At 40.5% G+C, this 934,990-nt stretch overlaps 2 protein-coding genes, 3 long non-coding RNA genes and 1 pseudogene across 10 annotated transcripts; 3 read left to right on the top strand and 3 right to left on the bottom strand.

Annotated features, from left to right (window-relative positions):
- Nucleotides 1–118,852: 118,852 nt before the first annotated feature.
- Nucleotides 118,853–204,155, bottom strand: ORC5 (origin recognition complex subunit 5). Of its 3 annotated transcripts, none has more exons than XM_060628465.3 (14): nt 203,972–204,155; nt 200,487–200,579; nt 199,160–199,360; nt 189,938–190,012; nt 186,435–186,546; nt 180,889–181,019; nt 172,420–172,468; nt 172,241–172,331; nt 168,264–168,316; nt 166,797–166,909; nt 159,578–159,625; nt 152,763–152,873; nt 128,985–129,097; nt 118,853–119,648 (listed from the first exon to the last, which is right to left on the bottom strand). In XM_060628465.3, the coding sequence occupies exons 1-14, from the start codon at nt 204,041–204,043 to the stop codon at nt 119,603–119,605; spliced, it is 1,308 nt and encodes a 435-aa protein (XP_060484448.2). In that variant the 5' UTR covers nt 204,044–204,155; the 3' UTR covers nt 118,853–119,602. The 3 variants fall into 3 exon arrangements, with proteins under 3 accessions (XP_060484448.2, XP_078298669.1, XP_078298668.1); XM_078442542.1 differs by lacking the exon at nt 118,853–119,648 and adding an exon at nt 127,097–127,178; XM_078442543.2 differs by lacking the exon at nt 128,985–129,097.
- A 99,796-nt stretch (nt 204,156–303,951) lies between these two features.
- LHFPL3 (LHFPL tetraspan subfamily member 3) lies at nt 303,952–881,283 on the top strand. Of its 3 annotated transcripts, none has more exons than XM_060632277.2 (4): nt 303,952–304,589; nt 703,902–704,138; nt 825,296–825,323; nt 880,926–881,283. In XM_060632277.2, exons 1-3 carry the CDS (start codon nt 304,148–304,150, stop codon nt 825,310–825,312), a joined length of 696 nt encoding a protein of 231 aa, XP_060488260.1. In that variant the 5' UTR covers nt 303,952–304,147; the 3' UTR covers nt 825,313–825,323; nt 880,926–881,283. The 3 variants fall into 3 exon arrangements, with proteins under 3 accessions (XP_060488260.1, XP_060488259.1, XP_060488258.1); XM_060632276.2 differs by having other exon boundaries at nt 825,296–825,343; XM_060632275.2 differs by lacking the exon at nt 825,296–825,323.
- Nucleotides 666,598–678,796, bottom strand: LOC132679092 (uncharacterized). The gene is made up of 4 exons (XR_009609963.1): nt 678,645–678,796; nt 670,576–670,702; nt 668,343–668,447; nt 666,598–666,841 (listed from the first exon to the last, which is right to left on the bottom strand). It is a non-coding gene; the product is annotated as an uncharacterized LOC132679092 (long non-coding RNA).
- Nucleotides 870,555–877,859, bottom strand: LOC132679091 (uncharacterized). Of its 2 annotated transcripts, none has more exons than XR_009609962.1 (2): nt 877,686–877,859; nt 870,555–871,088 (listed from the first exon to the last, which is right to left on the bottom strand). It is a non-coding gene; the product is annotated as an uncharacterized LOC132679091 (long non-coding RNA). The 2 variants fall into 2 exon arrangements; XR_009609961.3 differs by lacking the exon at nt 870,555–871,088 and adding an exon at nt 876,643–877,192.
- Nucleotides 881,284–888,371: 7,088 nt separating the features above from the next.
- On the top strand, nt 888,372–888,805 carry LOC132674481 (mitochondrial import inner membrane translocase subunit TIM14 pseudogene; annotated as a pseudogene).
- A 40,878-nt stretch (nt 888,806–929,683) lies between these two features.
- Nucleotides 929,684–931,341, top strand: LOC144615645 (uncharacterized). Its single transcript, XR_013554019.1, has 3 exons — nt 929,684–929,820; nt 930,589–930,723; nt 930,967–931,341. It is a non-coding gene; the product is annotated as an uncharacterized LOC144615645 (long non-coding RNA).
- The last annotated feature ends 3,649 nt before the right edge of the window (nt 931,342–934,990 follow it).

Below are 934,990 nucleotides of genomic sequence, written 5' to 3'. Positions count from 1 at the left end.
ACCATCTACAACCTTAGCTAGAAGGAAGACTACCACCACCACCTGATCACAGCAGGCAATGTTGCCCTGAATAGAATTACAAGAAATTCACCCCACAGCCGGCATGACTGTTACCATGTCTTCCTGTCCAGTTAGGTGAATATAACCTACCACAAAATGAATCACTTCTAGAACGAATCCAAAACTATTGCACATTTTTAGCTAACTTTAAACATGTTTACCATGTGCCCAAGTGCTGTCCTAAATACTTCAAAGACTAAACTCTTAATCCTCATAACAACTTTATGTGTAAAGCACTATTGATAGCCTCATTTTACATACTATGAAAATGGAGCACAGAGAGGTCAAGTAGCTTGTCCAAGGTCACACAGCTGATAAGTGAGAGAGCTATGACTTGAACAGTCTGATTCTAGAGTCCCAGCACTTAACCACTGTAAACCACTTCTAAGGAATGCATGTTGGTGTTGTTAGAGGGATGAGAAAAAGAACTATTCTTTACTAATGTCAGATTACCTCATTTAATCCTTACATTAGCATGTGAAGTAGGTACAATTGTTCTCACTTTTTAGAAAAGAAAGTTGAGATTCATAGAAGGTTAGTGATTTTTCAGGGGCACTCAGAAAAGGAGCCTGGGATGAAATCTGGCCATGCTTGTTCCCAAGGCCGCCGCTTTAAATAAATTGTCTTTAGTAAAAGCACTGATAATTGGTCCGGGACATAACCGGCACTTCATTCCCAGAAGGTCGCCAATTCCCAGAGGTCCCCCTTTTTCTATTCTATAGGAAGTACTCTCTTGTGCATCTTTTACCATAACTTTCTTAACATTCAATTTATATAACTAAGTTTATTTTCCAATCTTTCCCTTTGTTTGTGCTTTCTTAACTTTTTACAACATTACCTTGCTATGTGCATTTTGGTGACTTTCATACTCTTAACTACTCAGGCTCATATCTCTGACTTCAGGCCCATGGTTGTTCATTAACAGGCATAGAGACTGTTTAAATAATGAGTGGTGTTGAGTTGCTTAAGAGAAAGGTAGATGCTGGTACACCCCACTTAGCAGTCCTTTGCACAAGCATGAGTACTTGTGCCCTTAAAGTAATAGAGGTCCAAGTTCACACATCTCTGATATTTTCATGGTCAAACCCAGTTCAACTAGCTATTATTAATACATTTTAATAATCTTATAAATAAATCAGGAAAATGCACAGGGCCTATATAGAATCATCATGAACATTAGGAATTAGCATCTTTGGGGACACCTGGGTGGCTCAGTCAGTTGAGTGTCAGACTCTTGATTTTGGCTCAGGTCATGATCCCAGGGTAGTGGGATGGAGCCCTGCATCAGGCTCTGTGCGGAGCATGAGCCTGCTTAAGATTCTCTCTCTCACTCTGCCCCTCTTGCCCCCTCATGCATTCTCACTTTCTCTAAAATATATATATATATTTTTTTCTAAATATATAAAAAAATATATATTTTCTAAAATATATATATATTTATATATAATTAAAAAGAAATTAGCATCTTCCTAGTTGAGCAGTTTAAGTCTCACAATCTATTGGAGGAAAAGTAGGTTACAATTCGAAACTTCCAGTTTCCAAGATCCTGTGCTAAGTCTTAGATCTTATTTCTATTTACTGAGTCATAATAAACATCTTCAAGAATATTTGGTCCACAAAATCTACAACCTTCAATTTTCTTGAAATGCTTTTCAAGAAAAATTGGCTTACATCAAAAAAATCTGCAAAAAATAAAAGTGTCAGGGGTGAAAATGAGTAAATTTGTGGATAAGGGAATTTAAAATGGGGTAAGATTCCTTTTTAATTAAAACTGCTCTGAAGTGGCAATTACTCTACCAAAAAAATTACACTTAAGCATTCTTAGCCTATAAATCCTTTCTTGCTAATAAGTAGAAATTATTGCCCAGTACTGAATTTGAATAATCAGAACACAATGGGAAATACATAGATTCTATATTTATGTACATATAATAAATCAGATCCACAACTTTCAAATCATTGGGAGAAGATGAATCCAGATAAAATACAAAACAGACATTGAATTACATTTAAAAGTTGCAAGAGTTCACTCACTGTCTGCCTTTCACTGATCTTTTGAGTCCAAGTAGCAAACATTTTGATATGTATGAGAATGTAAATCTCTACTCTTATTTACTATGTAAAAGTCAAGAAGACAATATACAAAATTATACAAATATATATATATATATATATATATATATATATATATACATATATATAGATAGAGAGAGAGAGGGAGGGGGAGAGGGAAAAGGAGGGGGAAAGGGAGGGAGAAAGAGAACAAACAGGAATCAGCCAACTCTTTAGGCTCCAAATTAGTAATAAAGGACCAAATAAAAGGAAACCCTTCCCTACATAGAAGTAAACTTATAAAAACCTATTACTTGTAAGACATGATAGAATCTGAAGAAGTTGAAACTCTTAAGCAAAAAAAAAAAAAAAAGGGTTAGCTGAGTCTTTAGGGAATGAAACTTTGGTTTGTGAGTTCGAGACCCACACTGGGCCCTCTGCTCTCAGCACAGAGCCAGCTTTGGATCCTCTGTCTCCCTCTGTCTCTGCCCCACACCTGCTCACACACACACACACACACACACACACACACTCTCTCTCTCTCTCTCTCTCTCTCTCTTAAAAATAAGTAAACATTTTTTTAAGTGCTGAGAGAAGGAGGAAAAAAATATTTGGGGCCAAAGCACCTACGTGTAAGAAGTAGCCTATTAGGAAGCAAAGTGGTAAATAGAACTACCCTATGATCCAGAAATTGCACTACTAGGAATTTATCCAAAGGATACAAAAATGCTTATTTGAAGGAGCATATGCACCCCATGTTTGCAGCAGTGCTATCAACAATAGCCAAATTATGGAAAAGAGCCCAAATGTCCAATGACCTATGAATGGATACACACACACACACACACACACACACACACACACACACACAATGGAATACAACTTGGCAATCAAAAAGAATGAAATCTTGCCATTTGCAACAATGTGGATGGAACTGGAGGGTATTATGCTAAGAGAAATAAGTCAATCAGAGAAAGACAGATATCACATGATTTCATTCATATGTGGAATTTAAGAAACCAAACAGATGAACATAAGGGAAGGGAAGCAAAAATAAGAGAAAAACAGAGAAGGAGGCAAACCATAAGAGACTCTTGAATACAGAGAACAAACTGAGGGTTGCTGGAGGGGAGGGGGGTGGGGCAGATGGGCTAAATGGGTGATGGGCATTAAGGAGGGCACTTGTTGGGATGAGCCCAGGGTGTTACATGGAAGCGAGGAATCACTGGATTCTACTCCTGAAGCCAAGACTACACTGTATGTTAACTAATTTGAATTTAAACAAACAAACAAACAAAAGTGGTAGATTGAAGGGCTGAAAGAATGTCAGTGCTGGTGGAGTAAAGAACATCAAGGGAGACTGGCCCTGATGAGCTGTGAGCACAGCAGTGGACAGACCGGGCAAGGCCTTGTCAGCTACAGCAAGGACTGTGGTCTCCTTCCTGAATGTAATGGTGAGGCATGGGAGGGATTATAAGCAGGGACCTATACTGAGGTCATGGTCATAGATTTGGAGGGTCATGTTGGTTACAGTAGATTGGGGAGCAGGAAGGTAGATGCAGGAAGAGGATTCAGATGTGGTACAAGTAGTTCAGGTGAAAGATGATGGTCTGGGAGGAGAAGGCAGAAGGGGGGTGGAACTGAGAATATTTAAAAGACCCACAGCCCTGGGTGATAAACTGAATCACTGGACCCAGAGCTAAGGGGAGAGAGAAGGTGATGCCCAGTTTTCAGGCTTTTGAAGCTTGGTGACTGTTGCGGTTCGATAAACTATTTTTAAAATACCTTTTATTGGGATGCCTGGGTGGCTCAGTCGGTCAGGCGGCTGACTTCGGCTCAGGCCATGATCTCCCAGCTTGTGAGTTCGAGCCCCACAGTTCGAGCTGTGCTGACAGCTCAGAGCCTGGAGCCTGCTTCTGGTTCTGTCTCCCTATCTCTCTGCTCCTCCCCTGTTCACACTCTGTCTCACCCTCTCTCTCAAAACATAAATAAACATTAAAAAAAAATTTTTAATAAATAAAATAAAATACCTTCTATTAAATAAACTTTTTAATGAAGTATAAATATGCATAAAACAGTGAAAAAATCATGCTCAATGCATTTTCACAAACAGAAGACCCCTCTGTGAGCAACATTCAGAGAACATTAGGCAGAAGTGCCTGTGACCCCTGGGAACCATCACTCTTCCCCAAGACATGGAAGAGATTTTAAACAGGAACATAATGTGTCTTCAAGATGGTTAATTTTGCCTGCTTTTAAAGTTCATGAAACATACATGATTTTATATCTGGCTTCTTTGGCCCAACATCATGTTTGTAAGAATCATCCATGTCGTTGCATGTAGCAATAGTTTGTTCATTCTTACTACTATATAGTATATCCTTGGGATCACTATTTATTTATCTATTAGTGTTAATGGAAACTTTGGCTATTTTCATTTTGGGACAACTACGAAAATGTGGTTAAAATTACTCTTGTGCATGTGTTTTGGTGAACATACACATACATTCAGTGAGGAGAGGGAGCACTGGATCACGGAGGAACCTCTTTTAATACATTGCCAAACTAGTGAGATATAAACACAAGTCTATAGGTGTACAAAATGAAGTCAAAGCAGGAATAGAAAGTTAAGCCACTAAGTGCCCAACCCACCCAGGACTCTGACATCTCCCATTTCAACAGACCTTAAACTTCCATTTTGATGGCTCTGTGGGATGTTGAAATAGGAGATAAAGCTTAGGCTCTGCCCAAGGTGGGAAAGATGATAGGATAGTACTACTCAAAGTGGAGTTTGCAGATGGGTCCACAAATTACCTGTTGCCAGTCCATGTTGAGATAAGTACAGAAATTAAGAGTATTTAGAAACTTTTATAGTAAATTTATAGTGCAATAACATCTAAGCAGCATTCCATTTTTCTAGTAACTAATTTTGATCGTATTTTATAAAAAATATCTGTCTGTGATGTATCAGAGATAGTTTCTAAAGCACTGTGAAAGGAAACTCATGCATAAAGCTATGACTGATCCTCAAATAGCTGGACCCTCAACAGAAAGGTGAACTAGAAAAAAATTATTTTCTCATTTGTTTCAATCTTAGCCTAGAGTAATGATGGCAGGGGAATTCTCTCACCAAAATTTGGAACCATAGTCTGGCTCTCAAGAATATGTGGTCCAAATTCATACTTCCGTTTGATTTGAAAAACTTCAAGCCAACAAGTGGTCCTGCATTAAAAGTGCTCCCAGGCACCTAGAAGAAACAAATTCAAATAAATGTTCTCCTGAAGGAAAAAATAAACCTCCTTTAAGTCAGTCTTCAAAGAATTACAACAGATAAAGGCACATTTAACATATGTTTATTATCATAAGTCACTAATACTGTGAGAAAGCAGAACCCAGTGAGTCAACAGAAACAGTAGATAACCAGAATCAGACTCATAGAGACTTCAGATATTGGAATTATCAGCTATAGAATACAAGATGTATATATTTAATAAATGTAGAAAAATAAAATGTTTCAAAAATATAGCTAAGGATAAGGGACCATCAAGATTGACCAGGCATTGTCAAAGTGAAAAACCTGATACCTAAATTTAAAACCCCAAGGACAGACACATATGCTTCTGACTATATGGAATATTAGACATTCTGGGAGGCCCTTTTCCTGTAAAACAGCCAGATCCAGCATAAAACATAATTTTCTTCTGTTATTGGACTTATAGGAAATAAAAGAAATCACTAAGAGACCATGAAATTTAAAAAAAGGAACTAACCCTGAGGGGAAACAGGAACCATATGCAGTGAGCACAAATGAATATGGGTTCCTGATTATATGAAACTCAATATACAGCAGTTGGCACCACAGATCAAAAGAGGGAAAAAAATGGACTTTTCAATAAATGTGCTGAGACCATTGGTTATCTGTGTGAAAATAATAACATTGAAACTCCACTCCTCACCTAGGGCCACAGCCACAAGTATAGGACCTTTCACTTGTATAAGCCTCTTCCAAGGCCCTGTGGGGGAACTAGAAATGGGTTCACCTGGTCACATGTTTTTGTAAAGTTTGAAAAGATACTGTGACCAGATGGTTATGATCTCCATTCCTTTTTATTCTGACTACCTCTCCATATTTCTCGTGTAGATTGTCATTGCAGTGGCTGTGAGCATTTTGGGGGATTTGGCTAAAGGGAAGTCAATTTGGAGACGCAATGCAGTTAAGTTTAGTTGGGTATTTTCATGTAATCTGCAGTCACTCTGTGTTCACTTAAGTTATTGCTAGCTGCTGTCCCAGCAAAGAATGACTTCTAGAAATACTTTTTACTATCTACCATGTGGACCTAATTGGAGTCATGACATGTAGGTACAGTTTAGAAGTTATATTATAGACTGTCCTACGGCCCCTGGCACAAGAAATATGTGAATAGTGGAAGGGTAACATGGTGTGAAATGTGTAAGTTAGTATCTGGAAAATTCTTTCAAATCACAAGATGTTTCAAAATGTCAGAAATGCATGAGTTAATGCAGTATTTACAATTAGAACTATTTCTTTGATAGGAACACTTGAAATGTAATTTAACTTAACCAAAATACCTATATTTGAAGGGCACAAATCTATGGTACCACTACAATAAACAAATACATCTATAGTGAAGTCTTGTGTCTCATGATTCCCCATCTATCAAATCACATATTTAGTGTGTCTGATGTAGCTTGTTCTGGCAGTCTGGTGGTTCCAAACAAAAAGCACACACAATTGTCACTGGTACAGCGAAGCGACCTGAAGGAACAAGTGTTCCAGTGACAAATCTCTTAAACATATTCTTCAGTAGAACTAGGTATGTAGTATTAGTATGAGTGAATGTGGTGATACACTTGATTGCTTTTGGTGTGCCTTAAATTCAGATTAATTTTATGTTTTATGTATTCATAATTGTTGACTATACCAAAATTCAGTTATGATGAGGAGAAAGTATTTTAAGGAATGTCAAAAACATAAAACTAAATAAAGAAAATGGGTTAAGTTTTGAAATGTCAAAAAACTATGAAACCCAACATAGCAATGGGAACTCCAAATTCTGACATCAGTGTCATGAAGACAAAAGAATTGAGATTGCCAAGAAAATACAGGTGATAAAAATGACAACAAAAGAGATGAGGAAAACTGGGAGAATCTGTACCCGCCTGAACAGGAAATGAAGATGAGAAGGAAGATGAATATATTAATTACAAAAATACAATTTGTATGAATACGTGAAGGTCTGAGGCAGCTTCAATTTGATAAATTTGGTAGTTCTATTTTTAATTTTTTTAGGACACTCTACACTGTTTTCCATAGTTGCTGCACCAGCTTACACTCTCGTCAATAGTGTGTAAGTGTTCCTTTTTGTCCACATCCTCGCCAACACTTGATATTTCTTGTCTTTTTGATAACAGCCATTCTGACAGGTGTGAAGTGGTATCTCATTGTGGTTTTGATTTGCATCCCCCTGATGATCAGTGATAGTTGAGCCTCTTTTCATGTACCTGTTGACCTCCTGTTGGTCTTGTTTGGGAAAATGTCTGTTCAGATCCTTGGTCCATTTTTAAATAGATTTTTTTTTTTTTTTTGCTATTGAGTTGTAGGATATATTTTGGATATTCACTCCTTATCAGATAAATGATTTGTGACAATTTCTCCCATTTGGTAGGTTGGCCTTTTCATTTTGTTGAAGTTTTTGCATATTTTGAAAATTAAGCCCTATTACACACTACAGACAAATTAATTACTAAAATGAAGTGTTAAATGTGGAAAGTCAAACTTCAAACGCTTTGGAAGAAAATACCATGCTGGATTTGTTTCATTTGCCCCTCACCAGATCTATTGCCCACTTTTTGTCCACTGTGAACTAGCTCAAGATGCTGACCTATGCAGATGGTGTCCACAAGCTGCCTGTGACCTCTGTTTCTGGGTAAGTTTGGCTAATAGACTGGGAAGCAGATCAAAGGCAAGAGAAAATGAGGTAAGAGTCTTTACAAGGCTGGGATTAAGGTGAGGTTAGTGAGGCATTATTCTTTGAAATTTGCCTCTCTACATTCTTTCTGGTCTTGCCTTCTAGAACTCAGTTCAGATATAAACTATATTTTCTCACTCACTTTTCAGTACCTCTCTGTTATATTTCCTGTTCATTTGTCTCTCTGTGCTGCTTTTGAGAGAATTTTTTAAAGTTTTTTTTAATGTTTATTTATTTTTCAGAGACAGAGTATGAGTGGGGGAGGGGCAGAGAGAGAGGAAGACACAGAATCTGAAGCCCACTCCAGGCTCTGAGCTGTCAGCACAGAGCATGCAGCTGGGCTCAAACTCGCGAAACCCAAGATCACGACCTGAGCCGAAGTTGGACTCTTAATCCACTGAGCCACCCAGGCGCCCCTGAGAGAATTTCAAATGCACCTTCCAGATGTGTCTTCCAACACATTGATTATGTCTTTCCACTTGTGTGTTTAAGCTGCCAATGTCATGCCCATTGGGTTTTCTTTTTGTGTCTGTAATGTAAAATTTGATGTACATTGAAGGAAAGTCTGAAATACAAGAAACAACACTTTATCACATACTTTGAATTTTGCTAAAAAGGTAGATCTTAAGGGGTCCAACTGGCTAAGTGTCTGAATCTTGATTTTGGTTCAGGTCATGATCTCAGGGTTTATGGGACCGGGCCCCTAGTAGGGCTCTGCTCTGATAGTGTGGAGCCTGCTTGGGCTTCTCTCTCTCCTCCTCTCTCTGCCCCTCCCCTGCTTGTGTGTGTGCTTTCTCTCTCTCTCTCTCTCTCTCTCTCAAAATAAATAAATAAACTTTTTTTTAAAGGTGGATCTTATAGTAAGTGTTCTTATCACAAGAAAATAATAATAAACAGAGCATATCAAAAAAATAAATAGTGAGAGCATGAGGAAACTTGTAGAGATACTAAACGTTTATGGCATTGATTATGGTGATGATTTCATGGGTATATACTCATCTCCAAACTCCTCAAGCTTTGTATGTTAAATATGTACAGGTTTTTGTATGTCATTCATACATTAATAAGGTGGTTTTTTTTTAAATTGTGAGCAGAATGGTAATACAAATGAACAATAATAATAATGAATAAATGAACATATCAGAAATTTTAAAGTTAAGTTATGAAATTCATATGTATAATTTGAGACTGTAGAGTGTTCAGGAGGAACATACTAACTACATCATGTTCAAAACATGCGGGTGTGTGGGGCTCACGGTGCAGAAGAGTGACGGCAGAGGTGGAAAATGAAATCAGCCTGTGCAACACTTGCCACACCCACAAAGACAATAGGAGAATGGAACATCATGGACCAGTCTTAATCACTCACGCACAAATCACAAAGACCCATACATTCCAACCAAACTACTAGTAAATAAAAATTAAGCAAAATATACAAAAGATAATACAGGATGATAAAATTGGGTTCACTCTATGACCGAAAGAATAATTTGACATTAGAAAAGTTCTTCGCTATATGAACAGTTAAAGAAGAAAAATTAAAGAATATTTTCAAAAGCTCTAGGCATTTCAATATCTATTTATGATGAACAAAATGAAAATTAAAAGGAACTATGTTAATCTGATGAAGGGCAGTTGCCAAAAATTCTACAAAACATTATCATTTTGGTGAAACATTAAAAGCACTCCATTTAAGATCAAGAATGAGACAGATGCCTTCCACTACCATTTTTAACACAGTATTAAAGGTCTTAGTCAGTGAAAAAAGACCAGGAAAAAAGGAAATGAATATATAAAGATTGGAAATGATCAAACTGAATTCTTGGTTGGCAGTTAATTTCTTTCAGCATATTGAAGATATTACATTGTCCCTTGGCTTTCATTGTTACCACTGAGAAAACTACTGTGACCTTAACTGCTACTTATTTAAAAGTAATCTATTTTTTATTCTTTCTCTTTTAAGACTTTTGCTTTGTCTTTGGTGTTCTTGAATTTAACTATGATACTTCTTCTGCACAAAAATCTGACTTTTGTAATTTACCTATTCATTCTAATAGTTTGTATATTCCACAAATGATTTGACAACCTCCATGGAAACCAGGGAAAAATATACAATGATATTACTCAGGGAAACACAACAACACATGAACAAAATAAGTTCTGTAGGAAAAAGTTAAAGTGAAATGTGAAGTTATATATGGATAAAATTATAAAATAATTTTCCCAAGTTACAATCTCTAGGAAGTTGTAGAACCATAATTCAAACCTAGATAGAAAGTCCCTTAGCATCGAACCAGTACACTATCTTGCCTTGGGCCACAGAGGGGGAAACACCAGTGTTTGAAACCAGATGAAAATGTTGCAGTGAAAATTAAAACAAGATACCATTTCATACTTACTAGATTGCTGAAGTTAAAAGTCTGACAATAGCAAGTCTTGGTGAGGCTATAAATTACAAGAACTCTTACATATTGCTGCTGGAATATAAATTGTTGCAACCATCTGGAAAGCAATATTTCAATATCTAGCAAGGTTGAAGCAATATAGCAATTTTGCCTCTAGCTATACACCATAGAGACATGCCCAGTGGGTACAGAAGGAGATAAGGACAAGAATGCTCATAGCGATATTGCTATTAACAGCAAATACAAAAATGAAAACCACCTTTAACAGAAAAATAAATAAATGATCTGGTCATACAATGGAGCAAAGTTTCTCACTGTTTAAACAGCTTCATTGAGGTTTAATTTCAATACCATAAATGTCACCCAGTTTATCATTTTATTATTTATTAATGATTTTTAGTAAATCCATAGAGTTGTGTAACATCATCACCATCAATTTTAGAACATTTCCATTACCCTAAGAAAGATCCCTCATGCCCATTGCAGTTAATCCCATTAGCCCCAGCCCCAAGCTACCACTAATTTACTATGCGTCTATATTTATACTTGTCTTTTATATAAACAACATTTTAAAATTTAGTCTTATGTATCTGGACTCTTCCATTTAGTATAAGGGTTTTGAAATTCACCCATGTTGTAGCATGTATCAATAGTGAGTTCTTTTTAATTGCTAAAGTATTATTGTAATGTATGGATAGACCCATTCACTTTCGTGGCTATTATTAATAATGCTGCTGTGAACATTCTCATATAAGTCTGTATGGATGTGCATTTTCATTTCTTTTAGGTAGATGCCTAGGTGTGGAAATGCTTGAGAGCAAAGGTTCTCACCTTGTTTGTGCCAAGGACTTCTTTAGCAGTCTGATGAGACCTCTGCGACTCTTCTCAAGGATAATGTTTAAAATTTAATTTGTTTAATGTCTTTAAATAAATATATAGGATTACAAAGAAAAAATGTATTGAAATATGGTTATTATCAGCATACTATAAATGTTATAATGTATGTATCTTCATTAACTCATTAAATAGATAAGGTAGCAAGATAAGCTGCTAATAATGTCAAAATAACTAATGAGCTTAGTCTGTACTTTAAGATCTGTCTCTGGATTAACCATAATATGATATGGAAATATCTATGATTTCTATTGGTGTTAAGTCACATATTACTATATTCAGTTGCATCCTTTATAATTAAAGGAAATGCTTAATTTCAGTTAAAGTTTGTATAAGTTCTGTTTCATAGATTTCCCCCACCCCCTGGCTGTGTTCTCAATCTATTAAGAACTTGAAATATAATATTATAACTATAGTGAAAATGAATGAAGGAAAGCTACTCATTTCAACGTGAATGAATTTCACAAACATAAGGTTTAACATAAAAAACAAGTTGTAGGAGAAAACATACACTATTATGGCACTAATAGAAAGCTTACTTACCTCCTAAATAATGCCATTTGTTGTTTAGGCATTCATACATATATGGTAAAGTATGAAGCAATGCATGAGAATGATAGACAACAAATTTGGAATGGTAATTACCTCTAGGAGGTGGGAAGAGGAATTTGTCCAAGAAGAGGGTAAAGGAACTTCAACTTTATTTGTAGTAATACATTTCTTAGACTAACAGGTACACAGGTATTGGTTATATCATTCTATACGTTATATTATATATTTATATTTTATGTTTCTAATGTATTTCCATTATGTATGAAATATTTCATAATACATTTTTAACCCTTTTGAAATGAATAGACCGTTTTGAAAACACATCATTAAAGAAACAGTATAGCTTCTACTTAAATAACAGCCATAATATTTTAATATTATATGCCCAAAATATGACTAAAATACTTAAAATGCTTATACTCAAAATTGTGAAAGTAATGGGAAGTGAAAATATAATGTCTTTTCTCACCTACCATTACCAGTTGAGAATTCATCCGATTTTGGAAACTAGCTTGGAAATTTTAGAGATGTTTAATATTCATTCTCTTCATATTTTCTTCTACTTTTCCATTGTTTGAACTTTCTGGACTTTCCCCAGACATCTTTTCCAGATAACTTTTAAATTTCATTTCACTCTTATTTGTAGATTGGGGGTGATAGCACCTTTTGGTTGTAGGCAATGGAGACCCCAAGCCAAATTAGTTTAATCAAAAAAACCTATTTATTGTTTAAGGAAGTTCTAGCTTCATGCACAGCTTAAATAACACTGCCAGAACTCCACGCACTCTCTCTCCATCTCCCAGTTCTGTTTTTTCCTGCAGTGGTATCACTCTCAAGCAGGCCTCTCAACATGGTAGCCCTTGGCAAGTCTGGGCATACTTTATCATTACAGGACTGAGTCCCGTTGCATTGGCTTAGAGTTGTGTGCCAATCCCTGAACAGTCACTGTGATGGAAATGCTGATCGGCTCAGTCAAGGGCATGTTTTTTAGAACCTAGAGTGACTGAGTGTAGGCCCACCAAAACCACACGGACTATGAGGGAGCAAGGAGTAAGTTCCTGAAAGAAAATGTACCAAAATAAGGGAAAGTACAAGCTACATGGAACAAACAACAAATGTCCACAACATCACCTGAGGATTGAAATGTCCTCCCATTGTCCAACATTGGGGCTTCATTCTGGTGTCATGTAGTTTTCTAGTAACTGCAGGATATCTGACAAGCCTGAATGGATTCTTCTGCTTAATGAGGAGTGCTGATCAGGGCTGGTTTTCAGAATTAGCATTCATGGTAAGAGAAATTTTAATTTGATCAAGGAAAGTCTGGACCATTATAAAATAGAGGCAAGGACTCCCATGTTCCATAAAATTTAATAATATTAATAGTGTTTCCTATTTGGATCTTCAGTTTGCTACTTCTGTGACAAAGTCCTATATGAATACCATATAATTCTATAAATCTTTCCAGTAAGGTTAAATAAAAAAGAAGGATTTGTTTAATACTGTTGGATTCAATGCTGTGTACTGATGTAATGGGAAAATTATTCAGGAACATTTCATTCTTGAGAAAATACTGCCCACGTTATCAATGCCTCAACATACCTGGGCTTATAAAAAACCATAATCCATACTTCCTGAGCACATGAGCTTGTTGGCAACTTTTTACCACAAAAAAAAAATTTATCTTGGAATTCAAGAGCTGCTAACAGTTCTCAAAAAGTTTTCTGTAACAGACAAGGATACAATTGCAGATAATATTTATCCACTTTCTTCACACAATATTCAAGTTAATTTCCTGAAGGATTCTCTATTTATGAACATCCTTCCTATTGAAATAGGTAGCCAGAATTTTGCTCATAATGGACGAAACTGAGGGAGATTAATAAATAGTGATTCATTAAATATTATTTACCCACTGTATCCCAAACATTCATGCTAAGCCCTGAGGATGTAAGAGTGAAGAGAGGAGTTTATAGTTTAATGGAGGAAACATACAGACAAGTAATTATAATAATGAATGATCAATACTTTCATGAAATGAATAATATGCATTGTGATATGTAGAAGGAAGGTGAGCAAGAAAAAGAATTAAATGGGATGGCAGAGGTGCTGGGAAAGCTTTAATGGGGAATAAATGTCTTGGAGGAGGCTTAGGCTAAGTATTAAGGACAAATAAGAACCATCCCTGTACAAAAAGGGTGGAGCGGGAAATGGAAAGGGCAACTCAAGCAGAGTCAAGAAATGAGCAAATATAGCGGGCTTGGCTAACCAAAAATAGGCAACAGTAAAGGAGGTATGTAACTGAGGAGGTAGGCACTTCTTGGTAAGCCTTGAGAAGAGTACCTACTAAAATATCTGCTGAGTACCCACTGAGATTTTATTCATGTAATTGTAATTAATTTTGTCCTCAAAGCATTTTAGTAGGTTAGCATTCTAGGGGGTGGTTTGGGGAGAAGTAGTCATCCACATTTTAGCGTCAATTATTTAAAAAAGTTTCCTGCTCCCACATTTGGTCTAGATCAGGGATCAACAATTTTTTTTTGTAAAGTACCAGATGGTACATATTTTTTTCACTTTTTCAAAACAGTTTCTGCTGCAACTACTCTTCTCCACAGTTGTATCAAGAAAGCAGCCATAGGCAACACATGAGCAAATGGATGCAGCTGTGTCCCAGCAGAACTTGATTCACACAAACAGGCACTTCTTCAAGGTTCCAACTAAGTAAAAGAGCTGTGAATTAAGCCAAAGGCTTTGGATCCCCCAAAGTTAGCCATGCTAACCCCCCAAAAAACCTTAAACTTTTAATATTTGCCTGGACAGACAGCCCTTCCCTCTCATTTTTCTCTTAAACTGCCACCTGCCAGAGGCTGTGTAAGACCTTGGTGTATTTGGAAAATGGTGCTGAAGAAAGAAGGGAAACCCTGCTCAACTCTCCCTAATTCATCCCCTGCCCCGGGGAGGCAGGAACCACAAATCCTGTGCAAATAAGTGGCTTCTTGCATCCCAGAGCAAGCCTCCCTTTCAAGTTTTCAGACCTCTTTTCCTTTTTATCAGCCTGGCCTGTGCATGGCACTTAAGTGCACATGGAAGTGATTTTGACTCTGTGCAAGTTACAGGGAACACTGCATTCTGATTCTGAATTGATTTCCCTCCCCTCACAGCCTCCCCCAAATATAATAAATCAGAGTTAGGGTTTAAGCCTAAACATAAAGCCTATTTAACATGCTACATAGATGAAATATAGCACTATTCCACTACTGAAAGTTCTGTCATGTTTAGTAAAAGTGTGGGTCGTGGACCATGAAACCCACTCTGAAAGGCATAAAAATATTTAAGAACTAGGAATCCCAAGCTTAGGGAGAAAAAGAATGAAACTGGCTACCTTTAATAATTTATTTCTCTCATTCTTTATCCTCTTTTGCATTTGAGAAAATCCTTAAGGCTCAGAGGGGACTTGGTTCATGCCAAACAATTTATGTCTATGAATTCCTTTTTTGTGTACTTCACATGTCACAGACACACAATAATGCCATCATTACTTGCCAATTGCATGAACTTTGATCTCAAATGGGTCATGGGTCAGCTTCAAACAAAGCACTAAATGTGAAATGATAAGCCACTTCCATGCCTATGATATTACGAGATTTTATTTTGCACATAGTGGGCACAATGGCATATTTCTGTCTTTAGTTTTCAGTTAATGACTATAATGTGGATAATCCTGGAAGTCAGGGACAGGTCTAACAATTTCGTTGAAGACAGAAACTTCTCAGCATTACACAATCCAATATAATATATCTTATTTCCTAATAGTCTAATGGACATTTCACTGTTCATTGGTATTAGAAAATTGTCAAAGAAAGGCCGTTGGCAAAATTTGCCTTATAATTGAAAATTTAACATTTTAAGAGTTAGGAAACTGGTCACTGGGTTTTTTAAAGTTTTTATTTAAATACCATTTAGCTAACATGCAGTGTAATATTGGTTCAGGCATACAGTATAGTGATTCACCATTTCCATACATCACCACGTGCTCATCATGGCAAGTGCAGTCCTTAACCCCCATCACCTATTTAACCCATTCCCCCCTGTCATGTCACCTCTGGCAACCATCAGTTTGTTCTCTATAGTTAAGAGTCTGTTTCTTGGTTTGCCTCCCTCTCTTTCTTTCTAAAATTGGTCACTCTCAAGACCTGGTTTCACAAAGTTGTTACTGAAGCTGCAGGTGTTAATGCAAAAAGTAGTAATCATTTTAAAGCTTTAACTTAGCCAAATTCTCTATCATTTATATAATCCATACAGGAAGTGCTAAATATCACACATTTTACATTAAAATTTTACATTAAAATGTGAGGCAGATGTTTATAACAAGACCAATGCTATAGCTTCAATATTGTAATATGAATTTATGTAATAAATGTAATAAATACATAATATGTAATAAATTATATAATAAATACATAATAAATTTATGTAATAAATTTATGTAATATGAGTATATGTAAATGAATTTTGGACCAGTGACTTTTAGTGCTCAGGTCCAACTGGTTATGTCAAGTAATCGAGTGTTACAAATGGTGACTATAGAATTAAAGTTTCAGATTGTAAGTAACTAACCAAACGCCCAATCCTTTTGCTAGCCCTATATGGTCCTGATTACTCCAGAAGGTTTGTGACTTTTGTCTTATAAGAACCCACAAACCTAAGAATCCAATAATATGGTTCTGACTCAATTTAATAAGTCTACTAACTATAAGATAATATGGTCATTTTTAAGAAATCATGATTATTTTTAAAATATTATTTTATTACTTTATGAAATATATATATGAGAGTTTGGCCAAACTGAAGCCTTTAAAATCATCCATCATCATGATTATTTTTCACTAGCATGCTACACATGAGAGGCCAATGTGGGCAACCACATCTTCATAGTGATAAGTTTCATAACTCTTAAAGTTAGATTTCCCAGTTATTAGATTTTGTTAATCGCTTTCCTCTTAATAAGTTCTTTTTAATAAGACTCACAAAATTATTTATGACATTGTTCCTCCTTGATGGTAAAACTCCTACTTTAGTTCTCCAAACTACTGCCTGCAAGATGGGCTTGCACCTTTTAAAATTCTTACAATTATTCTGAAGTGTTTGAAATATTGATGATCCCCCAAATCTTCCATTTTATACCTGTTTCTACTTAATTTAAGGTACCCCCAACATAAACCACTATCGGCTTCCCTTTTCAGTAAAGGTAGAATTCACGTGAAAGGTATTAAGGAATTTATGTTTTCTCTGTTCAGCAGGATTAATTTTTAGGGCATCATAGGTTGAGAAAGCTGGCAAAAAAAAGACTACATTTTTATGATTTTATAATGCATAGCTCTCAGATATTGCACTGAAATACTTTCAGAGTTAAAATATCCATACGTTTGAGGCCGGCCATCAAATGCATCACACATAGTATGAGGATTGAGTATTAGGATTTTCTTACATTTTTTTAATGTTTTTTGAGAGAGAGAGAGAGAGAGAGAGACAGAGACAGAGAGACAGAGTATGAGTGGGGGAGGGGCAGAGAGAGAAAGGGAGACACAGAATCTGAAGCAGGCTCCAGGCTCTGAGTTGTCCACACAGAGCCCGACACAGGGCTTGAATTCATGAACCGTGAGATTATGACCTGAGCCAAAGTTGGACGCTCAACTGACTGAGCCACCCAGGCACCCTGAGTATAAGGATTTTCCAACTCTACTTTCATGAAAATAAAGTCTAGCATTCTGCTTCATTTTGGAGAGGCCTCTCCAGTGGGTAAGCCACGGTTCTTCTAAGAGTCATATAAAGTGCTCAAGAGAAGGTTTTCTCCAAAAATGGGCAGTTCAGAGGCTCCACATGAGGTAGGTCAGAAATGCTTTCCAGGCAGAAGACCCAGGGACCAGGCACCCCACAGGGAGGACAACACACTCCTCTGTGTAAGGGACTCATGCTCTCTGACCTCAGTGGAAAAGCTGATCCACACACAGGGGGACAGAGGCCAATGAGTTATTGAGAGCAAGCAGCTTTGCTTGCTGATACTAAAGCCTAACTTTGTATGTCAACAAGCAGCACTTTCTGGGCCCTCGGGAAAGGGTTTCTACCACAGTCCTTCTTGCTGCCTCTGTTAATCATTGAGCTCTCTTTTTCTGAATTTAAGAATGAGTCATGGCTTTAACTCTAGGGCAGCCTGATAAAGGTCCGCCATCAATAGCTTGCCCTAGGATTTCCAGGTCAAAGGAAAAGTTAAAAGGGGGAAAATGACAACTGCCAACTTAAGAGAGGCCTGTGACAAGTGTTAGTGTTGAAAAATAATGTTGACCTCAAAATGACCTTCAGTACAACAGTGTTCCCTGCTTGTGGATAACCAAGCCTAGACTAAGCTATAGCATCTAAAAGTAGGGTACAGCTTCTTTTATCCACCATATTTTGAGCTTTGCTAATATTTAGTGTAAATGGCTAACCTTGATTGGGACATCTGTTGTCCTGATATCTATATAAAGCAACTGGTTCACTGAGCTTTAAAGTGAACATGTGTGACTGGTTCTCCAAGGGAGAAAATCATATGTAAATATACAAAGATTTTGAAAGCCCTGTTTTGGTGACTGCATCACCCAATACGTACCATTGATGAAACTGGATATGATTGTGTTGTCTTGCAGGTATTTATTTTACAACAGTCATTTTAGGCAACCAATTGCCAGTGTTCTTTAAGAGCTTGAAGCCAAAATGACATGGAGATTTTTATCCCCCTTGGCCAAATTAGATATAAACAAGGAAATCTGAACTTAAGGAAGAAGAAAATCACATTTCAAAGATTCGATAATCAGAATAATTTTCCTAATTATCCTGCCAGATGAAATTTTACAACCTCAAATGAGAGGAGAATATGTCAAATTAGGTCAATGTGTGGTTTTATGGTCAAATATTTTGGTCAAATATATTGTTTGACCTAATTAGTAAATTTAAAAAATGTATACAAGATGAAGTCTAGGAACTGAGGTCACATCTTCCCATATGCCAGGCAGACCCTACCTGCTGCCCCAAATTGCAATGAGCTGTCCATTGCTGCTGAAATTTATTTATTTTGTAAATTGCTTCTTACTGAATGATAAACTCTTAAACAGGGGTCAGAGAAATAAACACAATCAGTGTTCGGTAGATGACTCAGCAGTCTAGTAGTCTAAGTTTGGTATTTTTCAAGCCACAGATTTCACATTTTCATAATGTTATATAATTGAGAAAACACTTGCATGCACAAGGAATCGTATTGTATCCTCAGAATAAACCCATGAGGTCGGTATCATCCCTCTATTTTATAGATGCAGAGGGCGAGGCTCGGTGACTTTAAGACTATTCAGTGGAGACTCATACAATCCAACAATTATTGGTTGAGTGCCTACAGTGTTCCAGGCACAGCTAGTAAAGAAACTTGGGCCAAAATCTACTAAGTACACCTATTGTCAGAAACATGGTTGCAGTATTTTCCTCAACAGGGAGAAGGAGGGCAGGTTCCAGTCTATTTGAGCTGCCACATCAGTTGAAATCTCTTTGCCGTCCCAGCATTGTGGCAAGCTACCTCTGACAATCTGATGGTTAGAACATGATGGCTTTGTCCAGCCTCTGAAATACTAATTATACTAATGAAATACTATGGTGAGGTGGAGCTGTGAGCCAGATGTCCCCTTCCCACATCAGGGCCTTTCTCTGGACTTTCTCTCTTCTGCCTGTGTCTCACTTTTTTCTACTTCAACTAACTCTTATTTGAAAAGCAATCTTTAAAAAAGTGAGGTAAGGAAAAGAGAAAAAAAAAAAAAAGCCCGATTAAGAAAAAGAGAAAAAAAAAAAAAAAAAGGAAAGCAAATTATACATGGATTTTTTTTTTAAAAGAGATTTAGGGGCTCCCGGGTGGTTCAGTCAGTTGAGTTTCCGACTTTGGCTCAGGTCATGATCTCACAGTTCGTGGGTTCGAACCATGTGTTGGGCTCTTTGCTAACAACTCAGAGCCTGGATCCTGCTTCAGATTCTGTCTCCCTCTCTCTCTGCCTTTCCCTGCCTGGCACTCTGTCTCTGTCTCCCTCAAAAATAAATAAACATTAGAAAAAGAGAGATTTAACCACAGATATGGAAGAGACTATGGAACCTGTGGGGAAAAAAATCTCTGCAACTCAAGGCAATAAAATTGAAAATCTAATTTTACTGATGGAGTAATTTTTCAGCAATAAATAAATTACCAAAATTAGCCTAAGAATGAAAAAATATATAGACCAATAATCATAAAAGATAACTAAAGATGTACCTTTAAAAATCTACAGACACAGGTGGCTTTACAGGTATAGTCTTTTTTTCTAACATGAAATTCATTGTCAAACTGGTTTCCATACAACACCCAGTGCTCATCCCAACAGGTGCCCTCCTCAATGCCCATCACCCACTTAGTCTTAAAAAACTGACAATTCACGTCATTTAACATCCTCTAGCTCATAGAAACATGTATAAATCTCTATTTTATCCAGCTAGCCAACACCTTATTAACAAAACCCAGTAGATAGTACAGGTAAGAAACTTATAAATCAATTTTGTTTATGAACATAGATGCAAAATTCTAAGTAAAATATTATCAACCTAATGCAGCAGTAAATAAAAAGAGAAACTATTTGAATTTATTCTAGATATGCAAGGATACTTCAGTATAAACCATCTTTCAAGATCATTCATTATACCAACAAATTGAGTATGAAAATGAACATTGCTATAATTGTAACAATAGTATACTAAAATAAGATTTATCAAAATTTACCATACATTCCTAATTTTAAAATCCTCCAAATAAAATAGAAGTGAAAGAAAAATATGATAGAGACTGCCACAATCCAAGAGCCAACATCAAATTAAGCAGTAAAACTAGAACCATTTCTATTAAAATCAGGAACAATGCAGAATACCCACATCAACATTATTCAACATCGTTTCAGAGCTAATACAGTGAACAAGAAAAAATTTCATATAAATATTGGAAAATAGAAGACAAAATTATTCTTTTTCTATAGGATGCGATGATAGAAACTAAAAAAAAAACTAGTTTATAAATTAATAGTATAAAAAACTAGCATACTGTACACCAGCTGCCCTTCAACATGTTTTATATTTATTAACTCATTTAATCCTTATCCCATCCTATGAATTAAGTACTATTATCTTCCCCATATTTAATATGATGAATCTGTAGCCCCAGATCACACAACCAATAAATAATAAACCTACAATCTGAACTCAGAGTATCTAGCTCCAGAAACTGGGCACTATACTAAATTGCTTCTTGCATTACTGACTAGGAAAATATATTTTCAACATACATCATCAACAATTATACAACCAATGTATAATGAATTCTAAAAATTAATAATAATAATAATAATAGATAAGCAACTCAATAGATAGAAATATTGCCAAAGGATATGAATAGTTAATTCACAAAACAATAAATTTAACTGGACAATAATCATAAAAAAAGCTCAACCTACCAAATACAGGTAAAAGCCGAAGGCAAATTACAAAGAATGATAAAAATCAAGTGCGGTCAAGGATGTTGGAAAACAGTCACACTCAGATGTTGCTGGTGGGACTTTGAAGACGAATTGCCATAATTTTGAAATCTGGCCATATCACTGAAAATGTAATATACACATATACTTCTATCCACAAGTTTCACTTTTGGGAATCTATCTTATCAAAATAAAAACATGAGAATGTAAGACTACTGCATAAGGATATTTAGTACAACATTGCTGTAGTTGCAATTAATTATGATATAATTAAGCAATATATGTAGTTGTTAGAAAGAAAAAAGTAAGATTTTCTATCTGTTAGTCTTTAGGGATGTCCACATATTGTTAGGTGAGAAAACAATTGCCAAATACTGTATAGAGTATTCTCTCATTCTTAAAAATCAGACATTATAAGATACCTGCATTGAGATAGGCTGTTAATATCAATTTCCCCTGGGAGTAAAATAAAGGAGGCAGCTATAAGGGTAAAGACTATTGTCTTTTAAATAAGTGAATTGTCCCATTTAAAAAAAATTTTAAGCTGAAATTTAATCAGCAGGGGTGCCTGGCTGGCTCAGATGGCGGAGCCTATGACTCTCGATCTTGGTGTCATGAGTTAGAGCCCCACACTGGTAGTAGAAATCACTTTAAAACAAAAACAGAAAACAAAAAACAAAAAAACTAAATACTGTACCTGAAAATGCAGAGAAAAATTCTGGAAAATACCCAAGAGTGGAGTGGAATTTGAATATGGTAACAGAAGAAACTTTTTCTCTTTATGCCCTATTGTACAGTTTGAATCTGTTTTTGAGCAAGAAACATGTAATTATTTTTAAAAATCTGATAAACTAATTCCAATGATTGGAAGTAGCTTAATGTTACTCTCCAAGGGATATTTAAATTTTAATAGGTAATTCAGAACTTTTTATCCAGGAAGAAGAAGTCTATTTCAAATAGAGTATCAGGGCCAATAAGAGAGAGACTCCCCACATCATGCCATATGGACCCTTTGACATGGTCTACCTACTCACAATCCTTTAAGAATCTTTCCTGTCTCACATGTAGAACTTCAGTTCTTGAATTTAAAAGCTTTGAACTGTCAGGATTTCAAGGAAGCTTGGAGGGGCATAGTTAGCCTTGGGGTAATAATAATGTATGAAATGTGGAGGGAAGAGGTTGGTAAATACAGCATACACATCTATTAACACTATTAATACCACCCCACATGTCATTTTTGGTATCAGGCTGATTCACACGTAAGAAAGAACTGGAAACCTCTGCGTGTCAAAATTATTTTTTGTTTATATGTCTCAAGGAAACCTGAGGTTGGTGATTTTATTTCACAAGGACACTGGGAAAAGCCATTTGTAGCTATCTAACTTTATGCTATCAGCAGAAGGTAAACATTGATCACACAAAGAACAGATGGTGATACTGAGAAAGTAAGTATTCTGCTATTATTCCTGGGTAAATCCAGTGGGCAGAGATTACAATAATCAATAAAAAAGAAGTCAATTACTTACAGAAAAGATGATGCAATATCTGAATTGGTTGGATATGGGGAAGCACAAAAAAACACTTAAAAGTCATTATTTGGAAGTCCTCAAGTTCAATTTTTCTCTTTTTATTGTCTTAATAAATCACACATCAAATAAATACTGTTGAAGGGGAAAAAATAAATGAACTGATGATGAATGTCAGGTTGAGTAGGAAATTTTAATTGTAGAATAATGGATATAGATCGATATAGGTGACACTTTTTAAAGTAAATTTATCACTTCCTTTCTTCCATCTCAGCTCCTAACACAAAGTGATAATTGCTTTAAAAGCAACATAGTTCTAGATACACTGATAGGTACTTTTTTCCCAAGGACTATAAGTAGCAAATTTCAACACCTGATGAATCATGTTATTTCTCATCTCACTTAACAAATTCTAATAGGCAGCTAAAAGTCTCTTACAGGGTATTCATTTATCTCAGTACAAAATGTTTGAGGTTGAAATCCAGCCCAGAAAATGGAGCAGAAAGATGAGGAAAAGGAAATTATATAACTGTCATCATAAGTGATACTCTATTCTGCTGGACCTGAACCATACCATTTTCATCATCAATGCCTATATTTCCTTCTCAGGCAAAAAATAAAGAAATAATTAAAAATTTAGAAATCTAAATAAAATATAGACAAACCCTAAGTCTCCTGAATGAACTCATTGTGAGAGTTAAAAGAAATGGAAAAAATATACCCCATAAGGTTTTTTTTTTTTTTACTGAAATGGAGTAAACACTTGCAACATTCACAAAACGGACAGAAGATAATTGTGGTCAGTTATATTATACTCCTACTCCTGAGAAAAGATCTCACAGTCCAGGAAATGAGTTCTGAGATCCTTCCTGAATGTGGTAATATGTCCCAGTGAGCCTTATTGTCTATTAAATGTCCTACTCTCACACAGTCCAAGAGTAGATGTACATTTTTATTGATTTTCATGTACCACACCTTCTGTTCCAAAACAGACTTTTAAAATAGCTTAAAAGGACATATAAAGTGCAACAAGACCTCATAAGTTAAAAGTATGAGCAAAGATGGGGCGCCTGGGTGGTTCAGTTGGTTAAGCATCCGACTTCAGCCTAGGTCATGATCTCGCCATTCTGAGTTTAAGCCTCGCTTCGGGCTCTGTGCTGACAGCTCAGAGCCTGGAGCCTGTTTGAGATTCTGTGTCTCCCTCTCTCTCTGCCCCTCCCCACTCACACTCCTTCTCTCTCAGAAATAGACATTAAAAAAAAAAAAGTAAAAGAAAAGAAAAAAGGAAAACATGGCTGCGAGCATAATGGAGCCAAAAATAAGGCCAAAGAAGACATATTACAATAAGCTCACTCTGGCCACAGATTTGGTGCGAAGCTCTCCAGCAGTGGCTGAGAAGAGGAAGACATCAAACTGGAGTCTATCCTCACAAAGGGGGGAAAAAAAATCCTAATGCAGCTGCAGCATTGGCTTAGTTTATCTGTATACAGTAACAGTAAAAATATAGCAAGGGTAGATCTAACTCATAGAATGCTTACTATAATTTCAGGTAATCCTCTGAATACATTACATCTATCAAATCATTTAATCCTCCCCAAATCTAACGAAGTAGATAATACTATTACTCCTTTTTTATAGATCCGGAAACCAAGGAACAAAGAGGTTATGTATCTTGGCTGGGATCCTGCGCCTAGGAAGGGATAAAGTGAGACGCCACTAAATGTGTACTTAGATAAACAAGGTATCAACTTTCTGTGCTAATGGCTTTTATATACTCACCTATAGGACGCAACTTTGACTAAATATAAACAAAGCTACGAAAATAAGCCAGATAACGTCAGTTTTATATAATAAAGTCTCCTGTTTGGAACTAAATTCTGCTTGCAACATTACCATGGAATTGAGTGTAATGATGAAAGTTCATTTACGTGTGGACTGCTACAACCTGAGGACTCAACTTTCCCTCCATTTTTCTCTAATTAGACTCCTGAGAAACTTCGTTCATAGGGCCTGTTGTGACACCGTTTGGCCTTCCTTTGGTGAGAAGACATTCTCAACCTATCAAGCACACCACTGTTGTTGTTTTTTCTCATGAGCTGACAGCAATTCAACAAATACCACTTGGCATCAACTCTTTTGGAGGCACAAACAGGAACTCGGGCAGTGAAACTGTGGAGCAGTGTTCAATTATAAGAGAAAAAAGGATCCAAAATATGCTTATATTCATTTGTTTTTCTAAAATGTTGTTTAAATGAAAACACAAAATTTAAGCATTCTTGAGAATAATTCTCAAGTCCTTTCTCTTGGGAAACACTTGTTTTGGAGAAACATACTTGATAATATTCTTAATTTAAAAAATTAATTGCTTCAAGTATTACTAATCTTCATCCTAGAAGGCACTTATTTCTCATGGGAGGGGGAGCAATATAAAAAGCACAGTGTGGAATTAAATCAATAATGGTTTGGGCACTTCTACCAAAAAAGACAAGGATCTTGAAAACATAGTGATGACGTCACACCAGCGGGCAACTCAGTAAAAATAACTGTGATGATCTGGTTTGATCTGGGGGCATATTTTTAAGTAGAGGGAGGTCAAGCTTTAGGGAAAGACATTTGTGGCAATGAGCTTAGAGATGTCAAATACCTGGATGCAGCAATCATGTGTTGTTGGTTGAATATGGATCCATGGACTTCTTTTATATCAAGAAGCTCTTGTACAGAAAGTAAAAGAGCCCAGTAAGAAACTGAACCTGAAAGGACACATTCCATTTCTATTCACAGATGGACTGAGAACATTCTTTAGAAGTATACCATCTAAGAATGTATATTTAGAAAATGTCCTTAAGCTTAGAAACCCAGCAAAACTTTAAGGATGCATTATTATTTCACTTGTTTCCATTTCCGTACTCTGAACAGTTAGTTAGCTTTCAAACTGACTTAAACAATAAAATATGCTATGTCATATAATAAAAGTCCAGTGGAGGCAGGGCTTCAGAGTTAGCTGATTTAGCAGCTCAAAGAAGTCCAGTCCCCATGTTTAGTCATTTCACTCCATCTCACTGCTTTGCCTTCCACAGTGTGCACTGCTTCCTACAACAGGTTTTTCCAGTTATCAAAGCATGGTTGTCAGTAGCAATAAGGGTATAGAATTCATTTATATCATCAGAGAGCAAATAAGGGGTTTCCCCCAATTACGCAATAAGATTCCTTCCTTACAGATTCCTGCCCTTACAGCCCAATGTAGGTCCCATTACCAAGAGAATGCATGAGCTGATTGCTTAAGTCAGGTTTCATAACCAACCTAGGTAAGAGACATGAGATCACCAAATCATGGTGAAAGCAATCAGCCTTCAACTGGTTAAAGCTTATCCAGAAGTTGGTGGTGGGGTCACCTTTCCCTAAGTCAAATGGGCTGCATTTTGTGGACGCCTGTATAAAACCAAGGTTCTACTGTGAAGAGGTAAGTGGGGATAGGATGCTGGATAGGCAATTAACAGATCCTCTAGCAACAAAACCTTCTCCTGAAAATGTCCGGGGAAAACATTTTGTATTATGCCTTGGTGTACCTTGGATGGGCTATAGGGGGCAGTAGTGGCTCAGTACTCAGTGAATTTCTGCCATGTAGTGAAGGACACTACTCTGCAGAGATATTTTTCTTTAAGGGTCAAATATCATTTGCTGTTACTAAATCATACTAGAAATAACTGATATTTCATGAATGAAAATCACAGCTGCTTAGAGTCGAAGGCATTGACATATTGACTGGTTCGTTTTATCAGTATCTCATTATAGGGCCTTTCTATACTTTTGACTAAACATGCAGCATGATTTGAGTTAGCAAGAATGGTTTATGCATTTGATTAACATATTTCCCCTACCAACCGTTTACCTACTATGTGCTATAGAATGGGTGAACAAGCAAAAGATACTTCTATGTATTTATTCTATACAAAGCAGCATGGTTAACAATAAACTCAAATGTTACAAAGGTTCGTGAAACAAGCTAATAAACATGCCAAGTTATGATTTAATCAGGAAGACCTCTTAGATGAGTTAGACTCTGAGCTGGAGGTAACTGAAAAGGAAGATAGAGAGGGAAGATATTTCAGATAAACAGGCTCCAGTGGACAAAGAAAGAAGTCTTAAGTAGGTGGTAACAATCGGGAAAGACAGTAGTGAATAGGAGGACAGAAGAAAGGACCATGGGACTAGTTCACTGTTAACTCAGGTTGGATTCTGAATTACTGGGTAATGAGAAACCTTTCCAAGGAGATAGGAAGGAAACTACCATTTGCTGGTTGTCTCAAATGTGTTAGATGCTTAATATATTTATTTTATTCAATCTTCTCAAGAACCTAGCAAAGTGAGTTTTATCATTATCATCCTCTTTTTATGGATGAGAAAACTGAGAATCAAATAAATTCAGTAAATTGCCCAAGATCACAGCTAGTGATTGGCAGAATTTTAAACCAAATATGTTTACACCAAAGCCTGAGCTTTCCCCCATGGTCTAATATCTCCTGTTGGAGGAGAGAATGATATAACAAGAATCTTAGCATTCAGAATTGATTGCAGGCTGTTGGAAGAAGACCTGAGAGAGGGTATTCCAATAATCTAAAAGAAAGGGGGTGGTGACTAGTGGACAGAGCCTGCATGAAATGTTTGATTATGGAGATCTAGAAGAGATAATGTACAGGTTACTCCCACGAGTTAAATATGTGAGGCAAAGGATTCTAAGGTAACTCCAGGCACTATTCTTGGCTCATTGGTCAAAGGATTCTGCTCCAACCAAAATATAAAAGACAAAATGTCAGGAGTTGATTGTCACTGCCATCAAGAATAGTGACTGGGCTGGGGTGCCTGGGTGGCTCAGTCAGTTAAGCATCTGACTTCGGCTCAGGTCATGATCTCACAGCTTGTGGGTTCAAGTCCCATAACGGGCTCTGTGCTGACAGCTCAGAGCCTGGAGCCTGCTTCAGATTCTGTGTCTCCCTCTCTCTCTGCCCCTCCCCGGCTTGCACTCAATCTCTCAAAAATAAGTACACATTAAAAAAAATTAAAAAAAAAAGAATAGTGACTGAGCCAAGTAACATTTGGAAGATATTTTTGTATCTTCTGGGTAATATTCCACAGAGATTCCTCTCACTTGGAACAGAAATAATTTTCAAATTTTCTTAAAATGTACTTAGTACCCAATCCAGTCAGAATTTGTTTTAATATTTATTTATTTTTGAGAGAGAGAGACAGAGTGCAAGCAGGGGAGGGGCAGAGAGAGAGGGAGACACAGAATCTGAAGCAGGCTCCAGGCTCTGAGCTGTCAGCACAGAGCCCAATGTGGGCTCGAGCTCACAAACTGAGATCATGACCTGAGCTGAAGTCAGACGCTTAACCGACTGAGCCACCCAGGTGCCCCAGAATTTGTTTTAATTTGGAAAAGGATTGAGTTAAATTTCCCTTTTTCTTTTATAGATTAATGATTTAAAAATGATATTTTAAAATGTAAATTATCTTAGTCTAAAATTTAGGTCTAAACAAACTGAGTATTGCTTAAGGTTAATTGACAAAGAAAACAAAGTAAAGAGTGAATATTCACATTAGAATATAATTCATGGTAGTACTCCATGAAATAGCAAGTTCTCCCTGCCAATTTTAAATACATATTCAGCTCATAGTCTAAAGTCCTATCTTCTTTTGATTGCATATGTTACAAGTGAGGTTGGTTCACAGACCTGTTTTCCTCAATAGGAAATGTCAGGGCAGAGATCACCTTTTAAGAAAACTTCTTTAGTGATTTAGTTTAAGAGGTACATGGTAAATGCTTGTTGACTGATAGCATGTTTGTTAAATGCAAATTGAACATTTTATATTAGTGCTGTTGGAAAGGAAAGAGCTAGTTTCTCGGCTTCTTTGCTGTGTGACTTCAAACAAGCTCTTTAACATTCTGAACATTATCAGTCATGCCTACTGAATAGCATTCTGTGCAAACACGGCAATGTAAGCAAAAAAAAAAAAAACCAAACATATAATTTATTTTATTAAATAAATTAAGTTACAACTGTGCAAATATTTTAGACAGCATGCTGTTGAGCACCTTAGCCATGTCAACAAGGCAAACCTTAATAATTTACTCTGAGGATTTGACAGCAAGTAAGAGACCTTCTCCCCTAACGTATTCCATACTCCAACTGTCTTATAAATTCAGACTGGCAACCCTCAAAAGATTCCTTGTTTCTACTGAAATGAAGTTTAATAATAATAAAAAATGAAAAAAAAAAGACCCGAGAAACTAATACATGCTTCTAGAATATCAGAGTTGTTTTTTTCCCACTTTTCCTTATCTGTTGACATTCCCTTGAGCAAAGAAGCTGACTATTTCTTTAGATTCTTGCAATATGTCTACTCTGTACATTTCAAGTCAATGATCACATAACTCCCAAATGACTTGAGTAAGTTTTGGACTAAAAACAAATGTCAGTGCTAAGAGTATGAGAAATAAAAAAGGACTCCACTGGGGGAAGACTGGAGGACACAAAGAAAGAGAATGATGGGGATAGCTAAAAACTATGGTTTTCGTCTCTGCTTGGAGGATAGGAGAGTAGGAAGAAACAGGAAAAATCAGAAAGGCCATAACTCTAGAGCATCCAGCAACAGACCCTGTAATGAATTCTAAAAATGTGCTCCCCTCAGACACAGATGCTTCTTCAAACCTCCATTCCTTTCAGGTGTGGTGCTAAAAAGATGTATTTTTTAGACATTGTCTATGAGAGCTACTATGGTGCACAGGAACAAAGAATAGATATAGAATTAACTCAAAGGTCAACGTTGTTTGCATATAGGTCTAGGCCATACAACAAAATCACTACCTGTAACCTTACCCTGAATCCTTACCGATTGACACAGCAAAAAAGAAAAAAGGGAGGAGGAAGAACTTAAAACCTTTGGCTGTCATAGTCATGCTTGAAATTGACAGCTTTTCCACCATTTACAAATGAAACAGGTGACGAGTCATTAAAACAAGCAAATTTAATGCAAGTGATATTTTTAATACATAGTTTTAATAAAAATCTAGAGACTTTATTGACTATTAGAATGGTTCTCTGAAGACTTATTATTGGACATTAAAGGCTTTACTAAAGGGGATCCCTCCCTTCTCCATCCCCACCTCAAGGGTATTTATTCTGCCTCCCAGTTATCTGGGTAAGGAAAATAACAGTGTAGTTTTTCAGAGCTCACGATCTGTAGTCACACTATTGTAGGATTGAATCTGATGCAACTGCTTACTAGCTGGGTGGTTTCAGGGAGTGACCCCACTTCTCCATGCTTCAGTTTCCTCGTGTATAAGTAGACAGAACAACAGTACCTGACTTACAGAATTATCAGGAGTGTCGCTGAGCTTGGTACCTGAGACGTAGATTCCAATAAATGCAGAGTAGTAAATCGAGGGACTGATAGCTTAGGAAAATAGGCTCACCTTGAAAATAGGCACCGGCATGTGGGGCACAAAGACGTATGGTGAGCCCCCACCAGGAGTTACTAGATGGTGTAGGTCTGTTATTGGAAGGGAACATGGGAAGGGACAGCCCCATCATGTCCCAAGAAAGGCAGTGAGGACGCAGTCTGCCCAGAACTGCACTTCCTTGCATGGATATTTGTGTAAGCAATAGATTGTTTTAAAGTTTCACTTCCAACTTTTAAATCTCTTGAAGGACTGCTTGCAAGTGAGCTTTACGAACTCAGGGCCAGCCCTTGCCTTCAGGGGTTTGAGGGAATGGAGCGTTGGACTTTGGGGTTTAGTAGAACATTAAAGGGATTGTACATCTCTTTCCTTATGCAGCCCCCAGGCTGAGAGGATCATCTCTCATTTTAAAAAGCTTTCATTTTTCACGGCCCCTTGGTACCTCAGATTCATTTTATATCTGAATTTTATAGCTATTATTATTTTTTTTTGGTAGCCTACATTTATCTTTTCTATGCTTTCCTTTTGTGCTCTCTTTTGGGGTATTGTTTTTTTGGGGGAATGCACTTCAGGTTAGAACCCAGCTAGTATGCACTAATGACAAGAATGTCCACTGTGAGTTTTTGAAATTGATGGATAATAAATCAGCAGACTACTACTTTTTTATTTAAAGTCTTTTAAAAGACTACTTTAACAACTATTTTTAAAAGTCAAGGATACAGCTTTGCAACATGTACTTTAGTAATTTATTTTAACACATGTAATTTAAGAAATGGCAACAATGTGGGATGTTTTAAAAGCCTTTTATCAGAGCCTCTCTGAATAAGTTTTTATTGTAGTGAGCCCACAGGTCCAACTTACCATGTTGAAGATGGAGGTTCCAAGAAAGTAACAGAATTACCCAAGATCACTTAATAAATTGTAGCCAATCCAAACATGGAGTCCAGGATCCTTGACCAATGCAGGTTCCTTTATGTGCATCAGAATGACTGAAAAGCTCTTCAGACATGGAGTTTTTCCCTTCCCACACTGCAAGAATCCACTTCAGGAATATGGGAAAGAGCCCAGGAATATTCATTTTTATACTTTTTTTTTTTTAAACGTTTATTTATTTTTGAGACAGAGAGAGACACAGCATGAGCAGGGGAGGGGCAGAGAGAGAGGGAGACACAGAATCGGAAGCAGGCTCCAGGCTCTGAGCCATCAGCCCAGAGCCCGCCGCGGGGCTCGAACTCACGGACCGCGAGATCGTGACCTGAGCCGAAGTCGGCCGCTTAACCGACTGAGCCACCCAGGCGCCCCTATACTTATTTTTAATAATACTATTAATACTATTTTTAATAATCCTGAGGCTGGTGGTCCATGGACAATACTTCAAAAACCATACTTTTTTTTATTAAAAATTTTTTTTAATGTTTACTTATTTTTGAGAGAGAGAGGGAGACACTGTATCCGAAGCAGGCTCCAGGCTCTGAGCTGTCAGCACAGAGCCCAATGCAGGGCTGAAACTCACAAACCACGACATCATGACCTGTGCCAAAGTTGGATGCTTAAGCGACTGAGCCACCCAGGCGCCCTTTGAAAACTATACTTTAAATCCAGTTCAGAACTCTGAGACAGTGAGTCTCAAGCATTTTTGAAAATGTTTAAAATATTTAAAATCCCCAGAAACTTTTGTTTTTGTAGGTCATATCTATTATACATATTGTATTAGAAGTGTGAATGAAGATGTTTTTAAAATATTTATTTATAAATTCATTTAAAAATAATAAATATATTACCTGTTAACATACTGGTTTTGAAAAATAACAATATTTTCTAAACAAAAGGAATTTGGTGGGAAGAGTGGCATAGTTTTACATTTTTGCAAATGTCTTTAATGATGGGCTTCATAGAAGACAGCTGTATTCTTATATCTGCTTCTGCATTCACTGTTGCAAATGTTGCTTTGGGTTGAAGTATATGAATAAAATTGGGCCCAATACTTAGTTGGAAAAAGAGGGACTATTTTAATAACCTTTTTATATACTTAGGAATATTCTTTGATACTACAGCAAACACTACACTACAGTGTGGAATCTGAAACCATATTAATGAATGTTTTATATTCTGTCACATTAAAATCTATTGGTCTCGCTTGTATTTTGACTATTCTTTTTACCCATTCCTGATTTAACATCATGTGTTAGTCATTTAGAAAATATTGTTTCACTGAGTTACACAGATCTTCCAAATTCTGACATATTTCACTATGCAATATTTTTAAACAGTCATAATTGTTAATATCACCACAAATATTGTTAGAAAAATCATTAATTTTTGAGACATTGTTAAGCTCATGGTGGCAGATATGATCATTTGGAAGTCCTAATTTTCACCTGAAAGCTCAAATTTACCACTGGAAACAAATATCTAAACTTAGAACAGGGATGCCTGGGTGACTCAGTTAAGCATCTGACTCTTGTTTTGGGCTCAGGTCATGATCTCATGGTTTGTGAGACTGAGCCCCACGTCAGGCTCTATGCTGATAGCGTGGAGCCTGCTTGGGATTCTCTCTCTCTTTCTCTCTCTCAAAAATAAATAAATAACCATTCAAAAAAAGTTAGAACCAAGGCTTGCTTGGTTCATTTTTGCAAAGTCTAAAAAGCCATATATTTTATAAAATATATGAGCCCCACGTCAGGCTCTATGCTGATAGCGTGGAGCCTGCTTGGGATTCTCTCTCTCTTTCTCTCTCTCAAAAATAAATAAATAACCATTCAAAAAAAGTTAGAACCAAGGCTTGCTTGGTTCATTTTTGCAAAGTCTAAAAAGCCATATATTTTATATGTCAGTTGTTCCTCAAATTAAAATAGTGATCCATGAAAAAAAAAAAAAAAAGTGACCAGTTCAGCTCAGAAGTCAAACAACTGCACGATTGCTTTACTTTAGATTTTGGTCTTCTATGAGCACTTCCCATTTTGTCACAGAGATTTAAAAAACATGATTTCATAAAATGAATAATTTATTTTTACCTATTCATTTTTTTTTAGAGAGAGAGCACACATGAACAGGGAGCAGGGCAGAGGGAGAGAGGGAGAATCGTAAGCAGGCTCCACACTTAGCACAGAGCCCAACACAGGGCTCAGTCCCATGCCTCTCAGATCATGGCCTGATCTGAAATCAAAAGTCAGAAGTTCAACTGACTAAGCCACCCAGGCACCCCACAAAATTAATAATTTTGATTGTTTTATCACGGACATTCTTAATTGAAACTACAGCTTGTTTAACTGTAAGAGAAAAACAGTGAAGAATGACGACTAGTACAATTTGGTACCATTGCCTTGATTTGGGTTAAGGTGTCAGCAGCTTGTTTTTGCACTCTCAAGGCAAATGTCAACACTGCCCCAAAAGGCAATAATGTCTTAGTGTTTTTATGAAACTAGTTTTGACCTTGCAGACCTTGTGAAAAAGTCTCCAGGACTCCAAGGGCCTATGGACCACACTTTGAGAAACACTGCTCTAAAAAAAACTGCTTTGCCATTATTCTAATGTAATCCAGCCTGGGAAATAAAAACACAAATTCAGCAGGTTGTACTCATTTTTACAGGCTCATCTTCCCCCAAAGAGGTAACACATGAATACAATTAATTACCCCATGGTTCCCATTAAGTTAACTAAAACCACCATGTGTTTTTGTAGGACTGACAAGTTGGGAATTATGGGAGAAAAATGCATCACCATTTATAGAATGGATGATAACCCAAGTGTCAAATGATTGTTACAATGTATGGAGGGTCCACACACTACTGTTTTACTCTTGGCTCAATACTAAGGGAGGGATGGGGCGCCTGGGTGGCTCAGTTGGTAAAGCTTCAGACTTCAGCTCAGGTCATGATCTCAAGGTTTGTGAGTTCGAGCCCCGGGCCAGGATCTGTGCTGACAGCTCAGAGCCTGGAGCCTGCTTTGGATTCTGTGTCTTCCTCGCTCTCTGCCCTTCCCCCACTCATGCCATGTCTCTCTCTCTCTCTCTCTCTCTCTCAAAAATAAATCAACATTGAAAAAAATATTTAAAAATACTAAGTGAGGGATTAAAAAGAGTTTGGTTGGGGGGGGGGGGCGAGTTTAGGTCACGGTAGCTCTTGAGGCTATTCCCTCACAAAGGAAAATATATTCCTTGGCTAGGCATCAGTGTGTACCATAAGCAATACAGAGCAAAGCCTTCACCCATGGGCATAAGTATTCTGAATGTTGGGGGTTGAGAGAACTGCTATTGAAAAGATAATAATGTGAAGGGGGAGATATAAATCAATTTCTCTTTGCCGCTTAGGCCTTCATCTGCCAGTGACTGGATGTTACCTTGTATGGCTTTCTCCCTTAAGGCACAAGGACAGAAAGGTACTTCAAACTCAGAGTAAAATTTGAATAGGCTAGACATCTGCCTTCTAGCTGTTCGAGACAGCCCCAACTCCTAAGAGTCGTTGAGTCCCTTCCATCTGACACAACTTCTCATAAATGGGAAACTTATTTTTTTTTAAGATTTTAATTTTAAGTAATCTCTACACTCAACATGGGGCTCAAACTTACAACTCTGAGATCAAGAGTTGCGTGTTCTACTGACTGAGCCAGCCGGGCGCCCCATAACCGGGAAACTTTAATATGTATTTTAGAAATTAAGAGATGTTTAATGACTTTGCAATGAGTTTTCAGATATTGCCTTCAGTCCATGGGTCACTGGTTAGGAGAAAAGGTAAGAGCCCTGGACGCTGGTGTTTTCTCACTTTCTCATTAACTTGTTGTATGTCCTTGAACAGGCCGGGCCCCAAGTCTTCCATCTCATAGATATAATTAGGGGGAATAGACTCTTGAATGCACAAAATCCTGGAGTTGTTAAGTCTTTGGACAATATTATCTACTTCAATCCCCTTTTTGTAAGAGCAAACATAGCCATTGCTAATTTACCACTTACTACAGCCAACTGATACCTAAGTGTTTTGCACATATTAACTCATGAAAGAGATGGTTATTGATATTACAGTCAGTTATGCTACAATGTGATATATGCGTTCCTAAAAATCACCACTCTAGGCAAAATCATGCAATAAAACACGGGTCTTATGGCAAAGTGGGGTTAGGGTACAATAGGCAAAAAACTTTTCAGTGTCACATTTTTAAAAAGATAAAAACCCAATGAAAGTGGTATCACAGGGGCACCTCAGTGCCTCAGTCGGTTAAGCATCCTCACCTCAATTGGTTAAGCGTCCATCTTCGGCTCAGGTCATGATCTCACAGTTCGTGGGTTCGAGCCCCACATCAGGCTCTGTGCTGCCAGCTCTGAGCTTGGAGCCTGCTTCAGATTCTGTGTGTCCCCTCTCTCTCTGCCCCTCCCCTGCTCCTGCTCTGTCTCTCTCTCTCTCTCTCAAAAAGAAAATAAACATTAAAAGTGGTATCACAGTTTATAGATGTGAGATCGCTAAGAGCTACGTAATCACTACAATAAATATGGCACTTTACCTTGAAAAAGACGTGAAGCCTGCTTGTGGGGGTGGGTGCCTGCACTCCAGCCACTGCCCACCTGCTCCCAGCTTGCCATCCTGCCTGCAGATAACAAAAGAAATACAAGAAGAGCATCAGAGAAAAGATAAAGAGAGAAACATGACAGAGAATAGAGAGGAAAAATACAAAATAGGCTGAGAAGGAAGAGGGAAAATGAACGAGAGGGAAGGGTGTCCGACTGGATGGACAACAGTGGTGCCTGCGCATCTGTGGAGTGTGAGGAAGGGGTATCAGCAATCCAAGCAGCAGCTGCACCAATGCAGCTCCCTGTCCTGGCCAGCTGTAAGCGTTTGTGTGTTCTGCTGGGGCTCCGCTCAGCTGGATGCATTTTCCTGCACACATCCAGCATTTCCTGCTACCAGGCAGGGCACTGTGCTCAACTTCTTTGAATAAATTCATGTTTTCTTGGGTTTTTTTTAATGTTTATTTATTTTTGAGACACACACACACACACATACGCACAGCACACTCACACAAGCATGCACGAGTCGGGGAGGGGCAGAGAGAGAGGGAGACAGAGGATCTGAAGAAGGTTCTGTGCTGAGATTATGACCTGAGCCGAAATTGGATGCTTAACCAACTGAGCCACCCAGGTGCCCAAATTCATGTTTTCTTGACAGGCATGACAGCAGAATTGACTGTATCTCCAGCTTATGGATGAGTAATGAAAAGAGCAGAAAGACAAATTATGGAAGATTAAACAGTTAAATAGAGGCAAAACCAGCACATGGATTATTAGCACCAAAGGCTACACTCTCACCCACTGTGCCAGTGTCCTCCCTAAACTCAGCAGGGAAGTAACTGAACCTATAGCCTATGCATTTCAGTCCCCCAATCTAGAGATCTCAAAGCAGGAAAGGAAGCAAACATTGAAAGAAGGTGGCAGCCGACACATGGTTCAGAGTGAGAGAGGGAGAGCAACCAAGTGATCATAACTTTGGCCATTGTTCATTCACCATACGGCGAGTATGTTTATTCCCAATATTCTCCTCCAAGACCAGAGCTGAGTTCTCCATGCCTCACAGTCCCAAAAGCATTTTCTAAGACATTCTTATTCTCCTTTAGCTCACAACTAAAAAGTTTGTGTGGGGCCCCCTTAAAATTTTGGAAGAACATAGGAAGGACAAGCATTTTCTTTATCAGTACAGAGTATTTTCTTAGCATGGCTGAGGGAGAGGGTAGGCACTACTCAATGCACCAGGGCAGTGATATACTGAGAAGGGGCGAGGAGAGCCCAGGTTTGTAACATTTGCCAATTTTGTGGAGTAAATACTCCCATCATGGCCAATTTCAAGCTACAAAGATTTACAACCAACTTTCAAAAGTCCTGAATATTTAGCATTCAGTTCTTCCAAGCCAGTAAGAGCAGTCTCTGGCACAAGCCCGTAAGCTCCCTGGCTCCCAATGTTAATGGGAACTAGGAGCCAGGATGGAAGCCAAAACAATCAATAAGCAAACAGCCACAGTTATAGCCAAGCCATAAAAACAAAAGGATGAATCCCAACTCCACAACTTACAGATTAGTACACTGAGGCCCAGAGAGGTTATTGAATTTCTCATGACTGCACAGTATGAAGATTACGCCTCTGGTGTTTGCACTCCTATATCATTTAATAGTCTAAAGCAGTAGTTCTCAAATGTTCACCTGCGTTAGGGTCACCTGGAGGACTGTTAAACCACAGGTCACTATTCCCTACTTCCAGAGTTTCAGATTCAGGAGATCTGGGTTGGAGTTCCAGAAGATTCCCACTCCCTATGTGCACACCCTGCAAAATCATCAACCAACCTTTCAGTTGGGTGAGACTAAGTATGTGATGGGATTTTGCTCCCATGATTAAGCTATGTTACAAGGCAAAAGTGAAGGGGTTTGCAGATGTAATTGAAGGTCCTAATCAGTTGACTTTAAATGAATGAAAAGTGATATTATTTTGTGTGGGCTTTATCTTATCCATGAGCCCATGAAAAGAGAGAGAAATGGAAAGGACGAAAATGCCTTCCTTCAGGGAGAACTGGGAAGGTTTCCTGGAGGAGGGATTTGGTTTGAGCCTCCAAAGTAAGCAGTCTCTCACCAGGGGCTCGCGGGGCAGAGAGAGTATATTGAATGAAGGCCAGGAAGTATGAAGGTAGAGAGGAATTTGGAATAAAAAGCAGGCAACAACAATAGGTATATGCAAGTTGTATTTTGACATCCTAAGTTTGAAGCTTCCTGTAGTGCTTGCTTATAGAAAAAGGTCCCTGAAGGTTGGGAGGGAGGTGAGGGACACAGAGAGGAAGATCAGAGACAGCTATGCAGAAGCCATATTTGAAACAGTGAACACTGGAGACATTACCAGGTAAGAGAAGAAAAGGGCCAAAGAAGAACCACATTTAAAAGCCCAAACAGTGGGGTGCCTGGCTGGCTCAGTCGGTGGAGCTTGCGACTCCTGATCTTGAGGCTGTAAGTTTGAGTCCCATGTTGTGTGCAAAGATTCCTTACAAATAAAATATTAAATTAAAAAAAAAAGCCCAAGCATTGTTTTCTTAGATGTAGACTAAAAACAATCAATGAATCACTACACAGTTAATGTAAGTTCCATACTGAGACCTGAGACCTAAAATCTGGGATATTTCTGACCTATGGTGGGCTTTACTCACTTCCAAATATTCAGTGCATTAAAAATTAAACTAGAAGTTTTTAAAAATTTTTATTATATAGAGAAAATGCATGAGAGAGGGAGAGGGGCAGAGGGACAGAGAGAGAATTTCAAGCAGGCTCCACACTTAGCATGGAGCCTGACACAGGGCTCTATCCCCAAGCCTGGGATCATGACCTGAGCTGAAATCAAGAGTTGGATGTTCAGCTGACTGAGCCACCCAAGTGCCCCTAAACTAGAGTGTTTTGAAGGTTATGTTATAACAGTGGTCCCTGGACAAGGAAATTGAGTATCACCTGGAAAAAGAAATATAAGGTCTTAGCCCCCACTCCAGACTTAAAGTTTGCCAGCAATCTGTTTTAATAAGCCCCCCCCCCAGGAGATTCTGTACCACCCTAAAGTTTGATGAGAAACACTGAATTTGAAAAAGAATGACCATAACAGATAGGCAGAGACTCGGTACTGGTTGCAAAGAGTAAAAGAAGGGTTGTCTGATCTAAGGAATGTTGGCTATCAGGTTATCAGAAAAAATCAATTTAAATATGAGATAAACACAGAATCATATTGATAAAATATTCTCAGAGCAGACATTACTTTCCTGAAAATATATTGGTTATTTGATCATCTATCATCAAAGCCAATGTTTATATAAATATTAGGAAGTGATAATAATTAAAAAAGACCAAGGAGGTGATTGGAAACCATGAGTTGATCATTGCTCTGTAGAGTTCTAGAACTAGACAACCCCAGATTTATCATAAGAAGATGGGAGAGTAGACATAAGTCACACCTCATGGATCATATTTCCTCACCTCATCCTCCAGCACATCAAACTCAAATATAAAGCCCAAGAAATTCTGAAACCAATTTGCCACACATACATCTAGGATAGGACACCTTTAAATGGGTTGTCAGAACTGCATTGTCTCCTTTGTGAGTACTTGGGTTAAATCATTTACTTACAGAACCTCTTTGAAAGTTTGCTATAGAGAAATGTAAAACCTCATCATCTTTCTTGTATGTTGCTATGGCTGATTATTATTATCAACATTTCATGTCAGACAATGCTTTTGGCTGCAAGTGAGAGAAAACCCCACCCAGAACAACATATGCAGTGAGGAATGTAAGTAGGAGCTCGGAGGTAGGGCAGGGGCAGCTCCAAGCCCAGCACCTCAGGTTTCCAGCTCCCCCTGCCCTCCTTTCCGTATTGGCTTCATCCACAGGCTGGCAGCAAGATGGCTCCAGCTGTTCCCATTATCACAGCCAAGCATGACAATGTCCAAAGGAAGAAGAGGGACCAGTTCTTTCTTGTAGCTCTTTTTTAGCACCAAGAAAATCTTTCCCAGAAACCCCCCAGCAGACCTCCGCTCTTGTCTTATTGTCTAGAATTGGGTGACATGCCAGTCTTTCACTGACATGGTTCCCACTAGATGGCTTCAGCAAATCTCTAGGGATTTATTCAATTAAGAGGAGGAGACCATGCCAGATTCGGGGACCCCTAGCTTTCTATGTTTCCTCGGGATGTTTACCAAATGGAGTTGACATTTAGGCACTTTAATAAAATTATTGAATATTTTTTTCCTTTTTCTACTGGTAAAGATACAATCAGGCACAGTAAGGGTAAGTGTACAATAATGACTAGCTGAAATAACCCTTGGGGTGGAATAGATATTGGAAAGATAATCACTAGTATCACTAGTGATACAACCTTCACAAGCATTTACTATGGATACTTCTATTGTGCTAGAAACTATGTAAACCCTCTACAGGTATTATATCATTGGAAAATAAATCTAGAAGATACGTAATTTTATTACTTTCATGTTACATGTGAGAAAACTTAGGCTGAGGTCGGTGAATCACTTCAAATTACACACCCAGGAAATGCTGAGACAAGACATAAGCCTATAGGCCACTCTGCTATATGGAGAATGCACTTATAATTACTTTGTAAATTTGAATGTACTGTTAAAATACCAGGACAATTATCAAGATAAGATGGAATAAACTTCAGCAAAAGAGGAATGGGAAGATAGGAGAGGAGATACCAAGAAAGCATGTTTCTTGTTGCTTTAAATGCATCCAAACTTTTAAGCTCTAAAAATTGTATCCTAAAACATGGAAAGAAGCTGTGTATATGGCTTTCACAATGTCATAAAGGTAAAAAGCACCAGAAAACTGAGGAAAAGCAAGTGCCTGAATTTTCAAGGAGCAAAAAAGAGTAGATTGTGAACTGCATAATAACAGTTAATATTTAGAGTGCTTCCTCTACACCTGGAAGTGTTCCAATGATTTTGTGATGTAGAATTATTATTCTCTGCATGGTATAGATGAAATACTGAACTCATGGGGCTTCCGAAAGGATTAAGTGGTTAGATAAGTAAAGTGTTTGGAATAATTCCTGGCACATAGTAAAACCCTCCATAAATATAGGCTGTTACTGTTATGGAGAAACCAAAGTTCTCTGTTTTGTGCCTGCAGTGTGCCATCTTTATTTAACTTATTCAATTTATATTTATTTGATTTATAGCCGTCACCTGCTTTTCTAATTATTTTCCTTTAGCAATACTTGGTAGCAATAGTGTGTATCAAAGGAGAGTACAATGTTAGTAGATTGCAGGTGAAAAAACAGGCAAACAGATTAAGCAATTGCTGTGAGATTCTGTGATTTGGTTAGTTGAAGCAGGGTTAGCACCACTAACAGTAGGACATGAGAGCTCTTAATGCTTCTCGCTCTGACTCCCTGGAATTAAGTACACCTGAATCCAGCCGCTTCAGCAGTCTGAGGCCAAGGAGCTGAACTCCTCAGCCGAGCTTAAATTGCTGATCTGTTATTTACTAAACTATTCTTTTTTCCTTCCCTTTGTGTCTCTGCCCTTTGTCTGCAAGTAGTCATAAAAGTTTCATATAATGACAGGTAAGGGACTAAGAAAAGATGCAGGCATATGAAATCTGACACTCGAAAGATGTATTTGTCCTGCAATATGCTTCAAACAAAGCATTTTGCTGGGCATTAAAACAATAACACTGAAAGAACCCCGGCCCCTGCCAATGCTGAATTATTTTAGCACAAGAGCCATTTTGCCTCACCTCATAAAAATAGGTGTGTTTGGTTCTTAGACACATTTGAATCTTTGGAGTGTCTGAATAGTTCAAAAATGAAAAATGTTGCAAATTCTCAGGTGTGAGGACACTGGTTTTCTTTGTTTGCTTGGACAGTAATTTAGACCTTTTTAATTGTGGGTCTTATTAGCACACATTTCCCACTAGGTGGCTGCAATAAATCTCTAGAGATTTATTCTATTAGGAAGAGTGGACTGTAAAAAAATAAAAAAGGAAGAGAGGACCATGCCAAATTCATGGGCCCCTAGCTTTTGTAGGTTTTCCTGAGATGTTTACCAAGTAGAGTTAGCATTTAGTCATTTTCATAAAATTATTGAATATTTTTCCTTTTTTTTTTTTTTTTTTAATCAGTTAAGGTATTATGGGGGGTGGCTGAGTGGCTCAGTTGGTTAAATGTCTGACTTTGGCTCAGGTCATGATCTCGCAGTTCATGAGTTCAAGCCCCGCATCAGGCTCTGTGTCGACAGCTCAGAGCCTGGAGCCTGCTTCGGATTCTGTGTTTCCCTCTCCCTCTGCCCCTCCCCTGCTCATGCTCTGTCTCTCTCTCTCTCTCTCTCTCTCTCTCTCTCTCAAAAAAATTTTAATAAAAAAAGATATTAATTGTGAATTCAATTGCTTTATTTTCCCCTAATCTGAAATCACTCTTGTCCTCCTAAATGTATTTCTCTACTAATGTAATCAAAGATCACCTCATAAAGCAACCTGTACAGCTGATCCTCCAACATGTGAAAATTGTAGGCAACAATGATCTGGATAATATAAAATCAAATGGGGAAATTTTAACTTTTATTAATTTATATTATTGAAACCAAGAAGCTAGGCCCTTTATCAGGGGAGAGAATGTTGGTTGGTCCCACTTATGGCTCTCTTCACCTTCCCCACCCCCAGACCAAAAGAACCAAAGAGCTTGCTGGGAGGGATTGTAAGGGTGACCTACCCACTCCCATAGCTAATCAAAAACAGGCACAAAATCCCATCAAATGTTATCTATTGTTATACCAAAGTTAAGTAATAATAGTATTCCAATCCACTTAGGGCCCTCAGGGAGGCAAAGATTTTCAACTAACTTCCTTCATTAATTTGGGTTGTCTCTGATTTCCACTTTTAGATATAAGGCCTTACTCCTAAACTCTCAGGTAGCCTCCATGACCTCACTTATGAGAGAGTATCTCCCTTGTGCCCTCTCCCTGTACCTTCTCTTGTCTCCTTCAGAAGTATGTCAGGCTCCATAACCATTTTTCACCTGCCATAACCCACCACCAAGAGGCAGACCTTGTCTTGTGTCCTGCTTCTGCTGATGGTTGTAGTCAATAGGTACCATCCAGTTCCTCTAACACATTGCAGGAGAAGGGGGAGCTTCAAATCCCATGAATGGATAGAAAGAAGAGGCTATCAAAGAGACCAGGTCTAAGAGTGGAACATCTAGCAATCATTCAGACACTTCATAATGCAAAGGTTTATTGCCTTAGAACATCCAGTATGACACATCAGTGTCTGTCTCCTGTCCCTTAGTTATGTTAGAAACAGCTCCTTTCTATTCCCTCCTATTCCCTCTCCAAGCATTGAAAAGGACCGGGTTCCATGAGTTGACAGATGGGAGGATGGAGATTGGGAAGAGATAATCCTTCCCAGAATATTATATCACCTTGGGAATCCCTACCTTCACATGATCACTGACTACAAAATAAGTTGCTTTATTACAGCATTAAATATATGTTATATCATATTTCTACATATACAAAAGCAAATGGGACAGAATAGAAGTGTTTGTGTGGCAGTACACACAGATTTCCTTCTTGCCCCCACCTACTAAAAATATCCTGAAACTTCCAGGTGATACCCTGTCTTCTTCAGCCTTGTGAAGTGGATGAGTTCTTTCTCACTATAAGAAATGCTAAGTTTAGGGGCACCTGGGTGGTTCAGTCAGTTAAGCATCTGACTCTTCATTTTGGCTCAGGTCACGATCTCACATTTTGTGGGTTAGAGCCCCTCATTGGGCTCCTCACTGACAGCGTGGAGCCTGCTTAGGAGTCTCTCTCTCTCTCTCTCTCTCTCTCTCTCTCTCTCTCTCTCTCTCAAACTTAAAAAAAAACAAAGGCTAAATTTATTTACACAATGAAGGACTTAGAGAGAAGTGAAATAGTAAGAGAAACTCAGAACAAACATTTTTTGCAAAGTTCAAAGAAAAAGGTGGCAGTGCAGATAAAGAGATAGGGCCTTGGATAGAGAACTATATATGTGAATTCCTTTCAGTTTTCTTTGTAAGAGGCAATCATAAGGAATAGAATTCCATACCAACTACTTTTGGCTATTAAGTGTGCCTTCATTCATATTTTTAAAAAACAGCTTTGCTGAAATGTCAGTCATGAGTCATGCATTTTGCCATTTTAAAGCATACAATTCAATGGTTCTTAGGATATTGACAGAGTTCTGCAACATCACCATTATTTAATTTCAGAATATTTTCATTACCCAAAAGGAAACACCATACTCACAGTAACTCCCCATTACCCCCTTCCCCAGCCCTTGCAACCATAATATACTATTTCTATGTATTTGTCTATTCAGTCATATTATGTAATGACATATTATAACATTTGGCTTTTTGTGACAATCTAGTAACATAATAATCTCCCTGAGCATAAGAATTTCAAGGATCGTCCGTGTTGTAGCATAGATCAGTACTCCATTCCTTTATACGACTAAATCATATTTCATTGTGTGGATATACCACACTTTGTTTATCATCCATTAATGGGCATTTGCTTCTACTCTGGGGCTATTACAAATACTGCTGGTGTGAACATTCATGTACAGAACATATGGTTTCAATTCTCTTTGGTATATACCTAGGAGTAGAAATGCTAGGTCATATTTTAACTCTATGTTTAACATTTTGAGAAACTTCCAAACTGCTGCACTATTTTACATTATCATCACCAATATGTGAGAGTACCAATTTTACCACATCTTTGCTAAAACTTGTTATCGTACATCACTTATACTATAGACATCCTAATCATTTTGAAGGGGCGTTTTGATGTGCATTTCCCTAATGTCTACTAATAGTGAGCATCATTTCATGTGGTTGTTGGCCATTTGTGTATTTTCTTAAGATAAATGTCTATTAATATCCTTTGCCCATAATTAAATGGGTTATTTGTCTTTATATATTCTGGATACAAGTCCCTTTTCAGACACATGATTTGCAAACACTTTTTCCCATTCTGTAGTTTGTGGAAAGCTTCCAGTTTTTCACCATTAAGTATGACATTAGATGTGTGGTTTTTGTGGATGCCCTTTATCAGGAGAGAAAATTCCCTTCTGTTCTTAGTTTGTGTGTACATGCCTGCGTGTGTGCATATATGTATATATGTGTCCATCATGAAAGTGTATTGGAATTTGTCAAATGTTTTTTTTGTATCTGTTAAGATGATCATGGGGGTTTTTTGGTCCTTCGTTTTATAATATGGCATATTATATTAGTTATGTTAATTGATTTTTGTATATTGAACCAGTTTGCATTCCCACGATAAATACCACTTGGTCATGTTTATATTATTTTTATGTGGATTCAGTTTGGTAGTATTTTGTTAAGGATTTTTTACATATATATTCATAAAAGATATTGGTGTATAGTTTTCTTGTGATTCTTGTCTGGTTTGGCCATCAAGATACTAGGGCCTCAAAGAACAAGTTACGGAGTATGCCCCATCTTTAATTATTTGAATTTTGTGAAGGACTGGTGTTAACTCTTCTTTAAACATTTAGTAAGACTGACCACTGAAGCCATCTGGCCTGGGATTTTCCAGGTAGGAAACTTTAAAATTACTAATTCAATCTTTTACTTGTTATATGTTTCTTCTGATTCTCTATTCCTTCTTGAGTCAATTTCAATAGTTTCTGTCTTTCTAGGAATTTGTCCATTTCATTTATGTTATCTAATTTGTTGGCATGTCTTCTATATGTCATGCACAGTTTCAGGTTCTAGAGATAAGGGGTGAGCAAGACACAATTCTTTGCCCTTATGGAGCATACATTCCCTCATCAGAGAAGTGGACAAAAAGTAAAAAAATAAGTTATATAATACATAATGCCAAAAAGAGTTTTGATTATTGAGTACATTTCAATATATTATAGCTACCTATACCTGTTAGATATTATATTCCAATTGTATTAAGTTAATAAATGAGTATAACATGATGGTAGGATGTCTATCAGGTTAAACACATTCTCATAATGTATTTCCTTTCATACATCAAACTCATACAATGAATAAATTTGCATATGTATTTTACTTTTTAAATTAAAGTATGCCCACAAAGATACTAACTGATCAATTAAGACAATTCATTGAGATGAGGGACTAGTCAAGTCAAAACAGCTATCTTAAATGGCTAGCTGTTGTGGTGGCACTTAATCCCATTATACGGTTTATATGAAGTAGTTTATCAGTGGTCCCACTTCAGTTTAGTCAAAATGAAATGGATATAGCCTGACTGAACAGAAGGCTGTCAACTTGATAGACTGTACATACTGTGCAGCTCTGGGCAAGCCATTTGCATTATGTCATAATGGTCTATGAGTCAGAGCTCACCTCAGCACCTTGGACAGCACCTGGCTAAGTTCTTATGTTAGCACAAGAAAAAATATTAACTTTTAATTACTAAATTATTTATTAACACAATCTCATTATCCACAATAACACTTTAAGGTAGATAATGTCATTTTCCTGTATTTACAGATGAAGAAACTAAAGCTCTGAGACATAGTCACAGAGCTAATAGGTGGCTGAGGTGGAATTGGAACCTAGAAAATTTTATCTCAAGACTATATGTAAGGGCTTTTTACATATATAATCTGTTACTTATTAGGGAGGCAGGAAAATATAGATTATATATGTAAAAAGCCCTTACTTTGGCAGTTAAATGTGGCTAACCTCACTTCCTCAAGTTACACTAATTAAGAAATTTGCAAATGTAATTTATTTTAAAAATTCAGTTTGTGTCCACCAAGCTATGAATTGGTCAATTAAGACAACTCATGAGGAAGGGAAAGTCAGAATAAGTCAAAACAGCTATCTTCTTTCTAAGCCACTTCTGTCTAAACATCTTTATTTTTGTGCCCATCCTCAGAAGCAGCATTTTCATAGACCTGCTGAGAAGACACATTATGCTAGAGCCATTGGTGGATCCAGAATAACCCTGAAGGTAATGGTCAAAGCTGAAACACATCAGCAATTCCTACTCCCACAGATAATCCATGTGAATGTAATGGCACCCCAACTCTCCTCAACTACTACCACAGTATGACATCATCAGCTTTTCTCCACTAAAACATATAATTAAAAGATTCAAAATACTGTATTTAATTATCTACAACATGTGTAAAATGGAGTAAAAGTCACTCAATCCATGTACTTCTGAATTACATATACCTATTTAAGTGGTTCACTGTGTTTCTGGTCCCTCTGAGTTTCTTAAGAAACAAAGATGGGGGTGGCTAGACTGTTTCTAGAACAATTAAGAATGGTCTTGCTGAAGGCTTGTTCATCTATTGTTGGTCATTACTTATAACAAACTCAAAGTCTTATAACAACACAGAAGACATTCTTTCCTTAAAATATTAGAAAGCAACACTCAGTACAAATCCACCTTCACATACTACTAGTAAACAAATAAATACAACCTCAAACATGAGGACTGAATGAAGTGGAATAATCTGCTGTCAGGCCACTTCTTGGTGTTCTTACACTGAGAGGCTCACTTCTATCTTAAAGCAAAACAAACACTATGTTTTGGTCAAGTGTATTGTGCTTGCACTGCCTGTGTAATTCACAATTAACATAATAAGGGCACTCGGTTCTCTGGCTGCACTATGACAAATACATCTGATGAGCTTGTGGGAGAATGTTTGCAAGCACCATCAGTCATTGTCTGGAGATTTATGATCCACATATAAGATCAACAGTCTGGTGCACACTGATTATTTTACTGCTGAGCTGCACCATCTGTCTCCACCCAGGAATCTTAAAGATTTCTTAGATAATGTTGCAGGATCATCTTTTAAGAGGCATTGTCAATGGCCCTCCAACCCCTTTTGACTAAAGCAAAATTGATATGGGTGTGCTGACCAATGAGTCTCAGAAATTAAAGGACTTAACTACAAATAAATATCCTATCCATAAAAATAAGCTTTTCCTAACAGATTTAGCAAAGGGAAAAAGAAAGTGCACTCCACAGTATCTGAAGACTAAATTAGACATCTGAAGACTAAATTAGACATGCCAATATCTACTCTGGTTATAGATTTAAGGATATAACATGTAAATTTTGATGCAGTAAGTCTGCCTTGCTAAAATAAACCATTACTGATTTAAAAGATGGCATGAGAGCCGTGCTTAGCTACAGTGACAGGGACCATGCTTACCAAATACTCATGTGCTCTTTCTATGGTAGCAACTTTAAAAATTATTTGGCATAACATTCTTAGGGTATGTTTTTCTAAAGATTGGCCGACATCTTAATTATGTATTTTCCCATTCCTCTTGTAGTCAGGTTAGGACCATATGATTAAGTTGACCAATGGACTCTGACTGTATCCCTTCCAGACTGAGGCATGTAGGAGCTGGTATGCCTTCATCACTCCCTTTCCCAGAGGAGTCACCCTTGGAGAGCACACACAGATGTCATAGAATATGGAGGCCAGCCTGGCCAACACTGGGCTGTGATGAGAGCGAGAAATAAACTTTTATTGTGTTAACCCCCTGAGATTCAAAGTTATCTGTTTCAATTAATTGCTCTGAATAATACAGCCACAAATGTCAGGTGGCATTGAGATTTTTCACCACTAAGAACAAATCTTATTTTCACTACCAAACGGAATAAATCAGGAAAGAAGTTTTTGTCTTATCGAAGAAGTTAAAGTTTTATAGCTATTCTATGTATTGCCTTTTAAAACTACACTGATCACAAGGGTCTTTGGGTACTTTGTTTCTAAAGATCAGTTTTTACCTTAAATATGTTGAGAGATATGCAAAATAGATCTCTGTCCAGTTATTGTTATTTCAGTCTTATTAGGTTGGAAGAATAATACCTAATTCAAGTACCCTGAGCTACCTCCAAACCATGGTAAGCTACCTACTTTGCAAGAGCTTTAATGTCAAATACTTCCTTGATCCATATTTTGTGGCTGGGCATATCATATTAATTGCCTGGACTCAAATGCAATAAGGATCGGGTGGCCAGGAGAGAAGGGCAGAGGAACCTAAGCTTTTAACAAGCTGCCACCAGGAGCTATCTCCCCATAAAGAATAAATTTTATGGAGAAATCTCATTGTTATTTCAGAAGGCATCTGTTACATTATCTTAGCCACAATAGGTGAAACACAATGAAGCAATTGTTTGCAAGAAGGCCTTGGCCATAAGCTATGTTTGGTGACCCAGAAATGATTACTGTATTGTCAGGGTTGTAAAAGACTATGGTATATATAAAAATACTGCCTATAACTCATCACAGGAAATCATCTTCCCTGGGATGTAACTAAGGAGTTTTGATCAGGAATATATGTCAACTTCCTATATCTACTCTAGATGGAGAAATCTCCACTTTCAAAGATGTCTCAAAATGTTTTCCCATTATCCACTGAGTTTTTGTGTGTCTTCTTTTTTCCATAATGGCAGCTTTACTGATGCATTAGGGTATACAAAAAGGGATCCTGCCTCAGTATGGAGGATACAACAATGAATGGGGAATCAGCAATTTTACCAAGCTCAAGGGGAACTATATGGAACTAAGCATTTCCCCCTCCATAGGTTTCTGTCCTTGTAGATATCCATTGCATAATACTCCTGGACTCTCTCACTTCTTCTTCTTCCCCCAGTAAAGGATGAATTTCTTATATGCTGAGTAACTTTAGGAGCAGAAACTATGACGCTGTAACTTAGTCCCTCCTTCCCCTTTTTTCTCTTTGGGATTTGTCTGGTTGTAGAGAAGATGTGCCAAAAGGTAAACTTAGTGGTAAAGTTTCTGTCCCTGCAGGAGGAGGTTACAGTTTTCTTGTGCTACCTGTGACAGGTAGATAAATTGCTCAAATTCTGAGATTCGGCATTAGGAAATTCTCTCTTGTCACACACCTAAGTTATATCCTTCAATGCAACATTAATCAGCAATAAACCTATACTTGTATCTTCTTTTGCCTGACTCCTTTATCCTCTGGTTCAGAACTTGTATGGGGGAAGAGGTGTGCCACCCCAGGCCAGAAATCCATATCCCAAACTGGAGGAATATGTGCAGAAGGCAGTTTGAAAAGTCCCAAACAGGCCCTAAACAATTTTGATTCTTGGTATTAGTCAACTGAACCCAACTCAAGCTGGGGGGGGGGGGGGAGGGATAGAGTTTCACATGAAGATACAGTACCGTTTCATTGAACTCAGGGCAAAAAAAGCTGTTGGACCTCAGGCAGGAACTGGAACCAGGAAATGAGAGCCCAAATGGGATCTTTCCACCTCTTGTCTTGACATCCCTGTGTACTTGTTCCATTCTTCTTTCTCTGCTTCTCTAGACCACACAGGTGTGTGTGTGTGTGTGTGTGTGTGTGTGTGTGTGTGTGTGAGAGAGAGAGAGAGAGAGAGAGAGAGAGAAAGAGAGACAGAGACAGAGACAGAGAGACGGTGTCCACAATGATCCAATCAATTGTAACCATGAGGAGAAAAATCACACAGAATATTGTGTCTATTGTATCAATAAATCAATAATGTAGCTTATCAAATAAAGTGTTAGGAATGGAAAACAGCTGTATGAGGTTTAAGGAAGATAGTGTAAAGCAGGTGGATGGGAGATAGAGACTGCAATTTAGGTATTATAGCACTGGTAGTCTGTGCTGAGGGCACCAGTGAGATGTGTGGTCCTTTAGGTGTTATAAGCCCATCAGTATAGTTTCATTAATTATAAACTAACATTATTATTAATTATAGTTTTATGCAGTTATCTTTTAAAACAGTAGGAGAGAAGAATTATAACACAGGCAATTTCTGGGGTGTCTGGATGACTTAATCAGTTCAGCATCTGACTCTTGATTTTGACTCAGGTCATGACCTCATGGTTCATGTGTTCGAGCCCTGCATTAGGCTCTGTGCTGAAAGCTCGGAATCCTGCTTAGGATTCTCTCTCTCTCCCTCTCTCTCTCTCTGCCTCTCCTCTACTTATTCCTCCCCTTGCAAAATAAATAAATAAACTTTTTAAAAATGCAATTTCAACCCAAAAATTCATGTGTCTTTAGCTCTGACAAATTTTCTTCTATTATTTCTTAACAATATCTTCTTGTTTCCCTTATTTTCTTTTCATGAAGTCCATAGTAGTGAGATTTGCTGTCTCTTTGCAGATTTGCTCTGCTATGTGAACTCTTCTGTTATCTCATCAACAATATTTTCACTTTCCCAGAGCTCCTTCTTGTTCTCTGTTCCTTCGTTCTTAATTTATGGGTATGCTATATTTTATTAACTTATTAATTTAAATAGTAATACATGATCCTGGGACAAAACTCCATAGTTTAAAAAAGTGTACAGTGACAACTAAGCTCGCTCTCATCTTGTTCCCAGCCCTAGAGATGACCTAGTTATTAATTTCTTATGAATCCCTCAGAGATATTTCATGAACTTTAAAAATATACATATACTACAAAATACATTATTGAATCTCTCTGAAAATGTAAGTTCAGTTTTGCTTTTCTTTTTTTATTCTCTTCTCTTTCCTAAATTATCTCATATTTATGGGGGATCAGATATTCTCTTTATCTTAGACCCCGATTTCATGATTACAGTTTTCTTCACATGACTTGTTGTCCAGTCACATATAAACATGGATCAGATTACTCTTTCTGTGTAGCAAATATGGATTTTCTCCTCTTGCAAATGTTAGTATATTGTCTTGATCATTCTCACCCTGAGGTGAAAAGCTTCCTGGGAGCTATGTTTATGTATGGCAATGGTGATAGAGAGAGGGTGGCAGGAGCCAATACAAAGGGCTCATTTTAAAATAAGTGGTTGAGAGGTAGCCTGGGTGGCTCAGTTAAGCATCTGGCTCTTGATTTTGGCTCAGGTCATGATATCCCAGTTTATGGGGATTGAGCCCCATGTCAGGAATCCCTGCTTGGGATTCTCTCTCTCTCCTCTCTCTCTGCCCCTCCTCCACTCGTACTCTCTTTCTCTCAAAATAAATAAACAAACATTTAAAAAACAAAATAAATAAATTTTAAAAAATAAAATAAAATAAGTAGTTGAGAGCTGGTCTATGTGCTGGTCAGATGAATGAACAGAGGGGCCAGAATCTGCCCAGCAGTCTTCTGTCAGGCAGTTCTTTCTATGTGTTTCTAACTCTCTAGAACACAGAGTTCTAATTAATGTCTGTTTTCCATCTTCCTCCTCCCTCCCACATTCCACCCCTGCCAACTCCTAGCCCAGAGTCTCTCTGGGTTTTGCTTGGCCGTCCAGCTCTCTCCATAGGATTGTCTTTCTTTGCATTTACACACAGCTTCCACTAACTTGTAGTGGTCATTAGTATCATCACCAGATGAAATCTCCCACCTGCTGGTGGTTCCCTCCAGTACATGGTGCTTGGAAAAAGTTCTGGGCACTAGGACATAACGCAGCGTAAGCACTCCAGACTTGCCTGTTATGAAATGTGTTTAGTAACGTAAAAGCATAGCCCACAGTGGGGGGTGGGTGTTTCTCTACAGAAGGTATTTTTTAATGTGAAGAGATTGTCAGTCTGTTCTTGTGGATTTGGAGACACATTTGGGGCAGGGGGAGCCCCAGAACAGAGGCAGGAGAGGAAAGCTATTTTTATTCATCTGTTCCTATTTTTCCCCCCATGCCCCATCTGGAAGACTGGTATTTTCCTGAGAGACATCTGGCAGTCCTGTCTGTTCTTGGGTTCCTCAGTAGTTTAAATGACATAGAAAAGGCACTGTTGTTATTATTTCTTCCCTGTAAGTACAGCATCCTGAGGGGTGCCTGGGGGCTCAGTCAGTTAAGTGTCCCACTTCAGCTCAGGTCATGACCTCATGGTCCATGAGTTGTAGCCTCACATCAGGCTCTGTGCTGACAGCTCAGAGCCTGGAGCCTGCTTCGGATTCTGTGTCTCCCCCTCTGTCCCTCCCCTCCTTGCACTCTCTCTCTCTCAAAAATAAAAATAAACATTAAAAAACTTTAAAAAAATACAGCATCATGCACTGTTTGCAGCTCTCTGGATATTATCATGGCTCCATCTCCCTGGGAAAAGCTCTCATTTCCTAGTTTGAGGTACATTGTTCTCTTTTCCTGACAGAAGGGCCTTCACTCATCTAGGCTTCTAGCAACACTATAAAATTAGAAGGAAAGAAACTTCAGAAGTTGCAAAACAGATGATTAACAGCAATGCTGTGGCCTTATTAAGTTAAGGATGTCACGCTGTTTTGCCCATTCACACATGCTTATTGATTTAATGTTTTGTAAATTTAGCTCTCTTGAGTCTCAGCTGATGTGTGGGTGCATATACCAACCAGACTGATATCTGCGCCATAAGTGAGAAATAACTTGATAATTTATGAGCGGTGAAAGCCAAAGTCGGACAGGTTTTCCCTCAGGAAAGGAAAAAACACGTGCGGCACACGGTAGACAACTCTCTTCTTCGGCTCTTTCGTTTTAAGAAAGAATGCACTTGCTGGTGCGGTGGTCGGAAGGGAATTATGCGATTTGATCTGTCCACATTCTCTCCTATCAAGTGTCTCTGAGAGGAATGTGTCTGAGCAGCTTTTTCTCTACATCTGTAGGGAGGCTGGGCCTTTGTTAATGAGGACATCCCGGGAGTTCAGTGGCCACATTTGTTTGGTGACAAAGGGGCAAAGGAAGTGGTTTTCTTGGAGAGAAGGGTATATATCAGTTTGGGGAGGAGAGGTTAGGGGAGAGTTGCTTGAAGGTCCTCTTGGAAAAACACTCCCCCATAAACATATACACAGGCATGCACATGTGCTTGCACATATATTTCATGCGTATATACTTGATAATGGGAAGGATGGGGAATAGTGAAGCCAAAATAGGAGGAGCCAGCCAGTCGGGTTCCTTCCCTGGCAACCTTGCTCTCCTTTCATTTGGAGAGGTCCGTGGCAGCCCAAGCGTACCTGAGGTGGAACACTGATCTAAAGTACAAAAGTTTGTGTCAAAAGTTTCTTACCTTCACAGCAGAATACACTCCTCAGGGACCATGGGCTTCAACGCAAGACATAAGCTGGTTTGACTTAGTTCTGTCACTGGCCATCATGCAGGAAAGAGAGGACTGGAAGTCAGGAAGTTGTTTCAAAGGTTGAAGCTAAAAAGGGAGGGAAGCACAGCAGGGCAGCCATCACTGGTCAGTGGTAATTCTGGAAACAGTCAGGCATGTTGTTCATTTTTTGATGAAAGCCCAGTACTGCCCCTTGGTTCATAATTCTTAGTTCAAGGTGACAGTGCTTCCACCACCAAAATTCTCCTGTTTTCTGGGGGGTCTCCATGCATCATATTTAGTTTCAGTCGTTCCAAGATGGTCACAACTCAAATCTCTTTAAGATAAGCTCTCTTCTAGGTAGGTGCGTGGGTGGCTCAGTCAGTTAAACATCTGACTTCGGCTCAGGTAATGATCTCCCAACTGGTGAGTTCAAGCTCCACATCGGGCTCTGGGCTGACAGCCTGCTTCAGATTCTGTGTCTCCCTCTCTCTCTGCCCTTCTCCTGCTTGTGCTCTCTCTCTCTCTCTCAAAAATAAACATTAAAAAAAACGGTTAAAAAAAAGATAAGCTCTCTTCTACCTGCAGTCCTTATGAGGTTGCTGTGTGACAATCCCTTAAGATTAGGAAGCCCCACTGTTTAACAGAGTCTGTGAAGCACATCTTAAGATCTTTAGAAGAACTGTTGTCTATTTGAAAGAGTCTATGAGGGACGCCTGGGTGGCAGTTAAGCATCCGACTTTGGCTCAGGTCATGATCTCACGGTTCATGAGTTCGAGTCCCACATCGGGCTCTCTGCTGTCAGCACAGAGCTGGCTTCAGATCCTCTGTCCCCCTCTTTCTGCCCCTCCCCAGCTTGTTCTCTCTCTTTTTCAAAATAAATAAATAAACTTAAAAAAAAAAAGAAAGAATCTATGAGGTGGCATCTTAGATTATTCTGAACTTTCAAAAAAGGATCTTACAAGTCCATGCTAGACTTGATCTTTGCCTAGAAGTCATTTCTTAATTTGAGAATAGTTTGCCATCTTAAGAGACTGAGAAAAAAACATACTTTTATTTTCAAATCTAAAGAGTCCTGGCTCCTTCACATTTCTTCAAATTTTCCTTGAAACTGAATAGTTGCTATATTCATTTTTTATTTCTGTGTAACAAATTATCACAAACTTAGTAGCTTAAAGCAACACGAATTTATTATCTCACTTTCGGTGGATCAGGAATTCAGCATTTTTTAAAATGTTTTTATTTATTTTTGAGAGAGGGAGAGACAGAACATGAGCGGGGGAGGGGCAGAGAGAGAGAGACACACACAGAATCCAAAGCAGGCTCCAGGCTCTGAGCTGTCAGCATAGAGCCCAACATGGGGCTCAAACTCACGAACTGTGAGATCATGACCTGAGCCAAAACCAAGAGTCGGAAGCCCAACCCATTGAGCCACCCAGGCACCTCAGGAATCCAGCATATTTTAACTGAGTGCCCTGCTCCTGGTCTCACAAGGCTGAAGTCAAGGTGTCAGCCAGCTATTCTCATCTGGAGCCTCAACTGGAAAAAAGCCTGCTTCCAAGCTCCCTCCATTGACGGCAGAATTGATTTCCTCGGGTCGTGTAACCGAAGCCCCATTTCTTGCTTCTCTTAGAGGACACCCTCAGGTCCTTGCCATGTGGCCCTTCCATGGCCCCTCACATTTCAAGTCTCTTCACAAAAAGGACCAGTCCCTTTTAAGGGCTCCTTTGATTAGGTCAAGCCCACCTACTTGGGGACTTTAATTACATCTGTGACATTCCTTCTGCCATATCATTCCTTCCACTCTCCCATCCTAACCATGGGTGCAGCACCAGGGGTAGAGATCCTGGGGGCCATCTGAGAATTCTGGGGGCCACAGATCCTTTTTTGGTTTATTTTTCTTCTCCTGTTTTATTATAGGCAGCTAAAAAACCCTAAGCAGAACCATCAGTGCTCTTCATGGAAACCTCTTTGGCTAGATCATCAAGTTTATTACTATATTATATTTGCTATTTTTCACATTCTGCTACTATGTACCAAGGGCACTGTTTTTCTAGCTTCCAGTAATATTTTCCTGTCTTTCCTTTAGGCCCTTACTGACAAATTCCTTGAGGCCTTTTAGACTTCTACTAACACTCTTCTCGAGGTCCTTTAGGTTTTCACTAACATTCTCCTTGTGACCCTTCCAGCTTCCACCAACCATGTGGTGCCAAAGCCAATGACATGTCTTGAGTTTTTCTTGTGGCAGCAGTACCCAAATCAGTCACAAATACCAAAATCCACATCAGCTATCCACAGTGATATGGCAACTTACTCTAAAACTTAGTGAGCAACGATCATTTTTTAGCTCATGAACCCACCAGGAGAATTCCAGATATAGTTTGTGTTTACTGACCCAATTGACACATAAGATGAGATGAGGTTGCTCTGTTAGCTTAAAATTCTCTGGTCTAGGACTTCTACTTATTTTGCCATTGAAAATTAGTTGTTTGGACAGACTCTGTACTGAGAACTAAAAAAGCAGCAACACACACACACACACACACACACACACACACACACACACATACGCCCCAAGACAGTTAAGATGTGGTGTAGGGAAGGGACCCTGGGGTGGCTCAGTCAGTTAAGCATCTGACTTCAGCTCAGGTCATGATCTCACGATCTGTGAGTTCGAGCCCTGTATTGGGCTCTGTGCAGACAGCTTGGAGCCTGGAGTCTGCTTCTGATTCTGTGTCTCCCTCTCTCTGCCCCTCCCCTGCTCATGCTCTGTCTCTTTCTCTCTCAAAAAAAAAAAAAAATTTTTTTTTTAATTAAAAAAAAAAATGTGGTGTAGGGAAAATATCTTAGGTAGAGGAAGGAAACCCAAAGTGGTGAGTCTGGCATTTGGTGCCAGTATCCTTTCAAGGGAGATGGCATTGTTACAAGCAATAAATGAGAAGCTGAGCAGAACTTTTAACAGACACAGGTCTATGGGGCAAAAACTGAAGTTCAAGGCTTGTCAAAGAAAAGGAATCTATTTCTAAAGAGACCCCAGAGGGTTATATACAAGGACTAAGAGTAAACCAGAAATCGATCAGCCCTCCCAGATACCGACATCCAACTTCAAATCATTGTAATTTTTGATTGTAAGGTGATCTGGAGGCCCTAGCTCAAGGTCCACTTCCAGAAGTAGAAGATAATTCTCTTTGAAGGAAAATAACATTATGCAGAGCTTCAATTTCCTCTCCATTTTTAAAAATATATAGTGTCTGGCACCAAATCAAAAACATTTTAGTAGTTTAGAAGATGGGACTTAATTGAAAGCCCAGATAATAAAACATATGAGAGATGTTTATTATTTTGTCTGATGGAGTTACCAGCCATGAACTTTAAAATCATAGGTTCAAGGAACTGAAAAAACAAAATAGAGAATTTCAGCAGAGAAATAATAAAGAAGTATGACATAGGGACTCTTGCTGGTAAATCCTAGTATTAGTAATAACTGATACTAAGAACTCAGTGATTAACACACTTGACCTAACTGTCATATGTAGAACAGCACACCCAATAGGTGTAGAATCATTTATCAAAACTGAACACATGCTAGTTCATCAGCTTCTCTAATAAATTTTATAAGATTAAAATTAGAGAGTATATTCCTTGACCATAGTGAAAATAAGTCAGATATCAATAACACTACCACACAAAAGACTAGAAAATTTCCATATGTTTGGAACTTAAAATACTTCTTAATAACTCATGTGACCCAGAAGTTGTAATGGAAATCAGAAAATACTTGAACTGAATAATAATAATGAAAATTGGACATAAAAAGTTTATGTAATAAAACCAAAAGAGTGCTTGGAGGTAAGTAAGTAGATGTCATTATATATATTAGAAAACTGGGGTGCCTGGATGGCTCACTTGGTTGAGTATCTGACTCTTGATTTTAGCTTAGGTCATGATCTCAGGGTTGTGGGGTCAAGCCCCACATTGGGGAGATTCTCTCTCTCTCTCTCTCTCTCTCTGTCTCTCTCTCTCTCTCTCTCTCGCTTTCCCTTTTCCCCCCACTCACATTCTCTTTCTCTCTCTCAAAAAATAAGAAAAAGAAAAAAAGAAAAGAAAAGTAAGGCAAAAGGGCTTCAAATCAATGATTTAAGTATCCATCTCAAGAAGTTGTAAAAATAAAAACAAATGAAACCAAAGTAAGTACAAGCAGGAAAATTATAACTAGAAGAGCAGAAATTATTTAAAAAGAAAAACATAAAAGAAAGAAGATTAACAAAGCCACAGAAAAGTATTCTTTGGAAAGACTGTGAAAACTGATACTTGACATGACTGATCAATGAGAAAAAGAGGGAAGGCATGAACAGCCAATAATACAGATGAAAAAGAAATATCACCACTGGCCTTTCTGATAATGAAAAAGATAATATGAGGATATTAGGATTATGATGAGACAATAGAAAGTTTAGGTAAAATGGAAAAATTCCCAGAACACACTTACTACCACTGACACCAAAAGGTAGAAATTGATCCATGGGTTCTAAATTTTATATGGAAATAGAATAATAGCTGAGATAATCTCGAAGAAAAAGAACAGAGTTGGAGGAGCCAGATGAGTGAACATCAAGGTTTGCTATAAAGCTACTACAACTGAAACTATAGGATTGGCGCAGGGATAGACTAACAGAGACATGGAATGGAACAGAATCCAGCAAAAGACCCACCTGGTTTATGTGAAAGGTGGTACAGTAGAGAAGAGGGGAGAAGAGAGTCTGGCCACAAATGATGCTGGGTCCACTGGAGATCCACAAAAGAAAAAACTAAAAAGATTCAGCTGCTGTTAGACTATTCCCATGGTCATGGGAGGAGAAAATTCTAGAAGAAAAAAAAAAACAGGAGAAAATCTTTATAAAGTGAGGTTGGTAAAGATTTCTTAAATGCAACACATAAAGCACTAACCATTAAGGAAAAGATGAATATATTGGAATAAATTAAGTGTAGGAACTCCAGTTCCTAAAGGAAAAGACACCAATAAGAGAGTGAAAGGCAAACCACAGAGTTTTTAGATACTTGAAATTTTGAAAACATATAACAAAAGGCTTGTCACCAGACCATGTAAAAATAATTTCTGCAAATCCATGAGAAAAATATATAAATCCTATAGAAATATATTCAAATGGCCAATCAACATCTGAAAACATGCTCAATATTATTATGAATCAGGGAAATATGCAAACTAAAACCACAATGTGATACTACTACTTCCCAACCAAAATGGCCAAAATGTAAAATATTGGCAATATCAAGTATTGGTGGGAATATGTAACAACTAGAACTTTCATACACTGGTGGTGGGAGTGAAATTGGTGCGATCATTCTGGAAAAATGTATGTTACATGTATGTTACATCTATCTCATGACCCAGCTAGTCCTCTCTTAGATTTATATTGAAGACAAATACCTATGTATATGAGCCAAAACACATAGCACCATTATTTGTAATAGCTAAAAATAAAAAATGATAAAAACCAAAGTTCCACTAACTGCCAAATGATAAACAATCATGTAATAAAAGAGCATAAGGTGCTCAGTCAGTTGAGCATCCAACTCTTGGTTTCCTCCAGGTCATCACCCCAGAATTATGGAATGGAGCTCCACCTTGGGCTCTGTGCTGAGCGTGGGGCCTGCTTGAGCTTGTCTGTCTCTCTCCCTCCACCCCCCTCTCTGTAAAAAAAAAAAAAAAAAAAAAGCATATAGCAACCACAAGCAGATGCTACTGCCACACAGCATGGATCAACCTCACAAACAAAATGTCAAGCGTAATAGGTCAACTCCCCCAGCCCCGGCAATATATGTAGTATGTGATTCCATTGACATAAAGTTCAAAAAAAGGCAGAAATCATCTTGAGTGGTTATCTCTGGGGAGGACTGAGTTAGGAGAGATTGGACGGTGGGTCCCTCCCCAGGCTCAGAGACATGGGAAACCCTTTGCTAATCTCTAGAGTCTTCTCTCTGCAACTTCCTCCTCCTCTTTGATACTCTGTTTCACAAATTCTAGCCACCTTAGCCTCCCATAACCCCACAGCAAGACCCTCAGACTCTGTTTGGGTTCCCTCTTGCTGAGTTCAGGTCTGGAAAGAGCCTCCAGGCAAGATCCTGGAGCAGTTGAAGGGCTCACCTCATTTGTTTGCTTTCTTCCATGAATCACAGCCTTGCACCATCTGTTATCCAATGTCTAAAAACCATACTTTCATACTCTTTCCCTAGTTTTCTAACTAGGCAGTACTAACATATTAAAAATGCAAGTATTTGTATCCTACTCCTGAATATTGATTCACTAAGTCCAGAGTGAGACCCAGGGATCTGCCTTTTGAAAAATATGTGAAAGTGATTCTATATATCAGTTCCCCAGTTGTCTATAATAAAAAGGAGGCCACTGTCATTAATTGACAGGCCTATGGTTCCCTATTTGAAATACTGATGGTCACATTTACATTGAAACACACACACATACACATACAGTGTGCATATGCAGTTAGCATATAATCACTTCAATTAGTATGTATTTATATGCAAGTTATTTTAACTATACTGGACATTGTGAATCTACAAATTTGAATTGTAAACTGAAAATACACTCATCATTTTAAAGTACAAAGTCAAGCTGGCTTAATGTGCATGCCTAATTTTTATTTTATTTATTTATTTATTTATTTATTTATTTATTCATTTATTTATTGTTTATATATTTTTGAGAAAGAGAGAGCATGATCAGGGAAGGGTGAGAGAGAGAGGGAGACACAAAATCCGAAGCAGGTTCCAGGCTGTCAGCACAGCGCCAGACGCGGGGCTGGAACCCACAAACCACGAGATCATCACCTGAGCCACCCAGGTGCCCCTGGATGCCTCATTTTTAAAAACCATGTTGGGGGCGCGCGGGTGGCTTAGTCGGTTGAGCCTGACTTTGACTCAGGTCATGATTACACAGTACCTGGGTTTGAGCCCCACATCGGGCTTGCGGAGCCTGTGTGGGATTCTCTCTCTCTCCCTCTCTTTCTGCCTTTCCCTCACTTGTGCGCGTGCACTCTCTGTGTCAGAATAAATGAATAAACTTCAAAAAATCATGTTGGATAGTCCTATGCAAATGACACCTCTGTTCAAGGATTTTTAAGACTTATTCATCTTAAAAGGAAATTGCTGGGGTGCCTGGGTGGCTCAGTCGGCTGGGCTTCCCACTTCAGCTCAGGTCATGATCTCGCAGCCAGTGAGTTCGAGCCCCGAGTCGGGCTCTGGGCTGACAGCTCAGAGCCTGGAGCCTGTTTCGGATTCTGTGTCTCTCTCTCTCTCTCTGACCCACCCCGTTCATGCTCTGTCTCTCTCTGTCTCAAAAATAAATAAACGTTAAAAAAAAATTTAAAGGAAATTGCTGAGCCCACTCACATCCAGGTTCTGTAATCTATAGTAGTTTTTAGACTATGCAAATGCACATACTATAATTTGTATACATGTTAATTTTTAAATAATATAATAGCATTAATAGCTAATATTTACTGAGCACTTACGTGCCAGGTACTGAACTAAATTCTTTATAATTATTATATCTTTTGAAACTCAAACCACTATAAAATGTAGGTCTTGTCATTATCTCCTTTTATAGAGACTGTTATCTGGTCCAATGTTAGGCAATGAGAAGGTGTTTGTGACTCCATACTTGTGCTTATAATTATGCTGCCAGATCCATGTAGAATCAGAAAAATTCCCTCAAGTGTTTTGAAATAAAATGAAACAGCCAAAGAATTTTGGCCAAACTCTCTTTTCTCAGACTAATAAGATTTTAAAATAAACCTCTTTTATGGAAAGAAGTAGGGTAAAAAAAAAATTGCAAATGGTAAATTTCTAATGATAACCACTTTCCCTCTAGTAAGCAGTGACCCCTCAAGTCAATATTTACTATTATTGATTGCAATCTAAACATACAGTAAGATCAACTGAAAAAGGAAGTTTTGCCATATCAAAGGACTTTGATGCAGATAAAGAAGAAAATGATTAATCCTGGAGGAATCAGAACTTTGATCCCATGTTTACCATCAGGGGAATGGCAGCAGACATTTTACCAAATAAGAGTCATTAAAACAAATCAGTGACTTCGGGAATCGCTTGGATCAATCCGTAGTTTTCTCCACGTTTGTAAAAGTCCATCTGTCTCTGTGCAGACTGGATGAGTTCTGTTCAGACATCTCACAATATCATACATTCTCTGCTCACTAACATCACAAAGGCTGAACTCAAGATAGTTCGGCCATCAGGTTAGGAATTGTCACATCTCCAAAATAAATGTCTTACTAATTTTCAGTAAAAACATTAAGGCAGTTTGTGTATGTGTGCTTCAGAGACTACCATAAAAGGAAACAGAAGGGGATGTTTTTCCATTGCTTCTGTTTTTGTTTTTGTTTTTTTTACATATACTACCTTCCTCTCCTTTGCCCTTCCACACCCAGAAACACTTGCTTGTTTTATAAATCTCAGTTTAAAGAAACTCAGGTTAATGAACTCCAGATGAATAGAAATGACGTCCAGGTTTCCATAGTGAACATTTAAGGTTGTTCATCTTCTCCACCTCTTACAGCAATTGCAAAGTGAGAGTTACACCAGCCCGGAGGCCTAATGAGCACCTGTTTCATTTGCTTGGGACATAACTTGAGCTGCTGCAAAAATTGCTTTTGCAGAAAAGCTGAGAAATGATAAACAAGCTCCTCTTCCCAGAGGCATAGTAGCTTATCCGTAACTATCACTTCCTAAACAGTCGATCCAATTCTCATCTTTGGGTGTCTCCGAGGAAAGCAGTTACCTGCCTTGGAAATAGGTTAGGAAAACATACACCTCTGGCTCAGACTGCCTGGATTTGGATCCCAAGACAACCACCTGCTAACTGTGTGATCTGGGCAATTCACTCAACCGTCATGTGCCTCACTTCCTTATCTGGAAGGTGAGAATAATAATAGTACCTATCTCACAGGGTTTTGCAAGGATGAGTAGGCATTTTTTTTTTATTTTATAAAATTCAGCTTTATTTGACTGCTCCCATGGTCCCCACAGGGATAAACTCTCCCAAGTACGTATCCATCTTATTTGAAATAAGACAGACAATATCTGATACAGTTCAGAAATCTCTAAATCAATCACATGTGCAATATATCCTAGCTAATTTCATCAAGCCTTAAGATCTTTTACAAATCCCTCCTACATACAGAATCTACCCTGACTAGCCTTGACCAAAGGGGCACTATGCCTATTCCTTCAAATTCCCAAGTTACTATAACTGCTGCCTGGCTTACTCCTATGGTTTATCACATATTGTCTTTTATTCTCAATCATACTTCTTTTTATTTATGAATCATCTTCCTAACAAGACTGTGAGCTATCAAAGGTGGGGGCTTTGTTTAATAGTTCTTTGATTCCTCCCTTACACTTAGCATCATTCTCCTCCTCCTCCTCCTCCTCATCATCATCATCATCATACCATCATATCTCTTCAGCTAAGGCAAGCCCCCAAAAGGGCTGACAGCTAAAGACAATTTGCTGGCACCACTCCCAACAGCTGGGGTAATAAGCCCTGCATTCCATAATGCAGAGGTGGCTTAATCCTGAATTTCACCACAAGGGCCTCTTTACCTTGGTGCTCCCCCAAAGTCGCTTGGTATAATGCTCGCTATCTGACTCATCTGGAGAAACATGATACATTGGAACATCCACTTTAATAGTCAAGACAGTGGTAGGTGTAATATCTACAGAAGATAGAGCCAGACCTCCCCACACTCGGGCAGAGATTTCCTAGCTGCCTCTTGTGATGCAGTTTCGTGCAGATTTTCCTAGGGGGATAGATTGGATGACCTCTGAAGGCTGGCCTTGTCTATTATCAGCCTGTGAGTCAATGGCAGTTGAGAGGCTTCCCTGGGCAAACAATTGTTGTCCTTGTGAATCAGAACACCAATGCTAAGAAAACATAGGTATCTGTTTGAACAACCACATTTAATTACAGATCCAAGGAATTCCACTAAGGACTCCTGTCTCCAAACCGAACCCAAGAGAAGCTGAAGAGCTCAGATGGCTCCAAAACTTCAAAACAAAACAAAACAAAAACAATGAGAAACTCTTTGAGAAGTAGAAGGTGGTGGGGTCTGAGGTGGGCAGATGATGATGCCTGTTCTAAAGATCCAAGTGGGGATAGGCTGGCAGAGAATTTCTTAGTTTAAATCTTTTCTCTCCCAGCATTGCCCTGAGCAGATCACTGCCTTTTCTACTAAAGCACAGGGCCAGTAAGAGAATATCTTGGAAGCTCTGAAGCTGTAGAGGGATAGCTTAAGCTGTAGACAGCATAAGCGCAGATGAGTTGGCTACCACCTGAGCAACCTAACCTGTTCCTCTTCAAACCACCACACCAAGCAATTGCAATATCCCTAGATAAAGGCAGTGCCTGGGAAGAGTGGCTGAACTCCCGGGGTAGAAAGAATAATGCAGAGGTGGCTTAATCCTGAATTTCAACACAAGGGCCTCTCTACCATGGGGCGCTCCCCCAAAGTCGCTTGGTATAATGCTCACTATCTAATTCATTTGGAGAAACACTAGCCAGGGCCAGATAAGCCTTTGCTCCTCTCTCCAGGTAAATAACCCTAGGTGAATATGCTAGTCAGGGTCCCAGCACGAAATGGTGGCATGCTCACACTGATCATTTGAGTAATAAGACTATTTAGAGTTTTGCAGGCAGAATATCAGAGTACTCAAGTGCTAGGAACAGGCCTGGGAAGGGGAGAGGAAGTAGGAGGTATGGGATTCATAGGGAAAAAGTCATTTGGCAAGGTCTGTCCTGACAGGAATTCTGATCATCAGTCAAGGACACAGACAACACCATAGGGAGAGAAGTGAGAGAATACATATTATGGGTGGCACATTCTTCCCTCCCAACATTCTCCTGCTGGGCCTCCCCAGTGGCTGAACTCAATGGGAAACCAGAGGACATGGGAGCTTGTTGATGTCGTTTTCACACGTCAGCCTCTGGGACACTGAGCAGAGTGGGGAAGGCAGAAAGTGGGTCTAGAAGGGCAAACAGAAGACCTGCAAAATACCGACTTAGCTGATAACTTCAAGGGACAAATAATGAGATATCTTGTAAACACAAACGCTATAAAATGGAAGGACATAATGAAAAACTTGTACTCAAAAAAATAGAATCAATGTATCAAAAATGTTTTAAATAAATGAGTAAATAATATTCAGTGATATAAGGAAGAATATTGGAAACAGGAAGTAGAGAAAAGCAATTATGAAAAATAGGCAACAGAACATATTGTGATGGAGAATAATACAACACATGGGTTTAATAGCAGAATGATTATAGTCAAAGAGGAAATTAGTGGCATGGAAGATCAGGTCAAGGAACTCATCCAGAAGGTATTAGGATGGGATAAATAGATGAGGAGATAGGGGCGCCTGGGTAGTTCAGTCAATTAAGCGTCAGACTTTGGCTCAGGTCATGATCTCGCAGTTTGTGAGATGAAGCCCCATGTCAGACTCTGTGCTGACAGCTCAGAGCCTGGAGCCTGCTTCGGATTCTGTGTCTCCCTCTCTCTCTGCCCCTTCCCTGCTCACACTCTGTCTCTCTCTCTTGCAAAAATGAGTAAACATTAAAAAAAATGAGGAGATGAAAGAGAAGTTAAAAGACATGAGAGACAGGACAGTTTCCATCTGGTGGGAGTCCCAGATGCAGATAGGGGCTAAATGAAAACCAAGAAATAATGTTCAAGAGTCTCACAGAATTAAAAAAACATCGAAGACTCCAGAATGACAGGATTTTTAATGCTGAATTAAGGCTCAGAAGAAAAAAAGCCTATTCTAAACACAGTTTAGTGAAATTTTAAAACATGGGAGAAAAAGAAACAACAAAACCAGATTTCTCAACAGCCAAACTGTATGGAAGATAGATAAACAATCTCTTTAAAGTACAAAAAGAAAACAAGTTTTAGTCTTGAATTTTATAATCAATTAATCTATCATTTAAATGTAATAATGGGGTGCTCCTGGGTGGTTCACTTGGTTAAATGGCTGACTTTGGCTGAAGTCATGATTTCTCAGTTCGTGGATTTGAGTCTGCGCTGGGCTTTGTGCTGATGGCGCAGAGCCTGCTTCAGATTCTCTGTCTCCTTCTCTCTCTGCCTCTTTCCTGCTCATGATCTCCCCGCCCCCTCTCTCTCTCCCATAAATAAATAAACATTTTTTAAAAAGCTTTAAAAAAATAAAAATCAATGTAATAATGGAATAATCATACTCTCAGGTATACATATATGTCTCAGAAAGTTTACTACACCAACACTCTGAAAGACGTCTTGGAATCTGTACTCCAGCAAGAAGAGAAATTAATATAGGAGGAAGCAACAAGATAAGAAAGAAAGGATGAATAAAGAATAAAATAAGATTTACTTTTGTTAAGCCTTAGCCAAAACAAACAACAAAAAGTATATCCATAATAATCCAGAACTAAAATTTTAGCTGATACCCATAGGATCGGGAAGGAGGTTGTGTGTGTGTTGGGGGAGGGGAGAAGGAGGAACCAATCATTTCTGACAATCTTTAGATGCTGATGTAGGGGCTGCCTGGGTGGTTCAGTTAGTTAAGTGTCCGACTTTGGCTCAGGTCATGATCTCACAGTCATTGAGTTTGAGCCCCACATTGGGCTCTGTGCTGACAGCTCTGAGCCTGGACCCTGCTTTGGATTCTGTTTCTCCCTCTCGCTCTGCCCTTCCCTGCTCACGCTTTGTCTCTCTCTCTCAAAATAAATAAATACATATAAAAAAAATTTTTTTTAAGATACTGATGGAGAAAAAACAAGCATAAACAAGATTTAATAAATTGAGATCCTAGCAACAGATAGATTCATGAATATATAAGAACTTAATACATGATAGAGGTAATATCACAACTAGTGGGGAAAAAATAAATCATTTGGTAGATGGGGTTGGAAAAACAGCTTCACTATATGGAGAAAAAATAAGATTGGCCCTCTATACGATACTAGTGAGCACTAGTGAGCACCAAACCTAGTTGTAATATATATACAACTCCTCCCCACAAAAATAACAGTGGTTAAATAAGGTATAAGCTTATTTCTCTCTCCTGTAAGAGAAGTCCAGAGGGAGGAGGCAGGGCTGATATAGGAATTCTGTGATACCATCAAAGTCTTTCTAGCTTTCTGCTCTGCCATCCTCAGCATATGGTATCCATCCTCAAGATCCCTTCATGGCTCAATACGGTTGCTGATACTCCAGCATCATTTCAGGAGTCTAGGCTGGTGACAGAAAGATTCAAAGGAAGAAAAAGAGGAACTTGTCTCCTCCATCTTAAAGAGTCTTCCCAGGACTATCTCACATACTCTTGGTTAATTCTAATTGCTGAGAACTAAGTCATATGGCCTCACTTAAATGTAAAGAAGTCTGGAAAATGTAGTTTTTATTATGGGTAGCAATATGCCCATCTAAAATCTGAGGCTATATGCCTAAAGAACAAGAGGAGAATGAGTATTGAGAAATAACTATTCAATATTGACTGCAAAAAAAGTAAGCTCCAAGTTGGTTAAAGATATAAATATGAGCGATATAGTCAATTAAATCATATAATAAGATGATAAAATAGAGAAGGATATCTTTGTGATACTGGGGCAGTGGGAAGAAGGTGAATTTCAGAATCTAAACATCAAAAAAACAAACCATAAGAGGAAAATGGGTGGATTATACTACAGCAAAAGTAAAGATACCTCCTTAATGAGGGCACTATCAGTCAAGTTTCCCATGGAGGAGGTGACAGACTGAAAGATCTTTGCAAGAAACTAACAAGGATTAATGGCTAGAATATACAAAGAACTTTTCAAATTATCAAAACAAATAAGACAATAAGCAAAGTATGTATACAGACATTCACGGGTGAGGAAACCGGAATGGCTATTGAATACATGGGAAGATCCTCAACTTTAGTAGTGGTCAAAATATGCTAAAAATAACAGTGACATAATTTTTTGCACATTAAAATGGGAAATATTAAAAGTGGCATTAAGTGCTGCTGATGATGTTGGGAAAGAGGAATCCTCATCCACAGCTGGTCCAATGATTCTGGAAAGCAATCTGGAGGTAGCTATTGATACTTAACATGTGTGCACTCTGCTATATAATCCAAATAATTTCTTTCATAGGCCTACAAGGAGCTATATACAAGCATGTTCTTTGCATCATTGTTTGTGATAGCAAAAGGTTTGGGGAAATTAGGGGGTCCATCTTTTGGGAATGGATAAGTAAAATATGGCATATTCCATATAATGGAACTATCTGTCATAGATCACAAACTAGATTGCATATAATAACATAGAGAGATCTCAGAAACAGCATGTTGAGAGAGAAAGAAGAAATAATGAGATACACAGTATGTTATGGACTGAATTCTGTCCTGCTTGAATTCATATGCTGAAGTCCCAATTTCTAGTTCCTCAGAATATAACTTTATTTGGAGATAACTAAGGTCTTTAAGAGGTGATTAAGTTAAAACAAGGCCATTAGGATGGGACACTAATCCAGTTCAACCGGGGTCCTTTTAAGAAGAGATTAGGATATTCAAAGAGACACAGGCATATACCTGCACAGAGGAAAGGCCATGTGAAGACTACAGCAAGAAGTCAGCCATCTGCAAGCCAAGGAGAGAGGCCTCAAGAAAAAACAAACCTGTTGATACCTTGATCTTTTTTTTTTTAGTTTGTTTTAATGTTTTATTTATTTTTGACAGAGAGAGAGAGACAGAGCATGAGTGGGGGAGGGGCAGAGAGAGAGGGAGACACAGAATCTGAAGCAGGCTCCAGGCTCTGAACTATCAGCACAGAGCCCATTGTGGGGCTCGAACTCACAGACTGCGAGATCATGACCTGAGCTGAAGTCGGACGCTCAACCGACTGAGCCCCAATACCTTGATCTTTTACTTCTAGCCTCCACACTGTGACAAAATACATTTGTGTTGTTTAAGCCACCCAGACCATGGTGTTTTATTATGGCAGTCCTAGGCAGACCAATTACAGAACACATTGCCTTTAAAAACACATGCAGCAAAGCTAAACACACACACACACACACACACACACACACACACACACACACACACTCACATGCACACACACACACATAGTAAGGGTGTTTAAAGGGAAGAGAAAGGAATGAAGTAGAAAAACGATCAAATAAAAGAAAACAAAGATGGCCTTGCACAGACTGATGATGCTGTAGTGCAAGGATTAAAGAGTATAATCAACTCAGTTTGAGTGAGTTACAATGAGGCACAAAGGAGGTGGCATGTCAGGTTGTCAATCAACTTCATTTATAATACAGGTAACCAGAGCTATAGCCTCAGCCAGAAGGAGTCCTCTATAGGTGGTAGAGAGGAGATGCTCCTGGGTCAGGGACAAGGTAATCACTGGAAGGAGACTCTGGGAGCACTGATTGCTTCATTCACAAACATGGAGGGACATTGGTAAATGTCAGTGAGCCAGGGGTCAGTCTCCAAGACTGGTAAGAACTGTATTTTAAGGTTAAGGACTTTGGCTGATGAGAGACAAGGAAGGGGGAAAAAAGCAGCTTGACCAGAGCAATTAGACCTGGACACCAGGATTGTAGGCATCTTCCCCATGCTTTGTTCAGTCCTCCTATCCCAAAACACCATGCCACCCACTCTCTCAGTCCTCACCAACTTTATCCCAAGTATTGGGTATCCCAAAAACCTGCAAGGGGAGGTATTTGAATGACAATACAGGCTGGCAGTAACCAGAACTCAGAAATAACACAGAGAGGCTAAATCAACACCCTGTTGTTTGGCGAAAAAATGAACTGGAATGAAATGTCTAGCCACAGTAAATTTGAAGTCTTAAACTTAGGTCTAATCACTAAAAAAGGTAGAATATCTGAGCTCAAAAGAACATTCCATATTAGCTGCTTTATAAATCTGTTCAATCATCTATTCACTCAACAAGTATTTCCTGAACCTATACAATGTTCTGGTTACAGTGTCAGGTTCTGGTGACTAACTGATGAATCAAAACAGATTGGTCTCTTCCCTTCCCCAAGTTTCAGTCTAGAAGCAGAGATAGTAAGACTCCTTCCTGTCTTTGAGCCTTCACAAATACTGTTTCTTTGGCCTACAAGAAACTTCAAATGCAAGTATCCTTCTGAAACTTTAGGTTGTAGCTGAAATGCTAGAGGCTTGGTCTAACAACTCTTTCAAAAGTGGCCCCTGTCCCTGTACCCTGTAGGTATTCTCCTATCATAGCACCCTCTTCATATCCTTCATAGGACACTTATCACTTCTATTTGTACTTGTATGTTTATTGACTTGTTTTTTTTTCAATACCTAAAGTTTATAGATGGTAAACTGAGGTCCAGGACATACAGCAAGTTATTATCAGAATCAGGATTAAAACCCAAGCTATCTAAGTACACAGAAACCTTAAGAAGCTATGTAACTCCATTGAATCTCAGTTTTCCCATATATAAAATATGGTTCAAAATCTATCCTACCATGGAAAACAGTTAAGAAAAAGATATAAAAAGCATCCAGATTGGAAAGGAAAGAGTAAAACTATCTCTCTCTCTTGGATTATACATATGACACGATCTTGTATATAGAAAATCCTAAGGAATCCATACACATAAAATAAACTGTTAGAGCTAGTAAATGAGCTCAGAAAGGTTGAAGGATACAAGATCAATATACAAAAATCAGTTGTATTACTGTACACCAAAAATCAACAATCTGAAAAAGTACATTAAGAAAATACGTCCACTGTGATAGAATTAGAATAAAATACTTAGGAATAAATTTAACCAAGAAGGGGCAAGACATGTACACTAGAAGCTACAAAATATTGTTGACATAAATTGAAGAAGATCTAAGTAAAGAGAAAGGCATCCCATGTCCCTGCAATGTAACACTTAATATTGTTAAGATGGCAATTCTCCTACAGATTCAATGCAATCCTTATTAAAGTCTTAGGTGTCTTCCAAAACAATTTGGAAAAAGAAGAGCAAAGTTAGAAGATGCATACTTCCCATTTTAAACATTACTACAGAACTATAGTAATGAAGACTGTGGTACTGGCATAAGTATAGACATATAGGTCAATGGAATAGAATTGATAATCTAGAAATAAATCCATACATTTACAGGTTTTGACAAGGGTGCCAAGACAGTTCAATGTAGGAAAGAATAGTTTTCCTACTGTGCTAGACAACTGGGTATTTAACAGTGCTGAGACAAACAGTGCTGAGACAACAGTGCTGAGACAACTGGGTATTTAACAAACAGTGCTGAGATAACTGGGTATTCACATATAAAGAATGAAGTTCGACCCCCTACCTCATGCCATATACAAAAATGAACTCAAAATTTTACCTAAATGTAAAAGTTGAAACTACAAAACTCTTAAAAAAGAAACAGAGGGGTAAATCTGTGTGACCTCGGACTACACAATTGTTTCTTAGATACAGCACTAAAAAAACAAACAAACAAACAAAAAGGAATGCCCTCAAAATTAAAAAGTTATACTTCAAAGGGCACTATCATGGAAAGGAAAAAACAGCCCACAGAATGGGAGAAAATATATGCAAATCATATATTTAATAAAGGCCTAGTATTCAGAGTATATAAAAAAATAACTCAACAATAAAAAGACAACCCAATTTAAAAAATGAGCCCAAGATTTAAATAGATAGTCCTCCAAAGAGTATACACAAATGGCCAATAAGCACATGAAAAGATGGTCAACATCATTACCATGAGATACTACTTTACACATTTTAGAATGGCTATAATAAAAAAAGATTGACAATCAAAAGTGTTGAAGATGTGGAGAAACTGGAACCCCATATATTGCTGGTGAGAATGTAAAAAATGATTCAGTGCTTTGGGAAACGGTTTGGCAGTTCTTCAAAATATTAAACATAGAATTCTCATACGTCCCAATAATTAAGTTCCTAGGTATAGAATGAAGAGGGTTGAAAACGTATGTCCACACAAAAATTTGTACATGAATGTTCATAACAACATTATTTATAATAGCCTAAAAGTGGAATCAACCCTAATGTCCATCAGCTGACAAATGGATTAAAAAAAAATGTGGTATATCCATTCAATGGATAGACTACTAAAAGGAATAAAGTACTGATCCATGCTACAACATGGATGAACCTTAAAAACATTATGCTGAGTGAAAGAAGCCTGACACAAAAGGCTATACATTGTATGGTAATTTATAAGAATTTATATGAATGTCCAGAATAGCACATTCAGAGAGACAGAAAATGGATTAGTGACTGGTAGGGGCTAGGGAGAGAGGAGAATGAGGAGCAACTGCTCATGGGTGAGGGGATTTTTTTGGGCGGTGAGAAAAATGTTCTGGAATTGGACAGCAGTGATGGCTACACAACTCTGTGAATATACTAAAAACCACCAAATTGTACACCTTAAGAGGGTGAATTGATGATAAATGAATTATAATGACAACAAAATTTGAAAAATCTTTCTTGGTATAGTGCATATCAACTTCTCACTCTCCTTGACTCTGGTGGGCTTAAAGTTGCCTCTCTCCACCTCCCATCCCCTGATCCCACCAAAATGGAACTATCTAATAAGATCATCGTATTTTATGAAACACTATTTCCTGGCTTCCATCTACTGGTCCCTATAAACCTCCAGGAATCAGGATCCTTCTCCATGATTTGAAACTTGGGAAGAGGTAAAGAAGCAGTCAACTCTTCATCAGTGTTGGAGGCTGTTAGAGGTAAGCCTAACTTGAAATTGGAAGCTGTTACATCCCACGGGAAAAAAGCCAGTCTGCAATGAGAAGTATATTAAGTTTATCCCAGAGAGGGGCAGGAATAAAAAACAAGAACATGTCCGGGGGCATTCAGGGCCTGATTCCAGAGGTCCTGAACATGAGATACATCTGGGATCTTCCCACAGTTCAGGGTGTCCAATCTCCTTGGGTTCCATAAATCAATAAATTGTCTCTCTTACTAAACTACTTCTATCACTGGCTACCACACCAATATACTTTAATGCTGCAAAGCTTGTTGTGAATGACAAGTGAATGTAAGATATGAAAAAGAAAATAGTATTAAAAGCTAACAGTTATGAAAAGCTTACTCTGTGTTAGACACCATTATAAGCACTTAACTGTTGAACACACTCATCAAACACAACAATCTTAGGAGGTAGATCTTACTCATATTCCCATTTTAGAGATGAAAAAACCAAGGTGCAGAAAGGCTAAGAAATTAATCCAAGGTCACATAGGTAGTAATTACCAATGTCAGTATTCTTAATCACTGCACTATGTTGCCTTACACAGAGTAAAACACTGTATGTATGTAAAGCATTACTATTATTTGGAAGAAATTAGCCTGGGAAGTTTCCATATTATTGTGATTTAATAACCATTCAGAGATGAGGTTTTCTTTTAAATATATTTTTTAATTTTTTTTAATTTTATTTTTGAGACAGAGAGAGACAGAGCATGAACAGGGGAGGGGCAGAGAGAGAGGGAGACACAGAATCAGAAGCAGGCTCCAGGCTCCGAGCCATCAGCCCAGAGCCCGATGCGGGGCTCGAACTCACGGACCGCGAGATCGTGACCTGAGCCAAAGTCGGACGCTCAACCGACTGAGCCACCCAGGCGCCCCTGGTTTTCTTTTAAAAAGCAGTATCTTTCAGACACAGAAACTTCCAGGAACCATTCGTGATATTTGGTACTTCCAACTGATGACTTCAATTCTCTTGCTTTAAATACTTATATTACCTGGATCCAGATTAACTTCTATAGTGGTCCAAGCTATTTTGAACGATTGACAGCAGTATTTCAGCTTTACAGCTGGATACAGTGTCTGTCTCTGTTATGCTCCCCCCAAAAAAGAAATGTCCATATGCTGATGTTTTTATTATCAGGAGAGTCTATAAATGATCTACACAGAGTTCACGCAAGAGCTGTAAAGTTGGATAGGATATGATCACATCATCTGAAATACATGCAGGGTCTGCTATTGCAGCTGTAAATCAAAAAGACAACACTTGTGCAGCCAGGTTCTCCTTGCAAGAGCATCTCTAAATTCATGTTAAAATTATAAGCTGCTTTCTCGAGGTGATTAGAAACTCAGATTCTGGTGAATTCCAATGCTTACCCAACTTATCCCCAGCCCAGGTTGGAAAGTTGCATGTTAAGCTTTTTCTCTCCTTCCCTTCAGCCTTCCCTGCCGAAGAAGGTGTCAACTTTTTGTTAAAGCAAGCAGTCAAGGGAGAGAGGCTCTTTCCTCCAGGCTATTCAGTCCCCTGTGTCTGATATCCTACAGAGTGCTAATTATTGGGAGAAACCTGTTAGATGAAGTTTGTGCATTGGGCAGCTTTGTACAAGGAACAGGAAATGAAATTACCACTTCATTTCAGATAAACATCAAGTTGTCACCAAGCAGGCAACAATAAATGCCAACTTCAGATATGAACTGGTGGCCTCCTGGGAGCATCCTGGCTTTAGATGTAAGTTAAGAAGTGTGCTGAGATTGGTGAAGAAACTAAGCTGGCCAGAAAATGCTTTCTCCTCTTGCAGGATAATATCAGAAATTCCAGGGTTTGAGTTTCACTCCTTACTTTAAGACTTTGCTAGGTTGAGTTGCAATTAATGTAAGGAAAGGAGACATTTTAAATCTCATCAGTTGTTTGTATCCTATTTGCATGAGTTTCAGATCCTGTCGAGTGGAAAGAAAGAATAAGAACACACCCCAAGAAGGAGCGATGAGGGACAGGAGCTTAGAAAGGACCCAATGTTGCCCAAGTCCTGCCTTGCAGAGTCAACTCTGACTGCTCAGTGTCTCACGGGGTCACTTAGTCACTGAACCAAGAGGAAATCTGAGAGGCCTGGCCACCCCACAGGAGAAACTGGACAGAATTCTTTCAGAAAGAGGAAATCACAGCAGGCCTCTAGTCAAGAGAGAGGGGAGGCAGGCCACAGTGACATTGCATTGTCATAAGCCCTCACATTTGATCAACCATAGTGGACTACCTGCTTTCAGCAAAGCTCCAACTTCAAGGTGGTGAAGGAAGAATGAAATGCAGTAGAAATGGAAGAACGAGTTGCCCCTGTCCTTTGAAAATCCAGTGACAACAATTGTATAGGCACACAAAGCAAGTAACAGCAATTCATTTTTTTAATGTTTATTTATTTTTGAGAGACAGAGAGAGAGACAGACAGACAGAGAGACAGACAGAGTGTGAGCAGGGGAGGGGCAGAGAGAGGGAGACACAGAATCCCTCAGACAGAATCCAAAGCAGACTCCAGGCTCCGAGCTGTCAGCACGGAGCCCCATGTGGGGCTCAAAATCACAAATCATGAGATCATGACCTGAGCCAAAGTCAGACGCTTAACCAACTGAGCCACCCAGGCGCCCCCAAGCAACAGCAATTCAAAGCAACATGTCTGTTCACACAAGTTACTAACACAATGGCACAGTAAGTTCTATCCTCACTAGTTCCTGACTCAGTTGGCTGGTCGATCCTACTTACAAGATGTCTAATATTCACTTATGTGCTGTTCCTCTCAAGCATTTCATATGAGTTTCCAGCTGAATCTAATGTTTCTGTTTTCACTCTCTGAAGACTGCCCTGATGAATTTTTTCCCAGCAGCTTGAAAAATAAAGTTAGCCATCAAAGTAATTAGTGCCAACTATTTATCATCTAACCCTAAGTGGCCCTGAAATATTTCTAAGAAGAATTTGAATAGAAAAGTAAAGCATGTCTTAAGTTTATAAAATACAAGAATGAGGGTAGAAAATTGACTTATCAGAAAATAATGGTTTTTTGCATTTGTTACAATTCATTGGTGATGGACACTCCAATCTTTCAAAATGCAGACTTTTAAAACAGAAACCATTAAAATCTGTGTAGCATTTTACAGACTAGCTCTTGATAATCTCACAACCAAGCCATAAAGGAGACAGGACTCGTACTGACGATGTGACTGACAGTTGATGAAATTTGGGGGAGCTTATGTTTTTTCTCTTTTTCTTCAACTTTATTTTATAAAAGTTTTTGAATAAAGTCGAAAGAAGAGTACAGGGCAAACCACCTAGATTGTACCATTGTTAATGTTTTGCTAACTTTGCTTTATTTCTACATGCATAAAAATATTTCTCTTTTGCTGAGCCATTTGAAAATAAGTTGTAGAGGCGCCTGGGTGGCTCAGACGGTTAAGCGTCTGACTTTGGCTCAGGCCATGATCTCATGGTTTGTGGGTATGAGCCCCCTGTAGGGGCTCTATGCTGACACCTCAGAGCTGGGAGCCTGCTTCGGATTCTGTGTCTCCCTCTCTCTCTGTCCCTCCCTCGCTCACACTCTGTCTCTCTCTTCTCTCTCTCTGTCTCTCAAAAATAAGTAAACATTAAAATGTGTGTATATATATATATATATATATATATATATATATATATATATATGAAAATAAGTTGCAAACATCACAAACTTTATCCCTAAATATTTCAGGATTCATTGGTTAAAAATAATGACATTTTTCTTTTACAGCCATAATATCATTCTCACCCTGAGAAAATTAGAAATCATTCCCCAACATTGTCTAATATTTAGACTGTGTCTAAATTTCCACAATTGTCCCCTTAAAGGTCTTTTTTTGCTTTTGTTTTTTACTGATTATAATTCACATTCCATAAAATTCATCATTGTTCATAGCAAACAATTTAGTGATATTAGTATATATCGTCATGAGGATCTAATTCCAGAATATTTTTGCCCCCTCAAGGAAACCCCTTATTCATTAGCAGTCACTCTCCATTCTCTCCTACCCCCAACCCCTGCCACGTACTAATTTACCTTCTGTCTCTGTGGATGTGCCTATTCTGGACATTCCATGTAAATAGAATCATACAACAGGTGGCCTTTATAGCTGGCTTCTTTCAAGGTTGATTCATGTGGGAGAATGTATCAGCACTCCATTTCTTTTCATAGCTGAATGATATGCCATTGTATGGATATACTGTTTGTTTAGCTATGGAATGGACATTTGGGTTGATTCTGGTTTCTGCCTTTCATGAATAATGTTGCTATGAACATAAATTTACAAATTTTTCTGTGGATATATATTTTCACCTCCCTTGAGTCTAGACCTAGGACTATAATTACTGGGACATATGGTAACTCTTGTTTATATTCTGAGGAACTTCCAAACTGTTTTCTAAAGCAGCCGAACCATTTTACATTCCTACCAGAGATATGTGAGTGTTCCAGTTTCTCCACATCTTCACCAATATTTATGATTGTCCATCCTTTTGATCATAACCATCCTAACACATGTAAGGTGGTAACTCACTGTGGCTCTGATGTGCATTTACCTAATGACCATGATGCTGAAAATCTTTTCCTGTGCGTATTGACCATTTATATATCTTCTTTGGAGAACTGTCTCTTCAAATTCTTTGCTTGTTCTAAAATTAGGCTGTTTTCTTTTATTGTTAAGTTGTGAGCAGTCTTTATATATTCTGGACTTCAAACCCTTATCAGATTCGTGATCTGCAAATATTTTCTCCTATTTTGTGAGCTACAGTTTCACTTTCTTTATCTTCTGAAGCACAAAATTTTCAATTTTGATGACGTTCAATAAACTAATTTTTCTTTTGTTATATGTCCTTAAGAAATGACTGCCTAATTCAAGGTCACAAACATTTGCCTCTATGCTTTCTTTTAAAGGCTTCATAGTTTTTGCTCATGTGTTTAGGTCTAGGATAAATTTTGGAACAATTTTTGTATACAGTGTGGAGTACAGATCAGACTTCATTTTTTTGCACGTGGATATCCAGTTGTCCCAGCATTATTGTTGAAAAGACTGTTCTTTCCCCAGTGAATTCTCTTGGCACCCTTGTCAAAAAGCAGTTGACCATTAATGTGTGAGTTTGTTTCTCGACTCTCACTTCTATTCATTGATCTCTGTGTCTAAACATATGCTAATTTTATGCTAGTCTTCATTATTGTAGCTTTGCAGTAAGTTCTAAAATTGTTAAGATTGTGTCCTGTGTCCTCCAACTTTGCTCTTCTTTTTTAAGATTGTTTTGGCTCTTCTGGATCCCCTGCATTTCCAAATGAATTTTAATATCAGCTTGTCAATTGCTAGGGTTGTTGATAGGTTGTGTTTCCTATGTTTAGAACTTACAAAGAGTGACTTTTAGGTGATAGCCAATAAGCTTTTCCTAAGCAAAGAGGTTTTTCAAGGACAATCACTTTTAACTATTTTAATTGTTTCAGAGACTAAATGTGGGGTATTTATTCTCATTTTTAAATAATTTCATTCATTTTGAAGAAAAATACATTAAATATATGCAAAATTGAATTTCAAAGGGTGTTCATGAATAAAGATGTGTGCGGCCAAGTGATCTACAGCACTCTTACCAAGAACTAGTGCTCTTTAATCAGCAACTTTTTTATTTAAAAAAAAAAAAAGATAATTTTGCATGGGATTTCTTTTTCCTTTTGAAGAAATCTGATTGCCAATTATTAAAGAGAGTACTACATAGCTCCAACAGCTAAGTGAGAAATAGACTGAAAGATGAGTTTTCAGCGAATGAAAATTCAAAGTGCAACAAACCTCACTTCAATCTGTTGGTGTAAGCTCTTAAAATGCGACTTTATAGGAGCCTGATTGCCTGGGATTTCAGTTAGCAATACCGCCAAAGAAAAAGATTTAAAAATGCTTCCTTATGAGTTTGGTGCCAAATCCTTGCAACTGAATCCCCCTGCCTCTTTCTCCTCCTCAATGCCTCTTCATCACTTACTCCCATCTCATACTCACTGACTGCTTCCTTTTACTTTTTTTTCTTCAGGGAATTTCAAGTACAGATTTTTTAAAGTATCTTAAAATAAACATAAAATACATGATTACTTAAGTAATTGATTTTCTTACACTGAAGTCACTATGAACTCATTCTACATCAAAATCCCTGGGTTATGTCCTGAGAAAGTGGCAAGAGTTGCGGGCGTGTACAGATCAATTTGGGTGCATATGTGCATGAATACTGAGATACGATGTTCTCCACCCTCTATTCACTGTACAACAAGACACACTTAGGGGTACAATTTCCTAATAATAAAAAATTGTTTGGTATTTCTAAGACAAATTCATCTTCAACAGGACTCAAGCTTGCTTAGACAAATTGTTTCTCTACAGCAAATACTATGCAATAGAAGAAATAATATTCAAATATATATATATACACATATATACGTATATACGTATATACGTATATATGTGTATATATATGTATATATATGCATATATGTATATATATTTATATATGTATATATATGTATATATGTGTATATGTATATATATGTATATATATATTTCATCAATGTTAATTGTGCCAACTGCAGAATCTCTTATAAAATAGCTACTTCATGGATTATATGAGACAAAGTTTAACCTCAATGTAGCAACTTTCAATTACTTGGTTTGTTTCTGAGTCACCTACTTACCTCCACTGTCAGAATCTATGTTCAGAGGAAGAAACTCATTTTATTATGACTACATAGGAAATGGCCGTAGTGAAGTAAATCTAGTAAGAAAACTCAAGTGGCATATTCCAAAACAAATACGAGTGATATTTTTCTTATCTAGTATTTTAAATTCTCTGATCCACCAGCCTCCCATGTATTATCCTAAATCACCACAAGTTGAACATATGTGGATTTAACGTGTTTGGACTTCAAAAGGGAACGTATGTTAAGTCAAATAACCAATCACACACAGATACATTCACCCTTACTCGCTTTACTGAAAGGTTTAACTGGCCAGTTAGGTACAGTTTCTGAGAACATCCTGGTTTAGTCTAGCTTGAAACAACTCAAGCCTGGGCTTTCCTCGCTATAAAATCCTGGTGGAAAATTATTATAATAAAGTACACTTTCTAAAGAATTGGGATTTTCATGCTTCCAAACTTTTAAACTCTATGATAGTAGATTTGAAGCTTTATTTTTTACTCTGACCCACATAAAATACATATTTTATATTGCAAGTGTGTATGTGTGTGTGTGAAATGACAGTTTTTAATGAAAAGGCACTGACCCTTACTACATGCTATGCATTCTGAGACTTTCTATTCTATTTCTTTAATTTTGTAAAAATGCTGAGTAATCCACCCAACTGATTTCACAACTGAATGATGGTTCCCAACTTGCAATTTGATAAACACTGTTCAGAGAAAGACAGTCCTATCACACCAGAGTAATCCAAGAATCGGACTTCAGTTGGTGGCCTGATAACCCCAGCACAGCTGCTACCCCACTGTGAGTGACAGAGAAGGCTTATATTCTTTCCTGTTGTCTTTCTTCCGTAACAGTTTCACATGCCATGTACTGCAGGTAAATACAAACACGCAAAGAGATAACACTGAGCAATCCTGTAGCATCAGACCCAGGCTTTCAAAAAAATCCCTCATCTCCAACATAACAATCTGTAAAATTGGTGATTATGTAATCAGCAATCAAGAGAAGGGCAAATACTGAAGGAGACATAGACCCACAAGAGCAAAATACATATGGTGTTAACATTCTCCAATCTGTCTCTCTCTAGACTCATTTCTTACCCTCTGTCCTCTGTAATGTCAAATTTTTGCTCCGTGGGTAGAATACGGTTGCCTTCTTTGCCCTAATGTCTGCTTTTTTCCCAGAAAGTTGCTTTTCTCTTAGACTCATGGCAGCCTTCCATGCAGTCTCTCCCCATCCTTCCCTAGCGCTCACTGAATAATGGAAGCTCTTTTATTCAATCCAGGGCACTAGCTCTCACTTGACTCCTCACCCGCTAATCAATCACTCATTGCCCAAGGATTCCCAGTAAACTCTGGCTCCCCTTCCTCCCTGGCCAGAACATCTTTCTAGCTTTCATCCAACAAAGGCACATGATTACATAGCCAACCAAGATAAGAATAACATGAAACAAAAGACGGATTTAATTTTTTTTTATTTCATTACAGACAACATCATAGTCTATTGGGTACATATTAGTCACTGTATCTACCCAGTATAAGATAAAGGCTTTATTTTAGTTGCCCAGGGATTAGGTGAAATTAATTGAGCCACGGGGAATTTTCTGCCCCGGCTCTGGCTGTGGGAAAATTCCCTTTGGTGATCTCAGTCTTTCTGTTTAACTGCACACCCTACCTTGCTGGTGAGGCTACCTCACTCCCAGTCTTCACCTCATCACTTGCGGTTTTCGTTAATTACTTTTCCTTTTCCTACAATGACTCTTTCCTTTCCTGTTACTCACATGGCCAAACTAACCGCGAAGTAGACTCATAACCCAGAATGGAGCAGAACTAGACCATCAGCTTGTGTTCAAAAATGTTGTCTCAGCATCAGCCATATCATCTTTCTGGATGTCATATTTTATTATGTCAATACATCTAAAAAAGATGGACTGTGTAACATTTCATATCAGGTGACAAAACTCAACAGAGAAGTCACCCACTTCACCTGTTTCACTTTATTATTTTTTCCCTGATTTTAATTAAAAAATGGCTGCATATAATTTCTCCTAATATGATATAAAAATATAGAAATAAGGGACGCCTGGGTGGCTCAGTTGGTTGTGCGTCCCACTCTTGGTTTCAGCTCAGGTCATCATCTCACCGTTCACGAGTTCCAGCCCCACATCAAGCTCTGTGCTGACAGTGCAGAGCCTGCTTCAGATTTCTGTCTCCCTTTCTCTCTCTTTCTGCCCCTCCCCGGCTTTCTCTCTCTCTCTCTCTCTCAAAAAATAAATACATAAACAAAAAAAATTAAAAACACATAGAAATAAAAGAGAAAATCAACTGCCATTCCACAAGCTAGAAATAATGACTGACAATTTACATATCCACAGAGCCATTTTTCTCATGTACGTGTCACACACACCCACACCCACACACAAACTTGAACACAGTCAGAAAACCTCAAAAACAGCTGCTGCTTTTGGGTGGTTGGACTAGAGAAAAATTTTTTCTACTTCTTAATACCTTTCTCTGCTTTCTACTACTTTAAAATTTTTTTTAAATGTTTTTGTTTATTTTTGAGACAGAGAGAGACAGAGCATGAACGGGGGAGGGTCAGAGAGAGGGAGACAGAGAATCTGAAGCAGGCTCCAGGCTCTGAGCTCAGAGCCCGACGCGGGGCTCGAACTCACAGACTGTGAGATCATGACCTGAGCCGAAGTCGGACGCTTAACCGACTGAACCACCCAGGCGCCCCTCCACTACTTTTTAAATGTCCATCCATGGTTGAAATTACAGTAAAAGAAAGCCAGAAACAAACAAGGGTGGGGAGAGGTCAGGTGTGGGGTGGGGGTGGCCGTGGGCAGAGTTGTGCTGGCCTGGGGGCAGGGAAAGAACTGAGGGTGGGGATGGGGAAGGGGCTGTGGAGGAATGAAGTCCCAATAGTCATTCCTAATTCCCAGCTCCTGCTGTGGTTCTCTTAGAACTTTGACACTCAGGCACCGTCACAGTCCCTTTCACATACGTTTGTATTTTCTAGGACTTAGTTTAGGACTTTCTGATAAAAAGAACATTACCTAGAGCTTTTGCCGATGTCAAGAAGTGAGGAATAATTTATTCATATTTCCTTAACTTCTGTTATTTGGGTCATTATGAAAAATCCCACTCATAGGTAGGATGCAGTTGGCAGGAAAGATGTGATTAGTATCTGCACTCCCTCCATCAGGCTCACGGAGGAGGAAACGCACACATCTCTGCAGGGCTAGGACTCACTCCCCACAGGCCACTATTTCAATCCAACTCTGTTAAATTACACCCCTTCGCCGAACCCAGGAAACTCCCCTCTTTCCCTAATGAAGCATTTATCACCCTTTCCACACTGAATCTATGGCCTGTTCCCTCTCCTGCAACTTCATATCTCAGTCCCATCCATCTCTTCCCTTTGTTTTACTTTAGGAGGAAGTCTTGTTATATATTGCTTGTATAATGCTTTAATCATGGATTATGGGTTGCTTTACAGCTCCCTGAATAACTTGGCAAGGTCTCCATATAAATAAAATTATTATTATTAAAATCAATTAATCAGAGGCACAATTCACTTTTCAGTGTCTGACATCCTGGAAGCCTACTGATGCAGAGAAGTCTTTTTGTTCACCTCCAATGTAACAACATTTTGGGGAATCAATAATATAAAACGTGGTACTGTAAAGGTCCTTAATTAGATTGTAATTTGTACGTACGTATGGATGCATTTCTTTTTGTTGACCTGTTAAGGATCAATGATCGATCAGCAGTGCAATAAGATAGGCTACTAAGTAATTGTGTTTAGGAGGTGCTGGTGAGGCATGTCCTAATTTGCAAGCTATTTCAATTCATACTCAACAAAAGAAAGCTCATTGTATGATTTGAATCTCTCATCCACATCAATTTCTTTTGATAGGGTCTTTCTGGAGTAGCTAATTATTTGATTTTTCTTTTAGTAAACTTTGTATTGAAGCACACATGACAGACATACAGAAAAGTGCGCAAATCATAAGTGTACAATAATTTTCTCAAACACAAGACAGGTACCACCCAGATCAAGCTATAGAACATCATCATTCTTTAGAAGCCCCTTATACCACATTCTACTGTCCTCCAATTAGTTTCGTCCATTTTGGAACTTTCTATACATGCAATAATACAGGGTGTATTCTGTGTCTGCCCAATGATCTGGCTTTTATGGGATTTTGGTTTTCCATTTATTATTTATTAAGTAACAGCCATGAGGCAGGAATCCTATTAAGGGCAAGGGCTTAAAGACCTATTAGAAACAATCCCTGCCCTTGACAGTCTTTCAGATTGTGGGCGGGAGGGGCACACACCTGAGCAGGTGGTGGCAGGTGCCTGTTAGCCGTTCCGTGAAGGAAGGCAGTGGGGCTTCAAGTAAATAGGGTTCAGTCCCACTGGGGTTCAGTAGATAGGTTAAAAAGACTCTCCAGGCATCTGTCTTCATACCTGTTATACATTCTCTAAGGTCTTGAAGAAAGAGTAGGAAGGCAGAATAGCGTTGTTTGGACAAATGCTGGAGGGGCTTCCTGGGTTTCTGCTGGGGTCCTTTCCATTCGGCTTATTCCATCCTCGCTTCTTGTTTAGTTTTTCTACCCCTACCTCCCTCTATTCTCCCTTTCTCTAAACTCTCCCCTCTTCCTTGGTCACCCCCCTTCAGAATCTGCAGGCTCTCCCCCTCCATCGTCCCCCAGGGGACACCTGTTCTGGATCCTTCCCTCCTGACTGACCCTTGCTTCCAGGGTGAGAGGAGACAAAGGACTAAAGTCTGTGCTCTCTGTCCCCATGTTCTGTCCACACACCGCCCTGTGTAGGCTTCCATAAGTTTAGTGGGCTTGCAGCACTCCTGGTGGCTGTGACTGAGCAGGTGGAAAGGATCGATAAAGAGAAGGTTCGATGTGGGTGCAGGATAGACACAAGGGATGAGCAGAACCATTTCAATCAATTCTTTATGGTTTCCCACTCAAGCACTATGGTCAATCGAATTGAGTTTGGCTGACTTAGTATTTATTGTGCTCCTTGTACCACCGCCAAGCACTATTCAATTTCGGGTATTGAGGTGGAGTGGATAGAGCTCTGTTTGGTTTTGGCTCCAGCAAATATATTCTTCTCTCCAAAAACCCAAAAGGTGGTTTGTGGTGATTGCTCATCCACTGAGAGGATGTTGCCCCTGTGTCTCCTGCCAGAGTGATGCTCCCTGTTCGGTGTCAATAGGAGACCATTTAAAACACCAGCAAGGGACCTGGACCTCCTGCTTCATCATTATGCCAAGAATTCCCAGCCTGTATTTTCTTTTTCATCTGATTCCAACAGGGTTGGGTTTTGTATTTTACCCACTGGCTGCTTAAATTGGAGACTTGGCTGAAAATGAACTGGCTGAAGTTCAATCCAGGCAAGATGAATGCCCTGGGTTGGAAAACTATAGAAATTGGAAGACATAGTCCTAGTCTGTCTTACATGAGGTTTTCCACAGGGGAAAGTTGCTGTTCCAGAGGACAGAATGTGACTGTCATTTGGCAAGTGTTAGGTTATGTTAAAAGGCAGAGTACTGAGATGGTGAACATCAAAGGACTTCGGATGAAACCATCTGAGTTTAAATCCTGGCTGCATCAATGAGTTGGGTGACTGTAGGCAAGTTGCTTACACCAAAGCCTGTTCTCCAGTGTGTCACTTGGGATGGTAATGCAGGCCTTGTAGGCTGGAGACAAGCCTGGGACAGGCCTGGGACAGCTCCTCAGGGAAGTTATGTCTATATCTCTTCTGAATGGGATTCTGTTTTTAATTTTTTACATTTTTTATTTTTAAAAATCAAGTTATAATTAACTTACATTATATTAGTTTCAGGTGTACAACATAATGATTTGATACATGTGTATGTTGCAAAATGATCACCATGCTTCTAGTTAACATGCATCACCACAGTTACAGAACTTTTTTTCTTGTGAGGAGAACTTTTAAGATCTACTCTTAGTAACTTTCAAATATGCAATACAGTAGGATTAACTATAGTTGCTAGGCTATACATACCACCATCTGTTCTCTGTATCAATGAGATTTTGGATTTTTTAGATTCCACATGTAAGTGAGATCATATGGTATTTGTCTTTCTCTGTTGGACTTATTTCACTTAGCATAATGTCCTCAAGGTCCATCTGTGTTGTTGGAAATAGCAAGATTCCATTCTTTTTCATGGCCAAATAATACTCCATTGTGTATATGTGCGTGTATTATGTATAAATATATACATATATATCACATTTTCTTTATCCATTCCTCCATTAATAGCCACTTAAGTTGTTTCCATATCTTGGCTCTTGCAAATAATGCTACAATGAACACAGAGGTGAATATATCTTTTCGAGTTAGTGTTTTTGTTGTTTTCGGATAAATACCCAGAAGTGGGATTGTTAGATCCTATGGTAGCTTTAATTTTTGGAGGAACCTCCATACTGTTCTTCATAATGGCTTCATCAGTTTACATTCCCACCACCAGTACACAAGCGTTCTCTTTTCTCCACATCCTCGCCAACATTTTTAATCTCTTGTCTTTTTGAGAACAGCCATTCTAACAGGTGTGAGGTGATATTTAATTATGGTTTTAATTTGCATTTCCCTGGTAATTAGTGATATTGAGACTCTTTTCATGTACCTGTTGGCCATCTGTATGTCTTCTTTGGAAAAATGTCTATTCAGGTCCTCTGCCTATTTTATTCAGACTGTTTTTTTGCTATTGAGTTGTAGAAGTTCTATATTTTTTTTGGATATTAATTCCTTATCAGATATATAATTTGCAAATATTTTCTCCCATTCAGTAGGTTGCCTTTTCATCTTGTTGATTGTTGCCTTTGCTGTCCAGAAGCTTTTTAGTTTGATGTAGTCCCACTTTTTTTACTTTTACCTTTGGTGTCAAATCCAAAAAATCATCACCAAGACCAATGTCAGGGAACTTACCACCTATGTTTTCTTCTAGGATTTCTATGGTTTCAGCGCTTACATTCTAGACTTATTTCATCTTGAGTTACTTTTTTGCATATGGTGTAAGACAGTGGCCCGGTTTCATTCTTTTGTATGTGGCTGTCCAATTTTCCCAGCACCATTTATCGAGGAGACTGTACTTTCCTCATTGTATAGTATTGTTTTAAAACCCCAGGATGCTCTGGTGCTAAAAACAGAAGCTTGCTGATGTCAGGGCCCTCTCGATAAAAGGCAGATTTTTGAAGGGGTCAGATTTCAAGTCCAATTGGAGTTTACATTTCAGAAGGGGTATGGTTGAAACTGAAAAAAAATGTAGCTTCTGGCTGCATGTCTGATGAACAGATCTTTTGGAAAGCCAAAGGCCTACTTGCCCCATCACCTCTACAATAGACAGTATGTGTGTGAGAACCTTCTGTGCTCATTGAGCCATCACCAAGATCCAGACTCTAACTGACAGAGGGGTGCTTCTAAAAAAGAACATCCTTTTGTTTCTTCAAACTGAGAATTCCAATAAAAATCAGAAATCATAACTAATATGGCTCTAAAGTTATAATGAAAGGAAAAAAAAAACAAGTGAGATCAAAACAATTGATTTCTCTTTTCGCTTGGATGCCACTTCCTCATAGGTCAGGAAATCCTGTTAGCTCTACCACAAAAATATAACTAGAATCTACCTACCTCTCATCACATCTCCCACTACCACCATAGACCGAACCATCATCATCTCTCACTTAGACTAGCCTCCAAACTGGTCTTCCATCCTATTCTATTCTAAACACGGCAGCTTGAGTGATCGCCCCTGCACTCAAGGCCCTCTACGTCATGGCTTTCTATTTCACTCAGCAAAAGCCAAAGTACTCCCAGTGGCCCTAAGAAGTCTGGGTTCCCATTACCTCTCTGACATCATCTCTTATCCCCTTCCCTTGACCTCTCTCCTCTACCACACTGGGCTTCTTCCTCTTCCCTGACCCATCCTCCCAGCTACCCTAACCCTGGCTTTTGCACTAGCCCTTCCCTCAGCCTGGACCATTCTTCCTCCTAAAGCCACAGGACTAATCCCTCATGATATTCAAACTTCTATTCAAATGCCACCTTCTCATTGAGGCTTGCCCTTACCACAGTATTTTAAATCATCATCATTACACACAGAGAGACACACACACCCCTACTCTGGTGCTCTGGTACACCCCACTTTTGCCTTTCTTTCATTGATTTACTGCTCTACATTTGGGTAATTCACTTGCTTCTTATGTTCATTGTTCACTCTTCATCTCCTTCCACTAGAATGTAAACTCCATTTTTTTGCTATTTTATTCACTAGTGTATTCTAAGCATCTGGAACATTTAACAATACATATTTGTCAAATGAAATACTCACATAACGAAGGTAGTTAGACACCTTATCAAGAACCTGACCTCCCACGTGCTACCTCAAACTCTCCAGGAAGCATTTAATACACAAACTGAGAACGACCTGTACATCTAACAAAAACAATATAAAAACAGGGAGGAGGACAAAACAGAAGAGACTCATAAATACAGAGAGCAAACAGAGGGTTACTGGAGGGGTTGTGGGAGGGGTGATGGGCTAAATGGGTAAGGGGCATTAAGGAATCTACTCCTGAAATCATTGTTTCACTATATGCTAACTAATTTGGATGTAAATCTTAAAAAATAAAAAATAAAAGTTAAAAAAAACTTAAAAAAAATAGTCACATAAGAATAATAATTGAGGGGCGCCTGGGTGGCTCAGTCAGTTGAGCATCTGACTTCAGCTCAGGTTATGATCTTGTGGCTCGTGTCAGGCTCTGAGCTGACAGCTCAGAGCCCGGAGCCTGCTTCGAATTCTGTGTCTCCCTCTCTGTCTGCCCCTCCCCCACTCACGCTCTGTATCCCTCTCAAAAATAAATAAACATTAAATTTTTTTTTTTAAAAATTGAGTAAATAATAAAATATACTATTATTGGGTTCAATGGAAACATAATTACTTTGTAAAACTGCTATACAAATTCTGAGCACTTAATTCCTACACTTACGTCATGGTGGATGTGCAATGACAGTTGGGAGAGACACGCTTTGAGGAGCGCCAGTCTAGACTCCACTTCAGGGTTCACTCCTCTCTCGCCCTATAGGCTCTCAGCCTGCCCTTGTGCCTTTAGGTTAATGAGGGGTGGCCTATGTGTTCTGCTAACTTTGTCCACAATTTCTTTCTGGAAAAAGCTTCCAGAGGCTTTCTGTGGAATTCTTGCCAATTCTAGTTTAACAGAAGCCCAGTGAGTTGACCTTTGGAATGTGGGGATAAAGACTTATCTTTCCAAAGTCTTTTGTTCTTCTGCTGGGGAACAGCAAGACCACTGGTTTTTAATTTTATTTTATATTCCATTATACTTGTTGTTACTAAAAACATATTTCTTAAAATGAAGCTTGCATAATACAGTTTGTATGCCTGATATCTGGGAACATCTAAAACACATCTAAAGTTTTATCCATATGTATGGATGTAGTGGCCAACATATTTCTCTTATTTTGCAGCAATTAAGAGTCTATTGCCTGGATACGGTAATAATCAGGATGGTATCCATAAAAGGATGTGGCCATTTTTTCAAATGTTTATTCATTTTTGAGAAAGAGAGAGAGAGAGAGAGCAAACAGGGGAGGGGCAGAGAGAGGGAGACACAGAATCCCTAGCAGGTTCCAGGCTCTGAGCTCTCAGCACAGAGCCCAAGGCAGGGCTTGAACTCATTCATGACCTGAGCCGAAGTCAGATGCTTAATGGATTGAGCCACCTAGGCATCCCTGATGTGACCATTTTTTAATCACCAACTATGTTTTGGGGGTCCAGGAAGTAGAAATATAATTTAGAAAAATAAAGACGGTAGTACACTCATACTTCTCTAGGCATTTATAAAATATGATGCAAGCAACAGAGTTCACATTCAGTGTGCTGCAATTTCTCCTCTTAATAATACCCCGATTGAGCTTTTGTAAAGTTATCAGGCATTGGTTTTCACTTTATGTACAGGATTTCTCCATGGAGATGTGTCCATAGCATGAAGGCATCCAATATAGAAAATGGCATGCAATGCCTTTATTCCTGCAGTTTAAAGAATGCTGTGACAACCAGCTGGCACAAGCTATGGTGAAGAGGGAGCCTCTGTAGGGAACTGTGGGTTGAAAGCAGTAAGGAAACTGTCAAACTGCTCCTGGGGTTCAACATATCAAAACCTGAAGCTCTCTTTGCAGCATCACTGGAGATAAATCCCAAGGAGAGTAAGCAACTCCAAAAATTGGGTAGTTTAGTCTAACAAAGAAGAGAAGTTGATAATGATAAAAGTCCTAATTTTTAATGCATTTCAGATTTCTAGAAAATGGTTTTCCCACCTTTGAGAAAATAATCCTCATACCTATCCAAGCTAGATAAGTTCTTGGTGCCCTGAGTTCTTTGAGGAATTTAAGTTTCTTTCCTTCCTTCAGGGGTGATTCACGGAGCCTCAACTTGGTGTCGGGTTCAGTGGTGAATGAGATGAAATCAGGAGACAGTGGGGACAGACAGTAAGCAAACCATGAGACACAGGATGGGTGGGTGAGGGTGAAGCGGGGTGCCACTACAGATGGGGGTGTCAGGGAAGGTTGCTCTGACGTCTGAGCTGACACCTAAGTGAAGGGAGTGATGGAGACCCATGGAAAGAATGTTCCAGGCCAGGTGGAGAGAGAGGGCAAAGATCTGAAGCAAGAGCCTCTTTGCTGGCCTGGAGAGAGTATAAGAGGAGGGTGGTGGGAGCAGAGGGAAGAGGGAGAAAGTGGGTAGAGGTGAGTGAGTGAGTGTTGGCAGGGGGCCCATCCCTGAGGATTCTCCATTCTATCAAACCAAAGTCCCTTGTACATACAAATGTTTTTGTTTTGTTTTTGTTTTTGAGGGAGAGACAGAGAGACAGAGCACGAGCAGGGGAGGGGACAGAGAGAGAGGGAGACACAAAATCCAAAGCAGGCCAAGGGGAGGAGTGGGCCACGCCCTTAAGAAATGGTACCGCGTGTGTGTGTGGGGAACCAAAATGGCGGAACAGCATGGAAGTTTTGTGTGTCTCAAGTCCATGAAATACCGCCAGGCCAACACTAAACCATCCCACACACCTAGAAAACTGATTGGAGGATTAACACAACAAACTGCACAACCTGAACCACAGAATTCAGCAGGTACTCAGAGCAGAGAGGTAAACTTGGGGAGAGAGAAGCCAGGGGCAGGCAGGGAGCCGCTTTTGTGGGCAGAGAGAAGACAGAGACAGGGAGAGAATACGGGAAAAGCACCCCTCCCCAAAAGCAGCTGGAGAGAAAGTGGAAAATTGGAAATAGCCACAAGGACTAAACTAAAAAGGGAGAAAGGAGAAAGGAGAGGGTTTAAATTCCATTAAGACTGTAAACAAGGGGAGTACAGAGTCTGAAACTCCACAGCTTGATACCTGGCAGTGCTCTGGCGGGAAGGGCAAATCCCCAGGAGCAGAGTGGGGTCTGGGAGGTCCTTGGGCCACAAAGGGAGAAGCAGTTCCACTGCTGGAAGGACATTCGGTAGAGAATGTTGAGGCTATTTGGTCCCAGCAGACCCCAGAGAACTGCCACATTGGCTGGTGCTGGAAAAAGGCTGTTAAGGGTGAAACCTGGTGCCAGATGTGTGTTGTGATTTTCCATAATCCCTGAAACGCTGCTGCTACACTATTTCGAAAACCTTTTCTGGTGCAGGCTGGCACCTGGCTGCAGTCTCGGAGCACAGCAGCAGCAGGGTCCAGCAAGCATTCCTGGGTGCAGCTGGCACCCAGCCATTGCTTGGTGAGACCCTCTGCAGAGGGGTGGAACGGGTCAAAGCCACAGTTCCCCAGAAGTAAGGGGCCGGGGAAAAAAGCCACATGTGAGACAAAACTCGGGAGAAAGGTACTACTACCTGGTGCTTGGTCACGGACAGCGTAAAAGCTGGGAGTGACAAAAGATGAAGACAACAGGTATGGGATTGCTGATCGGGTAGAACAGAGTTCCAATACTAGAGACTGGGTAGCTGGGTGACACCATTTTCACCACTTCCACACATGCGCATACACCTACGAGCGCCACAACAATCCACCCCAGTACGCTACCAGCGCCACCTAGTGGAGAACGGAGACCTTACACTAAGCCCCGCCCAAATGGGCCAACCTTGCTCTTCAAGAACAGAAGTCTCACCACCTATTTAGTTTAAGGACTATAAAGTGCTTCATAGTTTGACTTCTAGGGGAAAACAAAGTAATTTCAGTCATATTTCAATGTTAAAATCTATTCAATTTTCTTTCTTTTTTTCTCTTTTTCACTTCTTTCTTCTTGAATACAGAAAGAGAAAAAATTCATTTTTATTTTCAATTTTTATTAAAAATATTTTTCTTTAAATTTTGTACTATATTTTTTACTTTTGTGTAAATTTTTTCAAATTCTATTTTACTTCCATCATTTTAATTTAGTCTACTACAGTGTATTAACTTTTTCAAATTTTCAAACGATTTCCTTTTTTTCTTTTTCTGTCTATTATTTCTCTTTTTCATTTCTTTTCTTTTTCTTGAGTACAGGAAGAGAAAAAATTCATTTATATTTTTAATTTTTATAAAAATATTTTTCTTCAATTATTTTCTAGTATATTCTTTACTTTTGTGTTAATTTTTTCAAATTCTGTTTTATTTCCATCATTTCACTTTAGTCTACTTCAGTGTATTCATTTTTTTCACATTTTTTAACTATTGCCTTTTTTTCTTTTTCTTTTTTCTTTCCCCCTTTATTTCTCTAATCTATCAAGCAAATTTCAACACTCAGACCAAAACACACATAGGATCTAGCATCATTTATTCAATTTTGTCTGTGTGTTTTTAATTTTTTAATTTTAATACTTTTTTAATTTTAATTTTTCTACTTCAGTAATTTCTTTTCTCCCTTCAAAATGACAAAACAAAGGAATTCACCACAAAAGAAAGAGCAGGAAGAAACGACAGCCAGGGATTTAACCAACACAGATACAAGCAAGATGTCTGAACCAGAATTTAGAATCATGATAGTAAGAATACTTGCTGAACTCGAAAATACATTAGAATCCCTTTCTGTGGAGATAAAAGGAGTAAAAACTAGTCAGGATGAAATAAAAAATGTTATAACTGAGCTGCAATCATGGATGGATGCCACAGCAGCAAGGATGGATAAGGCAGAACAGAAAATCAGTGACATAAAGGACAAACTTATGGAGAATAATGAAGCAGAAAAAAAGAGGGAGATTAAGGCAAAAGAGCATGATTTAAGAATTAGAGAAATCAGTGACTCATTAAAAAGGAACAACATCAGACTCATAGGGGTCCCAGAAGAGGAAGAGAAAGAAATAGGGGTAGAAGGGTTATGTGAGCAAATCATAGCAGAAAACTTTCCTAACCTGGGGAAAGACACAGATATCAAAATCCAGGAAGCACAGTGGACCCCCATTAGATTCAACAAAAACCAACCAACAAGGCCTATCATAGTCAAATTCACAAAATACTCAGGCAAGGAAAGAATCATGAAAGCAGCAAGGGAAAAAAAGTCCCTAACCTACAAGAGAAGACAGATCATATTTGCAGCGGACCTAGCCACAGAAACTTGGCAGGCCAGAAAAGAGTGGCAGTATATATTCAATGTGCTGAATCAGAAAAATATGCAGCCAAGAATTCTTTATCCAGAAAGCTGTCATTCAAAATAGAAGGAGAGATAAAAAGTTTCCCAGACAAACAAAAATTAAAGGAGTTTGTGACCACTAGACCAGCCTTGCAAGAAATTTTAAGGGGGACTCTCTGAGGGGAGAAAAGACGAAAATATAAATTAATTAATTAATTAATTAATACCAAAAACAACAAAGATTAGAAAGGACCAGAGAACACCACCAGAAACTCCAAGTCTACAAGCATCATAATGGTAATAAATTCATATCTTTCAGTACTCACTCTAAATGTCAATGGACTCAATGCTCCAATCAAAAGACACTGGATAACAGAATGGATAAGAAAACAAGATCCATCTATATGCTGATTACAAGAGACCCACTTTAGACGTAAAGACACCTTCAGATTGAAAGTAAGGGGATGGAGAACCATCTATCATTCTAATTGTCAACAAAAGAATGTCAGAGTAGACACACTTATATGAGACAATCTAGACTTTAAAATACTGTATCAAGAGATGAAGAAGGGCATTATATCATAATCAAGGGGTCTATCCACCAAGAAGACATAAACATTTATGTGCCAAGTGTGGAAGCACCCAAATATATAAATCAATTAATCACAAAGATAAAGAAACTCATTGATAGTAATACCATGATAGTAGGAGACTTCAACACCCCACTCACAGCAATGGACAGATCATCTAATCAAAAAATCAACAAGGAAACAATGGCTATGAATGACACACTGGACCAGATGGACATAACAGATAGATATATTCAGAACATTTCATCCTAAAGCAGCAGAATACACATTCCTCTCCAGTATACATGGAACGTTCTCCAGAATAGACCAAATACTGAGACAAAAATCATCCCTCAGCAAGTACAAAAAGATCGAGATCATACCATGCATATTTTCAGACCACAATGCTATGAAACTCAAAATCAACCACAAGAAAAAATTTAGAAAGGTAACAAATACTTGGAGACTGAAAAACATCCTACTAAAGAATGAATAGGCTAACCAAGAAGTTACAGAGGAAATTAAAAAGTATATGAAAGCCAATGAAAATGATAACACCACAACCCAAAACTTCTGGGATGCAGCAAAGGTGGTCATAAGGGGAAAGTATATAGCAATCCAGGCATTCCTTAAAAAGAAAGATCTCAGGTACACAACCTAACCTTACGCCTTAAAGAGCTGGAAAAAGAACAGCAAATAAAACCCAAAACCAGCAGAAGATTAGAGCAGAAATTAATGCTATCAAAACGAAAAAAAAACCAAACAAACAGTAGAACAGATCAATGAAACCAGAAGCTGGTTCTTTGAAAGAATTAACAAAATTGATAAACCATTAGCCTGTTTGATCAAAAAGAAAAAGGAAAGGACCCAAATAAATAAAATCAAGAATGAAAGAGGAGAGATCACAACCAACACAACTGAAATAAAAACAATAATAAGAGAATATTATGAGCAATTATATGCCAATAAAATGGGCAATCTGGAAGAAATGGACAAATTTCTAGAAACATATACACTACCAAAACTGAAACAGGAAGAAATAGAAAATTTGAACAGACCCATAACCAGTAAGGAAATTGAACTAGTATCAAAAATCTCCCAAAAAACAAGAGTCCAGGGCCAGATGGCTTCCCAGGGGAATTCTACCAAACATTTAAGGAAGAGTGAACACTTCTTCTCTTGAAGCTGTTCCAAAAAATGGAAATGGAAAGAAAACTTCCAAACTTTTTCTATGAAGCCAGCACTACCTTGATTCCAAAACCAGAGACCCCACTAAAAAGGAGAACTACAGACCAATTTCCCTGATGAACATGGATGCAAAAATCCTCAACAAGATATTAGCCAATCGGATCCAACAATACATTAAAAGAATTATTCACCACGACCAAGTGGGATTTATACCTGGGATGCAGGGTTGGTTCAATATCCACAAAACAATTAATGTGATTCATCACATCAGAAAAAGAAAGGACAAGAACCATATGATCCTCTCAATAGATGCAGAGAAAGCATTTGACAAAATACAGCATCCTTTCTTGATAAAAACCCTCAAGAAAGTAGGGATAGAAGGATCATACCTTGAGATCATAAAAGCCATATATGAACAACCCAATGCCAATATCATCCTCAATGGGGAAACTGAGAGCTTTCCCCTAAGATCAGGAACATGACAGGGATGTCCACTCTCGCCACTGTTATTCGACATAGTATTGGAAGTCTTAGCCTCTGCAATCAGACAACTCAAAGAAACAAAAGGCATCCAAATCATCCAGGAGGAGATCGAACTTTCACTCTTGGCATATGACATGATACTCTATATGGAAAACCCAAAAGATTCCACCAAAAACTGCTAGAACTGATTCATGAATTCAGCAAAGTTGCAGGATATAAAAAATCAATGCACAGAAATCAGTTGCATTCCTATACACCAACAATGAAGCGACAGAAAGAGAAATCAAGGAATCGATCCCATTGACAGTTGCACAAAAAAACATAAAATACCTAGGAATAAATCTAACCAAAGAGGTGAAAATCTATACAGTGAAAACTATAGAAAGCTTATGAAAGAAATTGAAGAAGACACAAAAAAATGGAAAAAGATTCCATGCTCCTGGATAGGAAGAACAAATATTGTTAAAATGTCGATACTACCCAAAGAAATCTACATATTCAATGCAATCCCTATCAAAATAATACCAGCATTCTTCACAAAGCTAGGACACATAATCCTAAAATTTTATGGAACCAGAAAAGATCTCAAATAGCCAAAGCAATCTTGAAAAAGAAAACCAAAGCAGGAGGCATCACAATCCCAGACTTCAAGCTATACTACAAAGCTGTAACCATCAAGATGGTATGGTACTGGCACAAAAACAGACACTCAGATCAATGGAACAGAATAGAGAAGCCAGAAATGGACCCACAAACATATGGCCAACTAATCTTTGACAAAGCAGGAAAGAATATCCAATGGAATAAAGACAGTCTCTTCAGCAAGTGGTGCTGGGAAAACTGGACAGCAACAGGCAGAAAAATGAACGTGGACCACTTTCTTAAACCAGACACAAAAATAAACTCAATATGGATGAAAGACCTAAGTGTAAGACAGGAAGCCATCAAAATGCTCGAGGAGAAAACAGGCAAGAACCTCTTTGATCTTGGCCACAGCAACTTCTTACTCAACACGTCTCCAAACTCAAGGGAAACAAAAGCAAAAATGAACTACCGGGACCTCATGAAAATAAAGGCTTCTGCACAGCGAAGGAAACAATCAGCAAAACTAAAAGGCAACCGACAGAATGGGAGAAGATATTTGCAAACGACATATCAGATAAAGGGTTAGTATCCAAAATGTATAAAGAAGTTATCAAATTTATCAAAGAACTTATCAAAGAACAAATAATCCAGTGAAGAAATGGGGAAAAGACATGAATAGACACTTCTCCAAAGAAGACATCCAGATGGCCAACTGACACATGAAAAAATGCTCAACTTCACTCATCATCAGGGAAATACAAATCAAAACCACAATGAGATACCACCTTACACCTGTCAGAATGGCTAACATCAACAACTCAGGCAACAACAGATGTTGGCGAGGATGTGGAGAAAGAGGAATTCTTTTACATTGTTGGTGGGAATGCAAGCTGGTGCAGCCACTCGGGAAAACAGCATGGAGGTTCCTCAAAAACTAAAAATAGAAACACCCTATGGCCCAGCAATTGCACTATTAGGTATTTATCCAAAGAATACAGGTGTGCTGTTTCGAAGGGACACATGCACACCCATGTTTATAGCTGCACTATCAACAATAGCCAAAGTATGGAAAGAGCCCAAATGTCCCTCGATGGATGAATGGATAAAGAAGATGTGGTATATATATATATACAATGGAGTATTACTTGGCAGTCAAAAACAATGAAATCTTGCCATTTGCAACTACATGAATGGAACTGGAGGGTATTATGCTAAGTGAAATGAGTCAGTCAGAGAAAGACAAAAATCATATGACTTCACTCATATAAGGACTTTAAGAGACAAAACCGATGAACATGAGGGAAGGGAAACAAAAATAATATAAATACAGGGAGGGGGACAAAACAGAAGAGATTCATAAATATGGAGAACAAAATGAAGGTTACTGGAAGGGTTGTGAGAGGGGGAATGGGCTAAATGGGTAAGGGGCACTAAGAAATCTACTCCTGAAATCATTGTTGCAGTATATGCTAACTAATATGGATGTAAATTTTTTTTAAATAAATGAAATTAAAATAAAAGCAAAAAATAAAAAATAAAAGAAATGATATCGTAGGGGTACCTGGATGGCTCACTTGGTTAAGCATTGAACTTCAGCTCAGGTCATGATCTCACAGTTTGTGAGTTCGAGCCCCACATCAGCCTCTGTGCTGACAGCTCAGAGCCTGGAGTCTGCTTCAAATTCTGTGTCCCCCTCTCTGCCCATCCCCCTCTTGTGCTCTGTCTCTCTCTCTCTCTCAAAAAAAAAAAAAAACAAAAAAAAACGAATATTGTGGGAAGCTGGACCCCGGTGCCAGGCTGAGACCGGGTCGAGCAATGGCTCACTGTTGACTCAGCCAACCCGGTGGTTCCCCCTCCCATTCCCCCACTTGCAAACGCATACAAAAGCCTTGTCAAGGCTGAGAAAGCTAATTCCTGAAGCCTGTGGTCTGTGGGTGTTGGCAGTAATGTTACCCCCCCTTTTTCTACCCTGGGTCAAAGAGAAACAAACATGGGAACTGTGTTTTGCTAGCAATCTATCAACAAGGTCTTGTTGTGACCCGTTTAGAAAGTTCACAAGGTACACAGAACTAGATGTTTTGGTTGGCAGCGATCATGGGAAACCTGTTTATTCTTAGAATGACCTGATCCATAAGAGTCTTGATATAAAAGATTGTGTACAGCAACAATAAAGCCGTCACTTGGGCCATCAGCCCAGGGGACCCTCCTGTTCCCAAACTGGTCTCTCTTCTTTTCTTTCTTACATTCCCCTACCCTCAGGACCCTGGTCTCGGTGTTTGTTGCGCCGGTCGCAACAGAATATGACATTAAAGAAAAAAAAAAAAAAGACATGGTACCATATCTTCAAAGCAGCAGTAAAAGCATCTCACAACAGTTACTTATGAACCAAGAATGGTGTCATCCCTGTTAGGTGAGGCTCCCCTGTCAACCAGACCTCTCCCCCAGTCTCTTCGAAGAAGAAAGCATTCCTTGCTTCCAGGCTTGGCTTCCACGTCCTCCCCTTAAAATCTTACCCATTCTTCAGTGCCCAGGCCACATGCTGCTGCCTCCCCCGTGTGCTGTCCCTACACACCGAACGGTCTCTAGTTTGTCCAGCTGGATGAATCGCCTCCCCACTCCTCTGCCCTGTGCACCTCTATCCCCACACTTAACCCAGCCAGGTGGAAGGGGGCCTCCCCTGAGCATCTGAGTAAGTGTTGAACCCTCCCTTCTCCCAAACCCCTCAGCACTTTTGTCGGTCAGGACATGACATGGTGTGTGCATCCTGGTCCTGTCCCCCTTGGTACATGGACCTCTGAGCAGGCAAGGCTGGGGTCTCCCTCCTTGTGTATCCCCTGCTCAGCACCAAGCCCAGGTGGGTATGTGATGAACATCTGTGCATAGGAATCTAGCTCCTTTTCTCCCTTAACGAAGGTGAGAGTCCTTGTGTGAGAGGCATAATAACCCTCCAAAGATGTCCACATCCTGTTTACCAAAACCTGTGTATATGCTGCCTTACATGGCCGACGCGCCTTTGCAGATATCGTTACAAAACTTGAGATAGGGAGACTGTCCTGGATTATCTGGGTGAGCCCAACATGATCACAAAGGTTCTCATGAGGGAGAGGCAGGCAGGAGAGAGAGAAGGAGATGACCGAAGAGGAGGTCAGAGTCAGAGAGGGATTTGAAGATGCCATGCCACCAGCTCTGAAGACGAAGGAAGGTGGCAAAGTAAGGAATGAATGCAGGTGGCTTCTAGATCCTATAAAAGGCAAGGAAACAGATTATCTCCAAGACTTTCCAGGAGGATCTCACGCTGGCCAACACATAAACTGGAGCCCAGTGAGACCCATTTTGGACTTCTTACCTCCAGAACTGTAAGAGGATAGATCTGTGCTGTTTTAAGCTCCTACATTTGTGGTGATTTGTTAGAGCCGCAATGGGAAACTCATACATTCTGTCTGCTCTTCAGCTGTCAGGGGCCTCTCCCTCCAGGGCAGGTGAGCACCTGGGCAGCCTTAAGGAATACTCCTTTGACTAGTATCCAAAATCTATAAAGAGCTCACCAAACTCCACACCCAAAAAACAAATAATCCAGTGAAGAAATGGGCAGAAAACATGAATAGACACTTCTCTAAAGAAGACATCCGGATGGCCAACAGGCACATGAAAAGATGCTCAACGTCACTCCTCATCAGGGAAATACAAATCAAAACCACACTCAGATATCACCTCACGCCAGTCAGAGTGGCCAAAATGAACAAACCAGGAGACTATAGACGCTGGAGAGAATGTGGAGAAATGGGAACCCTCTTGCACTGTTGGTGGGAATGCAAACGGTGCAGCCACTCTGGAAAACAGTGTGGACATCCCTCAAAAAATTAAAAATAGACCTACCCTATGACCCAGCAATAGCACTGCTAGGAATTTAACCAAGGGATACGGGAGTACTGATGCATAGGGGCACTTGTACCCCAATGTTTATAGCAGCACTCTCAACAATAGCCAAATTATGGAAAGAGCCTAAATGTCCATCAACTGATGAATGGATAAAGAAATTGTGGTTTATATACACAATGGAGTACTATGTGGCAATGAGAAAGAATGAAATATGGCCCTTTGTAGCAACGTGGATGGAACTGGAGAGTGTTATGCTAAGTGAAATAAGCCATACAGAGAAAGACAGATACCATATGTTTTCACTCTTAGGTGGATCCTGAGAAACTTAACAGAAACCCATGGGGGAGGGGAAGGAAAAAAAAAAAAGAGGTTAGAGTGGGAGAGAGCCAAAGCATAAGAGACTCTTAAAAACTGAAAACAAACTGAGGGTTGGTGGGGGGTGGGAGGGAGGGAAGGGTGGGTGATGGGTATTGAAGAGGGCATCTTTTGGGATGAGCACTGGGCGTTGTATGGAAACCAATTTGACAATAAATTTCATATATTTTTTTTAAAAAAAGGAATACTCCTTTGAAATCCCTTAATGCCCTTTCAGCAACAAGGTGTGTCTGCTAACATAACCTTCCAGGTCCTTTCAAATGTCTCCACAGCGTCGGAGGCCAGGTCCCACCCTACCACCACTGAGGTCAGGGTTGGCCCAAAGGGAGGAAGACATTGTTTAAGGAAAGTCTACACTTGAGGAGGAAAGTTTGTATTTAATACAGTGACAAACCCAGAATTATTTCCCTATTGCGTGGGCAGAGGCAGTGGTGCTAGGAGCAGGCAGCTTCCCACAGAGGGGCTGGGACCCACCCCCCCCCCTCCCTTGGCACTGCCTGCCGGCTCTCACAGACTTCATGTGGGGTCAACAAGTCCCAGGCCATCCCCGGTCAGTTCACCAGTATTGCCCATCCAGCAGCCCTCCTTCCTGCTGCCGTGCGAGCCTCGTCTGAGTCTGAGTCTGTCTCATTTGCTGCTGCTTCTCCAGACCCAGCACGGTGCCTGACCCACATGCTCTGTACCCCTGTATGGAGTGAGGGAAGCCACCACCAGGCGTGTTGCCTAGGAGGAAAGAGCCATAGAAGCAGCATTCATGGGTGTCTCAGGAAGGCACATCAATGGGGTCCTTTGTCTGGGATGTACCCTTCAAGTCACTGTCATCTGCCCTTCACCACTTTTCAATCTTTACAGAGTTTATACTTCTTCTGGGTGACATTCTCACTGGCATCCATGACCCAAATTTCTCTGGTGTCTACCTTGGTCTTCCTTTCTTTTCACTGTTCCTCTCTGCAGGATTTTATCCATGGTCAGAACTTCAGCTGCCCTCCATAAACTGATGAAAAATCTACCCCAAATCTATTCTAGCTCAGAATTTCTCCAGAGACACTCAGATTCTTAAAAAAGCCTGATTGTTGTAGGGACAAGCCTAACAATAGACAGAATAATCTTGAACAATACAAAGTAATAGATGACAAGGCCCTGGGGCGCCTGGGTGGCTCAGTCGGTTAGGGGTCCCACTTCGGCTCAGGTCATGATTTCGCGATCTGTGCGTTCGAGCCCCGCCTTGGGCTCTGTGCTGACAGCTCAGAGCCTGGAGCCTGCTTCGGATTCTGTGTCTCCCTCTCTGCTCCTTCCCCGCTCATGCTCTGTCTCTCTGTGTCTCAAAAATACATAAAAACATTAACAAAAATAAAAATTAAAAATAGATGACAAGGCCCTAAATCATTTGTTAGAGTCAAATGGTTTTCTGGCCTTGTCACCCAACAAAGAGTCACATATCACCTTGATTTGTCAAACCAGTCCTCACTTGATACTGGTTGCTTTAATTCTGTATCTCATTTAGGCTTCTGTGGATATGAACACCAACTGTAAGCAACCATCCTCACTTCAAAATTCCTTCATCAGAGGCGCCTGGGTGGCTCAGTCAGTTAAGCATCTGACTCTTGGTTTTGGCTCAGGTCATGATCTCATGTCGGGCTCCACATTATCAGTGCAGGGGGATTCTCTCTCTCTCTCTCTCTCTCTCTCTCTGTCTCTCTCTCTGCCCCACCCTCCCCCCACTCTCTCAAAATAAACAAGTAAACTTAAAAAAAAATCCTCCATCTTGTGGTATATATATGCAATGGAGTATTGCTTGGCAATCAAAAAGAATGAAATCTTGCCATTTGCAACTACGTGAATGGAACTGGAGGGTATAATGCTAAGAGAAATTAGTCAGAGAAAGAAAAATATGTGACTTCACTCATATGAGGACTATAAGATACAAAACAGATGAATAAAATGGAAGGGAAGCAAAAATAATATAAAAACAGGGAGGGGGACAAAACATAAGAGACTTTTAAATATAGAGAACAGAGGGTTGCTGGAGGGGTTGTGGGATGGGGATGGCTAAACAGGTAAGGGGCATTAAGGAATCTACTCCTGAAATCATTGTTGCACTATATGCTAACTAACTTGGATGTAAATTAAAATAAATAAATTAAAAATAAAATAAAAAATAAATAAAAATAAATCCTTCATCAAACAATGAGCCAGAAATGTAGTCTCCTCTTCACCTGCTATGAGAACAGGTAGAGGAAAATTCTAAAGGAATAGAATCACCTGGACTAATTACATGTCCTCCATACCAAGCCCTACCTCTGTCCCAAGCATAACATTTTGGACCAGTACTGTGCCACTGTAAGATGGTAAGGATAATTATCGTTCCTCATCATCCAGCATGCATTTTGGCATTTTAGTTTCTTTGGACTTCTTGCACTCAGCAGTAAATATTCAGTAGACTTGATTATAAAGATATTGTCTATAAGCAACATCCTGAATTTATCAAGAACATGGCTGGATGATCCCTAAAGTAAGTGACTGTGTCAGATTAAGAAACCCTCTGTGATGGGGGCACCTGTCTTCTTTTTTTTTTAATGCTCATTTGGGCTATTACTTGCTAATATCAATTATTTTCCACCTATATATATTTTTCTCTCCTGTCCATTGATAATTTAATTTCACTGCTGCTGACACTGATTTGCAACCAGAGTAATTATCAAATGCCACAAATGCTCCATTTACCCCATAGAGCACATTTACAAACAGGAGCCCTAACCTAAGCCCCAGCCTCCAGTGAGCAATCCTCACCTGTCAGGATGCTGCTATTGAATTGTCCTTTTACGAGCTTAATATTTTAATCAATGCACTTTTAGATGTATCAGTTTATAAAAACCAGTTTGCGCAAGGCTTTTTTTCAGATGACTATTTTGATAAAGACATACAATGATTCTTCTCGTTCAATAAGTTTGTGAATTTACAGATACCAGGCTAGAATGTTCAGGACATAATTTTCAAACCCTTGCTGTGTTCTTAATAAGTCCATCATGTTGTCTCAGCGTCACAAATCATAGATTTTTAAAGTAGCACATCATGCTCAATGCATTTTCTTCCTCTCCCTGTCAGCATTTAAAACAGATTCCCATGACAACTGAGCCCCACTGACTGCTCATGACTTGCAAGAAGACTGAAAACCCAGCTGAGATCGATTGCAGGGGGAGACACTCCAGCAGCAGCCCCTCACCATGACCCAAGAGCATTTCCAGTGGGAAGGAGACATGTGTGGCTTGAGCCAGTCAGCAACCCCCACCTCTTCTCCATGTAAGAACTTCTGGATTGTACTTCCACTCTGAATTACTCAACGGCAAAGCTTCTAATGAGGAACGAACCAATCCTTGCCACAAACATGTTTGAGCCCAACGCAGGGCTCAAACTCACAAACCATGAGATCATGACCTGAGCCAAAGTCGGACGCTCAACTGACTGAGCCACCCAGACTCACCATTGTTTTAACATGTATTTTTCTACTGCTTAATAATGTTACATATCTTTCATGTGTTTTCTACCCTCTTTATATATTTTTTGACAAGATGTCTATTGAAATCTTTTGTCAAATTTTTAATGGATTGTTTATTTTATTGAGTTGTGTGAGTTCTTTACATATTCTGGATAACCAGCCTTGTGTGTTTTGCCAATACGATCTGCTAGTCTGCTGCTTGTCTTTTTAATTTCTTAACAGAAAATAGAAGACATAAGACATTCAAAGAACACATTTCTTCTTTGAAGAAGCAAAATTTTAATTTTGATGAAGAATGGCTTATTATTTTTCCTTGTATGTTTTGTGATTTTTGTATCCTAATAACTCTTTGCCTAACCCAAGACTGCAAAGACTTATTCATATGTTTCCTTGGGGGAAAAGTTTAGGTTTTAAATTTAGATTTACAATACATTTTAAGTTAATTTTTACATACTATTCAAGCTATGTGTCAAGGTTCTTTTGTGTGTGTGTATCGATGTCGAATTGTGCCCATATCATTAATTGAAAAGACTATCCTTTCTTCACTGAATTATCTTGGCTCCTCTGTCAAACCTCAGTTAATATCTATTAACTACCTATTACCTACCTAAAGTCAATCTATAATATACTTATAGTATACACAATGTGTATTTCTGGAGTTTCAATTATGTTTCATTGACCTATGTATACATACTTTCAGTAATATTCCACTATCATTCATTCATTCATACATTTTAAAGGTTTTATTTTTAAGTAATCTCTCCACTCAACATGGGCCTGGTACAACCCCAAGAGCAAGAGTTGTACACTCCACCAACTGAGCCAGCCAGGTGCCCCAACCATACCCCACTATCTTTTAAATCGCTATAGATTTAGGGGCGCCTGGGTGGCTCAGTTGGTTAAATGTCCTACTCTTGATTTCAGCTCAGGTCATGATGTCATGGTTCATGAGTTCAAAGCTTCACATCAGGCTCTGTGCTGACAGTGCAGAGCCTATTCAGGAATCTCTGTCTCCCTTTCTCTGCCCTTCCTCTGCTCGCTCGCTCTCTCTCTCTCTCTCAAGATAAATAAATGACCTTGAAAAAATAAATAAAAATAAAAATAAAACACTGTAGCTTTATATTTAGTTTTGATATCTGTTCATGTAGAGTCTCCAATTTTTTCTCCTTTTTGAAAAATTGTTGGGATACCTGGGTGGCTCAGTTGGTTGAGCATCCGACTTTGGCTCAGGTCATGATCTCACAATTTGTGGGTCTGAGCCCCATGTTGGGATCTGTGCTGACAACTCAGAGCCTGGAGCCATCTTCAGATTCTATGTCTCCCTGTCTTTCTACTCCTCCGCCACTTGCACTCTGTCTCCCTCTCTCTCAAAAAATAAACATTAAAATAATTTTTTAAAATAAAAATTCTTCCTTTGTATTTCCATATAAATTTTACAATCAGCTTTGTCAATTTTTACAACAACAAAAAATTCCTGCTGGGATTTTGAATGTTATTGGATTGAATTTATATATTAATTTGGGGAGAAGTGACATCTTACCAAGGTTGAGTCTTTCAGTTTATGAACACAGTATACAGTTGGCCCTTGAACAGCACAGGTTTGAACTGTTTGCACTTATATGTTGATTTTTTTTTCAATAAATATAGCACAGTTCTGTAAATGTATTGTCTCTTCCTTATGATTTTATTAATGACATTTTCCCTAGCTTATTTATTGTAAGAATATAGCATATAATTTTTCAACACACAAATTATTATTTTATTCAACTGTTTACGTTATTGGTAAGGCTTTGAGTCAACAGTAAGCTATTTAGTAGTTAAGTTTTTAGGAGTCAAAAGTTATACATGAATTTTTGACTCTTAAATTCACTTATGAGTTCTAGAAGATTTTTTGTAGATGCTTTGGGATTTCCTGCATAAAAGATCTCTGCAAATACTGACAGTTTTATTTCTTCTTTTTTAATCTGCATGATTTTTATTTCCTTTTCCTCTGTTATTGCATGGGCTAGAACATACAGTGTATTTATTTATTTATCAGGCTTATATTTATAAATACAGTGTATTTATTTATCAGGCTTATATTTAATAGAAATGATGATAGATTATTTTATAGCAGTAGTGAGGGTAGACATCTTTGCCTTATTTGTGATGTTACGGAGAAAGCATTAGATCTTTAAACATTAAGTATGATATTAGCTGCAGGTTTTTCACAAGTCCCCTTTACAAGTAGAGAAATTTGTCTTTAATTTCTCATTTACATGGAGAGTCTTTTTAATCATTAATGGAAGTTGGATTTTGTCAAATAATTTTGTGCAACTATGAAAATAATCATGTCATTTTCTTGAATCTACTAACATGATGAATTATATTGATTGATTTTTGAGGGTTATATCAGTTTTGTATTCCTTGGAAAACTCCACTTGGTCATGATGTATAATTATTTTTATATATTTACTGGTTTTGATTCATGAATATTTTGCTAAGAATTTTTGTGTTTCTCAATAAGGGATATTAGTCTGGAAAATTCTTGTTATGTCTTTGGCTTTAGTATCAGTTATGCTGGCCTTCTAAAATGAGTTGAAAAGTATTCTTATTATGTCTTCTATTTTCTGAAAGAATTTGCACAGAATAGAAATTGTGTACTATTTCTCCCTTAAATAATCATTACAGTTATTAGTGAAGGACCTGGCTATTCATGTTATCTATTTCTTCTTAAGTTGTGGTTGTCTATGTTTTATAAGGAATTGGTCCATTTCACTTAAATAATCAAATTTATGGCCAAAGAATTGTTTATAATATTCTCTTTTATCCTTTTAATGTTTGTGGAATCAGTGGTTATCTCTTCTCTTACAGTAATTTGTGTCTTCTCTTTTTTCTTGGTTAGCTTGACTGGAGGTTTATCAATTATGCTGATCTCCCCCGCCAATGGTAGACAAATTCTTTCTGTTTCTTTCCCCCAGCCACAGAGTGCCCCTAAAGATTACCAGATTTGATGCTTTCTGCCAGTGGCTTATGCCTTTTTTTTCATACAGAGAAAGGAGAGCGACATATGACGGAGGCTTCATGCCTTTCCACAGCAGCTGCTTCTCCCCACCCCAGGCTTGCACAATGAAGGATTTCTTCAGTCTCTCATCTCCCAATCTTTCTCGTGAACACTTGAGAAGAGACTGTGAATGCATGTAAATTGTCCTTGTGTCTACATCTCCCAGGAATTCTATATTCTCATACCAGCCCACATTCAGTCTTTAGTAATTTGTTAGAAGTTTTAGCTGAATTCTATATGACACCCAGCATCTGGCCCAGGTAAGTATATGCTTGTGTCCTGTTTTTCTTTGATTTCAAGTCACCTATCTTTCTTTAAATTTCAAGCTAGTTGGTTGCTCTATTTCAACTATTTGATGGGCTCAAGAGAAGTCATGAATTTGCAGACGTTTTCCTGTTGCAATGTTGGGAAAGCTTTCTGACTTTCTAAATTCTAAACAGAAGCTAAAAGTCCCAATACACAGCTTTTGGTCTAACAGATTTTTTTAATACTCATCAGGGAGAAGCATCACATGCACTTCTCATTCACATATAAGGGGCAACTATATAAATTCATAGTCTTACTCCAGAATTATGCCAATTCTCCTGCTTTCTGTTGCAATACAGCCAAAGGGCTCTGAACCATCTAGATATCACATAAAATGTTGATGTATTGATGATATAGTATTAATTGAGCCAACTGAGCAAGAACCTGCAAGGAATCTGGATGCCTTAGTATGACAACACATGTCCTCCATGTGGTGGCTGGGAAAGCCTCATGAAGACTCAGAAGGCTTCCACATCAGTGAAGTATCAGGGCTCTGGTGGTCTGAAATACGATGGACCATCCTTTCCAGAGTAAAGGTAAAGCTATCACACTTGCATCTCCTATTGCGAACAAAAGAAACACAATGCTTTACAGGCTTCTTCAGGTTCTGGTGGTAACATACACTATATGGAGGGTTGCTATTTTTGAATGGGGAGCAGAGCAAGAAAGAGGACTTTAGAGGATCTAGGCAAGCAGTACAAGCAACCCTGCCTACTGGGCCATACAACCCAGCATCCCATGATTACACAGATCTGTGTGGATGCTGTGTGGAGCCTCTGGATGAAAGAGAAGGGTGCTGGGTGGAGCCTCTGGCAAGCTCCAATAGCAGAGTGCCCTTCAGAGCTCAGGCAAACAACTCTTGGCATGCTACAGTGCCCTGGTAGAAGCTGAGCATCTCACCATGGGACATCATGTGTCACATGACCAAAATCACCCATTATGATGAAGTGTGTTTTCTCAGACCTACCAATTCACCTGCAGCTATCCATTTTAAAATTGAAGTGACACATTGGGGATCAATCTCAAATAGGTCCAGAGAACATCTGCAGGAACAGGTGGTCCAGATCCACTGTGGCACCAATGCCTCTTCCTCAGCTCATACCTATGGCTTCATGGGGTGTTTCCCCCACAATCAACTGATGGAGAAGGAAAAAGGCTGGCTTTGCTTCATGTATGGGTGAACTCTGTATGGAAGTGCTAAGTTGGAAATGGACTGTTGTTGCACTAGAGTCCCACTCAGTGGAACTGAAAGACACTAGTGAGTTAAAATCCTCCCAGTGGACAGTTTTGACTGGTAGCACACTTCATGGGGAGAGAGAAGTAGCCCCAGGTAAGGTTACAGTCAGACTCAGGGGCAATGGTGGATGGCTTGGCTGGTGGGTCATAAACCCACAAGGAACAAGACTGAAAAATCAGGAACAAGGAAGTCCATGGAAAAAGCAGGTAGAGGGACATACGAGAGTGGGCACAGACTGTGAGGATCTTCTGCATCCAGATACAGAGGATGCACTAAATCACGAGTGGAAAGAATGGTGTCAGAAGATACCAGCCAGCTTTTGTACTTAGCTATTCCAGTGCTGCACAATGAGTTCAGGAATATCAGAGATTCAGGCTATGCAAGGGCCTAACAAATATGGATAGAGGGAAAGGAAAGGAATCCTAGGAAGTTGAGTTTAAACTAGAAGGCGCTAAGTTAATCCTGAACTTGCCAGTTAGTTTCTACCACCAACAGAAGTGAAGTCTCAAAAGTTAAGTAGATAGGGAGGGAGGGAAAGAGAGAAAAAGAGTGAAAGGGAGGGAAGAAAGGAAGGAAAAAGGAAGGAAGGCAGAAAGGCAGGATTTAAAGAAGGAAGGAAGGAAGGGTAAGCGTCTGATGCTCTTTGCTTGGGATTGTCACACCCAAGATGCGTGTGAATTCCTTGTCTGGAGGGAAGGGTTTGAATCTTCACTTCTAAACAACTTCTAACTTCAGCTAACTTTGTAGTTTCCACTTGGTATCCTTTAAAAGAAATTTACTCTAATGTCAATCCATTAGTAGGAAACTGCCTCTTTTGGATGATCTTCTCCAAAAAATGGCTGCTGCATGTAGCAGAGTATTACAGGAAATTTATGAGTTCCAAAAAATGGTCACATCTTGAATTGTAAAGCAATAACTTAAAATTTCTCTTTGGCTATATCACTCACACAGTGGCCCAGCTTAAAGACTCCTTTTGTGGGGTGCCTGGGTGGCTCAGTTGGTTGAGCATCCGATTCTTGATTTCAACTCAGGTCATGATCCCAGGGTCATGGGATTGAGCCCTGCATGGGCTCCATGTGAGCATAGCACCTGCTTAAGATTTTGTCTCTCTCCCCACTTCTCTCCCCACCCCCCTGCTCACATGCATGTGTGCACACATACTTTCTCTCTCTCTCAAAAAAAAAAAAAAAAAAAGATTCTTCTTGTGTGTGTTCTTGCCCTGATCCTCAAGAGCAAAAATAAATTATTTTTTTATGCAGAAGAGTTGAGTCATGTTCCTGCTGCCTTACTTCCTCCAAGGAACTATCAGGGTCTCATCCTCTACCCTTTCTGCTTCTTCTTTCCCATCTTCTGCTCCGAGTTGCTCACCAACATATTTTCTTCCCTAAGGGGCATTCCAGTGTCAGCTTTTCAGTGAATACATAATTTTTCACCCAAATACACCCAAATACATAAGCATTAGAGATGATGTATGTGAATTATCTATTACAGTGTCAGGCACATAAATGTTCAGTTGGTAGTTATTACCACAAAGTTTTAACAGTGAAAAGTAAAGAGGAAAAAAATCAATTTCTATCTCAAAGGGCACTATGTGTCTAGTAATCCCTGTAACTTTTGTCTTCATCTTCTTTATTCAGGTAGCTCTTAGTTATTGTGTGATGATGATGGAACCATATTTATAGCCTTATGACTGTCTTGCCAATGAGCGCCATTGGTCATAATTGCAAGTAAGAGGAAGCCAAGGCAAACCAATCCAACAGCCTGAGCCACAACACCACGCATGTCCTCTTCTGAGTGGGATTCAGTGATAGATTTATCAAGATTACAATAAAAAAGTATATAACAAAAGATGGATGGATATTTCCAGAAAAAAAAATAGGTACTAATAACCAAGTAGTCCACACTTAGATCCATTTAAAAGCAACTTTATATATAATGGAGAAATTCTGCATACAATCTTATTTCTATAATGGAGAGAAAGCAAATGTGTAGTAATAGGAACAGCTTTTCAACAATGGGCTTTTGGAATTTAATTAGCATATTTAATCTGTGAACTCAGTATTTTAGAGGCCATTTTGCCCAGGCTGGCATGGCATATGTTGTTATAATTAAATCTATGACCCACTCATGCCTTGCCTGTCAGTTTTCTTTTTAATTTTGCAATGACCGTTTGAAATTTTACAAAATTTCAGTATTTAAATAAAATAAATTGTAATTGAATCATGAATCCTATCTTCCCATAGAAAAGATTGACCAAAATTTCCTTACAGTTTACTAGCAACTCCCCAAGGAGTGGAGTTACCTTCTTGAGGGGTCTGAATGCTCCTGCACAGGAGCTCAGGTGAGTGAATAGGAAGTTTTCTAACCCAGAAGAGGCAACCATATTTCCTTTATATGCACATTTCCCTTATATGCTTTCATTTGGATACTGACAACCCCTATGGTTTCTATCTCTGGCCTGAACTCCACACTTGTCTACCTAAGTGCCTCCATGACCTCTCCTCTTAAGATACCTAACAGAAATTTCCAATTTACCACACCTGAGCCCTTGATCTTTTCTCCCTTCCACTTTTCCAGACGTTCAGGTCAAAAACCCTGGAGTCATCTTTGACTCTTTTATAATCGATACCTAATTAATTAGCAAGTCCTGTATATATCCTGAATCTGACAACTTCTCACCACCTCCACTATTAATATTCTTATGTGAGCCACCGTTATCTCTCACTTGGATCATTTTGACAGCCTTCTAACTGTTCTTTCTGCTTCCATCCTCCTCTCCTCTATGGTCTATTAACAATGTATTATCCAGTGATCCTTTTCAAAATCTAAGCCAGATCATGGGACTCCCTGCTCAAAACTCTTCCACCTCAAAACTTACTTCCACAGAGTAAGAACCAGGTCCTTCAGTGCCCTGCAAGGCCACACATGACGTGGCCATCTCCTCTCTGATCCTACCTCCCACCACAGTTACCTTTGCTCCCTGTGCTCTAAGGACTTTGGCCTCCTTTGCAGCCGAGGTTCCTGTGCTTTGGAAGGGGGGGGGGGGGGATACTTAGTAGGAGCAAGAGAACACCAACAGTCTGCTACACCAATTCAGATTTTGAGATGACATAAGATATATTCCAGCTGCACTCCATAATATTATTATTTTCAGATTATTATGTTCTGTGTTGGGATTTAAAGCATCTTTGCATATTCTTTGCTACCCTTTCTATCAAGAGAGGAGGGCCTAATTCCCTTTCCCTTATTTTTTTAAAATTTTTTTCCATTTTATTTTATTTTTTAATTTTATTTCTTTTTTAAAATTTGCATCCAAATTAGTTAGCATATAGTGCAACAATGATTTCAGGAGTAGATTCCTTAGTGCCCATTACCCATTTAGCCCATCCCCCCTCCCACAACCCCTCCAGTAACCGTCAGTTTGTTCTCCATATTTATGAATCTCTTCTGTTTTGTCCCCCTCCCTGTTTTTATAGTATTTTTGTTTCCCTTCCCTCATGTTCATCTGTTTTTTCTCTTCAAGTCTTCACATGAGTGAAGTCATAGGATATTTGTCTTTCTCTGACTGACTCATTTCACTTAGCATAATACCCTCCAGTTCCAACCACGTAGTTGCAAATGGCAAGATTTCATTCTTTTTGATTGCCAAGTAACACTCCACTGTATATATATACCACATCTTCTTTATCCATTCATCCATCATGGGACATTTGGGCTCTTTCCATACTTTGGCTATCGTAGATAGTGCTGCTATAAACATGGGGGTGCATGCGTCCCTTCGAAACAGCACATCTGTATCCCGTGGATAAATGCCTAGTAGTACAATTGCTGGGCCATAGGGTAGTTCTATTTTTAGTTCCCTTCCCTTTAAATATAAGCAGGCCTTAATCACAATGCTGCAAAAGCGATGCCATCAGGAAGTGGAGACAGTGCACAGAGGGACCTCGTGTGGGTGTTCCAGGTGAAAGCCACCAGCCAGCATCATCTCCAGACATCAGTGAGCCAGCCTTCAGGTGATTGCGACTCCGCTCAAGTTGCCCCAGGAGACACAGTGTGGAGCCGAGCCCTGCCCAAACCGCAGATCCATGAGCAAAACAAATGACTGATGTTTTTAGGCCATGAAGTCTGGGGTGGTTTGTTATCCAGCCATAGGTTAACTGGAACATCCCATTTCTGTGCCATTTGTGGTTCATATTTCTACAAGTTGGTATCTATTTCGCTGCCCTCCTCCTCCCATCCTTCAATTCCTTTTGTCTTCCTTCTCTTTAGAGTTTCTTTTGTTCTTTCTCCCATTTTAATATCATGATAAGCATTTTTATTTTTTTTATTACTTTTTTTTTAACGTTTATTTTTGAGATAGAGACAGAGCATGAACGGGGGAGGGGCAGAGAGAGAGGGAGACACAGAATCTGAAGCAGGCTCCAGGCTCTGAGCCATCAGCCCAGAGCCCGACGCGGGGCTCGAACTCACGGACCACGAGATCGTGACCTGAGCTGAAGTCGGTCGCTTAACCGTCTGAGCCACCCAGGCGCCCCTGATAAGCATTTTTAAATAAGGAGGTCTATAAAAAGAGACATACTGGCCACACACATTTAAGAATTGGTTTTTGATGCAATGTCTTTGAGATACCACTTTTCATGATGTTGATGCAGTTTCAATTTCAACTACTCTGTGTGTATTAAATATATATAATGTTGTCATTCTAAACATTTTTGGAGAAGCTCCAATCTTAACTCCTACCAACCATATTTCACAGGCTGTTGTATGCACCACTGGTCTCCACCTGACCTGTCCTTTCTTTCCTAGGGTAAAAGACACATTGAGGGGTTTTCTTTAAATTATAAGACTATAGCAACCAGAAGTAAAAATGCCACACATTTACTTACAGAGACCATCTCTGAACGTTGCTACCTGGCGATTTTTACTTCTTCATGACTGCCTCCAATTTCTGCAGTAAACTTTTGTTACTTTTATAATAAAGACTGATTCTTTAATAATATAAAGTAGCATTATGAAAAACATGTTCTAGAGCATTTTCTCTCTGGGGTGGAGGTCTTTTCACATCCTCTCCTTCTTAATTTCTTTCTTGTTTAACCCATACCTTTGATCATGAAAGGAATTATGGCAACCAGCCCATGCTGCATGGAGCTGTGGACAGTACTGTCTTCCATTCAACGGTTCCAAAGTTTTATTTGTAACTAAGCTGGGGGCTTCTTTCATGTCCCTCCTATTCTAGTGGTATCATAAAATTTCTTTTTTATTGATACGTTTCGCTTCTCCCATATAACTTTTCATTAATGGGGCGCCTGGGTGGCTCAGTTGGTTGAGCGTCCGACTTCAGCCCAGGTCAAGATCTCGCGGTCCGTGAGTTCGAGCCCCACGTCGGGCTCTGTGCTGACAGCTCAGTGCCCGGAGCCTGTTTCAGATTCTGTGTCTCCCTCTCTCTCTGACCCTCCCCTGTTCATGCTCTGTCTCTCTCTGTCTCAAAAATAAACATTAAAAAAAAAAATTAAAAAAAATATCACAATAAAAACAAACGCAATTACTCATATCTACTTATTCCTTTCTCTGTAGGTCACTTCAGCTTATTGTTTTTACATTCAGAGGTATTTGTAGCAGCTGCCTGTTTTATCTCTTGAGACACGTGGCTCTTTCTCATGTCTTTTCATCCACTCGATGACTGGCTTCAGTTGGTCAATGTTGTTCAACTAACAAAAGACTGAGGTAGAAAGTAGCAGGGGTTTCTCTTTCAGCTTCCTTCCTCCTAGATGTCTATGGGGTTGGTACATCTCAGTTCCTCCGAGGCTCTCTTCATTTCCAGCTGGATGAGTCCCAGGCGCTAGGACGGCTGAACGCTCCAACCCAGAGGAAGTGAACCTAAAAGGGCTCTGAAATTCCAGGGCACACCTGAGCCACAGCGGTGCCCCTATTACTATGGAAGTCGGCCAAAAGTGATGAAATCATGTGTTCTGAACTAACGTTCTCCACAGAAATAAGACTCTAAGTGTGTCTGATTTTTCCTTTTGGGACCAGATACTAAATGGAAATTAGCCCATTTCTCTCTCACTGCTGCTTCATATACTGGAAGGAATGTGGTGTATATTAACAGTGCAGAATTCTCATTTGAAAAATAAAATAAAATTAACTGCAGCTCTGTGGCAAATTGAAGAGCAATAGTTATGGCCACCTTCTACATATTTTCTTTTAACTCATTTCCAGATGGTTTCTTCCTCGCCATGTCAGGGACACGACTTTAAGAACTAAGACCTCTAACTCACTGTATAGCCCTATTCTGACAAAGTCTACATTTATACTTGGCTGTAACTCAGATCCCTAACTTTGATACAACCACCTACGTCACACTTCCAGCTAAGCACTCCAGTGGCAACATGTTCAAAATTGAACTCATGAACTTCCTCATCCCACAGATCTAGTCCTTCTCCCAAGATTTCCTCTCTCATGGAATGGCCCTACCGATGCTGAGAGCACCTGTTGTCCAGGCCAGACATCTGACTCCTTTGAGCACTGCGGTAGCTTGTGCACCCAACACAGTGCCTGGCACACAGCCGGTACTTGATATTTTTTGGATGAATATTGAATATTCGTATGGGAAATGTCATTAGACTCTCAGCCTCTTCAAAGACCAGTGAAACAGTTTGTGGTTCATCCAAAACCCAGGCAAACCTTCACTATCTCTAAAATCCAGACTCTGCTCATGCCAAAGCTACCACTATTTACTCAAACAGTTGAATGCCTTCTAAAATTCCCATCATTATTGTGCATCAACATGCAGTTAAATGAATGAATTGATTATAATTTTCTCTGCTCTACCAAATTTCTACTTCTCATACTGTGCTTCATGAATGTGTCACTGCTGGAAAATGAACACTAACTGTGTATTCAGGCCATTTAATAGCAAATTTGAGTGAAATGTTGGTATCTTGATAGGAAAGATTTCTTTGAGCTCTACTAAGCATTTTTGAAAGCAAAATGTGTCAGCAGACTGAAATTACATACAAAATTATCAAAATGATTTACATATGATAGACAGTCCCACTTTGTAGCAGATGAAGCTTTCAAAATGTAGGGGAGGAAGCCGAATAACATCAACCTCTGGGCTAATTACTTCCAAGTCTCTGTTCATGGCTGAAGGCATAAAATGCAACCAATTATGATACACAACAGTGTGAGTGTTCAGCTAACACTAGAGGACACCATGACAGCCCTAACTGCACACCTGGGGGCAGCTGCTGCATTTCAACTATTTTAGAGACTTAGTACTTGATGAGATAAGGGATGCACTATTCCTGGACTTGATGCATTACTTTTCTTTGCACAGTATACGCAGGAGTGCACGCCTTGGAGAGACTAAAGAGGTTGCTTCTTACACTGGAGCTTTCCAAGCTCCAGACCTTAATTACACTAAACGGTTGTCAGTTAACTAAATCCATTGGAGGTACACCACTAATTGCTCAACCATCACACCTTGAAGGAAAAGTGTATGTCACTTGCTCTGATTCGATCACTGAGCTCATGCTTTCCGCTATTCAACAAAATCTGAAAAATAAGTAATGAAATCTGTGTGTGAACTAGAGCCCAGCTGATAAATCCTTCAATTAAAAAAATAAAAATTCAAGATATTGTGTCCATTTGAATAATTCCAAAATTTCCAACAAGAGTTATTTTCCTTAGGTATGGTTAGGGAAGAGTACCTCTTTCCTTTTTAGTTGGACTGTTTCTACATTCCTTCATTTACTTCTTTTCTAGGCCACAAATATTTTATGATAGCAATAGCCAACATTTACTGAGCACTTACTATGCCAGGTACCTTACTTAGATCAGAGTTTCCCAACCTCAGCACTACTGACATCACGAGCCAGGTAATTCTGTGCGGGACATGCATGTAAGATGTTTAGCAGCACTCCATCCCTCTTCCCTCCATGCATCCCAGAGTATAACAACTAAAAATATTTCCAGAAATTACTAAATATTCCATGGTGGGGAAAAACTGTTCTCAGTTGAGAATTACTGGCTCAGCTGTATCAACTTATTTAATCCTCCAAACTCTCCCAGGAGGTAAATTCTGCCTTCCACTGTACAGGTAAGAAAACAGAGGCACAGGCAAATTCAACAACTTGCCTAAGGTCACACAGCTTGTAGAAACACAGCTGGTATTTGATCCAAAGTGGTCAGACTCCAGAGCCCCAACTCTTAACTGCTATCCTAGAGCCAACCCCCTTCTAACCTTAGGGCTTAATGAGAATAAGCTTGTTGGATCAGAATCCCTTCCAGAGCTATTGAAAAGCAATTTGCTTCTGCAATGAAGACTGGTTCATGGACTGAAACCTAACTTGAAAGCAAGAGGGAAGAGGGCCTAAGATCTCCACCTAACAAGGTATACCTGGGTCACAGCCATTCAAAGAAAACACTTTTCAAATGTATGGTCATCCATGTATTAAAACTCTAAAAACCTACAGCGTGGTAACTTTCTCCTTCTACCACCTAATCATTTTTAGATCTAGGCAGAATAAATGCTGAGCATAATTTAAATACCTCCTCTTTCTACAAATAATGCAACAGAACATTATTTTAGTTACATAACAAAGTGATTTCCTGATAAATTTCAACAGTATATTTTGTATGTTTTATCATATTTGGCGTTAGAAATTAAGATGTTTATAGTGTATATTAAAATTAGGGTTGAAAAAAGTTGTATTTTTTGTGATGAGAACTTTTACGATTTACTCTCTTAGCAAGTATCAAATATGCAACACAAGGTTATTGACTGAAGTTGCCATACTGTACATTTTATCTCCATGACTTATTTAACAACTGGAAGTTTGTACTTCTTGACTCCCTTCACCCATTTCACAACCCCCCGCCCCCACCAATGCCCTTCCCATCTGGCCACCAGTCTGCTCTCTGTATCTAGGAGTTCGGTTTCATTTTAGTGTTTTCATTTCACATATAAAAAAATCATAGAGTATTTGTCTTGCTCTAACTTTTTTCACTTAGCATAACACCCTCAAGGTCCATCTGCATAGCTGCAATAACAAGATTTCATCCTTTTTATGACAAAGTAGTATTCCATCACATGTATGTACCACATCTTCTTCATTCATCCATCGATAGACACTTAGGTTGTTCCATATCCTGGCTATTTTAAACAATGCTGCAGTGAACATTGGGGTGCATAGATCTTTTCAAATTAGTTTTCATTTTCTTCAGATTAATACTCAGAAGTAGAATTGTTGGATCATATGCTGGTTCTATTTTTAATTTGTTGAGGAAACTCCACATTGTTTTCCACAGTGGCTGCACCGATTCCCATTCTCAAAGCACCTCCTTTCTTCATGGAAATATCTGGCCCACCAGCCAGCCTAATTCTCATCATTAGACTCCTTCCTGTAATTGGAGATTCCTATCATCCAATTACACAATTCATTTGCAGATGACCCTTGTTAAAATGCTAATATCCATATTAAGCTCTGTTAGCCTCCATTTAAATAAATTAATCAAATTAGTTAGTGAGTCATTTAGCAAGCCATTAGAAACTCAATTATAAACAGAGAAGGTCTTATGGTCCAGTCAGGAGCAGGGAAACTGGTTACAAGGTCTTCTTCAGGGAAGCCTCCTGTGGGGCCGGTAGAACTGTGTGGGGCAGGTACAGGACAGGCAAGATGCTGCGGGACAGGTGGCCAGCAGTGAGGAGGAGGCAGAGTCACTTACATTCCTCTAAGTGTATTCTGCCTCCTTTCCGTCCTTCACAGCAGTTCCCTATTTGATAATTTCTTCTCCCTCTGACATTCCAGAATTCTTCCCTCGAAATGCAGATTGGGCCCAGCCTATCCAAGAAGACTGTATTGCAGGCCTGCCACTTTACAGTAAACTATGAGGGGCTGAAAACTCCCACCACTGCTCCTCCTTGAATCAGCTACCCAAGCTGATTTCTACTTCAATGATACATGGATTTCTTTGTGCAGGAAACCTAAGCCTGAAGTTGCAATGCACATGGCTCTCCCCTGGTCCTGGTTTCTCCAAACATCTTCCGGAACACAAAATTTCACCACCTTCTGTGGGACATCTCAGGTAAGGTGGATGTTATCCTTTGGGAGGCAAACAGGAAGTCCATTCCTTCTCTCCCTCTTATTACCTCCAAACAAATGCAAGAACAGAACTGCTTGCTTTCTTGGATCCAGAAAGTGGCAGGCAGTAACCACATGAAGAGGTTTCCTATCTGGCAGTGACTATTTTGAGAATTTTTCTTCAAAAAAGGAAGGAAAGAATAAAATGCCCTTGAAATGTAAACTGGACTCTGTAATCAAGCACTTTAAATCTGCTCAGAACAATTTTCAAGTATTCAACTGCTAACAGAAAGCTTCTTCAAAATATGAACCGACAATAAAATCAGACCCAAGGTTCATAACTGATATAACAGGAAAACTTTTATTGTGGAACTCTTAAAGTCCAGTTATTTAAGAAAGAAAACACGGATTAAAAAGCTAGGTTGGGTGGTTAATTGCAAGAGTGACCAGAAAAACCCCACACGAGCAGACTGCAGTTATCAAGCAGGCTTGGGGATGGAAAATTGGCCTATATCTGATCAAACTACCTTGGGCCTTTTAAGAAAATCAGGGTGAAGGCTAAGCATATACAAGCTTGGATTTAAAAAAAAAAACCTTCTATTTATTATATTTTGCAACTATGATCTTTTAAAACGGTGGCCTTAGGAAAATCTGCTTTGGCAAGCAACTGCAGAGGCTCCTGTGGAGAGGAAGTGAAAAGACTGGGCTTATATACAAGGGCTGCTGGCACGTTCAAAGCGCAGGGGATAGTTCACAGAGCAAAATGTAGTCCTAAGTAAATGGGTTTCAGGCAATTTCAGTGTTAAGATAACATCATTAAGAGTAGAACAGATTGTGCTCAAACCCTGCTGTTTATAATTAACACGTTGCTTCCAAATACTCCAGGGTCCCTGGTAAATAGTCTTCTGCTCACATCCACCCAGACCAATCAGAGTATTTTCATCAGATTCCATGCTGGGCCAGCACCTGTCTGGACAAATCCAATAGAGCCAAAGAACTCCTCTCCCTGGCCAGCTAAGTAGTTGGATGAACACAGCTTGGCTTAGTCATTGTCACAGTGTCCATATGGCTTTGAAGCTTGTTTTCACAAGAAATCATACAAGTATTTTATTATGTCAAAGTTCACCGTCCTATAAACAAAAATAGATAATATATGTTAGTATCCTCACCCCCTAGACTGCTCAGCTTTGTTATGTACGATTCTGGGAAGCACATGCAAAATTATTCACAACTAACGCTAACCAATCCTATAGTGCTATGAAAAGCACCCCGATAGGAATGGTATTCATTTTATAAAACGTCACTAGGAACGAGGTTTCTTTAAAAACTTTCCTTTCTGCACCACCCCCCCCCCCCACCACCCCGACCCATGCATAAAGTTTGCTTTTCTGGGAAAAAAAAAAAAAAGGAAACAAAGTTAGAACTATCCAACATTCTTTATTTCAATTATCCTAGAGAAAGTTTAGATTTCACTTGAAAGCTATCTTCTTTTTGTCTAAAAACCAGAATAAAGTAATTAGAGATGCAAAAGTATTTAAATCTTCTCTGCTTCTGAACACTGTTTATCTTCCAAAACACCTGTTTTATCATTACATAATGCATAGCTGATCTGTCCTCATTTGTAGTTTTCATTCTTTTCAGTCTTTCAACACTGGGTGACCTGCGTGCGTATTGTAACTAAATCTGTATGATCCAAGAATATGGTACAACAAACAGACGATGTGAATGTATATTTTTGTACTCTGATGGCAGGCAGAATAAAATAGCAGAGGGACAGAGACATATAATTATTTTCCTTTCTCCAAACTCATTCTTCACCATAAATATTCAGACTTGGAGGTTTATTATTTGAATAAATGGTCAAAATAATTAGATATAATGATCTAGCAGTAAGTATAAAATTAAAGCTTTAAAGTATTCAATTCTGCAAAAATAATCATCCATGTGAGAACAGCCTTTTAAAGATTCAGTAATTACATGCTCTTATTTATTAAACCATCATCAATTAATGTTTTTGTCTATCATTTTGTAATACACTTTCTAAAAAAGTTTCTAAGCAAATGACTGACATATCAAATGTTGTTTGAAATTTGGAATGGGGAACTGCGAATGCTGCTTATGAAAACACATTTAAAAATAGCTCAAATGAGACGCTATGGCTATTGTGGCACCTAACGTAGGACCAAAGAATACCTTAATTGTTTCATTACAATAGTTCCTCTGAAGAATACTAAACCTTTCCAAATGGTATAAAAACAATGCCAGGACAATCCTGTTATCATTAACAGTAATTAAACAACTAAAAGTAGTTACTAAAATTAAAAAAAAAATCTCAGGCATAAAGACACAAATTGTATGGATATTATATCATACTCTATATTATTTTTATGTTTTTCTTCTGCTCAATTCCAGGACTTCCCAAATTTACTGGCAACAGCGTAACGCTAACCTTTTTTTTCCCCCCAAATGACAAAAAGTACAAACTTCCAGTTGGACAAAACTGTCAAAAAATATATATAAATCATGCTGGTCGAAAATCAGATCCTTTTTAGAGGATCTTAGAAGGAAACAGATATAAAAGGCTATTTCAAACCATAGGCAAAAAGGGAAGGGGAATTGTTCGTTTCTCCAGGCATTTATCCCCACAGTAACTTTGAGTCTTAATGTTACAAACCTAAAGTGACAAGGTAAAGTGGATTTAATCTTAAGTTTTATTGTTTTGGGCTTTTGGGTTTTTTGACATTGAGTGGGAAACGAGATTTAGAAGAAGCCAAGATTAAAACATTTAAAATTTAAAACTACAGGATTAGAGGGTATTATGTGATAAAATATGGGACTGTCATACAAAACAACCAATATGAAGACATACCTACAAACACTAAGAGGGAAAAGGAGGACAGAATTGCAACTCAGCACTGACCGCTTAGGACAAGCATCTGTATAATGGACTAGGACCAGAAGAAAACGCAAACAAATGAAATACAGTGATTCATTAGTGGCAGGACTCCTTTATTTTACTCAATCTAGTTGTATAACTTTAGCATAATTTGTGGAAAAGTTTTCTTTGCTAGAACGAATGGACTGACTTAAAAACACTACACTACCTGACTGTATCCATTTATAAAAGCTTCACTACAGCCCATTTCTTTGCTTTGTCACTGGGAAGTACTCAAGCAAACTGAATGACACCCTTAAGATTTTTGGACTTTTTCAAGGCAGTAAATTACTCAGGAATTGAATATATAAGATCATTCCTCTAAGACACATTTACTGAGCCTGGTGGCTCAGTCAGTTAATTCACTTGATTTCGATTTGACTCTTGATTTCGACTCAGGTCATGATCTCACAGTTGATGAGACCGTGTCCCACATAGGGCTCTGCACTGACAGTGCGAGCCTGCTTGGGATTCTCTGTCTCCTCTCTTCCTGCCCCTCCCTTGCTCATGCTCTCTCAAAATAAACATTTAAAAAAATGTTTAGTCTTAGAAGGAAAAAGAAACACTTAATGCCCAAGATGTATAAATGTCTTTCTCCATCATCTCTCCATCCTCCAATGTAAATAGGTGACTTGGTTACTGACCCCACATACCTTATTCTAGTGGCAGAATGTGAAAGAATAACTACAAGGACATCAAAACTTATGTCACACGTTCCAAGTTACAGGACTTGGAGACACAATTTGCTGTAAAGAATGCTTTAACTTACAAAGAGTGTTATGTACTTTATACATACTTTCTCTGGCTTTTCATGGCTTCAGATGCCGTGAAATTTATATAAATCAAATTCATATAAATATGATTTTAAGATTTTGGATAGTTTTGTACAGGTACAAGAGATACTTGCTCTTTTTTATTTTTTAAGTGTTTTTTATTTATTTTTTGAGAGAGAGAGAGAGAGAGAGAGAGAGAGAGAGAGAAAACAGGGGAGGGGCAAAGAGAGGATGACAGGCTGACAGTAGTGAGCCTGACGCGGGGCTCAAACTCACCAACTGTGAGATCATGACCTGAACTGAAGTCAGACGCTCAACCAACTGAGCCACCCAGGCACCCCAGAAATGAATTATTTTCTAAAGTAAGCATACAGAAAAAAACAGGATAAACATAAATAATATGTTTATGACAATATGTTAGTGACAATTTGCCTAGGGGTAATCAATTCCTTTTTTTCCAAGTTTTTATTTAAATTCCAGTTAGTTAACATAGAGTATAATATTAGTTTCCGGTGATTCAACTCTTATACACAACACTCAGTGCTCAACACAAGTGCCCTCCTTTATCCCCATCGCTATTTCTCCCATCTCTTCCACCTTCTCCCCTTTGGTACCCATCAGTTTGTTTTCTATGGTTAAGAGCCTGTTTCTTAGTTGTCCTCTTTTTTTCCTAGGAGTATTAATTCTTAAATCGGAATTCAGAATATTCTAATACAAGTTAGTTACATGGCATATGTCTAAAGATTTAATTTTCCCTTTATCCTTTTATTTCACTTTGTTGATTCTTTTACTACCCTGAAATATGTTTTTTTCTCATGGGATGCTATTTTATTTCCTTTTACTTTTGTGGGCAGTTTGATTTTTTAGTTTGGTTCTTCTGATAACTTGCAACCAGACAACTTTAAGTTTCAATCTTGTTATCTTGTATTGTCTTCCCAAGGACTATGTAAGAAAGAAACTTAAAACTACCATTCACATTAAGAACATCCTAAGGACAATAATTAATAAGCTTCTCATCAGCTGTCTTTGCCCATATACTACCTCCATATTTTGTACTTCTTTAAAGCCTCCAACTGCTTCTCTGTCCAAACTTTCTCACTGTTCCTTGGTCAATAAAGTTCTCTATGTCTTCTGTCTCTCCCATGTATGTTTTTTCTCTTCTGGGTTTAAATGTGGCTCCCCCTGAAGGACCTTGCCTCTTCTTCAGTTCTTTCCAATGTCCTCTTCGGTGGGGTTGGTGTCCTGGTACCAAAAGCTCTGCTCCTCTGAGACTCAGATCATTCCACTCACCACCTTGTATCGCCCTGCCACTATCTCTTAGTCACTGAAAACTATAGCACCCAGTTCAGTCCTCCTCTCCATCCCAAGATCTGTATCAGCCTTAGTGACTTCACTGCACACCTGTCTTACTTACCTTCAATGGCATTTTCTTTTTAAAAAAAATTTTTTTTACTATCTGTTTATTTTTGACAGAGACAGAACACGATCTGGGGAGGGGCAGAGAGAGAGGGAGACACAGAATCCAAAGCAAGGTCCAGGCTCTGAGTGGTCAGCACAGAGTCCAATGCAGAGTTCGAACTCAGGAACTGTGAGATCATGACCTGAGCCGAAGTTGGACACTGAACCAACTGAGCCACCCAGGCACCCCAATGACATTCTTTTCTACTCTTATGATCACACTCAGAAATATTATTCCACCTCTAAAAACATAAATTCAGGCATTCTATCCTCTGGTCCCCAAGCTCTTTCTTTAAGCTATCTGGAACACCTTGAAACAGGTCACAAGCCCCTTCACTTTCTCCTGATCTACAAATACTTCATGAGTCTTACATTCTAGGCACTGAACTACTGGCCCTCTACTGGCTTCACTTCCTTCCTTCCCTTCCTAGCTCAGACTCCATGGTTATTTTACTTTAAGTACTCACTTGCTAGCATCCACCAAATTCACCTGGCAAAACCCCAATCCTCTGTGATTTCAATAATGTCCCTTTGCTGTCTCATTACCAGGGACATATGGAATGCTACTGGAGAGGATCACAAGTTTCACAGACTGGTACCACTGTAAATTCAAGGTCAGGAACCTTAAATAGGCCCTCAATACTCCCAGCAAGTTGCTTTTCCTGGCAGCGCTTTCTTCCATTCCCCACAGCAGTTATTTCAAATACCCATGTTCCTCTCAGACTGCTATTACTTCTGTCCTTGGTCTCAAATTTGCCTCCTTCTTTACAGGCAAAAAAGACGACACAAGAATACCCTCAACTTCTTGCCACCAAATTCCAAACTCAGCTCCATCTGAATCCACTTTTTCTTCATGTTATAACACAAGAAGAGTTCCCTCATCCAGCTCATCCAGAGCTATTTCTTTCAACTCGTTTCTAAATGTCATGTTGATAAACCATTTCAAGGACTTGAGGCTTTAATCTCTGTTTCTCGTATCACTGATTCTCCTCTATCACCCCTTTCCCATAAGCATTTAAATATATTCAAATATTTAAATAATAATACCCCTCTCACAACTTCACAACCCCTTTAGTAGATAAAAATCCTAACAAAAAAACAAAAAACAAACAAAAATAAACTGGAATACAGGCTAATGAGGATAGGTTATATCTGTTATACTTGTTGCTATATCCCCCAAAGCCTAGCACAGTGATTATAATGGGCAACATAATAAATGTTAAATGAACAAATGAATTAAAAGCATTCTATTTGCTGCATCAATTTTCTTCTAAATACTATAATCTCTGACTTCTAACCCACTGTAGTCCTGTAAGTGTTCCCAATAAAGTTACAAATGACTGTTTTATCATTAAAACAGATGTTTGATTTCCTGGCAGCAATTGCCAGTTTTGACCATTACTCTCTTCCTTTAGGTTTTCCTACTTTTCTTGTGTATATAACTCCATATATAATGGCTTTATTCACTTAAGCCTGTATCAAGAGTACTTTTATGTTTTTACCAAACTTCAAAAGTATGATTTTTAGGGGCGCCTGAGTGGCTCAGTCGGTTAGGCGTCCGACTTCAGCTCTGGTCATGATCTCATGGTCCACGAGTTCAGGCCCCGCATCGGGCTCTGTGCTGACAGCTCAGAGCCTGGAGCCTGTTTCAGATTCTGTGTCTCCCTCTCTCTCTCTCTGCCCCTACCCCTGCTCATGCTCTGTCGCTTTCTCTCTCAAAAATAAATGAATGTTAAAAAAAAAATTAAAAAAAAAAAAAAAAAAGTATGATTTTTAATAACTGCACAGTACTTTTCAAAAATGAGAACATACAATAAATTAGCGATCCATTCTCTTGTTTTGAACATTTAGGTTGTGTCCTCTGATCTAATAATTCATTCTCTACCACAGGTGTCGGCAACAGACACACCTACCTCTTCTTTGGTAACTATCCTTGCCATCTCTTTTCTCCACCATACCTCAGTTTGGAATGAAACGGTCTCTTTAGCCCCCTTCTTGTTGCTTCCCCCAAACACAAGCCCACAATGGTTCCTTTTCATCAGAAGTTTTACTGCTAATCATTATAGGAAAATATGTACTATTTATATATTTTGCACATACTAACTTTAAAGCATCGTGTTTAAGTGTGAGGTAAGGCAGCGATTGACATACAGTCTCTGCTTTGAGCTTTGTGGACTTATATGGTAGAAAGAAAGATAAAATCTAATTATTGAATTAATTACTTAATTAAAACTATGATAAGTAACAGAAGAAAAGAATGAGACCAGTTTACCTGTATAGTGTGGGGGGGGTGGGGGGGGAGGGATGATGGTGGTTTAAGAACACTTTTCATTTAAAATGACATTAAAGGTTAAGCTCCAGTTAGCTAGATAAAGGAGTGGAGGAGTTGGAAAGTGCTGCATTTGCAAAGATGGGAAGTAGAATGGTGAATATGAAGAATTAAAAAAAAGCCAGCTGGGTTAAAGTGCAAATACCAAGAGCAGTGTTTGTACTAGATGTGGCCTGGGCAACAAAGTGATGTGGCAGGGGCCAGATCACTTGGGGTCTTGTAGGCTACTTTAAAGATTCCTGTTTTTTTTTTGATCCTAAGAGTCATGGGAAATTATTGAAGACTTTTTTTTTTTTTAAGTATAATTGATGTACAATGTTATATTAGTTTCAGGAGTACGAGACATATTGATTCAACAATTCTATACGTGACTCAGTGCTCACACAAGTGAGGTCACCATCCGTCACCAAACATTACTGCCATCTTATTGACTATATTTCCTGTTATTTTTCATCTCCATGAATTATTTACTTTGTAACTAGAAGCTTTTACTTCTTCATCCCCTTCCCACTTCCCTCTGGCCACCACCTATTTGTTGTCTGTATTTAAGAGTTTGTTTTTTAGGGATGCCTGGGTGGCTCAGTTGGTTAAGCGTCTGACTTGGGCTCAGGTCTTGATCTCGCAGTTTGTAGGTTCAAGCCCCACATCGGGTTCTGTACTGATAGCCTGGAGCCTGCTTTGGATTCTGTATCTCCCTCTCTCTCTGCCCTTCCCCCATTTGCAATCTGTCTCTCTCTCTCTCTCAAAAATAAACATTAAAAAAATTTGTTTAAAGTGTTTCTTTTTTAGATTCCACACATAAGTAAAATTATATGGTATTTGTCTTTCTCTGCCTAACTTATTTCACTTAGCATTATACTCTCTAGATCCATCCATGTTATTGCAAATGGCAAGAACTCGTCTTTTTTTATGACTGAGTAATATCACATTGCATATATGTACCACACCTTTATCCATTCATCTATTGATGGACACTTGGGCTGCCTCCATACCCTGGCTATTGAAAATAATGCTGCAATAAGCATAGTGGTGCATATATCTTTTCTAATTAGATTTTTTCATAAGGAATTAATATCCAAAATATATAAAGAACTTACATCATTCAACACCAAAAAAATATCCAATCCAATTAAAAAGTAGGCAGAGGATTAAAAGATGGATTTTTCTAGAAAGATGAAAAGAGATTTAAAAATGAGCAGAGGATCTGAACACTTTTCCAAAGAAAACATGTAGATGGCCAACAGACACGTGAAAAGATGCTCAACTAATCATCAGAGAAACGCAAATCAAAACCACAATGAGGTATCACCTCACACTGGTCAGAACGGCTAGTATCAAAAATACAAGAAGTAACAAGTGTTGACAAGGATTTGGAGAAAAGGGAATCCTCAAACATTGTTGGTAGGAAGGTAAATTGGTGCGGCCACTATGGAAAACAGTACAGGGATTCCTCAAAAAATTAAAAATAGAAATACTATATGATCCACTAATTGCACTATGCAGTATTTACCCAAAGAAAACAAAAACACTAATTCAAAAAGATACGCTGAAGACTTTTAAGTAGGAGGATGACATATTTTTATAAGATCATTCTGGCTATAGTGTGGACAACAAATTCTAAGGGGATAAGAGTAGACAGAAGACCAATTAGGAGGCTACTAGAGAAAAGATGATAGTGGCTTGGTCTAGAGAGGTAACAAATAGTGTATGTGAATGAATCTGAGATATATAGGAGGGACTTGGTAATCAATAGGACTAATGCTTGGATGCTGGGAGTGTGGGAGAGAGAAAAGTCAAGAATGACTCCCAGGTCTCAGGCCAGCACCATGTGGCAGACTACAGTGCTAACCACTGAAATAGGGAATCCTGGAGGAAAGTGGAACATTCCTTTTTGTTGGTAGGCAGAAGTAGAGGTTAGAATTCCTGAGTTCAGTTTTGGAAATATATTGATAGAGCTGAGAAACATCCAATAAAGGTCAAGAATATCAGAAAAAAAGGTCTGGCCTTTAAAAACTGGGGAGTTATTAATATAGAGATGGTTAAGTCATGGGTATAGCCAAAATTGCTTAAGGAAGAAGTACAATATGAAAAGAGAAAAGAGCCTAGCCTCAAGGACCAGCTAGATTTAAAGGTCAGGTGGAAAGGATAAACTGGCAAAAAAGCCTTAGAAAACACAACCAAAGAATAAAGAGGAAAACCAGAAGACTGGAATCATGGGCTCTAAGAAAACAGAGTTTTAAAAAAGAGAGTGGTCCACAGCGTTAGATGCCACTGAGAAGCTCTCATTTTGACAGACATACTTTCTTCCCTAGAACTTCTAAAATTCTAGAAGTACTCATAATTAGTTTCATCCATTTGTACATGAAAGGCTGTGAAATACTTGAGACGGTTACCAAATCTTTCCTAAGGCTTTTCTCTCATCCCTTAGGGATGAGACATGGTGTCTCACTCCACCACTCTCCTCCTGCCCTCTCCCCGCAACACCGGCACCTCCCACTTGTCAAAGCCCCTCTTAAAACGCCAAGCACAGGACAGCACAACAGATTTGTTCTGCCTATGGCAATGCACAGGAGACCTATTACCTCCCTTGAATGAGACACCAGCTAAAATGCTCAGGACTTAAGCCAGGTCTCTCCCACCCTGTTTTAGTACATTTGAGGTTTTTTTGGAGTCAGTTGTCCATTAAATCCTACATAGCTGCTATGGGACCATTATTCCAGTCTGGTAAGGTCTCTCAGAATCTTCCTTTTTGCCATCTAATATATTAGCTAATTTTCCCAATTTTGTGTCATTTGTAAATTTGATAAGAGGGTTCATCGTACAGTGAAACTTTTTCATTCTTGGCACTTAAATGATCTTCTCTTGCTTAAATGACTAATGACATTACATTAGGAAGAACATTAATTTTTATATTTAGTGTATCATTTACATAATTCAAGACATTTTACATTAATGATGATTCTATGCTTACCTAGCAATAGCTCTGATGAAATCTAGAGATACAGTGCATTTGTATTTTGGTCCATCAAGCTGATCGTCGTGACCAACCAGGGTTAATAGCTGAAGGGTCACTAGAGAGGTAATCTAAAAATAAGAAAACATTTTTATGAGATGTTTTAATGGGATTACATGATGACCTCATTTCTAAAACATTTTACAGCTCCTGTGGTAAAGATATATAACTGAATTCATAAGAAAATCTGCAAAGAATATAACTTTGAATTTGTATACAGATATTTGTACATATACTTAAAGTCCTGGTTAAACTAACAATAAGCTTTAAGGATTCCATTAGAGACAGCTTTGTTTCATTAATGACTCACACAATTGCTAACCTTTAAAATATACTAATAAAGCACATTCTTCCTCTACTCAGAATTTTATGGGGTTTCTATCTTAATATCTCAGAATACCAAATCTGTACTGCCTTGAGAATTGAGCAGTTACAATATGGATGTGGGCCTTTTTTAGAGTGCGGTAGCTGGTTAAATGAGAGATAAATACATCCTTCAGGCCTAGGCTTAGTCTTACTTTAAAACTGATCACCAATTGGGTAGTCAGAAAAATACCAGAAGGATTAGTGCTGGTGGAAACAAAAATGCGTTCTGACAGGTCAAATCAAAATATAAGACAATGTCACATTTGTAAGGCCAACAAAAGTATTAAGTATGATAAAATCCAAGAAAGAAAGCTGATTCAAGAGGTGAAATTCTTTGAGCAGCCCATTCTCTTCTCCCTATTTCTTCTCCTCATCTCCTGGACAATAGGAGAAGAGATCAGCAATGGCAACAAGAAAAGATTTGGAGACTTGCTTCATGGCAACTGAAGGGATAAGAGTTTTTTAAAACCTGTAATACCTAGTGACAAGTCTTAGGAATTAAAAATACTTAATTTGAGACTAAAACTTTACAGATGCTTGGTAAACATTCCATGAGTGATTAAAAACAGTAATAGCAGTAATGATTTGCTTGGTACCAAGTATTCTATACACAGTATCTCATTTATTCCTCATAACCTTAGAAGGTGGACACTGTTACACTCACTTAGTGATGAGCCTTAGAGGTGGTAAGTAACTTGCCCCAGATCCTAGAGCTGGTGGGCAGCTTAGCAAGAATTCAAATCTAGAGTCCCTGCTCATCCTACTACACCATACAGACTGGAGTCTCCTCCCATTACAATTTTTAGGAGAAAAGTGTTAGGAAGTGTTCAGTCAGCTGTCATTGCTTTATTAGCAAATTAAAAAATGAACAGATGGTAGATACCACAGTATTTTATATACAGAAAATTCTATATTTAGCAAATACGAAAAATTTTTGCTAATTAGAAAAACACTTTGTGTTAATATATCCAAATATGAAGCTCTGCACTCAAAAAGTTAAGACTTTAATTTCTAATTCAATATCACAAATTAGGTTAAGTCTTGAAATCTTTTTTATCAATGTTCTCTGTGTTGAAAGAGTTCTATATTCTGCAGCTGTTATACACTGTTTTACAAGTCTATTAGATCAAGCTTATTTACATGGCTGAAATCTTACATACTCCATTTTTTACCTATTTCATCTATCAAAATTTACAAAAGGAATTAAAATTCTCCCATTTTGAGGAGTTTGTCCTTTTTGTAGTTGTTAGTTTTTGCTCTATGTTTTTGAACCTGTTACTAAATGCATACACTTAAAAATCACTGTTTTGTTGGCAAATTAAACCTTTTCATTATTATCTAATGGTCGCTTTCTTCAGTAACGTCTTGACCTACAGTGTATTTTTTTCTAATATTAATATACCTATATCAACATTCTTTTAGGTGATAATGTTTTCCTTTTATACCATCTTCCTTTCAAATTTGTTATTTTCTTTTTCTTTAAAGTTTATTTATTTTGAGAGACAGAACGTGAGCAGAGGAGGGGCAGAGAGAAAGGGAGAGAAGGAGAATCCTTCTGACAGTGCGGAGCCGGATACAGGGCTCAAGCTCACAAACCATGAGATCATGACCTAAGCTGAAATCAAAAACTGTATACTTAACCAACTGAGCCACCCAGGCACCCTGCAAAATTTTAATTTTCTTAGTTTTAGATAGTTCTCATGTAAACAACATGTAGTGCAATTTTTTTTTATAGCCAGTCTGACAGTCTTTACCTTGCTCATTTGCCTTTATTGTAATGATGTTCTAAAATTTTTCTTTCTACCACTGTATGTCAACGTTTCTTTTTTCTTTTCAAAAAATTTTTTAACTTTTTAAATGTTTTATTTATTTTTAAGAGAGCGAGCACAAGCGGGGGAGGGAGAGATGGGGACAGGAGATCCAAAGCAGGGTCTGTGCTGAGAACAGCAAGCGCAGCGCGGGGCTTGAATTCACAAACCGTGAGATCATGACCTGAGCCAAAGTCACGCTTAACCGACAGAGCGTCTACCCTTCTATTTGTTCTTCTGTGTCTTTCTTGTCTTTTATTGCACTAAATTATAATACTCTTCCGTTCTATTGTTTGTTCTACTATCTTGAAAGTAGTTATATACTCCAATTCTAATTTGTTTTGATTTCTTCTTTAGCTCCAAAGCTATTTTAGAATTCTTTTTTTTTTTTAATGCTTATTTTATTTTATTGAGAGAAAGAGAGTGAGAGAGGAGGAGTTGGAGAGAAGAATCCCAAGCAGGCTCGGCACTGTCAGCATTTGTGAGATCATGACCTGAGCCCAAACCAAGAGTCATACGCTTAACCAAATGAGCCACACAGGCACCCCAGAATTCTTCTTTAATTTCCAGCTCATGAAGTTTTTCCAGTATTTTTAAATTTGGGGTTTTTTTTTGGGGGGGGGGTGGTTTCTGGAAATCACAGGATATGGTCTGTATACTAAGCAATCCCTTGACATTTGTTGAGACAACTGGGTTCTCCAGGAGGAAAGAAGAGTGCACAGGGACTTGAATGTCACTGTGACAAAGAATGGAACTGACCACAGTTGTCACCCTGCCTGTCCAGGCTGCCAGGCCTCTTCTCTCTTTGTCCTCAAAATGTCTCCAGTCGATGGCAAGTGAGCACAAAACATACCCACAAAATGTACTGACTTCACGCCAGGCAAACAAGATGGAATGAGATAAAAGTCTTCTCTCATGCATAAGTACCTACATGATATAGCCTCCATTTTGCCTCCTTGCCTGCAAAACCTAAAATATTTACAATGTGGCTCTTTACTGAAAACGTCTGCCAACCCCTGCATCAGAAAACTGTTAGGTTCAGATGATTGATTTAACCAATGTGGAAATAGAGATGCTCACTGACTTGCCCAAAGTGATAATGACTGGATGGTACCAGAAACTCAAATGGCTAGGATTTAGGTTTCCTAACTACAACTCCAAAACCTCTGAAAAGCATGTAAGTGCTTTCTGCCTTGAATCAGTTTTACTTTTCCTTATATCTTCACTGGATGAGGTAACAGTCTAATACAACTCATTAGACGTTAGCTCTCTTAGCTGTGATCACAGTTCAGTTATGATTTTCTTAGTAATATTTTATATGCATATGAATAAAGTTAATGAAAGGTAAAAAAAACAAATCATGTCATTCAACATTTTTACAAAAGATAAGAGTTTCCACTTACCTAGTTTAGGAATTAAGTTCATTGAAACAAAAATGATTAAGTTGGTTGTTAAAAATGCGTGAAATAGTGATATGCCGATCAAATGAGGCCATGTGTAAAGCACTTAGCACAGGGCCTGGGACACAGTATTCGGTAATATGAGGTATTATTTATATTGTTACTACCTATCAGCATTATTTTTCAACTTCAAATTAAATGAGTTTATTTTCTAACAGCCCATTCATTTAGTTAAAACACACTATTATTTAAAAACACTGAATTTCCTATAGCTTACTGAAAAATATACCATGCTTAACTTGTTTAGAAAACATAAAATTTAAAATTACCTGCAGATTAAAAACATAACCAATTAAAAATTATATGGCCAGATGTAGAGGAAAATTAAGGAATGTGAGAACAGTTCTGAAGAAATTACCCAAAATGCAGACTAAAGAGATACAAAGAGGGAAAATATGAAAGAGGTTAAAAAATAGAGAAGACAAAGGCCATACCCCTAATCAAAGATCTAGAAGGAAAACAGAGTTGGACAAAATGGGGCACAAATAATATCTGAAGAGATAATGGATGGAAATTCATTTGAGGAGATGAAAAAACACTAAAGCACAGAATTAAAGAGTTAAATAAATCCAAAGAAGGAGAAATCAAAACAAATCCATACCTAGATACATCATCGTGAAAGCGTAGCACACAGAAGATAAGAGGAGTTCTTAAAAGTAACTAGAAAAGAAGGGGCGCCTGGGTGGCTCAGTAAGTTGAGCATCTGACTCTTGATTTTGGCTCAGGTCGTGATCTCACAGTTTATGAGACTGAGCCCCTCAGGCTTGGGATTCTCTCTGCCTCTCTCTTGCTTTCTTTCTCTCTCTCAAAAGAAATAAAATAAACTTAGAGAAGAAAACACAGTATCTTCCAACAAGTGGCAGTTGGACCTACAGATTTCTTAAGAACGATGAAAACCATACAACAGTGAAAAGGTATCTTCAATACATGGTGGAAAATAACTCAGAACTGTACACCCAGAAAAAAATCTTTTAATATTGAAGATGAATTAAACACAGTTCCAACCAGAACCAAACGTTTACTACCAAAAGATCCCTACTTAAGGAAATTCCTAAAACATACCTCCAGGTGAAGGGAAGTGATCCCATCAAAAGGTCTGAAATGCAAGAGGGAATGAAGAATAAAGAGAATAGAAAATATGATGGTAAATCTAAATGAATTTGCCTGCAGAAATGATAATAATGCATTATGGAGAGAAAAATAAGATCAGGGCTTCTGGGTGGCTCAGTCAGTTGAGTGTCCACTTCTTGATTTTGGCTTAGGTCATGAACTTGCAGTTCATGGGATCAGGACCTGAGCTGGGCTCTGTGCTGACAGTGCGGAACCCGTGTGGGATTCTCTCCCTTCCTCTCTCTCTGCCCCTTCCCTGCTCATGCTCTCTCTCAAAACATATAAACTTGAGAAGTAATTAATTAATAAAAATAAGAGTAAAGTGCACAATACCAGTAATATGTAAATTGGGAGTATCGAAAATGAAGTTAAAATGTTCTAAGGTCCCGTGGTATCTGAGAAAAGTAAAAGTACTTACTAAATTTTGACTTCAATAAGTATGAATGTTATAATTTTTAGAATAACAACTAAGAGAATAAAAACAAGAGTATGTACTTCTACATTAGTAAAGAGGAAAAACTGAATTATAAAAATAATCCAAAAGAAAATAAGAAACAAAAATAGGTAGGTGAAATAGAAAGTATAAAATCATAGATATAAACAAAATTACATTAGTAATCATAAGTAAGCTAACTGCTGCAAATAAAAAACAAAGACTGACTGAAAAAAATAAATCCAACTATCTACTGTTTGGGAGAGATACTTCTAAAACAGAAGAATATGGAAAAGTGAAAAGTCAAAGGACAGAATGAGATACATCAAACACTAAAAAGAAACACAAAGGTATATCAACACAAATAAAACCTGATTTTAAAAGCAGTTTAAAGAAAGGTTCACTTAATAATGAGAACATGCAGGCCCTGCGTGCTCGTATCTCTTATGAGATGAGTTACTTGAGATCTTTACTATGAAGGGATGGGGTAAGTATTACTGAACACCAAGGCAAACTTGTTATCCTTCCTATTTTGGAAGCAGGTAGGAATCATGATGAGAAAGGGCCTGAAATTTTATGGATATATAGAAGAGTTAACATAGTTTCTTGTAGCAAAATATATTCATTAACTTCAATCTTTTCTATTTTTCTGTAAGGGATTCATTTGCTAAAGTAGGTTAGTAATAGCCATTTGAAACTCACACATTAATCTTCCTTATTATTAAACACAGGTTTTTTTTAGTATTTTTAAAATAGAAAAAAACATTAATTACCTTTTTCTTCCAGTGGCATCTCCTTATATTTCTTATAACTTCTACTTTCATATGATTCAAATACCCTCATATACTTAATCCTTGAACTCAAATTGTATGCTAAATTACTCTTATGCATTTTTTCAAAAGAAACACAAAAATCTGTCTTTAATCTATTTAAGTTAGAATTTCAAGAATATTTTCGGATAGCCTACGCTTTTATTACTTTTATCACATTAGTTACAACAAATTTCCAAAGGCAGTAAATTGAACCAGAGAGCCCCTGAAAATCATTACCAGAATTCCATGGATAATCATGTAAATTGTGCAAAGGAAACAGTATCACTTTAAGATGTATCAGTCAAAAGGTATTTCCAAACTGTTAATAAGATGACTGCTCAACTTTGGGAGGAGGGGAAGGTAGGATTCAGGAAAAACTAATACACAAAAAAATCCAAAACCAAAATAAAGCAATTAAATTAGGATGTGATTTTTTTAAATTAAAAATTACTAATTTCAGAGATTTTTTTATTCTGTAACCTTATCATATGAACAAAAAGAACAGACACACAGAGTTTAAGAGAACATTAAATAAAGCAGTGTACAAATGTACCAACAATTTAAAAGTACTCTGCCAGTTTATTAAAATATTACTAGAGTAAAACTGACAAAAATCATGTACAAAGATTAACTTGTGGGGTGAACATTTTGAATCTTAAACATATGAACTTATACCTAAATGAAAACTTGTAGGAAAAAGCATATGAAACTTTGGAAAATTATTTCTATACATAAAGTTCAAGAATATCCACCTTCCTCTCCACTAGCCAATTCTTAAAAATTATCTAATATTTGTTTCTAATTGTATATTCACAAAACTCTTGAGGACTTGCTCTAGGTACTGTGCATTCAAAGATAAACAGGACCACAGAAAAAACTGATTTACTTCCCTGCACAAGTTTAAATGCTCGTGACAACATAGTGAAATCGTACCTCCAGGTTGGCATTAATACCTGTGGTTTGATATGGCTGGTGGGAATATGGCAGAAGTCTAGACAGTGAAGGCACTCGGGACCAGATGCATTACAGTGTCTCAGTTTTGTGTGTATGCACGTGCATGCATAAGGTAGAGATGGGACCAGAGTCTTTCCTATCTGTTGCAGCAACCAATCCTGTTGTTAGAATCATTCCCATTGTTAACGCCCCAAATGCAGGAAGTGATTCTGGGTAAGGCTCTGTTTCTAGCAAAGAATAAACTGAAATATACTGCGGTGAATAAAATTAATGTCTTAAAAGAATTTAATCTTTATTGGAGACAAACTTTCTAAATAATAATGGTAAAATATATTTGAAGATACTGAAAAAAAAACTTAGCACTAATTTACAGTAGGCTTCTCATGCAACTCAACTTTGCAATTACCTTTGAATATATATATATATATACATATATGTATATATATATACATATATGTATATATATATATGTATATATATATACATATATATATATATATATATTTTAAAGTTTATTTATTTTGAGAGAGAGAGTGAGTTAGCACAAGCAGGGGAGGGGCAGAGAAGGGGAGAATCCCAAGCAGGTCCCATGCTGTCAGTGCAGAGACTAACAAGGGGTTTGAACCCATGAACCAAGAGATCATGACCTGAGTCGAAACCAAGAGTCAGATGCTTAACTGACTGAGCCATACAGGTGCCCCTACCATTGAATATACTTTATAAACAAATACTAACAAAGAGCCTAGAAAGTAGGGCTGGAAAGAAAAGATAAAAAAATAAAAATACAGGAGAACTTCTGGTCCAGACAAGATGGCATCGATTCATATTTACTATCTTTCCCTGGACAACTATCCACCCTGGAAACAATAAGAAGCAAGCAAAGGAGGATTCTGAAAGGTGCAAAGGGGAACGCAGACTGCTTATGGGCCCAGAACTAGAGGAACAATATAAAAGCAGGGAGTCCTATGACTCCCCACCCAAAAGCACAAAGTAACCCAGGCCTAGCACCCCGTAATTCCCAATCCAGAACAGAAAGCTACCCAGGCAGGTCTATTCTTCCCTGACTGGAACAGGAATCCTACCACCACAAAACTGGTAATTATGAGTTCTATGTCTCAAAAAACTATCCTTCATGAATAAAGTGGAAATAAAGAGCTTCTCATATGAGGGAAAACTAAAGAATCTGTCACTAGCAGACCTGCCTTTAAATCATGGTTAAAGTAAGTTCTTTAAACAAAAAAAGGAAACGATAAAAGAAGGAACCTTGGGCATCAAGAAATAAGACAAAACAATGGAAAGAGCAGAAATACGATAAATCAAATAGACCATCTCCTTGTGAGTGTTCTATATCATCTCTGATTAAAAATTATTCCACCAACCTGATACTCAAGACAGTAATATTTTAAAAGGGAGAAAGAAAAGGGGTCTAACTGGAAGTAAGGTTACCATGCTTCACTGGAAGTGGTAAAACACTGATATCACTTATAAAACTAAACATGCAATTATTAGATTATCAGCAATTGCACCACTGGGCATTTATCCCAGAGAATTCCATGTTCATACAAAAACCTGTACGTGAATGTTCACAGTAGCTTTATTTGTAATAGCCAAAACCAAAACTATACTATACAAAACAAAACAAAGAATGGAAAAGAGCCCACATGTCCCTCAATGAGTGAATGGTTAAAGTGTGGTACATCCCTATCATGGACTACCTCTCAGCATGAAGAAAAAAAATGAACTATGATACATGCAAAAACTTGGATGAATCTCAAAAGAGTTAATTATGCTGAGTGAAAAAAGCCAATCTCAAAACAGTATACTATATAATTCTGTTTCTAAAAATTCTTGATTAGTGGTTGCCAGGGATTGGTAGAGGGGGGAGGAAGGAGGTAGGTGTGGTTATAAAATAGGGGTCTTTGGAGTGATGTCACTGGTCTGTATCTTGACTGTGGTGGTGGATATACAAACCTACACATGGGATAAAATTTCACATAAGCAAGTATGCACAGATATACACAAAAATAAATATTTGTAAAAGTGGGACATTTGAATAAGATCAGTGGATTGTATCAATGTCAACCTCCTGGTTGTGGTACTATAATTCTGTAAGATGTTACCTTGGGGGGAAACTGAATAAAGGGCACACAGGAGAAGAGATTCCATTTTATTTCTCACAATTACATGCAAATCTACAATAACCCAATTACCTCCAAAAAAATACATATAGAAGATTCAATAAAATAAATACACAAGAAAAAAATTATGACTATGTATGGTGAAAAGTGTTAACTAGACTTACTGTAGTGATTTCACAATATATGCAAATCTCAATTCATTGTGTTCCACACCTGAGACTAAGATAATGTTGTAGTCAATTATACCTCAATAAAAACACATATACATACATAAATACACTGATAAAATACACAATATATAGAGAGCTTTGAGAAAGACTTTATAAATTGCCTGAATAAATCTGTTCTCAAAATGTTTAAGTACCTACGAAGCTAGGTATCTACTTAGAGAAATAAAAACAGTTTTTGACTCATATTTACAGAGATTTAAACCAACTTGATAAAATATTGCTTAAAATGGGCAAGTAAGAGATGTTAATTATTTCAACATTGATATGGTGCTGTGGTGAGTCTGTGTTGATTTTAAAAAGCATATAGATTACAGATTTTCTTATTGAAAGCTAGATGATTAGGTACGACTTGTGGTTCAGCAACAAAGGATTTAAAGCTGCTGGTTTCATGCTCTGGGCCCATAAAGTCCTCACAAAGTTGCTATAAACCTGTGGCTTGTACAACTTATTTCTCTAGAACATAAAATTATAACAGCAAAACTATTATTATGCAAATCCCAGGTTGGGATTTACATTTTCCCAAATTTTACTTTTTATTTCTATATCTTAAAACTGTGAAGGTTTTTCAGTTACGTGGGGGCTATAAAAACCAAATGTTTCAAACTTATTAAAAACTAAAATGTTTCAATATAAAAATGACTATAAAATAAAATTCTGAGCTAATCCATCAGTACTGAAAACTTTGGAGATCAATGCCTCATTTTACGGATGAGAAAACAGACATCATAAAAGGATGAATGACATTATCAGTCCCTGGTCAGTCACCCCAAACAAATATGTTGAAGCACTTTAGCAGATGTTTCGAAATTATTTACTCTAAAAGTCCCAGTGAAAAAGAATACAACACCTATACCATGCTGGAGATTTACAAAAAAACATTTCAGAGTTCCAAAAATAAATTTTAAATTAAGCATCTTTAACATATTAAGAATTTTAACATATTAAGTCTTAAGAATCTTTAACATATTAAAAATGTTTAGCCAAAATAATGCCTCACTTTGGGTGCTGATGAATATTACAAGGTGGTCTGCCAAGAGTATTAACTACTGTACTAAAGACCCCAGTCAATACTTTTATCTTTTCTTCTAGAGTCCTTCCAAATTCCTGAGAATGACACATATGTAACCTGGCATTCCTTTCTTCCTTCAGGATCTAGCAGGGAATATGGACAAAACTTGAGGGTGGGTGGGGGAGAGCCATGGGACTGGTTAATATTAGATACCATGGGTAATTAGTGATATGGGGACTGGAACCTACTACTGAGTCCCAGCTCTACAGATCAGATACAGCATTGATAGATTATAAATACAGACACTGTGGTAGGCACTTTAATTTCTTCAGTCCTCACAACAATCCCACCATGAGTTAGGTACTATACATAAACCTCTTTTTCCAGATGAGGAAACAACTTCAAAGAGGTAAATGTTCAAGGTCACTGAGCTAACAGTTATAAGAGCACCACTGAATTTGAATACCATCTGAATCTAAAGCCCAGATTTCTTACACTACCCCCAAAAGGGAGCTACAGTACCCAGGGAAGAGGTCACTTTGTTGGGATAGACTCAAGAAAGCTTTATGGAAGAGAGGAGTAAAATGATAACTCTAGAAGCATTACACCCTGGAAGGAGGTCCTGTGAATATGCCATAAGTTAGAAACCCAGCGGGAAAACCACTACAGACAAAACAAAGACCTTAATGAAACTGTAGCAGAAAGGATAAAGAAATATGTCCACATAGGCAAGTGTCCTGCCCTAGGGATACAGGTAACAGCCTTGGGAATTACTATTCAACAAACATGTGAACAAATGATCAGATGTGAGGGGTGTGATTCACCAAAGTAAAATATTAAGTGGACTTTATTAACCTAATGAAATGTTAACTTTCCATAAATCAGACTGCACATTATATTAGATATAAAATCATTGCTTTTAAGGTTTAATTTTAATTTTTATTTATTTTTTAATTTGTTTCGGGAGACAGAGTGGGGGAGGGGCAGAGAGACAGAAAGGGAGACACAGAATCTGAAACAGGCTCCAGGCTCTGAGCCATCGGCACAGAGCCCAAAGCGGGGCTGGAACCCATGAAGCGCGGGATCAGGGCCTGGGCCAAAGTCAGACGCTCAACGAACTAAGCCACCCAGGAGCCCCTTAAGGTTTAATTTTTAAAAGATAATTTAAGGTGGGGAAATTGCATGATTTCTTAAAATCTAAAATTAGGTAATGTTAAAAACGGTATCCCAATGCAAAATTTCTTACACATTTGTGGATTAAAGATCATTTACAGAAAAATTTATGACACTAAATCATACAAAACATGTAACAGTTGAAAAAATTAAGTTAGGATAAACATTAAACTTTTAAAAAGCAAAAGTAATGGAAAGGTGTTTCCTGAAACATTGAAATCATTCTCAAGAAGTGTCATTTTAATTATTTAAGTAAGTTTAAATTTTTGTATGGAAATCATTTACCCCCACTTTTTGGTTTCTATTACCTATTAAAGCATATTCTTTTGCCAATAATTTCCAGATTTTAGGAGACTATGTACTGTCTTCCACAGCTGCTTGTCTATTGTGTCAAGCTCAAATCTAGATGAATGAAATTCAAATGAACATGAAAGTAGCCTAGGGAGTTGGTTTTTCCAAGTCAGGATTTGGATTTTGTGCCAGGAATACAGAATAAAGTTAAAAAAAAAAAAAAAGGTGGAGGGGACTATAATATAAGTCAGGATCTAGCTGAAGATACGGACATAACTTGAGAAAAGGGGAAAAAAGAGCTTTGGGAACTAGTTAATATTAGTGTTAAGTTTTAGTCATATGTTGCCACCGATGTTTTTCCTCAAAATAAAATTTCTGGTTTTTAGCCCTTGGTTTAAAAATGAACAAAGGGCATCTGGGTGGCTCAGTCAGTTAAGCATACGACTTCGGCTCAGGTCACGATCTCGCAGTTTGTGAGTTCAAGCCCCACATCGGGCTCTGTGCTGACAGCTCAGAGCCTGGAGCCTCCTTCAGATTCTGTCTCTCTCTCTCTCTCTTTGCTCTTCCCCTGCTCATGCTCTGTCTCTCTCTCTCTCAAAATAAACATTTAAAAAAAAAATTTTTAATGAACAAAACCCCTAAAATTCTGAAGCATCTTACGATCAAAAAAGAATGTTATTTCCCTAGCTTTCATGCATTAGCAACATACTAACCACAAAGAATTTTATTTTACTTTAGCTTAAAATAATCAATCTGCCTAATTCAAGTGCCAAAGTATGTATTTTTCTCCTGTGAATAGCACCTATGTCATGACAGAGGCATTCACAAAGAAAAATTAAAAGTGAACACCTCCTTACACTTGGATATTTTTTAATTAACATCTTAAATGGGGTCGTGCAATATTTACTTAATTAATCTTTGCTCTGTATACTATTATGTTCTTTGTTCTCATCCATGTAGGGGATGAGCTGATTATTTATGTCTTAACAAGAGGAGTTCATGTACCACAGTGAGGTTTTTTTTTCCTTAATCTGAGAGGCAGTCACTAACAAGCTTCAGCTGGAAGTGCTTGATGTTAAAACAGTGTGAACCTGCTCCTGGGCTAATAAACTATGTTCCTTCTGCCAACGAAAGGAAATCAATTTACAACTGTAATTAATTTTTAACATGCTCATTATTTTTATACTTTCATAGGTTGATATCTATGTCAATTGATTTGTGAAATACCCTGTCCTGTTTGTCCTGGAGGAGCTTTATAACTTGAAACATATTAAATTATTTAAATAAAAGAACTTAACATATGATATGTTAATGCATGAGGTTCACACAACCCAACAAGCACATTTGATCTGATTTCAGGTGACGTGATAGTTCATGAGCATGTGGCATACATCAAGAGAGTTCAACTGACAGTTCTCCACACATGAGGTGGAGATGATAAGCGCGGCAATAGAAGCGATAGGTAAATGCTGTCAAAGCTGTTCAACTTAAAATCATCATCTCTGGAAATTCATCTTTGGAATTTTTAGTTAAAAAAAAAAAAGGTGGGGAGTGGACTGTTAGTCTCCAATTATGCTCAGATAAACAAAAACTGGCATGTACGTTTTTACATAGAGGAACTAAAAATAATGCCTATAATCCCTAGAACTTAATCAGCACACAAATGACTGCAAATCTTTAGTCTCTAAGAAGACCATAACTGCAAGCTTAAGAGAATGGGAAACCATTCATTCAATGAGTGAATCTCACATTCAAGGCACTATGTGAGAGACACAAAAATGAAGACAAGGTCTTTGCAACCTCAAAGAGTTCATGATATCAGAGAAGATAAACACATAATAAAATGGTAATAACACAATTATGAGAGGGATGCGAGTGGTTAAGTACAAACACAACTATCTGATTATAGAGAAGAGAATGAATAATAGGGAGGGAGGCAAAATGTGGATTAATTGAGAAATGGCATTTGGGGGGTGTGGATCACAAAGCATAAAAGAGAGCTCAACAGTGGTAGGGGAAAAGCACATATAACAATATAAAGGAAAAACTGGTTGTGCTTTCAGAGAGGAAACAGCTTACTGTGAATGGTGTAGGAAGTGGCAGAAAATGGGGCCAGTTTGTGAAGAAACTTACAGGAAATGCTATGGAATGGAGAAACGATTTTACAGATAATGTAACTCATTTAAAACAGTACAAGCAGAGGGGCACCTGGGTGGCTCAGTCAGTTAAGCGTGTGACTTCAGCTCAGGTCATGATCTCACGGCTCATGAGTTTGAGCCCAGCATTGGGCTCTGTGCTGACAGCTCGGAGCCTGGAGCCTGGAGCCTGGAGCCTGCTTTGGATTCTGTGTCTCCCTCTCCCTCTCTCTTTCTCTGCCCTCTCCCACTTGTGCTCTGTCTCTCCCAAAATAAATAAATAAAAACATTAAAAAAAAAATTTTTTTTTAATGTAAGCAGAAAAACAAGATCAAATTTACTTAAGATTTATGCTGACGACTGTATGGAAGATAAATTCAAAAGTACTTGGTGACAGGGAGACCAGTTAGGACAATGGTGCAATAGTCTAGGAGACAAAGAAAATATAGATTTAAGGTCATGGCAATGGGGAAAGAAAGGAATATATCCAAGAACCATCTGTATTTAGGAGGAAAAATAGATTGGACTTGGTGACCAAGTAAATGGAGACAAAATCATTCAGAGATGATTTCTCCATTGAACTAAAAAATACCTATATTATCTTTGTGTTTCTAGCACCTAACATTGTGCATACCACAAAGTATGTGCTTTGTTAAAGGCTGAATAAATAAATAATTAGTTCTGAAATCTAGGTAACACTGAAAAAACAGAAAGAGGTTTAGGGAATAATTTTTGTTTTGGATACATTCAGTGTGTGATGACCACAGCACATTGATGTATGACTGTTCAGTTGGCAATTAGGGTCCAGAGCTAGGATAAGGGCTAGAAATACAGAACTGAAAAGATGTCAGCAGACACACAGCATTTGAAGTTAAGGGAGGAGACAAGACAGTTCAGGGTAAGTTTATTTCCCTTTCTGATTCCTAACTATCAATAGGGCATGACTACTCTCAATTCTAACTATCACATTCAGAGAGTCCAAGTTGAGGGAACAATTAGGTTCTATGGATGACTTAGCACTGAGAACCCCAATTTCTCACCTAGGGGAAAGGATAAGGACTTTTCTGCAGCATCAGCTACTGAAATATGTCTTTGTATGGGCAGGTGAGGCCAACATCCTCCCAAAGACTCTAATTAGTTGTGAGCTGACAAGGAATCAAGACAATTTCTCATTGGAAAACCCCTTAAGCATCAACGCTTCTTCTAATCATCTTTTTGTAAAAGTATTTTAATATGTAGCACACATTTCCATGATGTAGATTTTTCCAAATCATTTAACTCCTAACCTATTCTTATTGAAACTCCTTTCCTCATTAAGACAAACTAGTCATAAAGCTCTAATTAAGGTATGCATTTGCCTATAATAGTCACTATATTAACAATACAGGTTCTCTTAAATAGGCAAGCGAAGGCACATTTCCATACATTCCTTTGTGTTTTCAGCAAAAAATTCTGCCAAGCCAAATAAAATTTATTGGTGTTGAATGCATTTGCCCCCAAAATGTGAACAAAGGGTATACATTTGGTATACTTATTAGAGGCACTACTAAGCTTTGAGAAAGGTAGTTATAAAATATTGCCTACAAAAATAAGGTACCAATATATTATTTTACTCAAAAGGTGAAAGCATAATTTATGCATTTTTTTTTATCCCTTAGGCAGTATTTTACATGTCACCCTTAAGCAATGGTTCCATTTTTCTAGAGTTCAATAAAAATGCCTACTGCTGGGCTGATATATTCACAAAGGCAAAGGAGCTACACTGAAGAAATTTAATACCAGAGTTAGGGAAGACATGAGAAGAGTAGTGTAGGGGTAAACACTGTTCTTTTACAGATGACAAGAAATTCAACCTGGGCAATAGAGTAAAATATACTGTGCCCTTTTTTTTTTTTAATCTTTGGTAATGATTATATTAGTATTCTTTACCACAAAAGTAACTTGACTCTTTTGAAATATGAAACATCCCTAAATAGTTTTTTAAAAATCTGCAGAAATAAGCACCTACTACAGAGAGGCCTGATGGCAGAATAGTAATACATCCACATTAGGGGTAGTAGTGGATTCGAGAATCTAATTTACTGCACCAGTGGAGACTAAGCATCATGGCAGTCAGGCTCTTCAAGGCTAGAGAAGGGCCTGCCTCAGTCAAACAGCACCCCTGCTGACTTATATTCATCAGTGAAGCAGACATTAAGTAAGCCTCCTAACCGTGTTTGCAATGAAATGTCCCACAATCTCAGTTGTGGTTTAAAAAAACATAATAAGATTATTAGAAAATGTTAGCATTCAAGATATTTTCTGCGATTTATATAATTTACGTTAATACCATCAAGTATTTAAGTTGGATATAACAGAGACACTGGAATGTGATTACAAGCCAAATGAAGCACAGACAAATCACCAAAAAATAGCTTTTCATATCTTCTAATACTCTACTATGCAGAGAATCTATTTTCAGGAAAACTGTCTGTTTTCTTCGCTACCTTTAATATATAGAAATAGAAAATAATGATACTTAAACTCGCTTCATAATATATTATAGCTAGATTTTAGGACATTACTCTTTATGTTTATGAGGTTCAAATTCTTATCTAATCAGTATGTCTATGGGATAGTATTTCATCAACTATGATTTCTGATGCTAGGAGACTAGCTAGTATTTAATAAATGTTATTACTTTTCCTGTAAAAATATGTATCAAACAACTATAATATTATAAAATATGCAAACTAATTTTTTTAAGGTAAAGAAGTTTTCTAATTATAAGTAAAATCTATAAAATCAGTTTATTTGGTTAAAGTAGTTTTCGTTAAAAGTTTACAAAAATAGTTTGAAATATTGTATATAAAAGAGAGATGTAATAGTATAATCTACAATCACCAAGCATTTGATATATACCCATTTGACTTTTTAAGAGCCACCTAGTTTATAATAAGCCGAATATAATACACTGCTTATTTGTCCATAACAAGTTTCAAGTCTTAATTGGGATTGTTTGATACCAATAAACACAACTAATTGAGTCTAATTTACTTACAACTAAATTTAATTTGATATTGGCAAAATTTAATTATGACCAGGTATAAAACAATCATGTTCCACAACACTAAGTTCAAGGCATGTCAAAAGGAAAGATTCAACAAACACGTTTGTTAATTTTTTTTTTAATGTTTAGTTTTGAAAGAGAGAGAGAGAGGGAATGAACAAGCAGGGGAGGAGTAGAAAGAAAGGGAGACAGAGAATCTAAAGCAGGCTCCAGGCTCAACTGTCAGCACAGAGCCGGAAGCTGGGCTTGAACTCACAAGCAGTGAGATCATGACCTGAGCCAAAGTCAGACGCTGAACCAACTGAGCCACCCAGACGCTCCTAAAATTTTTATTTTTAAATGTTTTTGAAATAAATAATATTAACAAAATCCCTTCTATACTTTAAAAAAGCAGGAAATTATACAAATTTACTGTACATCTACCTATATTTGAAGAAAAATGCCAAAAATCTGGCTTTGGTTGAATAAAGGTTAGCAGTCCTAACAAGTACAGCAAAAACATCTTCCAGCTATGATAAATTAGAGGTGAAGCCTCTGCTTCAGAAAACTCGCACAGGTAAAATAACTAAATTATCATTCTGCATTCTGACTGATAATTATCTGGAAATTATCAAAATTATTAAATATATCCTGTAGAGCTTATAAACCACAACTAAATGAGTAGAAAGCATGAAGTTATCTAAATGCTACTGCAATTAATGCAATCTTTGTGGGGAAAGATCAAGTTGATTCATGACCAAAAAATTAAACTGATGTAGAAATATAGTCCAAATATATTCCAGTATGTATAAGGCATCATGACATGAGTTCAAAAAGCAGAGAAAGTAGAAATGGAAATGTGTATTTTTTTAAAAAATATACCTGTATGTTATACTTTGCTCAAGATTTTTCTTTTTTATACTCTTAAAAATGATAATAAATTTATAAGGACATTAAAAAAAATGTTCTTTATTTATTTTTGAGACAGAGAGAGACAGAGCATGAGTAGGGGAGGGGCAGAGAGAGAGGGAGACATAGAATCTGAAGCAGGCTCCAGGCTCTGAGCTGTCAGCACAGAGCCCGATGCGGGGATCGAACTCACAGGCTGTGAGATCCTGACCTGAGCCAAAGTCAGGTGCCCAACCGACTGAGCCATCCAGGTGCCCCAATTTATAAGGACATTTTAATTTAATCTTTTCCTTATCAAATTATGCACACCTAAATAGGAAGCCATTCAGAAATTACATATTAATTACCAAAAAAAAATCAATTTGTCAGTATGGCACATAGAACTATTATTTTTTAATTTTTTAATTTTTATTTTTTTTTAACGTTTATTCATTTTTGAGAGACAGAGCATGAGTAGGGGAAGGGCAAAGAGAAAGGGAGACATAGAATCAGGAGCAGGCTCCAGGCTCTGAGCTGTCAGCACAAAGCCTAATGCAGGGCTCGAACCCACGAACCAGGAGATCATGACCTGAGTAGAAGTCAGACACTTAACCGACTGAGCCACCCAGGTGCCCCTAGAACTATTTTTTAAAGGAACAATGTATGTTCCTTTTCATATCTTTCGGCTATTTCTTGACATTAATTTAGAGTGCACTGTTTCTTATAATATAGCAATATAATAATTATATTATTTTAAAACTCCTGAATTGTGGAATTACAGTGAACTATCTTTAAAAATAATTTTTCAAAATGCTAACTGATCAAATAAGATCAATGATAATATGTAATATATGTATAATTGAATGTCCTTAAATTTTTAAATATAACTTTCCTTTATAAAAGTCACTTTAAAAACCTACACCAATAATTTCAGAAATACACTCTTCAGCAAATTTATCTCTGGGAAAAGAGAAGGCAATATGGCTTAATATTTTAAAATAAGTGATACACATGGCCACAATCTTAAAGAACTGTATTCCCACTATCTTCACCTAACTACAAGACTATGGAGGAGGTGGGCAAGGATGAGTAAGAGAAGACACAGAAATATCAAAAGTTTGAACAAGACGGTGCAAAAAATTTCCAAATTACCATTCTTCATCAAAGAAAAAGAAGATGAAGAAGCATAACTGGTTTTCATATGCTTCTGAAAAAAAGACAATTCAGTAGTATCTATTCTAAAGATAAGTGGTCTTCAATAACATATCTAATCAAATTAAAATTTGAAAGTAATACCTATAACCTTGACCACTTCCTGTATTTAAATGGCATAGTTTATCCATTCTAGCCACACTGACAAAGAATGAAAACATCAGAATTAATGCTTTGCCATTCACAAAGCTCAGATACATATATAAGAGATATATTTGTTTTAGGTCAGTGAAAATTTTTTAAATGATCCACGTCCCTGACTACAAGATTGTATTAAATTGCAAAAGCCTAAACTTATTTGAAAGTCTCAGAAAAATTTAAAAACCATGTTTCGATTTGATCAATCTGAGCATTAATCTATTGTAAAATGTTGAATGTGGTAATATTATTTTACCTAGTTATGAGACTAAAAGATTAATGAATAGAATTTTGTCTAAAATTTGATAAAGAACATATTCAGAAGAATAACAATTACAGTACTACTATTACTAATCCCATTATGAATTTGATTATCATTCTTAACTGGAATTTTAACAACTTTAAAGATTCCTTAACCTACTATTTTTATAGCTTTTTTACAGATTAGATTTAACTGGACTTGAAATCTTGCAATGGAAATAAAATTTCACGTCAAGAAATCATGAACATATATGCCACATTTGATCAATTTTTTTTAACAGGAGTAGAATCAAGCCTCTCCTTTTTTTTAATTAATTTGTATTTATTTTTTTGACAGAGAGACAGAGAGAACAAGCATGGGAGGGGCAGAGAGAGGGAAACAAAGAATCCAAGGCAGGATCTGTGCTGACAGCACAGAGCCTGATATGGGGCTCAAACCCACCAACTGTGAGATCATGACCTGAGCCGAACTTAGACCAACTGAGCCACCCAGGTGCCCCTTGATCAATTTACCATATGTAAAAAGTTATTAAATAATTATGTAACATGTAACAGCACATTACTATAAAATAAATCCTTAAAGGATACAGAACAAGGGAGTAGAAAAATAATACATTATCATCTCATATAGACACATTACAGCCAAAAGAAAATAACTTTCTTCTAAGTGGAAAATACTTATGCAACACAATTCTTTACCAATCTTTACATTTTCATGAACGTGTACACATATGTGCACACACACACATATTTCATTATCCATCTTCAGGCAATTGTATTTTTGTTCAAATAAACCAGTTTTTGAAATTAACAGATTTCTCTAAACATGAAAGACTATATAAAGGAGTCAAAGCGGTTTTCCTAGTGCATCTTAAAGCTAGAATGCAGCAATATTGCCATCTAGTGTCCATATCAAGTAAGCAATGCCAATACAAATGTCCTATTTTTTTCATTTAGAAAATTAAACGTGCATAGGTAAACTGTGATTCCTATGGGCAAGAGCATAGTTGATGAATGAAAAGGAGAAAATACAAAAGGATCTGGGAATCCATGGGAAGGAAAAAAATAAGCATGTAGGAGAAATACCCTTTTTCTGAATGTGATTTCAGCCACATTTTGTTCTTAAACAGGGTTTGTATGTTACTTGACTTTCTTGGCTACTTCACTGACCAAGCAAATAGGGTTAGTTATATCTATCCATCTGTGTTCCCTCACCCTTTGTATCCCAAATGGGAATCACTGAGATCAAGTCCTAAATGAGCTGTCATCCAATGAACACAAATTCATTTAAAACCATGTTTTAAACATACAAAATTGCCAGTTTGATTACTGCTAGTGAGAAAAAATAAAGAACAAGAATTTGTTTAGGTGTTTAAGGTTGAAGATAAATTAACTTCCTTAAAAACATAAAGATACATCTAGGCCTTAATTACATTAGACACTGTTGAAAGCATAAAAACTGGTGACACTGTTTATCTACGATCAAAGCCTCAGAGTAGTAAATCTCTACATCAGCAACCTCTTGGTGCTTTGGACTGTCTATCCCTATAAACCTAGACATACTTCTGGGGACAAGCTGCATCTAAATCTGGATGCTGCCAGTGACTTGCTGTGTGATCTTGGGCAGATCTTTTAGGCATTCTGAGCTTCAGTTCCTTCTCCTTTATAACAATTAACTTAGCATGCGCAAGACTGCTCTACCAACGTAAGGTACGATACATAAGGCAGCAACAGCAAGGCACGATGTGTGGTGGTGGCAGAACTAGACTACTGGCTCCCAATTCCAGTGACTACTACCACTGCTACTATGCAGCACCATCCACTTTCAATGAAAATGATGCCACAGTTCACGAACATGTCTAGCTTTTTCTTAGTCCCACACCTTTGCTCCTATCACCCCCCCCTTAAATCTCTAGTCTAACTGGATGCTACTCACTGGAAGTAAGATGTCCGCTTTCTCTCTTACTTTTTCTTTTTATTTATCTATTTTCTCATTTTTGTACAATAAACACCTATCACTTATGTAAACTAGAAATCCTTACAGAAAAAACAACCCTACTCGTTGCACACAGCCCAGCTCCATTTTGTGCCTTTTCTGTGAAGTGATCTTTCTCTCATCTTGCCCTATCCAAAAGTGATCTCTCTCTGCTCTAAAATTCTCAGTAGCACCATCTAGCATCCATTTAACAGTCTTATAGCATTATTGTTATGTACATGCTTTTTCCCTCCTAGAATAAATTACAAGTTCTCTGAAGGGGGAAAAAACCCCACTTATTATCTTTCTTTCCATTCCCCAACAAGGTAATTTTGGGGCATCTGTGAAATACAATCACATGTGATGCAAATGCCTTCCTTTTCTGTTTAGAACTGTCTGCCTCACTTCTCTAGGCTTTGGTTCTCAAAGATCTATTCATTGTGTCATATTGAGAATATCATTTAACCTCTCTAAGGCTCAATTCCTTATAAAAAGTTCATAATACCTGTTTTCTGTTTCACAGTTATTGCAAGAGCAGAAACAAAACATAAATGTCATGTAGTGTATGTAGAAAGCTATTAACAAAATGCAAAGTCTGATTAAAAAGTAATTTCAGGGGTGCCTGGGTGGCTCAGTCGGTTAGGTGTCCGACTTTGGCTCAGGTCATGATCTCATGTTTCGTGAGTTCGAGCCCCACATCAGGCTCTGTGCTGACAGCTCAGAGCCTTGGGCCTGCTTCAAATTCTGTGTCTCCCTCTGTCTCCCTCTCCACTGCTTGTGCTCTGTCTCTCTCAAGAATAAATAAACATTAAAAAAAAGTTTAAAAAGTAATTTCAGGCAAAGTTTTTTAAAAATATATATGAAAAAAAAATCCCTGTAATACAGATTAAAACTGAATTAGATTTTTAAAATTAACAGCATTAAGGCTACCAATCTAGCTAAGCTATTATTTACATAGCCTAATAACCAACTAGAATACCTTTCTTCAAGGACACAATAAATGTAGATAAGAACTTTCTATAAATTCTGACATACAAAAATTATCTAACTTCAGGGTGCAGAATGTCGAGAACATATCTGTTTTTGGTTCTCAAAGTCTTCTTTAAATGAAAACTTAAAAGTTACCACCATCCGTAACATAAATGTTATTATGTTACATATTTTTCAACCTAAATATACATAAAACAAAATGCTCATTGCAAAATCTGAGGTGAGTGCTTTTCATTAATATTAGTCACATCATTCATTTATCTTCTAGTCATTCATACCATGTGGTAAGAATTGTTTTTATGTGCCAATTAAGAAATCTATTGTGACCATATTTTTAATAGGTTTTTCTTAAAATGTCAACTGAAATAAAAACCTTAATGACTGTTTTGTTTAAAAAAAAAAGTCATATTTCATATTTTTATGCTACTGCTGCCATCTAGTGAAAATTCTGAGAACTTAACCATTCTGGGAAGTTATTTTTTTTAAATCATACTGTGGGAGCACGTGGGTGGCTCAGCTCAGGTCACAATCTCATGGTTCATGAGATCAAGCCCCCACACCATGATCTGTGCTGAAACACCGAGCCTCCTGGGATTCTCTCTCTCCTCTCTCTGCCCACCCCTGCTCATGCTCGCACTCGTTCTCTCTCAAAATAAGCATTTTTTTTTAAATCATTCTGTCAATTTATAAGATATATATATGAGGAATAAGTATATCATAGATTACTTTCTTATAAATAAGTTTTTAAACATTTTGTCTTCATTAGATTATATTTCTACATTATAATTCTTCAATTTAATCATGAAGCCACTTATTTATTTAATCAGCAAGATAATTATAATCATTTAATTTAAAAATTCCTTTACTGAGGGGAGTCTGGGTGGCTCAGTCAGTTAAGCATTCAATTCTTGATTTCGGCTCAGGTTATGGTCTCCCGGTTCGTGAGTTCGAGCCCCACATCAGGGCTGTTAGCACAGAGCCTGCTTGAGATTCTCTTTTCCCAAACTCTCTGCCCCTCCCCCGCTTGCTATTTACTAAAAAATAAACACTAAAAAAATTCCTTTATTGAAAAAAGAAAACATCCAAAAATATCAAGTTGTTTTTGTCATCAAGTTATACCTATAAATAGAAGCATATTCAGGGATATCCTCAAAGATGCTGTATTTGGAATTTTCAAGTACTTACCAAGAACAAAGTTCATTCCACAGTTAAAACGGTAACATATCCTGACTAAAAATCTAAATGCTTGGAACTATACCAACTATACTACCAGAATTATTCCATAAAAATGAAGATGACAGATAATAACCTATCAGTAAGCTTACCTGGGAAAAGATGTTTGCTGTTGGAGCAACCCTGCTATCCACGATACTATACAATATTGCTAATAACCTGTCAAGTGGAAATGGTTTTGGACCGAGAAGATGATTGCTTGTCTGTAACAACAAAAGAACACGGATTTTATTTTTACAGCAGTACACTTTCTGTACTACAAATTCCTTGTAACAAAACATGTATATTGTTCCCCAAAGACCCTAACAATTCTAACTTCCAGTCTCTACCTTAAAACCTTAGCTGATACGATCATGAATTTTTTGAACATTTCCTTCAAGTTTTTCTGACTTAACATAAACAGATATTAAAACAACTGACAATTCATTCATCTCAGTCCTGAACATCCTGAATATCACACCTATTTTGCTGCTGTAATTAGATGTTCAGTGAGTTAGCCAAGTCATTTGTCAAAACAGTGCATATCCAAAACCAGGGTCTAGGTCCTAACTCCTAGATAGAACTTACTCCTTACTGCTCATTATTCACTCTTCTGTGTTCCATCACCAGGAAAATACATTTGTTCCACATTAGTAATTCTAAAAAGATCAGTTATAGTAAATACTAGCTTAGAAAACTTATAAAATATTTTGTAATTTGTGAATACGCTGTCAGCCTGAAACACAAAATTTAAAAACTGAAAAATTATAAAACGTTCATACTTGTGTACAAAGTCACATGATACAATTACTTGTTATTAGAAAACTGAAGTGCTCAGGGCACCTGGGTGGCTCAGTTGGTTGAGAGTCTGACTTTGGCTCAAGGTCATGATCTCCTGGTTCACAAGTTCAAGCTCCACATAGGGTTCTGTGCTAAAAGCTCAGAGCCTGGAACCTACTTCGGATTCTGTGTCTCCCTCTCTCTCTGCCCCTCCCCCGCTCATTCTCTCTCTCTCTCTCTCTCTCTCTCTCTCTCTCTCTCTCCCCCCCCAAATAAACATGAAAAAAAAAGAAAACCGAAGTACTCAAGGTCCACTCGGTAAGATAATTTTAGTAGCACTGCTAGAATTTAAGTACTCTATATTAAGCAATGGCAAATAAATGGAAATCTTCACTTACATGCAAGAGAATAACTATTTCTTTAAAGAAGAAAAAAGAAGAATGTCTAAAGAAAAATGCCTACACAGAATTACAAAACGTTTACCTCAGCTATTTATATCTAAAAAATAGTTCAGAAATCATTTTCCAGGTCTTAAACTTTATATCCTTTCTCATCAAACACTTCAAACCCTTAGAAAAAATACAGAGGCTGATATAACAAATAACAATGTACCCAGTACCCAATTTTATCAAACCCTGACATTATGCAGTATGTGCAAAGAAATAAAACATCAGATCACATTATAGATAAATTGAAGCTCCCTTACACCCCTCTCACATCTCATTTTCTCCCTAGAAGGAGTCACTATCCAGAATTTGTTTTTACCACTTTCATTACAGGTTTTATACCAGTACTACATATGTATTCATAAATAATAATATATAGCATTATCTGCAACATCTAATCTCATATAAATGATACTATTTTGGACTATCACTCTGCCATGTTGCTTTTTTCCTTCAACATGTTTTTGAGATTTATCCATATTGATACATGCATCTCTAATCCCAAAAAAAAATTGTTTTAATGTTTATTTATTTTTGAGAAAGAGAGAGAGAGCGCGAGCAGTCAAGGGGCCAAGAGACAGGGAGACACAGAATATGAAGCAGGCTCTAGGCTCTGAGCTATCAGCAGAGCCCAACGCAGGGCTTGAACTCACGAACTGGGAGATCATGACCTGAGCCAAAGTCAGACGCTCAACCAACTGAGCCACCCAGGCGCCCTACTTTAATCCCATTTACAAACTGCCCTACAGAATGCCATCAGTATCTACTTCTAAAAATTCATCACTATCATTCATCACAAATGATACTGTGATGGACAATCCTGTACATTTTCCCCTTGTGTACATGTGTGAGTTTCGCTAAATGGGATTGCTAAGTTAAAGGAGAGGGCACAGACAATGCTGTGTGCTCACCCACACTTTGTTCTTGGGCACATGGGAAGACTACATTTCTCAGTATCTCCTGCAGTTGGATGAATACATGTGACTGTGATGTAACCTACTTCCAAATCTGGCCTTTCAAACCTTTAATCTTCTTTTAATCCTTTAATCTTCTTACCCTTCAGTGGCAACTTTGGAAATCACCATGTTTCACTTGGCATCACTATAAAACAGGGCCACCCAACTCATACTCAGTTGTGTCATGAACAACATATAAACCTTTGTTATGTGAAGTCAACTGAGGGTTTGGAGATTTGTTTTTGTACAACAGCATACCCTGGTCTATCCTGACAAATATAAAGTACATTCACGTATTAACTTTAATTATCGCCAACCTACAGAATATGCAGGCTCATATTCTTCTACATTACCAGCAACATTTGAAAGCATCACTTTTTTTTTTTTTAGTTTTGCCAATCCGAGAACATGAAACATCAGCTATGGTTTACAGTCTCATCTCTCTCACTAGTGAATGAGACTGATAATCATGTCAGGTTTGTTAGACATTCAAGTTCCTTTTTGTATCATTTACCCACTTATCAATTGGATTTTTGCCTTTTTCTTACGGGTTTGTATAGTAAGTCTTTAAAAAAATCTAGATACTAATCATTTGTCAGTTGTATGACAGTGGTTAACATGGCGGGCTTTGGAGTCAGAAAGTCCTGGAAGCGCATGCTAGTTCTACCACTTAACTACATAACTTTGTGCCAGTTATTGAATTAATTTTTCTTTAATAGTTACTCAGTTTCCTCACCTAGAAAATGAAGACAATCACAGTAACCACATGCAACAAGTCACTCTGAGAACTAAAATAAGATCAAACACAGAGCTTCACAGTATTTGGCTTATAAATGCTCAACAGCTTTTAATATAATCATCATGATATAGATATACTTGTTTCTGTGTTCTTTTTCTTTTCTAGATAACTGCCCTGAAAACAGGAAATGTTTTATTCACCTTTTTATCCCTAGCACTTGGGATCGTTAAATAAATGAACAGATAAATGGACAATGAATAAATAAATGAAATGATGTTCAAGGAAAGAAAGAAAAAAATTAAGGTAAATGCTGAGATATCTAAATGGAATTGGTGTCCCTGTCCTCATTAACACTTAGAAATGATTTGAGGTTAGTTCCTAAATTCCAGAAGTGTTAGAATCACGTGGGAGGCAATTCGGCCTAAGAATCGCATTATGAAAACCTACTTCTCTGATTTTCACTTTTTAAATTTTCTGATTAGAAAACACATATCCAATTTAAAATTAAAGTGTTCTAGTGGCATGCAAGCCATATAATTTATCTTCCTCACTGAACTGGTTTTGTGTGCTATAAATGCAAGGTGGCTTCCTATCTAGAGGGGAAGACGAAGTCTGAGAAATGCCTATAAATTCACTATAGAGCTCAAGAAGGAAGGCCTGTAAGAACAGAAAAATCAAACAAGGAAATCAAATCAATTTTTGAGGCGTTAAATGGCATCAAATTTGGTGTCAAGTTACATAAAGAAAAGTAGAGACAGAAAGTTAGGGTTATGGATATCTATACCAGAAAAATTAAAACTAGAAACAATTCAAAGAGGAGGAATGGGACTATGGATGAGGAGAGCGGAAAAACCGTTGCTTTTCTATGTAAACCAACTGGCAAGTAATCTGGTATCACGTGTATGCATTAGTTGAATTAAAAACTAAAATCTTAAAAAACCAGTGTCAACTGAGTATACACAGAAAGAATTACACAATTGAAGATCTGTAATATTTTCAAAACAACTGTTACAATAATTATTCACGTGGTTTGCTTTTTAAGGTTTGATGCCCTGATTAGATTGAGAGCTTCAGGAGGGCACAGACAATGGCTGTTCTGCTCTCCGCAATATCCATAGCATCCAGCAGAGTGCTCGGCATAAAATAAGCATTCAATCAAGATTTCAGGAGGAGAGGGAACAAAAATATAAACTAAAAACTGTACAGTTTCAGTTAAGCTCAGATTTTTAAAACGACATGAACCAAAGACAAAAGAGGCTATTATAAAATTCAAGTCAGTAAGAAGAACTAGAGTTCAGGGGTGCCTAAGGGGCTCAGTCAGTTGAGCATCTGATTCTTGATTTCGGCTCAGGTCATGATCTCATGGTTCGTGGGTTCAGGCCCTGTGTTGGGCTCTGTGCTGATGGTATGGAGCCTGCTTGGGATTCCTTCTCCCTCCCCACCTCTCTCTGCCCCTCCCCCACTCGTGCTCACTTGCTCACTCTCTCTGAAGAAATAAATGGAGGAGGAGGAGGAGGAGGAGGAGGAAGAGGAAGAGGAAAACAACAACAACAACTACTACTGCTAGAACTAGAGTTCCTTTATAGCTAGAGACATTTTCAGGAGGTCTCTGCTCACACAGTTCCCTCCGTCAAGACTGTCCTTCTCACGGACTTGCACAAATCCACTCATTCCACAGGGGCGGTCTGAGTGCTAGCTCTTCACAGTCCTCACTGATGACCAGCACGCATACATCTTCCACCTCAAAATTTTTAAATGGTTTTCTAAGTCTAAAGAATAGGCCTAAAATTCTCAGTCTTGTATTCATTCTTCAATTTTCTTCATTTGTAAACACCCAGCAAATAACCACCAAGTCCTGAGATACAGAAATGAAGAGATAAGATTCCTTCCCTTAACCTTAAGGAACTGGTGACTGACAAAATTCCTCCATAATCTGGCCTCAAATGACTTGTCTGAAATTCACTGGACATTTCAGCCAATTACATTTCATTATTTCTTTTATACCCTACATTTTTTACCTCTGCTTCTTCGCTCCAGTCATTTCCTCAAGTGGCATGGCCTCCTCTCCCATCTTTGCACATCCAATCCTCACCATTCTTGAGCACCCATTCATATGTAAGGCCTACCACAAATCCTTCCCTGACCACCCCAGCTGTAAGTACTCTCTCCTATCAATCCTTTATGACCTAAAGTAACCACACACATAAGAAAGAGGGTACAAAATCAACAATATGCCTATAGTGGAAAACCCAATCAGAGATGTCTCAGTGAAGAGGCAATACCAGAAGAATTTTTCCGTGCCAAGCAAATGTATTGGGTAAGGAAATTTCCCTGTCAAACTCTGACTCTGTGTGAAGAGAGGAAAAAAGTCTTCTCTGAGATTTCAACTAGAAAGTAGGGCTTAATGCTGATGGGGGGAGTGGGAGTATAATTCACAGTATCTCTGCAGTCTGAAATCCCACCCACAAGGCTAAGAACTGAATTTCAAATGATCACAGGTTACTGGTGCTCTTAAATGCCTGCACAGAAGTAAATGTAACACCTTTCTAAAGAGCACACTTCAGGCTTCAAAAATTCCAAATGACCAAGTTTGGTCAACAATTAAAAATAATAAAATATTCAGGAACAAGGCATTTTGTCAGCAAAAATAGAAAATGGAAAATTAGTAGACCAATAAGGTCTTCTAATACTGGAATATAAGGAGAACATAAAATATATTTATGTTAAAGAAAAATACGACTAGGAAAAATATAAAAGTCATCAGACTTGAAATAAACCAATGAAACATCTAAGAATTATAAATAAAATTACTGGAGTCACAAAGATGATGTAAACAAAATAGACAAAGCCAAAGAGAGAGTCAGAACACAGAACTGAAGAGATCACCCAGAACACAGCACACAGAGACCAAAGGTAATGAAGAATGAGAACGACTGAAGAAACAAAGAGGACACAGTGGGAAGGTCTAACCTACATCTAATCAGTGCCTCAGGAAGACATGTTAGAGAGAAAGACAACAAGGCACTATTTGAAGAGTTAATTCATCAGAACTGAATAAAGGTATCATTATGCAAATTCAGGAAAGAAAACAAATCCCAAGTAAAAACTTCAATCCCAGATTGACCACAGTGAAACAGAAAAAAAAACAAAAGCAAAAAACCAAAAAACACTACAGTTAAAGAAGAGACTTATAAGCAGCCAGAGAAAAACACAGATATCAACAAAGGAATAACAGACTAACAGTGTATTTTTCAGCAGCAACAATAAAGCCAGAAGACAGCAAAATGATGTCCTCAAAGTCCTGAGAAAACACTATCAATTTAGGAGGTTGAGGAAAACTGCTTGTGAGAATGGGAGTGAGAAACAAAACTCACAGCTTCTGTGGTACAAAGTTTACAGGTCGAACTTCATCTTTTGCCAAGAAAAGCAGCAGTGGTTTAAATGTACAGAGAGTGGAACAAGTGATCTGAGCAGGCCCAATGCTCCTTCCGCCAACTTCGATCTGGTCCCACACCCCTCCCTTCAAGGTGCTCAGAGCCTCTAATTCCTAAACTGTTCCAGACTCCTTGGTCAAATCTGCTTGCTTTGGGCTTAGGTGGCAGCCTTGTCTGGAGGCTTAGTCACCTGTGCGTGTACCTGTAACACAGTTCCAAACTGTGCAGGTCTCACATTTACTCTTTATCTGTTCATTCACCTTCTGTATTTCTTTAATGTTGTTCTTGTGGGTGTGTCAAAGGGGAAAAGAGGAAAACCAACCGTGTTTAGTTAAAAATTCCAGGATAATCTTCTCATCTATGAATTCTCTAAAAGAACTTGTCAACACACTTTTGTCTCTAGTATCAGCTCACTGGAATATGCCTTTGTCACTATGTTCAATACAACAAAATATGGAACCTTATCAATAAATAACTTCTTACATCCAAATGACTACTAAAAGCACACATTCACTTCCTATCGTATCCTGAATTCATGAGTTCTTTCTAACAGAGATGTTAAAATGTAAATACCTTTTCATGTTTCTTTAGGAAGTTGGTTTTCTTGATTTTCCCATGATGCTGCAATTAAGGAAAATAACTGTTAAGATAGAAAAAAAGGTAATACTCCATAAAAACAGAAAACGTAATGGAAAACATGGTACTAATTTTGTTATCTTAGACTTTCTTATTTATTACCACCTAAAATAACATATTTTAGGCTGCTCTGACTTAAGTTTAGATTGTATATGAGATTACTTATGCATGTAAAGAAATAAGGTGTTAAAATAAAATAGTGATACTTCCTAAAACTACTTAATATTTTGACTTAGTACAGCATTACTTGTTTCTATAAAAAAAAAAAAAAAAAAAACTTCCAAAGATAAATGGGTTTTTATTCATCCCTTAAGGCAGGCTACTAATTCGCATAAGAAACACTGATTGAGAACATTTAGGCAGGCACTTGGGATTTAGTAGTGGGAAAAAAAGATGTGTTCTTTGCTTTCATGAAACTAAAAACTAGTAGGGAGATAAACAAAACAACAAATAAAAACTTATTACAAACACATTGAATAATAAATCAAATTGCATACATGTTTTCAAAAAGAAAACAGGGGGGTTCCGGAAGATGGCGGCGTAGGAGGACGCGGGGCTCACAGCGCGTCCTGCCGATCACTTAGATTCCACCTACACCTGCCTAAAGAACCCAGAAAACCGCCAGAGGATTAGCAGAAGGGAGTCTCCGGAGTCAAGCGCAGACTAGAGGCCCACGGAAGAGGGTAGGAAGGGCGGCGAGGCGGTGCGCGCTCCACGGACTGGCGGGAGGGAGCCGGGGCGGAGGGGCGGCTCGCCGGCCAAGCAGAGCCCCCGAGTCTGGCTGGCAAAAGCGGAGGGGCCGGACGGACTGTGTTCCGACAGCAAGCGCGACTTAGCGTCTGGGAGGTCATAAGTTAACAGCTCTGCTCGGAAAGCGGGAAGGCTGGAGGACAAAGGGAGGGAGAGCTGCTGAGCCCCCGGAAGGCAGAGCTCAGCTTGGCGGGGAACAAAGGCGCCAGCGCCATCTCCCCCGCCCATCCCCCAGCCAAAATCCCAAAGGGAACCAGTTCCTGCCAGGGAACTTGCTCGCTCCGCGCAAACACCCAACTCTGTGCTTCTGCGGAGCCAAACCTCCGGCAGCGGATCTAACTCCCTCCCGCTGCCACAGGGCTCCTCCTGAAGTGGATCACCTAAGGAGAAGCGAGCTAAGCCTGCCCCTCCAGCCCCCGTGCACCTTGCCTACCCACCCCAGCTAATACGCCAGATCCCCAGCAACACAAGCCTGGCAGTGTGCAAGTAGCCCAGACGGGACATGCCACCCCACAGTGAATCCCGCCCCTAGGAGAGGGGAAGAGAAGGCACACACCAGTCTGACTGTGGCCCCAGCAGTGGGCTGGGGGCAGACATCGGGTCGGACTGCGGCCCCGCCCACTAACTCCAGTTATACACCGCAGCACAGGGGAAGTGCACTGCAGGTCCTCACCACGCCAGGGACTCTCCAAAATGACCAAACGGAAGAATTCCCCTCAGAAGAATCTCCAGGAAATAACAACAGCTAATGAACTGATCAAAAAGGATTTAAATAATATAACAGAAAGTGAATTTAGAATAATAGTCATAAAATTAATCGCTGGGCTTGAAAACAGTATACAGGACAGCAGAGAATCTCTTGCCACAAAGATCGAGGGACTAAGGAACAGTCACGAGGAGATGAAAAACGCTTTAAACGAAATGCAAAACAAGATGGAATCCACGATGGCTCGGCTTGAAGAGGCAGAGGAGAGAATAGGTGAACTAGAAGATAAAGTTATGGAGAAAGAGGAAGCTGAAAGAAAGAGAGATAAAAAAATCCAGGAGTATGAGGGGAAAATTAGAGAACTAAGTGATACACTAAAAAAAAATAATATACGCATAATTGGTATCCCAGAGGAGGAAGAGAGAGGGAAAGGTGCTGAAGGGGTACTTGAACAAATTATAGCTGAGAACTTCCCTGAACTGGGGAAGGAAAAAGGCATTGAAATCCAAGAGGCACAGAGAACTCCCTTCAGACGTAACTTGAATCGATCTTCTGCACGACATATCATAGTGAAACTGGCAAAATACAAGGATAAAGAGAAAATTCTGAAAGCAGCAAGGGATAAACGTGCCCTCACATATAAAGGGAGACCTATAAGACTCGTGACTGATCTCTCCTTTGAAACTTGGCAGGCCAGAAAGGCTTGGCACGATATCTACAGTGTGCTAAACAGAAAAAATATGCAACCGAGAATCCTTTATCCAGCAAGTCTGTCATTTAGAATAGAAGGAGAGATAAAGGTCTTCCCAAACAAACAAAAACTGAAGGAATTTGTCACCACGAAACCAGCCCTACAAGAGATCCTAAGGGGGATCCTGTGAGACAAAGTACCAGAGACATCACTACAAGCATAAAACATACAGACATCACAATGACTCTAAACCCATATCTTTCTATAATAACACTGAATGTAAATGGATTAAATGCACCAACTAAAAGACATAGGGTATCAGAATGGATAAAAAAACAAGACCCATCTATTTGCTGTCTACAAGAGACTCATTTTAGATCTGAGGACACCTTTAGATTGAGAGTGAGGGGATGGAGAACTATCTATCATGCTCCTGGAAGCCAAAAGAAAGCTGGAGTAGCCATACTTATTTCAGACAAACTAGACTTTAAATTAAAGGCTGTAACAAGAGATGAAGAAGGGCATTATATAATAATCACAGGGTCTATCCACCAGGAAGAGCTAACTATTATAAATGTCTATGCGCCAAATACCCGAGCCCCCAGATATATAAAACAATTACTCATAAACATAAGCAACCTTATTGATAAGAATGTGGTCATTGCAGGGGACTTTAACACCCCACTTACAGAAATGGATAGATCATCTAGACACACAGTCAATAAAGAAACAAGGGCCCTGAATGATACATTGGATCAGATGGACTTGACAGATATATTTAGAACTCTGCATCCCAAAGCAACAGAATATACTTTCTTCTCGAGTGCACATGGAACATTCTCCAAGATAGATCATATACTGGGTCACAAAACAGCCCTTCATAAGTTTACAAGAATTGAAATTATACCATGCATACTTTCAGACCACAATGCTATGAAGCTTGAAATCAACCACAGGAAAAAGTCTGGAAAACCTCCAAAAGCATGGAGGTTAAAGAACACCCTACTAACGAATGAGTGGGTCAACCAGGCAATTAGAGAAGAAATTAAAACATATATGGAAACAAACGAAAATGAAAATACAACAATCCAAACGCTTTGGGATGCAGCGAAGGCAGTCCTGAGAGGAAAATACATTGCAATCCAGGCCTATCTCAAGAAACAAGAAAAATCCCAAATACAAAATCTAACAGCACACCTAAAGGAAATAGAAGCAGAACAGCAAAGGCAGCCTAAACCCAGCAGAAGAAGAGAAATCATAAAGATCAGAGCAGAAATAAACAATATAGAATCTAAAAAAACTGTAGAGCAGATCAACGAAACCAAGAGTTGGTTTTTTGAAAAAATAAACAAAATTGACAAACCTCTAGCCAGGCTTCTCAAAAAGAAAAGGGAGATGACCCAAATAGATAAAATCATGAATGAAAATGGAATGATTACAACCAATCCCTCAGAGATACAAACAATTATCAGGGAATACTATGAAAAATTATATGCCAGCAAATTGGACAACCTGGAAGAAATGGACAAATTTCTAAACACCCACACTCTTCCAAAACTCAATCAGGAGGAAATAGAAAGCTTGAACAGACCCATAACCAGCAAAGAAATTGAATCGGTTATCAAAAATCTCCCAACAAATAAGAGTCCAGGACCAGATGGCTTCCCAGGGGAGTTCTACCAGACATTTAAAGCAGAGATAATACCTATCCTTCTCAAGCTATTCCAAGAAATAGAAAGGGAAGGAAAACTTCCAGACTCATTCTATGAAGCCAGTATTACTTTGATTCCTAAACCAGACAGAGACCCAGTAAAAAAAGAGAACTACAGGCCAATATCCCTGATGAATATGGATGCAAAAATTCTTAATAAGATACTAGCAAATCGAATTCAACAGCATATCAAAAGAATTATTCACCATGATCAAGTGGGATTCATTCCTGGGATGCAGGGCTGGTTCAACATTCGCAAATCGATCAACGTGATACATCACATTAACAAAAAAAAAGAGAAGAACCATATGATCCTGTCAATCGATGCAGAAAAGGCCTTTGACAAAATCCAGCACCCTTTCTTAATAAAAACCCTTGAGAAAGTCGGGATAGAAGGAACATACTTAAAGATCATAAAGGCCATTTATGAAAAGCCCACAGCTAACATCATCCTCAACGGGGAAAAACTGAGAGCTTTTTCCCTGAGATCAGGAACACGACAGGGATGCCCACTGTCACCGCTGCTGTTTAATATAGTGCTGGAAGTTCTAGCATCAGCAATCAGACAACAAAAGGAAATCAAAGGCATCAAAATTGGCAAAGATGAAGTCAAGCTTTCGCTTTTTGCAGATGACATGATATTATACATGGAAAATCCGATAGACTCCACCAAAAGTCTGCTAGAACTGATACATGAATTCAGCAAAGTTGCAGGATACAAAATCAATGTGCAGAAATCAGTTGCATTCTTATACACTAACAATGAAGCAACAGAAAGACAAATGAAGAAACTGATCCCATTCACAATTGCACCAAGTAGCATAAAATACCTAGGAATAAATCTAACCAAAGATGTAAAAGATCTGTATGCTGAAAACTATAGAAAGCTTATGCAGGTAATTGAAGAAGATATAAAGAAATGGAAAGACATTCCCTGCTCATGGATTGGAAGAATAAATATTGTCAAAATGTCAATACTACCCAAAGCTATCTACACATTCAATGCAATCCCAATCAAAATTGCACCAGCATTCTTCTCGAAACTAGAACAAGCAATCCTAAAATTCATATGGAACCACAAAAGGCCCCGAATAGCCAAAGTAATTTTGAAGAAGAAGACCAAAGCAGGAGGCATCACAATCCCAGACTTTAGCCTCTACTACAAAGCTGTCATCATCAAGACAGCATGGTATTGGCATAAAAACAGACACATAGACCAATGGAATAGAATAGAAACCCCAGAACTAGACCCACAAACGTATGGCCAACTCCTCTTTGACAAAGCAGGAAAGAACATCCAATGGAAAAAAGACAGTCTCTTTAACAAATGGTGCTGGGAGAACTGGACAGCAACATGCAGAAGGTTGAAACTAGACCACTTTCTCACACCATTCACAAAAATAAACTCAAAATGGATAAAGGACCTGAATGTGAGACAGGAAACCATCAAAACCTTAGAGGAGAAAGCAGGAAAAGACCTCTCTGACCTCAGCCGTAGCAATCTCTTACTCGGCACATCCCCAAAGGCAAGGGAATTAAAAGCAAAAGTGAATTACTGGGACCTTATGAAGATAAAAAGCTTCTGCACAGCAAAGGAAACAACCAACAAAACTAAAAGGCAACCAACGGAATGGGAAAAGATATTTGCAAATGACACATCGGACAAAGGGCTAGTATCCAAAATCTATAAAGAGCTCATCAAACTCCACACCCGAAAAACAAATAACCCAGTGAAGAAATGGGCAGAAAACATGAATAGACACTTCTCTAAAGAAGACATCCGGATGGCCAACAGGCACATGAAAAGATGTTCAACGTCGCTCCTTATCAGGGAAATACAAATCAAAACCACACTCAGATACCACCTCACGCCAGTCAGAGTGGCCAAAATGAAGAAATCAGGAGACTATAGATGCTGGAGAGGATGTGGAGAAACAGGAACCCTCTTGCACTGTTGGTGGGAATGCAAATTGGTGCAGCCGCTCTGGAAAGCAGTGTGGAGGTTCCTCAGAAAATTAAAAATAGACCTACCCTATGACCCAGCAATAGCACTGCTAGGAATTTATCCAAGGGATACAGGAGTACTGATGCATAGGGGCACCTGTACCCCAATGTTTATAGCGGCACTCTCAACAATAGCCAAATTATGGAAAGAGCCTAAATGTCCATCAACTGATGAATGGATAAAGAAATTGTGGTTTATATACACAATGGAATACTACGTGGCAATGAGAAAAAATGAAATATGGCCTTTTGTAGCAACATGGATGGAACTGGAGAGTGTGATGCTAAGTGAAATAAGCCATACAGAGAAAGACAGATACCATATGGTTTCACTCTTATGTGGATCCTGAGAAACATAACAGAAACCCATGGGGGAGGGGAAGGAAAAAAAAAAAAAAAAGAGGTTAGAGTGGGAGAGAGCCAAAGCATTAGAGACTGTTAAAAACTGAGAACAAACTGAGGGTTGATGGGGGGTGGGAGGGAGGGCAGGGTGGGTGATGGGTATTGAGGAGGGCACCTTTTGGGATGAGCACTGGGTGTTGTATGGAAACCAATTTGACAGTAAATTTCATATATTAAAAAAGAAAAAAATATATATATATATATTAAGTCGTAGATGCTTTTATTATTAAAAAAAAAACAGTGGTCACCCTGAATTAAAAAAAAAAAAAAAAAAAAAAAAAAAAACAACAAAAAGAAAACAATTCCAAAATGGAATTTCTCCAACTAATGTACATGCAGAAGGGGCTTCTGAATGTTCTGTATATCAATGTACAGAGTAGATGGCACCCTTAAAACTATTCCCATCTCTCATACTTTAAACAAAACCTTATTTATATATATATTTTTTAAACCTAGAGTTATTACCTAAGGTATACGTGAACTCTTCTGTGAAACTACCTATTTTTCCCATTCAGATTATGACCTTAATTTAAAGCCTTTAAAGAATATGTCCTAAATATATATTTAGCAATCTCTTTTTTTTTCTCTCTTTCTTTTAGAGAGAGAGAGAGAAAGAGAGCACAAGCGGGGGAGAGAGGCAAAGGGAGAGGAGAGAGAGAGAGAATCTCAAGTAGGCTCCACACTTAACCCAGTGTCCAATGTGGGGCTCGATCCCATGACCCTGGGATCATGACCTAAGCCAGAATCAAGACGTGGATGCTCAACTGACTATGCCACCAAGGCGCCCCACGTATTTAGCAATCTCTTATTCTAATCTCTACCCCTGAGAAATTTACAGGTGTTGAGAAATTTCAAAACATTCCTAAAATCTTCAGAAACAAATAATTATTACCTTAAGGAAGAACCTCTTGTCAGTTCTTGCTGGATTGTACGAAGCAAGGTATGCAGCAATGAGAATAAACTTGGAGTAATATGGAAGTTCCACATGAGTATATGCTGAGAGACCTACACAACGAAAAACTTTGATGAAGGCATTGAAGAGGCTACCATTAAGTTTCTCTTATGTTTTCTCACTTACCTTTTGACTTCCATATATGGTATTCTCTTATAAAAATGACCTACTCCCTGTGTCAATATAATGATGATGGCAGCAGTGGTAGTGAATATCACTATTAGTCATATGCTTGCTCATTTCATTATTTTTGCTTAGCTCCTCCTATTCTGAACTCTAAATCCTATCCATGCAGCCCTTCAAAGCCACATTTTCCATTAAGCCTTTCCTGAAGCTCTCTTATCACACCAAAAGTAGAAAATCTGTCCCTACTATGAATTCCTACTTTGAGTATTTAACTCATGGCCCATGTAACTTTATACCTTGTATTAATAGTTAATTATACATAAATTATATCTCTTACCAAGCTATACTCTTTGCTGAAGGAACTATATCTGTTTTTGTGGTATCCTTAAAGTATCCTGTACAAAGGAAAAAAAAACTAAATGAACTGATAAATAAAACAAAGGAGCCAGTCAAATGGCATTCATTTGTACAGAAAAGGAAGGAATCTGCTGTTTACTGAATATCTAGTATGTGTCAGACACTGTGCTAGGTGCCTTACTTAGGTGTCTCTGAATCTTTGCAGTTACTTAAAGCTAGACATTCTTTGGATGAGGACACTGAGGTGGACTCAAGGTCGTAGAGTCAGGGAATAGTGCAGACCAATTACTACAGGTTTTCTAATGCCAGCATCTATTTCTTTCCATCGGAACACACAACTGGAAATCACTTGTATGGCATCTAGAGCATTTAGAAACCAAAACAGATAAAACAGAATTGCAACACCACTTAATTTTACACCGCTTCTCCAACCTTTAGCCAGTGATCTATTTTTTTTAATAAGAATTATTTTTGATACTCGCTTAATTTTTTTTAAGTAAAAGTTGTTCTATGGAGATAAATCCAAATTGATAGTTTCTTTAAAGAAAAGAAAAGCAGAAAGCTTTTTAAACAGAACTGTATCCTCCAAACTGGGTCAACATAAAATTCATGAAGTACATATATACTGAGATAAGACTGTGTCATACAACTGAACAAAAGCATTTAAAGAAACTAAACTGCTTTTTACAGGATGTAATCCAACATTTAGAAAAAAGAAACTGGTATTTGAATTATTTCCTCTCATTAATTGGAGCTTCAATTAAGAAAAAACCATTCATTAAAATATCACTGTAGTTTGTAAAGTCTTTTCTGTCACACTGTTTACTGACTGATGCTAAATTTAGTATTAACATCAGTATCTTAGTTACTAGTAATCAATTAAAGAAATGTCTCTGGTAACTGTCTCAACACTTCCTTGGATACCTTTCAGTTGTGCTGGATCTGTGTCATCTTTCTGTAGCTTTTCCCACTGTGAACTGAAAGAAGACAGAAGAGCAATAATGGTTTGAAAATATATGAAATCAATATACTGGACTTAAGACAGTCCTAGAAAAAACTAAAACTTTGATTTAAGAAAATAATCAATTTCCTTACAAATAACATATATATGCGATATATACCTGTCTCAACAAAATCATTGAGTGTGTATTAGAATATAACCTTACATAACAACACCCAGATGTTAGTTTTAATTTTTTTTTTTATTTTTTAAAGTTTATTTATTCATTTGCGGGGGGAGGGGGAGGGCAGGAGCAGAGAGAGGGAGAAAGAATCCCAAGCAGGCTCCACGCTGTCAGCACAGAACTGAACTCAGGGTTCGAACTCACAAACTGTGAGATCATGACCCGAGCTGAAATCAAGAGTCAGATGCTTAACCAACTGAGCTACCCAGGTGCCCCAATACTCAGATGTTAATTTTTAATCTCTTTTCCTGATCATAATTTTAAAGCTATCAGAAAGCACCAAAAAATAAATAACATCACCTATCCTTCAGTAAAACTCCCCACGTTTCAGTTAGAATATTAGATGCAACTGTTATACACTATTTCTAACTCCATAACAATCTCTTAAAATAAGTACCATTACAGCAGAAAATTGAGGCCCACAGGTTAAGTTGCCCAAGTACACCCAGCCAGTCAGTAATAGAGCTAAGACCTGATTCCTTGTAGAACACGTGCAAAGTTCATGCCATCTCCACTGCCCCCTCTGACCTTACTTGCAATTAAAACTATTAAACAGTCTCAAATATTGTTAAAAATATGAAGTGAGAATATGACAAATCAAATTCATTAGGAAACACATTATGGTGCAGTAAAAAGACTGCCCTGGGAGACAGAAGTTTTAGCTGTATGACCTTGAATACATTATTATACTTCTCACCAAAATATAAGGCAGTTAGATGCAATGATCTGTAAGGACCCTCTCAAACTCTCTAACTCAGCTTTTAAAATGCTAATATAAAAATAAATGCCAGATCAGAACTGAATATCCCACATCTGCAAGCAGAGCTGAAAATTACGGAGATACAGGCATACTTCATTTTATCATGCTTCACTTTACTGTGTTTTGCAGATAGTGCATTTTTTACAAGTTGAAAGCTTGTGGCAACTCTGCATCAAGCAAGTCTATCAGCACCAATTTTCTAACAGCAACCGCTCACTCCATGTCTCTGTGTCATATTTTGATAGTCCTCATACTATTTCAAATTTGTTCGTCACTATTTGTTATGATCTTTGATGCTACTGCTGTAACTGTTTTGGGGGTTCACAAACTGTGCCCATATAAGATGGGAAACTTAAACGCTCCACTGACTGGCCATTCCCTCATCTCTCCCTCTCCTTGGGCCTTCCTATTCCCTAAGACACAATAATACTGAAATTAGGCCAATTAATAACCCTACAATGGCCTCTGAGTGGTCAAGTGAAAGGAAAAGTCACATCTCTCACTTTAAATCAAAAGCCAGAAATGATTAAGCTCAGTGAGGAAGTCTTGTCAAAAGCCAAGGTAGGCTGAAAAAAGCCAGGCCTCTTGCACAAAACAGCCATGTTTTGAACACAAAGGAAAAGTTCTTAAAGGAAACTGAAACTGCTACTCCAGATAAGAAAGGAAAATAGCCTTATTGCTGTTATAGAGAACGTGTTAGCGGTCTGGGCAGAAGATCAAATCAGCCACAACACTCCCTTCAGCCAAAGCCTAATCCAGAGCAAGGCCCAACTCTCTTCAATTCTATGAAGGCTGAGAGAGGCGAGGAAGCTACAGAAGAAAAGTTTGAAGCTCTTGAAGTGGTTCAAAAGGTTTAAGGAAAGAAGCCGTCTCCATAACATAAAAGTGCAGGGTGAAGCAAAAGGTGCTGATGTAGAAGCTGGAGTAACTCTCCGGAAGATCTAGCTGAGATCATTAATGAAGGTGGCTACACTAAACAACAGATTTTCAGTGCAGGTGAAGCATTCCCCTGGAAGAAGATGCCATCTGGGACTTTCATAGCGAGAGAGCTGACTCTCTGGTTAGGGGCTAATGTAGCTGGCAATGCTCACTGACTATTCCAAAAATCCTAAGGCCCTTAAAAATTATGCTCAATCAACTCTGCCTGTGCTCTGTCAATGGAATAACAAAGCCTGGATAACAGCACATTTATTTACAGCATGGTTTACTGAGTATTTTAAGCCTACTGTTGAGATCTGCTCAGAAAAGATTCCTTTCAACATGTGACTGACTGCTCATTGACAAAATATCAACATGAACAGGAGTTTGGAAGAAGTTGATTCCAACCCTCATGGACGACTTTGAGGGGTTCAATACTTCAGTGGAAGAAATAACTGCAGACGGGGTGGAAATGGCACGAGAACTAGGATGTTAGGTGGAGGCTGAAGGCAGGGCTGCATGGTTGCAATCTCATGATGTAACTTTAACAGATGAGGAGTTGCTTCTGATACAAGAGCAGAGAAAGTGGTTTCTTGAGATGGAATTTACTTCTGGTGAAGACACTAGGAAGATTTTTGAAACGACAACAAAGCATTTAGAATTTTACATAAACTTAGTTAAGGCAACAACAGGGTTTAAGAGGACTGGCTCCAATTCTGAAAGTTCTACTGTGGGTAAAATGATACCAAACAACAGTCAACAAAATGCAGCAAATTTCACAGCTGTCTTAAGAAACTGCCACACCTATCCCACAGCAACCACCAATCAGCAGCCATCAACCTCAAGACCCTCTCTCCACCAGCAAAAACTTTATTTGCTCTCCTTATTGATCTTGTGCAGAAAACCGGATTTATGTGGCCATCACTGTCCTATGGGAAACTCTAAGTCCTTCCAGTATCACATAAAAATCATTCCAACAAGCATCCAAATTTTTCTATCTTTAAAAGAGCACATCACAAGCTTTTCTATTCTGGGACTTGTGAAAATCCTCATCAAATGTCATTTTTTTAATGTTTTATTTGAGAGACACAGCATTAGCAGGGGAGGGGCAGAGAGAGAGGGAGACACAGAATCTGAAGAAGGCTCCAGGTCCCAAGCTGTCAGTGGAGAGCCCAATACAGGGCTCAAACTCCAAAGTCAGATGCTTATTAACTGAGCCACCAGGTGCCCCTCAAATGACTTTTTACTGAAAAGAGGAATAACAGTATGTTTGTAATTTTTCTATTTATTCAGAAATGATTACATTTCTACCTGAATTACAGTTTAATCAGCTAATTAAATGAGCAAAGTTAGTAAAGAAAAGGAGTTACAGACCAAGATATTTTTGAGAGAAAAATGATAGCACTACTGACCAGAAAGTGAGAAAAGCACACAGTGCTGTTGATGTTTTTATACTACTATATTGCTTTGCAACTGAGGCTTAACCTATCACCTAATAAGGCACTTTATTATTCACAAATCATTTTCACACACATAATTTAAATCTTGTAAGGATTGTTAGAGGAGGAAACTGAGGCCTAGAGGGTTTTTAGGAGACTAAGACCACACAAGGCAGAAAATGGCTGAGATGGAAATCAAAACCCTGTTCCGCCACCTGCACTAAATGTCACCACATCTCCTGTTTCATTACTATGAAAGCCTAATAATAAATATAGACATGTGATTTAATTTATACATTGCTTTAATAATCAAATTTTCATTATACTATTCAAATATCTAACACAAATAAAAAACAAAGCTGAAGTTGATTTTCTTGTAGCTTTCCAGACTTAAAAAAATTACTAATTGTGAGACATATGCCTTGTTTCAAATTGTGTAACATACTGGTTAAAAATTTTTTTCCCCAAAATAAGAAGAAATGATTCAAAAGTCATGAATTTTTTCCTAATTGTGAAGCAGGTAAAGGAAAACACTGTAGTAGACAAAATATCCGAACTAAAGATATAGAAATATTATATACACATTAAATAGAAAATTACCTTGATATTTCCCGGAGATAAACAGTCTGCATGGCTTTCTTCAAATGAGGTTCAATATTTCTCCAGAGTTTGCGAGTATCACGTTCATTTGCTACCCCAAATGGGAGAAAATTACAAAAATTCAGATCTTACACAAATTCTTTCAAAACAAGTATTAATAAGTAAAATTACATAGTTACCTTCTCCTTTAACCACAGGCTCACAATATTTAGGAAAATTAAGTACTGCCTGTAAATAAAGGGGAAAAAAGAAAAAAGGCACTTATCCACCACAAATAGGAATTATCTTCCAAGTATAATTTTTATTAGAATTTAGGCTATTTTACTTCAATATAAGCACTCAAGTAAAATGTTTTATAGCTTATTATAATAATAAAACAGCAAATATCAAAAATGATAGTAAAACAACATGTAAAATACTCCTTAATTGGCTAAATACTGCCTAATGTATTAACCTCAAGATATAAAGTAATATAGCAAAGCATAATTTGTAATTTTAGCACATTAATTATGCCACAAAGGACCCAATAAAATACCATGAGCCCAAAGAATTAACCTGTTATTTTCCAAGGTTTGAACATTCTGACACATCAAACATCATCTCGTTCAGTACAATTCAAAATTATGTGATTGGCAACACTACCTGAGACTATTATAAATTCAAATTCTTGGCACCATGCCAGGCATACTAGATCACAATCGCTAAGAATGACATCCAGGAATCCACGTTTTAACAATCACTCCAGGAATGCTATGTATTCCGAAGTTTGGAAAGCACTAATTAATCATTATTACTTAACAGTTTTCCATGAATCAACACTGGAATTCTACTGAGAGGTAGTTCAAGCAAACTGCTAAAAAAACATGCTGTTGCCATTTATTAATATTAATTTGATCACAAATATTTCATATTAAAATGATTCAGTAATGAAGCCTGGAGAAAGATATACATAAATGCATTAACTATACAACCTCAAATTCAGAAGATAATAGAGAGCTAAGAACTGATCCTTGAAACAGTTTTTCCTATTTTACTCCACAAAGTGCAAATGTTTAGTGCAGAAAAATCTTCCAAATTCTGTTAATATGAAGCCAATAGAGAGGCCAACTCACTTAACTTAGTTCCAGGTTTTCAGATCTAAACACTGCTTAATAACACTGATAGGTCATAATGTTAGTAGTAACTGGTAAACAATTTGGCTGCTTTTTTTTCTTGGCCAAAACATTAAAATATAGACTTAATCATTTACAAATGGTGGTAAAAAGGTAATAAAGATAATTTTAGGAGACTATTTTCCAGTTTTACATTAGCAAGTCAGTACTTTCCCCATGTCATTCCATAAGAACTTATTGAATATATAAAACTATATGATTATAATGGTACAATTTAACTGTCCAAATACAATCTCTATATTTAAGTAAGTCTACAAATCCTAGTCCACACTAACATGGAGTTTCACAAACAAAATCATCTGTTCAAATACAAAATACTTTTTACAACTTTCACTATTAACATTCAAATGCGCTCTCCAACGTTATACCCATTTCTCCTATATTAATCCTCAAATATAAGTAATTACAGGTCTCAGTATTATTTAGATCAATATCTACCTTCACGTCCACTGGTATTTTAAACTGCCCTCCCAACCACCCAGAGAAACGGAAATAAAAAGGCTGCTAATAAAATCACAGAAATTATTCCAAAGCCCAAACAGAAATAATTTTTAGAGGATTTTTTGATATAATAAATTTTTACTCCCACTGAACATTCCCATTTTTATCTCCCCATTATTCCTTAACTTTTAAGCATATATTTTACTCTTAACTGGTTGCATTAATGAAAAGGGTGGGGGATAATTTTATTAAGAAATGACAGTGTGCTCAGCAAATATTTATGCTCATAATTGTGACAGGAGAAACAAAATTATCAAGAGTTAGTTATGGCCACCTGTTATCTCACTTACTCCTGACAACTGCACATTTATAATATCCACTTGTCAACCCAGAAAGCAAAATATAATCTGCCTACAGGCACACACAGACTCCACTGCCTGAATTTATGATCATGGGTTTGTGAGATGTTCTGGTAACTTACTTCTAAACCAATAAAGGCACAATGTTATCAAAGCCTGATTCAGGTGAAACCGAGAGACTATTTCCCTTATATTGCAGAAAAAAACTTGCATTACTTTAAGAGGCAAAATAATCTATTATGCATAATGACTAGGTTGCCATAAGACAGAGATAGGCAATTTCGAAAACTTCAAACTCTCCCTCAGTGAGATTTTCAGCAAAATTCCATTACTGCATTTGAAATTACTTGTTAGAAAATGATCTGATACATGTATATTGTAGTAAAAAAAATTCTAAGACAGCCCAAGACTGCCAGCCCCTCATATACACACACACATACACACACACCTTCTTTCAGTTATTCAATCAAATGCTATCTTAGGTACTGCTGTGAAAGAATTTTGTAGATGCAATTAAAGTCCCAAAGACTGTACTATTTATGGGAGAGTTAAAATAAAGAGATAATCAGATGAGTCTGACCTAATCACACAAGCTCTTCAAAAACGGAAAGTGTTCTCTAGCCAGTCACAGAAGTCAGAGATTGGGTGTCTAAGAGTCAACACACCCTTGCGAGCTGGTGGATGGAAAGGCATGTGGTAAAGAATACAGGTGCTCTCTAGGAAGTCTGAGACTTGGCTGACAGATAGCAAGACAGTTCTGGACCTCATTCTTAGAGCCCAAAAGAAGTGAATTCTGTCAAGTCTGAATGAACTTAGAAGCTATTTTCCCCAAAACCTCAAACTAAGGATACAGTTAGCCAAAACTTTAATTTCATCTGTGATATCCTGATCAGAGAAGCCAGCAATAATGCCCGGATTCCTGACCTAGAGAACTATGAGCTAATAAATGTCTACTGCTTTAAGCCACTAAATTTGCAATAATTTGTTACGCAGCAATAGAACACTAATACACATGTTGAAGTATAAATGTAAAAAATATTCTAATATCCCAAGGGCAAGTAGAAATAATGTCTGAACTCTTCTGCCTTTTTTATAAATACCCACATTTTATCTCTGAAACATTAAACGGAATGAAAATCAGAACTGAGAAAATTTGTATTAACATTAATTCAATCAGGCAACGAGGTGTTACGGTGTGTCAGGTTTTACTATTTTAAGTGCTCTACATCCTCTATACGATCATTCACTTAATCCTCTGAATGATCCTATGAGGTAGACATTATTTTTATCATCCCCATCTTACAGAGAAGTTAAAGTATGCTTCCAATCTCTGATTTCCCCTTCTTTGATCAACCATGGAAAACTCTCTGCTTTAAAGGGCTCATGTGATTAGGTGATACCTACGTTGGTAATCACACTATCTTAACATATGATAATCTGAAGCCAGACAGATATGAAAAAATGATTAAGTTGAAATTCTGATGAGAAACAAGATATTTACAAGGTTTTATAGTACCTCCCCACAAAGCACATATTACAAAGGAAAAAAAAAAAAACCTCTTAATCAAATCATCAAAGTGAACATTATCAGTGATGAAATAACATGAAATCCTGTAATACCTCATAGGATGTAATGTGAACGAAACATCATTTCTGTGATATTCCTATCAGATGCATAACCTGAATCTGATCATAAGCAAACATTAGACAAATCCAAACTGAAGGTGATTCTACAAAACTGTTCTATAATCTTCAAAGGTCTCAAGGCCATGAAAGTCAAAGACTAAAGAACTGTTCCAGATGAATGTTCAAGAAATTTAACAATTTCTTGTTAATTAAATGCAATATATGATTCTGAACTGGATTCTTTTGCTCTGAAGCACATTATTGTGACAACTGTCAAATCCTCACTAGTGTCTAAGGATTGGGTTGTAGCAACGAGTCCATTTTCTCATTTTGATAGTTGTACTTACGTGGAAGAATGTCTTTCTAGGATATGCACACTAAAGTATTTGAGGTGATGGGCATCAGGTCACAAACTTAATCTCAGATGATTGGGAAAAAGGAGGAAAAGCTCTTTTTACTGTACTTGTAATTTTTCTGTAAATTAGAAATCGCTCTTAAATAAATTTTGAAACTATCCAATATTTTCATTATCTTGTAAATAGTCTAATAAAATAATGAGAGCAAGCTATTAACATGCCAGTGCCACTGAATATGGTTTTGATATAAAAATAATTCTCAATTATTCAAGGCCAAAAATAAAGGTACCCTATAAAGGTCCAACTGGGAAAACTAGCTAAATACCACTTCTTGCAGTCTAGAGACGATTACGGGACTACTCAAAATATTCCAGTTTCATTTAACATAGATGAATATCTCAAAATGTTGAGCAAATGTAGACAGATTAAAAAAGAATGCATACTGTATGTTTCCATTTAGATGAAGTTCCACAACAGGCAAAACTAACCTTTAATGTTAGAAGCAAAGATAGTGATTATCTCTGGGGAAGGAAGAAGAGGTGAGATTGGGAGGAAGCATGAAGTGGGCTCCTTGGATGTTGGTAGTTTTCTACTTTTTGACTTGGTTTTATTTACACATGTGTTTTCATTTTGTGATAATTCACTGAGATACATAGGTATGGTTTCTGTGCTTTTCTATACCTATGTTACACTTTCATCAAAAAGTTGAGAAAATACAAAAGAAAAACAAACCTAACTAGGTTAGTTCTCCTAATTAAAGACTCTGCCTCCCCCTTCAGTATTTTTAACCAAAGAATAGCTCTTCTCTATGTCGAAGACATCCTCATTCATAAATCAATCAGTATAAAAATATAAAAAAATGGTGAAGGGCACCCACTACCCCTGCCATTTGTCAAACCAAATCTTGCAATCAGTGGAATGATAGCTGTTCTGCCAGATCATCCCTCAAACTTCCTATTTCTTCAATATATGACTTTAACATACGACACAAACCTACAGCAGTTATAGCGGTCTCCATTCCCAAGCTATGATATATGTTCTTGGACATAGTTAAGATCACAGCATATTTTTAAGTCCATGAGTCTTTGGTCATCAGAGGAAGGAAGAGAACTAAATTTAACTACTCCCCCTTCAGCTATCAGGCATTGTACATGTGCTTCCCACACTTTTTTTTTTACCTCACAAAATTCCTTTGAGGCAGGTATTGTACCTACTGAACAGAAGAAAAAACTCAAGGTCAAAAAGGTTAAGTAACTTGCCCAAGAACATACAGCTGGTAAATGACAAACTTGTGTCTCTTCATCTGTAAAATGAGGATTCATGATAATGCCTTACTTCACAGGGTTGCTGTTGAGAACTGAGTCAACATTGGAAAAAGGCTTAGAACAGTACCCAACACACAATAACTACTCAATAAAATTGGCTATTATCTAAGAGGTAGTTGTAATATAGTGATTATGAGCATATACTCTGGAGCCAGACCCCATGATTCTTATTTGCAAAATTTTATAATCTAATTCATTTTAGATCTCAGGGATCATTTTTCCCTAGCATACACTCATATCGTAAATAAGCGAAAATAACTAATATATAGGAAAAACACATTCGTGTGTACTGTGTATGAGTCAACTGAGGGCAAGGGGACAGATCTGCAACCATTTCAGAATTGTGACAATGTCTTCCTCATTAAAAAAAAAAAGTGTTTGAAAAATACATGAAAGAATTTGAGATTCGAGAGAGTCGTGACTGAAGCAGAAGTTACGTTAGGCTGGTCAGCTGCATGTGAGACAGTGGAGTTATGCGCAAGGCAGAAGACTGCCTGTACTCGGAGCAGGGTCTCCACACCAGCTCCCTCCACTGGCCTGCTGCCCAGTACCCACCTCTTCCCACTCCCCAAATATCCATGGGACCCCTGCTCAAAACTAAGATCAAACCATCTATTCCCTAGGAATTGCTGGGCCCTGGCTACATGAAAACCAGCTGTGTTAAAATTTCACTAAAATAATTCACAAAAGGTAAATGATCCTCCCAGAAATTATTTGTATTTTATTTTTATAGTTTATTTACTTTGAGAGAGAGAATGAGTTGGGGAGGGACAGAGAGAGAGAGGGAGATAAAATCTCAAGCAGGCCCTGCACTGCCAGCATAGAGCCCAACACGGGGCTCGAACCCACAAACCTTGAGATTATGACTTGAGCTGAAATGAAGAATCAGATGGTCAACCAAAAAAGCCACCTGGGATCCCCCCTATTTGTATTTTAAAAGAAGAATATTTGTTCAAATGGCTTAGTGTTACCAATAATATCATTTAACATTTTTATAAGCACTTTGATAGAAAGTATTTCATTTCATACTCACAAAACTCATCTGAGGCATGTATTCTTGGTCTGTTCCCTCCCCAGCACCCCCGCCCCCACCAACTTTAGAAATGAGGAAACTGAAATACATAAAATTACATACATAACATACTGGTAAGCAGCAGAGCTAAGGTATTTCAATATAACTTCTCTGCTCATTCCATCAAATATACTTCAGTTATCTGGCATCTCTTCTTAGCCACTGTCACTAGTCAACACCACAAGCCACAGGGCCAAACAACACAAAACAACAACAAAAACAGCATCAGAAACTTGGAATTGCACTCTAAAAGATTACTAAGCTCTACCTAAGCAATTAACTTTTCTGAGTCATCTCTAAGAATACTGATATTTAGGAAGAAAAAAGTTTAAAATACAATAAACTTGATGTGTGACAGATTTGTTTTAAAAAGATCATGCAAGAAAATTTTAGAAAATGAACCATTCTGTGTTTGGCATTTATATATAAGTATAATAATACTTATAAGTATAATAATAAGTATAAAAATAACTTCCTCAATTGATCCTTTTAAAAATTTTAATTACTATTTTTAGGAATATCATTAAGGATTGTCAGAGAAGACAAACCTAAATGAATATTCTTGTGCTACCTCCAGACCTAGCCTCCAGAAAAATAATACTTAAAGAAATAATTTCTAAGGCAAATTCAAAAGCATATACATAGAAAAGATGCCTGAAAAGAATTTTTGCAGGTGATTTATTAAACTTTCAATAAATATGCCATTTACAAAGTTTGAAACAAATAGAGTATCCACTTGAAGGAAAATGTATCTTTATTATGCTATGTTCTACATAAGGAGGAAAATAAGAACACTGCTATTTTTTTCTCCAGTGCTTACAGATTATTTCCTGTATTTACTAGTATTACTAGTAGTAGTAAAAGCTTAAACCATACTTCAAGCTTACGAACATGATAGAAGAGTAACAACAACAACAAAAACAACTTTATAATCTCACCCCTAAATATTTCTTAGTGAAACCTAAGGACAATATAAAATACCATATTCAAATATATATATTTTCTGACATTTTATTTTTGCAGAAATAGTTCCTTAACTAATCCTTCTTCTTACACTTCATGATCTACTTTAAATGGCTGCTGGCACAGATTCGCACAGGATTCAAGGACATCTAGGTTGTGGTGACCACAGGTTACCAGGCAAGATGGCAGGCAGAGGAGTATTTCTTCCTAACTACATGTCATGCAAGGACCTTGTACTGACCCTCCCTCCTTTCTGTAAGCTCCTCTGTTGTCATTTCCTTTTGGGCACTAGGAATGCAAGACATTCAATTGCTGGAGAGATGTCAGTGATGAGCTTGAACCTAGAAAAGTTTGCCTTTTGTTTTTTCCCTACTCAGAAGACGCTTGAAATCTACATCTAAATCAGAAGCCTAAAATCTAAAACTCAGAAAAACATACTATATGTGAACACAATTTTACACAGTCACCTTCTTCTACATTGTCTTGAACACACATTCAAACATACACTTAATCCCTCTAAGTGATTCTTTTCAGAGCAAAGAGAAAAAGAAAATATGCTAAAACTTACAGAATCTGTTCCTTTCAAAGTAACTGTGTTTCAGCCTTAGATATAATACTACTTTCTCTAAATGTAGACAAAATCTTAGTATTAATGGAAGGTTTCTAAAAGAGAAACCGGATATTCTTGCCTCTTCCCCTTCCAGACACATCCAGACAATTAAAAAGTAGAAAAATCAAAGAAAAATTAAAGTACATATGATCACTTTCCAACTTGCCTGTAAAATATAAACAGTTTTTCTACTCTTTTAAGTGTCTTAAGTACTCTTTTATGTAAATATTAAAAGTAACCTTTTATATAAATATTACTAACTCAAGGTCAGTGCCTCATGAAAGACCTATAATTAAGGCTCCTATTCTCAAGCTGATCTAGATGCCAGACCACTATCGCTACATACACAAAACCTAAAAGAAATGTGTTACAAAAAAAGTAAAAGATATTACATTTCTTATTCAGCTTTTACACCTCCTTTCTATTTCTCATTTTGATTTTAATGAAGTTCTACATTTTCTGTAATTAGAAAAAGAGAAGGAAGGAAACAAAAAATACTCCTAAGGAAGAATAAGAAGACATAACTAAAGATGAATGAAGGTTTTCTGATCACATTGCAGTTTGTACTAAGGCACAGGCTTCCACCTACTTATGTGAGCCTCAAAAGGCCAAATCCAAATTTCCAGAATAAATTTTCAGCTTCTAGCCTACCTCACACCATTTCTGCATGGAAAAATTATTAAAAGATAGTCTTTTTTTTTTTTTAAGTAACATGTTCACTCACCAGATGTCTGAGCTCCTTCAAATCTCGGCAGACGGTATAGAAAACTCCAAGAAGAATATTAATGTAGGCAGCATAGAAATCAGCTGAATACTCTGGAGGATGATCATGCGACAAGATCTTTTGAAGGTTCCCTGTTCAAAAGACACAAATGAACTTAAGGATTAACCCAGAACTCCAGTTGTATCTTCTAGAATTTTATTACAAAGGTATAAAACAATAAATATACAGGCCGGGCAATTATTAAGGAGTAAGAAAACTTATGAGATTAGGAAAGTAACACAACTTTTCAAACTGAAGTAAAAGAATTAAGAATCTACTGTTCTTTAAAAATTACAAAATGTTGCTTAAAACAAATATTAAACAATGACATCCAAGAAAATCTCAAGAACCTTTGCGAGCAAAATCAATATCAAAGGTGAAAAATAATACATATTATATTTTTCTGCCTATTAAGTAAATCAACTAGAAAAAAACAAGGGGTACTGCATAAATGACCACCAAACTGGAAAATGCTCTTCATTTTTTAAAAAATAAAAAGAATTCCTGTATTTTTATGAAAATTATCTCGTCATTCCTCCTTTTATAAATCGTGTTTTCTCCCTAAAACTTTGGTATCTCTATTTTTCTTCTCTTGTATCTTAAACGCTTTATACAATATCACACGTTTAGAGTCCTAAACTTTATTTTATCCTGCTGGAAATACCATATTGTAGAAGCACAATTAAAATTAAAGAGAAACAGGGGCGCTTGGGTGGCTCAGTCGGTTGAGCATCTGACTTTGGCTCAGGTCATGATCTCGTGGTTCATGAGTTCGAGCGCGGCATCGGGCTCTGTGCTGACAGCTCGGAGCCTGGAGCCTGCTTCAGATTCTGTGTCTCCCTCTCTCTCTGCCCCTTCCCTGCTCATGCTCTGTCTCTATCTCTCAAAAATAAATAAACATTTAAAAAAATTTTTTTAATTAAAGAGAAACAACCACCCACTATTCAAAATTTCCCAGGTATAAGTACCTGGGAATCAATTAGTCATTCATTCCTATTGCAATTCTCTCTGACTCCCTGGTGCAATGGTCTCTTTAGACTCCTCAGTTAGGAGTTCTTTGTGACTAGTACTTTAAATCTAGTTCCACAGGTTCAGGATTTTTGCAATACTTACAAGTAAAGGGAAACATAGATATAGCTATATTAAGGGGGTCCTTTTTAGATAAGGCTGACAAAAAAACAAAAACAAAAACAAGAAAAAAACACAGCAGCACATTTGAAAGCCCAGTTACATACTTGGAATATTACCCTGAAAGGATTCTGTACAGGAGAGTGTTACTACATGCATTTTTATATCACAACCACTGAAAAATACACAAAGTCCAAAGCTTGACTTTGGAGTCTATGTATTTTTACATTCTAATAGGACTTTTTAAATTTAATGTTACTAAGCTTTTTAAAACTATGCATGGGAAAATAGTTGATGATACAAGGACAATCTCTAAAAGGTGCCTTAAGACTCGGAGCTAAAATTATCTGTATGTATAAGATGCCAAATAACTGGACAGATAGAAAAAAGGAGAAGAGAGGGAAAGAGAAAAGGGATGGATGGTAAGACAGATGAATATACACAGGCAAAACGATGGTCTACAGATGCATAGATGAGGAAATCTAGAAAACAGTTCTCCAGCTCAGACTGCATTCCTAAGCTCCTCCGGACCATCTCTATCCAGATCCTCCTTATCGGTGACCCTGAGTACCTCACATGAAAGTTGATTAGATGTTACCACTGGCCCAATCCTGACAAAAGTCTTAATAAGAATGAGAGATCTCACTGTGTTGCTATAAAAGCAGACCAGTTGCTTAGACTACAGGCAAAATTGCAGAGTACAAGTCTATGTTATGGAAGCTCTAATTGCCTGGGAGTATTCAAACTTATGGAAAAATCCCATCTCTAATGGAAAGCTGAAAACAGGGCACAAACAGGTAGTAAATAAAGGGAAGCAGAAACCACTTGATTGGTCTTCTGTTGTCTTAAAATTTCACTATCAAAGTATAATTTAACGCACAAAGAACAACCATGTCTAACTTGAAGAGGGACTTCAGCTTCTAGTCATGAAAAAGAGTCCAGAAATACTCTCCTGCAATAAAGAACTAAAAACTGGACAAAATATAGAAAAACACTATTTTCAGACATCAAACAATATGCAAAAAAGGCTGTGATACCTGAGAAAAAGGAAACAAATGAGCCATCACCAGGCCAGGCTTTCCAACAAGAGGTAACTGTAGAACTATGGTACAGAAAAGTTCCAAAAGGAGCCATTAATCCCAATGAATTGAGAAATCAAATATCAGAGTAGAGGGACCTAAGGTAGCTAGAATTTGCTAAGTAGAGTACGAGAAAGAGTTATGGAGAGAAAGAGCTCCAGAAATCTCCACAGTGGCTCCCTTTCACTCCTGTCTGAATACAAATCTGTACATGTACAGAGTAAAACCCCATAGGCCAAGCAAAAACAACTTCCGGGGTAAAACAATTAGTGGAGAGGTGTCAGTCAATTATCAGAGCTCACAGAGAACTATAAATCATTCATACTGCCACCAGTCAGAATGAAGAAACTATGCTAAATACATGTGGTTTTCAGTAAAAATCCCAGAAGGGCTATGTCATAGAAGTAAAGCTAAAATTACCATTGGAATAAAGGTTACTCTAGAGCATCCCTTCAAAAAAGCTTAAAAATAACCTTAAAACAGTCAGATATATCTTCAAGAAACTTAAGTGCTTCCTAGAAAAGTACCCAACACACAACAACAAAAAACACAATATCTATTGTTCAATCAAAAATTATTGGGGCGCCTGGGTGGCGCAGTCGGTTAAGCGTCCGACTTCAGCCAGGTCACGATCTCGCGGTCCGTGAGTTCGAGCCCCGCGTCAGGCTCCGGGCTGATGGCTCGGAGCCTGGAGCCTGTTTCCGATTCTATGTCTCCCTCTCTCTCTGCCCCTCCCCCGTTCATGCTCTGTCTCTCTCTGTCCCCAAAAAATAAATTAAAAAAAAAAAAAAAAAAAAATTACTATATACACAATTAATACCTAGAATAGGTAAAAATTAGTCAATAGAAACCTAAAATAAAAGAGGTTATGGAATCAGTGAACAAGGATATAAAACAACTATTATAAACATGCTCATCATCTCAAAAATACAAAGGAAAACAAAAGCATGAGATCTGTAATGAAAAATTCCACTGGACGGGATTAACAGCAGATTAGACACTTGTAGAAAAAAAGTTAGTGAACTTAAAGACACAGAGAAAAAAAATCCCAGATAAAACACAAAGAAGATAGATTTAAAATTTAAATAAGTAAAAGGACTCGGTGAGACAATATCAAGGGGTCTAATACACATGTAATGCAGTCTCAGGAAAAGGCCAGGAAAGTGGGTGGGGGGAACAAAGATAAAATATTCGAAGAAATAAGAGCTGAAATTTTTCCAAAGGTGATGAAACTATACACTCATATATCCAAGAAGCTCAACACATCTCAAGCAGGATAAACAAAAGATTTTTTATTTCTTTCAAGTCCAAATAATAATTTAATATGAGGTTTATAATAAATGTATAAGTAAAACATAAGACAACAACTGCACAAAGGTTGTTAAGAATGGGAAACTATAAATCACTGAGATTTTCAGATTGTTTATTGGAGCATAACTTATCCTGAATGAATGATACAGTAACCAAACCAAACATCTGATGAAAGTGAATTATAATCCACCAGAGGGGGAAAAAAAATGCTCTACCAAAAGATGAGTAGTTTGTATGTGGTAGAGATCAGAAAACAAGAATTCCAAACTGGGCCCCTAATCATCACTGCTGAGAGGAGAGGGCATCTTGAACTTCAAACACCATTCTTACAGATGGCATGTGTATCAAGTTATGATTGGATGACATTAGTCACTAAGATTATTCCTTTGTTCCTGCTCCATGCTTACTCTAACTATAATTTGGCTTATCAATTAATGTTTCCTTTTTGAATAACTTTTTGTGTGATTATGGGGTTTTGCTTTTTAAAAAAATCTTGGTATATAGAAGGCTCTCAATTAAATAATCAGATTATACATGGCCCCATTATTATATACTTTTCAAAAACCTATTAGCCTATGCTCTCTGAAATTGGCACACTTTAATTAAGTACGTCCTCAAATTCTCTTCATCAATGAGGCTTCATATCTTTACTTTCTAAAATTTTAAATAAAATTCTACAATTCATTATACCATACTTTAACACTTCACTAAGATGTAGAAAACCAGCTTTTTTAAAAATTACTTTTCTTAAATTCTAAATAATTTTTCAGTACAGGGTGCCTGGGTGGCTCAATCGGTTAAGCATCCGACTTCAGCTCAGGTCATGATCTTGCAGTCCATGAGTTTGAGCCCCACATCGGGCTCTGTGCTGACAGCTCAGCCTGGAGCCTACTTCAGATTCTGTGTCTCCCTCTCTGCCCCTACCCCACTCACTGTCTCTCTCAAAAAATGAATAAATGTTAAAAAAAATTTTTTTTTAATCTGTAATTTTTCAGTACTTAAACCTAACATGGGTCATGAAAAAATTCAACTTTGAACAGTGATGACACAGGTACAAAGAATTTTTTTACTGAAATCCTTTGATTTATTCCTTTTCTTCCTACCCTTTTCTCCCTATTTTGCAATTTTCATGGAAGAGAAACTACTGAAAATAAGGGCTCCATTTATTTTGGGTTCCTTTTTTCTATCTCAGTTAATTAGCTAAGGCAAGGTGTTATTTGATTGCTGTTCTTGTGAAAACAGGCAAAAATGTGTTTATCTTAACAATGAATGTTTACAGCTGATTAGTTCAGAGGCTAGTGTTAATGAGGCCAAGGTCAAGAAATGCTATTTTTTCATAGCCTGCTAATCACTTTATGCTTCACATTTGTAAACTTTGAGTCAGAAGTATCCTGTTTGTATAGTGACAACACAATACTAATCTATAGAACTATTCAGCAATACAAAAAGCCACCGTGTTCTTCCAAAGACAAAAATAATCAAGATCTATGAAATTTAAGATTAAATACAAGCCACAAAGAAATAAACACAAGGCCTAGTAGTTGGTACTGTAAGAGAAACAGTAATGAAAAATGAGATTTACCAAGGCAAAAGATACACTCCACATAATACTTAACCCAAGTACATGGTAAATAAAGATTTCATACAATTTAAATGTGCTTTGCCAACCTAGTCTGATACTTACTTGCAAGGAAGTTACAATCTCAATATATACATCTTACTATACTGACTAAAAAATGTGAAAATACACCATTAACACAAATATGTGAGAAATACTCATTCAAAACATTTCAACAACTATACAAGAATAACCCTTCACAGTTTCAAACTAAAACCTCTGTAAGTACAGTTACATTTTTGAGACTGGCAGCAAATCGGAACAGATTAAGACATCAAAGTATTCCCATTTGAATATGCTAGCTTAATCTTTCAAACAACAAAAAGTATTTTAGTGAATATCATTTGTCAAAACAAAGTTTTAAAATTTACCTATGCTATAATCAGGGAAATACAAGACAAATGGCTCAAAGCACCCAGTATTTGGACGAAACTTTTCCCAAACAATTTCACTGAGAAAGAGAACAGTCACATTTCTGTCAGTCTGTAAAAGAAAGAAAAATAAAAGTAACTTTGCATTTAAAAATCTTAATCAGAGCAGCAATTCCATTTGAATTTTTCTTTCAAATAAATCCAGCAAAGTTACAATATATGACAAATTATTTGCATATTAATAGGTGTTATTTCAAAAACCTAATCAAGGAGTTCATCCACTTGCAAATTTTCAAACATAATCACTTAGAATTTCCATAAAACTTTTAGGTTAACGGACATTTCGGTTACTCATGAACGCTAGGGACAGTCACACAAGGGTTTATTTCATAGAAATGAAGAAACACATTTCCTTAATAATTAAGATCTTTTTATGTGAATTTTCAAAGAAATCATTAGTTTCAATCAATAAATAAAAACAATGTACAACTTAATATCTCTCATTAAAATAGCTACAGCAACCCAGAGAGAAAATAAGAGTTGAAGAAAAACAGATATGCAATCCCATATAACCATAATATTAGGAAATTTTTAAGTATTTTTAAAGGTTATTTTCATAAAAAATTATTGAGCAAAACATGAATAGACATTAAGAACATTAAGTACACACATAAAACACTGATGTTAGGTAAACAGTAATCTTTTGAAGTGTATTTAGAATGTATTACCAGTATACAAAAACAAGCAATAAGAATACAAGCGCAACATGTATGCTGTCCTCCAGAGTGGCCACAAATGCCCTATGGATGCTAGTTAGAATTAATCTGCAGACAGACTTCTGCATTTCAGTACAAATTTTAATTTTTTTCCTTATTCTTTTTGACATTTTCCAAGGTGACAAAGCAGGCATGATAGCTGTTTTGTTCTGTAACTATTCTTAGGATCCAATCACATAAATTATACTATACTCTGATGGTGATTTACTATTTATTGATTCCTAACTTACATGTAATCTTACATTCCAATTTCCATTACTTAGAAAAACATTCTTTTGGCTAATAAAGAAAGCTGAGTTCAATAAATTCATAATTCTACAAAAATCTAGCATCTTTATGAAAAAGAGAAAAAGATTTCTACTTTCAAATGTTGTCTTATAAACTTTTTAATTTTTAAGAATCCTTGAATTTATTTCTATAGGGATAAAAAGGGATGCTCTAAATACAATCTTGAATACAAGGCATTAAGTTGTTGTGCTTTCAAAAATGATTATCAAATCAAATCAAATAATAAAAAATGATTATCTAAAAGCATCTGAGGGGCGCCTGGGTGGCTCAGTCGGTTGGGCATCCGACTTTAGCTCAGGTCATGATCTCACAGCTTGTGGGTTTGAGCCCCACGTTGGGCTCTGTGCTGACAGCTCAGAGCCTGGAGCCTGCTTCAGATGCTGTGTCTCCCTCTCTCTCTGCCCCTCCCCTGCTCGTGCTCTGTCTCTCTCTCTCAAAAATAAATAAACATTAAAAAAAAATTTTTAAATAAATAAGTAAAAATAAAAGCATTTGATAAAATCAGTTCAATAATAGAAAGGCCTAAAAAATAGAAGATATTTATCCATCTGAAAGGATTTTAAGCTGGTAATGTTCTCAAATGTTAAAGTACCTTCATATCATAACTTAATTGTACTCATATATATTAATAGAAAACATGAAATGCCTTTACTATATTTCTCCTAAATTAAATACATTTTTTCAAATCAACCATGTTTCCAGAAATGTCAAAATAATACTTCTGTTTTATGGTAGAATTGAGATTACTTGAATCTTTTAATTTCCTTCAGTTTCCATAATTACAACTAAAAAAAGGCAGGGGGGTTGGGGGGAAGGCCTAACTCCGATGAAGGGACGCACCATGACCATGACTGGGCTTGAGGGGGAAACTGAGATAAGCTACGGTTTAAGAGCAAGAGGACAGCAAGAATATAGTTGGAAACCAGACAGGGAACCCCAGGACAACAGGGACAGTGGATGAGGTCATACAAATAATCCACAAGCAACACAACAAAACAATAAAAAGAAGTGAAGGAGGAGGCATCTACTCAAAGAAGATGAGTTACTGGTCTCAGTAGTAAAATGCCAAGAGTTAATCAAACTAGCAAAAGCTAGACTGTGGCAAGACATTTCCAGGATAGGTTACCAAGAGCTACACTTAACTCTCCTCCTGTCCTCTAACATCTCACCCCTGCTATTACTATTACTAAAAGTGAATTTTAGGGGTGCCTAGGTGGCTCAGTTGGTTAAGCAACCAACTTCAGCTCAGGTCATGATCTCATGGTTTGTGAATTCAAGCCCCACATCAGGCTCTCTGTTGTCAGCACAGAGCCCGCTTGGGATCCTCTGCCTCCCTATTCTGCCTCTCCCCTGCTTACACTCTCTCTCTCTCTCTCTCAAATATAAACACTACAAAAAAATAAATAAAAATAAAAGTGAATTTTAGGAATTGACCTTAGGCACACAATGATTTCAATGGCACTTGGAAAGCCTCTCTGAACTTCTGACAGTTTCTCAAATTTCAGTAATGTGTTCAGTAAATGTTCAACTTTTCAAAGTCAGAAATGGTGTAAACATGGTCTCTCCAAATATTAACTTTCATTATAATGTTACTTAATACTTAAATACAGACATAAAACTGGTAGGTATAAACTATTTATGCTCAAAGCACTTACAGGATTATAAAACAAAAATAAATTTGTAAGTTAAATACAAAACTACAAAATCAATAAAATTTAAATTAACAGTGATTGAATATGATTAATTATAGTATTTTGATCAAACTAAATCTTACCCTCATAATTCTGGTACAAATGGGAAACAGCCACAGTTGAGTTTAGTATTCCTATACCAACTGATGTTGGTGAACAATGAATTCTCTCTCCAATTTTCTTTATTCAAACTACTGTAAAATCCTGGTTTTACCATATTATTATTATGTTTTGACCTGACACATATGCATATTAAGCCCATCCCTATTCTTTTCTTGTTAGCTCATAACAATTACAGTAGTATTAATACTATTCAGTACCAACACAATTATAAATTCAAACACAAAGCTGGTTCTGACACTGGCCAAGAGAGAGAACTCCGAATGACCCAAAACAGACCTACCTCTAGATTACTGATTCTCTAGATTACTGAAAATTTTAAAATTCTTACAGAAAGTTTAAAGTATAGGCTCCCACCATCTACTCCAGCAAACACCTAAAACCTTATAAAAGAGTAGGATTAGTCACTTCACAATTAGAAATGAAAAGCTAAAATAAAGAATAAATGTTACCAAGTCAAAAAGTGCTTTTACTTTGGAAAAATGTTCAACAACACTCACAGTAAAGAAACACAAGTTAAAATTATGTTAAGATTCATTTCTCACCTGTCAGATTGGCAAAAGGAAAATATTTGACAAGACAATCAATTGATTAGGTCATAGGGCGAAAAGACCTATGCATTACTTACCAATTCTTGTAACCTAAGAAACCCAGGCAAAAGATTTGCTTCCATATCTCTTAGATATTCTGCTTTGTCTAGAACCTTATAAAAAAAAATGCAGTGTCAAAATCGATTTACAAAGCCCTCTATAAAACATTTATATAATATACTCCACAATTCACAATTTTCTATGTTAAAAAGAAAAATTATAACCTATGAATTAATTTTCAACTGGTATTTACATTTGTAGAAGACATTTCAAATTAGCAAATTAAAAAAGACTACTTACATCGTATTTTAACCCAAGTTTCTAAATAGAAAATGAATCACAGCCACATTAAAAGTTTCTTTTATAGGTATATTACCAATGCTCTAAGGATATCTCACTAGGTGTACAAGACATAGAACTAGAAGCATTTTTTATTCCATTTGATAAAAGTTAAATTTTTGTTCAGTTATGATAATACTATTGGGATTATATTATTTTAAAAGGTACTTATCTTCCAGAAACACACAGTATACATATTATATGTAGCTCTAGCACATATTCATGGGTGATATATGATATATAGAGATAGAATGTTTATATTCATTTATAGATAACATAATATGATGCAGGAAACAATGATGGGATAAAGACACAAGTGTGACCACATGTTAATAATAACTGAAGCTGGGTGATGGGTTCACTAGAATATATTACACTATTCTCTATATATGTTTGAAATTTTGATAAAACATGTTAAAAAAAAAAAAAAACTTACTTCAAGAAGTCATCCATTAGTCCATAAAAAAAAAATCAAGGTCTTCAAAGCATTGTCTAAAATATTTAATCTATTTAATCTAACCTTTGTTTTTACTTTTTGTTATGTTTTACTTTTTGTTTTTTCTATCCACCTCCACTTTTCTCTTCTACCATCTTGCTGGATTATGTTAAAGCAAACCTCAGACATACTATTCCATCCATAAATATGTCATATGTAGATCTAAGAGGTGAAGACTTTTTTTAAAAAAACATAACCTCAGTATCATTATCATGCCTAAAAAATTAACAATATTCTGTAACGTCATGTAATAACCAGTATTCAAATTTCCCGATTTGTCCCACAAATGCCTCCTTAGAGTTCACTTATTTGATTCAGGATCCAAAAAGGTTCATATATTGAATATTCTCATATTTGGTTTGTCTTCTGGTCAATTTTAAATTATAACATTTCCCCTGACCCTTCCTTTTTTTGCTGTTATATATTCATTGAAGTAAACAGGTCATCTGTTGGGTAGAATTTTCCATATTCTGAATTGGCTGACTGCATCTCCTATATCCCCTATATTTCCTGTACAATAGTCAATAAATCTAGGGGTCTGATAAGATTCAGGTTCAACTTTCGGGCAAGAATACTTCACAAATAGTGCTCTATATTTCTTATTGAATCACATCAGCAGGTACACAACACGTGACTATCTCTCTTGTGATGTTAAGATTGATTGAGTTTCAGGTATTGTCAGCCTGATCCATCCATTATAAAGTTCCCTAGCAGCCTTTCACCAAATGATTTCAATTGATGATCACTGCCTATATCTAGAACTTTGTTAGGGACTATAACACTCTAATTTTCTAGGATTCTTTCTTCATTTATTGGAGGACATTTTTCTAGAAAGAACTTCTCCTCATCTGTTAGTTCCTCAGAAATAAAGTTCACACAGGACATAAGGGATAAATGCTTGATTCTTTCCTTTAATCTACCAACTTTCAAAATAAGTTTGTGCCTCTGTGGTTGCTGTAACACATCATCACACAAATGTGGTGGCTTGAAACAGACTAAAAATTTATTCTCTCACAGTTCTGGAAGCCATGTCTGAAATCAGTTTCGTGGGGCCAAAATCAAGGTGTCTGCAGGGCTACACTCCCTCCAACAGCTCTAAGGTAGAATACATTCTTTGCCCCCTCAGCTTCTGGTGGCTGCCAGTATTCTTTGGCTTGTGGCTGCATCACTACATAATCCAAGGCCAGCACCTTCCAGTTTCTCACTTATTCTGTTTGCCTCTGCTTCCATTACCTGGCCGCCTCTTTTATGTGTGGTTTAGTCAAACCTCTCTTTGCCTCTCTCCTACACAAACATTTGTGATTGCATTTTGGGCTCGCCCAGATAAACCTGGTAAATCTCCCCATCTCTAGATCCTTAAGTTAATCACATTTCCAAAGGCCTTTTTTCCAAGGGGCCATTTACAGGTTCCAGGGATTAGGACCTAATATCCTCAGGGGCCATTATTTAGCCTACTACAGTGCCCTAGTAAATGAAATTCTCATGGTAACCAATGAGCTGAGGTTTTGTGATTTTTATATACTTGTTTAGTGTCATTATGAATTCATGGATTTTAACACATCTATTGTGCTTCCATCTACTGAATTGACTGTTCTTTTTGATGGCCAAACCATACCATGTTTGGCCAGTGGAAGCCTCTTCAAACTAGTTTCTAGGTCCTTTTTGTCCCCCCAGCTTTGAAATATAACTGACATATAACACTGCATAAGTTTAAGGTACACAATGTGTTGATATGATACACTTAATACTGCAAAATGATTCCCATCATAAATTTGGCTGACACCTCCATCACCTCACATAATTATCATTTCTTTTTCATGGCAAGAACATTTAAGGTCCACTCTACTCTCTTAGCAACATTCAAGTATATATAACACAGTATAGCATTAACTATAATCACCATGTTGTACATTAGATTCCCTAGAACTTACTCACCTTATAACTAGAAGCATGTACTCTTTGACCAACATCTCTCCATTTCCCTTATCCCACAGTCCCTAGTAACCAACCATTTTACTTTGTTCCTGAGTTTGGCTTTTTAGATTCCACATAGAATTGTCTCTGCCAAACTTAGTTCACTTAGCATCATGCCCTCAAGGTCCATCCATGTTGTCACAAATGGCAGGATTTCCTTCTTTCTCATGGCTGAACGATATTCCATTGTATGTATGTATATGTATGTGTGTGTGTGTGTATATGTATGCATATACATATACATATATATATGCATGTATACACACATACACACACACAATCTTCTTTATTCATTCATCCACTGATGGACACTTAGGTTGTTTCTATGATTTGGCTATTGTGAATAAAACTGCAATCAACATGGGAGTGCAGATATCTCTTTGACACCCTGATTTCATCTCCTTCATATATACACTCAGAAGTTGGATTGTGGAATCATATGGCAGTTCTATTCTTAATGTTTTAAGGAACCTCCACACTTTTTTCCATAGTGGCTGTACCAATTAACCTTCCCCTAAGAACAGTGCACAAGGATTCCCTTTTCTCCACATCCTCACCAATACTTATCTCTTGTCTTTTGGATAATAGGCATCCAATAGGTGTGAGGTGATATCTCATGGTTTTGATTTGCACTTCCTTGATGATTAGTGATGTTGAGCACCTTTTCATGTGCTTGTTGACCATCTGTATGCCTTCTTTGGAAAAATGTCTATTCAGGTCCTCTGCTCATTTTCTAACCAGATTTGTTTGTTTTTGCTATGGAGTGTACGAGTTCTTTATATATTTTGGATATTAATCCCTTGTTCAGTAGATGATTGCAAGCATTTTCTCCTATTCTGTAGAATGCCTTTTCATTTTAGTGATTATTTCTTTTGCTATGCATAAGCTTTTTTAGTTCAGTGTAGTCCTACTTCTCACTTTTGTTGCTTGCTCTCTTGGTATCATATTTTAAAAGCTGTTGCCAAGACCACTGCCAACGAACATTTCCTCTAGGTTTTTTGGGGTTTTTTTCCCCCTAGGAGTTTTATGGTTTCAGTTTTTACACTTAAGTCTCTAATTCATTTCAAATTAACTTTTGTGAATGGTGTAAGACAGGGGTCTAACTTCACTCTTCTGCATGTGGCTACCCAATTTTCCCACTGCCATTTATTGAAGACACTAGCCTTTCCTCACTGAGCATTCTTGGCTCTCTTGCCAAATATTAGTTGACCGTATGTATATGGGAAGGTTTATTTCTGTGCTCTCAATTCTGTTCTGTTGGTCTGTTTTTATGCTAGTACCATACTGTTTTACTATAGCTTTATGGTATAGTTTGAAATTAGAAGTATAATGCCTCAAGTTTTTTCTTCTTTCTCCGCACAGCTTTGGCTATTCCATCTTTTGTGATTCCACACAAATATTAAGATTGTTTTTTCTATCTCTGAGAAAAATGTCATTTGAATTTTGATAAGGATTGCACTGAATCTATAGATGGCTTTGGGTACTATGAACATTTTAACAATATTAATTCTTTCAATATGTGACCTTCTGTGTCTTTTTGAAATGACCCTAGTTATAATGATAGTTACCTAGCTTTCTATTATGGCAAAATGTTGTAGGTTTATCTCGTGCGTTTTCTTCTCAGAACTGAAGTAAAGAAAGCTGGCGTCTTTTTTTAAAAAACATTTACACTTTATTAACAAATCCTACTAGAAATTATGATAATTTAAAATAGGAATAAAATTAAAATGCAAAGAATATAATATTATTTCCCTAAGTAGTCCAAATTGTTTTGTAACTGTTTTATTAACAGACAGCTTGAAACAATCTATGTGAGTAATCAACTTAAGATATTTCATTTCTAATTAGACAAAATAAAGCTAAAATTATTTACTGCTAAAAAGCTATAAATTAGTTTCTCTACTATGCAATTATGCAATTTCCCCATCAATCTCCATTTAAATAACTCTCTAATCCAGGACACAGATTAATACAAATAACTGGTCTGTTTTTATGCCCATTTTAATGCAAAACACAAAGCTGAAGCAGTAAATTAATAGTTCATTCTTCTAATTTAATTTAGTTAACCCACTATAATGATTTTATGATATTCTAATAAACGATCCTTCTTCAAAAGCAGTTAACAGATAACTAATATTCAGAGAGATAAAAAATTTTAATTCAGATCCAAACATTTATCTTAATAATTTACACAAAAGCATTCTAATAGACGCTTGATTTGCAAGTTGGTTTACTGACTAGAAAATATTCTCCCACCTTTCTTTATTATAAGTATTGAAATGTACCAATTCATATATTAGAAGGCTGAACAGTCTACAGATGTACTCCTAAAAATTTTCCACACTAGGGACGCCTGGGTGGCTCAGTGGGTTGAGCGTCCACTTTGGCTCAAGTCATGGTCTCACAGCTTGTGAGTTCAAGCCCCGTGTCAGGCTCTGTGCTGACAGCTCAGAGCCTGGAGCCTGCTTCGGATTCTGTGTCTCCCTCTCTCTCTGCCCCTAACCCACTCACATTCTGTCACTGTCTCTCTCAAAAATAAATAAACATTAAAAAAAAAAGTTCCACGCTAAACACCTCGAAACTTTTTCACACTTCATGTTTAGTCAATTAACAAGTACTTACTGAATACCTACTTTTATCCACTGCATCTGAAAAAATGAGTGGGGCCCTACTTATTCATCAAGGCTGTTCCTAGAATTTTTTGTTGTTGTTGTTTTACTGAAGTAATCCCTACACCCAACATGGGACTTGAACTCAGAAGCCTGAGATTAACAGTCTGCATGCTCTTCCAACTGAGCCAGCCAGCTGCCCCTGTTTCTGCAGTATTGATTTTTTCCTCCTACCTAACCTCCTACCTAAAGACATTCAGCTTTGCAACTCTCTTTGTTGTCATCCACATATACTGAGGTCATTCCCTTTCATTCTTTAAATATTACAGTTTCTTACTAACACTTCTCTAATATAACTCCTATACTTTTTGGATATTTCAAAACCCACATTAATGACCCCCTTCTGATATGGACTCTTAATTCCTTAAATTCCTCTCCACCAGTGATCTTGTCTCCTACGTTATCTTACTGAAAGACCAACTTATTTCTTAGAACACTGGTTTCTGAGGTATGTATGACCTGTGGCCCCCTGGGGGTGGGAAGGGTGGTTCCTGATACCCTTTCAAAAGGTCGGCAACGTCAAAACTATTTTCATAATAGTACTGAAATATTATTTGCCTTTTTCACCATGTTGATATTTGCACTGATGGTGCAAGTAATGGTGGGTTAAACTAGAGTTGCTTTAGCATCAATCAACTTAATGGTGTGAAACTATGCTAGTAGTAGCTGTATTCTTCACTTATTCACTTGCATTTTAAAAGAAATTATATTTCCGCCTCTGAGAAGATGAAGTATATACTTTTTCCTATTTCTCCTGCTAAGTAAAACTAAGAATCTTGAATACTGTACATAAAACGAACAGGGTTATGAAAGGCAGAGAGAAGGCAGGCCAGCTAGGACAGAGGAACGACAACTCACCTTAGAGAGTATATTGCCTGAGCTGTCTTTTTGCCACACATAGCCCATATGTAGAGCTGAAGAAGCCAGCAACACAGAAAGGCTAATGAAAATATGCCAAAAAAGCCCCACCAAAACCCTGGTTTCCCTAGTCAAAGGACCAGGAAAGAGAGAGGCTAGCAAGACTTCCAGAACACTGCAACTTCCTCAAGTTTTCTTTATACATCACTGATTTCTTCTCTGTCCTCATTTGTTTTTCCTTATCTCCTCATCACATAACCAATGGGTTGCCCCAAGACTCAGGCACTTGACTCGCTTCTTTTCTACTCACTCACCCTCTTGGTGAGCTAATAGCCCCTCAGCTTTAAACACTACTACCTCTAAGGGCGTCTCAGTGATCTCAGTCAGTTAAGCATCCAACTCTTAATTTGGCTCAGGTCATGTTCTCATGGTTCATGGGTTTCAGCCCCACATTGGGCTATATGCTGAAACTGCAGAGCCTGCTTGGGATTTTCCCTCTCTCTCTCTCTCTCTCTGACCCTCCCCTGCTCTCTCTTTCTCTCAAAAAAATAAAAAAAAATTTTTTATTAAAAAAAAAAAAAGGACTACTACCTCTATTCTCATAACTCCAAAATTGTAGTTCCAAAATGGACCTCTCTTGACCCAAGACTCCAGTGTCCAAGTGCCAACTGAACATCTGTACTTGATTTAACATGCCCAAAACCAAACTCCTGATCACTCCTTCCCTGCCAACAAGATCCCACTAAGATAATGACAACTCCATCCTTTCAAGTGCACAAAAACTTCTGAGTCATCCTTAACTTTGTTCTTTCTCTCCTCCTCTGTATTCAATCTATCAGAAAATTCTGTCAAAATATATCCAGACCACTTCTTACCACATCTACTGCTACCAGTCTGGTCTAACCCAACATGATGTTTGGCCTAGATTATCATAAATGCCTCAGAACCAGCTGTATTAGTTTCCTACGGCCGCCATAAGAAAGCACCACCAACAGGGTGACTTTAACAACAGAAATTTATTATCTCATGGTTCCAGAAGCTAGAAGTCCAAGATCAAGGTGCTGGCATGACCATACTTCCTCCAAAGGTACTACTGGAGGAACTGTTCCTGATCTCTCTCCTGGTTTCTGGTAGTCCCTTGGCTTGCGGCAGCATAGCTCCTATCTTTATGTGGCATCCTCCCTATGTGCATGTCTTATCTCCAAATTTCCTCTTTTTATAAAGACACCAGTCATACTAAATTAGGGGCCCAAACTACTTAACTTCATCTTAATTAGAACTGCAATGACCCTATTTCCAAAAGGTCGCATTCTGAGGTACCAGGGGTGAGAACTTCACCATATGAATTTTTGGGGGAAAGAATTCAACCCATAATGCTGGTCTGCATGCTTCTATCCTTGTACTCTTCATTTGGTCTCAACATTACCACTCTCCCCCTTACTTAAACTAGCCTAACCACAATGGCCTCCTCGATATTCTCTGAATACACAAAGCATGTTCCAGGCTTTGTACTCATACATTCATCTCTTTGCCTGGAATACTCTTTTTTCATGTTTCTTCATGGCTTACTCCTCACTTCCTTCAGGTTTCAGCTCAGTTATCATCATCTCAGTGAGATCTTCTCTGTCTTCTCTATTTAGAAAAACAACTACTCTCCCTCACCCAATTGGTTTTCCTTTACTCTATTAGCTTATTATATCTGACACACTACTATTAACCTGCTTTTCATGTATCTTCCTCAACTATACTATAAACTGCAAGAAGGCAGGGGACTCTAATTTGTTCTGTGTTCTATCGCCAGTACCTAAAACAGTGCCTGGCACATAGGAAGTGCTCAGTAATTATTTGCTGAATAAGTAAATGAGCGAAATGAAAATGTGGAAGGAACTATTTTATACATTTCAGGAGATGCGAGATGCAAGAATCTATAGGATTTGGTCCCTTCAGGGAGTTTACAACTTGGCGGTTTTGATAAGGCATTATATTAAAATTTAATTCCAATTCCAGAGGTAATCATTTTTTTAAAAAGGATTAAAGTATTATAAAAATCCACTAAAATAGTACACATTTTCAGTTGTCTGCTAATCATTTTCACATTGATATAACAACTATGATTCAAACTTAACCAACCAAAAATCAATTGATTCATCTTTCCCCACAAACCTACTCTGTACACAGTGGAAGAATTTGACCGTTGCTGTGTCTTCCATTTATTCCTTTCTGCATCTCCCGCCCCAAGTCTAGTCCAGGCCCAAATTTCCTCTAATTTAAACAGCTATAAAAGCCTAAAAATCATTCCTTTAGACTTGAGTCTGTCATCGCTCACCGCCTCCCATCTATTTAATATGACTTGCATGTTAAACATATTTGCTGCTCTAAAATCTCCACTACCTCCTCACTGACTAGTACATGAAATAGAGCACTTTAGTAGTTTTCAAGATACTCTATTTTCTGCCTCCCTTACCTTCCTAGCTTTTTTCTCCCTTCATACATTATTACCCACCAAAACCAGACTACTTTCATTCCCTGGCTTCCACTGCATTTGCATACCTTTCCTTACATAATTCCCAACATCTGCAATTCCCCTTCTTCAGTTTCTTCCTATAATCCTCTAATTATCCTTTCAGGTCTATCTCAAATGCTATCACCTCATGAAGCTGGACCACATATGCCTTCATCAGTACTCTGCGTCTCATGGTTATCACTTACCACACTCACACATGATCAGATGTAGTATATGTCACAACTCCTCCATTACACTGAAGTTCCCTTTGGATAAAAAATACATCTAAAACATTTCTGTATCCCAAAAGCCCCTTGCACAGTGTGCTATACATAATGAGACTCAAAACAAATATACAGAAGTTGACCCAATAAACAAACCAGTTTTCAAATAGATGATATAATGAAATTAAATTACTTACGATATATACAGTCTGATCCTTGAGACTTTCAGCTTTGGTTACTTGTTTAAATAAGCAAACAAAATCATTAAATGTTTCACAGGTTATGTGTGTAGGACATCGATTCTCTGAAGAACTAAGATGATTCAATTTGTTTAAAATTTGTTCTAAGAGCAGCCTCAAGGTAAAGCATTCAACACAATTCACAAAGACATGTGGGAGCTGAAAACAACAACAAAATGTAAACAGAACAGAAAACACACATATCCAGTAACGGCTCTGCTGGATGTTCTCCACTTGTCCTTCTGATCTACATCTCCCCGCCCACCACCATTCCCCAACCTGCTCTGTGTCCCAGGAGGCTAGCCACTACAGACGATATCATTCACACTCTCATATTTTCTGGCTCCAGTTGGATTCAGCCAACGAGAAGAACCAGGGGCCTGAAGGAAGCGGTAATAGAAAATGAATATTCCCTTACCTCACACCCTGTCTCTCAGTGGCCCACAGTTCCACCATGGCTACATTCTTCTACCAAAGGCCACAGCTTCAGCCTGGCAGCCCCTCATCTAAAGCTACAGCTCTTGCTGTGAGCTGGTAACAATACCCTCCTATGGTCCGTTCAGGTCCAGGGAAGGCTAAAGCTCTCCGTGCTTTACCACCCCTTATTGATTCCCTTAACATTTCTTCAGCCTTTGTACAATAGTATCTTCATTAAACTCACTTCAATTATTTGAGTTTGCCATTTGTTTCCTACGAGGATTCAGAGCAAACTTGTACTTCCCTCTAAAAAATTCTTACCAAAAAAACCCCAAGTATGTGTTAAAACTCTTAATAGGAATTTCACACTAATTTTAAGGTATATTCTAATGATGAACAAACCTGGATCAAAAAGAATTTTAAGAGTTTGAAACCACAGTAATCCCCCTATAAGGATTAAGCTAGCTCTTCATTTAAAGATCAAAATGGAGGTAATTCGAGAAGTAACAAGGAAACAAAGACTTGCTTACAAATATAGTCTGTTCTCAAAATGAAATCACAAAAGCAGTACTGATCATTCTGAGGAAGATAATTTTTGGCATCTGGCACAAATAATGGGACCTATAACTATTTTTAGTGACATTCCACAAATTTCAACCAAGAAGGAAGCCTTTCTTTCTCTTTCAGGGTAACAATGTAACTAAGGCTACTTTATACTTCTTATAAGGCCTCTTTTACCCTATTCCCTTGCAAACTAGAGTCCAAAATATCCCAAACAAAATTTAGTCTGAAATGCCCGGGTGGCTCAGTCAGTTGAGCACCCAACTCTTGATTTTGGCTCAGGTCATGATCCCAGGGTTATTCTTACCTCTAAAGTTTTCAACAAAGTTTGTGTTACATAGGTCTTTCCACTGGCAGTATGCCCATAAATAAAAATTGATGGAAAGCTGAAATGATGTCTCTAAGAGAGAAAAGACAAGTATCAGTCCATACATTAAAAAAACAGAAAATAAACAATTATCTACTCATGAGAAAGGTTTTCATGGTAAAGTAAAATATTCGATCCAAATTATTTCAACAATGACCATACACTGGATCTATGTTCACACTGTGAACTTACTTGAGTTCAATCCTAAGCACATTCTCTATTAAGCACTTTATTAAGATTAAAATTTCTGGGGTGCCTCAGTCGGTTAAGTGTCTGACTCTTGATTTCAGCTGTGTTCATGATATCATGGTCATGAGATCAAGCCCTGCATCAAGCTCCATGCTGGGCATGGAGCCTGCTTGGGAATCTCTCTCCCCCTCTGTTCCTCCCCTGCTCATGTTCTCAGGGAAAAAAAAAAAAAAAAAAATTAAAATTTCTGAAAAACTATACTTGGCATATTTAGTATATACTATATATCTACATGCTATATATGCAGTATATATGTATTTATAGTTTTTATTACTGTGCAGGTTCATATATAAGAACTCTTATATTTTCAAATTTACAGGAGATTTCAGAGATATTTCCAGGATAACTTTACCATACTCCATTTTTATCTTAACTCTTTAAAGAATATACTCCCACAGTCTGCAACTTCACTGTACATTTCAAAGCTTCGAAGCTAAGTATATATGATCACAAAGTTGGAAGGAATTTCAAGAGTCTCCTGTTCTTAGGAAAATTTACAGGATACTTTTAAATTATACATACTACATTTAGCCTGGCCTAAATGTACACATTTCATCAAATAAAACAATGATGAAATCTACATAGCATATATTTCAAAATACATATTCCCAAGATCTTCCTGCAATTTGTTAAGAGTCAGGTGCCTAGTGAAAAGTAAAGATTGTCAAACGTCCTTCTATTGGTCTCATTAATACTACAAATATGTTTCATTCATTTATTAGACACCTACCAAATGCTGAAAACTATAATAATGCATTGAAGAGTACAAATACCTGTTAAAAGACAATCTGCTTTGGAAGAGTTCATAGTCCAGTGGGACACAATCATTTTAAAAAATAATCACAAAAAAATTGGATGATGCAATTTCCACAAGAAAGTAGAGTCTCTATGATCATCATCATCACTGCATTAACAGTCACATTTATTACATACTAGCCACTAAGTCACACATTTCCTTTTGCAAGACAAATCAGGGACTCAGATTTACACAGGAAAAAACTTTTTTTTTTGTTTTTATTCTTTTTATTTTTTATTTTAATGTTTATTTATTTTTGAGAGAGAGAGAGGTAGAACATGAGCAGGGGAGGGCAGAGAGGGAGAGAGAGACACAATATCCCAAGCAGGCTCCAGGCTCTGAGCTGTTAACACAGAGCCCAATGCAGGGCATGAACTTACAGACCGTGAGATCATGACCTGAGCCGAAGTCAGAAGCTTAAGGGACTGAGGTACCCAGGCACCCTTTTTTTTTTTAACTTTTTAAAAAAGTTTTAGTATTTATTTTGAGAGAGAAAGAGAGAACAAGCAGGGAAGGGACAGAGAGAGAAGGAGAGAGAGAGAGAGAATCCCCCAAGCAGGCTCCACACTGTCAGCACAGAGCCAGACGCAGGGCTTGATCTTACGAACTGTGAGATCATGACCTGAGCCAAACTCAAGTCAGAAGCCTAACCGACTGAGCCACCCAGGCACCCTTCCCAGAAAAAACTTTCTAACTGCATATCTCCATGGTAAAAGCAGCCCCCAAATAGAATTAAGATGGATGTTTTAGTATACAAACCCTTTAAGTTTATACCTAACAATCTTGTGAATTAACTGGCTCAAAAATGCTATCCCAAGAATTAAATGCATGCTTGCTGAACATCTCTACTATCCAAATACCTATAAAGAGAAGGTCAAGACATCCTTCAGGAAAATTTTTCCAAACTACACTAAAACACTCCTTTTCTAGAATCCTACCACACTGGTCTGCAGCCACTATTTGAGGCTTAGTAATATTCCACCTTTAAACATCCTTCAATTGTTACCTAGAATTATACTGAACTCTTGCACTGTTACTTAACCTTTCATGGTCATGCTTAAATCTTCTTAACCAACTGTAATAGGCCAGGATCTGGCACAGTGCCTCATATAGAGAAGAGGCTCAGTAAATACTTATTTGCTGAGCAAATAAAAAAATCTGCTTAGAAATATGAACCAGGGTTTTTTAGTTTTGTTTTTTTTACAGTTTTTTGGATCTCGCACATGCACAGCACCTTGAAAAAAAGCCATTATTAATATTGTTAAATGTGATTTGTAGTAAGCGCAAAGGTCAAAACCCTTTCTGTGACCAACACCAAACCCATACCAGTCATCTCTGTTGGCCAATATTCTCTTTCTAGAGGACTGCTTCTAGTTGTGGTGATCTGGGCTTACCACTTCCAAGAAAGGAATGCATAAAGCATAACCAAGAAAGTATTTCAGTGACGATATGGATAACTCTAACTGAACGCATGATAACCAGAATACTAACTGAGGATGCAGTCATTGACCTCTTACTTCCCTAACTACTGTGCACCTTTAGAAGAACTTTTCCATACTTCACAGACTCAGACTGTTACCCAACATTCTTAGTTGGATACAAGTACTTAAGAAAGCAAACCAGAAGATGGCTGAGAGGGAGGGATGAGTCTAAGCCTAAACTCTCATTTCCTCCCCTCGCAGATAAGACCCAAGTCTGATGAACTTAACTCCATGCCTAATTAATGAAGCTGAAGCAAAAGGCTCACCAAAAGCCACCAGAAAACAAATAGATGAAATTGTGAACTGGTGAACATTACCTCCTAAAGATGGCACTTACCCTCCTCTCACAAGCATCACCTGAACTGCTGGTCAAAAATTCTAGACAGAGATCTCAAGGCTTTGCAATTCTGGAAAAGCTACTAAAGTCTTAAACCTGAAGACTGCCTTGGCCCTCACGAGTCTTGCAAACCACCACCTATATCCAGGCTTCATTTACCTCAATGAAACGGGCCAACTTACATTCGGAAAAAAAAAAAAAAAAAATACTGCAAACACACCTGTTGTATAAAGTCTTGTTCAGCTGGGGTAAGATACTAAGCAACTTCCAGTAGCTACTTTGGGGTAACCATCTCAAAAGCGTGGCGTGTGTAAACGAACACGTCCTGGGCCAACGTCCTGTGTGTGGTGCTGCCTGTGCCATTTTCTTGTAAAGGTACTAATAAGTTACTTTGGGTGTAGGAGTGGGGTAGACCTACAATAACCCCTGTTCTCAATGCAAAAATATGGAGTATTGCCCCACAATCCAAACACGAAACTAAAAAACAATTAGAACATGTCGCAAGGCCACGGAAACGTTTGCCTCCGGGATTTGGAAGAGAAAAGATAGTTTCACACAATACCTCTCCAAACAGGGACTGCAAGGTGGACACTTGGGACTCGCGACAAAGCACCGTGTTTTCCAAGTGAGGCATTCCGGCGAGTACCACAGGGCAGGGCAGCACCCAGCCAGCTCCCGGTCCAGCTCCAGCACCCAAGCCGCAGCCTCACCTCCGCCCACAGTCCCGGCTCCCGCCGGAAACCAGACTTGCGAGGCTGTGGGCGGGGCCGGCGTGCCCGTGCGTCGACATGACGGCAGCGCGCACGCGAAACGTCACCCCGCCCTCATCTTCCAAGGTCCGAGCGGCGGGTCTTTCTTTTTCCTCTTCGCTGTGAGGTTTTGCTTGCGTACTGTTGGTGTTTGGGCATCTCGTTTGCAGGTGTTCGCCGTCCAAAGGCCAGGAGAGCACGTGGGGATGGATGAACCGAAAAACGCCTGGAAGGAGCTACGGACACTGCGGGTTCCTAAGGACCGCGACCCCGTAGCTTTGATTTTTTTGCCTGCAAAAACCTTGAGTCCCGGGAGCTCTCGTTCCTTAGGCGCCATCGAGGGAAAGAAGGCAGGCATGGAGCTGAGGCCCCTCTCCTTATAGGGGCATGAGGAAGTCGGACTGAGATAATCGCTAGTCTAAAGATGGCCTTTTTTCCCCTATGAGGGTGTCAAAATTAGAGGTCTCCAGTGCAAAGAAAGGGTGAAATGGGGTTGAACATACAACTTGGAATTACTAGTCTTCGTGCAAGCCTGAAACCTACCTGGCAATGCCTTTCCCTCCTGAAGGGAGGAAGTTCCAAGGTGTGTTGGTGAGGACGCCAGGAACAACAGTAATGCTACCTTTAGCATAAGGCTTTCACCTGTATTTATTCCAGGAACACCTACTGGAAACCAGATACAGGATGATTCTGGAAATGAAAGACAGAAGTAAACAAATGTGGAAGAAGAGAACTTAGGGTCCTAAAACCCCTAGGTTGGGCCCACTGACTCTTCTTAACAGAGACCTTGGAAAAGTTGAACCATTGATTTTGAACTTCAACTTTCTTTTCATAAAATGGGGATGATAATAATAGCTGGGGTATTGCTAGGAGTAAAAGATTATATACTTAGGGGTACCTGGGTGGCTCAGTTGGTTAAGCCTCTGACTCTTGGTTTAGGCTTAGGTCATGATGGGGAGGGGGGTGGTTCATGAGTTGGGGCTGGCATAGGGCTCTCTGCTGTCAAGGCGGAAACCGCTTCAGATTCTCTGCCCACCCCTCCGCTGCTCCTACGCTCTCTCTCAAAAATACTAGTGTGTTTTTTTTTTTAAAGGTTATATACTTCGTGTCTGGTATATAGAATTAATTGTGGACATCATGGTCAGAATCTTGTGGTGGCAAAAAGGATCTTTAGTTATTCTCTAGTTTTTAACTAAATGATTTGTTTACCAAACAAATATAGATGCTTTAGTCCCAAAATATTGGCTGATAAAATGTGCTTTCAGGTTATTGTTTTTCAATCCCATTCTGAAGTCTAATATGCATTGTGATATACTGGCATCCCAGGCTAGTAAAATATATATTAATTGTTTAAAAAGTAATCAGGCAGAAAGAAAATCTATATAATGGTTGTGGAATTTAGCCATGGCATCAGATAAACTAGAAGTAAGCCCTAATGTAGATGGAAAACCGCAATATTTTGTTAGAGCGATAATCTAATTTTGTGAAAAATGTCATCCTCCTTTTCTGATAGTCATTTTCCCTTTCACCAGATCTTCACCCTGTGCAAGCCCCTGTAGAACCTGCTCTCCTTCCTACCACTGCTTTGCTCACCTCATCTGCTTCTCTTCTTTGATGTTTATTTTTGAAAAAAAGAGAGAGAGAAAAAGGATGAGCATAGGAAGGGCAGGTCCAGAGAGGGAGACACAGAATCTGAAGCAGGCTGCAGGCTCTGAGCTGTCAGCACAGAGCCAGACATGGGGATTGAACTCATGAGCCATGAGGTCATGACCTGAGCCAAAGTCAGATGCTTAAACGACTGAGCCACCCAGGTACCCCTATCTGCTTTTCTTCTTGAAGCTTGCTTCCCTTCAGCCATATGCACCCGTGCTTTCTCTGGGCATGCTCCAAGTTCTTGTGTCTAGACAATTTGCTCAACCTTATTCCTGTGGCTCACTTCTCAACTTGGGTCTCTGCTCACATGTTACCTTAAGGGGCTTTCCTTGACCACTTAAGTCTCTGCTGTGCCCACTCCCCCCCCCCTTTTTTCTTTTTTTTTTTTTTATTCACAGTACTCATTAAATATGTATTTTACTTGTTTATTGTCCATCTCTCACTAAAATGTAAGGTCACTGAGGAACTGAACCTAAAAAAGTTCCTTGTACAGAGTAGAAACTCAACAAATAAGTATTAAATTAATTAATGACTTATTCCAAATGGCTAGCATGATTCTAGTACAGAGTCGATGTTTAGCCACATTTGCTTAATGAAATTAACTATTGAAAAATTCTTGCTAAAGTAAAACATCATAAAAAGCCCCAAATGTCTTAGTTCCAAAAATGCTTTCTGTGCCTTAAAATATGGCATCCCATCTTTACTCAGCAGTCTAGTATAATAGTTTTTGCTACTTTGAAGACTCAAAGTATAAATGGTTGTCCAAAAAATAAGCATATAAATAAATAAAATTGGGTTAAAATCTAGGCAGTTTACTCTGAAATTAAGCTACTGTTAGGTCCTTTGGCCATTTACTGGTAAGGAAGTTTGAATGTGAAGGACCAGCATGGTCTTTAGAGATTGGATGATGTATGAGTGCTTGACTGGCTCAGTTGGAAGAGTGTGTGACTCTTGATCTCAGAGTTGTGAGTTTGAGCTCCATGTTGGGTATAGAGATAATTAAAAGAAAGAAATTAGGTATTATATCCTCAGTACCACATTACACTTTTGTAAAATCCCTCCAGGTGGGTAAGGACATTGCTTAGGGTATTATCTGAAAGTAAACCAAATATTGAATTTTTTTCCAAAATAAATATATTTTAGTAACATAAATACTGATTAATAATTATCTATGTTCACATTTATATTAGGAGAAAACATAATATGAAGGAGATTTTAAAGCAATGTCATACTAAGGCAGATTGCTGTATTTTATGTACCTTCTCTAACCTTAACTTATTATAAATCTCTCTAGTTCAGTCTAAGCATGATGTCCACCTCTTCTGCACCTTCCATTTACCAGCTGTGATAGGCAGAGTAATGGTCTCCCGAAGATAGCCTTGACCTAACTGCAGAACCTGTGAGTATGTTACATTGATTACATGGCAAAGGAGAATTAAGGTTGCAGGAGGAATGAAGGTTATCAGCTGACCTTGACATGGGGCAATTAGACTGCATTATGCAGATGGGCCCAATCTAATTACAAGAGTCAGGAGAAGAGGTAAGCAGAAGGAGAATGAGAGATGTGGCAATGGGAGAAACACTTGGACTGATGTTGCTGGCTTGGAAATGAGAGGGATGGGGGCATGAGTCAAAGAATGCAGCAGCCTTTAGAAACAGCAAAGGGTGGGGCGCCTGGGTGGCTCAGTCAGTTAAGCATCCAACTTTGGCTCAGGTCACGATCTCAGGGTTCGGGAGTTCAAGCCCCGCATAGGGCCCTCTGCTGTCCTCACAGAGATCCTCTGTCCCCCTCTCTCTCTGCCCTTCCCCTGCTCTCTCTCTCCCTCAAAAATAAAAACTAAAAATAACTTATAAAAAAAATAGAAACAGCAAAGGGAAAGAAAATGAATTCTTCCTGAGAGCCTCCAGAAAGGAATGCAGCCTTGCTGAAACCTTGATGTTAGCCCAGTGAGACCCATTTCAGACTTCTCACTTCCAGAACTATCGGAAAAGTAATTTGGGTGGTAATTTGTTACAGCAGCAGTAGAAAACTAATGTACCACCTGTTACATTACATTAGAGTTCATTCTGGTCTTCTGCTGCATTAAAATTTATAAACACTCTACTCATTAGTACTCATCTTGGTTAGTCTTCATAGTAATCATGTTTGGAAATAATTCAGGGGTGTTAAAGTGGTTAGAAAGGAACCTTGTCTCTACTCACAGACTTTAAGAGTGAGGATAATGAGATACCCTGAAGTATTATAACTTTTTTAATGCATCAAAATTATGAAACAACTCTTAAAATGACATCAAACGTCAAATGCAAAAATGGTAGAAATTCAAGGAATAGTTAACAAATCTATCGCAGGAGATTCCAACTGAACCTCTCTAAACTACTGTTAGATTAAGAAGACAAAAATAATAAGGACATAGGAGGTTTGAAAAACATAATTAACAACCTTGATTTACCAGACATACGTAAAACTATGCAACAAAATAAAGAATTCACCTTTCTAAGCACACACAGCACATTTACTTAAGTTGACCGCCATGTTCCAGGGCATGGCAAATCTAAACAAATTTTAAAGCATTGGAATTATAAAGATCTCATTGCGATTCAATAAAAATAGATGTTAATAATTAAAAGATAAAAAATATCCATAAGTTTGAGAATCTAAAAACATACTTTTCACATAAAGAAATACCAGACTTAAAAATTTTTGCATACTGAGTGATTACAAAAATAATTCATAGCAAAACTTGAGGAATGCAGTGAAAGCAATACTAAGAGGGAAATGGAAACTTAAAAACTGGAAATTAATGCTAGCAGTCCATTTTAAGTAGTAAGACTTAAGAATAAACTCAAAAGGGGTTCCTGATGGCTCAGCTGGTTAAGCATCCAACTCTTGATTGGAGCTCAGGTCATGATTTCATGGTTCATGGGCTCTGTGTCAGGCTCTGTGCTGACAACATGGAGCCTGCTTGGGATTCTCTCTCTCCCTCTCTCTGCTCCTCCCCTGCTCATGCTCTCTCTCTCTCTCTCTCTCAAAACAAATAAATAAAATTTTAAAAAAACAAAATAAAAAATAAAGAAAATTGGGGCACCTGGGTGGCTCATTCAGTTAAGCGGCTGACTTTGGCTTAGGTCATGATCTCACGGTTGGTGAGTTCAAGACCCACGTCAGGCTCTGTGCTGACAGCTCGGAGCCTGGAGCCTGCTTTGGATTCTGTGTCTCCTTGTTTCTCTGCCCATCTCCCACTTGTGCTCTGTCTCTGTCTCTCAAAAATAAATAAATGTAAAAAAAAATTTTTTTAAATAATGTTTTTTTTAAAAAAAGAAGAAACCCAAAAATGTAGAAGGAAAGAGAACTAAAGATAAAAATGAAAACTTATGATATACACAACAAATATCAGTTAGGAAGAAACAGTCAAGCCAAAAGTTTGGTTTTGAAAAAAAAGTAACAAAATAGTCCACAAAGACAAAAATTAATAATAGTGTGAGTGGAAAATTCTACATAAATATACAGCTAAAATTACAGAGAAAACTATAGAAAATACTACCGAAGGAGAATGCTGTTGGAAAACTTGATGCTACTAAATTTGAAACCTTATTCCGATGGTCCCACCCCCCAACACACACACACACAATTCTTTTGCTAAGAAATCCTAATACCCTAATGTGATAGTACTAGAAAGTGGGGCCTTCTGGGGGTGATTAGGTCATGAGGGTGGACCTCTCCAGATGGGATTAGTGCTTTTATTAAAAGAGATCCCAAAGAAATCCTAACCTCTTCCACCCTGTGAGGATATAGTACAAAAAGGTCGAACCAGGAAGAGAGCTCTCACCTGATATGACCATGCTGACTTGGTCTTGGATTTCCCAGCCTTTAAAAATAAATCTCTGTGGTTAATATGTCCCCCAGTCAGTGATATCTGGTTATAGCAGTCTGAATTGACTAAGACTGCTGTTTTGGTTTTTGTTTTTTTCAATATTTTTATTCCACCCTCAAATCTTGGTCTTTCCTGTGGACTTACAATTCAGAGGTGGTCTCCCTCCACATTCTAGCCTCTCCTCCAGAGACAGAATGCTGCTTTTTTGTTACTTGCTGCTTGCCTGTCTGATCAGAGAGTAGGAGGAGTATTCTCTGTTGTCCTGTCCTGTTTCAGTCTTAGGCTGGCCTTGGAACTTAGGAGTGGGTTTTTCCTCAGCAAACCTGTCCTTCTCTCTGCGGCTAAACTCTGCAATGTGTCTCTGGGGGATCTTATTCGGGAGGGCATTTGCTGCTCCACTCCTAGGAGCACAGGGTGTTTTCCATTTACTCTTCTCCCACCTGTGGTTTTACCTTTTCACATGTACTCTGCAGTTAACAGGGTTAGTTGCCTGTTAGGCTTAAGGCTTCTGTTTTCTACAGAAGGAGTCCAAGCAGGGCTTTGTTCATTTCCCAATTTCCAAAATTTCTCAGAGTTCATTTCCCAGAGGACAAGTGACCACTCCTTTTCCTCTATGCTTGTACCTCCAAGGGAAGCTTTCTCCAGCTCTGTCCTCCGTCTTTTTTTGCGAGCATCCAGTGGAGGGCCATGGAGATGAGCCTGTGAGTGTTAAGCTGTCTGTGTGTCTGTGGCTCTATCTTAGCCACAGTTGGCCTTCACCAAATCATTAAAACTTTTAGCTGAATATTTTTACCTGCTTGTATGGCACCTACCTTCTCCCCTACCCCCTGTTTTGCTACAGGTGAGTCAATGCTTACATCCATCTCTCCTTGGAGGAGCCCATGTTTCCTTAGATTTCAGGCTACTTGACTTCCTTGTGACTCAAATGGATTAAAGAAAAATTATTATTTAGTTTATCCAGCTTTTCTGGAGTAATACTCTTTCCAGATTTTTACAATCGAGATTATAGTGGAATTAAACTAGTTATTTTTTAAATCCAAGTTCCTGTATGTTCTCATTTCCCTTTTTACTTTTTCTGCCTTTGATTTGAACCTTCCATCTGAAAACATTTTCATCATTAGCTCAGGCTGTATTTTCTAGGAAACCAAACCTAAGACATCTGCCTATTTTAAGTCCAAGCTCCAGTGCTATGAAACTTGCCCAATTTTCTCAACAAAAATTTTCCAACCTCTCAAGTCTCATAGGATTTATTACTTTATACTTGTATAGCCTCTGAAACTTTCAACTTGTATTATGGATGTTTGTGCTTATGGTTTTGGGGGCACCAAATGGATTGAAATACCAATTCATTTATTCCTTCCTTCATTAATCTAGCATTTGAGTGAAGTGCCATGCTGGAGTGCTAGGGATGCAGTGTGACCAAGAGAGACATTGTCACACTTGTGAAATTTACAATCTAGTGGGAAAGACGATGAAGATGTAATTAGAAGCTTACATGCTACAAATGCCAAGTCTCAGTAAATAATATAATCCTTATAGAATGAGTGAGTGTTTGAATAAATGTGTGACTAATAATCTGCACAGTTTTTCCCTTTCTTCTTTAAAAAAAAACAAACAACTTTAATTTTTTTTTCTTTTAAGTAGGCTTCACACTCAGCACAGAGCCCAACACAGGACTTGAACTGAAAACTCTGAGATCAAAGACCTGGGTTGGGATCAAGAATTGAACACTTAACCAAGTAAGCCACCCAGGTGCCCCATCTCTTTTTTATATTACATTTAGCCTAAAATGTAAAGCTTCTTATGGTCCCAATCACATTATTTGAGAATTTCACTGAATATAGCCCCAGGAAATATTTTTCACGAAACTTCTTGTGATTAAAAAGTGATTAAAAAGTAGCTCTTCCTAAGTGTTGATTACTCATTACAAGACCACAGTTTTAAGTGCTTCTTACTCTGTAAGAGCTACTAATATATATTAGAAGTCTTTTTTAATATTCCATTGAATTGGACAAATATTTTTATTAATTTTTTAATATTTTATTAATTTTTATTAATTCACCTCAACTCAAATTTATTTCAAAGGGGTAATGTTTAAAGTTATACCACAAAAGAAAGTAATAAAAATATATAATGAAATTATATTCAAAGTAATTTATGTAGTGACATATAAGAAAATCCAATATCAGAGTGAAATTAAATCAATATTAAGTAGAAAAAGCAATTCAGTTAACTTTTCCACTGCAATAGCCAGATCCATTATTTTTACATTACTTCTTTTTAAATTTTCAATGTTGCAATTCTAAGGACAGTTTATTGGACAGGCTAATTTAACACTTCTTAAATGACATTATATTCACTTTAACTAGTGAATATTCATGATACATTCTTATTCAAAAGATGAATAGGCTCTAGTGTTAAACAGATGAGTTAGAATCTTTGTTCCAACACTTACTAAATGTGACCTTAGGCATATTAGTTTTCTTATCCTTGTTTCCTCCTCCATAAAATGGGGACAAATAAAAAATCCTATCTCACAACATTGACATCTCTATCTCCAGAAAGAGATGATTCCCATCCACGTTGAACTTCCTCAGCAGCCTGACTGCCCTACATTAGAATGCAGGCACCACAATGGAAAGCAAGAATTTTTCTGGTTTTGCTCAATACTGTATCTACGGATCCAGGGACAGTGACTAGCACCTTTAGGGTGCTCTGTTAATATGGGTCAAGTAAAAGGAGTCACTGGAGTGTCTCATTTAAGTGCCTGACTTCGGCTCAGGTCATGATCTCACAGTTTGTGAGTTGGAGCCCCACATCAGTCTCTGTGCTGACAGCTCATAGGCTGGATGGAGCCTGCTTCAGATTCTGAGTCTCCTTCTCTCTCTGCCCCTCCCCTGCTCACACTCTGTGTTTCTCTCTCTCAAAAATAAACATTAAAAACATTTAAAAAACATATGGGTCAAGTAAATATATATGCTGTGTTTATTACAGTGCCCAGAACTTGACAACTACCCAATAAATATTATTGTGATTATAATTTTTTCATTGATTAATTAGCCTGATCAAAACCAAACTTCTTTTTTTTTTTTTTTTTTTTTGAGGATGGACATAGGATTGCTACCTTCCCCCCCTCCCAAACTTCTAATTCTTGTCCTGCTCCTCCCATAATCATTCTAACTCAGTATGTTGGCACTACATTTTTCCAGTTGCCTAGGCCAACCATTTGAAAATCATATTTATTTCCCTTTTTCTTAATACCTCATAAATCCATCATAAATCTTGGCTCTGTCTTCAAAATATTGTTGTGAAACTCCATGGGTCTCTCACATTTCTGCTTATCTTGTGAGCAAGACACTGCCTGTTCTTTTCTAAAGACTATCTCTTCTAAGAAGTATGTCTAACAAACAGCTTTGGAAAAGAAAGATTGTGTCTTTCTCTGGAGCAAAAGGACAGGCAAGCTTTCTGCCCAGTATAATAAAGATAATATCTCCCTCAGGAGCAAAGAGCAGGCATGTTTACTGCCCATTATAAAAGACTCAGGTTCCCCAAGCTCAGGGTTCCCTCCTATGTAACAAAACCCACTGCATGCATAGTTGTCTGGTCTTTGCTGTGTTGCCTTTTGGGAATTGGAGCTTGGGCAATTCACACAAAAATGCTGATACTGGGGCATAGAATTAAAAGTGCATGTCATAGAAGTCTTTCAAGAGAAAATGATATCTGATGTGAATACTGAAATATAAGTCAGAGTTAGCCAGGTGAATAAGAACAATGAATGAGAACAATGAATAAGAACAACGTAAAAGTTCAATGTACAAATTAGGGGCACCTGGGTAGCTCGGTCAGTTAAGTGTCTGATTTCAGCTCAGGTCATGATCTTGTGGTCTGTGAGTTTGAGTCCTGTGTCAGGCTCTGTGCTCATAGCTCAGAGCCTGGAGCCTGCTTAGGATTCTGTGTTTCCTTCTCTCTCTGCCCCTCCCCTGCTCACACTCTGTCTCCCTCTTTGTCTCTCTCTCTCTCAAAAATAAATAAACATTAACAAAATTTTTTTTTAAAGTTCAATGTTCAAAAGGGATGAAAACATTAGAAAAGTTGCAGATGCTTCAGCCAGAGCCAGAGTGTTGGGTACAAGGTGGAGGGAAGGAAATGGAAGAAGACTAGGGGAGAAAGTAAAAAAAACTTTAGAGAAGTTAGAGCATCCTGGGCACTAAAGGTCTTGTATGCCATAACAGGAGACTTAGACATGATCTTGAAAATTATGGGGAGCCACTGAAGGATTTTAAGCATGGACATTTGCACCTTAGAAAGATGACAGTGGCAGCAGTATTGAGAACATTGAAACAGGCAGGAATGAGAAAACAGAGATCCCCATTTTTTAAAATTTGTTTAATGTTTATTTATTTTTGAGAGAGATAGAGAGAGAGAGTGTGAGCAGGGGAGGGGCAGAGAGAGATGGAGACAGAATCTGAAGCAGGCTCCAGGTTCTGAGCCGTCAGCATAGAGCCAGATGCAGGACTCGAACTCATGAACCATAAAACTTGGACAGCTTTTAAATCTCTGATATAGTAAACTGGCTTAGAATTTTTAAGGAATTCAAACAAGAAATGGCAAAAACAGGGTCAAATTAGGGACTCAAATCTTGCAAAGATTATGACATTTTCAAGCCTCCCCCACGCATATTTCAAGTCAAAATGGTATTAAACCATAAAAATATTTGTAAGGAAATTCAGTTCTGAATCAAGTTGAATATAATCTTTTTTTTTTGATACATCAAACATTAAATTCCTTCCAGTTTTTGTCTTGGTTTTTTGTTTGTTTGTTTTTGATTCCCGGGGTTTTACAGAAATCATTTAACAAATATCAGGGGAGACTGCCTCCTGCTTGTTATGGTATGAATTAATTACATGGTTTGAAAGACTCAGAACATTAAATAGCAAAAATCAGTCAAAGGGTTTTTTTAAGTGTTTTTTCATTTCTCTTTGACATTTTTATTACATAATCAGATATTATCTAGATACTAGTTTCTCAGTTGTCTATTGGTGACATTTCTTTCTTGGAACTGTCCCATTCTAATAATGAATGCCTCACCTATCACAGGGATAGCTGATACAAAGATGTCTATTTACAGTTAAACATGATGGACATGATCTTATCACTGCCTCCCCTGGGGGGGGAGGGTGGAATGCAAATTAAGTGCCTCTTTTTTTTTATATCTGAGATGATTGACAGTTAAAATGTGTAAGAACAATTTTTTCTTTCTTACACTCAGAGGTGGGCTTCCTCTATTGTCTATTAAAAATATTACAAAGTCACATGTATGTAAAAATTTTCGTGACCAAGCAAGATAAGATTCTGAAGAACATCTAATGCTTTCTTGTCTTCCTCTTTTATAACATATCAATTATTTCTTGGGAATAGGACAGGGCAGATATTAGTCTTCCAGTGCCCATTTATCAAGTTCATCTTTTTCTCAGATGAGTGTAGAATTCTTACATGACAAATAGCCAAGAGTTGTGGCCAGCAAGGTGGGAGTTTCTGAGGGTTTCCTGGGACCCCATATTTTGCTAGTGCCCTAATCATGCAGTGAAGCCATTAGATAATCCAACATCAGGAAGAGGAGTGAAGATAAATAAACAGGTTTGAGAGCTATTCAGATGGTAGAATTGACAGACTTGTTTGGTTAAAGAGAGAGAGAAAACAAGAATGCCTGCTAGGATGTTGAATGGAGGTGGTGGCCATGACTAAGATTAAGAATACTGGGCAGAGCAATTTTAGGAGGAGAGGGAAGATGAGTTCTGTTTTGGGCAGGCAGACTTTGAGGATCCTGGAAGACAATCAAATAGTGATGCCCAATTGGCTAAATGGTTCTAGAGTTTGGGGAAACCATTGAAGCTAAACATTCAGATCTGAAATTTCCTAACATTTAAATGGTTGTTAAATTCATATGAAAAGTGAAATCACTCAAGGAGAGTGGACAGAATGAAAAGATAAAAGAAGAGGAATATGGAAATCTGAAAAAAGCCAACTTTCAGAAGTGACAAAATACGTAGATTAACAGATTGAGAAGACAGCCAGAGAGAGTGCAAGAAAATTAGGAGTGAGGAAAGAGGTGTCATGAAACTTAAGTTTCAAGAAAGGGAATGATCAGCAGTGTCAAATACTGCAGAGGACAAATGAAATATATATTGGGATCATATCAAATATGCTGTTCTATAGATTGTCTTTTTCCTCATAGGATATTGCAAATATTTTTTCACATCAGTAACTAAAGATCTGCATTATAATTTTAAATAGCTATAATGTAGTTGCTACATACAATTCAATTATATGGGTGCATTACATTTATTTAAGAAATAACCTCAAAATTATTTCTAATTTTTGCTTTTATAAAAATTCCTATGAATATCTTTGTATATAGTCTATGACATGGGTTCAAATATTTCCTTAGGTTGATATCCTAAAATTGGAATTACTGGGTCAAAATGTCCAGATTTTGAAAATTTTTGATATAATTTACCAAACTTGCTTCTACTACTTTGCTCCATTTAGCTAAATCTGGACTTCTGTATTAAACCAGGGGGATGGAAAGAAAGCAGAGATGGTCAAAAGCCAGTAATGCCACCTGATTCTGGGTGAAAGGAAATGGACTTTCCTTTTGATTCTGGGCAAAAGGAAATAGATGCTTTCTAAGAGAAAAGCATCTATTAGCAGGGTCTCCATAGAATGAGATCTACCAATCCTACTGCTATTGCAGGGTAAGTTGCTGGGCTGACCAAAGAGAAGGAGGCAATCATACCCTCTACATTCTTTACAGTATGGGCAGAAACAGAGGATCATTCTCTGAGCCTGAGGCTGCACCATCTGGAGAGAGCATGCCAAATTAGGAAAATCCCTCAATTGAGAAGGATTGTCAAGCAGAGTGATGTGTTTCTGGCTCTGGGCCGAATTCTCTGGGTTTTGTAGGCAGCTGCAGCTGTAGGGTAGAGAAAGAGAAACCAGAGGACTGATAGAAAAACCCTGGCCAGATCCACAAAACTTCCCCAGGGGCTGGGTAAATGGGAAAGAGAAAAGCTACAGCAGTTTTTAGAGAAAGAAAACTTCTTGGAAGGTCAGGGAGGAGGGAAGAAAGCCATGAGGAAGATAATGGGCGAGGAGGCCCTGGGAATGGGGAAATTCGACTCCCTTTAGAGATCAGGGTCTTTGCCCTTGCTTTCCAAACCCACAGCCTCAAAGTCCCTGAAGGTGAGGGTGACCCACCCACACTTCTCTCCACCCATCCAGGTCTGGTGTAGTCCTGAAAACGTGGCCTTTGGGGAACTAGAGGATTGCTGCTCTGGTTGGGTCTGTTGGAACTGGCGGAGGACAGTGTAGAGCTTGGACATCCATACCCTCCCACGTGGACCCCTGAGTTGTTGATGTTCACAGCAGGGAGAATCCCATTTACCAGGCTTAGTTTTGGGTCTTTTGGCTAAACCATGAAAGCTCATCTCCCTGCTGATAGCTTTTAGAATAGAAGACCAAGTCTAACTGGAATGCGGTCCGAAATAAGCAAGAGGGGGTCAGACATTAAGGGAGCAGTCTAGGCCTTCGGCCACTCTACTCTGGTAGAAGCCCTTGTCACAGGGGAAAGAGGACTCAGCATACCGCTGAAGGACAATTCAGTTACAGATGGGTTCCCGCTCCTCTGCAGCTACCCTTCTCTACCTCTAGATGTCACCCTTAGAGTCAAAATGACAAATCGTGGCTCCCTGAGAGCACATCGCTCAGAGAAAAGAACTCCGAATCTACCTTGTGCCTCAGGCTGGATGACAAACCCTAGTTGGTAGAACTTAGACACATCCGACCCTAAAACTGAAGGATTGTGGAGGTGGAAGTAGGGGCAAATCATTGCTTTCTCTTTTCCTATGTCAGATATGTGGGGAGACAGGGAGATTAGGGGCTTGAATTATGGCACAACAATTGAATTACCTGAAAAAGACGCCTACTCTCTATTGCCTGGGCAATGAACTAGTTTGGGCTGGTAGCTACTTCACCCCCTCCCAACATCTGTATTGTCTTCTTGGCCCCAAGATGTCCCAGGTGCTGGGCAGCTGGGTTCTCAGAAAGCTCCTTGTAAACAGCTGACATCTGAATCAGCATTTCCTGGAAACCAAGGAATCTGCAGTTGCCCCATTGGGAAATTAATTCTCATGCTTGCCTATTAAAAAGGGTGTAGGCAGGAGGCAGATGTCTCTTTGCTGCAATTTGGTTGTGTGGCCCACAGTGGCATAGATTTCTATGGGGTGGAGGAAGAATTAGGACACTCAGGTCCTTGTTTGGTGCCCTTGGCTTGTGAGTGTCCCCCAATAAGGCATATTCCTTACCATGCCATGTGATATTGCAGATTTCACCTTTATCCACCTCACCACACTGCAGAAAAGTGAAAACAAACATCATAAAAACAGCCCAAGAGAAAAGTCAGATACGTAGCAAGAAACCACCTATTGGAATCTACTGATTGTAGATTCCTACTCGGTAACAAAGACCAGAAGAGGAAGAACATATATAAAGAGCTGAGAGAAAGTATCTGTCTCAAATTGGGTGCCCAGATAACCTCCTATCAAGAATGGCAGCCAAATAAATTAATCTACTGTGATAAATAGAAACTTAGAGAGTTTGTCTATAGTTAAGTTACATGTAAAAGTTGTACTTCAAAAAGACAGAAAATTATATCAAAAGGAAGGTCAGAAAATGCAAGAGTCAATATTAAGAAAAGAAAGTGGTAAATGTAGATGAATCTAAAACATCGCAAATAAATGATAATGATGATGATGAACGTGATAATGTCTAATTTGAGGTGTTGAAAAAGGACAGAACTAAAAACATGGGGTAAGAATGGCATGCAAGGTGGTAGGGAGTTGATTGGAATCTAAATATTCCAAAGACCTTTTTCAGAGGTCTTTAAGACACTATCTTTAGACTTTGACATACATTTTCCTTTACATAGATAAATTGTATAAATCATGTCTTAACTTCTTTCAAAAGGGAAAAATAAAATGTACATCCGAAAACTTTGGAGTGTATAAACTAAAAATCTTCCCTGAATTCTGTCATTTATTCTCCCCAGATGGACTTTTTGTTTACTCACATGCACACGCATGTACACAAGTATAATGAATGTTTTAAACAAAAAGTTTACTCTTCAACCTGCTTTTTCACTTAGAAATAAGCATGGATAGTGTTGCAATTCAGTGTTACAATTCACATACACATATACCTCATTCTGTTTAATTGACGCATAATATTTTATTATTTGTAAGTACTACGATTTTTAAACATTTTTTTTGAACATTTACTGATTTTTGAGAGACCAAGTGTGAGCTGGGGAGGGGCAGAGAGAGAGGGAGACACAGAATCCAGAGCAGGCTCCAGGCTCTGAGCCGTCAGCACAGAGCCCAATGCGGGGGCTCAAACTCACGAACCATAAAATCATGACCTGAACCAAAGTCGGATGCTTAGCTGACTGAACCACCCCGGCTGTAGGTCACATAGCCACCCACCTGTAGGTACTATAATTTTTCAAATTCCATTGATTTATAGTTTGGTGACTTTGTTGTTACCACTATTATTTCAGTGTCTCAATAGATATTCTTACACATATTTCTGACAATTTATGTGATTATTTCTATAGGGTAGATTCCTAGAAACAGATCAAAGGCTACATGTAACTTTAATTTTGACAAAATCAAATTACTCTCCAATCCACAGCCCAACAATGTATGAGAATGTCTGTTTCCCTGCATCTTCCTCAACACCGGAAATTATAAATTTTTGGTAAACAAAAATGAGTTTTAAAATTTATTGTTTTAGGGGCACCTGGGTGGCTGTTGTCTAAGCATCTGATTTCTGCTCAGGTGATGTTCTCATGGTTCTTGAGTTTGAGCCCTGCATCAGGCTCTGTGCTGACAGCTCAGAGACTGGAGCCTGCTTTGGATTCTGTGTCTCCCTCTCTCTCTGCCCCTCCCCCGCTTTTACTCTGTCTCTCTCTCTCTCTCTCTCTCTCTCTCAAAAATAAACATTAAAAAAACATTTTTTTAATTTATTGTTTTAAATTGTATTACCTTAAGTGATGAATCACAGGAATCTACCCCCAAAGCCAAGAGCACACTGTCACATTGTATGTTAGCCAATTTGACAATAAATTATATTTTAAAAATAAATAAATTGCATTACCTCAATTGTTAATAAATGTATCTTCTTGGGGTGCATGAATGGCTCAGTCAGTCAAGCATCCGACTCTTGATCTCAGCTTAAGTCTTCATCTCAGCGTCCTGAGTTTAAGCTCCATGTTGGGCTCCACGCTGGGCATGGAGCCTACTTAAGAAAATAAATAAATAAAGGTATCTTCTTTTATTGGCTGTTTACTTTTGTGAATTGGCTCTGCATTTCCTTGTTTTTATTGGCTTTTAGCCTTATTCAAGTTGATTTTTTAAGTTTTTATGGGGGGTATAATAAATATAGCATAAACTACATATTTAAAGTGATTTAAATGTATAATTTGAGAAATTTTGACATAGTATGTACTTGTGAAAACATCAACACAACCAAGCAATGAATATTTCCATCACCCCAAAAAGTTTCTTCATATTTCTTTATAATTCCATCCTCCTGCACTTGCACCCCACACCAGCCCCAGGCAACCATAGATCTGCTTTCTATCACTATCGATTAGTTTGCAATCTGTAGAATTTTATCCAAGTGGGATCAGGCAGTATGTACTGTCTATTTTTGTCTGGCTTTTTTCATTTAGCATAATTATTCTGAGATTCACCCATGGTGGTGCTCATAAGAGCTCTTTGTGTATTCTAAACATGAGTCCTTTGTTACATATAATAAAAAGAAGTTCTTAGAGTTCTGTCCATATTTTATTGTAGATTGTTTTGCTTTATAATCTGATTCTTAGGTTTGAATTCACAATTAAAAGGCCTCCCCAATTCCACAATTACAAAAACACTTAAGAATCTCCTAGTACTTCTTTTTTGGAGCTACATTAAATTTATAGATCAACTTGGGAGAGAATTGATAACTTTAATTGATATCTTATGATCCGGGAACATCTATTTCTCTATTTCCCCATATCTTCCCTTATGTCTTTTAGTAAGCCTTTATAAGAGCCTTTATAAGGGCTTTATAAGAGCTTTATAAGGCTTTATAAGAGCTTTATAGTTTTTAAATATAAGCTTGTTCATTCCTTCTGACCTTACTCATAAGAATTACTATTTGAGATTAGTTATTGTGAATAATATTTTTCCTCATATTTCTCTTACCAATTTCTAATCAGATTAAAACATGTATTCTGGTTGTTGCTCTGGATCTTATAGGTTTAAGTATTTTCTGTCAATTCAATATAGTCCTCACTTTGCACAGTTCTGATATGCACAAATTGTAGTTACCATGATTTGGTTATATAACACCAGTCCCCCAACGACATGATTCAAATCTCAGTTACCAGGGTATATTGGCTATGAGTAATTGCATAAAGAACCCAGTCCACAAATCAGTGCTGAAATAACAGATGAGCATCACGATCAGTGACCAATCACATCACTTGTTTCAAAGTCTGTCCGTGACTGGTTACCATGGATTTGTTGTTAATTTCAAACACAGAATGCAAAGCAGGTACTTTTGCTGCCTCCTTGCCTCCTGGTGATAAACTTATATGACATTTTACAAAAATGAATGCTCAAAATAGGGAATTGGCCGCCCAAGATAAAAGTGCAGCAAAGAAATGAAAAGTGATAGCACTGGAAGAAAAATTTGAATCACTCCTGAATGGAATTATAGAAGTTATAGCTGACTGTGGGTATGTTGTCAGTACCACCATTCAAGAAACCCTAGACATACAGCCAGAGCAACTTTGTGAAGGTGAACTTATTGACATAAACAAGAATAGTAGTTATAATGAAAAGAATGAAAAAGAAGTGACACCAACAAAAATATTTACCTTAAAGGAACACTCAGAAATATTTCACAACAATGGGGTGCCTGGGTGGTTCAGTTGGTTGAGCATCTGACTCTTGATTTCTCCTCAGGTCATGATCTCAAGCAGTGAGATGAAGCCCACCACCCAGCACTGGGCATGGAGCCTGCTTGAGATTCCCTCTCTCTCTCTCTCTCTGTCTCTCTCTCTCTCTCTCACCCCCCTCCTTCTCCCTCTGCCCCTCCCCTGCCTGTGCTTGTCTCTCTCTATATATATATCTATATCTATCTGTATGTTTATTTCACAACATTGAAAGCACAAAGAATGAAAGTCAAAAACATTTTGCACACCAGTAATAAACAGTATAAAAATGTAATTTAAAATTATCTGTCAAGACAACAATAGCAATAAAATAAGCTTTTAGCAGTAAATCTAGGGAAAAAAATCAAGACTCTTAAGAAACCATGAGCTTTTCACTCTAAAAATATATACCTGTATGACAACTTTAAGCTATCTGGTCCCACCTGCACTCACACCAGGGCAACATGGGAAAACTTTCAGGAAGACCCTATGGAGAGGCAAGATGCTGAGAAGGCCTAATATGAAGCTGGATGTTCGTCCAGTCAGGAAGCCCTCCATATGTATTGCTCCTCTTCCACAGTACTTCCCAGCCAGATACCTATGGCCCATGCAAGATGTGGTATGATATCTGGAGTCTACTGGTGGCTTCTCTCTAAGGAACATACTAAAACGTCTTGGGAAACCCTTTCTAGTGCCTAGGAAGCCCTTCCTAGATACTGAGGTTAGTGTGCATTGGTGGTATAGAGGTGAGCACAATTACTGAGGTTAATCCTTCACATTTTTTTGTTGTTGTTCTCAAAGATATAACTCTACCTGAGTGGTGTCAGTTGTGGAGTATTGCTGTACTTAAGGAAGATTGTTCAGGGCACTTGACACACACCTCTGCTGCTGTTTGCAGTCAGCCCAGCAGCAAGGAGCACAGATCTACTCAGTTCTCAAAGCCTTCCCATTCCCACACTTAGTCCCTGCCCCCACATCCTAGCCCAAGCCAGAGGTCACAGATAGATCAAGAGCCTCAGGTATAACAAATGTAATTTAACTATTTGTTTGTTTTGTTTTATACGAAGTCACACTCAGGCTCTTGAATGCCCTACCTCTATTCTTGTCCTACCAGGTCATCCCAAAGTGTTCTGAGAAAAGATTCTTCCTCATTAAGAAAAGAAAGTAAAATAGAAGGCTAAGAAAGAAATGTGAAGATGTGAAAAAGCATAACATATAAAGAATAAAAAATATAAATCAAACTGTAGATATCAGGAGTGGGATGGCAATATATCTAAAAAAGCAGCCAAGAGATAAGAAAGGTGAGAGAGAGAGAGAAAGATATTGGAAAATTAATGGTGGCAAATATGAATCTACACACTCAGGGTGTGCAAAATCATTACCTCACATTATTTTTTTAAATCTGATTTAATAGGACCTTGGTCCCAGTTTCCATGACCAGACTGACAGAAAGTTTAATCTCAAACATGTTGGAAACTTCTGCCCTCACCCAATCCTATGAATTGCTCTAGGGAATTTACAAAATATTGTGGGCTGCACCTCCTATCCTCAGTCCCCCCTGATTACCACTAATATTCCCATTATTCCTTGCTAGACCTTTGTGGGGCTCTTTTAATTCTTTGGGCATGTGAAATTTTGTCAGTGCTAGTTACTGTCTAAGCTCAGGCTACTATAACAAAATAGTATAGGCCAGGTGGCTTTAAGAACAAGTTTCTTTTTCCTCACAATTCTGGAGGCTGGAAAGACCAAGATCAGGCTTGGAAAATTTGGTTCCTGTTAAGGACCCTCCTCCTTGCTTGCAGAGTCCTCACACTGCAGAGAGAGAGAGAGAGAGAGAAGGAGGGAGGAGGGAAGAAAGAGACAGAGAGAACTCTGGTTTCTCTTCTTCTAAGGACACTAATCTCATAATGGGGCTTTACCCTCATGACCTCATCTAAACCTAATTTTATCCCAAAGTCTCTACTTCCAAATACCATCACATTGGGGGTTAGGGTTTCAACATACAGATTTGAAGTGGGGACACAAATGTTCAGTCCATAACAGTGACCATGCAGCCAATCTCCCAGTGAAGTCCTGCCACTGTTCCCAATGCAGCCTCAAGTCCTCACTCCTGTGGAAGCTGCTGACCGCCAACCCCATCCTGGTTCTAGAAAAATCCACTTTCTCTTCTGTCACTCCTCAAAATCATTGACTTCTATTTCTTCCTAATGTAATTCCCTCAAAGATTTCAGTTTTTTGAGAAACAAATGATAGAGAGGGAGGTTGCCTACCCAAAGGCAAAGGAACATAGAGGACCTGGCTACCTTTTAGAAATGGGGGATTGTGGAAAAAGCTGAGAAAAAAAAGACCCAAAATTAATATCCCAACAAATTATCCTTTCCCATTAAAGTTGAAGAAATCTTGGACTTCTGAGACTCAAGAATAGAGCAGTTATGACTGACGATGTCTGATTGAAGATCTCTGATTCACAGTGTTAGCTCACAGTGCAACAGCCTCAGCAGGTGATTGGCCAATTCTGGATAAATAACCACACACTGCAATTGGCACCCAATCCATTATTAGCTAGTGTCTATAAAACATGTCTGAAATCTAGAAAGCTCAGGAAAATAAAAGCCTTTTGGTAACCAGTTGGAAGCAATACCTGGCCTGGTCTGTCTTGAAACAGTTTATAGCCTTTAGTTGCCTTGTTTCATGTGAGTAGTCATGTATTTTGCTAAAGAGATATTACTGTGTTTGATAAAAGGATGCGGTCTCAAATTTGTTGGGGATATTAAGTAATATATGGCCCATGCACCATAGTTTCTTCATAAAATTGGAAAAAAGACCTGAATTCCAAAAGATTAAACCATAAGTGTTGCAGAAAAAATGATTATGGAACTTGTATACTTTGATCTTACTGACTCATGCCCACAACATTCCAAGATAGACTCTTCAAATCACTCATTTCCAACCACGGGGAAATACAACGCCAGAACAGATGTGCAGGGTAATCACTTTCAGGGTTGATGAACTTGAAGGTCTGGTCTCTCCTGAGGACAGACAGAGAACAATGAATGAGGAGAGGTAGCACGTGGCCAGGGCTCCCTGGCTCTCTTTGTGGTGTGTAAGTCCACTGGCCAAAGAAGCAATACACCCAGGATAGTAGTAACTCCCTCCCTGCTGGCTGGACTTTATTCAAACATTAGGAATGAAAGAGGAGGCTGGGGCTATGTTTTATGGCTTTGAGATGGAGGTGAAGGGTAGGAGGAGAGGGGAATGGGTAGTCACTATTACAAAGCATGAAGCTTATTAGCAGAAAGAGATCTATTGGGGAACATAAATCCAGGTCCTACAACCTTACCAAGAGGTTTTGCTGGGTAGAGACCACAAGCTTATTAGATCTCAGCTTTCTATGAAAAGATGTAAGTGGGCAGAAGAAAGCAGTAAAGTAAATGAAATGGCAGGCACTTCAATAGGAAATGGTTTGTTTCTTTACATGAGAAGATGAGAGCTAATACACAAAGAGGAAAGTCTTTTAGAGGTAAAGATGCAGACAAGAACCCCAAAAAAATCAAAAGGAAAGGTACTAACACATGAATCACCTAGCAGCTATTTCACAGTGTGAAAAGACTGGGGATTATTTTCACAGTTTGAGGAAGCATTCATAATGTGAAGACTTCATGGTGTAAGAAACCGTAATAAATACGGGTGGGTTCAAATGCTTTGATGAATGAAAGAGGTGTAAATAAATAAACAAGTATCATTTAAAGTCATCTAGCACAACATATATGAAACATGCTTATCTTAGAGATATTCACTGTGTTTCTTATATCACACCATTACTGTGAGCTTTAAGAAACTCACCAAAGGAGGAGCCTGGGTGGCTCAGTTGGTTAAGCATCCAACTCTTGATCTCAGCTCAGGTCTTGATCTCAGTGTCGTGAGTTTAAGCCCCACATTGGGCTCCACACTGGGCACGAAGACTACTCAAAAAAAATCTTTCATTGGCATCTGAGACTTGGCAATCGGGCTTTCCTGTAGGCATCCTTGTTAACCACACATTCTAATGTTTGCTCCATAAAGAACATTCTCATGAAGAGGTTGAGAAGGGGGTGTAATACTCATAGTCTGATTTCCTCAGGAGGTCAAGTAAGATTTAAGCAAAGGTCCAATTCTCTTATCTAGGTTGTGATGTGGCAGGGTGGTCTACCCCTCTGTGTCACTGGGGTCCACTGGCATAAGCCACAGAAAGGGCCATTGACCTATTTTCAGGAGGTGCTGGTCCTCATCTGACACTACCTCCAGCATTCGTGCTAATTATCTTTCAGCATCTGTTTCTCACTTTTGGGGAGCTACTTCCTGAGATTACCTTTTGTTCACCCTTGGTTTGTGTTTTGCTTCCTGGCTTTAGACTGTCATTCATGTTGCTTACTTGCCTGACTCTCATCCAGCATTATCTCTGGCTAGATTCAGTATACTCCATTCACTCAGGCTCTTCCTGAAAGATGCTGCATCACTTTTCCCTCTGATTAGCCTCCTTCTTCTATGTCACACTCTTAACAAGCTTCTCCTTGATTATTTACACATTCAGAGACTGGAGATGGCCTTATATGTCCTCTAAATTTGGCATAATACCTATCTATATTACTGGACACTCATTGAATATTTGTTGAACATCAATCAAACTAGTTTTCAAACTACTCACAATCAATTGTGGGCACAAAAACACTTTGGTGAGTCAGGAGTAGGTTTTTTGTTTTTTTTTTTTCTTAATGCAATAGAATGTGATAGCATGAAAAATATCAAAGTACATAACTAAACAGTATTGTTTTGTAACACGTGTTTCACAAAGGTTAGGTATTTTAGGATTAAGTTATTTTTCATCACTGTAGGTCATAGTTAAAAAATGCAGAGTGGGTTAGATGAACCAGACGTTTGCTATTTATGTTGCTCTAACATGTCTGGCCATGTTTCTGGCAACAGAACCACTTCCAGGCCTTGCTTCCAGGTCAGCGTTTACCCCACCCATCCAGCCTTGTCATTAGAGAACTCCATCCCCTAGTCATAGTGACTGGCTGAGGAAGAAGCAAGTGGCACAAGCTAGTCTAATCAGAGTTCTCTTTGAGGTTTTTTGTTTCCCTAGACCTATCAGAAACTCTTTCCCCTGGAGTTCTTAAATTGGTACACTATGATTTTAAGGCCACCCATGGATGTAGTGGAGAGACTTGGAGAGGGAGACATTGCCCCTGGTCTTAGTGTTACTCCTGGACTTTCCCATAACATGAGCCGGTGCATTTCCTTAGCTTAAATTGGATTTTTGCCTTTTGCAGCCAGAAGAATCCCAGCTAATTTTAGCCATGTGATAATACATTGACCTCAGCTAGTATGAAAGAGCAGGGATGGAGGAGTGGGGAAAGCTGGATTTAGGCCTAATAGTATCACACACTAGATGTATGACTCTTGGAGAGTCTCAAAAGATAGGTCTCAGTTCTCTCTTCCTCTGAAAAAATAGAAGTGAATTCAGGTGGTAACTCACAATCCTTACTGGTCATCACAGCTTTCCCTGTGAAGCTTTAAAAAAATACAGATGCCTGAGCTCCATGCCAGGTTTAGGCTTTCAGAATCAAAATCCATAGGAGTGTGGGAGAGGCAGGCATTTGTCACTTTAAAATGACTTCCCATGATTCTGATGAGCAGCCATCATGGGTAAGTCACATCATCTCTAAGGTATTTTCTACCCTAATACTCAGTGCCCTGTGATTCTTCAGAGATGACACAGTCTGATCAAATTTTCTGCAGTTGACGTAGTGACGAATGCAGACTCTGGATTCATGCTATTTTTGTTGACTAGCCTGAAATAAATGATGTCATGTGAATGGTAATAATGACTAATAGAGATGTGCTATCGCTATTCCTAATTAGCCTTACAGAGAAGTAACACCCACCAATCCATCAATCACATTTTCTTAGCACAGACACCCACGGTCTGCTATCATAATAAGCTCTCTCTCTCTCTCTCTTTTTTTCCCCCTGAGAAGTAGAGGCGTAAGGGGAGGAGTGTGGAAATAAAAAATATAATCATAATAAGTGCAAGTCAGATATTAAATTTGCTTTGTGTCATTACAAATATTTCTAGGACTAGAAGTGTCACATTTCAGTTCTTTCCTGTGTCAGAGCACACATGTAAATTACAGTTGTTAGCCATGTAATAATACATGTGATTATCAGTGATCTTTCCTGAGTTGTTTCTTGCCTAAAAACTTCATTCTGTATAGAAAATACATATTTCTCTCATTAATTAAAAAAAAACTTACAGAGATAAGTCTCATTACCCCTACATATTTGTGTCTGTTTTCCTCTTTAGTATGCTTCAAGATAATTCATTAGTCTGTTCATTGTTTTTCACAGGAACACTAACAGGATGAGCAGACTTGAAATTCTTTGTCTGGGAGACTGATGTCTTGGTAAATTTTCATTATGTTCCTCTCACTCCCAGTCTTTGGTGGAAAAGGTAGTGAGTTACGGGATGGCTGCAGAGATGTGCTCAAGGCACTCAAATACACAGGTTCAGTTCAGCGTTCTGGGGGCTCTGGGCTAGTGGCCACAGAGGGAAGAAATATGTGCACCCTCTTCTTGATGAAGACCTTCCAGAGGGAAGAGGAGGAGGCATGGAGACACCAAACAGGCAGATGGAGGAGGCAAGATAGGAGACAATTTTGCACCTAAGGAAATAACTATTTTTGAAATGTTAGAGTAGCCTGTCAGCCTTGACAATTTTTTTTTAAGATTCAGAGGAAACCGGGGTGAGTAATTATAGGCAGTGACTGTCATTGTCAAGATAGTTCTGTAATTAGAGAAACACAAAATATGTCTCATTTAGAGGTACCTCAAATAGAGCCATGGGGACAGCCATCAGTTAGAAAAGGTTAATAAAGTCAGAACGGTCAGACAATGGTGCCAAAAGCTGAAGACTACAGCAATGTCCATGACAGGGGCGGACGTTCCGTCATCCTTAAAGCACGGACTTTGCTTTATAGCAAATCTGGACAGAGCAGTCTGGAAGAAGAAATGGCTCCTGGAATCTGCAGTAAAATTGAAGGAAGGGCACAGAGGCAAAGCCTACTAAATGTCTGTGCATCAACCTGTCAGATTTTTTTCTCTTTTTTATTAAGTTTATTTTATTTATTTTGAGAGAGAGAGAGAATGAGAGCAAGCCCAGGAGGGTCAGAGAGAGGGGTGGGGGAGAGAGAGAATCCCAAGCAGGTTTCACACTGCCAGTGCAGAGCTTGACCCAAAGCTCGAACTCATGAACCATGAGATCATGACTGACCTGAGCCAAAACCAAGTTAGACACTTAATTGACTGAGCCACCCAAGCGCTCCAACCAGTTCGATTTTTTAAAAATTCTATTTCCTTTCTTAAATTAATGGAATAAAAAAAAAACCTTGGGAGGAGGAGCAAGATTCTTTTCTTAGACTCATGATACCATTTCAATACATTTCTGCTCATGTGCAAATCTAATGAAGTGGTTTAAGAGAGGTAGCTCACTGCCTAAGCAATCAGTGTTTTAATAAACACTAAGTCGAAATGTTAATTGTCTTACAATTTGGGGGAAAAAAACAAGGCACTTTTACCATGAAAACATGTAAGAAGAAAATATGTATGAATTAAGGTTGAGGAGAAATCATTTTCGCCATGTGTTTCATAAACAAGAGAAGCTGCTAGGTGCAGCCACCTTTGGGCATCTGCTCCAGATTTATGGGTGCCCAAATAGACATCCTGAATTCTAATAAAGGCACATGGTTAGAATAACTGATTGTACACATAATCTTCTTATGTGTGGTTTTTGTTTGGTTTTTTAAATTCAGAATGTCTCTCTTATTCTTACCACACCAGTAAAAGGAGCTTAAGAAAAAAATGTATCGTTAGCTTTTCATGTAATCACGTGCCTAAAATGATTTTCAGTGTTCAAGGACGTTTGTTTCCTATAAGGCCAGGTGATAGAGTATTCCTTCCTCCTTCTCCCCTTATTTTCTCCTGTCTCCTTTCCTTTGCAATTTATATTTAGGATATGAAATCTCTCTAAGCAAAATGTGAGAACTATGTGAAAATTAGGCTAAAATGGAAAGCTTTATTTATTTTGTTTCAGAACACTTTATTCATCAGCCACAAATAGATGTGATCTTTAAATACTAACACCATATCTTAGTCTGGATGGAAGAATAATTGTAAAAGTCGAGTTTAAAAAGGAAATGCAAAGTATGAAGATTTGAAATGATTATACTAGAGTGAAGGTATTTGCCCACATATGGAACTTTTTTCCTTCTCATTTCACATTCTGTTTAACAGAGTCCAGTTTTCATCCCGCACTTGAGCCAGTCACATCATAGCCAGTACTCAATTCTACACAGGAATAGTGTTACCTGTCAGTACGTTCGGAGGAAGGAATTGAACATTATTGATGGTAAAACAATAGTTAGGGTTATGATTTTTAAGAACAAGCTTTTGGGGTGCCTGCCTGGCTCAGTGAGAAGAACATGTGACTCTTGATCTCAGGGTCATGAGTTCAAGCCCCACTCTGGGTGTAGAGATTACTAAAAAAAATAAATTAATTTTAAAAAATAAAGATAAATAAAAAGAAGCAGCTAGAGTTTGAACTGTTATGGACTAACAAGTTGATTAAAAAATTAACATTTCTGGCTCAAATACAAATATTAATTACTCCTAAAGAACATGAATGAAATATGGAAATTGGAATTTTGTAATTCCAATCTTATGTCTGAGAGGCTTATGGAAAAAGTACCCCTGAGTAGTTCCATTTCTGTTGAATTGACATCCAGAAGCTGAGCATTATCTTTTTTTTTAAGTTTATTTATTTATTTTTAGTAATCTCTATACCCGTTGTATAGACCCCAAGATCAAGAGTCACATGCTCTTCTGAGTTTATGTCCCTGGATATTATCTTTATAGATAGCTCAATATAATTGCAAGACTCATCCACCCACAAACATGTTGGAACTACTCTTTGATTCTTCAAATATTCATTAAGACATCGGGGTAGAGATTCTGAGAAAATGAAGATGAAAGAGACATGATTTCAAACAGAAAAGAAAGGAAAGGAAAGAAAGGAAAGGAAAGGAAAGGAAAGGAAAGGAAAAAGAAAAACAAAGAGACTTGATTTCTACCATCAAGAAGCCCTAAGTTTAGCCAAGAAGAAAGACATTTACAAATACATATGTGTTAGGTTCAGACATGGAAACAAGTCTAAATGCTTAGGAGAGTCTAACTCTGCCAGGGAAAGTCAAGAGAAAGTTTCAGAGAGTATTTGAGGTTTTAGTTGAATCATGAGGAATAATTAGAAGCCTCACAGGCCAACAAGAGAGTTCCAGAAGCACCTGTGCAAAAGTATGGAGTGATATATAAATGTTGGAGAGGAGCAATTTGTTTAGTTTGGCTGGAACAGAGATTGAAAACTTGAAGGTTAACTGAAGATAGGGAGACAAGAAAGATAGATAGAGGTCATATGGAGTTTGCATTTTATCCAAATGGTCAGTGATTCTTACCCTGAGGAAGTGGACACCTAACCAACCTGAAAAAAAGTTCCAGCATGATTCCTGGATTTTCTTTCCCCATTTCCCATCCTCTACCAAAGTCTTCAGGTTAAGAACCCCTACTGAAGGTAGTGGGGAACACTCAAATATTTTAAGCCAGAGGATAATACAATAAAATTCTTGGTTTAGAAAAACTACTCTTACTAGGGTGCCTCGGGGCTCAGTCAGGTAAATGTCCAACTCCGTTTTGGCTCAGATCATGATCTCATGGTTCATGAGATCAATCCCTGCGTCAAGCTCTATGCCGACAACATGGAGCCTTCTTGGGATTCTCTCTCTCTCCCTCTCTCTCTCTGCCCCTCCCGTGTTCTCTCTCTCTCCCTCTCTCTCTCTCTCTAAAAATAAATAAAATAGAAAAAAGAAAAACTACTCTTGCAGCAGTGTGCAGAGTGTTACTTGATCACCTCTCATATGCCAGGTTTGAAGGACAGACTGGAGGCAAAGAGATCCATTAACATCTCTCTCAGCTCGGTTTCTATAAAATCTAGCTCTGACTCCCAGAGGTAATTAAAACACACTTAAGCAGAACATCAGGATGCGAGTGGTATGTGTGTATCTCTGGTTTTCAGCCTAGTTTCTCTCAACTGCCATACGAATTGACTTTATTCTTGGCTCATGCCCTTTGAGTGGACTCTGGTTAAGATCTCTCATTTTGTGGGGTGCCTGGGTGGCGCAGTCGGTTAAGCGTCCGACTTCAGCCAGGTCATGATCTCGCGGTCTGTGAGTTCGAGCCCCGCGTCAGGCTCTGGGCTGATGGCTCGGAGCCTGGAGCCTGTTTCCGATTCTGTGTCTCCCTCTCTCTCTGCCCCTCCCCTGTTCATGCTCTGTCTTTCTCTGTCCCAAAAATAAATAAAAAACGTTGAAAAAAAATTAAAAAAAAAAAAGATCTCTCATTTTGTAGGAAATCTCACAGAGTAGTAATTGATTATAAATCCCATTTTATAAGGAAATTTATAAAGGCACAGCCTCAAGACCTCCCACATCAATGTGTGTTTCTCAGAGGCTGCTCAAACCAGATTTTCTCTAGTTCCATGAGCTGGCCCCAGACAGTAAGGAGGCCAATGTCACGTCTAGGTGAGAGGTGACACAAGACTAAACAGAGATAGGGGTTTGAGGAATACAGATTGTCACAAGAAGGATTAAAGGGCCTTCACCACCAGGGCAACTGACTGGCTGAGTCAGCAGAGCATGTGACTCTTGATCTCAGGGTTGTGAGTTCAAGCCCCACATTGGATACAGAGCCTACTTAAAAAGGGGGGGGGGGGCTCTCACCACAAGTTGGATGGATGCAGAGGATGAGAATGAGGGTGTGACATGGATGCCTTTCATGTTTCCAGCTCAGAGAATAGGATGCTTAACAAGAGGATATAAGGGGAAGTTGAGGGGTGCCTCGCTGGCTCAGTCAGTGGAGTATGTGACTCTTGATCTTGGGTTTGTGAGTTGAGTGTAGAAATTACTTAAAAATAAAATCTTAAAAAAAAAAGAGGAAGAAACAAAGACATATGAGGGTCCGGGTGGGGTCGGACCTGCTGATTTTGAGCCTTCTTCAATTCATCCATGTTCCGTAGACTATGTTCTGCTTGTCCGTTAAATGTTAATGAATCCTACGATTTGATTTTTGCTTAACTTGCCTTACCCTTGCACACACATTCTGTGCGATCCCATTCATTCTCATGGCTTCAACCACCACCTGCCTGAATGCTGTTCTCTCTGCTTCCAATCTCTCCCCTTTGTAATTGGATAATAGGAACTCAATGAATATTCATCAAGTAAATGAATGTATGGTTGACTGAACCCATCTTCCATAATGCCCCAACAGTTCTCTTTCTAAAATGTAAATATAAGTCTGGAGTTAAGAATCATGGTCACTCTGAAGCTGAGACCCATTAGTGCAGGATCAATTAATGAAGCCTTGACAATGGATGAGTTCACTCAGGGATTACATGTGATTAGAGAAGAAAAGATAATAGAGGACAGAGCAATATTTAAGAGTTAAGCAGAGGAAAATGAATCAGAGAAAGTTACTGAGAAGAAGAAACTTAAAGGGAGGTGGAAGAAAAACCAGGGGATCCTTGTATCTTAGAAGTTAAATAAGAAAATGTTTTGGAGAGGAGGGCCATGAGTGAAATGGCCATGGTGGCAGAGATGGACGATATGAATGGGTACAGCAGCATGGGTTTTCACTTTCTAAGACTATTCTAGTTATTGCCACTGCCAAATATCCAACCTGCTATCAATAGAAACCAATGCTAAGCTCCCATTATGTTATTATCTCTTGAAGAGTCCACCTGCCACTTGGTGGCAAACTGACTACACTGGACCTCCTCCACTCAGGAAAAGCCAGCAATTCATGTTGACAGGAATGGACACATATTCAGGCATGGGTTTGCTTTTCCTTCCTGCGAGGTCTCAGCTGGCACTGCTACTCAAGGACTTAAAGAATGTTTGATCCATAGATGTAGGATCCCACATAATATCATTTCAGATGAGGGGACTCACTTTATATATGAGGAGGAGTGGAATGTAGAAAAATATGGGATCCACTGTTCCTACCATCCTACATCACCCAGAAGCTAAGGGCCTGACAGAGCACTGGAACATCCTGTTAAAGGCATAGCTGACATGGAATCTGGGAGATGATACTTTACAAGAATGGAAGGATGCAATATACTCTCTGAATCAAAGAACTTCATGAAGTGTTGTGTCTACAGTAGGAAGACTAGATGGGTCCAGGAACAAAGAGGTGAGAGAAAGAGGAGCTCTGCTTGCCATTACTCCCAAGTAACTTCCATTGCTTTCCATGTGAGGCATTGATGTTTCCTGTTCATGCAACTCTGACCTCTGCAGGTTTAGAAGTTCTAATTTCTAACGGGGAAATAGTTCCAACAGGGAATAAAGTAAAAATCCCATTGAATCATAAACTATGACTGCCATAGATCCTTGAGCCAAGGGACCATCAGATAAGAAGGAGAGTTGCCATCCTGGCGATGGCAATTGACCCTACACATCAAGAAGAGGCAGTGCTACATAATAAGAACAGGGAGGAATATGTGTGACACTTAGATGATCCACTGGGGCATCACTTGGTATTTCCATGCCCACTTTTTATGGTGGATGGGAAAGTGCAGCAATGTCATCCTGAGAAAATCATGGTGACCAGGGTCTGACCTTGTGATGTGACATTGAGACCAGCAGAGGTACTAGCTCAGGGTGAAGAGAATCTAGAATGGACACTTGTTGGGGGGATGAGTATCAATTGTAGATTTGAGCCCTGCTGGAATGGCAGGGGCATAACTCACGCCACTACCCTTCTCTGCAAAGTTCCTCCAGGAAAAGCTGCTTCCAGAACATACATAAAGGGATGGATCTGAGTGGCACTGTGGTAGAGGCTGTGATGCACTGCCCAGATCCCTCTTCAATGAAGAACTGGTTGCCCTAGTTGCTGGGAGTGCTAGCTGCAGACAGCCTTCAGCTGTCAGCCCTTTCAGGGATTGCCTCAGCTGCAGAGAGTGGCTTTGCCCAAGGTCATGCCCCTTCCTAGGGCAGCCCACATATGATCATTGATTAGCGTGGAAATATAAAAGCCTGGCTATCCTGGCACAACTTGGGCTAACTTTGAAGGTCCATTCCAGCTTGAGTTCTTGCAGTCAGCCAAGGCTGTCACTGGGCTACGTTGCCGCTTACTTCTCCCTCCTTCCCATTCTTCTACCTTCCTCTACCTTCTATAGGTATTGATCTCAAGGACTCTGTTTGGCAAACATCTGCATGCTTCTGCTGGGATTCTGAATTTAGATTCTGCTCCCCAGGGAACCCAATCTGTGACACTTCCCTACTGACTAATCACATCATTAGTCCTGGATGAGGCTTCTCTTCACACCACTGTTCATAATTTCTTCAGACCTGGAATCATTCCTCCTTAGATTTGAAAGTCCTTGGTTTCAGCTGATAGTGTGTTTTGCTCATGGGGTCCTCTTCTGAGTGGAAGCCCACCTGGCCTGGCATCTTCTCTCAGCCAATTTCAGTCATCCACATTTTCTCTGGCATGACTGCTATTAGGATGTGGAGCCTTGGGATACCCTACTATTTTGACTAAGGGCTACATCTCATTCAGAAGATCACCCAGAAAAGGAAATCCAATTTAACTAGTGTTTATTGAACAGCTACTGCAGCAGAAGTACCAAACTACCATCTGGGAGTTTACAGAGATGAATTAAGTCTTTTCCCAAAGAGCTTACAAAAATGTGCTGGACTAGCACTTTTCTCCTTTGAAGACTAACCCAGGAGCAGCAGAACATTTTGGGTTTTTACACACTACATGCTTCCTTTCCTTTGGAGTGCAGCTATTGCTGTGAGCTTCAAAAGCAATATTCAGAAACAGTGACTGAACTCATCGCAGCTTGCATGCCTTTCTGTCCTCCCTAACCACAGGATCAGACATCCAGCAGTTTCTTTCACAGAAGTGTTTCAAGCCTGAGTTCATTAACAGACTAAACACCACAGTTGATGGCCTCCTGCCTTATCTTCATTGCATGGTAGATGAGAACGATTATTTCATCCAGAGTGTTCATAGACAAGTACCAATCACTGAATCCTATCCCATATGCCAAGTAATTCTTATAGCTGAGTGGCCCTAAGAGTCTATTTCCATTGACCTATATTTAAGCACAGCAATTAAAGAGGTCAGGGCTCAGAATCCCGGCTTTAGACAAGCAAAGTCACATTCAGCATTGCACACTGTTGCACACATACTATTCTGAAAGGCTCCACAGGGAGGCTAGTTGCTATCCTGATAAACATCTTATTTTATTAGAATAATAGGTATAACTTCACCCAGGCAGGTAAGAGGGAGCTATAACATCAGTTTCCTTGTTTGTAAAATAAGCACAATAATGCCTCTCCATTCTGCCTCACAGTTTATTGTGCTAGTCAAATGAAAACATGAGTTCATTTCATAAAAACTGAAGCACTAAACCAATGATCTCAATCACATAGCCCATAGATATGTTTGGTTGTGACAGAACAATATTTTAATGCTTGTAAATTTGGGTGCCTTCAAATGAATGACAGTCCCCAACAGATTTAATACCTGGTAGGCTTTGTTTCTATAATTTATTATAAACTGCCTGGCCCTGAAGCCTTTTGAGCTTGTAGTTCTGCTCATGCAAATCTAAGATCTTATTATTATCAATGATTTAAAAGAAACGATTACTATTATAATGGTGTGTGCCTCCTTGACAATGTCTAATAAATTACAGATAAAGCTCTTTCTCTTTTTTAATGGTTATTTATTTTGGGGGAGAGAGAGAGAGTGAGAAAGAGAGAGAGAGAGAATGTGAGCTGGGGAGGGGGGTGGTACAGAAAGAGGGAGACAGAGACTCCCAAGCAGGCTCTGAGCTGTCAGCACAGAGCCCAATGTAGGGCTCCATCTCACAAACCGTGAGATGACCTGAGCTGAAATCAAGAGTCAGATGCTTAACCAACAGAGCCACCCAGGTGCCCCAATAAATCTCTTTCTATATCAACTATAAATGCATCCCATTTGACTGTGAACTCACTGAGGAGAAATACAATATCTTATTCATTATTATATCTCCAAAGTCTAAGATGGTGTCAGGGCTTTACAAATGCTCAATAAATACTTTTTGAAGGGACACTTGGTGGCTCAGTAGGTTAAGCGTCTGACTTCGGCTCAGGTCACAATCTCATGGATCGTGAGTTCAAGCCCTTCATCAGGCTAGCTGCTGTCAGCACAGCCCGCTTTGGATCCTCTCTCACCCTCTCTCTCTTTCTGCCCCTCTCCTGCAGGCATTCTCTCTCAAAAATACATAACAATTAAAAAAATACTTTTGGGGCCTAACTGAACCAGATGGTGAGGAAAGTGGGTCATTGTGATAGGGTATATGTTAAGGTGAAGCAAGATGTGGAAATGCAAAAAAGAAATTACGGAAGTATGAAAAATGTGGAAATATCTGTAGAGAAAAGAAAAATACTAAAACAACAAATATTGAGCACCAGGTGGACATGGGGACGCATTCAGGACAGTTTTGACTCCAGGGGATGAGGCTCGGGGAAGGAGAAATGGTAGGTCTCTGAAAGACAAAACAGTGAGAACCGTGTCTGTCCTATATTAGGAAAGCAACACTTCTGAATGCTGCGGATTGGCAGGCAATATCTGGGCTTGTTGGACAGACACGGCTGGGGCTGGCTGGAGGTGGTCTGCTGCATATGTGCAGATGCCCGATTTAGGATTATGACATCAGCTGCCTCTGGTGCTTAAATAAGATGCCTGTCTAAAGATTATGGTGCTCAGCTCACGTCTTCTGTATGCAAAGTGCCCGAATCAAGAGTACGTCACCCAGTCCTGTATGTACAGATGGCCAGGTCATGGTTTATTAGCCTTCTATCTTTCTCCTTTCTCTAATTTCACACCTGCAGATCCCCCAAAGCCTTTGCTCTCCCTCAGTAGTAAGCCACAGCCTGGACTAGAGAGTAAACCTCAAGCATTCCACACCACAGCCTGGACTATTGGTCTAGACATCTTTTGGCTTCCAGATTCCAACTTCTTTCTGCCTCCACTCTTATTACATTGGGTTTGTCTCTCTGCCTTACATGGCTCCCACTTATTTTTCAAATCGAAGTAAAAGTCCAGCTCCAAGGACTCATCCTTATCTTCCCACGGAAACCTCTTGCTATGTTCATTCATGCCAAGGCATGCCCTTTGCCCCAGCAGGTCATTCCTCTTGCCCTCATGGTCTCCCTCTCCCAAGTCTGGGCCTAGTCTAGTCCCCATTTACAGTGGTCTCCCCTCATTTCTTCACCAGCCATTTGTAACTTTAATTTTAATTTTGAAATATGGGCATATGTGTGTTTTTTGGTTGTGCTAGCATAGGAATTCATCGACTCATAAAGTCACGGTCCTAAACATGGCTTAAATCTCTCTGGGTAGATGGCCTTGTCACTTCGGGAAGGGCACGCACCCTATGGTGTATGTGAAATAAGAGGATTCCCATATATACCACCACATTGACCATCCACAGGAGGGCAGATACAGCAAAATTGCCTTCACCTGAAGCAGGGGGTCAGCAAAGTAGGGCCTGTTGGTCAAATCCAGCCTGCCACCTGTTTTTGTAAATGAGGCTTTACTGAGCACAGCCACACTCCTGCATTTACATATTGTTTATGCTTGCTTTCATGCTCCAATGGCTGAGTTGAGTAGTTGCGATAGAGACCATATGGCCCACAAAACCGAAAATTGAAATTCAGTATCTAGCCGTCTACAGAATGTTTGCCAACACCTGACCTAAACTTTTCTTATTTTAGCCTGTCTGGTCTCCTCCTTTAGACTGCGGTCTGCTTAAGCACATGCCATATTCCCCTTGTTGTGACTTGTCATATACTCCATACAATGGAAAAGTAGAATTTCTGATTGAATGACAGGCATTCATCCAAGGAACATTTTTAAGTGGACCAGATGAGCAGGAAAATTTAGAAGTGATTTATATTTCATGTGGTGGCAAGGCTATTTCCATGCCTTTTCTTCTCAATACATTGAATTTTTAAAGTTTTACTCCACAGGGGCGCCATAATAAAAACATCTCAAACTTTGTTGAAGAGGTTTCCAGAAGACACAGCCCCTTTGAGGAAAGAGATCCTCTGGTTCACTGCTGTGGCTTCCTACTACTGCAGTGCTTGGCACAGAGGAGATGCTCTATAGATATTAGTTGAATGAATGATAAATTAATGAGCCTCCTCATCTGGTTGCAAATTATTTTATTTAAAATATGGTGTTTGAAGGGAGCCTGGGTGGCTTAGTTGGTTGAGGGTCCAACTCTTGATTTTGGCTCAGGTCATGATCCCAGGGTGGTGGGATCGAGCCCTGAATAGAGCTCTGGGCAAGCATGGAGCCTGTTTAAGATTCTCTCTCTCCCTCTCCCTCTTCCCCTCCCCCACTTGCGTGTATGCACATGCACTCTCTGTCTCTCTCAAAAAAAATGTTGTTTGAAAACATGTAAACTTAAATTTCACAATGTTCATAACTCCACGGTTAATTAAGTAACACCCAGGCATATGTTTGTTTGGAAAATGCCAACATGTTTGCAGGGAAATCTAAAAAACAAGTACTGTTATATGGAGCCCATTAGGCCAATTCTATATATTATGAAGAACCCCTTTCCACCCCAAAGCAAATAATAGCATTATGCTCAAAATGAACATAGGCAGCCTCCCTTTAAAACACAGGTTGCGTGCTCGCTTTGGCAGCACATATGCTAAAACACAGGTTGCATTTCAGAATTCCGTTTATAAGCCAAGACTTTGACATGCATTTCTGCACAGAAACAATCTTATAGGGAATGGCTAGGTTCTAGTCCAAAAACACCACTGTGGCAAGGAGAGCTCTGTTTAGAGGAAAACAAATTTGAGTTCATTCAATCCTGGCTATGTCATTAATCAGCTGACTTGGGCAAATTATTCTTCCTTGCCAAGTATCTGGGGTTTGTTTTTGTTTTGAGGTTTTATTTTGTTTTTAATCTGCAAAGTGATGGGCAGTAACACAAGATTTGTTGGGAGAATTAAGTGTGATCAGATACATGAGTTGACTTTCATAATTCGTGGCACATATTAGATATTCTTAAAATGTAGCTTCCCCTTTCCTAGGAAGTGGTGAAGTTTACATTTGAAGCCTCTCCTTCCTTTCTGCACCTCTAGCACCTTCACTCTGTGGAAATCGGTGATCTACATCTTTTTCCAAATCCATCTCATTTCTGAGAATATTCTGAGCCTCAGAATAACTAAAAATCTTGTTCTTCTCATTCAGCTGATCTTGCCCAGGTGTTTTCTAATGCCCAGGCAGTGTGATTGAATTAGCTTACGCTACAGTGTTAATGGCTCACCAAACATTGTTGATATTTTCAAAAACTACAAAATCACCCAAATGCATCGCTAGCACTCCAACTGAAATGCAGGCAGAGGAAGTGCCATCCCATTTCCCCTCTTGAAAAGATCTCCTCTCTCTTCACCCTGGGAGTGAGGTGTTCCTGTCTGGGAGGCCCTTGCTGGAGTTGGTATTTTTAAGACTGGGTTTCTGTGGATGAAGAGGCCTGGAAATGTCCTGAAGTTGTACGTGAGTTAACAGGTGTGTTTTTCTGGGGAGAAGGCCTTCAGCTTTCATCAGATTCTAAAATTGGTACCCCAAGACTCCAGAGTGGTTAAGAATCTCTGCTCTAAGCTGTACCTGATTTCACAGCTTCTTTCTCTTCCATACCTTTTTTTTCTTAACGTTTATTTATTTTTGATAGAAAAAGCATGAGAGGGGAAGGGGCAGAGAAAGAGGGTGACAAGGATTCCGAAGCATTCTTCACTGTGCTGATAGCAGAGCCCGATGCATGTGGCTCAGACTCACAAACTGTGAGATGATGACCTTAGCCGAAGTCAGACACTTAACCAATTGAGCCACGCAGGCGCCCTTCATCTGAACTCCTAAATACTAGAGCTACCCATAGGTACTCTGAACACTTAAGTTCTGATTGTCTTCCTACAGGCACCTGCGTACTCTAGTAGCTGAGAGGATGGGGAAGGCAGACAGGGTATGAATAGCACTGGCTGTTTTCTCTATAGGAATTTTTTAAAACATAATTTTTCCTTATTAAAGTGAATTCTCACTGAAGGCAATTTAGAAATTAAAGAAAAATAGAAAGAGGGACTTATGTTCTAAGCATGATGCCAAGTTAGTGGCTGCATGATTGTTGTTCCTTAGTCTCTTCACTTTTTGAATTATTTTTTTAAATTTTTAAAAATGTTTTTATTTATTTTTGAGAGAGAGAGAGAGAGAGAGAGAGAGAGAGAGAGACAAAGCACAAGAGGGAGTAGAGGGGCAGAGAGAGAGGGAAACTGCAGAATCCAAAGCAGGGTCCAAGCTTTGAGCTGTCAGCACAGAGCCTGATGTAGGGCTCGAACTCATGAGCCGTGAGATAATGACCTGAACTGAAGGTGGACACTTAACCGACTGAGCCACCCAGGTGCCCTTGAATTATTTTTTAACTTTTATTTAATTTCTTTCCAGAACTCATAAAACCTTTATTTATTGAACTCATAAAAACAGCAGATTAGTAAAACATGGAGTAATGCAGATTTGATATCATAATCAGAATTAAAGTGTATTTTTTCCAGGTTTATTGAGGTATAATTGACAAATGAAAATTGTGTATATTTAAGGTGTACAACATTATTTTGTATACGTGTGCCTCATGAAGTGATTACCACAATCAAGTTAATTACCACATCTGTCACCTTACATAGTACCTACATTGTATGGTGATTGTTTTCAGATTAAATATAGTTTCTGGCATATGGTTGGCACTCAATAAATGTTAGCTATTCTTTTATTCTTATGCCTCAGTTTCTCGGTCTATAAAATGGGAATAATGGTAACTACATTCCAGCTATTGCGGGGTTGTGGGGGTTAGAGATATACCTGTAAAATGCCTGACATATAGGTATTATTATTGTGGTTATTAGGATCATTATAATAGGTTATTATAACTCTTCATAAATATAACTTTAATAGCAGTGTAATACCCCATTGAGTGAAGACACTTACATATTTCCCCATAGTGGGCAAGTAGGTTTGGAAACACCCTTTTGTCCTTTTTTGGGGGGTTGGGGGAACAGCTATATATAGTTTGGTATTTAGGTGTATATTTTTAGTGTGTTATCCCAGAAGTGAAAACTACTGGTCAAAGAACTCCACTTTTTAAAGTATTTTACAACAGATTTTTATGTCAAAGTATATTCATATTTTAATAATTTTATATGTATCACCAAGTTAGTTTTTAAAACTGTTAGACCAATTTGCCACTGCCTACAATGTGTAAAAGGTCCTACTTCACAGTATCTCATCAGCGGGGAATACTGCCATTAAAAGTGATTTCTGAGAGTGCCTCAGTCAGTTAAGCATCCAAATCTTGATTTCAGCTCAAGTCGTGATCTCCCAGTCATGAGACCTAGCCCCACGTCAGGCTCTGTGCTGACAGATCCTGCTCTCTCTCCCTCTCAGAAAGGAAGGGAGGGAGGGAGGACGGATGGAAGGAAAGAAGGAAGAGATTCCTGTTAATTTGATAGGAAGAAATGATATCTTGTGGTTATTTTAATTTATAACTGCCACTTACTATTATTGGTAAGAGAGAATTTTTTACTATGTTTTTGTTGATCACCCATAGTTATTCTTTTGTAAATTGCTCTTTTGTAAAATGTTTTCCTTATCAGCTTCTACATGAATTTCCATTTTTGGGGGGATTCATCATTTTGAAAAATTAACCAAATAAAATAACAATATAATCACACCTCATAGAAACAAAACTGCATTGGCTAACAATTGGTACTCAGTCATAGTTTTGTTTACCATATTTACATTATAAGAATTAAACCTCTTTTTGGTTTGGTTAATATTTTGCCCCTACTTCTTACTTGCCTTTTAAGTCTAGTGGAGTAGATTTTTTCCTGGTCATAATAATCTTTTTTCAGGTAATCAAATAATCGATTTATTGTCATCCATTTTTTAATTTACTATTCCTCCTCCTCTTTCTAGGAATATCCCATTCCAAGTTCTTTAAGACTTTTTTAGTGGTTTGAACTTTGTATATGTAACTCTACATCTACTTTCAAATTATTTGGATGGATAGCTAAAAATTAAGAGTCTAAATTGTGTTTTAAATTCTTAACCAACAGTCTCAACACCATTTATTAAGTAATTCTTTCTTTTCCCAATTGGATGGATCATTTTTAAATGGGTGCTTAAAAATTGGGGAACCCCTGGTAGAGTTTAAAATACGAAGCGTTCTGAAAATAAATTTTTATTTGCAGAGATCTCAAATGCCTGCAGTGTTAGGCAGATAACACAAAATATGAAGTTCTAGGTTACTATAAGGGTCTGTAGCGAAGTGTACTGCCTGCACTTCAAAACTCTGGATTGTCACTTTTCCTTTCAGATAAAAAATATTACCTCCCTATCTCACTTTCGACATTTAAGCTTCTTTTATACTGGAAGGTAAAAGAACCTATATAACGGTGAACTGAAATTAGGTGTTTTCTTGGACTCTCGGTCATAAACATATCCAGAATTCTGCCTCTGACAAAGGTCACAAAAATGTTCTACCTGAGAACTTAAACTAACTGAAGAGTCTTCAGTTAGAATTCAGGCCTCTGGGACATGCTACCTCTCCTCTCAGTCCCCACCATCCAACCAAATTTCAAAAGTCTGTGCTCAGAGAGCCGAGAAGACTGGGAGCATGAAGTTGTTCATCTTCATATGGCCAAACCTGAGCCATATTTCTCACGGACCCATGTCACCTGGTAAGCTGTGCCCAATCACAAAGAGCCATGAAATTTCTACCCTGTCAAAATAGCCTTCAAATTCACCCTTCTGAAATACTGGCCTGTGCATCAGACTTGAGATAAAAGAGAGGGTCCTGCCATGGCTTTACGAGGGACAAAGAAGTAGTCACTCTACATTGGGTAAAATGCAGTGTGCAAAAGGGGAAATGTCCACAGGAAAAACGACTTCAAGTGGAAGGACCAAAAGCTAGAAGGAAGACCACGTGTAACAATAATCCTGTTGTCTTGCTGATGCAGGAGAATTGGCAAAAGGAACATATTTACTATGTTTACTGTGTATCATTTGGAATGCTTAACCAATTTTCTTTATTCATTCATTCATTCATTCATTCATTCACTTATCCAACAAGTATGTCTTGAGCTTCAACAACTTTCCTGGCCTGTGGTATGGAAGATAAGAGGAAAGGGTCTAAATTTTTCTCTTCAGGTAGTGAAAATGTAACTGGAAGACAATTATCACAGTGTATAATTGTTTTATTGGAAGTATCTCAATACAATAGAATAGCAGCATCTTAGTCTGGCTGGGAAATGATGCAAATTTTGATACAAGGTGATGTTCTGTGCTAATACTTGAATAAAGAGGTTGCTGGGGCACTTGGGTGGCTCGGTCAGTTGGACATCCAACTCTTAATTTTGGCTCAGGTCATGACCCCAGGATTGTGAGATCGAACCTCGTGTCAGGCTCTGTGCTGAGTGTGGAACCTGCTTAAGATTCTTTCTCTCTCTCTCTATCTCTCTCTCTCTCTCTCCCTCTGCCCCTTCACTCATTCTCTCTCTCTAAAAAAAAAAGAAAAATTTTAAAAAAGAAAAAAAAGAAGAGGTTGCCATCAGTGACTTCTCAAGGACTTGATTTATTGAAACTATGTGTCAATTGTTAGCAAAGAAAGACTATTTCCTCTCCCAAAACACCAGTAATCAACATTTTAATGAATTTCTTTTTGTTTATGTATTATTTTCTTCTGACTTTTTTTTTAAATCAGAATGTGTATCATTTAGGAATCACTTCAGCTGTATATAACAACTAAACCAAATCAGCAACATATCTAATTTTTAAAAATCCATAAAAGTAGTTTAAACAAGTTAGGAGTATTTATCTTTGTACTTCCTTCTCTCATAAAGGAAGTCTGAAGGTAAGACCAGGATTGGTATGGTAGCTTCTGGGTTGTCAGCCATCTTGGCTTTTTCTGTTTTGCCGCTGTATTACACTTAGTGTGCTACTTCACAGTCCGGGATAGCTGTCGAAGTTCCAGCTATTATAAATGCACTTCAACGAGCAGGAAGAAAGAAGGGAGACAGAAAGAAAGATGCCCCTATCTTTTAAGGATACTTGGTAAAGTTCTGTAGGTAATTCAGCTTTGGTCTCATTGCCAGAACTAAGTCTCAAAACGTGTCAAGGGAGGCTGGGAAATGTAGTCTTTCAGCAAGCTGACAATGTGTCAAACAAAAAATTGATCTTATTAGTAAGAAGAAAGGGTAAGTGGATATTTGGAGGCAAGCAGCAGTATCTGTCACAGATTGCCAACCCACCCGGACTTGAACACAGAGTTCCTGAGGACCACATCTACTACCACATCTCCTACTGCCTCAGAGTGGCAGCCTAACAGAGCAAGGCCAATGGAGTAAAACTTACATGAAAAGTGGGTACTGTGTAAAATAAGTTTGGGAAAATCTGTGTTACAAAGGTAGACAGATTTCCTTATTGTAAGTTTTGTCAGAATCCTTTATTTGCTAATGTCCATTACAAATTTGTAAAAGATCCCAGGAGTCTACGACAAATTTCCCATGTGTATTTAATAAGTAAGTAATTTATTAGAAAGTCTTTTTTTCCCCAAGAGATTTTAATGGGCTTAGAGTTCCACTGAACATATTTTGAGAAATGCTGATCTAGTGAAAAGACAATGGGCTTTGCAACCAAACTAAGATATATTAATCCCTGCTTTTACTTACTAGTAGTGTATCTCTTGCCTTTTCTCTTCCAGGGTCCAACCCAGAATGCAAAATTACATTTAGTTATCATGTCTCCTTAGGCTTCTGTCAGCTATGACAGTTTCTCCTTTCTTTTTTTAAAATGTTTATTTATTTATTTATTTTGAGAGACAGAGAGCAGGGGAAAGGCAGAGAGAGAGGGAGAGAGACAGGGAAAGAGAATCCCAAGCAGGTTCTGCACCCACATCTCAGAGTTCAGCACAGGGCTCAACCCCATGAACTGTGGGATCATGACCTGAGCCAAAACCAAGAGTCAGATGGTTAACCAACTGAGCCACCCAGGTGCCCCAGCTCTGACAGTTTCTAAGATGTCTTTGTAAAAACACTGAGTTTTGAGGAGTTCTAGTCAGGTATATTATAGGATACCCTGCTATTGGATTTGGTCTGATATTTTTCTCATGATTAAACAAGAGTTATGGGGTTTTTTTTCTTAATTTCTTATTATTTATTTTTAAGAGAGAGAGAGAGAGAGAGAGAGAGAGAGAGAGAGAGAGAGAGAGAGCATATGCAGGGGAGGAACAAAGAGAAGGAGACAGAGAATCTGAAGCAGTCTCCATGCTGACAGCAGAGAGCCCAGTGTGGCTTAAACCCACGAATCATGAGATTATGACCTGAGATGAAGTTGGACACCCAACCAACTGAACCACCCAGGCACCCCTAAGCCAGAGTTATGAGTTTTAAGAGGAAGATCACAGAGGTAAAATTCCATTTTCATCATACCATATGAAGGGTACATACTCTCATGATTTGTGAGTATTAATATTGACCCTGACTGTCTGACTGAAGTAGTGTTTGTCAGGTTTCTCCATTGCAGTTACCCTTTCCTTCCACTTTCCATACTTTAGCTTTTAGAAGGAATGTCACTACGTGAGCCCACACTTAAAGAGGGGAATTATGCTCCCCCTCCTTTACCGTGAAGTATCTACAAAACTGATTTGGACTTATTCTGATTCAGAGATTTGTCTTTTCTCACCAATTTGTTAATTTATTCAATCATTTGTCTATATCGGTGGGGACGCATGGATACCTATTTACATTTGGGGTTATAATCCAATACTACTTTATTTTGCTGCTTAGATTGGTCCTGCCTTGGTAATTGGGAGCTCTTTTAGTTGGATCCCATGTCCCTTTGACATAACCCCATTGATGTGGGTTGTTTTGTTTTGCTTTGAGTGTTTCCTTCCTTCCTGGCACTATGAGATGCTCCAGCCTCCTTTTATATATTTCCTTTCCCAGTCCTAGAATCAGCCATTTCTTCTAAGATCCCTGTTCTTTTTTATTGGAAAATGGTTCTAGAAACCTATACTAGATGCTAGGTGTGCATGTTCATTGCTATTGGAGTGCCATTTTGTAAAGGCTCTGTCAGCTTTTGCTCTGACAGAGCAAAGAAATATGCACGTGTCTACTAACCTATGTGTACGCACATATCTGTAAATATTTCTATATGTAAACGTCTTATCTATATGAAGTTAAACATGAGTTCTTACTGATTTTTCCAACTCTAATACTTTACCACAAAGATCCTTCTAGCTTTCTGTCCTTCCTGATCTGTCAATTTCCACTCCAACAGTAAGATATCTGGCTCCCACGATCAACCATCTATTTAACATATAGAGCAAACTCTGAATTGCTAACCACACTCCTGTGACAAACAACTTTATAGAATAGAGTACATTATTTATGTTCCATTCCTTTTGCCTTTCATGTAACATTCATTTCCAGAGTTACTTAGGTCATTGCCTTTTCCCCACCGCCTTCAGTGAGGTTGTTTCATACATGTGTAATACAATTAGATTCTCTTTTAGAGAATTAGATTTTTCCTGGGGTCTACAAACCTCCTAAATGATTTTTTTAAATATGTTTACACCAAGTCACTCTTTGTGCTGTAGAATTCTATGGGTTTTGAGTAATGTATAATATCATGTATCTACCATTACAGGACTATACAGAATAGTTTCACCTATTTGTTCCTTTTGCTCTCCCATGATCTCTGGCAACTACTGATCTTTTTTTTTTTTTTTTTTTTTTTTTTTTTTGAGAGAGAGAGAGAGAGTGCATGAGCAAGGGAGAGGAGCAGAGGGAGAGACAGAGAATCTTAAGCAGGCTCCATGCTCAGTGTGAAGTCTATGCAGGGTATGATCTCACAACTGTGAGATCATGACTTGAGCCACAATCAAGAGTCAGATGATTAACCGCCTGAGTCACCCAGGTGCTCCCAACCATGAATTTTTTTTGTTGTCTCTATACTTTTACCTTTTCCAGTATATTATATAATTAGAATATAATTCCAGAATATCATATAATTGGAATCATACACTGTTTCCAGATTGACTTCTTTCACTTGGCAATATGCATTTAAAGTTCCTCCATATCTTTCTATGACTTGATAGCCCATTCATTTTTATTGTTGAATAATATTATATTGTATGGATATACCACAGTTTGCTTATTCATTGCCTATTGAAAGACATATGAATTGCTTCCAGGCTTTGGCAATTATGAATAAAGCTGCTATAAACATTCTTGAGCAGGTCTTTGTATAGACATATTTTCAACTTAATTGGGTAAATTACCTAGGAGCACAATTGCTGAATCATATGCTAGGTCTGTGTTTAGCTTTGTAAGAAACTGCCAAACTGTCTTCCAGAACTGTTATACCGTTTTGCATTCCTACCGACAATGAATGAATATTCTGTTGCCTCACATCTTGGCCAGGTTAGTGTCTGTTGTTTAATATCATTTATATATTTTTGTTTTTGTTTTTGTTTTTTTGTATTATAGCCACTGTAGTAGAGGTGTAGTGGTATCTCATTATTGTTTTAATTTGCAATTCCCTAATGACAAATGGTGTTGAGCATTTTTTCATATAATTATGTGCCATCTTTATATACTCTTAGGCAAAGTGTCTGTTCACATCTTTTGCCCAATTTTTTCTTGGGTTGTTGGTTTTCTTATTGTTGAGTTTTAAGAGTTCTTAAAACTTTTTGGCTTGAATTTTTTAAGTTTTTATTTAAATTCCAGTTAGTTAACATAGAGTGTAATGTTAATTTTAGGTGTACAATTTAGTGATTCAACGCTTCCATACAACCTGGTGCTCATCACAAGTGCCCTCCTTAATTCCCATCCCCCATTTAACCCATCCTGCCACCCACCTCCCCTCTGGTAACTACCAGTTTTTTTTCTCTATTGTTAAGAGTCTATTTCTTGGTTTGCCTCCCTTACTCTCTCTTTTTTTCCCTATGCTCATTTGTTTCTTAAATTCCACATATAAGTGAAATCATTTGGTATTTGGACAAAAAGAATATAGTAATAGTTGGGATATATTATTTTTATATACAGCAATACTGTAAAGAGTTTTCCCTAAATGTTATCGACTAGGTCTTATTCAAGGAGATAGTACATAGCCATTGATTTTATTTTATTCTGAAACTTACTTGATTTTCCAGACTTTTTCGGATTAATTTATTTTACCCACTCAAGTTGTTTCTTAAAATTTTTCTTGCTTTAGAACTAGAAAATAATCTGTTTTATGGGTACAGATAAGGACTAGCTGAAATTGTATGAGTAGTAGAAGGGTAAAATCAGACTACCAACTCCAAAATAATCTACTTCTACAATATTCATTCAAAAACAGAAAGAATTAGAGTAACCCAAAAGATTTTTAAAAGACATTTTAAAAAATTGCTTTGCACAGATAATAATAAGTAGATTTCATTATAGAGCCTTCACTGTAAAGCCAAAGGAGTAGAAAATAAATGGTAGCAGTCCAGGAACAGTTGATAGTGGCAATTAATATTCATAACAGCCATCATATAGCTATAAAATATTACTGATTGTTATAGCTAGTATATAAAATCCAATTGACTTTCTCAGGATTAGCACAGTAATGTCATTATAGTCTGAAATCATGTTATAAAACTGTAATCATGCTGGCCTAAATAAAATGAGAGTTTGCACCCGAAAAAAATTAATCCATTTACTTACATTTTGTATTTGACTTAACTCAAATGCCTCATATCTAAATTGTACATCACATAGTCCTATTAGAATTGTACAAACTTAGTAGAAAATGAAAGCACTAACCAAGGTACCATCTACAGGGTATCATAGAAAATGCAAAGGTTAGCTACTGCTGGAATATCTAGTTAACAGGAAACAAACCTATAGGCTACTGTCTGGGATGGAAGACATGTAGGAGCAAAGCCTCAAAAGGCAAAGCAAAATATAGAATCAAAGGAGCTAATTAATTACTACATTTGAGTTCAATAAATAGAGTATACTTCAAGTTCCTGCCCTCATTTGTACATGGCTTTATGGTTTTCTATGCACCAAATCAATGAAGAAAAAGCTTGCAAGAAGTTCTTTCTCTATGTCTAAATTGTCTAGGGAGGCAATTGATGAAACCAAAACTCAAAAAAAAAAAAAAAAAAATTAAGAGAACTGGTTCAGTTGCCGCTTACCAGTTGTGAAATCTTGGATTATAATGTTGAAAAGTGTGGGCGCTGGACGCTGGCTTCTGAATTTGAATCTTCACCATTTCCTCCTCCCCCATTTCTCCCTTCCTCACGTTCTCCTACTATCTTTCCAGCTTCTTTCCCCAACATGTTCTTAACTTCTTCCCTCTCCTTCCTATTTCTCTCTTCCATTTCTTCCCTCTGGGTTTCCTCCTTTTCTTTCCCCTAGTCATTGTTCTCCTGTGTCTTTCCCCTTCTATTTCTGAAAGATGCAAAACTTGCTCTTTTTAACCATTCACCTAATGTTCATAAAACAGCCAAGTATACACAGTGTCAGGCCTTTTCATTAATGTTATTTTGTTTTCATTTTTGTGATGGGTCTGTCATGTGTTCTGACTGCCCAAGATATATATATTTTTATAAATGTTTATTCATTTTTGAGAGAGAGGGGGACAGAGGATTTGAAGCAGCCTCTACACTGACAGCAGTGAACTGATATGGGGCTCAAAGTCACGAACCACGAGATCATGACCTGGGCTGAAGTCTGATGCTCGACTGACTGAGCCCCTCAGGTGCTCATGCCTAAGATATCTTTTAACACCCTTGTTGCATTTGAGGAGTTAGCAACTTATGAATTCAGTGCCTCCCTTGCCAGGCTTCTTTGCAGCTAAAGCACAGGCGTGTAACTTAGTTAGATTCCACCTCCAACTATAGGGGGCATCATTGATCATGGGCCCCAGCTGCTGCCCTCTGAAAGCCATTACAACATTTGCATTGAGATCACTCTTTCCACATGGCTGCTCAGTGAGGAACACAGAAACACTCAGGAAGCCCCGTTCCTGTCTTCTGATGACCAACTTCAGTTGGAGGACTCCCTGAAGGACCTTCTAGAAACCTCCGTAGACTGCAGCAGTCTGGCACACACCTCTGTACTCACCTTCCCTCCCTTTTCCCTTCACTCAGGTTCAGACTTGGTTGGAGATGTGATAGCTCTCCCCTTCTATTCTAAAACCCTTCCATTTTCTCTCACATAGGTATTTCCCCTAATAAAACCCTTGCATGTTTAATTCCGTTTTGCTGTCTGTCTCTAGGAGGACCTGGAGTAACAAAAAGGGCTTTTAGCTTGGAGGGAAGGCAGTGGCTGCATGGTTGAGTTCCTGGCACTGAAGTAACAATGGTTGCAGAATAAAGTCCCGGTGTCCGTCCTTGATGAGGGGTAGGATGGATGTTTCCTTAACAGTGCAATTCTAAAGGATGTTTTGAGGCAACTTTCCCTTCAAGATTAGCCTCAAACCTCATTCTCTAGCTATCTCTGCAATTCCATGAGCTTCTTAATATTCTAAGTTTATGCTTAATCAGCCAAAGTGACTTTTTTTCCTTACAATTAAGAACTCACACTACAGAAATCAATTCCAAAAGTGGCTACAGGCAGTAGAACCTCAGAGAAATGGAGAAAATCTGGAATGGGTGATCTGACCTCATTGGGCCTGATGGCTCCTAACATCCAGCTAATGATAAGAGACCGTAGCATTGCATGACACGCACCATGGCAAAAAGAGGTGATGAAGTCAGGTAATACAGATAACACCTACAGCCTCATGGAATGAAATGCCCATTGAAGGCAAGACTTTGAGTGACCAAGTGGCTGCTTCCTGTTTTTGCCATAAAAAACAGGGAAGTTGTGACGAACTTAAGGGCTATAGGATAAAGTGGTCACTTCTACTTGAAATGGATAGCTTAAAGAAAGAGAATAAGGGCACCTGCGTGACTCAGTTAGGTAAGCTTCCAACTCTTGGTTTCGGCTCAGGTCATGATCTCACAGTTTCGTGCGTTCAAGCCTCGTATCAGGCTCCATGCTGGCAGAGCAGAGCCTGCTTGGGATTCTCTCTTTCCCTCTCTCTCAGCCCCTCCCCTACTTGTGCTGTCTCTGTCCGTCTCAAAATAAATAAATAAACTTAAAAAGAGAGAATGAAAGTCTCAACCTATTAAATTCTCACCTCACAGAAAACCATGCAATGTCTATGATTAAGATATAAGAACCTTTTACAAAAAGTGGTTGCAGGAAAACATAACAGAAAATCAAACTCAAAATTTGACTCTCTGGGTTGTTTCATCATATCAGTTGAATTCACAGCCAAGCCTATTCTCTTGTAAGAAAGTTAAGGGAGAAAAAATGAAATAGCTCAGAGCCTGCTCGGGATTCTCTCCCTCTTTCTCTCTCTCTGCCTCTCCCCTGTTCACGGTCTGTCTCTGTCTCTGTCTCTCTCTCTCAAAAATAAATAACCATTAAAAAATTTTTTTGAGAGAAAAAAATAGAATGTTGAATTTAAATGCTACAGAATTCCCTACCATTCACTTTTTAAAATTGCTTGTTCTGATGATTAATGGTTAGAATAGGAGGGCACCGGTCTATCGTGCTTTCTCTCAATTCTTTTTTCTCAGTCAATATGCTTTATTCAGAGTCCACGCAAGCAAACTTGGTATTCATGGCACATCTCTAAATAGAAACCTGTGAAAGATAATGGGTAAACATTAAGACTCCAAAGTTCTGATCCATGGGGTCATCAAGCTATTGATCTTGCTTGTTTATGTTTGTCTTGCCAGTGGAAATCCTAAGATATGTCTCCTTAATGTGCATTATAGACAGTAACAGCAAAATCACAAGCTAGATCATCCACTCCAGTGAAGGAGAGGCAAACAGATAAAAATGATTGAGATTTAGAGAACATTTTTTCCCCTAGACAAATGGAGACTTAACATTGAAATCATATTCTTTTTATTTAATTCAGTCAAGGTTACTTTTTCATGATGTTAGGGTGATAGAGGCCCTACAGATAATATTCTCATAAGAATTTCTCTGCCAAATATATACACTCAAATGAGAGATATGAAAAGAATCAGTGAATTTTTCTGTTGAAAGCAACTTTTTAAATAATAAAATCTGCAGAAAAAGATGAATTAACTTTATGCATTATGATATAATTATTTGACCTCCCTTGAACTGAGAATGTCAAGGACTCTGAGAGCCAGACAAAAAGCTGTTGAGTCTCACTGAAGTCTATATAAGTCTCCCCCTTTAAACCACGTTTGGATTCAAAGTTCAAACTGATGATTACTTAGTGACTCACAGCAGGATTCTTGGCCACTAACAGAAGTGGTACGTTGAACACACTTGTTTCACATCGGGCTTCCCTTGTCAGAACCCACAAGTGCTCTCCAATACCGTCTCTGAACAAGCCTGACTGTTCTCAAAAGTGTCATAGCAGTGCATAAAAAAACTTACCATTCACAGTATAACACTTAAGAAGAATGATGACCAGAGGCGCCTGGGTGGCTCAGTTGAGCGTCAGACTTCGGTTCAGGTCATGAACTCACAGTTCATGAGTTCGAGCCTTGCATTGGGCTCTGTGCTGACAGCTCAGGGTCTATGCTGACAGATTCTGTGTCTCCTCTCTCTCTCTCTGCCCCGCCCTGACTCACGCTCTGTCTCTTTCTCTCAAAACTAAATAAACATTAAAAAAAATAACAATTATTATTTCAAATCATCTTCAACAGTTTAGTGATATAGCTGGGTATGACATGGTAAAATATTTTATGTCTCAGTTCATAAAATGCCTATGCAATTTGTGGCTATTGCAGTAGATGGCAGTGTTTCAAAACTTCCTCCATTTGCAATCAGGACGATTGGATGATTATCTTTAATCAGACTATTTATATTTTATATAGATGAGTCCATACAAAACAATCATGGTTTGATTCTCACATTTATTACCTCCTGGACAAATGCTAAACAGCAATAAAACTTGAATTAACAAACATTATGGGGCACCTGGGTGACTCAGTTGGTTAAGCGTCAGGCTCTTGGCTTCCGCTTAGGTCATGATCTCACAGTACGTGAGTTCAAGGCCCACATTGGGCTCCGCACTGGCAGTGAGGAACCTGCTTAGGATTCTTTCTCTCTCCCTCTCTCTCTGCTTCTCCCCCTTTCACACACACACACTCAACCTTAAAACAAAGGTTTTTCTCAAAATAAATAACCTTAAAAACAAAACAAAATGAAAAAACACATTATCTGTGTACTTGAGAGGTTCCAGGTGTTACTTGGGGAGTACATGGATTTCCTGAGCCCTGGGAGCAGGAAAAGTCAGGGTTAAATTGTGCTAATGATGGTCATCAGCAGAGACTAATAGAGCCCAGACAACATTAAAATGTGTTTTTAAAAGAACCATTACTGAAATAGGGGTTTGCATTTTATATAATGGGCATTTAGTAACCCAGGAGAGGTGAAATTATTTTCTCCATTGAAAAATATTCTGACACTCAGATTTGCATTGGAAATCTTTAGAAAATGCTTTTGGCTGAGTATTGTGCAGCATTAGAAATAGGTTATTTATTTTCACTGGCTATTATAGACCTGTATGTCCGGCTTCACCAACTTCACCTAGAAGTAGTTATTTAAGCTTTGCTTTGTGATGGGTGGGTAGGGGGCAATGCGTGTCACTGTGTCTTTTTACCATATGGCTACAAAGAAAATAATTTTTTTTCATTATCCCTGGAAACAGGTGGTTGTTCCTGTAATTGGAGGAAAATAATTTCTGGAAAGCCAGTAGTCAACCAATATAGCTCCTGATTAATTAAGCATTTTGTGGAATCCACTCTTTTCCACGCTGACACTTTATTTTCTTCCAACACTTTGTGAATGCAGAATATTAAACACTTCAATAACCAATTATGAGTAATGATTCTGGAAACTCTGCTTCATATGCACCCAGCACATGTTCTTCCTATTTTAGATCAATCCCCAGGTCGTACTCTTGGTCCCACTTCCTACTGCTTCCTTTGTAGTTTTGTTCCACTGATTGTCCATCCTGTCTATTGTCTCCCCAGTTTTTCCTGTTTCATTGACTTCTTCCTCTTAGCCCAGAAATGTGCTCAATTTTGTCCATCCTAAAAACTTTAAAACCCATTTCCTTGATCCAGAACTTTATTTTGATTATTGTCTATATTAGTCAGCTCAGGCTACCATGACAAAATACCATGGCTTAAGCAGCTTAAACAATAGAAATTAATTTTCTCCCAGTTAGGAGGCTGGAAGTCTAAGATCAGGGTGCCAGCACAATCATGTTCTGGTGAGAGCTCTTTTCCTGGCTTGCAGATGTGTCTTCACATGGCAGAAAGAGGCATCTCTCTCTCTTCCTCCTCTTATGAGGACACTAATCCCAGCATGACAGGCCTGTCATGATCTTATCTAATCCCAATTACCTCTATCTCCCCATCTCCAAATATTATCACATTATCAGTTAGGGCTTCAACGTGTGAATCTGACGGGGAGGAACACCAACAGGCAATCCATAACTTTCACCCCATTTTCCTTCCTCAGGAGCTTCTCAGATGACTTTTGGGAAAGCGTAAGTCTCACTCCCTGCTCCTCTACCTCACCTCTCCTTTTCCTACAACTTTCCCCACTTTGGCTTCTCTCCTCATGACATGACTGGCATCACTCAGATAACCAGCAACCTTTTGTTTGTGAAGTTCAAAGACTGCTTTTCAGTTCTTGACTAACTTGATCTCTCTTCTTTGATTGTCCAATGCTGTTGGCCATTTTGTTTATTTGTGGCTTCCTCCTCTGCCTTCCAAGAAATGATACTGTTTTCTGCCTCCTCCTGGCTCTGGCGTTTCTCATTCTCAATATCTTTTGCCTTGCCTTCCTCGGAGACCCCAGTATCAGGGTTCCATCCTTGGTGCCCTTCTCTTTGTAATCTATATCCTTTCCTTCTCCTTACTCCCATGTCTACCTGTCCTCTGTGCTGTGGTAGATGTCCTATGGACCTCTCTGTCCACGATGCAAAGGGAGCTTCCTGCCACACCAGGCAATCTGTTTCTCTGTCCTAGTTATTTAAATAAGTATTTTCTCGGGGGTGCCTTTGTGGCTCAGTCAGTTAAGTCTCCCACTTCAGCTCAGGTCATGATCTCACCTCCATGAGTTTGACCCCCGTGTTGGGCTCTGTGCTGACAGCTCAGAGCCTGGAGCCTGCTTCAGATTCTGTGTCTCCTTCTCTCTCTGCCCCTCTCCTACTCATGCTCCATCTCTCTCTGTCTCTCAAAAAATGAATAAACATTAAAAAAAAATAAATAAGTATTTTCTCAGATGGAATCTGCCTCCTCACTGACTATGGTTTTTTTTCCTTTGTGGCAATATAAAACAAATTTATCCCCTCTCTTCTGTAGCAAAGCTCTTAAAGTTTATATTTTAAAATATTTATTATTGACTTTCTTTAAGTAGCTGGTTACCTTCTATTTCTCCTCAGTAGGTATGGTCTCGAGGCTGATCCAATCACCTTTGGATACTTCACTATTTCTCAATGTTTTTCTTAAAATGTGCCATGAAGAAAATCACATACAATACTCCAAAAGTGAAAGAATTATTAGTTTCAAGATGTGAACTCTATTTTTTTAAGATAAAATGATATTATGTTCCCAATCCACACTTCCAAAGCACATTTGGGTTTTTTTGAACTGAAAAACACATGAGTTCTAGTTTATTTTTATTAAATTTCACTCTCCAGATTAAAAAAAAAAATTTTAACGTTTATTTATTATTGAGAGACAGAGGGAGACACAGCATGAGCAGGGGAGGAGCCAAGAGATGGGGAAACACAGAATGTGAAGTAGGCTCCAGGCTCTGAGCTGTCAGCACAGAGCCTGACGTGGGGCTCAGACTCATGGATGGTGAGATCATGACGCGAGCTGAAGTCAGACGCTTAACCGACTGAGCCACCCAGGTGCCCCTCACTCTCCAGATTTTTAATCCAGTATTCTAGCTCATAGAAATAATAAATTCTAATCATGTAATCTATTGTATAGTTTCATTCTACTGAATAAATCATTATTCTTAATTTTATCTTCTGAAATTTGGATAATCTTGTTTTCTGGGATTTTATCCAAGTTACAGATATTATTAAACAGGATGCAATCAAGGAAGAGCCTGTAACACTTTAAAAAAAATTTTTTTTAATGTTTTTATTTATTTTTGAGACAGAGAGAGACAGAGCACGAGCAGGGGAGGGACAGAGGGAGGGGAAGACACAGAATCTGAAGCGGTCTCCAGGCTCTGAGCTGTCAGCACAGACCCCGACACAAGGCTTGAACTCACGGAGTTTGAGATCATGACCTGAGCTGAAGTCGGACGCTCAACCGACTGAGACACCCAGACAGCTCCCCCCCTTTTTTTTTGTAACACTTGTTTGAAGACACCGTTTCACTGACGGTGCTGTGCACTTTACCCAGGATTTGCTCTGGAAGTTGGCTGACCCACACAATATCATTCATTAGTATCAACTCATTAATGATAATGTCATGTCAACAACCTATCCATAAGGCTGTCATGGAAGTCTTCATCAAATAGTTATTAAATATCAGAATGTATAAAATGTCTGTGATGTCCCCCTGTTCCACCAAACCCTAAGTCTTACCCCAAAAGGAAAAGATTAGTTTAATATGCTGTTCTTACTGAATGCACTTTTGGAGACAATGGAGTACTACACTTTCCATTAATTACTCTGTTTTATCACATGTCCAAAACTTTTCAATTTATCTTGATTTTTATTTCAGTTTTCAGACAAATTATAGTTTGCCTTTATCTTTCCTTTCTTATTTGCCTTTCTCAAGGCAAGATATTTAGTCCACGTACTGGCCACAGAGAACTCTTTGTTTAGAATTGCTTCCCTGTTCTAAGACGTTTTGCTGACACATTTCTGCAGTATGATTTGTTACAGTGATGAGAAACTCTATAACCTAAATAATATGAATTCCCCCTTTTGAGTAAGTCTTCCCATTGTGTCACACCCGAGTCCCCAAAAATATAAAAACAATGCTTTTATTGTCCCTTATGGGAGTCAGGGTTCCATCCTTGAAAGTCAGAGACTCCCCCGTATGTCAGGAGATTCAAAGTGGGCTTTTTCTTCAGTATTTTAGAACATAAGTATAATTCAGGAAACTCTGATTGTTCATATCATGGATTCATTTCACACTCTGTTACAAACATTCCAAACATTCCAAACACTTTGATTGGAGTATAAATTCTTAGACTCAAGATTCTTGCGCATTCCAAAATATTGCCTCAAAAATTATGGTTTAGGATCCTTTCTTCCCATTTTCACAACTTTCCAGAAACATCTTGGCCAAGCACATACCCAAGTATAAATGCCACCACCTTTCCGTTTTGCCTCTTCTAGACTTCCCCTGATCTATTTGTCCATTTATCATTAGAGAGGTGCCCAATAGGACATAATAACTATAGCTCTGTCAGCCTCCAGAGCACCTATTGCCAGGCCACATTTCCCTCTGGAACCTTTTACTGTCTCTTTCCCATCACTGACAACCCCCAATCCTCTCAGTTATTGGTCCATCTTTTATCTTTTCAAGCCTCTACAATCAACCCCCATAAGCAGCATTTGCAGTTAGGTGGAATCTCATCTACACTGAAGCTTAATTCTTCCAGGTGTTTGCCCTTGATTTGTAGCTGTGAAATGAGACACTTTGATTCCTGTGAAAAGAATTTCAGGCCACAGTCAGCAGGTAGAATAAAGTTCTGCTTTCGGTGGGGGAGTTATTTTCTTCTTGCTCCTGAACCAGATATACCTAAGGCTGGCTCTGAAAGGAAAGCTCCCTTAGTTGTTTACTTAAGGTGCCTGAGATAACGGGAAACTTGGTCAGAATGGGCAGTGAATAGTCTGGACCAGTCCATTAAGACAAATGTTTCAAGAAAACTATAGGGCAAAAGTTTGGGGAAGAAAAAGAAATATATTATCCCTCCTCCCCAAATTTGGTCATATGTAGCCATTAATTTGACTAAGTATGTAATTCTTAAATCGATAGTTACCCTAATACAGAGAGATGTCCAACACAAGGAATCATAAAAGATCTCTAGGGCAGAGTAAAAACTAAGGTTACCATTTAACCTCTAGAATAACCAAAAGGGAATCAAACAATAGAAAACTCGTTCATAATTTTCAGGCCTGTAATTAAGTCTTTTAAGAATTCAAGAACTACAGTTGAATTGTATTTTTGTTTCCCAAACCCCATGGGCTATAATGAGTTGTTGAATAGCATAGTGAGAAGCTCTTGACTAAAGTTGATTTCATGTGTCTGGTGAAAGAACAAGTCCCACATGAGATCAACTGTAATTTCTGATAAAGGTGATTAAGTCATGGTTCTGAGAACCTCTGACAAGTACCATGTTGGAGAACAAAAGATGGCTTTTCCAACCAAAAATTAGGTTCTACTAATTTAGCAGTCTACAAAATGACAAACCATTGGTGATTCCCCATAAATGACCGATCTTATTGAGAAAAGAGAAAGCCCAGGAAATATGAAAGTAACCTTTCTTTTATAAAAAAAAAAAAAAATTAGTCGGCCCCTCAAGTTGACTCAAGTCATGAAAGAGGCAGTATTTCATCTGGAAAAACCAAATTTGAACTTCTAATATTCGACATATTGAAGAAGTGGTACATCAGTAAGGCTGACATTAGTGGAAGCAGAATTAGTTGGTTGCTCAGATATAAACACTTTATATTTAAATCTATACTAATAAAGTATAAAGTATTAGTATAGATTTTTATAGGCACAGTGAGGATCCACAGTTATTACATATAATGTACGAAGAAGGCTAGCAACTTGAAATACACTACACTCTCATGATACAGAAATAACTTGGAACTTTATATTTGTTTGGTTGATTCATTTTTGGAAAATGAAATAAAACCTAGATTGCTGAAATTTCTGTGAAACCCCCCAAATTTTTCTGCTTAGACATTCTGAGCAAATATTTTTGGAAAAAGCCTTCCCCAGAATGGTACGGAGGAACTGCATACATAGATATATTTATCTTCATTCATTTATATTAGCATATATTCAAGGAAAATGCAATCAGACAAAGGTATGAAATCCATTACGTAAATACATGAGCCCAGTTTCAGTGAAATTGGTATTATTTCAGAAGGTCAGAAATTGTCTACTGACCAAATGTGAGTAAATGAATGACTTGATGGTATATTTAATTCCACTTACACAAAGCAGTCATCTCTGATCCCTCACTATTCCTGTCACCTTCCTCCTCCCTGACTATGATTAACATCCTTCGATTTAAAAAGATGGTGGCCTTAAACAGTTTCTGTTGCTCTACAATGAGCTTTTGCACTTTCTCTCTCTCTCTTTTTTTTTAACATGGCTCATAGAAACCAGTCAGAAATCAATCCAGCTTCAGGAATGGTTTATCTATTCTCATAAGGGTGAATAGGTGTAGCCAAGTAGAGAGTCACAAGTGTCCTATGCAACATTGAAGAACTCTCTACCAACAAAAGCAAGTGGTCTAGGAGTTGGACTCTGGAAGTTCTTTAGTCCTAAACCTCATGAGAACTTCTGGGTAAGTGGCTTCATGTTTGGCATCTCCAGAACAGCACCAAGATCAGATACTGCTGGGGGCACCTGGCTGGCTCAGTCGGAGGTGTGTGCAACTCTAAATCTCAGGGTTGTAAGTTTGAGCCCCACATTGGATATAGGGATTACTTTAAAATAAAATTAAAAAAAAAAAGAAAAAGGCTGATCACAAATAAACATTCCAGCCTTGCACTCTGGAAGTAGCAACAGCAGAAGCAGAAGGGGCAGCAGTAGTATGAAGGTGTAGATTTGGATGGTGGTAGTATGTTACTTAAACTTGCTGAAGGGATATGTCTCCAGTTGTGTGTGAAGTTTGTTCATATAAGAAAGTGACATTACAGGAGTATTGTATCTCTCAATAATCTGTGTTCTCCTCTGATTTAAAAATAACCTGGCATTCTCAGTAAAGACCTGTGTTTGCATGAGAAAAAGCCAAATTTGCATTGGGAGAGTTAAAATATGGAATCGCACAGAAGGTGAATGAGCAAAAGAATAGACTGAGTTGATCCATAATTCCCAAAGGCATGGAAATCAACATTTTCACCTCTTAAAAGGATAAAAGGAAAAGGAAAAAATATATATATTCAGTAATGTCCTGGCATTTGCCATTAATTGTAACATAACCCAATTGCATATTGAAGAGCAGTTACAGTCCTTCAAGATTTATGTAACACTTATAACAGTATGATTTATTTACAAAGAGTTGCTTTGATGTGCTCTTTGAAACAGCCCAGCAAAGTGATATCTCTTCCATCCAAATAATGTTTGATTTGAATTCCAAATTCAGTCCTGGAAAGGAATTCAGGCAGTCAAGTGCATTTGCTTTGGACATGAGCCATGTGAGGATCCCAGGCCTCTCAGAATCCATGCCGGCTACTCTGTTCCCTCTGGGCCCAGTAACGTCTCCTGGGGCTGCCTTCTTTATCAACACAGTACCCTGAAGACAGGGATGCTGGACACTGTGAATTTTCCCCTGAGCAGTGTCCGATCCCTATTTTGTCATTGTGTCCCAGGTTTTCTTGGGAGAATTAGCCCTTCCTCCTTCACTGGATATAGACTTGATGGGTATAACCATCAAAATGTCCTACCATCCCCTGGTCAGGGAGTAAGAATATGACCCAAGGTAGGTCAAGTAGAGGATTTCTTCTGGGAATTTGACTCTTTTTATTTTTAATATTTACTTATTTTGAAAGAAAGAGAGTGTGAGCAGGGGAGAGACAGAGAGAGAGAGGGGAAGAGAAAATCTCAAGCAGGCTCTGTGCTGTCTGCACAAAGCCTGAATGTGGGGTTTGATCTCATGAACCGTGAGATCATAACCTGAGGTGAAATAATAGTTGGACACTCAACCAACTGAGCTGCCCCGTGTCTTGAACTGAGTCTGATACAAGGAGCTGGCCCATTCCAATAATGGCACTATGACATGAGATTGGCCACTGGTTTTTGTTATCCATGTCCCAGGCTGCTCTGGACATTGTCCTTACTGCACACTTGCTGGTTTGAGCTTGTAAGTAACTTCAATGACACTCTTTCTTTCTGCCTCTTTTTTGTTTGTTTGCTTAAATTAGCTATTTTTTCTCTTGCTTGCATAGAATCTTAACCACTGAGTTATGCCTCTCAGCATGTAAAACCTCTCTGTCTGGAATACCTGTCCCCAAGGCCAATCTTCTGCATTCACTCCTCTCTCCTCAAAATCCCTAATTGATTCTTGGTGAGTGGCCTGAGGACTGCTATGTTGAGATTCTTCAAGAGAATATAGTAAGGATAGGAAAAGAAATGAATAAGGATTTTAGTAACAAATATTTAGTGTTTTGGATGTAAGATGTCTTTTTTTCCCTAAGATTGGAGGTACTTCCTTATACATCTGAACCCCTGATCTACCAAAACTGGCTCCTACTTCATCAGCAATTCAAATAAAGATGTTCATCAATCATCAGCAATTCAAATAAGCTCCTGGCACACTGCCAGAGAACTCTGCACATCCTACTCTTGTCAGGAATGCCTCTTGTTCATTTCTCTCTAGTAAAATTGTATACCAGGCAGGCTTAGGTGGGAGATTTCCCTTTAGGGATTTCTTGGAAACCACCTTGGTGAGAGCCAACTGTGTCCCCTCAGAACTTTCTTTTTTCCCACTTTTTCTCCTGTAATTTCTTGTCCTTCAGAGCCTTCCAGCTCCAATTCCATATTCACTTTCCTTAACATCTAGACTTCTGGTATGAAGTACAGAGGGCTGATACAAAGCTCTTTATACAGACACATTATTTTTCATTAATTTCTTTTTTTTTAATTTTTTAATGTTTATTTATTTTTGAGACAGAGAGAGACAGAGCATGAACGGGGGAGGGTCAGAGAGAGGGAGACACAGAATCTGAAGCAGGCTCCAGGCTCCGAGATGTCAGCACAGAGCCTGACGTGGGGCTCGAACTCACAGACTGTGAGATCATGACCTGAGCCGAAGTTGGATGCTTAACCGACTGAGCCACCCAGGCACCCCTTGTTTTTCATTAATTTCTAAATACACTTCTTCTTCTCTGTCTTTCTCATCAGCCTCTGACATTCTAATAGGTTTTCCAATAGTAGTAGAACAAAGTAAGACTTCTCCATCATATTGAAAAAACAGAATGTAGAAGTCCTCATTACAAATCCTAAAGCAATGTTCTTCAAACTATGGATCAAAACTCATTTGTAGATTGTGAAATCAATTTAGCAGATTGTGTCCAGGATTTTTTAAAAAAAAATTGCAATAGAACAGAGAACTGAATAGAAAATATTGGAGTACCTCACTCAGAAACTTAAACATTTTTTGAACAAATTTTTGTCTGTGATATGTAATTCATAGTCTGGACTCTTTGGACTGCTTTAGCACCCGACTGGGATGCCTGATTCATACGGTCTCCTTTTCCACCCTTTAAGAAGGGCAGTGGCTCAGGGCACCTGGGTGGCTCAGTCGGTTGAGCGTTTGACTTTGGCTCAGGTCAGGATCTCACAGTTTGTGAGTTTGAGCCCCACTTCGGGCTCTGTGCTGACAGCTTGGAGCCTGGAGCCTGCTTCGGATTCTGTGTCTCCCTCTCTCTCTGCCCCTCCCCCACTTGTGCTCTGTCTCTCTCTATCAAAAACAAATTTTAAAAAAATGTTAAAAAAGGGCAGTGGCTCTGAACATCCTCTACTTTGCCTTCTGAACTACTTGGAAGATGTAGTATGTCACTTACAAGGTAGTGTGACACTACCAACTTCGTCCTCCAAGCTCAGTAGTACATTTGCCAAAGTGGGGAATGAGGGGATTAGGAAATCCCCTCTTAAGATGAAAATCTGCTTAGCAAAATTATTGTCTTGTTGCCTGATCCCGTTTTGCATGTCAGAAGCTGTATCTCGCAATGTTACCTTGTTTTCACTCTGCATCTCCTCTGTAAAGTTCTTAATTCCTAAGAGAGACTACTCTTTCACTCTTGCTCAGTGGAGTTCCCAGGAAAGCAAAAGAGAAAAACACACTCACTTAAGAACTATTTTTAGACTGTACATATAGATGATTCATGCAGTACCAAGCTCTCTGTAAGTGTCACCATGCTTCTCTGAATGAGAGTTTTGACTTGATGGCCTCTAAATTCTTGTTCAATTCAACATTCCATTATTCTAAAAACATCTGTACCATTTCCTTTTTGAAATCCCTACCTATCACCCTCTCCACTTTCCTAAGGGCCCTTTGGTGTTTCTATTGAGGTTTCTTTCTTTGGCCAATGTCCCACCTACTGTTCTCTGGATTTTTCCTCTTCCCCAAGAAAATTGTTCTAAGTCAATTTCCCCCTGAACATTGATCTCTGCTTACAAAGGTTCCACTACTGAACACACACTGGTGCAGCTGCTCTGGAAAACAGTATGGAGGTTCCTCAAAAAATTAAAAATAGAACTACCCTGTGACTCAGCAATTGCACTACTAGGTATTTATTCAAAGGATACAAAAATGCTGATTCGAAGGGGCCCATGCACCCCAATGTTTATAGCAGCACTATCAACAATAGCCAAAGTATGGAAAGAGCCCAAATGTCCATCAACTGATGAATGGATGAAGATGATGTGACATAAGATAAATAGAGATAGGGATAGAGATAGAGATAGAGATAGAGATAGAGATAGAGAGAGAGAGAGAGAGAGAGAGAGAGATACATACATACAATGGAATACTACTCTGTGATGACAAGGAATGAAATCTTGGTATTTGCAACAAATTGGATAGAACTAGAGTGTATTATGCTAATTGAAATAAGTCAGTGAGAGAAATTGTATGATTTCACTCATATGTGGAATTTGAGAAACACAACAGATAGCATAGGGGAAGGAAAGGAAAAATAAGATAAAAACAGAGAGGGAGGCAAACCATAAGACACTCTTAAATACAAAGAACAAAGTGAAGGCTGATGGAGAAGGGAGGAGGTTGGGGGGATGGGCTAAACAGGTGATGGGCATTGAGGAGGGCACTTGTTGGGATGAGCACTGGGTATTCTATATAAGAGATAAATCACTGGGTTCTACTGCTGAAGCCAAAACTACACTGTATGTTAACTAACTGGAATTTAAATAAAAATAAATAAATAAAAATTAAAATAAAATTTTTAAAAAAGGTACACATTAGAGAAAAAAAAAAGGCCCCACTACCTAATGTGATACACTAATCTATGCTAAAATCACCTTAGTTTTCTTGCTTTGTTGATTCCCCTTAGCTATCTTCTTCACTCTCTTTACCTACCTCTAACTCAACCTCCAATTACCCTAAATTCATCAGACTACCTTTCATCCTACTGCGGCAAGGTCCCTATCTTTCACCTCAAAACAATGAAATAGCCAAGGAATTTCTGGCTCCTTCTGCCTCTCTACCCCCTAAAGGATGAGCCCTCTACCTGCACTCAGCCTCCTGCTCCCATTCTCTTCTGCATGTTCACACTCTTCCTCTCTAATCATGTCTTTCTCTCTCTGCAGACATACTAATAGTGACTCTCCCGGGAAACTCTTCTGCAACTACCCTCTTACTCCACTTCCAAATTTCTTGGCATTCTACATTATATGCTTTCTTCTCCATCAATTCCTCCTAGATTTATCTATCTTTAATTTTAGATAAAAATTGTATATATTTAAGGTGTACAACATGACTATTTGATATACAAATACATAATGAAAGGATTACTACAGTTGAGCTGATTAACATACAATTTCCTCATACAGTTACCATTTTTATGAGAGCACTTGAAATCTACTCTCTTAATAAATTCCCAGTATTCGATATAGTATTATTAACAATAGTCATTATATTATACATCAGATTCCTAGACTTATTCATCCTGTGTAACTGCAACTTTGTACCCTTTGATAAATATCTCCCATTTCCCCCACCAACCACCCTTGGCAACCACTGGTGTACTCTTTGCTTCTATATATTTGATTATGTTTGATTCCACATATTTTTTCTTTCTGTGTTTGGTTTATTTCACTTAGCATAATGTCCCCCAGTTTCATCCATGGTATTGCAAATGGCAGGATCTCCTCTTTTAAGGCTGAATAATATTCCATTCTGTGTGCCACAATTTATCCACTTATCTGTCATTGGATACTTTGGTCATTTCCGTATCTTGACTTTTGTGAATCATGGATTTCTGGATTATAGGGTAGTTTTGTTTTTAGTTGTTGTTTTTTTTAAGTTCTTTCATACTGTTTTCCATTTAGAATATAACCCACTGAAATATGAACCTTGTATTCTGAAAGGTCTCAAATGACTTTTCAATTACTGACCTTTTCAGTTCTCATTCTACCTGGTGGCCTCTTAGAGCATTTGATGCTGTTGACTAATCTTTCTTCAAACCCCCTTGTTCTCTATTATGTTAATTACCATTTATTTACTCAGTGAGTTTATTGAGCACCTACCAATGTGCCAGGTACTGTCCCAGAAGCTGAGACAAATATCAGTGAAACATGGCAACAACAAAAATCTCTGCCCTCCCAGAACCTAATTCTTAGCGGTGGGGGAAATTTTTGTGTTCTCTTGGCTTCTTGCGTAAGTCTCCTCCAAGTTTGATGACAGTTCCTCAGACTTTTTCAGCTTCACACTCTCTGCTCATTCTTTAAGTATTTATGCTCTCCCATGGTTCCTCCGAAGGGCCTCCTCTCTTAGCACTTTATCTGCTCTCCCAGAGTAATTTCGCCCGATCTTGTGACTTCAACTTCCACCTACATAACATTAACACTCGTGTTAGTACCTCTACCCTGAGCATTAGGTCAAACTTCTACTCATCTACTGGAAATGGTTACTCTTATGTCCCACAAGCTAATTAAATTCTAATATGTAAAGTAAGATTAATAATCCTTGCCTCTCAAACATTTTTACTTTCTTAAAGTGATTAGCAGCAGCGCCATTTACATATATACCCATTAATTAAAAATCTCAAGTCACCTTTAATTTATATAAGTCAAAAATTTCTACTGAATTTCATTAATGAGTGTCCCTTTTCCATCTCTACTTTCACTGTCTAGGTTTTGGGTCTTGAAACTTGTCAACTGTCCTATTGCAACATTTTCCTAACTGACCTCCTTGTCACTCTTATATCCAATTTTCCCACTGACACCAGTTATTTTGAGACAGAAATCTGTTCGTGTTGTTCTTCTGCTTACAAATGGCTGATGGCTCCTGACTTCCTATAGGATAAAACACAAACTCCTTGCAGAACACTTAACCCCTTTCAGAATCTGTATAAACCTTGTCTCTAACTGTATTCTTTCTACCCTTTTTCCATCAGAACCAAACCAAATTTCTGTCTCTCACATTAATCAACCTTTGCAAATGTTACTTTCTCTGCCTGAGAAAGGAGAGGGTGACCAGTTATCAGTGAATGTCTACTACATACCAGGCCATTGTGCTATCCATTCCTCCACCAATACTTCTAGAAGTTAGTTCTTTGTACCATTTTGAAAAGGAGGGGGAAAAATCATGCTTAGAAAAATTTAAAAACCTTACTCAAATTCACAGAATGATAAAGGACTAAAGCTAGGATTCCAACTTTAGTCTTCTTGATTCTAAGGCTCAGGTACTTTTCAGAAAATCAGACTGTGCTCTGAAACTCATCCTTTCTTTGTCCTTCAAGACCCAGTCTAACATGCCACGTCCTCCATAAAACTTTTTCTGACTACCAAGGCAGAATTAATTACTCCCTCCCTCCAGTGCTGGTGCCACAGTGCACACCTCTCTGTGGTAGTTCTTGTCACATTGTATTGTAGTTAGTTACGTGTCTGTATTCCCCGCAGCATGTGGGACAAAGGCCACATCTAATTCATCAGCAAGAAGGCCAGATGGGGAGGTGGAAACAGCAACAGCTTGCCAAGAGTTGAATCCCCTTTCTAGTATTAATTAACCACACAACCCTGGCCAATTTACTGAACTTCAGGACATTTCCTCACCTGCCCAATATGGATGATACCATAGGCAAGTTTTCTAGTACCTAGAAGGCTCTCAGTATATGTTGTAAGAAAAACTTGCAAGACTATCCCACAGTTTTGTAGTCCTTTTAAGACATAAATTTGCATTTCAAGGGATCTTACACAGAACTGTAACAGTAGGATTTTTTTTAGGTTTATTTATTTATTTTTGCGAGACAGAGTGTGGGTGAGCAGGGGAGGGGCAGGGAGAGAGAGAGAGAGAGAAGGAGAAGGAGAAGGAGAAGGAGAAGGAGAAGGAGAAGGAGAAGGAGAAGGAGAAGGAGAATCCCAAGCAGGCTCCATTCTCAGGGCAGAGTCCGACTCAGGGCTTAATCCCACAAACCATGAGATCATGATCTGAGCCGAAATCAAGAGTCAGATGCTTAACCGACTAAGCAACCCAGGCACTCCAATAGTGGGATTTTTTATATTTGTGAGAGAATGGAGGGAGGGGTGATTTGAGGCAGGCAGAGAATCCAGTACTCTCTCCACCCACAGTATTTGTGTATTCCCCAATGCTTGGCTTAGTGGGCTAGGCCAGACCTCTAGAAGAAAAAACTTATTCTTAGATCTGTTCAGCACCTCTTTACAAGAGTCAAAGCCCAGCTCTGTGCTAGGCAGGTGTGGGGAACATGCTCACTGATTCACAGATTTGCTACTTGAAAACTCTTAGCTTTGTAAATAAAAATGATACACATTTTATTGTACATTTATGGAAAACACTCAATAATGGACTTTGTTTCGCAAAATATATTTTTAAGAAAATTGTACCCCCAAAATATCTTTTATAAAGCTAATCATTGTGTTTTAATATTTATGTGAATCTTTCCACTTAAATAGACTCAAAAGCATTTTGCAAACAGATTTATTACCTATGTAGTGTGTTCAAGTCAATTAAAGTAAAATTCAATTAAAATGCAACCACCTCCGAAGTGGGGCGCAGCAGATGTTCAACAGCTCACAGTGACACCTCACAGCGGTGCCACTTAAACAGCAGTTGACGAACAAAAATGAAGAATTCCATTTTCTATTTAAGCTACGGGAGCAACAGAGAGAAGCAGAATGTAATTATCCAAATTAGAAATTTTCTGTGACACTGAGGTCACCATCTCTGCTATTCACAGAAGGGCCAAGGGATATTTATTGATCACACGCAGCCAAGAACACTGCTTTATGTCTCTGCGGATGGACAGCCCCTCAGGCACACGGCCTCCAAGCACTCCAGCAATGAAAATTTATGGCAGAATCAGGAATGCTGATCAGCACCTCAGAAAGGCCGGCCCTTCTCCTCATTCTTCTACCCCTGGGCTGAAAACGAGGTTGACCACCAGACTGTCTACTGAGGGACACAAGTAGAATACAATGTGAGACAGCCACATTGTCTCTTTTTGCCCAGTGCAGTAGGGATGTTACTGGTATTCAGCTCGGTGCTGGGTCTGGATAGAGTGGAAAATGTTCTGACAATTTCCTTCTGTGACTTCCACGTTCACTGCTGCTGAAGACTAAGGGATACTGAGGTACTTTGGGGTTTCGTCTCCATGTAGAGATACGATTTGAAGAAAGTCACTGCACAATATCAGAGCAACCTTACACAGAATTTTAAAAATCAACCGCTATATGAAAAATACCTAGATGGAGAACTGGATGTGTGTCCCCTTCTTCTGGATGTGAGCTCTTCTACACCTATAAGCTAGCTTGATCATCCTGTACTTATCAACCATATGCCCATTATGGTATATTTAACTTAAATGCTGGATAGAATGGGCTTCCAGATAGAAAGAGAACAGCCTCTTGTCTTCAGTTTATGTTGAACTGAATGATAATTTGACTCAGTTTTGCTTTCATCTGATAGAATTCTGAAATTAGAAGCAAGCAGAAACATGTTAATGGATTTGTCTCTGGGTCAAATTTCTACATCAACTCACCGTCGTAATGCTATTATTTAATTAACTCATTTTGGTAATGGCCACTTGCAAACAACTTACTGATACATATAGAATTAACAATTATTCTGTCCCTGCATGCTGAGGAAAGGACATCTCCACAGTGTGAAGGAGAGGGAGGCCAGCAGTTTCTGTTAGAGGCACTATTTACTACTAAATCACAGTCAATATAGATGTTGTCACAACAGTTTTACCTAATAAGAGATACAACAAAGGCTGCTTAGACAGCATGATATGACCTCACCTCTAGCTTATGAATTGCAGGGATTAAATACAGAGGTAGATATTTTCCTCTCATGCAAGAAAAATGGAAGTCTTCCTTAAGAGGTTCATACAGTCTTAATTCTCTCAGGATCAAGGCAGATGCAAATAAACATATTTATCACACATACACTGTGTGTATAAAGTTGTGCTGAGTGCTAGGCAGATATAAAGATGAGCACAATGATCTCTTGAATCCTTACAATATTTCAGGGATCTAAGGAGATAAGGAACAAAAACTAAGAAACAAGGACCACACAGAACATTTGTGGTAGAGCCAAAAATCTTATTAGGACTTTTTTTTTTTTTTTTTTTGTACTCTGGGGCTGCCCTTCAGAAAGAGAAGTTTGAATTAGGCCTTAGAGATTTCAAATGGTTTTCAAGAGCATACATAAAAGGTAATGGAACCAAGCAGGTCACCTTCAAGAGAGCAGAGGAAGAATCACTCCTGGTCACACAGAGAGGAGACTAAATTTGGAGACCAAGGTGGAGGTTGTCATTTCTTTCCAGATTGAGATTTCTCCTGTCATCTGAAAAATGTTATCCCATCAGTAATTTTCCTTTCCTGGATCTGCCACACCTCTCTCTGACCACTGTACCTCTCAGAGCAGAATTTGATAAACTCCTGGGACACCTGATTGGCTCATTCAGTTAAGCATCCTACTCTTGGTTTTGGCTCAGGTCATGATCTCACAGTTATCATGAGTTCATGCCCCGCAGCAGCCTTTGGGGTTCTCTCTCTCAATGCCCCTTCTCCACTTTGCTGTCTCTGTGTCTCTCAAAATAAAGAAATAAACTTAAAAAAAAGAATTTGATAAACTCCCTTATGTCTAAACCAATTATATAAACAAGCAAAATCTTACCTAAACCCTGAGTACCCTCTACATGTCTCTTGGTTTTTCTCCTTCCATCCACAGCCAGACTCAGGAAAGGAGGAGTTATCTGCAATTATGGCCCCTGCTAATTTATCTAAATCTCACCCTAGGCACCAGCAATGGGACACCACACTATGGAGATTGCTCTCCTGCAATCACTAGCAGCCACTGTGCTGCTGTTCATCTTAGAGTAGCAATGATCATGCTGAGAGTTTTTCCATATTGAATCTCTCCCTTACTGTTGCCTTTATGATACCACCCCTTCCAATCCCTCCTCCCCATCAGACCACTCATTCAGACTCCTCTTGCCTCAGTCACCTCTTCAATTCTTGGTCCTCTCCCTTTGTCAATCTCCCAGAGCACCATGGAGAGTGGAAGTAACACGGGTTCTTAAAAATGTTGGTTGGAATGTTGATTCTTCTACTTGTTGGCTATGTGATTTTGAGCAAATTATTGACCCTTATGAACCTGTTTCCTTGTTCTCAGTAAGATGGGGCTAATTGTGCATAAGTCACCGGGTACCTGTAAGAAATAAACATGAAACTATAAGGGTCACAGAGATGATCTTGGGTCTGCCACATGGTATGTGCTCATTAAATGTTCGTTCTCTGGGAATGCAAGCTGGTGCAGCCACTCTGGAAAACAGTATGTAGGTTCCTCAAAAAACTAAAAATAGAACTACCCCATGACCCAGCAATTGCACTACTAGGTATTTATCCAAGGGATACAGGTGTGCTGTTTTGAAGGGACATATGCACCCCAATGTTTATAGCAGCACTATCAGCAATAGACAAAGTATGGAAAGAGCCCAAATGTCTATCGATGGGTGAATGGATAAAGAAGATGTGGGGGGATATATATATATATATATATATATATATATATATATACACACACACACACACACACACACACACACACAAACACACACACACACACACACACACTGCAATATACAATATACTATATATATACAATATATATACAATAGATATATTTATATACAATGGAGTATGTCCATCAATGGATGAATGGATAAAGAAGATGTGGTGTGTGTGTGTGTGTGTGTGTGTGTGTGTGTGTGTGTATACACACACACACAATGCAATATACAATATACTATATATATAATATATATACAATATATGTAGACAATATATATGCTATACACACACACACACACACACACACACACACACACACACACACACTGGAGTATTACTCGGCAGTCAAAAAGAATGAAATCTTGCCATTTGCAACTACGTGGATGGAACTGGAGGGTATTATGCTAAGTGAAATTAGTCAGAGAAAGACAAATATCATATGACTTCACTCGTATGAGAACTTTAAAAGACAAAACAGATGAACATAAGGGAAGGGAAGCAAAAATAATATAAAAACAGGGAGGGGGACAAAACATAAGAGACTCATAAATATGGAGAACAAACTGAGGGTTATTGGAGGGGTTGTGGGAGGGGGGATGGGCTAAATGGGTGAGGGGCATTAAGGAATCTACTCCTGAAATCATTGTTGCACTATCTGCTAACTAATTTGGATGTAAATTATTTAAAAAATTAAAATAAAAGAAAAAAATTAAATTTTAAAAAATGTTTGTTCTCCTTCACTGACCATCTCTGTGTTAATAATGCCTTAACTGATTTCTCTAGTTTAGACCTTACCCTCTCTCAGTGAAGGAATAACATCAAATCAGGGCCTATAAGTCACCTTAGATCTTTTCCTCTACCTCATTCTCACAGAATTCCATTGCCTTTAAACCTCTAACTATCCATTATCCTGTCATTTTCCTACTTCGACTCATGTCTCACTTTGGGGTATCTTCATCCTTTACCTGGACTGTTGGAGTAGTCTTAGTTGGTCTCCCTCTAGTCATTCCCACTACCACTCCCATCTCTTCACCCTCCATAACTCCCATGTAAGGCATGTTCTCTACTTGAAAGTCTTCACTGGCTCTCCATCGCCAAGAGAACAAAGTTTACATCCTTTGCATGGCAGGCAAAGCCTCTCCACCTTATTATAACTCTCCACCTTTATCTGCAGCACAGATATCTTTATCCTTTGCACAGTGGTCCTGTCCTCCATTCTGACCAACCTACTGGTAAGCTTCCTAACTGACATGTCCTTACTTTCTCTCTGCCTCTTACATCCTGATTCCTCTGTTAAAAGGGAAATATGAAGTGTCCTAACACTATATGGTGTGATGTGTGTGTTTTTGTAAGTGTAAACTCCTAACACTTTGTTCCCTATGGTGGGATAAAATGACCCGAGATGGAGAATGAGAAAGAAAGAACACCACAAGCCAAGAAGGAAAGGGAAAAATAGACTCTTGGGATCTTGAATAATGTTTTACCAAAGAAATTAATAAAATAAGAAACATTTCCAATGTAGACCATTTAGATAAATTTCTCCAAACTGAACCCACATGTTAGGAATTTAAACTACTAAGTATGTTAGAAGCATTACCGCTAGGTTAAAATACAGGTGGTTTTTTGAGTTGATATCTTAGTATATTAATAGCTCCCAATTTTCAGGGACCACTTCTTTTCTGAAAATCACAAATATGGGAAGCTTATTCACTTTAACCACCAGGCTGCCTAAAAACTACTGGTTTTCTTAAACTGCCATTAATAGCAATTGTAGACAAGAACTGTGACACATTCCGTTCTGCTACCCAACCTGGAATGGCAAAGTGACTTCCGGTTTGCCATGCATTTATTTACTTAGTGCAAGCCACCTTCAATTCAATTGAACTGAAAATCGGGAATCACTTATTTAAAGATAAAAGAATAACTCTCATTATTTATAAAGGACATGATCACAGGCTCATGTTGCTTCTTACACTTTTCTTTCTCTGATTTTATTACTCAAAAAGAGAAAGCATTAGTTAACCAATTTAAATTTGGTGGTGGTGGAATTGGGAATGACATTGAATGAAAGCTAGAAACATGTATTATTTATGACAAAACAAAGTCGATCTCTGAGCACAGACATCGAAGGAAATCAGTTTGGTTATTTTCGTACTTTCCTAGTGGGGTACGTTCCAACTTGGGGTAGAGATTACAGGTTTGCCACTCCTGTAAGGAGCGTCCTTTTCATTTCACCTGGGAAACACTTCCTACAGGACATAAAATTTCTGAATAATAAGGAGGAAAGTAGTCAGCATATTTCCATGCCACGGTGTAAAGCTAGGGCACTGGAACCTGACTGCCTGGCAGCAAATCTAGATGTGCTACTTGCTGATTATCTTCATTGCATCTGTTCCCTTCTCTGTAAAGTGGGGGCAATAATAGTAATAATAATAGAACACGTGTCATAGGATCATGATGGGTTTTAAACTCATTGATTAATATAAAGTACCTAGAGGGTACCTGGGTGGCTCAGTTAAGCATCCAACTCTTGATCTCAGCTCAGGTCTTGATCGCAGGGTTGTGAGTTCAAGCCCCAAGGCAGGCTCCGCACTGGGCATGAAGCCTACTTAAAAATACATACATACATACATACATACATACATACATACATACATACATAAAGTACCTAGAAGAAGTCCTGATCCGCAGTAGGCTTGTAATAAATGTTAGCCCTTATGACGATCTGTGGCTACTCTGGATGATATAGTGATTACTTACAGAACATCTGTATGATTTATTTCATCAAATCATGGAATGTTTGTGGTAGAAAGGAAAATCTTAAAAATCACCTGGTTTTATTTAATTAATTAGTTAATTAATTTTTAAATTTACATCCAAGTTAGTTAGCGTATAGTGCAGCAATGATTCAGGAGTAGATTCCTTAATGCCCCTTACCCTTTTAGCCCATCCCTCCTCCCGCAATCCCTCCAGTAACCCTCTGTTTGTTCTCTATATTTAAGAGTGTCTTATGTTTTGTCCCCCTAAAAAATCACCCGGTTTTAAATTAAGCAGAGACTGCTTCTCCCCTTCAAGGTCCCCTCTCTCCAATCATTTTTTTCACACAGTAGTCAGAGTGATCTCTCTAAAAAGCAGATGCAGGTTAATGGGGGGTGGGAGGGAGGGGAGGGGAGGTGATGGGTATTGAAGAGGACATCTTTTGGGATGAGCACTGGGTGTTGTATGGAAACCAATTTGACAATAAATTTCATATATTAAAAAAATAAATAAATAAATTTTTAATAAAAATAAACATAAAAAGCAGATGCAATCAATGACTCACCATCCTCAACACAAAGACCAAACCATTTCACCTGGTACTAATACTCTAGCTGCTTCCTCCCCCATCACGTATCAAATACAGAAAAACCTTGGTTTGCGAGCATAATTCGTTCTGGAAACATGCTTATATTCCAAAGCACTTGTATATCAAAGCAAATTTCAAGAACCATTGGCTCAGCTGTGATCATGTGACATTTGGCCTCATGTACTACTCTTATCGTAAGACCTCGCTCTTTTAGCAAGTTAAAATTTACTAAAATGTTTGCTCGTCCTGTGGAACACTTGCAGAACAAGTTACTCAATCCACGGTTTCACCGTATTTAATTCTGTTTTGCCGAGATCCTCCCTACATTCTCAGGAGGTGTTGCTCCTGCCTCATACCCCCTTCTACTCATCTTACCATCTAATTCCTATTTACCTTAAGGTAGGACCCCTCCTGTGTGCTTACGGAGAACTCTGGTGCTTTCTCCGTTAGCACTCATCACACTGAATTATAGTTACCTCTTTGTTTGTATCTGGCTACATACCCCCAGCTCTATGAAGGGACAGAGCGTGTCCATCTCCTCCATAGTTTTATGTTCAAGACTAAGTTCAGTGGCTGGAGCATAGTAGGCGCAAAACAAATATTTGTTTTGTGAATGAATCAATACATCAATGATTTTTCCCCCAGGTTATTCAGGGCACAGATTCGCTTAGAATTAAGGTCTTTCCTCCATAGGTATTTGATCAGTTCTTTGGACAGAAAGGAAAGGCTTTGTTCAACAGTCACTGAAGTTGTCAGAAGAAATGTTTTTCCAAATAACAAATGTAAACACTTTTATGGAAGAAAGCACCAGGATTATATTTTGAATTTACTCCTTATTTTTTCCTATGTCTATTCCTCACCTCAGCTTCTTATAAATAGGAACATATTTTCATTTCTTAATGATTTTATTATTTGCGCTTGGCAGATAACCATTTTTTCAATTGTGCATGTATGTTTAATGGAGCTGAGATTAACATGGATATTTTTGCTTTGACAACTTCAATTTTTGAAATTTCTTCTTATAACCAAACATCTTTAATTTGATGCTATATCAGCAATTAGAAAAGTAATAGTTTTTGTGATGAGGAGTAAATATCTCAGTTACTGATTGTTGTAGTTATGAGAAAGAATAAAATCATTCACCTGATCTCATAAATGTGCTGCAAGCTTTAATTTAAGCAAACACTGCTTCTCCCCTGTGCAGAATTGAAGAAAGAGCTTCCAAGTGTCTAATGCTCAATAGAAGCCACTCCATCCCAGCCTTCAGATCAGGTGGGAGGAAATGGGACCCCAATGCTCTGTATTCCTGCCCACGCCCTCACCTTTCCTCCCCACCCACAGGCATACGCTCTCAGACCTGCTCTGCTCTGACAACCCCAGGGCTAATTTCATTCTGTTCTTTACCTCTGCTTACTTTAGTTACAGGAGAAGTCCAGGATGTCAGGTGGTGTTCTCTCCCACCTGCTCCCCAAGAAATTCGGCATATCCTCCTTTTAGATTTCATCTCACTCCTCTTTCCACCGGTTCTCTGAAACTCATGCACCATCATGGGGAAATCTCAATCTCCTCTGAACATTTCTCTCACCAAAAGGTGGTGCTCCCCTTGGGACTCTGCTTCTACTTTAGTGCTTTCCAATGAAGCTGCTTTCTCGCCCACAATCTGCACAGCTAGGCTTTCAGGTGGTTCTTGCTTCCCGTTGCCCCTTGTAGACAATTCTTTCTCTTTCCTCCTTCCCACAAAACATCAGCTCAGAACTTTGAGTTGTCAGTATCTGCTGCCCTGAACCTCTCTGGTGCTATCACCTGCTGACTCTCCCTCCTTATTTAAGGATTTTACCTTAGGCTTTATCTTAGGTGTGGATCCCCATGAAACAGACTCTGGAATGTTTGCACACAGGAGGTTTATTGCAAAGTGCACTATGAAACAACACTTGTGAGGCAGTGAAGGAAGAAGGGTTAGACTGAGGAGAAATTGATCAGAGATGAACCTGCAAGAGAGGCCTCAGCTCACTCCACAGGTTCAGTGGAGTTGAGCTATTTCTTCAGAGTCATCCCCAGTTTAATGGAAGGGAGCCAAAACTTTGTACTTTATCATCAAACTCTTACTCTCTGGAGTATGTTTTTTGTTTTTGTTTTATTTGTTTGTTTTGGAGTGTGTACATCTTACAAGGCCTCCAGTATACTTACCATTTCTTGCTCATCCAGTCTAACATGATCTCACTGCTATAGTGGACCAATGTGATATTCTGCAGAATGTCCAGATGCTCTGTGTCCTTCAGATTATAACAGAGAATAAGAGAGTTAATATAGCCCTGGACATAAATGTGTACCGTGGTCCATGCCACATTAGTGTAAGCTACTCCTGATAGTGATGAAGAAAAATAAATGCACTTACCAGATCAAGGACTGCATACCACATCCTTAGGCTGCATTAATTTGCTCTGGAAAAGACACCACATTTGACCTGCAGCTCTTCCTTGGTTGAGTTTGCAGTGGTCCATATCCATCCATCTGATTTTGTAGGTCCCGAACTGCTAAATGGCATAAAAATACGCTAGGAACCACCAGCCCTGCATCCTTTATGTATTTCAAGGTGGGAGTAATCTTTGCCATTCCCTCTGGGAGGGGATAGTGTTTTTTATTTATTCTCTCGTCTTGAATAGGGGGACTCTTGACAGCACAGTGCTACAGTATTTGATACTTGCACCCCTGGAAAACTCACCCCTGGTCTCTGTGTGGAAGACTAACTGACAAATCTCTGTCTCAGAGAGGCAGGCACCCTGCTGCAGTGTCAGGAGTTGCAGTCCCAGATCAATAACAAACCATCTGCATCATCACCTCCAGAAATGGCCATGGTAGGTATTGGTAATGGTTAGGTCACAGCTTGGCTGATAGCAGATTTATGGCTTTAGAGAGCATAGAGACATGAAAGAGCCAACTTATGGAAGACTTGGAGGCAACACAGAGGAGTTTGGAATTGATCCAACTCAAAGCGGGGAATTTCTTAAGCAGAACAATGAGCTGGCAAAAGTAGGGCTTAATGATTTTAATATCCTGGCCAAAGAATAAATGGAACATGGCAATCAACTCAGCCAAGTATGATAGAAAATATTAGAGTGATGTAGGCACGAGGTGATAGGGTCATGAACTAAGGTGGTAGCTATACGAATTGGAAAAATGGGGTAGGAATAAGTCACATCTTAAAGAACAAGGAGTCTTGGGGCATGTGGGTGGCTTGGTCTGGTAAGCATCTGGCTCAGGTCATGACCTTACAGTTTGTAAGTTCAAGCCCCGCATTGGGCTCTGCACTGGTAGCATGGATCCTGCTTTGGATTTTCTCTCTCCCTTTCTCTCTGCCCCTCCCTTACTCATGCTGTTTCTCTCTCTCTCAAAATAAATAAATAAACTTAAAAAAAAACAATAGATCTGGATAATGCAATAGAATCAGATGAAGGACTGATATTTATCAAAAGTGATTCTAGCTTTTCACCCTAGAGTGATGGCAGATGGCTATTTTCTTTAAGATAATTCAGAAATGAAGGAGGCGGTGGAGAAGAAAAGGAGGACATTGAAAATGGAGGATGATGAATTTTCTTTGGAAATGTGGAGTGTGAATTGATGGCAGAATAGCCTGTAGAAATTGTCCCTTAACAATTGTAAAAGTGAAATTATAGACTTGGATAAACATTTGGCAAAACTGTAAAGTATAAACCTATAACAAACCCTTTTATATATAACTTTTTTTAAGATTTTATTTTTAGCAATCTTTACACTCAACATAGGGCTCGAACTCACAACACTAAGATCAAGTGTCATATGCTGTACCAACTGAGCCAGCCAGTTGCCCTAAAGGAACCCTTTAAAAGAGACCAATTAGAATTCATTCAGGTGCTTCTGTGGAGGATGATGGTGGTTTTTAAGAAATTGTAGAATGTTTATGAAGTATATGCCTGGGTAATATTTGGAAACATTAATTCATATTCTGCACACTTCCCCAGCCTTTTCCATTCATTTTCTTCCATTAATTCAGTAGTAGACTCTATGCTTTATTGACTAAGGGAGAGTAAGGGGAATGCAGAAATTCCAAAAGTAGTCTATAGGACCTAGCGTCTCTAAAAGTATAAATCCATTGGAAAAGGCTTAAGCATGACACGGTGGACTGAACAAAGTAGAAAGGAGAGAAAGTTTTCCTCAGCTTAAAAAATACCTTCTTGGGATGAAGAAGAACCAAGAGGTCTACTGGATCCTGAGACAGTTCAACCATAATTGCACATCAGGTCTTATGGAAAGAATGTTTGCTTTTTGTTTTTTTTTTTTAATTTTTTTTAACGTTTATTTATTTTTGAGACAGAGAGAGACAGAGCATGAACGGGGGAGGGGCAGAGAGAGAGGGAGACACAGAATCGGAAGCAGGCTCCAGGTTCTGGGCCATCAGCCCAGAGCCCGACGCGGGGCTCGAACTCACGGACCGTGAGATCGTGACCTGAGCTGAAGTCGGACACTCAACCGACTGAGCCACCCAGGCGCCCCAAGAATGTTTGTTTTTTTATTTCTTTCTTTTTGGTTTTTTTTTTCTTGTTTGTTTGTTTTTTGTTTTTTAATAACAATATCCAACTTCATCTCCAAAGATTCTGAATATAAATATTCTGGTTTGGGCCCAGGAATAGGGACTTTTGAGAAGTTCTCCAGGTGATTTATATGAGTAGTCAGATTCACTGGTCTAGGGCAGAATGTCTCACTCTCATTACTATTAATATTTTTGGTGGATAATTCTTTGGTGGCTGAGGAGGTTGTGCTATCCTTGCATTATAGGATATTTAGCAGCATCTCTGGCCTTTACTCACTAGATTCCAGTAGCACCCAACCACTCCAAGTTGTGACAATCAAAAATGTTTCCAGATATTGCCAAATGTTCCTAGGGACAAAATTGCCCCTGTTGGGAACCATTGGTCTAGGACATCCATAAAATTTGAGATTCTCAGCCTCATCCATGAGTTACATGACAGCTACTGGGAGCTTGCAAACCTGGAGGAAACACTGAAAAACTCAGAGGAGATATCTGGAGACTATAACCTGCATAAAGCAATGGCTGATGATCAGAGTATCCTCCCCACTCCCCTCCACTTCTCACATCTAGTGCTGTTCACTGTGAAAGTGTTCAAGGTCTTGGCATAACTTGAAGATGAGAGCAAAGGATGGGGAACTGAGAGGAGAGCTCCCAAGTAACTAAGGTGGAATTTCCTGCTGCCCTAGTGGAATGGGGGCTTAGAGTTAAAAATGAAATATTAAAGAGGGGCACCTGGGTGGCTCAGTTGGTTAAGTGTCCAACTCTTGATTTTGGCTCAGGTTATAACCTCACATTTTGTGAGAATGAGCCCTGTGACAGGCTCTGTGCTGACAGTGCAGAACCTGTTTGGGGCTCTCTCTCTCCTCTCTCTGCTCCTCCTCTGCTCATGCTCTCTCTCTCTTCCTCAAAATAAATAAATTTAAAAATGAAATATGAAAGAGAGAGAAATGGAAGAGTGATATTTCTTGAATACCTGGTTTGTGGCCCAATTTCCATGCATTATACAAATTCATGTCATATGAATTTGTCATGTCATATGTCAAATTCATGTCATATGAATTCTGTTAGTTATCAGAAATACATCACACAAAGCTCTGCTATGCATGCATGTCCATGACAATTCTGCAGTAGACTGGAGGGCCAAAAAAGTTGACTAAAATGGAAGCAGAGCTGCTACAGTGATAGGCTAAAAAGTCTTTAAGAGACATCTGAGCTTATCCAGGCAGTAAATGAAATAGCATTGAAAAGTAAGTGCTATAAAGCAGAGACTTTTGGGGGTCTCTTCAGCAGCTAAAGCAACCTACCATGTCTTACCCTCCAAGCTTCCCTGATATCTGGGAGCTCAGATATATCTGGTGGACAGCTGGGAACTCAGGTAGACAACTGAATGAGGAGGGAGGACATCTTTGCCCTAGGGGGATTCATATCTCCAAACTAAAATGCCCACCACAAATGACAAATGTCCATCCATTCACTTCTTGAATTTATAAGTAGGTTTGTCATCCCAAATGCATTGAGAACCAAGACATTCTTAATACCATTCAGTTGAATCCCATCATCCAAGAAATAAGAATCCTGAAGTCCATAAGTACTAAATGCTATTCACCTAAGGTTTTTCACCTACTAAGTAACAGCACCAGGACTAGAGCTTGGGTCTGAGGACAACCAGACTGGTAAGTTTTTCACTCATCAGGATGTCTCAAAATACAGATTTTCAAAAGATGTGTCTAATTACACTAGAGAGTAACAGAAAAGGAAAGGCAATATAATGTAAATGCATAGAGATTCTTAATTGTGGTGTTATTTCAGGCAGTGGCCCAGATTCCAATAAGTCCTCAGCAATAAGGACAAGGAAATAGCTCATATATTTCAGCAAGATGGTAAATACCAGAAGTTTGCCATGGCAGCTTTGGCTTATGATAGATTATGAAGAAGGAAAGTTTGTCTTTGCTCCCAGCATAGTTGTGGTCTATGTGCGAAAGAGTTGGCTCTCGGGTTTATATATATTCCCCACAAAAAGTTACTGTTATCATCTTATATCCCTCTTTGCTCCTCATTACCATTTTCCTCAAAGGCTCATGGGAAGGACCTCCAGAAAGGGTTTGAGACTAATGGTCATGTTCCTCACTTTCAGAGTAAAATACATTCAAAAGGAAGTGGTGATGGGGCTCTAAGGAAATTTCTGAGGGAGGAGGGGACCTCAATAATGCAAGAAATTAATCTGACCCAGATAGCCTGTGCTTTCCTTCAAAATACATAGTGGTTACCAGGATGGTCTACTATACCCATGGCACCAGGTGATGACTCTTCAAGTAGTATTGCCTGAATCCCTTCAAGCACCTACTTCTTTTGTAGTGAATTGTCTTAGGTTCAAAGGCTGGGTGCCCTCCTGGTTTCCAGAGGCTAATGAACCATGCTGCACTAGAGATGGAAGGTGTGCTGCTGGTTGGCAGCGCTGGGACCAGAGAAGACATGGAACCAGAAGTAGGGTCGGCAGGTGGTATCAGAGACTAAAGGTATGTTGCAGTTGAAACTGACATGATGTATGTAGGTCATGGGAAAGCAGCAACACCTACTGCTTCTGCCCATAGAAGTTGGAGCTGGTGCAGCATGTGACTAAGAGTCATTTCCATGGTCTGGCTTCCTTACTAGGGCCACAGCTTTATATCTTTCTTCACCTTTGTCCGATCCGTCCTATCTAGCTCAGTTCTGGAACATAGCAGGGACACAATGAATTCAAATGAATTGATCAGGTATTCAAAGAGTCTACCCCTCCTCCCAAGCACATTTGAATTTAAAGAGGACTCTTTATGGAATTAAACATTTATTCAGATACCTTCCTCAGACTTGAAAACAAATAAAAATGCAGACCTGAAAACAAATAAAACATAAATTAAGAATATTAAAAGTGTACCTTTAAACATTGAAGAACTGGCACAATCATGGGGAACTGTCAGACAAATTCTAATTTGTCTAATCTCAAAGAGGCAAAGGAAGTCATTGAGCCCCAATGCTGACTGAGAGCATCTGCCAATGGTAGGAAACACACCAGGAAACCTAATCTTGCATTTATCAACCTCATGGGTAGGAAGACAGAAATCAAGTCCTTTACCAACAAATTCTACCAAATATTCAACAATGAAGTATCTCAGTGATGAAATCGATCTGGTATAAATTCTTACAGGGAATAGAAAGAAGGAACATTTTCCAACTCCTTTTTTTTGAGGTTAGCATATCCTATATTCCAAAACTCAATAAGAATAGTATGCAAAAAGAAACATAAGCTAATTTCAACATATGAATGGTGAATGTGAGACTCAACAAGAATGTGAGATTGGATTAATGTTAAAAATCAATCAATTAATTCATCACAATAAAAGATTGAACTAGAAAGATCATAGGATCAACTCAAAAGATGAAGAAAATATAGCCCAAATGTTTGTCACCAATAGTGTACAATGGAATACTATACACCTGTGATGAGACAGAGCAGGGACTGGACTTCGGTCCCCTCAATCCTAACCACCAAGTTCAACATTCCTTGATAGCTAAAACTCCATGCCCTTGGGTAGCATATCTTGCAGGAATGGAGGCAGGATGATTACTGAAAGGAGGGACTCAACTATAAAGACTGGCAAGGACCAGACCAAACCATTCTGCACCAAGATGAACCCCAGTGCTGAACTTTCACCGACTTTCTCCCTCATTAAAGTACTAACAATCATGTCCAGGGATAGAGACTGAACATGTTAATTAGACACTCGATGCATGAAGAAGCGTGACTTTTACGTGCATAGATGCTAATAAATCCCTACCTCTACATGCTTAGATGTTATCCTTTTCCCACCTAAGTTTTTTAAGAAACTCTCCCTGACCTCTCCTTGCAAAGTCAGCCTGAGGATTCTTTCTTTTGTGCTGTCTTTCTTATGCTTGAGCATAAACCCCAATAAAGCCCTGCCTGAAACTCCAGTTTGGCCTTTTGTCAATTTCTGTTGCTTAGAGAGCCCAAAGGCCCTGGGAACAATGGTTATGAGTTAACTGTAGCTAAATGCCACAACCCAATGAATCTTATATATGATCTTAGCAAAAGAAACAAGACATTAAAGAATACATATAGCATAATTCCAGTTATATAGTTTTTAGAAATAGGCAAAATGTAATTACACCCTTTAGGAATGCATACATAAAGGGTAAGAGTATAAAGAAAAGAAATTATTCCTGTAAATACAAGAAAAGCATTACCTCTAGGAAAGAACAAAGGGCTATGAATTAATGGGATGCATGGAGGGCTTATGGGAGTGCTGTCAATATTTTATACTTTGATGTAAGTGGTGGTTACTCAGGTGTGTTCGTTTAATAATTACTGTAATCATTAAACTTCATTTATGGTTTATGCACTTCTAAATATGTATCTTATCTTTCACACCAAAAAAATCTTTTTTTTTTAATTAGAGAGAGAGAGAGTTTGTGAGTGAGGGATAAGGGCAGAGGGAGAGAGAAAGAATCTTAAGCAGGCTCCACACTCAGCGCAGAGCTCTACTTGAGGCTTGACCCATGATCCTGGGATCATGACCTGAGCCAAAATTGAGTCGGACACTCAACCGACTGAACCACCCAGGTACCCCCCCAAAAATCTTTTTTAAGCAATCCTTTTGAGACTCACAGAAATAAAGCTCCAATGGTGGCATTTCAGGCACCATGTCTGACAAGTAACAGGAAAGATGTTTTTGGGTAAGGTGGGCCAACCCACAGTCCTTTCGGGCACATTACATACCCCACAGTTTACTCTGCTACTCACATAGACAACCTCCCTGTGTACAGTCCAGCTCACTAGACTGTAAAGACTGGTTCTGTCATTTATGCAATGGTCTATTGATTATGCCATAATCTTTCAGAACCAACCAAACCAACATTATGTTTACTTCAACCATAACACATCTTAAATTTAAATTGAAAGCACAATAATTATTTTATGTTTTTTTTTTTAGAATTTTTGAATTACACAAACTGATGAACGTGATCCCCAAGCAACTAAGATGATTATCCATGGTTTATAGTCTGTCTGGTCATGGGTCATAAGAAATAAGAAATAAAACATACTGAAGAAGTCAATGATACAAAATAAAAATGCAAAACTTAGTATTTTTTTGAATGATAACAACAGCTCATCAGAGAAGAGCCTAGAAGTTGTCATGGCAACAGTAATACAGGGAAAGTAAGCCTCATGCCTCTGAGTCTCCTTTTTCTCTCTTTCCTAGTACTAACACTAAATAGTAAAGAATGGTCCCAGATGATGTGTAAAACCCATAATGTTTATAAATTAGTCTCAGTTAACTCATACAACAACCTTGAGTTTCTAAACAAATAACATGCTGATGAATGTTAAGAGAGTTGAGACATCTTTGATGAATGTACAATGCATCTAGGTCCTATAAAATAAAATAATATGGCATATGGTGGGGTTTACTGATGGTCTGTCCATATCAAACCTGATTAGCATCATGTGTAGTTTGAATTTTGCTCCATCTTTATAAAACTTTACTATAACACACTCATTTCAGCCCTCACATCTAGGCTCTCATCCCTGATCTCCAATCAGTATATGCTTATCTATTGTACAATAAATAGGTAGTAGGGTATAGTGGTTAAGATAGTGAAGTTTGGAGGGACATGGTTATAAATAAGTGGTATTTTAAATATTTATTTTTATTTTATTTTTGAGAGAGAGAGAGACAGAGAGAGCACAAGCAGGAGAGGGACAGAGAGAGAGGGAGACATCGAGTCTGAGGCAGGCTTCCAGGTTCTGAGCTGTCAGTGCAGAACCCAACACAGGGTTCTAACCCACGAACTGTGAGCTCATGACCGAGCTGAAGTCAGATGCTTAACTGACTGAGCCACCCAGGCACCCCAATAAACAGTATTTTAAACCACACACTCTCTCTCTCTCACTCTCTCTCTCTCTCTCTCTCTCTCTCTCTCTCTCTCACACACACACACACACACACACACACACACAAAGATAGTGAGGTTTGAGACCAGAGAGACCTAAGTTCAAATTCAAACACTGCCATGTATTTGCCAGACAATCTTGGGTGAATTACTTAATATTTCCAAATTTCAAATTCCTAATCTGTAAAATGGAAATAAGTATAATTAGGATGGCTATGAATGTTAAAAGAGATCATATATAAAGCACTTAGCACAGCACCAGGCACATACTAAATTTTCCAAATATTAATTTACTATAATTATACATAAAATACTATCCATGACCTATACTTAATATATACTTCAAGCAATATTTGAAAGTCATAGAAATTGTAATTCTCAGCCACTTCATTCTACTTCTGTTTCCATCCCTGATTTGGGTGTTTTTTTTCTCAGTTAATGCTTGGAAGCACTATTCAGAAATCACTCTGCCAGCCTTTCCCTATATCTTTCATTGCCTTGTTATGTTTCTGTTTGAGTCCCAGTCTCAATCACAATTAAGAGTGGCAAGTTCTAGGCTCAGTCACTTGAGTTCCTGACTCTTGATTTTGGCTCAGGTCATGATCCCAAGGTCATTAGATTGAGCCCTGCAGCAGGCTCTGAGCTGAATGTGGAGACTGCTTGAGATTGTCTCTCTCCCTCTGTCCCTCCCCTGCTCATGATGGCATTCTCTAAAAAAAGGGGGGAGTGGGGTATGGTACCTTCTGGGGAGCTCTTGGCTGGTTCCATGGGTGGAACATGCAACTTTTGATCTTGGGGTTGTGAGTTGGGCATAGAGCTTACTTAAAAAATAAATACATAGGGGCATCTGGGTAGCTGAGTTGGTTAAGCCTCAGACAGCCTCTTGATTTCAGCTCAGGTCATGATCTCACAGTTGCTAGTTCGAGCCCCATGTCAGGCTCCACCATGACAGTGCAGAGCCTGCTTGAGATTCTTGATATTCTCTCCTCCCTCTCTCTCTCTCTGCCCTTTCCCTGCTTGTGTGCACACTCTCTCTCTCAAAATAAATAAACATATATATATATATATATATATATATATATATATATATATATGTGTGTGTGTGTGTGTGTGTGTGTGTGTATGTGTGTATATGTGTGTATATATATATATACACACACACACATACATAAATATGAGGATATTAAAAAGAGTGACAAATTCTAAAAGACAAGGCTCAGTTTAATTCCTATTTTGACTATAGTTTGATAAGTGAAATAGAGTATAAATATGTCATGCCTACGAGTATAAAAAAATGGGAGTTTGGACGACTTGTAAATCTATTTTATTTACCGTCAGCTAACAGCTATGAATCAAGAGCATATGAATCAAGTATGAATGAAGTGTGAATCAAGACTTGAGCCAGACTCCTTGCCCTTTTTTTCCCATTGACGTATAACATACATACAGAAGTACAAATATTTTGTGTACAGCTTGATGAATTTCTACACTCGTGTGCCCATTATCCAGATAAAGAAATAGAACATTATCAGCACAATAGAAGCCTTCCTTAGGCCCCTTCCCAGTCATTACTGCCTTCTAAGATAGCCACTTTTCTATCACTGTCAATTAGTTTTGCCTATATTTTAATTCTGTATATAGAATCATACAATATATACTCCTGTGTTTGGTTTCCTTTCATTAACAATATTCTTGTGAGGCTGATACTGTGATTTCTAATAAGAAATATGTATTTGGTCTTTGATGCCATTCCTGGGACAGAACTCCTAAAACCCTTGGAATTTCCTGTGATCAGAGTGGTAAATGTGTTTCTTTTTATGTTAATGAGGCAACTTTTGGAGAGCCTTTAGGTAACCTAACAATGGAGGCTGGTTGTTGGGGACCCAATCACTTGATTATAGGGTCAGAACTTTCGATCCCATCCCCCCAACCTAGGGAAGAAGAAAGAGGGGCTGGAGGTTAAATCAATCACCAAAGGCCAATGCTTTAATCAACTGTGGCTGTAATGAAGCTTCCAAAAAAACTCGAAAAGGACAGGGTTCAGAGAACTTTCTATTGGAGATCATGTGAAGATTCAGGGACAGTGTTGCACCTGGAGAGGGCATGGAACTTCTTTCCATACACATTTCTTCTACCTGGCTGTTCCTGAGCTATATCTGATGAGGAGAACAAAGGCAAAAGAAATGTAGATAAAATTAAATTTCCTTACTATTTGCAGCCCATTGATAAATACCTGATACTGGCAGAGTATGACATTCCTCTAGGAGTTCACAACTGCCTTAATGCTAATGCTTTGCTAGAGGAAAAAAGCAACCTTAGCTTGACGGTAGCCAGACCTCCAGGATCCTGTAAATCCTTTCTTTAACATATGAAAATCCTTTTGAAACTTCCTTTATCTCTACCCTCCCCCGCACCCCAACTTGGAAGTATATACTCAATTGCTCCTCACAGTCCTAGTGCAACTCTTCCTGCCCATGGGCCCATGTGCTTTAATAAAAACACCTTTTTGCACTGAAAACATCTCAAGAATTCTTTCCTGACACATCATATCATGCCCATTTATAATAAGTTGGTGATCTAGTAAGTAAAATGTTTCTCTGATTTCTGTAAGCTGCTTTTGTAAATTAATTGAACCCAAGGAGGGGGTTGTTGGAACTTCCAATTGAAAGGGCGGGCCTACGCAGGCTGACTCCATCTTGTTCTGTGTCCTTCACCTTGACCACACCTCCTCCCCTTGAGTAACCCCCCCCTCACCTGCCTAACAGGACTTGGACCCTTCCCCAGACAATCGGCTGAGGCCATAGCCATTACCTCACCAACTGCCCCTAGGCCCCAATAAAACCTTTGTCCTTTTGAAACTCGCTCTCTCTCCCTGGTATCTCACTGCTGCATCGGTGCAGGTAGGGGATTGAGCTCGAGCTAGCTCAAATAAAGGCTCTTTTGCTTTTACATCGGACTTGGCTCCCTGGTGGTATTTGGGGATCACGAATTCTGGGCATAACACAATCTTTACCTGCTCAGTCAGAGTGCAGGTGACAATCTGGATTTGCAACTGGCAGTCCTGTAGGACTGAACTCATAACCTATGGGAGTTGACACTGTCTCAGGATAGATAGTGTCAGAATTGAATGAAATTATAGGATACCCAGCTGATGTTGAAGAATTTCTTATTAGTATGAGAAACACAATCCTTGCCCCCATCCCCGCACCTTCTTGCCCACACACATAGACGTGCGCATGCATGCACGCGTGCACACTCACACACACACACACACACACACACACACACACACACACACATTGGTATTAGTAATTGATGTGGGAAGCAAAGACAGAAGGAAATGGTAGATAAAATTAAATACCTTTGCAACCTGCAGCCCATTGACAAATACTTGAGGCAAGCAGCATACAGTAAAATCTTGATTGTAACTCGTTCTGCAAGTGTTCTGCAAGACGAGCAAACATTTCTAATAAATTTTAATTTGATAAATGAGAGATATCTTGCATTATGAGTCGTACATGATGCCCAATGTCACATGATCACAACTAAGCCAATGGTTCTCCTTCTCTCTCTCTCTGTTTCTGTCACTGTGGGATTATGGGTGATCATCTCCATGCTCCAATGCTCGGCCTCAGGTCATGGTGTTTGGCAGAAATCAATGATTTTTCAGAACATTGGGAGGTGCCCACAATTGGTACTAGTGTATTTTTTGTCACTTCAAAGCACCTATGGACAGTCCTTTGCTTTTCCGTACAGGAGTAAGCTTAGGAATGCTTTGCTTCATTCTAGGTCAGGCTGCCTGCAGATACAGACCCTGTCCTCTGCTGCCTTATTGCCAGTTACATTAAATAGAGTATATGACAAGAGTTTATTAATACCGTACTGTAGTCAACATCCGTACAAGTGTATACAATGCCCCCATGCAGAAAAAGATTCCATGGAGCAACAGATAGCAGTGATTCCATTAGTGATAGTGAAAATCATCCTACACAGTAACCCTCCTCTCTCTTATTTCCCTCACACCAGCCACGGAGGTTTTCAAAGGTAAGTGCAGGTTACTTTGTTTATTTTTCTTTATATTTTGTATTTTCCTTATTATTCTGTGTTATATTACAGTATTGTAATCATTTTTATATGAATATTTTTAGGTTGTGAACAAATCACCTGAGTTTCCATTACTTCTTGTGGGGAAATTCGCTTTGGTATACAATTGCTTTGGATTACAAGCATGTTTCCAGAACGAATTATGCTCACAAACCAAGGTTTTCCTGTATAACATTTCTCCAGGAAATCCCAACTGTTTTAATGTTAATGCCTTGCTAGAGAGAAAAACAACCTTAGCTTGACATTAGGTAGGCCTGCAAGATCCTATGAGTCTTCTTTAGCATATGAAAGTCCTTTCGGAAACTTCCCCTGTCTTTACCTCCCCAATTACTCTTCACAATCCCAGGGCAGCTCTTTCTGCCCAGGGGTCCTGCCTGTCCCCACACTTTAATATAACCACCTTTTTGCACCTAAGACTTCTGGAGAATTCTTTCTTGGCCATTGGCTCTGAACCCCAACATTTCCCACATCAGTAACCAGAGCCTTTAGATGCTCACACATGTTGAACGGGGTTGTGGTTTGTTTATTCTCATCACTAGATAGTATTCCATTGTATAAATATGACAGAATTTTAAAAATCCACTTACTGTTGATGGATATTTGGATTGTTTACATTTTGGGAGTTTTACAAATGGTGGTACAATAAACTTTCTTGTACCTGTCCTTTGGTATACATTTATACAGAATCCCCTGCACTTCTGTTAGGGACAAGAGTAAAAATGCTGGATCATAGAGTAGGCAAATGTTTAGCTCTACTAGATCCTGGTTTGTCCCTCTACCAAAGTGGTTTTGCCAAAGTGCACTCTCACCAGCAGTATAGGAAACTTCCAGATGCTTCTCATTTTCACTAACACTTGGTATGTCTGTCTTTTTTTTTTTAATGTTTATTTATTTTGGAGGGGAGTAGGGGCAGAGAGAGAGGGAGACAGAGGATCTGAAGCAGCCTCTAGGCTGTCAGCTCAGAGCACAATGCAGGGCTCAGACTCATGAACTGTGAGATCATGCCCTGAGCTGAACTGAAGTCAGAGGCTTAACTGACTGAGCCACCCAGGCATCCCAGTATGTCTGTCTTTTTAACTTTTGCCTTACTGGTGGGTATGAAGAGGTATCTTACTATGGTTTGGATTCTCATTTTCTTCAGGAATACTAAGGTTGAGCATATTTTCATATGTCTACTGACTGGTTACCCTGTCTTATGAAGTGCCTTCGCCAAAGCTTTTGCATATTTTAATTTTTATTTATTTATTTATTTATTTATTTATTTATTTATTTTCAAGTTTTTATTTAAATTCCAGTTAGTTAACATGTAGTGTAATATTAGTTTCAGTAGAACTTAGTGATTTATCACTTACATACAACAGCCAGTTGCACATTTTTCAATTGTATTAGCTCTTTCTTATTGGTTGCTAAGAATTACACACACACACGCACACAAACACACAAATTATTCTGGATATGATTCCTTAGTCAGGTATAAATACTGCAAATCATTTCTCTCAAAAATTTATTTTTCTTTTACTTTCTTACAAATGCCTTTTGAAGAATAGAAATTCTTGAATTTATGCATTCCAGCTTATCCAACACATAGTGGTTAAGAAAAGCTCCGAAGTTGGAGATATATATATTAAAATCCTACTTTTGCAAATCGTTTCACTTCTCTAAGCTTGAGTTTTCTCATCTATAAAATGGGAAGAGTAATCTCATCTCCCACAAGGTAGTTCCATGAAGATTTAACAGGACCATTTGTGTGAAGCATCTAGAATAGAACTATGTATGCAGACTTTATTATACCCTACTCATTATCAATGTAATACGCATTATTTTGTTCCCATGTTAAAATATACACATAGTATAGCAAAACCACAATTTTAATAAGTTCACATCATGGGTAAACATAATTAATTTGTTCATGTGAACTTTAATACACACACACATATATATGCACACATGCATATAAACATATATATACATATGTATACATATACATATACACATATATACATATATATATATATATATATATATATATATATATATATAAACATAATTTTCTGACATTTATATTGTATTGCAAGTCTGGATCAGGCAGTGGAGTTGAAGAGAATTTCCTCCTTGTCTAAAGTCTATTTGATTTGCCAGCATAGTTGATTTTGAGCCTTTAGTTGTCTTAATCTGTTTTTATATTTTAGCATATGAGTTATGCTTTAATATAGTGAAATTCCACAGCACTATGTAGATAAAGCCTTTGAAAAAAGAAACATACTCCATTATCCTCCCTTTAACCTCACTGGGAAAACATTCTTATGATAACATTTAAACACTTATTCATCTAGATTTACTTGGAACTTTATTAAACAATTCCCTGGAAGTAATGTAGGCATTTCTGGGAATTTGTTGAAAACACTATAGTATCATTCAGGGTACTGTGGTCTTAATTTTATAAATGATATTCTGGTTCCCCAAGTTACTAGAGCAACCTGAGAGCCAGGGTTGCTCTTTGCCTGGTGAAGTTGAAATACATTTGCAACAAATGTGAAGATAATGATTTGATATGATGGGAGGTAGTCTTAAAAATTGTAAACTGACTCCTTTCTAAAGGTCATGTAGAGACTGGCCAGCTAGAATGAAACTGGAAGCAATGAGTCATGATAGATACAGTGTAAGAGTTGATATTTCCTGAGCACTTTCTATGGCCAGGCATCTCCTCAGTGCTTCATGCTGATTATTTCTTTTAAACCCTCTTGGCAATCCTCCAGAAGGGGTACCATTTTTTATCCATTGTACAGCTAAAGAAACTGAGCCTTGGAAAGAATAAGTAACATAGTTAACAATTAACAAATGATAAGCCAGGAGTCAAACCCAGGCAGCTAGATTCAAGATCTGGCATTCTTTACTCACAGTTACACCATGCTTTTTTTGCATCCTGTGAGTAGACACTTAACTTTTTGGGGAAGACCGGAGCAGCACTTCTCAAGGTGTACTCCAGAGAGAGATTAGTTATACATCCCCCATCACAACCATGATAACCTTACCAGCTTAATCAGCAGCAATCTTGCAGTGGACCCACAAGATCCAATTTGTACATATCCAGTAAGACACATGCCACAAAAAATACAAAAGTAAAATGAAGAACCTAAACCATTCCAGACACTCTTGTTCAGAAGAGATATCAATGAAAATTCCTTTGATAGAGTATTTCCATTATTCTTATAATAGCCTTTTACACTGCTTTTTTATCAATCCCCAAATTATCATCTGCTTGAACCCTGCATCACAAAGATGAGAATAGGGTGATTTAGTAGTTTTGAATGGTGTAAAAATAAGAAATGAAGATAGGAAATGAGAGACTAAAGAACAATAATGGAGTAGACAGAAACAAAGTGTATGGTTGGGATCTAGACTGGGTGAAAGGCATAAACCTTTTACATTAATGTGATTTCTTTGTGACTCTTTGATATGTTGTTTTGATGGTTGCTTCTGTTCTTTTCAATTAGTAAAATGGTTGATTGAATAGCATTTTGAGAGTGACCAAATACCCAAGATTTATTTCGTGGTCTTGACAACCTAATCTGGGTATTTTGCCAATTACATACATATCTTTTTCTATATATTCCAGTTATCTCTTGCTGTGTAACAAACCATCTCAACTTCGTGGCTTAAAACAGTAGCAATAATCTGTGGACAGGGCTTTGCAGAGGTGGTTTACCACTGCTCTACATTGTGCTAGTGGGGCAGCTCAACCGGGGGCTGGAGGATCCATTTTCAAGATGGCTTACACACATTGCTGCAAGATGGTGCTGGCTGTCAGCTGGGAGTTCAGCCAGGGCTGAGGAATGGGGGGCTCGGTTCTTCATCTTGTGGGCTTTCTCCATAGACTGTTTGCACTTTCTCACGGGTTGGTAGCTGAGTTCCAAGAACAAAAGTCTCAGAAGAACTGGGCACAAGGTATTGCCTTTTATGGCCCAATGTCAGAAGTCATAAAGCATCACTTCTGCTATAATCACAGCCTGCCTAGACTCAAGAAGAGGGAACATAGTTCCCCCTCTCAGCAGGACGTGCCTGAAGCCACCACACATTAGAAAGCTTGTGGGATGGCAGATACTGTGGCCATTTTTGGAAAGTGCAACATGTCACACCATATGTGTTCATTCATTCATTCATTCATTCATCCAATGAATATTTATTGAGCACTGAATTAGGAGCTGTTTTCAGTAGTAAGGAAAAATATGCACTTACTCTGTGGTGAGAGAAATAGGCCTTATTCAAACAGTCACACAAATAGATAGATATATGAATATATAATGGTGATAAGTGGTACAAAGAGATAATGAGGGAGTGTGAGGACATCAAAGACATCAGTAAAGGCTTCTTTACAGAAAAAGAAATGTGAGTTGAACTGAGATTTTAAGGCTGAGGAAGAGTGAATTTCTCAAACTGCATTCCATGCGCAGGGAACACCATGCATGGAATAGCATGGGAAAGGCCATACACCAGAAGGGAAGAACATAGTGAGAACAAGGACACAAAAAAGGCCTGTGTGGCTGGATAAGGGAGTGAGAGAAAAAATAGAAGAAGTTGAGGCTGGAGAGGCTGGTAGAAGAGTCCAGGCCAGGCAGGGACATGCTAAGGCATTTTGCCTTTAGTCTCAAAGCAGTGAGAAGCTATTAAAGTGTTTGAAGCAGAGGCAATGGCATAATCAGATTTGCATTTCAAAAAGTACACTGTCCTCAGTGTGAAGGATAGATAGGAGAGGGTAAAATCAAGGAGAACATTGATGTGGCTATTGTCGTCATAGTTCAGGCAAGAGGTGATTAATAACGTAGACTAGCCTGTTGGTGGAGATGATGAAAATTGAAGAGATTTGAGAAATGGATAGGAGGTCCTGCATTTATTTGGATCTCTCCTCAACCACTGGATTCTGGTTCTCTAGAGCAATAGGGGCTAAATCTTAATAATGTTTGAATCTATACCACTTAGTCCAGCCTCTGGAATGTGAGAGATAATTAATGAGCATTTGTTGGATGGATGGATGGATGGATGGATGGATGGATGGATGGATGGATGGAATTCCAAGCTCCCAAGTTCTCTCTTGCCATCGTACTTTTACTCAGATTGCTCTCTTCTTGCAACATCTGCCCTCTTATTCTCATTTCTCTCCATCCCCTGGTCAACCCATTCTTCATCAAGGGAGCATTCCTGGATCTTGAGCTAGTCTGATGTTTCTCCACTGTCCTTCAGAAGGCATCTCTATCACATATTAGAATAATCACACTGCATCGAGATACTCAATTTATCTCTTACCTGATTGTGTGAGCTCCCTCATGCAAGGACTATGCCTTGTTCACATCTGTAACCCCAGCACCTAGTACAGTGCACAACCTACAGTAGACACTAGTTAGTATTTGCTTATATCAAGGAATGGAGGACATGAATTCTATGTGTGTAAGACCCCAGATACAAAGGTGTCAGAGCTGACATTCTGTGGGGGAAATTGGGAGTCTTCTCAAGGTAGTCTTCTTTCCCAAAGGGTTGCCATTGCCATTACCTGGGAGAAGTCCAGAAAATTGCTGGTGAACTCTCTTTATGGAAGTAAAGGTAATTTCTTATTTTGTGACTATGTTACTATCATTTAAAAATGTACAGTGTGTCAGGGGTGCCTGGGTGGGTGGCCTAGTTGGCTAAGTGTCTGACTCTTGGTTTCCATTTAGGTCATGGGTTGAAGCCCTGCATTAGGCTCTGAGCTGACAGCTCAGATTCTTAGGATTCTCTCTCTTTCCCTCTCTCTCTGACCCTGCCCCGCTTGTGCTCACTTTCTCTCTCTTGCTGTCTCTCTTAAAATAAATAAATAAACTTTAAACATGAATGTTTAAACATGCTTTCCTTTTATTCTCATTTTTATGTATTTATTTACTTTTATTGAAAGAGAGAGTGCAAGTGGGAGAGGGGCAGAGGGAGAGAGAGAGAGAGAGAGAGAGAGAGAGAGAGAATCTCAAGCAGACTCCACACTTAGTGAGGAGCCCAACTCAGGGCTCATCCCACAACCCTGGATTCATGACCTGAGCTGAAATCAAGAGTCACTCAACTGAGTGAGCCACCCGGGCACCCCGCCTCTCATTTTAAACATTCTTTTAAATAGCTGCTTTAAAGTTTTTTTGTCTGCTAAAACCAACATTGGGGGCCACTCAAAGTTGGTTTCCACTGACTAATTTTTTTCCTGTGTAAGGATTAGACTTTCCTATTTCTTTACATGTCTCAATTATTTTGCTTTGAAAACCGAACATTTTAGATAATAAGTAACAGCAACTTTAGATTCTGATTTTTCCCTCCTGAGGAATTTTTTTCAGGAACTTGCATGAACCTTAACTTATAGGATCTATCTCCCTTATAGTCTGCAACTGCTGATATCTCTGCTCAGGTTAAAAAAAATCTGTATTTAGTTTTTAGTCTGATTTCCTAAAGGTTTCCCCTGAGTCTTCATAGCTTAGTGGGCAGGCAATGATTTCAGTAGAGGTTATGCTCAAATTCATCAAACCTGTAAAACTTCTATCTTCTAACAACTGATTCAGGCATTTATTTCTCAAGTCTTCCTTGGCATTTTTTTTAAAGAATTTAAAAATTTTTTTAATGTTTATTTTAATGTTTATTTTTTATTTTTGAGAGAGAGAGTGAACGAACACGCACGAGCTGGGGTGGGGCAGAGAGAGGGAGACAGAGGATCCAAAGTGGGCTCTGTGCTGACAGCAGTGAGCCCAATGTGGGGCTCGAACTCACAAACTGAGAAAGCATGACCTGAGCTGAACTTGGACACTTAACTGACTGAGCTACACAGCTCCCCCCACCTTTTTAAGTAGGCTCCTGGCCCAACAGGAGGTTTGAACTCACTACCCTGAGATTGAGTCACATGCTCTACTGACTGAGCCAGCCAGGCATGCCCCACGTCTTCCTCAAGCTTTTACTTTCACCAAATTCTCTTTTGTCTCCCCTGAATGTGTATGCCATTCTTCAGTTGTCCAGGAATATGTGGAAAGCTTATGTAGTTTGTTCATGGCTCTCTTATTTCCAGACTGTCCGCATTAAGTTTCTGACTGCTTGCCCCAAGAGGGACCTCAGGCTAGTAGAGCCATGAGTTTTCCACACTCATTGCCTACTGAGCTTGCTAAATTTAGTAATAATGTTGTCTGGCATGGACTTTTGTCCTCCTCTCCAAATGAAGTCTTCTCCTTCTGGCAGAAGATGATGGTGTTCATTGCCAGCCCTGTACTGCTAAAATAATATGTTGATTGAATCAGGGGGTAAGTAGGAAGAAAGCTACCTCAGGCAAAAAGACCACAGACTCACAATTTTCTTACTAAATTTCTTACTAGGGGCAGCTGGGTGGCTCAGTTGGTTGGGCATCCAACTTCGGCTCAGGTCATGATCTCACAGTCCGTGAGTTCAAGCCCCGCGTCAGGCTCTGTGCTGACAGCTCAGAGCCTGGAGCCGGTTTCAGATTCTGCGTCTCCCTCTCTCTCTGCCCCTGCCCTGATTGTGTTCTGTCTCTGTCTCAAAAATAAATAAAAACATTAAAAAAAATTTTTTTTTTAATCTTAAAAAAAATAAATTTCTTACTAAATTTTCTTACTAAAATTCATCATGAATAAACACTTCTCAGTTTGCTTTTGCATTTGGTCAACATTCAGAGCCTTAAAATGGCTGTTCTGACACTTTCATTCTGTTTTATATTTGCTTTTGGGGAGAGGATGCACTGCCTTCTTCATGCTGCTATGATTGAAAGTTAATTAAGGTTTATGCTTTTAATATTAACTCTGTACATTTAAGTAACATTATTATAATAATTATAAGTCATTCCTGGGGGTGTACCTTTTTTTTATTGGTGTTGTTTTAATTTTTTAAAGGATTTATGCAGTTTGGAGAACACTGTAGACTTGTGAGAATTCACAATGCACATTTTTTTTTTCCCACTTTGAAACTAAATGCCATTTCTGAGCAAACACACCTCAACAGGCAGAATCACATATTGTATCTGAATGTTGTAAAGTGAAGAAATTCATTATGAATTTAACTTCTATGAGATTTTTTTCAGTTTATTAAGTTTCCATGAAATAAAAAGTAGTGGAGGATTCTTGAAAAAAAAAGAGTTAATGGGATGAAGTGTTTATCTAAAATGAAATACTCTATAACTTTCAAGCAAAAATCATATGTGCATATAGTCTTTCCAGGAAACATTTGAAAAGTAAGTTGGATTAAAGTCCTATCAGAGGTTGAATGTGGTACATTTGATTAAATGCCTTTTCACTCATTTGTTTCCTGCAAGAGCATTTTATATCCCTAGCATATTGACTTTTGGTTTCTGCATATGATATGCTTTGGCCAATGGAATATGTGGTGACATGCTATATGCTATAGTTGAGCAGAAGTTTTAGATACAGTTTTACAATTTGATGTATCCTTTTATACTTCTGTCCTTATGCCAACAACATATCCTAGATAAGGGCTGCTCCTTCAACCTGGATCTCAGAATGAGAATACAAGCAGACCTGCAGTTATGTCCACTGCCTGGAGCAGAACCTTAGCCAACCAGTAACCATCATGTGGTCTGGGTTAGAAGTAAATGTTTGTGGTTACAAGCCTGTGAGTCTGGATTGCTTCTGCAGCAAAAGCTGACTAATGTAGGCATAAAAAAGTGTCTCTTCAACAAAAGCACTGAATTATCAAAAGTAATATTTTTATATTACTGTAGCAGTAAAAGGAAGCATCTGGATGGGTTGCCTTTACAGTTAAAGGGGTATTTGGGGCTATAGACTTTAAATATATGCTGTGTGGGTTGGGGAGATTCTCAGAAAGACCTAAACTGAGGTTTGAGAGACTCAAGTGATTGCCAAATGGGAGAGACAAGCTTTGTAAATAAAGATGTGTTCAGCAGAGAATCCAAGCAGTGGTTCCAAATATGAGCCCTATATTGAAAGTACAAGGGTAGGTATTCCAAATGGAGGTATCGATTTTCAAACAAGGTGCACGTTGGGTGGGAAACTCCGTGAAGCAGTTTCAGAATTACCAGTAGATAGACTTATTTTTTTTAAAAAATTAGGAAGATCCAATGAGTGCTACATTGAAAGAGAATAGAACATACATACTGAACCAAAAACTTTAATATAATAATTGCTCCATTACAAACTTAAAAAAATCATACCTCAAATGACGATTATGCTTCTATGATATTTTATTCAATATAGGTCACTACTTACCCTCAGAAAGAATTGTTCTGAAAACATCAAGGGTTTACAAAGGTTCACAGAGAGATGGTTCTTCTAGCACAGGGTGTAGAGCACAGCCTATGAGAAAACAACTTATATTCTAAGCTGGGTTCTGGCAAAGTGAAAAGAATTTATAAAAGGAGTGATTCTTACACAGAATCCAATTCAAAGTAGCAGAAAAAGGGGGAGGGGTTGGGGTGCGAAAAAGGAAAAAGGGAAAGTAGGAGAATGACTGATGTTCCTGTTTCCCATTGCTTTCCTTATGTGGAGCTCACATCTCTTTACAAGTGTGTGGACTAAGGTGCGATGAAATCAGAGCCTTGTGATCAATGTGATCTTGATTTGCAGGGGGCATTGAAACACTCAATGCATTTGATTGCCACGGCAGACCTAGTGACTGAGAGGTGTTTCCTGACATTTGAAAAGCTCTAAAAGAGAACTAAGGGGGGCAGGGTCAGAGGGAAATCCTTGGTCATTGAAAAGAGATTCATTATTAGAATCTTTATATTCTGGAGTGGGATCTGATACTGACCTTGGTAATAGCCCTAGAAAGTGATTAAATAACAGATTTTAGAAATCATCACTTTCTCCATTTTCCAAAGGTCGTAGCAATGACTTACCTGAAAACACTAAGTACCGATTACCAGAAAAAATTATAACAGTTGGATTTCAGAAGGGATTTTCAGTTTCAAATAAAATATCTCCATCATGAATCTGACATCTCTTGTTAGGTCTTGCCTCATTTTTTTCTGCAAGTACTAGGTTTTATCTTTTTTTGCAAAGTCATCCTAGAATAGTCTTTGTAGAACAGAATAGAATTCTACTGTAGAAAGGGACTTTGGAATTCATCTTATATCCTCTCTCCCTCATCATAATTTTAGAGATGAGAAAATGAGGCCCCAAAAGCCTCAGGCTCTCCCAGGTAGGCAGAGGTGGTACCGCGTCTGGAACCTGTCTTTTGCCCCCCAAGGCGTTTACACTTTCTCAAGTCATCACAGATAAATTTTTTTTTAATTTTTTTTTTAATGTTTATTTATTTTTGAGACAGGGAGAGACAGAGCATGAACGGGGAAGGGTCAGAGAGAGGGAGACACAGAATCTGAAACAGGCTCCAGGTTCTGAGCTGTCAGCACAGAGCCGGACGCGGGGCTCGAACTCACGGACCGCGAGATCATGACCTGAGCCAAAGTCGGCCGCTCAACCGACTGAGCCACCCAGGCGCCCCAAGTCATCACAGATAAATTTGGGATCAAAACAGTTCATCCTTTAACTTACCCAGGATCCTTTTAGTTGTGTTACACAGTCCAACTATTCTTCTTTTGTTGTTTTCTCTTTTCTGGTCCTAACATTCATTAAGACACAATTTGGGAAAAGAGTGGGTCTCACTACTGACTCTTTGTGGCAGTAAGAGAAAAACATTTTTAACAATGAAGTTTGAGATTTGAATGTTCAGTATGTCTAATTTGAAGCTGTCAGTGACACTGACTTCTACTAGTTATTTAGCACAAATGAATCATGTTATAGTTTGAAAATAGTCTTCTATCAATAGTAACTTCTTAGCATGAATCAGGCTAGTTTTATTATTTCCTCTTCCCCCAAACAGCTTTCCTGGTCACATCCTATTTGATGAATGTAATGAGCTGCCCAGGTGCTTAGCTGTCTGAACTCCTAAAGTCTGCATGGTGTCAGACAAAAGTTTAGATTCAGCTTCGGGACAATCTTACATCTGGGGTTTCTGGTTGCAAAGGGCAAGAGCCAGGTTGGGATGAGCAATGGAAGGATTTAGGAAGATGTAGAAGAATAATCTGAATTCACTGATGGCAACTAAGGTGTTTACAGCAGTTCTAGTTCATCCCTAGTTCTGAGAGTCTTGGGAGACCCTGCTCATCCTGGAAATCTGCTGTGGTGCAGGGCAGGATAAAGGTAGGGGAAGGGCCATTGGCAGCATTCGGTTCATCCCTGACTGACCCCTCACCTCAAGGAGCAACAAGTCAGGTTCTCAGGGGAATCCATGGGAGCACTTTAATTCTGCAATACACCAACACCCGTCTCTTCCTAGTTGCTGTTGACAAGGTGGACACCTTGAGTGTGCTTTTTTGGTGTAGTGATTCTGAGCACGAACCTAGAGGCAATTCCAAACCTGGAATAAGAATAGGGCTCTCCTTGGGTATGACTCAAATGGAAAAGCTCTTTGAATCACAACATTTGAATCTGAGTCACTCGCCAGTCTTTTCTCTGTCCTATAAAGGCAATTTAAACACAGGTCTAAACCAGGCTTTTTGATTCTCAGACTTTTCCCTCTCAGCAACCTTCCATCTCAACTACCCCATGGGAGCAGTAAGATCTCTTTTAGGCATTGATTTTAAAGAAAGACCACTTCATACAAGCAGGTTTAGGGGGATTTGAGGGCTTGGGAGAATCACTAGAAATTACTGTCAGTTCATGCTGTAAAGCTATCTCTGCCCCTGGGACACATGGCCTGCCAGATGGCCCCATAAATCTGATTACCCTCACCTTCCCTCTTCTTCTTCCATGCTAAAACTCTTCTGATTTTCTGATTTACCAGCAACTTCAGGGGCGTTAAGACAAATGAAACCTAACAGAAGTTCTGACCCTCCACTGCCACCAATGCACTGATGATGCATCATCATGAATTATATTTTTAGAGGCTTGCAAGTGTTATATTGGGCTGGCTCATATTTAGGTCATCGTCCCCACCTCCCCCAAATGCCTCTGATTTCTTAAAGACCTTCTGAGAATCTACAATCATCCTTGCAAGAAATTCTTAGTCACCTAAACCTACTTGCCTTATGCTCCTGTTTTAATTCTGACCTCTTGATTTCCAAAGACCTGTCTAAAGGACCTGGAACTGTAACACTGGAATTTCATGCTTATAGGACAAACTGAATGTAACATTCCAACACTAACCCTTTAGATTCTTTCCCAGTTTCAACAATAGCCCCTTCATCATCTTGTGGATCTTGTATTCCTATTTCTACTCTCTCCCTCTCTCTCTCCACACAATTTCCAATCTTAGGGTTATCAGATGATGGGAATGGTTGGTCTTCATCACTTAGGGTCTGACGTGAATCCTCTTCCAAGTCATAGGTATTTATGTAGCAGAATGCCTTTTGGAGCTTTTCTTCCTTCCTCCCCAACATCCTCTGGCCCCAGTGAACCATTCTAAGCTTCCCTATACATTCCTGGTAGTTTCGTATTCCACCTGGTATCCCCTGTTTCTCATGTTCTTGTAAGGTGGGCATTTTGAGCATAATGGCAAGATACTATCAAGGAGCCTCTATGTTTTTCATCATGGTAAAGTGTGGAAGTGAGTGTAGACTTAAGGGTCAAATTCTAACAGAATTCTCTTCTTTCTGCTCAGAGAATTCAATGGTCACATGGGCCAAAATGGTTTATTACCAATATTGTCAGCTGCTATTGAGCATTCTGGTTTCGTTGCTTTGAGGGTGGTGGGGTGGTGGTGGTGTTTACATGTTTCTTTACATCAGAATCAGCAGAAACCAAGAGTGGCCAATGGAAAAGAAGGAAATGGAGACTGAAAGGCAGGGACTGTTAAAAGAGCAACGGAACGACTGTAAAGGGAAAAAATTAAACTAAGGAAACAGTACAAAGTACAGGTGTAAAACAGCAATGCTACATGAAAATGTAAGGAATTACACTGTGGATAGTTCACAGGAAAATTACTCTGAAAACAACTCTCTGGCTAGCTGGAGCTTTGGGTTGTGAGAGATACCTGGACAATGAAAACAATCGTCCACTGTCTTCACTGTATCCTTAGCACTCAGCGCAGTACCTAGACAGAATAGTTGCCAATGAATATTTGCCTAAGAAATACAACACTAGCCAAAGAACCCAGTGTTTTCAGACAATCTACACGTTTCTGTGACCCAGTCACTTCCATGCCCCGCAGGCTCCATCGATGGCAGGATTTGTGGGGAAAATGACCTGACTTAAAGGAAAGTACAGGGCATCCACTGGCTACAGTTCCGTTGGCTGCATGCTGGGGGGGGGGGGGGGGGGGGATTAACGAGAAGAGGAAACAAGCTCAGTAGAGCAGCTATGAGACCACCCCTGAATTGTGCCTTTTACATGATTGTCTGCGAGGCTCCTGTCCAACTTCTGTCTCCACCTCGTGGAACACCTGGCAACGGAGGAGTTAGCCAGGGGGCAGTTCTGTGGTTGTAACAGAGAGGCTCTGGGGGGCAGTACGTCTCCTCTTCCTGGCGTCTCTTGCCTGCACCTGCCGCGCGGCCCCTCGCGCCTCCGCAAAGATGCAGAGGTCGAAGCACGTTGCTGTGCGGTGCAGAAATGCTCCCAGAATCAGCCTCCCACGCCCGCTCCCTAACACCAACCGGGATCCTGGGATCGCCTCTAGGATCCCTATGGGTGCTCCTGCTGGCTCCTTAGACTCTCACCCCACGCCCCCCAACTCCAGTCCCGCTTCTCTGGCACACGCCCACCACTCGAGGGGCGTGCTAAAGTGGTGGCAGTCCTCCGCGCTCCGGGGCGGCCGGCGGGGGGAGGGGGCATGGGGCGGAAGGCGGGAAGCGGAGTGGGGGGCGCCCGAGCTCGCGCGCCACACTGCCCCGCGCGGGATTTGCCGCCTTCAGCTGCAGCAGCTGCAGCGGCGGCGGCGGGTAGAGGGGTGGAGGGCGGCGAGGAGGGCTGGAGCCCGGGCCAGGAGGGAGGGAGCGAGGGGGGCCGGGAGGCTGTGCCAGGCGAGCCGGAGGGGTGCTCAGCGCTCCCCCGCCCTCCTTCCGGGAGCGAGGATGCAGACTCTGAAACTGGCGCTGCTGGGCTGAGGCAGAGGCAGGGGAGTTGCAGCGCGCGCGGCTCGGTGAGTGTGTCTCCTGAGCGCGGAGAGGCGGGGGGAGGCGGAGGACGAGGAGGAGGAGGAGGAGGAGGGGGAGAATGCCCGGAGCCGCCGTCGCTGCCGCCGCCGCCGCCGCGATGCTCCCGGCTCAGGAGGCTGCCAAGCTGTACCACACCAACTATGTGCGGAACTCGCGGGCCATCGGCGTGCTGTGGGCCATCTTCACCATCTGCTTTGCCATCGTCAACGTGGTGTGCTTCATCCAGCCCTACTGGATTGGCGACGGCGTGGACACCCCGCAAGCCGGCTATTTCGGGCTCTTCCACTACTGCATCGGCAACGGCTTCTCCCGGGAGCTGACCTGCAGGGGCAGCTTCACGGACTTCTCCACGCTGCCCTCGGGCGCCTTCAAAGCCGCCTCCTTCTTCATCGGCCTCTCCATGATGCTCATCATCGCCTGCATCGTTTGCTTCACCCTCTTCTTCTTCTGCAACACGGCTACGGTGTACAAGATCTGTGCCTGGATGCAGCTCACCTCCGGTGAGTGCGCGCTCACCTCCGCGGAGGCGGGGGGGACCGCGGGGCGCCCGAGCCCGGAGGGGCGGGAGTAGGAGGGGCGGGGGCCGTGCGCGCCGCGGGGTGCCGAGCAACTTAATCCGCCCGGGCGTGGGGGGTGGGGTGGGGGCGGGAGCCCTGGGCGGCCGGAACCCCCGGGGTTCCCCAGCCCGGCACCCGCGCGTTGTCCCGGGCTTTCCAGAACCTCCCCAGCGCGGGGGACGCCGCCCAGGGGGACGCGCTGGAGGAAGGGCGGTTGCTGGGCCGAGTCTGCTCGTAAATGGAGGTGGGGAGAAGGGGCCGGCCGCTTAGGGCGCGAGCTGAGGGACTAAGGAGGGAACTGACCCAGCCTGGCGAAAAGCGGATTTGGAGAGGTTGTAGTGGAAGGAGAGTCAGCCTGCCCTGTCCCTCTGTGGGACTGTTTCTGTCCTTGCTTCAAGAGGGGGTGGTGCTGGAGTGAAACTGTTTCACTCTGTCCCGGGCAGTTACAAAAATTTTATCATCCGTCTGGAAATGAGTAGATGCTAATCCTGTTGTGGTTTTCACCCTTTTAAGAAAAATGTAGCTTAGCATGCTCCTTTTAGCAATTCCCCAAATGTTAATGTCAAGTCTTCAGTTTGCTTCCTTGTTGGCAAAGGTCCTTACGTTAAATCCTTAAGCAGAGATCTTGAGGGAATCAAGATTTCTCGAGATCTCATTTTGGGGAAGTGGCTTTAGGGAGATGGGCTGAGAGGAAAACCTGTTCCATTAGTATTTCTGATCGCTTTTGCCTGTGGTTGATAGAATGTTTCTAGCTAGAGGACATGGAAGTACTTTTTCTGAACATTAAAGTTACTTTTAACCCAGAAAGGATAGGGGTGCGTTTCCCGGTGGCTTTGGAGAATCGTGAAACAAAACTGACTCCTTTCTCTCCTTCCTGTAATGCGGATTCCCACTCTGGTAGCCACCTTGGATGCCCTGCCTTATAAAGGCACCCTCCAACACTTGACACCCTCCTGTTCCAACATGGTTGGGTCCTTTTAATTTTATGGGTGATCTGGTTGTGCAAGCATATAGGATATTTCAGGCAGTCAAATGGTTTCATTTGTGTTTGGTCTTATTGTTTTCATTCTTTAAGGCTTATGTTACCTTTAGGATTTTGTACTTACTCTTATGTTTGGGGAGGTTTTTTGGGGAGTAGGGACTTGATCCCCGAGTTTACCAGGATGATGAAGCCCTTAGAGGTGCTGGACAAGAACATGAAGGTTCATGACCTTGTATTGCTGGTTGGCATAAGAGAAACTTGTGGGAGCCTAAACTTGTGTTATGAAGTATTTGCTATGTATGAAGTGCCTGTCTCAGCTGATTTTGATTTGCCATGTTATGGGAACATGTGCAGGTGAAAGGCAAGAAAAGAGCCTTGGGAGAGAACCACCGCCCCCAAACCATTATCCTCCTGAAATGCTCCAAGCACCCCACAGACGCTCTCTGTTTTTATATATAATGTTAACTTTTGTGGCCATCTCAAGAGCAGACTAACTTTCAGATTTGGAATAAAGTCATGTATTATAGTTGTTCTTGACATTTGGCTCTGGTTTGACTTTGACGACAAGAGGACACTGAGGATGCAGCTGTTTTTTAGAAAAGGAATTGACCCTGCACAGCTAATTTTAATTTTTCTAAGTTAAATGACCTATTTAGACTGGTGATTCAAAGTAGATTGTTTTTCGAAGGTCTCAAAGTAATTTGCGGGTGATTTCTCAGCAACGTATTCTTAAATATTTTATTTTTATGAGTTTCCATACTCTGAACCCAAGCTGTTCTCTTTTTGTCTTATTTTAAAAAGGAAAGAAAACATCTTTGGGAAAGAATTGCCAGCTTTGAAGTTAATACGACTGCAACTATTATGGTGTTTTTTTTTTCTTTCCTTTTCCTGGAATAGAGCAGAGAGTAATCATTCTGGGGTAGTAAAATATGATGTCATGTTTTCAGAAATTTGACATAAATACACGATCCTGTTTCCAATATGTCACCATAAAATGTGATGATGGCCTTTGTGCTAATGAAGATATTTGGGCATTTACTTCATTTTTGAAGGAGTCCAGGACTTTAGGTTGTAGGCATACTTTTTAAAACCTTTCTTCGCAATTTATTTGGTATTTTATTCCTAGATAAACCACAGCAAGACGTAATTTTGTTTATTTATGAAATATATTAATTAAGGGAGAATGGATTATGACGATGGGGTAGTTAAGAATAAAAATCAGTTATGTTCACAGATTTTTAAGGAGTGGGATATAGAAGATATTTTTGAAGAATGTCACATTTAGGAGCCCCTGACTGGCTCAGTCAGTAGAGCATGCAGCTCTTGACCTCTGGGGTGTGAGTTCGAGCCCTACGTTGGGTGTAGAGCCTACTTAATAATTAATTAAAGAAGCATTTAAAAAAAGATGTCACATGTAGTGGTTTTCTTTTTTGAAGTCTCACGACACTAACAAGAAATTTAGCATAACATAAGTTATTCTCAAAGTTTAGGTTCTAACCTTTAGACTGTTCCCCTCTCATGTTCTGCCTTCTCATGCTTATAATTTAACTGTACCTAGGCTAATCCCAAGTGTAATTTGCAAGCTATGACAGATGAGACTTAATGTGCTATTTGCTTAATTAGAGACTGTTTAACCCTCATTGGAAGTCAAGCGACTAACTTGTGTTTTCAGGTATCTAAGCATTTTCACGTAGTAACATCATAAATCAGAGCCAAGTAGAACATAAAATCCCATATGAAATGATAAGAAGGTGAGGAAGCAGGAGACTTTCTTGGGGGCAATACAACATCAAGAGTTATCCTTATTATGATTCTGAGCAAGGAACTAGAAAAAGTACTTAATTTATTGGACCTGAAAATGATGTTGGTCTTCTACCTAGATATGCGAAGCACATATAATTAATGGTGCTATTATGAACTCCTTGCTCTGTCCCTCTTGCTCTCCCCTGTAAATCATTATTAACCTCAGTAGAGTGAAGTTGCCGAATTAGGAGCTAGTTATGTCACACTACTTCTGGATGTAATCCTATACTTATGGACCATGTCTAATATAAAGACTGAAGACATAAAAATAATACATAGAATAAGTAACAGCAATCAGAGATGCAACGTTTTCCTAATTTACAGAGAGACAACTTCTTGGGAAGAAAAGAGACTTTTATTCTTTCTGTATGATTTCTCTCACACTAACTGGTCAAGTAGGTAGTAAAGTCCAGATTTTTTTTTTTTTTTTAATCAGGATGGAAAGAGAATGTTGTTGCTCTGGGAACTTGATTCTCTGCTTCCATGTTCTTGCTCTTTAAAATCAGTGTGTCCGTCTGTTTCCAAGTCTATTAATAGCCAAGTCTCATAAGGGTGTTGTTTTGTTTATTTGTTTTATTGACTGTAAGCCATGTCTGGAATTGTTTCCAGAAGCCCAAGTGTTAACTGTTATAGGCCAAAGAAATCTTTTCTTTTTCTAATAAGCTAAAGCATTAAGGGGTGCCTGGCTGGCTTAGTCAGTTGAGCACATGCCTCTTGATCTTGAGGTTGTAAGTTCAAGTCCCACATTGGATGTAGAGATTACTTAAAAATAAAAAATAAGCTAGGGGTGCCTGGGTGGTTCAGTTGGTTGAGGGTCGGACTTTGGCTCAGGTCATGATCTCACGGTTTGTGAGTTTAAGCCCCACATCAGGCTCTGTGCTGACAATGTGGAGCCTGCTTGGGATTCTCTCCCTCTCCTCTCTCTCTCTCTGCCCCTTCCCGGCTTGTGCTTTCTCTCTGTCTCTCAAAACAAATGAATAAACTTAAAAAAAATATGCTAAAGCATTAAAGTAAAATTTATGGTTTTTTAGACATCCACCATGGACTTCTTGGTGACAAGCAGCAGATGAAGGGAACTGCTTTCATCTATGAAGTAGGGCCCCAGCTCCAGGTTGGATTTCTTTATTCAGGAGAGATCAGTTTGGGAGAAGGGATCGCATTTGCCACATCCTCACCTCTTGTCGTTTGGAGTGTACCAACAAGAAGCGCCACCAAGATGGCGAGGCTGTATGGCAAGGGTTACGGGCTGAATTGCTTAGTCACTTTCCCCTGCTTCCCTGCCTTAGTTTTTCTCAGCTCTTTTTAGCCAACTTCCTTTCTTAAATTTTATAACTTTGTTGTTTAGGTGAGAAGAGAATCATCAGAGGTAATCACTGCATTTCTTAGCCTGTAAGAAGAGCTTTTGCAATATTGTATGATACTGTCTCAGGGCACCTTGCTCTTATCTATCTTATCAACATTTGAGATGATAGAGGTGTTTGTGCATTTGTTTAACGTCTGTCTTCTCCAGTACATGGAAATTTCCATAAAGCCGTGTCTGTTTTTCTTCATGTTGCATAAAGGTCAAGATCTGGACACTGGAGTGAAAAGATGTGGGTTTCAAACCTGGCTCTGACCCTCACTGACTGTATGACCGAGGGAATGAATTTCTCTGTATTTCAGTTGCTCATCTGCAAAGTGGGCATGTACTTGTGCTCACCTCAGGCGATTGGTACAAGGATTGAAGAGCTAATGTGTACCCTGGGAACAGTGCCTGGTGCACAGGACGCAAGTGCTGTCTGAGTGTTAGGTATGGTTACTGTTCTTGTGTTCTTACTGCTGTGCCTTGACACACAGTAGTATGTGCATGTCATGTACTGAATAGTAGATATTCAATCAATTGTTCGTGAATAGAAAAATGAATGATTAATAGGGTAAAGAATGAAAAGGGGAGATTTAAAATTTCCCACATGCCCTGTTGAGAAGCGAATGTCGTATATTCTTTGAAGCCACGATGCTCATCTTTCTCATTGGTTTGTAGCAGTAATTGCACTAAAGGATCTCTTCCGCCATTCTTTGACAGCAGTGATTGTGACTTGCAGCCTAATTCATGATGAACTTACTCCCAAATGGGGGTCTTTTCTGATGCAAGGGTCATGATCTTTATTACAACCATAGGACATCGTCAATTATATCTTAGGGTTCAGCAAGTTTTTCCTTTTCCTCATTTGATTTCTCACGAAAAAAATCATTCAAAAGGAGGTTCTATGGAAGAATCACAAGATCAGGCTTTCATGGGAGCAGGGACCCTGTTCTATATTGAATTTGCTTCCATACCTTCAGGAGCAATCCAGACAGGAGAGGATGTGTCTTGCACACTTTCCCTTTATCTGTCTGGGCGTCATTGCAGATGTGTTCTTGGACCTGCCAGGGATCCTGCCAGATCTGCTCAGACGGGTGGCAGAGCTGTGATGCAGGTCTCGGAAGAGGAGACAAGGCTAGGACTTACAGGCCCTCAGGACCTTCACCAATTCTTACCCTTGGGCTGATGCTGGGCCTATGAGGAAGTGACATCCTGCCTCATAGAGCTGTTAATCCATCCTAAGTTCAGAGTTACGGAATGACCTTAAAGAGGGGTTTTTCTTCTTCCAGGGCATTCCACACACTTGCCCAGATGCAGAAGGAAGGGGGTGTACAACTGGTGACGGCAGTTTTCATTTTCTAACACTATGCTCCACCTATAAGAATTTTCTATTTGCTAAGTCACACTTGTAAGAAAGTGATTTAAAATGAGAATTCAGAAACTGTTTTCTTTCTTTCTTTTTCTTTCTTTCTTTCTTTCTTTTTTTGCTCTTATGCAGCATGACAAGGGATGTGACAGTTGAAGAGATGTTGAAAAATATATTAATGTGAATGTCAAAACAAATGATTTTTATAACAGTGGGATTTTAAGTGAACATCTGTGAAAAATAACAGACCCCATATAGCCCATGCAGTATATCATTAGGTGTTTTTTGTCTTGGTGCAAGGCTGCGCATTTAACAGCTTTTTTTTTTCCATTTTAAAAATGCTAACAAGGTGCTTATATACTTCTATTCAGCAATAGATAAATAAATATATACTTAACCAGAATGTGGTATCAGATGCTTACCCATGAAAACAATTATTTAGTGATAAGTGCTTATGTTTGGTATGATATTGTGATAAGAGAATCCAGATGGCCAGGCCGGTATATTGCATTTTATGTACATACCTTAGGAATCTTTCAAAGTGAATAAAATTTTAAATGAGGAAAAGCAGAGGGGCGCCTGGATCGTTCAGTCGGTTAACCATCCAAGTTCGGCTCTGGTCATGATCTCACTGTTCATGAGTTCGAGCCCCACTTCGGGCTCTGGTGACAGCCTGGAGCCTGCTTCGGATTCTGTGTCTCCCTCTCTCTCTCTGCCCCTCCCCCGCTCACACTCTGTGTCTCTCTTTCTGTCTCAAAAATAAATAAACATTAAAAGAATTAAGAAAAGAAGCGAGCAGAGCACATAACTGTAGGTGGAGTGTGTGGTTCAGTGCACCTCTGTGTATGGTGTGAGACTATAGGGTGAGGAGGAGACAGAACCTCAGGTCACACTGGTGAGAAGCAAAGAGCAGACTCCCTGAGAGAATTCTAATTTGGGGGGCTTAATGACATGACAACTGGGAGAGTTTTAAAGTGTAATTTCCATAATGTAGTTGAACTTTGGGGGTCAGCACCAGCTTTAATTAATGTGATTTTTTCTTATAATGAGTCAACTGGAATTTTTATTTGATATGAGGAAAGACCAAGGAGCTGACCTTTATTCTTAATAATAACAAGAAGATATTAATAATGACAGAAAGTAAGAGGCTGGTTCATATAGCCAGTAGTAGGTAAGTTACTTGATGGCTTAAACGTAAAACTGTTATGAAAAGTCATTGGGGCATTTCAAAAAAGAAATAAAATGACCTCTGCCAGCATTCTTAATGTCCACATAATTAATATTATGCATCTCTCAAATGATGGTTATGATTCTATGATGTGCTTATTGCACAGGGTCAGAGTGTCATTTCTTAGTTTACCCTGTCCTAACTGTAATCTTGAACACATTTCTCATGTCCTCTGCGAAAATGAAATAGACAAATGAGTGGTTTGCAAGAGAAAGATCATTTTTTGACCACCATAGACGTGAACCCTACCTAACTACTACTGCACAGAATGAACGAAGAAAGTAGCCCTTTCTGAAATAGTGTTGCTGACACGAGATCGCCATAATGGGTCTCGCATACCAGGATTCTGACATCTTTCCAACACTCATGCAACCAGATGTGCAGTGCGGTAGGGGCTGTGTCTGCTGAATAGGTGAAAGGATCCTAAGTGATAGGCTGAGTGAAATTAGTCTAATTGCATGAAATTTTGAGATTATGACTCATCAATGGAAGGGCTAGTGGCAGAGTAGTGAAAGTTAGTGAAAGGAGTGGTAAGTGATTGCAGATCAGAAAAGAGGCCTTAGCTCAGAAATGGACAGACAGAACTTAACTAATTGAGAGAGTTCTCCTCATTCTTTGTCCGATTAGAAAACAATGGCACATAGGAGTGTGAAGGGAACTCAGCCCTAGCTTTGGTATGGCATGCATCATAGACCCATTTCCTTAAGTGTCTGGAGACACCTTGTGGAAATAGTCTCGGGGGCAGGGTGCTCTACACCTCCCCTCCATTTTTAATGTTTATTTATTTTGAGAGAGAAGGAGAATGCATGCGTGTGTGGGTGCACACATGCAAGTAGGGGAGGGGCAGAGAGACAGGAGAGAGAATTCCAAGCAGTTTCTGCATGGTTGGTGCAGAGCCTGCCATGGGGTTCAGTCCCCCAAACTGTGAGATCATGACTGGAACTGAAATCAAGAACTGGATGCTTACGTGTCTGAGCCACCCGGGTGCCCCCATTTTTTGGTTTTAATGAAGATCAAGAGTGAGGTTGCAAAAAATCAAAATGAGAAGTATTATCCTTGACAGAAGGCTCAGTATTTTAAAAAATAGGCAAATAGATCCAGCTGTGGAGAATGACAGGGACATTGAAGAGTGACACCGATAAATGAAATATGAATAGAAAAGACAAGAAGAAATTCAAGGTTGCAAAGTCTGTGGAATTTCAGAACATCAAAAGCCTGTTGGAGTTGATATCATCAATGCTTAAAAATATATTGGCATAGGAAGAGCAGAAGGCTGGAATATGCATTACCTTGCAAAGCTGTGTGCCAATCTCAGTTCCCAAGAAGGAAAGATTAAGGCTCTGTTGTACACCCCCCTACTACTCAGGGGTTATAATAGATTCTAATATCCATCTATTCAAAGAGAGAGATGATCAAACTTCCTGTATGGCAGATGAAAATATAGAGGACTAAAATAAGCCAACCAAAGAAAGAAAAAGTCATTGTGAAATTTGATAAATAGAATTCCTGTAGTTTCTCTTTGAAAATCTAGTTACAGATTGTGAAGCTAAATTGATTCCTATAATGTTTTTTTTAATTTTTAATTTTTTTTAATGTTTAATCATTTTTTGATAGAGACAGTGTGAGTGGGGAGGGTCAGAGAGAAAGGGAGACAGAAAATCTGAAGCAGGCTCCAGGCTCTGAACTGACAGCACAAAGCCTGACATGGGGCTCGAACTTGTGGACCGTGAGATGATGACCTGAGCCGAAGTCGGACACTTAACTGACTGAGCCACCCAGGCGCCCCGACTTTTTATTTAAAAAAAATTTTAAAGTATGCTCCACACCCAGCGTGGAGCCATTGTGGGGCTTGAACTCATGTCCCTGATATCAAGACCTGAGCTGAGATCAAAAGTCAGAAGCTTAACTGACTGAGCCACCCAGGTGCCCCTCTATAATGCCTTTCATAGGGAAAGGGAACCTATCCTAACTGTGGAGTATTTAGGATAAATATATTTACAGAACACATTAGGAATGGGTAGTTAGTGCACACTAGATTAATTAAATTTAAGATACAGATGATTAAAAACCATCAATATTGTAGATCTATAATGCCAAATATTAGTTAACTGAATATCTACCTTTTAACCAGTTACCTGGAAAAGATGTAGCACTGAATAGTTGGCATTTCTTAGAAACCTTCATAGAGAAAGGCTGTACTGTAGTGTTTTACAAACTATGGTTGGTGACCCTTTGATGGGTCATGACATCAATTGAGCAGATCATGATCAGCATTAAAGCTTGGATTAAAACCACAGGAAATATGAATATAATGCAGATAGTAAGGGTTTCATGAAACCTTTATTTCTTAAAATATTTATATATGTATATGTGGACTAGATTACAACATATAACGTATTGCTTACTGTGGGGTGTAGTCACTATTCTAGAGAGAAGATGAAAGTGTGAATTTAGAAAAAAGAATTACCTCTTCTTTGGAAAATTGTGAAAGTTTTGTGCCAATTCATAGGTAATTTTGTATTACAGGGTAGATGTAGATTTGATAAAATATACTTAACCTAAGTATATTTGAGACTTTTTTTTCTTTCTTTCTTCCATTAATGACTTTGATCGCTAATGTCTCCTTATTAACTTGTGGGTGGATTGAAAATAAGAATTATTTTTCCAGCTGTGATTTGATTTCATTCATGCGATGCAAAATGACATGGTCCACCTCTGAGCAACAATCTCTCTAAGCAAACATTTAAACAAATGTACTTAACCCAGGGCCAAATGGATATAGACTCAAAGGCTTTTAACAGTTGGAAGGATATTAATAACTATTTAGCAGTCTCTTCATTTTCTAGGTAAAGAAACAGTAATGGAAAACACTAAACTATTGAGCAGCTACCATTTTCAAACATCTTTAGTGTACAGTTCACAGCAATTCTACAAGGTTAGTGGTATTATACCCATTTTGCGGATGAAGAAATTGAGGCTTAAAAAGTTGTTCGAGGTCTCATGCCAGTAAGTGGTTTGAGCCAAAAATCAGACTTTCCCCCTTCCCTGAAGAATGTTGCCTCTGAGTCTGAGAGAAATTAAGAGTCTTCCCAAAATTACACAGTGGTGGAATTGAGAGTAACACATATGATTCCCAGGGCAGTTCTGTTTCTACTTTCTCTTGCCTCCCAACTTGATGTGCATTTGCTTCAGTGTGCATTTTCGCCATGCTGTATCAAGGGAAGGAGCTGGTATTTACAAGGAAAATCATTGCCAAATGTTTACCAGACTTCTCCCTTCAAGCCTGCTTAGGAGTGGGAGGTATTCCTCATTTCGTCCTTTTTGTTTCCCTAACCTAGAGCTGGGGTGGTCCTTTGCCGGTTGTACCTCTGATCTCATTGCTACTATTCTTAGAGTGAATTCCTATAGGCCAAAGGCAAATGCTACCTCTAAAATGTTTCTGTTATATGATGTTACTAAAGATCAAGAATATTCGATGTTGCTTTTGATAACTGTGAAGAGAAAATAATTTGAGTAATGTCTGATAATATTTCCCTATCATCTGAGAAGAACTTAATAAGAATGCCTACTTTGGTCTTGACATAATCCAAAGGTTGTCTGGTCCAAATTACCTTCAAAACATAGCTTCTTCTTCTTCTTTTTCTTTTTTTATAAGTTTGTAAGTGATTGAACAGTTCAAAATTATCTCCAAAATACATTTTTTGTTACTTTGAGTCATTACTCTAGACAAATAAAATGGAAGAGCTACACCCTGTTAACACGAACTTAAACTTTTTTTTAAGAATCTTTTTTAACATTTATTTATTTATTTTGAGACACACACACACACACACACACACACACACACACACTTGTGTGTGCAAGTGAGTTGAGGAGGATCAGAGAGAGAATCCCAGGCAGGCTCCACACTATCAGTGCAGAACCCGATGTGGGGCTTGAACTCAGGAACCACGAGATCATAACCTGAGCCAAAATTGAGTCGGATGCTCAACCAACTGAGCCACCCTGGTGCCCCAGTTACCTTGTATTTCTTTAGCTTTCCTGAAGAAGGTAAGGAAAACAAACTCAACATGGCCTCGTTAATATTTTCATTTCAGGTGTAAAGTCATTAGCTTATTGTAAAAGGAGAATATCGGTTTGTTAAGGCTACGTCTATGACTATGACCCAAACCACTGAACTGATTAATGAACACATGAACATTCTCTGCCTAGATCCCTCTTGGAGTAAATATCCAGAGTTGAGGTGGACTGGAGAACTTGCTAAATAGGGATGCTCGGTCAGACTCCGCTTTTAGACACGCTGGTAAAGAGATGCTTGGTGAGCACTGCCAGGCAGTGTCCCAGCTGTGTCCTGGAGGTCAGAGTGGTTAGCGCTGCTCTTCCTGACCTCTCAGTCTGCTGGAAAGGGCTCCCCAGCAAGATGAACTCAGATGGGGAAATGGGCCAGGATCTCCGTAGCCCCACTTCACTTTACTGAGACCCCTCCATCGAGTGCAGGATGGGCTCTAGAGGGAGCTCCAGCCCTGTCATCTTGTGTTTGTCAGGACTTTCCCTTTTGTAAGGTCAGGCCCACAGTCCTTTTCCCCCTGACACTACTTGCAAGATAACACGTTAGAGGGTAGAGAGTGAAGGGTAAAATACGAAGGGTGAAAAAGAATAAGAAAAGGGATTTGTTCAGAATACGTGCAGTAGAGGGGAAACCTCCTTTATCTACAAGGAAAAAGCCAACTCCTCCTGGACTTCTCTGAAGCCCTTTGTCTTTATACACATTCTTTGAAATGACTCTCTATAACTTATATGACCTTTTAAGAAGCAGATTGTGACTTTTAAGAAGCAGATTGTGACGCTCCAGTGGCCTACTTCTGCAGAGGACTCATTGGGGTGGTCTTTCCCCATCGGAACATTTTGGCTGTTTTTTTCTTAGCCTGCAGAGGCACACTTTGGAGTAACTTGGACATCACTGGAGAATCGGCAGGTCCCTGGAGACCTGGTATAGTAGTTACTAGAGAATTCAAAAGAAGTAGAGGAATTCAGCACTGCGGAATTTGAAATGGCTCTTTGATCTTGGTGGTCATGAACTATGCATTATGGTTGCATCTCTGCAGCAGCCTGAGCAATGAAAAAAAGTAGAATTGGAAATTACCTTCCTTGGGAAACTTTAGGAGCTTTCCAGAATTTAAAAATAATGTTTACAGTAACTCAGAACATGGACCCCAGCCATAGGCAGACAATGCTTCTATGTTCAGAATGAAAAACTGGACACCTGATTTCATAACTAGCTCCACCTACATATCCTAGTCTCTATTTCCTTAAATACAAGATAAAAAGAGAAGGAATGAATGCCTGCTAGACTCACACATAGTTTTCTCCCCTGGAAGCCACTCAAAGAACACACAAGTTCCTTTCTTCTTTTCTTTTACTTTTTATTTTTTCCTAAGTGGGACCTGAACTCAATCTATTTTATTTTATCTCGTTTCTATTTTATCTCTTTGGGAACCTGAAGTGCAGAAAGTTCTTTAGAGGAAAATTCAAAAACCACACTCCCCTTCAACATCAAGCCTTTTTTTTTACCCCCATCTCATACTCAAAAATAATTTTTTAGGGGCGCCTGGGTGATGCAGTCTGTTAAGTGTCCAATGTTGCCTCAGGTCATGATCTCACGGTTCTGAGTTCAACTCCTACATCAGGCTGTCTTATGTCATCATCGTGGAGTCTGCTTCAGATCCTCTGTTCCCCTGGAGCTCTGCCCCTCCCTCGCTCATGCTTGCTTTCTCTCCCTCTCTCAGAAATGAATAAACATTAAAACAAAACTAAACAAAACAAAAAACAATTTAAAAAAAAGAATTTTTAAAAATTCTCTTTGGTATTCTCCCTCATTAGCCCCGATGCTTCCCCTCTGGCCGGCCCTGGTGTCCACTAAGGTGTGTGCCTGAACAGGCCAAGCAGAAAATCTGAATCGGTACCGGTACCACAGTTCAGTAGAGGACACTGGCATTGTTGTGGGACTTCTTTAGAATCGGGGGACTGAGTTTGATGTGCGTAGAGCAAAGAGGAAAAGTTCTGCAATCAATAGGAGTTCATTTGACGAGGGCTGTTCCCCTCCACTGTGTACTATTAAAGAATTGATTTTTTTTTTTTTTTACAAAAGGTTTCTAAAAAAACCCAACCTAATGATTGTGAGAGGTGGTCCCTAAACACTAAAGTTTTAATTGTTATAGATTTATTTAGGACATAGTATGAGTCCAGCATGCAACTCTTCCACATTAAGTCTCCCGGAGACACGAACAATTTATTTGGAATTTATTTCCAAATGTGTTAAAGCACTATCTGAGTTTAGTATAGAAATATGGCTTATATGAAGGCAAGCTTGAACTTGTCCAATGAAAGAGAAGGTGATTTAAATTTCTGTTGTAGTTACGATGTTACTTAGCCTCGCCATCATGCTGGCTTTGCTTAACGTTTGCAGAATGAATCATTGTTTCACTTCGTCTGTGAACACACTATGAATAATGTATTTTACATTTGTGTGTGCAGTGCCTGTGTGTGTTTGTGTGTATAGTTTAAAAAATAATAATAAAATGACCACTTGTGTAGCCACTACCCACTTTGCTGATAGTATCTGCCCACAGGTAGCTACTTCCTTGAGTTTTGCATTATTACCCTATATTTCTTATAGTTTTATCACTAATGTACATATTCTCGAGTAACACATTAGTTTTTTTTTTTTACTGTTTCTGTTTTTAAATGAGATGTTTTCAATATTTTACTGTTTAGTATGACATGCTGTAGATGCAAGTACTATTTATTAGGTTAAGAAAGTTCACTTATATTCCTATATTGGTAAGAAGTTTTTAGATTTTGAATGTATATTGAATTTTATTTTTTTCTTTTGATTTGTTTTTAAAGGCATCTTGGTTTTAAGGATGCCACTTTTTTTTTTTTTCTTTAAAGTTTATTTATTTTGAGAGAGAGAGTGCATGCATGCATGTAGGGGAGAGGCAGAATGAGAGGGGGAGGGAGAGAATACCAAGCAGGCTCTGAGCTGTCGGCCTGGAGCCCATGAGATCAAGACCTGAGCTGAAATCAAGGGTTGGATGCTTAACCAGCTGAGCCACCCAGGTGCCCCATGTTGAATTTTATCAAATGCGTTTTCTGCATCTACTGAAATGATCAAATGACTTTACTGCATTAATCTATATTGATGAAATGAGTTATAAAACTGGATTTTCTACTGTTGATGCATTTTAAAAACAAAGCCAACTTTTATACATATTGTGAGACTCAGTCTCTAATATTTTATTTATTACTTTTTAAAATAATTTCATGAGTAAGTTTGGTCTTTATTTATTTATTTATTTTTTTGCATTGTCATATGTCTTTATCTAGTTTAGGTATCAGGGTTTTGTAAGATCTATAAAAGTAGTTGAGAAGTCTCTTTTTCTATTCTTTGAAAGAATTTGTGTACAATTGGAATTATCTGGTCCTTGGATGTTTAATAGAATTATCTTATAAAACTGTCTGGGCCTGGTATTTCTCTGTAGGAAAGTTTGGAACTATTGATTATATTTCTTTGTGTTAGAATCAGTCAGGTTTTTATTTTATCTTCAGTCAGTTTATAAAGATGTATTTCCTAAGAATTTCATCTACATTGTCAAATATATTGACATAAAGCTGTTGATACTATTATAATTGTATAAGAGCTATTTGTTTGTGTTTCTGTTTTCTTTAGATTGATTTTGCCAAAAGTTTGTTCAATTTATTAGTTTTTTTAAAAAAGAACCAGTTTATCTTTGTTGTTCTTTTGCATTGCATTGTTCTGTTCAATAGCAATAATTTTTGCTTTTATTTTTTACTTTTTTTCCCATTTTTTTTTAATGCTTATTTATTTTTGAGACAGAGACAGAGCATGAATGGGGGAGGGTCAGAAAGAGGGAGACACAGAATCTGAAACAGGCTCCAGGCTCTGAGCTGTCAGCACAGAGCCTGACGCGGGGCTCGAACTCATGGACCGCAAGATCATGACCTGAGCCAAAGTCAGCCACTTAACCGACTGAGCCACCCTGGCACCCCTTCCCTCCTATTTTCTTTGGGTTTATTTTCTTGTTCTTTTTCTAACTTCTTGATTGATTACCAAACTCATTAATTTTTATCTGCTACAAACTTATGGAAAAAACTGCTTATCTATAGTGAGACTTAAAAAAAATTTTTTTTTTTAACATTTATTCATTTTTGAGAGTGAGAGAGACAGAGCATGAGTTGGGGAGAGGCAGAGAGAGAGGGAGACACAGAACCTGAAGCAGGCTTCAGGCTCTGAGCTGTCAGCACAGGGCCCAAAGCAGGGCTTGAACTCATGGACTGCGAGATCATGACCTGAGCTGAAGTTGGACGCTTAACCAACTGAACCACCCAGGCGCCCCTATGGTGAGACTTTTGAAGAGACCATCATTAAACATTTTGATTAGGAGGGGCGTCTGGGTGGCTCAGTCAGTTCAGCGGCCAACCTCTGCTCAGGTCATGATCTCGCCGTTAGTGGGCTTGAACCCCCGCATCAGGCTCTGTGCTGACAGCTCAGAGCCTGGAGACTGCTTCAGATTCTGTGTCTCCCTCTCACTTTCCCCCTCCCCTGCTTGCTCTGTCTCTCTCTCTCAAAATTAAATAAACATTAAAAATTAAAAAAACAAAAACAAACACATTTTGATCAGGAATTGCATGTAGCCATCTTAGGCATGACACAAAATGAAAAATATATATGTTCTTCATGAAAGAAAACTCAAATTATGTAATTGTATTTAATATTGGATATATATTCAATATATTTGATATTTACTACTTTAGTTTCTGTCTTATATGAAATAAACATGAGTGTTTCTGCAAAATCACATATAGATGCTTCCATTTATTCTAGCAATTGCTATTGTAATATCATTTTCCATGTGTATCATGAGATGAAAAAGATGAGGGGGCACCTGGGTGGGTCAGTCGGTTGAGCGTCCGACTTCGGCTCAGGTCATGATCTCACGGTCTGTAAGTTCGAGCCTTGCATCGGGCTCTGTGCTGACAGCTCAGCCTGGAGCCTGCTTTGGGTTCTGTGTCTCCCTCCCTCTCTGCCCCTCCCCCACTCATGCTCTGTCTCTCTCTGTGAAAAATAAATAAACATTAAAAAAAATTAAAACAAAAAAAGAAAAATGAGAAAAAATCAAGATCTATAATGATCAGTTGATGCCACCAAGATCATTATTGGCTTAAAATTATTTTTTTTACATTAATTTATTTTTGAGAGACAGAGTGAGATAGCACACGAGTGGGGGAGGGGCAGAGAGTGAAGGAAACACAGAATCCAAAGCAGGCTCCAGACTCTGAGCTGTCAGTACAGAGCCTGATGCAGGACTGGAACCCACGAACCATGAGATCGTGACCAAAGCCAAGGTCGGACACTCAACCAACTGACAGATCCCCCCAGGCACTCCATGGTCATTATCAGCTTTACTATTCAGTTTTTCCTCTGGATTTCTGCTTTGTCTTTTTTCTTATTCCTAAGGATTTGTCTTACTGTACTGTTGCTCAGCCATGCATGTTAAAAAAAGTTTTGAATTTTTATCCAGCATTTTTAGGTATTCTGTTTGGGAGTGTTGTTTGGGTCATCTAAGTTGCCATGTTGCCCAAAAGGTAGATCTTATGGATAATATTCATTTGGCTTTGCTTAGTTCTATGGCTACATGGACTCTAAACTTAAAAGTACCAATTTATGACATTGCTGAAAAGGGGACAGGATGGGGGAGTGTGGATTGATGCGTAGAAACTAATTATACTTTCTGAATCTATTACTCAAAGCTCTTGAATGTCCCATAGGGAGTTAGTGTCATATTTTTCTAAGATGAACTACGTATTAGGAGCAAAAGAGCAAAGGTTGCCACTTCCAATGACATATGCATTTAATGTAGATTCCCCTTAGTTTTAATATAAAAATACCAAATTAAATGACAAAAATATTGCCATTGGGTTCTCAGTCCTTTTATTCTTTCATTCATTCATTTACCTTTTCCTATTGCATGCCTATTATGTGTATTAGAGAAAGTATCAAGCCTAAAACACTTCTAATATTAAAGATCTCTTCATGATTGGTTTTCTTCTTAAGTTTTGAAAGAATTTTGAATTCCTAAGAAGAAAAATTTGGAGGCAGCTATAACATACCAGAGAAGTACATAAACTCTGAAACCAAAACACCTGGGTTTGTGTGGTGCCTGCTTCATTTCCAAGGTCATTGTATGACCTTGGACCAGTTCCTTAGCCTATGTATGCCTCAGTTTCCTCATCTGTAAGGTGAGGATAAATGTAGAACCTATCTCATGTCTGGAACACAGAAGACACTCATAAATGTGAGGAATGAGTATCATCACCATCATCATCATTGCTAGAAAGACAGTGCTGGAAGGAACAAAAAGAAGTATGAGGTACATTGCTATTCTACAAAAAAAAAAAAATACGACCTCAAATTATTTCTCTTTTTAAAAATTTTTTAATGTTTATTTTTATTTTTTGAGAGACAGAGGGCAAATGGGGGAGGGGGAGACTGAGAGAGTGAGAGAGAGAGAGACACACACACACACACACAAAATCAGAAGTAGGCTTCATGTTCTGAGCTATCAGCACAGAGCCTGACGCGGGGCTCGAACCCATGAACGTGAACTGAGCTGAAGTCAGACACTCAACCAAGTGAACCACCCAGGCACTCCTCAGATTATTTCTCTTTTAATCTAGAAAAGAAATCATGTACATTTTGAAGGTGTAAATTCATTGCAATTCCATTTTGTTGGGTGAGGTTAGCCCTTAACATTCTAGGCCTTCATGGGGATTTTATAACAGTGAGAGAACAAAGGAAGGCTATGGATCTTTGCTGAAGTGGATGCCCTTTCAGCCCTTCTTTTGGGTTGGAGAGTAGGGATCTGAAGAAAGAAAATCACTAGAGCTCAGAGAAATGTAGTAGTTAGTGATTGCTGGTCCTTTTGCCCTGCCTGCTGGAAGCTTCCTGAGGGCAGAGATCATGGCAGTTTATTTACCATTGTATGTTTATTGCTTTGGATGCTTTTGCAATTTGCCTAATCTTCCAATGCCTTAAAGTGATACCACAACTCAAAGCTCTATCCTAGGAACTGATATAAAGACAATTTCTCGAGTCTTTTTCGAGAAGGAGTTAACAGTGATTTTCCCACAGGGTCAGAACAACTGGAGATCTTACCATTTCTTTTTTTAAAAATTTATTTAAATTCAAGTTAGTTAATATGCAGTGTAGTGTTGGTTTCAGGAGTAGAACCCAGTGATTCATCACTGACATATAACACCCAGTGCTCATCCCAACAAGTGCCCTCCTTAAAGCCCATCGCCCATTTAGCCCATCCCCCCACCCCGAACCCCTCCAGCAACCCTCAGTTTGTTCTCTGTATTTAAGAGTCTCCTATGGTTCTCTTTCCTCTCTGTTTTTATCTTAATTTTCCTTTCCTTTTCTTCCCCTGTATTCATCTGTTGTGTTTCTTAAATTCCACATGAGTGAAATCCTATGATATTTGTTTTTCTCTGACTGATTTCATTTAGCATGATATACTCTAGTTCCATCTTTGTTGTTGCAAATGGCAAGATTTCATTTTTTTGATTGCTGAATAATATTCCATCTTCTTTATCCATTCATCAGTCAATGGACATTTGGGCTTTTTCCATAATTTGGCTGTTGTTGATAGCACTGCTATAAACATGGAGGTGCATGTGCCCCTTTGAATCAGAATTTTTGTATCCTTTGGATAAATACCTAGTAGTGCAATTGCTGGGCTGTAGGGAGTTCTATTTTTAATTTTTTGAGGAACCTTCATATGGTTTTCCAGAGTGGCAGCACCAGTTTGCATTCCCACCAACAATGTAAAAGGGTTCCTCTTTGCATCCTTGCCAACATCTGTTGTTTCCTGAGTTGTTAATCTTAGCCATTCTGACAGGTGAGGTGGTATCTCATTGTGATTTTGATTTGTATTTCTCTGATGATGAGTGATGTTGAGCATCTTTTCATGTGTCTGTTAGCCATCTGGATGTCTTGTTTGGAAAAATGTCTATTCATGTCTTCTGCCCATTTATTCACTGGATTATTTGTTTTTTGGGTGTTGAGTTTGATAAGTTCTTTACAGATTTTGGATACTAACCCTTTATCTGATGCCATTTGCAAATGTCTTCTCCGACAGAATGAGATTTTATTCTAACCGACAGAATGAGATTTTATCATTTCTGTATGATTTGAGCTCTACTTAAGAAAACAGGTCCTGGGGCACCTGGGTGGGTCAGTTGGTTAGCATCTGACTCTTGGTTTCTGCTCAGGTCATGATCTTGGGGTACATGGGTTCAAGCTGCACTGACAGAGCCTGCCAACACAGAGCCTGCTTGGGATCCTCTCTCTCCCTTTGTCGCTGCCCCTCCTCCCCCAGCTTGTGCTCTCTCTCTCTCTCTCTCTTAAAATAAGTAAACATTAAAAAAAAAAAAAAGAAAACAGTCCCATATTTTAAATGTTTATTTATTTTTGAAGGAGAGAGAGACAGAGTGTGAACAGGGGAGGGGAACAGAGAGAGGGAGACACAGAATCCGAAGCAGGCTCCATGCTCTGAGCTGTCAGCACAGAACCCAATACAGGGCTCAAACTCATGAGCCATGAGATCACGACCTGAGCTGAAATCAGACACTTAACTGACTGAGCCACCCAGGTGCCCACCCCCCAAAAGAAAACAGTCCTATTTTTATTTCAAATTTCAAAATCCTGAACCACGAACCAAACTTGATTATCCTTTAATATCTTACGTATATGAATATGGAATGATACATTCTAGACGGCTCACCTTGACTAAAGAAATCTGGCATTGAAAAGCAGATGTTTTGTTAAAACCAGATAAGTGGGTCCTATGGTTTATAATTTCCCACCCTAACACAAAGAATAAAAAATATTATAGAACTGAAGAAACACTGAGACATTTGAATATAAACCTTGTTTTTAGACATTATTTTCCAAAATGAGTTCTTTTAGTTCTCTACCTTCAATGGGACTACCTTAAAATCTGAAAGTCGAGCAAGGTGGAAAGATTGAGAGAACAGACGAAAAAGGCAAAAAGACACAGAGCAATGCAGGTCAAGGTGCAAACAGAGGGGACTGGCACGTGACAGAAGTAGCAGTAATCTTGACATTCAAATTGTCTGAGAAGGACTAAACGTATGAACGTTTATAAAAGAAAAAAATCTGTGTAGGTAGGGAGAGAACATTTTATTTGGAGGCTAAGACAAAGACAATACAAAATAATAAAAAATTAATTTAAGTCTGCTTCAAAATACAATGACATCAATTTGCTGCTTCCCAGAGCAATAATCAAGTGGTGTCATAAGATATACCTCATAATCAATTTTTCTTAAAAAATAATTGTTTTACCTTTTTCACTATGGTGACTTTTTTTAAACACATAAATAGATCTTCAGAAATGAGAAGAATGTGTAGAATCTTGGGGGCAGTAAAGCAGATATTGAAAGCTGGAGAAAAGTGCTAGGAATGAATTATTCTCTATGATAAACCCGAGGCAGACAAGGGAGCCCTTTCCTTACATTGCTCAGTTACATTGTTCACCATGATTCTTTTAAGAAGATGCTCCTTGTCTCTGATTTTGAAATGACTTTGTGATGTCTGGCTGCTATGGTAACCGGTCTTTTATTAAAGAGTAACGTTTATAGTCAACGAAAATTGTCAACTGGTTGGCGTGCTATTCTAGATGTCCCTTACATTTACCAGTTTTCTGACTTATCACATATTTGATATAATCTTACTTTTGGAAACGCCTCTATTTTCCTATGTTTATGTTTATATGGTAGATTAATACTGTTATGTCTGAGTAAGGATACGGTGTTATTGCAAAGCCTGCATCTTTTGCCCACAGTAGTACCATTAGTGATTGGGGAGCTCACTGTGTACCAGGTGCTGGTCTGGTTCTCCGTGTATTGCCCGATCTAATCCTCACTAAATCCTATGGGGTGCCGCTGCTCCTGCTGTTATTATTATTATGACGACCACCATTTCACTGATGGAAATGGAAGGATTGGAGGCACAGAGAGATTAGGAAATGTTGCCAAAGATCATACAGGTGCAACTGTGCTTTCCAAAACGGTAACCTCTAGCCACATGCCCTTACTTAAATTTAAAGTGAAACTAAAAATTCAGTTCCTCAGTTACACTAGCCACACTTCAAGTGGCTCCATGTGGGTGGTTGCTACCATGTTGGACAGTGTAGAACAGAATCTATCATTGCAGAAAGTGCTATTGGATGGTGCTTTTGAGGACCAGGCTTGAGACCAGGTGGTGTCATTCCAGGGTCCCTACTCATAACTACTACACTGCACTTTTTAATTTTCTTCTATTAACAATAAAATGAAGGATACAGAGCAAGACTAATGACTAAAGACTGAATGCAAGATTCATTCATTACACAGATATTTATAGAGCCCCTGCGGAGTGATAGACACTATTCTAGAGGTCATTGCCGCAGCAGTGAACCAAACAGCAGATTGATTCTCTGACCTCACAGAGCTTACTTTCTGCTAGGGGCAGACAGGTACAAACGATGAAATACATAATATATTAGGTGGTGAGAAGTGCTGTGGGGAAAGCAACGTGGGATGATGATGATGATAGCAGGTGCTGGTGTAAGGTGTTCTGATAAGACACCATTTAAGAAGGGACCTGCAAGAAGGAAGACATGGAGGTGAGAGAGGAGCAAGCCAGGCAGTGGCAGCAGCACGCTGAGGCCCTGAAGCAGAAGCCAGTGAGTTCCTTTGATTTGTTGAGCGCCACAGATAATGGCGGGCATCCACAGAAATTCCTTCTTTTCAACCTCCCTTACCCTTGGTGTGATATCACCATTCTTGCCAAGTTTCCATCTATCTTCCTTTCAGCTATCAAAGCCCACTGCATTTCTCTTGCAAATATCAGTTTTGGAGGTTGCAGACTTTGGAACATAAAGCAAATCGTAGCACCCTTGTATGATTAACCTTGTCTTAACGGGATCACAGGATCACATTTGTTGGAAATGTCCTTCTGCTTTCCATGGCCCCCTTCACTGTATAAACAGAGACGACCCTATCAGATCAGAAATTACTGTATGTAAAGCCAGGATGATAACATTATTTTTAGAAGAAAATTAAGATGTAAAGAAACTAAACCATGGTCTAAAATTTTACTTCTAGATGCAAAGAACAGGCTTATGAATCTAATTTTTCATTGTTAAGAGTTTGACCAAATATGGAAAATGAACCCCAAGTCTTTGAGTAAATTGAAATCTTTCCAGATTTGGAAGCCCGTAAGGATACATTGAACCTCTCATTTGCCAAGTGTGAGGACAGCTTTGCTACATAAGACGATACCTAGAAACTTGCCTGTACCCTCCTCCCTGACTGTGTCACTGTCCCTCCCTCGTCTGTGTGTCCTGTGAGTGCACGTCCTGCAGAGATCTAGTACAATGAAATCACTACTCCTTTCTTTTATTAATTGTGAGGACAAATGAAATAATTAAAGAATATAAAATATTAATTTCATATTTGTATCCTTGGCATTTTACCCATAAAGTACTTTTACGTGTAAAATTCTTAGAATAGCACCAAGTCCATGGTGAGAGCCCCATAAATGTTAGCTGCTATCATTGTTATTCCCAGTACTCTCCTCTTTTTAGTTAAGCCCATTGTGCCTCAATGCATCCTACCCTTTTTTGCTGCAGCCTGCCTGTGTCTTCCAGTCCCGCCCCTGTATCCCTGGCAGGCCACACACAGTGCCTGTCTCCTTTGGTGAGCACTGCTTCCTTTTCCTCATTCTTCTAATCTATCCTGCAAAGGGGAGCTCATGACAACTTTAAAAAAATCCTGTGCTGGGCACTGTTGAGATTTCACTCGTTCGCAAGCACTTTGTATTCTAAAAGGGGGAGGAGGGGCTCAAGGCAGAAGACAATATAAACCTGTTACTCCAGGGTCAGAGCTTTCTTCCTCCTTCTCTCTACTGTAGGGTGGGTCTTGTGCGTGCACCACCAAGTCTCCAGCCAAGAGTCTAGGTCCAGACTTTGGAGGTTGTGGAGGGTGTGGGAGTGGTCTAGGTAGAACCAGTCACATGCGCCTCACTAGTCTTCCAGTGACAGCTGGGGCTCCCACCCTGTTTAAAAACAGCCCAGGGGTGCCTAGGTGGCTCAGTCGGTTGAGCGTCCAACTTTGGCTCAGGTCATGATCTCAGGATTCATGTGTTCAAGCCCCGTGTTGGGCTCTGTGCTGACAGCTCAGAGCCTGGAATCTGCTTCAGATTCTGTGTCTCCCTCTCTCTCTGCCCTTCCCTGGCTTGTGCACTGTCTCTCTCTGTCTCTCAAAAATAGATAAATGTTAAAGAAAAAAAAAAACAAAACAAAAAAACAGCCCAGAAAAACATGAAGGTTGTCAGCTGAGTGGGAGTGAGTCTTTAACTGCACTGGGTGGGTACCTGATTTCAGTGAGGAGCCCATGGGGGCTACATAGAAAGGCTGTTTTCCCTCTGCATTTCTGGATGCCTCACAAAAGCTCTGAATAGGTTGAAATGTACTGATTTCTGTTGGTGATGTGCTTGTGAGGAAGCACTAAAGGCTCTGACATGTTCTCGAAGCCAGGCTTTTGGTCCATTTTATATAACACAAAAAGAAAGAGACAGAGAGAGAAAAAGATATTGCATGCTATGGGCCAAGTATAAGATATTTAGCAGTTGCCAATGTTGGAGGAATTCACATTTTTTAAATTTTTTTTTATTTTTTAACATTTATATATTTTTGAGACAGAGAGAGACAGAGCATGAATGGGGGAGGGTCAGAGAGAGGGAGACACAGAATCTGAAACAGTCTCCAGGCTCTGAGCTGTCAGCACAGAGCCCGACGCGGGACTCGAACTCACGGACTGCGAGATCACGACCTGAGCCGAAGTTGGACGCTTAACCGACTGAGCCACCCAGGCGCCTCTGGAATTCACATTTTATTTTATTTATTTATTTATTTATTTATTTATTTATTTATTTTTTAATTTTTATATTTTGGAATTCACATTTTAAAATACATGAGCTGGGGCGCCTGGGTGGCTCAGTCGGTTAAGCGTCCAACTCTTGGTTTCGGCTCAGGTCACGATCTCACAGTTTGTGTGATTGAGCCCTGTGTCGGGCTTGGTGCTGACAGCACAGAGCCTGCTTGGGATTCTCTCTCCCTCTCTCTCTGCCCCTCCCCTGCTCTTGCTCTCTTGCTCTCTCTCTCAAAATAAACCTGGAAAAAAAAAAAAAAAGCAAACAAAACAAAACAAAACAAAAAAACCCTGCCTGAGCTTAAAGCAACTGCATCAAGGAGGAGTAAGTTAGGATTCACTGTGCTGCCGTAGTGTGATGCTGCAGGAGAGGGCATGAGTTATGTAATGCATGGGAGGGATCACAGTTTTCTCAGAACTTCTTAATATTCTGTCATTGAATCATGCTAGTTCTTTTTATTTTTGTTTCCTCAGGCCTTAATTTAGGTCTGTGTTCCTGATGGATACAGTGATAAATTATTCATCTGTATATAAATAAAGAGCACATTCTGGATGCAAGAAGTGTTTGCAAAGTGAGAATAATTCCTGTAAGGTTAAAGATAATCCTTCATAACTACCTAAAATCTGAATGATGGCACCGCATTTGTTCCATCGATGCCCAATTAGCCAGAAATTAAATGAGCTGTGAGCATCAGTGCCTAGTAGAGGACGAAGGGTGTGCTTCAAAGGGTGAACAAAACATGCGTGAACTCCAAGTGATAATAGCTGTTTTCATTTGAGGAACCCTGGGATATGCCAGCTCTGGGCTGGGTGCTTTACACGCAGCACGTTTACTTTTCTTAACACGCTTCAGTGGCGATTTTGTAATTTGCTGATGATGTGACTGAAGCTCAGAGAGGTTATGTGACTTGTCCAGGGTCACCAAATGGAAAAACAAGGCTTGGTTCTGTGTCTCTCTCTTCTCTTGTGTATTTTTTTTCTTGTTATCCCTTTTTTCCTCATTTCCCACTTCCATTGCCTTCCCACCGACAAACCATTATAATGAGTCTGATGCGTATCCTTCTGTTTGTGCGGATTTTTGTAAAAATAAAAATAGCTTTCTCTTTTGTTTTCCTATATTTTTAGTTGTAGGCAATGGTACTCTGCTACGGACTTCTTTCTCTTTTTGTTATCCGTTTATTTATATAAAACATTTTTTTGTGTAGTGCTGGGTTTTGAAGATCCATCTGTGTGGAGGTATGTACTTCGGGTCCATTTTTGCTGCTGGCTGCACAGGGCTCCAGAGTAATAACCCCACAGTGAACACTCTGTCCACATCCCTCCATGAACCCGTGCAGGGATTGTTTGGGATTCGCTGGACCCTAGGGAAAACACATACCCTGGCTCTGACCACGTTGGGCCGGGCTGCTGCCCAGTCTGGCTGCTCCAGTCCACGTGACCATCCGTTGTGCAGGAGCACCCCGTAGCCTCTAGTCACCACTAGCTACTTCCCACTTGTCTGGTTTTTCTAATTCTCCACCTCCTGTCAGTTTGCATGTGTCAAGTGTATCTCATTGTTAATAGCTTGCACTTCTCTCAAATTTTAATGTTTTTGAAAAAATCATCTTGGGGTGCCTGGGTGGCTCAATCGGTTAAGTGTTGGACTTTGGCTCAGGTCATGATCTCATAGTTGGTGAGCTGGAGCCCTGCATGGGGCTCTCCCCTGTTAGCACAGAGCCTGCTTCAGATCCTCTGTTCCGTTCTCTGCTCCTCCCCCTCCCCTGCTCATGCGCACACATGTGCACACACTCTGTCTCTGAAAAATAAATATTTTAAGAAATCATCTCTTCATATGTTTGTTAGCTGCACTTTTTCAATTGTTACATTGTGTTCCAGTTGAGGGGATGAAGGTCACAGTCAGGACTCTGCCCATCTCCCTAGACCAGCACTGTTGATTCAAGATATAGTAACAAACCACGTATGTAATTTCAAGTTTTCTAGTAGCTACGTTAAAAAAGATAAAAAGAGACAGGTGAAATTAATTTTAATGACATATGTTATTTAACTCGGTAAATATAAGTTGGTATTTCCATATGCAATTGATTAAACAAGTATTAATATCTTTTATATATTTTTTTCCAAACGAAATCTTCAAATTCTTATACATATTTAATAATGAAAGCACATCTCAGTTCAGATGCTAACTTTTCAGTGGTGGAAGCAAATTGCCACTTTTACAAGTAAAGTTTTGTTTAACAGAGAAATAAATACGTTGTTTATAAAACGTTGGATGTTCCTGACTGTTAGAAAGCCCACTTCCCTCTCATTTTTACTCATTCATCATTATGTTGCTTTCCATGGCCACACACAAAACATTTAACCTGTCTTTGAAAGGACATCCTGATAAGCCTTGGATTATAGCTCTTGAGTTTTTCTTTCCTTACAATATCTTCTCTGCTTGGTTCCCAACATTCCCCAACCCACAGTTATACCTCACATGACATAGTTCCTTCACTTAAGGACACTGGGCTCTTGGGCTGATTGCATCACAGATTGTTGTCCAAAGATGCGACACTGGAAGCAGCATGTTTTGTTAGGTAGTCTATATATAGGGCAGTGTCCGGATGAATTTTAGCTTCCCCTGACCTAGACACTCTGTCACCACCAGAGTAACTTGAAACTAAGTTAGCTTTTTGCAGTCACATTGGGACTTGGTTAACAATTGCTTCTTGTCTGGTAATTCATCTGTTCATGTTCTTCAAGTATCCAATGTATGTTTAATATACCTATAAAAGCACAGATCAGATGTGACATTCTACTTGCAATAATTTCTAAGCAAAGAGAATCAAGCTTATAGAAATAAAATTTCTGTCAATAACATAGTCCCTTTCCACTCTAACTCCCTGCCAAAAGCCTTCTAAAGACCCGTCCTCAGAAATAACTGTAGCTCTATCTTAAGTAAGTACTGGAGAAATGTTTTGCACCTGAAATTGGTGTAAAGCCTCTTCCCCCAGTAGCATCCATTCAGAATGAATTAGTAGAACAACCTTTGAATGTGTTGTTAAATCTACCTAAGGATTAGTTAGTATATTTTACTGCAAAAGCAAAGCCAACACACCACCTCATTTTAATAAGAAAAATATGATATAGTATGATAAATTTTCATCTTGATGTCATTGATATAGTTCATTACACAGATGTACCAAATTAAAAGATAATGATATGCAATATGGTAGGCATCATAATAAAGAGAATGTGAAAGATTGTAGGATAAATGTAGTATCAGTAAAATGATCATGTTAGGATATAGCTTTCATAACAGAATGAAACATGCTATAACAAAGGAATGAAAAATGTGGTTGCTTGAAATGTACAGTTACATATTCATCTTTGGTCACTGCTCAGCCGAGGGGGTTGGAGAGAAAAGAAGGAGTCCAGTTTCAAAGCAACAGTATAGCAGATAAAAGAATCATTTTCCTTGTTCTCTCTACTCCTTAGTGTTGACCACAGACTCCCCCTGACCATATATCCGGAGAAAGGGCTAGTGAGTACATTGTCACACAGTCTGATGGGGAAGTGATGGCACCAACATAGAGACAATGAAAATCAAAGGCAGAGTGTGCTCAGTGGTCTAAGAGAGACACTGTAGGTTATAGGAGTTCAAAGGGAGGAAACCTTCGCATTTAATTTAATTTGGGGACTTGGGATAAACTATCCTTGGGATAGACTTTAAAGGATTTCCATAGACAAAGAGGAGCTGGAAAAAGTCTGCTAGGCTATTTCTTCAGAGGGGAGTCCCAGAAGGTATTGTGCAGAGTTCACACCTATATCCTTAGAGTTTAAAGTCTAAGTAAGTAAAGGCATTCATGGTCATGTTCTACAGGTGTCCTAGCATTGTGAAGGTAACCCAGAGTAGTCTCAGAGCTGTGAGACCAGGGCTTCCTTGCTTCTTTGACAAGTCATGTGCAGTATTGGCCAGATACCTGGTCAGCAAGTATGAGTCAGAACCCAGGATGTGAATAGAGTAAGGCACTTTTCCTCCTCTTTTTATTTAAAGTTTATTGATTTATTTTGAGAGAGAGTGAGAGAGTGCACACATACACACACATGCATGAGTGAGGGAGGGGCAGAGAGAGAGAGGGAGAGAGAATCCCAAGCAGGCTCCACGCTGTCAGTGTCGTGCCCGATGTGGGGCTCGATCCTGTGAACTGTGAGATCATGACCTGAGCTGAAATTGAGAGCTGGACGCTTAACTGACTGAGCCACCCAGGCACCCAACCCCAGCTTTTTCCTCCTCTTAATGGTTATTGGTAGGTATTGACTGGGATATTGGGGCAAATGGCTATCTAAAACAACCATTTAAGATAGAGCATCTATCTTAGTGCTCTCTAAGGACTAACTTTTAGGAAGCCAACTTCAGTGGGCTAGACAAATCGGAATACTATGTATTTAAGTCTCTCTTTCTTCCTGTATTAGTCAGGGCTCAAACAGGGAGACAAAACCAGCAGGAGATCTATAATAAAAGATGTATTCCAGGAAGTCAGCTTACACAGTTGTGAGGACTGGCTAGGCAAGTCTGAAATCTGTAGGGTGGGCTCTCGGGAAGGGCAGGCTGGTGCTCTTGGCATGAGCTGAAGCTTCTGTCCATGGGTGGAAGTTCTTCATCCTCAGCTCTGCTCTTAATGCCTTCTGAGTATAGACTTCCTCACATCTACAAAATACTTACACGGTATCACCTAGATTAGTGTTTGATGAGTAACTGGGGCCTAATAGCCTCACCAAATAGACATCTAAAATGGATCATCATACCTCCCTCAGAACAGCCCTGATGTCAAGGTGAGGGCAGGCATTATTAACAACTGCGTCAGGCAGATTACGGCAACAACAGAGGGGAATCCATCAGAGATATAAAACGCCACATATTATATGAACCTATGTATAGGACTGTCCAGAACAGACTAATCCACAGAGACAGAAAGCAGATTTATGGCTTAGGGCAGGGGGAAAGGGGAGGGACTGCTTAATTGCAGGTGGGGTTTCCATTTAGAGATGGTGTAAAAGTTCTGGGACTGGATAGTGGTGATGGCTGCATGACGTTGTGAATGTACTTAATGCCATTGAATTGTATACTTTAAAACGGTAAACTTTATGTTATGTGTATTTTTACCATAATAGAAAAATAACCAAATGTAACTGTCGTTAAACAGTGCTCTGTACAGCTGACTGCAGTGGCCCCGGAATTGGAACACCTCTCTCCTTGAGGGTTACCCGTGTGTGATTTAAAAATGTCAGTTTTGTGTGTTGGCCTTTGTTTAGCAAGGGATTCAGGTCTTTGACAAGTGACAGCCTCACTTCCTTTGTACACGTGAAATGGACATTGTTCAAGCCTATTGTTCTGAATCCCCAGCTTGGAGGGCACAGGCAGGCTTTGCTTAGACAGCTGGATAGTGAATTGAGTAATAAAGATGACACAGGATTGGGTGGCTTGCACAGAGCTGGTGTTGGAGATCTTCAGATAGGGGGAGCTTTTGTTTAGAGTGTGCTGACCGGGAAGATGGTCATGAATCTCGGGCCTGTCAGAAAGAACGCCGAGATTTAGCTTGGCTGTTGTACTTGGGTTCCTGGGAATATTTTACTGCCATGGCTCTTTTCTTCTCAGTAAATGCTCTTCAGACTTGCTCTTTATTCGGAGCTGTGATGTGTGGGTCTTCTCTGTGTATAGCATACACTCTAGCTTGGTGTATGGAGGATGTCAGCATAATGATCCTTTTGCAGTGGTGACAGTTCAGAGAGATGTTTTTCAAATTTGTTGCTACTGACAGACATAGATGAATTCCTAACTGGAGTTATGGATCACCAAGACAATGGGCTGTGACAGTGCCCTGGAGCCAGGGGGTGAAATGGCCCTTCCTCGGAAGAGGCTATCTGGGGCATATGTTCACAGTTGATGTGCACAGCGGCACAGAGGAGACCAGCTCAGAACATTCATGTTCTGTTTATGTCCACACTTCTTCCTTCTCAACTGGAAACAACATGCTGTACGTTTAATGCCCTCAATACAGAGCTTTCTCCTAGGGAATATGTTCAGCTCTTCCTTTATTTTATTTATTTATTAAAAAAAAATTTTTAATGTTTATTTTTGGGAAAGAGATAGACAGAACATGAATGGGGGAGGGGCAGGGAGAGAGGGAGACACAGAATCTGAAGCAGTTCCAGGCTCTGAGCTGTCAGCACAGAGCCTCACGTGGGGCTCGAACCCACAAACCGCCAAATCATGACCTGAGCCGAAGTCAGATGCTCAGCTGATGGAGCCACCCAGGCTCCCCCGTTCAGCTCTTTTAGAAGCAACATTAAGTATTTGAAGTCACTAAAGGAGATTTTATTTAGTGGCATGAAAGGGACTTCAAACAACTCAAAGGATCTGTGTTGGACTTTGTGTCCATTTTCACAAGCTAAGAATGAAATTTAAAAATTACTATTAACCATCATATATGCTGATTTCACATGTGGCTGATTTCAGCCTTTAAAACACAGATTTTAGACAAAATGAACTTTTTAAGATGTAAATTTTTGCATCCTTAATGGTTCAGTTAATGTATGAAAAACTAAGTATAATTTGATGTGGTCCTTTTCACAAAACTGAATCAGCCAACTTATATATCTCAGGTGTCTTCTGACTTATTACTGCATTAGGGGATCTATGAGCATCTTTGTGTTTATGGGAGGAAGAATTCTGCCCAAATGTATCTACCAATGGCCACTGTTAGGGTCCTCACTTCGGGCTGGCCTAGCTCTAGGAGATACCTACTGAAAGACAATTATTTATGAGTGTGATGTAAGTATGTTAGATGGCAAAGATGTGCTAGGCACTCTGCATATGCGTGACATGATTTTTTCTAATAGTTTTGTACAGTATATGTTATATCATAAAACTAAGAAAGGTAACTTGCTCCGCTCCACATAGACAGTAAATGACAACAATATGATCCTCAACCCTGTCACTTTTCATTGAACCATGCTAAACTAACAAGGATTTTCAGAACTTTTAGCCACAGAGCTGATGCTGGGGCTCGTTCTGGCTACTATAACAAAATACCGCAGACTGAGTTGCTTATAACCAACTGAAATTTATTACTCACAGTTCTGGACTCTGGAAGTCTGAAATCAGGATGCCAGCATGTTTGGGTGGGAGCTCTCTTTGGGGTCACAGACTTCTTGTGTCGTCACATGGCAGAATGGGCAAGCAAGCTCTCCGGGGCCTCTTTTACAAAGACACTAATCCTATACATGAGGGTTCCTTATGACTTAAGTACCTTGCAAAGGCCCCACCTCCTAATATCATCACCTTTGTGGATTAGGATTTCAACATATGAATTTTAGGGGGGTGAAAATGTTCAGACTACAGCAGCTAGTCACCAGGATACGGCATATAGGGCACCTACAGTTTTTCTTTAACGTTTATTTATTTTTGAGAAAGAGAGAGAGCATGAACAGGGGAGGGTCAGAGAGAGGGAGACACAGAATCTGAAACAGGCTCCAGGCTCCGAACTGTCAGCACAGAGCCTGACGCGGGGCTTGAACTCACAGACAGCGAGATCATGACCTGAACTGAAGTCGGCCGCTTAACCGACTGAGCCACACAGGCGCCCCGGGCACCTACAGTTTTAAAGGAGAGAGGGCAATCCAGGGTAGTTTCCTGATAAGATCTGGGCAATGGCAAGTAATTCACTTAAAGAGCCTCAGGTCTCTTAGAAAACACAGCTGAAGCATAACCCCCTGTCAGAGCCTTTGTTCCCACATATCACGTTCCATAGTTAACCTTCTCTTCTGTGCTTGCTGTACGCCTGCCTGTATGTCTGTGCTCACACTTGTCATACTTTATTGTGCCTGGCACAGAACCTGTATACAGTGACATCATAATCAGTGCTGATTGAATTAATCAGGTAAAGGCATCCAGGCACATCTCAGAGAATGGGACAACCAGAGGGAGACTGGACAGGTGAAGTGGGAGACCAAGGATGAGCTAATTGGACTTGAAGACGAACTACCCTTGACTATGTTTGCCTGAGAATGGATCACCTGACACCTGAAATAAATACGGCAACAGACATGGTGATAAAGTCAGGAGTTCTAGTCCTTGTATTTTCAGCCTCAGGGAGGTTGATTTCCACAGCAGATTTTTTTTAAGTAAGTGCTTTCTCTTTGTGTGTGTGTGTGTGTGTGTGTGTGTGTGCGCGTGCATTCACATGCATTCTTGCCCAAGATGAAAACAAAGAAAGAATACGGAGAAGGATTCGAGGGAGAGTGGAAATGGAGAGATCAACTGCTGTGAAGACACAAAACCTCATTTTGGCTTCCAAGCTAAGGGTTGGGAAACTCTAACCTCTAGACCAAGTCCCTCTTGCTGTCTGTTTTTATAGTCCTACAGAAACCAAACTCAGAATGATTTTTTATATTTTTAGTGGTTGAAAAAAATCAAAAGAAGACTATTTCGTGATGTGCGAAAATTACCTGAAATTCAAACGTCCGTGTTCGTTAGTCAAGTTTTATTGGAACCCAGTGACACCCATTCATTTGTGTATTATTTATGGCTGCTTGTGTGCTACAACAGCAGAGCTGAGTACTTGCAACAGAGACCATATGGCCCACAAAAAGCCTAAAATATTTACTGTCTGCTTCTTTGCAGAAGAAGTTTGCCAACCTCTGCTGTAAGCCATAGTAGTGTCCTCCGCGTTGAAGGCCGGTGGGAAAACAGAATAACATTGTTTCCATTGTTTCAAGAGCCTTCCAGAGGAGCCAATTGATTTTATTTATAGATTTCTATCGATTTTTGGTGTTACTTTAATCTGTGCTGGCATGAAGGGCCTGGAATAATTGTTGTGCGTGGTGAAGGTACGTTCTAAATTGTATCTGGAAAATGTCTCATGATTGATTTTGGTGAAGAAGTTTTAATTTTTAAATTGCTTTTGAACCTTTCCATCTGAGAGTGGGCGCTGAAGGGGAAGGGCGGGATGAAGATGGCAGCTTCTGACCCCGCGCCCCCTCACGGCCGCCGTGAGGATTAATGAGATAATGTATAGGCAGCATTTTGCGCTTCCTGAGGAGAGGCGCTATGTAGGACATTATTATTAATAACACACAGAGGACATGGAGGTAATGATCTTCATCTCTGCTTACAGAATAATAGATTTCTACTAACAGTTTGGATTTGATAATTAAGCGCAAGTTTGTAATGGGGCGAAGTAGCAAGGGCATCTTGGAGCAGTGAGAGAAGCCATTATGATTGCAAGATGTATAAATCTGTCCTGAGTTTTTAAAATGTTTATTTCTGAGAGAGAGAGAGAGAGAGAGAGAGACTGAGAGAGAGAGAGAGAGAGAGAGAGAGGAGGAGTGGGGGAGGGTCAGAGAGAGGGAGACACAGAATCCAAAACAGGCTTCAGGCTCTGAGCTGTCAGCACAGAGCCCGATTCAGGGCTCGAACTCACAAACGGTGAGATCATGACCTGAGCTGAAGTCAGATGCTTAACCCACTGAGCCAACCAGGCGCCCCAGTCCCAGTTTTTTTTTTAAATTTTTTTACATTTATTTATTTTTTGAGAGACATAGAGAGACAGAGCACAAGTTGGGGAGGGACAGAGAGAAAAGGAGACACAGAACAGAAGCAGGCTCCAGGCTCCGAGCTGTCAGCACAGAGTCCGACACAGGGCTCGAACTCACAATCCGTGAGATCATGACCTGAGCCGAAGTCGGACACTCAACCGACTGAGCCACCCAGGCGCCCCCCAGTCCCAGTTTTTAAAAGGGCAGTTTTGGGGATGTGCTCCTGAGAAGTAAAAGTAAGGGAGGGAGAGAGGAGAAGGAAGAGGAAAAGCCAGTAGAGGGTGTATTCATTGGATGGTTAACTTAGGGGCAAACTAAGGCTCCATCAATGAGGACACTCTGAGCCCCTGTGCATAATAACCCTCCAACTGTCCTTTCTAAGGAGGCTGGGACTAGTCAACTCATTATATAAGAAAAATGACCATTGCCAGGTTTTGAGGTCATACATTGTGCCAAGAGCTTTGTCTAAGTCGTTTTAATTCTGGAAAAAATTCTGGAAAGACATCTTTAGTCACCTTTCACAATGAGAACCTGAGAAGCTAGTATAAATTACATAAAGTCACTTAGCTAGGTAGTGTCAGGGCTGGGATACAGACCCAGGTATGCCTAACTGCCCTGCTCTTGTTCTTTCCTCTACATTATGTAAGAATGTAATTGCCTCCTACTAGAATTTATGTTGTTTCTAATTTGTAATGTTGGGAGGATGGGTGTATGTTGGGGGATTATGCTGCAGTAACAGATAACTTCCAAATCTCAGTGATTTAACCATGACTTATTTCTCCTACTATATGTCCATGTGTGTGGCAGGGTGGCTAAATGTGGATAACATCTTCAGTTGAGGATCCAGACTGATGGGATGGCCACTGTCTGGGGGTGATGGCCCTAGGGTGGGGCAGGAGAGGCACCCCCTGCATTCATGCTCAGGGTCATGCAATTCATGCTGCATTCACAAGACCTTGGGAAAGAGTGCCTCCTCAAGTTTGCACCATACGCGCCTTGCTTCCTTTACCCTAGTCCAGTCCATGTGGTGGAGGGAAGAGGGCCTGGTGAAACATGTGTAGCCTCCTAAAACTTTCACCTAGGGTGACATGCTGTTCCCATTTCATTGAAAAAGCAGGAAGGACACTGGATATTGGTGAACAATAATAGAGTCCCCCTGAATAGGTTTCATTTTATTCATTTTTATAAGCCTTCTCCTTTTCTTGCTAATAGGTTAACAGGTTTAAGATATTAAGCAGATCATCATGACTCAGAACATATTTAATTCAAATGTTGAGTTTCCTATGTAGTCTCATGAAAATTCAGAGTACCAAGTCTGGAGCTGAGCCTTTTTGTATTTGAGTATTGGGAATAGAGTAACAAGGAGGGTGCTGTAAAATTTCCTACTTCCAAAATAGCAATCGAAAGCTTATTTTGGGATTTAGCCATTTCCTAGAGGCCTAGGAGGTAGAGGAGACAGACAGGCAATTATTATGCAAAGATTTTGTCTTTAAAAAAAATTTTTTTTAAATTTATTTTTGACAGAGAGACAGAGCATGAGTCTGGGAGGGGCAGAGAGAGAGAGAGGGAGACACAGAATCCAAAGCAGGCTCCAGGCTCTGAGCTGTCAGCACAGGGCCCGACGTGGGGCTTAAACTCACAAACTTCAAGATCGTGACCTGAGCCGAAGTCAGGTGCTTAACCAACTGAGCCACCCAGGCGCCCCTCAAAGATTTTATCTTGAACGTGTAATAACAGCTTTTGGCAGTAGCAGTAGTTTGGTAATACAGCTGTGTGATAGAGGTGGGGGCTCAGTAAGAAGTTGTCCTTTTCAGCATGTGGTCCAGCAACTTCTTTTGTTGTGGGCTGCATTTTCTCTGTGAGCTGGACACACAGCCAGTGTAAATGTAGAAGGAACATTAACCACACACACACACACACACACACACACACACACACACACACACGGGCATTTCAAAGAGGTATTGCAATGAGAAAGAATGAAATCTGGCCATTTGTAGCAATGTGGATGGAACTGGAGAGTGTTATGCTAAGTGAAATAAGTTAGGCAGAGAAAGACAGATACCATATGTTTTCACTCATATGTGGATCCTGAGAAACTTAACAGAAGAGCAGGGGGGATGGGAGGGGGGAAAAGTTACAGAGAAGGAAGGAGGCAAACCATAAGAGACTCTTAAATACTGAGAACAAACTGAGGGTTGATGGGGGGTGGGGAAGAGGGGAAAGTGGGTGATGGGCATTGAGGAGGGCACCTGTTGGGATGAGCACTGGGTGTTGTATGGAACCAATTTGACAATAAATGATATAAAAAAATTTAAAAAATAAAAAAATAAAACCATTGATAAAAAAAGAGGTATTGCAAGAATAAAAATGGCTTTGAAGAAATAATAGTAAAGCCGATAATAGGTATTAGATTTTTATGTCTGCTCATCTCTATTCAAAAGTCCAGATCTTCTACCAAAATTCTACTCTTTTCTTGGGGGCAAATTCTGGTGGTAGAAAATGGTGTGGTTCAGTCAGGATTAGAATTTAGGTGGTGGCCATAACCCAAATAATCTGATTAAAAATGGGCAGAGGACCCGAATAGACATTTTTTCAAAAAAGACATACAAATGGCCAACAGACATACGAAAAGATGCTCAACATCACTAATCAGGAGAGAAATACAAATCAAAATCACAATGAGATATCACCTTACACCAGTCAGGTATGACTGGTATCAAAAAGACACGAAAAGGGGTATTTGGTTTGCTTAGTTGGTTAAGCGTCCGGCTTATGCTCAGGTTGTGATCTCACAGCTCATGAGTTCCAGCTCCGTGTCAGGCTCTGTGCTGACAGCTTGGAGCCTGAAGTCTGCTTCAGGTTCTGTGTCTTCCTCTCTCTCTGCCCTTCCCAGCCCTTGCTCTGTCTCTCTCAAAAATCAATAAACATTTAAAAAGACAAGGAGTAACAAGTTTTGGCAAATATTTGGAGAAAAGGAACCTTTGTGCACTGTTGGTGGGAATGCAAGCTGGTGCAGCCATTGTGGAAAACAGTATGGAGTCTCCTCAAGAAATTAAACATGGAACTATCATATGATTCAGTAATTCCACTACTGGGTATTTGCCCAAAGAAAATGAAAACACTAATACGAAAAGATATATGTACCTCTATGTTAATAGCAGCATTGTTTACAATAGTCAAGATACAGAAGCAACCCAAGTGCCCATTGATAGATGAATGGATAAAGAATATGTGTTTTATTTATGTATATGTGTGTATATGTTAAATGCACATATGTATATGTGTATGTATATGTATATGTATATGTGTATGTGTATGTATATGTATATACATACAATGGAATATTCCCTAACTAAAAAAGAATGAAATCTTGCCGTTTGTGACAACATGGATGGACCTAGAGGGTGTTAGGGTAAGTAAAATGAGTCAGAAAAAGACAAATACCATATGATATCACTTATATGTGGAATCCCAAAAACAAAACAAATGAACAAAACCCCCGCAGAAACAGAGTTATAAATACAGATAATAAACTAGTGATTACCAGAGGAAAGGGGGTTTGGAGGTGGGCAAAATAAGTGAAGGGGATTAAGAGGTACAAACTCCCAGTTATAAAATAAATAAGTCATGGGGAAGAAAAGTAAAGCACAGGGAATACAGTCAATAATATTGCAGTAACATTGTATGATGGCAGATGGTGACTACACTTATCATGGTGAACATGGTGTAATGTATAGAATTGTTGAATCATTATATTGTACACCTGAAACTAATATAACATGTCAACTATACTTCAATTAAAAAAATAACTTAGATGTTGAGGGAGAGGGCAGGGTGTTAGGAGGAAGGGAATCATATCATGGTGAAAAAGTTTTGCACCCTTGCATTTTTGTCCACTCTTGCATGCACACTTGTGTAACCATGGGCGAGCCATCCAACTTTCCTTTCTTCACTTGCAATGAAACTGGAGAAGACTGTAGCTCTGAATTTGGTGATAAAAATAAAGGAAGAGGTTGTCAGTTTAGAAGGATGGCAGGACTGATAAATTTCTTTATTATTATTATTTTTTTGTTTATTTATTTATTTTGAGAGAGAGAGCATGAGGGGGGGGGGGTGTGGGCAGAGAGAGAGGGAGAGGGATAAAATCCCAAGCAGGCTCTGCACTGTCAGCTTGGAGCCCGATGTGTGGCTCAAACTCACAAACTAAGAGATCATGACCTGAGTTCAAGTCAGATGCTCAAGCAACTGAGCCACTGAGGTGCCCCTAGAAATTTCTTTCTTAGGTTAGAGGAGATTTTAGTAAGTTTGTAGAAAGGCTGAGTGAAGGTGTTGGTTGAGAGTTTCTGAAGTTGCAGGGAAGGAAAATTTCTTCTGTAGTGAGGTTGAAGGAGGCGGGAGAGAGGGTTGCATCAGGAGACCAGCGTGGAAGATTCCTGAATGGTGAGGATGCTCCTCCTTCTAAGACAGGCTGGAGTGAGGACACAGTGAGTGGGGATACAGGTGGTGAAGAAGACCAGGTAGTATCAGTGAGATAAGAAGCCTCATGCCAGCCTAGTCATCTGCCTAGGATGTGTTGGGAGGGAGGAGAGAGGGACATATTAAGGAGTAAAGAAAAAGTTTGGAGCAACTGTGTAGAGAGTGACTGAGACAGTTACTAAGAGGGGAATAGAAATACTGGGGAACACAGCAAGGTCTCAAATAGGAATTGTGGTGGACCCGGTTGCCTTATTTTTCATAATTTCACCCACCAGGACAAGGGGTGAGGGAGTCAAGACAGGGACGCCTTGGAATGAGTGCCCTTGGCAACTTGACTTGGGAGGAAAACAAGAGTCTGGGGTTTACTGTGGTCTGTCTGAGGGAGTAGAGAAGGCTCAGTAGGCACAAGAGTGTGGGCAAGATGGAAGGAAAGAACGTAAAGGCGACACTGGAGGCAAAATAATACTCCGCAAACAGGTACTAAGACCTGTGAGTGATGGTAATGGAGTGGGAATTACATTCTCGTTTTGAGAAGGTTGAGGAAGAGGGGGGCTGTGAGGCTTTGAGCCCAACAAGGCCAGGGGCAAAGAAACCTTTATTTAGGCATCCCAGCCCTTAGCATATCATCAGGCGCATGGTGGATGCTCAGTCAATCTTTGCAGAAGTAAATTAAGCTAAATGTTATCCAGGGTGATGGCAAAAGATGCAGTCAGGGAGAAAGTTCTGCAGTGACAGGGCTGTAGACAAGGTTGGCATGTGTGGGTTTCGTCTCTTTCAGAGGAGGTGACCTAGTTTCTCTTGTCAAGCACCCCATTGAGGGTTTTCCTTAACAATTGTAATTGACCCATAGTCAGTTCTTCTTTATGCCAAATTCCTGCGAACACAAAATTATATCCTCCTGTTTGCCTGGATGAGTACATTTTATGGTCATGGCTTTGACGATATTCTTTATTTGTGGAGGTTCCATAAATATACTACAGGGAAGATGAAACAAAAATGAGAACCCAGCTAATTTTTTTTTTAAATTTATATCCACGTTAGTTAGCAGATGGTGCAACAATGATTTCAGGAGTAGATTCCTTAATGCCCCTTACCTGTTTAGCCCATCCCCCCTCCCACAATCCCTCCAGTAACTGTTTGTTCTCCATATTTAAAACTCTCTTATGTTTTGTCCCCCTCCCTGTTTTTATATTATTTTTGGTTCCCTTCCCTTATGTTCATCTGTTCTGTGTCTTGAAGTCCTCATATGAGTGAAGCCACATGATATTTTTCTTTCTCTGACTAATTTCGCTTAGCATAATACCCTTTAGTTGCATCCATGTAGTTGCAAATGGCAAGATTTCATTCTTTTTGATTGCCAAGCAATACTCCATTGCATATATATACCACGAGATGGAGGATTTTTTAAAGTTTACTAATTTATTTTGAGAGAGTGGGGGGAGGGTGGGGCAGAGAGAGAGACAGAGAGAGAGAGAGAGAGAGAGAGAGAGAGAGAGAGAATCCCCCTGCACTGATAATGTGGAGCCCGACATGAGATCATGACCTGAGCCAAAACCAAGAGTCAGATGCTTAACTGACTGAGCCACCCAGGCGCCTCTGATGAAGGAATTTTGAAGTGAGGATGGTTGCTTACAGTTGGTGTTCATATCCACAGAAGCCTAAATGAGATACAGAATTAAAGCAACCAGTATCAAGTGAGGACTGGTTTGACAAATCAAGGTGATATGTGACTCTTTGTTGGGTGACAAGGCCAGAAAACCATTTGACTCTAACAAATGATTTAGGGCCTTGTCATCTATTTTTAATTTTTATTTTTGTTAATGTTTTTATGTATTTTTGAGACACAGAGAGACAGAGCATGAGCGGGGAAGGAGCAGAGAGAAAGGGAGACATAGAATACGAAGCAGGCTCCAGGCTCTGAGCTGTCAGCACAGAGCCCAAGGCGGGGCTCGAACGCACAGATCGCGAAATCATGACCTGAGCCGAAGTGGGACCCCTAACCGACTGAGCCACCCAGGCGCCCCAGGGCCTTGTCATCTATTACTTTGTATTGTTCAAGATTATTCTGTCTATTGTTAGGTTTGTCCCTACAACAATCAGGCTTCTTTAAGATTCTGAGTGTCTCTGGAGAAATTCTGAGCTAGAATAGATTTGGGGTAGATTTTTCATCAGTTTATGGAGGGCAGCTGAAGTTCTGACCATGGATGAAATCCTGCAGAGAGGAACGGTGAAAAGAAAGGAAGACCAAGGTAGACACCAGAGAAATTTGAGTCATGGATGCCAGTGAGAATGTCACCCAGAAGAAGTATAAACTCTGTTAAATGATAAAGATTGAAAAGTGGTGAAGGGCAGATGACAGTGACTTGAAGGGTACATCCCAGACAAAGGACCCCATTGATGTGCCTTCCTGAGACACCCATGAATGCTGCTTCTATGGCTCTTTCCTCCTAGGCAACACGCCTGGTGGTGGCTTCCCTCACTCCACACAGGGGTACAGAGCATGTGGGTCAGGCACCGTGCTGGGTCTGGAGAAGCAGCAGCAAATGAGACAGACTCAGACTCAGACGAGGCTCGCACGGCAGCAGGAAGGAGGGCTGCTGGATGGGCAATACTGGTGAACTGACCGGGGATGGCCTGGGACTTGTTGACCCCACATGAAGTCTGTGAGAGCCTGCAGGCAGTGCCAAGGGCGGGGTGGGGGGGGCGGGGTGTCCCAACCCCTCTGTGGGAAGCTGCCTGCTCCTAGCACCACTGCCTCTGCCCACACAATAGGGAAATAATTCTGGGTTTGTCACTGTATTAAATACAAACTTTCCTCCTCAAGTGTAGACTTTCCTTAAACAATGTCTTCCTCCCTTTGGGCCAACCCTGACCTCAGTGGTGGTAGGGTGGGACGTGGCCTCCGACCCTGTGGAGACATTTGAAAGGACCTGGAAGGTTATGTTAGCAGACACACCTTGTTGCTGAAAGGGCATTAAGGGATTTCAAAGGAGTATTCCTTTTTTTTTTTTTTTTTTTTTTTTTTTTTAATATATGAAATTTATTGTCAAATTGGTTTCCATACAACGCCCAGTGCTCATCCCAAAAGGTGCCCTCTTCAATACCCATCACCTCCCCTCCCCTCCCTCCCACCCCCCATCAGCCCTCAGTTTGTTCTCAGTTTTTAAGACTCTCTTATCCTTTGGATCTCTCCCACTCTAACCTCTTTTTTTTTCCCTTCCCCTCCCCCATGGGTTCCTGTTAAGTTTCTCAGGATCCACATAAGAGTGAAAACATATGGTATCTGTCTTTCTCTGTATGGCTTATTTCACTTAGCATAACACTCTCCAGTTCCATCCACGTTGCTACAAAGGGCCATATTTCATTCTTTCTCATTGCCACATAGTATTCCATTGTGTATATAAACCACAATTTCTTTCTCCATTCATCAGTTGATGGACATTTAGGTTCTTTCCATAATTTGGCTATTGTTGAGAGTGCTACTATTAACATTGGGGTACAAGTGCCCCTATGCATCAGTACTCCTGTATCCCTTGGGTAAATTCCTAGCAGTGCTACTGCTGGGTCATAGGGTAGGTCTATTTTTAATTTTCTGAGGAACCTCCACACTGTTTTCCAGAGTGGCTGCACCAGTTTGCATTCCCACCAACAGTGCAAGAGGGTTCCCGTTTCTCCACATCCTCTCCAGCGTCTATAGTCTCCTGGTTTGTTCATTTTGGCCACTCTGACTGGCATGAGGTGATATCTGAGTGTGGTTTTGATTTGTATTTCCCTGATGAGGAGCGACGTTGAGCATCTTTTCATGTGCCTGTTGGCCATCCGGATGTCTTCTTCAGAGAAGTGTCTATTCATGTTTTCTGCCCATTTCTTCACTGGATTATTTGTTTTTCGGGTGTGGAGTTTGGTGAGCTCTTTATAGATTTTGGATACTAGTCAAAGGAGTATTCCTTAAGGCTGCCCAGGTGCTCACCTGCCCTGGAGGGAGAGGCCCCTAACAGCTGCAGAGCAGACAGAATGTATGAGTTTCCCATTGCGGCTCTAACAAATCACCACAAATGTAGGAGCTTAAAACAGCACAGATCTATCCTCTTACAGTTCTGGAGGTAAGAAGTCCAAAATGGGTCTCACTGGGCTCCAGTTTATGTGTTGGCCAGCATGAGATCCTCCTGGAAAGTCTTGGAGAGAATCTGTTTCCTTGCCTTTTACAGGTTCTAGAAGCCACCTGCATTCGTTCCTTACTTTGCCGCCTTCCTTCGTCTTCAGAGCTGGTGGCATGGCATCTTCAAATCCCTCTCTGACTCTGACCTCCTCTTCGATCATCTCCTTCTCCTTCTCCTGCCTGCCCGATCCCTCAGGAGAACCTCTGTGGTCATGTTGGGCTCACCCAGATAATCCAGGACAGTCTCCCTATCTCAAGTTTCATAATGATATCTGCAAAGGCGCGTTGGCCATGTAAGGCAGCATATACACAGGTTTTGGTAAACAGGATGTGGACATCTTTGGAAGGTTATTATGCCTCTCACACAAGGACTCTCACCTTCGTTAAGGGAGAAAAGGAGCTAGATTCCTATGCACAGATGTTCATCACATACCCACCTGGGCTTGGTGCTGAGCAGGGGATACACAAGGAGGGAGACCCCAGCCTTGCCTGCCCAGAGGTCCATGTAGCAAGGGGGACAGGACCAGGATGCACACACCATGTCATGTCCTGATCGACGAAAGTGCTGAGGGGTTTGGGAGAAGGGAGGGTTCAACATTGACTCAGATGCTCAGGGGAGGCCCCCTTCCACCTGGCTGGGGTAAGTGCGGGGATAGAGGTGCACAGGGCAGAGGAGTGGGGAGGCGATTCATCCAGCTGGACAAACTAGAGACCGTTCGGTGTGTAGGGACAGCACACGGGGGAGGCAGCAGCATGTGGCCTGGGCACTGAAGAATGGGTAAGATTTTAAGGGGAGGACGTGGAAGCCAAGCCTGGAAGCAAGGAATGCTTTCTTCTTCAAAAAGACTGGGGGAGAGGTCTGGTTGACAGGGGAGCCTCACCTAACAGGGATGACACTATTCTTGGTTAATAAACAACTGTCGTGAGATGCTTTTGACCGCTGCTTTGAAGATATGGTACCATGTCTTTTTTTTAATGTTATATTCATTTTTTTTTTGAGAGAGAGAAAGAGAGACAGAGCACAAGAGGGGGGTGGGCAGAGAGGGGGACACAGAATTTGAAGCAGACTCCAGGCTCTGAGCTGTCAGCACAGAGGCTGACGTGGGGCTCGAACTCACAAACTGTGAGATCATGACCTGAGCTGAAGTTCAATGCTTAACCAAGTGAGCCATCCAGGTACCCCTACGATATCATTTCTTTTATTTTTCATTTTTTGCTTTTATTTTAATTTCATTTATTTAAAAAAAATTTACATCCATATTAGTTAGCATATACTGCAACAATGATTTCAGGAGTAGATTTCTTAGTGCCCCTTACCCATTTAGCCCATTCCCCCTCTCACAACCCTTCCAGTAACCTTCATTTTGTTCTCCATATTTATGAATCTCTTCTGTTTTGTCCCCCTCCCTGTATTTATATTATTTTTGTTTCCCTTCCCTCATGTTCATCGGTTTTGTCTCTTAAAGTCCTTATATGAGTGAAGTCATATGATTTTTGTCTTTCTCTGACTGACTCATTTCACTTAGCATAATACCCTCCAGTTCCATTCATGTAGTTGCAAATGGCAAGATTTCATTGTTTTTGACTGCCAAGTAATACTCCATTGTATATATATACCACATCTTCTTTATCCATTCGTCCATCGAGGGACATTTGGGCTCTTTCCATACTTTGGCTATTGTTGATAGTGCAGCTATAAACATTGGGGTGCATGTGTCCCTTCAAAACAGCACACCTGTATCCCTTGGATAAATACCTAGTAGTGCAATTGCTGGGTCGTAGGGTACTTCTATTTTTAGTTTTTTTGAGGAACCTCCATAGTGTTTTCCAGAGTGGCTGCACCAGTTTACATTCCCACCAGCAGTGCAAAAGAGTTCCCCTTTTTTCACATCCTCGCCAACATCTGTTGTTGCCTGAGTTGTTAATTTTAGTCATTCTGACTGGTGTGAGGTGGTATCTCATTGTGGTTTTGATTTGTATTTCCCTGATTATCAGTAATGTTGAACATTTTTTCATGTGCATGTTAGCCATGTGGATGTCTTCTTTGGAGAAGTGTCCATTAATGTCTTTTGCCCATTTCTTAACTGGATTATTTGTTCTTTGATAAGTTCTTTGATAAGTTTGATAACTTCTTTATAGATTTTGGATACTAACCCTTTATCTGATATGTCGTTTGCAAATATCTTCTCCCTTTCTGTCGGTTGCCTTTTAGTTTTGCTGATTGTTTCCTTCGCTGCGCAGAAGCTTTTTATTTTGGTGAGGTCCCAGTAGTTTATTTTTGCTTTTTGTTTCCCTTGTGTCCGGAGACTTGTTGAGTAAGAAGTTGCTGCAGCCAAGATCAAAGAGGTTTTTGCCTGCTTTCTCCCCTGAGGATTTTGATGGCTTCCTGTCTTACATTGAGGTCTTCCATCCATTTTGAGTTTATTTTTGTGTATGGTGTAAGAAAGTGGTCCAGATTCATTCTTTTGCATGTCGCTGTCCAGTTTTCCCAGCACCACTTGCTGAAGAGACTATCTTCATTCCACTGGATATTCTTTCCTGCTTGTCAAAGATTAGTTGGCCATACGTTTGTGGGTCCATTTCTGGGTTCTCTGTTCTGTTCCATTGATCTGAGTGTCTGTTCTTGTGCCAGTACCATACTGTCTTGATGATTACAACTTTGTAGTATAGCTTGAAGTCCGGGATTGTGATGCCTCCTGCTTTGGTTTTCTTTTGCAAAATTGCTTTGGCTATTTGGGGTCTTTTCTGGTTCCATACAAATTTTAGGATTATGTGTTCTAGCTCCGCAAAGAATGCTGGTATTATTTTGATAGGGATTGCATTCAATATGTATCTTTGGGTAGTATCGACATTTTAACAATATTTTTTCCCCCAATCCAGGACCATGGAATCTTTTTCCATTTTTTTTTCTTCTTAAATTTCTTTCATAAGCTTTCTGTAGATTTCAGTGTATAGATTTTTCACCTCTTTGGTTAGATTTATTCCTAGGTATCTTATGGTTTTTGGTGCAATTGTAAATGGGATCGATTCCTTGATTTCTCTTTTTGTTGGTTCCTTGATTTCTCTTTCTGTCGCTTCATTGTTGGTGAATAGGAATGCAACTGATTTCTGTGCATTGATTTTTTATATCCTGCAACTTTGCTGAATTCATGAATAAGTTCTAGCAGTTTTTTTGAGGAATCTCTTGGCTTTTCCATATAGAGTATCAATGTCATCTATGAAGAGTGAAAGTTTGACCTCCTCCTGGCTGATTTGGATGCCTTTTGTCTTTGCGTTGTCTGATTGCAGAGGCTAAGACTTCCAATACTATGTTGAATAACAGTGGTGAGAGTGGAGGTCCCTGTCTTGTTCCTGACCTTAGGGGGAAAGCTCTCAGTTTTTCCCCATTGAGGATGATATTAGCGTTGGGTCGTTCATATATGGCTTTTATGATCTTGAGGTATGATCCTTGTATCCCTACTTTCTTGAGGGTTATCAAGAAAGGATGCTGTATTTTCTCTGCATCTATTGAGAGGATCGTATGGTTCTTGTCCTTTCTTTTGTTGATGTGATGAATCACATGAATTGTTTTGTCAATATTGAACCAGCCCTGCATTCCAGGTATAATCCCACTTACTTGTGGTGAATAATTTTTTAATGTATTGTTGGATCTGGTTGGCTAATATCTTGTTGAGGATTTTTACATCCCTGTTCATCAGGGAAACTGGTCTGTAGTTCTCCTTTTTAGTGGGGTCTCTGTCTGGTTTTGGAATCAAGGTAATGCTGGCCTCATAGAAAGAGTTTGGAAGTTTTCCTTCCATTTCTATTTTTTGGGAGAGTTTCAAGAGAATAGGTGTTAACTCTTCCTTAAACGTTTGGTAGAATTCCTCTGGAAAGCCATATGGCCCTGGACTGTTGTTTTTTGGGAGATTTTTGATTACTAATTCGATTTCCTTACTGGTTATGGGTCTGTACAAATTTTCTATTTCTTCCTGTTTCAGTTTTTGTAGTGTATATGTTTCTAGGAATTTGTCCATTTCTTCCATATTGCCCATTTTATTGGCATATAATTGCTCATAATATTCTCTTATTATTGTTTTTATTTCAGCTGTGTTGGTTGTGATCTCTCCTCTTTCCTTCCTGATTTTATTTATTTGGGTCCTTTCCTTTTTCCTTTTGATCATACAGGCTAGTGGTTTATCAATTTTGTTAATTCTTTCAAAGAACCAGCTTCTGGTTTCATTGATCTGTTCTGTTTTTGTTTTTTGTTTTTTTTTCTGGTTTCAATAGCATTAATTTCTCCTCTAATCTTTATTATTTCCTGTGTTCTGCTGGTTTTGGGTTTTATTTCCTGTTCTTTTTCCAGCTCCTTAAGGTGTAAGGTTAGGTTGTGTATCTGAGATCTTTCTTCCTTCTTTAGGAATGCCTGGATTGCTATATACTTTCCTCTTATGACTGCCTTTGCCGCGTCCCAGAGGTTTTGCGTTGTGATGTTATCATTTTTACTGGCTTCCATATACTTTTTAATCTCCTCTGTAACTTCTTGGTTAGCCCATTCATTTTTTGGTAGGATTTTCTTTAGTCTCCAAGTATTTGTTACCTTTCCAAATTTTTTCTTGTGGTTGATTTCGAGTTTCATAGCATTGTGGTCTGAAAATATGCACAGTATGATCTTGATCTTTTTGTACTTGCTGAGGGCTGATTTGTGTCCCAGTATGTGGTCTATTCTGTAGAACATTCCATGTGCAGTGGAGGAGAATGTATATTCCGCTGCTTTAGGATGAAATGTTCTGAATATATCAATCTGTTAAGTCCATCTGGTCCAGTGTGTCATTCAAAGCCATTGTTTCCTTGTTGATTTTTTGATTAGATGATCTGTCCATTGCTGTGAGTGGGATGTTGAAGTCTCCTAGTATTATGGTATTACTATCAATGAGTTTCTTTATGTTTGTGATTAATTGATTTATATATTTGGGTGCCCTCACATTTGGCGCCATAAATGCTTACAATTGTTAGGTCTTCTTGGTGGATAGACCCCTTGATTATGATATAATGCCCTTCTGCATCTCTTGATACAGTCTTTTAACAAATTTTTTTTTTAACATTTTATTTATTTTTGGGACAGAGAGAGACAGAGCATGAACAGGGGAGGGGCAGAGAGAGAGGGAAACACAGAATCGGAAGCAGGCGAGATCGTGACCTGAGCCGAAGTCGGACGCTCAACCAACTGAGCCACCCAGGCGCCCCCGATACAGTCTTTATTTTAAAGTCTGGATTGTCAGATATAAGTATGGTATTCCGGCTTTCTTTTGCTGACCATTAGCATGATAGATGGTTCTCCATCCCCTTACTTTCAATCTGAAGGTGTCTTTAGGTCTAAAATGGGTCTCTTGAAACAGCATATAGATGGATCTTGTTTTCTTATCCATTCTGTTATCCTATGTCTTTTGATTGGAGCATTTAGTCCATTAATGTTTAGAGTGACTACTGAAAGATATGAATTTATTGCCATCATGTTGCTTGTAATGTTGAAGTTTCTGGTGGTGTTCTCTGGTCCTTTCTAATCTTTGTTGCTTTTGGTATGTATGTATGTATGTATGTATGTATGTATTTATTTATATTTTCATCTTTTCTCCCCTCAGAGAATTCCCCTTAAAATTTCTTGCAGGGCTGGTTTGGTGGTCACAAACTCCTTTAATTTTTGTTTATCTGGGAAACTTTTTATCTATCCTTCTATTTTGAATGACAGCCTTGCATGATAAAGAATTCTTGGCTGCATATTTTTCTGATTCAGCACATTGAATATACCCTTCCACTCCTTTCTGGCCTGCCAAGTTTCTGTAGATTGATCTGCTGCAAACATGATTTGTTTTCCCTTGTAGGTTAAGGACTTTTTTCCCTTTGCTGCTTTCATGATTCTCTCCTTGCCTGACTATTTTGTGAATTTGACTATGATATGCCTAGTTGATGGTCAGTTTTTGTTGAATCTAAGGTGAGTCCTCTGTGCTTCCTGGATTTTGATGTCTGTGTCTTTCCCCAGTTTAGGAAAGTTTTTTGCTATGATTTGCTCACATAACCCTTCTGCCCCTATTTCTCTCTCTTCCTCTTCTGGGACCCCTATGAGTCTGATGTTGTTCCTTTTTAATGAGTCACTGATTTCTCTAATTCTTAAATCATGCTCTTTTGCCTTAATCTCCCTCTTTTTTTCTGCTTCATTATTCTCCATAAGTTTTTCCTCTATATTGCTGATTCTCTGTTCTGCCTCATCCATCCTTGCTGCTGCAGCATCCGTTCGAGATTGCAGCTCAGGCATAGCATTTTTTATTTCATCCTGACTAGCTTTTACTTCTTGTATCTCCACAGAAAGGGATTCTAATCCTTTTCCGACTCCAGCTAGTATTCTTATTATCATGATTTTAAATTCTGTTTCAGTCATCCTGCTTGTATCTCTCTTGGTTAGGTCCCTGGCTATTGTTTCTTCCTGCTCTTTCTTTTGGGGTGAATTCCTTCGTTTCATCATTTTGAATGGAAAAAAGGGATTAATAAGGTAAAAAATTTAAATTAAAAAATGTTAAAGTTAAAAAATGAAAAACGCACACACACACAGAATCAAATAAATGATGCTAGATCTTAGGTGTGTTTTGGTCCAGGTGTTGAAAGTGGCTTGATAGGTTAGAGAAAAAAGGGGAAGGAAAAAAAATGAAAAAAAAAAAGGAAATCGTTTGAAAAAATGAATACACTGAAGTAGACTAAAATGAAATGATGGAAGTAAAATAGAATTTGAAAAAATTTACACAAAAGAAAAAATATCGTAGAAAAAATGAAAGAAAACTATTTTTAATAAAAGTTGAAAATAAAAATGATTTTTTTCTCTTTCTGTATTCAAGAAAAAGAAAAGAAACGAAAAAGAGAGAAGAGATAAAAAAGAAAGAAAATTGAATAGATGTGGCAGCTAACAGACTGAAATACGACTGAAATTACTTCATTTTCCCCTAGAAGTATGAAGCACTCTGGAGTCCATTAAACTAACAGGTGGTGAGACTTGTGTTCTTGAAGAGTGAGGTTAGCCCAGTTGGGCAGGGCTTAGGGTGACGGCTCTGTTCTCCACTAGATGGCGCTGCTAGCCCACTGGGGTGGATTGTTGTGGCGCTCTTTGGTGCATATGCACATGCCCTGGGGTGGTGATAATGGCGCCACCCAGCTACCCAGTCTCTAGAATTGGAACTCTGTTCTCCCTGATCAGCAATTGCGTGCCCATCCTTTGTCTTTGGCTTCTGTCCACTCCCCGCTTTTACACTGCTTGTGACCAAGCCCCAGGCTGAACCTCCCTCCCGAGTTTTGTCTCAGATTAGGTGTTTTCCCCAACCCCTTACTTCTGAGGGACTGTGGGTTTGACCCGTTCTGCCCCTCTGCAGAGGGTCTCACCGAGCCATGGCTGCACCCAGGGATGTTTGTGGGACTGCGCTGCTGCTGATGCCCAGAGACTGCGGCCAGGTCCCAGCCTACCCCAGAAAAAGTTTGCGAGATAGTGTAGCAGCAACATTTCAGGCATTATGGAAAATGACAACACACATCTGGCACCAGGCTTCACCCTTAATGACCTTGTTCCAGCACCAGCAAATGTAGCCGTTCTCTGGGGTCTTCTGAGTCCACGTGGCCTCACAGCCTCTACCAAATATCCTCCTAACAGTGGAACCTCTTTTCCCTGTGTGGCTCGAGAACCTCCCGGATCCCACTCTGCTCCTGGGGATTCACCGTTACCACCAGAGTACAGCCAGGTATCGACCTGCGGAGTTGCAGACTCTGCACTCCCCCTGTTTACAGTCTGAATGGAATTTAAACCCGTCCTTTCTCCTGTCTCCTTTCTCCTGTCTCCTTTCTCCCTTTTTAGTTCATTCCCTGTGGCTGTTTCCAGTTTTCCACTTTCTCTCAGGCTGCTTTTGGGGAGGGGTGCTTTTCCCCTAATTCCCCCCCACCCCATCTCCATCCTCTCTCAGCACACAAGAGTGGCTCCTTGCCCTCCTTGGCTTCTTTGTCCCCAAGTTCACCTCTCCACACCGTGTACCTGCTGAGTTCTGTGGTTCAGGTTGTGCAGATTGTTGTGTTAATCCTCAGATAAGTTTTCTAGGTGTGCAGGATGGTTTAGTGTTGGTCTGGCTGTATTTCATGGACACATGAGACACAAAAAACTTCCATGCTGTTCCACCATCTTGGTTCCTCCCCCCCACCCGAGCAGATTTGTGTTAGAGATGGGTGAGTCCATTTGTGGATTGCTGATTTTTGAAAAATAGCCAAGAAAGAGAAAACAAATAAACCAAACAGCACTGCCGAATGTAGGGCTTTTTTTTTTTTCATTTATTTTGCTAAGTGTGGATGGCTGTTAATTACATATTTATGATAAGATTTCATAGCTTGGCTGTGAATGTCCTGAAGCATGTTTTCTTTTTCCTTTTTTAAATTGTTTTATTTTGAGGGAGAGAGAGTATGAGCACATGTGCACAGCAGGGGAGGGAGCACAGAGAGAGGAAGAGAGAGCATTTTCAGCAGGCTCCATCTCATGACCGTGACATCATGGCCTGAGCCGAAATCAAAAGTCGGGTGCTTAACTGAATGATCCACCCACATGTCCCTGAAACATGTTTTCTAAACGTGATAAAGTCTGGACTGCATGGGCCCTCTTGCTCCATTATTCTGCTATTAAATTTGATCTTGGAAGTGGCTTAAGTTTTCTGTTGCCTTTGTGGATTAATTATATTGGGGTGGGGTTAGGTGGGATCTGATCAAACTAAAATACCAGAGAGACATTCTCAATTTTTGAGAAGTTCTATGAAGTTTCTACCTTTACCGCACAGGCATAATACATTTAATCATCAGAGAGAACTGTTTCAGTGTTGAGTTCTGAGGGCCTTATGGGCTATAAATGTACAGGCAACCCTTTTATTACTTGCTTGGCAAGGAAATGCCCTGTGTTTAACTTGTAATCTGAGTGAACATCTTTCTTATTCTCCTATTTCCAGATTAGAGAACTGATATGTTGTTATAGTCAAGCTTCTGTGTGTGAAGATGGGATTCAACTTTTACCCCTACCTAGTATTGATGTTGGGCCAAGTGCAGTGGGCTGCTAATGGCTTTGGGATATAGACTGTCGGATTGTAGGTAGGCAGAGGAAGGAGACTGCTGCTTTATTGATGACAGTAGCCCAAAGTAGTGGATTTGGCAATATCAGCATAACGGATGTGTGTATCCCAACTTAGAAATTCTAGAGCTGTTCACATTGTATTGGAAAAAAAATGTGTGTGTATTTGGTTTATTTGTTTATTTTTGGTTTTGACTGCCCAGACAAATAAAATGGCATTGTCGTGACTTGCAGATGAAAGTAGGTGCTGCTGGGAGAGTTCTAGGACTTGGGGTCGGGGAGTATCCCACAGTAAACATATTTTTTTAATTTCATCCAAAGACGCAAGAGAAAGCTTCTTTCTCTGTAATGGTCCATTTACTGTAAGAAGCTGTGTCACCAAGGCTTTCTTTCCTCTCATACTTCTGAACTTTGAGCCTTCAGCTCAGAAGCACTTAGAAATTTGTCATTGTAATTCTTTGGCTATCATTTCTTGTCTATGAGCCCAGCTTTCCTCTGTTGGGTATTCAGTGCTCTTGCTGGGTTGTCTATCCACTGAGAGCAGTACTGAACAAGGCTGTCAGCTCATTAGTAGTGGGGCGTGGATTAAGGCGTAGTTGGAATTCAGGAGGGCTGAATTAGGAGGCCTTTCCAGGCAACCTTTGCTGTGGGTCCTGCACTTTATTTTCCCCAGCAGGACAATTTGGGTTTGAATAACATTTTCCTTGTGGTGAAAATCCCTATCCAGAATCTTTTGAAAGGAAGCATGAGGGAGAATGGATGGAAGGTACCTGAATGATTCAAGTTTGGGACTTTTAAGACTATTTTAGCTTAGCACGAAGCTTCAGGATGCTGGCCAAGACAAGACGCTTATAGACACCCCAACTACCTGAATGGGGTGGAGGAGGTGGGGACCCACGTATCTGGCTTATTATCATCTGTTCCTTTATGCCCACCAGCACTTCCTGACTTTTATTTATTTCTTTGTTCCCACCTCTGCCTGAGGCTTTCCTTTTCTGTTCCTGATTCTCAACTGCAACATCTTTGTCCTGTTTCCAAGTATGGTGTGTGTGTGTGTGTGTGTGTGTGTGTGTGCGCGCGTGTGTGTGTGTGTTTGTGTGTGTTGTTTTGCTTTGTTTTGTCTTTCTTCACATAGCATTCCCACAGACCAACAGCTCTATCATTTCCAAAGGGATATCTCCTTTTGGATACCCCTGTACTGGCCTCCTGGAAGGGCATGGCCAGTTTGTTCTGCACTGATACTAATATTAATTAAGCACCTAGTATGTTCCAAGCATAGTGCCAAATGCTACCTACATAGAATATTAATTTGTGATAGACAAAGTAATAATAATGTAAGAGTTAAGATGTAACACTATGTGCCAGACACTTTTGTACACTCCTTCTGCGTATTTACTTGTTTTATATTCACAGCAATCCCATGAGAGTTATAGCAGTCAGATTGTCTCCAGGAGACAGAACCCACACCATTTTTAAAATAGGTTTATTGTGTGTAATTTGTATACCATAAAATTTACCCATGGTAAGTGTGCACATCAATGAGTTTTAGTAAATCTGTAGGTTGTGAAATCATTACCATAAGCCAGTTTTAGAGCCTTTCCATCACTTTCTGGAAATCCCTTGAGCCTGTTTGCAGTCAGTACCTGCCCCCATTCCCAGCTTCATGCAACCACTGGTTTGTCTTAGATCTCTATGGATTTACCTTTCCTGGACATTTCATACAAATGGATCCTACAGTATATAGTATTTTGTGTCTGGGCTCTTTCACTTGCATAACGCTTTTGAACATTATACTTGTGGGTATCAGACGTTTGTTCCTTTTCATAACTAAGCAGGATTTTATTGTATGGATATACCATATTTTGTTTATGAATCCCCAGTTGATGGACATTTACATTTCTTCCAGTTCTGTTATGAAAAAATGTTTGGGCATAGGCTTTCTTTTCTTTTGGATAGATTCCTAGGACTAGAATTACTTGGTTGTATGATAAGTTTAAAAGTTTATTTATTTATTTTGAGACAGAGACAGAGAGAGCAGGGGAGGGGCAGAGGGAGAAGAAGAGAGAGAATACCATGCCAGCTCCATGCTGTCAGCGCAGAGCCCGATGCGGGGCTTGAACCCACAAACTGTGAGATCATGATCTGAGCCAAAACCAAGAGTCGGAGGCTTAACCTACTGTACCACCCAGGCATCCCTGTATGATAAGTTTACGTACAAGTTTTTAAGAAACTAACAAACTGTTTTTCCAGAGTGGATGTGACCTTTCACATTCTCATGAGCAGTGCATGAGAGTTCCAGTTTCTCCACATCCTTGCTCACTCTTGGTATTGTCTGTCCTTTGGATGATAGCCATATGAATAGATGTGCAATGGTATTTCATTGTGGTTTTAATTTGCATTTCCTAAATGAATAATGATTTTGAGCACTGTTTTCATGCGCCAGTTAGCCATTCATATGTCTTACTTGGTAAATTGTCCATTGTTTGTTTTCTTATTTTTGAGTTGTAAGACTGCTCTGTCTCTCTAATATTCTGGATACAAATTTGTTATCACATATGTAGCTTTCAAATGTTTTCTCCCTACCTGTAGCTGTTCCCCCCCACCCCACACACACACCAATTGTTTTGGTAGAGACAATTGCGTATGAAGAATTATTAACCATGTGAACATACATGTCAACCATGTACTGAAGAACTGAAGAGGCAAAAGGAAACACAAAGTTTCATGGAGGTAACCACTGCAAGAGGCAGCTAACACCTCTAAGGATGGGAGGAATACAGGGAAGAGGTTGGAATGACGGGACTTGGGAGCATGGAGAAGGAGCTGAAACTTAATCCTTTGAGGAGAGGATGCTGCCTGGGTTGGTGCTGGTGTCTTTGAGGGGTACGATGAGCTGGTTCTCGGGGTGCTGGGGAAACTGCAGACCAGAGTCAACTGATGCCCCTGGAACTAACTGCCACTGATGGGAAGAACAGGGGGCAACTGTCTGGAAGGTCAGGAAGCCTCTTTTTTAAATGTTTATTTATTTTTTGAGAAAGAGAGTGAGCGAGCGAGTACAAGAGGGGTAGGGGCAGAGAGAGATGGCGACACAGAATCTGAAGCAGGCTCTAGGCTCTGAGCTGTCAGCACAGAGCCCCATGCGGGGCTCGAACTCATGCACCATGATATCGTGACCTGAGCTGAAGTCAGATGGCCAACAATTGAGCCACCCAGTTGCCCCAAGAAGTCCCTTTTCCCTCTTCCAGCCTCCATGTCTCCATCCAGCACCCCCAATTGGCACATCCTAACAAGGAACAAGGTGGCAAAAGCAGAAATGTGGCTTGCAGATCCAGCATCAGGGCATAGAGTACAGAAGGGTGGGATTGAAGTTGATAGATTGTAGCTTACTGACTGAGATGGGTAGGTGCTGCCATTATTCCTATTTTACATGTGAGAACACTGAGGAAGAAAGAAATTGTATAACTTTCCCAACATATTCAAGCTGATAAATAATAGCTGGGATCTGAACTCATGTGTCTGGCTTCAGAGCTCCTTGTCTTGTCTGCTACTTAGTCTGCCTTTCTGATCCAGCCATAGGTTGTAATAAAAAAAAATGGTTAGCAAACAGTGCACCTGCCTGTTGTGAATTCTTGGATTTTCTGTGGTCTTATTAGTTGAGAAAAGCCATAGTTCTTCTGGATTCTTGGAAATGTAGGAGAGTTAGAGAGTTCTAGACCCTACTTAGACCCCAGACAGTGAGCCTCTACATGGTTTATGCCACTTCTCCCTTCATAACACAGTCTCCCACTTTCTTTTTATTAAAAAATATTTTTTTATTCTTTATTTTTGAGAGAGAGACAGACAGAGTGCAAGCAGGGGAGGAACGAGAGAGAGACAGAATTCGAAGCAGGATCCAGGCTCTGAGCTGTCAGCACAGAGTCCAACGCGGGGCTCGAGCTCACGAACCACGAGATCATGACCTGAGCCAAAGTTGGATGCTCAGCCGAAGTCTGAGCCACCCAGACACCTCAGTCTCCCACTTTCAGTTCTTCACTTTCTACAATATTTAAATGGTTTATTAACAAGGGCACATGGTTTTTCTCCGTAGTGTTACCTATGGGGAGTGGGAATAATTGGCTTTAGAGGATAATCATTTAGGGTACAGTTCTCTCTTAAGAGTCCAATTCATTTGACTCTGCCTTTCTCCAGTTGATTATACATTTCTCTCCTATTTTTTAGTTGTTTTCTAGTTCTCTGAGTTTCAGAATATAGTTCACTGTTTTAACTTTGGACATGAACTTGATGCTTTCATTGATTAGCTTGCAAATTCTGGAATAGTGATACTACCGTGATTTCCCCCAACTGAGAAATTAAGCACATTTTCTTTTTTTCCAAATGAGTCACAATATGGATGTTACACATGTATACTCAGTTCCATAGGCTGTGTGGTACTCCTTTGCTTAAAATTTGAAAGTGACGTTTCAGATACTTGTATACGAGTATAGGCACATAATTTTCATTAGATAAATAATGTTGCAACAAAGTAGAGTAAGCTGCCTGGGATATGCACATAACATATGAGTGTTTTCCCATTTTAAGGATATCCATGTAGGAAATACATATTTTCCCTTACAGATGTATCTAGACCAGAAGTCTGGACCACAATTATCTAAGTGCACATTGAGAACATCAGAGAAGATAACACATTTTTGTGGGTGGATTGTTTCAAACAGCCACTAAAAACAGTGTGAATTCATCCAGAGTGGTCAGGACTTACGCACGACTTGAGTATTGTGGCTGGAGGCACTCATGGGTCCACCCACAACATAAAAATTCAGCCTCTAATGGTCTGGGAGGTTGTAGGGAGGCTAATTTCTCACATATACTTTGTCTTTTAGGCTCTTGTTCTTTTCTGATCCCGGGACCTGTGAAATGGAAATTCAAGGTCGCAGTTCTAAATGTATGATGTTGCTGTAGGACCAATAGGAACAGTAAATCTGATACTTGCATTTAAGTATTAGTATAGTTCTTGATTCATCTGTGACTTCAATGTTTCCAGGATGCTGTTTACATTGTTATTTCGAAGATCAGCTGTTTGTAATTCTATTATACATTATCCAGTGAGTGGTCGAATAATGAATTAATCAAAATAAAACACTCCGTGCCTGTCATTGACATACTTCTGAGTAAAGAAAAATGTCTATGATTTAAACATGCATTTCCCAAAGATTTCCCAAGAGATGCTTTTAAAAAAAAAACAACAGTTCCATGGTCAAATAAGTTTGTGAACTGCTGCACGCCCTAGTCATAAAGCATATTAACATGTTAAAGATTCTGAGAAGTCTCACAATAAATAATGCTGTTGAACTTCGTTAATCCATCATGTTCTGCTTACGTGACTATTAGGTCTTCTTTTCCGTGTAACATCTAATGGAACAGTGTATCCATTTGGTATATACCGCTTTAAGTAAATGTTTCAAGACAAGGAGGTGCTTGAATTTTACCTGCAAGTAACACCAAGTGAAAAAGTCTTTCTGTACTTGTTTGTGCAGTAGCAGCCCCATTTCAGGAAAAATTGTGAAAGAAATGAAATGGACTTTTGATTGGATAAATCTAGGAAACAGTTGGTTCAGAAGAATTATATAAGTGTTTAATATTCGTGAAGATCTTTTTGCTTTCTAGCTATTGATGGTATGTTATAACCTGCCATCCCTTTACTCCCCATGCTGGAAGAAACATGTCTTGAATATTTGTTGGGTTGGAGGGTAATTCTCTTATCTGGGAATGGATATTAAAGTTTCTTTGCAGACTAGGGTTGGGGGAGTGAAAGACACGTATTAAAAATGGACATTAAGACACAGCATGAGAAGTACTATGTGGGAGTTGCCTGGGATGTTAGAAACACACAGAGCCCTGTCTTCACCTAATGGGGTGGTTTTGGTAACAAACTCCTGTGAACTGCATCACAGGCACTAATGTTATTGCAAATAATTGCGAACATATTGCAAATGTTATTGCAAATTGAATTTTACTTGGAAGTAACACCAAGTACTGGTGGACTTTATGTGGTTTTATGTTCTTAGGTCCTATGCACATGGTAAACATGAAATTATTTTTTTGAATCTTCAGTGAACTAGTAGAATTGGAAGCAGAATGTTTTGACCCCATGTGTCACTCGGGTCATATTTCTTTGCCTTGCTACTGTTATTTGCATCAAGCGATAAATACAAACTATTAGTGTATTTTAAGTGTAATTCATAATAAATTTTATCTGTAGAAATGATAATGCAAAGTAAGAATGCAGATGATAAATACTGTGTATTGTAATATTTCGTATGTTTGGAAGACTGGTTTTAAAACCAAATATGTTTAGGTAAAATAGAATCTGTAAAAATTGACCTGGGAAAAATTGGACTTGATCAAAAGTAACAAAAGTAATATGAAATGAACAAGACTCAAAATTATACATGGTTAAATTTATTATTGGCTAAGGGTTCATATGACAACATTTAGATTTGCAAGATTTGACCCCAGGAAAAGAATTAAATTTGGTAGAAACAATGGGGGTAAAGTAAATCTCACAGACACTATCCTGGACCCTTCACTTCTTAATGGGTTTCTGGAGGCAAACCTGCAAAGGCTGGTATTTCTCTCGCCTTCTTTTCCAGAAATTGCAATATTGCAGTTCTCTAGCATCCTGCATTAACTTACCATTATCGTAGCTGCCACCTTCATTTTCTTTATTAAACCATTTGCCATCACCTTTTCCCTAGCTCTGTTCCTCAGGGTGCTTCAGCATCACTTGGAAAACCTGCTGAAAATCCAGATTGTTGGCTGCTCCCCCTAAACTACTAAATCGAACCTATAGACTTTGGCTTAGGACTCTGCTGCTGCTGCTGCTGCTTCTTCTTCTTAATGTTTATTTATTTTTGAGAGAGACAGAGAGACAGAGCACGGGCAGGGGAGGGGCTGAGAGAGAGGGAGACACAGAATCCGAAGCCCAGGCTCTGAGCTGTCAGCACAGAGTCTGACGCAGGGCTCGAACCCATGAACTGCGAAATCATGACCTGAGCTGAAGTCGGATGCTCAACCGACTAAGCCACCCAGGTGCCCCAGGACTCTGCTTCTTTACGGCATATCGGGTGATCCTTGTGCAGATTAAAGTTTGGGAACTGCTGGTAAATATGTGGGATTCGTGATATTGGACGTGGGAAAGGACAGCGGCAGCACCATGGGCGGCGACAGGATGTGAGGACAACACAGAGTCATCCATTTATTGATTTACTCATTCAATCATTCAGCTCACAGTTGTAGACACTTTTATGTGGCAGGTTCTGTCCTAGGTTCCAGGGGTGTGGGAGATATTCTGTAAGATCAAGAACCTGGTCTCATTAAATTTACATTTTAGGGGCATCTGGGTGGCTCAGTTGGTTGAGCGTCCGACTCCGGCTCAGGTCATGATCTCACGGTAAGTGAGTTGGAGCCCCGCATCAGGCTCTGTGCTGACAGCTCAGAGCCTGGAACCTGCTTCGAAGTCTGTGTCTCGCTCTCTCTCTGCCCCGCCCCCCCATTCACTCTCTGTCTCTCTCAAAAATAAACATTAAAAAATTTTAAAAAATTACATTTTGATGCGAAAGACTGTACACAAGTGAAAAGTATATATTTTCAGGTAGTTTTTATTGCAGTGAATGTGTAAGGAAGTTTTCATATAGAACTTTTCAGTGTCTCCTCAGGTGCCAGGAGCCCCTAGCGAGGGAGATGGTGGGTGGGATCCCTGATGTCATTTATCTCCCCGACGGGCCAGGGTAACACTGGAAGTTTTCTCTTTTCCTTTCTCCTAATATCTCTGCTACTTTGCTTGGAAGGTAGACTGTCGTGGTGATTACATGGGGCTGAACCGGCAGGGGGTTGTGAAAAGTCACATCCTCAGAAAGAATTTCTGCCCTGCAAAAGCTTTTGTCAACATGTACTCCTCAGTATCAAGAAGGTAATAAGATTGGTGAAGCATCTGCTCTGGGCTGGCAAGGAAGCTGTGTGCCAGACTCCTCCTCCTCGTTGTTAGAATATATTGGTAAATTGTGTCATTTTCGTCATTTTACCCGTGATATTTATACATCTACGATTCAGAAGATACTGCTTTTCCTTCAAAGTTCTAGGAGTCCTGCAAAGCCACTGAGCCCTGTTACTGGTACGTACTATTCCTGGGTTATGCCTTTAAAATTTTGATGTTTGATGCGGTGTAAAGTTTAATTTTCATGTTGGTGATTTTGTTTGGTAAGGACAAGAAGGAAACATCACACATTGGCTACATTTTCCCAAATACCTGGACGTTTTCCAGTTCCCCACTAACTCTATTAGGACTGCAGGAAGGTCAAAAATAGCCCAGTTGTGGGTGGCGGGGGACTGGATGCATTGTGACACCTTGTAAAGTTCCATGCCTTGTGAAATCACAGGATAGGAGGAAAGAATTTGCTGACTCACTTGTCATCTTCTCAGGTGTGTGATGTAAACCACCTCTGTGAAAGGTGACTGGGAGAGGGTTTGCTGGAGAACCTCTTGCGAAACACAACTTTTATTTCCCTGCTTTTTACTTGGAAGGAGACATAATTCCATTCCTTTCTTTCTTTTTAATGTATATTTATTTCTCAGAGAGGGAGCAAGCAGGAGAAGGGCAGAGAGAGAGAGAGAGGGAGACAGAGGATCCGAAGCAGGCTCTGTGCTGACAGCAGAGAGCCTGATGTCAGGCTCGAAATCATCAAGGAGCTCATGACCTAGGCTGAAGTCAAGACGCTTAACTGACTGAGCCAGCCAGACTCAGGAAAAGGTGGAAAATCAGGAAAATCAGGTTTTGATGTCTCAAACAGGCACACAGAGGTAGAAAAAAGAAGGGTTTAAGGGAAGGGGGCACTTCAAACTCGTTGCCTGGAAAAGAATCTTTTCATCATAATATTTTCTTATGTTTATTTTTTAAGACAGAGAGAGAGAGAGAGAGAGAGAGAGACAGAGACAGAGTGTGATTGGGGGAGGGGCAGAGAGAGAGAGAGAGGGGGAGACACAGAATCTGAAGCAGGATCCAGGCTCTGAGTTGTCAGTGCAGAGCTGGAACCCCGGGCTCAAACCCACAAACTGTGAGGTCATGACTTGGGCTGAAGTCAGGCACTTAACCGACTGAGCCACCCAGGTGGCGCCCCTCTTCTTGCTCTTTAGATTCAGTTTTTAAAGAAATGACAGAAGCCCGATTGCTTCGAATACTTAAAACCATCTATTGACTTCTCTGAAGAATCAACTTGCACCTGTGAGGAACTGGGTCAATTAACATAAGTTGACTCTTTCACTGTTTTCAGTGACAGTTGGTAAAACAGTGACTGCTCCACATTTCACCCCCATCCCCACCCCCAAATCATTGCAGTGTCTTCTCATCACTCCATAACCTCTGGGAAGGACAAATCTGCATATTAAAAAAGCTAATAATGCTTCCAACGTATCCCTGTGTCTTCTCAATAATAATAGATATATTTTTATTTGTCTTAAACTTAAAGACCTAGAGTTTACTTGCCTGTGGCTTCTTCAAATCTTGTAAAAATTCCATCTGGTGAAAGTACAACGGATGCAGCATTGCACCAGAATCTTGAACTTCCCCAAATAAAATTTATCTTCAGCCTAATCTTTTTAAAAATACCAACTCTTTTGGGAGTATAATTTTCATATAATGAAGTATACTCACTGCACGTGTACAGTTGGGAGTTTTGACCAACTATACACCTAAGTAACACTATTAGGAGGTAGACTGTTTTCTGCCACCCCAGAACGTTCCTCCTGCCCCTTTGCTGTCATTCCCTTCACCCTTGACCCAGGCAACCACTGATGTACTTTTTTGCCATTATCAATTAGTTGGCATTTTCTTTTCAGAGAGTTGGAGTATGCAATGTGGGGTTGTATGCTTCTTTTGCAGAGCATGTTTTTTCAGCTTCATCAAAATTGTTATTTATCATTAGTTCATTTCTTTTCATTGCTGAATAGTATTCTGTTATATGGATGTATTGTATTTGTTCCCCTGTCGACGAGAATTTATGTGTTTCCAGGCTTTAGCTGTTACGAATGAAGCTTCTATTACATTCACCATTCAGGTATAAGTCTTCGTGTTGACACTTGTTTTCTTGGGTAAATACGTAGGAATGGAATTTCTTGGACATAGGATAAGTTCATGTTTAACTTCTAAGAAATTGCTGAACTATTTTCCACACTGGCTGTATCATTTTACATTCTTGCCAGCAATGTACGAGAGTTCCACTTTCTCCATGTTTTTGTTCACATCACTATTGCCTGTCTTCTGATTGTAGCTATTCAGTGGATGTAATGGTGGTATCTCATTGTCTTAATTTGCATTTCTCTGATGACTAGTGATGATGTTAAGCATCTTCTCATGTACTTAATCGCCGCTAGCATATCTTCTTCAGTGAAGGGTCGTTTCAAATCTTTTGTAAGATTTTGGTGTGAGAGTTCTTCATATATCGCTGATACTGGTCCTTTGATATATATGTAGATCTTGAATATTTCCCCCAGTCTGTGAGTTGCCTTTTCAGTTTCCTTGTGCCTTTTTTTAAAAGTAGGCTCCATGCTCAGCTGTGCAGCCCATCATGGGGCTTGAACTCACAACACTGAGATCAAGACCTGAGCTGAGGATCAAGAGTTGGATGCTTAACCGACTGAGCTACCCAGGTGCCCCCCCCTTTTCATTTTTTTAATAGAAACTTTCAAAGTGTTCAGTTTGTCAATAGTTTTCTTTATCCTTTGGGTTCTTTTTTTTTAATTTTCTTTGAAATGAAAAGACAAAGCTGAATTCATTGTTTTCCAGAGACATTACTGTGCTGTTTAGGCACAGGCTTTGAGCAGATCCGACTATTAATCTTGTATTGGATTTTGAGATGGTGGTGAGTTCAGGGATTGGCGAACTTTCAGACTTATAAGTGTGTTGACATCATCTAGAGAAGTGATAATGTGTGTGAGACTGTTACTGATTTGTTGGCACTCAGTGGTGTTTATTGAAGTGAATCTTTTCTTGGTTGGCTGATTTTCAGAATCAAGGGCTTGTCTTGATGGCTTAGCAAAAGCTTGTCCACTGGTTTGAGTTATCATTGATCCCCTGAACTTAAAACTGGCTCTGATTTCTAGTTATTACCATGGGAATGTGGGAACTTATATTTTTAAGTCTCCCAATACATCATCCATTGTATTGCTCCTAAATCTGAAACCAGGAACCAATCATATCAGGGGAGAGTACTGACTTTTATTTTATAAACTTTGCACAGAAGTTTTGAAAGAAATGGTACCACATGGCCTGGAGATACAGACCTTGCTGTTTCTTGCCTGTTTTCCTTCAGTCCATCTGGGTCCACTTCGAGGGCAAACTTGGAAATCTAGAATGATTGGCAGATCCCTGATGCCGCTCCAGGACTGAGCCAGGTCTCCAAATTGGTCTCTCAGGGAATTTGAAGTAATTTAAAGGAATAGTCCATACTTCCTGGGCATTCCTCAGTGCAGACCAGCTTGAATCAGACGAAACTAACTGCCGACATTGGGGAATTTCCCTGGTAAGTTTGTTAGCGTGCCTGTCCATTATTGATGCTTTCTTGAACATGAGAGTGGAGTTCCTTCCTTATTCCAAGAGGCTAGTAATGGGGTTTTTTAAGGATCAGAAAGCATCTGAGAGAAGTACCATATATAAAATAATAAAGTGCTTGTTTTTTCAAATCTTGGATAAGTCAACTATTTTAATTGTCCAAGCTGGCACTAAGGAAGCAGGGCATCTGAGGAAGAGGGTGGTATAACAAACATATTAAACTAATAGACTTTTCTGTAGGTGCACTAGTTAATGCTTCTAGGACATGATCTAATAGAGCAAAAGCTACCGAACTCTCTGGGAGGAAGTCACAAAGTTTCATGTAAATGTGTAGATCCATTTGGAACTTCAGGGGAAATAGAAATGGGGGAAAAGGGTTTCTTAGCATGGTTGTTGCTCTGCTTTGTAGAGGAAGCAATGGATGTGGGTGGAGCCATAGTCTGGGTTCTCAGTCCTAGCGCTGTCCCAGATTTTACCAAATCTTAGGCTTGCCTTGTTGGGAAATGCCATATTTGAGTATTTACTGGACTGGTTATATGAAAATTCTCTAACTAGAGCGGACAATTTGAATTCTGTCCATGGTATAGATTAAATGAGAAAAATCAACTTCCTATTTGTTGGTATTATAAAGTCTTACCTGTTTCATTATGACACATAGCATATTCTTACTAGTAAGCCTGGTGGTTAAGAGTATAGCATCGAACGTCAGAATGATCGTCTTACTGTCACAATTCTGTCGCTTAACAGCTGTGTGACCTTGAATACATAATTGTATCTTCTCTGAGCCTGCAAAATGGGGATATAAAGAATCCATCATATAGAATTTTCTTATGAAGTTTCATTCAGGTAATCCATGTGCTGGGCGCATGGTGAGTCCTTAATAAATATTAACTATGATTTTATTTAAAATAACATACTTGCAGGGATATATATGTATATATATTGAGAGATGAAAGTTAAGAGATGTTAGATGTTGAGATCAGAAACAATAATCCAGCACATGGTAATGGATGTTTCTAACAGAAGTTTCAAGAAGAAATGGAACATAAACAGAATTTATAGTATAAGTAGAAGAAAACATTCCAGGGCTCAAGGAAGACCTGAATCTGCAGATGGAGTTTACCGTGTTTCAGGAAAAATTAATGAAAATAGCTGTAATTGAAACAAAATCTGTGTGGTATTTTTGAATTTCAAGAGTAAAGAAAAATTCTGACAAGCATTCAGTAAGGGACAAAGGTTTCCTACAATGGAATAAAAAGTCAAGTTAATCTTAGACATCTCCCTAAGATGAAGACCATGTGTCAACAGAATTTTAGGAGAAACATTTGTGACTGAGGAATTCTAAACCATATATGCCTGAAGGAATCAGAAAGACATTTTCAGATTTGGAAGGGCTTAGAAAATATGTTATTTATATACAACCCTGAAAATTTTACTTATAGGCATTCTCTAGCCAAGAAAGAATGAATAAAAACAAAGAAAGCCAGAAACTTGAGGAATTCATGTCATGAAAGGCATCATTGTGAACATTGAAATCAGTTGTGTAGATTTAATTCTTAATTATTGCAGATTTGTTTATTGAGTAGAATGTAACAAATAATTATTATGAGAGAAAATAAATACTAGCTTAGAATTTATAAACTCGGTTAGAAAATCTTAAAATATTTTTTAAAATAGCAAGTGTTCTGAAAAAGTATGGAAAAATAGGGGCACCTGGGTGGCTTAGTCGGTTTAGCGTCCGACTTCAGCTCAGGTCATGATCTACGGTCTGTGAGTTTGAGCCCCGTGTGCTGTGCCGACAGCTCGGAGCCTGGAGCCTGCTTTGGATTCTGTGTCTCCCTCTCTCACTGCCCTTACCCCACTTGCACTCTATCTCTCTCTCAAAAATAAATAAAAACATTAAAAAAGGTATGAAAAAATAAAATATAATCCATGTTGTAAATGATAGACTGCAAAGGAAGGAACAAGGTACTATGCAAACAAAAACAAAAACAAAAAAAACCAACACAAACATGACAAGGTTAAAACATAGTGATCACTGATGACTACATTAAGTTATGACTGTAAGTTAAAGTGGGTGCTCCTCCTCTACGCATTAACCAAGATTTACAGATCAAGTCCATTAAGAAGAGAGTTCCATAGAATGTCGTATGCATGAGCAGATGTTAAATTGGGTGATTCCAAAAGCTCTACTACTATTGAGCTTGTAGGATTTCTGCCTTATACTCTTAAAAGCTTATCTTTTCCATGTTTCCATGTGATGCCATTCAATACATAAAGATTGATGACTATTACCTCTTTATTGTCGACCTTACCCGCTTAACCCCCTTTGCCTTGCATTGTGTTATGGATGATTTCTTTCTCTCTCTTCGCTTCCTTCCCTCTTCACCTTTCTTCATCCCTTCCTTTGTTCAACATGCAGTTATTGAATGTTTACTAGATATCAGGCACTGCACTTATTCTTCTAAAGTTGCAAGTAAAACAGCTATGGTCCCTGCTCCCATGGAACTTAAAACCTACTGACAAATTAGGATTGTGACTGCCATTTCCATTACTGGCCTGTTGAAGCTGTGCTCCTCCATTTACCATAAAATATGAAAAATGAATAATGGGAAATGGATTTTGACTTAAAAATCTAAATCTCATTGCTTCCACTGGAACAGACACAGTGGAATGATGAAAGATATTAATTTGATTAAAAATGCCAGACGGGCGCCTGGGTGGCTCAGTGGGCTCAGCGCCTGACTCTTCCTTTCAGCCCAGGTGATGATCCCAGAGTTGTGGGATCAAGCCCTGCGTCTGGCTCTGTGCTGACCTTGGAGACTGATAAAGATTCTCTTTCTCTTCCTCTGCCCCTCTCCCCAGCTCACTCTCGTGCTCCATTGCTCTTTCAAATTAAAAAAGAAAAAAAAAAAGCCAAAGCTAGGCATAAAAATGCAAACCCTTGTTTATTATCTGAGCTAGCCTTTGGAAAGAAATTGTGAGGTACACAGAAGTATGTTTTGTTCCCCATTGCATGTTCCGTGGTCTCCATTCTGGGATACTTTGCTTTCCTTATCTCTTCATATAGTTCCCTTCCTAAAACATTTTGGCTCCTCAGAGTCATCCAGGTGCCTGGATGCAGAAGGAATTCTTCATTGTCTAGGGCAGTGGATCTTCAAGGGTTTTCCCTGGACCAGCAACATGAGCATCACGGGGGGAATTTTGTTAAAAATGCAAATTCTCAAGCCTTCTCTTATCCCTACTGAATCAGAAACCCTGGGAGGTGGGGCTCAGAAGTTTGGATTTGAAAAAAATTTTTTTAAGTTTATCTATTTTGAGGAGGGGGGATGGGGTGGGGCAGAGAGAGAGAAAAAGAGAATCCCAAGTAGGCTCCGCACTGTCAGTGCAGAGCCCATTGCAGGGCTTGAACTCACTAACCCTGAGATCCTGACCTGAGCTGAAACCAAGAATCCGACACTTAACCGATTGAGCCTCCAGAAATTTGTATTTAACAAATTCTCCAGGTGGTTCTGATCTGGCGGGCTTCAAGCTGGCTGCACGTTGAAATCACCTGGGCAGTTTTGCTAACTACTGGTGATTGAGTCCCACCTCCAAAGATGTTGGATTTAATTGTTCTTGGATGTGGTCTGAGCATCCAGAGCTTTGAACTTGTACAGACAAGGTTGAGTACTGTTGGCCTTGATCTTTATAGACTGTCATTCTCTTTCTATCCCATTTCTGGTCACAGTTTGTGTATCTTATGTCCCACTTCCACAACGAAATCTGAAAAACAAAATAGCCAGTTTCATTAAGATCTTACTGTGGTGAGACGGTATGCAAAGTGCATGCCTGGGCATTGAGACAGATGGCCCTGATTACTGTTGAGGGCTCTGGCACTTACTTGCTATGACTGTCAGCAGGTTACCTCATTTCCTTATGGCTCCGTTTTCTCATCTGAAAACCACTAATCAAAATACCTGTTATATCCTTACCACGTGCCAGCCACTCTTAAAGGCAGCCCTATCTGCAGTAATCTACTGTTCAAAGCAGATCTTTGAGATAAGTACACTATTTGCTCCCTTTCACAGATGAAAAAACTGAGGCACAGTAAGGCACTAGTGCATAACAGAGTCAGGCTTCAAGTTAGTGAGTTTCATTCTACACCCGATGCTCCGTAGTGCCATGCCTTAAGCCTCCATGGTCATGACTGTGACAGTTAGACCTCGTGAGGTTTTTGTGAGGATCATATGTAGTAACAGATGTGGGGAGCCCTAATAGTACTGAAATATCTGTGCTTTTCCTCTCCTTCCTTTCCTCCTGTGAATAGTGCATGATTTGGTGTTAGTTCTTACGGAGGCTCCTGTCTAACACAGTGACAACGATGTCGTGGTTTCTGGTGCCAAGACAAATTGTAGGTGGGGTCTCGGGAACAGGGCTGTCATGTCAGTTCCTGTCACAAAGTAGAGGCTTCCTAATCTGTTTAGACAGAGGCTGGCCTTGTCAATCATCATTAAAGTTAATGTTTTTAATGTACATGCTAATTGGCCCCTGTGAGTGTTCTTCCTTTAACCAGATATACAGATGAACCAGCATTTTAAGATCTTCTGTTTAACAGTTTTTGCCCTCAGATCTTAGCATTTCATTAGCATTTGCTGATTGAATACACAGCACCTGGCTTCTCTTTCAAAGTGTTGCTATAAAGGAAGTGTTTCTTTTCTCCTAAGGAGCTACATTTTAACTTCATTTGATTTCTGGATGGAAAGATGTTGTTCTGGGTAAGCCTGGACCTTGTTGTGAGTTTGCTGCTCTTTTTGACAGTATTTAAAGGCTGAAGGTAAGATTATAGGAATTGCTCCTTTTGCTTAAAAAGAAAGCTTTATTTTTTTTTTCAATATATGAAATTTATTGTCAAATTGGTTTCCATACAACATCCAGTGCTCATCCCAAAAGGTGCCCTCCTCAATACCCATCAATCACCCGCCCCTCCCTCCCTCCTGCCCCCTTGCACCTTGCCTACCCACCCCAGCTAATAAAAAGAAAGCTTTAAACATGCAAGAAAAGGTAGTGGCACTTTTCTTTTTCTTTGTCTTGTTATCAGCAGGAGTTGAGGAGGTCTAATGGCTCTGCATTAAAGGCTAGTTTTGAATCTTCAGTATCAGTAAGGCTTGTTTCTGTGGGCTTTGTAGAATTATTTTTAAGCACATCATCTGTTGTCTGACCTGTAGCAATAGCCATTCAGCTCTCAAAAGAACATTTTCCCCTTCTTCCGAGCTTGACTTCTCCTCGCAGGGCCGAACCTACCACAAAAAGGCGGAGGGTGGCCCCAAGAAGCATCAAGAAGGCATTTATTCCCGCCCTTTCCTTCTCTAGGTAAGAGGAGCCTTAGATCCTCCATGGTGAAATGCTCTTTTCATTATTTCCAGTCTCCTAAAGCAACAGAAACAAGGCAGAAGTTAAGATTTTAATAGATTCTTAGGCCTCAGTAGCCCAATTATCATTACACATTTGAATTTTATAACATATCTCATTGTCCTTTTCTCATTGTGCTAGCCTGACAGGCTACTCAAAAGGATGTGTTCCCATATAGATCCACGTACAGGGGGAAAAGGCACTAGACCAACTGATATTGTGGTCCCCATGGTATTTAGAGTTCTTACTGTAAATTAATACGTTAGCATTCCAATCTCACTGAGCTGGGTTAATGAGAAGCTGTCCGGGAGATGTGGCCCCACTTATGTGCTGACAGACTGGCTTTCAGCTGAGTCTGCAAAGCTGAAGGCCAGACTTGGCACCAGAGTAAAATCACCAAGATAATGATTGTCTCTCTAGAAGGCATTTTGGTACTCAGCCAGCCTGCCTCTCCTGATGACACTTGAGGTCCCTGGGAGGATGGACATTCATCATTTACGCATGTGTTCAGTCCCTCATTCATTCAGCCACTCATGTACCAATTCACTTATTCATTCAAGAACATAGAGTGAGTTTTACTTTACTGGCAGGATGAGCTACTTCCTTACCTACGTTATAATACCATGAACTAGCAGTGCTTCTAAGGTGAAGATTAATGCATGCAATGTCACATTCTGTTCTTTTGTTCTTTTAGTGTAGAAGTAAGTTGGAAATACTTATTTTTAAAAGTTTGAGAGGAGGAAGCACTTCTGGAATGGACCTCTGAAAATTGCACTTCCATAAAAGAAATGAGAGCACTGATAAAAGTAATCAAAATCAACTTTTTCAGCACTCTGGAAATTAACCAAAGGCTTGCAAAAATCTGAGAAGCATCTATTCAAAAAAAAAAAAAGTTGAATCTCAATAAAAACAGTGAGCTTTATTGCATTTTTACTTGTCCTATACCCATCATCCTGTCCCCAGCTCGTGGTGGCCTTGAATACTAGCAGCATCACAAACATGATAGTTGTGAAAATCAGCAGCCTCGCAGTCACTGTAGTGGGCATGATAGGTTTCGAACTCTTCAAAAACGCCCATCTCCAGAGCATTGTCATTATTTGATCGGTCTTAAGGTTCCCTAGAAAAGCTTTATTCATAGGGCATTGTCATTATTTGACCTGATTTGGAGCTCATCCTGCAGGTAAGAAATAATCACTGGCAGTTGTTTAATGTCACAGCTTCCTGGGGTGCCTGGGTGGCTCAATTGGTTAAGTGACTTTGGCTCAGGTCATAATCTCAGGTTCTTGGGTTCTAGCCCCGTGTTGGGCTCTGTGCTGACAGCTCAGAACCTGGAGCCTGCTTCAGATTCTGTGTCTCTCTCTCTTTCTGCCCCTCCCTCCACTCATGCTCTGTCTCTCTCTCAAAAATAAACAAATAGTGGGGTGCCTGGGTGGCTCAGTCGGTTGAGCGTCCGACTTCGGCTCAGGTCATGATCTCACGGTCCGTTGAGTTCCAGCCCCGTGTTGGGCTCTGTGCCGACAGCTCAGAGCCTGGAGCCTGTTTCTGATTCTGTGTCTCTCTCTCTCTCTGACCCTCCCCCGCTCATGCTCTGTCTCTCTCTATCTCAAAAAAATAAATAAACGTTAAAAAAATAAAAAAAAAATAGTAAAAAATTTTTTTTTGAAAAATCACAGCTTCCTGAGGCTGCAATCCCAACTGGGGTAAATAAGAGTCTGGCCAGAAATTTAAAGGGAAGTTGTGAGGGGCGCCTGGGTGGCTCACTTGGTTGAGCATCTGACTTTTGATCTCTGCTCAGGTCATGATCTCACAGTTCATGAGTTCCAGCCCCACATTGTGCTGTGCCCAGAGAGCATGGAACCTGCTTGGGATTCTATTCTCTCTCTCCCTCTGTCTCTGCCCTTCTCCAACTCTTTCTCTCTCCCCTCCCCCACTCTTTCTTTCTGCCTCTCTCCTGTCTCAAAAATAAACTTTAAAAAAATTAAAAAAGAGGAAGATGTGAGAAGCAAGAGGCTTTTTTGGAAAAGTTCTGCCATAGTCAATGGGATCTAGTTGTCATGTCAAGAAAGACCAGAGAATCTCCTAATATCTAACGTCTCACTGACCCTGAGGCTCTGTACAAGCAGGAAGTGAAGGCACTAAGGCAGAGTTATAAACTTTCAGAGCATTATAAGTGTGCCCCAGTATACACCTAGAGCCCCTCGGCAAAGGCAGGGAGACTGTTGGTTCAAGGCAATTAAAATCTCTGTCCAATCCTTGGCTGACCATTAAGATCAAGAACAAGAGAAGAACATCCACTCCCACAACTGCTATTCAGCATCCTACTGGAATTTCTAGCCGGGGTAATTAGGCAAGAAAAAGAAATAAAAGGCATCAGGATCAGAAAAGAAGAGGTAAAACTATCTGTTTGCAGATGACATAATCTTGTATATAGAAAATCCTAAGGAATCCAACAACAACAAAAAGGATTAGAGCTAATAAATGAGTTGATCAAGGTTGCAGGATAAAAAGCTAATATACAATTAGTTGTATATTATTTGTGTTTCTGTACATTACCAATGAATAATATGAAAATTAAGAAATCAATTCCACTTATAATTGTATCAAAAAGAAACAATACTTTAGGAGTAAATTTAACAAAAGAAATGTAAGTCTTGTATGCTGAAAACTACAACACATTGTGGAAAAAAATTAAAAAGCTAAATAAAAGGAAAGACATCCTATAATTCATGGAGTAGAAGGCATAATATTATTTATTAAGATGGCAATAGTCCCCAAATTAATCTACAGACTCAGTGCAACCCCTATTAAAATCTCAGTTTACTTCTTTGCAGAAATTAACACATTGCCTAAAATGCCTGTGGACGTGTAAGGGACCCAGAATAACCAAAAAGTCTTGAAAATGAAGAACAGAGTTGGAGGACTCACATTTACCAGTTACAAAATTTAACTGCAAAGCTGTATTATTTAAAACAGTGGGGGAGTGGGATAAGAATTGATAGACAGACCAACAAATAGGGCTGAGAATCCACAAATACACATTTTTAAATTAATTATCTTTAATTTTTTTTGTTAACTGCCTTTTATTTTCTTATTATCTTATTTTTAAAATTTTAATTCCACTATAGTTAACATCCAGTGTTATATTAGTTTCAAGTGTACATTATAGTAACTCAACAATTCTATACATTACTCCATGCCCATCATGGTATTTGTACTCTTAATCCCCTTCACCTATTTCACCCCTCCCCCTCCCCCCCTCCTCCCCTCCCCCATCTGGTAACCTTCTGTTTGTTCTCTATAGTTAAGAGTCTGGGTTTTTTTGTTTGTCTCTCTTTTTTTCTTCGCTCATTTTTGTTATTTAAATTCCACCTGTGAGTGTAATCATGGTATTTGTCTTTCTCTGACTTATTTCACTTTGCATTATACCCTCTAGATTCATCCATATAGTTGCATATGGTCCACTGATTTTTTAACAAAGATGTTAAGACCATTCAATGGGGGAAATAATCGTCTTTTCAACAAATAGTAAAGGAATAATTGGATATCTACATGCAAAAGAATGAAATTGGGCCCCCTATCTCACACTATATACAATAATTAACTCACAATAGATATAGACCTAAATGTTAGAATTAAAACCATAAAGTTCTTAGAAGAAAATAGTGCTGTAAATCTTCCTGACTTGGGTAATGATTTCTTAGTTATGGCACCAAAAACACAAACAACAAGAGAAAAAATATAGATAAATTAGATTTCACCAAAATTAAAACCTTTTGGGGGATGGCTGGGTGGCCCAGTCAGTTAAGCATCTGACTTCAGGTCATAATCTCACAGTTTGTGAGTTCGAGCCCCACATCAGGCCCTCTGCTGTCAGCGTGGAGCCTGCTTCTTATCCTCTGTCTTCCTCTCTCTCTGCCCCTCCCATTTATGCGCACACTCTCTCTCAAATAAATAAACATTAAAAAAATTTTTTTCTTAAAAAAAATGAAACAAGAATTAAATGGGCTTCAAAGGACATCAATAAGAAAGTGAAAATACAACCTGCAGAATGAGTGAAAAACCTATCTGTTAATGGTCTAGTATGCAGGATATATAAAGAACTCTTATAACTCAGCAAAAAAAGGCAACCCAATTTAAGAATAGGTGAAGAATCAGAAGAGACATTTCTCTAAGAAAGATATACAAATGGCCAATGAACAAATGAAAAGATACTCAGCATCATTAGCCATCAGTGACATGCAAATCAAATCCACAATGAGATACCACTTCACATCCAGTAGGATGACTAGAATCAAAGAGTCAGATAATAACAAGTGTTGTGGAGGAAATGAAGAAATGAAAACTCTCATATGCTGCTGGTGGGAATGTAAGATGGTGGCACCACTTGGAAAAAAAGTCTGGCAGGCCTTCAAACAATTAAACATAAAGTTATCATATGACCCAGCAGTTCCATTCCTAGCTATGTACCAAAGAGAAATGAAAATACATGTCCACACAAAAACATGTACATGGATGTCAAAATCAATCAATCAATCAATGAATCAATCTTTGCAGTTGCAAAAAAAAAACCCCAAAAAACCAAACAACAACAAAAAACATGTACATGGATGTCATAATAGCCAAAAGTGAAAAAATAAAGTTCATCAACTGATGAATGGATACACAAAATGTTGTATATGCATACAATGGAGTATCATTTAGCCATAAGAGGAAATAAAGTACTGATATATCTGAGATATGCTGCAGCATGATGAATATTGAAAACATTATGCTAAGTGAAAGAAGCCAGCCACAAAAGACGCCATTTGAGATGATTCCATTTATATAAAATTTCTAAAATAGGCAAATCCTAGAGACAGGAAATAGATTAATGGTTTCTGGGGACTTGAGGGAATCAGGAGTGGGCAGTGGCTGTCAATCGTTAGGCTGTTTGGGAGGATGATGACAGTGTTCTAGAACCAGATAGTAGTGATGGTTATGCCACTCTCTGAATATACTAAAAACTGATTTGTGTACTTTATTTAAAAAAAAAATTTTTTTTAACGTTTATTTTATTTTTGAGACAGGGAGAGACAGAGTATGAACTGGGGAGGGTCAGAGAGAGGGAGACACAGAATCTGAAACAGGCTCCAGGCTCTGAGCTGTCAGCACAGAGCCCGACACGGGGCTCGAACTCAGGGACCGCGAGATCGTGACCTGAGCTGAAGTCGGACGCTCAACCAACTGGGCCACCCAGGCGCCCCTGATTTGTGTACTTTAAATGACTGAATTGTAGAGTATGTGAATTATGTATCTCAATAAAACTGTTACCAAAAAATCTGGCTCAACATTTTGGCAAAGCAAAGTAAAAGTCTACCTCAACTCAAGTGGTTCTCAAGTAGAGTGTCTATCAGATAACTTGGAGGGTCTTATTAAAATGCATATTCTGGGGGCACCCGGGTGGCTCAGTCAGTTAAGTGTCCGACTTTGGCTTGGGTCATGATCTCATGGTTTGTGAGTTCGAGCCCCATGTCAGGCTCTGTGCTGACAGCTCAGAGCCTGGAGCCTGCTTCGGATTCTGTGTCTCCCTCTCTCTCTGCCCCTCCTCCACTTGTGCTCTGTCTCTCTATGTCTCTCAAAAAATAAATAAATGTAAAAAAGTTAAAAAAAATGCATATTCTGATTCAGTAGAGCTGAGGTGGGGCCTGATAATCAACATTTTTTTAAAGTTTATTTATTTTGAGAGAGACAGAGTGCGAGTGGCGGGAGGGGCAGAGAGAGAGAGGGAGAATCTTAAGCAGGCTCCCTGTGGTCAATGCAGTCTCATGTGGGGCTTGAACTCATGAAACTGTGAGATCATGACCTGAGATGAAATCAAGAGTTGGATACTTAACGAACTGAGCCACACAGGTACCTGCAGAGTCAACATTTCTAATGAGTTCCCAGGTAGCATGGATACTCTGGTCCTCAAACTAAAAGATTTGCAAAAAGAAAAAAAAAAGTCTGGAAGGAAAACTTCTGAGATATTATCAGTTAATGGGCATGGTGATATAGTTTCAGTCATTTTAGTTTTTTTTTTAATGTTTATTTATTTTGAGAAGAAGAGAGAAAACACGAGTGGGAGAGGGGCATAGAGAGGGGGAGAGAGAGAATACCATGCAGGCTCTCTACTGTTGGTGCAGAGCAGATGGGGGCTATAATTCACGAACCATGAGGTCATGACCTGAGCTGAAGTTGGATGCTTAACCGAATGAGCCAACCAGGTGCTCCCCAAAATAAAGTCTTTAAAAAGAAAAATCAGAGGGGCGCCTGGCTGGCTCAGTCAGGAGAGCTTGCAACTCAATCTTGTGGTCATGAGTTCAAGCCCCATGTTGGGCGGAGAGCTTACTTAAAAAAATCAGAAAGAAGTAATAGCCATTTCTAAAAAAGGAAAAGAAATCCTTTGCAAGCATGTTATATTTGTTGTAGGTTGTATTTTTTTTTAGGTTAGAGTTAGTTTTCTATCCTACATTTCTGTTAGGAGACTTAATTTTGTAAAGCAATTACAGATGAAAATCTAAATATATACATTCATATTATTATTGATTTCATATACTTCCTTCTTAAACATTCCAGTTAGCTTTAGTAAGGCAATTGAGTTAGTTATAATTACTGCCATTATTTGCTAAGGATCATCATTGCCATATGCAATGGTTCTTGCCCAGAGAACTAAAACATTAGTTAAAATCTGTCGCAGTTACCCAACATCTACTGTATGCCTCACTGCCGTGAAAGACACCAAGGAGGAAGGGATTCTAAGGATTTGATTTATGAGAAACTTATTGTATTAACTACTGGATAACATATTAAATAACAAGGCTTATTTTAACATGATTAACAAACCTGGAGGTTTTTAGATTAAATCTAATTTGTCCTGAATGCATGCATCCATAGTCCTTTAAAAAAAAGCTGACCTATGGTTTGTCACTTCAGAGTAGTTCAGTCACTGCTGCAGTAGTTGAACCCTCCTGTCTGTTGCCGTGCGTACATCCTTCTGCACGTTCTGTGACTTACCTGCGTGCTCCAGCCAGTCTGCCCCTTGTGTCACTTGTATCCTTACAGGGAATAATCTGTTCTGGAACGGGAGGCCAATTTCTTTGCCACCTACTCTCAGACTTTCTCCTCTACTCTTACCCCAGAGACACTCCACAGTTTTAATTCGTGATCAGAAGGGCCCACTGACTGGCAGGAGAAGCAGTGGTCAGGAGAGGTGGGAGTAGTTGTGTAACAGGTGGAAGAAACAAATTGTCTGCCATGGAGATACTGACTTTCTTCCGCATTTTTCTGTCTTAATTTCTGCTGGGTCCCAAGCATACTTTATGAGAATAGATTTCAATACTTGATGAGAGTAGATTTCCTCGGCCTGAAGTTTTCTAGGATGCCTGGTTATTTCACATATTGGAATAAATCATAGTGACAATTTACTCTTTATTTCCTAATGTTTATGGCCTTCATCTAGCTTAAGATTTTATAATACCCTCAAAAATAAAACCTTGATTTTTATGGATCTGTGTTTACTAACAAAGGCTCTTTCCGGCTGAAAGTGCCAGAAATAGGCAAGTGAATCAAAAGCCCAGGTTGTCTTACTGGCTTCAAGACCAAGAAGGCAGGTGGGCCTGTAGGAGGGACTTTTGGAAGACCACCAAGACTCCTCTTCCTCATTCTTCTCTGTCAGCACCTTTCCCCACCCTTGGATCTACATGGTAGAAAACTTGGCCACTCCATCACCTCTGAATTTGTGTTCATAAGCCTACATGTTCAGCCACACCAAGAGGGACCAACTTTCTCTTGGACCTATTCCAGAATCTTAGGAAAAGGAATTGGGCCATTTGTTTTCAGTTGCCCACCTTATGTTAGGTTTGTACAAAATGGCGTCACCAAGCCCACTGCTATAGGGGGCCATGGAAGAGATCAAATGCAGGGAAGTGGAGATGGCACAAAATGACATGAAATAGCATTGACCTAAGAGAAATAACAGCCCAGGAATGAAGGACTTCCAAGGAATGGATGTGCTAGGGTACCAGGGAAAGTTGATAAGAGATTGACAGACTGTGCAGCCAGCAATGGTCGAGTCATGGTGCTTTACTCTGAGTTCCTCAACAGGAGTGACAGGGCTATAATACTCAATCTAGGGACATCAGGGCATCCTCTTTTCTCCAACCCATACTTTTCATTAGATCTCCTGTGTTTTTACTATGAAATATGGTATAACAACACAAATATGAAGAATTAAGAAAGGTAAAAGCAGGCAAAAAGTGTGCAGAGATTTTCTTCACTCTTTACCTGTAGTTTTTAGTTGCTTGGCTGTGTTGAAAAGCATCAGATTAATATATTAGAGGAGTCCTAATAAAAAGCTGAAATCAGAGAAGACTAAAGATAAAGTCAAATGTGATAATATTAGAGCATAAATAACATTCTTATAGTGTTCAGGATGCACTTAATTTAAAGTGATTAGTAACAAGTGAGTTTTCCAATAAAGTTATACAAATTCCTTTAAAGTAAAATTAGGGGCTATAATTTTACATCATTTAACATTCTAAGAAATAATCTGTAGCTGCAACACCAAGACTTGAGAATCTTCTTGTTTTTTCAGTTTCATCACCCAACAGACCACTTCAGCAGGTTGACTTTGACTTTCATAGTTATTGAAAATTTATATGAATTGAGATTAAGTTGTACCTGATATTTGACCTTCTCTGCCCACCACCTAAGAAAACCCAAGACCCTTGAGACATTCCTCAGAATTCTTGGGAGGTGGTGACCATGTTTGCAGTGGCAGCATGGGACAAAAATGAAACTATTGGTCAAGAAAGTCTTCACCTACTTTCTCACACCTCCTCATTTTCCCCAAGTGATAGCACCTTCCTTTACCCCTTCTCTGGGAGCAGTCTGTCCTTCTGCACACACATCCTAAGGTCAGAAGGCACGTTTGTTACCCTCCAATAACCCACTTGTTCAGCAAGCACTTGCTGAAGCATCTACTACTTGAAAAGCAGATGGAGGTGAACAAGCAGAAAAGAAGTAGTGTTCAGGAGAATAAACCAGAGTGTGTGGTTCAAAAAGGAGATGATGATTGGGGTACCTGGGCGGCTCCGTTGGTTAAGTGTCCGACTTCGGCTCAGGTCATGATGTCACGGCTCATCGCTTTGAGCCCCACGTTGGGCTCTGTGCTGACAGCTCAGAGCTGGAGGCTGCTTTGGATTCTGTGTCTCCCTCTCTCTCTGCCCCTCCCCCACCACCTCTCTCTCTCAAAAATAAATAAACATTACAAATTTTGTTCTTCATGTTTTTTTATTTATTTTTGAGACAGAGAGAGACAGAGCATGAATGGGGGAGGGTCAGAGAGAGAGGGAGACACAGAATCCGAAGCAGGCTCCAGGCTCTGAGCTGTCAGCGCAGAGCCCGACACAGGGCTTGAACTCACGGACCGTGAGATTATGACCTGAGCCGAAGTCAGACGCTTAACCGACTGCGCTTAACCGACTGAGCCACCCAGGCGTCCCTAAGACATTTTTTTAAAAAGGAGGTAGATTTGGGCTTCAAAGGGAGGTGGGCATATGACAGTGAGCAGAGAAAAGGCGTTCTGTGTTAAGCAAACAGCACAAGTAAAGGCTTCTGTGGGTAAACAGTTTATCTTGAGCTCCATGGAGATAGCAAACACCAGAACCACTTCAACATACGGTTCCTCATAATAGAAAGGACGAACGTTTATTTTAAATTTATCTCTTTCAGGATGAGAAACCAACCCCTTTTAATTTTTAGCATGGGTACTATTTTCTATTCATTGAACTGGTTTTTGTTTTGTTTTGGTTTTGGGTTTTGGTAGGTCTCTTCAGCTTTTTTTTTTTTTTTTTTAAACATAAATATCACAACTACACAGGATCCTCCTGTGAAGGTCTTATCAGTCACTGGTTCCAGATGAACCACATGAATGAGTCGCCACCAGTTTGTAAGAAGTTCACAGTACTCTTTCCACTTGTTCAGAGTTCATTCCATTCCCACTGGAAGTGACTGTGTATCATCTCTAATGTGAAAAGCATGAGGAAAGACAGAGCTTTGGGGATCACTCTCTGTGTTGGAATATTTCCTCAACAGAGGAAACACAGATATCGCACATGCAAAGGTAATTTTGGTCAGAGTTAGCAATCTATTGCTGTTCCACCTGGATCATTTTTTCATATTATTTTCACATGTCTTTTTTCCTGTTTTGTGGCAAAATTAGGACAAAGTGAGGAGGCAGTGAAAAACTGTCCCAGTGAAAGCAGTAACTAACATTTTTGGTGCTTTTTGGTTTACGAAGCATTTCTGTAAATTTGCAGCTTACAAAGTATTACCTCATTTAATTCTCATAAGGCAACTTCTTAGTGTCTTCCAGCCCTTAGCAAGGAGTTCAAGCCCAGTCTTCTTGCCTTTCACACCTTATTATAGTCTAGTGGGCAGCTGCCGTGTGCCATTTTTCACTGTTACTCTTCTGTTCCTCACTGGCAAGCTTCTGTTTTCCCTCCTTCAGGAAACTTTCTCTGACAAAAAGAGCGTCCCCTGCGTGCTGTCATAGAAGCTGCGTGTCCCTGCCTGTTTCCGATTCTGTGTCTCCCTCTCTCTGCCCCTCCCCCGTTCATGCTCTGTCTGTCTCTCTCTGTCCCAAAAATAAATAAAAAACGTTGAAAAAAATTAAAAAAAAAAAAAAAAAGGGGGCGCCTGGGTGGCGCAGTCGGTTAAGCGTCCGACTTCAGCCAGGTCACGATCTCGCGGTCCGTGAGTTCGAGCCCCGCGTCGGGCTCTGGGCTGATGGCTCAGAGCCTGGAGCCTGTTTCCGATTCTGTGTCTCCCTCTCTCTGCCCCTCCCCCGTTCATGCTCTGTCTGTCTCTCTCTGTCCCAAAAATAAATAAAAAACGTTGAAAAAAATTAAAAAAAAAAGAAGCTGCGTGTCCCTATATCACAGCTCCTATCACACTGTCTTACTATGATTTGTTTGCCAGGTTTTCTCCCTTGTTGGCCTTAGCATCTAGAGAGCAGGGAATAAGTCATACTGGTTTTGATATTCCTGACCTACCACACGGTCTGACATATAGTAGATATAGTAGACCACAAAAGTGGTCAATTCCTTTCCTGTCGCCTGGGATAACAGCCATGGTTGGAGCAAAAACACTGGTTTCCAGGCACTTCTGTGTGCAGCTGAAAGGTGGCAAAGTTGGAAGCATAGATGGCGTTTCCTGTGGGGTTTTCTGAGGGACGGTTTCTGTGAGCTGGTCCAGTGCTGCTGCCCCCAAATCCTCTCCCTTCCGTGGACATCCGGAGTCCTCAGGATGCTAGAGTGAATATGTAGGCACTCAAATTGGTTGAAATTAGAGCAAATGCTGGTATTTTGTGCAATTTTACTTTTGCTGAGTAATTTAAGATTACTATTTATCATTTATTATTGCTCTGATGGTTTTTTCACATCTGTTCTATAACTTGGTGAAATCAGAGTCAATTGTCTGAGAATCCCATTATGTTCTTCTGTTCTTAAGACAATTATGTTACCCTGGAGAGTGGTTTTGGGTACCCCAGGTATCCTAGGGAACGTATTGAGGGCTGTATAAAGACTCTATGAGAGAGTTGGAACTTGACCTGCCATGTGTTTTCTCAGATTAATATCTTTGAGCAGCCTTTCACAGGGTTGAGTTAGTTATTGAAGTTCAAAGAAGACATGCGTTTTCAGCTGTGATGATGAGACACAAGAAGTGTGTGAACCTGCCAATTAACTTGTTAGAAAGAATGGTTTGGCATGAATTAAATTGCAACTAAAGTTGTATTTGGGAGATTTTGTCCAATGTTTAATGGGAGAATGTAATTTACCCTATCTGGTAGGTCCATTCTCTCAGCTACCTAGGGGCCTATTCTTAAAGTTACTCGCGGTAAGCCATTTGATTGCCATTTTAATAAAGAAAATGACATACTCGGGGTGCCTGAGTGGCTCAGTCAGTTGAGCGTCCGACTTCGGCTCAGGTCATGATCTCGCGGTCCGTGAGTTCGAGCCCCGCGTTGGGCTCTGTGCTGACGGCTCAGAGCCTGGAGCCTGTTTCAGATTCTGTGTCTCCCTCTCTCTGACCCTCCCCCGTTCATGCTCTCTCTCTGTCTCAAAAATAAATAAATGTTAAAAAAAAAAAAAGAAAAAAAAAAAGAAAAAGAAAATGACATACTCTACATAGATCCTTCTGAGGTTCTTCAGTTTATGAGTAATGCTTGTCCAGCAATGTCCGTCTTCTATTATCTGTCATCTGATTTTTACCACATCGCATAAGTAATAAATTAAAAACTCTAGAGATTTGACCCTGAAGACCATACCCTTTTCACTCAGCCAAGCTAACAAACTTAAATACCCTTTAACACTATCTAAATGGTCCAGCCTCTGTACTTCCTGTGGAAAACACAGGCATTTAAAAACGTTTCTCAATATTGTCATCTAAAAATTTTCAACCTGCTTCTCCAAACCTTTCACAACAACTGTTTATGATTCTTCCATTATACATCATCTGGAGTTATTTTGTAAATACTCCCCAGTGGTGGGGACAGCCGCCATCTGTAAAGATTTATTGAGCTCTCAGTGTGCCTTATTACCTTGTTGGAATTTAGAGCTATGACTTTTATATATTGACATCTACACGGGACTCCTACAGAAGTACATTTTCTTGTTAGATAGAGAGGAAGCTCCAGAACCAGTTCGAGTCTGGGCTGGTCTAGTCTAGTCCTGGGCTTGGCAGTTGGGTCACTTCACCTCTCCCCTGTCAGTAGCAAGGGTTCTCACTCCCTACATGGTAATCTGAAGTAGCACAACTAATGAATTATGTGTGGAGAAAATCAGTATTCTCAGCCATAGACTCTAAACACAATAGAATATGGCTATTCTAGGCCCATTCCTAGTATTTACCCCAAATTGGTTTTTTTTTCCTTAAAGTTTGTTTGCTTGTTTGTTTGTTTATAGCATGCATATGCAAGTGGAGGAGGGGCAGAGAGAGAGAGAGAGAGAGAGAGAGAGAGAGAGAGAGAATCCTAAGCAGGCTCTGTGCCCAATGTGGTGGGGTGGGGGAGGGGGCATCAGTGGAGGGGTGGGGGGGCCTCTATCTCAGGAATCGTGAGATCATGACCTGAGCAGAAATCAAGAATCTCACACTTAACCGACTGAGACATCCAGGCTCTCCAGTTGGTTTATAAAAGTCCTTGAGATTCTTGGAGGAAAAGAAGACTATTTTTGTGAGCATAAGTAAATGTTTTGTGCCTTTTTTCAAAGACTGTAGGATGAAATTTTTAAAAAATGTGTTTGGCATAACATTTAAGCTAACATTTTAATTAAATAGAAACAGCCAAATCAATTTCAGCAGTGCTCAGAAGACCAGAAAATAATTTGTATTTACCAAACAGAAAAGGACAGAGACCAATGGAGAAGGAAAAAAAAAAAAAAAAAGTGTAGCCTTTTGGATGACTTAGAATTAAAAAAAAAAAAAAGCAGCAGAAAGTCTAAACTCAAACGAATGTTATTTAAGGAAAAAGAAGATACTCACTACCAGATATTTTTTAGAAATTCCATTTGGGAAAGAGAATATTTAGAAAATGTAAGTCCAGGCAAACTAGATTTATAAAAACAGCCATAATTAAACTTACACATTCTCTGTTTTTGTTATTAGTATAAGTGGCTCAGCTGTGGACCTTTCATTCGGAGAAAGATTTAGAAAATTAAAAACAGAATCCGGTGAGGAGAAAACAAACAATACAAATTATTAAGGGAACAATGGAATTAATTTACGAGGAAAGATTAAAGTAGCAAAGAATGTCTAGCTTTGTTTACAAGTGACTCAGGGGAGTGATGATAGCATTCTACAAACGTTTAAAAGGTGTAGAACACCAAGAAGAAAGAGGAATTATATAGCATGATGCCACATGAGTATAATAAAAAATAACAGGATAAACTCAAAAAGGTTATCAAAAGGCTTCCAACCAGTGAATACTTTGGGCGGCTAAATATTTACTCCCGCTGGAAATAGTGCTGGTTTTAAACGCTGGGCTTTCTGAGCAAATAAAACATAAAAGACCTCTTTATTATTACTTATTAGTCTCCTCACTTACTCCACGAACATTCCAGATCCAAATTTCAGGGAGGTGGATCCTGCAACCTAATTAAAGTCAATTTATAGAAACAAAAGTTTAAATTAGGAAACGGTGTTACGCTTACTTAGCCAAGGGCTTTTGCCAGTGGTCTTCACGCGTGCTATTCTAGCTCACCTTAGCGGTCACACTCTACTCTTTCAGGCTCAGCACAGATATTCTGGAGAAAACTTTGCCACCAGGCAAGGGTTGGGCATTTGAGCTGGGTCCTCCCAAGGCCTGACACAGGGCTTGATCTCATGACCCGGGGCTCAATCTCATGAACAGTGAGATCATGACCCCAGCAGAAATCAATAGTCCCATGCTTAACAGACTGAGCCACCCAGGTGCCCCTATACCATTTTTTAAAATGTGGTTAAAGATAGCTTTGGGGGGGTGGGGAAGAGTATAAGGTGACCCTCCAGGATTTTGCTAGAATTTGTGGTTTTGGTGCCACTGGGGATCAAAGCATGTCCTCAGTGAGGCTTTCTCTCTTTCTGTGACAGACCTTCTAGAGTGGAGGTGCTATTCCTGTGCTACAGCAGGGATTGGCTAGAGCAAGAATTGGCTAGAGCAGGGATTGGCTAGAGCAGGGGTTGGGCCTGCCACCTGGTTTTATATGGCTTATTATCTAAGAATGATTTTCATATGAAAAAAAAAATTTTAATGCTTACTTATTTTTGAGAGAGAGAGAGAGAGACTGACTTGGTGGCTCAGTCCATTATGTGTCTGACTTTGACTCAGGTCATGATCTCATGGTCTGTAGGTTTGACCCCCACATCAGGCTCTGTGTTGACATCTCAGAGCCTGGAGCCTGCCTCAGATTCTGTGTCTCCCTATCTCTCTGCCCCTCCCTCCCTCCCTCTCTCCCTCTCTCTCTCTCTCTCTCTCTCTCTCTCTCAAAAAATGAATAAACATTAAAATTTTTTTAATTAAAATAAAAATCTCTTTAATTTTTACTCTTAGCCAAGTGAAGCAAAGATTTTATTTAGTTATTAATTAAATATTTAGTTTATTTTTGAGAGAGAGAGAGAGGAAGTGAGAAAGGGGGAGAGAGAGAGAGAGAGAGAGAGAGGGAGAAACAGAGACAGGGGATCCCAAGCAGGCTCCGTGCTGACAGCAGAGAGCCCGATGAGGGGCTCAAACTCATGAACCGTGAGATCATAACCTGAGCTGAAGTGGGACACTTAACTGCCTGAACCACCTACTTTTTAAAAAAATGCTTATGTGATTCATTAAAGATCAATAATGATTTGATCATAGGTCCATTTTTTACTGACATAAAACTGTTTGGGAAATGCCTGCTATACTTTGGAGACAGTGTTTTGAGAGACAAAGTCTGGCTTGAGAATCAAGGTTACTGACTTTTGACTCTGGTTAGTAGCAATAAATCACAGTAGTCACTTCTCCTGTCATAAAAAGAATCCGAATTGAGCCATAAAAGTGCAAGACAAACTGTACTAGTTCAAACTAGCAGTTCTGTCTCCTTGATGATCTGCCTCTGCCTGTGTCTGAGAGGAGCCTTTTTAAGAGGCAAAGTAGCTGAGCTCCATGGTTCTGACCTGAAAAACTCCAGTGAGTAGGTGGTACCTTTCTTGCCAGTAACAAGCTACCTAGGAACCCTAGTTAAATATTTACTGAACCTTTTTGTATTTTCATCCTATGCTACCTTGTAGGGACTATACATGCCTTGATTTCAGAGCTTGTTATCCAGGTAGTTTAAACAAAAGTAATCAACGAAACGTCTGTGGAACTACCTAGATAAAGGACAAGCAAGTTAAGGTGCTCTCAAATTTATTGTGTCATCCTGGTATGTTGCTGATAGTTGGCAATTAACTGATCAGGTCCATACAACCTCCTGAACAAGGTGTTCCATCTACTTTAGTTATTTATGTTTTTCAGGAAGAGGTGTATGAGTGTGTGTGTGTGTGTGTGTGTGTGTGTGTACATGTGTATACATGCATATGTGTCTACATGATTTGCTTCTAATAAATTCAGATGGGTAGTTTTCAAAATAGTATTGATTCTATTTGTGAGATATTGCTTTTTACTCACAAATAGAATCAATACTATTTTGAAAATCATGATGGGATTTGTCAGTCTGTTTTTCTAATGATTAGATTTTTGAGCCTAGAAAGACAGTTTCAGTCTGACAGAAATATAGACTGAAGGAAGAACTGACATTTGAGATACTATTTTCTCATAATTAATATTTTATGGTATAAAAACTATTATTTCTCCTCTCTGTCTCCCTGTACTTTTACTTATTAATAATGTAGAATTGGCTGGGAATAAAATGGTTTTTTTATCACTGATTTCAGCAGTACAATTAATACTTAATTTATCAGATGACCAGCAAAATAAAATAAAATTCAGACGTTCCCAGATAATGATAGCTGACATTTACTGGGGAATTGTTATGTGCCTGGCATCCTCTAAGTGCTTTTCGTGAGCATTTCTCTCTTCATCCCGTCAATAGTTGAATGAAGTAGGTGCTATGATTATCCTCATTTTATAAACTGGGGCAAAGAGAAGGTAAGTTGTTTAAAGTAACTCTGGATTCAGTATTCAAATTTAGACTGTTTGAATTAGAAGTCTGTGATTTTAACCACTTTGCTATATTGCCTCCCAATCATTATCTTTATGGCAACTTTTTTTTTTTTTTAGTAAACTCTACCCCCAGCATGGGGCTCGAACTCACAACCTTGAGATCCAGGGTTGCATGCTGTACCGACTGAGCCAGCAAGCTGGCTTGTTCTTTTGAGCCCTCTCCTTGTACACGATGGTCTAGGAAAACCAGAAATTCCTTGCTTTACATGATTGGACCATCTGCTTGGCTTAACTAACCCAGAGACCTATTTGTGAGCCTTTTCTTACCCAATTTTGTTATCCAGTGGTTTGCAATGATTCAGCCATTATTTTGATATTTGAACCTTCTTTTCTGGCTGTAATGACATTTCTAATCTATATAAGAGCAGTGTGTTTGAAATATATGGTTTCTCGTTTCTGTCATTTTATGTATTTATTTACTTTATTTATTTTAAAATGTTTTTTATTTATTGTTGAGAGAGGGAGGCACAGAACCTGAAGCAGGTTCCAGGCTCCAAGCTGTAAGCACAGAGCCTGACGCTGGCCTCAAACTCACGAATTGTGAGATCATGACCTGAGTTGAAGTCAGACGTTCACCTGACCTAGCTACCCAGGCGCCCCATCGTTTCTGTTATTTTAGACTCCTCCCTTTGTTACTCAATTTTAACCAATAACAAGGGTTAATCTTTGAGCTGCCAGGTTCTTGTGGAACAGTTTCCGCCAGATTGGATTTAACTTTCACATGTGAATTTGTAGTATTTATACATACCAGCTGGTAATTTGCTCACCAGATCTTAAATTATCTGGAATAAATTTGATGTAGTCTTCTGCATCTCTAAACTGTTGATCAGTGTTGGGCAATATGATACAAGCCTGGAGTTCCACCATGGTGTCGTGTGAATTGAGCAGATTACTTCTATGAGCAGTATCTTTGGAGATAAGCCCTTAAACCAAAGAGGCTCTATCTGGCAAAATTAATTTTATCACCTCAAGTTAATATTGTTGATCAATAGAGTCGAGTCTGTCTCAGAAGTAGCAAAAAGGTTGCAATACAAATGCCAGTTCTGATCAACTGGGTAGGAGCTGTCTGCATGCTTGAGGCAGAAGGTCTGAAACATGTCCAATGAATGAGTGATGATTGGGATGAGTGAAACATTCCGGTGAATGAGTGATGATTGGGATGAGTGAAACGTTCCAATGAATGAGTGATGAGACAGACTGGTGATATCTGCCTTTCATGCTGTGACGGTGGGGAGGGAGGAACAGAGAATGAGTGGCATCTCTGGTTGGGTAATCCTCTAGCCCTGTTGAAAGGGAGGAAAATACCTCCCAAACGCTACTGTTTGTTTGGAAAACCAGAAAAGTGGCCTTCCTGCATTTTGCTTTCATAAAATTTATCAAAAAGTTTGGAACCTACGTGTGTGTGTGTGTGTGTGTGTGTGTGTGTGTGTGTGTGTCTGAAAGTTCCTGTCTTACACAAATGAAAGAATATTGGGTGAGACTTTGGCATTGATCTGATTCTCAGAGGATATGTTTCTGTTGAAGAATACAGTTTTTTTAAATGGAAAATGCTGGAAAGTTAAGAAAAATTAAAAATTGTTCATAATTTCACTACCCAGGGATAAGCACTGTTGGCACATGTTATCCTGCGAGCAGACTGTGAACATTTTCTTGTTTTTTTTCCCCTGCTGTTCAGTAGTCTTGAAAATAAAATGAATGCATACAATTTCACTATATTTAATTAGTTAAAACACTTAACTATCACCTTCTTTTTGGATGTCTAGGTGATTTTCAATTATTTGCTGTTGCAAATAATGCAACAAATATCTTTAAACATAAATCGTTGCTGGTATGCCTGACAATTTTCTTTGACTCCTAGAAATGGAATTAGTGGGTATTATAAATGAACAGGCTCTTATTACAAATCAGCCAATTTATTTTTAGAAAGGTTGTATCAGTTTGCTCTCTTGCCAAGTTCTTTAGGACTTACACTCTCAGAAAGCAATGCACTGCCTTTCTCTTGCCCATCCCCCCCTTTCCTGGTTCCTATACTTTTCTGGGTATAAGAATTCCAGAATGAATATAGAGGGAGGTACCCAAAGAGAAGATGGAGCCAACACTTGGTGACCATACACAGCAAGTACATGGCAGGGAGACAGTGCAGAAAGTTTGGAGTGGTGCACGTGCTGGATTATTGAAGCCAGGTGCCAAGGGTAATAGGGGCAGGAGGTGAGTGGTAGAGACATCTTTCTTGTCTTCTCAAAGTTGCTGGTGTTATTTCAGTGGAGGTATATGATAGGCTCCATTTCAGATTCTGACTTCAATTCCAGCGGTCCTGTGGGGTGCCTGCCTCTGTCTTCCTGTCCCTCCCCCTCCCCCTCTCCCTCTCCCCCTCCCCCTCCCCCTCCCCCCCCTCTCCCTCTCCTTCTCCCTCTCCCTCTCCCTCTCCCTCTCCCTCTGTGTGTGTGTGTGTGTGTGTGTGTGTGTGTGTGTGTAGATATGTTAGAGGAATGCAGAAAGAGGCTCAGTCAGGGATTGATAACCAGATGTTGTTTCTTATTTTACTTATTTAAAAAAAAATTTTTTTTAACGTTTATTTTTGAGACAGAGTCAGAGCACGAGCAGGGGAGGGGCAGAGAGAGAGGGAGACAGAATCAGAAGAAGCAGGCTCCAGGCTCTGAGCTGTCTGCATAGAGCCCGACGTGGTGCTTGAACCCATCCATGGACCACGAGATCATGACTAGAGCCAAAGTCTGACTCCTAACTGATTGAGCTACCCAGGTGCCCCTTATTTTACTTATTTTTTTAGAGAGAGAGAGACAGTGCAAGCAGGAGAGGGGGCAGAGGGAGAGAATCTTAATCAGGCTCTATCCATATTCAGCACGGAGCCCCACTTGTGTCTCGAACCCACAGCCCTGGGATCATGACCTGAACTGAAATCAAAAGTCAGATAGATGCTCAACTGAGTCACCTAGGTGCCCTATATGCTGTTTTGAACAAAATATTGGTGTCTGCCTGCCTGCCTGCCTTCCTTCCTTCCTTCCTTCCCTCCCTCCCTCCCTCCTTCCTTTTTTACAGTGTTGAGGGGGAACATTGTTCCATGTGGAGGTACCTCTTTTTTTTTCCTTCCAATATCCATTTTCTTTAGTGAATATTCATTAAGTTTGATTCCCACCCCCATACCCAGCTTTACTGAGATATGATTGGCAAATAACATAGTGTAAGTTTAAGGTGTACACATGATGATACATTTATATACTTTGAACTGATTACCATAGTAAGGTCAGTTAACTCTTCCATAACATCACATAATTACCTTTTCTTTTTGTCGTGATAACACCTAAGAGCTACTCTCTTAGCAAATATCAAGTAATATATATATGATGAAGTATTGTTAACTACAGTAACCATACTGTGCATTAGATCCCCAGAGTGGATTCATTTTGTAACTGGAAGTTTGTACTCTTCGGCCAACCTGTCTCCACTTCCTCCACCTCTCATCCCCTGACAACTGCCATTCTACTCCTTTAAAAAATTTTTTTTTATATTAACGTTTATTTATTTTTGAGAAACAGAGCATGGGTGGGAGAGGGGCAGAGAGAGAGAGGAAGACACAGAATCTGAAGCAGGCTCCAGGCTCTGAGCTGTCAGCAGAGAGCCCATCGTGGGGCTCAAACCCACAAACCATGAGATCACCACCCAGGCCGAAGTCAGGTGCTTAACCGACTGAGCCACCCAGGCGACCCTATTCCTTTTTTTTTGAGTTTGGCTTTTTGGATTTCACATGAGTGGGATGGTGTAATATTTGCTTTTCTCTGACTTATTTCATTTAGCATTATGCATTCAAGGTCCATTCATGTTCTCCCAAATGGCAGGATTTCCTTCTCTTTTTTTTTATGGCTGATTAATATTCCATTGTGTCTATATACTACAACTTTTTTTTAAGTTTATTTTTTTATTTTGACAGAGAGCCAGCGAGTGAGCAGGGGAGGGGCAGAGAGAGGGAGAAAGCGAGAATCCCAAGCAGGCTCCACATTATCAGCACAGAGCCCAACATGGGGCTCAATCTCACGAATCGTGAGATCATGACCTGAGCCAAAATCAAGAGTCAAAATCAAACTTAACTGACGGAGCCACCCAGATGCTTCTTTATCTGTTTATCTGTCAATGAGCACTTAGATTGTTACCACGTCTTGACTATTATGAATAATGCTGCATAATGAATAAATAATGGGATGCAGATATCTCTTTGACATAGTGATTTTATTTCATTTGGATTTATAAATCTACAGGTGGGATTGCTGGATGGTATGGGAGCTCTATTCTTAATTTTTCAAGGGACCCCGGACTGTTTTCCATAGTGGCTTCACCAATTTACATTTTCACCAACAGTACACGAGGGTTCCCTTTTATGTCCACCTCACCAGTACTTGTTATCTCTTGTCTTTTTGATAATAGCCATTCTAACAGATGTGAGGTGTTATGTCCTAATTTTTAGGAAGAGCATTTGGACCCAAACCAGGAGACCTGGTCTAGCTTGCTTCACTAACCAGCTGCATGCCTTGAACAAATTATGTAGCCTCTCTATGTGTCTGTATTATTCATTGAAAAACCTATCTTATCCACAGGGTTGCTATGAAAATCAATTGGATGCCGTAAAATAATGAATGTGAAAGCAAGTTAAAAGTTAACATAAATATAGGTCTGTTGGTGACAAAAGGGAGTAATAATCCACAAATTGAAATATTTTACCATTAAACTGACCCACTAAGTCATTCATGGGTTATAACCGGTCTTGTTAAAGATTCAAACAAGGTCATGCAAAGGACATAAATCGTGCATTATTTTACAGTGAGGAAAATATTAAGATATGTTGATTAATATGGATCATACGAAGATAATCACCAAATGATCTTAATAACTCAATAAGGAAGCAGCTAAGAAGAATATTAGTAAACATGTAAATTAAAACACTTGAAATATGGATTGGCAAAGCAAAATGTCTAATGCTGATAAAGCTTGAGTGTCTCAATATGATTCTGAATGATTTTTCAGAAATGGGATTCATTTTTTCAACCATGCAGGCAAAATAGGACCCAAGCAGGAATTATTTTAATGGGAAATACCTCCTCCTGTGATTTAAACACTGCGGAAGAGAGAGGCATATTGAGCATGCCCTCGTAAAAGTAGATTCTTTCTAAGTGGATTAATTTCAGTGAGGGTATTTTAATTAAAAGGTAATATGGGCTTAGTTATGTGGAACATGTTATAACTGTGTTCTCATGCTTGCTGGCGATCAGTTGGTTTTGAATGTGTTAACCTTTTGACTTACAACCTACAGGTTCAGTTCCAGGTGCCAGTAGTTTTCTCTTTTTTAATTGATAATAGTGTTAATTACTTACCTTTATATGTGAGAGGATTAACAAGATGGCAGATAGCTGTGGTGCCAATGGCTGCTTTATGAACACCTTGAAGTCATTGTTCGGTATGGTTGCCCTGATATGTTTCTTGCAGTAGACCAAGCAGAAAGTATACTATTTTGACTAGAGATGGTAGGAGGGGAAAGATAGTTTCTACAGTTTGTGCATATTTTTGGAGTTCAGCAGTCTTCCTTCTTTGAGACATGCAGGGAACATGTATGTCCTTCGAGGACCTTCCCTACTTTCCTCCTAAAATCACCCATCACAGACCTAATTGGGACTTAGAATAACAGTTTCAGAAAAGCGGAAATAGGCTACCCAGAAGTACTCAGACAACACAGTTTGCTCTTTCCAGCTCCTTTAATGGTTGTGGGTCTGTTCTAATGTCATTTGAGGCTATCAGAAATCAGTAGACCAAATAGCACACACGTGAAAAGAAGTTCAGACAAGGGCAGTACTGAAAATAAACCAAAGGAATATTTGCCTTTTCAAAGTAATACTGCAAGACAGCACTTCAGCTGTTAAAAAATAAAAAAACCAAAACCATTTGTTTAAACTGGTGATAGTCAGTAGAACTGGATTTACTAACCCCAAAAAACACACACAAAGCAAGAAGCACTATTTTAAACTGTTTTCTTAAAATGTATTGCAGAAGATGTGGCTGAAGTTCTATGTGCAAATCTCTTTCAGATTGTTCAGATCAGAATAAGGAGAACATTGGCAAAAACTTAAGACAAAGGAAACAAGATCTCTGTCATTTTACTGCCTCTCTCCCCTCTCTTACCTGCCAGCAAAAGGCACTGATCTAATATCCAGTAAGATCTCCCCATAATTTCAAAAAGAGATGTGATTTAGCCAGTGTTCACTGTGGTTTTAATTACAGTATTAAACTCTTTCAGTATACTTATTGTTCATTTAATCCGCACAGCAATTCCTGAGGGGGCATGCTTCTCCCCATTTGATAAATGAGAAAACTCAAGTGAAGACAGGTTAAATAACTTGCCTACAGCTTTGCAAACAGTAAGTGATGGTGTCACACCCAAGTCCCCGCTCTTTACCAGCCCCCTCCACTCCCCTGCCTCCTGTGCAAAGAGTGTCACAGAGAGAGGGCAAATGACACTAGAATTGCTTATTATTCATTCAGAATAAGCATAGATAATGCAAAGCATCAGTTAGTGAGATCATACTCACACATCTTATTTATTTATTTATTTGTTTGCCTATTTAATGTTTATTTATTTATTTTGAGAGAGAGAGAGAGAGAGAAAGAGAAGGGTGGAGAGAGAGGGAGAGAGATCTCATGAATCTTGAGATCATGACCTGAGCCGAAATGAAAAGTTGAACACCCAACCAGCTGAGCCACCCAGGTGCCCTTATTTTTTTTTTCTTAGTTAAAAATGTTTGGGGAGCATTTGGGTGGCTCAGTCAGTTAAGCGTCTGACTTCAGCTCAGGTCACCATCTCATGGTTTGTGGGTTTGGGCCCCGCATCGGGCTCTGCACTGACAGCTTAGAACCTGGAGCCAGCTTTGGATTCTGTGTCTCCCTCTCTCTCTCTCTCTGCTCCTCCCCCACTTGTGCTCGCTCTCTCTCTCAAATATAAATAAATATTTTTAAAAAGTTTTTTTCAAGTAATCTTTGTGCCCAAAGTGGGGCTTGAACTCATGACCCCAAGATCAAGAGTCTCATGCTCTACTGACTGAACCAGCCAGGTGCCCCATACTCACACATTTTGAAGATCTTATTCAGTGTCAAGCTTCACTAGTAATTTCAAGGATACATAATTGCAGGGCACAGGCAGAGTGGGGAGTGATGTAGGACTTCCAATGTGGTGCCCCAGGTCATTTCTTGCTACACCAGGATATACGCTGGGCCAGGATCAACACAAGAGGTGTATATGTGATATGTGAAGTTCACATCACTTACACAGGAGAAGGACCTCCATTTTATACCAGAGAGTTCCATAGCTTGTGTGGTATTTTCGGTTCCATGTCCCATAAATCTATAGATCACAGGTAGTTGCTGGTCTCTTTTCAAAATCACCTGGCTTAGAAACATGCCAGGTTGGGGCACCTGGGTGGCTTGGTCGGTTAAGCATCCGACTTCGGCTCAGGTCATGATCTCACAGTCCGTGAGTTCGAGCCCCACGTCGGGCTCTGTGCTGACAGCTCAGAGACTGGAGCCTGTTTCGGATTCTGTGTCTCCCTCTCTCTCTCTGCTCCTCCCCTGCTCATGCTCTCTCTCTGTCTCAAAAAAATAAATAAACGTTAAAAAAAAAAAAAAAAAAGAAAGAAACACACCAGGCAAAGGGAAGGAAAGAGGGCCTGGTTTATTTCTACCAGCAGATTCCTTCCCCATCAGACCAGTCAGCTTGGTAGCCGACATCAGCCAACAGAGCGAGACCCCAGGTGGTATTGACCTCCTTCTTCCCTCAAATGAAGTCAATATTGTTAAACCAACATTGACATAAATGTCATGATATATAGGTATCACCTTCCCACCTTGTTTGTCTCTGCCCAGTTTGTACCTGTTCCCCAGTGGGCCCTCACCCACTGACGTTTCTGTTTCTCTGAAACGTCACCATCTACAAACACTTATACTGATTAAGACTTAGAATGTTACAGGGCACCTGGGTGCCTCAGTCAGTTAAGCATCTGACTTGGGCTCAGGTCGATGATCTCACAGTTCGTGAGTTCCAGCCCCACATCAGGCTCTCGGCTGTCAGCACAGAGCCCACTTGAGATCCTCTGTCCGTCTCTCTCTGCACCTCCCCTGCTCACGCTCTTTCTCCTTCCAAAAAAAAAAAAAAAGACTTAGAAAGTTACTTATTTATCAGGTTCTCTCCCAAGGTCTTTTTATATTAGCTCATTTAAACGTCAGATGCACTCTATCATGTCCGTTTTGTAGTTGAGGAAACTGAGGCACAAGCAGCCAAATAACTTGCTGAAGGTCACATAGCCTGCCAGAAGTAGAGTAGGAATGGGAACCCAGTTGATTTGGTTCCAGAGTCCATGCTTCTTGTCCAGTTCTCTTGACCACTAAGAGAACTCTGTCCCATGTCCCAGAGCTCCAATGAAACCTTTCTGGGATGCTCCAAACAATACTGTGTTCTGGATGGCAGACTTCAGCGTGTACTCATAGAAATACCATCTCACATTGTTTTTAGTATCCCAAGGTCATTGTTTATGGCCCCTCTTCTATTCCCATCACAGTCAAACACCAGGCAAAGCTTCCAGTATATGCGATCACTATTTTTTTTTTTTTTTTAGGAGCACGGTCTTTACTTTCCGTTTGATCCCCTGGGAGATTCATTTCTTTTCTGCAGAAAAGTGATTTAAAATATAAGACTCTCTCATTCATTAGAAAAGGCAGGCTTTTAAAAGTATACTATTACAGTATAAATGAATACTTAAGTGAATTCTTTCATCTCTTCTAAATGTGGTACTATATTTCATTATTGCAGTGAAAAAGAACTGTATCACACAAACGTTTATATTTTCTTTAGAACCTGCTCATTGGCATTTAGTATGAATAGTAGATGGAGAATGAAAGTTATACCGAAAATGATTAACCATCAGTCACAGCGGCTTTTATATTTTATCCACGTAAAAAATGTGTGCTTAATTAGAATTTTCCCTTTTGCTTTTTAAGAAAAATACAAGAGCTTCAGGAATAAGGAGAGGAAATTGCTGCTGATGAGTTTTTCAGGATCCCTGGCAGAGGAATTTCTGTGTTGATTTTTAAAAGAGTCCTGCAGAAGGAGAACATTGTTAGGCATTTCATAGAGTTCTTGGGAGCCTCTATAGTCTGAGCAACATGCGATTGTGCCCAGATCTGAGGACAGGGAACTCTGAAGAATGAAACACAGCTGTCCTAAAATTATTAAGAAAATTGTAAGGGAGACACTATATGCAATCAATTAAATTGTTCTTTTCTCCTTTTCAGAAGACAGAAACAATTTGTAAATGCAGAGTTGCTGTTAAGACTGTAAATTGGCTAGAGTATCTGTTTATGCTGTTAGATTTATGCATAACCTGTAGATGGCACAAACAAGGTCTTATTGACCTTAGCAGCTAAGCAGTGATCCAGAACAGGCTCATCGCATTCAATTTCATGCTGCCAACCAGCAGTCTTAACTTTTCACCATTGAGGGTTGAATTCTCTTACTGATTTAAAAAGAACTTTGACAAATTCAGAAAATTTGTCAATTCTAAAAATTGTATCCACCATTTCAAATGGGTGTGTGGCCAGTATTTAATAATGGCATCACTTAGGATGTATTTGGATTTAATGATAGCATTCATTCATGGGTCATCCTGAGAAGAAAACAAATTGCCCCATATAGGTAGACTACCAGTAAATGTTAACTCTGACTAACATTTAATTGAGGCCATGCTGAAAAACAATAAATTCAGAAATTGACTTAAGAGCATAGCTTTTTAAAATTATCAATTAGTATCAGTGTGAGCTGAGCCAAGAAAATGCAAATAGGAACAGAGACGTAGGAGAATAAATTGTTAATCCTGCATCAAGGATGCTTGTTTACTCACGCATTGCCAATAATTGAACCATTTAGCAACAAATGTTTGTTGAGCGTGGTCCTGTTTGTGATGTCTGTACTAGGTGCTAACAACCAAATAGTTAAAATATAATCTTTGACTTGAGAGCATGGTTGAGTGGCTGTCACTCTGAACTATTCTATGAATGATGTTTGATACTTTGTTTCTCAGTACTAAAGGTTTGGTGTTCCCTATCCCCAAACACAACTATGAAGTTCCTACCAAGAAAATGATAAATTATAATATCAGATTGAAGGTCGACTCTGGGTCATTTGTTCTTCCCTTACTACCGCTTCTGGAATTTTTGAAAATTAAGAGAATCATATAATAATATGAAAGACAGTTGTGAAAAATTAATAAACCACAGCTATTCCCACCCCCCAACCCAATGCAATACGATATTTTTCTAATGTTACTTTCCTGTTCTTGGCTACCTAAGTACCTATTTTCACATGCCTACAACCTAGTCTGTCTTTTTCATTTAATGCGAATCATAAATACATTTTTAAATAGTGGATTTGGGGGGAACGGTTTTAGGTTTACAGAACTGGACAGAAAATACAAGGAATTCCCGTGTTACTCCCCAACCCCTGCATACGGTTTCCTCTAATAATATGCTGCATTGGCGTGCCATGCTTGTTAGGATTGATGAGTCAATATGGACACGTTGGTATTAACTAAAGTTTACAGTACACATTGGGGCTCATTCTTTGTGGTGTACGTTTGTCCTTCAATAAATGAGTAAACTGTGGTACATCCTGATAATAGAGTGATATTCAATGATGAAAAGAAATGAGCTATCAAGCTGAGAAAAGACGTGGAGGAACCTTAAAGGCATATCGCTAAGTGAAAGAAGTCAGTCTGAAAAGGCTACATAGTGTGTATGATTCCAACTGTATGACATTCTGACAAAGGCAAAACTATGGAGACAGTATAAAAGGTCAGTGGTTACCAGGGGTTAGTGGGGAGGGAAAGATGAATAACTGGAACACAGGGATTTTTAAGGAAGTGAAATCACTCTTTATGGTACTGTAAGAATAGATACATATCATCATACGGTTGTCAAAACCCAAAGGTACCTAAGTACTTTTATACTTATGAATAGTTGTATAACATTCTTTTGTTGAAAGCCACAGAAATTTAGCCAATTCAAGTAGAAAAAGGTTTATAAAGGACACTAGATAGCTTCTAGAATTTCCAGGATGGCTATAATTTGGCTAGAGATTCCAAAACAGTGTTCTAGTCAGGTCATGACCATTAGGAGTAAGGATGCCCACTACTGTCACTAAGCACCAGACATTACAGTTTGCACTGGAGACGCACTGGCGTGGGTCAGTAGATACCCCCTGGAGTTGCATTGTGTCCCCCTAAGAAGACAGGTTGACGTCCTAACCTCCAATACTTCAAGTTTTTTAATGTTTTGTTTGTTTTTGAGAGAGAGAGAGAGAGACTGAATGCAAGTGGCAGAGGGGCAGAGAGAGAGAGGGAGGCACAATCTGAAGCAGGCGTCAGGTTCTGAGCTGTCAGCACAGCCCGACATGGGGCTCGAACTCACGAACTATGAGATCATGACCTGAGTTGAAGTCAGACTCTTAACTGACAGAGCCACCCGGGCACCCCATAACCTCCAGTACTTCAGAGTGTGACCTCATTTGGACATAGTTGCAGATTTAACTGGTTAAGATGAAGTCACACTGGAGTAGTGCAGGTCCTTAATCCAACATGACCAGTATCCTTCTAAGAGGGGAAAGACACACAAGGAGGAGCTAGCCATGTGATACGGCTCCAAGTGAAGGAATGCCAACCACTGCCAGCAAACATCAGAAGCTAGAAGAGTCAAGGAATGATCCTCCCCTGAAGATTTCAGAGGGAGCGTGGTGGCTCTGCTGACACTTTGATTTTGGACTTCTAGCCTCCAGAACCACAGGTTAATACATTTCTGTTGTTTTAAGCCACCTCGTTTGTGATACTTTGTTATAGCAGCCCTAGAAATCTACTAAATGACCCAGCACCATATCACCTACTCACTGCCCACCCCTTTTACTCCCCTCAACCCCTGCAAGCTCCAGAGAGAAACCTTCTATTGTCCCTCTTTCTAGATCCTCACCTCCCCTCTATAGTACGGCAGGAGCATCTGAGCAGTGAATCCCAGGGCATATACCCATGCCCTAGTTATGGGGAAGTCTGGGAAAATGAGGACCTGGCATTTTCTGCTTCTTCAGCATTTCACTGAAACTCATAAGGTATGAAATTCCTTCAGCACAGAAGGGACTCAGATGCCAGGCAACCAAAAAGAGTGACAAATGTCCAATGTAATTGACTTTATAGTTATGAATTTTAAGGGGCCACGTAATATTCCATTATGTTGATGCCATTGCTATAAAGCTTTTTCCATGTTAATTGGGAAGTTAGAGTAACTTTCAGATTGCTGTTCTTTTTACATGGTGACATTTGTGTATCTGTAAGTTTTTTGCTTCTATGGAGCCCTGTCTTGAGTGGAATATTATAGCCTCCTTGACTGCAACTACATATTCATAGATTTCTTTTCAAAAGCATTTTCTCAGTCTACAACTTCATAGATAGTATGCAGTGTGCCTGTTTCACCATAATTTCAGTATTAAGTAATTTTTAGTTTCTTTGTATGTAATTGGTCAAATAGGTATAAAGTGGTACTTTAATGTTGACTTCATTTACATTTAGTTGATCTTTAGAAACAAATATTTTTCCACATACAGTTTACACTTTGCCCTTATGCATAGCAGACCGTGCGCTAACTCTGCACGGCACATGCATTACCTGTTTCAATTCTGTAAGACAAATACCGGTGCGCCTGGGTGGCTCAGTCGGCTGGGCGTCCAACTTTGGCTCAGGTCATGATCTCACGGTCCGTGGGTTTGAGCACGTGGGTTGACAGCCCGGAGCCTGGAGCCTGCTTCGGATTCTGTGTCTCCCTCTCTCTCTGCCTCTCCCCCACTTGTGCTCTGTCTCTCTCTGTCTCAAAAATAAATAAAAATAAAAAAATGTTTATAAGACAAATACCATTGTTGTTTTGGTTTTATTGATGAGAAAACTGTATCTCAGGTTATGGAATTTACCCAAGGTCACACAGGCAGAAGTGGCAGCGTTTATATCTTGAACCCTCTGTTTTTCCGACTCTAGAGCCCAAGCTGTTTGAGGGACTTATCTGAGGAAATTGTCTCACACAGTAAAACTAGCAGATCCAATCTAGTTGCAGTCAGAATGCAAGCTGGAAATGATGAGAGGCAGACCAGAAGGAGAGAGGTATATTGAAAAACTATGGAGGGTACTTAAGGGTCTGGTGAAGAGTTGTGAACTTCATTTAGTAGTGACTAAAGTGCCCCTGGTTTCCTGAGCAGCACAATGAGAGACTCGAAGTGTTGTTCTGGAAGGATAGTCTGGTGACATTGTATAGGATTTATTGGAAAGAGAGGTAACTGGAGTTAAGGAGATCATTTAAAAATAAATAATCCTTGATTAGTAAGGTAACAAGAGCTTGGATATAGTCAAGAGATTAATGTAGGACAACTGTGAATTTGAAAGACATTCCTAAGATGAGTGAACAGCATTTAGTGACCCGTGGAAAATGGGGAAAAGGAAATAAAGAGAAGTCAGAGATGTATCTGTGTTTCATATCTGGGTCACTGGAGGATTATGATACCACTAAAAACACATATATAGATGTTAGAGGGAGAGTGGATTTTAGGGGGAAGAGTATAAACTTGACTTTAGACATATTGATTTTGAGGTAGATATCTTTATGAAAAAGTTCAAGAATTCAGAACTAGAACTTCAGGGAAGGACGAAGCCTACGCTGTAGATTTGGGGGTCCTCTGAGTAGAAATATTAGTTGACAGCAGTGGACATAAGCATTGGCTGAAGGCGAAGCAGAAGGGGATGAGATAGAGGCTGAAAGCTGGGAAATATACCGAATGGGAGGGAGGAAGAAAACAGGGCGGGGAGGCACACGGGGAAGAATACCTAAAAATACCCCAGTCATACCCTTGACAAGTTTACTCTCATCTTCAGACTCCAAGTGGAAAAAAACAAGCTCAGAAAAGGCAAAGGCAGAGGAGCTCTTGCTAGCAGAGGGCTTTGGCTCCAACCCCAGGAAGAATACCAGGGGCCCAGACTTGGCCATGCGGAGGACCCCATCTGCCTAGGCTGGATAAGCCTTAGGAGCCCTGAGGCAAAGCAGGACGGAAAGCGCTTTTCCGGGCTTTCTTCCAGAGTTACAGCCAGGCCTTCTCACTGCTTTTGCTACACAGAAGGGAGAAAACCAGAGGACCACACTAGTAGCCATCCCACTGGCACTGTGGTTGACCATGTGTCTGTGGCAGCTCTGGGCTTAGAACAGCTAAGACTACACTCTGCCTTATATTTAACAAAGGGACCAGACAGGTAGACGGGTGGGTAACCAAGAAGAATAGAGGAGCTGAGAGATGGAGAGGTGGTGTCAAATTCCACGTAAGGATGGAGGACCTTGAACGTTGAAGAAAGGTTACATTTAAGTTTTAGATGCTTACTGGGGGACTTCTAAAGGGTGGATGTAGTAGACTATTAGATTTAAGTCAAATTTACAGAATTGAAGAATAGGCAGGTGGGAGGCATGGAAAAGAATCAATGTGAACTACACTTTGGGGTAATTTGAGTTGAAAGGAAGGAGATGAGCTTACGACCCCAGGGGATAGCCAGACTGAGATTTGTAGTTGTTATTGTATATTGTTTAAAAGGCAAGGGAGGCTGGTAGCGAGAAGAAACACAGAGTAGAGTAAGGTTATGCAAAAGAGAAGTGCATACTTAATGACATAAGATCCTGGAGGACCGGAGAAAAGGTAGAATTAGAAAAGGGCTTAATGTTGAGATTTTTCAGAAAAGTAAAGTGCTTGGATTTAAAAATTTTTTTTTAACCTTTATTCATTTTTGAGACAGAGAGAGACAGATCATGAATGGGGGAAGGTCAGAGAGAGAGGGAGACACAGAATCCGAAACAGGCTCCAGGCTCCGAGCTGTCAGCACAGAGCCCGACGCGGGGCCCGAACTCATGGACCGCGAGATCATGACCTGAGCCGAAGTCGGACGCCCAACCGACTGAGCCACCCAGGTGCCCCTGGATTTTTAAATTCAAGTGTAGTCTGTAAGGACTGGTGAGCAAGGGCCACCTTGCTCCTATAGATTTAGGTTAGAAGGACAAGACGTAGGCAGAATGAGGGTGAAGGTCGAGGAGAGAACACATGGAAGTGAATCCAGACCTTGTGGCAGGAGAAAAGGGGACAAGGTGCAAATGTGCACCTGTTAGCAGCTGATTGTTATGGAAAAGACCTAAAGGAGCACAGTGGGGAGGTGGAAATGGGCTGAACCTGTCAGCTGCAGTAGAGGAACTTTGCATTTGATGGGGGAAAGTCACGTAAAAGTCTTCTTGGGGAGAGGCTATAAAGATGTTTTTTTTTTTTTTTTTTCCCCTGGGCATCTTGAACTAGAGGAAATGAAGTCTTCACTGAGAGTTAAGAGGCTTGGTCAGGGAAGCCAGAGAGAAGATGATAGCTGTCAACACTGGAGAGAAGTTAAAGCACTAGAAGAGAAAAAAGTTCTGCAGAAAAATAAACCTAAGTTGCCAAGGCACAGAGGAGGAAGAAATGGATTTGGAAATTGTTCAGATGTGGAACGTAAAATTGCCATAGTCTTCCCAATGATGGTCTCTCTAATTTCCAGCTACCCCCAAAATAAATTAGGTTGGGTTATGTGGCTTCTCTTCAACTGACTTTTATTGCAAAATGGTTAAGCAAGAGTTCTAGAGCTGAACTGCCTGAGCTTGGAACCCACCTCCATGTTGTACTGTCTATGCCACTTGGGCAAGTTACTCTCTCTCCCTCTCTAAGTCTGTTTCCTCACCTATACAAAAGAGATCATAATATAATAGCTACCTCATGGGGAAGATTAAATACGGTGTGACACCAAAAAAGGGTCACAGAACTGGCAGCTAGTGCACATTTGTTATTATTCCCTATTACCATGATGATGGTGGTAGTAAAGGTGATATAAACTACTCTGGGAATTCAGAGATGAATAAAACAGCCTCTGTCCTCCAGGACTCACAGGCTATTGAGAAATATCTTCAAAGCTCTGAGTGACCCAGCGATTCTAAGAAAATTAACTGATTCATTGAGCAAAGAGTTATTGAGGCCCTTAGAATGTTCCAGGTGCTGGGGATATGTTGGTGAATGAAACCTACCAAGGTTCCCTGCCGTCATGGAATTTGGGTTCTAGTGAGGGGAGACAAGAAATAAACAGTAGAGCAAATAAGTGCAGTGTATTAGGAGGTGATATGTATTCATTATAGTGGAAATAGAATGGCAATGGAAGCCAATGGTAATGGTAATCAGTATGGGGAGCAATGGTGGGATTGCCAATGAAATGGTGCGGTGCAGGGAGTTGTGATGTACATTTATAATGAAGTCATCAAATGGGTTAGTGCTTATGGAGGTACAGAGGTGGGCCATCCAACTTGCCCTGGACAGGAGAGAAATGAAAGGCTTCCCATCTAGGGGATGTGTGAACTAGAAAGGGCCAGTGGCAATCAGAAAGGCTTAAAGAACCATGTATGACATGTATTAAAAATAGAGATACCGTATGATCTGATGAGGTTTTTGGGGTGACAGTAGGGTTCGTGGGGTCTGGAGCCAACAACCAGGAAAGAATTCTTGAAGATGCCTTTGGTGCAAAAAGGTGATTTCATTAAAGTGAGGGGACAGGACCCGTGGCCGGAAGAGCTGCCTGGGGACCATGAGGAGATACTAGTTATATACTGTGGAGTTGGGGGAAGTAAAGTCCGGGGGAAGTTTCCAGTGAGATTTTCATATGCTAAATTAGACTCACAGGATCCTGGAGGCCTAGCTGTTGTCAAGCTAAGGCTGTTTTTCCCTCTAGCAAATCATTAGCATTAAGGCAGTGGGGAGTTCCCGAAACGTTTTACTCTGCCTGCCTCAAGTAGTTGTCAGTGGGCTGCAGGTTATAAGGAAATTGAATTCCAGCTGCCATTTCCTTCTGCCTTTGTTTCCCACCTCACTATGGAGGGGTGATGTTGGGGCTCCAGGAAACGGTCTGTAGGTTTCTGGAGATAAGGCTACTGATAAGATTGCCTTTTTCTTGTGATTTACTAAGATATTTGTCAATAGATGGAGACTCATGTCCTGCGGGACTATGAGCTCTGTCAGTTAACCCTTTGTTTTCCCAAACCTTTCCTTTGTTCTTGGGCAGCCAGGAGTGCCCAGGAATGTCACACATATCCCACCTGGGGGTGGGGGAGGGGTTTGCGACTGGCCTGTCTGCTTACCTTATGCTCCCTTATCTTGATCCATCAATTCCACTTCTGGCTGTGTACCAAAAGGAATGAAGTCACTATCTCAGAGAGATATCCACACCCCAATGTTCATTGCAGCTTTGTTATATTAGCCAAGGCATGGAAAAACTTACATGTATGTAGACAGATGCATGGATGAAGAGAATGTAGTGTATACACGCAACAGAGTATTATTCAGCCATAAAAAGAAGAAATCCTCTGTCGTTTGCAGCATTGTGTTTGGACCTTGAAGACATTATGCTAAGTGAGGGAATTATGCTAAGTGAGGGAAGTCAGAGAAAGACAAATACCATATGATCTCACTTATGGGGCTCCTGGGGGTGTCTCAGTCTTTTGAGCATTCAACTCTTGATTTTGGCTCAGTTTGTGAGATCTAGCCCTGCATCAGGCTCTGCCCTAAGAGTGCAGAGCCTGCTTCGGATTTTCTCTCTCCCTCTCTGTCTGTCTCTCCTCCACTTTGTGCGTGCGTTCTCTCTCTCAAAATAAAGAAAGATTAAAAAAAGATATCTCACTTATATGTGGGATCTGAAAAAAGCAAACTCATACAAAAAGAGAGTAGATTGTTGGTTGTCAGAGGTGGAGATGGGTGGGAAAAGATTGGTCCAAGGGTACAGATTTCTAGTTAGAAGACGAATAAGTTCTGGGGATCTAACATACAGCATGGTGACGGTAGTTAATGATTTCGTGTTATATGTTTGAAAGTTGCTAAGAGTAGATTTAAAGTTCTCAACCTACACACATATGCACACGCACACACACACATTGTAAATCTGTGAGGTGATGGATGTGTTAAGAAAACTGATTGTAATGATCATTTTGCAATACATACATATATAAAATCACTTGTTTGTACACTTGGAACTTACATGGTGTTGTGTGTCAATTACATCTCAATAAATCTGGGGGTGAAAAAAAGAAAAGTCAGCAGAGAACTGACCTGTGAAGAGGCAATGGCCTGGGAGGGCTTTAGTTTTGTTATTAAAGGAGGTAATATGATGCTCCCTAATGTGCTTTCCGAAAACAGAACATGGTAAAAAAAAAAAAAAAAAAAAAAAAAAAAATCACTCAACTAGTACTTTAGACAAGAAATGATCCTGTAAATGCTTCTCTCCCTTAGAAAAAAGGAGAGGGGGCGGGTGGCTATAGTTTGTAGTGTTTTTCACACTAAGTTTCTTAAAACTATGACTACCTTACCAAGTGTGTGATTTACTGGTATTATTATAGAGAAATTGGTTTTGTGATTTATCTCTCCTTGATAAGCACTTGCTGTACAAGAGGTGGCAGGGCCCCACTTGGCTTGAGGTACTTTTGCTGGGGAATCTGAGAACTGTCTGTTGTAATTCACAGACACGCTGCCGAATGAAGGCACTGAAAGAAGAAAGGCCTTCCACTGAGGCACAGAAGAGCTCTTACAGGATCTACCCCAGGACTAGACAGCCTTTGAATTCACTTCAGAATGCTCCTAGTTGTCACTTACAGAGGTTATGTAAGGCCAAAGAAAGATACATAATAAAAGGCTAGACTAGCTGAATAAATACATTGTAGCCACCCCCCAACCAGCAAATCCAAGTATTGCTTAATCTGAAAGGTCAGTCAGCCAGGTCTAGAGACAGTTTTGGTTGTCACAACTGGCCAGGGGAGAAGGTGCTGACATTTGGTAGGTAGAGGCTAACCCTGGTGGGCAGAGGTCAGGGATGCTGCTGGACTTCCTGCAATGCACAGGGCAGCTCCCTACCACAAAGAATTGTCCCAGCCTCCAATGTCAGTACTACCAAGGTGGAGTAACCTTGGAATTTAAGCTGGGAAAGAGGTGACCAAGACGTGGAGTACACAAAGGGCAGTGGAAAGTGGGACAGTCACTAGGTTGTAGGGTCCGGTAAGGGGAGAGGTGTACCGGAATTGGGGTAGTGGAGAAGATGAGATGGGAAGCAGATATGGGGATGGAGAGTGGCAATGCTTCAAATGGATTACGGACAGTGGTGTTCCAGTTACTGATACCGACAAAGGATGTTTATATGTCACATATACATAAGACATGAACTTGAGCAGTGATTCCGACATGTAGTAAACTTTCTGATCTTTGTTAACTTCTCTGAGCCTGTTTTCTTATCTGCAAAAACTGGACATTTTCTTCTTTTGCCTCCTAGAAATATTGAGTGAGATAGTATATATAAGCCTTTTTATTTTGGGTCTAGGTGCTAAGTATCAGGTGTTTAAAGTGACTTTGACAGAGCACAAAGAAAGGAAAAGCATGGCAATCTTTTAGAGGCACTGATGCATTCTGACTCAGAGGTTTCTACTCGTTGACACGTTAAGAATGCTGGAGCACTGTGGATCTCCCAGGCACTCGTACACACTTCTTAGATCCAGTTGGGTTTATTAAGTACAAGAGATGATGGCCATAAATGCGTGAAGGAGACAACCCTTTCAAACTGGCCTGCTCACCAGCATTAACTGTTTCTGCCAACCATGAGTTGTGCAAGCTGGGTTTCTTTTGTTTTACCACCTATTTTTTTTGTGCAGCAGGGACAGTATGGTGTTTATTGCTTGCAATTAAATTGCTTGTTGCATGAGACATAACATTCTTTGATAAAGAATACGTGTATTGTGTGGTACCATACATTAGCAATTCACTTTATTTTTAAACATAGGATTAAGTTACCATGCTACATTTCTTTTAATTGAAGTGTAATTGATAGACAATATACTGTTAGTTTCACGCGTACAGCATAGTGATTCCACATTTGTATACATTGCAAACTGATAAGTACAATAATTCTAGTTACCATCTGTCACCATACAAAGCTAGTACAATATTATTGACTATATTACCTGTGCTGTACATTACTTCCCCATTACTTATTTATTGTATAACTGGAAGTTTGCACTTCCTGATCCCCTTTACCCATTTCATGTCCCCCAAGCCCCTTCCCCTCTGGCAACCACCATTCGGTTCTCTGTATCTGTGAGTCTGAATTTTGTTGAGTTTTGTTTTTTGGATTCTACTTATAAGTGAAATCATGTGGTATTTGCCTTTCTCTGTCTGGCTTATTTCACTTAGCATTATACCCTCTGGACCCATTGATGTTATTGCAAGAGGCAAAAAAATAATCTTTTTTTTTTTTTTTACGACTACATAGTATTCTATATGGATATAGATACCTCACATCTTCTTTGTCCATTCATCTATTGATGGACTCTTAGGTTGTTTCCATATCTTGGCTGTTGTAAATAATGCTGCATATAGTGGTGCATGTATGTTTTCAAATTAGTGTTTCATTTTCTTCGGATAGATACTCAGAACTGGAATTGCTGGGTCATATATGGTTTTTGAGAAACCTCCATAATGTTTTCCATATTGGTTGTACCAATATACATTCCCACTAACAGTATATAGAGGTTCCCTTTTCTCTACATCCTCTCCAACGCTTGTTATTTCTTGTCGTTTAGATAATAGCCATTCTGACACATATGAGGGTATATCTCATTGTGGTTTTGATTTGCATTTCCCTAATGATTATTGTTGTTGAGCATATTTTCATGTATCTGTTGTCCATCTGTGTCTTCTCTGGAAAAATGTCTATTCAGTTCATCTGCCTATTTTATACTTGAACTGGTGGGGTTTTCTTGTTGTTATTAAGTTATATAAGTTCTTTACATATTTTGAATATTAACCCCTTATCAGATATATGATTTGCAAATATCTTTTCCCATTACGTAGGTTGATTTTCATTTGTTGATGGTTTCCTTAACTGAGCAGAAGCTTTTTTAGTTTGAATGGGTACCTTTTGTTGCCCTTGCCTTTGCAGTCAGATTCAAAAACTTAGCTAAGACCTATGTCAAGGAGCTTACTGTCTGTATTTCCTTCTAGGAGTTTTATGGTTTCAGGTCTTACATTCAAATCTGTAAATCATTTTGCATTAATTTCTGTATATGGTAAAAGATAGTGGTCCAGTTTCATTCTTTTGCATGTAGCGGTCCAGTTGTCCCAACACCATTTATTGGAGACTGCCCTTTCCCCATTGTATACTCTTGCCTCCTTTGTCATAAGTTAATTGACCTTATATGTGTGAGTTTATTTCTAGGCTCTCTATTCTATTCCATTGGTTTATATACTTGTTTTTATGTCAGTACCATACTGTTTTGATTACTATAGCTTTGTAATATTCTTTGAAATCAGGGAATGTGATATACCTCTGGCTTTGTTCTTCTTCCTCAAGATTGTTTTGGTTCTTTGGGGTCTTTTGTGGTTACATATACGTTTTGTGATTATTTGTTCTAGATCTGTGAAAAATGGTATTGGAATTGTGGTAGAGATTACATTGAATGTGTAGATTTTTTTTTGGATACTATGAACATTTTAGAAATATTCATTCTTCTAATTCACAAGCATGGAATATATTTCCATTTATATGTACCATCTTCGATTTCTTTCATCAATGTCATACAGTTCTCGGTGTGTGGTTCTTTCACCTTCTTGGTTAAATTTATTCCTAGATATTTTATTCTTTATGATGCATGTAAATGAGATTGTTTTCTTGGTTTCTCTGATAGTTATTAGTGTATAGAAATGCAGTGAATTTTTGTATATTAATTTTGTATCCTGCTACTTTATGGAATTCATTATTAGTTCCAACAGTTTTTTTCATGGGGTTTTTAGGATTTTCCATATAAAGGATCATGTCTTCTGTAAATCATGGTAGTTTCACTTCTTCCTTTCCAATTTGTATGCCTTTTATTTTTTTCTCTTGCCTAATTGCCCTGGCTAGGATTTCCAATACTATGTTGAATAAAGTGCCAAGAGTAGGCATCATTGTCCTGTGCCTGTTCTTAGAGGAAAAGCTTTCAGCTTTTTACCACTGAATATATTAGCTGTGAAGTTTTCATATATCACCTTTATTATGTCCCTCTGTATGCACTTATTGAGAGTTTTTTTTTAATCATGAAGAAATGTTGAATTTTATTTGATGCTTTTTCTTCATCTGTTGAGATGATCATATGATTTTTATCCTTCATTTTGTTAACGTGTTGTATCACATTGATTGATTTGCTGATGTTAAGCCATCCTTGCATCCCTGGAATAAATCTTACTTGATCATGGTTGTATGGCCTTTTTAACATTTTGTTGAATTTGACTTGGTAATATTTTGTTGAGGATTTTTGCATCTATATTCATCATAGATATTGGCCTATAATTTAATTTTCTTTTTTCTTTTCTTTTCTTTTCTTTTCTTTTCTTTTCTTTTCTTTTCTTTTCTTTAATTCATTCTTTCTTTCTTTCTTTCTTTCTTTCTTTCTTTCTTTCTTTCTTTCATGGTATTCTGTCTGGCTTTAGTATTAGGGTAATGCTAGCCTTATAAAATGACTTTAGAAGTGTTCCCTTTTTTCAATTTTTGGGAAGATTTTGAGAAGGATAGGTATTAAATCTTAGAATATTTGGTAGAATTCACCAGTGAAGGCATCTGGTCTTGCACTTTTGTTTGTTGGGAGGCTTTTGATTACTGATTAAATCTTCTTACTAGTATTGGTCTATTCAGATTTTCTGTTCATGAATAATCATGGAAGATTGTATGTTTCTTAGAATTTATTTCTTCTATGTTGTCTAATTTGTTTGGTATATAATTGTTCATCATTGTCTTATATCCTTTATATTTCTGTGTTATGAGTTATAACTTCTCTTTCATTTCTGAAATGAAATTTATTTGGGCCCTCTCCCTTTCTTCTTCTTCTTCTCCTTATTTTTTAAGTTATTTGAGAGAGAGAGAGTGAGAGCAAGAGAGAGAGAGAGAGAGAGAGAGAGAGAGAGCGCACATGAGCAGGGGAGAGGGACAGAGGGGGAGAGAAAGAATCTTAAGCAGGCTCCATACTCAGTGCAGAGTCCAACTCAGGGCTTGATCCCACAACCCTGGGATCATGGCCTGAGCCGAAATCAAGAATTGGCTGCCTAGCCAACTGAGCCACCCAGAGGCCCTTCCCTTTCCTCTTTGTTTTTTCTTTTTTTCGTTGCTTTCTAGCTAAAGTTTTGTCAATTTTATCTTCTCAAAGAACTGTTCTTAATTTCATTGGTCTTAATTTTCCATTGTATTTATTTATTTCTGCGCTCGTCTTTATTTTTTCCTTCCTTCTACTAACTTTGGGTTTCATTTGCTCTTCTTTTTACAGTTCCTTTGGGAGTAGAGTTAGATTTAGTTTATATTTTTCTTCTTTATTGAGGTAAGTGTATTTTGCAGTGGATTTCTCTCTTATAACTGCTTTTGCTGTATGCCATAGAGTTTGGCATGTCATATTTCTGTTTTCATTTGTCTCTACCTATTTTTTTATTTCTCCTTTGATTTCTTTGACGACTTACTGGTTGTTGAGTAGCATGTGTTTAATCTGCACATTAAAAAAATGTTTTTAAAGTTTTATTTTTGTAAGTGATTTCTAGTTTGATACTATTGTGGGCAGAAAAGATCCTTGATCTGATTTCAGTCTTGTTGGATTTATTCAGACTCGTTTTGTGGCCTGACATATCATCTGTCCTGGAGAATGTTCCATATGCACTTGAGAAGAATATGTACTCTGAAGCTTTTGGGTGAGATGTTCTGTTAGATATCTATTAAGCCCATTTGGTCTATGTGTTGTTTAAGGCCGATATATCTTTATTGACTGTCTGGATGTAAGTGGGGTGTAAGTGGGGTGTTAAAGTCCCCTACTGTTAGAGTACTGTGCTGTGAATTTCTCCCTCCAGGTCTGTTATTATGGCTTTACATATTTTGGTGCTTCTATTTTGAGTGCATATATATTTATAATAATTGTTTATCATTAGGAAATGCCTTTCTTTGTCTTTTATTGCTCTTTGTTTTAAAGTGTTTTCTTGTCTGATATGAGTATAACCACATCAGCTTTTTTTTCATTACCATTTGCATAGATTATTTTTTTCTATCCCTTTACCTTCAGTCTGTGTATATCCTTACTTCTGGAGTGAACTTCTGGAGTTACACTTAAAGTAATTATCGTGGCTATTGCCATTTTTTTTAGTTGTTTTCTGGCTGTTTTGTAAGTTCTCTCATCCTGTTGTCTTCTCTTTCTCTCTTCTGGTTTGATGAATTTTTTAGTGTTATATTTAGATTCTTTTCTCATTTCCTTTGGTGTATTCCCTATAACTTTTTGCTTGTCATTACTGTGGGGTTCACATATATTGTCCCATGTATGTAACAGTCTATTTTAAGTAACTTGGCAACTTAAATTTGAACATATTCCAAATCTCTACGTTTTTACCTAACTTCCAGCACATTTTGTGTTTTTACATCTTTTTATTTTATATTTCCATTGACAAATTGTAATTTTTGTAATTTTATTACTTTTGTATTTTTGACCTTCATACTAAGCTTTATAAGTGGTTAATCCACTACTTTTACTATATATTTACCTTTTCCAGTGAGATTTTTATTTTCATATGTTCTCTGGTTATTAATGAGTGCCATTTCTTTTCAGCTTAGTGAAGTCCCTTTAAGTTTTCTTGTAAGGCCAGTTTAGTGGTGATTAACTTCTTTAGCTTTTGCTTATCTTGAAAACTTTTTATTTCTCCTCTGTTCTAAGTGATAACCTTGCTGGGTAGGGTATTCTTGGTTGGAAGTTTTTCTTTTCAGCACTTTGAATATCTCTTGCCCCTCCCTTCTGAGTTGCAAAGTTTCTGTTGAAAAATTTGCTAATGGCTTTATGAGGTCTTCTTGTACATAACAAGTTGTTTTTCTCTTGCAGCTCTTGACATTCTCTCTTTAACTTTTTGACATTTTAATTATGTGTTTTGATACGGATCTCTTTGAATTCATTTTATTTGGAACTCTTTGTGCTTCTAGGACCTGGAAGTGTTTCCTTTCTCAGGTTAGGGAAATTTTCAGCCATTATTTCTCCTAAAACCTTTTCTACTGCTTTCTCTTTCTTCTCTTCTTCTTCTTCTTCTTCTTCTTCTTCTTCTTCTGCTTCTGCTTCTGCTTCTGCTTCCTTTTCTTCTTCCTCTCCTCCTCCTCTCCCTGTAATACAGATATTATTTCACTTCATGTCCCATAGGCCTCTTCATGTATCTTCACTTTCAAAAAAAGTTTTTTCTTATTGCTGCTTTCTTTATCTTTTTGAGTTCCATTGCTTTGTCTTCCAGCTCTCTGATCCATTATTTCTCTTTATCCAGTTTGCTATTGAAACCCTCTAGTGTATTTTTTTCAGTTCAAATACTGTATTCTTCAGTTCTGTGACTTCTATTTGGTACTTTCTTATATTTTCTATCTCTTTGTTCAAGTTCTCACCATGTTCATCCATTCTTCTCCTGAGTTTGCGACTGTTACTTTGAATTCTTTATCACGTAGGTTACTTATATCTATTTTATTAATGTCTTTCCTGAGGTTTTGTCTCGTTCTTTTGTTTGGAACATATTTCTCACTCTTCTCATTTTGCCTGACTCTCTGTGTTTGATTTTATGTGTGAGGTGAAACAGCTATTTCTTCCAGTCTTAACGGAGTAGCTTTGTATAGGAGATGATTCATGAGGCCCAGAAGTACAGCCAGGTGCTCAGGGGGCATCCCTTCTGTGGGGTGCATTTGCTCACCTGCTAGCTGTGTCTCAGGGAGGTATGGAGCATTCATCCAGCGGCTATGGTGCAGGTGCAGCACAGGGTGGGGTGGGAGGGGTGTGGCCAGGTGCTAACCCTGTTGACTCTGACACAACTCTGGCACGGGGATGGAGGCGCTTGCTTGACTGGCTGTGGTGTGGCTGGAGGATCAGTGTGGGGTATGCAGGTTAGAAGGAGATTGCCAAGATGGCGCCCAACCCCACTAGCATTAGCAGGTTAGAATGAGATCACAGAAACCGTGCCTGCCTGTGCTTCTGTCCTCGAGAGTGTCCCATCGAGTACCTGCCTGTCCCACAGCCACTTTAATTTTAATAAGTGCATCTTCTTGGGGTGCCTGGGTGGCTCAGTTGGTTGAGCATCCTACTCTTGATTGATTTCAGCTCAGGTCATGATACTAGGTTGTGGGATCAAACGTGCTGAGCATGGAGCCTGCTTAAGATTCTCTCTCTCTCTCTCTCTCTCTCTCTCTCTCTCTCTCCCTCTCCTCCTCCTCCTCCTCCTCCTCCTCCTCCTCCTCCTTTTGCATGCTCTCTCTAAAGTAAAATTTCAAAAAATTAAAAAAAAAATAAGTTCATGCCCTTCACGTATGGTGTAGGTGCTTTTCAAATTGCTGCTCTTGTGTTGGCCCCGGGGTGCATAAGTGAGTGTGCACACAAGGCCTTTAAAGGTAGATTCTCTATTCCCTATAGTTTTGTGGTTCTCCTGGATGTGCTCCCCATTAGTTTTCAAAGCCAAATATTTGGGGGGCTTGTCTCTGCAGTGCAGGACTCAAGCATTGGAGTACATGATATGGAGGTCAAACCCCTCACTCTTCAGGGAAAAATTCCATACTTTTGAGATCCCTCTGACTGTGGGTTGTCATGCCTCGGGCAAGGGTTTTGGCAAGAGCACTTCTCTGCTTCTCTTACCCAGTGCGGCCCTTTTATCCTTTGTTGTGGAGGCCACTGCACATCTCATTTTCAGGACTTTTTCAGAGGATATTATTCCACATGTATTTGTAGATTCGTTGTGTCTGTGGGAGGGTGTAAGTTCAAGGATTCTCCTAAGAGGCCATCTTGAATCGCTTCCTATGTAAGCTCTTAATATAGTGCACATATTAGGTGCACCATGAATGTTATCACTATTATGATGATGGTTATGTCATTTGAGGGGAAAAGGAGGCACAAGAAATGAAAGAAAGAGGAAAAGAGTTTAGCTGAAATGCTTTTCTTGAAGATTCAGCTTCCCTCTTAGCTCTAATGTTACATCTGTAGGTGATTAATTATATTACTAATTTATATTTTTTGTGATGAAATTGTATTTATATTTTCACAGTTGGGAATGCCTGAGGGATTGTCTTAACTCCAGGAGAAAATTATTTGGTGAAATTATTTTCTATGAGGTTTTTTGGGAAGTTTTTTATGTAGAAGACCAAATTAAGTATTTCTTTCATCTTCTCATTTTTAACTTTTTAACCTTCAAAATAGATAGACTCTTATCTTTTTCTGGCTCTCCTTTATATTGGGCTAAATACTCTAAAAGTATTTATTATACATAGAAGATACATTTCAGGGAAGCTTCTGTGTCCTTTGAATGTTGTTCTGTCAACAATGCCTATTACTTCTGTTCACAATGGCAGAATTGTAGCTGAATATCCATATCATAGTGTAAAATGTTACTATTCCCCAGGTGATGCATTGTGATATTAGAATATCTTCTAGTTTATTGATATAGCATTTTCTGCACTGTCCATGTAAGCAATTTATTTGAGTGTATGTTGGGATTTAAATTTTATTTTATTTTATTTATTTATTTTGCTTGTTAAGGATTGGAATTTTTTACAGTGACTTATTCATGATATTTTTATTCCTGTGTTCTATACTATGTTTCAAAACATAGTGAAGGTCTTATAAAAATAAAGTCGGTGTTTATGAAATGAACCAAATTAAGACCAGATCAAAGAATTTAAAAATAGGTACACCTATTTTTAAACTGTACTTACAGTTTTTGCCTGATATATATTTTGTGAATAATTTTCTTTCCCCGAGACATCCTTTATTCTTTGTACCAACCTCATCATTTCATTTACATTAGTGGTTAAAAAATACTTTTTGATGAATGTCTTAGCATTGAACTTCCTCAATGTTTATAATTATCTGCTATGGTCTTTTCTCTTTACTAATTGTGGTTCCTTGAGAGAGGAGAAATTGTGTATTATTCATTATTCTCACTGTTGTCCAGCTACCCCTAGCCCAATGCATGACACGTAATAAGCATTAAAAAATGTTTATTGAGGGGTGCCTGAGTGGCTCAGTCAGTTAAACGTCCAACTTCGGCTAGGTCATGATCTCACAGTCCGTGAGTTAGAGCCCCGCATTGGGCTCTGTGCTGACAGTTCAGAGCCTGCAGCCTGCTTCGGATTCTGGGTCTCCCTCTCTCTCTCTGCCCCTCCCCCACTCATGCTTTGTCTCTCTCTCTCTCTCTCTCTCTCTCTCTCTCTCTCTCAAAAATAAATAAACATTAAAAAAAAATGTTTGTTGAATAGAATTGAATTAATGATGAATAATTAGTAAACATTTATAGAGTAACTACTGTGTTCCAAGTAATTTGCTAAATTTTGTGGTTTCAAAGATATTATATCTTAAGATGTTCAGAATCTAACTAGTCAAATCCAAACTATTGTTCATTGTCAATAGTCAGTGATGTTTATGGAGAGATGGAAGGCAATGTGGAAGAAGAGAAGACAAGGGGGAAAAACATACAGTGCCCTTGATATCTTCAAGGAGACCAGTTTAGTTCTCAGTTGAAACTTCTGTAAACTTGAAAAGCTGGGTCTGTGGATGAGTGAAATATCTTTATTCCTAAATCAATTCCAGCCTACACTAAACTATCTAAGTAGAGGGTCTGCTTAAGAATTAATTAATCACTGAAATCAATTAATTAATCACGTTGGTTAATTAATTAAGAAATTAATAGGTGAAGCAATGTAGAGTTTCTCTTCTACTTCCTACAAGAAGCAAATTAGTGTTTTTAACCTGTTAATTGTATAAAAACAGATGGTGCTAGTGTCAGATCATTCTTTAACGCAGGCTTGGCAGGGTCTTTACTTGGAAATATTTTGTCAATCTGTAGTTGGAATTACTGTGTAAATTTGAAGGAAGTAAACCACATATCTGAAAAAATATTCTATATTCATGCTTCGTCCTGACACCACCTGGGTTGTTGCCTGGCTGATTCAATCCACATTAGGGCTTTCTTTGCTGTAAGTTGAAATGATTTGAGCTCTCTCTATCTGGGGTTATAAGCAGACCAGTGGTTTATGTGGAATCAGAAGTTCTGAACCCTATTTTAAATTCAAATCATCTAGTTCTTCAGGTACTTGACATTCTTATACTCAGGGTCATGAACAAAGTAGCTTGGATTGTTCAATTCAAGCAATCACAACTCGAAACACCTCATGCATCAGTTTTTGCTGTGATGAGCATCATGAATGAGAACTATCACCAGCAGTTGTAACTGCTTCAAATATGAAAGGAGAGATTATATAGCACACACCAGGATAGAACTTGTCTAATTAAAATAGATGGAAACTGCTATACCAATAAAGCAGATAATACATCAGTGTCACAGTGCATCAGGTAGGTGATGGTAACATTTCACCTTGCTCAGGTAGTTTTTAAATGGTCATTTAATGAACAGACATTTCTCCAAAGAAGACATCCAGATGGGCAACAGACACATGAAAAGATGCTCATCATCACTTATCATCAAGGAAATGCAAATCAAAACTACAATGAGATATCACGTCAGAATGGCTAAAATCAACAACATAAGAGACAACAGGTGGGGCGCCTGGGTGGCTCAGTCACTTAAGCGTCTGACTTCGGCTCAGGTCACGATCTCGCAGTCAGTGAGTTCGAGCCCAGCGTCGGACTGTGTGCTGACAGCTCAGAGCCTGGAGCCTGTTTTGGATTCTGTGTCTCCCTCTCTCTCTGCCCCTCCCCTACTTGCGTGCTCTCTCTCTCTCTCAAAAATAAATAAACATTAAAAAATTAAAAAAAAAGAAATAACAGGTATTGGTGTGGATGTGGAGAAAAAGGAACACTTGTATGCTGTTGGTGGGAATGCAAACTGGTGCAGCTACTATGGAAAACAGTATGGAGGTTCCTCAAAAGTTTAAAAATAGAAATACCTTATGATCCAGCAAAGTCACTACTGGGTATTTACCAAAAGAATACAAGAACATAAATTCAAAGGGATATATGTATCCCTATGTTTATAGCAGCATTTTTTACTATAGCGAAGATATTGAAGCAGCCCATGTGTCCATTGATAGATGAATAAAGTAGATGTGGTGTGTGTGTATATATATATATATGTGCATATATATATACACATACACACATACATATGTGTATACATACATATGTACATATATATACATATATGTATATATATGGAGCTAGAGAGTATTATGCTAAGTGAAATCAGTCAGTCAGAGAAAGACAAATACCATATGATCTCACTCATGTGGAATTTAAGAAACAAAACAAACAAGCAAAGGGGGAAGAAAAGAGAGAGAAAGACAAACCAAGAAACAGACTCTTAGTTATAAAGAACAAACTTGATGGTTACTGGAGGAGAGATGGGTGGGGGGATGGGTTAGATAGGTGATGGAGATTAAGGAGTCCACTTGTTGTGATGAGCACTGAGTGATGTATGAAAGCATTGAATCACTGTATTGTATATCTGAAACTAATATAATGCTATATCTTAACTGGACTAAAATTAAAAAAATCAAAGATGGTCATTTAGCCACTTAGACACTACAGTCATATTATACTGTCTTTGCCTAATAGCATCCTAAGTGACAGCCATTGTATAGATGTCTGTCTACAGTTATGTTAATATCTACATATATAATGTGTTAGTGTGGTCCCATAATTCCAAGTTTTCCCCACTTAGGAAGAAATTATAAAACAATTCATGTATGTAAACAGGATCCTACGATAGTGATTAATTGCTTCACCATATTCAAGCATGCATGATCTTGTCTAAGTAACTTCTCTTGCAGTTAATATCCTGCTTTTCAGAGATGAGAACAGTTGAATCTTTTTGGTGACTTAGGAGGTAACAAAAGAAGGCATTTTCTTTTCAGGTTGGACAATTTAGTACATTTTTAATATCTGCCTCTGTGTAGTTACCACAATAACCATTGCTATCCTGATTATATTGTCTGGTTAATGTTAAATCTAGAATTTTTACTTAATCAGATCTTCCCAGAGCTTCAGTAGTACTAAAATGTTTACCTCAAGCCCAAGTCCTGGCTTTCGGTTTGTCACCTATGACCTGTCTTTGTGGAACTATTGGAATCAACCACTTAGGATTTATAAAATAATTTTGCAACTCTGGAAACTTTCATTTTGTAATTCTTTTCATACTTCTGTTTTTTTCATTGTGTAGAAATGAATGCCAAAATACGTTTTTCCCATCCAAAAGACTAGCTTTAATATGATTATCAATATGGTTGTCTGGGAGACTAATAGATTTTAATTTTAAACAACTCAGTTGTTAAGAAGGCATCTTTGGAAGCTTTCCTGTGTACATATACTGGCCTCTCAGAATTACATACTAGTGTCAGGGCTGGGTTCAGAATGTGACCAAAAATAAACAAAATCACGCTGACTTCCAAATGCTTGCACGAAAAGAAAAATCCCTCTGAGAAACTTAAAAACACAAAACAAAACAACAACATAAAAACAGATTCATAATAAAATCACTAATTGCCAGTAACATTATCTGTTGTCTTTCTCAGTCATAAGTATATCTCATTTTATGCAGAGATGTATGTTTTTGATGATGAATTTTGATGATGAAATTTTGATGATGAAATTGATGATGAAATGATGTACAAGGCATTTAAAAATTAACCCCCCAAAAGATAACTGGGGTCATTCATTGCTCTATTTAAGAACAGCAGCCTTGATTTTGTTTTATACAGGGGTATGTATTAAAATACTTCATGTTCCATCTTCCACAAGAGTGGGACAAAGTTTTACTTTCTCCTGTAGAAATAGTTGTCAGCACCTGTTTATGTGCTCCTGGAGTCTTCCCTCAGCTTTCTGAAGGAAACAAGTCCCCTCTGAAACAGCCAAAGGATGGAAGTTTTCCCTGCATATCCTTGCTAGGCACTCTGAAATAGATGTACACTTCTAGCTTGAAGTTTATATGTAAATCACTTCTGATGTTACCTAAACCAAAAAACAAAACAAAAAACAAACCTAGACAAACAAACTAGCATAGAATATACCAGAGCAGAGCAACAGCCATTTAAAGATTCAGGGATGGGGCGCCTGGGTGGCTCAGTCGGTTAAGCGTCTGACTTCGGCTCAGGTCATAATCTCACGGTTCGTGGGTTTGAGTCCCGCGTCGGGCTCTGTGCTGACAGCTCAGAGCCTGGAGCCTGCTTCTGATTCTGTCTCTCTCTGTCTCTGCCTCTCCCTTACTCACGCTCTGTCTCTGTCTCTCAAAAATAAATAAATGTAAACAAAAAAATTAAAAAAAAAAAAAGATTCAGGGAAGAGAGGCACCTGTGTGGCTCAGTTGGTTAAGCGTCCAACTCTTGGTTTCAGCTCAGGTCAGGTTCTCCCGGTTCGTAGGTTCAAACCCCATGTAGGGCTCTGTGCTAACAGTACAGAACCTGCTTGGAATTCTCTCTCTCTCTCTGCCCCTCCTCCAGTGCACTCACTTTCTCTGTCTTCAAAATAAATAAATAAACATTAAAAAAAACACAAAGATTTAGGGAAGGATCAAGGGACACACATTTATGGGTCTGTCTGTGACATTTTTAGATTCTTTTTTTATTATTTTTTTAAATCTTTATATTTGGGAGAGAGACAGAGAGACTGTGAGTGGGGAAGGAACAGAGAAAGAGGGAGACAGAATCTGAAGCAGGCTCCCGGCTCTGAGCTCTCAGCACAGAGCCCAATGTGGGGCTTGAACCCACGAACCGTTGAGTTCGTGACCTGAGCTGAAGTCGGATATTGAACTGACTGAGCCACTCAGGCCCCCCTTAAATTATTTCTTTCATAAGAAAAGGTTGGAATCCCAGCACCACCACTTGGGCTACAAGCTGTGCAATTCAGACAAGTTACTTTGACTTTATTTTCCTTATCTATAAAGGTAGGGTAGTAATACATAACGCGGTTGTTTGGAAGCCTAAATGAAATTATGTATTTACATGAATTTGAAACCTGACTGAGGCACATCAACAAAGAGCAGTGCGGGTAGACTTTGAAGTCTACCAATCCAGGAAAAGAAAGAAAAAGAGCGACTGAAGTGGACAAGTGGTTTATGAAAAGCAAGGTGTCTGTTGCTGTTTGAACTGTTCTTTCTTTCTTTAATGTTTTATTTATTTATTTGCTTTTGAGAGAAAGCGCGTGCGGGGGACAGGTGGGTGGGTGGGTGGGTGGCATTGGACAGAGGATCCCAAGCAGGCTCCACAGTGAGAGCAGTGAGCCCATTCTGGGGCTCAAACTCACAAACTTGGAGATCGTGACCCGAGCTGAAGTCGGACGCTCAACCGACTGAGCCACCCAGGTGCCCTGAACTGTTCTTTCAAAATTCACTTATTCTACTTGAGATACAGAAGGACAAAAGCCAAGAGAAATGGCTCAGTGGCTCCCCAGGCCGCTCTGGCCTTTACTCCTGGCAGGGCTTCAGGATCAACCGAATGTGGCAGTGAGAGTCATTTAGAAAAAATGAAGGAATAAATGAGACAATGGAAACGATGAAACAAGCATTCTTTAAAAAAATCTGGTTTGCAGAAAACATCCATTCAATCTCTGTCCTGTCTGCTTTCAAGTTGTAGTAATTGATCCTTTATCCAGGAGACATCTGTTCTCTGTGGAAGATAATGAGGACATTAGAGTAGAAAGATGATGGACCAAGGCAAGGATTTAGCCAGCTCTCCAGAGCCTGTGGCAGCATCCTATGTGAATGGAGATCGCTGTTCTAGTTAAACTTTGATTTTTAAGCCAAGTGTTCTCTGTCTTTGAGTTGGCTTCTGGGAAGCCCAGCACCCGCCTCTGCCCCATCTTTGCAAGTGTATAACGTGTGCGTTTGGTGCATTGGTGGCTTGATTTTCCCTGTGTTCACTTCCCCTTTATCCTAACTTGCTCATCTGCTTTGGATGTATTTCAAAACCACCTCAGATTTATTTTATGATGATACATAAAATGAATACAAATGCTAAATTCCTTCTTATCTGAGAAACTCTCCCACAACCTGATATTTCACCTGTTTGGGGTTTCTCCTCTTTTCCTTTAGAGACCATTTAGAAGGATTTTTCTGTAGTTGCTGTTTCTGTTTCTTTACCTCTCACTTCTAAATCCACAGCCGTCTGGCTTTAGTCCCCACTGCCTTTTTAAAATTGATTGTTGTGATCGTCAAGAATGAGCCCCTTCCGTAGACACTTCTTAGGGCTTCTCTTGGTCTCTCTGCCATAACGATGGCCATAACTGTGCCATCGTTATTTTATCCATTGTTATCAGATTCTTAATTTAGCATCATCTACATGTTTCCCCAATGATATCCCCCCATCCTTTTATCCCCACACCATCTTGCTCATTCCTATTTATTTGCAACGAATTTGGGGGGGCCATATTTTTCTTCAGTCCTTGCCTTTTTAGAGGATAGTACATTTTCCTGATTTATTTCATCATTCTTATTTCCTGTATCTCTGGCTGGATTCTCCTGAATTTATTTCTTGTATTAAAAAAAATTTTTTTAAGTTTTTTCATTCTGGGATGGAGAGAGCATGAACAGGGGAGGGACAGAGAGAGAGGGAGACAGAGAGTCCCAAGCAGGCTCTGCACTGACTGCATAGCCCTATGATGTGGGGCTCAAACTCATGAACCCATGAGATCATGACCTGAGCTGAGATAAAAAATTGGACGCTTCACCAACTGAACCATTCAGGTGCCCCTAATTTTTGTATTTTTTAAGCATTTCTTCTAAGAATGTTTCCAAAGTGGGCTTTTGTGTGGCAAACTTTCTAAGACCTTATAAGTCTGAGAGTGTATTTATTTTACTATCACATGTATATAATAATTTGTTGGACATAAAGTTGTAGGTTCAAAGATTTTTTTTCTTCAGCATTTTAAAATACTAATTTATTATATTTTGGCATCCGAGTTTTGTATTGAGATATAGGATTTCCTTCAAACTTGCATCCCTTTGGAGATGATAAGCTCTTTTCGCCAAGGTTTTTAGAGTTTTCTCTTGTCTCACGTTTCGCTCTCCTGCTGGTCTCCTTGGCTTGTGGTCTTTTGGTCCTGGAAGTTTGGAGGGGAGGAGAGGTGAGGGAATAAATGTCCCGGGGGTCAGTCAGCCTCACTGGTATATTCTGGCCCCATGCCCCACTGGGCTTTGGGCTGCCTGATCTGCACTATAGGAAAGGATACTGCTGCTGGTTTCTGGCATCTTTCATGGCTGTGCGTTGTGGAGACCAGAGCAGAATTTCCAAGCTCCCCCTCAGTCTTTTTCTCCCTTTGCACCAGGCTGTATTTGACCTTGCTGATTCACAACAGCCTTGGGCTTTACCCAGGATTTTCTCAGTTTTTATGTTGCTGGTACTTTCTGTCTCTCTTCTGTTGTTTCTCCAGGATGGTTTCTGGGGAAGGAAGTCAGCATCCAGGTTTGGTTTGCCATCTTGTCAGGAACTGGAAGACCACCCCCCTCAGTGTTTTTACATAGTTGACTCATGGCTTTTCCTAAACTACCATTGCCTTACCTTCCTGAGAGTGCATTCATGGGGTACTTCTTTCTTGTTCTCCTAAGATTCCTTGTCTTCTGCCCATGCCTGTTCTCTTCCAAATCCTGTTTTCTTGTCACACTCCACATTCTCTGGAGATGATCTCATTTCCTTTAAAGACCTCAATTGCCACCTGCATTCTGAAGATACCTAAATGTCTGTTTCCAGCTTTAGATTCTGCTGTGCTGTGGTCTCATGCAGCCAGCTCACCATTCATCATGACCAAGTAGATACAGAACACCTCTACAACTAAACTCGTTCTACTCTGCACAGCTCTTCCTGGGTTCCCTGTCTCTGTGAGGCCTCTAGTTAACTTTCAAAGCCAGAATCTGAGTGTCCTTCTTGACGTCTCCCTTATACCTCAAATCTAAAACATTACCAAATTCTATTGACTCTACCTTCTCAACATATCTTAGACTTATTCCCTTTTCTCTACTTCTACGTTAAGCTTTAAACCAGGCCGCCATCATCATTCACCTGTAGCAAAAATGACTCTCTTCACTGTTCCAGCATTGCCCTCTCTCCCTCCTTGCTCCATGTAGCACCATTGAAGTGAAACCTTTAATTCAGTGGTTCTCAAACAGTGGTTCTCAACCTTTGCATTCTTTTTTTTTTTTTAATTTATTTTTGAGAGCGAGAAAGAGAGCCTGTGTGAGACAGGGGAGGGATAGAGAGAGATGGGACAGAGGATCTGAAGCAGGCTCTGAGCTGACAGCAGAGAGCCCGATGCAGGGTTTGAACTCACGAACCATGAGATCATGACCTGAGCCGAAGTCAGATGTTTAACTAACTGAGCTACCCAGGCACCCCTCGACAACCTTTGCATTCTTAAAATTTGTTGAGGACCAAGCAGCTTCGTGTATGTGTTATACATAGATATACAAACACAGACATAGATATATTTATAGATCTAGACATTGTAGATACATACATTTATTAGAAATTAAAGCAGGGGCACCTGGGTGGTCCAGTTGATTAAGTGTCTGACTTTTGGTTTTGGCTCAGGTCATGATCTCATGGTTCATGAGATCGAGCCCCGCTGCACTGACAATGAGGAGCCTGCTTGGGATTCTCTCCCTCCCCCCATCTCTCTTTCCCGCCCCTGCTTGTGTGTGCGCTCACTCACTCTCTCTCAAAAATAAAATAGAGGAAATTAAAACAGAATTTAAAATACAAGAAAAACACCAACGCCTATTCTAAGAGGCATCAGAACAATGGTGTCATTTCTCAATATGTAGCCTCTGGAGAATTCCATCGTACACTCTTCAGAGAGTGAGAGTGAAAAAGGCAAACAACGCCTTACTATTATTATGAAAATGTTTACGACCTCATGCACCTCCTGAAGGTTTGGGGAGCTCCCCACCCCCACCCAGAGCATTTTGGACCACACTTTGGGAACCACTGCTTAATTTGTCCATCTTACCTCTTTGCTTCCCAGTTTAAATCACTTAAAAAAAGTTGCATAAGTGGTTTGCATTATATTATTTATTATGTAGAGTTATATAATGTCAATTGTCATAACTAACGTTATAACGTAATAATATAATAATATAATATTATGTTATTATAATATAATAACATAATATTATATTTAATAATTATTTAATTATATTTAATATAATATTATATTATTATAATATAATAATACGTTATATACGTTATAATGTAATAATGTAATAATATAATATTATATTATTATATTATAATAATATAATGCAATATCATTGCACAATATTATTTTTTAAAATTTTTTAATGTTTATTTATTTTTGAGAGAGACAGAGACAGAGTGCGAGCAGGGGAGGGACAGAGAGAGAGGGAGAACAGAATCTGAAGCAGGCTTCAGGCTCTGAGCTGTCAGAACAGAGCCTGATGCGAGGCTCACACCCACAAACCATGAGATCATGACCTGAGCCAAAATCCGATGCTTAAAAGGACTGAGCCACCCAGGTGCCCCTCATTGGCACAATATTATTATATAAAGTTACATAAGCGGCTAGCACAGGGGTAGGCACTTTGTATGCATTTTAATTTCATTTAATCCTTGCAATAATCTTATGAGTCATGTTTCTTTACTATTCTCCTATTTCATAAAAACTGATAATCAGAGAGATTAAATAGCTATCCCAAGGTGGTTCATGGTAAAGCCAGTACTCAAACGCAGTTTATGTTCTTACCCAGTAGTCTCTAGCCTTTCTGATAGCATACCTGTCAGTTCTTTCTCACCACCAGTGGCAGCAATGCAATTGAATATGCTTCTTTATTTTTTAAAATGTTGGTTTCTTTGTGACAAAGCAATTTGAAGGTCCCATTCATTTTTTTAAATGCATACATTTAATGATCTGATGGCTGAAATACATACCCTAGAACAATATGTGTATCATATAAGGAAAGGCCTCATTGACTGCATGTATTAAATCATGATAACCAGTCTTTTTGTCTACTCATTATTTATTCAAAGGCTTTTATTGAAATTCAGCTAGTAGATTTCTATTTTGCTGCATGTCATTAAGTTCTTGCAAACTAATTGCATGATGTTGCATTTTTATATTATCAAATGGCTCCTGCTAAAACTCTTCGTTTGAAAGATTTTAAGCAGGCTTAAAATGATGGGAGATTTTTTTAGAGCCAATTTTTTTGAAGAATGAAATGGAAACATTTCCATATGTTTATCTTTAAAATTCCATATGTTTAAACATATCCATATGTTTATCTTTTAAATCTTTCTGTTCTTTTTTTAAAGATTTATTTTATTTTGAGAGAGAGAGAGAGAGTGAGCAAGTAGGTACAGGAAAAAAGAAAAGAAGATAAGCCTTTTTAGTTGCATGAACTGTGATTGCACTTTGACTGGATTAGAATGCTATGTACAGAGGTCAGGAGAGATCATCAATCCAGACACCTTCTGGTTACTTTAAGACATATATGGGACTCTCTTTCTAAGGAATTGTGTGATTGCATAGATTAACCATCAATCTTAAGGAAAACTCTAGGTCTACTTGTAGGATATCTACATATACACTAATATCTGATTTGTGACCTCAGTCATGTGAGTGGTTTGTTTCAATTTTTTAAAAAATTTTTACACAGCTTTATTGAGTTTTCGTTGATATACAAAAAACTGCACATACTTAGGTGAGTTTGTATGTACACAATACATATATATACACAATACATATATATACACAATACATATATATACACAATACATATATATATGTGTGTGTATATATATATATATATATATATATATATATATATATATATATATATACAACCATTACCACAATCAGGGTAAGACGTATCCATCACCTACCAAAGTTGCTTATGCCTCTCCTTCCTTCTTCCTTTTCTTCCTTCCTTCCTTCCTCTTTCCCTCCTTCTTCCTTTCCCTTCTCTTTCTCTCTCTCTCTTTCTTCTCTCTCTCTTTCCTTTCTCTCCTCTCTTCGTGTGGCAAGAACAATCAGTTTGAGATATACCCTCTTAACAAAATTTTTAAGTGCACAATCCAGTGCTAACTACAGGTACTGTGTTGTACATCAGATCTGTGTAAGTTATTCATCTTGCATAACTGAAACTTTACATCCATTGAACAACATCCCTCCATTTCCCCCTCCTCCAACCCTTGGGAACCACCATTCCATTCTTTGGTTCTATGCATTTGATATTAGAGACCTCATATAAGTGGAATCATGCAATATTTGTCCTTCATTGACTGGCTTATTTCACTTAGCACAATGTCCTCCAGGTTCATCTAGGTAATCACATATGGCAGGATTTCCTTGTGTTGAAGGCTAAGTAATATTCCAATATATATGTATACCACATTTTCTTTATCCACTTGTCCTATGATGGACATTGAGGCTGTTTCCATATCTCGGCTTATGTGAGTAACACTGCAGTGAACATGGGAGTACTGACATCTCTTTGAGATCTTAGTTTCAGTTTTTTTGAATATATACCCAGAATTAGAATTGGTGGATCATATGGTATTTCTATTTTTAATTTTTTGAGGAACCTCCAAACTGTTTTCCACAGTAGCTGCACCAGTTAGCATTCCCACTAGCAGTGCTCGAGGGTTACAATTTCTCCCCATTCTTGTTTTTTTTTTTAATTTTTTAAAGTTTATTTATTTATTTTTGAGAGAGAGAGAGCATGAGCAGGGGAGGGGCAGAGAGAGACTCCAAAAGCAGGCTCCTCACTGTCAGCACGGAGCCCAATGCAGGGCTCAAACTCATGAATCATGAGATTGTGACCTGAGCTGAAATCAAGAGTCAGATGCTTAACTGACTGAGCCACCCAGGCGCCCCTCCACATTCTCAGCAACACTTAGGTTTTGTTTTTTTTTTTTTATAATAGCTATGCTAACAGGTGTGAGAAAATACATCACTGAGGTTATGATTTGCATTTTTCTGATTAGTGATGTTGAAAATCTTTTTATACACCTACTGGTCATTTGTTTGTCTTCTTTGGAGAAATGTCTCCTCAAGCCCTTAGCCCATTTTTCAATAAGGTTATTTGTACTTTTTGCTATGGAGTTGTTGGAGTCCCTTAAATGTTTGGATATTAACCCTTTATCTGCTTCATTTCTTTTTGCAAAATCCTATCCTTACTATAATTCTCCTCCATTTCCCAGCCTATGTATGTGGACATTGATATGAGTCTTTGATACAGGGATTCTTGCTTTTTAAAAGATAAAAGGAATGACCCATTATATACTGAATTGAAGTAAATGAGAAGCTTATGGAGGCTAAAGAAATAAAGTATACAAAATCTAGAAGAAAATATCTAAAAGAGCAGGTTGCTAAGCTTTTGTAATATCTTTTCATGAAGCAACTTATATCTAGGAACCTGGATTTGTGACCTACCAGGTAGAATCTGGGTTTTTAGGTTGATGATTCTCTGAATATTTCTTTAGCCAGATGGTTCTGCAGGCTGGGTGCCATCTGACCAGGCAGTGTTTAGTTAGATTATTTAATTGTGTGTTTATTACAGCTTGCTCTTTCTGGCAACATATTGTACCTTTTTAGTGTCTCCTTGGCAAACTGCTGAGTTTGGGGTGGTGATTGTTTTTTTTACATATATCACTGGGGCTGCCAGAGATCACTACTTGCTCTTCTATGCTCTAGAATGCCAAAGAACACGGCTTCCTTGCCTTTGGACTTCACTGTATTCCTGCAATCGTCGCCTTTGATTTTTAAGCCTTAATTTTTTCCAATATTTGGAGTTGTCCTTAGGAGTGACTATTTAGATGATCTGGTGATTGGTGATTGAACCCTGAATCCCCCTCATTGATTTGAGTTATCTTGTAGAGTACCAATAGTTGATGCCTGATAGTTGGTAATCATGTCAGGACCCCATTTTCAAAAAGTGTGCTTTCTTTATTTTAAAGAAATTGTGGTTTATATACACAATGGAATACTACTTGGCAATGAGAAAGAATGAAATATGGCCTTTTGTAGCAACGTGGATGGAACTGGAGAGTGTTATGCTAAGTGAAATAAGTCATACAGAGAAAGACAGATACCATGTTTTCACTCTTATGTGGATCCTGAGAAACTTAACAGAAGACCATGGGGGAATGGAAGGGGGAAAAAAAGTTACAGAGAGGGAAGGAGGCAAACCATGAGAAACTCTTAAAAACTGAGAATAAACTGAGGGTTGATGGGGGGTGGGAGGGAGGTGTGGGTGGGTGATGGGCATTGAGGAGGGCATCTGTTGGAGTGAGCACTGGGTGTTGTATGGAAACCAATTTGACAATAATTTTCATATTAAAAAAAAATTAAAAAAGGAATAAAGGTAAAATAAAACCTTTTAAAAAAAGTGTGGTTGGGGTAACCTAAGAAGACAAAGATCAATGTGGCTGGTAGAAGCTTCAAAGGTTTGATAGTGTGGTCCTTTGTAGCCATTGAGGATGGAAGACAGGTAAATGTAGCCCTAAGCCTGTCCCCAAAGTGAACAGCACAGTATCACACAGTACTAGCATCCTCCAATCCCATGCACATACTAGTACAGCACCCACACTGGATGGCACAGTTTGGGGTGAATGGATTATCAGAGGAGACAGGAGGAGTCCATGACCATTATCAGCCTGTACATCTGTGTTCTCCTATGAGTTCTGCTCATTTTGTGACTGGTCGTTAGCACTGAAGGATGCAAGCGCTTTTAGGCATCTTGGCATGAACCCCTCTACTCACCAGGTCCACCACTCATAGATCAGGCACGTGGCTCAGAAATGTCTAAAATTTCAAGAGACACTTTATATCAGCCAAGAGAAGATTCAGGAAGATTCAAGACAAAAGGAATGGAGGCTGACCCCGGCTGTGGCTGGCTTTTTTTTTAACCAATAAAAGCATATAATTATAGAATTCCTTAATCCCAGAGCAGCTCTGACTCCTGATCCCCTGGTAAGTGGTTTACGTGAGGAATCTGGAACCCCATCCCCATTTCAGACGAAGGTTGCCTTAACAGTATTCTGCTGATATTGGTGGCCTACATGAAAGTAATTACAGAGATGTTCTTCAGTGGTCAGGAAAAGTAGAATAGGTGTGTTTCTTTGGGCAGTGGAAAGAGAGTAATTGAGGAGCAGACAGAAAGCACAAGAGAAATTATAGTCATAAAAAGATGATTTATCAAAGTCTGGCATCTTGATGGATTTATTGAACTAAAATATAGATTCATGCAGTATTCATCCCTCAAAAGCTGACTCATCGTTACTACATAATATGAGTTGTTGGCAAATTAACACAACCTTTGGGCATTATTTTATAGAGGGTAGGAAAACTGAAATTCCACATGTAGCTAAATACTTACTGTGAAACTGGAATCCTTTGGTGAGTTTCCCTTCTCAGGCCTGGCTCAGTATAGAAATAGAGAGACAGAGACCATCCAGGGCCTCTTGTGACCAGCAGGGCTTCAGGAAAGGAAATCCATGCATGGTGACTCTGGCCGGGTGCATATCCCTATAGAAAGCAAACAATAAAGAGCCCTGTGTGTGTGTGTGTGTGTGTGTGTGTGTGTGTGAGAGAGAGAGAGAATAAATATGTGTGTCAGCTCAGCGCTAGGTTGTGATTGCTCTGAAATCCCTTGAACTGAGTGTTAGTTTAATTGACACCTACTTTGTGCATGTGTTAGAAGCCACTCCTCTCACTATTTTTAGAGATTGGTTGTATATGAATTATGTTTAAAGGAATGTTCAAACTCCATTGAAGGCTCTGGACACCTCTACTCTGTTGGTTATGGAATACCTTCTGTTAGCCTGACATGGATGATTGATTTTTTTAAATTAATTTAATGTTAATTATTGGTCCTTCTCCAACAATTCTTAACCATGATTTCTAAGTTGCAATCACCATGTTCATTGAATCATAAACATAGATTGGTAGGATCTAACTGTAAGGATCCTGATTTGGGTAGCTTGGTCATTTTTTTTTAATTTGTATTTATGTATTTTCAAATGTTTATTATTATATATATTTTTTTTATTTTATTTTTTTTTTTTTTTAATTTTTTTTTATCGTTTATTTATTTTTGAGACAGAGAGAGACAGAGCATGAACAGGGGAGGGGCAGAGAGAGAGGGAGACACAGAATCTGAAACAGGCTCCAGGCTCTGAGCGGTCAGCACAGAGCCCGACGCGGGGCTCGAACTCACAGACCGCGAAATCATGACCTGAGCCGAAGTCAGACGCTTAACCGACTGAGCCACCCAGGCGCCCCTATTATTATATTTTAAAGAGAGAGAGAGAGAGAGAGAGAGAGAGAGAGAGAGAAAATGCGAGTGGGGGAGGGGCAGAGAGAGAGAGGAAGCCAGAGGATCTGAAACAGGCTCCACATGTCTACAGCAAAGAGCCTGATGCAGGGCTCGACCTCACAAACCACAAGATGATGACCTGAGCCAAAATCAAGAGCTGGACATTTAACCAACTGTGCCACCCAGGCAACCGGTTCTTTCTTTCTTTCCTACCTTTCTTTTTCTTTCTTTCTTTCTTTCTTTCTTTCTTTCTTTCTTTCTTTCTTTCTTAAAGGAATGTTATAGATGTGGGAACCTTTCTGGTTCTTAATTTTTTTTTAAGTTTATTTATTTTGAGAGAGAGAGAGAACACAAGCAGGGGAGGGGCAGAGACAGAGAGGTAGAGAGAGAAGCCCAAGCAGACTCGGTACTGTCAGCACAGAGCCTGATGTGGGGCTCAAACTTACGAACCATGAGATCATGACATGAGCCGAAACTTAAGAGTCAAACACTTAACTCACCAAGCCACCCAGGCACCCCTGACTCTATTTGTTAACTTGAACATGCTCTATAGTTGCTCTGAAGTTTTGTGTTGCCTGGGAAGTTTTTGTTTTGTTTGTTTATGGTAGCTGTTGTTTTTGTTTTTATACTATATTGGTCATCTGGCCAAGATGTGGTGGTTTTGTGTATCTGTTCTTAGCAAATCTTAAACACCTTACGTTATTAAAACAGATTGACATTTTATGGAACTGAAAAATCAATTTCACAAGCTTTACTGTATAGGGAAATAGTGTAACATAATGGTTAAGAGCATTGGTTCTGGAATCAGAGTTCTTGTGTTTAGCTCCTGCTTTTCTTCTTACCAGGTGTGTCTGTGGGCAAGCTACTTAATCTTTGTAATCTTTGGTTTCCTCATTGTTAAATGCGGCTGTTGAATACATACCTTATAGGGTTGTTGTAAGATTAAATGAAGCAATCCACTTAACACAGGGCCTGGCACAGAGTAAATGTTCAGTAGAGTTTTATCATCTCATCTGTTAACGTTCTCACGGTCTTGAGAAACGGCGCCTGCCCCTAGAGTTAATTCTTCCTTGCCTGCTTACTGCATTTATTTTAAGGAAGTGACACAAAATGGCCAGACTTCTAGCCCAGTGCTCCTATTTTATATATATACTTCTTTTTCATCTATAACAATTAGACTTGTATCCAGGAGAAGACATAAGGAGATAGAAGACTTAGAAAAAGTTAATTTCATTCTTTTGTACATAGTTTAAAAGAGGATTTTGCTCATTTTAAGAGTCCACCAATTCTTGGATCCCACCTCTCTTAATATCTCTCCTGCAGGTTAATAGTAGCAAAGCAAGGAGAGAACCAAGACCAATTTTCTGTCCTCTGATTTAATCAGAGCCTTGACCCTCATCCATAAAGCAGTATCTTTCATCTTCTACAGGAGCTACTAATGAAAGTCAAGTGTTATAAGACACTGTTCTCATCGCCAGGAAGGCTTATTAGACAGTATCTTCACAGAGGGACACGGCATAATTGGACAAAGCTGGATATTTATTTGATAAAATGCCTCATAGGCCAGTTTCTATGATTTTTCCTCAAGAGTCCTGGGAATTATCCCAAAAATGAGTAAAAAAAAATCCTTGGACTTAAGAGATAATTTTCAGTAGAAATTGACTTAAGGGAAATTCAATTCTGTTTGTGTTTTCTGCTCTATGATCATTTGGAATGGCCTTCTGAGTTACAAGAGAGGAGGAGAGGTGGAAAAACAGCGATGAAAACAATCACTGAAGATGTGGCCAACAGAAGACGAGGCCGAACTGTATATGTTTTTTTCTGTGTCTATAACCTTTTGGGTAGGATGTTTCTTCATCAGAGCTATTTATAGGAAACAGTTTTATTTACCACTCTTATCCCATCTAGATCTTAGCAATTTTAGAGTCTTTAAAAATTTTTTTTCAGGGGAGCCTAGGTGGCTCAGTCAGATAAGCATCCAACTCTTGATTTTGTCTCAGGGCTTGATCCCAGGGTCATGGGATCGAATTCTGCACCAGGCTTCACCCTGCACATGGAGCCTGCTCAAGATTCTCTCTCTCTCTCTCTCTTTCTCTCTCTCTCTCTCTCTCTCTCTGTCTCAAATTTTTTGTTTCAGATTTTATCACCTGTTTTTTCTTTTAATTATTAGTTACCAAATAATGCTTGCTCTGATTAACTCATGCTAATAGATAAGTAAATTCTTGTTTATTTAATCTTTTTTTATTTTAGAGAGAGAGCAAGTGAGAGTGGAGGAGAGGGGCAGAGAGAGAGAGAGAGAGAGAGAGAAAGAGAATCTCAAGCAGGCTCCTGACACTAGGCTTGATCCCACGACCCCGGGATTATGACCTGAGCCAAAATCAAAAGTCTGCTGCTCAACTGACTGAGCCACCCAGGTGCCCTGATAAGTAAATTCTTAATTTAGGAAAATTTTCACTTTCAGAAACACAGATAGGAAAACCCTGTCATACTAGGGGCAGTATTGAAATCTGTAGTTGTTATTTTGCATTTAGGTCTTGACTGCAGTTTTCTAATGTATTTTGTCCTTATTGCAACTCTTTTTCTAGTATATCATATCTACCGTTGAGTATCAAATTGCATTGAACTGAGGTCTCAGACTGCAGAGTGTGGGACTTGCCCATATTGCTGGGGGCACACTAGGAAGAAGGTGGTTTCTTTCCGTAAAACCTCCAATGATAACTTTCATCTGTAGCAAAAGAAAGCTTGCAAATCTCCCTCCCTGGTGGTCTTTGGGATTCACTTTCTAAATCCAGAATTTAAAAAAACACAATACTGTCTCTAATTGGGCAATCAAAGCACTTAATGGATGCAAACTTTCAAACTATGAGTGATTCAACGAATTGCAAGTTTCTTGTCTTCAATAAATTTCTCATCTACTGGTGGTCCAAGTCAAAAAGTCAGTCAGGTTCCTTGTAAATCAAGGCCACTAATGGTCTCTAAATGTCGATGTCCCCTGACATTTTCTTAGTGCTATTTTCTGTAGCTCCGGTAGCATTTAGCGCCAATGCCTGCCCCTCATTCTGGGAACCTTAGGCTGGTACTCTGCTTACCTTTTGACTTCTGTGTGCCCTAAATAGAGATTTCATCAAGGTTTAGATCGTAGGTATTTTCTCTTCTCTCTGAAACATTTGTTTTTATAAAAATACTTTTAGAATATTACTTATATATATTTTTTACCTATCCGTTTAAATGAATGAAAAGATCCACTTATCTGAAAGTAAATGTTCAGGACTCATGTATAATATTAATTTGGACCATATGAAATTACTAATTTCGTAGGTCAAAAATGGTCAAGTATTTTCCATTTCCTCTTTTCTATTTTATTTGCTTTCTCTACTACTATGTAGGAAATCCATCTTCTGCTTTATAAACTGAGATACGATTTACCTTTAGGCTTTCCAATATATTTTAATGAAAAAATTCTCATTTTCAACTAAATTGATTTATTTTGATGTTGTATTTTCCTCCTCAAGTCATGTGGGTAACTTCAACTATCATTAATATGGTACAAATAGTGCAAAGAAAAATGGCATCCTTGAGTTCTTTCTCAATAAAATAATTTATTGGACTCACAGATTTAACTAGTAGACTTTTTTTTTTTTTTTTTTTTTTGGTCTTTTCCTGAGTAGTATTGAATGGTGAAAGAGACAGGGAGGCCTTTCCCTTCCTTTGCTTGTCTTCACTGTGTAGTTTATTCATTCTTGTCTGCAGTGCCAGGGTTAGAAATAACCATAGCCAAATTTCGAGGTCTCACCCCGTAGCAGGTTCATCTCGTTCCTTGGCAGGCTCAGACGGTGCTTATATGATGACTCTGTAATTACCCAGTTTTGGTAAACACACATTATTTAGCCAATACAGCAAAATGGCTCCTTCAGAGCCATCACATTGCAGTTCATCAAGTAAATAGTGATTTAGCCATTTTCACGAAAAATGTGTGTTATTTTGTTGATAGCCTGTCAATCCACAGCATTCAGCTAATTCCCTATCACCCTTTATGAATATTTGGAACCTCTTTGTGAAACCATTACTGTACTATATGAAAACTGTACAATGCTCTATTTCAATGTGGAAGTCACTTAGTGTGATTGATTTTATAGATATTTCTATTATGAACAGTCTCTCCGTGTTAGAGATAGCAGGACACAGCGCCCAGGCTATTAACGTGAATTGCTCTGGTAGAAAAGAAAACGGCTTGATTGCTTTTAAATAATGAAAAGAAATGATGTTATAGTGTTGGGGCCCTGGCAGAATTTTTACTTGATCATTTAAATCTGGAGTAATTTGGTGACAGAATGATCAAACCCATTTAGGAAAGTATGCTGAAGCGGCTATTGTTGCTGTCTCAGAACAGGTGGGCACTGGTGAGGCTATTAATGCTAATAGAGTCAGTTTAACAAAGATGCCTTTCAGATTAAAATTAAGATGATGTCCTTACATATCTTTTGAAAGGATTTCTTTCCTTCAGGATAAAATGATGGTGTGGGATTTTTGGTATATCTTCCTGAGGGACAAACACCGACAAGTAGACTTCAGACCTCTAAGATGGAATTCCATGGTGGCGAACCTGTGCTCATTTGTTTCTGTAGTGTTACATCATTCAAGGGTTTCTAACAAAGCAATACATTAGGATGTAGACAGAGTTCCTACCCACTGTAATGATTTTTTTTTTCCTGAAAGACAAAAATAGCTGCTTTGCCACATGGTGCTGCTGGGCCTTGATGGAAAATGTCATGCTGTTTCTTCTTTCCCTGATGGCATGATACATATATTGAGTACAGGTGAGACAATCTAAGTATATTTAGCAAATCTCTGCAGGGCACAGAAGTGGGAAATTAGAATGGAATCACATAAAGATTTCGAATTGGAATCCCACAAACCACATCAGGCTTTGCTGCATTCGATAATTCTATGAGGACAGGGCAAAGAATAAAATTTTGATTCCTCCTCACATATGAATTAGCAATGGTTTGTATTTCAATGTGTCCTTTTAGGACTCGGTTCAAGAGTTTGCCTTAATCCATTTATGTTCCTGGGAAAAGTCTTTCAGTCCATCTTGCTAATCCAGGCATGATTTAATCAGGGCAGAAAACTCAGTTTGAGGACAAAAGGCATTTCTCCCTGGTGCTCTCCCATCATCCCCCGCGGGGTATACCTTCTCTCTCCAGCTAGCAACACTAGGCTGTCTTTCCTAAGAACGGTGAAATGGTAGTAACGATTTCCATCTTGTATGACCACTTGTTTGATAATCAGAAGTTTCTTCCTGTGTTCTCTTGGTTGGTGACACATGAGGAGGACTGTTCCTTCACACTCCACCTGCTTCCCTCAGCTCATACAACTTTCTGGTTTTGTTTTTACATTTTCATCCCTCCTTTGAATGGATAGATTCAGGGAAAAGGGTTAAAAGAAAACCCCTTTATGATGGTTACTATATGGCAATTTGCTTTCTGGGTCCCCCCCCCCCCCGCCTCCCCGCTGAAACATCTGTGGTCTGTCAGTTTTCCTGAGGACTCTTCAGAAAGAAAAATCTCCTGAACCTATCAGAGAGGTCTAGTGAGGAAGGAAGGGGGTGGGGGGAGAAAAAAGAAAAGAAAAACTTCTCTATGGAGCTCTGCTTCCAAAGTGCCATCCTTTACATTAAAAGACCCTTCTCTCCTTACTTCTGAATTTTAAATAGTGCCATTTAAAAAGTAGTGTTGGGAGATGAAGTTACCCTTCTAAATAGGGACAAAAAAGATGAAGAATGGTGGTCTGTGCTCTGTGCCTGCCATCATGACTTGACCTTTGAATGTCCTTTTCCTATTCTTCCAGTGACCTGTATCTCTCTCTCTCTCTCTCTCTCTCTCTCTCTCTCTCTCTCCAAAAAACCTTCACTGAAGAGAAAAAGCGGAGTGGAAATGAATGGATAAGGCACCTATAAACCCTTCTCTAATTCTTCCCTCTACTGTTCCATCCAGGGGGCTCCTCAGAGGTGAGAGGCTGAGAGATGGACCAGAGCCCTGAGCAAGGAGCTCATAGCTCTTTCCACAAATCCAGTGGGACTAGGGCCAGAGGGAACTGAAATTGGAATTGGAATGATGACCAAGATTTTGCTTTTCTGGATATCATATGCACGTAATGGCTAATTTGTTTTTTCATGGAGAGTGTTGACAGAAAAGGGGACACCCCTCATACAGATTGTTGCTTTTAAAATGTCTTCCTGGTGAGAAGATGGCAAGGCTAGAAAGTGAACTTGGCTGCCATGCTCAAAGTTAAGACAACTGAAGGAATTGGAATCAGTAAGGCAAGCCAATCAATTATAAATTGATTAAGTGAATGTAAGCTGAAAACTAGTGGGGTATTAAGGAAGGAAGAATGCCATGATGCTGATGATGCAGGTTTTTTTTTTTTTTTTTTTTTTTTGCTCTTTGTTTTCTGGTGCAGTAGCGTTTTCTGATTTTAAAAGTAATATATATGAAAACAATACAGAAAAATTATGCACAAAGTAAAAATTGTACATGTAGGTAATTAGCTGTCAACATTTTGGTCACAACATCTTCCTGGGCCTAAATATATATGATAAAATTGGTTTTAGAGTGTGTATTTTATGTTTAAACTATTTTTATTGTTTTGGTAAAAAAGACGCATGTTCATTGTTTAATATTTTCAAATAATACAGTCACATAGGAAAAAAAAATCTCCCTCCAAATTATCACCTAGTAATAGCTACTGCCAACATTTTGGTGTTCTTTCCTTAGAGTCATGTCTCTGTGCGTGCATAAGTGTACATGGATTTATGTGACTTTTATATGAAGGGCATCTGCTTATTTATTCAAAATATGGCATGGCTGCTTTTCAAATCAGACATCAATTTTAATGGCCACATTGTATCTCGTCCTATGGATGAATTTTATCTTACCATTGTTTTATTGATGGACATTGAAGTTGTTTACAGTTTTCACACACTGGTACAGTGACATCCTTATAGGCTGAACTTTTGTTCACTTGTTCAAATTATTTCCTTAGTGTGAATTCCTAGAAGTGCAGTTTCTAGGTCAAAGGGTACGCCTATTTTGAAGACATTTTATAGCTGGGGCACCTGGGTGGCTCAGTCGGTCAAGCGTCTGACTTTGGTTCAGGTCATGATTTCATGGCTCATGAGTTCAAGTCCCATATCAGGCTCTGTGCTGACAGCGTGGAGCCTGCTTCAGACCCTCTGTCTCCTTCTCTCTCTGCCCCTCCCCAGCTTATGCTCTCTTTCTCTCTCAGAAATAAACACTAAAAAAAATTAAAGACATTTTATAGCTAATGACAAACTGGTATTCTATAGTTTCAGATTACATTTCTTTGTTTACTAGATGGACTTAACATTTTCATCTATTATCCATTTGCATGTTTTTCTTTTTTTTATATTTTATTGATGTTTAGTTTATCCTTGTATTTGTATCTTTTTTGTGAATTGCCTTTGGTTTGTAAAAGATCTTTATATAGTAGATATTAATCCTGTGTATGTATTTCAAATACTTTTTCAGTTTGCAATCTGTCTTAAAGCCTTACGTAATAATGCCTTTAGAATTGGCTGGTTCTTGATCTGAGACTTGCTTGTGTACCAGAAAAATGCCACTGGATTGGTTAGAGCGGCAAGGAAGCCTTTATTCAAGACTGTTGCAATAGGGCAGAGACTGAATTCACTAAAACAGAAGGTCGTGTTTTTAAGCGCTAGAATGAGCTATTTGAAAAGTACTGGAGGACTTGTAGACTGGGGGAGCTTAGTCAATGCAATTTAGGCTATCTGTGTTTGCTAATCAGTAATTATTGAAGTTAGGCTCCTACCCTCCCACAGAGAATGGGAGATAGGGGTGCTACTTTGAAATGATTACATTTCAAAGGGATAGCTCCCAAGTCCTTGAGAAAGACAGCAACAGAATCACAGAAGACTTACATCTCAAATGAGCAGAGAAATAATTTACAAGTTTTCTAAAGTAAATGTTCTAAGAAGAGGGAGGTTTAAGGGCGTTTGGTCAGAAAGAAATCTGTCTATTGTTCGGTCAAACTGAGGGGAATGTTAACACTGTCTTGCTCACTGGGGAATGGTAATATCCTTCTCAGGAATAGGGAAGGTAATCAAAAGAAGAGGTGGGGGAGGGATGAAGAGGTCTGACTTTTCCATGTACTGGTTGAAGTATTTCTCAGGCAGAAGCTAGGACTGGAATTCATGTCCTGTATGTGCAAAAAGTAAAAGGAAGTGGTGGGGGCATCAATCAGACCATAAGTGACTTCTTATAAGTCACTTATAATCACCATAAGTGATTTCTCTCTGAAATCCTCCCTCAAGGTCAAGTTGTGGTAACTTAAGCAGGCAGTCAAAATGCATGTTGTAAGATTGGTCTTCACCTGTGAGAAATGGGAGTGATTACTGGGCACTCAGATTTGGGATTCTGCTGATCTGGGATTCTGCTGTTTCCTACTTGAAGTTACTGCATCCCCATCTGCCACAGATTATGGTTGTAAAGGGTATCTTGAGGTCATGTCCATAGCTTAAGGAAGAGCAAGAGCAGAGCCTTTGGACATCCAGGCCTGAGTTCTAATCACAGCTCTATTATTTACCAGTACCCTGTAGCAAGAAATTTAGCCTCTGTGAGGCTCGGTGTCCTTCCCTGTAAGATGAGGATAATAACTCTCTTCAAGGTCATTGGGATAGTATATTAAGATCACGTATGCAGAATACCTGGCCCACGCCTTTCCCATAGAAGGAGCTCAGTTCATTTTTGTTTCCTTTTCTACTGTATGGCCTCCCCAACCTGTAAATGCCACTCCCATTTTGATTAAAAGACACGAAGAACATAATTGCCTAACTGTCCGATTCTTTAATTCCTGTGTCGCCCATCTATAACCTTATAAACCACCTGGAAAGCCTATCCTTTGATTTCTTGGTCCAGTCTATAGTGTATGAATGCTGAATGGGACACATACGAGCGAGCTGTCACCTGCTTCTTCCGTGTTGTCTCATTAGCTGTGACCAGTTAGCTGATGTCCTCATCCTGTGTCTGTCATTTTACCTCAGAGCCTCCTCAGTGTTTTTCCTTTGTAGTTTCGTTCAATCTTGATGTGCGAACTAGGTGTGGATTGCAACTTTTCACTTCATCACCAATATCAACATGGACTTATAAGCAGCCCGATTTGCCAAAAATGGATCTTGTGATTTTAAAATGCACATGAATTAGCATTTTGCATGTAATGAGTTTTTGGTGATGAGGCAAATTTATCTAGTCACAAAAAGCTTATCCCAGGTCTGGAATGTGCAAATTAGCTGATTCACAGCTAATTGAAAAATATCTGATCTTAAAATTTGGACAATGCGTGGCAAACACTTCAGAAGACAGAATTTAAAACTTGAATCATAAAAAAAAAAGAGAGGCTTACACTTTGAATTCTATATATTTAACAATTACTTCTCAAACTGCTTAAGACAAAAGTATATTCCTTATAAGATTGTACCAATATTTTATAAGAAAAATATTCAAAAAGTCAGAGCAATCTCCAGTTCCATAAATCATTGCATGTGATTATCCAGTGGTAATTATTTTATATTTTAAGCCAATTTAGTTAGTTGATTATGAAGTTTTTGTTGTTTATTTTTTTCCTGTTGTCTAACACAGCATGGAGTGCCTAAGTGCCAGGAAGACTCTTGTTATCTGTACTTATTAATCTGATCATGGAGTCGATTTTCAAGGAGTTGGCTGCTAGAATTGTGCATTTATAGATGTAAAGTGTCTTTTGCAGTTTTATGTATTCCATGAATAAGAAAAGAATAATACATATACCTATGCATATACATTTCACTTCTAAAGTTTTATTTATACAGTCTGATGCTTTATGTTTTTGAAGCTCAAAAATTACGATGAAATACTTAACTCAAGATGGAGCTATTAAGAAGCTCTCAGAAGAGCTTTGATTTACCTGAAGGATTGACAGGTGGACGGGGGAAATGCATAGGTAGAAGACTAATGTTGGACACCTTTAAAAAAATGATATTTAAGAAACTGAAACAATGAAGAGACATTACATAAGTGTATTCAGACTGTAATTTCAAAAAAAAAAAATCCCAGTATGTAAAAACTAAGTTAGAAGATGTTGCCAGTGTAAGAAATGTACAGCGGTTTCACACTAGGGCTTTGACTAGTTTAAAACTGTTACCAGCTTATGTCCCTAACTCAGTTTTGAAACGGTCTCTCTTCTATTTTCTTTTTCAAGCCCTGTGCCCTGCTGTGGCCTGTTTGCTCTCAGTGGTCCTGTGCTCCTCTGGATCCCCATGCCCTTAGACTGTATTTCTCACATTCTGTTGTCAGTGGTCTTGTCACCCGAGTCTGCCGAAGAAAGTCACTGGTTGGAGGAGGGGCGGGTCAGGAGATGGGAGCATCCTGGTTGTGGAGCATTTCCAGCAGTACAATAGAGGTGACAGCATTGTCGGCCCTGGCCCTGGTTTTAGGGGTGGGGTGGGGGTGGGGCGGGAGGGGTGGTGTGTGGGCAGCAGAGAGTTCACAAGCAGGTGCACACATTGGGCAGCGACAGACAGCCACGGCCTCACGTTTCTCTTCCTCCAGCCACCAGTCACAGTGGTTTCCTACAGTTACTAATCTTTGAGTAACTTGACCTTGTTATCTTTGGCTTCTTAAATGCTTCCGACACCTGTGTAACCAATTCCTCTATTAAATTTCTCCTTTTTGGGGTATCTAGAATGGTTCCTGTTTTCCATTCAGTTCCTAAGACACTGTGTTCAATCCTACCTTTAAGTACCGCTTGTTACTTGTTAATGTGTCCAAATCCTAGTGCTATAATGCACTCTGAGTTTTACCTGAAGTAACAGATTTGAATGGAAATGATTGGGCTGCAATCTGAGTATTCTTCAAAGAAGCCAACATAACAAGAGGGGGTGGACAGGAATATTGGTCTGAGGAGATCAAAATTCATGGTGCAAACTGCCAGCACTAACCACCCCAAAGAATACTTCATTTAATGTTTTCCTATGGAGAATGTGGAAGGCAGGAAGTTATAGGGACCCAAGTACTTTTACAGCTGTCTCTGTACCCATTTTGTTCATAGCTGCATCACACCTGCTCCAACCTATAGCCTTGAAAACTGGCAGAAGGAGAAGGGTCTCATTTGTGACTGGTGCTGGAGAGGAAATAAGTAGGTAAGGGGCTATATACTTGCCTTTTGTTCCAGGATTGATAATGAGATCTAACATTTGAGCAAGGTATCTCCCTTTTTCCATACGATTTTCCAGGAGAATGTTAACCTCAATTTAAAAAATCCATCTTTATTGCTTACACAGATTCACAGGAAAAAGACCATCACCAACACCTTTACTCAGCAACAGTTTACATATCTGAAAATTTACATCTCTTTATTGCTATTAAGAGTGTGCAAAAAACAGATAAAACCCTAATATTGTTGAAACATGTAGGTGTGTTTCTGATTGCAGTCTTCCAAAAGTGTGTGTTTTAAAATATTTGTTTATTTTAAGGTGAGTGTGTGTGTGTGAGTGGGGAAGGGGCAGAGGGAGAAAGAGAGAGAGATAGACAGAGGGAGAAACTTAAGCAGTCTCCATGCTCAGCACAGAGCCCGATGCGGGGGTCAGTCCCACAACCTTGGGATCATGACCTGAGCCATAAATCAAGAGTCAGATGCTTAATCGACTGAGCCACCAAGACACCCCTAAAAATGTCATTTTTGAAGACCCGCTAGAGGTTGGGGAAATATTTGAGTTGATAGGATGAGCGGGGGAAGCTGACTACATACATGTGGTTTTAAGACCATACTTCACATCTTCGCCCCTCCCCAGTAGAGCAGAAAAATGCCAACATTGGAAACAAGAGAGATAAGTAGACTGTGTTACTATGCTTCAGACAGCTGTGTATATTGGAGTCCGTTCAGACTTTCATCACAACACACCATAGACTGGGTGGTTTGTAAAGAACAGGAATTCCTTCTCAGAGTTCTATCTTCTATCGCCAGGAAGACAAGACCAAGGCACTGGTAGAGTTTGAGTTTGGAGAGGACTGGCTTCCTGGTTCACAGATAACATCTTCTCATCTTCATATGGCAGAAGGTTTGAGGGAGCTCTATGGTGGCTTTTTTATAAGAGCGCTAATCCCATTCATGAGAGGTTAGCCTTCAGAATCCAATCACCTCCCCAAAGCCCCGCCTCCTAATACATCACGTTGGGGGTGAGTGTCTCCACATACCAGTTATCCTATAGCATTATACTGATGCTACTACTAAAAATATCTAGGGAATTTGGGAATAATCTGCTTTTCCACTGCTAAAATGTGACCTTTTTTTCCTCCTTAATTTCATCATATCTGGTGAAGTCCTCATGTTGTTGTCAGTCCTTCACACAGGACTCTGCCGGTATTTTTTATCAGTTCTCCCTGGCTGAAGCAAACTAGCTTTAAGTCCATTGTTTTTTGCTGGGCCAAGACTTTATGGAAAAGTGGAACTGTGTGGTTGACCTAGCTGTAATCCCTGTCAATGGATTAGAAGGGATTTTAACTGGAATTAAAATCTGGTGACAGACGATACCATGTTGTTGGACCCCACATGTTTTAACAGCACAGCCTATGCCTGGAATCAGCAACTGAGTTTGATTCCTGTTTCCTTTTTTTTTTTTTTTTTTTAGCTTTATTCATTTTGAGAGAGACAGAGACAGAGAGAGTGTGTGAGCAGGGGAGGAACAGAGAGAAAGGGAGAGAGAGAATCCCAAGCAGGCTCTGTGCCAACAGCCCTACGTGGGGCTCGAACTCTCCAACCACAAGATCATGACCTGAGCTGAGATGAAGAGTCAGACACTTAACTGACTGAGCCACCCAGGCACCCCCAGTTCTTGTTTCATTGTTTCCTTTCTCGAGAACCATTATTTCTGATGCTTTCCTTTAATTCTTTCTCCCTCCCTCTAAAGTGCTCATCACTACTAGGAATAAACTCATCGTAATGATTTTCTAGTGTCAGCTCCTTTGTTAATATCAGTTTCCTCTCTGGCTTCACCTAGGTGCTCTTTTCCCCCTGAATTCTCTCTAGAACAAATGATTTTTAATTTTGTCTTTGTGTCTGTGAAGTCCAGTAGTGCCTAAAGTTAAGGCAAGGGCCATGACTTTGAGCTTATTATTCTTTGATGATGTCCTACGATTCATGGCAGAAGTGGGAGACGAGGTGTTCTTTGCCCTACTCTGTCATGTGGCTGGTGTGGCAGTCAGACAAGAGTCATAGGGTGTGTATGTGGGGGAGTGTGGGTAACAAGAAGGACCTAGGACTGGGGGAGGGGCAGAAAACTGCAGCTTAACTCACATCTCTGCAATTTAGTCACATAGGGTCTTCTTGGGTATCAGTCTTTTTACACTGTAAAACAGGACTAATAATAATTCCTACCTGCCCATTTCATGAAAGTGTGTCAGGAGCAAATGAGATACAATTTGTAAATATAGCTTGTACACTATAAAGTGCAAGAGTGTAGGTTATACAGGCTTATCTCTGTTTAAGAAGAAAGTGGCAAATTGACTATGGGGGATTAATCTGTTTCATTATCCCTGCATTAGATAGTGCTGCATGACAAACAGGCTGTCTTCTGTGATTTGGCAAACTGTGTGTAGATGCATAGCCAATTTAATAACATTTCTTGGGTTGGTTTCTCCTCACCCAATCAAGAAATTAGATACATTTGGATAGGACCATATTTGAGAAGGGAAAGATTGAAAATATGAATTTGCTTTGAGCAAATTATCAATTTGAACATCAGGTCATTAGGTTTTTTTCTTTATTCCTCCCCCTCATTCTGCTCTGCCTTCTTTTCCTCCTTTTTTCTCTCTTTCTCCCTCTCTCCTTCTCTCGCTCTCCCTCCCCTCCCCCACCTCTCTTCTCCATGTTATTTACTATGTCTTTTACCTATAGGCTGATTTTCCTCACTGCTCAGTGTTTTTCCTTCCCCTAACATTAGCAGTAGGGGCAGGTCTTTCTCTAATTCTCACCCTGGAGAGATGGATCTGCCAGCTTTCAGTGCACTCAAGGTATTTTAAACCAAAAGATTTGATAGAATTAGATGTTCCCGAAATTATCGAAAGGGCTGGAGGAGCAGAAATCATCTGGACTATTGATGTCAGGGTTAAACTACCATCACGGCAACCCATGGGTCAAGAAGCTGCTAGCGTCCTCCCTTTCCCCCCTGCCCCCGCCGACCTTGACCTTAATTGGCTTGTACCTTTGCAGTTGGTGACTGGACACTGGAATATGGAATCCAGCTATTGAGGTCATAACTACCTATCTTGCCAGCCAAAACTCACATGAGGACATCTCATTGGCAGAATGTGTATTACATCCAGAACCCCAGCTGCTGTGGAATCTAGAAATGAAGTTTTTGAGTTCTACAAGAACGGGGTGAGAATGAAAACTACTGCCAATAGCTTCAGCTTGAGAAACTGGCTGGCTTCCATCTCCAGGTCATCCTAAAGTTTTCAGGAACAAAACTTTCAGAAACAAATAATGGCTTTGAGTTATAGAAAACCAATAAAATGGATGTATCGTTTGCCCCTGTGTAAGAGCAAAGACATGGGGATCTGCCATCAGACTACGTCATATATGCATGTGTCAGCATGGAACAGTTTCTACAGAGAATGACAAATTCCCCAAAGTAGGAAGGACTTGAGATAACCTCTCCTACCTTTAACCATCGAGGTGCTTCCCAGGGAAGAGAACTTTGATTCACTCACCTCTCATGTGATTCATTCTGTGGGGACTCCAATTTAACAAGCTCACATCAAACCTTTGCCCTGTGGACATATGGATAGTTTGATCCAGTCTCTGGTCACTGGAATAAATAAAGTGAGTGGCAACAGTTTTTGAGCTGATGGATTTACTTCTGAAATGTCTGTGTGGATCATTACAAGCCTGGTCTAGAAAGAGAAGCATTGTCATGCAGGGTTAAAAGCAGACGTCCATTCTTTTCCCAGCTCATCAGCAGTGTGTTTCATGGCAGTAGGAAAAGGGCAGGGTCTTTTTAAACCCCTGCCAACCTTTTGTGGCAGGACCCAGTGATCAGCATATCTGATGGTGGAGACCTGTGCAGTGGTACTCATTTCGTGAATACTTCCTGGGAAGCATTAATTGGGAGTGGTGCCAGACTGGATTTGGTGTGTGTCTGTTTTTCCTTAGTGAAAGTTTCCTTCTCAAATAAATAGCCTATTAATTATCCTTTATATTATTTACCAGGTTTAGCTAACTCCTAAAACTTGGCATAAATCTTCTCCAAAGAATGGCCCTATGACTGAGATAGCTAATAAATGAAAATTTGCATCCCATCAGTCTTCCTGCCTACCCTAATTGAACTTGGCTCTTGGAGAGCTCCAGGATTACACGATGGTTCCCCCTTCTAAATTACCTTTAACAATGGTAGGACTCTGTTCCTTAAAAGTAAACATTAAGTGTTGTTTCTTGTTTCCTAGCAGTCTATGAAAAATGGTTATTATCAGAGAAACTTTAATCAACTTGAATCAAAGTAGCATTTTGTTGTTGTTGGTTAGACAAGGTGACATTTCTTAACTTTCACAGCATGAATGAAATACAGTTACCATTCTAAATGTGAGACAAATTATGCATTAATATCTATCCCTAGTCCACCATTCCCTCTGAGCATAATTATAGCATAATTGTAGAAAAGTGTAGGGAAGTAGGTGGCTGTATTTAAAATGCCACATTCTGAGAATGCCCGGATCCCAGGTGTGGGTGCCGTGTGGTGTTCAGATGTTAGATTAGAACATGCATTACCTTGTGCTTCCTTCTCATAGGAAAGAGCAGTAATGAGAGGTTGAAGAATGAACCAGCTGGGTGGTTTTGGGAGAAGAAAATGAATATTGTTCGGAATTTCCCCCCTCTGTTCTTAGTACCTGGCCCCATATTTTCAAAAGCAAGAAAAGGAAAAATAATGATTTTGGCGGCTTTAGCCAGAATTGTCTTTTATTGATAATTCCCTTTCACTTCTCTCTTGTGGGATAATTCTGAATTTGAGGCAATGAACTATTTCACAAACAGGGGTTAATCCGTAGTCATCCTCATATTTTTAAATAACTACTCATCTTTGTAAACCTCTGTTTCCCACACGGTCCCATACAGGTAACATACTATGTATGAGGCGGGATTTTAAGGCCTTTGTAATGTCTCAGCTGAAACTAACCTTGGCTCAGATAGAGCAGTTCATCTTTGTGGGCACCTTCACACCTACCCAGGAAAAGGACCAGGGGGGCTATATGTATCCAGCACTTTCTGTGGTTGCTCTGTGTAACCACGGACGGCTCTACAAATATGAACTCTGAACTCTCATGACAACCCTATTGTTCCCTGCTGTACAGGTGAGGAAAATGAGGGCCATAGAGGATAAGGGAACTGGCCAAGGTCACGTAGCTAGTGAGTCCTAAAGCGAAAGCTGCACCCAGGTCCACTGGCCCCAGAGCCTGTGTTCTGAACCAGCCTGCCTCTGTGACACAACCACACGTACAAACGCTTGTACGTGGAGGCTTTCTCTTCACAGCAACTCCTCTGGCCTTTCCCACCTCTTCCCTCTCACTCCAACTGTCATTTCCATCATCTTGTTTCTGGTGGGATCTTTTCTGTGCAGCTTACATGTTCCATCCAGGCCACTGCCTTCCCAGCAGTTCCCAGCGCAGCTCACAATGTGGGTATTTCTACCCTTTGCCTTGTTGACACTTCCTTAGATCCCAGTGAGTCCAAGAGAACTCAGCTTTTCTCCAAAGACATCCCTAGCAATAAGAAGACAATTTCTCTTTATAAACATGGAATCCCCATCATTTTCTCGTTCATCATATTCCTGATGCATGATCGTTATGCTGTATACAGTAGGCAATTAAATATTTTCCATAAGGTGTGTTTATTTGCTTTTGGTAGATTTTCTGTGTGTTTGTATTAATGGTCTCTGAGGCTCTAGAAGTCAGGAATGGTACTTGTAATTCAGTTCAAAGCATCCCATGGAGTGTTCTTAATATATTTGATGGCAGTGGTAATAATTATTGACAATGGCAATACTTGGTTGCCACGTGGGAAGGTGATGTTTTGATGTCACTGTTGCAACCAAGGGAGGCGGCCTCTTTGGTGTCTTCTCTTCCTCCCCCTCCTCCATCATTGTGATCATGTGCTTACAGTGTGCCAGCCACAGTTCTGATACACTTACTTCATCTAAGCCTTATCACCAGTACAAGGTGGATATCCTTACTCTTAGGTTGCACTTGAGAAAACAGATTTAGGTAATTAGCCTAATTCATAAATGGCAATGCCAGGAATGAAAACCAAGACAATGACTGCAAAATCTGTGGTCTTGATAACTACTGTTTATAGCTTATGGAAGCCTTGATGAGCCTCAGATACAAGGTTCTCTACTGTGTGACTTGGGGGAAATTACATAATCACTCTGTGCTCCATTTTTCCTGGATAGATTTTATTTTAAGTAGTGGAATCAGAAAGCTGCCTAATGCAATTTCACACTCAGTACTTTCCATTTGGATTCATCCCTTGAAACTGAAATCTTACACTGAAGTTGGATCATTTATGCTTGGATCAAATGTTTTACTCCATGTAGAATTTTCATTACTCAAGGTTAGTGAATGTATGCTCTAAGTTAGTCACTATAATTGAGCAAAACACTCATGAACACTGATGAATTTTATATGCTTTTAGGAAGGAAAGATAGGAAGTGGAGAGAAGAAGCCGCATTTTTAAGAAGCTGGCCTCACTTTCCATCAGATGGGTCATATGAAGTCCTGCCATCAAAAGTTCTTCTATTTTTAAATTTTACATTTAAGGTAGTTAACATACAGCGTAGTATTGATTTCAGGAGTAGAGCCCAGTGATTGATCACTTGCATGTAACACCCAGTGCTCATCCCAACAAGTGCCCTCCTTAATGCCCATCCCCCATTTAGCCCATCCCCCCACCCAACACCCTGCCAGCAACCCTCAGTTTGTTCTCTGTATTTAAGAGTCTCTTATGGTTTGCCTCCCTCTCTGTTTTTTTTCTCATTTTTCCTTCCCTTCTCCTATGTTCATCTATTTTGTTTCTTAAATCCCACATATGAGTGAAATCATATATTTGTCTTTCTCTGGCTGACTTATTTCACTCAGCAAAATACCCTCTAGTTCTATCCACATTGTTGCAAATGGCAAGATTTCATTCTTTTTGATCGCTGAATGATATTCCATATTTCTTTATCCATTCATCAGTCAATGGACATTTGGGCCCTTTTCATAATTTGGCTATTGTTGAGAGTGCTGCTGTAAGCATTAGGGTGCATGTGCCCCTTTGAATCAGCATTTTTATAAATAATCTTTAAATACTACTTGTGCTTTATAGAGTATTAGAAAATACAGGCAAGCAAAATAGTAAGTCATAAGAATAAAATAAGTCATTACGTTCTTACTACTCAAGAGATCATGACTGTAGCGTTCTGTGGATATCTTTCCATATGCCTTGTGTGCATATATGGATATGCATATTTGTGAATATGCATTTCTAATTGATCAAAATGTTATACTGTTATACCCACTATCATGTAATCTGTTTTTTTTCAACCAACGATTTCCTTTCCATTTAGGTAAAATTTCATGTCATCTGAATCTAGTTCATATTCATATTTCCCCAAATGACCCAGGACTTTTCTGTACATTTGGTTTTTTCAAACCAGTATCAATTATATTTGGTTATTATCCCTTAAGTCTATTTTAATTTAACACAGTCCCTTTTTTATGACACTGGCTTGTTAAAAAATGCAATTTCATTTTAAAATGTCACAATCCAATCCTTGATTGAGGATTTCAAACTGATCAAAATAAAATTTTGATGAAGCATTACAGGAACTTCTTTTGTTAGGCCCTCTGGAAGACTGATAACAAATATTAATGATATTAATAAAAGATATTCCTAATTTCAAACAGGTATAATTTTAATGAAATTAAGATTTTATTCTTTGTGGAACTAGAGGCAATGAAATGGAAAACTATTTTCAAACAAATGATTCCGAATTATATTCACATATTTATATGAATGAAATATATACTATAAAATTGTGGAATATAAATCCTACTAACATATTGTCTATGGTGAGAACAACTGCCAGAACTCTGTAGGGAATAGATGCTTCTGTCAGACCTCAGTTTTACCACCTGGTAAAATGTTTCCCTGTGCATTTTGTGATTGGCCTTTCTAAAGTTTTCTCTTAATGACAATAAAGATTTTCTTTATGTAGATTCTTCCCAGTTGGACTTCTCTGGGGAACACCTGTATACCCTACATCTTTTTTTCACTTCTCTCCACTACACAATGAATAGCAAATGGCAGGAAAGTCAACTAACATCATCAAGGCTTTAATACAATTATACTTAGTTCTTATAATCTTCCTATATCATCAGTTGCTTCCACCATTTGCCAAGAAAACAGCTCTTTATTTGAATGCTAACTTTATTGAATGCTATCTATCCACGTACTGTGGTGGCGAAATTGAGTTTTGGAGTCAGAACATCCTGTTTCTAAATCCGTTCTCTACAGGATAACCTTGGGCAAATTACCGCTTTGTACCTAATTTTTCCTGATTGTAAAATTAGAATAAAATATTCTGTATCTCATGGGGTTGTTGTGGGGTTTAGGTGAGATACCCATGTCAACCATGTAGAATAGTGCCTAGCACATAGTAAGCACTAAATAAATCTTAGACTAAATTTGTTTTAAAAATTGAGTTTGACAGATAGCATCTGAAAGCATTGCACTGAAAAACGTTCCTTGATGTTCACCCTTGACTAAGAGAAAACAGAAAAGCAAAACATTTATTTTTGGGAAAAGTATTTATATAAGCTGGATGATGCATATATTCTCCTTATCCCACTTACACACACACACACACACACACACACACACACACACACGTATGTGTCCTTTTTGCCCACAGCTCACCATTCTGCCCTCAAACCTACCACTATCAGGGAACAGGAAAACGACCCAAGCCAGGAGGCACATGTGAATTACTTAGCAGAGAGTCAGGTAAAATAAATCCAAAGACCTTTCACTTCTTTCCAAATTCACCACAGTATAAGAAAATCATTACAGACCAGTTTAGCTTATCCCCTGCCTTCTGGAAGGTGCAGATATAAGTCTTCCTTAAACAATTAGAATTTGGTCTGCTTCTAAAGGCCTTTTTTTGACAGTCTGTTTTGAGATTCAGTTCAATTCAGTTGAATGTTGATTATGAAAAGACACCTTGCTAGGTCTAAGGTGGATGAAATAAATTAAGAAAGTATCCTTGACCTCAAAGATCCTGGGGTTTAGAATAGGGATGCAGATAGCAGACATACATGCTGAAAAGACACAATGCCCATCCCCCATTTAGGTTTTATTTTCTGGTGCAGAGAGAGAAGGTGGGTTCTTAGTGGAAAGCATGGAGGAAGCACATTCCCAGATAAAATCATAAAGGAGATAAAGGCACAGGAGTTTAAAAATAGCATACAGTGTGTGTGTGTTGGGGTCGGGGGGGATAATGGTATATCTGTAGCACTGGGTATTGAGAAAAAGACTAGAAATATAAACTGGGACCAAATCACAAAGGGTACAGTATCCTTTCAAAGAAACCCGAACTTTTTGTTTTAGACCATGAGAGCCACCATAGGTTAAGATGAGAAGTGTCATGATATTATCAACTTAACTATTCAGGCATACCTACCTCAGAGATGTTGCAGGTTTGGTTCAAGACCCCCACAATAGAGAAATATCACAATAAAGTGAGTCAAGTGAAGTTTTTGCTTTCCCAGTGTATATAAAAGTTATATTGACACTGTACTGTGATCTATTAAATGTGCAATAGCATTATGTCTAAAATCATGTATATACCTTAATTAAAAGATAATACTAAAAAGTGCTATCATCTGAGGTTTCATCGAGTTTCATCGAGGTTTCATCTTTTTGCTGGTGGAGGGTCTTGCCTCAATGTCGATGGCTGCTGACTCACCAGGGCTGTTGAAGGTCAGAGTGGTTGTGACAATTACTTAAAATAAGATAACAGTGACATTTGTCATATTGATTGACTCTTCTTTTCACAAAAGATGTCTCTGTAGCATGCGATGCTGTTTGATAGCACTTTACATATTCCATATATTTTGGATTTTGTATATTTTAATAACTATATATTATGTATTTTGTACATTAACCCCCTATTGGATATATTCTTTGTAAACATTTTCTCCCATTCCCTTTTTGCTTTTTTTTATGGTGTCCTTCACTGTGCAAAAGCTTTTTAGTTTGATGTAGTCCCAGTTATTGATTTTTGCTTTTGTTTCTCTTGCCTGAGGAGACAGATCCAAAAAAATATTGCTGAGAACAATGTCCAAGAGTTTACTGCCCATATTTTCTACCAGGAGTTTTATGGTTTCAGGTCTTACAGTTAGCTCTTTAATCCATTTTGATTTTTTTTTTTTTTTTTTTTTTGTAAAAAAGTGATCCAATTCCATTCTTTTGTATATAGCTGTTTTCCCAATACTATTTATTGGAGAGACCCTCTTTTCCCCATTGTATATTCTTGCCTCCTTTGTCATAGATTAATTGACCATATAAGCATTGGTTTATTTCTGGGCTCTCTATTCTGTTCCATTGATCTGTGTGTCTGTTTTTGTGCCAGTATCATACTGTTTTAATGACCATAGCTTTGTAATAGAGTTTGAAATCTGGGATTGTAATACCTCCAGTTTTGTTCTTCTTTTTCAAGATTATTTCAGGGTCTTTAGTGATTCCATACACATTTTATGGTTATTTGTTTTAGTTCTGTGCAAAATGCTGTTGGTATTTTGATAGGGATTACATTAAATCTTAGATTGCTTTGGATAGCATGGAAAATTTCACAATATCAGTTCTTCCAGTCCATAAGCATGGCATATCTTTCAGTATATTTGTGTCAACTTCTATTTCTTTTATCAATGTCTTACAGATTTCAGAATACAGGTCTTTTACCTCCTTGGTTAAATTTATACTTAGGTGTTTTATTCTTTCTGATGCACTGTGATTGGAAATGGGATTGTTTTCTGAATTTCTCTGTTAGTTTGTTACTTTTGTATATTAACACAATGGATTCTTGTATATAGATTTTGTTTCCTGCAAATTTACCGAATTTATTTACTAGTTGTAATAGTTTTTTGGTGGAGTCTTTAGGGTTTTTCCATATATAGTATCATGTCATCTAAAAGTAGCGAGTTATACTTTTTTCTTAACCAATTTGGATGCCTTTAATTCTCTTTCTTGTCTGCTCACTATGGCTAGGACTTCTAGTACTATATTGAATAAAAGTGGAGAGTGTGGGCATCCTTGTCTTATTCCTGATCTTAGAGGGAAAGTTTTCAGCTTTTTACTATTGAGTATGATATTAACTGGCAGTTTGTCATATATGGCCTTTATTATGTTGAGATATGCTTCCTCTATACCCACTTTGTTAGAAGTTCTTATCATGAATGGATGAAAAATTTTGTCCAATGCTTTTGAACTACACACTTCAAAATGTTTAAGATGGTAAATCTTATGCTATATGTTTTTAACCCAATTAAAAAATTTTAATTAAAAAAATTTACAGAAAGGACTCTGGTCAGATATGCTTTTGAAACATGCATACTTATGATTTCATTTTGGTGACTTAACTGTTCACAAAAACTCTGAGAAGTCTTGCAGTAAAGGAACCCATTTAATTTTTTGTTTAGAGGTAAATTTCTAAACATAGTACCACAGACTAGTTTTTCTCAGAACAATCTTTGGAAATGCTTGTCTAGACTATGTGACTAGAAAATGGTGGATAATTTGCTTCTACTTTTTTTTTATTTAAAAAAAAAATTTTTTAACGTTTATTTATTTTTGACACAGAGAGAGACAGAGCATGAACAGGGGAGGGGCAGAGAGAGAGGGAGACACAGAATCTGAAACAGGCTCCAGGCTCTGAGCGGGCGGCACAGAGCCCGACGTGGGGCTCAAACTCACAGACCGTGAGATCATGACCTGAGCCGAAGTCGGATGCTTAACCAACCGAGCCACCCGGGCGCCCCTGTCTTCTACTTCTTAATGGAATAACATGAAATTCATAAAACAGTGGTTTTTTGGTATAAATTTTTAGCCTCTTATTTTTGACAAAAACCTTTAACAGGTACTGTCACTGACGTTAGTGTATTTCGGAAGTAATTCTTCTTTTTGCCTGAGTGTAGCATGTCCGGAACCTATGCTAACTGAGTTTAGAGAAATTGGAGTGATAACACATGTTTATTTTTTTTAACACATGTTTATTAAAAACACTTACTACATGGTCTTCCAAGCATTTTTATTAACAAATGTCTAGCTGCTTTCATCTAAAATGGGTATGCCTAAGGGAGCCTCTTTGTCAATGATTATCATAGAAAAATTAAACAAATGCACAATCCCTTCAAAGATTTTCCAGCTTGCAGATATCACACAAGAGATGTAAAAATAGCAACATAATGTGACAGATCTGTCCAGGTGAAAGGATTGGGAAACTAGATTTCAGATGATGTCGACTGTTGATACCATTCCCAATTTTTGTCATCTACCAGGTATTATAAGACCTAAATGTTGGAGTAAATGGGAATATGACTTCTCCTGAAAGCCTGATGTGACTCCTTAGCCTCCCTATTCTTTTGGTGTTTGCTTTTTTGGTCCTTTCTCCTCCTTTCTCCACTGATCCACTCCCTTGGACCCAGAAGGTCTTAATGAGGCATGGAGTCCTCCAGAGGGAAAATAGCAGCAGGGTGGAGGTGGGGAACAGTCAAGGCACTTCTGCTCATCTTGATCCATCGCTGGCCAGTGGTTTACCTTTTCCCTTGTTTTTTTTTAAATTAAATAGTTTTTTAAATATTTATTTGAGAGAGAGAGAGAGAGAGAGAGAGAGTGAGAGAAGGAGAGAGAGAATCCCAAGCAGGTTCTGTGCTGTCAGCACAGAGCCCAACTCAGAGCTCAATCTCATGAACATGAAATCATGACCTGAACAGAAATCCAGAGTTGGATGCTAAACCGACTAAGCCACCCAAGCACTGCCCCCCTCATTTCCTTGTTCTTGTATCATGCATGTCCCTGGTGTGAGACTTCCATACAACAGGGATATATGGTGTCTTCTGTTTACTGTTGACAAGTGTGTCTGTCCATGAGTTCTGTCTCTGCATCTTAAATCTCTCTCTTAAGAAAACTTGGATAAATACTTAAAGGCTACTAATAAAAGAGCCTTACCAAGTTTCAGGCACCCCTTGGTGTGTTGCTGCACAGTCAGTTCTCACCTATCAGTTTTACCTCTAATGCACAAATAAAGTGCCCCCTGGATGTAGTAAGAATGTCCTGTGGAGATAGTGAGTGCTAACTGAAGGCAGGTAGTAACAGAACATCACTGTTCCAGAACCAAATTAGGGGGCAATAATCTGGCTAAGATAGCCTATTGAGAGCTGTGCAGAGCAACTGGTGAAGCCACCTGCTGGTGCCGTAATGGGAAATTCCCTTCACTGTGGAGGAGAACCACTACCAAGGAAAGCTGCCTGGCCTGGAGTCTGCAGTGTGCTGGGGTTGGTGAGGCTGGGGTTGGCTGTTGGGTCCAGCTCACAAGGTGAAAGGACTTCATGCTGGAAGAAATCCCAAACCCATAGGATCCTTATATGAAAGTGGAGAAAAGAGTGAGGTTTATTTTTTATTTTTTTATTTAAAAAAATTTTTAGTGTTTATTTTGGAGGGAGGCAGTGAGGGAGGGAGGGAGAGAGAGAGAGAGAGAGATGGAGCAGGGGCAGAGAGATATGCAGGAGAGGGGCAGAGAGAGAGAAGGATACATACACAGAATCCGAAGCAGGCTCCAGGCTCTGAGCTGTCAGCACAAAGCCTGACGTGGGGCTCAAAACCCATAAACTGCAAGATCATGACCTAAGCTGAAGTCGCTTAACTGACTGAGCCACCCAGGTTCCCCTAGTGGGTTCTTTACCTAAGTCTAGTCACTGTGTGTCCTTCACAGTAAGCACTAACATATAAGCACTAACAGTTTTCATTAAGGAATTATTATTTTCCTCAGGCACTTAACTCTCTCTAATGGCCACTCTGAGAATCCTGTAAGGATTCTTAGATCTGCTAGTTCTACAGCACCCTAGAACTACCAGGGATGTTGAGGGGACACACAGGGCACTTCTTCCACTTATACCAACATTAAACAGCCCCAAGAAGGAAATGTGTTCAGTTCCCAGACTGCTGTGTCTTCCAAACCTGCAAGATTTTTGAGCTCTCTGCCTCAGCATCTGTTTTCTACCCCAAACACCACAGTCGTGCCTGTTATACACCACACATATAATAATACTTTCTGTTTTTGTAGCAGTTTATTATTTTCTAGAACTTTCTTGTTGATCATCTCATTTGTTCCTCACAGTTAATCTGTAAGGTTGGGGAAATAGGTTTCATAGTCTTCACATGCAGAACAGAAAATGGACACTTTAGGATGTATTGTTTACTGGTATTCAGTTATCACAGTTTTACACCAAACAACATCTTGAAACATTCCGTCATGGATACAAGTATGGAGAGAAGAAAGCATTGCCTTGTCGGTGCATCAAGGTCCTTGAAGAGGACAGACCCCAATGTGAGTTGTGGGGCCGATCATTTAACCTCTCTGAGCCTCTCTCCATAACTATAAAATGGGAATAATGACTCCACCTCACAGAATTGTTGTGAAGATTTAAATGAAGTCACACATGCAAGCCATCTAGTTCAGTACCTGACACATAACAGGTGCTCAACAAATGTCACCCCCCCCCCCCCCCCCCCGCCTCCTGATTACCAAAAGGCACACAGTGGAACCTTGCTCAGATTAACACCTTACTGTGAGTGGCCTACTGGTGAGACAGGCCTGCCAGCTGCAGATGAAAAAATCACAAAGAAAATGCCATTCCATGACATGGAAAATATATTTGGAATAGAAAGGAAAAGAAACAAATTTGCTTGGACAGTTGGAGAGGACTGCTCTCAGAGTATTTCAAGGATGTGTGATTTTAAGGCTTGGACATTAGTTATTTATGCTCACTTGCCACGTTGAGAGTTGCCTCTTTGTATAGCTTTCCATAGTAAGCTGTTTTTAAACACTTCATTAGAAAGTTAAGTGTCTGAAAAAAAAATTATGGAACATATCCTACTGTTGTTCTGCACGTAGAGCATCCCAGAGGTGAAATTATGGCCAGAACAAGGCCATTCATGAAGCAAGTATTCGGTATGCAGATAAGCCAACAGGAATGAAATCTTGAATAACCTGTGGACAAAATCAGGAATTTATATAGGGAGGTATTCATGCTGTCATTTAAAGTAGAGTGGCTGAGGGTCGGGTGGTCAGAATTCTTTTTTATTTAGAGAAGTGTGAGACTTAATACAGCACCGCGTCTGGCCTTTCAAGGAACGACTTGTTGGAGAATGCTGGATGAAGCAGGGAAACCATCTTCTAATCTCATTTCTGCCACTGGTCAGTCACGTCACTTAGTCTTACTGGGTAACATGATTCTCATCTCTTAAATGCTGGTTTATGCTAGCAAAACATTCTGCGTGTCCACGAATAAGGCCTTGAATAAGGACGTACAAGGCTATCCATGATCAGGCTCTCTACTTTTCATTCCTGCCTCACCTCCTACTTTCCCTCACGTAGGCTCTGGCCACACAAAATTACCTGCAGGGCCCCAACACACCTGGATCCATAAAAATGGCAATTTGGAATCCTGAAACAAAATTCAGTTAATTTTGTAGAGATCACTGGTATAGAAAGGAGATTCCTTGTTCTCTGCAGGGGAAGTTCTGAACTCTGGTCACTTGTGCTTTCTTTTGTAAAGCATAGATGCCGTCAGTCTGGAGCAAGTGGGGACAGGACCTGAGAAGTCTTTTTAAAAATTTTTTAATGTTTATTTATTTGTGTGTGTGTGTGTGTGTGTGTGTGTGTGTGTGTGAGAGAGAGAGAGAGAGAGAGAGAGAGAGAGAATATCCCAAGCAGACTCCATACTCAGTGTGGAGCCTGTCGCGGGGCTCAATCCCATGACCCTGGGATCACGACTTTAGCAGAAATCAAGAGTCTGATGCTCAACCTACTGAGCCAACTAGGCGCCCTGGGAAGTTGAAATTTTTAAATGTTTCCTAAATACAAGAAATATGGCACCCAACTTCAGGCATTTGTTTAGTATAATAAGAGCCATTGCTTATGAATATATATGTAGCTCTTTTAGAAAGGAAATAGGCTTAAGCACTAAGTGGTTGCATCTTGTAGTCTGGGCTACACCACTGTGTCATAGCAGCTGTTATGCCCTGTCCACACGTGCCACGGTGCACCCACCTACCCCTCCCACTCCATGAACATGGGCTGCTGCGGGCTTACACGTGTACCTTTCACTGGACCACCGCCCTTATTGGAGGGTCATTGTCCTGTCTGAAGTTACACACTTCCCTCCCTCCAGAGATGGCCTGCAACCGATGAGTTGTACCTGGAGTACAAAAGCCCTGCTTCTTTTCCTCAAGGTGAATGAATTCTGTTGTGCATGCTGTTTTCACTCTAGAGCCCTCCAGGGGATCACACTGAGGTTGGATTTCAAGAGAAGCATATCCTTTCTTTATCCTTTCCCTGGCATCTCCCTCTTCCCTCACTTCCTGACATGTTTGTCTCTTGAGAGCACTGCCTCATAAATCACTTGCAAGATTACTTGGCTCAGACTCTGCTTCCAGGGATCTAGTCTAAGCTACATTGGTGGTCTAGAGTCCTATCATGGAGCCAGATTGTCCTGATTAAGGGGTTCCTGAGGGTTGCTGCAAATCGTGTATTTGCCCAGATGGAGCCTTTTTCAAGCCACTCTTCTCTCCCTGCATAGATGTCCCATCATTGGGATAGTTAGCAAAACTCTTTGTTAAGTTGGGTCTGTGCATTTAAATTTTTTTTTAACGTTTTTATTTATTTTTGAGACAGAGAGAGACAGAGCATGAATGGGGGAGGGGCAGAGAGAGAGGGAGACACAGAATCGGAAGCAGGCTCCAGGCTCCGAGCCATCAGCCCAGAGCCCGACGCGGGGCTCGAACTCACAGACTGTGAGATCGTGACCTGAGCCGAAGTCGGACGCTCAACCCACTGAGCCACCCAGGTGCCCCGGTCTGTGCATTTAGATTCTCATGTGTTTACACACCTGTGACTCTCTTCCTGCTTTACTGTGTGTAGTAGGCATAGTGAGTCAGTCATTTGACGTATATGGGCCTAAAAGAAGATATTGCCTTTCTGAGATTTGCTTTTCTTTTTGTCCCTTCTCCCTGCCACCTCCTTGAACCCTAAAACAGCAATTGTTTGCATCCCATGAACATTCAACAGATCATAAACCCAGTAGGCACATGGCAGTCCAGGTGTTCTCCCTCTTGACTGGCAGCTCAGAGGCTGGCTGTGGTCCAGTCTGAAGAGGATATCTGGGAAAATACACTCAGCATAATTCTTTAAAAGCCAAGTCCCCATCTGGATTTTAGTTCTTTGGATGGTGTTTCGTGTCTACCCATATGGAAATGAACGTGGGATTACAGGAGCATGTTGGATGTACTTTGTGCCCTGATGGTATGGACACATATGGAACCACATGGATGCCCTCAACCTTGGTTTTGTAGAGAGTTGGGAGTGATTGCAGAATTGAGGTATAGACTCCAAAGTAGGTGGAAGTCATTAAATTCTGGAAAAATATGCCCACTGTGATCACAACAAAAGTTTGGGACCACTCTACTAACGGATCAAAAGACAGGAACAAGTCATTTTGTTCTCACTCTTACTCCTGATTTGTTTTGCAAGATTGATTCTATTCCCATAGATGCCCTTCTTGTCCTAAAGTAGGATAGAAAACAATCTCCAGGTAGTGGTGATGCTTAATTAGGTCTTGATAAACTGGTTTTGGGTGCTGAGATTGAACAGGGAAGATATAAATCACTATGACTACCACTGTAATTTACCATTTTATAAATTTCATGTTGAGTTGTGATTTCCTTTCTTTGCTTTAACCAAAGATCAAGGTTTTAAAATTGATAGTCCAGAGACTTTTAAAATTACACAGTAATTTTACTGTTTGTCTCAAGAAAAAAAGGTATATTATGCAAAGGAGAAGTGAAAGTAAACATGTGGGTGAGAGACTCTTGCCACATTTTGAAATACTTGTAATTCTTCCAAGTAACTTAATAAAAATTCTTAAACTTGTATTTTAGATGTGGAGTCATCTTATATAAGATATTGATTTAAGTAAATGAGCAGTGTTGGCTTATGTCACAACTGATAGGTTTTTATAGTATCCTTGAGGTTTTCAATTCTTAATAATCAGAATAGTGCTAGAGATTAGAATTTTTAATACCTTTCCCTTCCTTTTCTTCACCGCTTTGGGGCTCTTTAAGCTCTTATGTACCTTCTCTAAGAAGATAACTCATCTGGCTGTGCTGTGGCCGTGTTCCACTTCTTCCTCAGCAGATTTAAATGGTACCTCTGACTCTGAAAGACTGAAGGAAGTGGGACTGAGTGGACACGTACTGAGTGGACAGGCACACCCCAGCCCACAGGAAGCCTCAAAGCACACTCCCTACCTTACTTACTCTGCCTTCACATAGAAACACCTTCCATCTCCTTCCCTCCTTCACTGTATCTCTCAGAGCATGGAAATTCCTTGACCAATGTGCTGGGGATGAAGTGTCATGGGGAGAGGGGCAGGGAGGAAGACTAAAAACTCTAAGGCCCAAAGGGAGGGAGTCCTATTGATCTCATTGGCTTCTTGATTTTTTTTTTTTAACTAACCTTATTGGTCTCTCCCCACTCTGGAGGCAGGGGAGGCAAAGGATTTAAGGTACCTTGCACATAGTAGGAGGGGTTCTCCACAGATGAAAATGAGGTGATGGGCTAAGGAATGAAGGCCTGATGAGGTCTTTCCTTTCTAATGTATTATTCATAGTTTTTAATAGGTTATTTATTCATGTGATTTGCACATCATGAAATACATAAGAAATACACAGTGAAAAGTCTTTCTTCCATATTTGGTTCTCATTGTCTCAGTTCCTAGGCATGATGTTGATGTTTGCACTAAAGAAAATATATTTTAGCATGCAAAGGCAGTTGGGTGTCTCAGTCATTTAAACGTCTGACTCTTGATTTCAAAGGCTCAGGTCATGATCTCACAGTTTGTGAGTTTGAGCCCTGCATTGGGCTCTCCACTGATAGTGTGGAGCCTGCTTGGGATTCTCTCTCTCCCTCTCCTTCTGCCCCTCCCCCAGTCATTCCCTCTCTCCCTCTCTCTTTCTCTCACGTGCTCTCTCTCTCTCTCTCTCAAAAATAAATAAACTTAAAAAAGGCGGTATCTCTTAATTCTCATTTTATGGTGTATTCTTCAAAAAAATTTTTTTGAATGGTGATGATCATATGTTTTTATTATCTTAGAACTACTGGTAGTGTATTATATTAATATGATTCTAAATATTGGACCATCCCTTTGGTCATTATTCCTTAATGTAGTGTTGGATTCCACTTATTAGTATTTTATTTAGGATTTTTACACTGATACCCATGAGTGATATTGACCTGTAGTTTGGGATTTTTTGTGTGTGTGTGCACTCTATACCATCTCTTTGTATTAATATTATGATTACATAAAAAGAATTTGTACATGTTTCTTTTAATTGTTTTTATCCCTGGAACAGTTTAAATAACAACACAATGATATTCCTTTTTAAAGACTTGATGAAATTTCCCTGTGGAAGTAATGCTTTTTAGGATTTGGGGGGATCCCTTGTATTTCCTGTATTTTGTTTCTGGAAATTAGACGCTTTAGATTTTCTATCACTTTTTATCTTTAATTGAAGGCAGGAAGGGGCAGGGGTAATGTTGCATGCAGCTGGGATTCCCAAACCTGAGACTCACTTGTTTTTGGCTGCCATCAAGACAGGCTACTTCCTGCAAATATGGCTTGTCTTTGTGATTCGTCATGTAATTCATTCTCCTTTGCTTCTCTGGACCGAACCAGGTCATCAGACCCCCACTTCCATCCCCACTGTTGCAGGCAAGGCCCCCTTGGAATGGATCTCTTGACTTCAGAGAGTGTATTATTGCCATTACTGTCTGAGACCTCCCACAGCTGTTCTTGCCATAGAAATCTCTGTTGGCTCCTCTCCAGTATTCTCCACGCAGCTCCTGAGTGAACTTGATTGCTTTTGGCAACCGTTAACAAATACTTTAGAGTTTCTTCTAGTTTTGCCAAAAATTGAGTGTGGTTTTGGATGATTTTCAAGAGGAGAAAGAGAGAATGCTGAATTATGCAGCTATGCACTACCAAAATTCCTTGTTGATCTTCTTAAAGAAAAGTTTTTTAAATGTTTATTTTTGAGAAAGAGACAGAGCATGTTTATGCAGAGAGTGAGGGAGACATAGAACCTGAAGCAGGCTCCAGGCTCTCAGCTGTCAGCACAGAGCCCAACATGGCGCTTGAACTCATGAACCACGAGATCATGACCCGAGCTGAAGTCAGACACTTAACCGACTGAGCTACCCAGGTGCTCCCCTTGTTGATCTTTAGGGAGCAAAGCTCTTCCCTCTGGCTCATTCTTCCTTGGACAGTGGTAAGATCTTTGATATAAAAGGGCCAGGAAAGCAGTCACACTGCTTTTCATCTGGTCTGAGTTTGGGATCCTGGGACATTTCTTCTCACCATAGGCTTATGACTTCACAATCTCTCTCTCATACTTCCAGAGCCAGTCTAAGAATTTGGAAGGTCCAGGATCTGAATTTCACCTAAACTTTCAGCCCCTGAGGGGGATGTCAGATGGTCAAGGGGTAAGAGGAAGTCCAGCTGACTATAAATGGAGGTCCAGTTGATCAGGCAACATAGGGCATCTAGACATATGGCAATGGACTGCAGGCATATTTCAGGTAGAGATGTGATGTCACAAACCCCGGCTGCAATGACACAGCGTGTTGAGAGCCCACAGTCTAGGCAGCCAGCAAAGTCTGTCAGCACTTCGTAGGATCCGCCACTGAGAATGAGTGGAAAGTGGTAAATGGCAGGTTCCAAGTTCTTGGGAGTCTAGAGTTTTAGGCAAAGAGATCAAGGTTGTGTAACCACGACTGGCTTCGTGAGCATGCAACTGATGCAGTCACACAGTGTTGCCTGCTCAGAAGGGACCCCTGTGTGACTTACTGATCTACTGCCCCTGTCCTGAAATTCTTAATGCTATTTGAACAAGGACCTCAGGATTTTATGCCAATTCTATAGCGGGTGTTTTGTGTAAGTCAGGATAGAGCCCAGGGAATTCCTGTTTATTCTTTACATTTCAGCTCAAACACTCAAATATTATCCTCTCTTACCCTTGGGTCCTCTGACTTGTCATCTAATGTGCCTCTGTAAGTATTTGTTTAATTAGTGTAATGGTCACCAAATGGGGAGCTCAAGGTCCAAATAATTGACCTTGAGGTCTTTTAGATCCCCTTTGTCAGGAATAAGATGGAACTCAGAACCTAAGGTGGGAATAAAAGCATAGGTTATTTCAACTCCAAGCATCGGGAAGTGTGCAGATTGAGAGCGGGGCCACTGAAGACTCTAGGTGGGTGATGTAGTGTAGTGGTGTGTATGTGGTACCATAGTACCATGACTGGGCCCCTCCCACCTCAATATTCAAGTAGGTATGACCTTGCAGTTCACTGGAATAATTTAGAGACAAGAATTTTTGTGGAGGGTCAGTTCACTGTTATATACTTTGTGGCTGGGTGCAAACAGCTGTGCACTTTGCAACCTCCTTAGTGCTGTCACCCTAGGCTTTTTGGGTTCCTCCCACCCGTCCCACTGTGGTCCACTGCAGGCTTACTATGTGCTTATCAGGAGAGTCCTTTATACATGCCAGCTACCCCGCAGGCAGGCGTAGGGACTGAAGAGGGGCTTGCACCAGGAGCTGTGTGTCTACTTCATCATCAAGCCATTTTGTGGCTAATTTTCAGACAGTTTGTATAGTTTTATCATCAGTCCCGCTTTTAACCTTCCTAGAGTTCACATTTTTTCTTTAGAAACTAGACTTTCTGGATTTAACCCTCTTTTCCTAATTACCTTACTAAGTGAGATAAAAAGAATCCACAGATGAGTGACCAGCATTCCCTCATCCTTCTAGGTCCTTCCCTCTTGTTCCTATACTACCAAGTGACTTTTACATAGAAGCAGCCCATACTACTCTCTTCCTCATTCATAGGAGATGTACACATGGATAATGTTCCCTTTCCAGAGAAATCAGAGGGTGTAGCAAACACATGGGACATTAATTCTTCTTGGCCTGTGGGACAATATCTGAAAGTCAACCTCTGAGCACTTAGATCCAAGAGCTGGTCACATTAGGCAGCCGTAAGGAAAGCGCACACACACACACACACACACACACACACACACCCATATACATACACATTGAGCTCTCCACTCTCCACTGGGTACACAGAAAACCACAAAAGGCTCTAAAGGTCTAAGCCTACTAAAAAAATAAGACCCTTAAATCCCCATATGTTTAAGACATAATAATAAGGACTAGAAAAATGAGCAGAAAAAGATGGATTTGTTTTGCCAAAACTCTCACTCTAATTCTTTTTCCAAATAGAACAGTGTATAATATAAAAACTGAGCCTCCTCTATCTAAATAGTACTTTCTGGAATTCACTCCTTTCTCCTCCCATGCTTTCTTTTCGGGTGCCACCTCCTATTTTTTAGGACCTTTTTATGGAGCTGCATTTAAAATAGCCACAGCCCCCCACACTTAGTTTTCTTCCTGCCTTGTCCTAGGACTAGGTGTTGGTGACCCCTCCAGGGTCTCTGTGGCATTTACATAAGAGTTCATTTACATATTAAGTTCAATTGAAACTCAGTGAAAGTTTGTATAAGGATTGATCACTAGATTCCGGAAGCCCAGGATTTACCCTTAGAAATGTTCACATCCAGAAGAGCAGATCCCATAGAACAGGAGCCCACAGCTCAGGGCCTGGAGCCTGCTTCAGATTCTGTCTTATTCTCTCTCTCTGCCCCTCTCTTGCTCCCACTCTTTTTCTCTCTCTCTTAAAAATAAATAAACATTAAAAAAATGATTTCTACTGTAGTGGGTGTTTAAATCATCCAAAGTAAATATTATCATGTATCACAAAATAAAGTTTTCCCATCCAAATTAAAATGACCAATAGAGAACACAGAGTACAAATGTTCTAATCAGAAACTTCTTTATACTTACTAATTTACAATCCTCAATTTCATTCCCCTCACATTTTTTAAATGTTTATTTATTTTTCAGAGAGACAGACAGACAGACAGACAGGGGGCAGAAGAGGGAGACAGAGGATCCGATGTGGGCTCTGTGCTGATAGCAGAGAGCTTGATGTTGGGCTTGAACTCATGAATCTTGAGATCATAACCTGAGCTGAAGTCAGGCGCTTAACTGACAGCCACCTAGGGGCCCCTCCGCTCACATTTTTAACAGACATATTCTCATTCAAAAATCACACATAGGTCTATGTTCTAAGGAAACATGTATGTGTGTGTGTACTATTGTTGGAGTATTTGTGGGGAAAATGTTAATTGGGTTTGAATGTTTCTTTCCTTTAGTATGTGCTGACTCACCAGGAGTTAACTTATTTTAAAATTATTAAAGATTTTTTTCTGTTCTACCATACATTCTCAACCAGTAGGTTAAAAACTACAGAATTGTTTGGGGTGCCTGGATGGCTTAGTCGGTTACACGTCTGACTCTAGCCCAGGTCATGATCTCGTGGTTCACCGATTCAAGCCCCACATTGGGCTTTGTGCTGACAGCTCAGAACCTGGAGTCTGCTTTGGATCCTGTGTCTCCCTCTGTTTCTGTCCCTCCCACCCTTGCAGTCTGTCTCTCTCAAAAATAAATAAGCATCTTTAAAAAAAACTACAGGATTGTTTGAATAACGATGCTATTATGAATTGGATTTTATTTTAAATGTTGGTTTTGCATTTTATGTTTCATTAAATGATTATTCCCCTTTTCTTATTTACAAGTAGTCAACAGGAAACCGAATTAAAATTTCTGTAATTGAAACAGGATAGTAATGCTTTTTTGAAACACTTGCTCTTCCAGGCAGAGAAGAGATTGATTTGTTCCAAATTGTTCATATTAGGAAGAATGTTTCAAACTGGGTGTCTCTGAGATGGATCCATTTAGAGCATGCCTGACACTAGGGTCAGACCCTAGATCATACTGAATTCACCAAAGAAGGCTACCTGGAGAGACGCATTGGGTAATAACTCTGTATTCAGGCTTTGGCTGGTACATTCTGTTTTGTTGGCTGTGTTTTGGAACCGTGAATAGTAAGCCCAGAAGAGCTTAATAAATATTGTATATTTATAAATATTCAAGACATATGTTTCTGATTCTTATGTAAATTGTATGAAAATCTATTCTGCTCACATTCATTTATAACTACTATGTCCACTAATTTGAAAGATACTTGACTTATGAGAGTCTCAAATTCCTCGCTTTCCAATTTAAAATGTGTATTTTACTTCACCCTCTGTCCTTTCCTTTCTGGCTCAGGGGAGGATGTGGGTACTCACCTTGTTCCCTCCTGCCTCCTTGGGCGGGGGCTTCATCCATCTATCATCACTCCCTACTTTCAGCCCTCTTTGCCACCAGCCCCTTCTCCCGAGTCTGTCAACAGGGACAAGTCTCACTGATCCGGAAGACAACACATCAAAAACTTCACTTTCTCCTTCAAGCAGTTCTCCTTTATTTCTCATTTATTTATCCTTCAAGTTTGTTTGTTTGTTTAATGTTTTATTATTATTTTTGAGAGAGAGAGAGAGAGAGAGAGAGAGAGAGACAGAGACAGAGCATGAGCAGGGGAGGGGCAGAGAGAGAGTGGTGGACACAGAATCTGAAGCAGGCTCCAGGCTCCCAGCTGTCAGCACAGAGCCCGGTGCAGGGCCAGAACAAATTTATTAAAATAAAAATATTTGCACTGTTCCCCTTCATTTTCTACATGTTCTTTTTTTTTAATTTTTTTTTTAACGTTTATTCATTTTTGAGACAGAGAGAGAGACAGAGCATGAATGGGGGAAGGTCAGAGAGAGAGGGAGACACAGAATCTGAAACAGGCTCCAGGCTCTGAGCTGTCAGCACAGAGCCCGACGCGGGGCTCGAACTCACGGACTGCGAGATCATGACCTGAGCCGAAGTCGGATGCCCAACCGACTAAGCCACCCAGGCGCCCCATTTTCTACATGTTCTTTAGCTCCATGTAATTAGCTACTGTTCCCACTATGCCCCGCAATCTGGAAGGTTTGCACCAGTCATATCATTAAAACCCCTCTGAGGTGCTCATCTTCCTCACCCTCTGTGCAGAACCTGACCACTTCTTTTCTCGAAGTGCCCGTCACCTTGCATATAGAGCTTTCCCAGTTCTCCTGTGACATTTTTGATTGCTCCTTCTCCACCTCCTCTTCCTCTCCCTCTGCTCCCCTTTCACACGTAGGTGGGATTTTTAGTCTTTGAGTCCTTTCTCCCTCCCCTGAAGCTCCCCACCTCTGAGAGATCACCCGGAATCAGAGTTTCAGGGTCTCCTTTGTGTGATGACCTCCTGATCCAACTTTCAGTGCCCAGCCTCTCTCCAGACCCCTTGTATCTCGAGAGCCTGCTGAACTTTTTCACCGACCTGTCCTCCAGACACATTCAAAAGGGAACCCGCCAACTGACTCCCCTTGCAAGCCAGTGGACATGTTGGGTTCCTGGTCCTGCTGATGCCCCAACCATCCCAGGCTTGGAGTCACTAGGATCAACATTGGCTCCTCCCTTTCCCTTGACCCCATCGTCAAGGTGATTTGCAGGTGCTCTTTTATTTTGGCAGCCAATTCTTGCAGCTGCCCTGGCTCATCTCATTCTCCCCACCGTTGTGCAAATCCAGGCCCTCATTACTCCTGAGCTCCTACGGTCCCCTCCTGACCACTCTCCTCTCCTGGTCTCTTACTTCTCTACACCATCCGAGAGGCCTGTGCTACCAATAGTGAACCACTGGTCACAAGTGCTGTTGAGCCCTTGAAATGTGGGGAGTCCCAAATGAGATATTCAGGAGGTGTGCAACCCATACCTGATATTGAGTATCTAATCCTGAAAGAATAGTGTGAACTCTCTCCTTAATAATTTTTATTGACTGTGTGTTGAAATGGTAATATATTTATATTAATTAGTAATTATACATAATTAAATATATAATATATAAATATATTAATGTCTTAAAATTAATTTCTTTTTTTGGTGGGTGACTAGAAAATACTAAATTTCCTGTATGGCTTTAAATCTATTAGGTAGCATCACCATCGCACATAGCAAAGTTAGTGTTGTTTTTTCCCCTCAACAATTTCTAGCAGGTTCTCATTACCATGAAATGATATTGGTAGTAGGAGGAACATATTGTTTTACAAAATGCTTTCACATAAGTGTCTACTTTAGCATCTCAAAAAATTTTTAAATTTGCTTATTTATTTTGAGAGAAAGAGAGAGAGTGTGTGAGCAGGGAGGGGCAGAGAGAGCGAGAGAGAGAGAGAGAGAGAGAGAGAGAATCCCAGGCAGGCTCTGCATTGTTAGCACAGATTCCAACACGGGGCTCAAACCCACAAACTGTGAGATCATGACCTGAGCCAAAGCCAAGAGTCAGATGCTCAACCAACTGAGCCACCCAGGTGCCCCATGTCTCCTTTGGTATCTAATCCCAATCTTTTAGTTCAACCACTGCATGCCCTGAACCATCTGGTCCCAAACTATACTTCCCATTCATTCATTTATTCATTCACTCATTCATCCACTCATGCAACAGATATGCATTAGCCCCACTATTCTTTGTTTGCACCCTCCCTGATCAGTCAGCACCTTGTCTGCCAAATGCTTCCCATCCGTGTCCCTTGCATTCCTAGCCCTCTTTGTTTATAATGTTTCCTCTGCCTTAGAACTTTCTTTTCATTTTCACATGTCTGTATCCTCACTTCCTTTGCTATCAGTAATAAAATCTTCCCTGCCAGAAGAATATTCCCCACCCCTCCCACCACCTCCACCACCTCCTTTCACACTCTCTGGAGTATGTACAAGTTGCTCCATAATCCTGACAAAGATCACACTTGCTTGATCCCCTTTCTCTTTTATTTTTTTATTTTTTTATAGTTTTTTTTTAACGTTTATTTATTTTTGAGACAGAGACAGAGCATGAATGGGGGAGGGGCAGAGAGAGAGGGAGACACAGAATCGGAAGCAGGCTCCAGGCTCTGAGCCATCAGCCCAGAGCCCGACGCGGGGCTCGAACTCACGGACCGCGAGATCGTGACCTGAGCTGAAGTCGGACGCTCAACCGACTGAGCCACCCAGGCGCCCCCCCCCCCGCCCCTTTCTCTTCTAAAATCCATAGTAAGAGGTGGAAGCCAGTATTACAGTTAGTCCCCCAATGCGTCACCCTGTTTCCTGTATACTTCTAGCTAATCCTAAGGCATTTCTGTGGTTCACACATCTTCTCAGGGAAGGCTCAACCCCTTCCTCACCAGCCAGACAGGCACTACCTTCTTTGGATTTTCATGGCACCTTTATTTGAGCCGTGTTTCATTTCACTGTGTCATCAGTACATGCCAGACACTCTGTGTACATTATCTTTTTTAATCCTCATCTATTACTTCACTCTGAGACAGTAAGGTAATGGTCTGAAATTGCATGGCTAGTAAATAGAGGAACCAGGATTTTTAACAAAGTCTCACCGGTTCCAAAGTCTCTATTTGGCCATTAACCTGTATTCAGCTTAAATGTAATTGAATCCATGCCCTTGAATATGTATCTCGTCATCACTGCTAGATGCTAAGCCCACCGAGGGCAGAGCAGTGCTCATTCTCTGTGCCCTCATCCTCTGTGCCCTGCGTAGCACGGTGCAGGTAAGATGTGAGTACAAAACATTCCTGAAAAGGGATGGAGGGGAAACTTAGAAAAATTGTAGCATAAGTTCTTATAAACTTGTCAGTTCTTATGAGCTTTTCCAAATTATTTCCCAGATTTCATTTCTACCTCTTTATAACATAAAATTCAAGGCTTACATGAAGAACAAGGTCCCTTTTGCCCAACCTATCATTCCTGCCCTAAACATCTCCTGGTCTCCCTAGAACCAGATGAAATCATCCCTCAGCCTATTTTGTGGTTAGAGACCCTGGTTGTTAGAGGTGATTTACTGGGGAGCTGAGGTGCCAAGAGAGAGAGTGGAAGAGACTAGGTTATCTGATTACCACTATTATGGTCAAGTATGATTGACAAGGCCAACGACAAAAGCATTTTTCCCAGAGCATGTTTTATGCATTTACAGTGTTTATTTATGTGCCAGAACAAAGCATTGCTAATTGACTAGATAAAGAATGTTCTTCGGTTCCAAACCCCAACAGTAAAATTTCTTTTTGAATATTATTAATTAAAAAAATATACACTCATAGTATGAGGGTGTCTGTATTTAAAAAGCTTTGCTCATTTATCTGATAAAAAAGAGTCTTAATTTTTAACCTCAGAAAGTAAAATTTCCTTTTGAACATTATTAAAAAAACACATACACATAAATAATGTGAAGATACATATATTAAAGGTGGAATGATATTAAAGCCAACTGGAAGTCACATTAGAAGCCTTTGTCTTCATCTGTAAGAGCTGGCAGATATACTACATTCAATAAATAGCCTATGATATGCATTTTTGGGGTGAAATCTCATTTCTCTTACTCTGTTACTATGGTTACCATCCTACAGAATCCCTGCGCAGGCCAATAAAAAAGGGAGGAAAAGGGAGCACAAACATATATCTCAATATTGACATCCTTCCTTAACTATGCAAAACTGGATACAGGATATGCTGGGGGCGTGGAAAGAGCTGGCCATTCCTCCCTCCAGAGGAACCCTCTGCTTGGGAACCTTCCTGGAGCCTGGTCAGAGATCCCTTGGCACAGATGTCCCAATGTTGTCCACCGATCCCATCTCCAGTGCCACTTTGGAAGGCAGCGGACATCTCAAGGGGTGGCGGGGCTGAGCCAGAGCCCTGCGTGGATAATAGAAGCTGGACACTTAAGTCACAGAGTCCTAACCTGTCATAGCCTGGCACAGATGACATGAGAGAAGCCAGAATCCAAAGACCTGGGTGTTACAGAAGTCAGAAAAACTAGGCATGGGCGTGGCCAAGGCACAGATGCCTGAGGCCTGAATGATTTTTGTTGTTGTTGTTGTTGTCAAGTTGGATTTATCTTTGATCCTCCCTTTCCTAATAATCTCTGACATCAGGACAAAAACAAGTTATTGTGAAGATTATAGTGAAGATTAAATGAGCTAACCTCCGCAGATGTATTTTGTGAACTCATAGCACTGGAAAATGCCGTATTTAAACATTGTGGTCATGGTTATTACTATGATGACACAATCAACCATGACCACCATGACTGGAAAAAAAAAATCCCTGTGCATTCTGTCAAACCATCTGAGGCTTTGATGGAAAAGCCTGAGGTTTCCCTTGTCACTCACTCCTGCCCTGTTCTCTAGATGTCTTCCCTTTGCACGAGAAGACAGTTGGGCCAAGAGCTTTTCATCTGAAATGAATTTTCATCTTCATTTGTTGCATTTCCTGTGCTTCAACTCTCCGTACATGGAAAACATTTTTAATAAAATTTTCTTTTCCCTTGGCAATAAGAACATTTGCAATCCCTTGGCAATAAGAATATGCCAGCTGTTAGGATGAAAATGGGTCCACAATCAATTCTATGCTAAAAATAGGACATTTAAGTAAATTTTTAAATGGAAAGATGCATTCATCTGTTTCTCCGTTGAGCAACAATTCCAAAAATGGTCAGTGAATTTCTTTCCATGATGACAGGGGGTCTAAGGTTTGGACATGGACATTCCTGGGCACAGTAACTCATGGAAGCTTAAATTGAGTGAAGCATGATTGAAAGCAATTTTTACTCCAAAAGCGATGGCAGAGGACATGGTTTTAGTAAGGCTTTTTACTCCCTTTACTCCAGAGGGAAGTAGTGTCATTTTAACTACTTTGTGAGGAAAAGGAGAACACGGGGATAAGAATCAGGAGCCATGGCACCCAGTCTCCACTTTGCCATCAACATGATGGATGATCTTAGCAAAACCATTTAACCCTTTGTGTACCTGTTTTCTCTTTTGCAAAATGAATCGCACCTCCTCTCCTCGTCTTGGCAGAGTTCTTACTATAAGAGGAAGTGATTGGTGTCAATGGGCTTTGAAAAAAACTTTTTTTTAGTGCTAGCCCAAACTTGCATTGCTTACATTTTTGTTAGTATTTGCTCTGAAGGGAAGAAAACTGTAAAGGTTACAATGAAGCACCACTCCGTTCTCATCCTGTAAGTGACTACCTTAGTATCACGTTGTACAGGCCCTATTGGAAAGTTACACCCCCAGCCAGTCTGATTGGCTCCCATGCCTTTGGAGAAAGGCCTTCATGAAATTGAGGGAATTCTTTGTGTCAGCTTTCGGTGCACCGGTATTATATCATTAACTACAGAGGGTTTTCCCTCCCCAAAGAGTCCTGGTGACTAGTAATAAGATAAATTTGCTCAATCTGTTTCGTTAATTTCCTTTTATTGGGAGGTTTAAATCATTAAACTAATGATCTCATCCATATCTTGAAGCAAGATAATAAAACACATGCAGTTATAATTACATTTAACCCCAAAAGTGTACTGAATTTGGTAAATTGCTTTAAAAGTTTCCATTATATTTTTAATAATGCTTTCTTAACAGTAGAAGCAAAAATATTGCCAGAAATAAAATAACAAAATGAACCAACAGATTTGAAAGATGTTTTACAACTTATTTTTCCAAATGCAGTAAATGTGTTATTCTCTTAAAGAATTCTTAAACAGAATAATACATTTAAACAGATTATTAGTCCTTTTAACTGAGGATTGAATCATAAAGATGAGTATGGTACTTGGCTGGGTAAATATTTATATTGGTTATGCATCATCCCTGATTGGGTGGATGTTTCCAGGACTGATTTTTAGTCCAAGAGGCGGGGAATATAGGTGAATATTGGTGTCTCAGAGCTTCTACAGGTAATCATATACCTCTAGTTTTAATGGCGATATAGTTCTTTTCAGATTTGTTCTTCTCAGAGTTGGGTGAGGGGGTTAGACAGCTTCTAGAAATCTATTTCAGCAGCCTGCTGGTTTTATCAGTATCTTTGTGACCCTCCTAATCAACTGGGGGTCCATGGTAAATATTTTGAAAAACAAAATAGAACTTGCTATAGCCTAGTCTGTGATTTCACAAAGTATTGCTTACTGAATTTTGCTTTGCAAGGTTGAAAATATGTTAACGTTTCAACTTTATGAAGATAAAATGTATATAATCTCCAAAATTTCATTATTGAGCATTTTGTGTGTTGACAAAGGATAAGGTCTCTGTGGTTTTTGTGCTGTCTCCTAAATCCACCCTCTGGGTCTCTTTCCTCATTACTTTTGGGCCCCTTGAGACTCATCCTGTCTTTCCTGGACCATTGTAAATGAGCCCCTTTGGTCCTCCTGCCGTGTATCTTTCCTTCTTCCACACTCTTTTCTCCTCACAGAAGATTGTGAACCTTCTTTATATATATATACATATATATATATATATATATATATATATATATACACACACCTTCTTTATATATATATATATATATATATATATATATATATATATATATATATATATATATACACACACACACACACACACACATATACATGTGGGGAGGGGCAGAGAGGGAGGGAGACACACAATCCAAAGCAGGCTCCAGGCTCTGAGCTGTCAGCACAGAGCCCAATGCGGGGCTCGAACCCACCAACTATGAGATTATGACCTGAGCCGAAGTCGGATACTTAACCAACTGAGCCACCCAGGCACCCCAAGACTGTGAATTTTCTAAACACAAATCAGATTATTAACCAGCCTGAAATTCCTGTGCAAATCCCTGCCCATAGAACAAAATGTCTCTTCTGTTCCTTTGTGACTGTGTGGGGTTCCTTGAATGCTCCATGTTCCTTCATGTCTTCCAGCCTCCTCTCCCAGGAATATCCCTACTGACTTTTAAATGCGCTGTCGTCCTTCAAGTGTCATAGGTCCCCAAGATGCCTTCTCAGACCTGCCCCATCTTTCCTATGCTTCCAGGCAGCTTTACCCATTAGCTTACCTGGCGTGTAGTTATCTTGGTATGTACCCTCATCGTTTTGTATTGCAACTCTGTGTTTACCTGTTGCCTCCTCATCTTTCTCATTAACACATCCCCAAGGTTTATCACAGTGTCTGGCAGAAGTAGTCAATAGATGGTTATTGATTAAAGGAGGAAAAGAATGAAAAAGGAAGGGATAAACAACTTTCGAATTCCAAATACCATTCCTTGCTTAATCGGAAGTATATTTTCAGGCTCTTTATGACATAATAAGCCAATACTGTTTACCAGTTTAATGCTGCTTTTCTTTCAACAATATTCATTCCATTAATTTACAAGCTATTATGCAAGATGAAGCCTTCAAAACCAGTCAACTAAACAGCTCCAGTCAGTTGGGATAGGTTAGTGCTCCGTACAATTGCTAATGTGATTTAAACAGAAGGCAAACATTTTTAGATTTGAAGTAAGAGCAAATAAGATGTTTATGAAATTTGGACTCCATCTAAATAGAATATTTTGCATGTGGTTTTCTTGTGAACTGTAGACCTCAAGATTACTCCTGTCCCCTAAATGTAATGGTGAGTCATATCGACAAGGCACTTACCCTTCTCTTCTGGGACTTGGGGACTATGGGACCATTTCCCAGGCCCTGCTCTTCTTTGGTGTCCAACGTAAAATACCCTGAGTTCAGAGGTTCTGGACCAGTTGACCTGATGGTGCCTAAGGCTCAGGTATTTTAAGAGAAATGAAAGGGAGTTCTAGAAATGATAAGTTTCCATTTGAAATACGAGAAAAAGAGAATGTTGTAACTCAAGAAAAATCTCAAAGAAAACCAAATATACTCTGCAGCTATGTCTAGACTTGCTATTGAATTAGCTGCAGCATAGTTGATTTGATGGTTATTGTCCTTTTTCTTTTCTTTTTCTTTTTCTGGCTCTAATAACTGGATTTCTGAACAGTAAATTAGATCAATTGTACTGTGCTAGGAATCAGATTAACTGAATGGAATTTCAAAATAATCAGATTGTGGTGTACTTATTGTAAATGCATTTGATCAAAGGAGCAGAAATTAGATTCCTAAAGATACCTATAAGGAAAATGATTCAGTGAAAATGGACATGAATTATCAAACCTTCATGTGTTGTTATTGAAATTTTATGGATATTGAAACAGTTAATTCAGAATGGTCCATGTCCACAAGGATTGTAGACCTGGTATCCTGACTGTATAGCACGTCACTTTCTGTGTTATACATGAAACATAATAGCACAAAACACAATTTATTTGCTAACATTTGACCTAGTTAAAATTTGTTGTCTTTGTCTCATGGTTTGGAATTTGAAAATACATTCTACTTTTACCTTAAGAGTATGAAAGAAGTCACTATTTAGTGCTTCAGTTCTTAAAAGATATAATAATGCTTATCACCAAATTCAGAAAAAAATAGTTTTATACTCTTATTTAAAAAAATTTTTTTTAAATGTATTTATTTTTGAGACAGAGAGAGACAGAGCATGAGCAGGGGAGAGGGAGACACAGAATCTGAAGCAGGCTCCAGGCTCTGAGCTGTCAGCACAGAGCCCGACACAGGGCTCGAACTCACAAGCTGTGAGATCATGACCTGAGCCAAAGTCGAACACTTAACTGGCTGAGCCACCCAGGCGCCCCAAAATTTCATACTCTTCTTATTTAGAGTCAAAAATATATGCAGGAAAAGACCATAAAAAAGAGTATCCACCTGTTGACTAAGCCATCTAGCTTAGTCATCTAGCTAGTAGGTACCTACAGAGCTCTTGACTCTGGCAGCATGAATTAGTACTGCTCCACATTAGATTACAGAAGATTATACCTGTTGTCCGGGGTAGATCTAGGATACTATGTTCTGCCTGCCCCATTAGACACATCACCTCCTGAGGAATTTGGGCATCCTATTTGTAAAGAAAGTGAAATGCACTCATGTAGTGTGACTTGCCCAAAGTGCTTTTCCAGCCCTTACAGCCCAAAGGGTTTCTAATAACATTTGTTTTTCCAATGTCAGTATTGTTGGGCCATAAATAATATTTATTGTTTATTCAACTCTGTTACCTTCTAACTGAGTTATGGGATGGTTCTTGTCAGGTCTAGCTTTAAAATGCTGTCTTGTGTTCATTATGTTTTAGAATGGTTATACTCAATTATATCTGAGTCCTTAGAAAAGGGCATTCTCTCGCACTGCCAGTGATAGTATAAATCGTTTCAAGTTTTCTCGAACATAATTAAGAAACAGTTAACTGATAGTTTAGAATTCTGCAAGCCCTTGATCCAATGATTTGCTTCTAGAAATTTATAGTAAAAATATAATTTTTAAGTTTAATGAAATAAATATGCATCACATGTTTGTAATAAGAAAAACTAGAAACAGTTTAAATACCCCAGATAAGGAATTGGTTAAATAAATTAAGCTTTATAGGACAGTAGAATACCATGAAGTTATGACAACATGATCACATATAATTTTAAGTGGAAAGATCAGGTTAAAAAATAGAATGAGCAAAGCTATCCCATTTTGGTAAAATAAACACATATATGCACGCACACATCTGTGTGAAGAAAAGACCAGAAGAACTTAGCTCTTTCTGGCTTGTGGAATCATAGGTGCTTTGCATATTCTTCTCTTTGCTCACGCAATAGTTCCTAGATTTTTATAATGAATGTTTGTCTTATTAGGAACAATAAAATCATTTTTATGTGCTCAAAGCAATGATTTTCAAGTTGCTTTCAAGTATTCTACTTAATAGTGTGATAGTGTCCATATTTAAGGCCTTTTTTTTCCTAAGTCCAGCCAACCTTTCCCTAGCAATCCTTAGGCTGTTGTTTCCCAGGTTTCGTTTTGTTTTGTTTTGTTTTGAGTTGACTGATAAATGGAGAATAACGGTTCCGCATACTTGATGACCCATCCTGTACTTGAAGATAGTAATCAAGTCACCTGCTACTCATCTCTCTCCCCAGGCCTGCAGAGTCTCTGTTCCTTTCACTTTCCTTCATGAACGAATTTTCTATTCCTTTAATCTTTATCTGTTGTTCATCTCTGAACCTTCTCTACTTTGCTCATGTAGAATTTAAAATGCAGTGACCAAACTGGAGACAATCACAGAAAAATGTAGCTAAGGCAGACTAGACTGGAAGGGGTTGTTCTTAACCCTTCGCTATTCAAGAACAGGATATGGGTTTTTTTCTGCATAGTCATAGTTAATTGGGTATTCACTTTACACTCATTAATGGTTAATATTTCCCAAGGTTTTTAAAAATTTTTTTTGCTATGTTTTTTTTTTTCAACGTTTTTTTTTTTTTTTTTATTTATTTTTGGGACAGAGAGAGACAGAGCATGAACGGGGGAGGGGCAGAGAGAGAGGGAGACACAGAATCGGAAACAGGCTCCAGGCTCCGAGCCGTCAGCCCAGAGCCTGACGCGGGGCTCGAACTCACGGACCGCGAGATCGTGACCTGGCTGAAGTCGGACGCTTAACCGACTGCGCCACCCAGGCGCCCCTGCTATGTTTTTATCTTAGTGTACTTTATTCCAGTTTTTAATTTCTGCCGGTTTAAGTGCCTTCTCATTTATATGTTTGCCCTAAGGCATTAAGTTGCATTCTTTTGATACTGAAATATCTCAAAAATGTCAAGGTCATTTTGAATGCTGTCAGTGGTGTTAAGAGCAATAACAACCCTTCTGATTGAGGATTCTCCACAGATCTGATAAATGCATTCCTGATTCTGGGCCATGAATATTGAATAAAAATACAGTGGCCTCAGGGCTGATTCCAATACACGCCACATCACCTTTTCCTCCGGGTTGCATCCTTGATCCAACCATCTACCCATGTTACAACAACTTCCCATGTGGGAAGTAATATCTACCCGTATTACTTCCTGCCATGTTGATGAGACATGGTGTACAATGGTGTTAAAGCCTTTGCCGTATTTCGAGATAAACTGCTTGAGTCCCTATCCCTTTGTTTCTGCTGTGTGGCAATATCATAAAAAGAAATAACGACTCATTCAGCATGCTTTGTTCTCCATAGAGTGACTATGACAGTTTTTGGCGGCTGATCATTAGCAATGGAAGAGTTAGTCTGATGAAATGTTCCTAGTCTTCAAGGATTGCAAAGTCACACTGCTTATATGTAGGAGGTAGGCATCAAAGCAAATCTCAACATTTGCAGCTGTATCAGAGTGGCACTGGCTCCCAAAATCAATATTCAGAAAGATGAGCATTAAAGAAAATATATATTACTTTTCTGTCCTGTGGGACATAAATCATATGACCAATGGGATTTTTTTGTCTTCTAACTCCATGATTACATTCAATCGTGAATAGGAGAAAACATTTTACCTGGGCTGCATTTATTTTTAAAGCCATCATGTTGAAATGAGATATGGAAATGAAAAGCTTTCACACCGCTGATGTTGAAGAGCGAATTAGAAGCAAATGATGATAATTACAAAGCACAACCTTGTGTTCTCCTGGATATGCCTAAAGGTAATGAGAAAGCAGAGGGTACAAAGTTGGAGCTGGTAAAGGTGGAGAATGGTGAGCTGTCAGTGAGTTCCAGATGAAAAAAGCAGAACAACTTTGATCTTGATGGATGTCAAGGGGAAAACTGCTGAGCATGGATGACTGAGTTATTTTGTTGGAGAGGAAAAAACTTAAACTCTTTGGGAATATGGCAATTGGTTAATTATCATATATATAAAATATATTTATCAAAAAAGAGATAAGCACAAGGTGATGAATGTATGACTCTAGGAGAAGAATCCAATCAAGTATTCAAATATGAATAAATGCAATTAATGGAATTAGTCACCGTTACAATTATCAGAGCATGTCATTGTAATATAAAAGCTCATCTCTCTCAAGTAGATTAATGACAAGTCTTCAAAAAGTTACTCTTCTCCATTTTCTTTTTTTTTTTTTTTTAATTTTTTTTCAACGTTTTTTATTTATTTTTGGGACAGAGAGAGACAGAGCATGAACGGGGGAGGGGCAGAGAGAGAGGGAGACACAGAATCGGAAACAGGCTCCAGGCTCCGAGCCATCAGCCCAGAGCCTGACGCGGGGCTCGAACTCACAGACCGCGAGATCGTGACCTGGCTGAAGTCGGACGCTTAACCGACTGCGCCACCCAGGCGCCCCTACTCTTCTCCATTTTCAAAGATCACAGTTCTATACCAGAAGTTACATAGTGAAAAGACATCTTGTACAGCTCTCTTTCTCCAACTGAAAATGGCCTTGATTACATATAATATGTACATATTTCCTTGAAATTGAGCTTCACTTTCAATTCACTGGAAAAGCGTGAAGATTGAAAATATTTTTATACGGAAAATAGGCTTTTTTCTCCTAATACCTCATGCAGAGCGCATCTCATACCTTCCGCCGGTAGTGAACTCCTATTCATACCTCAGGACTCAGCCTAGATGTATCTCCTCTGGGAAGCCTTGCCTGAACCCTCAAGGCTCCTAAATATTCCCATGGCAGTTGCTGTGCATATCATGTTCCTTCCCACTTTCCCTATGCACGTTCACTTCCCTATCTCTCTCTTTTTTAAAATTTTTTTAATGTTTATTTTTGAGAGAGAGACAGAGACAGAGTGTGAGCAGGGGAGGGGCATAGAGAGAGGGAGACACAGAATCCAAAGCAGGCTCCAGGCTCTGAGCTGTCAGCACAGAGCCCAACGTGGGGCTCCAACTCACAAACTGTGAGAGAGATCATGACCTGAGCTAGAGTCGGACGTTCAACCGACTGAGCCACCCAGGCGCCCCTATTTCTCTATCTCCTATGTGTCAAGTCCATGGGGCTGTATTATACTCACTGTATGTACATCCTACCATAATGTCTGACATGAATTGGTACTCATTAAATACATACAGTATCATTTGGGCTTCAATTTGGCCCTAAAAGGTAGAAGTCAGGAGTATAATCCCCATTTCACAATGAAGAAAATGACTCTAAGAGCTTCTGTGATTTGTACAAGCTCATACAGACAGTTAGTGAAAGAGCTGGGATTCAAACATTTGGCCATAGAAACCTAGGAAGATAGGTTCCTAACAGGAGTGCCCCAACAGTTAGATGCAGCAGACCTTTGGATTTCAATAGTGTGGGGTAACATAATCTTTGAGAGCAGTCTCAGCAGAAGCCCAAGGAATGGAAGCACAAATCCAGGAAATTGAGAGAAAACAAGCTGTAATAAAAGGGAAGTAATAGGAATAGCTGGCTAATTCACAGAGTTTTTCATTGAAGTCCACCAAAACGTGGCAGTCACTAAGACGGTGTATTAAGAAAACTCTTTTTCAGAAGTAGAGACCTGATGCACATTTAAAGCATGGAGCCAAGTTCCAGCTCTGGGAAAATGGAGTAGATGAACTTTCCTCTATTCTTCCTGCTAGGTACAACTAAAATCTTTGGACATTATGGACAAGACAAACATAAGGAGACTCTGAACAGTGCAGAGAAGGCAGATGGGCTGGGGACCCTCAGGCCTCAAAGAATATGGAAATGAGTTCCCTGGGTTTTCCTAGACTTGGAACTGAAGAAACCAGGGACACATATATGCCAGTGGGCACTGACGAAAAAGAAGTCCTAAGAAGAGCCTGCTTTTTCTAGCCAAATCACCAGGAAAGGGGCAACCTAGCAAAGTAGTAAACCCTTAGATTATAACCAGTCTACTCCAACCAAATATTATAGATGAAAATGTGGCCCCACCAACATTCATGCCAACAACTGCCAAACGAGGAGCTTAGACCTCCACTTTCTGCCACTGTCTCCATGCTGTAATGAGTTCCTCCCCTCCACCTTCTTTGTGTCAGTGGCAACCACATGGGAAGCCCAGACTTCCATTTTCACCTGGAAGTAACCAGATGCTCCTCCCTTCCCCACTGGGTTAGTGTCAGAAGAGGTGTAGTGTAGAGTCAGGACTTCCTTCGTCATCCAGTAGCAATGAGACCACCCCCACTACAGTGTCACTGGGGGCTACACAGGGACCAGAACTTACATTCCCCACCCAGGAGTAACAAAAAGCCCACACCCTTGGGTGTCAACAGATCCCACATATGGAACATGGAGTTCTACCTGCACCTAGAAGTAATAACACAGTCTACCTCCCCCTTCCTTTACCAGAGTGATGTCAGAGAAAACCAGCTAAAACAGGAAGTTTTAAAATAATATTCGGAGTCTCATAACATACCATGAAAATGTTTAGGTTTCAGTCAGAAATCACTTGGTGTACCAAGAACCAGGAAGATCTCAAGCCAAAGAAAAAAAGATAGTCAATAGATGCCAATACCAAGATGAAACAGATGTTAGAATTATCTGACAAGGGTTTTAAAGCAACTATGATAAAATACTTCAGTGAGTAAGCACGAATAAGCTTGAAACAAATGAAATAAAATAGCTTCAGGAAAGACATACAAAGTCCCAGCAAATCAGTAGAGAATATAGAGAAAAAAACACATGGAAATTTAGAACTGAAAAAGACACTGAAATTAAAAACTCAGTGGATGGGGTCAATAGCAAATGTAGAAGTTAGAGGAATCAGTGAGCTGAGAGAGAACAATAGAAATTACTGAATCTAAGAAATAGAGGCAGAAAAAAAGTGAATAGAACTTCAGGAACCTATGGAACTAAAACAAAAGATCTAGCATTCATGTTATCACAGCCTCAGAAGAAGAGGAGAAAGAGGATGGGGCTGAAAAAGTACTTGAAAAAAACATTGGCTAAAACCTTCTCGAATCTGGGAAGAGACCTAAATCTACTGCTCCAGGAAGCTGAGCAGAATAAACAGGGCAAACCCAATGATATCCACACCAAGATTTTTCATAATTAAACTTCTGAAAACAGACCCTCCCCCCCCAAAAAAAATCTCTAAAGCAGCCAGAATAAAATGGCAACTTACCTCTACAGGAAAAAAAAATTCACATGATGTTGGATTTCCCATGAGAAGCCATTGAGGAAAAGAGGAAGTGGGACACTCGTTTTCAAGTGCTCCAATAAAAGACTGTCCACTCCAAATTCTATACCCTGCAAAAATTTTTTTCAGGAATGAGAAAGAAATCAAGGCCTCAGGTAATGGGAAACTAAGGAATTTGTTACCATTAGTCTTATTCTGAAAGAATGATGGAAGGAAATTCCCAGAACAGAAAGGAAACAGTGAGAAAAGAAACATTGGAATATTAAGAAGGAAGAAAGAAGGTGCCTGGGTGGCACAGTTGGTTAATGATCCAACTTCGGCTCAGGTCATGATCTCACTGTTTATGAGCTTGAGCCCCTCATCAGGTGAGCTGGAGCCCTGCTTCTGTCTCCCTTTCACTCTTTTTGTCTCTCTCTCTGTCCCTCACTCATGTGCTCTCTCTCTCTCTCTCAAAAAAAAATTGTCAAAAAAAAAGGAGAAGGAAGGTAATAAGGAAAAATATGGGTAAATACAATAAGCTTTCTTTCTTCTCTTGAGTTTTCTAAATTATATTTGACTGTTGAAGCAAAAATTACCGCATGGAATTCATTCTAAATAAATACAGAGGAATTATATTTAATATTATTATGTAAATATTTAATATTTAAATTAAATCAAATATTTAATATTTAAATCAAACATTAAATATTTAATATTCTTTCCCTATAAATAAGGGAGAGAAAAGGGATGAAGAAGGAGGAAAAGTCTCTATAGTTAAATTGGTTAAGTCATGACCCTGATGGACTGTTGTAAGTTACATATAAATAATAGACTACCTGGAGCAGCCACCAAAAAAGTCTATACTAAAAGATACACTATAAAACACAACAGATAAATCAAAATGGAATTATAAAGAGATGTTCAAGTAACCATGGATGACAGGATAAAGAAAACAGAGAAACAAAAGCAAAAGAACAAATGAAACAAAAAATTAAAATGACAGACTTAAGCTCTAACATATTAATAATTACTTTAAATGTAAATGGTCTAGGGGCGCCTGGGTGGCTCAGTCGGTTAAGCATCTGACTTCAGCTCAGGTCCTGATCTGGCAGTCCGTGAGTTCGAGCCCCATGTCGGGCTCTGTGCTGACAGCTCAGAGCCTGGAGCCTGCTTCAGATTCTGTGTCTCCCTTTCTCTCTGTCCCTTCCTCACTCCCACTCTGTCTCTCCCCCCCCCCCCAAAACAACAACAACAACAAAACATTAAACAAATTTTTAATATAAATGGTCTAAACACAGCAAATAAAAGACAGACTGGCAGAGTGGTATTAGCAGGGACACATAGATCAGCGGAACAAAGTTAGGAACCGCCAAATGGGCAAAGGTGCAAAAACATTTCAATGAAGGAAAGACAGCCTCTTCAACAAATGGTGCTGGAGCAATTGGCCATCCATAGGTGTAAAAATGAATCTTGACCTAAGTCTCACACCTTATACAGAAATTATTTCAAAACAGTTTATGGGTTTAAATGTCAAACTATAAAACCTTTAGAGAAAAACCATAGAAAATGTTTGTGAGCTAAGGCTAAGGATGCTTGACATCAAAATGCAATCCACGAAAGGAAAAATTGACAAATTGGATTTTGTTAAAATGTAAAGAAAGTGAAAGCGTAAGCTATAGAATGGGAAAATACATTTTGCAAACCACGTATTTGACTAGTATATAGAGCATGTGAAGAACTTGCAAGATTCAGCAGGAAAAATACAGCAGTCCGATTAGAAAACAGATAAAAGACATGAAAAGACATTCCATTGAAGAGGGTATACAAATGGCCAATAAACACCTGAGAAGATATTCTACATCATTAGCCATTAACGAAGAATGGTACAGTAAAAAAATAGTGACACCACCAAATTCTGGCAAGGATGTGGACAAAATGGATCACTCATACATTGTTGGTAGGAACATAACCTGGTGCAACCACTCTGAATAGAGTTGGGCAATTTCTAAGAAAACTGTGTAACTACCATAAGACCCAACACTCATGCTCCTGGACATTTATTCCAGAGAAATGAAGACCAATGTTCACAAGAAAGCTGTACCCAAGTATTCATAGGAGCTTCATTTGTAACAGCCAATAATTGTAAACAACTCAGGTGTCCTTTAATAGATGAATGGTTTAGGGGCACCTGGGTGGGTCAGTCAGTTAAGTGCCTGACTCTTGGTTTCTGCTCAGGCCATGATCTCATGGTTTTGTGCGTTTGAGCCCCATGTCGGGCTCTGTGCTGGCAGCATGGAGCCTGCTTGGGATTCTCTCTCCTTCTCTCTCTGCCCCTCCCCCACTCTCGCTGTCTCTGTCTCTCTCAAAAATAAATAAATAAACTTAAAAAACAATGGATGGTTCAAACAAATAGTGGTACATTCATACCAGGGAATACTGCTCAGCACTTAAGAGGAACAAACTATTGACACATGAATCAACCTGGTTGAATCTCTGGGAAATTATGCTGAGTGAAAAATGCCAATGCCGGAAAGTTATATACTTTCTGGTATGGTCTTATTTACATAACATTTATGTAACATTTAAGTATGGTCTTATTTACATAACATTCTTTTTTTTAATGTTTATTTATTTTGAGAGAGATAGAGTGGGGGGAAGGGGCAGAGAGAGAGAGAGGGAGAGAGAGAATCCTGAGCAGGCTTCATGCTGTTGGTGCAGAGCCCAACTCAGGGCTCGATTTCACGAACCATGAAATCAGGACCTGAGCTGAAATCACGAGTCAGATGCTTAACGGACTGAGCCACCCAGGCACCCCTACATAACCTTCTTTAAATGACAAAATTGTAGAAATAAAGAACAGATTAATGGTTGCCAGGGTAAAAAAGTACGTGAGGGTGTGGGAAGGGCTGTTGCTTTAAAGGACAGCATGAGGGAACCTTGTTGTGATAAGTCATGTTCTGTCACTTGAATGTATCAATGTCAATATCCTGGTTGTAATATCATACTGTAGTTTTGCAAGATGTTACCTTTGGGGGAAATTGCGTAAACAGTATATATTTCTTACAACTGCGTGGAAATCTACAATGATGTCAAAATTTTTTAAACAACATGCACATAACCAGTAGAAAAGAAAAGATTGAAGATGAGAAGAGAGAATGTGAAGAAGAAATGGGAAGGGGGAGCTTTACTTTTCATTTAGGAGCTCTCCCTGGTGTTCCTGTAGTTTTAATTCCAATCCAGCTGTTTATTAAGAAGTTATAACACAGAGGAGATCTCCATCACATGGTGAGTCCTAATGTGTTGAGTGGAGGCAATAACTAAAGATGGAGAGTGGCAAATGCAAACACAATTTATCTCTTTCCTCCTTGTAGTCTCCCCGATCACATCTTCAATCTAGAGCAGTGGTTCTTAGTCTTGGCTGCATAGTGAGGTCATCAAGGGAGCTTTAAAAAAAATTCCAATGCCTGGATTCCCTCCCCCCACCACCACCCCAGATATTCTGATTAAATTATCTAAAGTATCTCTTGAGCATTAGCATTTTTAAAGGTCTCAAAACGATTGCAAAGTGTAGCCAGGGCTGAGAACCACTGGCCAAGTGGAAGTTCATAGCCTGTTTGAATCTTCTAGGTACACATTATGTGTTTGTTTTATTTTTTGAAGTTTTATTTACTTAATCTCTGCACCTCACATGGGGCTCGAGCTCACGACCCCAAGATCAAGAGTCACATGTTCTTCTGACTGAACCAGCCAGGTACCTCCATGTGTTTGTTTTAAATTGAACGTGAAGGTTCAGGGTTGTGATGTGTGTAAATTGTTTCATTGTGCCTGTTAGTGACAAGGTTAAGTACATATTTTAAGGTAGAGGTTATATTTATAAACGATATAAATTAACATGGCTATTGGCTCCCCCACGACTTCACTGCGTGCCTCACTGGCCCTCTTTCAGCTCCTAGGACATTCCATATTTTCTTTTGCTACCGGTATTCAAAAATACAATTGTCCTACCCAGATCAAGAATTTGCTTCCTCTTTCTCTCTCTTATATAATCCCATTCTTCTTTCCTTCCTTTGCCTAATTAATCTTCTTCAGCTCCCATTTCCTTTTTTTTTTTTTTAGGTTTATTTATTGTTTTAGTCATCTGTACACCCAACATGGGGCTCGAACTTACAATCCTGAGATCAGGGGTCGCATGCCCTTCTAACTGAGCTTGCTAGATGCCCCAGTTCTTGCTCACTTTTTACATCGACAGAAAAGTCAGCCTCATATGCTACCATGAACCTCTCCTTCCCAGCACTCATCACAGTTACAATTTTCAATTATTTTATAATTATTCCATTAATGTCTGTCTCTCCCACTAGACTGGAACCTCTTTGAGGGCAGAAATCTCACCTTCAGAAAGCTCACTATTTTCTCCCCAGCCACCAGCCTAGTGCCCGGTACAGCATAGATGTTCTATAAATAATTTGTTGCCTGAGTGAACCAACCAGTCTCTATTTAGAAACCTGGAAGTATTCACCAGAGATAAGGATGTCCTAAAAGCAGTTAGCTAGTAATGGTTCAGCTGAAAACTAGTTAACATGACCTTGAACAGGTGACTAATTCTCCCTGGGGCTCAGTGTATGTATTTGTGAAATAGGGATGGTTCTCGAACTTAGCTGCACTTGTTAAAACCATTGGGTAAACTTAAAATACCAATGTCTGGGACTCAACACAGATGTTCTTGTTTCACTGGTTTGAGGTAGAGCCCAGTTATTGGACATTTATAAAGGCTCCAGAGTGATGGAATATGTAGTCAAAGTTGAGAACCACTAGCTGGGCTCAATGATGTCTAAAATCTGGCACAATTAAAAATTTTTAAGGTCACATAAAACAACTCACCTCCTTTCGAAATGACCTTCCTTTTCTGTTGAGATAATCTGCATTGAAGTAAACCAAGCCCAAACTCAGGAACAGTCAAAAGTGAAAAGTGTCTGTTACCTACCACCTTAATTTTTTTCTTGCTTCTTTTATTTTCAATCATGGTGTTGATTTCCATAGACTTGGCCTGCTAGCACCCTATGAAGTGAGATTATGGAGTGGTGCTGTATGAGGTACAAGGAAATTGGGAATTAATTATTGACATAAAAACAGAGCAAATGAAAATTTGCTCCTTTGATTGTTAACTTTCTGATTTTCAAAATAGCAGTTTAAAAACATGTCTTTCCATCTAAATGCCCAGAGGGATTAATCTGCATTGAAGATTAATTCCCTGAGATGTTTCACTCCTTAACAGTCTCCTGGCTTGGTTTTTAATATTTGGCACTAAAAATAAAGTCTGATGCCAAATTTCATTTGTTGTCACTCTTTAGCTGTAATTGACTCTAAGATCTAAAAGGACTCATCAGGTTCCATGACTTTTATCCATAACAGCAGTGCCCTTGTTCAAAGAACTGGGATCACAAAATGCAAATAGGGAGAGAGCTTTTTACCCAGGCGTCCGAGAGGCTGCTCCAGAAATAAACAGCCAGGGTTGCATCCTCCAGCTTTCTCCAGGTTTTGTTTTTTTTGTTTTGTTTTGTTTTTTGCTGGAGTCGTGACATAAACCTTAGCTGGTCAGTAGAATGACTGGAAGTCGAAAGACATCGTGCTTTGAAGTAGTATGATTGTGTTCTAATTAGAAAAATTCATTGGTGTAAGAAAAGCAATATGGAGAGGAAAAATTATTTACATCTCTTCCCAACCCTTGAGATGTGGTGCACTTCTGTGGTGGTCCATCCACAGGATATGTGAAAGCCATGTGTGGAAAACACCAGGACTGTTTAAGACGTTGGGTGACAATCTGGAAGAAATGCCCTCTTCATCCTTGAGCAGTGTAGACAAATACACCTCCTTCTCGGCCTGAGTCACTCTATACTCAGGCAAGTGTGCCTGGGAAGCCTGTTCACTTTGGGAAACCAGAGAGGTGCTACTTGGGCCCATTCTTTAGTGGTTCAGTTACATATATGGTGCCCCCCTGAGTACATAACGTACCACTAAAAGAAAGAGGCCTAAATGGACTTGCAGTGGGTTGGGCATAGAAAGACCTTTTATCTGAGGAGTTGGGGGAGGCAAACAAAATGGCTGACTTTGTATTTTTCTGTACTGGGGACAGGAGAGTAAAAGAGAGAAACTCCCCTTTCTTTACATCCACCCCTCAAACACAATGGCTTTGGCTGTAATCCAATAACTCCTCTTTTAGAGTGGAGGCAATCTGAGGAAGAATTAAGTCTTTTCACCAGTCACACCTTAGTATGAATTATATAAATTAGAAAATCAGGTCACTTTCATCCGCAGGAGATGAGTGAGGTTAATTTCAGAGCATAAGGAAAGAAGGTTTGACTGGGGTCCCGGGGCAGGGGATTTTGTGTGGTTAGAAGCAATCTGAGACCTCCTGATATGTGAGCATAGAAATGAGGTCCCAGGAGTCAGAAGTGTCACAGACAGGGCAGACTAGAGGCTATTTAAAATACGGTTTTTCTACTTTTTATATTTGCCTAAATTTAGCGATTAAACTATGTAGCAGCGAAAAATTAACTTCCTGTTACATCGGGTGTATACATTGCTGTAGACAAATAAAAGATTTGGTTCTCTTAACCTAAAAATTAGGAAGTCTGACCTCCTTAGGAGAACTTGCACAGTTGGCCAGAGGGTAGCCAGTTGCCTTCGTAATCTCTCCACCTGGAGACTCAGACACTGAAGGTAGCTCCGCCTCCCACCCTCCCCTTGGTTCTTGAAGGCCAGAGAACTGTGCAGTGGGGTTTAAGTGCTCCCGGACTCACAGAGTGTGTCTTGGGAGGCACGCACCGAGAGTAGAATGGGAATCCACTTCTAGATCCTCTGTGCATATGGACTCTTTCCTAAAACTGATGTGCCACAGATGGTACTTGCAGTCAAGATGTTGGGATTCAGCTCCTTCCCACCTCCTGTTCATGCTCACCCTCTTCTTGCTTTTCAAAAGGTCTCTTTCACCCTTCCGCAGTCTTACTACAGTAACCTCCAGAATGTCAAACAGAGGGACAACTGGAGATACTGAAGTTGGGTAAGCAGCCCTTAATCAAAACACTTAGGCAAGCCATGCGTCTTCCCTGTCTTAGATACATTTCTGTTACAGGTCAAACATGGTCCTAGAGAGCAAGTAGGCTCGTCCTTATTGAGATGTTCCTAAGTCTCATAGCGACGGCAATTTTTCTTTAACGACCTCATTTTTCCCAACTATTTATCAAAGAATGCGTCACTCCTGAGGGAGAGTTTTTTGAGAGCGAAGCAAACAGACCATAAAAAGAAATATTGAAGATGACAGCAGTTTATCTGATCCTTGCAACAAACTCTTGGCAGAACTTCATGCCCTATCTACTTTTCTATTTGAGAATTAAAACTCCAAAGTAAGGTAGCTGTCCTGAAGATGCGTATTAACACATTGGTTAGAAGGCAAACAGGAGGCCAAACTCTTTCTCATGAAATGTGAGGTTGTCAAGCCAATCGTTTGACAAGAAGGATTTGCTTTGCCAATTACATTTCATCAAAGAGATCTTCCATAGATTGAAGGAGCTAGATCTATAAGCTCCAAAGCTTTGGCAAAAATTTGTCATGTTATAAAAAAGTTTGTTTTGGCAAATGAGTATTGAAATTAACAATATTTTTATTTCTCCAACTATTTCTGAGTACATGGAATTAAGTAAGATGCTTTAAGTGAAAGAAAAACTGTTATAATGGATAGTCATTTGGAAAATGTTCATGAAATCTTTTTGGTACACTTCCCAGACCTGATAAAGTTAATGACTCTAATGAATAAGTATCAAATGCTTTTGCTAGACAGGTTTGTATTTTCCAAAATGAATTAAAAGTTGCCAGAGGTGGGGGGTTGGGAGGTGGGCAAAATGGGTGAAGGGCATCAAAAGGTACAAACTTCCAGCTATAAAATAAATAAATCATGAGGCTATAATGTACAGCATGACAGTTATGGTAAATAATACTGTATTACATATTTGAAAGTTCCTAAGAGAGTAGATCTTACAAGTTCTCATCACAAGAAAAAAAATTTTTATAACTGTATGGTGATGGATGTTAACTAGGCTTACTGTGGTGATTATTTTGCAATATGGAATTACTGTGTTCTACACCTGACACATATATGTCAATATATGTCAATTATACCTCAGTTTTAAAAAATGATTTAAAAGATCAAAACATTAAACTTAACTTCCATAATTATATTAACTGTAATAAAACTTTGACAAAATAACTGTAAGTGAAGTTGAATGTTATTTATTAAATTATTTTCTAATTTTTATAATAGATTACCCTGCCATTTTTGGCACATAACTCAAAATTTATTTAAGTCATTTGTCAGCATTATTATTAAAAATGGAAAACAGGAATCAAATTGATTATGAGCCCTGTTTCATCCCAATAAATAATTAATCTAGGAATAGATGAACTAGATTAACAATAACAACAAACCATTAAGAGCTTCATTTTCAGTAACATTTTACTTTTTTTTTTAATTTGAGACAGAGAGAGAGCACAAGTGTGAGCAGGGGGAGGGAGAGAGAGAGAGAGAGAGAGAGAGAGAGAGAGAGAGAATCCCAAGCAAGCTCCACGCTCAGCACCGAGCCTGACATGGGCTCTATCCCATGACCCCTAGGATCATGACCTGAGCCAAAAGCAAGAGTTGGACGCCCAACCAACTGAGCCACCCAGGCACAATATTTTGATAACTTATCAAAATTTAAAATTTACATACATTGTTTTGATCACTTGTACACCACTAATATTTATGTTATTAATAATGATCGATGCTTCATCTGAAAGAAAAATGTTAAAACTGTTTGCAACCTATGGTAAAAGGGCATGTTTTAAAAACTCTATATACTTCTTTGTGTCAGATAACTAGGATAGGATGATCCATGAAAGATTTTCAAGGATGAAAATATATCATGTTGAATAATAATTAGTGGTGAAAGTGGAAGGCAAATACAAATTAAAGGAGCAAAGAATGGTATAAAAATTCCTGCTAAGAAGAGCTTAGGCCTTCTTGGTTTTTTAAAATGAATGATGACGGGTATCTGATCTCCATGGTTTTAAATTCCATTAGATATGTTTAAAAGAGTAACATAAGAGTTTTACTTTAGAATATTGATATACTTCCTTCATAATGCCTTAATTTTACAATAAAGAATTCTAGATGTTAACTCAAAAAATGTACCAAGGCGGTACGTAGGTTCTCCAAATTTAAGTGGGGACAGAAATATATGAACAGAAGTGTTTTGGGGACCCTTGTCTTAGAGCTTTTCCTTCTCTTGCAACAAAATGCTCCTCCTCTTTCCCTCAGGACCCTCACTGAACCCTTCCAACGGGTATGCTAATGCTCACTTTGGTGTGGGTGACTGTTCATCACTTTTTCTTCTCAAAAGGTGTGTGTGTTGTACAAAGTTTGTCTAGAAACAGTAATGCAACTGTATCCATCTTGTAAAAGATGAATGTTAGAACAAGACTTTTCAGCCAGAGACAAAGGCATATGAGGGAAGGGAAAGGTTCCCAGAACTCACATGGGCGTTTTGGGATTTGCTGGACCTTCTCTGATTTGAGGTAATTCTGTATCGTCAGGAGCAGTGGCGTTGACAACTTCAAGGCTCAGGGAGAATTTAGGGGTGAAACTCATGACTAAGAAAATTAAACTAACTAGATATGTATTGCTTTTTGTATTTTAATGATTTAGTGTTGATATTTCTCACATTTCCCACTCCAACATTTTGAAAAAGCTGATGACTTGCATTCTTGGGTTTGGCTTCTTTTTTTTGTTTTGTTTTTTTGTTTTTATGTTACATTGACTCAGTTTTCTCCCAATACAGTGCTGTGTCAAGAAAACATCTTTGATTTTTTTTTCCTTTACAAAAACTCTGCTAAGTGGGCCAAGGTCATGGCTTTGATGACTGTGTTGACTATTTTATGTTGCCCAGGAGCCATAGACAATAATTGATATGGGGAACACAAGCCAGCTGTGCACAAATACCTCCATGGGAAACCAACAGTAGCTATCGTACTGGGGGATGGTCAGGAGCATCATTTTTACAAATGAACAATTATAAATTATAAAATGGACTTCCCTTAGGGCTAGTGGGATTCATCCTGCCTATTTATTTGGACTTCTACAACTCTCAGGGTCTTGCTGAATGTTAAGCTCAGTGGAAAAAAAAAATTAGTGAGTGCCAACTGTAGATACAGATAGGTATATGTGAGCTTACTTTCTAATTGTTCACTCACAACTTTGTATAAAATATGCTTAGATTGATCCTTGTTGATAGCACCTTCCTGAGTAATAGTAATCCACCACTTCTGAGCCCCTAGAATGTGCCAGACACTGCAGTGGACCCTTTGCGTAAATATGTTATTACTAAATTGAATAATTTCATGTGGCAAATTTGTCTCTGGCCTATATGAAACACACAAACACTGGAAAATCTAAAAAGAGTATTTTCCCCAGCTTGTGTCTGTTGATGGATGAATGGATAAGGAAGTTGTTACACACACACACACACACACACACACACAGTGGAATGTTACTCAGACATCAAGAGAATGAGGTACTACCATTTGTGATAACTTGGATGAACCTTGAAGGCATTATGATAAATGAAATAAGTCAGACAAAGACAAATACTGTATGATCTCACTTGCATATGGAATTTAATTTTAAAAAACCAACTTACCAAACTCATAGAAAAAGGGATAAGATTTGTGGTTACTAGAGGCAGAGGGTGGGGTGAGGGAGAACTGGAGGAAGGTGGTTAAATGGTACAAACTTCCAGTTATAAAATAAGTAAGAACTAGGGATATAGTGTGACTTAGCATGATGACTATAGTTCTCATTGCTGTACAGTATGTAAAAGTTGTTAGGAGAGGAGATCCTATAGTTCTCATCACAAGGAGAAATTTTTTCCTTTTCTTTTTACTGTATCTCTACGAAAAGATAGATATTAGCTAAACCTATTGGGGTCATCATTTCACAATGTATGTAAATCACACCATCATGCTGTATGCCTTAAAGTTACACAGTGATGTGTGTCAATTATTTCTCAATAAAAGTGGAAAAAAGGAAATAAATTAAAAATATTTTCCAACCCTTTTTACAATGAAATAAGACATTTTCTAGGACTCGGGAGGAAAAGTTAGTGATTTGGCTTTCCTTTACATGTGCATCATTTGTGTTAATAGTGGGACATGTATGAAGTGAAGTACAACTTCCCTCACGACTGACCCATTAACCAAAGCTGACCAGGAAACACCTAGATGTTGCCTCTTATTCCTTCCCCTTCCTCATCCATACTCCAGGCATCTTTTCTGTCTTCCCCATAGAGTTCATTTCTAATGAATATTCAGCATACACATGGCCTCTTAGATATGTGATGCACGCACATGCTTCATCAGCCACGTTGGCATACGTGCAAGCTTGGACATAGATGATCGTTCTCCAGTGAATAACTGCAACCACAACACAAGTCCAAGGAGTTCCAGGACCTTGCTGTCTGCCCTCTGGTTTGGCAATAAAGTAACATAGCCTCTGAAGTAGTAATCCTCCACCCTGGCCACTCTCCCAGTGAAGTTTGAAACATTCAGATTCATGGTTCTCATCTAGAACTTGTTAAGGAAGAGTCTTCCAGATCCATCTCAAGAATTAATGACTTAAATTATTTTTTTTCAAATGATTCCATCACAGTCAGTCAAGCCACAGATAAGTGTTTAGGAACCATTACTGTCCATGAACATAACAGAATGCTGATGAACTTAACAGGACTGCTTTTCTCCTTTGCCTTACACTCCAGTGGTATCATGTTTGTCTTTAGTTAAATGACAGTTATAGATATGTAGTAATCAAGTCCAGCCAGATTATAGCACAGAGCTAGAGGATAGGAAAACCAGAGGAGGAGGACAAGGCAGGTTGGATCATAAGCCAAGAAGCAGGATTTATGGCAAAGAAATAGGCAGGGAGACCTACTATGCAGATAGACCGTGGAGCTGAGTCATGAGGAGTCAAGTTTACAGGAGGATGGCTAAGGAAGTCCAGGCAAAAGACCCAGAGTAAGGGAGGTCTTGATCTCAAGAACCTGAGTCTTATACCCTGTACCTCATAGGAAGCCAGTTTCCTTACTGATTTTATGGGAGGCCAGCAAGTGGCCCTCTGGTCCTAACATCAATGAGATGATCTGCATATGACTCTGTCTTCCACCTTTCTATCCTCAGGCCTGGCCCAGTGCTTGTCAGTTTATTGATCTGAATTAAACTCAGTCAACAACTCCTGATAGACTCAGACCCTCAATTGGGATCGCTCAAGAATCTTATAAAATCTTATCCCCGAAGAAGAAAGTATGTTTTAATTTTGGAACACTAATTATAATGCTCCTTTGAATAAAGACTGAGGGTAATGGGGACACTTTAATACGAGTTGTATTTGGCCCATAATCCTTCTTCCAAAATTTGTAAGATCTGGGCCTCCCATAAAGTATTCTTTCAACCCCTGTTCATCTCAATCTGTTTGTTCGTTTTAACTCTCAGCAGTTTGCTTGAAAAAACAAAACAAAACACAAGGTTTTCATTCATTTGTACATGGTTTGTCTTCTGCAGTGCCTCAACCACTGACAAATTACATACACCTAGTTTTTCTGCTGTAATGTTGGCTTCCTAGAGAAGCAGAATGTGCTGTGGCCATGTGTATCGTAGTGGAAATATGAGAAGGTGGTGCTGATTTAACAGCTCCTTCAGCTTCTGTTGGAGTAACAGTTCCCCTTAAAGTAGGAGTGGGTGTGTTTATTTCCTATTCAAGAGTTGAGCTCCTCGGTATGCATCACACGTCTTAAATCTCAATATGCTGCTCCCTGTTTTAGCTCCAAAACCACCAAATTCAGATCGTCCCAAGAGAAGCAACTCCCCTCCTGTTCAAATGGCTCACGTCACCACTTCTATATGTACTTATTTCACTCATAATGGAACATACCAACATCAACATTGGAACTCTGAAGACGAACAACATTAGTTTAAACATAGATGATAAATATCGAAGGAGCCTTCTAGAGCATGATTTTCATGGGCATTATTTTACTCTAGGGTAAGGAGGATACTTTGAGAAGTGACAGAAATCCAAGTCAGTGAATTTAAGCAAAAGGAGAAAATGTTGGCTCATGCAGCAGAGAAAGCTGCTCAGGTAGTTCACAAGATTGAAAGAATTGCTTAGGGAGTGAGGTCTTAGGGATGAGTTCAGAGGAATTGCCTTCAGATCTCTGTCTTTATCTCCTCTTGACTCTGCTTGTCTCTCCTTGGTTTGAGTATTGGTCCTACATGAGTCCTATTCCTACCCCTTTGATCAGGGTTTCTCAACTTTTGAATATTCAGGTTCCTATATACCACCAGCAGAATGTCAATTCACTAGTTAGGAAAACCTCATGAAATGGGGAAGAGGTGCTTTTCCAAAGCAAAGGGACATTAGCCAAATAAAAACATACATCCATAAAAGAGCTTCTTTTAGGATTTGTGATTCCATGAAAGTGTCCACAAGCATCTGTGGGGTAAAACAGTGATGCCATGGAAACACAGAGGTGGGCAAAAAAGATTTAGCCTTTTGTATGAAAATAGAGCAGTGTCCAGCCCTCCAGTTACAAATGACAAGTTCATAGCTACTTACTTAATATAAGTAAATAATGGCCAGTGTCAACTTGAAAATGTGGCACGCCCCCTTAGTGATGTTAGTTAAGCATTTCCTTAAAATACTATGTGCTATGTTCTGAATGTTTTTGTGTCCACCCCCCCCCCCCAGCCAAATTCATATGTTGATGTATGACTTGATGGTATTAGGGGCTGATACTTTTGGGAGGTGCTTAAGTCACGAGGGTGGAGCTCTCATGAATGGGATTAGTGCCTTTATAGAAGAGACACCATAGAGTTACCTTGCCCTTTGCCACCACGTGAGGACACAGCAAAAAGGCATTAGCCATGAACCAGAAAGAGGGACTTCACCTGACCGTGCTAGTACCTTGATCTGGACTTCCCAGCCTCAGAATTATAAGAAGTAAGCTACCCAATGTAAGACACTAATAAGTGAGGCTGTTGACCCACTTGAGAAATGTTATTCAGACTTTTGTTGACATTGCGATTAAGATTTTTTGGTGCAATGACAGCAGAGCCCAGGAAGCAATTTTAGGATATAGAAATTACTTCTGCTTCTGTGGACCCAGTATTAATAACATGCAATTCTTATCGGGAAAGACAAAGAAACACTCATTCAGTGGTTGTATTGAGTACCTCTTGAGTGAGAGGTGCTATTCCAGTGAAGAGGAAGACTCAAAATTCCTATCCTCATGGAGCTTACACTCGATTGGGAAGACAGTAACTAAATACACTCTAAGTAATAAAATTCCAAATAGTGATAAGTGTGATGAGGAAAACTAAAGCTGGGTATAAAGTGTAGCAGGGGGTCAGGGAGACTACCTTAGCTGACGGGTCAGGGCAGATGACATTGAAATGAAGTGAGAGTACCAGGCATGTGTCGATCTAGGGGAAAGGCACAAAGACTAAAGTCTTGAGGTGAGCATAAACTTGGTGTGTTCGCACCAGTGCAGCTCGAGAAGCTAGTGGGGGGTAATGAGATTGGACAGGTGGGCAGGGAGCAGATATGGTAGGGCCTTGTAGTCCATGTCAGGGAGTTGCACTTATAGTCCAAATGTGGTGGGGATCCACTGGAGGATTCAGGGGGTGGCAGTGGTCCAATCCAGTGTTTGTTTAATAAGATCTTCTTGATTTCTGTGTTGGACATAGATTGAATGGCCAAAGTAGAAGCTGAATGATTGGGTAGGAGTTCATGAAGCCTTGTCCCCCAGTGGTAGCAGTCGAGATGGTGTGAAACACGGATTTAGGATATATTTTGAAGGGTAATGCACTGGAGACCTAGGGGAAGAGAGTTTCAGTAAGAAGAGGATAGGAACTAATGTTAAGAATGCCCCCCAAATAGGGAGAGTGATGGCTAAGGAAAAGGCCTTGAATTGGACAATAGGCCAGTTATTATTTTTAAGTAGAAAAAAGGATATTAGGGGAGTGCCTGGGTGGCTCAGTCAGTTGAACATCCAACTTTTGATTTTAGCCCAGATCATGATCCTAGGGTCATGGGTTCAAGCCCCACATTGGGCTCTGCACTGAGCATGGAGTCTTCTTGGTATTCTCCCTCTCTCTCTCTCTCTCTCTCTCTCTCTCTCTCCATCCCTCCCTCCCTCTCGCCCCCCCTCACCTCCACTCATTTGCTCTCTCTCTCTTTAAAATAAAAATAAAATAAAATAAAATAATAAAATAGAAGGATATTAGCAGTGATTTTTGAGAGGTGCAGGCAGAGTATTGGCGAGGAAGCTGGACAGCAGAGGAGTAAGTGTGGGAGTGGATGATGAGAAAGGTCAGGCAATGGTCCCACAATGGCCCCTTTGAAAGTCTGGCCTCCCTATGGCCGTGCAGCTCACTTCACTCTCATTTATAGGTCTGATTATAGAAGGAAATTCACTTCTCTGTTTCTGAACTCTTTAGGCAATATCCATTTACCTGTGCCTCTCCACCTGACACAGGACAGCCTGGAACTCAAAAAGCTGTGAAAAGGGTAGAACCTGTGCTTTTAATATTCAAAGCTGGTGACCATGTTTATTTAAATGTAAATCACCAATCAAAGTTTATACATGGTTATCTTTGGGGACATTGATCTCTATCCTTCTCCATCTCTTGGAAATGTCTGTTCCAAATTAATTAAACTCTCGAGAGAGCAGAGGATTCATGTAGAAGGCTGATAATTAAATTAAAGCTCTTTAGACCTTGTGATACATTTTTCACAAAGGAAACCGAAATAAGTTGCTTTTACATCAGGAACTCTGTTGGTTTGATAATTTCAAAGGGATTGGTGTTTTCCTTTGGGATTTGGCAGCCACCAGGGATTGATCAACATATTTCAAAGCAATTGGGTGAGTTGCTGTGATTGGTAGAAACATACACAGGAGCAAGAGGACTTTGCAGCTATGTAAATAGAGTTATTTCGCTTCCTCTTGGAGAATAAGTGACGTTGTAATATGGGGACTGAAGCTAAATTTGGTGAGAAACGTTCACAGTCTCCAGCAAAAGGATTTTGCCTTCCTTTTCTCATTCTTTTTACTCCAGGCATATAAGCAATTTAAAAACACCTACTGAATGTTCAGGACTATGTGGTGCACATAGAATCACAGCCCCTGGCATCAGAAAGGGAAGAGAAAGTGAATAGACGAACACATAAGAATCAATGATAAACAGTCTAAGGTAATGTATAACTGACGGGCTAAACCATGGCAACAAAATATGTTAAAGAATGTTCCAATCCCATAGAGTTATTTATTGTTGCTTGAGAATACCAGGCTGTTTTCAGGATTATGGAAGGCCAATTATGATTCTCATATTCATGAAGATAGTCATAATTAATGTAGATTCCATGCCCTCATACCCTATCTTTTCATATTCTACAGAATTAAGTACAGATACTTTGGTGTGGCATCTGAGATGTACAGCTGAAGTTTTTTTAGGGGTGTAAGGGATAGGAAAACCAAGTCAAATTGGCTCTGGCAGAAAAGGAAATTCACCAGCTCATATAAGCAGTCTAGAGGTGGGTTTATTTTCATGCATGGTTGATCTAGGAGCTCAGTACTGCTTTCCATCCACACATGCTCCTGTGCTTGTCTTCATCCTCTTGGTCTAAATGGTCCTTACAGCTTCTGCTGGAATGTGAAAAGTAGTGTAACCTCAGAAGGGAGACAGATACACAGAAAGGAAAGGTGATACGATTGAATAGTCATCTTTATGACTGCAACTCAGAGTTTGAGACTTGGCCCTTAGTTGTAGATCTAAGCCATTTTTACATCCCACAGGAATGAAAACAAGTTAATTCCCATAGACTTGCAGAAGATGAGATAGTGGTTCTATTTTCCGGTGACTCAAATATAGCCCAAATTAGTTTTCATTGGAGGCCATGTGGCTCTTTATGACCACAAACAGCAAGCATATGGCCCAGAAAGTGCTTCTTTCCCCAACCCCCAAGCAGTTACATTTCCAGCACACCCAGGCCTCAGTGCAGCCACAGGTGAAATCGGCACACAGCTACGGCTGGTTGTTTGCTTGTCCTTGTAAAACTGAGCATGACAAGCCAATGAGGGGTGGAGCCTTGCCTGTTGTAAACACATTGAAAATTCAAGAAAAGCCAAGTTGTAGATTTGAGAGTTTGATTTGTGAGGCTCATAACTATTCATTCATTTCTTAACCATAGTTCGTTAAATTTAACAGTTGTGTGACTCCGAATTCACAGATGACAACCGCAACATATTTGGGGCAATAAATTACTAGCTGCTTTAAGAAATGGGACTGATTGAACAGCTTACTGTGGAGCAGTAATAGAAGCACTAAAATCTATCTTTCTACCTCGGAGGGGTTTGTTTTAAAGGTTTCGATTGCAACAATAAACATTCTTTTAATCCTGCGCCAAGCAAGCAAGTCCACTTGCAGAGGCAAATCATTTACTCGTCTTGTAATAAAAAGTAATTTATGATACACGATATTGATGTACATTTATACTTTCTCTCTATGGCAGGGGCATAAGGCAGCCGGCTGGCTCCGGTGGAAAGTGCCTTACAATTATCTAATGTGTGAAACAAAAACACTGCCTGTATTTACAAACTAAATAAAGGTTCTGAAAGTGGGAGCAGGGCCTGGAATGGGTCTGAGTTGGAAAGCTTAAACTGCACCGAAGGATACCCACTTAACGTTTGCTTTATGCGCGAAATCACTGATGTACGATTTTTATGACAATTATTGCATCTTTTCATTTGATTTTATTTCTGTCAGCATTGAGTACTCTTTTCTTTCCCTCTACAGCCTTTTCCTCTCCCCAGAGATGTCCAGACAGATCAGCTCACCTTGTCAGTTAAGAACTTCAAAGAGCTGTAGGGCTCCAGTGAAGATAGCGGTTACCGCAAGCTAACAACCACAACATCTGTTAACCACTAGATAAAATAAGAGTTGGCAAGGGCCACTGGGTCTGAATGGATTATTTTCCTAGTAGGAGGGCTATACTTCTGCTGACTAACACCCTGGCAACCCCAATTAACTTCGGGCATGGTGTTTACAGAATTATGTCACTGGCCTTGAGTTGACAATCTTACTTGCAGAGAGGCCTCCAAGTCAGTTGTTTTACTTTTCCCTGGAACCTGAGACCCTCACAAAGACAGCCTGGCCCACCTGTTGTCTGCAAACAACAGGATCCTCCCAAGGATCACATCCAGGTGTGTAATGAAGAGATCTATACGGGAAATCATTTATGTTGTGGGTATGAATGAGAAGGACACAAACTCTCAAGAGTCCAGGAAATGCCGTATTTCTTTATTTCTCAGTTAACAATTTCATTCTAACTTTGGGACACATCGTATCTTGGCTGGGCTATAACCTCAGCTCTCCGTGGGGCTCTCCCAACTGTGGTTTTGCTAAGATTCTAGGAGTCATGATTTCCCCTAGTCGTCAGGCATCTGTCCCTACATTATTCCAGCCTGTGTCATCAGTACATTGACCAGTGGCTTTGTTTTGACACTGGGCACACAAGAGACTGTCAAGGCTGTGAATCATGGGTCTTGACTTTTCCTAGGTTTTGCTACTTGCTCTTGGAAGTGCCAGGGACTAACATGTAGATTCTAATGCCTGAGGAACCACACACCCCTCTCCTCCCTCCAGCCTAGATAATCTGTTTTTAGCTTTGGAAAAGTTTCCCTTTCTCCCTATTTCCATCAAAAGCATACACAGAGACTTCTCTTTCCTCTTTCTTTGACCCTGGGGAATCTATTTTTATCCTGGGAAATCCTCTCTTTTCATGTTTTCCCCACAAATGGGCTTTTGCTTCTGGAAACAGAAGTCAAGAAGGGAGGTTTCTATAGGCAGTCTGTGTTTCTTTCCCTGAAAGAGAAAAGAACATGGAGAAATATATGGTGAAAATTATAAATTACTATTACAAGAAATTATCCTAGCATCGACACATGCATGCATTCTCAAAAGCAGATGCCTGTTTGATTCATTTTTGCCCTGGGAACATACAAAAACAAAAACACCTAGACAAAAGGACCTGCACATCTTAGGTACTGAGTAATTTATGAAGTTGTCAACAGTTTCCACGGTGGAAGTGTGACTGAATTTAGTTTAATATGTCAATGAGGAGAGAGTGAAGAGTAGGTCAGCTTCCCAGAACACCCCCATCTGAATGTTCCATAGCACCACAAACTCAACATTTCCGAAGCAGAATGCCTCAACTTCTATCCCACTAACCTGTATCCTCTTTATGGTTCTCCTTCTTATCCACAGTTGGAATTTCCTCCCTGCTCCCAAGTCTTGACCAGCCCACCCAGGCACACAAAATCAGTAGCTAACCTGAGTGGTTGTTACAGCTGCTCCAGATTTATTGCCAGACTCCTTGTTATTACTCTCATCTAGCTGGACTTGGGACTTCAGGTTTGATGTCGCTCTGCTTGACCCTGCCAGTTTGGTCATCTTTAGCCTTCCTTTTGGCTTCTTGGACTTCAACTTGCCTTTTAATACTTGACTGTTCTTTTTGTTATTTATTCATTTTAATGTTTATTCTTGAGAGAGAGACAGACAGAGAGACAGAGTGCGCGCAGGTTAGGGGCGGAGAGAGATGGAGACACAGAATCTGAAGCAGGCTCCAGGCTTTGTGCTGACAGCTTGAACTCACTAACCGCGAGATCATGACCTGAGCCAAAGTCGGACGCCTAATGGACTGAGCCACCCAGGTGCCCCGATACTGGACTGTTCTGTCTCTTTAATGCTGGACTTCTCTTGTCCCATGCAATCTTGGAAGAAAACTCCCTCAACCAGTTAGGCTAACTTTCTAAGCTGCCCTCCCCTGATGAAGGATGAGCCAGACTTCTGGCTTTCAGGCTCTGTTTGAGTCCTCGATTTTCTTCACCTCTTTACGTTGAGTTAACCTCTAAGCCCTCGTCGAACCTGTTGTCCACTCTCCTCTACCCTGCAGACACTGCTTTAATTTAAGCCCTCATCCACTTTTCCCTGGAATAGTCATACAACTTCCACATTGTCTCCTGTTTTGTTCCCCGAATGGCAGCCAGAATGATTGTTCTAAAATGCAGTACTGATCATTCCTTTGCTTAAGACTCATCAGCAAATATTTGCAATCCCGGTATCTCATCAGAAAAAAATTCATGAAACATTTCAAATGTATTGATTTTGGCTTCAACACCAGAGAGGATAATTCAGGGGATCTGAGCTAGGGCTATGGCCTCAGTGTGCTGCAAGAGCTCCTTGAGTAGCTTTGACGTGCAACGTCTTAGCATGGCCCTGCTAAGGCCGCCATCACCTGCCTCTACCCACATTTCTATCCCGCCTCCTGCTCTGGGATTGCTGGTGGGTACCTCTTACCTTTCTCTCTCCCGGGGTCTATTGCAATCTTGATGTTCATTGACATTACCTGGACCACTGCGAGATGCCAGCAAGTATTATCAAAGAGCAAGAGCTGTTTTTTTTATTTTATTTTTTTATTTTTTTAAGGTCATAAAGGACCCTGAAGCTACAGTTTAAAGAATTCTTTTCCAATTGTTCACACTCTATTCAATGTATTCCTTTTCTAATTCCACCCTCAGTGCTATTTCTGTAGAGTACTAGACGAAATAATTCCTCACCCTAGTTGGTATTTACACCTTTAAAGTATTTATAGACCGCTTTTATGTCCCCACTTAGTCATCACTAAGCCATACGCATTTTGCTTCCACACTATTAATTTAGAAATCTATTCCTCTGTAAGGTGATAACTTTTCCTGAATTATTCCATTCTCTTATGTGGTTCTTAAATTGTGGTTTTTCTCCTTTGAATAACTAAAGTGTAAGCCCCTTGAGGATAGCGATTATGACTTACAATTATGACTTCAGCCTCATTGACATCTCTCATGCTTGACCCAGAACTGGACATACGATATAGGGAAGAGACAAAAGGGTGGATTTATCATGACTGTTCAGGGACAGTAAGTTCTGATTTCCCTTTCAGTCATCTTTTGTCATGTTAAGATGCTCCTACCGTTGGGTGTTTTAGACATCAGTGTTTCTCTGATTGGACTGCGAATAAGCCTATTCAAGATCGATTATTCTTTGGTATGAATGAAAACCTAGGAGAAAATGGAATACTTTGCATTATTTTTATCTCTGAAAAAGGATTGATCACATCTTATAACTTGATGAGAATTTGCCAAAAATCCAAATGATGCTTCTATCAAGCAGTGCAAATTGTCATTCTGGATCTGTGTTACAAGAAGTTGTATTTGGCTGTAATCCAATGAAATGTACCAAAATGCAATTTCCAAGGCATTCATTCAGCACTGCACCCTTCCTTTGATTCTGTGCATGTCCATGTAGTAGCTGGAAAATATTCATTAAGTTTCCGTTACTGAGTGAAATAAGTCAGGGCAGACTTCGATACAGTTTTGCTAATTGATAGACGTTCACCCTACTGACATCCCCCCACAAGCATCCAGTTCTGTTCTAATGACAGGTGTAAATGGAAAAGCAGAGGGGTAACCCTTGAGCCCAGCAACAGTGAAAGCCACAAACACCTAAATTTTAGAAAGAGAACACGGTGATTAGTTGTTAGGCATATAATAAAGGAAAAAGTCCTGTCCCAGTGGAGGGGTGCATCAAGACTAGGCTACAGTTTGAGAGCTAAGGAACATGGGTGAAGCATGGGCATCCAAAGAAACAAGAAAGAAGGAATGCAGAGAGAAGAGCATGTTAAAGAATGTTAAAAGCAGCAGGGATAACAAGCTGTGGAAATCATAAGCCTGTTATAGATGCTGAGATATAAGCCATGGAAAGACAGGAAAGAGAATATGTCATTGGAAAGTGGGAAGCAAACTAGCATCAACACTACCTTAGTGACCCCCAGAGCCAGCTGTGTGTGCTCATTAGCACAGTTAGTGTAGCTCTGCCATCTGGAGGGGCCATCACTGTGTCTATGGGATCATTGTAACAAGCTACCTCATCTTCCTGTAGCCCACACCATTTTTGCCTTTATCTGTAGCCATAGCTGCATGGAGTGCAGAGTAAATAATTTATAATCATAAAGAGGACCCAAACTCAAATCCAGATAAAATGGCCATTTCATTTTCTCTATTTAGAAAGCCACAGATGTATAGAGCACATTTTTAGAGTTTTATTTATTTATTTATTTATTTATTTATTTATTTATTTATTTTGAGGGAGAGTGAGCAAGAGTGGGGGAGGGACAGAAAGAGAGAAGGAGAGGGGGAGAGAATCCCAAGCAGGCTCCAATCTGTCAGTGCAGAGCCCCACGTGGGGCTCGAACTCACAAACTGTGAGATCATGATCTTGAGCCAAAATCGAGAGCCAGATGTTCAACCGACTGAACCACCCAAGCTCCCCTAGAGTACATTTTTAAAGATTTTTAATTTTTAAAAAAAAAATTTTTTTTTTTTAACGTTTATTTATTTTTGAGACAGAGAGAGACAGAGCATGAACAGGGGAGGGTCAGAGAGAGAGAGGGAGACACAGAATCTGAAGCAGGCTCCAGGCTCTGAGCTGTCAGCACAGAGCCCGACGCGGGGCTCGAACCCACCAACCGTGAGATCATGACCTGAGCCGAAGTCGGATGCTTAACCGACTGAGCCACCCAGGCGCCCCTAAAGATTTTTAATTTAAAAATAGTTAGTATGGACTCTCAAACAAGGAACACAAAATAGAAAAGTACAACATCTCTAATGAAGCCAGGAGATACCTGCAACCCCAGGCTGCAATAAATGAAGATGAGAGGCAGAGGGATGTAAAAGGACAGGGAAGTTAAATTTTCACCAGTTCCCACCTTATTTCATGGTTAACCCAGCCCTTGTGCCTGGGAATACTTGGGATTTCATCTGCAGGCCAATTTGAAATTTTTTTCCCCACGTAAAATTTCCCAGACCATTATATCAAGTCTTCTCCTAAAGTAGGAATAAATAATTGGCCCTTTCTCAATATCAATTAAAGTCGTTTTGTCAGAGGAAGCTATTGATCCAAACTTCTGTGATCTGATTCTGCTCAGGAAACATCACTTCTGACTTCTGGCTTCTCACATGTTTCCCTTTGAGTGTCAGCCTTAAGTTTTCTATTTAATTTAATCCTTTTACACTGCTGATGAGATGCCCCTATCATTTACTTCCCCTATACAGCTTGTACCATTTACTTAAGAATGGTAACAGATTAAGCTTGCATTGACACGAAAGCTCTTCTGCTGTCTCCTTTCAAGTCAACACATGGGTAATAGAACACATTGAAAAGGACCAAAGAACGTCAATGATGGGCAATAGCAATAGCATTAATGGCTTAAGTGACCATTAATTTCATCCTTTTTCTTCTGTATTCTTTCCTGTAGTCCTTGGTATCAGTATTTTGGGCTATTTAATCCCCCTACTCCAGATAGCCTTTGTTTTTTAGGGTGCAAAAGATACTTATGCCACTCAACATGTGAGGCAAAAAGGAATTTTAACTGTTGAACTCTTGCAGCTTCTTTAATGAGCCTGGCTGATCTTTAACCCAAGAAATTGGTGGTCCATCTGTTCAAGAGGAGCTTGACTACTGTAATTGTTTGGCTCACATCACAGAAGGCATTTTAGCACACAGCCTCCATCTGGTCACTGCTGCTTGCTAATCTAAAAAGAGACTTGGGGATGTGGGGGAGAGTGACATTTCCAGTTAATAGTAATTATATCTAAAAGCTCTCAGCTTCTTTTCACGTTTCCTTCTCCTCTGAATGCTTCCATTTCCCACAGAGGACTTTTAGAAAATGAGGTTATCAGTAGAATATAAGAAAGAAATTCTTGCGCTACATGTCCTCAGTTGGGCAGCCTTGGTTTTGTGTTTTGGTTGGTTGTTTGTTCCCCTCCTGCTCAGTTGGTGTGGGTTCCAACCCTGATTGTTTGATTTTCCGAGGTACATTGCCCATATCTGAAGCCTGTGTGAGGAAGCAGGGTGATCTCACTAAATGTGCACCTGAACCATCACCAACCATCATATATAGATCCATATATAGATGGATTGTCATAAATGACACACCTTTTGCTAACCTAAATCCAGACAGCGCTCTCAAAATGTGGTATATGTTTATAATGGAATATTATTCTGCCTTAAAAAAGGACACCCCACTGTTTACAAAAACATGGATGAACCTGGAGGACCTTATGCTAAGTGAAATAAGCTGAACACAGAAGACAAATACTGCACGATCTCACTTACACATGCAATCTAAACCAGTCAGACTCCTAGAGGCAGAGAGTAGAGAGTGGTGGTTGCCAGGGACTGAGGGGGGGAGGGGGGGAATGGAGAGGTATTGGTCAAAGAGTATAAAGTTTCATTTATGCAAGAAGAATAAGTTCTGGAGATCTAGTGTACATAGTTAACAATACCGTATTATGTACTTGAAATTGCTAAGAAGGTAGATCTTAAGTTCTTACACACACACACACACACACACACACACACACACTACAGAAAGAAAACGGTAGCTATGTGATGTGATGGATATGTTAACTAGTTTAATTGTGCTGATCATTTCACAGTGTATACATGTATCAAAACATCAAACTGTACACCTTAAATCTATGCAATTTCCATTTGTCAATTATACCTCCGTAGAGCTGAACAAAAAAGAAAGCACATTCTTTCCCTGTTGGTTTCTAATGTAAATGGATGCAGGAGGTTGAACAGAGTTATCTAGGATAACTTATATACAGTCCTGTGCATAAGCAGATTTCTTTAGATTCCTTACCACCAAGGTCTTCCTTGGGTAGGCAAAGGCTGTTCTGAAGCCAGAGGCAGTTTTGGGCATTGTCAAAGCACCTCAACAGATGGTAGGTCATAGTGAATAGAAATCAAGGCAAGGTTTCTTCTGCAAGGAAGTATCTCCTGAGCCCTCCTAGGGAAAAGAAAACTGAACTCTGGGTTTCATTTCAGTGGTAATTAGTGATGAATTCTGCCACAAAGACCTTACTTACCATGCACTATTATATTAATTAAGACTTGAAGTGCCCAAGCTGTGAATCACCACTGCATAATCAATGCTAAATTTTAAAATAAAAATAGTCCTTTCTACCCTACAAAGGCCTTGCAAATTTGAACAATGTGACAGATAAAGGGGAGCTCGAGAGAAATGTGTTCTTAGATCAAAGCTCAGGAAGCCTAACTGTGTAAGGTTCTAAGATGCTAAAAATATCCTGACACCTAGGAATGAGTGTCGCCTGACCGCACAGAGCTGAGTTACAAAAGCTGGAGCCCAATTTAGAAGATTATCTTTCAGATGTCTTGTGTGGCCATGAACGTTTGTCTTTGAACACAAAACCGTACATATACTAAGTATTGGAGGAAAGCATCAGTGCATTTTCAAATGCCATCTTAAAGATGTCTCAGAAGAAAACATTTTCATGGCCTCGTCATCCACTGCACATGGCAGCCATCTACTACATTGGACAGATGTTTTGTGATTTCTATATCACAAAGGCATTGGAAGGAGTTTGTATCCAGCATAGACTGGGGTTCAAATCCTGATTTTGTCATTTTTTAAAAATGTTTATCTATTTTGAGAGAGAGAACATGTATGCGCAAGAGAGCGGGGGAGAGGCAGAGAGGGAGGGAGAAAGAGAATCCCCAGCAGCCTCCATGCTGTCAGCTCAGATCCTGTCACGGGGCTCAATCTCACAAACCATGAGATCATGACCTGACCCGAAACCAAGAGTCAGAAGCTCAACCGACTGAGCCATCCAGGTGCCCCTGTCATTTGTTATTTTTGTGATATTGAGCAAGTTTCTCACCATGAATGAAGAGTAAGGAATGTGGATTGATAAAGTAAAGTGAGAGTTGGTGTGTTAGGCAGTATAATGGCCCCAAAGGTATCCATAGCCTAATCCTCAGAATCTGCGATTATGTTAGTATATGCACATATGATTAAAATAAGGACCTGGAGATGCAGAGATTATCTTGGAGTATCCAAGTGGGCTTATTCTTATCCCATGGGCCTCAAAATCAGAGAAGCTGTTCTGACTCAGGTCAGAGAGAGTCAGAGAGAAATGTGACAATGGGAGTATGGTCAGAGAGATGCAACATTGCTGGCTTTGTAGGTGGAGGAAATGGGCTTTGAGCCAAGAAATTCAGGTGGCCTGGACAAGCTGGAAACAGAATCTCCCTTAGAGCCTCCAAAAAGGAATGTAACGCTGCCTGGTGAGACTTGGATCAGACTTCTGACCTATAGAACTGGAAGATTGTAAATTTGTATTGTTTTCAACCAGTGCATTTGTAATAATTTGTTTTGGCAGCATAACAATAGGTATTCCTGGTGGAGGGGATGGACTTAATACAGCATGCACTTATTGGGTGCCCACTGTTTACTTGCAAGGCCCTTTTCCACAAAATTGAGGAAATGCTGCTGGTTGTGACTTCTGTAAAGACAACTCTAGTAGGTAGAATACAGGAAGTACCTCTCAAGAAGTAAGCTAAGCAAGGAGAAAGACTGCCTCTGGTTTGGGGTACAGCTTAATGTTTGAATGCTAATTTTGAAGAAGGAGTAGATTTCCAGGAGTAGAAGGTTTCCAGGCTGGAAGAGTGTATTGGGATGGGGACATACCCAAGCCCATAGGCCAAGAGGTTCAGGTCAAGAAAGAACCTGGCCAGTGGTTTGCAAATGCTGGTCCATGATGAAATCTGCACCAGTGTTTTCTCAGAAATGAGGAAAATGAAAAATGTAGTGAGTTCTTTCATAAAGCTTAATTTGTTCCATTTAAGTTCCTTTCTTTTACCCTGAGTTTATGTTCCTATCTATCTTTTTGGTATTAACATTTCCTTTAACAAAAGGATGGTGGGTGGTTGTTGCTATTATTGTTGTTGAAATTCTCTTATCTGGAAAAATTAAAAATTGGCAAGCCTACTCTTGGTTTTCTTTATGAGGGTGTGTTGGGGTGGAGAGGGGTCTCTGGTCCACAAAACAAAGAAGTCTGAAAGCCATCCTTTGTTAGGGCAAAGGATGGATTGAGGTGAATAAAAGGAGATGAGACTCAGCCGTAGAGATGAGGGGGCTGTATTTCTGCAGTGTTGACTGCCATACTAGGAGTTTGGGCTTTAATCTCTTAATAATAGAGAGCTAATGAATATATCATTCAGTGACAGTCAATGCAGTATTCTAGGCACTGTTTAAGGTGTAGGAAAATTACATGGTGTGAGATGAGAGTGAGATTGTAACATTTCTTACCTGGCTGGAGTGGTAGTCCATGCAAGAAAGCAATCAAAAAGCTGTATTTTTGAAGACAGAAGGTGGAATTGAAATTATAGTTGGCAGGGGATCAGAAAGTTCTAAAGCAATGGTTCTAAACCATTTCGGATTTTCCTTCCAGGTTACAGGGATGTTTGGCAATGTCTGGAGATACTTTTGATGCCTCCTGCTTTGGTTTTCTTCTTCAATATTATTTTGGCTCTTCGGGGTCTTTTGTGGTTCCATACAAATTTTAGGATTGTTTGTTCTAGCTTCGAGAACAACGCTGATTCAATTTTGATTGGGATTGCATTGAATGTGTAGATTGCTTTGGGTAGTATAGACATTTTAACAATATTTATTCTTCCAATCCATGAGCATGGAATGTTTTTCCATTTCTTTGTGTCTTCTTCAGTTTCCTTCATAAGCTTTCTATAGTTTTTGGCATACAGATCTTTTACATCTTTGGTTAGGTTTATTTCTAGGTATTTTATAGTGCTTGGTGCAATTGTGAATGGGATCAGTTTCCTTTTTTTTAACTTTTTTAAATGCTTTTATTTATTTTTGAGACAGGGAGAGACAGACCATGAGCAGGGGAGGGGCAGAGAGAGAGGGAGACACAGAATCCAAAGCAGGCTCCAGGCTCTGAGCTGTCAGTACAGAGCCCAAAACGGGGCTCAAACACGTAGACCGTGAGATCATGACCTGAGCTGAAGTTGAACACTCAACCAACTGAGCCACCCAGGCGCCCCGGGATCAGTTTCTTTATTTCTCTTTCTGTTGCTTCATTATTGGTGTATAAAAGTGCAACTGATTTCTGTACATTGATTTTGCACCCTGCGACTTTGCTGAATTCATGTATCAGTTTTAGCGACTTTCAGTGGAGTCTGTCGGGTTTTCCATGTAGAGTATCATGTCATCTGCAAAAAGTGAAAGTTTGACTTCATCTTTACCAAACCAGACAGAGACCCAGCAAAAAAAAAAAAAAAAAAAAAAAAAAAAAAAAAAAAAAGAGAAAGAACTACAGGCCAATATCCCTGATGAATATGGAGGCAAAAATTCTCAACAGGATACTAGCAAATCAAATTTAACAGCATATAAAAAGAATTATTTACCATGATCAAGTGGGATTCATTCCTGGGCTGCAGGGCTGGTCCAATATTCGCAAATCAATCAATGTGATACATCACATTAATATAAGAAAAGATAAGAACCATATGATCCTGTCAATAGATGCAGAAAAAGCATTTGACCAAACACAGCGTCCTTTCTTAATAAAAGCCCTCAAGAAAGTCAGGATAGAAGGAACATACTTACACATCATAAGAGACACTTTTGATCGTCATCACTGGGGTTAGGGTACTACTGGCATCTAGTGGGGAGAGGCCACAATGCACAGGACAGCCCTCCACTCCACCCACAAAGAATTATCGGTCCCCAGATGTCAATAGTGCCAGGGCTGAGAAACACTGCTCTATAGGAAGTTAGTTTCAATGTGATGAAATAACAGGGAACTGCTGTGCGTTCTGGGGTAGGGTATTACAAAGCGGGATCAATACAATGTTTGACGAAGGAAAGAAAGGAAAATGTATTGACAACTTTGTGTAAATCCTGTTTTACCATCAGAGTGATCCTGGGTGTTAGTTATTATTCTCTCCCTCTTACAAATGAGGAAACTGCAGCTAGGGAGTGTAGTGATCGGCCTGCAGTCAGTTTAATGACCAAGATCAGATTTGACCTGAACCTGTCCAGTTTAATCCCTCACCAAGGCCAGTCGGTTATTGATTATTCCACTTCTGTCCATCCTCACTGCCACTGTCTTAGTTCAAAGCTACCATTGTCTGTTGCCTGGGTTACCGAATGCAGCAAACCCCAACCAGCTTTCCTCATCCCTCCTCCTGACTATAGTCAGAGGGAGCTTTCTAAAGAGTGCTTCTGATCCTATCACTTTGTTTAAAACTCTGTAGTGAGGAGGAAGTGGCAATTTCTCTACCTCGCTATGCTTGGGCTTCTTTCCCTCATATCCACATCCTCTCCACAACACACACACACACACACACACACACACACACACACACACACACCCCTACACACCTCTGGCTAGCTCTTGCTCCAGTTCCTTCAGGACTCACTTTCAGAGGGAGAGCTTCTCTGATCCCCGAGACTGAGGAAGGTGCTCTCAGAGTACCTGTGCATATACCGTCATTGCCTTTGCCACCATTTGTGTTAGTGGTGCACCTGTCTGTCTCTTCCGCTAACGTGTAAACAACTTGAGAACAAGAACAGTGTAATTCCAATATATACTGCCAGTACTAGGCACATAGTAGACACCAAACAATAGGTGTTGAATGAAGGACCTCCGTCATCACTGTGTATGAATATTGAGTTGGCTTCAGTATTCTCCACAGAGGAAGACCAGATAAAAGACTTTCTCCCCCTAGACACAAGGCATTAAGGATATTGAATAAGGCTTGACTGTGGGGAAGGAAAGGAAAGATGTGAAATACACCAAGGAAACAAGTCTGTAAGACTTGTTGACAGATGGGTAGTGTGGGAGGTTGGAGGGAGATCACTGAAACGGAAGGATTCTTAAGTGAACAAGTGTGTAGGACTGGGATGGTAAGGTTGTCATAAATGATAACATAGAAGCGTGCTCCTCTATTGCAAATTCTCAGTAAATGTTGAGAAAAGAAACTTCACTTCTTTAAATTTGAGAACCATCTAAATAAAGCCTGGGTGGTATTTAAAGCCTCAGGAATAAATGGGATCCCCTAGGGGGAAAGCCTAGCAAGGAAGAAAAGGAGACTAAGACAAAGCCTAGGGAATACCAAAAAGTATAGATCTCTAAAGGAGGAGCCTGGGAGGAGAATGAAAAAGCAGATGCCAAAAGTAGCAGGAAACCAGAAGAGTGAGAGTTTGCTGTGAGAGCCAGGAGAGTGAGGAAAGAAGTGGTCATCTGAGAGCAGTGCTCCTGCGAGACTGGAAGGGGCCATTTTCCAGAGCTTTCCTCCCTGGTAGTGCAAGTCCAGGAGTGCTAGCAGACACTGAGTGGAGCACGGATGACTGCTAAAGGGGACAGCAGCTTGGTTTTTTGAGGCCCCCTTCCAGAACGTGGTCATTGGAGAACTGGTCTAGAAGTATTTTCATTCCTTATATGACTTTGTTTTCCCCAACAAGATAAGACAGTTCAACTAATGAAGATGAAAGCCCTCCACTAGTGTGAGAGGCCCTACGGAGCTACTGCATGGCTTATTTGATAACTGTAATGGCTGAGCCCATGAGCAGTGGCCCCCTTTTTAATGGACTGCCATTAAAAACCTGAGACCTGGTCGCAGACCTGAGCTGCTCTTTGAGACTTCCCAAATTCGTCCTGTACAGAACATGCTCTGATACCCCATTCTGTTGCTCTACCTTCCCTGAAATGGAATCTCAGCCAAGACAAATAAGGCATTACTCTCTCCTCCTTTCCAGGCACACCTGTCCCAGGTGGGAAATGGCTGGGTCCACCCCTCTCATGGTGGGCTGAAGAGAGCATTGGTGCTGCTTCCTTTTTCATCGACTTTCCTCAGCACAAGAACTCCTTAAAAATACCTACTATTAGGAGTTTTCATTTCATTCAACCCATAAAAGTGGGTGAGGAAGAACAGAATTGTTGGATTTTAATTTTTCTAGCTAATCTAGGTGCCATCCAGAGCAAATGGGACTAATTAGCACATTATAATTCAAAATGCTGTTGGTCATAAAACATCACTAATAACTTTCCAGCGAATTCTATGATTCCATTTTTAGAGAAATGAAAGTAACTCCAACAGTAAAATTCAAACTCACATTTGTGGGTTTGGAGGGGAAATTTGTGTGGCTCCAAGGTCATCTCAGGGTACAAGCTAACCACGTACAGAAGTCACTTTGTGTAGCTAGTGGCGATTAGGCAAGCAACCACAAGATTATAATTTGCCCTCACAAAGACAAAAATTTGGAGCATTATAGGTCAGATGCATTTTGATGGGACATCTGTTGTCCTCTCCCTCAGAAATATAACATTTTCTTTTCCCATTAACCCCAAGCCCTGAAGTCATTTCTCTCTCGGCTCTTTCTAGGACAAGCAGGAGTTTTAGCTGAGAAACGATGGGGTGACAGCAGTTCAGCCTCAGAGAGGGGGGGCTCTTGACAAAGACAAAAATAGCTCACCCCACAGATCATTTCCCCTCCACTCCACCCTTCATACTGCATCGCTACTTATCTGCAAACATGATTTCTGAAGAAAAGAGGTGTGTTTTCATGTGCTAAGTAGGAAATGATTTGGGAGAGAGAAGTATGCAATTGTGGAATGCTTTGAAATGACACGTCTTCTTCCTGCCCCTTGCCAAAAGTGGAGCTGTTTTCACAAAGCAGCCTCTGGAGAATCAGAGAAGTATTTTGGGCCTTTTGAAAAAGGTATCTGGCTTAATTGAGGGCAACATCAGTTAAGCCTTAAGTTTAGGATTTCTGGATTAGGTACTTTACATAAACTCTGAAGGTTTGTCCTTTGAGGTTTACACCAACATGGACACTGCCTCGTCTCTTCTTGAATTCAAGGCTCTGTGTCCTTCCCCCACCTCCTCACTAGGCTCTCAAATCATCATTACCTTTGAAAATTGTCCAATTTCTTCCTTTTTTTTAGGGCCAACTGAATAAGAAAATCATTCCCACTTGCACCATTCCTCTTAAAAATACATGCTTCTCCCCATATTTATCCTCATCTTTCCGTCGCTTTGTTATTTGTCGCTGAAGATTGACTACCACACAAATCTCCCCAAATGGCATCAGAACAGCTCTAGGCTTTTTACCTCTGAATGGCCTCCTCTCTATTTTTAACTTGCCAATTCCCATCACCTCCTAGATTCTTGTACTTCTGTAGTACTGACTCCGGAGAATCTCCAGATCTGTCACCAGTCAACTCATTTTTGTCTTCTCATTTTGAGTAGAGTGTGAGGAGAGGTTCTGATGTTTTAAAAGCTTTCCTTAGGGTGAGTTTGATCTGGTTGGCTCTGGTAGAATAGTATATGAGCCACCACCTCCCCTCCAATGGTAGGGATAGCCCTAAGAGATGCTCCTGTTCCAAGGGGACTTCGTTTAACCTTTGGCATCCTTCCACCCATGCTCCTTCCTGTCAGCTTGGAAAGTCTGAGAGCAAGGAAATGACTCTGTCAGTCTTCCTGGGTCAGCCTCCTGCCTCCACCAGGCCTATTTCCAATGGAGCACTGCAAACTGGAATGTGCACAGCAGCCCAGCACCTCTGTTCCACCTGGAACAGGCAGGCATTTTCTGCTCTTTCTCCACTTGTGTGAAAACCTCCAGACACTAATATTTAAAGGATTGTTGGCTGCTTATGAGCCCACGGTGAGCTAAAAATCTTACAAAGGATAGTTCACACACACACACACACACACACAAATTACAAAGGAGAAAATGTTGGCCTGGTATTACCAAACTAAATTTTTGTTTCCAGGGCTGGTTCTGAGCTGCTGAGGCATGTTTTGTTATGACATAAGTGTTTTCACTAACTTTCTGAACCAGAATGTACTTAATGGGTCTTTAGTGGGTGCATGCTGTTTGCAGCCTGCCTTTGAAAGAAATATCCCAGGGAAAGGACCATGGAATTTGATTTAACACCTCATTTGTAGTTTCTATTTAATTGTATGTTTCTAGTGGAAATACATGAACCCACAACAAAATATTTAACTTCGCACCTTTCGATCAGTAAACTAATTTATCTTTGAAATTCTCTTGATGTGTAGCCAAGACTCATTTCCAACTATTATTATTCACACATTGTATATGTGAAGATTCATGAGGCACTAGATAATGTAGTTTCGGGGGAGGAAAAGACAAAAAGGTTAAATAATGAAACTAGTAATTGACTTAAAGACTGCTCTCTTAATGAATGATGTGTCAATGTAGATTTCTTTCATTGTAGTACAAATTTTTACTATAGCCAATGTTCTTAATACCACATTGAATTAAAGATTCACTATAGTGGTGCCTGGGTGGCTTAGTCAATTACGTGTCCGACTTCAGCTCAGATCGTGATCTGGTGGTTCGTGGGCTCGAGCCCCGCATCAGGCTCTGCACTGACAGTGTGGAGCCGGCTTGGGATTCTCTCTCTCACCCTCTGTCTCTCCACTTCTCCCCGACTTATGCTTTCTCTCTCTCAGAATAAATAAACTTAAAAATATGTATAAGATTCACTGTAGCTATAGAGGATCACATAGAGAGCTACTCACCTACAATAAATTCTTGGATCCTCCAGAGGCAGCACAACCAAGTTATGAACATTCTTGCTTTGGATTTGGAGACCTGGGTTCAGGTCCTGACTCCACAGCCTGCTCTCAGAAAACTATGTAACCTTGGTTATTACTCTGAGTCTCAATATTCTCTTCTGGAAAATGAGGGTCATAATCTGTACCTACCTCACAGTGTTGTTAAGAGGATGAAAGGAGAAAATGTAAGGTTTCTAGCACATATGTTAGAGCTCAGCAAATGGTGGCTTTAAATAAATATAATTTATGCCAGTACATTTCCCCTGCTTCCAGGTGAAACTAATGTATTCACCTGTCAGTGTAAATGGTCCCATTGGTTACTTCAATTGACCTTCATGCAGTTCGTTTCCAATAGTGTATTCCAAGGGTTGGAGTCTGGGCCGGGGAGTGTGAGAACTAGAACGGGTGTGAATAATCCATAGTGATGTGGATCTGGGGTGATCCTTCAAGGTTGCCCCTGAATATAAACACAGTTTGTGTGCTTACATATCCTACATAAGTTAGTCACGATTCCTTATGACAGTCAGTGTAGACAGGGTTCTGCAGCTGCCTGGGGGCCAGTATCCGCATGGTATTTAGGAAACTTCCAGACAGCACATTGACTACCAGTTCACTGGCCTTTCTCATAGCATAGGACATGAGGGAAGTTAGGATTTACACCCTTCCAAGTTCCGGGGGCCAGGAAAACTTGCAGAAGGAATATTTGGGCCATTCGTTTTCAATTGTCATTTATATCAAATGCATCTAATGAAAGTTAATATAACAACCAGCTGGAGTTACAAAATTTTAGAAAATAATCTTCATTTGCTCTTACAGTAAACATCAGCAAATACAAGTTAAATCCCAGCTATTCCAAGTCTGGGAAAAAATAGTATAATATAACATGATTTTTCAGAAATATAAAATACATCTAGGCAACTATGACAATATACAAATAAGTAATTATTACTTACAGTGGGAAACTCATTACCTCTTTAGAGTGTTATTTTATCTAAGTAGTATTTTTATACTGTGTTTTAAGTTAAAGAAGAACCAAAATGTCTGAAACTCCTATTCCTTTATAAAATTCTTTTTTTTTAATAATTAATGACATTTTCCTCTCAGACTTGATTGCTTGTTTTGTTTTGCTTAAACATTTGTTTTCCAGTTGCCTGTGTGTGTGTGTGTGTGTGGACGCAAAAATAGTTCTGTGGTCAATAAAATGAAGGAAGGGGAAGAAAAAGAGCAAATGGAGCACTCAAGGAGCACCTGAATCACTCAGTTGGTTAAGTCTTTGACTCTTGATTTCAGCTCAGGTCATGATCTCCTGGTTTGTGGGATCGAGCCCTGCATCTAGCTCTTCAGTGACAGCGCAGAGCCTGCTTAGGATTTTCTCTCTCCCTCTCTCCTCTGCCCCTCCCCTGCTCATGTTCTCTCTCTCTCTCTTTCTCTCTCTCTCTCTCTCTCTCTCTCTCTCTCTCTCTCTTTCTCAATATAAGTAAATAAATTTCAAAAGAAATGGAGAGCTCAAGTAAATATAAACATGTATAATCTACCTACATCCCTAAGCTGCTTTTAAAAAAGCTGGTGATTTTTAAAAATTAAGCTTTCTATTTGTAACTGCTGGAGAAAAATCCCTATTTATGTGCTCCAGAAGGAATCCCTGCCAAGGAGAGACATGGCTTGGCCAAGCTGGAACTGGTTAGCCACCCCAGGGAAGTAGTAGGAAGAATGAGGTGCCCACACCCCTTTTCTGTGCCTTCCTGTGAGAGAGAGACAAAACAGCTATTGGTTCTCTGCCAGTTAGCACCCGAGAACTACCAGCAGACTGTGAGCCAGCCCCCGGAGGACTTGAGGCAGCCGCCATTGTTCTTGCCTTCTAGGACCCTGCAGTCTAGCTGCCTACACAAAACAGCCAGACAGTAGCTCAATACATTTATTTTAAGTGTTTGATACAGTTGTACAGTCCTTAAGGGATTCTTAAAGCAGAATTTTAGAGTCAGGAAATGTTCAGAAGAACTGGACTTCACATAACTATAAAGGAACCAATAGTTGGACTTGTGGAAAAAAGAAACCTTTGTAAGTTGAAATGGGAGCTAATAAGATCTGTGCAAGGAGAAATGGGAGAACCTGGTGTATCGGTAGAGAAAGAAGTGAATAGCAAAGACGATTTTTAAAGTTACGTGAAAGTCCAGACTTGATATAGTAATTAAGATGAGCTGCTGAAGATTCTGGGTTAAGAATTTTACACATATATATAATTTAACCTTTGCCAGCAAACCCTATGAAGTGGATGTTGTTAATCTGCAATTAACAGATACTGACATTCAGGCACTAAGAGGTTAAGTAAACCACCATAGGTTCACAGCCAACCTGTCATGGAGTTAGGATTTGAGCCCAGGCAGTCAGTTCCAGACAGTACTTTGAATCACTACCTTATAGTGCTCTTGAAGGGAAGTGCTGGAAGAACATTACCTGTGATTTTCTGTCATTGAGCTCAGCTTAGTGTAAGGGAAGAAGAAAGAAATTGGTTCGGGAGACCTGAAGAGTCTTGGTAAATTCAAATGAGGTCTCCGTTTCCTGCCGTGTAAAATGGTGTAAAATGAACATAGAATTGTTTTTAACATTCTTTAATGCTAGATACATGGTAACTACCATTGCTTGGCACAGATAATCAAAATTGATTAAAAGAGGGCTAGAGGAGTCAGTAGCTTAGTACTTTTTCAAGGTACACTCTTTTTGGCAACACACACACACACACACACACACACACATTTGGTATGCACTACCTCTACCCAAATGTGTGTTGGGGGTGGTGGGAAATCACAAAGGACATTGCTGTTAGGGTTTTGCTTTTATAATTGGCAGATAATGAGGAGTAGAAAAATTAGAAAAGAAAAATTATAATCTGAGGATGTCTTTATACAACGGAGAAAAATTTGCTTGAATTCTGTATTTCTGTACCTCTCTGGAGACCTTGATTATTTGTAATTCAGCTTATTATGTACCAGCCACTATGCTACGTGGGCACTGCCTTCCTGGAATTTACAGCCAAGGGGTGGACAGAGATATTAACTAATAAATATAATAAACATGCTGGTGTTGTATCATAGGCTTGTAAAAAATACAGTGGAGGCCAAAGAGAAGAGACAATCATTTTTACACTGGGGGAGAGGGATAGAGGGTGGGACAGGGCAGTCAGGCAGTGGTGTGGTGAGGAAGAGCCTGCAGACAATGAGGGAAAGGACATTCTGTCCAAAGGCACACAGTTACATCATGGGTCATTTGAAGGACCCCAGAATGAGTGGGAGGAATATAGTGTAAGAGGCAGCTGGGAATGTAGTTATTGGCCAGAAAACCAAAGCCTTGATTGCATGGCAAAAGGTTTTTGGACTTTCTCCCATAGGCCATGAGGAGTCATTGGGGCTTTAAGCAGCAAACTATCTCTACCAGCTGTGTGTCTTAGGAAGGTCACATTGACCTCTTCTCTCACAAAAGCAGGAAGATTACCAGCTCTAATTAAATCTGTGAAAATTATTTAAGTTTCTTAGAGAAAGATAGACTAGAGGAACAAAGCATTATTTTTATGATTTTTAAACAGTGAAAAAATTATTCTAGATTTCTCTTTAAAGCTATTTGTATAAGAAGTTACATTCGTCCTTGATACCTCTTTTTTTCAATCACACACTTCATAAAAAGAATGAAATCCTTTAAAAAAAAGTGTTCTTATCTTCCAAACAGTATGAAAGCCTCTCAAAATTTTCCAGAGCTCTCCTAGCTCTCTCTCACCAGGTTATATTTAGCTCAGCTATAGACCTTGACCTTTTGAATAGACTGCACAACACCATGCACTAATCGGAACATTTCTTAATAGACTAGAATGAAGTCAGTGGCCACAACCCCAGCCTTGTCCACACACACACGCACACACACACACGCACGCACACATTCATGTTTTAGAGTATTTTGGAAAGCAACTACAAGTTGGTCCAGGGGAAGACACATGTTTTGTAATTTTGCTAACAATAAAGGTTTTAAATAGGCTCTTTTTTTTGAGCTTAAGGAAAGCATAGAGTTGTATGTCTTCCTTTCTTAGGAAATTTTTCTTTCTGTTTAAATAATGTTGGCATGTCTTCAGTGGCTATGAATCTCACCTTGACTAGCTCTCCCTTGGTTTCTATTTCTCAGGTAGGGTTTGGTTTGTAGGCAGGAGCTGTATGCAAATACTGACCTGTAAGGGGTAGTGGTTTACCTGGGAGCATAACCATCCTCTTCTCTCTGCTGCACCCCACCCCTCCCCCAAACCTTACTGGCCTTGTTCTTATGGATTGATTTTGCTCAGGGAGCCCTCTGTCGTGGTATCCAGATATTTTACTGCAGAATCAAGTGTGTTCACAAATGCCTCCACTATATTATTTATTATTGTAGTATTGATAATAATACTAGTTATAGTGTTGACGACAAAGTGGGAAACCAAGCTTGCTCTCCTGACCCTTTGTCCACACAACTACTCAAAAATTAACCTAAACTTGGCAATCCTATTTAAAATAAAGGTATTCTCAGAAATAAAAATAGAGGAAAATGAAATAAGCAGGGGAAATGCTGGATAGTTCTCCTGTGGAGAATGTGAGAATAGGAAAAGTGTTTTTGAAGCACATCAGTCTCCAAGAAGAGATTTTTTTTCTCTATGGCAACTTCACCAGCTAGTCATTTGCTCATTTCATGGTGTGCCGTGCTCATCAGCCACCTTCTCCTCTCCAGGACTCTCAGTTTCATGGCCTGTCACCTCCGGCCTGCTTCTGTGGAGTACTACTTTAAACCATATTGACCTTTATTCAGGGAAGTTGTCGTATGTGGAGGTTAAGGGGGTGGTTTCTGGCACTGGCTTGGCTGGGTTTGAATCCCAGCTTCACTAATTATTAGCTACATGCTTTAGGCAGGTTACTTAACCTTCTTGTGCCTCTGTTTCCTAGTCTGTAAAACCCTGCCTAGATAGACCACAGGGCTTAAAGTAGTCTACAGCAACGTGAGAGAGGTCTTAGACAGCAACCAAAGGAGCAAGACATGAACCAGGTAATCAAGATAAGGGGGAATAAAAACCCTGGCAAAACCATGGCCCGGCAGTCAGGTTCAGAGATCAGCACCACTGACAGCTCTACAGAAGCCAGGCAGTGTCCTTTCCAATAAGGAACACTTACTGCTATAGCAATTCCCTCCTAACTGATTAGGCCTCACTGGATTTTAAAGAGGACCAGAGTGTCACCCTGTCCATGGTTAGGCTATTTGAGATCTTCTAACCTAACAGAGATACCACTGGGAGTCTTCTGTGAGGAGAATTTTAGGTTCCCTAGGGGTGGAGTAGGAATCAGAAGACATCTTTCTCCCCTTAGAAGAATTATCTTTGGGACTCACTGTTGCTTTTGAGTTAAGCAACAGAGGCATGAATTAGGGTTGGAGCCTTAAAAGGAGCAAATTCAGTTTGTGGCCATTTCTAAGAAGGTGCATATATTACCTGTAATCTGTTATGAAATTTATATATATGTAGATTTTATAATTGGAATATCTTTAAATGTGGCAGGTTTTTAAGCTTGCTGATTATAATCTAATGAATTCAATGAAGAAAATTGCTCTCTTCTAATTTTCCTCTTTTATTAGTCTACATTTTTGTCATCTGGAAATATGAAGTAGGAATTAAGTTCATGAGTTCAGATCCTGGTTCTGTCTTTTATTAGCTACATGCCCTGGCATGTGCTACTTAGCTTTTTTATTTTTTGGTTTTCCCTGTTTAAACGAAGATATGAGTGGTACATATTTTGTGTGCTATTTTGATGATTGAGTGGGTTAATACCCATAAATATATCCATAAATATCCACATAGACTGATGCCTCATTACATGTTACTCTGTGCTATGATTGTGGCTATTTATATATTAGATTTCTTAATTGTCAAATACCTTTCCATACCTCCAGCTCAGTGTGCAGCTTTCTACCATGTGATTTCAATCCTGAGTCTAAAATAAGAATACAGGTCTTGTTTTATAGATGTTTTGCAATATCCTTGCCCAAAGAAACAACATTTCACGTTCTTAGAGTTCACACCTTTTGAATTGGAGCTAGAGTTTGGTCTTCAGATTAATAACTCGGGGCAGAAGACAGCCCACAGAAATCGTGCTGTAAGACACAAAAATATGCTCTCCTCTGCTGCTTTGCCACCTTTCTGTTTATTTTGATAATAGGTTATAAAGGAGCCAGCATCCTCAACCTAGATAGACTTAGGCCCTTTTCTTGTTCCTAACATGGGGGAAAGGATGATTTGAGACCACTTGCCACTTCCCTTACCTCTGAGCATGTTCCAGAAAAAAAATTTTTTTTATGTTTATTTACTATTTCTGAGAGAGGGAGAGAGAGAGAGAAAGAGAGAGAACATAAGCAGGAAGGGGCAGAGAGAGAAGGAAACACAGAATGTGAGGCAGGCTCCAGGCTCTGAGCTGTCAGCACAGAGCCCTCACGGGGCCCAAATGAACTGCAAGATCATGACCTGAGCGGATGCTTAACCAACTGAGCCACCCAGTCGTCCCAACATTCCAGGAAATTTTTAACCCTAACTGTCCTGATTGGCAATGAAACTGCCTCTAGGCCCAGTAAATTTAGGAATATGAATCTAAAATGCAAGTGATTTAAAGTCACCTTCTTCCCAGATCTCTTTTCAGTTTAACTTTTCTTTTGCCATGCCTTACTGCTCTGCACCACACTCCTTTCGAGCCTTAAGGCAATTTACAAATTAAAACCACAGAATATTGAGATCATTTCATACCCTACAAATTAGCAAGTCCCTTCTGTTACCATATTCACATCCCAGTTGTTATTGACATTTCATGCTGAGAAGTAAACACTGGAACTTAATCAGTCCAAGCCTGAAGGAATCTTCCTTTCCCAATAAGTAGTGTCTGGCCAGACTAAAGGCTCAGCTGTTGACTATGTGAATGTGAATTATTATGAATTGTGGATTCATTCTGATTTATTCTGTCTGCAAGTATTTGCTCACGATGTCTCTGTCCAGTCCTTTCTGTATGATACTCAAGATTCTTCATGATGTGACTTTCTGGCTGATGACAATTCATCAGTAAGGAATCTCTGATGGGGTGGTGGTCCAAGATGGCAGCATAGAAAGGTCCCGAACTCAGCTATTCCCAGGAACACACCAAATCTACAACTATATCTGGAACAACTCCTTCTGGAAAAAACCTGGAAACTAATTAAACTGCTTCTCCACAACAAAAGATAAAAGGACTACATTGAGCAGATAGGAGAGGCAGGGGCAGGGTCACCAAAAACTCCACCCCAGCCTGGTGAGACACAATAGGGAGGGATCTCACAGGTCCAGGGTTTCCACCAAAAGAGTGAGTGATTTGTGCTTTTACCCAAACCCATGGGACCTGCACTGGAGAGATGTGCCCCCAAAATATCGGGCCTAGAAAACCAAAAGGGCTTATATCCAAGGAATCCAAAGGACTGTATGGAACTGCGACAATCCTTTTAAAGGACTCACTTGCAGGCTCACTCATCCTGGGACCCAAAATAAAAGCAGCAGTTTGTAAAGTATCCAGACTGTATGTGAAGGAAATTTATTTGCTGATCTTAAAGCTTCTGCTGGAGGGACAGGGAGCAACTGGGACTTTCTCCAGATACAGAGGCACTGGTGAGCACCATTTTTGCAGTCTTCCTGTACCCTGCTCTTTCAGGTAGGCATGCATAGATGCTGCATTCTTCCACTGTCTTTTAAGGCTGGTGGGCATGTGTGGTTACACCATACTCCCACTGCCTTGCTGGAGCTGGTGGGCATGAACAGACCCAGCATATTCCTGCTGTGTCACTGAACCTGGCAGGTGTATACAGCCAAGACACCTCCCCCACACTCTCCAGCTGCATCATTAAAGCCGGAGGGTGCACTCAGTCCACACTGGGGGCACCCTTTGATAACCTGATCCTGGTGGACAGGGGGACTCAATCCTGGGCTGCACACGACTGAAACAATTAGAAAGATAGTTCTTGGCAGACTGCCACCCTCAGGCCACTGCACAGATAGTAGATTGGCACACTCCCAGTCTTCCTATGAAAAAGGCCTATTTATTTGTCCTGGAGCTTCAGCCAGTGGAATAGGCTTCAGGTTTGCCACACATCTAGATACTATGGAAGAACTCCCCAAAGGAGTAGGCAGGGAGACACCATCCTCATACTCTTTCCTGGCCTCACTAGAGCTTACTGTTATACCCATCTGGAGCTGATGGGGCTAACACACCCATCTGCATCCCAATTTTTGCAACTGTTGCCCAGGGACACCTTGAGATCTCCTGGTCTAGAGGCCAGCAGGGTTTATAATTAAGACCGCACAGGACTGTATGTATTTGCGTACTTTAAAGGTTGCTTCCTGAAGGTCTGGCTTCAAATCTGCTGAAAACGAGGTGCTGCTATCCTTTACCTTGGAACAGTGATGAGTATTGGCACAACTTCAACAACTGGGACCTGTCGAGAATAAATCAGTCTGCTTATACAATCTCAAAGGTTCAAGAGACAACCAGGAGTTAGGACAAGGTCGAAGGATAGGGTTTATCACCTACACAAGGCAACTTCTTCAAGACTGGGAGAGATAGCTGTTTTGTTTAATACATAGAAACAAACACAGAGGGGCACCTGGGTGGCTCGGTCAGTTAGGCATCCGACTCTTGATTTCAGCTCAGGTTGTGAAATCCAGTCCTACACTGGGCTTGTGCTGGGGATGGAGCCTGCTTGGTATTCTTTCTCTCCCTCTCATCCCCTCCTCCCCCTTGAAAAAAAAAAAAAGAAAAAAGAAAAGAAAGAAAAAAGTAACACAGAGAGTCAAGCAAAATGAGGAAACAGAGGAATATGTTCCAATGAAAGAACAAGATAAAACCACAGAAAAGACCTCAATGAAATAAAGATAAGTAAACTACCTAATAAAGAAGATGCTCACTGAACTTAGAAAAAGAATTCATGCATACAATGATAACTTCAATAAAGAGATAAAAGAAGAGAAAAACAAACGGAAAACCAGCTTCAGAAAGCTGAAGAATAGGGGCACCTGGGTGGCTCAGTCGGTTAAGCGTCCGACTTCAGCTCAGGTCACGATCTCGCGGTCTGTGAGTTCGAGCCCCGCGTCGGGCTCTGGGCTGATGGCTCGGAGCCTGGGGCCTGCTTCCGATTCTGTGTCTCCCTCACTCTCTGCCCCTCCCCCATTCATGCTCTGTCTCTCTCTGTCTCAAAAATAAATAAATGTTAAAAAAAAAAAAAATTAAAAAAAAAAAAAAAAAAAAAAGAAAGCTGAAGAATACAATAACTGAACTGGAAAATACACTAAAGTGTTCAACCACAGGCTGAAGCAGAAAAATGGATCAGTGAGCTGGAGGACAAAGCAACAGAACCAATTCATACAGAGCAGCACAAAGAGAAAACATTTTAAAAAGTGAAGATACCTTAAAAGACCTATAGGATAATATCAAGCAGAGTTATATCTACATTATAGGAGTCCTAGAAGGAGAGGAGAAAGAAAGAAGCAGAAAGTTATTTGAAGTAATAATAGCTGAAAACTTCCCTAACCTGGGGGAGTAAACAAACATCCAGGTCGAGGAAGCACAGAGAGTTCCAAATAAGATGAACCCAAATAGATCTATACCAAGACACGTTATAATTAAAATGTCAAAAGTTAAATATAAGGAAAGATCTTAAAAGCAACAAGAGAAAAACAACTTTTTACATACAGGCAGCCCTCATAAGGGTATCAGCAAATTTTCAGCAGAAACATTGCAGGCCAGAAGAGAGTGAAATTATATATTCAAAGTGCTAAAAGGAAAGAAACTTCCAACCAAAAGTACTCTACCTGACAGGTAATCATTCAAAATAGGAGATAGGAAGAGATTTTCACATAAGCAAAAGTAAAGTTGATCACCACTATACTAGCCTTACAAGAAATGTTGAAGAGATTTCTTTAAGCTGAAAAGAAAAGGCACTAATAGTAACAAAAAAAGCATGTAAAAGTAGAAATCTCAATGGTAAAGGTAAATGTATAGTAAAGGTAGTGAATTAATTACTTATAAAGCTAACATAAATATGAAAAGACAGAATTAGTAAAATTAACTGTAATTATGATAATTCATTCAGAGATACACAAGATTAAAACATGTAAAGTGAGACATCAGAAACGTAAAATGTGGGGATAGGAGGGAGTAAAAAGGTAGAATTTTAGAATGCATTCAAACTCAAGTTGCTATCAACTTAAAATAGGCTAGTGTGTGTGTGTGTGTGTGTGTGTGTGTGTGTGTGTGTGTGTAATAGTAGGGGAGTTTACAATGATAGTAGGGGATTTTAACACCCCATCCAGACAGAAAATCAATAAGGAAACATAAGCATTAAATGATACATTAGACCAGAATGATTTAATAGATACACACAGAACACTCCACCCAAAAGCAGCAGAATGCACATTCTTCTCAAGTGCACATAAAATGTTAAAATGCTCTCCAGGACAGATCACATATGAAGCCACAAAACAAGTCTCAATAAATTTAAGAAGAGTGAGATCATATCAAGCATCTTTTCCAACCATAGTGATATGAAACTAGAAATCAAGTACAAGAAGGAAACTGGAAAAAAAAATCACAAAAATGTGGAGATTAAACAACATGCTACTGAATAACTATTGTATCAATGAATAAATCAAGGAGATACTTGAAAAATAACTTGAGAAAAATGAAAATATAAATACAACATTTCCAAATCTATAAGATGCAGGAAAGGTGTTCTAACAGGGAAGTACATAGTGATATAGTCTTTCCTGAAGAAACAAGAAAATTGCAAATAAAAAATCTAACTTTATAACTAAAGGAACTTGAAAAAAAAAAGAACAAATGAAGCCCAAAGATAATAGAATCAAGGAAATATAAAGATCAGAGCAGAAATAAATGAGATCAACACTAAAAAAAAAAAAAAAAAAAAAAAATAGAAAAGATCAATGAAACTCAAAGTTGGTTCTTTGAAAAGATTAACAAAATTGACAAATCTTTAGCTAGACTGGCCAAGTAAAAAAGAGAGAAGACTCAAATAAAATCTGAAATGAAAGAGAAGTTACAAATGATACCACAGAAATACAAAGGAATCATAGGGGACTACTGTGAACAATTATACTCCAACAAATTGGACAACCTAGAAGAAACGGATAAAGTCTTAGAGACATGCAATCATCTAAGAGTGAATCATGAAGAAATAAAAAATCTGAACATACCAATTACTAGTAAGGACTTGGAATCAGTAATCAAAAACCTCCCAACAAAGAAAAGCCTAGGACCAGATGGCTTCTCTGATAAATTCAAACATTCAAGGAGTTAATACCTATTTTTCTATAAATTCTTCCAAAAAATTGAAGAGGAGGGAACATTTTACAAACTTATTTTACAAAGCCAGCATTACTCTGATACCAAGACTGGACAAGGACATAATAAGAAAAGAAAATTACAGGCCAATATCCCTGATAAACATAGATACAGCAACAACAAAAATTAGCAAACTGATTCAACAATAAATTAAAAGCATCACACACCATGATCAAGTGGGATCTGTTTCAGGGATGCAAGGATTGTTCAATATCTGCAAATCAATATGATACACCATATTAACAAAATGAAGGTTAAAAATCACATGATCATCTTAGTAGATGCACATAGAACATTTAAGAAAATTCAACATCCATTATGGTAAAACCTCTCAAGAAACTAGGTATAGAGGAATTGTGCCTCAGCATAATAAACCATATACAGTATACCCACAGCTATTATTATACTCAGTGGTGAAAAACTGAAAGCTTTCCCTCTAAGATCAGGAACATGACAAGAATGGCTACTTGCATAACTTTCATTCAACACAATATTGGAAGTCTGAGCCAAAGCAATAAGTCAAGGGAAAGAGAAGATATCCCTTGGAAGGATATGGGAAGTGGGGAAGAAGTAAACTGTCAGTATTTGTGAATGACATGATTTTATATATAGAAAACCCTAAAAATTCCACAAAAAACCTTTTAGAACTAATAAATGAATTCAATAAAATTCAATTCAGTTGCATTTTTACACACTAACAAAGAGCTGTCAGAGAAATTAAGAAAACAATCCCAGTGGCTCCTGGGTGACTCAGTTGGTTGAGTATCTGACTCTAAATTTCAGCTGAGGTCATAATCATATGGTTTGTGAGTTTGAGCCCTACATTGGGCTCTAGTGCAGATCCTGCTTGGGATTCTCTCTCTCTCTCTCTCTCTCTCTCTCTCTCTCTCTCTCTCTCTCTGTGTGTGTGTGTGTGTGGGTGGGTGGGTGGGTGTTTCTCTCTGTCTCTCTGCCCCTCTCTGCTAGTGCTCACTTGCTCTCTCTCAAAATAAATAAACTTGAAAAAAAGAAAACAATCCCATTTACAATAGCATCAAAAAGAATAAAATCATTTAGGAATATATTTAACTAAGGAGGTGAAAGACTTGTACACCCAAAACTATAAGTCATTGATGTAAGAGACTGAAGAAGACACAAAGAAATGGAAGATACTTTGTGTTCATGTATTGGAAGAATTAATATTATTAAAATGTTCATATTGCTCAAAGAAATCTGCAGATCCAATGTAATTCCTATCTAAATTCCAATAGCATTTTTCACAGAAGTATAACAAACCTAAGTTTTTTATGGAATCACAAAAGACTCTGACCAGTCAAAGCAATCTTGAGAAAGAAGAACAAATCTGGGGACATCACATGTCCTGATTTTAAACAATATTACAAAGCTTATAGTAATCAAACAGTGTAATATTAGCATAAAAACAGACACACAGATCAGTGGAACAGAATAGAAAGCCCAGAAATAAATTCAGCCATATACAAAGAAAAAAATATACAATGGGAAAAGGACAGTCTGTTTAATAAATGGTATTGGGAAAACTGTGTCCAGTTTTCTTTTACATGTGCAAAAGAATGAAACTAGATCTCTGTCTTACAACATACACAAAAATGAACTCAAAATGGATTAAACACTTAAATATAGGACCTGGAATAAAACCTAGAATAAAACCTAGGTGGTATGCTATTTGACATTAGTCTTGGTGATAAATTTTTAGATGTGACTCAAAAAACAAAGACAACAAAAACAAGTGGGACTACATCAAACTGGAAAACTTCCACACAGCAAAGGAAACCGTCAGCAAAATGAATAGACAACTATTGAATGAGAAAAGGTACTTGCAAATCATACATCAAATAAGAGTTAATATTTAAGATGTATAAAAAACCCATGCAATTCAGTAGTAAAAACAAACAATCCAATTTAAAAATTGGCCAGATGATCTGAATAGACCTTTTCCCAAAGAAGACATGCAGATGGCCAACAGGCACATGAAAAAACACTCAACTTCACTGATCATCAGGGAAATGCAAATCAAAACCACAACGAGATATCACCTCACACCTGTTAGAATGGCTAGTGTCAAAAAGACAAGAAATAACAAGTGTTGATATGGATGAGGAGAAAATGGAACCCGCACGCACTGTTGATGGGAATCTGAATTGGTGCAGTTATTATGGAAAACAGTAGAGGTTCCTCAAAAAATTAAAAATAAAACTCAGGTAATGTTGTCAACTATACTTCAATTTAAAAAAAAATCCAAATAGGGGCACCTGGGTGGCTCAGTCGGTTGGGCGGCCAACTTCAGCTCAGGTCATGATCTCACCATCTGTGAGTTCGAGCCCCGCATCGGGCTCTGTGCTGACAGCTTGGAGCCTGGACCCTGCTTCAGATTCTGTTTCCCTCTCTCTCTGCACCGCCCCCCCCCCCATGCTCTGTCTCAAAAATAAATAAAAACATTTTTAAAAATCCAAATAAAACTACCATATTCTCCAGCAATTCCACTTCTGGATATTTATTTATCTGAAGAAAACAAAAGCACTAATTTGAAAAGATATCCCCATGTTCATCACAGTATTATTTACAATAGCCAAGCTATGGAAACAACGTAAGTGTCCACGGATGGATAAATGTATAAAGAAGAAGTGGTATATATATGCAGTGGAAAATTACTCAGCCATTTGTGACAACATGGGTGGACTTTGAGGGAATTATGCTAAGTGAAATAAGTCAGACAGGAAGAAGTATCATATGATTTCACATATGTGTGGAATCTAAAACAAAACAGACAAACTGAAACAAAACTCAAAAGTACAGAGAAGAGATTGGTGGTTGCCAGAGGGGAGAAGGTTTTGGGGGTGGGTGAAATGACTGAAGGCAGTTAATAAGTACAAACTCCAGGAGCTCCTGGGTGGCTCCTGGGTGGCTCAGTTGGTTAAGGGTCTGAATTTAGCTCCAGTCATGATCTCCCCGTTCATGGGTTCGAGCCCCGCATCAGGCTTTGTGCTGACACCTCAGAGCCTGGATGGAGCCTGCTTCAGATTCTGTGTCTCCCTCTGTCTCTGCCTCTCTTCTACTCGCATTCGGTCTCTCTTTCTCTCTCAAAAATAAATTAACATTAAAAATATTTTTTAAAAAAAGAAGTACAAACTTCAAGTTAAAAAATAAGTCACAGGATGTAATATACAGCATGGTGACTGTGTCAAGTTTTGTAATGCATACTTGAAAGTTACCAAGAGACTAAATCCAAAAGGTTAACTTTGGGGATGGATGGTAACTAGATTTGTTGTGGTGACCACTTCACAAGGTATATCAATATTGAATTATTATTATGTTGTACACTTGAAATCAATATAGTTATATGTGAATTATACCTCATAAAGTTTTTTTTTAAAAAAAAGAAACCTTAAAAAAGAAGAATCTCTGATCTTTTGTACCATGCTTTATATTGTCCATCAATCTTACAGTGGTCATTCTTATTTATTTCACTGTGATAAACAGCTCAATATTTTTGGTGGCAAGTATGGTTTCTGGTTTTGTTTTTGTTTTTAAGTTTATTTTTTTTAGTAATCTCTACACCTAGTGTGAGGCTCGAACCCATAACCCTGAAGTCAAGAGTCACATGCTCAGGGGCATCTGGGTGGCTCAGTCAGTTAAGTGTCGAACTCTTGGTTTCATGTTTCCTGATCTCATGTTTCATGGGTTTGAGCCCCGCTTCGGGCTCTGCACTGACGGTGTGGAGCCTGGTTGAGATTTTCTCTCTTTGTTCTTTGCTCTTCCCCTGCTCGTGCTCTCTCTCTCTTAAAATAAATAAATAAGCATAAAAAACAAGAGTCCCACGCTCCTCTGACCATGCTAGTGAGGCTCCTCCTGTTTTTGTTTTTCTTGTTTTTCTAATCCTCTTGCCAATCTTAATTGATTTAGCTTTCTTATCTTCATCTAGGGAAAGGGTTATAATAATATATTTTCATTAATATTAATTTTTCTTATGCATTCCAGATGATTTACAAATCTTGTCACCAAGTTCCACATCTTGCAGGGCAGCTAACCAAACTGCAAAGCCACAACCTGGTTGGAAGACCATTGGGATGTGTTTTATCCTTTTCAAGTAACTCAACAAATATAAATTAGGAAATCAGCTGACTAGGCAGAAATATTAAAATTGTCATTCAACAAAGGACTTAATGACTTGAGTGTTAGGTAAATGGAGTTGTGATATTTGATCCTCCTGCTATAGAAAATTTCTAATAACAATAGTAATAGCTACCATTTATAAGCTATAATTTACTATTAATAAGCATTGTGTGCTTATTATGTGTGAGGCATTATGCTAAACACTTCACATGTAATAATCCACTTGATTCTTGCAACAGTCCTATGGTGTGGCTACTGTAATTTCATACAAAAGAAAATAGATGAAGTAACCTGACCAAAGTTACACACCAAATAGAGTTAGGATTTACACCTATGTTTGTCTGACTTGTGTCCATAACCTCTATGTGATTGCCTCTACTTTTACAGATTGATGTTCAGAGGTCTGAGGTATAGTCACGGCTTCCCTTGTCATATCCAAGACTCTGTAGTTCTTTTTTTTTTTAAGTTTATTTATTTATTTTGAGAGAGCGAGAAAGCACAAGTGAGGGAAGGACAGAGATAAAGGGAGAGAGAGAATCCCAAGCTGGCACCACACTGTCAGCGCAGAGCCCGATGCCGGGCTCAAACTCATGAACTGTGAGACCATGACCTGAGCGGAAATCAAGAGTCAGATGCTTAACTGACTGAGTCACCCAGGTGCCCCCAAGACTCGGTAATTCTTGATGTAGTGATACCACTTTCAGAAAAATTTTGCCCCTCATTTTAAAATACATCTCTAAGATAGGTAAAACAGCCAGCAGTAGGAACTGATGACATTCAGTTCTGTTTTATCCAATCCACATATGTACTGAGGGCCTGTAGTGTGTCAGATATAGAACTGGTTATTGAAAGGATACAAGTATATTTGAATAATACAAGGAACTCATCTAGATACCTCATAGAATCTGGTCATCTAAATAAAAATTACGTTCGAGTGCCTGTGTGGCTCAGTTGGTTAAGCATCCAACTTGGGCTCAGGTCATGATCTCAACGGTTCCTGAGTTTTGAGCCCTGTATCAGGCTCTCTGCTGTCATCATGGAGCTCGCTTCAGATTCTCTGTCTCCCTCTCCCTCTGACCCTCCCCTGCTTACTCGCTCTCCCTCTCTCTCTCTCAAAAAATAATTAAATGAATAAGTAAAATAAAAATTACGTTTTCATGTGAGAAGCAAAACAGACAAAATTGGACATAAAAAAAACATTTTCTCCTGAATGTTCATCTATAGGCTTTTGAGAATGCCTTACCCAGGCAATCAGTAAGTGTGCACCTAGTCCAGTTCAGAGGCTTTGGGAAGGCTGGCCTTGAACTCACACATTGCTGGGCTGTCTGGTTCTGAAGCCTGTAAAGGGCTACCCCATGACACCCATCTTGTCTCTGTGTAGGAGGAAAGTGTGCCTGGGTTCCCAGGGGGTATAGAAGACTGGGGAAGAAAGTGCCATCCTTTTTTCAGTGCTGGTGTAAAGGTTCAGAATCTGGCTGTGTGAACATGAATTACTCTTGCTCATCGCTCCCATGACAACAACTCTCCACTGGTGATAATGAAATATAAGCTGATGGACATCAGTGATGGAATCTTGTGAACCTGGGAAATTAAATAACAATGTGTGGCCGGTATTGATCTGGAAAGTCATTTTGCAAATGGCTTAATTTATAATCAATGGAAAATACTAGTAATTAGAGATACAATTATAGATGACCAGTAGTCTTTAGAAAAGTACAAATAAGTCTTGGAAATTACCTAAGCATTCAAACATAAGAGTCAGATTTACTGAAATCCGTGAAGTCCTATGGAGATAACCTTATTCAGTGTTGTGGCTCATAGATATTTTGAAAGAAATGAAAGCCCTTCAGAAAATTATAAATTTAAGTCTGCCTCCTGTTCAGAAAGCTCTGTGCTTTAAATAATATGATTAATAGGCTAAAGCATAAGATGAAACGTTGCTATTTACTGTGAACACTCTTTAAAAAGCTGCATTAAGAATTGCGACTCAGGGCGCCTGGGTGGCTCAGTCAAGTGTCTCACTTCGGCTCAGGTCATGATCTCACGGTTTGTGGGTTAAAGCCCCGTGTCGGGCTCTGTGCTGACAGCTCAGAGCCTGGAGCCTGCTTTGGATTCTGTGTCTCATTCTCTTTCTGCCCCTCCCCCACTTATGCTCCATCTTTTTCTGTCTCTCAAAAATAAATCAATGTAAAAAAATATTTTTTTAATTAAAAAAAAAATAAGAATCGGGACTAAACTGGCCTGTTGGTTAAATTGATCCAGTTTACCTGAAGCAGGTTTGTTCAGTAGATATGGGGAGAAGTTCTGTTGAAGAAGGAGAGAAGAGAAAGGATTGAAAGGAAATGGAAGAGGAGAGATGAAGGCCATCTGAATGTTTATGTCCAGGGAAAAGAGTAATTTAAAATACAGATCACTTGGGGTGCCTGGGTGGCTCAGTCGGTTGAGTGTCCCATTTCGGCTCAGGTCATGATCTCATGGTTCGTGGGTTCAATCCCCACATCGGGCTCTGTGCTTACAGCTCAGAGCCTGGAGCCTGCTTCAGATTCTGTGTCTCCCTTTCTCTCTGCCTCTCCCTGTCTCTTTCTGTCTCTCAAAAATGAATACAAACGTTTAAAAAGTTTATAAAATATGATCACTTACTGCTTGGCACTTTAATGAGTGTCATTGAGCAAATACACACACTTCATCTGCTTGGATAACAGTTATTTTCCTTGCATTAATGGCACTGTGGTTTATCTTCCTGGCTATCTATAATTCCTAATCATCTTGCCAGATGACATGTCTCTCCAAAGGATCATTTCTGGGGCAAGTGTAGTTATGGGTATGTCTCAGGTTGTATCTTGATTTATTGGAAAATATGATAATAAGTGGCTTCTATACAAAAACTGGATCTGTGGAAGGTACAGACTACTTTTTGTTAATCCTTCCCTTTTATAGCCTTTATATTATCAGTGAACAGATAGTCTGGGATCCCTTTCTGGGGCAACTACTGATGAGTGATGACTGTTTGTGACCCTATGTGACATGGCCAGCAAGCATTGTACACTGTTAATGCCCATAACCATGCATTCATCAAAGGGAAATGGCATTTCAACTAGAAGAGCCAAACAGAGACAGGCATTAGGGGGTAAGCTCTAATCACTTTTGTGGCTCCGAACCCACCTATTCCCTACACTTATTGGCTACCCTCAGCTTCTACATCTGGAATAAAATATCCTGACTTTTCATGAGGAGACTTTCGATGCACATGTAGAAATTGAGTTGTAAATAATAAATATTTATATAAGGACTTTCAATGTTTCTTTTTAATATTACAGAGGAAAAATGATGGGGTTTTGAGTAAGATCCCAAGATTGCTCATATTTTTAAAACAGAGAGAAATATTAAAAGGAGTATGTGATCTCTTGCCCACTAGTTAATCCACAACCCCGGAACTCTTGCCTTTCTTCACCAGTGATGACACCATGGCAGTTGTGCACCCTGTTTGGTGAGAATTAAGTAGTATTTTTTAACATGAAAAGTTTTAAGGACGTCCCCTCTGTGCTGTTTATTTATTTGTTTACCTAGTCACCAAAGGAAAGCATTATTTATTTCTTAAATGCAATTCTTCACTTCATGACTACATTGCATAAGGTACGTCCTAAGGAGAAAATGTTGGAATCTTTCAAACAAAACAAAAAATTCTCCTTCTATCCCTCACACTCTTTCGTGCCAGAATTCCCTAATGACTGTTGTCATTTCAGGCAAGCTTGGTTTTATTTGCATAGCCTTTTCCCAGACAGCTTTATATTTTACATGTGTTATATATAAAATAGAGTCAGCTTTATATCATACTAAGTTTTTAGGTGATACAGTCTTTGCATTCAAGCGGTATTTTCCAAAGTGCTTTCTAGTGACTGAGATCACATGCATGTTTTAGAAGATTGTATTTCCTTTACTAGTGAGTTCAATTGCCTTCTCAAGACTTATATCCAGGGGCGCCTGGGTGGCTCAGTCGGTTAAGCGTCCGACTTCGGCTCAGGTCATGATCTCGCGGTCCGTGAGTTCGAGCCCCGCGTCGGGCTCTGTGCTGACAGCTCAGAGCCTGGAGCCTGTTTCAGATTCTGTGTCTCCCTCTCTCTCTGACCCTCCCCCGCTCATGCTCTGTCTCTCTCTGTCTCAAAAATAAATAAACATTAAAAAAAAATGAAAAAAAAAAAAACATATCCAAAGGAACACATGTGCAATGGAGCAGTGTTTCATCAGAGCAACGTTGTGGGCCCTCTAAATAAATCAGTCATTCTCAGACAATGCCACTGATTTGATGAGCCTCCTTCAGCAGGAGCCAGTGCAGTTCTCATTCACCTCGGTTATACCCCCACCATGTCAGGAGATGTGGGCATTTTGTATTTTTCTCATTGAATGTTCTGGCATCCCCAAAGCTGGTGTGTCAGTCCATCTGTGGCATCAGATGAAAACCTGCATGAGATTTAGGGTCCAGACAACTAGGACAAAAGTCTTCCTCCAGGCTCAAAGGTATGTTTGTTTATTCCTCTTTGTTGGGAGGTTCTAGTATTTTCTTTTTAGACAGTATAAGAAAGCTGTTTTGTTAGAGACCGGCCCCTGATGAAGAAAGTGAGTGGAGCTGGTGGCAAAGTGAGCAGGCTTCTTTACTTTTGGGAATGAAGATAGCCCAAGGGACCCAGTGCAGCTTTCCACGTGCTGCATGGATCTCCGCCTCCTGTTATAGAGGATACACCTTCAGTACAGACAGACAAACCCTGCTGTTGAACTAATGGTCATGCCAGCTGCACTGTCCTGTGGACCCTCCAACCTCTTCCAGACCTGAGATGCTTTTCCTCCCATCTCCCTGAGCCCTGGTCCCAGATCCGTGTCTGCTGCCCTCTCAGTCAGGTCTCTGGGTACCAACAATGGCTTCCCCAGGAGCTGGGCTTTGCTGTTCTGTAGGTTCAAAAATGTCAGGATGGAAGGAGCCTGAATCTAAAACCCTTACTTAAATTACCCTCCTTTTTAGTCCCCTACCACCACCAACTCCATCGGCCTTCAAGGAGCCCTGGAGACAGAGATTCTAGTAGAATCCTTAATGTATATACCTGAGATTCACCTGGGGAGAATTTTCAGATTTAGACCACTGACAGCAACAGACTTGCTAGATGCAGGGACCTCCCAAAGTGATTCTGCTATGTAGCCCTAGTTAAGCATCTAATACTATGCGGCAATCTTTTTCTTGGGCTAAAGGTACTTGTGTTTTACCCATCTGCCTCAAGCTGTGAGCTCCTTAAAGACAGGGATCAGGTCCTATTCTTTGAATCTTACTACCTATCTTAGGGTAGGTACCTAATATTTGTAGAAGAGGTGGGAAGTTCTTTAGCTTGGAAAGCCAAGGCTGGCGAGTGTTAAATGAATTAGCCAAGGTGACATAATGAATTTGTTGTATGTATCATCTCACTTCATTGTTCTATTATTCCAGTACTCTCGTCTGAACTCTCGTCCAGTACCCTCTAACTTTATAATATCTACACATCCTCTCTCTGGTGGGACCTAACCCCTGACTGCAGCTGATATGATGTGCTGAAAACCATACTGCCCATCTGACAGCTTTCCTTTTCTCTTCTCGTTGTCTCTGGCTTCTTATCACCCATGACATAGTGTAGATTCTTATCTCCCAAGAAACACACTGGTGGTGCCCTCCCAGAGGTTAGGGGAACCAGAATTCGTCTCCTAAATCATTATAAATCAATAACTAAACTTTACAATCAGCTCCTCAGTTTCCTGTTAAACTTCCCATGATTCTGTTCCTTGGGATGTAAAGCAGCATAATGTTACCAAAAATCTAGTGGGCTCTCTTTGAGTTATGTCAATTAATCAGAAAAAAAACTGTGTTGACTGAATATTGACACATGTACTGAGTATATGTGAAAGTGAAAGGCTAACAAATGTATTTTAACAACAACAACAACAACAACAACAACAACAGATCTCCCTAAGATCAGTAGATTTGGTGATTAGTCTTCATTAGAGGATTCACAGCCTCTAATGCCATATTTTTATTAAATTAGGCTTTTCGACTCATTAAATTTTTTTAATGTTTATTTTTGAGAGAGAGAGAGAGGAGAGGGAGAACAGGTGGGGGAGGGGCAGAGAGAGACAGAGAATCTGAAGTGGGGTCTGCACTGACAGCAAACTCACAAACCATGAGAGCATGACCTGAGACAAAGTCAGATGCCCAGCCAAATAAGCCACCCACATGCCCCAACTCATTTTTTATACTGCAGCCCTGGATAGATGATCAACTATAGACAATATAGTGATGGAAGTACAGAGAATCTGAGGATAAAGTCTTCATGTGTCCTTAGTTTCCTTCCTTGGGCCATTGTATCTCTTCTATTTATTTCTAGCGTAGCACCCATGACATTGTACTACAAGTATTTGTTTTTGTGATCATTTTCTCTCCTAGATTCCAGGCAACATAAGGGCAGAGAAATGCCTTGTCCATCTTTGTATCACCAGCATATACTCAATAAACACATTTAAATGAATGGATAACATTTGACTCGCAAAGTAAAGATAAATATTCTTACTTTCATGGTGAAGGTGGAGAGAATTGCGCATGACTATCCACACTATCATACAGTGATCTCTTAATAGCAACAATTATAAATACAGTATTCATAATGATGGCTAACATTTATTGAGAGTTTATTATGTGCTGAGTACAATGCTTAGCTCTGAGTATTAGGTCATCTAATTCTGACAACAAGCCCTAAAAGGTAGATTCTGTTGTTTCCCCTGTGTGTACGAGATACAAAATAGATTTAGAAAAGTTGAGTAACTTGCCCCAAGTCACATAATCTGTAAATAATGGAAATAAGATTTAAACCCAACTCTGTTTGACATTAGAAACTATCTTCTCAACCGCTGTACTATACTGCCTTCCCTGCCCTGCTGTTGCCCAATTTCCTGATTGTATTCAAGGATAATCTTAAGACAAACTCATGAGAACCATAAATATTTGCTCTGGCAAAGTCAGGACTCATTATGTTTTGGAGCATCAGAGTCTTATATGAAAATGTTAATTTCTCCAAAATATGTTTGCTCTTAAATGTTTAAAGTGCTGACTTACATTACATTGCTTCTGTGTTATGAAAGCTGTACTTTCCACCGGGCATTAGAAAATTGTGAGATGGATGGAATTTATCATTACAGAGCAAATACCAAATCAATTTTGACTGATTGATTGAAGCCTTCCCATTTCCACCTTTTGCCTGCCCTTGTCAGTTCTCATATCTCAGCACTGTTTATACCCCTCATGATGGCACCATGTGTCAGCTAAGAAGGGCTCATGCATCACACTTTCCTGGTGACTTATGAGAATGCTCTACCCAAAAGAACGGCTTTTTGCAGTGGAATTTCAGGAGCTCAGCTGGCTGTGCCTTTAGTGACCCCACTATTTAGTCAGCCAGTGTGTTAGGTAGACCAGGGTTCAAATCAGAACCTAATTGTATGACTTTGCACTTTTTATTATGTCACAAGCCAAGACTTGGAGCAATTTTCTTGAACTTCAGTCTCCTTGATAAATGGACAGGTGCTCTATCGGAAGGAAACTTCTTTCCAGTGTCTGTCCCTGTTTATCTTAGAATGGATGCCTCACAACTATGTTGTCTCTATTATCATGTTTTTCCAAACAGTAAAGGTGTTCCTACCAAACTGTGTGCTGCTTTCTGATGGGCTCATATACGTCAATATACACCCTATCTAAATAATGCTGCTTTTCCTTCTAATAATCATTCCTGAAGATTGACTGTTCTGATCCTGTAAATAATCAGACAGTTTTACATTATTCAGACATCCTGCCCCTAGAGCTTACCTGTAAACAGAGCTCTTTTGAAGAATCCAGCAAATATTAATAAGAGTAGCATCTGAACTAAAATGTTAATTTGGTTATATTTCACATTCTGTTTAAATTCATCTTGCCTCAGTGTTAAAAACCTCACCTAAACTCCTTCAGCAACTTCACCTTAAATCGTTTGTCAGTAATTCATCCTTCTCATTTTTACTTGATGCCCTGAAGTGACCATTTCAGACTAATGGAAAGCCCATGAAAAAGTTAGGAATTTATCATTACATCCAGTCAAAAGACCATAAATGATTCTCCATTAAATCAAACTCTCCTTTGTTTTGTTTTTTCTTCCAGTCTTCAGTCAATGGCAAAAGATGAGGTATAGAATGAAGAAGTTCTGTATTTCAGCATAAATCAGGGAATCTTTCACTTGGAAGGAGCCTCAAAGTTTCTCCATTCTCTACCCTTTGCTTCCTTCCAGGGTGGCCATCCTGTCTCTGAAGTTCCTGGCAAGTGGTTCCCAAGCCTTTTCTTGAGCACAGTTAGTGAAAAGGAGCTTACTCCTTTGAAGGAAGCCAAATCCAATGATGGGTGGCTCGGGTTATAAGAAAAATGCACCTTGAATAGAAAGAAAAATCTACTTCCCTATTATTTCTACCAATTAATCTGAATCCTGCCTTCAGAAGAAACCCTGCATAGATTTCATTCCTCCCCCGCCCGGGGAACCCTGAAGGTATTTGCAGATAACCAGGTTTTCTCACACTCCCTTCCTCCCTCAGAGACCTGGTGTTCAGTATATTTATCATCCTGAGGATTCTCTAGATGCACTCTATTTTGGTAAAAAAAAAAAATCTTTTTTAGAATTATACTTTTTCTTAGTTTTAAAAAATCTGAAATTATGCAATGCGCAAGGTAGGTTATAAAAACCTAAAATCTTAACATCTCCTCCCCTCCCCAAGGGGTAACCATTCTGAGCCATTTGTTGTGTATTCCTCTGGCTGTCAATCTGTCTTATAATACAGATTTAACTGAGTAAATCTGTTCTGTTCCCTTCATAAGATGTACCACAAATTCGTTGAATCAAAAAAATCAAGTATTTTCCTCACAGATTTGAATCTATATTTTATTATTTTTAAAAAGTGCTTAAAATAACATACAACTGTAATTTTAGGCTCATCTTTGCGTTTTAGAGATGTGGCTTTGGAAGCAAGAAAGAAATGTGGGTTTCCACTTGGCAGATGATTAAATCTGTTTATGCAAATCATACATGTGATAAGGGATCAATATCAAAAACACATAAAGAACATGACTTAATACTAAATAAAATCTGAGAAAAAATTGGCAGAGGACTTGAGTAGACATTTTTTAATTATTTGGTTTTTTTAATGTTTGTTTATTTTTGAGAGAGAGAGAGAGAAACAGAGTGTGAGTGCAGGGGGCAGGGGGCAGAGGGAGGCACAGAATCTGAAGCAGGCTCCAGGCTCCCAGCTGTCAGCACAGAGCCCAATGCGTGACCCAAAGTCACAAACCATGAGATCATGATCTGAGCTGAAGTCCTACGCTCAACCAATTGAGCCACCAAGGTTCCCGAATAGACATTTTTTCAAAGACATGTAGATGGCCATTAGACACATGAGAAGTTGCTTAACATCACTAATCATTAGGGAAATGCAAATCAAAACTGCAATGTGCTGTCACCTCACACAGGTCAGGTTGGCTATTATCAAAAAGTTGAAAATAACGCAAGTATTAGAATGTGGAGAAAAGGGAGCCCTCATACACTGTTGGTGGGAATATAAATTGGCACAACTACTGTGGAAAATAGTATGGAGGTTCCTCAAAAAATTAAAAATAGAAACACCATTTGGTCAAGCAATTCCACTTCTGGTATTTATTCAAAGAAAACAAAAACAACAATTTGAAGAGATATATGTACCCTTATGTTTATTGCAGCGTTATTTACAATAGCCAAGGTATGGAAGCAACTTAAGTGTCTGTCGATAGATGAATGGATACAGAAGATGTGGTTTGCTATAAACACAATGGAATATTACTCAGCCGTAAAAAAAAAAAAGGAATGGGATCATGCTATTTGCAACACATAGTGGGCCTAGAGGGTATTATGCTAAGTGAAATAAGTCACATAGAGAAAGGCAAATACCATATGATTTTACATATACGTGGAATCTAACAAACAAAACAAACAAAACAAAATAGGAACAGACTCATAGATACAAGAAACAAACTATTAATTACCAGAATGGGAAGAGGATGGGGCAGGGCGGGGCAGGGGGGAGTGAAATAGGTAAAGATAATTAAGAGGTACTAACTTCCAGTTATAAAATAAATAATTCTTGGGGATATAAAGTACAGCATAGAGAATTTAGTCAGTAATATTGTAATAACTTTGTATTGTAACAGATGGTAACCAGACTTATGGGGATCATTTTGTAATGTAAAGCAATATCAAGTCACTATATTGCACACCTGAAACTAATAAGATACTGTGTGTCAATTATACTTCAATTAAAAAAAAAGAATATTCTTCTTGAGAAGAGGACGAATTTTGTAGCTTCATGGACTTCAAGCCTTTTGCAGAGATTCATTTTTCTTCAAACACTGGGAACATTCATAATAATGTCCAACAACTTTTATATAAACCAGCCATAGAATTATGGTTTTTCTCTTTGAAAAATGTGGTCTACCATGTTGTATTTCTCCTTGATAATTTTACAAAAGAGCGAAAAGGTTCTTACTACTTCATAATAGCGCATATCTCCTAATAGAGCTCTGATTCTTAGGTTAATCTTGTATAGGGATTAAAGTAGGTCAGTGTTTTCCTAAGTGTGGAACTTCTTCACTGGTATTACAGCAGATGATTTTTAGGCATTTTAGGGATCATAGTGAATACCTTGAATCATAAGTGAGAAAAGGATTTCTTCAATTATCTTTCAATTTTGTTAATTAAAAGAACACAATCACATGTTGGTTTCTAACATTAACCAGTTTCCTTTTAAGTAGAAAGAGCAGGTCTTTGTGGGCACAGCCTTTGGCTGACCGCAAGATTTAGCTAGAATTAGAATTGTTTTATTTTCACTTTATTTACATTAACAATTACCTTATATTTATGGAGATTGATATTGGTTTTCTATTAAATCTAGTATAGGAAGTTGCCTTTAAATCAATTCATTTAGGGAAGAAAAATATGTTGCTTGAAGAAAAATACTTAATAAATAATGTACAGGTGGTGTTTGGCTATTAAACCATATATGGATGAATTTAGGAAACCAAGATGTAAATGATATACAACGTAGTACGAGATCATATTCTCATTTAGGTGCTGGCTCCATTTGGATTTTTTTTCCTCTCTCTCCTGGTCTCAGTTACAGTCACACACCAGTCACTGAATGAATGACCCCTTCTTCCTAACAGTGAGAATCCTGGGTGTAGGGTGGGGAAATCCTGTAACTGTTTTGGTCTTCCTTCAACAAGCTCATCTCAGTGGCCCTTCCTGGTAGAAAGGTGATTCCTGGAGGACATTCCCCTTCTCTTTCAATACTGTCACTGTTGTAGCCACTGCACTTTGCACTGCACAGCTGTGTGTCGTGTGTTCCTCTCGCCCTGAGAGTGCCCCATCTAAGCTTTCTCCTTTGTCTTGGTTACAAAAGAGTAGTATTCTACTTTAATTTTGGTGTCACTGAGAATGACATCCATCCACAAAAGAACTTGAATTGGAAGAGGCAGAGAATGGAATGATGGACATTTGTAATAAAAGATTATTGTGTCCCTGTTTAAAAATATTTACTAATTCCGATCTCATGATTGGCCAAATCAATACAAGTGGACTCAAAAATAGGTAACTATTAAAAAAAAACTATTAAAAAACTATTAAAAAAATTAAGAAACTGTAGAAGTTCTCAAAGTGTCGTATCAGGATGGTTTAATTGTCTAGTCAGTACACCATTGCTTCAGCTGAAAAGAAACATACCACATCGGTTCACCAGCATGCATTCTCATGCATGGAGTTCCATTAAGGGACAGGGACAATCTGTCCTGGATAAGGAACATAAGAGTCCTACAATATGATCAATGGATTAGTAATTCTTAGGGAATTAGAGTAAAATACACTTAACATAAAATTTTAATGAAAACATAACTAGCACCTTTTTATTCAGAAAATCCCTTAAAGGACTTCACATTTTTAAAGGACATTTTGGTAAATGCTAAATCTATGAAAGATTGCTCAAAGCAAATAATAGATCACAGAGTTCCCAATTCTATTGGAGCCTTTTTTTTAAGGGGGAGTAACTAGCAAGATGCCTTCTAGAAATAAAACTTTAATAATGCCATAAGAATTTGGTGGTGGTAAACATAGATATTGTCAATAATCCACCTATTTTTAAGTTTCCTTGACCAATAGAAACCTACCTACCTACTCTGAGTGATAGGTGATAACAGATCTTTTCTGATTTTGTGAAGCTTACTTTATTTGTTTATTTATTTGTTTATTTAGGATTTTTCCCCAGTCTTGCCCACTTTTAGGGTTTTGCCACTAATAATGTTTTGTATATGTTGCTGTTTTGTAAAAGAGAAGACAGTATGGGAGCTGAGAGGGAGGAGCAGTAGGATGACAGATGGAAACTATGACATTTTGTGCATGTAGGTCCTGAGAAAAGGGTGAGAAAGGGTGCCCTGTATATTTTAACCACAAGATAATCGAGGAGAAGATGGCCACTGCTTTCGATGAATAAATATTAACTCTCTAAGCATCATTAATGTTTAACGGAAGTAACAAATTACTTACACATTTTTTTCTGAGGGAAAGGAAATGGAACACATAAATGGAAGACTTCTTTTTAAAAGAGGATAAGGTTATTTTGCATTTTACTCATTCTTTAAAATTGAGCACGGGGAGTAGTCTTAGAGAGAATCCAGTTTCCCCAGTTTGGCAAATCGGAAAACTGAACCCCAGGGAAACTGTACCTGACTCAATCAACCACCAAACCAGAGCTAGATATGAAGACTCCTGCTTCTCAAACTATCCCTCCTTTCCAGGGCAACATTATCCTTCTCTTTTGCTTTTAAGAATTCTCTTTAAAGGGTGCCTGGGTGACTCAGTCAGTTGAGTGTCTGACTCTTAATTCTGGCTCAGGTCAGTATTTCAGGGTCATGGGATCGAGCCCCTTGTCAGGCTCTGTGTGAGCACGGAGCTGCTTAAGATTCATCCTCTCTCTCCTCCATCCTGCCCGCTCCATTCTTTCTCTCTCTCTCTCTCCTAAAAAATAAAGCTCTTTAAGGGTTTGCATGAAATCTATGATATGCCCCTAATTACTCAGAAAAGGATCAACCTTGAAAAGAAATTTGGAGGTTAGTTTATTTAAAGACTTTAACAATAGAAATTAAGTATGACTGAAATTCACTGACTGTAAAATTGATGAAAAAAATATACATATATGTATCCAACTGGAAGTATTATGTGTGTTTTTAATATATTATTGACAAATAAACATCCAAGTTAGTTAGCATATAGCACAATAATGATTTCAGGAGTAGAATCCAGTGATTCATCCCCTATGTATAACACCCAGTGCTCATCCCAACAAGTGTCTTCCTTAATGCCCCTTGCCCATTTAGCTCATCTCCCCACCCTCAACCCCTCCAACAACCCTCAGTTTGTTCTCTATATTTAAGAGTCTCTTATGTTCTGTCCCCCTCCCTGTTTTTATTTTTGCTTCCTTCCCTTATGTTCATCTGTTTGATAGCTTAAATTCCACATATGAGTGAAGTCATATGGTATTTGTCTTTCTCTGACTAACTAATTTCACTTAGCATAATACACTCTGGTTCCATCCACATTGTTGCAGATGGCAAGATTTCATCCTTTTTGATTGCTAAGTAATGCTCCATTGTGTGTGTGTGTGTGTGTGTGTGTGTGTGTATGTGTGTGTGTGTACACACACCACATCTTCTTTATCCATTCATCTGTCAGTGGACTTTTGGCTCTTTCCATACTTTGACTGTTGTCAATAGTGTGGCTATAAACATTGGGGTACATGTGCCCCTTTGAAACAGCATACCTATATCCCTTGGATAAATACCTAATAGTGCAATTGCTGGGTCATAAGGTAGTTTTATTTTTAGTCTTTTGAGGAACCTCCATACTGTTTTCCGGAATGGCTGCACCTGTTTTCATTCCCACTATCAGTCCAAAAGGGTTCCTCTTTCTCTGCATCCTCGCTAACATTTGTTGTTGTCTGAGTTGTTAATTTTAGCCATTCTGACTGTTGCGAGGTGGTATCTCATTGTGGTTTTGATTCGTATTTCCCTGATGATAAGTGATGTTCAGCATATTTTCATGTGTCTGTGCACCATCTAGATGTCTTCTTTGGAAAAGTGTCTATCCGTGTCTTTTGCCCATTTCTTCACTGGAGTATTTGTTTTTGGGTGTTGAGTTTGATAAGTTCTTTATAGATTTTGGATACTAACCCTTTATCTGATATGTCGTTTACAAATATCTTCTCCCATTCTATCGGTTGCCTTTTAGTTTTGCTGATTGTTTCCTGTGACAAATAAGCCTATTTTTAACATGCAGGAAGTGGGTGAGAAAACAGCAGATAGTACCCTTAAGAGCAAAACAGAAGCAAGCAACCTGCCAGAAAGTCCTCATCATAGGCAGTTGGCTTCTTCACTTTACCCTTAAAAATGAAGAGGAAACCTGCTTCCCCCTACTCTCAACCAGTGATCTTAAAAGCAGTGTCTCTAGAACTTGCATATAGAAAGGACTTAAAAGAGGCAATCTTTTTGGAATGGGTGGCTAAGGAATTTGTATTGTAGCCATGATTGCAAACGTGGTATTTATATTTAGGCTGTCTGTTTGCTTTGAGTAGTTTGGGGAAGGGAATTGATGGAAATTATAGATAGGCTCAAGTGCCCCCAATATCTCTCCAATGCAAGGCATTGCTGTAAGTACTAGACTGCTTTCCTGTCTAAACAAAGGATAGATTTGCCTACCCCACTACCATAGTAAACATAGGTCTTCCTCCAGGGGCAGACCTACTGATTCTCTGTTCTGTTGGAGAGAGTTGCTCTGTTCTGTTGGAGAGTTTGCCATGACATACAGTGTTTCATGGACCATTCGCCCCCAGGGCTCTTCAGTCAGCAGTGTTATACCTTGACCTCCAGTTCCCTCCAGAAACAAGTTGGCTATAATCACATCATTTCTAAGGCTTAAACAGGAGAGTGATTAGTGCCAAATTTCCAAAAGCCATCAGTCTCATCTGCCATCACTTCCTGAGATCTTCACTGCGTGTAAGTACTAATTTCTCTGACAGTCTCTCGTTGGATCCTTCTCTACAATGAATCTTTCTCCAAAGGTTCTCTTCTTACCTTCCTTGGGCCCTGGGCTCTAGCTCAATCCTCTGTTTAATTGGTTACCTTCTGATGACTCTTACCCTCATGAAGCAACTCAAAACCAGCTAAATTCATAGCATTCCTATATTCCTGAAAAGGGTCCAGCATTTCATCCATTTATTCATTTAGTACACATTTACTGAACATCAAACATGAATCAGAAACTATAATTCTAAAGATATAAGCACTCCGTTCTTATGCCTGGGTGGCTCAGTCAGTTGAGTACCTCACTCTTGGTTTCTGCTCAGGTTATGATCTCATGGTTATGGGATTAAGCCCTACTTGGGCTCTGCACTGAGTGTGGAGCCTGTTTGGGATTCTCTCTCTCCCTCTCTCTTGTCCCCTCCCCTTCTCTCAAAATAAATAAACATTAAAAAATAAATAAACACTCATTCCCTGCTCAGAGGACATATATTGAGGGCCAGACATGTGAAATAAATAATCAAAGACAGTGTGCTTTAGGAGAAGCTATGGGAGTGTGTAGAGAAGCAGGTGGGAGCATACAGATGTCAGGGAGAGCTTCCTGGAAGAAGTCACCCCTAACTTGAATCTTAAAGGATAAGTAGGCATGAAATAATGATTAGAGAGAGAAAGGTATCCAGGCAGAAAGAACAGCATGAACAAAGGCCTGGAAATAAGAATCAGCACAGGGAATATGGAGAATTTCAAATAGCTCAGTATTGAGGAACATAAAGTATCAGGAAGAAGTGAGTGGCAAGGTAGTCACTGGAGAGTTTTAAGCATGGGAGTAATGTCAAACTTACAGTCTAGAAAGATTGCTCTCACTAAAGAATGGAGAACTAATTGAGATGTGCAAAGCTGAAAGTAGAGAGATAAGTGAGGGAACTATGGCTATAATCCAAAGAAAAAAGTATAAGGGCCTAACCTAGACCAGGGAGCAGACAAATGTGAGAGCTATGTAAGAATCAAAATAAGAAAGACTATTTTATTCCTGAGAAAAAAGCAACAAATTAGGGCCCAGCTCCTAGCTTAAGGATTGGATAGATGGTGACCTCTCCATTTGTCTGTGGGACAGACAATAAAGGGGAAAAGCCAATTTAGAGGAGGAATAATAAACTTGGTTTTGACTATGTGAGTTTGAGGGGACCGTCAGACATTCAAATATGGAAGTTTAGCACACAATTAGCAATATAGCAACAATAAGTACTAGGTAGAAACATTTAGGTAGTTGAGACCACCCAGGGAGATTCTGTAGAATGATAGGAAGAGTAAGATAAAAATGGAACTCTGGAAAAATGCACATTTCAAGAGCAAGCAGAGGAAGAAAATCAAGGAAAAAAGATACAGCAAAAAAAATGGTTAGAAGAAAATGAGAATCAGGAGCCCATGATATCACGAAAGCCAAGAAAGTAGAGGCTTTCAGAAAGGAAAATATCATCACTGGTTTGAGGTTCAGCAGGGAGTTATTTTAAGGATGGAAGAGTGCCCATTCAATTTTGCAAGCTAATGCAGGAGAATTTTTAGTAGGGTGGGGAGGAGGGCAATGAAAGCCGGATTGCAATGGGTGTTTATATGAATGGGTGGGAAGAAGTAAGGGTATCTTTGGGAGTTTGGATGAGAAGGGAAGAGAAAGCTGAGTCAGTAACTACAGGGATATCATCAATGGAAAAAAGTCATCAGAAGAATGATAGTAATTGAAGATATGGGGATGTGATGAGGGATTGGTGAATACATACGGTTCTAGAGTTCACTGGAGAAGTTGTGGTCAAGGGCATAGACAGAGTATTGGACTTGCCGGAGTCACCTTCTGAAGTTTGGGTATGCTTCTGAAGATGGATTGGATATAGGTAAATTTGGGGGAATATTAGGAAAGCCTGAAACAGGAAGTTGCATGAAGTCATACCCAATAACCTCTTGTGGGACCAGTCTAAGATTCCATTGGAGAGGAAAGGGAGAAGGACAAGGATCCAATTGGAGACTGTCAGAGAAATTAGTACTTACACACAGAAAGACCCTCAGGAAATGATGGCAGACAAGACTGATGGCTTTTGGAAATTTGGCACTAATCGCTCTCCTCTTTAAGCCTTAGAAATGATGTGATTATAGCCAACTTGTTTTTGGAGGGAACTGGAGGTCAAGGTATAAGACTGTTGACTGAAGACATAAAGAGATTGATGGGAGACACTTCTCTGGGCATTTCTGGGCACTTGGGAGGCCCTGGCATTGATGCTGGGCCCAATTAGCAAATAAAGGGCCTGAGTGGTTGTCTTAGTTTCAACTCCATCCCAGTAGGTGGTGGTAGCAGAAAGCCATGATGGGGGCAGGGAGGTGGGGGTTGTTGCTGGGATGTAAAAGAGAAGAGAATCACTCTCCCTCTTCTCTGAAAGTACTAATGTTTCAGGAGAGGATAATTTAGTTGAAACTGACAGTGGGCAAATCAGGCCAATTTGCATCGTGATGTTTCAGAGACTTGCTTCCCATGGTCAGTGGGGGGTGTGTGTGTATGTGTGGTCTGTATTCATGAAGAGCCAACAGTTTAATGTTGTAGCCTTCTTGTTCTCCTCTTTTATTCTGACCCTTCTCTCTCCTGGATCTAAATTTGTCCTGTGATTCTTAATTCCCAGCAATGGGAAAATAAGAGCTTAAACCTTTTTTTTGTTCTAGCACCAACTGTATTTTAACTGATGTCAGAGAAAAGTATTTGATGTCAAAAAAGGTGTTTGAACTCTGACAGTTAAAATTCAGGCATCGACTTCAGATGGCTGCTGACTTGGAGCGGCACAGGATTTTTGCCTCATCTGTGAACTGGCCCATCCTTCACCACGGAATAGCTAGTGTATCAGAGACCCTTCTACTTAGTGGGTCAGATTCCATCAGAGAGAGAACACTGAGACTGTTTGACTTAAACAGTTATCCCTTCTGAGAATATTTGAAACATCTGGAATCATCAGTCCTGTTAATTATGTATTAGTCGGGATCCAAGATCAGGGATAACCATCATGGTAGAGAAGGTTTACTCAAGTCAGAGTTAAAATGTTTTTACCAGCCATCTTTGCTCATATTGAAAATTTCTGGGAATAAGAAAAATGAGTAGGGATTTCATCCAAGTTTTTGGGAGAGCGTTTCCCCTTTGGGACTCATGATCTGGAAAATTTGCACACATTTAGACTGTATTTCTTTTGGTTAATTAGCTCAACTTCTTGAAACGTCCTGTTTGAAAAATGTATTGGTTCCATCATTCAAGAAACATTTAGGAACACCTATCATGTGCCAGGCTGCTCTGGGTGCAAGGGATACAAATGTGAGACATACAGCATGTCTTCATGGAGACAAAGAGGTGCCTCCCTCATTGTCACTGTGATATCACAGCCATGACAGCAGGACATGATGTCCTGACAGCAGGTGCCAGGTTTCTGTTTTAGAAAGTTCATTCTTGCTTGGGGATTTAAATGGTCTAGAGCCAAGACTCATAAGCACTTGGCTGATGTGGTCGGCAGTCCGGAAAGAGAGTAATGAAAAATTAAGGAAAATCCAATGAAATGAAATAAGGAAAAAGTAAAATAAGCCATACAGAGAAAGACAGATACCATATGGTTTCACTCTTATGTGGATCCTGAGAAACATAACAGAAACCCATGGGGGAGGGGAAGGAAAAAAAAAAAAAAAAAAAAAAAAGAGGTTAGAGTGGGAGAGAGCCAAAGCATAAGAGACTGTTAAAAACTGAGAACAAACTGAGGGTTGATGGGGGGTGGGAGGGAGGGCAGGGTGGGTGATGGGTATTGAGGAGGGCACCTTTTGGGATGAGCACTGGGTGTTGTATGGAAACCAATTTGACAGTAAATTTCATATATTAAAAAATAAAAAAAATAAATAAATAAATAAATAAATAAAATAAAAAAAAAAAAAGAAATAAGGAAAAAGTAAAGAAATGAAGAAGTGAGGAAAAATTCAAGATTCCAAGACCTCCTTGCCGTTTAATGAGAGAACTGCTTATATGAGCTAGATTTTCTCTGACTATGTCACCTGATGGGATACCTGCAGAACGGGAAATTAGAGCTAAATCTTATCGTCAGCACACTGCTGACTGAAGCTTTCAGATCAATCCTATAATCTCCCCCTATGTGCCTCAGTTTCTCTATCATGTAAACCTGAAGCAGCAATAGGACTTCTGTTCTCATGTCTCACAAAATCCTCTCCTGCCCTTCTCTTCCGTGGCATTGGGTTACACGTGACCAGCCTATCCATGAGAAACTCCCTTAATCGTGTCTCATAATTCAGTTGCCTGTGTTAATCACTTATTGCTGCCATTCTTTGAATTCATGCCAAGTTTTTTACCTCCTTTGACATTGAAAGTTCTGTATTCTTTTCTTTTTGCTTTTTAAAAATTTTGTTAGAGCGTGTGACAGCAGGAGAGTGGGGGAGAGGGACAGAGAGAGAGAGAGAGAGAGAGAGAGAGAATCTCAAGCAGGTTACATACTCAGCACAGAGCCCAACATGGAGCTTAATCCCAGAAACCGTGAGATCATGACCTTAGCCCAAATCAAGAGCCAAACGCTCAACCAGCTGAGCCACCAAGGCACCCCAAAAGCTCTGTATTCTTAGAATTCTCTTGCGGTATGTAAGGGGAAAAAATCGCATCCTTCTACTGTGTACTGTAACTTTTGTGTTTCCAGAGTCTTAAACTTTTAGTCACTGTGTTTCATTATAGGACCACCTATAATTTCTTTTCTATCAATGTTCTCAAATACTTCAACCTTTTCTAAGGTTTTTCTTCCTGTTCAGTGACTGCAATTTGAATTATCTAGCCCCTCCTACTTTATAAGCTAGTACTTTCTGAGTGTCATTTAGCTCCTATTGGATGATAAACTATCAACAATTTAAATTAAGGAAACTAAAGGGTTTTGTTCCCTTTTGGCTGTGTCAGAAAAATTTATTTTTGCATTCCTAAACTACATTGTCTTATTAGTGTGAATCTACTCTCCACGCTTACTAGACTGTGACTAGTAATAGGCAATTAAGGTATTTTCCACGTGAATGTATCCTTATGAAGTGCTTAAAAGAGTGGAAAAATAGGCTGTCATATCTGAGCAACAACAGATTTCCTTCCTACAAAGTACTCAAGGGCCCCATTAGGGAGAGATTTAGTGATCTGAGGTGTGGTTATGTAACACTATCAGTTAAATTATCTTCTGGCTTCAACTCAGTCCTTGTTATTAGCTATGTAGTATTCACTCAAAATCATTACTGTTGATGTTTTATTTGGTAGACCCATTTTGAAGGGAACTATGATTATTACCATAGGCAGAGTATTTAATAAAAGGCTATTCCATGAATGTTAATGAGAAAAAGCATGCTTGAAGGACATGCAGATCTGTTCTTGGAGTTTCATTGAAGGGCCAAAGGATCAGGCTTGCATGGCACTTGGTGAGGGATCTCCTCGTGACGTCATTTATGTTAGTTTTTAAAAAATCAATGTCAGGAGCGGAAGGGGCCTAGAAACTAACTTAGTTCAGTTTCCTTCCTTTTATAGATGAGGATCCTAAGCTGTAGCTGTCAGCCCAGGTCACAAGGCCATCTGGCTCTCAGCCTAGACCAGAATGTGGTCTGAATTCCTTACTGTCTTCGCTAGTCTTGCAAAACATCGCCCACATGGCACTGTGATACCGTATGGGGGTATAAGAATCAAGACCATAGAATCATCTGAGTGTGCTAACTGTGGTATTTTGTCTATTTCTACTATACCACTTGACATTTCAAATTTCGATTTCATGATAACTTTAGAAAGATCTAGTTAATTTTGTTTACTTATTCAGCAAAGCCTCACTGAAGACCTGCTCTGGGTCAGGAATTGTATTTAGTGCCATATTTACTCTCATTAGATAATATCAAAACATGCCTCACATTTTAAAAAATATTTTATTTATTTCTGAGAGAGAGACAGACAGACAGTCAGACAGAAACTGAGAGTGGGCGAGGGGCAGAGAGAGAGGGAGACAGAGAATCTGAAGTAGTCTCCAGGCTCTGAGCTGTCAGCACAGAGCCTGACATGGGGCTCGAACTCGCGAACCGTGAAATCATGACCTGAGCCGAAGTGTGACACTGAACTGACTGAGCCACGCAGGCGCCCCAAAACATACTCACATTTAATCGATGATTTTATTATAAACATGTCACCTGCCTCCAAACAGGATTTGAGAAGCAAACAATACAAGACAGATACCATATGTTGTCATTCTAAAAATGTGCATGTTTTCTCATTTCTATCTCTCTGAATCAGTATGCATCAGAAAATGAGCAGACTGTAGCATTGTTTCATATGTTAATGGGCAGTGTTTTTTTTTTTTTTCCTGAGTTCTTCATAGAATAACGGTTTATATCTTAGATTGGATTAAATAAGGTACATTTGGATAATTATAATAAAGATTTTTAAAAAGCAGGTGCAAAATAATTAAAAGTGAAAAAAGCCTAGGATGTCAATTATAACGCAGTAAAAACAATTTTTTTAATTTAAAAAAGTAAAAAAAAAAATTTTTAAACCTAGCCTAGAGCTACCTGTCACAGTGGAATGATAAACTTGATTCCAAATTTTCTAAAAACATTGGCAGGATACCAGTTTTTTTTTTTAATTTTTAAATATTTTTATTTGTTTTTGAGAGAGAGAGAGAGAGACAGAGCACAAGCAGGGGAGGGGACAAAGAGAGGGAGACACAGTATCCAAAGCAGGCTCCAGGCTCTGAGCTGTCAGCACTGAGCCTGACGTGCGGCTCGAACTCGTGAACCAGGAGATCATGACCTCAGCTGAAGTCAGACACTTAACCAACTGAGCCACACAGGAGCCCCAAAGTTGGTTTTATTTATTTATTTATTTATTTATTTATTTATTTATTTATTTCTTAAAACTCAACATTTCTGTACTTTATTTTTTTTAATATGAAATTTATTGTCTAATTGGTTTCCATACAACACCCAGTGCTCATCCCAACAGGTACCCTCCTCGATACCCATCACCCACGCTCCCCTCCCTCCTGCCCCCCATCAACCCTCAGTGGCTCCCTCCCTCTCTAACCTTTTTTTTTCCTTCCTCTCCCCCATGGTCTTCTGTTAAGTTTCTCAGGATCCACATAAGAGTGAAAACATATGATATCTGTCTTTCTCTGTATGACTTATTTCACTTAGCATCACACTCTCCAGTTCCATCCACGTTGCTACAAAGGGCCATATTTCATTCTTTCTCATTGCCACATAGTATTCCATTGTGTATATAAACCACAATTTCTTTCTCCATTTATCAGTTGATGGACATTTAGGCTCTTTCCATAATTTGGCTATTGTTGAGAGTGCTGCTATAAACATTGGGGTACAAGTGCCCCTATGCATCAACACTCCTGTATCCCTTGGGTAAATTCCTAGCAGTGCTATTGCTGGGTCATAGGGTAGATCTATTTTTAATTTTTTGAGGAACCTCCACACTGTTTTCCAGAGTGGCTGCACCAGTTTGCATTCCCACCAACAGCGCAAGAGGGTTCCCGTTTCTCCACATCCTCGCCAGCATCTATAGTCTCCTGACTTGTTCATTTTAGCCACTCTGACCGGCGTGAGGTGGTTTCTGAGTGTGGTTTTGATTTGTATTTCCCTGATAAGGAGCAACGTTGAGCATCTTTTCATGTGCCTGTTGGCCATCTGGATGTCTTCTTTAGAGAAGTGTCTATTCATGTTTTCTGCCCATTTCTTCACTGGGTTATTTGTTTTTCGGGTGTGGAGTTTGGTGAGCTCTTTATAGATTTTGGATACTAGCCCTTTGTCCAATATGTCATTTGCAAATATCTTTTCCCATTCTGTTGGTTGCCTTTTAGTTTTGTTGGTTGTTTCCTTTACTGTGCAGAAGCTTTTTATCTTCATAAGGTCCCAGTAATTCATTTTTGCTTTTAATACCCTTGCCTTTGGGGATGTGTCAAGTAAGAAATTGCTGTGGCTGAGGTCAGAGAGGTCTTTTCCTGCTTTCTCCTCTAGGGTTTTGATGGTTTCCTGTCTCACATTCAAGTCCTTCATCCATTTTGAGTGTGTTTTTGTGAATGGTGTAAGAAAGTGGTCTAGTTTCATTCTTCTACATGTTGCTTTCCAGTTCTCCCAGCACCATTTGTTAAAGAGACTGTCTTTTTTCCATTGGATATTCTTTCCTGCTTTGTCAAAGATTAGTTGGCCATATGTTTGTGGGTCTAGTTCTGGGGTTTCTATTCTATTCCATTGGTCTATGTGTCTGTTCTTGTGCCAATACCTCACTGTCTTGATGATTACAGCTTTGTAGTAGAGGCTAAATAAAGTCTGGCATTGTGATGCCTCCTGCTTTGTTCTTCTTCTTCTTTAAAATTACTTTGGCTATTCGGGGTCTTTTGTGGTTCCATACAAATTTTAGGATTGCTTATTCTAGCTTTGAGAAGAATGCTGGTGCAAGTTTGATTGGGATTGCATTGAATGTGTAGATAGCTTTGGGTAGTATTAACATTTTAACAATATTTATTCTTCCAATCCATGAGCACAGAATGTTTTTCCATTTCTTTAAATCTTCTTCAAAAATTCTCAATAGGATACTAGCAAATCGAATGAAACAGCATATAACAAGAATTATTTACCATGATCAAGTGGGATTCATTCCTGGGATGCAGGGCTGGTTCAGCATTTGCAAATCCATCAGTGTGATACATCACATTAATAAAAGAAAAGATAAGAACCATGTGATCCTGTCAATCGATGCAGAAAAGGCCTTTGACAAAATCCAGCATCCTTTCTTAATAAAAACCCTCGAGAAAGTCGGGATGGAAGGTACATACTTAAACATCATAAAAGCCATTTATATAAAGCCCACAGCTAATATCATCCTCAATGGGGAAAAACTGAGAGCTTTCCCCCTGACATAAGGAACACGACAGGGATGTCTACTCTCACCGCTGTTGTTTAACATAGTGTTGGAAATGCTAGCATCAGCAATCAGACAACAAAAGGAAATCAAAGGCATCAAAATTGGCAAAGATGAAGTCAAGCTTTCACTTTTGCAGATGACATGATGTTACACATGGAAAACCCAATAGACTCCACGAAAAGTCTTCTAGAACTGATACATGAATTCAGCAAAGTCGCAGGATACAAAATCAATGTACAGAAATCAGTTGCATTCTTATACACTAATAATGAAGCAACAGAAAGACAACAAAAGAAACTGATCCCATTCACAGTTGCACCAAGAAGCATAAAATACCTAGGAATAAACCTAACCAAAGATGTAAAAGATCTATATGCTGAAAACTATAGAAAGCTTATGAAGGAAATTGAAGAAGACCCAAGATATTATTTAAATTGGAATAGTTTTACAAATCTAATCAATTATACTTTCTATTTTTTTTTTAAATTTTTTAATGTTTATTTTTGAGACAGAGACAGAGCACGAGTGAGGGAGGGTCATAGAAAGAAGGAGACACAGAATCTGAAACAGGCTCCAGGCTCTGAGGTGTCAGCACAGAGCCTGATGCGGGGCTTGGACCCACTAACCGCGAGATCATGACTTGAGCCGAAGTCAGATACTCAACGGATTGAGCCACCCAGGTGTCCCTATACTTTCCATTTTAAAACCTGGAATGTTCCGTGCTTCGGAAGATGAGCTAAGTGGGTTAGGTTTGAGCAGTATATATAGATATAAATATAGATACAGATAAAGGTGTATGAGTATAACCATATATATAGCTTGTATTTTTATTTTTATTTTATTTTAAAGTTTATTGATTTATTTTGAGAGAGACAGAGACAGTGTGAGCAAGGGAGGAGTAGAGAAAGGGAGAGAGAGAGAGAATCCCAAGCAGGCTCTGAGCTGTCAGGGCAGAGCCTGATGTGGGGCTCAAACTCACAAAACTGTTGAGATCATGACCTGAGCTGAAACATAACCAGATGCTTAACCGACTGAGCCACCCAGGTGCCCCTATAGTTTGTAGGTTTATAAATGTATGTGTGTGTGTGTGTGTGTGTGTGTGTGTGTGTGTGTGTGTATTTCCCTTGTACAAAATGAATTCTTATTTCATGTAAAGGTTTTTAAACCTACAGGTGGTTTCCCCCAATGTCCTTCTGATATTCAGTGTTGCCAGAAGTGCTCCTCTGGTTTCATGAACTACACCTTCTTTAAATGCTAACAGCTAAGCAGGAGATAGCGTTTATTCTCTATAATGTGAAGCATAATGTACTGTGGTTTCTGTGAGTGGTCAGTCTCATTATCATCTTGTATCTTCTAGAAGACCATCGCTGTGCCCATTCTGTCCCAAGGCTCCTAATGCATACTGACATCTTTAAGAAATGCTTAAACCATTCCCATGTAATACAGATTCTTTTTTCCCCTAAACCATGGGGAGGTGAGAAAAATACATTTGAGTCTGTTTCTCTACAGAAGAACAAACAAACAAAAAATTGGTTAATTATTTTTATTGAGGCATATGCAGATATCCCCTGCTTTCTGAAAGTTTGCTTTTACAAAAGACCTACATGAGTACCAGTTTTCCTTTACTGAAAGAAATCGAAGGGCATTTTTGCTTTCATGAGAAAAAGGTGAAAAGAGAAAGTTCAGGATTTGTTTTTCAGTGAGACTCTAGAAGCCGCAGGCATCCAGAGTGGTGAGAGTGGCTTCGTTAAATTCCTTCCAGGAAACTACACTCGGCATCTCAGCATCCAGCTGCCATGGCTTTGAGCTGTGTCTGTGGGCATCCTGTGCTCTCTCTCTCTCTTTATTTTGTGCATCCATTAGTAAGATGTGCCCTAAGAGGTTATTTTGAGGTCTGGGAATACTCAGAAAATTTTTCCCATATAAATTAACGGTAATTGCTTCTTTGCTTTATGCCATTTCGGCTTATGAAAGTTTTCATGGGAATGCTCTACTTTCAGGTTATCAAGCGAAAGCTGTACAGAATATAAGGGGGGAGGGTGCCTCAGATAAAGAAATGCAGTAGAGGGGCGCCTGGCTGGCTCAGCTGGTTAAGCTTCTGACTTCAGCTCAGATCATGAGCTCGAGGATGTAGAGTTCGAGCCCCGCGTCAGGCTCTGTGCTGTCAGTGCAGAGCCTGCTTCAGATCCTCTGTCTCCTCTCCCTCTCTCTCAGCCCCTCCCTTGCTCCCTCTCTCTCAAGAATAAATAAACATTAAAAAAAAGAAATACAGTAGAAGACAATTATTTAAGGCATTTTTCTAAGTCACTTAATATTGGTTGTGTGTCCCACGTGTCAAGAAAAAGTTACAGCCTGCTTTTCTAGGAAAGAGGTTTCAGAAAGAGTCATTGTGATTTTTGTCTTAAGATTTACAGCATTATAGACTTATTCTAGAAAAGCTTCGTCCTGGTGTGGGGAGGTTCTGGTGAGCCCTCCTGCCAAGAAGGCCCCGTGGCATTGCCAGAGATTACAGTCCTTATCACTTTCCATCCCACTTCCTGAGACGTTTGAACACTGGGTTCCCTTTCATGGTAGACAGATTCTGCCTTTGGCTGCTACATCCACACTCTCCCTCTCCAGCCAGGGGCACCTCCTGCCTTCACCTGTGGGTCCTAAGCCTCAGGCAACTGGACAATAATGTCCTGTGGATCAAATAAAATATCTGAGAATATTTCAAAGCTTTACAATGTTTGATATTATATCACATTATATCATATTATATCAAGTCATACTATATTATAATGTCCTGTTTTACACTACAAACCTTGCTTCCGTGGTTCTCCTGTCCAGTCCTTAGCATATATTCTTGGGGCCTGCCCACCTGTGCCCCACCCTAGGGCATGATGGGGGCCACTTGAGAGTGCCCACCCACCAGTACAGACCACTCTCTACCTTATCTTTCTCACTCTACATTTAGGTGCAGCCCTAAATAGATGGACAGATTAGCAGATAAAGTCAAAGTCAACTGAGATACAACCAAGAGTGGTCAGTGAAGACCATGTTTGGGTATTTCTGAGCTTAAAGTAGAATTCGATTTGAAGTCTCCTAATTTGATGTTAGCCTCTTGCCCACCAGTTTCCCCGTGGGTCCTCATTATTTGACTGTTTGAAGATTTTAATAATGGATTTTGGAAGCATTCAAGAGGTCAACTAGGCTGAACTACATTGCCTGATCTTAGCTTATGCTTATCTCTTCCCCATTGTCTAAAGGCCCAGGTAAATGAGCCATTGAGTCAATATTGGCCGTTGTCATTGTCATTAGTATGGACCACTAACTTTGTATTTTGTAGATATCTAAATTACTCCATTCAGAGGTAAACTACACAAACTGGATTAGATCTCTAGTGAGGAACCTCAACCTGTAAAATTACCCTGCCATTGAATGTAATAAATATTTATAGTATTAGATGAATACTGTATATTAAATTGAGCATCTACCAATATGTTAGCATTGAGGACACAGTCGTGAGGCAAGACAGAGTTTCCACCCTCCTGGAGGCTACTATGTGGCTAAGCTAGAACTGGGGCTTGCTTACAGGGTGCATTGTAACTCTTGGCGGGGGTTGAAAGTTAAGTCTCCAACTAGTTAACTGCAAGATTTACACCTCAAAAACCAGCTTTTTGCAATGAGGCACTTACTTAAATTCTTAACTACTGATGGTAGATTCTGTGCAATAAATACAAGACCTTTGAGTGTTCAGACCTAAGCTAAAAAGGTGAGATACCCAGCAATGTACTTGCAAAGACCCTCAGGAGATGTATAGAAATGAAAACACTCATCTTGGAATAAGTTCTGAGAATGTGTTTATGCTTAAACTCTTTTCAGCCGACCAGTCAGGTTCCCTCTGAAATGCTGATATATGCAAATTATTGGTTACAATTTGGGAAGGCCCAGTACAGTCTGTCCCAGATGATAGGTGCAGTACATGTTATTTTTTTCCTTTTACCAAAAGTGTTATGAAGAAAATGTTCAAACATAGGAAAACGTGAAAGAATAGTGCAGTGATCACCCATCTACCTGCCACCTAGATTCTAGAATTAACAAGTTTTTGCTTTATCATGTATCTTTTTCATCCACCCTTCCATTAATCCAGCTTACTTTTTATATATTTCAGAGTGAGCCGCAGACCCCAGTGACCTTAACACTTAAGCACTTTATTTTTTTTAATGTTTATTTATGTATTTGTTTTAAGAGAGAGAGAGAGAGAGAGAGAGAGAGAGAGAGAGCATGAGTGGGAGAGAGGCAGAGAGAGGAAGAGAGAGAAAGAATCTGAAGCAGGTTCTGCGCTGGCAGCACAGAGCCCGATGCAGGGCTCAATCTCAAGAACTTTGAGATCATGACCTGAGCTGAAACACGACTTAGACACTTAACTCACTGAGCCACCTAGGTGCCCCAATACCTAAGCACTTTAGCACGCGTATGGTTAACTGGAGTTCAATATTTCGTTACAGTGTAATGTATCAATCTTGTGTACCATTCAGTGAATTTTGGCAAATGCATACACCCCAATAACTCAAATGCCTATAAAGATCTAGGACATTCCCATCACCCCAGAAAGTTCACTCCCATCTTTCCCAATTAATCCCACTCCTACCCTTAGAGGCAACCACTCTTCTGGTTTATTCCACCAAAGAGTAACTTTCCCTATTCTAAAACTTCATATAGATTGAACGAACTCTTAGGAAAGACTTCTTTCACTTAGCATATGTTTTTGGGATCCATTCATGCTGTTGCATCTATCCTAGCTCTTTTTATCAATGAGTGGTATTCCAGTATATGAATGTTCCCAGTTTGTTTATTCACTCTCCTGCTGATGGACATTTAGGTTATTTTCATTTATGGATATTATGAATAAAACTGCAATGATCATTCTTTTATAACTCTCTTTGTGGGTATGTTTCATTTCCCTAAGTAGGAAGGAAGCAAAAGTAGGAAGGTAAGAATGGAATTGCTGGATCATAGGTAGGTATATGTTTAGTTTTATAAGAAACTGGCAGAAACATTTTCCAAAGTGGTTGAGCCATTACACATTTACATCAGCAAAGTATAAGAACTCCAATTGTTCCACATCTGCATCCCAACATTTTCTGCTGTCAGTCTTTTTAGTCTTAGCCATTCTTTTTTGTTTGTTTTTAATGTTTATTTTTACTTATTTTGAAAGAGTGCACACATGTGTGCACATGAGCCAGGGAGGGGTAGAGAAAGAGGGAGAGAGAGAATCCCCAGCAGGCTCTGCGATGTCAGCACAGAGCCCCATGTGGGGCTCGATCTCACAAATCGTGAGATCATTACCTGAGCCGAAATCAAGAGTCGGAACTTAACGGGCAGAACCACCCAGGCACTCCTACTTCATCTTTATTAATAAGTTTGGACATGATTTAATTCTGTTGCCTGGCAGTTAACTAAAATACCATCTAAATGTAAACCAGCTGTCAAACCATTAGCCAGTAGTAGCATTCAGGTGTTATATATCAGATTAGATTAACCAAGATAAGAAAGGCAGACTGAGTCCTTAGTAAGGAATCCTGATTATTTAGACAGAATGCTTTTTTTTTAAGGAAGTGTGCTTACATCACCACTTGAAGGAAATAGTAAAACGCAGAGCCATCACAATACGAGAGATTCATAGATAGTAGTTCTGAAGAGGAACAAACAAACAAACAAACAAACCTCACTGGTCTTGTTGGTCTGCGGAATAAGCAAGTCAGCACAATACTTCAGTGAACTCAACGAACCTAAATCAACTAAGAAGTATTTGACTTAGGCTTACCAGTATAGATGGCATCTGTAGGACTTCTTGTTTTGTTTCGTTTTGGTTTTGGTTTTATGTTTTCACGTTTTACATTTACAAACAAAGCCTCTTACACATACATGAAGGAGGGCCATCTGGCACACTGCAGTCCCTCAGAGGCACCTGAGCCTCACGGCTCTCTGCCATGATTGGCACTTTTCCCTCTCTCTCATCCTCTCTCCTTCTCCCTATTTTCAGCACTTTTGTGTAGTATTCTCCTCGTCCTCCCTGTCCTTCTTTTACCATCTGCCCTCTGTCTTCCCTGTGTCATGGACTTGTTATAGTGTCTTGTTACAGTGTCTGGTGACTCCGACAGGGGCTACTACTGTGCCTTGAGGAGAGGGTGTGTGGCTAAGGCAATTTGCCTGAGGAGGTGCCTGAGACTAAAAGGATTCTACCCAAGAAAACCTTGTAACCAACTCTGTTCCTCTAAAGGAAGATGTTGACATTTACCGTGAACAAGTATTACTTTTGTCAGATATGTAAGGGGCTCTTCAGCATTTCCCATCATCGCCCGCACCATTTTAATAACAGCCACTTCATTTGCGTATGATACAGCCAGTGGTGGAAGTGGAGTAACGCACTGGGGAACACACACACACACACACACACACACACACACACACACACACACGGCTTTGTCCCTGATGAATATTGAAGAGAGTAGAAGGCTTTCTAAGGTGAAGGTTTGGGCAGGCTACATTGTTCTACAATTTATCAGTTGATAACTCTTGCTGCCTCCAAGTCATTGTGTTTTCCCAAGTGAAGAACCTTTGGCTGAGCCCTGGAAATACACACGCTCCACAGAAATGAAAACTTATTAAACCAAGACTACAGGGGAATGCGGAGGAATGCTCTGTTTGTAATTCTGGGGGAAACAATTTGGAACGCACTTTTGAAGGCTTAACAAAATTACTGAAAAATCTCCCAGGGAAACAAGCAGCCTTGTTTTTATCTGGTCTCCAAGGATTTCGTTTATCTTTTAGATCTACTTGCTGCAAAATAGTGATAATGCACAAATTCTGTGAGGTGTTAAATCTGCACCTACCCGTGGCTTGCCAAATTAATCAAATTACCTTAAAGTTAATGCAGTCAGTGAGAAGAGTTTAATGATATTCAAAACCTTCATGGTAATAATTACAGATGAAGAGGGTCAGTCAGTTGAGAATTAATGTGAAAAGTGAATAGAATGAAAATCCGAATTAGGATATCAGAACGTGCATAAATTGTGGGGAAGGTGAACCATGAAAATAAAATTTATTTTTGTTCATTCAGAAGGAGGAAATGAAAGAAAGTGTGTTGGAATTTGAACCTGGGGAAATTTTATGGATTGGACTGCTCTAATGGCAAAAGAGAAAGAGGAGTTAAGGATGGTTGGGTAAGCAACATTATTTCTTTTTACGCCTTCTTCTTTCTTTTTTTTAATTTTTTTTAACGTTTATTTTATTTTTGAGACAGAGAGAGATAGAGCATGAACGGGGGAGGGGCAGAGAGAGAGGGAGACACAGAATCTGAAACAGGCTCCAGGCTCTGAGCGGTCAGCACAGAGCCTGACACGGGTCTTGAACCCACGGACTGTGAGATCATGACCTGAGCGGAAGTTGGACACTCAACCGACTGAGCCACCCAGGCACCCCTCTTTCATTTTTTAGGGTGCTGAAAACAGCTATTATAATTCATCTACCCCTTCTACCCACGAATTTCTTTTCCTTGATGTCCTCTGTACACACATCTTTTATTTCTCCTCTGTATTTTTTTAAGTTTTTATTTTAATTCCAGTATAGCTAACATACAGTGCTATATTAGTTTCAGGTGTACAATATAGTGATTATTTCTCTGCAGTTTTAAAATGAAGAGATAAATTATCCTTCCTACTAAAAAAAAAATAATTCCACAAAGCATTCCAAAGTAAACAGTTGAGATGATTTAAAGTAAAACACCTTTTACTTTAATTATCTTACCTTACCCAGATCCCACTTTTTAAAAGTTGTAAGTATACGGGTTTTTGAAGGAATTTAACTATGAATACCCTTTTAAGATTTCCAACGAGTAAGACATCTTACGTATTTTAGAGTTAGTGTTGTCTACCCCCTACACTTTTCTAGAAGGCACTCAACAACAGATGATGTGGTAACTTTAAAAAGTAATTGAGGGGGTGCCTGGGTGGCTCAGTTGGTTAAGCATCTGACTTCAGTTCAGGTCATGATCTTACAGTTCATGGGTTCAAGCCCGACATCGGGCTCTGTGCTGACAGCTCAGAGCCTGGGGCCTGCTTCGGATTCTGTGTCTCCCTCTCTCTCTGCCGTTACCGCACTTGTGCTCTCTCTTTCTCTCTTTTTCAAAGATAAATGCGTGTTAAAAAAAATTTAAAAAGTGATTGAAAATGTGTGGCTAGGCCTTTGCACTCTTTATTAAAGTGTCTAATGAGCTCCAAATCTATATCTTTTTATGGGTCCATCCTCCCCAAGTGGCCATGAGTTCACTGAGGGAGTTAGTGATCCTGCCTTGTGTATCCATTTTATCCCCAGCAGCAGTCCCAATGTCTAACCCATATCTGAGTGCTGAATAAATGTTTGTTTGAACTACAGAAGCTCACAAACGCTATCTCTTCTGTTCTTTCCCACTGAAAGCAGCTGTAATCATCAGCCCTCCAGATAAATTCATGCTGTATCTGTTTCTAAGTCACATAGCTGTAGCATGATAAATGGATGTATATGATGTCACAGCAATAATACTTTGCCTAATGGGAATAACATCCTTTTATGAATTGTGTATATAGCATGCTAAGGCATTTCTCTCCATTGAAAGTTCTTTTTGGACAGTTGTTCTTTCTTTTTATCTTTTGAATACTACTTCATTCATTTGAGTCATTCTTTTTGTGAATATTCAATAGAGCTGGCTTTAGACTTAACTACAAAAAAAAAGTTTCCGTATCCACTCTTTACGTTTCAAGCTTCCATGCAACTGAATCATTAAGCACTTTAGCGAAGACTCACAGATGCATCTTTAAATTGATCCCCCTTGATTAAAGCTAGTTTGCAGGCTTCTGATAATACAGTCATACCAGAAGGAATTAAATGCTTATTATTCTCATTAGATTGTTCAAGTCTACTCCACTATATAAATAGACAAGTAGAGCCTGTCTCTATTGAGATATGTGGTTTTAAAAAAAAATGTGGTTACTTACTTGCATTAATTCAGAGGAAAACTAATCTTAAGTAATTAAAGTCTGAAATAGACTGTATTTTTAAGGAACTAGAATTATCTTTGCCAAAATTCTGCCTAGAATTATCCTCTTTCAATCAATATATAAAACTTTGTATATTGACGATACTGGCTTCTGCTAGCATTGTGATTACCCCTTTTGCATGTATGCTTCCTTGAATGCTTCCAAGGAATCTGAAAGCTGTGCTTTTCTTTTTCCTTAACGTTTATTTATTATTGAGAGACAGAGAGACACAGAGCGGGAGCAGGGTAGGTGCCGAGAGACAGGGAGACACAGAATCCGAAGCAGGCTCCAGGCTCTGAGCTGTCAGCACAGAGCGGACACGGGGCTCGAACCCACAAACCGCGAGATCATGACCTGAGCTGAAGTTGGCCGCTTAACCAGCTGAGCCACTCAGGTGCCCCCGTGCTTTTCTTTTCTCTCTCTCTCTCTCACCTTCCCTCCCTCCCTCTCTCTCTCTTTGGGTTGGACATTGTGCCCTGTGCTTTTTCTTAAACAATTTATTGAAACTGAAAAAAATTTTTTTAAGTAGGTAAATATTCTCCTGTTATTTTTACAGATAATAGGAAACTTTGGCTTCCATCTGAATGATCACAAGGGAGAATTGGTGATCCAGTAAATGAGAGTTATTCCCATAGATTTCTACTAGTTTGTGTACTGTTTAAGTCCATACGTGTAGAATAACTATTATTTCCAATGATATTGTTTCTATCACAGAAGTGTTTTATATTTATTTTCCTTTTTTTTTTAAATATAATTTATTGTCAAGTTAGCTAACATAGAGTATACACAGTGTGCTCTTGTTTCGGGGGTAGATTCCCATGATTCATTGCTTACATACAACACCCCGTGTTCATCCCATCAAGTGCCCTCCTCCCTGCCCATCACCTATTTTCCCCTCTCCCCTGCCCCCGCATCAACCCTCATTTTTTTTCCTGTATTTAAGAGTGTCATTTTCATTGGAATTAAACTTGCTCTCAAGTTCCATTTTGGAAATAAATTTTTCTGGTGAGCATAATTGAGTTTCTTGCACTGGTGTAACAGAGATAGAAGTAATAGAACAGCGTTAATGATGTTAGATGACCCTTGATTGGTCGACTTACCCTCTGTCCTCTCAGGTAGAGCAGCATTAGGCTTTTAGAGCAAAAGAACACATCATTCACTTCGTCTATCCCCTTCCTTGTTCATTCAACCAGCCTAGCACGTTTTGTCTGCCAGGGACCATGTGCAGCATGGGGGATATGAGGATAAACCAAGTACTTACTGCTGCCGATTGAGGGAGACTTCAGAAATTTAACTCTTTTTTTAAAAATTTTTTTAAATGTTTATTTATTTTGGAGAGAGAGAGTTCAAGTGGGGAGGGGCAGACAGAGAGAGAGACACACACACACACACACACACACACATACACACACAGAATCCAAAGCAGACTCCAGGCTCTGCGCTGTCAGCACAGCCCCTGACGCGGGGCTCAAGCTCAGGAACCATGAGATCATGACCTGGGCTGAAGTTGGACGCTTAACCGACTGAGTCACCCAGGCGCCCCAGAAATGTAATTCTTAAAATACAATGAAGAAGCTCTGTGATGTAGATCCGCAACAGGTGTTAGGGAAACATCACAGGGGGGCATAAAGAGGGACCTAAACCAGGCTGCTGTTAATAGCAGTGGTGAGGAAGGTCTCTCATTTTCCCATCCAGTCGGCCAGCTAAACATCAGCAATGGCCAGTGTGAGGCCATTTGACAACCAAGGTTTGGCTAGGCAGGCAATCCTGAGTTTCACTAGCTTCAAACTTTGTAAAAGCCCTATATCTCTTAAACCCAGACACCACTCATAGCCTCCCTGGCTCTTAGGCTTCAGCCCCAACCAGACTTGTAGAATTCCCATCGTAGCCAGAAGCCTCAGATAAGGACTTAGGCCTCTTCGCCCTTGCCCTGATGTCTGTGTATGGTAATGCACCTGGCCTTCTTTGCCACTCTTTTGTGTTTAACCCTTGGACCTGTAACCTGGGGTGTTCCTGGCCCACTGACTCATAGGAAATGTTGGGAAGTGGGGGACAGAGAAGGTATCTTAACTCATAGTATGAGGTAGTTAAGTAGATTTTCTCATCGTAGCATTGTTTCACTATTGAATACTTACTGGGCTGGCTACTTTGGAGAATTAATCCTTCCTTTTTTCCATTCAACAAATATTTATTGACATACAGAGCTCTGTTCTGTGGAAAATAGAAACCCTCCGGAGCATAAGGAACTACCATTAATTGTATATCACCAAGCTGATCTATGACTGAAAAGTTATTGTCATGTAGGTTCTAATAGGACCTTTAGTGTTCAATGGAGTTGTCACCAGAGCCATTGGAACTGTCATTCAGATGTTGATGATAGTAATGACAAAAAGCTCATGTTTCATAATGCTTTTCATTTTCACAAAACATTTTCTAAACTGTTATCTCATTTTATCCTCAGAGTGAAAAAGTAGATAATGAGATAAAATCCTCTTTAAAGATATAGAGGCACCAAAGACTGATTTAGTCGCTTAGTTCATGGTGATGCCCGGAATAGAGTCTCATGCTTGAACCACACTCTGAAGTTATTAAGTGGCTGTCCTGGGTTATCTCGTTCATTCTTCATAGTGTCCTGTGAGTTGGAGTTACACTCTTTTATAGGTAAGGAAACTGAGGCGCATAGAGGCCATGTAGCTACCCAAGGTCATGCCTGTTCACATCCAGCTAAGAGGTATTAAGTGGCTTCTTTGGAACAGGCACTGTGCTGAGTACATTCACATATAGTGTTTTTTCTAATCTCATGGCAATCTGTCACGTAGGTACTGTTACCCGTATTTGATGGAAGAGTAAACCAGTTAATTATGCACGTCTCCATTAACCAGCGGTGGAGTCAATTCTTAAACTTCTTCCTAATGTTCTTTTCATTAAGCTAGAGGTTCTCAGCCTTTTTCCCATCTCCAATCCATTGATAACCAGAGTGCATGTTCATTGATGAGTCTCCTACCACAGTAATTTCTCATAAGGGGTTTGGTCCCCTGGGAGGTATATCAGAATCTGCTGGGACAGGAAGAGGGTGAGGAGAGGGGCATTCAGGAGAGAGGGTAGTTTAAATCGGCACTCTTCCCCACCCCTATTAGTGTCTAAACTGTATTTCTTCATTCTTAGAAGAGTCTTTTTTTAAGATGCAACTTTATTTTATCCTTTCAACAAATGTTTCTTGAGTATTTATGTGTGCCAAGTGTGTTCTAGGTGCTGAAGATACAGGAGTGAACAAAATCTGTGAGGCCCCTACTCTCATGAAGCCTGTATTCCAATACTGACAAGTTCTTGGAATGAAATTAAACAGAACGGTGAGGTAGGCATAGGGGAGAGTGGCTGCTGAATGAAGTTTTCAGGGAAGTCCTCTCTGAGGCATGACATTCAGGCCAGGACTGAAAGGCAGAAAAGCAGCCAGTGGTTCAGAGAGCTGGAGTCAGATCTTGGCTATTTTCTTGTCCACTGCTGGTCCCGGCTCTGCTCTCCCTCATCCCACACAGGCACTTCAAGCACGAACTCAAGCCCACCAGACTCCCAGCTCGAGCCTGACCTCTGAAAGCACCAGCCGGGCCTTCTTTTCATGGAAGCCTGGAGCTGGCTCTGGTTTCCATGACCTGGAATCGCTCTTTGTCCGACAGCACCCCAGATCCGTATGAGTACTCGTTCTGTCTTCAGCAAGGGTGAGGACACACACAGAGAAAGCCTTCCTCCCCCGACTTACATGATGGTTGACTTTCAAAACATCAGTTCTTTCAAAGCTGAAAAACATTTACATTAGGGTCTTATTTTGCTATAAACAAGTTGTCTTGTTAAGGATTCAGATTCTTTTCTTTCCCTGTCCTCTGAATGGAGCTTAACATACAAGCAGGAAACAAGGCAACTAGTGGAGTAGGAACTAGATTCTGAAAGCAGCTTGGCTCATGATTCATTGTTTGACATGTTTATATCCCATGTCCTGTGACTTTTACATATAAGGTGACTAGCAACTAGGTTTCTATTCTGTATTGATTACAGAGGGAGGCTAAGTGGTAAAATTGCCTATAATTAAAACTCAAGGACATAGAATCAATGGTTTTCAGTCTTCTATCAGTAGAAGTGTTTCATACAAAGCAGTCACTGAAATAGAGCAGGTGAGGACTTACAGTGAAAGAGAACCAAGCTTATGTATTAAAGTGAAAAATAAATTTGAAACCCTAGCCTGAAAGATCAGTGATGGGAGTAAAGGAGGCATATGATCCTGGGGAGAATTTTCAAATTAACATTCCTCTCTGTAAAAAAAAAAAAAAAATAGGATACATACGCTGCAGATATGACCCCCTTAACAATAGTCATTATACTCAGCTCTGCTACTCTTGGTCTGTGTTGGAGCTGAAAAAAAATGCTAGAACCTACTGGAAGAATGTTTTCCACAAAGCTTGCCTTTAAAGTATAACTTGTAGAGCCTATCTGTCCCAGATCAGGGTTTGCACAGTTGATGACAGTTGATGACCCCAAGTTGGAATTCACACACTCCCACCCCTTCCCAATACTTGGTGTGTCTGTGATCACATCTCTGTGTTGAGTTGCACTAACCTGTAATTTGTGTTTGCTTTCCCATCTCCATGTGAACAGACAGATGTCTTTCACCTTCATAACCCCACGGTGTCTTGTATGTAGAAGCTGAATATTTGCTGAATAAAACTTGTTATAGTCAGACCCTCAGACATTTCCCAATTTTCTGCGTTGATGCATTTGGACAAAATTCTGAACTTTTAAAGATGAGCTTCTCAAGTAGGACTTGGTTTATCCATTCCTTCAGCAAGTATTCATCAGCATATACTATGCTGATCAGCCTACCTCTCATAGATTTTTAAATATACACCTAAAAATTACAGTTACTGGGGTGCCTGGGTTAAGCGTCTGACTCTTCATTTTGACTCAGGCCATGATCTCACAGTTTATGGGTTTGAGCCCCATGTTGGGTTCTGCACTGACAGCTGTGGAGCCTGCTTGGGATTCTCTCTCTCTGCCCCTCCCTTGCTCTCTTTCTCTTTCTCTCTGCCCCTCCCCCCCCCTCTCTCTCTCTCTCTCTCTCTCTCTCTCTCTCTCAAAATAAACATTTAAAAAAAGTTACCATTTTTGAAATCTGTACAAGTCCTAATGATTAATCTGGAGGTTTTTATGACTTGGAGTACTTAAATATCTCATTTGAATCTAAGACAGTCGGCAGAAACTCTGAAATAAGCTTCTCCAGAATAAACTGTGTCTGTCACTATGATATGATTTTTTTTAACCTTTGGGGAAAGCAAATAGCAGGAGGATCAAATTTCTCCAATAATAGATTTTTCCACTCAATTGTTCAGCCGACAAAGGTGCTGGGCCATGCCAAACTGGTTTCAAGACTGCTTCACCACCAGATGAAGCTATCAGGATTATCAGTCTCCAGGGAGCCTGAGAATTATTTCAAAATGGTCACAAAGGACCATCGGAATTAAATGTACCTTACCGGAGGAAAATAGTTATTTTCCTACTGGGATTTAGCGACCATTTCCTTCATCCTGCAAGGTTCTGAAATGTCTTTCAATAAACACAATTCTGTTATTTTCAAATATCTATACAATGTATCTATAACGAAATACTCAAATAACCTAGATTTGGGCCGTGAAAACACAGAAAGGACCTTTTCTCTCCCCTAATCTGCAAGAAAAATTCTACACTATCAAATAAGGTTCTTAAACTTCTGACAGCTCTCAATCAAAATAGTGGCTTTCACTTTGTTTCATAAGGACCATTCTTTTACCACCCTCTTTTTTTCTAAGGAGAGAGAGGTAAAAGGATCCCTTGTGCACTGTTGGTGGGAATGCAAACTGGTACAGCCACTGTGGAAAACGGTATGGAGGTTCCTCAAATAGTTAAAAATAGAACTACTCTACGATCCAGTAATCGCACTATTGGGTATTTACACAAAGAATACAAGAACACTAACTCAAATAGATACATGCACCCCTATGTGCAGCATTATTTACAATAGCCAATATGTGGAAGTAGCCCAAGTGTCCATTGATGGATGAATAGATAGATATAATGGAATATTACTCAGTAATAAAAAAGAATGAATCTTTGCCATTTATGATGACAAGGGTGGAGCTAGAGAGTACATTGCTACGTGGAAAAAGTCAGAGAAAGACCTACGGTATAATTTCACTCATATGTCTAATTTAAGAAACAAAACAAGGGGGAAAAATGAGACAAACCAAAAACAGACCCTTAACTATACAGAACACTCTGATGGTTTAATAGAGGGGAGGTGGGTGGGAGGGATGGGTGAAATAGGTCAAGGAGATTAAGAGTGTACTTGATCTCGATGAGCCCTGAGTAATGTATGGAACTGTTGAGTCACTGTATTGTACACCTGAAACTAACATAACAATGCATGTTAGCTACACTGGAATTAAAATAAAAATTAGGGGCGCCTGGGTGGCTCAGTCAACTAAGTGACCGACTCTTGCTTTCAGCTCAGATCATGATCTCACAGTTTGTGGGATGGAGCCCCACATTGGACTTCACACTGGCATTGCGGGCCTGCTTGGGATTCTTTCTCTCTCCCTCTCTCTCTGCCCCTCCCCTACTTGCACACACTTTCTCTCTCTCAAAAATAAATAAACTTTCCAAAAAAATTATTTTAAAAAATGATAAAAAATTTTTTAAAATTTGAATTTCCAAAGAATTACCTTCTTACTAATGGAATAAAAAAAAATGAACAATTTTCTCCTATTAAACCAAGTGAGGAAAATGGTCAATTCTTGTGATTTCCAGTAACGGTGATAGGCATGTTTATTAATTTTGTTAGTGGCTATGCTATCTGTCTTTGGTTAAGTCTCTTTCAAAATCATGCTCACTCATTATAACTGCTGCAGTTGTACAAACCTATAACTTAAGAATGCTGGCTACAGAGTAATGTGTAAGAAATATTTTATCAGTATATATTTACAAATTGCACTCTCTCTCTCTCTCTCTCTCTCTCTCTCTTACACATACACATAAATTCCAAGGTGTACTGTGATTATGATAAACCCAACTGTAAAGTTATAAACTCATAAACATAGGTATGTGATATTTCTTATAAAAAAAAATCTTCCCTTTAAGAGGCTGAAATCACATTCTTGGTATTTAGTTTACAGATAACTTTCAAGAACATCCCTGTTGCATAAAGCAATGTTTACCACTTTTGTACAACTACAGAAAAAATACCAGACTTACTGTCATATTAAGAGTGCAGAAAATTCAAGTCCCTTTTGAAGCTAGTCAGAATCAAAAGAACAGTTTTAAAAAATAAACATCTCTAAAAGTATTGAAAAGCTACCACAGATTTTGACAAGCTCTCATTATTATATGTGAAGGTTTGGTTAGAGCCAAACCAAGAAGACATGTTTAGAGGATGGAACTTGGGAGCTTATGGGGACTGGAAACCTGTGATATCAACCACACCCCTGTCCTCATCATCCACCTTTATTGATTGGGTCACTTCACTGTGCCTGGCTCTTGACCAGACAGTAGTGAACAAGATTTGCAAATAGAAAAACTGAGCTACTGGAAGGCACCATTGCTTTTGTCTTTTTTTGTCATTACGAATTTATCTTTTGGCCAAGTCTATAGACAGCCAGCTTTGTTGTTTTGAACAGACTGACAGGTGTCTAGAGCGGAATAGCTTTGACTCTGTATTTGAAGTGCTCCATCTTTTGTGAGTGGGCAAATCACTTACCTTCTTTGAAAACTCAGGTTTCCGTAAAAATGTAAAAAGTAGAGATAACGATAACATAGTTCCTGCCTGCCTCAAAAGAATGGGAGGAAGGTCAAATGAGATACTCTACAAGAAGGGTCTTTGAAAACCACAGAGCCCCGCACAAATGTATGGTTTCGTTCTGACAGTCTCAGAAGAGTTGTCTGCCTGAAACACATCAAGCAATCGTGAAACCTTAACTACATGCAGAGCCATGTGTTCAGATCAGAGTCGCTTGCCTGTCTGCCAAAGGTTTTGCATAACTCCCTGTGTGATGTTCCCTCTATAAACCATCACCATGGCTAGATCCAACAAGACTGAAGATTTTCAAGGCTCATTGGGAGGGTCAGTCAGTCTCAGCGAAGCCCAAGACCAAAGGCACCACTCTGACGTTTAGGAATACACCCACGTTTCCTTGAATGGGGATCAGGAGTAAAAGATACCCTGTTTCAGACTTTGTGTCTGTCCTGTAGGAAGAGTTAGGACCACTGTGGCAGAAATCTAACCTTTTCAGCAATCCCGCTCAAATCTAGGTGTGGTGATTAAGTCAGTCCAGTACAGAATTTAAAAAAGTGAGTTCTGCTAGATTCACCTAAACTTTGGGTACATTACGTAGCCTCTCTGTGCCTGGGTCTTATCATCTGTAAAATGGAGGTAGCAATGATGCCTGTGCAAAGGGATTGTTGAAAGGATTAAATGAGATAATAAAGCACTGAGAACAGTGCCTGCAGCATAGTAAGGTCTCAATAAATGTTAGTTACAATCAGTTTTATTTTTTATTATCTTAACTGGGATTTAAACTCCTATATCTCTGTTTGTTCATCTATAATATAAATGTAAGCAACTACGCATTTCCTGGAAGTAGAGACTTCTTTTTTTCAGTAATTGAGATATGTCTTGAGATACATAAGTAGATTTTTTTTTTTTTACTTTGAAGTAAATACTGTTCAAGAGTAATACTGTCTTTTGTTTAAGAGGTTGGATGTAATAAGGGGTCTCAGCTTAAATGAGCAGGAAGAGGCATAGAATTATCAGTAACGGAAATAGTGCAGAGTGTAAAAACCCAGGAGAACAGTAAAGAACATTTAAAGTGACAATATTGGTATTACACAGTGCCCGTAAAACAGTTAAACATGCAGTTCCTGCCAAACTTGTTTGCCATCACTTCCTAAATTTGGCTGGTAAGCAAGAAAGACATCTGGAAAAAATAGTTAAAACAAAACAGTGTCTAATTAGTTTTAAAATATTTTAGTTAAAAAGTACAGTAATTAAATAGTGTGAATCTGAGGCGATGAAAGGAAGAAACGATCCTGGGAAGATGCAGTATTGTGTTCTCAACGTTGCCAGTGGAGACATTTGGGGCTTGTGAGGGAAGCAGAATTACTTTTTTAGTTTTTCTTAATGAAACTATTCAAACTAACAAAAGTAGCAAAAATAATATCAGATGCTTTTCTCTTACCAACTGAGATTAAATCGATGTCAACATTGTGCCTTAATTCCCTCACAGTTATTGCCAAAACCAAAACTATATTCAATTATTGCGTTAGCTGATCCCCATTCTAGTACTGATTTCACATGGCTGTATAACTGTTTTCTGTGACTAGAGATCCAATACAATGAATTACAACATAGGAGTAAATGTTAGATTCTGAGATGTAAATAAAAAATCCTCTCTGTAACCTGAATCTTCGAGACTCACTAAGTATCAGTGTATTTTTGATTGAATTAGTCAGTTGTGTGTGTTTTTTTTAATTGACGGAAGCAAGGTCAACCCTCTACATTAGGTGGTATGATTTAAAGCACCTCGGAGATCCTACTTAATATTTCCCCCATCAACTTGCCACTTGCCCTATTGGTCCACTGGAATTCTAATCACAACTCATTCCAATGGTGTCTGTGTTTGGGTTCTCCAGAGAAAAAGAACCAATTGGATATACACGTGCATATGATGCCTGCATATCATATAAAGCCATCTCTAAACCAGGCCCCAGTCTTCTCTTCCTCAGTCAACTGATCACAGGGAACTCCCCAGGAGATCATAACTGCATGCTGGAAGAGAGATGGCAGTGCAGCAGGTGTGGGGACCATGGGCATTTGGGCCAGTTATTCACGTAACTCATTTGTGCTTTCAGGGCCTGCTCGAACCCTATCACATACATTCCACTTGCATTTCATGATGGAGTGTTGCTGTGCATGCCCAACTTTATGGCTTGGTGGGCCAGGTAACATCAAGTTCATGATGGGCAGTTCAGGTCACATGGTAACTTGGTGGCCCGTGATTCAGCCTCTACTAAGTCGTGATAGCCAGCCAGCAGCCATTGCTGAAAAAGAAAATAGTTGTTTTGCTCTAAATTTCTAAGGGCCCACTCTGCAATTCACTTATTGGGGCCTGCTGAAAGCTCCAAACAGCATCCTTATCTCCCACTAACACTCTAAGCACCACTGGATCTGCTAGATCATGTGACCCCAGTGGCTCCTTGCACAGCAGCCTGGATCTGTTCTCAGCCCCACTCAAAACTCGAAGCTTTTTGGTTCACTCAGTAAATGGACCAGAGTAACAGAGCCAAATGAAGAATTTGTTGGCCTGGTTGGGGAAGAGACTGGATGCAACAAATATCCTTCACTTTAAAAGGCGAGGTAGCATCCCAGCATGCTCCTCACCACTGTACCCCTAGAAATTTCACTAAGTTAGAAGCCCACTGTATTTCTGTCAGGTTTCCCACCCTCTGACACACAAGTGTCTTATTATAAAAGTCTAGAATTGTTTCTATTTCTTGGTCACTGTGTCCAAGCAGCATAATTTCATCAGTGTAGTGGACCAGTGTGATATCTTATGGAAGGAAAAGGCAATTTAGATATCTTCTGGTGGTCTTTACTAATAGGTATTCAGAAAAGAGCATTTGCCAGATCAGTAACTGCATTCCAGGTCCCAGGGGATGTGTTAATTTACTCAAGCAATGAAACCATATCTGGTGCAGCAGCTGTGATTGGAGTCACCACCTGGTTAAGCTCATAATCCAGTGTCATTCTCCAAGATCCATCTGTCTTCTGCATAGGCCAGATAGGTGAGATGAATGGGAATACGATGGGAATCACCACCCCTGCATCCTTCAAATCACTGATGCAGAGCTGATCTCTGCAATTCCTCCAAGAATTTGATTTATTGTTTTCCTTGGTAGAAGCAAGGAAGGCTAAAGGCTTCCACTTGGCTTTTTACACCATAATATCCCTCATTCCACAGGTCAGGAAATCAATGTAGGGATTCTGCCAGCTGAGTATATCTATCCAATTATGCATACTGGAACTGGGGAAAAAACACAAGATGGGTTTGGGGACCCACTGGGGCCACTGTGAGGCAAACCTGAGCTAAAAATTCATTGATCACCTGACCTCCATAAGCCCCTACTCTGACTGGTGGACCACAGTGACATTTTGGATCTTTTAGAATTTGTGTCAGTTCAGATCAGCGTCCAGTGGTCCCCAAAGTCTGATTATTTCCTTTTTCTCAGTGTACATTTACCTTGGTTAAAGGCCATTGATCCCTTTGAGGATGGCTGGAAGAAAGATTAATAGTACAAATTTTGGGCAGTATGTCAAGGCGGCCACACCTCCTCTTCATTCAAGGAATTCTTGGTCTGTAAACTAGCTAACATCTGGAAATTGATTCTGTTTTTATGATTCAGATTGAATTTTTGAATACTTGACTTAGAACTTTTCTGCTTATATAGATCAAGAATTTAGTAGGCTTCCTATCTATTTCACTTCCATGAACACCATGAACAACTTGCCAACACCATAGATTTGCAGGAGTCAGATTGTTCTGATTGCTGCTTTGACTCTGTTGTCCATTATGGTAACCACACCCACTTGCCGCTTGGCAGTTAAATCCTGCCACTTGGCACCTACCATCCTGGAATGTAATTACTCCCATTACGTTTAGGTTACTGAATTCAGTGACCACAGTCCCTACTGTAAGTTCTGGTCTGCGTAGAAGAGCAATCACGGAACTCTACAAGGAACTCTACAAATCCTCTCACAGATTTAGTTCTCAGAGTAGTGGTATAAGATGTCTTCTGGACCCTCTCAGGGTAGGTGAGTAGGTATTAAATTTCAAATCCACTCTAACATTCCAATCTCCCTGAGCTTTTGAATCCCTTCCTGTACATTAAATTAAAGCATGGCCAGCGTTTCTAGTTTGCTCACTGTGGGCCACCTCCTGGTTCTTGTTTCAGCAAACCAATTGAACTATGGCACTGCTTCCCTTTTAAAAATTTTTTAATTTCTTAAATTTGAGCACAGTTGGCACACAGTGTTACATTAGTTTCAGGGATACAACATAGTGATTCAACTTTTCTATATGTTATGCTATGCTCATCACAAGTGTAGCTACCATCTGCCACCATACAAAACATTACACTATCATTGACTACATTCCCTATGCTATGCCTTTTAGTCCTGTGACTTATTTATTCCATAACTGAAAGCCTATGTCTCCCACGTCCCTTCACTCATTTTCCCCATCCCCCCACCCCCTTTCCATCCAGCAGCCTTCATTTCTTCTCTGTAGTTCTAGGTCTGATTCTGTGATAACCCTTTCTAACTAAGCTGCAACATTAAATGCAGAATTTCTGCTTAATGAGCTCGTATTAATCAATAAATTACATTCCTTTCACCATTACCCTATATGCCCTCAATATTTGTTCCCACATATGTTCTCTGGATTTATGCCAATATGAATTAGAAAACTTAAGTAGTTCTTTTGGAATGTAGCACACCTCCACGTGGGTCATACTTCATACCCCACCTTTAGGTGCCTGCTGGGACTTGAGTCTAGTTATAGGTCTAGAAGCAAAGAATAGTGGTATGAGTCCTAAAGAGAATCAACATTATCTTGCAGTCATTACAGTTCCTTCAGGAAATTTATGGTTAATCCCCTCAGAGAGCCATGGAAACGCTGCTACCACTGGAGGTAGGGAGGCTGTTCCACTGGAGGTAGAGAGACCTTTTCAACTAGCAAAGAAGATACATCAGAATTTAGGGGCACAGTGTCCCCATATTCATCAGGGTCTTCCCACACATCTCCTTTCCAACTTACAGGATCCCATTTTTTCCCAATCAATGCCCTCACTTTAACAGTAGACTGGGAGTTCAACTTGCATTGTCATTTAGCCAATTGCAGAATGAGATTCTGCCTTTGATGTTCAGCAGTCTCAGCCCTAGGGCAACAGGCAGTACGGGTCTCCTTCGGGGCACACAGAAGATTTCAGTCATTTATGTGGCACTTGAGCTGGGAATTTGAATTCCTGAGCTCATCCTTTTTTTCACCACTTTGTCAAGAGACATTAGGAGCAACTAGCCAACATCTTATTCATTAGAGTTCCAAAAATGTTCAGAGGTATCATATACAGAGCCACTTAGCTTCTTACTTCTTTTAAGTGGTTTTATCAGGGGTACCCAACAGAGATATTTTGCATGGCTCTGTTGTCAGATCATGCCAGGGACTGTCAGTATTACTGGGAATAGTCATTAGCATCTTTAAATTTAATCAGGTTGGAAAGCCAATTCCAGAAACCTCAGAATGAATTCAGAAAACTCATCCTTACAATTCTGTTCCTCTAGAACCACTCTCAGTCCCCAAATGTGCATTAGTCCAGGTTCTCCAGAAGAACAGAGCCAACAGTGTATGCATATATACACATATGATTTATTATAAGGAATTGGCTCACACAGTTATAGAACTGAGAAGTATAAGATCTGTAGTTGGCAAGCTGGAGACCCAAAGAGTCCATGATATAATTCCTGTCCGAGGCTGAGGACCTGAAAACCTGAGAACCAGGGAAGCTAATGATGTAAGTTCCAGCTGAGTGAGTCTGAGTTCCAAGGCAGGAAAAGGCTGATGTCTCACGTTGAAGACAGGCAGCTCAAGAAAGAATTCTTTCTAACTTAATCTTTTATTTTACATAGGCCTTCAGTGGATTAGATGCAACTCACTCACATTGGAGAGGATGACAATGTGCTTTATGTTGTCTACCAGTCCAGATGTTAATGTCATCCAGAGACATCCTTACAGACACACTCAGAAGGAATGTTTAACCAAATATCTGGACACCACATGACTCAGTCAATTCAACACATAAAATTACCCATCACATGGTGGATGTGGAAAAGAAGAGCGGCTGTCTTTATTAAACATGTGCTCTTTTTAAATACCCGGCTCCTGGTTGTCTGGAACAACCTTCTAATTGTCTTTTCAGTTGAACAGCAGCATGAATCACTGGAGTCCTATAAAGCAGGGAGATGCTGGACTGGTGATTTTAAAATGCAGTGAGACAAGAAGGATGAGAAAACAATCCTGAGATGTCTGGATCAGGAGAGGTGGACATAGGCTCATAAAGGTGTTGGGTTAGACCCTAGGATGGTGATGTTAAGTGCTGGGTAGTGGTAATGGTGGTGGTGGTGATGATGATAGGTAAAGTTTATTAAATGATTGTATTGAGTTAGTCAGGTATTACGATAACTCTAATTTCCTTTAATCATATGAGGCATGTACTATTATTGTCTCCAGTTTACAGATAAGAAAACTGAGACTTCTAAAGGTTAGATCCAAAGTCACAGGGTATCGGTCATTTGCTCAGTTGAATTCCAGCCTACTGTGTGTTATTGCTGGAAGGCGATACGAATACCAAGCAATGCAGGCTGCTTGGGGAGGGGTACCGGTAGGAAATACACCAAGGCACACATCATGCACTGCACAGTTTTGCTTTAGCTAATTAGAGGAAGGATGTGTTTGTTAGAACACTTGAAAGTGTCTGAACCAAAAGGCAAACAAGGAAGGCTAGTCTCGTGTTTAGCTCAACTGAGAGAAGTTGGCAGTAAGGATAGTTGATGCAGCAAGTGAAGAAAAGAGAAAGGGCGAAAGAGAAACAGAATCATCCTTGCTTAATCTTCCCATTCCCAAGGTTGAAATTAATTTTAGAGGAGATAAAAAGAAACATGGTGTCAAAAATAGGGTGGCAGAAAATATTGGGGCACCTGAGTGGCTCAGTCTGTTAAGCAGCCGACTCTCGATTTCAGCTCAGGTCATGATCTTGTGGTTCATGAGATCGAGCCCCACATCGGGCTGTGTTCTGACAGTGCAGATCCTGCTTGGGATTCTATCTTTCCCTCTCTCTCTCTTTCTCTCTCTCTTTCTCTCTCTCTCTCTCTGCCCTCCCCTGCTTGAGTGCTCACTCTTTCTCAAAATAAATAAATTAAATAAAAGGCAGAAACTATTAACAGAAAAGAAATTCAGATGGGCTTCTATGCAAGTATACCAATAATAGAATGAGACTAGTTGCAAGGGTATGAATTAAATCCTAATTTAGGTCATTTGAAAGAAAGAAGATAACACAGAGGTGATGTGCTTTGTATAATAGATAATGCAATCTGGGACTGCCTTGTACACTTCATGCTGGCATGTAGGCTCTTGGGAGTATGTCAACCATTTCTGACATCCAGCTTCTGCCATAGCAATTTGCCTACAATAAGTACTCAATAAAATATTGTCATTCTCCAAAACTGAATTGGATGATTATCACAACAACTACTTTTCCATTATTAGGCAGCAGTTTAATTTTTTTTCCTTTTAAAGTAACATGGTATATAAATCATTAGGGGAATTAGTTACTTAAGAATGTTTGGAGGGGCACCTGGGTGGCTTAGTCAGTTGAGCATCCAACTCTTGATTTCAGCTCAGGTCATGATCCCAGAGTTGTGGGATCGAGTCCTGTGTCCAGCTCCCCACTGAGCGTGGAACCTGCTTGGGATTCATTCTCTCTCTCTCAGTCTCACTCTTGCTCTCTCTCAAAAACAAAAACAAACAAACAAACAAAAAGAAAAACAAATGAAGAATGTTTGGAAATTCAAGACCAAAGATTCAGAATGTAGACTTTGTAATCAAACCAGGTTTTTAATCCCTCTGAGCCTTATTTCCACGTTTGTAAGCTGCTGCTGACTCTAGCTACCTTCCAGGTTGTTGAGAATTGAAAAAAATGTGTCAAGAATTCTCTTGATGCCTCCGTAGTGATAATGGATGGGTTGGATGGATGGATGGATGACCAAGAAGCAAAACAAAACAATTCAGTGAATGCCTCAAAAAGAAATGAGTAGACTTATGAACACTTGAAGTGTGACATAAAGAGAAGTCCTAAGAAGTTTTGGGACCTAATAGCTATCCATAGTTTTAGAAGTATTTGCAGGCCTGAGTGATTTCTTTGGGCTTCTAAAATTTGACTATGAATTAAAAAGCTTAAAAAGAGTTCTTGAGGAAAGCTCCACGGGCACCTGTGTGGAGATCTAAACCTTCACACCTCTCAGCTGATTAATCGTGTAATTGTGGGTCTGTACAGGGAAGTAGAGTACTGTGAAGGATGTTGATATTGACACTGCTTTGCCTAGAGAGATTGACGTTGCATTTTCCTAACTGCCTTGCTAAATGATTCTCTTCCTCCTCCTCCATAGGCTATCTTTGAAAATCCATATGTTGTGAATTAACCTGTAGCATTCATCATACCTTCCTTGTTCCAGAATTTTCATATCAGTGTTTTCCCATGCTACACTCAGCTCTCTTTTTATGATTGAGAGGTGGAATTGGAGTAATTAATTTGGAAACAAATATGCAAAGAAATGTATTTAACAATCACAGCGCTTGTAAGGAAAGTTCCTCACTTATATATGGAGTGAATCTTAAAAAGTCAAACTTGTAACAGGGAATAGAGGGGTGGTTACCAGGGACTGGGGAGTGAGGAGAATGGGGAGATGTGGGTCAAAGGGTTCAAACTTTTAGATAGTAGATGAGTAAGTTCTGGAGACCTAATGTACAGCATGGTGACTACAGTTAATAATAATGTATTATATACTTGTGAGAAGTAAATGAGATGATTCATTTTCAGAAATACCAAATAAAAGCCGTGCTGTCTAGTTACCAATAGGTTTACAACCTATTGGAAATATGTACGACCCTCACCCCACCACCAATGGAGTCCCAACCCCTTAGACACTTCACTTCCTGATTCTTCTTCCCCTCTCCATTTCATGGACTTATTTTTTTCACGGGCTTTTCGTGAGCTTTGCAATGAGGATGCGTCAAAGAACTGAAGTCCCCGCCTCAGTTCAAGGAATGTACATTTGTTCCAATCAGACTACTTTTTGCCTTACGTGGGCATAGGCGACTTCCAGGTAAGGCTGTAGCCTCTGTAACACTCAACTAATGAGGAATCAGCGGGCAGGAGAGGGAGCTGGGGGGACTTCACACTAGGAGATACATTACCTGCTGTAACTGCCCCCAGTGTGCCTGTCCATCAGATACATGCTCTGGCAAGAAGTTGATTAAAACCTTGCTTCACTGTGCTCCTAGTCCCCCTCCTTTGATTGGGTCAGTGGGCTTATTTCTCACAATACTTAAAAGTTGCAAGTATTCTCACCACACATACACATACAAAATAACTGTGTGAGGTGGTGCATGTCTTAATTAGCTTGATTGTGATCATCATTGCACAATATATATGTATACCCAAACATCATGCTCTACACCTTAAATATATACAATTATTTTTTTTTAATTTTAATGTTTTTATTTATTTTTGAGAGACAGAGAGTGAGCAGGAGAGGGGCAGAGAGAGACAAAGTTTGTTCAGGGACAAAGTGCCTATTTTGTTTACAACGCAACCTTTGTACAGAGAACCTGGCACATTGTAGACTCTCATCAAATGTTTGTGGGAAAAGGAGAGAGTTCTGTAAGAACCCAATTTCTTCCGAATTCCTCCCTGTTCTTTCTCTGGTATCACAGGGTTAAAGATTCGTTTGAATACTGGGTAAGTGGAGAAGGAATTCATTCATTAATTTATAAATATTCATTACCATGACCACAGCACTGTCCTGTCCAAATAGCATGTATTTTACCTGATTTCCCTTTGATAAGTCAAGTGAAAACAACATACCCAAAGTCTACACACAGGATGCACAAAATATTCTTGTGCATATATGAGCTGGCTCAAAGAGATTAGCTCTAATAAATGTGAAAAAATGTTGCATAACCTCTTCAAATTTTACGAAGATGCTTTAAACAAGATAAGTGGTACATGTTCCTTTAAAAATTATTTGGAAACATTTATACTAATGTCATTTTTCTTCCTTGAAAATACTTCCCCATGGCAAGTAAAAGCCTTTCCAATCACCCACTGATCATTCTTTTTCAGAAATAGTCACTGTAGTTTTATAGACATTTTAAATCATCACTCAAGCCTAGCGTTGGACTACAAGATTAAGTTCTACCAGAGGAATTAAAGTATTTACAGAACTTGGAACACAAGCTTTTCAATAAGGATAGTTCCCCTAAATGCAGTGATTCAGCCACCTTTTAAATAAATAAAGATGATGGTTAACTGAATGTGAAATCCCATGAAACAGACTTTATTGACAGTAAATCTAGAAATTTAAAAACTTCTAGCCACCTAGAATCACTTGTGGTTTGTATGCATAATATGGAATAGCATTCTTAAAACACAAAATAAAGGCTTTCGTTTCCTCCAGACCATTCTGTGGTAGCACTATTAAGGAAACAAAAGCTAATTTTTTCCTTGCATATTTAATTGGTCCCTTCCAAAGTTTTAGAGTTGGAAGAGCTTAAATAATGGCATCTTACATTTTTTTGTTTTTCCTAGATAGAATTCATGTTGATGTAATGCTAAAACATCTGGATACAAAGAGAAGACTCTAATTAAAAACCTTCCAGTTTGTTCTAGATAATATCTAATATCCAAATGTTTCCAGATGCCTGAATCACAGAGACACATATTTGTTGATTGTTAAAGTAAAAACCAAATGGAGACCAGCCTTGAAAACTTCCTATGCAGACAAAATTAGTTGAGTCATACAAACAAAGTTTCAATTAGCTTATTTTGCAGGGCTAACTTGACCCTAGTCAGCTCTTGCTTATGCTTCTGGAAGTCATAGGCAAAACTTGAGCTGTTTCCCAAGGTTGATACAAGGTAACCACTGACCAATTCCCTTATTATTCAGTAAAATTCTAATATAACCGGTAACTGTGAAGAGTAAACAACCACTGCTTTCTCACTTTATATTTATTTATAACAATTTATATTTATTTTTTTAATTAAAAAATTTTGTAATGTTCATTTTTGAGAGAGAGACGAGTGCAAGCAGGGGAGGGGCAGAGAGAGAGAGAGAGAGAGAGAGAGAAAGAGAGAGACAGAACCTGGAGCACGCTCCAGGCTCTGAGCTGTCAGCACAGAGCCCTACGTGGGGCTCGAGCTCCTGAACTGTGAGATCATGACCTGAGCCGAAGTCGGAAGCTCAACAGACTGAGGCACCCAGGCGCTCCTATAACAATTTATATTTAATTATAACAGTATCCCCCTGAGCTTCATTCCATGTCTTGGTTTGAGTGCTCCTGGTTTGCAAACTTGCCTTTTTGGTATATGCACGATACACTGGTACTAATTACTGCTTTGGTGATTCATTGGTTTTACTTCTATTATTTCCGGGCTTTTTTCTTTGTTTGTTTCTGAACTTTTGGCACGATAAATAATTAGGTAGAAGGTATGCCTTTCATCCAAATGTTCTAATAAAGTAGCCCCAAAGCTCACTACTCTATGCCTTCAATAATGACTTAAAGCTGAAACTCTAGATTTTTAGGGTTTTCTTTGACATATTCATGACAACAGTAATTCCATAGTTTGTTGAAGACAAAATGGAGCCAGTGTCTGTGTATCTAGAGGAAATTTGCAATCTGTGCATGTTGTATCAATTACAATGTTTGCAGCTGCCAAGCAGCAGAAAACAAACTCAAAATACCTGAGGCCTTAAGCTTCAACAATAAGGAATTGAATTACTTTACTGAAAAGAACCCATGGGTGAGGTTGTTCCACACTAGTTGAATCTCCAGGTTAACAGTGTCATCACTATCCATTGTCTCTGTTCTGCAGTGTTCCAGGTGTCTTCCTTGTCCTCAGGACCAAAATTTAACTGCCCCAGAGTGTGTTGAAAACAAGGGGTACTTTTATCTCTACATACGTCTTTCTATCAGCCAAGGAAATTTCCCAGCTATCTTTCACGGTGCATTGTATCAATCTATCATATCCATGGGCCCAACCCAGTCACTTGCAAGAAAAATGAGACCATCACGAAGGACAGAATAATCAGAATTTCCCCTAATAGGATGCCCAAATGAAGCCAGCTACTGCCAGCAAGGAAGGAGGGAGGGAAAGGTTTTGAGCAGGTAACCCCCACAGGATTCTGAAATCCCTAGAGCTCTGCGAGCCATTTATTCATATGCAACTGTTTAAGTGCCTACTTTAGACCCTCAGGATAGAGCAGTGAGCAAAACAGATTAAGCCCTACCCACATAAAGTGTATAGTCTAGGCAGGAGATACTTAGAAATAAAAACAAAAGCCAGGGCACCCGGGTGGCTCAGTCAGTTAAGCATCCAACTTCAGCTCAGGTCATAATCTCACAGTTGGTGGGTTTGAGCCCCGCATTAGGCTGTGTGCTGACAGCTCAGAACCTGGAGCCTGCTTTGGATTCTGTGTCTCCCTCTCTGTCTCTACCCCTCTCTCATTCATGCTCTGTCTCTCTCAAAAATAAATAACATGAAAAAGATTTAAAAAAAAAAAAAGAAATAAAAACTAAAACCAAATAGACAAGGATATAAGTGCTATGGAGGGGGAGAAGGAAGGTGAAGGGCTAGGGAATTTCTGGTTCTGAGGGCAGTGTGTGCACATGTGTTTACTGGGGGTGAGGGATGTTCCTATATTATGTGGGGCATTTAGGGAAGACCTCACTGATAAGGTGTCACTTGAGCAGAGATTTGGGATGTAGTTCTGAGTGAAGTGAGAAGATATCGGTGGGTTTGAACAGAGGAGTGATGTGATCAGACCTCTATATTTTTAGAATAGACTCTGGGTGGGCACAAGCTGACATAGGAGCACCCTGAGGAGACCATTGCCACATTCTGGGTAAGAGATGACGAAGGCCCTTGACTCATAGTATCAGTGGAGGGGTGAGGAGTGAGGGCATTCTGGATATGTTTTAAGAGAGAGCAAAGAGGGCTGATGGAAGATCAGACGTGGTGTGTGAGAGATAGAGTCAGGGTGACTGCAGAGACCTTGGGCAGGCCAGGCAGGAGGACAGAGTCCCCATTGACTCAGATGAGGGAGGCCGGCCAGGCTCGGCCTCAGGGGAATAGGGGAGGTCTGGATACTGACCACTGGATTTAGCAACATGGAGAACACTGGGGCCCTCGACAAGGCCTTTTTTGGTGAAATGGCAGACACGGACTTCTAATTGGAGCACCTGCCTGCTCTTAAGGAATGGGGCTGTGAGAATGGCAACTTTTATATTTTGAAAACTGAAGTAGTGAAAACACAAGCCCCTTAGCAAACACCATGCCCAGAACTGTGTGTAGATAAAAATCATGGTCTGTCCCGTCAGAATACTTGATGCAGAAAAGAGCGACACATAAAGGATAACCACAGTAGCGCCTGAGTGCTTCAGTTGGTTGAGCATCCAACTCTTGATTTCAGCTTAGGTTATGCTTTCATGGTTGTGAGCTCAGGCTCCACCCAGTGCGTGAAGCCTGCTAGGGATTCTGTCTCCCTCTCCCTCTTCCCCTCCCCCACATGCATGAATTCTCTCTCTCAAAAAAAAAAAAAAAAAAAAAAAAGAAAAAGAAAGTAAGAAAGAGAAGAGAAAAGAGAAACATATCCTGAGACTGACAGCAGCAAGTTTGTGCCACTGTTCAGTGGTTTGTCAATGGAGGTAACTGTTGTTTTCAGAAAGGTTCTGTTTTCCCAACACCTCTTCCCAACATCATGAACAGTTCTGAAAGTCATTATTTTCGTATATGCCGCCTATTTTAGTCACCATTGTAATCCAGCAGTTAGAAGAGTGCCTGGCACAGAGAAGGATTTTAATATGTATTTGTTTATTGAATGCATGCTTATTTCACAACAGTACGACTCCCAGGTAGGACTGATAAAAAGGATTATGTTTATGCTTGGGTTTTTTCCCCATAATTTCTTTCCACACTAGTTCCTTAAAACAGCTGTTCCTTTTTTTCTTAATAGCTAGAGACTTTCACTTTGGCTGCTTACTGTAATATATGCCCATTACTATACTTTAGATACACTGTACTTTAAAGGGTGTGTTTTATAACCATGAAAAAAAAGTAAAAATAAATTCCCTAATGAAGGAAAGAATATCGTCGGTGCTGTAATGAACATGCGCTTGATTCACAATCACCACCACCTTACACAGGGCTTACCATAGGCTTTACAACACCTGCTCATATAGTCCTCAGCACAGCTCTCTGAGGAAAGTGTTAGAGGATCTCTCCCAGTTTACAGATGAAAAGATTGATGCTGAAGAGGGTAAAACATCTTTTCCCAAGCTTCATGGCCGGCAAGTGCCAGGACCAGGATGCAAAGTGTTCTTAACACCCCGCTCTGTTGCCTCTATTTGCCTCATTTTGAAGACGCCACCTCTTCCAAATCATTGTATGTTGTTTGATCATCTTAGTTTTACATAGCATCCCATTTCTCAATGAAAAACTTACATGGGTTTTCTTTAACATATGTTAAAGACCCCCTAGGTAACAGACCTAAATAACCTAAGGAAACATATTAGTTCAACAACAACAACAACAACAACAGTTCTTGTTTTCAGGGAGAAAAACTCTATACTGCGATTCTGAAAGGGAAAAGTAATATAAAAATCACTAGATTCAGACTATTTAGTTCACATGGGAAACTATAGGATCAGGAAAGGCCAAATGATTTAGCCAAAGTCCCATAGACCCTTAATGGTAGAGCTAGGACTCATATCCACATATCTTGCCAGCTACCTCACTGAGTTTGGGAATATCTTAATTAAATTCAAAATGACGTGTAACTAACAGGGTAGATCCCTGGCATGCAAGACAGCTGAAAAAAACAGGTTGCTCAGTGGCTTCTCAGTTTCCCCTCCACCTAGTAATTTTTCATTCACCGATCAAATAAGACTATTCGTTGTAGTTGTATCAGGAGTGCTGCTCTGACTTCACACCCTCCCTCTGGACTCCTCGAGAAATGAGACAGCATGCCGGGAGTGGGAAAACTCTCCAGGAGTTTTGGAGAGTGGGAAACTCTCCAGGCTTACGACTATAAAAATTGATTTTTTTAGATATAAATGATTTTGGTAAGAATAATACCATTTCATATATTCCATATAGTCACAACGTGTAGTCTTCTTTGTCTCTAATAATGTTTATTTCTGATGCTATTTTTAGACCACAGTGTGAAAAATATGTTATCATTAATTCTGTTTTCGTTATCCTTTCTCTGTACTTCTGTTGGTTTTTTGTATGTTCGTTTTACCATGACTTTTTAAAAAAATTTCTAATATAATGCCACTGGTATTTTAATGTTACATATCAGCTTATAATTATAGTCCCTTTTTTAAAGTTTATTTTATTTTATTTTGAGATAGAGAACCAAGAGGAAAGGGGCAGGGCGGGGGACAGAGAATCCAAAGTGGGCTCTTCACTGACAGCAGAGAGCCCAGTGTGGGCCTCGAACTCCCAATCCGTGAGATCATGACCTGAGCCAAAGTTGGTCGCTCAACCGACTGAGCCACCCAGGTGTCCCTATACTCCCTTTTTCTTATCTTAGAATTTTTTTGCCAGTGCTCATCATATTTCCTTTACATAATTCAATTAGAGTTTTTATTAATTCATAATGATTTGGATGAGAGATTCTGGTTAACAGAATAATACATATTCCAGTTACTAGGATACCATGTATTTATTAAACCAATATGCTAAACCAATATTTATTAAACCAGTTTATTAAACTCAAATTAAGCATACCTAGCTACTTAATGCTCATTCATTTATTGTTTAAATCAGAAATCATTTATTATGTGGATCAAGCAGTGTTCTAGCTACTGGGAAAATAATAATGTCATAACTTTGCTCCTCAATTTCATGGTCTACTTGGAGTGCTAGACAAGTATCCTACAATATGGCAAGTGTCATGTGATTCAGGGTAAGAACATAGCACTTATGGTGCCTTTAGACAAGCATATAACCCAGCCTTGGGAAATCAGGGATGCAGGCAAATCCTGTTAAATATAATTTCATCTTGAATGAATCAGAGGTCACACTGGGGCCTAATGATACTTTAGATTTGTTATTAGGAACAGTTATCACTCTACTGTAGATTTATAAAGGTGTTGGTCAAGAGCTTTAGGTGGAACAGTGATGCATATACCCTTTTGAGTATATAGATTGTGTTACATACTTTCTGCTTCTACCTCACCTTTTGCTTCATTGTCAAACTGTGCAACTTCCTCTTCCATTTTGACCACTTATCACTGTATGACAGTCTTTGCTTTCTTCCTTCAAGTCTATGATTCTTTGAATCCTTTCATTAATCAACATCCATTTCGTTTCTACAGGTACTGCTTATCAGTTTTAACCCCTGTCTAAGCCTCCGACTTGTTCCTTTGTTACACACAGCAACTCTGGCCAAGTAGAAATACATTTTATCTTTACTGAGTGCTTTTCCCCCAGTGATTTTCCATTTCTAAGTACATAATGGCCCAGAGCTCTCTAACTCATCATTGAGGATCTTGGAATGGCAATAATTGCTGTGTGTAGGCGCCCCACTTGGGGGTTTATGATTAACAAGAAGGCTAAATGAAGCACCCAGCTACAATTTTGGTAGCCAGAGTGCTAATGCAGATAAAGATGTCCAGAGGTCATGACTGAGGCAGGTCTTCAATGCCATGTGGCTGGGGAAACTGTCTCATTTCATTTCTCACAGAGAAAGCCTTTTCCTGCATGCTTTACAGTATGAATCTCCATCCCCCTTAGGAAAGTCCTTATCCCCTCTCACCAAGTTGACTCTATTCAGGCATTTTTATACATTTCCTCTTACACAGGCAATCCATGGAGCAAAATGAGGGCTTGGATTCTTCACTTTCTTTACTTGCCAAATCTGTGGACCCATCCCTAGATCCCCTAATTTTCAGTCTTCAACCCACCCATAATCCCATGTTGCCTCTGCCACCCATCTAAAACACGAATGGAATCCGGAACTGAAAATTAATTTGGTGGCTCTTGAGGTTTACTGAAATTGGCTTTTTTTCTCTCTCTCTTGATGGATTAGTGGAAAGCTCTAATGTTCTATGAGAGAGGTTTCACTGAAAGAGTTTTCCACTCCAGAAACAAGCATGCTTATGTTTTTGTTGGCCTTTCCTAAAAGCACAATACTAATATGTGATTTCCCGGAGTTAACATATTTGCAAACTGAATTACTGCCCACTCCAGCAGACTCATACTGAAAGAAGCAGATGCTGCTGGAATGAAGGAGAAAGACCATTGGAGAGTGAGCTGAGCATGAGGGAAAGCCCCAAACTTCCAAACAGAAGTGCTGCCATTGACACCTTTCCCTCCACGGAGCTGGCAGATCACTTAAGCTTACTGCCATCTGTGAAGATGACATACTAGGGACATGTTATCTCTCTCACAGGGGAGTTGTAACTGGCTTTTTAGCTATATCTTGTTGTGTCTGTAACTAGGAACAGAGATGGCTTGTACACTCCAACTTCAGTTCTCTTGTCTTACTGCAGAATTGTTGAAAGGAAAGAGGGCAAGCACAGAGGACCTCTCCCCTGATAAGTAGAGGTTACAAAACTTTAACTTCATAGCAGCTTTGAGCTCTAAGTTCCCAAAAATTAAAGAAAGAGAGAGAGAGAGAAGGGAGGGAGAGAGGGAGGGAAGGAGGCAGGGAGGGAGAGAGGGAAGAAGGAAGGAAGGAAGGAAGGAATTTAAAAAAATAGGCCTCTCCTGCCTGCCCAGTCTTCTTCTGTTCTTTTAACAACCGTACTGACACAAAACATATCATCTTCCAGCCACCAAAAAATATTCTTCCCACCCCAGAAAATACAGCGAATGTACTTATAATTGATTAATCCCTTTGATTTCGAATTATTGTGGCATAAACACTGTGAATCTCTGAGGGTGGTAGGTTGTGTTTCCAAACTGGCTAGAGCAATATCCCCCGTCCCACCAGCAGCTTTGTTGAGACATAATTCACATACCATAAAATTTACTTATTTAATGTGTATAATACAGTAATTCTTAGTATATTCACAAGTTATGCAACCATCAACCACAATTGATTTTAGAACATTTTTATTACCCCCCTCAAAACTGCTTACCCATTAACAATCACCCTCCCCTTCCCCTCTACCCTTATACTTCACAGTCCTACATAACCACCTCCATTAGGAAAGCCCTCATCCCCTGCTCACAAAGTTGGCTCTGTTCAAGCATTTTTATGCATTTCCTATTACATAGGCAATCCACAGAGCAAAATTTCTGTCTCTATAGATTTCCCTATTCTGGACAGTTCATATACATGGAATCATATAATCCATGTTCTTAGCTACTGACCTTTTTCACTTAACATGTTTTAAACATCATCCCTATTGTGACATGCATCAATACTTCATCCCTTTTTATTGCTGAATAATATTCCACTGAATGGATATACCACATTTTATTTATCCACTCATCAGCTAATGGACATTAGGGTTGATTCCACTCTTTTTGCTGTTTGGCATAATGCGACTCTGAACGTTCATGTGTAAGTTTTTGTGTGGACATATGTTTTTATTTCTCCTTGTATATCTAGGAGCAGAATTGCTGGGATATGTGGTAACTCTTATATTTAACTATTGGAGGAACTACCAGACTGCTTTCCAAAGTGGCTACACTATTTTACTTTCCCACCAGCAGTGCATGAGGATTTCAGTTTCTCCACATCCTCCCCGACACTTTTTATTGTCTTTTTCATTGTAACCATCCTACTGGGTGAGATGTTCTTTCACTGTGGTTTTCATTTGTGTCTCCTTGAGGGTTAATGATGCTGAGCTGCTTTTCATGCGTTTTTGGCCATTTATATGTCTTCTTTGGGGAAATGCCTATTTAAGTACTTTGCCCATTTTTTTAATTGGGCTATTTGGGTTTTATTACTGAGTTATAAGTTTCCTTATATATTCTAGATATGGAACATATAATTAGCAAATATCTTCTCCTTCCACATGTTCTTTTGCGATGTTATTTTGACATTTCTCTTTCAGGGTGGGCTGACTCTTTGGCCCACTTGACCAAGCAAATGTGGTAGAAGTGACTCTGAGTAACTTCTGAGTCTGTATCTTATGGGATCTGTAGATTATGCCTTCAAAATCTGAAGAACTTCTTGAAACCTTGCTTCCATGCTGTGAGAGAGACTAGGAGCCAGGTAGAGAGGAGGAGGTCCAAGGTTCCTGGCCGACAGCTCTGAGTGAGCTCTTGGCCAAAGCCAAAATGACTACCAGCCATGTGAGTGAGGCCATTTGGAGCCTTCTGCATACTCAAGCGCCCCAGTCAATGCAACATGAAGCAGGAGAACCAAACAAAGGAGCCCTGCCCAAATTCCTGACTCAGAATAATGACAAAATAAAATAGTGTTGTTTGTTTCCTAAAAATGGATAACTAAAACACTGAGAAAGTGACCAGTTGTGTCTGGTTCGGAAATAACAACTTATATTTACCGAAGAAACATGTTATAGAAGAGGTGATGTTCTTTGATCTTGAGTCTTGAATTTGGAGATTGGGATCCTAAGTCTTGAATATTGGAATCCTAAATCTTGAATATTGTGGATGTGAAGTTTTTCAGGCATTTAGGCAGTAGTGACCTCTCAACTTTTCTATCACTTCAAATTTAAACCAAATATCCTAAGACTTTTACACACATCTAAAAGTGAAACACCCACCTCCAAAAAGAAATCAGGGTGCAGTTTGTAGAGCTATGTCTATGCTCAGCAACCCACCTACTACCTAAGTAGCCAAATTGAGAATCAGAGTCTCCCTCTCATTAGCTCTTGTGGTTTGTAGATAAAGGGGGAACCTACCAAAAATCGGGAACTTCTATGGAATTTCAACTATTCTGATAGTCACTCAGAGACAAGTCACTTCATCTCCTTGGAACTTATCTTTCTCCTGAGCTGCCCAGAGTCCCAAAGGGTGTGTGGAGGTGCTTCCCATCCAGGGAAGAAGTGGTGAGAAAGGAGGACAAGGCCATGGGTGGGCCTCCCTGTTGCCACCATCCCTTAAGGCAAAGCAGCTCTGTTTATTCCTGACTTAAATATTGGAATAAAGAAAGGAGTCATTATTTCAAATTATTATTATTGTGTTTTAAAAAGATAGAGTGGGATGGATGGGTTGATAAATGAGTGGATATATGGGTGGATGGAAGGAGGAAGAATAATATCCTTTGAGAGACCATTTAATGGTATCCCTTCAACTCAGAAAAATTGAGTGTTACAAAAAGTGGCAAGTCGAGATTTATGAAGGGTGTATTTTTCTTCTTTTTTTTTCTGGTAGAAAAAGCTGGATGGATGAGTCTTTGGTTTATCATATATGAGAGATGTTTGTCTCCAGAGAATTCATTAAATAACAATTGGAGAATAAATCTGGGTTCAGGTATAAAAAGAACTTTCTGATCATGTGGGATATTAATCATTGAGATGGTTTGTGGATAATAAGCATTGTGTTTTCACCTCCTTAAAGATTATGAAGAATTAAGTATTTATCTTCCCACAATGGTTTAGATGACATCTGCCTGAAGATTACATGTAGAGGGGCCTTTCCTACTTCTAATTTATTAAAACATCTTAGAAAATCGTATATAGTCAGATGAACTCTTCACCAAGATGGTCCTTGCATTAAGTCTCCATCTGGATAGTGTTAAGTATTGTGTAATTATTTAGAAGATACCAATTACATTGAATATGAGTCCTCCTTCACCAAGAAAAATGTTTGAAAAGAAGGTGACCATTCTGAATTAATTATGACATTTGAAAACAATGACTGTTATTACCTTTGTCATTTTGGGGCCTATCATAGAAAACAGCCAACTTCAACAGCAAACTTACAATTTTGCCTTTTTGTTTTATGAGGAAAATGCTGTCCATCTCATTTCCATAGTATTGGAGACCAGAATCCTGCCATTCGTGAACAAAAGTCCAGAAGTAGTAATAAGCATTCCAGCAGAGAAATTTATATCTTCAAAGTGTCTACCACACCTCCCTTGTTGCTGTACCTCTATATCTTATGCATAAAGGAAAGAGAAGATTATGTTATCCTTTTTGTCATTAATCTTTCTGTTGAGACTAACATCTCAACACCAGCCTCCCTTGCTCATAGGCTGTCCTTCACTTCCAAATTATAATTTTCAGTTACTATCTGATCAATGGCTTTGTACATTCAAGAGAAAACTTTACCAATTTGTGAACTCTTCCCTGGGGTCTTTGATGCACTGGATATGACTTCACCAAACAAATACAATCAAGGTTATCCACACTAAGATGGCAGGGTTGTTTTTTTTAAATTTGAGTATAGTTGACACACAAGGTTACATTTTCATTTCAGGTATACAACATAGTGATTCATCTTCTCTATATGTTACTCTATGCTTACCACAAATCTACCTTGTCACCATACAATGTTATTATAATATCATTGACTATTTTCCCTATGCTGTGCCTTTTATTCCCATGACTTATTCATTCTGTAACTGGAAGCCTGTATCTCCCACCCCACTTCAGCCATTTTGCCCATCTCCTTCTCCCCAGGAAACTTCTGGTTTGTTCTCTGTATTTATAGGTCTCATTTTGCTTTTTGTTTGTTTTGTTCTGTTTTTATATTCCACATATGAGCAAAATCATATGGTATTTGTCTTTCTCTGTCTTACTTATTTCACTTAGCGTAATACCCTCTAGGTCCATCCATTTGTGGCAAATGGCAAAAATCTCATGCTTGTATGGCTGTGTAGTACTCCATTATATATATGTTATATATATCACATCTTTGTCCATTCATCTATCAGTGGACACCTGAGTTGCTTCCATATCTTGGCTGCTGTAAATAATGTGATAAACATAGGGGTGCATATATCTTTTTAAATTAGTTGTTTCATTTTCTTTGGATAAATACCCAGTAGTGGGATTATTGGATCATATAGTAGTTCCGTTTTTAATTTTTTGAGGAACTGCTATACTGTTTTCCATAGTGGCAGCACCAGCTTGCATTTCCAGCAACAGTACACAAAGATTTCTTTTTCTCCGCACCCTCACCAACACTTGTTATTTCTTGTCTTTTTGAGTCTAGCCTTTCTGACAAGTGTGAGATGACATCTCATTGTGGTTTTGATTTCATTTCCCTGATGGTTAGCAGTGTTGAGCATCTTTTATTATTAAGTTTTTAATTTTAATTACAATATACTTAACATAGATATATTAGTTTCAGGTGTACAGTTTCAGGTGTGTTGTGATTGAATAATTCCATACATTATTCAGTGCTTATCATGACAAGTGCACTCTTTAATCCCCATCACCTATTTCATTCATCCTCTCTGGTACCCATCAGTTTGTTCTCTGTAGTTAAGAATCTGTCTCTTGGTTTGTCTATCTTTTTTTTTCCTTTGTTTGTTTTGTTTCTTAATTCCACATATGGGTGAAATCACATGGTATTTATCTTTCCCTTCTTATTTCACTTAGCATTATACTTTGTAGCTTCATCTATGTTGTTGCAAATGGCAATATTTCATTCTTTTTTATGGCTGAATAATATTATATAAGGTACCCCTATTCAAGGGCTAGCTGGGAGTGAAGGCTCCAGAACCTCCAGAATGAGAAGCTGTATACAGTCTTGACTTCTCAGGTCCCCCAGGTGCTATCAGCACAGCTGGTGTCCAGTTTCCAGATATTTTTCTCCACTAGCAGCCACTCTTATGACTGCAAATGCCCCATTGTTACAAATTCAGTTGGGGGTCCTCTGGAGCTGTTCTGTTCCCCATGAGCATAGGGGTGCACGTATCCATTTGAATTAGTGTTTTTGTATTCTTTGGGTAAATACCCAGTAGTATTATTACTAGATCATAAGGTAGTTCCATTTTTAACTTTCTGAGGAAACTCCATACTGTTTTCCACAGTGACTACACCAGTTTGCATATCCACCAGATGTTGAGCATCTTCACATGTGTCTGTTGGAAGATGGTGATGTTTAAAATGTTCTCATGACACTCTCATCATGAAACTTCTTCAAAGTTTCTGAAATAACACCCCAGTCAGCCAGCCAGCTGTCATCTTTCCTCCTGTAGCTCTGCCAGAAGCAGTTTGCCTGACAGGCCTTAATAAGCTCCGCTCTCATGCTTGGCATATATACTCAGTAAGAATAAACAACACAATGTACTGTAGTTATTATTTTTATATAAATAAGACAATAATATTATGAGAAAAACATCCTCCAAGCCCATGTAATTTTTTCACTTTAATCAGAATATGTACTAGCTCCAGAGCTGAACATTTTAGATACGAATGTCTGCTCCTTATGAGATTGCTTTTCAGAGAGGGTGATGTGTGTGACTCATTATCAACCCCAAAGACTTCATGGCAGGGCTCTGAGCATCACACTTTCTGCCTCTAGAGTCCAGCTGTTCACAGTTACAAGTGTGAATATCAGAGGCAGAAAGTTTCAAACTTTCATTCTATTTTTTCAGTTTCCCAAATAAGAATCCATGATAAGCTGGATTGCTCTGGTTTGCATAATATCCTCTCTTGGTTCTCTCATTTAAGCACTTTAGAATACTTAATCCACCCCCTCCATCTTTCACTTTTATGGACCTCTTTGTACTGACCCAGAGTACCCAGTCTAATACACGAATCTGTATAATTCAGAATTTTTGACATATGGATGCTGGACATTATGAGGACATGAGGAGTTTAGATATTATGAAGTGCCGGTATGTCTTTGTTGGGAATATCCAAAACCAAAATAAACTATCATTAAATAATGATGAAGCACACTTCCTTCTGCTTTTATAACCAAATTATGGGGTATGTGTTGTTATGATGGTGGAAGGGACATCTTCAGGAATAACTAGAAGATATTGCACTATTGGACAGAGTTGAGGTGAGCAGGCTTATCCACAAAATTAGGTGGCTTACTGGGCTGTTTTTCCAATGCAAAGACCTTCCTTCTTTTTGCTAGGCCCTCGTGAAGATACCATCTTTTTCATTACTTGTACGGAATCCTCTCAGGGACAAACTAGGAAGAGTTTCAGCACCCGGGACAGTTCCATGCCTGCTCTAGCTGCTCTGTGTTGAGAATTCAAAATTAGAACTCTGAATTTCTTGAGTCTCACCTTATGAAAGCATCAGAAAACTCATAAAGGTGAGACATACTATAAATGTGATAATGTGTAAATGTCATGGGTCTTAGAATGCTTTCAGTGAGAAATCATATCTTTAAGAACATCAGAGAACTCAGAGGGGAGAAAGTATAAAGATGTATGTAGGGAAAGTGTCAGCCCCATGTCAAGGCTACGAAAAGAAAGCAGAACTCGAGAAGGGGCTAAAACCTATTAAGCTAATGAACATGGATGTTCCTTAGGATGTTCCCCACTATTCATAAGTCCGTTCAGGCTGCTGTAAGAAAACTATCTGAGACTGGGTGTCATAAACAGCAAGGATTTATTACTCTGAATTCTGGAAACTAGAAAGTCCAAGATCAAAGGCTGGCAGATTGCGTTGTCTGGTGAGGATCCACTTCCTGATTCATAGATGGCCATCTTCTTGTTTTGTCCTCACATGGAGTAAGGGTCAAAGGAGCTTTTTGGGATCTCTTTTGTTAGGACACTACTAAGGGCTCTACTCTCCTGACAATCATCTCCCAAAGGCCTCCACTTCCAGATACCAACACACTAGGGACTGGGTTTGAACATAAGAGTTTTGGAATAACATATACATTCAGTCCAGACCAATTTAGTCTAGAGTCCTCCACTGGAAAGAGATTCTTGAAATGTAGATAGACAGCTTTTCAGCCACTAAGAATAATTGTAGACCTTATTGGACATCAGGAATTCTCTGAGGGAAGGAATCACTGAAGGTAATGAATATAGGAAACACTGTGTATAAATTCAACCCTCCGTAAAATTCCATTGTGGAGAAGCACAGAAAGTAATAATAATGTGTAAGTTTTTTTGTCAAAAGACTGAATCTCACTAAGTAGAGAATGAAGAAAATCTAGAAAGTAATAAGTGGGTGATAACTTCAGCCAAAAGCCACCCTTCTCTGGACAACAGAAAATGCATTGAGTGGTAGAGACCTCAAAGTACACCAACCAGATGAAAAATCTTATGAAGGTAATAGATTTGGGAAATTCCAACAGAAGTCAATCTACAATAAATTCTATGTAGTAGAATGTGGGTGTAGGTGTTAAAATAAGTCTCATGAAAAACATTTTCATCCTTTGTATTCTCCACTGTCCCCTATGTCTATAATGGAGATGGAAGAGTACTGCCACATGGAAGGAGTTGGGCTCAAGAATTACTGTGCAGAAAATTGCCTCCTCTAGCAGGCTGACTTTTGTGAGGAAAAAAAACACTTATTCTGTGCTGAGCTATTACATGGTTGGGTCTACTTGTAATTCACATATCCTAGACATCCAGCTAACACAAGCTATGACTATGACCCTTTGAAAAGTGCCAAGTTGATATGTATCAGAAAAGCCACATGGAGGGACTGACAATATCCTGAATGACCATTAGCTATCAACCATACTCTATTTTATTATTAGTCAAGTAAGTAATAGGATTTGTTTCATGTTTCTTTATTATTGCATTATGTACCTTTTGTAGTAATACAAGTGTTTAGGATATCTCAGTACTTCATTCTAGGAATCACGTGCTGTGAATTAGTCCCACCAATAGTGATATTAAATTGGATAATATGATTAAAAAAGAAAAGAACTCTGAATTTCTAAAATTTGATCCATGATCAAACTTCCAGGTTATACTGCCTCCAAGGCAGAATCCAAAGAAAGCACTTTTGCCTCATTATGTGGTGTTATAGGCAGAGAGTTACTACTGAAAAATCAAACATTCTCATTCTGCAGTTGTCTGCTACTCTTGCAATAAAGGAAATAAGGAAATAAGTGTGACATGAATTATCCAAACCAGATGTCCACAATCCATTAGAGGTAGTAAATGTATGACCCTTTTCATCCTGAATCATCAGAGTGGGCAGGGTTTCTAACACTGCTCTGGGTCAGGGAAGCTGTGCCGGCGGGTAACTCTTGAATGCCTTGAATGGAAAAGCTTGGAGTGCAGACAGCGGAAAAGGACAAAGCTGTATGGACAGTGAGAGCTGTTCTCTTGTCCTCTGAAAATAGATACACATGGCACACTCCTGTTCTCCATCAATGCTGGTAATTGTGCATGGGAATAGAGTCTTATTGTAGGTGATGTTGTATTAGGTACATTACCAAGCAAGCTTTAAATAAAACGGTATTTTATTGCTGCAGCTACTACACTAGACAAAACCTTCCATAAATCACTTCCATATTCAGCTAAGATAAAGCACCAGAAATCAAAATGCAGCACTGCCTTGGGATATATAATCCTCAGATACTGGCATTAAATCAAGCTGTAGAATTTGACAAGCAACAAAAATCAAATGCTCAATGATTTTTTTTATCTGATGATGTACCAAGAATCCTTTTATATTTACAAAATATTTCTTGGGGAGATATCAGTGATGACGTAAATAATATTTACTTTGAGCCTGTGTTGTTGGAATACTAAATTTAGTTAATAAATCTTCCCTTGTGGTCCCATCAGGTAAAAATTGCCAATGATCTCACTGCATGTGCAGAATTACTAAATTATTACCATGAGTAGCGGTGTTTTTTGATCATTGGAAAAAAGTGGCGATGTGTGATGTGTATTGGGCGTGGAGGGAGGGTGGAGGGGCAGGAGGGAGAGAAGGAGGGTGGGAGAGAGAGAGAGAGAGAAATTTTCATATTACTGAGATGTCCTAAAGCTAAATTCATATTTCTTTCAATTAAAATAATGGGTTTCATTTTCATAGGATTTTTCTATATAATCTTAACTAAAGGTTAGTTACTTTCAAAGAAATTAAGAATTGACCCCAATTCTACTCTCATTGATTAGTAAGGTGCCTTTGGACATTTAGGCCATAATTTGGAGAGGCTATACCTTAAAGAGGAATGTTTCTTGATATTAGATATGATGCAAGCTTCTCAAATCCAGAGGATCAATGACTGTCCTCAGCACTGGTCATATCAACATTGACTTAAGATATTTTGGCAATATTCTTTGCCTAAGTGTCTGGGAATATTGCGAAACAAAATACCATCTTGCCTTCTGTCAAATAAGTTTTGTTTGGGTTTTATTCCTTTAGTGTAATTGTGATAATGCCATTTAAGCAACTAAAAATATAGGTATTACCAGCTGACCAGAAAAGTCCATTTCCCCTTTAGAGGATCAATGTTCTCCCTTACTTCTTCTGACACATTAGACCTGTCTCACTCACTGCCCTTTGTATTCATAGCAGAATGCTGTTGAATTCACTGATACTCATGTGCCTTCACATAGTGCTAAAGACACTATGATAAGGGTTCAGCAGCTCCCTACTCATTGCATCTATGCATATCTTCTGGAAAGTTAGCTGCTGGCTTGGTCGCTATTCACAGTTCTGCTTCTTTACTCTCCAGAAGTTGTGGTCCCACAGTTCAAAATTATTTCCTTTGCTCTGAGGGCCACAACCCAGGTTGAATAGCTTGCTGCTTTAGCAGTATTTATAGTGTAGGTAGTAGCACCTTGGGTCTTCCTCAAGAAGTCTTCATCTGCCCTTCCCATCTCCGCACAGGAGCTGGTTAGCATGCCTTCTGCTATCTGTCACTTGTACATTTCCAACCCTGCAAGGCTCATTCTACTCCAAGCTTGGCTTCAGTACTGATGGAGTGGCTGTGTTCCAGCTCACCACTCGTGACTTAGACTTGCCAATTGATGCATAAAAGGTGTTGAGAAAACTATTTAAGAAGCTACTTACAGTAGCCAAAGCCAGTCTGTATCCCAGCCATATTGGCCCTTAAACATGGCCCCTCCTCTATAATCATTAGATGACTCTTCATCTTAATGCAGTGTTGATGCCACATTGGATGGGGTCACTTCTGACCATTACTCTTAAGTAGGAAATATATAAAATGGACCATGTACATTTTTTTAATGTCACAAGTGCCTCCTGAGTATGGATACTTCTTTGTGCATTTTTTTCTCCTGCAGCCATTGTCAACACATCATGTTGTTTTGACATCATGGGTCAAAGAATTGACAAAGAACTGAAGGTTCCAAGTGTCCCTGGTCATTCAGTTAGCTCTGACCAAGAAAGAAGCCTCCAGTGAGCATAGAACCAGGTCCTCAAGAAGACATACAAGAGAAATAAAAGACAAAGTCCTTGCTTTGGAGGAGTTTCTGATTTACTGTCAGAGTCTCAACAGACTTATAAAGAAGATTCCAAATATTTGAAATGCATACTTTATATTGCACTAGTAAACCAAGGCCACAGAACTGCCAAGGGCAACTGCCAGACAAATGAGCAAGTCATATGTGTTAAGGTTCATCCAGAAAGATTTTTTTTAGAGAAAATGAATAGTAATCAAGATTTATAAGGTGTTAGGACTGATTCAGAGGAGGAAAATAAGCGTTCGAGAAGGAGATAATCACACACAAAAAAGGCATGGATGGTTATGAGAATATAGGTCACCTTGTGGGGAGCAGCATGCAGATTTGGCTGGAGTAAAGAATGCTGTCAGGAGAAAAATGAAAACTAAGATATCTGAGATGGTAGAGTGAGAGATATACCATCAGTGGGAGGCTTGGAACACCATGTGCAGGAGTTGAATCCAGTAACTCAGCACCAGACAATTCAAGGCAAGGGGACAGTGTCATTGCTTTGTGTGCATTTGCCAGGTGTTGTGGAGATACTGACTTACCTGATCTTTTCAAGTTGGAGCTAGTTCTTTCTCAAGGTCCTTGTATAACACTCATGGTCCTATTAGGAGAGAGAAAAACAAATAGTAACTCGACTAGGACAATTGAATATAAAGAATTATTATTTATGGCAGGAGGTTGGAACAAGAGATTCACTATAGTAAAGAGCTCTAAAGAAGATAAGATTATAAGGAGCAGTCATTACTACCCTTAGAGCTTAGACAAAGTATCCAAGGAAGAGCCTCCCCACCTCCCAACTTCAGGATTAAAATTCAGACCTTGTTGGAGAGGGCAAAACTGTGACTCACTAAATGTCAGAGAAGTCACTGTGGGGTAGTGATGGTAGTACCTGCTGGAATCTGCCCTTGGGTGCCAGGAAAAGCTATTCACTAGGAGGTGTCTCATCTCCCATGATATCTCTGCAACACTCTTTACTGACCACACTTAACCTCATACTAGCTGACAAAGGAAAGTATTTAAAATGTCCATCTCAATTTTTGCAGAGCAGGCAGTGAAGAATGAATTTGCAGCAGAGGTAATAAATTGACAACTGGAAAACCTTAACTTCTCATTTTCTGAAAATTTACAAATGTCCTCTCATATTTCAAAGATACAGCCATTTTGGATATCCTTTTTAAACTTGCCACTTCTGTCCCACTGGTTGGGCCAACTCCACCTCCTCCAGAGATGCTGATTGGTCCTTGGAAGGAGCATGACCCATAATTAAGAATCAATGACCTAAATTAACATGCTTACATTTAGTAGGACTGTTGGTCAGCTCTACATGCAAGGGATAGAGGAAGATGGGCTTATCAGTTTTGGGGGGGAAAACCTTGAGGGGAGGAAGTTAGTTTGCTGTAAGTACATTATGGGCCTATAATTTGATATGATCCCTACAAAAAACCAAATGCAACCGTAGGATGCACTAATGGGTTCAGAGCAAGAGATATATTGGCCTAGTTTTAATCTACAGAGCTTTTGCTATGACCTGATTATTGCATTCAATTCTAGGGACCTCATCTTAAAGAAAGACATTGAAGAACCCCAGCACTTCCAAAACAATATGATGAAGAACCAGAGAAGAGTGACAGGGCCTGGGGACATAAGCCTTAGAAAAATAAAGCACCGACAAGACATGGTTGCAACTTTTATAAGTGCTTTAACATTGGAAGATAATTTCAGACAGAAAAGGAACCATCAGGCATAAGTTATGGGTAGGAACCCAAGATCCAATCTAAGAAGGACTTTCTCCACATCAGCGGTGCTGAGAAAGGTTGGGGACTGCTTTAGGAGGTGATGAGTCACCTGTCTTTGGATAGAGGTGGCACATATTTCTTTGGGCTTCCTTCTCCTTTATGAGCTTCTGTGAACAGGCTAAGGTAACCCTGTTTAACCCAACTTTCCATCAAAGAGACAGGGCTCAAACCTCATATTTAACTTATCCTCCAAGTTATTTGTGCCTGATGAGGTCACATCTCTTTTAGGAAGAAAACAATGAAAAGAATTTTTCATATACAGTTGGCAGTAAAACTTGCAATCATTACAGTCCTAAAGACCAAAATAATTAAATTGCAGCACATAATTAACTTGTGTAGGACCATTAATAACACCACTATTTGAATGTGCTCTTCAGGATGTAGACATTATTATAATAATAAAAGGAAAGGATTTGATGGTTCGTTTGAAAGTGTTCTGTGAATTCTTAGCCTAAAGATTATTACAGACCCATAATGTGAAGCAATTTCTAATATATAACTATTATGAAATAACCTGATTGCATTTAAAAGGTGAACAACAGCTATTTTATAAATGTTTTCCAAGAAATTTGATGCAGTCTCTCTAGTTTTTGATACAGATAACCCTTTTAAATTAAGTCAAATTTATATCCCATTCAAGTCACCAAGTTAGATGTTAAATGATAAGGGTATAAAATTGGAACCTGGATATTATGCAAGGAGTCATATAGTCTCAAGAATGCTTTGAGCACATCAGAATAGGTGTTTTTTTCAGTAAATACAAAGAATGATTATAATGATGACAATGATGATAATGAAGTCTAAAGACAATTTTTAGTGTTGTGAGAGGCTTCTGAAGCCTTCCTAACCCTGGGTAAGTTTTCTGTTTTGGTTGTCTGCAAGTTATTCTATTTCTCTACTCTCTGGAAAACATCAATCAATCTGAGTGCTAAAAATTTGGAAGCATAATTTAGTGATTTGTTTTCCATTCTGAGTTCCTAGATTACATTCAACAAATAGAACTACCTAGAGAAAAACAGTCCTTCATTCCACAGCCAATAACTGAGCACCTACCTTGTGACAGGCATTTTGTTTGTCTGTTTCTATTCAAGTGGCTGGAAAAAAACACTGGCAAAACACCTCTCTCTATTCACCTGCACAATTCAGTGATTCTAATACAGCACTGGCTAAGTACCACCATTATCCTAAACTCTTATAAGAGTATGCAACAAATATCTTTGTTTCCTTACTGACATCGTCTTCATTTTCTGCAGTAAATGTAAAGTCCAATAACTGATTTACACTTTTTTGTAAAATATATGGTCACTATGTATGTTAGTCACCTCAAGCTGCCATAACAAATACCATGAACTGGATGGTCTAGATAACAGAAATGTATTTTCTCAGTTCAGGAGGCTGGAAGCCTAAGATCGGGATGCCCCGCGTGGTCAGCTTTGAGTCCTGGTGAGAGTATTCTGCCTGGCTTGTAGGTAGCCTCTTCCCACTGTGTCCTCACCTGTTGGAGACAGAGAGCTCTGGTGTCTTCTCTCTTCTTAGAGGGGTACCAGCCCTACTGGATTAGGGCCCTATCCTTATGATCTCCTTTAACCTTAATCACCTCCTCATAGGCCCTGTCTTCAAATGTAGTCACACTGGGGGATAGGGCTTCAACAAAGGAGGTTGGGGAGGGGGGAATCCGGTCCATAGGATTATGTCTTCAGGATTCCTAACTTAACCTAACCTAAACTATTAGCTGCAGAGTGCCAGGCATTGTGGTAAAAACTTTACCATATATTCACTTAATCCTTACTTGGACTTAAAATTTAGTAATAATGTAGGTAATTTAAGGTCTAAGAGGTTAAGTAAATTTCCCAAGATGAGAAAGCTAAAAAACTCAGAGCTCATATTATTTAAAGTTTATTTATTTATTGAGAGGGAGGAGAGAGGGGCAGAGAGAAAGGGAGAGAGAATTCTAAGAAGGCTCCATGCAGTCAGCACAGAACTCCGTGTGGGTCTTGATCCCACAAACCGCGAGATTGTGACCTGAACTGAAACCAAGGTTTGGACACTTAACCAACTGAGCTCAGATTTAAGCTCAGCTCCTTCCAACCCCAGAGCTTGTGTCCTTTCCAGTTATACCATATTGGATTGTCCGTATATTATGGGCAAACAACTTGTTAGATTAACATTTTATTCAATAAGTTGAATAGCTATTTTGACACATGGATACAGGTTATTTGAAGAATTGTGCCCTTGTCTTTTTAATCCTGTAGACTGTGACCCTTCTCTCAACACACACACATGCATACACACTAAGACAACAGAGAGAACAAAAGCAGAAGTAAAAACTTTATCTTGAATTAAACAGACAAATACCATCCTGAATCATCAAAATATAAAAGATAAAGCAAATAGAAGAATGGTAAATGAGTTATCCAAGAAGAGTAGAGTTGATCCTCTGTACCACACACAAGGGGAGGAAGGAAGATGACAGACAAACCAAGGGTCTCTTCTGTGGGAGTCTTGAAAGGTCTTAGAAATGAGAGACAGTGAGCACCACAGGAGGAGGAAGGCTGTGGCTGAAAAGAGGGGAAGGCATTTAAAAATCTATATAAGGAGCAGATAGACTACTTCAGAATTTGACCTCCACCCCATGTGAGTAAGATACAAATCTTCCCCAACCTCCGTAGAAAATAGAGGTTTATGCCCTGAAAAAAAAAAAAAGAATCTGATAAGTTCTGGATCAAAGACATCAGGCACCAAGGGGAAAAGAGTTTGGGACTTAAAAGGGGGGAATTAAGGTCAGTCTCATAGTGAACAGTGAGACTCATAAACAGTCTTCTTTCCTGCCTCTAGCTCTAGCATACTGACATCCAGAATTGCATCTCCTAAGCAGAAGATTGTAGGATCCTTCTCTGAAGACATTGAACCACACCAATAACTACAGATACTGAAATGTGGACATTTGCTGGCCATCCTATTGCCCTATAGTAAATCTCTTTAGTATACCAGCCCTACCTATAACCAGAGAACTCCCAAGAATCTTTTTTGGTTCCTCACTCTTAAATATAAATGGACACAAAAGGACTATGTGCCATTTGAATAAAGTCTCCAACCTGAAATACAGAAACCAAAACAAATGCACAGAAAAACAGAGCACAGGGGAAACAGAGACAGTATCAAACAGAACAGAATCAAATGTCCAAGAAACTATAATTAAAATGCTCAGAAAGCTAAGGGAAGAAATACAAAACAAGAATGAGATACTCTGGAGGAAAAAGGACAATTAAAGACTAAGGAAAAACACTTGGAAATTTAAAATCGAGTAGCCAAACTATATTTTTAATGGAAGGATTTCCCAGAATGTAGAATAAAAGAGACAGTAAAGAGGGAGAAAAGGTAAGAAAGAGAGAAAAGACAGTGAGGAAGAAATTTTAAAAGAAATGGAACATAATTTCCTAAGATGATATTGATTTCTAGTTTGACAAGACTACCAAGTACTCATACAATGAATGAAACAGAGATATACTCTCAGGTACATCATAATGAAATTTCATAACACTAGGGAGAAAGAGAGGATGCCCAAAATCTCCCAGAGAGAACAAATGCACAAAATGTAAAGGAATAAAATGGTATTGGACCACTCAACAGAAACACTGGAAACTGGAAGACAATAGAGCGATGCCTTCAAGACACTGAAAGAAAATGATCCACAACTGAGAAGTCTATATCCAGCCAGACTATCACATAAATGGGAAGGTAGAAAGGACATTTTCAGGCATGCAAGCACACAGAAAATTTCTCTCTGCACCATTACTCAAGAAGTTACTGAAGAATGTGGTGCACAAAACCAAAGGGAGTGAACCAAGAAAGAGGAAGACAAGTGGCGATCCAAAAGGAAAGAGATGAAGGAGACCTCCAATATGAGAGTCAAAGGAAGCCCCAGTATGACAGCTCTGCTCCAGGCCAGAACACAGCTAGTCAAATGGGAAACTAGGAGACTCCAGAAGGTATGCCTCCAGGGGAGAAACAGAACAATAAATTGAATGGCAAATTTGACCATGTAGAAAATGCTACTAAGAGACACTTTATAAAGCTGTTGGAGGTTGTGAAAAGACAACCATATGTCCCCCCCCAAAAATGAGTAAATAACAATTATTACCTCTAGGAACAATAAAATGTAATTCAAGAGAGGAAATGAAGTCATATTAACTTTCTGGTTCAACAGTGAATAATTTGTCCATAATCATTATAATGAAAATGCTGAATATGTATGGACCTAACCAAAGCTGAAGTATAGTTATATTGGGAACAGGGGAAGAATATTCACCTATCATAAAGGAAATTCAGCCCTTTTTCAGTAGTCACTATCTAAAGCAGACATGTTAAGAGGTAGTAGTATATGTATATTACTCAGAAATATGGAAGTTAATGGCAGAAGAAACAGCTCAGAGTTGAAAGGGGTTACCTCTGAGGGAAGAGGAAAAGGTAAGATAGGATATAAGAGATTGATATATTTTAAAATTTTTTTAAGTTTATTTTGAGAGAGAGAGAGTGTGTGGGGGGGGGGGGGGGGGAGGTAGAGAGAGAGGGAGAGAGGGAATCCCAAACAGGCTCCTTGCTATCCGTGCAGAGCCCGACATGGGGCCCGATCTCACGAACGGCAGAAATCAAGAGTGAGACACTCAACTGACTGAGCTACCCAGGCTCCTGGAGACTGATATTTTTTATTATAAGACTTGTAGCACTGTTTGACTTTTAAACTATTTGTATGTGTAATATTTTTAAAAAAATTTTTTTTTAACATTTATTTATTTTTGAGACAGAGAGACAGAGCATGAACGGGGGAGGGTCAGAGAGAGAGGGAGACACAGAATCTGAAACAGGCTCCAGGCTCTGAGCAGTCAGCACAGAGCCTGACGCGGGTCTCGAACCCACGGACAGTGAGATCGTGACCTGAGCCGAAGTCGGACGCTTAACCGACTGAGCCACCCAGGCGCCCCTGTAATATTTTTATTAAAGTAGTATTTTATTTATTTTTTTTGAAAAGTGGATAAAAATCCTTACTTTGTATACAGGGCAGTGTTTTGAAGTAGGAGGGAAGGTTTTAAAAGCAATGCAATGAAAACTATCATTTGGCTCTTGGAAGGAAACCAAAAGCTTTACACATCAGGGATTAATATTTACTTATCTATATGCCAGATTCATGTGGGTTGATATATAAATCCACTGACATCAAATAATTACTCAACTATACATTTGGAAATGTACTTGAATTTTCAGAGCTCCTTAATTATTCTGTGACCTTTTTGCAGTTTTAAGGTGTTGGGGAAAATATTTTAGATTACAGATAGACTGAGGGCCAAATGAACCTCATTTAGAGTATCCAGTACCAGCATTGGTTACACAGAGTCTGTCCTCCCCCCTCTCTAGGATAGCTGGAAAACCTGCCATCCATACATGACATAGGGCTTTCTATAGAACCAAAGGTCTTGAAAAATGTGCATTTTTAGGAGCAGTATACATGAACTCCGAAGAAAAGTATGTCCTTTTTCCCCAAATAAGGAAACTTTGAGCAATGAGGCACGTAATAATTAACTCTTGATTGATTCTGGTAATGGAGGGAGTTGCACAGATCATCTACAACACTGAATGAAAATTATTTATGTTTGGTTTTCGACCATATGTCATTGTTTTAGAAGCGTATTTCCCCCTTACATCATGCTTCCATAGGCTGACTCATATTAAAGACAGGTATGCTTCTCCCAATTGAACACATGCCTTGGGTCAGGGAGCAAGAAGGTGGCAAGCTAGGTTGAAAGCACGACAGGACATAAGGAGGCGTATATTGACTGTGTTTTGGTATCACTTTATTTCCTAGACAGTCTATCTCACTTCCCAGTGGGATGCCAAGCAACTTGAGAAGAATCCAAAGTAATAAAAGTTTGAATGTCAAAATACACCAGGCATTCCTTCTGATCACCAGCAGTGTCCAAGACAGAGAGCTGGCACTATCGGACTTTAGATCATCAGACCAGGACTGAAATCAGAGTCAGGAGTAGTGTCACTTGAATAGGACCATGCTACTCCCTCCCACACGCATGGAGAATTAGGATACTCAGTAAATTACGTAGAGAGGATACCTGCGTGAGCTACTTGTGTCATCAGAGGATCTGGCCTATCACAGATTAATTACCTCCCAGCCTTCATTTGTTCCATTTTCATTTGAAATAAACTTGCAAATCAGAACTGAGCTCTTCTGGGGAGAGGGTAGTATCCACGTGGATACTTCTCATTGTTCAGTTTTCTTAAAGTAAAATATGACAAGGTTTCTCTGGTGGCTAATCACTCTTTTTTGCTGCTGGGCTTTTGCCTGTGGTTTCAGTGACAAATTTCTTCTTCTTTTCTTCTTTTTTGGTGAAATTCACTTTTTATTTATTTTTTTAAATATAATTTATTGTCAAGTTAGCTAACATACAGTGTATATGTATGTATAGTGTGCTCTTGGCTTCGGGAGTATGTTCGCATGATTCATCACTTCCAGTGCCCATCCCAACAAGTGCCCTCCTCAGTGCCCATCACCCATTTTCTCCTCCCCCCATTGCCCTGCCATCAACCCTCAGTTTGTTCTTGTATTTAAGAGTCTCTTATGGTTTGCCTCCCTCTCTGTTCGTAACTATTTTCCCCCTTCCTTTCCCCCATGGTCTTCTGTTAAGTTTCTCACTGTCCATGTATGAGAGAAAGTGCTAAATTCCTTCTTAGAGTGAATGAAGAAAGCTTTATACAAAAAGACAAATAAATTAGAGAGATTATAAAATTCCATGTTAAAATATTTACAAGACTACTCATCCACATCCTCAGATTTGGTTCTTTCAGACCTTTTGTTTTTAATATTGCATTTCTGTTTTTGTTGAGATATATTTGGCATATAACCCTACATATATCAGAACTTTCTTTTCTTATTTACATAGAAAAAGACTTCCTTGTGAATGTGATAGGTATCGGTTGTCTATACCTCAGTATATTATCCATTGTTTTTGAAGTAATACATGAATGATGAAAAACAACCCAAGTTTTATAACCAGACATAACAAAATGGATATTAAAAGTAATAAATCTTTTGGTTACTGCTCTTAAATTCCTCAGGAGCACTAGTTGAAATGCTTCAAACTGAGATTTTCTTTGGGCCCATAACTGGCGAGTTTCACAAATTGGTTTATTTACCATTCCTCCCCTCGAGTAATCTGGTTGTTCTAGAATAAGTATGGTAGAGAATAAACATAAGTAAGACTGAACATTTTTCATTGACTCCCCTTTCAGTTTTCAGAGCCCTATACATCTGACGTTTACAGAATGAAGCCTGTCACTTGGAAACTTTCTCTCTTTCTCCTTGCTAGCCACAGGTGGAGGGTGTTTTTACCCCTTCCCTATGGAAATAAAGCCACTTTTAATCCCTGTCCCACGTTCTTTGCCATAACCTGGCCCCACGGTGTGAGCAGGGCATGAGGAGAGGCTTGGAGGACATCACGCTCCCATCACGCTCCAGAGCTGATCGTAAGACATCTGGTCCAAGTATCAGCTCTGAAGGTTTGCCCTTCACCAGCTGGCATTTGGAATGTTTGAAGATGATCAGACTATAACCCTCTGCCTCTGGAGCTGTTGTTGTTAAAATCTTTTTAATATACACTGAATTTTCTCCTTAGCTTTCTTTGGTTTTATGAAGTTCAAAGTTGACTCCCTCTTTAGTCTGACTTCAGGGATATTTAGCCAACGGTTTTTAAAGTTTATTTACATATTATCTCTTCTGTTTTAGATATTTGTCAAATAAATTCAATGTAGTCTCTATTTCTGCAGAGTGGGGCATGAATGCCTGTCAGAATCTGAAGTCTAAACTTGGGATAAAATTGGCTCATTGGGGATGCATTTCTCCTGCATCTCTTGTGTTGGGGGAGTCTTGACTTTTTCGCCTGGCTGTCTGCAGAAAGGCAGCTCCCATGGCCTCATTTCCTTTTGACCCCTTCTCTACCCAGTTCCCCATACAGGAAATTAAAAGGGAAGATGGGAAATAAAGCCTTTGGAGCCTTCCCATAAGACCCCTGCAGACTTCGTAAGTCTCAGATTTCTTGTTTTTAAAATGGAGGCAACAATAGTACCTAACTCACATAGTTTTTCTTACAGTTGAGATAATCCATAAGGTATTGTTGTTTGAGGGGCACCTGGGTGGCTCAGTCAGTTAAGCATCCGACTCCGGATCAGGTCATGATCTCGCAGGTCATGGGTTCGAGTCCCGCCCGAGTCACCTCAGAGCCTGGAGCCTGATTCGGTTTCTTTGTTTCCCTCTCTCTCTGTCTCTCCCCCGCTCGTCTCTGTCTCTCTCTCAAAAATAAATAAAACATTTTAAAAACTGTTTTAAAAAGGTTATTGTTCTTAACTCTTAACTACTACTGCAGGATCTGTTATATGTATGATCATATACAGTGTGTACACCACACACATTATGATTCCTTCTTATGGATTTCCTTGAAAGATTCCTAGAAATGTTTACATTTATCTTGCATTCTCCAGGGTAAAGCTAGAACAGTAGGAGAAATCAAGTGCCCTATGGAGATGTATAGGTCAGTAGCATTTACAGCTGGTTGCATACTGGAATCACCTGGAGAGCTTTACAGATTATTGATGCCCAGAAACCTCTCCCCCTCCCTGCAGAGTTATTAAATTATTTGGTTTGGGATGCAGCCTGGCATTTTCAAAGCTCCCCAGATGAGTTCAGCAGGCAACCGAGGCTCAACATGACTGTTGTTTAAATTTAGATTCAAGCCCCCTGAGCAAAATCGAGCACAGGGCTCTATCTTCAGTGCACAGCTTCTAAAACTGCCAGCACATAGCCCATTCACAAAGGAACTCCACGTTTTTTGGTAAGAATTGCAGAATTTTCTTGGGTGGCTATTGAACCACGATCTTACCCACAAGAGGCACTGAGAAATCTATTAGTGAACTCGTATAAGCTAACATAGTTCGAATCCGAGCATCATTAATGGATATCAACCACTAGTTCTTTGCTGAGTGTTACCTGTACTCGAGACTGCAGCCACTGATACAACATCTCCCGTTTTTTAATTTGACAGTAGTCAAAATAATTTGTCATTAAATCCACAGATTAGTCAAAATACTAATTATCAAGTTTTTCCTTTATCGCCAGACAAATATTTCACTGACACAATCATAAATTACAATTGCAGTTTCTGAGTCTTTTCATTTGACTCGAGACCTTGTGTCTGTAAGAATGATCAGTCCCATGGCTGCAGGTGCAGATTTCACGCATCTTCCACAGCCTCTCACCCAGGGCCTTTGTTCAGGCACTAACCCAACCCGAGTGCAACCTTCCAGCACCGTGAGCATTCTTTACTGACTTTCTTGAGCCCAACAGCCCCCAGAAACCTCTTTTTTGGACACGGCCTGTAACACAGCCACAAAAATAGTATTGCTTGTAACACAGCCACAAAAATAGTGATTATAAGCAAGCTGACACATGCAAAAAAAAGGGGGGACGGTGAATTAGCAGCACCCATGCCTGCTCTTGGGAAAGCAACATCTACAATTGGTGGTAACCAAACTGGGTTAGTAGCATTTTCTTGGTAGGAAGACAACTTGGTATCAGGCAGTGTTGTGTGACATCCAGCAGGAGTCATGGCTTTGCCCTCAGCCATTAGAGCCCTGCTCAGAGCTGTAAGCAAGGCCATGGGGCAGACTCGCCTCCCCTACCTGTGCCTGCCACTTCCCCTGGAAACATTCTTTATCCCCCTTTCCTGCCTTCTTTGCGTCTATCATCTATCACAGTGGTTTTCCAGCCTGGGCTGAACCTAAGAATCACCTGGAGCAACTTCTAAATTCTAAGAGGCCCAAGCTGCATGCCAGACCAATTGGGAGGAAAAAAAACCAAACCTCTGGCTATTGGTGTTTCTTAAAAGCTCCCACATGGTTTTGGTACATAGTGAGTGTTTCAAACCGCTGACTTGGATCTCACCCCACCACCTCTCCACGGTTCTCAGACCTTGTCTCTGCCCTGATCTCTCTATAAAAATGCTCCCACAGTAACAAAGAGGCAACCACCCAGGCTTTTCAGTTGACTCTAGATTATCTAGATTCTCCCTATTGCTTTCCCCATGTGGGACCAGCCTATGCTTTGCTTCTTCAACACCTGCGAAGAAGCCTCAAACACTTTTATACTTGGGGGGAGGAGGGGGCTGGGTCGCTTCTAATGAGGCTGCCAGCAGAAACGGCTCTCTATCACGATGCATTTGTCCAACTCTTGTTTTTTAAAAACTGTGCTTTAACTTGATTTGCGATGATGAATTGTGCCCAGCAGTCAAGCTCTTGGTTAGCCGGCTGTTCATTATTCTTTTCGAAAAGGACAGCAGGGCACAAAAATGAATTAGAAGCAAAACTGGAACAAGAGTGGAAGATGTGCATATAATCCAGGCCTTAGTGAACATTTGAAACAAGAGCAGCAGCACAGAAACATCCCTCGACCCCTGGGTATTCGGTGGAGGCAAAGTGTCCAAGAGTAGAAGTCCCGAAGGTAAGGAAAAGGCTTCTTTTCCAAAATGCTTGTTTTAAAAAAACTCATTAATTTTGTTTTTATTTTAGAGAGAGAGTGAAAATGAGAGGGGCAGAGGGAAAGAGAGAGAGAATCTTAGGCAGACTCCACACTCAGCACAGAACCCGTCATGGGGCTCCATCCCACAACCCAGGGATCATGACCTGAGCCGAAATCAAGAGTCAGATGCTCAACCAACTGAGCCACCAGGCGCCCTTACAAAATTTATTTTTTAACATTTTTTGTGAATTAATTCCATGTTGTTTGAAGATAAATGTTGTGTCCACACCTGAAAAATAGAATGAGACATTTATTTGAATGGAGGATAAACTCCAAAAGGCTCTCCTAATATGAAACAGTGTGCCCGTGGCATAATTCCTGTGTTTAATTAAAATTCGGTAGTTGGAAACCGTTCTTCTTTCATATGGCTCCTCTTCTCAAGATTTCAGTCAGTTCCTAATAAGCAGTTCTCTGGGAGAATGTGCTAGCTGGTGTCAGGGTTCAGAGCACATTTCCATCTGGGGCCTTGTCATCTGCCCAAGGGGAAGAAATAGACCCTCCCACAGGTGCCACGTCTCATGGGCTCCTGCTAGTTCCCCCAGGGCACCTCTTCCATCCTCAACTCCTCCATCAGAGAACCACCCTGGTAAGTGTGGCAGCCCCAGCCGAGGAAAGCCTGGGCCAGCTTCGAGGATGGGTTGGCTTCAACTTCCCCACTGCTTCTTGTAAGGCCAAGTCTGTGTTTGAGGCAGCATAGCTCACAAGGGATCCCTCTGGCACTGGGTTTAAATCATGACTTTCTCAGAACTGGGAGCAGGCCATTTACTGAACATACCTGTGCCCCTGTGTCCACATCGATCAAATAGGATCGGCTTGTTGTGGGGATTGAATGAGAGAGTAAGCTTGGTAAGCATGCATTTTTTGTTTTTAATTGCTACTGTTGCTATCGTTTATAAATGCTATTGAGCATTTTTAAATTTGGAAGTTTTAAAAAGTTTTTCCCCATATAATTATGGAATGAATATGAATCATTTTATACAGCAGCAATTGACTGCCTGTATTAACATATTTTTGGTTGCAAAAAACAAAACCAACTCCAGCTTGCTTAAGCAGCCTGAATTATTACGAGGATACAAAGATGTTAATAGAATTCAAGGATAGGAATGCAACCTGGAAAGGACCAGAGCCAGGGACTGCTCTGTGATTCTCACCTTTTCTTTCATCGCATTCTCTGTACACCTGCTTCCTCCTTCTTTGCTAGACCAGCTTTATCTCCTTAAGAGATAATTTGACAAAACCTAGCTGCCAGCAGGTGCAGCCACCACAGCCATTAAAAGAAACAAAGTTGGTCTCTCTCAATTCCAACCCTGAATTTCTAGATACAGGTTTCAGATTTCCAGTCCAGTCACTGAGGTCAGGGCAAAGCAGTGTTTTATAAATGGCTGCTGAGAGCCTACCATTGTGTGTGGGCCCCGGGCAAGGAGAGAGCTACAAAGAAAGAGTTGAGGAGAATCTTTAAGTAACTTGGAAGACACTGCTAATTTGCAGTTTAAATGATCATGGTTCATGTTGTGAGCCAACTATATTATAAGGAGAAAATATTTCCATCTTACATACAACCCCTTAGAACTTGAATTTCTGCAAAGAAGGTTGCATACCTCCAGGGATGATCCAGAAATGTGGCTTATAGAAATCTCCCTGGAAGCACAGTTTTGCTAAATGATTACATTGGTGGGGGCTGGGTGGCTCAGTAGGTTAAGCATCTGAATTCAGCTCAGGTCATGATCTTGCAGTTTGTGGGTTCGAGCCCCACATCGGGCTCTGTGCTGACAGCTCAGATCCTGGAGCCTGCTTTGGATTCTGTGTGTGTGTCTCTCTCTCTCTCTCTGCCCCTCCCCTGCTCGCACTCTGTCTCTCTCCCTCTCTCAAAATAAATAAACATTAAAAAAACTTTTTTTTTAAATGTTTGGAGATGGGGAAGAATTTATGTACTATTAAAATAAACATAATTGTGCAAATGACCGAGTTGTAGATGGGAGCTCTCAAACGTAATAAAGATGTCAACTCTCCCTAAGTCAATATGTGAATTTAGCTCAATCATAATCAATAAAGGTATTGAGAGCCCCTCTCCCTTTTTTGAAGTAGTTAAGGTTGTTAGGTTGAAAATGAAAAACAGCAAACAAGAACAGTTAGGGAAACTCTGAGAATGATCAGTGATTGGGAACTAGCCTCAACTAGATTTTGTAACATTATAAAGCCTTAGCAAGTAGAATGATATGGTACTGGTGCGTAAATAATCAATTAGACCAATGTAACTGAGTAGAAAGTTCAGAAATGGACCTCAGTACGGATGTGCGTGTGTGTGCCATACTTCAGTGAAATATTACATTAGTTTCAGATGTACAACATAGTATTTCTACAACTTTATATTATTCTGTGCTCACCACAAGGTAGCTACCACCTGTCACCACCCAATGCTATTACAATACTATTGACCATATTTTCTGTGCTGTACCTTTTATCCCCATGACTTACACATTCCATACCGGAAGCCTACACCTCCCACTGCCCTTAACCCATTTTGCCCATACTCCTAACCCCTCCTCTCTGACAACCATCAGCTCTCTATATTCATGGGTCTGTTTCTGCTTTTTCGTTCATTTATTTTGTTTTTTAGATTCCACATATAAATGAATCCTATAGTATTTGTCTTTCTCTGTATTTCACTTAGCATTATACCCTCTAGATCTACCCGTGTTGGTACAAATGCAATTTCTCATTTCATTGTGTATATATATATATATACATATATATATATATACATGTTCTTAATTTTTTTAATGTTTTATTTATTTGAGAGAGAGAGAGAGAGAGAGAGAGAGACAGAGTGGGGGAAGGGAAGAGAGAGAGGGAGGCACAGAATCTGAAGCAGACTCCAAGCCAGAGCCTGACATGGGGCTCAAACCCACAAACCATGAAATCATGACCTGAGCCAAAGTCGGATGCTTCACCAACTGAGCCACTCAGGTGCCCCTATATACATGGTCTTTATACAGTCATCTGTGGATGGACATTTGGGTTGCATCCATATCTTGGCTATTATAAATAATGCTGCAAAAAACATAGACGCACATATATCTTTTTGAGTTAGTGTTTTCATTTTCTTTGGATAAATCCCAGTAGTAGAATTATTGGATTGTGTGGTATTCCCATTTTTAATTTTTTAGGAAACCTCCATACTGTTTTCCACAGTAGCTGTTCCAATTTACATTGCCACCATGTAAACATGTTGCACATGCAACAGTGCATGAGGGTTCCTTTCTTCCACATCCTTGCTGATACTGCTTATTTCTTGTGTTTTTTTATCCTAGCCATTCTCACTGTATGAGGTAATATCTTACTGCACTTTTGATGTGCATTTCCCTGATGATGTAATGTAGAGCATGTTTTCATGTATCTGTTGGCAATCTGTATATCTTTGGAAAAAATGTCTGTTCAGGTCTTCTGCCCATTTTTTAATCAGATTCTTCGTTTCTTTAGGTGTTGAGTTGTATAAGTTGTTTATGTAGTTTGGATATTAACCCCTCATTAGATCATTTGCAAGAATCTTCTCCCATTCAGTAGGTTGCCTTTTTATTTTGTTGATGATTACTTTCACTGTGCAAAAGTTTTATTTTGTTTTAGTCCCAATAGTTTATTTTTTGCCTTTGTTTTCATTGCCTGAGAAGATATCTAGAAAAATGTTGCTAAGGCTGATGTCAAAAAGAGTACTGCCTATGTTTTCTTCCAGGAGTTGTATGTTTTCAGGTCTCAGGTTTAGGTCTTTAATCCATTTTGAGTTTATTGTTGTGGATGGTTTAAGGAAGTGGTCCAGTTTCATTCTTTTGCAGATAGTTGTCCAGTTTCCTTAGCACCATTTGTTGAAGAGGTGTCTTTTCCCCATTGTGTATTCTTGCCTCATTTGTCATAGATTAACTGACCACATAACCATGGGTTTATGTCTGGGCTCTCTCTTCTGTTCCATTGATCTATGTGTCTGTTTTTGTGCCACTACCATACTGTTTTGATTACTATAGTTTTGTGATACAGTTTGAAATCTGGGATGTGATACTTCCAGCCTTGTTCTTCCTCAAGACTGCTTTGGCTCTTCAGGGTCTTTTGTAGTTTCATATGGATTTTAGGCTTATTTGTTCCAGTTCTGTGAAAAATATTATTGGTATTTTGGTAGGGATTGCATTGAATCTGTAGATTTGGGGGGATAGTGTGGACACTTTAACAATGTTAATTCTTCCAAACCATGGGCATGGAATATCTTTCCATTTGTTTGTGTCACCTTCAATTTATTTCATCATTGTTTTATAGTTTTCAGAATATAGGTCTTTAGCACCTTGGTTAAGTTTATTCCGAGGTATTTTACTCTTTTTGGTGCAGTTGTAAATGGGATTGTTTTCTTAATTTCTCTTTCTGCTACTTTGTTATTAGTGTTTAGAAATGCGATAGATTTCTGTATATTAATTTTGTATCCTGCAACATTACTGAATTCATTTATTACTCCTAATAGTTTTTGGTGAACTCTTTAGGATTTTTTATGTATAGTATCATGTCATCTGCATATAGTGCCAATTTTACTTCCTTCTTACTCTTTTGGATGCTTTTTATTTCCTTTTATGGTCTGATTGCTATGGCTAGGACTTCCAGTACTATGTTGAATAAAAGGGGCAAGAATGGATATCCTTGTCATGTTTGTGATCTTAGAGAAAAGTCTCTCGGTTTTTCACAATTGAGTATGATGTTGGTTGTGGATTTATCATTTATAGACTTTATTATGTTGATGTTTCTTTTCTCTAAACCACTTTGTTGAGAGTTTTTTTTATTACCAATTCAATTGTGTTACTAATAATCAGTCTGTTCAGATTTTCTTCCTGATTCAGTTTTAAAAGATTGTGTGTTTCTAAGAATGTATTCATTTTTTTCTAAGTGGTCCAATTTGTTGCCATGTAATTTTTTGTAGTAGTCTCTTGTAATGCTTTATATTTCTGCAGTGTTGGTTGTTACTCCTCCCCTTTCAATTCTGATTTTAATTATTTGTGTCCTCTTTTTTTTTCTGGATGAGTCTGCCTAAAGGTTTATCAATTATATCTTTTTGAAGAACCAGCTCTTTGTTTTATTGATATATTTTTTTAATCTCTATTTCATTCATTTCCACTCTGATCATTGCTATTTCCTTCCATCTACTAACTTTGGGCTTCATTTGTTCTTTTTTCTAGTGTCTTTATATGGGAAGTTAGACTGTTATATTTGAGATTTTTTCTTGTTTCTTGAGGTAGGCCTGTATCGTTATAAACTTCCCCCCTTAGAACTGTTTTCACTTTGTCCCAAAGACTTGGGACTGTTGTGTTTTCATTTTCATTTGTCTCCATTTTTTTAATTTCCTTTTTGATCTCTTCCTTGACCCATTGATTGTTTAGTAGCATTTGTTTTGTCTCCATGTGTTAGTGTTACAGGTTTTTTTCTTGTAATTGATTTCTAGTTTCATACCATTGTGGTTGGAAAATATGCTTGATATGATTTCCATCTACTTAAATTTATTGAGACTTTTTTGTGGCCTAACGTGATCTATTCTGGGCAGTGTTCCATGTGCACTTGAAAAGAATGTGTATTCTGTTGTTTTTGGATGAAATGTTCTGTAAATATCTTAAATCCTGGACAGAATTTTTGTATACGACCAAGGTAGTAGTGCATATCAGTGGGGGTGGTCTACTCAATAAATGGTGTTAGAATAACTGAGTGCAATTGGGAAACAAAAACAAAATTTAACTCACATGTCACACCATACATAGCAATAAATTAGAAATTAAAGAATGAGGCCATGAAAGTTCAATAAAACACTAAAAGAATTTTTATATAATGTCAGAGTAAAAAAGGCCTTTCCAACTATGACTTAAAATCAAAGAGCAATAAAATAAAAAATGGATGTTTTCAAATACATGAAATTCAAAAAACACAGTGGCAAATAAACACCTCAAGCAACATCAAAAATTGAAAAACAAACTGGGGAAAATATTTGTAACTCATATCACAAAGAGCTAAATGTATTTTTTACATAAAAGATCTCATGGAAATCAATAAAGAAAAAAGGAAACAAAAAGAGGTTAGAGTGGAAGAGAGCCAAAGCATAAGAGACTCTTACAAACTGAGAACAAGCTGAGGGTTGATGGGGGGTGGGAGGGAGGGGAGGGTGGGTGATGGGTATTGAGGAGGGCACCTTTTGGGATGAGCACTGGGTGTTGTATGGAAACCAAATTGACAATAAACTTCATATATTGAAAAAAAAATCAAGTTAATTTATATTCATTACAAAGAAAGAAAAAAGGAAACAAAGGGAAAACAGGCAAAAGATATGAAAAAAGTCACACACGAAAGAATTACAAGTGGCTTGGCTTAAGTGAAAGTTGTTCAGCTCCACTCATAATAAGAGAAATGCAAATTCAAATTGCACAGAGACATTATGTTTCACCTATCAATTAGTGAAACTTCAAAAGATTGATGACCCATTGTGTTTGTGAGATGATGGAGAGATCAACTTTCATATGTAGCTCATGAAGAGTAATTGGCTCAATTCCAAAAAATGAGATGTGGCCTTATCTATAAATTATAAATGCACACATCATTTGACCCAGAAATTGAAGTTCTGAGAATTGATCTTACAGATAGGCTTGGAAGAGTACAAAAGGTAAGTACAGGGTTATTCAGTGCATCAAAAATTAGAAATATCCATCAAATGGAGGCCAGTTGAGTAAATGATGGTATACATATACAATAGAATGCAAAGCAACTGTGGGGGGGAAAGTAAGGTGCAGAATAAAGTATATTTTCTGCTAATATATATTTTCCAAGGGGTTAAAGAATACATGTGTGTGTGTACATGCACTTGTATTTACTTGGTTATGCTCTAAACATCTCTGAAAGGTTAGACAAGTGAGTAAAACTTGGTGTGATCTCTTTAGCAGGGGGAAAGCAAATGGCAAGGTGGGCATAGAGATTTCATGTTAACCTGTCTAGACTTTTTATGTCTGAGCTCTGTGCTGTATTATAATCTAGTGAAAATTTTCAGTAACTACATCTTAAAAGATAAACATATGTTGGCATAAAATATAAAATTTGCTTCAGTTTTAAAAACGAAGCAGGAGTCTTTTTTTTTTTTTTTTTTTTAATTTAGTAGTTGCCTCAACCCCTATGGGCTGTCCAAACACTTCTCAACCTCAGTCCTTTTTGGAATCTTTCAAAACAGATTCGTCCTTTATGTGATCATATTTAGAAGTAAGAAATTAGACTGAATGATACCTGGTATTATCACCCAGAATATAATTGCCCAGTGAAAAGAAATTTTTAGAAACTCCTTGGTGAATATTGTTTTCTCAGAATATCTCATAATAATCGTGTTCCTGACAAAAAGAGAATGTGAGGTGATTCTGTGAAAGAAATTCTAAATACAGAAAAATGTTTCTAAAGAAACCATATCTAAGTCCTCTTGTGATGTGATGTGATGTGAGGCTTTTCTTATCTTCGGGGGTAGACTATCCATACTGCTGCTCTTCAGGACCAGGATCACCCCCAGAAAGCAGAGTGATGCCTCACGGAGAGGCCCCACCACCACTCTCCAGGCACTGTGGCCTCAGGAAACATAAGGCTCTACTCTCAGACAAATCTGGGTTTAACTCTAGGCACTACCTCTTCCCAACTAGGTAACCACAAATAAGATACTTAAATCTGTCTGAGCCTCCTTTTCCACAGTTACGTAAGAAAGGAATAATAATGCTGCTGGGAAGTACAAACTTTTTCTCCCCCCTTTTAGGTTCTGTCAGTGGGAGCCTATGAATTTAACAAACAAAAGACAGATTAGCAGGAGAAAAGGGATTTAATGTATTAATATTTTTACATGCATGGGAATTCCCAGAAAAGAAGGGAAAATCAAAGAAGTGGTTAGCCTCGGGAGCTTATATACCCTTCTTAGCAAAGGAAGAGAGGTTTTGGCTTCAGGGGATGATAAATTGTAGAGAAGTGACTAGGAAATAGATGAAGGAATTCATGGAAGATAAGGGGTATTTTAGTAAGATTCATTTATGCAGACTCATGTTGGTGCTGGCTCTCCATCTCCAGTGATCTCCTCATCTAGTATGGGAGAGGGGGAAAATATATGCCTTGTTTTCAGGCAGATATGGGGAAGGCAGAGAACTCTTTCTATATCTGTTGATTCTTAATCCCTCCAGTTTAAAATGATCCTTATATCCAAGGGAAGATTTGGGGATGGCATATCCTGACCTCCTTTGATACTGATGTGATGTAAGTAAATTATGTACAGCAAAAACCCCAGTGCCAGGTGTATTTTAAGTGGTCAATAAATTAGTTCTGTTTGTGGGGTGCCTGGGTGGCTCAGTCGGTTAAGCGGCTGACTTCGGCTCAGGTCATGATCTCACGGTCTGTGAGTTCGAGCCCCGCGTCAGGCTCTGTGCTGACAGCTCAGAGCCTGGAGCCTGTTTCAGATTCTGTGTCTCCCTCTCTCTGACCCTCCCCCGTTCATGCTCTGTCTCTCTCTGTCTCAAAAGTAAATAAACGTTAAAAAAAATTAGTTCTGTTTGCAAACGTGGGTTTTAAAGAATTTGTTCACTTCCACTTGAGTTGCTAGTTGCTCACCAATTTTCATTTTCTGCAGCACACTCTGTGTGCTATTAACATTTTTTAAATTATCATCAACATCATTGTAAGTGAAGAAAAATAGTGCGATATGTGTGTACAATGAGGAATTATGATTCACAGTTTTATTTCTGTGAAATAGAATATAAAAATTGGCAAACAGAGAGAAAAAAAGATCTGAAAACTTTTTGGCTGCATTATCTGGTTTCCATTGGGAAAATAGATTCTAAACTCAATAAGAAAATTGTTTCAACTGGGAAGACTCTACAAGTCTACCTCTAATGTGTATTGTACTAAAACAAATTAAATGGGCAGGCACAAATTGTAGTTGTCCTAATCAAACATAAATATAATTATAGGACACTGTGCTATTGAATGTTTGTATAACCTAAATCATTAGTCCCTAAGTTGATTTTCTGCAAGTGCAATACTCTTAGAATATAGCAATGAGATTTGAATTATCAACTCACTGTTAATAGAAGCTATTTCATTTATTCAAAATTCAGCCAACTTCTATTCAGTACCAGACTCTGTGCTAAGTGCTAGAATACAAAGATGAATAAGCACAGTGCTTCCCCCAAACATTACCCCCAGGAGCTGTTTGCATGAATATCTCAATTCAGTCTGCTGAGCACTTTGGTGCCATTAGGAACAGGCATTCATTATCTTGGAGTCAAAGATCCTATCCTATGCCTAGTGAAGATCCCAGAACAGTCTGGAAGTCTCAGGGAAGCCTTAATTATTTACTTCTTTTCATTCAGCCTAATGAAAACACGAGTCTCTCTATTTTTTACTATCTGTAATATAGTTGTTGAAATGTATGAGTTGTGAACCTGAGTTTTTCAGGAAGAGAGAATTCCTCTGCCTGGACCAGCTCTGGAAAACTTCCTCCTTAGTTCCTAAAGGCTCATGTTTCCTAGCACCCCCAAGTAAAATGGCCTGAACTAGTGGCCTGATAATACCCAGCCTATCAGGGTAGCTCTGGACCTCTGGTAGCTAGATTTGGCTTGAGCTGGGATTCCTGCCTAAGGAAAGTATTCATTCAGCCTCCAAAGAAATGAAATGAATTAGGGCTAGAATTATGCATTTGAGTTCTATAGACATCTAGGAAGGGTCCTGAATAACCTGTCAAGTTTGTCCTCCTGTTGTTTAATTGGTTCTTAGTGCCCGTTTGTAGGGTTTTGCCAACTGAAATACTCATGTAAAAGGTGTCGTACTGTATAAATTAGAAGTGCTTTCAGCTCAGGTAACAGCACACTCAACCACAGTAACTTAAAGAATTCAGTTTTCTAATGTAAAATTGCTGGGATTTGTTTCAACACATCTATAAGGCCAGTGTAGAAATCTCCTTGATTCTCTTGGCCTTGTCCTCACAATCATGGATGGCTGCTGCAGTTCCTGCCATCTTTTCTATGTTCCTTTAGGAAGAAGGAAGAAGAGGAAGGGGCAGCATTTGTATCAGGGATGCAAACGTTTCTCAGGGAGCCTACAGCAGGCTTCTACTGACAATTTATTGGACCAGGAAGGATAAGGGAGTTGGGAAGGGGATGAGTCAGCCAACCACAAAAGTCTGTTCTTCACCCCTCTCATGGATGCAGTGGATGATATTGAAATAAATGGATAATTGGCCTCACATGTCTGCTGATTAAAACAAATTGACTCTTATTGGCAGTGATAGCTGATTTCTGAGGAAGGCTTCTAATGAACTGTTTGGACAGTGAAACATGTCCTATTTCTGTTAGATATTTAGATGTGTGCCCTCCACTTTTTTTACTGAATAGGCTGGGTCATTTCCATCTGATGGATTAAAGCCTCAATAATTATCCTTGGACCTCTCCTACATAGGAAGCCAGTGGCAGAGACATGAGTCCTGAAGCACATGCTGTTAAAATTCATGGCCTGCTTGTATTCATAAGAGTGAAAGTGACAACCCTGTACTGAGTTGTCCAAGTTGGCCAAGCCCTGTGTTCAGACAGAAGTAAGCCTATCAGGGATGGTCTCTCTGGGCCCTCCAATCAGTCATATTACCTCAATTCAAAGACAAAGCTCTCAGATGATGTCTACCATGGATAGTTGTTGTTGTTTTTTTAAAGAAGTTTATTTATTTTGAGAAAGAGAGTATGAGTGGGGAAGGGCAGAAAGACAGGAAGAGAGAGATCCCAAGCAGGCTCTGCATTGTTAGTGCAGAGCCCGACACAGAGCTCCAACTCATGAACTGTGAGATCATGACGTTCGCCAAGATCAAGAGTCAGACATTTAAGTGACTGAGCCATCCAGGTGGCTAACTTGGATAGTTTCTTTCTCCAGACCCTTACCAAGAGGAAAGCTATTCTTAAATCAATGAAGTAGCATTGGTGGCATCACAGAATCCAAGAACTATGGTACTATTCCCATTTGAGGACACAAAAGCTTGTAAAGGTAAGGTAGGCTTCGGTAACTGCCCCAGTGCTCACCCCCAGCTGGAGACCAAGCTTGTGTGATCGAGCCCTGCACCGTTTTATCATATTCTCCTCAGACCGACAACACGGTGCTGTGTGATACAGTAACAGACGTGTCCAGAGTGCTCACTTTGTGCCAGGCACTGAGCTAAGTGCTGGTCACGGATCAGCCCATTTTGTTCTCACCGCAGCTGCCCAGTGAGCACTGGTACTGGTGAGCATGGGTCCCATAAGGCAAACAGATTCTAACGGTAAAGTTGCTTGCTTAGATTCCAGCCAGCTTCTCTGTTAGGTGCCATGCTCTTGACCACAATGTGGTACCAGCTCGCGGAGGAACACGTGCAAACGTTTAATTCTCCTATATTTGACCTGACTTGTCAACCCTCCAGCCCAAACCCTAGGGACCTCTGTGGATGCATCCTGGCCGTCAGTCCTTTTATGTGCCTTCCCTTCAAGTTTTCCCCACTCCTGTACTCCAGTAGGGTGGTAGGTCAGCTAGCAGAATTCACTTTATTATCACATTAACTTGAAGAGCAGGGAAAGGCACTGAGATCCATGCTGGGAATGACAAGACACTTGGCAGGCCCCTAAAGAATGCAGTATCTGGAGGATGCCTTTCTGGGAGAGAGCTAGGCAAGGAACACACAGATCTATCCTAGAAGCTGTAGGGGCACACGGTACAAGCCACCCTGCCTAGGAAAATCCAGGAGCACTTCCTAGAGGAGGTGGCACGGACCTGTTACCACACTCAACAGCAGAGAAGGGAAGAGGGGACTGGCAAAGGCACAGTGTGTGCAAGAGCCCTAAGGACTCAAAGAGCTTAGATGGTCTGTAGGGTGGCGGGGACAGGACCTTGCCTGGAGCAAGCCCTCAGCCAGTGCTCACACAGTGATTATGGTGGGCATGGGGACAGGAGACTAGCCCCCCAAAATAGGGGCCAAACCATGATATTTGCTGCATTTGGGTTTTGACCAACTAAAAGCGAACTCTTGTTGAGAGGGCACAAGACTGCCAAAGGCCCTGAGGTCCAGGGAGAAGGATGGATTTGGGTATGACTAGCAGAGAAGTGTGACGTGATGGAGAGACACAGGATGGAGGAAAGTGCCTGTAACATCCCAATAGGAATGTCGGCCTTGTTGGGGGGGGGGGGGAGGGGGATCCTCTAAGAGACTGTCATAGTGTCACTGTGTGGTAAGTGGTTCACATGGGCAGTACCTAGGGGCTTGTTAAAATCTCAGGGGCACCTGGGTGATTCAGTCAGTAAAACATATGACTCTTGATTTTGACTCAGGTCATGATCTCACGGTTTGTGGGTTTGAGCCCTGTGTTGGGCTCTGTGCTAACAGCATGGAGCCTGCTTGGGATTCTCACTCTCTGCCCCTCCAGCGCTCGCTCGTTCTCTCTCAAAATAAATAAATAAACGTAAAAAAAAAAGAAATGCAGAAGCTAAGCATCCAACTCTTGATCTCAGCTCAGGTCTTGATCTCGGGGGGTCATGAGCTCAAGCCCCACGTTGAACTCTGCGCTGGGCATGAAGCCTGCTTAAAACAAGAACAAAAACTTTGAAGAGAGAGAGAGAGAGAGAGAGAGAGAGAGAGAAATGCAGAATCGCAAGCCCCGCCAAGGAGGCTGACACGGCTGCAGTTTTAATTAGATGCTCAGACGACTCACCTGCCTGTTGACATTTAGCAGCATGGCTCTCGTACGCAGGGGCAAGCGAGAGAACTCTGTGGAGGGTCTGTTGTAAATCCCGTCCAAGCAGTGAGTCCCAGCAGAAGGCTTCACAAGAGGGAAGACTGCAACCTAAGTGTGAACACCAACCGTTGCCCAAGGAAGAGCAGAAGGGAGTCTCACAGGCTGGATAGGGCCACGTGCCGTGGTCAGGGAATTGGAGGAGTCACGTGTAGGGAGAGGCTGCCACTTGTTCATAAATGTGACTGTGCGGCTTCTCCCCGATCTGACTGAGCCATCCTCTGGCACCAGTGCACACATCCCCAGCAGCCTCAGAAGATGCTGGAAACCCACAAGGTGGAGCAGGGAAGAGCCACCTTGGCAGAGAAGACCCCGGGAATAGGATGACAGTGGAAAACCTTGTCCTCAATGTCTCTTCCTCCTGAGCAAACAGTCCCTTGCTAGTTAGTGAGGGCCTGTTAAATGTCTTGAGTTAATGAATGTGGAATATTAGAGAAACATTTCATACAAGGCTAATGATAACAGTGCGTAGCTACATGTAAGCAAAATTAAATGATTCCATCCAGATTGGTGAATTCCTTGCTGAAAGCATTATTTTTATTACACTTGAGTACTGCTGCTAGAGTTTGTAACCTTCAAAATGCTTTTACAGCCCGAAGAAAGTGAGCATTTTAATTTTTTTTTTTTTTTTTTCAACGTTTTTTATTTATTTTTGGGACAGAGAGAGACAGAGCATGAATGGGGGAGGGGCAGAGAGAGAGGGAGACACAGAATCGGAAACAGGCTCCAGGCTCCGAGCCATCAGCCCAGAGCCTGACGCGGGGCTCGAACTCACGGACCGCGAGATCGTGACCTGGCTGAAGTCGGACGCTTAACCGACTGCGCCACCCAGGCGCCCGAAAGTGAGCATTTTAATGCTACAAGCTGCTGATTACCTTTTCTCGTGTCAACACAAACACACTGTGGGTGTGTAGAAAATCCACAGTGTAGAGGGAGGGCTGTCCTTGATGCTGAAGAGATGCAAAAGAATTCAGTGGCAGGAAAAAGGGACACGATTTGTAAAAGCAAAGATGACAATCGCTTAGGCGACTCAAATTTCTATGTAGCATCACAATTACAGTGGCACTTCTGATGCATGATCCGTGTTGCCAAAGAGAGTCTGGTTAAAAAAAAAAAAATGAGACTCAACGGTGACTTGTTTCCATGAGAGTCTGTCTTCATCTCAAAGGACTTCTAAGACTCTAACTAACTGTCTTCATGTGACAGGGTCACCTCTGAGTAACAGCGGGGTGACGACGCAGCCACCATAAGAATAAGTCAGACTGCATAACACCGCATGGGGTAGGGAACAAGGGTGAGTTTGAACCAAGCCACTCAGGGAAGTTGGCCAGATCTTTGAATGACTGAGAAACAGGGTACCGTTTAAATGTGCCACACTGAGACGCACTCTCCCTGGTGATGTGCTTTCTCTTCCATGAGCTAAAAAATCAAACCTCCTCAAGCTCCACACTGGTAGAAATGTGAACAAAGACTCAATGGTCTAGGATACTTATTGCCAGTGTGCTGAAATAAAGATTTTAAACCCTTGGCTAGGAGGCTGGAAGGCACCGTGATCTGCATGAACCCAAGGTACAGGAAAGATTGAGGATCTCTGGAGAAGCATGTCTGTGCAACTCCGAGCCCCGGGGCCTTGGCACCTGCTCCAAGGTGCCTCTGTGCCTGGCAGAGGATCAAATGCTCACCGTGGCACATGCCCTCAGCAGTACGGCTTGCGAAGAGAAGGAAAGCAGGGCGCCTGTCATCGTTTTTCACACAGACAGGGCTGAATTAGATAGAAGAGATCCGGCATCGTGATTTTTTTCATCGGAGCGTACAAAAGAAACAAGAGCGACTTGAGACAGGTGTTCTGTCTCTAAGCCTGTGTACAGCGATACATTTCTGATTCTACCCTCGGTGCCTCCAGTGTCCAACACCACTCGGGGCTTGCCCACATGTCAGCATGCATTCTAGAATCACTGTGCCTCTCACTATCAGCGAGACCTAGACGAGGTGGTAACCTCTCTGAGCCTCCATTTCCCAATTTGTAAATGGTGATAATACCTCCAGGCTCACAGGTGGTTGTGAGGATTACATGACATCACATATATGGGGTGTCTCACATGGTTTTCTGACCCATAGTAGGTGTTCAGTAAATGCTAGTTACCTTCTCTATGTTTGCCATATGATGTAGAGGTTTGGTGATAAGATTTGGGAAAGGTTGCTGGAGAGAGAGGTCTGAGTTCCTAAGCTTGGCAACTAGGTTCTGGGAGTTGCTTTTAACTGAGAAAGGAAATGTCTGGGGACTGAGTGGCAGACAGGAAACAACTTGAAGGTGATGAATGAAAGGTCACACTAAGGCAGGACCAGAGTTGGGGGTGGTTCAAAGAGAGGAAGCTGGACACTAGTTAAAGGCAGGAAAATCTGATTTGACTCCATAAGCACTGCAATAGGAAAGAGAGTCCAATGTAAACTGAGGACTGCCAAGGTGCCCGTAGTTCTGGGACAGAAGAAGGGAGTGAGCAGGGAGAGAGATCATGGGCTCTGTCAGGGAAGCAGAAAATTACCAAGTGTGGGTAAAGGTGTAGGTCAGTGCAATAAGGCCATCTGGGTGTGCTCACTGATGCCAGTCGGAGTTAGGCTCCCAGCATCCCACAGGAACTGGGAGATAGAGGTCTTATCTTCAAGAGTTGCTTGGAACAAACAGTAAATTCTTTTGGCAGCCTTGAATTTTCCCAGGCATGAACATAAGCAGGGGTGGGATCCACCCAGAGACACAGCCTTGGAAACACGCTAGAGTTTGCTCAAGTCTCCTAGTGGGATTGAGGGTAGACAGAATCTTGTGTGCTGAAGTGTCTGCACCCCTGATAGACCAAGGCTAACACCTAGTTGAGAAGTGGGCTGATGGGAGCCTGAGTTTGGTCAAGGAGAGAGTCTTTGTCAGAGGAAGCAGGGTCATGAAAACATAAAGATACGGTTTTTTTAATGTTTATTTATTTTGAGAGGGAGGGAGGGAGAGAGAGCGTGATTGGGCGGGGGTGGGGGGGTGGGGGGAGAGAATCCCAAGCAGGTTCTGCGCTGACAGTGCAGAGCCTGACTCGGGCTCGAATTCACGAGCCGTGAGATCATGACCTGAGCCGAAATCAGGAGTCAGACACTTAACCGACTGAGCCACCCAGGTGCCTCAGTGGAAAGATATTTTTAAGCTGAGTGGAAGGATCCAGCTGAGAGGAAGGATAGAAGCAGAAATTGAGGATGGGCTAAACGGCACAAGTGACCAAATACACAGGGTGGAACTAGGAGGCATGAAGGGACCCTTAAGTCTCACAGTGGCAAGGTTCAAACCCAGAGCTGCCAAACTTTCTCTCTTAAAAGGCCAGATAGTAAATACTTTAGGCTTTGCAAGCCATATATGGTCCCTGTAGAAACTCCTCTTTTTAACCCTTTAAAAATGCAAAAATCTGGGGCCCCTGGGTGGCTCAGTCTGTTAAACGTCCTGCCTTTGGTTTGGCTCCAGTCCTGATCTCACAGTTTTGTGAGTTCAAGCCCCATGGCAGCCTTTGCACTGACAGGCAGAGCCTGCTTGGGATTCTCTTTCTCCCTGTCTCTGCCTCTCCCCTGCTCGTGTACGCAGTGCTCTCTCTCTCTCTCTCTCAAAATAAATAAATAAACTTAAAAAAAACTTTTAATGCAAAAATCATCCTGGCCATACCAAATCAGGCTGCAGGCTGGGTTTCACCAGCTCTCACTTGCTGACCCCTCTTCCAAGCTCTGGTTTGATCCCACGTGTGTGTGGAGGTCACCCTTTCCACACCTCGTATGTACACAGAACACTTTGATGTTCCACTTGCCGGTGGGGCTTTCTCAGACTGTTCACCTGCAAGATTTCATCCCCTCCTCCCCGCCAAGAAAAATAAATTACAACCTCATCTACTAGATGCAGAACTAATTTGCTGCTTGGCATTGCCCCAAATCCTCAGGCCGGATTCATTCCATTAAGCCGCACGCCAGCAGCCTCCATTCAGAGCCAGGTGACATTGTCTCCTTGGAGACAGCACTTTTTTTTTGCCCACTACTTAAGCTTGATTGGGAGCAACTTCCTGCATGACAACACTCACGTTAAAAATATCTTAGGATGGCACCTAAGCTCTGCCCCATTCATTGTGTGCCAAGAAATTCCTGATTTACTTCCAGAAAGAAACCACCAGTAGGCAGTTCCAGGTCCCATTGGATCGCAACTCCACATGTGATTTAATTAATGGGTTTCTTAGTTGCATTATCTAAGAACAGAGACAGGAAAGCAGATGTGCTGTCTGTCCACGGCATTGTGCTAGTACTTCAGCCCTGTGTCACTGGCAGAAAACCCAAGGGCTGGCCAAAGGAATCTGCTCCTGCCAGCTACTGATGTCTGAGAATGTTATTTGTTTGTTTTAAACATTCTGCCATGTTAGGACACCTGGGTGGCTCAGCCAGTTGAGCGTCCGACTTCAGCTCATAATCTTACGGTTTCTGGAGTTCGAGCCCCTCAGAGGGCTCTCTGTTTCCAGCCTGTCAGCACAGAGCCTACTTCTGATCCTCTGTCCCCTGCTCTCTGTCCCTCCTCCGCTTGTACTGTCCCCAAAATAAATAAATAAAAATAAATATTCTGACATGTTTCTAGGACTGCAGGGTTGAGGGGACCTCCACGAATACATGATTTCCCAAATCTCGTGCTCTCTGAAGTACACCTCTCGGAAAACCAGCATGTTCTCGTGGGAGTGTTCCAATTTGGGAATCAGACTTGGAGCTGAATCCCAGATTCAAATACCTCTGTCCCCTTGAGTAAGTTACCTAACTTTTCTGAACCACAGACTTCTCATATGTGAAATGAGGGTAGTCGTGTGTTATCTTGCAGGATTATCATGAGGATTAGACATGATACTTGTAACCTTCCAAATGAGGCATCCGGCACCCAGAAAACATTCAGTAAATGGTTGTAGTAATAATATTAGGGAGGTCATAGAGTCTCATTTCGGAAAATATAAAAAGAAACCAGGCGCCATTTATGCCCAGTGGTTTGGATATTCATCTGCCTAAAGATGCATGGCTGAGCAGTGTGGCATTTTTTTCCCAAGTCTCTTTCAGTTCTAGTTCTATAAACTCCAGATTCCTAATCATGTGTTTCTTTACCCTCCCAGCCTCTTTTTCTTTTTTCACCTGAGTATAAGTAGTTTCAGGTGTACAATACAGTGATTCGACAATGCTATTGACAATCCCTTGCTCATGTTCCCTATGCTGCTCCTTTCAGCCCTGAGACATACTCATTCCATGGCTGGAAGTCTGTATCTCCCTCTCCCCTGTACCCATTTTGCCCACCCTCCCATCCGCTCCTCTCTGGCAACCATCAGTTTGTTCTCTGCATTTGTAGGTCTGAGCCTACCTTTCGTTTGTGTGTTTATTCATTTGGTTTTTAGATTCCATGTATAAGCAAGATCATATGGTATTTGTCTTTCTCTGTGTGACTTATTTCACTTAACACAATGCCTTCTCTGGTCCATCCATGTTGTCTCAGATGGCAAAATCTTATCCTTTTTATGGCTGAGTAATATTCCAGTGTGTGTGTGTGTGTATGTGTGTGTGCATGCATGTGTATAGTGTGTGTGTGTGTGTGTGTGTGTGTGTGTAAAACATTTATCCATTCATCTATGAATAGACATTTAGGTTGCTTCCATATCACAGCTACTGTAAATAATGCTGCAGTAAACACAGGAATGCATATATCTTTTTAGTTGGTGTCTTCATTTTCTTTGGGTAAATAGCCAGTAGTGAAATTACTGGATTGTAGGATATTTCCATTTTTTATTTTTTGAGGAATCTCCATACCGTTTTCCACAGTGGCTGCACCAATTTATATTGCCACCAACCATGCATGAGGGTTCCTTTTTCTCCACATCCTCACTGGCACTTTTTATTTCTGTCTTTTTTAGCCTAGCCATTTTACGTGTGAGGTGAGATCTCATTGTGGTTGTGATTTGCATTTTCATGATGATTCACGATGTGGAGCATCTTTTCATATGTCTGTTGGCATCTTTTCATATGTCTGTATGCCTTCTTTAGAAAAATGTCTATTCCGTCTTCTGCCCATTTTTTAATTGGATTATTTGCTTTTTGGTGTTGAGTTGCATCAGTTCTTTATTTATTTGGATGCTAACCCTGTATCAGGTATATCATTTGTAAATATCTTTTCTAATTCAGTTGCCTTTTTGTTTTTTTTTAAATTTTTAATGTTTATTTTTGAGAGAGAGAGACAGAGCATGAACAGGGGAGGGTCTGAGAGAGAGGGAGACACAGAATCTGAAGCAGGCCCCAGGCTCTGAGCTGTCAACACAGAGCCCAACGTGGGGCTCGAACCCAAGAAACCGTGAGATCATGACCTGAGCCAAAGTCAGACGCTTAACCGACTGAGCCACCCAGGCACCTCTGCCTTTTTGGTTTTTTGATGCTGTCTTTCCATCAGCCCCTTCTTATCATGCATTTATACTCCCATGTACAAGCTAAGCAAACCTTGCACACGCGCGCACACGCACACACACACACACACACACACACACACACAGGCACACTCCCTTACACCAAGTATGAACTGTTCTGTCCTACCTATGAGTATTGACACCTGATGCATTCCCTCCCTCAGGAGCTTCCTCTGGTTCTTTCCATCTCTGCCTCCTTGTCTGCTTCCTCCAGCTAATCCAGGAAGCCAACCCTGAGTGATGACAAGCCTTCTTCCACTCACTCCGTCTGACTCCATTTCTCCCACACATGCATACAGTGCTTTGTAGCCAGCTTTGGTACAGTACAGTTTTTATGTTTTCTCTGGCTGTATTTCCAGTTGGATGTCTTTTATTTTTTCATTCCATATGTTTGTTCTGTCTCTGACGTTGTCTGTTCCCTGGCCTGGGGTTCTACGTCTTGTTTCTTCTATCTTTTCCTCTCAATGCCTGGCTGGCATCCTGTGAATGTGTTTGGTGGTTAAAAATTGAGAGAGATGATTGTATGGGCAGGTATCTGGGTGTGCCTCGTGGATAGGTGTGATAGCACATCCAGGAATGATAACTTGGCAATCACAGCAGGAAACAAATATTTTGGCAGGAAATAGAACTTTGGGGGCATGGCCCTTGAGGGCAAAACTGGGGACACCTGGAAGGCCGCAGGCAAAATGAAACACGAAATGGGTTTTATTCTAAAACACAATGCTGCTGGGAGCTAAGGCCGAAACTAGGCGTTCCTTATGTTGAATTGTTTGTAGCAGGGAATTTTGTTATAGGAAATCAGCAAAATGCAAATAGAGATGTTATTTACAGGATACTTTAGCATGGTGCATCTTTTCTGGCAGTGGGATTTAACCTACAGTTGCATTATCTTCCTCCCGCCTCTTCTTCTCTTTCTTTGAAAGAGTTCCAGGGACACCCAACCATTCATTGTTAGTTTCCTTGGTTACCAATGACTTTCAGTTTTTCATTTGTGTGTTTCTGGTGTTAAACAAAAATCTCTCTGCTTTTATGCTACATTGACAAAGGTTAGAACTGGTGATTGTGCTTTTATCTCCAGAAAAGCATTGCATTTTGTTTTTTTGATAAAATTACTATACTAACAAAAGAATAGAAAATGACTCATGGAGGTTTTCTTTACTGGAGAGGTTTTATTTCTCTTGTCACAGATTTCAGAATTTTGACATTTGATTTAAAACTCTATATAATCAATCTGGTTGTACAAAAAATAATTTGAGTTTCTCCACCTAAATATAATCAACAAGATTACTGCTCCTATCTTTTTTTTTTTTTTTTTTTTTTGAGTCCCTCCAACATCTCTGAATTGGCTAAATGTGTTTTATATGATTCCGGGAGAAAATAGATGAAATGGGCATTAGGGAGTGCATGTGAAAAGCCCTCTCCAAAAAATAAACATATTTTTTGCTTGATTACTAAGTACTGTTGTATGCAACAATGAGTTCACATAAGCTTAACCCAGTTGGATCCATTAGTCAGATGAGGCCTGGTGGAGACCAAAGAGGAGGTAAAATGAGCTGGAGTGGGTCTTGCTGGGAAGTCAGCATCTGTGAGCAAACCTTGTGGCTGCTTTCAGGGGTAGGACCCTGCTGACTCCTTACTCACAGCCCTGCTTCTCAATTTCCCTCCTTGCTGCCTGGAGCCCAGCGACCAGGTTTCCTGGCAGAGGCTGATCTACAGTCTTGAGTTGGCAATGACATGCATGGGCATCATCCCCCTTCGTGCTTCCTGAAATGGGTGGCCTTTTGGACATTGCTTAGCCTGAGAAGGGGCTGACAAAAGCTACTCCGCTCTCCACACAGCATTCTCCCCAAACTTCTCCAGAACTCCGCGAGCTGAGGGACCATGGACCTGTCAGGCCAAATATCTGCTGATTGTAAGACCATTTGCAAATTAAATTTGCAGTTTCTTTTCTTTTAAGACACCCTGTGGATATTCTAATTCCCCATAGGAGCATCCTTCACATTCAACTGCCCTTTTCAAAAAAGGTCATGGGTGTCTACCACTTTCTTTTGGAACCCATGTTATTTATATTTTCTGAACTTGTGGTTGTCCACAAGTCCACACCTGAGGCAAAAACAAGCCCTGGCCTCACATTTACCTTTTTTTAAAGGTTATGATTAAGAGCTTGGCTGATTGTGATGATTCAGTTTCTCCACATACCCCTTTTCATTTTATCCTTTTTCAATCATGCATAATCTAACAGAGGATAATACATGCTGAGCAGTCTTATGTGCATACTAATTGATGTTATGAATCCCTCTCCAGGTGGCTCTTAGGCATCAGAATATTCCAGCACTAACATGTTTTCCAACTCTGTATTTCTAAAACGAGTAGCTGTTTGTATAACCTCATCTTTAAAGAATTCAGGTTTTTTTTTTCAGTTTATTTATTTTGAGAGAGAGAGAGAGCACGAGCAGGGGAGGGGCAGAGAGAAAGTGAGAGAGAGAATCCAAAGCAGACTCTGTGCTCTCAGCACAGAGCCCGATGTGGGGCTCAAACCCATGAACCATGAGATCATGACTTGAATCATGACCAAGAATCAGACGCTTAACCAACTGAGCCACCCAGGCGCCCATCTTTAAAGAATTCAGACTCAGTGCTGCTAAAGAAATTTTATCTTCCAAAGGCATGCCCTGCCTGCTAAGCCTACCTATCAATAGTTTCAACTGTTCTAAGCCATGTGTAGCTGATGACTTTGGAGAAGCAAAGTTTAAGTGTGACTCTTCAGGCAGCAAATCGTTGGTTGAAATTCATTCTGAGAATTAAAAATAAGATCTAGGGTTTTTTAAAGAGTCTGTTGGATATACCGGTATCTCATTTTAATAGTTAGCACTTACATGATGTCCAATGGCTGCAGATATTGAATCCACCTTGCTCTCAGCCCTGCAACAGAGACAGTAATATCCCCACTGTACTGAAGAAATGGACGCCTACATTGCTAATTACTTTGCCAGATACATGAAGGTGCCTGGATGTGAGTACAGGTCTGGTTCCAATTCCCACACCCTTTCCAATGCAGTTATCTCTCTCTCTGTGCATTTCATTCCCACCAACCCTTCTGTCTTACCATCTTCCTTCTCTGGAGCTTCCTTCCTGGCCTCCCATAGACACCTCCTTCCCCAAGAAAGGTCATGTCTTTAAACTGTCTCTCCTCCATTGTTTTAAAATCTTCCACAATCGCATTCAATTTGAACTGCTCTAATGATAGTAAATCCAGAGACTTGACAGTTGAATCATGTCCCATTCCATTTGGTTACTAACTTTCCAGTGGAAAACAATTACAGTGATATGTGGGCCTACTTAATTGAGTATTTTCCTATAGATGCTAGTTCAGTTATTTTCAATGCTAAGCCTTTGGCAGAAAAAAATACAGCCATAATATTAAATCATAAAGTGTTCATTAGAAGAAAATAATACATGACTTCAAGTAAAACTGGAGAGCTTTCAAATTTCTTGCTGCCTTGCAGTTAGAATTGCTTGGTATTTAGTGCTGACTTGGGCAAATATACATATAGCATTTTATGCACCATTCAATATGTCTATATATATTCTTGCAAGTTCTCAGTTTTGACTTCTTTTAAGAATGAAGTGCGTTTCTAGGTAGATCAAAAAGAAAGACTCGGGAATACGTTTTCCCGGTACGTGTACACATACATCGTTCTCTATCCTTTTTCACTCCAGTCCAGCTTTGAAAACACACTGACCTAGTCCTTGACCGACACAGTGAGTCTGTGAAATCAGATTAGTTCACCTCTGAGTTGCTCAGAATCCCTATAGACAGCATCAGTGGCTTAGCACCTGGAGTACTTACTTAAAAATCCTCTGTATCTGCACCCCAGAGTCAAATCCACAGTGTCTGGGTTGGGGCCAAGGAATCTGAATTTTTGACAGGTACCCCAGATGGTTCTGATACAGGTGATGCCCAAACCCTACTCTGAGAAAAGCGAAAAAGGAGCTAGCATAGCAAACATTACCTTATTTGATTCTCAAGACAGGCCTGTGAGATCAGAATTTACCAATGGAAAATCTGACGTTCAGAGAGGTCCCACTCCCTGTTCCATCTGGTTCCCTGAACACACCATGTGCCTTTACATGTGACCTTCCCGTGTCTGGAACCCCCTTTGCTTCCTCTCTGCTTGATAAATCCCCTCTTGTACTTCAGGGCCCAGCTCTGGGTAGGCAGAACTCATCATCCTCTCCTTGCTTCTAGAGCCCTTGGCTTGCTCTGATGGTTTGCTATCTGTCACATGGAAGATGGCTGGCTCTATACCTGTCTGTGCCCCCACAGACTCAGTTCCTCCATCGCAGACTTCTTCCTGGACACCCAGTGCCTTTCCCTGTTCCTAGAATGTGGGAGGTGCCTCTTAAATATGACACCCAGAAAAAAAATACATATATATATATATATATATGTGTGTGTATATATATATATATGTGTGTGTGTGTGTGTGTATGTATATATATACACACACACACACACATATATATATATATACACACACATACATACATACATACATGATACCCAGGTTGTAGAGCCAAGATCCAGACCACCATCTTCTGTCAACCACTCGGTGTTCTATCCTTCTCACCAGAAAATTCCAGACTACTCCAGCAGGTCATAAACTTTTAGATGCCTTCCAGAAGTGCTCCATAGTACACAATATAGCCACAGGCTTTTTCTGACCGCTATTTGTGACCTAAATCCACAGTGGTAGAGGAATTCTTAGTAAGATTAAGGGAATGATGTAAGACCTTGAAATAGATGAAAAGGACTATCTTTCAACACAAAAATTGAAATCACCAACCTGGGTACTCTAGTGCAATGTTCTAAATAAACAACTGAACTGACTCCTGGGAGGCCTTCACACTGACCTCAAAACTTCAGACGCAAAACCCTGGGGAGGATGCTAGGCCTCTACCATAGAAAACTATCTTGCTTTGGTCTGGCTTAGCCGCAGACACTATTTCTGAGCCCTGTAGCACCAATGTTAGAGAGAAAGGGTTACTTAGAAGTGATCCCCTGGTATGCAGTGCTGGCCCACTTCCCTCACCCCAGAGAAGGACCTCATAATCTCTTTCTAATCATTATGTGATATTTCAAATTGATTCCTTTCTGGCCCTCAAGTTGCTCACAACTATATTTCTTATTTAGTTGAACCTGCTACACACACATGATCAGTGTACCGTCTGCTTTGTCAACATAACCAGCCTCGCCCTGCCCAGACTGAGATCCAATCAACTGTGGCTTGGACAAAACATGGATTTTTTTTCTTTCAGTCAGTGTGGGGGAGAATGTTAGTCATAGCATGCTGCCTATTTGTACTATGTCAGGTTGTCTATTTCTGTCAACTAGGTACAAATTTAGCAAAAGGTACATGATTTGCATGTCACAGTGGGTTAGAAAGTTGCTATATAAACAACCCAACGTGAACTTCCTAGTCACCTTCTGTTGCATATGGAGGTGGAAAGAAATAGATTACTCTCTAGTCAATGTCAATTAAATCATCCTTGAAGACTTTCATCTTTGCCTTGAAGGTTATATTAATAGTCATACTTGCATAGCTCTTTCCTTCTTCAAAAACTTCCACGTTTGGCCTCACAACAGCCCTTTGGGCATCAATATTCATCTCATCTTGCATAACACACAGAAGTCAAATGGTTTTCCCAAGGTCACAAACTCCATTGTACACCATTGTGTCTGGTCTTCTTTTCATTACACTAGAGAACTTCCCCTAAAACTAGATGCCACATATCTTCATATTATACCTACAAATGTAAACTCATGGGGGCCTGGGTGGCTCAGTTGGTTGAGCATCAGACTCTTGATTTCACTGAGGTCATGATTCCAGGGTTGTGGGATCAAGCCCTGCATTGGGCTCCCTGCCAAGCGTGGAGGCTGCTTAAGATTTTCTCTCCCTCTGCCCCCTCCGTCACTCACACTCTCTCTCTCTAAAATAAAAATAGGGGTGTCTGGGTGACTCAGTCAGTTAAGCATCCGACTCTTGATTTCAGCTCAGGTCATGATCTCATGCAAATTTGAGCCCCTCATCGGGCTCTGTGCTGACAGTGTGGAGCCTGCTTGAGATTCTTTCTCTCCTCTCTGCCCCTCCTCCTCTCTCTCTCTCTCTCTCTCCCTCTATCTCTCTCTGTCGTTCTCTCTTTCTCTCAAATATAAAATAAAACAAAATAAAATAAAAGTAACCTCAGATGGGCTTAAATCTTAAAACTGGTGCTACTGCTGGCTGGCAGTGTGGTCACGGAGACATCACATTACCATTGGTAGTACAGCTAACTTTCTTCAAGAGATGAATGCTTCCATATTGAGGTCACGTGAGCACTGATATCAGGCAGGCTTAGGAATGGTGCAGATGGTCCATGAAGTTGCTGGACTCAGAGCATAGTGAGCTTAATTATGATGGTGTTGGGGCACCTGGGTGGCTCAGTCAGTTGAGCATCTGACTCTTGATTTCAGCTTATATCACTCTTGATTTCAGCTTATATCATGATCTGTCAGGTGTGAGATTGAGCCCCGCATTTGGGTGTGGAGCCTGCTTAAGATTCTCTCTCTCCCTCTTCATCTGCCCCTCCCTCCCTGCTCATGTTTTCACTCTCTCTCTCTCAAAAAAAAGATGATGTTGAAGAAATTCAGGGTCCCATGATATGCCAATGGCAGTTGAGTATGTAGATATAAACTACACAACAGAAATCTTGGTCTCCTGAAGTGTCACTCTGCTGATTGAGGAGTGGGAAGGCGGCTGTCCTACCCATTTCACCCAGGAACCCTCTTCCCTGGAGTTTTTTTCCCCAAATAGTTACAACATGCATGGACATATATTACTAACTGAGCTGGGCCATTTTAGACCACCATTTGAAAAAGCAGGCTGCCTGAACTGCCCTTCTCTGAACTATCGGCAAGTAAATCAGGAAGTGAAAATGCCTATGCCCTGACTCATGTTTTAGTTTACTTGGTGAAAGGAGAAAAAGATATTTTTATGCTATGTTGGGATGGAGACCAGGAGAAGTATTGGTAAATCCAAACTGTGGTTTTTTGCTCATAATACATAGGCATCAGGACATAGCTGGTGATATTTTAGATATTTTATTATTTAGTTTTGGTGATATGTTTGAACTGAACCATCATATAGATAAGTATTCTAGCAGAAGTATGTTATTACTTGGCATTTGCCTTCACTGCTCCAGGAAGTTTTCATAAATTATCTCATTTAATCTTCTCAAAGACCCAGTGATGTAGGTACTGTTATTTCCATTTTGCAGATGAAAACAGAGCATGGTGGCCTTTAATGGCTTGCCCAAGGTACACAGCTAACAAATGGCAGTGGCTGAATTCAGATTCAGTTAGGTTAGCTCTGGAGCCAACTCTCTCTCTAACTGTGTGACCCATGGGATGTGGTAGGCAATACTCAGCTCCCAGAGCAACGAGGATGCTTTACAGGAACTTAATGAATGCTTGTTGGATAAATGATACAAACAAATGAGTAATATTCATGCCAGCTTGCAAAGAAAAATAAGGCATATTTGGGGTACTTCCTGTTGATGGAATCTAACTTCCCAAATATTGAATCAAGATAATTTAATAAAACCAAAGCTCTGTATGATTACCTTTAGGTCATCAATTTTTAAATTTTTTTCTTTTTTTTTAATATTTATTAATTTTTGAGAGACAGAGAGAGACAGAGCATGAGTGAGGGAGGGGCAGAGAGAGAGGGAGACACAGAATCTGAAGCAGGCTCCAGGCTCTGAGCTATCAGCACAGAGCCTGACGTAGGGCTCGAACTCACAAACTGTGAGATCATGACCTGCACTGAAGTTGGACGCTTAACTGATTGAGCCACTGAGGCGCCCCTAGGTCATCAATTTTTAAAATTTTATTTATTTTTTAGAGAGAGAGAGAGAGAGAGAGAGAGAGAGAGAGAGAGAAGTGGAGCTCACTCGAAGCAGAGTTTGTGCTCACCTGAAACGGGGCTCGAGCTCACTTGAAGACGGGCTCAAGCTCACCCAGTGTGGGCTTGAATTCACAAACCGAGATCATGACCTGAGCCAAAGTCAGATTCTTTGGCTCTAGTGACTGAGCCACCTAGGCACCCAATTGTTTTAAATTTTAAATGAAATGTGTGATTTACCAGAAACACTCTTTAGACATTTTAAACTGATTCTCTCGCAGTTATCTCAAATAAGTCATGCCCATCAGTATTTAAAAATACTTTCCCTTTGGTTGCTTGGCCAGCTCAGTTGGTGGAGAATATGACTCTAGATCTCAGGGTCATGAGTTCGAGCACCATGTTGCACATGGAGCCTCCTTAAAATAAAAATAAAAACAATAAGAAGACTTTCCCTTTCACCTTGGTTTAGGTCTCAATTCCTCATGTAGCCTCTCTTCTGAAATCCAACCATGTTTGACTCTGAAAAACTGTTTATTGGAATGCCTATTCTTCCTATGTTAACTTCAGTATATAATATAAAATAATAACCTTGATCACAAACCCAAGAACTTACAGGTTTTCTTGTTCAACCTCTTGAGTTTATAGTCATTCTTGTTTACAGTGCTTGTGAATGTGAATCTGAAATGCTTTATGGATTTTAATTTTTTTATTTGTATTTTTAAGATTTTATTTTTTGAGCATTCTCTATACCCAACGCGGAGCTCCAACTCACAACCCCAAGATCAAGAGTCACATGCTCCACTGAAGGAGGCAGCCCAGTGGCTGGATTTTTAAAACAAATTATTTTAACTGCATGCTACAAGACCATCTCATAAAGAGAATCTGTGTGGATTTCTCCTTTTTTCTCAACATCTTTGGGTGACCCGTGTTAGCATTCCCATCTAGAAAGATTTGAACTAGTATCTGGAGGGCTTTCGCTAAAGAACACCATGCATCAGTTCTGGCTGGAACTCCCCATCTGCAGAAGAAGCCAAGGTTCATTCATCCTTCACTGAACATAGAGCCAGGCTGCTGATTACAAAGGAACCATGGCTATACCATCTAGCTAGAGAATTCATATACAACATGCAGAGCTATAGTCCTTTACCCTACGACCAGCCTTACTGTCATGGGGAAACCAAGGAGAGTTTGCACATATGCCAAAATTTCCCAGGTGTTAGGAGAATAAGTTTGGGAAACTCCATATTTTATGCTGAAAGAGAACAGCTAAGAAAACTAAAAGAGCTGGGACTTCAATGGCATATTACAAAGACAAATTTATACTTATATTTTTTATCACAGAAGCCAATGAAGGATCCTCATCAAGAACCTAGACTCTTTCCATAATCTGTCTCCAATATCCCCTATGGCAAAAGTCAGTAAACTTTTTTCTTTAAAGGGTCAGATAGTAAATATTTTAGGCTTTGTGGGCCATGCTGTCACTTGGAGTTCCTCAGCTCTGTAGTTGTAGCAGAGAAAGCAGCCATAGACAACTAAACATAGCTGTGTTCCAATAAAACTTTATTTATAAAAACAAGTGGCAGGCTAAATTTGATCCACGGGCTGTATTTTGCTGACCCTTGCCTTTAAATCTCAGAATCTTCTCAGAAAAGGTGAATAACACACACTCTTTACTGAGTCACCTTGCCCTGGAAGTGTCACACATCACTTCCATTGGTGAGAACTAGTCTCCTGGCTTCATCTAGATGCAAGGGTGCCTGGGAAAATGTAGTTCCTGTCTGGGAAGACACTTTTCTCTACATCATGGAAGAGAAACATGAATCCTTCACAGACATTTAGCCATCTCAGGCATAGGCATATCACACATGCAACTATTATACAACTATTCAGGCATACACATATCACACAACAACTATTCTGCTGGTCCTATAAAAGGAATGCATGTTGAATTTCAGATTTCTTAAAAGCAATACTATTCATAGAAATGAATTTTAGCATGTAATCACTAATTTACTGGTTATGAATTTCTTGGCCCAGTCTGCTCTTATAAAACTAGTTTTTAAAAGAGGTAACTCATTCTGTATTAGAAATAATAGATTGTATTTTTATTGAAACACTGTTTTCTGCAAACATAGCATCTAATGGAAAGTGGTCATTTGTGTATCTATAATTACATGTTGGCTTTTCTGTATTGGTTTCATCAGAATAATCAGCAGATGGGTCCATCCATGAAGACATTGAATTGTTTCCATAGTTGAAGTGCTTTCTTCAGAAGGTGAGGAAAATAATGGTTCAGGGATTAAAAAGCCAGCAGTACATTCAGTTAAAAAAAATACAACCATAAAAATTTTTTTAATTTTAAGATAAAATTCCAGGAATTTCTTTCTTTTTTTTCTTAATGTTTATTTTTGAGACAGAGGGAGAGAGACAGAGTGTGAGCAGGGGAGCAGCAGAGAGAGAGAGAGAGAGAGAGACAGGCTCACAGAATTTGAAACAGGCTCCAGGCTCCAAGCCCTCAGCACAGAGCCTGACGTGGGGCTCCAACGCACTAGTGGTGAGATCATGACCTGAGCCAAAGTCAGACGCTTAACCACTGAGCCACCCAGGAGCCCCAGGGTTTTCTACACTGTAGTTTCCACGGTAACTTTCACTCTTGTATGTCCATAAACTGTTTTGTGTAGCTACAAAGATATTCTATCAAGACTGCCTTGTGTCCAAGGCAGCAAGAGCCACAATTATAGACACCACAGTTCACATGTATCCCTTTTTCATAACTTGTCTGAAAGAAAATGTGATATTTTTCAGCTAAGCTTTACATATGTTTTATCCCTGTTCAAAAGTGAGTTATTTCAGATGCATGAGGAAAGAATGACCTATCTCTGATGGACTTGTGGATAAGGAAAGAATAGATCCTCTGCTTTGTTTTCGACTTTTTCCAGTGCCTAGATTGACAGGTGTCTTCATAATCTCTTACCTATCAGAAAAAACTAACTCAGACAGTGTGAGTAGTGAGTTCTCCTGCTGCTCATCAGTTCTGTCCCCCTCTTTAAGTTTTCCCTCTGGGTACAAAGCTACAAACCGCCAACTCATTGCAGGTATACCTTGATTTACCTTTATAAATACTATGTAAAATACTCTATTACAATTTCTAAGTAATTTTTGGTGAAACCTTTTTAAACACGAAAATTCCCAATGCAAATATCCCCTCCTACAATTGTCCATTTGTGTGTGTGTGTAGGGGGGAGTCCTTAACTGGCTTGCACAGCACTGGTACAAATGAGCACATAAAGGTGTTTTATGTGGCTATGCTCACATCCTTGTAATCACAAATCACTTTCATGCTCCCTGCCTGTATTAAGCATCACAGGCTATGGGCCATTGCTGTCACTTTATAGATTTGACTTTTCAAGGCTCACAACCCAAGCGCCTGCGTTCATCCTCCTGGGTGCCTATGCCTGTAATTTAAATTAGCTGCCCCAGCAGGATCAATGTCATCTGGGTGATGAACTTGTGGTCAGCTTAGCCAATCTTCCTGTGAAGCCTTGTATTAGATCAAATACCAGAATAACTAATGTTAGTTATTCCTTTAGTGTACAACATTGAATTTGTCAAAATAGCTAAGAGTAAGTAGTAACTAAGGTTAACACACAATTATATGTGCAATTTACAACTTAGAGGAGTAATTAAATACAAGGAAAAATTATGAACTTTCCACTATCTGGTTATATAGTGATACTGAATTTTGCTTCAACACTAACAGTTATGTGAACTTGAACAAATTCTTTTAAATTTAACTTCTTTCAGTCTTCATTTCCTCATCTGTTAAAAAGGCATTAATAGTCCCCCATCTATTTAGGACCCTCTACATGCTAAGCACTGAAGTAGTTGTTTTACATCTATTATTTAATTTATTAGTAATAACAACAAGCAGTGTCTTCTTATATCCATTTTATAATTTGTTAGAAATTGATGTGTGGGTTTCCTTTTTCTCTATCAACGTCCCTGTTTCTTTTGAAAGAATTATACCTTTTGACTACTACTTTTATAGATGATGATGACGGGACTAAGGAGCTGTCGATACAAACCAGTGGAAGAGTGTTTTATTTTTTCCTTTCTAAATTTCCAAGTACATCCTTTGTTGTTATTGCCAGTATAGCAGTAGTTATGATGCAAACCTCCTGAGGGGGGGGACACCTAGGTCAAACATGCAGCCAGCAGGCACAGGAATGGCCAAACTGGTGGGTCAGTGGGTTGGTTTTCTCTGGCTGTATCCCTTCTGACTCACCAGTCCCACGTTAACAAGATGCTAAATGTTTTTAATATCGTCCCATGATAAATGATCTGGGCTTACAGAGCCTCTCCCTCCTATTTGCACTAACCATCGCGTCTGCTAAGTTCATGTTTCCCCTTCTGGACTGAGGACTTCTGGAGGTCAGAGTCCATGTCCTCATTTATCTTTGCGTGGTTGGCATGGTGAATGTGACTGGTACATGTTTGGATAAATGGATGAGTGACTACAAAGTAAATGATATGAAACCAACACTCAAATGAAATCTGCAAGGTCGATGGCTAGAAAGTGGCAGCACCAGCTGTGTCTCTTCTCCCCGCCTCTTACACAGTTGAGGAGGGAGTTGCCATCCTAAGACCATGGATGTGGCTAGCACTTAGTAGGAACTCAAAATGTTTGTTTCTTTCCCTTCTCCAGCGAAGTATTGTTCAGTGTCTCAGTCCTCCACCCTTATTTTGGATTCACAACTTAATCTAGTCTTGGCTTTTGTGCTTTCACAAAAAGTACACCCTTTCAGTTCATCCTGAACCCTCAAAGAGTTCCTGGGTTTTTTCTTCATCTTTCTTCCTCCTCTGCCATTTTGGTTGATTCCTGGAGTAGCTTTATATTCTGCCCTTCTCTTTAGAGCAAACAAACCCTCAGGATTCCTGCAACTTTTTCTCTCCCCAATTAGTAAGGGAAAATATATGGTCATTTCTGTGCGTGACTCTCTCCAGGCCGTTCTTTATTTCTAACCTGGGTGAAATAATTCTCCTGCTTTCATTTAACCTTAAATGTTTATCCTTGGTAGCTATTTCTCACTTACTGATTCATTTTCATTTACGTACAAATCCATTATGACATCCAGCAGACCCCGTGCAAGTTCACAGCTTGCCCTCTATACATACTTTGAAAAGTCTGGGAATTACCTGGAATCCAAACTAAATTAGAATTTAATTTTTTAAAACACTTGAGCAAAATATAAAAAGTTTATACATAGATTCAAGGCAACTTAGCCACATAAGTATAAAGTTTTGGAGAAACACTAAATTAGCATTATTTTGTTGGTCTGCCTTAAGAAGTTCTAAAATAGGATATTAAGTATAAAATTATTTGCTTTTTATCTATGCTACATGTTCTTACCTAACACTTTTGGAGGGTCACTGGTTTTATGTAATCTTCTGATTAAAATGGCTGATGTGCGATCAGAGATCTTTATAATCAAAGGCAACACACAGGGAACCTTCTGGCTGGTAGTTACTACTCATCTTTGCCCCTTTGCTGCATGAACTGCATGAAATTTTAGCTCAAATGAAGCTAGATGTAATGCTTTTTGATGTTTTCCAAAAGAAGTGTGCATTAGATTGAAAAAAAAAAAACCACTTTGTTTCTCTTTGGGGAAATAAAACATTCAGGTATGGAACAATGAGACAACAGTACAGAAGAGAGAATCTGGTGGAGTCAAGACTGCCTGCTAGAGATTCTGAGTGCCGTGTGAGTTTAGAGACATTGCCCATAGGAAGTGTGGAACTGATGGTCTGAAGTCAGAGTATCCATCCTCATTTAGTGGCAGGAGCTCAAAACTGAATGACAACAGTAAAGGCAGATATCTCTTTGTTTTGAAGCTAGAGCCTCAATTAGACCTGAGAATGGAATTGAAAGCATAGCACCTTTAACCACTCTGTTAGAACTGTATCTACATGATTCTTCTTGCCCATCTGTACACTCCATCAAACAGTATTGCTTCACCCATTTGAAAAGGGAAAAAAGTGGATTGCTAAAGAGGATTTCTGCAGGACCATTCAGACCCCTGCTGGGAAGAGACCAGCGGGACATGCGCAGTCTTTCAACCGGACCTTCATGGCTTTTCCAGGATCAGTTAAGAGGGAAGAAATTTCAGTACCCCAGACAGAAGCATCTTCCTGATGAGGAAAACCTCCAAATACACGGTTGTAATCTGAGAACCAACCATGTGTTCTAGAAGCTCTGATGTCTTCATTCTGCTCTGGTTAGTTCTCACATACTCAGTCTTACTGTCAGTCGCAACATTCAGCAAAGGAGATCCGAAACAGAGTGAAAAGTTCGACATTTTAAAAACACTCCACAAGGAAATATGTGTGATTATTTTATTAAATTTGAAACGGGCAAAGGACTTTGTATGGCATAAAAGCAGTGGAATAAACCGTGGGACAAAAATATTGATACACATGACAACAGACAATTTAAATATTTTTTATGTTTCAGAGGATATTGTAAATAAAATTTCAGTGCAAATCAAAATTAGGAGAAAATGTCTCCAGTGAAGGGTAATTGTATCCAAAATATAAATCAGTCTTTTAAAATAATAAGAGAAACACTAAAAACTTGAAAGAGAAAGGAATCAAAGATCTGAGCAATTCATAAGGGAAGAAATGCAAATATACTCATTAAACAAACACCAAATGTGTAGCAAGGTTCCATACTAGGTCATGTAATACAGCACAAAGAAAAGACCAAGTTCCTGCCCTCGAGGAAAAAAAAATATTCTGGTGTGGAAAGACCATCAATAAGCAAATTTTAAAAGTAAGTAAGTAAGTAAGTAAAGGGGCACCTGAATGACTCAGTTGGTTAAGTGTCCAACTTGATTTCAGCTCAGGTCATGATCTCACGAATCATGGGATCTCACATCGGGCTCTGTGCTGACAGTGTGGAGCCTGCTTGGGATTCTCTCTCTCCCTCTCTCCCTCTCTCTCTCTCTCTCTCTCTCTCTGCCCCTTCCCCACTCGTGTGTGTGTGCTCTCTCTCTCTCAAAATAAATAGGTAAACATTTTTTTTAAAAGTAAGTAAATATATGTGTGATGGTGATAAGTACTTTGGAGAAAAAGCAGAGGAGGGTAATAACAGATTCCAGGGGTTGTAGGCTTATATACCTTTCTAAGGAGGTGAGTTTTGAGCAGAGGGAAGAGAGGGCACTCCCAATTAGATATCTAAAAGAAGAGCTTTCTAGAACAGAATTGCAGATGCAAATGCCCTGGGGCAGAGAGTACTTCATGTCTTCAAAATAAGAGCCACTAATGTGACTGGGCATAGTCGGCAGAAAGGAGGGCAATGGGCAATGAGATCAGAAAGGCAGCAGGTGGGGCACCTGGGTGGCTCAGTTGGTTAAGGGTTGGACCCCAGCTGAGTCTGACTTCAGCTCAGGTCGTGATCTCATGGTTCGTGAGTCCGAGCCCTGTGTCAGGCTCTGTGCTACAGCTCAGAGCCGGGAGCCTGCTTCAGATTCTGTGCCTCCCTCTTTCTCTGCCCCTTCCCCACTTGCCCTCTGTCTCTCTCAAAAATAAATATTTTAAAAGATTAAGGAAGGAAGGAAGGAAGGAAGGAAGGAAGGAAGAGAGAGAAAAGAAAGAAAGAAAGAAAGAAAGAAAGAAAGAGAAAGAAAGAAAAAGAAAGAAGAAAGAAAAGAAAGAAAAAGAGAAAAAAAAAAAGAAAAAGAAAGGCAGCAGGTAGGAGCAGGCCATGCAGGGTCTTGTCTGCTACTCCCTGCCTTTGCTCTGAGTGAGATGTGAAGCCCTTTGAAATTTTGAGCATAATGGTGACATAATGTAGCTTAAGATTTAAGGGACCATTGCTCTGCTTGCTATGTGGGAAACATGTGGAGAGGACAAAGTCTGAAGCAGAGGAAGAAGTTAAGAGTTGCTGTAACAATCCAGGTAGGACATGAAGGTAATTTGGGCTAGGATGGTAACAGGAGGGGTGGTGAGAAACCATTTTTGGATATATTTTGGATCTATTTTAAAGGCAGGGTCAATAGGTGTTGCTGAAGGATCCAATGTGGTGTGTGAGGGAGAAGAGTCTCAAGGGACACCTGGGTTTTTTGACCTGAGCAATAAAAGCGATTTGCAGCATGGGGGGATCCGTGGGGGCAACAGGTTTGAGAGGAACACTCAGGAGTTCCCTTTTAGACAGACTACATTTGAGTTGTCCCTCCAGAGCTGATGGATGCATGAGTTTCCAGTTCAGAGGAGAAAGGATGCACCGTGGATAGATACTGGGAGTCATCAGCATAAGAATGTTTTTTAAAGCCTGAAACAAGGTGGGATGATGTTTGGCTAGGTGCCGAAGAGGTAGAGAGGAGAAAATTTGTCTGGGACTGAGCCTGGGACACCGCAACATTTAGAGCTCAATTGATGGGAGGAGACAGCAAAAAACCCTGGGAAGTGTAGAGGAGTAGCCAGTTATGTCAAATTTTTGCTTCATGGTTTCCTCCATTGCTTTTATGCTCACCGAGTCATTTGGTGCTTATAAAGTGTCCTCCACTTCTGAGGACATTGCACATGAAATCTAGTAGCAAAAACCAAGACTGGGGGAGGTCTTTGAACAAAGGGTTAATAACCCTGGTATGTATAAAACTCAAAAATCTCTAAGAGAAACACTAACACTTCAGTGGAGAAAAGACTTACACATATGAATAAGTGTGAAGTCAGGAAGTCATAAGCTTGATGTTTATCATCGTTTTCTTTTAAAAAATTCATCTTAAAAAAATTTCATCTTAGGCTTCCAAAGGAGTGCAAAACATAATATTTTAAGTACATAATGTAATTTAAATGCAAAGATACAATAATACAAAGTCTCATCAAGAAACTTGCCATATCATGTGTTTATGATGCACATATTCTTTTTTGGTAGAAAATATTTCATCAAGCATATCTGGTATTTTTTATTCCCCTTTATTTTTTTAAGTGTTTGTTTATTTTTGAGAAAGAGAGAGGGTGCAAGTAGGGAGGGGCAGAGAGAGAGAGGGAGACACAGAGTCTGAAGCAGGCTCCAGGCTCTGAGCTGTTAGCACAGAGCCTGATGCGGAGCTCGAACTCAAGAACCGCATGATCATGACCTGAGCCAAAGTCCCACACTTAACCGACTGAGCCACCCAGGGGCCCCTCACTTTTTAAATTGAAATATAATTAACATAGAGTGTTATGTTAGTTTCAGGTGTACAATATAATGATTCAAAAATTCTAAACATCACCTGTTGCTCATCACAAGTGCACTCCTTCATCCCCATCACCTATTTCACCCAAACCCCACCCGTTTCCTCTGGTAACCATCAGTTCTCTGCAGTTAAGTATCTGGGTTTTTGTTTTTGTTTTTTGTCTCTTTTTTCTTTGGCTTGTTTCTTAAATGCCACATATGAGTTAAATCATATGGTACTTATCTCTCTGACTAACTTATTTCACTTAGTATTATACCCTCTAGGTCCATCTATGTTGTGGCAAATGGCCAGATTTTATTCTTTTTTGTGGCTGAGTAATATTCCATAGTATATATACCACATCTTCTTTATCCATTCATCTATGGATGGATGCTTGCTTCCATATCTGAGCTATAGCAAATAATGCTGCAATAAACATAGGGGCACATGTATCTTTTCAAATTAACATTTTCATTTTCTTTGGGTAAACACCCAGTAGTGGAATTACTGAATCATATGATAATTCTGTTTTTAATTTTTTGAGGAACCTCTATATTATTTTCCACAGGGACTGCACCAATTTGCATTCCCACCAACCATGCATGAGGGTTCCTTTTCCTCCACATCATCATCAACACTTTTTATATCTTGTCTTTTTTATCCTAGTCATTCCACCCGGAGTGAGGCAATATCTCATTGTGGTGTTGATTTACATTTCCCTCAAGGTTAGTGATACTGGGCATCTTTTCATGTGTCCACTGGTCATCTCTATGTCTTCTTTGGAAAAATGTTTATTTGGATCCTGTGCCCATTTTTTAATTGGGTTATTTGTGGGTGGTTTTGTTGCTGAGTTGTATAAGCTCTTTATATATTTTAGATATTAATGCCTTTTGGGTTAATGGATATACCATTTGCAAATATCTTCTCCCATTCAGTGGGCTATCTGTTTGTTTTGTTCCTGGTTTCCTTCACTGTGCAAAAGCCTTTTTTTAATGTAGTCTCCATAGTTTCATTTTGCTTTTGTTTTCCTTGCCCTAGGAGACTTATCTAGAAAAATATTTCTATGGCCAATGTCAAAGAAATTATTGCCTATACTCTCTTCTAGATTTTTATGGTTTCAGGTCTCCCGTTTAGGTCTTTAATCCATTTTGAGTTTATTTTTGTGTATTATGTAAAAAAAATGGTCCAGTTTCATTCTTTTGCATGTAGCTGTTCAGTTTCCCCAGCACTAGTTATGAAGAGACTGTCTTTTTCCCACTGTATATTCATTTTATTTGGGGGCCAGTATCTCTTATGAACATAGATGCAACAGTTCTCAACAAAATATTAGCAATGTGAATCTAACAAATACATTTAAAAAAATCATTCATCACAGTCAAGTGGGATTTATTCCAGGGATACTAGGGTGGTTCAATATGCACAAATCACTTAATGTGATACATTAACAAGAGAAAGCATGAAAACCATATGATCTTCTTAATATATGCAGAAGAAGCATCTGGCAAAGTACAATGTCTACTCATCACACTCGCAACAAAGTAGGTTTAATGTGAACATACCTCAACATAATAAAGGAAATGTATGGAAAATCCCACAGAGAACATCATACTCAATGGTAAAAAGACTGAGAGCTTTTCCTCTAAGATCAGGAACAAGGCAAGGTCTACTCTTATAACTTTTATTCAACATAGTACTGGAAGTCCTGGCCACAGCTATCAGACAACAAAAAGGAATAAAAGGCATCCAAATTGGTAAAGAAGAGGTAAAATTTTCACTATTTGCAGATGACATGGTACTATATATAGAAAACCTGAAAGACTCCACCAAAAAACTACTAGAACTGAAAAATGAATTCAGGGGCGCCTGGGTGGCGCAGTCGGTTAAGCGTCCGACTTCAGCCAGGTCACGATCTCACGGTCCGTGAGTTCGAGCCCCGCGTCAGGCTCTGGGCTGATGGCTCGGAGCCTGGAGCCTGTTTCCGATTCTGTGTCTCCCTCTCTCTCTGCCCCTCCCCCGTTCATGCTGTCTCTCTCTGTCCCAAAAATAAAATAAAAAACGTTGAAAAAAAAATTTAAAAAAAAAAGAAAAATGAATTCAGTAAAAGTCAAAGGATACAAAATTAATACACAGAAATCGGTTGCATTTCTATACACTAATAATAAAGTAGCAGAAAGAGAAATTAAGAAAACAACCCCTTTTACAACTGCACCAAAAAGAATAAAATACCTAGGAATAAATTTTTGTAATTTTTTTAATGTTTATTTTTGAGAGAGAGAGAGAGTGCAAGCAGGGGAGGGGCAGAGAGAGGAGACACAGAATCTGAAGCAGGCTCCAGGCTCCAAGCTGTCAGCATAGAGCCTGACGTGGGACTCAAACCCATGAACTGTGAGATCATGACCTGTGCCAAAGTCAGACGCTCAATCAACTGAGCTACCCAGGCACCCCAACCTAGGAATAAATTTAACCAAGTGAAATACCTGTACTCCAAAAACTATAAAACATTGCTGAAAGAAATTGAAGAACACACAAAGAAATGGAAAAACATTCCATGCTCATGGATTGGAAGAACCAATATTGTTTAAATGTCCATACTACCCAAAGAAATCTACAGATTTAATGCAATCTCCTCAAAATACCAACGCCATCTTTCACAGAACTAGATATCCTAAAATTTGTATGAAATCATAAGCGATCACAAATAGCCAAAGCAATCTTGATAAATAAGAACAAAGCTGGAGGTACCACAATCTCAGATTTCAAGGTATACTACAAAGTTGTAGTAATCAAAACAGTATGGTACTGGCACAGAAATAGACAGACACATGAATCAGTGGAACAGGATAGAGTCCAGAAATAAGGTAATGCGTATATGGTTAATTTCTCTATGACAAAGAAGGCCAGCATACCTGGTATTTTTTAAAAATCATCTCAGAGCCACATTACATGAAGCAAACCATCTTAGAAATTCCCTTGGTAAAGACTTGGAGATGTTTAACCTCAGTAATAAATAAATACATATGAATGAAATATAACTTTGCCCTTACCAAAATGGCGAAGAATACAAAATAGAAAAAAATCCCAGAGTTGGCTAGGAGATACAAAAATGGTCTTTCTGAAGTAGAGCTGTGGGGTGTGTATTTTGGTACTGCATATATTTTCTGGTGTTGGTTTGTATCAAAAGCCTGAAAATTTGGCATTGTCTTTGACTCAGCAGTCCCAGCCTTAGAAGTTCTGATTCTTTAAATATACAACAGAAACAATAATTGATAAGGGCAAAGATTTAACCACAAGAAGGTCCACAGCATCCGTAACAGAGGTGGTAAAAATTTGGGAACCATAAACAATACAGAAATATCTATATGACAATATACTATGGAACAATTAAAAATGATGTCATACGAGCACTGGGTGTTGTATAAAAGTCATGAATCACTGATTTCTACTCCTGAAACCAATATTGCACTGTATGTTAACTAACTAGAATTTAAATTTAAAAACTGATGTCATAAAAGTAATGACATAGAAAAATGTTTCTAATATAGTGAAATTGTATGACCTATTTCTGTTTATGTATGCCTAGAAAATAGACGGAAAGAAAATACACCAAACTGTCATGTTCATCTCTTGGTAGTATGAGATAAATGATTTTAATTTTATTAGATTTGCCTGTTTCAAGTTTTCTACCATAAATTTGTTAGTTACATTGGCACATGGCGCAATTTCAGAAGAAAAGGCTAGGAATTTTTCACCAAAATAACACAGAAGCAACATTCTAGGGCAGCACATCCATTTGAATTTGCTACGATGCAGGACCCCTGGCTGGCTCAGTCGAGTAAGCATCTGACTCTTGATCTTGCCTCAGGTCATCATCACATGGGTCTTGGGTTCCAGCCCTGGATCAGGCTCCCTGCTGAAAGCATGGGATCTGCTTGGAATTCTGTCTCTCCCTCTCTCTGCCCCTTCCCACTTGCACTCTCTCTCCCTCTCAAATAAATAAACAAACTAAAAAAAAAAAAAAAAAAAAAAAAAAAAAAAAAAAAAAAAGAACTTGCTACAATGCTAGAAATGTTCCATATCTGTATTGTGGAATGCCATAGCCACGTGTGGCTACTGGGTACTTGAAATGCAGTTAGTTCACCTGAGAAACTGATTTTTCATTTTAATTAAGTAAAATTTACAGAACTACATGCAAATAATAGCTACTGTATTGGACGATGGGATTCTATGGCAGATTGGCACGGCACAGAGAAAAGATCAGCAGACCTGGTTCAGTGTGGGAAGAGCTCTGGATTAGACCAGATCTGAGATGATCAGCCCCCATTGGAATTAGTAGAATGCCCATCAGTTTACTAGGAGAAATTGGAAGCTTATTTCCAACCCCAGTGAATAAAGTTAGATGTGTATAATTTAGGTGTAAGTTAACTGTAATGTAAATGATAGAGCGTTCTCATTCCATAATGTAGGCTTTTTCTTAATTGATACATTTGGTTGGCTTTATCTTACTTTATATATTTGGTTGTTGTCACAAAATTTGTAATTAAAGTACTCTTCCAGACCCTGGAAAAGACAGAATTCTGGACAGAGTGAATGCTATCCTAATATTTTAGGCACTATGCTGATATCTAGGAGCAGTAAACAGCACTCCTTATCAAAAGTTGCTTTTTAAATAGGCTTATACTACTCTCTGCATGTGTGACATTTCAATTTAAGAGCTGCACATGAAGAAGTATATCCTATGATGACCTCTTAAAAGACGAAGGGAGAAGACTCTCTCTTTTCTCATATTTTGTTTTGTGGCTTATGTTTTAAGAGCTATTCTCTTGGAGTTAATGTGCTTAAAAGCTTCCAAAAAATTTACAATCTGTTTTTATCTAGGAAAAAAGGCACAGCTCCTAATTCCTCTTAACCAGGATTATTAAATTTTACAGCACTTAAGGTAATGTAACGATTATACTCTGATGGGAGAATAATGTTTTAAAAATAATGAAATTACGGCAGAAGAATTTCGATATAATTATAGAGCCATAATAAAAATTTCAATTAGCCTTTCATCACACTGCAATTAACTGTGCATTTAACGTTAGTTCGGCCATAGGCTTCACTTGTTTCTTCCTTTTAAAAAATAACATATGATTATTTTTTTGTTTTGTTTTGTTTTCACATTAGTCTGAGAGGTCTCCTAGAAAATTAAATTAAAATCCAACCAAGTTTTCTAAAAAATAAGCAAAAAGTGGAAGAAGATATACTTCAAATGATCATAATTCTAATTTAAATTATATCAGTTATTGATTGCTGTGTGACAAGTTAACCCAAAATTTTGCCACTTGAAACATGTGTGAGTCACAGTTTCTGAAGGTGAGGAATCCGAGAAAGGCTTAGCTGGGTAGTTCTGGAGCAGGGGTCTCATGAGATGGCAGTCAAGCTGTCTGCCAGAGCTCGCGCGATCCGAAGCCTTAACTTGAGCCTCCAAGTGGAGGATCCACGTCAGTATGGCTGTTGGCAAGAAGCCTTAGTTCCTTACTGGGTTTTGGCAGAAATGGAGGCCCCAACACCAGGATCTTGCCACGGGACTGCTTGAGTGTCCTTTTTACATGGCAGTTGACTTCCTCTAGAGTTAGTAATCCAAAAGAGAAAGCCCGAAGCCTCAAGGTCTTTTATGGCCCAACCTTGAAACCACGTAGCGGTACCTCTGCCTTATTCTGTTCATGAGAAAAGTCACTAAGACCTACCCATATTCAAGAGGGCAGTAACGAAGCCATAGGAATGTGTGTACTCGCTTTAAATCGAAACATCCATGAAATGCAAACAGGAGAAGGCAAAGCCATACTTAGAACCCAAATAGAACTTAAGTGCGAGGAGGTCCACAGCCAAATGTCAGATTTGCCTATACTTTTCTCCCCTTGTTTCCTGGAGTTCTGCTAGGCAGTACTTGCAATTTTGTGCCTGACACATTTTTCCCATGAAGAACGTACCTTTGTGAGATCAACAGTCAAAAAAAAAAAAAAAAAAAAAAAAAAAAAAATTCACGCTACCCTCTGTTTTTTAAGAATTCTAAGAGGCTCACTGTGAAAGAAGAGCTCAAAGAAAACTCAGGTGGTCTCTCAAACTCGGAAGGAAGAGGGTCCAAAAAGGACCTTGGTGGGTGCTCTGCAGCTTTGGTTTCCCAGATAGAGACTTTCTGTTTGCAGTAACCCCTTGCCCTCTGCGTTCCCCTCCCTGCATTCTTTCCCTGGTGATCTCGTGCAGTTCGGCACGGTTCACAGTTTTATCGCCAGCCGGACTTCTCTGTGATCTTCAGACTTGTACATCCAGCTGTTCAACATCTCTGCTGCTTTGACTAATTGGCTTCTCAAACCTACCCGGTGCAAAGCAGGATGTTTCCTTCAGAGTCATGGGGCAGAAGAAAAGCAGGGAGATAAGCGTGCAGCGCCCTGAGGCCTGAGATAACCATGCTCCCCCTGGCAGCGGGCCCCCTTTCTGCTCATACGGTGCCGTGACTACTCAGTCAGCCCGCGTCCGCCGTTGGCTGTGCCGCTGCCTGTGGGTCGATGGAGCTACATCCCACTCCTTTGGCAGCAAGAGTAAGTTCCTAATTGGGCTCCACGCTGAAAACAGATTTGCCCTATTTGGATGTCGTAGCACTTCCTATGTGACAGCGTTCATCATCCCGTCATCCCCGATGGTGGCAGGAATGCTTGCCAGCACCGGGGACTGCTTGTTCATCATTTATGCCCAGGAGTTTGTACGTGACACGAGCAAGGTATTCTGATTGTGTGGTTTGAGGGTACTTGAAGTCCTTTTACACACCCCCAAATACCTCCTTTTATCCCCCACATACCTCCTTCTACCCTCCCCACCCCCCATACCTCCTTCTATCAAGTCCTACCATGAATCAGTCATGCCTCATGGGCCTTGAAAGTAACTCCCCCTGCACGACCTAACACTACTGGAGTCCTTCCAGAGAAGTTGGACCAGAGATCTGTTGTAGGTTTTGGTCCATAGTTTTCTTTTTTTTAACGTTTTATTTTTTATTTTTGAGAGAGGGAGAGACAGAGCATGAACAGGGGAGGGTCAGAGAGAGGGAGACACAGAATCTGAAGCAGGCTCCAGGCTCTGAGCTGTCAGCACAGAGCCCCACACGGGGCTCGAACTCACTGACTGCGAGATCATGAGCTGAGCCGAAGTTGGCCACTTAACCAACTGAGCCACCCAGGCGGCCCGGTTTTGGTCCATAGTTTTATGGGAAAGAGTATTTACATTACAAAACTACACATTAGCAGGGACAACTTCATATGAGATGCTTACTGTCATCACTGAGATGTTGCTTGGAAAAACCAAACACAACAACAACAACAAAACACAAACAGATAAACCTGATTTGATGGAGGTGAAGGAAGAAGATAAGAAGGGAAGCTTGGGAGTTCCCAGACAGGATGAATTCTGCATGAGAGCCAAAACACAGGAAGAGAAACATCTGAAGGAAGAAAAGTCAGTCTGGTTCTAAATGTTTCTTGACTGAATGAGCCACTGGCTCAATGCATAGAGCTATATAGTCTCTATCAAACCTCAGCCAAGCTTAAATCTTTCAAATGTTGTTATTTCATATAGAAAAATAAATATATAGGGGGCACCTGGGTGGCTCAGTTGGTTAAGCTCCTGATTCTTGATTTCAGCTCAGGTCATGATCTGACGGTTTGTGAGATTGAGCCCCACATCGGGCTCTGTGCTGACAGTGTGGAGCCTGCTTGGGATTCTCTCTCTCCCCCTCTCTCTACCCCTCCTTCTCTCTCTCTCTCTCTCTCTCTCTCTCTCTCTCAAAAATAAACTTTAGGAAAAAAAAAAGAAAATGAAATATATATTTGAAAAGATTGTCTTATAATGCAATATAGCCTCTTTCCCAGTGTATTAATAATGATTCTTTAAGGTATTAAATAGTCATTAAAGGAAAGACATTGTTCTGCATGCTTAACATACCTTATTGGTTTGTTGGCTGTTTTTCTTTTGTTTTTGTTGTTGTTTTTGTTTTCTAGTATACCCCGGTTTTTTCCATCTTATTTACTGCTCTCTCCCTAAACAATATCTAAAATGGTTCTTGGCACAAAGTGTGTGTTCCAAGATTATTTATTGAAAAAAGAAGGTTAAAGGGTACAAACTTCTAGTTTAAGATGAATAAGTTTTGGGAAACTAATGGACAACATGGTGGCTGTAGTTAACAATACCGTATTATATACTTAAAGTTGGCAAGAGAGTTGATTTTATTGCTCTCGCTACAATGGTTTAAAAAGTGGTAATTACTGGGGTGCCTGGGTGGCTCAGTCCAACGTCCAACTTCAGCTCAAGTCATAATTGCATGGTTCGTGAGTTCGAGCCCCGCGTCATACTCTGTGCTGACAGCTCGGAGCCTGGAGCCTGCTTCAGTTTCTGTGTCTCCCTCTATCTCTGCCCCTACCCTGCTCACACTCTGTCTCTCTCGCTCTTGCTCTCAAAAATAAATAAACGTTTAAAAAAAAGGGTGGTAATTATGTGAGGTAAAGGATGTGTTAACTATTCTTTTTTTTTTTAATTTTTTTTTTAACGTTTATTTATTTTTGAGACAGAGAGAGACAGAGCATGAACGGCAGAGGGTCAGAGAGAGAGGGAGACACAGAATCCGAAACAGGCTCCAGGCTCTGAGCAGTCAGCACAGAGCCCGACGCGGGGCTCGAACCCACATACCGCGAGATCGTGACCTGAGCCAAAGTCGGACACTTAACTGACTGAGCCACCCAGGCGCCCCGACTATTCTTATTGTATAATCATTTCTCACTATATACTGTTAAATAACAAAAATCTGAGTAAATTGTAAAGATCTAATTGGCTTTATTAATCTACTCATGAATCAGGCAGCATCCCACCTAACAAGTAGAGGGGAGCTCCAGGGGGCTACAGAAAAGGAAAGGTTTTTAAAAGTAGAAAGAGAATAGATAAAAGGAAATTATTAGCAAAGAATCCATTGTTTTAGGCAAGGTCAACCTCCTAAGGGGAAGAGAATGGGTCTGTCAGTCAATTTCGTAGTGCTGACTAGGAAATTTCCATGGTGACTGGTGAAAGGTTACATTTTTGGGGTGTTGGAACTGCAGTTAGGCTAGGTATTAAGTCTTAGTTTACAGACTAGGGGCCTTAACCTAAGTGACACCATTTTGGGTCTGTGGTTTTCTTTTTAACAATACGTGTATCAAATCATTTTGTTACACACCTTAAACTTACACAATGTTCTATGTCAATTATATCTTAATAAAGCTGGGGAAAAAATGATGAAGGAAGCAAAACAAGGAAGGAGGGAAGAAGGGAAGGAAAGAAGGAAGCAAGGAAGGGAGGGGGGAGGGAGGAAACATAATCACATTTAATCCCCACAGGGTCTCGTTTACCCTCTTTTACAAATAAGGATATTGAGGCTTATAGAGGTTAAACCACATAGCTAACAAAGGCTTTGATTCCCACATGTATTCATTCAACAACTATCATTCTTCTAACCTTAAAAAAAAAAACAATATTTGGTCACATATAGACCAGATCCCACATACATGGTCCTGGTTTAGATTCTCATACACCTCTGTATAACTTGTGCACAATACTTAAATACCTCAAGGTAAATCCCAATTCAAGTGAAATCCCATAAAGGATTTGGAGATACTGTGTACAATTAGCTGGATAAGGATGATAATAGTTGCCACTCTTCAAGATAAATTAGTGGATTAACAAATTAATAGTTACAAAAATAAACAAAAACAAAAACGTGAAAATATAATGAACTACATAATTGCCAAGCATTGTTATTAGCAGCTTAACTAGCTATGGGAAATAATTCAGTAGGCTAATGTTTTTTATGTGTCTGTTTTTTACATGCATTTTAAAACAGCCAGCAAGGTAGAAAGGTACTGTCCTGTCCATTTTTGTATTAGCTATGTGACTTCAGACCAGAGACACCCCTCTGTAAACTCTTTTATTTTTAATTTTTTTTAAATGTTTATTCATTTTTGAGAGAGAGAGTGAGACAGAGCATGAGTGGGGGAGGCCCAGAGAGAGGGACACACAGAATCGGAAGCAGTCTCCAGAATCTGAGCTGTCAGCACAGAGCCTGACGCAGGGCTCGAACAATGAACCGTGAGAACATGACCTGAGCCGAAGTCGGACGCCCAACCGACTGAGCCGCCCAGGGGCCCCTGTAAACTCTTGACCCTCAAAGTGGCATCCACAGATCCCAGCACAGTCTTCACCTGGGATTTTGTTCCAATGCAGAGTCCAGGCCTCACCCCAGACCCACTGAACCAGAATATGCATTTTAAGATCCCCAGGTGACTCCAGATAAACATTGAATTTGGGAAAGCACAGCTCCGGGTCTCAGTGACCTCACCTAGTAAAGTGTGAGACTTCACGTGCCCAACAGAGTACCTGACAGTGCTCAGTAGAATTTTGTTTTTTATGCCAGAAGCTCCTATGATAACAGTAACCTTGAAACCTCGGGGAAGACCAAGTATTCTGGCACTACAGGGTCAAGGTGAGGGTCTGGCTTCACGGGGTCCTGGAATGCCAACTGGAAAAACCATTTTGGGGATAAGTATGCCCTTTCCTCTGCTCAAATATGTATTTGCAAGTTTATTTTTATCTGCTGAACTGCTGAGCCATTGTTAGGATTTGATTGTGTCATGTGCTTTGACATTGATTTTAATATATAGCAGTTTGAATTCAAGGTCCTATTCAGATGGGGATTTTTTTCTTCTGATGGTGCTCATTTACGTCTAAGTATAAAAGTAATACATGCTTATTATAGTTAAGTTAGAAAACACAAACCACTGCTGCAGACAGGTGTGTATTTCTTACCAGTCTTATGTCGAGTAAAGGCGGGATTGTACTGATGAATTTTGTGACCTGATTTTTCTACTTGTCCTGAACACTTTCCCACATTATGTTATTTGAAGATAATTAGATGGATCTCTATTATTTAATTTTGTGACTGTATCAAAATTTAACCACCTCTAATTGAAAAGATATATAATTTCTAACTTTGTTTACTATTTAAATTATGTTATGATGAACAATCTTATTTGTAGTTAATGATTGATGATTTCTTACTGTTGGGCCCACCTAAAATTTACTGAGTCAAAGGGTATTTGATACTCTTACTTTGATATATAGCATATCAGTTCATGGTCCCAAAAGCAGTTTAAGTACTAATCTAAATACAAAGTCAACTAAATCTAGAGTTAGTGCACGTTTTTAAGTTTCTGCTAATTGAGGGCAATATAATGATAGGTAATTATTTTGATTTGCATTCTTTGTTCCTTAACTTCAATATTATCACCAAGTTACAAAAAACAAAAACAACTATCAAAATTCCACATCTCCTTTATATGATTAATTAATCTATGACAAAGGAGGCAAGGATATACAATGGGGAAAAAGACAGTCCCTTAAATAAGTGGGAAAACTGGACAGCAACATGTAAAACAATGATACTAGACCACTTTCTAACACCATACTCAAAAATAAACTCAAAGTGGATTAAAGATCTGGAGTGCCAGGGTGGCTCAGTCTGTTAAGCGTCTGACTCTTGATTTGGGCTCAGGTCATGATGTCACAGTTTATGAGTTCAAGCCCCACACTGGATTCTGTGCTGACAGTGTGGAGTCTGCGTGGGATTCTCTCTCTTCCTCTCTTTCTCAAAATAAACTTTAAAAAAGGGATTAATGACCTAAATATGAGACCTGAAACTGTAAAAATCCTAGAAGAGGACACAGGCAGTAATTTCTCTGACATCGGCTATAGCAACATTTTCCTAGCTCTGTGTACTAAGGCAAGGGAAACAAAAGCAAAAATAAACTATTGGGACTCTACCAAAATAAAAAGCTTTTGCACAGCAAATGAAACTATCAGCAAAACAAGCTACTGAATGGGAAAAGATATTTGCAAATTGTATATTCAGCAAGGGGTTAATATCCAAAATATGTAAGAACTTCTACAACTCAACACCAAATAAAACAATCCAACTAAAAACAGGGCAGAGAACTGAATAGATATTTTTCCAAAGAAGACATATAGATGGCAAACAGACATATGAAAAGATGCTCCAAGTTGCTAATCATCAGGGAAATGTAAATCTAAATCACAATGAGATATCACCACCTCCCACCAGTTAGAATGCCTGAATAAAAAAGACAAGAAATAACAAGTATTGGTGAGGATGTGGAGAAAAAGGAACACTCATGCATTGTTGGTGAGAATGTAAATTGCTATAGCCACTATAGAAAACACTATAGAGATTCCTCAAAAAGTTAAAAATGGAAATACCATACTCTCCAATAATTCCACCATTGATTATTTACTCAAAGAAAAGGAAAACACTAATTCAAAAAGAAACAGGCACCCCTATGTTTATTGTAGCATTATTTACAATGGCCAAGATATGGAAGCAAACCAAGTGTCCATCAATAGAAGAATGAATAAGGAAAATGTGTGTGTTTATGTGTCTGTGTATCATATGTATATGATAGAATACTACACACCCATAAAAAGGATGAGGTCATGCCATTTGAGACAACATGGATGGACCATGTTTAGAGGGTATTATGCTAGGTGAAATAAGTTAGAGAAAAAAAAATATAAGTGGAATCTAAAACAAATGAATAAACAAAAGCAGAATCAGACCTGTAAATGCAGAGAACAAATTTGTGGTTACCACAAGGGAGGGCTATAGGGGATTGGGCAAAATGGGTGAAGGGAAAAGGGAGATATAGGCTCCAGTAACAGAAGGAATAAGTCATGGGAAGTCAAAGGCACAGCATAAGGAATATAGGCAATAATACTGTCATAGCGATGTAAAGGACGGATGGTAACCACACTCGTGAACATAGCATAATGTGTAAACTTGTCAAATCACTAAGTTGTACACCTGAAACTAAGGGAACATTGTGTGTCAACTATATTGAAACTTAAAAAATGCTTTTTAAAAAAAGCCTTTATAAACAAACAAAAATTCTACAGCTCTTTATTTCAATTTGGGAAGAATTGACATTTACACAATAGTCTGATTAGCCAAGATCTTGACATTCCTATTTATTCAAATTAAATACTTCATCAATTTTTTTGGTTGTTTAGTCTATGCTCCTGTTGTTGACAGAACTAATTCTCTCTCTAATGTTTGTGAAAATGCATATCTACATTTAGGGGTAGAATTTAGCCCTGTTTGCCCTATAATAAAAAAAAAATGCCAAGATTATTTTTTTAAACTTTAGTTTCTAGAACATAGCATTAGCTGCCAGCTTAAGTCATGGCTCTGGATTTAAGTTTTGCTTCCTATCAATTTCATTTCCCATATTGTTGTAGTACTAAAATTAATTCATGTTAAAGAATTTTTTCTTACTTAAGTGACATTCAAGCTGAATCACCCAATCCTCCTATAAATAATGAGGTTAATACAGTTCAGAGTTTTTCAGAGCTGAGTCCCAGAACCCCCTCTCCCAAGGGACTTTCTCAGGTGAAGATGAAGAGGTAGGATTTGGGATGTCCCTTCCCCTGACCTAACCTCCAATCTCCCCGTCAACTAGCTCAGCTCAGAGCTCAACACAGCTCAGCTTTTTAATTATTTTTCATACCATGCACCTGATTCAGATTTCCTTTGAACAAAAGATAGTGTAGTTAAAATAAACAGAGGGGAATGGAATGGAATGGAATGGAAGGGGATAGGATAGAATAGAATAGAATAGAATAGAATAGAATAGAATAGAATAGAATAGAATAGAATGCCACTGGTCCTTCCATGTAAAAGAATTGGATTCTTGCTCTTTGAAACATCTTTAATATTCCTCTGAGGGATAGACTTGACAAAGACACATTTTCAGGGGAACTTTTTAATTTATCTTATAGCCAAATACTAACAAAGATCTTCCACCTTACAACTAGAGAGTATAACATGAGTGGAACATTTCTGGTTTTAGAGCTTGCAGCTTTCCTGATTGGTTGAGATTATATAATGCTCCACCCCACCCAGAGATGGCATTTAAATACAAGAATACTAACAAAGAAGGCACTTTAAGCCAAGTTCCCAATTCAATAGAACTTCTTCATCTTTTCTGCAAACAATTGCATACCAGGTGGAAGTCTTACCGTGCAACACTGATATAATAAATGTCACATTTATGTTCTCTCTCTAAATCTAATGTGGTCTACCATGAACCCCAACGGGTAGGAAATTTTACCTCCGTTGTTCTGGGTTTCTCTCACCAGAGGTAAACGAACGTCCCAAAGGTTCTTACAAGGTACAGAACTGTGGCTCTAAGGGCTCTCTAATCAAGGGGTCAGCTTCTTCTGTAAAGGGCCAGATAGTAAATATTTTAGGCTTTACAGGCCAAACTGGTGTGCACCTGCTGTGACCTTTTAGAAACCAGCCATCGACGAGAAGCACATGAACAAATTAATGTAGTTGTGCCCCAATAAAACTTCACTTATGGACACTGAAATTAGAACTTCCTGTGACTTTCATGTGTAACTGTGTCGGAGAAACCTTAGTCCTCCTCCTGTGTGTCTCCTTCACACATGACTACCACACTCACAACAGTTCTGATACCAGACGTGTGGGGGTTTCCCCACACCAAGCAATTCTATGACACCAGCTGGGTGTCCTACAGCGTAACTCAAATCTGAGGCTGTGCATCAGATTCCACAGATTGAGGGCTCAGTCCCTGATCACACTGTCCCTCACCCCACTTCAGATGCCAATCACAGTTCACGTTGTCACCTGTGCTTCTGACTGGCTATAAATCAGAGGTTCTCATGACCCCCTCTTCAGGTTCAAGTAACTTGCTAGAGTGATTCACAGGACTCAGGGAAGCAGTTTATTTACTCTCCACCAGTTTATGTATAAAAAGATGTGGTAAAGGATACAGATGAACATCCAGGTGGAACCGCTGGGTAGAGCACAGTTTGGGGCGGGGCTTGGAGCTTCCACGCCCCCTCCGTGGGCCACACCCCCGATGGCTCCGCGTGTTCCACAACCTGCAAGCCTTCTGAACCCTTGTACTTTTTGGATTTTTGTGGAGGCTTCATTTCTGGAGGCATGATCCATTTCCAGCCTCTCTCCTCCCTAGAGAATGGGGGCTGAAAATTCCACACGTGCAGTCATGGTTTGATCTTTCTGGTGACCAGCCCCCATCCGGAAGCCCACCACGAGTCACCTCATTAGAGCAAAAGACACTCGTATCACCTGGGAAATTCCAAGGGATTTAGGAACTCAGGGACTCCGTGTCAGGAGCTGGGGTCAAAAACCAAATAACTATGGGGCGCCTGGGTGGCTCAGTTGGTTGAGCATCTGACTTCAGCTCAGGTCATGATCTCACACTTCGTGGGTTCGAGCCCCATGTGGGGCTCTGTGCTGACAGCTCAGAGCCGGGAGCCTGCTTCGGATTCTGTGTTTCCCTTCTCTGCCCCTCCCCCGCTCACGTTCTGTCTCTGTCTCACTCTCTCTCTCAAAAATAAATAAACATTAAAAAAAAAAACCCAACCAAATAGCTAGAACAAAAGATACTCCCAGTGCTCTTATTACTTAGGAAATTACAAAGGTTTTAAGAGGTCTGTGCCAGGAACAGGGGGCAGAGACCAATAAGAATTTTTTCTATTATCTTGCAGTCAAAAGATACTATTATTCTTTTGATTTCTTTTCAATCATTTGTAAATATAAAATCCATTCTTTTCTCCCCAGGCTGTAGAAAAATAGGTGGCAAGCCATACGATTTTCTGACTCCCACTCTGGTCTTCTGTCTACACTAGATGCCACTGATATCTGTTCAGAGGAAAACTAGGACCAGCAGGGGGAAGCTGACCCAGCTTAGACCTCTCTGGCTCCTACTCCTTAGACGATTTGCATCCTATTTTGAAAACTCGGGAGTTAAGGATATTCCTGATCTACGCCACTCATGGCCCTGTTTGCCCATTTTTGGTGAGAGGGAAAATGGTAGTCATTACGTTTCTTTGACAGCAGTAAAAACAAAATATGAATTGATCATCTGAAATTATCCTGCCTCTGTGGGTGCTTTTACAAGCAAAATAGGTTATCCTTCACAAAGAGAAACTCCTTTATTATTGTGACTGCTGAGTAAAGAATTAGATACAGGATTTTAGAGGGGTGCCTGGGTGGCACAGTCGGTTAAGTATACAACTTCGGCTCAGGTCATGATCACACTGTCCATGAGTTCGAGCCCCGTGTCAGGCTCTGTGCTGACAGCTCAGAGCCTGGAGCCTGCTTTGGATTCTGTGTCTCCCTCTCCCTCTGCCCCTTCCCTGCTTATGCTCTCTTTCTCTCAAAAATAAATAAGCGTTAAAAAAATTTTTTTAGAAGGATGCAACTCTAGTTCAGCTATTCCTTTTTTCAGGTAAAGCCTGGCCCAGAAAGATTCAGTGACTCATAAAAACAAATCACTCAGAAACAGTAGCACATCCCAAACCCAGACCCTCTTTGTTCTCTTCCACACCATCTCCTCCGTGATGCATTTCCCTTGCCTTCCTCAACTGACTAGATTTTTAAGTCAGAGGGTGAGAGCACCCAGGAGTCAGCCCTATAGGTGCTCATCATGGGATGCCTCCAAAAGATGTAACCAGGTACCTGTAGCCACAAGAGATCAACCAAGCATCAAAACTGTAGCACCCTCTGCCGCCAAGATACTGTTCATTCAGTGAGAGACATTCCATAGTGTTGAGACCCCAGAGCCTATGATAGACACGTTATGCATGGTCAGTTCTCAGACCTGCCCAGTGAAGTTGCACATGTCCCCCATGAAGATCAGTTTCTCCATGAGGCTCACTGTTGAAATGTCTCTGAACACTTAGGTGAGGAGGAATCGAGAAAATGGATAGCAAATCCAAGCAAGACTGGTGGCGACACTGCAGCCAGATGATTCCATTTTAGCTTGATAAATAGAAAAACCATTTAAGTAACCATGGTGTTGCAGAGGAAAATGAGACCTCTAGTGTATTTTTTTTAATTTTTTTTACTGTTTGTTTTTTGAGAGACAGAGTATGAACAGGAGAGGGGCAGAGAGAGAGGGAGACACAGAATCAGAAGCAGGCTCCAGCCTCTGAGCTGTCAGCACAGAGCCCAATGTGGGGCTTGAATTCATGAACCGTGAGATCATGACCTGAGCCGAAGCTGGATGCTTAAATGACTGAGCCACCCAGACTCCCCAGGTGTGCTTTTCAGCCAGAGGGGAAAAGAAAAGGAAGAGAATAGAAGCGGATCCCGTCTTTATTCAAAATTAGAAGGGTCCTTTCTGAAAGGACTTTCTATTAGATGGGTACTTTCTGAAATTTCTGGTCAAGAAAATTAATTTTTACTTGAACTCCCTGCACGGCATGCTGGCTAGGGCCTTGTCCCTCTTTGGAGAAGAGTGGTAAAGTGAAGTTCCATACACTCAGTAGAGTGTATGGAAAGTTCTGTTTAATCTTCAAGGCCAGGTTCAGAATAAATTTCTCCGTGAAACTGGTGTGGTCAGAATTCACCAGGCAATAACTGTGAGTGGACATCACCATGCTCTTAGCCTCAGGGTTGATATTTCAAGCTCCCCAGCTACTGGGTCCACAAAAAGTCTGCTCCTTCCTAGGTTGCCCTCTCCAACTATTTCTAAGAACCATCAGGTACAGATTGGACAGAGTCAGTCTTTTGCCATCATCTTGGGCCCCAGGCTCATTTGGTCTCTGCTTCCAGGGCCTTGATTCTAAGTTGAGAGTCCAAATAACACAGCAGGTTCTCAGAAAGAAGATTCTCAAGCGGCTTATGCATTTAAGATACAAATGGGCACGCCTTACCAGATTCCCTGAAGGTTACCTTTGATTCTTAAGTGGGGAGAGCATGGCTTGCCCTATTGAAACAAGAGTCATGGTGATTAGGAATCTGGTAAGCATGGAAACTGTATCAACAAAAAAAGTTAGGAAGTAGTCCTTTACACAGAAGCACATGAGAAATAAGTACCCAAGGACTGGTGAGATTCTATTTGAGAATGCTTAATTTATGTTTTCCCCTCTTATATTTTATATACCCTTCCTCTTTTTATATTTGGGAAAGTCAAATTCTTGGCTCTAGAGTTTCAAAAGCCTAATTCCTAGGACACCTGGCTGGCTTAGGCAGAGGAACTTGTGACTCTTGATCTCGCGGTCATGAGTTCAAGGCCCACATCGGGTGTAAAGATTATTTACTTAGTTGGATACATACATACACTTAAAAAAAAAAAAAAAGCCTAATTCCTAGCATAAGACCAAAGATTTGGAAACCGTGTGTTATGAGAATAAGGTGCTCCCCGAGTATGAGGAGGGTTTAGGGGAGCAAAGGTGGTCCCTAAAGAGAAGTCCTGTTCCCCCACCCCCAGGGCCACGTCTCTGGCAGGGCCGTGTCAAAATCTCAAAGGGCACAGAGCCAGCAAGAGCCCGGCCCCACAACCAGCATAAGGAACAGCTGGGTATCTGGGCAGACAGGCCCCAGACAGCCTCCATGGTTCCCTACACCATCCTATACGACCTGGTGCCTGGCAGGAGTAGAGAAGTAAAACTCACTGCGACACCATGGTATGGGAGCAGTTGTGTGATTCCCAGGCACCAAGAGCAGGGTAGCCCAGGACAGAGAGCTGGCCAACCTGAAGGGCTTTGCCATTGGATACAGGGTGTATATAACAGTGCCCCACCTGAACCAGCACACCAACATTGACAGGAAACTCAGGGCCAAAGCTCTGTAAGCCTACCTGGAATTTAAACAAAACTCAAGAGTAAGGAGGGCTCTCCCAACAGAATGGGAGATAGAAATTGAGTTTCATTAGAGAGAAATATAGGAAGCTGTGTTTCTTACATACCTGAATTTGTGATCTGAGATTCTTAATAGCCACACACATAATTAGGAATTAGTTTATGTTCTACAGAAACTAGCAGGTAGGTAGTTCTGCTCATAACAGAAGGAGTGTTTGCCTCTCTCTCCGTGTTCTGAAAGAGCAAGGGCCATAAAAAGTGTTTTAGAATTTTTTAACATCTAACTGAAGTGTCATAGAATTTACATTGGTGGTCTATGCATGCATGCTCAGTGGGGGCAATATCAATTTACAGTCATAAATGGATTGTAGTCCCTCTCTCAAAGGCTACAGTACATAACATATTAAAAAGTTTTAGGAGGCCAGTTAGGAAAAAATATCTAAAAATGCTCCTTGGAGGAGAATAATGAAAAAACAAAGGTTGAAAAACACTGGTCTTCTGTAATATGGAAGCCTTAAGAGCCAGATTTAATGGTCTCAGCCTAAGTACATCTGAAAAACACTTATTAAAGGCACTATGGCAATTACAATGAGTTAACGTGGTTAATTTGCTTATTCAATAAAAACCTAAATCCCTCCCTCTTTATTTCTTTCTCTGAAAGTGGAAGTGGTGGTGATAAAAATCTAAATAATGGTCTGTGGACACGACGTCAATGGAGAATTAAAAATTTACAGTTCTGTGGATGTCTGCCACCACCACCCCTCCCAAGAAAGGAAAAGAAAGTTGTTTGGCAGGTTTTTAATCAAATGAGTGAATGAATTAACTATGCTGGTACAATATCACTGCCCTGGATGAGCCATCCCTATTTAAGCAGAACTACAAGTATTACAATAAAAGATGCAAAGCAACAAAGAAGCAAGAAGACAGATGTTAACCTAAAAAGGTAGAACCTTATCTTGGGTCTCCTAACTTTTTGAATCCTCAGTATTGTGGTAAGAGCTACTAGCTGGTGAGAAATGCCAGCGAACAGGAGCAAATATCCCAATTTGTAAACAGGGCCAAAGAAGCTCCCGAGACGAGGAAATTCAAGGGCTTTGCATCTGGGTGTTTCTTATCTGGAAGACTGACACATTGTCTCTGCTGGGTGAGGTCCACACCGGTGCAGTAAAATGACAGGTGGAATGACAAGTGTCCAGAGGAAATTTACCACCTTCCCAAGGGACCTACAAGCAGTAGCAATCCGGCCTCTATCTAGCCTAGAAACACAAGGACAACAAGCAAATAAGCAGACAGGCTGGAAGATGTGCAGAAAGTCAGGCACAAAGGCAGCAGGCTATAGCAAAAAGAAAAAGCAGATTTGGGTCGACGTCCTTGCTCCCCGACTTTGTACATGTGCATGCCTTTACCAAAGGATTTCGATTCTGAGCTTCAAGCCTCTCATTTGTAAACCAAAACTAATCCCTACTTGCAAGATTGTTTTGAGGATCAAATGAGCATACACTGCAAAGAAGCAGTGTCTAATAAGTACGCTCGGTAAATGGGAGCTTAAATAAAGAGATGGGTGAAAGTTTAGAAGGATGAAGTGGAAAAAGAGAAAATGTCACTAAGCCCAGTGTGTGTGTGTGTGTGTGTGTGTGTGTGTGTGTGTGTGTGTATGGGCATGTGTGTATTTACTTTGTAAAATTCATCAAAGTCCATCTTGTAAAGGGTGTTGAGAGTATGGGCTCACTTGGCTAAGGGAGTGGAGAGGAAAAGTCTTGGAAGAGAAGGGATAAACAAGTGCAAGTCCTGCTCCACCATCACTAAAGAAGAAGGCTGTTGCAGCAAGAACGGAAAAATTCAAGGTCATGCCACAAAAGATGAAAGACGTTGATGGCTCTGAGGATTTTTGAGCACTGATAACATGGGCGTCCGTGCAGAGTTCTAAACCAGGAATTTGTTGTGGAGTCGGCATTTCAGCTTTATGAAAAATAAATGCATAGCAGCAGACTCATTGGAGAGGGGTTTCCCAGCAGAGGAATGAACTTGCAAACGCGGCACTAATTAAGAATGGGTGAATAGCAACCGTAAGGAGAGATAAATGTGGTCTAAGCCATATCATCTGGTGAAGGTAAAATGAAGTCACCCATCATTTTATCCCTTTGTGAGAAACAGTTCTATCAGTAGGCCAGAGGAGAGAGTAGAAATTAGTCACTCAGGGTAGGATCTCTACCTAGAAAGTCAAGGAGACCTTCGATGACATGGAAATCGTTGTCAGGAAAATATCACCTCCCAAAACAAAGGCAAGCATTGCCATTTAATAAGAGAGAAGCTCTGAGCAAAAGGCTTATTTAGCAAACAGCTCAAGTGTTTTAGACAATCTATATGATAACTGACAATTTACTTCAAATTGGCAGATATACGAGGAGGGTCACGTAATTTATAATTTGCGAGAATCCCCAAGGAAAGATTGAGCAAATATACTGCCTGAGAGTATTAATAGCACATATTTTAAAAATAAAAAAAATATACAGCAATGTTTCCTGCCAAAAGGAGATTTAGAGCTTTCTTAGAAGCACCAACAGAACAGAAATCAGATTTGCTGCATATTAGGTCAAAGAATATAAGCATAATAATTCATTGGCCTTTTCAAAAATAATAAGTAGTGTACTTTGGCGATTGGGACAGTTTCTCCACGTGCGACTTCAGAAGGATAACAAAACTATAGAGCCAACCTTTTATTTTGAGCATTTCATCTAACTTGTCTTCATAATTGAGTTTTACCCTGGTGCTGATGCAATATTTATGTTTTTAAATACGAAGGGGGAAAAGCCAGTTTGTCAGTTCTTTAACATGAGCCCACAGAACATCGGCAACAGACAGAATACTCGATTAATGAATTTGTGTCCTCAGGATCTTGTGGGAAGGCAACAGATGTGACAGCGTATTGATTCCTTCTGAAATCCTGTTTTGCCTTTTATAAGTTCCATTTAAATTCCCATCTTTACCATGGTTGTATTATGGGTTTCTTAATCCCTGGCTGATGGTTTTTGTGTTCTTGAAAGGGAGAAACAAACTACCCTAAATAAGGTGTAAATCCTCATCCAATATCATGGGGCCTTTGTGTGTAAGTCTCAAAATACCAACTGGTGTGCTTGCTGTCCAGGCCCCATTATAGGCAAGTTCTTGATATAGAACAGTGTTCTGTGAAAGTTTTCATGGGGCTTTTGTGGCATTTTGCTTCTGAATTTTCTGCCACCCTTTTGAGTAAGGGCCAAAATGTATACACTAAAATTCAGATGTGTAAAAACAATAAAAGAATAGCTTTCATTTTCTGCAACTGGCTGTATCTTGCTTCTATTCCCACTTAAGTGGCAAAAGATAAAAACAACAACAAAAATGTCATAAAGTTACCAATTAAAGTTAATCATACCTCTTTCAGTTTATTAAGCTTTGCAGGAGTTGACTTAGACTCTTTTGGGTTCAGTCAATTCAAAATTTAAAACCCAATAAGGACCAAGAGCATAAGTAACAACAGAAAAAAATGGTACATTTAACTTTATGAAAATTAAAACTTTTATGCATTAAAAGACACTATCAACAGGTAATCCACAAAATGGGAGAAAATCTTTGCAAATCATGTATCTGATAAGAAATTGATATCCAGAATATATAATGAACTCCTGCAACTCAACAACAAAAAAAGCAAACAACCGAATTTAAAGATGGGCAAAGGCATTGAATCTCCAAAGAAAATATACAAGTGACCAATAAGCACCTGAAAATATGCTCAACCTCACTAGTCATTAGGGAAATGCAAATTAAAGCCACAATATCACCTCATACCCATTGGGATGGCTACTATCAAATAAATCCAGGGGGAACCTGGGTGGCTTAGTCGGTTAAGCGTCCAGCTCTTGATTTCAGCTCAGGTCAAGATCTCAAGGTTTGTGAGACTGAGCCCCACACCAGGCTCTGCACTGACAGCAAGGAGTCTGCTTGGGATTCTCATTCCCCTCTCTCTGCCCCTCCCCCACTCATTCATGTGTGCATTCTCTCTCTCTCTCTCTCTCTCTCTCAAAATAAATAAACAAACATTAAAAAAAAGAAAGCCTGGGGTGCTAAATATGCTAATACCATATGATTTCACTCATATTTGGCATCTAAAAAACAAAATGAATGAGTAACAAACAACCAAAAAAGCAGAATCAGACCTATAAGTACAGAGAACAGACTAGTGATTGCTAGAGGGGAAGGGGTTGTGGAATGGGTAAAATGGGCAAAGGAGAGTGGGAGACACAGGCTTCCAGCTATGGAAGGAATAAGTCACAGGAATAAAAGGCACAGCATGAGGGAATATAGCCAGTGATATATCCTCAAAAAATTTTTTTAAATATAAATAAAAGGCAGAATTGGAAAAAAGAACAACTATATAGAAATTAAATAAGATTTTGATTTTAAAGCATTTAATTTTGTTAAATTTACCTATGTGGCAGAAAATTATGAAACACTGCATTTAAGAAATTTGGGTTAGAACATTTGAATAAAAGATTCTCTTCAGAGAAAAAAACAATTCACATTTTTCAGCTTTGGGAAATTCTGTATTTCTGAGAACTCCTTTTTGTTTTGACTCCTTGTATAGCATCCCATTCTTTTTTTTTTTTAATGTGTATTTATTTTTGAGCATGAGACAGAGCCTAAGCAGGGGAAGGGCAGAGAGAGAGGGAGACACAGAATCCAAAGCAGGCTCCAGGCTCTGAGCCATCAGCATAGAGCCTGATGTGGGGCTCAAACTCACAGAACCATGAGATCATGACCTGAGCCAAAGTCGGACGCTTAACCAACTGAGCCACCCAGGTGTCCCTATAGCATCCCATTCTTACTCTTTAGAGGATATTATTTAGAAATTTCTGTGTGGGGACGCCTGGGTGGCTCAGTTAGTTAAGCATCTGACTCTTTTGATTTCAGCTCAGGTCATGATCTCACGGTTCGTGGGTTCCAGCCACGTGTCAGGTAGTGTGCTGACATTGAGGAGCCTGCTTGGGATTCTCTCTCTCCCCCTCTCTCTCTGCCCCTCTCCCATTTGGACATGCTCTCTCTGCCTCTCAAAATAAGTAAATAAACATTTTTTAAAATGTAATGTTTATTCATTTTTGAGGTGGGGGACAGACAGAGAGAGAGGGAGACACAGAATCTGAAGCAGGCTCCAGGCTCTGAACTGTCAGCACAGAGCCTGATGCGGAGCTCGAACTCATAACCCATGAGATCATGACCTGAGCCAAAGTCGGACACTTAACCGACTGAACCACCCATGTGTCCCTAAATAAACATTTAAAAAAAAGAAACAAAAACACCAAAACAGGATACTCTTCTCTTAAAGTTGCCTCAGTTCTTCCCAATTAGTTCAATTTCTTTAGAGAAAATTCTCCAATTTTTTTACCCAGGACATAAACTCCTGGTGGGTATTATTCACCTAGGAAGGGAATGGCCAACATTTCCAGAAAATTAACTCCTATTTTCTTCTTCATATCCCATCCTTGTTCTACCTGGCTTTTCTAGCATCCTGCTAGGGTCTCTTCTTCAGCTCTGGTCCCTTCATCTCATATTCGAAGCTATGGCCACCTCCAACTTGTTTAATCATTCACTTCTCCATCTGCTCCATGTTTCTGTATAATTCTGGAAAGTGTCAGCTGCCAGTAACAACCCTCCCCTTCATCTACTCTCTTGTTTGTTTTGGGATTATCTTTTTTCCTGTATTGTCAATTTAATTAGAGTCCCAGAACAATGAAATAAACATGTGTCATCACTCTGCTGTGTTGAAAGGAAAAGCTTAGTCCTATAGGTTTTGATATAAAGACTTCTTTCCATTTGTTCTAGATCTTTTTTTTTTTAATTCTAATATCTATTTAATTTCCAAGTTGTTTTTTGGGTCATCTCTTTATTGTTGATTTCTGGTCTTTTCAAATCAAGATGTAGCTTTTAAAATCCCAACTTTGATGAATTTCTTTAGGCTCTTTATCACCAAATTGATGTTTGTAAGTATCCTATGGATGACTCAGATTATCTATTCTGTTTGTAGGGTAAAAGTTCTATAAATGTCAATTAACTTGACCTTGCTGATTCTGTTATTCAAATCCTTTAGTTTGTTTATTTTTAGATGATTTTATCTGTCAAATTCTGAAAGGGTTTTATTAATTTTATTCCTTTCCCTACATTATTTTTTATTAAAATCCCCCCCTATAATTTTATCATTTTTTCATCAAGTTTGTACCAAATTTTGCCTTATATATTGTCTCTTGTGTTTGTGCATAACTTGGTTATAGCTTATTTTTCTCATGGATGTCATCTTTTGGTGGTATATAAACTTCTTTGTCCCATTAAATGCCTTTGACTTTGCATTCTGTTACTCCTGCTTACTGTGTTTGAATTAACTAGGTTTATTTTTGTCCATACCCTTATTTTGTATCTTTTGTTGTCACTTTAACTGTGATTCTTGTTAACATACAATTGGATTTTGTCTAAGTGAATATGATAATGTATTCTGATAGGGAAAGTAAGAATTTTCACCTTTATTTTGATAACTGATATTCTTTGTGTTATTCCATTTAATATTTAACATACTTTTTTATTAAGTTTATTTATTTTTGAGAGAGAGAGGGAAAGAGAGAGCGTGCACACAAGTTGGGGGAGAGGCAGAGAATGAGGGAGAGAGAGAATCCCAAGCAAGCTGTCATTGCTGAGCCCAACGCAGGGCTTGATCCCACAACCCTAAGGTCATGACTTGAGCCAGAATCCAGACTCAGACACTCAACAGACTGAGCCACCCAGGCATCCCTCACACACTTTATTTTTTATTTTCCTCTCCACTTAGTTTTCTTTACAAGTGCTTCTCAGTTTTTCCCTGCTTAGGTGGGACAGGATGGCTAGCAGGGGCTGCATTTGGGCATTTCCCTTCTCCCAGGTTGATTAGGTTTTCACAAAATCCCAGTAGGTTAGCCTCTGGTGAAATAGTTTCCCTTGAGGTCAGGCCTTGTGAAGAAGAAGAATGCTCTGGTATATTCAAAATGGTCCCTTTTTCCCTCCCCCTTCTGGAAACAGGAGGAGATTTTTCTCCCATCTTTTCTCACATCTCTCTGAGGACCTGGCAGAGCTCCAGGAGATAAAACTCACGGCCAAGTGGAGGCCACACTATTAGTGGTTCCCCTGGAGTTTTTAACTCTCAGACTCGTCCACACAGAGCCTCCAGCAATTCATCAGTTACAGGTCAGCTACTCCTGCCCCAGCACTGCTTCCCAAGGAGGTCTCTGCTCCAGTAAGTTGTGTCTGCCTGTCTCTCCAATTTGGAGGCCAGCGGTTTGCCCTGTGACCTCACCTCCCCGACAGATCTGAGAAGTTGTTGATTTTTAGTTTGTTTAGCTTTTTACTTATATTTGAGATAGAGAGGTGACTTCCAAGCTCCTTCCATGATGGACAGGAAACTGGAAGTCCCTATCCTTACTTTTTTGACTTGGTCAGTTTCTTCACTGCATTTTCTGCCCTGTTAATTTGAAAGCACCTGTACTAATGAATTGTTTTCAATTCTGCCAAAAGGCTTACCTACTCCCTCAAACAGCTGTAGTCACGCTTGTATTTCTCTATTAACAGATCAGAATTAAAAGTGTCCTATTTTCTTTGCCTACCCACCCCACATTACACAAAGATGGAATCTGGGGTCTGTTATGACTTCTTCCTATCGACATTACCCCTCTTGACTGTGGTGTCCTAAAACCAGTTCCTACCAACTCTTCTCTGAGACATCACCTTGATAGCTTGAAATTGGCCACAAAGGGAGTATTTATACCATGAAAATTGGCAAGCACTCCAAAACAGGGCTTTAGTTCTTGTTTATCTTTTTTCCATAGAGTGAGCCATTAATCATTTCCCAGTACACGACTGCATTTCTGCTTCCACTCAAGTGTGTGGGTTTTGCTGGGCTTCAAAATCTTAGTTCGGGGATATTATCTACCCTTTCGGTATAGGTTTTGTTTCAAAACTCCATAACACACAATAACTATTGCTTTAATTAATCTGTTTAATTAATCTGTCATTGTTGTTGTCACTTTCTGTGTGGGAACCTGTAAGATTTTTTTTATCTGAGGAATTTATAAAGTTCACCAAGATAGAGCTAGGTACATAATTATTTTTTCATTAATCTCACCTGAGTCTTGGCAACCGTAATGAATCTAAAAACTTGTCTTTCTCCAGAGAATTGCCCTCTTTTTTAAAAATTTATTTCTCCATATAGTCCTTTTTTTCTTTTCCTGGAGCTCTTCATACAGCAGCCCCCCTTATCCATAGTTTCACTGCTGGGTGATTGGCTACTCACAGCCAACCACGGTCTGTAAGCAGATGATCTTCCAATGAATCATCAATAGGTCAATTATAGGCTAACGCTGTGTCACAATGCCTATGCCATTCACCTCACCACAGAGACATTTTATCACCTCACATCATCACAAGAAGAAAGGTGAATACAGGATGAGAAATTATTTTGAGAGAGAAACCCTATTCACATTACTTTTCTTACAGTATATTATTATAATTGTCCTTTATTAATTATTGTTAATAATTTGCTTTGCCTAATTTATACATTAAACTTTATCACAGGTGCATAAGTATAGGAAAACACAGTGTACGTGGGGCTCAGTGCTATCTTCAGTGTCAGGCATCCACTGAGGGTCTGGAACGTATCCCCTGTGGATACAGGGAGAAAAGGCAGGGACCACTGTATTTACATGTTAAGTCTCTGACCTCCAAATCTCCTGTCTTTTCCCTCATATCCTTGGGATTTTGTTCTTTTGTGCCCTCTGAAACCATTATTTCAGTTCTCAACCACAACCATCTTTAGTTGGTTGGGCTTTTTTGTTTTAATTGAGGAAGTCTTGTACATTCTAGCTGCATTTCCTCGAGGAGCCCCAATACTGTGCAGTGTTCTCTTCCAGGTTTGTTTTTTTTTTTGTCAGTTCTATGACAACAGGAGTGCCCAGGTCCAGTTCAACTCTGCCTTCTTCCCTTGTGTCTCTGACTGTTCCTAAAGAAATCGTTATTCCTTTGCCTCCTCATGGTTCATTGACCTTCAGCACTCAGGACTTTGAGGCTTCCCAGCCCATGATGTTGGGCATGAAAACTTCCGCTTTTGTCAATTGATAGGCATTTGAGCCGGCTGTCCCTACACTGAGGCAAGAGGGAACAGGCAGCAGTCTCTTCCCACCAGAGCATCTCTCCTCCAGGCCGTGAGGTCTGGCAGCTTCTTTGAGGAGCATATTCAGCACGTGCAAACTGGCCTCTGCTTGTCCAGCCCTCTGAAGGAACAGGAAATATAGGGCCTTCACACCACAGTTCTGTCCACTCTTCCTCGACAGCACAGGGAGCAAAGACCTTCACTCTCAGGATGGCACAGGGCTCCCAGGCTTGGCTGGCAGCCTCATTCTGCTCATTGTGTTTTCAGAGGAGGAATGAGTCAGGGATGCGTTCTCAGACCTCTATCTCCCAGTACATTTTTTTGGTGGCAAAGCAACTGACTGTGTTATAGGCCTATAGTCTGACCCTATTTCAAGGTTATAGTAGCCATTACACATGATCAGATCAAAGCAATGACCGGCATGGTACTTGTCATTACCTAAAACATTCTAGGCCATCAACCGCTGCCAGCCAATGATACCACCAGCAGATGAACCAGACAGGGACATCACTCACAAGGAGGGCTTGATAAGAACCCTGCTATGTAGTATGTAGCCCTGGCCTGTGACTCAGCATCCAAGGAGATCACTGGATAGGAGAATCACCAGCACCTCTGTACGTTATCAGAGCTGGACAGGTCAGGCCAGATGGGCAGTATACCCAGTTTCCTGACCAACAAGGTCTCACATGCAAGATATCATGCATCCATGATGTAGCTCTTTCTCCAAGTTGAGGCAGAGCTAAAATTTAAATTCAGCAACGATCGTGTTCCATTACCATATTGTTTGAGGATATATGAACTGACTGTGTTATGGTGGTAAAAATGTAGGTACTAACTGCTCACTGGAAGTCAGTTTTCAGGTTAGTAGAGTGTATCTGAGAACCCTATGTGTCCTCCTCCCTTCAAACAGGAGAAAGGTCATCATTGGTCAGATGTATGGGTGATGTATGTCTTGGCAATAAAATTTCAGTGGTCAGCATTGATGTTAATATTATTCCAGACTGAGTGGCCCAGCCACGATTCTCATTCTTGGCTACATCTGTTTAAAAAAAAAAAATTAAAACCAGTAAACATGAGTAGTGGCAATTGTCCAAGGGGTGGATGATGAGGGATGATAGCTAGAAGCTCTGAAGCACAGCTACACTGATGTATGATGCTGAGCAATATATCCTGGTTTCTTGGTGAATGATAAGGAGAAAACAAAAAGAAGCTTTTGATCTTCATTCTCAGTTTGACACCAAACCTTCAGTACCCTGGGTGAGCCAGAGGAATGGCTGCATCATCACTCAAGCACATCCAAAGCACCACCTCCAGTCAAACCCAATATCTGAATGTGCCTGACAACAGATGGATGGAGACCTATGTTCATGCTCCATTAGTTTTAATTCACTCTAGACCACACCATTTCCCAGAGTACATAGGGTTCAATCGGGGAAGAGCCGGAGGCTTCGGTTTCCTATCCAGCTGCTTGGTGAAAAATATATTCTGTCAAATTTAGAATTGACTCAGCCAGAGATGAATAAAATAAACACTACCTCCCTGCCAGGTGTGCAAATGTCCTGGTCACGTTTGATGTGCATAATTGGAACCATGTGGGAACCATGAGGATGCACTAGCCACCAACCAGATGAGAGTAGGCTGTAATACTGCAGCAAGTGAGGTCACAGGAAGACCAGTCTGTAATGGCCACATGTCAACTGGAACCTCAAGGAACCTCAGTTGACTTAAGGAATTAACCTTCCCTGATAGAAGTCCTGCTGGACCACAAAGTGGGTGTTCCTCCTCTCCCTCAGATACATGAAGAGTTGCAAGTATAGAGCTGTGCCTTTTCCATTTTCTCTAGGACCTCTTTTTGTTTAGATTTTTCTAACTGGCTCCATTCTGGCTTCTAAAGGGCATGCCGAGTTCTCCACTAATTTTGTCTGCATGACTGAAAAAACTGTGTGCAGAATTGAAGGAACCAATGTGATCCCCTACCCAGTGCAGGAAGGGGATGCCTAAAAGGAGAAGAGGTGAGGTTTAGGGGAATATATTTGGCCATGACACTGCCAGCCAAGCCAATCTAAACCAAGCAAGAGTAGTCTAAAACCATGAAATGGTGCTTAATTCCGGAAAATACTAAGAGGGAAGTCCAGAGGGACATCAGAAAGGCCAAAAACGTGGGGTATGTCAGAAATAAAAGGGGAGAGGACAACAGGGGTGTGGGTACCTAGGACTCTTTCCCCTCACTTTCAAGGGCCAGCTTGGAGTGCTGGGAGAAACAACCAAACACCCATGATAATACAGAAAAGCCCAAGAGCGAGGTTCTCGCCAGCTTTTGTAGTCCACAGATCACTTCAGGTTTCTAGGGGGCATTCTTGGATCTGGCACTGAAGAAGATATGAGGTGCCCTCATCCAAGATATGGGAATAGTAAGTCATTTTCCCTAATTCCTTGGACTCTTCCAAAGAAACATAACTTTTACTCTGGAAACATCCAATGTTGGTATCTACGGTACTTCAGTAGAAGAAACGAATGCCACACCAAACTACTGATGATAAAAGGGAGCTTGAGTTTGAATCTTACTGTAACATAACAGAGACAGCCCCAGACCTCCTTCAGCTTGAGGCTAAACCAAGTTCACATTTCTTTTTCTAGAGTTATTACCTTTTTAAAATCTCTTTTGTCTCCCTGGTAATTGTAAGTTCTGCATATTTCTATTTTGATACCAGTTACCTTCCTATTCTTAGCAGTTATATTTATACCTATATTTGAATATTTATATACTGTAATTAAATAGGCATGCCCCCCTCACATAGACACTGTTTTACTTCCCTCCTCCAAATCACAATCCTCTGTGCCCAGTCCTCTTTCGAATCTTAGATCTGGTTGAAAGAATAATGGTCTGAAACAAAAGAATCTTAAATTTTCCTTTTCAGTAATTTTGAGATTCCAAAGCACAAGTCGGAGGTTCAAAATTATAAGTTTGTTTACATTCGGTAGCCTGTGTCTCCCTTTGTCCTCACTTGGTTGCTCATTACAGCAGTTAAACTGGGTCCCTTTTTCAATTACAAGTCCCTTGACAAAAGGGAATTAGATTTATCTTAATCACCAGTATGCCCAGACCCGGGACATAAATAATAGTTACCTGACTGAAGAGGCTTTTTGCCAAGGATATGTAAAATTGCTTTAGGTCTGGCCATTCAAAAAATGGCACCTCTTAAGACTCTCATCAGCCACTGACAAGAACTCCCTTAGCTGAGAATACATTGCTCTAAAGTTCAACAACAACAAAAATCAATGAACTTCCTACATTTAGTTGACCGAGATTTTGCTGCCAGTTATTTCCAGGGATGTCATTTTGACAATTCAGAATGCCAATACTTTGAGGTAAGTTGATCCATTTCTTAATGTTCATGGGAACTCTAATATTGTTCTACCATAAGATAATTTCTCAGTAAAGGCCTTCCAGCCATGTACTGCAATACACATATTTGTTGGCGAGTCCAAATTTTGCATTTCTTCCAACCTGTTTTGACCTTACTTGTTGACTGTATTTAATGAAGTCACAGACTAGCCTTTGCGAGATTATCTACATCAGTCTTACCAGTTCATAGGCGAATCTACTTCTTTTTTAGTATTCCAATTTTACTGTCAGAGGAAAGCTCTATATGTTCCTGAAATCATAAAAAAATAATAAAAAATCATAAAAAATGAAATAAAAAAATCAAAGAAATGAAACTCTATAACTGAATAATGGTTAAGAGATGGAACAACAGTCAGACTCCAAGGTGTCAATCCTGGCACCTTACTTACTACTTGTGACATTTTTCAAGTTACTTAAGATCTCCCTTCTTATTTCATTTTTTATAAAATGGGGGTAATAATAGTACCTATTTCATAGTGGGGTAATGAAGTTTAAATGAGTTGATTCATATAAGAGAGTGCCTGGTACAAGTATTCGATATGGTTTGCTATTATTTTTACATTCTCAGAATACTTTAGGAAAATGAAGGCACTACAGGCTTTTGCTCCAATTTCCCTGACAAATCCTTTTATTTTCTTCAAAATTGCTCCAACTGCTCATTTCAGTGGGGATTCTGAACTCTCAGAAGCCTAGATGATGACTCTGGCTTTATAGAAAAATAGTATCATTAGTGCCCAGAGATCAGCACTGATCACGTGAGAATAATGGGTAAGAAATGAGATACAGAGCTCATCCTGCACATAGACCTATAACTGACTCCATGCAGTTACCTCTGGGCCTCCAATATGTTGACTGTCTTTGTGAACACACTTCAGAGGTGTGTGGGCCACACCTGAGTTGAGTGCATTAGTACCTAGAGATAAAGGGACAGAATGAATAGGCACTCTTATTCAAACTTCCTAATGTATCATGTGGCAAAAGTTTCAGGAAACTTTTATTTAGCTCTGTCTGCAGACATCAGAGTTTTGCAGATTGATCACTCACATTTTAAGAAAGAATGGAGACAGTGCAGTCTTTGATGACAGCCTCTACAGGACTGAAGCTGTGGAGATGGCCTTGTTGGCTGCAGTTTAGATGGGTTTAGTCAGAGAGCATGCTGTAACCCCAACAGGAAGCCAGTGCTGAAAGGGAGAAAATTGGGACAAGCAGAACTGATCTTACACTGAACCACCACTGGGAATAGCCAGTGGCTCAAAGGATTCCAAACTTAGGCTTGATTCAAGCTGGAGGTAATATCCAAGGCAGACGGTGGGCAAGCAGTGGGTTGGGTCCTGCAGCAAGAAAGCCCCCAAGTTCAGGCCTTTCTAAACATTGCTTGCTTTGGTCAAGGTGATCTACCTTCTTGTGACATAACTCAGGCTTGCTTTAAGGGCTTAAGAAAAACAATTTACACAGCCAGAGCCAAGCAAAATATCAGGACTCCAGACAAGCAGACTCAAAATAAGATCCGGGGCACCTGGGTGGCTTAGTCTGTTAAGCATCTGACTCTTGGTTTCCACTCAGGTCCATGATCTGTCAGTTACGTGGTTCCAGCCCTGCATCAGGCTCTGCACTGGCAGCATGGAGCTTGCTTAGTATTCTCTCTCTCTCTTTTTCTCTGCCCCTCCCTCACTCATGCTGTCTCTGTCTCTCTCAAATAAATAAATAAACTTAATTTTTTTTAATGTGTTATTTATTTTTGAGACAGAGAGAGACTGAGCATGAGCAGGGAAGGGGCAGAGAGAGAGGGAGACACAGAATCCGAAGCAGGCTCCAGGCTCTGAGCTGTCGGCACAGAGCCCAACGTGGGCTCGAACCCAGAACTGTGAGATCATGACCTGAGCCGAAAGTCGGATGCTCGGCTCAGTCAGACAACTGAGCCACCCAGGTGCCCCTCAAATAAATAAATAAACTTAAAAAAAAAAAAAGATCAAATGTTGGTCCCAACAAGAAACAATAAAGCTAATCGGGAAACCAGACAGAACCATGTCATACACTGAGAAAAACCATCAGTGATCCATGGAAGGCCAGGCTTGGGAGGCACAGGTGCTCAGGGTTTATCCCATACACTAGATCTACGATGGACTTTCTGTGCCTCGATGTGGACCCCAGTAACTACAGATCAGAAAACAGAAACAAGATTATAACACACTAACTATGTATAACATTAGGTAGGTAGGTAGAACAATGTCTACCAAAGATGTCCACACACTAGCCCCTGGAACCTGTGAATATGTTAGGTTATATGGAAATGGGGAATTAAGGTTATGGACACAGTTAAGTTTGCTGATCAACTGACCTTCTGATGGGGAGACTATCCAGGTTGGCCTAATCTAATCACATGGATTCTTTTTTTCACTTTTTTTTTTTTTTTTTTTTGAGAGAGGAGAGCGAGCAGGGGAGGGGCAGAGAGAGAGGGAGAAAGAGGATTTGAAGCAGGCTCTGTGCTGACAGCAGAGAGCCCGATATGGGGCTTAAACTCATGAACCGTGAGATCATGACCCGAGCCCAAGTCGAACACTTAACCAACTGAGCCACCCAGGTGCCCCCCACATGAATTCTTAAAACTGGAAGCAGAAGAAGCAAACGAGAGGATCAAGGAGATGGTACGTGAAAGGGACTCAACTTGTTATTGCTGGCCTTGAAGATGGAAAGACGCCATGAACCAAGGCATGCCGGCAGTCTCTTGAAGCCTTCAGGAAATTGTCCCCTAGAGCCTCCAGAATGAAATGCAGCCCTACAACACCTTGACTTTAGCCCAGTCAGACCATGTCAGAATTCTGATCTACCATATAATAATACATTTGTGTTGTTTTAAGCCACTAACTCTGCGGTGGTGATTTGTTGCAGTGAAAATAGAAAATAAATATACATTATGAATAAGGAAACGTTTAGATTGCGATTGATTCTAGAATCAACAAAACCATAATTTGTCCCAAAGGATATTTATTTTATATATAAAAATCGACTTCTCTTTGAAGAATACAAATAATGCCTTGAAGAAGGGAAGCAGGCAATGTTACAGGGTGGAGAATGTGTATTCACCTTCTCTTTACTCACTAGGGCTGAGCACAAATAAAGATAGGGACCAGACCCAAACCCTGGATCATGGCCATTTTAGACTGTTCTCAATTTCCATTCACAAATTGTAAGCTAGGGAGCCTAGGTGGCTCAGTCGGTTGAGTCCGACTTCACCTCACGTCTGATCTCGCGGTTTGTGAGTCCGATCCCCACATCAGAATCTCTGCTGTCAGCTCGGAGCCTGCTTTAGATCCTGTCTCCCTCTCTCGCTGCCCTCCCCCACCCTGCTTGTGCTCTCTCTCAAAGGTAAAATAGACATTAAAAAAAAAAGAAGAAGAAATTATAAGTTCTGCCCAAGGTCACATACTTGTCTCCAATGAGAACTAATATCTCCTACTCTGTCTGGGCAAACAGGTAACTGGTATTCTAGATTCAGATAGTGGTAAAAAAATAAATAAAATAAAACAAGGAAATTCTTTAGTGAAACATACTGGAACAAGTGTACCATCCTATCACTATTGAAAGTTTCTAACTAGCAGAGTCTATCAGTAATTCACATGGCCATCATCCCAGAACGTAAAATGTTGTGGATCATCACAGTACTATAATGCCATCAGCAAACCCCAGCCTCAATTATGAGAGTAGCAAATGAATCACAGCAGAACCACAGATTTTTTTTTTTTTTTTTTATGCCAAGAAGGAAACTGGAGCCTGTGGATAAAGGGTGCAAGTACAGAGCCCTGAGGGGAGGAAAGATCTCCAAGGGCAAAAGCCAAAAGCCCACACTCCTGCTCAGGTTCTAGAAGTTATATTCAGCCCTGCCTGGGGCCACTCTGTAGCACCCAAGTTCAAAGCAAAACTACCTTCTGGGCATTTCACTGACAGGTGAGGACTGGGTTAAATTTCATTTTAGTCAAGGGAAGTCATTGTTCTGATTCAAGCATTGTTCAAATGTCATACTGGTCAAGGTTTTATCTATAAACTTTTGGCTACTGCTTTCAGAATTTGAAGTTGAAAGATGTGTGAAAATCTTTTGACAAAACATTTAACACCCTGACTTCTTTTCCCCTCTTTTGACCTGGTTTTTGTCCTACACTTTTTTTGATACCTACTGCCAATTCCAATTCCGTCTCTCTGGGAAGTTTCTTGTTCTGAAGTAGCAGCATTCTCTATAAATACATAAATTACCAGAAGACCTTGCCATAGATCAGTTGAAGCCTAACATATCTCCATTTTTTTCTTTTCCATAGTCTGAATAAATTATTTGGAAGGAGTAGCAAAGAGGATGGAAGCCTAAAAACAGATGTGAAGGAAAATCTGATGGGGAAAGGGAGCACGAAATAAAGAGGGGGAAAAAAAGGGAATTCAAACAATTTGCCACAGTTGTCTTTTTCATTAGATTTTTTGTGTGTTTGTTTTAGATGTCATAAATCAGTCCTTCTGAGTCCACATAACCTTTATCTTAAGCATCTGAGGGGCTAGGGGATGGGAGGGCAGAAGTGACACTAAAGAGGAGCAGAATAGATGTAAGGAACAGCCAGCTTGAAGATTTTGTCATCCAGAGCCCCATCATGCTGTTCTGCCCTTATTTTTCTTTATCTCTCTTTTTTTCTCTTTATTTTTTAAAATCTAAATCCAAGTTAACATATAGTGTAATAATGATTTCAGGAATAGAATTTAGTGGCTCATCACTTACGTAACACTCAGTGCTCATCCTGACAAGTGCCCTCCTTAATGCCCATCACCCACTTAGCCCATCCCCCCACCCAACACCCCGCCAGCAACCCTGTTTGTTCTCTGTATTTAAGAGTCTTACGGTTTGTCTCCCTCTCTGTTTTTATATTATTTTACTTCCTTTCCCTTATGTTCATCTATTTTGTATCTTAAATTCCACACATGAATGAAACTATATGGTATTTGTCTTTCTCTGACTTATTTCATTTAGCATAATACACTCTAGTTCCATCCACATTTTCGCAAATGGGAACATTTCATTCTTTTTTTATTGCTCGGTAATATTCCATTGTGTATATATACCACATCTTCTTTATCCATTCATCAGTGAATGGACATTTTGGCTCTTTCAATACTTTGGCTATTGTTGATAGTGCTGCTGTAAACATTGGGGTGCATGTGCCCCTTCGAATCAGCACTCGTGTATCCTTTGGATAAATACCTAATCGTGCAATTCCTGGATCATAGGGTAGTTCTATTTTTAATTTCTTGAGGAACCTCCACAATGTTTTCTAGAGTTGCTGCACCAGTTTGCATTCCCACCAGCAGTGCAAAAGTGTTCATCTTTCTCTGCATCTTCGCCAATATCTGTTGTTGCCTGAGTTGTTAATTTTAGCCTTTCTGACAGGTGTGAGGTGGTATCTCATTGTGGTTTTGATTTGTATTTCCCTGATATGAGTGATGTTGAGCATCTTTTCATGTGTCCAATAGCCATTTGGATGTCTTCTTTGGAAAAGTGTCTATTCATGTCTTTTGCCCACTTCTTCACTGGATTATTTGTTTTTTTGGATGTTGAGTTTAGTAACTTATTTATAGATTTTGGATACTAACCCTTTATCCTATATGCTGTTTGCTAATCTCTCCTCCCAGTCCGTCGGTTGTCTTTAGTTTAGTTGATTGCTTGCCTCACTGTGCAAAGCTTTTATTTTGATGAGGTCCCAATAGTTCATTTTTGTTTTTGTTTCCCTCGCCTTCAGAGACATGTGAAGTAAGAAGTTGCTGTGGCCAAAGTCAGAGAGGTTGTTGCTTGTCTTCTGCTCTAGGATTTTGATGGCTTCCTGTCTTATGTTTAGGTCTTTCATCCATTTTGAGTTTATTTTTGTGTATGGTGTAAGAAACTGGTCCAGGTTCATTCTTCCGCATGTCGCTGTCCAGTTTTTCCAACACCATTTGCTGAAGAGACTGTGTTTCTTCCATTGGATATTCTTTCCTGCTTTGTCAAAGATTAGTTGGTGATTTTTGCAGGTCCATTTCTGGGTTCTCTATTCTATTCCATTTACCTGTGTGTCTGTTCTTGTACTAGTAATATACTGTTGTGATTACAGCTTTGTAATACAGCTTGAAGTCCAGAATTGTGATGCCTCCAGCTTTGGTTTTCTTTTTCAGAATTGCTTTGGCTATTCGGAGTCTTTTCTCGTTCCATACAAATCTTAGGAGTGTTTGTTCTAGCTCTCTGAAGAATGCTAGTGTTATTTTGATAGGGATTGCTTTAAATATGTAGATTACTTTGAGTAGTATCAACATTTCAACAATATTTGTTCTTCTAATCCATGAGCATGGAATGTTTTTCCATTTTTTGTGTGTCTTCTTCAATTTCTTTCATAAGCTTTCTATAGCTTTCAGCATATAGATTTTTCATCTCTTTGGTGAGGTTTATTCCCAAGTATTTTATGGGTTTTGGTGCAATTGTAAATGGGATTGATTCCTTGATTTCTCTTTCTGCTGCTTCACTTTTGGTGTATAGAAATGCAACTGATTGCTGTACATTGATTTTATATCCTGCAACTTTGCTGACTTCATGGATCAGTTCCAGAAGTTTTGTGGTGGAGTCTTTTGGGTTTTCCTCATGTAGTATCATGTCATCTGCAAAAAGCAAAAGTTTGACTTCCCCCTTGGAGGCTTTTTTTTTTTTTTTTGGATTCGTGTTGTCTGATTGTTGAGGCTAGGACTTTCAGCACTATGTTGAATAACACAGTGGTGAGAGTAGACACCCCTGTCATGTTTCTAACCTTAGGGGGAAGCTCTCAGTTTTTCCCCATTGAGGATGATATTAGCGGTGGCTCTTTCTTATATGGCCTTTATGATCATCAGGTATGATCCTTCTATCCCTACTTTCTTAAGGGTTTTTCTCAAGAAAGGATGCTATCATTCTTTTTTTTGCATTTTGTCTTTTTTTACATTTTGTCAAATACTTTTTCAGCATCTATTGAGAGGATCATGTGGGTTCTTATCTTCTCTTTTATTAATGTGATGTATCACATTGATTGATTTGCACATATTGAACCAGCCCTGCATCCCAGGAATAAATCCCACTTGATCATGGTGAATAATTCTTTTAATGTATTGTTAGATCTGGTTGGCTAGTATCTTGTTGAGAAATGTTGCATCCGTGTTCAGCAGGAAAATTGGTCTGTAGTTCTTTTTAGTGGGGTCTTTGGTGTTGGATTCAAGGTAATGCTGACCCCATAGAATGAGTTTGGAAGTTTTCCTTCCATCTCTATTTTTTGGAACAGCTTCAAAAGAATAGGTGTTAATTCTTCTTTAAATGTTTGGTAGAAATCCCCTGGAAAGCCATCTGGCCCTGAATTCTTGTTTCTTGGGAGATTTTTGATTACTGATTCAATTTCTTTACTGGTTATGGGTCTGTTCAAAATTTCTATTTCTTCCTGTTTCAGTTTTGGTAGTTAATACGTTTCTAGGAATTTGTCCATTTCTTCCAGATTGCCCATTTTATTGACATATAATTGCTCATAATATTCTCTTATTATTGTTTTTATTTCTGTTGTATTATTGGTTGTGATCTCTTTCATTCATGATTTTATTTATTTGGGTCCTTTCCTTTTTCTTTTTGATTAATCTGGCTAGAGGTTTATCAATTTTGTTAATTCTTTCAAAGAACCAGCTCCTGGTTTCATTGATGAGTTCTACTGGTTTTTTTTTTCCGATATCATTGATTTCTGCATAATCTTTACTGTTTCCCTTCTTCTGCTGGTTTTGGGCTTTATTTGCTGTTCTTTTTCCAGCTCTTTTGGTGTTAGGTTAGGTTGGGTATTTGAGACCTTTCTTCCTTCTTTAGGGAGACCTGGATTGGATATACTTCCCTCTTATGACCATCTTTGCTGCATCCCAGAGGTGTTTCAGCTGTCGTGTTTTTATTTTCGTTGGCTTCCATGTACTTTTTATTTCCTCTTTAATTTCTTGGTTAACCATTCATTCTTTAGTAGGATGTTCTTTAATCCCCAAGTATTCATGATCTTTCCAAATTTTTTTCTTTTGGTTGATTTAGAGTCTCATAGCATTGTGGTCTGAAAATATGCAAGGTACATCTCAACCTTTTTCTATTTATTGAGGGCTGATTTGTGACCCAGTATACAATCTATTCTGGAGAATGTTCTATGTGCACTCAAGAAGGTGTATTCTGCCGCTTTAGGATGAAATGTTCTGAATATATATGTTGAAGTCCATCTGGTCCAGTGTATCATTCAAAGCCATTGTTTCCTTGTTGATTTTCTGCTTAGATGATCTGTGCATTGCTGTAAGTGGAGTGTTGAAGTGCCCTACTATTATGGTATTATTATCAATGAGTTTCTTTATGTTTGTGATTTACCAATTTATATATTTGGGTGTTATATGGGGCATAAATATTCACAATTGTTAGCTCTTCTTGGTGGATAGACCCCTTAATTATGATATAATGCCCCTCATCTGTTGTTATAGTCTTTATTTTAAAATGTAGTTTGTCTGATATAAGTATGGCTACTTCAGCTTTCTTTTGACCACCATCAGCATGATAGATGGTTCTCTATCCCCTTACTTTCAATCTGCAGGTGTCTTTAGGTCTAAAATTTAGCAGTATATATATATGGGTCTTGTTTTCTTATCCATTCTGATATCTTTGGATTGGTGTGTTTAGTCCATTGACATTTAGAGTGAGTACTGAAAGATATGAACTTAGTGCCATCGTGTTGCCTGTAGAATTGTTGTTTCTGGTGCTTTCTTCTGGTCCTTTCTTGTCTTTGTTGCTTTTGGTCTTTTTAGTTTTGTTTGGTCTTTTCTCCACTCAAAGGATCCCCCTTAAAATTTCTTGCAGGGCTGGTTTAGTGGTCACGACCCCCTTTAGTTGTTGTCTGGGAAACTCTTTATCTCTCCTCTATTTTAAATGACAGCCTTGTTGGATAAAGAATTCTTGACTGTGTAGTTTTCTGATTCAACATGTTGAGTTCAGTTCCTAGTCTAGATCATGTCTGTCCTGAATGATATTATGAGTCCTTTTTCTGGAAAGACATTGACAGCACTCTATAGCTTTAAAATTCTTTTTTTTAACATTTATTTATTTTTGAGACAGAGAGAGAGCATGAACGGGGGAGGGTCAGAGAGAGGGAGACACAGAATCTGAAACAGGCTCCAGGCTCTGAGCTGTCAGCACAGAGCCCGACGCGGGGCTCGAACTCACGGACCGCGAGATCATGACCTGAGCCGAAGTCGGCCGCTTAACTGACTGAGCCACCCAGGCGCCCCAGCACTCTATAGCTTTATACAGCTATTCTTTAACTGTGTAAGGACCAGTACTGGTGCAGAGGGATATATATAGAGATAAAGGTAGGTAGATGTTAGATAGATAGATAGATAGATAGATAGATAGATAGATAAAGGATAGTTGATCAACTAAACTATGAAAAAGCATAGGCTGGGGCCTGTTAGACATGTGTAAATGTGTACATCTTATCCCCGCCCCCCGCCCCTTGGAAGTAAGATCCTTCCATACGAAGGATGGTTGGAGTAGCATTCATCTTTCTTGAGCTTGGTTCCACTTCTGACATTTTTAGTATGCAATATTTAGTTCTTCCACACGTTTCCTTTGAACAATTAATTTTTGCCATTTGAAGTTTTTAAAGCATTAAATTGTTACTTCAGGAGAATAAAAGTGAGCAAATTCATAAATACAAAGAACAAACTGGCAGTTGCCAGAGTGGAGGTGGGTGAGGGGGATGGGTGAAATGGGAAAAGGGGACTAAGATATACAAACTTTCAGTTATAAAATAAGTGAGTCATGGGAATATAAAGTACAGCATAGGAAATATAGTCAGTAATACTGAGTATCTGTGTATGGTGACAGATGGTAATTACACTTATCAAGGTGAGCATTTTATAATATACATAAATGTCAAATCACTATGTTGTACACCTGAGACTAATATAATATTATATGCCAACTGTACTAAAATTGAAAAAAAACATAAACATAAAAAAGTGAGCAAGCTGTGTAGAAGAAAAGCTCGCCACCATAAAGCTGGACCGGTGCCAAATTCTCCTACAGGAAAGTGTGTAGAAACGGGCACTCCAAGAGGTTTTGAGGAGGTCCAGCAGGGTTAGGAGAGCTCATTCTCATTGAGAAGGAATTTAGTTGCTTCTAAAGTTACCCCTTGTAATGAGAAATGAAATACCAGTAGCCAGTTGGCATAAGACACCTGACCTTGTCCAATTCTAGCCAACAGCAACTTTCTGTAAGCTCCGTGATGAATCAGGGTGGAGAGCTAGGGTGCCCCATCCTTCCACCTGCTACACAGGAAGACGTTGGGTCAGTTGGTAAAGCATTTCTACAAGCCCATTATTTCCCATAATATATATAGGTATGGAGCATCAAATGAGTACAAATTTAGTCCTATATATGAATAATATAAGGTAAGTAGCAGGAAACGTTCAGTTATCTAGACTGGGCTCCTTGTTTTATAGATAAAATAGCCATGGCACAACGAGCCACAAGGAAAACTGCTGGCTGGGTAGTTACTAGTCTGTGTTGCCTTGTTTGGGGTGTTATCCTGGCTCAAGCAGATTTTGTTGGGAGGTTGGTGATAGGTGTACTACAAAGGGCTCTCTGTTCATAGGGCCATGGAGAAAGATAATCTTGTCTTCAGACCCTGTGTCTGAAATGCAGTGTAGATTTTAGCACATGAAAATGTTGCCTGAGTCAAGGGCTCTCCTGCAAACAAAGAAACAAAAACAATTTCAGACCTGTTTGTGACCTACCAGCACTATCAGTTTCGTTTATTGAAATGTTCCTTAAAACAGCCCCTATCGAGGGGCTCCTGGGTGCCTCAGTCAGTTGAACGTCCAACTCTTGATTTCAGCTCAGGTCATGGGATTGAGCCACGTGTTGGCTCAGTGTGGAGCCTGCCTGGAATTCTCTCTCTCTCTTTCCCTCTCTCTCTCTCTCTCTGCCCCTTCCCACTTGTGTTCTTTCTCTCTCAAAATAAATAAGTAAACTTTTTTTAAAAAATGTGTCCACTGGGGTGCCTGGGTGGCGCAGTCGGTTAAGCGTCCGACTTCAGCCAGGTCACGATCTCGCGGTCTGTGAGTTCGAGCCCCGCGTCAGGCTCTGGGCTGATGGCTCGGAGCCTGGAGCCTGTTTCCGATTCTGTGTCTCCCTCTCTCTCTGCCCCTCCCCCGTTCATGCTCTGTCTCTCTCTCTGTCCCAAAAATAAATAAAAAACGTTGAAAAAAAAAAAAAAATGTGTCCACTGAAATCCAAAGAAGCTACACAAAAACTTAAAAAGAACCTAATTGAATTATACCTATTTTTTCTCAAAGCAGATATTATCTTACATATAAGTAACCATGTATAAATTAAAAAGGTACATATATATTCATAGTCATATATGTATTTATATATATATATATAATCTCAAAAGGAATATAAGCATTTAAAGAACATATAAAAATGTTTGGGGGCGCCTGGGTGGCGCAGTCGGTTAAGCGTCCGACTTCAGCCAGGTCACGATCTCACGGTCCGTGAGTTCGAGCCCCGCGTCAGGCTCTGGGCTGATGGCTCGGAGCCTGGAGCCTGTTTCCGATTCTGTGTCTCCCTCTCTCTCTGCCCCTCCCCCATTCATGCTCTGTCTCTCTCTGTCCCAAAAATAAATAAAAAAAAAAAAAAAAAAAAAAAAAAAAAAACGTTGAAAAATGTTTGGCTGACACATAGCCAACTTAAAATATCAAGCCAAAAACTAAGGGCAGATTTTCTTGTGAAATGTGTATAAATCCAGATATATGTGTATTTGTGCAGTAAAACCACATTCATTCCCATTCCACACATTTAGATTTTATAATTACCCTAATGATCTTGGCACTACATAGCAGATGAAGTACTGATTAGGTGAAAAAGTAGTGTAAACAACAGAAATATCTATACATATAAAAGCTCACAGTTTCTAAGCATCCTTTTGGTAGTGGCTCTTGTCCTCAAAGAATAAATGTCTAATTATAAACACCATGTTAAGCACTGCCAAGATTCTCTAAGTATTCTTAGCACCAAAACCAATATTCTAAAGTGATTTCATGTGCATTACTGTTGTTGACAAGTAAAAGGTAATAGTATAGTTGGGATTAAAACCATAAATTCCAAAGCTAGACTGTCTGATTCAAATCTGGTTGTCCCACTCATGGGCTTTGTATGACCTTCAGCAAGCTGTTTGAAATTTCTGTGCCTCCACTTCCTCATATATAAAAAATAAATAAACAAATAATGTTGGGGTTGACAGACAAGCATTGCATGAAAGCCCTCTGACCCCCCCTCTGCGATGGACTGGATTTTTTTTGACATTTATTTATTTTGAGAGAGCATGCATGGGGGAGGGGCAGAGAGAGGGAGAGAGAGAATCCCAAGCAGGCTCTGTGCTGTCCACAGAGCCCAACATGGGGCTCAGTTTCACAAACCATGAGATCATGACCTGAGCCACCATCAAGAGTCCACCACTTAACCAGCTGAACCACTCAGGTGCCCCTGGACTGGATTTTTATTTTTCCCCAAGATTCAGAGGCTGAAAACCTAATCCTACTGTGATAGTATTAAGAGGTGGGGCCTTTAAGGAGGTGATTAGGTCATGAGCGTGGAACCCTCATGGATAATTAGTGCCTGTATAAGAAGGGGCAGAGAGCAGGCTAGGTTTCTTTCCACGCTGTGAGGACACGAGCGTCCTTACCACAACCCAGCCATGCTTGTCCTCTAATCAAGGCTTCCAGTCTCCGAACTGGGAGGCCCTCCTAAGCTCTGAACCCCCTGAGAGAGAGAATTGGCAGCAGGAAACCAAAATATCTCCTTTATTATGAGAAAGATTGGTTTGAAGAGATGGCTCTGGGTGTCTTAACCAAAAGGACTTTCTAAGTTGCTCCCCCAAAATGAGGCCTTCTTACCTTCCTACTCCGAGACAGCAGTGGAGAATCAGGCCCGCCCTGTGTGAAATCACCAGCACAGAGGAGTGGAACACAGGCCTCGTGTAGGCAAGCAGCTCCTAAGGTAAGGTCAGGAAGGGGCTGGGCCACTATGCCCAGGTTCCCTCGGGGAAATCCCTCCATCTCTATAGAGAGGAATGAGAAGTGGGATAAGTGGCCAAGGGCTTTTCGAGAAAAATCCCTCTTTGTGGAAACTGGAAAAGCCAGGAATATGTGCTCTCCTGTTTCTCTTGGCTTTGAGAATTGAAATGATGAAATGATGTGCTGTGTACCCCACTCAAGGGGAGTGTCAATTATTAGCTATTGTTATGAGATGTAGTATTATTAACTGTGTCACTATCAGGAGTTTAAGAAATTTGATTGGATCCAAGATCTGTATCAAAAGTTGTCTAGGGACACCTGGGTGGCTCAGTCAGTTAAGCGTCCGACTTCAGCTCAGGTCATGATCTCACTGTTTGTGAGTTCAAGCCCTGCGTCGGGCTCTGTGCTGACAGCTCAGAGCCTGGAGCCTGCTTCGGATTCTGTGTCTCCTTCTCTTTCTCTGCCCCTCCCCCACTCGTGCTCTGTCTCCCTCTGTCTCTCAAAAATAAATAAATGTAAAAAAAGAAAAAAGAAAAGAAAACTGCCTAGCAAACATTCTAGAGATCAGAACAGCATTGTATTTTTAAGTTCTAAACTCTGATTTGTATTATACTTCGTTATTAAGCCTCAACATTTGGGTAAATTAGCAAGTGATGTTGTACCATTTAAGTGTGTTTCCTCTTGTATCATATTCCATGAAAGCTGTTTCTCTGCTGTGTTGCTCCTAAGAGCCGGTGTGGGCAGACTCCTGATTATCCCCTTTCAGCTACGCTCGGGGCTCACAGCTGATTCAGCACAAGGTACTGAGAGATGTGTGGCTCTTTACTCAGGCAATTAGGGCTGAGCGTCGAGGCAGAGCACAGGATCTTTGATCATCCTCACACATGACCCTTCTGAGAGCCCAGAGTTTGTTTACACCTGCTCTCCGCCCCCCCCCCCCCACCCGCTCTCTAAGGGATGTTGCCCCTTTTGTGCTATGACCTCAAGTGAAATGCTTATAAAATTATACTGGATTTAGAACCAGAATTTATCGGGAGATCATTTGTTCTCCACCAGACTCTCAACCGCAGTATTTCATGTCCCGGATTACCTAGCAACTCCGTTTTCCAGAGGTAGACTGAGGTGTAGGCATCACAGCTTTTCCAGATGTGTAAATAGGGTAGTTCCGGTTTGCGGGCTGTGTGCTAATGAAGATGCTGGGGATGCGTGCTTCTTCTTTACCAGGTGTTTAGAGTGACAGGTGAACGCTCCCCTTGCAGAGCGCGGCGCGGCAGCTCTCTGGCGTCAATCCCTTCCCTTACTGCGTGCCTGAATAATTGATAGAGTTAAGTGGATGCAGGTTCGTTTTTCACCACGTTCCCCGTGAGTGCTTCAGCAACATGAGGCAATTTATCATGCTTTTTGTGCAACAGTGCATAGACTTTTTAAAGAATGAATTTAGTCTTCCTCTTACTGTCCAAAAAAAAATAGCCGTTCTCAGGTTCGCAGCATTCAGTGTCCTGACCGGGACAGTTGGCCCAGCAGCATCAGCCTGTACACATGACCCAAATCATAGACAACCTCCCTCTTACCCACCCACCCCCCGTTGCTTTTTTCATCTTGCTTCGTTTTCCTTTGGAGAAAGACCCAATTAAAAACATTGGTAGATTTTTCTAAGGACGTTTCCTTCACAGAGGTTACATTCAACTCTTTGGCCAGAAAATTGCCAGAGCAATTAGTGGCTCTAGGGAACCACTGGCTGTTTGTGTACTATTTCAGAGGAACCCACTGTGGGGCATCAGCTTCTAGACCGAGGGGCCTTTTAGAATGTGAATGCTTCCTAACCATTTGGAACATGCTTAAAATGGAAATCAACGGGCCTGTCCTCATAAGGATGCCTTTATTATATGTTGTAAGTTGGAAGGTGTCATGCAGAGAGCATCCTTCTCTGCTCACCTCCAGCTTGTGAGCTCTCATTTCTAACACTCAAAAATGTTCCCTGATAGTCTTCCAGAAAACCCACTGCTGAAGTGAAGGAAGAGATAGCTGCGAGTCAGCTAGGCATTTCCTAGGTGACTTTCTACCAAGAAACCCCTTTGGGGATAATAGCCCAATTGGAACTAATTCTCCACTATCCCTTGTGGTCAGGAAATAGCATGTCCAAATTAATCAAATGTTCTGGTGATTTATGTTCTCTACTGTTGTGTATAGTGATGCTGCTGCATCTTATAGGATGATCAATTTGCAAAGAATTAGAAATAATTACAAAACCAAGAGGAATAGTGTTTAATCGTTCGTTGACTGAGACATTAGCCTAGGCTCTTACGGGTACTGCTTAGTTTGGATTAGGAACAGCTGTTGGTTTCTGCTGGCTATCCACATCATGCAGGTGAATAGGGTTCTGATTAATAGGATGCCAGGAAACAGAATTTATTATAGCACACACTCATTAATGCAAAACACAGTAATGCCTTTCCAAAGAAACTAACAGAGCCTAAACTATTTTAATGGCTCCATTTAATCCTAAACACACTATAACTTTGGGGAGACTTCACGTTTCAAAAATAGCCAAATAGGGGAAATTTGGATAGGGGCAGAAGAAAATGTATATTTTGATAATACATTGTCAGAAAGTACAATTTTTATCGTGTAATGACCATCTAGAAGCACAGCTTTCAGAGGGATAGGATTTCTTTATTTAAAAATTGGATTTGGGGCACCTGGGTGGCTCAGTCCGTTGAGTGTCTGACTTCGGCTCGGGTCATGATCTCACGGTCCATGGGTTTGAGCCCTGCATCGGGCTCTGTCCTGACAGCTCAGAGCCTGGAGCCTGCTATGGATTCTGTGTGTGTCTCTCTCTCTTCCCTTCCCCTGCTCATGCTCTGTCTCTCTCTCTCAAAAATAAGCATTAAAAATTTTTTTTAATTGGATTTTAGGGGCACCTGGGGTGGCTCAGTCGATTGAGCATCTGACTCTTGATTTTTGGCTCAGGTCATGATCTCACAGTTCATGAGATTGAGCCCCGCATTGGGCTCCACACTGACAGCATGGAGCCTGCTTGGGATTCTCTCTGTCTCCTTCTCTCTTTGCCCCTGCCATGTGCATGCGTGTGCGCGCGCTCTCTCTCTCTCTCTCTCTCCCCCTTTCTCTCAAACTTTAAAATCCAAATTTTACTTATTTTTTATCTCAAGTTTCACTTACAAAGATTTAAAAACTTTTAAATGCAGTTGATCTCATTTTTACTATTATACAGCCATTCAGATTTTTAAAAACACATCAATTAGAAAAAGATCAAATGTTTAAGTTTAAGTCCAGTGAGAAGTGGTTGAGGCAACCAGTACGTCTCCCAATGCCTTGTGGCCTGCAGGATACCTGGAGTACCCTTGCTGGGGGGACCTAAACATTTTCCGTAGGAGGCCAGAGCCCAGCCCTGTTAGCCTGGTTTTATCTTAAGATTTCTCTGAACAGTCACTCCCTTAGACTATCAAAAATAAGAATTGTATTTCAAAAATTCTATTTTTGTAACTTGGAGCAAAATAGCCATTGCATAAGATGAAACACAATTGCGTATCCTCTCCTCAGATTTCTCTCAACATTGGGTTAAGGAAATCCTATGCTTTGAAGATTGGGAGCGATGTATTGCCACTCATACTCTCATGTGGTTTTAGTTTCCAGTTAATTCTGCCTCTATTTTTATCCTCATTTGTAACTCAGTTTCCAGATATGGAAACTTTTAAGTGTAGAAAGACTTTGAGAAAAGATGTCTTTGTTGATGTCACTATTCCACAAAAACCCCATTGCGGAGAACTTGTCCTATAATATCTAATAACCTTCCCAAATTTGTGTCACTTGGTGATTTCTATTAAGTTTTGCTAGAGCTTTAAGTAGTATAATATAGTGTCCTTCTCTTAGTGATTGCCATTCATAAAGGAAAAATACTTGGTTTTCATTTTTTCTGTATAAGAAAGTAATTTACTCCTACATAAACATTATTTAATGTGTAAGAAAAAAATTGAGAATATCTTTAAAATCTTCCATGTAACATAGCATTTTTAGAGATTTTTCTCAACTGTGGTTTGGATTCAAACCACTGTGTCTTCCCAAGTAAAGTTAATTTTTGCTAATGGAAACCACATCTTTTTAAAAAATACACAGATCATTATTGTTAGAAATACCTCGAAGAGCATGTTGGAATGGAATGCTAGGAGTTCCAGAAGAAGTGGGAATTTGAATTTTGAAATAGTCAACTTTTTTCAAATTGTTCTCCTGAGTACTTGGAATCTGTTGTCTAATCATAACAAAAGTGTCTCTGTTGAATGTCACCTTTTAAAGATGAGTCTTAAACTAGATTTGTGACATTGGGTGGTAATGATGTTGAATTCTATAAACTATATATTTTTTAAACCTTTCTGTTTTCTAATGTGTATTTATTTTTGAGAGAGAGCACACAAGTGGAGGAGGGGCAGACAGAGAGGGGGACAGAGGATCCAAAGCAGGCTCTGTGCTGATAGCAGAGAGTCTTATGCAGGGCTCGAACCCACTAACCATGAAATCATGACCTGAGCCGAAGTCAGACACTTAACCGACTAAGCCACCCAGGCGCCCCTATAAACTGTATTTTAGAGTATACTGTCTAGGTGTGATAATTGACTTATTCATTCGTTTTACTTTCCCATTCAAAAATATTTTAGTGCTAGAGGTCTACAAGGCACTGTTTTAGGTGCTATGAATATGGTGACTTAACCAAAGATTCCTTCCTCAGAAAGCTTACACTCTGTTAATCGAAATAATACTTGTAAATAAGTAACAAATGTAAAAAGCTACAAGGACTCTGATAGGTACAGTCAACAGCTTCGGGCGTTCCAAGAAGGGCAGTACCGTAGGTCAAGAAGAATTTGAGATGGCTTGCTTTGTGGAAGGTATTGCATTTGACTTGACCGATGAAAGATACTGAAGAGTGGAACATTTAAGACAGTGGTAGCAAATACTCCATGCAGAAGAAGAAAGAGAAGGGTTCAAAAACTTGGTGCATGAACAGGAAGTCGGCTGTCATTCAACCCAAATGAAATGGAGATTATGAAGGGAAAAGGGGCTGGGAAAGTAAGTGGGGGCTGGATCATGGAGCCTTTGGGTACCTGAGATGTCTGAGTGTTCTTCAGTACCAGTGGGGAGCCACCATAGGTTTTGAGCATGATGGGCTCAGCGGTCTCATGTGATCTGGATTGGAGTGAGGGTGAACCGAAAGCAGAAGGAAGTTAGTTTCCTTCTGTGACATATGAGGCTTAAAGTATGGAAGTGTTGATAACACCTATGCAGAGATAGTGCCTACGTGGATGAGAGAAGCATGGCAACATTTGGGATGGGGGGCAAAGAAAAGAGGAATCAAGTGTGACCCAAAGCTTTGAAATCTTGTTCTGTAAAAGAACAAGGAACCCTAAATCAAAGTTCTCCCAGGTGGTCTCCCTGTGTGTCACCCCTTTTGGCTTCTGTGTCCTCCACACCTGCCTTGTAGAGTCATGCTCCTATGAAAAACATAGGAAATTAGGTGTCCACTGCTGGTTTGTTCAAGAAGTAGCAGCTTTGGGGCGCCTGGATGGCGCAGTCGGTTAAGCGTCCGACTTCAGCCAGGTCACGATCTCGCGGTCCGTGAGTTCGAGCCCCGCGTCAGGCTCTGGGCTGATGGCTCGGAGCCTGGAGCCTGTTTCCGATTCTGTGTCTCCCTCTCTCTCTGCCCCTCCCCCGTTCATGCTCTGTCTCTCTCTGTCCCAAAAATAAATAAAAAACGTTGAAAAAAAAAAAAAAAAAAAAAAAAAAAAAAAAGAAGTAGCAGCTTTGACAGTTGCACGAAGTGTTTGGCCTTGACCATCACACAACTCTAAGTTGGTAATGCCATCAGTCTTTTTAAGTGACATGCCCTAGAAACAGTAACCTTTCTGGATACATAGTCCTGCCTCCCTTGCAGCCTCAACGTGATCTCGTTCTCCATCCCAGTGGCTGATCTCCTGTTTGCTCCTCAAATACCCCAGGCCTCTTTCCAACCCTGAGGCCTTTGCACATGCTGTTGCCTGGAACATTATTCCCATCAATTGCATAGGTCTAGTGCCTTGTCTGTTTTTGGTCTCAGCTTAAATATCCCCACTTCTCCAAGAGGTGTACCATTATTCTTTATCTGAGTCCTTTGTTTCTTTCCTACCCAGTACTTAGGACTATGTACTTAGTACTACAATCTCCGACTACTTTATTTGCATGTTACTCTTTTTTTTTTTTTTTTTTTTTTGCTTCTTTCCCTGATAAAACATAAGCCATGTATCTTTTCCTAATTGCTTTATCTCTAAGCACCAAGAACTGTGTCTGGCACTCCATCATAAAAAGTCAATAAGTACTTTTTGAATTAATGAGTGAACGAATACATTCGTGAAGTAATGAATGAATACACCTGTTGAGAAAGCTCTGTATAGGGGGGCCTGGTGGCTCAGTCGGTTAAACATCTGACTTCAGCTCAGGTTGTGATCTCACAGTTCTTAAGTCTGAGCCCCACATTGGGGGCTGTGCTGACAACTCAGAGTGTGGAGCCTGCTTTGGATTCTGTGGTTCCCTCTCTCTCCGCCATTCCCCTGCTTGTGGTCTGTCTCCCTCTCAAAAATAAACATTAAAAAAAATATATTTTAAAGGAAAGCTAGGGGCGCCTGGGTGTCTCAGTCTGTTAAGTATCCGACTTCAGCTCAGGTCATGATCTCACAGCTTGTGGGTTCGAGCCCTGTATCGGGCTCTGTGCCGACAGCTCAGAGCCTGGAGCCTGTTTCCGATTCTGTGTCTCCCTCTCTCTCTGTACCTCCCTGCTTGTTCCCTGTCAAAAATGAATAAACATTAAAAAAATTTTTTAAGAAAGCTTTGTATAATCTAAAACTATCCTCACTTACCCCTAAATAATCCAATTAAATATAAAGAGTGGCAACAAATAACTACTAATCTTCTTTAATCTGCAAAGTAACATACTCTATAAAAAGCATTCATATGATTCCCACAGTGATATTTGGAAAACAGAATATAAGTATTCTCCTTAAGTTCCTGAATTTCCATAAAATCTCTGGTACCACACCATGCTGCAACATTTTTCAGCCTTTTAAAAAATGAAATAGAACAGAAGCTAGAAAATACCATGGTGTGCTGAATCTACTAGGCATAGTTTCAAGAAACTTCAGAGTGTGCGTGTATGTGTGTGTGTGTGTGTGCACTCACACGCACATGTGGGTGTGTAGGAGGATGCAATAGAAAATTATTTTTTTACTGTGACTCAGTCAATATACACTCTGGTATTTTCCATGTTATCCTAATCCCTTATCTGGCTGCTGTCCTAGCTCTTCAAAGCCAGTGTTGAATTGTCATTCTGCTGTGTTCTGATTCCTTATGGCTTATTCGCAATGGAAGCCTTCCCACAGATGCAACCAAAATTCAAGTTTTTTAGTATTTTCTTATAGATCAACAAACCTCAACCTCTCTCAGAATGCTCAGGCTTGCTGTAAATAGTGTTCCCAGACCTTTCACTGCAATACTAGGCTGTTTTTAAGTAAACCAGGAAAAAAAAAAAAAACACAAAAAAAACCATTCAGGGTAGGACAGTGGTAAGATTTGCTAGTTTTTAAATCAAGAATTTAAAGCAATGTTTGACACCCAGTAGCAATATTTGCTAAAATAACATCTATGTTAACTACTTTTTTTTCCTCTCTTTTTCTCTCTTCATCAAGCTGCCTGCCTTGTGCTTGGCTGTATGATTTTCCCTGATGGCTGGGATTCAGATGAAGTCAAACGGATGTGTGGAGAAAAGACAGACAAGTACACTCTTGGGGCGTGTTCAGTCCGCTGGGCGTACATCCTGGCCATTATTGGGATTTTGGATGCCCTGATCCTCTCATTTCTGGCATTTGTGCTTGGTAACCGACAAGACAGCTTGATGGCAGAGGAACTGAAGGCAGAAAATAAAGGTAAGATTGCTTTCGGGAACTCTTATTGGGACACTTCAAGCACATCAAATACCAGTGCTTCCCATGTGGGTCTAATTTCGTGCATCTTTTAATGCTGTCTAGTTCATAGACTTTCCCCTAGACTCAACTCCAGAAGTTTATGCAATTGAAATACAGGATTTTCATACTTACCTTTCTAAGACTCTGAGTCCATTATTATTTAAATGCATTTTTTCAGTTTCTTTTTCCCTCTCTCTGAAAGTTCATGGCTAAGGTAATTTTTTTTTGTCTACTTGGTTAAATGGAGAGTACATCCTTTCCATGTATTCAGCTATTTTCCAGGCTGAAATAAATGTCTGGAGAATCTCCTAAAATCATCTACAAAGGTCTTTATTGAACTGTTCACAATCATTGTATTTGAATTCAGACTCCTCCTCTCAGAGAGAAGGCATGATACTGGCCCTAACCAGTTGCAGTTAGGGATTTCAACAGTTACCTAATTAACTGAATTTGAAATGTGTTATCGGGGTAGTGAAAAAGCTCTTCTATTTCTTTTCAAAAAGAAAATGTCTTCTGAAACACAAAGAGACTAGAATAAAAAAAAAATAGAGCACTGGCTGGTGAATGATACATAAATGTTCAAATGATAGAGTGCCAATAAAAAGTAGCAAGTCATTATTCAAGAGGAATATTAATTTTCCTTCCAGATTTTTAAACCAGTTGTTGGGGCATAGAATTTTACTACCTCTGTTCATTGCAGACTTAGATTTATTTTGCTGTTTTATCTTTAGGTAACTTTTAATTTTAAGACTTTGGACTTACATTGGCACCTTCAGTTGGGTGGCTGCTGTTTGTAGTTCCCATTTCTGATTGGAAACTAAATCCATCCTTGAATTAGGAAATGTAGCTTACTGTTTCAGGTAGTGGCTCTTGAGTGCTTCAGCGGGCCTCAAATCGAGGTATAGATTCGTATCTACAGGATACTACAGGAGGTAATGACAGTGTAGCAAGCTTTATATTTAGACCATCACTGGTGATGCTTGTAAACTATGAACTATACAGAAAGAAAATCAAGCGGTCTCGGGAAGCAGTCATCCTTGAGTTCTTTATCTCCCTGATTTATGGGCAGAACACGCACTAGTTTATTTGGTGTTAGCAAAAATGTTCTAAACACAAAAATCTTGCACAAGGGAGCAGTGCTTTCTAAAAACACAATTATTCCCTCTCACGGTTGTCCTTTCTAGATTTAAAGGATGATGTACCTCATAACGCATGTTACAGATTTAAAGTGCTTTCACATGTGCTTATTGATTTGGAGTCCTTGTCTGTTGTTGTCTTTGTGATTTGGTGCATGTATACAGGTCTCTGTCCAGTTAGCTTCACCTCAAAGCGAATAATAAGGATAGCTCAATGTCAGAATAAGTTGCCTTTCCCTAAAGGGTTGACTTAAAGAAAACATCATTTTGTTCTGCAAATGCTTGATTTCTACCACCACGTAATAATGGACTGAGTGCTATTTATTCACTGTACAATTTAAAGTTATACTGAGGGGCGCCTGGGTGACTCAGTCGGTTGAGCATCTGACTTGGGCTCAGGCCATGATTTCACGGTTTGTGAGTTGGAGCCCCGTATCAGGCTCACTACCGTCAACACAGCCCATTTCCGATTCTCTGTCTCCTTCTCTCTCTGCCCATCCCATGCTAGTGCTCTCTCAAAAAAAATAAATATTTAAAGTTATACCAAGAACCTTTAAACTTTTCAGACATCTGTTGACCCCAAATAAGGAAATGAAGAAAAATTAAAAAAATAAAATAATCAGGAAGATTTTTCACTTGGCAATGGAGAACTGTCAGTTCTATCCACACAAATGAGTGACAATTCTGAATTCATGCTTCGGAGGGTAACAGCTAGGATTAGAGGGTAACTCTCAACAGTTTTCAAAGTGGGTCTTTTCTTTCACTGGAATTGGTTCCATGTTGATATCCCATCCCTTCTGTCTAGGTTTTCATTTTTAAAAGGCATCTTTTCCACTCCAACGCCTTGGTAAGTGTTGATGGAGAAGGAAGTCAAAAGAGGCCAGTATAAGGTTTAGGGAGTCTGTGTGCATGATTGTTCTGTGTGCATTATCTTCATTTGCTTGTATCACATTTACCTGTGTCCATAGTTCCTTCCATCTGGTTCTGAAGGACCCAGATCAGTAGCAGTTCCTCTGCATCAAATCCAATCCAGTAAAGTAGCCGAGAGCATCGGGCCATACTGAGGAACGTGTCAGTTGTACCACATTCTTACACACAATCAGAATTCTTTTATCTGAATCCTGAGAATGTATCAACAGCTCTACTGTGTAGACATTTCAGATTCTCATACGATAGGATCTGTATAAAATCAAACTCAGATTACAGAAAATGTAATCAGACCTGCATGTTTCTTAGAAATGGTAAAAGATTTATGGTTGCTGTGCAAAATAGCTTTTATTGTTTGGTATTATTTAAACACGTATTCAGTGTTGAAACTTGCAGACTTGGGGAGACCAGTCGATGATTGTGTATGTGTGCATATAAACAATTTCACTAAACAGTAGTTTACTTGCTTTCTAGTGTATGCAATAAGCAAAACTAAATACCATCAGTGTTACTTTCTATAAATCTTAATGGAGGAGAGATCTGATGAGAATAATTTGTAAATATGAAATTATATTTGAATAAGTGCTTTTACAATTTGCATGGCTACATTAATATACCTTTTCACTTACTAAAACCATGTTTTCACTATTCTTCCTCTGTCCTTTGGTAGTTGAGTCCTCCTTTGGATTCCAGGGCAATGCAAAGAGACAGAGGCCAGTCGAGCTCACGGAATTTTAGAAGAATTTACTAATTCCCTAATGGCTTGTGGTATCCTAAAAGCAGACAATACCGTATCTCAAGTCTTGGCTCAAAAGAATAAAGCATTCATATGTTCTGATATACATTATATTACTCTACACACGGATACATTTTACAGTCTTCTTCCAGTTTCATGGTCTGCTGATCATCCTAACAACCTACATCCTATAATAAGTAGCAAGAGTACTATACAGAGGATAAACCTACAAGAGGAGCATATGCCCCCATTTTAAACAAGTTTGTCCTGAGCAGTCTCATGATAGGATCATCTTCTTTTTGTGGCTTTTATAATGAATGTAGCAACACGCTTCTGTGTTTATCTGGAAAAGCCACAAAATGGGTCCAGGTTTTCCATGTATTGCTACAGTAAGGATATTGCTTCGATCCATGAATCCTTCCTAACCACCTCCCTAATGGATAAAACAAGAATCACTGTTATGTAAATTGTAGACTATATCAAAAAAGGGAAGAGAAGTCCATTCTAATTGTTGAACTGTGTTCCATTCACAGATTCCTTAAGGGAATATAGGACACTACTGAGCCATAAATTAACCATCACAAAGTACTGTTCAAAGGAAAAACAAGGGGAAGGTACATAGGTGAGCTTTCTACCTCGATAAACCACCGCCTCCTAAAATAAATGTCCAGGAGTGCCTGGGTGGCTCAGGCGGTTGAGTGTCCTACTCTTGATTTCACCTCAGGTCCTGATCCCAGGGTCATGGGATTGAGCCCCGCATCAGGCTCTGCACTAAGTGTGGAACCTGCTTAAGATTCTCTCTCCTCTTCTCCTCTCCCCTGCTCCTGCTCGCTCTGTCTCTAATTAATTAACTTTCCAGGGAACTCACCCCAATCCCATTAGAGTGTATGTCACCCTTCAGTACCACCTACAAATATTTCTTAAGCCTTTTCCAGGAATACAACAATAATTTGAAAGTGGTCTCAGCTGAAGTTTGCCACAAATTGTAAAATGGCAAGATTGGAATAAGGGAGTTTCCACGGAATTTCAACCAGCAACTTGGAAGAATCCAAGGGTTACCTCAGCAGGAGCTTCTCTGAGAGAGAAAGTGAATCATCTATGTTGCATCATCAAAGTCCCCACAATATTTTCTCATGGAAAAAAAAATCAAACAAAAAACTCCACTGAAAAACAGAAGCAAAAACTATTTTAAATACATAACTAACTTCTGCAGGAGTTAGCACTTATAAGAAAATTCGACTGTGAATTTGAGAAGCCAGCCCCGCAGGCTGTATGCCATCCCTGGCTCTGGGGATAAGAGCAGGTGGGCAGGTGTTCATTGTTGTTTGGGACCTCGACAGCATGATTTCTAAATGAGCCAACAACAGGAGGCATTTCACCTGATATGCCACCTAATTGTGTATTTTAACACACTGAACTGTGAAGTCAATTTAATTATGTAAAATTAAAGTTTCATCCAGATAAAAAGGATTTGAAATGAAAGCTTCATTTCCAATTTCTTTCATTAATTGTGAAAGGATAAATAATTACATTTTCCAGAACTCCCATGCCACAAATAGCTCGTTCCTTGTGAGATGCCGTTCATAAAGAGCCGTGTTTCAGAGTTTGTGTGTATGGTCTTTGGAATTGCTTATCAGATAATTGAGTCCTCTCATGAACAGTTTTAAAGTCATTCTGTCTTCTAGCACTTACACTGCAAATGAGAAAATATGATTATCCATTAAGAGGTGACTCTAGCTACCATTTATTAAGTGGCTTAAGCTCTTTTTAATGCTATAATAGGTGGAGTTAAATTCATTTTACTCAAGTAACTAATTGAGAAGCCCTTCGGTATTTTGATTTAAGGTGCCATGGCATGCCATGCCACAGCCCCACTGTGAGTGGCAGCGTGGGGGAGTGAGGAGAGCATGCACTGCCTGGAGCCAGTGTGGGCTCTCACATTACCTGAGTGCCCTGCCCCCAGATCTTGATAGTTGCAGAATTAAACTTTCTCATCTATGCAGTGAGGGCTTGTCTAAATGGCACCGGAGGTTTCTTCCAGCTCGAATTCTGGAGACACTTTCAGAAATGTTCCTTGAAGTTGCTCTAAGGGCAGTAAGAGCTCGTGCCCTCAGAGCAGTGAATACACTAACGGCTCTTAGGAACTTGTTAGCAACAGAAGAGTAAGAGAAGGGAAAGATGAGGTCAACGGGAAGGAGCTCTAGGCTGCCCTGAACAGCACTGTCATGGCCCCATCATTCACACCACCAAGTGGAAGGAGTCAGGTTTAGAAATTCTGGTCCGGGGCACAGGAGTCTGCTGGCCTCACTAATTACCATGTTATGTGGCGTCGATGTGGACACCTCAACAGTGGACAGAGCCCCAGATCAGAGAGGAAAACTTTGTTTCTGGTCTCAACTCCAGCACACAAGAGTCATTATGGCTTTAAGGAAGTCCCTAACATCCCAGAGCCTCAGTTTCCCCTTTTCTAAAATGAGAAGGATACTACCCAGGTCTGCCTCCTGGATAGGGTTGAGAGAGTCCAATGAAAGCATGTGTATGAAAGCAGTTTATAATCAATATCTAGATAAGCTTTACTAGTTACTAATCATTTTTCCCATATGATATTTGATCTTTGCAGTAATGCTGTGAGAAAGCTGCTATCATTCTACTTCGACACCTCAGACACTGCGGCTCAGAAAAGTTAAACATTTTGTCTAAATTTTCATGGCTGTGAAGGAATGAATCCAGGGCTCAAACACAGTCGTTTTACTCAAACTTTCAAGTTTTTTCTACCATACAAGATGTTGGGATAATTTCTTAAAATATGCCGATTCTGTTGCTTTCAACTTGACCAATGAGCCCTGTACAACTAAAGAGTTTAGTCTTATTTTCACTTGGTAGCTTTTAGATGATGTCACTTAATCAAGAATCTAATATACTTGAGAATAGACTATTCCTGTATTCCCATTTTCATTGTTGTAAGGTATTTTTTTCATTCCTCTTTTGATTTCTTCTTTGACCCACTGATTGTTGGGTAGCCTGTTGTTTAGTTGCAAAAATGAGAAGTAGTCTTTGAAACTGATCCTCTTGGGGCACCTGGGTGGCTCAGCCGGTTGAGTGTCCGACTTTTGATTTCAGCTCAGGTCATGACCCCGAGGTTGTGGGATCAAGCCCCACATCAGGTTCTGTGCTGACAGCGTGAGGCCTGCTTGGGATTCTCCCTCTCTGTGCCTGTTTATTGCTCAGGTTGTGTGTGCTCTCTTTCTCAAAAAAAAAAAAAAAAAAAAAAAAAAAAAAAGTACATATCTCTAAAACTGATCCTCTTACTTGATTGTGTAACTTTATGAAAACCCAGAGAGGAAGATCAGGAAGCCGTGGCAAAAAGCACCGAGTGCTTTGAATTAAATCTTTAATAAGGTCACAGTGAACGATCTCTTTCCCAGTGGGGTTAGTGTTGAACAAACACAGTCATTAAAGCATTTCAGAATATGTCTTTAAAACTGCCTGTATGCTGGCACTTTTGCAGAGGGGCTCGTTAATCTGACAGTTGGTGCAGACCTCGGTGGCCCTCCCAGAGTTGTTCTAAGTTCTTGCTGCTCCTGTTTCCTCCCACTCTCTCATAAACTCACTCCATTCAGGTTTTCACCCCCAGCGTTTTCCTGCCACTGTCTTATGAAGGTCACTCCCAGGTGCTAAATTTCACAGTCCGTTTTCAATTCTTACATTGCCTTTTCACAGTTGACTGCAGTGAGACATCCTGGAACTCCTTCATTGGCTCCCAGGAGCTGCCCTTGCCCAGATTCCCTTCTCCCTCTCTGGGCTCTTTCTGTGGAGCCTCCTATGCTGCCTCCTCCCTATCTCTGCCTTCTTTCCACCTGCACTTGTTTTGTAGATTATCTCCTTGGGCACCATGGCTTTCAGAAACCTCTGCACACTAATGACACCCCAAGTTTAAATACCTCCACCTCTCCAATGAAGTCTGGTCTCCTATGCCCTGTTGCCTACTTGATACCCTTTCTCAATATCTAATTAGCACTGCAAAGTTTGAAACTGATCCTCGTGGGGCGCCTGGGTGGCTCAGTAGGTTGAGTGTCCGACTCTTGATTTCAGCTCAGGTCATGACCCCAGGGTTGTGGGATCGAGCCCCACATTGGGCTCTGCGCTGACAGCGTGGGGCCTGCTGAGCTCCTGATGTTTCTTTCCCACAAAGCTGCCACCTCGCGCAGTCCTCCTCATCTCAGTTAATGGCAGCTTTATCCTTCCATCTGCTCAGGCCAAAACTTCGATCGTTCTGGACCCCTTTCTTTCTCTCACAACTGCCGTTTAGTCCATCCAAAACTCATGTCTGCTTTACCTGCAAAATATAGCCAGAGTCCACCGACTTCTCAGCCTCCTCGTGGCTGCCATCCAGGTTCAGACCATCATTGCAAGACACCCCTACACGGTTTCACTGATTCCAGCTGTGCCCCCTTTCTGTCTGATCTCAGCAGAGCACCCATGTGATCCTGTTAAAGGGTAAGTCCGACCATTCCATTCCTCAGCTGCACACCCTCCAGTGACTACATGACCTGACTCAGAGTGAAAGCCAGAGTCCTTGAGTACCGTCTACAAGACCATGCACAGCTGCCTCCATCTTTGCGCTCTGACCTCCTCCCTGTTTTTTTCCCTCATTTCCTGTGCTCTGGACACACTGGCTTCCTTACTATTTCTCAAACACACCAGGGGCAGTCCCATCTCAGGGCCTCTTGTGTTTGGTGTCCTGTCTGCTTGAGATGTTCTTCCTCCAAACCATACAGTTTGCTTCCTCATCTCCTTCAGGTTTTACCCAAATATCACCTTCTCCCTGGCCAACCTCTCTAGAGTTTCACATACCCGTGTACTTCAGCTAACCCGCTAAGTAGTTTACCTCTTTTTTTTGTTGTTAATCGTCCTCCTCCAGAAAAGCTCCACCAGAGCTTTTTGTCTCTCTCGTTCACAGCTTTAACCCTGGTACCTAGAATAATGCCTGGCATATGTGGGCCCTCAATAATTATGCATTGCATGAGTAAATGATTGAATGAAAGAATGAGTCTATTCTGATCTTTCTCTTTCATGAGAAGGTCATTCCATTGTTGCACAGATCTTAACCTCAGAGAGTTTTGGTTTTGGTTAGGTTGAAATACACCCCCTTGTAATGTCTACCCATTGGTATTCCCTCTTATACTTTAAGCTACTGACTTCTTTAGAGTTAACATGTCTGTAATGGCTAAAGTTACACATTTGCCAAAGGGCATAGTTCCCCATGTCTTGTTGGGCATCTGGAGATGCCTGTGCTGTCACTGCTGTCCACTACCCACCCAGGGCCCCAGGGCAGAGGGCCACCCCCGGTGGGAAGAAGAGAGAGAAGACATCCGGAAGTGTGGTGGAAGGAAGAGACTTCTACAGGAGTCACTCATGGATATGTTGCTGGAGATTGTCTCCTTCGGTTTACCCTCCATGCCTGGTGGTAACTTGGAGAACATCTGAGCTTATGAGATTGACTCTAGTCCATTCAACAAGTACACACTGAGGTCATAAATGTACCATGGGGTGCTCGAAGAGGGAGCTCTCTCTTTGATCAGTACCTAACCTCAGATGATACCATCAAAATCAGCATCTTCCTCCCAGCCTTCCCCAATTAGTGGACTTGTAAGCAGAATTAGCTTATGAATTGGAGGCCCACAGGTAATGCTGACTTTGAATGGCGGTCACATGCTCCATTATTATCCACTATACTCGAATAGCCAAAATAATTGTAATGTTATAATGATCTTTTCAGTCCCCGAGAAAGGATCTCTGGGTAAATATTAGAAGAAAGGTGGTTGGGGGAGGAATAGAAAAAATATACAATAGAAAATGACTCTGTTATATAACAGAGCCATGATGTCCAAGATTTAACCTTCCCGATAAATTTTCAATGTTCTGGCATAACTTTAAATGAAGTCTTATAATTAAGTCAAAACTTATCAGCTTCACCCTCCCACCCCTTGCCTCCTCCCTTTTAACAGTAACATGAGAGTTGAAAACACAGAGAATCGTGACCTTCAGAGACATAGCCCAGGTTTAAGGATCATATTTTTTTTTTCTAAATTACAGATCTGTGGCAAATTTCTTTTTCTTCTATAAGACTGGGTCTAATTTCAGATCTATATACTCTGGATAGGTTCAATAGGCACCTCAGCATTTGAAGTTAATTAGTGATCAATTATCTCTATCTAAATCTGTTTTTATTTTAACATGTAATACAGACTTTTTAAAGTAAACTGGTTTTGGGGAGCCTGGGTGGCTTGGTTCGGTTGAGCGTCCAACTTCGGCTCAGGTCATGATCTCACAGTCCGTGAGTTCGAGCCCCGTGTCGGGCTCTGTGCTGACAGCTCAGAGCCTGGAGCCTGTTTCAGATTCTGTGTCTCCCTCTCTCTCTCTGATCCTCCCCTGTTCATGCTCTGTCTCTCTCTGTCTCAAAAATAAATAAACGTTAAAAAAAAATAAATAAAAAATAAAGTAAACTGGTTTTATTTCAGGGCAAATCTGTTGTGGGTTTTTTTTTTTTTTGAGTATTTATTCTGATAGTGAGTGAGTGAGAGCATGAACAGGGGAGGGGAGAAGAGGGAGAGAATCCCAAGCAGGCTCTGCACCATCAGTGAGTGCAATCACATCAGCCCAATGTGAGGCTGGAACTCACAAACTGTGAAATCATGAACTGAGCGGAAATCAAGAGTTGCTCACTGAACTGAGCCATCCAGGCTCCCCGCAAATCTGTTGTTTAGAATCCATTGATCTATACTTGTAAACCACAAATATACTTCTGAAAATTTTTTCTCCAGCATAAATATACCAAAAGTAGTTTATCTTCTTCTTGTTTTTGTAGTTTCCCAACCTTGAACCCCTCTATTCCTATCCATCCTGAAGCATCTGGTTCTTTTCCATATGCCCTACCGGAGAAGAACAGGTACCAAGTGAAATGTTAGTGATCTTGACATAATTCTAGTTGAATTTCCTTGGGCCTCAGCCTCCCTACTCAGATTTGTTTTTTAAGGTACATAACAATTTTTTAGCAGAGTGGACATTTATATTCTTGCTACATGTTCAGTGATGCCATTGTAAGGTCAAAGAACACAGTGAAAATGTAACCTGTCACTTGTCCCTCATAAAGGAGAAACATAGTTGTTCTTAACATCCGGTGGAGTAAGAACACGGCACCAAGCAAAACTCTGCTGAGGTAAATACGTGTTGAGACTACTTACAGAATAGATGTTGCCTCTGTAATGCTCCACAAAATGTAACTCCCCAAACCGTACAAATTTAATTTTTTTAATTCTAAGTCTTAAGAACAAGGGCTATGTCTTATTTATCTGTTATCTCTGGTATCCGAGATCCTGGGACATAGTAAGTGCTTAATTTCAGCATGTCTTATTTTCATTGATTCAGTTTGATGACAAAATGTGTAAATGTTTAAGAATGCCCCCAACTTGGGCACCTGGGTGGCTCAGTCAGTTAAGTGTCCGACTTCAGCTCAGGTCATGATCTCGCAGTTCCTGAGTTCGAGCCCTGCATTGGGCTCTGTGCTGACCGTTCAGAACCTGCTTGGGATTCTCACTCTCTGCCCCTCCCCCACTTGCGTGCACTCTTTCAAAATAAATAAATAAACTTCAAAAGTCCCCACTTCACATATCTTCTGTACTTGAAGGAATCTGTCCCTTCATTGATTGCAAAGGAAATAAATTTGTCTACACATTAAACACAGATACCTATTTTAAAAGAAACAAGGAGTAGCAGTATGTTAGAATGACATATTATAACTGCCGCTTCAGGCAAATTACTGCACCTCTTTCAGCCTTATTTCAACAGCCACAAAAACGCCCTGTGCATTTACTGTGTGCCAAGTCATGGCCAAAACTACAGCATTCAACTCACTATGGCATGTATGGCGTGCCTCATGCATGTCAAGCCAAGTGATGGACACCGGGAGATCAGAAATGAGTGGCAGAGGCTTTGCCCTAAGTCTCTTTGAGGACACTTAGCGTTAGGTACGAGGTTATGTTTCTGAGGCCCAATCCGTTCTGATATCCGTGGCTTCGCGTTGTCGGTGCCACCTGTGCAGAAATGAGTGCGAGCCCCTGCCTGACAGCCGACTCACTCCAGCACCAGTGAGAGCTGATGCGGTAATAAGCAGAAACCGTTTCCCAAGGACGGTTTGACATAGAAGGCTTCATCCACTGAGAGGCTTAGAAAACTCAGCTGTGGAAAACATCAGTGAGGCTATTAGTATTAAATAAACAAAGGAGGACAACTTTGAAGAGATGAACAACTTTGAAGAAATGAAAACAACTATGAAGAAATGAACAACTATGAAGAAATGAAAAATGTGATCGATGTGAAGCAGGGACAAGAAAGATGGGAGGGATCTCTTCTCGCTAAAGCATAAATTTTAGAGCAGCCTATTTAAAATCTAAACTCCAGAAATGGCTTTGGGGGAAAGGTCACTCATAACGGCTAACATCATCACTCTTGAACTACGTCTTTACAGTCTGTCAGCCAGCTGGTCCTCGGCAAGTGCTGTATTTATGCATTTCACTGACGTTTTCTTCCTGCTTGGCTGCACACGTAATCTGGGCCTCGCATTTAACGGGAAGAAAATCAGTTTGGCCCGAGAAGATATCATCTCCCTAACTCAACTTGACCATGTCACCTTTGATGATGCACCTGGAATAATCAGGAGGTGAAATGGGAATTCTGGCAGCTCCCCAGTAATGCTGTCTGCAAGTTCATATGCTGTCAAAGTCCACAAGATGCGAGTGACAATGTTGTCAAGAGATCTGGAGGGCAGAATTCAACCAGGGAGAAAAGCAGTGGTGGTGTTAGTGTTAGCCACCCCGACGTGTTCTGACAGAGCCACCTGACGGGCTGGTGAAAAGCACAGGCAAGGGCAGCTAAAGACTGCCCATCATGGTGGCAGGTGAGTCTGCAACACTCACTGAAGGAGAGCCCTCATAAGGGGCAGCTTCTCCGGAGGGAATCTAAAAGAGCTCTCCCTTGTCCCAGAGAAGGTGACAAGCCCAGAAGTCACATGAGCCAGCTCCATCTGTTGGCCTGATAGTTCTTCCCCAGAGGCTGGCTATTTGGTGCCAATGTGTACAATGAACCAGATGTTCTCTGATGGTTCAGGTAGTAGAAATGCAATGGTTTGGGAGCTCTCTGGGAGCTTTGTTTCTAATTCACCCACACAGAAGAAAAGGAAAAAAAACCTTTCCTGCTCTCGGCAGGGGAGCCCAAAAGATCAGGTGTAGATCGATGAAGTTGTCTTAAAGTCCCCTTTTTTAGGAAAATCTTCTAAAACCATACGCAACTGGGTTTTTTTTTCCTGTTTCTGGCTATTGTTATTCTTATGAATTTTTAAAAAATATTTATCCATTTTGCGAGAGAGAACACAAGCAGGGGAAGGGCAGAGAGAGAGGGAGAGAATCTCAAGCAGGCTCTGCATGGTCAGCACAGAGCCCAATGTGGGGCTCGAACTCATGAATCATGAGATGATGACCTGAGCTGAAACCAAGAGTCAGATGCTTAATCAACTGAGCCACCCAGGTGCCCCTCTTATGAATTTTTTTTAATTTGAGTACACTTGACACACAATGTCATGTTAGTTTCAGGTGTACAGCATAGTGATTTGACATGTCCATACATTATGCTATGCTCACCACAAGTGTAATGACTGTCACTGTATATGCCATTGACTATACGATTGCCTATATTCCCAATGCTGTGCCTTTTATGCCCATGACATTCATCCCATGACCGGAAGCAACTGTTTTGATGTTTTATTTTTGTTTTGTCAGCTTAATGGTAGACTTCATCACTCTTCAGATGTTGGGTGATAATGACCTGTTGGAGATATCTGTTGGGGATCAAGTTAAAGGAACGTTGAATGACAATCACAGAGTGAGGACATTTAGAGCCAGAAATCTGGTTCTGTACGATCATCTAGTGAGATTTGAAGAATTCACAAGTGCTTGGGTCCCACCCCAGAGATTCTAGTTCATTTGGCATGAGGTGGGTCCAGGTGTGAAAACTGCTTAGGAAGTTCTAACACGCAGCTGAGGTTAAGGACCAATGGGTTCACCCAACACCCGGCTTTTACAGTTAAAGAAGCAAGGCCCAGAAAGGGAAGGTAAAGTTTGAATTATTATCATTAGAAATCAGCAGGTAACCCAAGACAGTAATCCAGTCCCATTCTGTAATAGGCTAAATCATCATCTGATTTAGTTCCACTGCTGCCTGTTTTGGAGATAGAGCCCTCTTCTAGCCCTGAGAAATTGATTTGTGCCGCCTACGAGCTCTGTGAACTTGGGCAAACCTCTAAGCCTCGGTGTCCCCACTGTAAAGACATTAATAGCAACTGCCTTGTAGAGATTTTGTGAAAATAAGATAATGCATGTAAACTGTCACAGTCTCTGACACATGTCAACTGTGGTGGTTTTCAGAGCTTTGAGTTTACTTGACAAACATATATAGTGCGTATTCTATCCCATGTTCATGCAGTGAAAGCACGTGCCCTAACCACCTTTCCCTGCCCTTTGTTCCTGCAACTCGGTGTTGGCATAATCAAGGCCTTGTTAAGATCTAGAGATTGCTTCCTCCATGTGCCAAAATTTGAATTTTTCATCTGATAGCTTTGTGAATGCTTTTAATAAGACTGATGAGGATTAATCAGTGGGTTGGTTGGGGCTTTTGTTTTGTTTGTAACCTTCCTACATATGCCTCTATCTTGGGATGAGTTGGGTGGGGAGCTTATTCCCTAATATTTGCTGCCCAGAGAGCTCACACTGTAGAGCTGGCTGTATAAATTCAGTGACAGTCACAGTGAGAGCCCGTGGCTCCCTGATGGAAATGTCACTTGCTCCTTACAATGTTACCTATTTTCAACCTGGCTAAGAATTATTCCATGGCTACATTGCTGGACAGTTGAAGGACAAACCCAATGCCTTCAACATGTCTGTGAGAGGTGTTTTTCAGAAGTGATGGAGGGAAGGGATCCCACCCTGGCAGAAGAAGCAATAAAGACAATCCCCTGAATGTAGGAGAATGTGATCACTTTAGTTCTTTCACAGAGCTATGAATATTTAGTGCCACTGGGTTAGCAGGTCCCTGTGTTTGGGTCAGAACTCATCTTTATTTCCCTCATCATAAACATGGCAAATAATATCCACATATAAAACAAGCATAAGCAATAAAGTTTTTATTTGAAGTTAAAATAAATTGTGAGGGACTCTTTCCTCATTATTCAAAAACCCATTTCTCCCTGGCTGTGTCTCCTGCCCTCTGTGAGGTGACCCCTTCCGTCACCAGCTCATTCACACATATTAGGTAACACCTATAGCAAGCTTTATCATTGTTATTATAATTCAAATAATAATAATTCTCAGATAGTAGCTGTCAGACTTCAATGAGTACAATATTTACCTGGGATGCTTATTTTAAATTTTGTTTAATGTTTGTTTATTTTTGAGAGATAGAGAGACAGTGTGCAAGTGAGGGAGGGGCAGAAAAAGAGGGAGACAGAATCCAAAGCAGGCTCCGAGCTGTCCGCCCAGAGCCTGACCTGGGGCTCAAACTCACAAACTGTGAGATCATGACCTGAGTCAAAATCAGATGCTTAACCAACTGATCCACCCAGGTGCCCCTGGGATGCTTATTTTAAATGAAATGGAATTCTGGTATCTGGAATCTTTTATTAATTAACTTAAAAAAAAAAAAACCCACAGTTTTAGGTTTATAGAAAAATTGAGAGAAAGTACAGAGTTCTCACATACCCTACCCCATACATACACCCTCCCCTGCCAACAACATCCCACATCATTGTGGTCCATTTGTTACAATCGATGAACCAACATTGACACCAAAGTCCATAGTTTAGTGTTCACTCTTTGTGTTGTACACTCTCTGGGCTTTGACAGTTGGAATCTTTACTTTTAATAGATACATTCAAGTACATATGATGCAGTTGATATGAGGACCACACTTTAAGCAATGCTGCTCTAGGTCATTTATAATCATACTAACACATATTATAATGCAATGAAACAGAGGCCAATGACCATAGCCAGACCAGCATCCTTGCTTTAGAGTCCCTTTTCATAAATATCCTGGCAATCTTCCATGTGTAAATAGGCTCTATTCCAAAAGTTTACTTCTAGATTGGTGTTTTGGAACTCAGATCACATATTTTTTCACAGAAAGAATTGATGTACACAACAATCAAATTCTTGGACCTGCCCTTCAAAGCTTATTTCATTCACAGGTATGACTGAGGTTATTTTAACCATCACATTTTAAAAAGAAGCAAGGGAAATGTAAACCCATAAAGTTAATATTTTTTAAAAAATCTTTGAGGGGTGTCTGGGTGGTTCAGTTGGTTAAGCGTCCGACTCTTGATTTGAGCCCAGGTCTTGATCACACAGTTCGTGGGATTGAGCCCCATGTTGGGCTCTGTGTGGGTATAGAGCCTGCTTAAGATTCTCTCTCTCCTCTGCCATCCCCCCATATGCATGTATAAGAGCTCTTTCTCAAGCGTGCTCTCTCTTAAAAAATTAAAATAAACTAAAAATAAAAGTCTTTGAGAATTGGACGTGTGGTAGGATTTTCAAACAAAATTTCAAAGGCACAAACCATAAGGCAAAAAATATATACATTAATTGAATTATATCAAAATAGGACTACTGTTCATGAAGGACGACAAGGACAAAGACTAAGTGACAGATTGGGACAAGTTGTCTGGAATGTTTCAAGCAGACAAGTATCTAGAATAAGCAAGGAAGTCCTCCAAATTAATAGGAAAAAAATTAAAATCATTTACAAAATGAGCAAAGATAATGAATAGACATCTTGTAGAAGAGGAAACTCAAAAACAGAACTAGCATTTGAAGAATGTCCCAAATCATTGGTAATTAGAAAAATGTAAATTAAAACAGCAATGAGTTGTCAACTTACACCTTGTAGGCTCACGGAATTTAGACAAGATAACGGGGGGATTTGCCTCTGTGCATTGCTAGCAGGAGCGTAGACTGAATCAATTGTTCTAAAGAGCAGTCTAGTTCAATTGTTAAGCATATCCTGTGACCTAATAGTTATGCTCGGGGATTTATATCCAGGAATTTGTCACTAGAGCTTTAGGGACTGTGCATGAGGATGCTTACTAAACTATTATTCATGGTGGGGAGTTGCAGAAAATCTGAGTGATCGTTATAGAGGCTGAATAAATAATTTCAGGGGCACCTGGATGGCTCAGTCGGTTGAGTGTCCAACTCTTCATTTCAGCTCAGACCATGATCTCACAGTTTGTGGGGTTGAGCCCCATGTGGGGCTCTGCACTGGACAGGGAGCCTGCTTGGAATTCTCACTGTCTCTCCTTCTGCCCTCTTCCTCTGCTTGCATGAACACTTTCTCTCTCTAAAATAAGAAAGAAAAATTTTAAATAATTTGGGGTGAGTGAAAACCTTACTATTATGTGGCAGGTCAGAGACAACAGATTAGATTGAACACATGGCAACATGGGTGGATCTTAAAAACAGGATGCCTGGTGAAAAAAAAGGGAACAGAATAAGATAGGTAATAAATTATCATTAATGTAGGTTAAAATTAGTGCAAACCAAACAACCATCTGCATTGTGCAAAAACGTATTTGAATAAAAATGTATACGTTAGTGGCACCTGGCTGGTTCAGTTGGTAGAGCATGTGACTCCTGATCTCAAGTTTGTGAGTTCACGCCCCACACTGGGTGCAGAGCTTACTTTAAAAAAAAAAAAAAGTTGGGTGCCTGGGTGGCTCAGTTGGTTAAGCATCTGACTTTGGCTCAGGTCATGATCTCATGGTTGGTAGGTTCGAGCCCCACATCGGGCTCTGTGCTGACAGCTCAGTGCCTGGAGCCTGCTTTGGATTCTGTGTCTCCCTCTCTCTGCCCCTCCCCCGCTCATGCTCACTCGCTCACTGGCTCGCTCGCTCTCTCTCTCTCCCTCCCTCCCTCCCTTCCTCCCCCCCCCCCCCCGCCCCTCCCTGCTGGCACTCTGTCTCTCTCTGTCTCTCAAAAATCAATAAACATTTTAAAAAATTTTTTTAAAAGACAATATATATTAATGGTTGCCTGTGGATGGGGAAGCAGAATGACAGTGGGAAATGGGGATGAGGAGATTTCACTGAGAAGAGGCAGTGGTGCAGAGGTAGAGAATGTGGGCTGCCAGGGTGATAATCTCAGCTCCACAACTTACTAGCTGTGGCTCTTGGGCAAATCATTTGATTCTCTTAAGCTTCTTCTGTGTAAGATGTAGATCATATTATCTATCTTACAGCAGGTCTACAAGATGTAATCCAAGTAATGTACTTAGCTCAGTGCTTAATATATATAGTGAGTACTCGATAAATGTTAGCAATAATTATAGTAGAACTCCAGCCTTATTGCAAGGACTGGTTGTGGGAACATAAAAAAATTAAGGGCAGGAAATAGGGCTTGGGAGAGAAAGGAGATGGGAGAATTGAGGCAGGAGCAGGGTGGGCATGGTGACGTTTACGTTTTTCCATCTTTCCCCCTGGGAACCGCACGGTTGGCATTAGTCTTCTCTCCTTTGCCCTGTTTCCTCCCCTGATTTTCTGTCCTTCTTTCCCAGAACCATGGAAGGTCCCACTTTTTCCCCCAGGTGCTAGGACAGATTAAGGTTAAGTGGGAAAGAAGCCCAAGGAGTAGAAAAGAGGAGGACCTGGGGTGTGGGGTGATGAGAAAGTGGGAACATGTCATTTGGTTACTGTTGTGTGTAAACCATCAGTGCCTTAAGACCATCACGTATTATTCCTGACAAGTCTGTGTGTTACCTGGTGGTCAGAGTATCTGGATTCGATTTGTATGGGGTGTTTCTGCTCCACATGTCTCTCATCCTCTTCCTGGAACTAATAGGCTAGGATGTCCTTCCTGTAGTGATGACGGCGACACAGAGAAACCCAGCTCAACCACACACAGACTTCTGAAGCCTCTCCTGTGTCACATCTGCTGACATCCCAATGGTCAAAGTAAGTCATCCTGGGTGTGGAGTTATACCTCACCCACAGGAGGAAGACACAGCCAAATTATAAGACAGAGAGCAGAGAAGGGTGAAGAATTGGAGCCACTGATGCAATCCACATAGGGAGCCACATTATTGTGAGTGACGAGAGAGAGAACACAGCCTAGCTGGGAAAGCAGGAAAACTGAAAACTGTTCAGCTAGTGTAAAAAGTGGACCTGAGAACGTCTGTCTCAGTCACCAGGAGATACCCATCCACATTCTAGCAGAAGTAGTGACTAGCGTACTCTGACCCCAGGAAATACCCACACACATTCTGGCAGAAGCCCTAGTGACCAGTGTAGTATTCATTTTAATACAGTCAGTTAGTAGCTAACGATGGATAGGTCTTACTATGGGCCAGGAAGTGGGAGGTGCGGGGTGGGGGTGGAATCTGTCCTTAAAGAAGCAGACAAGTGGATCAACAGGGCTATTTGGGGATTTTTTTTTTTTTTTTTTTGAGAGCATGTGCTCAAGCACTCTAGCAGGAGAGGGGAAGAGAGAGGGGAAGAGAGAGAATCTTGAGCAGCCCTGTGCTCAGCTCAAGCCTGATGTAGGGCTCAATCTCACAATTGTGGGACCATGACCTGAGCCGAAATTAAGAGTCGGATGTTTAACCTACTGAGACTCCCAAGCGCCCTGGGATATTTTTAGAAAGGGAAAACTTCCCTGAATCCAGAGCAAAGGTAGAGATGTTTAAGAACTGAGGTTAAATTGCAAGTTTGTATAAAGTTTGTTCCTAACCTTTAAGTAACGTATATTGCCCTGATTGTGTGATAGACTTACTATCATAGCCTAATGTTATTGTTCATACTAATATCAACAGCTACCGTCTGGTGTATATAAAATCTCAATTTTTTTAACATTTTATTTATTTTTGAAAGACAGAGGGCAAGTGGGGGAGGGGCAGAGAGAGAGGGAGACACAGAATCCAAAGCAGGCTCCAGGCTCTGAGCTGTCAGCACAAAGTCCAATGCAGTGGTGTATATAAAATCTAAATACAAAACTATCAGTTTCTAATGAAACAGGATTATCCACAAGTTTCTTTTAAGAGAAAAATAAACCCTTGGTCCCAGAAATGTATATTCATACTACATTATAAACACAATAGTTTTACCTTTAAAGAAGCATTTATACCAAAGACAGATTCTAAAGACTTTTTGCTCTGTGTAGAATATCCCTTTCTCTGCTGTCAAAATTAAATTTAAATGTGCCTTAAAAAATAGGATGTTGTGCCAAGTGCCTGGTGCCCCCTGCAAGCAAGAAAAAAAAGAAAGCGAAGAGCCCAATACATGAAAATCAATAAAATAATAGTCATGGATGTGTAGAGGGGTTATCATTTATTTCTATTTTAGTCCAAGCTGCAACGGGGACCGTGTTTCTCTCAGTTCTGCACTCTCAGTGCCTGGCATCAGCAGGTGCTCAATACTTATTTAAACTTAACTAGGAACTTTCTGCACCCCACTAAAATGAAAAATCTGAAATGAAAGAGTGATCAGATATTACACGAATTCCATGTGCAATTTTACAGGCGTAGATTCGTTTGTCTGTACCGCCTCGCCCGCTGCACCTGTCATTGTTTGCTTTTCATGGGGAAATATCACCCAAACAAGCTATAAAACCGGCACACATAATCTGTCCTAGGTACTCACACCGATGGCTTCTTCCTGTTATTAGAATGTTCTCTCAGTATCCTGTAAGAGTTGGGGGTCTTAAAATAAGACTAAACATGTAAAACCCAGAGTGCCAAGTTTCCTTAATCCTCCTGTCTTTTTCAAAGATTAGAGCAGGCTTATGTCGTCTTGAATAATTTAAGAGGTGCAAATACGAAATTGTCATTTGAAACATCTCAACTCAGGTAATTCCGTGAATGTTTCTCTCTGTAATATACTTGATTGACAGATGGTTTCCTGAGCTGATTTTTAAATGGAACCGAGGACAAGTAGACATCCGAGGGAATTGCCTTCCGTTGTCTTTTGTTAAGCAAGGGAGGATAGAGTGGGCTGATGCTCAAGAAACTCTCATCTCATGAAAACTGACGCTTTAAAAATGTCTGAAGGGTTAAGCGAGTGTCCAAATTCTGCCTGTAAGAAAACGTGGTGGGATGGGGGAGGGGTGATGTTAGAAGGGACGGGGCCACTCGGTGAACTTACCTTGGGCGTGGGCGTTATTACAAGCCCAAGTTACTTGAGCTAGCTCTGTCTACACTTGCACTGTAGGCCAGCCTCTGCTTTGTGGTTCTCCTGTCCCCACTTTGGGAGAGTGTGCGTCTGCGGGGGGAGGGAGGCTCCACTGGGCTTTGAATGATGATCATTATAAAGAGTCTCATAATTTCGCAGTGACCTGCCTCCCAGGCTGTGTCACAAGGAATAGCTGATAAAAAAAATTTACGGAATCCTCTACAGCTACGAAATGCTGCACAGATGATAATGAGGAAAAATTTCACAGAGATCAGAAGTTTGGTAGCCAAGAAGCTAATGAGCAGGTTTTATCAGAAGGCTCTTCCCTCCTTCCCTGGGTCTGGCATGAGGACAGTGCAGGCCCCTGGGAGTGCCTAGACCAGCGCTGCACAACAGAAATGTCATGGGAAACACATATTTACATCTTCTTGTAGCCACATTTTTTTCCAGTGACAATAATACTGTGTTGCATACTTGAGGGGCGCCTGGGTGGCTCAGTTGGTTAAGCGTCTGACTTCAACTCAGGTCGTGATCTCACAGTCCATAGGTTCCAGTCCCACGTCCGGCTCTGTGCTGACAGCTCAGAGCCTAGAGCCCGTTTTGGATTCTGTGTCTCCCTCTCTCTCTGCCCCTCCCCTGCTCATTTGCTTGCTCACTCACTCTCAAAAATAAACATTAAAAAAAAAAATTTAAAAAAATATTGTGTTGTTTACTTGAAATTTGCGAGGCTACGAATCTTGCCATTCGTAGCCACGTTTTAACTTTTTAAAAGGTGAAGTTCATTTTATTAATTTTATGACTATATTTATCTATCCGGACTTTCAATTTAACATGGAATCAATATAAAAAATTATACATTTTTATATTTTGGTTTTTTTCATACCAAGTCTTAAAAATCTAATGTATATTTTATACCTGCAGCTCATCGCAACTCAGATGAGCCACATGTCAAGTGCTCAGTGACCACACATGGCCAGTGGCTCCTGTAGAGGACAGCCCAGGCCTCAGCGGCAGACAGCCCACTTAATACAAGACATCTGACTTGCCCTGAGGAACATCCGTGTGAAAATCCTCTTAATTTTCCACAAATATTGATGAACCTTACTTGCTAGATTTCCCAGCAGGACCCCAGCTTCAGGCAGAGAAGTGGAAAAGCATCCTTGTTTTCTAAGCTACGGTACAAATAAGGAGTCAGGTCACTTCGTTTGCTCCACAGCAGGTCTGTGAGAAGAGGAAAACGGTCCTCATTTCGTAGAAGAGAACATCGAGATTCAGGGAGGCCAAGGACTTGCCAAGGTCACACAGCAAATGCTGGCAGAGTGGGGCAGGAACTCGGGCTTGGCTCTGAGCCCTAGCACTACCTACAACTCTGTCACATTCCCTCCCAGGCATCACCGGGTAGCAGGTGCCTTTCGAACCGTGAGCTTCCAAATCACCTGGAGGTCTTTTTAAAACATTGGTTGCCGGGCCCCACCCCCCCAAGTTTTAGATTCAGCAAGTCAGGGTGGGGCCTCCAAGTTCTTAGAAGATGCTGATGCTGCTGGTCTAGGAATGACACTTTCAGAACCTCTGTCATGGAGACTGGATTTGATGCCGTTAACAGAGGTCTGTCTTAAACTAATAATGATGCTTCCCTGTCCTGCCAGAAACCAAACGTTGCTATTCCCTTAGACAGCTGAAGTTCACTACCACATACTACAGACAGGAATAGATCCCCTCATTCTGAACATTTTTATTCATTTATAATTAACCATTGAACATAAGTTCTTTGTTGCAAGTGGGGAAGCAAATACCTCTTCACTCAGTTCCTGCAGAGAAGAGGAAATTATACATGTGGATGTCTGATACCATGTAAACATTGGGTAGAGTCTTCCCTAAAGTACACACACTTCTAAGTCATCACTACTTCCTTTTGAAAAATTCATACAGTATCTTTCATTGAAGATGTAGTTACATTATCAAGTATTTTCCCAGTGGCATTTTTAGAAGGCAACTGATTATCACTGTGCATTTGCCACAGCTTAGAAAAATCCTATCTGAGGGGGCACCTGGGTAGCTCAGTCAGTTAAGTGTCTGACTCTTGATTTCGGCACAGGTCATGTTCTCACGGTTCCTGGGCTCGAGCCCCTTGTTGGGCTCCGTGCTGGCAGCATGGAGCCTGCTTGGAATTCTCTCTCTCCCTATCTCTGCCCCTCCTCTGTTCATGTGCACTCTCCTTCTCTCTCTCAAAATAAATAAGTAAACTTAAAGAAAATCCTATCTGCGTCTGGAATTTAACTTACCTCTATTTTAACCACCACTGCTGTACTCAAAAAGCAAGAAATTAGTTACCTCTTTCCCCAACCTCTTGCTATGCTAAGTGGCTTAGGAGTGCTTTCAATCTTTCTAGCCATTGACCTCTAGCCCTTTCCATTCTTGGAACAGAGGACCTTTTCCATACCTCTCGTTTATTTTTAATGACTTTTAAGCCCTCTCTTCCACCCCAGCTCCCCAACCCTGCCATATCGCCTTCTGTGTATCATGGGGTCCATCATTTTCACAAGACGACAGCAGTCCCGGGCGTGCTGATTGAACAGGACCAGGTCACAGTGATACCCATGCTGAGAATGGAAGAGTTCCCTTCACTAGAAGCTGCATCTGAAATCTGAGTAACGTCTGTGGGTTCCAAACAGCAAAGGGCAGCAGGCCGTGTTTCCTCCTGTCATCAGATGGGAAGTAGATGAAAGGGAGGCAGCGTGGGGCAGGTAGGCTGGAAGGGCCATGAGGTCTCTCCACTTTACTTACAAATGCTTTAATTTAAGCCTGTTTCCTTATCTGAATATAGAGTGACTGGGTTTTTAGTTTTAAATTTAGCATAGTTCACCCTTCCAGCACTGGGAGCTTTTAAGGAGAAAAAAGGGTGGGGTGTTGGTGTATCTGAATAAGTGAAAAAGAGTAAACATTCTAATACCCCCAATATCACAAAGACATACTATGATCAAAAACATTAGGAGGAAGGGCCACTGGTTCGGTCATGTCACCGAAAATACCTGCAGTTTCTCAAAGCTTTCTCCCCACTGTTTCCCCCGTGACCGCTGGGCTCTGCTCTGTGCTTGGGTGCTGGTTCCAGGACAACTGGAGCAAAGAAGGTAGATTTGGGAAAGGCTGGGGTATAGTTCATAAATGCAGGATGCCTTCATTGGATTTGGGTCAGAAGCAAGTAGAAGTGCCTTAGAGTGAATTTTCTCAAATAAATAGCCTACTAGAATTGTCATTGAACTGCATCTTCTCCCAAGCATGGACTTCATCCTTCAACCATTCCCGGGAGGAAGAGACATAGAATTCCATACTGCAGTCCTTTCCTTTAGGAAACAGCGTTTTGTTTCTAGAACATCACAAGGAAGAAGGTTAATAGATTTTGCCAGGCACCACCAAAAGATTTTCTAACCTAGCCATCTTTCCTTGCTATAGTTCAGTGCTTCTCAAGCTCTCCTGTGCCTGTGAGTCAACTAGGGATCTTGTTAAAACACAGATTCTGGTTCTGAAGAAACTTCAGATGATGCCATTGCATCACACTTGGAGTAGCAAGAACCTAGAAGGCTCTATTTTATTTATGAAAACACTGCCTGGCATAACAGGGTTAATATTCAGGACCTGAGAGTAGATCATTCACTGGAGCAGGAGGGGAAGAGAAGAAACACAGGTAACAAGGGGGGAAAGTAAGCGCCCACCTACAAGTGTCCAGAGAAAGGCAGATGGAACTTGGCATCCAGAGAGTAACGTGACAAACAGCAGGTGGTGGTATCTAGGCAAGCAGTGGTGGTCCAGGATATGAAGATCATTGAAAGGGTAACGTATGCAGTGAGGAATCTCAAAAATATCAGATATCTGTGCAAGCAGGCACCTGAGTCACAGATATCCGGCCATAGAACTAAATACGGAAGAGGAGACAAAGGGTTGAGGGAGAAGAGGGAGAGGGTGATACAGGTCTCAGCAAGATCAAGAAGATGGTGGGGAATTGAGACATAGAGTCAAGTCAAGGACCTCAAGACAAGGATCCATTTACCAAAAGCATAGCTTCAAAAACGTGATTCAGCCTACAGGTATAAAGACTCTTTCCTAAAGAAGCTAGTATGTAATATGCACGGTCTGTGTGCCAGAAACTGCTGCAAAGGGCTTTGTATTATCTCCTGTAAGTCTCACAAATATCTATGGCAGGCATCAATACTCCATTTTGGACAAGTATCTGAGGTTTAAAGGGATTCTATACTTTGCCTAAGGTCCCTTACTAATAATTGGTTAACCAGACAACTCACATTCTATGCTCTTTGTGACCTCGTGCTGGCCTCCCAACACACTGATGAGGTAACCTGATGCTAACCTTGCGTTCCTGCAGTCTTCCCCGATCCAAGGAAGGAAGTAGGCCTTCAGTGTGGTGGGTGGTCTGACTAAAGATGGAAGAAGGAGGAAAGGGTGAGGTGCCAGGCGCTGGGGAACATCGTGAAGACGTGCTGTTTACTAAGACCACAATCCACGGATGTGATTATGCCAAGAATAGTCTCTTTGTTAACACTTCTGCAGTTATCTAATTTCCCATAGGAAGTACCTTAGGTTAAGCTCAGGGCTTGTCAACAATAATTCAGCACAAAAAGTAACACTATACGGCCCTGGTGTCCCAACCTTAGCCAGACCTTGTCCTTATTTCTCTATGTTGGTCTCTGAAGTGGCCATCCCTGAACATCTCATTGAAAGGAATCTATGGCTCCACTGCAGCATATTCAAGACGTCAGTCACGTGAGTGTGTTGATGAGCACTCTTCAGCTGAAATGAACAGAAATTGGACCTACTTTGAGAAGAAAGAAGGCAAAGTAGATATGGGGGGCATATACAGATTCACTCACTGGATCACGTTTTATCCCATGCATGGTTTGCTCCACATGCTGGAACAGTAGAAACTGCATTGCTCTGACGCCTTACAGCACAATCCTGCACATCGCCTGGCTTCCACCAAGCAGAGTTTACCTCCAAAGCTGCAGTTGTGCCCCACAGAGGGGATGTGTGTTGGTGGAGGGTGAGAGTGGTAGCAGTTATCTCTGTGGTCAGGTCTTGTCTTCACAGGTGTCAAGAATCTTCCTGCCGTGGATCTTAGCAGTTTGGTTGTAAAGCCAGTGGCTATGGGAACAATTTCTTTCCCAGCTTTTGGGAAGCGTAGTAACTCCCTCCATAGGCCACTTCTGTGAGGTTGTTTGGGGGAGTTGTCTTGAAAGCTTAGCCTAAAGCCTGTCTCCTTTCTAGCGATGTTGTAAATGACCAATTCCCACATTAAATCCCTCTCTACTTAAACTGCTAGAATGGATTCCCTTATCTGCAACTGAGCCTTGACTAATCCAGAAGGAATTTACAATAAGGGTATTTGGGGATGTCACCTAGAAATGGAATAGTAAAGAAATCAGGGAGTAGTCTTTTGCTGTCTATGTGTGTATCTCTCTCTCACCTACTTCATCCTTCCTTCTCAGTACACCTATTTCCTCTACTAATCATCCCTTCACACAAGGCATGTTGAGTTCTCCTGCTCTGACATCCTTGTTCAGAAATAACGGACGGTCCTTTAATTCTAATCCCAAATTCCCAAGGGAGAAAAACTGAGTGGCATAGTTTAGATATCTACCACCAGTTCATTTGGCTATTGTTTCAGTTTCAAAACCCTATGAAGCTTTTTGGTAGTTCAATAAATCACATTTACAATGAAGACAACTGGGTCTTATGTGTCTTGCCCCAAATCACACGACAGTTAAGCAGAAGACTCAGGATTTACACCCCTGTCTCCTGACCTCAAATTTGATGCTCATTCCACTGTACCATCACTGCCTCTCTAGTGTTCATAATTATATCTCTGGAGCATTTAACAATTTACAGTGTGTTTTTATATCCCCTAACTCATCTGATACTTCCAACAGTCCCATTATTGTTGTTATCCCCATTTTATACACAAGAAAATTGATGCTACAGACATTAAGTGACTTGTCATCCATTTCATGAAAGCTAGTGCCAAGACTGATCCCTCCATCTTCTGGTTCTCAGAGGAATTCATGTTGGAATGGGGCTCAGTCTCAGAGGATATCGGATCTGATACTTCAAAGCCATTTCTTATAACGGGTTGTAAGACAAGCAACCAGAAGATGACACTTTGGTTTTTGTTTGTTCTGTTTTTGATGAGGTGACTGGTGGAAATTCTGTGGGTCCCCAAATCCGATAAACCTAAATAAATGGCAACTTTAAGGGAAGGACTCAGCTACCTAAAAGGAAGAGTCTCCCCCACTTCCTCCTCAGCACAACAGGAAACGTAATGACCTTAGTTGATTCCTGAGGAGTTGATGAACCTCAAAAGAATTTTCAGATTCTCTTCACAGCTTAAAGATCAGCATGGACTCCAGAGTGCTGTTGAGCTCAGTATTTGGCCAAAGACCTTGCTATAGTGTCTTGCTGTACTTCAAAGAGATACCTAGATGACCTTGCAGTTTTAATACACCTATCAAAGTATCTCTATTGTCAAGGGACAGGATTAGCATGAAGGACTCATCCTTGCTTCTTGCCATCACTTTGAGAAGTAGGTTTTTTTTTAACCTAACTTTTGTAAAGAAAGACATTTCCCAAGAGAAATTACAAAGGCACTTCCCGCACCATCTTTAATAGTTACTGAGCTGCTGTCATGCACAAAGTGCAATGGAGGGCATGCAAAAGACCAAATACTTCTAGGTTTTTGCAGACTGCTCCATTATTTCTTCCATGATGACCTTGTGGCTGCAGAGCAGAGCCCCGTGATAGAAAGCTCAATTATTGTAATTCTCTCTCAACAGAGCTTTCAGCAGGCATTTCCACTCCTACTGTTTATGTGCAATGCAGATGTTTGATTACTTTGTGGCACAATCATGGAAGTCTAGGCTCCAGTCTCTTGTACAGAAATCCTGCCCTTCGTCTGGAAAAGTTCTGGCAGCCCCTTCACGGTCACCATCAGGCTCAATCCAACCCACTTCACTTCTGACCAATACCAAAGAACTGTTTTAAAACTCCAGCATGTTCTTCCCTGTTTTGTAGTCAGCTGTCGTAGTTATCTAAATCCTGCTCTGTGGCCTGCTTCAGTCTCTTTTCTGCTAGATCATCATTGGATAACAAAATTCTTTGTTCCTGAACTGGCAAAGAAATCCATAACGATTATCTGGAATGACCCTAAAATAATTTCTGTGAATGGTAAAGCTGAGCTCTGTTGTTATCCTGGTTTTCTAGAGAACAAAAGAAACTTAGGAGATATGGGAGACAGTCTGAAGCCTGAGGAGTGGGATGATCCAAAGCTAAGCTGTATTTCCTTGGGAGTCTGAATGCTACAGGACCAAAGCTTTGGCAGAGGCCAATATGAGAGTGCCCTTTGTCAAGGCCCTGAATTTAGAAAGCTCAACAGTTAGGGGCATGAACCAATAACAAGAAGAGAGTCTTTCACTTGGCTCTCTTGTGATCTTTGCTGATTTTCTCCATCTTGTTCATTTTATTTTTATTTTTTATTTTTTTACTGTTTATTTTTGAGAGAGAGAGACAGAGTGTGAGCATGGGAGGGGCAGAGAGAGAGGAAGACACAGATTCTGAAGCAGGCTCCAGGCTCTGCTCTGGGCTGTCAGCACAGAGCCCGACATGGGGGTTGAACTCACAAACTGCGAGATGACCTGAGACGAAGTTGGACGTTTAACCAACTGAGTGACCCAGACACCCCCATCTTGCTCATTTTATGATGACTCTAATTTTAAAAACTAAAGTGCTTAAATGGGCCAAGAAAACTATAGTTGGTCTTCCCTTTAGGATTCCATCTAACTGTCAAGTCCACAAAAGAGTTGGGGAAAAGGATCCGGAGCCTTTCTCTCCTTCCTCATCTGTGAGGCAGCCCCTGAAAAAAAAAAAACCTCTGGGATTCCTTGATACATGATTTGAAAATCACCACCATACTTCCACACTTGTGTATGATCCTGTAATTCTGGGCCCCTCAGATGCGTGTCAGAAGTTTGACATAAGAGAAGGAGAAAGAGAGCAAACATTCCTTCTTTCATTCTTCAATTTCCCACTCCAAATTTTTCCTCCTAATTTCCTTCTTAATTTTTCTCCTCTGTCACTCTGCCACTCTATAGCAAAGTTCAAACTGTGGGCTCAAAAAGCCATACCAAATGTCCCAGAAAAATCATACTCAAACACACAGAATCATGTTTTGGGAAGGAAAACCCACTTCAGGGGTTTCCAGTCGATATCTCTGAATGGCACCAAATCCAAAGTGGCTTAGTCTTGGTTTGCATACCAAGTTTATACTTTTAGTTGTCATTATTATTTGTATTTAGCAGAGCTTATAATCATGGGAAGCATTTTAATTGCTTGCCTTTATCTTAAGAAACTTGCATTTTCTTTTTTAAAAGTTAAAAACAAGGGCACCTGGGTGGCTCATTCAGTTAAGTGTCTGACTCTTGTTTTCAGCTGAGGGTATGATCTCCTAGTTCATGAGTTGGGCCCTGCATGGGGCTCTGCAAAGCTCAGAGCCTGCTTGAGATTCTCTGTCTCCTCCTCTCTCTGCCCCTCCCCTCCCACTCACTCACACAATCTCTCTTTCTCTCAAAATAAATACTTTTTAAAAAGTTAAAAATAAAAATAAACTGAATGTCTCCAAATTGTGAATGATGAAGTTATAATCAAAACCAATGCCAAACCAATAAAAAAAAGATTAAAGATCAGATGGAATAAGCTGGTTGATATTTGTCAACATAACCATCATGTACAGGCCCTGCAGTCTTCTAGTTTAGTGTCCCCAGCAAGGAGACTCGTAGTGATCTGAGGGATACTGTCAGGCCTAGAGCAGCTGGGGGTTAGCTGGAGCTGAGACAGGCTATTTGGCCCAGCAGTTAGGGAATGAGCTCTGGAAGGTGGAGTCTGAATGCTGGAGGAGCTGTAAACCCAGAGGTGCCTCTGACAGATGGCTTCCACCCTGGAGAGGACCTAGAGAGAGGTCTGAAAATTCAGATAATCCCCAGAGGGACAGGATTAACAGAATCACCCAGTTTCTGGTCCAATGAGGGATGTGGAAGCTGATCTGATTCTCTCCAGCTGGTGTATACGCAGTCTCTTGTAAAGTTTGCATTTAGGCACCCCCAAAATGGGTGTTGGGTGCTGTGTACACTTTTCCTTCCTAAGGTGTCCTTAGCTTACTTTGTTATGCCATGTTGCATTTCTAAGCTTCTTCCATTGAGCCCCTCAAAGTACTAACCTTAATTAAACCAACCTTGCAGCTTCCACATGAGGCAGGAAGTGAGTTTGTTGACAAAAATCATGGAAGTCAAGTGGATTGGCCAAAGCATATTATGGGGATAGTAAAAGTATATATTATAAATCCATGGGTTGGCTTGAGAATAAAAACCCAGAGTTCAGTCACTTCTGACTCCCTCTGGTGACAATCATACTCTCCATATTTGGGGTCTTTCCCCACTTGTAAGATAATTTTTATTTATATTATCTGCATATGACATAACTTTTAAGGAAACGGTAAAGCAAAGCAGAGAGATAGAACAGGGGGTTTTATCTCTGCCTCAGAGCAAATACTCTAACCTCTCATCCCTACCACATGGCATCCCCAGTTTTCTCATCCCTAAATCTCTGAGATAAGGACCCTTTCAGGAAAGAAAAAGCAACTACTGACAACTTCTGCATCAGCCTCCAAGCGAAGCAGGAAAGACTGAAGACATCCAAACACTCTTGTGATTCTTTCCTTGAAAAGAAAAAAAAAAGACAGAAACATTGTCTTTTTCTTCCTTCCTCATACTGGAAATATCTCAGTTCTCTAGTATTGATCTTCATGTTCTAGATATTTTTTAAGTACAGCAGCCTGCTGAGTTGGTGAAGGGAATCTGAGAATTTGCTAAGAACACTTTTCTTGGCTCAGTGAGACAAAGTTGGCCCCACAGGGCAACATCTCACTGGCCTCTTGTGAACTGACTTCACACTCCTATCTCTGGGGACTGAAGACCACTCTCAGTGTTGTCTTTTTTGTTTTTAAGTTTATTGATTTATTGAGAGAGAGAGAGAGAGAGAGAGAATCCCAAGCAAGCTCTGCATTCCCAACGTGTAGCCCATTGTGGGACCAATCCCACGAACTGTGAGATCATGGCCTGAGCCAAAGTCAAGAGCCAGACACTTTAACTGCCTGAGCCACCCAGGTGCCCCGGTGCTGTCATTTTTATTAGTGAAATCAGCAGAGTTGGGCTTGAACCTACTCCTTCACCCACAGTCACCAGGTACATGTGTGACTAAATGGTATGAGATGGCAGTGCAGGGAACTAAGGTCTCTTAGTGTCCCTTTTATTTTTTTAATGTTTATTTATTTTTGAGAGAGAGAGCGAGACAGAGAGCATGGGAGGGGCAGAGATAGGGAGACAGAGGATCCAAAGCAGGCTTCGTGCTGATAGCAGAAAACCTGACGTGGGGCTCAAACTCACCACCCATGAGATCATGACCTGAGCCGAAGTTGGACGCTGAACCAACTGAGCCACCCAGGTGCCCCAGCCTTTGTTATCTTTAGATGGTACCCTTCCCAGAAGCAGAGTCCCTGTTAATTAGCCAACTGGTTGCATTACTTATATGACTGACAGTTTTCAGATAATGAGAAACAGGCCCGGTGAACAAAGCCCCTGGTGTAAAAAAAAGATGAGTTTGACTTTTATTTCCAAGAACAGAACTGTATTCCCAGCATCGCCCCCTTTTAGAAGAGGGTTTGGTGCTACCTTCTATCAAACGGAAACAGCCCTCTCTCCATCTAGGCTATTCTGTTACTCTCTTGCATTACTCCACAATCCTTCCTACAAATGTGAAAACACTCAGGTCCTCCTCTTCCACACCACACCCGCATGCACACACAGCCAGCCACAGTACTGCATGAGTGAAGTGGAAAGGGATGCTCAGACAAAACTTCTCTGAACACCAGCTTTGGCTTCCTGGAAGAACCTTCCATCAGATTAAAGACAAATGCTATTCAGTAGTTAATCGAGAAACTAGATTGCCCTCAGACTTTCAAAAAGCAAATAGAAGTATGGATATCATTTTAAACATCCCAGGAGTTTCTCGTGAAATGCTTCCTTTCTCCATTGAAACAGTGAATACTACAGGGGACAAGTTGCCTTCTGGCTTTATGTCATGTCTAAAAGCCAAGCTGAAGAGTATCCAGCTCTTCAAGTTTGGAAAGAAAAGCCTTCACACAGCTTCTCTTACTATCTTTAAGGAGGCAACAGGAAGAATGGTCTTTGAAAGCAGAGAGACATGTTTTAACAAAATATTAATGTTTGTTTCCCTTTGCCTTTGTAAGTATAAGGCAATCTCCACAAAACATCTTAGAGCCCATGGGGGGCCTGGTGGCTCAGTTGGTTGAGTGTCTCTCAATTTCAGCTCAGGTCATGATCCCAGGCTCATGACATTGAGCCCTGCATCAGGCTTCACAGTTAGCATGGAGCCTACTTAAGATTCTCTCTCTTTCTCTCCCCCGCCCCCGCCTCAGTCTCTCTCTCTCTTTCCTTCAGCCCCTCTCCCCAGCTCATGCTCTCTAATAAAAAAAAATTAAAAACTAAAACATCCTATGTGGAGAAACGAGAACCCTCTTGCACTGTTGGTGGGAATGCAAACTGGTGCAGCCGCTCTGGAAAACAGTGTGGAGATTTCTCAAAAAATTAAAAATAGAACTACCCTACGACCCAGCAATAAAACTACTAGGAATTTATCCAAAGGATACAGGAGTGCTGATTCATAGGAGCACCTGTACCCCAATGTGTATAGCAACACTTTCAACAATAGCCAAATCATGGAAAGAACCCAGATGTTCATCAACTGACAAATAGATAAAGAGGATGTGGTTTATATATACAATGGAATACTACTTGGCAATGAGAACAAATGAAATCCTGCCATTTGCAGCAACGTGGTTGGAACTGGAGGGTATTATACTAAGTGAAATTAGAGAAAGGCAGATATCATATGTTTTCACTTCTATGTGGAACTTGAGAAACTTAACAGAAGATCATGGGGGAAGGGGAAAAAAAATAGTTTCAAACAGAGAGGGAGGCAAACCATAGGAGACTCTTAAATACAGACAAACTGAGGGTTGATGGGAGTGGGGGGCAGGGGAGAGGGGAAAATGGGTGCTGGGCATTGAGGAGGGCACTTGTTGGGATGAGCACTGGGTGTTATATGTAAGCGATGAATCACGGGAATCTACCCCCACAATCAAGAGTACACTGTATACACTGTATGTTAGCCAACTTGACAATGAATTATATTTTAAAAATAAAAATTAAAAAAAAACACCCTAAAGCCCATATACTCAAGATTAGGATTGTTAAAAAAGGTTTAAAAATATTTGATTGAGCCATAGGATATTGCTGACAGTCAACCGTCTGACCAAAAATACAATTTCCTACAGTTCAACCTAAGAGAAGAAACATTAACAATTTACTTTTGACATACAAAATAAATTTTGCACTAAGAAGATAGCTTAAAAGCAACACAACCTCAACAGAGAAAGGATGTGCTAAGTTTGTTTATTTGACTTATCAAAGGCCAAGTAATAGGGTTTCCTTCCATCTACCTTTAAGGCCCAGTCAGAAAGCTGGAGTCATCCTCGTATGAGACATTCTAGAACCTCACCACACTGTAAGATATATGAGAGGAGAAATGAATCACCAGGGGACAGTATGGTTTCCTCAGGAGACAAAGAAGTAGATCTTTCTCCTTCTAAAATACTGTGAGGAGGATGAATTAGATAACTCCAAACAGAAGACAAATAGCGAAAAATAAAAATAGCTAATAAGGAACTAAAAATTCTGAGAATCTAAGAGACTGAACCTCACTTTGAGTTGGGGTCCAGGAAGTAAAGAAGTGGAACCACAAACAGACGCGTTCTATGAAACGTAGCTGAGTTACGTGACTACTTGTGGTCTTGATGTAGAAGAGAGAAAGGATTGGGGAAGTAGACCAGTAACGCTTCCATTTATGTAGAAGAGCCTTTCTCTGGGAATATTCAAGTAATTTTCCATGTGCACATAAATGCTAGACTCAATAATACTTGCTTATCAAACTTCGTAACTGTCTCAGGAGAGTGGAAGGGCGCAGACCATAATGGCACAGGGTGTAATCCAGCCATGTGGGACCCCTCCGGAATGGCAAATCTCTGGCACACACGTGGCAGTTCTCCCTTCCCACACCATTACAGACACTATTTACTGATCCTGCCCAGACGTTTCTACCTGAGCCAGAAGGAAGCCTCAGGGTCCTTCTCAACACAGACTCCGGCAGCCACTACCAAGTAATCCAAAGTAGAGCCAGAAATGAAGCTTCTTTTCCCTTCCTGTGTTCCTCTTCTGTGTCTTTGTTAACACCACTATCTCCTCCCATATGGTGACTCCTCACCCTGACAACCTGCTTCACCTAGCTCCCACCTTCTTCCATTAGAATGTAAATTCTTAAAGTGCTGGCCTCTTCTTTCTGTTTGTTTATGAATGCTGAAGACCCTTGGATAGTGCTTGGTACAGGGGTGGAGCCCCACAAGATATTGATGGAATGACTCTGCTTGGTCACACTCATTTCAGGGGCAGCTCACACATGACCTCTGTAACAAGCCCTTCTCAGTCCTTCCAGCCTGAAGCCACCCCTTTCTCCTCTTGATTCACAGAGCCACACAGGATGAGTAACTTCTTGACCAAACTTACCACATTTGGCCTGTAGCCCCTCAATCAATGGTTATTTAATTGAATTACGAGAAGAACAGAGACCTGACCAAATAATTAAAATAATGGCACTTCTCAGGTATATGGTACTTGCACATTTTCAGATACGTATTTCATTTTATTCAATCCTATGAGTTGAATAGGACAGGAATTATCTCCTATGGGAACACAGGCACAGAGGTGGTTTTCTCATGATTTGTTCATCTCAGAGGTAGCACCTGTCTGCTCAGTGCTGTTTCCACAAGGATGCTGCCATTTTTTGTATCATTTGCATGAGTGAGTCTATATCCACACTCTCCATTTCTACACTTTTGCAAATATATACTAGTTATATAGTTGCAATTAGGATACATTTTGAGTATTTAGCTAGATTTTTAAAAAGAAAATGAATTTTTTAGCCTAATGAATATTGATATTTTAGCTCTGTTTTGTAGTTCCTAATTCATACTGCTCATAACCCTGAGTAATTTGCTTATTCTCCTTTTCTTACTCTCTAAAGAAAAGAGGAGACTTTGTATTCCCCTCCCCCAGGCTCAGAATTTACCCTTAGTTTTATTTATTAATTCAGATGTAATTGACACATAACACTGAATTCGTTTCAGGCATACAGTGTAATGATTTGGTATTTGTACATATTGCAAAATGATCACCAGAGTGAGTCTAGTTAATATCCACCACCATTCATAGGTACAAAAATTTTTTTTCTTATGATGACAACTTTTGAGATCTGTTCTCTTAACAACTTTCAAATATGCCATATGGTATTATTAGCTAAAGTCATCGTGCTATACATTAAATCCCATGACTTATTTTATAACTGGAAATTTGTATTCCAGGGGCCCCTGCAACTATTTCCCTCACCTCCTACCCCCTCCCAATTACCATTCTGTTTTCTGTATCTATGAGCTTGTGTTTTTGTTTTGTTGTAGATTCCCTATGCAAGCGATGTCACACAGTATTTGTCTTTCTCTGTCTGACCTATTTCACTCAGCATAATGCCCTCAAGGTCCATTCATACTGTCACAAATGGCAAGATTTCGTTCTTTTTATGGCTAAATAATGTTCCCTTGTATACATAGACCACATCTTTTTTATCCATTTATCCATCAGTAGATACGTCTCTTGTTTCCATGTCTTGGCTATTAGGTGATGCTGCAATGACATGGGAGTGCATTTATCTTTTTGAATTAGTGTTTTCATTTTCTTTGTATAAACACCCACAGGTGGAATTACTGGATGATATGGTATTTCTCTTTTTTAATTGTTTGAGCAACTTCTCTACTGTTTTTCCATAGTGCACCAATTTATGTTCCCACCAACAGTGCACAATGGTTCCTTTTTCTCCACATCTCATCAACATTTGTTATTTCTTGTCTCTTTGATAAAAGCCCTTCTAACCAGTGTAAGGTGGTATTTCATTTGGGTTTGGTTTTTGCATTTTCCTGATGACTAGTGATGTTGAGCATCTTTTCTCGTGTCTGTTGGCCCTCTGTATGTCTATGCATAGCCCATTTTTTGATCAGATTGTTTTTTTGCTATTGAGTTGTATGAGCTCTTTATGTATTTTGGATATTAAGCCCTTATCTGTGATTTGTAAGTATGTTCTCCTATTCGGTAGGTTGCCATCTCATTTTGTTGATGGTTTCCTTTGCTGTGCAGAAGCTTTTTAGTTTGATGTAGTCCCGTTTGTTTAGTTTTACTTTTTTGCCTTTGCTTTTGATGTCCAATCCAAAAAAACCATCACCAAGATTGATGTCAAGGAGCTTACCTCCTATGTTTTCTTTCAGGAGTTCTACAGTTTCAGGTCTTACATTCAAGTCTTTAATTCATTGTGAGTTAATTTTTGTGTATGGTGTAAGATAGCGGTCCAATTTCATGGACCATTGTCCTGTTTTCCCAGCACCATTTATTGAAGAAACTGTCCTTTCCCCATTTTATATTCTTAGCTAAACTGTCATAAATGATTTGACCATATCTTCATGGGTTTATTTCTGGACTCTATTTTGTTCCATTGATCTATGTGTCTGTTTTTATGCCAGTACCATATTGTTTTGATTACTCTAGCTTTACAATATGGTTTGAAGTAGGGAGCATGATGCTTCCAGCTTTGTTCTTCTTTCTCAAGATTGCTTTGGCTATCCAGTGTCTTCTGTGGTTCCATATAAATTTTAGGGTTGTTTGTTCTATTTCTGTGAAAAATGCCATTGAAGTTTTGATAGAGATTGGATTGAATCTGTAGATTGCTTTGGATAGTGTGGAAATTTAAAAAATATTCTTCCAATTCCACTTATTTGTGTCTTTTTCAATTTCTTTTATTAATGTCTTAGAGTTTTCGGTGTACAAGTTTCTCGCCCCCTTGGTTAAATTTATCCCTTGGTATTTTATTCTTTCTGATGCAAATGTAAATGGGATTGTTTTCTTAATTTCTCTTTCTGATACTTCATTATTAATGAATAGAAATCAACAGAATTTGTACATTGATTTTCTCTCCTGCAACTTTACCAAATTCATTTTTTACTTCCAACAGTTTTTTGATGCAGTCTTTAGGGTTTTCTATATATAATGTCATGTCATCTGCAAATAGTGACAGTTTTACTTCTCCCTTTCCAATTTATATGTGTTTTAGTTCTTTTTCTTGACTAGTTGCTCTGGCTAGGACTTCTAATACTATGTTGAATAAAGGTGAGGATAGTGGACAGCCTTGTCTTCTACCTGATCTTAGAGGAAAAGCTTTCAGCTTTTCACTGTTGAGTATGATGTTACCTGGGGCTTGTCATGTATGACCTCCTGTACTCTCTTTGTTGAGAGTTTTTATCATAAACAGATGTTGAATTTTGTCATATGCTTTTTCTGCATCTATTGAGATGACCATGCGATCTTATCCTTCATTTTGTTAATGTGTGTATCACATTGATTTGTGGTTGTCGAAGCACCCTGGCATCCCTGGAAAGAGTCCCACTTGATCATGGTGTATGATACTTTTAATGCATTGTTGAATTTGGTTTGCTTCTATTTTGTTGAGGATTTTTGCATCTATACTCATCAAAGATATTAGCCTCTAATTTTTTTGTGTGGCATCCTTGTCTGGTTTTGGTATCAGGGTAATGCTGGCTTTGTGAAGTAAGTTTGGAAGGGTTCTCTTCTCTTCTCTTGTCTTCTCTTGTCTTCTCTTGTCTTCTCTTCTTTGGGAGAGTTTGAGGAGGATTGGTAGTAATTCTTCTTTGAACATTTGGTAGAATTCACCAGTGAAACTATCTCATCCTGAACTTTTGTTTGTTGGGAGTTTCCTTAGTTTTATTTTTGATTTCTATCAGTTTCTGTTTTTTCTTATTTTTTTAACACCCTAAAATGGCAACTTCCCTGTTGACCAATCATTTAAGGCTAATGATAGTATTATATTCATGATACATCTGTGTCTATCATTCTTTTTATTCTCTCACCCTAGAGGAACAGAGTGAGTTTTTTACCATCATTTGACAGATGAGAAAAATGAGGCATAAGGAAGGGAACTGACTTGCCAAAAATCATTCAATTAGTTAATGACACAGAGACTATTAAAACTCAATTCTTTTGACCCCAGGTCCTGCACTCTTTCTGCTCAAACCTAATGGCCTTTGTGTGAGCTGTCTTGCAGCCATGCAGTCCCAGGGTGTGCTGACAGAAGAGCTCAGACAGTAGCTCAGACTGCCTCCTCGTGCCAACCCTACAAGGACACTAAAACTCACAAAGCAATTCCCTTTCCCGTTCTGATGCCACCTCAGCTCACTCTTCACAGGAAAGGGCAGACTGTGCTAACCGGCACTGCTGCCCTGCAAAGTGAACAGAAACATCATGCAGAGATAAAGTAGAAAGCAGAAACCTCATTCCCTTGCTGCCTTGAAGTAGAGAATAAAGCATCTTTGGAGGTCCTCCTTCCGAGAGTAGGTTCACCTTCAGAATATAAATGGCAGCCTCCTTCCCGTGACGCTTCCTACTCTCCAGGCAGGCACACCACATGTGCAGCGGATAAGACACATGACTTGGGCTTCAATCCTGCGATCATATATATTTTTAATTCAAATTCCATGCAATTTGGTGAATATTACCTTTATTGGGTAATTACCTTATTCAGAGTGCTCTTAACAGCCCTGTCGACAGGAATGTCAGCTCGCTACAAGAGATGGGCTTGCTGAAAGCAACACAAAAAGAAGCTGAGGCAGGTTTTTCTTTTAACCTGTTAAAATTTTATGAGTAAGTCATTTTCTCCCTTGTGGGCTTTCCCTTCTAGTTTATGTGGGATCACAGCTGCTTGAATGTAAATGCAGCTACCCCGTCTCCCTGTCATCCACAGCAGCTGTCTCAGATCTAGAGAGGCTCCCTTGGGGGGGGGGGGGGGTTCCTCACCCACCCAGGAACTGACGGGGCCATGAGGGGCTGCTGGCTTCGCTGCACCCATCATCTTGGTGAGCTAACCACAGACAGGCAGGGTGCTGCTGCAGGAGAGTCAGGGTAGGCCATGCCCTGAGATGGAGGGAGGACTTTCTGTGCGTGGTTCCGATCAGCCCTGACTGTCCATATTCATGACAGAGAAATAACAGCCCCATCAACATTGCCCAGAAGGCCGTCACGATTAGCACCAGGCTGTCATGATTCTCCACCGCACATCAAAAGCGCTCTCTGGTTAGATAAGTTTGAGAAATACCACATAGACTTCACGGCTCTCCTGGAGAATCACAGCACATAGCAACACCCAGAAGACTCTGAAAACTGTCTCTTGGTGTTAGGGGTTGAATTGTGTTCCCCCCTCCCCCAGTATTCACATGTTAAAGCCCTAACCCCCAGTACCTCAGAATGTGAACTTATCTGGAAAGAGACTTATTGCAGATATAATTAGTTACTATGAGGTCACATTGGAGTACAGTGGGCCTCTAATCTCATCCTTACGAAAAGGGGAAATCTGGACACAGACACCCACACTGAGAGAACAACATGGGACCATGATGGCGGAGAGCAGTTTGATGCTTCCACAAGCCAAGGAATACCAAAGATGGCCAGCAAACCACCAGCAGCTAGATGAGCGACACAGAACAGATTCTCCCTCACAGCCTCAGAAGGAGCTAACCAGACCAACACCTTGATTCAGACTCATGGCCTCCAGAACCGTGAGATGATACATTTCTGTTATTCTAAACCACCTAGCTTGTGGTCCTTCCTTACAGCAGGCCTAGCGCACTAATACAGAAGGGAAGAAAACTCGCCTGCAGTCATGCAGCTAGTTAGTGGTAAAGCCAGGAAAGGAATTCCCCCTCCTGACCTTTGGAAAAGCATCATGTGTACCACACAACACCAGACATGCTCAACGTTCATTCCTCGGCTTCTGATCCCTTTGGAATGTGGCAAAGACATAGAAATGGGAAGGGAGATGGGAGGAAAGGTAAAGGAAAACAGGCAGGAAAACAGTGGCACTTCCTCTCCTCTTCCTGTTCTTACAGGGCCCTCTTTCATCGAAATTAAAGCGGGGGCACCTGGGTGGCTCAGTTGGTTAAGTGTCTGACTCTTGATCTCAGCTCAGGTCACGATCTCACAGTTTGTGGGTTTGAGCCCTGCATCGGGCTCTGTGCTGATGGTGTGGAGCCTGCTTGGGATTCTGTCTTTCCTTCTCTCTGACCCTCTCCTGCTTGTGCACACACGGGCACTCTCTCTCTCTCTCCCTCAAAAATAAACTTTTTAAAGGGGCACCTGGGTGGCTCAGTCGGTTGAGCATCCGACTTCAGCTCAGGTCACCATCTCGCGGTCCATGAGTTCGGGCCCCGCGTCAGGCTCTGGGCTGATGGCTCAGAGCCTGGAGCCTGCTTCCGATTCTGTGTCTCCCTCTCTCTCTGTCCCTCCCCCATTCATGCTCTGTCTCTCTCTGTCTCAAAAATAAATAAACGTTAAAAAAAAATAAACTTTTTAAAAAAAATTAACATATTGGTAGTAATAGCTAAATTTCTTGAGCACTTACTATGTGCCAGGCATGGTTCTAAGATGTTACATACATTACCTAACCCTAACAACGAGTCCGATACTGCTATTATCCCCATTGTACAGACAAAGAAGCTAAAGCAAGGATTTTTAGATGACTTGTCCTATGTCATGCAGCTCATCAGTGACGGAGCCAGAATCTGGTTGTAGGCAGCTGGTCTCCAGAACCCAATTCTAACTACTTTGCTATCCCCTTCGATACCTTCAGATCATGTAGAGAGAAAGGGTCTTTGCAACCTGCAGTCAGGCAAAGCCTTTAGCTTTTCCAAAGCTGAAACCCCAGTAAAGCCTCTAAATAAATGTTAAAAAAAATTTTTTTTAAATGTTCATCACTGTGTCCCAGTGTTTTTCCAGAACTTAAGCTTTATAGAAAAAGAATGTTTTGATTACTTCTATTCTGGGCATCAAGATATGGTCAGTTTTATTCAAGTACTTTGTATATTCAGTTCTATCTGATCGTGTTCCTTTTATAGAATTTTGCTCTGAGGATCTCTGTTTGCTGTACAAGGAGCATGCTGGATTAAAGGCCTCAGTCAGGAGGCAAAATATATGAGTCTTGGCATCTTTCTACATTACAGCAGAACCATACTGTGAAATTTCCACTTGCCCTGCCTCTTTGACTCAAGGCAAATGCTGAGCCGTCAGCACTGGTGTCACAGTTAAAACAAACTGCTGGCTTTTTGTAGGGCGGATTTGATTTCAAGGGTCATTGTCAATGCACCTGCCAAAGGTTGAATCACACTAAGGCTCAAAAGTAGGATAACCATATTATGCTTCATTTTAGGCAATTAAATACAGCTATACATTTTTCATAGGTTACTAACCAAACTATTTCCATGGAAGCTTCAGTTCTCTTAATATTACCCATTTGTGCCTGAGTACCAACATTGGTTTCATTTTCCTGCTAGGTACATGAGTATTAGGGACCAGGTAGAGAAAAGTTACAGAGATTAAAGAAATAGTCTGCAAGAATTTAAAATACCCTCTCCTGAAGACTGAAGAATGTGATTTAAAACCTCAAAGGTTTTTTGCTTGCCCTGAAGCAAGCAGCCACTGTCATAATTTAACTGGAACCTTTTATTATATTAGTCATTAACTTTAAAAATGCAAATCTGAATATACCCAACAACTAACAATCTTTCTTCTTGGCTAAAAGGCTTATTTCTAGACTCTCTGAACTTTCTCTTCCATATTTTTTTCTTAGCTTATCAGAACATAAAAATGAATGCTCACATTTTTCTTAAGTCGTGATTTTCCACATATGCCCCAAAATGCATCCTATTTGTATCAGAATCTCAGAATGCATTGTTTAGAAGAAGAGAAGGAAAATGGAATTCCAAAAATAGCCTTTGTCCGTATTTTCTAGTTTGGGTTTAAGGTGTGAACTGGCTGGTACCAGACCAAAGCCAAAGAGGGATGTAGATCCAGTGGATATAAATCTAAATGTATTCCTAACAACATCAAAGCTTCATTGTGGTGAACATCATAGACACGAAGGACTAGGAAGTAAGTCACCTCTGTGAGTCCAAAGTCACCCAGGCTACAACTGAAACTGCATGTGCACACTAATAAGAAATTATTTGGAGATATGGCACTTTAGCCTATTGCCATGACTATAATGCCAAACAGAGCAAATTTTTTAAACCATGCCCCAAACCTGTGCTACCAAGGTACCTACGGGTCTCCCCACCCCCACTGCCAGTTCCATCCTCTTCCTCAGGCCCTCCTCCCAAGCTCTGGCAAACCCATCCTGTGTATGAAATACCCTGAGGTCCTAGTCCAGGCACAAGACCCCCCTGACTGCTCCCTCTTTTACTCAGGTCAGCGTAAACCCGTGGTTCCCGCCAAGCAATGTGCTTCAGAATCACCTTCCAAGCCTCCCCCTCTGCTGGGCCCCACCCCTAGGATTTCTGATACCTAGGGTAGGAGAGGAGGTGCCAAGAAGGTGAATTTCTAACAAGCTCTGGGGTGATGGGAATCTGCTGGCTCCAGGACCACACTTGGAGACTCTCTGCTCTTAAACTAACAAGAAAGTGCCGCTATCATGTCCCAGATATTTATACTGACATTTAAATGGGTTTTTGTTTCATTGTATATTTCCCCTGTGCCTGGTCTCCTACTTTACAGCACAGGGACTGTAAGGATCACGTTGGGTGGTTGGGCTGTTAGACGGGAGGGTAACTAATTTCACGTTGTACAAAATGGTGACAGGCTTTTACAGCAAGGGGAACAAACACAGCTACTTAAGTCTGGGCACCCTTCACTCAGGATTCAACTGTGAGAGGCCCCACTGAGAAATAAACAAGTGCTCAATTTAGGGAGCTCTGACCATCTTCCTGGGAAGGACCATTCTGTTCCAGTGTCTTCCAGAGGGCACAGTGCTATGTGGTTCTGCGTGTCGTGACCCCCTAGGAGTGTCAGATTGTCTCGGCCACAGGAAGGAGTCCCAGGGAGTTCAGCTGTAGCCCCTTAGATGATGGCGTGGCCTTGAGAGAAAGAGGCTGCCTCTCGTCCTCCTTTTCTGCCATGAAAGGATGGTGTTCCATGTATCCGTTTTAATGGATCCTTGTACATTCTTTGATATTTTTGGAGATGAGCGCTCAGGCCTGAGCAGTTGGTATTTTCCTTCCTGGTGCTCCTGGAAAATAGGGATCAAGAGGTGAGCAGGGGAATAGTACTCACATAAGCTCTGCACCCCTTTGGCGGAAGCCCCCATAAGTCCTGATTCTGTTGCTGCAGGCACAGAGTCTGATGGGAATAAGGAGCCATGAGGCTTTTCCCGAGGATATCCTCCATTTGCTATGTCTGCAGTTTCTCACTCCCTTTGCAGCTAATTATTCCCTTGGCCTGATCCAAACTCCCAAAGGCAACCTTCCCAGAAATCCCCAGTACCTCATCACCAGCACTTCAGAGAAAACGGCTTGTCTTACTTAATTACACCACAGAAAACTGGGGACGTCCCCAGCTCACCATCCCCTGGCTGCTGGTATTTGGCTCAGTTGCTGTGGATTAACCTGTTGTTTTCTCTCCATCCCAATCTGAGTGACGGACCTGGAGGCAAACTTGGAGTGGAAACAGCAGAAATCATGTTCTTTTGAGAAATTCCTCCAAGTAAAAGGAAAGGGGAAGACGGGGATCCCTTGTAATTTAAGTAAATCATTCTGGCAGTCTTACTTCACCAGCTGCTTTGTTGGGCTGTGCAGGATTTGATGTCTAGGAGAGAATCTGGGATGTACTTAATCTTTTCTCCTTCCCCAAACAGTGCTTCCCCAGGCTCCTTCCATGACAACCTGGGCTTAACTTCTTGGGGCGAGAACCCTGCTTTAGAGGAAGGAAAAGGACTGAGAAGGAATAGACCCAGGTCCTATCAAGATGGTGGAGCCCCAGGCACCATGGTTGAGATACCCCCAGTCCTACATACTTCTCATAATATCCTCCACATGCTGCTGAAACCACAAGACTGAGTGTGGTTTAGATTTGTCATTGTTGGGGGCTCTTGAATGGTCCCCACCTCCTTGAATCATCTAAAGTCCAACCCTACTGTGAATCAGCCCATTCTCCCTCCACCTCAGGCAGAGGTGGTGACCACACTGCCTTAGGCCCTAGTGCCTTGATGAGCTGTTGCATCGCTATGCCAGAATCAGTTGACTGTTGCTGAGCAGTGTGGAATCTGGCACAGGGGGAGGGGAGGCAGGAACCCATCACCACAGACTTTACCACTCCACAAATTTACCCAAAAGGCAGCCCGAGCTCTACATGCTCACATGGAAGGAAAGTTTATCCCGATTGCCCATTGGAATTAAACCCCTTGCTCTGTTTCTCCAGTTTTCCAGCCATTATGTACACCCTGCAGGAGCTCCCTAAGTCCTAACATCCACCGATTTCCCACACGCACCTCCTCCTGCCTTGGCCAACATGCTCCACTCTTTCCCCTCCCAGCATCCCCCTGGAGCTCCTGGGCTGTGGTTGAGTACCCTGATCTAGCACCAGACTGCCTCAGTTAAAATCCAGGCTCCAACATGTGAGAGCTAGTGCTGAGCCACTTTGTGTTTCAGTGCCTTCTTCTCTAAAATGGGGTGGTGTAACAAATCGAATTCAACAGCATATAAAAAGAATTATTCACCATGATCAAGTGGGATTCATTCCTGGGCTGCAGGGCTGGTTCAACATTCGCAAATCAATCAATGTGATACATCACATTACTAAAAGAAAAGATAAGAACAATATGATCCTGTCAATTGATGCAGAAAAGGCATTTGACAAAATTCACCATCCTTTCTTAATAAAAACCCTCGAGAAAGTCAGGATAGAAGGAACATACTTAAATATCATAAAAAGCCATTTATGAAAAGCCCACAGCTAATATCATCCTCAATGGGGAAAAACTGAGAGCTTTCTCCCTGAGATCAGGAACACGACAGGGATGTCGACTCTCACTGCTATCGTTTAACATAGTGTTGTAAGTTCTAGCATCAGCAATCAGACAACAAAAGGAAATCAAAGGCATCCAAATTGGCAAAGATGAAGGCAAGCTTTCACTTTTTGCAGATGACATGATATTATACATGGAAAACCCAACAGATTCCACGAAACGTCTGTTAGAACTGATACATGAATTCAGCAAAGTCGCAAATTTCTGTACAAAATCAATGTACAGAAATCAGTTGCATTCTTAAACACCAATAATGAAGCAACAGAAAGACAAATAAAGAAACTGATCCCATTCACAATTGCACCAAGAAGCATAAAATACCTAGGAATAAACCTAATCAAAGATGTAAAAGATCTGTATGCTGAAAACTATAGAAAGCTTATGAAGGTAATTGAAGAAGATGTAAAGAAATGGAAAAACATTCCATGCTCATGGATTGGAATAATAAATATTGTTAAAAATGTCAAGACTACCCAAAGCTATCTATATATTCAATGCAATCCCAATCAAAATTGCACCAGCATTCTTCTCAAAGCTAGAATAAGCAATCCTAAAATTGTATGGAACCACAAAAGACCCCGAATAGCCAAAGTAATTTTGAAGAAGACCAAAGCGGGAGGCATCACAATCCCAGACCTTAGCCTCTACTACAAAGCTGTAATCATCAAGACGCCATAGTATTGGCACAAAAACAGACACACAGACCAATGGAATAGAATAGAAACCCCAGAATTAGACCCACAAACGTATGGCCAACTAATCTTTGACAAAGCAGGAAAGAACATCCAATGGAAAAAAGACAGTCTCTTTAACAAATGGTGCTGAGAGAACTGGAAAGCAACATGCAGAAGAATGAAACTAGACCACTTTCTTACACCATTCACAAAAATAAACTCAAAATGGATAAAGGACCTGAATGTGAGACAGGAAACCATCAAAATCCTAGAGGAGAAAGCAGGAAAAAACCTCTCTGACCTCAGCTGCAGCAATTTCTTACTTGACACATCTCCAAATGCAAGGGAATTAAAAGCAAAAATGAACTATTGGGACCTCATGGAGATAAAAAGCTTCTGCACTGCAAAGGAAACAATCAACAAAACTAAAAGGCAACCAACAGAATGGGAAAAGATATTTGCAAATGACATATCGGACAAAGGGCTAGTATCCAAAATCTATAAAGAACTCACCAAACTCCACACCCAAAAAACAAATAATCCAGTGAAGAAATGGGCAGAAAACATGAATAGACACTTCTCTAAAGAAGACATCCAGATGGCCAACAGGCACATGAAAAGATGCTCAACGTCGCTCCTCATCAGGGAAATACAAATCAAAACCACACTCAGATATCACCTCACGCCAGTCAGAGTGGCCAAAATGAACAAGTCAGGAGACTATAGATGCTGGAGAGGTTGTGGAGAAACGGGAACCCTCTTGCACTGTTGGTGGGAATGCAAACTGGTGCAGCCACTCTGGAAAACAGTGTGGAGGTTCCTCAGAAAATTAAAAATAGATCTACCCTATGACTCACCAATAGCACTACTAGGAATTTACCCAAGGGATACAGGAGTGCTGATGCATAGGGGCACTTGTACCCCAATGTTTATAGCAGCACTTTCAACAATAGCCAAATTATGGAAAGAGCCTAAATGTCCATCAGTGATGAATGGATAAAGAAATTGTGGTTTATATACACAATGGAATACTACTTGGCAATGAGAAACAATGAAATATGGCCTTTTGTAGCAATGTGAATGGAACTGGAGAGTGTGATGCTAAGTGAAATAAGTCATACAGAGAAAGACAGATACCATATGTTTTCACTCTTATGTGGATCCTGAGAAACTTAACAGAAGACCAAGTGGGAGGGGAAGGAAAAAAAAAAAAACGTTAGAGAGGGAGGAAGCCAAAACATAAGAGACCCTTAAAAACTGAGAACAAACTGAGGGTTGATGGGGGGTGGGAGGGAGGGGGGGTGGGTGATGGGTATTGAGGGCACCTGTTGGGATGAGCACTGGGCGTTGTATGGAAACCTATTTGACAATAAATTTAATATTTTTTAAAAAATTAAAAATAATAAAATCTTGAATAAAAAATGAAATGAAATGAAATAGATAAGATAAAATAAAATGGGGTGGTAATAACCCAGCCCACCACAGAGGGATGTCAGGAGAGTTCAATTCAGTGGAACCATTTCATGCACATTACTTGCCATAATGCCCGGCCAAGTAAATATGAACTATTATTATTCTTCAAGATCCAGCTGGAATGCCACATGTGTCTTCTGGGAACCTACCCTTTCCTCCTTTGCCCCCTACACATGAGCCTTCTATAGCTATTCTGTCATATAATGTGAGTACAGACGGCTTCATATTGTAGAGCACAAACTCTGCAGCCTGACCACCTGGGTCAAAAGGCCTGGTTCCACCACCCAATAGCTATTGGGTGTGATCTCCATGCCTCACTTTCTTCTTCTGCAGAATGGGGATAATAATTGAACCTCCCAGGCCTGCACACTTTCCGAACACTTTGACAGTTGCCCCCCAGTCTTCCTTCACCCTCAAGCCCTGCCACCTTCCGAGACCTCATCAGTGATCGTCCACATAAATGTAAACTCTCAGTTCCTTTACCTTCTCTACATTCTTGCACTTTGATTGCTGTGCACACTATTAGCCACCAATAGACCCTGGACTCTGCCATTACCTAGAACCTCTGGGAAACTAAACCAGGTATCCATTCTGTCCTTCAAGCTGATCAAGACCTTGATCCCTCAGACTTGACTTTCTCTGTCATTACTTGCTTACGTGCACACTGCACCCTCACTCCAGTCCTTTCTTTGCCAGCATCCTGAAATCCTTTGCCCTGTGTCATTAAACAAGTCCACCAAGTTTTAAACCCTGCGTTCACCCAACTGCCTGCCTTCCTTGATTCTACCCCTGGACCATTCAGTAGTACCAAAGGAAAAAAAAAATCACACAAGTGTAGAAGTAGGTGCCACTACCACAGATGCAATCCTTCCATGTTTCTCTGCTTGGTCCCCTGCTATCCCCCACAGTGGCTATTCTGAGTCTTCCCCATTTGAATAAAAGTCTTATCTCCCCAAGCCCTCATGTGTCTAAACCCGCAGACTTGTCTCCTACCTCACAGGAGAAAGAGGTGCCATCAGATGAAGTATCACCTTACAGCTGCTACACATTTCCACATTTATCTTCCTCTTCATCATTTTCCCTGGTCTCTCCTGTCACAGAAGTGGGGCCCGCCTTCCATCCTAAGCAAATCCCTCTGCATGTATGTGGACCACAGCCACCCTGCATGCTACAGAACCTTCCAGTATCCATTTGCCCCAGTACCTCTCCTCACCCTCTCCCAGCACACTTCCCATCAGCACTGAAATGTGCTCAAGTCTGATAATGTGAAAATAAAAACCTTTTCTCAACCCTGCAAACCCCCAGGTCTACCCCCTTTCTTCACCAGGAAGCTTCTGGCCAGTTACTTGCAGCTTCTGTCTCCTCAACTGCGGGTTGTCTTCTGGCTTATTACACTTTCACCAGTGTCACCACCAAGGGACCTCTGTGCCATTAAATATAAAGAACGCTGTTTGGTCCATAGCCTTTTCTCCTTCTCTGCAGGACTTGACACCAATAACCACTCCTTCCTGCCTAAAGCACTGTCTTCTTTTGGCTTCCATGATACCATATTCTTCTTCTCCTTCCTGAAAATTTATTTTGCTTTGAAGGACTCTCTTTCCCCGCCTGCCCCTTAAATGTTGATGTTCTTTGTGTTTCTATTACTGAAACTGTTTTAGTGATCTATTATTACAGAACAAACTACCCAAAATTTAGCAGCATAGAGCAACCATTCTATGACGTTCATAATATTGTGGGTCAGGAATTTGAGCAGGGCCTTGCAGGGCAATTCTTCTGCTCCATGTGGGATCCACTGGGGTCACTCCGTGATAGTCAGCTAGTGGCTGGGCTGGAAGTTCTAAGATGTGTTCCCCACATGCCTGGCATTTGGCCGGGATAACCAGCAAGCTGGCATGCCCTCCATCCTCAGGTAGTCTTGGACTTCTCCACGGGGTCTCTCCAGCAAGACTGTTGGTCATCTTGCAAGGCAGGTCAGCGTTCCAATAACAAGTGGTCTAAGATATAGGAAGAGAAAGCTGCCAGTTTCTCAGAACCTGAGCCTAGAATCTGGCACAGCATTACTTTTGCCTTGTTCTATTGGGCAGCTAGTCATAAGCCCACCCAAATTCAAGGGGAGGACATATAAACCTCACCTCTCAATGGGAAGAGAGATCCAAGACTTTGGGGTCATCTTCAATCCATTGCAGCCCTCTCCTCGACAAAAGCAGTCTCTCTCTGCACAGCCATCATCTTTCTTCTTACTGTAATGCCTTTCTAACTGGTCTCCCTGCTCCTGTGTTGCCCTTTCCATCCCATCATCCACAATGAAGCCAGAGAGACCTTTCCATAATGCATATCACATCACATCACTGTCCTGAACAAACTTTAGCAGCTTCCCACTGCCATAACTAAACTCCTTAGCATAGCATGGCCAATTGGTCCTTTGTGATTTGTCACTCGTGACACTGTCACCTTCACTTCTCACCACTTCTTACACTCTCAGCCGTATAGTATCAATGTCCCCAAGCCTGTCATGCTCTCTTTTATCTTCATGCCTCTATACATTCTTTCCCTTTGGAATACCCTTTGACCCAGCACTCGCCATGCCCCACCTCCCATGAGTGAGCACAAGCACGTGCGTGCGCGCACACACACATTTTTCCACTCTCAGTCTCCTTCAGATCTTGGCTTTAGACAAGTGATTCTCACAGTGTGGTCCCAGAGAAAGCAGCAACAGCATCAACTGGGAACTTGTTAGAAATAAACTTGGGGCACCTGGGTGGCTCAGTCGGTTAAGCAGCCTACTTCAGCTTAGGTCATGATCTTGCAGTTTGTGGGTTTAAGCCCCACGTCACGCTCTGTGCTGACAGCTCAGAGCCTGGAGCCTGCTTGGGATTCTGTGTCTCCTTCTCTCTCTGCTCCTCCTCCCCCCCACACACACTCTCTCTCTCTCTCAAAAATAAACATAATAAATAAATAAATGCACATTCTCAGGCCCAAGACCTACTGAATCAAAAATTCTAGAGATTCCAGAAATCTGTATTTTGACAGTCTCCTGATTCAGTCAACTGATTCTGGTGCATGCTAAAGTCTGAGAGACACTGGTTTAGACATTTTCCCCAGGCAGCTTTCCCTGACCTAACTCTCTACCCAACTACTGGGATAGGAATCGCTCCTGTATATTTCCACAGTACCCCCTCCCCTGATTACATCCCCTGTCACAGGGTACTATAATTGCCTACTTACTTGCCTAATCCCAATGGCCCCTCTCTGAGTCCACATGGGCAGGGACTGTATCTTACGTGTTACTGTATCCTTAGCACCTGCATAATGCCAGCAGTGGCAGTAGCTCAATAAGTAATAGTGAAGCCTGTATGCATCCCACTCTTCTATCACTGTAGACTATAAACACCAAACACAAGAGATCTAATGCATTGAGGATACTGGTAATCAGCAGCTGGTATCAGGCCTCAAGTAAATGCGTTGATCCTTACGTAACAGAGAGGAGACACTTGAGTAGATAACAGTGCCTACAAAAGATTTTAGTAAAACCCCAGAAGGGAAAGATGTGCACTGTTGAATCAACCTAAAAACCCTGAAAATGGACCATCTGACTGTAGTCCTGAAGTCAGATAAACCAAACTCATCATTTTCCCATTTCTGCGTGGCCAGTTCCTTCCTTGTTTGCATTTTAATACACTATCTGTGTTTCACTGGAGTTTTTAAAATGCCACTGCATCTTTGGAAATTTGGCAGAAAAGAAGAATCTGGGTCGCACAACTGTGAAATCTGAATAAGGTATAATTAATATGTCCATCAACTTTCACAGAAGTGATGCTAGTTTGCAAACTATTCATTAATTCCGAACAATAACAGCAACTGGTTACAATGCAGACACCAAGCTGAGGAAGAGAGGTTCAGTGTGGTGTTGACCTGGAGAGCTATTGGTGGTGCGTAGGAATGACCCGCTTCTACTTGTTCATGGAGAGATGTGACTATTTAAGAATTCGGGGTCAGAATTATGAGAGTGGAAGTATAACTACTCCAGTCCTTTTAAATCCTACCTTGTGAGGGACGCCGAGGTGGCTCAGTTGGTTGAGTGTCTGACTCTTGATTTTGACCCTGATCTCAGCACGAAGCCTGCTTGGGATTCTCTCTCTCCTTCTCCTCTCCCCTCTCTCTCTCTCACATGCACGTGTTCTTGCTCTCTCTCTCAAAATAAATAAATAAATAACTTTAAAGAATTAAATATTACCTGACTCATGAAAAATATGTCACAGATCACTAGGGAACTTGGGAAAATGAGCCCTTTTCTTCAGAAATAAAACGTCACAATGGCTACATCTGAAAATCAGGAGAGACCTGATTTCGATTCCCACATCCTAACTAGCTCCTTGGCCTATTTAACGTTTCTGTACCTCATCTGCAAAATGTGCTAATAATACCTCTTTACAATATTGTTTTGAGGATTAAATAAGATAATGCACATTTCTGCTCAACAGGCAGGTAATATGCCAAATAGCTATCATTTCTATTCTATCTCATCAGAATTAGCGATATCAAAAACCAAGTGGACTGCTTTTCCGTGCTACCCAGAGAGGGGTCCATACAGCATTGTTCTGCATTCCTGTCACAACTTAAAGGGAAACTTTCATGATGTCCGGAGCCCTTGATGTCCTACAAATGCAAGGAGGAGGATGTCCTTAAATTCCCCGCAGCGGGAACCCACCTAAGTGGCATCAACCTTGACTTCCAAATGGAACAGTACATATACAAGAGGAAAAGTGGTGGCAGCTACATGATAAATCTGAAAAGAACCTGGGAGAAGCTTCTGCTGGCAGCTCGTGCCATTGCTGCCATTGAAACCCCAGCTGATGTCCGTGTCACATCATCTAGGAGTACTGGCCAGTGAGCTGTGCTGAGGTTTGCTGCTGCGGCTGCTGCTGGAGCCACTCCTATTGTTGGCCACTTCACTTCTGGAACCTTCTTCACTAACCCAGATCCAGGCAGCCTTCCGGGAGCCGAGACTTCTGGTGGTAACTGATCCCAGGGCTGACCATCAGCCTCTCACGGAGGCGTCTTCCGTTCACCTGCGTCCCATGGCTCTGTGTCACAGACTCGCCTCTGCCCTCTGTGGGCGCTGCCATCTGTTGCAACAACGGGGGAGCTCGCTGGGTGGGTCCGACGTGGCTGCTGGCCCGGGAAGTTCTGCGCACGCGCGCGCGCAGCTCCCTTTCCGTGAACACCCACGGGAGGTCCTGCCTGATCTCTGCTTCTACAGAGATCCTGAAGCATCGAAAAGGAAGAGCAGGCCGCTGATGAAAAGGCCGTGACCAAGGAGGAATTTCAGGGTGAATGGACTGCTCCCGCTCCTGAGTTCACAGCTACTCAACCCCAAGTCGCAGACTGGTCTGCAGGCGTGCGGGGCCCTCAGGGCCCAATTCAGCAGTTCCCCCACTGAAGACCCCAGTGCTCAGCCTGCCCCTGAAGACTGGTGTGCGGCTCCCACTGCTCAGGCCACTGAACGGGCAGGAGCAACCACTGAGTCGTCTTCAGCCGCTCTTCCACAAAGGCAAACAAAATGGAAATGAGATTGACCGGAAATAAACCGTTTCTAAAATAAAACCACAACAACCAAGTGGACTGTGGAAAACAGCATGTGGTTCCTCAAGAAGTTAAAAATGAAACTATCATATAATCTAACTACCCTACTGCTAGGGGTATATCCAGTAGAATTGAAAGCAGGGGTTTTTTTGTTTTTGTTTTTTTTTTAAAGAAAAACGGAGTTTATTATAAATGCGATAAAATGAAAGCGCTAAGGGAGTTACACAGACTGGGTTACAGAACTATAAAAATCCAATAAAGGGAACCAATTGGATCACGGCCCAAGGCCACAGTCATTTGCCCTCCATTCAGACCCTCAAAGGAAATTCTGCAACTTTCATCAGTTCCAAGAGGAGCCAGGGCTACCTCCTCTGAAGAGCCTTCTCTGAATCCCTCCTCTTCACAAATTACTCTTCCTAAACCTCTTTCTCCGAATTTTCATATATTTTCAGATCTGTCCTGCACCTCATTACAACCAAATTCCTGTTTCTGTCTTATGCCGCCCCCCCCCCCCCCAGACAATGGTGTCTTTTCAGGGAAGCACATGTACCTAATCTGTGTTTATATCTACAAGTGTGCTATTAAAAAATGGTGAATCTCAGTTTCCTCACCAATAAAATGGGGATAATATCTACTCACACTGCTTCACAGGTGTATGCGAGGGATTCCATGAGGTAAGGATGTAAAGTCCACTGTACACGGCTATGCAAATAGATGACAGGTGCAGTCAGGCAATATTTACTCAATGAGAGATTCTATCATGTCCCTTGAGCTAGGATTCTGTTATTTATTGCTGAAATTAACAATTCAGGGCACTGATTGGTAAGAATAGACCAGAACAGTGGTTCTCCGTCTCGGCTGCATATCAGAATCACCTGGGGAGCTTTTAAAATCCAGTGCCCAGGCCATACTCCAAGTCAATGAAGTCATAATATCTGGAGATGGGGTCCAGGCATCAGCATCTTTATAAAAACTTCTCAGTGGTTCAATGAAGCTGCAATGGTTGAGGAGCCCTGCACTACAGAACAGTTGCTCAGGAGCAGTGGTTCCCAAAACTGTTCCCCAAACCAAAGCCTCATTGTGGTGGGCTTTGTGAACCAAATGATTCCCAGGCCTTTCCTCAGACCTACTGAATCAGAATCTCCGAGGAGGTAGGACTCCAGGTTTTTGTTACTGTTTTTGTTTTTATGATTTATTGTCAAGTTAGCTATCAACTTGGTGTTGGGGGGAGATTCCCGTGATTCATTGGAAAGCAGGGTCTTAAAGAGGTATTTGCACACTTATGTCATACCAGTATTATTCACAAAAGCAAAGAGGTGGAAGCAGCCCGGGTGTTTATTGATGGTTGAATAGATAAGATATGGTATATACATACGATGGAATTTTACCCCTAAAAAGGAAGGGAATCCTGTCACATGGTACAGTGTGAGTGCACCTGGAGAACATTACACTAAGAGAATGAGCCAGTCACAAAAAGATAAATACTTCACGATCCCATTTACATGACACTGCTGAAGTCATCAAATTCATAGAAGCAGAAAGTAGAATGTTGGCTTCCAGGACTGGGTGGCGGGAGAAATGGGGAGTTGTTGTTTCATAGATATGGAACTTCAATTTTGCAAGGTGAAAATGTTCTGAAAATCTGTTGCACAGCAATGTGAATACACTTAACACTATTGAATGGTATACTTAAAAATGGTTAAGATGGTGGACACCTGGATGGCTCCGTGGGTTAAGTGTCAGCTCTTGATTTCAGCTCAGGTCGTGATCTCACAGTTTGTGAGATCGAGTCCCACATCAGGCTCTGTGCTGAGTGTGGAGCCTGCTTGGGATTCTCTCTCTCCCTCTCTCTCTTTCTCTCTGCCTCACTCTCTCTCAAAATAAATAAATAAACATTAAAAAAGAAACTTTAAAAAATCATTAGAATTGTAAATTTTAGGTTGTTTTTACCACATTTTATAAGTATTTAAAAAAAATTTTTTAATGTTTATTTTTGAGAGAGACAGAGACAGAGCACAAGCATGGGAGGGGCAGAGAGAGAGGGAGATACAGAATCCTAAGCAGCCTCCAGGCTCTGAGCTGTCAGCACAGAGTCCTATTCAGGGCTCAAACTCATGAACCTCAAGATCATGACCTGAGCCAAAGTCAGAAGCTCAGCTGACTGAGCCACCAGGATGCCTAACACATTTAAAAATTTTTTAATAAACATGATGGGCCCTATTCCCTTCCTTTGTTCCCACTAATGCCATGTACTCCTGCCCTTCTCACCACTCTGTCTCAATCCCCTTTGCTTCCTCCTCCCCCTACTTCCCTACCTGCCCTTTAGGTGTCCAGATTCCTTAGGGTTCTGTCCTCAGCTGTCCTCTCTTCCTGTTCTCACACTGCCAAGGATTTCAGCCACTCCTCCAGCTTTACCAGCCACTTACATGTTGATGGCTCTTCACTGTTCTATCCCAAGTCTCTGAAACAGGACTGGAGCTTAGTAGGCATTCAATAAATACATGTAAGTGATCGAATATCTAGATCTCTAGCCCCTACCCAGCTCCATCTACTGTCTGAACACCTCCAGCTAACTGTCCTACATTTCTTTCAAGTTCAACATACCCAACATTTAATTTATTGAACCTCTTCTAGGGAGAACAAAGAACTTTCTCCCTGTGATCTTGCTTAATATCATCCTCAAGGGGCACCTTGGTGGCTCAGTTGGTTAAGCGTCCCAACTCCTAGTTTTGGCTCAGGTCATGACCTCATGGTTGGTGAGTTCGAGCCCAGCATCAGGCTGTCCACTGACGGCATGGAGCCTGCTTGGTATTCTCTCTCTATCCCTGTCTGTACTCCCTGCTCATGTGTGTGCATGCTCATGCTCTCTCAAAATAAATAAACTTAAAATTAAATATATAGTTTTTAATTTATATAGGCATACACACACACACACACACACACACACACACACACACACACACACACACACCCCTCAAGTCTCCTAGCCTGCTTTTACTAAATATCAAAATCCTGCTGATCTTAAACTGGAAATGTCTAGAGAATCTGGCCACTTCTGTCCTTCCCCAGGGCCTCATCTTCTTTCAACTGGACCGTTGTAGCTTTCTCCTTGTCTGTGTTTGCTCCTCCAAGAAGTTCTCCATGCTAGTGCTAGTTTTTTGTTTTTCTTTTTTTCTAAAAGACACATCTGACTATGTAGTGTATGTTGCTTAAGATTTAACCCCACTGGCATGTCCATAGACTCCCATCTCCTATAGACTTAATTCCACAAGCATTGGTTAGCCAACAATGCCTCTGTGTTCTGGCCCCCACCTGCTCTGCCAGTCTTTCCTCTCTGACCCCAAATCCCCCCACTCACAGACACACTTCCCCTCGTGTACTGGACCTCTATAACTCTGTGTCTGTGTCCATGCCAGACCCTCTCTGTGGACAGACTCTCCTCACCTTCCCTACCCTCACCTTCTCTTCTTGGAAACAACTCATGCTCCATAGGTGTTCAGTGAACAGTCAGCAAGGAGCAATATAGTTGGATGGAAACAATTTCACTTTGAAAATTTTCCCGCCTCAGCTCAATGGTCCATATCCAGCTTAGCTACTGGTTATAGACTAAAATGTTTATATAAAATTCACCTATCCACAGAGAAAGATATAAGGGCAGGGAGTGGAAGTTTTCTTTAACTGGCAGTATTTAGAATGAAAATAGTCAATTTTAGGGGCACCCGGTGGCTCAGTTGGTTAAGCTCAGATTGTGATCTCATCGTTCATGGGTTTGAGCCCCATCTGCTGACAGCTCAGAGCCTGGAGCCTTCTTTGGATTCTGTGTCTCCTTTTCTCTCTGCCCTTCCCTGCTCATGTTCTGTCTCTGTCTGTATGTATGTCTCTCTCTCTCTCAGAAATAAACAAACATTAAGAATATATAAAAATAGCCAATTTTATCAAAGTCAAAGTAGCATAATGGCTAGGAGCTGAACTTTGCAATTATCCATAGCTGGGTTGCTGTCTGTTCAGCCTCCTTACCTGTCAAATAAGCATAACATTTACCTCATACTGTTATCAAATTTTGGACGAGATGATATATAAAATGATTGCCCTAATACCTTGTATAATGTAACACTTAATAAATGCAGCTATTATTATTATCATAGAATCAACTTTCTCAATCTTCTACTGAGGCATGGGTTATCCCTAACATGCCTCATTAATATCTCTAGTGCCACCGTATAATTCCTTGTAGGCAGGGGAGTAAGAGGGATTGAAATAATAGGTGCCATCCTGAACAACATAAGATGACAGTTCCCGGTCTTGGGGGGTAAGACTACTCTGTGTATGGGGTGGGATGGGAGTGGGAGAGTTCCATACAAACCTTGAAGAAAAGATTTATGTACCTAATAATGTTGTTACATATGGTTAATGCAATCTAATTTTGCTCATTTGTTCTAATTATACAATTAAGTTTAATTACCCAGATCATACGAATGCATTTGTATTATTAGAAAATAACTTTTAAAGAGACACTGTAATATATTTACCAAAAGCCCAGCTTTGTTCAGAATCAATAAGACAGTCCTAGAAAATTCTCTTACCGGGCACGTGGGTGGCTCAGTCAGTTGAGTGTCCAACTCTTGGTCTCAGCTCAGGTCTTGATCTCAGGGTTATGAGTTCAAGCCCCGTGGTAGGCTCTGTGCTGGGCATGAAGCCTACTTAAAAAAACAAAAACATTCTCTTATTGTGCCCCGTGTATGACTAGGCTCAGTTACAATCTTTAATTATTCTGCTGCAGCCTGCTATTGCAAGCCACTGACCTTCATGCTTTGTTTGGTTGTCTCTTGAAAATTTTTTTAACGTTTGTTTATTATTGAAAGAGAGACGCAAAGCATGAGCAGGGGAGGGGCAGAGAGAGGGGGAGACACAGAATGTGAAGCAAGCTCCGGGCTCTGAGCTGTCAACACAGAGCCCGATGTAGGGCTTGAACCCACAAACTGAGAGATCATGACGTGAGCTGAAGTCAGACGCTTAACTGACTGAGCCACCCAGGTGCTCCTGTTTTGTTGTCCTTTAAATGTTTTCATCCCCGGACAGTGAGACAGAAGTCCTTCCACTTCTCAAATGAGCTTGTTCTCACAGCTGCATTGGGAACCACTGAGAAACACTCCTAGCATCATCCCGAGGCCTCGTGTTATCCAGACAATGCTCTCAGCCCTTCAGGTACAGGAAGTCTTGCGAGTGCTTTCAGTGTAATTTGGGCGACTTGTTGAAACACAGCAGCTGTGAGGCCCCAAATTAATGTTAGCTTGTTCCCAGTGTAGCCACGTGTTCTGAAACAATAGAAAGCATAGGAACAATAGATTGGAGATGCTCATCATCCTTACGGTCTTTCTCATTGAATTTTTTAAACCCTGCACCATGCAGCCTATCCCTAGTGATGCTTTTATAAATCGTGTGTAGTACCATAGGCAGAGTAGGAACCGTATCTTTGTTCACACGTGGAAGAAAACGTAATTCCTCCATGAAGAGTGTTCCCAGCAGATTTCCTGGTTCTGTTCTTATAATCTCTGACACATGATGTGGGTCAACTAATTTATAGTCTGATAAGCAGAACAGAATCATCTACAGCCCAACTTTTAGAGAGCTCAGCATGTATCAAGGGATATGAACAGACTATTCAAGACCGTGTTCTCCAGAAGGCATCGACACCCTCCATCCCAAATCCTGTGAGCTACAGCTCTTCAGACTGATTCCTCCATTAACTTAGCTCATCCTCTTCACACACCATTTCACATCTTATCCTTTCAATCTATTGTAGGGCTTCATCCAATGGGACTATAAAAACCTTTTTCTGTTACGTTTGCTCTCTCACTATTGAGAAAGCATGCAGTGGTCTATTTTGTGCCTAAATTATACATGTAAGAAGACAGACTGAATCCAGTTTTCAAAGTCTAAAGCTTTCTCACTGGCTAAGGCCAGTCAATACCTTGACTTTCTTGTTGTTTTTTTTTTTTAACAAGAGGGCAAGGCTGTCTTCTCCCTGCCTTCCTCCTGTGAATGCCCTGAGAATTGCTGAAGCCAGAGAGAAAGATGCTACTGGAACATTTGCAGCATATGACCATTCATGGACAAGGACATGGGTTCCTGAGGTGTTGGTTATAGTGTCCTTTAAGTCACACTTGCTGCTCCCACTGTCTTTCTCTTCACCTTCATTCATTCTCTGTCTCATCCTTCCACAAGATTGTAGGAGTTGTGGTTAAAGTCAGAGGCAGGGAAAAAATTAGGTATAGCCATGGGGCACCTTGAGGGGCTCAGATGGTTAACCCTCTAACTTTGGCTCAGGTCATGATCTCACGGTTTCTAAGTTCGAGCCCCCCATCGGGCTCCCTGCTGTCATCATGGAGCTCATGGGATCCTCTGTCTCTCTGTCTCTGTCTCTCTCTCTCTTTCAAAAATAAACATTAAAAAATATTTATTAAAAAAATTATGTATAGTCAGAATTGTCCTTGAAAATCCCTTTAGGAAAGCACCACATTTCTCTATGTCCAACATATCAACTTTTCATTCCACCATTGTGGTAAACAATTGTTGATTCTTGGTTGAGCACCATTCTTGCATTTATGGACTATGTCTTTAAAAAATTAATACCTTGCAGGGCGCTTGGGTAGTTCAATCGGTTAAGCATCTGACTCTTGATTTCGGTTGGGGTCATGATCTCACAATTCATGAGTTTGGCCCGAGTCTGTCCCCATGCTGATAGTGCAGAGCCTGCTTGGATTCTCTCCCTCTCTGCCCCTCCCCTGCTTGCACTCTCTCTCTCCCTGTCTCAAAAATAAATAAACTTGGGGCTCCTGGCTGGCTCAGTCGGTTAAGCATCTGACTTCAACTCAGGTCATGATCTCACAGTTCATGGGTTCAAGCCCCGAATCGGGCTGTGCTGACAGCTCAGAGCCTGGAGCCTGCTTCAGATTCTGTGTCTCCCTCTCTGTCTCTGCCCCTTCCCCACTTGTGCTCTGTCTCTCTCTGTCTCAAAAATAAATAAACATTTAAAAAATTAAATAAACTAAAAAAAGAATGCCTTTAAACTCTAGAACACACAACATGGCAAGATGCTTACAGAATGGAAAGTACAGGGAAACTGAGAAGGTCCAAATGAAGATAAATTCACAGCCCCTATCACATGCCCACTGACAGCTTGCCTCCCCTAACTGTAATGGAGGTCATTAATCAACCTGCACTCCTTAAATTCTCTCTCTCTCCCTCTTTTACATACACACTCTCTCCCTCCCTCACTCACTCTCTCATACTACAGCTAATGAGTACATGGTGTACTTGGTAAACGTATAGAGAGAACCTAGGTCAGTCCTGAAGACAGAGGTAAGGGAATAAGTCAGTTTTAAGGCTTGAATAAGTCAGTAAAGTCCAATGGATCCCTGGAGTTGAGAGAAATGCTAATGGTGAATTTTTTAACTTCATTGGGTTTCTGGGGTTTTCCATGTTCCAACCAACCTTCAACTCTGCATAGGAAGCCACCATGAGGAAAAGAAAATTAACAGAGCAACCTAGATTCAAGGTGCATGTCCCACTACCCAACCTACCAGAAGAAACTTTGGTTCCTATCAGGCATCAATCATTCTTTCCCCATATGGATTTTCTGCTAAATCCATATGTACTTTAAAAATTGTTTGGACACCTTAAAGAGTAGTAGGAAAACAGAAGAATTACCTGGTGTAGCCATCCACCCATAAGCTTTGTTTCTCTCCATTAGTATCAGCCCTGTGGCTAACCTAGATGTTTTTGAGAGAATTCCTCTCCATAGGCATCTTAATGGAGGAGTGAAGTCTTTAACAAGAGTCTTTGTCAACATTCATATTGGTTGTAGGCCCTAACTTTTTCTAGGAGTTTTTCTAGAAGAGAGATTTCTTAGATAATGGGGGCACTACACTAACACTATATAGTATAGAATTTGCCAGCCAACCAAATCTGTCTCTGGGTTTCTGAATGTTCTGATTTATCCTATTTTTCTATATTCAAAACTGCCTTACAGGACAAGAAGAAAGCTGGTGACAACATTGCTGAGTAGCATAAACCAAATGGACCCATGTGTTTGCAGGGCTCTGTGCTCTAGCCTGACTGCCTGGTCGCTTCCAAAAGCAATTTCTGAAGCTTTAATTGTGGGTCCTCATGGCCTGGCCTGTTCACCACCCAAGACAATTCTCCCCACAATTTCCCAGATCTTCTTGTATGTAACTAAAATCAGGATGTCTCGTGAGTAGCCTTTTGGCTCCCTGCGAACAGATTGACACATCCCACTGCTGTCCCCACAGGCAGAGACTGCTTCCATACAATGCTCAGTCCATCTCGATCCTGCCTCCTATCTGAAAACCTTCCCAGCATTGCCTGGCCTGGCATTGCATGTCCCCTTTCTGGAATTTGCTGACGCTTTTTTTTTTTGGTACCATCAGTGTCCTGTTTAGTCCTGATATAAGGGCCACTCTCCCCAACCAGATTATAAAGCACCTGTGAACAAAATCACATCATTTCTTCCTTTTGAAGCCCGTGGTGCCTAAAAGAGGCTATTGTAATCTCAGTTATTATCTGATTATGCCAGGATGCCCAGCCCATCTTCTATAACTTACCCTTCTGAAATATGTTAAATAGGACATTCTAATGCACTGAAATTCACACTTTATCGGTTGCTAGATGACCAGATTTCTAGTCATTTGTGACTTTGAACCAGTCACATAACCTTTTGGAGCTTCATTTCTGTGTATACAAAATGAATATATTATGTAACTCTCTACTTGCCAGATTCAAACGAGAAAGGGTAAGCAAAAGCAATTCATATCTAAAAATACTATTTAGACGTGTGGTTCTATTATCAAGCCGTTTGATCTTTCTATATGTCGTTGACATAAATGAAAAGCATGAATAGAACATCTTGAACTTTCTGGAAGACATTCCATAAATTTTAGACTTTCTCATCATTTTTCAGTGATTAATATTCCGTGATTACCTCCACAACTGCCCCCTTTTTTCTTCATAATTATTGTTGATATAATTGGAACTGTCTTTCTGAGCTGATTCCTTTCCAGTAACCAAGCTGTCACCACTATAATCTGATCTGAGGAAGGGGAGGGGTCATTGGCTTAGACTTCCGTGGTTTCAGGAAACTTTCTGTTTGTTCACAAAACAAACACAGAAGTACAAAGGAAATTTCAAAACGCTGGGAACGAAGCCTGTAGGCAACATTTTATTGACAGGGCTAATTCTGGCACAATTAAAAAAAGAGTTTAATTAAGTCAGAGATAGAGCATTTTCCCCTCAGTGTTATCCCTGCCCTCTTTCCCTCCCTCCACAGGCAGGGGCTTGCTGCCTCCAGCCATCCAAAGGGTAGAGAGATACACAGGTAGACACCCCAGGAAGGAGAATGGATAGAATGCTTTGGAAAGTGTGCCCCCAGCCTCGTCATTAGCTAGCATGCTGGCAAACTATGTTTTGGGGGGATTCTTCAATGTTTTTTTTTTTTAATCTGAGATACCTCTTTATGACCAGCTTCTTCCCTGGAAGCCACAACATGTCGCTCTCCCATCTGAATCCAAAAATTGCTAGAATTCTCTGAGTCCAAACTCTATTTCAGATGACTTCATCACCTCTGTCACGGCTACTTATTTCAGTTCACTTGACATGGTACTATCCATGACTAAATAGCTTTTTCACTTTTGGCTCTTACCGTTCTTCTAGACTCCAATATCAAAAGAATTCTGCTGCCTCTGGGGAAGAAGGCACATGGCTGTATAAAATGCCCTCTGGAGAGCAAACCCAAGCACTTTGTTCTGTACCTTGTTTTTACTACTGTAACTTTACCCCTTCATTTACTAGACAAGGAAGATCTATTCTGTTTTTCCCATATTCCGTAACTTATAGAGCAGAAAAATAAGGTGATCCATAGATACGCTGCAAGAGTGTGGACAGCTGGTAGGCCCAATTCTGCAGCCACTTATATTTCAGGACATAAACTGCTTTGGAAAGTATCTGACTGTGCAAAGAGGGACGTGTGACCAAAAGATGCAGATCTCCCAGCTATCCTGTGAGCTGACCATTCGTCTGTATCAGATCCTGCTATTTGCTAGCAGTTATAAGACGCAGTCAGCTACACAACTGGATAGTAAATGAAGCATGTAGGTTTACATTACCGCTCGGGAAAAAGGGAGAAAACAGAGGAAAGAGAGGGAAATGTCTGTCATAGAAAACTAAGTATTTCAACCAAAATGAAAATAAACAAATAGAAAGACTATCGTTGGGAGCGCCTGGAGGCTCACTAGTTTAAGCGACTGACTCTTGATTTCAGCTCAGGTCCGTAATCTCACGGTTTGTGAGATTGAGCCCTGCATCGGCACGGAGCCCGCTGATTCTCTCTCTCTCCCTCTCTCTCTCCCTCTCTCTCTGCCCCTCCCACACTTGTACTCTCTCTCTCAAAATAAATAAATAAACTTTTTTTTAAAAAGACTAATGTTGTTATAGGAAAGGAGATGTAGAAAGTTGGTTATTCATTGTGAAGAAATTTAGTAAGCACTCAGATGATATTTCTTTCTCTAGATCTATGAAGAAGTTGGTGTTGAAAAAGCATTATCAAGGATAGTAATATATCAGGATGAAAATCAATAGCAGCTGCAAAAACGGTCATAAATTTTTCAAAATAATGATTGGAACTCACACTTACAGAATTATAACTGTCACCAGAGTGGCCAAGAACCAGCTAGGTGGCCCTGCATCTTCACTGACTGGACAGGAGTGGAGTTAGGCTTGTTTTGGTTTTTTAACACATTGGCTCCAATGCAGTGGCCTTGTCCCTACCTATGAAAGATGACAGAGCTGCCAACTTTTCTTTTTTAAATGTTGATTTATTTATTTTGAGAGAGGGAGAGAGAGAATCCCACACAGGCTCCACACTGTCAGGGCAGAGCCCATTATGGGGCTCGATCTCATGACCATGGGATCATGACGTGAGCTAAAAATCCAGAGTGAGACACTCAACCGAATGAGCCACCCAGGTGCCCCTACAGAGCTACCAACTTGAATATGATGGAAACCTGACCTCATAAGAGCATTTGATTCTCCTAAACTGTTTTATGTTATCTCCTTTAGGAGAATGTGAAATCCAAAGAAACTGGTGGTGGAGAGAGTGCTGATTTATAGGCTTTTAGATCCATTAATATAAAATCAAAATTAGCCTAAGGCATTAGAAGTCAATGTGGGGTCTAAGATGTCTGGCACAGTTGGGAAGGAAGCATAAAGGGACCGATTCTGTTTTGTGAGTTGGGTGTTGTCCACACAGGTGCTCCCATTGTGAATTCACTGAACTCACACGTGTGATATGCATACTTTTCTCTATATACTACAAAAATAGAATACACGTATTTCAGTAAAGCATTTATTTTAAAAAGCCTTTGCATTCTCTCGCCAGATCCACTCTAAATAGCCAACGGACTTGGGGGAGGTCAAATGAACCCTGGTTTCTTCTGCAAAATGAGAAGGTGGCCCAGATGATCCCAGCCCTGAAGCTTCTCAGTGCCGTCATCATTGGCATACGATGAATGCATAGCATTGATATTCTGGCTATTAGTGACTTGAATAATAATCAGAACATGAGCAAAGTTTCCATAGGCCTTCCCAGAAAAGGCAGTGAACTGAAAGGCTCTGTAAATTTGCTGTGTGGGGAATGATGTAGAATAATTGGAACTATAGGACTCATGTCAATAGCAAAGAAGTAGAACTAGGATGGCTGTCCGTGTGGGCCCCTATTTTAAAAGCAGATGTTCATCACACAGCTAGTGATGTGTGTGGTCACATCAAATTCAAGAGCCAATGTTTCTGTAATAGTTTCTTCTCCATAGTAGCTGCTGGAAATTATGATTCTGCTAAAATATGCTCTGAGAATGTCCAACCAATCCTGCAGTTCGGTGTGCCAAGCCATTCCTTTCCTTCCTTATTTAATATAAAGTGAATTTAAAGGTGATCTGTACAGTGGTTGATTGGCAGCTGGGGAGAATCAGCATCTCTGTCATCAGTGAGAAGTTGCCAATCACATCATATGTTAGACGAGGAAAGTCCAGGGCCTAGGCTAGAGGGCATTTGCTGGACTGATAGGAGAAATTACTGTGACTTCCATTTGATGAGAAAATAGCTATACCTAAATTCCTGTGGGCTTTTCCTACAATTTGAGTTTCTCGGAAGGCAAAATATATTCAGCAGAACAGAGAAGGGAAAAATAAATGACTTTGATAGTCCACTGCACAATCAAACTAGGTAGTCAGCACCTGGATAATAGAGCCACGGGGAAATTCCTAAAATCTTATGATCCTTTTCTAAAGTCTTTAATGTCCATTAGAGACTGATCACCTGATTCTACAAAGCCACCTGCCTTCATTCCCCTGAAAACCATTCTGGAAAACCAGGCCAGACATGCTCTCTGATGGCCATTCCTCTTCTGAAGCCCAAGAATAATCCTTTGGTACAAACATAGAAGTGTATTATTTAGTCTTCCAGGGAACATGAAGGGAACCAATGAAATGAAGGAAATGCAAATCATGAGCTGTCACATAAGATCCTAATTACCATAATTTGACCCGCCTCCTTCCCCCTGCCGGAAAGTCAGCCTTCTGGATGAGAGGGAGCCAAACCAGCTAGATAACAGCCTTCTGTTCTCTCTCCCCAACCCTCCCCTGCTTGCTTTCTTCCTCTCTTCCTTAAATGATGTTCATTAAGACAGCAATTCTTCTAACAGTTTGTAAGCCTCAATTGTATTCGTGAAAGCTTTGCATGACTTGATAAAATGAGTTAAAGAAAAGGAATTGGAGTTGCGGGGGGGGGGGGGGGGTGGTAAGCAGATACATGCTGTCTCTTTATTCCCCAAAGCAACTGTCAGTCTCAGAATATCTTCCTAGAACCTGCCAGAAATCTCTCTGGACTCATCCCTGTTTAATACAAGGGCAGTAAATGTAAAAGGTCCAGGTCTTCCTTAGTATGGTTTTAGAAAGTATTAATAACTCAGAAAAGGGCCAATTCAGATCCTGCGTGTCTACTCACATCAGTAACACCATGCCTCCCACCCCCACACAGCTCCTAAAATATTCCTGTTTCTTAGATTGCTCGCAGCGTTGCTTTGTCCCTGACTTCTAAACTATTTGAGGTAAGTCAACATGGCATCCCTACTTATATTTATGGTGGTAAATGAGCCAGGCTGGGAGACATGCAAAAGATGTTAACTTCATGCCTATTAGAATTCCCCTAAAACATGCCCATTAAAATCTGGATCTAAAAAGCACACCCCTGCCCACATTGGTGCTGAGCTTTCTGCTTTTTGCTGTGACAAGTGCTGCGGAACTGGGCCTACTGTCACCCTTCAGCTCATGTATGGGATGTGACGGCATGTTTCAATGACAGCTTTAAATCCACTTGCCGAGGCTTCAATAGTGCGGCCCCAATTTAGGACTCAAGCAAGCCCATTATTAAATCGCAGAGCACACAGCTCTGTGATACTATGTGCCCCTGACAGAGTGGAGGGACAATTCCACTGACCTTTTGTATTTTATAGCATTTGACCACACGGGCTGCTGTAGTTTCAACCAGTGTAGAGGTAAGATATAATTTAATAAAACAACTCACATGCTTTAAAGGAGCAAAAATGTCTTGGAGAAGCTGGCCCCCTTCTTAGTATTGGTGTGGGGGCTGCTCATCAAGGAAGGCCAGGAATACTCCAAGCCATTGGAGATAGAGAGTAAAAGATCAGCAGGCCACGTGGGAAGGTCATGAAGTCAGTAAGCAAAGGGAGGAATTCATATGATATTGGGATTTAGAGGCAAATCTATATTCTATATGCAGGTGAATTGTGACAAGAGGGAGAAGCAGCTAGTCCAGTGAGAATAAGGAGGCCAAGCTGGAGTCAGGGACTACAAATCAGCAGGAAGGACATGGCAGGAAACATAGATAAGCAGATAGATCACTTTGGGTGCTTCGGCAGCGAGTACCAGAAACTTCAACTCAAGGTGGCTTAAACAATAAGGACATTTTTTGGCAAGGATAACTGGAAGTCCAAAGGTAGGAGAAGCTTCAGGTTTGACTGACCACCCTCCACCCCCCCCACCCTGCCCTGGCCATTTATTTCATCAAGGACTGAGCTTTTTTCCATCTCTCAGCTCAAATGACAACCATGGTGGGTCACCCAATGGCTGCAAGTAGCATTTGGGCTTACATGCTTTCCTCCTCACATCCAGGGAAAGCAAAGGAGTGAGTCTTAGAAGCTGTCCTTGAAGAATGAGAAGAAACCTTCCCCAAAGCCCCTGCAAACCTCTCATAACCTCTCATTGGCCTGAATTATGTCTTGTCTCCCTTCCTGAAACATTTACAACCAGGTTAAGATTGTTTTGATTGGCAAAAGTCCATTCCGGGAACAAGAAAATAGGGTCAGATTTGCCTAACTTAATGGGCATCATGGAGGAGAGATAGATAGCTAATCAAAGTCAGCTTCTTCCTGAGAAAGAGAAACAGGATGTGCACACTGTGTGAATAGCTATAATAATCATTCATGCCGTTCACCAAGTATTTCTGGCTTCCCACCTTCCTGGCACATGATGGGATCTTACTTCCCTGAGACCATGAGACTCGTTTCAGTCAGCGGGTAAGTGAGCAGAAATGACACGTGTCACTGCCCAGCCAGACACCTTAATGGCCAATGTGAGGCCTCCAGACCCGTCTTTAATTCTGCTTGGGAGACCCGTGATTGCTCAGGATGGAATTGTTGCTTCAGTATATATCCCAAACGAGGAGACCTGAAGTAGAGCCCCACAGAGCAGAACCCATGATGGAGATGAACAAGAAGTAAACCTTTGTTGGTAAAACCCACTAAGATTTTTTTTTTTTTACCCCAGTGTATCTTAGTCTATCCTTGATGCCATGAATGGCACACACAGCAACAGCTGAGGTTAGTGTTACAGGATGTTTTACCTCAGTACTTGGATTTCTTTGTCTCGCCGCTTTGAAGAATGAAAAGGTGGACACGAAATGAGCGGCAAGCAAAAGTTTATTAGAGTATAAGATCAGAAAGGAGGAATAGTAGGAAAGCTCTCTTTATTTTTTTTTTCAATATATGAAATTTATTGTCAAATTGGTTTCCATACAACACCCAGTGCTCATCCCAAAAGGTGCCCTCCTCAATACCCATCACCCACCCTCCCCTCCCTCCCATCCCCCACCAACCCTCAGTTCTCAGTTTTTAAGAGTCTCTTATGCTGTGGCTCTCTCCCACTCTAACCTCTTTTTTTTTTTTCCTTCCCCTCCCCCATGGGTTTCTGTTAAGTTTCTCAGGATCCAAATAAGAGTGAAACCATATGGTATCTGTCTTTCTCTGTATGGCTTATTTCACTTAGCATCACACTCTCCAGTTCCATCCACGTTGCTACAAAGGGCCATATTTCGTTCTTTCTCATTGCCATGTAGTACTCCACTGTGTATATAAACCACAATTTCTTTATCCATTCATCAGTTGATGGACATTTAGGCTCTTTCCACAATTTGGCTATTGTTGAGAGTGCTGCTATAAACATTGGGGTACAAGTGCCCCTATGCATCAACACTCCTGTATCCCTTGGGTAAATTCCTAACAGTGCTATTGCTGGGTCATAGGGTAGGTCTATTTTTAATTTTCTGAGGAACCTCCACACTGTTTTCCAGAGTGGCTGCACCAGTTTGCATTCCCACCAACAGTGCAAGAGGGTTCCCATTTCTCCACATCCTCTCCAGCATCTATAGTCTCCTGATTTCTTCATTTTGGCCACTCTGACTGGCGTGAGGTGATATCTGAGTGTGGTTTTGATTTGTATTTCCCTGATGAGGAGCGACGTTGAGCATCTTTTCATGTGCCTGTTGGCCATCCGGATGTCTTCTTTAGAGAAGTGTCTATTCATGTTTTCTGCCCATTTCTTCACTGGGTTATTTGTTTTTCGGGTGTGGAGTTTGGTGAGCTCTTTATAGATTTTGGATACTAGCCCTTTGTCCGATATGTCATTTGCAAATATCTTTTCCCATTCCGTTGGTTGCCTTTTAGTTTTGTTGATTGTTTCCTTTGCTGTGCAGAAGCTTTTTATCTTCATAAGGTCCCAGTAATTCATTTTTGCTTTTAATTCCCTTGCCTTTGGGGATGTGTCAAGTAAGAGATTGCTACGGCTGAGGTCAGAGAGGTCTTTTCCTGCTTTCTCCTCTAGGGTTTTGATGGTTTCCTGTCTCACATTCAGGTCCTTTATCCATTTTGAGTTTATTTTTGTGAATGGTGTGAGAAAGTGGTCTAGTTTCAACCTTCTGCATGTTGCTGTCCAGTTCTCCCAGCACCATTTGTTAAAGAGACTGTCTTTTTTCCATTGGATATTCTTTCCCGCTTTGTCAAAGATTAGTTGGCCATACGTTTGTGGGTCTAATTCTGGGGTTTCTATTCTATTCCATTGGTGTATGTGTCTGTTTTTGTGCCAATACCATGCTGTCTTGATGATTACAGCTTTGTAGTAGAGGCTAAAGTCTGGGATTGTGATGCCTCCTGCTTTGGTCTTCTTCAAAATTACTTTGGCTATTCGGGGCCTTTTGTGTTTCCATATGAATTTTAGAATTGCTTGTTCTAGCTTCGAGAAGAATGCTGGTGCAATTTTGATTGGGATTGCATTGAATGTGTAGATAGCTTTGGGTAGTATTGACATTTTGACAATATTTATTCTTCCAATCCACGAGCAGGGAATGTCTTTCCATTTCTTTATATCTTCTTCAATTACCTTCATAAGCTTTCTATAGTTTTCAGCATACAGATCTTTTACATCTTTGGTTAGATTTATTCCTAGGTATTTTATGCTTCTTGGTGCAATTGTGAATGGGATCCGTTTCTTTATTTGTCTTTCTGTTGCTTCATTGTTAGTGTATAAGAATGCAACTGATTTCTGCACATTGATTTTGTATCCTGCAACTTTGCTGAATTCATGTATCAGTTCTAGCAGACTTTTGGTGGAGTCTATCGGATTTTCCATGTATAATATCATGTCATCTGCAAAAAGCGAAAGCTTGACTTCATCTTTGCCAATTTGGATGCCTTTGATTTCCTTTTGTTGTCTGATTGCTGATGCTAGAACTTCCAACACTATGTTAAACAACAGCAGTGAGAGTGGGCATCCCTGTCGTGTTCCTGATCTCAGGGAAAAAGCTCTCAGTTTTTCCCCATTGAGGATGATGTTAGCTGTGGGCTTTTCATAAATGGCCTTTATGATCTTTAAGTATGTTCCTTCTATCCCGACTTTCTCAAGGGTTTTTATTAAGAAAGGGTGCTGGATTTTGTCAAAGGCCTTTTCTGCATCGATTGACAGGATCATATGGTTCTTATCTTTTATTAATGTGATGTATCACGTTGATTGATTTGCGAATGTTGAACCAGCCCTGCATCCCAGGAATGAATCCCACTTGATCATGGTGAATAATTCTTTTTATATGCTGTTGAATTCGATTTGCTAGTATCTTATTGAGAATTTTTGCATCCATATTCATCAGGGATATTGGCCTGTAGTTCTCTTTTTTTACTGGGTCTCTGTCTGGTTTAGGAATCAAAGTAATACTGGCTTCATAGAATGAGTCTGGAAGTTTTCCTTCCCTTTCTATTTCTTGGAATAGCTTGAGAAGGATAGGTATTATCTCTGCTTTAAACGTCTGGTAGAACTCCCCTGGGAAGCCATCTGGTCCTGGACTCTTATTTGTTGGGAGATTTTTGATAACCGATTCAATTTCTGCGCTGGTTATGGGTCTGTTCAAGCTTTCTATTTCCTCCTGATTGAGTTTTGGAAGCGTGTAGGTGTTTAGGAATTTGTCCATTTCTTCCAGGTTGTCCAATTTGTTGGCATATAATTTTTCATAGTATTCCCTGATAATTGTTTGTATCTCTGAGGGATTGGTTGTAATCATTCCATTTTCATTCATGATTTTATCTATTTGGGTCATCTCCCTTTTCTTTTTGAGAAGCCTGGCTACAGGTTTGTCAATTTTGTTTATTTTTTCAAAAAACCAACTCTTGGTTTCGTTGATCTGCTCTACAGTTTTTTTAGATTCTATATTGTTTATTTCTGCTGTGATCTTTATTATTTCTCTTCTTCTGCTGGGTTTAGGCTGCCTTTGCTGTTCTGCTTCTATTTCCTTTAGGTGTGCTGTTAGATTTTGTATTTGGGATTTTTCTTGTTTCTTGAGATAGGCCTGGATTGCAATGTATCTTCCTCTCAGGACTGCCTTCGCTGCATCCCAAAGCGTTTGGATTGTTGTATTTTCATTTTTGTTTGTTTCCATATATTTTTTAATTTCTTCTCTAATTGCCTGGTTGACCCACTCATTCTTTAGTAGGGTGTTCTTTAACCTCCATGCTTTTGGAGGTTTTCCAGACTTTTTCCTGTGGTTGATTTCAAGCTTCATGGCATTGTGGTCTGAAAGTATGCATGGTATAATTTCAATTCCTGTATACTTATGAAGGGCTGTTTCGTGACCCAGTATATGATCTATCTTGGAGAATGTTCCATGTGCACTCGAGAAGAAAGTATATTCTGATGCTTTGGGATGCAGAGTTCTAAATATATCTGTCAAGTCCATCTGATCCAATGTGTCATTCAGGGCCCTTGTTTCTTTATTGACCGTGTGTCTAGATGATCTATCCATTTCTGTAAGTGGAGTGTTAAAGTCCCCTGCAATTACCACATTCTTATCAATAAGGTTGCTTATGTTTGTGAGTAATTGTTTTATATATTTGGGGGCTCCAGTATTCGGCACATAGACATTTATAATTGTTACCTCTTCCTGATGGATAGACCCTGTAATTATTATATAATGCCCTTCTTCATCTCTTGTTACAGCCTTTAATTTAAAGTCTAGTTTGTCTGATATAAGTATGGCTACTCCAACTTTCTTTTGGCTTCCAGGAGCATGATAAATAGTTCTCCATCCCCTCACTCTCAATCTAAAGGTGTCCTCAGATCTAAAATGAGTCTCTTGTAGACAGCAAATAGAGGGGTCTTGTTTTTTTATCCATTCTGATACCCTATGTCTTTTTGTTGGCACATTTAATCCATTTACATTCAGTGTTATTATAGAAAGATACAGGTTTAGAGTCATTATGATGTCTGTATGTTTTATGCTTGTAGCGATGTCTCTGGTACTTTGTCTCACAGGATCCCCCTTAGGATCTCTTGTAGGGCTGGTTTAGTGGTGACAAATTCCTTCAGTTTTTGTTTGTTTGGGAAGACCTTTATCTCTCCTTCTATTCTAAATGACAGACTTGCTGGATAAAGGATTCTCGGCTGCATATTATTTCTGTTCAATACATTGAAGATCTCATGCCAATCCTTTCTGGCCTGCCAAGTTTCAAAAGAGAGATCAGTCACGAGTCTTATAGGTCTCCCTTTATAAGTTAGGGCACGTTTATCCCTTGCTGCTTTCAGAATTTTCTCTTTATCCTTGTATTTTGCCAGTTTGACTATGATATGTCGTGCAGAAGATCGATTCAAGTTACGTCTGAAGGGAGTTCTCTGTGCCTCTTGGATTTCAATGCCTTTTTCCTTCCCCAGTTCAGGGAAATTCTCAGCTATTATTTCTTCAAGTACACCTTCAGCAACTTTCCCTCTCTCTTCCTCCTCTGGGATACCAATTATGCGTATATTATTTCTTTTTAGTGTGTCACTTAGTTCTCTAATTTTCCCCTCATACTCCTGGATTTTTTTATCTCTCTTTTTCTCAGCTTCCTCTTTTTCCATAACTTTATCTTCTAGTTCACCTATTCTCTCCTCTGCCTCTTCAATCCGAGCCATCGTTGTTTCCATTTTGTTTTGCATTTCGTTTAAAGCGTTTTTCAGCTCCTCCTGACTGTTCCCTTGATCTCTGTAGCAAGAGATTCTCTGCTGTCCTCTATACTGTTTTCAAGCCCAGCGATTAATTTTATGACTATTATTCTAAATTCACTTTCTGTTATGTTATTTAAATCCTTTTTGATCAGTTCATTAGCTGTTGTTATTTCCTGGAGATTCTTCTGAGGAGAATTCTTCCGTTTGGTCATTTTGGATAGTCCCTGGAGTGGTGCGGACCTGCAGGGCACTTCCCCTGTGCTGTGGTGTATAACTGGAGTTGGTGGGCGGGGCCGCAGTCCGACCTGATGTCTGCCCCCAGCCCACCGCTGGGGCCACAGTCAGACTGGTGTGTGCCTTCTCTTCCCCTCTCCTAGGGGCGGGATTCACTGTGGGGTGGCGTGGCCCGTCTGGGCTACTTGCACACTGCCAGGCTTGTGGAGCTGGGGATCTGGCTTATTAGCTGGGGTGGGTAGGCAAGGTGCACGGGGGCAGGAGGGGCAGGCTTAGCTCTCTTCTCCTTAGGTGATCCACTTCATGAGGGGCCCCTCTTCCATGGGCCTCTCATCTGCGCTTGGCTCCGGAGACTCCGTTCTGCTAGTTTCTGGTGGTTTTCTGGGTTAGTTAGGCAGGTGTAGGTGGAATCTAAGTGATCAGCAGGATGCACGGTGAGCCCAGCGTCCTCCTAAGCTGCCATCTTCCCCTCCAGGAAAGCTCTCTTTAGAGAGAAGGGACATTTGAGAGTCCCTTCTCAAATGTCAGCAATGCCAGCAACTATAGGCAAGGGTCCTTGTTTTATAAGGTTCTGGCCGCCCCCCCTCCTTGCCCTCCCTCCTTGTTTCTTCTCAGGTTCTACCCTTATTAGCTGGATGGCTCTAGGTGCTGGGTTGTCCATTCCTCACTGGCTCACTTCCATTGTATGAGGGGTGGTATATGACCATACCATTCTTTGTGGATCAGAGGTTGTATGGTCTACTACTTACTTTTAGTTAGGTCTTTTGTCAAATTCCTGAGGGAAACCTGAGGGGGAGTAGGTGGTATCTGTTATATTCTTAAGAGGGACCTTACACTCGAGAGAGTTTCCTATCGTCAGACCTTCCCAGCATTATTCCAAAATGTGTCTTTCCCCATCCAGGGACCTCAGGTCCTAATCCTTTCTCTCTCTGCCTATTTTATACTATATTTTTCCTATCATCTTAGCACTTGACATCTTGTCCTAGGTAGGGAGTCCAGGTAAGGTGGACCACAGTCACCTCACACAGGACCCCAGTCACATATCAGGTAGAGGTGGCCTGGTCAGAAGGAACAATACTCAAGCCAGAAAAAAGAAAAGTTTTCCTGAGAATCCCCTCCTATACGCAGAGCTGCCACTATGGTTCTTGTCCTCAAGAGAAAAGAATAAAATTATTCCTAATTTGTCCTTTTAAAGAATCTAATGATCTTTAAAAAAAAAAAAAAGAGTCTAATGATGTTAAGGGCAAAAATACATGCCTTGCATATAACAAATAAAAAGGAACCTACTTTCTATTGAATTTTTTTTATTTTTTTATGTTTACTTTTGAGAGATAAAGCACGTGAGGGGGGAGGGGGCAGAGAGGGAGACAGGATCCAAAGCAGGCTCCGTGCTGATAGCAGAGAGCCCAATGCGGGGCTTGAACGATGAACTGTGAGATCATGACCTGAGCCGAAGTCAGATGCTCAACCAACTGAGCCACCCAGGTGCCTCTACTGAATTTTTTAAATTAATTAGTCCATAATTTGGAAAAAAGAGTTACCCAGATCAAGGAAATCTGAATTCTTGTAAACAATTCTTTAAGATCAGAACTGTATTTATGGAAAAAATAACCTACAAAGTAAACAAAAATGTTAAGTCTCACACACATTGAAATAAATTTTAGTTTTTGAAATGCATTTGAAATATGAAGGTTATCACTAATTGCTATGTATCTATAACTACACATAGGCAATGTTTATTGCTCTGATGTATAGTCTTCCAAAACATTATAGTTCAGTACAATTTCATTTTACAATTGGCTTTTTTATTCAGATATGATTGACATAATATTGTATAAATTTAAGGTATACAGTGTGTTGATTTGATACATTTCTCTATTGTAATATGACCGCCACTGTAGTGTTAGTGAATATTTCTACCATGCCATATAATTATCATTTCATTTTCGTGGTAGGAACATTTGAGATCTAGTCTCTTGGCAATATAATATTATTGTCTATAATCACATGCTGTGCCTCATATCTCCAGGACTATGTACTGGTTGTAAATTTATACCCTTAAAGTCTCCCCAATTCCCCCATCTACCCAGTCCCTGCTAACCATCTTTCTACTCTTAACTGCCTTTTTTCTACAATGACAGCATTTTCTAAAGTATAAACAAGTAGCCATAATATAAATTATCCTAGAACCAAGAATGATCAGTGCTGCTAAGTCTCTGAATATTTTGTGAGTTTTTACAGCCCGGTTCTCAAATGAAAATGAAACAGAAAACGTCTCATTTTTTTTAGTGATTAATAGTTAAAATACCTCTTCCATATATTCACCCATATTTTCTTTCTCAAAAAATCTTTAAAAGCCAACTTCTGTCTTTGTTACTGCTTTCGGGGGGATTGGTTCTGACCTGGGTATATGGTAAAAATTTTCTAACGACCTCCACAAAAACACACTGTGGGGAATTCCTTGGTATAATCTGAAAATGATTTGGAGGAAGTTGTGTTTGTTTTTTTTTTCTCCCTGAGAGTAACATTGAAGATTCAGTAGGGTTTTTCTCCTGTAGATAATTTTTATTACTGCATTCAAAAACATCCTGTGTGGTTGTCGAGAGTTTGCAGAGCAGAATGCCGGGTAATTTTGATTAGGTCATAATCTTCAAAATAGGGTACAATTGCCTAGTGACAGGATGCTCGTTTTTCAATTTTTTTTTTTTTGCCCCTGTTTTAAAATGCAGTCATAATTCCCTGTGTGAGAGCTATTTTTACTATCCTCCTTTCAGAGATGAAAACACAAAGGCACAGAAATTGTTCTCAGGTTGTGTGCTGGCTTTTGCCAGGGCACTGGTCCAGGAAGCAGAAGGTCTGGGCTCTGGGCTTGGGTCCTGGCTGGCTCACGGTCAAGCCAGCAAAGTCTGGATGGGAGTGAGTCTCAGACACTTACTGACGGCAAAGGTGTGCGGCACATTTACATTTGGGCAGCCATGCCAGCCTCACCTGGAGAAGAGACTCCCTTTCCTCTGATAAATGACCCTTCCAGGTCTGGCTGCTCCCCATGGACTGGTGAAGTGCAAGCACTGCCCATGCCCCACCCAGTGCAGAGAAGAAAACATGCCAAAGCCCCCAGGCCCTGGCCTCCCTCTTCCACGGCACAGTGGGGGAGGAGCGGGCTCTTCTAGGACTGCCCTTGGCACTGATGATCTGGGCATTTAGACCCCACCGCCCCACCCCAGGAGCTGCAAGCAGACACTCTGACAAAAGAGCTTGCTGTGCAAGGGAGGCGTGGGCATCTCTCCTAATGATTTCCCTCACGCTGTTCTTCCCACACACTCTGCCCTGAAGCACCTCGCTCTCCTTTTGCTTTTACCTTGATTAACGCCCCTCATAAGTTTGCCTTCCCACGACTCACCCCGCAGCTGCTGCCCCGGCATGCACGCGCTGTCTTGATCTTCCGGAGTTGTTTTCCATCTTCTTTCTTGGCAACCGCATTGGCATCCTTCTTCCTCCTGACCCAAAGCCAGTAGGGGCCGGAGTCTCCTGTTCTGCTCTTCAGGTGACCTTCCTTCTTGCCAGACTCCAGCTCTAGCTTTTGTCCTTTGTTGCTGTTCCCTTTGAAAACCTACCTCATTGATAATTGAGCTTACATTTCAGCTTGCCTAATATACTTCTCTTTATTTGAAAGGCAAAAAGGCAAAATGGACTTTAAGTATGACTGTTGAAGGGAGTTTCTGTGAGCTTCCCAAGAGGCCTCAAGGTCTCTGGGATCTGTATGTGTGATGGGCTCAGGCTTCATTCCCTCCTCCTGCCTATCCAACCACTCCTTGCCAGGGTCCTTCCAGGCTCCTCATCCTCAAGCCTCTCCTACCCTCCCTCTCTTTCTTCTGCCTTCCTTAACTTCATCTATTCCTGTTGTTTTTAATGTTTGTTTATTTTTGAGAGAGAGAGAGAGCACAAGCGATGGTGGGGAAGGGAGGAGGAAGGAAGAGGGGGAGGGGAGAGGGGCAGAGAGAAAGGGGGACAGAGGATCGGGGCTCGAACTCATGAACTGGGAAATCATGACCTGAAGTCGAAGTGGGACACTTAACCGACTGAGCCACCCAGGCACCCCTCCACTCCTTCCCTTTTAACCACCCTTAACCAGCAACACTGACCACAGCTACTGTTTTTATTTTTCATTGTGAAATAATTTTTTTCTGATGATAATATGGTCTCTTCTCATCTGAGAAGTACATTCTCTTCTGTTAGAATGATATCGAGCCTTTGACTTGCAAAGAAATAACCCTGGCATTATTGGGTTCACAGAAGAATGTAAGCTCTGTGAGGGCAAGGATTTTTGTTGTTTAACTGCTTTATCTGGAGCCCAGGAACAGGCCCTGACATGTAGCAGGCATTCAATTCCTGTTTTTTTGAATGATTGAGTGAATAAGTAAATACAATATATTCTTCTTTCTGGGGCTCCCTTTTCTTACAAAGGACCCCCGCATTGGCCACAACCATTCCTGTCTCCAAACCCTATTTCCAACTGCCAAATGCAGGATGCCTTAGAACAACACAGACACCTCAAATTCACCCTGTCTATAATGAACAAATTGTCCCTTTTTCTCCCCACACCTTTGCCCCGCCACCATCATCAGCCTACCCACCCAAACACCTCTTGGAATACTCCTCAATGATCGAGTTCCTTTCCTTGCTAACCAGGGAGACAGCATGGGAAGGAGGAGCTGGGGCAAGGGGTAAGTGTTGAGATGATAGAGTTTCTATACACACCCCCAACTCTGTTACCAAAACCAGGGAGTAGACAGGAAGTAAGAGTGTAATAGAAGCTCCAGATAGGTTCTGAAGGACCCAGAGCAGACAAAACCCTGGCTTAGCTTCCCTTTATGAGACTACCAGCCTCACACAGAAATCCACATAATCCAGCACCTGAGCCACAGGTTAGAAAAAACTGAGGGAGGTGACCAGGCAGATGAGCCTAAAAAGGTTTCTGGTTTCCCAAGACCTGCTCCAGGGGCCTCGGAAGCTCCTGCTAGTCCCAGAGGAGACCAGAGAGGTTCTGAAAAAAACAGCATCCAGGCAGAGCCTTGGCATCTGGACAAAGAGGCCACAAGAGTGTGAGGACTTGGAACTGGAAGGATATAGCTGAAATAGTGAATGCAAGCAGCTGGTGACCCAGTCGCCAAACATGACTGGGTACACTGCAGGAACACCAGTTCAAAGCACCCAGGCCCCAGGACCAGTGCAGCCCAGCGAGGGCCCTCACAACGGGGACCAGCCCAGACCCAGTAAGGCCTCTCCCATCACCATGAGAACAGATCGGCTTTCCTCTACAGATGGGTTTCAACTTACGATGGTGTGGCTTACCATGTTTGGGCTTTACAGCGATGCGAGAGTGATATTCATTCAGGAGAAACTGTACTTCAAATTTTGATCTTTTCCCAAGGCTTGTGACATGCGGGACAATCCTCTCTCCTGCTGCTAGGTGGGGCAGTGAACTGTAGCTCCCAGTCAGCCATGGGACCACGAGGATGAATAACCGGTACACTTACATAACCCTTCTGTTTTTCACTTTCAGTGCAATATTCAGTAAATTACACGGGATATTCAACAGTTTATTATAAAATAGGCTGTGTTAGATGATTATGCCCAACTGTAGGCTAATGTAAGTGTTCTGAGCATGTGTCAGTTTGGCTAAGCTGAGCTGTGATGTTTGGTAGGTTAGGTGTGTTAAATGTACTTTCAACTTTTCATGTTTTCAACTTAAAATGCATTTATCAGGGTGTAACCCCACTGTAAGTCAAGGACAATCTGTAGACTCATAAAACAAGAGGTTAGAGAGCAGGGTACAGAGGAAAGACCCTGAAAGTCTGAGTCTAACCAGAAGAGGTAGAGTTAGCCTGACAGGATGTATGGAAGAGTGGGATTTCTTTAGTTGGTACTAAGGTGTTTCTTTCACATGTATTTTTTTCTCCCTTACCATTGGCTGAGAGCTATCAAAAATGAACAACTGATTATAAACAATAAAAAAGCTGTGATTTTTTTTTTTGAAATTTGAGTTGTAATAGTACATTTTTGACACTGCTATCCAAAAATCATCACTATTAATCTCACCCCCAGTCCGGCCCTTTGCCACCATCTAGAAGTAGACTAAACCGTGCAGACTACAGTTGGCCCTCAAACAACATGGGTTTGAACTGTGTGGGTCCACTTATACACGCATGTTTTCCCCAAAATATAGTACTATAAATGTATTTTCTCTTCCTTATGATTTTCTTAATAACTTTTTTTAGTTTTATTGCAAGAATACAGTATATAATACATACAACATACAAAATATGCTAATCAAGTATTTATGTTATCAGTAAGGTTTCTTGTCAATAGGAGGCTATTAGTAGTTAAGTTTTAGGGGAGTCAAAATTTATACAGATTTTCAGCTGTGCAGGGGGTCAGCGCCCTAAACCCCTACGTTGCTCAAGCATCAGCTTATATCTCCAAAACCGTCTCATGGATGTTCCATTCTTCCATCCCCAGTGTCAATGCTGAGATTCACTTTGGCCATCTCTTACCTAGATGGTGTGACAGAACTCTGTCTCCCCTCTTTCCAACCCATCCTCATTCACATGGCTCCCCAGCTTTCAAATCTATGATGGTGCCCCATGACTAATGGGTGATGTTCAAACTCCATGTTCAATCTTGTCCTAGAAGCCCCTTCCTAATCTAGTCCTAGTCTAGCCTGCCCTACTACCAGTACCCCCTCTTTCACACATTGCAAGTTCAAGCAACAACTATTTACCGTTCCTAGAATAGACCAAGTGCTTTCCCTCCACTAATTTCTGCACTTGCTATTTCCCCCACTCAGGGTGACCTTTCTTCGTTTGTGGATCACATTCCTAAACTTACAGTTCCAAGGCCATGGCCATATGTGCCAACATCATTTTTAGCCTTTATTACATTGTATCATGATCTTCAGTTTGCATATGTAACCCCACACTTGAATTAAACTCCTAAAGGTCAGGAACCATATGTGGATTAATCTTTATAGCCACACGTTTCTACCATGCTCACTCCTTCCACCCTACTCACCTTAACAGAGGGACAGCTGACCTATTCACAAATCAGAACTCCTGCTCCCTCCCCTCATCCATAGTAGATCGACTTCCACACCAGCTTAAAGGACTAACAAATAGAAGGAATATTGGTTTCAGTTCCCACTTACCCCGTTGGCTAGATGTCTTCGTGCAGGGCACAAACTACCCATCTGTATGCAATAGCCCTACATGTAAGGTGTAATAAGAGCAAAATAAATCTTTGTTGATGAATGAACTTATGTAGAAAATAGCCCCTCTACCTTTGTCCTTTTTATGTTACATGAATTGTGTTTCTGTCATTTATATAGTTTCTATATCACACTATATCCAATAATCAAACATTCTTCAACATGCCATTGATAAACTAATGTCAGGCTTACCCACAGAAACTTGTGCTATGATATTTGCACCATCACTGAAAAATTAATTATTTACCAACATTTTGTTATGTGCTCAGCACAGGTACTCAGTAAATGCTTATTAAATAAAACTGACATTAATATTTGAAATTGTATTGCAGTCCCTTTAATGGGTACAGTATAACCGTTATCCCCATCTTGTCTCTGAAAAAAAGTGAACTGTATTCAGAGACTGGATTTTAGGTACCAATTAACTGCAGCATAAAAATAACAGCAGCCTGAACATTAGTGGGATATCGGTGGCTTATCAAACTATAGGTGTGTTTGTCTCTTACTAATGGCTCTAACACCCCACACAGCCTAGTCACAAATTCAACGTCCAAACTAACCTAGAGTCCAGGCAAAGCCAACCAAAAACTCTGGTGCAAGTTGAGGTAAAATGAAATGTTAACACATATCCCTTCATTTCCGGACTGAGGATAGAGAAGAGAGTAAGAGAATTTTAGATCTACAGAGGCCACAGTGCCTGTCACTAAAGACATTGTGCTATAACATACTTTGATTTTTTTAATAAGGTATATTAGCCTTATAGAAGACACTATAAATTCCTATGCAGGATATATAAGCATCTCGGAACTCTTTTGATTCTCTAGGCTGCTAAAAATACCACGGAGACAAAGGTGAAAGTAAAGTGATACCACCTCCTTTATCTCTAATCTTCTATACCTCACATTAAGACAATTCACTATGGGCTACATATTTTAGGTGAAGTATTTATCACTATAGGTAAAATAATTTGCCAACTCCAAATAAAACTGTGGAGGATTCAAAACTTCCCTTCAAATAAGTTATGGAATGTTAATGACCCTAAAATGTGTCAAATGAATGTTAGTTTCTTCCTCTGTGTCAGTTAGGACCTTTTCAGTTACAAATCACAGAAAACTTGACCCAAACTGGATTTAGCACACTAGAAATAACTCACTTAAGGCACAGCTGACTCAAGGCGCATTCAGCAATAATGTCAGGACTCATCTCTTCTTCTCCTTCTGCTATGTTACCTTCAGTCTTGGGCTTTATGTCATAGCAGATGGAGTAGCAACTCCAGGCCCTAGGTCCTCTCTAGCTTTAAATCATTCTGAAAAATAGGGCATATCTTTCCAGGATTCCCAAGAAAGTTTTGTTGTTTTTCATTGACTCTTGTTGGATCATATTTCCAAGTCTCAGCCAGTCACTATCACTCAGCATGTGACATTCTGATTGACCACACTTGAATGTGTCCACCTCTAGAGCTGAGAGTGCCAGAATTACTTTAGAAATGATGGAAAGGGCCTACCCTCAAGGGAAAATCTAGATATAATTACCAGAGGAAAGACGGATAGATAGAAAGGCGGGGGGGGGGGGGTGGAGGGGGGAGACAGATGTCTGCCATGCCTCTTTCTTCCCTGTGGTAGTCTCCCCCACTGATCCCCAACTTTTGGCTTTCTGCCCTTTTATAATGCCTTCTCCTTAAGTGTTGATGGGACCTATGCCTTGTTCCTAATCAATAGACTATGGAAATGGTGATTGAATGTCACTACCACGATTAAGATGTAAGACTATGACTTCCATCTTACTAGTAGACTCTCTCTATGACCTTTGTGGCTTTGATGCTTTGATGAAGCAAGCGGCCATATTGAAGAGGCCCACATGGGACAAAACTGAAGATGGCTTCTGGATAAGAACTGAAGCCTTCAGTCCTATAGCCCTCAAAGTACTGTGTTCTGACAACCACATGAGTTTGGAAGTGTATCCTTCCCCAGGCAGGTTTTCAGATGAGACTTCAGCTCTGGCCAACACTTTGATTGCAGTTTTGTGAGAGATACTGAGACAGAGGACATAGAAATTAGACAATAAATGAGTCCTATATTAAGCCACTACGTTTGTGGTACTGTTGTTATGCAGCAATAAACAACTAATGCCTTCCTTTTTCTTCCCACATGTCTTTCAGAATCTCTCCCAGATCTGCTTGCTCCTCCCACCCAGAATGCAATGCCAGTCTTGAACAGTGGAAGCTTATATACCCTGGGAAAGGCCTAGTATTCTCTGCTTCCCTTTCACTCCTCTTTTTTTTTTCTAATTTTTAAATTTTATTTAAATCTAAGTTAGTTAACGTATAGTGAAATAATCATTTCAGGAGTAGAATTTAGTGATTCATCACTTGCCTATAACACCCAGTGCTCATCCCAACAAGTGCTCTCCTTAATGCTCATCACACATTTAGCCCACCTCCCACCCAACATGCTTCCAGCAACCCTCAGTTCTTTGTATTTAAGAGTCTCCCATGCACTCTCCTCTTTCAACTGGTCCCTCACCTCGTTTTTAGGTTCAGAGAAAGCATCTGAGCCAATTTTCACAGATTCCTCAGGTTTTAACCCAAAGGAAAGGACTTTTAGTGATATTTTTCACTGATAATATCTGGGCCTCTTCGGGCATCCCTTAAGTTCTTCTGTACAGAAGTCAGCTCCACACATAAGTGCAGAGCTGAAGGGTCAGGAAGCATTTTGGACCCCAAAATAACTCCTCCTTGAGAGAGAGAGATGACTCAAAATGTCATTCTCGCTAATGGCAAGTCATGACTGCCTGTGATGATGTGAACAATTGTCACCTGTTACTGTCTTTGAAGTCCTCTCCTATCGGGAGTCACCATGAATGGCCAGAGTTGACCTACGTGGCCTCACCCCAGCCTTCTTTCTGTCTTCAGTTCCTTCCTCTTCTCTGTAACGCTTTTCAGGATGCACAGCTGCAGCCTCACAGAGCCCAGACCGCAGTTGCACTGAAGGAGGATTCACAGTGCTGCACAAAAGCTTCCGGCCACCAAAGCACAAAGCCTTTCCTTCAGTCGGGGTCCGGGGTCTCTCAGTTCTTCGGAGAACCATAATCTTCCATGGAGAGTCATATTTCCTCTTCCCTATGGGGCCTTTGAGACTGACCCTAAATGCCCTTTCTGCTCACACCCGTCTCCTCTCTGCCCAATCCGTACTTTTTAGACTGGATCCCTTACCCTTCAGGGACTAGGTTGACCCTAGCCACATTGCTTCATCTGAAAGCTGAGCTTTATTCTTCTGTGGACTCTGTGATTCTGCAACTCCGTATAGTATTTGAATCTCCTTGCAGAGTAACCCATGCAGAATACATTTCATGATTAAGCACTAAAGAGGCAACAGGTGGCGCATTTGTGGGTAATTAAAGCTGCCGTAGGCTATGTTATAAAGCATGAGACCGACAGTGCAGGAATTACAGCAATCCTGGGTGAAGAAACTCTTCTGCCTTTCACGTGGCTGTTGCTACATGCGAGCTTTCAGACAAAGAACAGACTCAGGGGAAGCTCACTACTTTTTTTCTAATTAACGTTTGGGTCATTTGGCTAATAACCGCTTGAAGATGCTAGGCATTTGTTTCACTCGGCATTTTTTCCTAGAGTTCTGCCATATGTTACAAAGCATAATGATTCACTCATACTTAAGTTTCAGTTTGTACAGGACCGAGCTATTCATAGACTGTTTAGAGACACGTTACATCTCTTGAATTATTAATTCAAGATAAAACCCATTCTGTTAGGGGGAATTTTTCTGCCACCGTTTATCCCAAGAATCCACAAATGGCTCTTGACCTCTGAAGTTTTTCCTAAACCAATAAAGGGATTGCGTGGATCCCAAAGTTGTTTTTGATAAAAATACACATTCTGCATTCAGGGAACCAAAGTATCAAAAATCTCTTTCCAGTACTGGTTCGTGTTCTCTCCGTGACTGTGAACATTTTCTCTGGAGTGTGTACTAAAACGAAGAACACTTAGGATCTTTTTTGGATGTTTGTCTGTTGTGTTCTTTGATCTGAACATCATCTGAATGTTTTCAACATGAAAAACAAACCAAAATGATTAAATTCTCTTGACACCTTCTAGAATGAAAATTAATTATTTGTTACTGCAAGGGGTCCTTTTGCCTTCATTCAGTTGCAAACGAAATATTTATCAAGCCCCTGTAGGGCTGGGCCCTGGAATGAGGAAAGGGTCCCCAACAAACTCGTGCCACAGGCCATGCCCGAGATCAACTATCTGCCCTCACCCTCATAACTGCCAAATCCAGTGGCCTCATTTTATTCGCAATGCCTCTCAGGCATTAAACACTACCTTTGCAAGTTCTCTTCTTTTCTCAGTCCTCTCCTCCTTCTACTGTTCTTCCTAATAACTTCATTTATTTCTGTGACCACGTTGTGAGGTGAACTGTGTTCCCCCCTGCCAAAAAAGACATGTTGGAGTCCTAACCCCCACTACCTTAGAATGTGACCATATTTGAAAGTACCATCTTTTGTTTTTTTAATGTTTATTTTTTTTGAGAGAGAGAGAGAGCGTGCACAACTGGTAGAGGGGCAGAGAGAGAGCAAGAGAGAGAGAGGGAGACTCAGAATCCAAAGCAGGCTCCAGGCTCCGAGCTGTCAGCTAAGAGCCCGATTTGGGGCTCGAACTCACAAACCGTGAGATCATGATCTGAGCTGAAGTTGGATGCTTAACCAACTGAGCCACCCAGGCCAAAAGTACAGTCTTTACAAAGGTAATAAGGTTAAAATACAGTCACAGATTAGCTCCTAATTCAATATGACCGTGTCCTTATAAAATGGGAAATTTGGACACATGACAGACATAGAGGGAGAAGGCCATATAAAGACGACGGCAGAGATTGGGGTAATGCTTCTACAAGCCAAGGAACACCAGAGATGGCCAGCATGCCTCCAGAGGAAAGAATCCTGGGACACATCCTTCCTCATGGCCCTCTGAAGGAAACAGCCCTGCCAAACACCTTGATCCTAGACTTTTAACCTCCAGAACTCTGAGACCTTAAGCCACTCAGTGCTTAAGTCAGTGCTACTTTGTTATGGCAGCCCTAGAAAATAGATACAGATCTCAACTCGTAAATTTTTATTTCCACCTCAAAACCTTCTACAAAACTGCCTAATTGGCAAGGGAGACACAGGCTTCTCAAACGTATGTGAAGGACTTATTTAGCCCAATGCTTATTCCAGAACAAGTTCTCAGTGAAAGGTAATGGTGTTCCTCTCACTACTGCTGCTGCTGAAGATAAGCATGATGATGTTGGTGAGGCAGCAGAGGAAGAAGGGGGAGAAGCAGGAGAAAAAGCAGGAGAAAAAAGAGCATGAATCCACTGAGCCTGGCACCTCTTTGTGAAATAAAAGGTTGTAAACAATCTCAGCAAGATGTTTATCTTTTCTATCTTTGTACTTCCCCCACCCCCACTCCCATCCCACCCAAAGAGTATAAAGCAGACTCATGACTGAATCTTCTGAATGTCTGTTCTCGCTGAACACATTGATGGGCACTGGTATTTGATCACTAATGGATAGATACCCTTGAGAGGAAATCCCACCCAGTTCCTGGTCCCCTTGTTCATTCACCAGATGTATTTATTTGTGGTCAGGTAGTCTGGAACTCTGCCTCATTCACCAGCACTAGCCTCCATCCAAGTAGAAGAGGGAAAAAGTGATATGATATGTGCACACAAGGGTTGCGTCTGTGATTTAAGTGCTCTCTCTGACTACTCTTCTCCCCCGTCAGCCACATTCTTTCTCGGACAGAGATTAGGAGCATAAAACAGCAAACTCTGCCCTTCTCCTGCAGGAACCAGAGTTCCCAGGTTATTGTAAATGGTACCATTTATCGAGCACTGCTAGATATTCAAAACATGGTCAGATGCCTACTTTGTATTCATTATTCCAATTGATCCCACCAACCCCTGCTTCCAGCATGGAAGCAACGTTATTCCCATTTTTGAAAGTGCCGCCCCCCTCACAAGTGTCTGAATGGCCCAAGATCATCCAGCTAGGAAATGGCAGAGCTGAGATTTGAACCTATGTCTCTGTGACTGCCCTGCTTAGGACCCTGGAATGGTGAGTGGTGCATAATAGGTGCTCATAATGAGTATTTTGTGGCCTAAATGACTCCAAAGCCTGTACTCTTTCCACAACATGGTAAAATTCTCTAGAACTGGAGCAGAAGAGCTGGAGAAGACAGAAATTCAAGGCTAAACTTCTAGGTAACAGAAGTCTGGGTATGGAGAGATAAATACTCTTTTTGATCTACTAATGGCTGATTTAACCAACTTGTAGCGATTACACACACAGGAAGGCAGTATCTATCAGATACCTTAAGGCCAGCGAGTCTTAAAAACGGGTGTGAGCAGAATATACACACACACACATACACACAAATACACAAGAATGAAATCTTGCCATTTGCAGCTATGTCGATGGAACTAGAGGGTAAGATGCTAAGCAAAGTTGGTCACCCGGAGAAAGACAACTACCATATGACTTCACTCATATGAGGACTTTATGACACTGAACAGATGAACACGGGGAAGGGAAGCAAAAATAATATAAAAACAGGGAGGGGGACAAAACATAAGAGACTCTTAAATAGGAAGAACAAACAGAGGGTTGCTGGAGGAGTTGTGGGAGTGGGGGATGGACTAAATGGGTAAGGGGCATTAAGGAATGTACTCCTGAAATCATTGTTGTGCTATATGCTAACTAACCTGGATGTAAATTAAAAAATAAATTTAATTTAATTTAAAAAAATAAAATGTAGGTCTTGGAGAAAGATGAAAATATCATTTATATGTGGAATCTAAAAAAGGTGAATTCATAGAAACAGAGTAGAATGGCAGTTGCCAGAGCCTGGGGGTGGGAGAATGGGAGATGTTGATCAGAGGGTACAAATTCCCAGTTAATATGACAAATAAGTTCTGGGGATACAACGTACAGCTTGGTGGTCATAGTTAATAATATTGTGTTATACTTGAAATACTTGCATACTTAAATTTTGTCAAGAGAGTAGATCGTAAATTTTCTCACCACAGAAAAGAAATGATAATTAGGTGATGTGACAGAGAAGTTAACTAACCTAAGGTGGTAATCATTTTGCAATATATAAGTATATCAAATCAGCACACTGTACACCTTAAACTTGCATGGTGTTATATGTCAGTTATGTCTCAATAAAGCTGTTGGGGGGGGAGGATTAAAAAATAAAAAGTGAAGTGCAGGTCCCTCAGCCTAGGGCTCTCCAGAAGTTTATAAATCTTTTAACATCTTTTTCCTAAATGTCAGTTTCCATAGACAGGCAGGAGAGGCACATATGCCTTCAGATTCTTTTCTTAAGACGTGTGCTGAAAAGAGTGAACAAAATGTGAGTTCTTTCCAATTTCCACTTAGGAGAGCAGACTAGTGAATGTTGCCGTGGGTACCAGAGAAACCATCCGCATCTGCCTTTGAGGGGCTGAGCTTAGACACAAGGACAGGTTTTCTATTAGGAAATATCCCAAAGTCCTTGATCCAAGGTCAACTGTGTTCTCTAGTTCTTGATACAATTCTTCTTAAAATATATTGCTTTTAATTTTGGATTACTGATAAATATATTTCCTATAAATAATCTTATGTCCTATAACATACAAGTCCTATTTTATACACATGTACATACACTTATACATACACACACACACATATACGTATACATATGCATATACATAGTACCAAATCAATAGCTTAAGGAGCTCACTATGAAAGGTAAGAGAAGAAGAGTCTTACCCAAACAGCACAGAGGAAGTTCATTCTCCTGTGGCTCAGACACCCTGGATTTGAATGTTAGTCATTTCACTGAGGACTCTTCTGAGCACAACAATGTGCTGTGTGCACTGAGCCAGGCGCTGGGGATGCAGTGATGAGCAGGATGAACATAGTTCTGAGCCACTCAGAGCCCCTCAGAGTCTAAAAGAAAGCAATTAGAATACATTGTGGTAAGTGCTCCACTAGGAAAGATGTAGGCTATACCTGGAATGAATCTAGTTTAGAAGGGCCAGAGAAGGCTTCTTGGAGGAAGCAACAACCAGGTGAAGAGAAGGAGCATCACAGACCAAAAGTGTATATGCAGGGACCAGAGGGACAGTGGGCATGGAGCTGAGGTCCTGAATGCCTGGAGGGTAAAGGATAGTATGTGGAATGCCAAAAGGAGCAGCCAGGGGGTTAGCTATGGTGAGCCCTGTGAGCCACGGACTTCATCCAAGGCCAATGAGAAGTCATTGCAGAGATTTACACAAAGTGTGATGTGATCCCACTTATGGTTCAAAGGGTGGAAATCAAGTTGTAGAGAAGCAAGACTAAAGGTAGGAGGGCCAGTGAGAAAGCTTCATGGAATAGCCCAGGCAAGAGATGATGACATATGGGCAAGTACAGTGGCGGGAAAATGGAGAAGTACTCATTTGGAGGAGGTTTCACAAGACTTGGTGAGAGGGTCATTCTTGTGCTCCACTTTGAACCACAGGAAGAATGATCGTGCCTATAACTGAGAAAGGGAACATCAGTAGAATAGTGGAGTAGTCAGGTGGAGACATGGGAGGAAGTTGGAGAAGGAAGGACATGAGTTGTTTTTGGTAGGATGGCCACATCATTTATCGTCCAGACAGACATACATTTGAAAATAGAAGGAGGCGTGAAGGGTGCTATTGGGACAACAACATAAACTGAGGCTATACCTGGCAAACCAGACTCTTGGTCATTCTAGTTTGGGGACATATTGAGGTTGGAGTTAGCGATAATATATCCAAGTGAAGATATCAAGCAGGCAGTAGATATATGTGTCTAACCTTGAGGTGAAATTCTTGACCAAAGACTTTTCCCAACAGGGAAACACATTTTAGGAGGTTGGTTTTTTTCCAATTGCTTTATGGTATTTAATTAAGACACATTTTATGACTATTTTCACTGCACATGCCAAAATAAACTGGCAGCTAAGGATCCTTGCTCTATCCTTTCCTTCCAGTATATCTCATATCAGGTAGGCCCAGGGGAAATGTCTCCAGCTTGAAGTCAGAGTCAGGATGAATGTGATCGAGGCAACTTGCCTAAGGTCAGACTTTAGTGGAGGTCAGTTAAGAGAGTAAGAATGGATGAGCACATGTGTATCCCCAAACCTCAGGGGGAAAAAGCTCAAAAAACATAGTCTACTGACTTTGGATTCGTGGCATCATTTTATATCTGGGTGACAGCATGTTGTTGCTGTGGTTGTTATAATCATTAGCAATTATCATTATTATTATGACAGATGCCACACTGATGCTAAGCATTAGTCTTTGTCAGCGCTAGCATAAATGAATGCATATATTAAAGTTCTTTCCACTTTTAGTTCATTCTCATTTTGAAGCCTCACCCTGAAATAACATGAAGACATTTATTGCTGTCACCTACTCACTGATTGTATCATCATAAGAGAAAACTTTTCTAGGGCGCCTGGGTGGCTCAGTTGGTTAAGCGTCTGACTCTTGATTTTGGCTCAGGTGATGATCTCACAATTTGTGAGACTGAGCCCTGCATGGGGCTCTGCGCTGATAGTGTGAAGCCTGCTTGGGATTCTGTCTCTCCCTCTCTCTCTGCCCCTCCCCTACTCGCGCATTTTCTCTCTCTCAAAATAAATAAACATTTATTTAAAAAGAGAGAAAACTATTCTAGAGAAGGTACACAACAATGAAGAATTTGGCTGGTTAAGTCTGCAGAATTAAAATATGCCACAAACAATAAAGGTTTAGGTTATTATTTGACAATTTGTTAACTTAAATGCAATAATTATTTCTCTAATGATAACAAAATTGCAGCAAGTTAAAATTCAAGAGTGGCCAGTATGGAGACTCAGGCTTCTCCCAGTGTCTGAACCACCACGAACCCTTTTGTCATATTTGCTGTCTTACTTGGAAAGTGGTCGATAACACTTTTCTTCATGACAATCTAGAAACTCTCTGTCAGAACTTCAATTATTTTTTGGGCATAACCACTGCTGACAGAAAGCCAGCAGCTTCTGAGAAAGCAGTGATCTCAAAAAAAGAAAGGGCAATAACCCAGATGGCCCTCCCTGGTATAATGGATGAATAAATTGGTATATTCATGCAATGGAATACTATACAGCAATGGAAATTTCAAAACCACAGCTACCCACATCAACATGGATAAGCCTTAAAATGTACAATGTTGAGTAAAAGAAGGAAAATATGAAAGAATGTATACAGTATTATTCTAGGATTGAAAATTGGCCTCGGGGTTTGGGGGGGGGGGGATGTACCTGGGTGGCTCAGTCCGTTAAGCGTCTGACTTCAGCTCAGGGCATGACCTCGTGGTTCATGAGTTCGAGCCCCGCATAGGTCTCTGTGCTGACAGCTCGGAGCCTGGAGCCTGCTTCAGATTCTGTGTCTCCCTCTCTCTCTGCGCCTCCCCCACTCATGCTCTGTCTCTCTCTGCCAAAAATAAATAAACATTAAAAACATTTTTTTAATTAAAAAAATTGGACTCGGAATATTGTTGAGATGTGTACCTACCTAATAACCCAATAAAGAAAAGTAAGGAAGTGATCATCACCAATGTCAGAATAGTGTTACTCCCAGGGAAAGGAGTTGGCATGTGATTGGGGAGAAACACAAGGGGTTTCCAGGATTCTGTCAATGTCCTGTTTCTTGACCTCAGTGCTGGTTACATGAGTGTTCATTTTATAATGGTTAGACCGCATTTGTATTTTCTGCACTTGTCTGAATGTGTTCTCTACTTCACCAAAAAAACATTAAGAGCTAATGTTAAATAAGCTAAAGAGACTACTTGAGTAGTAGATGTGGGAAGACTGAAATCTGTACATTTTAAAATGCTAATTATAATAACGTATCCAAAGGGAACAGGAATTCTTCCAGTTCTACCTTTCCTCCCTCTGTTCAGAGTGCTTCCCCCATGCCGCCCCATCTCAGACCGGCCTTTCTTATAGTTCCACTCAACTCTGTCCCCCAGCCCCACCCACAGGGTCTCACACCCTGGAATCTCTCTTGGTTTGTGACACAAGGAGAGATCACCTCTTGGCAGACTGCAGTTATGATGATTGGGGGATGTAGGAAAAGTGCCACACTACCTCATAGCTCTACTGAGGAAAAGAGGCTCATCAGTAAGAATGGCCTCCTGCCAAACTTACAGTATTGGCAATGTACCCCCCTCTTTGAAGAATCATGGATTTACGCATGGAACTGCTCTGCTCATTCAGAATGGAGAGGCCAAACCCCTCCTCATAGCTGATCATAATATTCTATATAGGCCAGTACCCCCTTTCCAATGAGGGGAATTAGCCCCATGGTGTACTTTCTGTTACCTGTTCTGGGCCATTCTTTTTTAATGTTTGTTTATTTATTTTGTGAAAGAGAGCACGCGTGTGTGGAAGTGAGCAGGGGTGAGGGAGAGACAGAATCCCAAGCAGGCTCTGTACTGTCAGCACAAAGCCAGATGCAGGGTTCGATCTCACAACCGTGAGATCACATAACCTGAGCTGAAATCAGAGTAAGACGTTTAACCCACTGAGCCACTCAGACACCCCACCTGTTCTGGGACACTCTATAATAGTCTTGACCCTTCTTGAGTAGGAGACAGATCCCTGCCTAAAAGAACAGCTTGAAGAACTGAGCGCTATAGGAACATCTTTATTCTTAAGTGTTCCTGGAAAAATCGTTTTTACAAAAACCGTCTTTGCTAGTATACTCCAAGCTTTTCCCCAACTAGGCCCACCATGGACCACAAGAATCCGCAGCTTGGGTAAGAATTGTGTCTAAAATTCTCATACCTGTTACAAACCTACTTTCAGCCTAGCAGGATCCCATCCTGCTAACCAGCATTTCAGGGTCTGTGTGAAGGTTCAGAGCTGTGTGAATCGCTATGCTGTCTCCTGAGGTTGCTTCATAAAAGGATGCATTTGCCAAAGATAATCAGATAGTCTATACAAAGCATAAATGTGAGCTCTAGCTTGAACCTATTCTATTTCCTTGGATTTGAAATCATCACCTTTGATCTTAATTTTAGTCCTCTGTGGTAACCATGGTTTCAGAATCCTTCTTTCAATTACTACGAGCTGTTGCATAAAAGGGATGTTGGGTTTAATCTCTTAAGCCCCCTCTGAAATTTCTGCACTGGGCTGGGTGGCAACTCACTTATAAAATGAACTTCAGATGTTGCTTTCAAAGGCAGACAGAGGCTGTCAGAGCTGAGTGTATCATTTTCAGGACACTCAACATGGCAGAACGCTCAGGCCTAGACAGCCTTTGCCCATGTGGAAACATCCCATCTTGTTCCAGTTATCACCTCTACCTGGAGCCTCCCAGTCTTTAGCTTGCTTAACACCACTATACTTTTTTAATAAAATGCTCTTTCCAAGCCTGCCTCGTTAACTCTCCATCTTCTGGCCTTCCAGAGTCCTCTATCTGGGTCAAGCACACACCTCGGGCAATGACCACCTTAACTTCTGAGCAGCTAGCTCGCCCAATCTTTCTGTGGTTCCCCTCCAACTTCTTCTTCTCCTCTCTCATCCACTTTCCACCCAGTCTGACTGTGGCCTGGCTACCCCAAGCCTCAGGGGCTTCTCCCTGCTCTGAAGTTAGGAGCTCCCCCACTCTGCCTCCCAATGCTCTTCACATAGTATTGCTTTGTACTGCTGTTTATCTCTGTCTATTTAGGGCTGGATTGCTTGTCTTTCTTATAATTTCCCTGAGGGAAGAACCCTGTCCAATAACTTGTGTGCACAACTGACACTGCTGTGCCGTGTATTCAATACTGATGTGCTGAGTAAAGGCTCTGATTTTTTAGCCTTCCCTCATAACCTTCACATGCCTCCCCTTTTCCTCTTCACCTGATTCACCAGGTCCAACCTTTGTCTTGACCCAGCTCAACCCCAAGTCAGAAAGAGCATGGCTTTCCTACTCCCTAGGAAGTTTGCTCACTAAACGCTACCTTTTTTTTTTTTTAAACAACCCTACTTTCCAACACAGTCTCTGGAATCCATCCTTTGCCCAGTCTCTTGAGATACTTATTTGCTGGTGTTTAGGTCAGTTCTTGGCTCTTGTACCTCTCTCTCCATTAGACTGGGAACAAAACTGAGGACCAAAACTATGCCTATGCTTTATTATACAGCCCCAACGGCTTCACATCCTACAGAAACTCTGAGGCCTTTCCTGATTGGCTGATTGACAGTTTTAGGTATAAAAGCTTCCTCTCCAGACAGCACCTTAGCTCATCCTCATCCCATACGAACCCCCTCATCCACACCATTACTCCCTCCTGCTCCAAACAGCCCCTCCATCAGCTGTCCTTTGAAATCCTCCCATCATTGACTTTATATCATAAAGTCTTTAATTGAAATGCTATTCCAATACCAAGCACTTAGACCATGCTGGCTATGTAAATTGAGGGTGATCAAAATTCATTTCCTCAGCTGTACTAGCTACAGCTCAAATGATGAATCGTGGCCAGTGTATTGGACAGCACAGGTCTAGAACATTTCCAGCATCACAGAAAGTTCTCTAAGAAACTTAGAGAAGCAGAATTGAGAAGGCAGGAGAAGGGAGAGCGTCTTAAGCCAGCAGGGGGTCGCCTGACTCATTTCACAGCTTTTCGGGATGAGTGTGCCTGAACTCCCCGAGGAATATGATGGTTCATTTTCCCGTTCTGTTTTATCTTCTGTCGATTTCAAGGAGAGTCTTTCCACCACCCCCTGGGCAATCTGTCAAACCTGTCACAACCGACGACAGGGCCAGGAAGTTCTCCCTAATGTTTTGCCTTGCTTGTGGAACTCCTTGCCTGCCTAAAGCCGCTGACCTGGGCAACCCAGTAGCATTGCATCTTTAAATATCTGCCTTCTTGATTTTTTTTTAAATCCCAGGCATTGCACTTGCAGTTTTATGCTTTACTCTACTGAGATTCTTTTGCACCTGACCCTGGGGTGAGCATAGCATTATGGATTCAAGTTTATGAGTGAAATAATCAATAACTTGAATTTCAGATGTTCACAAGAACTCAGAGAGTGAAACCTGGAGCAAAGCCAGCAAAGCAGAAGACATTTCACTTTTCCTATAACGTGCTTATTTTACGTGGATTGGGTTTGGGAATCTGTTGTCTCAGTAAATTTTTCCTCCTCTCTCTGTCTCTCAAATGCTCTCTCTCTTTTTCCTTCAAAAGAAGGAGTTTCTATGCAAACTCAAGATCTTTGTGAGTTCATCTAAGTGCTCATTTTTAGGCTTCTTCACCTTTTTAAATCTGGTAATGCCATCCCCAACCATGAGATTCTCTTCTCTCATCATATGTCTGCTACATGGAAGAAACTGCCTGTACAATTCATAGCTACGTAGGACTTTATGAGAAAATAGATCATGGCCCCCTGTTGGTATTCACAACGTTTATTTTACGTGCCTTCAAGCATTAGGCAAAGCCCAAACCATTCCCAGTGTTGCTAACTAGATTTAATACCAGCTTAATTTGATCCCTGTAAATGCAACTGAAATTTTTTTCTTCGTGATTCTGCTAAGAAAGTAGTAAATCACATGAATGATAGGGAATGTGCTTGCATTTCTAATAGTAATTCTAAAAACAGATGGTCCCTATTTACAACCATCACAATTAACATATCACCACTAGGACTCTACCATGGCTCTCACCACAGTTCAGTTTTATGCTAACATCTTTGGTGCCCTTTATCTGTCTCCAAAAGAATATATTCTTCTTATCCATCTGGATCTGGGGGTGAGGAGGGAAACAACCCTGCTCTCTCAACTACTTACATTCAGCCTTGCATAGGAGCTTCCAATGTGATTACACACAAAAAACTCTGACCCTTGCTTCTGAATGATTTCTCAATATCCCAGCAGGAAAAAAAAATTGCAGTAGGAAGCCTGTGCCTTTTTCTTCTTCTCTCATAAAAAGCAGTGGTTATATTACTTCTGTAATATAAAGTATATGTCCTTCAGCACTAATACCCCATGTATTAGTACCCCACAGCAGCCAAATTAATCACTTTAAACGCTGTTCACAGGGAGGTCCTTTGCTCGAAAGTAATCATGACCATTCAGGATTCCAGTCCTTTTATGCTAGAGCTCGTTGATATTAGCCTACTTTAATAGAGATGCCACACCGTGTTTACAAATCCACTACTGCAGCCTGTATTTTTAAAGGCACATGGACAATTTGTCAAGGGACAATCAGTTTCAAAAATTACATCGAGACAGACGTGACTGTAGGGAAGTGTCAGTGGCCACAGTGGTCCCTACTGTCGCCAGGCCTCTGACAGAAGAAGAACTAGGATCAAAGCAATGTGCAAAATGAGCTGATTGTCACATTTTTTAGAGAGAGAGAAAGCTGTCTCTGTTCCATTTCCTTGTGTGCTTAACAATTTGGGCTCCATATTTATAACATTGCCGAGTTCTCTCCAGGAAAATTGGGTTTATTGGGACATTTGCACCTTCTCCATCATACACATCTGGACATGTTATATCTTGAAAATTGGAAAATGCAAGTGCATCCAGAGGCCATGCAAAAAATGAGAGTGGGAAACGCCGAGCCCATTTATCATTCCCAGTGAAAAAACTGTACAGGCGGCTTTTTCTGCAAGAGAAGGAAATGAATGAAAGGGTGAGGAGAGTGCTAATAACGTACCACGGCTGCGGATTAAAGTGTCAGTGCTTCTGCTCAGCATCTGAGAAGCTGAAATGCTTCTCTGGGTTTTGATTAGGAAAAGGAAGATACTCAAAGAAATGTGAGCTGCTCAGGATACACACTTTCATAAGCCAGCCATCCTAGCACATCAGTAGGGAGAGAATGCTGGCAGGGGTTCCAAGCCAGGCCGAGGTCCTTGACAAAATCATGAGGCAGATGACTTGGTGTTTCCAGGGATCTTTGCCGAGGCTCCCACACGGGCCATGCAGCAACAGTGTGCTCCCAGAACCTATTTCTCCCTCTGGTGTGCCGGTGCACCTGACTCTGGATCACCTCACTGAGACCGACTTAGGCAAACACCTTAACTCACTGTTAGGCAAAAAGAGCAGAGACCCAGCTACACCCTCTCCGGAAGAAAAGGAAATGCCTCCCATTGCTTTGCAATGTGCCCACTGCCAACCCAGTTAGCTTCTCAACCAGTTTGTCCTGACATTGATTTTAAGCATTTTCAGGATTTGATCTTAAACAGGAGCCTAGAAAGTCACCCCCAGGGTTTCTCCACTCTATCTTGACTGCATTTCTCCTACAAACACCTCCCAGGTGCTTTCTTCTCAACAATAGCCTCTGTAGTGCTGAGTTACAAAATGGAGCCTTCAAAGCATCACCTCAATAAGATTAATCTTTATCCAATTTTTCCCCCGTTTTATTGAGATATAATTGACATATGACACTGTATAAGTTTAAGGTGTACAATGTGATGATTTGATACACGTATCTATTGTAAAATGATTACCAACAGAAGTTTAGTTAACACTTCTATCGCTTCACATAATAATCTCTGGTGGGGGGAGGGTGAGAACGTTTATTTTCTATTCTCTTAGCAACTTTCAAGTATATAATACAGGACTGTTAACTACCGTTACCATGCTTTACATTGGATCTCCAGAATTTATTCATCTTATTTTTTTTTTAAGTTTAGTTATTTATTTTGAGAGAGAGTGCATGAGCAGGGGAGGGGCAGAGAGAGGGAGAGAGAGAATCCCAAGCACTGCCAACACAGAGCCCAACGTGGGCTCAAACCCATGAACTGTGAGATCGTGACCTGAGCTGAAATCAAGACTCAGACGCTTCACCGACTGAGCCACCCAGGAGCCCCTAGACTTACTCTTCTTAAAACAGAAGTTTGACGAACATCTGTCCATTTCTCCCACCACTCAGTCTCTGGAACAATCATTCAATTCTCTGTGTCTATGAATTCAGCTTTTTGGCTTTTTAAGATTTCATATATAGTAAGTGAGATTTATTTCACATTATCCATTTATCCACACATGGACACTTAGGTTTTTTTCACACCTTGGCTATTGTGAATAATTCTGCCATGAACATGGGCTGCAGATATCTCTTCAAGATACGGATTTCATTTCCTTTGGATATATACCCAGAGGTGGGATTGACGAATCATATGGTAGATCCATTTTCAGTTTTTTAAGGAACATCCATACTGTTTTCCATAGGGATTGCACCAACTTACATTACCACTAACAGTGCACAAGGATTCCTTTTCATTTACATCCTCACCAATGCTTATAATCTGTTGAATTTTGATGATAGCCATTCAAACAGGTATGAGGTGATATGTCCTTGTGGTTTTGTTTGCATTTCCTTGATGGTTAGTAATGTTGACCATCTCTGCATGTACCTATTGGCCTTTTTAATGTCTTTTTGAGAAAAGGTCTGTTCAAGTTCTCTGCCCATTTTTTATCAAACTGTTTGGTTTGGGAGAGTGTGTTTGCTTTTGTTTTGCTATTGAGTTATAGGAGTTCCTTACATATTTTGGACATTAAGATATTATCAGATAATGGTTTGCGAGTATTTCCTCCTGTTCCATAGGTTGACTTTTTATTCTCTTGATTGCTTCTCTTGCTGCACAGAAGGATGTGATTCTACTTGTTGATTTTTGTTCTTGTTGCTTGTGCTTTTGGTGTTCTATCCGAAAAAATCATTGCCAAGACCAATGTCAAGGGTCTTGTTCCCCAATGTCAAGTCTTGTGCTCAAATCTTTAATTCATTTTGAGTTAATTTTGTGAGTGGTGTAACGTAGAGTTACAGTTTAATTCTTCTGCACGTGATTGCCCAGTTCTCTCATCACCATTTGTTGAGGAGACTATCCTTTTCCCATTGAGTATTCTTGGCTCCCTTGTCAAATATCAGTTGCCAAAATGCAAGGGTTTATTTCTGGGCTGTTGATTCTGTTCCATTACTCTATGTGGCTATTTTTATCCCAGTACCACATTGCTTTGATTACTATAGCTTTGTAAGATAGTTTGAAATCAGTGAGTGTGATGCCTCCAGCTTTGTTTCTGTTTCTCAGGATTGCTTTGGCGATCTGGGATCTTTTGTGATTCCATAAAAATTTTCTGTTTCTGTGAAAAATGCCACCAAAAATGGAATTTTGATGGAGATTGCATTGAATCTATTGATCATTTGGGGTAGTATGGACATTTTTAAAATATTAATTCTTCTAATCCGTGAGCACAGGATATATTTATGTTTATATGCTGCTGCTTCAATTTCTGTCCTCAATGTCAGGGTTTTCAGTATATAGATTTTTCACCTCCTTGGATAGATTTATTCCTAGGTGTTATTTTTGATGCAGTTGTAAACAGCATTTCTTAATTTCTCTTTCTGATAGTTCATTGTTAGCAAATAGAAATGCAAGTGAGTTCTATATATTGATTTTATATCCTGCAACTTTACTGAATTAATTTATTAGCTCTGACAGTTTTTTGATGGAGTCTTGAGGATTTTCTGTATGTAAGATCATATCATTTGCAAAAAGATGTGGTTTTACCTCCTCCTTTCTAATTTAGATGCCTTTTATTTCTTTTTCTTGCCTCATTGCTAAGGTTAGGACCTCCAGTACTATACTGAATAGCAGGAACAACAGTTCTTGTTCCTGATCTTAGAGGAAAAGCTTTCAAACTGCCACCACTGGGTATGATGTTAGCTGTGGATTTGTCATATATGGCCTTTACTGTGTTGAGACACATGCCTTCTGTGTCTCATTTGTTGAACATTTTATCATGAAATAATGTTGTATTTTGTCAAATGCTTTTTCTGCATCTGCTGTGATGATCATATGATTTTTATCTTACATTTTATTAATGTGGAATTAATTTGCTTATGTTAAACTATCCTTGCTTCCCAAAGAGAAATCCCCCTTGGTCATGGCATGTGAGCCCTTTACTATGCTATTGAATCAGTTTGCTGACATTCTTTGAGGATTGTTACATCTATATTCATCAGGGGTATTGGCCTATAGTTTTCTTTTCTTATCTGGTTTTGGTATCAGAGTAATGCCAGCCTCATAAAAGGAATTTGGAAATGTTCCCTTTTCTTCAATTTTTAGAAGAGTTTGAGAGGGATTGGCATTACTTCTTTAAATGCTTGGTAGAATTCACCATGGAAACCATCTGGTAGTGGACTTTTATTTGTTGGGAATTATTTGTTATTATTTGTTATTTTTGATTATGAATTCAATCTCCTTACTATTGATCTGTTCTATTTCTTCACAATTCAGTCTTTGAAGATTGTATGGTTCTAGGAATTTATTCTAGGTTATCCAATTTGTTGGTATATAGTTGTTCATAGTAGTCTTATAATCCTTTGTATTTATGTGATATCAACTATAATGTCTTCTCTTTCATTTCCAATTTTATCTGTTTGAATCTTTTCTCTCTTTTTCTTAGTGTAGCTAAATTATTGTCAATTTCATCTTTTAAAAAAAAGCTCTTAGTTTCATTGATCTTTCCTATTGTCCTTCTAGCCTTTAATGCATTTATTTCTACTCTGATCTTTGCTTTTTCCTTTCTTCTACTAATATTGGCTTAGTTCTTCTTTTTCTAGTTCTTTGAGGTGTAAGGTTAGGTTGTTTGAGATCTGTCTTTTTCTTGATGTAGGCATTTATCCCTATATATTTCCCTCTGGTACCTGCCTTTGATGTGTCCCATAAGTTTTTGTATGTTGTGTTTCCAATTTAATTTGTCTGAAGATACTTTTTATTTTCCTTTTTTTTTTTTAATGTTTATTTCTTTTTGAGAGGTGGGGAGGAGCAGAGAGAGAGGAGGACAGAGGATCCAAAGTGGGCTCTATGCTGACAACAGAGAGCCTGACACAGAGGAGCTCGAACTCATGAACTATGAGATCATGACCCAAGCCAATGTCAGACACTCAACCGACTGAGTCACCCAGGCACACCTTTTTTATTTTCCTTTTGATTTCTTGTTTGACCCTTTGATTGTTCAGGAGTGTATTGTTTAATTTTCACATGTTTGTGAGTTTTCCAGTTTTTCTCCTATTATTGATTCATACTTGGAAAAAATACCTGGTATTATTTCTATCTTAAATTGCTAAGACTTGTTTTGTGACCTAACATAGGTTCTACTATGATGAATATTTTGTGTGTGCTTGAAAATAATGTGTATTCTGCTTTTAGATGAAATGTTCTATATATGTCTGTTAGGTCCATTGGTCTAAAAAATTCAAGTCCTATGTTTTCTTACTGATTTTCTGTCTGGATGGTCTCTCCATTGTTTTAAGGTGGGGTAGTCAAGCCCCCTACAATTATTGTATTGTCTGTTTTTCTCTTCAAATCTGTTAGTATTTACTTATATTTGGGTGCTCTGATCTTGGGTGCATATATATTATAATCATTGTAGCCTCTTGATAAATTGACTCCTTTATCATTATGTAATGGCCTTATATTTATTTATTTATTCATTTATTTATTTAAATTCCAGTATAATTAACATGCAGTGTTATGTTAGTTTCAGATATACAATATAGTGATTCAACAATTCTATACATTACTAAGTGCTCATCACAATAAGTGTACTCTTAATCTCCTTTACCTATTTCACCCACCCCCCTACCCACCTCTCCCCTGGTAACCATGAGCTTGTTCTCTATAGTTAAGAATCTGGTTTTTTTGTTTGTCTTTTTCTTTGTTCATTTGTTTCTTAAGTTCCACATATGAGTGAAATCATATGGTGTTTGTTTTTCCCTGCCTTATTTCACTTAGCATTATACACTCTGGTTCTATCCATGTTGTTGCAAATGGCAAGATTTCATTCTTTTTTATGGCTGAGTAATATTCCATTGCATGTGTGTGTGTGTGTGTGTGTGTATATACATACATATGTGTACACACACACACACACACACACACACACACACACACACATATACCACATCTTTATAATGGCTTCCTTTATCTCTTGTTACAGATTTTGAGTTGAAATCAATTTTTTAGAAGTTCCACTGGATGAAATATTTTTTTCCATTCCTTCATTTTCAATTTATGTGTATTCTTGAAGCTGAAGTGTCTCTTGTAGGCATCATGTGACTGGGTTTGTTTTATATCCACTCATTCATTCTATGTCTTTTGATTGGAGAATATAATCCATTTACCTTCAGCATAAGTATTGATAGGTAAGGACTAATGTCATCACAGTGATTGTTTTCAGGCTGTTTTGTAGTTCCCATGTTTCTTTCTTCCTCTCTTGATGTCTGGCTTTGTGACATGATGATTTTCTGTGGTAATATGCTTTGATTCCCTTCTCCTTATCTTTTGTGTGGGTTTTGCTTTGTGGTTACCATGAAATTTGCATAAAGCACCTTAAAGATATAACGGGCTATTTTATACTGATAACAACTTAACATAAATCACATACAAAAACTTTACTGTTTTAGTCCCCCCATTTTATACTTTTGGTGTCACAACTTAGTACTTTTTATATTATGTATTCATTAAAAAGTTATTGTAGTTATAGTTATTTTTTCATATTTTTGTCCTTTTAACCTTTATAATAGAGTTGTTAACCCCCTACCATATTAGAATATTCTGAATTTGACTATATATATATGTGTGTGTGTGTGTGTATGTAATACCTTGACCAGCATGGTGCATATTTTCACATTTTCATGTTACTAATTAGCATCCTTTTATTTCAGCTTAAAGAACTCTTTTCAATATTTCTTTTAAGGCATGTCTAGTGGTGATGAACTTTCTCAGCTTTTGTTTGGGGAATTCTTTATCTCTCCTTCATTTCTGAAAGACAACTTTGCTGTTTAGAGTATTCTTTGTTGGCAGCTTTTAAATTTCAGCACTTTGAATATATCATCCCACTCTCTCCTGGACTATATGGTTTCTGCTGAGAAATTCACTGTTGGCTTTATTGGGATTTTCTTATAAGTTACAAGTTTCTTTTCTCTCCCTACTTTTAAGATTCTCTCTTTAACAGTTTTATTATACGGTATTCTCCCCTTACCTATGGTTTTGCTTTCCACAGTTTCACTTATTCACAGTCAACTGTGGTCCAGAAGCACATGATCCTTCTTCTGACATATCCTCAGAAAGTCAGTAGCATCCTAACACTGTGTCACAAATCTATGTCCTTCACCTCACCTCATCTCATCATGTAGGCATTTTATCATCTCACATCATCACAATAAGAAGGGTGAGTATAAAATATTTTGAACAAGAGAGACCACATTCCATAATTTTTATTATAGTATATTATTACACTTGTTTTATCATTAGTTATTAATCTTTGTGCTTAATTTATAAATTAAGCTTTATCATAGGTACGCATATATTGCAAAAAACATGGTCTATACATAGGGTTGGGTAGTATCCATAGTTTCAGGCATCCACTGGGGGTCTTAGAAAGTGTCCCCTGAAGGTAAGGGGGAACTACTGCAATGTGCCTTGGAGAATACCTCTTTAAGTTGAGTTTGGGGACCTATGAGCTTTATGAACTTAGATGCCCAAATCTCTCCCCACATTTGGGAAGTTCTCTGCCATTATTTCTTTAAAAAGCTTTCTGTCCTCTTCTCCCTCTCTTCTCCTTCTGGATCTCTAGTAATTCAGATTGTTTGTTCTCATGGTTTCCAGTAGACTCCTTGATGTGGCTAGTAGGATCCATGTCACCTTGATATGTTTTGGCCCGTAGTTGTGCAGCTCATGATTCATCAAGAAAGAATTGAGCCTCTTTGGCAGTGCCTCATGCAACTAGAGAAGCTGAGCTCTCACATTCTCACTTTCTTCCATGGGTAGAAATTACAGGCCTAGAAGGGCTCCCTGAGCCCTGAACTTTGCCACCTTGGGGGTAGGGTGATGCAGGTAAAGTCAACTGTTCCTCTTACTCTCTTCAGTGTTTCCAATATCAGACTTTTTTTGCTCCACCCATGTGCTGGAACTTCTCTTCTGGGCTCCTAGATTTCCACAAATGCTCTTTCACCCCTGGGTGATGGTCTAAGACAGTGTTCTCCCGGGGTTCCTGGACCACGGCCAAGAGCGACTAGAGTTAGTTCATGGGGCACTTTAAGGTCCACAGCCAGGACTAAGGTCTGTATGCCTATTACTTTACTTGATACACAGGTGAATGAGACTCCACTTAGATCCCTTGGCATATGGTGCTGGTGATAGAACCAAAGCCAGACAGGCCTGTAGCCTACCCCTTAATGGTATGGAGTTGTTTCTGGGTCTGTGGTTGGGACCATGGTTGGTGACTCAGCTTCCTGGATGCAGTCCTGTCTCCTAAAACAGTTTTCCTCCTTCTTGAACTACACCAGAGTATCACAGTCTTCTACCTGGATCCTAAAACTCCGACAAAGACACTTTTAGTGGATGTGGTAGATTCCAAATAGTTGTTGTTGAGGAAGGGATACAAGTGACAAATGTCTGATTCTGCCATCTTGCTGGCGTCACTTCTTCTGAATACCTAGACTAATCGTTATTGCCTGTTTTCTGCCCTTAAAAAAAAGAAATGTTGCGGTGTTGAATTTTTTAATAAGTGTGTCAGGAGTGCTTGCCAAAGAAAGTCCATTCCGTGAGTTTTAGCAGGTGTCCATGAGGACAGTGGAAACGGAGTCTGAGCAGGCTGCCCCACTTCCTTCTTCAAGGTTCTGTGGACCATTCATCAACAGCACAGGCTTCTGCTGACAGCATCCATCCCACAGCATGGCAGTGCTGCCTCTGCACATGGAAAAGAGGCAAGGAAGTACAAGTTCCGATGCAGAAGCACTCACAGCTGTGGGCAAGAGGCAGTTTAAAGCAGATTCACTCTGAAGTGAGGGCTGAGGTGGGGAATATTCTGAAATGGAATACTGAATTATCCCCTAAATACATTTACCTGTCCCTGCTCCTTAGAACCAAATCTTGAAGTTCCAGGAGATAAAACTGTGTGGGCCAAAAGGTTCTGGAAGACAAAGGCTGGACCTCTTAAAGGTCCATGTGATGTGTATTCCATGTGATGTGAATGAGGTGAGACACTGAATTCAGGATATCTGATTTAACCTACAGCGTGACCACCTCAATACACTGCTTAGTAACCTCATTTGGCCATTTCTTAAATATTAATCTATTCTTGAGAGAAAAAGAGCATGAGCAGGGGAGGGGGGAGAGAGAGGGAGACACAAAATCCGAAGCAGGCTCCAGGCTCTGAGCTGTCAGTGCAGAGCCCAAAGTGGGGCTTGAACCCACGAACCGTAAGATCACAACCTGAGCCCAAGTCGGACTCTTAACCTACTGAGCCACCCAGGTGCCCCCTCGTTTTGCCCTTTTTATTTTTTTTTTTTAATTTATTTTTGGGACAGAGAGAGACAGAGCATGAACGGGGGAGGGGCAGAGAGAGAGGGAGACACAGAATCGGAAACAGGCTCCAGGCTCCGAGCCATCAGCCCAGAGCCTGACGCGGGGCTCGAACCCACGGACTGTGAGATCGTGACCTGGCTGAAGTCGGACGCTTAACCGACTGCGCCACCCAGGCGCCCCTCGTTTTGCCCTTTTTAAAGGCTAAAGTAGCAGAGCTTCTAGAGCTGCAAAAGCAGGAGTTCCCACAGAAATGAATAAAATCACCAGTTCAACCAGCTCCAAGTGAAACTCATTTAGATACAATAAATTGCACAAATAAGGATATAGGTGAAGTACTTTGCAAACACAGATTAAGTACTGTAATCAAAGGTTGGTAAATTTACCAAGAGTTTTACAGAGGTACTTAGCTCCCCTGAATTGTAGGCTGGAGATGATAACAGGCTGCATATATTAAGAGGGCATCAACACCGGGGAGAGAAGGAGCTTATTTAGCAAAGCGTGAGGGACTGTAACGTAGAACTTGGTGACAGTCTCACGTAGAGAAGAAAGTCAGGGACGGTCTTTCAGTGATTCACACCTAATGACCATAAATGGAGCTTTATCGCTTAAGAAGGTTTCCATGAGGCTAGGTCTAGGGTTTCAGTAACCCAGGGATCAGGCCGTGTTCCAGAAGTGATCTTTGTCCGAAGGGTCTTTATCAAAGGTGGAAAACATAGAGCCTAAATGCAACTCTAGTGCAGTCACGATGTTTCTAAATTCAAATGTCCAGAAGTATTCAGTCGTGGTCCAAGTAGGTATTTGATGCAGGAAATGCTAAATGCTTAGTTGAACACGTTTATCAGGTAAAAAAGAAGTCTCTAAATCATCCTGTCTAATTTTGAAAGTTTTCCTTCTGCTACACAGTTTCTCATTGTCACCACAATTAGTATTCTGTACCAGCTGGTTCTCTGGGGGGAAGGGGAGTCTTCCTGTATACAGCAAGGTGTTTAGCGGCATCCTTGACCCCTACCCACTATATGCCAGTAACACCCCTCAGTTGTAAGAATCCAAAATATATCCAGCCATTATCAGATGTCCTCTAGGATCCAAAATTTCCCCTCGCTGAGACCACCAGCCTAGAGGAAGGAGTTGCTTTTTCTAATTGACACAAAGACATCCTGTGGGCTGACAGTGGCCCGTTACCAAAGCAGTCTGTATCCACCCCTAAGACTAAATGAGCCATTTCAGCTTGGGGGAATCCTGGATGAAACAGAGGTTCAAATGGCTGTGATCTTCAGCAAAAGGCTAACACAGAGAGAAAGGAGATGGGTGGGAAGGAAAAAGTCAAGATAGAATTCGAAAGGAGAGTGGGCTGATACCCAGAGACTGCTTTGTTTTCATTGTTCATTCTAACCAAGAAGTGCTTGTGGAGTGTCTACTCCAGTGTGACTGGCGTGGGGCTGTGCCCTGCAAGGGATACAAAACCAAAGTAACATGGAGTCCCAGGCCTGCAGAACTTTATAATCTGCATGAGGAGGTGAGCAGAGACGTGTCCAACAGGATTACAGACAGTAGCAATATGAGACACAAAAACGGTGATACATGATGGTATATGCTGTTGGATACAGACAGTCTTGCAGCACAGTATGCGGAGAATATTACTGATAGCTCCTGAGATTGATAAATAATTTCAGAGAAGGAAGATAAATTCATTCCAAAAAAAAGTCTATTGCCCATATATATTCTGTGAGTATCTTTTCTCTGAATGAAGAGTTTGGAAGGCCCAGGTTGGAGGCCTGGTCCCATCGTAACCAGCAATGTGACCCCTGACAGCCCCTTAACTGCTCTAGGTCTCAGTTTCCCCAACTCTAAAATGACAGGGCTGGATTGGGTAATTCCTCAGGCCCTTCCAGCTCTAACATTCCCTGACTCGGAGCCCTTTTGGATAATTGCCTCCCGGTGATTGTACTTATTAAGCAATTTTGGGCTTCTCCGTTCTGAGCCTCGTTTGTCCTCCTAGGACGTATTTCATCCCAGAATGTGTTATATAAAAAATTGTATTTCCAAGTGTGCAATAGCTTTAGCTTGAAATATATATTATGCCATAAAAATCACTATAGATTTGTAAAGCAAAACTTAGAAACATTAAATTAGCCCATAAGAGCTTTAAAATTAATTTGATCTTGAATGTGTCTGTGAATGAATGGGCTCGACATAAGCCTTTCAATTTTTCGCTCCACTTCAGAGAGTGCACAAAGGACAAACTGTAAATCAGCCTCCACGTTTGCTGATATGGCCACTAAGCTGGGAGAAAAAAAAGAGATGGCTAATAAACTATTCAAACAAGATTTAGGAGCTTGGAAAGCACAGGGCCCCAGTTGTGACTTGCCTTCTTTGAATTATGTGCATGTGACTCAGGTGAGGTCTAGACACACAGAGTGGACACTGAGGGCAGAGGGTGTAGTAATTCAAGATGGAACAGGACTTAGCTTTGATTATCCATTTCTAGCAGGCACGTGTAAGAAAGAGAAAGAGAGTATGTTTGAAGGTAGGAGAGTGATAGAACTGGGACTGAGGTCAGAAGGATACAAGCGTTCCCTTCACTTCTCCTCTCAGCCGGCATGGGTGAAGTGTACCAACAGTCAGCCTGATGGACTGGTGCACGTGTCGACAGCAAGACTAGTTCACATCCAACATATTGGCACAGAATTCGCCATCACACATTAGCTACTCTGTGAAAAGAGAAGCAGTATGGAAATATGAGGGACTTGGGGTCAGATTGACGCAGGAAATCTTAACTCTGCCACTGTCTAGCTGTGTGACCTTGGGCAAGTCATTTAACTTCTGGGAGCCTCCATTTCCCTACCTATAAAATGGATGTGATAAGACCCATCATTCAAATTCTTGTGAGGATTAAATGAAATAATGTGTGTTTTAGGATTAAGTCAGCTGCATAGAACAGAAAACCCAAATAAAAATGCATTAAACCCAATAGAGGTTGGCTTTTCTTTATATAATATGAAGTCTAACGGTAGCAGTTTAGGGTAGACAAGAAGCTTCCATAACATCAAGAATGTCCCCGTTTCTTTCTTTTCTGTGCTGTATTGTCTTTAGTATGTGGCTTTTATCCTTAAGATTACCTTGTGGTCATAAGATGGTTGCTGCTGCTCCACCCATCGCATTTGCCTTTCAAACAGGAAGAAGGAGGAAGAGGGAAGGACAAAAAAGCCTGCCTCCCAGCTGAGTTTTTAACCCCAACAAGTTTTATTTATAATTCACCCAACTATTTATAATTCATTGGCCATCCCCATCTTCAAGGGAGATTGAAAAAGTTAGGATTTTAGCTGGAAATATTAGCACCCCCAACAATATAGGGGATTACGGCAAAAGGGGAGAGTAGATAGCAGGTAATTAATTAGCAGGCTCTCTCCTCTTATGTAAAGCACCTAGCAAATGGAAGATATTCAATGAATAATAGCTATTTTATTTGATTTATTCTTAAAGCTATTTTGGAAATGTTTGGCCCATCTCACCATACTGGCTCCCTCAGAAGGCATTTCCCATCTTTGGGTGAAGGCCCATCTCTCAGGGGCCTCCACTACCCTCTGGGGACCTCACAGAGGAAGTTAGATCCTCTTCCAGACCACAGCCCTTTGCATATTTGAAGGCATCTGTCCCGTGCCCATCAGGCCATCTCAGCTCCACACTGTCCACCCCCAGGCCCTTCTAGTCAAACAGTACTGTCGAAATCCTGCACATTCTTCTCTGAACTAGCTTTCTCTTCAGCTGTGGCTCCCACGGCAGAACTTAATGATCCAGGTATGGGCAACCCAAGAAGAAGCAGAAATGGCCCATCAGTTCCCTAGTTGTAGACTCTCTCCTTGCGGCTCATTCCTGCCATGCCTAACTCATAAATCAGCCCTGGAGACCTCATTCGCCAGAGGCTCTGACACAGCCCCAGGCCTTTTCCTATGGGATGTTCTCAGAAACACAGCCAAGCTCCCTGGGCTCTGTGCCCTCAGAGCAGAGATGCAGGGCCCCTGGGTATCTATCCCCAGCCCCCCTCAAAGCACAGGCAGGCAGGAGGGTGCTGCTGCTCACTGAATTTGCAGGAAAAAGGTCAAGGGGATAGCCTCACAAGATAGGGAGGGGAGAGACCCTGCCCCAGGAAACAGAGAGCTCAGTAACTCACATCTGGCCCCCTCCTCTGTCCTCTTGTCTGAAGCCAATGGACCTAGATGCTCAGACTTCTTCCCATAAAGGAGTGGTGTCCCAAGGGTGCAAGACATATGCTCAGGAGATACTGGCCTGACAGTTCTTCTCAGGGAGTGAGGCAACTAGGGTTCTGGAGAACACAGTCAGCTGGACATCCCACAGGGGTGTTGGGTAAAGTCTCCCCAGGCTAGAACAGCTAAAGAGATCAGACAAATGGAATAAGTAAGAAGGTGAGAGGAAAAAATTGTCCCCAAACATACCAACTCTCAAAGCCCGAAAAGGTCCTTTCATAAAGGTCCTTTCATAAAGGTCCAGGCTGCAGTCTGGCCCACTGGTCTCAGGACCTAGATGCAGCCCTTACTCCCCAGAGGAGACACAGCACCCCCATGAAGGCCTCCCAGGGGGCTCGACTGTCACCAAGGGTCTGCAACCTGGCCTGTCCACCATCAAAGGCAAGCAGAAGTGGGTAAAAATAAAGGAAGAGAGTAGGAAAAAAATAAAAGGACTTATCCCTGCAGTGGGGAATGTTAGAGGTCACAGGTGCCTTTTAAATCATGGATTGCTGGACTGCTCATGGAATATATGAAAGAAGAAAGAGTCACTTCCCTTTGCGTTGCATGAGTATCCATCCTGGCTTCCCCAGGAGTCCCAGTTTATGCCTGCTGACCTGATGTAATTACCAAGGGCACTCAGTGTCACTCTCAAGAGTGACCTGATTGGACAACAAATGACATGGCTCAACTTTGGGGAGGCACTAGAAAGAATAAAAAAATTATTCTGTTGGTAACTTTTCCCCTGTAACTCATAATATATGGATACCTAGAAATTGACCATTTCATCATGTGATCATGTTCAGCTTTACAAGTTAAGAATTTTGATGAATGGATAAAGAAGATGCAATGTATATATGCAGTGGAATATCACTCAGCCATCAAAAATGAAATCTTGCCATTTGCAATGGCATGGGTGGAGCTAGAGTGTATTATGCTAAGCGAAATAAGTCAGTCAAATACCATATGATTTCACTCATGTGGAATTTAAGAAGCAAAACAGATGAACATAGGGAAAGGGAAAAAAATAGAGGGAAGCCAAACATAAGAGACTCTTAGCTGTAGAGAACAAACTGAGTGTTGATGAAGGGAGGTGGATGGGGGAATGGGGTAAATTGGTGATGGAGATTAAGGAGTGTACTTGTCATGATGAGCACTGGTGCTATATGCAAGTGATGAATCGCTGAATTCTACTCCTGATACCAATATTACACTATATATTAACTAACTAGAATTTAAATAAAAATAATAAAAATAAAAATTTTATTCATACCCAAGCTAAGTTAGCTTAATCAAGTTGCACTTTTTTAAAAATTGTTTAATGTTTATTTTGAGAAAAAGAGAAAGAGACAGAGTGCAAGCAGGGGAGGGGCAGAGAGAGAGAGGGAGACACAGAATCCGAAGCAGGTTCCAGGCTCTGAGCTGTCAGCACAGAGCCTGACGCAGGGCTCGAACCCATGAACCATGAGATCATGACCTGAGCCGAAGCGTGATGCTTAACCAACTGAGCCACCCAGGCATCCCCATCAAGTTGCATTTTTATTCTTAATAAAAAAAAAATACTGGGGTGCCTCGGTGGCTCAAGTCGGTTTGAGTGTCCCAACTCTTGATTTTGGCTCAGGTTATGATCCCAGGGTGGTGGGATTGAGCCCCTGCATCAGGCTCTGTGCTGAGTGTGGAGTCTGCTTAAGATTCCCTCTCTCTCCCTCTGCCCCCTCCCCATTTGTATGTGTGTTCTCACTCACTTTCTCTCTCTCTAAAGTTACATATATGTATGTACTGTGCATACTGTATGTACAATATATATGTGTGTGTGTATATATGTGTGTGTATTTGTGTGTGTATATATATATATATACACACACACATACACTGTACATGTATAACAATAGTGAAAATAACCAGGGAGAGTTTTGACAAAAGTGCAGTCTACACAGTTTTTCATCCCCTGATTGCTAGAAAATTCAGTTCAAGCAGTTCCAACTTAGGTAAAGAGAGCTTTGAAGGGAAACTAGTCATGCTCCCACAACTTTTCTATTCTTACAAGTATTTTTTCTTTAAGAAAAACTGGGTTTGTTTTCTTTTGAAGGAAAAACAAATTATAAAAAACAAAACAAAAAAACAAAAAAAAAAACAAGAAGCAACATTCAGAGCCTGGAGTTATATGCCAGCCTATGTGTAACCATGTCCTGTATCAGAGAAAATCTAGGACAGTGCACTGCCACGATGAGAAAGTAACCTGCAGCCCCCCTTCCTGCAGCGTGCCCTCACCGTGCTCCTTCCGCTCGCAGTCCCCACATGGACCCTAACTACTCCAAACCCCCAGACACCCCCAACAAGACTGCCAGGTTCTCCAGGAGCTACCGTGCAGCACCATTGTCTCATTTGAAAAATAAGAGGCAGTGGGATTCTCCTGTGTCATGAAAAGATGGTGAGGATTAATGAAGCAGTGTCACAAAGGACATCTTAATACATCAGAAAAAGAGGCTCCAAATGCTCCATGATGCAGGTGGGATACTAAATAGTCTTCAGAGCAGCTAAACATGAATTTGAATCCTCACCAAACCTGCACTATTGCTCACCACTTAGGCGACTCTGGATAAGGGACTAAAGCATCACTGTCCTCATCTGTAGAAGGAGGGTTGGGAACACCTGCCCAGGATGTCATGCAGATGGACTAAGACAGCATAAGGAAATGCCTGTCATGCAGTAGACTCTCTCAGTCCCTCTCACCAATTAGCCCTTCAGGTATCTGGGGGCTAATGACTTGTGTATAATGTAAATTTTTCCATCACTGTTGCTTCTCCCATTTCTCTGTCTTTTGCTGTTCCAGCATATATTTGTGAAAGCCAAGCTGGAGCATTGAGAAAACTTTGAAATGGAGGGAAGCTCCTAGAAATCAAAGCATTGCCCTTTGTTATTTTCTGCTTTTATTGAAAGAGCTGGGCACAGAAGACAGACTTGAATATTTGGAGTATTTGAGGGTGTAGGTGCACCAGATGATTTTCCCTGACCCCTTGTGGTGGAAAATCTAAAGTCAGTTGTATTGTCCATCACTCTATCAGGCACTATTAATACCCATAGCATCACATCCTCCGTTGAGCATAAAGCACATAAAGGGTAACTATGAAGGACCAAATTTTGCTCCCAGCTGCACATTCAGGGACTTTAATTCAAAGGGCTTGAGTGCATACATCTGAGGAGAGAATTTTCTTCACAGCCCATGTTCATTCTGTCTAAATGTATCACAGAGTAATACTTCTGTAAAGCATATTTAACCTAGCAAATTGAGTCTTAAAGCATCTCTTTTGCTCTGTTATTTCTCATTTAGAGTACTCTTTCATCCACCTCAAGAAGCTCTTTCCCTGTCATGGCTCGCTACCTTGTCATGGGATCATTCTGTTTAGTATTTCTACTTGATGCAAAGGTCAAACCAGATGGTTAGAATAACTAAATCCTCAGGAGGATTTTCCCATCTCTGAATTCCATTAGGGAGTCAGGCTCCTCCCAAAACTTCACCTCTGTCTCCCTCTTCTGTTTCTCCTGGATGTACTTGGATATCGCCAACGCCTTTGCCTCCTGACTTTAAATACTCTGTAGTATCATTCGCCTCCTGGAATCACTTGTTGAGACCTATTAGACATCAGTGGGGTCTGGCTGGGTGAGAGGGACCAAGATGGCAAGCCCAGATGCCAGATAAGATGCAACAGTTGCCATTGTCCAGTAGAGACAAACACTTGCACAGTGGGAAGTGGACAGAAGGAAGAGCTAGGGCCAAAAGCCAGCTGACACGCTTCCAGTGTTCCATTGACTAGCTAATCAACATGCATGTGCACAGTCTACTCGGTGTGGCCTGCTCAGGTCCTGGGGGGGCAGAGATGGCAGCTTCAGATTTGTGATGGTTTGGATAAAAGATGCCCAAGGAGTTCCTTTATTAGATCTCTATAGGGCTGAAAAGCTTGTTTATCTCAAAAGAGATGAGCAATTGATGTTCTTAGATCACCAAAGGCCATTGTAGCTTTGGAAAGGTAGAAATACCTTTTATTTTGATGCAGGTAGGACACAATTGTCAGCCAGATTTATATTCATTAAACACATACATTCATACTCTGTAGCATTTTCTTTCTTTTTATTTTAGACAAAGAGAGAGAGTGCATGTAAGTAGGGGAGAGGAGACAAAATAACCCCACAGCCCGGGGTGGGGGGGGGGGGCAGGGGAGGGAGAGGGAGAGGGAGAGGGAGAGGGAGAGGGAGAGAGAGAGAGAGAGAGAGAGAGAGAGAGAGAGAGAGAGAGAATCTTAAGCAGGCTCCATGCTCAATGTGGACTCTGACTCAGGGCTCAATCCCACAACCCTGGGATCATGACTGAACTGAAACCAAGAGCCAGATGCTCAACTGACTAAGCCACCAAGCACCCTTCTAGCATTTTCTTTTTGCCATTCATTCATTCCTTGCATGGAAGGGACCCCTTGTATGGGTTCCATTGTGAATTTTCTCTGACAGTTTGCAGTGTGGCCACTAGAGTCCGATGCCCTGGGTTCAAATCTTGACCCTTCAGTTTACCATCTGTATGGTCGTGGGTGATACATTTAACCATTAGGACCTCAGTTTACTGATCCTAACTAATGAAAATGAGAATAGAGCCTGCCAGATTGATTTATTGAGATTAATCGAGTTAATCCTCATAAAGACCCTAGTATTAGACACAGAGTAAGTACTCATGAAATACTGTTCAGTCAACCAACATTTGCTGCGTGTTTTCCTAGTAAGAGTGATTTTTAGATTTGCTCTCCATGGTGCTGCACACTTTCCATCTAGGTAGGGCAACATCCAGAGCCTATGAGATTCCCTGCAGGCACGAATAACACTAGCAAGAAGGTAAGCTTAGATGAGATATGACCCTGCAGTGGCCACCACTTGTTCATCCATTCATTCATTCACAAAATACTTTTTGAGCACCTACTATGTGCTAAGCACAGTTCTAGAAGGTGGAGATAAAGTAGCGAATCAAGGAAACAAAATCCCACATCTCCTGGAGTTTGTTTTCTGATGGGGAGAGATGGGCAATAAATAAATTTAAAAGGCAAGAAAATATCAGAGTGGAAAGCGCTATGCAGAGAATTTAAACCAAGTAATATGATAGACCATGACCAAGTAGCTCCCCAGGTTGTTTGTTCAGGGAGAGCCTCAGCATTTAAGCCAAAATCTGGAGACTGATGCAACAACAGCCAGTGAGAAAGAATTTCATGCAGTGGGAAGAGCAAGTGCAAAGATCCAAAGACGGGATTGAAAAGCAGTTTGGCTGGATGGTAGTGAGAGGGAGGATGGTGTGAAATGAAGCTGGAAGGTAGGCATGGGCCAGATCCCATTGGAAAGGTGTTTGGATTTCATTCCAACTGTGACGGGAACAATTAGATGGCTGTGAACAGGGAGTGATATAATCTGACTTAAAATTGTAAAGGTGTCTCCTGACTGTCTCCTCTCATTACTGTCCCTGGGCATGGCTGGCCCTGTATGCTGAGGTATTTATTGTCCGTGGAATAAGCTATCCTATACAACTGCCACACAGAAAGAAGTGCTCAGAAGACCAAGAGGCCACCATGTCCTAATCAGAAAAGCCCACACTTCTTGCACCCTTTGTGCTTTTAGGAGGTGACAAGATAAAAGCAAAGATCAAGCAAGAAGTTGGCCACATGCCCTGAGAATTGAAAACCAAGAAAGATAGTATCAGGGCTGTGGTGAGCATAAAGTTGGGTCCCTACCTTACAGCAACCTGTTTTTCAAGAGTCCACTGTGTTCTCCTAGCCGTTCCCATATTCCAGAAAGAATTGAAGGTTTACCCTGCCTGAGCAGTGATATGCTAGGTTAACTTTTGGGATGTACCACAAACTAGATCTCAAGAACTCTTGGTTCTTAGAGATTGTGAGTCTGCAGTAGAGTCCCTTCTAGGAGCTGTGTCTCATAGGATATCAATTTATCTCTGAGGGCAAAATGAAAATTACACCCAGTATGGTTTTTGGGTCCTGAAGTTAAAGCAGTATGTTTCAAAATAACCCCACAGCCCAGTGATAGTAAGACCAGCATCTTTCCTAGTATTTCATGGTGATGAAGATTTCTGTTCCATTTGGAGGCTTTTGTTGTGTATACAACACTTGGCAAGGAATCCAAAACCCTAGGTTCTGACCTCAGTTCTGCCACCAAAGCGTTGTGTTTAAATTTGGGGAAAGTACTTTGAAACTTAGTCTGCTCCTCTCTGAAGGAAGGAACTTGAACTGACTCCATCTTGGATCATTCTTAGCTCTCCCATTTGATCATCTGTATACTACCATCCTGATTACTCAGTGACCCACATTTGCAAGATGGCAGGGCTAAAGTCAGGGGCATCTGATCTACCCTACAGCTGATCGGATGCTATAGGGATCACATCCCCACCTCAGACTTCTTTAGGACCATTTCATTGTCAGCTGAACCCGCCATTTGTGCAGTCAGGAGGAGTACAGATTTTCAGTGAGTTTATCTTCCTCGCCAAACTACATGCTCTGATAATAACATAGTCACTAGGTTCTACTGAGTGTTCCCCTTATGTCATTCAATCTTCAGAGTAACGCCAGGAAGTAAGCATTATCCCCAATTTAATGCAGGAAATGGAATCTTGGAGAAGTTAACTAATTTGCCTAAGGACACACATAGAGTATACCAGACTTCAACTCAGGCTGACTCCAAGGCCCATGCAGCAATTGAACTGCCACACTCTGGCGCCATTACTTACTTGTCTTACCATACTCTACAATATGTACCAAGGTATTTGGCAGATATTGCTAAATGCTCAATAAGTCATTCTTGAATGAAAAAGTATTTAATGCTCTGCTAACTTTCCTTCAGCATTTACCCATGCACTTTGGACAAGCAGTATAACCTTGCTAACCAGAAGGCTTACCCACTCTACTTAGACTTTGTGCAGAATTGCCCATGAGACCAGCCCTGTAATCATAACCTAACCAATGTGAGGGTTAACTTTATGAATCAAGTTGAATGGGCTAAGGGATGCCCAGATAGCTAGTAAGACATTGTTTCTGGGCATATCTGTGAGAGTACTTCCAAAATAGAACAGATTGAGTAAAAAAGATCACCCACACCAAGGCAAGTGGGTGTTCTACTGAGTGAATAGAACAAAAAGTCGGAGAGAGGTTGAATTTGCTCTCTTACTTAAGACGGGACATCACACCTCCCTCAGGTTTGCCATTAGCCCTCCTGGTTCTCATACCTTCAGACTCAGACTGAAACTTACACCATCAGAACCCCTGGTTCTCAGGCATTTGGACTTGGACCAAATTATACCAATGGCTTTCCTGGTTCTCTGGGAAAAATACATATATTTCCAATATCCTATTGGCTCTGCTTCTCTGGAGAACTCTAATATAAGCTCTATAGGATTTATGTGCTTAAATTACATAAATGGTCCTTGGTGTTCTGCAATTAGGCATATCTCCCCAACAGTTTAGCTATTTGGGGAAGCATCGGTTCCCAGCTAGAGGGATGAGATGGAGAGAATACACGAGAACCACTTGAGGAGCTTTTTCAAACCCCAGAAGTTCCACCTACAGCACCTTCCCTCACCCCAAAAACTCCTAGTCTTATCTGGGTCAGGGAGAAAATGTCTAGGTTGACACAAGTTCCCAGTGCATAACATCCATCCATTACCCATCCTTGTGTACACACCTCCATTTAGGGAAAGTCAGTTCTGTCTTTTCATTTACATAAAGGCTGGTCTTCTTAGAATCTAAATTAAATGACGAGGCTTCGTGTGACTGACTTGAACATAAAAGACACCCAGACTTCCAACTGTATTGTTTATTAAAAAATTCTCCTCCGTACTTTACAGATGGGTTTTGACTGAAACTGTCTTACATATTTATGTTTCATAGTACACATCTTGCATTCAAATTTTATTAATGCATAATAAATGTTATAGAACAGCACTCTGCCAAAGAACAGGGATGGAAATGTTCTCTTTCGCTCTGTCCGATACAGTGCCCTAGACACATGTGGCTTTTGAGCCCTTGAAATGTGGTTGATGAGACTGAGGAACGAAATTTTTAACTGAATTTCATTTTAATTAAATTTAAATAGTCACACGTGTCTAGTGACTACTGTATTGGAACGTGCAAGTATAGAGAAACATCCTTCCAGTTTTTTTAACCAAAATAATGCAGAACCGAGACCCATTCCATTTTTTTTTAAACCACTTTCCATAAAATCCAAAACAAAAGCAATAACTCTAAAACCTGAGAAGAAATTCCAGCACGCTTACATTGCCACTGGGGAATGAATTCTTAATGAAGAAGAGAATTCTGACCCAGGAGTACATGAAAGCAGGTAGGCAGGAAGAGACATTCCCAAGGGGAGGTCCTTGGCAAATTCCTAGTCTTCTGTGAGACATGGAGTAGAGAGAGCCTGTCAAGGAGAGAGTAATTCCCCTCAGAGGAAAATCTAAATGTGTTTTTAGCCACCTGTCCCTCCAGAGGGAGGACAGGATGGCAATGTTAAATTGGCAAGATTGTAAAACACGGAACTTAACTACTGTACAAGGCCAGCCGAGATGTTTAAAGTGCATTTTAGCTGATGGAACTTCATTCCTGAAATCCAGACGGTGGCTGATGCCGGCTGGACGGCCGACTGGAGACTTCTATCTCTTTCTTTCTACAAAACTAGCATTTTCAATAAAAATACCATTCCATGAAGACAGGATTGTGCTGGATTTTCATCTAAAGCAAATATTAAGGAAATCACAAAGGACCCAGGATTCGGAGAGAGAGAGATCAGGTGACAAGATAACAGGACACACGGGGTCCATTGCAAAATTGTGAACTAGGAAAATCCATTCTGTGCAAAAGGTAGCTGCCATAGGAGCAAAGGTGGAAAGGAACATAAACTGAAGAAAAAGTTCATTAATGGGACGAGAGAAGACAGCAGAGACGAATTCTGAGCTAGGACAGTGTTTCTCAAATTGAATTTCAGGGACATATTCTTGCAAGGAGGTGGGTGTCATTGGGTTTAGTAAGGATGTTTAAGTTTTATGCTTTCATTTTACCAAATATAACCTGTCTTTTTTCAGTGACAGTACTCAATTGAAAATCGTGTTCAAAGAATGAGGTTTTGGCTTTTTTTTTTTTTTTAAGAAAATGTTTCTCAGGGCACCTGGTTGGCTCAGTCAGTTAAGCATCTGACTTCGGCTCAGGTCATGATCTCACAGTTCATGAGATCGAGCCCCACATCGGGCGGTCTACTGTCAGCACAGAGCCTATTTCAGATCCTCTGTCCCCCGCCCCCATTTCTCTCTCTGCCCCTCCCCCACTCGTGCTCTCAATCTCTGAATCTCTCAAAAATAAGCATTTTTTAAAAATTGATTTAAAAAAAATGTTTCTCAAATGCCGGCTAAGGAAGTATATCATAGGTCTTAGAGGATTGTTTTGCTTTAAAGGGGTCCATAGTAGATTCACATTTGGGGATCAGTGTGACCTACAGTCAGACCACACACACACACCATTTGATTTTTATCTTTTTGGGGTCATTAAAGCAATTTCCTAATTTAGCCCTTAGCTTATGAAGAGATTAAACCTTTCTAAACTCAGAGGGCAGTCTGGGCATAGTGTTCATATTTTACTCCCTAATGGACATCAGTGCTTAGAAAATTATGTTCTTCTCTTGCAATTGGGGAGCAGCGTGGTGTGGGAGTCCTGGACCACAACGCGGGGGTCTCCCACTAACCCTGCCTCTCCAGGAGGCTGGGACGCTGGCCCTCTCAGAGCCTTCATTTCCTTATCTGTAACACAAAGCGGCAGATAGGGTCATTAATTACTAAGGTCATGTCCAGAGTAGGTATCTGATTCCAACAATAAATTAGTGCCATCTTGCATTTCTCCTGTGAAAGGCCTCTCAACTAAAAATCATTTTCACTAGGACTCTATTTCCTATCTGTTCTTTTCATTGCTACCCTCCACCACAGAGCACCAAAGGCCCAGGAGGGGTGCATTTGAAGGAAAATCCGTCAACACTCAGGGTTCCACCTATTATCTGCTACCACCTAGGAAGTGGGAAATTAAACCATCGAACCCAGACTCCTAGGGCTTAGTGCAAATCACCCAGGTATGAAAGCAATACTTACTCAGAGGGACATTTTTGGATTTTTACAAAGTTTCTAATGAATGAGACAGCTCTTCATTCGAGGGTGAGTAAATCAAATGGAAACATAAAGGCCAGGTCTGTTTTTTGTGTTTTGGGTATTGTAGATAAGATTATTTAATGAGCAGAGTCTCAGGCTGTTAGTTGATCTACTACCACTGTAGAGTGACTGATGTCTTGAGTGAGCCCTCCGAACAGTCACTGGTGTCCAGTAGGAACATGATGATACAGGGTGTGTGTGTAGCAGAGAAAAGCATGCCGCACACACGTGTGCTTGGAACCACAAAGCTGCAGCCACCCTTTGGGAGGTGTAATGCTAGACCTTTCCTCCGAGGAACCCTCTCCGACTCTATAGAAAGATGTACGTGAAGTATGTCCCCCTGCCTCAGCCTTGATTGGAATATGATACCTATGGTCTGGGGGACAATTCTCAGGGGCCAGACAGATCCAGAGGAGGTCTACCTTGAGATAAGGAGAGCAGAAAACATCAGAATACTCCAAAAATGACTCCAGCATCAGCCCCTAATGCAGTGGTAGAACCGATTCTTTTGGCCTTCTTCCTACATGGGCTACCCACTGAAACTTGGCCTGACAACATACGCCTGGGTGTATGTGTACGGCCTTGGGGAGGATGAGACCCTGGGACACAGAGTAGAGCTTAGAAGCTACTGCCATTGAATCGTACTGAAGCTCACACCGCAGGATGGTGTTGCTGCGCCCAGCTTCACTGCATCAAGGGCTCCAGCCCTCCAGATGTGGGCCTGTGGCCTGATGGCCTCCTCGACCCTCCTGGAGACATGACATGCTTGTCCCATCAGCCAGAAAAACATGACTGCCTCTCTCTCTTCTGCTAAAATAATGACCTTCAGACAGTTTAGAATGAAAGCCCTCCAGTGCAAGAGAATGGCTTGTTTGAAATGATCGCCTTTGAGATCATCTCATGTTTCCCATCCTAGTTATAATTTGGCTAATTGCTTAATAATTCTGTTTAAATGTCTCCATTTCTGCAAATATCAATTCATTAGGTCTCCTTTTCCTGGTTGGAAATCTCTTTGCTTCTCTAAATATCCTTGGCCCCTTTCTCCCAGTTGTACTTTTGCCTGAGCAACATTCTGATGACGTACATAGCATCCCTCCGAAAAGGTGTCGAACAGATCAGGGTGCCTCTCAGTATTCCAAAAGCCCAAGCACTGTACTCTGTTGTCCTTTAAATAATACCTGTGATTGGGAAAGATCTCACACTGTGTCTTTAAAAAGCCAGGTTCCCTGCCAAACGAAGTTGCTCTCAGTGGCAACCCTAACCCACTCCTGGGGCAGTAGGCATGGTGTACCTGACAAAGTGAGAGGCTGCCTGAAATGAGAAAACCCAGGTCCAGCCTTCAGGAACCTGCACCCCAACTAGCAGCCAGAGAATTCAACTCTGGAGAACATTTGCACATAAGAATATTATCCAGGTTAAAACTCTGCCTAAAGCAGGAGCCTTCTCGGAGCACAACCATCTGTGGCTGGGCACCACAGACACACACACACACACACACACACACACACACACACACACACACACACACCCTGCACCTAGCTGAAAGCCAAACACCATTGTAGTGTCTGTGCTTCAGGGGGTGAGCATGCTGCCTGAGGGGGCAGCCTGTGACTTAAGCTTTCCGGCAAAGGCCAGTTAAGCTAAACGGATGCTGCCATGTTCCTGATCGTTCTTTCCTTCTATATTCGACCAGCTGAAGACTCCCGATGTTGCTTTTTAGTTTTGCCTTTGAAAAACTTAGCGCCCACCTTTCCAACTGTAATAACCAAATCACTTCATCTAGACTCTCACATAGCAAAGAGAGGCCATACAATTCTCCACGCCTTTGAGAAAATGGGAAAACTTGGAGTGACAGAGGAGAAACCGAAAGCTTCCATCTGGGAAACTTCCTCGGGCCAGTGATGAATAAGAAGTGACATAGGTAACAAGCAACAGAAGGAAGCAAGAAGAGTGCCAGAGTCCCATCTTTCCTGCTGGACCGTATATCCTGCCAAGTGAGCTCAGAACTGACCAAAGGGTTCTGGGAAGGAGCAGAGGAAAGAAGTCTGTTCTTCTGTATGACTTAGTAAACCACTTGGTACTACTCATCCTTGCCCTGGTGATTTACAGCAATTCTCTGCATGAGGCACTGGTGGAAACAAGTTAGAAAATATGAGATGCCGCAGTCCAAAGAGTAATCCCTGATGATGTGTACGTAGCCTTGAATTGTCCAACATGAACCAGGCCTCAGGGTTCTAATTGATCTGTGCGTATGCGATTGATTTTTATTTATGTTTCTTTAAAAGCTACTCTGAATTGCTTTGGAATTTGAAATAAATGCCCTCAAAGAATTATAACAACACATGAAACCGTTGCCCACCCCGTGCATTTCTAACTTTGTCTGTTTATCCTGAATGCTTTGATTTGTTTCTTATTGAGCATCTGAAATTCTCTGAGAGTCCTTGGCTTTCCATAAACATTTGATCGTCTAGTCTGGGTGCTGTCGCCTGAGGGAGCCAAAGGTAAAAATGATGACAACAACAATGATGTCCACTACTTAGATAATGCTTTGTGGTAAATAGGGCTCTTCCTGCTATCTCACATGTATTAATTCGTTCTATCCTCACCACGGTCTTACGAGGTAAGTGCTCCTGTTAGACCCATTTTACAGATGAGGAAACTGAGGTACAGAAAGATAGGACACTTACCGGGGTCACGCAGCTGGCAAGCGGCAGAAACGAGATGTGAGATCACAGTCCGGCTCTCAGAACTGTGCCCTTCATCCCTATGACTCACCACGCGTGTCTTTCCGCACGCGATGACTGGGATGGCCAGGAATGACGTTGTGATTTTTAACCATTAAAAATACAGTGCAAGCTCTTAATTTATTTAACCGTTCTGTTTTTCCCTCCCAAACTCTCAGACGACGGAAATGCTTAAAGCAAACTAAGGTAGTGTGAGACCACACCATGTAAGTGTGAGCATGGCTCCTTGTAGGTCCAGCTGTGTTTTGTGCGCTTCTGCCTACTGTCCCCGCATGTTTTCTCCGCTGCTGTCCTCCGATTCCCGCTTCCGCCGCTTGGCGCTTGGGCCGCATGAACCGTCACTTTAAAGCCATAGATCTTCTGTCTTGCTCCTGGTTTCATATTTGTGCTTCTCTCTCCCACAATCCCCGGCACCTGGGTAAGGGCCAGAGCACGTGCAGCTGCGAGCCTGGCACCTCTCCACGAAGGAGCTGGAGACTCCTATGGTTATTGTTCTCTGACAATGAGCCCTCAGATTGTCAGCTTTTAGGATTCTAGGCATGTGTCCGCGCTCTTGCAGTGACATACTGCTTCCCGGGCTGGAAAGATGTCTGTGGGCTTCTCCATGCCGGTCGCGGTCACTGACGACACACCTTTGCTCTGCAGTGGTCTTCTGCAGCCACCAGCCTAGACAAATCACTGCTCTGTGAGTCCTTGTAGGTGTGGAGGCTATGTGAAAACGAATTCCATCGTGCCATGTGACGGGGCTAAAATGAGCCGTGGAGAGAAGTGGTAATCTTCTCGTTTATTATTTCCCTCTGTACAGATGTATGTGATAGGCACACATATGTATATGAAGCCTATGATTACGAAGGAGATGGGATCATGGTTTTTAAGCCAAAGAATGGGCTCTATTGGCCCTTCATTGTCCACACATACACACACTCACTTTTGGTGTTCCTTGAATCTACATAAACTATGTTTCCACTTTGAGTGAATTTAATATGTGATAAACTCGGGGCACCTGGCTGGCTCAATCTGTGGAGCGTGCAACTCTTGATCTTGGGGTTGTGAGTCTGAGCCCCACATTGGGCATAGGGATTACTTAATATGAAATATATATGTGGTAAACTAGACTTCCAGAATAAATAAATTGGGGAGGAGGAATTTGTGCCTGACAAAGAGAATATCTGGAGCATTTAAAATATCCTATCTTAACTGCACAGCCGTCCCCACCTGCCAGTGATTTCAGGGCTGGGTCTGCCTTTGTTCTCAGGCTCACCAAAGTTTCCAGTATGTGTTCGATGGGAATTAGTTAGGAGGAAACTTTCCAAGTTGTCAGAAATGATAAGAACTTAAAATTAGAGTGGCTCTTCATGAGATGTGTCCCCTCAGTGTTAAGAGGCCAACCCACCATTTAGACATGCACAGAATTCTGCAGCTGATGAGTCCTTAGAGATGGGTCCTTCATTCCAAACCCCTGAATTCCCAGAGGGAAAGTAACTTGCCTGGGAGGGGGCAGAGGCTGGATGAAAACCCAGTCCTCCTCTTTCCATCCAAGCGTCTTATCAAGGTATTGTCCCAGCTCATTTTTCTCTGGGAGAGAACCCCCTACACAGCCAGAAGATATTTTCTTTTCTTTTTTTAATGTTTGTTTATTTTTGAGAGAGAGAGTGCAAGTGGGGGAAGGGCGGGAGGGTGGTAACAGAGGATCTCAAGCAGGCTCTGCACTGACAGCAGAGAGCCCGACGTGGGGCTCAAACTCACAAATTGCAAGATCGTAACCTGAGCTGAAGTCAGGATCCTGACGCCTAACCTACTGAGTCACCCAGGTGCCCTGAACTTTTATTTTTAAAAGTGAGTGAGGGGCGCCTGGGTGGCGCAGTTGGTTAAGCGTCTGACTTCAGCCAGGTCACGATCTCGCGGTCTGTGAGTTCGAGCCCCGCGTCAGGCTCTGGGCTGATGGCTCGGAGCCTGGAGCCTGTTTCCGATTCTGTGTCTCCCTCTCTCTCTGCCCCTCCCCTGTTCATGCTCTGTCTCTCTCTGTCCCAAAAATAAATAAAAAACGTTGAAAAAATAAAAAATAAAAAATAAAATAAAAGTGAGTGAAAGTAAAGGAGACTACATCCTATGGAAAGACTTGGGTCCCAGTCCTGGCTCTGCCCTAAATATCTGGGCGAGCTTGGGAAAGTTACTATGCTCCTCTGGACCTTGGGCTCCTCACTTGCAAAGTGAGTGTGGGAACAGCCGAGCTGAGTAACTACCTGATGCTAACTTTGCTCACGAATTTCCAGCTGCTTTCATGTGGCATCCTCTCAGTGATTTCCCACTACAGGATGATGAAAAAAGTGACAGTCGGGCTGTGCAAATAGGAGCAAGAGCCCTATGAGTCTGTTAAGAACTGAAGGGGGACAAGGGAAGGAGGGAGAAGGTGCAGGTGAGAAGTGAGTAGCCTGCCCTCCTCACGCTGTCCTGTGAAACTGAGGAAGACATGGCAAACCCTAGACTTGGTCATCTCCAATTTCTGCATTTTGGGGGCTATCTAGCAAGACACCAGACCCAGTATGTGAACAAGTTTACATTTTCTCTCTTTTTATTAAGTTTATTTACCTTTGAGAGAGAGAGGGAGCATGAATGGGAGAGGGGCAGAGGAGACAGAACCCCAAGCAGACTCAGCACTGTTAGCACAGGGCCCAATGTGGGGCTTGAACTCACAAACTGTGAGATCAACCTGAGTCAAAATCAAGAGTTGGATGCTTAACCGACTGAGCCACCCAGGTGCCCCTACATTTTCTCTTTTCAATGTATTGCTTTCTGAGTTAACAGGGCCAGGGAAGTCTCTGAGGCAATCCAACAATCATTTAAAAGCAAATAAGGCGAGAGTAGAGGCCCACACATGCCGGCTTCCAGCAAAGTTTTGAGATATACCCCTTGCTTACACAAAATTATAGAAATACAGATATTAACTAAATATGCAATGTCGTTTTTACAGGGCTTTCTTTTTCCATAGTAAGTCCGTGGCATTTTTATGATGAATCTTTTTTATGAAGCAAAGAATCCTCACTTGGTTTAACAATTTGGCCCATTTTGGTTCCATATATCAAGTTTAGCTTCAGTGCATCTTTTCGAAGCAGCCCATTTAGTCTGCAGCCATCTTCCTTGGATATGCCACTGATTCAGATTTGATGGGAAGAGGCAGGTCAGGATATGGCAGGGAGGGGGAAATCACGGAGATGGATAATTGCCTATGCACTTCCTAGGTTCTAATGCTGCTGGACGAAAATGTAGCGCCGCGGAAATGTGTGACCTCAGAAAGCATCACTGGGATAGAATTTCAGCTCCAGGATTTGGGTGGCGTGGGGACTTTAGGAGTTGTGCCGGAGGACTCTTAAAGCCATGTTTGCGTGGTAGTTCGTACTGGATTGAAGAGTGTCAATCCACTATGTCCTTTGGAGGGAGAAGCTGTTGAAAATTATGGTAATGGCCTGCAGTCCCCTTCTAGGCAATCACCATTGTCATAGTATCACCATCCCTTCTCCAGTGACAACCATTAGCACAGTTTGAAGAGGAAAATGGCCCCCAGAGCAGCCCTGCAAGACTGGGTTGTCACATTGAAGATACTGGACAGGCAGACAGAGGTCGTGAGTTCCTCACATTACTTTTGCCTTTGCTGGAGAAGACAGATGGCTGTGGGGGAGGCCCTTTCCCAGCTTTTTCCAGGTCCTTCCTGGCCCCTTCCTAGGATAATCATTGTCCTGCCGAGACCTCTAGTGGCCATATTGGTAACTGCCGGTATCTAAAAAAAGCAGGGACCAAACAGCCTGTGGGCTGCATGCATGTCCATGGTGGTCTGTGGAGGGCTCAGCCTGACGCACGTTCAAGGTGGTGCATCTTGCTCCATAGATGGAGCATCTGTGGCCTGAGACCCCTGAAATACCAGCCCGGAGGCCTGGTGGCCTGTCACCATGTGAACATGTCCAGAGGGCTGTTAGCCATGTGATGAGGACTTAGGTTTCTTTTGTGCGGGGGTTATTCCAGCTTAGATCTGGGACCTACTGGAAGTTCTAGCCTTGGCTGATCCTTCCTGTCCTGCCCTAGAACAGACTGGTAGCTCCATTTTCATCTGAAACCAAACTGACCTCCCTAGAGTCTGAAAAGCCAGCCACCAAAAGCTTGATAAACACACCAACCCACATTTGCTCTCTGAGGGCCTAGTGTAGACTGGCCTGGCTTGGGGGCCTCCCCAGGCATTCACCTCCCAGAGGGACAGGGAACAAGCCCTCCACCACCACTGCCTCCCACACTGTGATCCTCAGGGCTTCCCAAGAACGGTAAGTAGGTTACCCCTGACAGACGCAAGGCTAAATTGTTTTAATTGTTCTAACCCAGTGGTGTTCTCGAGGTGTGGTCCCCAGACCGGCAGCATCAGCATCACTCCGGAACTTAGAAGTACAGCTTCTCAGGCCCTGCCCCAGACCTGCCGAATCAGAAACTCTGTGAAGGGGGCCCAGCCATCTTGGTTTTACAAGGCCTCCGGGTGATCCTGAGGCCTCCTCAGATTTGAAAACCACCACTTCAAGCATTGATTCATAACTGTCAATTTATACGTGGTTACAAACTCTCAGCTTATGTAAAATGTAGACTCTGACCCCTTACCCACAGAGTTTTATTTAGTCGTTCTGCAGTGGGGGTGCAGACCTCTGGTTTTATACCATCATTCCACGTAATCCTGATGTGGATGGTCCACCGACCACCATTTTGAGCAATTCTCCAGAAAGAGCAAGGCCATCTTTCACTAGCACAGATTCTCTTCCTCTTTTGACCTAGAGATAAATATTGTCTTCACATCTCACTGAAAAGGATCTCAGTGAGGAGATCAGCGTACTCCAGGTCTTTTGTCTTGTTCCCTTGACGAATTAATTTTTGCTCCTATGGTGAGCAATCTGTATCATAATCCAAAAGTGAAATCTGTCTCTGGAACGTGATGTTAATTACTGAGAAAACAATAAGAACAGGAAGCCTGTGGCTGCTTACGAGTCCGGGGTGGCATGCCAAGGCCCACCAAGAAGCTGTGCGTCACCTCTAGGCCGTGAACCTATTAGATAGCAAGTCGCATTTCTTCTCACTTCTTGAGTGAGACATTTAATGGTGCTATGAGGCTAGTTCATTATACTACTGTCAGGAAGAAAGAGTTTTCAAAACTTGAGGTTATGAATACACTTGGCTCATGCGGCCTCTGCACTGATCACCCTGGAAGCATAGAGTTAATTTCTGTGAAGTTTCTCCTGAATGAAATCAGGAGATTTCAGCTCTCCTCAACACAACTCTGAGCCCTACTGGGAACTCCAGAAAAGGATTTGCCATTGTTTGCTGTCCCATTTCACTCCCCAGCCCAGTTCTTTCCAGAGCACCCACACTTTTTCAGGGAGCACTAATTCTGTGGGATGTGCTCTGAGAAGACTGATATGCAGAGTCATATTTTCAAGGATATGCTGAGCAGAGCAGGAGACTTAGAGATGACACTCTTTGTCACCATCTAGGATTCATAGTCATTGTCTCCAGATATTGTCTGCTAGAGGGCAGTAGGTTAATCAGGTCAAGCTTCTATTTCCAATATGTTGCGGCCAAGCGCTGATTCCCTTCCTTCCCTCCATCCTTCCATCTTCTTCCCCTTATCCATTCTCCATGCTCCCTTTCCCATATTTTCTATGCTTCTGTGACTTTCTGTAGCTTTCCCCTCCCTTTCTCTCCCTTCTTCTTGCTGGGCCTCCCTTAATCCTGGAAAGCAGGCACCCACCCCATCCAGGAGCTCAAGGGCCACACCAGCATTGGCTGTTGGAGCCACATGCATTCTGCCTGGCAGGGACTGCCCCCTTAAGTTACTGTAGAGAATAATTAAAAGACAGATTTCCCATCTCCCCTCACTCAGAGAGAGGAAGAGAGAGAGAGAGAGAGAGAAAGAAAGAAGCAAGAAAGAGAAGAGCAGCAAAGGAAAACCCAAAAAGAAGCCACAAGTGATGTTGAATTTTAAACTTACTTTGTGTCCAGAAGGAGAGCAGCCCACACCTCCAGCAGCAGGGGTCGGGTCAAAGCACTATACTTAGAATCCTGAGTGGTCAGGGAAGAAATAAGGGCACTATTAAGAGAAGAGAAGGCTTTGCCTGAGGAACAAATCCTCTCTTCACAGAGCTGTCCGTTGGTTAGGGGGGATCCTGTTGGGCTCAAGGAATGGGCTGGCCTTGCTGACACAGGTTCTGACTCTCCTCTGGCTTGCTTGCTCTTTGCTCCTGCACCCAGCTTTTTGCCGGCAACAAGAGTGCATGACTGGTGTGGTCCTGCAGGGTCCCAAGCTCTGAAGGGCCCGGTGCTTGGGGTTTAATGCTGTGCAGCCACAGTCTTGAAACTGTGTTTTATAAGTGAAATCTGATGGGACAATGGAGACTTGGAGCATGCAAGGGGGGTGGGGGGCTTGGAGACTGCTTATGGTGCCTTGCTTCCTGCTGCCTTCCCCCAGTACCTCTCCCACCCCCATCACATGTCCCCAGCTGGTGGGGGAGGGAAGCGGGAGGGTTCTCAGCCCACTTTTCTATCCCCTGGAACCTGGGCCCTGCCCAGCCTCCCCTCCTTGTGCCTTCCCAGTGACCACTGCCACCTTCTGCCCCAGGAAGGACCAGTGCATGGGTGGGGAAGGTCCTGGTTGGGTGTGCACCTGTCCTGTGGCACTTTGGGGCAGGGCATAGTAGTGGCCACCTGGCCCAGGGTGGCAGTGTTGCAACGTGTCTGGTGGATATTGGGCAGGAGGCCACAACTCAGTAAGGGGCGATCCTATCGCTGACTCGTGATCCTGTTACCTAGCACAGAGGTGGCAATACCCTGGGGGGGTAACCTATCCACCATTGGTTGGGGATACCACTCGTCAAAAGGGGAGAGTCCCCAAGGCCTGCTTCAAGCCAGGGAACAATGTGTCGGCACATCAGCTGGTGGGAGGGATAATCCCAGCAGGCATCAGGCCTAAGTGGGCATACAGGGCAAGGGCCCCTAAGCACCTGTGAGATGCTCCCAGCTGGCTTTCTCGAGCCCACTCTGTGCCTGGGGGGAACCAGCTCTTCTTTCCCAACCTTCCTGAAACTGTGTTAGCATTTTCTGGCCAGTTCAAGGCATCCTCCTGGAGCAAGATACAAATTGTGTGATTTCACTGATCACACAAACAAGTTAAATGCTCTGACATTGGCATTTACAACTAGCACTGCACAATGTAATAATGGATGATAAAATGCATGCTAATAATGAAAAACTTTAACTTTATTTACCTAGAGTGGCATTACATAGCAAAAAAAAAAGACCCCATGACTAGTGGTTGCACGTCAGTATGAATATATTTAATACAACCAACCTGTATACTTCGAACGATACAAAATGTGGGGTGCCTGGGTGGCTCGGCCAGTTAAGCGTCTGACTCTTGGCTTCAGGTCAGGTCAGGAACTCATGGATTCGTGAGTTCAAACCCCATGTTGGGCTCTGCTCTGGCAGTGTGGAGCCTGCTTGGGATTCTCTTTCTCCCTCTCTCTCTGCCCCTCCCCCACTTGCATTATCTCTGTTTCTTTTTCTTTTTTTTTTTTTAATGTTTTATTTATGTTTGAGACAGAGATAGAGCGTGAGTGGGAAAGAGGCAGAGAGAGAGGGAGACACAGAATCTGAAGCAGGCTCCAGGCTCTGAGCTGTCAGCACAGAACCCAATGCAGTGCTCGAACCCATGAACTGTGAGATCATGACCTGAGCTGAAGTCAGATGATTACTGAGCCACCCAGGCACCCCTCTGTCTGTCTCAAAAGAAATAAATAAATTTTTTAAAATGTACAAAATGTACCTGTAATGCATAAATACAAAAAAGGTTAGGAGGGCAAATTTTATGTTATACACATTTTACAGTAAGAAAAAGTAAACACAAGCAAAAACCATGACAAGGCAAGAGAAAGACCACAAGAAAAAAGGAAAAAGCTTTGTATTGTAATGCCTTTAATGGCACTTTTTCCCCGCTTTCTGAACAATTTTCATCTAGCCCTGGGCCTGTAAGTTGTGCAACTGGTTGCCCGTACCTCACCATCTCCCCTGACCGAGAGATAATCAGATTCTTACACAGCGTTACAGGTGAAATTCTACTCCTGTGGGGAGAAAACGTTTCCAATCTATGACTGAAGGTAATTTCCACCTTAGTATCCATTCATCTACAGGAGAAAAAAAAAAAAAAAAGGAGGAAATGTAAAAGTTAAAAAAAAAAACACAAAGATTCTTATGTTTGGATGAGTACCCATCACCTGTCTAGGTGATCCATCCATACCCAAGGCAGTGTGAGGTTCCGTGGTGAGGTCAATTCATTCATTATGAGTGACCCTCTTCAAGAGCGTGGTTTCTCATACTCAGTACAATGGTCTGCACTTCCAGAATATTGCAAATGACTTAAGTAATTTATCACCATCCTGTCTGAAGTCTGGCACCTCATAAGATAATGGGTAAGCTTGTGGCTTCTCATAGCTTTAATGTGAAAAAGAAGAATAAAGCAGATTTAAGTGCAGAAAATATCATTTCTGAAGCACCTTTTGTCTAAGTAAAATTTCTGGGGCTACTTTTTAAATGAAATTTAAAAAAAAAAAAGCATGCCCAGATGGCTCAGTCAGTTAAGCATCCGACTTGGGCTCAGATCATGATCTTTCATTTATGGGTTTAAGCCCTGCGTCAGGCTCTGTGCTGACAGCTCAGAGCCTAGAGCCTGCTTCAGATTCTGTCTCCCTCTCTCTCTCTCTCTCTCTCTCAAAAATAAACATTAAAAAAATTTTTTAAGAGATTTTAAAAAGAGAGTATAGCAACGTGACCCTTCCTTGCAAGTTAAGAAAACTTTATCTAAACTGAGGTTGCTATGGCTTATAAATTCCCCATAATTACTCTCCATTGACTGGTAACGTATCCACCTAAACGCACCTTTCTTTGCACTCTTGTGAACCTCAGTAAGCTCTTTAGGCAGGCGTGGGAAGCTTAATGTATTTCCTGTGAAATCGTACCATTCTCCTTGATCAGCTTATCCCAGCTTTGTAAATTGAAAAAATTTCATTCCTGGCATCAACAGCCTGTTAAATTGGTTCTGATTAATAATTGAATCTTAAGACCCTTTCAAGGCAACATTCACAACAACAGATTAGTAAGGAGGGGGGGAGTGATGCCAGGTGGCACCGTGTGGCGATGGAACAGACTGATGACCTCAGATGGAGGTTAAATGCAAAGTCCAGATTCTGGGGGAGTTTAATTCCTTAGAAAAATCACGGAAATGCATAGAAACTTCTCCCCTGCCAACTGATGGGCCTAGCATTTATTTCCTAGTAATAGACTTTTAATGCTGATCTGGATGCATTCTTCTTGGATTTGGAGTGTGCTGTGGTCCACATTATGCTCTCTTAGATTTTGAATTATTTATATTGGCAGTGCAGAATATTTCTTCCTTAATCCTGAAGGCGAAAATACAGTCCTCCTGAAATGTCAGACTGAGAAACAGATAGGCTCCTACCTTAACAATCTGAAAGTAGAACCCTTCTGGATGATTTCCAGGCATAGAGTGGGTCCAGAGGACTCTAGATCTGTATGCCAAATCCTTTAAGCGTGTCTATGCTTGCTCAACACCATATTCTCCCAGCCCCATCTATGAACTGAAGGTAATTTCAATCCTACTATTCTTTCGCCCATTGGAGAAAAAAGAAGGAACCATAAAAGTAAAAGACCACACAAATTCTTGCTTCTAGATGAGCAGCCGTCACATTTTTAAGCAACATTTTTTTTTTTAATTTTTTTTTTCAATGTTTTTTATTTATTTTTGGGACAGAGAGAGACAGAGCATGAACGGGGGAGGGGCAGAGAGAGAGGGAGACACAGGATCGGAAACAGGCTCCAGGCTCCGAGCCATCAGCCCAGAGCCCGACGCGGGGCTCGAACTCACGGACCGCGAGATCGTGACCTGGCTGAAGTCGGACGCTTAACCGACTGCGCCACCCAGGCACCCCTTAAGCAACATTTTTAAGAGCTTCTCAACAGAGGCCTTCAGACTGCCCTGAAGTGTTGCATCAGAACTACCTGGGAGACTGCTTAAAATGCCAGAGGGGCGGGGCACCTGGGCTACTCAGCCGGCTAAGCGGCTAAGGGTTTGCCTTTGGCTCAGGTCATGATCTCAGGGCTCGTGGGTTCAAGCCCCGCATGGGGCTCTTTGTTGACAGCATGGAGACCACTTTGGATTCTCTCTCCTCTCTCTGCCCCTACCCTGCTTATGCTCGCTCGCTCTCATTCTCTCTCTCTCTCAGAATAGGCAAATAAACTTAAAACTAATTTTAAAAAATAATAATAAAATGCCAAACGGGCACCTGAGTGGCTCAGTCAGTTAAGCATCCAACTCTTGATTTTGGCTCAGGTCATGATCTCAGGGTTCATGAGTTTGGGCCCCACCTCAGGCTCTGTGCTGACCGTGCAGAGTCTGCTTAGATTGTCTCTCTCTCCCTCTTTGCCCATCCCAAGCTTGTTCCCTCTCTCTCTGTCTCTCAAAATAAATTAATTAAAACTATAGAATAAAATAAAATAAAATGCTGAAGACAACCCTCTTCCCAGATCTTCAGATTCTGACTCTGAGAATTTTCAAGTTAACCCAGGAACTCTTATGTGGTAAAATTTGAGAACTACTGACCTCCAGACACTTTGATTAATTTCAGTGAATTATTGTGGTTCCGAAACTGAAGGGTCCAACAATTCTATTGCATACATGGAAACCTGTAAATACTTGCTTCGTAAGACTAGTTTGTGTGTTTTGCAATTCCCAGAGGGTAAGAGCAAATTTCTTTCAACATTCACTCTTTGTCTAAGCATGTGTTGAGGAGGTACTATGACATGGGCACTGCACTAGGTTCTAGAAATTCCCTGACCCTCACAGCTTCTCTATGAGCAGTAACACTCTGCATGTTTGGTATGTTTAGGAAGACCCCAGGCTGCAAGAGAGGGATGAGAAGTGAATCCTAAGATTAGGCAAAAAGATGGCGCCTGGGTGACTCAGTTGGTTACGTGTCTGACTTTGGCTCAGGTCATGATCTCACAGTTCATGAGTTCATGACCAGCTCTCTGCTGTCAGTACAGAGCCCACTTCGGGCCCTCTGTCCCCCTCTCTTTCTGTCCCTCCCCTACTCTCGCTCTCTCTCTCTCTGTCAAAAATAAACATTAAAAAAAGATTAAGCCTAAAGGTAGTGTTGACAGCAGAGTGATTCCCAGCTCCCTTACATTACTGTGATTTTGCTGTGTGCCAGGGGCTTTGCCTATATTGTTTCATTTCATCCTCACAGTGATCTGTGAAGCAGGTACGAATATATCGTCCCCGTTTTTACAGACGACAATACGATAGCTCAGTGAGGCTATTCAACTAGAAAGCAGCGGAACAGGGATTCCCTGCCAGCAGTCTGCTTCTAGAATGCAGACTCTTATTTAACACTGTTCCAGCCCTCGGAGTAGTTTTCCTTTCCCTAAGAAGGCGGAAACCAGGAGGTGATACTATCAGATGTGAATATTTTATACTACCACGTGGCCACCTAATTTCAAATCCACTGGTGATTCCTTCTATATTAAATCCCTGAAGCGTGTGTGTATGCCAGGCTCTGGGGATACAAGACAAATAGATGTGTGTTTCAAGAGATGCCCAATCGGGCGTCATTCAGTCAGATAGAAAGTCTAGAATTACAACTGAGAACCCCCAACTTCCTTGAGCAATTTTAAGGCCACTTAGCTGCCTGGCCTGCCTTTCTAAAATTCTCCTAGGAAAAGGAGCCCCACCTCCCATTGCATTATTGTGATGTCAGAATAACTGCCAGTTTGGCTGGTCTTACTCCAACGAAACCACTCCTGGGGGGGCAGTAAATTTGGAACCGAATCCTCTTTGTCATGCCATCTGGAGAATTAGCATGTTTTAACACCTTTCGACATGTTAAATTCAGTCTTTTTCTTCTTTCTGAATGCTGGTAAAAATTTCCTGGGCTCCCAAGACTGGCCCCTTCTGTGTAATCCCCAATAATAAAGAGCAAAGCCGTGCACTAGAACAGCAGAGCGGTTTCTAGCTGAAGGTTCTGCAGGAGAGAAATAGGGCATGTGGTTTGCAGTCATTACTATGTAGTGGCTTCTGTGGCAGTTAAAGTCATGTTGAAATAAGTTGGTAAATTCTAGCTGTGTCCCAGGCTACTTCCTGCTATGAAGGCCAAATACAATCCAGAATATCTTACTGTCAGTCTGAAACTGCCTAAAAATATCTTGAAGACCCCATAGACTTGCCCTGAAAGCTAACATTGCAGACATCTTTCACCCAAACCAATCAATCTGGAAGAATGTTCCTCAGCCCCTTTTACATTACGGACATTACAGGGGCTCCACTCCTGCAGGAGACTTGCTTAGGGGCTCCGTTACGGGCTCAAATCTTACAGCAAACACAACTCACGGGCCTCCCAGCCCCTCACAATTTGGTCCTCAAAAGCAAAGCTATCTCCAGAGACCCCCTCCCAAATATAAATATGGACAGAGAATGTGTCTTGCTCTGCCCTGCTCAGATTTTGTCAGCGCCCCAAACTGCTTCCCCTCACTTCAAGAACCTTCGATCCAGGATTCTCCATTCCTAGGTAGCTGAGCATTGCTGGAGAAAGTCTCCACACCTGGTGATGCATCTTCTGCACGTCCATACGAGTCACCTCTGCTGAGCATTCCTGGCCAGATGCTGCCTCCTTCATTCATTCCTAGCTCGCCCTTCATGCCTCCCTCCCACACGTGGTTCCAAACCTCCTCCTCTTTGCTCAACTCTGCGACACACCTCCACCCTCTGTGGACCCCACCGGCCCCTCCGCAGAGATGAAGCTCATCCAATGTCAACTTCAAATTCTTTCTTGTCCACCCCAAATCTTTTCTTTATCGTCACCCTATTTTTATTCAATCATCTCTGTCTCTTTCCTTTTTATGTCCCAGAGACTACTTTCCATCCCCCTACTCAGCCCGGGGAACCACTATTTTGCTTTCTGTCTCTATGATTTTTTTTAATCATTTAATTTTATTTCATTGTGTTTTTCATCATGATAAGTATACTCTTTAATCCTCATCCCCCATTTCCTCCATCCCCTCTCCACCACCAACTTCTCTTTGGTAACCAACAGTTCTCTATAGAGAATCTGCTTCTTGGTTTGTCTCTCTCTCTCTCTCTTTTTTTTTCCTTTGCTCATTTGTTTTGATTGTTAAATTCCACATATGAGTGGGATCATATGGTATTTGTCTTTCTCTGACTTATTTCACTCAGCATTATACTCTCTAGTGCTATCCATGTTGTTGCAAATAGAAAGATTTCATTCCTTTTTATAGCTAAATAATATTCCAGTGTGTGGGGGTGCACGCACTCACACACACACATACATCTACTTTATCCATTCATCTTTCAATGAACATTTGGGTTGCCTCCATAGTTTGCCTATTGTAAATAATACTGCAATAAACATAGGGTTGCATGTATCCCTTTAAATTGGTGTTTTTATTTTTGGAGGAGAGGGGGTAAACATCCAAACTGTGATTCCTGGATCATAGGTAGTTCTATTTTTAACGTTCTGAGGAAACTCCATACTGTTTTCCACAGTGGCTGCACCAATTTGCATTCCCACCAACAGCATATGAAGGTTCCTTTTTCTCCATGTCCTATCAACACTTATTGCTTCTTGTGTTTTTTATTTTAGCCATTCTGACAGGTGTGAGGTGATATCTCATGGTAGTTTCAATTTGCATTTCCCTGATGATGAGTGATTTTTTTGTGTCTTTGTTGGCCATCTGTATGTCTTCTTTGGAGAAATATCTGTTCATGTCTTCCTTTTAACTGGGTTGTTTGTTTTTTGAGTATTGTATCACTTGTATCAGTTCTTTATGTATTTCAAATACTAACCCTTTACTGGATATGCCATTTGCAAATATCCTCTCCCATTCCATAGGTTGCCTTTTAGTTTTGTTGTTTCCCTTGCTGTGCAAAAATGCTTTATTTTGATATAGTCCCAATAGTTTATTTTTGCTTTTATTTCCCTTGCCTCAGAAGACATATCCAGAAAAATGTTATTATTGCCAATATCAGAGAGATTACTGCCTGTGCTCTCTTCAAGGATTTCTATGGTTTCAGGTCTCATATTTAGATCATTGATCCATTTTGAGTTTATTTTTGTATATGGTGAAAGAAAGTGGTCCAGTTTCATTCTTTGGCATGTCCAGTTGTCCCAACACCATTTGTTGAATAGACTATCTTTTCCCCATTGTATATTCATTACTCTTTTGTCAAAGATTAATTAACCATATAATTGTGGGTTTATTTCTGGGTTTTCTGTTCTATTCCATTTATCTAAGTGTCTTTTTTCATGCCAGTACCATACTGTTTTAATTACTATTGCTTTGTAATATAGCTTGAAATCTGGAATTGTGATACCTCCAGTTTTGTTGTTCTTTTTCAAGATTGCTTTGGCTATTATGGGTCTTTTGTGATTCCATACAAATTTTAGGATTGTTTGTTCTAGTTCTATGAAAAGTGCTATTGGTATTTTGATAGAGATTGCATTAAATCTGTAGATTGCTTTGGGGAGTATGGACATTTTCACAATATTCTTTCAATCCATAACATGGAATGTCCCTTTCTTTGTTTCACCTTGAATTTCTTTCATCAGTGTCTGACAGTTTTCAGAGTATAGGTCTTACCTTGTTGGTTAAGTTTATTCCTAGATATCTTATTATTTTTGGTACAATTATAAATGGGATTATGTTTTTAATTTCACTTTCTGCTACTTCATTATTAGTGTACAGGGATGCAATAGGTTTCTGTGCATTAATTTTTTTATCCTGAAACTTTACTAAATTTATCAGTTCTAGTAAACTTTTGGTGGAGTCTATGGTTTTCTATATATCGTATCATGTTATCTGCAAATAGAGTTTAACTTCCTCCTTATCAATTTGAATGCCTTTTATTTCTTTATTTTGTCTGGTTGCTGTGGGTAGAACTTCCAGTACTATGTGGAATAAAAGTGGTAAGAGTGGACATCCTTGTTCTCTTCCTGACCATAGGGGAAAAGCTCTTAGTTTTTCCACATTAAGTATAATGTTTGCTGTGTGGTTTTCTTTTCTTTTTTTTTTTTTTTTTTTTTAGTGTTAATTTATGTATTAGGGGGTGGGGGGTGGGAACATAAGCAGGGAAAGGGAAAGCACAGAGAGGAAGAGAGAATCCTAAGCAGGCTCCACGCTGTCAGCACAGAGCCTGATGCAGGGCTCAATCCCACAAACCATGAGATCATGACCTGAGCCAAAATCAAATGTCAGACACTTAACTGACTGAGCCACCCAGGTGCCCCTGCTGTGTGGTTTTCATATAAGGTCTTTATTATGTTGAGATATGTTCCCTCCAGACCTATTTTGCAGAGGGTTTTTATCATGAAAGGATATTGTACTTTATGAAATGCTTTTTCTGCATCTATCGAAATGATCATATCAGTTTTTATCCTTTCTCTTATTGATATGACATATCATGTTGATTGTTTTATGACTGTTAGCCCACCCTTACATCCGAGGAATAAATCCCACTTAATAGTGGTGAGTGATTTTTTAATATATTATTGGAATCAGTTTGTTCATCTTTTTTTGAGGACTTTTACATCTATATTCAAATGAATATATGAAAGATATTGGCCTGTGGTTCTCTTTTTTGTGGTGTCTTTATCTGGTTTTGGTACCAAGGTGATACTGGCCTCATAGAAAGAATTTGGAAGTTTTCCTTTCTCTTGTATTTTTTGGAATTGTTTAAGAAGAATGAGTATTAACTTTTCTTTAAGTGTTTGGTAGAATTCAACTGTGAAGCCGTCTAGTCCTGGACTTTTTTTGTGGGGGGAACTTTTTGATTAGTCATTCGATTTCATTGTTGGTGATTGGTCTGCTCAAATTGGTAGGTTATATGTTTCTAGGAATTTATCCATTTCTTCTAAGTTGTCCAATTTGTTGGCATATAGTTTTCATAATATTCTGTTAAAATTGCTTGTATTTCTTTGGTGTTTGTTGTTATTTCTCCTTTTTTATTAGTAATTTGGCTTGTGTCCTCTCTCTCTTTTTAAATGAGTCTTTCTACAGTTTATCAATTTTGCTGATCTTTTCAAAGTACCAGTTTCATTGATCTGTTTTGTTGTTTGTTTTTTAGTTTCTTTACCATTTATTTCCACTCTAATCTTTATTATTTCCTTTCTTCTCCTGCATTTGGACTTATAGTCTTTTTTCTAGCTCCTTTAGGTGTAAGGTTAGGTTGTTTGAGTTTTTTCTTGCTTCTTGAGGTAGAACTGTGTGGCTCTGTCTCTATGACTTTGACTGTGTTTCATATAAGTGGGATGGAGTCTCAAATAAGTGGATACAGTATTTATCTTCTTGTGACTGGTTTATTTCTCTTAGCATAGCAATTTTAAGGTCCATCCATGTTTTTTTTTTAATGTTTATTTATTTTTGAGAGAGAGAGACAGAGTGTGAGCAGGGGAGGGGCAGAGAGAAAGGGAGACACAGAATCGAAGCAGGGTCCAGGCTTTGAGCTGTCAGCACAGAGCCCAACATGGGGCTCAAACCCACGAACTGTGAGATCATGACCTGAGCCGAAGTCGGACGTTCAACCAATGAGCCACCCAGGCACCCTGAGGTCCATCCATGTTGTAGCGTGTGTCAGGATTTCCTTTTTTAAAGCTGAATAATATTTCATCATATCTATGCCACATTTTGCTTATCCATTCATCCACTGATAGACACTTGAGTTGCTTCCACATTTTAATTATTGTTCTTCCTGAGTCCTTAATCACCTCTCCTTTTACTACTCTGGAGTTTAGTCTATCAGTTACTTTCTTTTTCCCCCACAGTGAAACCCTTTTTTCTCCATTGGCATCTTCCCTTCAACTCTAAGTGCGCTCAAGACCATGACTTGCACCTTCTACATCATGAGCTTTTACTCTTTCTCTTGCCCTTTCATCACTACCATTTCATTTTTAAAACTAATCTGTTCCTGGCGCTTCTACTTCCACACTACCTATTCACTCTTTCTGACAAAAAAAAAAGTTATTGCGAATACTTCCTACATTCAAAACTTATAAATAATCATGTGACGGACACCTATTTACTTACCATTTCGTTTGGAAAAAAGCATTACCAATAGACCCCCTTCAGAGTTGGACTAGGATTTAATCTTGCGCCTAATGTTCCACCACCATCCCCCCAAGGCACCTCTCGACACACAAACACACACACACACAACCTGTTTTCTCAAACCTTCTCTGAACCTCACTTGGCCCTTCTCCTTGGAACTATAGCCTTCCTTGCCTACCATGACATCTCCTAATTGTGAACCATTAGACATCCTTCCTTGAAAATCAGGAACAAGAGAAGATGCCTCCACCACCACTGCCATTAAAACATTATGTTGAAGGTCCTAGCTAGAGGGATAAGGCAAGAAAATAAATAAGAGATGTAAGAATTGCACAAGAAGTAACAAAATTTCATTACTCACAGAAGGTATGATTATCTTTACATAAAAGTTAAGAAAATCTATTAAAAAACTACTAGAACCAATAAAATGGTGCAGCAATATTTCTTGAACATATAATCAATATGCAAAAATTAATAGTGTGCTTGTCTACCAACAACAATCATTCAAAACCGGGGCGCCTGGGTGGCTCAGTCAGTTAAACATACAGCTTAAGCTCAGGTCATGATCTCACAGTTTGTGAGTTCGAGCCCTGCATCGGGCTCTGTGCTGACAGCTCAGAGCCTGGAGCCTGTTTCAGATTCTGTGTCTCCCTCTCTCTTTGCCCCTCCCTTGCTCTCTCGCTCTCTTGCTCTCTCTCAAAAATAAATAAACATTAAAATTTTTGTTTAAAGTCAATCAACATATAGATGTTTTAGGGGTGCCTGGGTGACTCACTCAGTAGATTCAAAGTCTGACTCCTGATTTCAGCTCAGGTCATGATCTCACAGTTTTGTGAGTTTGAGCCCCTCATCAGGCTCTACGCTGACAACAGGGATCCTGCTTGGGATTCTCTCTCTCCCTCTCTTTCTCTCTGCCCTTTTCCTGCTTCCACATGTGCGCTTTCTCTACTCTCTCTCTCTCTCTCAAAATAAACATTAAAAAAAATTAAAGCTCAAATTTCTGGGGCACCTGGCTGACTCAGTCAGTAGAACATGGGACTCTTGATCTTGGATTGTGACTTTAAGCCCCAGGTTGGGCATGGGGCTTACAAAAAGAGAGAGAAAGAGGAAGGGAGGGAGGGAGGGAGAGAGAGAGAGAGAGAGAGAGAAAGAGAAAGAAAGAAAAAGAAAGAAAGAAAGAAAGAAAGAAAGAGAAAAGAAAGAAAGATTACACTTCTACATAAATAAAAAATGAAGAGGATATTCACAGAAGAGGAAATGTCATAGCCAATAAAGATACTCAAACTAGGTTTTCAGGACACCTAAGATTTTGCCTAATGCAGGGAGGGTTGATTATTAAATAATCCACTGCTGAATAATGGACTCTGTGTGGTGTGGTTATTCACAGCATTGCATTTGTTATAGCTGAGTACCAACTAATCATTTGCTGTCTTTGTTTGTCCAAGGCAAATCAAGCATTTTACCACTAATGAAGGAAGCACATAACATCTTGGGGGTTCATTGTATGTGCACAGGCTAAAAGACATCTAGGTTTCCAGGGCTACCCCCCAGAGGCAACGCTGGGAATGGACCTGAAGGGTCTAACCCCCCATCTTCTTGCAGTCTCTTCACAAAATCATCTGGGTTTTCCCACTACCCAATCCAAGAGGGAACAATAAGGGCCCACTCTACCTTAAATGGCAGCTAGATGTAATGGGTTAAAAGTATTAGGATGTATATTTTATCTCCTGGAATATAAATTATATAAGAAATTCCAAGATCTCCCAGTGAATGCCTCTCTTTTAGTACCTCTCTTTGCTTCTGCTAACAACTAGAAAAATAAAATCAAATATTCAGATAAACTGATTCTCCTGTCTCCAGATTGGATAGGACACATAAAGTATATACTAAGAATCCAGCCTGAAGTAGACAGGAAAATTTAATCTTCTTTATTTTGATTTTTTTTTTCCTGGAATGTTTCTATTAGTACAATTACCAGAGGCAGTATCATCCTGGACTTCCCCTGACAATCTTATGCTTTCCACTGTCACATGCAATTAGGTGCTATTAATCATTTAAAAAAAAAAAAAGTGAAACAAAGAAGATGATAGGATACAGTAAGTGAATTCTCCATCTCAGCATTGATAAAGGTTTTATCTCAATATAACATAAACCAGATATTTGTAAATTTATACTCATTGCATTGGATTGTGTTTTCATGTGGAGGGGACGAGAAAGAGGGTGAACAAATATAGTATCAAAAACATTTTACCCACTTAAGAGAACGTGAGACAGATAGGGCATAAGACAGATCAAGTTTGATACCTATAGCTTAGAATTTATATGACTTTGGGAGATTTATTTAACCATATCCTTTTCTCCTCTGTAAAATGAGCAGTCTTGTCTACCTCAAGGAGGTTGTGAGAGGGTTGAGCCTTAGGGGTTGGGGGACACAACCAGACCCCAGCAGGAAACATGCGGCACCTTCCAAGAGGGTAACTTAGGAATGTTTAATGAAGCAACTGTTAGGGAGCCAGAGGGAGCCATTACCTGCGGGAGTGGTGACCAAAAGCTGGAGAGAAGTGTAACTTGCCCTCTCTCAGCACCGGCTGTGGGAGGGGACCCCCAGCTTGCAGCCCCAAGCAAGGAAGGCACTCGACCTCTTTCTGTTTCCATCCCCCGGCCTCCTGCTGTTTGTTCCTGTGGCTGAAGCCTGAAGGCAAAATAGCCCAGCTGTTGCAGTCTAGACAGAGCCCGGTGGAGGAGGGTGGGGAATGGTGCTGGAGGGGCAAGCAGAGTGTTTCACAGATTTCAGTCTCCTTCCTGGCTCCCACCAGGTGCATTTTGCTCATCAAACGATGCTGCTTTGTAAATCAGAGATGTTTTAGGCACTCTTAGACCTTTTCAAAAAGGCTCCATTCACAGGGCATTCATTTTTTTTATTTGGTCCCCGTAGGACTTTATTAGGTAAATGGGGCAGGTGGTATTATACTGAAGCTTGAGATTAACGTCTTTTCAAAGACCACAGTAGGTCCAAGGCTATAGCCCAGATTAATGAGATTTGCGGGAAGCTGCAGAGACACAGACGCTGACAGAGGTTGTTTGACCATGAACGCTTTGAGTGAACTACTGGATCCTAAACATGACCGGCAGTCAGCTACTTCCACTGGGGAGAAAGTCGTACCTCCAGAAAAAGGTGTAAAATAAAGTATAGATGGGCGTGTGTAACATATATGCATTTATCTATCTACATTTGACTTATAAGGAAGGATATACATACAACAAAAGGTACATATATTAGGAGGGGTTTTTTTTAAGATTTTATTTTTAAGTAATCTCCACACCAAATGTGGGGCTTGAACCCCGAGATCAAGAGTTGCCTGTTCTATTGACTGAGCCAGCCAGGTGCCCCCAGACCGTAACATTTAAAGTATACGTCAGTGAAGGTGATTCTGGAAGAGGAGAAGCTGAGGTAATGTCCCAGCATAAAGCTTCCTGGTGTTCTAATGTGGTCCACAGTGACCTCAGGGAATCTAAGGGAAGAGGAGAGAGAGTTCCTACCAAGACCAACCTTCCTGCTTAGCATTTCTGCCAGGCGGGCTTTTGATTGGCACAGAATCTGGAGGTTGTTCTCTCCATCAAGGTCTGCAATGAATGCCAGGGTCCAACAGGACTGATAGAGGGAACTCCTGGGCTTTGAGGAACGGAGCAGGTGGTAGGGCTGCGGACAGTCTACAGCTTTGTAACTTCTCACTCCTGGAGATGGCAGGTTCTGCAGGCAGCAGGTTAGAACTGGCTTGGGCCAGTGACTCCTCAGTGCCTCCCTTCCCCCATCTTCCAGCACTTTGTTTTCAACTCTCAAGGGAAAAGGAGACAAACTGACTCGGGGATAAAAAATACCCTCCGTGTTTCACCTCCTTTGAATATAAACTTCAAATACACCTTCCCGGAAATGGCATACGGTGCACCTGCTAGCAGAATCAACCTCTCGCTTTTGCTGGGAGTTACAGACTAGGGTTAGTTAGAGTCCTCTATCCCCTGCATTTTAATGAAGGCGAAAGGAGAATGAACTTCAGGGGTGAACCGGAAAGGAATTAATGTAGGAGCTGTCACATATTATCACCTCCAAGCACCAAACACTTTAAAACATTACCTCTGGTCATCCTACCTACCCTTTGGGTAGATGGAATGACCTCCATTTTATTTTTCAGATAAGAAAATGAGGTTCTGAGATGATAAGCAGTCGTCCAGGGTCACACACAGAGAGAGCTGCATTCTGTCCAGCTTTCTCTGACCCGAAACGGGCTCACACTGCCAGTCCACTCCAGGCAGCGGAAGGCTTGATGCGTGGCCTCTGTGATTTAGAGAAGGGCAGGTCTGGGCTCCCTGGCTGCCTGTGAGGTCTTGCCTGGGTCCCCGGCCCTGACTGGGTCCCAGACCCAGTTGCCCCTCGCCCTGCAGAGCTCAAAGCTAGACACACATAAGGACCTGCCACACCCTGTGGGGTCAGCTTTTCAGGGAGCTTTAGCCACACCTCCTATTGGCCCTTACAACAACCCAGAAGTAGGAAAAGCCTGATATATAATACTCATTACGGGAGAATCAAAGAGGAAAGCTGCCACACACACACACACACACACACACCCCTACCTGCCCATGTCAGAGCTGGAAGGAGAGTCCAGCTGCTTGGACTGGCCAGTCCTAGGAAAGTATGTGTGGGAAGATGTTGTGCAGCCGAGAAACTGTCTCTAAGCATCCCTACGCTATCTCAGATGTGGACAGCACAGCCCAATCACACTGAGCTGGAGTCATGCTCTGTTAATTGCCCTTCTTCATACTTGGCATACTGGGTTCTCCTAATGAGAGCCCTGACCTGCCCCAAAAAGAAATTAAGAATAGCAATGGCTTTGTGCTATTGATTCCAGGTCATAGTTTTCGTTGTTTTCCCTGACCTCCATTTGACTTAATCTCCCTCATCTCAAAATCCTATAAAGTGAACAATGCAAAAATGATGGGTGAGGAGCTGGATCTTCTGGTTGGAGGCATTCTGATTTATTCCCACAGGTGTGCTGAACTGCATTCTGGCCAAACAAAATTGACTCTCTCGCCTGCATTTTTAACGAGTGTCTGCCAACACCTTGTGGTCACTGACCGATCACAAATCAAGCAGCATTTCTAAAACCTCAGTGTTTGTTTCAGTGACATCAAAGGCACCAAAACACAAGTGCTGTGTTTTTAGGGTCCTTTCTCTTATACTGGCTCCTCTCCGGCTGGGATCTGCGTGGCAAAAACCCCAGGCTGCCTCGGTGGCAGCTCATGGTCAAGATGGCAGGGTGCAGCTGAAAAGGCAGCTGACGTTTACTGAATCCCCACTGCACACCAGGCACTGTCCTTCAGTTGTCACCCTTTAGCTGTCACATAACCCCACCGGGCAGGAGTTACTATCCTCATTGTACAGGTGACAACACACACTCAGAGACGTCAGGTAACTGACTCAGGCTCGCATGGTGAGTCCCTGGCCAGCCCAGGATTTGAAGCCAGTTCTCTCTGATCACAAAGCCTATTTTCTCTTCCTTCTGTCATACTCACCACTCCATTTCACCCCTGGAAGAATCAGGCACCGAAGTCCATAAACTTGGAAGCAGTCATTCACCATGGGCAAGCAGCCCTGGAGAAGAGGTATCTCGTATTGTGCTGATCAGGTCTCATCCTGATGCAGACAGATGGATTTCTAAGGTTGGGGTGGGGGGGATCTCCATATTTTTTTAAAGAATTTTTTTAATGTTCATTTATTTTTGAGAGAGAGAGAGAAAGACAAAGTGTGAGCAGGGGAGAGGCAGAGAGAGAGGGAGACACAGAATCCGAAGCAGGCTCCAGGATCTGAGCTGTCAGCACAGAGCCTGATGTGGAGCTCGAACTCACAAACCGTGAGATCATGACCTGAACCAAAGTCAGACACTCAACCAACTGAGCCACTCAGGTGCCCCCCAAATCTCCATTTTTTAACTTAGTGCTATTCTTAGTCTTGGCCCTACTGTTCTTTTTCCCACAACCCCGTCCTCATCTGCCCCCTCAGCCTCTATCATTCTCCTTCTCATTTCCAAAATCATCTCTCAACCTCCTTTTTTTCCCTCTTCACTGATTTTTTGCCCAGTCGAGAAATGGGTGGATGGAGTTGCATTTAGCTTATTACCTAACATGTATTCAATCACCTACTCCCTTCCAAGGAGAGACAGACAAGAAAGACAAGAAGAAAGTGATTTCATGGAGTTTTTCAGCCAGGTGGGGAAGCCAAAGTGGAAAACTCTACCACCCCTAAAGTGCGATGGCCTGTGACAGCAGCAGCTTCACCAAAGACTGAAGGCCCCGTTTATATATGGAGGAAAGAAGCTCTGGGTGGTTCTTCCATGGACTCTGACTTCTTCCGAGAAGCTCACCCTGAGGCAGATCCTAACTGGACTGCAGGATCTGGGTGTCTAGAAGATTCCCCCATCCCCAAATCCACCAGTGTGAAAGATGCACGGTAACCTCAAAAAAAGATCCTGAAGGAAGGGCAGGATCCCACTGTGACCTCTTTTCCTCACCACAATGAGAGCGGGGGAGGCCCCATATACACAGTGCAGATGTACCCAGTGCCGAGAGGTCCCTGGGACTAGTTCAGTGTGGACTGGAGCAAGTGACAGCACCTGACTGAGGGGCAGGCTAATGGGCCTCATTTCCCAAGCCACCCACATACTTGGCAAGGTGCCTTAGTCCTCTTTCCAGCCAGTGCAGGTGGAAGCCCTGGGCTGCTTTAACTTGTCAAAAGAAGACAAAGTAGGCGTGTGTGTCTATATGAGTATTTCCGTCAGGTTTATTTGGTCTTCAGCTCATCTTCCAGAAAGGAGTATGTGTCAAGTAAATATGTTAGGAAGATTCTTCTAAAAGAAAAACAGTGGCAGATGATCCTATTGAGGGGGGAAAACAAAACAAAACAAAACACCTGAAACCAGCATGTTAATTTTTCAAATTCTGATTTTTAACAATATTTGAGTGTGCTCATACACTCTCACACACACATTTTCTTTATTATCCCACATTTCCGGAGGGATTTGAGGTACTAACAGCACACTGCCTTCGCACGCTGGCTTCACAGACTGGGAAGATCCCTGAATGGCATAAGGGCCCTACAAGGCTTGCGGTTGTGGCCACTTACGAGGCTGGTCTCCGCAGCCCTCAGAAAGTCGCGGGAAGGTCTGACAGCGCTTGCGTGGGAACATGGCAGGCGGGGGTGAGTAGGTGAGCAAGCGTTTGGAGATCCCTGATGAAAACCGGCCCGTGGGGCCCTCCCTCACTGACAGAGGCATGCTGGTGAGACCACAGGGTGAGCCCAGAAATGTGACAGGACTCCCAAGACAGGTCATCTGGATATAGCTGGCGGCTGCTCGAATCTTATTCCTCTAACTCTCACTATCACTAAAGTGTTCAAAATATTAACCTCACTCTGGATATTGAATTCATTTGGACAAATCACAATTGATGCCAATTAACTGTACTGAAGAGCATTTTCTTTTAATACTACAACTCACAATTGCACATAATTGCCATCTAATTTATTTGCTTTAAGTAATATTTGATTTCTATAAAAAGAGATGGGAGAGATTTCTCAAGAGTGTCTTTCTGCTGACAGTGTTTTGGGGCCTAAAAGGGAGGCTTTTTACAGTAAGGTCATTCTTTCTTATGTTCAAATGAGTTGGGTTTCAGGAGGCTCTGAGTGTCACAGCACATACGTGTTAATTCGGGCTCATCCATCACCCCTAATTCTGTGACATCAAAATCCTGTAGTTTGATGGTTCTTGCAGGGAACACTTTTATATGAATTTTTCTCTCTGTTCATAAGAGAGGCATAAAAAAAAGGTAGGCCCTCACACAAGTGTATACCCAAAATTTGTTTTGGGGGCTGTTCATGTTCCTTTCTCTTTAACTTTTTTTTTTTAGAGTGAGTACACACACATGTGTGCACGTGAGTGGGGGAGGGCAAAGGGAGCCCAATACAGGGCTTGATCTCATGACCATAATATCATGACCTGAGCCAAGATCAAGAGTCAGACACTCAGCAATTAAGCCACCCAGGCACCCCTCATGTTCTTTACTTTGACCTTCTCAGTACCTCCCTGCACCCACCCCAATCACACCTCCTGCCATGCTCCCTCCAGCCCTCCAGCCCACCAGATGTAAGCCAGCTCCACAGTCGGGAAAATTTACTAGTCCTGAGTTCTGGCAGGTCATTAGAGCCCATCTAGATGAATTAATTCAGAGTAAAATGTTACCTGACTGATAATAGCTCCCAGATAATCCCAGATAATATGGCTATATTTTAACCAAGATCTTCAAAGCTTTAGGTATATTTAATGGTGATGGAAATGTTACTTGCTAGGGGCAGACAGAGGAGATTTTTCAGACCTTAACAAGCCTTTTAGAATTCCTTTTTTTATATAATTTATCTTAACGTTTGTTCATTTGTGAGAGGCGGGAAGGCAGAGAGAGAGGCAGACAGAATCCAAAGCAGACTCCAGGCTCTGAGATACCAGCACAGAGCTCAGTTCGAGGCTCAAACTCCCGGACCACAAGATCATGACCTGAGCTGAAGTCAGACGCTCAACCAACTGAGCCACCCAGGCACTCCTAGAATTCTTTAAATTACGTGACAAACAAAAACATCACAACTCCACACACACAATAAAGAGAAGCAGGAGGATTTCCACTTTAGGAAGCTACTGATTCAATCTTTAGTTCAAATATTTATTGATCCCCACTGTGTATCCTACATAGCACCAAAGTCTAGAGATAAATGAAGATGCACTCTAAATTTATGAAAATTTTCCCTCCCTAGTGTCCCTAAAACCATTTGTTTGCATGCTTCTCTCTCCTGCACCAGACTGTGAGCTCCTCCTGGCAGTTCCTTTCCATCCTGGGAGCCCCAATGCCTGGCACAGAGTTTAAACTCAATACTGAATAGATGACTGAAATGAAGAACTCTCTATGGTCTAATAACATTTGGGGAACACTCAGTTAAAAAGTTTCTTAGACAACTCACAGAATGGGAAAATCGTTTGTAAATTATGTATCTATGAAGGCACTTATGTCCAAAATATATAAAGAATTCTGGGGGTGCCTGGGTGGTTCAGTCAATTGAGCATTTGACTCTTGGTTTCAGCTCAGGTCACGATCCCCCTGGCTGTGGCATCGAGTCCCACATCCCACGTCTGTGCTGAACGTGGGGTCTGCTTGAGATTGTCTCACCTCTGTCCCCCTTGCTTGCTCTCTCCCTCTCTCTCAAAAATAATGATGATGATAATAATATAATAATAATAATAATAATAATAATAATAAAAATAAAAGAAATTACCAAAATATATAAAGAATTCTTAAAACTCAACAATAAAAGGGCAAGCAACCTGGTTAAAAAGTGGACAAAGAATTTCAATAGACATTTCTCCAAATGATAGACACAAGATATACGGATGGCAAATAAGCATATGAGAAACTACTCAACATCATTAATCATGAGAGTAATAGGGATCAACCTACAGAGGAGGACTACTTCCAACCCACCATGATAGCTGTGTTCGAAAAGAGAGACAATAACAAGTGGAGAGATTGAAACCCTCCTATATTGTTGATGGGAATGTAAACTGGTGCAGACACTTTGGAAAATAGTTTGGAAATTCCTCAAAAAGTTAACCAGTTGCAGTAGAAGCCAGTAATTCTACTCCTAGGTATATACCCAAGAGAAACAAAAACATAGGTACACACAAAAACTCCCACAAGAATGTTTAGAGCCTTTAAACACTTTTTTAGTATTTTTTAAATGTATTTTTGAGAGACAGAGTACTAGTGGGGGAGGGGCAGAGAGAGGGAGACACAGAATCCTAAGCAGGCTCCAGGCTCCAAGCTGTCAGCACAGAGCCCAACACAGGGCTTGAACTTGTGAACCTCAAGATCATGACCTGAGCCGAAGTTGGATGCTCAACCAACTGAGCCAACCAGGCGCCCCTAAAATTTTTTTTAATGTTTATTTTTGAGAGAGAGAGAGAGACAGAGCACAAGCGGGGGAGGGGCAGAGAGAGGGAGACACAGAATCCCAAGCAGGCTCCAGGCTCTGAGCTGTCAGCAGAGAGTCCAACAAAACTCACAAACCATGAGATCATGACCTGAGCTGAAGTCAGATGCTCAACCAACTGAACCACCCAGGCACCTCAGGATGTCTAGAACATTTAATAGAGCATTATTCACAATAGCCAAAAGGTGGAAACAACCCAAGTAACTATCAGCTAAAGAATTAATAAGCAAAATGAGCTATATTCATACGAAGGAACTTTTTGGCAATAAAAAAAAAAAAAAGAATGAGGCACTGAGTCATGTTACAGCATAGATGAACCTTGAAAACGTCCTGCTAATGAAAAGAAACCAGTCCTAAAGGACCACATATTACATGACTTCATTTGTATGAAATGTCCAGAACGGGCAAATCCAGCGAGACAGAAAGTAGATTAGTGTTTCCATGGGCTGGAGAGAGGGGAGAATGGGGAGGTATGGGGTGTTTGTGGTGATGAAAATATTCTACAATTAGCAGTGCTAGTTGCACAACTCTATGAATATACTATAAAACAATGAATTGTGTCCTTGAAGAGGTAATTTATGGTATGTGAATTGCATCTCAGTGAAGCTGTTATAAAAAGAAAAGTTTTTTTTCTCCCATAGGATTTCTCAGTGGGTGATAAATCCTCAAGATGGGGGTATGATTTGTGTCATATTTAGGGTTCTCTGCCTGGGACTGAGGGTGTTCCCGAACAGACAACTTTCAGGGCTAAAACCAGGAAAGTCTTAGGCAAACCATGCAATATTGGGGTATGTCACAAATACTAAAAACCTTTCAGTATTTACCTTAAATTTAACTAGGAATCCTGTATTTGCTAAATCTGGCAACCTTGTAAAACCTTGGTTTTACAAGATGATACAGTTCACCTAGATCAAGTTGAAGCAGAGGTCTAGAATTAAAATTGATTAAAAATCAAAGAGTTGGGGGGGGGGGGCGGCCCCTGGGTGGTTCAGTCAGTTAAGCATCTGACTCTTAGTTTCGCCTCAGGTCATGATCTCATGGTTTCATGAGTTCAAGCCCCACATGGGGCTCTGTGCTGACAGTGCAGAGCCTGCTTGGGATTCTCTCTCCCTCTCTCTCTGCTGCTCCCCTGCTCACACTGTCTCTATCTCTCTCAAAAATATACTTTATTAAAAAAAAATTGAGGAGGGTGCCTGGGTGGCTCAGCAGGTATAGCCCGCTTATTATCTCTCTCTCTCTCTCTCTCTCCCTCTCTCCCCGCCCCCTGTTCCCCACTCCCCTGCTCTAAGAAATTTTTAAAAATTAAAAAATAAAATTGAGGAGGCACCAAAGGAGTTTAAAGTTAAGGAAAAGAGCTCCCAAAGCATTTTATAACCTTGGCCAGCACTATAGCAAAATAGTTTTGTGGGAACCTCTTTCAAACCTGACTAAAGTTCTCTACATTTCTAAGATCTATAGCAAAGGGTTCATGTCAAGGACTCCTAAAAAAAATGATATTAATAAATAGTTACATGAAATAATGTGTTTCTTAAAGGTATTTCACCTTAGATGAAGTTTAAATTAAGCTTCCTCCTGGCAGCTGAGTACACGATGAATTGTATTATAAGTAAGTCTATTTTTAGCCCACTAGTGCTTTGGCAGACATTCGGTTAAAAATAGAAGGAGACCTAATAGAGTAGAGAAGCTGGGGAGCTTTTCCTCACTGATTAATGAAAATGAAGCCAGTTTTCTGAGCCTAATGGTTGGAGGGAAGGTGTGTGCATCTGTGATCAGGTTAAAAGGCTGTGGCTTGTAATTTGGAAATTAGTGTGTCATGTGTCACGGAGGCAGAGGATGGGAACATAGCTCTAACTCAAGCTCCCTGGAAATGCTTAGATGCTGGGAGTAGAGGGTTGGCGTGTATGATCAGGTGAGAGGCTGGTATTTTAAGAATCATTGATGTATCTGTCCTGTAGACCTCCCGTTTCCCTCTGTTATGACTTGGCTCAGAGGCAGTTAGTTTAGTGAAAGTTCTCCCTGGAATTTCTCAGCACACCAGGTTAGGGGCCACTAGGGGGCGCCAAAGCTGCCAGAGGAGAGCGTGCGAGTCACTGAGCCTTTGCTGCTCACTCCTGAGCCTGTAGGTGATCATGACAGCCTTCCCTCTGAGCTTCCGTGCCCCGACTGCACATTTCAACAGTGCAACACTGTGCTCAAGCGCGTGGACCTGGAGTCACCTGGGACACAGGTGATTCCAGACAGAGCTGGCTCTCCCACTTAAAACTTTTGCGGCCTCTTTAATCCGTGCACAGGGATTATAAACTATTTCCCTCAGATGAAGGTGGTAAGAATTCAATGAGATCGTGCCTGGAAAGTGTTCATTTGTTTTGTTTTAAGTAATCTATACCCCCAACGTGGGGCTCGAACTCAGGACCCTGAGATCAGGAGTCACACACTCTTCCAGCTGAGCCAGCCAGGCGCCCTGGAAAGTTCTCAAAACTCAATCTTGTACCTGATGCGTTTTAAGTGTTCACTTCCTCAGTACATCCTGGAAGTCATAGGGTGGGGTCAGGTGCTCACATCGGAGAGAAGGCATCAGCTTCCTTCTATTCCCTTCCTACTGGGGTCTCTTTCCCCTTCCTCTGTCCTTCCACAGGGACACCCTAAGACCTACTTCATTCTGTCAGTTCAAAGGTCTTCATTCTGGCAGCTTGCCAAAAATACCCTGTGCCCCTCACAGTTCATTCACTCTTCTGTGTTCCAGGATTTCCCAGTGTGGCTTACAAGCCACCTGTGCCAGAATCATCCGGACCTACAAAGCTGGAGTTTCTCCAGATGGAACCTAGGACTGTGCGTTTTAGTATTTCCTAACTGAATCTTATGCACCATATTCTTAGTGAGCTTTTTTTAAAATAGAGTTAAAGTGCAGATTGATCTCAACCAGCTGTTAGGAGGGAAATTAGCTGATTATCTGATTAAAGTAATTCACACTGAACTGTGAAGAACAAATAAACACCCCTTTCAGGAGAATTTGCATTCTGACATTTTGCAAACCTTAACGAATATCCAATTAGTGAACCACGTGGGATGGATGTTTAAAGAAAACTGAGGGGCGCCTGGGTGGCTCTGCTGGTTACGTATCGGACTCTTGATTTCGGCTCAGGTCACAGTCTCACAGTCTTACGGTCATGAGTTCAAGCCCCACGTCAGGCTCTGCACTGACAGCGCACAGCCTGCTTAGGATTCTCTCTCTCTCTCTCTCTCTCCCTCTCTCTCTCTCTCCCTCTCTCTCCCTCTCCCTCTCCCCCTGCCTCTCCCTCTGTTTCTCTCTCAAAATGAATAAACTTAAAAAAAAAAGCGACCTGGGGTGCCTGGGTGGCTCGGTCGGTTAAGCGTCCGACTTCGGCTCAGGTCATGATCTCACGGTCTGTGGGTTCGAGCCCCGCAGCTCAGAGCCCGGAGACTGTTTCAGATTCTGTGTCTCCCTCTCTCTGTGACCCTCCCCTGTTCATGCTCTGTCTCTCTCTGTCTCAAAAATAAATAAATGTTAAAAAAAAAAAAAATTTAAAAAAAAGCGACCTTACCTGTGACCCACTTCCTCAGGGGAAGCCTTCACATGCACACGGAAAGGAAGGGTGTGTGAGGTAGGAGCGCCCTCCTCCTGCCCAGGTGGAGCCTCCTCCACCTGGAGTTCAGTGCCTGGCTTGTTGGCTGCTGGAGAGGAGGGAAAAGAGGAGGAAGAGAAGTGGAAGGCAAAGGAAGAAGAATGGGAAATTGAGGAAGGTTTGGGAGGGGAGTGGGGCCAGGGGAAGGGGAGAGGGAACAGGAAGAACCCTCTCAAATATCTCCCCTCCACAGCATTCAGTGCTCCAGTCTCACAGAAGGGCAGAACGCACTGATGGAAAAAGGCCCCAGCTGCTGTCCCTTCCACTCTGTTCCAGAGACAATCACGACTGAGACTTCAATTTTATTTGCTGTTCAGTTTAATTTTTTAATATGAAGCTGCAACAGAGCAGTAGTGCCCTTGTTCCTCTTTGCTGCTCCCAGACCACTCCTCCTCCCTCTAAAGGTGGGTCTGGCATCCACCCCTGCCCTTGGGCTTCCCCCCTCCCTCTCACAGCTCCGGAGTGAAGTCTAAATGGTTTTAAATATGAATCTCCAAATGGGCCTGTTAGCTCAGTGGGTTAGAGCATGGTATCTCCAGTCCTCACCTCTGCCTTGCATTCTAGATCCTTCTCATTGCAGATTCTTATCTCCACCTAGATGTCTCATAGTGGCTCACACTTTGAACAAGTACAGAACTACACTCCTGACTTTTCTCCAAAATAATGTTTCCCCCAGTGTTCCCCATCTCTATAAATAACACCACACTCACCCAAATGGATCAAAAGCTTTGGAGTCATCCATCCATCAATCAATATCTCTCTGCCTCTCTCTCTCTCTCTCTCTGTCTCTCTCTCTCTCTCTCTCTCTCTCTGTCTCTCTCACTCACTCACTCACACTTCAGCCTATCAGCAAATCCTGCTTTTCTACCTTAAGAATGCATCTTAGCCCCGTGTGGGGCTCTATGCTGGCAACACAGAGCCTGCTTGGGATTCTCTCTCTCTCCCTCCCTCTCTCTCTGCCCCTCCCCCCACAAAATAAATAAACTTAAAAAAAAAAAAAAAAAAAAGAATGCATCTTTATTCCCACCCCTTTCTCACCACCTCCACCACTAAATACCAGCCTGTCCGCCAGCATCAACTTTCCCCCAGAACACTTTATTGCTTCCTGCCTTCCTAGGCTCCACTTGTACCCCTACAGTCTGGTTGCCACACAAAGCCACATTTGAACGTCTTATAGCATAATTCTCATCACTACCCTCCCTTTTCTCAACCGTCCAATGACTTCGGATCACATTAAAAATAAAATCAAACTACCTTACCGTGGTCGTAGAGTCCTACAGGACTTGCCCCATCCACATTGTGGACCCATCTCTAGCCACCCTGGCTTCCCTCTTTTCCTCCTGCTCTTGCCTTTGCTGACAGCTCCACCTGGAAGGCAGAGATCCCTCAAATATCTTGTTCTCTCCCTTCGCACAGAGAACCCTTCCCTGACCACCTGCCCCCAAAGAGCAACTCTCTTCTTACCCCGGTTTCTTTTTCTTCGTAGCACTTAAAACTACTCAATATGTTATAGTATATATGTAGTCGCTTGTTGTTTATCTCCTCATTTGAATGTAAGCTCAATGAGACTGGGATTTAGGCTCTTTTGCCTACCACCTAGTGCCTAGAACAGTGTCTGATATATCAACTGGGTTCAGTGAATATTTGTTAAATGAATGAAGCAAAACTACAGATGTAAGGATGGGTCCTGACATGGTTTTCAGGTTACATTGAAGGTCCTCTTTATTCGGAGAGTTTGGAGGAAGGAATGGGGTTACTAGCCCCTCTCTTCCTCTCACCCTTGGGTTATTTTATGGTGGCTACTCGAAGATAAGGCATGTCCCACTTTCATTCCCTATTTCTTTTTTTTTTTTAATTATTATTATTATTTTAATGTTTATTTTTGAGAGAGAAAGACAGCATGAGTGGGTGGGGGCCAGAGAGAGATGGAAACACAAAATCTGAAGCAGGCTTCAGGCTCTGAGCTGTCAGCACAGAGCCCGACACAGGGCTCAAACTCACGGACCACAGAATCATGACCTCAGCCAATTGGGCTCTTAACCACCTGAGCCACCCAGGCGCCCCTCATTCCCTATTTCAATAAGTGGTCATTTCTGGAGTTCTGGACCTCCTTTTTGCACACATGAAAAGCTCTTCTTTATTCCGCTAAGCACTCAAAAATTATGTGTTCACAATTACCAAGTCACAAACTCAGCTTTTACCCACTTACTGTACATAAAACAGAGTTAATGAGATTAGGCAATAGGAAGCTTTTCTACTGCGACATTACATTAATGGGATTCTCCTAGGGGCTCAGCTGCTCCCGCTCTTAAAGTTAAGCACATTCCAGAAATCACATTAAAACTCTTTCAGGCCTCCCTGGGTCTCGGGGGGTCAAGGGAAGGGAAGACTTCCCCTGCCCTGCTTGTGAGGGCAGCCTCACAAAGCAGCTTACTACTCTCAACATTTAACTGTGGATGGGAGAATCAGCTTTGTGGCTTTCTTCCTGTGTCTTAAAGAATTTTGTAGTATTTTCTCTTTTCACGCAAAGCTCGCTGGGCCGGCAGCCATTTGCCATAAATGGTGCCCACAAAGATGGGCGTCACCGCGACCAGCGGCAACATCAGTAGGTGCTCCGTAGAGCAAAGCAAAAAGCAAAAATGATTCCTTTGTAGGAAATAGCTGAGTTGAAGGGAGGTGACCATCTTACTTATTCTATAAGAATGTTATCTCAGAGGCCCTGGGTGGCTCAGTCAGTTAAACATCCGACTTCAGCTCAGGTCATGATCTCACGGTTCGTGAGTTGGAGCCCTGTGTCGGGCTCTCTGCTGACAGCTCAGAGCCTGGAGCCTGCTTCAGCTTCTGTGTCTCCTGCTCTTTCTGCCCCTCCCCCACTTACACTGTGTGTCTCTCTCTCTCTCTTTCCAAAATAAATAAACATTAAAAAATATTTTTAAAAAACATGATTAAGTATTTTGAAAGATATTAGTGGTTTGCTTCAATGATTCATGAATCAGGCAACATCCCATCTTGGAAATAGAAAGGAGCTCTGAAGAGCTATACAATATGAAAGGCTTTTATAGGGAAAAGGAGGCAGAATAAGGAGGTTCCTAGCAACAAGTAGATTGTTTGTGGCAAGATCACCATTCTTTAGGGGCCAAAAAGGGTCTGTCAGGCAGATTACCTCACCAGTACTGACCAGTTAATTCCAGATTGTCAGGTTTAAGATTCCACTCCTAGAAGAGGCCAAAACTGAAATGAAGTTAGGGATCATGTCTTTGGTGACTTGGGCTTAGCACAAGTGGCTCCATTTTGGACTGTCTCTTTTTTAAATACATGATAGCTTCACCTCAAATGGAGACGACTTGAGTCTGACTAAAGTCAGAAACAGAACAAGAAAAACAGGCAAAAGTATACATATTATGTAAACTCATAAAGGCAGCCCACTAAAAATTGGGAGAGAAAAGAGGTGAGGAGGAATGGAGCCAAATTCTCACTTTTCTAGAAGAGACTCGATAGATATTGTCTAAACATGACAAATTAATAAATAGGGGGATATTAGCATATTATTTCGACTTTTGAAGTAGCTATGTGCTAAAACTGGAAGCTATGAAAACAGAGTGTCTCCTTGAGGCGGTAAGAGTAGAGAAGGGATGAGGTGAGGCAGTTCTTCTCATCACAGGACCATCCACATGGTTTGATTTTTTCTAACAAGATGCACATAGTGCCTTGAAAAAATAGAAATTTAAAAATTCAAGCTGCTACACTCTACCTGGTTTATTGTACCCACCTCCAAGCTACGTAAGTTCAATCAGTTTCTCTTAGGAAGGCGCAATCCTAATTGTATTTCCAAAAGGTGTTCTTGCCTTCTCCCTTCTCTCCTCATTCAGTCCTTGGGCTCTGGAAACATCTAAAAGGAATATTTCACAGCTCAGCAGAATAGTGCCAAAAGCATCCCTTTGCCCTACCCCTGCAGAGCTGAACAGGGACCCTAAGGAAGGCTCTAAGTAGTCACGGGCCATTAGACCTACTTCTTAATCTGAGCCCCCTCCACTTCCTTCCCTGCATTACAACCCCCTTAGAGCTCAGGGGTAAATGTTCAATTGCTGCCTCCAGAGTAGTCCCGGCCCACCGCTCCTGGCTTGAGGCTTACACATAGGGGCTGAAACGATACCCCTAAATTGGCTGTGTTGGTCCCTTTAGAACTGACAGTGGGTGCCTCCCCACTCTCTCAGTGCGTTCTGAACACTTGCCTGGTGAGAACCTCACTGCCCAGAGCGGAGATATATTGCTAGCAGGAAGGAAGAGATTTCAAGCCAGAGGCCACAGAAGGACCAGCCAGAACCCTACTCTGCCCACACTGCCTCATCAGCCAACCAGGTTTAGGCAGGAATGACTGCCTTTGTACTTTGTTCCATTGTTTAGCTGAAATCGAGGTTGAACGTGGTTCCCAGGAAGGCCTGTAGGGGGTGCTGCTCTTGCTCTCCTGCCTCTGGCTGGTGAGGACAGGATGAGGCGCCAGGAAGCTCACCACCAGCTCAGTGCCTCAGACCAGAGTAGGTGGTCGTTGGATGTTGATTTAAGTTTTTTTTTAATGTCCCATGGTAGATCATTTCTGTGTCTACCACGATTGCTAAAGTACCTGGTGCAGCCATAAAGACAAATCTGTCGATCCTTTCTGCTGATCTGGTGCCGTGCCTGCTTGTACCCCAACTTTCCTCTCCTATCAGAGACCTCCAACTGCCAGAGTAAGAGTCTGGAAGAGTTTTGTGTTTGTTTTCTTTTGTTTGTTTTTAAGAGTCTGTTTTGCACGATCCCTGGATTGGCATTCTGTTGTCCTGGCCAAGAGCCATTCCCCTGAATCACAAATAAAATCATCATAGCCTGGTTGGAGGTTGGGAAGCCTTTCTAAGATCCGGAAACCTGTTCTCTATCTGTGGAAGAATAATGTCCTATTACAGTGAACAAGCAACGGACAAAGGAGAAATGGCATATTCTGTGGGGAGCATTATTCAGCCCTCCTATCTCTGACAGCCACCAAAGGCAACAATAATGAAGAAAAGAGATATAGTGTGGACAGGTTGTTGGGAAATGTCTGCCAAGGGTGGGGCGGGGGCAGGGGGGTGCAGCTCTCCCAGTGACTTTCAATTCCTGCCCTGCTTTGCCTTGATTCTGGGATCCATCTGCTAGACTCGTATTAGCAATACAAGCTAATCCTGCTACCAGGAATCTGAGAAAAAGAAAGGGGAAGTTTTTCTTTCCCATTGTTAGGACTTCTTCCAGTCCTTCTGAGAATGTTCTTCTTTTTGCAATACTTTGTGTATCGATCACAGATTTTCTTTTCAATGCGTGTTCATTTAACAGGAATGTATTAAGCGATAAATTGAGGAATGCATTGAGGATATGTGGAGGTGCTAAAAGGCATGCTTACAAACACACGCATGGCTATCCCTTCTTTGTACTCACTTTTCAGACCATCTCCTAATCACCCTCTTCGAGAAACAACACAAATCCATGGAGACATTGAAGACGGCAGAATGTTTAGTTTCCTTTTCTTTCCAAGGCATTTAATTTTCAAAATGATAATAGCACATTTTTTCCTAATTACAAAAATAACGCATGCTCAGCTCACTGTGGGGAAAAAAAAGAAAAATCAGACAATACAGAAAGTAAAAAACATCCTAAATCTATCATTCAGAACTTAATTAGCATATCATAGGGTAGATGCATGTTTTTTTCTATGTGTACATAAACATATTTCATTTTCAAAAATAGGATCACACTATTAATAACCTGTTTTCATTTAATATGTTATGGATGTTACTTATTTAGTATAGATCTACATTCAATTTATTTAATTTTGTTAAAAGATTTTATTTTGGGGGGCACCTGGGTGGCTCAGTCGGTTAAGCGTCCAACGTCGGCTCAGATCATGATCTCACAGTTGGTGTGTTTGAGCCCCAAGTCAGGCTCTGTGCTGACAGCACAGAGCCTGGAGCCTGCTTCAGATTCTATGGTCTCCCTCTCTCTCTGCCCCTCCCCCACTCACACTCTGTCTCTCTTTCTCTCTCAAAAATAAACATTAAAAAAAATAAAAAATAAAGATTTTATTTTTAAAGTAATCTCGACACCCAATGCGGGGCCAAAGTCACAACCACAAGACCAAGAGCCACACGCTCCACCAACTGAGCCAGCCAGGTACCCCTACATTCATTTCTTGCTCTATGAAAGTACCACAATTTATTTATCCAAGCTCGTATTTGTGGCATTAAGGTTATTTGTGATTTTTTGGTATGATAAATAATTTTATGTGTACAACTTTATCCTATTTTTATCATAGTATATTCAGAGCATATTTTACAGATGCTCATTAAATGCCATTTATTGGACTTCAAGCTCACAACCTGGTATTATTTGAGACCCCTGTCTCATCTGTATAAGGCAGAGAAAGGAACAGAACTACAGGCAAGACTATCTCTAGACTCAGACTTGTCTAGGCGAGTAATATCAAAGTAGGATGCTCAAGAAAACATCAGAGCAGGATCCTGTTTGCCTTTGCTATTTATTATCCTTACAATACTACCCAGGGTCAGAACCCTTGAATTAGTTTTCTTATTGGCAAAATGGAATTCATGAGATTACCTGCCAGTTGTGGGTACTTGTGCAGATTGAACACCATAATGTGCATAAAGTACTTAGCACAGTGCCTGACCTACAGTTTGTGCTCAGTAAAGGTAACTGTTATCATCATAGAGAAACCTTAAAATCCCAGCCAATACTCTTACAGGAAAACAAGGATCACAGTTGATTTCTAGGCTTTTCAGGAAGATGTCCTTACTGGGGACATGATTTGACTCAGATTATGATCACATCCATTAAACAGTAAACAGTCCTCCCCTGGGGTTAAATCTGTTGGGCATTCCCTCCTCCCCCAAGCCAAAGACTTTCCCCAAAATGGAGTTGTATTTCCAGCACTTGGAGATCATCCTTAGTGCCCATAAAACCCTCAAGAGTTATTTTAAAGTGCTTAATTCCAAATAAGCGCTTAGAAACTATTTGCACTTCTTAGAACTAAGATCTTTTCCAGTTGAGTGTTCAATGCTGACCTTGATTTCTCAAACACCACCATAAAATACGTACAATGTCCATTTCACAAATGAGCCAAAGCTACGGCAAGTAAAATTTCTTGGCCACATCTAGGAAGTGGCTGACCCAGGATTCCAACTTTTTGAAGATTCCAAAGCCCAGGTGCTAACAACCTTAAACTTGAATGTAAACAAGAATCACCTGGGATTAAGTCAAGCCAAGATCCTGGAATCTACATGTTCACAAATACCCAAGTGATTGAGATCCAAGAAGATCCAGAGGCCACATCTGGAGAAGCAGTGCCCTTGGCCATACACCATTTACAGAAGTCCAGGTCTGAGGCAGGGCTCTCTAAGGCCATAGGACTTTTTTTCTCCCAGTCATCACCAAAGCAGCTTTACTGAAACCTAGACCATGGATCCTAGACCATGGTTGGGACACACCTGGTTTCTGGATGATTCTATATTCTCTGTTGCAGTTGTCTTTATCATCTCCCTAGGTTAGAGTCAAATCAATTGCAGTGGTCTTTCCTTCTCTGGAACCGTAATCATCACTCTCTGTGCCATCTGACCTTGTCCCCTGCTGACCCAGGCGGCTTTGCTACTTCACATCAGGTTTTTAATGCTTTATGTCTGTGTGAGAGAACATGGTGAATTGGGAAGGTTTATGATTTTGTATATGTAATTGAGGCAGGATGGGGGTACAGCAATAGTTTTCAAACTCAATTCCATGAATCCTTAGAGAGCTGCTGAGGTACAATACAGAGGAGGGCGGGGAAGTAGGGGAAAACCTGGGAAGGGTGGCTTCTGAGCCCTAGGCGGAGGCAGCTGACCTCAATTCTGTTTCATATTTAGAACTGGAATTCCTAAAAGAGTAACTTGAAAAAAGTTTTCCTCTGGAAAAAAACAGAAAACCTAGTGGAGAAAGAACACTAGTGTAACCCAGAATTCATTCATTTTCTTTCTTTCTTTCTTTCTTTCTTTCTTTCTTTCTTTCTTTCTTTCCTTCCTTCCTTCTTTCTTTCCTTCTTTCTTTCCTTCTTTCTCTCTCTCTGTCTTTCTTTCTCTCTTTCTTTCTTTCTAGAGACAGACAAATGAGCAGAAAAGGGGCGGGGTGGGGGTAGGGTAGAGGATCTGAAACAGGCTCCACAATGACAGCAGCAAGCTGGGTGCAGGGCTCCAACTCAGGAACCGCAAGATCAAGACCTGAGCCCACATAGGACGCTTAACCAGCTTAACTGACTAAGCCACCCCAGCGCCCCTAGCCCAGAATTCTAATCCAGGTCTTCAGCTAACTAGCTGGATGACTTTGGGCAAATTTTATCTCCTTGGTCCTCAGAGTGCTTACCTGCCAACAAAGAAAAACAAAAGGATGGATTTGTGGATACTTGTCTTAGCTTGGGCTGCCATAACAAAGTACCACAGAGTGGGTGGCTTAGACAACAGCAATTTTCTCACAGCCCTGGAGCCTGGAAGTCCAAGATCAAAGGTGCAAGCAGGTTTGATTTCTCCTGAATCCTCTCTCTTTGGCTCGCAGATGGCCATCTTCTTGTTATGTCCTCACATGGCCTTTGTTCTTTTTTTTTTTAATGTTTATGTATTTATTTTGAGAAAGAGAGCACACACAAGTGGAGGAGGGGCAGAGAGAGAGGGAAAGAGAGAATCCCAAGCAGGCTCGGCACTGTCAGCATAGAGCCCATTGTGGGCTCGATCTCACGAACCATGAGATCATGACCTGAGCCAAAACCAAGAGTCGGACACTCGACTGACTGAGTCACCCAGGTGCCCTACATGACCTTGTTCTATGCAGTTCATGCCTCTGGTGTCACTTTCTTTTCTTAAAAGGACACCATTCCTATTGGATCAGAGCCCCATCTTTGTGACCCCATGTAACCCTCATTACCTGCTTAAAGGCCCTATCTCCAAATATAGTCACATTTGGAAGTTAAGGCTTCACCATGTGAACTTTGGGGGACATGATTCGTTCCATAACTATGCGTAAGGCTCTTTTCTAGAAGCACCAGAGGTTTGGAGTGCCTGAGTGGTTCAGTGGGTTGAGTGTCCATCTCCTGACTTCAGCTCAGGTAATGATCCCAAGGTCATCTTATCGAGCCCCCTGTCAAGCTCTGCATTGAATGTGGAGCCTGCTTAAGACTCTCTCTCTCTCTCTCTCTCTATCTCTCTCTCTCTCTCTCTAAGAGGAAGGAAGGAGAGAGGGAGGAAGGGAGGGAGAGAGGGAGGAGAGAAATGAAAGAGGGAAGGAAAGGATAAAGAAGCACCAGAAGTTTGCTGAGCGTCTATTATATGCTGAACCCTGCTTGGGTGTTTGGGACACAGGCTCACCAGCAGTGGCCTTTGCACTCACAGTGCCCACTGTATTGAAGGACTAGGCTCTGATAAGGGATGATTGAGGCACCCTGTGGGCCTTCCAGGGAAGCGACTTGAAATGAGGTTTGAAACATGAGAGGGTGTTCAGCAGCTTGAAAATGGAGGGAGGGCATTTCCAGCAGAAGGGATGAAAGCCAGGAGGATCCATTCTGAGGCCTGCAGGTCACATTAAGTGAGGGGAGCACAGTCTGAGGTGAGGAACCAGTGAGGGGAGGTTGGAGCTGTGAAGAAAGGCCATGGAAGGCCTTGTGGGTGATGTTGAGCTACAAGATCCATTCCATTAGCAAAGAGTCTCCCCTGAAAAGTTTTAAACAGAGCACGACCTATTCAGTTCTGCATTATAGAAAGCCCTTAAACTCTACAACCCAACTGATCTGTGGCTCTCCCTTACCATTCTGTCATTCACGGCTAACTGATGTCAGCCAATCAGTGATGGATCACATATTTACTAAATGCGTTCATTCTTGGCTACTTCTCTAAAGGGGACGGTGGAATGTGTGTGTGTGTGTGTGTGTGTGTGTGTGTGTGTGTGTGTGTGTGTGTGTGTGTATGCACGTATGCATGTTTGATTAGACCTTGATTGCCTTCTAGACTCCACAGCCTACTTCCCTTTGGTCTAGAGAGGAAGCTTACATCATACTTGAATGTCTTATTTCAGTACAGCAAAAACCCACATGGATAATTAGGATCAGGGCTATTATTTGTGGTAATAATGACAATGTAAAGCCTTGTGATCCTGAACTCTCTGCCTGCTAAAGTCTCACTCAAGCCCATAGGTCCATATCCTGAAGAACAAGCGAGAGGTGTTGAAGAGTGGTGCCTTACCATAATTTCACAGAAGCCTGTAGATTAGTATGAAAGAAGACAAGAGAGCATCAGTTCAGTTTTATTAGGTAATAATTAGCAAATCCCTTCTGATAACACTGATTTTAGCACTCTCTAAGAATATTTATTTGTTTATTTATTTAAATGTTTTATTTATTTATTTTCAGAGAGAGAGTGTGTGAACGGAGGAGGGACAGAGAGAGAGACACAGAATCCGAAATAGGCTTCAGGCTCCAAGCCATCAGCACAGAGCCCAATGTGGTGCTTGAACCCACGAGCCGTGAGATCGTGACCTGAGCTAAAGTTATTCAACCGACTGGGCCACCCAGGCGCCCCTAAGAATTTTTTTTAAATAGTCCCCTCCTCTGACTTCGGCTCAGGTCATGATCTCACAGTTTGTGAGTTCGAGCCCTGCATTGGGGTCTCTGCTGGCAGCACATAGCCCACTTAGGATCCTCTGTCTCCCTTTCTCTGTGGCCCTCCCCTGCTCACGTTCTTGCTCTCAAAAATAAATAAAACATTTAAAATAGTCCCTTCCCTCTTATAAATTCTGTGCTAAAAGAGTACAGGCATTAAATAAAGCAATCTGATGCCCAAATATGGACATATCAATATATGTCATTCAGGTAATATATTTAAAAACAAAATCTTCCCCCAACCCAGAAAATTTCTCCATAACCGTAGTAGAAAAAGAAAAAGGGTTTTACTACTGAATAAGCATTAAACCGGAATGTGACACACAGCACATGTAGCCTGCTAAGAGGTTGCGAAGACAGAGTGAAATTTCACCTTTTTATGTAGCCAAGCAGATGCAACCCATTACATGCATGGTGTCAGGATAAACAGTGAGTAGTCCTCAAGACCACTGATTATAGATGGTTCACCCTAGATTGAGCTGGTTAATTGAGGGTGACCATCTGTATTAACTGGTTTTATGCACAGGAAAAACAAGCTCCCCTTTATGACAGAGGTAGTTCTGCAACGTATAGCAGGTGCTGCTGAGGTAGGCCCGCTACCCCCACAGAAACCGGGAGACAGGACAGTGCTCGCCCTTGCTGTTTACATTTCAGAGACATGGCTCCCGTCCTTGAGAAAGACATTCCTGAGTCCTAAAGCTGTCAAGAGCCTTATTTGGTTTCTAAAAAGATTTACACACGTTTCAGACACAGAAAATTTGCAATTGCAAGATTTCAAAATCCTCTAAGAAAAGTAGAGGGGCTAGGTGGGGACCCAGTAAAACTCCACTTCGCAGCAATAACAATTGCAATAACAACTAACAGTGCAAATACTTAACATGGTACTCACCATGTGGTAACTTATTTCATGCCCACAACGGCTCTGTATGCAAGGCTTGTCTACCTTCATTGTACACATGAGGAAATGAAGCCAGATCCTGTGCTCAAGGTCACAGAGCCAATAGGTAGTGAAGTTGTAGTCCACACCCAGACAGTCTGTGGCCATCGTCCCCAGTCTGAACCCTGGGGCCATCTTGTTTCAGGGAAAAGTAACTGCTTACAGGATTTACTGTTGGTTAGTGTGTGTGTGCATGTGTGTGCGTGTGTGTGTGTGTGTATAGTATTTCTGGAATGACAGAGTGCTACTTATACTATTGTGCATTTTCTTTAATGTTTATTTTTGAGAGAGGGGGAAGGGCAGAGAGAGAGGGAGACAGAGGATCCAAAGCAGGCTCTGTGCTAACAGAGCCCAATGTGGGCTCAAATCCATGAACCATAAGATCATGACCTGAGCCAAAGTCAGACACTTACACCGACTGAGCCACCCAGGTGCCCCAACTATTGTGCATTAAAAAAAAAAACAACCTGCCAACATTTACTGAGCTCTTTCTGTTTGCACAGTTTGCCCATTAAGTCCTAAAAACCTTATAAGCATCATCTTGGTCGGTCATTCTGGTCAGGACAGCCTTCAAATGAAGTACAAAAAGATTAAGGAACTTCTCTAAAATTACCGAACCAGTAGACGGTGGAATTAGAATTCAAAGCTAGAGAAAATGGCTTCAGAACACATACATTTAATCAATAAACAATATGCCTCCAAGAAAATGAGGAAATTTATATTATCAAGGAAGGCCAGTTGACTCTCAAGATAGTGTTTGGAGAAGAGAACACCTGTGAATCTGAGCTTGAGAGAGAGAGCAAGCACACCTCAGGGAAGAGAAGTATGGACAGAAGCAAAGAACAGGAAAATGATACAAATTATCAGTCTTTCCCTGAACAGGAAGGAGAAGCAGCTTAGAGGAAAGTGTGTGAGGCTGAATATTCAACGTCAACAGAGACAAATTTATTATTTTGTGAAGCCAACACATAGTTGGATTGCATGATTTGCAGTTTCATGTGTGGTAATACTCAATTTGGTTTTGCTTTTATTTATTTATTTACTTTTTAAGTTTATTTATTCTGAGAGAGACAGAGACAGCGTGAGCAGGGGAGGGGCAGAGAGAGAGGGAGAATCCCAAGCAGGCTCCGCACTGTCAGAGCAGAGCCCAATGTGGGGCTCAAACTCACAAAACTGTGAGCTCATGACCTGAACCAAAATCAAGAGTCAGATGTTCAACTGACTGAGCCACCAGGCACCCTGCTTTTGTTTATATTTTTAAGGGATGTCATGACCACATAGTGAAGTGTTAGTCATGAGCTAGGTCATAAAATGGAAAGGCTAACCAATCATGAAAAATTTCAGAAGATCCCATAAAAGTTGCTAAACTGGGGATGGCACATTAATATTGATTGACACCAGGTTATGGGGTGCCTGGGTGGTTCAGTCAGTTAAGCATCCGACTTCAGCTCAGGTCATGATCTCACGGTTTGCGGGTTTGAGCCCCGCAACGGGCTCTGTGCTGACAGCCCAGAGCCTGGAGCCTGCTTCGGATTCTGTGTCTCCCTCTCTCTCTGCCCCACCCCTGCTCATGCTCTGTCTCTCTCTCTCTCTCAAAAGTAAATAAACATTAATAAACATTTTTAAAAATTTTTTTAAAGATTGACACCAGGTGTATTCTTGTGAAGTGCACTGAGAATTCAGGATGCTTCACTCTTACTCTGCCAGGCATATTTTTGGGGGGCTTGATTAGTAAAAGCCTTTCAGCCTGTATACAATATGGAATGGCTCCATGTTAAAACTGGACGGTGAATATTATTGGGATTAATACATCAACACAAACATTCTATCGTCAACACATCTACCGAGGAATTGTGCCTGTTTTCTTGGTGTGTAATAAATCTACGGTATTTCTTTATGGGGCCAAGAAGAGGAAAAAAAGAAATGTTTGTGAATTAACAATCAAAATTCCTTCTCATGAATTAGTTCCTAGAAAAGGTCACACAGGAAAGCCTCGTGCCTGATATCAAAGTCCAACTACAAGAATAGCACAGAATTATCAGCACCTGATCCTTACGCCACTTTCTGCCCCTCCTCAGCCAAGAAGATCTTGGCCAAGAGAACAGTTTTAGCAAATATCTTTCCTGTGTTAAAATCAATATGTCGTATCGAAAAGGAGGTAGGAAATTAAAAAAAGAGATAGCAAGAAAGGCAGAGAATATAAAGGTGTTTTGTTTTAAGAATCTAGGGGAAGAAAGGAAGGAAATGTGGTAGGACTGTCTCAGATTGTACGTTTTTGATTTCCCAGATACCTCTTTACACACATAAATGTATATTTACAGCTGAGTTTTAAAATCTCTATCTTGCGGGCTCAGGGCCCAGGAGGAGAGGGCCCCTCCCACACCTCTGCTCCTTCATGGTGCCGGAAGGAATGGAAAGCCTCTAAAAGTCCACACTGAGGTTGCAGGTCACTGAGTACCTCTGCCAGTCGCTAAAGATTTGTTTGGCCAGGTTTTTCATAGATTCCTGTGCCTGGTCTGGTTTTATTCATTTCTTTAACAAACAGTGTTTGAGCACCTATGGTTTACCGAGCGCCTCATTAAGCTGGGAATACAGAGATGAAGGGGGCATAGTTTCTGACTCAGGGGGTCACTTGGCATCACCTGGGAGATAGTTGGACACGCAGAGTCTCAGGCTTTATAAACCCCAGGTGTACTGAATCAAAACCTGCATTTTTAGCAAGATCACCAGGTGATTCTTAGCCATATTGAAGTTTGAGAAGCACTGACTTGGATTATTAGCAGGGACAGAGGAGTCCTTTCCTATTTCTTAACTTCTCCATTGTGTCGACCGAGAAAGAATTCCCTGAAGATTTAAGCCAACAAGCATTTATGTGGGCATTAGAATTGCAATTCAGGAGACACAGACTCGGGTGGAAACCTGACTCTTGTTCTGAGGTACAACAGAAGGGGCAGAATTGTAAAGCCTAAAGGTCATAGGTCCAGTTCTCATTCAGGTCTTCTATACAAAACAGAGATTGAGAGTAGGTTAACTAGGATTGGTTGGGATGATGTGCAAATGAAGGATGGAAACCAGTCGATTAGTTGGTCCCTTTTGGAAGCATGCTCAGGATTCAGGTCTCATGGTGAGGAGGGAGTTAAGTCCAGGCTGAGGGCTTGCGGCTGGCAAGAAGTTCATGGTTCCTGCGATTCATGGTTCCTGCGATGCACAAATTCCTTCTCCCTTTTGGCCTCCTGAAGGCTTGCTGGCTGCATTTTGAAATCTCCCTTCATAATTGGCTCAGAAGTATTTACTGATCACCTGTCATAGATCAGGCTCTGAGTTAAGAGCTACGGGTACACTGGTGAGCAAGACAGAGGAGGTCCTGAGAGCCTGGGCTCACATTCTAATATGGGGGGAGGAGAGAAGAATAGGAAACAAGAAAATAGGTGGATAGTTAGATTGTGAGCAGTTCTGTGAAGCAAACAAACTATCAATATAACAGAAAGAAACCAGAATGAACTCTAACAGGGAGAGTGGTAACTTCAGGAGTAAGTTATTTCCATTTTGTATCTTGCTTTCTGTTCTAAAAAGGTAAACAGTCAGTGCTCCTACCTGAAAAGAGCCAAAGATTATAATTTAGTAGTCCCCCCCCACACACACCCTTCTCTGCAGAGGTTATGTTCCAAGACCCCCAGTGGATGCCTGAAACCACAGATAGTATCAAACCCTCAAATACATATATATGTTTTTTCCTAATTTTATATATCTGTGATAAAGTTTATAAATAAGGCACAGTAAGAGATTAACAACAGTAATAAAATAGAATAATTATAACAATACACATCATAAAAGTTATGTGAATGTGGTCTCTCTCAGAGTATCGTGTTGTCCTGTACTCATCCTCCTTGTGATGATGAAAACTGGTAAAATGCCCACATGATGAGATGAAGTGACATGAGTAACGCAGCCATTGTGACCCAGTGTTAGGCCGTGATTGACCTCCTGACCCTATGTCAGAGGGCAGTCATCTGCTTCCAAAGAAATGGAAGCCACAGTAAGTAAAACCACGGATGAGGGGCAACTCCTGTACCTTTTCCTTCTTTCCTTTCTCCCAGCTCCCCATCCCTCTGCCTCAGTAGCGATCACTAAAACTACAGATGCCTCCAGGCAGACACAGCCACATGCACTAGCTCAATCCCAAATAAAAATTTGGATGCAAAGTAAATTATAGCACCCAGAAAGAAGGACTGGTGTTGCCTGTCCGGTTAGAGTAAGAAGACATTAGAGAGCATGGATAGACTGGTAACTGGCAGGTGGCTTCCTATCCAGCTGTGTTCCTGCAGCACTGCAGGCAGGGTTAGGGACTGTCCTGGTAGAGGCTGATGAGTGGGAGGGTGGCATGCAAGTAAAGATGAATTAGACCCTGGTTTTCATCAACCCACTGGTCAATTACACAGCAAACAATTCTAACAAACTCAAACCCTCTAATCACTTACAAAGTTAGTGGTAATCAAACGGCAACCAAAATCAGTATTAGATTTTTTTTCTGAATTCAGCCCCAGAGTATGTTGTGAGCATGCATTTACCTTCACAAATTCAAACCCCCTGCAGTTAGACCAGTTGAGGGACAAACTAATGATTGCCCAAAGAGAGCCTATGGATAGAACAATAAACTGGAGGTTGGGGTTTGAGGTATTGCTTCTCTAGAAATAGTGTCAGGAAGGAAAAAACAAGTCAAAGATGGCAGGACTCTCTCTGACCTGTGAGTATTGTGCCTGCCGTCCAGCCACACGTGTCATTTACAGCATACTTAATACAGCAAATCTAAACCACAACTGGAGAAAGGGCTTTGCCCGCTGTTCCAGTTATGTATTGCTGTGTTAACAAACTCTCCCAAAACTTAGCGGCTTAAAACTTTGTCAGAGTTTCGTTGGAAAGGAGTGCCTGGGTGGCCCAGTTGGTTAAACATCCGACTTCACCTCGGGTCATGATCTCACGGTTGGTGGGTTCAAGCCCCCCCCCCACCACCACCGCGTCGGGCTCTGTGCTGACAGCACAGAGCCTGCTTGGGATTCTCTCTCTCTCTCCCTCTCTTTCTGCCCCTTCCCCACTTGATAAACATTAAAAAACAAAAAAACAAAAAAAAACTTGCCAGTACTCAGAAGATGCTCAACATCACTAATGCTCAGAAAACTGCAAATCAAAACCATAATGAGATATCACCTCACACCCATTAGGATAGCTACTGTTGAATTACAAAAATTCAACTGAGTAAATTTTAAAGATCTAATTGTCTTTATTAATCGATTCATGAGTTGGGCAGCATCTCATCTAGCAAGTAGAGGAGAACTCCAAAGTGTACAGAAAAGAAAATGTTTTTAAAGAGAGAGAGCAGGAAAAAGGAAATTATTAGCAAAGAATCCATTGTTTTAGGCAAGGTCACCTTCCTAACGGGAACAGAGGGGGTCTATCAGTAAATTCCCTTCTGCTGACAGGCAATTCCCATGTTGACTGATTAAAGGTTAAAATTGCAGTTAGGTTGGGGCTTCTGGCTGGCTCAATTGGTGGAGTGTGCAACTCTTGATCTCAGGGTTGTGGGTTCAAGCCCCATGTTGGGTATAGATATTACTTAAAAATAAAATCTATTTTTTTAATGTTTATTTATTTTGAGAAAGTGGGGGGGGGGGGGGGGAGAGAGAATACCAAGCAGGCTCCATGCTGTCAGCACACAGCCCATCCCAGGGCTTGTGAACCCATGAACCATAAGATTATGACCAGAGACAAAATCAAGAGTCAGACACTCAGCCAACTGAGCCACCCAAGTGCCCCCCCAAAAATAAAATCTTTAATGAAAAAAAAACTGCAATTAGATGAAGTATTAATTCTTGGTTTACTGACTTGGGGCCTTAACCTAACTGATGCCAGGGCGCCTGGGTGGCTCAGTCAGTTGAGCATCGGACTTCAGCTCAGGTCATGATCTCATGGGTTCCTGAGCTCAAGCCTCACATCAGGGTCTCTGCTGTTGGTGCAGAGCCTGATTTGGATCCTCTGTCCATTCCCCTCTCCATACCTCCCCCGCCCATGCTCTCTCTCTCTCAAAAATAAATAAACATTTTTAAAAAACTGATGCCATTTTGGGCCTGTGGTTTTATTTTTAACATGGCTGTCCAAAAAAAAAAAAAAAATAGAAAATAAGTGTCAGAGAAACATGAGGAGATTGAAACTTTTATGCACTCGGTAGGATTGTAAGATAGCTCAACAGTATGGAAGTTCCTCCAAGAGTTAAAAATAGAACTACCCTATGATCCAGAAATCCCACTTCTGGGTATATATTCAAAAGAATTGAGAGCAGGGTCTTGAAGAGGTATTTGTACATCCATATTTATAGCACTATACCCCAAAACTGGTGTCGCTTTTTGGTAGGTGTTGAGCCAAAGGATACAACCAAAGCCAAAGAGGAGAAAAGGAAGGGTTGTACTTGCAACAAGAGCACCAGGGATATTTCCCAAAGTAGTATCTCCCTGAACAACAAAATTGGAGACGTTTTAAGCCAAGGGTATGTGCACGGAAGGACTTCGCAAAGGGGTGGTCCATATGGCATTGGGTCAAAAGTTACCCTAGGTTAACAGAGTCCAAGTCCTAGGTGATTGAAATCGCAAGACCAGCAAGGGTCCACATCATTAATTCTCTGACTGGAATTAGTCCAGTGTTCCAAGTCCTCAAAGGAGTTTAAATACTGCAAAAAAACAACTCAAGAATGTGTGTTAGGTTAATTTTTTTAGGTTCTCTCCTGGCCTGGTAGTGGCTGTTTGTTTTTACATTCTTTTGTTCCCTTAAAATCATCAACTACTAAAGTCTATTTTTCTACAATTTTAACATAACCCAGAAAGTTCTGCAAGAATGCTTGGGCAGGTAGTGCTGGTCAAGCATAGATTACAAAATAGTTAGGGGTCTAAAATGACTTTTATTATGTCATGAAAGTGTCAGGAGCAAGAATTCCTGTCCCCTCAAAGGTCATTCTAGCTGGACCAAAAATCAAGTTGACATGAGACAAATTAACAGGAGAAAATCAAATTTAATAGGCATATGCAGGGAATCCACATCAACAAAATCAAATTTCATAGATGTATGCTCAGGGATCCACATAGACATGGAAATCCCAAAGACAGTCAGGCATAATGGGGTGTGTGTCATTCTGAACTAAGGAGAAGGGGGTAGGGGCCTGGAATATCCGAGGAATATGCATACAGGGCAATAAGAAGGAGCAGATGTTTGGTAATTAGATGTTTGCCTTAAGTGACCATACAGATGGGTCACTCAGATAAAATTGATCTATGTTAAAAAAGCTTATTCTGGGGCTCCTGGGTGGCTCAGTCGGTTAAGTGTCCGACTTCAGCTCAGGTCACGATCTCACGGTCTGTGAGTTCGAGCCCTGCATCGGGCTCTGGGCTGATGGCTCGGAGCCTGGAGGCTGCTTCTGATTCTGTGTCTCCCTCTCTCTCTGACCCTCCCCCATTCATGCTTTGTCTCTCTCTGTCTCAAAAATAAATAAACATTAAAAAAAAATTTAAAAAAAAAACACAAAAACGCTTATTCTGGGAAAGACCCCCAATTTAGATTCTGAGTGGTTAAGGAAGGGACAAAATGTTCTCTTGAGCCTACAGAGTCTCAAGTGTCTTCAGCTCAAAATAATCCCCATGCCAAAATGGCACATTCGGGGGGGGGGGGGCTATCTTGAACCCCCTCAAAAGCTAGGTCTCATCTTTCTTTTTCCGGAGACCCCCAATTCTTTCTGCTTACAGCAGCACAAATTCACAGTAGCCAAAAGATGAAACAACCCAGATATCCATCAATAGGTGAGTAGATAGATAAATTGTGGCATATACATACAATGAAATATTAGTCGGTCTTTAAAAACAAAGGAAATCCTGCCACATGCCACAACATGGATGAACCTTAAGGACCTTACGCTAGTGAGATAAACCCGTCACAACAAGACAAATACTGTATGATTCCACTCGTAGGAGCTATCTAAAGTGGTCCAGTTCATAGAAGAAGAAGAAAATGGCAGTTATTGAAGGATAGGGGAAGGGAGAAAAGAAGAGCTGTTGTCTAATGGGTGTCGAGTTTCAGATTTGCAAGATGGAAACGTTCTGGAGATCTGTTTCACAACAATGTGAAGGTACTCCACACTCCCGAACTGTATACTTCAAAGCAATTGAGATGGGGAGTTTTATTTTATGTGTTTTTTTGCCACTACGACAAAAAATAAACCGCCAGTACTCTTAAAGCCCAGATTCAAAGGGAGGGGAACATAGAGGCCACCTCTCAATGAGAAAAAAGGTAAAGAATCTGCAGCCATCTTTAATGTGCCCACCATGGAGCACATCACGTGGAGAGCACCTGCGGACACAGATAGTGACATATTATGTCCAGGGGGCTGTTTCAGCCTCCCCGAGAGGAAGGATGTTGGAAGGCTCTCTTAGAGGTGGGTGCAGTTTGAAACAATGGAGCGGGAAGAAATGGCAAAGCTTCTATAGCCAATGAGAAAAAATGGCCTGGAATGCCTCCCTTCCTCATTTTCACAACAAAGATTCAGCAAGCCGTTCTACTAAAGCCTGACCGCTCCCACCAAGCGTTTTTCTCATTCAGACAGGCTGCCCCCCAGCTCTCCTGACGGTGGGGGCTCCGGGCCCTAATTGAATAGGTTGATAGGAACAATCAGCAGAAGCGGACCACAGGAGACCTTTCAAAGCCCGCAAACACATAGAAAATTCAACAACGCAGCATTTAGATAGTCTGGACAATGTGGCCATTATAAATGCCGCTCTCATGAGCAGCGATTCAAATGACAGCTTCGAAAAGGATTTGCAAAGAGCCCTTTAGAAATGGAACATGGGCAACTCAGAGCCCATGACGTGTTACAAGGACAAACCCGACTGAACAAAGATCCAAAGCAGCGTTGAATGGCTTATTTATTCAGTTCTGTTCTGTACGAACCTGGGAGAATATGATATCTTTTAAATTGCCTCCCCTGAGCTATGCAATAGCCATGGTGCATGGGAAATGTTAGCAAAATTCCGGAAAAAAGGGGGAAAAACCGATGTTTTACAAAGCAAAGATCACAGTGTAACCACACTAGGGCTTCCACGGAATTCTGCAAACTACCCTGGTATCTCATAGTCGTTGGTCTGAACGAGTAATGGCCACATCCAGAGAGGAAAACCCTGCCTTTTATCCTCTTCCACCTGCTGGTTTCCCCAAATCTGTCTGGAGGGCCAACCCTTTCCCAGCCTTCAGGTGGGAGATTCCTCACTGTGCATCCTAGTTAAGTTATTATGGTGGCATTCTAATTTTACCACTCCCAGCAAAGTGTTTTCCTGTTATGGTGTGGGGAGTGTTTGTATTCCGGTCACCACCAGAAGGAATATGCTGGTTATTTTTAGCCTTGCAGTCTGCAGAATTCTCAAGTGCCCTGGGGTTCCTGTTGCATGGTGGTGTCGTGCACTAGGAAGAAAAAATACACAGCGTTAGTAATGTCCAAGTAACTCAGACTCCAAACACATATTCCCAGGACGCCTCATGATCAGCAGCCCGCATGAGGAGAAGGCAAATTGAGGCATCTCATGTGCAAAATGTCAGGAGGCGCTCGGTCGTAAATCTTCTACCCTATGAGCCTCACTGGCCTCCTCCTAGTCCAGCCTGGCTCTGTGGCTTCTCTCATTTCCCGTTCACTCCTCAGCTCCCTGCCCAGCGTTGACACTGCTGGTGGGGAGTGTAGTTCCAGTGCTAACAATAGTCAACAAAGAAGAGAGCTTCAGAAGGAAAGGTTGAACAATCAATGGTAAGGCTAGTGAGGGATCCAATGAGGGATTTGGTCGCATGGAGGATATGAGTGACCCAAGATCACAGCAGATCCAAGAAGGGTTGGTGATGAATGACTCATCTTGGCCGGCCCCTAGACAGGTTAGACCCCAAATGGCAAGGTGTAGACAGGAACCTTGTAAGATTGCCTCCAGATGTTCCTTCTTACAAGAAGCCTCAGGATCTTCCCAGGGAGATGCCTATCCTACAGGAAGCGTCCTTCTCCTCCTCAGGCTTGGGTATCGGTGCTCTGGAGGCTGATTAAAGCCTTTACCCACCCCCACCCCCAGCCCCAGCCCACCTCCGTGGTCTGCTCTCTTCCCAGCCCACTGTGATGTCATAAAGCCAATTTAGACAGCTTAGAGCCAGGGAAAGGAAGAATCACCGGTTCCTGGATGCCAAGAAATAGTTCACACCAAAGCAGGCTTTCTGTCATGAAATCAGGGATATATTTATTTGCAAACATCAAGAAAGTGAGGACAACCCTCTTGCCTCCCTCTTCCCCTGCATCACACATATATGGCCCTGTCACTTCCATATCCTACTGATGGGATTTTAGAGTGATGAGAGGGTCTGGAGCTGACAGCCAAGAAAGAATTCTTGAGGTGCCTGTGGTGCAAAAGGGAATTTTATTAAAGCACGGGGATAGGACCTATGGGCAGAAAGAGCTGCACTGGGGTTGTGAAGAGTGACTGATTATACACTTTGGACTTGGGGGGGTAAGGGCAAAAGGGAGGCCTCCAAAGGGACTTTCATATGCTAAAGAGGACTCAGAAGATACTGGAGGCCTTGCTATTGTCAGGCTAAGGTTGTTTTCCCTCTAGTAAGGCATTAACATTAAGATAGTAGGGAGTTCCTGGAGAAATGTTATACTCCGAATTTGCCTCCAGTATTTGCAGATTATAAAGAAATTTGATTTTACCTACCATTTCCTTCTTACTTTTGTTCCCCACATGAGGGGACAGTGATGTTGGGATTCCAGGAAACTGAGTCTACAGGTTTCTGGAGATTTGGCGATTGATAAGATTGTCTTTTTCTTGTAATTTACTAAGACATTTGTAAACTGATGGAGACTCACATCCTGTATGACTGTGATCTCTATCAGTTGACTATTTGTTTTCTTTCCTCTCCTTTGTTCTTGGACAGTCAGAAGTGACTGAGGAATATCACACATATCTCACTGTGGTTGGGGGGTGGGGAGTTAGCTTGTGCTTTGTCCTCAGCCTGCCTTATGCTCCCTCATCACTACCTTCTCTTCCATGTGCATAGCCACTTTGCACAACCCATTACCCTGTTCTCATTCATTTATTTACAACTCACACCTACTCCTTCCTCTCCCCCATCCCAGCTAGCACCTTTCATAGATCTTACTGGAAACCCCAGGCATTGAGCTTTGTGAATTTTACACAGAAAAATATTCAGAGTGAAGAATGCTAGAGAAGTGGAATTATGGACCGACACACCTGACTTTGAATTCTATCAAACAAGACCATCTCCAGGGCAGCAAGCAGAGACCTCTCAAGGTTCAGAAGCACCTATAGCTGTGTGTAAAACCCATGGGTTGCTTATGCTTCTTTTAATAATATCAAAGGAAAGCATTCCCTTCCATAGGGCTTCTACTAGCATGATGCAATCTCAGAGAATCATTACAGATTAATCATCGTTACAACGGGATCATATTTCGGTTGTCCCCTGTGTCGTCTGGGTTCATTAAAGTAACTGAGTTCTCAAGGAGAGAAGTTCATTAAAATTGTAATGTGTACTAGATATTTTAAGGTATTTTAAAGTGTACTGGAAAACTATAAGCATTTATCTGAGAAAAAACAGAATCTTCCAGAGGTTTCACTAGCACTCATTCAGAAACTATAATCTTGTGATGTGGAATGAGGACTATCACGGAATAATGGACCAGTTGTTTTACTGTTTGAGTTTTCAAGTGCTCTGTGATACAAACCCAGCAGGCTGTTTCCTTTCAGCCCAAATCTGGCCAGTTGGTACATTTGCCCATCTTCACAGGTTCTAAGGGACTCTTACACCCTGGTTAACAGTGCCAAAGTCTGTGGAGATCATCCAAAGAAAGGAGGTGGTTGTACTATTTGTAGTCTAGTTGTATCAGTACAGGCATAGTCCCTAATACCATGCTGGAGAAGAGGAAAAGCAGTGTATCCCCTGAGAATTTGTCCTAAAGAAAGAATTTTAAAGAACAAATAGAACTTTATATGCAAAAACATTTATTCTTGATAACAAAAAACCGAGAAACCTTGGGGCACTCACGTGGTTCAATTAGTTGAGTGTCCGATTTCGGCTCAGGTCATGATCTCTCAGTTGGTGAGTTCGAGCCCCACGTTGGGCTCTCTGCTGTCAGCACAGAGCCTGCTTCGGATCCTCTGTCCCCCTCTCTCCCTGCCCCTCCCTGGCTCGTGTGCACGTGCACACTTCCTCTCAAAAATAAACATTTTTTAAAAAATGGGAAACCTATGGAGCACCTGGCTGTCTCAGTTGGGTAAGCGTCCAGCTTCAGCTCAGGTCATGGTCTCACAGCTCATGAGTTCAAGCCCTGCATCAGGCTTTGTGCTGACAGCTCAGAGTCTGGAACCTGCTTCTGATTCGGCGTCTTCCTCTCTCTCTGCCCCTCCCCTGCTCATGCTCTGTCTCTCTCTCTCTCTCTCTCTCTCAAAAATAAATAAACATTTTCCAAAAAAATTTTTAATGGGAAACCTACCTACAATCTGACAACCGTCAAACAATCAAGATGGGATACTGAGCACGGGGTGAAAGGAATGAGAATGGAATGGAATATTCTGGAGCTATTAGAAATTAGATGCTGATGCTGCAGAGTGGAAATGTAGAAAGCTGTTTTTCATATAATGTTAAAAATGTCATCTGTACTGTGATTCCAACTGTATAAAAGAAGTGCGCATTTAGATAAAGAATGGAAAGACACACGGGAATAAAACGGTGTCTCTTTTTCAGCTGTTATAATGTTGATTGTAAAATAAATAACACTTGGAAGGAAAAGGAAAACGCTCCAGTGAGACATTTTCTGTGCCAGGCAGAAAAATCGTGATGTTTGGGATCATTTCGCATCCTTCCTTGCTCCTTCAAAGCAGCCTGTAATCTTCACCCAAATGTGGAGAGTACATATGTCTGGGTTATGGGGGGCCCCCTTGCCGGAAGACCGTGCTATTTGTTTATGGAACAAGAGCCTCAAACTTTTCAGTCTTCTTTGTTAACAAACCTAAAGTGCATCTGAACCATTTGCTGGTGTGGTTTTTCTGTGACACCCTGCATAAAAATCTTGCCGACAGAAAATGATGCATTTTCTTCTTTCTCTCTTTTTCTTTCTCCTCCCCTGCCCCCCTGCCCCTTTCTGCAGTTCTGCTAAGCCAATATTCTCTAGAATGAGCACAAAACAAATCAAGTAACAGCTAAACAAATCGAATAAGAGCTTTTGTACATCAACATCAAGAAGGAAGACTCTTGGGAGAAATCAGAGTACAGAGACGGATCTGGACAAGAGTGAACCATCTACTTGTCAAAGCACTTTCTAAATCTGGACTGGCAGAGATGGGAGTGATTTTCTGGAAGGAGATGTGATAATGGATTAAACACCAGCTCATTGGAAACTATCACTGAATAAGATCAGACCGCATTCATGAGAAATCACATTCAGGAAATATTTTAAGGAAGAGGAGTATAAATGTGCTAGAATTAACATGTAAAATATATATGTACCAAGGTTTGTAAACTGTCCTTTTTTAATCCAGCGGAAAACAAAAAGCTTTAATCTTTCAACCTTATTTGAAAAAAGGCAGTCAATCCTAAATTATTCCTATCTCAATAGCCAAGAGGCTTATCAAACATCATTCATGGAGGAAGCATCTTAGAAAATGCCTCTGCGTGTTTTCACATGATCTTTGGTTCCCCATCTCTGCCATGTGTTTCTTTCACTGTGTAATTAGTTACAACTACTCGGTTAAGAGATGTAACACTTCAAGCTTTTTACAGAGTCTGTGTTCAGTTTAATCTGTCTGTACAAGTTATTAATGAGAAAGTGTTTTTGACATATACTATAACTCCATCGAGATGTATATTACAGGAAGTACACCTTAACATCATAAGTTCCCAAGCAACATAGATATCCCTATCTTCCAGGAAACAGTATCAAGGAACTCTGAAAAATATAGAAAGCTCATTTTTACCTTGGATGCTCACATGTAATATATAGGCTGCTATCAAATAAATACCTTTTTCTAATTCTCCCTAGTATATGCATAGGAATTGAATATACTTCATAAGAAGGCATCTAAAATCCCTCCTTTTTTTTTCTATTTCTTTGCCATACATGTCATCAGAAATCCATATCCTTTTTACCCTTACTAATAGGTACTTGTTTTTGTTTTGAAAAAAAAATCATTCCATTAAACCTATTTCTAAATTATAGTAAGTGGTACTAACAAAATAAATAATAATTTAATAGCCTTAGAAATAAATGAATATATACTTATACAGGTCAAGAAACTTGGTAGGAGTAAGTTGCCTATTTGTTTACTAATGTTGGTTTTTTCAAGAATGCTCAGATTTCTTTTTGTCGGTTGACATTTGGAAATAGTTATAACTGGTCACTTGTCTTCAGCAATCTTTTGCTCCCGGGCTTCCCCCACTATCACCCTCATCACAAATCCTGCCAATATGCAACAACAGAAAAATATGTAATATTGACCTGGCCAACTGCTTGAGAATGAACATGAGCTAAAATGTATATGCAGGGGGTAATTGGTGTGAACTAAACCACGTTCTGTACGTGAGCAGAAAACATGGACGTGTAGAATGCCTTCATTTTTAGACTCAAAATTAAGATCAAATTAGCATCCATCACTGGAATACCAGATGGAGGGTAAGACAAGAAGTGATACAGATCAGAGTCGATGTCTCGTACCCTGTCTCTATTAAGACAACACTCTCATTCTTGCCAAATGTTTCTAGTAGTAGCTATCTTTACACCATGAAGGAGATTATGTTCTAAATGGCCAAGAGTATATTACAAGTATGCTCAAATGAGTGAGCCCCAAATCACGAAGCTATGGATTTTCTAAAGAACCAAATTAAGGGAATACTTATTATCTCTAAAGTGTTAGTCATTCTGGGAGTTACTTGTTGCATTAAATAGAAGCTCTCCCACTGCATTCAAAGCACCCTACTTACTAAATTTAATTACACACAACTTTTCAAGAATTCATCTTTTAGTTAAAGGGAGGTACCTCTCTATCTACAATAAAATTAGAAGGTGTTGGTTTTCTCTAATCCATGTAAATTACAGATTCCATTGGGAGTCCTGCATCACTAGAAGTGGTGTTTATGAAAATGAAAAAGTGCTTCCTATCCACACACAAATGTTTTTCAAAAATTTTTTTCCATGAAACCTAAGTGTAATTTAGCATACCACAGTGCTCTGAAGATGGGTCATTGATGATGTACCATTTGTACATAGGTAATACACATGTAAATCACTAAGTGTTAAGTATAAGAAGTATGTTTTTATCTTTTTTAAAAAAAAAGTGACTCCCTTTCTCATTCTGTTCTGTTGTATTGCGTCCAAAAAGTTGTGTGTAATTTTTTTAAGGTCCAGGAAATGTAAAGAAATTTGTTGGAATATCTGAATTTCTGTAAAAAATAAAAATAAAAATAAGATTTTGTTATTTAGAAGATGGCTTGGTGATGTGGCACACGCTCAGTCCACTCAGTGTCTTTGTCCAGTGATCCAGCAGCAAGTTAGGATTTGACCAAAATCGGTATCCTCAGGAAATCTCCTTTCTGTCAGATTCCATAATATTCACCAACAGCAGACATTTATTAGGTATCCAGGACTCTCGTGTAGAAGGCATGATTAACATCTCCAAACCTCTTCCAGCCAATATGGACATAGATCAAGCTAAATCTTCATATACTCAGTGGAGTGAAATCAGACTATTTGATTTGAATAGCCAGACTATTCAAGTAAAACGTGACCTGAAATATCCAATTAATTGCTCAGTCTCCACTTTGCAAATTGATTTCTCAGACATGAGCAACCCTTTTGCAACTGTTCATATTGAGTGTGTGCTGTCTAGGTGAGTTCCAATGCCAGATCTTTCACTTACTATATGGTTCTGAACACCTCTAAGCCTTAGTGACCTTATCTATAAAATATGGGGACAGAAATATGGGGCGCCTGGGTGGCTCAGTTGGTTGAGCTTCTGACTCTTGATTTCAGCTCAGGTCATGATCTCACAGTTCATGGGATCTAGCCCTGAGTCAGGCTCTGTGCTGACAGCATGGAGCCTGCTTGGGATTCTCTCTCTTCCTCTCTCTCTCTTTCCCTCTCTCTCTTTAATAAGCATTAAAAAAAAAAAAAAAAGACCCAGGGGCCCCTGGGTGGCTCAGTCGGTTAAGTTTCTGACTTCGGCTCAGGTTACAATCTCACAATTCATGAGTTCGAGCCCTGTGCCAGGCTCTGTGCTGTCAGCTCGGAGCCTGGAGCCTGCTTCGGATTCTGTGTCTCCGTTTCTCTCTGCCCCTCCCCTGCTCACGCTCTCTCTTTCTCAAAAATAAACATTAAAAAAAAACTTTAAAAAAAATGGACCCAATAATACCTGGCCCCATAGTGTTGTGAGGACATAAATTATAGTGTTATTATGCTTGACAGGTAAGAGATATTCAATGAATGTTAATTCCTTGCCCTCCTACCACATGCAAGACATCGAAGGATGAAATGAAACATAAAATACAGCCTCTTTCAAAATGCTGAAGATAATTAGAGTAACATTTATGAGCAGGGATTGAAAATTCAGATGCCTACAGAGGCCAGGTAGATAAATAAACTGACAAAGCAAAGCAAGCTGGGTTAGGGAGATAATAGGAGGTAATGGGGCACTAGAAAACCCAGGTCCCGTCTAAAGAGAATAAACAGCCAATACTCAGTTCTAGTCCTTCACCAAATATGTAGTGAATCCCTACTATGTGCCAGGAACTGTTCTAAAGCCTGAGGCGATAGTGGTAAACCAGACAAAAAAGGTCCCTGCTCTCATAAGAGGTCTTCTGTTCTAGTAAGAAAAGAGACCATAAGCAGGAAAATACAGCTAAGAATCGATGCCCTTGAGAGTATTAAAATGTGGTGATGTGGGGGAGAAATGGGGAAGCTGGTCAAGAAAGGCAGCACTTAAAGCGAGATCTGAATGAGAATCAGACAGCCAAGTGAAGGAAGGGGGAAGATCACATGCCACACAGGGGGAGCCACAGTGTAAAGGCTCTAGGGCAGGAATAAGGTCACCGTGCTTGAGGAGGAGCGAAGCAGCAGAGGCCAGTGATGTGAGCTCAGGCCAAGGATGAGGTGGGCCAGGATGGTTGATACTGTTTTTAAGTGTGAGAAAAGCCATTTGAGGGTCTTCAGGGAGGCTGATGCAAGCTATTTTATTATTTTAAGGATTACTCAGCTTCTGCTTCTAGCAGTATAAACTAGATACTCTGAAACGCCTTACTTACACGATACTCCCAGGTCTTGGATAAATTACAATAAGCTTATTTTTAATACACAGCTTAGCTTGCAAGAAAGTAAGAGAAATCCCAAAGGCATTAAAGAAGAAGAATAAACTGAAAACGGAGCATGAAGTGTAAGCAAATGCAGAAACTGGGGATTGCTTGAAGGCAAATGCATTTATCACAAGACAGAGTAGGAGGCTGAGCCTTGGGCCACTGGATGAGTGGCCCAAGTGGATGAGTTAAATTTGAGAGTCCCACCCTAAAGCAGGACACTTGAAAATGGCCTCAACCTTCAACCTTCTACAAGGGTGGTCCAGGAAAAATGTTCATGCTAGCAAACAAAAGAAGCCTTGTCAAGAATTCTGTCTCCACATTCAATCTAGATGGAGTTGGTGGGAGACGTCAGGGGGAGAAAGAAAAAGAAGCATCATTACCCTCTGAAAATTTTAAGCCATGGATATGCCCCCACCCCCAAGTCTGGAATTCAATCTTACACTCTTTGTATGGTCAAAGAAACATCAAACCAAGAAATTAAAGAGCTTGCCAGAGCCCAGGTAGCTGGCAGATTCAAATACACATCTTTTCTGAAGGAAAGCGTCTTTATTAACGTAGATCTCACCAATTAAGCTCAACAATGTGTTCACAATCTTTTAATTACTAAACATAAAAATAAGTGATGAGAGAGAATCCTCAGAAATCATTAAGAATACATTTATTGCCCCACAGATTTTAGATATTGCAATTACTACGTATGGAATATAAAATCATGTTTTATATGTAAAAGAAATAATGATGGTATCTAAAACATGAACAATATGGAGAAGCCAGTAGATATAACCAACCAGGTATACTTGAAGAAAAAAAATTTTCTTAGAATTGAAAAAGGTAATCATTGAAATTTGGCACCTGGGTGGCTCAGTTGGTTGAGTGACTGACTCTTGATTTCGGCTCAGGTCATGATCTCATGGTTCATAAGTTCACACCCCACATCAGGCTCTGCACTGACAGTGCTTGGGATTCTCTCTTTCTCCCTCTCTCTATACCCCTCCCCTGCTTGCTCTCTCTCTCTCTTTCTCTCTCAAAATAAATAAACATTTTTTAAAAAAATCATTGAAATTTAAAATGTGTCATTTAAATATACATTAGGTATAACTAAAGAGAGAGGTTGTCAACTAGAAGATAGATCTAAAGAAATTACCCAGAATGAAATACAGGAAGCCAAGAGATTGGAAAATGAAAAGAAGTTCAGCTATAGAGAAGATATATATGTCTAATCAGAGTTCCAGTAGGAGAAATAGAATAAGGGAAAGACAGTATTTGAATAGAAATTGGCTAAAATTTTTTCCACAAACAATGAAGGGTATAAATCCACACATATAGGAAGCACAATAGATATCAAGCAAGACAAATAAAAAGTATATTCAAATATGACAGTAAAGTGTCTTTGGTCTTTGGTTTCTTTGGTCTACCAAAGAAAGAGGACCTACCATGAAAGTAACTGGAGAGAAATGACATACCACCCATAAAGGAATGATTTCTAGCCTGATAATAAATAGAAGAGACCTTAGCACATGTATCCAAAGGGCCAAAGTAAAATAACTACCAGTCTAAACTTGTGTTTCAGGGGTGCCTGGGTGGCTCAGTTGGTTAAGCATCCAACTTGTGGTCTCAGCTCAGGTCTTGCAAGTTCAAGCCCTGTGTTGGGCTGTGCACTGGGTGTAGAGCCTACTTAAAAAAATAAAAATTTAAAACTAAAAACAGAATAAAATTGTGTTTCAGCAAAGTCTTTATTAAGACCAAAAGTGAAATACAGTCATTTTGAGATGAATAAAACTAAGGGGATTACCAGCAAGAAACCTACACAGAAAGAATTTCTGAAAATGAGCCAAGAAGTAAGGTTTGAGATGCAAAAAAGACTAAGGAGTAGAGAATTTGGTACACATGTTGGTATAGCTAAACAAACATTGTACAAACATCTAATGTGTGGAATTAAAATAAGACAACTAATATTCTGTCTCTCCCTCTCTCTGCCCTTCCCTGGTTATGCAAGTGCTCACTCCCTCTCAAAATAAATTAATAATAAATTAATAAAAAGTAATAAAGTAGTTGTCTTATTTTATGGATATGCATAACAATACCATGTCAATTGCAATGAGATGACCAGAGTTCAAGGAATTTATGTTAATTGGGAACAGAGTTAAGATATAGATTAATGATAGTAATAACTAGCAATTGATTATTTATAATGTGCCAGGTATATGTAACAACTCATTTAATATTCACAACAGCCTTATGAGTGAGATACTGTTGTTATCCTCAGTTTACAGATGAAGAGACTATGGCACAGAGGGTTTTAAATAATTTACCCAAGGTCATACAGTTAGTAGCAAAGGGCTGGGTTCAAACCCAGATAACATGATTCTACAATTAATTTATTTTACTACCCTCTATGCTGCTTTAAAAAGTTCAGTATAGGGGCATCTGGATGGCTCAGTCAGTTAAGGGTCCAACTTTGGCTCAGGTCATGATCTCACGGTTCATGGATTCGAGCCCTGTGTCGGGCTCTGTGCTGACAGCTTGGAGCCTGGAGCCTGCTTCAGATTCCGTGTCTCCCTCTCTCTCTGCCCCTCCCCTGCTTGTGTTCTCTCTCTCTCTCTCTCTCAAAAATAAATAAGTAAACATTTTTTTTAAGTTCAAAAAACAAGTTCAATATAGGGGTGCCTGGATAGCTCAGTCAGTTGAGCATTCCAACTCTTACTGGCTCAGGTCATGATCCCAAGGTTGTGGGATCAAGCCCCATGTCAGGCTACGTGGTGAGCGTGGACTTGCTTAAGATGCTCTCGATCTCTCCCTCTGCCCCTCTCCCCTACTCTCTCTCTCTCTCTCTCTCTCTCTCTTTCTCTCTCTCTCTCTAAAAAACTAAAAATATAATAGTAATAAAATTTTTAAAGTTCAACATAAATGATAAATTTTAAAGTGAACAATAGAAGATATAGTTTCAAAACAATGAGGGGGGGTGGAATAAGAAAACAAAGGGGGCGGGGCACCTGGGTGGCTCAGTCGGTTGAGCATCCAATTCTTCATTTTGGCTCAAGTCATGATCTCAGGGTTGTGGGATCAAGCCCCGTGTCAGGTTCTGCACCGACAACACAGAGCCTGCTTGGGATTCTCTCTCACCCTCTCTCTCTGCCCCTCCCCTGCTCGCTCATGTGCACTCTCTCCCTCTCTCAAAATAAATAAATAAGCATTTTAAAAATAAAAAGAAATCAGGGGGTGGTGGCCATGTCACTGTCTGGTAGAGGCATGGAATTGGCGGCTGCTGTCTTTGGGGTGGATGAAACACGTTCTCCATGGAGGCTGAGGAACTGAGCCAAAGCTATGGCCAATACAGTGGTAACAGACTGACCATTGCTGCTGCAAGATTTGCAGGCTATTTTGCAACCCATGAAACATGGAGCCTCAGTAAAACAAATTTTTCAAAGTCCTCCAAAATCTGCCTTCGGTGGTGGCTATTCTAGGGGTTTGGGCTTTGGACCCCAAATGCCAAAGTGAGAGGCAGCACTAACACTTACTAGCCATAAGCCCTACTGCCATAAAGGAGAAACCAGAGATGCTCCTCAATAAATTATGCTTTTAAATAACCCAGACAAGGAAGGATCTCCTTATATAGCAGCCCAAATCAATAAAGCTAAAGATTTACTAGAAAGTCATGCTAAAAATGAAGTAAATGTGTGGTGAATTTTAAGTTCTTGTTTATGTATACAACTGCCAGCTTTTTATGATCAAATGCCTCAAAGCTAAAAAAAAAAAGAGAGAGAGAATGAGAGAGAGAGAGAGAAAAGTGTAGGAAAAGGAGAACAAATAAAAGGCCCAATGTAAGACAGAAGAAATAAAACCAAATTAGAAAACAAAATAAATAAAAATAGATTAAATTTGTCAAGGAGATTGTGAGATCGGATTTTTAAAAACCCATGAGGACACAGAAAAATTGAAAATAAAAGAATAGAAAAATATATCCTAGGCAAATATTAGCCAAAAAAAAGCTATATTAATAGCAGACCAAATATAAACAATACAAAATATTTTTAGCAATCCAAACAATCCCCACATGATAATGAAAGTTTCAATTCACCCACAAAATATTAAAATTCTAAGGTTGTGGGGCACTTGGGTGGCTCAGTTGGTTAAGTGTCCGACTCTTGTTTTCAGCTCAGGTCGTGCATGATCTCATGGTTCATGAGCTCAAGCCCCACATCAGGCTCTGGATTCTCTCTCTCTCTCTTTCTCTGGCTCTCCCTCACTCATGGGTGTGCTCACTCTCTCTCTCTCTCTCTCAAATAAATAAACTTTTTTTTTTAATTTTTTTTAACTTTTTTTTTTTTTTTTTTAATTTTTGAGACAGAGAGAGACAGAGCATGAATGGGGGAGGGGCAGAGAGAGAGGGAGACACAGAATCAGAAGCAGGCTCCAGGCTCTGAGCCATCAGCCCAGAGCCCAAAGCAGGGCTCGAACTCACAGACTGTGAGATCGTGACCTGAGCCGAAGTCGGACGCTTAACCGACTGAGCCACCCAGGCGCCCCTAAACTTTTTAAAAAGTTAAAAAAAGGAAAGAAAGAAAAAGGAACAGTACAGGCCAACTGAATCCTGATACAAACATCATTCTGAAATACATTCAAGCAAAAGTCACCACATTAAGAGGCTAAAAGATAAAAGCCGTATGATTGCCTGATAAATACAAAAAAAAATCATTTGATAAAACTTAAAGTCATCTACAATAACAAGAACTGTTTACAAACTAGGAATAAGGACAATATTCCTAAGAAACAATTTCTACCACACAATATATTTTTACTTATAATTGTGTCATATTAAAAGTAGTCCCTTTAAAATGAAGGACAAGACAAATAAGCCCCCCATCAGTAAATCTGTCCACATTACTGAAGGCAACACAGTAAAACAACAGAAAGAAATAAAAGATTAAGAATTTGAAGAGAAAAACAAAACTGTCACCATTTTAGGATTGTAATTACCCTTATACTAAACTGATAAGAACAGATACTACACTTGATCGTGCTAAAGGCCAAGAAGTGATATATAATTGCCCTCATAAAAAACAAACCAAAGCTACAAATAAAAATTATTAGAATCTGTAACAAAGTAACAAGATGGCTAGATTTAAAATCAATGTATTAAAGTTGCATTTCTCTAGCATAGCAGCAAGCAATTAGAAAACATAATTTCAAAAAATATCTTTAACAATAGCAACAAAAATCATGATACCTAGAAATACCTCTAGCAAAATGTGAATAGAATCTAAAGGGAGAAAATTAGAAAACTTCATTGAAAGCCTTTAACGATTGGGGCCCCTGGGTGGCTCAGTCAGTTGAGCGTCGACTTAAGCTAGGTTCATCTCACAGCTCTTGAGTTTGAGACCCGTGTCGGGCTTGTGCTGACAGTTCAGAGCCTGGCTCCTGTTTCGGATTCTGTGTGTGTCTCTCTCTCTGCCCCTCCCCTACTCGCACTCTGTCTCCCTCTCTGTCAAAATAAATAAACATTTTTAAAAAAATTTTTAAGACTTTAAAGATCTTTAAAAATATAGAAATACACTATATTCACTGATAGGAAAATTCAATATCATTAAGATCTGATTCTCCTCAAATTGTACAATCAAGAAATGCCCACCAAAATTCCATCAGAGCTGAAGAATTTGGCTGATTCCCAATTTTTGTGGAGGCATGAGGTACATGGCTGACTCAACCAGTAGAGCATGCAACTCTTGGTCTCAGGGTTGTGAGTTCAAGCCCCACATTGGACATGCAGCCTACTTAAAATAAGCATATATATGTAGATAGATAGATAGATGATAGATAGATAGATAGATAGATAGATAGATGATATATACATACATACATACATACATACATACAGATATAGATATAAATTTTTGTGGACGTACCAAATGCCAAAAATAGCCATGATGCTTCTGAAAAAGAACAAGGTGGAAAGGCTTGCTCAATCAGATATTTATTTATTATAAAACTATAATAATTAAGATAGACACACCAATGAAGCAAAATACAAAGCCTAGAAGTATATGAATGTATTTTTTTGAAAATTAATATCAGAAGAGATAGCACAATAACTTGGTTGGAAAAGTATATATTAGGGAGTAAATGGTGCTAGAACATTTGGTTGTTGTTGGGAGATGATTCTACTTGAGACTCATGTTTCTGCACGTCTTGTGAGCAGAGACACTAACTGCCTTTATTCCAGGCTGTCTTTTCAAGATTCTTAGTATAGCAAACAGCCTGGGAAGACAGAGATAAGGCCTCCCTCCAGAACAAAAGGTAGATTTGTTTACTGTTCCTTAATAAAGATAGTAACTCCCTGTAAGGCAAAGTCAGGTTTGCCTGACTATAAATAAATTTATAATTTATTGCCCAATTATAAAAGATTCAGGTTCTCTAAGGCTCAGGGTTCCTCTCCTGCAATGCAGGTATTATCCAGCCCTCTTCTCATAGCCCTCTGGGAATGGGACAAAGGGAACCAATGCTGACACGCTGCTTGCCGGGGCTGTGGGTGATGAAGTCCTTTGTCTCTGACTAGGAGTCTCATGTGTTCTGCCGGTATCCATAGACCATGGCAGTCCAGCTTCTTAGTTTGCAAATAGGGTTACGGTCACAGTGCTTCAGCTATCCACCTGAAAAAAAAAGGAAATTAGGGGTGCCTGGGTGTCTCAGTAAGTTAAGCGTCTGACTTGATTTCAACTCGAGTCACGATCTCACCATTCATGGGATCGAGCCCCACATCGGACTCTGTACTGACAGTGTAGAGCCTGCCCGGGATTCTCTCTCTTCCCCTCTCTCAAAATAAATAAACATTTAAAAAAAAGAAAAAAAAAAGGAAATTACACATCTGATTCGCACTGTACGCAAAAATCTCCAGATGAATTAAGGACTTAACAGTGAAAGGCAAAATTTTAACTTTTAAGAGAAAATATGGATGATCTCAGAAATGGGAAGGATTTATTGAACAAAACACAAGAAAACATAAAGGAAATCATTGTAAACTCCACTAGACTGAAATAAAGGCTTCTGTTCAACAAAATATTCCACAAAGAAAACTAAAAGCCATGAATTGGGAGAAGATGTTTGTTAAATATATTACTGGTAAAGGTTAACAATACAGAATACATAGAGAAATCTTAAAAATCAATTTCCTAAAAGCCAAAACAAAAATAATGAGCAAAAGATATGTATAGGAATTTAACAAAAAAGAAAACACAGGGGTCCTGGATAACTCAGTTGGTGGAGCGTGACTCTTAACCCCAGGGTTGTGAGTTTCAGCCCCATGGTGGGTGTAGAGATTACTTGAAAACAAAATCTTCAGGGGTGCCTGGGTGGCTCAGTTGAGCCTCCAACTTCAGCTCAGGTCATGATCTCACAGTCTGTGAGTTCAAGCCCCGCGTTGAGCTCTGTGCTGACAGCTCAGAGCCTGGAGCCTGCTTCAGATTGTGTCTCCCTCTCTCTCTACCCCTCCCCTGCTCATGCTCTGTCTTTCTCTCTCTCTCTCAAAACACACACACAAATGGCAAGCATGACAAGATATTCAGTAGTAATCAAAAAATGTAAATTAATTGCAAATGATAATGCTCATTTTATTGGCATAAATCACAAGTCTGACAGAACTGTTAGCCCGGCTGTGCAGCAGTGAGAGTTCTTATACTATTTATTGGTGAGAGTAAAATCTGGTATAATCACTTTGAAAAACAACTTGGCGTTTTCTTGTAAAACTGGACATTTGTATACACTAAACTCATTCATTCTCTTCCTAGCTATATATGCTGGAGAAAATATTGCACATAACCAAAAACAAACAAGCAAACAAACAAAGCAGGTACTAAAATGCAAAACACAAATATTCATCAACAGAGAATAGATAAAGAGTGAATTATTCAAAATTTATTTTTCAGTTAATTGATTAATTTACTATTACTATAAACAGGGAAATGAATAACCAAATTCATAAACATCTACGTGAATGATTAGATTAGATTAGATTAGATTAGATACGTAATGTTGAAAGGGGAAAAAACAAGTTGCAGCACACACACTGTGGCTCCATTTTTATAAATATAAAAACGAGCAACACTAAACTATATGTTATTTAGAAATAAATACCTATATGGTAGAACTATAAAGGTATAAGCATAGGAATAATAAAAACAAATCACAGTATTGTGGTTACTTGGCTCACCTGGCTGGCTCAGTTGGTAGAGCATGCGACTCTTGATCTGGGTGGCGAGTTCAAGCCCCACATTGAGCGTAGAGCTTACTTAAAAAAAAAGAAAAAAGATTGTGGTTACTCATGGAGAGTAGGGAAGGATTATAATCAAGGAAAGGCATACAGGCAGCTTTAACAGATCCAGATCTTAATGGAGTGAAGGGTTCATAGGTTCATTTTCCTCATGGTTTCCTAAATTATGTATATGTCATATTTTTGTATCAAATATTATCTAATGAAATAAAATAAAAGTCATTGAATATTTTAAGATAACTGACAATTGTGAGGAAAAGGGAGGGTCAGGAAGGTCAGGAGCAGGGGTGCCTGGCTAGCTCAGTCTATAAAGCATGGGACTCTTGATCTCTGGGTTGTGAGTTCAAGCCCCACGTTGGGTGTAGAGATTATTAAAAACAAAAAAAGGTTGAGAGCAGAGGCAGGGAGCTAGGAGGGAGGCTGTTGAGGGAAGGTGCTGGCTGAAACCAGAACAGAGTGGAGATGGAAGGAGGTGAATAAATTGAGGATGGTGCTGTAGATTGGGTTTCCTGGGACGTCAACCGGGAAAGATCAGGGTGAAAGAAGTGTATTGTGCAGGGTTCTCAGGATCAGCACCTGCGAAAGGGAGGCAGCAGCAGGTGGGCACGAGAAGGCGGGCTGGGATGAGGCAAGTAGGCTCACGGAGACCCCGGCTGACCTGCAGGGAGTGCAGATGCTGGGATGGCTTTTCAGGGTTGTCCTGCGTTACGTGCAGTCCGGGCCTCAAGCATCGGTCACTGTATGTGGGTGCTTACCCCCAGAAGGGGGTGTAACCTTGGGTGTGGTTGGTCTCTTCAGCTGAGGGCAGTTTCCAGAGAGGGCAGAGGGCTGTGAGGTGGCAACCCATCCAGCAGCTGTGGGAATAAGGCCTAGTTCTGAAGAGGGGGGCCCTGGGGGCATCTCACAGTATCTACTGCAGACAGGTGTTTGGGGGATATAAGACTTGTTAGATTGAATGTGGAAGATGAAGAGAGCTACTGAAAAGGGAAGTTGGTTCCTGAGACAGGAATAAGAGGAGGACAAGGAGGACGAGGAGGACGAGGAGGATGAGGAGGAGGTTAGAGAGATGGAAATCCAAAATTATTATTAGAAGGGTGTTGAGGGGGTAGAGGTGACAATGAGGTTGGGTGGGCTGATGTGGTAACAGCAATAATAGCCAATGTTTGGATAGCACCATATAGCTTACAAGTGCTTTCACGTCCATTGTCTTATTTGCCTTCACAACACCCCTCTAAGGTATTATCATGCCCATTTAACAAAGGAGGTATGTGAGGCTCAGAGAGGCTAAATGATTTGCCCATAAGACCACAGAGGATAGGGGAGCCTGGCTGGCTCAGTCAGAGGAAGCTGTGACTCTTGATTTCAGGGTAATGAGTTCAAGCCCCATGCTGAGTGCAGAGATTACTTAAAATAAATAAATAATTTAGGGGTGCCTGGGTGGCTCAGTCAGTTAAGCGTCCAACTTTGGTTCAGGTCATGATCTCATGGTTCGTGGGTTCAAGCTCCACATGGGTCTCTGTGCTGACAGCTCAGAGCCAGGAGCCTGCTTCAGATTCTGTGTCTCCCTCTCTCTCTGCCCCTTCCCTGCTCACACTCTGGTCTCTCTCTCTAAAAATTAAATAAATCTTTAAAAGAAAAAAAAGATCACAGAGGATGGTCTTGACCACAGATGTCCTCACTCCTTATTTTGACAATGGCTTTCAGATACACTTTGGCTCTTGGTCTGTGGGCAGGAGTCAGCCTGCATTTGCCTTTCAAAAGTCATGTCCTGAAACTTCAGTTTCTTGGAGGGATTAGCTGGATTTCATTTCTTCAGTGCTAGTTCCCTGTGATCCTTCTAGAAGAGACTAATAGTTTGCATATGATAGCTAAAAAGAAAAAAAAGAAAATGCATTTCTAAGTCAGTTTTTCATTTTGAGAACATTTAGCATCAAGGCACAAATGTACTGCGTTCTCTGAAATAAAACATTAATTCTCTCTCCAATGTAGTATACCAGTTAGATCATTAAAATTGATCCTATGATAGCCAATCCTTGGTAAATTGAGATGAAGAAATGGGTTTACCTTACTTCCTGCCACTCGCTCTCTTAAAAAGTTGGGGGTGCCTTGGTGGCTCAGTCAGCTAAGTGTCCGGCTCTTGATCTCAGCTCAGGTCTTGATCTCAGGGTCGTGAGTTCAAGCTCAACATTGGGCTCTGCGCTAGGTGTGAAGCCTACAATGAATGAATGAATGAATGAATGAATGGGAATTCCCTTCTACTGGGTGATATCTGTTTCATTATTTCAACCATAAGTCAACAGGCCCCAGGTCTCAGATGTCAGACCAACCTGTGGTTCAATCCTAGTTTCCAGAATTACTTAAATACTGTCCTTTCCTCTGGCGTTAACTGAAAGGAACTTTTCCTAAGGACCAATTTGGCAAATATGTTTGCAGTTATGGACTAAAGGCTGATCTTTGGCCAAGCCATGATGGCGAACGGTAAGGTTCCTGGAAGTATGTGAATGTGACATTATCTTGCCAACAGTTTCTGGAGTCAAAACGTTTACTTAAAACTTTAGCTTCCTCCAAAGCAGGAATTTCTAAAATTTTAGAAGCAGCTTTCCTTATCAAAGCCTTTACACTTTTCAGGTCTTTTGATTTTAAAAAGCTTGTGAATTCTCTTCTAGGTGATTAAAACCCATTTGGAATTAAATACAGTTGCCCTGATCATGTCAAAAATGATGAAGTTGCTTTCCTAGAGCTTAATTTACTGTACAGACTTAGAAAGCAGTTAGATTTTTTTTAATTGACTTGTACTGCCATCTTGTGGTATACTTCATTGCAAATTTCAACACCCTTTAGTGCATTATTTGTAGGTCCACTGGGTTACCTTAAAAACGTCGTAAAATCAAGGATTTATGCTTGCAAAACTAGAACTACTTCCTCTGTGCCATATACAAGTCCCCTCATATACCTTATAGGCTAAGAAAAAATTAACGTAAATATGGAAGGGAGAGCCCAACAGAGATCCTCTTAAACCACTGAGGCGCCTAATGTTAGTTTTGTTTTTTACTTATCTTTAATTTTCACCATGATTATCCCACATAAGCTGCTGCTTTCTCTTAGATAAATACATACAATCCTTGCTGACTGATTTAATGGCCACTCTATTTGGAGAGACAGAAATGTGTAAAGGTTGAACACAAGAGATCTCACACGATACTATCTGGGTTCATTCTTTTTTTTTTTTTAACTTTGTTTATTTATTTTGAGAGAAAGAGAGCAAGTGGGGGAGGAGCAGAGAGAGAGGGAGAGAGAGAATCCCAAGTAGGCTCCACACTGTCAGACCAGAGCCCAATGCTGAGCTCAATCCCAGAACAGTGAGATCATGACCTTAGTTATCAAGAGTTAGACACTAATTGAGAGTTAGATACTTAACTCTGAGTTAAGTGACTGAGCCACCCAGCTGTGCTGATGCTGCCTGGGTTCAAATCCTAGCCCAGAACTTGCAATCACGTGTACCTTTGGACTAATTATAAAACATCTCCATGCCTCAGTTTCATAATCTGTACAACAGTGATAATAATCAAATCTACCTCATAGAGTAGTACAAGAGACACTATGCTCAGCCCAGAAACTCGCACAAAGTAAATGCCCAATGGGAACCAATGGGAACAAGGTGCCATTACATCAGTAGATCACTGGGAGCCTAATTTGCATAGCCCCTCAGGATGCCGAGATAATAGAAGAGCCCCCTGTTGTATTCCATTAGCAAATAGATCTTTAGACACAACAGGACCCATGGTCAGGTCTCTGGACCCTAGAATTATCATACGATCCAGCAATTCTAGATAAATACCTAAAAGAATTGAAAACAGAGACTCAAAGAGGTATTTTTACTCCAAAGCTCACCACAGTATTATTCACAATAGCTTACACCCCAGATGTCCATCAGCAGATGAATGGATAAATAAAATGAGATCTATACCTAGAAGGGAATATTATTCAGCCTTAAAAAGGAATGAAATTTTGATATACGCTACTGTGTGGATGAAACTTGGAAACATTATGCTAAGTGAAATAAGTCAGACACAAAAGAATAAAGTCTGATTCCACAATATGGGGAATATTCCCATTCACGGACACAAGAAGTAGAATAGTGATTACCAGGGGCTGGAGGAAGAGAGGAATGTGGAGTTATTATAAAATGAAGAAAGTTTTAATTGGGGATGATGAAAAAGTTCTGTAGAAAAAATAGTGGAGACAGCTGCACAACAGTGTGAAGGTGTTTAATCCACTGAAATTGTACACTTAAAAATGGTTAAAATGGTAGGGCACCTGGGTGGTTCAGTCGGTTAAGCTTCTGACTTCGGCTCAGGTCATGATCTTGCCATTCCGAGTTTGAGCCCCACGTGGGGCTCTGTGCCAACAACTCAGAGCCTGGAGCCTGCTTCGGATTCTGTGTGTCCCTCTCTCTCCGCCCCTCCCTTGCTCACACTCTATCTCTCTTTCAAAAAGAAACATTTAAAAAAATGGTTAAAATGACAACTTTTTTTAAAATTTTCATTTATTTTGAGAGAGACAGAAACAGTGCAAGTGGGGGGAGGGGCAGAGAGAGCGAGAAAGAATCCCAAGCAGGCTTCAAGCTGCCAGCGCAGATCCTGACACGTGTCTCCAACTCACAAAACAGTGAGATCATGACCTGAGGCCAAAACCAAGAGTCGGAGGCTTAACCGACTGATCCACCCAGGCGCCCCTAAAATGGGAACTTTTATGTTGTGTATATTTTATTTTACCACAATAAAACAAAACAGGCAGGGCCAGAAACCTGGCCACACAAAGTTCCTCTTCCCCAGTCTTTACTACTACATACAAGCACTGGGCTCAGCACCCTGGGACACCATCACAGGACAGGGATCCAAGACAGGGTGCACCAGGACCTTAAAGGAGGCCACACAGCCTTCTGACTGACTACTCCACCTACACACACACACACACACACACACACACACACACACACACGTGTACACGTACACACACACGTGCACACACACGCATTTACACACACAGGCACGCAGATCTTTTTCTGTGTTACCTTCTGACTCTTGGAGGGAGGACAAAGAGGCAGCACTCTGGAATCTGGAAAGCTGCCAGGGTTTGTGGGACAGTGGCTCTTTAACCTGGGCCCTCCTTTTCCCCTGAGGCTACCTCGGCCTGGTAAATTGAGGTTAGGCATTTAAAAGTACAAAAATATCCCCAAAAAAGTGCATATGATTCTAACTTTCATTTGTAGGCAGAGCAAAGAGTAAATGTGGACGATCTCAATGCCTATTGATTAATGCTGAGAAAGAGCTTAAATGAACCAGCGAACCAAAAGATAAGCCAGATCCAGAAACAGCTGTGGCTCTAACCCCCAGCACAGGACTGGAAGTTCATGAGACAGCTCAGCAGATGGAGAGCTAAAAACCTGCTCTTATATGCTTCATACTCCGAGTTAAGCAAATGTGTATATGAAAGGAGCCAGGGAAAAACAAAACCAAAAGTCCCTTCCTCCAAACCCTATTAAGACACAGTCTGCTTGGAAAAAACAAAAAACAAAAAACAAAACAAAACAAAAAAACATTTTGGCCCAGCATTTTGAAAATATCTTATAATGAGGCACACATTTTTTTTAATGTATAACCCAGAATTCACCGATCACCTATTTTCAGACACTGTATTGGGAGGATTCTTAGGTCTATTACCTATTGCCACATAACAAATTACTCCAAAATTTTGTGGCTTAGAACAATAATTACATATTATCTGTCACATTTCCTGTGGGCCAGGAATTCAAACAGGGCACTGCACCTGTTTAGGGATGGCTCATCTCCGCTCCAGACTGTGGGACGTCAGCTGGAAGCTTGTAGGCTGGAGGCTGGGATCACCTGAAGCGCTGCTCATTCACATGTCTGACGGTGGATGCTGACTACTGGCTGAGAGCCAGCCAGAGCACCCACATGTGGCCTCCTTATGTGACCTGGGCTTCCTCCCAACGTGGTGGCAGGGATCAAAGGGCAAGCAACCCAAGAGAGAAAAATAGTGAAAACTTCATGCCTGTTATGAACTGGCCCTGGAAATCACATAGCCTCACGTTGGCCTCATTCCATCGATTGGTGCAGTTTACAAGAGGTGGGAACTAGACCCCACGTCCCCTAGCACAGCGTAAGAAGAGCACTGTAAGGGCGCCTGGGTGGCTCAGTCAGTTAATCATCCTACTTAGGCTCGGGTCATGATCTTAGGTTTGTGGGTTCAAGTCCCGCATCGGGCTCTCTGCTGTCAATGCAGAGCCCACTTCAGATCCTCTGTCTGTCTGTCTGTCTGTCTCTCTCTCTCTCTCTCTCTCTCTGCCCCTCCCCCACTTGCTCTCTCTCTCTCAAAAATAAACATTTAAAAAAAAACAGCACTATGGATGTTATATGTATCCACACATATTGGAGTCACCACCTTTAGAAAATAGAACTTGCCACATTGTGCTTTATCTCAGTTAATCCTAACCACTCCTACCATACACACATTTAAAAAAAAAAAAAAAAACTATCAAGTACATATTATTAGCCCCATTTTACAGTACAAGAAACTAAGGCTCAGAGAAGAAACTTTCTAATGTCAGATACCTAGTAAGGGGTAGCGTAGGGACCCTGACCCCGGTGTCCAAGCCCTTAGCCCCAAAACTTCCCCTTTCTGCTAGAGCTTATATTGCCGTATCTACAAGTATATGCTGGAAGTTCAAGTTTCAGGTCTCTGTATGAATATGTACAAGTTCTTTGAAAAAAAAATGTTTTTTAGTGTTTATTCATTTTGGAGAAAGAGTGTGAACAAGGAAGGGACGGGGGGGGGGGGGGGACGGTGGACAGAGCATCTGAAGCGGGCTCTGTACTGACAACAGTGAGCCCAATGTGGGGCTCAAACTCACAAACCATGAGGTCATGAACTGAGCTGAAATCAGACTCTCAACCAACTAAGCCACCCAGGCACCTCCCCCCAATTTTTTTTTTTTTTTTTTTGTTACAGGAATATTAGGTTCTCTGCTCCTATGCTCAAGGTTGGAGGTTCAGGGCAGGCTGGGTAGGAATATTATATGGCTACATGCAGCCCAAAGGAGACATGAAGGGCTTTATGTGCCTTCAAAGAATAAACCCAAGAATCCCCACAAAACAGCCAGTGCCCTTGGCATAGGAATTTGCCACCACTAGGACCTTGTCCACTTGACCCCCAAAATTAGTCCAGTTATTTCTGGTAGCCAACCTGTAAGATGGCCCCCAATGAACCCTGCCTCCTTGTATCCACAGCCTTGCATAATGTCCTCCCATATTCTACCAGAGTTGGTCTAAGTGACCAACAGCACACAGCAAAAGTGATGATATGTCACTTCCAATACTTGGTTTTAAAATACTGTGACTGGGTTGCATGGGTGGCTCAGTCAGCTAAGCATCTGACTCTTGATTTTGGCTCAGGTCATGATCTCACAGTTCGTAGATTGAGCCCCCTGGGGGACTCTGCACCAACAGTGAAGAGCCTACTTGGGATTTTCTCTCTCCCTCTCTCTCTGCCCCTCTCCTGCTCACACTGTCTCTCAAAATAAATAAATAAGCTTTAGAAAATTATAAATCAGGGGTGCCTGGGTGGCTCAGTTGGTTAAGTGTCCGTCTTCAGCTCAGGTCATGATCTCATTGTTCTGAGTTCAAGCCCCGCGTCAGGCTCTGTGCTGACAGCTCAGAGCCTGGAGCTTGCTTTGGATTCTGTGTCTCCCTCTCTCTCTGCCCCTCCCCCACTCGTGCTCTGCCTGTCTCTCAAAAATAAATAAAAATGTTTTTAAAAATTTTAAATAATAATAATAAATCAAATTAAATTAAATTAAAACAAAATAAAAATTAAATTACATTAAAATACTATGACTTCTGGGGCACCTGGGTGGCTCAGTTGGTCAGGTGCCCAGCTTGGGTTCAAGCATGATCTCACAGCTCATGAGTTCGAGCCCCACATCGGGCTCTCTACTGTCCGCATAGAGCCCACATCAGATCCTCTGTTCTCCTCTTTCTCTGCCTCTCCCCCACTCATTCTCTCTCTCTCTCTTTCTCTCTTTCTCTCTCTCTCTCTCTCTCTCTCTCTCTCAAATACATAAATATTTTTTTTTAAATAAAATACCATGACTTCTGTCTTAAGCTCTCTTATCACTCATCGAAGAAGCAGGCATGATGTTTTGTGGACATTCAGGAAGGCTATGGAAAGACTACACGTTAAGGAACCAAGACCTCTAGCCAACAGCCAGCAAGGGACTGTAGCCCCACTGAACAGCTTGGCTGCAACCCCATCTACGTACTCCTGGGCTCTTGACTCTCAGAAACCTGATACAGAAAGAATATTATTCCATTTCCAACATATGGGTTACAGGGAATTAAGAACAAAGCAATAAACCAGGCTGGAATATGGAATGTGCTGGGAGTTACAGAGAAAGTGGTTCTTGATTTGGCCTTAAGACCAAACCACCTTTAAATGATCTGGGAGGAGATGCACCTGGCTGGCTCAGTTACAGCAGTGTATGACTCTTGATCTTGGGGGTTGTGAGTTCAAGCCCCACATTAGATGTAGAGATTACTAAACTATAAATAAACTTTAAAAAATAAAATAAATGATCTGGGAGGAGGGAGCAGGGGATGGGGGTGAGGTAGGAGAACCCAGCATGTTCTGAGCATGTGGGGGAACTGGAAGGACAGTCTTGACATCTCCCTGCCACAAAGATACTGCCACCAATAATGATTCCACTCTTTAATAAGGAATAATAGAACAAATCATCATAATGGCTAACTTTATGTCGTACTAAAGACTCTGTGTTGATTAGCCCTCTTAGTCCTCACAACAGTGCTATGAGGTAGCAATATGGTTACCAACCCATTCTACAGAGAGGAAACTGAAGCCCAGAGCTGAAGTAGTGGGCCCACGATCTTGTAGTTACTGAGCAGCAAAGCTGGGCCTGAACCACCACCCCTCTGTCCTGCGCCCCACCCCTCCACCCCCCTCCACCCCCCCCCCTGACCCCCCTCCTCCCCGACTTGCTGCAAACCCTGCTCTCCTAACTGCTGGGTTCAGCATTCCCTGGTTAATCAGTGACACATTTTTCACCCTACTTAACATTTTCCCACCACCTAGCCAAATCCCAAGACAACTGACCAGAAATCTCTTAGGAAAGGTAAAGTAATTTTAAATTAGCTCTCAAGTTAATATTAAGCCAACAAAACATTATCTCAATTTGTCCCGAAGTGATGACTCTTAACCTTTAGGAGTTGGGGACCCCTCTGAAAATCTTAACACTTAAAGTCCCCCTTCCTGGAAAGATGTGCATATATACACAAATATAAAGTGTGCACAGAATTTCAGGGATTTCCCTGAAGCCCAGGGAGGAAACTTGAGTTAACACCTCTTGACCTCACAGTTTCCAGAGGAGATCAAGCCCCTCCCGAATGGTGGTGGTGGCTATGTGGGGAGTGTCACATCCGGGTCCCAATGTCCTCTTTAGGAGAGATCATCAACCGTGCTGGGGCAGGAAGCAGCTCTGCCTGCATACATATTCAAATTACAAACTTTCTCTTCAAGCACATACATTTTATTGAATGAGCATTTGAGTTCTTGGCAAGCCTCCTGGCGTGGGACTGTTGTTGCCTTTGTTCTGCCAGTACGAGGGGGGCTGGCTGTGGGTCGAGCCTTCTGGAGGGAGCCTGTGTGACCAGATGGTGTTGCTGCTGCTGCACACACTGTCAGGTGCCATTGGCAGCTGGAGTGGGGAGAAACCACTTCCAGCCAAAGGAACGGGAAAAAGCCAGAATGAACCCACCTCCAGTCCCGTCCTCAAACAGTTCAGCCCCCTGTGCATTGGGGCAGGTCAAAAGCATAATAAATGGTTTCTCTCCCCTAACTCTGAGTTTAGCAGCAGTGTCTTTCTCCTAATCTTCTTCTGTGCAAGGAACAAAACTCAGAAAACTTTAAACACTACAGAATGAGTTCAGAGGCGCCTGGGTGGTTCAGTGGGTTAAGCGTCCGACCCTTGATTTCGGCTAATGTCATGATGTCACGAACCGCGTGAGACTCCTCACTGTCAGTGTGGAGCCTGCTTGGGGTCCTCTCTCTCTCTCTCTCTCTCTCTCTCTCTCTCTCTGCGCTTCCCCACCCCCCACCCCACTCACATACTCTCTCTCTGTCTCTCAAAATAAATAAACATTAAAAAAAAAAAAAAAAAGAATGAGTTTAGGGGCAGACATAGGTTCAAATCCTAACTTTACCACATACTCGAGCTAGTTACTTAGCATCTTGAAACCTCTGATTTCTAGCCCAGAAAATGTGGACACTAATGTTTATATTCCAGAATTCTTCAGAGGATTAAATAATAATACACTTAAGTTCCTGACACATAATAAGCACTTAATGAGCAGACACTAAAATCAGACCTCATGGAACTTCTGGCTATCAAATTTCCACTGAGATTAGTAACCCCCCTTAGATGGGTGTATTTAAATCCTTGAAAATCAAGAGCTGTTGTAATCTCAAGGAAATATAAATGATCCATAAATCCTAAACCCTATAGGTCAGAGGCCATAACTGCTTCCTTCGAGTTTTCACCATTCCTGGCACAGAGCTTGGTGGACAATTAAACGTTGGCAAGTACACGTGGGCCAGAAGGTACTCTCAGAGAGCCAGGATCGCCGTAGGAAATTAACAAGTGGAGCAGATTTCCTGTTCACTGTCAGAAGACCTGGTCAGTGTTAAATCACGACAACACTGAAGAGCGCTGTGGCCAGAGGAGAGGATTGGTCTTCTGAGGCTTTCTCCAGTCCTTTGGTTCCCTGAAAGCACCTTTGGGTGAGGTCTTCATCTCTGAGCTTGGAGGTAAAGGAAAGGCCTTGAGGAAATCAGTTGGATTTATTTATATCCTATATGTTTAAAGAAAACAAACAAAAAAAGAATTTGAGGGTACCTGACTGGCTCGGTCGGAAAAGCCTTGGAATCTTGATCTCAGAGTCGTGAGTTCGAGCCCCACATTGGGTATAGAGATTACTTTAAAAAATTAATAAACTTAGGGGCTCCTGGGTGGCTCAGTCAGTTAAGCTTCCAACTCTCGATTTCTGCTCAGGTCATGATCTCACAGTGGGTGGGTTCAAACCCTGCATCAGGCTCTGCACTGACAGTGTGGAGTCATGCCAGTTCCTGTCCTCAACAACTGTTTTACAGTAAATAAGTGGTTTTCATATGGCTACTTATCATAATGACCTGAAATAAAACACCTCAAGGGAGATGATCAGTGAACACCAGGATTTGGGACATTCTAATGTAGCTTCATGACTTCAAAAAGTCAATGATCATGAAAATAAAAGGTGCTCAAGATTAAAAGATACAAGACCCTGAAGAAACATAACCATTTTCTTTTTTAAAATGTTTATTTACTTGTTTTTGAGAAAGAGAGGAAGAGCACACAAGTGAGGGAGGGGCAGAGAGGGAGAGAGAGAATCCCAAGCAGGCTCCACACTGTCAGCACGGAGACCAACTCGGGCGGGACTCAATCGATCTCACAAACCATGAGATCATGACCTGAGCCCAAATCAAGAGCTGGACACTTAACCAAATGAGCCACCCACGCGCCCCAGAGACGTAACCATTTTCAATGCATACATCTTGGTGAAGAAATTTGAATACGGGCTTTTATTAGGTGATAACAGGGAACTGTTGCTTGGTATGATAATGGCAGAGTGGCTGTGTAAACAAATGCCCTTTTTCCCTTCATTTATTTTTGGAAATGTATCCTGAAGTATTTAGAAGCAACTTTGAAATGGTTCCAAAAATAGGTACCTACAAATGAATGATACCTGACAAAATGATAACCAATGTTTCACAATCAGAAGTGAGAAAAAGGAGACTCAGGGGAAGATCTCAGAGGTGCATGTACCCTACATATACCAGAGAGAAAAGCCTGTAGATTCCTTTGGGCACACCAGACCAGGAGGAATGAAATTGTTATAAGACTGACTTATGCCTGCCCCCCAAAATTCGTATGTTGAAGTCTGAAGCCCCAGTATCTCAGAATGTAACCATATTTGCAGATAGGGTCTAAAATGAGATTAGTAGGCTGGATCCTAATCTAATGTGTCTAGTATCCTTGCAAGAAGAGGAATTTTGGAACAGACACATTCAGGGAATGATGTGAAGACACAGGGAGAAGATAGCCATGGACAAACCAAGGAGAGAGGCTGGAACAGATCCATCCCTTCTGGCCTTCGAAAGGAATCAGCCCTCCCTGATGACACCTTGATCTCAAACTTCCAGAACTGGAAGAAAATACATTTCTGTTGTTTAAGCCAGCCCCAGCAAACTAACACAGAGCTCCTTGATTCGTCACCAAAGCCCAGGGTCTTTTCCCATATGCCCACCCAGCCCTGTCCCCCTGATGCTACAGTCTGGTAACTACAGAGCATGACAGTGACACCCTGTCGACCTGGCAAACGGAGATCTGGCTCGTCAGAAAGCGGTTGTCCTGAGTGGTATATACATACACTCCGGGTCCCAGAGCTGCACATCTGAACAGCTGCAGTCCCCAAATCTGACACCTGTTGTTCCCCTCCCTTTCCTAAGTGCTTTCTGGTCTTTCTGTCTTAAAAATTAAGAAGTGCACGTGTGTGTGCATTGGAGAAGAGGAGACATAGCTTTAAAAGCCCTGTAGCTAACATTTCTTTATACTATTTTTTTTTATTTTAATGTTTATTTATTTTTGAGGGTGAGAGAGAGACAGAGCATGAGTGGGGGAGGGGCAGAGAGAGAGAGGGAGACACAGAATTCGAAGCAGGCTCCAGGCTCTGAGCTGTCAGCACAGAGCCCAACTCGGGGCTCGAACCCACAAACTGTGAGATCATGACCTGAACCGAAGTCAGTTGCTTAACTGACTGAGCCACCCAGGTGCGCACCCCTAACATTTCTTTATACTAATTAATAATTGATATTTAACACTTAGAATTACAATTGATATTCGGGGAGCTAAGCTGCCATAATTAGATTGTTAAAATATTTATGTAACTTCACACTTGCTGATAAACAACATTACCCTTCTCATCACCCCAGTCCCTCTTTGGAAATTCCCCACAGTCCAGTAGCTAGCCAGTCAATGCCTGGCACAGAAAGGTCCTCCAGAACCTATTCCAACAGTCTTACCCTCTAGTCTGGCGAGAAGGACCTGTCTTTGCCCTTGCTAGTTGTGACATGCTTTTCAAGTTCATCCCCGCTTAGTGTGCTCCCAGCACTGTCTTCTAAAATCTTTAGGATGCATTATTCCACAACAACTCCCAAGTATCTTCTGTTCCTATTTCCTTTGGCATGTGAAGAATCTGAAGCTCCGAGAAATTAAGCAATTAGCCCAAGTCACAGGCAGAGCTCGAAAGCACTGCTCCGTATTTTCTGACTGTACGTCCTGGAACTGGTATGTCAGAATTATTTTATCCTTACCAGAAAAAGCAAGCAGCCAAGAAGAGTTCAGTGGCTGCAGTCCCAGGTCCTGGGGAGTCTGGGTGTCCTCTGGGCTCCCTTTTTCTCCAGATAAGATCTCCCCCTCTGAAAATACTGATAGAGGGGCGCCTGGGTGGCTCACTCAATACATTAAGTCTGACTCCTGATTTCAGCTCAGGTCATGATCTCACAGTTTGTGAGTTTGGGCCCTGCATCAGGCTCCACAATGATAGTGTGAGGTCCACTTGGGATTCTCTCTTCCTCTCTCTCTCTCTCTCTGCCTCTCTCCTGCTTGTGCTCACAAGCTTTCTCTCTCTTTCTCTCTCTCTCCATCTCAAAATACATAAATAAATAAACAAACAAACATTAAAACAAAAAAAGAGGGGCGCCTGGGTGGCTCAGTCCATTAAGTGTCCGACTTTGGCTCAGGTCATGATCTCACAGTTTGTAGGTTCAAGCCCCACATCAGGCTCTGTGCTGACAGCTGGAAGCCTGGAGCCTGCTTCGCATTCTGTGTCTCCCTCTCTCTCTGCTCCTCCCCGGCTCACACTCTGTCTTTCTTTCTCAAAAACAAATAGACATTTTTAAAAAATCTTTAAAAGAATAAAAAAATAAAAAGAAAACACAGATAGAGATGGTAGCTCATGGTAAAAACTCACAAAGAGCATGCAGTCCTGCAACCAAATAGCTTTCTAAACCTTTGCAAGGGAAACTACTGGAACTCCAGAGGAACCGTCACCTGCAGTTGTGCTATCCCTTGGAGGGCAAGGCAGGAAGGAGCAGGTGGGGATGACTCATTTAGCCTTTCAAAGCAGCTGCAAAAGTCTGCACACCTGTCTGAGGAACACCCGGACCCGCTGGTGGCCCTGAAAGTGTTGCTGCCGGGACCCTCTCTGCTCAAGTCCCTATCCGCACCCTGTCTACCCCCTGGACCCTCCTCCCTCCCGGCAATGCAGGGAGGCCCTGGTCCTTCCCCTTTGCCCCCGGCGACCTTCTAACTTTACTTTTGCCTTTCTCATGGCACTTAACCCCTGTGTGACCTGAAGACTGTCCCCCTAAAAACCAGTCCTGCTCACCAGCTGGCCCGGGTACAATAGCACTTGGAAGGCAGAGTCACGGGACTGAAACCAGAAGAAAACTTATTCATGAGAGGAGCAGCTGGCTGCTGGAAAACAGAAGGAGAGAGAAAGGAAGGCCAATTCTTAACCCCCTCCGGGACCCGATTAACTGGGGATTTCGGAGCAAGAGTCACTAGACCTGCCTAAGAGCCCTCCCTCTCCTACTAAAGGCAGTGGTGCTTAACACAGCCCTCCCCCCACGCCTCCCCCACCCGGTCGGTTGTTCCCAGCAGGGCTCCGAGTAGCTTTGAGATGGAAAGTGGTGGGGGTGGGGAGCAGGGCTGACTCTGGCTGTCAGGAGAAGCCTGACGTCTAATTCCGCTCTCCGACACCAAAGAAATATTCCTGAGGGCACGTGTTATTTGCTAAATAATGTTATTCGTTTTTAAATTTCACAAGTAGTATATTTTCATTGAAGAAGAAAATGGTTTAAAAAAGAAGAAAAATGACTTCAAAATTAAAAAATAAAGAGAGAAAAGTCGCCCATAATTCAACCAGGACATAGCCACTTCCAACATTTAATGGATATACGCTCTTCACATGAAAAACTAGATGCTACTTTATGTATCCTCAGGAGCAGATCAAGAACATTTTTCCAGGTCAGGATAGCTGCTCCTGACACTTCCCTTCTGGGGGCCACTGTGTGTTTCTTTTTTATTTTTTATTCAAGATTTTATTTTTAAGTAATCTCTACAGCCCCACATGGGGCTTGAACTCACATCCCAGAGATCAAGAGTCATATGCTCCGTCACATGCTCCACCGCCTGAGCCAGCCAGGCGCCCCTGACCGTGTGATTTCTTTATATGGATAAAGGATAAAGGTTTAAGCCAATCCCCTACTGTTGTGCATTTGGATCGTTACTGGTTGGGATTTACATTCTTTTGTAGAGTAGCAGACACTGACACTAGAGGGGGTGATGTCCTGGGCTCTTCAAGCTCCGGCCCGTCATCCACACCACTCACTGTCCCACTGCAACCGCACTACTCTGCATTTTGTACGTTGTGTTCCCTTACAATCCACCTCAGATCCTTTCCTGGGTAGCCCTGTCCAGGAACATGTGTCATAGAGGCCATGGCATCATTTCTCACTTTGGCTTTCCCCTCTTCACCCTTGGAGATAATAGGTCATAAAAAAGGCCGTTTCAGCTAGATCCTGCTTCCAGAATATTGTATTTTATTAGTGGGCAGTGACTTCCAGATTACACTGTTGGCATCTGTCTGCCCACATTAAAGTTTCTGGCCCATCAGACAAGGGGCCCTGGAACTGGCTAGGGAGGGGTAAAAATGCTCCTGCAGGGAGAGAGGGCTGAGACAGGGTAGGGAGGAAGAGATGCCAAGTAGGGAGCACGCACACACACACACACACACACACACACGCACACACAAATACACACACATGCAGGCATGCACACAGAGGTGCACACACAAACACAAGCACACACACATACAGCACACATAACACACATACACAAGCACACACATTGGCACACACATACACACACAGGTACACAGAGAGGCACACACAGGTGCACACACAGGCACACACATATACATACAGACACACATATACATACAGGCACACATGCACATGGACACAGAGATGCACACAGGCACACGCACACTCATATAGGTGCGCACACACATAAGCACACACACTGGCACACACATACACACAGGTACACAGAGAGGCACACACAGGTGCACACACAGGCACACACATATACATACAGACACACATATACATACAGGCACACATGCACATGGACACAGAGATGCACACAGGCACACGCACACTCATATAGGTGCGCACACACATAAGCACACACACTGGCACACACATACACACAGGTACACAGGCACACACAGGTGCACACACAGGCACACACATACACATACATACAGGCACACACGCACATGGACACAGAGGTGCACACAGGCACACGCACACTCATATAGGTGCGCACACACATAAGCACACACACATACACACAAGTGCACACATATAGGCACACATAAGCACACGCACACAGGTGTGCTCACACAAGGGACACTCCAGACCCTTTGCAATAGGAGATGAGAAGCTTTCATATGGAGACAAAAGTTGTATCTTACGCATTTCAGAGGGAGAAAAGCCAGGACCTAGAGACTGAATGCAAGCGTCCATCTTGCCCCCAAAGAAGGGATGCCCGTGTGGGAGACATCCTTCGGGTGCTGAGCCAGCTTAGGGCTGAGATTGTGTTGTCGGATACACATGTCACACCAGTGCCATCTCTGCGTTTTTTCTAGTCTCCACAATACTGCTTTAGGGTCTCTCCCTTCTCATTTCCTCCTTGTGACATTTACACCCTCGAGACACCCGTGTGCCTTTAAATGACTAAGATACAGCCTCTGAGGTTAAAAAGGGGGGGGGGGGTGGTGCTAGGGTACGAGTCAGGGGAGGCCACTCCTGTTTTTGCTTTCACTGGCAGGGAGGGCCACCCCTCCCCGGAGGCGAGGCGCTCTGGCGGCAGTGCGGAGCGGAGCGGAACAGCCACACCCTTCACCTCCCAGTTTCCTTCTCCTACTGGTACCCACCCTCTCCAAATCGCCCAGACTTGACAAGCCGAAGCCCCCCTGTCTTCTCCTCCTTTTTCTCCCACACCTAAGCATCCGCTCTTGTCGACTTCTGTGGGTTCTTTCTTCCCACTTCTACGCTCCCATTGCTGCCTTTGCGTTTCCATAGCAACCTCCCTAGCTCAGGCCTTTCCGCTCCGTTGGAACAACTACCCAGCCTCCTGTTGGTCCCCTCTGTTCCCGCTCCACCTCATTAACTCCTCCTAACCCAGGGGCGCCTGGGTGGCTCCGTGGGTTAAGCGGCTGACTCTTGGTTTCAGGCTCCAGTCATGATCTCACAGTTCATGGGTTCAAGCCCCAAGTGCGGCTCTGTGGTGGAGCCTGCTTGGGATCCATTCTCTCTCTCCATCTCTGCCGCTCCCCCGCTCTTGCTCTCATTCTCTCTCAAAGATAAATAAACAAACATTAAAAACAAAATTTGGGGTGCCTGGGCGGCTCAGTCCGTTGAGCTTCCGACTTTGGCTCAGGTCATGATCTTGCAGTTTGTGAGTTCGAGCCCCGCTTCCGGCTCTGTGCTGACAGCCTGGAGCCTGCTTCAGATTCTGTGTCTCCCTCTGTCTCTGCCCCTCCCGTGTGCTCTCTCTCTCTCCCCCAATAATAAATAAACATTTAAAAAATGTAAATTAAAAATGAAATAAATAAAAAACAAAATTTAACTCCTCCTGGCCCATTCTCATGGCCAGGCTAAACTCCCTAATTACACGTTATGTTGTACTCCTGCTGGAAAACTCTCAGTGGGTCCCCATGGCCTGGGAGGAAGAGCCCACTGCAACTAGGCTTTGCTCTGCCCTCACACCCTTTTCTCCCCTAGCTGCTTCCATCCATCCCAAACATGCCAAGCCATCTGGTCCTTCCTGGGATGTCCATCTTTCCCTGGAATTCTACCCCTGGAATGCCTCACCTTTGTCATCTTTACCTTTGGAATCAGAATGACCCTTCAAAGCAAATCTCTGTGAATCTTTCACTTACCTCTCAACCACAAGAAAGCGCTCCACCCTCTATTGCTTTATTCTTTGTACCTTTCAATGCCCTGTATTTTATTATCTGGTTAATGTCTTATCTCTCCTATTGGATTACATTTCCTGAAGGGTGGAGGCTGAGTTTTGTTGGTCACAGTATTGCCTGCAGCCCCAGGAAATTGTGAGTTTCTGGGAGCTGGCTTGGTAATTACTGGCAATTACCCTGTGTCGGATACACCACACACTTGAAGACATGGCTACTGATCCTGGAAGGCTCAGAGGCTCACCCACCTCCTGGATTCCCAAGCATGGGAGCAGATGCCTACACTTGCCAAAGGAGCTTAGGCTACTGTTATGGAGCTTAGGCTGATGTGTACCATCACCACCCCCATCCATATGTTGAAGTTCTAACCCTCAATATGACCTTATATGGAGATAGAGTTTTTACCAAGGCAATCAAATTAAATGAGATCATTAGGGTGCACCCTAATCCAAGTTGACTGGGGTCCTTACAAAAAGGAGACTTGTGGACCCAGAGACTGACTTGCATAGAGCAAAATTAACATGAAGATCCAGGAAGAGTATCCTCTACAAGCCAAAGAAAGAACTCGGGAGGCTATCGGAAGCTAGGAAAGAGGCCTGGAATAGATCCTTCCTCACTGCTCTTAGAGGGAACCAACGGTACGGACACCTTGCTATCCAACTTCTAGTTCCCAGACTGTGAGACGTTGTACTAAGCCACCCAGTGTGTGGTGCTGGGTTAGAGCAGCCCCGGCAAACTATTGCAGCTGGATTCCTGAGAAACACAGGGAGGGCAAAGCCAAGTCTGTGAGATCTTCTGGGCAGTAATTAGCCCATGCCACAGCTGAGCAGCAGTGGTCCGCCTCCAAGGGCAAGGCCAGCAGCTGGCCCGCCCGACACAGCTCTTTGAAGAGAGTGTTTTGCTTCTGCATTTGGACAGGGAAGGGTGGCAGTAGGGATGGGGGCAGGAAACCCCACTTAAGGGAGATCCTCCTTCCAGGCTCTAAGGGCTTCCAGACAAACTCTTTTGAAATGAAAAAAGATAAAAAATAAAAAAATAAAAAGGAGGGACGACGTCTTAAATTCTGCAGAGATGCCTGGCTCTGCTCTGGAAACTCCTCCCTAATTACCACCTTCCACTCTGTCTCCCGGTGCCTCCCTCCTCCTCAACAGGGGGCCAGGGATGTGGAAATGCCTTTCCCCCAGACTCTAAGGGACTATTTCCTGAACCCCAAATATGTCCTCCCACCACTGGGGAGCCCCGACAGACACGCTAATTATACTAAGATGGATTCCATATAATTAGGTTAGCTAAGTGTAAGCGCTTCCCGTTAACAGACAGGAAAACGAAGGCTCAGCGGGCCTCACATTACAGAAGCCAGAGCTCCTGCCCCCTGGAGTCAGTCCTGGGACCTCTCCTAGCGAAGGCAGGAGGCAGGGGAAAGCGAGAGCAAGGCCTGAAGGTGCGAACAATGAGCAATGAACAATGAATTCAGGAGGAACCGCCTGCCTGGCGTTCGGGCCCTGAACAACCAGCCTAAGAGCAAATGCTTAGGCTCCATGCCTTGCTAGAGCACTCTGAACCAGTATCCCAGCCCCTGGCCGCGTGTGATTACTAGACACTTAAAACCAAGACATGTAGTAAGTGTAAAATGCACACTGGCCTTTAAGACTTCGTATGAAAAAAGGAATATAAAATATCTCACCAGTATTTTCAAAATATTGCTTACATGTTAAATGGATGCTATTTTATGTGTTGTGTTAAATCGATTATACTACTAAAATGAATTTCACTTCTTTTTGCCTTTTTAATATGGTGACTGATGAGGTTTTGGGGTGATGGTGGGGTGGTTCAGAGCCGACGGCCAGGAAAGAATTCTTGAAGACATCTTTGGTGCAAAAGGGTGATTTTATTAAAGCATGGGGACAGGACCCATGGGCAGCAAATGCTGCACTGGGGTTGTGACGGGTAACTCATTATATACCCTCAGGTTGGGAGTGGGGGTTAGGGACAGTGTGAGTCTCTAAGGAATTTTGGAAGCGAGGTTTCCAGGACCTTGAGGGACTAGCTGTTGCTAGAGAAATGCCATTTATTACCGTTTAGTAAAACCTCAGTCATGAGACCCTTCAGATGTATATGAGGGGGCCATAAGCTTGGAGTATGATTGCCAGCATATATCTTGGGGGAGTTGAGATAAAGGAAGTTTCTAAAGGAATTTTTATATGTTAAAGTAGACTTACAGGTTCCTGGAGGGGGGCGGGGGGTGGCTGTCAGGATAATGTGAAGCGAAGATTCTCTTTTGCCCCAAGCAAAGCGTCATCATCGAGGCAGCTGAGCTCCTAGAAGGAGGTCACTGCCTGTTTCAAGGACTTGTCAATGGGTTGTAGGCAGTAAGGGAAGTTGTTTTCACTTGCCTTGGTTTCCCACATTACCATGGCACTTAAACCGTCTTTCTTTGTCCTTAGGTAGCCAGGAGTGTCCGAGGAATATCACACATAGTCCACAGGGGTGGAGGTGGGGGGGAAGGGGGTGCTGTTAGCCTGTACTTTGCTCCCGGCTTGCCCCACGCTCCCTCATCAGTGACTAGATAGGTTTAAATGGCTTGTGAGCACTTGTATTTCTCTTGGAAGGCACTGCTCTGGGGCCGGATGCTCTAAGCACAGCATGATTGCCAAATCCTTAGCAAGAGCCTGTGAGGTGGTGCTATTCTTTCCATTTTGCAGAGATAACACTCAGGCCCTGAGAGGTTAAGAAACTTGCCTAAGGACACACAGTAGTAAGAAGAGAAAAAAATGCAAGGAGCACAAGAGTAGCAGCTGAGAGATCTTAAGGAGGTGAGCTGTGAGAATGGGCTTACGCTAGGATGGCGGCATAGAGAAAAATGGGCAGATTTGAGATCTATTCTTAGATACAAGTACTGGGAATAAGCTGTATGTGAGGAGGAGGAGGAAAGGATGACTCCAGGCACCTGAGGCACAGGAGCATTTGGGGTCACGGGGCTGAGTGACACAGGAAAAGGGCACGGATGTAATGCTCAAGTCCTAACTTTTCCATTTACTGACTGTGCTATCCGGAAGTTATATCACCGCTCAGGGCTCAATTTCCTCAGCTAGAAAATGGGAAAAACAGAACCTCTCCTAACAGAGTTGTCATAAAAAAGAAATAAGATGATGTATATAAAAGTGCTGCATCGATATTTTGTTTAAAAAGAGAGAAAGGGGCGCCTGGGTAGCTCAGTCGGTTGAGCTTCTGACTCTTGATTTCAGCTGAGGTCATGATCCCAGGGTTGGGGACAAAGGCCTGCGTCGGGCTCCACACTGAGCCTGGAGCCTGCTTAAGATTCTCTCTTTCTCTCCCTCTGCCCCTCTCTCCTGCTTGTGTGCTCTCTCTCTCAAAAATTAAAAAGAGGGGAATTTTTTTTTTTAGGAAGTAAAAAGAGAGGTTGCAGGATCCAGAAACATTCCTGGCTTTCCCTCTCTTGTCAGTTCCCAGGCTTCTACATCAATGATTAGCTCCTGGGACACCTTCCTGGGAGGCACATCAAAGGCAGCACACGTGGAATGGCTTATCTCTCCCAGGGAGGCAGCCTCACTGGGGTCACAGCCCATTGCTCACCAGAGGACTTGGGCCAGGGCCACAATGCCAAGCAACTTCCCACAATGTCAGGCCAAGGCTGGGCAGAGATCCAAGAGGCAGATCCATCTGGGCTCCTCTCCCCCCACCCCAAGGGACAGGATTCCTTGTGCAAGGTCCCCACATGCACAGCCACATATTTCCAGGGAAAAACTCACCTACCCTCTCAGAGACTGTCTTTACTGGGCAGGACAGAACCCTCCCAAATCTGCCCAGTGCCATGAGGCATACATTGTATTCTGAAAATGATGCCCTCTGGAATTGTGTGGCGAGAGCTCCATGAATCAAAGCCAATTGCTGGCTACCTCCTCTGGCCCTGCATAGCCCAGGCAAATCAGAGCAACAGGAGATTTTTCTCATCCCATTCTACACTCCTGTCTTATATCCCAAGCAGGAGCCCCCCCTGAGTCCTGCTCTTCCTCAGTTGCAATCCCAGCTAGAAGGGGCTCTGACTGGGGGGCTCTTCCACCATCCTGCCCTGGCCTCTAGCCTAACCTTAGTATATGAACTTGACATTTCTGTCATCAGACTGGGCAGGATAGATCCTATTCTCGTCTGGTGTGGTACTCAGTAAATGTTTGTTGAATGAATGAATGAATGAATGAATGATATAAGTTAGTGTCTGCTAAGAGCTCTGCTGATAATGGTTTCTGCAGAGATGGTTGTGTTTCAATGGAAGGTTCTATTTAGAACCAAGATAACTTCAAGAGCCAGAGGATTGACCACTCTGCTGAAAGCATGCCTGCCATGACTCTTAGGGAAAAGGAGCCTTTCCAGTTTTTCTCAGACTGGAAAGACTGGGCAACCGCCCACTGCTAACACTTGCCCCAGCCTCCCTGTGGAAAGCTGCAGGTGGGCTGGACTGGGGCTCTTGGAGGCAGCTTTCCAGCTGCATTCCCTGGCAGAACTGTTAGGTGTCTGGAGCCTGTGACGAAGCTGACTTTTCTCACATCTCTGCCCAAGTGCGGTATCTAGGCCTGGATAATCTGGGCCACACTGGACCCTCATCTCCTGATTGATCACCATGGGGCTTTTTCCATGTCTCCTGTTTCTGAGTGTTTGTGAACAACACCATTTCTGACCAGGGATTAGACTAGGGTGAGGCCAGTGGGGCCCTCACCTCTGTGCAAAATTTAAGGGGGGGCGGGGCGTGCCAAAAAACTCCATTATCAAGATAAACAATATTTAGATATAATCATTTCAAAAACTGAAATTAACGCAAAATAATCCACAGTGAACAAAGTGTCAAAAATTTTAAGGATTACAGGGGCACCTGGGTGGCTCAGTAGGTTGAGTGTCAGACTTGGACTCAGGTCACGATCTCATGGTTCATGAATTCAGGTCCCACATTGGGCTCGCTGCTGTCAGTGCAGAGCTGACTCCAGATCCTCTGTCCCCCTCTGTCTCTGCCCCTCCCCTACTCACAGTCTCTCTCTCAAAAATAAACATTAAAAAATTTATTTTAATATTAGGATTACATTAAAATATTATTTATTTTGGAGGCACCTGGATGGCTCAGTCAGTTGAGCGTCCAACACTTGATTTCCACTCAGGTCATGATCTCACTGTTTATGAATTTGAGTCCCGAGTCAGGATCTGGGCTGACAGCACAGAGCCTGCTTGGGATTCTCCCCCCCACCCCAACCCCCCCCCCCCAACTCTGGCCCTCCCCTGCTTGTGCTGTCTCTATCTCTCTCAAAATAAGTTAATAAGCATTAAAAAAAAGAAAAAGATGGGGCGCCTGGGTGGCTCAGTCGGTTAAGCGTCCGACTTCAGCTCAGGTCACCATCTCGCGGTCCGTGAGTTCGAGCGCCGCGTCAGGCTCTGGGCTGATGGCTCAGAGCCTGGAGCCTGTTTCCGATTCTGTGTCTCCCTCTCTTTCTGCCCCTCCCCCATTCATGCTCTGTCTCTCTCTGTCCCAAAAATAAATAAACGTTAAAAAAATTTTTTTTAAAAAGAAAAACTATATTTTGATGACTGAGTTTTTTGGCACCTTCTTAAATTCTGTGCTGGAGTGAGTACCTTACTCACCTCATCCTAAGTCTGTCTCCCCAAGGTCCAGTTGGGGTCTCTAACTGGTGTTGGCCTTAGCGCTGACTTTGTTGAGAGTCACTTCAAGCAGGTTGGTAGGATGGTAATTGGTCTGGGGACCCATTTACCTCTTTCATAAAGTCATGCAAACAGATAGGCAGGGGGCCAAGTCTATTGTTCCAAAGCTTCCACAGACCTTGAACAGCACTTGGGCTCTGAAGTCTGCTGATCAGAGATGCAAAGTTTTCTGAACAATCCAAGGCCTTTGATATGGTTGCCAACACCCACATTTTCCATTCTGGGAACAATGCCATTGAGGGCCACAGCCACCCTCCCCCACCTAAGTGAGGAAGTGTCTGCTGGTTGCCGGTGGGGACAGGTCCTGTGAGGGCAAGGGTCAGAAGGCCAGAGGACTCTTTCACATTCTGGCCGCCTGCCCATTTCCCTCTGGTACACACTGACATCTCCACCCTTTTTTCACTTCCAAAACCTGTGCTTGTCTTACACCTTGTGTCCTCCCTGCCAAAGCAATTTCTTTTTCCAGAAAATGCAAAAAAAGAGTGAGCTACCTCGTTATGCAGGCAGGGAGATACAACCTCCAGTTCCCCTACTGAACCCTCTTCTGAAAATCAGGAGCATCAAATTCGTCGGCAAAGGCCTTTTGGGGGACGCCCCATCTGGGGATACACCCCAGAAAGGCAGGTATCTGGGCTAATTTGACTGCTGTTTGGGAGGGATGCAGGTGAACAAAAGGTGGTTTCCAAGGAGGCAAAATGTTTTTTCCACTTCCTGTTCTTTGCTAGTTTGCTTTGTTCCGGCGTTAAACCGCTGAGTTTCGGAATCAGATGAAACTTATCAGAAGTCAAGGCCTGCCACAAGATCTCCATCGACCCCGTGCCGTGGTAACTAAACCAAAGGGCAGGCTTTTATAGTGGCAGAGAACTCGCTGTTCTGAATCCGGCTTTTATGCGAATGAGCCTGATTTCTTGAGATTTTTATTATTCTTCCTTAGGCTGACCTGACGGACACGTACGTTTTTTTCTGGAAAAGCCCGCGCGTGGTTTCACTCCCGCCTGCACCACCCCGCAGGAATGGCCCGGGGGTGGGAGAGGACACTGTCCCTGTAGTCGGGCCCCTGCGAGGCCGCTGGGGAGCGCTGCAGAGCCGGAACCCCGGAGAGCCGCCGCAGCGCAGCCCCTACCGGCGGCTTGCGTCACTCCCTCGGAAACGGAAGTGTGGGCGCCTGTTTTGTTGCTATGGCAACAAAGGCCAGGGAGCAGCGGACCACGGAAGGCCCGGCCCTATTAAACAAGGGGGAGTTTCAAGCACCCCGTGTCCTCCGGGACTGGGCCTCGCTCAGGCAGGGGAGAAGTCAGCCTCCGAAATCCGCAGTGACGCAGAGGAAGGCAGGGGAGAGGCAGTCGGTGGCTGGTCATCACTGACTCACGGCCGCAGAACTCAGAGCAGGAAGGAGCTGCGGGGAGCAGCCGGTCGGACCCCACGCTTTACCGGTAAAGGAACCGGTAACCGGACGGAGGTCGGAAAGCACTCATTCAGGGTCCGTCTGCCGCGGAGGGAGTGGCGGCGAAGCCGGGTCCGCAGTCCCGGGGCCGTGTGCCTGTTTGCTGACTCTCGCGTGCTTTCATTTCACCCGATGCTGAACTGAGAGCAAATACGCATCCTTGAGTTTCCTCATCTGGGTGAAGGGTAGTCTTCTCATGAATTCTTGTTAGGATTAAACGTTTAGGGAATCGTTTGGGGATTCAAGAGGATATAATAAAGTAAAGAGGATCCCTTAAAAAGCTCTGAGTCATTAAGAGATGGGCAAGAAGAAATCAAACCTACGGGATCAAAAATAATTAACGTTATCGCTGATACATTTTATACTGGAGCCAGTGGTTTGGATTTGTAGGGAAGTGAGCGGAATTAGGCAGGTCCACACAGGCGGGCCTCCAGACTGGGAACTGTCCCTGTAAACCCTGGAGCACAGAGCTGGTAGCGTGTACAGAAGGAGGCCAGCTGCCAAGGAGAAGGGAGGGGTGCATCTGAGGTTCCTTCCCCCATGCTCACCCCTTAGAAGTTGCTGCTCCCCACTCCTAGGGAGGAGTGACTCAAGGAGTAGAGGAGAGGTCAGAAATCTTAGGCTAGAAGAGCTTCCTCTGTGGAAAGGAACATTAGGGCTGAGGAGGACATTGGTTTTTTGTTGTTGTTGTTAAGTTTTTTTTAATGTTTATTTTTGACAGAGAGAGAGAGACAGAGCATGAGCGGGGGAGGGGCAGAGAGAGAGGGAGACACAGAATCCAAAGCAGGCTCCAGGCTCTGAGCTGTCAGCACAGAGCCCCATGCAGGGCTTGAGCTCAGACCTGAGATCATGACCCGAGCCGAAGTCAGACGCTGAACCGACTGAGCCACCCAGGCGCCCTGAGGAGGAAATTGTTTTGACCCTAATAAATAAGCACTAGTACTTGGTATAATAGTAAGTGTTCAATAAAAGATAGGTGTTACTACTATTATTCTGGCTGTTACCTATGAGTCATACCAGAGACTCTCTACCTTCACCAGTGTGATTTCTGTGTGTCTGTCCTTATTAGATGTGTGAGCTCAGGCATGTTATTAATCTCCCTAAGCCTGTGTCCTCCTCTGAAATAATACTTGCAAGACTACATGACTTAAGTGTAAACAACTTAGCACAACACCTGGAGCATAGTAAGTATTCAATGACTTGTGACAGTTGCTGTTATAAAAAGAACTGGGGAGTCCAAAGCAAAAGAAATGCAAAATTAAGATGGAGACGTGATTGATTTTGAAGAGGCATGTGGGGGGCGCCTGGGTGGCTCAGTGGGTTAAGCATCGGGCTTCAGCTCAGGTCATGATCTCACTGTTAGTTCAAGCCCCACACCAGGCTCTGTGCTGACAGCTCAGAGGCTGGAGCCTGCTCCGGATTCTGTGTCTCCCTAGCTCCCTGCCCCTCCCCTACTCGTGCTCTGTCTCTCTCTGTCTCTCAAAAATAAATGTTAAAAGAAAAAAAATTAGGGGCGCCTGGGTGGCTCAGTCGGTTAAGCAGCCGACTTCGGCTCAGGTCACGATCTCGCAGTCCGTGAGTTCGAGCCCCGCGTCGGGCTCTGTGCTGACAGCTCAGAGCCTGGAGCCTGTTTCGGATTCTGTGTCTCCCTCTCTCTGACCCTCCCCTGTTCATGTTCTGTCTCTCACTGTCTCAAAAATAAATAAAATGTTAAAAAAAAAAAACATTTAAAAAAGAAAAAAAATTAAAAAAAAAAGAAATTCCCAAAAATTGAAAGCAAAAGAAACAAATGAATCGAATTGTGTATTGAATTAGTCACTTAACTACACAGAGAGGAATTCTTTTTTTTTTTTCTTAAAGATTTTATTTTTAAGTAATTTCTACACCCAGTGTGAGGCCCGAACTCCCAACCCGGGGATCAAGAATCACATGCGCTACTGACTGAGTCAGCCAGGCACCCTGAGGGGAATTGTTTCTAATAATTTTAATATATAGTTAACTGACTGTATCCCTACTATGATACATTCTGAGGCTAAAAACTGTGTATCCATTTGCCAGCACTGCTGTAACATGATGCCACAGACTGGGTGGCTCCCACAAAGGAAATTTATTGTCTCACAGTTGTGGAAGCTGCAAGTCAACGATCAAGGAGTTGGCAAGGGCTGGTTTCTTCTGAGGCCTCTCTCCTTGGCATGGAGATGGCTGTCTTCTCCCCCATCTTCGCATGGTCTCCCTCTGTGCATCTATGCGTTTGAGTTTTACCCCTAGCTAAGGCCCCAGATACCACGAAGCAGAGACAAGCCATACCTGTTTCCCTTTCCAAATTCCTGACCTGTAAAATCCTGAACAAAATTTTTTAAAAAATTTAAGCTGCTGAGTCTGGGGATAATTTGTTATGCAATGATACTAACCAGAACGGAAGTATTTTGTATCCACCCACCTCCAAATGGGGGGGGGGGGGGGGAGGCTGGATCTTACCAAGCCTATAGGTATAATTCCACCTACCAGTCTGCAGGATTAAGGAACATGTAGAGGAACATGACACCACAGAAATACAGTCCAAAAAGTCCCGAATGTAGAAATCTCTGTGGGACAATGATCTGGCTATTTCAACAAAAAAAGTTGCAAGAAGAGGAAAAGAGAAGGGGAATTTGTAGGTAAAAATGCTTAAAAGACAGAGCAACCAGGCGTGGTGTGACATGTGGGCTGTTTGGATACTGACAAACCCAAACAAAAATGTTGTTTATGATACAATTGGGAAAATTTGGATACTAACTGAATATTTGATGGTATTAAAATTGTGGCCCATCTTTTTAAGTTTGATGTTATTGTGGTTATATTTTGTTTAGTTTAAAAGTCTTTATCTCAGAGATAGATGCTGAAGGAAATGGATGAAATGATGTCATGTATGGGGGTTTTGCCAAAATAATCATGCCATGAGTGTTGTGGGAGTTGGGGGGGGGGGGTGAGTGAAAATGGGGGTGGGTGGGAGGGGGGCAAGGGGATAGGGTGTGTAGGGATCTAGATGAAATATGATTGGTCCTGGGCTGGGTGATGAGTGCGTGAGACTTTATTACTGTTTTCTCTAATTTTGTGTGTTTGAAAATGTCACAATAAAAAAGGTGTGGCTTTTTTTAAAAGATTTTATTTTTTTAACGTTTGTTCATTTTTGAGAGACAGAGAGAGATAGGGTGTGAGCTGGGAGAATCTGTAGCAGGCACCAGGCTCTAAGCTGTCAGCATAGAGCCTGACGTGGGGCTTGAACCCATGAACCTCTAGATCATGACCTGAGCCAAAGTCAGATGCTTAACCGACTGAGCCACCCAGGAGCCCTTTAAAGATTTTATTTTTTAAGTAATCTCTACACCCAACATGGGGCTCAAATTCATAGCCCTGAGATCAAGAGTCACATGCTCCACTGACTAAGCCAGCTGGGTGCCTCAAGGATTTTTTTTTTTTTTTTTTTTTTTTTTGAGCAGCAAACTTTATTCTTCAAAATATTTGAAGGTTTAATTCACTTAATAAGCATTTCAGGGGTGCCTGGCTGGTTCAGTCAGGAGAGCATGTGACTCTTGATCTTGGGGTTGTGAGTTTGAGCCCCACGTTGGGCGTGGAGCCTACTTAAACAAACAAACAAAAAACAAATAAGCATTTCATTCAACATTTATTGAGCACTTACGTATGCCAGGCACTGAACTAAACTCTGAGGCCACCAAAATGGATCAGTCAAGATACTGCCTCCTTGAATCTCATGGTCTAGTGGCAAAGAAAACCTGTACACAGGGGCGCCTGGGTGGCTCAATTGGTTAAGTGTCCAACTTCAGCTCAGGTCATGACCTCACGGCTTGTGAGTGCAAGCCCCTTATAGGGCTCTGTCCTGACAGCTCAGAGCCTGGAGCCTGCTTCAGATTCTGTGTCTCCCTCTCTCTGCCCCTCCCCCGCTCACACTGTCTCTCTCTCTCTCTCTCTCTCAAAAATAAACATTGGGAAAAAAAAAAACTGCACACAAATGAAGTATAAGGAGAAAAGCCTGCTATTAGCCGCAGAAAGTAACAAGCTGTCTGTCTAGGACAGTTTTGGGGAAGAGTATATCTTTGTGGAATCCAGTCCCACACAACAATGACTGAGAACTTTACCCAGCATCTACACCCAAGTGTCCAAGAGCCTGACCTAATACAGGTTTGAACTTGTGTGGAAAATATGACCTGAAACTATCTGAAAAAGTCTCTGTGTCCTGGTGGCTACAGCTTTCCCGACATGACCGAGGCGGTCAGCTTCGTGTATCTACTTCAGAGTTGTCTTAGTCAGCTCCCGTCGTCATAACAAAATGCCACAGACAGGGTGGTGTAAACAACAGACATTTATTGCTTCTAGTTCTGGAGGCTGGGAAGTCCAAGATCAAGGTGTCATCCATTTCGGTTCCTGATGACAGCCCTCTTCGTTGCTCGCAGACAGCAGCCACCAGCTGTGTTCTCCCTTGTGGAGAGAGATCGGCCCCCGTGTCTTTCTCTAATCCCACCATGAAGGCCCCTTCCTCAGGGTCTCACTTAAACCTAATCTCCTAAAGGTGGTATCTCCAAATATTATCACACTGGGGGTAGGGCTTCCGTGTGTCTTCAAGATGTGACCCACAGACCCAATGACATCAGAATCCCCTGCTTTTTAAAAAATACTCAAAGCAGGGCACCTGGGTGTCTCAGTTGGTTAAGCATCTGATTCTTTTTTTTTTTTAATCATGAACATTGGTTTTTATTTTTGATGAACTATTCCATAAAACGTTTTTGATTAAACTCATCATAAATTTAAATAGTTGCAAAAGTTCCAACATTTTATCAATACTGACATTTAAAAATGAAAATTTATATACGCTTGTAAATACATCAGATGACATTTGAATTGCCATATGATTTCTTTTTTTAATTTAATTTTTTATTTTTTTTAATTTACATCCAAATTAGTTAGCATATAGTGCAACAATGATTTCAGGAGTAGATTCCTTAATGCCCCTTTCCCATTTAGCCCATCCCCCCTCCCACAACCCCTCCAGTAACCCTCAGTTTGTTCTCCATATTTTTTTTATTTTTTTTTTTCAACGTTTATTTATTTTTGAGACAGAGAGAGACAGAGCATGAATGGGGGAGGGTCAGAGAGAGAGGGAGACACAGAATCTGAAACAGGCTCCAGGCTCTGAGCGGTCAGCACAAAGCCCGACGCGGGGCTCGAACTCACGGACCGCGAGATCGTGACCTGAGCCGAAGTCGGACGTTTAACCGACTGAGCCACCCAGGACCCCTGTTCTCCATATTTATGAGTCTCTTCTGTTTTGTCCCCCTCCCTGTTTTTATATTATTTTTGTTTCCCTTCCCTTATGTTCATCTGTTTTGTCTCTTAAAATCCTCATATGAGTGAAGTCATATGATTTTTGTCCTTCTCTGACTGACTCATTTCACTTAGCATAATACCCTCCAGTTCCATCCACGTAGTTGCAAATGGCCAGATTTCATTCTTTTGGATTGCCGAGTAATACTTCATTGTATATATATATATACCACATCTTCTTTATCCATTCATCCATCAAGGGACATTTGGGCTCTTTCCATACTTTGGCTCTTGTTGATAGTGCTGTTATAAACATGGGGGTGCATGTGTCCCTTCGAAACAGCACACCTGTATCCCTTGGATAAATGCCTAGTAGTGCAATTGCTGAGTCGTAGGGTAGTTCTATTTTTAGTTTTTTGAGGAACCTCCATACTGTTTTCCAGAGTGGCTGCACCAGCTTGCATTCCTAAAGCATCCGATTCTTGATTTCACCTTAGGTTATGATCTCACAGTTCATGGGTTTGAGCCCCTCATCGGGCTCAGCACTGGCAGTGAGGAGCCTGCCTCAGATTCTCTTTCTCCCTCACTCTCTCCGCCACCACCCATCCCCCCAGCTTGCACATGCTCGCTCCCTCTCTCTCAAAATAAATAAACTTAAAAAAAATTTTTTTAAATACTCAATATCAAAAACTTTGCCCCAGATTCAATAGGGCCAAGTTGGGCCCTGGCATCTATTTTTTTTTTTAATTTTTTTTTAACGTTTATTTATTTTTGAGACAGAGAGAGACAGAGCATGAACACGGGAGGGTCAGAGAGAGAGGCAGACACAGAATCTGAAACAGGCTCCAGGCTCTGAGCGGTCAGCACAGAGCCCGATGCGGGGCTCGAACTCACTGACTGTGAGATCGTGACCTGAGCCGAAGTCGGCCGCTTAACCGACTGAGCCACCCAGGCGCCCCCCCTGGCATCTATTTTAATAGCTTCCTGATCATTTTCTTGGACCTCCTTGATGAGCCACTGCTGAAAACTGGCCAGGCTATTAGGGGCACCCATGCCTGGGGAAGGAGCAACTTAAACATTAAATTTCCTAAGGTCAGTATTTCCATGCCCCAATTTATTTTTATTTTTAATTAAAATTTTCTTCATTAAGTTTTAAATTTTAATTCTAGTATAGTTAATTCTAGTAGAGTTCTATTAGCTTCAAGTGTACAATACAGTGATGCAACAGTTCTATACATGAGTCAGTGCTCATCATGATATGTGTACTCTTAAGCCCCTTCACCTATTTCACCCAACTTCCCCACCTCCATGCCCCAATTTCTATTTTCTAGTTTTTTTTTAAATGTATTTATTTTGAGAGAGACAGAAAATGCGAGAGACAGCAGGGGAGGGGCAGAGAGAGAGGGGGAGAGAGGATCCCAAGCAGGCTCTGCATTGCCAGTGCAGAGCTCAAACTCACAAACCCTGAGATCATGACCTGAGCCAAAATTCAGAGTCAGATGCTTAACCAACTGAGTCACCCAGGCACCCCTATTTTCTAGTTTTGATTTTAGATGTATCTTACATTTTTTTTTGCTTTCATAGTTCAAGGACTGATGACCAACAAACCTCCTGACGCTGGGTCCTAGCACCCAACCTTCTCTCCTGGGCAGATACTAATTTTTCCATGTGTCATAATCACCCACATCTGAATATGCTCACTGTTTTGTACTCATCTGAGTTAATCCAATTTAGGCTTATGTTGTTTTCTTTGGCTGAAGACTTTGGAAGGCAGCATGAAGTTTGGGGATTTTTCTTTTCTTTCCAGAAGGAGAAAACTCTTCGTCAACAGAGGCCTTCAGTATTTTAATTCCTGGTCTTTCAACTTTATTTAACATCTTTGCACCCACTCAAGAAAAAGGAAATTTTCGGGGCGCCTGGGTGGCGCAGTCGGTTAAGCGTCCGACTTCAGCCAGGTCACGATCTCGCGGTCCGTGAGTTCGAGCCCCGCGTCAGGCTCTGGGCTGATGGCCCGGAGCCTGGAGCCTGTTTCCGATTCTGTGTCTCCCTCTCTCTCTGCCCCTCCCCCGTTCATGCTCTGTCTCTCTCTGTCCCAAAAAATAAATAAAAAACGTTGAAAAAAAAATTAAAAAAAAAAAAAAAGAAAAAGGAAATTTTCTAGACTGTTTCAAGGAATTACACACATGATTTATTAGAATGTAAATTTGTCCTAAAACTGTGACCTTGCTTTAGTTCACTGAAATGTGCAGTGGATTTCACAGGATTCATTTCTATTTTTTTTTATGTTTATTTTTGAGAGAGAGAGAGAGAGAGAGAACAAAGCCGGGGAGGGGCAGAGTGAGAGGGATACACAGAATCCAAAGCAGGCTCCAGGCTCTGAGCTGTCAGCACAGAGCCTGATGCGGGGCTTGAACTCATGGACCACGAGATCATGACCCGAGCCGAAGTCAGATGCTTAACCGACTGAGCCCCCCAGGTGCCCCGGGATTCATTTCTAAAACACTTTTAGGTCTTGGAATGGGTTTCAAGCTGATTTTTAGGTTTGTTGCAATTTTTGCTCCTTCCCTCTCATCTTGCCATTGCCTGCCTGTGTGTGGCTTCCCTGCTTCAAATCACCAGCCTAAAATGAGTGTCTTGTCCTCTGTGTGCCAGGCACATTGAATGACAGCATAAAAGGCAAAAGCACATTCCCTACCTTTAGGATTAAAATGCAGATGGGGAGATAAGGCGATCACAAGAGATTATAAAACAGTATAAAGCAGTATATATAGGAATGACCGTGTTCCAAGCTGTGCCCTTATTAGTCTGCCGGTTTCATTGACTAGCTAGACTGAGCGGTTAGTTTTCTTCAGCCCTCTCTGACCGAGCATGTGAGCTATCAGAGAAAGCAATCTGGCACTTTCTCAGGGGGGCTGTGAAATCACCTGAGCTATGTATGAACCTGCAGGAAAAAGAAGGGAGCAGTCATGGCCTTTTTGTCGCCAGAACTTGTGCACAAAGCTTAGGCGTCACTGGAATACTTTACTGAGAGGGAATCTGACTTCCAAGCAATGATTGGAAAAAGCCACAGCCAGGGCCACTCTGCACCCTCCTCCCCTTCTCTCTCACCTCGATCATGGCTGTTATGTCAGCTGGGTCACTCTTTCCCTTCCAGCTCAAGTCCACTCATCTGGGAGTACCTTTCCCCAGTGGGCCAGCCTTCAGTGACCTCCACACTGTAAAGTCTTCAGTGAGCTTTGTCACTAATGTGGGCCCTTAAAACACATCATGTACTGCCCAAAACATCCTTAGCTCTCATGTACATTTATTTATTTATTTATTTATTTATTTATTTATTTATTTTAACTTTTTTTTAACCTTTATTTATTTTTGAGACAGAGAGAGACAGAGCATGAATGGGGGAGGGTCAGAGAGAGAGAGGGAGACACAGAATCTGAAACAGGCTCCAGGCTCTGAGCTGTCAGCACAGAGCCCAACGTGGGGCTCGAACTCACAGACCGTGAGATCGTGACCTGAGCCGACGTCAGATGCTTAACTGACTGAGCCACCCAGGCGCCCCGATTCATGTACATTTATTTTTAAGCAACATTTAATAATGCCCGGGGCGCCTGGGTGGCTCAGTTAGTTAAGCATCAGACGTCGGCTCAGGTCATGATCTCATGGTTCATGAGTTTGAGCCCTGTGTCAGGATCTGTGCTGACAGCTCAGAGCCTGGAGCCTGCTTCAGATTCTGTGTCTCCCTCTCTCTCTGCCCCTTCTCTGCTCATGTTCTGTCTGTCTGTCCGTCTCTCTCTCACAAATAAATAAACATTAAAAAAATTTTAAGCACCATTTAAAAATTCCCAAAGTCTGAGAAAGCAAAACCATACCCCAAGGCCCAGAGAGAGTCTGAGAACTGGCCAATTCATCTTCTCTTTGTTTTATTTTTATTTTTTTTAAGTTTATTTATTTATTTTGAGAAAGAGAGAGAGAGAGAGCGCATGCAAGCAGGGGAGGGGTGTAGAGAGAGAATCCCAAGCAGGCTCCAAACTGTCAGCCAGGAGCCCGATTCAGGGCTCGAACTCACAAACAGGTCAGATCATGACTTGAGTGGAAACCAAGAGTCTGACACTTAACTGACTGAGCCACCCAAGAGCCCCTTCTCTTTGTTTTAAAAAGCTAGCTTGTCATACCATTTCAAAGTGCTGGCTTTCATTCTTGGCATTTTCTGGCTTAAAACCCTCCAAATGCACAGCACTGCAAGACAGCACTTCTGGATCCTTGGTCCTGGACTTAGACTCCGATGCTATGACCCCCACCCCCCAACCCTCTGCCTCCACCAAAGTGCACATTTGACGCTGTACCCCCTGTGTCTTGCTCTTATTCAACCAAGACATAGAAATAAAATAAAATGCCTGTTTGGGGTGGCTGGGTGGCTCAGTCAGTTGGATGCCCAACTCTGAATCTCGTTGGTTTCGGCTCAGCTCATGATCTCGTGGTTCGTGGGTTCAAGCCCGGGTCAGGCTGTGTGCTGACAGCGCGGAGCCTGCTTGGGATTCTCTCTCTCTCTCTCTCTCTCTCTCTCTCTCTCTCAAAAATAAATAAATAAACACTTTTTTAAAAAATGCCTGTCTGATACTCACTTGATTCCCCTTGGGAAGACAGCTGCGAGTGGTAAGGGAGGAACTTTCCCAAGAGACACATCTTAAAGGTGCAGCGGGACTCCAGGAAATTTGCCTCCTGGCCTTCCAGACTGTTGAATGCGCTCTTGTGCCTCCTCCACTAAAAGCCTCTTGGGAATTCTTTGAATTGTAAGTCAAATTTACATAGAATCCAGAATGTCTACATGCTTGGTGTTGCTAAAATCCAGGCTTTCTGTCTTTCTTACTGCATAGATGCTTTTCCCACCGAATTCACTAAGCTGAGCAGTGTGACCAATATCCCTTGGAAGTGAATGCTTCGTCTGGTTATCTTGTTGTCATGACAACATCTAAGCTTATTTCACCTTTATAAAAATGAGTCAGAAGCACATGTTTTATGACTCCATTTATATGAAGTGTCTGGAATATGTAAATGTGGACAGAAGACAGAAAGTAGATTAGTGATTGGCTAGGGTCTGGGGAGTTTGGGGTGGGGAAATTAGAGTGGTTTTTTATGGATATGGTGTTTCTTTGGGGAGTGATCAAATGCTCTAAAATTGTTTGTGGTGATGGTTACACAACTCTATGAATATACTAAAAACCATTGAGTCATACATTTTAAATGTGTGAATTGTATACAATGTGGATTTTATCTCAATAAAGAGACTACTTTTAAATGCACAGGCAACACTGAGCTGGGTGTGTACTTGAATTTGTTCCAGTGAAGGAGACAAACCACCTTCTGTCACTAAAGGAGAAGAGTCTAGGCTCTTATCCTGTCTACCCTTACTGTATACACAGTTTCTATTTGGGGCCTTTTTATAGTTGTATTACAGTTAGTGAGCAACAGTTAAGTCAAAAACCACAAAGGCCTTGGTTACAGCTTACCCTTGTTTTTGATCAACAATGACATGACTGATGTCACTATGGCTCAACTCAACCACAAACATGGATTCAGGAAGTTCTGGAGATGTGCTGGGGGCTAGTGGAGATGACCAGCTGGAGATTTGGCTCCTTGGAGAGACAGTGGTTGGCTAGACCTGAGCTCCACAGGAAGGTGTTGGCACAGGCTGGAAAAAATGTCTTCTCCTGACCTGGAGGTGGAATGTTACTATGGAAGGAATCCTGAGGGAAAAAAGAGTTCTCTTGCTTGGCCTGGACATACAGACTGGGGATTCTTGAGAAGAGCTCATTTTGAGCCCAGCATTTCTCTAACTAACTTCCAGCCCAGCACCCCTCTTCCACTTCACTGCCCCATCCCTGATCCCCAAGGGAAACCATACCAGATTGGGAGGATGGCGATGCTGGTGGGGGAGGGAGGGACATCTGTAATGAAGTGACTGTAGAGCACGAGAACATGAGACAATTCTCCCATAACTTAGTAACAAGGCCTTCTGTTGGTTACATTTTATGTGTCAATTTGGAGAGGCCACAGTGCCCAGAGAGTTGGTTAAGTCTTTTCTGGATGTTTCTATGAGGGTGTTTTTGGATCAGATTTACATTAAATCAGTGGGCTGTGAATAAAGCAGATTGCCTTCCATAATGTGGGTGGGCCTCATCCAAGCAGTTGAAGGCCTGAATAGAACAAAAGGCTGACCCTCCTCTGAGTAAGAGGGAATTCTGCCAGGAGACTGCCTTCATTTGCAACACTGGCTCTTCCTGGCTTGCTGGCAGAACCTTTACACTCCAACTGCAACTGTTTCCTGACTCTCCAACCTGCCAGCTTCCCGCTTCAGATTTTGGACTTGCCAAGCCGCCACAGTGGCATGAGCATACTCCTGAAAATAGATTTCTTTATATATATGTATACCCTATTCTGTTTTCTGGAGAGCCTTGACTAATATAGGCCCATATTTCTCTGGCTTCAGGAGGGACACTTGGAACAAAAAGGAAATATTGCTCTGATCTCACCAAAAGGAGACTGAAAGACCGCCAACCAGGGACAGGAGCTTCCTGAGTAGGAGCTGAGGCCTCTGTGCGGTAATTTAGTGAGAGCATAGCCGGTGAGAGAACCATGTGAAAAACACGTGAGTCTCCAGCTAGAAAAGGGGATTAGGAGACCCGTGTCTGTAGATGTACCCATGGCTTATGGAGCTTGGAGAAACGTGGGCTTACTAACATCCTAAAGCAAGCCCTGCCTGCCAAGTCTTCATATAGAAAGTGCTTCTTCTAGGGACGGTCAGTCCCAGGTTGGCTCTTCAGGCTTGGACAGGGTTGCTTCAAATTTCTGTTCTTTGTGGACATAGGTCATCAACTTCTGGTTGGGCAAAGACAACAAGAGACATGTCCAAGTTCAGCCTCAGGAACCACCTTGGATGGCAGAAGCTGGCCCTTGAAGCTTCCCTAACAAATAACAGCAATTCTCGAGAGTCCTCATACACACAAGATAATGCTTTAGCAGTCAACAGGGGCTCTCAACTCTGAAATAAATGACGTCCACTTGGTCACTCTTCCTACAAACTATACACTTCTTTGAAACATACAGACACATCCATACTCTGAAACAAGACTCATGCTGGTAAAAAAAGAAAAAAAAAAGGAGAAAGGGGCTTGATATTTAGGACAAAGGGGTGGGAGCTCCCTGTGAACGACATTACACAAGAGAAGGTATGGAGGAGGAAATGGGGCAGCAGAGAGCAAGGCAAAGACCGAGGCCAAGTGAAACAGGAACATCAGCCAGGAAGCACATGGCTCGGTCTTGGAGACATTTCCTTCAAGTTCCCTCTTGCCCAAAAGCCTCACCAGTGTTGGGATGGCGAGTGCTGTCACCTCTGAGCATTGGATACATGCATTGTCCACACTGCTCCTTTGGCACATGGCATGGTTTTCTGGAATCATAAGCATTTCTGTTCAACGGTCCTGACTCTTCAGTTAAATGCAAAGGCAGACTTTGTCTTTCTTTTTAGGAGTGGTATGTTCTTAGTTTAAGAACAGGTTCTAGGGGTGCCTGGGTGGCTCAGTCGGTTGAGCGTCCGACTCCAGCTCAGGTCATGATCTCGCAGTCTGTGAGTTCGAGCCCCACGTCAGGCTCTGTGCTGACAGCTCAGAGCCTGGAGCCTGCTTCCGATTCTGTCTCTCTCTCTCTCTCTCTCTCTCTTTCTGCTCCTCCCCCGCTCACACTGTCTCTCTCTCCTTCGAAAATAAATAAACATTAAAAAAAAAAAAAAAAAAAGAACAGGTTCTAACTTGGGGCACCTGGGTAGCTTCATTAGTTAAATGGCCGACTCTTGATTTTGGCTCAGGTCTTGATCTCCCGGTTTGTGGGTTTGAGCCCCACATTGGGGTCTGCGCTGACAGCACGGAGCATGTTTGGGATTCTGTGTCCTGCTCTCTGCCCCTGCCCTGCTTTCTCAATAAATAAACTTAAAAAAAAAAAATTGGTTGTAAGCACAAGGGAAATTAATACAGGAAAGTTGATGCTTATGAAACAGTTGGAAATACTGAAGGAACAGTCATCTAGCCTGAGGCCTTCTGGAATGCCCACCTGAAAACCAAAGAATTGACTCACACCCCCTCTTCCCCAGGAGCTACGGCCTCTACCCACATTAGGAGGGTGAAGGATCTGGAGGCTGCTGCTGGAACTACTGAGCCCATGAATACACTGCAGTTGCTGTACTCAGGCAGTGTGGAAGTTGGGATCAGGAAACTTGACCAGCAGGCCAACAAAAGATAGCCGATGGCCTCTGCCTACTTCTCTCTTCTGAGACTTGCACAATCAGGAAGTTGCACATCCACAAATACAAAGGAGTCTGGGAAATGGGGTTTTAAGCTTTCCAGCCTCTGAAACACAGAAAGGCACCCCAGGAAGAGGTAGGAATGGATATTCAATGCCAATGGATTTCCAACACAAGTGGTGATTGTCACTGAGGTGTTACGCTTGCCCTGGCTCGGGAGCAAACTTGTGCTCCTTCCGTTCCCTCGCCCTCAAGATCAAATGCAAGGCTTACTCTCTCTCCACTACCTCCCGTGCTACCTCCTGCTCAAAGGCTGATGAACATTCAAGCATGTTGCAAAGAGGGCTTATGCATATGGAATTGAGAGGACAGAAACCCAACAATTTCTCATGCCCGTCAGGCAATGGAGAAAGACTGGTTGCTGTCAAGGGGAAGTCCTCACCAGACACCTGCCAGAAAGCAAGTGGCAGAGCTCCGTGGCAAAAAGTATAGCGCTTATTCAGATTCAGTTCTGTCCTCATGGCCCACCCCACCTCTCTCTCATCACCTACCTCCCTTCCATCTCCCTTCATCCCTCAGTCTGGGGAATACTTTGCTAATCTAGGTGAGGAGTTTTGCTTTTACTCTTGATGTTATCTCCTACGTCTGCTGCCTGTCGGTGCACTTCAGTCCACCAAAGGCCAAGGCCAAGACGGTTTTCAAAGGTTGCCTGCACCCAGATCACCTGAGGGCTTGTTGGGACACAGACTGCTGGGTCTGGGTGGGGCCCAAGAATTTGCCTTTCTAACAAGGACCCTGGTGACACCCGGGTGACTCCGATGTTGCACTGGTGGAACCACTGGCTCGGGCTTTGAAACTCCACCATTCTGTACTTTCTGTTTTCAATTCCCATCCCTAAAGGCACGAGGAAGGAATGGCTGAACTCTTCAGATCGGGGAGATGGGGCAATGGGAACAAAAAATTGGGGAGAGGAAAAAAATGTTTCCAAAGTCAAAACATTGCCATCGCTCAGTAATAATAATATATAACTCCTTGGTTATGCTTTTAATGCTTGAAAGGGTGGTGCTTAATTTAAAGGCAGACTTTGGGGCTGGGAAGGGTAGTATATCCATTGTGCAAGAAATAAAATCCAGACTAGGTTTTAAGCACAAAAGAAATTAATATAGGGAAATTGGTGCTTCCAGAACAGTTGAGTCCTTTCTCCCTGGTTTTCCTCCTTCTACCCTTCCTCTCCGTCACGGACCCTCCAGGCTCTCTTAACCACCCTGCTCGGCCCTCGGTCTTGCTTCTTTCCTCTCTGCTCCTGACAGTCATTGGCTTGATCCAGTCTTCTCCCATGTGGAAGGGCCTAAGCTACTACTTCCAGACACAGTGCTGAGCAGTATACACACATCTCCTGTAGCCCTCCTGCCAATCAGGCCAGAGGGGATTTTAGTGCTCAGTTCACAGATGAGGACAGGAGGACTCAGAGAGGTCACACCACTAGCAGTTGGGGAGTCTAGGACTGGATCCCAGCTTTGTTTGGCTTCTGGTTCTGGGCCCTTCCCCCATCTTCATGATCTGGTGTCATTTTGCATCCCAGCCCGGGGGACAGAGACCTTTAGCAGGAGACCTGCAATCACTGTGTGAGCACCGGTCCTGGTAGGTGTTAGTCTCTGGGCCAGAGCTTTATGGGATGTGTCAGTCATGGTGGGGACAGCAGGACCAGTTTTCCATCCAGGAGGCCCATTCCCTGTACATTTGTTCATTTCTGGGACATTCTTTTTGAAAATGAACTTGGTGGGAACTTAGGTTTTATTCCAAAAAAAAAAAAATTAAAAAATCCCACAAAATTCCCAGCAAACCTCAAATTGTGTAGATTGGAGGGAGGAGGCATGTTATTTTTTGGCAGAAAAAGTCTGGCAATAAACTTCTAAAAACATAATAAAAGTGATTTTTAACATCCTGTTTTTCCTCCTTTTGTTGATTTTTGAACACTTCTTCCCAAAGAGTTATGCAACAAGACCTGAAAATTGCCAAACCCTTATTTTATTGGTAGTTTTATTTGATTCCTTCTCTGTTTCTGTGCACCTTATCTGCTCTGAACCTTCACCTAGGAAATGAAGGGACTTTATAGCACTCTGAGAGTGGCCCAGAAGCCACATGGGGCTAGATAACAGTTTCCTAACAGTGAAAAAAGCAAAGCCAAGTGAAGAGCTCTGAAAAGCTAACTGTAGGCTATCACCCTCATACGTGATCTGTCCGTGGGCAGGTAAACCTTGAACCTAGGAATATGGATATCTGTGATAACTGGTTCCTGCTCTTCGTCCTGAACCAAAAAATTCAAATCTCCGTGTCTTTCTGAGTATTTTCAAAAACTTCCATTCTCCATATCCCATGAAAGCCAGTCTGGTGCAGGGGTTAGGAGTGCAGATGCTAGAAGTAGACGAAATATATATTTCTCCAGATCTTAGTTCTGCCTCTTCCTAGCTGTGTGATCTTGAGCAAGTTACCTGACCTCTCTGTGGCTCAGCTTCCTTACCTGTAAAATGAGGCTGATAAGGTTAGGGTTGATAGGGTGGATAAGGTGGATTGAATTAGTTAATACATATAAAAT

This window comes from Panthera onca, chromosome A2, assembly GCF_046562875.1.
Source record: "Panthera onca isolate mPanOnc1 chromosome A2, mPanOnc1 haplotype 2, whole genome shotgun sequence".
In the NCBI taxonomy this organism is placed as follows: Eukaryota; Metazoa; Chordata; class Mammalia; order Carnivora; family Felidae; genus Panthera; species Panthera onca.
This window is presented reverse-complemented; position numbering and strand designations above follow the sequence as displayed.

Bases quoted from the DNA above. Each gene is read 5' to 3' on its own strand.
- ORC5 (XM_078442542.1), bottom strand. From the start codon at position 204,043: ATGCCTCACTTGGAAAACACGGTGCTTTGTCGCGAGTCCCAAGTGTCC. The intron at 200,580-203,971 runs GTATTGTGTGAA...TTTCTCTCTTAG, and splicing joins TGCAGTCCCTGTTTGGAGAG to AGACATCATTTCAGCTTTCC. The intron at 127,179-128,984 runs GTAAGCATAGAA...TCATCTTTCTAG, and splicing joins TTCATCAGAGCTATTGCTAG to AAAAATCCATCTTTTAATCC.
- LHFPL3 (XM_060632275.2), top strand. From the start codon at position 304,148: ATGCCCGGAGCCGCCGTCGCTGCCGCCGCCGCCGCCGCGATGCTCCCG. The intron at 304,590-703,901 runs GTGAGTGCGCGC...CTCTTCATCAAG, and splicing joins CTGGATGCAGCTCACCTCCG to CTGCCTGCCTTGTGCTTGGC. The intron at 704,139-880,925 runs GTAAGATTGCTT...CCCTTTCTGCAG, and splicing joins ACTGAAGGCAGAAAATAAAG to TTCTGCTAAGCCAATATTCT.